Genomic DNA, 1,143,988 nt, shown 5'->3' with positions numbered 1-1,143,988 from the left:
GAGTGGCTTACTGATCTCAAGCTATCCAGCAGTGTCTTTATGCACCTCCTCTGTCTCCAGCTTTTGTGTCTCAGGAGCGGAGACTGTTCCTCACCTGATGGCATGAGCTACCAGACTGACTCTGCACTTAAGTAGTCATCTTTCTCTGTATGCAGGACATACTAGTTAACCCTAGATAGTAGCAGTTTCTAGTTGACTGTTTTCTGAAGTGGTCCAAATTGCAGGCATGGATGCAGAAGAAGTCTGATTCTCCCATAATTGCTTCCATTCCTTGTGTTCTGGAATACTTAGACAACCCCTGGATTTTTAGGTAAGTTAATTCATCTTTAAATGTCCATTTGGCAGTCCTCTCTGCCTATTATACATTAGTTGATGGTAGATTGCTGTTTGTTCATGTTTGGTTACGAAGTTTATGAAAGGTTTAAGAAAAGTGTATGTTAGATGCTCCGCCCCTTCTTGGAACCTCGATTTGGTTTTGACCACATTGGTAAAATTTCCGAGCCAGGGGTTGAGTGTTCATTTAATCATCTCATCTATCTATCAGTCAAAACAGCCCTCATTATTGTTATTACATCAGCCAAGAGAATAAATAAATTGAATGCTCTAATGGCTGATCCACCTTTTACTTTGTTTCATAAGGACAAGGTCCTTAGACTGATCCTTGGTTCGTACTGAAGGTGGGGTCTGATTTTCTCATTAGTCTATTAATTTACCACTTTTCCCACCTAAACCACATTCTAATAAAGGAGAATCTGTTCTCTGTACATTGGATGCTAGGAGGGCTCTTGCCTATTATTTGAACAGAACTAAGAGTTTTCTTAAAACATCTAACCTGTTTGTTTTGTATGCTAAGACCAACATGGGGCATACAGTTTCTTCCCAGACTATTTCCTGGGGGATTAAGCAATGTATTGGTGAGTGTTACAGGCTAGCAAAAGTTCATGTACCTGCTTCAATTTGACCACATTCCTGTAGAGCTGTGCTTACTTCCTTCACTAGTTCTGTTGTCCTTCCCTTACCAACCTCTGCTTCCACATGGAATTAGATGTTAAGGTCACTGAGAGACTACAAGTCATATCCAAAGTATCTAGAGATGAGAGTATACCTGCCATCCCCTGCATTCTCAAGAGATTAGCTGCACAGCTGTTCTGCTCTGCAGACTCAGCTACCCAGTCTTCCCTCTGAACCTGAGACACAGACTGGTCACTTACAGAATCAGCATGGAGACATTCCTTTCTCAACAACGTTGTCTCCCCAACAAGCTGGCCAAACACAGCCACTTGGTTATAGGACTGTTCAACTTTCTTAACAGCTTTCACTCCATTTGAGACCTTCTCAAAGCTATCCACACTGGATCTTTCACTAGTGTGAGGCAGATACCACTTGCTGAGATCTGCAGAGTTGTAACCTGGACTTTGGTACACACCTTCAGCACTATGCTCTGGATTTGGCTTTTAGAGCGGGCATAAGGAGGTGCTTTAGTCTTTATTCAACTAGGACTGTGTCCCTAGCCTCTGTTTGCCAGAAGCTGGGAATGAGCGACAGGGGATGGATCACTTGATGATTACCTGTTCTGTTCATTCCCTCTGGGCTAGATGGACCTTTGGTCTGACCCAGTAGGGCCATTTTTATGTTCTAGGACTCTTCCTTCCTCTACGTTAATTTCAACACTGCTTATCAATCTTTCCCACAAGTCCTGTAACTGAACTTCAAGCTGTCTCTGCATCATCACACTTCCCAACTCTCCTCCTCTAGTCCATGTTCTTGAGTCTGGCATGGTGGTGGAAGAAACGGAGGTGGGAGGGCATTATCACTCCATATTTAGCCTTGCCCTCAGTACAACGGGATGCTGAAGGGAGGGGAAGGGGTACTAGCTGACATTGCTAGAATACGGTTCTACCACAAGGTCGCGCCGTATCCCGTAAGTGTGAATATGCAGAATCATCTTGAAGAACTCCAGTTACAAATAAGTAACCTTCACTTTTCCTTTCTGGATCTTCAATCTGCAAATCACCATCTCCAAAATACAGCTATGATTCCTTCATCTTGCCTCACCTGAACCTTTTTTATGGGGTCTTTTCATTAATTTAGTCTGCCTAAAGCCCTACTATCTAAATCTGTATCGAGAATCCACAGGCATAATCCTATTCCAGATAGTGGGACCATATCACCTCAGTTTTACCAGCATTTTAAACCTAAAGTTATCCTCATTTCCTGAATTATCCCTGTCCCATTTTTAATCTTTACCCATGCTTGTTTACTCATTCCTTCGCTTGACTTCTTGCTACCATACATATGCTGGTGTGAAACAAGTCTTCTGGGAACTGGATTGAAATTAATTCTTTTAATGTAAACCATCCAACTACTATCAACTAGTAAAAGCTTTTGGGCAGGACTAAATTTAGGCTGGAGTCAAACTGATAAGCTACTGTGAAAAGCACCCATTTGCAATTTGACACCTCCTCATCAATTATTAGGAGTGGACCATATCCACCCTGACTGAATTGGCCTTGTCAACACTGGTTCTCCACTTGCAAGGTAACTCGCTTCTCTTCATGTGCCAGTGTACATATTTATGCCTGTATCTGTAATTTTCACTCCATGCGTGTGAAAAAGTGGATTTTTTACCCACAAAAGCTCATGCCCAAATAAATCTGTTAGTCTTTAAGGTGCCACCGGACACCTCGTAGTTTTTGTGGACACAAACTAACACAGCTACCCCTCTAAAGCCGTTTTTCTTAACCTGGGTGTGGGCTTCTCTGGGAGGGTACCAGACTAGTCCAAGGGACAGGGAAAACTGCATGACATTAGATCCACCCTTCCGCCTTACTAAGAATGTACTCCCATGGTTCCAGATAAACCACTGGCCTCCCTGCCTTCCGGGCAGTTTTTCTATCCTATCCCCTTTGCACCAGTACAGAAGTCGCCCACTCACAATGAATATGCAGCAGTTGAGGATTTTGCTTTTGGGACAATTCAGCTACAGTTACCTAAGACCTTTGATAGGGGAAAGGTTTGAATGATCACAGGAGCATTCACAGAGATGAATTACTCAACTGGAGGGCTACACTGACAGCCTATAAAATTTTCCAGAACAGCTCTGGTGCAGGGATCTTGCTTTCTATATGGCTGAAGAAACTAGCCTAGACTTGTTCCTATATTAATAATAAACTTAACTAGACACCATTTGATTCCAGTAAGGGACAAACTATTAACTTTAGAAGTTAAATTTAGTATGTGTTTTTATTGTAAACTGAATGGTCTCATTCTTTTAGCAACACCTGTTTTTTCCCATTCCTAAATTCAATTCTTATCCATCTTGGGAATAATCCATTAGCCTACCAGCCTCTCATGCATTTTAAGTCTGTATACTTTAATGTTTCAGCTAAATTGCTAATTCTCCACCTGGTGGACTTAACCACCTTTCTGAAATACGTAAACAAGCAAGAAGGACACACAGCGTCAAACAACAGCTAGTTTGGTCACCTCTTCCTAACTGTTAAATAGTTCCAGTGATTTGTCCTATGATTATACTGTATTACATTAGGAAAACATTAAAGTTGCAAAGTCAAGCATTTAAAAATTAGGAAATGCCAGAATTAAGGTTACCTGTGCAATCTTAATGCAGCCCGTTTGCGTGAACGTATGCATTATATAGTGGTCTATTACATGACCGTGTGCTATTTTTTCCCTCACAGTGCACAGGATGCACAATACTAACTGGGTAGCTATTACATTTTTTTTTAATTATCATTCTTTGTATGGCCCTATGCATTATTTACATATCATCCAAGCTGCACTGAACACAGATTTTCCACATAGACTTTGTTATGGTACTCACATAATAGTATCCACTTTCTTTACAGACCATTCATGAATTTATGTTCTCAAAACCCCTGTGAGGTGAAGAGTATTATCTCCATTTTACACAGAGGTTGAGGGCACAGAGATGAAAGCAAGGCATGTGAAATAAAAGTGGCTGAAACCCAATTTGAGAAACCTTGGGCCTGATTTTTCACAGAACCTAGCATTTTATAGCACATTGTACGTACAGAACTCCCCTTGACCTCAGTTGCAGTTGTGAGTATTCAGCACTTCTTCAAACCAAATGCCTCAAGTTTGGTCACCAGAAAATTAGGATCAGCCAAAATTTTGGTTTAGAATCATAAAATCATAGGCTTTTCAGGTCAGAAGGGACCATTATGATAGTCTAGTCTGACCTCCTGCACAATGTAGGCCACAGAATCTCACCCATCCACTCCTGTAACAAACCCCTGACCTATGTCTGAGCTATTGAAGTCCTCAAATTGTGGTTTAAAGACTTCTAGGTGCAGAGAATCCTCCAGCAAGTGACCCGTGCCCCATGCTGACTTGCCTGAACTCTGGGGCAGAGGAAGGGATAGAATCTAGTTCTGTAGGGCAGCATTCAACTCCTTCAGCCATGAGACCATCCTGCCTCTTCTTTGCCTCCTTTACTACACGCCTTCCAGTTTCTGCAACAAACGAGGGAGGGTCCTAGAGACAACAGTCTTATTCTTACACAACCCTGATTCATCCCCCAAGCATCATCCATCTTTTGCACTGAATGAGGCAGGTGTCCTGTGGAAAAATAGCAAATTACATATAACTAAAGGTTTATAAATAGATATGCAGAAGGCAGCCAAAGAAAGGTTGCATGAACTTAAAATATGTCATTTACTACCTTTTGAGTACTTGATTTTGCAGCTGTAATGTTTAATGTATTTTTAACGTAATTTTTTGTTTGTTAAAAAACAAAAATTGAAGAAAAAATATTATATGGAACCATATTAAACTCTTACATGGGTTATCAGCAAGATTGGGATTTTTAACTGCATAAACACATCCTCTGCCACTTGAGCTAAGGGAGTAAATGACAGTAAAGGAAAGCTCTTATCTTCTGTATAGCTCTTCCACTTGAAAGGAGGGGACACACCTTGCCAGATAATTTCACAGCTAGCTGCTAGACAGCACAGGAATGGTGAAATTCCAGGCCCTGAAAGGAAGTGTCTAGCGGTTACAGATCATTCCTGCCTCTGCTGTCCCCATCAGCTCTTGTTCCTTTCCTACCTGCCCTTCCTTTTCCTGCTCCCATCCTCTTCTCCTGTCCTTATCTTCCCCCACTTCTCCCTTCCCCAACTCCTGCTCCCCTCCTGTCAATCTTCTCCCCCAGCACCTCTGTGCTCCTATTCCCCCCTCTCCCATCTTCTGTCCCACCTCTGCTCCTGACCGTTCACTGCCCTGTATCTTTCCCCTCCCCCTATGCATTGTAAGCTAGGCTGTTGCTCCTGCCCCTCTACGTTGCATGGGGACCAGCAGGGATAGCACTGAGAGCCCAGAAAATACAGCCTCCCTTTCCTCAATTTCTATACCCAGCACCACAGGAGCCCCCAAGCTTCATTACTAAAGAATGGCAGATTGTGATGTGAGAAGTACAAACTAAACTAGACACTCGATTATAAAAAATTTAAAATATGAGATTTCCACACAATCAGCAAGGATGCTGAGATCTCTTCTGAAGAAAACATACACATAACAGAAGAAAAACCTGCTAAATATAAGGATTTTTTGACCTACAGTGCAACCTACACAAACACCATCTATATATAAGCAACCACTCTAAAATTATTCCAGAAATCTCCAGAATATTGTTTAGGAAGCAATTAATTTTTGCTGGTCTCTGGAGTGAGAGATGATTTTTTTTTTTTTTTTTTTTTGTATTTCACACTTTTCTTCTGTAAAAATTAAGACTGTGCACACAACCCCAGTGCATAACCTTTACAGGTTGAAAGTTTCCATCTTGCAAGTTCTCCTACAAGAGCTAATTAAGAAGGTGAAGTGACACCACCAAATTTTAAAAAGTCACTTCCCCCCCACCCTGTTATTATAAGAAACTGAAAATTGCTTATAAAAGATGAGAGAAAATAAAATTTGTTTCTTCAGTTTACTTTAGGCTTTTGATAGTTCTCTTCCAGAGATGTTCAATGTTTCCTCTGTTGTTTATGTGGATCTTTCAAAGAGCAACTGGATCGGAAAAAAATTGATTGTAAAATTATAGAAACTGGCAAATATAATACCTGAAACTACTTTGTTTTTAAATACTAACTAGATTTCAAGTGGATGTTGACCAGTTAAGCGCTCAAACTGATTTTGTAAATACACAGTATCCCATTAATTTTAAATGTATGATACAATTTGGGGGAAAACTATGGAATACTGTAAATACTTATCAGTGCTATTCAGTTAAGCAGGTGTGATTTTGTACTTTTTCCACTGAAGAGTTCAATAATTGCATAAGCTTTTAACTATGCAAGTATGGAAGCACTCAGTAAAAGCAGTAGTATTTTTTTTTAAATATATTAATTTGTGCCCTCTCTTACAAGAAGTATACAATCATTCACACTGATATATAATAGAGTAGCTCTCTGAAAAATGTCATACTCTAGTCAGGAGAGCAGAGTCATATTCTGAGCTTGAGTACAGTTAAAGTTTGGCTCAAGTATGAAGCTAAACTGGGAAGGAGGCTGAGTCTGGAGATAGAGACCTGCATTCCAATTTTCCAGTTTTACACTTGACACAGGATATAGGAGAGATGATTTAAGCTACTTCTGTACTTGGTGTATTCTCAGACTCAGGTACACTCTGGCTGCAACAGCCACATGGGCTGTTCACCCAACTGAGGCTAGTGCATTCCAATAACACTCTCAAGGGAAGGAGGAAAGATGCAACACCTTTTCAATATTATCTGGAAATACATGAGCTATAATCTGCACAGAACTACTACTCATCACCTAGGAGAAGTACTAAATCCATCTGCTTCTAACTGACTAGGGGCTTTCGTTGAAAGAGATACAACTGTCCTGTTTAAGTAGAAAAGAAATATTGTGAAGAGCAGGAAGGCAAGTAGTTATTCAGGGCACGGACTCTACTCTAGCTTTAAAGGGGCCAAACATCTCTTAAAGGCACCCCGGGAAACAATCATTAGTATTAGTAAGCCTGAACTGGATTAAAGTCAATAGGGCCATCTGATTCTAGACACCCCACAGCAGACTCAAGACTGGCACTGAGAGCTGTGCTGTAGTCTCTTAGTTTAGGGTTAGTACTAATTATTACGTTTACCAAAAATAAAAAAATCACTTGAGGGGTTTGGGTGTCTAGTCCAGGCTTCTCCCACTGCTAAATTGAATTCTTACTTGCATGCATTGACAATGGGATTAACATGCATCTTCATCATCCTCGCAGCACCCGTACCATCATTGGTGTCCACTGATCTAAATCATAGTACGCGGTACTTGTGAGTAATATATTTTTTATCTGGGTGCAGGATACTTGGCAGGACAGAATAAGGTCTACTGTTATGATAGGATTGGAGCCTGTAGCCCATAGTCACATGAATAGTCATTCCTGTTCTCAAGTCCTGTACTCAAATAAGTAAGGCTTGCAGGATCAGTCCAGTATTTTAGTCAGTTTGATTGTGCCTGTCAAAAGTCATACAAGGAAAGTAAAACCATTTCATTCATCTAGTATTCAGTGACAAAGGGGAAGAAATCTGCTTTTACAAATACGATGTGGCTCAGATTCAAATGGGAATCTTTTCTTTGACTGATGAGCTTTGATCAGACCAAGGGTCCTTTTACATCAAGATATCAGATTACCATTGATTTAGAAAATGTTATGAAGTTTACAGGTCTATAAACTGTTGATGTAAATCTAACTATTAAATACAAGTATTTACATTTTCCTCCAACTTTAGAGCCTGATTCTCCTTCTCTTATTCTGATGTGAATGAATAACTCCACGGAAGACACTGGAGTTACACCAGAATAAAGCGGTTTAAATAGGACACTCAAAGCCCTAGCCTTCAATTATCAAATAGAAAGCTTGCCAGAAATGTATTTGTTTTCCTCTTCTGAGTAGCCCATTCAGAGAATTATCTATAATTATTTCACTTTAAAATTATGGTTTTGCTGTTCTCAGTGAGAGCAGCATCTCTCAGTATTTTGTGTAAACTCCCTATCTTAAAACATTTGGCTTACCAGCTATGTTAATTTATATTTCAAGTAGTCAAATCAAGTATGAACCACTGTCAAAAGGAGCACAGACCATTCTGGCAAGTAGATCAGAAATGTTCCCATTTACTAATTAAATATGTGCTGTAGAAACTTCTTTAAATCACACATTCACTCATGGAATTGAACAAGTCAAAGCTGTTGCACACACATACATATAGGAATATGATACAGTTTATTCACAATACCAGAACATTAGTACACATTATAGACTACCAACTTTGAGTTTGGTGAGCACAAAACCAACTGAAATAAGTAAAAAAAAAAAAAAAAAAAATTATCAACTGTAAAGTCTTTTTTAAGATTTTGTTTGATAATTCAGATTTTAAAAGTATTTAAATTTTTATGGGCTAGATTCTCCCTATGAACCCAAACTGAGAGCACCCCTGCATACATGCAGAGACCCACTGACTTTAATGGGACTTCCTGCAAATGAATCTGTCAAGATGTGTGTCTAAGCTTGTAGGATCAAGCCCTCCATCAATTTAGTGCTCGTAAAATGTGATGACAGACAGCCCTGAAAACTGCAGTTGCCCACTGTGTCTCAATCATGACTGGCTCTACAGGTGAAAAGTTTGTTTATTCTCTGTTATTTGTGCACCACATGTTCTTTTTTTATGCAGACTGCAAAAAAAGTAGTTAGTGATGTGAACACCTGTCCCCTAAGAACTGGGCTGAGACAAGTAAGTTCACCCACCATGCTATTTAACAGCCATCAGAAAATTCTCTTTACTCCATAACATGGATCAAATTCAAACAGTTGACATGGTGTTATATCCTGCTCCTGTCAAATGGAAAAACTTCCTCTGATTTTGATAATATCAGGACAAGCCCCCTAGAGGGTAAAGTTTTATAGCTAGTGCTGGTCAAAGATTTTTCCACCAAATTGTTTTGATGGAAAATTAGGTTTTTCGACTAATTGAAATTTTTGGTGAAAAGTGTTTGCTTTCTGCCTTAAAACTTTTGATTTTTCAGTCAAAAAACCTGAAATTTTCAGCAGAAAATCTATTTACTGACCAACTCTATTTGTAACATACATACATACACACACAAGTGTTAAAAGTTCAGGTCTGGACTTTGAGACTATAGAAGCGCAGCAAAGAAAAATACATGTAGACCGCTGAGAAGGTGGGATACTTCCATTTCTCAGATGACTTCCCGTTGCCCTCTCCAAAGGCGAAAGCCCACCCTCAATTCACATTAATGTCTATGGCCAATTGCAAAGTATTGAAATTTGTAAATAGGTAAACAATTCAAACACCAAGGATCACATCAAACATCAATGTATTTTGTTCAAATTTATTTATGCTACTTTGGAATACACAAGTGTTCTGCACAATATATCAAATCTTTGTAAGATGAGGTCTCACTCCAGTACTGCCCCTCCCTTTCCTTCCACTACAAGAAATGGGCATAGTCACAAGTGTGAAAGCTGCAGAGCAAACTTTTATGAAAGATTTTCTAAACTTTTAAAACTAGAAATATTTTAAAACTACAGGCAAAGAGTATGAAGAACTAAGACATTTCAACTGCATTTATACTTGAGCAATGTTTTAACTTAATATTTTAGACTGCAGAGTTTAGGTATTATATATTTGACAGTCCTGCAAAATGTAAAACCTGTCTTACCTAAATTAACCTCTTAGGGTAGGTCTACATAGCAGTTAAACACCCAAGGCTGGCCTGTGCCAGCTGACTTGGGCTTTCAGGGCTCAGGCTATAGAGCTATAAAACTGCAGTGTAGACATTTGGGCTCAGGCTGGAATCCCGGCTTTTGGACCCTTCCCCTAGCAGGGTCCCAGAGCTTGGACTCCAGCCCCAAGCCAAAAATCAGCTGACACAGGCCAGCCACAGGTATTTAACCGTTGTGTAGATGTACCGTTAAAACACAGTACTAAAGTAAAGCCTACTATACTCTGCAGTTTCTGCTTTGCCAGGTCTTTACCATCCCCTTTACAACAGATGTTATTTCAACTTCCACATTAACTAGTGCGACCTGAGCAAGGGCACAACCATTTGCAATAGATAAAACCACCTAGACACATCTTAAAGCCTTGTTTTATCACAAAAGGTGCCTGTTGCTGATGACCAGAACCAGACCAAGACTTTACCATGGATTCAGAAATGGTGCTGACCAGACAGTACTTGGCTACCCTTACCGTTAAACCACATCCAGCACTGGATCAGTTCTGCCCAGTGCTGACAATGGGTATTTTTAATAATGTAGACAAGGTTTAAGCGGATGTTTTAAACTGCATTTTAAACTTAGTTTAGTATCCACACCCAGTTTCAAGTATAATTTTGAAGATGCCACCCTGGCAGAGGGGCACTCCTGAGCAGTGCAAGGTGCTCTCACTGGCTGAGCACTGCAGAAAGAAAGAGCAAAACCCAAAGTAGGCAGGTCCAGGGAGTTCTGGAGTATGCAGTGGGTGTGTGGGCACCGCAGGGAGGCGGCTATGCACTCCTCCACCCCAAGTCCAACCAGGCCACTCTGGTCTGCTGTGTCTGAAACAGGCCCCGACATGAGCCAGGCCTCGGATCCCCCTCCCCAGGAGCAGGCTGCGCCCTCGGCAGCAGGATGTGGTTAGGGCTGGGGGAAGCTACACTCGGGCTTCACCTCCCGCGCCCCCCTCCCCCACGGTTTTTAAAGGGGCAGCTCCCCAACAATAACGGGCGGGAGGGCTGGCTCCGGGGCTCCATTCGGCCGGGGGAGGGAGAGCTGTGGCTGGCGGCTCGGAGCAGGGGCTGAACGGGGAGCCCCGGCCCGGTGCGGCCTGTGCGCGGCACCGCGAGAGAGAGAGCGAGAGAGAGGGGAGGGGCGGGGTGGCTCCTGCTGCTGCCGCCACCAGCGCTCGCCGCCTCCCCTCCCCCCCCGGCGGGGGCTCCTCGCTGCAGCCTCTGTGCTCCGCTCTCGGTCATGTGACCCTAACGTAACCGGACAGGAAAAGCCGCCGCCGCCGCCGCCGCGCTGACTCCGTTGTTGCTGCTGCTGCTGGGCGCGGAGACGGCGGCGGCCCGAGCGGGACCAGGCGCCACAGCGGCCCGAGCCCCTCAGGTGAGCGCCCTGCCCCCGGGACCGCAGGGGGGCCGGGGCCGCTCCCACGTGCCCGATCCCCGCCGCACCGAGCCAGCCGGGAGAACGCGGGCTCCGGCGGAGCGGCTGGGCCCGGCCCCCGCTATTGTGTGTGAGGGGAGCGGGCCCGGGCCGGCCGCGGGAGCCTCGGGCGCTGGAGCGGGCGGCGGCGGCCGGGCTGGCGGGGGACAGGGGGCGGCAGCAGCGCCTGGCGGCGCCGGAGCTCCCTCGCCTCCCAACTGGGCGGCTCCATCCGGGCCGCGCGGGGCCAGGGGAATGGGGGCCGCGCAGGGGGGGAGAATCAGATCCTTTTCTCGCACGCCCTCCCCTCCTCCGGCCCGCGCGGGGCTCGGTTCGGTCGGTTGGGGCCCACTTGCCCTCGCGCTCTCTCCCCGCCCCTCGCGCCCGAAGCGGAGCGGCCCCCTGCGGCGGCATCCGGCGTGGGGGAGGGGCGAAGGCTGAGGGAGCCGCGCGAAGCGGGAGGGGGCGGCTCCGTCTGGTTCTCCTCAGCAGGCTGGGCGGCCCTGGCGGCAGCGGTGGATCCCGTCTCGCGCGCCCTGGCGGCTCCGCTCGCGCTGCGTCTTGCTTGCGCCGGCTCCGTCCCGTCCGTGCGCGCGTGGAGGGCGCGTCGCATGCGCTAGGGGGTGGAGCCCAGCCAGTAAGAGCGGCGCGCGGCCACTCAACCTTCCGCCTCGGCGACCAATCAGAGCGCGTCCTTAGTCCCTGCTGCCACAGGCCGAGCGTGACTCCTGAGGGGGTGGAGGAGCAGCCGCGAGACTCCACCCCCCCGCGCGCCAGAGCCCGCTGCCCGCGGGGCTGGGGGAGGGGAGTGCTGTGGCGTGCCACTGAGATCACGGCAACTGGGCCTAGCCCTGCAGGCCCAGGCCGCGCCCAGCCCGGCCCGCTCTGCCCGAGGGGGTCCGGCGGCGCCAGCCCCATGGCTGAAATAATCCGCTGTCCCAAGCCCAGACTGCAGTGTCCGGGGGGCGGCAGCGACAGGGACCTGGCTGGGTCGGGCGCGGAGAATTGGCCGGGGCGGGCGCAGCCGCCAGCCAGAGCCCCGCTGCCTTCGCTCTGGGAGCGGCTGGTGTCCTACCCGCCCAGCACCAACCTGGCGCTGGAGGCCGCGCCCCGCTAGCGTGAGCCCGGGGGCTCGCTCGCTTGCCGCTCGGCAGGCATGGGGCCCGGCTCGGCACACGGCCTGCGCTGGGGCTCAGGTAGCGGCCAGGTTTTAATAAGGTGTTTACTGTAGTCTGGCTGATATAGCAAACCAGCCCTACCCCATGGCACCTTTTGAAAGTCTCCAATCTCCCAACCCTTCCAATGGTGAGACATTTCCCACGTCCTAACTTGCTACCAGAACTACCCAGTCCCGATGAAGTGAGCTGTAGCTCACGAAAGCTTATGCTCAAATAAATTTGTTAGTCTCTAAGGTGCCACAAGTCCTCCTTTTCTTTTCACTTCTTTAAGGTTATTTGTCATGATTTTCTCTTCATAATTAAATTGACCTAATTTTTCACTTTTATATTTTGGTTCTCCATAACAGACTTCTTCTAAATGTTTGCAAAGGGACAATTCAGTGAATTATGGTTTTTATCTGTTACTCAGTTTACGTGACTTCAAAAACTGATCTTTAGAAATGATCACCAGCAGAACAAAGTAGCCCATCCAAGCTATGCTGCCAGCAACTTAGCAATAGGATCTTCTCCATAATACTAAGCACAGAGATATTTCCATGTGGTAAAGTTGTTTTAAATACAAAATTGTATTATTAGACTGATTTATTATATTAACCTTATTTAGCTAATACTTCAACCTAATGATCATATAATAAAGTCATGAATTTTCTTAGGCTGAAAACTATTTAGATATTCTAAAACAAAATAAGGTAGGTGGTTCCCTCACTCTTTTCCCCTTCACCAGGGTGTGTGTGAAGATGGAATTAGTTTTTAGTGCCTTTGATTCCAAAGACTTTATCATTTTTGAGTACCAATAAATGGGGTAGGTGTACACACATACTGAGATCATGTCATCCTGGATAGTAATTAAGCCAGCTCTGGGATGGAATATAATTGCCGTTCAGTAGCCACATTGACTCTGCAGTTTAGAAAAGGAAACAATACTGTATCCAAGACAAGCTTAGGTAGTAGAAGGTAAATAAAGAATGCCTCTTAACACGTGCTACCACCCCCTGGATCATTACTACCTCCTATTTCACCTAAAGGTCTTCTATCCAAGTACGAACTGGACCCAGCCCTGATTAGTTTGTAAATCCTGAGTTGTTCTCAAAAATATTGCATAAAAATGAAGGCTTGATCTTGCAAAATTTTCCATGTTGTCAGAGTCTACTTGAGTGGAGCATCAAGCTAACAGGATTGGAACCTGAACTGTGAATGTGCTTTTTTGTTGCTGATAGATCAAATATTTACTTTTGAGAATTTATCATAATATTTGTAGAGCCACAAATATCAAATGCCAACTTGTGTGCGCTTTATGGCCTTTATGATGTTGGAAAGTAATTTTTTCCTATTAAGCAGTAGTTTTTGTAACAAAATACTGCTTTTGTACACTGCATTCTTTCTTCCCCGCTCCTGACTCACTTTACACATAGAATTGTAGGACTGGAAGGGACCTTGAGAGGTCTTCTAGTCCAATCTCCTGCGCTCAGTGGGGTGCAGGTGGCGCTGGGGGTGGGACAGGACAGGAAGGGGGCGTGCTTGGGGGAGGGGGTGGAAAGAGGAAGGGAAGGGGTTGAGTGGGTGTGGGAAGAGGTGGGGTGGGGCCTTATGGGGAAGGGGTGGAGTGGGGACTGGGGCTGGGGAAGGTTTGGGGGTCCGTGAACATTTTAAAATCAAAATGGGGGTCCTTGGGTTGCTAAAGTTTGAGAACCACTGCTCTATGCCATTACCTAAATCTTTGATGAAGATATTAAACCAGACCTAGAACTGATCCCTGTGGGACCCCACTTGATATGCCCTTCCATCTTGACTATGAACCACTGATAACTACTCTCAGGGAACAGTTTTCCAACTAGTTATGCACCCACCTTATAGTAGCTCCATCTAGGTTATATTTCCCTAGTTTGTTTATGGAGTGATCATATTTCATAATTTCATATGAATGTCTGTGTCAATGCAATGTATTGAAGCAGCCTGGTGACTAATGGCAGTCACAAAGTGTAATAATACCTTGGTCCTTCAGCAGGTTTGAAAAACATCTAATACCTACAACTACAATGACTAAACCTGTTAGCTAAGGTGAAATACCTACACCACCATCCCTCTCCTGTAATTGAAAGGGAAAATACAGTTTTGCATTATTGTAATATTGTTTAAAATGTTCTATTAAACTTTGGAAACCAACTTTCTGTATGTCCTGGGGTCTTGTTACACTTCCCCCTTTCTGGCTTCACTGTATCTTTCTTTTCTATTATAGATCATGTATGTTTTTCTTAATTGTTGTGGATGTTTGTTTTCCTTCCTACACCTTCCACTGCTTTATACCCATTCCTCCTTTTCCTACTGTCTTTTGTACTCTATTTTCCATCTCTCCCTTCTTTCCAAAGTCTCTCTTCTGTACTTTATCCCTCCTCATTTTCTTCTTCCCATTATCATCCCTGCCCTACCCATGCACTCACTTACACTCACACATGCACTCATCCACTCAAAGGTTTTCTTGGCCCCCTGTCCTAAAAGTTAAAAATATCAGGTCGTAGAGGATGCTGCACTCCCTACTCTGCCTCCAACTCTTGAGAAAATAGTAGCAACTCCTGAGCTGCTTCTCTACTGCACTGTTTTGTGCATTCACCTCCTTAATCCTGAACAAAATCAGTAATGGCACCCTTGGACTGCTTTGTTGCTGTTCGGCCTCTCCCTTAATACAGCATCAACCTCTGAGCTGCTTCTGCTCACAAGTTTGCCCTCAGGGGAAAGAGTCAGCAAGTATAGCACCCCTGGCTACTGTTGCCGGCGCCAAATTATTACTCTGGGAAAGTGAGGTTTTCCAAGCCCTGTTTGAATTTTCAGTTGCCCTGCAGGTAGGTGTTTACTTTTACACGTGTTTGTCAGTGATCTCTACCCACACTGAATTGTATTGATGGAGGTGATTGAAATCCTGAGGAGGTAAAGGTCTACCAAGTGACCAGACTATAATTATATAAAAAATTAGTAGCAAAAACCTTCAATACAATTTCCCCTTAAAAATAAATTCATTCGTCTCTTACTCATCTTCTTTCGTTTCTCTTTCCCTTCTCTTGGATTGTGTATATTTATCTCTTAGGTATCTCCTATTCTAATACCCTATTTCTACCACTGTATTGTTATGTGATCCTGAGCAAATCAGTCTATAAAATGAGGATATTTACCTACTTATAAGACACTGTTTATAAAGCACCTTGATACTCTTGCATGAAAGGTGCAGTAGAAGCACAACGTATATTGAAAAAGAATCTTCATGTACATCTACTGTTAAGTAAATACTTTTACGTAAATGTCATTTGCTTTTCAGAGTGTAAAAAATGGATCTGGCCAACCACGGACTTATACTGCTACAGCAGCTAAATGCTCAGAGGGAGTTTGGTTTCCTGTGTGACTGCACGGTTGCTATTGGTGATGTCTACTTCAAGGCACACAAATCTGTCCTTGCTTCTTTCTCCAACTACTTTAAGATGTTGTTTGTCCATCAGACCAGGTAACTACAGAAAGGTTGACTGTTAAAATGTTATTCATTTAACTTGGCTAAAAAAATCTAGCTGAATTCTGAAGCATTAAAAAAGCGATCATTTTATTTTTTTGTTAATATTCATAGAGAACCCGGAATCTATTCTTGTTTGCAAACAAGGAAAGTCCTCAAGAAGTGGTAAGGTTGAAATTGTGTTTCATTGGCGTCCAGCTAACTTCCAAAACTAATATTATACTTCAGCAAAAATTCTTCACCTTCAAAAAACAAACACTCATTAGAATATCTCGAAGTGAATAGTTAAGGTAGCCAGCCTTGTCTCCACTTCTCTGTAGTTCTTGGTCACTGTCATCCACCCAAATTTAACTTTATTTCCTCAAATCTGCAAAAGAATACCCAAGAGCCAGTAATTAATTACTAGGAGAGTAAAATCTGTTAGAAGTTTGTTTTTTATCTTTGCTCCATAAAAATTGCAAAAATATTACAAAGTTAAGATTTGGTGGTGTGATTGTGAACAATGAAGGATTACATGGCAGTGGAGCACAAGCTGCATCCCTTAGCTGTTTATTTCCAGACATTGTAAAAAAAAATTGGGGCAGAGGGGCTTTTTTTTTAAGGGTAGAATTCGTGGAAAGCAGGTATTGTTATTGGGTGTTAGCTGGACTCTAGTGAACAAGTTCAGCCTTAACTCTTGAACATTTTTTGAACTAGGACTAAAATTTTGAATGTGATATATAAGGTCCACAGGTAGAGAGCCAACTCAGATAGCTCTAACACCCGTCAAGGTGGTGCTCCCTCCCTGCATATTTTAACAAGAGCTGGAGAGGAGAAAGTTATACCTGAGGAAAAAATGGGAGTGGAGGACTGTGGAGAGAGGGAAGCCTCTTATTCAGATTGAAGGTAGTGGGGCAGGAGCCTGTGGGAACAGTGTTCCCATATTCCGTAGCACTGTTGACCTCACTCACTGTATGGATGAGGTCATGCCACATCTTATACAGAAGCTTCCTGATGGCAGTGGCAGAGTACCTGCACTTAAAACCCCCCCAAAAAACAGGACTATACCCCTGATTAAATTGTTAATGTCTGCTATCTAGAAAATTAAACATTTAAAGTTTACCATGAATAAGAGTCTCTGCCTGTCGCTGTCCCTCCAGTCCCTTCATCCCCCCTACTCCTAACCTCTTGCTTCCCTTCTCCAAAGCCCTTCATTCCAAGACCAGATAGCATAGCTCTATGCCAACGTCCTTTGCCCTCAGGCCCTACCCCTTCTCATCCATTGCCCCTTTATCATGCCCCCTACTGTCTCCTCCCCAACCTCTGCCTTGATTCAGCAGTAGGTAGTCCTATAAACAATTGTAATATTGCGCTGTATACATGTGAAAACAGCTTCTTAAGATTATAGCCTAAATTTAGCCATTAGCAAGATTTTAATATAAGACTGGCGGGGCGGGCGATGGAGGGAATCCTTGTAAATTGCAGCATATATTGTGTGGGACAGCAAATTCATAACAGCAGAAAAGAATTATTATCTTAGGGTCTGTCAGAACATATTTATGTTTCAAAGCAATTGGTTTACTGAGAATAAGATTGCCATTTTTCAACTGGCCAAATAAATTAATGCCTTTTGCCCCATCTACAAACCATATCTCTTATGACAAGCTCCCCCCTCTCTTTCCAAGCAAAACTAATCATTGCTGGAATTGCAGGTTGGTGTGAGCTATGGGGATTATAGATTATTGTTTTACACTTGGACTTTTAGCATTCATACATTTATAATTTAACAACAAAAAATGTGATTCTCCCTGTGTTTCAAAAATCTCCCTATATTTCTGCATGGCACTTGTAGAAGTGTTATGTTTAGCTATGATGCTGCATAAATGCAAGGATTGGTTCCTGCACATATGACCTTACAGTCTATCGATTGGAGCTTTCTTTCTTTAATGTGTTAGGATGACAGATGACTGCTAGTATTTCCTAAAATTCAGGAGGAGGTCATTTTTAAAAGCAAATACATTTTGTAATAAATTTTATGTTTATATTTCAAACATATAACACTAATTATTTTTTATTCAGATAAATGAATGACCTAGATTAGATTCTAGAGACTTTTCCTTATCTCATTGTTTACTAAACAATTATTTTTCTTTTAGTGAATGTGTCCGTTTGAAAGCAACTGACATACAACCAGATATCTTCAGCTATCTCTTGCATTTGATGTATACTGGGAAGATGGCACCTCAGCTCATTGACCCAGTTCGATTAGAACAGGGAATAAAGTTTCTGCATGCATATCCACTGATTCAAGAGGCCAGCCTTGCCAGTCAGGGTACCTTTTCTCATCCAGATCAAGTTTTTCCATTAGCCTCTTCTTTATATGGCATTCAAATTGCAGATCACCAGACAAGACATCCCACTAAGGTTACCTCAGCAACTGACAAACTTGGGCGAGAACCAAGGCCACAGCCTTCCAGGATGAGCCAAGAACCCGTGTCTGAGGGCTCACAGCTCTCACGGTTGGCTTCAAGTCTGCCACAAGTGACCCGGACAAATATGACCACTTCTGACCCTTTGCAGTCTTCACTGTCTCCAGAATTGATTTCCACTGCTGGTAATAGTTCTCCTCCAGAGGAGGAAGCCAACATGGAAGCATCTTCTTCAGATGAACAGCCTGCTTCACTCACAATAGCACATGTCAAGCCAAGTATTATGAAAAGGAATGGAAGCTTCCCAAAATACTATGCCTGCCACCTCTGTGGTCGTCGGTTCAATCTGCGAAGCAGTTTGCGTGAGCACCTCCAGATCCACACAGGAGTACCCTTCACATCAAGCCAGCAGGGAGAAAGTAGCATTTCCCTGTCTCTTTGTAATAATGCAGCTGAAAAAGATGCCATGGAAGTGCCTGAAGCGGGAATGATTAGTGACAGTGAGCTACAACAGATATCAGATTCCCCAATAATTGATGGACAGCAGCAGGCAGAAACACCACCACCATCAGACATTGCGGACATAGACAACTTGGAGCAGGCAGATCAAGAAAGAGAAGTTAAAAGACGGAAATATGAATGTTCCATCTGTGGACGCAAATTTATTCAAAAAAGCCACTGGAGGGAGCATATGTACATACATACTGGCAAACCTTTCAAGTGCAGCACTTGCGACAAAAGCTTCTGCAGGGCCAACCAAGCAGCCAGACATGTGTGCCTAAATCAGAGCATGGACACATATACTATGGTGGACAAACAGACTCTGGAACTCTGTACTTTTGAGGAAGGCAGTCAAATGGACAACATGTTAGTACAGACCAACAAGCCCTACAAATGTAACTTGTGTGACAAAACATTTTCAACTCCCAATGAAGTGGTCAAACATTCGTGCCAAAATCAAAACTCTGTCTTTTCTCTAGAAGAAGATAGATCCATTCTGCTTGGTAGTGAGGACACAGAAGCTGCAGAGACTGATAACTCAGTGTTAACCTCCATCAAAAAGGAGCAGGAAGCAGTGTTGTTAGACTGAAGGTGAAACCTATCAATTTTTTAAAGTTATTCATTTGTATCAAACTAATACTCCCCCTGCAACCAGAACTACGCTGGCATGGTAAAAAATTGGATCTTGCCCCTCCCACAAATAAATAAAAGTCCTTTGCCTCAAGCCACAACATAATTGATTTTAATACAAAGGAAAGTGTGTAAAGGTAATTAAGCTAACTTTGTCAATAGTCCTAGTAAACTCAAATTTAAATAGATTTTAAACAGATTTTAGATTATTTAAATGCATACTTAGATGCAATGAAGTGTGTAATGAGAAATAAAATACCATTTTGGTAAACAAAGAATATATATATATTTAATTATAATTATTTTCTCTGGTAACAAGTCTTCCTTTTGAGAAGAAATAGCAGATGATGCAGCGTGCTTTTTAGAGCTACATGTACAAACTCTGTAAGATAACTAAAAAAGGCTTAAAACTTTTCACCATGAACCCAGGAAACTTTGTTTTTAGTCTTTAGTTTTTCCTCAAGTATTCCCTGGGATATGTATTTCAGGTATCATCATTGACATTATGTCCATTCAAGAAAATTTAGTTACTTAGTCAACTTTGACTAAAGTAGCAGTAATAATAATGTGATGGCAATCTTTTTATATGTATATATAGAAAGTGTGTAAGTGTGTGTGTGTGTGTGTTTGGTATATACAGGTAAATTAATGCACACACCCTATCTAAAGAATTGGGCATCTGCTTTCAAGTTCAACCAAAAAGGTCCATACATTTTAGTTATTTGACAGACTAGCCATTTTACACAACACTTATTTTTAAATTAAATTTAAACTGCCCCAGGATGTGTGCATTTTTATTATCGTGTTTGAATGGAAGCTAATATAATTAGTGCTGTCACCCAAGACATGGAGCAAACTAGAAAATAGAGAAATTGCATACTAGTGAGCACTGTGCAGTTATCAGTGCTGCATTCACATGTGCTGTAACAATAGATCCGAGTCATTCCTGATATGAGAGGAGAGGGGAGACTTGATCACCTTATTCACACAAGTAGTCTCAGACTTCAGTGGGTCTAATTGCATGAGTTAAGGTGGAAAAGATTTGGCCCTTTGTTTAATATAGTCACCTTCTAGCAGCAGACAGAGGGAAAGGTGGCTATGGATCATGGTTGTTTTAAAAGTGAAGCTGCAGTGCTGGCCAGGGAATTCTGTTGTTTAAGGGATTCCCATCACTTTAGACTCCAAGGCAAGTATGCAAACGCTGGGAGGGCAAATACCATAGCATTAGCTATTGCTCAGGATAGCACTGCATCTTTGTATTTAAAATCAAGTTGCTGATTTTTATATTTAATTTTTTATAGATGCCTGGATTTTTTGCCAGTAGCCTAAAAACTGACAGCAGTAAGGAAGCCCACTGATCAGTCATTGGGCCAATAGGAAGGCTTATGTAGGCAGAGTAAGTGCCCTACCATAAATGGAGGCGTGGGGGGGCAGGGGGGCGGGGCACAAACCATAGCTCTGCTCTGTGTATTTGTTTAAATTGAGTATCATCCTATTTTGTGTATAGTTAAGTTCTCAGATTTGTAAGTTTTTATACATCATTTCATTGAATAAAAATTGAATTAAATGGAATGTGATTTATTTTGAGTCTGATCAAAGATTATTGGCTTGTGATCTGTTCAATAGGACTCTTTTTGAAGCAGTATAAAAGCTATGGGAAGCATGCAGCATGAGATGTTAATAAAATTCTTTCATATAAGTGAACAAATGGCTTATTTAAGAAAATTACACCTGCCTAAAAATAGTGGATTCAGAGCAAAAGTACCATCTGAACCTTAAGTTTAGTACTGGTGTGATAGACTGACAGAACTAAAATAAACTAAGAATTTACTGCACAGTATAACCTTCAAGGATGAGTGCCCCTATGAATTGCTTTACTATATCAAAATAATGTCACGCTATGTCTTACTGTTTATTCTCTACTTTCAGTGCTGTAAGTTTTAAGTCTCATTTTGGGGCTTCAACTGATATTATGACTTTTATGTAATTTGATCTTCACTGGTTCTGGTGGTCACTATCTGAAGTGCACCCAAAGGAGGAAAATTAGATCTCCTTACACACCAGTAAGTGGTGTATATAGATGTCTTTGGGTGTTCAAACCCATTCTGATGAGCTGTCTTCTTTAAGGAGGGAGGAAAACTTGGCCATTAAAAGGAGACAGAGAGAGGAAGAACGTTTTGTGTGAGTGTACCCATTATAACAGTTATTTTTAAATCCCATGTTATTTTCTGAAATGGGATAGTGACATTGTTGAATTTTTTGTCTCAGTGCACTAGAGCTACTGCTTGGTCTGTTCTTTTCCTCACCTCAGATCAGGAACATTCCAGTCTACAGTGTCACTAAAACATGGGGTCATTGCTGAAAAATAGTTTGTAAGCTATTATAAATGCACTATGAAACTCTGTTGACGTACTACTGGTTTGCAGTGTAAATACATTTTTCTTCATCATTTTGTATATTAAATCCAATCCGAGTTAACCCTTTTAGACAAAGATAAAACTTAAGGTTTTATATAAGTCTCTTACATAAAAGGAAGGCTATGACTGAATTCTTCATTAAATCTACCTAAGTGGTAAAATTGAAGAGAAAACAATGCTGCAGGAAATCTTAAGTGTGCTGGGTGGAATCCAGGCTCCATTGAAGTCAATAGGAGTTTTCTCCAATGCATTTCCAAAGGCCTGGTCTACAGTACAGGAACTATAGCAGCATAGCCATGGCACCATACTTATGCCAGCATAACCCTGTAACATAGACAGAGCCTACTGCAATGGAAGGGGGTTTTCAGCAGTTGTAGAACACCACCTCCCCAAGCAACAATAGCTAGGTTGATGGAAGCATTCTTCCCGTCAACTTAACTACAGCTACACAGGGGGTTAGGCTGGCATAGCTACAGCACTTGGATGTGGATTTTTCAGTCCTATGAGCACTGTAGTTACGTTGACCTACATTTTAAGTGCAGACCAAGCCAAAATGATAACTTGCCAGTGGGGCTGGTGTGTGAGTTTAAAAAATAAAACACACCTATGGCCTGACTTCAGAAGTGCTGAGCACCCACAACTCCAGTTGCAAATGGAAGCAGTGGATGATTAGCACTTCTGAAAGTTAAGACCATTGTGTACAGTACAGGTAAAGAGCTTATTTTTATCACCTTTCTGTTAAGTCTCTTTTTGGCCATAGTCTTTTAGCCTCCCAATAACCTTTCTAATTGTGCAAGGGAAGATATTTCATTGGAAAAATCTAGTTTTACTAACACTTTATGTACTAATAGTTCAAGCATTGCTGCTGGTGGTGCTTGCTGCATATAAACACAACAAATCACTGCCCTGATTTTTAGAAAGTCTTCTGCTTTTCAGTTCAATTTTAATAGGTATATAATAGTGTCTAAAAGAAACTAATTGTTCTGTGAAATGTTATTTTAAAATAATTTTTCAATATCATAAAAGTCCTCAAGTTTATTTCAGTAACACACAACCCTACAAAGCAGGTGGTCTCTCAGGAACAAGCATCAGATTCACTGTCACTTAGAAAATATTTTGCTATTCTCCAAAATATGTAGAGCTAGTTATATAGATACTTTTTTCATTGCTTTCTGGACAGTTAAATATCTTTTCTTTGTTGTTCATCCTCAGCACAAGACTAACTAGGAGCAAGATGCCCCATCATTAGGCATCTGTTCTAATATAATACATGAGGTTGTAGCTAAAAAGGAGTTAACCTTGGTAAAGATACTGGAATTATGTAATTTAATTATTGGTCTGTGAACATCAAAAGATATTCCTAGATCACAATATACTTTTGTCCATAGCCAGAAGATATCGGGAGATGTTGGGTATGAAGAGTTGGGTCTCAGGAATGTACCCCAGACAACAAAATTACTTACGATTTCACAATTTTAATGATGGGCTATATCTGTTACAGACTGCTATTGATAAAAGCAGTCAGTTTGTATAAAAAATGAGCCCAAATATTAGTAGGGCTATTGTCCTACTAAGGCAATGGGTGTCTGTCCATGTTTATGTGGGTTTTTTTTAATCTAGCTAAGCTTGTAAGAAGTGCCTGACTGTCAACCCTGGATAACGAAATCCCAGTCATACACAGGAAAAGCACGGGCAAAGGGCAGTGAATCTTTGGCATCCTTCCCTACTAACGTGTTTAGCCTGGTCAGCAGTGAGCACCTCTAGCTGAGTCATTCACTATCCATGCTAAATTTTGGTGTTTGCTGAGACCTCCAGCAAGGGAGGCTGGTTGTGTGAACAGCTTTCTAGGGAACTAGACGGAAGCCACCCAACTCACATGTCACTTAATTCTTTGAAGTGCAGCTCTGTTGCAAGACAAAGTAAAGCACTACAGTTCCAAAATGTGGCCCTGCTGCAGCTAGCAAGAATTCCAAACAGGCACAAGGGCATTATGTTAATCCCTCTTTCCCCTTTCATGTCACTACTCAGATTGCTCTTGTCTAGACTCTAGACCACCACCCTGAGTACCTTTCCCCTATGCTTTACTAGAAATTAAATATGAACATCCCAATGTCATCTACTTAATTTCTCCACTCATATTCCTTCCGCCTTATAAGCTTGATGCACACCATTCAGTGATGCCAGGGCCAGTCCCTAGACGCATTTAGCTATAAGGTGCAATCCGAAGTGGCATAGCCCCTTGTGTGGTGCTTGCCAAGCTTGAAAGGCAGGAGCATCAGAAGAAAACAGCAGATACTGGTATTTTCATTCTTTAGAAAAAGAGAGACGAAGGATCCTTGTAGGAGCATCTAGGGAAGCATAGGGGGAGCCAGGGGAAGGAGTATGAAAAAGGTTTGAAGGGCTGAATGTAACCGCTAGACACATTGTACTAGTCAGTCTCTTTGGTTTCTTTCTTTTGAGACAGGATGTTTTCCTTAGACATTCTTCTGTATTTGAACTGGTAGCTTCTATTTTGCATACATTATTATTTTCCATTCACCACAAACAATCCATTTGTTTCCTTATCTGTTCCTTTATCAACCATAGGCATGAGCGGACGAGCAAGCGGGAATAAACTGATCATGATCAGGACAGAAGGATTCAGAGAACAATTGAGTTAATTTAATATTGCAGAGGCTGTGAAAAGTTTAGGAGGTTTACGGGAGACAAGATTACAGCATTGTGATCTAGCATTGTATCAGTTTGCTGGATATTTGGTTAACAGTAAAAACATATGCTGTGGTAAAATTTATTCTCAATGAATCAATTCATTACATTTCCATTCTCTCTTTCTCATTCAGAGTCTGTGTCCTGTTAGTGGACTTTGGTAGAAGACAAAGGCAAAGCCTATGTGCGCCCCAGCCCCTGTAGACCTGTTGCCAAGATTTACTCAATTTAGTTTGTTTTGCATTCTTGAGAAAGGCAGCCTGGATCTCCTCCAAGACCCAGTCACAGACATTAAAGATGGAAGAGACCTATTAGATCATCTATCCCGTGTCACACTAGAGCTCTGCATTTAAAGCCATTTTCAAACATGATCACAGCCTTGCACATTTTTTAGATGATTTGTGTTCACATCTAACATCTCACCTCTGCTGAAAAATCATAAGAATCAGAGGGGCTTTTGCAACATAGAAGTTCCCCAGATGCAGCTAATATACTATTCAAATTTCCAATTTAGACAGAACCAAAACATATCTTAACAGTGCTCTGTAATTCTATGCTACGTCCACGGCTGTAACGTTTGGAGACATGGCAGTACCATGCTGCAGTCCCAACTACCTTAAGCGCTGGGAAACTCCATGTTGTAACAGAGACCTTTGACACTGTTGATTTTACAGCATAAACAGGACCTAATAATCACAAAGTGTTCACAAACTGTGCTCCATGGGGAGAGGGAAGAGAAGCACAAGATGGATTAGCATGGGTCTAAGTACATAGTAAGTGACCCTCTACTTACTGGACAGGGAATCCATAGTGTGACAGGATCCCAGTCCATCCCCTTAGCACTAGGAGATCTTGGGTATCCTGTGATTAAAATTTTATTATCCTTGAAGAGTTATCTTGTTCAGGAATTTTTTTCTTTTTTAATCCACACTTTTTCTCAATAAAAGCAGACCTTCGAAGCAAGAATCAATTCACGCCCTAAAATACATTAAACGCTGCCCTGGTAGCTGATGATGAGGCAGGGTGCTACTTGGTGGGGGTTTCCTTCAGCATGGAACCGGGAAGGTCTGTGGAAACAGTTTGTTTTAAAGCCATACCATTCCACCTCTATGGTTAGACATAGGGGATAAATCTGACACAAATCTAAGGTCTTGTCTACCTGGGGGAATTGTCTGACATAGCTATTCCAAAATAGCTCATAGTGTGAACATTCTAGAATAAAAATGTCCATACAAAGAATTATTCCAAAATATCTATAGTGCTTTAAATTCACACCCTACCTTATTGCAGAATAACTTCCTGGTGTAGCCAACCCGCAGGCAATTTACACCATCTGGCTCCATCCGTGTGTAATTTACACTTAAGATCCGTTAGATTCACACAGGCTTATTGATGTATATTTGATATCCCCCTATACATCACTTCTGAATCTGATCTACTATGGGGATTTTAAATGATTGAATTATTTGCCAATGGATGGAAGACAAAGGACTGTACTTGAACCTCCAAATCCATACCCCGTCCTATGTTAGGATCTATACCCTTTCCTTCTGGCCCGTCCATGCATAAGGTACATGAGCTTAGCCTCCCCTAGTTTTGCTTACTCACAAGTGGATTTGACCTCTATTCTCTCCTCCTATTGACAATCCTATGACCTATGCTGTCCTTAAGATCCCTTTAGGCTACACAAGGAAGTTAGCTTTCCCCAGAGGATAAAGGTTTGGAGGGGTTTTTTTTGTACCAATATTTGCCCTGTATAGCCGTTGTCTCAGTCAGTCAATCACAGGTGCACCAAATGATCCAATCTGGGATGGTGAAATCAAATTCTACTACCAAACCAGCAAAAGAAAAGGGGGGCTAAGCTACAAAAATGGAAGAATGCCAAGAAGAGAAAATCTTTCTGAATCAGTGCAATCCCCTGGAAATGTGAGCAAAATTACTGCCTAAGGAAGCAGAAAACTCCAACTGGGTTCCCACCTTGTGGACCCGCTTTGTGAAAAAAATTGTTTATGCTGCTGCATATTTTGGAAATATTTTGAGGACCCTATTGTAGCCGAACATGAAATCCTGACAATGAAGAAAGATTCCATAGAGACTTGGTGAATTATTTCCCCCCACCCACCCCAACTACCATTATTCCACCAATCACTGTGAAGCATGAACTAACTATAGGCCTGATCATGCAAGTCTTCATGAGGGGAGTAGTCTCCCTGGAGTCAGTGGGGCTACTGGCATGAGCTAGTATTACTCAGACAACTAAAGCCTGCACAGTAAGGCCTTGTATGTAAAAGACAAAAACCACATTCTGTAACTTATTTGTCAAAATGAAAGAATAAAAGAGCACAGGAAACTATGTAAATCCTGCCCAGGTAAGTGCAAAGGAAAATTTTACTCACACACTTTGGTTTGCACCTGGTATTAGTTCCTTTTGGGTGTTAAAAGTCTCTGCTTGTTGAATTTCTTCCAGCTGTCCACTTTCTGGTTGGTACAGGATTCCTAAATTCAACTATAAACACATTCAAGCAATAACATCTGCAGATCCAGAAGTTGGTCTCTATTTCCTTCATCTTTGTTCACTTTCCCTTGGAATTTTTTATATGGTTAAATAATTCTATGCTTTACCCTAGCCACCACGAGTAGTACACGTGGTTCCTTCTTTCTGGCTCTGAGTTAAGGCTCTACTTATTCTCAATCACTTAAATTCTTTTTCTAGCTGTAGTGGGTTTCTTCTGATCTTTTACTGAGGGCAGAGTAAAAGACAGCAAGGTTTGCCTACATAAAGCTTTATGGAGTTCCAATCTACCCCCATTGGGTTGTCAGATTGTCACTCCAATTTCTCATCCAATTCTTTTACCCTTTTTGAAATTAAGGGCTGAATTATAATTAACCATTTCACTTCTGTCTGCATGACAAGCAACTGGTTCTCATAAAGGAAGATGTGAGATTCTGGCTATTTCTTCTACTGGTCCTATTAAACCTGTGCCCTTGCACTGGCGGATGGAAGGCCGATATGGCTGCCAGGTGCAACTTGACTGACGAGGGCGCCAGGTCCTGGGCCCTCAGGTGGAGGAGGTAATCAAGGATAAGCTGGATCGGGCCAGCCACAGGGAAGACACCCTGGACCACCGCCCACCTAGAAAACCAGGACCACTTCGCCAAATAAGCGGAGCGAGTGGAGGGCCATCTACTTTCGAGGAGGACACGCTGAACCTGTTCTGAGCACGTCCTTTCCTCTCCACCTAACCACTGAGCAGCCACGCCATGAGGCGAAGAGCCACTAGGTTGGGGTGGAGGAGGCAGCCCTGGTCCTGAGAGAGCAGGTCTGGGCGGAGCGGCAATGGCCACAGCGGAGCTACTGCCAGGCCCGTGAGGGTCTCATACCAATGCTGCCTGGGCCATGCTAGGGCAATCAGGAGGATGTGGACCTTGTCTGTCTGTATCTTTTCCAGGACCCTGCTGAATAGAGGGAATGGGGGAAAAGTGTAGAGAAGCTGGCCTGACCAGGACAGGATAAAGGCATCGGGGATAGCACCCCCTCCCCAGGCTCCGCCTGGAGCAGAGCTGGGGGCATTGCCAGTTCTGCTGAGTCGCAAATAGGTCCACCTGGGGAGTTCCCCAGAGCCAGTGGGCCACTTCCGGGTGGAGGGACCACTTGTGTTGTGAGGAAAAGTCCCTGCTCAAGCGATCTGCCCCCTTGTTCCGGGCGCCCGGTAGCTGGAAAGCCTTCAGGTGGATGTCATGGGCTATACAGAAGTCCCACAGCCTGAGGGCTTCGTGGCAGAGGGCAGAGGATCGGGCCCCGTCTTGCCTGTTGATATAGAACATCGAGGCCGTGTTGTCCGTGAGGATCCTGACTACCTTGCCCTCCAGGTGTGAGCGGAAGGCCATACACGCCAGCCGCACCGCCCTGAGCTCCTTGATGTTTATATGTAGGGTCAGGTCTTGAGCTGACCACAGGCCTTGGGTCTGAAAGTTCCCCACATGGGCCCCCAACCCAGGTCCGCTGCATCGGACACCAGCTCCAACGATGGGGCCCTGTCCCTGAACGGGACCCCTTGGGGTATACTGTTTGGGGTGGACCACCACCATAGGGAGATGATCACAGAGTCTGGCATGGTGAGGACCTTGTCCATCCTGTCCGTGGCCTGGGAGAACTTTGAGGCCAACCAGAGCTGGAGGGGCCTTATCCTGAGTCTGGCATGACGGACCACGTATGTGCAAGCCAACATGTGACCCAAGAGCTGCAGGCAAACCCTGGCTTTCAGGGTCTCGAATCTGTCCAGCAGGAGAGAGGCCCTGGCCGACACTGCATCCAGGAGCGCCCCGATAAACTCTATGCATTGGGCTGGGACTAACGTGGACTTGGTGTTGTTTACCAACAGGCCCAAGGTGGTGCACATGGACAGGAGGAGCATCACATGATCCCTCACCTGCGACCGGGAGGTGCCCTTGACAAGCCAATCATCCAGATAGGGAAATATCTGGACCCCCCTGCCATCTGAGGTAGGCTGCTACCACTGACATGCATTTTGTAAACACCCCAGGGGCAGTGGACAGACCAAATGGGAGGACCGTGAATTGGTAGTGATTTTGTCCCACCATGAAACGGCGGAAGTGCCTGTGCCCCTCGAATATGTGGATGTGGAAGTACGCGTCCTGTAGATCGAGGGCAGCGTACTTCCGCCAGTCCCTGGGATCCAGGGAGGGGATGATGGAGGCCAGGGAAACCATGCGGAACTTGAGTTTCACCATGTAGTGGTTCAGGCCTCGTAGGTCCAGGATGGGCCTGAGCCCTCCTTTGGCCTTCGGGATGAGGAAATAACGGGAGTAATACCCCTTGCCCATGAACTCCTCGGGCACCACCTCTATCGCTCCTAGTCCTAGGAGCCGCCCCACTTACTGCTCGAGCAGAGCTTCATGCAAGGGGTCCCCCAAGAGGGACGGGGGTGGCGGGAGGTTGGGCAGAGAGGAAGTAAACTGGAGGGTGTAACCGCAGGAGATGGTGTTGAGGACCCATCGGTCCAAGGTTAGCCATGACCATTCCAGGAGGAAAGCACACAACTGGTTGGAGAAGGGGAGCTTTATTGGGGGTGGATCCCTGATGAGGACTGGTGGGGTGCCCCCGAGCATCCCGTCAAAAGCGCCTTTTCCCTGCCTGCTTGCCCTTGGAGGACCCAGGCTGAGAGCAGGCCGAGATTGCCTCTAAGGGCATCTCTTATAGTCCCGCTGCTTATTATGGATGGCCTCATACTTCGGGAGGGCGGCCTGGGCAGGAGTCTTCAACTTAGCTTTTGTCGGAGCTGGGACTTGGAGGCCCAGAGTCTGGAGCCTCGTGCAGCAGTCTTTCATGCCATGCAGCCTTGTATCTGTTTCTGCCACAAACAGAGCTTTCCCGTCAAACGGGAGATCCTGCATGGAAGACTGCGCCTCGCTGGACAGCCCAGAGAGCAGGAGCCATGACACCCGTCTCATGGACATTGCAGAGGCTATGGATCGTGTGGCCTTGTCTGCAGCATCGAAGGCTGCCTGCAGGGACGCCCTAGCGGCCGCTGCCCCTTCCTCCACTAGTGCCTTGAACTTCATCCTATCACGCTCCTGGAGGGAGTCCTCAAACTTGGGCAGGGAGCCCCACAGATTGAATTCGTACCAGCCCAGGAGAGCCTGATGGTTTGCCACTCATAACTGGAAGCTCGAAGACGAATAAATTTTCCTTCCGAAAGAGTCCAGTCTCTGAGAGTCTTTGTTCTTTGGGGTCGGGGCTGCCGTTCCCTGTGCTTGACTAACTCAACCACCAGGGAGTTGGGCACTGGGTGGGTATACAAGTGCTCATGCCTCTTAGTAGGTACAAAGTACTTGCGTTCCGCTTTCTTAGAGATGGGGGCCAACGAGGCCGGTGCTTGCCACAGGGCATTTGAAATCTTAGCCACCCCTTCATGGAGGGGCAAGGCCACCCTACCCGGTGCCGAGGGGGACAGCACGTTAAACAGGGAGTCTGAGGGCTCCTCCATCTCCTCTGCCTGGAGGTGGAAGCTTGCTGCCACCCTTTTTAAGAGTTCTTGATGGGCCCTGATGTCCTCTTGCGGGGCGGAGGGGGAGCGGGGCAGCAATCGCCTCCTCCGGGCAGGGTGAGGAGGCCGGTGCAGTACTCTGGGTATCGGCTGGCACCAGAGGGTCCACCACCTGGTTGGACTCTGGGCACGGTGCCAAGGACGTATGTCCCAGAGACTACTTTCTTAGGGGTCTGGAGAGGGAGACCGACGGTGCCTCCGAAGCTCCAGCCACTGAGCAAGCTCCCACCGGGGGCTGCGCCAGAGGCCACGGTGCCCACTGGTACCATTGGGCCAACCATAACGTTCGGTTCAACTGCAGCTGCTGTGGCAGCGGCGGGGCCTGCTGTTTGGGTTGGGTGGCCTGGTCCATCGAAGGATGGCTATGAATGGAGGCCGGGCTGGCTTAAGATTTGCGGCTGTCTCTGGACCGGGAGGAGCAGCAGTGCTGGGATCTACGTTGGCCACAGGACTGCAATCTTGACTGGGAGGACCAGCACCGACGGTAACAGCAGGTCCGTGAATGCCCTTGATGGGCGGACCTGTGACGGCGAGACACCAGCGATCGATGCCCGGGACTGCGATGTCTTGGCGGTGACTTGGAGCGGGAGTCCAAGCAGGAATGGCGTCGACGACCGTACCGTGACTGACTGTGGTACCCCCTGTGAGATGAGGACTGTTGGCGATACCTGCCGTGGTCCCGTTGATATTCGCTCCTTGAGGATGAATGGTGCCGAGAGTCCCAGTCAGACGGAACCCAGCCAGACAGTCTGGTTGGCGTCGAGGGCGATCCACATGGACTCTGCCCTAAACGGTCTCTGGGCGGTGACTGGCATCAGGAATGTTCCCTTGACCGAGAGGTGACTACGGAGATTCCAGCGGTGCCTTGCCTCTGGAGCGTGGGGCTGACATCAGCAGCGCTCTGGGCACCAGCATGGACATAACATCCCAGGCCACCTAGAGGGCTTCAGGCGTGGACAGCATCTGGACATCTGGAGAGGCCTGTTCCAAAGGGGCCGGGCTACTCCACTCAACATGAGTCGGAGGCCTGGGGCTCGGTGGGGATTGAGGACTGCCCAACATGGACCTAGCCTCTGTCCCAGACTTCCCTTGGTGCTGCTGCGAAGAGGGAGTCTTTCTGGCCCTCTTGGCGTGCCCCATGGATGGAGAGCAGTTACGACTCGTCGATGGCACCGGAGGGTCGCTGCGTACCGATGCCGCGGTGCTGGGTACTGGTTCGGAGCAGCATGGTGGAGTCGGGGTCAGCGCCAACTCCATCAGGATGGCCCGGAGCCTAATGTCCCTTTCTCTTTTGGGCCAAGGCTTAAATGACTTGCAAGTCGTGCACCTTTCGCTGATATGGGTCTCTTCTTGGCATACAGCACCTACAAGAGCCGCACGACTTAAACCCTGTGGCGCGGGGCATGCCCTGGCCTGGGCTCACTGAGTAACTAAACTAACTAAACAGCTAACTAACTACAGGTACTAACGCTGAACGAATGAACAGTTCTGGGGACAAGCTACAGCAAAGCTGAAGCAGAGCAGTTCTGACGCACCTTCACTGGCGGCAAGAAGGAACTGAAGGTGGGGGGAGCGCGCAGCTCCTCTTATACCGCGCCAGGCAGGCACCGCTCCAGGGGTTGCGGGGGGTGCTCCCCCCCTTACAGGTACTGCTGGGGAAAAACTTCTGGCACCGGTGCACGTGGCGAGTACGCACACCTAGTGTGGAATACTTGAAGAAGAACAGCTAATCATCAAGTGATCTATCCCGTCACCCAAATCCCAGCTTCTGACAAACAGAGGCTAGGGACACCATCCCTGCCCAGCCTGGCTAATAGCCATCGATGGACCTATCCTCCATGAACTTATCCAGTTCTTTTTTGAACCCTCTTATAGTCTTGGCCTTCACAACATCGGCTGGCAGAGTTCCACAGGTGACTGTGCATTGTGTGAAGAAATACTTCCTTCTGTTTGTTTTAAACCTGCTGCCCATTAATTTCATTTGGTGACCCCTAGTTCACGTGTTATGAGAAGGAGTAAATAACACTTCCTTATTTACTTTCTCCACACCCGTCATAATTTTATAGTTCTCTGAGTCGTCTCTTTTCCAAGATGAAAAGCCTTAGTCTTATTAATGTCTCCTCATATGGAAGCCGTTCTATACCCCTAATCATTTTTGTTGCCCTTTTCTGAACCTTTTCCAATTCCAATATGTCTTTTTTGAGATGGGGTGACCACATCTGAACGCAGTATTCAGGGTGTGGGAGTACCATGGATTTATTTAGAGGCAATATATTTTCTGTCTTATTATTTATCCCTTTCTTAATGCTTCCCAACATTTTGTTCGCTCTTTTAACTCCCGCTGCACATTGAGTGGATGTTTTCAGAGAACTATCCACAATGACTCCAAGATCTCTTTCTTGAGTGGTAACAGCTAATTTAGACCCATCATTTTATACCTATAGTTAGGATTATGTTTTCCAATGTGCATTATTTTGCATTTATCAACATTGAATTTCATCTGCCATTTTGTTGCCCAGTCACCCAGTTTTGAGAGATCCTTTTGCAGCTCTTTGCAGCCTGGGACTTAACTATTTCTAGTAGTTTTGTATCATCTGCAAGTTTTGCCACCTCATTGTTTACTCCTTTTTCCAGATCATTTATGAATACGTTGAATAGGACTGGGCCCAGTACAGACCTTTGGGGGACACCACTATTTACCTCTCTCCATTCTGAAAACTGAAAATTTATTACTATGCTTTGTTTCCTATCTTTTAACCAATTACCAATCCATGAAAGTACCTTCCCTCTTATTCCATGACAGCTTACTTTGCTTAAGAGCCTTTGGTGAGGGACCTTGTCAAAGGCTTTCTGAAAATCTAAGTATACTATATCCCTCCCACCACGAAATAATTCTAATGGATTGGTGAGGCATGATTTCCTTTTACAAAAACCATGTTAACTCTTCCCCAGCAAATTATGTTAATCGATGTGTCTGACAATTTTGTTCTTTACTATAGTTTCAACCAGTTTGCCTGGCACTGAAGTCTGGCTTCCTGGCCTGTAATTGCTGGGATCAGCTCTGGAGCCCTTTTTAAAAACTGATGTCACATTAGCTATCCTTCAGTCATTTGGTACAGAAGCTGAGCCACTTAAAGACTAAATACTATGCTGGTGGAGAGAGAGATTCAAACAACAAATAAATATTATCCTCTGTACTCTGTGTCTTTCTGCATAATGGCATCACCTCTAATAAACTGGTTCAGAGCTGTTATTTTGCTAATTTCTACCGTGCCTGTAACCATGGACAGTAAGAACTTTAATTCCAGGGATTAAAATACAAACAAAAAAATTAATGAAACGCTAAACGTACGTTTATTTTGTCCTGCAGATCACTAGATTCTTGCTCTCCTGGACTGAAAAGTAGTGAAGTCTAAAGCCCAACTCAGCTAAAAGCGACCTTTCAGACTTTGGGAGGAGGTGGGGAGTGGGCTATACTCCACTGCCTTGACTTGGGGAACAGGGGTAAGAAATACTATCATACAGATCTGCTCATGTTTTGTATTCACTTTGCACAGATGGGACTGACTCTTCAAGGTGCAGGTGCAAGTGTGGGGTGGAGAATCAGGTTCAGCACACTCCAACAATACCAACAGCAGAAGCCTCCTTGCCAGTATCAGCTGGGGCTTTGCGAGCTTCAGCTGAAAGCTGCTATAGATGTATAAATGTTATAGGTCATAAAGGTAGTGAGGCCTATAGTTAAGTTGCTCACCACTTACTATCATAGACTTGGGCCTGTCAATCTGACCTGGAGGGAAATTCCTTCCCACTCCCACATTAGAGAATCAGTTAGACCCTGAGCATGTGAACAAGAACCAGAGAGCTACACACCTCAGAGAGAATGTTTGGTGCCACCTCAAATCCCTGGTCTACTCCAGTATCCCATCTACAGCCATAGCCATCTCTGATGCTTCAGAGGAAGGAGACAAAAAATAATTCCAGAATACATGGTTTGGGGGGGGGAGGGGGAAGAAAAATTCCTTCCTGACCCCTACAAGCCTGGTTGAAGCCCTGAAGCATGAGCTTTTAGGAATATAAAGCATAAACTGGAAGTGAGCCCCAGTACAGGTGAGCCCTGCACTCTCTCCATTCAAAGCTACCCATCATACACTTTCACTTATAAATTTGTCCTGTTCTGAAAATGAGGTTGTTCATCCCCACAACGCCCATGTAGAGGCTACTGTAGACCCTCACTCTGATGGTTAGAGACCTTCTTTTCAGGCTTGGCCAGTTTATATCCATTTGTTCGTGTGTCAACATTGGCCTTTAGATTAATACCTCTTCCCTCCCCCCCCCCCCCCCCGCCATTTACTATTCTGATGTATTTATAGCGAGAAATCATATCTCCTCAGCCTTTTTTGCTACCCAAACAAGACAAGCTATTCCATTTTCTTAAGACAGGCCCTCCATTCCCTTGATCATCCCAGCAGCTCTTCTCTGTACCTATTCCTACTGCAATTCATCTTTCCTTAACACAAGTGACCAGAATTGTATATAGTATTCCAAATCAGAATTTGGCACCACCAGTGCCTTGTACAATGGCATTATACTTCTCTAGCTCTGCAGGAAATGCCTCACCTGATAAAGCCTAGGAGCACATTTGCCTTTTTGCAGCTGCATCACACTGGTGGCTTGGCATCCTGTGATTGACCAACAGACCAAGGTCTTTCTCTCCTCCTCCACTGCTTCCAACTGACCCACCCCCGCAGCTCAAAGAAACTATTATTGGACTCTAAGTGCATGACCGTGTGCTTTGTACTATTGAATCCATCCCATTTCTGTCACTCCAAAGTCCTGCTCCCACCCTATGAGGTGTCACCATGGGGGTTCTGTTCCCAAAGAAGTCTTCAGAGCCACAGGAGCAGGATTTTCCTTATGTTCAGGTTATATTTAAATCCAGCTTTGCCTATACATTTTGCTTAGTACATCTTTAATCTATATAGTCTATTTTATACATTAGTTCATATGGGCAGTAGGAATTGATGTTTTATAGTATATATATCAGCTAAGGTACAATGTGTTTACTGTAAAGACAGCATTAGATCAAATTCTCAGCTGGTGTGAAGTGATGTAGCTCCACTCACCATCACCAAACAGCACCATCCTATTAAGGTAACATGGTGTCTGTTCACGGCCTATTATGCTAGAAACTGGCAACATTGGCCTTTGAGAAAAATTGATGCAAGGAGCCAGTCTAATAGCATCCCGTTTACTGAGCACTTCCGTTTAATAATTAGGATGCTTGCTATTGACAAGGTAATAACTGTTTCCTGGCCAGGGACTCAGACACTGTGGTGATGAGGGCCACAAAAGGACATGTACAACCAGCAGAAATAGCGGGGCCAAAGGCAGAGTTTATTAACCAAATAACCACCACATCCTGGCCAACACTGATTTTTTTAAAATTAAATGATCTCAGTTTAAAAGAAAAACACACAAACCAATCTGTAAAACTCCACAATAGCAATGTTGTTTTACTCTGGGTTTCAAAACTGAATTGAGAGGGAGAGGCTACAAACTAATGTCAACGTAAGACTTACTGGGAGGACGCAAACCTTGCTGTGCTATAAAAAGGGAGGCCCTTGCAATGTAGGGCCCGATTCTGCCTTCCCTACAGATGCAATTATAATTTCCTTTTGAAATCAGTGCTGCTAGGATAGGCTGAAGGAGAGACAGGAGTCAAAGTATTTTTCCCCCAACAAGTTTTCTTCTATAATTTGATAGCCCCAATTTTTAATGTTTGGGTTTAAATCTTTTATGTAATTTTTATTTATTTGTATCCTCTGAAGGAAGAAGCTGAGTTACCCCTTTGCTATTGGAAAGGGTTTGAAAATTCTGAGCAGAGGGCCAGTGCAGAGAGCTTTGCATATTTGCTGTGGCAATTCAATGTCAGTATTATGCTGGAATTTTAGTCACATTGATGCCTTACTTTTGCCTGACTTCAGTAGCTACACAAGGAACGTGTACAATTTATTCCATAGCCTTTCCTGATCACTGAATACAATCACCGATCCCGAATTCAATCTGGAAATTGTTCTTGAAAATCCTCTCAAATAACTTAATAAAATACAATCACACAATTGAAGCTTCAGTGTAATCATGTAATTACTTTTTTTTAATTCAGATCTAAAGCTGAATGAGAAGATGTCAATCAACACTGGCAGTTGTCAAGAAGCAAAACTCATTCTCTTGTCTGGAGATTTATCAATAAACAGGGAAACCATTTGCAAGAAGTAAGTTGAAACTACAAAACATGTACACACATTAGAATGAACTTGTGGTTGTACTTTATTTAGTCAGTGAAAATCTACCTTAAAAACAGAAAATAGAAAATCAACATTTTTTTTAACCCAGTACATTGGATTAGAGGAAGCTGCAAGCTTGGAGTTTAAGCACAAGCTACAGGTTGCAGCCTGGAGTATTTCAGGGGCCAAAGCAATACGCTGGAAGAAAGTAGTATCTGGATGTAGAGATATGTTCCTTGCATCATTAGGAAGGTCTTAATGGTGCCATATTTTATAGATGTCTGTTACAAGAAGAAACATTGGTTATACAGTTAACATTTGTTGCATTGCTTAGCTAGACCCAGGATTAATATAAAAAACAAGCAAGATTTAAGCACTTGCTTCTCAGCTTCTACCAACAGACAATTTACATTTTGATAAAAGCTAGCTTTCTTTAAATGATGTTTAGACAAGAAATAACTTTACATATTATTAACAGCTTTGGAACTACAAATGTTAGACTCAGGATTACACAGGTCATGCTATTGTTATTGTTTTACCTGTTGCAGTTATTGCAATATGGCTTAACATACATGGGTATATAATTTTGTACAAACTTAACTGATTTCACATTTGCATGGTGTTACAAAAAGCACAAATAACGCAACCTCTGGGAACTGACAGCTATTGTCAGAATTACTTTTGTAATTCATGCCCAAAGATAAGGGGGAAAGCTGCCACTGAGGAAAGAGACTGGATTGTTTGATATCACATTTCTCAACTTTAAACTTTTATATATTTTTCTGTGAGTTAAGAAAAATCTTTGTATTCTGCACTCATGGGAGTACTCTGGCAAGTTGCACTGGTGACAATGCAGATTGGCGTCATTTATAATTGGGCCAAAAATAAGGCCCTTCCTGCCATGTTCTTTGTAGGAGAATATTGACTTTTTTTAGACAGCTAAAAGACACTGCTTTTTTCTGTGCATCCCCAGAGTCATATCTGTTAATTATTCCAGCCTCTCCTTTCACTGTTATACACACACAGTGTGTGTGCATGCATGTGCATTATGTCAGGTAAAGAGTGAAGATCCTAATTCATTTTAAGTTCAGTATCAAAGTGTCTTGGAGAAACATTTATATGAAGCCTCGAGTCTCACATGCATGACTAACGTCTGTTAAAATATGAGTGAGCTGAAAGAAGGGATTCAAAGGTTCTGAGCACTAGGTTGTTCTTTAGGGTTAAGGTGTCCTAGGTTAAATTTTTTACTGCAGCATCATCTGCCTGTAGTACAAGTTACTAAAGACCTGCTCTTAACTCAGAACAGTTTCCCAATTTTAGGATTGAAGTGATATTCAACTACAGTTAAAACCTTCAAGGGGAAAAAGAAAAAAAAAATAAAAAAAGACAGACTTTCAGAGAAATTTTAGCAGATAATTAAATGTGTGTTGGTTTTTTTTTGTTTTAAACAGAGTTCCTGGGCTAAGCACTTTGAGTGCTGTTACAGAGAGTAGCAAGGGGGTGAGGGGAAAGATGGTAAAAATGAAGAAAAGTAAAACTAATCTTTTAAACAAAAATCCATTCAACCCTCCATTTTCTCATGTACCCTAATGTCCAGAAGATAGCTATAAACACTTCACATAACTAGATATTTCTGCAGAAATTACTTTCTGTGTTACTAACTCCTGATGACCAATAGCTCCCTGCTCCAATACGTTGTCATGAGATCCTTTGAGCATAGTCCCACTGTACTTGGCATAAACCAACCACCTGATATTTGGAATTCTCATTTAGCAATTACAGCACAAGGATCCGGTTACAGCACAAGGATTCGGCTCAAGACTAAGGCCATGTCTACCCTGGCACTTACGTCGGCAAAACTTTTGACGCTCAGGGGTGTGAAAAAAACCCAGACCCCTGAGCAACAGAAGTTTTGCCAGCATAAACGCTTGGGTACACAGCACTATGTCCCGCCGACATAGCTACTGCCACTCGTTGAGCTGGTTTTCGGTCAACGGGAGAGCTCTCCCCCATAGGCCCAATGCGGCTACACGAGCAATCTTATAGCAGCATAGCTGTATTGGTACAGCTGTGCCATTGTAAGCTTGCAAGTGTAGACATGGCCATATTTTGTTAGCAGATGCTGTGCAAGATGTGTTGTTTTATACACATTTCAGGAGAAACCCATATCTGCTTGCCAGAGGTGAATTTGTCGACTAACATACTTTTTCTGAGTAACAAGCTGCAAGTTGCAGAAAACCACCACCAGATGGTGCAATCACAACAGTGTAATCCATCACATTTCTTTGCTTGCACACTGTGCAGCCCCAGAGAGTGGGAGGCACCTGCCGTAACAAGAACATTTGGTACACTAATAGAAACAGTTCATTTTAAAATAAATTACTATACAGATAGGATAATGAAGTTATTGGTCAACATCTTGCTCAACCAGAATGGTGTGAAGTTCACAAAGTGCAACGTATAACATTTATTTTAGAAACCAGATCTAAAACTACTGACGACCCACCATGCTTGTTCTGTGCCTAGAAGGTCGATTACAGAATACTTTAGACATTTAATAATTGTTCAGTTACCAGTTATTTAATATTTCAAGCCTGCCCAGTTTTACGAATGCACTGATCTATACTTGTAACTTTATACCTGACAAAATTGGGAAATATTTTGTTCCAGGTTTGCCAAGTCTTAATTAAAACCAACAGAGCTAAGTATAAGCAAAGATTTTATTTAAATCATTTTCAGAAATCACAATCTGCCAAATGTACATGAGCATAATGAAACACACTGTTCTGAAAGAAGTGGGCATAAATATGGAGCGGACATAATCCAGTATCTATCAAAATATTTTTTTAAAAAGAACATGTCTCATTTCATGGCACTTGTGTGGTCCAGGAGACAAGGGGGGTAACATTAGAATGCAAAAATAAGAACAGTTAATCCTTTTCTTCATAAAGCTGAAATATTTTGTCTCAGAGATTTAAGCACAATAATTTCTTGAAATCGCCATTTCAAGGTTGCTCAACAATTTGAAATGGATAAATGTGTAACTCTTAAGGACGTCCAGCTTCCACCAGGTGCTGTCAGAAAAATCAAATTGCAATAAAGTGAGCTTTAAATGTTTTCAATAAAATTATAGTGCACTTCCTATAGAGGAAGTGATGCAAAATTAACTTCTGCCTAATAATTTCCATCAGTAGGTTTCCAAATAGTAATTGTACCTTTCGATCATGAATGTTCTTTTATGGAAGCAGTAACAACAACTAGAATAATGCCTTAAATATCAGTTCTTACACCCTTCCACTGCGTGGAAAACCTGCCTAAATTTCATGAAGATCATTTGTGGCCAGCTGTAGCTCACACACAGTGCTTCACCATGGTCACATGCACTTAGTCTCATATAGTGATGCAAATGTATATCATTTTGTATTTTTAACATAAGATAGAGAAAATATACATTAAAATCAGAACTGGGTTTATGATATACATATAAATACACCAAGAATTACACTCCAGTTTTGGAAGCATGTTAGAAGGGGGAAATCTGGAACAATAGAAACTGGGCATTGCCAATAGGCTATGGAAATCATTTAAATCAAAGACATCACTTTTTTTCAATCATTTCATCAAACAAAAATACAGAAGTCTTGAAAAGAGGAAGTGTTAACATCCAAGAGTAGAGGGTGATGACTAAAGCTCCTGATATTGCCTCAGGATTGTCAGCTGCTCTCAAGGAATGACATCAGCTATTGATGGTCTAATCTCACAATTCAGAAACATTGGTCTACAGACCAATCAGCAGGTTCCACTTTCTGCTCTTTCCTTCTTCACATTCTGGTATCTCCAAATGTAACACACACATTTAACAGAATGGCTGAAATAAAAGAACAAAAATATTAACAAAGCCTTATCAATCACAAATTTCTCTTTCAAGTAATTTCTACTCTCCCTCAGAATTTCCTTAAGTGGTGAACCTGTTTTTCAGGAGTGGTGTTGAAGAGGGACCTCATCAACCCAGTTAACATCCTCCAGTTTAAAAAGAAAATGCTGAGCTAAACACAACTGACGGTAAGGGTGAGGATGACCTGTGACCATTACCTCCCCTTAAAGAGAATTCACTTGAAAATCTGAACACCTAGAAAAATGTCACATCCTAATTACATGAGGGGTTGTGAGCTGTCAGCCTCCACCCCCAAATCCCGCTTCGCCTCCAGCATTTATAATAGAGTTAAGTATTTTTAAAAAGTGTTTTAAATGTATGGGAGGAGAGGGGGGAATCGCACTTAGAGGCTTGGTGTATGAAAGGGGTCACCTGTCCAAAAGTTTGAGAACGACTGCCCCTAAATCATTATCTTGGAAGTTGTTATACCAGGCAATTGTTTAAGTGGGATTCCACTGAATCAAAAGTCAGACCTTTCTGCTGGAACAAGGCTGTACTGAGCAACATCTTAGGATGTGCTGGAAGGGGGAGCCAGATGGAGAAAGCAAAAGGATTATAGGGCAACACAGCATGGGAGTTTTCCCTTCTCCACCCTTCCTGTGCATCTCCCAAAGCCCAAAATGAAGGGTGCCCGGACTCCTGGGGGGCCTTAGGAGGTGCACACAGGAGTTGGGCTCCCTTAACCATTTTAAAGAGACAAGGTGGGTGAGGTAATATCTTTTATTGGACCAACTTCTGTTGATGAGAGAGAGACAAGCTTTCGAATTTACAAAGAGCTCATCTTCAGGTCTGTGAAAGGTACTGAGCAACAGAGCCAAATGCAAGGTGGAACAGATTGTTTAGCATAAGTAGTTAGCACATAGTGTAAGAGACCATTCAAGGTAGAGTGGCCCATTAACCTCTGCAGTCATAGGACAAAAAGAGGAGGTTAGTGGGTTACAGATAGGTAAAAAGCCATAAATCCAGTGTCTCTCTTCAGTACATGATTTTTACCCACTAACAGAGTTAGGCATGTAAGCTCCCAGGCTCATCTTTTAAAAGCCCTGAGAGCCTTTAGATTGAGGGGGAGATATAGGAATACAGTGACAAGCCTCGTAGACCCCCATTCTACCCTTGTTGCATGTCCTCCCATTCTGCTGCCTCCACAAAACCTTCTTCACTATTCTCTCAGTTGCCCCATTTTCTCCAGTGAACACTCCCCACACCCCACTGACCACATTTGTACCATCTTCTTCACAGCCCGCCTTGAGCTCCACACCCTGGTCAGCCCACTCACAACACAACACCCTCATTACATGCACACTCACACACCCCTTCTGCAGAACTCCTAAGATTCATAGAAATGGTGCACCTAAGGAAATCCAGGGGGAGGGTAGCAGGAGACATGAGGGAGCAGCAGAACATGGAGGCACACCCTAAACAGATGTTCTAAATCTAGAATCTGGCCAAAAAAAAAAGTGTTAGAAGAATTTTCAAGGGTGATGATCACTACATTTTCATTGTTTTCAACAGCGTGTGTCTGATTAACCTCAGTATTGGTAAACATTCTCTTTTCTACATTCAAGTTACCCTAGTGATTGGATTATAAATTACCTTAGACTCCTGCGGTCATTTCACAGCCTATTGTAACCTCTTCTGGATTGAGGTATCATTCTGACATTACTAATTTAAACCTGAAGACTTAAAATTGGAATGTAACCACCAAAACTTTGTCTTGTACTCTACATCAGAAATAGGAGACCTGAAAAATCAGTTAAACTCTCTCTCTCTCTCTCTTCTGTTTCATGGTTTTTTATGAAAATGGCAAAAAGTGATGAACACAATTTAGGATACCATAATTCAGTAACTCTTTGTCCAACTAACTTCATATTTGGGGAAGACAGATAAATGGGCCCCCTTCCAAATTACCCTGGAAACTCAAATGCTTAACCATGAGCTAACCCATTCTAGAATCCATGCAAATTTTCTGGGCATAAACAGCTCAACTTGAACTTTCACCTTCTCCAGTTTGTTTCAGTTCTTAGAATCATAGAATATCAGGGTTGGAAGGGACCTCAGGAGGTCATCTAGTCCAACCCCCTGCTCAAAGCAGGACCAATCCCCAGTTTTTGCCCCAGATCCCTAAATGGCCCCCTCAAGGATTGAACTCACAACCCTCGGTTTAGCAGGCCAATGCTCAAACCACTGAGCTGTCAAAGGCAAGTCAACACACAGGTATATTAAGCTGGATTATTCTAGTTAAAGATACTGATTAAATTCTGAAAGCTATTTTGACATGTTAATTATATTTAACTCTCACATCACAGAAACTTAAATGACATGGCTGCACTGATTTGTTATTATCAGGTGGCTCATAATTATCCAGCACTGACTGGAGTTTTATATAAGAGGTGGCTGTATTTCCCTACTGTGTTTGTAGAGCTTTTAGAGTTTTTCCTACACTGAAGGAATTCTTTTTCAGTACTTCATCCCTTGTTTTCATTTCCCAGAAGAATCCCCACCTCACTCGGAGTTCTTGCTCCGAAGAGAATACTTTTCTCACTTCCACAGAACTCTAATACAACAGGAAGGTGGTGGCATCACAGCCTCATTATCCCAGTTTGCTTCACAGTTTGTACTGGTTTTTGCGCCGCTGCTTTCCAGCCAAACTGGACGGCTGGGTACCAGTAGCAAGGTAAGCAGGGTCACATTAGGAACACAAGCTGAGAAGGAGGAAACTCCCAGCAAAGGATGAGTAGGTGTGAGTTTTTCCTTTCAAGAGTCCTGAAAGCAGACCCATCTTCCAGTGGCTAGAAACCTACCCTCCTCCCAGGTGTCCAACACTCAAGTGGCTACCTCTTAAGCATGGAAATTAGCCAGTTCCCTGGTTACATTCTTCTGGAAATCTAAGTTCAGATCCTAACATAAATTAGGACAGCTTAACACTGATTTACACCAGTTGATGATTTGGCCTCTAATTTTCAGAGGCAAAATGACAATGGCAATAGAAATGGTTAGAACTTCTGTTTTCTGTCTCATTCAACATCAACAGTTTAGTCCTGAGTCAGAGGAAAGACGGCCACTACTGAATTATCAGCATTTTCTGCAGCAACTGGGTTTTCCTTGGAGGTCTCCCACCCAAGTACTGACTAGATACGGATCAACTTGCTTAGCTTGTAAGGTGACAGTAATATAGCTGCATGTCCCATATTACCCCCAGGATTATTACTGGAATTCCCCCCTATTCACTGATGAGCAAAGACTGAAACAAGAAGTGGAGCAAACTCTCACTGTACTACCCAAGTAGGAGAGCACGGCTCCCCCAAGGCAGAAAGAGGAGGAATAGCTCTCTCACTGCGTTTAGAAGAGAAACAGTGCTGTCCTGCACCTGAATAAAAGCGTTCTGATTTTCCAAGGTGTTGAGTGTGCACAGCTTCAGTTGGCACTGATGGGGGACAGCAGGTGAAGGATAATACAGTAGGCAAGTGGAGAATAATTACCCAGGAAGTTGACTAGTACAGCTGTTCAAGACCTCTGCTTTATATCTCATCCAAAAAAATTTGTTGCTTCTACTGAATAAAAGTGGCCTCATTTTCAGAGGTGCAGGTTCTCTTGTTGACAGTGGAACCCATGATTACTCAACAACCTTGAAAAATAAGGCTCCTTATTTACATTTCTAGATAGGAACATAATGGCCATACTGCGTCAGACCAGTGCTCCAGCTGGCCCAGTTGCCTGTCTTCTGACAATGGCTAATGCCAGGTTCCCCAGAGGGAATGAATAGAACAGGCAAGCAATGAGTAATCCATCCCCTCTTGTTCACGCCCAGCTTCTGGCAATCCGAGACAAGGGACACCCAGACCATGTGGTTGCCCCGACCATCTTGGCTAATAGCCATTGATGGACCTATCCTCCATGAACTAATCTACTTCTTTTTGGAACCCCGTTATAGTTTTGCCCTTCACAACATCACCTGGAAATGAGTTCCACAGGTTGACTGTCCATTGTGTGAAGAAGTACTTCCTTTTGTTTTAAACCTGCTGCCTATTAATTTCATTGGGTGACCCCGGTTGGTTTTTTAAATTATTATTAAGGAGTAAATACCGTTTCCTTATTCACGTCCACATCATTCACGATTTTATAGACCTCTATCATATCCCCCTTAGTCATCTCTTTTCCAAGCTGAAAAGACCCAGTCTTTTTAATCTCTCTGTATACAGAAGCTGTTCCATACCTTTCATCATTTTTGTTGCCCTTCTGTATACCTTTTAAAATTCTAATAAACTTTTTTGAGATGTGGTGACCAGAACTACCCACAGTATTCAAGGTGTGGGCGTACCATGGAAATATATAATGGCACAATGATATTGTGTGTCTTTATTAGCTATCCCTTTCCTAATGGTTCCTAACATTCGGTTAGCTTTTTTCACTGCCACTGCCCATTGAGTGGATGTTTTCAGAGAACTATCCACAATGACTCCAAGATCTCTTTCTTGAGTGCTAACAGCTGATTTAGATCCCATCATTTTGTAGGTATAGTTGGGATTGTTTTCCAATATGCGTTACTTTGCATTTATCAACATTAAATTTCATCTGCCAATTGGCTGTCCAGTTTTGTGAGATCCCTTTGTAACTCTTTACAGTCTGCTTTGGATTTAACTATCTTGAGTAATTTTGTACCTTCTGCAAATTTTGCCACCTCATTGTTTACCCCTTTTCCCAGATCATTTATATGTTGAATAGCACTGGATCCAGTATAGATCCCTCCATTCTGAAAACTGACCATTTATTTCTACCCTTTGTTTTCTTTTAACCGGTTACTGATCCATGAGAGGACCTTCCCTCTTATCCCATGATTGCTTACTCTGCTTAAGAGCCATTGGTGAGAGACCGTGTGTTGCAGGGCAGTGGTATAAAACCTTTGGATGCCCTGCTAAAGAGCCAGCTTCCCCCTGCTTCCCTGTAGGGTGGCCGGGTACATGGGCCAAGTCCCTTAGCCGGGAGCCCAGCTGCAGGCCCTAATGAGGGCGGGCTCAGTGTAATCTGCTGAGACAAGTGGAACCCGCTGGGCTGCTGACTGGGAAGAAATATAAACCCAGGGAAGAGCTCAAGGGGGTAGGCTAGCCAGGCAGGATAGGAGGGTTGAGGCTCTGTCTCTGCTGGCTGACACAAGCCTCAAAGGCCAGGGGACCCAGTGAGGGGTCGGAGCGGGGACCAGTGTTGGGGGAAATTGGGACTGTACAGCCCCTGTAAATAAAAACACGGGTGAAGCACCTGCAAGAGGCGTCCGATACCCTTTCTTTTGCCAGCCCAAGCACAGGGCGCAGGGACAAGGGGAAGGAAACTTGTGCCGCCCTGTGACACCGTGTCAAAGGCTTTCTGAAGGTCCAAGTACACTGTATTCACTGGATCACCCTTGTCCAAAGAATTCTAATAAAGATTGGTGAGACATGATTTCCCTTTACAAAAGCAGTGTTGACTCTTCCCCAACAGATTGTGTTCATCTGTGTGTCTGGTAATTCTGTTCTTTACTATAGTTTCAACCAATATGGGTCTAGGTGTCTCAAGTTAGGCAAAATAATTTGAAAATCTGGTCCCTGGTTTGCAATCCTGAGGAGGTCGTCGAAGTGTGCAAAAGGTACTACACAAGGCACTACACAGTATCAAATCAGTAACTATGAAAAAATGAAAAGATTCTGAATAATTCTACCAAAAAATAAGTAATGAAAATGCTACTTACATTGGGCCTCAAGATTTGGTGAGCTCTGACTTTGACTGTGGACTCCCACAAGATGCATATTCTTGATTATTTACATCTTCCGCTGTGTGTCTCTTCATGTCTTCCACTGGTTGGCTATGTTTGTCTTCCTTCCTTTCTATATGTGTTTGCTGAACCATATATTTCTCTTGGGTGGCCACAGTCTGCCCGGCTTCTTTTTCCTTTAGCTTTGGTTGGTCTGTTCTTGTCTCTTTGGATAAGTCTTCTGAAACACTCATATCTATCGCTGATTTTTGAGCCCCTAAACTTTCACTTGAAACACCTTCAGGGACAGCTACAATCTTTCCTGAATCCTGAATTTCACCCTCTTTTGACAAATCAGAAATTAATGGCACATCTTCTGTTTGTTCTAGAGTAGCTTGTTTCTCTGCAGACTGTGTTAAAATAGTATGTTTGACTGTACTTGGTTGCTGGAACTCTTGTTCTTTACCCTCTATTGTCTTTTCACCTTTTACAAGAAGCTGCTGATGAGCCTGTACACTTTCCTGAACTTCAGATATATTTATATCTTTTTGACTTCCGTCTGCTGATTCAATCTGCTGCTGTGATTCAGATGCCATGCACACAGCAGCTGGCTCTTCTGTTCTCTCAAGTTTGTCAACAGCAGTCTGAATGATCTTTAATACAATTTTTGTACTCTGAGATTCTATAGTGACAGACTGAACAATATCTTTTTCGAATTCTATGTGGGTTAGAGATGGGCTTTTTTTATCTTGAGAAACTGTTTTTTTCTCAGCTTCTTCCCTACACTCTGGCTTCTGTTGCTCCTTTCCCTGTGCTGCGTCATCCACGTAATCTTTTTTGACCAAATCAGGTTGTGTACAGCTTGTTGCTGCCTCAGTCATTCCATTCACGGTTGCAGCGGTCATCTCTGATACTGAGATTGTTGCAGTTTCTTCACTCCTACCGGCCGCAGCCCCAAATCCTGAATGAGCAATGGTAATATCTTGGACTAGATCAGAAAAGAGTTTTTCAGGCACTGCTGCTAAAGGCTTCAAAATTTCAGCTGAGCTTTCCATAGATGTTACAGTTTCTGCAATGATTTGTTCTTCAATTGCTGCAGCTGTTACAGGCACAGATGCTTTCTGAGCCTCCGAGCTTTCAACACTAGGAATGGGTGAGCCAGTATCTTCCAGCTGCACAGCTAAAATCTCTTGCTGCACTGGAGTCAAATAAAGTTTATCACCACTTGCAAGTTCCAATTTTCCAGATTCAAACAAATCTTTTTCAACTTCCATCATTAGCTCAAACTTGGTTTCCTCTCGCTGATTGTCATTTGAACTTGTAGCAGGCAGCAGAAGTATTTGTTTTGCTTCCATGGGCTCCTCTTTATCTCCCTTTCCATACACAGGCAGTTCTTTAGGACTCTGTAGAGGGGTCCCATTTACAACTGCCCCCGGGTATTCTGATTCTAATTTAGACGGGGCATCTTCTACATCATTCTGCATGGGAGCTTCAGCTGCAACTGCTTCAGTGCGTTCTGATAATAAGGTAAGCGCAGCATCTTCTACCTCTCTCTTCACAGGTGCCTCAGTTACCCCACTCTGCACGGCATCCCCAGTTACAATTGCGTCTGTGCATTTTGATTCTAAGGAAAGCAGGGCATCTTCCATCTCACTCTGCATAGGAATCTCAGTTCCCTCGCTCTTCATGGTGGTCTCTAGAGCAGTGATTTCTGTGCATTTTGATTCTAAGGTAAGCATGGAATCGTCCACCTCGTTCTGCACTTTGGCTGTAGGGGCAATTTCTTCCACCTCATTCTGCACTGTGGCCTCCTCAGTTACCTCACTCTGCACAGTGGCCTCAGCAGCAATTGTTTCTGTGCATTCTGATTCCAAGAGAAGTACGGCATCTTGCACCTCACTTGCCAGTGCTTCTGTGCATTCTTTTTCTACAATATGCGCGGCATCTTCCACCCCACTCTGCACAGCGGCCTCAGACACATCCCTCTGCATTGGAGCCTCAGATGAAACTGTTTCAGTGCATTCTGATTCTAAGATAAGCACAGCATCTTCCATCTCTTTCTTCACAGGAGCCTCAGTTACCTCACTCTGCATCACCCCCTCAGTAGCAATTCCTTCCACCTCACTCTGCATGGTGGCCTCAGTCACCTCCCTCTGTACAGTGGCCTCAGTGCCCTTTGATTCCAAGCTAAGCATAGCATCTTGCCCCTCACTTTGCACAGAAGCCTCAGTCACATCACTCTGCACTGGAGCTTCAGCTGCAACTGCTTCAGTGCATTCTGATTCTACGATAAGCACAGCATCTTCTACCTCTCTCTTCACAGGAGCCTCAGTTACCCCACTCTGCACAGGGGACTCATCTACAAGTGCTTCTGTGCTTCTTGGTTCTAAGGCCTCCCTGGCATGTTCCCTTTCACTCTGCATTGGGATGTCAGTCCCCTCACTCGGTATGGGGGACTGAGCTGCAGTTGCTTCTGAATGTTTTGATTCCAAAGTGAGCATGGCATCTTCTGCCTCACTCTGCAAAGGGGCTTCTGTTACAGTTACTTTCATGCATTTTGATTCTAAGTTAGGCACCATGTCCACCACTTGCTTAAATTCCTGGGACAACTCAAGCTTTGCTTCATGTGTTTCACTTTCAGATCCATCCACTTCTGGAGCACCTTCATCTGTGATTTCACCTGGAATTATTTCTATTAAATTCACTTTGGCCTCTTCAGTTGAAATTTCTTGTTGTTTTACTACTGTAACATACTCAGCTTTCACTTCATGCTCTGCCTTGGTAGTTTTTGTGACACCACTGTAAAATTCCTCCTCTTTCAATTTACATTTCTCTAGAATCCCTTCTACTTCAGATGTTTCTTCATGTCTTTCTATAAATGATTGTTCAGTTTCTTGCCACTGACTTTCATCTGCCAATCTATCCAGACTTTTAGCTTCTTCTGTGTGTTCCTTCATCACTGCACACTTTTCACTCATCTCTGACACTTCCTGTAGAACACTTTCGTCAGCTTCATTTCTACCTTGAACACTTCCTGCACTTTCCATATGTTGAATGTCAGCCTCTTTAGGTTCTTCTTTCTTTAAGGACTGTTCAACCAACACAGTTTCTTTGCATATGACTGTAACTTCATTAGCTTCATCTTTCATTTCAGATCCAATTTTCTGCACTGACTGAATGACTGTCACAGTTCTTTCACTAATCATCTGTACTTCATCTGATAGCTTCACTCTTTCTACAACTTCCTCTAGAATATCCTGTGTTTGTTTATTTAATTCTTCTAAATTTTGCTCAGTCCCTTCTAGCTCTTGCACAGGTGTAACTTCTTCTGTAGTATCTGGGGATTCAGTTAACTGTGACACAGCAGAAACCATCTCAGTCGTCTCCTCTGCAAGGGACACTTCTGTGGCTTCTTCACCACAGGAAACTTCTGTTGCCTCTTCCAGTGCTGTCAATGCTTCTGAGGTTAACTCCAGCTCACTTACTATAGTATCATCACTAATATCCTTTCTCAACTCTGGCAAAGTTTTAGTAACCACCACTGTCTTTTCTACAACAACTTCAGTTTCAAATATCTGCTCAGTTTGTTCTTCATCATCTTTTTCCTGTTCAATGGACTCTGTCACAGTAGCAGATATCCAAGATGGTGACCTTTCTTCAATACTGGTAACTGCTCTCTCTCCCTCTACAACAGTCACAGTAACTGCATGAACCAGTCCTTCATTAGATTGCTCAATAATTAAGGTATCTTCTAATTTTTCAGCTCTCTTTTCATCTAAAGTTTCTTCCCTTATTGCCTCAGCTTGTGTTGCTTGTTGGGCCTCAATTTTCTCTTGTTCAGCTGCTTCGTACTCAGATAAAGGAACAACAGCTGGAACATCAGAGTCTTCTTCATTGGTTTCTGTCATCTCTTCTCCAGCTTCCTCAACACAAGCTTGTTCTGGCTTCCCATCTGACTTTTTCTTCCGACGACCAGGTATTAATTTTTTTAATGAAACCCATGTTTCTTCTTTTCCAGGTTCGCCATCTGAAGTAGAATGTTCTATGCTGGAAACTAACACAGATTCTTCAGTTCTCTCTTCCATTTTGGTTTTGGATTTTCTTCTTGGAGTGACTAGCCTTTTAAATGATTCCCAGGTTGAAACACCCTCTCCTTCAGATGGACTCCCAGCTTGTTCTGGTGAGGAACTTCCTTGTCCTTGATCACTTTCTTGGGAACTAGTTAGGATCATGTCTGGTGCAGTTTCTTTGCTTTGGCCAACTTCATCTATTTTTTGGCCTTCTTGAGCAAGCCTCTGTCCTACTTCCTCATCAGAAGAGGACGATTTCCTAGCTCTTTTCTTAGAGGAGCCTACACAAATTAAGGCTTCCCATGATACAGAAGTATCAACCTTTCGTTTCGGCTCTTCTATGCTTTTTTCTAGCTTTTGCTCCTCACCATTTACTTTAGTTTCTTCCTGATTTTCAGAGACTGCACTTTCAGTAGAAGACAAGGTAGCACTCTTTGCCTTATCAATTTCTTCTTCTTTGTCACTTTCAGAAGGCCTTCTGACACGTTTCTTGGGAGTCACCATCTTTTTAAATGATGCCCAAGGAGTTACACACTCTCTTTTCCTCTCTACATCTGAAATTACTCCTTCGGTTTCAGTGACCCGCGTTGCATCTATGGCTTTCTCCACAGAAGGAGGCTCTGTTGATTCTTCAGGTGAAGAGGCAGAGCTCTCTGCCTTTTGTTCTTCTGGACTTTCTGGGGAATCAGCTAAATGTTGAATTTGTTCTGCTTGTTCCCCTGGCTTAGTTTCTTCTCTCTTTCCTTTATGCTTCTTTCCAGAAAGCTTCTTTAAGCCAGTCCCTGTAAAAAGTTTCTTTAAGGGGCTGCCTTGCACTTTGGCTCTTTCTTGTGATGACAACAGTTCAACCTCAGTTGTGATGCCGTCTGGAGGCTTACATGCAGCTGCATCTTCAGCGCTTGGTTCTGTTTGCTTGATGTGGTCGTCTACTACTATGCATACTGTTTCTTTGGCTTGTATTTGTTCCTCAGTGGGTTGAATTCTTTGTAGCTCACCATCTCCTTCAACTGATTGTTCAGAAGCTGAGGAGGGCATCTGTTCTATCTTTACCTCTTTCTCTTCTGAAGTGCTAACATGAACTTCTTCCTCTGTCTCTAACTTTTCATCAAAGATTTCAGTTGCCAGTGGAGCTTTTGGTTCAGATTTCTCAATTTTTTCACCAAATACTTCTGCTGTCTTTGGAGATACAGGTTCATATTCTTCTTTAGATCTGCCTTTAGATTTTTCTAATTTTTCACCAAATATTTCCATGGTCATGGGACCTGGTAGTTCAGATTTCTCTTCAAAGTGTATTTCAACTTTTTCTTCTAAGGATATTTTACATTCTTTCACTGGTTTTGATTTTTCTTCAGGGGATAGGTCTACTTTTTCTTCAAGGGACAGTTCAGATTCCTTGTTTACACTTTCAGCTGTCTCTTGTGGAAGTGACTGTTCAGAAGGAATAACAACTTCCTCCTTCAAACTTGCTTCTACTGGGATCTCTGCCACTTCCCTTTCTTGATCTTCCTTTTCTTTCTCAGTTTTCTCCTTCTCACTTGCTTCTACTGGGATCTCTGCCACTTCCCTTTCTTGCTCTTCCTTTTCTTTCTCAGTTTTCTCCTTCTCACTTGCTTCTACTGGGATCTCTGCCACTTCCCTTTCTTGCTCTTCCTTTTCTTTCTCAGGAGCCTGCTGCTCATCCTCTTTAGGTTTCCTAAAACTTGTCTTTTTCCTAAACCCAGCCCAACCCTGAGTAAAGAATTTTCTTAGTGGTGATGCGGTTTCATTAACTAATCCATTTGTTGGAGACTCTGGTGACTTGCTAGGTTCTTTTTTTCCTTCTGCCTCTTTGTTTCCTTCAGCTTCCTCACTTGGGCTTTCTGCTACCTTTTCAGGAAGAGATTCATCTTTCCTTTCCTCACTTTTCGGTTCTTCTTCAATTTTTTCTGCAGGGTGGGTCACTTCACTTTCTGTTGCTTCCTCCACTGTTTCTATCTTGACTTCTTTATGATCTCCAGCTCCATTTGCTGCCACTTCTTCTTCCTCTTTTTTTACAGTCAGTAGCTGAACAGGTTCAGACTTTTCAGTCTTATCTTTTTTAACAGTAAACTTGAAACCAACAAATTTAAAAACTTTTTTAAATCCGACATCATTAGACTGAGATTCACTGGGCTGTTCTAGCTCTTCTACTTTTTCTTCCTCTGGTGGCAACTGTTCATTAGCTTCTTGAACATCTTTCTGTCCATCTTCCACACCATCCTTATCAGTTGATTCTGGTGGCATGGCTTCCATGTTTTCAGCTAGCTCTTCTTTTACAATCACATTCGCAGGTTCTCTTTGTCCAACTGTATATATATATATAAAAAAAAGGAAAAATCAGATAGAAACAAATTAGATTTACGATAATCTTAATTCACTAAATTATGTATTAAAATCGCTCAAAAGATAATACATACTCCAACTTTTAATACAGAGATGAATTTACATTTTAATGTGATCTTGTAAAATATATATTCCAGTATTCTGGTGGCACCTCTTAGGTCTGCTAATTAAGGATTTATCAGTAGTTCTTATTATAAACCTAGTTTCCCCCCTCATTGGTAAGTGAAGAAAATCATGTCTGGATTGGTCTTGTTGCTTGACAGAAGGCTCATACAAAACATTCTAGGCTCACTCTCATTCTTTCTGAGCAAGTGAAGTTCAGGAGTATAAAACAAGTTCAGTACTCAGGTTTTGTGTGGATAACAGCTGTTCACTTCAGAAATGCCTCTACTCAGAAGATACACAGGACATTAGTAATTTTTTCTGAAGCAGATGCTCAACCTCTTTCCCAGTACGGAGAAGAACACAGCATCAAGAATGAAAGCACCAATCCTGCAAAGAATGAAAGCACTAATCCTGCAAACTCACTCTGAGATCTTAAAATCAAATTGGGTTCTTTCCTTTTCCACACATCGCCAGTATTGAAATGTTCTGACGGCTAGATCTTATCTACTCACCAGTGCAACAGCTTATAAAATCAGTGAGGTTGCAGAGGTGTAAAAAGAGTATAGTTTGGCTTGCAGAATCAAAGCTGGTGATGATGCATGAGAAGGCAAAAACCCAGTTTTAATCTCAGATCCTAGCAGCTTTATCTCTGCTTAGCTGCTCCCTGGGCGCTGCTCTGGTGGCTTTTGCCCGCATTAGACAGAGCAGTGCCCCAGAGAAGGCAGAGGACATCTGATTTAAAAAAATACAGTAGTCTGGGGAGGGAAGGAAAAAGAGAACAAGTACACTCCATCTGGTCTATATTATGCACTTGATGTAATGCATGTGTTCTGGTGCAGCAGTGCTGGTTACAGTATTGGGTGGAGGATAGCCCAGGATCTTCCTGTTCTCTACCACTCTCAGGTCCATGTGCAGAGGGGTGGGCAGAAGAGTACAAGCCCCAAGGAAGCTACTCACTCCATCTCCGTCCTTGTGCAGGTACAGTAGAGTGCACACTGAATGCGGTGCCTTCCACCCTCTTACTCCCCTGCACTGCCACACAAACAAATCACAATTTAGCCCTAAATAAAAATACAGAATAAAGATATTTATTTTTTCCCCTTCACAAGAGATTTTCTAGAGCCTTACTTTTTTTATATAAATTATAAGATTTTTATCTATCATTTTAGGTTAGTTTCTACTTACAATGCACCCTTCTGCACCACATGCTGACACCTGCTTCTGTGCATGTCAGTCTCTGACCCCCTTCCTGCTTTCCTATGGATTGTCAAAAGGGGCAAATCTCATTACAGCTTTCCTGCTAAGAGCATTTGGCCTCTAGGTGGAGACAGTTTAGTTTATGCTGTACATAGTGTACAAACAGAATTCTAATAGCCGCTGGAGTCTTTCTGAGTGGAGTGCCAGGGTTCTTGATTTATATAGTACATTATAGTTGTTTAGGCAAAATGTGCCATCGACTGTGTCCTTATTAGTATATTGCCAGTAGGTTAGCAACAACCCAAGAGAGACTGCAAATGTGGACTTAAATACAGTGTATGCACTCTAATGTTTAGACCATAAGATTATAATGCTACCTAATGGCCAAATGCACTTAGCAGGAAAACTAAAATGAAACTTTTGGGGGGTAGGGGGGAGGAGAGAAGAGAGAATGTAAGTAACAGGAAAAGCGCAGTGTCTCCAAAACGCACACAGAAGAAATGAATGCAGGAATGCATTGTGTTCCACTCACAATTACTGATTTATGACAGTTACAGTTATTAAATTCCATATAATCCCATAAGACCTTGTGCTGACCTGGCTGTTGTCTAATGCAGACAATACCAACTTGCAGCTATTTTGCTTTGAAGAAAAGCAATCACACAGGACAATCCTGGAGGGTTGGCAACCCTAGACTACAGAGGGAAAAAACATCCCAAACCTGGTATATTATCTCTGCAGTTTAGTGTATTACAGTAATTATAGCACTAGGCTAAAGAGAAAAATAAAAACTACCATATGAACCCATAATCCTAGAAGAACATACTAATTAAGTCAAATATGTAAGTGTTAAATCATGGCTAATCTGGAGGCTCAAATATAATGCTCTACTATTAGGGAGACCCAAACTGAAGCCAGCTTGTCATGGGATTAGGGAAAGTGTCAGGACATGAAGAAAGTTTTTTACCTTTAGAGAAGATTTACAGGTAAATTATAATAATAAATCCTCACTCCTAGGTCATTGCTTCTAGCATTTGACTACTGGGAATTTTTCCAGCTGGAATTCTAAAACTGTTAACTGCCTAGAAGTGGTCGTTATACAGATGACATTCTTTTTCTTTATAGTATGTTGAGAGGGAGGTTTTATCTGCTTGTAGTCTTCCATTGTTTCCACACCCATATTCATTAATTTCTTAAAATAATGTGAAAGAAATAAAATGAAAAAGATATATAAATGCTAAATGACAAAATATGACCCTGGAGAAGGTGAGCTGAGTTATCACATCACAACTAACCACTGCAACTGAGAAAATTACTTATCTATCATTCTTGTTCTCTGAAGATAAGTTTATGTGAATAGATTCCTGACTCCTTGAAACTCAAAACTTCCAGAAGTTATTTTGTGGAGATTAACTAGAAAAAATGGGCCTTGTGTAGTCATTTACACTAGTGTAAAGTGGGTATAAAACAGAATCATGGTGTTTGAGTAAGTATTTTGCCCGGGGGTAAATGATTACTCAAGGTGTTGGACACTAGTGTACAGCATACACAAAATGATGCTGGCTTCAAAATTTTGGCATAAATTGCAAAAATTCCACCCCGACCCGCAAAATCCATCAAAGCCACCAGACAGAATAAATTAGAGCACTCCCAGCTTTACTTAGAAGGGTCAAACTTGGTTTCTTGCTAGGAGAATAAGTTCAAGCAATAATGCTTCAGAAAAGAATGCAGAGAAATCAGCCTTGTGGGATAAGACAGATATCCTATATAGGAAGCAGGCATTTCTCTTACTCAGAGTGACTTAATATGACCTTGAAGCTGTAAGCATGCCAAGGAGCAAAATGAGAGATGCAATTAGACCAGTGCTTCAACTGGAGACAGGGAAGGTAGTAGTGACTCCGCTTTCCTTCCCACCCACTGGGGCTGTAAGTAACTCAAAAGTTTCTCTTTTCCTACCCTCAATCTCCCCTTCAGAGCTGTAATCACCCTCCCCCTCATTTTGCTTTTATTTTCCAACTTTTAAAACATTATCTTTTCCAATCACCTCCTCAACTTTAAAAACTAAATTAAACTCACATTTGGAAGATAGCTTAATTTCTCCACCTTTACAGCAAATTTCAGTTTGTTGGACTTGGTAGGAAGGGTAGTTCTGGCTCTTGTCACTACTGTCAGAGTCAAGAGGAAAACTGGTAAGTCTCATGGTTGTCCCAGATATCACTCAAGCTTGGAGATATAGCAGAAGAGCTGGGACTTCCTTGAAACCCTGGATCCATGGTCAGTACCATGTACCTCTTCCAGCTCCTCCCAGATATCATCCCAATGCCTACTCCCTCTCCCCACTTCTATAGCATCAGCTCCAAAATCCTGCTGCAGCAGGGGAAAAAAAAAAAAAAAAAAGCTGTTGCTAGGCAAGTTATTAGAAGTTTGCCATTGCTGACCAAAAAAAAAAGAAAAGAAAATCAATCCCCAAGTCAAAGTAATTTTTGAGGTTAGCATGATGCTGCACTGGTGTCAAATGGAACAAAAATTGGTTAGATCACTCCTGATCCAGAGGCTGCACGCTGAAGAGCTGTTAGGGTTTGAAAAATTTACCAGACACCTACTACTCTGAGAACTCTCTCCATTAATGAGACGTAGATGCTAAATTCAACTACAATGGAAGGGAGAAGTTTCACCGCAAGATCCAGGGGCTTCAGATGCGAGGCAGTCAGCACACTGCTATTGGGAAGTGAAAGGGGCTGGTATTTCTATTAGACTATGGTCCCTGATCCCTGCTAGACCGTTATCATATTTCAGATCTGCATTTGGCTAAAAAAGATCTTGTAAAATTTGAAAATCCACTTTTGCCTAGCTCCTGGGAAAATTTTTCTGTCCCTTCCCCTCTCTACTATCCTGGCTTGTATGAAAGTGACCAGAAGGTGCAGGAGGAGGAAGCGCGTCATTACTCTATCGCTCCCTTCCCTGGTATGATGATGTGGCTAAGTGAGGGGCATACAGGAGTCACAGTGGAGTTGCCATGCTCATTTCACAACTAAACTTTCATTTAAAAAAACAAAAACACCCCCCTCCCCCCACCATTAAGGCCTCCTTACTCACACCCTCAGCTTCCAAGAGGTTAATGGCTTTTTCAAGCCTTTTGTCTAAATGGGAAGGGGAGGAAGTTGTTTGGACCGTTTTATGGTGTTGTTTCTTCTAGTCTAAGTAGTAGTATTCTAAGGGCAGGTCTACACTGACAACGTTGCAGCTGCGCCACTGTAGTGCTTCAGTGAAGATACAACTATTTTCCCATCTGCAGAGTTAATCCACCTCTGAAAGAGGCGGCAGCTGTCTACAGTGGGGGTTAGGTCAGTATAACTGCATTGCTCAAGGGTATGGATTTTTCACACCCCTGAGCAACGTAGTTATGATGCACATTTATAGCGTAGAACTGGCCTAAGTAGATGAAGATTTTATCTGATGGAAGTTGGACCACAACAGTAATGGATTTTCACTAGACCATTACCACACCTGCTCCTTCTTACTATCTTAAAGAACAGATCTAGTGTCCTCCAACCAGAAACCAGTTTATCCTTAAATTATCAATTTTAAATCTCTACTGTACTAAATTCACAGATAAATGTTGTGGTTGTAACATTCAACCAATCAGATATCAATTTACTGTATGCAATCTCATTAATTTCTACAGATCCACCATACCTATATATATATGGTGGATCTGTAGAAATTATATAGATATATATAGATATAGAGGTCCTAAATATTACTAAAATATTGCCCCTATCTCTGCCACTATTAAATATATTGTCCTAGTCGGGGAACACTATTGCTAATCTCAAACTAACAAATTTAAATGTCAGCTAGGCTGGAAGTAGAATATCTGCAAATATATTGGTTTTATTGGGGAAGAAAGAAAGTATGCTCTAACTTGTTTTTATTTTGAAAAAAATTAAAGCCACAATATAAAAAACCCTCTCTTCATAATCTAGAATCTAACAACTGTATCATCCACAACTGTGTCAGCAGTTTTGTTTTGCATTACATTAAACTCATTTCCTGAGCAGAAAAACCTGTAGTAAAGTGATAATCAATGGCTACCAGTCCCTCAATGCACATGTCTTTAATCTCCAGCCAGCCCCAGAATAAACTATTTGATATATACACAGACTTCAGAAACTACTTAATTTACACTCTCATCTGAAATGCAGCACCCTACCTTGCCAACTAGCTTGGTGATTTCAAAGTTGTACAGCTGCCAATATATTAACTTTGGGAGTAAAGTGACTTGCAATAGAAATGACTTAATATCCTTTATTAAGATCATGTAATTCTACCAGATTTGTCAGAATGTTGTTCTGTTAATATTAGGTATCTTATGTATTTAGATGAATACTTTTGGATTATATAACAAATCTGACATTGAAAGCAGAGGAGACACTTTCTCCCCAACATCTTGTTTTGGGAATTCAGTGCTGATGTCAGGTGATGACTGGACATCCCTGAAAGTCCTTTATTTATTCACAGGTCAGGCACAATAAGCATGACCAATAATAATGCAAACTAGCCTTGTTACTTATTGTGCTATAACCCACACATACAAGAACCACTTCTCACAGTGAGAGGTTTGTTTAGCATTTCCATCCATTAAATCCTTTGTCTTTGATGTTGCCAACCAAGGAGCCAAATAGCTCCAAATGTTACAGTGATTGTGATCATACAGAAGTCAGTTCTCTAGAAGTAAGATTGAGACTGCCACACCCATTTCACATAGGCTATCAAACAGCCATCAAATGGCAGCAGCTTTTGGACACCACCAAACTGGGCTAGATATGAAAGCCAAGAAATTTTATTCTGAGATGATGCTTTCTGTGATCAATGGAAGTAATTTTCTTAAAGGTTTATTATGCCATCAGTGGAGGAGGGGATTACACTTGTGTTCTCATTAGCACTTACAAGAATTGCATACCTGCATGAACTCTCATGCATTGACAAAGGAAGAGAGAATCCTATACTTATATGCAAGTTTTGCAATACTCACTAAAATGAAAGGGTCACCCAGTGCTTAATTTGTAATGAAAGAGGTGCCAGGCTTAAGCAATTACGTACTGGGGCTATGAACTGCCAAGCCTAGAGGTGCCAAGGCTCAGCCCTGGCAATTCCCAGCACAAAAGTAAGCATTGGGGTCACCCAATGAAATTAATAGGCATCAGCTTTAAAACTAACATAAAAAAGTACTTCTTCACACAACATACAGTCAACCTGTGGAACTCATTGCCAGAGGATGCTGTAAAGGCCAAAAGTATAACAGGGTTTAAATAAGAATCAGGTAAGTTCATGGAAGATAGATCCATCAATGGCTATTAGCCAAGATGGTCAGGGATGCAACACCATGCTCTGGGTGTCCCTAAACCTCTGACAGCTAGAAGCTGGGACTGGATGACAAGGGATGGATCACTCAATAAATTGCCCTGTTCTGTTGACTCCCGCTGAAGCATCTGGCACTGGCCATTGTCGGAAGACAGACTACTGGGACAGATGGACCATTGGTCTGACCCAGTATTGCCATTCTTAGTTCTTACGTTAAATCAATGCAAATTCTAGTTTTCTTAAAAAACTAGACAAAAAAAACAACACCCCCCCCAAACACATACTTAAAAGAGTTTAGACAGTCTGCTTTCTTATGATCACTGCACTACCTATTTGCATCTGTCTCCTTCCCCATGCTCCCCAACACATAAATTTGAGCTAACAGGGATAGACAGGACCATAGGCCAAGAACCTACACTGCAAGCAGAGGCCACAACAGATATGCCTCCCTAGAGCTGAGCCTAACCCTCTGTTAGACCAAAACGACCTAAACCCACTTTCCCTCCCAGTAAAGGCAGACTCCCATCTCCATTCCTCCATTTCCCTCCCTCCACCTTGAATGATGACAACCAGGAGGTGCTAGTCCTGGTTTGGACGCAGCTAGAGAATTGCTATGATGTTGTTTTGAGGATGGGGCCAGTTTCCTTTGCTGTTGCCTCTTGAGGGCACAAAAGAGCTGAGTGCCACCTACACAGACTGGTCGATTATTTGCACTTCTTGCCTAGCTTGGCCTAGCAACAAATTAAACTGAGTCATCAAAAATACAGGTGTTTACCAGACATGATAGATGTTTACCGGACAGGTAATACATTCAGCATCCCAAGAACCCTGGACTAAACTCCTCACTGAAAACAATCCCCTCCAGTGGAAGCTGTGGACCAAATCTCTATGACATTCAATCCATAGTGAAGACATTCACTGGGACTCTGAAAACAGTGTCGTGGAAAGAAAGAGCTGATCGCTGCGCATCTTGGGATTCTCTCCGAGTTCTCCCACAGCCCCCTGAGCTGCAGCGAGCAGCATCCTGAGTAGCTCTGTGAGCTCTCTGTGCGGAGGAATGTCAAAGCGGCACAGCAGTCTGTCCCCCTCCCCCTGCAGCAGCTGCTGTGTTCCTCGTTTAGGGCAGAACAGGAGCATTCCAATGATTTGCTCTTTGTTCCCCAAACACATGCCTGCAGGGCAGCAGAGATCAAAACACTGAGCAGAGCAATCAGGGCAGGCATTGTGGGATACTGTCAGCAGTGTCCACACTTGCTCTTTATCAACAATAAAGGGAGAGGGAAAAGACAAAAGTCTCTTGTAGTGGTGGGGTGGAAGTTTTTTGTCGCCAAAACTGGGTGTTTTTCATGACAAAAGTCCCAGTGTAGTGCGTACGCTCTTGCTGTTTTGTCGCCAAAAGGCAGTTTCTGGTGACAAAACTTGCCAGTGTAGACAAGCCCTCAGTATCCGAGTACTGATTGTAGCTCTCAGAGCCTGAGGAGGCCTGCATTGATTAATCTAGGATGAATTTTCATATATGCTTCCCTCTCTCTATGTAGAGAAAGAAAGTCAGATGGAACACTGCCCCAGGATATCTCCAAGACAAAGCAAGCACCAGGTATGCCCATCATTAATGGGCATCAAAGCATCACATGAAGGACAGGTATTAAATCCCAGTGAAACCCTGTAAGCGAGGGGTGGGGGAGCAGGGTCTAGAACAACAGAAATTACATATAAAAACAGATACAAAGAGAAAGCTACACTCAATATTATATACTAGGCTAAGAAAATTTTAAAGTGTGCAAAGTAAGTGGACATTGCAGGAATTCTGTCTTGTCACTACAGTGGTAAGGAACTGAGAGACAGTTGGGTCAACTCTGCCATTTATGCATGTGTGTAATGGGGTACAGGAGGATACCTAGGGCATAGGTGTGTCCAATGGACACTGTTGGCCGAAAGAAATTGACCTCCCAAATCTGTGTGTACAATTACTCCTTCCTCATTATTCTGAGACTTTGTCCAATATTTATAGTCTGGATTGGACTTGGATATTTCTCCTTCATGATTTTTATTTCTTTCTGAAATTGATACATCACTGAGCCCTGGTCTAAATCTTATGGTGGTAGAACTAAAATCCACAGTCCTCAGTGATGTAGCTATTTATACCCACCTAACCCCGGTTAGACAGTGCCATGTGTCGATGGGCGTCGACATAGTGACTGCATCTCTGGGAGGTGGAGTACCTACGCGGATGGGAGAACCCCATGGGTGTGGTAGCTGTGCCACTGTAGCGCTGCAAGTGTAGACAAGCCCTGAGTATGTGAAGCACAAGGTCTTGAAGGAATGGTCAGTGTGACACTGCAGACCAGGCGCCAGCTCATGCCAGAACCCCAAGCCAATTCACTTGTGTATTAGTATACAGTAGAAACTCAAGAGTTACGAACACCAGAGTTATGAACTGATTAGTCAACCACACACCTCATTAGGAACCTGAAGTGCACAATCAGGCAGCAGCAGGGACAAAATAAAATAAATACATAAATACATACATACAAATGTAGTACAGTACTGTTAAACATAAACTAATAAAAAAATAAAGGGAAAGCAGCATTTTTCTTCGTTATAGTAAAGTGTCAAAGCTCTATTAAGTCAATGTTCAGTTGTAAACTTTGGAAAGAACCACCAACGTTTTGTTCAGAGTTACGAACAACCTCCATTCCCGAGGTGTTCATAACTCTGAGGTTCTACTGTAGATCAAAATGATTGTTAAATGTAATTGTTTTCACTTATCTGTATCCTGTTATAATGTAGTAAACATTTATATTGTGGATACCCCTGTAACTAAATAACCCATCAAATAAGAAAAGCCTTGTGGAATGCAAATGAGGAATTTTAAGAGAAAAGAGCTAATTTCAAAGCAAGTGGTCACTGTGCATGTGATGATCAGAGGTCAAAGACTCAAAATGCATTCCTCGCTCTCCGTCATCAAAAGAAAAGCCCACAGAAAAGCCCACAGGTGGTGACACTGTCAGCTTGTTTTCTGTAAGAAGCAGAAGTTAGAGTACCACCTGATCTGGGGTAAGGGACTGGTCTCTCGGGACTGTAAGCAACCCAGAATGATCCAGCAGTTTACATTTGTTACTGGCTTGGTGAAGTCTAATTATAGAACATTAGACCAGCTTAGGGTGTCTGCCCTGTTTTCTGACAGTCAGCCCTGAGGTAGACACTCACAGTTGTCAGCCAACTCCAGACAGCGTTACAGTTAGTATCCATCAAACCTGAGATTACATTTGCCCAGTTTGATTATTCATGACATTTTAAAGGAAAATGGCTGGAATTCTCTGCAGCTATGGAAAAGATGCCAAATATTTGGAAGTATCTGCTCTTCCATCTGTGAGTGGAAGGCAACTCTGCAGGAAATCAAGAACATTTATTTATTTATTTATTTATTTATTTATTTATTGAAAAAAAAATGTCTTCAACAGGAATGACACTGACTGCTGGTAATTTTTCAGCAGCTACTTCCTACCTTAACATTTGAGCTCTTCCCTGCCAAAGCAGGTGCAAAGTAATCATGTGTGCATACAAAAAATGCCACACTGTTTATAGTAGCTAAGTATCAAAATACATATTTCCACATTAAAAACTTTGCCAGCATGCTTCATGACTGGTAGGTCATTTCCCTCAGACTGCAAAACTGAAACAACAGACAATTACCACATTACTGAAAAGAACAGCAGATGGCAGTACAGCAACATTTTTACAGATATCACTATAGTTTAGCAGGCACACAGGTCTGCCTCTCTTGAAGTTCATAGTATACAAAAAATTTTAAGTGTCATTAATGGTTTGTCAAATTACATTAGCCTTAAGTTAATATACTTAGGCTTGTTTGTTGCTAATATACTGGTTTGTTTCTTTGAGGTGGGGGGGGGGGATCCTTGACCAATGAATCTGAAATGACAGATAATGATATTGTATACAAGCAGACATTAAGGGTGAAATCCTGGCCCCATTTAAATCAATGAGACTTGAAATCAATTATTCTACCAGACCCCTGATATTGTGCAAGAGGTAAAACTAAGAAAGGATGAGAATGTACATTCCTTTGCTCTGTAGATCTGACTGGAATGCTAAGAGTACACAAAGAAAAATAGATCAAAGTCAAATGGCAACAACTTCGAGACAAGTATTGCTCTTCACCAGACATTTGGATAAATGCAGTAATTCTCTCACAGGGCACAAAGGGTAAAATTTTCAAAACTGCCTCCTAAGTCACACCTTCAAAAGTGACTTAAGCTTTTAAGTCCCTCTGGAAGAGGCTGCATATCTTTGTGCCTAGACAGTGCATTGTGGATATGATTGGAATACAAACAAACCAACCTAAAAATACATCTACGAGATCCCTAGTATTCACATCCACATTTAATAGCCCAATGACAACTGCTTATTCAACAACTGGCATCTCTAATGGTAATTGTATTTATCTGACAAGTAAAAATCTTCCTTTTAATTGTTCACACAGGACTGAACAACCTCATCTAACTCAAAGTCTAACATCCAGTAACACCCTTGCCCCCATGGCATTTTAAGTCATTAAAAGTTCAAACTGTGTAATTTGCAAGGGCAGGAATTGGGATAAAACACTTCTAAAAGAATCTGGGATTACTCTCCCTTTGAGAATGTATGCCTTTTGTAGACTTCAGTGCATTCCACAAGCAAAAATATTTATCTGACAATCCCAGGTAGGAAGGGCTTAGCAATGCCTGAGTGCAACTAACTTTACCAGACACAGGTGTACCTCTCTCTAACCCCCAATGGAAAATGAATATCATGAATAAGTGATTTATTGATTTTTCTTCTGGCTTTTTAAATCTTAAAAATTAAAGCCATACGATTCACATGTGGAGAGGAAACAAGAAAGAAACCCAATCTATGAAACTCCTTTCATTCATTCTTTGCCCTAGAAAGCATACTATAATTAAGTCATTTCCACAAAACTATACAGTTTAATAGGAAGCTTGTCACAAAGTATGAGTGGAATTTCCCAAAGGGAAAAGGGTTGGGTTCTTCAAATACGAGGCATGTACCAGATATTTGAAAAATGATTAGTAAATGAGGGGAAACCAACCTGTGACAACAGAAGTCATTATAAGTTCTAACAGTGTTTCCATTATAAAACCTCACTTTCAGGTAGCAAGCAGCAAAATTGTGGGGGGCCGAGTCAGAGAGAGCCAGTCTTTCCCCTCCTTACCACAGGAGCCCCTCCTGCTCTTCCTCCTTCTTCCTAATAAGACCTTTCAGCCTCCATAGCTTAGCTGTCTCCTCCAATCACCTACAAAAGTGCCTCCTTACCCTCCAAGGCCGTGTCTACACTACAAAATGTTACCAGGATAGAACATGGTTGTGAAGACTTAAGTTAGCTGACCACTACGTTATATGCAGCATTGCGTTAGCTAACTTAAGTCTTCACAACCATGTTCTATCCTGGTAACATTTTGTAGTGTAGACAGGGCCCAAAGTGTGTGTCTACACAGGGATAAAAAGCCCACAGCTGGCCCTAGGGGTTGCCAACTTTATAATTGCACAAAACCGAACACCCTGCCCTGACCCTTCTCTAAGGCCCCCCTCCTTCCGTCGCTTGCTCTCCCCCACCTTACTCACTTTAACTGGGCTGGGGCAGGGGGTTAGGGTGCGGGAGGGGGGTGAGGGTTCTGGCTGGGGGTTCTGGGCTCGGGCCGGGGACAAAGAGTTTGGAGTGTAAGAGGGGACTCCGGGCTGGGACCGAGGGGTTCAGGGTACAGGAGAGGGGGCTCGGGGTGGGGCCAAGGTGTTTGGAGTGTGGGAGGGGGTGAGGGCTCTGGCTGGGGGTGCAGGGTTTGGGGTGCAGGAAGGGGCTCCAGGCTGGGGCTAAGGGGTCTGGAGTGGGCTCAGGGCTGGGTCAGGGGGTTGGGGTGCGGGAGGCGGTGCAGGCTCTGGGTGGGAGATAGGGTGCGGCAGGGCGGTTCAGACCTAGGGCAGAGGGTTGGGGTGCGGGTTCTGGATGAACGGCGCTTACCTCAGGTGGCTCCCGGTCACTGGTGAAGTGGGGGTAAGGCAGGCTCCCCGACTGCCCTGGTTCCACCCTGCTCCCGGAGGCGGCCAGCATGTCCAGCACCAAGGCGGAGGCACAGCCAGGCGGCTCTGTGTGGTGTGTGCTGCCCACACCTGCAGGCACCGCTCCTGCAGCTCCCATTGGCCGCTGTTTCCAGCCAATGGGAGCTGCAGAGCTGGCGCTTGGGGTGGGGACAGCACAGGGAGCTTCCCTAATTGCCACTGTGCCTAGGGGCCGCAGGGACATGCCCACCACTTCCAGGAAGCTGCGCAGAGTCAGGGCAGGCAGGGAACCTGTCTCAGCCCCGCTGCGCCGCCAACCAGACTTTTAACGGCCCAGCCAGCAGTGCTGACTGGAGCTGCCAGGGTCCCTTTTCGACCAGGTGTTCTGGTCAAAAACCAGACCTCTGGCAAACCTAGCTGGCCCTTAGTCAACTGACTAATAAATTCATGGAGCTCAGGTTGTGGGGAGAAGGCGGGGAAATTTGCTCGGTAGATGTATACTGCCTTGGGACCCTCCAAGGCTGGAGCCTGAGCTAGCCTGAGACCAAACACCTATACAGCAGCTTTTAGCCTAGAAGCCTGATTCCTGTACGCCTAACTCAGCTGACCTGGGCCAGCCACGGCTGTGCTATGGGTCTTTTATTCCTGTGTAGATGTACCCAAAGAGGTCAGACAGCCTCATGCTCTCTTCATTAACCTTCTCGATCTGCAATGCTTGAAGCAACATGCTTGTTCTTTCTCAGACTGAAACCCTGCCTCTCCTTCATGATTTGCAGATCGAAGGATGAATCAGTAAAGGACTGAGGGCAGGTTGGGAATGCACATTGGTACTGGAGGTGCTAGAGGCAGGAAGGGCAGCAGGAACAGAGATAATAAGTACAGTGATGACTCATTCTAGGCAAAAATCTTGACCTAGACCAACCTCCTAAGCAGCTAGAAATTGTCCCTCAGGGCACAAGGCCTCCTAATGGCTCTCCTTAACCCTTGCTAACTGTTGAATCCCTAAGAATTAACCATTGTCTCAAAGGGTTAAATTGGTTCTTTAGTTTTGAAAAACTAGAGGTGTAGAAAATATATACAAGTTTACCAGTTTGGGTTCCTTTTTAGTATTCTTAAAACCCAAATAGACCCCCGGGAAGGTGGTGGTGGGGGCGAATTTGCTCGTGCCCCGCCCCCCCAGCCCTGCCCCAACTCTACCCCTTCCCCGCCCCCATTCCAACCCCCTTCCCTAAAGTACCTGCCTCAACTCCACCCCCTCCCTGCCCCATTGACCCCTTCCCCAAATCCCCGCCCTGGCCCCGCCTCCTCCCCCGAGCGCACGCGTTCCTCCTCCTCCCCCCTCCCTCCCTGCCATGTGAAACAGCTGTTTTGCGGCGTAAGTGCTGGGAGCCAGGGAGAAAAAGCGGGCACTCTCTTTCTTGAATGATCAACTCTTCTTTGGGGAAAAATAATAATGGCAAAATCCTGGATGCTTTTAGATATTTAAAAATTCCTCCCGGACTCTGATTTAAGAACCAAAAAGCCGGACATGTCCGGGAAAATACGGAAGTATGGTGGAGCCAGGGAGAAAAAGCGGGCACTCTCTTTCTTGAATGATCAACTCTTCTTTGGGGAAAAATAATAATGGCAAAATCCTGGACGCTTTTAGATATTTAAAAATTCCTCCCGGACTCTGATTTAAGAACCAAAAAGCCGGACATGTCCGGGAAAATACGGACATATGGTAACCCCAGTTTAATTTCAATCAGTTTAACAAGAAACTGGACCAGAATGTGAACTAATCAGTTGCTTTTTCTGTTTTAAAGATCAAGAGCTGAGTCTGACAGATGCAGGACTGCTGTTCCGAAAGGCATTGCTTTATATCGGGGGTGGCCAACCTGTGGCTCCGGAGCCACATGTGGCTCTTCAGAAGTTAATATGCGGCTGCTTGTATAGGCACCGACTCCAGGGCTGGAGCTACAGGTGCCAATTTTCCAATGTGCTGGGGGCTGCTCACTGCTCAACCTCTGGCTCTGCCACAGGCCCTGCCCCCACTCCACCCCTTCCCACCCCCTCCCCTGAGTCTGCCATGCCCTCGCTCCTCCCCTCCCTCCCCAGCCTCCTACATGCCTTTGATCCAGCTGATCCTTTGATCCAGAAGTGTGGGGAGGGAGAGGGAGGTGCTGATAGGCGGGGCTGCTGGTGGGCAGGAGCTGGGGGGGGGGGCGCTGCTGCGGGGTTGCTGACATATTACTGTGGCTCTTTGGCAATGTACATTGGTAAATTCTGGCGCCTTCTCAGGCTCAGGTTGGCCACCCCTGCTTTATATGCATGGCAATCACTTACAAAGTGTTTTTACGTCTCATCTTTTAGTATTATCGTTCATACCATGCTAAGACAAAGAATCCATTAATTAGTTAACGTCTGTAAAATGCTTTGAAGATAAAAACAGAGCTGAATACTTATTATGAAAGCTACAGACATTCAGAAATATTAATTCTTACTATATATAGTTTGTGGGCTGTGTAGTAAGCTTTTTAAAAGTGCTAAAGTAATTTTATAATAGAGCTTTCAAGGCCATTTGGATTACATACCTACCCCTCATTTCAATACTTCATTAAATAAAAGTTAGAAGGAAATGATGAGTACAAAAAGTGTATGTTCAAATAACTTGATTTTTTTTTTAAAAAAAAAATCTTTAGGATGAGGGCTGAAACTGTCTTTACCTCAAACACCCCACAGGCCACACATGTACAATGTGCTGCTGGAGTGACAAGAACATGGGTAATCTCACACAATGGATCAACTCAGTACTTTCCCAGAATGGTTCCGCTCGCAAGTGTTTTTAATTGAATGGTATAGTCTGTAGTCTAATAAAACTGCAAGGGCACTGTAGTATTTTATGTGGGCTTTAAGGACAAGAATGCTTGATTTTACAAACATTTATGGTAGCTAGGAGTCCGGAGGATAAGAATTTATTTTCAGTTATATTTTGCTGCTAAAGTATTGATACAATATTAAGATTTTCATATATATTTCAGTCATTTCCTATCTCATTAAAATCCAATGAACAACATAGAGAATTAATAACCTTTTTTGCATTTATCTTCTATTAAGTTGGCAGATACTGTTGGCAGCTTTTCTTAACTCCTCCTACCATCTCCCTTCCCTTTAGGAGTGAGAATGTATTCCATTTATAGTATTTGGAAGAGAGATAAAAAAATCTCAGCTGCAACAGTTAAATCTGCTGCATTTCATGTTCTCGCAGTCAACCATGTCAACATCTGGAGCTGGTTGAGTTTTCTCCCTCTAGATTTGTAGCACAGCCCTGGATTTTTTCCATAAATTCCCTACATTCTAAATCCATCAGATATATGTCATACACACCCAACACCCCTGTTCCAAACTTCACTAGTCATTGAAAGACTCCAAACAGGGGGTTTTGGTCTTAAGTTTATTAAATGTTTAAATATTAAGGGCCAAATTCTGCTCTTGGACATATATTGTGATTACTGGGGTTACTTGAGTATAAATGAAAGTCTCTGGCTTAAACCCAAGGCATAAAAGATATTAACAGTATTTTGCCTCCATTGTGTCTAGAGTTGCAACACATTTGACATGTAAAAAGCACCCACTGTTCTGATACTCACACAACAGCCAGACACAACAGGGCAATTTTAAGAATGAATCTGGATGGACAGATTTCCTTGCTTCTGATAGTTTAATTCACGCCTTTTATTATTTACGTGTATTTGTTGGACTTGTTTGGCTTTTATTATTAATAGAAGCATGAAAAGAAAATTATGAAAGGAGTCCAAAGTTTATAAGAGTTGGTAAAAGCAATAACTCTTGATGGTCTATCGTGTCAAAAATATTCTTTAAAAAGAGGTTTACCTTGCAAATATTTATTTATGATAGATAGCTATTTGGAGATATTAGTCAATTTGACTTCTTCTAGCAAGCAAAAGATAAGCTGTGGATTTCAATTTTCATTATGGAAAATTAGAATTAGACATTATTTTATAACACCAGGTGTGAGAGTTGTTGGTTTTTTTGGACCTCAGATTTGAGGGCATAGCGCTTTTAATAATAAATCAGATGGTCAGTTAGCCTCACTGATAAAATAACTTAAAGGAAACATTTTAGACATGACTTTTTCAAGAGTTATATTAAATTTTAAACTGAAGAGCTTAATGTACTGCAGTCTGGAGCACTGCCAGATTCTTGACAAAAAGAAAAAGAGTACTTGTGGCACCTTAGATACTAACCATTTTATTTGAGCATAAGCTTTCATTGCATCCCATGAAGTGAGCTAGATGAAGTGAGCTGTAGCTCACGAAAGCTTATGCTCAAATAAATTGGTTAGTCTCTAAGGTGCCACAAGTACTCCTTTTCTTTTTGCTAACAGGGCTGTTACTCTGATTCTTGACAAGGTATTTTGCAAGTCTTTTCTCTCCTTCATGACTTTCTAATGGCTATATTTACATCTACACCTCAAATTACAAATACCTCCTTTTAAAGTCTATACTACATCCTTCACCATTTTACCATTCTATACACTCACCTATTTTTGAGCACAGATTTACTGTGCCTAATTGTGGGGAGGGGTTTCTTTGTAGATAGCAGTAATTAGCATTTAAAGGAGATTTACACACTGGATTTCACAATGAATACTTGTAATCCATGACCTTTCCAGTGATTTATTTCAGAGATTTAAATATAAATTCACAGTTGACTCCACCTTGGATGCTCCTAGTAGTGTTTAGCAAATTGGTAGTCAAGCAGTTGAAGTTGTAATCCCACACTTTTTTATTTATATAAAGGAAATAAAGGTGGGGAGGGTCATAAGTCAATTACCATTTTTCATGCATTTTGTTTTTTTGTGGAAATAGCACAAGCATGCTCCTGATGAAGGTAATTAAATTTATATTAACTTATATGTAACTAACTTAAAAGAGAGCACAAGCATTACTAACGTTATGGTATTGCCTTCCATCATAAACACCTTATTTTCAGACATTTATGATATAGCTGTAAAAGTTTTCTCCAGATTGAGGTCTGACTTATGAAATTCCTGCCATGGGGTACTGTACTTTTGATTTAAAAATGTTAAATTGGTAAACATATTTGTATTTTTATCTAAATATTTCTAAAACGTATTTAAGTTGTTCTGATGCTCTTTAAGTACAGTAAGTAACTGAAAAATTGTTAGTGAACTTAGAGAGTCTTTGCTAAATGAATTTCTTACAACCATTCTGCTTTCAAGTCAGCCCAGCTACTATGCATGTTAACCAAACCAACATGCTACAAATAATTATGACATCTGGGTTTTAAGCTTGGCTACTCTCGTCATGTTCAGAGGTTTTTTTGTTTTGTTTTTAAAACATTCTTAGTTTCCCCAGTATGACATATAGTTGTAACACTACTACTCGGATATTTGAAAAAACAAACAAACCTGATGCATTGGGGACAAACAAGAGTTAAAGTTATATATCATAGTATTTACTTAGAGTGTTGTTATAAATGTAAATCAGGATGTTTCTGAAATGTAACCATGAATAATGCCAATTCACAATGAGAACCAGATTGAAAGTTCTCCTACTCAGGACATCTTAATGAAGGATAAATTTTAGCATTACTTGCAAACTGCACAAGAGATTCACATGGGTCTACATTAATTTACACAAATGTTAGCTCATATTCCTGCTTATAAAAAAAAAAAAGTGTAGACCTCTACATTCAGATGGTAACTGGGCCTATGAGCAAGTTCAAATGCTTGCAAAATGTAGTTCAAATGCAATCATTCTACAATTTACCCAAGTCAGTTTGGTAGTTCATTATCTTTTTCTTTCTTTCATCATTCTTGTGACCCTATAAAAAGGTTTCCTCAAAAATAAATACATAAATTAGCCTTTAATTACTAGCAATAAAAGAAAAGAGCCCTTGAGGATAGACTCAGCATGCAATAAGCTCATTAAGCATCTAGTTTAACGAAAACCCCATTGTAAACAACAACGTCAAGTAAAGGTTGGGCCACAGAACCCCCCTTCTTTCCTCCAACCCCCCCCCCCCCCCCCAGCTGTTACAGACCACATACCATCCTCCCCCAGGCTCAAATTCTCCCACAGCTAGACTTTTGGAGGTTTTATCCTCAGTAGAAATGCTGTACCATTGATAAAAATTCAAACATGAAAAGCCAGGACTCAGGTATTTGTCAGGTCCATTTACTAGCTCAAGTAAATGCCATGAAGGTGAATGAATAATTGTTCCAACAGTTAAAATAGGAAAAATGAAACTGAACAGATTACTAAAGAAATGTTTATCATCAACTGAAGGTAAAATCCATAGAGACAGCAAACAAGTAAGTCTACAGGAAGTAATAAGATTTTGTTTTGATCATACTCTGGCTAAACTTCTCATCACTTTAATTTTCACAGGAAGATGGGACTATCTGCACAAACAACTCTGTGAAGAGGTGTTTTCAAAATCCCCAGAGTTTTTAAACTGTTGTACCTTTCATTAAAGCCAAAACAATTTGTAGTATTTTCCTGACACACCCACAAAAATGTTGATCTCATAGTTTAAAATATAAATTGTTTAAGGGATAGGGAGTAACAGTTCCATTCTTCACACTATTTTTAGTCAAACACTTCATTTTCAATAGCTATTACTGTCACAAAGACAAACAACTGAACAAGGAATGTACTTTTTTAATTAACAAAGTGAAATGCATGGTGATCATTCCATCTCCAGAAGTTAAAAAAGAAAAGAAATTATGGAGTTTTTAAAAGAGTTTATTTTTTAAAAGTCTTTATACTGCACTTAACTGTATGAATGTGGAACAAATACTAGACTCCATAAAACATATAAAATCTAAACATCCAAGTTTTCTGGAAAACAAATGCCTGAGGGAACACATCAAACGCAACAGACTTTTTCAAAACTGTGTAATCTACATGATGTATGGGAAAACAGCTGATATAACAAAACTGGTCATTCATAATAAAATTCAATGTAAAACAAAGTTTTAACAAGTTCATTAAATCCTCAAGAGTTCAAGGTTGCAAGAAGTACATTAGAATGCCTTCTAAGAAATCCTTAATGTTATTATGAAGTACTAATCTACATACACACGGAAAACCTCTAGTGATTGAACTCAAATTTATAGTTTTCACAGTAGCAGCCGTGTTAGTCCGTATTCGCAAAAAGAAAAGGAGTACTTGTGGCACCTTAGAGACTAACAAATTTATTTGAGCATAAGCTTTCGTGAGCTACAGCATCCGATGAAGTACTCATACAGACTAACACGATGAAGTACTCATACAGACTAACACGGCTGCTACTCTGAAACCTGTCATTATGCAAGGCACTGAATTTAGCCGTATGGAGTGGAAATCTATCAACTTCATGAAAAAACTTGCACAGGAATGCATTTGATGAAGTGAGCGGTAGCTCACGAAAGCTTATGCTCAAATAAATTTGTTAGTCTTTAAGGTGCCACACGTACTTCTTTTCTTTTTGTAAATTTATAGTGAAATTAATGTATGTTTCTTTTTTGTAAGCTACTCTCAAACACCAATTTTTATTTTACTTTTTTAAATTAAACACTATCAAGCAACAAAAATGCATTAATGTTTTTGTAGGGTCTAAATTATATCCCCTTCCATACGTCTGTTTCAATTCCATTTAACTAATTTGAGTCTGAAGGATAATAATTTTGTATTACATTATCTCTTGATTCATATTTATCAAGAGAATTAAGGTAGTCATGGCTAGTTTTTCTTTCGCACTTACTTATCCCTTAATTCAGCAGCTAGTTTATTCTCTGCTACTCCAGCATAATAAAAAGTCATTATTTCTCTGAAACCCAGGAGCTTATTAATTGTTCTTGTATTACAAATTCTATATCACATGTCCTATTAAAAGTGACAAGAAATTCCAACATACATACTCTAAATTTGGCAATGCTTCTTATTCGGATCAAATGTTTAAGCCAACTTCTTTCAAGTGAGTCCCCCTTCTGCACCCCTCCCCCCCCCCGGAAAGTTTGAAGAAATAAAACAATGTTTGTGAAAGTTAAAGGAGCACTCCTGTGTTCACAGGACACTCTCTGCCACATCCTAGTCTCTGAGTCATCCCTGTAGGCAGTAAAACAAATCTGCAGCATAAAATGACCTGGATGCCACAAACATAAAGAAAGCCAATCACCAATATAGTCAACACGTACAGTTTAGCAACACCACTTCTTCCTACCTGTAATCGTTATGGTCCCCAGCATTTTTAAAACAACCCTGATGACAATAAGTTTTCTCCTCAGAGTATGATGCTCCCTTATTTCTGTCCTGTGAAGCGTCAGTATAATAATCAAGAGTGACCCAGCAAAACAGCCTCTTGTGCTAACAAGAGCGCACTGAATCCTTCCTCCCCTGCCTGTGAGGAAAGCAAACTGAAGAGGCGTTGTTGCAGCAGTCCCTCTTACTTGACAGACAGCCCTTTGTGGTCCTTTCGGTTCTCAGCTGCTCGCTTTAGGACTAGAAGCAACTGACTCGGGTGGGCAGACCATGTGGTTCATTTTAAGGAAAACCCCTCCCCTTGCCCACTCCAGTTCTTGTTGTTGGCAAGCAGCCCGGCCCCTCATGTGGAGACCTGGGAATTGTTTAAATAAAGGCTGCTGAGATACACCTTAACTATTTTGTTTCCATATTTTACTACTTTTAAATCTTTATGTCTTTTTAAATCTTTTAAAAAAAAAGTGTGAGGGAATTCCAGAAGTCTGCTACACATTGTGTTTCCTCTAGTCCTCTCTCTCCAGCCCAAATATCAAGGCAGCAGTTAAAATGTGGACACTATTTTGAATTGGGTTATTTAAGAATGACTTCTCAATTTAAAGAAAAATGGTGCAAAGGGAAAAAATAACCCCAAAACACTTCCTTCACTTTCAGGCTGGTTTCCTCACTACAACCTGCCTGCCTAGGTATCTGGGAAAAAGACTGCTAGACAGGACATATCTACTACAGATTTGCTATAAAGTCTGTTACCCATTTTCTTAGCAGAAGAAATATATTTTAAAAAACCTTTCTCAAGTATCTTGAACACAAAAACAGTCAGACCCCTGATCTCTCCCCCTGTCCACCCAAGTCCTCTTTAAAAGCCAAGTGTATCTTACTGTTAAGTATATTAGAAAAATAGTTTTGTATAGCTAGTATCTATGAAGCTGTTTTCTCCCCTCCTGTGTGGTTAAAAGGCACAGAGGAGACTTTTTACTTGGAAATCTCTACCCCAAATTGTCCTGTCAAGCAGGGTAGACGGGCGTTGCCCTTACTCCCCTTCCCACCTGCAGAAATCTTTGCACCCCCAAACCTGATGATTTTCCTGGGATCTATATGGCTCCTGGTGATCCATGAGAAGCCAGGGTCATCCATGCAGAGGCCTTCTGTCGCCACGGTAGCTCTAACCTCCAGCACCAAACACCCTCTACCCTTAACTGCACCCTACCCTCTATGTCCTCCCTTCCAGAAACTCTCAGCTGGCCATGGAAAACCCTGAAGATACATGGGGCAATAAGAAAAATTAATACAGCCTGGAGCCCAAACCTCTCAAGATGCCATGACCTAAATGTAAACTCCATGTGCAAAAAAGGTCCAAAAATAAAGGACAGGAAAAAATAATCCAGCAGGAACCTTGTAACACCCGTGGGATTCATTCATTTACTCGAAAGAACTTTCCTGCCTATAACCTCAGTTTCATGGTTCTTTATTTCTCATTTTAAATAATTTGCAACAATAAAAGCAAGGGGACATCAAATTTGTGTGGAATGTAGGGAACTTTAAAGAAAATGAGTGATGTTCCTCACATTGAGGGACATTTGAAAGTATTGTTAGGGCCCTGCCTCCACCCCTTCTGTTTACATATGCCTCAGGTCACATAGAGAACCCTCCTCCACCCCTTCTGTTTACATATGCCTCAGGTCACACAGAGAACACTCTACATAGTCGAGAGAGGGCAGGCATGCTATGCTGATGATCAACATTTCAGAAATGTAGTTTTTTACTTGCAAAACTGGCTTCCCAATAGCTGGCTATGCAGCTGTTTTTAAGATGGTGCCATTAGTAGCAATAGTTTTCACTTTGTGTAGGGTTTTTTTATTTCCTCTCAGTACCTTTCATAACCCCACTCCTCTTCCTCCCTTCCAAAGAGCAATTCTCTGGACATTTTTGGATTATGTTTGTTTCCCCTGTAATACAAATTTTATTACCAAGTAGGCCCAATCCTATTTCTGTTGACTTCAGTAAGAGCCTAATTAGGTCCAAATAATGGAACACCACTAGCACAAGCAGAAGAGTAGAAATTATAAGGGAATTTGTAGGATTTATAAGTCAAACTGCTCAAATACAATTTTCATGCTGCCAGTTTCCAGCAAGGAAAAGGCTGACCAATTTGGTCTCCTATAGCTATTTTGGTTCTGAGAGGAAGTTCCAGTCTGTTGTTCATCATGCATTCTAGTGTCATAAATTTCATATCTTTTAAATGCCTGGTTTTCAGAGTTTCTGTGCATCCACAACTCCAAATGAAATAAATGCAAGTTGCTAGTGCTTAGTATCTACAAAAAAACCCAGGCCTTTAGAAATGTTTTGCTTCTAGAACCATGAGCTCCAGTGCCTAAACAGTTATATGATCTCTGATTTCATTACATCTTACTTCAGTTTTAATTTTTATGACATACCTTAAACTTTAAGGTAATTTTTCCCTCCATCATGTGAGGTGTAGAGATTACCCAACCTCAGGATGAACCTATCCATTTAAAGTAAACTCTAACAAAAAATACACAGTTCTTACCATCTATGGAAGATAGTTATAAAATGAAAGAGCCAAATACAATATAGATCCATGTGAAATGGACAGTTGCTGTATGTGGGAGCAAAATATTAATCTCCCCAAATACTTAGTGCTTCATCATGGAGCTAGGCAAACTCACACAACTTTGCATTCTTTACAATCCATTTAATAATTAAAGGAATGCAAGGCAGTTGATGGGATTTGCTGATAATTATTCTTTTATAAAGGAGGAAGAGGTAGAGTAAAGAGGATAGAACATGTACTAGTAGTCAGACAATGGAAAAAAACATAGTTGTAAAGTAGCCCTTATGAAAATGGTTAAAAGCTTGTTTAATTTGTTTTTATGTTTGTAAAGCCATGGGAAACAGAACATGGCTGACTGTCAAAGAACTCAATTTAGAGATAGTCTACTTTGATCTATTCTCTCAAAAGTAATCAGGGACAAGCTGTGGAGTTCATCTGATTAGTTACTGTGTCTGGGTTTACAATGAAGAGACTCTATCAATCAAGATAAAAAAACCCCAAAAGATCCAGAATAAAAACAAAGCATCAGCATACAATACAGATGACCCCCTATTACATTAATTGAACAAGATTTGTGGTAAATCATTGCCTTTAGAGGATTTTAAAACCATAAACACAAACAGCATTGAGGCCTTCCTTAGTACAATTTTAAAAATATTTTTAAATCAGGGAATGTTTAAGTAGAACAGTCGTTCTCAACCTGAATAGATGTACCCCTGGGGGTATGCAGAGGTCTTCCAGGAGATACATCAAGTCATCTAGATATTTGCTTAGTTTTACAACAGGCTACATAAAAAGCACTAGTGAAGTCAATACAAACTAAAATTTCATACAGACAATGACTTGTTTATAGTACTATTTTTCTAGAGTAAATAGTAAGTACAATATAGTGAAATGTAAGTACAATATTTATATTCCAATTGATTTATTTTATAATCATATGGTAAAAATGAAAACATAAGCAATTTTTCAGTAATAGTGTACTGTGACACTTTTGTATTTTTATATTTGATTTTATAAGCAAGTAGTTTTTAAGTCAGGTGAAATTTGGGGGCAAATCAGGCTCCTAAAAGGGGTAGAGTAGTCTGGAAAGGTTGAGAGCCACTGAAATACAATGTGTGAAAAATGTTTCCCAAGGACTTGTCTCTACACGCAAACTGTCACCAAAATTACTAAATCAGTTTTATTTTACAATTTTGTTGTTTTGGTGAAAATCTATTACATTTATTTTGGATTAAGGCCTGATCTACACACAGTTTTTGTATTGGTATAATTATATTGGTTAGGTCATGTGATTTCTTTTCCCTGATAGTTATATCTAGACAATCTCTCGTTTGGGAATAAAGGATCCTGTGGCCTGGCCTACACTAGGAATTACAACTACATCTCTCACGGGTGAGAAAAATCCATACCCCTGGAAATGTAGCTATACCAACCTAACCCCCCAGTGTAGATAGCAGCAGGTCAACAGCAGAATTCTTCCATCAACCTACCACTGCCTCTCAGGGATGTGGATTACTTACATTGACAGGAGAATCCATCTTATCAGTGTAGGTAATGGCTTCACTGAATCACCAAGTTTTTGCCATCTACGGACCATGACAGTTATAAAATGAGGGAGCCAAATACAACACAGATCCACGTGAAACAGACAATCGCAGTAAACACATGTGGAAACATAGATATGCCTTTAGGAAAACTTCAGACACTTTAGGACAACTTCAGAAAATTAGTTATGGACATTCAGCCAAGAGTCTTGTGTAGACACAAAATTGTACTGATTTAACTAAAAATGCGATTTTTAAACCATTTAGTTAAATCTTTTCAGTTGTGTTGCTTGATACTTATATCAGTTTAAACTTGATTTACATTGGTTTAACTTGTACAGGTAAATTTGCAGGAATGATCTAAATGAAATAATTAGTTTTAAACCAATTTAAGAATTAAATAAAATTGTTTTTTAAAGTCCTTAATTACTTCAGTAGCAGTTTATTGTAAACAAGTCTTAATGGGTGTATTTTATTTCTCTTTCCTTGGTGAATTTATGGACATTCCTTCTGGCTTTCACGTTTAGTCTCTTTTCCTCAACGTAACATGTTCATACAACTTGTATTGTTGAGGAGACCCCATTGCTGGAAATACAAGAAAGTGAACACTATATTTTAAGATTAATTTATAGTTTATGTAAATGTATGGTAAGTGTTTTGATCATAAAAGGCTTAATGTACATAGTGCCTTGTTTCCTCTAAAAATATTGTGTTAGGAGTTTACTTTAACAAGCTTTGTTGTTTAAAATCTGATGGATAATTTTACTGATAGATGAAAATTATTGCATGGTATTGGAAAAATATGAGCTGAACCGATACGTCACCTTCCAGAACCATTCAGATACAGGGAACCCATGGAAATATTCCATTCATTGTACAGATTCTTCACACATACTAAAAATATCCGTATGTAGCCAAGTTTCCCAATACAAAGTCCACTGACTCGAACTATGAAGAATGAGATAAATATACACACAAGAGAAGTTTAGCCAACCGAGAGGCTGAAAAATGGAAGAGATGCTTCATTTTTCCCCCTTCATAATCCAGAATAGACAACCACATGGCACACAGATTTGCCTTTAGAACAACTTCAGAAAATAAGTTATGGACAGTTAGCCAGTAGTGAATAAAGTTAAAAAAATTAAAAATACATTTTCCCTAAATATAATTTTGATAGAATAGCAAGCAAATATGGTGCTCTCTCTCTATATATATTCCAACAGAACAACAAGGAAAGACAAGCACCAGACCACACAGAAGCAGAAAATTTGACCTTAAAAGTAAAGGCACTTAAAATTTAGGGATAATTATTTTACAGGGCTATCAATGATACCGTTTATGATAGAAATGTGTGCACATGTTATGTTGGCGACAGCTGACAAAATGAAAACCAGACTGAAATTTTCATACATTCACTACAAGAAAGGACAGAAACACAGCACTTAAATCTCTCATAATTAGTTTAGGGAAGATACGGTAATTTTAAACCCTACCTTTAAGAATTCTAAATATCTTTTTTTTTGTAAAAAGATCTCAAAAAGATATTGTTTTTTTTAATGTACTAGCATTAATCTATAAAGAGAACACTGTCCTATTAAAACCCCTTTTTTATCGAATATTATCTTTTTATTAAAATATAAAGAGCAATTTGCTCCATGGGTATACGGGATTATAAACATTCTGTCCAACTAAAATTAATGCTTATCTATATATGTAAAAAGTTAAATTTAAATTAGTCAGGTATGTAGGCATCATATACAGCAAATAAAATGCACTGGGCGAAATCTCGGACCCAACGGGAGTTTTGCCATTGACTTCAGTGAGGTCAGGATTTCACTCTGTATATCTTTCTTCAGAGCTCTGCTATACAGGATAAATTCAAAACATATGAAATACGGACAAGTCCCACTTTACATTTGACACTACAATTTTGTCTGAGTTTGTTATTACACTGTTTAATTTGAGAAAAGCAAATGGTGTCAAGCAAAACACTGTGCTTTATAAAATCATTACAATGTATTACATGTGAGCAGTTTAACTGGAGACCATTTTTCCCTCCAGGTATTATTTTTGCATCTCTTCATTATAATTTTCTTATTTAGATGCCTTAAGATTTGTTTGTCCTTCCCTTATTGTTCTACAATTATCTGCTATCCAAGGCCCTGATTTTGCAAGCTGCCCTGCAGCAGAGTCTCTGTGTTAGCGGAGAAATCTGCCTGCATGGACTTGCAGGGTTAGAGACCAAATTAGTATTCACGGACCTAGACAGAAGAGTGATAGGCCTGGGGATAGATACCAGCACAGTTTGGCCAAGCAATGTGAGTAGGAGCCAGTTGTGTTAGAACAACTGTGGTGGCCTAGTCTAGGATCCTGGCTAAAGTATGCTTGTGATAACCCAGTCTGACCTCCCACCAACACTGGCTACACAAATCAGGCTTGGAGTGCTGTTTGCCTACAAATATGCTTAGACCATTTTTAAGCACAGTTCTTAAATTCTGTTGAAAGGGCCATATAGAGCGAGCCATAATCTATCTATATTTTACCATTAAACTTGTGGTTCTACCACACCTCAGCTTTTGACAACTCCCATAAAGTGCTTTTCATAAAGCTTTTAGTGCTTTTTATAAAGCCCCAGCTCTTTGAGTCATGTTGATTATCTGAGAATCTCAGCTTTCATTTAAAAATAAAAAGTATGTTTTTAGTCCTTGTGGCTGCAGAGATAAGCTTGAAAATATGGCTCAAATGTAATCTAAAGGCTCCAAACCCAGAAGGCAAATAAAAAGAACACCCAAACTGATTATTAAAAATCTTGCTATTTTTAAACTAATGTCAAGACTTTTTGGGCCTAGATCCGGGCTCTGGAGCCACCTGGGCTCTTCAGAAGTTAATATGCAGCTCCTTGTATAGGCACCGACTCCGAGGCTGGCAGGTGCTCACTGCTCAACCCCTGGCTCTGCCACAGGACCTGCCCCAACTCCACCCCTTCCCGCCCCCTCCCCGAGCCTGCTATGCCCTCACTCCTCCCCCTCCGAGCCTCCTGCATGCCACAAAACAGCGGGAGGTGCGGGGAGGCCAGCGGGGCTGCAGGTGGGCAGGAGGCACTGGGATCGGGGAGTGGGGGTGGGGGTGTGAGCTGATGGGGGGCTGCCGACGTATTACTGTGGCTCTTTGGCAATGTACCTCGGTAAATTTTGGCTCCTTCTCAGGCTCAGGTTGGCCACCCCGGGCCTAGATCATTAATTTTGAATGCTTGGAGTTGGCAATACTGCAACCTCCTTTCAATGGCCTGTAAAGAGACATAGATCCAGAAAGTTTGCTTGCTATAGACACAGACTGCAGTTACTGTTAGTGGAACATCAATGGGGGTGGGGGTGGGGAGATGGATAAAGAAGTAAACGAGGCTGAACACCCCCACACAAATATCCCTCCTTGGAGGCAGAGCCTGAACACACAGAGACTGACTCCAGTTGTTGCTAAAGATGCCAGTCACTGGGGAACAGGATAGGCTCCACTCCCACCTCTGCTAGTTCTGCATACCAGAGGGAGATATTGCACAGATACTAGGACTGTACTAAGGGAGCTACAAAGGTTTTTCATTTTCATTCCTTTGTTTTCCTCTGCATTCCTTTGCACAGGAAGGGAGCAGAAAGGCCTTAGCTTTCAAACGAAAACACAGCATGTTTGCTAGCCTTCCTCACCCATCAACTTTGTAAATTATTCTTTGGTTACAAGCTCTTTTAAAAGAACATTAAAAACAAGTCCTGGCTCTGTGCCAAGTTATGCTTAAAGGTGGGTATAGTTTTAGCTTCATAGAATAAATTGTGCAGATTATCCTTGTCCAAAATACCATAACCTCTCCCTATACATTCCACTCCGAAATACATTAAAGTGTTTTGGCTTGGGGAAGGAAAACTACTTAAAAAACAAAAGTTTTACAGGTCCAGAGTATTAAATATGTTGCACTTTTTAAAAAAGAAAAAATAATCTCCCTATTTCTGGGAAAGTAAAATATACAGCCAAATGAAGCCATCTCTGAAGGGCTCCTGGAGTCCACGGATGTGCCTGCTATAAGGTTGTGTACATTGGATTTCTTGCAGTTTGTGGTTACTACTGTCTTGTACCAAACTCTGAAGTTTAACTTATTCCTATTAAATATTTGGAATAAGCCTTTTTCCACAACATGATACATATTCCAAAGAAAATCAATTACTGATATTAAATACATGCCATTGCGCTGCATGTTTTTTTTGTTTTTTAAAAAACATGGGGTTTACTATGAATTTGTCATGACTGAGCATCCATGAACAAAATCTTGTCAGGTCAATTAAAAGGTTTATCTTAAAATTAAAACTTTTTTTTTTTTTTTTTTTGCAGTGGTGATACAGTTTTTCCCAGACTAAACACCGCTTGGAGACTTCTGCATTCAGAGTCAGAACACTATGCAAGTGTTGCCAAAATATAAGACGAAAAAAGGACAGAACCTCAGGCAGCTGTCACAGGCCTCGTCTTTGCTGCTAAAAAATATGTATTTTTTATCTTGGGGCAACTAATGCATGAGAGCTATCCTGAGGTAAAAACATAGCGAAGACAAGGCTGTGAGGTAAACTAGGCAAGTTCAGCACTTTGCCCTCACACTTGGGGTTGACCTCAATCCTTGGAGAAACTAAAGTGTCTGGTCTTCATTGGGATAACTCACATGGGTTAATTACCCCAAGGTTAAAAAATACACTCTTTTTTAACAGTGAAGAGGCCACAGATGCAGACCCACAGTTGAAATTCATCCCTGCCCTATAACCCTTTCATAGAGTCATAGAATCATAGAATATCAGGGTTGGAAGGGACCTCAGGAGGTCATCTAGTCCAACCCCCTGCTCAAAGCAGGACCAATCCCCAATTAAATCATCCCAGCCAGAGCTTTGTCAAGCCTGACCTTAAAAACTTCCAAGGAAGGAGATTCTACCATCTCCCTTGATAACGCATTCCAGTGTTTCACCACCCTCCTAGTGAAAAAGTTTTTCCTAATATCCAACCTAAACCTCCCGCACTGCAACTTGAGACCATTACTCCTTGTCCTGTCCTCTTCTACCACTGAGAATAGTCTAGAACCATCCTCTCTGGAACCACCTCTCAGGTAGTTGAAAGCAGCTATCAAATCCCCCCTCATTCTTCTCTTCTGCAGTCCCAGTTAAACAATCCCAGATCATTTATGAAGATATTGAACAGATTGAACATATTGTGTTTGTGCCAACTTTTCCCTTTCTTTGCTGTACGAAGCCTTGTTTGTTTGTATGTTGGCAGATCTTTTTTCTTGTTTTTCACTTTAAAAATATAAAGAAATTCCAGTTTTGTCTTCCATGGTTTTGCTGCGGGGCTACCTAATGGATTTAGAGAACTTTAATTCAAGGGTCAGGGTACAGAATCTTTAACAAAAAAATCTTTTCTTCCAGTTGTGTGGTGTGTGTTAGCAAAAAACAAAAAGAGACACAGTAGTGGAAATTGCAATGCCAGATAATTGCAATGCCAAATATTTATTGTACTGAGCAACATCTTTAAAAAAGGGAAGAAGGAGGATCCTGGGAACTACAGGCCAGTCAGCCTCACCTCAGTCCCTGGAAAAATCATGGAGCAGGTCCTCAAAGAATCAATCCTGAAGCACTTACATGAGAGGAAAGTGATCAGGAACTGTCAGCATGGATTCACCAAGGGAAGGTCATGCCTGACTAATCTAATCGCCTTTTATGATGAGATTACTGGTTCTGTGGATGAAGGGAAAGCAGTGGATGTATTGTTTCTTGACTTTAGCAAAGCTTTTGACACGGTCTCCCACAGTATTCTTGTCAGCAAGTTAAGGAAGTATGGGCTGGATGAATGCACTATAAGGTGGGTAGAAAGCTGGCTAGATTGTCGGGCTCAACGGGTAGTGATCAATGGCTCCATGTCTAGTTGTCAGCCGGTGTCAAGTGGAGTGCCCCAGGGGTCGGTCCTGGGGCCGGTTTTGTTCGATATCTTCATAAATGATCTGGAGGATGGTGTGGATTGCACTCTCAGCAAATTTGCGGATGATACTAAACTGGGAGGAGTGGTAGATACGCTGGAGGGGAGGGATAGGATACAGAAGGACCTAGACAAATTGGAGGATTGGGCCAAAAGAAATCTGATGAGGTTCAATAAGGATAAGTGCAGGGTCCTACACTTAGGATGGAAGAATCCAATGCACCGCTACAGACTAGGGACCGAATGGCTAGGCAGCAGTTCTGCGGAAAAGGACCTAGGGGTGACAGTGGACGAGAAGCTGGATATGAGTCAGCAGTGTGCCCTTGTTGCCAAGAAGGCCAATGGCATTTTGGGATGTATAAGTAGGGGCATAGCGAGCAGATCGAGGGACGTGATCGTTCCCCTCTATTCGACACTGGTGAGGCCTCATCTGGAGTACTGTGTCCAGTTTTGGGCCCCACACTACAAGAAGGATGTGGATAAATTGGAGAGAGTCCAGCGAAGGGCAACAAAAATGATTAGGGGTCTAGAGCACATGACTTATGAGGAGAGGCTGAGGGAGCTGGGATTGTTTAGTCTGCAGAAGAGAAGAATGAGGGGGGATTTGATAGCTGCTTTCAACTACCTGAAAGGGGGTTCCAAAGAGGATGGCTCTAGACTGTTCTCAATGGTAGCAGATGACAGAACGAGGAGTAATGGTCTCAAGTTGCAATGGGGGAGGTTTAGATTGGATATTAGGAAAAACTTTTTCACTAAGAGGGTGGTGAAACACTGGAATGCGTTACCTAGGGAGGTGGTAGAATCTCCTTCCTTAGAGGTTTTTAAGGTCAGGCTTGACAAAGCCCTGGCTGGGATGATTTAACTGGGAATTGGTCCTGCTTCGAGCAGGGGGTTGGACTAGATGACCTTCTGGGGTCCCTTCCAACCCTGATATTCTATGATTCTATGATTCTATGATCAGCATCAGGCTGCAGCTTGTAAATTATGGGGGGAGAAGCGGGAGGAAGAAAGACAGAAATGGCAATTAGATGCCTAACTCCTATCAAGCTTTCCATAGGAGTTAGGCATCAAACTGCTATTTCTGTCTTTTAATTTGTCCACCCACTACTGCTGGACACTCAGACTAAAGCACTTATTTAGCAGTCATAAAAACTGTCATACTGCATTCTATTGCACATTTGAAAGTGAGTAATATTTATTGTGATGGCCCACTTGACAGTTAGAGGGGGGAAAGCTTGGATCTGTCCATAGCACCTGCTGCAAGTCAACACATTCAGGGCTGGAAATCTGCCATTGATAATAATCTGAGCCCTAATATTCCCCCAGATTTCAAAAGTCAACTCCCACTATCTCTTTATCAGCCAGCCTTAATTTTACAATTAAATTAAAGGTGTAATACTGCTTTTCCCTCACCTCCATTGAAGCTCCCTGCACCTTTCCAAACAAGGTTCTCCTGGGTCATCATCCAGGAGAAATCAGCATGTACCACCATTTAAATTGTTAGACCCTTCCCTTCCCTCACTGAAACCCTTGGTATACGTCTACACTGCACGCTCCTTTCAGTGGTATGTAGCATACATACATGGCTAGGCTCCCTTAGCACAGGTATAAATAGCAGTTTAGACAGTGAGGCACTGCTTAGGGGAGTAAAGACACTCTTGAACCCTGAGGGTATGCACTCTCTACATGCCCAAGCAGTGCCTCCCTGCCCTACATTGGTATTTTTATCAGTTTAGTGGTCCACTGCCTCCCAGGTGCTGGAGAATTTCCCTGCCACTTGGAGCTTTCAGAGTCTTTCTCCACTGCAGGGAAAGACTCTTGCAACAGAGACCTGCCAGAACCAGCAACTTCCGACTGCAGGAGTCCTTCCCTGTGGCAGGGAAAGGCTCCAGAAGCTCCCTGTTGCAGGAGTCTTTACCTTCTTCCTCCCACCTACCAGAGCCTTTCACTGATGCGTACAGAGGCAGATTTACAATGACACGCACATTGCCCTGGCACAGAGCCCCCCAACTACAGGGGGTCCCAAGGCTGGGCAGCCCAGCACCCCGGGCTCCTGCTGGCTGCCGGGACCCCTGTTGGCCAGACCCTGCACCCCAACCCCCAGCCCACTCCTGCACCCTAACGCCCTGCCAGACCCCAACCCTGAGTCTCCTCCCACATCCTAACTCCTGGCCAGACCCCACACCGCAATGTTTTTTTAACGTTTTTTTTATAAAGCGCTCTTATCCAAAGCACTTTACAATTCTTAGCTAATGGTGCAAACAATATTTGGAAAGATCATTAAGAGACCCTTAGCAATATTCAAGTGGTCTGTGAAAAAAAAGTTAGACTACAGAAACAATCAAGGTACTTCACTTTATTTTCATTTACTTCCTATTACTTATAATATAGGAGGAGCATGAAGAGAAAAAAGAATGAAAAGCAGGGATGTGGAGAGAAGAATGTTCTTTTTCTTGGCCCTGGGGGGGGGCCCCAAAAATGAAGCTGAGCACAGGGCCCCACTAACTCTAAATCCACCACTGGATGCGTAGCTACACACAACAGTGAGGATGCAGCCTACTTTTCAATAAGGCATGTAGCTACACATACCCTACACAACGCCACAAGAGGTGTGCAGCATAGACACAGCTTTAGAAGAAACATTTTTCAGATGCCTCTGTTGGGTGTTTATGTGGGTCTTGATACCTTCAAGAAGTAACCTTATCATAGACTATTTGCACTGACCCACAGCCCATTCTAAACTTCTAAAATAAAACAGGAGGACTTGTGGGACCTTAGAGACTAACAAATTTGTTTGAGCATAAGCTTTTGTGGGCTACAGTCCACTTCATCGGATGCACAGAATGGAACATATAGTGAGAAGATATATATATACATACAGAGAACATGAAAAAGTGGAGTAAGAGGCTAATTAATTAAGATGAGAAAAAAAAACTTTTTCTCCTGCTGATAATAGCTCATCTTAATTAATTAGCCTCTTACTCCACTTTTTCGTGTTCTCTGTATGTATATATCTATCTTCTTACTATATGTTCCATTCTATGCATCCTATGAAGTGGGCTAATGCTCAAATAAATGTGTTAGTCTCCAAGGTGCCACAAGTCCTCCTGTTCTTTTTGCAGATACAGACTAACACGGCTGCTACTCTGCAACCTAAAATAAAACAAAAAACACTGGTTAAGAGACAGCATTTTGATATTGCTGCTTCATTTTTCAAAAAAAGGCTGTATACAGTATCCTCAGAGACTGAGAATTGCAACCATTAAGACTCCTTTGGAAGGAAAAAGAAGTATGCTGCTGAAAAAGCAATGCAACACGCATTAATATTTCTTTCAATCTTTTGCTTTGTTTTTCCTTTTCAGACCCCACCAGTACTAGGAGAAGGAACCCAGAAATGTTGGTCCATCACAGGCCAGATAAGTGAGCAGCAGTCCAGTATCTAAAGGGGAAGAGCACTTGGCAAAATAAGGGGGAACCAGCACAGAAACTTGGATGACATCTCAGTGGAATTGCAAAAGGAAATGAGAACACTGATCAGCATATTAAATGGAGCTGAAGAAACAAATTCAAAGAGGATAACGCTGCTTATAAGCCTTCAGGGCTGATACAGAGATAAGATCTCTGAGCCATAAGGGGAATAGATCTCTGAGCCATAAGGGGAATCATGACAGAGAGATGAGGCAATAGATATTTGTAGGGAGACCATGAGATTACAGGAACTCTGTGAGATAGCTCATGCAGACGATGTACCATCCTCAAGTACCTCAGTATGGCGCTCCTCATACACACAGGCAGATTCATTTACAGTGGCACATCACAGAACAGCCTCAACATGTATTGTCTCATTTTCTCCTCCCCATTCTACAGTTAGACTATAGCTAGGACTAGGAGAACAGAAACCAAAATACAGCGCATTTCCTCTCTTCACAGTGCCTGACAGTGGATTGACTGTTTTTTGTTTACATTTGTTTTGGTCCAGTGCTGCCAGACATAGTTATTGCAGCCAGGCTGCCTGTTTGTTGTTAAATAAAGTTGCTTTTCTATCTCTTTGTCATGATGTTATGTGACAAACTGATGTTACATGACATTAAGAACAGTGATAGTCATAGTCATACTGGCAATGATATGGAAACAAAATGAATTTATTAACCTTCAAATCAAATTCATTAAGCAGAAGATGAAAGCCTAGCATTCCCTGGCCTACAGGATACTATATCCTAATTATTGTCACCTTCAGAATCTATTGTATTTACACATAAGCATTTGAGAAACATTGCTCATAAATTAATGTATATTATCCGTCAAAATACATCGAGACATACAGTAACTAGCAACTCATGAAACCATCCACAAACACCATGCAAAAGCAAATTTGCAGTGCAAACAGTATGTTAAGCATGGTTCAAACCTCACCATTCTCCTGGACAACAACTACTACATGACATATTCCCTTCATTTCCAAAATAAGTATGTAGATTACCTTTAATAAGGGTAACATGCCCGGTACTGAGAATGGCACAACAGACCTTTGGTGCATGTCTGGTTACATATAATCAGCACCAAGGTTTGAGACCTCTTCAGTCTACAATCTGTTAAACAATTCATCCTTGCTTTCATAAATTTTATGTAGAACGGAGGAAATGGTTACTTATGAACAGTGACTACTTGTCTCCAAATGTATTGCCTTGATACACATCCTTCTTTCTATATGCAGATAGAAGGAGAAAGACAGTATCTCCTATGAACCCAGAACTGAATAAGCCTCCAGGGTTGTGCCTAGACACACAAACTTTCCAATTTTAGCCTCTAACGTAAAGACACCCTGAGAAAAACAGCTAAAGGCTAAGTGGTGAGAGAGTTTAGAACTTTTGTCCCAGAACATGTAACAGAACACATATATATGGGCCCAGACTCATGCTCAGAGACTGAAAGCAAGTATTAGCTCTTTGTAAAAGTACAAGGCAGAGACAATGAAGCTACTTATGATTCGAGATTACTAACTTTACTAATCCCACTTCAGAATGAGAGCCATGATAAGACCTTCAGTTGTGGTCCCACTGATTATTACTAGGGCTGTCAAGCATTTAAAAAAATTAATCACAATTAAAAAAATCAATTATGATTAATCACACTGTTAAACAGTAATAGAATACCATTTATTTAAATATTTTGGGTGTTTTCTACAATTTCAAATATATTGATTTCAATTACAACACAGAACACAAAGTGTACAGTACTCACTTTATATTTATTTTTTATTACAAATATTTGTGCTGTAAAAAACAAAAGCAATAGTATTTTTGAATTCACCTCATACAAGTACTGCAGTGCAATCTCTGTATCATGAAAGTTGAATTTACAAATGTAGAATTATGTACAAAAAATAACTGCATTCAAAGATAAACAATGTAAAACTTTAGAACCTACAAGTCCACTCAGTCCTACTTCTTGTTCAGCAGTCACTAGGACAAACAATTTTATTTACATTTGCAGGAGATAACGCTGCCCTCTTCTTGTTTACAATGTCACCTGAAAGTAAGAACAGATGTTCTCATGGCACTCTTGTAACCGGTGTTGTAAGATATTTATGTGTCAGATGCGCTAAAGATTCATATGTGGCTTCATCTTCAACCACCATTCTGGAGGACATGCATCCATGCTGATGACAGGTCCTGCTCGATGACTATCCAAAGCAGTGCAGACCGACACATGTTCACTTTCATCATCTGAGTCAGATGCCACCAGCAGAAGGTTGATTTTCTTTTTCGATAGTTCGGGTTCTGTAGTTTCTGCATCGGAGTGTTGCTCTTTTAAGACTTCTGAAAACATGCTCCATGCCTCGTCTCGCTCAGATTTTGGAAGGCACTTCAGATTCTTAAATCTTGGGTCGACTGCTGTAGCTATCTTTAGAAATCTCAAATTGGTACCTTCTTTGCATTTTGTCAAATCTGCAGTGAAAGTGTTCTTAAAACGAACAACACGTGCTGGGTCATCATCCGAGATTGCTATAATATGAAATACATGGCAGAATGCTGGTAAAACAGAGCAGGAGACATACTATTCTCCCCCAAGGAGTTCAGTCAAAATTTAATAATGCATTATTTTTTTAACTAGCATCATCCGCATGGAAGCATGTCCTCTGGAATGGCAGCCGAAGCATGAAGGGGTGTACGACTCTTTAGCATATCTGACACGTAAATACCTTGCAATGCCTGCTACAAAAGTGCCATGTGAATGCCTGTTCTTACTTTCAGGTGACATTGTAAATAAGAAGCTGGCACCATTATCTCCCCTAAATGTAAACAAACTTGTTTGTCTTAGTGATTGGCTGAATAAGAAGTAGGACTGAGTGCACTTGTAGGCTCTAAAGTTTACATCAGTGGTGGGCAAATTGTGGCCTGCGGCTGCATGTGGATTGGCCGGGAATGGCGAACCGCAGCCACTGGGAGTTGTGGGTGGCCGTGCCTGCAGACGGTTAATGTAAACGAACTGTCTCGTGGCCCGCCAGCGGATTACCCTGATGGGCCGCGTGCTGGCCGCAGGTTGCCTACCACTGTTTTACATTCTTTTGTTTTTGAGTGCAGTTATGTAATAAAAAAAAATCTACATTTGTAAGTTGCACTTTCACGACAAAAAGATATTGCATCATCGTATTTGTATGAGGTGAATTGAAAAATACTGTTTCTTTTGTTTATCATTTTTACAGTGCAAATATTTGTAATTAAAATTATAATATAAATTGAGCACTGTACACTTTGTATTGTGTTATAATTTAAATTAATATATTTGAAAATGTAGAAAAACTTCCAAAAATAATTAATAAATTTCAGGTAGTATTCTATTTTTTAACAGTGTAATTAAAACTGCGATTAATCACCATTAATTTTTTTAATCACAATTAATTCTTTAGAGTTAATCACATGAGTTAATTGCGATTAATCAATAGCCTTAATTATAACAGTAAAGAAAGTCATTTGTTATCTCCTTATGATGTTGGTGTATCAGAGGCACGAGTGCCCTGAAAGTTGGTGTCCAGGGACAGCAACAAGGTAGAGTTCCTAAAAGTTTAGTATACTTCAGAGTGTAATCTTCGGGAGCTTCTGTGATTGACATGACAACCTGCTGAAGAGACAGAAATTTAAAAACGGCTAGCCAGATCAAGTGGATGACCTCTTTGGAGAGAATTCAACTGAATATCAACTCGCTCACTTTGGGTGTCAAAGTCACTACCAGCAGGGTTAGTCTTCATGTGTGGACATGAAGTCACTGAAAATGTTAAGCAAACAAAGGCCTTTTTTTGTTTGGTTGTTTGTTTTAAAGATTACATTGAGACTGGCCCAGGTAAATGTTAGGGTATGCCTTCACTAGGAACATTAAAGCGCTGCTGTGTAGTCGGCACCAGTGCTGGGAGAGAGTTCTCCCACCCCCACGAGGGGAATAGCTACCAGCTACATGGGAGCACGGCTCCCAGCGCTGGTGAACTGTCTACATTGGCACTTTACAGCGCTGAAACTTGCAGCGCTCAGGGCTGTGTTTTTTCACATGCCTGAGCCAGAAAGTTGCAGAGCTGTATGTAAAGTGCCAGGGGTAGACAAGCCCCTTGTCAAGCAAAAGTGGGAGGAGACAGTGGCGGATTAATGATTTTGCTGCCCCTAGGCCCTGAAATAATTGCGGCCCCCAGATGAACTTGTTTTTAGTTTTTTTACAAATTTGCGCTGTCATTGGTGGTTTCAATACACGCTATGATTGGTAGAATCATGGTGTCCATAGACACCGACTCCATGGGTGCTCCGGAGCTGGAGCATCCACGGAGAAAAATTGGTGGGTGCAGAGCATCCACCGGCAGCTCCCCGCCCCAGCTCACCTCTGCTCCAACTCCGCTTCCTCCCCTGAGCATGCTGCCAGGTCCTGCTTCTCCCTGCTCCCTGCCAGCGCTTGTGCGCAAAACAGCTTCACGTGGCTGGGAGGGAGGGGGGAAGAGGGGGGACGCCGCGTGCTCAGGGGAGGAGGTGGGGCTGGGGTGGGGATTTAGGGAAGGGGACCAATTGGGGCAGGGAGGGGGTGGAGTTGGGGCGGGGGCGGGGTGGCGGGGGGGCGCGAGCACCCACCGGTGCCTGGGGAAGTTGGCGCCTCTGGCTGCTATTATAAATTTGTTGGCCTAGGTGATAATACACCGCTGGGAGGAGGGTATTGGGGATGAGAAGAATATTGTAAAAAGTACTCTTCCTCCTCTTTGCAATCCTGGCAAGTGGTCTCTGCTCTGCTGGTCCAGGACCGCAGCCTTCCCCACACCTCGGTGTCTCAGGCCCCTTGGCTGTGCAAGAAGCTGTCTCCAGCCCTCTTCTCAGTGCTGCCCTAGCCCTAATCCCAACCTTATCCCGCCTTAATTTCCAGCAACTGTAAAAATAAAGTTTAAAAAATGAAACAAACATTAAAAATAAAAATTGTTAAACAATGTGAAAAATCTTAACAATGAAAGTTGATATTTATCATCAAAATTAGAAAAAATAAAAATAAAATTCTGCCAAGCCTAGATATGGTTAAAGGAATATAGATGGCCTTGAGTATACCATACCATAAAGCCTTTCCCCTTATGGCTGAAATACCCAAAGCAGACTTCCTCCAAGATGCAAGCAGACACAAGTCAGATACTGTATACTGAAATCTTGCCTCTAGAGCTTACACTCCTCAGTAACCAGGTGTTCAGAAGGAAGTGCCACAGGACAGATTGCGATGAGGTGCCCTAACTGAGAGAGAGCTCCTTTGTGGCTACATCATTAATCTGATGAGTGTCCACTATTACCTGCAGCCTGAAGAATATTCCTAGAGTCAAAAGGGGTCTAAGAGACTGTCACACTCTTGCCTCTCCTCACTTTGGAAAAGCCTCTTGCTATTAATGGAACTGATGGGTAAGCATGCAGGAGTTTCCCTCCCATGAAAGAAGCATGTATACCCAGGCAGCACAAACTTCTAGCTTCAAGAGAAGCAAACTGACAGTGCTTCTTACAGCTGAGTGGAAAAAATCTGATCTACTATGCCCTGATTTGAGGACTTCTTTAGAGCTACTAAGGGCTTGTTTACATGATGCCTGTGTTAACACAAACTGGATACCATTTAGTTTGCCCCAGCGCATCCACACGGGGCAGTTAGCGCCCAGCACTTTGGTGCGCCCTGGAATTCACACCTCTGTAGTCCACACTGCAATGCAGTGTAGACATAGCCCAAGATTTTTTGGCACTGCATCCTTCTTTCTAACCAGGTGGCAACTGACAGAAATCCTGTGAGAAAAAGCCCAGTCCTACATGTACAGGCTTTCAGACACAGTTGTATCAGGCCTCAATGTAATGCAGTTATGTGCAAATCAACATTGCAACTTTAATAAAATGCAGTAAATGCAGTAACTCAGGGCACTTGGAAACACAGCCATGTCCTATGAGCCCCTCTGGGTTATTAAATAATACCATGTTGGAAATTAGAACCTGCACTCTCTCAGGCCTGTCTTGACAGGCAAAAAGTGTGTTTTTTCAATTGTGCTGGCTGAACAAGACTGAAAAGCCCCATTAAGAATCATAGTAACACATATGATATATATGTTGTAGCTCCCCCCTCGACTACAACTTAGCCAGCTAACGAACATAATAAGCAAACATGCTTTCAGATGTGCTAGCTTGCATTTTACCAGATTGTCCGATCTGTGCGAGTAGGTTGTAGAAATGGCTGTGATTCTTACCAGGTTATGAAAGTTGAACCCCTTAATCTCCCAGAATATTTTGCCCCATTTACCTCAATCCACTGAGTCAAGAACTGTTCCGGGTACTGTGGGACAGGCAGTCAGAGGCAGTGCAACTGCAAGGATTGATTAGAGTGCTCTTTGTGGAAGTGGAGAAAAAACACTCTTGAAACATGATGCTTGGAAAATTTGCACGGATTCCATTTGTAATGGGATTTGTTATCAGGTGAAGGCAAAGCTCTCATGACAGTGTGCCCTAAAAATACTGGTGATACAAAACCAGAACGCAGTGCTCCATAGGAAATGGCCAGTAGATTCTTATTTCAACTTCCCAGTCCGTCAAGCTATCCTCAATGCTCTGTAACCTAGTCCATTCACTGTAAACTTTTACTTACCATCTGTTACAACTGCTTCTCTCTGCTGTCCCTTTAGCTCCCCTGGCTGGAGGTTCAGCTCCACTTGCTCTTCTGCTATACCATTAATGTTGGATATCTGTCCATTCTTCTGTAAAAGCTGTATTGGCAAGGGGTGGGGTAGAGGGGAAAAAAGAGAGGGATAAGGATGAAATGTATTATAATTTTCAAGCTCATAGTATCATTCCTTCTCTTCTTTCACATAATAAAAAAATATTCACCTCTTCTAGAAATAGTTTCACATTCAAATTCCTTTTTATATACATATGGATTTGGGGAAATATAAGTACTAGACACTTACATAGCGCTGTTCTTTTTTAAAAGATATTAATATTAACTTTAATAAATCATTCCATCACCAAAGCACCTTTGTGAGAGAAGCAGGTATCTGGGATCATATATTTTGTTAGTCTGCTGCATAGGATTTACTGAAGAACCGACAGTCTTGCCACAAAATTGTGCAGGAGAATCTAACTTTGCATTTAAGAAATAATTTAAGATTCTAGCACTTATGATTGAGAAGAAAAACTTCTGAATGTGAACTGAATCTGACTGATGCAGTGGTATCTTCCCGGGTCTACAGACAGCCTGAAACAGGAGCTCAGAGATTGATTTTCAGCATTCAGTTCAGGGAAGGTAGGGAGACCTGAAGATCAATGATAATTGACCTGAAGATCAATGATAATTTAAAATGTCAACAACGTTATTGCCATGTCAGCTGTTGGGGAAGGGACTTTTGGGAGGTGATCTAGGAGTTCAAGCCCTTCCCTCAAGATTTTGTCACATATGACCCTCATTAGCAGAAGGGAAGGTGGTGCATTCCTCGCCAGTGCAAAAAGCCCCCTCAAAAAACCCTACGCCCCAACCAATCCCTACGTACCCAAAATGAAAACCACTCTCACACCTTCCACGATCAAAAGAGTACCAACTGATCCTTGCCAACATGCCCAAACTAGCTGTTCTCCATGTCCAAGACAACATCAAAAAGGCTGTGAGTCTGTCACGGATTCCATGACTTTCTGGGACTTCTGCAGCGGCTGGTATGGCTGGCCGGGGGGCTGCCTGAGCAGCTCGGGTGGTCCCCCCAGCCAGCCGCACTGACCACCTCTCTCGTCCCACTGCCCCCTAGCATCCACAGGAGTTTGGATGTGGGAGGGGGCTCAGGGCGTGGGCTCTGGGAAGCGCTTACCTCAGGGGGACTCCCCAGAAGCAGTGACATGGCCCTCCCTCAGCTCCTAGCTCTGTGCGCTGCCTCCACCCACAGGCACCGCCCCCTCAGCTCCTGGCCAATGGGATCTGCGGAGCTGGCACTTGGGGTACGGCCAGAATGCGTAGCCCCTTGGCCGCACTTCCACCAAGGAGCCGAGGGATGTGTCGCCGCTTCCGTGGAGGTGCAGAGCTGGGTAGGGAACCTGCCAGCCCCACCAACCCCCACCCAGCAGCAATGGGGATCCTGGGCTGTGCGCTGCTGCCCGCCCCTCTTCCCCAGCACCAGTCCTGTCTCCTTGCATGGGTGCCATGGGTCCTCCCCGCAAAGTGCCCATAGCACCCCCGGCCTCCTGCCCCAGAGTACCCGCAGTGCCCCTGGCCCAGAACACCCATGCCCCCTCCCTGCCCCAGAACACCCATGTTTTAATTAGGGGTACATAGTACAAGTCATGGACAGGTCACGGGCCATGAATTTTTGTTTACTGCCCATGACTTGTCCATGGCTTTTACTAAAAATGCCCATGACTAAAATGTAGCCTTAAACATCAACAATGGAGATTTGACTAGTCAATTCAAATACATGAGGTATATGGACCATTGAAATTTTGGGGCAGAGTAAAATAAAATAAAATAACATACAATATACTTGTATTATTCAGTTTCATATTTAAATCAGTCAGCTAAACCTTCCATCTTTTAAATTTCCTGAAGCTGTTGCAGAAATTTCAACTAGTAGTAGAATTTAGCACTGAAGTACCAGAAAAACAAAAGTGCTTTACCACAGAATTTAGACCCAGCTTGCTGCACAATGCATGGGTACTTGATTATCATCCCCATTTTGCAGTTGAGTAAACGAGGAAAACTAACCCAAGGCAAGATGTCAATGGAGTCTACAATGCATTTTTTGGGAAATCTCAACCACTACACTGCAACTAGGGCAGGCAGCTCCACTGGTGGCAGAGTATTCATTGCACATATGTTCATTCCACCAGCTCATCTCACCACACTCAGAGAAAGTCTAGATGATGCAGTGGTAGTAAGAATACCTATGCCTACATAACAACTTTCACTGTTGCTACACGTTTAAGGTACTTAACTTTACTATTGTAACCAGTCCACTGAAATCAGTGAGACTACTCATAGTCAAATTAGGCATGTGCTTAAGTATTTGCAAGATTGGGGCACAATTTCCTACTGTAGGGAAGTCCCACGAGGGACTTTGTGTCAAATCCAGGATTAGAACAGAAGAGCTTGGTTCCCAGTCATGTATATAGACTGTACTGCTCTGAAAAAAATATTTATATTGCTTCAAGGAATTTATTGATTTAGAGCGTGCATAGTCGTCTAGCTAAGCGATGGCATCTTTGGTGGCATGATGCAGTTCTTCTAGGCCACCGCTGAGCCTAGTCAGCCGGCATTCATCAACAGTGTACGTCATCGTCTGTGTTGCGCCGCAGCTGCACAAAGGGCTGTCACGAAGGCCCCAGTGATACTGGTTGGCTGCACAGAGACCTTGTCTGGTCCAGAACCTCTTCAACAGGGACCATGAACGACAGGGCAGGTCAAAACCAGGCGAGCAAATTGTGGGGTCGGCGACGAGGGACTGGTTGGGGATTATAACAGATATCCTATTCCTCTCGCCAGAGTGTTTCCGCCCTAACATCCTGGCGTGGCGGCTGAGACCATAACGGGCGATGTGACGGCAAACGTGCAGCTAGTAGTTTAAAAAGGTCATTGTGCAGCGGCAGGCTTAAGTTGGCGCACACTTTCTCCAGTAACTTGCCAGTAACATATCTCGTCTGATATGAGGAGGAGCAACGTTGGTCAGAACTGGGAGTCATGGGAGTGGAGTTGGACGCAGGGTGCCACAGATGATATGCATAATAGCGGCATGTAACTGCATATCCACCAGTTCAAGGAATAGAGTACTGTATGACCAAAGCTGTATATTCTTTCTAACTACATTTACAGCTTGATTTTTAATTAAGTATAAGACAATTAACATATGTTACCTTTGGTGAGGAACAAATTACAAGTGAATGAATATAAAAGTAAAAGGGTCACTCAGTCATATTTCTACATGAAATGTTTTCCCCAATATTGTTTGTTATAAATAGCACCTAAAATTACTATAATGGCACCAAGAAAAAAAATCTCCATATTTCAGCTTCTTTAATTTTTACAGTATTTTGTATATAGGCATTTTAACCTGTTTTTGTGGGTCTTCCACAGTAAGAGAGGTTTTTTTACAAAATATGAAATGAATGTATTAAAAGCACAAAAATTGGCAGAGGGATTTAGGACAGTACCTGAAACTTTGAACACATTTTTTGAAATTGACTAGATATCCAGCTGATTGTGTCTCTTGAAGAGCTCTGTGTAAGCTCAAAGAGAGCCCCTCTGCCTAGCAAGGAGTGTGTTTTGGTAGCTCCCACAATCGGGGAGGGCACAAAGAACAGGATGGGCCAGGTCCTGTGGGATTTCTAGCCTCCACAGGACTTCTGGGGTAGGCTTGATATCTTGCAGGATTCAGCACAGGATTTGGAACCATAAGATCTCAAGGGATTTGGCACAAGATTTGGAGCCATGATCAGAGCCATGTACTCAGAAACACTTCCTGTTTGCTTGTTTCCCTACCCTCCCTCCTGTGCCCATCCAGATGGGGATTCAGTGTGGCAACCTCCCTGGACCCTCTGCCTTCTGCTACTGCAGGCGGGCCAGCAGGTATGCAGGTATCACTTTACCTCAGAGTGATTCACTTTTGTGGTGCCGCATGCGAAGCTGCTATGGGGCCAGGTCTGGGGGCAAGGTAAAGGATGCCTCCCCTCCCCTGTGGGCTCCCAGGTCTCGGGGAGGCTGGGGGGTTAGGAATTTCTAGGGACAGCAGGGCTAAGTCCCATGACCTGGGCAGATCCCAGATGGAGATTCCTGGCTCCCTTGGGCTATAGGCCATGCCCATGAGGGGCTGCGGGACTTGAGTTGGTGGCAGCAGCTGTTGGATGTGTGAGTAAGCCCAGTCTGCCCCCTACCTGTGAGGTCGATTTTACCTGGTAACTCTGTCTTACTGTGCTAATCTAGTTGGTTCTTACCATGGGCTCATAACTGCTGCAGCAGGGCAGTGTGGTGGCTGGTGATCATCCTGATCAGGGACTGGGACTGATCTGGGATTGTCCTGATCTGGGACTGATGCTCCCTGGCTTGGTTTTTGCTCCTGGTACAGATCCCCTTTCTATTTGTGCATTTGTCTGTGCTTGTGATCTCTCCCTAATCTCCTGTGAGACACTAGTCATGCTTGTAGCCTATACATAAGTACAACACAGAAACTTTGGATGTGAAAATGGAAACCTTCCATCATGGGCCATAAGTAGTATGTCTGGTGTTGATGCTGCTGGTGATGAGATGTGGGCAACAAGACTTTTAATCAGACACTTATTCAGAAGTGTCCATTTTCACTCCAATTATAGACTCAAGGTCCTTTCCTACAGCAGTTTAATGGATTAAAGCCCTGCTTCAGACTTGCACATTTACATAATTACTGTAGGGCAAACTTCCTTATTGTAGTTAGGACCTTAGACTGTGAAGACTGTATCATGTGTCTCACTCCAAAGATGGGACATTTCCACTCCTAAACATACTCATTATCTCTGCTCCTTCCCGTGAACTGCAAGAACCTTTGTTCAGGAGAATGCAGTCTTTTAAATTCTAATGTACAAGCTGGAGGAGGACAATCATTTGCAATTGGAAGGCAAATGACTACTCCCTCACCTTTCTGAGCCCCACCCTGTCCAATGGGAACCAAGACAATAGAGGTATGAATAGATTATCTAGTGAAAAATGTTTTAAAAGCCCTGTGATAATCATCCATTGAGCAAACAGTGGCCGGAAGGAGCTTATATGTGAGACTCTGAGGAACTGATCTGATTGTTAGCTTAGCTGGGTAGTGTCTCAGCAGAGACATCCCCCTCCAATGAACCCTTGCTTATAGAGCCAAAGTGACTCTGCTTGTCAAGTTAGGAGCTGCCTCTACATTAGAATCTCTGCCATTCTGTGAATATGGATAAATATGGTAGCCCCTGATGTACCTCTGTCCCTCAGTGCTCATGAGACTGAGCGTGTCACCAAAGCATGATGCAGCCTTCAGCTTTGCTGGGCTGCAGTCTGGTCTGTTAAATGGGAGAATTTGAGCCCCATGTTCTAACTGAAGCCTCAAGGAAAGGCATTAGTGTAGGTGGAAGCTTAACCCCTCTTCTGTAGCCAATGTCTGGATTATTAGACTATGCCTTAACTGGCTTTCAGTATATCTATCTGTCCTTGCATACGATTCCTGCTCAAGCACATCAGTCAGTGCCAGTGAAGAATTCTTCCAGCCAGATGGGTGTTTCATGGACCTGGCTACAGTGTGAGTGCACCAGTCACTTGCTAGATGAACTGAACACTCATTACCAGATACCTAAATGGCAGAAATGGCTCAACTTTGGAATTTTTTCCTACTCTCTCCTTGTGTGCCCTCAAATGAGCATGGGGAGTGCAGACCAGGTGCTGAATGAGCAGAACCACCCGAGGATGGAGTCCTACTTCCTCCAAATGGTCAATGCTTGTCAAATGTGCACATTGTGGTCTCAACAGAGGCTTGTCTCAGCCTGTCTCCTCTGTACTCCCTGACAGCAGCTGGAATGCATATAACACCACTCTTGCTAGATTTAAGGACAGGACTCCAGGGCTTATTTTCTCCCATGTCTTCCCCACCACCTGTGAAAGTGCGAGATTTGCCTTCCTAGCATGGGGCACAGCAGCCCTTCATAGGGAGGGGTAGTAGTGACTCCACCTGCATGGAATCCTTAATGTGACTAAGGCTCTCAAAGCACTCTCTCTTTTGTCAGGTTTCAGAGTAGCAGCCTTGTCAGTCTGTATTCCCAAAAAGAAAAGGAGTACTTTAGCTCACGAAAGCTTATGCTCAAATAAATTTGTTAGTCTCTAAGGTGCCACAAGTACTCCTTTCCTTTTCTCTCTTCTGTGTAGAGATGTTTAGCAATTAACACCACCAAACAGAAACATTCATACAATATTCATTTCACTGCCAAGCATGTGCCTGGGCTTAACAACGGCATAGCCTGGGCTTGTCTACATTGGCAAGTTTCTGTGCAGTAAAGCAGCTTTTTGCGCTCAAACTGCAGACGTGTACACACTGCCAAGCCACTTTGTGCGCAGAAACTCCTCAGTTGCAGCACTGCAAAAAAACACCTCAACGAGAGTCATGAGGCTATTTGCACAGAGGCTCCAGCGCTGTAATTGGCCTCTGGAGCCGTCCCATAATGCCTCAAGTGACCGCTCTGCTCACTGTTTTGAACTTGGCTGTCTTGGAGACATGCGCCCCTCCCCTTTCAAAGCAACATTTCTGACAGCCTTTGCATGGTGTTCTGATCTGCTCTGGGACACAAAGCAAACCATTAATGTGGAATGCCCCTGCTGTTGAACACAGAGGGTGTGTGTGTGTGTGTGTGCACACGTGTGTGTGTGTGTGCACACGTGTGTGAGTGTAAGAGAGAGAGAGAGAGAGAGATTGCTGTACACATTGTCTCTTCCCCCCCTCCATACACACACACACTCCCTATCACACACTCTCTCCCCCTCCGCCCCCCACTTCAATTGAAAAGCAGCTGGCAATGTAGTAGGATGCCCATGGAACAATGGGATTGGGAAACCTACATCAAGTGATGCTGTGCCTGCCCCATGAGGCATTGCAAACCCTTCCCAAAGCACCCTGCGGCCAGTTGCACAGTGGGATAGCTACCATGATGCACTGCTGTCTTTGCCATTTCAAGAGCTGCTACTGTGGATGCACTGCAGCATCACAAGGAGCACAGTGTGGACATGCAACAGCGGTTTAATTCCAACGTTTTAATAAAAGTGGTATAACTTGTGGCACAGAAACTTGCCAGTGCAGACATACCCTTAGTTGCAGGTCAACAGATGCAGAGCACTAGCACAGGAAGCCAAGGCAGTGCTAGAACAGATGCCTATGGAATCTTGGTTACTGGAATCAATATTCACTGCCAAGAGCCCACTTGCACCGCACACCTTTTTACTGTACACAACGACATGAGGAGTTTCGGGGGGCTGAGGGTCTACCCATGGCCTGGCCTACATTAGAACCCAAAATTTGGCCATTCATAGTCTTGCTATAGCTAACTGGTTGTCCAGGGTGCTCTTTTACTGCAGGTTTGCCGGTTGTCTGGATCCCTATTGTGGATTGATGGTCCCGAGGATATGGAAGGGTTGGGCTGGGCTCCTGGGGTGCGGAGCAATGTCAGGAAGCCAGTGTCCTTGCAGGTCCCTAGGCAATTAGTTGAGGTTCTTCCTTAGGTCTATCGTTTGGAGGGTGAGGCTATTCTCTTCAAGGCAGCCTTCTGTTGGTTTTTTTCAGGGCCTTCCTTGTCTGTGAGTTGTTCTCTTCAGCCAAGGGAGATTCTTTGGGGTGAGGGGAAGGGAAGAGCTTCTTCTTAAAAATCTTGTAGCTGTGAAGGGCAGTTTTGAGGAGCCTGGGAATACCACCAGGTGGAATCAATTTATGTTGCTCAGGGGTGTGAAAAAACACAACATATGTTTTGCTGGCATAAGCAGTAGTGTGCACAGTGCTATGTTGCTCTCCGTCCTGTCAGCACAGAGTGGCTTCAAGAGTGATCTTACAGTGGCGCAGCTGCATTGGTACAGCTTTGCCACTGTAAGGTCTCTAGAGTAGACATAATCTAAGTGTCCTTGCCATCTTCTGTATGGTGAGCACACCAAAGAGGTCTCTCTCACCAACAGGAGTTGGCCCAAAATAAATAAAATAAAGCCACCTCAACAAGAGGCATAAACCTTTCTGCTGCAAAATTAAAGTGACAAAGGGTCAGTGTAGACCAGGGATCGGCAACCTTTGGCACGCAGCCGGTCAGGGAAAGCCCCTGGAGGGCTGGGCCGGTTTGTTTACTTGCAGCGTCTGCAGGTTCGGCAGATCGCAGCTCCCATTGTCCATGGCTCGCTGTCCCAGGCAAATGGGGGCTGCGGGAAGATGTGGTCTGACCCGCAGCACTTCCTGCAGCCCAGCCCCAATTGGCCTGGGTTGGCAAACTGCGGCAAGAGGGAGCTGCGATCGGCCGAACCTGCAGACCCTGCAGGTAAAGAAACTGGCCCGGCCAGGCCCGCCAGGGGCTTTCCCTGACGGGTTGCTTGCCAAAGGTTGCCGATCCCTGGTGTAGACACTGTGCTTGTTTTCTTGACATAACTGGCCTCTCCCAGTATCCCACAGCTCCTGCCCTGATTGCTCTGCTCATTGTTTTGATCTCTGCTGCCCTGCAGGCATCTGTCCCTCCCCTTTCAAAGATTAAATCATTAACACGGAATGCTCCTGTCGTCCTGCACTAGGAATACAGGGGCAGGCAGACTGGTGCTGCAGGGAGGTGGGTGTGTGTGGGGGCAGAGGGGTACTGCTGTGCTGCTTTGACGTTCCTCAGCACGGAGAGCTCACAGAGCTGCTCAGGATGTGGCTCCCGGCAGCTGAGGAGGCTGTGGGAGAACTCAGAGGGAATCACAGAACTATAAGCAGGCAGGCAGAGCAGGCTGCTTTGGGAGCATAACTTTTGCCAGCAAAACTTTGTAGTGTAGACAAGGTCTTAGAAATGGAGCTTTGAGATGTGGTTAGAGACTGGAAACTGCTCCTGTTTTAAAAGTTGTTTGCAGTGTTGTTGTAGCCACGTAGATCCCAGGATATTAGAGAGACAAAATGGGTGAGGTAACAGCAGAGTTTTGCTGCCAAAAGTAGCTTTGTAGTGTGTACACCTCCCCTGTTTTGTCAGTTTGTAGTACAGACAAGACCCAAAGAAGAAGTTTAAAATTCCCCTAGTCACATATTCTCAGGTTTCAGAGTAGCAGCCATGTTAGTCTGTATTCGCAAAAAGAAAAGGAGGACTTGTGGCACCTTAGAGACTAACCAATTTATCTGAACATAAGCTGTAGCTCACGAAAGCTTATGTTCAAATAAATTGGTTAGTCTCCAAGGTGCCACTAGTACTCCTAGTCACATATATTTCCTTCAATACCTAGTCACACTCATGAGACATCTACATTGAAGACCTGCTAATTAAATGAAGGGTCCTTTGCTAAATGCCAACTTTCAAACAAAATAAAGAACAAAATAATCTCTGGATGTGTGAAGCACCAAACTGGGTGGAGAAAGGAACAGCACTTTGGATTATAAAAATCCTTCCCAAACCAGTTAAAACAAGCTTTTGAATTGAGAGGTTTATTTCTTTGGATTAACAAATATCCTGTTGCAATGGAATCTCAAATCAGCATACAAAGCACTTGGCAAAGGTGTTAAGTCTGCCTCTTATTGCAATGACCCACTTATTTGCCAAACCTCTGTCTGAGAAAGTTCCACTGTTGTTTGCAGTGTTGTTGTAGCTGTGTTGGTCTGAGGATATGAGACAGACCAGGTGGGTGAAATTATATCTTTTATTGGATCAACTTCTGCTGGTGAAAGAGACAAGATTTTGAGCTAAGAGCTCTGTGTAGCTCAAAAGCTTGTTTCTTTCACCAACAGAAGTTGGTCCAATAAAAGATATTACTTCACCCACCTTGTCTCTGACAAAACTCCACACTCTCCAGGCTTCCTCACTAAAAAAAAGTGTATTAGGGTTCATGGTAGTCTGTTGAAAAGCCCTTAATTAAATCGAATTGATTCCACCTGGTGGTGTTCCTAGGGTCCTCAAAACTGCCCTTCACAGCTACAAGATTTATGAAATCTGATACCAGTGTAGCATAATGGTAATACCACAGATGGAATAATTTGGCTTCACAGTTTTCATTACCTGCTGAGACCAGATATTAAATAGAAGAGGGGAAATGGGCAAGGGTTCAACACTCAGATTACATTCCTACTTCTCACATTTTCTTGTTTGCAAATGTAAAACACAGGACCCCTTAGAATTAGTAAAAAGAAAAGGAGGACTTGTGGCACCTTAGAGACTAACAAATTTATTTGAGCATAAGCTTTCGAAGTGAGCTGTAGCTCACGAAAGCTTATGCTCAAATAAATTTGTTAGTCTCTAAGGTGCCACAAGTCCTCCTTTTCTTTCTGTGGATACAGACTAACACGGCTGCTACTCTGAAACCTTAGAATTAGTAGTACTCCTGAGTAAGAGGAACTGCAGACTTTGATATGTTCATTTTGCAAATCTACACAGAATTAATTTAAGCTTTTAAGTTCCATTGTAACATGCTAAAGGCAGTAATAAAGATAGAGTATTGACTTAATGTTTGTAAAGTACTTTGAGATTCGCTAATGAAAATCTACCAAAGGACATTACACACTTTTAAAAGGTGAGTTTTCATAAATTTATCTTTGTACCAAGCTTGCTTGAATAAATTTAAATTTGTTCTGCTAAATATCATTTGTACAGACCATTCATTCAGAATTGAAATTAAATAACAAATAAATAAAATTGGTAACCAAGGACCTAATTATCAAACAAATATACATGTTTAACTTTACATAAATGAGTTGACTCATTGGCTACAATAGGACTACTCATGCATAAAGTTACACTCATGCGCACATGCATTTATTTGCAGGCCCTCAGAGTTAAGGTTGCTTAAAGTCAAAATCAATCACCACCCTCTCTACATTTCAAGGAAACCACAAGGCAATAATAATTCATATATTATAACACTCAAATATTGCAGACTCCTCACCTCCACCACAAACTCTGTTTCCTTTTCCACTTATTTTCTCACTCAAACACACAACCTTAACTCCAACCACAGCTAAATTAAGATATATTCTCTATAGACACAGATGCACTCAAAATCTACCATTTGTTTATTTGTAGATAAAAATGTATGAGGTTGGAGACATGGCTGTGCATTTGAATGTGTTTTAGATGACTTAAAATTATGCATTGTGGTTATACATTGGAAGTGCAAGGGAAAGTATGTTTTTTGTGCTGAAATTAGAAATAACAGGTCCTCACTGACCTCTTTTTCCTGCAGCATTTTGTCTGGAAATGAGATATCGCAGCTAGAGGTTGAAATTTGAGCTGTAGCTGTGTCCTCACATTCCAAGTCCTCCAAAGGCTGGCCAAGGAATGCAAAATTTCAGTCCAAGCACTGTTTATGGCAGAATGAACTATAAGCCAGGGTATACGCTGATCAAAAAAATTACAAGAGTTGGCCTTAGTAAATGTTTATTTTAAACTATTAAATTAAAGAAGAATTTTTTTCAGAAGAGGAGATTTCTTGACACCTACATGAAGGACACCCGTAAAAGTATTATGGAATATTTATTTATTTGCATTCCTACAAATATATACAAAAGCACCTATCATATGTCATAGGTACCTTTGCCACAAATTACAGGTAGAACAAAACCAGCAGCTAACCCTTCACCAAAAAACTTGGGCCTCAATACAACTCCTTTCCCTCACAAACTTAAGCCTCATCAAGCACATCTCCACTCAAAAGCTTCCGAGTGTGTGCAGTGTTCTCTGAAGCAAACCTGAGTTACTTCAGACAGAATTCAACCCCATCCACTTCTGCCCTCATTTAAACCAGAAAGTCTGACAGAGTAAGATTTTTAGTTAACTAAATTGAGTTGATCCAGTTCCTGCAGTGGATGTCATTTTACTGTAGCAAATAGCTTACTAATATAAAGACAAAACTCACTGCAAAAGAATTTTCAAAAATCCTGGAAGAGGATAGCGTTATACACTGTTCTACATTCTTCTCAGACAATCACTCATGGCATACTAAAAAAGAAAACATGGCAAAAAAACAAAAGTACAATTTAATTTGCAGTGAAAGTTTAAGGTTCATTTGAATAGTACGCTGATTCATCCATTTTTTTAAAAAATAGTGCACTTTCTTAGACTGCTCTTCTGCTGTCCCTACGAAGCTTACATCATAGCAGGACCAATTCCCAACTAAATCATCCCAGTCAGGGCCTTGTCAACCCTGACCTTATAAGCCTCTAAGGAAGGAGATTCCACCACCTCCCTAGGTAACCCATTCCAGTGCTTCACCACGCTCCTAGTGAAAAGGTTTTTCCTAATATCCAACCTAAACCTCCCCCACTGCAACTTGAGACCATTACTCCTTGTTCTGTCATCTGCTACTATTGAGAACAGTCTAGATCCATCCTCTTTGGAACCCACTTTCAGGTAGTTGAAAGCAGCTATCAAATCCCCCCTCACTCTTCTCTTCTGCAGACTAAATAATCCCAGTTCCCTCAGCCTCTCCTCATAAATCATGTGCTCCAGCCCCCTAATCATTTTTGTTGCCCTCCGCTGGACTCTTTCCAATTTTTCCACATCCTTCTTGTAGTGTGAGGCCCAAAATTGGACACAGTACTCCAGATGAGGCCTCACCAATGCCGAATAAAGGAGAATGATCATGTCCCTCGATCTGCTGGCAATGCCCCTACTTATAGAGCCCAAAATGCTGTTAGTCTTCTTGGCAACAAGGGCACACTGTTGACTCATATCCAGCTTCTCATCCACTGCAACCCCTAGGTCCTTTTCTGCAGAACTGCTGTCTAGCCACTTGGTCCCTTGTCTGTAGCGGTGCATGGGATTCTTCCGTTCTAAGTGCAAGACTCTGCACTTGTCCTTGTTGAACCTCATCAGATTTCTTTTGGCTCAATCCTCTAATTTGTCTAGGTCCCTTTGTATCCTATCCCTACCCTCAGCGTATCTCCCTCTCCTGCCAGTTTAGTGTCATCTGCAAACTACTGTCATCACAAGTAAAGATCTGAGCTGCCAACTTCTAACCCATAGTTTCTCAACCCATGCATTGAGACCCAAAATTGGGTTGCCTCAAAGTGTCAAACTGTTGTGTGGTAGGCCCAGGGAGGGAGGAGGAGATCAGGTCCTACCTGCAGTGGAGTGGGGGGCCTAGTGGTGGAGGGGAGAAAGGGCTGGTGTTGCAGAGCCCACTCTGCAGCAGCCGCTCCTGCGACTCCTGCAGGGCTGGCTGGGCTTGGCTCCCTGGGTGTTGCAATCTGATTCCTGGGGTTGCAGCACTGCTCATTGTTTGGCCTAGCTGGTCTCCCTGTCATCATGACAGGGGCAGAGTGAAGTGGTGTTGAGACCCATGCACCAGGTCGCAATGTCACTTACGCAGATCAGGTTAGGCTGGCCCCCCCGTTAGGAAAGCCAGGCCACACCGGAGTGATGCTGCAACCCTGTAAGTTACAATGGCTGGATAGGAGCCTCTGCTATAGTATACCCTGTGATAAATGAAGACAGATGGGGAGTAGCTCCCTTTTATGGACACCCAGCCAGCCAGTTAGCTTTCAAATCCCTCTTGGTGGCTGTTCTCTGCTTGCTTTACCTGTAAAGGCTTAACCAAGTCTCCCAGGTAAAGGAAAAGGAGTGGCCATCTGACCAAAAGAGCCAATGGGAGGGCTAGAACTTTTTAAAATTGGGAAAAAACTTCCCTTTGTCTCAGTGTTGTGGTTCTCTGGGAAAGAGCAGAGACACAGAGCAGCAATGTTGTAAGCAGCTTTAAGCCAGATATGATCATAGATCATCAATTCATACCTCGAACCTACTTGTCTGAAGCCTCAGATATGTAAGTAAATTAGGGAATGTCTAGAAAGATGCAATTAGGGTTATTTCTTTTGTTTCTTATGGCTTGTGGACGCCTCTGTGCTAACCCGAGATGCTTTTGTTTCACCTGAAACCTTTAAACTGAACCTCAAGAGAGCTATCTTGATGCTTAATTTTTGTTAATTGTTTCTTTTAAGATCTAGCAAAAAGCCTAAGTTCCAAATGTATTTCCTTTAATTTTTGGGTTTAATAAAATTTACCTTTTTTAAGAATGGGATTGGATTTTTGTGTCCCTAAGAGGTTTGAAGAGGTTTGTGCATATGGTATTTAATTAGCTGGTGGCAACAGCTGATTTCCTTTGTTTTTTTTCCTCAGCTATTCCCGGGAAGGGGGGTGAAAGGGCTTGAGGGTACCCTACAGAAAGGAATTCCCAAGTGTTTCTTCCTGGGTTCTCAAAAAGCGGTTGTTGTTTTTTTGCACCTAGGTGGTGGCAGCATCTACCCATCCAAGGTGAGAGAGAAGCTGTGACCTTGAGAGTTTAATACCAGCCTGGAGTGGCCAGTATTAATTTTTTTAGAATCCTTGCGGGCCCCCATCTTCTGCACTCAAAGTGCCAGAGTAGGGAATCAGCCTTGACATGCCCCGTGTATTTATTATGTTAAAGTCTGTATTATATATTATAGTTAAGAATATTTAGTACGGTAGATGTTTTTTGCACGGAAGCTATTTGCTGGGTTGCAACAGATCATCAAAGTTAACAAATAGGTCCTGAGCCCAAGAACCACTGCTCTAACCTATGATTACCAATCAGCTGAATGGATCTACTAGCCTGCTCTCTGCGTACAGGCTATCCTCCCATGATTCAGCAAAATAAAATAAAATAAAATAAAATAAAACATAGCCACGACCACCACAAACCACGCACACACCTTTTACAAAGATGTTAATCTAAATCTTGGCATGTCTGTTTTTGTGGAACTAAAGTAAATTTTTTAAAGGTTTTAATTAACACACCAAACAAGGGAAAGCATTTTTCTCTTTACCTGACTCACACAACTAGACTACTATCACTTAAAGATACACTACATACAACACTCACATTCTGGTTTGTGACTGTTTGGAGAGGGGGCTGGGAAAACAAATTAACACTACTGTCATTTACTAAAGCCAAAATGCTGAAAACTAAGTTATTGGCAGGCACACATTGTTAATACTCCTATAATGTGAAAGAATTACATTACATTCGAATGAGCTATCAACTATGTTCAACTGCCATATATTTAGAAACAGTTCTATTATGAAGAAGATATTTTTTCCTTCCATCAACTGAAGTCACACTCAGATATGCTTTTGATAAATATGCTTTTAATTCAACTATCTTGTTTTCCCACTTTAGGAAATACCGAAGAATTTCCCCTTCCCACTTCTCTGATATGTCTGATTACTAGAAGTAATGCAATTATTTCCACAATTCCAAAACCAAAGAGCTTTACTTGAAAACCAAGGTAAGATTGCTAAATGAAAACATTGTTGCCACCTATAGTAATTTACAACACCCAACCCACTTAAGAAAATTATTAGTTAACAGCATAATAAATTTTACACTGCCTATGTAATAAACGAACATACTGTCAGTATGAAGAAATGCATATTTAATTACAGAGCCTTTGTACCTGAGTTACTCCAGATGAAAAATGTGGATAGCAATAATGCTCTGTACTTACCTAATGACAGGTTTCAGAGTAACGGCCGTGTTAGTCTGTATTCTCAAAAAGAAAAGGAGGACTTGTGGCACCTTAGAGACTAACAAATTTATGTGAGCATAAGCTTTCGTGAGCTACAGCTCACTTCATCAGATGCAACCGATGAAGTGAGCTGTAGCTCACGAAAGCTTATGCTCAAATAAATTTGTTAGTCTCTAAGGTGCCACAAGTACTCCTTTTCTTTTTGTACTTACCTAGTAATTTTTCATCTGTAGTTCTCAAAACACTTTACAAAGATAGCTAAACATTACTCTCTTCTTTACAGTTGGTCTGGTTCATATCTCTTGCTTAGAGGCAACTTGCCAATGCAATGGATGTACCATTTCAGAGATCTAGGTTCTGCTCCCAGCTCTACCACAAACTTCTTATGTAAATTTTGACAAGTCACTTCTCTGTTACTCATTCTGAAATTTCAGAGGGACACGAAGAAACATTACATCCTTTGTAAACATTTCCAAGAGGAGACACGAAACTTTTAACCTTATTAACAGGTTTCAGAGTAACAGCCGTGTTAGTCTGTATTCGTAAAAAGAAAAGGAGTACTTGTGGCACCTTAGAGACTAACCAGTTTATTTGAGCATGAGCTTTCGTGAGCTACAGCTCACTTCATCGGATGCATAGCATATCGTGGAAACTGCAGAAGACATTATATACACACAGAGGCCTGTCTCCCCTTGTTTTTTTTCCTGCAAACCCCCCCCCAAGACGCTCTGGTTAAACTTGGATTATTGCTGTGCACATTGTAAGATGAGCTGTTGCCAGCAGGAGAATGAGTTTGTGTGTGTGGTTTTTGGAAAAGGGGGGGGTGTGAAAACCTGGATTAGTGCTGGAGGTGACCCACCTTGATTATCATGCGCATTATAAAGAGGGGTTTCAAAGGGGGATGGGCTGTTGCCAGCAGGAGAGTGAATTTGTATGTGTGTGGGGGGGGGGGAGGAAAGGGTGAGAAAACCTGGATTTGTGCTGGAAATGGCTACTTGAGGATCACTTTAGATAAGCTGTTGCCAGCGGGGGAGTGAGGTGGGAGGAAGTTTTGTTTCATGGTCTCTGTGTGTATATAATGTCTTCTGCAGTTTCCACGATATGCTATGCATCCGATGAAGTGAGCTGTAGCTCACGAAAGCTCATGCTCAAATAAACTGGTTAGTCTCTAAGGTGCCACAAGTACTCCTTTTCTTTTTAACCTTATTAAGTACTGAAATTATTCAAAGTTGTAAGAAACGTGTTCCAGCTGTAAAATTCTGTCATATTTAGGCTTTTTTATCATACCTATCACCAGGTTATCTGAATGCCTAGAAAGACTTCATCCTAAAAATTTCAAAGCAGAGACTGGTCATGAAACCACATCAATCCTAATGAAAAACTCATACACGATGCTGCAGCTGGTCTCCTCAGCAACACAAACTACCACGAGCACATCAAACCTGTCATCCGCTCCCCACACTGGCTTACCACAGAAACACCATACCAAATTCAAGGTACCAAGTGCTCATCTTCAAGGCACTCAATGGTTTGGGCCCAGGATATCTAAAAGATCACCTCAAACTCCATGACAAGGTCCACAGTCAGCAGCTCTGGCACAATGGAACTCTCCACAGCAAGAGTAAAGCTTGCCTGTGTAGAAAACAGAGTGCTCTTGGGACTCAGTCCAACACCACAGAACAAACTCCCGCAAAAATTAAGAACCACCACAAATCATTTGTAGCAAGTGCAAGGCACACTCCTTTATCTTGCTTTTGCTAATATAAACACATAGCACAGTGTAGATATATTTTCAAAAACAGAAATAAAACCCACATACAATTTCTCCTTGGGAAGAGGAAGAGAGCTGGGCAGGAAATGATTTTCCCATCTCATGAAAATTTTCAAGATTTTAAAAAATACTAATTCTGCCTCAGATGGTGATAAAAAGTCAAAAATGGCAAAAACATTCCAGGGGCTACAGTGTACTTAGATTTTCAGAAAGCCTTTGACAAGGTCCCTCACCAAAGGCTCCTAAGCAAAATAATCTGTCAGGGGATAAGAGGGAAGGTCTTCTCATGTATTGTTAACTGGTTAAAAGATAGGAAACAAGGGGTAGGAATAAATGGTCAAGTTTTCAGAATGGAGAGACGTAAATGGTGGTGTCCCTCAGGGGTCTGTATTGGGACCACTGTTCCCTCTAAGCTGTGTGCGTATGAGCGCGCACATAGACCCTAAACCCCACACACACGGCAAAACCCCGCGCACACAAAAATTTGCACAGAAGCACAACTTCCACAGAAGAAATTTTTTGTGCACACGGCCTGTCAAAAATTAGAGGGAACATTGATTGGGACCAGTTCTATTCAACATATTCATACATGATCTGGGGAAAGGGGTAAACAGTGAGGTGGAAAAAATTGCAGATGATCCAAAACTACTCAAGATAGTTAAGTCCCAAGGAGACTGGGAAAAACTACAAAAGGATCTCCCAAAACTGGGTCACTGGGCAACAAATTGGCAGATGAAATTCAATGTTGATAAATGCAAAGTAATGCACATTGGAAAACATAATCCCAACTATACATATAAAATTATGAGGTCTAAATTAGCTGTTACCACTCAAGAGAGAGATCTTGGTGTCACTGTGGATAGTTCTCTGAAAACATCCACTCAATGTGCAGTGGCAGTCAAAAAAGCAAACAGAATGTTGGGAATCATTAAGAAAGGGATAGATAATAAGGCAGAAAATATCATATTGCCTCTATATAAATTCATGGTATGCTCACATCTTGAATACTGCGTGCAGATGTGATCGTCCCATCTCAAAAAAGAAAGATTAGAATTGGAAAAGGTTCAGAAAAGGGCAACAAAAATTATTAGAGGTATGGAACAGCTGCCATATTAGGAGAGATTAATAAGACTGGGACTTTTCAGCTTGGAAAAGAGATGACTAAGTGGGGGATATGATAGAGATCTATCAAATCAAGACTGGTCCTCGGGAACCCTGGACTGATCAGGGGCAACGGATGTCACAGAAGGAGGGGCACAGTCAACAGAGACCACCAATGCTGCCCTGGAACCATGCCCTTACCTCTGGTGGTAGGCTGAAGGTGTCCAAAAGGGCGATTGTACCGGTTGGGTGGTCCTCCACCTTATGGTGCCGGTACAGGCTGTGTCAGGACATGTACGACTCCGCCTCTGACTCTGATGAATAATCCGAGCCCGACCAGAGAGGTGCAGATCGCGACGGTGCCGGGGAGTGGTACCGCAGCAATGGGGAATGGCGCCGCACCGTGGTGGGCTTGCCCCGGTGCTGGATAGGTGGTGCCGCTATCGGTGCCGCAGACGGTGCCAGAAGTGGTGCGGCAGCCAGTTCTTGTGCCGCCTGCACCTGAGCCAGCGCACGGGAATAGGAGGCCAGGGACTGTGCTGACATCACAAGTAAGTCCCGCGCAGCCTCAAAAGTGTCTGGTGTGGAGGGGAGGTCCAAGTTCTCCTCCAACACTTCCCGGATGGAGAGTCCACCGACACTGGACTTGACGGATGCCCCCTTCGAGACCGGAGTCAACGGTGCTGGGACTGACAGACCACGGTGTCCCCACATGGGATGCACCAGCTGGAGTCCTGTTTGCTCTTCTTGGCAGGGGAGCGGCCCCATTCCGCCTTCTTCTTCTTATGCGGCACTGGGGATTGTGATCGGTGCTGCACTGACAAGCCGGCCTTCTGCGCAGGGGAACGGCACCGATCCTCCTCATGCGGGCCCTTCCTCGGTGCCAAGATGTCCCGCACCAAGGCCAGTGCGCTGTGCACTGAGGCTGCCACGTGCCGGCTCTTGAGCCAGTTGGAGCTGGAGAGCGGACTCCATCAAGAGGAACTTGAGGCGATAGTCTCTCTCCCTCTTAGTTCTGGGCTTGAAGCCTCTGCAGATGGTGCACCGGTCTTACAAATGACCCTCTCCCAGACACTTCAGACAAGCAGGATGCGGACCCCTTCTGGGCATAGGCTTACCACACTATTGCATGGCTTGAACCCCTGGGGCTGCGGCATGCCCCAGGGACAGGGAAAAATATTGGGGGGGACCCCCAACTTAAACGTACTAATGAACTAACTAACTGACTAACTAAGATGAAGGGTAACAGCTATATACAAGAAAAACCACTAGGAAGCACTTGCTAAAGCAAGAGACCAGTTGCTCCAACAACCATCACTGGCGGTAAGAAGGAACTGAGCAGGCAGCAGGTCAGCAGGGACCTATTTTCACTGCCACAAAGGCGCAATTCCAGGGGGCTCCACAGCCGACCCGACAGGTACCACTAGGGTAAAAATTTCCGACGATCATGCACACGGTGCGCGCAGATACCTATTGGAATGGACATGTACAATCACTCGAAGAAGAACCAATATTACTGTGTGATAACAGGGAAAACTGATGCTGAAAGTGCTGTCTTTTGGATAAAATAAAAAACTGAGGTGACCTCATGTGGTTGTTCATGATCCACGGCAAACTCTGCAAGAGTAATGGTGTTAATTCAGTGTTTCAACCAAAATCATATTCTAGTAATTACATTTTACTTCCTGAATTTAAAGTCTGAAGTTTCAAATGGAAATATTTTTCCATTTCCATCCTAAACTGCTGGGTAGTGTAACCATACACTAATAAAGAGCTGCAATGGTTCACCCCAAAGATGCTTTTGAATTTTGGCCATTTAATGATCTCGGCATATATCAGTTTAAATCTGTAAAGTGCTTTGAGATCCTCCAGTATGAGAAGAACTGAATAAATGAAAGATTATTAGTAACTTTTGCTTGAGGAGAAATTCTCATTCTTAACATCTCAGCTATTCAAAGCCTTTAGAATCAGAGCATCATTCTAGCAACTAGAAATTGACAAGAAATCTCAGTATAGGACGGACTTGGTATTTTTAAAGTTGATTGGATTTTAAATGTACCCCTAATTTTCCTCTCATCTTCAAGTGCAATATTTATCCTCTTACTCTCTCTTTCTCAGATCTCTCTCTCCCCAACCCCTCCTTTTTGACTCAGAGTGTTGTCACATGTATCATTCTTAACTAATTTTCTTGTCTATCAGGAGTGCTGAATTTTAAGATTTTCAAATAAAATGCTTTGCTTAACAAAAGAAAAAAGAAAGAAAAAATTCCTTCTGTAAAAAATAATTAAAACAAAACAAAAGCACACACACAAAGGGGGGGAAAAGAGTCTTGTGAGAATATAGATATTTTTCTAATAACTATAGCAAAGACAAAAAGAAGGACATAAAATGACACATGCACTTTTTAAAGCAGATCCTCTTTTCAGGGAAAGTTGCCCAGGGTCTTTTATGAATGTATTCTCTCACAGTCCTTACTTTGTGGGTCAGTGCCATCTGTCCCACTGCATTAGTACTTCAGAGAAACTAATTTCAATTTCCAGTCACATTAACTGCCTCATTTCTCTGAGGGGATCTGAGCTGCAATTTAGTCCAGTTATGTCTAATTTAGTCAGCAGTGTTTCTAATTCCACTGGGAATTGTTATCTAGTTTAGACATAAATGAAGGCAAAGTTTTGGGAGATGAGTGAGAACCTCCCAAACAAAAGTAAGGGTAAGAACAAGGGGACTGGAGGGAACCTCATTAGTTCAGTTCTGCATATATCTGCAGGTACAGAGACAAACACATGCAGTTGTTATTACATCTGTCAGGTTTCTGAGGCACCCATTCATGGCTCTTCTGGGATTACGAAACAGTTCATGAATGTGGTGTCTCACATATATAAGAAACTAAAGAGAACCGGTTATTCAGTTCATTGGTCCTTCAATTTATTCATTCTCAAAACAAAGGATTTTCACTGATGTAATGTTTCTGCTTCTACCATGTCACCATAATACACCATGTGCAACAAGGTTTTTTTAATCCTTTCCTTACACCCCACTACAGAAAGTGAAGCGAAGCACAGATGTCAAGTTAAGAATCTTAAAATGCACACGGGATATCACACAAACCCTTGAAGTTCCTGATGCGGCCAACTACAATCAGCACGCTATTTTCTAATATGTGTAATGCAAATCGTTAGACTTTACTACATTTTTCCACAAACCGCACACAGAAATAAAAAATGTATATATGTCACAGTACAGGATTGAATAAAAGGTTCTTTGCCTAGAATTGGGTGACAGAGCAAGCTTAATTATTCTCAGTGGGGAAGCAGGATGCAACCACATCCTTCTCCATTACTAATCACCATCATTCCCAACATTCCTCAGTCCAGACCTAGACCCATTCCAAGGATTCCTCATACCAGACCCAAAAGCACCAGAGTTAATTTTGCTTCATTCTTTTAATCCTTCTACACTGATTCTACATTAGATTGCTAAAATAGCCAGATCCAGCTGTCTGAACAACTGACCAAAGTAACAGGAATGTACTGCAATTTTCACCCCACAATTTGATTTTTAAAGCTCACATGTTGATGAGCTATTCAATTTTCAGTTCTATCATACAATGTCACATTAAAAAAAACCCCTCCTTAAATAGCAACATTTAAAAAAATTAAGTTAGATCATTTCCAAACTTTATGTGCTCTTAGCAGTCTGCCTGGCTTGGCATAAAATAATTCACAAAAGGTGCTCAAGGCAGTAGAGATTCTTGGTGGAGCTAAAATAAGGCAATGATCCTTCAAATAGATATGCAGGTACTTAACTCTATTACCATGAGTAGTCTTATTAATTTCAATGAGCAGTCCTAAGGTGTGTAAGAATTTGCAGTATCAGTGCCTAAAAGAGTAAAAATCCAATCCAGCATCTTGATAGTACTTTTGATGAAGCTTCTGACTCTTTTTAAGTGCACACATAAGGCAGGAGTCTACGTTTCTTCTCCTATCTCCCTCTTCTCCACAATTGATTGCTAGTATTAATATTTCTGCCCACAGAACTCTTGTCTTCCTTTAAAAAAAATGGTTAAGATTTAGAGTTGGTTGCGTGGGGGAGAAATAAAAAAATTGATAATACTTTTATGTAATTGAAAAAACAAAACTTGAAAATGTGTTTTTATTTCATAAAATAAAAATATGCTCTGAAAATACTGAAAACTGATTTTTTTCTTGAAATTTTTGAGAAAATGTCATTTTTTACTAACTTTTTAATAGAAAAAATTCAGCCAGATCTCAAACATTTTTCTGTAATGGTGCAAGCTCTAGTGTTGGCTGGGTGCAGTTACCTTTATAGTATTGCCAACCCCAAATGCTGAAAAATCATGAGTCAGAGGCCCCCAAAATCATGATTGGCTTTAAAATCATGAGATTGTATAAAAATAATAGATTTGCTGTTCTTTTTATTTCCCTTCTGCTTTTCTGAGCCTTGAGGGGTCACTGGGGTCACATTATGAAGCTTTGTCCAGAGAGCTAGAAACTTACTTTTTCTTTAAGGATGAAGGCTGAAATCATCACATATCCACTTGACTCCAGGAGCTGAGGCTTTAAGGAAAACAATTATCATAAGACTCAGGACCAAATCATGAGAGTTGGCAACACTGCCTTTACCACTATGATTTAGATGTTATGGTGGTAAAAATGCCTCTGTCTGATCTACATTAGATCTTACACTTTAAATGGAAAAAAATATAAATTTCATGATTTCAGCTTTTTAAACCTGAAATTTCACAGTGTTGTAACTGTAGGGGTCCTGACCGAAAAAGGAGTTGGAGAAGGGGTCACAAGGTTATTGAAGGAGGGGGTTGTGGTACTGCTACCCTTTACTTCTGTGCAGCTGCTGGTGGCGGTGCTGCCTTCACAGCTGGGCAGCTAGAGAGCGGCGGCTGCGGGCTGGGAGCCCAGCTCTGAAGGCAGAGCTGCAAGGATGGCATGGTATGCTATTGCTGCCCTTACTTCTGTGCTGCTGCCTGGACTCCCAATTTGAGAAATGCTGGTCTCCTCCGTGAATTCTGTATAGTATAGGTAAAAGCACACACTGGGGGAGACCAGATTTCACGGTCCGTGATGCGTTTTTCATGGCTGTGAATTTGGAAGGACCCTACTAATTAGCCCTCATTTGCCTTTTAAGGGACCACTCATCACTATCTATTCCCAATATCAAGATTTGTAATTTTAAAATAAAGCATAAGAATTATAAGACCAAACAAACCCTGGGAGAGATCTTTGTGGCAATAGGAATTTTATCATCTTGAAGCACCCAAAGTAGCAGAGTCCCCAAAACATTTTGCCTTGGCAGAGGTGCAGGCCTGTATCTGCTGTTAGAATGTGGATTACTTAAGAAAAATCACTACACAAGAAGATTCTTAAATTTATCACTTGGCTAAACAGAAGACTCAGTCCTGTAAATGAAAGTCAGACAGTCTTGCACTTCTCCCCTTTTAAAGCCTGCTCACACCATTCACACCAAATAGCCTCAAACTTGAGTTGTGTTTAATCTTTTAAGTATTTGGGCCCTTAGAGAGACAGTCTAGGGATTTTCCTCTGGTGCTTGAGTAAGCTTGGTTTTACCATTCAGTAATGGGAGGCATGCTCATTTTTTCAGACTGATTCAGCTTTGTCACCAGAACACAGCTGTTTAAACAGCAGATATAAGTCTGTCACAGCTGTTATTTGTCAAGGCATTCAAATGGTAAGACATTCTGACATCTCAGCTGTAACCTCTTTGGAAAAGACATAGCTCCCAAATATTTACTGTCTAGCAGAGCTGGTCTTAAAGCACAGGTAGGATAATCAAGTTACTACTCAGAAACTGTAATTTTTCAAAGATACAGTTGAAATAGTTCCCCATTCTTTGGTCTGGGCCCCTGAATATGACCAAGCCAGGATAGTACAAAGCTCAATGTTTTAAAGCCATTGTTTCCAGTAGTGGGGTATCTTGTGCCTCACCTATATTTCACTACTGCCATTTCCTTCTGGCGGCCACATATAAAAGAGTTTCCCTTTATGTGGCTGTTCCAGCACAGCTCATGGACACCACTCCAGCACAGCTGCTTGGAATTTTTTTTTTTCCAAAGGAAATTTCTGGCCTGCCCAGGGGCGGGACCTCAGGGGGAAGAGGAGTAGGGGACGGGGCCTCGTGGTGAGGAGGGCTAAGGCCCACCTCAGCCCCATTCACCAGGAAGAGGCTAGCGCTGCCCCAGAGCCTTGGGCAGGTGCAGAGTGGTGCTGCAGGGAATCCAGGACAAATTATGTCCCAGAGTCATTCAGCCTGGGACTAGGACTTGAAATGTACATTTCGGGGCTGTCGCGCCCAATTAGGGACAGGTGGTCACCCTACAATAGACCATTCCTGTGATCTCTGAAGACAGCAGGAAGTATTGGTAGGCCTCACATCTTTCCTCAGATAAGATCATTCCAATGGTTCTACTGTTTTTCTGCTAACATCAGGCACTAGAATTACTCTGAGCCTGGAGCACTGAGTGCAATTGAGTAAACTCCTCTGACACTCAGTATAGGCATTGTCACAGTGCGTGAGTGCAACTTATTCCATACCCATTGATTGTGTGGCATTCATCAAAGTGATTTTTGATAATGCAACCAAGTCACAGTCACTCATTCTGAAACTATACTGTATATATTACCACTTAAACAATTTCAATAGTAGCTTAGCAGGCCCAATTGCAAAATAAAGCTCCAAAACCAGTTCAGTTTTCTAATGTACACCAGGCTTGTTTGCCAGTTTTATGTTGTTCTTAGTAGTTGGTTTGATGCTCTAAGTAAGTCTGAGGCAAGGAAGAAACACCCTGAAGTGTGTTTCTATTATGAAAAATGATCTGGTAAAGTAGCATTGTGGAGTTCCACATTTACTGTGTCTCAGTGACCTGCAGGTCAAATTTACTCAGTTTATAAGGGGAAAATGTGTTTTGTTTTTTTAAACTGTCAACCTTGACAAACTCAGCCTTGGATCTGAAAGTCAAGCTGTGATTTTTCCGGTCACAGTTCATGGTTCTCTGCACCTTTGACCCCTCTGAGTGCAACCCCTCCTCTTGGTGACAAGCCCTCTCTGGGGTGGAATCCTGCCATTCTCCCACTCTTTAGACTGGGTCTCCAGGGTGACAGATCACCTGTGTACCAACTGTGATTCCCCAGCAAACTTGACTGGGTTTGGCTTCCCTGCATGATTTCCCATTTGGGATCTGTGACCAGTGTGAACACAATGACATAGGAAGAAAGAGAAAGGAAGGTCCAGCGGTTAGGGTACTAGCCTAGGGCTTGGGTGTCCTGGTTTCAGGTCCCTACTTACCACAGACTTCCTGTGTGGCAAGTCACTTAGCCTCTCTGTTACTCAATTCCCTGTAAATGTAAAAGGGGGATTCTACTTCACAGGGGATTTGTGAGGATAAATACATTAAAGATGATGAGGCACTCAGATACTATAGCAATGGGGGCCCTGCCCTATAAGCACTTAATAGGAACTCCCCACCATGAAATAGCCTTTTCAAAACAAGATATTCAATTGTTTATTCTCAACAGTAGGAATCAAAGCATAACTAAACAAACAGTCTACATGCACCTATCTTACCTGTGTAGGGTCAGGAAGGAATTTTTCCCCAGGTCAGACAGGCAGTGACCCTGGGGATTTTTCGCCTTCCTCTGCAGTGTGTGGGTGCAGGTAACTTGCCAGGATTATCTGCTCACTTAATCATTTCCCTGCTATTATGGGATCACTGGATATTGGTACACCTCGGTCCCTCTTATTCTCTGCCTGTAGCATATAATAGACTAGTCTCCCGTGGGCTGTAATACTTTTGTCTAATTTTGGTTGTTGGGTTTAGTGTGCAGGTGCTGGTGGAGGCTTGTGATGTACAGGAGATCAGACTAGCTGATCTGATGGTCCCTTCTGGCCTTAAATTCTATGACTCTAAGAAATCCTCCTCCCATACTGCCAGTTGGCCAGAAGCTGACATCAGCCTTCTGGTAAAGCTGTGGAGTGGTATCAGTAAGACCCATCATTTGGGGAAATGTACCAAAATGTTATTTTTATGTGTAGTGGACAAGAAAGAAACAGAGAGATAAGGAAGTCGGTCTGATCACCCCCCTGAGCGCTTTAAAGCGCTAGTGTGGACAGGCTCTGAGTGCTGGGAGCCGCACTTCCAGTGCTCGGAACTAATCCTCTCATGGAGATGGATTATAAGAGTGTTGGAAAGCTCTCTCCCAGCACTCGCGTGCGATCACACTCACACTTCAAAGCACTGCCGTGAGAGTGCTCCCACAGCAGCGCTTTGAAGTTTCTAGTGTAGCCATGTCCTTAGACATCCTGATCTGCCAGCTCACCTGTTCCACTGGTTCCTGCTACTGAATTTCTCAATGATCAGTCCGGAGACTGGTGCCAGTCCCTGAGATATCCCTGACACAGTTTAGGAAGGCAGCAAGCCGGTCCCTGCTATCAAAGAAGTTGAGAAACATGGTGGTAGGAGACTCTCCAATAAAGGGGGTGATGTGGTATATGAAATATACTTCATAGTGAATCCTTCCTTACAGCAAGGCTTTCTAATGTGGTATGCGGATCTCCACACTATCAATCTCATCACTGTAGTACAGGAGCACCTAAAAGGATCATCACCTCCATGGACCATCCATCTCCCATCTGAACAATTCCAACTTCCCAGTGTTCTTCTTTCCTGGGTACCCTCCTGCCAGAGCTCAAGGACTGTTAATTAGCAATCCTGAGGATAGCTGCAACATCACAGGCATCTGGCTATTCCACTGCCTTTTGGCAGCCCCACTTAGAAGAAAGGGTAATAGAAACTTCTCAGCTGTCAGACCAAAGCAAGTGACCAAATTCCCAAACTTTTTCTAAAGGACAGTGACATTTGTATTAAGGGAAAATTTCATTAGATAATCCTTTGTTTTAAAACACCTTTTAGCATCCTCAGTGATTTCCAATACAGTTTTGTTTGATCTTTCAACTGGGCAAATTATTTCTGCTAGCTGTTTTTGGGGTTACTGAAAACAGATTTCATTTTATGTAGATGAAAACTGACAGTACTCTAAATCAGGTAGGTAGGTCATGACACAAGTTGAATTGAGGCAAAAGGACAACATCAATCTAACAGAGCAGAGAACAAATAGCTGCAAGTGAACCTTACATCCTGAAGATTATTTTAGCACAAACATAATGTTTATAGAAAGCCATCTACAACTTCTCTCTTACCATTAGTATTTTAACTCTTTTTAAGCACCACGTTTTCAAGTGTCTCATCAAAATAATCTCACTGAACACATTTAAAGCAAACCACAAACATCTTCAGTTCCTCCGTGATAAGTGTCAATGCTTGCACAACTTCTTAGTGTTACTAAGGGCTTGTCTACACAGGGACAAAGCCCGGAACAGGTGGCATAGAATAGTTACTGCTGAATAGCTAGATGACAGAGAGAGATATTAACTGGACCAAGAATCAGTCAGTGGTCATTCTTCAGCTAAGTCTTCTTCCAGACCTTTGGCAGCATTTAGCACTGTTGTCTGATTTTCATGGCAACAGCAGTATACCTTCATTTTCAAAACCTAAAAGTAAGGGAGGAAGGGATGGAAGGAACTTTACCTATTATTGCCTCTTGTCCAATAATAATCACTATGTTTTGTAGAGTATGTGCAGCAAATTGCTTTTCTGATTGATTAAATGCCTCACCCTGGCTTGCACGTTTAACTTCAACTGCTTTGTGGCATATGAAGCAACAGCGAGGATGCCAAGATGATCAGTGAAATAATACTGTGCTATTCCAGCCTTGGCACTAAAAAAACAGTCAGCATCAAGAGAAGATGATGTCAGCAAGAGAGATATATAAAGAGATACCAAGCGACTTCAGTGTCTCCAACTTATATGAAGAACAAAAATAAAACAGCAGTGTATAATGCCCAAAATGGTGGGATTATTTAAAAAAAATAATTAAAAATTCAACTCCAATAATAGAACCTTGTTAAACTGTTCTTTTATACACCCTATTTACATTCTGTATGCTTGATAGCAGCAATTAATTGATAAAATGATGACTTATATCATAATGCCAAATATCTTATCATTGCTACATGATTGGTAACTCCTCTAATTTTAAAATAGGATGCCCTCATCTGAAAAAAAGATTCACACTTTTGTTTAGACATTTGTTTCCTACTGTTGGTACAATGGGAACTTAAGATTACTATAAATTAAAGTGATTATAACTTATTTCTCTTTTTTCACTGTTTACTTTTTGCATTTGAAAGTATTTTGTGTGCAGTCAGTTTTATTGTTTTATCTTTGCAGTCAGTACCATCTGTTTGTGTAGGTCTTTAAACAAGCTACAGACACTATTCAATATAAGGCTCATGCATAAAGCTCAAATGTTAATTTTGTCAGTTGTCTCCGGTATTAACAACATCCAAAAGAATGCACAGCAAGGCTATGGTATTTCTAGAATTCAGCAATATTTTATAGCATATTTGGAAACAGATGCAGATTTTTTTTTTATTGATGGATTTGTACAAATATTTGTCTTCCAAAAATACAGCCCAATTTGAAGATTTATGAAAATACTTATGTGTAAGTAATGCCTAATGGAATTTGACTGAACATGACACCTAAAGAATAATCCCAGCCTTGGGATGTACATTTGGCAGAAAGACCTCCGTCTTTATTGACATAGCTCTCATTGTCAAGGAGTGCTTGATAACTGCAGCTATTGTCAAATAAAGTAACTTTCAGAATGGCAATATGAGCTCCGTTATACAAGTGAACAATAATAAAAGCTAATGGTTCCTTCTAGTGATCAGTGGTAAGTTTTTAACTTTAATGAAAGAGATGAACAAAATGCTTGAATATGAACACTTATTAGAATCCAGTTAAAGACCAAACACATGTAAGACAAACACCTACAAAATTTGAAATCCTATTTTGATTCCTAAACCCTCTCCTCTTTCCTGTTCTCAGTCATCATTGGCAACTCCCTGTCACACAGCTTAGCAACTCTGGCATTATCATTGACTTCTCTTTTCTTTTCTTTATTAACAAATCCAGGCTTTACCATCACACTCTGACATGTCTTCCTTTGTATTTCTAAGCCCTGGTCTACACTAGGAGTTGAGGTCTAATTTAGCAGCGTTAAATCGATTTAACCCTGCACCCGTCCACACGATGAAGCCCTTTTTTTTCGACTTAAAGGGCACTTAAAATCGATTTCCTTACTCCACCCCCGACAAGGGGATTAGCGTTGAAATCGGCCTTGCTGGGTCAAATTTGGGGTACTGTGGACACAATTAGATGGTATTGGCCTCCGTGAGCTATCCCAGAGTGCTCCATTGTGACCGCTCTGGACAGCACTCTCAACTCAGATGCACTGGCCAGGTAGACAGGAAAAGGCCCACGAACTTTTGAATTTCAATTTCCTGTTTGGCCAGCGTGGCAAGCTGCAGGTGACCATGCAGAGCCCATCAGCAGAGGTGACCATGCAGAGCTCATCAGCAGAGGTGACCATGATGGAGTGCCAGAATCGCAAAAGAGCTCTAGCATGGACCGAACGGGAGGTACGGGATCTGATCGCTGTATGGGGAGAGGAATCCGTGCTATCAGAATTACGTTCCAGTTTTCGAAATGCCAAACCATTTGTCAAAATCTCCCAGGCATGAAGGACAGAGGCCATAACGGGGAGCCGAAGCAGTGCCGCTTGAAACTTAAGGAGCTGAGGCAAGCCTACCAGAAAACCAGAGAGGCGAACGGCTGCTCCGGATCAGAGCCCAAAACATGCCGCTTCCATGATGAGCTGCATGCCATTTTAGGGGGTTTAGGCACCACTACCCCAGCCGTGTTGTTTGAATCCTTCAGTGGAGATGGAGGCAACACGGAAGCAGGTTTAGGGGACGAGGAAGATGATGATGATGAGGTTGTAGATAGCTCACAGCAAGCAAGCGGAGAAACCAGTTTTCCCGACAGCCAGGAACTGTTTCTCACCCTGGACCTGGAGCCAGTATCCCCCGAACCCACCCAAGGCTGCCTCCCGAACCAGCCAGGTGGAGAAGGGACCTCTGGTGAGTGTACCTTTTAAAGTACTATACATGGTTTAAAAGCAAGCATGTTTAATGATTAATTTGCCCTGGCATTTGCAACTATCCTGGATGTACTCCCAAAGCCTTTGCAAAAGGTTTCTGGGGAGGCAGCCTTATTCCATCCACCATGGTAGGCCACTTTACCACTCCAGGCCAGTAGCACGTACTCGGGAATCATTGTAGAACAAAGCATTGCAGTGTATGTTTGCTGGTGTTCAAACAACATCTGTTCTTTATCTCTCTGTGTTATCCTCAGGAGAGTGAGATATCATTCCTGGTCACCTGGTTGAAACAGGGTGCTTTTCTTAAGGGGACATTCAGAGGTGCCCATTCCTGCTGGGCTGTTTGCCTGTAGCTGAACAGAAATGTTCCCCGCTGTTAGCCACCACGGGGAGGTTGGAGGGGCTAGCCACGCGCTGGGGAGAGGCAAAATGCGACCATGGAACGAAAGCACATGTGCTATGTATGTAATGTTAACATCAAGGTTTACCGTGAAAGAGCGTACCATTGTTCTATAAAATGTGTTTTTTTAAATATCACTGTCCCTTTTTTTTCTCCACCAGCTGCATGTGTTTCAAGGATCACAGGATCTTCTCCTTCCCAGAGGCTAGCGAAGATTAGAAGGCGAAAAAAACGCACTCATGATGAAATTTTCTCTGAGCTCATGCTGTCCTCCCACACTGACAGAGCACAGACGAATGCGTGGAGGCAGACAATGTCAGAGTGCAGGAAAGCACAAAATGACCGGGAGGAGAGGTGGCGGGCTGAAGAGAGTAAGTGGCGGGCTGAAGAGAGAGCTGAAGCTGAAAGGTGGCGGCAGCATGATGAGAGGAGGCAGGATTCAATGCTGAGGCTGCTGGAGGATCAAACTAATATGCTCCAGCATATGGTTGAGCTACAGGAAAGGCAGCAGGAGCACAGACCACGGCTACAGCCCCTGTGCAACCAACCGCCCTCCTCCCCAAGTTCCATAGCCTCCTCACGCAGATGCCCAAGAATGCGGTGGGGGGGCCTCCGGAAACCCAGCCACTCCACCCCAGAGGCTTGCCCAAGCAACAGAACATTGGCATTCATAGAATCATAGAATCATAGAACATCAGAGTTGGAAGGGACCTCTGGAGGTCATCTAGTCCAAGCCCCTGCCCAGAGCAGGACCAATCCCAACTAAATCATCCCAGCCAGGGCTTTGTCAAGCCTGACCTTAAAAACTTCTAAGGAAGGGGATTCCACCACCTCCCTAGGTAACCCATTCCAGTGTTTCACCACCCTCCAAGTGAAAAAGTTTTTCCTAATATCCAACCTAAACCTCCCCCACTGCAACTTGAGACCATTACTCCTCGTTCTGTCATCTGCTACCATTGAGAACAGTCTAGAGCCATCCTCTTTGGATCTAACTTTCAGGTAGTTAAAAGCAGCTATCAAATCCCCCGTCATTTTTCTCTTCCGTAGACTAAACAATCCCAGCTCCCTCAGCCTCTCCTCATAAGTCATGTGCTCTAGACCCCTAATCATTTTTGTTGCCCTTCGCTGGACTCTCTCCAATTTATCCACATCCTTCTTGTAGTGTGGGGCCCAAAACTGGACTCAGTACTCCAGATGAGGCCTCACCAATGTCGAATAGAGGGGAACGATCACATCCCTCGATCTGCTCGCTATGCCCCTACTTATACATCCCAAAATGCCATTGGCCTTCTTGGCAACAAGGGCACACTGCTGACTCATATCCAGCTTCTCGTCCACTGTCACCCCTAGGTCCTTTTCCGCAGAACTGCTGCCTAGCCATTCGGTCCCTAGTCTGTAGCGGTGCATTGGATTCTTCCGTCCTAAGTGCAGGACTCTGCACTTATCCTTATTGAACCTCATCAGATTTCTTTTGGCCCAATCCTCCAATTTGTCTAGGTCCTTCTGTATCCTATCCCTCCCCTCCAGCGTATCTACCACTCCTCCCAGTTTAGTATCATCCGCAAATTTGCTGAGAGTGCAATCCACACCGTCCTCCAGATCATTTATGAAGATACTGAACAAAACCGGCCCCAGGACCGACCCCTGGGGCACTCCGCTTGACACCGGCTGACAACTAGACATGGAGCCATTGATCACTACCCGTTGAGCCCGACAATCTAGCCAGCTTTCTACCCACCTTATAGTGCATTCATCCAGCCCATACTTCCTTAACTTGCTGACAAGAATACTGTGGGAGACCGTGTCAAAAGCTTTGCTAAAGTCAAGAAACAATACATCCACTGCTTTCCCTTCATCCACAGAACCAGTAATCTCATCATAAAAGGCGATTAGATTAGTCAGGCATGACCTTCCCTTGGTGAATCCATGCTGACTGTTCCTGATCACTTTCCTCTCATGTAAGTGCTTCAGGATTGATTCTTTGAGGACCTGCTCCATGATTTTTCCAGGGACTGAGGTGAGGCTGACTGGCCTGTAGTTCCCAGGATCCTCCTTCTTCCCTTTTTTAAAGATTGGCACTACAGATTGGCCCTGTCCCAGCCGTCTTGACTTTTTTGGCAAAAGTGGGCATTTGTTCTGTTTGCTCTTGCTGACTTGATCAGTTGGCAAGAGCAAACGGGACAAATGCCCACTTTTGTCCAAAAAGTGGGGTACGGTGTGGAGAAATGTGGGGGAGGGGCTGTGGAGATGCCAGCCCCGCACAGGGGGGAGGCAGGGCTGGGGGTGGAGGGAGGGTTCCAGCGAACTACAACAGCCTTCCACAGCAGTGCAGGCAGGATTACTCTGACCATCAACAGCCACTCCAGAGGGGCCTGAGCGATTCCTTGCACCAGGACCAGCCCTGGCTGCACTGGCAGCTCAACCTGGCAGACACAGTCGCCTCTGGGGGTGGGGAGAGGGGTCCTAAGCTGTGAGGGGGCAGGATAGATCTCTGTATGTTGGGGGACTTAGGAGTGGGGTTCTGTGGGGGGTGCTGGGCAGTTGTGGTGGGGCTGTGGACAGGGGGGTGTTGAACAGCGGTGGTGGTGTGCAGGGCGCTGTGCATTTGTGGCAGGGTGTGGGGGGGACACTGGGCTTAGCGGGTCGGGGGGGCAGTATTCCAGTGTTGGACGGGGGAGAGGGGGATGCGGCATGGCATGGCCTGCCCCCCCGAAGGGGAAGGGGCATGCTGGAAGCACAGGGCCAGGTGGGCATCTGTGTGTCTGGCAACTGCCAGTTGGTAAATAGTGCCCTCTCACTGGGTGGGTGGAGCGGGGCCACCCCTGCCATGCCATGCCCTTGGCCAGCCCCTTGCTCTGGGAACCGACCCTCTCACCCTCCTCCCCCCGCACCATGCTCCATTGCCCCCATGAGGGCCCACAAATATGTTTGGCGCCAGGCCCACAAAAGGTTAATCCGGCCCTGGTCACAGTGGGCATCGTGGGATACTGGGGGAGGCCAATGATGTCAACATAATGACCAGCAGTGTCTACACTGATGCTTTGTCGCTTTAACTTTTCCACAAACTTTATGCCTCTCAGAGAGGTAGTTTTATTTTGTCAGCAAAACAGCAGAGTTTTGCTGCCAAAAGTAACTTTGTAGAGTGTACACCTTCACTGTTTTGTTGGCAAAAGCTGTCTTTTGCCAACAAAACTGTATGGTGTAGACAAGGCCTTAAACCTGTTGCCTATTAATTTCATTGGGTGCCCTCTGGTTTTTGTATTGTGAGAAAGGGTATATAACACTTCTCTATTCACTTTTTCCATACCAATCATGATTTTATAGATCTCTATCATACCCCGCCCTTAGTAGTTTCTCTTCCAAGCTGAACAGCCATTCCATACCCTCGCCAGCTTTTTGAGACGGGACAACCAGGACTGAACACAGTACTAAAGGTGTGAGCGTACCAGGGACTTAAATAGTGGCACTATGCTATTTTCTGTCTTATTAGCTATCCCTTACCTAATAGTTCCTAATATTCTATCCTGTTAGCTTTTTCGATTGAGCTGAAGTTTTCAGAGAACAATTCACAATGACTCCAAGATCTCGTTCTTGAGTAGTAATGGCTAAAGCTAAGATTTAGTCATGGGTATTTTTAATAAAAGTCATGGACAGGTCAGGGACAATAAATAAAAGTTCACAGCCTGTGACCTGTCCATGATTTTTACTACTACTTCTGGGCCCCTGCTGCTCCAGGGGACCCCTGCTGGGGGGTGTGATGTTCTGTACCTCGGGGGAACACCCAGCACCCCCATGTTTATCCTTATAATATGGTTGTGTGGTATCTAATGCAAAGTCATGTTGCGTGTCTTTGAAAAGCTCACGATGCACTGAGCATTGTTGTTATAGTGATGTTATAGGTTGTTATTTCATGTATATAGTTATGAGGCTGAAAATGTGTCCTCATGGCTTAAAACAAAACCAGGCAAAAACTCCCCAAGAGTAGAAGGGCAGTTCACGCCTCATCAGGGAATGTATGGGACAAACCCAGCCCAGCCTGACAGAAACAAAGGACACTGGCCTAGGCAGCAACAAAAGAATCTGTTGGACTCTCCAGTGAGTCACCCCTCTTCCCTTGGTCAGTTAAGTGACTACTATGAGATGGGGGGGCGCAAAGCAAAGAGGGAAGAAAGAACATGATAAATGTAGTTAATAAATCTGTTTATTCTACCTGAAGCAGTGCATTTGGTTTGAAGCGTGTCAGGGGTTCCCCTTGGGACAAGAAGTCTGGTATATATCAATTTCTTTATTAAATTGACACACTCATATAAGCTTGCAGCGTCTAGCAGGCATAACTGGACACTGCAAGACAGAAGTTCCTAGAGTTGTGTCTGGGACCAGAGATATTGGCTAGTGTCATTTGGTTGCACAATCCAAGGAGCAGCTTACATGCCAGAGGCTGTGCGTGAACAGCCCAGCAGTGGGGGGTTCTCAGAGCAGAGCAGGGTAAGGCTGGCTCCCAGAGTCAAGGATTGGAGTGACCTAGCAGATCACCAGTCCGGATAACACCATGGGAACATCACGGGGGGCTTCCTCCAGTGTTGGAGGTTGACTGTCCCTCGGCTACTGCGCCTGGGGACCGCTCTCCAGCTACCCCGGGACCGCTGCTGCTCGGGCGATCCCCAGGACACCCCAGGACCACTGCTTGGGCACTCCCCGGAGCCAGCCACACTGGCTGCTATTCCCGTGGTCCCCGGAGCCAGCTATATGGGGCCTCCTGAGCAGCATCCAGTGCGTCTGGCCCCGGGGCAGGCACTGGGACCACTGCTCAGACACTCCCTGGGGCTGCTCCCAGGACCATTGCTTGGGTGGTCCCCAAGACCAGCTGCACCGGTTGCTGCTCACGCGGTGCCTGGAGCCAGCTGCGGAAGTCATGGAAAGTCACAGAATCTGTAACTTCTGCAACCTCCTTGAAAGAACTGCAGTCTTAGTAATAGCTAATTTAGAACCCATCATTACATATGTGTAACTGGGATTATTTTTTCAAATTTGCACATATCAGTGTTTCATCTGCTATTTTGTGGTCCAATCACCCACTTGTGTGAGATCCCCTATAACTCTTAGCAGTCAGCTTTGGACTTAACTATCTTGAATAATTTTGTATAATCTGCAAATTTTGTCACTTCACTGTTCACTTTCTTTTCCAGATCATTAATGAATACATTAATAATTCAGCCCTTTTGTGCATATGCATTATGATACAGACTTTAACTATATGATTAGGTACTATTTTTTCCATAAAACTCCTTCCTCAATCAGTGTATGGGATGGACAGTGCTCACTTAATAAGCAGCTATTCAATATTTTGTTTTATTCTCATTGTTCATGGTGTGGCCCCAAGCCTTATTTACTGCACTCTATTCAAACCCTCCTTTGATGACAGACGTATTAATTTCCCCATGGGCTTTCCTTTGCTATAGTATCTTATTAAGGTATAATTATAAGCAACTGACAACAGAGTCTTATATGGTAAGTATTGGAAAACCTTAATAGCAGGTGGTGCTACCAGCCCTACCCATAATATATAAAAAACACACATACACATTCTAAAATACACTGCCTACTTATAAAGACGCATTTGAAACAGAAAAAGTTAAATCTATTTCCTTTCCAGAAATGTTTTTCCTCTTGTGCATGTACATTGCTCTGTAACTATAGTTGTCTCATGAAATATGACTGCCAATGGGAGAGAACCCCAGAAGGAGTGGAATAAATTGTGAGCTGGCCAGAGGGCCAAGTTATAGGAAGAGAGACTACAGTGACACAGTGACTCTTGCCAGGGGGGTGCCATATGGTGAGAGAGCCACTATGCCGCACATGGCCATGAGGAGGCATACCCGTGATGGGTGAACTCCTTCACACTCACCCATACTAACTCTGTGGTGGGGAAACACCTACTGAGTTCCTAAATTGTGAAGTGCACCCAGGTGAGTAGCTGGGCTAATCCAGGATACCATTCGACCATGGACATGGAGTATATACTCATATTGCTTCACTATTTTGCTTCCCTGTATGTCAGCAGGGGCGAGAGTACTGGAATTTATTAAAATTTACAAGTCTTATGATCACCAGCTAGGATGTACAGACTGTTGTGCCCCTTGTTTTACAATGTGGATAGTTTCCAGGATTTGTTTGTTTTTAGATGGGAATGTGGAGAGAAGAAGTGTAATAAAAAGTTTTGTTGTTGGAGTGGAGGGAAAGAAGGGTGTCAAGTTTTGGTCTCAGTCAGGACCCAAATGTCCATTTGACAGTAAGTACCTGCACTTACTATGTGATAAGAATTCAATTTTTACTGCTTCAATTTGTTTTTTCTTATATAGATTTCCATCTAAATGTGAGATTCTGACTTAAATAACACTGTTTGACAGGTCTCCAATTTTGTGGTCCTCTCACACACTTCCTTTCTTTCCCACCACAGATCCATTAACCTGGAAATAGCAAGGGGTATGAAAACGAAGTCTATACATCTCCAAAGTAATGTCTATACCATAAAACACAATTTTTTAGTATTACAAATAAATATCTACTATGTGGGTTTTCAATTTATAACTTTGAGTCACAGATATGAAGATGTGCTTTTACTAAGAGTTGGAGTTTTATATATTTTGGGAATAAGTTTGTTCTTTGAAAATAAAATTGCCATTGCCACTTTAACAATTGTTTACCTGTTATTTAATGGGCCTAAAATCTCAGCCTGCTCCCAAACCGCTTTATTTTGTTCAACCTCTGAATTTCTATAAATGTATTAAACTCATAATACTTTAGGGTAATGTCCATTTTAAACCTATTCTTCCTTCCCCATTTTCATGCTGACAATAAATTCAATCTCCGTAGCATACCTCTTTTCATGGCAAGCAAAGCCACATGCAGCCCATTGTAATCAGATCTACAGCAGGGGTGGGCTAACTTTTTGGCCTGAGGGCCACATCGGGTTTCCAAAATTGTGTCTCCAAACAGCCAGGCGTGGCCCGGCCGCCGCCCCCTATCCGACCCCCACTGCTTCTTGCCTCCTGATGGCCCCCCTGGGACTCCTGCCCCATCCAACCCCCCTTGATCCAAAAGGGAGTTGCAGGGGGGGTCATGAGGTTATTTTAGGGGGGTTGCACTATTGCTACCCTTACCTCTGAGCTGCCTTCAGAGCTGGGCGGCTGGAGAGTGGTGGCTGCTGACTGAGGGCTCAGCTCTGCCGGCAGCAGCACAGAAGTAAGAGGGGCAATACCATACCATGCCATCCTTACTTCTGTGCTGCTGCTGGAAGTGGCTCTGCCTTCAGAGCTGGGCTCCCAGCCAGCAGCTGCGGCTCTACAGCTACCCAGCTCTGCAGGAAGTGTCGTGGCCAGCTGCAGCGCAGAAATAAGGGCAGCATTACCACAATGCCCCCTACAATAACCATGCAACCCCCCTCACCCCCCCCCCCACACAATTCCCTTTTGGGTCAGGACCCCTACAACTACACCATGAAATTTCAGGTTTAAATAGCTAAAAATCATGAAATTTATTATTTTAAAAATCCTATGACTGAGAAATTGATCAAAATGGACTGTGAATTTGGTAGAGCCCTAATCATTGGCTATTTTAGAAGTGGGGGAAACAGACGCACAGAGGGGTGAACTGACTCAATCAAGGTCACGTATGCAAACCAGGAAGACTTGAATTCTAATCCTGCCTCTACCAATGGCTGTCAGTTTGGTCTCCTACCCACTGAGTTAAACTTCAGACTTAACTTAAATGGCTTCCCCCACCCACACCTAGAACAATTCTGAAATAAATACCAAGAAAGATATAATTAATACAGAAAACAGAACAAAAACAAACAGGCACCCAAAAGAGGTTTCTGCTCCTTTTCCCCACTGCACCCTTTCTCCCATGTGTGTGCTTGTCTGAAAATAAATTTTATTTTACAAGTGCAAGAGGACATTCCATTCTGACTTTTGTATATAAACGTACATGGGAGTTTGATGAATAAGCACTCTCGCCTCTGCATATTGTAATACAGCATGGCAGGAAGGCAGCAGGAGAGTGATATAGGAGAGAGATGTAAGTCCCAGGATGAGGAGAAGCCTTATTCCCTGTAGAGGGAAGAAAGGTTTCTATAGATTAATTAAAAGCACCTGAAGCCAATTAGAGCACCTGAAGCTAGTCACCTGATAAAAAACCCCTGCTTCAATCAGCCAAGAAAAGGAGTTGGAGCAGACAGCAGTTTGAAGGAGTTGAAGTAGAGGAGAGTTCGGAGAAGTGCTGTGGCTGGCTAGAAGACCAAGACCCTAGGTAAAGAGACACTCGGCTTGTGCAGAGAGAGAGGGTAGGAAGCCCCACAAGCTGAAGAGCAGGAGAGGGAAGTAGCCCAGGGGAAGGAAGCACTAGTTCAAATGGTTTACCACTATCCCTACGGCCCCTGGGCTGGGACCCGGAGTAGAGGGTGGGCCCGGGTTTCTCCCTCTGCACTACCCTTCTCTGGATTACTAGTGGGACAGTAGATACCCTAGTTCAGGGGCAGGAAACTGCACCCTGAAACCCCCCCCCCCCCCCAAGAAGTGGAAGCGTGGGACCCATCATAATTGTACTGGCAATTTGCCACAATATGCATATTACTGGATACTGACAAATTCCCTGAAGTCACAGATTAATAACCATATTTTACAGCTTAATCTGTGAACAACAGTCCTCTCTGAGTCTCAAATGTTTGGAACCAACTCCCCTTTAAACAGCTGCAGAAGTAGTTGCCACTACAAAAAGGAGGATCCATTTTCTTCTTTATTTTCAGGGTTTTAGTTACTTTATAGTCTGTGTACAATCAAGGCAAGTTTTTAAAAAAATCTAAGTGTGTGTCACTGAAACTCCCACAGATCCACCCAGTGTCCAGCCCTGTCCTTCCCTCTTTCTAACTTTTCCAAAGGAACAGGCATTAAAAATGACACTATGAATAAAATTTTGTGTTTGGGGGAGGCTGGGAGGAGCAAAGAAAGGATGTCTTCTGCTTTTTAAAAATTCTTAAAATGTTGTTTAAAATAAAAAAAGAAAAATAGTTATGTAATATTTTTACATAAAAACGAGCCTCTGGCACATATATAAAATTTAGGGGAAAAGTCTTTATTAGAAAAATTTCTGAGACCCTAACCAAAAAGATAGATAGATAGATTTTTTTTAAAAAAAGTGGAAAACAAACAAATATTCAATTGAAGACTCCTGGACAGTTCATCATACCTTGTAATTGAAAATCAGCCACTCCCAATTTTGTTAAGCTATCCTTTTTCTTTGTGTAATGCTGGACAAACTATACACAATAGGGAGTTACACTGAAACTGCAAGGGTGTGCTGAAGACCTAGACACAGTGGAACTGCATTGCCTCAGCCTCATCTTACTAAGACCGCTGTAATCATGCACCTTTACTCAGATCAGCTAAAAAATACTACATGATCATCCAAACTATAAAGAGAGAGGCTAGCTAAAGAAATATGCAGCACTGTCACTGCAGGAAAGCTAGGAATGTTTATGTAGAAGTAAATACCATTGCAATTTAAGTTTGATGTAACAATTCAAATGGTATGTATTTTTAAAAAGTGGCTGACCCAAGCCCTTAGCCAATGGATTTTAACTTGATTTAGCAAGACAAATATATTCAGGAGTCTCTCCAAACTCCTTGAAGACTCAACTTTGCTAATGCTATCACAATTCTCATCCTGACAAGGGCAACATTACTCATAATGATATTGACAAAATGAAACCTAGACATTTTTACAAAGAAAAACCTTACAGACAAGAGGGTATTATATTTAGTTAGTTTCCATGTGGCCATTCAACAAAAGAGAGAAATTTCAGCTGCTCTTCAAGCCATCGTGGATAAAAATCAGTAATTAAAATACAAAATAAAATAAATAAATCAGATTTTTTTTATTTAAATTAAATACATTTTCCTTTTTAAAAATAACCCTGTTTAAAATTAAATATGAAATCATGACAACCTATGTTAAAACCTGAGATTATGCATAATCTGTTAAAATAATCTAAATAAATTAAAAATGCTTCTTCCTCAAATTAATGAATTGAAGGGGTGTTGCTTTTTTAATTATATGCAAAATAGGAGGAAGACATTTAACTTCTGAGATCAACTCAAGGTTTATAAATATGTCACAATGTCATTTACTGTATTAAGTGACTAATTTTCAGTTTCAAATGTAAGTACTTTCAGTTTCCGTTGTACAGAAAAGCTTTTGCCTTAATTACTTCAGGTTCAGTTTAGCTAGTAGGTGCAGGAAGAATGTTTTCTTTATTTGGACTTGTTCAAAGCTGAGAAATGAACTGGGAGTTGGAAAAAGCAGGGAAGCATGTTTTCCTCTTCCTATCTATGACTAAAAAAAGATGGGAGAGGATGAGATCCATGAATTCTAAAAATCTGAGGGACATGGGGGGGGGGGGGGGGAGAGATGTCAGATTTTCAAAGGTATTTAGGCATCTAAAAATGCAAATAGGCACCTAGTGGGATTTTCAAAAATGGTTAGGCATCTAAATTTGTTTGAAAATCTGGCCCTCATAGTGACCAGAAACCAGGAACCTATTTTTGCTAAGAATCAGTAATCTGAGAGATTTCCTAATTGGACACTATGCATGATTATAGTTTAAAGTCCTGATCTTGCAAACATATATGCAAGCTCTTAACTTTATGCACAGGAGTAGCCCCATAGAGTTCAATGATACTATTTACCTGTGTAAAGTTAAGCACGTGTGTATTTTCAGGATTGGGGCCTAAATCATCGACTTTATTGCTTAAGAACTCAGGGTGGTGGTTGTTTACCATCCTACACAGAGCAACAACTGCACACAAAAATACCAAGAAAAAAGTGACAAATCATACCTCTCTTAAAAACTAATGTATAATATAATATATGTAGTTGACACGATCATATTTAACATCCCATAAGATCAATTTTAATTTAATAAATTTAAATTATTTTTCCAGTCTTGACAAGGAAATCCTTCCAACAGTAGCCTTTTCTAGATAAAGGTTAAATCATCTGGAAACATTTATTCAGTCCTCCTATCTTAAATAGCGGTTTCTTCAGGATTGCGTAAATAGTTTTTAATGACAGAAAAATGGGTTAGAAAAGAGAAGAGTAAAACAAAAATATTTTGAAAACTGCCCAATTTGTGTGTGTGTGTGTGTGTGTGTGTGTATGGAGACATCAGTGGAAACTCAGTAGTTAAGATTGTACTGAGCTGTTCACTTAGGGCCTGATCTAACTTACACTGAAGTCAACAAATCTTCCACTGAATTCAGTGGAAATTGGATCAGGCTCTTCAAACAGGATCAAAATCCCCTCTGCCACTACATTTAATGATTAAACCAAGGCTTCCTATTTCTCACAATAGGGGCAATTGAGTTTTCTCGGATATTTTCTTGATAAAACATTTCTAGAGCATATGAAACAAACAAATCATCCAGTTTTGAAACTTAGCCTCATTATTGCTATATAAGCAGAGTCCCTACGAGTGCCAAGTACACATGCTATTACAATAGCACCACATTTCAAAAGTAAGCCATTTTTGGAATTTAAAAATTATATAGATCAAAAGTTATTCCCCCATTATATCATAACGCCATGTCTTATTGCCATACCAAATTTTACATATGCCAAGAGAAGCTAATGGATGAGACAGAATTTGACGTATTTCCATTCTCTGATGCTGTCCCCCTGGCCCTACGGCACAGCGCATACTAACTCTCTTCTTCTAACTCCTCTCTTCACGTTCCCAGCCAACCCCTGACATTAAGTCAGGCTAGGGCAGCAGGGCTATTCAGGAAGCATGGGAGAAACAGAATTACATGGTGGAGACCTGTTTATTACATATTCCCTGCTCTGTAACTGTTGGGCTGGCTAGATAGTCTACAATCAGGAAGCTCACATAGATCCCAGCCAGCCTGTCCAATGTTCTCCAAACCTTTCTCCTCACACTTCCTCCTCTCAATGCAATGCAAAGCTCCCCCACCCAGGCTCCCAGCAGACCCGATCAGTTTTGCACACAGAGAGAACAAGTTCCATGAGTGTGAAATACTCATCCTAACTGAATATCTAATTTGGATGTATGTACTGGTACGGGGAATCACCATCTCAAAGCCAGAAATGAAAGAGGGAGAAATCAGGTGGCTTTGTAATAAAGGCACTTGGATTTCAGGGCTATGACAGTGGTGTGTCAGAGACCTACTGGCTCCCTCTTCATACTCCGTGTCTTGGCCTCTGCGGCCAATATTCCAGAGCTCAGTACCACCAGCTTCGAGTGTCAGGGCTCCAAGAGTGTTGACAGAGCCATCTGTTCCAAAGATGGCACAGTATGGGGAAAAAAGATGGGTTTACGTAGGCAACAGCAGTGTTGCCACAGTCAACTTGCAGTATTGGCTGACTCCAGCTTCAAGAGTTTACTCTTTGGGCCAGCCTTGCACCAGACTTACAGGAGTCTCATTGGAGTATTCTGAGTGGGGAAACAGCTGCAAACTTATCTGGGATCTCACAATATTGTGATTTACTCTGAAGCAAATGAGACAACAAACACTGGGCTGTTGATAAACAGGGTTTGAAGTTGGTGAGTGATCTTCCCTGCTTCTGAGGAAGGAATGACAAGGGGAACAGAAAAAACTTAAAAAAAAAAAACCCAGAAGAAAAAACAAAAATAAACAAAACTCCAGACTGTGAGGTGGTGCACTGAACTGAAGTGCTAGAGCACAAAAGACACAGCACCTGAGGCACTTAAAACATAGCACTACCCATGGAGTGCAACATAATATCTAGTATAGTCCTATAACCACAACAAATGCCAAAGCGCTGACATGGATACAAAGCAATAGAACCAAAGCACCAACTCAGTTGCTATTAAACTGTTGCTGAAGTGCCAAAGTTACTGGCTCTGCAGCAAAGAACAAAATAAGGCACCACAGTACAATGGCAAAACACAAAAGACACAGAATTCACAGTTCTGTAATTCTGTAGGGAAAACTACAGCAGCAGCTGGTAAAGACAGGGCTCCAGTGGCCAACAAGGGACATACTAACAAGTTCCCAGAGCAGCAGTTAAGATGAGCAGGTGGCACATGACCACCAGCAGACCAGACTGCCTGGCTCACAGCTCCACCTTGCTACCATTGCCCTTTGGGGCCAAAATAACTTTAAGGTCCTGATTTAAAGCGCACCCAAATAAATGGAAAATCTCCCATTTACTTCAGTGGGCTTTTGGATCAAGTTCTAAGTGCTTAATGAGTTCTGTCACTCTCATGCTTGGTAGCAGAGACCCAGAAGTGGTATCTTTACATAATGAATTTTTCAAAACAGTTTTATAGGGCAAATGAAAGTAACTGTTTAATTAAAATAGAACTCACTCACCAATGGTTTCAAAGCTATTTTGTTTTGGGTTTTTTTTTTTTTAAACTGTCAAATTACTTCCCCTTTAGTGAGAAATGAATGTGCTGGGCTTTTTCTATCATCTTACTGATTTGAATACATTTCTGTTTGCTAAGGAAAAATAAAATTTCCAAAAAGAAAAAGAATTGTATGAGGCTATAGCATAATCTGTAACCAATCTTCAAACTTTCCAAAAAGCTGAATACTTGAACACTTCATAACGTATGACTAAGCAAACTTTTCCCAAGCTTGCAGCGTGTGTACTGTTTCATACAGAATATTACATATTCTATATTTACATGCATTCTTTCAGTTTGTTTTTTACTGCCTGCCTCAACTAAATAGATCACAATACTGGCTCATATTATTTTCTGAGGTCATTAGTAGAAAAGGTAAGAGGACAGTTGCATCACAGTTTCAATTTCCATACAGATTGACCAAAAACATTAGGTTACTTCTCCAATCAGCATTAATAGTTTTCCCATTGGTTATTCAGTACACTATGCATGGTGTTGCATGCATGCCTTTTCAGGAGACAACATTTCCCCATGTGTATCAGTTTCTTATTAAGAAAAACCTGAAAGAAAGGGAAGTATTACCATGAACATGATTCAACAACCAAGTGTGTTAGGACAATATGAAATCAAGTGGTGTGATTCCTGAAAGAACTACAATATATTCTTTAACTCTACATTATTTCCACCAGACAATCTAGCAATCATGGAGGATTGGCATTAACTCCATTTTTCACTGACTTCTAAGGGCCATTTAAAATAAAGCAAAAAAAAAAAAAAAGAGGGTGAGAGCTCAAAGTGCTCTTTAAAAAGAAAAAAAATCTGTATTATAAGGCCCTGTATAAATCACAATTTCATGGACTGTATTGAAATTGTGAAAATAGCCCCATACGATGATTTTTCCAACAGTGGCATTCCCACTTCTGCCTCCCCACTAAAGACACAGCTGCTGGTTGGGGGTTAGCAGGCCAGTCTCATCCTAGAGTGGGTCAGGGAGGTGGTTGCCAGTTCTATTCCAGGGAGTACCGGGGGAAGTGGGTGGCAGTGGCAGTATCTCACCACATGGTGCTGGCCAGCCTAGGGCAGGGATCAGGTCACAGCTCACTCTGTGTTCAGCTCCAGCCCAGGCCATTGCTACTCCTTCCTGTCCAGCCAGCAGGGAGAGGGCAGTGCTGACAACATGGTAAATAGAAGCCTTGGCCCAGCTGGCTCAACAGTGGTCCCCTCCCAGCCCAGGGGAGATACCACAGGGGCTGAGACTGGGATCTGTCCCTGCACCGCAGCCAGCACAGTAACCGGTGCTGCTGCGTCTTGGATCAGGAGGAGGTGTGTGAGGAGTCGGGAGAGGGGCGGGGGGTGGATCCCATTCTCAGCTCCTCATCAGCTCCCATTCTGGTGTCTCCCCCTGACCTCCCAGTGATTGCTGTGGAGCAGGGCAGGCTGGAACAGGGCTCCTAATGGCTGCATTGTCAGTGCTGCCCTTTTCAGGCTGGCAGGAAAAGAAGCTGCAGCAGAGACATGGGCTGGAGCTGAGAGCAGAACAAGCCCCTGTTTTCCTTCCTGGGCTGCACTAGATCAGTGGTCACCATGTGGTCAGACACACCCCTTCAGAAGTGTTGCCCCTCCCCTCTCCGCAAAATAGGACAAGCCACCACCTCCTTGTCCCTTGCCTCTCCAGGATGGGAATGGCCCTCTACCCACCTCCCCAAGAGCAATTGTGCCTTCAGCAGGGAGATGGAAGCAGGGATGCCTGCTTCTAAAATCTGTGATTTTCTCAGGGCCTTAATTATGAGTCATCTGTCGGTTTAGGAGAAGGATGGGAAGGGAAGGAGAAGATCATTGCAAGACTACAATTCAAGAGTTTTGCCTTTTAATGTAAAAATTCACTGCAGTCTACAGAAAAATTCAAAAACAGTTGATTGTTAGCAGCAGCCTCTGATCAGTAGACTTGATTTTCAGCAGTAGTAATAAATTAATTTCCAAAACCACAGGGTCAGAATAATGTTGCAACTTAATCATCTTTTTCAACAGAAATCTGGTAAGCGGCAAATATAGTAGTTTGAGCAAGAGATTGGTAGATAGAAACTTGTAAATTCTACTTCCAGATCTGGCAAGGACTTGTTATGGAATTTGCCTACTAACAATACTTACTATCTATGCAGCCCTTTTCCTCCATAAATCTCAAAGCACTTTACCAAGATCGGTCAACATTATTATCCTATTTTAGAGATGGGGAAACTGAGGCAGAGTGATTCATCCACTTGCCTAAGATTACACAGCAAATCAGTGGCAGAACCTAGAACAGAATACTGGTCTTTGATTTCCAATCCAGTGTACTGGACAACGCTCTTTTCTGAGTGTCGATTTACCCCACATGTGTAAAATAAGAATAATTTTTATTCACCCATGTTACACGGGTACAGTTAGGATTTAAAGTTATATAATACTCTGATGACCTATAAAAGCACTACATTACACATGTTAAAAGAAGGTTAAGGTTGCAAAGCTATGTAGGGCTAACCACCCATCCCACTGGCGGTAGAGGCCAGCAGCTTGGCCGGGGCGGCAGAGGCTTGGCTCAGCACTGGGGCCAGCCCGGCACTCGGGGGGTTGGCGGCTCGGCTGGGGGGACCATCAGTGGTGGGGGCAGGGGGCAGAGGCTTGGCCTGACGCTAGGGCCAGCCCTGTGCTCGGGGGGGGAGAGGGGGAGGGGTTGGTGGCTCGGCCTGGGGCCAGCCTGGCACTTGGGGGGGCCACTGGTGGGGGGGGGGGGAAGGCAACTCACCTGGAGCGGGGGTGGTCAGCAGCTTGGCCTGACGCTAGGGCCAGCCCAGTGCTCGGGGGGCCTGGTGGCTCAGCCTGGTGCTCGGGGGCTGGCGGTTGGTGGGGGGCGGTGCCTTGGCCCATGTGGCTGGAGTGGGCAGGTGGGAGGGCCAGGGCTCCTCTGGTCATGGAGGGAGAGGGGGGCTTCTCCTTTTGGGGGTGGGGTTTCGGGGCTCTGGCATGCAGGGAGCGGGGCCTTGGGTGGAATGGGTGGGGCCAGCGGGCTAGTCTCCACAATGCTGGGGTTCACCCACCACTGATAGACTGGGGAAGAGATAAGAAGCTCAACTTGCCCTTGAGCAGTAATACCCTATAAGGGGAAAAATCCCAAGCGTGCTTTAGAAACTACTGCAGACTCAGGTTAATTGGAAAAACTAAAAGTTGAGAGGTCATTGCCAATCCCATGAGCCAGAGGCTTTCCTTCTCCCACTCCTCACCATACCTCTTTTAGTTTAATGCCTGTGTAGATGGAACAATAATTTATCAACTATCCTTTACATTTCCCCTACAAAATAGCTATATTTGTTCATATTGAGAATAAATTAGGACAGTATGTGAAATAGTAGAAGAAAAAGCAATTCACTCAGCTCTAAAAATTATCTTTCTATTTCATATACAAAAGCAATTAAATACACAGTTGATCATGGGCCTTTATTAAGTGATGATTCACAGAGTTACTATACAGATTAGCTAGAGCACACAAAGTACAACATCAAACTAAAGCATCCGAAAGTACACTTATGTTCTTGGTACCTAGAACCTATTTGCCTGTAACAGATAAAGGATCTCATGACAACAGCTTTATTTCAAAGCGGTTCAGAGAAGTGAAGAGAACATGTTGACCAACTTATGTAGCATTTAGTCCTTAAAAGCAACAAATGTTATTGAGTGCTATATTCAAATAAACTCTTAGTGAACTAGTGTGCGATATCAGTTCCTTGAACTGTAATTAGTCTCAGGAACTATTAACTTGCAAATAGAGATGTGCCTAGTATGGCTTTAATAACCAGATTTGCACAACAGTGTAAAATTCTTTGTCAAATATATAATCAGTGGTGGGACAATTTCACTGTTCATGCATATAACAAATTGTATACCAATTAATGTCTTTATTTAGGCAACAAAAAATTAATTAACAGTAGTTGCCAGTAAATTTTTTAAAATGCTTATAAAAGTAAGTCTCGGCTATCAGAACTGTTTTGAAACTAATCCCAACATTAGAACAAATGGGACAGGTGACCTTCATTGGCACTAATCAACAGCACACTTTAGTCTGTATTCATTTCCAGCTCTTATGAAAATAGTTCCATCATTTAATCGAAACCTTTATCTGACCGCAGCCATTTAACTGCATACTAATCATAACACCATCTGTGGGAGTCAGACAGTCAGTCTTCAGAAGAGGTGCTGTTAGAAGGATGGTTATTATAAAAGGAATCATAATGGGGAGTAAGAAATACACTAGCCTTGCATCATACTTTTTTAATAGTATGACTGATAATCTGTCAGTGCTAATGTAAGGACAAGGTCACTCAAATTTTTTGTTATGTTTGGCTGGAAAAATCTAAGTCTACTGGCATGATAAATATACCAATTCTTCAGTTTAAATGCAATTAGACAGCTTTTCATAAGTTCTCAAAGTCCAGGCTCTCTTTGGTTTCTAATAACTATGTTTCTAGCTCTTACAATTAAAATATTAGTGATCTAAATATCACCGATTCAATCAGCTTAACAGCCATTGACTTTAAAACTTAGCTGTGAACATTTAAAATGCCAATATACAGTTTACCCAGAACTCCCAACTCACAGCTCAGATAATTTAAATTAAATTAGTGGCATCTGTTGCTTGTATTAGACTTTGAAACTTTAACATTCTTTTAACATTTTTTTTTGCCATAATATGTACATAAATTAGACTAGAATAACATAGACTGTGTATATCTATTAATTTCCTTGAGACACAAAATAACTCATTCCTGGATTCCAAAATATGTTGATTGATCAAGAAACTGACAAGATAAAATATGCATCTGCTAACTAAATTACTTTTTTTTATAAGTGCACAAGTTTAACCAATAAGAAATTGTCAGCCTGTAAACATGGATGTAATTAATTTATTCTACAAAAATTAACCACTGTTATAGAAGTGCTCTATAAAAGAGCTGCCTGAGAGGTTTTCCTGGGACTAGTTGCAAACATTGGGGTGAGTGGATTGATTTGCTGCAGACGTGTGTATGAGCCCAAAAGACAATGAGAGAGGCAGCAGAGCATCCCAAAGAGAGAGCAGAGGGACAGAGCTCTTTTGGGGCACATTTGGATTTCTGAGCAAGGAAACTGCCTGCTGTTTGTTTCTACTGTAGTTCTGTGATACATGATTTTGTGTACATTCTTTGTAAATAAACAAGATTGCATCTAAGAAATACCTTATTCGTTTCATCCATTTCTCTTCCTAATGGAAACAAACCTACAAGGCCCAGAATATTGGTTAACCACTGTGGCCAGCAATATATTACATATACACTAAAACCCCCACTCATATGTAAAAGCAAAATGATGTAGGTAACGAAGTCATATACACTAGAAAATTAGGAAATACCAAAATTACAGTTGCTCATGCAGCTTTAATTCTACCGCCTCCTGTGTGGGCATGTTACAGAATGTACAGTTAGCAGCCACCTGCAACATTGTGGGTGTTAACAACACAGAATCTTATAAGCACTTTGTGGCAGAGACAGGAACAGAACCAAGTTCTCCCAGGTGACAGCCACAGGCCCACCCTTTTAAAATTATATTACATGTAACCATTCACCCACTCCTGCATCTTGAACCACCTCCCTCATGTCAACACTCCATCCCAGTTCTACCCTTTGCACTACAAGTTTAACAATATTAGTTGGCACCAGAAGAAGTTTTTTATTTCATGAGAACCAGCCAGAGAAGGAAGATGCATAACAGTGGGTTACTGCATATGAGTAGATTCATTTTACAGACAGCATAGCCAAGGACAAAGAAATGGCAGGTTCTTGTTGCAAGACATGTGACTAAATGGCTGGGGTTTGGGCCTGCAATCTGAGAGAGCTGAGTCTAGTCCAAACTTATGTAACATCTTGGTGGGATACAAGGCCTTGTTTAGTAATAAGGGTTGTAAGCAGTACAGAATTAACACCTGTCAATGGAAGTAGTAAGTGTAGAATTAATGGTCACCTAGTTCCTACCACAACACATGTTTCCATAGGCCAAAAGTTATTTTGATGAGCAGTAAAAGCATCCATTTTGTCTGTCCTGTCTGGAGTTTGAGCTCTGTGTAAAATGCCGAAACAAGAGACTGGGATGGTATATGCCACTCACTGCAAAGCATATCCACATTTTAGAGTTCTTGTTAGATATTGAATACTCAGGTGGCAGCAGTACCCAAGAATGATTACATCCTTCCTCAGCCCCCCTCCCCCCACACACACAAAAAAGAGAGGAACTCTGGCTCAGCTAAGGGTTTGGCCAGCTGTTGTTATTATTTAGTGGCTCAACTGTTGTTACTCCTTGAGCCAACTCCTGAATAGTACTTAAGTAATGAATAACCTCCCTTCTTGTTTGCTCTAGCACTAACTCTTCCAAGAAACAATTGTTTAAGGTATTGGGAAATTGCTTCTCTAAACTTTGCACCATTATGATATTTGACCAGTTTACATTCAGGTAGTTCAAATCACCTATTATTCTCTAATACCTGATTATATCTCCTAATTTTCAATATATGTGCATTAAATGCAGAAGTATTGAGAGCAACATTTAATCTCATCTTTTTGCCACCATGGCTTTGGTCATAATGAAATTTGTGTTTAGTCAGAGGCTGACTGGCAAAAAGCAAGGGAACAACTCCTGTAGCTTTACAGGCTGACTCTTCATCAGGGATTGAAAGGAACTGAAACAGACTTTAACAAAGAAAGCAATTGCATTGTAGTTAATCTCTCTATTGGTAATAAAGCTGCTTAAGCCATTCGCCACTGACAAGATGGGAACCTGAATCTCAAGGTGGTTTGATCATTCTGTAGTACCTGTCAAAATTCTAAAACCTTCAAGACCTGATGATCTCTTCCAGCCCTCTTAAAAATGGAAAGAATTTACATACTACAAGCATTAGAAATCCTACAAATGCTTCTGAAAAAGAAAAGCCAATTTCTGGCATTCAAGGGAAGAACTGTCTCATTACATAGAACATTTACCTTATACCACCAGTTAAATACAGTGCAGAGCAGGTTAATTTAGGCTTAAGATATAGGTTTTCTAAGGGCACGGCTACACTGGAAACTTCAAAGCGCTCCCATGGCAGCACTCTAAAGTGCGAGTGTGGTGAGGGCTGGGAGAGAGCTCTCCCAGCACTCCTGGTAATCCACCTCCACGAGGGGATTAGCACCCAGAGCTGGGAGTATGGCTCCTAGTGCTCAGAGCCTGTTTACACTAGCGCTTTAAAGCGCTCAGACTTGCTGCGCTCAGGAGGGTGATTTTTCACCCCCCTGAGCCAGCAAGTTAGAGTGCTATAAAATGTAAGCGTAGACAAGCCCTAAGAGTCAAGTTTTATAAAGTTTAACAGTTTACTTTAAAAGAAAATGGGATATCTTCCAAAGTACTTCATCCTTTCCCCTCCCCAAAGCAACACACACTTTTATTGCCAGATTTTGTTGCACTTTAGTACAGCATCTATGGAATGTTAATTTAAAACCCTACCCCAATGAGCCTGATTACCAGAAAAGATAGTGATTAGAGATTCAGAGACATGGTCGCTTGCATTGATTTAAGGGAGGGAATGTGTCCTCATCACATCCAACCACGAAGCTGCTATGCTTCATGAGCATTACAAAACAAAAACAAAAAGTCCCCAAACAATCCAAACTAATGGATGACATTAATATTTGGTTGAAGAAGAATTTTCAACTCTGATCATGCAAATGCCATTTGACCTGACCCAGCTCTTTATTAGAGTTCAGATACAGTTACAATACAACTAGTATTCACAGCAGAATCTGGAAAGAGTTTGGGGAGTAAAATCAATTTCAGCATTTAACTCCACAGTAGTCCTATTGTCTTTGGCTGCAGTAAATATGGTAAAGATTATAAATAGTGAAAGTCTGAAGGATATAGTAGTTTTTGCTCAGCAGCTTAGCTCTAAAAATTAAGACTGCAAACGTGGTGACAAACTGCTCTTATAGATCATTAGATCTTGTTCTTGCATTTCTGATTTCCTGACTTCCTCCATGCCTCCCTTTATCCCCCAGAATAGATAAAAACCACACTGGTTAACTTCCACTGACAAGACATCACTAACTGAAAACATTAAAAGTGAAATATTTTTGGAGTAGCTTTGCTACGCTGTTACAAGCATTACAAACATTCGAGAATGCTTCTGTTGAGTATCTTCTTAAAACTCCTGAAGAGATCAGACAAAAATAATAAAAAAGTGTTGAAATTAAAAGGTAAATTCGATACTAGTAATTTGTAACTGGGGCCTAATTATTGCTTCTTTCTTCTGGGAAATATAAGATTGTATAGGAATTCCAATGGAGATGACAAACTGATCTTGCATATCCAATGTACTCAGTTTTTTTCAGTCCTGTATTTTCACACACACACACACACACACTGTGTGTCTTTTTTCCCTAGTTGAGTACCATTCTATAGAACATTGTAGATTTATTTTTTTGCATAGTAGTAACTTTATGTTTAAAAAGACACCAAAACAAATTAATCATTTCTATACTGGCTAAGAGTTCTCAATCCTTTTATTTTGTAAATAATAGAAAGAAGAGAATTACCGTTCCTCTTAATTTATTATTTAGCGAAAGCAGAATAAAACCAGAGTAACCTATTACAGATTTTCCTATTTCATGGTAAAAATCCCTAGAGATTGATAAAGTTTATTCAATCCCCAATTAGATTTATAATTTAGTCTCATAGATTAGGGATAATAGCAGGCTTCAAGGATCACAAGAACTTTTTGAGGAACTTTTATTCACTAAAGCAAAGCTTTATTAAACCATGACCTACATCCAAGAGCACTTAAGCATTCCTTGCATTCCTCCCCATCATGGAAAGTCTGTTTATCAGGCGCAGCTACACAAATGGCTGGGAATCTCTAGCCACACTTTCAGCGCAGATTCAAGAAAATTATCCTGGTCTTTTGTCTAATAACAGTGATTCTCCACATAGAACAGAAGGCTCTTTCGTTCTGATTCAAGAAGTGCATATGTACTAAAGTTTACAATGAGCACCCATCTTCATTTCAGCAAAACACAGCTTACAAGTAACTACACTGTGTCCATTTACTATATGTAAAGACACCACGTGGTCCCATATCCTGGCTCCGACGAGAGTTTTTAGATGTAAATTCAGGTGTCATCTTCTCAAAGAAAGATATTCAAAACAAACAAAAATCCCTGTCCAAGAAAAATATAGTTTAAACAAGGATCTATTAGGTAAGCCTTGAAAAAACTTCCACTATTGCTAGCATTAGTTCAACCCACCAGTGTTAAGAACACTGGGAGCCCTAGAATAAATCACCAGCATTTTAAGTATCATGTCCATTTGACTTGCTCCAAGTAGTTTTAGATGACACATTGCTGAAAATAATTTTAGCAGCTGCTGGTCCATCTATACTAGGGCTTCCAATGTTGCTAATAGTAGTGAAGTTGAACCAGTGTTAGGATGGGAAGGAATTTTTTTGCAAAGCTTCCTTAATGTAGATATCGCTTTAAAGGGGGACACGACACTCTTAGATCCACTGATGGGTGCTGGGCAAGAATTGTAGGTTTGAAGGCCTCAAGAGAGGTAGTGAGAATGAAGGGTAGAAAAAAGATTACTGTATATACTTGTTCATAAGCCGAATATTTTTGGTAAAAAAGTGAAGCATCAAAGAGCGGGGATCAGCTTATAAACGGGTCTACACCAAAATTTGATTATTTTAAACTCAATGGAATTATTGAACAGCAAACCACAGCCACTGGGAGCTGAGGGGCTCCATGCCTGTGAACGCCCCAGCTAAACAAAATGTCCAGACCGCTAGCAGCTTACCCTAATGGGCCAGGAGCCAAAGTTTGCCAACCCCTGAAATATAGGGTTGGCTTATGAAAGGGTCATACAGATTTTGCTATTTTAACCTATCCATCTGGGTGGGTCGGCTTACAAACAAGCGGGCTAATGAATGAGTATATATGGTAATTCTCGGTGTATAGGCTTGGTAAAGACAGAAGCCTCTTAACACAGTCTCTGGATTCTTTCACTGGGTGAAGGGGAGTCCTCTGTCAAACACCTTCAGAGGGAGAAGAGCTCTTGTTCAAATTGCTCTGGTTTCACTCATCTCTATAAAATACCAGCAGAAACAGTTATTACCTAGCACAGAAGACATAGTGGGGGAAAAAATAGCAATGACACAGTATCATAACTCCACTCACAATTCCAGGTTAGCCAACATAGCCAAGGGGTTGTAAACTAGATTCTGTTTCTTCCTGCACATAAGGAGGACCTATTATTTACATCAATGCAAAGCCAATGAAGGAACTTGGAACTATGAAGGTTATATCTCCCTTTTATGATTAGACAGAGAAAGAAAGATTATTAGGGACAGGGCAATTTGTATTTAGAATTTAGAAGGGATTTAGAAAGTGATCTTCAAGCTGAGAACTATCACTCAGAGCAAAGGCTGCTTAGATTATACTTGAGGGTCTCTAAAAGAGGAATTCCTAGAGCAGACACGCTCTTTTCTCTTCCGTGTCTTTCCTTGGAGGTGGCTACGGGTGCCCAAATGGGAGGGGGTTTGTGCATGTTATTTTTATAGTTGTAACAGGAATGGCAAATTATTTACTATGTACAAGTCAGTATTCTTTTTGTTCTTTTCTCTATTGGCTGTCACTTTTTCTTGCCTTCATTTTATTTATTTATTTTTTTTTGGTAGGGTGGATGAGGAAGTCAACTACTATAATATACCCAGAAAACAAGGGCTCAAAATGAGAAAGCAATATTGTGAAATTAAAAAACACAGCCTTAGGGAGTGACTGCTGGAGATATAAGCCTCCTTACCTATCAAGTGGGTAAGGGCATCTGATGAGGGTACATTACCAATGTGTGCAGATGGAAAGCCCAGCACAAATGTAATGATGTCAAAGGAATGGTGTTGATAGGTAGAGTTTACAAGGCTGGAGGTTACAAAAACAAATCTCTTTCCTTGTTAACTGACTGCTCCTGTTCCAGAATCAGTGATGACTATAAATATGGAACCTATAATACCATTTTTCCTTAATCACTTTTCAGATCAGAACCTTAAAAGACAAACTGAAAAAGAATTTTTTAAAGTTAGATTTGTGCTCCTGCTTGTTTTTGTTTGTTTTGGGAGGTTTTTTTATGATGTAGAGCAAAGACCTAGGAGAGGAGAGGACCTGGCCTTATTTTTGTTACTTAATAATTATTTTCCTTGTTTTTCACCACTAAGAATTTTGCTGGAGGACCTCTCTGGGGCTCAGGAATGTTTACGGGATTTCTTACAACTTAGCTGAAGGGGCAGAGGTCCAGAACCTTGAAGGGTCAGGATGCTGAGCCTTTGACAAGCACATCTTTTCTCCAAAATAGAAAAAATATCACTCCAAAAACCACTCTGTCCACTATGTATAAATATTAAAGAGTCAGTAGCTCAGGCAGTGAGAATGACTCTATAGCCCAGTGATTAAGGCAATGACCTGGGAGATGGGAGACCCAGAATCCAGTTCCCCTGCTCCAATCACTCTTTAATTATTTATCCAAACAGGAAGAGCTTCAACAGGAGAGACTGAAAGAGAACTGCATCAGAATATCACAAAACTCAGTGATTAGAACTCCTGAGAGGTGGGAGACCCCCTTCAAATTCTTTCTCCCCCCTTCAGCAGAGGGGGGGAATTGAACGTGGTTCCCAGGTGAGTGCTCTAATCACTGAGCTGAAAGTTATAAGGTGGGCACTACCACCAACCCCTGCACCTGCTGTTTTCTGTGGCTAGCATGCTGGCTTTTGCAAATTGCATTTTAGGTGCTCCGCTCTCTCCCCTGCATTGGATAGGGAGCCTAAGCGCCTAACTCAGGCTTTGTAGATCCCATTGTTGTTCCAGTGATTTTCTAGAAGACTAAGAGTTATGTGTTGCAATGCTCGGGGAAGAGGCCGAGAAGAAATGTTCACTGTGGAGGAAAATAACTTTCACATTTCTGACATAAAAATACATCCATTCATAAGTCATAACTCTGTTAGTGACATCACAATAATTTAAATGTCAAACACAGAATTATTATTTCACTGCAAAATCAAGAACAACAAGTTTTGATTAAGGACTTTACCTCACATACAAAACAATTTCACTTCATTTACACCAGTGGCATACAGAGTAATAGTAGACGAGTATATTTTTAAAAAATAAACAGACTTTTTTTCTAAGGTCACTGTAGTGTTAAAATTCCTTTTTTAAAATAATTTAATCTCCGAATCAATGGGGAGTTTTGTGTATCTTCTGGGTAACAGACCCGTATAAGCTATCTCCTCAGATGGTATAAATCAGTGTAGTTCCATTGACTTCAGTGAAACCATACTGATTTACATCTGTTGAGGATCTGGTCCTTTAGGGCTTGCCCTTAGTAGAAAAGTGCACCTGTTTAACTAAATCAATTTTAAAAAAACTAATCTAACACAGACACACTTAAGCTAAATTGATATAAGCAAAGGTTAAAACCATTTAAGTGAGTCTACGTTAGGAGCTTGCATCAGTTTAACTAGATCAGTTTTTAAATCTATTTATAGTTAAACTTGCATACTTTTCCAGTACATACAGCATCTTAAGTCTCCAGTCTTTTCAGTAACTTTATTTTCATACTTTTCAGAAGTGAAGGGAATATAACACCCCATGACGTTCACTTAAGTTTTGTCCTTCTTTCTTCTTGAAAGAATCAAAATATACTGTTCATAAAAATAAGATACACTCTGTAGATAGAAAATATACATAGGTATGATTATCTTATCTTCAGATAATATATTCTTAGTTTAAAATTTCCAAAAAGTTCCATTACTACTCAACAGGCTGAAAAATTGTTTACATAATTCTATTCTTACTCTTTTTGGCCTCTCCCACTTGAGTGCCTCACATAAATCAATAGTTTTATAGTCTATACCACAAAGAATCCTACTTCATCAAAAAAAATTCTGTAGATGTTTGATAACTAAGAAAATGAAGAGAAACAAAAATACACTTTTCTTTCAAACACAGTTTAATTGCCTTGCGGAGAAATTACTGTGCACTCACATGGAAGATATAAAGAGAGTGTAGCTTGAATTTCAAGAGCAACACAGTGACCCTTTTAGGCCCAAGGAAACTGTTGCAATCCCCATTCTTTACACTCCATATCACCAAGATTAGCTGAGATTACTAGACTAAATTTTAAACAAGACCTATATTTTCACATGCATTCTCTCTCTTTACTACATAAATTGTCAGAAAACACAGTTCAAATATAGAAGCCAATATATGTAATAGATTTATAACAGGCTTCACTCAAACCTTCTGATATTATACTGATCTGTTTAACAGGATTCCTAATAACCAAAGATAATCCTATTGGTTTTACTTCATTGGTATTTATACAGCAGTTTGCATGAATGCTACTGTCTGGTTAGCTGATGAAGGTCCTGAAAACCATGTAATTCTCCTAGCCAATGTACATCTGGACTATACAGTCACAGTCAGCCAAATCACTATGACACATTCATACAGTTGGGTATTTTTAATTAAGCATTTATTTAACAATAGTTACATTTTAAATGGTAAGTTCTAAATTTTAATTTTGAAGTGGTATCAAAACAAATACTATAATGTGTGAAATTTAAAATCTCTTTGAGTGTCTCCCCCTCCCACATCTAACAGATAATTGGATTAAGTAATGCACTCTGCAAGGTACTACATATAAAGACCACTGGTGAAAAGTGAAATGGCTCATTTTGTTAGTGGGATTGACCATACAGAGCACATTACATAAGTACTCTAACAAACATTGCTCTGTACCTCTGCCACAACTGAGGTTTGGTCTAGACTTAAGAGTTAGGTCAACACAGCTACATTGGTCAGGGGTGTAAATAAATCACAGCCCTGAGTGACGCAACTATGCTGACCTAACCTCCAGTATAGATGTAGTATGTCAGTGGAAGAATGCTTCACTGTTTACAGTGTTGGTACCAGAATATGAGAAAGACAAGGTGGGTGAGGTACTATCTTTTATTGGACTAACTTCTCTTGGTGCAAGAGACAAGTTTTCACCAACAGAAGGTGGTCCAATAAAAGATATTGTCTCTCCAGCAGCTAACTTCATTTGTGGAGGTGGTGTTCTTACACCAACAACAAAAAAAACTTTTGTCAGTGCAGGCTGCATCTACACTAAGCAATTAGGCTGGCATAGCTACACCAGTATAGTCTCCATAGTGTAGATGTACCATGAAACCAGCAAAGGTATTCTTGCCAATAGCACCTAGATATGAGTGTTCCAGAAGCTGAGCTTTCATGGTGGAAAGTCTTTGACTTTAGAATTCACCTCCCAACTTGGTCCAACAGAGCAAGAGTTTTGTTAAATGTGAGGTGCAAGGTTCACTTTGACCTTGTCTACACTAGGGGTACATCAATACTTCAACGACAGGTGTGTTCTTAACTCAGTTTAGCTAATCATTTAAAATAGCAGTGAAGACGTGGCAACTCAGCTTTCAACTCAGATGAGCAGTTTGAGTTCAACCTCAGGTTTCCTCTATAGGCTTTTACTTGCACTGCTAACATGAGTTAAAAACTGAGTTAACAGGTCTTCCCCACTATTTTAATGCAAGATGGCTAATGTGAGTTAAGGATACACCTTTAAATAATATATTTTTTTTTTTAAAGGTGTATCCTTTAAATATACATATTTTAGTGTAGACATATTCTAGGCAATATATGGGTGGGGGAACCAAGGCAATCACCAGATTGTCAGTACCAGTGTGTCATAGGGTAAAAATCTGAACCTATTGAAGTCAATGGCAAAACTAACACAAGACGTTAACTTTGCCTAATTGTGATTTAGTGATCTAAACGAGGCATAAGTCATGGGCACATGGTTCTGTAAGTGAAATTATAAAACAGAACAATGGATAATAGTTGGACTTCAAAAGAGAACTCACTGTTGATGATCACATTATGCCACTTGGCAGTAGTAGTGGGATTCAAAGAATAAACAGCAAGAAAACATACTACTGCCAAAAAACTAAGATGAGCAATACCACTGGCAGCAGATTCTTTTTAAAAACCCGCTACTACTAAGCAGGTGGGAGGGGAAGGAAAGGAGGAGGGAAAAAGGGAAGGAAGACTTTAGGAATTTAAAAAACTCTTTCCTCATACACATAGTGTAGCATGTTTATTTGATACATCTACAGGCTAGTATGTAGTCATAGTTGCAAAATTTTGGATGCTACAGACAATAAAAGGTTTTGTTTTTTATTGTCTATGCTGTCAAACATTTTGCAACTATAACTCTATACTATCCTGCAGATGTACTGTATCAAATAAACACAGTAACAATGGAACTATTGACTTTGGCAGATTAATATTTTATAGTTACATTTAAAATACTTCAAAATTGTCCCCATAGATTCCTACATTCATCAACAAATATATGCAAACCATGGATGTGATAAGACACAAAATAAATATCTATTGGCTGATGAATGCATCCACTATCATGTTACTACTTACTTGATGGGACAAGAATCTTACTGAAGACCTGAGTGATTATATTTGCATTAATTATTAATTCTTCAATTATAATTCTAACATTTGAAAACAATATAATGGTTTTGTACTCATGTTCTGGCTGAATTGCACTGCTGAAGATTATTATATTAGCATATTGTGAAAACTGATATCCTGTGGTGCCTGCAACAATACACCCAACCCAGAATATGAATGTGGCACTCTCTAGAAATGAGCAAGATAAATGTTGATCTAGTACAGGACCAGACTAAATTCTGACAAAGTATGACTTAATGTTCTGGGTCATTTTAAGTGTTGGAAGAACTAAAATAAAACTTCTGTCAGATTTTGAAATAATATTGGGCCCTAACCAGGATCTCAGAGTTGACTGTCCAAGTGCTTTGCCCTGTAATTGACCTGCCAAGTCTCACTCAATTTGGATTCGTTTTAAAAGCAGTTTGCAAAATTTCAGTTGATCTGTTTCAATAAAAACACTCAAAAAGATCGTTCCTTTAAAGTTGTCACATTAGCAGCTCTTCAGTAAACAAATTAGCTCTCTAGTAGTTATGAATTTTTAAACAGTAAAAGAGGTTGTAACCAAAAGGAAATACAAGCATAATAGTCTGGTAGTTTCCCAGTTTGAAAGGGTTGAATGGAATGAATATGAAAAAAATGCTCTATGCACTTATATACTACTTTGCTGTAGTATTCTGTATAATGTACAAAAGTGTACACTATTATATTGTAATAAGCACAGAACAAGATGTTGTAGGTGAGATTTTTAGTGGAGTGAGGTTACAAAAGGGAACAAAGCTAAACCTCATGAAAAAATATCTTCCATCAGGCTATGGAAAACAAAGCAAGACAAAGCTGTTAAATTAAACCCAAATTAAATTTTGAAAAAATAGTATTTTACAGAGATGAAACTATTATCAATAAAACAAAACTATTATTAATAAAAACAGTTAAAAGTATAAAGGAAGATTCCTTTTTCACAGCTTTTTCTAGATGACAACAAGATTAATTCTATTAATTAGAAAGAATTTTTTCTTAAGGAGAAAAATGGATAAAAACAATTTTTAAAAATATATGTAAAGTTACTTTTCGGTAGCCCTGGGCCCTCCACAAAAAGGGCATTACCTAGATTACCTAAAATTATTTTATCCTGTCTTTATTCTGATAATTGGATTTATCTGATTATGAATTTTATGTCCCTTCTTAGATATTAACATTATCTTGACTGTGAAACATATTTTTCACATAATTTGAAAAGATACTGTCTTGACCTTCTCAGGATTTTTTTCTTCTCCAGAGTAAAGTAATGTTGTCTTCAATCACCTTTGTCAGATATTTCAGAAATATTTAATGATTTCTGCCATTAATGTCAACCAAAAAGATTCAAAACAATCATCTTGCCTGCTGTAAACTTTTGGCTTCTGAATACCAAACTAGTGTTGCTAAATACCACAATATCTTACAAACTAACATTGATTTTAAAGCTATTAAAGTTTAATGTGCACTACTGAATCTGTCAAAACATGCAAACAAGATCTCCTGGAGGCCAGGAACTATGGAAAATTGTAGCTGAAAGTTAAAATCAGAATCGCAAGGTCAAGGAAACCAAACCACAACCAGTTCTCAAGCTTTCACACCCACACGTTAGATTAAAAGAATTTTTGAATGCTCATACTTTAAAGACCCCAGTTCTGAAGAACGGGAAAACTTGGATAACTTCTGCATAAATATGTACTGTTTCCACTCTGTTATATGGAACAATCTAAAAACGAAGCTAATGTTATGAAAACATCCTTGATGCACATAATTTCCCTCTTGCCCCCAACATCCTTTCAACCAAGAGAGTGTTCCAGCACAGGGAAAATGTAGTCGTTCAAAATTTATTGTAAACAGCAAACACATTAAAATAATTTCTTGCAGTTCTCCAACACATCTATAAAGACACTTAAATTCTCATCTGTGCTGGTTCGCCCTTAGCTAATTACTACATTTTGCCTGTGGGAATACATTAAGGATTATGGAAACTACCCTTAGGGACTAACTACTATGGCCAACTTTGTTTTTCGTTTAAAAATTGTACATGTTGCACACATGTATGACACCACACGAGAACCCCCAACGGGGTGTTTACTCAGCACCGATGCTGTCATAACATAGGGGAAGCAGGGAGGGGCTGCTGTCGAGTTTGAGCAACTTGTCAACGCAGGAGAGCCTGGAAAAGCCATAGATGTACTGGTTTTCTTTCGCACAGACCAGAGGCGCCTCCCACCTGCATCCTCTGTGGGGAGGAGAGGAGACTGCAGAGAGCAGCAGCACGAGCACGGGGTACCACGTCGAGCTGACTGCAGGAGCGCACCGCCGTCAGGCGGCTCTAGCCCCGGGTACTGGGTGGGGTCTCCCCCGCCCCCAAGCACACACATACGCAGGGGCTGAAGAAGGGTGGCTGTGTGGTAACCCCTCCCCGCGAGAGGCTGCCCCGCGGGCTGAGCGCAGCCAGCTGCACGGCAGGCAGCAGATGCAATGGGATGTAGCTAGCGTCCGAAGGTGAGCGAGGCGCTTGCCAGGGGCAGTGCAGGAGAGGACCCCGCCCGAGTTTACCAGCCGACTCGGGGAGGAGGGGGACTCCCGCCCCTGGCCCCCTTGGCGGCCCGCAGCAGGCGCGGGGCTGTCCGCCGGGGGGCGGGGGAAGTTTAAGGACGGCGGCCGAGGCCGCCGCTTGCGCAGTTCCCCGCCCCAGAGCGCTGCGGGCAAAGCGCCGCGCCGCGCACTACACTGGGCCGCCCCGAGACGCGGGAGGGGCAGGTGCTGGAGGCAGGTGTTCAGCCGCGGGCGGGAAGTTTGCCCCGGCGGGTGGGTCTAAGGGGGGAATGCCCCCTTCTCCTCCCCCCTTCCCCCCACACACAGAGGGCTCAGCCCTGCGCCGCCTTGCAGGGGGCGAGGCTGGTACCTTGGCGGGGTCCTCGGGCTCCTCAAGCGGCGCCGCCGCCGCCTCCGGACTGGCGGGCTCGGACTCCGCTGCTGCAGTGGGCGCGTCCTGCGGACTCGGCTGCTCCGCCGAGCTGCCCGCGCCCATGTCGGTGCGTGCGGCTGCGGCTCTCCCGGCGCCCCGCTTCTGTCCGCTCGCCCCCGCGGGAGTGCGCCCAGCACCGGTAACAATGGGGATGTCCGCCCGGCCAGTCCCCGGCGGGCTCCGGCCGCTCCTACTCAGGGTGAGCCCAGCCTGCGAATGAAGGAGCCAGCCCAGCTTCCTGCCAACTCCTTTAAAAAAAATCACCTCCTCCCTTGTCCCCCCGCCCGTCTCTCCCGCTGGCTCCATCACATGAGCAGAGCCCCGGACACGCCTTGCAGCATCCACTCTGGCTGATAAGGAGGACAAGACCCAGCCGTGGCCGAGCCCCTGCTCCCCAGCGCCGAGGTTAGCCAGGGCTCCTAGGCCATCGCTTCAGTGAGAGGCGAAGGTGGGGGATGCAAGATCCCCCCCCCCCATGGCACTGGGGTACTGGGCCTTAATTCCATCCCCCAGAGCAGAAGGAAAGGGGCTGGGGAGTGTGCCTGACCTTCGGCTCTCAGCTAAACAAGCATAGAGCTCCCCCTTCCCGCCCCTGGTCTCTGACTAAGCCTTTCTTATCTTCCCTCCAGCAAGGACAAGGCAAAGAAAAGGTGGCTGCTCTCTTGGAGGCACCAGCCAGCGGGGCACTGAATTTATGGCGCAAGAAGATCACGACCAGCTTGATGCAGTCAAGCCCAATGAGACATTAATAAATTGTGATCCTAGCAGATGATTTGTTATTTTACGTTTGTGTTGCAATGTACCCATCCAGGAGCAGGGCCCCAGCTGAGCTAGGATGTGTGCAGTCACATATGAAGACATGTTTCCTGCCCCAAAGGGCTTACAATCTAAGAGCCCCTTGAACTATGCTGCATCAGGTCTGCTCATTAAATAGCTGAGAGACTACCAAAGAAAATGTAGGTGCTGGAAGATTAATTGCACAGTGGTAGCACTGTTAGCTCAGCAGACACTACTGATATGATGCTGGTAAGGCTGTCTTTCAGATGGGACTTCAAAGGGAGACCTTGTTCACTTGCAGATGTAAAAGATCCCCTGGTACTTTTCATAATGTAGGAACTGACACTTGAGATGTGTTGACTGAATTCCAGTTAGAGTAATTATATATATATATACACACATACACATTTTTCTGAATTTCTGCTGCATTTTCAATTTAAAAAGTACTTCTCCACGTACAATGATGGAGTATTGTGCTGTTAGCGCAGAATGGTTGCTGTGTTCCACCTCATTTCAGCAGTGGGTAAAGTGAAGTGATCTCACTACAATGTTCAGTGACCCATTTTGGTAGCTCTTTGGGGGAAAAAACACCATGTAAGTAAGTGTCAGTTGGAATTTGTAGAGATGACCCTAGCACAATAGGGTCCTGGTCCATGCCTGGGGCTTCTAGGAGTTATAGTAATATAAATACCAGGTGATTGGAGAGTAAAGTTCAAAGGAAACAAACTTTTCATCAAGGTAGTTTTGGAAAACTTTATTCTCATGGTTTGAAATAAGCTGCAGACATTGAAGGAAGGAAGGAATCCCACATTCATAATGTTTTTCAGTAAGACACGTAGTCATGATATTTGCATCTAATTGGCAGTGGATCCCTCTACCATGGGAAAGCTGCTTTTAGTTTGAACCAAGCCCTTCACATTAGAAAAATGAAGGGGTGGGGGAACTGTGGTAGAATAACAGCAATAGAAACCAGTGGCTGCAATGGGGATTATTCAGTTTCTTATTATCTAAGGAGACAGCGCTATAGCAGTTATTTTTAAAAAGCTAGATGCTTGGTCAGGAGTTCCAAACTTCTGCTGATTTTAAAGTGTCAAAGTGTGTTAACAGTTATTGGATAGTAATTAACCTACTCTATACATCCTCATTTGAGAGTTTCAATACATAAACTTAAACATAGGCTATCAAATGAGGGAGTATACAGTAGGTTAACCTCTGACCCTGCATGCTGATCTGCACAGGCCCTTTATAGCCATGTGGAGCCCAACTGAAGCCAGAGGGACTCCCTGTGTTTGCAGAGATCTACCCATGTGGGTCAGCTTGCCAGATCATGCTTTGTGCAGAATAAAGCAGTTTAAATGAAAAGGGACTCCATTTAAAGATAGCCATGATTTGCTTATCTTTTTGAGACCACGGTTTTAAGATTTTTCAGTGAAATAAGACAGTGGTTGTCAAAATGGGGGTCAGGATCCCTCAGGGGGTCTCAAGGTTATTACATGGAGGGTCGCAAGCTGTCAGCCTCCACCCCAAACCCTGCTTTGCATCCAGCATTTATAATGGTGTTAAATTTATTAAAAAGTGTTTTTAATTTATAAGAGGGGTCGCACTCAGAGGCTTGCTATGTGAAAGGGGTTGCCAGTACAAAAGTTTGAGAACTACTGAAATAAGACAATTTTTTTCTGCTTGCCTCTGCTAAGCTTCTGAAAGGTAAAGCACAGCTTTTTAAAAAAACAGTAAAATTTCTCCTGATATCATGTTGACAAACTGCTGCTTCTTTGAAAGCTAGTAACAAATCCAACAAAGCAAGGTCCCAAACCTTTAGATACAACTTCAGAACAAATATAAACAGATTTTTTTTTCAATGCAGAACAGGTTCTCTTGTATTAATTCATGCCAGGTTAAATTGCAGCAGTGAACAAAACAAGGAGCATGGGATTTTCCGTCCTGATACTAAACAAACACAACTTTCTTTCCCATGCAACAGCAGCTAGACCAGCATATTAAATACTTAAGCATGCCTTCTTTCAGTACTTTCAAAAAGTATCAATATCAAAGGAGAAACAATACTTATATTAAAATATACGAGATGGAATCTGCCAAATAGCCTGTTGGATAAACTCACTATTAATGTTATTTATAGAACACAGTAAGTATATGCCCTGTTTTAACATATGAGACTAGGTCCCTCCCCTAAAGAGTTTACAGCCCAACTCAGACAAATGATAAACTGAATAAAGTATAAAGTTATTCAGTGTAAAAAGTTAAAAACAATCTTCTTTCAGCTAAATCCTAGCTTAGTCATAAAAACAAGGCATACATTTTTAAAACTATTCTTATGAGTAAGCTGGTCTCTGAATTAATATGCCCATTAGTCAGTCCTTTTTTTTTAACCACTATGTACAGGATCTCTAATGGCAATTGGAGCAACTGTCACTTCACTGCATCAACACCCATTAGTTAATGATTAAAATCTACATCAGTCTTTTCATTTGAGTTTAATGGAATAAAATAATTGTCTTACATCATCACAAAGGGATCAGCATCTCCTGTTTTCAAACTAAAATCTCTCCACTTCATACCAACATTTATTTCCACATTTGTATATGGTAGCAGGAGTCCATTGTGCTGCTGAGCCGTCAACTGATTCCATTAAGTATTTTTTTTTAATTCTCCTTTTTTTTCTGGCCAACAGGGGATTAGTATTGGATCGTTTATCATATATAATAGCAACTGTCAAGGGGAAATAACATTGGTGGTGAAATGTGCCATGTAAGAGGACATAAAAATCTGCCACACCTCCTAAAATTTACTTCTAATTTTTTTAACAGCACTTTGTTCCTAATTATTAACACGACAGTGACTGTGTCACTGTAACAGTGGATTGTCATTTTCCCAAGAATATGAGAGGCTTTTGGGGGAGAGGAGGACAGGGCACCTATATATTTTTCCTTTTGTTTTAAGTACTTTTCTCAGATTAAATAGCCCATCAGAATGATATGCCCTAGTTTTACAATGCAGGGGGAAGGGGACATTTTATTAAACTAATCTCAACTGTGTTCACGAGTTCTGAAGGGAAAGTAAAAAAATCTCTTCATCCGATCTGGATTCAACAGAACAGAATTTGGTTTTACAGAGTTGCCTTTCATATTCAAGGTACGTCAAAGTGCTTTACTGCATAATTAATTAAACACTAGCACTGCAGTGACTGTGTAAGGAAACACAGTAGCCACTACATGCCCTTCAATATAACCTTAGACATTAGTACCTGTTTCATCTGAGAGCAATGATTTATTTTACTGTTTTCAGGAAGGGTCATGCAAGGAGTCTTTAACTTGTACACAGCAATAAGAAATGGGCAACATGAACCTTGATATTAAGAGAAACTCAAGTGTAATATATTCTAATTGTTAAATTATTACTTTAAAAACGTCTTAAATATAATGCTAAAGAATAATTAACAAAAAGGAATCTGCTATCTTGACAAGTGGATGAGACAAAATGGCTAAAAAGACAGCTTTTTCATTAGAAGTCAGACATACTCAAAATAACTATTAAATATGTAACATTTGATTACTATAATACTGCTCTTAATACTAAATACCATTTTTAAAACATGAGTAACTGGTCTGTTAATTTTCGTTTATCTATTTACCGTTGATTAAGAATAAAATATGCATGATTAGTAAATAAAAATACTAATTTTTGTTTGCATAAGGATTCAGATGTAATAGCAATAATAATAATACCGTGAAAACTTACAGTGCTTTTACTCTGAAGAGTTCAAAGTACTTTACAAAAAGAAAAGGAGGACTTGTGGCACCTTAGAGACCAACCAATTTATTTGAGCATGAGCTTTCGTGAGCTACAGCTCACTTCATCGGATGCATACTGTGGAAATTGCAGAAGACATTATATACACAGACACCATGAAACAATACCTCCTCCCACCCCACTCTCCTGCTGGTAATAGCTTATCTAAAGTGATCATCAAGTTGGGCCATTTCCAGCACAAATCCAGGTTTTCTCACCCTCCGCCCCCCCACAGACAAACTCACTCTCTTGCTGGTAATAGCCCATCCAAAGTGACCACTGTCTTCACAATGTGTATGATAATCAAGGTGGGCCATTTCCTGCAGAAATCCAGGTTCTCTCACCCCCTCACCCCCCTCCAAAAACCACACACACAAACTCACTCTCCTGCTGGTAATAGCCTATCCAAAGTGACCACTCTCCTTACAACCTGCATGAAAATCAAAGTGGGCCATTTCCAGCACAAATCCAGGTTTTCTCACTCCCCCACCCCCATACACACACAAACTCACTCTCCCGCTGGTAATAGCTCACCCGAAGTGACCACTCTCCCTACAATGTGCATGATAATCAAGGTGGGCCATTTCCAGCACAAATCCAGGTTTTCTCACCCCCCCCCCCCCACCACACACACACAAACTCACTCTCCTGCTGGCAATAGCTCATCCAAACTGACCACTCTCCCCACACTGTGCATGACAATCAAGGTGGGCCACTTCCAGCATAAATCCAAGTTTAACCAGAACGTCGGGGGGGGTGGGGGGAGGAAAACAAGGGGAAATAGGCTACCTTGCATAATGACTTAGCCACTCCCAGTCTCTATTTAAGCCTAAATTAATAGTATCCAATTTGCAAATGAATTCCAATTCAGCAGTTTCTCGCTGGACTCTGGATTTGAAGTTTTTTTGTTGTAAGATAGCGACCTTCATGTCTCTGATTAAGATTGAAGTGAGCTGTAGCTCACAAAAGCTCATGCTCAAATAAATTGGTTGGTATCTAAGGTGCCACAAGTCCTCCTTTTCTTTTTGCAAATACAGACTAACACGGCTGTTACTCTGAAGTACTTTACAAACAGCCTTAAATACTCTGTGAGCCAGACAGGTGCTATTTCCATTTCTACTGGTGGTGAAACTGAACTATAAGGAGGCTGATCCCCCTCAAAGTTACACAAGGAGTGAGTGGCAGAGCAGGGACCAGAACTTAGCAATGATCAAGGTCACAACTTTATATTATATAAACACTAATAATTTAGAGAAGAGTGAACAGGATTTGTCTAGCAATAATATCTACATTTTCACTTCACCTGTCTTCCCTGCCTTCCTTTCTCCGTCCGTCTCTTGGTCACTTTTTCTATCGTCTCCTTGGTCTTTCCTCCTCTGAGGATTCTCTTTAACACTTTGCCTTTGTTCTGGTTTCTTTCACTGTAAATTTGCTCCAAGCCTTGCCCCTCCTGCCTGGTTTCCCCTCGGGGAAGGTGGGATCAGGGATCCACAGCCCGCCCCCCGACACAGCCTGATCCACCTGTCTCAACTGTACTGGAACCCTCAGCTCTTCAAGAGACGACATTCTGTTGGCCAGTTTTAAAGGGGCCAACACCTGAAAAAGTTTGTCTCCATACAAAACCCTCCAGCCCCAGTCAGAGTGAAAAAGATTGAGAGAGCTACGGTCTGTGATGTGACCATCTTCTAGAGAAGAAACAAGACCTTATTGTACTATACTATAACTGTGACGGGTCCACCCTTCTCCCACTAACCCTCCTGAAGTGTCAGCACTGGGGATGATGAGTCCAAATCTTGGTGTGGGATTTGGATTTAAACTCATATCCCAAAGCATTTCAGAATTAAAATTAATGGGTTTAATGCTCCTATGTGCAAGAAACAAGCCACCTAGCACTCTCAGAGTTTCCTTCAAGGTTTTCTCCCAAGGTAGTTACTGGGAGTCCAGTCCCCAAAACTCACTGAAGTTCCCAAGATGCTGTACTTCCACCTGAACTTTGTGGCAGTCCTTGACAGGATGGCTCCTGTAATCCTGCTCCCAGCACTTCCTTCAGTGTGTGGATGGAGGTGGGGTTCCCCCAGGGTAGAGCGGGAACCTGTGCATGTTAACAGATGGAACAAATGGGAGATGTAACATATACATTCTCAAGCTCTTTATCCTATCCTGTCATCTTTCTGTATTTGAAATACTATACAGAATGGCAGGAGACCAACATTTAGTACAACAAGAATTATTATATATTAAAAAAAACTAGGAGTCCTTGTGGCACCTATTTATTTGGGCATAAGCTTTCATGGGATATAAGCCACTTCATCAGATGCATGGAGTGGAAAATACAGTAAGCAGGTATAAATATACAGCACATGAAAACATGGGAGTTACCTTACCAAGTGGGGGGTCAGTGCTAACGAGGCCAATTCCATGTACATGGCAGAGGGGCATTGCTGGCACATGATGGCATATGTCACATTGGTAGATGTGCAGGTGAACGAGCCCTTGATGGTGTGGCTGATGTGGTTGGGTCCTATGAATAGATATGTGGACAGAGTTGGCTACGGGGTTTGTTGCAGTCCTTGCTTACAGACAGCTCCCCAACCTGAAGCAAATATTCACCAGCAACTACACACCACACAACAGATACACTAACCCAGCAACCAACCTCTGAAACAAACCCCATTGCCAAATCTGTCTGCATATCTATTCAAGGGACACCATTGTGATGGGTTGGATCACAGAAACCTCCTTGGGCTGCCACCTGATGTGTCAAGACTACTTCTGCCCCTGCTTTCCTGCCCTGCCAGCCTGGAACTCCAGCACCTTGTCTTGCTGAGCCAGACACACCAGTCTGCTCCAACACAGACCCAGGGTCTGAACCACTTGCCCCAAAGCTGCAGACTTGACTGAAAGCAGCTTACAGAAGTGTTCCTATCTTTGACACTCAGATGCCCAACTCCCAATGGGGTCCAAACCCTAAATAAATCAGTTTTATCCTGTATAAAGCATAAACTCATAAATTGTTCACCCTCTATAACACTGATAGAGAGACATGCACAGCTGTTTGCCCCCCTCCCAAGTATTAATACATATTTTAGGTTAATTAATAAGTAAAAAAGTGATTTTATTAAATACAGAAAGTATGATTTAAGTTGTTCCAAGTAGTAACAGACAGAACAAAGTGAATTACCAAGCAAAATAAAATAAAACCCGCAAGTCTAAGTCTAGTACAGTAATAAAACTGAATACAGATAAAATCCTCACCCAGTAAGCTTCCTTTTACAGACTAGTCTCCTTCTAGTCTGGGTCCAGTAATCACTCAGACCCCCTGTAGTTACTGTCCTTTGTTCCGGTTTCTTTCAGGTATCCTTGGGGGTGGAGAGGCTCTCTCTTTAGCCAGCTGAAGACAAAATGGAGGGATCTCCCAGGGGTTTAAATAGACTTTCTCTTGTGGGTGGAGACCCCCTCCTCTCTCCTATGCAAAGTCCAGCTACAAAATGGAGTTTTGGAGTCACCTGGGCAAGTCACATGTCCATGCATGACTGAGTTCCTTACCAGACAAGCCACATTCCTGGGAAAGCTCAGATGTGGATTGGTGTCTCCAAGTTCTTTGTTGGCTTAAGGGCTTCTTGACTGGGCACTTATTGAGAATAGTCTTTTCTCAGGAAGCTGACCAACCGCTTCACTAAAACCAACTTAGAATCAGACAAGTATACAGCCAATATTCATAACTTCGAATACAAAAAATGATACATGCATACAAATAGGATTAATAGATTCAGTAGATCCTAACCTCTACAGAGATATGTTACATGGCCTATGTAGCATAAAACATATTCCAGTTAATTCATATATATACATTCATAAGCATATTTCCATAAAGCCTTATGGGGGGCACCATCACAATCATCATAGGACCCAACCACATCAGTCACACTGTCATGTGCCAGCAATGCCCCTCTCCCATGTACATTGGCCAAACCAGACAGTCTCTACGCAAAAGAATAAATGGACAAAAATCAGACACTAAGAATTGTAACATTCAAAAACCAGTAGGAGAGCACTTCAATCTCCCTGAAAAAATTAAAGGAGTACTTGTGGCACCTTAGAGACTAACAAATTTATTTGAGCATAAGATGAAGTGAGCTGTAGCTCACGAAAGCTTATGCTCAAATAAATTTGTTAGTCTCTAAGGTGCCACAAGTACTCCTTTTCTTTTTGCGGATACAGACTAACACGGCTGCTACTCTGAAATCAGTCTCCCTGGACACTCTATAACAGACTTAAAAATCACCATTCTTCAACAAAAAGACTTCAAAAACAGACTTCAACGAGAAACTGCAGAACTGGAATTAATTTGCAAACTTGACACCATCAAATTAGGCCTGAATAAAGAATGGGAGTGGCTGGGTCACTACAAAAAATAATTTTCCCTCTGTTGATACTCACACCTTCTTGTCAACTGCTGGGAATGGGCCACATCGATCTTGATTGAATTGGCCTCATTAGCACTACAAAAAGTAATTTTCCCTCTGTTGATATTCACCCCTTCTTGTCAACTGTTGAGAATGGGCCTCATCCACCCTAATTGAATTGGCCTCATTAGCACTGACCCCCACTTGGTAAGGCAACTTCCATCTTTTTATGTGCTGTATATTTATACCTGCTTACTGTATTTTCCACTCCATGCATCTGATGAAGTGGCTTATATCCCATGAAAGCTTATGCACAAATAAATGTGTTAGTTTCTAAGGTGCCACAAGGACTCCTCATTGTTTTTACTGATACAGACTAACGTGGCTACCTCTCTGAAACCTATTATAATATTGTTATATCTAAGAGAGCCATTTTGTTCTAACTTCCTCTACTCTATCACATATAAACCTTAAAAAAATTACGTTTTCAGCTGTAATTTCTCAGGCGTGCTCTTACTCCAAAGACGAATTTAGAAAATGTGGAGAAAATCCATTCATTTTTTTAAATTATCTGAGCATGAGCAAATGATGTTTTGCATGGTTTAAGAAAATAGCTGTCATATTTTTATGCTTCAATAACTGAAAAAAAGGGCTGCATTTTAAAATTTCAGATTTGACCCCTATGGTTCTGAATGAGAAATGCACACTTTGATGAACGTTTGTTGTGAAATAAAGTGAGCACTGCAGTATCTGCTTTATGAATAAAGGCCCTGATCATGCAACTGGAAGCCCTGCACCCACGGAGAACCTCACTGAAGTTGATAAAGCCCTGCCCGGGTGTCACTGATGGTCTGCCTTTACAGTTCTGATTGCAGAATCCGGGACTTAAAAGTGTTTTTGATCCAACATCTCTTTTTCTTCTTCCTCGCCACTTCCCTATTCACAGTCAGCCTTCTTTTATAGCCTTCTTCCAAAATTCATGATTGTATGCCTTGCTGACATACAAATTGCTCTCTCTTTTGATCCTATAACTATTGCCTCAAAAATCATTTGGAGTGAAACCACGGTCTTTTCCCCCCACAACAACAATTATTTATTTCCATGTTTTAATTTACTGTAATCATTTTTCCCCTTCAAACTAACCTCTTCTTCCTGATTTTAGGTGGGTATGCCCTTCAGTCATCCTAATAGTGATGTCAGGGGCCAGAATCACTTCCCGTGGTAGATATAGGTGTTGTAGTTTAGATGTAGCAGCTTTTGTTGCTGAAACAGTTTGGGCTCATACAATCTTTTACCATCACCCTCTCTTCTTCCAAGACTGCAGATCAAGGAACCTGTTGTGGGAGTTAGAGAGGAGAAGAGTGTCAATTCTCTGTCTGATGGGGCAGGATGATGGCATCAGGTGCATGGCCAATGATAAAGGGAAGTGTGCTGCTGAACTTTAAAGGCCACTTTCCAGTGAAACATGCTGACAGGACAGGAGATGGCTTCCAATGACAAATCAGCAAGGAGAAACAGGAGGGCAGCCCCTTCTAGATGTTTGTTAGCACACATCCAACCCTGGGACTCACAACTCACTCCCCAAATGCACACACAACATGCATCAAAATAAACCACACAGGAACATTAGGCAGGGAGAGCGGTTGGAGAAGGGTATCTGAACCATTGAATGCTTGAATCCCTGTGACATCATAGGTGCTGACTCCATGGGTGCTCCAGCCCTGGAGCACCCACAGGGAAAAATTGGTGGGCAGCCAAGCTCCCTGCCCCGCCCCAGCTCACCTCACCTCACCTCCGCCTCCTCCCCTGAGTGTGCCACATCCCTGCTTCTCCCAGCGCTTGCTGCTGCAAATCAGTTGTTTCATGACATAACAAGCTGTGGGAGGGAGGGGGGAGAAACGGGAACGGGTGCGCTCAGGGGAGGAGGCAGGGAAGAGGTGAGACCGGGGCAGAGATTTGGGAAAGGAGTCCAATGGGGCAGGGATGGGGCAGGAGGGGAGGGGGCAGGGTGGAGTCGGGGCGGGGTTGGGGGTGAAGGGGGTCGAGCACCGGCGCCAGGCGTTGTTGGTGCCTTAGTGACATAACTTAGTTCTAATAAACTGCAAAGAACCCAGAGCCTTTGATAAGAGAGATGCTGAACCCTTGTTTTAACTGTCAGGCACTAAGATATTCTAAGTAGATACTGCACAACATGATGGATATTAATAGTGTAGACTGGGCCTAATCTGAGTTCTTTAGTGCACAAGTCTGAAACAAAATTCTGAAATATATAAGTGGCACTGTTCTTGTAGGAAGGTACTAATTAATGTGAGTACGTGGGTGAGGGCAGAATTGGGCCCTTAATTATTATTAACAAAACGCACAGACTACCTTCTTCTGTGATTTAATCACTGTTTTCCAAGGTACTTTTTGCTTCCCCCTCTTACCAGGGAACCTCATTCTCTGGGTTCTCCCTTGCACTATGCCTTGTGCAGCTGTTTACACAAGGTGTAAAGGTGCAAGGTGGGCGTAAAACACCACCATTCTAATCTGGCACTGCCATACATCCAAATTGTGCAGGTGATGACTCCTGTAGGTGCAAAGTAATGGAAAATCAGACCTTCCTGTTCAAATTTAGGATCATAGAAACTAGAGGGGGAAGAGAGACCTGTTAGTTCATTAAGTCTAAGAACATATCAATATCCAATTAATACAACACTTACCTACTCCCAAACAACTGTGACACCAGTGACGGTGGAGCTGGCAGACCTTGTTTCCCTGCCTGCTTCTGTTGGTCACACTCTGTCCTCAAACTCCACTGGGGGTGGAGGAGCTGGAAGACGCTATTCCCCCACCTGCCGCTGCTTTCTCTCCATTCTCTGCTGCTCTTTACAGCTGTCAGAGAGCTCTCCAGCCTGATCGCGATGTCAGCAAGGTCTCCCTCAGTCCATTGGGAGTTCCTGCACCACTGAAGTCAATAACAAAGCTCCCATTCATTTCAGTGATGCGGGATCAGGCCCCAAAGGTCAGCAGCATATTTTAAAGGGAGATGTTTTATATGCATTAACCTGCTACATTCTAATTGGTGGGACATTACACAAGACCTTGTCAGGGAAATTGGAAGTGAAAGAGTTGCTTTCACATTGCATGGACTATTGTAAATATGGCATTTTCTAACTTTTTAATTCCTGATTTTGCAATCTAAACAACAATTTTTAACATAGATTATTTGTATGCAATTTATTTTGCATTGAAATTAACAACAGTACATTTTCCGGATTGTTTCTCTTAATAATGACCTTTTTCCATGCACGATGTTGCGGACGGCTCACATAACAAGCCATGACATAACAGATCCTTCAGTCATCATTCAAGGAAGTAATTCTTACTCATACATGTAAGAGTTTCAGGACGGGGCCATTGTATGGAAGAGGAGTCTCCTTAATGTGGTTCAGATTGTGTTCCTTTTCCATAAAACCAGATAACACCACATGATGCTCAAATCCTTATATGTCTCTATCTCTACCTTTGACCTGCCTTCTCTAAACACTACTGTCTGTCCCCACATTTCAGATGGGACAATTTATCCTAAAAGTAATGGACTCTATGTTCTGTCTTCCTTGCCCTAACAAAACAGAAAGTACTATCCCCTTGGCAAGCTCTTCCATGACTCTCTTTACTAAAGGACACTCTGTGAGACAACACTCCAAAGCTTCCATCACCCTGGACAAAAACAATTTTGTGAATAAAAATAAGGCTAAAACCCCAGTCTTTCTGCCTTTCTTATTTCAGCTATAATCCCTTAGCGAGATCGTTTAAACCAAATAAAATAATTCAAGGTTTACTTATAAATTAGCTAATTTATTCTCACCCCTTGCTACTTGAATATTTAAATTATCTTAAATGGAGCTGAGGGTCTTGCCATAAGTAGACATATATGTTTTCCACATTATTTGATTTTCTTAAAGGCCTTGGATCTTTGCATTTTTGTTCCAACATATGGCTTCTCTGTCTTGAATAACGCTAATCTCCTCATATCTGTGTTGATATATATGGCAAAGCAGATTTTAAGTGGAGCAGTCTCACTTTAGGTGCCAACAGAGAGAAATAAACTATACACAACATAATTACTTAATAAAAGTCTTTTAGGTGAGGAAGCAGATGTTCAGTTTTGTGAATAATGAAATTTTTGAGAGATATACAGGAACTGGAGTAGAGGTGTATAATAAAATGGTCAAAAAGATAAATAAAGGCAGGGGTATCAAATACTGTAATACAGAAGATCAGAGAAATAATAATTAAAGTACAATCCACATTGTAAGCTCTATTATGTTCAAATTACCCATGTGTCAGAATTCAGAGTAGCAGCCATGTTAGTCTGTATTCGCAAAAAGAAAAGGAGTACTTGTGGCACCTTAGAGACTAACCAATTTATTTGAGCATAAGCTTTTGTGAGCTCACTTCATCGGATGCATCAGAAGACTCCCATGGAAGGATTCACGTAGCTCTGCCACACAACTGAAAACAAATTTTTAGAGCTTATAGTGTAGATATAAACTCTTCTATAGCATGATATTTTTCTTAACCTGGTTTAAAAGTTAGGGTATTGCAGACAGGGACGTATCCACACAAGCTTTTTTTTCCTAAGAGTTTCACCTGTGCAACTCCACCAGTGGTAGCAATGGTGGTAGCACTATTGTAAACAAGACAAACCACTGACTGCATTTGAAGCACTAGGTCATCTAGGCTGTTTATGAGCAAGGTTAGGTGACACTGGCCCAGATCCTTAAAGGTATTTAGGCTCTCAACGCCCATTGAAATCAGTGGAAGTCAGAAGCCTAAATACGTTTGAGAATCAGGGTCACTGTGCTTAAGGCTCCTGCAGCTGCCTGAAGCCCTATCTACACTGATGGTATACACAGTGAACCTGCACTGGTGGTATTGACACTGGAATATTTTTGGCACAAAAGTCTGATGTAGATATAACATATAAGTGCCCCCTCGAAAGGTGAAGTTGCAATGGAGCAGACCATGGATGTGGATTCAGACTATAGAGATCATCTGCTGTCATAACCAACTATCCGTTAGCTTTGGGTGCATGCAGACATTGCCAGTTGTGGTAAGAAATCACACAGTGCTGTGAGAAACAAACATGCACCTAGGAAGTTGATAAGGTGTCTGTCAATCGAAGAAAAAATGCTGAGAAGCAGAATTTAAATGCATAAATGGAAGAAAGTGAAGAAAAATAAAAGATCTGATTGTAGCCAACACTCTCCAAGACCATGTGAAGGATATGATTGGAAAGGAATAAAATTGGAGAACAAGATGTGAGAAAATCATCCATTAGTTCATTGGATCTAACTACCGCAGACAAATTTCAGAGGTTTAAAAAAAAAAAATCTAATTCATTTCAGCTTCTGAAGTGTTCAAGAGAAGAGACATATTACTGAATAAATTATTCTGACCATAAGTGTGCAATTTAAAGAGAAGTATTAGCTGAATTTCAGGCCTGAATGGACGTTTCCTTTGGTAGAGGCTGTACATTTGAATAACTGATGTGCCATCTTGTAAACATCTCTATGCTATGCAAGTTTTCAGATGACATCATTTGGCATCTTGGATCTACACTTAGAAAGGCTGGATGGTCCTGGACCTAATCTATAAGATAATTTCTTATTGTTCCTGAGGGAAAGAAAGATGAACCACTAGTACATTGTTCCAGGGAAACAGTGAATCTAGTTGGGAGGAGTTCTCTATTGCGTTGTTTCCCCCATATAAGCCCTTCAGTAGGTGCTCTGTGGGATTCAGGTTCAGCGGTAAAGGAGGGCATGCAGCAGGGAAATGCTCTCAACAATGTCATCACCCCACCAAGCCCACAGGACTTTAGCAGGTAAATTAATACTGTCCCTGCCTGAAAATGTGGAATCCCATTGAGGTGGGGTTCTGAGGACTGTGGCCATGGAGAGAGCCTTTGGCAATGCAGACTGTTTGGAACCGTGCTGTCCTGGGGGCTGAGAGCATTGGGGAGCTCTGCAGTCCATGCAGAAGCAATTGGTATCTTCGGGTTTAAGGGTCCAAACTTCCTTTCTGTTCTTGATGTGGTGGAAACTGAGAATCAGACTTGCTGAATTTCCAGTACCTTAAATGGAATAATCTGGGAAGTGGATACAGCGAGCTGTATGTGGGTTAGTGGAGAACAGCAAAACATTTTCTGGAGTGGGGAAAAGACAGAGGGAGTGAGGAAAAAAAAACGAAGAGGAAGTAGTCCACATTACAGTTTTTGCCAGACTAGCAAAAAGCACAGTCCCACCATTACTGACTGGTAAAGCATTAACAGGCACCCAGTCTTCCCCTGTGCTCTTACAGCCTTTGATCACTTGTCAAAATGTTTATCTGCAGAAGTGAAAAGGGCTGCCTTATTATCATTTTTAAAGAGAAGACGCAACCTCCAGACATTTAAAATTATTATTACTGAAGCAAGTCTGTAATTCAGTGTGTCAAGGTGACAATTAAGTAAATTAAAAATTGATTTCTAGAGCCAATGTAATGTATGTATTAATATGCATGTGCATATGTGTAGATGATACAGGAATTAAGCAGAAGAGGGGGCATATGTGGATTACTTCTACAGCCCCAAATTATTTGTCCAAGACCGTCCAAGAAGAAGGCACCATTTTATTTATTATTATAAAACTACTGGAATGATGAGAATGATCTCCTACTTTCTCATTGTTTCCTAAACTGGTCTTTAACTAGAGAAACAAAAAACCTAGTTCTGTTAACAGAACACAAAGTTGATGGCAAGACTCTAGCACTGGCTCAAACTCCCATGTCCACTTAATAAAAGAAAATGGAACAAATACTGCATACAAGACTGGAGGAAGTACTAACTGAATACTGTATAAACCTCACTCCCCCTCCCTTGCCTGATGCCATTTCTCTGTCATGTTATGCTTCATCCAGCTAAAGGCTTCAAGCATTACAAACACTAGACATAGTGCTTACTATCGTAAGTAGCCTGATTGACTTCACCATGACAGGCAGTAAATCCCACTGAACTATTCACATTATTAACCACTACAACCAGTCATAAATGTTTGCAGCATCAGGCACTTTGATTATAGACTCCTTAGGGCAGGGGCAATGTCCATTCACTGTTAAAGCATCCTGCACAGCTATGGCTCAGTGTAAATGCTAACTCATCGTACAATAATAATGTGCAATTCAAGTTCTCAATTTTTAACATGTAAAAAGGTAATTTTTTTACATGTTTGTAAAAATGTACATGGCTTTTAAGAGCAGGAGTACATTCTGGATTAATCCAATAAATGCCCTCCATATTATTTATTCTTGCTTTAAAAAAAAAATTAACATAGCTGGTGTTATTTCGACTGCCAGCTGAGCCACCATTGCATTTCAAGCAATCCCTGATAAGAGTTCAAGCAGGAGTGGGTGGGTGGGGGGAGAAAAAAGAAAGATGGGGTAAGATCCTCCTCCCCCTGAAAATTCTTTTGGTTGACCTGTCAGCTTCTATGTTACTACATTTGGACTTGAATTTCTGGGCAAGGTCAAAGCAGATTAGAAGCTGCTTTCATATCTGGAGAAATATTACTCCCTTGTAAACTGGGGGTGTTCCCTGAACTCCAAGTGGAAAAAAAGTTTCTGTCTCTCTCAACCAGCTATGGAATGGGACACATCAAGGCCTCTCTGTATTAACTAAGATTTGCCCCGGCAGGTCATCTTCTTTCTATAATCTTTTTTTTTTCTCCTCACCACCCTTTCTTGCTTTGATTCAAACTGCAGAGTCTAAAAGCACAACTGAAAACACTATCAATTAAAGGCAGGATTTGGAAAACCATATGATTTTCTCACGATCATCAGAATTCACTGGTTTTTATGTTAATTAGAAAAAAATGTATTTTTTTTCTTTCTAAATCAACCTTGAAACTCAGCAGCAACAGCATTACATGAAGCCAGGTGGGTACTTGGCTTTGAGAGTGATCTCAGGATTCTTACCTCTTAATCTAATCCATGTTTGTAGAGAGCTTGCTCACTGGGAAGCATGTTTTCTTTAAATGTCCAATAGCTGCAAAGAAGCAGTGCAGGGAATAGAACAGAGAAGCAGGGAAAGAATAAAAATAACAACAATTTGCTCTTCTACAGCATCTTAAATCAAGAGGCTCTTGAGGTGGTTTATAAACAAAGCCTGGGAACACTGACATGATGAAACTGAGACACTGCGGTTAAGAGGCATGCCAAAGGTCACAAAGGAAATCTGTGGTAGAGCCTGGGAATAGAGCCAAATATCCTGACTCTGGCTTTATTTGCATTTGAAAATATTTATAAAAATTTCCCATTTTTGCCAAGACCAATTCCAGCTCCACCAGCGTTGGGAGCCCTAGTGTTGGGAGCCCTATGTTTTAAGCACCGATCTTACCAACACAGTGCTTAAAACATTGTTGGGCAGCAAGCAGTCCATATATTTTGGGGCTCCCGACGCCACTAACAGCAGTGGAACTGAAGTGCTGGTAGTAGTGGTGGGATATTTTGAACAAAAAACCTCTAATGTAGACAAGGCCGAGAGAGACGAGCATCAGAGGTGGTTGGGGAAAGATGTGCAATAGCACAGAAGGGAAGACAACAATTTTATTTACCAACTGGTGCGAACATCACATGCTACAGCAGATTAACATTAAACAGAGATTCCTATTTGGTTATTGGACTTCTTATGAGTGCAGCTGACCTTTGTTATGAAGGTAAAGAAGACACAACCCGGCATCCTTGTAGCAGGTAAACCAACAGGAAGCTTTCCCTGCTTTAACTGGCAGCAGTTGTGTGAAGCCTCACTCAGCTGGAAGTCAATATTTTATATGTCTCCAGTGGAGACGGAGAATTATTGAGGAGAGAGGGAAGAGAAGAGGGGGTGAGGTACAAAGAAAGGCAGAGAAGTATGAGGAAGGGAAGAAATTGGAAGAGAGGGAAATATGAGGAAGGATGGGGGGGTAGGAGGAGAGACATATGGCAGCAGTGGGGGAGGCAGGAAATGGAAGGAGAGAGAAACAGAAAGCTGAGAGAGAGGAAAAGGAGGATAAAGAGGAAGAGGGGGGGTCATTTTCATAGGGTTTTGCAAATACACCATAATTTGCTTTGTAAAATTAATGCAAAGTAAACTGAAGAGGTTTAACCAGTCTTGCTGATTATCTCTTTTGCTGCTGTGCCAGTGTTCACTTTCAGGTTGAAATGCTAATCATTGGTCTGCCTCTGTCCCTGCAATTTGTAATATGATTAGTAGACCGAATTCTCATTGTGTGTGAGTGTGTGTCAAGGCAGGGAGAGGAGAGGAAGCACTGCTGACAGAAATCAATTCTGTTTTATCTGGCTGGCTACAAGCCTAGGTGTACCAATTTTATTAATATTAAAGATGCTAGGGCCACTAAAGGTGCAATTAGCAATTCAAAGCTGCCATTGCAATGATTGGTGAGGCAAATCCAAATACACAGGTTTATCCTGGGCACTGTCACGGTCATTCAAAACATGCACACTTAGATTCAAATGTATGTATATTTCTGGAAGGCTACTTTAGGGGCAATGACTCTAGTTTTCCAGTCTGACCAAAGGACTGCTTGGCAAAAGTCCAGGGTGAGAGGGGTAAAAGTGGCTTTAAGCCATCATCATGATCATGATCCATCCTCCTCCCATGATCCTGTGGCTGTCCATATCAGTGCGCATATCCATATCAGTGCGCAGCATACAGTAGAGCCCCCATACAGGCTGTTACGTAACCAGAAATCAGCTACGTACAGACAGATCTCAGCCATGGGGTGGTGGGTAATAGCAGCCTATATAAGAAAAAGCCCCAAATATCGGGACTATCCCTATAAAATCGGGACAACTGGTCACCCTACTGTACTCCCACCTTTGGGAAGTGTGTCCTTATAGCTAACATTCACATTATGCAAAGCTACACTACTAGCAGGATTAGAGGTTATGACAAAGCAATAAACTTCCGCAGAGAAATGTGTGTTCAAAGTACACAAGTAGCCATCTAAGGAAAGATAAACAATTTCTCTCTGGGGTGTGGATGTCACTCTATAATTTTGCAACAGAAAAGCTTCAAAAACAGACTCTAAGGAGAAACTGCTGAGCTTGAATTAATATGCAAATTAGATACCATTAACTTGGGTTTGAATAGAGACTGGGAGTGGCTGGGTCATTACACATATTGAATCTATTTCCTTATGTTAAGTATCCTTACACCTTCTTGTCAACTGTCTAAATGGGCCATCTTGATTATCACTACAAAAGTTTTTTTCTCCTGCTGATAATAGCTATCTTAACTAATTAGCCTCTCACAGTTTGTATGGTAACTTCCAACTTATCTGTATGTATGTATATATATATATATATCTTACTATATGTTCCATTCTATGCATCTGATGAAGTGGGCTGTAGCCCACGAAAGCTTATGCTCTAAGAAATTTGTTAGTCTCTAAGGTGCCACAAGTACTCCTGTTCTTTTTACTCTATAATTTACCTCCAGAGAAACAGTGGCTTTCCTTGTCTACAAGTCACTGTTGCATTTGTCAGTGCTTGGAAGAAATTAGAGAGCCATCCTGTGATTGTGAAGTTAAAAAAAAAAAGTCTGTCCAGCACAATGTCACAGCAGTGATAAAGCTATTATCAGTCATTATCCGGAACTGTTCTGCTGAGCATCAGCCAACTCTTCATAAATCAAATACATAATTCAGAAGCACAATAAATCACTTTGGCCAGTTTGATAATTTACAAATGGTTGAGTTGGGAGTAATGGCAATACAAAGTCCACAAGGTAGCAAGAAAAATAAAAACTGGGCTTTTGTAAGTGTTTGATTTTCAAACATTTTCACTGGCCTAACTCTATTCACATTGAAGTCAATGGTAAACCTCCCATTGATTTCAGTGTGGATAGAGGTAGGCCAATGCTGAGTGATTTTGAAAATCACATCCTAAGAGTTTACTTGAGTTGTACAGTAGGGAAGTGCCTATGTAAGGCTTTCTAATGCAGGATTTAAAGTGGAAGCCAATGACACATTATTAGAGTCATTACATCAGATGACCAGACTCATTTGCAGCTCACACTCTGAGAGCATGACATGCATTTACCAGCTTCTCAAATTAACCTTTTCATGGGGGTCACTCTCCACCCCACAAATTATTTTGAGGCAGTCCCTGTGCCTGTTTTGTTGGAATCCCTGTTCTCCTTATAATATTCACTTGGGTGGAAGCCATGTTGAAGAGCGGCAAGGATTATGTAAAGAGCCTCAAGTTCTCTCTAAAAGAAAAGGAGTACTTGTGGCACCTTAGAGACTAACCAATTTATTTGAGCATAAGCTTTCATGAGCTACAGCTCACTTCATCGGATGCATACTGTGGAAAGTGTAGAAGATCTTTTGATATACACACAAAGCATGAAAAAATACCTCCTCCCACCCCACTCTCCTGCTGGTAATAGCTTATCTAAAGTGATCACTCTCCTTACAATGTGTATGATAATCAAGTTGGGCCATTTCCAGCACAAATCCAGGTTTTCTCACACACCCCCTACCACCCCCCAACTTGATTATCATACACATTGTAAGGAGAGTGATCACTTTAGATAAGCTATTACCAGCAGGAGAGTGGGGTGGGAGGAGGTATTTTTTCATGCTTTGTGTGTATATCAAAAGATCTACATTTTCCACTGAATGCATCCGATGAAGTGAGCTGTAGCTCACGAAAGCTTATGCTCAAATAAATTGGTTAGTCTCTACAGTGCCACAAGTACTCCTTTTCTTTTTGCGAATACAGACTAACACGGCTGTTACTCTGAAAAAAGTTCTCTCTAGTCATTGTTCTTTTCTTCTGAGGCCTTTCTTAGCAGCTTGCTCTGTCTATGACAGACAGCTAGCTGATAGGTGTCTTAAGAATATCTTAGCTAGCTAGCTAAGCTCTAATATATATCTTCCATGCACTTTCCCTGTTGTTTAATCACCTAATTTTCATTCATAAGAGCTGTCTGTGTCTGCAACCTGCAGTGATTGCCTAATGCCTAGCATGCAGTTCTTAATATGTTAATATTAGTAGATAAGGTCTCATATGATATTGGACAGTCTACCTGAGGTACCATCTATTGCCTTATCTCCTATTTCTACTGAAATTGGGAGGGTTAAAATTGCTGACTCTCTCTCTTGATATACTCTTGGAAGGACAGGCATCTAACTCTGGAATGCTCTCTCCTTCAGCATGCTCAAGTGTAAATCTTGAGATATCCTTCCAATGGGAGTTCATGACTTTGTGGTTTCCTTTTTAGTTTGCGGTTTCTTGTGAGTGGTAATTTTAGCCTGTGTATGTTGGAGGTTATTTATTTTCGGAGGAAGGCCTTTTTAAAAATCAAGTTATATTTTTCAGTTCTAGCTTGTTAGGCACACCACAAAGAAAAAAATACTATGAATTTGTCTGTTTTGTTGAGATCTTAAAAATACCAATAAAACTAAAAAAGAAAAGGAGTACTTGTGGCACCTTAGAGACTGTGCCACAAGTACTCCTTTTCTTTTTACGAATACAGACTAACACGGCTGTTACTCTGAAACCTGTCAATAAAACTAAGGCCCTGAACCCCCAAGTGACTGTGTGGGCTAACGCCTAAACTCACACACAGCCCAACTGACTTACATAGGTCACTGTGTGGTACAAAGGTCAGTCTGTGTGGAGGAAATTATAGTTTGGGGCCTAAATTGATAAACTCTCTATCAATTGATGAATCATAGGTCAGAAATTATGGGAATGGAGGATCTGTCATACTGGATCAGACCCAAAGTCCATTTAGTCTTGTCTCTGACAGCATTCAGTACCCGACATTTCAGAAGAATAAATCAATAGTGGAAGATTAAGGAATAACTTTCCCATAGAATAAATTTCTTCCTAAACCTTGTCAGTTAGTGGTTGGTTTATGCCTTGAAGAATAAGGGTTTATATTAGGGCTGAAGATTAATCACAGTTAACTCACGCGATTAACTCAAAAAAATTAATCTCACTGTTGAACAATAAAATACCAATTGAAATTTATTAAATATTTTTGGATGTTTTTCTACATTTTCAAATATATTGATATCAATTACAACAATGAATACAAGGTGTACAGTGCTCACTTTATATTTATTTTTTATTGCAAATATTTGCAGTGTCAAAATGATAAAAGAAATAGTATTTTCAATTAACCTCATACAAGTACTGTAGTGCAATCTCTTTGTCGTGAAAGTGCAACTGACAAATGTAGTTTTTTTTGTTACATAACTGCTCTCAAAAACAAAACAATGTCAAACTTTAGAGCCTACAAGTCCACTCAGTCCTACTTCTTGTTCAGCCAATCGTCAAGAGAAACAAGTTGGTTTACATTTACGGGAGATAATGCTGCCCACTTCTTAATTACAATGCCATCTGAAAGTGAGAACAGGCTTTCGCATGGCACTGTTGTAGCTGGCATCGCAAGATATTTATGTGCCAGATGCGCTAAAGATTCATATGTCCCTTCATGCTTCAACCACCATTCCAGAGGACATGCAAATAATAAAAAAATAATGCATTCATTAAATTTGTGACTGAACTCCTTGGGGGAGAATTGTGTGTCCGCTGCTCTGTTTTACCCACATTCTGCCATATATTTCATGTTATAGCAGTCTCGGATGAAGACGCACCACATGTTGTTCATTTTAAGAACACTTTCACTGCAAATTTGACAAAATGCAAAGAAGGTATACTAATGTGAGATTTGTAAAGATAGATACAGCACTCAACCCAAGATTTAAGAATCTCAAGTGCCTTCCAAATTCTGAGAAGAACAAGGTGTGGAGCATGCTTTCAGAAGTCTTAAAAGAGCAACACTCTGATGCGGAAACTACAGAACCCAAACCACCAAAAAAGAAAATCAACTTTCTGCTGGTGGCATCTGATTCAGATGATGAAAATGAACATGTGTTGGTCCGCACTGCTTTGGAATGTTATTGAGCAGAACCTGTCATCAGCATGGATGCATGTCCTCCGGAATTGTGGCTGAAGTATCAAGGGACATATGAATCTTTAGCTGATCTGTAACATAAATATCTTGCGACACTGGCTACAACAGTGTCATGCAAATGCCTGTTCTCACTTTCAGGTGACATTGTAAACAAGAAGCAGGCAGCATTATCTTCTGCAAATGTAAACAAATTTGTTTGTCTGAGCAATTGGCTGAACAAGGAGTAGGACTGATTGGACTTGTAGATACTAAAGTTTTATATTGTTTTTTTTTGAGTGCAGGTTGTTGTTTTTTTTAAACATAATTCGACATTTGTAAGTTCAACTTTCATGATAAAGAGATTGCACTACAGTACTTGTATTAGGTGTATTGAAAAATACTAATTCTTTTGTTTTTTACAGTGCAAATATTTGTAATAAAAATAAATATAAAGTGAGCACTGTACACTGTATTCTGTGTTGTAATTGAAATCAATATATTTGAAAATGTAGAAAACATCCAAAAATATTTAAATAAATGGTATTCTTTTATTATTTAACAGTGCGATAAATCTCGTGATTAATTTTTTAAATAGCGCAATCAATCACAATTAATTTTTTTAATCGCTTGACAGCCCTAGTTTATATTGCTCATTTATTTATTTTTTATCCTATATAATGTTTATTTTAAACCTCATTTTAGGCCAGTACAAATATATGTGAAGAATGGCCTAACTTTATTTTTGCAATGCCAGAAATAAGTCTGATGGAGAAAAGGTGGTTAAATCTTCCAGGTTTTATTCACCCTGTATTAAAGTTGATGGTTTTATCATTTTAATTTTTATTTCCTTGGCTGCTAAATTGTATTAAGCTTCTTTGCAAATAACTTTTAAGTCCCAGTCTGCCTGCCATTTGCTGTGGACCCTGCAGTATTGTGACTACCTGCCGTGCAATAATAATAATAACATGAGCCATGTTGTAACCATATTCCTAAATTGTACAATAGCTCTGCAAAAATGCCAAGGCTGGAAGATAGCGAAATAAGTGATTCCTGTCTAGACATCTACACTATAAAAGCAAGCAGACACCCAGCATGCTCCCCTGTATGAAATGGTGCCCCATAGGGCTACAGGGGGGCTACAGGGGTTCAGATTTTCCACATGGCTAACCCTGGCCTCCTGTGGATCCCAGAGGATCAGTCAGGTTTGCAAGTAGCTTTTCCATGGGTGGGTGCAGAAATTCTGCCACCCTATCAGGATAACGCAGGGGAATCAATTACCACCCCCCAAAAGTCCCCTCCTATGGCCTGAGTTTTAACCACCTCAGGGGTCTACTGAGTTATAATCAGATCCCCCAACACATCATTAATTACAGTGTAGATGGGATCTTAAATAAGGCACCTTCTTATGTTGGCAATTCCTTATGAGGCTTTGAAACTTCTACCCAGCTAGAGGCTTCAGCTGTGTTATTTGTTTGTAGATTTTCTTTGGGAATCTTTATAGGGGCCTATGACCCTTACAAGAACAATTGGTATTTTTAGGAGATAAGAGAATTTCAATTATCTGGTATCTTCCCTAGATATAGGCTAATGCTGCATGAAAGAGTTAACATGAGATACTGAATGTAGGATGCATGAGGATGAGTGAGTATGAATGTAGTTTACTCATTTGCTGTTTAGAAGATTTTCTTTGTTTCTGTTTGCATCCTTGAGTTGCACTGGCACACAAACCTGAATGCTATACGAGCAGGCATATTGGGAAAAAATATCATAAAAAGCTCACATTTGTTTAAGAGGAGTATTGGAGCCTGTATGTACCCTGTGAGGTTTGATAATTAAAATGTATAAGATGTTTGTGCTGTTTAAGAAGGTAATTTTATTTTCTGTCTTTTTTGTTTGCTTATGTAACAATATGGGCAACGACTGCTTGAAAGCCTGTTACTTTGGGGGGGGGGGGTCCTCTTTGCACTTGGAGAGCCCTGCATAGCAGGAAGGTGAAACAGGACCTGTTGCTTTTAATGTGTGAACTTTAACCCTAACTCAAAACTTTCTGGGTAGTGTAGTCCTGTAAGAATCTTTTTTGTATTCTGCTTTTTGCTAGTGAATGGTATTCATATGATGCAGGGTGTTGCCATTAATGAGATAATATTGCAATTACCCTGTCTTCACACTTCTAAAGCGTATGTTGCATTTACTTTGTTATAAACAGGGGATGCTTATCCTTCAGTATTATTAGCCCTAATTAAAAAACTATGGGTCAAACTCTAAAAAATCGTGGCGTTGGCCTTAAAAATCATGAGATTTTCAAAAATAGTAAGATTGGGGTTCTTTGTATTTGCCTTCTGGGTTTACTCTTTCAAGCTTTTCTCTGCAACATTGAGGACCAGAAATGTACTTCTTTTAAAATGCAAGCTCAGCTTCTCACCTCAAAACACGATTCCAGGATCTGAGGCTTTAAAAAAAGACACTAACATTGTTGGAGTTGGCAAGGTGGGGGACACTGGGCAAGCTGTAAGTAGAAAGAGGTATAGTTGTGAATAGGAGTCACTGGCTAAGAGGGAACACTGGAGGTGGATAATTTGATTCTAGGAGGGAGCAAAAGAACAATGATCTCTTTGTGTTACAGACAACAAAACAGCTTTCTCAAACTGTTTTTGTTGCTTTTTTATTTTGTATTTTTTCCTGTTAAGAATGAAAGAAACAAAGAAATCAATTATTGCACCAGTTCCTGGCTATGATGCTGATAGAGATCAGCCCCAAACAATCTTCATCTGAGCATAAACAATATGGAGACATTACATTCACAAAACATTAAAAGTGAGAGAAGACAGCCTATACAAAGAGCTTGTCTTGTCACTTGCAAAAGTTGCCTTTTAGTACTGGATACAGCTACTGCATTTGTCAGCACAGTGCATCTCATGTAAAAATTATGGCTCTGTTTCATGAGAGCTGAGAAGTGACAGGAATATAACATTTGCATTTCCATCCCAAAAAAGGAAAGTAACTAGACATTCAGCCTTACCACTATATATTATACAAGCCCATTTGTCAGGTAGTCAAAGATCCCAATCACTGTTTCAATCTGGCTAGTCAGTCTTAGACATTATAAAATACTGTCTAATTTAGTTTATGCAGACAAGCCCTTACCTTAAGAAAATAGGTAATTGTACTAAAAATAAGAGAACAGTTTAAATTTGGTGGTGATTTAATGAACCAGTACTTCAGTGTTTCTTTTAGGATTGAATGAAAAGTGATTTTAAAAGACAAGGATATGTATTATGGGGCAAATGTCATAATTGATTTTCCTCCTTACTCCAACAAACAAACGTAGGAAACAAATTATGCTGAGCCTCCACTAGTAAAAAAGAATCCCAGTGAATGTGGTCCCAAAATTTAGAGTTAATGGACATCTGGAGCAGCTAGATGGTAAACTCTGAACAAAACATACAAGTGTCATCCATACGTTGTACAGATTATTACTGGTGGAGCTGGTAGCAGTGCCCATCTGGATACACTGATTCTGGAATAAGAGCCCTTTTTTCCATTTCCCCTTGGAGACAAGTCCTTAATGTGATTGTAAAACTATTTGTAACTATATAAATTGTGCATGATGCCAAAGTGAAAATGCTATCAAACGTAATTAAAAGCAGTGCTTAAATTAAGGGGAAAAGGTAGGAGGGCCCTTAACATCAGAGGACTCACTTATTTCTCACAACTGAGAAGGCAGAAGTGATATAGCCCCTAAAAGTAGTAATTGGGCCCTCTCCCCACCCCAAAACCCGCTGTAATTAAAGCACTGGTTAAAAATCTTCATTACAGAGACCTGTTAAGTACAAGTAGGCTCCATGGTTATAACATAGTAGGCTTTTTCTTAGCACAGCTACATGTCAGGGCTACATGGGCTAGGCTGAATGCTATCCTACACAACTGTGTTTGTATCAGCTACCATACTGATGGTAAGGGAGAAAAAAGGGCATTTTCTCCATGGACAACAGACTTCAGGATAACCTCACACAGAGAGATCTTTGAGCTCAGAAAGTAGCTATCCTGGATACACAGAGTTGGGCTGTCCTTTCCACACAGAAGAAGTATCATACTATAACTCAGCTACAGTCTGATAATTATAATAAAGCTCTTGTCACAAGCTGGGTTGAAACATTGGCCATCTACAAATGTAGGGACCAAGTGGTAATCATTAGGGCTGTCAAGCAATTAAAAAAATTGTGATTAATTGCAATATTAAAAAAATTTATCACGATTAATCTCACTGTTAAACAATAATAGACTACCATTTATTTAAATATTTTTGGATGTTTCTACATTTTCAAATATATTGATGTCAATTACAACACAGAATACAAAGTATACAGTGCTCACTTTATATTATTTTTATTACAAATATTTGTACTGTAAAAAACAAAAGAAATAGTATTTTTCAATTCACCTAATATAAGTGTTGTAGTGCAATCTCTATCATAGAATTATGTACAAAAAATAACTGCATTCAAAAATAAAACAATGTAAAACTTTAGAACCCACAAGTACACTCAGTCCTACTTCAGCCAATCGCTCAGATAAACAAGTCTGGTTACAATTTGCAGGAGATAATGCTGCCCAGTCTTGTTTACAATGTCACCTGAAAGTGAGAACAGGCATTTGCATGGCACTGTTGAAGCTAGCATTACAAGATACAGGGCCGTCCTTACCCATACGCAAAGCACGCAGCTGCGTAGGGCACCAGCATGCTGTTCCAGACTATGCTCCGGCTCTTCCCCCAGCCCCGCCCCTTCCCCGCCTCCACCCCCCTGAAGATTGCAGCCAGGCCTGACCCTGCACTTACCGCATGGTAAGTGGAGTGACCTGGCCCCAGCCTGCTCCGCTCCCCTGGCTCCCAGCGGAGCAGGCTGGAGCTGGGTCCCCCTGTCCTGCATGGAGGCCTGGGGCCAACCCCCACCCCTGCAGAGGCCCACACAGCCTCCCCGCGGAGGCCTGAGGCCAACCCCTCCCCCCCACTCCTCTCTGTGGAGACCTGGGGACCCACACAGCCCCTCTGCGGGGGGGCTGCATAGGGCACCAAAATAGCTAGGAACGGCCCTGGCAAGATATTTATGTGCCAGACGTGTTAAAGATTCATGTGTCCCTTCATGCTTCAACCACCATTCTAGAATACATGCATCCATGCTGATGACGGGTTCTACTCGACAACAGTCCAAAGCAGAGTGGATCGATGCATGTCCATTTTCATCACCTGAATCAGATGCCACCAGCAGAAGGTTGATTTTCTTTTTTAGTGGTTTGGGTTCTGAAGATTCTGCATCGGCGTGTTGCTCTTTTAAAGACATCTGAAAGTATTCTCCACACCTCGTCCCGCTCAGATTTTGGAAGGCACTTCAGATTCTTAAACCTTGAGTCGAATGCTGTATCTATCCTTAGAAATCTCACATTGGTACCTCCTTTGCGTTTTGCCAAATATGCAGTGAAAGTGTTCTTAAAATGAACAACATGTGCTGGGTCATCATCTGAAACTGCTCTAACATGAAATATATGGCAGAATGTGGGTAAAACAGAACAGGAGACATACTATTCTCCCCCAAAGAGTTCAGTCATAAATTTACTTAACACGTTATATTTTTAACGAGCATCATCAGCATGGAAGCATGTCCTCTGGAATGGTGGCCGAAGCATGAAGGGGCATATGAACGTTTAGCATATCTGACACATAAATACCTTGCAACGCCGACTACAAAAGTGCCATGCAAATGCCTGTTCACACTGTCAGGTGACATTGTAAACAAACAGTCAACAGTGTCTCCTGTTAATGTAAACAAACTTGTTTGTGTTAGCAGTTGGCTGAACAAGAAGTAGGACTGAGTAGACTTGTAGGCTCTAAAGTTTTACATTTTGTTTTGTTTTTGAATGCAGTTATGTAACAAAACAATCTATATTTTTAAGTTCAACTTTCATGAGAAAGATTGCACGACAGTACTTGTATGAGGTGAATTGAAAAAGACTATTTCTTTATTTTTACAGTGCAAATATTTGTAATAAAAATAATATAAAGTGAGCACTGTACACTTTCTATTCTGTGTTGTAATAGAAATCAACATATTTGAAAATGTAGAAAAACATCCAAAGATATTTAATAAATTTCAGTTGGTATTCTATTGTTTAACAGTGCGATTAATCATGATTAATTTTTTATTTGCAGTTAATTTTTTGAGTTAATCACGAGTTAACTGTGATTAATCGACAGCCCTAGTAATCATATAAATAGTAATAATTATTCCTACATACTTAATAATTGAAATAATACAATGTTTGATGCCTAATAATTAAAAAATCCTAGTCATTCCCTCCAATAGATTTTCTACTGCATCTAGGCCACTCTATTTCTGTCCTGTTTGGACTGAAAGCTTATTGGAGCAGGCCCTGTGTGTATCTTGTGTCTGGTACAGCATGGAGTACATTGTCAGCACTTAGGAAGGTGCTAACAATAATACTCAAACTTTGTGCAGAATCAACAATGCTCTGAGCCAGTTAACATTGTGGTAAAAATCTGTAGTGTAAAAGATTCCTTAGAAATCTAGAGATCGTATTTCAGCACTTCAGATTCCTGCGTGAATGGAGGCTTATCCAAACCTTTATTGCAAACAAAACTTGTATAAGCACCTCTACTCATATTGTGAACAGCTAAATATGGAAACAAGAAAGCTCAGGAGGGTGATTTGCAGCTTAAGAGGAGGGGTAAAATTGCCCAAGCAATTCGGGAGACAGTAGAGCAGATTTTCTGCTAGGCCCAGCTTCCATTCCCCTCTAGCATTGACCTCAACTCCTGAACATGTTTTAACGGTGTTAAACCCTGTCTACCCTAGTGCTTAAAAACATGTTAGTTAAAATACATTAGCTGACATATTTTTAAACAAAACCTGTTTTCCTAATTTGGACATGACCCTGATCCTGCACTCAGATCTGCTTGAGTGGACCCCTGTGGGAGTGCAGATCTCCATTGACTTCAGTGGGACTCAGCATGGTTATAAACAGTCTGCCCACCTAGATCTCACTGCAGGATCAAGGTCGATAAAACTGGCAGAGAATGAAGAATGAACAAGTAAGGTGGCCGAGAGAGAGAAAGAGAGAGAGAGTGTATATAAAAAAGTAAAGTTATTGTCCCTGATTCTTATGTGGGGGATATACAGAGAGGAAAGGCCCCTTATGCCCTCTTCTCCCAAGCACCTGTGCAAAGGAAAGACAATCTAGGACTTACTCTTAACAAAACGGTTACGTCTTAAAATTAAAAAAGGGGAGGGGCCCATGAGTCTACTTCCTGGAGCAGCAGCCTGTATTATTTGCATAACCTAAATCCATATTGAACTAACTTTGATTTATAAAAATTCTAAGTGTCCAAAACTGCAACTTATTTATTTATTTTAAACACTCTCAGAACTTTAAAAATGGCCAGGCTGATTTAAACCATGTTTGGGGGGCAAGGAGAGGGAAAAATTCAAAGTAAAATAAAAGATGTCCCCAAACCCTATGATTTTGAATGTGATATTGCATTCCACTCTGCAGCCTGTTTTCAGGGCTGAGCTTTAAATTCTTGGAATTAGTGTTTATACTGGAAATGTTGACAGGCCCATAAATACAGAGTCTCTAGTGAGTGCAACTATGTTCAACGTTTCTTTTTGAATCACACACTAATTTCTTATCCAAACTGAGAGAACATTCTGTTGCTAATGCAGTACATAGGGATATTTTACGTTGCAAATATATTTTATTTTCATTTTTGATCATTTTCGTTTCAATGCCACCATGTTCTGGGTCCAGAATTGTTCTACAATGTCTCCATTTCTAGTGTTCAGTGTATTCTGAACCAGAGTTATTTGATCATTCACATCCAGAAATAAATAGGTGTAGGGGAGACTTTCAAAGGCATGCAGGTCACTTTGATATCCAGTTCTCACTGAAAGCTAATGGGAATTGGGCACCTAACTTCCATTTTGTGACTTTGAAAATCTCCCTCTTCATCTTTACATACCGCATAACTTGTGTGACCAAAATTAACAGAGAATCTTAACACTAAATATAATCCTATTAAGTTGGTTAATTTTTGTACTGCAAAGAAATTTACTCAGGTGACAGAAGCTAAAGGGTAGGTGTCTGGGAATGCTTGTCTTTTAATATCCTGTCATTGTTACAAGAATAATTCTCAGGCAGGGTGGATTTGGTAAATATTTACTCAGTTTGTGCCAGCTCTCCTGGTTATGTCTAGACTGAATATGAGAATCGAAGCACTGCACTTGAAAAAATGAAACCAATAAATAATTCAACAGTGGTTATTGAAATCTGATATAGGTCAGAATCAGACTGAAGAAAGCCTGAATGACCATACATACTGTTTTTTAAGGAGCATCACTGAGTTGTTGCCTAATGTTCCATACAGTGTATCCAAAAATGAATTCACTGAGATAAAAATATGCCTTCAAGCAAAATTCCAGCATATGATCATAGTCTGTGATACAAATGTATAATTTTACACTATGAATAAACTATGATAGCACCTAAAAACTATCTTTCCCCTTAAATTTTCATATACTCATACTTTAATTTCCTGAATTGTAAGTGGTCACATTAATCCACAACATTATTCTCCAAGTCTTTTGGGAGGGGGCGGAGTGGGGGGAGGAGATCTCTCTGTAGATGGCTATGAAACTGATCAAACGTGAGATAATGTTATTAAAGGTGCAGTTAGTCTTCAACGTGAGCACAGACTTGGTGTTTAGAAGAGCTTTCATTGATTTTATAATAGCACCTGTTCTTCAGGGAAACCCTTTCCTAGGGTCTGATCCTATTGTTGCTGATGTCAGGATTAAAACTCCTGTTAATTCAGTGGTGCAGGATGAAGCTTCTAATGCACAAAACACACACTGACTACATAATTTTCCTTCTGTGAAGGCCAGTTTCCGAGGGTGTTTCATAGTAACAAAGTAATAACCTTCAGCAATCAAGTATGCTTAAAAGGAAGCTGTCCAGTTGATTTAGGGTCATATGTAGGTTTTGTAAAATCCATGGCTAGTGGAAGTGTCTCCATGATTTATTTATTTATTTATTTTTAGTCCAGTGAAAACAGACATTTTGGTTGGATTTAAACATTTCCTTGCTGTGCTTGCTAAGGCAAAACATTGCAACACTGTGTAAGTGCCTGCCCGCCAGAAGCGTAAGAGACTAGAAACAAACTAAACTACAAACAAAAATAAAACTGGTGTCTATTTATACAGCCCAAGCTAAGTGAAATGCAAAAAATAAACACTAAGCATTAATAAAGAAATAAATTGGACTTTCAAGAGTCATTCACTATTAATAATCTAACAACACAGGTTGTTGTTTTTTTAAAAAAGACAAGCTGTTTAACCTGACACCATTCCTCTTTCAAAGGAGCCTTCCCTAGCAATTCAGGGGAGCAGAGAAGCATTACATTCTGTCAACTACTTAATCAAAACATGGGAAGTGTTTGAAGATAGCTGAAATATGAATTATGTGTGTTAAGTTTGACCTCCTAGGCAAAGCAAGACCACCTTGTGGAGTTGGGAATGTTAGCTTTTGCATGCTTGACCTGGGAAATTTACTTTTCTGTATGAACTTCAATGTAATCTTATTTAATTGGCTTAAAAAAAGAAATCCCTGCACAAGAGATTAACAGAGAATACTTGAAACAGAAATAGAGGCCTGGGAAAGATATTCTTTTCGATTCCCTGCATCATGCCAAGCAGTGTAATGGGGAAGGGATGGAAGTCCCATCTAGAGGAAACTGGCGAGTGGTTCTGTACTAGCTAGGAGTCTGGCGGCACCTTAAAGACTAACAGATTTATTTGGGCATAAGCTTTTGTGGGTAAAAAACCACTTCTTCAGTTTATGCCCAAATAAATCTGTTAGTCTTTAAGGTGTCACCGGATTCCTTGTTGTTTTTGTGGATACAGACTAACACGGCTACCTCCTTATACTTGTACTAGCTAGAACATATATAATTCAAACCATCAGAAGCAAATGACAGTTTTCCAAGGATAGTGTTATTCAAATGTAAAATAGATTCCCAAGGCAATTAAAATGTATATAAATTAAATCCCGATGGATGGTCTTCTTGTGAAGAAATCCTGCAGGGTTCCCTCTCCCAGTACAGCCTCTTTAAGGTGATCAGGCATGGGGTTGCTACCTTAAAAGGAAATTCTGGTACTGTAGGGAGGTAACAGGCCATTGTGCCATACTCTTACAGAAGAAAGATTGCTTGTAGTGGGAGGGGGCGTATACTAGGTGAGGAGACTTTTGTAGCAAGTTTCACAGGGCCTGTTGAGAGGAACAAGGAGAATATTTTGTATGTTGTATGTTTTTCCAGATCACAGATATCAAGAAATCCATTAAACTTTACTTACTGGATCAAAGGAATATTAATCACTATAAATGTATGGATGCTGAATAACTTTTAAAAATAAAGTGTCGTTAGAAGTTAGATGCTTTCGTGCCCTTGTCACTTGATGGCTGTAATTGTTTTAGTTTTTTTCTGTCTAATATTAGGCCTTGTCTACATGAGGATGTTGCACTGATTTAACTAAACGTGTGATTTTAAACCATTTTATTTAAGATGGTGCAAAATCGGTGCAGGCACTTATTTCAATTTAAACTAGGTTTATTTTGACTTAGCTTCAGTCAGTTAGCAACTGGCTTAAGCTACACTGAAATAAGCCAATCTTAGGCCTAGTCTACACACACTTTTTGTGCTAGTATAATTATTTTTTAGAGGTTTTTTTACCAAAATAATTATACCAGGATAATCCTAGTGCATGGACGCAATTATACTAGTATCAAAGTGGCTTATACTGATATTGCTTATTCCCCTTCTTGTAAGGAAGTGTAGTTAAGAGTGTACAAACTTGTGTGTGGAGACAAGCCCCTAAACTGAAATAAGGGTATCCACACAGGGGTTTGTAGCTGTTTAACTAACTTGATTTAAAAACTGATTTTAGTTAAACTAGTGCAACTCTCTCGTATAGACAAAGCCTTATAATCAGACCTGTCTGACAGATCCTCATCTCAAGAATATTGTCAGGAAACTTATCTTTCTCATCAGAGTTAACTGGGTGGTTTTAATTCATGATTTTAGACCACTTGATCACTGTAATTTTGTTTGTTGGATTCTGCCACACTGATGCGCAGATTTGAGTTTATTCAGAATTCAGCCACTAGATTTTAAACTAGGACTGGGTGAACTCAGCATATCGCCCCATTAGAGTAATTACATTGGCTTCTAGCAAGATGTTATGTGGACTTAAACATCTTACTTATGACTTCTAAGAAGTGTCCTGGTCTGGTCCTTCATTTATTTCCGATTTGCCCGCTCCCTATTCTCTTCCGAGCTCTCAACCAGTGCTCACAGCAGTCCTCTAAATAAGTGCTCTGAACTGTTCCATCTTTGAATTTGACTCTTTGCAGACTGACTATAGGTATGTTCTTGTAATCTTTTGTCCTTGGCTAACATACTGGAACACCCCACTTCCCAGCTGTTCATTTTGAAGAAGGTATGACTAAAATTAACACACAAACGGAGTCATTCCAGCTGAGAACAATGTAAACAAGCTAACACAATTAATGCAAAACAATAGTGCATGTTGTTACAATCCCTCTAAGCAAGTTTGTCTGAAATATGGAAAAAGACAGCATTCTAAGGGTTAAATTCTTATGGTGCCAAGAGTTTGGCCTTTGTGAGCCTTATTTATGGCAGTTATCTTCTGATGTCAGGAATTTAGAAACTCACTGGTGTGACAAACTCTGTCCTTGTCTCAGTGGGTCCCACGCTTCCTGGCAGATTTCGCTAGCCTCAGAGGCTCACTGTGACCCTCCATGTAGCCCTTCTCTCTCTAGAGGCAAGGGTCACAGCTTACTAAACCATTTTCATCATAAGCCAGCAAGGGAGGTGAGGAGAAGCAACCTTCCCTCGCACAGTCTCTGTTGTCTCCCAGTCTCAGTGATTAATCGGGGAGAGGAGGGGGGAGCCTGGGCCCACCCTCTACTCTGGGCTCTAGCCCAGGGACCCTGATAGTAACAGCTTTGGTAGCTGACTTTTTGGAAATAGGACGTGTACAATTCCCTGTGCCACTTCCCCACAGCAGCCCTCACTCAATATCTCCCTCACCGTTACCTCAAGGCCTCCTTCCTTGCACCGGATAAGGATCGGTACTGCTTAGTTCTTCCAACAGCATGGCTTCTTCCTACAGCTCGTGACACGCACGCCTCACTGACTAACTGGGAGGCTTTTAACCAGTTCCAGCCAGCCCTTGATTGGCTTCAGGTGTCCCAATCAACCTAGCTATCGCTACTGCTTTCTAGAAGGATCTTAATTGGCCCCAGGTGTCTTGATTAACCTGGAGCAACTGCCATTTGGTTACCATGGTACCAGGGATTTGTTTAGCCTGGGGCTAACATACCTATTTCTCACTACTTTCCTATAGCCATCTGGCCTTGCCCAGTCACATATCCCGCCCCCCTGCTCAACACCGTAGAGTTGGGCAACTTGGGACGCCAGGCAGTGTGCTCGTGACAGACCATCAGCGTTGCTGTGGTGGCATCCAGCCCTGTGCCGTATGCAGAACTGGAACGGTTGGAGGGATAAGAACCACCTGGTGACCTTTGCATTCTTTTCCTTATTCCACTGCATCCGCTGAAGGGGTGCATGGTCCGTCACAAGAGTAAATCACCGGCCTAAGAGGTAATAACGCAGTGTCTCCTTGGCCCATTTGACAGCAAGGTATTCTCTCTGGACTACTGCGTACTTCTGTTCTCTTGGGAGCAAGTTTCTGCTTAGGTAGAGGATTGGGTGTTCTTCTTCTCCAACCATTTGCAACAGAACCGCCCGCAACCCCACCTCGTAAGCATCTGTTTGTAAAATAAATTCCTTGTTTAAATCTGGAGCTAAAAGTATGGAGTCATTACAGAGGGCTGTCCGAAGGTCTGTGAACACCCCCTCTGCTGCGTCGGTCCACTTCACCATGTCTGGACCTCGGGCCTTCACCAGGTCCATCAGGGGACTTGCCCTAGTGGCGAAGTGGGGAATAAAACATCGGTAATAGCCTACCACGCCTAGGAACGCATGGACCTGCTTCTTTTGGGTCAGCTGGGGCCAATTTTGAATTGCCTCTAGCTTATTCGTTTGGGGCTTCACTATGCCCCTTCCTACAATATATCCCAGGTACATAGCCTCTGCTAGCCCAATGGCACATTTAGCTGGATTAGCGGTGAGGCCAGCCCGCTTTAAGGTGCGTAGTACTGCCTCAACTTTCTACAAGTGGGTTCCCCAGTCTGGCGTATGGATGATGACATCATCTAGGTACACAGCTGCATAACTAGTATTGGGGCGCAGCGATTTATCCATGAGGCGCTGGAATGTGGCTGGGGCCCCATGTAGCCCAAAAGGGAGGATGGTGTATTGGAATAACCTGTCCAGGGTGGAAAACGCAGTCTTTTCTTTAGCTTCTTTGGTCAGGGGAATCTGCCAATACCCTTTTGTCAGATCCAGTATAGTCAAGAATCAGGCACTACCCAGTCGGTCAACCAGTTCGTCGATGCGTGGTATGGGTATGCATCAAATTGGGATACTTCATTAAGTCGGTGAAAGTCATTACAGAATCTCGTGGTACCGTCAGGTTTAGGCACTAGAACGATTGGACTGGACCACTGACTGTAAGATTCTTCAATAACCCCTAATTCTAACATTTTCTTTACCTCAGCCTTGATTTCTTCTCTTTTGGCTACTGGAACTCGATAGGGTCTCAATGTTACCTTGGCTCCAGGGATTGTGCGGATATGGTGATAGGTCTCAGTTGTCTGCCTCAGTTTTGTAGAGAACACATCTTGGTTGCAATTAATCATGTTGGCTCTCTCGATCTTTTGGATCGGCATCAATCAAGGGTGATATCCCTACTTGCTTATGTAAGTTATCCTCCTGGGGAAGGGTCTCCTGGGTGACTAAGCATGCCTCTCGATTGTGCCAAGGTTTTAGAAGATTAATGTGGTAAATCTGCTCTGGTTTCCTGCAGCCTGGCTGCTGCGCCTTATAGTTCACCTCTCCCATGGCTTTGATCATGTCCCTGCCACTGGGCCAACAGTTTACTTTCTGCTGTGGGCACCAGGACCATCACTCGATCCCCTGGTTGGAATCATCGAAGCTTTGCTTGGTGGTTATAATGGGTTTGTTGGGTCTTCTGTGTTTTCTCCAAGTGTTCCCGTACAATGGGCATAACTTGGGCTATCCGATCCCTCATCTGCAGTACATGCTCGACTATGTTCTTTCCGAGATTTGGCTCCTCTTCCCAGGCTTCTCTGGATATTTCCAATATGCCCCAGAGGTGGCACCCATATAGTAGTTCGAATGGAGAGAAACCCGTGGAGGCTTGTGGAACATCCTGGATGGCGAACATGAGGTAAGGCAATAGGGTATCCCAATCTTTCCCATCCCGGTTCACCACTTTCCTGATCATGGCCTTGAGGGTCCTATTGAATCTTTCCACAAGGTCATCTGTTTGTGGGTGGTATACAGAAGTCCGTAGGGCTTGTACATGGAGCAATGAACAAAGATCTTTCATCCACTTGGACACAAAAGGTGTCCCTTGATCAGTCAATATCTCTTTGGGTAGCCTAACCCGGGCACAGATCTGTATTAGCTCCTTAGCTATTGTCTTGGAAGCCGTGTTGCGTAAGGGAACGGCTTCCGGGTACCAGGTTGCATAGTCCAGTACAACATGCACATGTTGGTGGCCCTGAGCTGTCTTCTCTAGTGGCCCTACCAGACCCATGGCTATGCGTTCAAAAGGAACCTCTGGTATTGGAAGAGGTATCAAAGGAGCCCTCAAGTGTGGGCGAGGGCTATGTAACTAACACTCCGGACAAGAGGTGCAGTATTGTTGGACATCTTTGTGTACTCCTGGCCAGAAGAACCTCCGCAGGATCCGTGCCTGAGTTTTCTCTACCCCAGGTGTCCTCCAAACTGGTGACTGTGGGCAAGACTCACTATGGCTTTTTGATATTTTCGTGGCACCAGAAGTTGTATCTCTTGCTCCTGCATTTGCACCATGTGGTACAGGAGATCATTCTTCGCTATAAAGTAAGGTCCGGGACCCCGGACCTTCCCATCCACAGGTATCCCATCGGTCTCAGCCACCTCTTTCCTGGCCTTATCATATCTGGGGTCCTCCACCTGTTCCCGCCTGAAAGTCTCTCTCCCAGGACTAACCTGCCCGAACTCTCAGGGGCCGGTTTCTGCTTCTTCCAACAGCTCGCTGCCGTCACGGCTGGAGGTGGCCTCTGGCTCACCTTCTGGGGTGGAAGTTTCTCTGTTGGCTGCTCGTGTCCATCTGCCTACTAGGGCAGTCTTGTGATCCTGGGTCAGGATGCGGGTTCCCAAGACCTTCGCGGCCTTCCTCTCTTTTTTTGTCTTCCGGGTCTTTTGGGGATCTAAGAACAGATCCTGAGAAATCTCAGCAAACATTAGGGGTTGACATTCCCCCGGTGACGAGTCCCTGTCCTCAGGGTCCCCACCTCCCTCCAGCCTCTCCGGGAGGAGTAAGTTATCAAACCCTGGATAGTCCCTCCCAATGACTACAGGATATGGGAGTTTAGGAACAACGCCCACAGTCACTTCAATGAGGTTCCCCTGAACTTCTATCTCCACCTGGATGGTGGGATAATGGCTCACAGCCCCATGCATGCACATCACTGCTACGCATTTGGCTTGCACCAGCTGACTACTTTTTACCAGCTTACCCGATATAAGGGTGATAGCACTCCCTGAGTCCACAAGTGCTGTAGTCTCTGCTCCATTTATCCTCACTGGCCTGGTGTAATTATGCGACGCTAATGCGACCCCCGTGAGGTGGATAAGGGAGCACGGGATCTCCCAATTCCCCAAGTTACATTGCATAGGCTCCTCAGTGCTGGGACACTGTGCTGCTATGTTTCCCCTCTCCCCACATGCATAACATCTATAATTGCTTCTAATCACTCCCCTATCTCAGAGGTTAGGGGGTTTAGTCCCAGAATTCCCTGCACTCAGGCCAATCCCTTCCTTCTGGGGTCCCTGCTGGTTTTCACCCCCCCCCTTCTTCCACCTAGGACTCCCTGGGGGTTTGGCTGCCCAGCGTTCCAGGGTTGGGGTCGGATGCTTGCTTCATAAGGGTCCTTCCTTGGGTAGCTGGATCAATTCCCTGGCTGTCATCCGTCTTTCTACCAGTGAGATCATCTCGTTGTAGGTGGGTGGATCGTTCTGGCCTACCCATTTATGGAGATCTGGTGGCAGTCCCCTCATGTAATGGTCCACGACCAGGGTCTCCTCCGAGGTGCACACTTCGGGCTGTAACCCCTTTCGTGCGAGGTGTATGAGGTGGAATAGTTGGGACCTAGGGGGGTTGTTCTCCAGATATTTCCACTCATGGAACCTCTGGGCCCGTACCACTGCCATCACCCCTAATCGTGCTAGGATCTCTGCCTTCAGCTGGGTATAGTCAATGGTGTCAGTGGCAGGCAAGTCAAAGTAGGTGTCATAAATATAAAGGGAAGGGTAAACCCCTTTAAAATCCCTCCTGGCCAGAGGAAAAATCCTCTTACCTGTAAAGGGTTAAGAAGCTAAAGGTAACCTCAGTGGCACCTGACCAAAATGACCAATGAGGAGACAAGATACTTTCAAAAGCTGGGAGGAGGGAGAAAAACAAAGGGTCTGTGTCTGTCTGTATGATGCTTTGGCCGGGGACAGAACAGGAATGGAGTCTTAGAACTTAGTAAGTAATCTAGCTAGGTATGTGTTAGATTATGATTTCTTTAAATGGCTCAGAAAATAGCTGTGCTGAATACAATGAATATTCCTGTCTGTGTGTCTTTTTTGTAACTTAAGGTTTTGCCTAGAGGGATTCTCTATGTTTTGAATCTAATTACCCTGTAAAGTATCTACCATCCTGATTTTGCAGAGGTGATTCCTTTACTTCTATTAAAAGTCTTCTTGTAAGAAAACTGAATGCTTTTTCATTGTTCTAAGATCCAAGGGTTTGGGTCTGTGGTCACCTATGCAAATTGGTGAGGATTTTTATCAAACCTTCCCCAGGAAGTGGGGTGCAAGGGTTGGGAGGATTTTGGGGGGAAAGACGTGTCCAAACTACATTTCCCAATAAACCCAGATAAAGTTTGGTGGTGGCAGTGGAAATCCAAGGGTAAAATAATTTCGTACCTTGGGGAAATTTTAACCTAAGCTGGTAAAAATAAGCTTAGGAGGTTTTCATGCAGGTCCCCACATCTGTACCCTAGAGTTCAGAGTGGGGAAGGAACTTTGACAGTAGGCCTTTTGGGCCCCTCTGCACAAAAAAGGGGTGAGAATGCTGGCCCACTGCTCCTGGGGCCATGCCTCATGCTGAGCAGTCCTTTCGAATGAGAGGAGATATGCCTCTACATCATCTCCTGATGTCATCTTTGGCAGACAACCAGTGGCCCTCAGGGTTCGTGTCCCATCAGACCCCCAGGCCTGCGTGAGGATCTTCAGCTGATCCACCACCTCTCTCAAGAGGGCACGATCTTGGGTCGCCTGGCCCATTAATAATGGCTTGGTTTCCTACTGTAGCCGCATAGACTCCTGTTGTGCCATTGCCTGAACTCGGGTGGCCTCCTGCTGGACTGCGGTGGCTTGTACTAGAGCTCTTACCACCTCCTCCATTGTGGTGTCTTGATTAACCTGGAGCAACTGCCATTTGGTTACCATGGTACCAGGGATTTGTTTAGCCTGGGGCTAACATACCTGTTCCTCACTACTTTACTATAGCCATCTGGCCTTGCCCCGTCACACCGGTTTCTAAATCTCATTTTAATATTTTTCTTTTTAATCTAGTTTTACCCCTAATTTCATTGTAAAACATTGAGACATCTTGGCCGATTGTCCTCCCCAGATCAGTACATGGAAGGATACTCTGCTTACAGATCTCCCCATCCCTCTGTGGAAGAGAGGATCAGCTGACTCTGCAATACCCCTACCAGACCCTATATCTGTGGGTCTAAGGTCAATGCTGGCGGAGTGAGTTGAGAGTCATTGGGAAGAAGTAAGCAGGCTGAGTCAAGGACAGGTGGTGGGGAGGGGGAAATGGCCCACTGGAAATTGGGCTGTATGGTCTTTCCATGAAGCCCCTCTTTGGGGGTTTTCCAGGGGGAGTCTCTCTTAGCATGGCTCCAATAGAGTAGTGCTGCCAAGGAGACAGAGACCCACAGGGACCAAAGCAGGTAGAGAGGCCTTTGGTATGGACAGCTCTGGCCTCCTGTAGATCCCTGCTTAGCATAAATACAGTTCAAACTGCAGCAAACAGCAACAAGTGACAGATAGGGTTACCTAAAATAGATTCCCAAGGCAATGAAAATGCATATGGCTTTTGAGGACAATCCCTTCACAAATTAAACCCTGGCGGAGGGTCTGCTGGTGAGGAAATCCTGCAAATTACCCTCTCCAGTGCATCCTCATCAGGGTGATCAGGCAACAGTAGTGAATATTACTGGCTGTTTTCACAGGCAGTGGTGATTTTAGCTAATATCTCACTCTTGAGGGTGACGAAGGAACAGAGAATCCAGTTGCTGGCATCCCGAAGCTGCCCAGGCCTGTACGCCACTAGCAATGGTGCCAGCCGAACTCATGGCAGAGTGGTGTTGGAAAAAGTGTCCTATCATGGTGAAAGAATTACAAGGCTCCCATCCCTATAAATCTTTGGAGAGGATTGCAAAGAATCTCCTTGAATTCATTAAGATCTCTCAGGAAGATAAAAGGGGCAGCCCTATTCAGGGTATGTCTTCACTACCCGCCGGATCGGCATGCAGCGATCGATCCAGTGGGGATCGATTTATTGTGTCTAGTCTAGACGCAATAAATCTATCCCCGAGAGCTCTCCCATCGACTCCTGAACTCCACCGCGGCGAGACACGCAGGCGGAGTTGACGGGGGAGCGGCAGCAGTCGACTCACCACAGTGAAGACACCACGGTAAGTTGATCTAAGTACGTCGACTTCAGCTATGTTATTCACGTAGCTGAAGTTGCGTAACTTAGATCGATCTCCCCCCAGTGTCAACCAGGGCCCAGATAAGCAGAGTACTCTACCTGCGTCCCCAACCCCAGCTTCCCCCAACAAGCCAGAGAGTGGATGCTGACTCCACCTCTGTTTGCTCCACAGGACACTGATCTGATGTGGACTGTGTAACTGGCCTGCCCTATAATCCTTTTTAGAATTTGTTCCCTAACTTGTTATTTTCTAACATTATACCAGCAAAGGAATGAAAAGTCAATACTTTTGTCTTAACTTGTGGATGGGCCAGATGCCATTTTTACATGGGTAACCAAGACAGGTGGGAGGGGAAGGTGTGGGGAGGAAGATGAGGTTTGAGGGAAAGGAAAAGCAGAAAAAGGCAAGGAATAACATATGTACACACTTACCGAGTCCCCTTCTCTTTCATTGGTGGGCTGATCTGCACTTGCCTGGTGTAACTGGCTAAACTTCTGCAGCATTCCTGGCTCACAGCATGGTTTGAGTCCCCTCTTCCATGTTAGCTCCATCCTGAGCTCCTCCAAGATATCCACAGTCATCTGCGGGATCCTGGTGGGGTCACTGCCCAGTATGGCATACAGTTAGTTATAAAAGCAGCCGGTCCACAGGGCAGTGCAAGATTTCTTCTTGTCCTCCCTTGCTTTGTGGTTTGCCTGGCGTAGTTCCTTCACTTTGATGAGGCACTACTGCTGATCCCTGCTGTGCCCTTTTATCTGCATCCCCCATGCAATCTGCTCATAGATGTTGATGTTACTATGGCTCGTCCATAGCTATGCTTGCACAGCCTCTTCTCCCCACAGACTGAGGAGATCCAATATTTCTTCCCTGCTCCAGGCAGGAACACATCTATTACCTTTGTGTGCATGGAGCAGGCATGGTTGGTTGGGCAGTTGGATGCAAACAAAGGTGAGAAGCTAGGTGTGCTCACCAGGGTAAGCAATCAAGAAAAGGCATTTCAAAAACATGCAGGAGTTTTAAAGGGAGAGAGGGCGGCTTCTGGTCTCTGTGACCCCTGGGTAATGACCAGAGTAGTCACTGTCGCAGGGACAGGGGAATGGTGGGACAGCTGCTGGCAGACTGTTAGGGCCAGCACAACTAATGTGGTGTCTACACTCAGATTCCATTGCCCTAAGTTAAGCAGGTTGAGAGTGGATCTGTGTCATTCGGGGAGGTGGTGTTAGGGCATCACTCTACTTTGGCACACTTATGTCCCCAAGAGACAAATTTTTGTGTAGACACATGCTAGGTTGACAAAAGTTGACATGTCAAACCTTTTTTAGTATAGACCAACTCTAACAGTATGTGCCAAATGCAGCCCAGTCACCCTACCATTCCGTTGGTTTGGATGGAATCTGGATAGAATGACAGTTACCAGGCCCATCATCGCAAGGTGGGAAAGCTGATGTCCTGACCAGGGCTGAAATCAGGGGCACAAACAAAGGGAAAGAGTGTGCAGAGAAAAGGGGAAAAAGAGGAGAAGACCAAAAACTGGAGAGAGGCAATGAGATTGCAACAAAAACAAGGAGAGAGAAGAAAAGCAGAGGAAGAGAAACAAATGGTGAAAACGATTGGATGAAATAACACCAGGGAGGCCAGGTCAGAAACAAAGTGAGGAGGTAAGTACTGTAAGCAGTTCTTAATTTGTGCCAGCAGGACTTGCGAGGGCTGAGCCCCGGCACCTCTGGGCTTGCTGGATCAGTTATGAAAGTAAAAAAATTGCTTGAGCCTCAGCACCACTTTCATTACAAATTAAGCACTACCTGTCAGGGAGGCAGTGGGCCTGGGAGATGCTGTGGGGCTGCAAAAATCCTGTCTGCAGCCCTTGCAGCTGCTGCAGAGAACCATGAGTGAATGGATTAGTATCTATCTCCCTTCCTTTTGTTGTGGAGGTGTATGTGTATGTGTTTATGATGAGGCAGGCACTGGAGTTTCAAGTTCTTCCTTATTTTACAGATTTAATCTTCATACTCAAATGTTTGACATACGGGTCTGAATTTATTTCCTTCAATGCTGAGTTCCTAGAAAAGTAGCTGACAGGATTGGTAATAATCCTCTGAGGTTGGCAGCTGTTTTACCAGAGCACAGCAGTTGGCTTGTATACAGCGCAATGCCTGAGAGAGATGCAAACAGCAGTGTACAACAACCCTGGCTAAACATTAATATACCTGTATGTTAAATACATTTGGAATGAGGCACACACAGCTAGAGCCCTGCGCGGATACAAATTTGTATCTGTGGATGCGGATGTAAATTGGTGTCTGTAGAAGCGCAGGGCTCTCCCGGGAACCGCAGCAGTGAAAGGAGCAGAACGTGGGGCTGCCGCTCCCAGGAGCCAGCGCCCCGCACCGGCAGCTCCTCTGGCACAGCTGTACCGCCTGCAGCCCTGCCCCCATCCCTTCCACGCAGCTGTCTGTGTCTCCTGTCTGGGGGTGTGCGCGCTGCATGAACACAAGAGCGTGACCAAGGACAGCTGCCGGTGAGCCTGGTGCCCGCCCCAGTGGGCAGGACTGGAGGTGGGACAGCTGCGCTGGAGGAGCTGCCAGCATGGGGCGCTGGCTCCTGGGAGCAGCGGCCCCCATGTTCTGCTCCTTTCCCAGGAGAGCAATGCGGTTCCACGGATATCTGCATCCGCGGATATAAATATGTATCTGCGCAGGGCTCTACACACAGCCATGGGACACAACTTCTGTTTTAATTCAAAAGCGTGTGGAGGGGATGGTAACTTTACACACACATAGCACTGATGCTATTATACAGTATATTTTTAGGTTTCAGAGTAACAGCCGTGTTAGTCTGTATTCGCAAAAAGAAAAGGAGGACTTGTGGCACCTTAGAGACTAACAAATTTATGTGAGCATAAGCTTTCGTGAGTTACAGCTCACTTCATCGGATGCATAAAAGTGGAAAATGCAGTGAGGATATTTTTATACACACAGACCATGAAAAAATGGGTGTTTATCACTTCAAAAGGTTTTCTCTCCCCCCACCCCACTCTCCTGCTTGTAATAGCTTATCTAAAGTGATCACTCTCCTTACAATGTAAGTGATAAACACCCATTTTTTCATGGTCTGTGTGTATAAAAATATCCTCACTGCATTTTCCACTTTTATGCATCCGATGAAGTGAGCTGTAACTCACGAAAGCTTATGCTCACATAAATTGGTTAGTCTCTAAGGTGCCACAAGTCCTCCTTTTCTTTTTGAGTATATTTTTAAGGGCCCTTTATTTTATCTAATCTCTGAAACAGCTACAAACAGCTCTAAATCCACATGCCATACATTCTGAACCCATAACATCACCACTATACTTGGAGTACCCTGTTAGTGCCACCTTGATACAAGCCACCCGCAAAAGGGGCAGGGAGCGGAAGGCGCTCTTCCTCCCATACCACAGCAGGTAGGCAGGCACGCATGCTGTATGCTTCTAAGGGGTGGCATAAACAGCACACTCTCTTCATGTGCTCAGGGAGGTATTGTGCATCTCTGTCCTTGGTGCATGAGGAACTTCATTCTGCCTCTAGCACAGGGCTGTGACTTAATGGCTCAATCTGGCTCTGTATTTACATATTGGTGTATAGTGAGTAGTTGGAGGAGGGAGCTGTATTTCCCCCTTCATCTTATCCCTCGAAGCATAACATTTTGGCTGCTGGCCTTCTTGGAGAGGAATAGGAGGCATGATTTGTATACTCCCCTTATCTGGTGAGGTTATTCCAGATCAGAAGATGAGACAACTCCCTCTCTCAGGGGAGGAGCAGGCCATGTTCACAGGGTCCTGGCCTAGGGGAGGGCAGATTTTTAACAACAAATCTAAGAGGCAGGAGGCTAGGCATGTTTAGGGAGATATCCTCCCAGATCGAGCTGGAATTCTTCAAATGAAGGCCTCGCCCTTTCCCCAGATCTCAGTCATTTGCATCAGTTTCTAATCAGCTACCAGTGAAAGAATGTGTCTGTTTGGCAGCAGAGCATCAGGGTTACTGAAACAGCATTTGAATGACAATATTATCAAAGATCACCATCTGAACAATACCAGACATGAGTCAGAAGGCATTTAAATAGATAAATTATTATATCCTTGGGGAATAGCATTAATAAATCTAATTAGCACTTTGTAAAGAGATTTGCATCTTCAAACAGCTTTACGAATACCAACTAAGCTGGAACTGCTGAAACATATGTAGCTGCTCTAATTTTTCTCAGTTTCTGTTTATTCTGGAGAGGAGATGATTATAAATATGCTGAAGATAAACATTCCTTTTCTCTTCCCCACTTCCTAAGTAATTGTGCTTCTAACAGACTAGATCAGACACGCCTTCTAAAAGCTCTTTTTTTCTGCCTTTAATAAGGAATCTAAATGCACATGAAACGATTGGGATTGAGCATTTTCAGTGGGCACTGACTCATGCTTTCAGATTTGACATTAGTTTGTACTTGCTTTTACATGTATTCAAGAAGACTATAAAATGTGTAGAAAGGCATATTTCGTGGAGGTCTGGCTCAGAAGGAATACAGTTTAAATTCAAGGTGTAACCATTCATAGCAATGCTCCAAGTCCTTCTTTGTCTTTGGCAGCAGTTTCTGAGCAATTAAGGTCATTGACACATACCAGCATACTAACTGCTCACTAATGGTTGGTGTAGCCCCATGAGCTGAGCATCTGGCCCTTGGGTGTGTCTAGGAACTAACACCTTTTTTTCCTAGTGAAGAGAGATCTGTTGTGTAAATCTGTGCAATAGATGTTGGCTTCTGCATTTCTATTGCATTTAAGGATAGCCTGCAGACAGGATTCTGGAGTCAGGGTTAGTCATAGCTTAATGTGAAAGCTACTTAACAACTAAAAGGTTTACTTTTGTGTCTGTATGTATGACTATGACTATGTCCTCTGTACGGGAGTCAGCCCTTCAGTTCACCTGTATACAACATTTTTGAATCATGCCTGAACCTTTCTAAGGAAAACAATCATTAGAGAGTGTAAAGATAGGGGTGCACTTAAGCATAATGGTGAAATCTTACAAGAAGTGGAAGGTTGGACATATGACCAGGGAAGAGTATAAAAATATTGCTCGGGCATGTAGGAATGAAATCAGGAGGGCCAAATCGCACCTGGAGCTGCAGCTAGCAAGAGATGTCAAGAGTAACAAGAAGGGTTTCTTCAGGTATGTTGGCAACAAGAAGAAAGCCAAGGAAAGTGTGGGCCCCTTACTGAATGAGGGAGGCAACCTAGTGACAGAGGATGTGGAAAAAGCTAATGTGCTCAGTGCTTTTTTTGCCTCTGTCTTCACTAACAAGGACAGCTCCCAGACTGCTGCCCTGGGCATCACAACATGGGGAGTAGATGGCCAGCCCTCTGTGAAGAAAGAGGTGGTTAGGGACTATTTAGAAAAGCTGGACGTGCACAAGTCCATGGGGCCGGACGAGTTGTATCCGAGAGTGCTAAAGGAATTGGCTGCTGTGATTGCAGAACCATTGGCCATTATCTTTGAAAACTTGTGGCGAACGGGGGAAGTCCCAGATGACTGGAAAAAGGCTAATGTAGTGCCAATCTTTAAAAAAGGGAAGGAGGAGGATCCTGGGAACTACAGGCCAGTCAGCCTCACCTCAGTCCCCGGAAAAATCATGGAGCAGGTCCTCAAAGAATCAATCCTGAAGCACTTACATGAGAGGACAGTGATCAGGAACAGTCAGCATGGATTCACCAAGGGTAGGTCATGCCTGACTAATCTAATCGCCTTCTATGATGAGATTACTGGTTCTGTGGATGAAGGGAAAGAAGTGGATGTATTGTTTCTTGACTTTAGCAAAGCTTTTGACACGGTGTCCCACAGTATTCTTGTCAGCAAGTTAAAGAAGTATGGGCTGGATGAATGCACTATAAGGTGGGTAGAAAGTTGGCTAGGTTGTCGGGCTCAACGGGTAGTGATCAATGGCTCCATGTCTAGTTGGCAGCCGGTGTCAAGTGGAGTGCCCCAGGGGTCGGTCCTGGGGCCGGTTTTGTTCAATATCTTCATAAATGATCTGGAGGATGGTGTGGATTGCACTCTCAGCAAATTTGCGGATGATACTAAACTGGGAGGAGTGGTAGATACGCTGGAGGGCAGGGATAGGATACAGAGGGACCTAGACAAATTGGAGGACTGGGCCAAAAGAAATCTGATGAGGTTCAATAAGGATAAGTGCAGGGTCCTGCACTTAGGATGGAAGAACCCAATGCACAGCTACAGACTAGGGACCGAATGGCTAGGCAGCAGTTCTGCGGAAAAGGACCTAGGGGTGACAGTGGACGAGAAGCTGGATATGAGTCAGCAGTGTGCCCTTGTTGCCAAGAAGGCCAATAGCATTTTGGGATGTATAAGTAGGGGCATAGCAAGCAGATCGAGGGACGTGATCATTCCCCTCTATTCGACATTGGTGAGGCCTCATCTGGAGTATTGTGTCCAGTTTTGGGCCCCACACTACAAGAAGGATGTGGATAAATTGGAGAGAGTCCAGCGAAGGGCAACAAAAATGATTAGGGGTCTGGAACACATGACTTATGAGGAGAAGCTGAGGGAACTGGGATTGTTTAGTCTGCAGAAGAGAAGAATGAGGGGGGATTTGATAGCTGCTTTCAACTACCTGAAAGGTGGTTCCAGAGTGGATGGTTCTAGACTATTCTCAGTGGTAGAAGAGGACAGGACAAGGAGTAATGGTCTCAAATTGCAGTGGGGGAGGTTTAGGTTGGATATTAGGAAAAACTTTTTCACTAGGAGGGTGGTGAAACACTGGAATGCGTTACCTAGGGAGGTGGTAGAATCTCCTTCCTTAGAAGTTTTTAAGGTCAGGCTTGACAAAGCCCTGGCTGGGATGATTTAATTGGGGATTGGTCCTGCTTTGAGCAAGAGGTTGGACTAGATGACCTCCTGAGGTCCCTTCCAACCCTGATATTCTATGATTCTATGATTCTATGAAATCTGAGGCTGAGGAGAGATGGGGTTAAAGTTTGTTTGCACTCATAGCTTTTAAACCATCTGGATTTGGTTTTTAAAATACATTCCTCAGCATCTGCATTGCAGACCAGAGGATTCCCCGTTTTCCTTTCTTTGATTCCCCCATTGTTGAGATCCTGTATCACAGCCAACTCTCTAGATGCAGAGAGGACTGGGTAAGACTGGCCAAGGGGAGCTGCAAGTGCTCAGCAATTTTCAGGGGAAGGCCAGTGAGTAACAAGAAACATATGGGCTGATTGTGATCTTATACCAGTGTTACATAATGTAATAAGACTTCAGGGAAGTTATTCCTGGTTTATATGGGTGGAAGATCAGGCCAGAGCCCTATTCTATGGTAACAGGGAATTTCTAGCATATTGGAATTGGTCTCCTCCCTGCCCATCATTTCATACTGAAATAATATCAATGTTTCCATGCAAAAGAAAATGGAAAAATAAATAGTAAGATGAAAGCAGAGCTGTGCAATCATCTCAAGCTTTTCAAGTGACATTTTGACTTCAGTAGGCCCTGGATCTGGCCCAAAGTGGCTCCTTGTCAATAGGAAACCTAAAGTATGTTTACTTTCAAAGGGCCTGATCCTGTGAGATGTTCTGTACAGGTCTTTTGTGTCGAACAGAGAGCCCCCAATGCCTGCATTAAGAGCATTCCTCATCTTGGAGAATCAGGTCCAAAGTTTGCAGTGTGTGGTTTTTAAGATAATAATAATACATAAACCACCGGTTAACAGTCAGCATGTGTGATCCAGATACTGGTCCCCTGTTGTGACCCTGTGGTAATGTTAAAAGATGGATTTTTATCAAAGTCAGACTCTGTGGTCTGTACTGTTTCTAACACACAGTTGAGGTTTGAGATTTCCAAGTTAAATAAAATACAATCCTGAGTCAAGAAAACACTAAACAGCTTTTGTAATCTGTTATATTGCTAGGGCAACATGGAAAATTATCAAAATCTGACAAAGGTATAATAAAATTCTCAGTTATTTGATTTTTTTTTTAAAGGAATATTTCATTTTAAACAATCTACAGATGGAATAACCACATAAAGGGCCATATCTTCAGCTGTAGTCAAGGAACACTCAGCAAAGCAGATGAGTGGAGGGGTCAAAAGTGACCGCTGCATTCTCCCAACCTTGGGGAGACTCTGTTGTCTTAACCCGTAGATGACTCCCGTGCCTTCCCATGTTGGGGAGGGGCACACAATCTAAAGGGGAGGACATGTGACCGCCCCATGTCTCCCCTGCCCAATGACACCACCCCTCCACCCAGCCCAAAGCTGCCACATTCTCCTTCTCCGCCCACATTACCTGCAGGGGCAGGGCACACTCTGTCCTTCTCTCCCTGAGCCTCCCCCCACAGGTTCAGCTGCTCTTCCTGGCAGCCAGGCGGGGAGCAGGATGGAACCACTTCTGCCTGAGAGCGCCTGGCTGGGAGGCAGTGGCAGCCTGCCCCTAGCCCCGGCTCAGCTGCTGGGGACAGGGGCCGAGCGTGCCAGGTGGGAGAGGGGCTCCGGCTCGCTCAGCCCCTGTTCCCAGCAGCTGAGGCCGGACAGGGAGTGGGCCACCACTACCTCCCAGCAAAGCTCTCTCAGGCAGAAGCAGCTCTGACATGCTCCCCGCCTGACTGCCAGGGAAACCAGTGAACATGCCAGGGGGAGGCACAGGGAGAGAAGGAGACAACCCTTCTCCCTCACCTGTCAGGCCAATCGGCCAATTGAGGACCCTCCATACCTCTCCACATGCATTGCCTCTGCCTTAACCTGCACTAGGTCAACAGCCCCATAGAGCTATTACAGCACCTAGAGATTACTGGGTAGCAAAGGAGCTCCAGCCACATTCTTTTGTCCCCTGCCATACACCCAATACCAGAGGTTCAATAACCTTCTACTAAGGCAACCGTCACGAGGTGCACTCACCCATCATGGGCGCCTCCTCCTGGCCACTCTGGGAATTAGCAACACTCAAGTCCCATGACCTCTTCTGGCAGACTCTTCACACATTGTTTTCTCTTACTCTGAGGCCCCTCTCACTTCAGGAGCTGCGGCTTCATCTTCATGACTTGGCTCCCCTGCCAGGTCACTCCTTCTGGGGTATCAAAGTCTTTCCTCACTAGCAGTCTTCCCCTTCACTGCCCCATTGTGGCACTTCCCCAGTTGCTAGTTGGGGACCCCAGACCTGACCTCTGCTCTGGGGTCAGCTCAGAAACCCTCTAGTCAGCAGCCAAGGTCTGTTCCCTGCTGTTCCCCCTGCCTTTCCCTGAGCTTCTTCTATTTCTTATGGCTCTCCCCACTTCTCTGTGTTTGTCAGCCTCACAACTCCCTTCTCCTAGGGAGTAGCTACAGACAGGACTGGCTCTACAGTTTTTGCCGCCCCAAGCAGTGAAAAAAACTGCCGCCGTGGACGGCAAAAGGTAGGGGAGAAGCTGCCGGCCATTTGCCACAGCAGCGGGCGGAACAGAGAAGCTGCCACCGGATTGCCACCGCGGCCAGAATAACTGCTGCCCCTTTCTAACTGCCACCCCAAGCACCTGCTTGGAACGCTGGTGCCTGGAGCTGGAGCTGGAGCTGGCCCTGGCTGCAGACTACTTCCCTATAGCCCCCTGGCTGGTCTCAGCTACTGGGCTTTATACAGGCCTCTCCTGTTCCTGGCCAGTTGAGCCTCATCTAATTAATCCCTGCTCCCTGTCTTCTCCTCCAAGTGCAGGCTGGGCAGTTAATTAGCCTACCTAGCCACCTTAACTCTTTCAAGTCTTGTGTGGGGTGGACACAGTGGTGAGCTGAAGCCGGTTCGCACTGGTTCGCTAGAATCGGTTGTTAAATTTAGAAGCCCTTTTAGAACCGGTTGTTCCGCGAGGGTCAACTGGTTCTAAAAGGGCTTCTAAATTTAACGAGCCCAAAGTGGCACCTTAGGCGCCGACTCCACAGGTGCTCCAGCCCTGGAGCACCCAAGGGGAAAATTTGGTGGGTGCAGAGCACCCACCAGCAGCTCCCCGCCCCACCCCTGGCCCCAGCTCACCTCCGCTCCGCCTCCGCCTCCTCCCCTGAATGCACCGCCCCGCTCTGCTTCTCTGCCCCCGCAGGTTTCCCGCGAATCAGCTGTTCTGCCGGGAAGCTGGGGCGGGCTGAGAAGCAGGCCGCGGTTTCCCGCTTAGGCCCAGTGAGGCAGAGGTGAGCTGGGGCAGGAGGGTGCGAGGAGGGCTGCCCGCGCCGCAGCAAGTAACCCAGAGGGGGGGGCACAGGGGAACCGCTCCTCACCTCAGCTCACCTCCACCGCTCTCGGCCTGAGTGTGAAGCCACAGTCTGCTTCTCCGCCCCCCAGGCTTCCCGCGAATCAACTGTTCGTGCGGGAAGCTGGGGCAGGCTGAGAAGCGGGCCGCAGCTTCCTGCTCAGGCCTAGGGAGGCAGAGGCGAGCTGGGGGGGGGGGCAAGGAGGGCTGCCCTTGCTGCAGCAGGTAACCGGGGGGGAGGGGGGGAGCTGCAGGGGAACCGCTCCCCACCCCAGCTCACCTCCGCCACCCTCAGCCTGAGTGCGAAGCCACCGCCTGCTTCTCAGCCCTCCCAGGCTTCCTGACGAACAGCTGATTCGCAGGCAGCCTGGGGGGCTGGAGAAGAAGAGCGGGGTGGCGCGTTCAGGGGAGGAGGCGGAGTGGAGGTGAGCTGGGGCTGGGGGTGGGGCAGGGAGCTGCCAGTGGGTGCTCTGCACCCACCAAATTTTCCCCGTGGGTGCTCCAGCCCCGGAGCACCCAGAGAATTGGCGCCTAAGGCGCTACTTTTGATGTCATCAGTGGGGGAGCAGCTGCTCCCCCTGCTCCCCACCTAGCTATGCTCCCCCGCCCCTAGGAGCCAGAGGGACCTGCCGGATGCTTCCTGGGAGCAGCCCCAGGTAAGCACTTCCGGGACTCCCCACCTCGCCCCCCCACAGGTGCCTCTGGATCTTAGGGGACAGGGGAGGGGGTGGATGGGGCAGAGGTCCGGGGGGGGGCGTCAAGGAATGCGGGGGGGATGGATGGAGCAGGAGTCCTGGGGGGCGGGGGTGGGCAACAACCCCCTCGTGGGGTGAGGAGGGAACCCGTTGTTAAGATTTTGGCAGCTCATCACTGGGTGGACACCCCATCGCAGCAACCCACCAACTGCATTTTGTCTTTTTTGGTAACCCATTGTTACATATATGCACCCTCTGCCCCAGCACCACAACCCTAATCCTGACCTTGTGTAGAGGGGAGGCTGCAGTTAGAGAGGGAGCCCGCCCTGCACTCACCCTGCAATGATGGCTCCTGTCCCATGGGGCTGGGCCTGGGCTTGGGCGTGGGCTTGGGTCTCTGCTCTGGGTACTGCAACCTGGTGCATAGGGTCACAGCACCACTCAGATTTTCCTAGCTGCCCCTCCTTCATGATGTAGGGATGGTCAGGACTAACCTGAGTGGTGCTGTGAGCCTGTGTGCCAGTTTGCAATGCCATTCACTCAGATTTAAGTGTATATTTGCTCTGGGCCCTGCGACCCATCTAGAACCTTCCTGGGACCCTTGTAAAAGGCTTCTCTTTCCTCTAACTACTCAGACTGATGCACACAGACATACACTATGATCAGTGTTGGTCAAACCTCTTTAGAAATAAATAAGGTACAGCTTTTTACATGATCAAGAATTCTCTCTTTATCTGTTCCTTGATAGATAAAGATCAAGGAGAAAAGGAGTACTTGTGGCACCTTAGAGACTAACCAATTTATTTGAGCAAATAAATTGGTTAGTCTCTAAGGTGCCACAAGTACTCCTTTTCTTTTTGCGAATACAGACTAACACGGCTGTTACTCTGAAAAAAGATCAAGGAGAACATGTGATGATAGCAAATACCCTCTGTCACACCCTATAGTTCAACAAGCATCAAGTACTTAACAGCCCACCAGAAGCCTAAATTGATCACTAGATAACACAGGGTATATACAAAAAGAAAAGGAGTACTTGTGGCACCTTAGAGACTAACAAATTTATTTGAGCATAAGCTTTCGTGAGCTACAGCTCACTTCATCGGATGCATTCAGGTATATAGTGGCAAAGAGTCATGTGGCACCTTATAGACTATAGTGTCTTAGTTATAGCTGAGTGTCATTAGGTGGCATTTTATTTAGAGAGTCCATAATCACCTAAAATGTACAGATAGAGAGCCCAGGAATAAGATTTGACTCAAGTAGGATGGGAGTCTGTTCAGTGTGCAGTTGCACAAGTTGGTGAAAAAGTTGGTCACCATCCTGGTCACACTGGACAACCCTTGAAACAAAAGCTTTGATCTGAACAAGAACTGTCGTAATTCTGACATGATAAGACATACCCTGAACCTAGTTAGTCCCATGTTTAAAAAAGGCCTTTTTCTGAAGGTTCCATAATTAGAACCTTTCCAATTGTTTTGCAAAAGGCGTGGATGACACTAAGACTGGTCTCTATTAAATGACATCACATCAAGCCATGAGCATGACAACAGACAATTACTATTAAGAGGTTGCAAGATTGAAAAGTGACATTGTGTCCCACCAAAAGCATATTTAGTCATCTTTTTTCTTGTTTAGTCAATTGTTGGGCTGGGGTGGGGGGGGGAGTCAGTCCCCCATAGCATTAGGTATTGAATTTCACTTGAGGATGGAACTTGGGATGCAGAATTTCAAAGCCCAGAAGCATTTCCCCCGCCCCCCATACAATCCCAAACTGGCCCCTAAAATATACTGTGGAAACCCCATGCAGTGGTCACTAGAATTCAGATTAGTACAGAAGGTTTCAGATGTCTGTCTGGGTTTATGTAGTCTAATAGGTTTTGACATTTTGGTGGAGGCGGGGGGAAGAAAACAATAAGTACACAACACATTTTTAGCCAATTTTGGAACCGGTTCCAAAATGGAGCCCAGCACCCTCTCCCATTACACTCAGGTGTCCTGCCAACAATAATCTGTACAAATGAGGAACAGTTTCTAATGCTGAGGTTATGGGCCTATGTACACAACCATGCAGACCAGGAGGGACATTTTCAAAGGCACAAAGAAAAGATAGTTGATGGGTCCCATTGACTTTCAATGGAAATTGGTCACCTAACTCCCTTTTGTGTCTTCTAAATCTCCCCCTGCATGTCCTGAGCTTTAGGTGCTGCCTTGTAACAGTCCACTGTATCACTGGTCACAAGGAGCCTGTGGATCGGCATCCCCATTGATGTCTTGTTTGTTTTGATGCGGGAATTAGTGGCGAGCTAGAATTAGGACAGACTGTGTCTTTTCTGCATACAGCTTTTCTGGCATTCTTATAGTTATAATCATCAGCTACAATCTGACCCCAAAATATTTTACTTTATAAAACAGAATCGTTGCCTATGTGCTGTAATTATTTTCCATATGGACTTTTATTAAGTATTGTTTCTAAAAAATGGTATTTATTTGATTGGGGTTAATGATGCCTGAAGTTAGAATGTATTTTAAATATTTGTGTTTAACATTATATATACGCTAATGGGTATCATTGAACCATTGTGGGTATGTCTACACTGCAGTGTAAGCTGAGGGTTCGAACGCAGGCTCAAGCCTAACCCCCACTTCCATGTACTCACAGACTGTGCTAATTCAGGCCTTGGGCCCAGGGTCCCAAGACCCTGTAGGGGTAGAGGGTCTGAGCCTGAGTCAAGCTGGGACACAGGGTTCATGCTCTATTGCTCTGCAATATAGATGTAGCCCCACTGGGCTTGTGCTCTGGGAATCGGCCAAACGTATCCCACAATTTTACAGGCCAACTTTCTTTGTCCTCTGGACAGTCAAGTTTGGTAGACAGTTGAGTTTTCCCATGCTGCACCACGAAAAAAGGGCCCCATATTTCAGGAAGGCATTAGGAAGCCTGGGATATGGGTGGTTGGACTCAGGCCCACATAATGCAGTGGAGATGCTGGAGCTCAGGTTGGAACCTAGGAGTCAACAATTCCTAAAATGGGGTTACCAGTGAGAATAGCTGCAAGCCCTAAGTTAACAAACCCATGGTCTGCTAACTCAAGTTCTACTAACCCTGAGCTTTGCAGTGGAGACAAACCCTGTGAGTCTATTGGGTAGGGTGACCAGATGTCCCGATTTTATAGGGACAGTCCCGATCTTTGGGGCTTTTTCTTACATAGACTCCTATTTCCCCCCAGCCCTTGTCCCGGTTTTTCACAGTTGCTATCTGGTCACCCTACTATTGGGTAAATAAAATTGGGGGATTTCTTTCCAGTTTAAATAATACTTTAGTACAATACACCAACATATTTGGAGGTCAAGCAGTACAGAAGTATGGTGAAAATCTCTCTTCAACAAATCATTTCTCCTTTCATGGTGCAGCTGAGGTAGAATCTGTGGGGAACTTTCTGCTGAGTTAGTGAGTTATTTCAGTTTTATAAAACTGTAATCTTAGAGATTCATTCAAGTATCACATCAGTAACAGTGACAAATAAGGAGTTGGGGGGGTTATGATACAAATTCCTTTCTGTTGCAGGGAATAGACTAACACCCCTTCATTTTGCTTTGCACTTGTCTTGTCCCATCCCTTCAGTACTATGAGCAGTGTTTTGTGAGTGGATTTCAAGCAGAAATAAATCAATTCCACTATAATTAGAAACCCCAAGCTTTTACCTAATACTCAAACAATTTTTTGTTTTTTGAGACTCAAAACAATTTTTTGTTTTTTGAGACACAAAACAATACTGGTTCTCTCTCTTACATGTTTGTGTGTCTTTGCCCTTCCAATTTTTGACCTAGACAAGAAGTAGAATTAACAAAATACAATGAGAAAGAGTGTTCATATGATTTTTTCATGTAACCAGAAGCAAAAAGTACTGGAAATCTCATAGGAAGCCCTTCTCTCAGGACAGGTTTGCATAAGTGTCCAAACTTTTGCACGCTTATCTGACTTTTCAAACCATTAGACATTTGTCTACCTCTAGATTTTGGGTCATTATTCTTCCAAAGGGAATTAAATTATGACTCAAAATATCAGTTATTTTCAAAATAAAAATAGTAGATGAGCCTCTCTCACTTTGGGAATATAATTCTGGGAAGCAGTGACATTAGTAATTTATTTAGTTAGGAATTCATGCATGTCCTCACTCTGTAACACTGCTGTGCTCTGGTGTTAAATCGTTTTAGGATACATCTGACTCAATGATAGATGTATTGTATTCAAGGTCATTTATTGGAGATGAGGGAAAGGCTAACACTATTTAGTGGAGAGACAGCTCGGCCAATGTAGCCAGTGATTCACAGGAGAGTACTACCTGTACCCACATCTATTATTTGTTCACTTCCCAGAGTTTGGGAGATCCTGTGCAAACACATGATATCATGTCATTACCCGTACTAATAGTAAGTATCCAAAACACTTTTTCTCTATCTATAGCATGAGTTCTGTTCCAATATATTATATAACAAACAGCACAGCACATTCCTTTTTGCCAAACAGTTTTGCATGTAATTTGTCAGATTCTCTTATATCTCTGGCACAGCCTCAGAAGCCTCTAGGTAGTTACAGCTTGCCTGGTTGTCTGTTAAATGAAGTATAATGAAAGATTATCTTTAAATCAAAGCTATTCCTATATGAACCATAATTTTAGGTCCTTGGTAGATTTAATCATATCCTGACTAAACTCTATGCTACACTCTTTCTACACAAAGGGACTCCAGCCTAATAATGTCTGTACTGTATTATAAAACACCGACAGTTGAGTGAAGTGAGGCACTACCAGCAATGGGGCTGCCATGTGATCAGGACGGAACAGAAAATTTGAACACAGAGTGGAAGGTCATACGATGAATGAACGAAGAAAATTGACTTCAACTTCTTCTTTATCATCACTAGTGGTTCAACCCAATCTTTGTGCTATGTTTCCTGGGATGAAAGAAGTGGGAATTCATCTCTTGCTACCCCTAGTCACAACAGCTACAGTTGAGCATTTTTTCCCCTTATTGAAAAGAATTTTGATTCTGAAAGAAGTCGCCTTCTATCTGATCATCAGCATATCATGAAGAACTGGAAGTAAAGGACACACAAGAAACCACCAAATACGAATGCACTGCATTCGAGAAGTTCATTAACAGAGTTGTTCAAAATTACAACAAGAAACCAAGAAGGATGTAGATATAGTGCTTCATAGTAGGCTTGAGTAGCCAACTTTAATTTGTGTGATGATTTTAAAATGTGAGTTAAATCTAGTAAAATGGTTGTGAAACATTTTTCAGTTTTTACTATGGTGCCATACAGCCCAACTTCACCCTAACAGTCTCACCTCTCATCAGTCCTCACCCCCCTGTAAATTCGAACACACACCCCTCTTGCCCCCAATTTCAATTCCTGGGGAAACACTGGTCTCAGGAGCAACTCTGATGGAGCACTGAAAACACCTCCCATTTCCCCTGCTTTATCCCCTTTTTACCTTTGAAACGGCAGCTGGAAAGGAGCCTGTCTGCCAGAGCTGCTTTCAGGGGTGTTTCTGATGAACCTGGAGATAGGAAGGTGATTTTTTGGAACAGAAATTCTTTTAAAATTATGTAATAGTAATCCATCTATTTTAGGGTTTTATACTGCTGCCCATCACTGTAGTATCTAACAGCCATCCGTGTTACATCAATAATGATAATACCTAGCTCTTATATAGCACTTTTTAATCATTGATCTCAAAGCACTTTACAGAGGACATCAATAACCTTATCCCCATTTTACAGATGTGGAAACTAAGGCATGGGAAGGTGAACTGACATGTTCAAGATTTCCTAGCAAGACATTGGTAGAGCTGAGAACAGAAAACAGGTCTTCAGAGCCCCAATATGGTGTCCTGCCCACTGGATCACACAGTCTAACTCCATAGTCCGGTTAGTAGGGCATTTACTTTCCATTTCCAAAATACTCATAATTTGTAGGTTTTATATCAAGTCACCCACCTCCATACATCTCACTCCTTGCTACTTATTGCTCAGGAGCTTTTTGTATAGCTCCTGTTATCATCATGGGCCCTGGGTTATATGGGCCTGTGGGGCCTGTGCCCAAGCAATATTCAGAAACTGGATTGGAATTGGTGCCCCCTAGAGGGGAAATGCCCAACACCAGTGCTTGTGTTGTGCTGGAATGCTCCCAAATGGTGTTCCAGCACTTTTATTGGGAGCTGGAACAGTTTTCTGATACTTCTGAGCTGGCTCCCCACTCCAGAAGGAGTTATGGCAGCTTGGTAACCTGCCCAGGTTCCTGAGCCACCATCTCTACTTCTGGAGAAGGGAGCCAGCTCCCTTGGAGTTCACTCAGGTTATCATGTCACCATCTCTGCTTCCAGAGCTAGGTTTGGAGGGCCCCTGAGGTCTGCCAGGTTACCAAAATGCTATCTCTCCTTCGGTCTGGAAATTATTTTCAAATATTTCTCCTACTTAGGGGGCTTCACACACAACCCCAGCCCCAAATACAGTGGATTCTGTCCCTTACATCCTTCTGGGGGATTTGCCCCCTGATCCCCATTAGAAATTTTACAAACCTGGCACCTATGATTACCATAGTACTTAGAGCAGGTTGAAGGAAAATAGATTTTCTTATTCCTCCATGTTAGTTCTCTTCCTCAAGCCCCTTTTCTTCCCCATTCATTTCCAGGTGTCCCCCACCCCCAACATAACCTTTCTAGCCCTCCCTCATTCTCCTGTCCTTCCCTCCACCCTATCCTTTCCCCCACTATTTCACCTCCCTGTTTCCAGTTTGTTTGCTCCATTCTTGCTCAGGCCTCATCAGTCTCTCTGCTACCCACACCCTTCTCTCTACTCCTGCCACATCTCAGGAACCAGATCTCTGAACTCCTCTCACAGGAACTCCTTCCAGTCTCTGCCACATACCCCATGAACCACCCTTCTGCCTCCACCTTTCTCAATCTCTCCTCCCTCCTGGCCCTCTTCCCGTTGTCCCCCATCTCTGCCTTCCTCTTGCAATCTCCTAAACACTCTCTCCATTTTTAGCTGAATCCCTGTATCACTTCACCTACCTCCCTAACTCTCTCACCCCCAAATCACTTCCCTTCTCCACCCCCTCCACCTCTGGAAACCACCCCAATTATTTCTGTCCTGCCTCCTTTAGTGTCCTGCTTTTGCCTCCCATTTTCTGTGGGAATGGGGGTGGGAAGACTCAAGGGCAGGCTGAGTGAATCCCAGCACATGTTGCCTCTGCTGGACCCAGGTGTGAATTGTTTGCTGTGCTCCTACTCTGCCTAGCTACCTGGCTCCCTGCTGTCTAGAGGCAGCAATAGACTCGCAGCTGGAGCAGCCAGATGGTTGAGCTGCAGCCAGCCAGGGAGTAGTTATGGATGTAGACGCCACCAGAGTTTGTTCCCCTCATTCCCCCCCTCCGCCTTTCAGAGACTACGCATGCTGTCCTGGGGGTCACTTCTCCCTCTATTAGCCTGGGAAGTGAGACCCAAGGACGGCAAGTCATATTCAGGTCTCCCACATGACAGTACAGAACTTTATGTATGACAACAAGCTTGGCCTACAGACACCTTTTATCATTTTCTTTCTCATTTAAAAGCAGGCTTTCAGACTTAAAAAAAATACTTTCAGCTCAGCAGTTAAAGGCAACCAGTTAAAAAAACCCATCTCCCAGAACTGGTAGAAAAACAAAATGATGATAGCAATCTTCTCCCTCCTTGTTATTAAAAAAGTAATGTTACAAAGTCTGACATTTAAGCTCCATAGATAGTCAAGTATGCATCTGTCAAGAAAAGCTGTCATGTCAAGCTTCCTGAGGTGGATGCAAGCAATACTCAAACATGGCTCTTCAGTCCATTTAAACAATCCTGCAAGTAAAGGCCCTGGATTATAGCTATCTGCTTCTTTAGATTGGTCTGAACAGCTTTTTTGTGGTATGTAACTGAATAAAAGCATAAATCCAACTCTTTGTCATGAGGATTAATTTATGATACTTACTGCAAACAAGAATAATCACTAGAATTATTTTCCTTTCTTACTCAATGAATGGAATGCAAACCAGTAGCTTCACTGTACAAACACACTCCCCATTCTGTCCTTTTGTTTAGAAATCTTTCAAGCTTTTTTCCAAGTTTTTGGACAACTTCATAAGGAAGCTTTAAAAATGTTGGGCCATAAAGGAGCTATGCCAATTTAAATTAGCTGAGAATTTGTCCTGTTGACTTCATATGAAAATTTGTGAGGTTTTAAAATCTCCTGTTAAAATAGTGTCCTTTAAATAGTTTTATTCATAACCTTATCTCACATTGTAGTTACAGTTAATGTAACATCAATGTGAGTCTTTTTAATGCTGTATATAATACAGTGAATGTAGTTTCCTATTTCATTAAACTGTAGATGTAATTATTTACCATAGAAAGAAAATGCCGTATTCAGCACATTAGTTTCCATACCAAGGTTTTCCCTAAGAAATGAACTGTAGCAAATAAAAATGAGAATTCTGCAGACTCAAAGTGCAGAACTTCCACTGATACAAAGTATAATGGCTACAGCTAGAAATTATTAACAGAAGCCAGTGGAAATCCTTACTCTGTCTTCTGCAGGTTTTATTTTAGATTATGAATGAAAATTGGATTGAGTTCATCAAAATTTTTCAGTGGAAATGTTTTCAAATTTCTCAGGCTTATCTGCAAATTGAAATTGTTTTAGTGTTACTAAAAATGTTCATCAGTTACAATTCTAATTTCATTTCTGGGAATTAATTTTTTGCTATTAGAAAACAGGGTGGAATCCTGGCTCCACCAAAATCAATGGGAGTTTTACTATTGATTTCAATGGGGACAAGATTTCACCCAATTTTTAGTCTTAAAAAAGGGAGAATGGTTCAGGAGACCCTCTCCATAAAATTTAGCACAAAATATTTCATTTACATCCAAGCAGACTATAAAGTGAGCACTGATAAGAAAAGAGAACAGTGTGAGTTCCTACATTGGAGGCTCTGTGGGTTCCTGGAGGCTGTGATACAGACAGATGTCGGATAAGAGCTAAAAGGCATCTAAAGAAAGTGCCAGGTCTGTATCACTGGTTGATGACAGAATCTCATTAGTTCACAGCAAAATGTTAGCAAATAGAACAGTGTGGCTACCAAGGTAAAATTAATTTAATTTGCCAGCAAGGAAGTGCTATATTATTGTATTGACCCTCATAGGCCCCAATCCTACAACCGCTTGTGCACTTGGCTGACACTGAAATCCATGGGATTATTCACGCAAATAAAGGTGTAGGTGTGGGTGTAGATGTGGGTGTGCTTGTGTTCCCAGGAAATGGGCGTTGAACGTAGCCAGGGTTGGTTCCAGAGCTGAAGTGCAGCTGAGTCTGAGATGACTTTGGGCATCATTCCTCGCTCTCCTCAAAATACGGTTGTGACCTGTCTTCTCTTGTCTGAGAAGTTCCCAATCCTTCCATATGTCCTGATCCTCTTTCCAACCAAGGAACATCCATTCCCTTATGCAGCGTCTACTCTAGAGCCACTCACATTTCTTCCTCCTTATTTTTTTCCCAACAAAATTCAAAAGAAAATGAATCAGATTTCAAACCATTTAAATGTTTTAACTTTTGACCCCATCTTTGATGGAAAAAAAACAACCAATTTTTTTAACCAAATCCAACATTTACTTTTCATTTGAAAACTTTCATTTTGAGTTCTTGTCCCACCACTCTCTCTTTTACACTTATTTTCTCTCCCTTAAAAAAAAAAAATTGATTCCCAGGAAGGAGTTTGAAAAAAAAGAGTTTGAAAAGTGTGAGCAAGTAACGTTTTCTAAACAAGCTTTTTGAGTGAAAAAGTGAGATGAGGAGGTTTTCCCTTAACTTTTTCTCACTTTTGATTTATTTTTTTTTTGAGAAGGGTGGGGAGAGGAGAGTTAAGAAACAGAGAAAGTGGGATTTCCCTCACTATTCTGAAACCCAAAAATATTTTAAAAGTGATTATTTTTTCAAAATGTTTCATTTGAAATATTGTATTTTCAAAAAACAAAAAATTAATTGAAAATGACAATTTTCCACAAAAAACATTGGTTTTTGACCAGCCCCCTTTTCTGACACAAAAATTTCAAGTACTCTGCTTGCCTTTGTAAGAGTGAATGAGTCACCCATTCTCCAAGTAGTCAAGACTTTAGTACTAATAATGGCAGAGATAGGTGGAATGAAAGAATAGCCTCTCCCACATCTGTCAACAAACATACCTTGTGTTTTATCTTATCCTAAACCCTTAGCTAAATAGGATAACATCCACACATAGCTTTGGTCAGTCTATACATTTTTTCAAACCTTAATCACTAACCAAGAAAACAAAAGGGTTTAGAAAGATGAGAGGGGAAGTGTTCCTCACATTATTGCAGCCCTCTCTGACAAAAGTTTACAAAAGGTCTCATTACTACAAAGCTTTCCTTGGAATTTGTTTTAGAACCTCTCCTTTGCAGCCCCACCCTCCCTTTTCTCCTGGTTCCAATCCTTAATTTGTGCCAGGGCTCATAGACCAGTAGTTCTCAACCTTTCCAGACTACTGTACCCCTTTGAGGAGGCTGATTTGTCTTGCCGATCCCATGTTTCACCTCACTTGAAAAAACTACTTGGTTACAAAATGAGACATAAAAATACAAGTGTCACACCACACTATCACTGAAGCCTGCGCTCCAGGCAGCAGGGCTGAAGTATGTAACTTATCTTTGTGTGGAATCCCCGTGGCATGGAGTCCTGGGCAATTGCTTTGCTTGCACCCCCTCATACCGGCCCTGCATTTGTGGTCCCCCTAAACCTGTCCCATGAACCTTCCTGGGGGCTGCAACCCCTAGGTTAGGAAACACTGATTTAGATGATTTGAGTACCTCCTGGAAGACCTCTGTGTAACCCCAGGGGTACACATAGGGTTGCCAATTTTCCATGTTTTCAAAACTGACCACTACAGGTCCCTGTTGTTTACTTCCCCCTCTCCTGGGACTCAACTGCCGCTTGCAGAGCTGGGATGGGAGGAGCTGATGCTCCCAATCGGGAGCACAATTGTGCTCCCAATCGGGGCACAGGAGGGCAGAGGGAATGTCTGCCCCTGGAAGGAGGTGGAGCTGGAGAGAGCTGGCACCCTGGGAGGCTGAAAAGGCAGGATGGGCTGTCATGGGCGGCAAGCCCGGCTGCCGCCCTGCTCCTCAAGCACCGTGCACTGTCAGGATCCCTCCTCCTCCAGTAGCAGCTGCTCTTCATGTCCTCCTGGTGGCAGAGGCTGATGGCAGTTACTGTGGTAACTGGACTTTTGATGTCCAGTCAGCTGTGCTGACCGGACACTGCACAGGTCCCCATTTGATTGGACTTTCCGGTCGAAAACCGGACACTTGGCAACCCTAGGTACACATACCCCTGGTTGAGAACCACTGTCATAGACATCTGGTGCCTCCCCATACAAGGGCCGAAAGGGGAGGACATGTGACTGCCCCACATGTCTCCCCTGCCCAGTGACCCTTCCTGCCCTGTGCCCAGTCCAGGGCTGCAGTGCTCTCCTGGTCCAATGTTACCTGCGGGAGAGGGAGAGGCTCTCTTTCCTGCTCTCCCTGCGCCTCTCTTCCCCCGGATATTCTCTCAGGCAGAAATGGGGTGCCAACTTTCCATATTTTCAAAACCAAACAATACAGGACCCTGTTGTTTACTTCTCCTTCCCCCCGCGAGAGCAGCCTGAACATGCTAGGGAAGAGGCGGAGGGAGAGAAGGACAGAGCCGCTCTCCCTGCCTGCCCCAGCAGGCCAATCTAGGGGGACACTTGACCCCCCCATGCCTCACCTACATGTTGCCTCTGTCAGGGCTTGCCAGGGCTGAGCCCCAGCACTTCTAGCTTGGCAGTTCATAAGCACAACACCTCTGGGCTTGTTGCATCAGTTATGAAAGTAAAAAAATTGCTTGAGCCCCGGGACCTAATGGCTTGAGCCCCAGCACCACTTTCATTACAAATTAAGCACTGCCTGGATCCTATAGGACTTGTCGACCCAAAGTCCATCGGCATCAGTTAAAAGAATCCCATTGATTTCAATGGGCTTTGTACCAGGGCCAATGGCAAAATTCTCATCAACTTCAGTGGGACCATGATTTCATCCTCTGTGATTTGTAACATCACTAGAGCCCTGGATGGATACAAAATTTATATCCAGATGCAGATATCCACGGATACGAAGTGGACATCCACGGAGCTGCAGGGCTCTACCAGGAACCGCAGTGGCAAAAGCAGCAGCATGTTGGGCTGCTGCTCGCAGGACCCAACGCCCAGCCCAGGCAGCTCCTCCTACATGGCAACAGCTGAACCTGCTTGTGCTGGTGTATGCAAACAGTTTGCATGTTCCCAGACAGGAGTCCCTTCCACCCAGCGGGGTGCATCTCCTGTATGGGGCGGGCCCAGAAAGTCCCATGGATAGAGAGCACTCAGAAGACCAGAGTTCTAGTGATGTGATTCTGTCACTGACCTTCTGTGTGCTCTTGAAGAAGTCATTTTGCCACTGTTTCCCCTCCCACCCTTTGTTTGATCTTGTTGATTTAGGGCAGTGATACTCAGACCTCAGTGGTTCAGGAGCCAAATTAGAGATCAGCAATACCCAAAAGAGCCACAGTAGTGTGAATTCATTGTTTCATTTGTCTGTGGCAGAGGGAGGATGATTCTTTTCCCCAGCCATCTGGGACGAGAGTGAGCACTGGTCTGCCACTGTGGGCCACCAACAAACCAGCCATCTAAATGGACCTCTGGACCCTCTGGACCCCTTGGAGGGTGACTCTCTGGTAGGGGCAAAGGGCAGTCATAGAGATGGACCAGGGAAGGAGCCACAGGATTTAGAAAGACTATTTGCAGAAAAAGGAGAGACTCTTCTTTTCTCTCATGAAATGTGGCAGTATTAGATGCACAGTTTGAAAGTAATTCTTCAATTGATTCCGTTAATATTGTTTATTGCATTGAAACCCTTATTAATTAACTTCTATTTTCAGTTGCCTTGATCCTATGAAATGCTGAGTGCCTCAGCATCCCCTGAATTCAATCAGCTCTTCACAGACTTGGGGCTAACTTCTTCCTATTGATTGTACCGTGAGCTGGATTGGACTGTACACGAGGGCAAAACTACACTGAATACTTTTTGTAGGCTAAGTGATGCTTTCCCGTTTTTCTGTTCTCTTCTTAAATTATAACCCATTAAATACATATCGAACCATGAGAAGTAATCCTTGACTTCCTCTAAGTGCCCCTATCTTAAACATGTGAACTGAAACATTTGTGGAGGTTTTTTACCATTTCTGGACCAAGCACAGCTTCCCCAACCCCCAGCATCTCCTACCATTGGAGACCACTGCAAAATGAAAACCCCTATAGGGATAGAATTGTTCTAGTCTTCAGAGAAATTTTAAAATAGCATTACATTGGGCTTGTCTTCACGACGAAGACAGTTCAAGATATGTCTCAAGTGTTGCCCCTAACTTGAGTTTTGTTCACACACAAAACCCCTTCACTCAAGTGTGGTGGTGGTGTTTTTAATTCAGTTTAGCTGGGCCTGTCAAGGGGTACAGGATACAGTTTGAGTTAGCACAATTAATCAGCTGCAACACAATCACTCTGTAGTGTGGACACGGGCTAGCTCCACCCAGGTGCCACTGGTCCTATAATGCCTTTCCACAATTTCCTGCCATGTGCCCAGAAAGAACAGGCAAGTTCTTCCCCAATTCACTGGGAAAGAATTGATAGAGCAACTCAACTTACTGCCAGAATGGCCATTCTCATGTTCTGATTGGTCTCAAAATGTAAATGTAAATGGGGAATTGTCATTGAGTGAGTGCAGTTCCAGTGGAGTCCTGCATGGAACAGTTCTTGGCCTGATGCTATTTAACATTTTTTTTATCAATGACCTGGAAGGAAATATAAAATTATCGTTGATAAAGTTTGCAGATGACACAAAAATTGTGGGAGTGGGCAATAATGAAGAGCTCAGGTCACCGATACAGAACAATCTGGATTGCTTGGTAAACTGGGTGCAAGCAAACAATATGTGTTTTAATATGGCTAAATGTAAATGTATGCATCTAGGAACAAAGAATATAGGCCATACTTGCAGACTGGAGGACTCTAATCTGGGAAGCAGTGACTCTGAAAAAAGATCTGGGGGGCTGTGTTGAACATGAACTTCTAATGTGATGTTGTGGCCAAAAGAGCTAATGTGATCATTGGATGAATAAACAGGGGCATCTTGAGTAGGAATAGAGAGGCTATTTTTCCTCTGTATTTGGCACTCCTACAAATGCTTGTGGAACACTGTGTCCAGTTCTGGTGCCCACAATTCAAGAAGGATGTTGATAAATTGGAGAGGGTTCAGAGAAGAGCCATGAGACTAATTAAAGGATTAGAAAACATGTTTTACCGTGATAAACTCTAAGAACTCAATCGATATAGCTTAACAAAGAGAAGGCTAAGAAGTCATTTGATGAGTTTATAAGTACCTTATATGAGGAACAAATATTTAATAATGGGCTATTCAATCTGGCAGAGAAAAGTATAACATGATCCAGGAGCTGGAAGTTGAAGCTAAACAAATTCAGACTGGAAATAAGGCATAAAGTTTTGACAGTTTGGGCAATTGACCATTGGAACAATTTACTAATGGTTTTGGTGGATTCTCCATCACTGATAATTTTTAAATCAAGATTGGATGTTTTTCTAAAGATCTGCTTTAGAAATTATTTTGGGGAAGTTCTATGGCCTGTGTTTTACAGGAGGTCAAACTAGATGATCACAATGGTCCCATCTGGCCTTGGAATCTATGACTCCATCCCCTGAATTTATGGCAGCCTATGCTATTTGTCACACTTTTTTCTTCTGGGGTGCAGTGTTACTAGGGTGACCAGATCTCCTGATTTTATAGGGACAGTCCCTATTTTTGGGTCTTTTTCTTATATAGGCTCCTATTACCCCTTATCCCCTTTCCCAATTTTTCACACTTGCTCTCTGGTCACCCTAAGTATTACCAATCCCAAATGTTTAAAGATCTTGTGCCAGGACTCCAAAAAATTGTGAGATTTTAAAGAAAATATTAAATTATGGATTCTTATTTGCCTTCTGAACCCTGAGCCTTTAGGATGTACTCAGGTCATATTTCTAAGCTTTTCCCTGCAAACATTAGGTCTAGAAGCTTCCTTTTTTTAAGAAATGAAAGCCGAGAGACTCCCCAGATCACTTGAATATTTTGCATACAGACATTTAGCCTCCCATTCCAAAATGTCCCTTGGCACTAATTCTGATGTGTTGGCCAAATTCCAGCTGGAATAATTCCCGATTCAACTTGACATGGCATGTCTCTTCATTTCCTCTCCTGAACTGTTGTATAGTATTTATCTGTGATGTTGTTGCATTGTACCCTAGAAATGGTTACACAGTGGTGGTGGTCAAAGTGACTCCTAGTACTATAAGTTTCAGTGGCTTGGGATCCATCCGGATGAAAGGTACTATAAACAACTCTCTCACATATTGGCAGCCCTTTCCTGTAGTGCCCGTCCTATTACTTTCCTCACCCACGCATAAGTATTTGCAAGGAGAAGCTGTCCATGTTTCTGACAAAGAATGGTACCTCTCTAAAGAACATTTGGTTACTTGGGGGCGGTATGTATTTGAAACTCGCTGAAGCAACAGAGGTCAGGGAATAAAAATACCTCAGTTACTTTCCCAGACCTCACCTCATCTTGAATAAACAGGGACAAATCCTCTCCCACATAGATTTCATGCCTACTCCAAAGAAAACTCTGGGCAATTATTAATCTTGTTCCCATGGAGAGGACAAAATTTAGTTAGCATTTTTGCTCAGATAACATGTTGAGCATATGGTTTACAACCTTGATTTCTCCCCTCCGTATTGTAGCTGTATCGCACTGCTGGGCTGCCTCTAAACCTGTCTTTATCTTCCAAGACAAAAGGTAGTGAATAGCTAGGGTGAAGACTCAGCATGCCTCTTCATTTTGAAGTAATTAATAACAAAGCTGTGAATAGCCACATGCTTCTGATAGCTTGAGTCAAGACTGTAACAGCTCAAAGTGTTATTCTGAGTTGGTGGCTTCCTGTGGATGCCCTGAGCTGTAGCCTTAGCATGAAGGACATGTTTGCAGTCACAGGAGATGGGCCTTTAATTAGCAGTGAAGCTCTGACAAAATGGAGGCTGAGGCTTCAGTCCCTGAACTTGGAGCAGAGATAAATAATTCTTCTGCTCTACTCTGTGCTGATTAGGCCTCAACTGAAGAATTGTGTCCAGTTCTGGGTGCCACATTTCAGGAAAGATGTGGACAAACTGGAGAAAGTCTGGAGAAGAGCAACACAAACGAATAAAGGTCTAGAAAACATGACCTATGAGGGGAGATTGAAAAAATTGGGTTTGTTTAGTCTGGAGAAGAGAAGGCTGAGAGGGGACGTGATAACAGTTTTCAAATACATAAAAGATTGTTGCAAGAAGGAGGGAGAAAAATTGTTCTCGTTATCCTCTGAGGATAGGACAAGAAGCAATGGGCTTAAATTGCAGCAAGGGCGGTTTAGGTTGGACATTAGGAAAAACTCCCTAACTGTCAGGGTGACTACGAACTGGAATAAATTGCCTAGGGAGGTTGTGGAATCTCCGCTCTGTCATTGGAGATTTTTAAGAGCAAGTTAGACACCTGTCAGGGATGGTCTAGAAAATACTTAGTCCTGCCATGAGTGCAGGGACTGGACTAGAAGACCTCTTGAGGTCCCTTCCCGTCCTACGATTCTATGAAATAGCAAAATTCCCAGCTTCTGGCTGAGAGACACAAAACTGGCTTCTAACCAATGTATGACACCTGTGCAGTAATGTTCATGGTACTAACATATCAACCCTGGTTTACAAGCAGAAAGCCATAAAAATATTCCAAATAATTTGAAAGCAAAACAAAATCAACCAACCAAAACCCCCTCTCTGAAACATTCTACAATATATTATAGTGTAGGATGGTATAAAAGCTTAATTAGTACTTGTTTAGAGATGAGCTGCATAACTTACTGGTGGCTATACCGCTCATGTGTAATGTGGCCATCCCCCAACTCATGTTGTTACACACACACACACAATTTCTTGATATAAATTGTCTATTGAAAATCATCAAATTATAATTACCCAAAAGTCAAAGGTCAAATCAAATTCAAGGTTTATTTTAAATCTAGGAAAAATTACATTTTGAATAACCTATGCCATGACCTTTGACACCTAATTGTCTAGTCAGTAGTAATTATCCATAGCCGATTAAAGTAACAGACTGCTAGGGAGTAATGTTTTGCATCTCTGAAGAAGTATAGGGATTAAACAGATTTTCCAAATACCAAGAGACCAGCCAGCACTGTAATGACTCCAGATGCAAAGCATACAATCCCAAGTAAACTGAGCATTCCTTCCATCCCCTTTCCTCCCTTCATGTACTCTCTAGAATTATGAATGCATGTCACATGCCTGTGATTCCTCACAGCTGATTTATCTAATTGGATGCAAATGATGTCTGAATACCAGTACTTGGTCTGTTTGCACACAACACAGTTTTTCAGATATTCTTTATTGTAAACAACCCCGCATTTAGGTCCTGTTATGTGAACATTTTCATACGCTAACCCCACACACCTCCTTACCCCAGTGGCAAAAGAGACATTTCATATCAATATGCTATTCCATTTTATTTTAAATCTTAATGTTGGAAAACTTTGTCTCCTCAAAAATCATGCAGACTTCTTGTTCTAGGAGAAATGCATCTGGTCTAATTCAGAGAGTCTATCATGGACAAAGGCGTGAGATGCCACACACATCACCCAGTTCTACAGATCGCCTTCCTCTTCTACATCAATAAGCTAAAGTCATACTGCTCAACTCCTACTTATAATAAGTCATGAAGACATGGCTGAATGTTAAAAATGGAGATGGGCCAGAGTTATGGGGCCAATATGAGTGAGGCAAGTGGGATACTGAATTGGTGTAACTGACATTTTTTTCAGAGTAACAGCCGTGTTAGTCTGTATTCGCAAAAAGAAAAGGAGGACTTGTGGCACCTTAGAGACTAACCAATTTATTTGAGCATGAGCTTTCGTGAGCTACAGCTCACTTCATCGGATGCATACTGTGGAAATCGCAGAAGACATTATATACACAGACACCATGAAACAATACCTCCTCCCACCCCACTCTCCTGCTGGTAATAGCTTATCTAAAGTGATCATCAAGTTGGGCCATTTCCAGCACAAATCCAGGTTTTCTCACCCTCCGCCCTCCCACAAACAAACTCACTCTCTTGCTGGTAATAGCCCATCCAAAGTGACCACTGTCTTCACAATGCGTATGATAATCAAAGTGGGCCATTTCCTGCAGAAATCCAGGTTCTCTCACCCCCTCACCCCCCTCCAAAAACCACACACACAAACTCACTCTCCTGCTGGTAATAGCCTATCCAAAGTGACCACTCTCCTTACAACCTGCATGAAAATCAAAGTGGGCCATTTCCAGCACAAATCCAGGTTTTCTCACTCCCCCACCCCCATACTCACACAAACTCACTCTCCTGCTGGTAATAGCTCATCCGAAGTGACCACTCCCCCTACAATGTGCATGATAATCAAGGTGGGCCATTTCCAGCACAAATCCAGGTTTTCTCACTCCCCCACCCCCATACTCACACAAACTCACTCTCCTGCTGGCAATAGCTCATCCAAACTGACCACTCTCCCCACACTGTGCATGACAATCAAGGTGGGCCACTTCCAGCATAAATCCAAGTTTAACCAGAACGTCGGGGGAGGGTGGGGGGAGGAAAACAAGGGGAAATAGGCTACCTTGCATAATGACTTAGCCACTCCCAGTCTCTATTTAAGCCTAAATTAATAGTATCCAATTTGCAAATGAATTCCAATTCAGCAGTTTCTCGCTGGACTCTGGATTTGAAGTTTTTTTGTTGTAAGATAGCGACCTTCGTGTCTCTGATTGCGTGACCAGAGAGATTGAAGTGTTCTCCGACTGGTTTATGAATGTTATAATTCTTGACATCTGATTTGTGTCCATTTATTCTTTTACGTAGAGACTGTCCAGTTTGACCAATGTACATGGCAGAGGGGCATTGCTGGCACATGATGGCATATATCACATTGGTGGATGTGCAGGTGAACGAGCCTCTGATAGTGTGGCTGATGTTATTAGGCCCTGTCACAGCCACACTATCAAAGGCTCGTTCACCTGCACATCCACCAATGTGATATATGCCATCATGTGCCAGCAATGCCCCTCTGCCATGTACATTGGTCAAACTGGACAGTCTCTACGTAAAAGAATAAATGGACACAAATCAGATGTCAAGAATTATAACATTCATAAACCAGTCGGAGAACACTTCAATCTCTCTGGTCACGCAATCAGAGACACGAAGGTCGCTATCTTACAACAAAAAAACTTCAAATCCAGAGTCCAGCGAGAAACTGCTGAATTGGAATTCATTTGCAAATTGGATACTATTAATTTAGGCTTAAATAAAGACTGGGAGTGGCTAAGTCATTATGCAAGGTAGCCTATTTCCCCTTGTTTTTTCCTCCCCCGCCCCAGACGTTCTGGTTAAACTTGGATTTATGCTGGAAGTGGCCCACCTTGATTATCATGCACATTGTAGGGGGAGTGGTCACTTCGGATGAGCTATTACCAGCAGGAGAGTGAGTTTGTGTGAGTATGGGGGTGGGGGAGTGAGAAAACCTGGATTTGTGCTGGAAATGGCCCACTTTGATTTTCATGCAGGTTGTAAGGAGAGTGGTCACTTTGGATAGGCTATTACCAGCAGGAGAGTGAGTTTGTGTGTGTGGTTTTTGGAGGGGGATGAGGAGGTGAGAGAACCTGGATTTCTGCAGGAAATGGCCCACCTTGATTATCATACACATTGTGAAGACAGTGGTCACTTTGGATGGGCTATTACCAGCAAGAGAGTGAGTTTGTTTGTGGGAGGGCGGAGGGTGAGAAAACCTGGATTTGTGCTGGAAATGGCCCAACTTGATGATCACTTTAGATAAGCTATTACCAGCAGGAGAGTGGGGTGGGAGGAGGTATTGTTTCATGGTGTCTGTGTATATAATGTCTTCTGCGATTTCCACAGTATGCATCCGATGAAGTGAGCTGTAGCTCACGAAAGCTCATGCTCAAATAAATTGGTTAGTCTCTAAGGTGCCACAAGTCCTCCTTTTCTTTTTGACATTTTTTTCTGTGCCCTAAATATATATGTCACAACAACTTAACAATGCTTCCATCAGTTGTCCTAGCTACTGCCACCTGTGAGGGGTTACCTACAGTGACAGAAAAACCCATTCTGTAGGACGCATCTACACTCTGGCCGTACAGCGAGCGCTTTGCTATAGCGCTATAGTTGTGCTGCTTTAGCACCCATAGTGTAGACGTGGCCCTAGACTTATTTACCCTTGCTTATATTCACACACCCCTTTCCAATGTGTAATGTTCTCTCCCCTTTACACTTTGTCTATGCTGAGGCTTACTCTAAAAACAATAACATCTGTAAAAAACACATCTAGACAAGGGCTATTATAGGCATATGTATGGTTATTGCCAGTAAAATACTCATGTTGCCAGTATAGCTTATTTCATTCAGGGAACTGGCTTAAGTTCTACCAGCTAAAGAACTCTTGGACCAGTATAAGCTACATCTTCACTAAGGGCATGGCTACACTTGCAGATGTAGAGCGCTGGGAGTTAACCCAGCCCTTGGAGAGCACAGTCGGAAAGTGCTGCAGTGTGTTCACACTGTCAGATTCAAGCTCACTGGTGTGGCCACATTAGCAGCTCTTGCAACACCACAGAGAGTAGTGCATTGTGGTAGCTATCGCAGCATGCAAGTGGCTGCAACATGCTTTTCAAATGGGGGTGGGGTGGAGTGTGACAGGGAGTGTGTTGTGTGTATGTGGGGGGAGAGAGAGTGGGTAGGGGGCTGAGAGCATGTCAGCATGCTCTCTTGTAAGTTCAGATAGCAGCAGACCCCCTCCCCCCCGCCCCCCCCCCGCCTCTCTCTCACACACTCATAGCAGCAACATTCCACACTAACGGTTGCTTTGTCCCGGAGCAGATAAGCAGCCGGCTGTCAGAAATGGAGCTTTCAAAGGGCATATCCGCATTCCTACAGCCAAGTTCAAAACAATGACAAGAGTGGCCACTTAACTTAAGGGGATTATGGGATGTTTCTGGAGGCTGATCGCAGTGCAGTAAATGCAGCACCTCATTCACACTGACGCTGGGGTGTTTCAGCCGAGGTGCACCAAGCGTTATGCTTCTCGTGGAGGTGGATTACCAGGAGCGCTCCAGCTGCAGAGTCCAGGCGCTCTACATGCCTTGCCAGTGTGGATGGGTCGTGAGTTAGGGTGCCTGGGGCTGCTTTAATGCGCTCTAACTTGCAAGTTTAGCCAAGCCCTAAGAGGGTATGTCAGCATAATTGTATCGGCATATGCTTTCTAGTGTAGATGAGGCCTGAATGTAAAGTGCCAAAAGAGAGGAGGATAGCAAGAAAAATAAGGTATAAGAATGCACTAGTTAAAGCAGTGTGCCACCCGGCACCTAGATTTATAATTTTAGACTCTATTATTGAACCCTAAATGGTTGTAAGTGTGATTAAAAGGCACTGATTCTCCTTTCACATGAACTGTTTTTACATTTCATTGATTTCCATAGAGCTACTCCTTATTTATAGGGGTGTAAGAGATGGACTCTTTGGATACAATTGTCCGAAATGAATGTAATTGTAAGGGAGCCTGAGTTAGTTTTAGGGAGCCTGAGTTACACAATCTTACATATCACTTCTAAATTTGGCCCATGGAGTTTAGATGTAGAAGCTGGGAAGTCTTAGGATCTGGTCTGGGCCATCATTTGTTAAACAAACAAATCTAGGTAAAGAAAAGTTTTCACTAGCGATGTGATACAGCATCATTTGGTATTCGATTCAGCTATAAATCCAGGCAAGCTTAGTTGAATTAATTGACGAGTGACATACGTATAAGAGTGAATTTTGAATAATTTCATACACATTATATGATGATCATGTCACTTAGAGCCATGGCATGCTAATATTAAAATGGTCTGTCTTGTAGAGTGTTTGATCATCATGACAGTGTCTGTATTCAAATAAGCCAATCCTTTGTGACTTATTGAGACCCCCTGCATTTATATATTATTATTTGCATTGTGGAAGCACATAGAGGCCACAGTTAGGGATGAAGGCTTGAGTGTGCTTGGCACTCTGCACCCATAAGCTAGATCCTCAGAAGTCAGTGAAGCTATACTGCTTTACACCAGCTGAGGATCCTAGAAGATAGAGACTGTAGTCCCTTGGTTAAGCGATGATAAGATATGCAGACTTAATCTGTGGTGGTGGTGAAGATTGTCTGACTGCTAACGAGTCTAGACCTCAGTGATCAAATCTCTTCCCACGTTTTTCTTGCAAACAGTGATTCTTCATATTTATGAATAAGTGCTAAAATATTAATGATGTTACAAACTGCACAACTTAGTTGCTTTACACTGGTAACTGGACCCAGAACAATATAACATACCTTTTTATTTGGGAGTGGGGGGTAGCTGACTGTTCATTGGATCAATGACTAGCTCACTAGACAAACTTTTTGTTTGCCAGTAATTAAATACAATTAGTAATAGCAGTGTCTGTACTAGATGCCTAGTGAAAAATGTGTGCTATTTTTTTATTCTTTTATTTTTAAGTAAATATTGTATTAATTCATTAGCATAGCAAATACAAACTCTCTCAACTGCTAACTTTTTTGTTTTAAAATTATTACATATATAGAACTTTTTTTAAAAAATGGAACATTTTAAAACAAACTGCATACTCAAAGTATTAGAAAATAGATTTTAAACAGGGCATAAAGTCTCTGAAAGAGAGGACTGAATGCATAGCTAAGAGTTGCAATAGGCAGCTGTGGTTTTCTTTATCACAAATCCAATGTACTTGAATAGGACTCCTATTTGGCACAAACAGACCAGAAAAATGCTACACTCAATTTTACATAGATTTCAAAGTAGTCTTGGTCTCCTCTGATAGCTTGAATTGGTGTCCAATTTTTTATTAACTGTTATATAATACGTTACATAACTGTGAGAGGACAATGTGTTTTATTGTTGAACAAACACACTTGCTACTTTCCTTTGTTTAACCCAAAGATATATGGGGAGAGCAACTCCTGTGTGTGTGTGTTTTAAAGGAGTTGCATTTGGCTAGCTAATGATGGTTTTTCATTGTCACCTTTTTAATACACAAGTCTACAGCATATACACAGAACTTGACTTTGTTCGTAATAGCTACCAACCAAGAAGACACTCAACTGCTCCCTGGTGTCTATTTGTGAACAAACAATTTATCATTGTTGTTTATTTCTGATTAATGACAGCTGCAGGTTTCTGGCACCACTTCAAGGTTTGTACATAGACATGTAGAAAAGCCCAAGTGTAAATCTGACAAAATCTAGCGTCTGGTTCAAGAAGAAAAAGAAACGTTTATTTGATACATATCAGCAACCATACTTTTGTAAATCATGACTCATATACATTTACATAACTGGACTGGAGTTTAAACAAAGTAATGAGGAATTAAATGAGTGTGTTTGAATGTTGGAATTTAGAGTGTAGCTTTATAAACCTCAGAGTCGTTATGAAATCAGATGTACATAAATGCATACATGGCAACAAATCCATTCATGTTACCATGCCTATGCCTTGATCCTGCAAGTGACTGGAAAGACCAGAGATTCTTTTGGGGCAGGGACTGTCTTTTTGTTCTGTGTTTGTACAGCACCTAGCACAATGGGGCCCTGGGTCCCCTACATTCTACCACAGTACAAATAAAAATAAATAAATAAATAAATAGTGAGATAAATTTAGCTGACTCATCTGTAGTACATTTGAGAACACAGCAGAGATAGGCCTATTTTTCCCCCCTTTGACTTATTTTGGTTCATTAACACAGACCGTGTTTTTATGAAATCTTTGTCTCTTTTTCAGATGACTGTTCAACATTGAAAAACTTACCAAATTACTTATGGCTCATACAGGAGCAATATAGTATATGCTGTACTTTGATACTTTTTGGTCACATTTCTTAGGGCTTGACTACATTTGAAATGCTACAGCTGCACTGCAGTAGCGCTTCAGTGTAGACACTACCTATGCCAATGGAAGGGGTTCTCCTGTCGGCATAAGTAATCCACCTCCCTGAGAGGCAGTAGCTAGTTCAGTGGCAAAATTCTTCCGTCAACCTACCAGTGTCTATATGGGGACTCAGATTGGCTTATCTCTGTTGCTCAGAGGTGTGCATTTTTCAGAGGAGTAACATAGGGAAGCCGACCAAATTTTCTAGTGTAGACCAGGCCTTAGCAGTAAAAGCAGCTTTTCTTTGAAGCCTTTGAAAAACTGTTGGGAGTTGTTCAGTGATTTGCACCATGGCCTCACTCTTTTTGAACTCAGGCTAAAGAGTTAGACATTGGACTAGAAGGGGAGTTTAATTGTTATTAATAGTCATTACTGACGTCAGTAGGAGTACATTTAGGTCAGTGCTGAGCACTTTTGAAAACTACCCACTATGGGTATGTCTACATTGGAATTCAAAACCTGAGGCCAGCCCGTGCCAACTGACTCAGGCTTGCAGGGCTTTGGCTAAGGGGCTATTTAACTGAAGTGTAGACTTCTGTGCTCTGGCTGCAGCCCGAGCTCTGGGACTCTCCCACCTTGAAGGGTGCTAGTGCTTGGCCTCCAGCCTGAACCCAGAAGTCCACACTTCAATTAAACAGACCCACAGCATGAGCCCCGTGAGCCTGAGTCAGCTGGCAAGGGCTGCCTGCAGGTCCTTAATTAGAGCGCAGACATGCCCCAAGAATTTGAATCACGGTTGTTAGATTGTAAACATTGTTATATGTATTGTATGTGTGGCCATCTATGATGCAAATGTCACTATCTTGCATACCAGAGGCACTACAAAATTTATAGGAACTGAACTCCATTTCCTCCAAAAGTACAAGCACTAAGACATAGGAGCAGGTATAACAGGCCAGGGGAGGCTAAGCCTCCCCAAACAGAATGCAGCGCACCTCCCTTTGGCCGTGCACTGCTGGCCTGCCATCTTTGGAGCGCCGCTGCTGAAAGGGCTCCAGGGCTGTGGCCCCACCCATGCTCCGCCCCGAGGCACCACTCCTGCATCCCGCTCTTCCCCCATGGCTCTGCCCACGCTGCTCTTCTTCCCATCCCCACTCCACCCTTTTCCCCCACTGCCGCTCACACTTCTCCACCACTTCCCCTGCCACTTGTGCCTCTTCGCCCCCTCAGAGGCAGAGAGGTGCAGGCGGCGGATGGGGGGCCTCTCAGGAGAGGGGGCAGAGAGAGGCACGGATGGTGGGGCCGCTTGGGGGAGGGGGCAGAGAGAGGTGTGAGCAGAGGGGGGAGGCCCTCAGGGGAGGGAGGTGGGAGCGACCCCTCGGGGGAGAGGGCAGAGATGGGGGACCCACAGGGGAGGGGGCAGAGAGGCACAGGTGGCAGGAGGGGCCCTCGGGGGAGGAGGCAGAGAGGCATGGGTCTTCATTCTGCGCTTACTGAGGCTGCTAAACTTCTCCCATGCTAATAGTGCAAGTGTTTTCATAGTGAAGTGTGAGTTAAGAGGAAGACTAAACAAAAAAAGGAAAAAAAATTAACAAAATAAGACAAGCATCATAAACAAAATGTGCGATAGCGTGGAGTAGTGCTTTCTTTGATGCTTGCTTAGGAAAGGTTTCATCACATGGTATTAACATGGACATCCCATCCTCATTCCAATCCTGACTAGCGCTTGGTGGAAAGCAGTTTTCCTACCTCAAATATTTTCAAGTGCTAGAGATTTTTTTCCCCCCATCTTGACTTGGGACAAAAATGTGAAATTTCAAAATTTTTCTGAAACCGAAACACCAACATTTTGTTGGTTCAGGTTAATCAAAATGTTTCGTTTCAAAAAAATTTGAACTGTTTTGATTTTGACCTTATTAGCTTTTAATGTTTTTGTGTAATTAGCTTAAATTTCTAAATGAAAGAAGTTGTTTTTAATCAGAACTTTATGTCAAAACAAAGTGTTTGACTATTTCACAAACTTTTTTTTTCCAACTGTTTTGAGTCTGGAGATCCTGCAAACAGTTTCAGTTTTGACAAATTACCATTTTTTCCAGTGGAAAAAAAAATCAGTTCTCTTCACTCTCAGTCTGATGCGCTATTCACTGGACCATACTGCCTCATGCTGGAAGCCATCAGAAGACTATTTAGGCAGTTGAGTGGGTGACAGAAGCCTCCAGATGGTTGCTGAATTCTGTGGCACATCCCATCCCGCAGTTTATGATCACTAATATTGATGTTATTGATATCGATCACTAATATTGATGCTACAATAGCTAATATTTAGGTGAACAAAAAATGACAAAACATGTACCAGTGTTTTGAGTAAGTTACCATAGCTTCAAGATATGAGCAAACTTCATTCAATTTTGCTACAGGGAATGGCTGTAAACATTTCTGTAACTGTTCAAGCTCAAGTCAAGCTGGTTGTAGTAATGTGAAATGCAAGGTCAAAAGGCGAACACACTGCAAAACTTGAGCTTACTGTTTATGTATATGAACAAATGCTATTTGGAATGTTTCCATTTTAAGCACACTAAATAAGATATGGCTGTTACAATGGCAAGTTTTTCTTTCCGTCTGGTACTGTGGTAATTTTCACAGAAATTAAGAGTTGAGAAAGCCCTCATGGGCCATATTTTCAAAGTTGGGCATGTGTAATCACACACATACCTTTTTATGCCCCTAATGTAAATGCTCAGATCTGATCCTACAGGTTCATTTGTCCACCCCCCAGCGCAGGAATATTCTCTTACTGTATTTACTTGCCTCTTATTTAAAAAGACAAGTAATTGGCTTCCTACTGCTTGTCTTCTGATATTGGTAAAAACTCAAGGATCAGATGGATAATGCAAGAAACATACATGAAATATGCAAGTGCCCTTAATTAGGTATGATCCTGGCATGTTCTTTGCATTAATCCCGGCATTCTTGGAAGGAACCCGTGAGTCTTTTATCTGATTTAAGAAAATCCTTTCTTGGATAAAGAAAGCAAGGAAAAAAGCAGAAGTGCTACAGGAAACGGTGATGACAATTCAGTAGGAGTGCCAGATCAGTACTGCACTATTACTCCAGACTGGTGATAGGCTGCATGCTGCTGCTGGGAGTACCGTCTTTTGAATGAAATGTAAAACCCAGGTTACCTGTTGTTTTAAAAAGCCCATGGCACTTTCCAAGAGATTAGGGGATGGTGCGCTGGGTATTCTCACCTAATTCCAGTTCAGGTAATTACAGTCTACCTACTGAAATTTCCACTGCAGTTTAAAATCACACACAAGATTCTTTTTCATTTCCTCTTCCATACTGGTCTGTAGTATTGCTAAGTATGGTTAAACAGTTGCTGTATTTCAGTATGCAGGTGGCTGAATTTCAGTAGAGAATAATGCATTTTGGGAACTGTGGTGATGAGAGAGAATTGCCTGAATATAAGATGTGTCACTCTCTCCTGCCCACTAATAATTTGTTGTACTTTTGTTAATTCCTTTCAGTTTGTCAGTAACTTTCCGGCACTGACCCATTCCAAACTGTCTGCTGTATCCAGGTGTAATCTTGCTAGGACAACACAGAGAAATCTGAGACACTTCTCTATAAATTGTCAAAAATTGTACTGTGGTGAAATCCCATTGCAAGCTCATATCTAATTTCTTGTTCACTGTCAGGTAGAACTTTCCAAAGATATTTATCCTGTTGAATTGTGGGATTTAAATCTCATTTTATCAATCCCTGTCCATATTTCTAACCTCTTAATGTATTTTTATACTTCTTTCCTTCTGACAGTCTTCATCACCTCCCAATTTAGCATCATCTGTGAATTTTATTAGCATGATGCTTACTCCTTCTACCCCACCCATTAATAAAAGCAAGCCTAACACCAATCTCTGAAGCTCCCTTCAAGATTTATACTTCCTCAATTCAACATAGGGTCATCGATCAATGCACTTTAATTAAAAGTCATTGATTCAGTATGTGCTCATATCCACTTGAAGTTTTTCTAATAAGACTTGGTGAGGCACTAAGTCAAATGCTTTTCTGAAATAAAGATGTATCTACTGCATTTTTTTCATCCACTGGAGTTATAATTATAGTCCCCAAAGGGCTCAGATTTGTCTAGAAAAACTTGTTCTTATAAAGCCATCCTATATTTTTTATTCAGTTTTATTTTTCTCTAAGAACTTTAAATTATGTTAACAAATTTGTTTAGAGTATCTTCCATTGTTTTACAGGGATTGAATAGTTTCCTGTTTTCAATTTGTTTAGTTTTCATTAACAAGAAACGTAGGTGACAAGCTGCTATTAGACTTAGGAACTGTGACTGTTTGAACCAAAGTTTCAAGTGGATCAATGTAGGAAGGAGAGTTCACCACTTCTGGTGGCTGCATGTTGTCATGGTTTTTATAAAATTTTAATTACTGTTCCATAAATAATGAATATTAACTAACTGCATGCCATATACCCGTGGTCCCCAAACTGTGGGGCACGCCCCGTAGGGGGTCTCGGAGGAACATTTGGGGGTGTGTGGTGGGGCCTGGGCCTGCCCCCGCCCCCACAGAAGGCGGTGAGGGAGTGCCACCCAGCCCCGCTCTGCTCCGGCCCCAGTCCCGCTCCCAGCTACAGCCCCAGCCTTGGACCCTAGCTCCTGGCTTGGCCATGGTGCCACTCCCAGCCCCAGCTGCCGGCCCCGACCACAGCCCCACTCTAGCCCCCCTCCCAAGCCTTGGCCCCCAACCACAGCTCCATCCTTGGCCTGGGCTCCAGAGCCTCCTTCAGCTGCAGCCCTGGCCTCAGCCCATGGCTCCTGGCCCAGCCCCAGCTCTTGTCCCAACCTTGGCCCCCTTACCCTGTCTGCACCCCTCTACCGGTGGGAGCCCCGGCCCAGTGCCCGGCCCCAGCTCCTGATAGCACCTCCAGGGGAGAGGAGCGGGAGAGACTGGAGTAAGGGGGGAGGTGTGGCATGAAAAATTTGGGAACTATTGCCATATACACATGCCACTGCATACAGTAAAACCTCAGTTACGAACACCGTGGGAATGGACGTTGTTCGTAATTCTGAAATGTTTGTAACTCTGAACAAAACATTATGGTTGTTCTTTCAAAAGTTAACTGAAAATTGACTTAATACAGCTTAGATACTTTACTAGGCATCAGAAAAATGCTGCTTTTAACCATCTTAATTTAAACAAAACAAGCACAGAAAGAGTTTCTTTACCATGTCAAATCTTGTACTGTCAGCGTGGGGCATTGTGGAATGGCTCCTGAGAGCCAGTAACAGTCAATATATAAGCAACACCGTCTACACTGACACTGTGTCGACCTAACTACATCGACCATGACTCTATGGTGCTCCCACAGGTGGTGTTATTAGAGCAGCATAAAGAGGCACTTAGTCAATGGGAGCCAAATTTAAGTGAAGACACTTCCACAGCTAGGTTGACACAAGGCAGCTTACGTTGATGTAACCGCATAGTGTCAACCAGGTTTAAGTCCCTGCTTGGAAATGGGCTGTTTTGGCATCATACCTTGAGAAATTCCAACATTTTGGTTTAAAGTACATTAAAAAAAATCTATGATATAACTGAACTGTTTCAATAAATCCTATTGGTCTGGAGAAAAACTGTGTATTATGGTAATTTCCAGAGGTCCCACTTTGGAGCCGGGCTCCTTTGTACTAAGTGTCAAGTATCAGGGGGTAGCCGTATTAGTCTGTATCCAAAAAACAACAAGGAGTCCGGTGGCACCTTAAAAAAGACTATTAGTCTTTAAGATGCCACCAGACTCCTTGTTGTTTTTATACTAGGTGTTGTACAAACACGCAATGAACAAATAGTCCCTTCCCTAAAGAGCTTACATTCTGTTGTTGCACTGGCAATCTACCTCCCATGGCAATTACTAATAAATTATCATTTACTGTTAACAATGTGGTCGGTGCTGCGCTATGGAAAACCAGATGGTGACAATTTGGCATCTTAAATTAATATTTCGTTATTATAGACTCATAGGCATGCAGGGATGGAAGGGACCTCAAGAGGCCATTTTGTACTTAGACCTGTGCCGAGGCAGGAACAAGTATACTTAGCCCATCCTTCCCCTCCTATAATTATACACTCACTTCTTGTGAGTGGCGCATAAGGAATGGGTTTTACATGGGCTTTGGATGATTTTTCAAATGTTCTTTCTTCATGAACACTTCGTTTTAGGAACAAAAATATACAATTTCTACATTTCTTTTAAAGTCCATGAGGTTTGCCCCATAAGGTTTTGCACTCTCGTGTTGTTAATTCCTTTCATTGTTCTGGCAGGTCCCGACTGTATTGCTGCTGACCAAAGTGGAACTTTGTCCAAACAGTTCTCAAAGCTTGAGAATTAAAAAGTTTACTGGGTGAATAAATATTTGAGTTTTTACATGAAAACCACACACACGCACAAATATGTATCTACTCACACACGGCTGTGTGTGTATAATACATTACACTCAAGTGTATTGGGCAGAGGAGCACTATTATGACCACACTTGTAGAAATATTTTAGTTTGACTGATTTGTTACATAAACACTGAGGCCTCAAGCATTGTGTAATCACACTGCTCCATTATAGCAGTCCCAGTCTCAGCGCTAAAGCCAAAGGCGTTTTCAGTGTTTCTAAGATCCCCCCAATTGGGGATTCTAGTTCAGCCCCTAAAATTTAAACCCAGTTGAAATTTCTTTGGTTTAAGGACTGTCTCCCTTTGTGAAAAACTAAAAAGAGAGTCAAATTGCCTCCAGACCTAAGAAGTTAAAGGGCCTCACAAGGTTGGACTTAAAATCCTTAGAGTTCAGTGAAGTGTTGGTGCTGGGGTAGTGAGGAAAAGAAAGAAATCCAGCCTCCAATTTCAAATCCACTTGCTCTCCTTGATTTTAGGGGTCAATCTTTGAGCCCTCTGCAGAGCTGTGCTTGATGCAGGACCTGAGCTGTCCATTACCTGTGCTCTCTGGCAAGTAAGAGGAATCTCTGGGCATCTCTAACTTATGTAACCTGGTAATAGCCCCCAAGGGGACATTATGCCCTCCAAGGAGTGCTGAAGTGCAGCAGTGTTCCAGCTTCACCTCCTCCTCAGCTATGCTCCTGGCATACTCTTGGTGCTGGACAGAATATCGTAGAGCTTTATGCCACTGGGGGAGCTCTCAGCTGCTCTGCATCGGGCGCTGACTATGGAAGGCTGTGGGGCATTGGAAGGAGCAGTGGGGTGTGTGTCAAGAGGGTGGTGGTGTTTTGGCAGCTGATGGGTCAGGATCAAATGTGAGGTGGGGTAAGAACTAGAGGATTTGGCAGGTGCGAGAAAGTTTGGATGCAGCTGCTCATTGAAGTTTTTGGGAGAGGCAGCAAGAACTGTGGGAAAATTTCGCTGTGAGGATGGGGTTGGGGAACTTCGATGTAGGGGAAGGGAGGTAAGTTCAGGCGCTTTGCAGAGACAGTTACAAAACAGAATCCTACAGGTGACCCCAACAATCCTGATCAGCTACAAGAGACATAAACCAGCCACACCCAAAGAATTAACCCAGCCGCCTGCAAGTAGACAAAGACTTGACGGTTTTCCCTCCTCCTTCTCCCTTCCAAACTGAAAATGCTGCAGAGGGTGAAGAAACATTTACTGTTTGAACAGGCTATTGGAGATCACCCATTACAAAAGACTGTAAAATTCACCTGGCCAGAGATTCCAAAGAGAGAGAGAGAGCGCGGGAGCAGGAAGCATGAAATAACATGGACAGTCACACATGTGATGCACTCTCACCATGTACAGCAAAATCTATGTCTGAGAAGGGAATTTTGATTCTAATTCTTTTTTTTTCTATGGGATTTTCCCCAGTGAGGTGTTGCAAAAATCAGGACAGACTTGTTCCCTCTAAGAGCAGTGCTCAGTTACACATTTAAAACATTTAAAATATTTTTTCCATAAAGTGTCAGATATTGCCCCTGCCAGAGCCATGATATGGATCTGACGTGGAAAACCCCTCTTATATAACATTTCATATGCAAGTGGACTTAGGTGGGGAAGTATTTACATACGAATATTCAGAGGCACCAACTCTGTGATTTCAGAGGGGGTGCTTGACCCTTGCTCTGCCCCAGGCCCCGCCCCCATCCCTTGATCCAAACCCCCACTCCACCCCCGCTCCTTCCCAGCCCCTTCTGCCCCACCCTCTGAGCATGCCCCACCCCTGCTCCTCCCTTCCCTTCCTCCCCCCCCCCCCCCCCCCCCCCCCGAGCACCTCCTGCATGTCACTGAACAGCTGATCACTGGTTGGTGGGCAGCGCTGGGAAAGAGCTGTCTGAAGGGCTCTGTCAGCAGGCGGCAGGCACTTGGGGGGAGGCGGAGGCAGGGCAGCTGAGCACCCAATTTTCCCCCCCAACATAATGTGGAAAGCAGCCTGTGTTTCTGTGTTTCTGCCAACTCTGTATCCAGTTACCATCATTATTTCATTAGGATTTAAATTTAAATCTGAGGTGCCCTGAATCAAAGTAAATACTTGTGTGCACCACTCTCTCCAATACAACTTTTCTATTAGAGTGCAGATTGAGAGGGGATTAGTTACTGCTCTGAATACGCAGTATCGAAGGGAGTGTTGTGACAATGGAATGCTTACTGGATTTATGGCCTACGGACTATTATCCCTGAATGTCGAGCAAAGCCTAACAATTCACTTAAATTAAGTTATGCTAAGGAAAACCCAGTGCATGCTGGGAACTTTGCTATGAGAACTTTGTATAGATGTTCTGAGATTGTGTTCAAGGCACTTTGTTTATGAATTAATATTGTTTGGATTAAAAAGACTATTAAACTCTGGTAAGGATTGCTCTGGACAGACTGGGTACTTTTCCGGGGACAGAAATGCAGGAAGGAGACTTCATTTTCTCTATTTGTTTTGTCTCTTCCCATTTCTTGGCTTCTCTTTGTTTTCTGCTCCAGTTAAGGGAGTGCAATGCCTACAGTGCCTGGCATTTCTTAGGCTTAAACACCATACCGTAAATAATCCTGGATTTGAATTTTGTTTACACAACTGATGCTGCCTCATATGGTTGCAGCTACCAGAAGGGAGGACGAAACTTATTCCAGGAACTGACTTTTCACCTGTGATATAGCCTTCCAACTTGACTGATGTACTAGTCATAGACACCGACTCCGTGGGTGCTCCAGGGCTGGAGCACCCATGGGGAAAAATTAGTGGATGCTCTGCACCCACTGGCAGCCAAGCTCCTTTCACCCCCAGGTCCACCTCCTCCTCCTCCATCTCCTCCTCCCCCTCCCCTGAATGTGCCGCGTTCCCGCTCCTCCGCCTACCTCCCAGCGCTTCCCCCCCAGCCTGGCAGCGTTAGCACACTCCGGGGGGGTGGGGAGGGGAGGAGCGGGAACGTGGCGAGCTCAAGAGAGGAGGTGGGGAAGAGATGGGGCTGGGGTGGGGATTTGGGGAAGGAGTTGGAATATTGGCAGGGAGGGGGTGGAGACTTTGGGGAAGGGGTTGGAATGGGGGCAGGGCAGGGTTGGGGCCTCATGGAAGGGGTGAGGTGGAGGCAGGAGAGGGGTCGAGCACCCAGGGGGAAAGAAGGGAAGTCGGCACCTATAATACTAGTAGGGTGACCAGACAGCAAGTGTGAAAAATCAGGGCAGAGGGTGGGGGGGGGGGGAGGGGGTAATAGCCGATATAAGAAAAAGCCCCAAATATCGGGACTCGTCATATAAAATCAGGACATCTGGTCACCCTAGGTACTAGTGACTCTGCCTGCCCAAGGAAAGAATCACAAAACTGGCACCAGTCACTCCATCACTGTACCATAAGAAGGAGCACCTATTTCCCTTCCTGCTTTCCTTTGCCTGTCTCCTACTGGTCTCTCTTCTTTTATAATCTATGATTTGTTGGAGAAAACCACTTGACAAAGCTAGCAGGTTAATGAGTGAGCTGTTTATCATTCCTGTCAGAAATGGTCCAGTTATTACAGAGTCCTTGAATGCAGGGGCCTGGACTAGTTGACCTACTGAGGTCCCTTCCATTCCTATATTTCACTAATTGCTCCAGTTAACATTGCCATTGTAACCCTTCTGCCAGTCAGAGTTAGCAGCAACAAGGGCTGAGTTCAGTATCTAGGGGTTTCTTTTCAACAATACAACACAAAACTGGCTCGAGTCCCCACCCAGTGACCTGGGACAATTACACACCACCCCCTGGGCGCCTTTAAGAGACAATATTTCCTCTCTCACAAGTACAGAGTGTGAATGTAGCAAAAAATTGTAATAAAAGGAGGAAAGTAACTTGGCATTAATTTGGGGAAACATGCAAACAGGGTTCACAAACATAAACCATGAGCAAATGACCTGCCCTCAAGTAAGTTGGGCAGAGTCCTTTTCCCCTCAGGTCCAGCAACCCAAAAGCCCCTTTCATGGGCCTGTCCCTTCTCTGCAACCCACTCAGAGTTGCTGTCCTTGGTCAGTGCAGACCCAGAGTTCATAGGTGCATTTGCAGAGTTCACCTTCCACCTTGGGTGGAGGGGGTGGTGGTAAGGAGGCACCTTATTTACTCTGCTGCTTGGGCGGGCACTCACTCACTGCCCTGCTGGGCGCTCGCCACACCTCTCCGCCAGCCCTCCTTCTGCCGCTCACCACACCTCTCCGCCAACCACCCTGCTGGCCTCTCACCAAAATGTCTTCAGGGCCCACCATTTAACTCAGCTCTCAGTGATTTCAGCTCTTAGTGATGTCAGCTGTTAGTGGGGGAGCCTCACTGCTGGTGCACACTGGGCAGTCTCTTGCTTCAGAGACACTATCCCAAAGCAGGTCATACTTAGACCCAGTGGTGAGCTGGAGCTGGTTCGCACCAGTTCGCGCGAACCGGTTGTTAAATTTTGAAGCAGTTTTAGAACTGGTTGTTAACCCGCTTCCCTGCAGGGGGCGCTGAGGCTTTGATGGGCTCCGGCCGGGAAGTGATGTAATTCCTCCTCCGGCCGCCGGGGGCGCTGCGCTGCGGGAGCCATGTGGGCTGCCGCATGGCCCTGCGCAGGAGCCCTGGTGCTGCTGCTGCGCCCCCGACCCCTGGCCCTGGGGCTCCCGCTGCTGCCTGGTGGGTCCCCGGCTGCTCTGCTGAGCCTGGGCTGCGTCCTGCTACTCGGGCTGCTCTGAGCTGCTCTCCCCGTGAGCACCCACCACCCTGCCCGCAGCCAGCCCCTGCCTCCAGCCCCCCCTCGCCCCCTGCCCGCAGCCAGCCCCTGTCTCCAGCCACCCCAGCGCCCCCTGCCTGCAGCCAGCCCCCCTGCGCCCCCTGCCCGCAGCCCAGTCCCTGCCCTGTCTCCAGCCACCTCCTGCCCTGCCTCCAGCCACCCCCGCACCCCCTGCCCTGCCCGCACCAGCCCGTCTCCAGCCCCCCCCCGCGCCCCCTGCCGCAGCCAGCCCCTGTCTCCAGCCACCCCTGCCCTGCCTCCAGCCACCCCTGCACCCCCTGCCTGCAGCCAGCCCCTGCCCTGCCTCCAGCCCCCCCTCGCCCCCTGCCCTGCCTCCAGCCCGTCTCCAGCCACCTCCTGCCCTGCCTCCAGCCACCCCCGCACCCCCTGCCCTGCCCGCACCAGCCCGTCTCCAGCCCCCCCCCGTGCCCCCTGCCGCAGCCAGCCCCTGTCTCCAGCCCCCCCTGCCCTGCCTCCAGCCACCCCCGCACCCCCTGCCTGCAGCCAGCCCCTGCCCTGCCTCCAGCCCCCCCTCGCCCCCTGCCCCCCCCCTCGCCCCCTGCCCGCAGCCAGCCCGTCTCCAGCCACCTCCTGCGCTGCCTCCAGCCACCCCCGCACCCCCTGCCCTGCCCGCACCAGCCCGTCTCCAGCCCCCCCCCTGCCCCCTGCCGCAGCCAGCCCGTCTCCAGCCCCCCCTGCCCTGCCTCCAGCCACTCCCGCACCCCCTGCCCGCAGCCAGCCCCTGCCCTGCCTCCAGCCCCCCCCTCGCCCCCCTGCCCGCAGCCAGCCCCTGCCCTGCCTCCAGCCCCCCCCTCGCCCCCTGCCCGCAGCCAGCCCCTGCCCTGCCTCCAGCCCCCCCCCTCGCCCCCTGCCCGCAGCCAGCCCCTGCCCTGCCTCCAGCCCCCCCCTCGCCCCCTGCCGCAGCCAGCCCCTGTCTCCAGCCCCCCCTGCCCTGCCTCCAGCCACCCCTGCACCCCCTGCCTGCAGCCAGCCCCTGCCCTGCCTCCAGCCCCCCCTCGCCCCCTGCCCTGCCTCCAGCCCCCCCCTCGCCCCCTGCCCGCAGCCAGCCCGTCTCCAGCCACCTCCTGCCCTGCCTCCAGCCACCCCCGCACCCCCTGCCCTGCCCGCACCAGCCCGTCTCCAGCCCCCCCCCCGTGCCCCCTGCCGCAGCCAGCCCCTGTCTCCAGCCCCCCCTGCCCTGCCTCCAGCCACCCCCGCACCCCCTGCCTGCAGCCAGCCCCTGCCCTGCCTCCAGCCCCCCCTCGCCCCCTGCCCCCCCCTCGCCCCCTGCCCGCAGCCAGCCCGTCTCCAGCCACCTCCTGCGCTGCCTCCAGCCACCCCCGCACCCCCTGCCCTGCCCGCACCAGCCCGTCTCCAGCCCCCCCCATGCCCCCTGCCGCAGCCAGCCCGTCTCCAGCCCCCCCTGCCCTGCCTCCAGCCACTCCCGCACCCCCTGCCCGCAGCCAGCCCCTGCCCTGCCTCCAGCCCCCCCCTCGCCCCCCTGCCCGCAGCCAGCCCCTGCCCTGCCTCCAGCCCCCCCCTCGCCCCCTGCCCGCAGCCAGCCCCTGCCCTGCCTCCAGCCCCCCCCTCGCCCCCTGCCCGCAGCCAGCCCCTGCCCTGCCTCCAGCCCCCCCCTCGCCCCCTGCCGCAGCCAGCCCCTGCCCTGCCTCCAGCCCCCCCCGCGCCCCCTGCCGCAGCCAGCCCCTGCCTCCAGCCCCCCCCGCGCCCCCTGCCGCAGCCAGCCCCTGCCTCCAGCCCCCCCCGCGCCCCCTGCCGCAGCCAGCCCGTCTCCAGCCCCCCCTGCCCTGCCTCCAGACATCCCCGCACCTCCTGCCTGCAGCCAGCCCCTGCCCGCAGCCAGCCCCTGCCCTGCCTCCAGGCCCCCCTTGCCCCCTGCCCGCAGCCAGCCCGTCTCCAGCCACCTCCTGCCCTGCCTCCAGCCACCCCTGCACCCCCTGCCCTGCCCGCACCAGCCCGTCTCCACCCACCCCCGCGCCCTCTGCCCGCAGCCAGCCCCTGCCTCCAGCCCCCCCCGTACCCCCTGCCCGCAGCCAGCCCCTGCCTCCAGCCCCCCCGCGCCCCCTGCCGCAGCCAGCCCCTGCCTCCAGCCCCCCCGCGCCCCCTGCCGCAGCCAGCCCCTGCCTCCAGCCCCCCCGCGCCCCCTGCCGCAGCCAGCCCGTCTCCAGCCCCCCCTGCCCTGCCTCCAGACATCCCCGCACCCCCTGCCTGCAACCAGCCCCTGCCCTGCCTCCAGCCCCCTGCCAGCCCGTCTCCAGCCACCTGCCCTGCCTCAGCAACCCCCGCACCCTCTGCCTGCCCGCACCAGCCCCTGTCTCCACCCACCCCCGCGCCCCCTGCCCGCAGCCAGCCCGTCTCCAGCCACCCCTGCCCTGCCTCCAGCCCCTGCTGCACCCCCTGCCCTGCCCGCACCAGCCCCTGTCTCCACCCACCCCCGCACCCCATGCTCGCAACCAGCCCCTGCCAGGCGCACCCCCTCCCCGCAGTCAGCCCCTGTCTCCACCCACCCCCACGCCCCCTGCCTGCCGCCAGCCCCTGCCGCACCCCCGGCACGCACCAGCCCCTGCCACACACACCCCGTGCCCTGCCTGCAACCAGCCCCTGTCTCCAGCCACCCCCACACCCCTCTGCCCGCAGCCAGCCACCCCCGCACCCCTCCCCCCGCAGCCAGCCCCCCCGCACCCTCTGTCCTGCCCGCAGCTAGCCCGTCTCCAGCCCCTGCCACACCCACTCCTGCCCGCAGCCAGCCCCTCTCTCCAGCCACTCCCGCACCGCCTGCCCGCAGCCAGCCCCTGCCACACCCCTGCCCGCACCAGCCTGTCTCCAGCCACCCCGGCACCCCCTGCCCGCAGCCTCCCCCGCGCCCCGTGCCTGCAGCCAGCCCCCGCCTCCAGCCCCCCCCCCCGCGCCCGCAGCCAGCCCCCGCCACCAGCCCCCCCGCGCCCGCAGCCAGCCCCCGCCACCAGCCCCCCCGTGCCCGCAGCCAGCCCCCGCCTCCAGCCCCCCCGTGCCCGCAGCCAGCCCCCGCCTCCAGCCCCCCCCGCGCCCCATGCCCGCAGCCAGCCCCCATCTCTAGCCACCCCCGCCCTGCCTCCAGCCACCCCTGCCCGCAGCCAGGCCCTGCTGCACCCCCTGCCCTGCCCGCACCAGCCCGTCTCCAGCCACCCCCGCACCCGCTGCCCGCAGCCAGCCCGTCTCCAGCCAGCCCCAGCCTCCAGCCCCTGCCCGCAGCCAGCCCCAGCCTCCAGCCCCCCCCGCACCCCCTGCCCGCAGCCAGCCCCCGTCTCCAGCCACCCCCTGCCCTGCTTCCAGCCACCCCCGCACCCCCTGCCCGCAGCCAGCCCATCTCCAGCCACCCCTGCCGCACCCCCTGCCCTGCCTCCAGCCACTCCTGCACCCCCTGCCCGCAGCCAGCTCCTTCCACACCCCCTGCCCTGCCCACAGCCAGTCCCTGCCTCCATCCCCCGCCCCCTGGCGCCCCCTGCCCGCAGCCAGCCCCTGCCTCCAGCCCCCCCCCCCCGGCGCCCCCTGCCGGCAGCCAGCCCTTGCCTCCAGCCCCCCCCGCCCCCGGCGCCCCCTGCCGGCAGCCAGCCCTTGCCTCCAGCCCCCCCCGCCCCCTGGCGCCCCCTGCCCGCAGCCAGCCCCTGCCTCCAGCCCCCCCCCCCCCCGGCGCCCCCTGCCGGCAGCCAGCCCCTGCCTCCAGCCCCCCCCCCCCCCCCCCCGGCGCCCCCTGCCGGCAGCCAGCCCCTGTCTCCAGCCACCCCCGGCACTCCCTGCACACAGCCAGCCCCTACCGCACCCCCTGCCCTGCCCGCAGCCAGGCCCTGTCTCCCGCCACCCCCGCTGCCCACAGCCAGCCCCTACAGCACCCCCTGCCCTGCCCGCAGCCAGCCCGTCTCCCACCACCCCCGCACCCCCTGCCCACAGCCAGCCCCTGCTGCACCCCCTGCCTGCACCAGCCCGTCTCCAGTCACCCCCGCACCCCCTGCCCGCAGCCAGCCCCTGCCACACCCCCTGCCCTGCCCGCAGCCAGCCCCTGTCTCCAGCCAGCCCCACACCCCCTTGCCTCCAGCCAGCTCCGCACCCCCTGCCCTGCCCGCAGCCAGCCCTGCTCCCCCTTGCCTCCAGCCAGCCCTGCATCCTCCTGTCTCCAGCCAGCTCCGCACCCCCTGTCCTGCCTGCAGCCAGCCCCACACCCCCTTTCCTCCAGCTAGCCCTGCCCCACGCCCCTGTCTGCAGCTGGCCCCACGTCCACTGGTGCCCTGCAGTTCCCAGGGCAATAACCCTGCACACCTGCTTCAATGAGGGGGGCAGCAAGCAGCTGGGACCCACACATGTGCACACCCTAGGGTGACCAGACAGTAAGTGTGAAAAATCAGGATGGGGTGGGGGGTAATAGGAGCCTATATAAGAAAAAGACCCCAAAATCGGGACTGTCCCTATAAAATCGGGACATCTGGTCACCCTAGCACACCCCTAGGGAGTGGCGGGGACCCACAATTGTGAAACGGAGCTCATTTCTAGATCAGGCCCATCTTTTTAAAAAAGAACTTTAGGCAGGGTTAACATACATCTGTATTTTCCCGGACAGGTCAGGTTTTTTGGTTCTTAAATTGCCGTCCAGGAAAATACGGACGTATAGTAACCCTGTTGGTACAAAAAATACATACTGGGGCACATCCCTTAGATCAGAACTTTTTATAGGGAACTGGTTAAGATTTTGGCAGCTCATCACTGCTTAGACCTAGGTGTCAGTGATTTCAACTCTGCAGCATGTAACAAGACTTGCAATTGAGTCTAAATTAGCTCTGTTATTACACAGTGGAGAGAGAGAGAGAAAGGGTCAAACGGTGTTTGGGACCCTTAGACAGGGCCCACACCACCAGTACAAGAACCTGTCCCCACCCTTTCTCCACTCACTGGGCTTTGGAACCCATGTCACCTGCCTAGTGAGTGCCATTTAGTTGAGGGTGAGTCCCTCAATCGGGAAACGTCAAGTACAGTTCTCCTGTCCTTGATTTATGCTGTCCTTGATTCCCTTTATTACTCCTGCCCCCAAATCAAGGAGACTGGGGATCCCACACCAGCCAAAAGTGACCGTTTGGGCAAGCAATCCCATCATGCTGAGCACTAGGCAGGGTGGGTGTGCCCATGCAAACGAGATCAGCTAATGAAGTCCTCTTCCACAGCTCATCACTAGACGTCAGGGGAGAGCTCATTCAGTCTCTGCTTACACCATCATCAAAAAAAGGGTAAGGAAAGGAAAAGCTGGTTTTGCAACTTGATCACATCCCTGACCTCTTGGCTAATAGCCATTGAGGGACTTACCCTCCAGGAGCTTATCTAATTCTTTTTGGAACCCAATTATACTTTTGGTGTTCCCAGCATCCCCTCTGGCAATGAGTTCCACAGGCTGTCAGGGGATAAAAAACACTTCTGCAAATTGTTCATCGGTATCCATAAGAAGGTATATACTTTATTTTTTTTTTTTTTAATGTACACACCACTGAGTTTTGGATTTTGAAATACAAAAAAAGGACAACAAAACTTTTAAGTAGCTTGAACATATTTCTGTGCAGTCAGGTTTTTACTCCAGTGGTAGCAACTAAGTATTAACTGAGTACAAAAAAAGCAGATCTATGGATATAAATGATAATACAGAAGTTGCCATCTGGCTCCTAACATAAAAAATAAGAAGCAAAGAAAAATAGTTCACGTCCTTTCCCATAATTGTGATTACGGAACATGTCCTAAAACTGGTCTGGCATTACAGCCCAGAGCAGGGAGTCAGGTCACCCGGATTCTACTCCTAGCTCTGCAACTGACTCACTGTGACCAAGCACATAACGTTGCTTCTCTGTGCCGCATATTGCAAACCAGTAACCTAGGAATACTAGGTTTCAGAGTAGCAGCCGTGTTAGTCTGTATTCGCAAAAAGAAAAGGAGGACTTGTGGCACCTTAGAGACTAACCAATTTATTTGAGCATAAGCTTTCGTGAGCTACAGCTCACTGCATCTGATGAAGTGAGCTTTAGCTCACGAAAGCTTATGCTCAAATAAATTGGTCAGTCTCTAAGGTGCCACTAGTACTCCTTTTCTTTCTAGGAATACTACTGGCTACCCACTTTTGCAAACTCCTTCGAAATCTTCCAAAAAAGGCTCTATAAAAGTATATCATTGCTTGATTTCCTCTCTTCACCCAGGATATTTTTCAGGATTTATCTCTTGAGACTGCTGCAGTTTTTATAAAGAGCTGCAGCCTTCACAAATATTGCTATATACTACGCAATGTGAAAGGATTCCAAACCTTTTATAGCAATATGTTCATGACCACTCAGACCTCAGCATGAAGTGGGTTTTAAAAGCTTCTGACATTCCACAATACTTTGCAATTTGCAGGCATAGTATACAGGTCACTTGTAATATTTCGTAACAATTAGATTCTCTAAAATGAGCAATATTCACTGCCTTCTCTTCTGTAACTTCAATCCTTTCTCTTACATTTCCTCCCCAACCACGATGTGTTAGCGTCTGTGCTATCCTCATGTGGTATGAAAAGTCCTCAGGCAAGGGACCTTATCTTCCTATAAGTCCACAAAGCACCAGTAACACCTACAGCACTATATAAATAATGATACTCATAATACTTTTTTCCACTTTAAAGAATAAATAACCTAGAAGGCATTCTAAATAAAGCAAATGAAAGGAAAAAATAACACACTGAGGGCAGGATTTTCAGAAGAGCTCAGTGATGGCTTAAATCTGCTCCCACTCAATGGTAAAACTGCCATTGATGTCAATGGGACCAGAACGATGGCAGTGCTGAGTGCTTTAGAACATCTCACCCTAAAACTTGAAAGGATAAATAGGTGAAGAAGCTGAAATTGGTTAGTTCAAAAGATTTCTGCAGATATTTGAGTAGGGAAAAGCAAACCTGGGAAATAATGAAAGATGATTGAAATGGCTCAAAGATTTCTTGGTGATGAATACATCAGAACATTGTAGCATTAAAAAAAAAATCCTCTACCCAGATGACTGTCAAGAAATCACACGCACCTCATTAACTCCTGACTATCTTCACTGACTCTTGTGCTGCAGTAAGATAAATAAGTACCAGAAATATTGTTCAGAGAGGAAAGACAGTATAGTCTAAATTAAAAATATTTACCTGGAACATATGCTATGGGGACCCATGTGTATATAAAATGGGAGTTTGGAGTGGTTTGTTAAATCCTATCACTCTGAGAGCCTCATATTCCTCATGCAGCGTTCACTGGTCAACAGCAGTGGATGCTTCAAAACCAGGAGTGCTTAGAATCCGCACTGCACTGAGGTCAGAACTGAGTTAGCTGTGGTAGAAGCCCTGTGGTAGAACATGGCTGTTGCTAGAAGTTTCTTTAGGCAGTGTGGAACAGACACTTTTTCTGACAACCACTCGAGGAAACCCCCCAAGTGTAGATTTATATTTTTCTCCCAGGTGGTGTTCGAGCCTATCTACATGACAAATACAAATGACTTGTGGGATTAGACTACAATATAGGTATAAACATAGCGTAGATTGAGCCTAGGGCACAGTTTAACAAAATCTCTTAGACCAAAAATCTCTGCCCACAATTGTCTGGAAAACTGGGCTCAAATCTCGCTAGTAACAGGCTTGTTTATACATCATTGTAGTTGGTATGGTATAATCACAGACGGCCCAGAGTCTAGCCTGGCATAAGCTAAATTTGTGAAGTGAACCTTGTTAACAGAACATGTCAAATGCTTTGGAACCATTAGAGTCCCATCTTTACTGTAACTCCATGCTAGATGTCCGAGTTACAACACAGTAGTCCTCATAGTTAAAATATGTTTCTGGAAGGAGCATTATTTCAACTGTGCCCCCAGTCCGTGCTGCTGTCTCACTAGAGTCCAAGGCTCTGGCACAGTTAGGGTACACAGTTAAAACAAGGTTCAATCCTTGCAAGACTAAACTCTTTAAAAAAAAATGGTTAGAGAACCATGTGATGTAATGGAGTCCCCAAACATGGTGGGAGTGGCGATGTAAACAGGACCAAAGAGACATTGTTCAAGCCTATAACATATATAGACATGAGTAAGCTGGGTGGAGCAGCACTGGAGGATGTCACTTGGGAAATAAACTATTTCAGGTCATTATTTCACTGTTTTCACTTAAAAGGACAATGATATATTGTCTCTCCAGACCCCATTGTTTTGCTGCTCTTTTATTGAAGGAACCAGTCCATGAGCATTTCCTGAGAAGGAGCACTTCAAAAGCTTGAAAATACAATATTCTGTGTATTTTCAGAATCCTCTATTTTATTCTGGATTGCTGTCAGAAAAAAGTCCAAAGAAGAGTCAGTTACTGTGGTGGTCTAAAAGCATACTGCGTGAGATTCTACTCAGCAATCTGCTGAATACTTGTTTAAATGAATATCCAATTCAGCTACGAGGCACACTCAGTTGTATAAGTTAAGTATGATGGTTAAAAATGGAAAACATGATCTTGAGAGGCCCAAAATTCTGTGTCATATGAAAGCGCCATGGTTTCAAAAATGCTCTGTTTTTGTGACTACACATATGTATCCTGTTCACCACATACAGGATACACACTATATAGAAAAAACAGCCTAGTAGGAGAAAGCCATAACCAACCGTATGCCTGAAATTACTCAAGGACCCCAAAAAGTGCAACACCCTAGTTTAGCAACCAACCCCATCATTGTAACCACCTTATCACACAGACAGCTTGTTTTTTTCATTGTTTGCCTTTCTTTTTGAAAACCAAGCCGTACCAGCTTGTAGTTCTTGAAAACGAGCTTAGAAAACTGGCGTCATCTCTTTTTTAAATTATAAATTGCATATAATAATCAAAATAGAGAAGTGCTGAGAAAATGAACCAAATCATTAAAAAAAAATTGGTTTATTAGGGTTCCTATCAGCCAGATCCTCCATGGCAGAAATGGAGTCCTAGTGCAATGCATTCTTGGGTGACAGAGAGCAGCTGGAGCTTACTAATGTGACTTTTGGAGGTTCAGGACTTTTGTTTGTGCCCAGAAATAACTGGATGGAGTCAACATTTTGCTACTGGAAACCTAAATGAGGCCATATTAAAGTATTAAATATGAGCATTATTTCTGCATAAGATACCAGACATTTTTAGCAGCTGGCCCTTACATCTAGGTTGATAATTATGTGGACTTGGTTGATGGTGTACAATGTATTATCTGAGTAGCATGACATTTTGGGCTGTTCTCCACTTTACTAGGTGGTGTTGTAATAATGTGTTTTCAATGTCCAAAATATTGTGCAAAGGAGTTCACTGAATGAATCAGGTCAAAGGAGCATGTGCATTAGGAGGAAGACCTTTCTTTCAGGCACATATTTGGAAAATAAACAGCAAAAACGAGAAAAGAAATACTCAAAAGTAACCTGTTAAATATGTACTATGTGAAAGTTTGCCCTACTGTAGCAGTGATTCATTCAATGGGCACTCAAAGAAAGTCAAAAGAACTGCTCAATTTGGATTTTTGACATGCTACAGCACCCAACTGTCCCTACAGAGGGTGGCTGGAGCATGGGAACAGCATACCACAACCCCCAAATAAAGAATGGTTAGTTTTCACTGGCAGTACCACCTGCTGACTGTAAAGCAACACCAGACCCTCAATTTTGCACTGTAAGAAAAACCCTCCAGAATAATGACAATAACCCACTCCACTGGGAAACAAGGTTAGAGGTTGATATTTTTCAAAAAACTGACAAGACAGACATTCCTTCTGTCTCCTTAGACAGCTGATTTTAAAAAGAAACAAAGCTTGTTGACATTTGGGATTTATGGTCAAGATACTGAACAAAATAGACTAAAAACACTGTAAAACTGGTAACAAGCGCCTTTGACAGATGAAAGTACCTATGACTATTGGACATACTATGTTTTAAGTTTTTCCGAGCCGATTGCCCTCAGAGGAAACACAAATTCTGTATTAAAAAACTCTTGCTTGTTATTCTTCAACAGTCCCCTCATTTGAAATTTGGCTCTTCCCCAGCAATGCCCATAGCAACACTTGCTGATAACTCAGAAATGTACAGCTAATTTGTGTGTGGTTTCAGCTCCTGAATGCCAGCAGCTGAACTGTACTTTTCAAGAGCAACAGGCTTTATCAGGCAGTGTAATCCTGTTTATGTTAATTTTTTAGATGGCCATTGATGAGGGAAATACTTTTGTTAGCAGCTCAAATAAAGAATACAAAATCCTGGAGTGGAAAATTTCACCTTTCTGTTCACACCATATTATCGATAAAACAAACATTCAGAAATGCAAGCAATAGTAAGCACGGCAAAAGATTTCTCTGCACTAAACCAAGAATAAATTAGTTTGTAACAAACTTTTTTTGTGTGTGTCATAAAAATGGGTAGAAGGAAGTGTAGATTTTCTCTCTTTGGTCTATCTTGATATCCCTCCAGAGACACATAACAGGCATATTTCAAATTCACTCGTCTCCTATTGCAGGAAATAGTGAAGTAGCAGTTTGTATTTTCAGAATTCTGGAAAAGAAGAAAAGTATTGCAGAAATAATTTTCATTGGCTGAAGAAACAGGAATAAAGAAACAAAAGCTAAGGTATGACAAGAGGCTCTGTAATGTTTCAACGGTAGAAGTTTTTGCCCTAAGCATAATTAGATCAAACATTTAACTATACCATGTGCTACAAATAACATATTTCCAGTTAATACAAACCCTTTCTGTATATCCAGTGGAAGGAAAACACAAAACACACACAAACACACACACGCTAGCACTATTATGGGCTTTTGAAGAGTTGACATTTTGCAATAGAGAGTTCCATTGACTTAAAACTTGGTGCATAGAATTTAGGAAAGTTATTGTTAAAGTGATTTAAAAAAAACTCCAGCAAGATGCATTTTAAACAAGAACTGATCAAGAAACTAAAACAATATAAACATTAATCACCTTTCCAGGAGGAAAACACAAATGATTCACTGGTAGTGAAGGCTAATTAAGAATAATCTCAACCCATTTATATGGAGAGAAAGTTGTCAGCAGACAGATCTGCATAGAAAATTACAATCCCAACCCCACTATCTAACAACAATTAAGAAAGCAAACAGAAATCTGGAGTGTATCAACAGCAGAATAAAGCACAACTCACAGGAGATAGTTATGGCAATGTAACAAAGGGGCTGGCAGGATCACAAGTGAAGTATTGTGTTATAATTTTTGATGAGGTAGTGTCTACCACCCCCAATTTGTAACTGGATCCCATTGTGATAGGTACTGTATATGGGGATAAAGATGATGGGGAATTTGTTAAATCTAACAGGTTGAAGAGGTGAGCACTGCTGTTGACTTGCTTTGTGTCACCTGTTTCTCTATTTAATATATGTGAGCCCATGGTGAAAGGATAAGTAGGCTTTTTAGAAATTCAAATAAATATATTTGTGGAGTCGTATTACAGGGATTCTAGTGAAGAATTAGGAAAGATTCAGAAGGGGCATAATCAAGAGTCACCGTGGTTATCATTATGTGGAAAGGTTATTAAAATGGGCTTAGAGGATGAAGCTCTGGCCCATTGAAGTCAATGGTAGGTCTGCCATGCAGTGGGGATACGATTTCTTCCAGAGTCATTAAAAATCTGAATAGGACATGACTGAACTTCTGAGGAGTAAAATTTCTAGAGGGTAACAGATACAAAAGAAGGGAACTGGGAATGGAAGTGAGACAATGTGTTGGGAAATTTTGCTACACTGGCTGTAATTAATGCATACAATGCACTAACAAAGGCAGCAGATGACTCTACAATGTATTCTCAAGGAGTTATGTAGGCAATTAAAAGACACAAACATGACAAGTACATGCAGAAGCTGGAAAGGTAGAAAGACCATAATAGACTAAGTACAGTTTAGTTAGTCTCTCTTTCTCTCTCTCTCTCACACATATCCTGCTTTAACAATCTTTCTTCCTCACATGTTCTTGTCCCTAATTCTCCATCTCTCCCCAGGGTAGCAATATAAGAAGAGTGTACAATCAACAAAGGTTAGCAGTACAGTAATATTTGGATGTAAAATCAAGGGACAATTCTAAAAATGTGGATTTGTATACATGGAGATTTTAGATTCTTCTTTCAGAGTAACAGCCGTGTTAGTCTGTATTCGCAAAAAGAAAAGGAGGACTTGTGGCACCTTAGAGACTAACCAATTTATTTGAGCATGAGCTTTCGTGAGCTACAGCTCACTTCATCGGATGCAACTGTTTTCTTAAGGGGGCTTAAAGTATAGGAAAATGCTCTGTCCCCACCCATATTCAAAGGCCCATCGTGGGCAAAGGTAAACTGGATAAGTTCCCGCAAGATCCAGGCCTCGTCTACACTGCGGGTGTGGGGGTGGGTGGGCAGGGGATCGATCTAAGTTACGCAACTTCAGCTACGTGAATAACATAGCTGAAGTCGACGTACTTAGATCTACTTACCATGGTGTCTTCACTGCGGTAAGTAGACGGCTGACACTCTTCTGTCGACTCGGCCTGCGCTTCTTGCCCTGGTGGAGTACCGGAGTCGACAGGAGAGCACTTGGCGGTCGATTTATCACGTCTAGACTAGACGCGATAAATCGACCCCCACTGGATCGAACGCTGCCCGTCGATCCAGCGGGTAATGTAGACAAGCCACCAGACACATTGTGTGTGTATGATGTTGCTAGGTAGTGACATGATGTACTTGCCTCTTCTCTCCCTGTGGCAAAAAGATAGTTTCTTCTACAGACCTCCAAACTCCTGCTGCCTAAAATGCAGGATAGGTATAGACTGCAAGGGGAATAAAGGTAAAGTTGGAAAGAAAGGGGAGGGGGAAGAATGACAAAAGGAGAAAAAAAGATTTCAAGAACCTCTTTTCCAGGTGACTATGTCTGAATGAATACAGGCTAAAACTCCTCTCAAATGGTTTTATATTCTCTGTCATCAGGCAGTTGTAGTCTCCTGTTTTGTGCTTCCTTCTGGGTTTGATGCACCTCATAATGCCTTGCATAAGATGACCTAGGTTAACAGCTCTTTAGAAAAGCTGCAGGAGTGTCACAGTATCAGTTCTTTATGCTGCAAAGCATCCTGCTTCACCTCAGGCCTGGAACAAAGGGTAAAATGCAAGAACATGACTGACAGCTGGGGCTTTGCCTGTCACAAGAACTCAAGGACAATGAAAGAATGGAAGTCTGGTAACTGGTAAGAGGAGGGTAGATACAGGAGACACCTACATTATCTAGGTTCAGAAGCTGGACCAGAAGACAAAGTGAAAAGGGCTTCTTGCCACCCATAGCATGGGATCCCTCTAGCCTTCTCTTTCCCAGGATGGGTCTGATTCTCAGATCCTTCCAGATCCAGAGCACAAATAACTCAACAGCTTGCTCTTCTTCTAGTTCCTCCAGCTGGCACAATTGCCTTTATCTAGCCCAATGCCTTTGGCTGGTCTCCCTAAGAATCTCTGTAGTGACGGTAGACACCCGTTGCAGAATTTCTGCTTAGGGAGAGAGTGTTAGCTTCATTAAGCAGTGGATGTTGGGTGGGGCAATGATGAGTGATGAAGAATTATATGGTAGTGGGGAATTAGCTGACTCCCTTGAATGCTTGTTGCCAGATTTTTAAAGGCTTGGGTGTTTTTTAATGGTTCACGGTACTTTTTGCAAAGAAAGTGTGAAGTTGTCCTTTGCGCATTGGCTGCATTTGAATGAAAAATATTTTCAACCTTGACTTTTTTTCAATTAATTTTTTGGTTAGCATATACTCTAAAAATTCATACAAACCCCAAGCTACACTACAGTACACACCATGACTTGTACTATTCTGCAGAATCTGGTGACAACTATCACCAGCTTTATTAACAGTATTGACAAGTCAGGCAGACTGATGGAGTCCAAAGCTTAGCTCAGTATTAGCAAGGCATACCAGAGAATTGTTCTAGTAGCACAAACTTTGCCTGTTTGAATATCCTTATAAAGCCTCATGAGGTTAAGCAATGTGCAGAGTGGGATACAGAAGGCACATTAGCACAACTGTTCTCAGCTAGGCATGTGTGTTTATAATGAAACAGCTGTAGTTCTTGGACTAATCTCTGAATACTTTACAATTGCCACATCTTAGCTGGCAAAATACAATATTCCTGTAATTTACATTATACACTATGACCACAACAAAAGAGTTTCAATCAAGCAGACAGAAAATTACTGTAGCTGTCATCATACGAACACACCCACGCATACCTCCGTGCAGTCCATCTGCCCTTGGGGCAGGCTGCTTCAGTGCCGAGACCTTTCTCATGGGTGAAAAATGAACTCAGAGAATGATTCTTGACTAGGCTAATATATAAGTCAGTTTACGATAGCACATATAATTTGTGGTGGGAAAAAAATGAGAAATCAAAATTGGGGGAAGGTTTTTGTTTTTTTTAATTCTGCCATTTCTCTTATTTCCCTGTCTTTAGCTCTACTACTTTTTTTTCCAGGTCCCTAGAAAGCCTAATGAACTTCTTATTCAGACCTCAGCATTTTGGGAGTGAAGGGAAGATGCACAAAAACCCCATAGGATCTGACCCCAGAGGTGCTGAATGCCCATTACTGTCATTGGAGTTAATGGGCCCTGCGTATCCACAGCACTTCGGAAAATCAGAACACTTATTAGGTGCCTAACTGTAGGTACCTACGCTGGAAAAGCTAGGCCCATATTTTTCAACATATTATCGTCAAAATGTCTTCAGAACTCAAACTCACAGGGTTCTCTCCTCATGTGGTTGATATTACCAGCACATCCCCAATAGATTCATAGCCTTCCTGTTATAGGCTGGGATGCACATTACTCTCAAGAACCTGATTAGAGTTTAATTTACTGGCATTTCCTCTTCAACCCCAAAAGATACCCAAGCTGATTAAAAAAAACCAAGTTCAACATTTTCACTTTGTATATTACTCCAAAGCAAAGTCCCTTATAGTGGGAGGAGAGTTTCTTATTTGTTTTCCAACTACTGTTCTTGAAGATGTATTTAGCAAAAAGGAAAACTCTTTCTTGCCCTTTGGGTATGATGGCCTTTAACAAGACTAAAAGTAGCAAACATAGTGCTTGAACCACTTCACTGAAGAAAGCACACGTGTCTGCGTATAGGTCTTACCTTAGGATTCTGCTGTCATTTTAGATTGTTCAAAGAGGATCACATACCACTTTCTAAGCAAATATCCATCTCGTTTATAGTGTTGTTAATTCCTCCCAAAATAACAGGGTATGTACCAAGAACTGCTATGCATAGAGCTACACAGCAGTAAATAGCCAACGGCACTTAGTACATAAGATAATTGTCTAAACCTATCATTTAACTTTCAGTCTAACCAGTTTTTGCTGTAATAGAAAGAATACAGGAAAATGTAAGAGTCTGCTCTGACCAGATTGAAGGATACTATCTTATAGCATAGGCATATGAACAGTTAATTTTGCTTTTTTGGGGTACTTGGGGCATACTAAAATGAAGTAAACCTATTTATCCTAAATATAGGGCAGACAAAGAATAGCTAGAACGTAGTGTCACTGAGAAGAATCTGAGAGTTACCATCTATGATATACTGAATCAGTAACAGTAACAAAAAAGCCACATTAGTTGATTTTATACAGGGTTATTATGTGTAAAGAGAGGCAATATTCTACACCACTTGGGCATGTTCTAAGCCTCAACTGGAGTTCTGAATTCAGTTTTGGTAACCACTTTGATTTAAAAAGATGGACAAGCTAGAGGAAATTTAGAGTAAAAAGGATGAGGGGCTTGGAAAATGCACCTTCTCAGGAAAGATGAAGAGCCCTGGATTTGAAAAGTGTGCAGAAAAACAAATGGAAGAAAAAAAGTCTTCAAATACATACAATAAATATATTGTTTGCTGTGTTGTAGCCATGCTGGTCCCAGGCTATGAGACAGACAAGGTGGGTGAGGTAATCTCTTTTATTGGTCCAACATCTGTTGGTGAGAGACAAGCTTTGGAGCTCCTCAGAGCTCTTCTTCAGGTCTGTGAAATGCAATCAGATAGCTGTGACATGCTAATGACCTTTCCCATACCCGAGGAAGAGCTCTGTGAAGCCTGAAAACTTGTCCCCTCTTTCACCAACAGAAGTTGGTCCAATAAAAGAGACTATGTCACCCACCTTGTCTCTCTCAAACATATTGTCATATGATAGAGAGGACAGGGATCAGTTAGTCTCTGTTTAAGAGGACAGAACAAAGAGTAATAATGGGTTTATGATGTGGCAGAATTTTTTCTGGAAAAACTATTGGGAAAATCTATATAACAACAAAAACAGGCGGTGAAAGGGAATCACCATCAGAGGCAATATGCAAGGTTAGACTAGACACGTCTATTAGGGATAATTTCAGAAAATAAAAGCTCTGTTGACTGGCCCTGTGGAAGGCCAGATGCTCACCTGGTATAGTTTGACATAGCTCCATTAAAGCCAATGGCCAAACCAATTTATACCAGTTGAGGACTTAGTACCAGCTATTACCATATATCCATACAATATGATGCAATAATGAAACAAATATTTCCCAAACCTCAATACTGATTCCTTGGTGCATCAATGACAAAACCTCTACCAATTTCTTACTCTTGGAAATAATTAGTAGTTTTGTAAAGTGAGAAAGAAAACAGCCCATTAAACACCGTTATACATTACCCACCTGAACTTGGACACCTCTCTCAAAACAACCCTTTTACTTGCTCTGTGTCTGGATCAAGGTCAATGTCATAGAAGCAAGGCCTTGTAGGAAGTCCTGGCATGGTGCTCATCTGTGGGGACAATAAAATAAAGTTACACTCCTGCAACTGTAAGCGGATAATCACACTGTGCATATATACCTTTGACGGAGTGAAAGACTAGATTGTTCTTCATGCACTCAACTACAGCTGCAATTTTTTTTTTAAATGTCAAACCATCTGCTACTTCAATTTATTTTTTAAATCTGAGCCTACGAGAGACAGGAAAGGGGGAAAATAAAAATTGTCACACAGTTTAAGGTTGTAAACTGGGAAGATGCAAGAGTAAGCTTCTTCACAAAATGCAGACACACTGGATTTCTTTGTGCCTCTGAGTATTTATCCATTTAAAGTTATGATACCAGGAATTTTGTAGATCAAAGTAAAGGGCAATACTACGTGAATTCTGCTGGTACTACACACGTTAAACTGTGGGTCTTTGTGAATGAAAGCGGCACATGGCAAAGGAATTAACCTTAACACCTTCATGACTATGAATACTTAATTAACACCAAGCGTGAACTGAGATGATTAAAATAATTATGGGTGATTCCTAATTCATCATTTAGGAGTTCCCAGCTCTTGGGCTCCGTGCATTTTTCCTGAGAGTTCCCAGCACCATGAAGTTATAGAGCTTGTAGTGAGCACTACAATGCACTAAAGCAGTAACAGTTACAGAGAAGAGCCAATCCCTATATGTTGGCTGAAATATAAAGCCACAAAAGCCTGCTTATTTCTAATTACTGGTAATTAAGGCCCTGCTCCAGGATAGCACTTCAGAATGCACGTAACTTTAAACAATGTGAGTAGTCTCAAATACTGCTTACTTCTAGTTTCAACTGGATTAATTATGCTACTATTATTTATTATCTGTATTGCAGTAGCACCTTTCAAAAATCACTAAGTGACTTAGGAGCCCCACATGAGATGCAGGGTTCCTAACTGCCTACGTCTCATTATGCTCCTCAATCGCTTTTGAAAATAGGACTTAAGCTCCTAAATCACTTAAACACTTTTGAGAATTTTAATCCCTGTCATGGACCAAGGCTCTGTACAAACATGCAACAAAGGAATGGCCCTTGCCCCAAGGAGCTTACAATCTAACTAAGGCTACATCTACACTACAAGCTTGGGGTGTGATTCCCAGCTTGTGGAGACATACTCACTCTAAGCTAGCGCACTAAAAACTGCAGTGTAGCCAAGGTAGCCCAGGCTATCTGCCCTGAGTACAAACCCGCTCACACCCTGAGGGTACATGCTCAGTGTGGCTAGAACATGCTGCTGGCTGTGCTACCCTGTTATTTTTAGTGTGTTAGCTCAGACCAGAGCTAGCACGAGTATATCTGTGGTAGCTGGGAATCACACACTTGGCTTATAGTGGAGACAGAGCCTATATGTGCCTAAAGTTAAGCATGTGCTCAAGTGTTGAGCCTATTTGCATCAAAATTTTATTAAAAACAAAAAAAGAAGATCTATAGACTTTTGAGGACCAGGATCTCAGCTAGGATAAATCAGCATAGTTCCACTAAAGCCAATGTTCAATCTGGCCCTGAGGGTCTCTCCTTAAAATAAATTTATGTATCTGCTAAGGAAATGACATTTTCTCTGGCCACAGTGAGAGCAGCACCGGGCTGATGGGTCTCAGAAAAGGAAAACATACGCCTGCTATTTTAGCCCCAGAGAGCCAAATTTAATGGCCCCTCTCTGACTAGAGTTGTTTCTATTTCTCTATAAAAGTCAACTGGTTTTAATGCATATACAATGATCTAGTTAGTATTACTCAGTGCTTTCACTGCACCTTTGCTCTGAAATTGAGTTTAGTATTACTATTACAATAGCGGAAACGAAATAACAATATCACTTAAGACGTCCTCACAGAAACTTAAATACCCATGTATATTATATGAAGTAACTCCACTTTCCCTCCTTGCGTTCATCTCCTGGAGAATGGAGTTCAGTTAACATGGATTAGTGATATATTCTGTCTTTTTCTAGACCAACTGCTGACGGGAAAAGAAAATTCAGACTCATAACATTTCCTAATTAAAAAAAAAAAGTAGTTCCAATGTAGTCATTTGTGGTCTTTTATTACATTACAGGGATCTGAAACCCCGCTAGTTTGCATTAAACAGAGGCTCTTACTCGAAACACAGCATTGTGTAATTACATATGTATTGTGTTGGCTTGGCTTCTTGGGGAATGTCGACACTGCAATCTCAGGTCTGACTGCCGCGCTGGCAGATGTACCGATACTAGCTTTACCTGTGCTAGTACAGCTAAAAAGAACAGTGTAGACATAGCAGGACAGGCTTCTGTGCGGGCTAGCAATGCAAGTATGTATCTAGAATCTGTGGGGTGCTGGTACAGCCCTAGCTACCACATTAACACTGCTATGTTAAGCCATGCTAGAAGGGGTATGTCTACCCAGGCTGCAATCACACCTCAGATTGCAGTGCAGACATACCCCGAGCTAAAATCTGGGATTAGTTTAATATTGTCTTTTCTCTGGGGATCATATCCTGCAGGGATGCAATTGCAGGGGGTGCACTAATTGGGATAGCAGGTTTTTTCCATTTGTGACTTCTCAAATTTAAGGACTTACCTTGATATGAAACTGCCTTAATAAAATTTACAACATTACATGCATAACACCTCCTCTGAGACTTTGGTTTCTGGCTGTATTGGAGATGGCCTTGCTATAACCCAGAGAAAGTGAGCTCCCAAGTTCCCTATAATTTGTAAAGTAAATCTACAGATATGTACACCCAAACACATGGACAGTCTTCATTCACTCTATATAAACACCACATCCTAACAGAAATAACATTCTTAAAATCACCGATTCTAAATTAAAGTCAAACATTTCTTTAATTAGTTAATACCGTGGGCCAGATTCTCTGCTCGTATAAATCACTCAGAGGCCACTAAAGTCAATGGAGTGATGCTGATTTATACCAGTTGAGGATCAGTGTGTTCTTCTAATTCCTTGCAGAGTGACACCCAACATAACTTTCATTAATGGATGACAAACATTTGAGTTTTCTGAAGTGTGAATTCCAAACACTTTAATATTAATGGAGGAGCTGTAACTCTTCTGACACTGAGGAATGAAGTCAACATAAGGAAGTGATATCAACTGTATTAAAATCCCTGCTGCATAAAAAAGTATATTTTATCTAAATCACAGTACAGAAAACATCTTTTGCCTCAGTGGATCACAGAGTAAAACTGATATGCCTTGTCAGTTTCACCATTGCCCACAGTTCTGAAGAGCAATGGTGAAACAGTAGATTCTCTGCTGTTGCCAGTTGGATGCACAAATACTTTCTGCATGGCTGCATATTCAGAAGCAAAGCTCCCTCCCCTCCCCTGCCTTCTACTTTAATCCCGCGCTGTACTCTTTTGGGAAAATGTTTGAGAGTTTATAGGCTGATCCCAAACCCAGCAGGTAACTCAGGAGCCTGAAACCTCATGTACAGAGGGTCTTGTTAATCTACCACTGGTTGCTACACATGCTGTACCTAATAAGTGGATAAATAAAAGACTTAAGTCTCCAAGGCATTTTCATCTTAAATAAACACTAAATTGACACTAGTATTTTAAAAGTAAAAAATAGAAGCAGATAATGGGCTTTGAAAGAGCAAATTCTCCTATGAAAACAAATCACTTTGGTAATTAGCCAGTCTTCAGCAGGAAAAATGCACTGAAACAGCAAATAAGAATTTCACACTCCTACAGTGCCTTTCATGCACACCAGATCCCAATGTGCCTCATAGTTTACACATCACATATACTAGACAGGGATCACTTCACCCACCCCTGATATTCAGTCACCTCTAAAATGTAATGTGTCTGCTAAGTAACACTACACAGCAAGGGTACAAAAACAGGTTGGGGTAAGTAGCCATGAATAAGAATGTTATCCAAATGAAATTACAGGTGGAATTTAGGTAGGCAGAATAAAACTACCAAAACTGGAATCTGAGCAAGACTACGCTTATCACATCTACTCTTGCCAAAATTGCAGTGGAACTTCAGTAACCACGGGTGGTGTGGACTTCAAGTTTAAACTCTTCATTCAATATATCTGAATGTTTTCTCCATCCAAGAAATCTCATCTACCAAGAATTCACACAGCTTTTAAACATCTGCTAAGAAATGCAACAAGGAAATTGGGGCAAATTTGTAGGAACTCACTTGGACCACTACATTTCCAGTAAGATATTTGCAATTCTCTACAAACCCCTGAAACCTTTCTTGTAACTCTGCACTACAGCAAATAATCCTTTTGAAACATTTTGTGATAGGTGCAACACTTGTGTTGATGGCTACACTATTATGTGCATGTAGTTACAGTACTACATAAACAATAAGATTCGGAGGAAAAAACAATATGCTTTAAATATAAGTTATTGTGGGGATTATGTTAATAATTATACTTGTTAGAAACCAACACTGGCAAAAGGAAAGCATGATTTTAGCTGAAAAAGGTCTAATACCACCACTATCTGTCTTACATATTTATGATGTTGGAGTTTCATACACATACCTAGACAAAAAGGTAGAAGGATATTTATGATTCCTTACAAGAGCAGGGTGTCAATTATTCTGAAGGAAGCTTCATTAAGGGGGGTTCTCAGAAATGTTGCTAATATTGAGCTACATGTAATTTTCCTTTTTGGGGAAGGGTGGTAAAAGTTCATTTAGAAAGTTGGGGTGGTAGTACTCTGGTAGTTTCTGCAAATCTCCAATCTCCTCAATCCCAGTCAACCATATTTTAGGCCTTGGTATTGGACAAAAAATGCTCTGGTTGAGTTTAATGATTAATTCTTAGTGATCACAGAAGATAAAAGGTTGGATTTTCAAAGCCCTCAGCATTAGCCTAACTCTGCTATCACTGAAATCAAGGGGAGTTTTACCATTGAGTCCCAGAGTGTCTTCTGCTGATCGTTATGGATGTGACAGCAGCCTTTGATATCATTAACTGCGAGGTATTGCTGAGATGTCTATAATCCCTAGAAGAGTTGGATTAACTCATGCTCCATGGCCTCTGTTCCTTTCTTCATGAGAGGTCCCAGAGAGAAACTTTGGACAATTAATTGTGGCACTTCTAGAACTGAATCCCACTGACCGCTAGCAAAAATAACATTTTAAGCTATTTACTTTTTCAGACTAGTTAAGTATGTGTGTTTGTTGGATACGTCCACTACAGATAATTTGTTATTTGTGTAACAGATTTTATTCTTGCAATAATGTCTCAGAAAATTTAATCAACACATTAAATTATTGTTTACATACAGATCTCTATAGAGGATACACTAGTTCCTTGCCAAGAACTGGTTGGAGGTTTTTTGTCAGTTTTTAAAAAGGACTTATTCCATAAAGAGGAGCTTATTTACCAACTTCCTTCGGTACATATTATTCAATCAATAGAATTGATCTAAATATCTATTGTATATACAGGACTTGGCTGTGAAGCTCAAAGACAGTCAATGACAATACAGAAAAAAGGATGAGCCATTTCTGATTCTGTTTTCCTCCATATTACTGGTACTTCACTTTTGCCCAGCATTGCTGTCACATGTGCTATACTATGTGCTAAGTAATACAAATTAAAATCTCAATCTACCTGCATTTTAGGCATTTCTAAAGTGCTTATTGCTACAAGAGTTAGGCACTCTTTGAATAAATAAATAAACAAATAAAAGACACAGGTACTCACCTACAGGCAAACTAATCTTCTGAAATCACAGAGAAATGTATTGGAGTTAATGTGACTATGTAGGTGAGTAAATGTTCACCACTTACCCCCTTACCAGCTTGACCCCAGTGCAAAGGGCCAGACAGAAGGCCTGCGTACCATTTAAGTCTCACCTAAAAGCTAATCTGAAGCTTTAGGTGATGCATAAGGCCTAGGCACAGCATTGAATTTCACCCCAACGTGAGTAACTGTTGCACAATCAGGCTCTGAGGTTCTGTTAACCAGATTTGTCAAGGTTTCCCAACAGGAACTATTTTGCTTAGCTTCCTTTTTTTATTACACAGCTGCCTATCAGTGCTGGACATAATCTGTCTCTTATTTCCAATATATAAACAAATAATATTAAAAATCCTTAGAGGACCTGACAATGCCATACCATATTAGCACAATGGTATGATTTTAAAAACAGATGGTTTGACAACAAGCAATTCATGTTTAGTGTCTTTCAGATACAGTTCAACATCTGTCTGCTTTACAAACCTGCTAAGATCTGTAAATTAGAGGAAAAAACCAGAAGATTATGAATCTCAGACAAAGAGTAGAAACTAAAAGAATACAGGATATGAAAAATCTTTGAAGAACTCAGTCATGAAATTTCTCCTTGTTGCGGTTTATGGAGTTATGTTGCTCCCACTGTGGAATCTGAGTTATTCACATTATCTAATTGTGTCCTTTTGCTAATTAAACAATCTAAGACAATTCTGAACCCTTCGAAACTTTGAAATTGTACAGAGAGCAGATGATGTTTCTCAAGGGAACACAGTAGACTTATAACTTGGGATAGTTTATCAATAAAATCCTAAAAGGGAGGATTGTATATTCTCTACCCTCTCAACTAAAATCAATACAAGAGAAAAACTCAATTTATGAAGATCACTGCGTGCATGTGTTATGTTTAACGTGGTTATATTATTACACATAAAGACACGGGCAGCTCCTAAACCAGGGGTACTCAAACTTTTCCTGTCATGCCCCCCCCCCCCCCCACCATGGAATCTGTCCATGCCCCCTACCCTCCTCCATTACTGCATAGTTGGCTCATCAGAGGAGCTTGGGCTGCAAGCAGAGCTGGAGGCTAAACTTGGGATGGGGGAGGAGCTGGGGCTAGAGGCTAGAGGCAGAGCTGGCCTGGGGGTGGAGAGGAAATGAGGGCAGAGCTGGGCTGCAGGTGGCGCAGAGGGTGGAGCAGAGCTGCGGCTGGGGCCGGAACTGAGCTGGGGTCAGAGTGCGGCTGGGTGGTGCTGCCTCCCTGCCTCCCATGGGGGCTAGCCCAAGCCCTGCTGCATGCCCCTGAACGTTCCTCCGTGTCTCCTAGACCACTGGAGACCACTGTCCTAAACTGATGTAAAGGATCTATGGTTATTTACACCAGCTGAGGATCTGGCCAACAATTTTCTTAGCCTGAATTACTCACAATCTTAATGTCTGTGAAAATAAAGAGACCTCATTGACCAGAAGCAATCGTGTAGATCCTTGATACTGCAAACACTTACACACATTTTTAACCTTAAGCATGGGAGTAATCTCATTGACATCCATCAGACTTGTACATCAACGCAGGTCAATTTACAGAATTGAGGCCCTAGAAAACTTCAAAAATAGCTCACTTTTCCAATAAGAAAGTAAAATAGCATAAAAGTGAAAGCAGAATGCGAGTAATTAAAAGAAGAAAAGCAATATTTAATTAAAAGAAATACAGCTGATATGGCTGGCTTGAAGCAATAGAGGAAATATATACCTGCTAAGGGAAAGGTGTAGAGTTATCCCCAAGACAGAATTAGTTCTCTTAAGTGACCTTCAACCTGCCTCTTAAAAAAAAAAAAAAAAAAAAAAACACACCCTCAGATTGGAAAAACACATGCATAATGCAGGCAAGTTGGATCTTTCTTGGAACAGAACCAATGGTTTTAAAAAACCCTAATAAATGTAGACTTAGAAATGACATTATTTCTCAAAAAAGCTATTGTACTAACTAAATATTTTAAAAATATAATTTCAGCATATGTTTCAGTGCCTCAAAACAAATATGTAGTTTATGAAAGTTGCTCAGCAACAATTTTTAGTCAGTGCTTAAAATAAAAGTTTATTTATAAGGTTTTATGAAGATTTGTCCAAACCTGGTAATATTCAAACAATAAAATGAAGTTCACATTTCTTTTTTGGGGAAAGCTTAATGTAAAAGAGGCTTGTTGCACTCATAAGTCTCAGAACAAGACACTTAAAATGTTAATTCCTCCCCAAAGAACAAAATAATGCTTAGAAAGAAGACCCGCAACTTTAATCTCACACTATTGTCTGCAAAGAAGAGCTCTGCTTCACTGGCATGTTGCCTGATTTTAGGTGCTCACTACCGCCTGATATCAGTTTTTCCATTGATTTTTTTCTCTGACAGCTTCTTAAGCAAGGGGGCTGGGCCCCCACATTTGAGGTGTGCTGAAGTTGCTGTGCCTCAAGGAAGGATTGATAATCTCTGGCAATAAAAGAGAGACACATTCTTCATCTGCTTTCGCCATCCATCTGGAGTTTAAGATATTGGTTACATTTCAGAAAGCCCTAAATGGCCTGGGACCAGCCTACTTGAGTGATCACCCCTTTCTCTCAATGTCATATTGTCACAGTTCCAGTCAGTAGGTTGCTTGAGCTGGATTGCTCTTATAAAAAAGAGGGGATGACTGGCAGGGCTTTAGGACTCTGGAATTTGCTTCCCCTTTGGTCCAAATTAGTCCAGATTTTGGTGACCTTTTGGGAACACCGCAAAAGACATCTTCGCCAGGCTTTTGGAGAAGGCTCAGGCTAGAAGATGATGGAAGGGCAGAAAGAAGTTTTTGTAGGTATATGGCTGGCTGAGTTCCTGTTGAATTTTAACACAGTTGAGATTTAAATGTTATTGTCAGTGAGCATATTAGGGAACCTGGAGGCTTGGATGGGCATCTCTTTAGTTATTTCAAGAAAAATAAATAAATAAATAAGTGAAGTGTATGGATAGAACTCAGAGGTGAGTTGGGCGAATCTCCCTCAATAAGTAAAATATATTTGTGCATCACATACATGGCAGCAATTTCTCTAAGTTGAATAACTCTTGCATTTTCATCTTTGAAGATACAAAAGTACATCTGAAGCTGGGGAAAATTCTCCCCCTAATCACAATACAATACTAACCTTTTAGGCTTTACTGGAAAAATAATCACCTACTCTGAGATTGTGTGGGTCAAGTGTTCAGATGCAGCTTCCAAATTTGCATGTCTACTTTGGGGACACACAATTCTCAAAGTCACTTGTCCTAATATTATTATTTATCCACAGCAGCCACAATATTCTTGGATGCTTTACAGACAATACAGAAATGTCGCCTGTCCTGAAGAGCTAACAGTCAAGGACAAACATAATGCAACAAGTGAGACCTACAAACAGTAGGCAGAGAAATACGGGGATGAGAAAACTAGGGTTACACATATGAGGTGACTTGCTCCGAAGTGTTTCACAAAATTTCTCCATCACAACCCACTAAAATCCCCTTTCAGAACAACGTACTCCATTACCCAACCCCCACATCCTCCCTTACCATTCAACTACCCTGACTCCACATAGCAACTCTGGGTAGAAAGCATCTATACCTCCCATGAATGATCATCCTCTTCCCTCAACTTCACTTCTAAGAGCAGAGCCTCCACGGGCTGTTTCCATTCCTGACAAGTTGATCAGAAAATGCAGATAAATTCTCTCAGGAAGAACTAGTCCATCGGAGGTGGCAGGAAAGAGGGTCCTATCCCACACGGCTTCAGGGAGCATGGGTATCACTGATGCTTGGTGGCCTTGGGGTATTGTCCCTCAATTATCTGAATCATCTGGTGACCAGGACCAAATGTCAAGTTACAGGTTCATTGACATCACAGGAATCCAGAGGCTGACAAGAGAGAATTGGATAACAGTTTTCAAGTACATAAAAGGTTGTTACAAGGAGGAAGGAGAAAAATATGTTCTTAACCTCTGAGGATAGGACAAAAAGCAATGGGCTTAAATTGCAGCAAGGGCGATTTAGGTTGGACATTGGGAAAAACTTCCTGTTAGGGTGGTTAAGAACTGGAATAAATTGCCTAGGGAGGTTGTGGAATCTCCATCATTGGGTATTTTTAAGAACAGGCTGGACAAACACCTGTCAGGGATGGTCAGATAATACTTAGTCCTGCTATGAGTGTAGGGGACTGGACTAGATGACCCCTCGAGGTCCCTTCCAGTTCAGTGTAACTCCCCTCTTCCCTGCTGGTATCCAGGTTCCATAGAAAGAAGTGTTCTGGGGCGGGACTATACCCTGAGCCCTGCTAGTGTAGCATCTCCAAACTAATTTTCTCTGCATTTATCGAAACCTGTATATTTGACACCCACTATTTTCCCACAAAGGCCACCCATCTATAAATCAGGTATCATGGAGGAAAGTCCAAGTCGGCACTCTGCTGCCCTACTATGGCATTTTGGTTAAAAGCCTCTTATTTTCACATGGAATCTCAGCTGATTGCTTCTGACAGATTGACACCTCTGCTGAAAATATGAAGCCTCTATAAATCTTAGTAGATGAAGGAAAATGGTAGCAGGTAATTGCATAAAGCAGACGCAATGTGTGCTCAGTACTCAGTAAATTTCACTCCTTCCAGTTACTGATGTCTTGGGAAAATGGCCAGGTTCACCTGCCCCTAACGGACATCAAATTTCAGCACTGAAAAACCCAAGAATAATGCAAAATTTTACTGAGCAGAAAAATATGTAACTGTTGATAAAGTGACTCCCTCAGGTATAGTTAACTAGATCCACCAATCTCTGAACTGATGCACAGGTTTCAGAATTCTGAGGGTATACTATAAAAAAAATGAACTAGTTCTGTACAATGTCAACTTCTAGGTTACCGAGAGAGGGGCAGAGGACCAGCTTGCTATTTTTTTTTTTTTTTTAAAACACAGTCGTGTTTCATTTTTAATCCTGACAACGGGTTGATTACATGGTCTCATACTTTAACTTCTAAAAGTACTTAAAAAGAGCTAGTGGCCATCTATTAATTACCAAAAGGGTTGCAGTCTTTTGGAAAATATCTGAAGTGAGAGGTCTTCATGAGAGGGGGAGATAGAGTTGTGTTCATCATGTTAATCTCATTTCAGCAGACATTACCTAGCTTTCAGGACAATGGAATAATAAAATTCAGGATGCAGATTTCACAGAACAGCTCGATTTCTCTGTCTTTGTCATTATTTAGTTCTTATGAATGGTGCCTAATTGAAAGCTCCAGAGACTGAAATGTTTTTTTAAGAACAGGTGCACTGCAGACAGTAACAGCATAAACTTCTCCACCACTGCAACATCAGTGTGCCTCAGCCTTGACCAGGGGATCAGCTCTAGACATCAGAGACTAGTTAAGTCTCCACATCCATGTGGTTTAGTGATGTGAACACCTATCCATTAGGAACCGCATTGACACCACCAATTTATTTTACATAAGCCATGAACAGCCACCAGATGGTAACAATTTAAGTCACTAGTTGCCTGGACTAACAGTTTAGAGGTGTTTTTCCTCTTCCTTTCCTCTTAAAATAGTAAAGGAACTGAAATAAGACCCTTGTGACTCTATAAGTGAAATTAACGGAAAATACACACTCATACAAACAGCCACTGATTTTAAATGTGGACAGGGAGATCGCTTATTGAAAAACAACAGTTTTGTTTGCCTCATCTTTGTCGCCCATCCAAACTGTGGGTTATTGCATCACTGATCAGAAACACAGGACTGAAGGGAACTGCTTGGTCTTAGAGTCCGGTTCTCTGCTAGTGCAGACAACCCTGACATATACTACCATTCAGATGTATTTATAGAAGGGAATAATTTTCTCCCTCAGCCTTCATTCTGCTAGACTAAACAAGTCAAACTCTTCCAGTCTCTTCTCATTAGACAGGCCTGTCATTCCCCTGATCATCCTAATAGCTCTTCTTTGCATCTGTTCCAGTCCGAATTCACTTTTCTTGAACATTGGTGACCAGAATTGTACACAGTATTCCACATGAAGTCTCTTAACAGTGTCTTGTAAAATGGCATTCATACTTCTTTCTCTCAACTGGAAATGTGTCACCTGATACATCCTAGAATTGCATTTGCCCTTTTTGGTGCCGATGTACCATAACACGCTGCTGGCTCATACTCATCCTGTGATCAACAAATAAATACACCCAGGTCTTTCTTCTCTTCTGTCATCTCCAACTGATGAGCCTTCTACTTTATAGTAGAATTTTTTTTGTTATTAGTCCCTAAGTGCATGACTGTGTGCTTTCTACTATTAAATTTCATCCCACTTCTATTATTCCAGTCCTCATGGTCATCCCATTCTTCCTGGGTAATATTCCTATGATCCTCTGTATTGATGATGCCTTCCAACTTGCGTCACCAGCAAATTTCATTACCACACTCCTACTTTTCATGCCAAGGCTATTGATGAAAATATTAAATAAGATCAGTACCAAGACTGATCACCGAGGAACTCCAACAGTAATCTCCTTCCAGCATGAAGTTCTCCTTTCATCGTAATCCGTTGTCAGCTCTCTCTTAGCCACTTCCTTACCCACTTTACAATTCTCGTCCTAATCCGCATCTTCTGCAGCTTAATTTCCTATGTGGTACCATGCCAAATGCTTTATTGAAGTCCCGGACAGATTAAATCTACCACATTTCCTTCGTTGGAAAAAAATCAGTTTTCTTATCAAATAAACAATGGATCCCATATCTAAAGAAGTGGAAATACTGTCTTCTCACCCCCACTAAAAAACTGAAACTTTTCCATAGCTACAACATATTTCAACTTTATTTTATTTTTAGTCCTGGATCAGTAATAAAGGTATAATACTCTTCGCCATCCAGTGTGGTAACACATGGCGTTCTGTGTCTGTGCTACATATCATGCCCCAAGCTAAGTGCCTTTTCTAAAGACTAATTTCCTCCATTTTTTCCATGACTTGTAAGCTTTAGATGAACTCATTTTTAACTGAGACAATCCAGAAAGGAACCAATTTGTCTGGACATATGAACAGTAAACTGTTGACTTCTCAGACTCAGTGAACTGGATTCCCTAATGGGTATTCTCCTAAGTATATCACAGAACTGATAACTCTGTTGAATGTCAAGTTCTGCCATATCCCTTATACCAGTCCAGATCGTACAGCAATTCCCATTGACAAGTAGGTAGAAATACAGAAACAAACTATAGCTCTGCTGAATGTCAACTTTGCATGGTAACTTTTTCAATGTTTTGTTTCCATGGGATATCATCCCTGATACAATATGCTCTCGTTGTTTTCTTTCTGCTCTCCCTAAAAATAAAATGAGCGTTTTAAAATCTATATTATTTTTTTCAAAGTAGTCAGACACATTATTTATATTGTAATAGCACTGAAAGGCCCTACTCGGGATGGCGTTCTATTATGCTGAGTGCTGCATGAAGGCATGGTCCCTGTCATGAAGCACTTAGAATCTAATTAAAAACAAGGCACAAGGGACTGTGACAAAATAGGGGAGAAAGAGGATGACAGTAACAGTTTATGGGGTTGCACAGACTTGCACTGGGCAAGACTTAATGGTTCCAAATCAGGTACAATATTTTATTATCATTTTAACAAAAAGATAAGATATTAGTTGGCTGACTTCCTGTAGAACCCATGGCAAAAGTGGGACCAGAAGGAGAGGAGGGGGTAGTTCCATGAGTAAAGGACAACTGGTTGTGGGACAACGAAGGAAGCGATGCTAGAGACTGGCAACTGGTGGAAAGGAGAAAGCAACAAGGACAAATATGTTGAGAGTGTGTGTGGGCAAAGTCATGAAGGGTCCTGAAGTTGAGGACAAGAAGTTTGAAATTGCAGTGGAAAATGGGGGGCCAGTGAAGATATTTGGGGGCTTGCATGTGATATAGTCAGCATGACAAGAAAAGAGGAAGATCTTAGCAGCTGGAGAGGGATGACCGGGAGTTAAATCAAGGAGACCGGTGAGGGTGTTACAGAAATAAAGACACAAGATGAGGAGGCCCTAGACAAGAGGTTTAGTTGAGTGAATAGAGAAAAGGTCACTGTTTAGAAAAGTTATAATGGATAAAAGCAGAAGGAATTGGACATGGCCTAGATGAAGGGGGCAAGGGGGGTGGGGGTGGGAGAGAGAAGTCAAAACTGGGCCTGGTGACAAGGAGAATGGTGGTGTTAACAACAGAGAATATGGAAAGCTTTGGAGAAAGTTGTCATAGGAGGAGGGGGCCAAGGACAGATCTCTATAGTGTATTAAAAAAATGGATCCCCTTCTTTTGGAGAATCTTATGCTTACACCACTGTGGGTACTAAGTGGAGAGACCTGTAACGGAGATGTTGAAGGAATAGAAGAGAAAGAGAGCGTGTGAGCGCTCCACATATAAGATTCAGAATTAAAGCTTTTTTCTTTTTAAACTCTGGATAAACTCTGACTCATGTTTTTGGCTTTGTTCCTGCATTCTAATTAAGAGTGAGATATCAAGATGTTTAATGACTGCAGTCTGTTGAGTAGGCATATCTATGTGCCTGCTACATTGAATGATGAGTCTTGTCTGTTTTCTGATACATGAGCCTGGAGGTGAAAATGAAGCTATGAAAATGAGCAGTGTTTAAGGTAGAAAATTATTCATACTACTATTTTAAAGGTTTTCAAACAAAAAGACCTTTGCAATTTCTATTAGTGGATGACCAGCTTATTTTACAGCCATTTTTAAAACAGCTGCGATGAATCTACATCCTGACACTGGCAAAGTATTAATAATGTCCCCACTGCACCTGATAAATGTGGTAAGATTGCAGAAAAACTGCAGGCTGTCTTGTAGCTGGTGCCTATTTATCTACTTAGTACAAAACAAATCTGCCCCTTCCTTACCCAATTAAGGAACGACAATCTTCTTTTCAACATATGGCTGAAATCTAGAGTTTCTACATAGCCTTACTGGGAGTTTGAACTGCCAGATAGGAATCAAGTTAATGGCCCAAAGGGCAGACAGCTAACGCATTAACGGAATCACACTCTCTGGATATTTCCTGAATAGAAAAAATGGATTCAAGAAGAAAAGAAAAAACATTTTAGAAATTCTAAGTGTGATTGAATTCCCTCATCACTACAATATTCATATCAAAACTTACTTTAAAAAGAGAGAGAGACTAAAATAAATACTCTTATTTTCTGAACACATGCTGTGGGAAAAACAAAATGCCATTAGATATATTTAATTTTTGGAAAACAGTTTTTTTTTTTTACAGTATTCTTAATACTACAACCAGGCATTTATATATAAGCTTGGCAGAATTCGATTAAAAGAAGTTTAAGCTTTATAACCATTAAAAGAAATTGTCAACAGCAGATTTCAAAATATACAAAAGTAAATATCCTTAAATCAAACTGTAATAAGTTCTCAAGTGGATTTTTCTTACTTTGTGTATCTGTCAATTCTGATTATTATTGATGGAAATTTTTTGTGTTGGTTTGTGTGTGTACAGTGATATCAATGTTCATCAACATTTACTGATAAAAATCAAACCCCTCCAAGCCTACAGTTGTTTATTTTTAAAGTACTTTACAAACATGAAATAATTAATCCTCAATACACCTGAAGCACAAGTAAATAGAATCCCCATTTTACCAAGGGGGAAAATGAGACAGAAGGATTAATTGACTTGTCAAAGGCGACAAGAGGAGTCAGTTTCATGGCCGAGATTAGAATTTAGAAGGCTTCCTGTCCTGGGTTCATACCATTAAAATTTGCTATTTATTATGTCAGAAAAGTCCCCTTCCCCATGCCTTCTATTATATGATGAAAACAAACAGGGTTCATCCTATGAAGTCTTCACATCACAATTCATCAATAAAGAAACCCTCTCTGAATCCTTGCACCATGAAATGAAGTACAATGCTTGAACCTCTACTATAAATTACTTTTTAAACCATTGTTCATATTATATAAAATAAGGGGACTATATTTTCCTGTAAATAACCAAGGAATGTTGTTTAAACAGTATTGTAAAATCAACATTTGGAAACCCTCATTTTTGTATTTGTCATGGTGTCAAAAATGAACAGATGCTCTGTGAGGGGTGTCAAGTGTTTTAATCCAAACTACAGAAGAATGATAAGACAACACAGTTACATTCAACACTGGTATGTAAGGGTTTAATGTTAAAAGGAGGAAAACTAGTGTTTTCTTGTATTTATGACCACTTCTGCAAGCTCCAAGTCTCCATTTTGTGAGGACAGGCATTCTTATGTTACATTCATATGTAACAGAACAATAATACAGTAGGAACTTCTCCATCCTCTCTTTGATGATGACATATTTTGCATACTCTCTTAATGTTTTAAGCCTTGAAATGGCTTAAAGTACATCCAGCATAAATCATAAAATGTTATTAGCTTGCAATTAATCTGATAATATGGGAATTAAAATAGGGTTAAAATAAAATATCTACAATGCTAAGCTAAACAAACTAGTAAATAAAACCATAAGCTGTTATTTATTCTTATGTCACAGCCTCTGGCTCCACTTAATCAAAACAAGCAAGTTTCTAATAAACTTTCAGTTTTGGCAAACAAATCGTTTACAACTTCACTGCTTAGACACAGGCATAACAGAAACACAACAAGCCAAAAACCATCTAAAGTTCAACTTGCCTCTCCTTACTCCCCTTTTTGTGACCTTGGTGAATGAAAGCTTCCCATAATGGCACATTCTCAAATAATACATTACTCAAGGGTTTAAGTAATTTTGCAGCATGTTTAAGCAGAGTGATGCCATCAACTTACTATGTATTTTCCCACAGAAGCCAGCCAAGAAAGTCTATGGCATTTCCAAATACATACTCTCTGTATGTATTAGCGAGTATCCATGTTCATAGCTAGACATCATTCCGAACAATCAGGATTCTTGTGTATTACTCGCCTCATATATGTATTTTTAACTGGGGGGGGTGGGGGTGGGGGTTTTTTTTTACACTTTATTCTCACTCTATCTACTTCTCTTTCACTGCACATTATTTAAATGTAAAACAAGCACAATTTTTACAAAAGTTACTGAACTAAGAGTCCTGGAGACTGAGATTTTATATTTACAGAAAAAGTGAATAAAAATATCAGTTCACAAATATAGAGAGGTTCTCTACGCTGTTCTACAAATGCATCTCAATCCTTTATCTGAAGAGAATAGCTGTCCAGTGGTAGGGTAGCTAATCTCCACACCTACTCAGGCCTCTGCTTCTTTGTTAAGACTGCTAATAAGGGTGACAATTTTGGTGGTGTTTTTGGTAACAAAGATGGCTATTGACTGGAAACTAGACTGAGATATAATCAACTGAGTTCACACAGGGTCACTAGGCAGACTATGAATTATAACATTCAGTCAATCACTGGCAGCGATCCAATCAATGATATAATTGTAAATGCTTTTTGCTCCCCTTCCTTGCTTTCTAGATGTATGTAACATAAGGGCATTGCATATGGGTAGAAAACTAGAACAATACGGGTTAGCTAAAAAGAACTGTCAATTTTAGATCAGCTAAAACACAAGATAATAGGATTATTGCCAGAATGGATCAGGCCAAGATCCATCTAGACCAGTATCCAGAGGCTGTAGAGGGACGGAGATGTAAGAACCCCAGCAGGAGGGTAGATGTGTGATAATCAGCCCCACATATAGGTCTCATTCTGGTCTTCAATACTTAGCAAATTGGCTGAAGCCCTACAGCATGAGGTTTAATATTCTTTCCACAATTTGTGGTTATTAATTATAACTCTGGATATTCTTGATATCCATATAAATGTCCAATCTCTCTTAAAATCTTAAATTCTTGGCCTGAATGACTTCCTGTGCTAACAAGTTCCATAGTTTAATCACATGTTGTGAGAAGTAGTATTTCCTTTATTTAGGGGGGAAGGCAGTGTTTGGTGGAGGAACATGGGCACCTGCTAACCTCCCTTCACAGACCAAAGAAATATTTTAACAAAACAAAACACTAGTTTCTTCAAAGTAAGAAGAAGGAGGCCTAAGGTGGCTCCCAAATGCAATTTCACATATAATAAAGGCCGTGAAGTCCACAGGACAGAAGCTTATCTCCACACAAATTCAGTGATGTTTACAAATCCTTGGTCCGCTCAATATTTTCAAATATTACATAAAGACTAATACATCAGGAGTCCTAAGATTGCTGCTGCATTATGGATTGCAATGTGCCAGCTTGTTCTGAGTTATTAGTTCAACTACTTGGCCAATTGATAACTGTGCAGTAGCAGCAGTGATCATGACATTTTTCAGCTAGCAACAGGAGATGCCTCCAGTGTACGTATGGTCCCAGAGAGGGAGATGACTGTGTCTGGAGGAAAGAAGACAAGAAAGGGACATCGGGCTGCTGGGGTAACCTGATAACTCAGCAACAAATATTAATAAATGAACGATTAAAGACAAAATGGTTGAATCACTCAACAATATGAACACATTGCCAAACTGATTTGAGGGTCACAACAGAGTAGAATCTAGCTACCACAAATTAACTCAAAGCGCAGAATTTATCTAACCAGTGAAGCTATGTATAGAAGTATGTACAATACTGTATTTACATTGGTGTTAATAAATAACTGGTACTAAAGTTGATCATAATAGTAAAGAGGGAACCCAAAAGTTAATAAATTATTCCCAACCATTGTCACAGAAACACTTTTACTTTTTAAAAACATAGTATCTGGTCACCTAACTATTGATTCAATTTTCCCAGGAGAGAGCATTTTCTAAAAAAACTCAGTTCATTGAGTTATCATTTTATAAACTCCAAGATATAATATGGCTGTATATGTCTAAAGGGCACATTGTATAAGTCTAAAGAATACTGTACCTTTAACATTTTTTTCTTTTGGATAATAGTGCTTTGCTGCTTTAGTTATTAAATAGCTTTTGGATTCCAATAATGCAGCTGAAGTGACTCTGATATTATGTATTTAAAGATCTTTTGGTTTTGTGTGTGTATCTTCTGGGATTAGTGGAGAAGGGAGATTAGGAGCCTGCCACAGTTTTGAAAAACAGGACAGGGTCAGGAAGTCAGTTTGGAAAGCAGATGGTTTTATAATTGAATCTGCAGATGGACACAGAGCAAAGGGAAGGTGGCGTGCGGAAGCTAGCATGTACTTAGATCCATTCATTGTCATTAAAGCTGCTATTTTAAAAAGGACTTTTAGACTAGAGAACTCTCACAAATATGGCGCTGGGAATCAAGCGATATGGGCTCTGCTGTGTGACATCTCTGTACCTCACTCTTCCTCTCTATAAAAAAAGACTTGTTAATACTTACCCACCTCATACAGATATTGTGAGGCTTAAAGATGCTGCTAAGTAGGATTCCCCAGCGAGGGAGAATCCTGCGCTGGCGTGAAGTGGGTGCAGCTATAGCCAACCACCTTTGGAGATCTTCCTACAGAGAAGGGAGTGCATCAGGACTAGTGGATGATGTGTGGGGTACATTTTTCAAAAACTCCCAAGTGCCATGGGACTTAAGACTTTTGGATTCTATTTCCACCTCTACCACTAACTCACTGTACAACCGTGACCAAGTCACTCAGGGTATGTCTACACTGCAATTAAACACCTGAGGCTGGCCTATGTCAGCTGACTTGGGCTTGTGGGGCTCAGGCTACAGGGCTATTTAATTGCAGTGTAGACATTCAGGCTCAGGCTGGAGCACAGATTCTGGGACCACACTAAGTCCAAGGGCTCAGGCTCCAGTCCGAGCCTGAATGTCTTCACTGCAATTAAACAGCCCCATAGCCTGAGTCCCATGAGCCTGAAGCAGCTGAGACGGGCCAGACACAGCTGTCTACTTGCAGTGTAGACATACCCTGTGGGTATATTTTCAAAAGCACTTAAAGTCCCACTGGCTGGAAACCGAAACCAGGAGTCCTGACTTCTTGTCCCTTGTCCTAACTTTTAACCTACAGTTCCTTCAAAGAGTACATTTCTATTTATATTTAATTCTTGCATGTTAAGGTAAAAACAAGCATTAAGTCTCACACTAAACTCTCATCATGTACGATACTGGAAGTGTACCCAGCTGACAGCTCTTTATTCTTCCTAACCTCCCTTAAAGTTTGGGAATTTAAGAATTCCACTCACTTGAATGTCAAAAAATAGTGGCATAAGATTGCAATTTCTCAAGAGGAAAGACACAAGAAACTATCAACATTATTTCTGCCTACTGTGATGAGTAGGAAGAATATTTAGCCGTAAGACAATCCTATAAAAACTTTCACAGTAAATCTCTTTTCCATCTGGAAGCAGTAATGTTACTGGTCACAACTTATTCAAGGGATAAAATATGAAGCTGAATTTTCTTCTACAGTATTTAGGTCTGGCTCAAGGCCAAGAGAAGACCCATGTTGGCATCAAATCAGGGGCCATTAAATCCTTCAAAAGATCAAAGATTTTATCCACTTTAAGCCTTGAGTCTGTCAATGAATCCCTGGAAACTGGTGTCCTACAGGTAATTGGGCGTGTGGGTACCTAGTATCAGTCTTGTACATACCTTATAAAATACTTTCTGCTTTGTGCCTCTTTTCTACTGTATATGGGACTAATGTTGAAAGCCCTATAGAATAAACACATTTTAGATAGCCATGGCAGTCATATCTGTAGAGAGAATTTGGAATAAGGATGTAATTAAATGGTCTATTTGACACTAACAGTCTGAGGAAAATAGAATCACCACCATTTTCAAAAATGAGGTTTTGAAGCATATCGAATGTTCTTCAGGGATCCCTAAAGCTGCATGGTACTTAAATTAAAAGGCACTTAAATTTGAAACTGTTATTTCCTTTTAAAATGGCTGGCATACCCACCTGCAGGTCAGTACCCAAGAATTTCCTTCAATTTCACAGTTATTTCATTTATAATACTGGCATCTGAGGGCTGGGAATCAAGCTACTGTAACTTTCTGAGCATGAGGAGGTATACAATTATGGACAAAATTATGAGACCAAGTATCTCATACAGCTTAGCAGTAGTAATAGACTAGTTGGGTTTTATAAGATGTGTCCATTTTGCGTCCCTATCAAAACAAAACAGTTTGTGAGCCTGTGTGTACTCTTAGACTTCATTTCTCAATGTTGTGGCATACAGAAAAGGGAAATAAATACTGTACCACAAATGAGTTACCTATTTACTGCTTTTAATAAGAGTTTCTCCTTTTACTCTTGAATGACTTAAGTTCAACTAATAAAACATAGAATTGTGTCCCCTGTGCTTGCCCTTGTTCAGTCTCACCACTGGAATGCTAACCTGTAATTGCCCCATGAGAAACCAGATGGTATGTTGGAATGGTAAGTTATGTTATGTTGAATCTTTCTCCTGAAATGATGACCAAACAAAGGCATTAGAATGACTTTTTATTTCCTTTTTTGATCACATTTCTGGGTGAATGGAGCTAACCAGCACCCTTTGGATGCACTCATGTAATCTGATGTCTCTATAGCATATCAGAAAGCTTTTTTCCCCCTGGCTTCAGACCACTTGGGTAAACTTTAATATTGCCCTAAGTATCTTTATCTCTCTTTGACTTATAGACAGATTACATGTCCCATACACTAGCAGGGGAAACTAATAAATCTATTTGGATAGCTGTGCCATGCATTCCTCTTATTCTCTTCCTGTGCTGCATTTGTAATTGTATCTGTCTTGCAAAAATTCAATTAAGGGAAAGTTAATGAAAATTAAGTTAGCTCTTTGACAGCACAGTGCAGTGTCACATGGAAGACATACCATAGGTCTACAACAGGGTAATGAGACAGTAGAAGCAAAATGCTGAGTGAGTCTTCTGGATTTCTCCCCCAGTTCATCAAGACCATTAGAGAAAGCTGCACACAAAGTGCTTCAGAGAAATCTCCCCATTGTTACCACTCAGGCAGCAGAAGGCAAGATGTAACACAAATACTGGTTTAAAGAGACCAGAGTGAAACTAACACACAAAAAAAGAGAGAGAATAGGTAGGTGCTGATTATGAAGATCCCAGAAACTTTTTTCAACCATCTCAAATGTAAAATAGCATCCCAGCACCTAGCCAGGGAACAGAGGGCCAAAGCGAGGAATGGAGGAATGAAATTCTCTCTTTGCAATCTCTCCAGGAATGAGTGACACAGGCTCAAAAGAGGTTGAGTTTGTCAGGACAAAGACTTATAAGTGGGTTAAAAATATCTGAGTTCACTACATAACAAGGATATTATTTTGAAACTATCCAAACCGGTGATTTTTTTGTTTTTGTCAAGAAAGTGGCAAAAATCCTTAAATACTTTACCCTGAATTAGTGAAACTTTATAAATATGTAACCCTTTTCCACCACGTTAAATACATCAAGGACTAAAAATACCACTAGTATCTGTTATGCCCACAAAATATGAAGATGTATTTGTACATACAAACTGGATTTGTAACTGCATTTGCAAATGGCTACTTGTGCATGAAATTATCCCTCTGTGAACACAGTTACTTGCTGACACAACATGCGTATCTTCCAGCCACAATTTAGGGGCCAATGTGTGAAAATTTGACCCACAGGACTAGATTAAGCCAGCACAAGCCAGAAAATACATTGTCTTGGCGGGAAGTTTCTTTAACTCATCCTGTTGTGAGTAGGTATAATATTCCCTCACTGATCTAGCACCTGTGGATAGAACACAGCATTCCTCTCTGCTCTGCTTTGACAAAATGCACTGATTTACAAATGCTATGACCATTTTATTTTGAATTGCCTGTCTATTTCCTGCTGTAAATTTAAAAACTCAGGTTACAATTTAGGTTTATATTGTGCTTTTTCTTATTCCAACTATTCCAAAACACTCCACATAATAATGAGTTAGAGACTGAGAAGGTAGGGTATTGACTGCGTAAGCAAACAGCAGCCACTGGGCTGTTAAAAACACTTCAGGTCCCCTTCCACCTGTGCTCGCAGTTCATCACACACAGTATCTGTCACACTGATCCAGGCATTCATGACCTCCAGGCTCATTTATTTCAATTTGTATCTCGGAATGCAGCCAAACAGCCCAAGAAAGCTTCATCTGACACCAAACGCAGCATCCTACCTGGTCAGAAATACAGATTGGTATGAACAAATCATTCAGGTGCTCTGTTCTCTGCACTGGCTCTCCTCTGAATTCAAAATCCAGTCCAAGGTTTCTGTGCTCATACCGAAAGTTCTGCATGGGATTGGCCCTAACTAGCTGACCAATCATTTTCCCCTCAGTGATCATGGCCTCCCACAAAAATTACATTCTGTTGGAACAATGAAACTGCTGCCAACAGAGAGAAGATACGCAGAAGGCAGGACTTTAATGGGAGCTGGGTCTATGTTCTGGAACGCACTCCTGCAAGAAATAAGAATGACCTCACCACTTTTAGAACTAAATGCAAAACTAATTTCTTTAACTTAGTTTTCCTTCAAGCGAGCTCATCACATAGTCTACATACATGGAGGAAAAAGAAATATGGTAGATAAATAGATATGGAATGTTGGTCAACCCAATTAGATTATCCTCATTTCTTTTCAAAACAAATGCCATTTGATCTTTGTCAGCCACTTGAATAATCAACAGAGATTGGCATGAGGCACATTTGTTTCAGTTTCATCCAAAGGATAGAACCTCTAACAGTGCAGTATCCCCTTAGTACTGTTCTACACAGAATATAAACTCAGGTTGCGGCGTTGAACTTTGACCTATGACCTACTGTTCTTGAGAGCTATTAACAACAGGAATTACGTGTGCTCACTGATGAAAGAATAGATCTGTTATAATGGAAATGATTAATTATTTAGGGTGCCACCAGCTTTGGATTCATGTCTCCATATCTTTGGCACCGTAATGGAAATAGTAGAATTTTAGCTTTCTTGCAAACCAATGGAAAAAGCATGCTTGTGCAGGATACCGTGACACATTTCAAGGCAATGAGAATCAGCTGACAAATCTGAATGGGATACATTACAGATATGTTGTAAACATCCAGATAATTCTCTTTCAAGAACCTTATGATCCAAGTACATGTGAAAACAATTTATATTACGAAATATAGCACTTGATATAATAAAAACACTGTCAGCAGTGTGTTCTGTTTTCTCAGAATAGTTCTCCCCTCTCCTATCACTTCTCAACAGGTAAGAGAATGCTGGTTATGGATATTTGGCTATTTTAAACTTAAGAAGATGACAGAAAAAGGATAATTTCTTTTTAGCAGTAATTTACTTCTTTCTCTTTGCATTTGTTTCTCTGACAAGATATGTAGATATGACTAAAAGTTGGAAGAGGAGACTTATGTATTTTCACTTTTTTGTTCACTGTGACTAACCATCAATGGATGCTCCACAAGACTTGACCCACCAAGGGGCTGATGAGAACAGCAAGTTAATGATATAGAGCAACATTGCTGATACATTTTTCTGCAGTAATCCTCTATATTTCACTCCATAGTCATATGAAACTAATAACCCACAACACTGCTGCTTGTTAAGAAAGACCATCGTAAGAGCACTGACATGTCTGGCACACAAGCTGCCTACAGAATGTCAACTCAGGGCACTGTATAGAAAGCTACTGTAACGCATTGCCATACACAAAAGGAAAAAAAATGTTAACTACACATCATGGTGTGGAAACAGAAGTATCAAGCAGCCATGGAGCCTGAGCCACATTCTCACTGTCAGAGCTAGTTTCCCCAAGTTCAAAGCTAAGGCACTTTGGAGGGCAGGATGTGAAATCTTGTGCTGCTGCTACCTATGCTGGATGTGTTCTGTGGAGAGTCTTCAAGACTGCAAGGGGTCAATCTGGCATTCTTGTAAAGCGCTGAAAAAAATCACTTATGAAAGGGGTTAATTTACCAACTAGAAACCTTTAGCTGCATAAGAGTACACGTTTTGGAAGTTGGATATTACTTGTCTCCTCTGAACACTATCACCCTCTACAACGCATCCCACTTCGAACTGCGCTTAACATAGATTGCCTTCATAGTTTCTGAAAGCTGTGACACTGCCTTTCTTCAAGTCAAGCATTCATTAGTAACAGCCAAACAGTAGTTGTGATTAAACTTTTTATTCCCTAATGGATTGGGACAAATATTATTTCAACTTCAAATCATGAAATCAGTAGTAAATGCGTTACTGAAACTAGTACCATAATGAGGACATAAAAAAAGATTTAACTGTCCAGCAATGTGGATGGCTAATCCAAAATTTAATTCTAACTTCTGAAGTGACAGAAAGCACATCTCTCCTCATCCAGGCCTCCGTGACTATTCCTTTTCCTCATTCTTCCCGATAAAGGTCCATTTGACAACCCACCCTCATTTGCAATGGTTTGGCCTCCTTCCAAGACCAGTATGATATCCCCTTCACCTCTTTAAAGATGTGACACAGAGCCCAGCTCATGAGCGTTGGCTTGCAAATACCAGCTGGAGCATATCAATACCTAGAACTTGCATTTTAATGTGTGATTATTGCTGAAGAAATAAAAGATTAAATGTGGAAGTGCTGTCGCCCAGCAAAATCAACCCACTTCCCTCTGATCACCAAAAGCTCCAAACAGATCCTGCAATGCAATTTTTAAAAAGGGTTGCTTGGATTTAATTTTTTTTTTTGGAGGACAGGGAAAGGAGAGCAGCTGAGGTTGGACATGACAAACATGATCACCATGAAATAAAGTGGCTTAGAAATTTTTCCTTTCATCAAACTGATCCCCAATTTTTAAAAAAAGTAAATAAAAGGTCTGTTTCAGAGAGAGAGAGAGAGAAATTCAGTAAGGATTCAAAGCTGCTTATGGGATCTGGATGCCCAGTTACCATTAAAACTAATATGAATTTTGTGCCCAAATCCTCCATGTGGCTTTGAAAAGCTCAGTCTATGTTTCTTATAATATTAGGACCATTTCACCTATGTCTAACTGAAACAAAACTCAGAAAAACCTGCTTCAAACCATGATAAAATAAGAGATTCTAAAGGATATTTGGTTAACTATTTAAAACGTAAAGGAAATTGCATTAGTGTTAAACCCATTATGGAACTCACAAAATCGGTATGTCCCCAGAGATATGCTATAACTGTTCCAGAACTGTTTCTTAACTGTGCCATGTAATTTCTTTGATAATTTCCCCCCCCCAAAGTGTCCCCTAAAACAACCCTCCCATATCCATCCTGAATAGACTATCTCGTGGCACTTACTAGAGAAAGATCGGTAGAAGTATGCACACAGCTGTATAACATCTGCAATACAGGTGTATGAGATTGCATTTGCTTGCCGTCTGGCCAGTCTCTACACTTTTTTTTTGAAGGATAACAAACAGTCCTTCCCCGGAAAGATAGATAGCAGCACTTTGTCCACTGTTCAAAATTATATTCATCTTCAATGCATTAATCTCAGGAGGGTAATGTAGAGAGGTATATGTATATTCATTTTTTAAGAAAGAGTGCTACTATGGAAGTGTGTCTGAACTAAGCCTGGTTCTTTGGTTTGAAACAAATGGGGTGGCATAGTATTTCATTAAATACACATCACATTAAATAAATACTCCAATGCAGTATAAAATGGAACAGGAGCAAATATTTTCATTAACCAACAAACTTGTAAGTTAGTACCAGCAATATTACTGGCCCTAACCCTAAATATAGCACGGAAGACAGACTAAACAAACCATTTCACAAGATGTAGGACATGCACAAATTTGAAGATCTCATTTAAAGGCAGACAGAACATTTACACAAGGCACTGAATGCAGAGTATTCCTTTCAACCAGAGAAAAATCAACAGTACATTGAATCCAGGCCTAAGACCTCGTTCAGCAAATCTCTTAAACATGTGCTTATCTTTAAGCCTGTATTTACATCCATTCCTATTCAGCAAAGCACTTCAGCACTTGTAAGCTTTTGCTTAAATGTTTTGCTGCTCAGGAATGGATTTAAACTGATGTGGTTAAAATGGTTGGCTGAACTGAGGCCTAAGACAGGGAATGCAGTGCTGTCGGAGGCTACAGGCTTTCCCCAGAAACTCACCATCAGTGCTATCATACTCACTACATAAAAGCATGCTCTTAAACAAAAAAAACTCCAAAAGAATGTATTTTCTGATTTACAATGTGTTAACTGTTATCTGTCCAGCTTGCAAAGCAGCACTGCAATGAAACTCAATGTGCCTAACAACATAAAAGTACATGTGTTTTTTTCTTTCTTCTCTTCTTGCTGCTAAGGAAGAAAGCTGCCTTTACAGAATTATAGCACCAAGTTGTGAGTGGGGTATGATATAAAGTTGAAATAAAACTGCCCAATACAGTCTAACTACCTCAGCAATACTGAGTGCCCCTCCCCCTTTCACTCACTGAAGAAAAGCATAACTGGAAATCTTAATGTTTTCTTTTTACATTTTTTCTTCCATCAACTGTTTCTCTCCAGACAGCAAGGGAAGTGATTCCTTCTTGTCATGCAACTCCTGGCCCCTCCCCGAAGACTGAGATGAACTGAACATGAGCAAGCATACATGGATAAGCATGAAGAGTCCAAGTAACTAGATGGGTGATTTTTCAAAGGAAGGGGAGTCCTTTGCATAAACACAGAAGCTTGCCAAACTTTCCCAGTGCTGGATTGGATTAGGAGCATGAATTGGCAGGGTGCTTGGCAGTGAGAAAATTGATAATGAGTAATAAAATATGGACAGGATAATAAAACTCTAAGGTTTGATGGCACATGAACTTGTTCAGCCTATTTCTAACCTAAATGGCATGCTCCACCTATTACCAGGAGCTTTAAGGCTGGTCTAACTAGCCCTGAAAACAAAAGAGCACATTTTCCACTACTGATGTGTGAAACGCTTTTTAGTGTACCTAGGTTTCTGCAAATCCGGTTGTTTTGAGTTGGGTTTGGTTTTGCCATTATGTACCCCTCTAGTTTCACTTTAAAAGCAGCGATACACTGATCTGGCTCAGATATTTTAAAATAATTCAGCTGTTCCTAGTAGTCTTTGCAGTACTCTTCTGTGAGTTGCCTGCTGTGTCATTACCATATGACCAAGATAACCTGCAGACAAGGCACTGGCTGCAGTTTCCTAAAGCAGAAGCAATCCCAGGAAGATTTACATGGACTGTGGGAAGAGAACCTCTACTCCCCAAAACATTTGGTACCTTGTGTAGTAGGGATAAACTAGCCCTCCACCTGATCTCCCTAACTAGAGGAAAATTGACCTGCAAAGAGAATATTCATATGGGTAGGAGGAATATCCCAAAGGAAAACTCAGTTGGGGCCAACCGCAGGCAGTGAAACTAGCCTTGAGCAGCAGCTGTTGGTAGCTTACCCACGTACACTTAAAGAGTGTGGCCAGTGAGAGGAAGGTCTGGCAAAGACCATCTCATATATTTTTTATTTATTTGCAACACTAGGGCAAAGATGAAGTTCAGAAAGAAACTGGTAAGATTCATGAAGCCATTATGCATTTTGTAAGCATTTGCAGGATTTCATAAGGTTAGGGCTGTGTGCATTTTACTCAACCCAGAAGACCAGGATTCATAAGGAAACTAAAGCAAACCACAGAAACTCCATTCCAGAGGCAGCAGAAAGGTTTTCAACAAAACTCAAAACAGAATCTGGCAGCTCTCACCGAAACGTTGCCTGAAACTCGGCTTGTTTCATTTCTAGGTTGCCTGAAACTCGGCTTGTTTCATTTCTAGGTTTGAACCAGTGTCATGTCATTTAAATTTCTTTGTGAAAGAACTGCTTGGTTCTATCACCAATTAGTCTCTCTCATCTCATAAAAACAATTCTGAAAAACACAACATTTATATATTTCCAATTTTGAAATTAGGAAAAAATACTACAGGTACAGTACATACAGGGCCAGAACCTCAATGCAGAAATTAACATGACTGTCATTCCCAATAGGAGGATCAGCCTCTCTCCTGGTCAGTATAGTGTGTGTTGAGGCCAACAAGACAGTGGTAAAGACCAGTAGAACACAACTTTTGAAGTAACAAAAAGATTGCACTGGCAGCTAACCGGCAACCCAAGAGCTGCAATTTATTTGCATGTTCATATGAATTGGGTGCCTGAATGCGTAGCACATTTCCACATGCTTGAAACAGATTCCCACCAACACTGTATTTAGAATAAACGAAGTGTATAAATGAAAGATATTCTAACCTTAAAGCACCGAGTCTTCTCTTGATTATGTTTTACCCTTTTCCCTGTTCTCCACTTCCACCTGCCACTTGTTTCTTTTTTCTTTCCCTTTCAAAATGTTTCCCTCTCTTTCTATTCTATCCTCACCATTTTATTCTTTGCTCTCTCTCCCCATCTTTCGTTCCATTCTTCAACATTTCTCAGCATTCTCTCACCTCCTCCTAGGGTGACCAGACAGCAAATGTAAAAATCGGGACGGGGTGGGGTGTAATAGGAGCCTATATAAGAAAAAGACCCAAAAATCGGGACTGTCCCGATAAAACACTACCTCCTCCATCTCTCTCTCTCTCTCTCTCATTTCTCTACTCCTGAACCATGCTTGGTTTAAGAATAGTTGCCTCCTCTCAAAGGCCAAGTTGATCATAGCCTGAAAAGAGAGGCAACAAGGAAGCCCAATTACACTTGATCCTCTGCTTTGCTTAATCCAGGTTTGAGCTGCACATTGGGGAGATTACCTGGTTTTCACTTTCCACTGCTCACTGGCTGGCATGGTTGCGAGGGAAGGGGCACTGCTGCTTGCAAGGGACAGGAGCAGCTGAGGGGAGCCAACCAGGGGTAGGAGAAATTCTCTTAGAATCTACAAGCTTCAAGTTAAACAACTCTCAAATTGCATGCGTCTTCAAATCAGTAATTTCCATTACCTAAGCATTCAAAATAGCTGCTTTTTAAAGTGCAGATTTGAATGAGACTGTGGCGTACACGGGGTGGTGTTCTGACTAATATTGCACTGTTTTAGGGTATGTCTTTGAATAGTTACACTTTTTCAAATTTGAGTGGAAACCATACTGCACTTAAAGTCTTAGAACATACTGCTGCTCAAGCCAGGCCAACAGAAGCCTGACTGCTGTTCACAATGGCAGCAATGGGCAGTGCTACCTAGTGGATACAGCACTACACTAGAACTCAGGAGGCTCGATTGCTATTCCCAGCTTTACCACTGGCTTGCTCGGTGACTTTAGGCAATTTATTTCACCTCCGCTTTACTTTCCCATCTGTAAAAAAGGAATAACACCGTACTTACCTCCTTTGTGAAGCTGTGAGATGTATGATGAAAAACACTACATAGAGCTAGGAATTATACTACACTGGCACCTTGGGAAGTAGCAAAACAGACCTCAATGGACAGGTTGTATATCTGTGGCATAATCTGATTTTGAAAAAGGAGACTACAAAAATTGAAATTAATCATCAGATAACTCTGGATAATGCTAAAGACATATGAAAAACATCTAATGCTCAACATTTTGTCATTTTCTGTCCACCTGAGGCAGAAAATTAATGTATTCTTATGGTCCATAAATTAGAAGTATTGGTATTGGAAGTAACTCTTCATATCAGCTATAAAAATAGACTATTTAAAATATAGGGAGTCACAATCCACTCCATTGCTATAAGTTGTTTATGAGATGCCTTATATATATTTCAAGAATACCTTGAGGCACTAGATAGGCATGCTGAGAATCAACAAGGACTCCGGTAATTAAGTAATCAAATATGTTTGAAAGAACAATTGTAAATTCTCCATAAACAGCCACAGTTTTTAACAATAAGCTAAAGTATTATCCAGAAAAGAATCATATCTAATAAGTGAATGCATGAGGAAGATTGGAATGTGTTTATATATTTATTCATCATTCAACTAAAAATGGAAAAAAATTTCTGAGCAAAGCATGTGTGTGTGTATATGTGTATGTATGTTACTATTTGAAGTGCCACAAAATTATCAGTATTTGATTATTGGACACTGAGAAAAGAGTATTTAATAATAGAGTAAGCAAATATAAGAAACAAAAAGGTGATATAATAATTAAATCGAGTAATTAAAAGTACACAGAGGTGTCAGGAAGAAGGGTGTTTCAAAAGGCAGAACAGGAAAGATTCTGATTTGTAGCAAATGCAATCCTAGAGCGAATTAAGCAACAAGAGCTTCTGAGAAACAAGGACTATTCAATTAAAATCCACAGCAACAAAATTAACAAAATAAGAACCAGGTGAGCTTCAGCTCCAAACATACATTTGAAGGTTCAGAGTGTTTGGATACATTACTCTCCTTACCCAGAAGTAAAATAACGTTTGCTTTCTCTCCCTCAAAACCTAGGCAAATTAGCATCTTCAAATCTCAAACACAGTACTGCTTTCGCAGGGTAGCAGTTGCACGGTGCATCTGGGACACCTCCGATATAGGAAAACCCCAGTGCATACAAAACCTGTGGAAGCAGCCAGCTAAGACCATACAAATCTGCTAAAGTTCCACCATGGGACTGTATCACTAAATGTAAATTGATTGGCCTATCTGAGGCAGGACTGACACTGGAAAGGAAGGGGTGACAGGAGAAACAGAAAAATGGAGGGAGTAGCAAACAGCACATGTGAGAGTGTGAAGCAAGTTAGGAAGATTGACTTGAGAGAACTGCACTCTGTGGAAAGACAGTGACTGGTTCACAGAGAATTAGGAAGAAAGGAAAGGAGGGGACCAGGGGAAGGACTGACTAGGTTGGGAGGTGAGAGGTAGAATGCTACAGTGCAGAACAAAAGGATTAGGGAGGGACAAGACCTCAAAAGGAGAGTCATCCAAAAGAAGAGCAAAGCATGGAAATAATATGGTGGTAACAATATTACAAGATACTTATCACATCCTAGCTTCCGAAAGCTGAGAAAGTAAATAATTTTAAGTATTGTATGTATTTGTAATATGCAAAGGCCTTCAGACCGGGCACCATTGTGCTGGATTCTCTATGGACAGTCTCTCTCTATCCTGAAGTACTTAAGGAACCATCTCTTACCAACATGCGCGTAGTTAATTCTTAACCAAATTTGAATGGAGTTGGGAATCAAGATATTACCACACCCAAGAACAGACAGTTCCATGGAATGTAAATTCCACTTGCCTGTTTTGGCATAGGATTGCATTAAATTAGTCTTTTAATGCATGGAGATAGCATGTAGTAATGGAAATTGTGGAATGAAAATATCACCTTTCAAGATGGTGTGGAGGCAGAAACATTTAACATTCTATTTTTCTTTTTAAAGGATAATTTTCTTGTACCATTTTTCCAGATTGTTAAAAGACATTTCAACAACTAGTTCCTCTCTCACTGCCAATCTTCCTATTAACTGTTATGGGTTTATCTGGAAGTCTAATTAACAAGCAATATAATTACATGAAGAATATTAGCAATGTCTTAATGCTGCTGAACACAACCGAACTCAAATGGAAACAGATTGCATAAAAAAGGGACATTTGCAAAGAGCTAGCTCATAGCTGCTGAGAAATCTTTAGTAAAATTAGTTTCAGATTTAAAAAGACCTAATGTCTGGTTAAAACATAACACAATACATTAATGTAATAAAGACTAGTAGGCCTCATTTTTCAGAAGTGCTAGCCACCCGCAGCTCCCATTTGACTTCAGCTGGAATTGTGGGTGCTCAACATTTCTTAATGGTTAGGCAGCTAGTGTGCTGAGACTACAACCTATCATGCTGATTAATATTATTTCATTGTTCCTTTGTGCTTTCCCATCTGTATCCATCTGCTATTTCCTGTTCTATGTTTGTACAGTGCTTAGCACACTGGGCTCCGGGTCCATGAGTGGGGCTGTTAAGGGCTACCACAAACCAAATAAATGAAATAATTTCTGAAAATTAGGCCCAGTGTTTTTTCATTTAAAATTAGGGTTTTGTAATTTTATCACAGAGAGCACCAATTTAGATCTCGGATCCTTTTCTATAAAATTACAACAGCCCCCCTGCATTTCTGTGATTTCTTCTGTATAACTACAATAGCTCCTGTCACAGTGTATCTGTGAGTTCTCATATAACAACGTAACCTCTGGGTGCAGCTGCTTTTATTTGCTTAGTGCAAAATTTATGTTCTGACATTTTTGTCTTGCTGAGCCGCATTAGGACTTTACAGGCAAGCAACAAAGCTAAAATGAACTATGTGGCAGGGCTTCCTTTGTAGCTTTTGTTGTTGTTGGTTAACACATAACCCCATCTGTTTAGAATGGAAGATCTCCGCACAAAAGTGAAATGAAAACAGTTTTAATTATTTTTCCATAAATGTTTGATGGTTCATTTTATAATGATGTTATTTTGTGAAGCATTTCAACTTTACTCGGTGGTAATTGTTTCTCCCCCACCTCTGGATCTTTTGTTCTGTGTTTGTACAGTGCCTAGCACAATGGGTTCCTGGTCCATAACTGGGGCTTCTAGATGCTACTGCAACACAAAAACAGCAGCAGCTGTCATCACCACCACCCTCCTTTTAGATCACTCAGAGAATGGATGAAACATATTTTACATACTTGTCAGTTTATTTTATCCTTCACAGACTCCTAAGTATTATTACCTAGAGCGACAACAGATGTAAGTGACAAGGTAGCAATACCAAAGCAGGCCTCCTGCAGTCCAGCTCTAAAATGTACACTACCCAAGTTCTTTGAATGACTATTAGCAATCAGTAAGAACCCACCCAGGTTTATGCATGCTCAGAACTCTGTGAAAGCAGTGAGGTCAGTGGACAGAGCACCGGATTCAGTAAACTGGGGTTCTATTCCAGGTTCTACCACTGACCTGCTGCGTGATCTTGGGAAAGGCGTTCACCTCTCTTGGCCTCTGTTTTCCCTCCCACATTTTCTTGGTCTTGTCTATTTTGGTTGTAAGCTCTTTGGGGGCAGGGAGTCTGTACATTATCTAGAACAATGGGACCCAGATTGCTCTAATACGAATAATAATCATATCATCATGCATGATGCATGCAGTCTCAAGAGGGACAGAGCCAAAATGGAGTTACCAGAAGTACTTCTTTAGGTATAGTGTGTAAGAAGCCTTTCTGAGTGGGTGTCCATTCTCTAGAAAACTCCTAAATTGGGAAGTCACATAATTGTTATAACCCTATGGTGCTTCTGACGGGTATGGAAATTAGCTTGAGGGAGACCCCCTGTTCTTCACCGTGTTTGTCCAGAATATCTTCCATCTACTGCATACAGCACCTTTCATCCTGCTTATCAATCATGTTTAAAAAAACCCTCATAACCACCAACTAAACCCCTATAGCCACCTAATAAACTGTACATAATATTGTAAACAAAATCCTTAATTTCTGGACTCATCTCACTGTAGCATGGAATGTCTATAATGTCCTAATTTCCTTCTGGATGTTTTAACACCCAACTATTGCCCCAATCCTGTTCACCCACTATGAAACCATCATGGTTGTGTGTGTGTGTTTTTTTTTTTTTAAACAAATGCAGCCACTTACGTTAGCCTGTCCTCATGCTCATGAAAGAACAGATTCCTCACTCCTTAGAACAAAACAGGCTTATTGGGAAGGAAAATATTTAGAAACTGAACCATGGGTGTCTGACTCATTATATGGGTGAGGGTCAAATAATATTTGCAAATAGTATCCTTAGGCCCAGCCTGTTAGAGCCTAATGCTATAAACTATAAGCTACATATGTACTTCTCTTTGAAGTCAATGGGAGTTGCATACAGAGTAGACAGCAGGATCAGACTCTTCGGTAGTAACTCAAAAATTTTCAGTAAGAGGATAGAAGAATTGGGGTTGGAAACTGGGGGAGGAGACGGAGGGAAAAGGAGTTCAGTGACTTCAGGGAATGGAATCCTGATGCCGCAGGTGATTACTGCTCAGGAAAGCAGAGCCAGGAGTAATCTTCTGATCAGTACTCCAATAGCTCGGTCCTTCACAGGCATAGTCGGCAGCACTCCAGTCAGCATACTTCTCTTTTGCTCTGTTTGGCAAGTCTTACAATGCTTGGCAGAGCACAGAAACAATCCTCTTTGAGGCCCTAATGCAAGAGGATATAACATTTAACAGTCATGGACTAAAACATGGTTACAAGGGCTAGAGTGATAAATAAATCTAGAAAGGGGTCACTGGCCCAATCAGAGAAAGAGAGAGAGACACACTTTTCTTGTGTATATGCTCCACCACCTCTGCATGCAAAAACTGTTAAGTGCATGTATGTGCACTGGCACACTGTTAATAGTGGGGGTGCGGAAAGTCAGCCCCCTTATCTCTGTCCACTCCTCCTACCAGGGCTGGGGCCGGGAACAGGGCCGTGTCTCCAGAAGGGGGGGACCCGGACAGGGATAAGGGGGCCAAGGCTGGGACCACAGCTGGAGGCGGGCATAGGGCCAGGAGCGGAATCCCGGGTGCAGGGCTGGCAGCCAGGACCCTGCATACGGGGTCAGGAGCTGAGCCCCAGGTGAAACCTGGGGGTGCTACAGCACCCCCCGCACCACTAGTTCCATCCTATGTGTATGTGTCCATTAAAATGAGCAAGTACTGTAACTGAACTCTGTGCAATCCATCAGCATACACATTTTGAATTTTTGACCACAGAGAAGAAACACTTGATCAGGTTTTGTATGCTCATGTCTATAAATCTAAAAGGGTTCCCCATAAGAGCTTGTGTGTGCTTTTTTACACATTTAACTTTCTCCTGGCTAGAAACCTGCAGTTCTAACTTCTACACAACACATTCAGCATACCCCATGACCTCTACTTTTGTTTCCATCTTGTTTCCACCAAATTAATTGCAAAGAAATTTTTGCAATGCCAACAGTATCAGCCAATTCTTTTTTTCTTCACATGAAGCATCTAACACCAAAAAGGTTATTTATATCCTTAAATGAAAATTAAAACTGTTTTGAGGCAACTGAAAGGAGAGCATATTCCCATTTTCATATGAAGGTGATGCATCCCTTTTCCTGCCCTCCTCTATATTTTTCTGTTTCCAAAACTGAACACATTCCATTCCTTATGTCAAACTTATTAAAATTATAATAACTATTTCCAGCTGCCATAACAGCTTCAAGAAAAAAAATCATTGTTAAAAACTATTGTTTTCATTACACAAAAAAGACCTAAGGTCACTGTGGAATTATTCTCATTCACTGAAACAAAGCACAATAAAATGAAACAAATGGTGCACTATTTAGTATAGTATACAGTGATTAAATAATAAATATATGCTGTCATCACATTCTATAATCAGAACCAACTGAGGATAGACAACGGAATGACAAAATGGAACTGGGAATACTGCTGACCTGTCACAACAGCAAAACTGACCAGTTATAATTCAATTACTTTGAAATATGGCATGTACACCAGCATGTCACCCAAACTATACACATTCTTTTAGCAACAGATTCATGCTCATGATTTACATCCCTCTGTATTTAAGGTTATTACAAGGGAATTCTTCACACACCAAATGATGACTGATATATTCATTATATCTAATCTCCAATTACAACCATTTTATGTTCATGGTTTGTACTGCTCTGTTGACAAGTGCAGAGGTTAACCCTTTGCCTCTGAGGGTCAGAAGTTTTCAGCAGTAAGTGCTAATACAAAAATAAATCATTGTTGAGTGGCAAGAACTTGGGGCCACTCGTGCCAAGGGGAAAACAATACTTTAGTGATATAAACTGTCAAGGTAGTTATTTTTAACCTTTGGTTAAACCTTTTTGCTTTGTAATTTTGTAGGTTAATTTGCTAAATCAAGGGATGAATACCATTGGCTTAAACCAGGCATAATGCAAACAGCATAATGTAAGCTTCCTCACAAAGTTTTGCCAATGCATCTCAATCCTGACCTACGAACTCTTTTGCTATTTCAGGCCTGTACTTCTATTGAACACTTTTAAGGGTATAACTTGACTACAATGGGGTTGCACAAATGACACCGAGTGCACAATTCATTCCGCAGAATCTTTATGACTGGTAATGATGTGCATGAAGTAAAGAGTCAAGGGTGATCTTCAAACCATGTTTAATTTGGTGTTGACTATGTGGTGTAGACAAATGACAAGTAAGATAGATGTGATCACCACCCAGAAGTGAAGATTTAAAAACCCAGGTTTTTAAAGGTGACAGGCTAGTCTACTCCATTGACCTGTCTCACCTAGACCTTTTTTTAATCTCTTTTTTAAAATTAAACAAATATCAGCTCAAAATAGAATTACATGGAAATTGTTTGTGACTAATTACATCTTGCAGCAAGTAAAATGACGTTACCTGCATTCTACTGCTATTCCCCAGTATTTTGTCTTTTTTTATTATGTTCAACACTGAAAGCAAAAGAATCTCAAAGCACATTTAAAATTAACTTTCTTCAGGACCTTTAATTAGTGAATCTATAATTGTGCACTACATAATAATAATAATAATAGGTCTCATTCGTTGCCCTGCTCAACAGACCTGTTCCAAGTGTATTCATACTTGCTGATTTTAAAGAACAAAAATGGGGTCTGAATAGTTTGGTATCTTCACAAAAACATTGTATTGTTTTTATTCCAGTTAGCAATATAGAGCTGATGCAGCTCTGATAGGTAGATTCAGTTTCTTCTTGTGTATCACTAGAACTTTCCAATAGTCACGGCTCCACAATGTCATTTTTTCAGAATTACTTTTCAGAGCAGAACCAAACTTTAAAGGTGATCAGAAAAGCATTTTGTGAAGAATATGCGAGACACCCATAATTTTTTAATTACTATTACATGATCCCCTGCATGTTTGATAGTTACTGTGTTGCTTGCTAAAGGATTACTAAGAGTATGTCTGCACTGCAAGTGAAGGTGTGATTGTAGCTATCTATCATACCCAGGCTAATTTTAATCTAGCTAGCGTGCGTAACATTAATAGTGTAGAGGTGCTGGCATGGGCTTCAGTACCGGCTAGCCACCAGAATACAAGCACACCAGGGACCTTGCATATGTAAACATTGCTAGCCCATGCCAATATGACAAGACTACTATTGTTACTGATGCTAGCTAGATGAAAGTTAGCACAGGTATACTTACCCAGGCTACAATCACACCTTCACGTAGTGTAGACATATTCCAAGGGTTAAGTCACTCTTAGGTGGCTTTGCACATCTGTAGGTACCAAAGTCAATGGCTTTAGATAGCTGAATCACCAGTGCTAAATTGACAATATAGATTCAAGGTCTCTGAGATTTTGTCTCTGTCCAAGCTGGGCACCATATCTCTTATTCTGTGAGAAGCCTTTCAGGTACTAAATTTAAAACTAAAAACTTTAGAATCGCTAAAGGAGTATCCCTTATAAATAGAGTAGGAAAGACGGGATCTGCAGAGCAGCAGGTTGAAACTCAGTCCCCAGAAGAAGTTGGGTACCTGGGATAAGATGGGCCTTCCTAAATCCTGAGGGAAACGCTAAACTTTTGGTAAGGCAATATGCATGTAAGTCATTTGTTGTTTTAACCCTTTTCTCTCCAACTGTTATGTTCCTATGCATAAATAATCATATTTTATGTTTTGAAGAAGCACTCTGGTGTCGCTGCATTTTCCTACTGTTTACAGCTCCCAATGGGAAGTCTTTTGCAGGTACCAAACTTAGTTGGGCCTGCTAAAGAAACACAGCTGGTGAACAAGGATGCTGTGGCCTGGAGACCCAGTCTAAAAGTGGGGTGAATTGCAGAACTCTATTTTGAGAGAAGTGCAAGCTCTCGGTCTGTCACTTGCAGGGGTGCCCACTGAGAGACAGAGAGAGGTAAAAGGTACAGCTAATTCTGAACTGTAACACATTTAAAAAAACTTAGTAAAGAATGCTAAATTCTTTTAGTGATCTGAAAGGTTTAAGATGACACTTAAGTGTTTAAGTAATTTCAAGAGAACTGAATTGCTTCTTAAACAGCTCCCAGAGTCCTGACTCTTTGCTGATTGCTAGCAGTTAGTCAATAAAATATCACAGCATGGTTCTTTTATATTGGAATTGGAAAAGGTTCAGAAAAGGGCAACAAAAATGATTAGGGGTATAGAATGGCTTCCGTCTGAGAAGAGATTAATAAGACTGGGACTTTTCAGCTTGGAAAAGAGGCGACTAATGGGGGAATATGATAGAAGTCTATAAAATCATGAGTGGTATAGAGAAAAAAAATAAGGAAGTCGTCATATAAGAACAAGGGACCACCAAATGAAATTAATAGGTAGCAGGTTTAAAACAAACACAAGGAAGTATTTTTTTCATGCAATGCACTGTCAACCTCTGGAACTCCTTGCCAGAGGGTATTGTGAAGGCCAATACTATAACGGGGTTCAAAAGGATAGATTCATGAAAGATTCATCAATGTCTATTAGCCAGGATGGGCAGGAATAATGTCCCTCGTCTCTGTTTGCCAGAAGCTGGGATTGGATGACAAGGCATGGATCACTTGACGATAACCTGTCTGTTCATTCCCTTTGGGGCACCTGCCACTGGCCACTGTCACAGGACAGGATACTTGGCTTGATGGACCTTTGGTCTGACCCAGTATGGCCATTCTTATGATATACCCTACATGGCACTGGAGCACACTGGATGCATACAGAGACAATAGTTATTAGGTATTGTAAGGTGCCCATCACATTTGTTAAAGTTACCAAATATTCTTATAGGCTGGGAAGCACATATTCTGCATTAACTAGATCTGTTTCCTTTAAGTGACCTAAGATGGTATCACAGTGCAGTGGATTAAATTTCAATCAAGCAACTGCCATTACTAGAATGCCTAAATAAAGAGATGGACCTTACCACCCGTAGCCATGGCAAGGCTAGGGTTCAAACATATTTTTGCTGGGTACTGAATTCCAGAGGTAAGGGGTCAGTACTATTAATACCTTATTTCTCCATCCCCTCAAGATTTTGCCCTAGGGTTTCTAACAAACATTCCCTCTGAGCATAGCTGGCACAGTGAAGCACAGAAAGGAAGAAGGTATCCAACACAACTTGGACAGAAAGCTTTCATGGCAATGCAAATCCTTTATTCGGTGTGTATTTTAATTTTACATCCCAATTCATAAAATATAAAAAACTGTGCAACTAGTTTAAATTGAATTCAATTTTTAAAAATATCAAGTCTGGGCCCAGAGCTTGTGTGTCAAGTTTTATCTGGAAGCAAAATTTAATGATGAAATAATAAAGAAAATAAAACCTAATGTTCCTGAAGGAAAATAATGCATATAGTTCTTTAACTATATGGGTAATAACGAGATGCTATAATACATGCTTCTCCACCACAAATATCACTGTACAAGTTTATTTTCTTTGGCGATACTACTAGCCATGCACCATATGTCAGTGCTGGAGGGCAAAGGTAAGGAGAGACAAAGACAATTTTTTGCCTTATCTACCAATTCCACTTCTCAGGAACATTCACTGATTTTTACAGCTGGGTTGGATTCCTCTCTCATGGGACCACAGAGGCAGCTAGTGCTATTAATTACAGAGAGGGCCCTGCTTCTTAGGAGCCCAGCACTAGCTTTTAACAGAAAGATTTTTTTTGCAGACTTCTAAGGCTAACCATAACAATATTAAAGAAGCATTTAACCACACTTTAATGTAGTAATGCAGAACAGGCATTTAAACTGGACGAAAGGGTTAATGTTGGCATGCAGATGAACATATCTCTGTTCCAAGAAAAGAAGAGGGTCGGGAGAGGGAATGTGTCAGATTGGCAGATAGGTTTGTCTTGGAGAAGAGTATTTGGGAGCACAAGAATTGCCAATTTGGGCCAGACGACTGGTCCATATAATCCATTATTCTGCCTCCGTTGGTGGTCCATACCAGAGGCTTCAGTGCAAGATATAAGAAACCCTGTGGTGATAATTTATGGAACAGTCCTCCCATTGGGAAAATTTCTCTCTCATCATGGGCAGTAAGCAGTTGGCTTATGCCTCAAGAATGAGAATATAATGTTTTATAATTTCTTGAAACTATTTTTAAAGAGGTTTTGCCACTAAGGTTTTTCCTGTTTTGGGGAAGGGATCATCAGCAAGAGTAGACAGGAAAGACAAATTGGAGATAAGACAGAAAAGGACATTCTATACTCCATGACATGTTAAGGAAGTGAGTACCTCAAATGTGTCTGCAGATGCCTTTGGATCAATTTTAGAGTGCTTTGTGAAGTTAATCTGGTGCCATATACTGTTGTTCTTCTGGATTTATATGCCTCTGATGCAGTTTCTGATCTATCTTTATGGAACTTCTCTCCCCTGAAGTAGGTTTGAAATTTAGGTATGAGGCTGATATCCTTAAATGTTTGGTCATTTCAAAGCAATTCTTTTGTACATATCAGATAACTAGGATATAGCAGGTCAGAATTTGTCCTATGATTTTGAGTAAAGATTAAATGAATGGGGGAGGGAGGATTACAATTTTTATGATCTGGGGAAGACTTTTCTGGGAGGGCAAATTTTTCTAGTGTTCTAAATTCCATCTTATCCTCATGAAATGAAAGACAGGGCACTTCAATGGAGAGGATTCACAAGTTTGGTATTTCAATTTCTTACAACTAAAAGTCTCATACAGGTAGTCTATCAAGTGATTAAAGAATGATTTTGTAGGTCAAGAGACTGGAGTTTTGTTCCTGGCTCTGTCACTGACTTGTAAAAGGCCTTCCTTAAGCTCTGTCTCACTTTCCTCATTTGTAAAATGGGGACAACACTTTGCCTCATTTGTGAAATACTAAGATCCTAAACTGAAGTGCACAGGATGTAACTATAAAGGTATTATAGTTATAAAACCAGAGTAGCATGAAAATTACAGGAGATCAGTTTCTGGTGTCTCTATATGCTTTGCACACTTAATAAGACAACATGCTTCATTTTTCAATTAAAGATTAAAATAATTTGCCAAATGCACATTCCTTTCCCATAAAACCTCTAATAGAGGCATATGTTTACTATGTACAGCGTAACCTGTTTTTAACCTCACATCTTCTTTCAAAGATTAAGCACAAAATAGTTTTACAACAGGAAATGAGAGTTCATTTCCTGTTTTAACAAGGATAATCCCTTGACCAATAGGCACAAATATTCAGTCCTCTTTATTGTCAATTAGTGCATTATTCATCATATATTACAGAATTTAATGAAGGAAAGCAAGTTGCTGGGAACATTATTAAGTTCAAAATGCCTTTCACCTTATTTATCCGGACTCAATAAAACAGTTCAGTTACAGACTAGCAGCCTCCACCTAGATTCCTGCCAGAGGCCCTTAAATCACTCTTAAACTTGAAATAACATTATATTTCCAAACTCATACATATATACACTACATATTTTCCATATTCATATATAGATAGGATGAATTTGAATAATTTGACACGAACTCCACTCTTAATTTCTGGCTGCACACAAGGGACATATCAGATATTTCGCTCTCCAAATCATATGACTAACAGCCATCTGATAAATGGTTTATAGAAAACAAAGAATGATCAGCAAAATAAAAATCCCAAGAGATGCTCTTCCAATAAACTTGACACACTATTTGTACATTCAGTTCTATCTGCCTTCTACAAAGGTAGCACATTCAACATACATAATCACACAGCTTTTAATATTACAATTTCAAGAGAATTTGTAAATTAATTGTTTGAAAATATAGGGCCTAATCTGAAGTGCATTGGAGTCAATGAGAGTCTTTCTAGAGATCTGAATGGGTATCAAATCAGGCCTTTGTTTTCCCCCAAACCATATATGAACTCAAACACACAGAAAGGGTAGGCAGTGCCACAGTGGCAGTCTTCTTATAATGTTGAGCAGTATTGGGATCAGTCAACAGATTGCCAGCTATAAAAATGCAGTGGCAGAGCAGCCTCTTCCTGCTCTGCCTTCAGCACCAGTGAACAAATGCCATACATATACTGTGGGTAAACTGCTCAAAACCCTAACTTCCCATTGCTGGGTTGCAATTCAGTACATGCAGAGTTTCCCCCTTCATGTTATGTTAGTTGCAAATAAAGCTGAAGCCAAAATCTACTGTTTGTTTCTGTCCCAAATGGCATCCCCCATGTGCAGCTGTGTTATTTTCTTGTAAGTCTTTTAAGATATCTGAAAACAAGCTACTAAGCATTATCTAAAGAGTTCCTACGTCCACAGAAGATCCTCATCTCTTTTCTCCTTTTATAACTGCTGAAAAGACAACCTTCTCTCCTGCACTGAGGTTATCATCAATACTTCATCAGACAGGTGAATTAAATGTTCAGAAAAAGCAGCCAAGTTGGTGGGCCTCATTACAACATGATTGTCACACATTATGGTTAAAGTATAACTGATTTTGTAGCCAAGATTTTGAAGCATGGACCTTAACTGTCCCCATACTGTACCAAAACCATGGCTGTAATGATGGTATAATGAGTTCCTCTACTACAGCTTTATTTGTAGTACAGTAACTCCTCACTTAAAGTTGTCCCGGTTAACATTGTTTCATTATTAGGTTGCTGATCTATTAGAGAACATACTCCTTTAAAGTCGTGCAATGTTCCGTTATAAGGTTTCTTGGCTCGCCCTGCTCTGCCCTTCCACCCAGCGATCTGCTGGGGAGCGGTGTTGGGGGCTTGTCCCACTCCACCTACTCAGCATTCCCGCTGGGGAGTGGGAAAGCCCCCATCCCCGCTCCCTGGCAGGAGCACCGGGCAGGTGGAATGGGGCAAGCCCCCACGCCTCGACCCCACTCCTTGGCTGGAACTTTGTGCACGATGGGGCAAGCCCCCACATCCTGATCCCGCTCCCTGGCTGGAATGTCCGGCAGGTGGAGTGGGGCAAGCCTCCGTGCCCCAACCCTGCTCAGCCCCTGCCTCAACCAAGCTTCACAATCATCATTGGTGAATACAGTATTAAATTGTTTGTTTAAAATTATTTAAAACTTGTACTGTATACGCATATAATGACTGTTGTCTGGAAAAAAAATTTCCTTGGAACCTAATCCCACTATTTACATTAATTCTTATGGGGAAATTGGATTCGCTTAACAGCGTTTTGCTTAAAGTAGCATTTTTCATGAACATAACTACATTACTGTTTAGTATAACAGCACTTGACCCGGCCACATTGCCCAGACAAACCATACTAGAACTCAGGTTGTCCGCAATACAATTTTAACCATATTTCAGCACAGTTCACCTCAGCTGAGAACTCTGGATACACAGGAACAAAGTGAAAATGACTATTAATAAAATCAGACTAACTTCATTGTACCACTTGAGCAAAGTGCTAGAAATCCAAAAAAGCCTCCTGCATACATAGTGAAAAATAAACTAGATAGTTAAAATTCTTTCAGTATAAATAATGGTGACTTAGATTAACAACACGGTTGCCTATAACTATGTAATTTACATATAATACATGTTTAATCTGGGGTGGAGAAAGGGAGATTTTAAAATTCAGTGTCAGAGGTGGATTAAGTTAAGCGTCCTAGTTATTGACGAAGGTGAAATATAAGACCCTTTCCTATAAACATGTACCTAATTTAAAAAAAATCCATTTAAATGATTTTTTTTAAAGTGACAATTGTAGGCACGTTTTATTTATTAAAAAGAAAAGGAGTACTAGTGGCACCTTAGAGACTAACCAATTTATTTGAACATAAGCTTTCGTGAGCTACAGCTCACTTCATTGGATGCAATAAATTGTTTTATTTATTAAAATATTATATAGAGTTAAGAACCTGCATATCGTCTTTTAACTTCATGTTAGAGCTGCATATTGAAAATCCTTGAAAAAAAAAAAAGACTTATGAAACCTCACAGAGTACACTCGTGATTTTTCAACGCAAGGTATCCTTTGAAGTGTTTAGAGATATGTATAAATACTGTCATATTACAATAATTCTCTTTAATGGGGGTTGTGCCCACGGAGTATATATGGCTAAGGATAGTTCTGCATATACAAAGCAAGAGTAATTCCTTAGTAGAAGCACTTTGAGTGTGACAGCTCTTGGGCACACTGAACTGGGCAAATCCAGGCTCTTTGCTCCAAAGGATTAAATAATCCATCAAGACAAAGGCTTTTTGTTTTTTGCTATGCTAGGATCTATTGTCTAACTTTACAAATTGAACTATTTCCACCTCCTGCCCAGAAACAGTTCTGCAAAGCAGTGACCCAGCTGACTAATCAATCTGCCAGAAGTGATGCCCTGGTCTATGCAAATGTTATTTCTCAACAAGAAATTTCTTAGCCGTTTCAGGTTATAATGCACTCTGCTAAACTCACAGATGTTGGACCTTGATCAATCTAAAAGCAATTCAGAATGGTGCAGAGGAAATTCAGTATGTTGTAATTTGTTTTATTGGTGCCCTGCAGCTGGGTTTAGGCTTGATTTAGAATAAAGTTCCCAGTTTGTCAGCATAAGGTGGTGGGTTAACAGTACGTCTAGCATTAATATCTTCTAAACACGACTGTCAACAGAAAACTAAATATGTACTATTTATGGAGAATGAAAATACCTTGAGTACGTGTCAAGAAATGGTATGTGCCAGGTGATTTTTCCTCTCCCTGTTTTCCAGGAAGATGTATTTTCTATGGTACTAGCTCACTGATTTAAATAAGCATTTGCACAACGACATAACCAGATATAAATGTGTGTGACAGAGAGACACGATTATCTTGTGCCTTTGTTCTACTCAATGCTTCAGGCAAACAGCAGTTAATGTTAGACTTCATGAAGAAGTCTGAGTTGGCTGTCCTATTAAATACATGGCCCTCTCTCTTTTATACAATTGTTAAATGTCTTAGATTCTTGTGACGTTTCCGAGCAGCTTTCTCTCAAACCAACTCTACCTTTTGTTTTTTCCCATCTATTTCATATGCTCATTCAAAGAATTCCCTAATAATCAGCAGTGCCATCTCCACTTCACTGAAAGTACTCTAATCAACTGGTCTCATGACCTCTTCATGGCCAAGTCTCAGGGCCTGTACTCCATTCTCATTATTCTTTCTCTCTCTGTTGCCTATGACACTGTTGAACTCGTGTTGGTCCCAGGATATTAGAGAGACAAGGTGGGCGAGGTAATATCTTTTACAAGAGCAACTTCTGTTTTACCTCACCCACATTGTTTCTATGGCTTTGTTGGTTATAATTCTTGTCAAACTTAATATGATTTACACTGAGCTTATCTTTCCTTCCAAACCATCCCCTCTCCCCCATTCTCTGTCGTTGTTGACAATACCCCATCCTCTCTCCAGACTCATAACCTGGTGTTCATCCTTGACTCTTACCTCTCCCTTGCCCCACGCATTTAGGCTGAGTCCAAGTGCTGCCATTTCTCTCTCTATAATATATCTAGAGTCTGACCTTTTCTTTCTTTCCAGTCAGCTAAAACTTTCATTCAGATCCTATCATCTCCTGCCTTCTCCTCTCTGTCCTACCCTAAATACACACATCACCCCTTCAATTGATTCAAAATGCAGCTGCTGAGATAGTTATGACCACATAAAAGCCCCTCTTTCAATCCTTATTTTCCATTGCATCAAACTTTCATTTCAAAGTTCCATTTCAAACTTCTTGTCCTCACCTTTAAGACTCTTTCACCATTCGATCTACACTAATCTGCTCATCTTTTATCACATTAACTGCCATCATTTGATCAGCATTTTCAACCTTCTCCTGTACACATCTATACTGTCCCTTATACATGGAATATCCTCCCTGAATTAATCCATATGGCCAGTTCCCTCTCCACCCAAATTCCTCCCCTATTTCTACTGTGATGTCTACCGGGAAACAGCCAAACCAATGAGGCTGGCTGGTGTGGTGGTTGGAGACAGCTCATTTTATTAAAACTTTTCAGTGTGAAACCACCATGTTATGCAATAGCTAACGTGTGTAACCAGGTGATCTTGTCCTCTTCCCCAACCCTCACTTCTATTTATTTATCACATCTCATTTCAAACTAGATTGAAAGCTCTATAAGCAGGGATCATTTCTGCATCTGTGTTTGCGCAGCACAGTGAGGCTTTTTAGTGCTACCACAATACAGACAGCAGCATAATACTTACAGGACAAGATGCACAACTGGCAGATCAAGTGGTGCACTCTTCAGCCCGTTATACTTTAGCCTACAGTCTTTCTGGGCACTGTTTCTTTGTGAGCATGCTAAAGATTGTACTTAAAAGCTCTTAACTTAGATAGTTTGCAAGCTAGTTATAAATCTCACCACCATACACATTTTAAAATGATAACTCCTCCACACCACAGGATGGCTGGCCCTTTAAGAGGAATTGGGCCCAGACCCACTTGTGACTAATCAGCTGCCTCCCAGCTGGGGTGGGTGATCTTCAAACTATCACCTGATCCCTGGCCTCACAGCTTCAGCTGGTAGGCAGCTGATTAGTCATAGGTGGGGCTGGGCCCAACTCCCCTTAAAGGGTCAGCCACACTAAACGTATTTATGTTATTTGCCACAATAATAAGATGCCAATAAATTGTAAATGCACTAGTGGTGTGAAAAATTCCTCTCCTCACAGAGCACTCAAACAGTTTAGACCATTAAGAGGTCTACTCTTAATACCATCCAAGGAATTATTTTAGCATGGCAGACATTGTGGGCCACACCTGGAAATTAACGAGGGCTTTGTAATTCTTATAGCTAGTGTCAAATCAGACAAGGAGATGGGCTGTCCCAATAATCACTGCTAGCAGAGTGAGAGTGTATCATTTCACAATTCATCACACAGGATCTGGAGGTGTTTTTTGTGTGAGGGGGAGGAATAAGATTCTGTGACAGGCTGACCTTTCCTCCAGATAGGTCAGTATGCAGCATCTGTGACACTGTAGGGCTTGTCTGGTACAGAAGGCTGTGCATATTTTTAGTTGCCTTATAAATAACATTAACCTGTATTTAAAAATCTTTATTTAAAATGTGACTTGGGGTGTAAATGTTTCAAGTTCACAGTGATGTTATCAGAGATGAATCACGGCAAAAGTTGGAGTTGTACTATGCCATTAATTGTGAGGTAATTCAAAGTCAAATAAGTTTTCTCTCTCATCCCTTAAAGGAGACACTTTTTTGCATGATTGAAAATACTGTTTCTTAACTGAACCAGACTGCAATAAAAGAAGCTTGCATACTTGTGCAGTATATGGAACACAGCAACAAAACTGCAGTGGCTTTCTGAGGGTGGGTAGAATCACATTACAAAATCGAGTAATTCTCCACCCAAGCATTACTAGTGAAGGACTTCACTGGTTTCCTAAACATACTCCAACAGCCTTCCTGCCTCCACTTTGTAAAGCCAAGCAATGATGTCAACAGTCCACCTGTGAGAGTGATGCAGCCCCTGGGTCAGGGTCACAGGGAACTGTGATAAAAGCCATGCAATGTTAATTACATACACCTCTTGTTTTACTGCTGATTTCCTCTGATAAGGCTCAGTTCATTTTTCCTGGAAAGACTTCCATGCTGAAAGGGAAACCGAGCCAACCATAACACAAAGCTAACACTGCTTACAGAATGTGAAGACAACATACCATGTTTGTGTTACACAAGAAGCTATATGTCCCATTTCAATGCTAGGTTAAATATGAATTGCATTAATTTACACATTCTAGTAATACAAGGTTAAATCACATGTTTGTTATTGCAAATAATTATTGCTGAAAGAGAATTTATTACCTATTTTCTTGAAAATACTCTTTCAGGTTAAGTTTGTTCTTATAGTAGAGAGCTTTGAGCCATGCCAATTAAAGCAGAGTTACAATAAGCTGTTTTCTGTACTAAAGCAATTAACAAAAACAACTGAACAGCTCTTCCACGCTGAAGTGAAGGGAATACCTACAGGTGAAAACCATACTTTAAAACTAGTGTGATGCCCGACACTTAATTAGTATTAGAATTATCACTGCAGTGTCAATGAATGTGCTGTGCTATATCATGTACTGTGGAATTAAGAGACTTCTGAACACCTTAAGGGTCTCTGCAAATTAAATATTAGGATTCTTGTCCTTTCCCTAACTGAACCAACAACCAACAAAATAATTTTTAAAACACTGCGTTTCTTCTTCATAATCTAATCCAACCTGATTTTAAAATGGGATGTTTACCCACGTGCTATCTATTTTAAGGATAGTACCATAGTATCTGATCACTGGTTACTTTGATGATCAAGGTAAAAACCTCCAGCATTCATTCCCTTCTAATTTTTTTTTGGCTAACCAAATATTTTCAGGTGGCTTCCTTACATATTTAGACTAAGTGGCTATGGAATATTGAGCTGTGCAAGAAAGAATAATGCCTGCAAATCCTAGGGCTCAATGAAACATGCAAATTTGCTGACAGCATAGCACTTCCAGAGCATGGAACATCTGGATAGGGGTGAAAAAGCAAAATGCACAGAACTATCACTACAGTTTGTTTAATGATAATCATAACCTTTAATTCTGTAATGTGAGTGATAACTCTATATGAGTGATCCTTCTAGAAATCTGATTACAGAGCTCCAAAATGCTACTAAAACCAGGAACTTCATAACAGGATCTATATTTTGAAATATACATTTATTTTCATTTAATTACATTTAGTTTGCATATGACTACAAAAGTTTTAAGGAGCTTATTTTATAGGTTTACTTTACTTTTTATATAAAGTAGAAATGAATAAATTAAGAGCCACAGAAGAAATCTTATTTGGACTCCTTAGTGGTCAGTGGATTATAATGTCTTGCTTAACAAGTTCACAAGTGTCAACAAATCTTTAAAGAGGGGCTGTTATGATTACCTTATGTAAGCAATATTAGAAAAACTAGTTAAAAGTATAGTCTATCTGAAAACAATCAAACAACAACAAGAAAAGAGGAAATTGAAGAATTAATATGACTTTTGCATATAATCATGTGATCATTCTGCTTATATGTTACACCCAGCGTCTGTCTATTTAGATTGTAACTCTTTGGACACTTACTCTATGTGTGTACAATAGGGGTCTTTAGGCTCTGTTAGAATACAAATACATAATAATAAAAACTGACTAAAAGTACATACAGACACACTGTAGGTTACACATTAAATTGTCCATTCAGTTCTTGATATGAAAAAGATCTGCATGAGAGCACTACATCTCTCATTAAAGACAGAGTGCCTGGCTCACATGTGCCTTTCAAAGTCTGTCCAGTCGGAAATTACATATGCAAAACCTGCTCCATGACCACCCAAATTTTTTTTCCAGCCTTGAAACTGGCATAACTGCCCCAGATGGGCAAACACTATAAAAGGCACACTTGAGCTCTTATTCTGGCCACCACTGACCCATGGACAACCCTCCCCATGCATATTACTCCAATTAGGCCTAGCAGTAATCTGCACAAAACATAGATTTATGCCAAGTCATGGCTAGTATGCACTAAAATGTGCATACCAGGCCTCACTACTAAGCCCAACCCCAGCACATCCTTCTCTGGCAACCTAAAGAGTAGCATTTCCATGAATTTGAAGGAGCACTAGACAGTAACTGAGTTTCATTTCCCTGCCTGGCCCTATGTATGTGTGCAATCCAAGCTGAAATTTGGCAGTAAGAAAATAACTTTTAATTATTTCATTCTACTGTCAGTAATTAGAGTTTACTCTTCTTCATCAAAGTATCAGATGTTATGAGTGTCATTTACTAACTGTACATGGAAGGGTCCAACCATATGATTGACAGCACTTCTAGAAAATCCTAGTAGCCACTGTGCCGCACTTGTGGTGAATGCACTTACCCTGGTCATGTACATAGAAAGCATATCCCCAAGGCCAGTGAGTCCTAATGACACAGTTCCCTGAACTCCAGGACCTCTCCTTCTCAGGAACGACTTCCTTCCTTGCTTCCAACATTTGAATGTTTCAGAGGGAATTTAAGTTAGATAAGTTAGATGCTCTCAGCCATTCCCCAGCGTGCTGCCATGTAAGGAAATCATGCTGCGTTCTGGGAAGATGAGATAACACCAGGCGAGTGTTCTCCGGAAATGCAGTAGTGCCTGTGTCCCTTCTCTAGCACCATTCCATGATTCAGCTACATGACTAGTAATAGCTCATGCCATGTGATGTCAGAAGCTGTTCACAACAGAATTTATGGGGCTGGCGGTAAGGGCAGCAGCTTCTACGAATCACAACAGTACACCAAATGAAGAAGTGGAACATTACACATTATAAGCCTTGTACTCTAAGCTGCTACTTTTAAGGGATGGGTAGGAAGAAAATGTTTCTATAATGAACAGAGTTACAAAGTTATTCCTAAAAATGCAATGATAGGTTCTTATTAGTATCTTATACTTTATGCAAACATAGTAGAATAGCTGATACTGGCAGATATATTTAAAAATACACATGCAAAGCCTTCAGTACATCCATCCAAATCCAGCAGGCTGTGGATACAGGCTGAAATTTTCAAGAAACTAAGGAAGTCAGGCTTGTAAATCTCATTTTCTGTGTAATTTGGGTGCCTAATTCCCTTAAACTCACTTGAAAATGTCCAAAACACCAACACAAGAGCTACTTTTTCAAATGAAATGTGAAACTCCAGTTGAGGAATTACATTAGCCCATCTTGTCCTACTGGCCTGGAGCCAAAAGACACAGGAGAATAAAATGATTTTTAAAACATGAACTCTCTGGGATCACTTATATAACAAATGAAAACTCACCTAACTACATATAGTCTGTTGCTCTGAATAGCAAAAGAGAATGTGCTTTCATGACAAATTGTGTTATGAAGAGAGAGAAAAGATACATTTCAAGTCTAATTTGTCACTCACCGTTCCTACTAATGGGTAGATGAACCCAGCTCCGATGCTGGCCCGCACATCACTAATAGGCAGAATGAAGCCAGTTGGAACACCTTTCCTCTCAGGCTGGTGGGAAAGGGACAGGTGAGTTTTTGCCATACAAATTGGAAGATTTCCAAAACCCTGACAGAAGACAAAGAAGGAAGAAATATTATTTGTAAGGTTATTTACAGATTAATAGAGTCACAGATTCCAAGGCAAGAAGGGACCACTGTGATCATCTAGTCTGCCCTCCTGTCTAACTCAGGCCACAGAACTTCCCCAAAATAATTCCTGTTTGAACCAGAGCCTATCTTTTAGGAAAACATCTAATTCTGATTTTTAAAGTTGCAAATGAAGTCCCTAACCTGCAACATCTTACCTGTTACACATCATCTTAATCATCTGTTTTAAGATTAAATAAAGGCACACAGTTTTCAAACATGTAGACACACTCACGATATTTAAAAGAGATGCTTGATAGAGAAAAGGCTTCCTTTCACCAGAATGACTAAAAAACCGTGGTACAAATAGCACCTATGATATGCAATCTAGGAGTAATTGATGCCTTAGCAGGAAAGCGATTGCGATTAACCACATGGAAGAAAGTTTGTACAAATGAAATTTATCTTGAAAAAAACATTATTGATCCATGTGCTGTGGCTTATACACCAGCTTGAAAAATCAACAAACAAATGTTGAGTATATCAGATAAGAAAAAAGTTGAATTTATTATATTCTGTCAAATATAAAATCAAACCTGTCCAATTTTTGACCCAATTCTCCGGTACCTTGCACTTTGTGTAGATATTTACACTTGTGCAAAGTGAGTCGTAAGGAAATGTCTACACGGTGACGGCAAAGCATAACAGAGGGCTGTGATTTGTAAAGTATTCTGACATATAGTACCTATCTTTAAAATGGGAAACAAGGAAGACCTGGGGAATTATAGACCAGTACTCTAATTTCAATACATGAAAAGATACTGGAGCAAATTATTAAACAATCAATTTGTAAGCATCTGGAGAATAATACGGTTATAAGGAAAAGTTAGCATGGATTTGTCAAGAACAAATCATCCCAAACCAACTTCATCTCCTTCTTTGAAAGGATTACCGACCTAGCAAATAAGGGGAAAGACTAGACCTTGATTTTAGTAAGGATTTTCACACAGTTCCACAAAACATTCTCATAAGTAAACTAGGGAAATGTGCTCTAGATGAAATTACTATAAGATGGGTGTACAACTGGTTTAAAGACTGTACTAAAAGAGTAGTTAATCAAAGGTTTTCTATCAAACTGGGAGGACACATCTAGTTGGGTCTATGGGGGTCAGTCCTAGATCCAGTACTATGAAACTATTCAGTACTATTTTCATTAATGACTTGGACAATAGAATAGAGAATATGCTTATAAAATTTTCAGATGACACCAAATTGGGAGGGATTGCAAGCACTTTGGAAGACAGGTTTAAAATTCAAAATGACTGTGACAAATTGCAGAATTGGTATGAATTCAACAAGATAAACTTCAATAAAGACAAATGCAAAGTACTTCATTTAGGGAAGGGAAAATCTAATGTACAACTACAAAATGGGGAATAACTGTTTAGGCGGTAATACTGTTGAAAAGGATCTGGGGGTGATAGTGGACCACAAACTGAATGAGAGTCATCAATATGATACAGCTGCAAAAAAGGCTAGTATGATTCCAAGATGTATTAACAGGAATGTTGTATGTAAGATGCAGGAGGTAACTGTCCCGCTCTACTCGGCACTGGTGAGGCCCCAGCTGGAGTGCTGTGTCCATTCTGGGCATCACGATTTAGGAAGGATGTGGACAAATTGTAAAGAGTCCAGGAGGGCAGCAACAAAAATGGTAAAAGGTTTAGAAAACCTGACCTATTAGGAAAAACAGGAAAATACTTCGTCTTGAGAAAAGAAGACCGAGGGGAAACCTGATAACATTGTTCCAATAATGTAAGGGCTGTTCTAAAGAGGATGGTGATCAATTGTTCTCCATGTCCACTACAGATAGGACAAGAAGTAATGCGCTTAATCTGCAGTATGGGAGATATAGGTTAGATATTAGGAAAAAAAATTCTAACTTTCAGGGTAGTTAAGATCTGGAACATGCTTCCAAGGGAGGTCATGGAGTTCCCATCATAGGAAGCATTTAAAAACGAGTTGACAAACAACTCTTGAGGATGGTCTAGGTTTACTTGATCCTGCCACAGAGCAGGTCTGGACTTGATGACTTTTGGAGGTCCCTTCCAGCCCTACATTTCTATGATTCTATGATGTGCTCTGTCTTCCCCTTGTAGACCCTGATGGTTCGCAGGTACTTAGTTCATGTTAACACAGTCCTCTTTGAAACAATTAACGTCAATTGCATTAGTGTACTTTACAAATCACAACCCTTTAATGCACTTTGCCATGTAGACAAGCCCTAAAATGGTCCATATTGATGTGATAATATTTTACAATCATTTTGTACTCCATTTGCACAAGTATAAGCTGCAAGGCTGTGGAGAATCAAGTCCAGTGTATTCCTGATTGTATGCTTTGATGTCACTTTTACCTGTTTGCTGTAACGACTGATTTGAGATTGAGCTTCAGGAGACAATTCTATATCCTCAGCTCCATAAACCTTCTGAGCAATGATTCTTATTTTTTCAATAATAGGAAGCTGTAGAAACAAAGAAGAGCACAAAAATATTAATAGTGGTCATTGAGGGACTAAGATACTCTGTACTGAGGGTTTGTCCAAGCCTCTCAGTCAGATTCAGTCCAGAGGTAGGCAGCTTTCCTCTGGGCCTTTGTTATAGAAAAAGCATTATACTGGAAGAGTACATGGGGTGGAAAATGGTTTTATGGGGATGGAAGCTATAGATGGTTTGTGCAGCCCCCAAACCAGGCAGTAATAGCCAGGCATAGGGCACAGCCAGAATGGCTGGGGGGATGCACTGATTCCCCTTCCCTCTGGCAGAAATCCAAAAACAGTGGGGACTGCAACATCATCTGCCCTTCCTCAGAAGGCATCTTGGGGTGCAAGGGATTTTCATAAACAAAAAAGTATAAATTTACTTTTCATTTGCAGGCCTACAAAAAAGGAGGAAATTCTTGGCTTAGTTTTAAGCAGCAGCAATTGACATAGGACATGAGCCAAAAAGCTGCAGTGGGTAACAGTGATCACTACCAGGGTTGACTCTGTGTGTGTGGGGGGGAAGGAGTTGGAGAGGAAACAATTGCACCAGGGCCCCAAGCTCAGGGGGCCTCCAAAATGTCTGTGTAAAAGTTAAATTGGAGAGGGCAGGGCCCCAGAAAACAATGTACTGAGGCCCTCAAATTTCTCTCAACAGACCTGATCACTACACAGTTGTGTTTGCTGTGATGATTAACAAAAACTGCAGTTGATGTGACAGGGTATCGAGTGGTAGTGAATGCTTGCTCCTCAGGAGTAAAAGAAACTTTATAGCAGGGTACCATATAGGGGTCAATATTGCATTGACCAAAATTCTTCCTCATTCTCTCCTTCCCTGCTCTCCCCCCCGACTTGTGAGCACCTATGTTGTAAAGCACTTTGAGATCTTTGGAGGAAAGATGTTATAGAAGTACAAAGCATTCTAGAGTTATATTTTAAAATCATGTATAACTTGATAAGTGTCCAATTTTAAAAGTTTTACCATTAGGATTCCAGACCTCTTTTAAAGTAAGTACATTAGGAGATGAAAACAGTACTTCAAAAAACTGTAAAGAAAGACCTGATAATCTCTCATTTCCCCTGAGCTTTTAAAGCAGAAATATTTATTTTGACACTCAGAGTCAAGAAACTGGTTCGTGAATATTAGCACACAGAGCATGTGTGCACCAACTTTTGTTTATAAGAGTTCCACAGTATCCCTTTAAAGATAACCTTATTACACAGAGCTATATCAACTGAACACAAGGGTTTGTGTCAGCCAGACTCTTTTTGTTGCTCCTATTACTTCTGATTTTATGATTTATTTTTGAAAGAGAAAATTCCAAAGCAGACCGACTTCACATTAATGAGATCTCCAGTACTAGAGGCATAGCAAGAACAAAAAGCTGGCTTGCCACCCATTAGAATAAAATAAATCACAATACAAATAAGGCTTCTAAGTCTTGTCCCAAACCCTTCCTACACAAAAGTCTGGTAAAATGGGGTCTAATGAAAACTATGCCCCTGGCTATCTTTTGAACATGAGGACTGCATGGCTACTGCCATTTAACTGCATGGGATTATGTCACATTCTTGACTCCAGGCTTTCTAACAGATTCCAACCCATGCAATAAAATCTAATGAAGGTTGGAGATAATGCATCATAAATATCCTGGATGCAATTCCTGGCAACACTAAACTGAGTGGAATACTTCAGCTGGCATAGATAGCCATCATGAGACTAAACCTCTCCCATGACCATTATGATGATACTTTCATGTCAGCTGCAGTTGTAAATACAGAGGAAAAAATGCAAAACATCTCTGTTAACTTGTCTTTTGGGTGCTGCCTGAATGCAGCCAAGTACTCAAAGCCACAGCACAAGAAAACATTCCACTGTCTACTGTCAATAAGCTGACTGGCAGAGAACAGAAAGCCTCCTGTTGCCTCTTTGTCTGGTTTTTAACTTTTTTTTTTTTTTTTTTTTTTAAGAAGCAGAATGTGTTAAAGTTGCAATAAAGTGTTCAAAAGGCAGAGCTGTTCATTTAGAGTCAAACTGTATTTGCTTCACAATACTGCAGACTATTTTTCCAGAAACAGGCCACTCCAAGACAATTCTTGTACTTATTCCTCCGGCGGCCGTATTTATAATTTCCAAACCAAGGGCCCATTCCTGCCAGGTGCTCGCTACCACCAGCTCTGATTACTTGAATCAGGATAGAAGGTGTCCTGCTGCTCCCAGAAGTTGCTCAAAAACTTGCAGGATTGAGTTCAAGCCTATCAATGGAGTTGTATGAGAGTACCAGTATATGGTACTGCTTTACAAGAATTTAGAATACTCCTCAAGCTCCTATTTAAACTACATTTGGGTAATGATAATGCCCCAAAATTTTTGAATGTTTGGCCAGGCAGAAACATGACTTTGTAAGAGTATGTGCGAATGCAGTTTTCAAAGGTGGAGGAGGCAGTCACAAGAGTAAGACGCGTACACACCAATGAGGAGGCTAGCGGCTAAAGCCTTGCATATATGCCTGAGCCTATTTTCAGAATTGCATGGAACTTAGGTCAAACTGGATGTGCACCAGCTAAGTATTGTCTTGGCAGGAGCACGCCAGGAGCTCTCTAATCCAGGGGTTCTCAACTTCTCTCTTTCTGAGGCCCCCACAACATGCTATAAAAACTCCACAGCCCACCTGTGCCACAATAACTGGCTTTCTGCATATAAACGCTAGGGCCAGTGTTAAGGGGTAGCAAGCAGGGCAATTGCCTGGGGTCTCAGGCCACCGGGGCTCCCATGAAGCTACATTGCTCAGGGTTTGGCTTCAGTTGCAGGTGGCAGGGCTCTGGGCCTGGGCTTCAACTCTATGCAGCTGGGCTTCGGCTTTCTGCGCTGGGCCCCAGTGAATCTAATGGTGGCCCTGCTTGGTGGCCCTCCGGACACCTGCTCACGACCCCTCAGGGGGCCTTGGACCCCTGGTTGAGAATCACTGCTCTAATCAGCCCTGAGCTTGCTCTCACACACACTTCGCTTGAGTTTGAGGGGCACTGTACTGTGTGCAGGATTCCCCTGTTTATCTGAAACTAACCTTTTCAAAAGGTATTATATTTTTTTTTAGAGTCCATGGCTATCCCTATTTAATATCAGTTCAGAGTTTGGAACTAAAAGTTTTTCTCCATGACTCAGACTAAGTAAAACATCTAAACAATTTAATGTAATTTCATGAACTATCTTCTAAATAGAAACCACAAGGTACAGTATGTGATACATACACTCAATTCAATTAAAACAACAAAAAAAGGATTTATCAAGATCGAGGCTCTACTAATTGAAGTCAGTTTTTACTTATTTACCACAGCAGTGAGTAGGATGTCTACATAACATTTATGAACAATTCATGATTCTTCTTATGTTTGCCTTTTAAGAAAGCTTATTGTCCCTACTTTCTCAACAAAGTTATCAAACGCTTTGCTACCAAAATCCTAAAACCCTAATACGGTCATTGAGTAACATCTCCAACTACCAGGTCACTCAAAGAAACAAGAACAGCCTAAACATCTTTTTCATAACAAAGGTTTTATGTTATGAATTTTACCAGTTAGAATTAACTAAAACTCCTCAAACAAAAACGTTAAAGTGTCTTGTTTCTGTTCCATACTGAAATGATTCCACAAATCCAATGAGATAGAAATTTCTAAGTGGAGAGGACTAGTCAGAAGAATCTGTATTCATAAAAATCCCAAGTTGCAAGAACACAAATATTCTAGTAATGTTGAAAAAGTGGCCACCAAATCAGAGAAAGGATATTGAGCGTGCATTGTTAAGAGAATTCTAAGAGACAAACAGCATCTTAAACAGCAATAATGTGCAATAATAGTCAGAGATGCCATGGCAATTCAATAGAAGTTGAGAGCATTCAGCATATTGCAGTATAGGAACCAATAATTTCAATGATGTTAACAACAACAACATTCGTAGGGCTAGATCCTGTAACTGATTGGCACAGGGATCCACATTTGCAGATCCAGTTGCAGGATCTGGCCCATACTTTGCACTTCTATGGTTCCCAATTTAGCAAAGCACGCTTAACTTTAAGTCAATGAGACTTAAGCATTTGCTGACTCAGGGCCACAGGGTAAAATTTTGAGAAGTGCTTAAATAACGTAGGCTTCTGAGCCCCATTTGCAAAAGGGATTTAGACCAGATTTTTAAACATATTTAGGTGCTTAAGATAGGTGCCTATTGGGATTCCAAAAGCACCGAGGTGCTTTACCCCATTGAATCTCACTAGGTGCCTATCTGCATCTTTAGACCTTTAGAAATTTGACAATTAGGAGCCTAAAAGACTTAATCACAATGAGAATTAGACTGCTAAGTCACTTACTCTTTTTTTTTTTTTTAAAAATAATGTTATCCATAGTATCTTACATCGGATGCTGGCAACACATCTCACAAACAGCTTCACAATGCTCCTGCTATCTAGGTAAGTACTGTATTAACTCCATTTTACAAACAATTAAAAATGAAAATTAAAAAACAAAAACATCCCTCCTCCCTCCCCCCGCTTTATATAAGGTTGCGGATGTTTTTACATAAACTGAATAAATTTAAACAGCTGATAAAAAAGACATTTCCAGCAACCACCTCATTAATTTTGGTAGTTTTGGTGTGTCTTTAAATGCAGTATAAATTAAAGATATTGGAGAACTAATTTCAGATGAGCTCCTTCTGCAAAATATAGCATGAAACAGTCAATGTATATTTATACTGAACATGACATGAAATGCAGTAGGGTCACATTACATGCATACCTGCTGGTGCCATTCTGGGGAAACAACAGACCCTCACAGCTTTGTTAGAAAGCATATATATTGCCGGAAAGTGACACATCTAGAGACACCTGCGGTACATGCTTCAACCATAAGAATGCAGAATGTGGAAACAAATTCATTCAAACAGGAAGTCACAAACACCATGAATATGATTAACTCCTTAGCTCCAAGAGCTGGATATAACCCCCATCCTGCAGCATTTAATACAGTACAGCAAAATGCAACAAGTGCGATAGTGACAGTCATAAAAATATTAACTTCATTATTTTAATACAAAATAATTACACCGAGGAATCCACCTGAATAAAACTACATATGCCAGATATACAGTAGAACTGCAGAGTTACGAACACCAGAATTAAAAACTGACCAGTCAACCATTTGGAATCTAAGTATGCAATCAAGCAGCAGCAGAGACAAAAAAAGCAAATACAGCATAGTACAGTGTTAAATGTAAACTACTAAAAAAAATACATGGAAAGTTTAAATAAAGATTTGACAAGGTAAGGAAACTGTTTCTGTACTTGTTTAATTTAAATTAAGATGGTTAAATGCAACATTTTTCTTCTGCACAGTAAAGTTGCAAAGCTGTATTAAATCAATGTTCAGTTGTAAACTTCTGAAAGAACCACCATAACGTTTTGTTCAGAGTTATGAACAACTTCCATTCCCAAGGTGTTCATAACTCTGAGGTTCTACTGTAGATAATATATAATAATATAGAACATAATGTGTTACATAACATCTGAAGAAGAGCTCTTTATAAGCTCAAAAGCTTGTCTCTGTCACCAACAGAAGCTGGTCCAATAAAATATATTACCTCACCCACCAGGTATATCTAATATCCTGGGACTAACAGGACTATACAATACTGCAAACTATACATGCAAAGACAGTGGCAATAATAACAACAATAATCTATTAATAAAGATTAGCTCTAAACTAGATTTCTGACTATACTGACTCCTCAATACTTAGTCCAACTTTAATTATGACTTTGAATCTATCCCAGACATGGAGAGAGTCATGAAAGCTATTTGAGATGTACAGTAATGGTAATAAAATATCTAGGGGCAAAATTCACCTATTTCCTGATAAAATCTTTAAGGGAGAGATTTTCAGAAGCTCTCAGAATAGGCCTAACTCTGTTCCCATTGAACTCCGTGGTAAAATTCCTGTGGACTTCAATGTGATCAGAGATAGATCAATGCTGAGCGCTGCTGAAAATCTCATCCATAAAGATTTGACTTCACACACTGTTCCAATGCTTCCTCCATAGAGTTCACTACTGAACTGTGGGTGATTATTAGTAAGATAAAGTACATTTTGTTTAGGTATGATGATGCTGTTGTCTAAAACCACCTGGAGCTCTGACCTGAAAGATTCACATAAGAACGTGTTGTCAGATTCTGAAGTTTTGGAATTTAAATTTTTTGACTTTAATGGATTTGCTTAAACTGTTTTATAAATTTGTCATAAGTATGCATATTGGCATATAAATGTCCATTAATTCCTGCACTGGTAGATATTTCTAAGACAGATTTCACAGGGAGACAAGTGTTTCTCAAATTGGAGAGCCTGACTTGAAAGGGAGTTGCAGGGGAGTCACAAGGTTATTTTAGGGGGGTAGCAGTACTTCTGCACTGATTTCAGAGCTGGGCAGCTGGAGAGCAGTGGCTGTTGGCCGGGCATCCAGCTCCGAAGACGGTACCCCACCAGCAGCAGCAGCGCAGAATAAGGGTGGTAATACCATACCATGCCACCCTTATTTCTGTGCTGCTGCCTTCGGAGCTGGGTGGGCAGACAGTGGCGGCTGCTGACTGAGGACCCAGCTCTGCAGGCAGCAGTGCAGAAGGGTGGCAATACCATACCATGCCACCCTTACTTCTCCTCTGCCGCTGGCGGTGGGTCTGCCTTCAGCGCTGGGTTCAGGCCTGTAGCCACCACTCTCCAGCTGCCCAGCTCTGAAGGCAGACCCACTGCCAGCAGCAGCACAGAAGGGTAGCAGTACCCCAACACCCCCCCACAATAACCTTGTGGCCCCCATCCCCCACAACTCTTTTTGGGTCAGGCTCCCTACAATTACAATACCATGAAATTTCAGATTTAAATATCTGAAATAATGAAATTTATGATTTTCAAAATCCTATGACCATAAAGATGACCAAAACTGACCATGAATTTGGTAGGGCCCTACTTATTACGTAATGTACTTAATTCCAACATTGTCAACACACTTTCTATTTAAAAATGTAATTTACTAAGACTCTCATTTATAATAGACTCTCATATCCCAGCCTTACTGACTTCCCCCTTCGCTTTCTTACAATAGTAGATCACAGACTATATTTTCCTGAGTTGTCTTCAGTGTGTTTCCTCTTTTCTTTCTCTCTCCATCTACCCCCCCTTCTGTCGTTCTCTCTTTACATACATTTTTTCTGATTTTTCCTCTTCTTTCTTCTTCTCACCAAAATCCCCCTCTCTCACACCTCTCAATAAAGTACTTGTATAATTTATCACATCAGTCTCCCACTAACCCACGTGCTCACCCAATCACTCCCATCCTCTCACATGTAATGCCTTGTCATTTTACCAGACACCAATAAGCCAGAGATTAAACCTACTATCCAAAGACCAATGTGAAGGAGGTGGGAGCGGGGAATGCGTTCTGGAACAACTCCAAGGTGAGACTCCAATTCCCTACCTTACCAGATAGGAAAGGTAAAGATGGTAAGCTAGGGTGTTGACCCTGCTCAGAATTCCCACTTTTGTATCAGATACTGGCTAATAGATTTGAGGCCCCTTCAACCTTCTCTGGCTGCTAGCAGAAGGAGCATTCTCTCACTTTCCCCATCCAACCCCAGAGAATGCAGCATGAGTGGATGTGGTCTGTTACTTTAGTTTTTAAATCCTCCTTCCCCGTGCCTTTCCCAAATGGCAGCAGAGTCAAATCCAACATTGTTCCGAATGGCTGGAGTGAAAAATTACAAGACTCTATTCAGTCTTCACTTTGGTGGAGCCTGGCAAAGCTATGAGCAGCAGCAGAAGCACAGGAGTCACTGGAATGAGATTTAAGAAAACAGCACTGCATGGATTCCTGCTTGCATTATGTTTGAAAGGCTCTCTTCACAATTATAAGGGATAGAGATTTCAGGTTATTTTATCTTTAAGAAAGTTTATATTTTGCAGAAACTGATGGCATTCACCCATGGAAGCTTTCTAAACACCTGTGTTATGTATGTCCATGCTGCTGTGTCATCATTTCTTCTTTAAAAGTTTTACAGTTTACATACTTTAAACATTTGTCTTAGTCCAATTGTCCATTAGCAATATGTTGGCTGGTTTATTGTTCTTTGATGAGAAGAAACCCCTGGGTTTGTTATTTTATTATACGGCTTGCATTTTAAAAAAATTCTTAAAATAGCATAGAGCTTGGGATTGATGTTTTTTAACTTGTATATACACACTGAAAAGATAATAAATAATAATCTCTCGACTAAATGAAACCGTCTTTATACATCTCTCTCATTTTGCATCAGGAACACTGCCAAGCAAAAACACATGACAACAGTATAGCTGAAGGTGCTGTGGGGTGATAGAGTGCCATGCTAAAATAATAGCTCACTGCATAGCTAAGCTTTTATTTCTTTGAGTTTTCCTCTACACTTTAATAAATATGTTTTTTATTTCATCTGTATTTTCTGGTTCCAGAAGTTCTGTGGTTGACCAGATGATTCCCAAGCCCACAGCACACCCTGTCTCTGCAGGCATAGGATAGATTTTTGTTTTTTAATTTGTGGAAAAGCTCATATCTAGTTGAGTTAAACAGTTCATGAAACAACACCTAAGCCTGTGGCCTTACAGATTTATTTTCATCTGCCCAACATTCAAACCCCAGCTGTGTCTAAAAATTGCTTGACGAAAAGAATGGGAAAAATATTTAATAAAAACAAACATAAAACTGCCATGCTGTCAAGAGCCTACCCCAAAAAAGCGAGAGAGTGATGGGAACAAAGAATTTCCAACCTCAGAACTTTTGATTCAGTGCAAAACATATCCAGATTCTGCTTGAAGCAAGCTCTCTTGGGGGAGAAAGGGGTTTATACAGCAGTGTGGAAATTGGCTTTTTTTTATATATATATATTATATATATATATATACACACACACACACACACACACACACAATGTGGCTATGCTGATAGATGGTTCTTTGATCAAATGGGTGGAAAAGAAAGCAGGGTGGCCTGAGTTTCAAAGTGAGTGAAAAATGGTCACAAGTCATGGGTTGGGAGGTGTTCCAGCAAAGGGACAAATTGAGTATTATTATTTATTTCTATTGTAGTAGCATCTGAAGACCCCACGCAGGATTTGGTGCCTCATTTGATGGTATAAAACACCCCCCTAAGGATATTCCCTGCTCCACAGAGCTCATAGTCTAGGATTTAGACAAAAGGCAACAAGAGAACAGACAGACAAATGGGACGACACGGTGACCTTAGAATGTGACGGTTTTGGTAGCGGGGCTGTCACTGAAGATAAGTGCTCATTCCTCCCCCAACTCCCCTCAGCCATCCTCTTCCCTCATCTTTTCGGAATAAAAAAACAGAACTATCTTACACTAAAGGAAAGCATAAGGAGTATTTAATTCTGTGCCCCCTTTACTGTTTATCCCTAGTTCCAGCTCCTTTAATATACTTTCAAACCAGGAGCCCATAAACCTAGCTCCTTTTAATAACAATTGTGTTTTCTCCCCTGCTGAAATCTTACTGCTTTTCCTGCCTTCCTCTTTATGCTGTTCTTATTTTTCCAGGTCAGTGGTTTTCAACTTTTTTTCATTTGTGGACCTTTAAAAAATTTCAAATGGCAGTGCAGATTCCTTTGTAAATCTTAGACATACTGTGCAGACCCTCAGGAGTTTGTGGACCCCAGGGGGAAAATCACTGTTCCCTGGTAATGATAACCTTTTGCGGAACCCCTTAGACAGTCTGCAGACCCCCAGGGAACCATGGACCACAGTCTGAAAACCACTGTTCTAGGCTTTTGCCCTCCCTCCCATTCCCTCTCCTACCCACTTTCAATTTACAGGCTCTTTTCTCCCCCCTCCTCTGTTGCTCCAACTCATTCCTATTTTCTACCCCTTTTCTGAGACTATGAGATGTAGACAGAAGCTGAGCCAAACAATGCAGAGCTGCTCCTGCCTGCAGTTTTTGCACTGTCTGATGCTTTACTGAGCTCCTGCTTCGTGGCAGCACCAGATCTCTTCCACTTGAAACTGAGATCAGCAGAACTGGTGCCAACGTGTGCGCTGAAAGACCACAGGAGCATAAAAGAGCTAGGACATTTTCTATATGGCACGGTCACCCTTAGAGAGAAGGAAGAAGAACACCATTGCTGAAGTTGCTAATGGCTTTGAATACTCACTAAAAATGGTTGCCCCTCTAGCTTGATTTTCCACAAAATGGCCCTGATTGTGATGATGCTGTCCTGTGCCCTGAAAACTGGCTATGCAGGACACTGGAAATGTTCCAAAATATCTTCGTGACTGACTCTACACCATAATGTGGCAACATTGGTGACATCATGATGTCATGCCAACACAGGAAGTTGACAAATATATTAGAAAAATAGAAGTAATCTGGAAACGCTGAAATGCCAAAGAAACCCTTCCCTTTCCTTCTCCTGTGATTTCTCCCCTCTCCCAATTTAGTTTTCCTTTTTAGCAGAAGTTAAGTGATTTTTGGCTTCCCTATCACAGCTGTCAGTTCACCATGTCCGAATCTATTTAAGAGACACTGGTAAGTCTCTGTGACTGGCAGAATGTGCTGATTCTCTGCACCAGTTACCTCTCCCCTAGTCTCATCTCTCTCTTCTCTCTAATTCCAGCTGTGTCAGTCTTGTTTTCCTGCTGATGCACTGGCTCACTGTGCTCAAGCTGCTTTGCTGGACAGAACACCACTTCCAGCAGAGGAGTTAGCGAAGTGCCTTGATTCAAACAGTGCTTCCTTATCTCTTTGTCTCAGGTATGTTGATGCTAACAGAGAGAGTTCAGTGCACCCACAGGGAGACTAAACCCTGAATCTTTTCATTTGCCAAAACAATGGGATATAAGAACCCAGATACTTTACTGGGCATGCACTACTGCAGCAAGTTACCTCTACTTCTGTTTTTTTTTTGTTTAAGAAAGAGTACTTTAACCATTGAAGCCAGGAAATTTTTCAAATGGGATGCACATGCTTCTATCCCCTGCTCTTCTCCCCCCTTAACCCTGGTTATCTAAGCTTATGTTAATAGATCAGTCAGTTTATTCTGAGTAATAGCTTTCTGCTGTAATTTAAAGACTCGTACTTCAAGAAAAGTGAACCCAGAAAGGAAGTCTACACTGATAAGAATTGAAATTCTGATATTTTCCATATGTGCCAAATATATTTTCTCCAAAAAAAACAAAATGAAGTACAGATTACTTTGTAAAGAGTTCAGAAGGTCTTTGTAGCCAACTTCATTCTCCAACCACCAAAAAAGAAGTACTCGACAAGAAAAAACATTCAAATGACAAAATAAGATGGGTTAGTGTATGCACCGGGACCAAACTTTGTCTTTTTTTAAACCACATGCTAATAAAATATTTCTTACCACTGCTAATAATATTTTAAACAAAGTTATGGCTCTTCAAAGCCTATCATAAAATCTCCGCCTTACTTCTAACTATTTTTTCCTTTTTTTAAAGTTTCCCATGTGTAATTTCTGATATTATAAGCCCTTTATGTATGCTCCTCCCTACACTTTTAATATGACAGGCCCTTTGGGAAACTTGTTGTAGGCTGTTCCTTGTCCCGGACACCAGACATTCTGATTTTCACATCTCTTTCTTGCATGTTCAGAATCAATATACAGTTATTCTTCACACCACCCTCCAAATATGCTTGAAATTTATTTTGCTCTCATAGTACTTATTTACTTGTTCATACTAGCTCTTGAAAAGTATTTGTTAATATGGTGCTAAATACCAGCTAAACCTAATGCTTAAAAAAATAACCGTTGAGGGGAAAAATCAAATTTAATGTAGCTTGTTTTATAAGCAAGAATAACTTGGTGGAGTCTGAAAAGAAAGTTATTTTACATGTGCACATGACTACATTTAGACTGAAATACAACAGAGTAACTATGATTCTCAATTCCTACCACTATTTGACTGTATGTGACACTATATCACACCAGTTCATCTTGAAAATATTTCTTTGTTTTTCATATACTATGCAGATTTCAAAACATGTGAAAACAGAATTTTCTTAGAAGATGAAGTTGGAAACATGATGTGAAGCAATACAAAGTTAGACATGCTGTTTGGAAAAAATCCAGAGAAATAAAGTTCAGCTGATTTGAAGTATTCTCCTAATTTGAAACACAAAAACAATATACTACAATCTTTTGTTTTACTACGTAAGCGAGAAAAATAAAAAGGATCCAAGAATCAGATTTAAAGTTTTTTTCACCCGAATCTGGGAAACATTTGGAACACAATGTTAAGATACTGAATGAATTTACCCTGGGGCTTTTAAGTTCTCCCAAAGTAACTTGACTTGTTGGAAGTGGTTAGGACTTCATGCATATCTGAAATTAATCCACACCAGTGGAAATCAATGAACATCAATGGACTAAATGGATTTAGTTTCTCTGTTGGATCTCGAAATACTGGGATCCTTGCCACCAGGTCCTTTTCCATTTCGGTCTGTTGAGAGCTTGGGTTTCCCATGAGTTTGTCAATATTGCACTCCTTCATGTTGGCTATAAGGATGTCTGAAGCATTTCCCCCCACCACCACCCCTTGTCTGTTGACCCTCAGGAAAAAATCCCCATAAAAACCAAACCAAACCAAAGAAGACTCATTGAATTTGGCAGTCTCTGGATAGGACTGGAACAGGAATGAAGACTCAACTATCCTCTCATCCGTGTCCCTTTAGGACAAGGTTGAGGCAGAAAGACACTGAAAATACCCCTATATCATCCTGCATACCTACTTCCTGTATATCTAATTCTCTTGATTTTTATACCACATTCATCTCCTTGGGACTGTCACCATGAGGTACCTGGTCTTTTGTTGAGCAGAAGAATTCAGTGCCCACTATTGTCAGGCTAAAATTACCCACTATGCCCTATGTTCAAATACCCTTTTTTCATTCCACTAAGGTAATTATAAAGCTGCTGATTGGCCCATTTACAGGTGCTTGCCCTCTCTGAGATCTCTGTGGACAAGTGGCGGTGGAGAGAAAAGTAGCAAGATGAGGGTGCCAAAGGAAAAGAGGAGACAGAGGGGGAGTGATAAGGGCCTGGGGGTGAGGAAAACAAACTGAAACAGTAGAGGCACAGATTCAAGAGAAAGGAGTCAGGAAAAAGTCCTCCCCCATCTTCCCCATCAGAAATAGTGCCCACTTGTCAGAAATAGATGAGAAATGAAGCACTAAGGCTTCTTCAAGCAAGATAAATAGAAACGGGGACCTTTTTTTTGACATATAGTAAATTTGCTGAAAAATACATCTTTGAGGGCACTGAAACTTGCAAATTTGGATCAATTCACCAAATACTTTCATCTGGATTTTTTTTTTTTTTAAATGTCAAAACAAAATATTTTGACACTTTGGAAATGAACCATTTCAAACATGTCGTTTCAAATCAACCTTTTATTTAGAAAATTTCATTCCAGACAGACATTGAAACATTCCCCTAGAGCAGAAGTGGGCAAACTATGGCCCGCAGGACACATCTGGCCTATAGGACCATCCTGCCTGGCCCTTGAACCCCGGGACCATCCCGTGCTGTCCCCCCTCCTCCACAGTCGCACAGTCGCGCAGTGGGGCTGCGAGCTCCTCGGGCTCTGAGCAGCCTGGTAAGGGGGCGGGGAGCGGGGGGTTGGATAAGGAGCAAGGGGTCCCGGGGGGGGGGCAGTTAGGGGACAGGAAGCAAGGGGTGGTTGGATGGGGGTGCAGTCAGAGGACGGGGGGCGGTTGGATAAGCAAGGGAGTCCCGGGGGCCTGTCAGGGGCGGGGATGTGGATGGGGTGGCGGGGGGGCAGTCAGGGGACGGGGAGCAGGGGGCATTGGATAGGGGATGGGGTCCCAGGGGGGTGATGTGGAGTTCGGGGGGGGGGTGGTCAGGGGACAAGGAGCAGGGGGTTTGGATGGGTCAGGAGTTCTGAGGGGGGCAGTCAGGGGGCGGGAAGTGGGAGGGGTCGGATAGAAGGCTGGGGCCAGGCTGTTTGGGGAGGCACAGCCTTCCCTACCCTCCATACAATTTCGTACCCCGATGTGGTCCTCGGCCAAAATCTTTGTACACCCCTGCCCTAGAGCCAAACAATTTTTTATTTTTTATTTTTTTATTTCAGTGAGGAAAACTGAAAAAAATCAGTTCTGGTTTGAAACAAACCTACTTTTTTCTTTTTCAGATCTGCCACTGAACCAAAGAAATCAATTATTCACTCAGCTCTAAGTATGAACAGGCCAAGTCATTACAGACAAGACAAGACTGATAGCAACACTTAGAGTTAAGACTGCTTGACACTTTCCATTATGAGACCTTGTTTTTAGTTGCTTATAACTACCAAACTTCAACAATTCCAGATGAAATTTTCCATCCTGGGTGTCTGCCACAGGCTGAAATTTTAAGAAAGTTTCAGCAGAAACAATTCTGTTATTTGCAAGAATTAAATTAGGGAAAATAAACTGGTTTTGCTTATGTTAAAAAAAAAAGTCTTACAAATATTTTTCTTGATAAGCTCTAGCACCTTCATCTATTGAAACAGAGATTGAAACTTGGCAGTGTTGTGGGGGAGGGTGCCACCAAGGAGTTAGACAGTTGCATTTTGCTGTTCCTGTGAAAATCCACCCAGACTTGGCCAAGTTGTAAGCTTCTGAAAACCATTATTTGCACAAGCTCAGTAGAGGCTTGTTAGCAAAATTCTTGGCAATATAATTCTCCAAACATTCTGTCTGCACTGAGTGCGTTCCACCCTGGGGCTGTAGGGGCCAAGCAGGACTTTGTCTGCAATTGCTCCTCCTGGCAACCTGGGGATGCTGTAACACTGGGCACTTTGCAGACAAGTAAACTGAAGAACAGTGAGTGTAAGTGACTTTTTCAATGTCAGAGAGCACATCAATGGTAGAGATGTGCATACAACCTAAGTCTTGAGAAACTATCCTTTGCCTAAAGAAGGAAAGGAACACTTTAGGGAGTCACAGGTGTATGCATTTCAAACAGGATGACATTAAGAAAATGAAATTTCAGCTGAATGCCATGAAAAGCCTTCTAGGACCAGCAGAGGCCTCATCACTGGAGATATTTAAAGCTAAACAAGACAAAGCGCTAGTAAGTATGCTATCGTGCAGCAAGCAATCCTGTACTGCCAGAAGTACTCACTATTTCATCTTCAGTAATAGTTTTATTTTTTAATCTGCAACGCCTGGGATATTATTAAGCCAAGCAAGCACCTTCTTATAGCTGACATCTAAAAGGAACGCTAAATAGATTTGTTGCAACATCCTCTTTGTTCTCCATCTGAAACTATTGCAACATTCTTTTTAATCATCTTACCTCCAAGTTGTACAGATATTTGAAGCTGTTTTCCTGACTGGCGGCTTTTCTCACAGCCTGAGCCAATTCCACAGCTCCTCTACCACCAGCTGACCAGTGATTGCAGGGCACTGCATCAAATGCTCCAGACTGTTTTGCAATCTCACAGACTAAATCAACTTCAGCATGGGAGTCAGTTCTGCCAACGAAACAGTTCTGTCATTATTTTGTTTATTTACTCTTGTACAGCCTTATTTGTTAAGCAATGCTCTGTAGTTACAGTTGTGAAACAAGTTAGTTATGGAAATCATACAATTATTAAATGTTTATAAAAACCCCGACTGTCTTAGGTACATTGAAGTAGGAATGTTTCATTTAAATAAGATTACAAATCACATACAATACCATTTTATATTTATGTGATTTGAAAACCTCTAAAAGAGGCAGCTAGAGGGTTTTTTAAAATCTTTATATGCTTCAGGATGTATAAAAAATTTAATATACTATATGAGGTGAGGAAGTAAGTGATTACACCTCATGCAACAACAATGAGCTTGAGCTTTGGGTCCACTAGCAGGAGTAAAGGATGGATTGACTTACTTGAAGACATTTAGAGCAACTACAACAGGAACTCCAAAGAGTTGAGCAATCTGAATTTGCTTCTGTAGATTACAACAGCCATCAGCTACCAGCTGGAGATTCTACATTAAACAAACAAAAAAACAAATGGAAAGAAATGGCAAGGTGTCACATCTTTTCTAGCCAAAGAAATTTCCTGAAATTACAACAAACATGGTTAGCTGTAATTATTTTTATATTTATGGGTAACCTTCATAATAAGCTTCAGACAAAATATTTTTATGTATCCTATTAATTCTGACTTCAGTAGCAGCAGCCGCATTTACATAACTGAGCAGGGTCTAGATCTTTTACATTTGAGCATGTTGCCAGATTGCTCCCTTCTGGGACACAAGCAAGACAGAGTTGCTGCCAATTGGCTGCCAATCAATAAACAAGATGCCAGAAAACATCTGTGGGCCGGTTGACATTGGCAGTGGTATGGACTGCTGCCAGTTCCCCCCACTCTAATTCATGGCTCCATCTAAAGGAGTTACACAGTAATACAATTCATTAAGACATTTGCTGCTGAAGCTTTCCATCACAGGACTGACGCTATCTCATCTGGTTCCTCCTAGGATCCTTTTTCACCACATATCCAGGCCCAGGGAAGACAAATGGAAGGAGGAGATGGACTAGCTTTCTCATTCTTCTTCCAAGCTCAAATGCAGGGAGAGTTCACTCAAATCAAAATCCTTTGTGTGATGCCACTTAATTTGTGAGATAACACTAATGCGGGCATTCTATTAAAGGCCCAAATACCAAAAGCTTCCCAGAGAGGATGGTTGACAGGGATGCTAGCTGACATAAGGCCCCATCCAACTCCCACTGAAGTGAATGGAAAATACCACTGACTTCAGTGGGAGGCAGTTCAGATCATAAGCCTCTCAAACTTGGGACATTTAAAATACAAGACAAGACAAGGCCACTCAGACAGCTCTTTCTTTCCCACACATGTGAACATACAAGCATACAGTCCAGGTGATTTACTACTGTTGATTTTCTTAGGTTGTTCCATCCTGTTCCCGACTTAGCCCTGGTCTACACTACGAGTTTAAGTCGAATTTAGCAGCGTTAGATCGATTTAACCCTAAACCCATCCACAGAATGAAGCCATTTGTTTCGACTTAAAGGGCTCTTAAAATCGATTTCTGTACTCCTCCCCGATGAGGGGATTAGCGCTAAAATCTACATCGCCGGCTCAAATTTGGGGTCGCCTCCGGGAGCGGTCCCAGAGTGCACCATTGTGACCACTCTGGACAGCACTTTGAACTCTGATGGACTAGCTAGGTACACAGGAAAAGCCCCGGGAACTTTTGAATTTAATTTCCTGTTTGGTCAGGGTGGCGAACTCAGCAACACAGGTGACCATGCAGTCCCTCCAGAATCGTAGAGCGTAGAATGTTTCTACGCTCCCCCTATCATCTCCGTCCCTGAGGTTATTGCAGATTAGAAGGCGGAAAAAAACACACTCGCGATGACATGTTTTCCGAGCTCATGCAGTCCTCCCGCACTCACAGGGCACAGCTTAATGCATGGAGGCATTCAGTGGCAGAGGCCAGGAAAGAATTGCTGTGTTTGCTTAACAGCAAAAGTATCATGCCTCACTAGCGATCCTGCCCAAGCCAGGTTGCTGTTTCACGTTCACTCCACGCTGTGTCAGCCTTGGGAGGGGGCATTACCGCTTTGTGAGCAGGAAGGCCATAGGTATAGACATTGCATTAGGTAGCTTCTGTAGCTAGAGAAAACATTCCTGTGCATTCAACAAAGTCTGTGGCAAAAAAAGAGAAACCCCATTCAAGATGGGTTTCTGTAGTGTAGTGGTTATCACGAAAGGTCCCCGGTTTGAAACCGGGTGGAAACAGGTCACTGTTTCTTTCTCGGACTCCCCTCCTGCATTTTTAGTCTTAGAACAGACCGTGCTGTGAAATTTTACTTTGAATTATATCAATTATGAGTTAAATAATATGGCAGCTCTCTCTAAGTTATAGTCCCGGGTTCCTTACCCTTTCAACTGCTCTGATAAATTAACATTTTTATAAGTGGCGGGGGAAAATTTTCATGAAGCCTTTTATAGGGAAGAAATGCTATCTAGGACTCTGAAATAATCTTAACGTGGCCCATGGAGTGCAATCCTTCGTTCTGGATTTGTCATTCCACAAATTGAACTGCTCCTTACTATTGTCCAGGCTTCATGAGCCATGGAAGCAAGGGGCAGGCTGGGGTACGTGTGACCATGCCGTGCTGCCGGCTGGGAGAGCAGCCTGAGGCAGAAGCCTCCAGCTCGCATGATATTCCAAGCAGGACTGAATTTCCATGAGACGAAACTTAAAAACGAGAATGACCTGGAGTCACTCCCATTCGGTGCTTTAAAAGGAGGATAGCCATGTCCGTCCAGGCACCCCTGATCAACCTCACCGAGGTCTGCCAGGAGCACCCAGGAGACGTACAATGGCTATCTGTCCTACTGCACCATCTGCCGCGAAGGCAAGGAGCTGCTGCTGTGTAGCAATGCAGGACTGCCAGCAGCACCCAGGAGACGTACGGTGACGGTGAGCTGAGCGGGCTCCATGCTTGCCGTGGTACGGCAAGCATGGCAGTGAGCTGAGCGGGGCTGGCGGCTGGGACCCTGGCTGGCAGGAGCCAGTGGACGGAGCCCAAGAATGGCAGCGGGCTGAGCTGCTCAACCTGCTGCCGGTGTGGGGCTCCGTCTGCCAGCCCCGCTCAGCCTGCTGCCTGCCTGGGGTTCCGATCATCCAGGCAGGCAGCGGGCTGAGCGGGGCTGGCAGACGGGACCCCGGAAAAAAGGCGCAAAACGATGGTCTGCCGGTGCTTTCAAGGAGGGAGGGGGGCCCAACGATAGGTACCCAAAACCACTTGTGACAAAGTTTTTGTCCCATCAGGCATTGGGAGCTTAACTCAGAATTCCAATGGGCAGCGGAGACTGCGGGAACTGTGGGATAGCTACCCACAGTGCACCGCTCTGTAAGTCGATGCTAGCCATGACAGTAAGGACACACTCTGCCGACTTAATGCGCTTAGTGTGGACATACGCAATCGACTGTACAAAATCGAATTCTAAAAATCGACTTCTATAAAATCGACCTAATTTCGTAGTGTAGACATACCCTTAGAGGTTTTAGGCTTTGCCCAGACTGTATACTGATTTTCCATGGAAAAGTACATTGGAATAGGAATTTGCCCATCATGTAATGTAAGGACTGATATAAAAAATATTTTATCTTCATTAATCCCTCTATTCCTGAATCCACTGTTTAGAACTACTATAGGAGAACTAGGTATTATTTTTATAAGCCAAACATACCATGGTAATGGTTTACAGAAGTAAAGTGGTTGGAAGATTTCTATATCAGAAACACACACTAAACCTAGTAATAACCAGGTTGCAAAACTGTAATTAAAAAAAAGTAGACAGCAGCTAAAGCACAAGTAATAGGCTATACAAAGGCTTTATCCACAAAGATGAAACATAGACCACATATTTATTCTTTAAACATATATAGCCTATGTTTGAGCTGTGCCATCTTGCTGTCTAACACCAGGCATGAAGAGCAGGATTAATATTAAGCCTTAGAGTCAGCACTTTATCCTAACAGCTGAGACTGGACATGACTCTTTATTTTGAATGTGTTAGAGAATCTCTTCCTGTTTCATTTCCTAGGGCCATTTGTTTATGGGTTTTTTTTGTATAAGGTGAGGCTTGGAAATAGTGGCTCCCTGTCGTTAGCACAAACAGAGATTATATATAACTATTACTTCCTATAGATTTTTATATATACTTTAATTTTACTTACAAATGTCAAGGGAAGGAGGGACAGAAAAAGGGAAAGAAATGCCAACATTTCAGCCCCTAAGTTGTAAAGGGCCTTAGGCATGGATATTGATCTCTCTGTAGGTAAATAAAAGACTTGTGAAAAAAAGATAACTGAACACACACAATGAATAATCAGGTTCCTTCATATGGTAATGACACAAGTAGATTCCTTAATGGGCATTTGGTTAGTCCATGAATTCAGATAATATACCAAGAACAATTTTCATCTCCCGAAACTTGGAAAGTTAAAGAAGTTTCCACAACATTTTTACTATAGTTACCATATTTGTCTGATAATCTGAATTCAAGTGTAATTGTTTTGAGGTAAATAGAAAAACTCAATTTTTAACATGAAACAACATCTTTTGATCAGGGAAAAAAGGAGGCTACACTTTACAGTGGATCTCTCTCATCAGAGTACTGAAGTGAAATAGAGTTCCTTTATAGGTGGCTCAGCTCTCCAATACTACAGTGGTGGGTGCTCTAGAAATATCTGAGAGTTACTCAGTTGAAGTAACTTCCAAGGTCAAAGATATCTAACACTAGCAAATGGCTTCTTAAGTCTGAACACTACCATTGCTATCTTACTATGATATTGCACTCAATCCACACAATGCAGCAAATAGATTTTCTTCCCTTTGTAGGTATTTTTCATCTTTTATTTTTAAATTGTATCATAAAACCTCAATCAAGAAGCGCTTGTTGCATCTACTGCTGGCATTTAAACTCGCCACTCTCCTCTTGTTTTATTGTTTGCAAAGTAACTGGCAACTGTGTTGTTTTAGATCTTTTCAAATCAAAACTTTTTAAAAAGGACAGGATTAAGTTTTACAGTAATTGCTCTTACCTCTTCTGTATATTCTTTCTTAAGAGGGGCACCAGCAGTTACCTGTAATCGTAAGCAAGTAAAATTAACAATCATCTAACAATGTTAGTCAACTACCTGTCTGGTCAGGAGTACAACTTTTTAAAAACGTTTGTACTCCAAAACATCACGCCCATTGCCAATAAAAAACAATAAGACCTTCCTTTCCAGTAACAAAAGTTCAGTACAGCCACAGACCATGGCCCTAGAGAAAGTTACAGCTGTACAAAGCAAATGGCAAAATGAATCACTTTCCCCCGACCCAAAGATAAGAATTTATGTCTTCTCAGTTTATTACAGCAGTGACTCAGTTTCAGGGTTTTCTTTCCCCCTCCCCAAAAAGCAGTAATGGTCAGAAAATTACTATGAAAAAATGGCAACTGGTTACTCAAGAAATCAGTTCTCGGTGTGCATTTTAAATCCTATCTGCTGATTTTGGTGACAATGCATTTTTACAACTTTATACAATGTTTGTACTCTAAGGCAAATATAGCTATTGAGACAGATATGGCAATTTCCTTGGTATACCTTCTTGAATTAAGTATCTTTGGGATCCATTATATTGAATGGTTTACGTATATTTGTGGGCTGGGATTGTATATAATCTTTCAACAGGGTAGATGTGACAGATGTGAGACTGGGGATTCAAAGGACTATGCTGAACAATGTGCCAGACAAGAATGGACTTTTGGATCAAAATTTGTGAAGTTGTTTTCCTGGGGAATATCTAGGAGGAGGTGAATGCAAATTCCTCACCTCCCATTACGCAAAAATCCAGCCTTTTGAAGCTCTGCCCTGAGAAGTGAGCCACTGTCTACTGATCACTATTATATGCAGTCAAGATCAAAGGCCCAAGCTGTATAAAGGAAAGACTGATCTGTTCCTGGGGGTTCTAGTTCTGAATCTGAGACAGTTATGAACTTGTAACCATGGGAAAACCCAGTTGTGGGTTTTGAAGGACTGACAGAGCCTGAGGCTGGAGTTGGGAGGACCTCTGGTAAACGTTTTAGCATGTGTGTAGATTCTTTTATTGTTTTGAATAAATTCTCTGGAATGCTTTCACCTTAAGAATAAATGAGCTTGCTTATGTTGTGTGGTAACATATAACTCGGTCAATTATGTTGTTCACAGCCTTTAAAGAGAAAGCAAACCACAGATGTTGGCTTGTTTAGGTAGTCTGGCTTGTTGGGAATATCACATTGTAGGCAGGGAACTGTGAAGCCTGGAAAAACCCTGGTCAGGAGGGAGAGAGACATGGGTCTCTGCCTAAGAGATGTGACACCTGAGAAGCCAGGTGCTTAGAGTGGGTGCCCCTGAGGGACCATGGAGGGGGAATACAGGTGCAACTGCACTGAACTGTGACGACTTTAGGAGAGTGAGCTGGCTTTGCTCCTGGCTTGGGCATCTATAGAACTTTAACTAGGTTCTGACTGTAGAATCCTATTTTTATCGGTGATGATATGAGAGACGGCAAGAATCCTGCTTGGCTTTCAAATTCCAGGCCGAGTTCGTGGGACATGTAAAAGGAGCAAAATGGATATGGAGTCAGTGAGATGCAAACATGGAAGACCGTGGTGCCATTTTAGAATCACTTTTCAGTGTATAATCACAGTTTAAAAGCTGGTTCCTCACCAAATTTGAGGTGGCTCTACTGCTTAAAAAAATCACTATTAACATGTATAGAACTCCTACAACTTCATTTAGGATTTCTTCAGAATGGAAATATGAGCACGTAAAAAATGGCAATTGAAATCCACATATTAAAATACCCACTTCTTAGAAACTCAGTACATCAGATAATGAGTAGGTATTCTAAGTGATTATTTTTGGTCATAACTCACTTGAGAAGGTAAAACACACCTTTGCAGTGTCCTACAGTATAATACATCTACAACAAAGATGGTAAATATATCAGGATACAATTAAAATCCTATTTATAGTGAAAGTCTTGCCGTGCGTTTTCAAGTAACAAACCAATGTTAAGAATATACCTATTTCTTGAAATAGAAAACTGGCTTCTGTATACATTTTAGTAAAAGGTTTAGGAAAAGTCACGCGATTGGCTCCAAGTACACCCCCACATTGGGGAAGAGAGTGAAAATTTTTTAAAAAGATCAAAGAATGAGATGCTCACCCAGACTGCAGTCACTTTACACTGGGCAAAAGTGCTAGAATAGCGTAAAGAAGCTCCCCTGCATTGCTGAAGGAGGATTCTCCCATTGCTGGAATTGTGGAAGACTGCCATAATGCTGCCTGCCAAGGACCCCTGGAAAGTTCTGGTGTAAGGAGCACACTGAGAGCAGGGCTGCAGTACACAGGCAGCCCAGGGACGCTGCTATTACTTATACAGCTCTCAGGGGATGTCTAAATTAGATCAGGGACTGTTATCCAACCATAAAAGAAAGAAAATATATACTGTTTACAGGAATTGGAAACACTGCCTTTCCTCCAGCCACATGATTAGTGTACAGATTTAGGTATAAAGTTACTAAATAGTTGATGACAGGTGACACAGATATGGTCATCTTTCATATATCTACATATTGCACTCCCCAGCAGCATAAAGAAGGTGGAACTCTGTATTAACTAAGTGACTGAGGGGATAGCAATCCAGCACAGAGGGCATAAGCAGTTGACAGCAGGAATGGACACAGCACTCTTGTGGCTGATGGAACCATGCCTTGTGGGCAGCTGCAAATTAGAGCAACGCTAAGGCTGCTCTACATGACTCCTTGGGATCAGACTGGCAGCACAAATATCAAGGAGTCACAAAGGTTTGGTTTATAGAGTCACTTTTATAGCTAACCTTCCAGACCTACGATTTGGCCCATATCGTCCTTGTACAGTATATTGTGTGGGGCAACCTACAACATCCATTTGTGAAAGACCAGGGTTAGATAAAATCAATACATAGTTAGAAAGAGCAGGTTTAAATTCCCCTTTTGCTAGACGGAATGAAAATTTTCACCACAACGTACCATCGTGAAATGTATGGAGGAACAACGTGCCAAAAGACAAAAGAGCTGTATGTGTTGAGTGAGAATGATACACAGGTACCACTATGACAACAATATTTTGGGTTTTTAATCTTAGAAAATTTGGCACCAAAAGGTATGAATAAGGGAAAATCTCAGCACTGATTCTCTCTCAGATGATTAGATATAAGGAAGGCTCTGTGCACTCCACAATTCTGTGGTTGTAGAAACAGCTCTGGAATTTTCCCCCAATATGAGGCTCCACAGAAAGCTGTTTCCCTGGAAGTATCAGATCCTTTCAGAATGCTGGGCAGAGGAGCTGAAGCATGTTGCTAGGCTTTCAGTCTCTTTGCCTGGTTAGTAGAGTGCCAGTCACTCACAGGAGTACTCCTGATTCTGCCTGATTGAGTGAAGAGTGCCTCTGTGATTAGCAATCTACAAGACCCTGCTTGGCCCTAGCAGAGGGAGTGATATAATGGGGATGGGGGAACACCACACATTTGTTGGTATCACATGGCTTGGAGAAGAAAAGGAGTCACCCCTACAGCGGGGAGAGGGAGGAAGTTCCCTCCACCTCAGTGGCAAAAGCCTTAGGCCTTCCAGTCACAAGACAAGAGACTCAAAACTCCCTGATTCCACTAAGCACACTGCAATCTGAATTCCTCTCTCCCCCTCAGCTGCCAAGCTCTCTGGCTCATAACAACCATGAACTCATAGCTACCATGCACTTAGGTATTAACACCACTGAGATTTACAAATCACTATTTTAAGAGGCAAGGGAGAGAATGTATATAAAGGATTTTAAAAAAATATAAAGAAACTTCACTCCCTTTTCTAATAATTAGTAATTCTTCATAGCTGTCTAATCCTTACTCATTTGGTTTGAGTCCAATAATCTCCTAGGGAAATTCAGGAATGGACATGAGTGTGATGAGGGAGTTTAGGAATGAGAATTTCTAAACAATGGTTTACATTAAGAGCTTTTCCAGCCACTTTTAAAATTCAGAATTTTATACATATTTCAAATGTTAATGACAATTTTTAAGGTTTATCATTTGTGTTTCAAGAAAGGTGCAGATACTTACATTTGGCCCTCCTCCATGCATTTTCAAAGCCCTCACTGTAGCAACAAGCACAACCACGCTGGGAACTAAGCCAGATGCTCTGCATTTGATGTTGAAGAATTTCTCCATCCCAATGTCAGCACCAAAACCAGCTTCAGTTACTGTTAAGGATAAAGAACTCAGTTAAAGGCAAGGGATGCTTCACTTTATTCTAATATGCCACATACTTTTAAAAATCCAACTGCATTCGTTTTGCCAGACCTCCAGAGTTCTATTTACATGATTTTGATTATCTTCAACCATTTACTGCTCACAAGTTTTCTTTTCCCTGATAACTACAATATGTCACCCAAGCGGACTGCATAAAAAAGTTAACTGAGATCTTTTAGGAGCGTCCAGTCCTGTGTTACAACTATTTTAGTGTAGTTATGTACATTAAAATACTTTAAAAAACCCAAACAAACCTTCCCTCTATTATTCCCTCTCACATACTTTTACTAGATAGGGGTGGACCTGGATCTGAAACCCCTTGAATTTTGGGAATGTTTAATCCAAATCTGAAATGTGTGGCTCATCTCTAGCTTTTACAGAACAGACATGCAGTTTCAAAATTGAAAGACAGGGTTATTCACAATCATCTGCTCTCAGACAATATTTAAACAAATACAATACTAAATACCTATAAAATCATATTGACACTGTTCAATTGAACAATGAGAGTAATTAATCATTGGAACAATTTACCAAGGTTCCTGGTGGATTCTCTATCACTGACAATTCTTAAATCAAGATTGGATGTTTCTTCTAAAAGATATGGCCTAAGAATTATTTTGGGGAAGTTCTATGGCCTGTGCTATACAGAAGGTCACATTAGATGATGACAATGGTCCCTTCTGGCCTTGGAATCTATGAAACCATTAATCCACGAGTTAAAAATATCAAAGGGAAAATGTCCATATTAGATGAAATACAGTAACTCCTCACTTAAAGTCGTCTGGGTTAACTTTTGTTGTTACGTTGCTGATCAATTAGGGAACATGCTTGTTTAAAGTTGCGCAATGCTCCCTTATAAGTTGTTTGGCAGCCGCCTGCTTTGTCCACTGCTTGCAGGAAGAGCAGCCTGTTGTAACTAGCTGGTGGGGGCTTGGAACCAGGGTAGACCGGCAGCCCTGATATCAGCTCCCTGCTCCCCTAAGTTCCCTGTGCGGCAGCTGCCCAGCAGGCTACCAATGGCCCAGCAGTTCAGCTGTCCCTCCCCCCACTGCCATGTGCTGCTCCTGCCCTGTGCCTTGGAGCTGCTCCCGGGAGCCTCCTGCTTGCTGTGCGGTGGGAAGAAGGGTGCTAATGTGAGGGTGCCCCCCTTTCCCCTGTTCCTGCCCCTCCATTACCCCACCTCCATAGAGCATGGGGTGGGGGGGACACACGACAGGGATCAGAACGGAGGGAGCTTGCTGGCAGCAGCTGCTGTCTCAACTTGCTGATCTACTTAAAAGGGCAGTGTACTTAGAGTGGAGTCAGCGTACTTAAAGGGGCACTGCGTGTCTCTCTCTCTCTCTCTCTCTCTCTCACTCACTCACTCGGTGTATGTCTGTCTCTCTCTGCCATGCTGTCTCCCCTCCCTCCATTCCTGCTGCCTTGTAGAGTATGAGGCTACATTAACAACAATGTATTAACCCTTGAGGGCTCAGCCAAGTGCTAGTTCATCATTTAGAAGTAAGGCATTCCCTGGGAAAATCCCACCCTCTTCCACCCTCTGACTTCACCACCTCAACCAAGCTTCACAATCATCATTGCTGTGTGGAGTATTAAACTGTTTGTTTAAAACTTATACAGTGTATATGTGTGTGTGTATTTTATACACACACACACACACACACACACACACACACACACAGCATACGTTTTAAACATATATATATATAATGTGTGTATACATATATATATACACACACACACACACACAGTCTTTTGTCTGTCCAAAAAAATTTCCCTGGAACATAACTCCACTCTATTTACATTAATTCTTATGGGGAAATTGAATTAGCTTAACATAGTTTTGCTTAAAGGAGCATTTTTCAGGAACAGAACTACAACGTTAAGTGAGGAGTTACTATAACAATATTGTTGTGTCTCTTGAGCCATTTGTACTAGTTTCTTCCCCACTTGCCATATATTCAATTGCTTCAAACCTGGTGGGGTGCTAGGCTCCCTGGGATACCCATATCCCCAGCAGTCCATAGAGACAGCCAAGCTGCCTGGGAGCAAGTTAAGAAGTTCTGTTCCATTCCCTCCTGTTTCACTACAAATCAGTAATGATTCTGCTCCCTGACTGCCCTCCCCCTGAACTTCATCATCCAACAGACTCCATTCTTTGGGATCGTCTCTTATCCTTAACTCTTAATAGGAACACAACAGATCTCCCAGCGAGACATCAAAGCAACATGCATGACTTTCCATGGCTTCCCAGTTAGTTGTGTTCTGTTGCATTAAAAACTGGATGGGAATCCCCAGAATTCAGTAGAGGGGGACACCCTTATTTGTTCAGCTATGCATCTACAACTCTTCATTCTCCTAAGTCCTCTTTCCCTTCAAATGCTGAAATACCTAAACTCAGCATTTTACAAGTGAATTGAACCCTGTACAATGCAAGAGAAGTTAGGTGTGAACAATATAACTGCAGACAGAATGGATTTTCTTATTATAAAGGCCAAAGAGGGAGAAACACAAAGTCAGGTATGTCAGAGCTTGACTTCTGTGTGAGGAAGGAAACAGGATGCAGTAGAAAAGCTGCTGGGATGAAGGCTACCAACTGCAAAGGAAATAAAATGAGGAATAATGAGAAGATTAAGTAATGTGCCAAACTCTTGTACTCTGAATCCTGTTTGTGCTCAAATAATCAGTGCAATCACTTTTATATTATTTCCTGCTTTCAAATCAGTGTGCCAATTAAAACATAAACAAATAAAGGCCATAGGGACTTAGGAGGGTTCAAACTGGTTTTAGTTTAATGATTACAAGTTTAAGGAAACCATTTAACCAGCTATTATGAAAAACTATTAACTTAAAAGAACGCAGTTATTGATTTCAGGGTTATAATTTATATTGTGTGTTTTGTCTCCAAAACAAAAGTGCAATCAGCTGTTACACATGAAACGTTAAGGGTTTTCAGCAAGAAATAAATATATAATAAATAACACCTTGCTAAGCCATGGTCATGAGAAGTAATGGACAAAACTATGATTAACGAACAGAAAAATACCAGAAAGGCAATTATACAGTACGAAGTACAATGTCAAATGGTCAGTCCAAATTTGTTTCTGGAAAGGTGACTTACTTACTGCCTGACTTTTTTACAAGCAGAAATTAAAAAAATCATAAAGAGCTTATTTTTAAAAACTCAGTGACTCTTGCATTAGGATATCCAGTAAAAAAACAGGAAATGGTACTCTTTATGAATGTACTTCTTTTTGAACTAGTTCCAGTCCTCCAAAGGAGGTGAGATGCAGCACAGTAGCATGGTTGTCACTTTTCATTCTCTCAGAGGAAACAGTCTAGGTGGCCGGTTTCACAAGTTTTATTTTTCAAATAAAAATACTCAGGAGGGTGGTTTTAAACTAAAAAAAAGCATAGACAGTCTCTAAAAATCACCACAATAGATTACTGGGGCCACTAGTACAAAATGGTGCCATGCAGCTCCTCAACAACACAGGCTACTATGCACACATTACACCTGTTTGTTCTCTACACTTGGCTTCCCACAGAATACTGAATCAATTCAAAGTCTCGATCCCTATCTTCAAAACTCTCCATGGCCTGGGCCCAGGATACCTAAATGACCATCTAAAGCTCCAGGATGAAGAATGTGGTCGACAACTTAGCTCCTCTGGCACAGAGTAAAGCTTGTCTATGTGGAAGACAGAACTTTCTCTGGGGATGGTTCGATGCTGTGGAATGAACTCCGGGAACTAAGGACCATCAGAATCCTCACCACTTTCCACTCCAAGTGCAAGACACATTTCTTTGACCTTGCTTTGTCTAATATAAACAAGTAGCAACAGGCATATTTATTTAATAAACCAACCTATCAAAATAAGACATTCCTCTCCCCTGCTTCTCCTTCTGGGAAGATGATGAGAGAAAAACAACATATGACTGATTGGTAGTCATGTTGCTTAATGCACTACTGGAAGGTGTTCAGCTACTATGGTGATGAGTGCACTATAAGAACCTATATAGAACAGAACAGAATTATGATTTGAGTAAAGGAAGCTAAATTAGAATAATCCCAGATTTTTCACTTTTCATTTCTTTCATTTAAAAAAGCCCCTGTTCTTTGCTGTTATTGATTTATTGTAAAGCTCCTACAGTGGAATTTATAACAAATATTTGAAAACAGCTTTTAGGACAGTGCACATTACAAGTGTGTGTAACAGAACTGTCTGAAGCAGCCCTGACCTTTGATTAAAAAAAGCTGGTTCGATTAAAAAACATTTAGAATGTCTATTACTCTATTTTTTAATATCTATACCTTTGACCCCATAAACAATGAAGCATCTACATACATTTTTCCTCACACTACTGACAGCTCATGTGTAAAGATTACTTTTATTTAATAAATAATTAAAAACAAAAACAAACCAACCAAGACACTCCACCGCACATACTTCTTCCTCTGGGGAGAGGATGAGAGAACCACCACCACATGACAGAAGTTAGTCATGTGGCTTAATGCACTACTGGAAGGCAACCAGACATTACAGTGTATACAGAATACAATAGTATATAGAATTTTGGATTCCTTTTTCAAGAGGACAGAACTCAACAGATGTTCTAAAAGCTACACTTTTCATTTAGACTTGCTATAATAAGGTTAACTTTAGAAGAACATTAGTTGAGATGGTCTGTAACCATCTTAACTGCAGCTCAACTTCTTTGAGAAGATATAAGGCTGGATTCTTGTTTGCATTAAGATATCTTTAAATTGCTTTGTCAGTGTAAATGGACCTCAACCATAACTTGGGTATAAAAGCAATTTACTCCCATATTAAGGCCTCTTTACACCTGCAGAAACGTGTAAAGGAGCCCTCTTGTAAATGAGAATCAATCTATTACTGGAATGCAAACTTTTTCTGTGAATATATTGTTGCTTAATTCTACTCTAAATTTTGTATTGCACCACCAGTAGTATTTGAGGCCTGTTATTAGAAAAAAAAATATATATATACAATTTAGTAATATAAAGGGCACTCAGATCCTACAGGGATAATATATATATATTCATTCTAAATCAAATAGCAATGCTTTTTCTATTTTGCTTAAGATTCATGTAATAATAATCTAAAAAGCAAGTACATTTTAATATAGTGCAAGTAACTTGGAAGAGGATTCCACTCTAAATTGGGCCAAGCCCAAAATAGTGAATTAGTATGGGACCTTAGACAAGTCACTTAATTTCCTTATATCTTGGTCAAATCAGCTACCAGAACAATTAAAAAGTAAAACATACTTACCTAGGAAAGAGATGCAGTATGTAAACCAAACACCCCAGACGGTTTGGCCAAGGGGAGGGAGAAAATCAGAGAAAGCTCAGAAACATGTGGAGACAGGAAAAAGGATAACAACAAGAAAGATATTTGTGGGAGAGGTATAAAAGAAAAACCAAGGGAAAAGATTCTTTTCCAACTTTCTACAAAGTAGGTACTTGTCACTGAAGTCTATAATTCCACTTTAGGGTGAGGATGGGTATGAGCAAACCTCTCTAATGGTTCCCTATCACAGTTATGTCATCATCAGAATCTCTTAATGGAATTATTCCCTGGCTGTGCACAGTTGGGGATATTTTATTTCTTGTACAGTATGAAGGATGTCAGAAAAACCAGAACAAACAGAGTTGTGGTTCCTGCACCTGATCAGATTTCATAGTCATGACCACTTTAGAAAAACAGTAAAGTTTCTTCACCTAAAAATATATTTATCATGCTGTATCTAAATATGTAAAACAGTTCCATGTTAAGTGTTTCACACTAGTTTAGATTTATGGACTGCAGGAGACCTTACAAAAAGACCAACATTTTAAATCAGCCAGGCTACAGTGAAATTGTGACATGAAAGCTCATTTATTCCACAATAGAATTTCTTGTAAACTGAGGCTGATTTTAGATGAAACTAATTTCTCTCCCATCAGCACTTTCTATCAACAAATCAAAACAAAACATTTGTATTGCAAGTACCAAGTCAGAGACATACACATGAGGCTAAGTTTCAGGACACAGAACTGTGAGCCTGAATTCCTGAACAATGCAAAAGGAAATGGAAACTATGAACTGCGAGCTGCCTTTTATTCCTCTGATGTAAACAGATCTGTTCTAGTGCAGCTGTCTGCTGGTAAACTCAGGAACAGAAGAGTTCAAAGTCACAGGAGCACACGAACTTTGAACCTGGAGCTCAAGGCATGTTAGCTGTAATATACTGACAGATTCTTGTTTAAGTCAAAAGTACCAAGGTGCAGAGACGCCAAAATAAACGAGGTTGGATCAGTGATTTATCTAACAGGATACCACATTTTTGTTAGTGCAGCGAGGGATGAATAAACCAGATGTTTGTCCATTTTGACTCTTGCAATTTATCTGACCTGACCCTCTACCCTCATGACTGATTTTGGAATTTAGTAAGCTCAAACTTATTCAAAGTTTTAAAAGAATGAGGCTTCTCTGTTCCCTTTACTTCTGATTTGCCCTCAGATTCCAGTCAACTCAGCCAGTACACCCATTCTCTAAAATGCTCTGACACACATACTCCTATTTTCATTGTCCATACGTGTCAAATGCACGACGCTGCAACAAAAGTTTGTGGAGCTAGAAGAGCACATATGGCAGATGTTGCAGCTACCAGCAAGTTGAGGGACATACATTGGGGGATACTCTAATGGACATGAGAAACATTTTTCATTCTGTAAAGTAGGTAGTTGAATTTGCTTTAAAAGATTTAAGCTCCAGTTTCACTGCATGGCTGAGAGAGTCAGAGGTGCACACCAGACTGAGTATATAGTATTTTCCCCACTCAGTTTGACCGAACACATGGTCATTCAGCTCAGCCTCCAAACCATGAGGATGGCTCATCCTTAACTGCAATGATATCAACTGAAAGATGCCCTGTGCTATGGCAGGATGGTCCCTACAGAGCTGAAAGCAGGGATTTCCTCAGCATTGACTGCTAATCCAGACTGCTGGTATTAGTGAACTAGCAGCAGTATCTGTTATTCATTGTTTCGTCTCGCAAAATGTTTTTGACCGAAGTTAAATTTCATTCTGGGAAACTAGATTATATGAAAATGAAATTATTTTACAATATTCTATCAGCAGGGACTGGTTTTTTGTTCTGTGTTTGTACAGTACCTAGCACAATGGGGTGCTAGTCCACGACAGACTCCTACATGCTACGGTAATACAGAACAACATGCTACCAAAAACTGAATTTCTTATTCCAAATAGTTCACCTCCAAAGGTAAATCTATAGCATGACATTATAGCATCACATCGATATAGGAACACCTGCTGAAGTGAAGAAACAGATTGACAGAGCCAGAAGAATACCCAGAACTCACCTACTACAGGACAGGCCGAACAAAGAAAGTAACAGAACTCCACTAGCCATCATCTTCAGCCCCCAACTAAAACCTCTCCAGCGCGTCATCGAGGATCTACAACCTATCCTGAAGGACAACCCATCACTCTCACAGATCCTGGGAGACAGGCCAGTCCTCGCTTACCAACAGGCCCCCCAACCTGAAGCAAATACTCACCAGCAACCACATACCACATAACAAAAACACTTACCCAGGTGTTTTTGCAACAAAGCCCGTTGCCAACTCTGTCCACTTATCTATTCAAGGGACACCATCATTGGACCTAATCACATCAGCCACACCATCAGAGGCTCATTCACCTGCACATCTACCAATGTGATATATGCCATCATGTGCCAGCAATGCCCCTCTGCCATGTACACTGGCCAAACCGGACAGTCTCTACGCAAAAGAATAAATGGACACAAATCAGACGTCAAGAATTATAGCATTCAAAAACCAGCCGGAGAACACTTTAACCTCCCTGGTCACTCAATTACAGACCTAAAAGTCACAATTCTTCAACAAAAAAAACTTCAAAAACAGTCCCCAACGAGAAACTGCAGAACTGGAATTAATTTGCAAACTGGACACCATCAAATTAGGCTTGAATAAAAACTGGGAGTGGATGGGTCATTACACAAAGTAAAAACTATTTCCCCATGCTAATTTTTCCCCTACTGTTACTCACACCTTCTTGTCAACTGTTTGGAATAAGCCATCCTGATTATCACTACAAAAGTTTTTTTTCTCCTGCTGATAATAGCCCACCTTACTTGATTAGTCTCGTTAGAGTCGGTATGGCAACACCCATTTTTTCATGTTCTCTGTATATATAGATCTTCCTACTGTATTTTCCACTGCATGCATCTGATAAAGTGGGCTTTAGCCCACGAAAGCTTATGCCCAAATAAATTTGTTAGTCTCTAAGGTGCCACAAGTACTGCTCATTCTTTTTGTCTTTAAAAAGTTGTCCTTTAATAGGGAAATGACATAAAAGTCTGAAGAAAATATGAAATCTAGAAAGATGCCTTTAAACCAAACAGCAGATATGCTACTTATAGGGATGGTCAAAAATTTTCTATCAATGCAATTTTTTGATGGAAATGTGGGTTTTTGAACAATTTTTTTTTGGCACAAAATGTCTGCTTTTTAAGGAACATTTTGATTTTTTTTTTATTTTTTTTTTACATAAACCAAAATATTTAAGCTGAAAACCAAAATATTGTGATTCAGATATCGTGGCGGTATCTCAGGCAGCTGCAGTTTACTCATGTCCCCATTGTCGTCTGTGGGCTGGGTTCCCCAGCCAGACTACATCTGATAGAATCATAGAATATCAGGGTTGGAAGGGACCTCAGGAGGTCATCTAGTCCAACCCCCTGCTCAAAGAAGGACCAATCCCCAACTAAATCATCCCAGCCAGGGCTTTGTCAAGCCTGACCTTAAAAATATCTAAGGAAGGAGATTCCACCACCTCCCTAGGTAACGCATTCCAGTGTTTCACCACCCTCCTAGTGAAAAAGTTTTTCCTAATATCCAACCTAAACCTCCCACACTGCAACTTGAGACCATTACTCCTTGTTCTGTCATCAGCTACCACTGAGAACAGTCTAGAGCCATCCTCTTTGGAACCCCCTTTCAGGTAGTTGAAAGCAGCTATCAAATCCTCCCTCATTCTTCTCTTCCGCAGACTAAACAATCCCAGTTCCCTCAGCCTCTCCTCATAAGTCAAGTGTTCCAGTCTCCTAATCATTTTTGTTGCCCTCCGCTGGACTCTTTCCAATTTTTCCACATCCTTCTTGTAGTGTGGGGCCCAAAACTGGACACAGTACTCCAGATGAGGCCTCACCAATGTCGAATAGAGGGGAACGATCACGTCCCTCGATCTGCTGGCAATGCCCCTGCGTATACAGCCCAAAATGCCATTGGCCTTCTTGGCAACAAGGGCACACTGTTGACTCATATCCAGCTTCTCGTCCACTGTCACCCCCAGGTCCTTTTCCGCAGAACTGCTGCCTAGCCATTCGGTGTCTAGTCTGTAGCGGTACATGGGATTCTTGCGTCCTAAGTGCAGGACTCTGCACTTGTCCTTGTTGAACCTCATCAGATTTCTTTTGGCCCAATCCTCCAATTTGTCTAGGGCCCTCTGTATCCTATCCCTACCCTCCGGCGTATCTACCTCTCCTCCCAGTTTAGTGTCATCTGCAAACTTGCTGAGGGTGCAATCCACACCATCCTCCAGATCATTTATGAAGATATTGAACAAAACCAGCCTGAGGACCAACCCTTGGGGCACCCCACTTGATACCGGCTGCCAACAAGATATGGAGCCATTGATCACTACCCGTTGAGCCCGACAATCTAGCCAACTTTCTATCCACCTTATAGTGCATTCATCCAGCCCATACTTCTTTAACTTGCTGGCAAGAATACTGTGGGAGACCGTGTCAAAAGCTTTGCTAAAGTCAAGGAACAACACGTCCACCGCTTTCCCCTCATCCACAGAGCCAGTTATCTCGTCATAGAAGGCAATTAGATTAGTCAGGCATGACTTGCCCTTGGTGAATCCATGCTGACTGTTCCTGATCACTGTCCTCTCCTCTAAGTGCTTCAGAATTGATTCCTTGAGGACCTGCGCCATGATTTTTCCAGGGACTGAGGTGAGGCTGACTGGCCTGTAGTTCCCAGGATCCTCCTTCTTCCCTTTTTTAAAGATGGGTACTACATTAGTCTTTTTCCAGTCGTCCGGGACTTCCCCGGATCGCCATGAGTTTTCAAAGATAATGGCCAATGGCTCTGCAATCACATCCACCAACAACTTTAGCACTCTCGGATGCAGCGCATCCGGCCCCATGGACTTGTGCTCGTCCAGCTTTTCTAAATAGTCCCGAACCACTTCTTTCTCCACAGAGGGCTGGTCACCTCCTCCCCATGCTGCGCTGCCCAGTGCAGTAGTCTGGGAGCTGACCTTGTTCGTGACGACAGAGGCAAAAAAAGCATTGAGTACATTAGCTTTTTTCCACATCCTCTGTCACTAGGTTGCCTCCCTCATTCAGTAAGGGGCCCACACTTTCCTTGACTTTCTTCTTGTTGCTAACATACCTGAAGAAACCCTTCCTGTTACTCTTAACATCTCTTGCTAGCTGCAACTCCAGGTGTGATTTGGCCTTCCTGATTTCACTCCTGCATGCCCGAGAAATATTTTTATACTCTTCCCTGGTCATTTGTTCAATCTTCCACTTCTTGTAAGCTTCTTTTTTGTGTTCAAGATCAGCAAGGATTTCACTATTAAGCCAAGCTGGTCTCCCATAATGCCCCATGGCATAGGCACTAATTTTTTCTTTTTCCTGGGGGTGCTCCCCCCTGTTCTGCCCCAAGTCCCCACCCTCGCTCCGCTTCCACTCTGCACCCTCCTCGAGGCCCCTGCCCACTCGCTAGTCTCCGCCCTCCCCCAGCCACCAAACAGCTGTTTGGCAGTGCCTCCAGAGGAGCACCCACTATCTCTTTCCATGGGTGCTCCAGCCCATGCCCCATGGCCAGAAATCCCAATGGTTCAACTGCTTTTCCTCACTGCGAGATGAGACTGTGGTGCATCACGGGAGATGTAGTCTCAACAGGGAGGCAGGACATCCAGAATAGAATGGGAACGTAATGCACCTACACTACAATTAACACAAGGCACCACAGCAGCATTTCTGAATCAAAGTATTTACATTTTCAGCTGAAATATTTTGTTTTCTGATTTTTACCAGAAAGCAGAACTTTTTCCATTGAAAATTTCACCAGCAACAACGTTTAGAAAAGTTTTTGTTGAAATTTTCAGAGGGTGGGGGGAAGAGCGTCAGTTCGTTTTCCAACCACCTCTGGCTAGTTGGTTTAAGTGTTTCTCTCTCTTTCCATCCAGCGCTTTCATATGCTATACGTACAATTAATAAATTAATTGTCACAATGACTCTGGTGTAAGTAGGTCAGTATTATTATCCCCATTTTACAGATGGAGAAACTGAGATAAAGAAAACTTGACTTATTTATTCAGGCAGATAGCAGGATATAGAACTCTGATCTCCTGATTTCCATACCACTGAGACTATGCTTCCTCTTCATTTGATTTATGAGCCACTTTCCAGAAAGACACATATAATCAAAATATCAGTTTAATCTAATTCCTTTGTTTTGTAAAGTGTGAGGATGTACAAGCAGAAATATTCATGTGTAATATGAATTCTGTATTAGGTACTCCTCATTTGAGAGCATTTCATATTGCTGTATAGATACTGGATTTGAAATTAGTAAAATAAAAAGCAGGACATTATAGATGCTTTGGCCACATTTGTGCAAAAAGCTTCCTTTCTACACCTTGACGGTTCTGATATTTTTTCCCTCTTGAAAATATGTGGAGTCACTGTTGCTGCTCCCACTTCCAGAGGTTGTGCACAGTACCAGCCTACTACGTGCTTAAGTTCCCGTTGGACCAGGCACGAGATCTCAGATATAGGTCTCTGATGCTTGTGCTGTCCACTACCAATGAGATGGTCCCCTATTTATATCACTATAAAATTACTAAAGCTTACACAACAGAAATATTAAAGATCCATGATCACCACCTTGAAATCTAGTCAAATACAAAAAGAACTAATTTCATGTACCACACATGCCCCTGAACCTCTTTTCCAAGTTTTGCGGTTTTACAATCACATTTTCTTATTTTCTCTTCCCTGGTTAGGTGTAACAGACCCACAAAAACAACAAGGGGAATCTTGCTAATAAGGGCAAACAGTAAAAGTGACTATTTACGAAGTGTTGTTGAATTAATGCATTATTGAAAAATAGAAAAAAGTTCTCTCTCTTAGAATTTCAGTTGTAATCATCTTAGGTGTTATTTGTAGCAATAGTAGATAGAAGAATTCAGACAGAAGTGTAATTTTTTTCAAGTCAACTGCCCTTTTAATACCTTTGCTAACAGAAAAAACACACACTTACATTTTCCTCTAATCTTCCTTTTGCTATGACAGATGACCCGGTCTTCAAAAAGAGTGTACTTAATGATGTTACCAAGATAACTACATATTTTCTCATGCATAATAGATCATAACGGTCTTTAGCAAAGAATTATTGTAGTGTTTAAAAAACTAAAACCTCTACTTTTTATGCGTAGTTGCATGGAACAACAATTAACACAATAGCAGCATCAGTAGATCTGACTGAGCAATTTTTGCGGCAAGATCATTGGCCAGTGCTGTTCATAGCCTTTAAAAGAACTCTGCTGGGATACAGTCTGTAATTTTAGAACGGTATCTTTTTCCCTTTTAACTATTGTGGTAATGTATTGGATGCTTTAAGCTGAAAAGGGTTTTCTTACAACTAAATTGTGTTTAATTCTGGACACCTCAATACCAGAAATATGTAGATATTTACTTCCATTTGTAAACCCACACCTCTCTAAAGCTCTGGGCACAAGTACAAATTCATGTGACTAAACTCCTTCTTCCTTCAACCTTCACATCTGGCCCCTGTAAATACCTAAGAAAGAAACCTAGGAAAAGAGAGAGGCTTTGCAACATGCTTTGAAAAGTCAATCAATATTGGTTCTGAAAAATCAAGGAAAAAGGAGGAAGAGAGTTAGGACTGCTGCACTGAAACCCTGTCCTCTCCCAATTCAGCCTGTGGGCTGTTAGCCTGAGAACCTCTTCTAGCCATGGCTTTTGCAGTTTTGTCCATCTCATGAAAATGTTGGGGTGGCTGAGTGGGGTGGCATTCTGGGTGAAAGCAGAATAAAACTTGAACATGCATCTTTGAATAGAATGTATTTTTAGTAGCAGTGGAAATACAAGGAAATGGTAGTGAAGGGAAATGTAGAGTGTGCTGAGTAAGCATGTTTTCTGCACTATCAAGTGGTAACCTTGGAGACTGCCACAAATCACAGAGCAAGAACACTTAATACTTAAGAAAGTATTAAATCAACATACATCAAGAGTTAGGCGGGGTGTGTGTGGGGGGTTCTTCAAATGGGCACAATTATCAGAAGTGGGAGGCAGACAGAATATCTTGTCACTTCCCCTTAACCTGCTTTGGTCCTAAAACAAAAAGTGTTTGCACACAGACAGCGAAGGTTGGTGCCCACAGAGAATATAACAGATGTCACTGCAGAGAGCAGTGTTGAATCAGAATGATCAATGTTTCTATCTTTTGGTCTAATCACTCAGGGCATGCCAAGTACCGAGTCATCAATCACTCCTATGTAAGGCTACATCATAATGTATGTACCATTCTGGATCTGGTTGCTGTTCAGCTAGAATCGCCCTCCCTGTGATGCGGTTTACAGACCCCTAACAAAGGCTAAGGGAGTGAAGGAGCAGTAATAGCCCAAGAGGGTCCCCACACCTCAGCAGCTGCAGAGCATGCTCCAAATGGAGGATCTGCTTGGAAGGGGACTCTGACAGTCAAGCAGGGGAGAGTGGAGGAGAGAGTGTCTGAAGGGAGGAAGCCAGAAGAAGGGTCTGGACAGTGGATAAGACCCAACTTGGGAAGCCAAGGACCTGACCCTTTTCTGTCCCCTGCTCCCTGACAAGGGAGAATAACCAGAAACTGAGAAATGGACTGGGGAATACCCATCCGACTGCTGAGAGTGATTGGGAACCCTCTGCTGGGAGTGGGGAGAGTGCAGCAACCAAACTGAAGAGAGAGCCGGGAGGTAGAAAGTGGTCTAGGGGAGGCTGGTCTGATGTATCAGGAAGAGGCAACTCTGAGACACTGCTCACTTCTCCCTTGATCCCTGAGCAGTGATGCAGTGGAGAGGAAGGGCTGGGGTCCCCGTACCTTCCCCCTCACCCTCGCCCCCACCCCCTGCCATCTGGGAGCACCAGGGAACGACAGACTCCAGCGTGGCTACGGGCCCACAGACTGGCGATCCTAGGACTTTGGGGCCTGTTGAGCCACAGCCTGCCCACTGTGAAGCCTGCTTCAATCCCCCACATTCTTCACTAAGACAAAAACGTTGAAAGGGATAGTTCCCTCAACCCCACTCTGCCCCATAATGCAGGTTAGTGCCAATTCATTATGGGCAGGGACAGTGCTCTTCACCATGATTTAAACAACATTTTTACTGTACCTGTCTGGTGAAACTACTAAATGGAAAGTAGCTTCTAGTTATTTTCATTCATATTTCATTTTAGCTGGAGGGTATCTTCTCTTTGTGAACTGATTACAGGGAAGTTACCAGGAATGGTATTTTTGACAAAGTTGCTGAGCCGTGTTTTATGAATTTGTGAAAAGGGACATCTCCTAGTTATTACCTAGCAGGAGGAACTGTATTTCACTGTGTTAGCGACTTGTATCAGTGGGAAAAAAAATGTTGACATGCATGACACCAAGTCTATAAATTACTTTTCAAGATTATGCAGGGAGCCTAGAAAGAGTTTGTTTTGCTGGTGAGAGTCTACAAAGAGGATAATAAATGTTTCAAATTCATGGAGAAGATAATATCAACAAATAGCATGTCTTTCCATAAACTGTTCAAGAAGAAAAAGTACCAGTTCATGGCAATAGTAGTTAAAGAAAAAAGGAATCTTCTCATGAGGCAGGACTATGCAACATAAGTCAAAGAACAATAATTGGTAACTTACACCCATGACACTGCAAAAATCAGAGGGTGGGTGGGGTACCTAGAGGCATGAAAAATGCAGAGGAGCCTTGATCTGCCTGGCTGATTCTAGAAGCTTCCAAGACTGCCCATGAACTTTACTAATGGGAATCCCACCTACGTCTTTTATGTCTATGTCTGGCTAGTGGGGTTAGTCCTCTGATTAGAAGTTGTTTGGTAAATTTTTCAAAACCTAGCATTCAGGATTCTGACACAAAACTACTAGGTCTACAGCCTGCATCATAAAATTACTGAAATGACACTAACATACTTTTATTTTTTTGCTTTGTATTCTCGGGAAAGGAAGAAGGATTCAGCTGCTGAAAATCACTGTGAGAAAGTAACTCCACTTGCAGAATTGCACTGATCATCGAATAGAATCACAACTGATGGGTGAAATGAAACCACTTGGGTCATGCAGTCCCCAATTCCTACAGAGAGCAGGACTGTAACATTTCCCACTAAGATTTTTAGCTAACTCAGCTAGATTACAAGCCAATTTATCTCACTCTCCTCCTGGTTAAGCCATTTGTCTAATAACTAATGTGAATTTCTCCATTTTCCATTTAAGACCATCACACTTCATTTAGCCAGCTCAGCAAGAGAAGTCCCTTTGCAACCTTCTATTAATAATCACTCAAATACCTGTACAGTATTCACATCCTCCCTTATTCACCTTTGCCTAAGGTTCCAGTTATATCATATACATTTCTTTCACACACTCTTCATAATTTTATATCCTTTATCATTTTCGGAGCCCTTCTCTGAACTTCAAATTTTTGTGTCCTTTCACTCATACTGTAACGAAGGGTCCCAAATTGCATGCTGGATTCCAAATTGGCTGCAGTAAAAACTGAACCTGCAACCCCTGATTTATGAGACTACTTACTCAACCCTCGGGAGCTCTTCTTGTGAATGGGGTTTGATGCAGGGTCCTCATGCATAAAAAGCATCTGCACTGTTCCTGAGCTACATTCCCACTCTGAATTTATAATCAGAGCTTAAATTGAAGGTACTTTAGAAGCATTAGCTCATCATGCATTTGCAGGGGAACAAAGGGCATGTCTACACTGCCCCACAGTTTGGACTATGGGAGTGTGAATAGCAGTACACACCAACATGCTGCACTGTAACTCTCCCATGCGGATGCAGCAGTCATGAAGTAAAAGGCTCCTATTTTGCATTAATGTAGACCTGGTGAAGAGGACTGCATTAATTTAAAGTAGGAACCTTTAAGTTCACACCTGTAGCATCCAAAACAGGCAAGTTACAGCACAGCACTTTGGTTTGCACTGCTATTCACACCCTTGGAGTCTGAAAGCGAGGCAGTGTAGATATTCTAAAAGTTGCGTTTGTCAACGTCAATCAAGTTACCAACATAGCAAATCATGTATTAAACAGAGCCAAAAAGTAAGACATACAATCCAATGAAAGAAGACAGATAAGTTCGCCCAACGTTTAAAAGTTGTAGCACACATGTACTCTTAATGTGTTTGAATCTAATCCATCTTTTTGATCACCACCAAGTTAAATAAATGCAAAAGTTATAAAAAAGTATAAAATGAAAAAAAAATATACCAACAATGAAAAATAAGGCCATTAGAGTAGCAATCTCACCACAATTCACTATTTTAACCATCCTGTAGGATGGACAACTCAGGGCATGTCTACACCTACCTCCGGAGCGATCGATCCAGCGGGGGGGGGGGGAGGGGAGGGGAAGGTTGATTTATCGCGTCTAATGAAGAGGCGATAAATTGACTGCCGAGTGCTCTCCCATCGACTCCAGTACTCCACCGGAGCAAGAAGTGTAGGTGGAGTCGACGGGGGAGCGTCAGCAGTCAACCTACCACAGTGAAGACACTACGGTAAGTAGGTCTAAGTACGTCGACTTCAGCTACGTTATTCATGTAGCTGAAGTTGCGTAACTTAGCTCGATCCCTCCCAGTGTAGACCGGGCCTCAGTTCAATATAAGTTTATACACCGGACCCTTGCTAGAACGTGAGGTTTGGGATCCATGTGCAGTACCGCGGGGACAGCGTTATAGCAGGGGCCGCGTTACCATGGATCCCAATTTAAATATTTAAATTTGGGATCCATCACCGCGACCGCACTCTATGCAAATCCACGCTATAGCGATGCATGCTCTAGCGAGGGTCCGCTGTATAATGAAAGAACAGTCCTTTGCTAGTCACTTTCAAATGTAAACACCCAGTCTTCAAAACCATATACCAATTTGCTCAATTCTGCTATTCTCCAGGAGTGGTTCAGCCATACTAGCATAGGTTCCATGGTCTCTTCCATTTTAGTTCTACAAGAGCCACATTCTATCTAGAATTTATCAAGTGTTGATTTGGAATATGCTAGAAATGTTACCCAGCATGGCTTCAGTGAGCTCCCAATGTTTCTACAGAAAAGTACTTTCTACCAGTCTACCTGGACTGAGCAGCAGCATTGCTAGGACGGATGTACTACTGAGCCTAGCTCACTAAATCAACAGAACAGCAACTATGTTTTGTTAGTAGAGTCCAGTTTCGTAGGCATGAGATACATTCTACAGTTATATTCATGTACAGTGTGTGTTTTTCATTATAACACAGTGCCAATGACCAATTGTTGGCAACTTTCAGCACATGCAACCAAATCTCCAGTTTGAAGTCCGTATATTTATTGGCTGGTCAGTGTTTTGTCTTTTCTCTCAATCACATCCAATCTCAGACCACTGCGATGTGTAGAGCAAAACAGAGTAGCTGAAGATACCAATACACAGGGAATTCTTCTAATTCTTGTTTGCTTTTGAGACTCATAAAAGTATCCCCAGAGAATTGCTGTCAAGTCTTGATGCTGTTTCACCAAGACACGTATAGTTGGGTGTAGCACAGGACTGATGGGCCTGGAATATTTGAGTTTTAATCCCACAGCAAACACCAATTCCATCTATGAATTTAGACAATTCCCAATCAGTGTGCCTCAGATTGTGCACATCTAATGGAATCCTGAAGTGACATCTATTCAATTGAAATTCCCATTCTGTTTATGTATGTATGCGTATTCAGTGCCAAGAGAAAACTGGGAGATAGTTAGCCTTGTTTGACATAATACAGTGCCCAGGCATAAAGTATGTTTTCCAAATGTCTATAGCTCTGCCAATCAATTCCAATTTCTACCAAAACCAGTGAAAGGCACACCTCTGTTCTTTCCAAATTTCAAGTTTCCACTGACATTTGCTGAGTCGCTGGAACATTTGTTTTTAAAAAGTCAGCATTTTTTTCCTTTGCAAACTGCATTTTTTCACTTCTTCCATGCTTGAAAACCACTCAGTCATTTTTGATGAAACTTTATGGGTGGGGAAGGGGGGAAATCACTCCCTACCTGAGCATATACCTATCACCCATGAATTTCAACTGAAAAGGCAAATGACTGAGAAAGTGCAAAGCAACTAAAAACAGTCCTTTACAATGGAAATATTTAGGCAACCTTAACTGACAAGCAAGTAGCCCATAATTAAGGGCATTCCAGTTCTAACTGTAAAAAATTTGCTATTAAATCAAACAAGTCTACTGAAGGTGTTTAATTCTTGAATGATATTAAAAATAAACTAGCCACTAAAATAAAAAGTCAGCATTAGGGATGGGACTCAACGTAACACGTACAATACTCTGTAAATCTGGTGGGTGGACATAGATCAATGTAAAATACTCAGAAGCAGACAGAATGAAGGATTTCCTGCCAAATAATCCTAAACACAAGAAATGCTTTTAGCTAGGGAGCTTGCTCTTATTTCTATGCCAAGTATTGAATTAAGTGCAGTATTTCCTAGCACACATGATGTTTTATTAGTTGTGTTTGAGTAATACTTTTATTCTGGAATCAACTGTTTTTCTAAAAACAAAAACAATGGAGCTAGAAGGTAATGAAAGGCCTTTATTGGCTTTTCATGGAGGGTTGGGGTTTTTCAACTAGGTTGGATTACTAAAATGGGAAGGGAACAGAGAGGACATTGCAATGTCTCAAATTCAACTTACTAGAGTGGCATTTTATTCAGTAAGATTCAGACAGCAAGTCTGCCTTCTGAATGAGTGACAGGCTTTATTTATTTGGTTTAACTCAGGAGAATGGACCTGTGATCCAGAATAAAGGATACTACATGAGCTGTGCTCTTACTTTACATCACTGATAAAAGAAATGGTTATGTCCTGAGTGATGAGTTCCAGCACTTAAAGGGAGATGTCAAGAGCAAATATACAAAACTATATTAAAATACCACGTCAGCTTGTCAGTGAATTCTTGATGCATTTTCAAATGACAAGAGATGGCTGGCATTAAAAGTAATATGGCCCTATTACTATTACTTATATTACAGTAATGCTTAGAATGTCCCATGAAATCAGGACCTCATTGTGTTAGATGCTACACACACACACACACAGAGTTTATAACCTAAAGAGACAAGACAGACAGAGTGGGAGGGGAGACAGGCACAGAGAGAACGTAAGAACATAAGAATGGCCATACTGGGTCAGACCAAAGGTCCATCCAGCCCAGTACCCTGTTTGCCGACAGTGGCCAATGCCAGGTGCCCCAGAGGGAGTGAACCTAACAGGTAATGATCACGTGATCTTTTTCCTGCCATCCATCTCCACTCTCTGACAAACAGAGGTTAGGGACACCATTCTTTACCCATCCTGGCTAATAGCCGTTAATGGACTTAACTTCCATGAATTTACCCAGTTTTCTTTTAAACCCTGTTATAGTCCTAGCCTTCACAACCTCCTCGGGTAAGTAGTTCCACAGGTTGACTGTGTGCTGAGTGAAGAAGAACTTCCTTTTATTTGTTTTAAACCCGTTTCCCATTAATTTCATTTGGTGGCCCCAGTTCTTATATTATGGGTACAAGTAAAATAACTTTTCCTTATTCACTTTCTCCACACCACTTATGATTTTATATACCTCTATCATATTCCCCCTTAGTCTCCTCTTTTCCAAGCTGAAAAGTCCTAGCCTCTTCAATCTCTCCTCATATGGGACCCGTTCCAAACGCCTAATCATTTTAGTTGCCCTTCTCTGAACCTTCTCTAATGCCAGTATATCTTTTCTGAGATGAGGAGACCACATCTGTACGCAGCATTCAAGATGTGGGCGTACCATGGATTTATATAAGGGCAATAAGATATTCTCCATCGTATTCTCTATCCCTTTTTCAATGATTCCTAACATCCTGTTCACTTTTTTGACTGCTGCTGTGCACTGCGTGGACATCTTCAGAGAACTATCCACGATGACTCCAAGTTCTCTTTCCTGATTAGTTGTAGCTAAATTAGCCCCCATCATATTGTATGTATAGTTGGGGTTATTTTTTCCAGTGTGCATTACTTTACATTCATCCACATTAAATTTCATTTGCCATTTTGTTGCCCAATCACTTAGTTTTGTGAGATCTTTTTGAAGTTCTTCACAGTCTGCTTTGGTCTTAACTATCTTGAGCAGTTCAGTATCATCTGCAAACTTTGCCACCTCCCTGTTTACCCCTTTCTCCAGATCATTTATGAATAAGTTGAACAGGATTGGTTCTACGACTGACCCTTGGGGAACACCACTAGTTACCTCTCTCCATTCTGAAAATTTACCATTTATTCCTACCCTTTGTGCCCTGTCTTTTAACCAGTTCTCAATCAATGAAAGGATCTTCTCGCTTATCCCATGACAATTTAATTTACATAAGAGCCTTTGGTGAGGGACCTTGTCAAAGGCTTTCTGGAAAGCTAAACATACTATGTCCACTGTATCCCCCTTGTCCACATTTTGTTGACCCCTTCAAAGAACTCTAATAGATTAGTAAGACATGATTTCCCTTTACAGAAACCATGTTGACTTTTTCCCCAACAATTTATGTTCTTCTATGTGTCTGACAATTTTATTCTTTACTATTGTTTCAACTAATTTGCCCGGTACTGACGTTAGACTTACTGGTCTGTAATTGCCGGGATCACCTCTAGAGCCCTCTTAAAATATCGGCGTTACATTAGCTATCTTCCAGTCATTGGGTACAGAAGCTGATTTAAAGGGCAGGTTACAAACCATAGTTAATAGTTCCGCAATTTCACATTTGAGTTCTTTCAGAACTCTTGGGTGAATGCTATCTAGTCCCAGTGACTTGTTACTGTTAAGTTTCTCAATTAATTCCAAAACCTCCTCTAACAACACTTCAATCTGTGACCATTCCTCAGATATGTCACCTACAAAGGACGGCTCAGGTTTGGGAATCTCCCTAACATCCTCAGCCGTGAAGACTGAAGCGAATAATTCATTTAGTTTCTCCGCAATGACTTTATCATCTTTAAGTGCTCCTTTGGTATCTCCATCGTCTAGGGACCCCACTGGTGTTTTTAGCAGGCTTTCTGCTTCTGATGTACTTAAACATTTTATTACCTTTTGAGTTTTTGGCTAGCTGTTCTTCAAACTCTTTTTTGGCTTTTCTTATTACATTTTTACACTTAATTTGGCAGTGTTTATGTTCCTTTCTATATACCTGACTAGGATTTGACTTCCACTTTTTAAAAGATGCCTTTTTATCTCTCACTGCTTCTTTTACATGGTTAAGCCAAGCCACAGCAGCTCTTTTTTAGAGATTGATGTAACTGGCTGTGCTAGGAAGGGAACGCAGCTCATCCAATTCCCAGTCCAGTGCCTTAGCCAGTAGGCTATGCTACCGCCTCACCAATTTGCTACATCTTACCCTTAATTTTCAAAAACGCTCCCTCGTCATACCGAAAACTTCCAGATTGCATGAAATATTAGCAGCAGATGAATTCATGCTCCTCCAGATGTGCTGCCTAACTTAAAATATCAGATGAGGTGATTTTCACTACTACAGTCATGCACTACATCATACTGGCCTAAGAACTGCACATAATGATACCTTCAGATCACGGAGAGGAAAAGTAATTTGAACAGCTATGTTCTAATACCCAGAAGGATGGCAACTTTGGGCATGTAATATTTCACCGTCAGTACTAAGTTCACTAAAAATACAGAATTATTTTAAAGAAGGTTTCCTACCATCTAAATAAACTATAAACTGCAGTTTTGCAACTGGTAATTTTCTGGTTTGAATAATGCAACCTAATGGGACTCCAGGCCTTTCTACCCCACGGATTTAAAAATTTTATTAAAGTGAATGTTAAAAAATGTTATAATATATAGGTTGAGAAAAGAGTGTCTGTACATCTGGGTATAGTGCTTAGATTATCCACAAATACAAAGTTTGTTTTATAAGTCATAAGATACATACAGTGCATAATCAGCAATAACCCAAATTAAGGTGAATAAATTTAACAATACAGTTTAGATATTTTTCCAGAGTAGCACCTGTGTTAGTCTGTATCTGCAAAAAGAAAAGGAGTACTTGTGGCACCTTAGAGATTAAGGTGCCACAAGTACTCCTTTTCTTTTTAGTTTAGACATTAGCATCCAAGTATTTGGGTACATCACTCTTGAAAAGTTATACAGGGAGTTAATTGTGAAAATCAAATATATCAATGAGTGAAGAAGAATTTAGGGTAAGCCCATTTATTACATTGGGATGCTGTCCATTAGCTTCAGTGAGAGTACTCTGATGACAACTGTCATATGACTGGCTTCACAATGGAAGCTACCAAAACCATATGAATATATATTTTTAGATTTAACAAAAAACCCTCCAATTCTGTAGTGGCTGCATTTTTTCTCCTTTGCTTCTATGCATCATCACAGCATTAATCCTCGTTACTTACATCCCATCAATCAACAATCCAACTTTGCTGATTATCTGGCTAGAAAACAGATACAGCTGGATAAGAATTCTATTCTAAATACGGTAGGTTTTTATACCAAGTTTGTCACCACAGTATCTGAGCGCAAGAAACAAGTCCACTAGGCAAGTCTTCATTTACAGTATCATGTTATTCCAAACGCTATTCCTTTATATTTGCAATATTTCTCCCACATGGGACAATTATTCCCAGAGATAAATTTCAATATCTTTTTATTAATTTTTTGGGGGGGAGGTGAGGAGGTGGAAGAAAAGGAATTAAACCAACACTTGTGTGGATAAATCCTGTGTTATTTTACTCTCTTATTTACTGGTTGTGGTTCTTTTGACATAATTTATTATTATATTATTTATTCTATAGTCCCTATAGGACCCAACCATAATTGAGACCTGCATGTGTGAGGCACTGTACGAGCAAATAGTAAGAGACAATCTTTGCCCCAAAGAACTTAAAGGCTAAACAGACATGGCAGAAAAAAGGTAGGAGGGGAAAGAGAGGCACAATGAAATCAAGTGCCTGGTCAGTGAAGTCACAGCAGGTCAGGAACAGAGCTGGGATAGCACATCTATGAGAACCCATTCAAGAGTATTACTAAAAAGCCATTTGGAGTTCTAACACCTATGTGGATTTACCTCCTCTCCACAGGTCAGAATTCAGAATCCCAACAACAAAATCACTGAGGACTTTCAGATAGGAGCAGCTTTGCTTTAAAAAAAAAAAAAAAAAAAAAAAAAAAAAAGGCCAAATTCCTTCTTTGTGCTGAGCATTTCTTTCATGAATTCTAAATACAGGATATCACTAACCTTGCTCTATTAGCCAGCTGACATAATTCAACTATCCAAAACTAAGTGTCTGAACTCCTCCAACTTTGAAACGCATGACAAAATAATGCGTGCTGACTCCATGTCAATACTAAAACACTTCCCAACCCACAAAATTAGTCAAGCCACCACCTCAGAAAAAATCTGGTCAGACATAGAAGTTTTGCAAAGTTTTCTGAAGATCAATAAATTTCAGGGGGGACGGGAGGGGGAAAGAATGTTCAGAGATAAGGACCTTTGCCAGGACATTAAAAACACTAGTCTTCAACCAAACATACATAATAATTATTAGCTCAAGTGTGCTTACCAGCAGAATATTCCAGCTGGTCTTCGATTATAGTACCAAGTAGAGTGGATTGTAGTAATCTAATCTGAAGAGGAAAGTTGCAGCCTTCTTGCCAAGAGCAGATGAAAAAACAACATTTTTTGATTACTGCTGTTGCAGGTACAGGCTCAGTCAGAAATAGATGAAGAGCCCAAAATCTCCCAAATTGCAAACTTGAGTAACAAAAGGCAGACACATTCCCTCAGTGGAAGAGACAGATAGTACTCTCTGCCATCTCCTGCATTTGCTTCTACAATTCTCCATGCTGAGCTTCAGACAGCACTCACTCAAATCCAAGCCACCATCTTGGGAAGACAGTGGGAATGCTAATAGCTTGCACCATTTGGGTCTGATGAAACAGAGATAGAGCTGAGTACCATCAGCAGACCAACACTGCAATCCAAACTGCCTCTCCTCCCTGCCCTCCTTTAATTATGCTTTAGATAGTAGGGCTAACAGACTAGGACCCTGAGAAGACTAGATATTGCTAAAAGTGTCTCACTAAGCCTTCCCCCGACAAAACAACAAGTGCTCAGACACCAACTGATAACTGAGGATGATGACAGTGTCACAGCACCAGCTTGACCACTCTTAGCTCTAAAAGGCTTATACCATGAACTCTTTCTTCTGGGCTCCAGATGCCTTGAGCTGTTTGGGCCCCTGTCAAGGCTGATTTCCCATTTGGCACTTTGAATGCAGAAGGTGGGGGCCCACAAAGATTTTAAAAATTAATACTGGCCACTCCAGGCTTGTATTAAACTCCCAAGGTTACAGCCTTTTTTTTTTTAAAAACCTTGGATTGGTAAACGCTGCCACCACCCAAGTGCAAAACCCCTCTGAGAATCCAGGAAGGCACGCTTGGGAATTCCTTCCTGTGGGGTACCCTTTCACCCCACTCTCTGAGGAAGAGCTGAGAAAGAAAAACAAGGGAAATCAGCTGTTGCCGTCAGCTAATTAAACAACATGCGCACAAACCTTTTAGGACACAAATCTAATCCTGTTCTTAAAAAAGGTAAATTTTATTAAAAACAAAAAAAGAAAATACATCTGGAAACTCAGGCTATTGCTAGCTTTAAGGAAAAAAACCCACTTATAAGGATTAAGCATCAAGATTAACATTTCTGAGGTTCAGCTTAAAGGTTACAAACGAAACAAAAACATTTGGGGTTAGGACAGAGGAGTCCACAAACCATAAAGAAATAAAAGGGATAAACCTAATCGCATCTTTCCTGATCTACTTACATATCTGGGGTTTTAAATGAGTAGCTTCTAGGTATGATCCTGATGATTTTTTCATACCTGGTCCCAAGCTTCTTACAGCATAGTTCTGCCCTGTCGCCTCACTCCAGGAGAACAACCACAAATAGCCACAGGGGAAGTCTTGTTTCAATTTTAAAAAGTTCTAACCTTCCCATTGGTTCTCCTGGCCAGGTGCCCACTCACTTCTTTTAATCCTTTACAGGTAAGGCAAGTAAAAAAAAAAAAACAGCTACTAAAAGAAATTTTATAGCTAACTGGCTGGCTGGGTCCTTAAAAGGAAGCTACTTCCCCCTTCATTTATCACAGTCCCCAAGTGTGCTCCTCAGCCCTCTAGCTTGGTGTCAGTTGTGAGAACCAGAGGATCTGGAAAACATACAGGCATACCTGTGCAGATATTGCCTTAGGCTGACCACCATTTTAATGAGCTGAGCACCTGCATCGGGACCTTTACCTGATCCTTCACGTGTTCCAGGAAGTGGGCCCACACCTTTAAGATGAAGTCTTGAAGGCGACTGGGGCATTATTGCACCCGTGAAGAGATCCCTATGCATGATACTAGATGGACTAGCAGCTGAAGGTCCAATGCTGTAGCAGGCCTCTTGCAGCTACAGAACAACATGAGATGGTCCTGAATCTTCCAGACCTTTTTAGAGATGGGTAGCTCTTTGCTATTGAGGTGTCTATGTCCATTCCTAGGTAAATTATTAAGGTGGACTGAGTCAGGGAACTTTTCTTGACATTGATAACAAAGCTGTGCATTGAGATTCAGCATCAAGGACATGACTGTGTGTGCTGTTGTTGGGGATGGACCTCTGATGAAGATATTTTCCAAGAAAGCATACTACAGGCGGATACACTGCAATGTGAGTCTGGCTATGGTGACCACCATCATCTTTGTAAAGACCATGGGGGCTGAGAAGAGGCCCAAACGAAGCATCCAGTACCAATAATAATTCCTGCTGTAAGCAAACCTTAGAAATCTGCAGTGGCATATTCAGACAGGAATATGGAGATATGCATCCACTAAAGTCAGAAAAATCCATCTGGGACAGGGACAACACCATAGATGCCTAGGTCTCCATCCAAAACCTCATTTTCTTCACCCACTCGTTGAGCCTTTTGAGATATATGATGCCTTGGAATACCCCTGTGTGCTTCTGAACAATGAAGAAGATGGAGTAGAACCCTGAGAATATTTCTTCTGAGGGAATGCTATTACTCCCACATCTAAAAGATGAGCTATCTTGGTCTGGATCAGATTGTGCCTTATAGGGTTTTTGGAGATAGGGGACTTGATAAAGAATAGATTGGGGTGAAGCCCATAACTGGAGGGACTATCCCTAATTATCTTCCTGAACCACTTGTCCATGGACAATGCAAACCATTCCTCCAGGAAGTGGAAAATTCGGCCCCCTAGCTTCACCTCTGAGTGAGGCCCATGCGGTCTTTGTCATAAAGAGTCTTTGGGAGGGGTGGGGTTCCCTCTAGTTCCCCTTCCTCCCCTCGAACCTCAGTTCCATTGCTTTTCTTTGGAGAATCTGCTGTATCTCTGTGAGGATGAGGCTGAAAAGAGCACCTCTGTCTGAAGTCTGGTCTGTCCTCCCTCCTAAAGGCACTCAGTGGCATCAAGAGAGACTGACTGGATATTGCCTCACTGTCCGCCACTTCTTTGTCTAGCTTCTCCCCGAAAAGGAGAGCACAGAACCTGCTTTGAGTGGGTATCCACCTTGCAGGGTTGGAACCATAGGTGGCTCCTGGTTACTGAGCTGGAAGCCCTCACTCTAGTTTTGAGAATGTTATTGCATCCATATTGTTATTGAGCTACAAATGCTGTGGCTAGGAAAACTTTATTTAAAATAGAGTCGAAGTCAGGGTGATCTCTACCCTTAGGGCCCTGAGATCTTCTAGCCAGTAGAGAGATGCCCTTGCAAAGCAGGTAGCTGCTAGAGATGGCCTGAGGGTGGCTGAGTAGGCCTCAAAGTCTTTTTTGAGAGTGGTCACCATCTTTCTATCCATGAGGTCCTTCGGGTAGAACTTCCCTTCTGAATGGATAATCATATCTCTTGCTAGGGGCACTACAGTGGCATCAACCTTCAGTACCTCCTGCAGTAGGGTCCCATGCTCCTGAATCTTACAGAACTTAAGGTCTTTTTGTTTTGTTTTGTTAATGTGCTTGCCCTTATGGAGCTTGTCCCACTCATCCCCAATCAATTCCTTTTGTGCTTTTTCTTTCTCTTTCCTTTCTTTGATTTCTTAACTTTTTTGCATGCTTTGTAAGCGTATGAGTTGTGTTGTTGCTTTCTTGAGGCCTTTTGCAGCTAATCTTCTTTAAGGCTTGAAGCCTTTTCGAGGGATCTCTCTGAGTCCTCTTCTGCTGGGTCCCATTCCCCCAGGGAGTGGAGAGGGGATATGATGTCACCGCCCTCCTGGTTGAATTGTGAAGGAGGGGACAGTTTATGAGCCCTGCTTCTTTTTCCCTGCTTCATCTTTAGAGGCCCCCTCTGCTCCCCTCAGAGACTCCTGTTGCATTTTCCCCATGTTGGGAGTCACAGTCACTCTGGTGGGTAGCAGACCGTAAATGTCTGTCCAATTCATAGCCCTGGGACCTAATGGAGTTAGGGACAGAAGGCTTGGCATAACTCACTATCTGCCAAGCCCAGGAAGTCTGTCTCACAGATGGAACACCATTTAAATTTTGTTCTGTGCTTTTAAAATTGTTCTGCCATGCCTGAGGCCTGGTCTACACTGGGGGAGGGGCGAGCTAAGTCAGTCTAAGTTACTCAACTTAAGCTACGAAAATAGCGTAGCTGAAGTCGATGCACTTACAGCTACTTACCGCGGTGTCTTCATTGTGGTAGGTCGGCTGCTGCCGCTCCCCCGTCAACTTTACCTATGCTTCTCGCTCCGGTGCAGTATCGGAGTCGATGGGAGAGCGCGTGGCGGTTGATTTAGCCTGTCTTCACTAGATGCGATAAATAGACCCCCGGTGGATCCATCGCTCTGCCGTAAGTGTAGACATGCCCTGAGAGGTGCAGAGGAGCCAGCATGGAGACAATGGAATGGAGGCTCGAGGTGGGTTAAGTAAACCGACCCAGGGAGGAGGAAAGGATTAGAGAGGGAGAACGATCCTCACCACGGTCCCCAAAATAGCCAAGAACTCATGGAAATGGAGAAATTAGGCAACAGCAACAGAACTACTATACACACACTGCCCTGTAGGCAGAGAATTTGTCAGCAAGCAGGAGCAGAGGGGGCATGGTTAGAGTATGTAGCACTGAGACTTTGATCTGCCTCTGTGAACTGCAGAGAGCGGGGAGCAGCTCAGATGTCCACAACTGTTGGAGACACTGGGCTGCAGAATTAAGGAAAGATGTGCACAGGTGATGTAAACCATGTTTTTAATCACATCTGAAGGACAGTCAAGGACCTGTAAAGGGTGTTCTAACTACAGTGATAACTTACTGCACATACTGTATCACTGTGCCACATTATTAGATTAAGAAATCTACCGCACTCCCCCACAAAGAAGAAATTTTGTTAGCACAGTAGAATGCTGTCAAATACTACATTTTCTCCACTGTGAAAACAGGTAGGATTGAAGAAGTTAGAGATGGAATGCTATAAATCAAGGTAACCAGAAGCTGGGAAAAACCTTAAAAATTAAAATTCTCCGGAGGGCCACTGTATGGAACCTTTTCAGGGACATCAAGCAACAAAAACAAATAAAAATAAGATCCGTTAACTCAACATGCAAAGTTAATACATCACATGTCCTACCGGAGTCAAAAGAAGTTTAGCCAAAGCATTTAGGCTTTATTTCCTTTTTTAGAAAAATATTACTACTAAAACCATACTTCAAAGTATTTTACAATGTAAAAAAATCAACTGGAGATTATTCATTTAGTACATTAATCACATACACACTATTTTTATAAGGTGGTTTGTAAACTTTTGTTACACAGTGTCTGCTTTGAGTGTATATAAAAAGGATGCACTTTTGAAATACAACTGCATATGTACTGAATAGATCACTAAGAAGCTAGCATCACTAGTTTGTTTATTCTAACAAGAATTCGAGTGCAATATAAAGAAAATCAATTATTTAGACAGCTTATAAAACTTTACTGCTGCTACTTCGATTTACACCAGTAAAAATGTCTGCCAAAGTCTTTCCAATTATGCTAAGTGTGTCAGCTAAGAGCAATAACAAAAAACAAAAAAAAACAAAAAAAACCACCTTTTCTGAAGGGGAAAAAACCATAATGGATCACAATAAAGCCTCTCTTCCCCTGCCCAAAGCACCTCTCAAATTACACTGGGAATGACAAAATTGTATTCTATTCATTCTAATGCTGGGGTCATTCAGTACAGAATGAAGGAACCAGTTCAGGACAAACTGCTTGGACGAGCAAGCAATTATCGAAACCGTAGCCCAAAGAGTTCAGGATCAATTTATTTTACCTTTTAAAAAACAAACATTCACTTGACTCTCAACTCCCTGATTTACAACAGACCTCATCCTTAGCTGAAACTCATCCAAGAGTTTCAAGAGATGTGGCAATCTGTTAGGCCACTTACTCTGTCTTTCTATTCCCCCAGTGGACCACAGGTAATACAACTGATACAGAAAAGCAGTGGAAAGTCAGGAAAAGAGAAGGATTTGACTGGTTTAGGACAACAGAGGGTAGTAAGGGGACAGAACTAGTAGAGGAAGGGAATGGTAGACCAACAAAAAAGAAAAGGGAGACCATGAGAACTTTATCAGTGCAGAATGCAGCTGACTGCTTGCTTATGGTTAGATCGTGTAACATTTGCTCACATTAGTGAGCACTTACATAACTAATCTCATAAGGGACTTGCCAACGTGAGCACCAATCTAGCTGTGAGTGAGTGGCCAGCTGCATTCTACATTGCTGAGGTTCTCAAGGTCTTTTCTTTTTGATGTCTCTTTTCTTTTCCTCAATGGGATTACTGCTATAAACATTCATAAGTGTATGCAAGGGTTGCAAAATCTAGTCCTTCAGTAGCATTTCTTAGGCGGAATCTTCCAATTCATTTCTTGAAATAATTCAATTCAAGAAAAATCTTAACTTGTCTTGTATTCTATTGAGACATTTGAGATCCGTTCATATACTCAAGCTAGCCAAAATGAGATTTCAACTTATGTGGGTTGAAGGGAGAGTTTTCTCAGTGAGTCTCTGTTGACTTTGAAACCTACTCTCTCCATTGATCTGAGAAGTCCTGAAATTTGAGAATTCAGACTATGATGTATAGACTATGTGTACACACACATTTACATGAGGTGACGGTTTATGGGGCTTCAAGGATTTTTTCAGGGAGGAAATACTTTGAGCCCTATAGTTAACACTGAGGCAATTTAGGATGTTAACTTATTATTTTATTTTTTATTTATTTATATACATTATTTATTTATTTATATCTATACACATGAAACTACAGATTCTAAAAATATTTTATAAAGCAAGCCATAAAGCTTTAATAACAAACATTTGAGTTCTGCTCAATACCAACCTACTATCATCTGAAGAGAAAAGCTTTGGTATTCAACTTGAGCAAAGAAATATTAAACAAATAATATAACTATGTAGTTTCTAGATTCACTTATCTAAACAATTTTTTAAATTTAAAAACATATAGTTGAACCATCAAGAATTCATTGAATGGGCTTTCTACAATTGCAGTTTGAAGTTCCTCTTCTCCAATTTGGCTTGCCCCACCCCCCAATTAAAATGACTCTTTAGTGACTTATTCCTGGCCAAAGTTCAGAACCAGTGCGCGCTCTCCATCTTTCTTGACTACTGGCCGCCTTTGACGCTGTTAGTTCTCTTCCTGATATCTTGTCCTGATCTTGTTCTCTCAGGATTCTCCTAGTTCTCTAATTGCTCCTTCAGTGTGTCATTCAGATGATCCTCCCACAGAGCTCTGTCCTCGGTCCCCTTATTTTCTCCCTCTATACCTTTATCTCCGTGTATGCTCATCTGCAAACACTAATTTAACTAAACTATCATACTATACGGATGACTCTCAGACCCACCTCTTTGCTCCAGACCTGTCTGACCATCCAAACTAAAATCTTGGCCTCGGTCTCTGGCATCAAATTGTGGATGTCCACTATCAGCTTAATGTCAGTGTGGCTAAAACAGAGCTCAATTTCTCCGCTCCCTTCCTTTCTCAGTCACCAAGACGAAACCAACATCCTCTTCTTCACTCAGTTCCATAACCTGGGGGACACCTTCAACTCAGCCCTCTTTCTAAATCCTCTTATCCAGGCTGTATCTAAATCTTGCAGACTCTTACTGAATAACATCTCTAAGGTATGGCTTTTCAATTCCATCCACACAGTGAAAACTCCAGGCTAGGCGTTCATCTTATGTCTTGGATTACTATAACATCCTATTCTCTGGCCTTCACAAATGCAATCCTGTCCCTCTTCTAGCCAATCAAAACACTGCTGCAAAAGACAGTTTTCTTAGCTTGTCACTTTGACCATGTCAAAGTCAGATATAGCATCTAAGATTTTATATAAATAATAGTGTTTCTTTACTGTAATGGTTAATGTAACTTTAATGGTTACTGTAGGTAGCAAATGATATAGACAGAAGTCTGTTAAAATACTTATGTTTGCAAATATTCTCCTTTACATATTTGAAAAAAAATACTAAAAGAATCTTCGAAGTGCCAGTGAGAAATCATGAGGAAGAGAAAGGTATTTTGTACTCTCCGCACAAATGTTTGACAGCAGATTCAAGATACAGTTTTATTAATTGCCAGTTTTCTAAACTTGAGCGGAAGCACAATTATGAAGAAAAATTACAAATATGGATACAATAAATAAGTACAAAAGGTTCTCTAGAACAAGGAAGCTTATCCTCAAGGAGGTCAGAGCCTCAGTTGGTCTATGGATCTATGCCAGTTTACCCCAGCTGAGGACTGGCCCCCATTATAGACTAGCTTTTGTGGATCAGGCCCAAGTATGGAACTACTCCTAGAACACATGCCTGAGAGAACTGGGGAAAAGGGAAATCTGAAAAACACTGTAACCGAATATAAATAAAGACATTATATTTCCTGAACCACAGCATGTGACATACAAACTAGGCTCACAATTTCTTTCCCTGCCACACCAGCTGTCAGCTTTGTTTAACTATAAATTTAAACTACAAGGAAATGATTTAGAATTGAGTTAAGAAACCAATTCAAGCAAACTTTCATATAAAAGCAAAATGAAGACCAAGGAAGGGACTGTACATTGCTGGCACACAGGATAAAGAGGCATGTGAGAGGCTGCAAAGGTCTAAAACATAATGTGTAAAGATCAGTATTGCAGACCTGCCAGGAAGCATGAAGTTATGGGAATCATTAGTTTGGTTAGGTTTCCTTCTACAGTTAAGCTTATTTTGTCTATAAAGTGCAAGATACACACCAGTGCAGTACAGAAATTGGAAACAAACTGACAAGTGGTTGGGTGTGTCTCTCCAGAGTTGTCTTCATTAGAACAACACTAAATTATAAACTCCTGTTGACAGCAACGACAAGAGGAATGTGTAGATAAATGGTGCACAGAGCCAGGGATGAAGCAGTGAGAAGCTTTGACAATGCAAACAAATGAAGAACTAGATGTGATTGGGGTATCAGAGATATAGATGCAAAAGAAAAGCTCTAAAAAAGAGACATTTTAGAAATAGACATTTAGAAAGCACATAAGGTTACACTATACAGAACAATCCTGCCCTGGGGAAGTGACTTAAAACGCCTACTCTATATGTCTCTATGATTGCCCATATAAGACTTCAGTTCACTTGAATGACTCACATATTAAACTCCCAAGCAGAGATAGTTCGACAAATACAAGACTTCACAATAAAGAGACCTGACTTCAGCTCTGGTTGTACTTTGATCAAAAAGTCAAAGTTAAAATGATACATATGGACTTAACTTTAAATCAACATTTAAAAAAATTCCAGAAGCATAGCACCATGCATTTCCAACTCATCTGTAGAATAAATAACTGGTTATAGAAATGGAAGACAGAATTTACCCTGAACTTCTGAAAAAGCTTCATTTGCAAAACCTTATCTTTGATTTAAAAAATGGAAGTTCCATCAAAATATATTAATCGATTTTAGAGGTAAAATACAGTAAATATCAACTCCTGCGGATGAAGAGTAATAATAAATGGGGTGCTGAGGACACTTTTGTTTATCTTTTTACAACAACAGAAATGACAGAATTTTGTGATATTTGGCAAAGGGGGTAATAAAACAAAATGGATCCAGACTTCTCTAGACTCAAGTTACAGGACAGCACACACCACCTTTAACACTAAGTACACTGTATTATAATATGTGCCTGTTTTATATAAACTATTACAAACTCAAGATAGAGCCTTTTTCATGCAGATTTTTGCAGTTTTTCAACATGACAACTCTTCATATAACTTGATCTGACAAAGAAAAGACAACACGAGCTCATGCACAGAAACGAACACTAAGATAAGGTGGTTTATTGTGCTTGCAGACACAAATACTCTTGGTCGATACAAAAGGATAAAATACTTTCCCCATGAATTGAACAACATTCAGCTCCAAGTAAGGGGAATAAACAGTCTGACTGAGTCTCTAGAACAAGTAGCTATTCACGATAGCGCTCTCTCTACTTTCATTATTTATTTATTTATATGATCGTAGCACCTAGAGGATCCAGCTGAGAGCAAGGCTCCATTGTGCCACTAGGTACTGCAGAAACACACAGCAGGAGACAGCTCCTGCCTTGAAAAGCCAAATTTAATTAGACAAGATAGACAAAGTATTTTTATCCCCGTTTTACAGATACTGAGTGGAAGCACCGAGAGAGTAGGTGATTTACCCAAGGTCACACCAAAAGTATGTGGCAGAACCCGAACCTGAATTCAGTTTTCCTCAGTCATAGTCCTATGCACTAACTACAAGACCATCCTCCTCCTCTCTCTGAGGAGAGAAGTATTGATGCCATGAGTCTGCAACTGAACAATCTCCATGTCACAGATCTGAAGACTCAATGACACAAAGCAGGGGTTTTTAGTGAACATTTCACAATGCAGCTTAGTGTAGCTCCTGGTGGTAGCGCTAATAGACAGGGCCCCAGTGGGGGCTGGGGCAGTTTTTACACCATTTGTTTTAGATCTATTCTGCACAGAGTCAGATAACATGATACTTTAAAAGCTCTCGCTGTTGCTACTGCTATTTACTAGCAACAGTGAGAAATTTCCCCCCAAAATCTCTCCATTATATAAAGCCCCACCTTAGCAAATCACTTAAATACATTTTTAATTTAATTTAAAGTATATGCCTAAGTGCTTTGCTGAACAGAGATGGGTATAAATGTGCATAAAGTTAAGCATGTGCTGAAGTGCTTGCTAAATCGAGGCATAAGAGTCTATTAATTCAGAGTTTACAGGAAAGCCTTCTCTTAGTGGACCAAAGACTGCATTAACTTAAAGCTAAAAAGAGCCCACTTTTATAGAGATTTATTTTCTACATTTCAGGTGCACTCCTGTGGAGTAGCTAAAGAAGAAAATCGAGAATTGACGAAACTATCCTAACTACACTGCCTAACACTCTGGCAGAGGAAGTGGATCCAACAAACAAAAACAAACAAAAGAGAAAAGAATTTTAAACAGACAACTGTATAGCAAATGATATGAAGTGCAAATACAGGCTGTGAATGCCTGAGAGCAACACTAAGCTGAACTGAACGCAGAAATAATAGTCAGCAACAAAGGTAGTTCTTTCACCTTCTACATCTTGCATACAGATTCAAATATGTTTGCCACATCCTCCTTCCATTGTGATAATATGAATCAGACCTGCCATGTGGAAAGGTTACTGGATATAGCAATAGAAGTCACTAAAATGAACACATTAAAAATGTTAAACCCTTAAAAAGCTTTTGATTTATTTGAAGAAAGCACGTAACAGTGAACAGGGCTTATATCTGCTATACAGCTTAATGCAATATAGATTCCATTATCAGAGAATAACTAATGTATCAAGAGTACAAAGTGTTCCCACCTAGTATGGGCTTTCAAACTATCACGTGGGAACGAACAGATCCTGTCCAGATGTACATCAGCAAAACTAGTGATAAAGAAAAATCCATCTCTTACAATATCAGTGCACTTTAAATGGATTACCACCATTGCATTGAACATTTTTAAATGCATACAGTCTACTTGGAAAATCTCATTTTCCATAATGACTACAACTCTACATTTTCATTAATAATTCACCATTTTCTTAATTATTGCTATTCATTTGACAGCCACAAGACATCAGGTCAGAGGTCCTACTCAAACATTGAGTAGAACGTTGTTCTTGCAAACAAAAATTAAATTCAAATACCCACAAATCACTGCCCAATGATACAAAGGCCTGAAATGACTCCAGATATTACAACCATTCTTAAAACTTTGATTTTCAATGTTTTGAAAATTAAAAAAAATTAAAAAGAACTTTATCCAAAATGATTTTATGCAACTAATTTTGCTGCTGTTCAGGAAAAAAACAAACAAACAAAAATACATCCTCGTTTCATGAGTCTTTGTTTCCAAGGACAGTAGTATTAGGAGAGATTAAAAAATGACCTGTGCAAGATGAATATCCTGTGATAAGTGAATGGTAAATCCATAGTATATATAAAAAAAAAAGATATAAAATTCAAGTTAATGAAATACAGACAAATCAAGCAATTTCTACCTGTTGTAAGGATCCATGGACTAGAACCTGGGTCTGCAAACATTCCCACAGTAACACTGGGAGGCCATGCAGACCCACAACCAGGGAGCACTTTGAAAAGTAGGCACTACAAGAAGTACAACCCAAAGGACTCAGAGTGACATTATCCTGCAGCCCTCTGATTGGCCAAGCACCTTATTTAACCCAGGAGGGTGTCCTAGGAAATTATCTGGGCAACCACACAGACTTTGGGTCTTCTGATCTCCAGTCTCAGATCCCAGCCTGAATCTGACTAACTCTAGCCTGACTCTTGCTTACCAAACCTGGGTCTAGTGCAGAGGTTCTCAAATTGTGGGTCAGGACCCCAAAATGGGTCAGGGTCTCCAAGGCTGGTGTTGACCCTGGGCCCCAGCAAGTCTGAAATCCAAGCCCCACTGCACAGGGCTAAGGTTACATGCCCCCCAACGAGGGCAGAAGCCCTTGGGCTTCAGCTTTGACCCCCTCCCTCGCCCGAGGTGTCGGGGCTTGGTCTTAGGTCCCCCCCCTTCTTGGGTCATGTAGTCATTTTTGTTGTCAGAAGGGGATCATGATGCAATGAAGTTTGAGAACTGTTGCTCTAGTGGATTTCTCTGGAAAAAGGCTAATGTAGTGCCCATCTTTAAAAAAGGGAAGAAGGAGGATCCTGGGAACTACAGGCCAGTCAGCCTCACCTCAGTCCCTGGAAAAATCATGGAGCAGGTCCTCAAGGAATCAATTCTGAAGCACTTAGAGGAGAGGAAAGTGATCAGGAACAGGCAGCATGGATTCACCAAGGGCAAGTCATGTCTGACTAATCTAATTGCCTTCTATGACGAGATAACTGGTTCTGTGGATGAAGGGAAAGCGGTGGACGTGTTGTTCCTTGACTTTAGCAAAGCTTTTGACATGGTCTCCCACAGTATTCTTGCCAGCAAGTTAAAGAAGTATGGGCTGGATGAATGCACTATAAGGTGGATAGAAAGCTGGCTAGATTGTCGGGCTCAACGGGTAGTGATCAATGGCTCCATGTCTAGTTGGCAGCTGGTATCAAGTGGAGTGCCCCAAGGGTCGGTCCTGGGGCCAGTTTTGTTCAATATCTTCATAAATGATCTGGAGGATGGTGTGGATTGCACCCTCAGCAAGTTTGCAGATGACACTAAACTGGGAGGAGAGGTAGATACGCCGGAGGGTAGGGATAGGATACAGAGGCACCTAGACAAATTGGAGGATTGGGCCAAAAGAAATCTGATGAGGTTCAACAAGGACAAGTGCAGAGTCCTGCACTTAGGACGCAAGAATCCCATGCACCGCTGCAGACTAGGGACCGAATGGCTAGGAAGCAGTTCTGCAGAAAAGGACCTAGGGGTTACAGGGGACGAGAAGCTGGATATGAGTCAACAGAGTGCCCTTGTTGCCAAGAAGGCCAATGGCATTTTGGGCTGTATAAGTAGGGGCATTGCCAGCAGATCGAGGGACGTGATTGTTCCCCTCTATTCGACACTGGTGAGGCCTCATCTGGAGTACTGTGTCCAGTTTTGGGCCCCACACTACACGAAGGATGTGGAAAAATCGGAAAGAGTCCAGCGGAGGGCAACAAAAATGATTAGGGGACTGGAACACATGACTTATGAGGAGCGGCTGAGGGAACTGGGGATGTTTAGTCTACGGAAGAGAAGAATGAGGGGGGATTTGATAGCTGCTTTCAACTACCTGAAAGGGGGTTCCAAAGAGGATGGCTCTAGACTGTTCTCAGTGGTAGCAGATGACAGAACAAGGAGTAATGGTCTCAAGTTGCAGTGGGGAGATTTAGGTTGGATATTAGGAAAAACTTTTTCACTAGGAGGGTGGTGAAACACTGGAATGCGCTACCTAGGGAGGTGGTGGAATCTCCTTCCTCAGAAGTTTTTAAGGTCAGGCTTGACAAAGCCCTGGCTGGGATGATTTAATTGGGGATTGGTCCTGCTTTGAGCAGGGGGTTGGACTAGATGACCTCCTGAGGTACCTTCCAACCCTGATATTCTATGATTCTCCGATTCTCTAACTCCTGCTCACCGTCTACAGTACCTCATGTGCAGATTCCAGCCGAGCTGTGACTGCTGGGCCAGACCACCTGTGCCCTGGTCCCTTACATTTGTTTGGTTTTAAATCTCCTCTGGTACTTAAATTGTAGAGAAAAGGTATAATGAACAGATACTTTACACAGTTAATGTATCTTCTGTTATATCCAATGTTGATTTTCATGGGGTTTAATTCATCACAGTTATTATGACTATTCAAGTTCAATATGTTTTTAAAAGTTTTCCTCTATACATATGTTTGCATTATTTTTATAAGGCTCATTATCATCATCTTATGCAAGACTACCTTCTTTTTCTCTACCTGGGTGAATTTTGTTTGGTTTACAGCACAGTGAATGACAAACCATCTGTAACTGTCTCAGATCCCCACATACCCGACCAATTATTTTGATTTGGTAGGGTAAGTTGATAAATTCAATATTCAACTTCTTTTGAGAGAGGAATTTGTCCTCTGTGTGCAGTTTATACCAATGTCTGGGTATAAAACATGCATATATATGACTCTCTCCAGCATTAAGATCAGAAATGGAAGAAACTTTTCCTAAAGATAATACCCCCAAAGAGTTCACTGCCAGTTTTGTACTCTATCCTGTATAAAGTCTCCCTAATAGCAAGCTACTACTTATGGAGGATTTTAATGTTAACATGTTAGATGAATAACTTGATTCAATTCTGGCAAAGTCCACATCCACACAGTTATAAAAAGTCATAATGTCAAAGCCAATCCATCAGTGGATAAAAGGACTCTCTTCCACTGCTACCTGTGAATCCAAGGGCAGACAAGGTTTCAGAGAATCCCTAGATGGGAACTTCCTTGACAGAGGATGAGCACAACTCCTCAAAGGGTACAGACACATACCACTGACATTTATCCGTACACTTGAGATCTGTTAGCCATGGTGTTACGTGGTGACAAAATAGGTTAGATAGTAAGTCATTCAGTTTCCCAACGTAGTCATAGTAAAAATAAACTGCATCTAAGATTGCTAGGGATTCCAAGATGTGAAAAGTTAGAAAAGCAGGGCAGTTTGTTTTCAGTCATCACAAGCATATTTGTAAAAATAACTAAATTGTAAGAAATTCAGTGTTACCTTTGATATCTACAGTGAGGATTAAAAAAAAAAAATCTTCCCTTAAAATACAAGATGTTTATATTTTAGAACTCAGCAGGACCAGAGAAATAGGCAGCAGTAACTGAAATGTTTTCACAAAATAAAAGCCTCACCTCTCTGTATGTGCATGCTAAAAGGACAAGGCATGTGAACTTGTTTTAGGAATGTTTAATCTACTGCTGACCTTGACATCCAGAAATACAAACTCTTACTTACCAAGCTTGCACTGCATAGCCCACCCTTCTTTTGTAGGGTTATACATTGTTCATGAAAACAGACCAAATGAACATGTTTATCGTAATGCCATCTTATGAAAACGCTGAATGGAAAAGGACAAAGTGGTTCTAAAAAGAAAATGTCTAATATTGATTAGAATATGTTTGGAATGAAGTAAAAATATAGCTGTGTCTGTTTAACAACTTACCATTACATAGCACCTTATTTTACAAAAACATCTTTACGTTTGCTTAACCAGAATCATCAATCTATATCTGCATAACTCTGGGAATGTAAAAAGAATCTTTACTTTTAATTTTGAGATTATTAATAAACAAGACTATTGAAAAACTAATTTACGTTTCATTATGTAAGGTCTGCATTTATTTTGCCCTTTACTCAGTTTAAATAGTTAGAAAGAGACTTTCTGGTTCTCCTGCTCTCCAACTGTGCTGTTTTTGTTTGGATTCACAACACAGTGGAGGAGTATTTAAATAGCAATTATACTATTAAAAAGTTACTTGAAATCGTTCCATCAGATTCCATGTTTGACTTTCATATAAAATTTAGTCCGTTTACATGTAAACAATTTTCTATTTCTAAATGTCAGCAGTACAATCTCAACCTGGAATCTAAAACTCAAGCTGAATTCTTTCTGATTCTGATATCTCCACTACTAAAATTTTTTGTAATTTAACTAATCATTCTGCTGAGAGATTTGAGCTATAATAGGATCCAGTCCTCTCCCACATCTATATTGGTCCTGAACTGCTAATAAGTAGTAAAAATGTATTTTAGGCCCTGGTCCTGCAATAAGAACTGTGCAGGTGGAAATCCACAGAACCTCTTTGGTGTTAATAGGGCTCTGTCCATTCATGTGACTCTCAGTGCAGGCTAGGGATGTAGTTAGTAATGTGAACAGATCAGAGACAGAGTAAGAAGCTGCCATTTTTACACTATGACTTTTGAAGACATATTAAACAATATTCTCAACTTCAGTCTGGAACACACTAGCAACATAGTTCGTCAGTACAATTTTATCCTTCAATATTAACTTATGGATTGCGGCAGCTATGCAGCTATTGTTTGGCGCCTTGTTGTACAGTCAGAGTTTAAGGCCAGAAGGAACCATCCGATCATCTAGTCTATCACAAGCCACCACCACCACCCAGCACCCTCACACTAAACCCAACAACTGACAGGAACTGGTCATGAGAGAGTAATAATAATAATAAAATGGAAAAAAACAAACAAAAAAAAACCCGAAAAAACCTTACCCACAAATCCTCCTTCTCCAACCAGCTTCAGGGCAATCTTGTCTGCCAAAACTGAAGAGTTCCCATGTGCAATATTAGCAAAGGGTCCAGCATGCACAAATACTGGAGTTCCCTGAAAGATACAAAGAGAGAATTTATATTCCAGGTAATACAACAGTCAGAGAACGGAACTGGCTCCACAGATGTATACTTTTTTGATGTACACAGTTTTGAAAAATTGCCTGGGGGCACAGGGACTGGAAGCCATATGATAGCAAGAGATAACACTCACATTGTTAACAGATAATTTTTGGGGGGTTTAGTGAAATCTCAGGGGCATATAGTGCCATTCATGTGAAAGTCTAGATGCTAAGAAGCAACAAACGATCGCCTTTTTTTTTAGGATCTTCATTCATAACAGAACACTAACTGACAGCAGTTAAAACAGCAGAACTACACACACAACATATTATATTATTACTGTAGTGCTTAGGAGCCCACAGTACTGTACAAAACACAGAATAAAAGATGGTCCCAGACCCAATCTAAGGCCTGGTCTACGCTAAAAAGTTAGGTCGAAGGAAGCTGCCTTAAGTCGACCTGTTAAAGTAGGTGTCTACACTACTGGGTCTGTTATGCCGACCTAAGTCGCCTCTAATGTCGTCTTCTGTACTCCATCTCTGCAAGAGGCGTAGTGCTTAATTCGATTTTCATGGGTCGACTGTGAGGTAGTGCAGATGCAGCATTGTCTAATTTGACTTAATTGGCCTCCAGGTGGTGTCTGTGACCACTCTGGAGATCATTCTCAACTCTGCTGCACTGCAGCCAGGTACACAGGAAACAGCCCCTCCCCTGCTAAAGCCCCAGGAATGTTTGATTTCCCATTTCCTATTTGATCAGCATTGGGAGCATGCCAGCTTGAGCACAGTTGGTCACAGAGACTACATGCTCCAAACACGCTCCAGCCTGTTCTGCACAGGAGGTGGTGGATCTCATCGCTGTGTGGGGAGAAGAGTCTGTGCAGGCAGAGCTCCGATCCAGAAGAAGAAACGCTGACATCTATGCAAAGATCGCTCGTGGAATGGGGGAGAAGGGCGACAAGCGGGATGCACAACAGTGCTGTGTGAAAATAAAAACTTCGCCAAGCATAACAGAAGACAAGAGATGCAAACAGTCGTTCTCGTGCTGAACCCCACACATGCCGGTTCTACAACGAGCTGCATGCTATTCTCAGGGGTGACCCTACCAGCACCCCCAGAAGCAACGTGGACACCTCACAGGTGTGTGAATCTAGGGACAACAAGGAAGATTATATGGTGGATGAGGAAGAGGAGGATAATGGGAGACAGGCGAGCGGTGGATCCATTCTCCCCATGAGCCAGGAAATATTTTTAACCCTGGAGCCCTGTGGGTTGCAGGACATCACTGTGGCCGACTGTGATGCCAGGAAAGGCACCTCTGGAGAGTATACAGTTACAATCAAAGTTCAGTTAAACTTTAGTGGGCACACACATTCGGTGGTATTGCATGTTTACTGTTAAGAAGCAGCAAGGTGCTCTGGTTCTCTGCTTAAAAGAGGCCGTTCCAGCTACGCAGACGGTGGCCCCTGGAAAAGACTGTTTATGTGGACTGCGATAGCCTGGGAATCCTCCATGGATATCTCTAGGAAACTTTCATGGAGGTACTCTGCAATCCTTTGCAGAAGGTTTCTGGGCAGGGCAATCTTATTTCTTCCACCATGATAGGACAATTTCCCACGCAACTCCTGAATTAATTCTGCTGGCATCATTGCGGTACACAGCACAGCAGCATAAGGACCAGGTCTACACCCAGACGCTTGCAGCATCTCCTTCCTTTCCGCCTCTGTTACCCTCAGGAGTCTGATATAACATAGGGTCGCCGAGGGGAAATGGGGGAAGTTCTCATTAAAAGTGCTCTTACAAGAGAAAAAAAGGGCACGTAGACCCCCCACATTCCAAATGGCCAAACCATGGGGTCACTAATGTGCTTTACTGTGCTCAACATGGGTTGGCAAATAGTATAAAGTGGCTGAGAGGGGACTGGGGCCCCACATGAGAGATTCTGCAATTTGGGAGTGAAAACATTCCCCTCCCTCCCTTCCCCTCCCCGTTTGTAAACAGCTTCCCACGGTGCTATGGGGAAGGGCCATTGTTCGACTAGCTACCTCCGCTCCCAACATGAGCCTGCCATAAACTTCATGGAAAGTGCGGTCCTACCCCCAGGGGGTCCTACTTACCATGGCTGGAGCAGCAAAATGGCACAGTGAATGGTTACGGATTCTGATTATGTTATGGCTTGCATCTAGTGTAATAAGAGTTTTGGTTTCTCAAATGAAAATGGCCTTGCTATGGCAACATTTTGTTCATGTACAATGGTTCCTTTATTTTTTTCCCCATGACTGACAGCTGGAAATGTATCCTTCGATGTGTCATCAACACCTGAAAACAGACTTTTGCTGATTAGAAGGAGAAAGAGAATGTGGGAGGACATGTTCACTGAGACAATGAACGCCTTCGGGGCAGCTGACACAGAGCTGAGAGCGTGGAGGACTTCACTGTCCGAGAAGTTAGACATGGAGAGCAGGAAAGCTTCCAGTGAGTGAGAGAGTGCGACGCAGGATGAGATGCTTCAGATTATGAGGGACTAAGCAGATATGTTGAGGTGTCTGGTTGAACTGCAGGAACAGAAGCAGGAAGGTAGAGTCCCATTGCAGACCCTGGTGGACAGCCAGCCAGCATCACCTGGTGCAGAATCACCCTCCCCCAAGCGTTTCATGAGGCATGAGCAAAAAGTCCGTTATCCCTTTCAGTTAACTCGAGGGGGAGGGTACAAGGAACAGAAGGTGCCCATTCACAGACCTTTGATGGTCTGGAATGCGGTGTTATGTTACACAGCTGAAAATGTTTCTCCTGTTCCAACTTTACAAGCCCTTTTCCCCAAGGTTACCTTTTCTTTCTGCTCTCCTTCTTTACTTATATTTGTTAAATAAAGTAAATGGATTCAAGAAATAAATGTTCTTTATTGAGTAGAAGCAGTGGGTTTGGGCGGGGGGTTGGCTTTACAGGGACATGACACAAGCCAGGTGAAGGTTTGGGAAAGCACAATGCAGACAAGCAGCTCACATTACTGCAACTCATTATGGAAACAGCTTTTCAAAGCCTCGCGGATATGCAGCGCCCCTTGCTGTGCTCTTCTTATTGCCCTGGTGTCTGGCTGCTCAAAAACAGCTGCCACGCAATCTGTCTCAACTGCCCACCCCTGCAGAAAATTTTTCCCCCTTTTTTCCCCACAGATATTATGGAGCACGCAACAGGCAGCTATAATCATGGGGATGTTCTCCTCACTAAGGTCCAACCTTGTTAGTAAACTTCTCCAGTGCCCTTTTAAATGACCAAAGGCACATTCAACCACCATTCTGCACTTGCTGAGCCTATAGTTGAACTGTTCCTTACTGCTGTCCGGACACCCGGTGCATGGCTTCATGAGCCCTGGGAGCAAGGGGTAGTCTGGGTCCCGCAGGATAACTATAGGTATCTCAATGTCGTCATTGTTCATTTTGTGGTCTGGAACGAAAGTCCCAGATGGCAGCTTTTTGAACAGACCTGAGTTCCTAAAAATGCGCACGTCATGAATCTTTCCTGACTAGCCTACACTGATGACAGTGAAACACCCTCTGTGATCCATCAGCACTTGCAACACCATTGGAAAGTATCCCTTTTGGTTTATATACTCTTTGGCAAGATGGTCTGGTGCCAAGATGGGGATATGCATGCCATCTACTGCCCCACCGCAATTAGGGAACCCCATTGCAGCAAAACCATCCACTATCTCCTGCATATTTCTCAGACTCACTACCCTTCGTAGCAGAAGTCTGTTAATGGCCCTGCACATATGGAGCATAGCAGCTCCCACGGTTGATTTACCTACTCCGAATTGATTCCCCACTGACTGGTAACTGTCTGGCATTGCAAGTTTCCAAACAGCAATCGCCACTCGCTTCTTCACTGTAGGAGCAGCTCTCATTTTTGTGTTGCTGAACTGCAGGGCAGGGGAAAGCTCTGCACAAAGTTCCTGGAAGGTGGCCTTCCGCATTCAAAAGTTCTGCCGCCCCTGCTCGTCATCCCATACCTGCAAAACGATGCGGTCCCCCAGTCACTGCTTGTTTCATGGGACCAGAAACGGTACTCAACAGAGTGCAGCTGCTCTGTGACTGCCAGCAGCAACTGTGAATTGTTTTTTTTTTCAATAGCTTACAGCAGGGCTGCTTGCAGGACATCGTTATGTTCTGTGTGGCGGGCCCCACTTCGGGTCTGGAAATACTGAAGGAGAAGGTGCGAGGTGTTTGAGACGCTCACAGCGAGAGTGCACAACTGAGCAGGCGCCATGCTTCTGGGGTTATGGTGTACGCATGGCGATTTTAAGGCGCGAAAATCACTGGGTTGTTTGCTGTTGATATGAGGGAGGGAGCACAGTGCATCATGGTATGCCGACGCAATGTTCCCATTCTCCCCTACGACAGTGTTTTGGTCCCATGAGGCATTGCACAAACTTCCCAAGACATACTACGGCAAGTTGCACTTTGGGACAGCTACCCAAGATGCACTGCTTTGTGTGACGATGCAGGACTGCTAGTGAGGACGCACTCCACGAGACAACGAGCATGGCGTGGCCACGCACAATCGACTTAATTTGGAGGCTCAAGGTCGAATTAGATAAAGTTGACTTAATTTTGCAGTGTAGACAAGCCCTCAGTATAAGATAAGAGAACAGATGTATACAGATCCTGAGGGAGTACAGGGAACCAATGAGAGAATATTGGTCAGTATAATAGGATGTGGTCTCCACACACCAGCAGTCTAACCATTGTCAAGATTTTTGTAAGCATCACAGAAAAGGAGCATCCACAAAATAGGATTAGAATTAAACAAAGCATATTATCTAACTGATACCGACAAAAATCTTTTGCATGAATCAGAATATGTGAGACAACTCATTGCCTGGGAATATTTTTAATTTTATGTGTATTGAACTCTTTGAATAGACATGGACTTTAGCACCAATGCTGTAAAGTGAAATACTGTTTTGTATTATGACAGATTTCAGAGTAACAGCCATGTTAGTCTGTATCCGCAAAAAACAGGAGTATTTGTGGCACCTGATAATAGCTCATCTTAATTAATTAGCCTCTTACTCCACCTTTTCATGTTCTCTGTATCTATGTATGTATGTGTGTATATATATATCGTCTTACTATACGTTCCATTCTATGCATCCGATGAAGTGGGCTGTAGCCCACGAAAGCTTATGCTCTAATAAATTTGTTAGTCTCTAAGGTGCCACAAGTACTCCTGTTTTGTATTAAATACTTTAATGCTTTACTGGAGACAGGAGATTATCTAGATAATAAAGCTAGTTGCTTCTTTTTTAAATTTTCACTAAAATGTATTTAAAATAATTTATTTGGTATAGGTGAGAATTAACCTCAAATGTCTATATTCTGCAAAGAATATCATCGTAATTGAGTTCAGGTAGTGAAGTAATGAAGTTATTAAAATCTCCTGTACATTATTTAAAATGCTTCAGACCTGATAAGAGAAAATAGTTCAGAGAATTAACAAAACCAGATTACTCTTAACGAGGGCGGTCAATTAATCGCAGTTAACTCACACAATTAACTCAAAAAAATGAATGGCGATTAATCAGTTTAACTGCACTGTTAAACAATACTGTAGCGCAATCTCTTTATCATGAAAGTTGAACTTACAAATGTAAAATTACGTATAAAAAATAATTGCATTCAAAAATAAAACAATGTAAAATTTTAGAATTGACAAGTCCACTGAGTCCTACTTCTTGTTCAGCCAATCACTCAAACAAACAAGTTTGTTTACATTTGCAGGAGATAATGCTGACCAGTTCTTGTTTACAGTGTCACTTGAAAGTGAGAACAGGCATTCACATAGTACCGCTGTAGCTGGCCTCCTTCCTATCATCTTAACCAGGGGTCTCAAACTCAAATGACCACGAGGGCCACATGAGGACAAATACATTGGCCCGAGGGCCGCATCACTGACCGCCCCTCAGCTGCCTTGGCCCCACCCCCACTCCACCCCTTCCATGAGGTCCCTCCCCTGCCCCACCTCTTCCCACCCCTTCCCCGCCCCCATTCCAACCCCTTCCCCAAAATCCCCACCCCAACTCTGCCCTCTCCCTGCCCCGAGGGGGTGCAGGAGGGGTGTGGGGTGAGGCAGGGGGCTCAGGGCAGGGGGTCAGGGTGCAGCAGGGGACTCAGGGCAGGGGGTCGGGGTACAGGAGGGGTGCGGGATGAGGCAGGGGGCTCAAGGCAGGGGGTCAGGGTGCAGGGTGAAGCAGGGGGCTCAGGGCAGGGGGTCGGAGTGCAGGAGGGGTGCAGGGTGCGGCAGGGGGTTCGGCTGCAGGAGGGGTTTGGGGGCCGGGCTCTGGCCCGGAGCGCACCGGGGGCAGGAAGCTCCAGGAAGCGGCCGGAACCTTTGGGGGTGGGGGGGTGGGGGCACATGGGGGTCTTTGTGTTGCCCTGGCTGTGCCTCCAGAAACCGCCTCCCCGCAACTCCCATTGGCTGGGAACGGGGAACCGTGGCCAATGGGAGCTTCGGGTGAGGTACCTGGAGGCGCGGCCAGGGCAACACATAGACCCCTGTGCACCCCCTCCCCCAGGTCCTGGCCGCTTCCTGGAGTGGCACGGGGGCAGGGCAGACAGGCAGGGAGCCTGCCCTGCCCCCGGTGTGCACCGGGCCAGAGCCGCTCTAGGTAAACGCTGGGAGGGAGGGTGTTGCAGAAAATAACCCGCGTGTTTGAGACTGCTGTGCTAAAGATTCGTATGTCCCTTCATGCTTCAACAACCATTCCAGAGGACATGTGTCCATGCTGATGATGGGTTCTGCTCGATAACGATCCAAAGCAGTACTGATCAAGGCATGGTCATTTTCATCATCTGAGTCAGATGCCACCAACAGAAGGTTGATTTTCTTTTTTGGTGGTTTGGATTCTATAGTTTCTGCATTGGAGTGTTGCTCTTTTAAGACTTCTGAAAACATGCTCCACAACTCGTCCCTCTCAGATTTTGGAAGGCACTTCAGATTCTTAAACCTTGGGTCGAGTGCTGTAGCTATCTTTAGAAATCTCACATTGGTACCTTCTTTGCATTTTGTCAACTCTGCAGTGAAAGTGTTCTTAAAACAACAACATCCGAGACTGTTATAACATGAAATATATAGCAGAATACAGGTAAAACAGAGCAGGAGACATACAACTCTCCCCCAAGGAGTTCAGCCACAAATTTAATTAACACATTTTTTTTTTAAAATGAGCATCATCAGCATGGTAGTATGTCCTCTGGAATGGTGGCTGAAGCATAAAGGTAGACATGAATCTTTAGCGCATCTGGCATGTAAAATCTTGTGATGCCGCTTACAATGGTGTCATGTGAACGCCTGTTCTCACTTTCAGGCGACACTGAAAACAAGAAGCAGGCAGCATTATCTTCTGCAAATGTAAACAAAATTTGTCTGAGCAATTGGCTGAACAAAAAGTAGGACTCAGTGGACTTGAAGGCTCTAAAGTTTTACATTGTTTTATTTTTGAATGCAGTTATTTTTTATACATAATTCTATATTTGTAAGTTCAACTTTCATGATAAAGAGGTTGCACTACAGTACTCGTATTAGGTAAACTGAAAAATACTAAATCTTGTTTTGTACAGTGCAAATGTTTGTAATGAAAAATAAATATAAAGTGAGCACTGTACACTTTGCATTCTGTGTTGTAATTGAAATCAATGTATTTGAAAATGTAGAAAAAATCCAAAAATATTTAATTTCAATTGATATTCTATTAACAGGGCGATTAAAATGGCAATTAATCATGATTAATTTTTTTAATCGCTTGACAGACCTACTCTTAACCCTTAAAATGATTTTTCTGTTTTAATGACACTATTTTTAGTCCTCACCATTACAGAATGCCAAATACAATCATCTAATCTAATCTTTATATTTTATATTTTATGTGTGATTTGCACATATACAAGCACTTTCCTTCAAGCAGACAAAAGAGTACTTTAGACTCCTACGTATAAAATTTCAGGATCCTTCTGTGAGAACACAATTTGTCTTTGTGGGAGAATGCGTGTACACATCTGTGTGAGTGCACATGTGTGTGATGGGGATGTTATTAAAAAGATAGACAATTCCCATGAACCATCTGATGGCTACTCTGTTGTACATGTTTTAAAGATGAAACAGTGGAACAAAACCAGAAAGAAAGAGCAACAAACATCATGTCTTAGAACAAAAAGAATGATATAGCTTATCAACATCACTATACTCCCACTCTTTTGAGTCAGTGTTCCTTTATGTCCTCTAGGGACTATAGCAGTGAAATGCCAGTAGAGTTTTATGCAAAAACTCAACTTGAACTAGGGAAACCTTCAAATTGCAAGTGAGCTTCTAAACATATGATCCTCCCCTCTATTCAAAGCTTATTATTGTTAGCAGCAGATCCTAGGGGTCCTAATCATGCACTAGGCAAGTTACAAAACACATAGCAAAAAGATGGCCCCCGCTCCAAACAGCTTAAAATCTAAGTAAAACAAACAACAAACCATTTCCTCCTATGCTGTTTTTAATAAGGCTTTTAATAGTTTCTACAAATCTAGCCTGTTTGTTTCTATAATCCACAATTTATCTCACATTAAATGAATTACCTGTATAACTATCACAGCTGTAAAATTAACATATCAAAATCTACTGTGGATTCTAGTCCACTGAATTTATTTTTACCTTGGACTTTATCGTTCAGTAGGTTTTCATACAGCACTGCGAGCGATCTGTTTTAAAAAATGACAACTAAAGCTAGCTGAAAAAGAGTTCCACAGTGTCTGCTCCTAAAGCATGTTTTTTAAAGTTATGTGTCCTGAATTGTCTGGTTCAAGTGACCTTCAGCAACAAAAGCCCCAAAGGTATGTTTAATCACAGACAACAGGAGAGTGGGGTGGGAAGAGGTATTTTTTCATGCTTTGTGTGTGTATATAATAAGATCTTCTATACTTTCCACAGTATGCATCCGATGAAGTGAGCTGTAGCTCACGAAAGCTTATGCTCAAATAAATTGGTTAGTCTTTAAGGTGCCACAAGTACTCCTTTTCTAACTGCATCTGAGGCACCTTAATCTGACAGACTTTTAGATACATATAGGGCCCGAGCCTTTAATCAGAGAAGGTGTCTAGTGAAACAAAGACTCCAAAAATAGCTCAATGGAGTTCGAAAATCCAGAAAATAGAAGGGAGTTAGTTAAAGTTTCATTCTCTCATGAACCAGAACAGACTAGTGCCACATAAAAGGCAGAAATCAGTACTGTTTAGAAGGGTGAATAAAGAAATACACAATGAAAAATAAGTGAAAAATAAAAGTGTGGCTCTCATGACTAAATGCCCATGAATCAAATAAAACTATTCTAACATTTATCATTTTCTTTTAAAATAACACAGCAAAACAACAGCGCTTTACACGATACCATTTCCGAACAGATACACACAGTGCTAATAGAGTGATACAAACCAGACAGCAGAATCAAAGCTACTTCATGACTGATGTACCCCAAAGGTAGTCTGGATACCAATTTAGTACCCAAATTCATGGAAGCATTTTTCTTGGTTCTGGGTGATCTCTGGTTTCTGTTATTGAATGTCACCAAAACACACATACATTTCTTTCAGAGTAGCAGCCGTGTTAGTCTGTATCTGCAAAAAGAAAAGGAGTACCTGTGGCACCTCAGAGACTAACAAATTTATTAGAGCATAAGCTTTCGTGAGCTACAGCTCACTTCATCGGATGCATACAGTGGAAAATATAGTGGGGAGATCTTATGTACACAGAGAACATGAAACAGTGGGTGTTACCATACAGACTGTAACAAGAGTGATCAGGAAAGGTGAGCTATTGCCAGCAGGAGGAGGGGGACGACCTTTTGTAGTGATAATCAAGGTGGGCCATTTCCAGCAGTTGACAAGAACAATGGGGGGAGGAGGGGAAATAAACAAGGGGAAATAGTGTTACTTGGTAATAGCTCACCTTTCCTGATCACTCTTGTTACAGTCTGTATGGTAACACCCATTGTTTCATGTTCTCTGTGTATATAAGATCTCCCCACTATATCTTCCACTGTAGGCATCTGATGAAGCGAGCTGTAGCTCACGAAAGCTTTAACAAATTTATTAGAGCATAAGCTTTCGTGAGCTACAGCTCACTTCATCAGATGCCTACAGTGGAAGATATAGTGGGGAGATCTTATATACACAGAGAACATGAAACAATGGGTGTTACCATACAGACTGTAATAAGAGTGATCAGGAAAGGTGAGCTATTGCCAGCAGGAGGAGGGGGACGACCTTTTGTAGTGATAATCAAGGTGGGCCATTTCCAGCAGTTGACAAGAACAATATGGGGGGGGGGGGGGGAAATAAACAAGGGGAAATAGTGTTACTTGGTAATAGCTCACCTTTCCTGATCACTCTTGTTACAGTCTGTATGGTAACACCCATTGTTTCATGTTCTCTGTGTATATAAGATCTCCCCACTATATCTTCCACTGTAGGCATCTGATGAAGTGAGCTGTAGCCCACAAAAGCTTATGCTCTAATAAATTTGTTAGTCTCTGAGGTACCTCAAGTACTCCTTTTCTTTTTGCGGATACATTTCTTTATACAGCTGCATGAAAGAAAAACCTTTGCAAGAGAAACCTATTCTGCTCAAAAAAGGAAAACTACAGTGAAATGCACAGCACGACAAACTATTTTAATATAACAACATTCCTTGGATGAAATCATAAACATGTTGTATCAAATTCCTTCCGTAACCAATAAAAAAAACTCAAAACAAAAAAATTGATGATGTTTTGAATTCTTGTGTGCTGAAATTCTTATAAACTGGGGAATTGATTTCAATATGTTGAGTGGATAGGGAGTTGTGTGTATCACGGCATGGACTAAATATTATTACAGTTGAATTTTTCAATAATAAAAATCTATGTACAAAAAGCCAGAGAGCTACTTGCATTTGGCACAAAGTTTTCTAGGATGACACAAACTAAGCTTCTAACACTCCATTATTTATTTTTCTCAATATAAATTCCTGTAATAGAACCAAACGAACAATCCACAACTAATAATTTATTTCAAAGAATTTTGTCGCTATTCCAATTTCCCTAAAATATATGAACTATTCAAAATTTTTTTTTAAGAATATTGTTCACTTGTTGTGATTGGTCAGAAGTCACCCTGTATTGTTTCTGGCTGGAGAAGCATAATCCTTGTCAGATTTCTGGTAAAAATACTGACCAGAAGAAAATTTTAAATTCTCTTTCCAAAAGCAACAAAGCTCAATTTCTTCTCTACAAACATTACGTCAATAAAGGGTCAGACTGCAGGTGCAAGCCTGGTCATGCAAGGCAATAAGTGGGTGTAAGGCACCCATGTTTCAGGTCTCCCATGTTCCACAATTCAGAATCAGACAGCAGCGTAGGGGAGAGCGACCTCTGTGAGGCTGTTATTTCCTCTTCACTATTCCCCGCCCAAGGAGGAAGGATTTAGTGAGAACCTTGGTTCCACCCACTCAACGAGCCAACAGCATAACTACCTGATGTATGCATCAGGTAGAAACCTAACCTAGTGCAGGGTACTTCCTTCCGATCACATTAAGGTGGAAATGGAAGGCAGACTGTGATTGGGACAATTCACTACTCCTTGTCTGGAACTCATGTCAAAGCCATAAGTGAGGCCAAAAGGTTCATGGAAAGCAAATACAAGGGAGGAACTAACACAGCTCAAGTTAATTAGTTAAAGCATATAAATTTGCTTTGAGCCCTAAAAACTTAAGTGAAGGAAGAATGGCTGGAGTAATATGGAATCTTAAAACAAGGACTAACGAGACCTCTAAAAAAGGTTCACAAGTTGAACTCACCTCTAAAGTCTGCATTAGTGTTGGCTTAATTGCATCCTTCATCAAAACTGCCAAAGCACCTGTTACTCCCTAAAAAACAAGAGTGCACATTATAAGAATCCCTATTTTACACCCAAACAGTTTAAGTTTAATGAGTTTGAAATATGAAACTTTAGTTCTAAAGAGAAAACTGGTTCACAAAAAAAGGGAAATGTTTTTCACTGTACACATTGTAATACTGTGCAATCACCATTATAAGAGAAATCTATTTAGATTTAGTTATTTTATGGCCTTTATTACAATAGTATCAGAATGCCTCTCAAACATCAATGGATTTACCCTCAAAACATCCGCGAGAAATATGGTAGAGAAATATTTTTTCCATTTCACAGAGAGAGAACTGAGACAGAGAGAGAAACAGTGATTAGCCCAAGGTCACTCACAGGAGAGAAAGAACAAAAATGGAGAGGAAAGAGAACCAAAGCGTAGGCCCATCAAGAACACTAAGAAAGGAAAGGGCAACAAGCTTGCCAATACTACACAAAGAAATGAAAGACGTACTTCACTCATGAGAGAATGGACATCAGTAGCATGGGTTTCTAGGTACAAAGATGGAGAAATGAACTGGTAGTCTCTGCAAGATCTATATAATCATATGGTTGAGAAAAGAATGCAAATAGATACCATGAGATTGCCTCTCATTTTTATTCCCCTGTACTAACTGTACAGAACTCCTCAAACAGCTCTGCCAATTAATCTACATTTGAACCAACAGGCCCAGCAATGTAAACCCTGAAAATAATATATTATGAGGCAATTTTGCAATAATTCCTATTACTACTAATTTGCATCAAAATTAATTTTTCACTTGTAACATCAGATTTGAACCCAGGTCTTCAGAAGAGAAAGGAATAATGTATGATACTTTTCCTCTGGTAATAATGAATTAAGGAAACTGAGGCCACAGTTTATGATTTCTTTGTTAAATATTGCCATGTTGTAAGTCTCTCTGTTACAAGAGTTTAAATATCCAGAGTCATCACAAAATGAACTACACTGAAATGGGATGAGACAATGGTAATGAGATAATATATTTGTCCTTTGTCTATGGATTAATACTGAATAGATTTTCAATTGCACATTACTTTCTTAAAAAAAAAAATCTTGTTTACATTTTGGGGATCAGAAACAAAGAAGCGCAAAATTCCGATGGTTACCAAAATGGATATGGGTCTATCATTTCTCGCATAGAGAGAGAAGGTGCTATTCCATCTCTGACTAACAGTCTAATGATAAACACAGAGACACATGAAATAGAAATAGACATATTAAAAAAAAAAATCAGATTGCCACCACGTCTCACTGTTCCTTTTCATACAGCCACAAACCCACCAAAATAACATATTGTAGCTAAGAACAGGTCATTTATTTTAGACAAAGAGAAAAAAATTGAGATGAAATGCCATCGAAAAGTCAGCAACAAGTTAAGTACTCAATCAACTAGTGTACCATATGCTATATTCTGAAAGTTTATAAACCTTCATTTTAACTTCTATACTTTATTTATACATTTTTCCTCTTTATTGCCCCCAAGCTATTCAGTAAAAATGACTGATGATGCCGTTGCTTTTGATTCCCTATATTCTGGACATTTAAAAAAAAAATTGTAAAGCGTAGATTTTAAAGGATATTAGATTTTTCATCTGTTCAACATGACTTTACTTGCTGTACAAGGAAACAACTTGACTCATTTCCAAAACCTGAAGCATTTTCCAAACAAAACTTGAAGCACTGAATTCCCCACCCCAATGCCTAACAATTTAAAATTAAACTAAACATTTCTCATTTTTAGCAATTTCTCCATTAAATCTCAGGTTACTGAATTGTGAGATTAGAAATCAAATACAGAACATGTCAAACATTGTTCTTCCTAGTTAAACAAGCGGACGTTTTAAAGTCATGAACATAAAAGCCCGTTGTTTTGCCAACGCTGCACACTATGGCCACTCAGAACACTACAGTGACAAGTTGGGGTAGAATTCTGATTCTCTCGTTCCAAAAGCGCAGTCCCCTACCATTGAACTAACATTAGTTGTTAGCCGCATAGGGACTATGACACACAGCTGAGCATTTCAGATTCCACCTCGTGAAAAGCAGTGCAATACATACATGCTAGACAGTACATTCCAATAGTAAAAACACTGCCAAAAAATGAAGGTAAGGACTTTAATTAACACAAAGACAAAATTTTGTTCCTATGATGCAATTCTTTATGCCATCACACATTGTTTGCCACTTTCATAGGTAATGGAACCACATTTATTTAACCTGAATCATTACCCCACACCAAAAGAAACACACACTGATATTTTCAGAGAATGAATGGAAAAATATTCGTATTGAAATGCTTTGTAGAACTAACCAAGAAGCACCCCTCCCCACATTCCCACTGGCAATATGTTTCAAGGTGGTTCAAAGCCTAGAGTTTGTTTGACTCTTGACTGAGTTTAGATGACTTAACAGTGCTACTGAATTTAAAAAAAAAAAACTAGTTTACACCTCCCAATTTGCTTGTAAATTTCTTCTCTTCCTCCCAGACAAGAACATGGCCACAGTGATCCATGCATTTGTCAACTCTGGACTCGATTTCTGTGTCTGAAGCTCAATGTGATGATAATGTAAAGCCTCTAGCTGGTACATAATGTGTCTGCCCACATTCTCCATGGATTAGACCACGATGAGTACCTCAGATCTGAACTGTTACTTCTCCACCAGTTTCCAGTCCACTTCCAAAGCCAATTCAAAGTCTTGGGCCTAATCTTCAATACCATTCATGGATCAGGTTCCAGCTACATTAGAGGCCATGGAGAAAATTTTACTAAAGCACTTCAGTGACTTAGAATCTTAAGTCCTAGTTTCAAAAATGACTTAGACATCTAGGCGCTTAAGTTTTCAAGTGCCTATGTCTCTTTTGAAAATAGGAATTAGGTGCTTTTGAAAAATTTACCCCACATTTCCATTTGTGAGACACTGAGGCAGTTGTGCTCCTCTGAGACAATGCCTACTGCAAAGTGCATGAGAGCTTTATCCAAAGCACGCTCAGTTGAGAAGATCTGGCTTTAGAGAGGAGGTTGGACTGCATGAAGCGCACTAGGAAATGAGAAAGCTGATTTACAGATTTTAAAGACATTTCAAGAACACTGACCATAGGGCAGAGGAGAACAACAGAGGGTTCCCTAGGAGGAAATTGGGTAACTGTGACTTTTCTTTGTTCCAGTCATAACAATACCAAGTGTGGGATATATTTTTCTGAAGTTTTAGTATAGTAAACTGTTTATTAAACACAAAAACGTTGACTGTGAATAGCTGTATCCGAGTAGTCCCACTGACTTCAACAAGACCTGTTTGTGCTTAAAGTTAAGCATATGTGTTTTTGACGGACTGGGGCCTAAGTCTGCAGAAAAAAATATTTGGGTTATAAAGTACTTATAAAATAAAAATGATACTGTAAATCTAATATATTTTAATAATTGTTAAAAAAAACTTGCATAATAACCTGAGAAGCTTCTTTTACTAAACAAATAGCTACATATTTATTTATTATTATTCACGGCTGCTGAAATACTAAACTAGGGCATACCCATTTAATTTGACATGGAGATATGACACCTGTCCATCAAGCTTCTACTATACTATAGCAGCCAAAAAAGAAATTCAGCCTTCTGAATATTGTACAATGAACCTCACATTTTGGCAAATAATTCTTTACATTCCATTAGATGCTAGATATTTAATTCATTACACTTGTGGAAGCCGTCTTCTCAATTCATGAAACATTTAATTTCTCTCTACTTCTCCTCCTGCTCCCCAACCCGCTCTGTATCTGGTTTCCATCTGCCAATGTATATGTTAGGTTTTATTATTGTATTATCATAAATATGTGGCACAGAAGGATGAAATTAAGAACAACTGCATTTTTGTACAGAGTATTAAACATTATTCACATCCAGAAACAAATGAAAGAGACAGAGGATTAATGGTTTAGATTAACGTAAATTAAATAATGAACTAGAAACTATCTGTCAAAATATCATTTCAATGTATAAAAATAAATTTTGGGCAACAGAAATTCATGGAATTTGGTTTATCTATACAAATTCTACGCGTGGCTGGTAGTGTTGCCTATTATTAAGGTTGCCCATTATAAAAACCCTGCTTTCAGTTGCTTATAGCTTTGGAAAACTTTACCTGTTCAGGCAAAAATTTTCCATGCTGGGTATCTGCCTCAGGCTGAAATTTATTTTATTTTATTTAGCCAAATTTAAGCCAGAACAGTTCAGCCATTTTTGAAAATGAGATTATTGAAAAATATGATGCTTTTTGATGTTAAAAAATTCTGGTGACCATCTCTTTGAAAAGCTCTAATGTTCCAAGGCTTTGGGGCAGGCACTTGAAATTTGGCAAGGGGATAGACCTGTGTGTCAGGGATGTGCCTTTTGCGGTCTCTGTGAAAAACTGTCCACATCTGGCCAAGTTACAAGCTTTGAAAAAATCAGTTTAAACACGCTCTGCAGAGACTTAGGATTTTAGCAGCTAAATGCTAAACTGAGCAATGGAGAGAAGGGGTGGAGAGGAGCAAGGGGGGAACGGGGCCCTGGGGGGGAAGGAGCGGTGCGGGGCAGTGCCTTGGGGGGGAAGGGCCACGGCTCGGGCGCTGATTGCCCTCCCCACCCCCCTTTTTAGGAAACTTCCACTGCTCCTGAGGCCAGGATGTACTGTCTACTCATGAAAAACCTGCTAACTGCTATTATCCACTTAGGATCCCACAGGCCAAAGAAGAGAAAAGAAGGAGGATTTGTATAGATGAAGGGATACTAGGCAGACATCATAAATGTACGTACAGTGTAGAATGCTGGCTGCTGACAACAACATTCTGGCTATTTATGGGTAGGATCTGGTGCCACGAAAAATGTTTATATGCTTCTTTCACAGCTGGAAGTGGGAAGGGGCAATTTAGCAGACAACCTGGATTGCTGGATGGATACTTGAATAAGAATAACCAATGTGTGTCCTTAAAAAACAGATCTTGCAGATGTGTAAAGTTAATTCTTCACAAACATTATCACTAACCTCAATGAAGAACATTTTTTTTAAAAAAGATTACTGCTGCAAGAATTCATCAGGCAGCCACCACTAATATTTGAGAATACTATAGAAGTACAATAGCAAACATTACCACCTGAAAAGGAGCTCCTTGAGTCTCTGTAGCATCTAATTAGCTTGCCTTAGAGATGTGGAAATCTACCCAAGTAGCTTATGTGACAAGTGGTTTCAGAAGCAGAGTTACCAGAACGCTTGGACAAAGGTAAGTTTACATCCTGTTCCAACTGTGGCCAGATTTTGGATCAAATGGACATAACCCTTAAAGCCCTGCAAGCATCGTTAAAAACAAAACTAAAAGACAGTGTACATCTACCATTTTACTGATTCAGCAGCCAAAGCAAAAGAGTCAGGAGTTATTCACAGGGCTTTTCTACCATACATACCAAATCCTCAGCTGTCACTGGTTGTCCATTTTTGTCATTAGCCACCACCATTTTTCCCAGTCTCTCTTTCATATCTGCCAGGCTGGTGGTCAGTGCTAAGATTGCCATGATTTCACTTGCAACAGCAATGTCAAACTGAGCCTACAAAGATAAAAGTAAGAGTAGTAAACCACACCAGAAGCAGGCAAGAGAATACTTTCAGAGCAAAACTAAAAGAAATACAATATGATTATTACCTTGAGAGTGAAATTTAAGAAGTTCTTAACTGTTATTAACAACACCTAAGATTATTCAAACTGAAATAACTAACAGTGAATAGGAAATTAGATGTTTAAAATTATAAGATTTTGGAGAGTTTTTTGTTTTGGTTTTGGCATTTCACTCATTTGGGGACTCAGCACCTTGCTAGACTGAACCCCTCAACTGCTATTTCCTTTAATGGGAGTTCAAGTTGCTGAACCAGCAGGCCCTTGTGTGGTCAGTGAAACAACACTGGTCAGTTTCACTTTCCACATCACATACACTAGCACAAGTGCCTTTATATTTGGGTTTAGAATATTGGTCAGGGATTTGTATATTTAAAAAATCCTCTATTTCATGAAGATATATTCATATTACATTTTGTAATTTTTAATTTACAAAATTCTGAATTTGGGGGGTTAAACTACTGGACAATGTTCCTTTAAAATAGTATTTTCTTGGATTTAGCATATAAAACTTGTGCTTTTTTCTTCTCCTGGATTAACATGTAAGTAATTTTAAAAACACAGGAACTTTGTGCAACACCAGTCCTGTTGCTCTTGTAGCAATAGATCTATAAACGGCAATACTTCTTTAGAAGGATTCAGACTAATCCCCTGACAAGTGAAGTATCTCATTGACGATACTTAGACCAGGGATTCTCACAACAATTTGTCTGGTGGCCTCAGAGTGCGGCCACCAACTCTTGCTGGTGGCCACTCTGACAGTTTTCCTAAAATATTTGATTAACTTTAGGAAAAACAAATACATATGCAAGCCCAAATCGTTGTAATTTATTTATGTAGGATTTTTTTTTCAGACAATAATAAAAATAATGTACAGTTGTCTCTATTCTTTACTGGACCTACACAGAAAGAACGTGCAAAGCACCTTATTTGTGTTCCTGGTCTTTTTTTCTTGTTGTTTCTTTGGTTGCTTTTTTAAAGACTTGCTAGCTACTAAGAAAAGTGATATTAAGAAACATACAAATATCACTTTTCATAGAAGACTAACTCAGCCCCGGCAAGCCTGGGGACAAATTAAGCCTTGGATGGGGAGGTGGGTACAGAGACAGCGGGGGCCAGTGGCAATGGGGCACTGGGAGAGGCAGCAAGGGCCGGGGTGATGGGGGGCGGGGAGGGAGAGAAGAGATGAGCTCAGGGCCAGAGCCTGCTGCCGGGGAGCCAAGGAATGGATCCTGAAGCCCCATGGCTGGAGCCTGCCACCCACCACCCCAGGGCTGAAGCTCGACCTCCCCTCTCCCCCCCAGCAAGGTGAGGAACTCACCTATTCCTCCAGCTTTTGTCTCTCCAGAGGGTGGCAGGGCTCAATCACTACTGGCAGCCGCAAAGAAGGGGCTGTTGCTTTGTGCCCCCCCACCTCCCCCATCACTGCCAAGGAGGCTGTGGCCGCAAGAAAAGCCCAGCCGCATTGAGAAAACGCTGACTTAGACACCAAAATGACAGGCACTTTGTAAATACATTAGGCCCAAGTTCTGCAAAGACTGCAGGATCAGGACCCACAACAGGCCCTTATTTCATGTACCTCATGCTGGGTACTAACATGAGAGGATTCTAGATTTATTAAACTAAATTGGCTCTTTATTAAAGCATCTGTACACAGAGCTGCTCCAGCCGCAACTTAATATTTTATGCATCTGCATAATCCACAAGGAATGACTGCCTGGTGTTCCTTCCAACTCTTTTCTCTTGTAATCCATGCGCCTCCCTTCAGCTTTCATGCAAGTTGCTACAGTTTTGCTAGAGAAATCTCTTAGCACTGATTAAATGTAAGCATGTGAATAATTGTACTGAGGTCAACATGGCAACTTGTTCATGTAAAGTTAAACAAATGCTTGAATGTTCTTCTGGATCAGGCATATAAATAGGTATACATACATACACACGTGAATAAAGACTATTTGTACGTGAGTAAAGACTTACAGGATTTGGATCCAAAATGACAACAGTAAAGTATAAAACAGATATTTTTCAAACTTTAATTTGGCTAGCTCTTTATTAATAGAGAAAAAAGCTGTGCATCCAACAAAACAGCTGGGGGTACATAGTTAGACCTCCCCAGCTATGTTAAAACAGTGTTATGGCCAAGCCTCCCTTGAACTAATGAAAATAAGAAAATCCAGGGTTAAGGATGATACTCCTCTAACTTATCCTTGCAGCACTGAGAGACAGTGAATGAATCTGAGATCAAGAGAGATTTCACACACCACATAAATTGCAACACCATCTAATTTTATTCAGGATGGTTTTAAGAACAGAGTTTATGCTTTTATTGTGAATTCCAGAGTTTTCATCACCATCATTAAAATTAAAATGCCTGTTCCTCCTTGTGTATATTAGGGTTTTTCCTTTTTTTATATAAATTAAAAGAAAGGGGAAAAGAACCCACCACTGGGAAATGTTTGAGGAATGATATAACATTTTATTAAAAAACCAGCCACAACCCTAACTATTACGATAATAATTACTATTTTATACTATCAGTCAATGTTACTTTCTGTGACACAGTCAGGGTCCAGACACCCTAGGGAATCGGAACCCCAAAGAATAAAGCAATTGAATCAACTGACTGTGAGACCAAAAACAATGGAAGCTCTATTTACATATGAATCAGCAGAAGGATGAGAAGTCCATAGGAAGAGAACAACAGAAAGCCTTCCTAGCTCTTGAAACAAAGACAATGAACTTTGGGGATAATATAAGGAGGGGCAAAAAGACATTTGAGCTATCCATCACTTGAGTGACTTAAGAGGCCAGAGCTCTCGAAATCACAGAACAGTGGGTCCTTCAGCCAAGGAGGTTGAAGTCTATGGAAAATGAATATAGGTGAGAAACCTGCTTAAACCATGAATATAACTTGCTGAAGTTAAATTTAATCAATAGAAAGTGTGTTTTGTTTGTTTTGTCTATAACCCTTCATACCTTTCACTATTACTAGAAATCACTTCACCCTATGTTCTTTGTTAATAAACTTTGTGACACTGCATCCCATATTCTTCATAGAGCTATCATTTTATATATATATATATATATATATATATATATATATGATATGATATGATATGATAATGGCATAACTATGATATATTTTATGCAAGATGGGTCATGTGAGATATTGAAAAGGTTATGATTTACTGAATCTAATTATCCTATTTGTATGGATGGATTATTTTTGCATTTGAAGTTAGGAATATTGACTGTGAATCTGTATTACAAATATGTTTACACCTGGGGAATGCCCACTAGGCAGAATACAATCAGTCTAGACGGCAGTCTGGAAAGAGCCATTAGGGAGAACAATAGGTCTTAGACGATGCTAAGGGAGCCTTCCTGAGGATGCTACAAACAGCCTCCAAGTTATGGCTGCTGTGACCCTACCAAGTCACCTGGTACTGGACTCCATCTTGGAATACCAGTGTTTTTCCACTGACTGGGCATGGGAACCAAGCTTAGAGACAAAGGGTTCCCACCCTATGCAAAAGCTATTTAAGGCAGGAGAGTGACATCATCGTGGTTCTTCACTGACTCCCCGTCCAAGAAGACTGCTGGAAACATCTGAAGAACAAGGACTGGACTGGGGGAGAAGGACTGAACCCAGGCTAGAGGAATTTCTAGCCTTTGAAAGGAATACCTGGGGTTTTAAGCTGCAAGCAAGTGCAGCCTGCCCTCAAGAATCTCTGCAAACTGCCTAAATCAACAATTAGGGTGAGAATTTGCTACTCATATCCTATCTCTTTTGTATATTAAGCTTAGATTTCATTTTCGTTTGTTAGGTAATCTGCTTTGATCTGTTTGCTACCCCTTATAATCACTTAAAAACTATCTTTCGTAGTTAAACTTATTTTTGCTTTGTCTAAAACCAGTGTGTGTGTGGGAGTCATAACTCGGGGCAGAAAGCTGTGTATATTCCTCTCCACATTGAGGGAGGGGGGCGAATTTCATGAGCTTACAGTGTACAGTTCCCTGTGTAGTGCAAGATGGTATAATTTTGGATTTACCCTACAAAGGGAGGTGTGCACTTGAGTAACTGGGCAATTCCTTAGCTGAGACTTCCCATGGAGAGCTGATCTCAGCATCTGTGTGCAGCTGCAGCTGGGTATGTCCCTACCTGCATGTGTGCTGGAGGGGGCTTGACGGCCTGTCAAAGCAATACAGTGTGAAGCAAGGATGGGCAAACTTTTTGGCCTGAGGGCCATATTGGGATGCGAAACTGTATGGAGGGCCGGGTAGGGAAGGCTGTGCCCCCTAAACAGCCTGGCCCCCGCCCCCTATTACTCCCTCCCACTTCCCACCACGACTGTCCCCATCAGAACCCCTGCCCCATCCAACCCCCCCTGCTCCTTGTCCCCTGACTGCCCCCTCTCCTCCAAAGGGATCCCACCCTCTATCCAACACCTCCTGCTCCCTGTCCTGATTGCCCTGACCCCTAGCCACACCTCCACCCCCTGACAAACCCCCCCTGCACTCACACAACCTATCCAACCTCCCCTGTTCCCCGCCCCGCCCCAGAACTTCTGCCCCATCCAACCGCCCCTTGCTCCCTGTCCCGACTGCCCCCCCGGACCTCCTGCACCTTGCTCCCTGTCCCCTGACTGCCCCCCGGCACCCCCTACCAAACCTAGTCACCGCCACGCGCACGCCGCTGCCACCCCCTTACCATGCCGTTCAAAGTGGCAGCAAAACTGTGAGGGAGGGGAAACAGCGGAGGAGGGGCTGAGGACTAGCCTCCTGGGCCAGGAGCTCAGGGGCAGGGAAGGATGGTCCCGTGGGCCAGATAGTTTGCTCACCTCTGGTGTAAAGGGAGTCAAGGCTGGTAGGTCAGGCGGGCTCAGTGGTACCCCAGTTTCAGGTGGCATCTCTGGGGGAACCCATCACAAACTTATTTTTAGTTTGACTATAAACCACCTCAGTGCTACATACTAACAAGATGCCTAAGTCCTCAGCTAAAGTAGCAGGTTGGTGCTGTGTCTGTCTCTCTAAAGAAGCAGTGAACTTAATAAGGTTCTGTGAGCACTGCATCAAAAAGACTGGACTATTTTTCTTGCCTGTTGCTTTGACCAGATCACCCCTCTCTCTTTTAATCCCTCCACTAGCTTCCCCTTCTCTATCCTATCAGACATAAGCTGTTTATATTCACTTTCAAAGCCCTTCAGAGTCAGTCTCTACCCTACCTATCATCTTTCATTCACTATCAACCTGTCAATGCTTGGCTCTAATAGCCTCATAGGCTTGAACTCCAGCTGCTAACCAAGTTAAAAGCTGAGTCAACAAGTCATCACTGCTATTTTAACCTGAGTTAGCTAACCCAACTTAAAACATACTCCCCTCCCTCCCCTGCACTATAGACTCTGGCTCTGAGCTAATAATTAAAATGAATGACTGAACCAAATCTAAGTACAGAAAAATGTTCCCTTCCAAGAGCTGAAAGGATCTGTTTCAGTCAGAGCCAATCATCACAGATGAGTATCAGTTAATTTTTAATTTTCTATTTTTGTCATAGAAGGTAGGTGTTGAAAAGAAATTCTCTTCCACATATGTATTAATCCAAAGTGAACATTTATCTGTATCCCTAATCATCTGAATAATTCAATAGGTGAAAAAAAAATCAGTCTGAATATGGGTGCTGAAGTCTTCTTTATAGCACTGCACCTTTTGCATCCTCCTGTCTCATAAACCAGAGCAGCTGTGGAATGGGAAAGAAACTTAAGGATGGGATTTTCAAAAGCACAAAGTGTTGGCAAAACTCAGATCCTACTGAAGTCTTACACTTACACACACTTTTAAATTTTACAAATTCTATGTTTGTACAGAACCTGGCACAACTGTGCCCTGATTCTAGCTGAGACCTTAATATAAATAATCACAATGAAATGGGCATTTATTTCACACTGCGTATTAGTACTCAGTGATGGATACTTCAGATGCAATGAAGGCACAACTCTCTGCTGCGTAAAGCGTGCTAAGCATTTCACAGAACAGAAAGTTAGCCAGGTTTCCAGCCCTGAACAGTTTACAATACTAACAGAGAAAACAAATGAAAGATGTTTTGTCGGAAGGAATGCAAATGTGCTAAAAGTAATTAAGATGATGTCATGGTTCAATCAATTTGTAGGTATTCATTTGACTATTCCTGCTTTCCCCTTCCTCCTGTTTTCGTTTGTGCTGGTGCCCTAACCTATAAACATCAAATATAATCTGATGGATTCATTTGGATAAGCCCTCCTGATTGATACTTCCTGGCCCCCAAAAGCCTTGTTCTGAGGTGTATGGATTTTAGTTATTTTTAAAAATTATTTTAATCCTCGATTTGATCCTGTGTTCTCCTCCCACTATTTGCTGATTTATTCACTTCCTTGTTCTAATCCTCATGCCACTCTGTTCAACCGAGGTGTGCATTAAACTGCACTAAGCACAGTATGTCATATCTGACTTGCTTTGCTAATGTTAACAATGTCATGCTGTTAATAAATTGTTGGGATCGTACCGAAAAAAATACTTAACACTAACTTTCTTGGAGTAATAGTGGGACAAGCCCTACATATGAAGGATGCTTGAAACTAAAGAATTAACTGCTGCCTATGGAATATTTGCAAGGGACATTTTCATCAATTTCCAATTTGATTCATTATTGTGTATACTCTTAGTACTCTCAAATGAAGCTAATTTTTAAGTCATTAACTTCCTATTGTGGGTGGGAAGATTATTACCACCACTAAACCCTCTAGAAATGTTTAGTGACTTATGGCACACTGGATCAACAAAAATACATTTATATAAATCTGAGCTCAAGAAAACTGGTGCATTTAAAGCCAATGGATGTTAGTTCTAAGTTCATCAGAAAGTCTGCATTAACTGTTTCCAACGGATTTCGAGAAATGGTATAGTTATCACTGCAGGTGCTGAAATTTCAAAGACTCTCACTGTGCTTACATTTTTACACATGAGCAGTTCCATTTACTTCCATTAAAATTAAGCTCATGCTTAAGTCTTAAACTGTTTCAGGGCCCAAGTCTGTAATGTATGAGAAAGTAAAGAAAATGATGTTGTGCTGTAAGTTACAACAAGAGCATCTAAAGCACATGAAAATCACCCTTTTTTCACATTTAAATTAAATCAAAGACATAAATAAATATTAATTAAACAAAACTAAACTGAGGACCTACGCAGAAGATAATAAAATTTAAGTAGGGCAGAAAATTTTGTAAATTTACAAAATACAAAAAGAAAAGATGTTACATAAATTAGTTAATTACATTAAATATATAAAGTTAAGACTCTAAGAGTTACAGATTACAGATAACAATTACAAATTTCTTAAACTACTTGTGAAACACCATGCCGTACACATTGGTTTCAGTTTCTATGACATGACACTGAATTACTCATTAGTGCATCCAATTTCATGGCTAGGATACTACAAATATATGTAACAATTAGATGTTGGCAACTTAGTCCTAAACAATTTATTGAAAGGATTGTAGAACAGCAACTATTTCTCATGCTTGAAAACAAATTCTGCCCAGAAAAACAACAACATCTAGTATATAATAGTACATACCTGTCGGAAAAATCCCTTCTCTGTATTTGCCTGCCCAACTGTTATTTTTCGTAGGAATCGGTCATTTGTATCCAATACTGGAAAGAGGGTGGGGGGAAAGAGAGGAAAGAAGAAAAATGAAACATTTACATTGACAGAGAATCAGCCACCTAGTTACTCTCCACATACACCTGATATAAGAATACATTATTTTTTGCAGTACTGTATATGCTTTTGTACTCAGTTGAGCATACTTCTACATCTAGATTCACTTTGCAGTAGTGCACATAGGCTCCTCTTTCCTAGCTGAGATATACTAGCTTTTATACTTTTAAATGTCCAGTCTGAAATGTCTCAACTGTAACTTCTTTGATAGAGTAATCTTCTGTTGGGAGCAATAAGATCTTACTGGAATCCCTCGGTTTAGCTACTACAGCAAAATCTTAATCTCCATCCACAGGTGTAACAAAAGCCTGTTTTAGTGGATCAGCACCATTCCAGACCCACCCACTGCACACCTCTTCATGACAAGGTTTTGAAAATACATTTTTAGACTACCAGATGGCCAAATAAGTATTCCCATGTTGTAAATGTACCTTTAGCTTAAGCCCTTCCCCTTCAAAAACAGCATTACATTAGCAAATTAGGTTCCAAGAAATTCCACACCATGTCATTTTTCTGCATCTCGATATGCAGTTACCATCTCCTATTTTACTTCCATGTCTATCTAACGCCATTTGGCAGGAAGTCTTTTCCAATTGTCAAGCCCAAGCAACATCTATCTAACATACTTAACCCTTATTTGAATATCCACTGAGCTCTTAACTGAGAAATATCTTCACAATACTCAAAGTGCAGCCAAATCCATTTCATGGATCCCCTCCCCCATCTTTATTTACATTTATGCTGAAGCAAACTTAGTTCTTCCAACTACAGAAAAGGGTGCATTTTTGGCAGCATTTAACTTAAAGCGTGCGTTTTTGAGCACCAAAAAGAAGGGCCCACTAATCTGAAAGAGCTCCTGCTGTGAAGAGACCAGCAAGTTAGTGTGAAGGTAGGTGTACACTGTGGTGGAGTAATGCCTTTGGTATTTAGCCAGGTATGAATGCAGAGTTCCACTAAAAGTGCCTCTGAATTTACTGTTACCATTTGGGTATCCCTGGGAATTAAACTGGGACCTCTACTCAGCATCCTCTTTTTGAGGCATACCACTTTTCTTTTAAATTTATAATATCCTCTGTGCTAGTCTACACTGATTCCAACTTAGCTGCTTCTTTTTAAGCACAAGGAATACAACAGATAGGCAGAAACCAAACTGAATAAAAATCAACCCTATCAGAATCCTTACATTCTGAGAACAAAATAATTACATTACATACAACTAAGGTAGCAGTATCTGAACTGGCAAATGGCATAAAATACAGCTGGCTCTTGAGTATATCATTATATTTATACTATCCTTTCTGGCTGTCTCGTTAACAAGAAAGAGACATAAAATTAATCTTTCTTGTTTCTGATTTGAAGTCAAAATGAAGAACCACCCAACTATTTTTCTAATTCCTTACCCACTAAAAAGCCAACCAGGCACAAAACAGATATTACAACTATATGAACCTTGTATCCTTTTTACCTGTTAAGAGATTCAGACTCAGCATCAGATACATATTCTATAACAAACCACACTCATGATGGCTAATTACCATATACACTGCATCAGGTCTCATAGACTGAATATTCACAAGAACTTTGATATAAATCTCATATCACTCAAAATCTCAGTTTTATTTTTAGCCTTAGCTAGAAATTCCCAGAAGTCCATCAGTACACTTACGTTAAAGATTTGTTGGGGAAAATATTCTTTGCGTACGATTTGTTATTTATACTCAACTACTGCCTGTGAGCCCTGCTCATAAGCAAAGCCCCCACTGTGCTAGGTGCTGTACAAACAGAACAAAAAGGCAGTGCTTTCCCCAAAGAGCTCACGTACTACATATAAGACAAGTGGCAGAGGCAGAGACAGATGGGGGAGCACATGGAAACAATGAGGTAATACTGGTCAGCAAGACAGGCAATGGTCTCAGCTCACCAACAGCCTAATCACGGTCATGTTTTTTATAGGCCTTCTGGCAAAAAAGTTTTAAGGAGAGTTCTGCAGATGCTTTATGGGGAGCTTTCTCCCAAGCGTGAAGGGCAACATGGAGAAAGTATGAAAGTGCTTGCTTGAAAATTCAACAAGTGGGGGACGGAAGCTGACATCATGGACTGATTGGAGGTGAAAGATGACCTTTTGGGATTGGCTTGATCATTTTCTAGGAATCAATCCCGCCACAGCATGCATGCTCTGTCCATGTTCAACTTTCCTCTTTACCTCAGGCTTTATGCTCCTCATTTCTCTTGTCCATTATCTTTTTTGTTGTAGTAAATGGTTCCCTGGGTTTTTTCCCTCTCATCTTAGCTAGCTCAGACATTGTCTTTTACCTTACTGACCCATTTACTATCTTAGTAAATAAAACATTCCATTTTCAGTCTGCTGATCTAGTTACCACCCAAATCTTGTCTTCCAAGAAATGAAGCCTTTCCCATTTTAAATTCCTTATGTCAAGCCAGGTAGGGTGGGGATAGGTCATAAAGGGTCTTGAAAGTGAAATAGCTTATGTCTGATACAGAAAAGAGGGAGCCAGCGAAAGGGATGCAAAGAGAGGATTGCAATGGTCAAAGCAATGGTAACTCATTTTCGTGAGCTTAAAGCAAAGCCTTTGCTCTTAGTATCCTGAGAATCAGCACATGGCCAAAATGCTAGAATGCAATGACTTCTCAAGGTCCCTTCCACCCCCACACTTCCATGATTCCACAATGCCTTATTAATATTAAAAGCAATTTTCACATAGATTAAGACAATTCTAATGAAACTAAAGCGATTAGTGGATAAAGCTTGCATGTTAAAAGATTCTGGATAAAGAGAAAGTCTAGCACAGGGGTCTCAAAGTCCTGGCCCGCGGGCCATCTGCAGCCCAACAACCTCCCCACTGCAGCTCACAGAGGAGAGACGCATGCAGCCACGCTGCCACCAATGTCTGCTGCAGGCGCTGAGCCCACAGCTCCCATTGGCTGGGGGAGAGGGACAGAGATACCATCACTAGTTGCAGGGCAGAGTCAGCCATATAGGCAGCATCATTAGTTGCTGGGCAGCGTCAGCCATGGAGGCATCACTTTTTTCCTCAATGAATATAAACAAGTCAAAATACCAAACACAACTATCTGATGCCCACCTTGCTGCAATCCTGAAAGTTTCAACTGCTCAGTCTCTGAGGCAAAACATCAACAAACTGACAGAACTGAAGCGTTGCCAGGTGTCTGGCAAACACTGAAAACTCTCTGGCAGGGGAAGAATTGTATAAAGTTGTATGACAGTTTTATTATTTCTAAGAAATCCAAATAAAAATACAATATAAACATTTTCTTTTCTAAACACCCTCTTTCAGTGACATTATTGGCCTGCTGTGAGGATCTGAGGACTGGCAGTGGCCCGCTGGTAAACTGAGTTTGAGACCCCTGGTCTAGCATTTTCTTTGGAAAAAATGGTAAACCACATAAACCAAACCAAGGTTTCTGGTTTGATTACAGTAGCACTACATTTAAGGGTTCATCTGCATTTCTACTGGAGATCCATGTCTACACAGGTGAATGGGCCCACCCACTCACAGCTCACTGCATGAATGGAGCCTTAGTGTTCAAATACGGCACATTTGGTCTCAACCAGGGCCATCTTTTACTAAATCTGTAAACAAAGGTTAATCCTGCTGGTTTGGTGCTAAATAAAAGTAAAAACCCAAATGGGAACCCAGCAGCTCACTGGTGACCCTAAAGAACCAAAAGCCGCTGAAGAGCACAAGCATTACCAACATGATTCAGAGTGATAGCGAGGGAGATCTCTCTGTGGGGTGAACAGCACCTTTTAAGTATTTTTTTAAATGGATGAGGACAAGGAGAGGAGAGGATATAGAGACAGAATGATTACTACCAGCACCAGAGAACAAGAGGGAGGAAAGCAAGGATTGGCTGGTGGCAGTGGGAACTTCCTCTAAAAAGAAAGACTGCATATTTAAAAAAAATATCTAATGTATAGCTACTGTCATGACTAAAAGAATTAGGATAGTTGGTTGCCAAACCACCCTCAACTCCTTGCACATATTTATTATAGGATGAATCCTGCAAGGTGTCAAAAGCCCCCAACTCCCACTGATCACCTTTTAGCATTAAGTCCAACAAAAATAACCAGTTTATAAATCCTGATAGCTCACTACAATAAATGAACAAATTTACTTTTCTATCTCTCCATAGTAAATCCATCTTTGTTTTATAAGTTATATTTGATATAAAACATACACTATACATACTTAGGTGCCATGGTGACTGGCATAGTATAAAAATCTAAAAACAGAACATAATAAGTGGAGATAATATCCATGTGCTAAATTGTGACCACGTGATAAGTTACAGGGTCATATGCTAAACTTATGTCTTTTGACCAGTTCATCTGCTCTCTGCCCACTAATCCAGCTCCTCCAGCTTTATTTCAATATTTCAATTCCATCAGTTGCCATTTCAAACAGTTGCCATTTCTAAAAAATCAATCTGCCAAACAAATGTTTCTTCCTTCTTACCCTAAATTTATACTTGCCAGGATGACCAGGTTTAATCCTGAGTCAGTGATGGATTTAAGATCTATTATCTCCTGATCCTCCAAGAGTAAAACTGGGAGCTTTATACCACTGTACTACTGGAAAAAAGGAGATTTCCCACTTTCCAATGATGTGCAGCACGTGCTTAGTCTAGCACAGCAATGTAATTGACTTTAAATTTAAACATAAATGTTGTTTTTAGGTCATTTTTAGATAGTTCCCGGTCTCCCTCTTCAGCTCCATCCACAAGAATCTTTGATAACCTAGGCACTTGGCTTACAGGTAGAAGGATTCCAGAAATAATCCCAATAAAACATTTCAAATCTCAAACACTGCCAAAACAGTTTTGCTGTAACATATGTGGCATATGCATTCTATGCAGAGTGGTATAAAGGCTGCACTGGCATTTGTTTTGGACAAACTGAATAACTGACTTCTGAGTAATGCAACTCTGCCAAACAATGCTGATGAAAATGTTCTGCCACATCACAGTGCCATATTCTTTCTCTCTCTCTCTCTCTCTCTCACACACACACACACACTTGCAGGCATAATAATAAACATAGCATATTGCATAGCCCAATACTATATTAATGAAATAACCTGTATCTTATAAAGTATGCACACAAGGAGACAGAGTAAAAGGGTGGTAAGGAAACTTAATTGCTCAATTTCCTGTCTTTTATAGGTGGTAGTTAGAACCCCATGTTCCATTAATAGGCATTTTTCATTGAATAATATTTGTTTGAAAAACTTTAAAATTAATGACAGGTTTCAGAGTTGCAGCTGTGTTAGTCTGTATTCGGAAAAAGAAAAGGAGTACTCTAAGGTGCCACAAGTACTCCTCTTTTTTTTTAAAATTAATGCATACCTGTCATATTCTCTACAACTGATGCAAGGATACATAGTCCTTTAACCCACCAATTAAATATGAAGATTGTCATTTGGCACAAAGCCTTCCACAACCTTTTCTTATATTGACAAGATCCAGAACCTGTGCTCATTGCTGTATTTCTGAATCCTAGCACTAAAATAAGAGCATTGTGACTGAACGTAGAGAGCTGCCAGACTAGAAGGATGACTACTTATACCTGTTTGTTGGTTAACATGCTTGGTTTAAACAGTACCGTAACTTTCCCCTCACTTTCATTATGATCAGAGGAAACTACTGTCAAAAGTACAATCGTTCAAACACTCTCTTAAAATCATCATCTCTTATTGCTTCTTTAGTCAGACAAAAGCAATGGAATAGTTCATAGTCTAAACTTCCACGGCAGGCACATGGAATATGAAATAGAGTGTAACAAATAATCTAAACAGCTGTAAGGAACAATAAGGAACAAGGACAGGAGGAAAATTTAGAAAAATTTAAGGGGCTCTTAGTTTTACATGAATTTCTAAGAAATATTTCATCTGGGTGACAAGGTATGGTATGGCAACTTACACAGAAAAATCTGTTCTTTAAAAATACACACTAACTTTTAATGAAAATGGAGACTGATAAGAGAACATTTCCACAGCTTTAAAAGAACACCACATGATTCTGTTGGTAATTTAAACCTAGTTAATTGTTCAGCATGCTACTTCAAATTTCTGTTATGTACTCATATAGTGGTTTGCAAATGGGTTGTTCATATAAATCAGTAGACTCAACTCTTTAGGCTAGTTAATTTAGGTCTTAATTCACACAGAATCATAGAAATGTAAGGCTGGAAAGGACTTTGCTTAGAAAGACCATGCTTAGCAGGGACCCATGTATATCTAGACCATCAGGAGCTTTGGCCCCTGACCTGATCTTAGGAGGGTCCATACCTGAGAATAAACAGTAATCTATATTTTAGAATAAATTAAGCTTCTTAAGGAAGTGTTGTTAAATAATTAATGCTGTAACACAAGTAGAAGAAAACAAAATGTAAAGGTATTTGAAATAGGCTTTGTAATAAGTTTAAGGATTAATAGGCCTGGATAGTTAGCAAGATTTAGCAATAGTTTTTTGTGATAAATACCGAAACCACAAAGCAGCAAAAGTGATCTTAAAATAATAGATTTCTAGGGATTTTTCGATACATATAACCAGGAAGTGAAAGCACATTGAATTGAAATCAGGGGCAGGTACATTGATGCATACAACTTGAATAAGTAGTCAAAACCCTAATTATGGTCCCTGGAATGACCAACACAGGCAAAGGGTGAGACCCAAATCAAGATGGTCCTGGATGTGTGGGCGGATGGAAGGAAGAAAAGTATAAGACGATGGGTCAGATCAATCCTTAATTGGGACATCAGAGATGAAAGAATGGCAGAAGCCTTAGTACCATCAAGCCTTCCTATGGTGCTCTCCAATTAGTTTCCATAAGGTTGTGAGTATGCACAATGTAGGGGATCATTTTGTTGTATTTATTTTGATTTTATTTTTCTATAATTTTAATTATACTTGTCTATATAAAATAAAACTCAAAAAGTCTGTGTGCCCACCAATTTTATTTTTAATACAACTTCTTACATAGCCACCTCAGTAAAGAACCTGTTACTAGTGACAAGTGCATTTTGCCCCCCCAAGTTAATCAAAAGTTTACAGGTGTTTGTCTAGTCTTTTCTTTAAAACCTCCAATGATGGGGATTTCACAACCTCCCTTGGTAACCTATGCCAGGACTTATCTATCCTTACAGTTAGAGACTTTTTCCTAATATGTAAGCCAAATGTCTCTTGCGGACGATGAAGCTGATTACTTCTTGTCCTACCGTCAATGGATATGATGAATAACTGATTACTGTTCTTCTTTATAACAGCCCTGAACATATTTGAAAACCATCATCAGGTCTCCCACAGTCTTCCTTTTTCAAGACTAAACATACCCAGTTTTTTTTTTTTTTTTATATTTTTCCACATAGGTCAGGTTTTTATCATTTTTATTATTCTCCTCTTGACTCTCTCCACATCTTTCTTACAATATGGCAGCCAGAACTGGATACAATACTCCAGCTGATGCCTCACGAGTGCCGAGTAGAGTGAGAAAATTGCCTCTGTCTCACATTTGACACAGTAAGACACCCCAGAATTATATTTTCCTTTTTTTGCAACTGCATCATATTGTTGACTCAGATTCAATTTGTGATCCACTATAACGCCTCCACATACTTTTCAGCATTATTACTGCCTAGTCAGTTATTCCTCATTTTCCGTTCAGTTTCAGTTATTCCTGTGCATTTGATTTGTCCTTTCTAAATGTAGTACTTTGCACTTGCCTTTACTGAATTTTATCTAGTTGATTTCATACTAGGTCTCCAATTTATCAAGGTCATTTTGAATTCCAATCCTGTCCTCCAAAGTGCTAACAACCTCCCGCTTTCTTTCCCCCGCAGCTTGGTGCCATCCACAATTTGATAAGCATACTCTCCACCCCATTTCCCAAATGGTTAACGAATAAAACAGCACTGGACCCAGAACGGACCCATGCAGATACCCACCCTCCCAGTTCGACAGTGAACCACTGATATCTACTCTGAGTACAGTCTTTCAACCAGTTGTGCACACATTTTATAGTAATTTCATCTAGACTACATATCCCTTTCTTGTTTATTAGAATGTCATAGGAGACAGTGGCCAAAACCTTACTAAAATCAAGATATAGCACATCTACTTCTTCCCCTCATCCACTAGGCCAGCAACCCTGTCAAAGAATGAAATTAGGTTGGTTTAGCATGATTTGCTCTTGACCAATCTATGTTGGTTATTATTTATCACCCTATTATCCTTTAGGTACTTACAAATTGATTGTTTAATAACTTATTCCAGTATCTTTCCAGGTACAAAGTCAGGCTGCTTGGTCTGTAATTCCCTGGGTCCTCTTTGTAAAAAGATATGTATTATGTTTGCCATTCTCCAGTCCTCTGGGACTTCACCCATCCTCCATGACTTCTTGGATATAATTGCAAATGTTTCCAACATTGTTTCAGTTAGTTCCTTAAGTACCCCTGTATAAATTTTGTCAGGCCCCGTTGATTTGAATACATCTATCTAAATAGTCTAATATATTTAAATATGTTAAGCATCTGGCCACAAGTAGCTTTTTTCAGAGAAGACAGAAGAAAAACAGGCATTAAACACCTCAAACTTAAAGGTAGGCTTGTGATTAAGTACTGTGCTGAAGTGAGGCCTTATTGACCGTTAATACTTACCTCTTTGCCATGTTATGGTAGATGGGTCAATATCAAGGCGTACAAATTTACTAATCTCATCTGCTGTTAAAGTGCCTGGATCTGTCTTGTTTATCCCCAACCTCTAGACAAAAATGAGAAGAAAAGCAATAAAGCAGACTTCCTGCTTAGAAAGCTATACAAACACATGTACCCACCCTGTTTTTCCCCCCTCTTATATTTTTACAAACTTTTACATTTTTTTAAAAAGCAGCAGGCTGAAACACTTCAATAAATCACAACGCTCAGGCTCAAATGATAAACTATACAGAAAAGCTCCTATAACAATGGAGAAAAACGTGGAGAGGAAAAAAGAGAAATACTCAAAGGCAGTTACCCAAAAGGTCTCTATATAAACACACCACCACCCCTTTAAGATAAACCAAAGAGAAGCGGCAACAAAGGAGACAGTATGAAAAAGATAATTAACAAATAATTTATGCCTGATAACTCTTTGTCTTGCCAGAGGACACGTCCTTGCAAATATCCATGTGTGGCTTTACATGACTACTCTGTGCAGTGAGTTATAAACTTCTGTCTGCCTAATTGATGTGGTATTTCAACAGCTCCTACACAACATAAAAACCACCCCAAACCCTGTCATTTAGAAAGAGCAGCACAATATATTATTTGCTCCTAATTCAGCAATGTCAAACAAAATTTTAAAAATGAATCTGCACAGAGATGAACCAAGAGAAAATTGTACAATAAAATCCCAATTTTATACAAAATGACTGTGTCCCCCTGGCCCTAGAAAGCATTCTTCGGTAAATTACCAAGCACACTCAGTTTTTAATGTTAACATTTATAAATTTTAGATGTAATGTTTGTTTCAGTCACACAAATACACTCACATATTTGAATGTCAGTTTCACGAAACATTTAAAATTAACATGAAGTACTATACCAAACAAAAACGCCTTTGCTCATATGTCCCCAGTTTTACCAGCCCCTATTTCATAAAGGTTGTGGATGTCCCTTTGAGACTGTCATTAAAAATAGAGCCCCACTGTATTTCTTTTTAAATAGCACTCTCTCCCAGCATTTGTGTAGCATTCTTCCAAACAGTAGGTATAGAACTATTGTGAAAAAGGGGGACTATTGTGAAAAAAGCGTTCACAAACATTTGAATAAAACCACAAATTTGTTCTGACGATATTCACCACTCCTTTATTCACTTTCTGCAAACATATTACCCAATAATATTTGCAGAGAGCAAAAGTGTCATGAATACTCACATGGATGTTTTTGCACTATCAGTAACTTATTCAAACCCTCTGCCTTCTTATAAAATCTTTGTTCATTGAATCAGGAAGCAGAAACACATATTTATATATTACTAAAGTGACCAATCACAAATACTGAATACTCAGATCAATACTGTTCAGCGGCATGCAGGAGGAACTGGAAGGGAGGGGGAGGAGTTAATCAGTGAGGCTGTAGGCAGGCAGGAAGCACTGGGGGAAGCTTGGCTGCCAGTGGGTGTTAAGCACCTGCTATGTGATCATGTAGTTAAAGATTGTATCATAATGCATATGCAGAAGAGGGCCTAATAAAGGTTGCACAGGTACCCTCACTTCTGGCATTTCCTAACTTGTGAGTGCTTGACTCTGTGGCCTTGATAATATTCTTTTAACATAGTTTTTAGTAACTTTAAAAACAATTTACACCAAAAATAATTGAGTTGCAATAGAGATTCTGCTGCACATATTCAGAAGCTTTTAAGTTAATAAGCAGAAATCATTTGCAGCTCTAGTAGCACAGAGAAACCCACCCCACACTGCAGAGCTATTTGATATTTCATGAATAACTGCAATGTCAGCACCTCTTTTTTTCTCCAGGCACCCTAATGTAAACGAAGACAAACCGAAAATATTCTCCAATAGAGTCTCTCAGACGAACTTCTGTGAGAGCCACTTTGCAACAGAGGTAAACAGACACCACACATATCCTGTTTTACTTTCAACAAGGCAATTGAGTAGCACAAAAACTAAAAATACATAATTAAAAGAACCATTTTTAACAATGTGATATTAACCTAAAAAAAAGTGTAACATGGCTCCATAAGCACTTTGCAAACATTCACTGCCGCCCCGTAGCTGTCAAATACACCAATTAGGACTATGAACTGCTTCCTCAAAAGACTAGAACAGTGATATGGAACTTTCATATGCCAAAGCTGGACATAGCAAAATAGCACATATCCTGGGTGTCTGTAGCCAAAATTTCCCCTCTTCCAACATTGGCAGATTGTGCTATAAGCCAGTTGTTTATCTGTCTACCAGTTGCCACCTCACACTGTATATATAATAGACAGAGAAGCTCAGGGAACCTTTGGGATGAAAGTTTATATGCAAACAAAATATGTGGAGAAATGCATTTTTATCACTCCATGCAAAAAAATGTGAGGACAGCCAGTAGTTCTCAACAAATCTCCAGTAACTTCCTCTTAAAAATGAGAAAATAAAATAAAAATGGAAAAATACTAGAGTAATTCAGCTTTCCCATTTAACTGTGCCGTAATGGAAAGTATCAAAAAAACTAATCTTGACATTTATTCACGGAAGAGTCAGTTTATAAAACATTATGGTCTCACTTTGTGGGAAAAGAGATACTAGTTTATAAAAAAATATTGGAACTTGACTCTGTAACTGCAAAACAGGAAGCTTCTAAAAAGCCTGCTAAATACTTAAGGAAAGCCAAATCCTTGAGGAAAGACTATACCACATTAAGGCACTTTCAGCTACAAATCTCCTTTTAACTTGTTAAAAATAATTTTAAATAGCATATTTTATAAGATATATTATACTTGCGGGGAAAAAACAGGGAAAATACATTAGCAACTTACTTTCAAGCGGGCAAGCTGAATAGAAGAAAATTCTCTCACACTATTAACTACTGGAACCAGCCTATTATACAAAGCCTAAAAAAACACACACGAGAGAAAAATGTTACAACTAAAACAGGCAAATACAATAAAAGTCTAACTTGATTCAAATCATGTAGATTATAATCTCATAAAATTTTTTGAAACAATGTAAACTGTTAGTGTATACTTACATTTAACCAATTAAAAAGAAATCCTGACTAGTGAGCAAATTTTCAAAAGAACTTAAGTGCCTAAGTTACATTTTCAAAGGTGATATAGGTCCTTCAGCACCCAAGTCACATTAACTTTCAAAGAGACTTAGGTTCCTAAATGCCAGCATAACTTTTGGAAATAGAACTTAGGTGCTTTTGAAAATTTTAATCAAGGTCTGAAATAATCCATTTTGTAACCAGTATCTGTAAAGAGATTTAAGTGCACTTTTCTGGATTCAGAAGTCTGTCATGTCAATAAAGCAATAACTATCAGCATATTAAGGGGATAAGGCTGTGCTCCCCGGTTACAACAGAAGATCCACAAACGAAGAAGGCTCTCTTTCCCATAACATGGGTTTTCAGAGCACAGGGTAACAATTAAGCTAAGTTCACAATAAGTTCAGTAGGGGCTAGAGAAAAGGTCTATGGTAGCTTATTTCCCAGTAAAAGCCCTCCAGTGCACACCTTAGGATCAATACCTAACAGTGTCATTTATCTACAATTTCTTGTCTCAAAAACATGATGGGGGGATTCCAAAGAGAATTATAAAATGATATAATCAACAAAAAATATTTATGTAGATGTTTACAGGAAACTTCAAAAGAAAGCCACGGATGGAAATCGTACAGGTAAACCTCACCTTATCAGACTGAGTGCTTTCATGCAAGATCCTCGCATCAATAGCAGCAGCCAGCAAATTATTAGCAGCAGTAATAGCATGGATATCTCCAGTCAAATGAAGGTTGAACTACGGATTGAAGATGAAATACAAGAATTTATTTTACACACTTCACTAATTTAGTACAGATTAATGAAAACAATCACTGCTTGTTCCATTTTGGGACTACAGATCAGATCAGCCATTTAGCAGTGTTGCTAAAATATTATGATTAGACAGACTGAAAATGTAACAAGCCAAATGAATTTACTTGGTCTCAGCTCAGTGTCTGAGAGGCTACAGTCAACAAGACAAAAACAAAACACAGATATAATTTGTCTTCACCCAAATGACCCGAGAATGGAATCTAATGTGCTGACCACAACTCTGACACATGCACTTTTTTAAGTTCAAAATCAAATGTAATGGAGTATCAAAACTTGGAATCAGATCATCATCAGCCTTTGACTAGCTGAAATTTTTAAAGTTTCCTTCCACACTTTGTTTCTCTCAAAATCATCATTCGCTCCAATTATATAGGAAAGTTGAAAACATGTGGTGGGGGAAAGGGAAGGTATGCTGATTTTGTTTATTTACCATGGAGAAAGAAAGATGTTCAAAGGAAATTATAAAAATTATGATTTACTGATATGAAATGAGCTAATGGAATCTTTTCTTTGAATTGTCAGTCTTACACTTCAAAGATGTATCCAAAATCATAGAGTAAAATCTCTGGCGTTTTACAGAATGATTAAGTCATCACCCATCTTCACCCTAAAGGATTCAGAATTTTTAGTACAATGATGTGCTGCAAATATTTTAACAAGACGCTCCTATAAAACTGTTCTCTCTTAATTAATGATAAACTCACATAAAAGAGGTTGCACACATTCAGTAAGAATGGAAGTGACCAAAGAATCTGTTTCACTGCTTTTGTCATTTGAACAATACCTTGTTCATAATAATGACAAAAGCAGGAACAAGGAAGATGGAAAAATACTTTGTGAACAAGTGCACTTGTTGGATAAAAGGGAGAGAGATGGACTTTGCTGGAAACATAAATTTAATATTTATATTAAAGTAGTGCCCAGAGGTCCCAATCAAAATCTGGCGTGTACTGTGCTAGATGCGGTACAAACCCATATAAAGACAGATCTTTAGTGCAGAGACCTTAACAGTTTAATAGTGACATGGGATGGGTAGTAATAGAGGGACATGTGTATGTATGAGACGATCCTCATCCACCCCCTCAATCTAGCCACTCTGCTTATAAACATTTATATTTTGCTCCTTAAAAAATACACTAAGTGTATTAATAATACACCACACTGCCCAAGGTGCATTATTTGAGGAAAAGTAAATACCTTAGTGAGACTGGTTGTATCTTCCCCAGTGAAAATATTTTGAAAGTACTCCACACATGGAGCAATCTGGTCTATTTCAAAGGCTAGCATATGTTCTTCAGAAGTATCTGAGGCCCAGGGATAAAGTCATCTTTGGCAAAGATTAATTTGCAGTTGCTAGCTAGATGAATTCAACCAGAGGCAGAAAAAAAATCCTTTCATTTTGTGAGGGGGACACTTTAATATGAGACACTCACTCACGCACGATTATTTTGGAATCAAATTAATTTCCCTTTTATTTTCCTGATGTTCATCAAAAGCTCCTAACTTTTGGGATGTTTTCTCAAAACAGTTACAGTAAGGTATCATTAGAGACTGGCCATCCTAGTTGAACATAATGTAATTTGGCTACCGTTAGTGCAAGGACTTTTGCTCCAAATAAATAAGAAATCTGTATTTACAATTAAATCATTTCTTGAAACTACTGTGCCTCTCTGTTCCTGCCCTCATCCGCAGAAAAGAAATAAATATTCACACCTTTTGTAACAGAGATATATAGACAAGAAACACTTAGCAACAGCAGGTCAGATACGATTGTTTCTCCTTGTACCTTATTCACAGCTAGCAGACTTTCTTCAGTACACCGGAAATCGGGTAGTGTTTGAATAATAGCTGGGACTTCATGCAACATACTTTAACACCCACAGTCTATTGGCATTTTTTCTAGGCTTCATATTTATTGTTCACGTAATTCAGAGTTTATTTTTGACTGGGTCTATAACCACAGCTCTAGAATTGAAGCAGCTGCCAATTGTTACAATTGGAAAATTCTGTTCACACCCTAGTAGAAGACCATGAAAGCCAGCCTTCCCCATAACAGTGATGGAGAGCCTGAACTCTCAGTGATTGGACGAGGAAGGCAATCCCTCTATCCCACTTTACCCTCTGACATGAACATATGCTTTAAGTGCTTTTCTGGATCATGTCCATAGTTGGCTGCCTGCACACATGCCTTACCCTGAGAGCACAGGGGAGCAGCTGGTAATGGTCTTTTTTCCATCTTTTGTCTTACCTCTTCCATTGGAATGACTTGAGCATATCCACCTCCAGCAGCCCCACCTGAGCAATTAAGCACATGGTCATGTCAGATTCATACCAATTCCGAAATAACCCTTAAACACACAAAAAATAAAGTACACAGCTTTGATACTTAAATATAATCAATATTTTAATTTCTATTACAGAAATCACTCAACCACTGGAACAAAAAAAGTGTATTAATAATAAAAGCCATCAGCAGTTAGACAGTGATCTCAGTGATGAATGCTACCAACCTTGTAAAGCAAAATCTGGCAATGAATTCGGGTACGTTTAAGATTCTCCCTCAAGGTTAATTAATTTAATTACTAAACCTGAAGACGACACAGGATGCACCAAAGAAGGAATTAAATCCTGACCCTGAATGCCTATTTTCATCACTTTACTTGACGAACATCTCAGACTACCATCTACGTTTTGCAGAATTGTTGCACTTGTTTACACAGTAATTTAAACAAACTTAGAGCCCTGTAAGTTAGAGATGATAAAAACTCATTAGAACATTCAATCGATCTCCTTGCTAGTTCAATATTGTCTCCTGCATTATGTTTTCTAGAGTTTTGTATATATCGCTTCTTCCCATTCAAGGCTCTTACAAGAGGCCTGCAAGTATCAGTCATGCTTGTCAGGAAAACCGACACCTTCCAGCCAAACTACACTTCAATAAAACAACTAAGAAGTTGAAAACAAACAAACTAAACCCAAATGCAGTATTTCCTTCTGATATGAAAACGGAAGTAAGTTTTGCAAACACTAAGTACCTTTAACTCCAAAAGTCGGTCCCTGGGAAGGTTGTCTCAGACATGCAAAGGAATTCACATTAAGATGTGCAGTTAGAGCTTGAACAAGACCAATCGTGACAGTGCTTTTCCCCTCTCCAAGAGGTGTAGGTGTTATCCTAACAAAACAAAACAAAGAGAAAAGATTTATCAGTATCTCTACTGATGTCAACTGAAACAAGCATATCAAAACTTAAATCTTTTTATTTGAAGTAAGAGTATTTGTACAATGACTTTCAACAAGATTGCATTATTGCCACAATACCTGTTATCCCTAGCTAAAGTTGGAATGGTGACGTACATGTGTCTTCCATGTGAGCTATTTACTAGGACAGCAGAAAAATAGGGTATTTTGGCAGAAGTTCTGAAGATTATTGAATTTTCTATACATTTCATTTAGACACAAAAGTCTCACCAGTCTCATGAACAAGTCATGCATCAAACAACTAAGCACGCAATTGAACCTATTGTGTTGTAAATCATGGAATTTTTTTTATTTCCTATTGCTCAATACATAAATAAAATACTATTTAATTTTTCATTAAAACAGCACAGATTTTGTTTGAAAGTCTTGACTACTTGTTCTTTAACTTCCATGTCCTCTCTCAGCAACAATGTAAGACAGGGAGAATTATTTAAAACAACAACAAAAAACTGGAACCAACTATAGTCACTATGTTCAGTTAAACATGATGATGTTCTCTCAGTTTCTGCAGATTGCAGAAGGGACCATTATGATCATGTAGTCTGACCTCCTACATAACATAGGTCAAAGATTTCATGCTTAGATTCTTGCATCTAGCCCAAAAACTTGTCCGTGCACTACTACAGCATTTATATTTTAGAAAGAAAAGGAGGACTTGTGGCACCTTAGAGACTAACAAATTTATTTGAGCATAAGCTTTTGTGAGCTACAGCTCACTTCATCGGATGCATTCAGTGGAAAATACAGTGGAAAATTATATACACAGAGAACATGAAACAATGGGTGTTATCATATACACTGTAACGAAAGTGATCAGGTAAGGTGAGCTATTACCAGCAGGAGAGCAAGGTGCGGGGGGAGGGAATAAACATCGGGAAATAGTTTTACTTTGTGTAATGACGCATCCACTCCCAGTCTTTATTCAAGCCTAAGTTAATTGTAACCAGTTTGCAAATTAATTCCAATTCAGCAGTCTCTCATTGGAGTTTATTTTTGAAGTTTTTTTGTTGAAGAATTGCCACTTTTAGGTCTGTAATCGAGTGACCAAAGAGATTGAAGTGTTCTCCGACTGGTTTTTGAATGTTATAATTCTTGACATCTGATTTGTGTCCATTTATTCTTTTACATAGAGACTTTACAAAAACTAGACAAGCCATTTACAACACACACTTTGCTTCTCTACAAAAGGAAAAGGACACTAAACTATCTAAACTACTACATGCCACAAGGGGCCACAACAGTGGTTCCCTTAACCCACCCAGCAATATTGTTAATCTATCCAACTATACTCTTAGCCCAGCAGAAGAATCTGTCCTATCTCGGGGCCTCTCCTTCTGCCCCTCCACCCCCCACGAACACACCTCTAAACAACATACTAACCCACAGAGACCTTCCTACCAAAACTACAAAAAGAAGGATTCTGGGTGGACTCCTCCTGAAGGTCAAAACAACAGACTGGACTTCTACATAGAGTGCTTCCGCCGACGTGCACGGGCTGAAATTGTGGAAAAGCAGCATCACTTACCCCATAACCTCAGCCATGCAGAACACAATGACATCCACAGCCTCAGAAACAACTCTGACATCATAATCAAAAAGGCTGACAAAGGAGGTGCTGTCATCATCATGAATAGGTCATCATGAACAAGAGGCTGCTAGGCAGCTCTCCAACACCACTTTCTACAAGCCATTACCCTCTGATCCCACTGAGGTGTTTCTTTTGGTAACCCATTTGCTCAAGAAACTCCCTGAAAAAGCACAACAACAAATCCGCACAGACACACCCCTGGAACCCTGACCAGGGGTATTTTATCTGCTACCCAAGATCCATAAACCTGGAAATCCTGGACGCCCCATCATCTCAGGCATTGGCACCCTGACAGCAGGATTGTCTGGCTATGTAGACTCCCCCCTCAGGCCCTATGCTACCAGCACTTCCAGCTATCTACGAGACACCACTGACTTCCTGAGGAAACTACAATCCATCGGTGATCTTCCTGAAAGCACCATCCTGACCACTATGGATGCAGAAGCCCTCTACACCAACATTCCACACAAAGATGGACTACAAGCCGTCAGGAACACTATCCCCGATAATGTCACGGCAAACCTGGTGGCTGAACTTTGTGACTTTGTCCTCACCCATAACTATTTCACATCTGGGGACAACGTATACCTTCAAATCAGCAGCACTGCCATAGGTACCCTCATGGCCCCACAGTATGCCAACATTTTTATGGCTGACTTAGAACAACGCTTCCTCAGCTCTCGTCCCCTAATGCCCCTACTCGCGCTACACTGATGACATCTTCATCATCTGGACCCATGGATCTATCTGGCTTTAAGATTAAACTCGATAAGTTTATGGAGGAGATGGTATGATGGGATAATATGGTTTTGGTAATTAAATATTCATGGTAAATAGGCCAAATGGCCTGTGATGGGATGTTAGATGGGGTGGGATCTAAGTTACCCAGGAAAGAATTTTCTGTAGTATCTGGCTGGTAAATCTTGCTCATATATGCTCAGGGTTTAGCTGATCGCCATATTTGGGGTCAGGAAGCAATTTTCCTCTAGGGCAGATTGGAAGAGGCCCTGGAGGTTTTTCGCCTTCCTCTGTAGCAGGGGGCACAGGTCACTTGCTGGAGGATTCTCTGCTCCTTGAAGTCTTTAAACCACGCTTTGAGGACTTCAATAGCTCAGACATAGGTGAGAGGTTTTTTGCAGGAGTGGGTGGGTGAAATTCTGTGGCCTGCGTTGTGCAGGAGGTCAGACTAGATGATGATAATGGTCCCTTCTGACCTTAGTATCTATGAATCTATGGAAAAGAAGCCCTTGAGGAATTCCACCATGATTTCAACAATTTCCATCCCACCATCAACCTCAGCCAGTCCACACAAGAGATCCACTTCCTGGACGCTACGGTGCTAATAAGCGATGGTCAAATAAACACCACTCTATAACGGAAACCTACTGACTGCTATGCCTACCTACATGCCTCCAGCTTTCATCCAGATCACACGATAGATTGTCTACAGACAAGCTCTACGATACAACCGCATTTGCTCCAACCCCTCAGACAGAGACAAACACCTACAAGATCTCTATCAAGCGTTCTTACAACTACCGTGCCCACCTGCTGAAGTGAAGAAACAGACTGACAGAGCCAGAAGAGTACCCAGAAGTTACCTACTACAGGACAGGCCCAACAAAGAAAATAGCAGAACTCCACTAGCCATCACCTTCAGCCCCCAACTAAACTTCTCCAATGCATCATCAAGGATCTACAACCTATCTTGAAGGACGACCCATCACTCTCACAGATCTTGGGAGACAGGCCAGACCTTGTTTACAGACAGCCCCCCAACCTGAAGCAAATACTCACCAGCAACCACACACCACACAACAGAACCACTAACCCAGGAACCTATCCTTGCAACAAAGCCTGTTGCCAACTGTGTCCACATATCTATTCAGGAGACACCATCATAGGGCCTAATCGCATCAGCCACACTATCAGAGGCTTGTTCACTTGCACATCTACCAATGCGCTATATGCCATCATGTGCCAGCAATGCTCCTCTGCCATGTACATTGGCCAAACTGGACAGTCTCTACATAAAAGAATAAATGGACACAAATCAGATGTCAAGAATTATAACATTCAAAAACTAGTCGGAGAACACTTCAAACTCTTTGGTCACTCAATTAGAGACTTAAAAGTGGCAATTCTTCAACAAAAAAACTTCAAAATCAAACTCCAATGAGAGACTGCTGAATTGGAATTAATTTGCAAACTGGATACAGTTAACTTAGGCTTGAATAAAGACTGGGAGTGGACGGGTCATTACACAAAATAAAACTATTTCCTGAGTTTATCCCCCCCCACGTTCCTCAGATGTTTTTGTCAACTACTGGAAATGGCCCACCTTGATTATCACTACAAAAGGTTTCCCCTCCCCCCCGCTCTCCTGCTGGTAATAGCTCACCTCACCTGATCACTCTCGTTACAAAAGGAAGGGATCAAAAGGAATACTACAACACTGTGCCTCACATAGTGAAAATCTTTCTTAACCAATCCGTATAGTGTTGTCCCTAAATTTCTGCACAAATCCAAAGACACTCAAAACTAATTGTTTCAGATAAATGTGGCTTTGGAGTGTACTCTTCTCTTGATGCAAGCACATGGCTTCCATTAGCAACAGTGGAAGTTCTGTGAACATTTTCTGAGAACACTACACTTTTTAGTGATAAAAGATTAAGTGAAATGAAAGATGCTCAGTTTATAGATGTCCCTCCTACCGTCAGTTCAAAACACTTGGCTATTTCCATCTTACTTTAAAAAAGAAAAGAAAAGGTTACTCACCTTGTGCGGTAACTGTGGTTCTTCGAGATGTCCCCCACTATGGGTCCTCCACTTCAGGTGTGCATGCGCCTCTCGAGTCCTTGACTGGAGATTTTCCACAAGCAGTGCCTGGTCAGGCTGCGCATGTCCTCTATATAACCTCATGCCATGCCCCGAGGGTATTTAGGGGTGCTCTGATGAATCACCCCTCTCAGTTCCTTCTCTATCTGAACGTCCATCAAGATCAGTCTGAAGCAGAAGGGAAGGAGGCTGGGTAGTGGAGTCCCTTTGTGACACCTCTCAAAGAACCCCAGTTACTGCACAGGATGAATAACCTTTTCTTTGAGTAATGTCCCTATGGGTGCTCCACTTCAGGAGACTCCCCAGCATCCTCCTCACAGGGAGAGGGAGCTTTGGAATCAATTCCAAGACTGAAGATAGTACAACAAGTGCTGCATCAGATCTGACGGTATGGAGCAAGGCATAGTGTTTAGAAGTGATATGCACTGAATGGCCACGTAGCAGCTCTGCATATCTCAAAAACCAGAATATTTTTGAGCAATGCTGTAGAAGTTGCTTGTGATCTGGTAGAGTGTGCTACAATGCTTTGCAGCAAAGCACCAGCTGCATCATAGCAAACGGTAATACACCCAGCGATCCATCTTGACAGTCTCTGTGAAGAGATCTGTGGACCCCTTTGATTTTTCTGTGATGGAGACAAAGAGTCTAGGTGACTTCTGAAATTGCTCAGTCCTATCCAGATAAAAGGCTAACGCTCGTCCTGCATCTAATGTATCAAGGGAAGTCTCCCACTGAGATGTATGTGGTTCAGGACTGGCCAAGGAACAGACTGGTTAAATTGGAAATCTGACTGTATCTTAGATAAGAACTTGAGGTGTGGTTGTAGCGAGACCTTGCCCTGGAAAAATACTGTAAATAGTGGGTCTGCGGGCTCACATGATAGCTACCAGAAAGCTCGTCTACATAAATAAGTGAAGCAGCAAGCCGATTGCCATAGGTTCAAAAGGAAGTCCCATAAGGTATCTAAGTACCAGGTTGAGATCCCAAGTGGGATTAGCATTCTTAACCTGGGGGATAAAATTCCCCAGGTCCTTAATAAATCTTCAAGATATAGGGTGCTCAAAAATTAGAAAAAGCTGATATCGTGGCAAGATGAAAAACTTAACAGAGCTAATTGATGAACCCCATTTTTTAAAGTCTAATAGATAATTCAAGATGGCTGAGAATGGAGAAGATTCAGAAACAAGGTGATGATAGTGGCACCAGTGGTGGAACCTCTTCCATTTCTGAAGGTAAGTAATTCAAGTTGACTCCCTCCTACTGTTTAGTAAAACTTGTACTCCTGTCGAGCAGATGGATTCTAATCCTGCGAATCATCCGAGAGCAATGCTTGGAGATGGAGGACCCCCTATCTTGGAGTAATGCACAGGACCCGCATCTTGGGAGTAGAGATGGAAAATGGTAGGAAGCTTGAGCATCGGGTGGAAAAAGGTGAAGCAGGTAAGGATACCAAGCTTGCCATGGCCAGGTCGGTACTACAAGGATAATCCTGGCCTTGTCCTGCCCCATCTTGTTCATCATTCTCAGAATTAGTGGTGGTGAAGGGACTGTATAGAACAGACCCTTTGTTCAAGGAAGGAGAGAGGAGTCTGTGAAGGAGGGATAACCTAGGCCTCCTCTTGAGCAGAAGTAGTGGTATTTCCTGTTACTGGATGTTGCAAATAGGTCCACCTGTGGAAGTCCCACCTCTGTAATATACCATGAAGGATTTGCGAGTCCAACTCCCATTCATAGTCCCAGGAGAAGCAACTGCTGAGCATATCAGCTGTGACATTGTAGACTCCAGGAAGGTAAAAGGCTGAGATCTCAATCTGATGGGCTATACAACAGTTCCATAACTTTATAGCTTCGGTGCACAGAGAGGGGAGATCGTGTTCCTCCCTGTTTGTTGACATAGATCACGCGAGCTACTTTATATATCATGATTCTGATTGAGTTGCACATAATGAGGGTTTGGAGCTGAAGGCAGGCATTCCTGACTGCCTTGAGTTCCAACAAGTTGATGTGGAGACTTGTTTCCTGAGGAGACCATCTGCTCTGAGTTGTGTGTGCATTGAGGCATGCTCCCCACCCTAACAGTGATGCGTCTATTGTCACAGTTATTGTTGGAGTTGGGCAGATGAAAGGGAAGCCCATGCACACATTCCATTGATCTTTCCACCAATCCAGGGACATCTTTACCAGGAGAGCAACCATAACCTGTTGTCCATACTGTCTCTGGTTGACGAAGAGGTCATCCTGAACCAGACCTGAAAGCAGCGGAGGCATAATCTTGCATGCTCAGTCATGAAGGTGCACATTACCCTATGACCCAGAAGATGCAAACAGCTTCTTACTGTAATATGGGGGCTTCTGTGAATTGTCCCCACCAGACTAGATAAAGTTATGAGTCTGTCTGTCTGAAGGAAGGAGCTGGCTGCTAGCAAATCAAAATATGCCCCTATGAATTGTATTCTCTGTACAGGGGGCTAACTTGGACTTTATGCTTAGCTGGAGACCCAACTCCTGGAAAACTAAGAGTGCTGTCTGATTAGTACTGCTTCATAAGATCGGCCCTTCAGTAGTCAGTCATCAGTATACTGGAAGACTAAAATTGCTTCTTGCCAAAGGTAAGCACCTGCTACCACTAAAACCTTCTAGAACACCCCTGGGGCCACTGAAAATGATCCTGACCCATGGTGAAGTGCAGGTATCTCCTGTGTGTGGGATGTATTGCTACATGGTGTCCTGTAGGTTTAAGACAGAAAGCCAGTCTTCTGTCTCCAAAGACGGCATTATGGCCACCACAGTCACCATACAAAACTTTTTAGACTTTATTCAATCGTCTTAGATTTTTTTGGCAAGAGAAAATACTTTGAGTAAAACCCTTTCCCCCTGTCAGGAGATGGGACAGGTTCTAGTGCTCTTAAACAAAGGAAGGAGTGTAGTTCTTGATTCTATATAGTCTCATGAGATGGATCCCTGAAGAGGGAGGGAATGGGGAGGTTGGGAGAGACAGGAAGTGGATGGTGTAGCCCAATGTTATAACCTCCATGACCCACTTGTTGTAATATGCTGCCAGGCCTATTGGAAATGGGAAAGATGGTCTCCAAAAGTGGGGTGGTAGGCAAAGGTTTGCAGCTCACAAGAGGTGGGAGAGGAGTTGAGCCCTCAACCTATCTGTCAAAATTGCTGTTTCGATTATGACTGAGCACTAGCTGAAGGAGGGTGGGAAGCTCTTTTCCTCTGGAATCTCTGTCTTTTTCTAGTGGGTTCAGTGGTTCTGTGAAAACCAAAGAACTGAGCCAGGTACAATCTCTGTGCAGTTTGAGACCTGCTAAATCTTCTCGTTTGTAGGGAGACAGGAAAACAAAAATTCTGAGTCCCTGGGGGTAATGTAATATTTCTTATCTGCCCACTTACAAATTGGTGGTATGGTGGCAGGAGTTTGCCACAGTATTTGCTGGATCCAAGAGCACATCATTAATAGGTAGCAGAACCTAGACAGGTATTGCCAAGTGCAAAATATCCTGGAGCTTGTGATGTGAATCTCCTCCTCAAGAGGTATCTAGAGGATCCACCACCTTCTTTGCAAGGTCCTGGAATTGACAATAACTATCAGCCATTGATAGTGGCGAACGCATGACTGCCTCATTCAGAGATAAAGACAAAAAACAGAGGTGAGGGCGGTTGCCCCTTTGTCTGTCCTAGTCTCCTGTTCCTCAAAGGTCTCCTCATGTTGGGGGTTTGGTGGAGGAGATGGTGAGATCCTAGTTTCCTGGTGCAGTGGAGCAGGAAGTCTCGCAATTTGCTGCCAAGACACCACCCAAAGACCCAGTGTGGCCATTGGGGAGGCTCACATGGGAGTGGGAGTGGTACCCAGGACTGATCCTCCCATCATCCCTTACATGGACGAGGGTCTTTATCAACATAAGGGTTCCCATAATGTTGTGGAGGGGTACCCTGCACTGATGAGGAGGAAACAACGTTGCCTTCATTCTCCTCAATATCTTCCAATGGGAGGGCTGGGGGGTGAGGGGAGAGAAGAAATGGATGGAGAATCCTGTGGTGCCTGGAAGCACTGGTAAGCTGGAGACCGGGGTCTTGGTAGCGAGACTCACTCAGGCCACAAGCAGAGGGGACTCCAGCTTGTCTGACACCGACAAGTCCCTGAAGTAACTGAATTCTTGCAGTTCCGAGTGGGTCACTATCAACGCAGGAGTTGACTTAGGCAGTACCGTTGGTTTGGAGCACGCAGGTACTGGGCCCAAAGGGGTGAGCTTTTGTCGGTACAGACAGAGCCAAGTGGGAGGACGCCACAGGTAAATCTGAAATAGACGTTGCCAATCTGGAGGTGGATGGTATCAGGGCCCTGCTGGTGCCATATTTCTCTGAAGTGCTCTGGGATCTCCCTTCTCCACCAATACAGTCTTTCATCGGCATGATACTGAGTTGAGAGGTCAAGGCCTCCAACACCACAGACCTAGCAGGAGATCAGGATTTCTTGGGAGCTGGTTCCTTGTGATGGGAGACCAAGCTCCTCCTCCTCTTCTTCAGAGCCTTTCCTGAGTCCTCCAAGATCTTCCCCTTCTTCTGCGAGACCTTAGCTGAAGTCGAAGGCGCACTGGATCTGTCCGGACACAGATGTACAGGTGCGGGAGGTCTGGTCTGATTCGGCAGGGAGCATCTCAGCAGCAGCTTTAGTTTGGTCTCCCGATTCTTCCAAGCTCTAGATTTCAGAACCAGGCAAAAGTTACACTTTGGGGACATATAGGACTCTCCCAAGCAAGAGGTACATTTAAAATGGCTGTCGCTGATTGGTATAATCTCCTGACAAAAGAGGCGGCATTTGAAACTTGACGAGTCAGGCATGCTGAGCCAGGCCAAATAAGCTCTCCAGAATAAAATGGGGTAGGAAAAACAGGGAGAGGAAAAACTGAAACCTCTCACAGCACTAACTAAACACTGAACTCACTAAACAACTACAAAATAGGCAGATATACTAGAGCTCTATCTCAGGCCCAGGCAGTAGAGAAGGAACTGAGGGTGGTTTGTCTGAGCAGCCCTATGTACCCTTGGAGCATGGCATGAGGTTGTACAGAATGCATGTGCAAGCCAAATGGACACTGCTAATGGAAAAATCTCCGATCAAGGGCTCAAGAGGCATATGCACACCTGAAATGGAACACCCACAAGGACACGACTGGAAGAAGAATACTCCCTTATCTAAAATTTAGTATGAACAACATATGGCTCAGAAAATTTTCAAACACACTCAAAATGATTCACTTGGGGTGTTTCTTTCTTTCAGCTGCAAGAGAAAAACGAATAAAAACCAAGGGTCCATTTTTGTTCCTGCTGAACTCTCAAGGAAAAGCTTTGCAAAAAAAGTAACACTTCACTGTTTAAATTTGTGGTATCTTTACTGCTTGCAGTGAAACGAATAGTTTATTTAAGGTATGTGACATTAAGGATTTCATTTTCATTCCCACAGAAATACAAGCATTCATGCATATGCTAGCCAAAAGGGGCAACCTCCTATATTATGACCTCTTCAAGACTCAATCTAAATATACAATTCTAATTAGAAACATCTCGTTTTCCTCCTCTAGAAACTTTGCAAGGTATTGTTGTCCGGTATAAGCTCAATTCATAACCATGAGGCATAAAACAAACTGAAATCCTTTTTTTGCAGACAGTTATGAAATTGTCTGGCTTAGAGAGAAATTCTTAAGCTATTTCTTGACCATAACAAAGATGATGACTCTTAACCCAATAGTTTATAGCTTAATAAAGAAACACAAAACCCACTCAGTTTGTCACATATTTACTTTTTAATCTCTAAATGGAAATAAAAATATCAGGATAATGTGGATTTACATCTCATGACGTATGCAAGGTAAATCAATAGGAACATCTCTTTGGCCCCAACTCAGAAAAACATTTAAAACACATTCAATTCTCCTGTTCAGAGAAATTTAACTTTAAACTTTATTGACTTCATTGGGGCTTAAGATTTAATAAAGTGCTCCCCTGAATTGAAGCTCAAAAGAAGAACTATCCCATCTATTATTAGTTAACCCTTTGAACTCAGAAGTGACCACTTAAAACTTTCATGATTTAATTTAGGTAGAGATGGTAGACTCATTTTTGACCTTTATTTATCCCCCCTATAAAAGTGTCATGTTTTCCAAGACTGAAAATTCTGAATGACAGACAAGAACTTTCTCCTCCAGACCACAGGATACAACAATTTCTGAAGTAAATGTTCTCTCCTCACTCCACTCCTTATCTCCTAGGGTTCTACTTCCCTGTCTTAAAAATGTAATTTCTTTCTAACTTATTATCATAAAAAATCCATCCTGTCACATACCAATAGCAAAATACTCAGGTTATAACCTCCAGCAAGAACTTCATGTATGCCCACAGGGAGTTCTGCATAAGTAAAGATTGCAGGTTCAGCCCCTGGGTATGTAAATATTAACAGAAACACACATCCAAAGACAGAAACAATATTTATTATTGAGAAAAGTAGAAAAATCAATTTATCTGCTGCTTTTTAGATTGTTACTTTAAAAAACACTATCTTGTTGTATTTTAATATGACGTGCACCAGCCCTTTTCAAGGATGAAATCCTGTGTCACTGAAACCAAAGGGAGTTTTGCCATTGATTTCAGTGGGGCCAAGATATCAGCCCACATCTTTAAATTTACTTGAGTTTAAATATTTTCTTGGGGTGTATGAACATGACCCTAAAATCAGTTCAGGATATACTAAAATGATATCATAATTGTGATTGATAAGAAATTGATAGTTTAAGAAAAATTCCTAGAATTCTTACAAAAAAAGGGTAAAGACAAAATATCCTATAGGTGTCATGTATTTAACTCGGGTTACTGAACATCTTTGATAGGCAAACAAAATTTCAAGTCTGTTTTAAACTCATCCTAAAAGGGAAGATAAAGTGTAGAACTATATGAATATCAAGCCAAATCCAAATTGCTGAATTTAAAAACGTTGTGCAGGTGGGAGTGGCAGAAAGTTTCATTAATTTAGACAGTATGCATCTCCAATTTCATTATCTCCACGTTTCTACTGCAAGTGCTGACACTGCATACATTAAAGATCCCTGCAAGATGTGAATGGCTTTTGGTGTTTAATAAGGATTACACACTTCTGCAAAGATTTAACAAGATGACAACATCAAACTGTTTGTTATAAAAACTAAGAAAACTACTTTCTAACTGTTCAATGAGGATTATAGCAAAGAATCTTCAACAAAAGCATCTCAGCTGCACAAAGGTTATGTTACTAAAACAACAAGATATGGATGTAAATGTATGCATCTAGGAACAAAGAATGTTAGGCAGCTGTCAGGGGCTGCCCATGAAGAACACAGAGGCAGGCCCAGTGGAGGGGTCTGAAGCAGTTGGGTCTTCCAAAGATACCAGGGGATGGTAAATCTTAGGGAGATAGACATGCATATAGACTGTTCTATTGCTTTAAAATCCTTTTCTTGTATGCTTTCTGGTCACTGTATTAACCACTCGTCACCAGGTCTGAAATGGAAGATTTATAGGTGCCGTGCCCATCTGTCTTGCAGAGAAGTCTCAGTTGACACTCAGTGTACTGTAATCCAGGGCCGACCCTAAGTGTGGGAGAACTGCATGGTTACACCCCAGCACAGATGAAGGCAAGAGGCCTAACTCTTGAGGGGTGCACTCAGAGACGAGAGGGGAGTCAATGGTATAGCTAGCCCTGTTTCCATAACACCCCCGCATTATGCACCTAGATTATTTGGTTAGTTTTATGTTTAAAATAATCTAAGTTGGTTGCCAATAACTAGCTATAGCTCTGTTGCACATTTTTAGAAAGGTCACATTTGGAATGTAAGCCTGTGCTTTGATCTTAAGCAATACTGGAAGGAATTAATTTTAACCACTCTCATTTTTACTCAGATAGAGCCGACTCATGCTCATGTTTACATTCTTCTTTGAATTTTCCTTTAATAGATTTTGAATAAAAACATAAAAAGCCCATAATCATTATTCTCCTTATAATACTCATTTCCCCTTGTGCCATCGGGTCACCAATTTCCTGGCAAGATATGAAATTTTCCATAACTTTGGAAAGTTTGTTTTTTCAAAATATGATCATAAAGAAGTAGTTTGCACATATTTATCTTTTGTCTTTATGCACTACATTCAACTTATAGTGGAAATATTTCTGTGGGAAAGCCACATGAGGTCTGACTGAAAAAAACAACAACATACAAACAGTGAGATGATATGCTGCACCAGCAGTAACCTCCATACAGTTAAGGGTATTGTTAAGAACCCAGCAAGAAACATACTACACACATTTTAAGATGATACTACAATGGGGGCTTTTTGCTTAGCTTTCTTGGTATTAACTCCTCAGTACTGGTGGTTCTGGTGATACTGATGTACAGTTGCTGTTCTACAGTGCTCTTGTTCACACAACCCTGAGCTACATGGTCTTGCACTGTTTCCATTCTGAATGGATGGGATGTGGGACTCTCTTAAATGAACGACTCAGCCTCACTTAAATGGTTACAGTGATACTTCTGGCCACCCTTTTAATGTCACTTCAATAGCTGTAGGAGACTTCTTTTTAAGCCCAAACACTGGTTTTATTGCTTTACTGGTTTTATAAAATGGCATCACCCTGTCACAATGTCCTGCAGGGGTCATCAGCAAGGACTGAACCGGATGCCAACAGATCTAAAAGCATGAGCCTCTACTGCTTGAGCTTAGAGGACTGTCCACACTATAGAGACTATATCAGCATACCTATGGCTACGCAGCTAAGCTGGCATAACCTCATACTGTAGCCTAAATTGACAGAAAGGATTTTTCCGTCAGTGTAGGAACACCACCTTCCTGAGTGACAGTAGCTATATTGAAAGCAGCACTCTTCTGTCAACAATGCTGCATCTACACTGGGGGTTAAGTTGGTCGACTACATTAGTGAAAACCATACCTCTGACTGAAGTTGCTATGTGGAGCTAACTTTTAAGTATAGGCCAAGCCTTCAACTCAATGGCAGATTCATAAATCTCTTATTCCAATCCCTAACGGTTGAAGTGCCTCATCATAAGACTGCATTTTTGCTAGTTATTTCTACTTAATCTTTACTTTCTTCTCTCTTTTTTTTTCTTTTCTTTTTTTTAAAGTATTCCCTGGGCCCTTCAGCCTGGTTAACACAATCACTTGTCACATATCTGTCCCCACTGTAAGTAAAAATGAATTCTCAATCTGAACTCAGCATCTGTAAACCCTGACCCTCCTGAAGCTAAGACATTAACCAGCAACACATCTTTTACATGGCTGTAGAAGTACTTTATATGTGATGCTTATTGAAACATACTTTTGGCAAATTACATAACATACATCTTAGTTCATCTCAAATAACATCTATGTTAGAAAACTATTAAACTTCTCATGCTAGTAAACCTAGAAAGCAGTATTTTCAGTGGCACAATATTTTATCACAGCTTTCCATATTCCCACACTTTACTCCTTATATTATTCTGCTTTCTTGTCAGTGAAATCAATTAAATAGTGGACAAATCTAGTGAAAGTGGCGGAAGCCACATAATTTGGGACACATAAAAACAGACTTATGGTAGCACAAGCAAGCGTAACAAAATTTATACAGGTTTCATACCATGTCCATTACTGTGGTATCTGTCTTGACAGGAGCTTTCTATACTGGACGGCAAACAAAGTAATAGAAGTTTAAGATGTCTGAATATGCAATCAACTGCAAGAGTAGTAAGGAAAGGGGAGTAGAAAGGCAGGGGAGCCCCCTAGAGTGGCGCCCTTATGGCGCTGTATATAGTACCCTGTCGGCCTGACCCCCCTTCGGTTCCTTCTTGCCATTGACTCCGACAGAGGGGAAGGAGGGCGGGTATTACAATGGACGCGAACAACACATCTTGAAGAACAAGTTACGAGAGGTAAATAATCGTCTTTTCTTCTTTGAATGCTTGTTCACGTCCATTCCAATTAAGTGACTTCCAATCTGACCATCAGAGGTGGGTAGGAGTCAAGGAATGATTGATTAGAGGACAGCTCTGCCAACCGCCACATCATCTCTGGCCTGTTGGTTGATGGTATAGTGGGCTGTAAATGTATGCACTGAGGACCAGGTAGCTGCTTTGCAGATTTTGTGGATGGGAATCTGCGCCAGAAAGGTAGTCGAAGACGCTTGCGCTCTCATCGAATGGACTGTGATTGCTGGGGCTGGGACCTTGGCCAACTCATAGACTGCATTCGCACGTGCTGTGATCCAGGACAAGATGCGCTGAGAAGATCCTGGAAGGCCCTTCATTCTATCGACTATGGCCATGAACAGTTGGGTTGATTTGCGAAAAGGCCTCATGCACTTTATGTAGAACACTAGGGCTCTTCGAACATCTAGCATGTGCAAGCTTTGGTGCTGCGGGCTCGTGTGAGACTTTGGAAAAAACACAGGCAGGCAAATATCCCGTCCGATGCGGAACTGGGAGACCACCTTAGGGAGGAATCTAGGGTGCAGTCTACGTTGCACCTTGTCCTTATGAAACACCGTGTAAGGGGGTTCAGAGGTGAGAGCCTTTAACTCAGACACTCTCCTTGCCGATGTAATGGCCACCAAGAATGTTACCTTCCATGTTCAGATTCCAGGTTGGTACTGGTGGTCGAGAGTAAGGATATACCCTCTCCAATCCCTTGAGGAAATGCACCACCATAGGATTTGTGAACACTGAGCATCCCGAATCCCCTGGATGGAAAGCTGAGATAGCCGCCAGGTGTACTCTGATGGATGAAAGTGATAGGCCTTGTTGCTTGACATCAAGCAGGTAGTCCAGTATGACCAGGATAGATACCTGGAGCGGTAACAAGTGTCTGGGGTTCACACCAGCAAGAGCACCTTTTCCACTTGGTCAAGTGAGTTGAAGTGGAAGGCTTCCTGCTGCCAACAGTATCTGTCTCACTGGCTAAGAGCACTGGCGTTCTATCAAATTTAGCCATGGAACGTCCAAGCCATGAGATGCAGGGACTGTAGTTTCGGGTGGAGAAGGCGGCTGTGGAACTGAGTGATCAAGTCCGGATACCGGGGTAGGGCTACTGGAGTGTCTACTGATAGTTTGAGGAGCATTGTATACCAGTGCTGACGTGGCCAGGATGGGGCAAGCAGGATCACGATTGCTCTGTCTCTGCGTATCTTGAGCAAGACCTGGTGGATCAGCGGGATTGGAGGGAAGGCATACTTCAGGCCTTCTCCCCACTGTATTAAGAACACGTTGGAGATGGAGCCCAGGCTGTGATTTTGAAATGAACAGAACTGATGGCGTTGCTTGTTGTCCTTGGCAAATAGGTCTACTTGGGTATAACCCCACTTTTGGAAAACTGACTGCAGGACATCTGGTCAGACTGACCATTCGTGAGCTTGGTAGGACCTGCTGAGGGGATCTGCTAACTCGTTTCTCAGCCCAGGGAGGTAGGATGCTTCCAGCTGTATGGACTGGGCTATATAGAAGTCCCAGAGGAGAATAGCCTCACAGAAGAGGGGTGAGGAGCGAGCTCTGCCCTGTTTGTTTATGTAGAACATGGTAGTGTTGTTGTCTGTCAGGACTGTCATGCTGTGACCTTGCAAAGTGGCATGAAAGGTTTGACAGGCCAGACGAACCACTCTGAGCTCCTTCAGGTTGATATGGAGTGGTATCTCGTCCTGCGTCCACAGACCTTGAGTTCTCAGATCCTCTAGGTGTGCACCCCAACCCAAATCTGACGCATCTGTTACTAACGTCAGTGAAGGTTGGGTTATGACGAAGGGGACATCCGCACAGACTACCGGCTGGTCCAGCCACCAGCACAGGGACCCTCGGACTTGCCCAGATACAGTTATTATCATGTCCAGGCTGTCTTGTGCTAGGCGGTAACATGATGTGAGCCACACTTGTAGGGGTCTGAGCCCCAGTCTGGCATGCTTGACTATGTAAGTGAAGGCTGCCATATGCCCTATTAACTTCAGGCAACCCCTCACGGTCGTGGTTGGGTACTGTAATATCATTTTGACAATTCGTTCTATGGCCTGAAACCTGGGAGGCTCGCTTTTGCCCGTACTGAGTCTAGGACTGCCCCTATGAATTCTATCCTTTGGGTTGGTATGAGTGACGACTTGCTTATGTTGAGAAGACCCAGTCTGTGAAAGGTGTCCCTGACTAGTGTAACATGGGACTGTACCTGCTCTCTGGAGTGCCCAGTCAGCAGCCAATCATTGAGGTACAGGTATACTCGAACCTGTCTTTTGCGCAAAAAAGCTGCTATCACCGCCATGCACTTGGTGAACATGCGGGGGGGAGGGCTGTGGAAAGGCTGAACGGGAGCACCATGAACTGGTAATGCCCTCAGTTTATCACAAAGCATAGGAAACGTCTGTGTGCCAGATGGATGGCAATGTGGAAATAGGTGTCCTTCATGTCGAGGGCAGCGTACGAATCTCCCAGATCCAGTGATGGGATGATAGTGCTTAGGGAGACCATGCGGAACCTGAGCTTGTACATAAATTTGTTGAGTCCACGAAAGTCTAGAATGGGTCTTAGACCCCACCTTTTGCCTTGGGGATTAGGAAATAACAGGATTAGAATCCCTTCCTCCTTAGCTCCTGAGGAACCTCCTCCACTGCCCCTATATCGATGATCGATTGCACCTCCTACATAAGGAGCTGCTCGCGAGAGGGGTACCTGAAGAGGGAAGGGGAAGGGGGGTGGGAGGAAGGAAAGGAGGAGAACTGGAGAGAGTATCCCACCTGTACCGTGCGTAGGATCCAGCATTCCAATGTTATACAGGACCACACACGGTAGAAGTGGGATAGACTATTTAAAAACTGTAGGGAGGGATCCTGGGGTTGGATTGGCAGGCTGACTTCACACATGCCTTCAAAACTCTTGCTTGGTTCCGGGCTGGGGCTTGTTTGGGCCTTGGTTAGACACGTTGTTCGACGGTCTGCGTCTATTATTCCTGTCTCGCCTGCGGTAGGGGTCTTGTCTGGGGTGAGGATGGTATTGCTCCTGCTGTGGAGGCTGAGGCCTGAAGGGCTTCCTCTGGGTTGCTGGTGTATGCATTCACAGGGATTTCATTGTAGCCCTGGAATCCTTGAGGTTATGCAGCCTCGAGTCCGTTTGCTCTGAAAAGAGGCCAGTACCTTCGAAAGGGAGGTCTTGCAATGTGTTTTGGACCTTGGGAGGGAGGTCTGATGCCTGTAGCTATGCTGAATGCCTCAAAACCACTCCTGATGAGATGGTTCTGGCCGCAGAGTCAGTTGAATTGAAAGAGGCTTGCTGGGATGTCCTGGTTACTGCTTTTCCTTCCTCAATCAGCACAGAAAACTCTGCATGTGAATCCTTGAACTTGGACATAGCATTCCAAGAGTTAAAGTTGTGCCTGTTAAGGATGGCCTGTTGGTTGACTATCCTAAGCTGCAGACCTCCCGACAAGTAGACCTTCCTGCCAAACAGGTCCAATTGTTTGGCCTCTTTGGACTTTGGTGCCGAGGCCTGCTGATTCTAGCGTTCTTTTTCTGTTAACAGCTGATACGACCAGGAACTAGGGGGGAGGGTGGGAGAACAAGAATTCATAGTCCTTAGAGGGGACCAAGTATTTTCTCTCTTCTCCCCTGGCGGTCAGGATATTAGAAGCTGGGGTTTGCCAGACTATCCAGAGTAATTATAAGACAGCCTTGATCAGTGTCAATGTTACCAGGCATATGCGCCGACTCCATGGGTGCTCCAGGGCTGGAGCACCCACGGGGAAAAATTGGTGGGTGCTCTGCACCCACCAGCAGCTCCCTGCCCTGCCCCAGTTCACCTCCACTGCTGCTCCGCCTCCTCCCTTGAGATTGCTGCCACATCCAGCTTCTCCCCCTGGCTCCCAGCACTTGCGCCGCGAAACAGCTGTTTCATGGCGGCAAGTGCTGGGAAGGAGGGGGAAACGCGGTGCGCTCAGGGGAGGAAGCGGGGCCGTGGCGGGGATTTGGGGAGGGGTCCAATAGGGCATGGAGGGGGCAGAGTTGGGATGGGGACTTTGGGGAAGAGGTTGGGATGGGGGCAGGGATGGGGGCAGGGCAGGGGTGGAGTCGGGGTGGGGCCCGGGCACCCACCAGCACTGAGATAAGTTGGCGCCTGTGCTTCCAGGGCCAGGATATCAACCATCAGATCCCCTGGCTCGACGGCCTCTTTTGCCTGAAGGTCCATATTAAGGGCAATCTGGTGGAGAAGTTCTTGATGTGCCCTGTGGTCAATAGACAAGGATTCCAATATTGATGTTCCTGCCGCCACGTCATCTGGCGAGGATGAGGATGTGTGCTGAGACTGAGCATCATCGTCCTGATCCTCCCGTAATCCTCCCGTACCAGGGCCCATCATGGCTGTCACTGCTCGAGAAGCAGACTGTGCCTCCTGAGGTCTTGGGGATGTACCTCTCGGTAGTGGTGCGGGCAATGGATCTGCCTCTGTCGACTGCTCTGGGGGATCTGAGATCGGTCTTGAAAGTGTGGCCTCTCTTGCCCTCAAGGTGTGTTTATATGGTGACTTGAGTGGCGTCCTGTTGAGCGCACTGACCTGGAAGCTCTAGAAAAAGCACTCTGTTGTTGGTGATAGGCCCAGGGGGTCCAAAAGGGCCACTGCCCTGGAGCCAGCCACTGCGGCTGCCAGGCTTTGTGGAATTCTCTACTGCTCTTGGTCCAGTGCCTGCTATAACTCGAGAGGCCTGAGTCGGCTTCAGAGCCTGAAGGGGAGGACCATGGCGGTACCGATGAACGTTGCACCACCGTGGGGCGCCGAGAGGTGCAGGCCAGGGACTGGTGCCAAGAAGATCTTGATGGTGAGCGGTACTGGCTATTCCGAGACCTGGACTATCCTAGCGAATACGGTGCTGGGGAAGTGGCTGGAACCTTGCTTTGGTGCCAAGTAACTGAGGATGTCATGGAGCAGTGCCAGGTCCTCGGAGGGGGTGTGAGGGCGCTTCATCATCTGGTGTCGTAAGCTTATGTAGGGTTGTCGGTGCTGGGGAGTGACGCTGTGGAGAGCTCGAATGAGAATGGTGCTGTGAGCGGTGCCAGATCTGTGACTGAGCGGCGCACCACTGCCCGTTTCCCTCTGGACAGCACCCGTCTAGGCGGTGCAAGAGGTTTCTCCTTGCATGGAAAGGGATTGGGCGCCGACAATTCAATGAGGTCCTTTGCAGCCTCAAATGTGTCAGGCTTGGAGGGGGGTTCCAAGACCTCCTCTAAACACTGGTCCGTGCTGAAGTCGCTGGGTGCCAGACTCAATGGTGTCGGGTCCTGATGAGAAACAGAGTCCTGCCTCTGAGCTGCAGGAGCCTCTCTGGGTGTCTTGGTCGCTCTTGGAGGGGATCATCCTCTTTCCCCTTTCTTATGTCACTTGGCCAGTGCCAGGGAGCTTGAGCGGTGCTGGGGCTGGTCGGCTCGTCTCGGTGCTGTGGATTTACAGTGCCGGGGATCTCTAGAGCCCGGTGCCAAATTGAGTACCAACACCGGGGCACTTCTCACTGAGGAGCTTGGGCCCGGTACCGGGTGATCTGGGGCCGCTGGTTGTAAAGCAGCCTCCATGAGCAGCTGCTTAAGATGAAAGTCCTTCTCTTTCTTAGTATGGGGCTTAAAGGCCTTGCAAATTTTGCAGCGCTCAGCCTGGTGTGCCTCCCCCAGACACCTAAGGCAGGATTCGTGGGGGTCGCTGGTGGGCATAGATTTGCTGAAGCTTTAAACCCCTAGGCTTGTGGCATGCCCTGCAGCCCAAGGTTGGTGGCTGGAACGAAATCCCAGTCACCTCTAACTAAACTGTACTTAACTAACTTACTAACTATTTAACAACAAACTGTCTAACAGGTAAAAACTAGATTGCTAAGAGATCACTCGCAAGTGAGGGAGCATGTTCCAATGCTGCCATGGACGCTAAGAAGGAACTGAAGGCGGGTTGGGCCAGCAGCATACTATATACAGCGCCATAAGGGTGCCACTCTAGGGGACTCCCCTGCCGTCCCGATGGGAGCAGCTAAGGGAAAAAGTTTCCAACGTCCGTGCACGCGGCGCACACACACCTGATTGGAATGGATGTGAACAAGCACTTGAAGAACAGATTATACAGAAAATCTACTTTGCTTATCAAATGCTGAACATTATGCATAATTAACTCCTCCCCATAAACTGGAATAACCCGTAAATGCAGAAACACAAAAATCTCAGCAGTTCCCTGTGAAGCCACATGCCTTACTAAGCCATTTTAGCACACTTGCTCCAGTGGCCAAAACTACAGCCTTTTAAAGCTGTTTGTATTTTTCTTTGGTTTCGAAGTAAACATAAAAATCCAATATAAAAATTTTACTGTTAATCTTGTCCTGGCAGGGGGACGAACCAGATGGCTGACAAGATCATTTCCATCTCCATTTTCTCCAATTCTGTACTGTTCTTTCACCATCCTGAAAGGCCTTTTCCCCCAACAGGCATTGTTGCCCATTTTCCTCACATTATCATCAGCCACAGTCAACTGAACAAATAAGAACTGTGGGGAACTTGAACTCTATTCCCACTCTCATTATTGATAAGACCACACACAAGGAAGTAGTACATTTTAAATATGGAAATAAAATAAATCACATCTCAGAACCTTACTGGCACTGGACAGAAAAAGGAGTCAATATTGTACAGCAGCAGTTCTCAAACTGTGGGCTGGGACCCCATTTCAATGGAGTCACCAGGGCTGGAGTTAAACTTGCTGGGGTCTGGGACTGAAGCCCGACCCCACTGCTGAGCCTGGGGCTGAAGTCCTTGGGCTTTGCCCCCCACCCGCCCCACCCTGGGGCAGTGGGTGTGGGCAGGCTCAGGTTTTGATTCCCCCCGTCCTGGGGTCCTGTAGTAATTTTTGTTATCAGCAGTGGGTTGCGGTGCAGTGAAGTTTGAGAACTCCTGTTCTACAGTCATCCTATCCCTCAGTAAGGAAGCATTCTATGCTAACCCTTATGTAATACTCCTGGGGGAATTCTGTGCCACTGCGCATGCACAGAATTTATATTCCACACAGATGTCTTTGCTTCCCCACAGAAAAATGACTTGAAGCAAAGGGAAGTCACAAGAGCGGTCATGCAACCCGCCCCAGCAGTATGTTCTGGTGCACGGACATCTGGCAAAGAGGTAAATCACTGTGGGGCAGCAGGCGGGACTGAGGAAGACCCAGCTGGTCTTTGGCATTTTGGGATGTATAAGTAGGGGCACAGCGAGCAGATCGAGGGACGTGATCGTTCCCCTCTATTCGACACTGGTGAGGCCTCATCTGGAGTACTGTGTCCAGTTTTGGGCCCCACACTACAAGAAGGACGTGGAGAAATTGGAGAGAGTCCAGCGAAGGGCAAAAAAAATGATTAGGGGTCTAGAGCACATGACTTATGAGGAGAGGCTGAGGGAGCTGGGATTGTTTAGTCTGCAGAAGAGAAGAATGAGGGGGGATTTGATAGCTGCTTTCAACTACCTGAAAGGGGGTTCCAAAGAGGATGGCTCTAGACTGTTCTCAATGGTAGCAGATGACAGAACGAGGAGTAATGGTCTCAAGTTGCAATGGGGGAGGTTTAGATTGGATATTAGGAAAAACTTTTTCACTAAGAGGGTGGTGAAACACTGGAATGCGTTACCTAGGGAGGTGGTAGAATCTCCTTCCTTAGAGGTTTTTAAGGTCAGGCTTGACAAAGCCCTGGCTGGGATGATTTAACTGGGACTTGGTCCTGCTTCGAGCAGGGGGTTGGACTAGATGACCTTCTGGGGTCCCTTCCAACCCTGATATTCTATGATTCTATGGTGGTTCCTACCCTGCGCCAGGCTCAGCTGCTAGTTCCGGCTGAGCTGGGAGGACGGGATTTCCTCTTCCCCTGCACGGCATATGGGGCCCAGTCAAACCCACCCCCGGATTTCCTACCTAGCCCCCCCAGCTGCAGGAAGCTCTGCAAACTCCACATTCCTGCTTCCTGTACCCATCGCTCCTCAGCTGTAGGAGAGCCTGTACTCCCCAATGCCATGATGGAGCCACCACATTTGACAAATAACATTTTCAGAATTTTGCAGAATTTTAAAATATGGTGCACAGAATTTTTTTGGGGGGGTGGCACAGAATACCTTCAGGAGTAACATAACAATGGTTGTTACTATAACGTATAGCTATTGGCCGAGTTACAATAGCCTCATACAAATTACTCTAAGTAGGGATCCACTGCATAATTCAATTATGCAGCTATACATAGGGACAATTTATTTATTGCTAAAATATTATATACACCTCTTTGCACCATTTTCCTGAAAGCTCTCAGTTTCATACCTGGTCTGCTCACTATTTTGCCATCCTTCCTTCACGTCTGGATAGATTAAACTAGCTAGAGATAGAAAAGGTAACAAGAAATCATTCTACAAATACGGGGGGGTGGGGAGAGACCCACCTACTACTCCAGGTCCCATTCCAGGGACCCTGTAAATAGCAGCATCCTGCTGCACCTCTTTAATCTCTGTCAATGCTGCTATTTTTCCCTGGACACTTCCCCATGGCCCCAGCACTTCTTTGCCCTCACTTCAGGGCACTCAGCTGCTCAGTCTCAGCAACCAGCCACTGCTTTGTCCAAAGTACTTAGTTCTCTCAGCCCTCCAGGAATGCAGTTCTTACTCCCTGGGCTCCCAGTAGCAACTGACCCTGCCCTGCCGTTCCTCTTATCTGAGCCTACTGGGCCCAGATAGGCTGCATGGGGCACAGCCACTCTAGGCTGCTCAGAGGACTCACCTCCACCGCTCCCTGCTGAGGTTACCTGTTTTTACCCTAGTGTGGGGCCAATGCCTCATCACTGGGGGGGGAGGAGAGGGAGGAGAAGGGGGAGAGAGAGAGAGAGAGAGAAAAACAGAAAATGTGGAAATACCAAAAGTGCTAAATATCTTTTTTGATTCAGTTTTCACCAAAAACTTTAGTAGCAATTGGACAACAAAAAATATAAGTGAAAATGAGGTAAGATCAGAGGTTAAAATAGGGAAGAACAGGTTAAAAATTACTTAGACAAGTTAGATGTCTTCAAGTCACCAGGGCCTGATGAAATACATCCTAGAGTACTCAAGGAGCTAACTGAGGAGATACCTGAGCCATTAGAGATTATCTTTGAAAAGACATGGAAGATGGGTGAGATTCCAGAGGACTGGAAAAGGGCAAATATAGTACCAATCTATAAAAAGGGGAATAAGGGCAACCCAGAGAATTATAGACCAGTCAGCTTAATTTCAGTACCTGGAAAGATAATGGAGCAAGTAATTAAGCAATTAATTTCCAATTACCTAGAAGATAATAAGGCGGTTAGAAACAGCATGGATTTATCAAGAACAAATCTTGCCAAAGCAACCTAATAGCTTTCTTCAACAGGGTAACAAGCCTTGTGGATAGAGGGGAAGTGGCAGATGTGGTATATCTTAATTTTAATAAGGCTTTTGATATTGTCTCGCATGACTGTCTCAAACAGACTAGGAAAATAAAACCTAGATGGAGCTACTATAAGGCGGTTGCATAACTGATTGGAAAACTGTTCTCAGAGGGTAGTTATCAGTGATGCACAATCAAGCTGGAAGGGCATACTGAGAGGGGTTCCACAGGGATCATTTCTGAGTCTGGTTCTGTTCAATATCTTCATCAGTGATATAGATAATGGCGTAGAGAGTACACTTATAAAGTTTGCGGACAATACCAAGCTGGGAGGAGTTGTAAGTGCTTTAGAGAGGGGGATTTAGATTTAGTTGGGGATTGGTCTTGCTTTGAGCAGGGGGTTGGACTAGATGACTCCTGAGATCCCTTCCAACCCTGATAGTCTATGATTCTAGAGGATAGGATTAAAATTCAAAATGATCTAGAGAAACTGGAGAAATGGTCTGAAGTAACTAGGATGAAATTCAATAAGAACAAAGCAAAGTTCTCCACTTAGGAAGGAACAGTCAGCTGCACATATACAGAACGGGAAATGACTGCCTAGGAAGGAGTACTGCAGAAAGGGATCTGGGGTTCATAGTGGATCACAAACTCAATATAACTCAAAAATGTAACACTGTTGCAAAAAAAGCAAACATCATTCTGGTAAGTATTAGGAGTGCTGTAAGCAAGTCACGAGAAGTAATTCTTCCAACCCACTCAGGCTTCAGCTGGAGTATTGTGTCCAGTTCTGGGTGCCATATTTCAGGAAAGATGTGGACAATTTGGAGAAAGTCCGGAGAAGAGCAACAAAAATGATTACAGGTCTAGAAAACATGATCTATGACGGAAGATTAAAAAATTGGGTTTGTTTAGGCTGGAGAACAGAACTCTGAGGATGGACGTGATAACAGTTTTCAAGTACATAAAAGGGTGTTACAAGGACATGGGAGAAAAACTGTTAGGATAGGACAAGAAGAAATGGATTTAAATTGCAGCAAGGGCAGTTTAGGTTGGACATTAGAAAAAATTCTGTCAGGGTAGTTAAGCACTGGAATAAATTGTCTAGGGAAGTTGTGGAATCTGTCATTGGAGATTTTTAAGAGCAGATTAGACAAACACTTGTCAGGGGTGATCTAGATAATACTTAGTCCTGCCTTTAGTGCATGGGGCTGGATTAGAAGACCTCTCAAGGTCCCTTCCAGTCCTACGATTCTATAATTTCTCTCTCACACCCACAAAGCAGCATTCAGAGTATGTATTGCACTTTCTCCTAGGTTGCTGCCCTTAAAAGGGCAGATTGGGATGTAAAAAGAGGAAGCGTACAGGAGGCAGTTCCTCACATCTTAAACTCTATCTGAATAGAGTTCGGCATCACATTCATGTTCCCTCCTAAGCTACTTCTAAATCTGTGCTTGTGTGCAGCTCCACTTCTCCGGGGCTTTAGGAACAGCCTTCCCCTGCTGCACTGTGCCTAAATCATGCAGCAGCTTAGAACCTGAAAAAGCAGAACAATTTTGCTCATCATCAACCTCATGGCCGAACCGGCTTCTATTTTATTTTTTTCAGTTAAAATTAAAAATGTAACTCAATAGACATACACGATTGCTTTTGTGTTTCAAAGAAAGGCTCTTGTATTCTTCTCTCAGTGAACCTTCAAAATAAGGAATATTTCTGTAAATTGTAATTCCACAAGATGGCCTTGATGACAACTTCGCAAGTTTCTAGGTGACAGACTGATGTGACAGAAATTCACTGAACTGATGCCAGGCATCCAGATTTCCCACTAAGCATGTGCAAAAGCTAACTGTGTTTGTGCTAGCATGGAAGATACTAGTTGATCAAGGGATTGGCAGGACAAAGGCAACTAAGAATGGCTCTCTACTCTGGACCATCTGGAAATCTTAACTTCCCAATTTTGTTGCACTACTGCCAAAAACAACAAAAAAAGAATGTCACTAGAACTGGATTACATCTGGCAATGAAAAAAATTTGCTGTATCTTCCATTCTTCCCCCCACCCTTTATATATACTACGCTTAGTTGCCAGAAAAAAAAAGGTGCTAAATAGCCTTTAGAGAATTTTATGAAAACAACCTAAAACTTATCAATTCACAAAATAAAAACACCAGTGCATTACTACAGGCTTTTGTTGTAAAAAGAAAGCAAAGGACAAACTGCAATCTAATGTTTCATGAAAATGGTTGCACATAAGTGCAAGTGTGAAGAACTTTCCTTTTCCCAAAGCAGGTGAGAGAGAAAATATTTACTTTCTAAGTGGGTGAGAAAAGGAGGCAAAGGAAAGTGGGTGAGAAAAGGAGACAGGCATTTCTAGACGAAGCATAACATTTTAAAATAATCATGGGAACAGAGAGTAGGATAAGCCTGCCTGGAGACGTGTCTACATTTTAGGGGAAAAACATGGATTTTATTTAACTATGCAGTTTGCTATTCAATAAAAAAAGTATTTACATTAATACCAATAGATTACCATGTCGTTTCCATTAAAAATTGTTTATGAACAGCCACAGTGCAGACAAAGTGACTGCACTTCTGAGTCAAATACTTTAAGAGCTGATGAGTCAAGAAAAATCAAATAGTTATAGAAGACATTTTAAGAAGCTTAACTCGATCTACCTTCCAAAAAAACATACTTAATTTCTGTAATCACAGCTTGAAGAAAAAAAAAAAAAGTTTTGTTTTTTTTTTTTAAAAAGGGGGGAAAATAAATACTTGCTTTCATAATGCACCAAGTGCTGCAAGTTTATAATGGGTAATTTATTCAGTAAATTAAAAGATATGAGTCACATGTTTGTGTTAGCAGAGAGAGAGCAGGGAAGGGGGAAGCTTAGTGTATATTCTTACCCAGCAACTAGAACGTATTTTCCATCTGGTTGATCCTTTAACCTTTCCAGCAGGGACAAACGTACTTTGGCTTTGGTTTGGCCATAGATTTCAATTTCATCTGCAAGCAATCCTATCTCCTTGGCAAGTACATCAACAGCTTTTGGACTCTGTCCTCGGGAAATCTCAATATCACTGGAAAAGAAAACAAATAGGAGCCAAGAGACTTCTCTCAGCTTAGGTGGTCGATGACAACACAAAATAACAGCAAACGCTGCAACAATGAAGTTATTGTAACCGCTTTATGATCTCTTCTCCCAGATTTTGTTATCTGAACCTAAATACTAGCCAATGCCTAATGTAATATTGGAAAACATGTTTGTGTTATCTCCCCTCCCCTGACCCCCGCCCCCGGAATGTTTACTAACATTTATTTCATTGTATTATTTTCTTTAATTGGGGTCCAAATATTACACAATGACTCCATATCAGACTAGTCAGTGTCTGCTGGATATTCAAGAATGTCACTTTGGAATGAAATTTTCTGTCAGTTTCTTTTCTTCCTCTATAGCAGTACATTTCAGCATTTACATGTACACATTACTGCAACGAACATACATTCCTTATAGTTAGCACTCATATCAACACAGACAAACATACTTACACATCAAAGAATGTGAAAACAAACTTTAAGCCTCACTGCTCCCCCATGAGGTAATGTACGGAGGCAGATAACATACAGGGATCAGTTCACCTACCACTGAAATACAATATATGTGGGATAGCACACAGTGGCTGTTTAACTACACATAACACTACACAACAGGTAAAGATAAGATGGAAAGAAGAACAAGGCAACACACTAAAACTGCAGGGAATTTACCGTGGGTTAGGTGAACATCATAAACCAAATTGGGATTTAACAGCCATAGCCTTGAAAAAGAAATGCCAGGGGATCTTTAATATCTGCACATGAATAAGGACTAGTGTTAAAACAACTGCAGATGTCACCTCTTAGCACTCATTAACACTAAATTGGGTCATTTATTATTCAATTCTCATTCAGAGACAAATATACCACTTAATCAATCAACAAAATTTCCTGTAGTAGGGAGGTGTCTTTCCAGAGGTCTCTGATCCACATACTGACCCTACCTAAAAAGAAAAGGAGTACTTGTGGCACCTTAGAGACTAACCATTTTATTTGAGCATAGGCTTTCGTGAGCTACAGCTCACTTCATCGGATGAAGCGAGCTGTAGCTCACGAAAGCCTATGCTCAAATAAAATGATTAGTCTCTAAGGTGCCACAAATACTCCTTTTCTTTTTGCGAATACAGACTAACACGGCTGCTACTCTGAAACCTGACCCTACCTAGTGAGATATTACAGGATCACAATACATGACGATTTGGCTGCAGACAATTTCTACTCATTCCCCCTGCATTAAATGCATTCTCCTCCCTTGCATCAATTCTTCTCTCTAAACAAAAGTGCATACCAAAGAGACCTCTTGCATAAAGGATAGTTTCAGTATTTCTATGCTTTTCTGCATCAAACTCTATAAATATGTACTTAAAAAAAGGTAAGGAGTACTTGTGGCACCTTAGAGACTAAGAAATTTATTTGAGCATAAGCTTTGAATCTGGTTTATTTAAGGGAGTGAGACATGCAAATTTCAGCAGCTGGGACACCATATGGATGTGCAAGACGACACCGTTGAGCAGCAAAGAGAAACAGAAGTGTGGCTGGCAAAATTTTTTCTTTTAACTCTACTTCATTTTGAAGATATTGAAATTCCTATACAGAATTGTGTATTAAATCATCTTTAGTGTCTTTTTGTAACTTGAGAGATAACAACCTAAAAATGGACTTCCTGAATTGCTTGTAGCGCTCTAAGCTCTCTCTACTTCCTTCACCTCTCCTTACAGAGGTGACTCCCACACAAAATTCTGTAGAATCTCCTTCCTCCATCAGATGATCTACCTAAGCAAAATAACTGCTGTTGTCATTCCTTCGCTGAAGACCTCTTAAGAACCTTTGGGGGAAACAGCTTTTTAATACAAACAGAAAGCCTTTTACCAAGGAGGTTACATATAAATGGAGACATCCAACAGAATGCAGTTATTTTTGAATACAACAGGATCACTCCTCTATTAACAAGTGTGACAAAGCTCTGACCTTGTCTCAGTGGGTCCCGCGCTTCCTGGCGAACTACACTAGCCTCAGAGGCTCACTGTGACCCTCCATGTAGCCCTTCTCTCTCTAGAGGCAAGGGTCACAGCCTACTGAGCCATTTTCATCATAACCCAGCAAGGGAGGTGAGGAGAAGCTATCCTCCCTCGCACAGACTCTGTTGTCCCCCAATCTCAGTGATTAGTCGGGGAGGGCAGGGGAGAGCCCGGGCCTGCCCTCCACTCTGGGATCCAGCCCAGGGACCCTGATAGTAGCAGCTCTTGGTAGCTGACTTTTTGGAAACAGGACAAGTACGATTCCCTGGGCCACTTCTCCACAGCAGCTCACACTTCCTCAATATCTACATCACCCTTACCTCAGGGCCTCCATTCTTGTGCCTGATAGGGTTTGTACTGCTCTGTTTCTCCAGCAGCATGGCTTCCTCCTACAGCTCCTGACACCTCCCTGACTAACTGGGAGGCTTTTCACTAGTTTCAGCCAGCCCCTGATTGGCTTCAGGTGTCCCAATCAAACTAGCTGTCTCCACTGCTTTCTGGAAGGATCTTAATTGGCCCCAGGTGTCTTGATTAACCTGGAGCAACTGCAATTTGGTTACCATGGTAACAGGGATTTGTTTAGGCTGGGGCTAACATACCTGTTTCTCACTACTTTCCTATAGCCATCTGGCCTTGTCCCGTCACACAAGATGGTGCAAGAAAAGACTTTACAATGATTTGGCATTTATATCTTAACTATAACTGGTGAAAATAAGGCTTTTTAAGTGTTTATGTCTCACCACTTAATTATTTCTGTCAACAAATATTCTCCAGAATGTTTCTGATAGCAAATATTACTAAACATCCGCTGCACCATAGACACAGATGAACACAAGTACTACTACATTTTTTTAATGGCTGAGGGAGACTGGTCCTACAGTTTATAATATTTCTAGCACACAGATGATTATAATCAGCATCCAGAAACTATCACATGCTTTCCTAATGGACCTAGGTATATTACGCAATTATAGAAAAAAGTTGCTGCTGAGATCAAAATCAAAGTCTCCTACACCCTCTGAGCTCTGTTGTTCAGTTCTGGAAGCAACTACCTGAGTAGAAATGCATCACCCTTATACCTAAACAGGAAAATGTTTTATTTCTTCATAAGAATGGCCCTACTGGGTCAGACCAAATGTCCATCTAGCCCAGCATCCTGTCTTCCAACAGCAGCCAGTGCCAGAGGGAATGAACAGAACAGGTAATCATCAAGCGATCCACCCCGTCGCTCATCCCCAGGTTCTGGCAAACAGAGGCTATGGACACCATCCCTGCCCATCCTGGCTAATAGCCATTGATGGACCTATCCTCTATGAACTTATTTAGTTCTTTTTTGAACCCGGTTATGGTCTTGGCCTTCACAACATTCTCTGGCAAAGTTCCACTAGTTGACTGTGCGTTCTGTGAAGAAATACTTCCCTTTGTTTTAAACCTGCTGCCTATTAATTTCATTTGGTAACCCCTAGTAACCAACACTTCCTTATCTACTTTCTCTACACCAGTCATGATTTTATAGACCTCAATCATATCTCCCTTTAGCCATCACTTTTCCAAGCTGAAAAGTCCCAGTCTTCTTAGCCTCTCCTCATATGGAAGCCATATGATTTAACTGTAGTTTATGAAACAGACAACTTCCTTTTTTATTAATAGAGAGAATCTTTGACTTTTGCGTTCAGGGCTACTTGCAGGTTTTTCCAGACAGCTTAAGCCTCATACTTCAGTTTTCAGTACTAACTGTTCTTGGTTTTTCACATACTTGAAATTCAGCATTAGAAACAGCAATAAGGGACAGGCTGAGTGCCTGAGGCAGGATTCCTCAGTTAAAGGGAATATAAACCAAAGGGGCAGAACAACTTCAATCCAATTAGAAACAGTCACACAGAGAGCTGCAGCATTCAGCACAGAGGAAGGGCGAGGAATCAAGACACTGATCCAAAGCACAATGAAGTCATTGGGAACTCCTCCATAGACTTTGATGGGCTTTGGATCTGGCCCTTACAGCCCCACTGAACTCATTGTCTCTTCTGATTCCCTTACAATGTGTCTACCTGGCAAAAGGTTACCCTAATGGCTCCAACGTGTACAATTCCCAATTAAATAGCTCCATCAGCAGTTTGATCTGACCAGCTACTGTTCTTCTTGGAATTTGTGTATGTGTTTTGTGGTGAAGGAGATAAAAGCAAAAACATAATTTCCCCTTCCATGTTTCAATAACTTCCAAGTATATATCATACAACACCATATAAAACATAGCTCTTTAAAGATTTTACTTTATTTTAAAACATTAGAAAGGTCTCCAATTGTACTTTCCTACACACATTAAAAATTAGTTGCATTCGTGTATGTCTGCACGTTCCTTTGCTAAGTATTACATTTATTAATAAGTTATATATTTTTATTTTCCATTGCACTTATTACATTCAGAATAGTTTAACATATTTATCCTATCTACAGATGTTAGCTTTATTTTAAACAGATTTATTTTATTGTTACCTAAAAAATGTTTGAGGGTCAATTTTTGTTGTTGTTGCTGAATGTATTGTTTTGATTTCTGGATGAAAGAAACATGGGAAATAAAGGATAACTTTTAATCAACATGTTAAGCTTGAAGAAATTTTTGGTAATGTTAGTTGGACTAAAATATATTCATATGTACCAACTTTTTCCAACATCTGACATGGATGGCCAGTTTTTAAATAGTTAATTTAAATATTTTCAATATATATAAATGTTACTTATTTGATACTAAACAAAAAGATTAGAAAATTAGGTTTTCTGTCAGAACAAGACAAGTTAAATATCTGCTGGCAACAGTGTTATACTGTAAATTACACTGGGAATTTACAAAATACAAGATTAAAAAAATCTCTACATCTAGTCAGTATGCACACTGAGAATTTATTACAATGTCTTTGGAAATGAATCTAATTAACGCCCCAGAGCTCCTTGAGAGCAAAAAGCAGATGTTCCCTGTTTTAGTTCCTATGCTTCTTTCTTACTTGTTTTCAATGAAAAATCCATCTGTTCCCATATAAAATTGTGTATTGTTGTAAAAGAATATTTTATACCTTCGCCCTAGCAAGCAACTGTATATTTAAAAGGAAAAAAAATACAACCACAAAGTTCCAGTAATTAAACAAATGGAAAACCTATCACTGGTAACATATTTTATATATGGTGGGGGGGGAGGTGGAGGGAAGCTGAGTTTTTTTGTTGAGTAGAAGTTTTATCATCATCAACCCCATGGCATGAAGTATAATTTGATCTATTGTTTCTTTAGCTATATTTTTTAATGGGCAGTTTTCAAGGATGAAAAGGTTGAAATTGTATATATTTGCCCATTAAAAGCCTCAGGATATCAACTTTTTTCTTTCTATCTGCACTCTATAAAATGCTTGTTCTTTTGGCATCTGTTTTAAGTTACAGACTGAATCTGTTTCAATTAAATTGTTAAAACAAGAGACATTTAAAGGTGAAGTGAAATGCATTCTTTAAAAGCATGTACTAATTTTAATCTTAAACGTTAAAAATGCACTACATTCAGCAGCAGACTTATATAAATTATAAATGAATATATTTTCAAAGACTCTACTGGCCATAACTTGGGTTCAAGCCCTCGAGTTTCTCTCACACGCGAGTGCACACCCACCCACACCACACACACACACAACTTTATACTAATAGCAAAGCGGAGAGCTACATTCCTCCTATCAGCAGTTGTTGCAATGTAAACATGGATCCCTGAAGGCCTGAACATAGGCAAGTAAATGAAAGAAGAACTGACCGAAAATAATTTGTTTATACAAAAGAATGTATTTGTAACTCTTCAAGTCTGCAAACCTATTGTTGGACCCCGATTCAGGAAAACATGGCTAAACAGAAAAGCACTTATGCATGAGCTCAGGTGCCTTTGAAGTCACTGGGAATTACATGCATGCTTAAAGTTAAGCATGTCCTCATGTACTTTCCGGAATTGGGATCCCACTGATTTGGGAACTATTTCAGTTCACCTTTCAGTTTTAGGATTCATAAACTGGTTTCCACTTATAAAAAATAACTAATACTAAATACCAGGATATTTAGTGACTCAACAACTGAAGAAGCAAATAAGCAGAATAGCTGCTTTTGTATACTAGACAAACATATTTAAAAAGACATAATTAGCTTCAGTTTAATGTTTAAACCACTTGCCCAAAGCTCATTATGCTTATTACCTGGGCACTGGGGAGAGGGGCTGAAGTTTCAAGCAATGGAGGTTCCATTCCCTGTATTGCTGAGACCGGATCCATCTCTCGCTGGTTTTTACCATGTTCTTTCACAGAGAAAAGAAAAACACTGTATGACAGTTGCATTATAAATGTTCAACAGTTTTATTTCAATTAGATAGAGCCTAAACATATGATTTCATAACTGCTAAAATAATCTCTATGCAAAGGATTGTAATAGGCATACCTACAACATAAGGATCTTCCAATTCTGTGTCTTTAGGAATAAAGAAAAACTATTACTGCATTGTTTAACCAAGATTTCAGGGACGGGCAGGGCCATTCAGCACAAATGGCATTAAAATCTCTGGCTATGCACTTGGAGGAATTCTTCCTCCAGGCCAGCATTTTACTATTCTCTCTCTCCAAAATAAAGGAATTCTCCCACTCTCTTTACATTACAAAAGAAGTGTCAACTGTTTAAAGAAAAGGAGGACTTGTGGCACCTTAGAGACTAACAAATTTATTTGAGCATAAGCTTTCGTGAGCTACAGCTCACTTCATCGATGCACGCAGTGGAAAATAAGGTAGGGAGATTTATATACTTTAGTTTTACTTTGTGTAATGACCCATCCACTCCCAGTCTTTATTCAAGCCTAAGTTAATTGTATCCAGTTCGCAAATTAATTCCAATTCAGCAGTCTCTAGTTGGAGTCTGTTTTTGAAGATTTTTTTGCTGAAGAATTGCCACTTTTAGGTCTGTAATCGAGTGACCAAAGAGATTGAAGTGTTCTCCGACTGGTTTTTGAATGTTATAATTCTTGACGTCTGATTTGTGTCCATTTATTCTTTTACGTAGAGACTGTCCAGTTTGGCCAATGTACATGGCAGAGGGGCATTGTTGGCACATGATGGCATATATCACATTGGTAGATGTGAGTGGATGTGTCATTACACAAAGTAAAATTACTTCCCCATGTTTATTCCCCCCTCCCCCCACTGTTCCTCACACGTTCTTGTCAACTGCTGGAAATGGCCCACCTTGATCATCACTACAAAAGGTCCACCCCTCCACCCCCCGCCCGCTGGTAATAGCTCACCTTACCTGATCACTCTCCTTACAGTGTGTATGGTTAACACCCATTGTTTCATGTTCTCTGTGTATATAAATCTCCCCACTGTATTTTCCACTGCATGCATCTGATGAAGTGAGCTGTAGCTCACGAAAGCTTATGCTCAAATAAATTTGTTAGTCTCTAAGGTGCCACAAGTCCTCCTTTTCTTTTTGCGGATACAGACGAACACAGCTGCTACTCTGAAACCTGTCAACAGTTTAGTGACTCTTCCTCTTGCTTAGATCCTCAGTGCTGGTTTGTTCCCTCTCAAAAGAGTAAGCAAATGGATTAACCCTTGAGGTTTCCTTTTAAGCCCCATCAGTTAATAGACACATACTATAAAACTAAAAACTAGTTGCTTCCCTCCAATGTGACACCAGACATTATTATTGACCTTCAACATACAGTACTCTCCTACAAACTGGTCAACGTAACAGAAGCCCTAACCAGCTAATTAAAGGAACTGGCATTGTTAGCAAGAGGTAACTGGCACTGAAGGAGAAAGCTGGGGCTTGCGCATCAAAGCAGATGGCATCATAAGAAAAGAAGTCACCAGGACTGTCCCTCTAGCATTACTTACCCCTTTGGGCCTTGCAGCCTGCCTTCTTTAAATGTTAGTCCTCAAAGGCTAATGTGGCAAAGGTGAGACAACCCAAGCCTGACCCAGCTGAGCTGATGAGAATTATGAGCGATGGGGGAGATGATGCAGGATTTGTGCATTTTTAAATTAACAAATTTAATTTGGGGTACTATACTTTTAAAAAATCCCAAATGAACAAAACTAATTTTAATTAGGCATGGGGGCAAAAGAAGTAAAACGTATTGCCTCTTGAGGAAAATCATTCCCTTGGTTGCTGCTTGTTTCCCAAGGCTTTGGCCAACATATAGCAATCATCTGAAGTGATATTTCCCTTCAGAGCAATATTTTACAGTTACTGCCGTTGCAGCTTGTCAACACTTGCATTTCATTGTATAGCAATCCAGAGTGTTACCAAGAGAAATACCTGGAGCTCCAACAGAACATATCAGCCCAGGATCCCCAAGTGCTTTACAAATTCTCACACCACCTTTGTGAGTTCAATTTTACACATGGGTAAACTGAGACACAGAGCACTTAAGTGACTAGCCAAAAACTCAGTTCTACCATGGCTCCACAATAAAAAAAATGAGTAATTGTGACTTCAACTCACCTTCTCTAGTGAAGAGGATCCCTCTTCCTCCCACATCTACACATCAAATGCCCAGGCAATTCTCAGTGAAAACATTGCAATATGTGAGATACATGCTATGACCACTACTGTTTCCCTCTGTGTGTTTTACTATTTTACTCTTGTCTTTTTCTTCTCTCCTTTTGTTTCCCCTTTTCACCTCTGCATTTTTCTTTCTTTCTCCTAATTTGACTCACTCTTTTCTGCTTTAAGAAAAGGAGGACTTCTGGCACCTTAGAGGCTAACAAATTTATTAGAGCATAAGCTTTCATGAGTTACAGCTCAATTCATCGGATGCATGCAGTGGAAAATACAGTGGGGTGATTTATATACGCAGAGAACATGAAACAATGGGTTTTACCATACACACTGTAATGAGAGTGATCAGGTAAGGGGAGCTATTACCAGCAGGAGAGTAGGGGCGGGGGGAGAGAACAACCTTTTGAACCCCTCTGCCATGTACATTGGCAAAACTGGACAGTCTCTACGTAAAAGAATAAATGGACACAAATCAGACGTCAAGAATTATAACATTCAAAAACCAGTCGGAGAACACTTCAATCTCTTTGGTCACTTGATTACAGACCTAAAGTGGCAATTCTTCAACAAAAAAACTTCAAAAACAGACTCCAACGAGAGACTGCTGAATTGGAATTAATTTGCCAACTGAATACAATTAACTTAGGCTTGAATAAAGACTGGGAGTGGATGCGTCATTACACAAAGTAAAACTATTTCCCCATGTTTATTCCCCCCCTTCCGCCCCCGCCCCGCTGTTCCTCAGACGTTCTTGTCAACTGCTGGAAATGGCCCACCTTGATTATCACTACAAAAGGTCCGCCGCCCCCCCTATCCCCCGCTGGTAATAGCTCACCTTACCTGATCACTCTCCTTACAATGTGTATGGTAACACCCATTGTTTCATGTTCTCTGTGTATATAAATCTCCCCACTGTATTTTCCACTGCATGCATCCGATGAAGTGAGCTGTAGCTCACGAAAACTTATGCTCAAATAAACTGGTTAGTCTCTAAAGTGCCACAAGTCCTCCTTTTCTTTTTGCGGATACAGACTAACAAGGCTGCTACTCTGAAACCTGTCTTTTCTGCTTTATTTATTCAACTCTTAGCAGCAGCAAAGAAAGGCACTGCATTCAAGCACAGAGAGGCTTTAAATAGCACAACTACATGAAAGGGACTTGGGGCTTGTCTACACTAGCACTTTACAGTGCTGGAAGTTTCTCGCTCAGGGGTGTCAACGAACACTCCCCTGAGCACTGCAAGTTTCGGCGCTGTAAAGTGCCAGTGTAGACAGTGTACACCTGCACTCCCAGCACCGGAAGCTATTCCCCTCGTGGAGGTGGTTTTTTTACAGCGCTGGAAGAGCTCTCTCCCAGGGCTGGTGCCGCGACTACATAGCCACAGTAAAGTGCTGCCGCGGCAGGGCTTCAACATTGCTAGTGAAGACATGCCCTTGGATTGCATACTCAAAACTGCTTTTATATTGCAGCCTTATGTGAGAACAAAGCATCTGTGCATTTGAATGTAGTAATGCTCCCTACTCTGTTTTCACCACCACCAACGTGATTGTGGTGGTAATAAAGCAGGGAAAGAACTTTTCCGGACCTCCGCTCTACTTATCATGTTAGGGCATGGCTACACTTGCAGATGTAGGGTGATGGGAGTAAAACCATCACCCTACATTAAACCAGCCCTCAGAGACAGCACCAGGGAAAGCACTACCATGCGTTCACCCAGTCAGCTGCAAGCACAGTGGCGTGGCCACATTAGTAGCGCTTGCAACGCCACAGAGAGCAGGGCATTGTGATAGCTATCCCAGTACGCAAGTGGCTGCAGTGTGCTTTTCAAATCGGGGGGAAGGGGTGTGTGTATGTGGAATGTGACAGGGAGTGTGTTGTGTGTATTTGGGGGGAGAGACTGCGTTATGGGGGGCAGAGATTGTGTCAGCATGCTGTCTTGTAAGTTCAGACAGTAGCAGAGCGAAGGGGGAAACCCTGACATCAGCCCCCACCCCTGCCTCTCTCTCTCTCTTTCTCTCACACACACGCACAAATGCCTGCCACTGCAGCAGGAGCATTCCACAGTAATGGTTTGCTTTGTCCAGGAGCAGATAAGCATGCGGGCTGTCAGAAATGGAGCTTTGAAAGGGCATATCCGCATGCCTGCAGCCGAGTTCAAAACAATGACAAGAGTTGCCGCTTGACTTCAAGGGATTATGGGACGTTTCTGGAGGCCAATCACTGCACAGTAATGCAACACATCGTCCACACTGACACCCAGGCGTTTCAGCCGGGGCGCAGCAAGATTTATGCTTCTCGTGGAGGTGGATTACCAGGAGCGCTCCAGCTGCAGAGTCCAGGCGCTCTACATGCCTTGCCACTGTGGAGGGAGTTAGGGTGCCTGGGGCTGATTTAATGCGCTCTAACTTGCAAATGTAGCCAAGGCCAAAGTTGTGAGCATGGCAGGGAACCTATATGCAGCAGGCTGGTTAGTAAGCATAGTAGGACCATAAGTACATAAGCATAACTCTGTATTATAACTGCAGGTAACTAGGGTACTCCGATTATTCTGCTACACATAATAAACATTCATTTAATTTCTGAAACAGCTGTGTGCTAACATTATGTAGTGCCAATGTAACCCAACAGCCCTTCTTTCAAGTAAATACAAAACACATACATATTACTACTTCAAGATAAGAAGAAATCCAAAGAAAAGCATTTAAATCATCAACACAGTTTAGAGACATTGACAAATTAATCAAAGCAAGCTTTAACCAACACCAAATTATTTTAACATGACTGTGATGACACAAACAAAATCCCAAAATGTCTAAGCTAAAGTGTGTGCTCAGTCTTTAAACTCGCTTGACTGTGAAATAAAACGAGGCAAAAATATTTGATATTCAGACAGATTCGTTTTCCTGGCTTTATATTTACATAGCACTTCACAAACATTAGTAACTCTTCATAAAACTATTGGGTTGCAGGCAGCCATAAGTATAATTCCCTCACTATCACTTTGTGCCTAACTTATTTTTAGAGATCAAGCTACAAATCTTTTTATCAAGCTTTGTTACAGTTATCATTGTTATTGTATTTTGATTTTAATTCCTCATTTACCTTAATTTTGATAAATAAAACAGGAATGAATCACCCAATGAATTTCCTTGATTATATTATTAAGGGAGTTGCAGGTCATAATTTTCCCTCTTTTAAATTTGCCAGACTTGTCTAATTGCAGCTGTAAGTGCATAGACTGTGAACTCTAGAGCCCAGTAAACACAGTGAGTTTTACACACTTTTGGGTCATACTAACCTGCATCCGCACTGCTATTGCCAGAGGACCTACAGCCTCTACAGCAGACTGGTTACTGTACTTTAAATCTTGACCATAACCATGTTCCCCTGTAAAAGAAAACATTGCACCAATGAGTCATGAGACCTTTGACAGCAGGAATGGGCAGAAACATGTTGGAGAGACATCTTCATCCAAAACAAAAAGATAAAAAAAAATTGTCTGAATGTTTATTCCAAATTTAACAACCTCACTGCTGAACTACCACTGTCTCCTTAACTTTAAGCAGACAGCAGCTGGAAGAGTGGTGTGTGAGTGTATACATATTAGATATCCAAAGGAAACCAGTTCCAGTTCACAAAAATGTGCCATTTGTGCAAAAAGCTACAGAATGCGTTAGGATTTGGAAAATTACATATATTTGAAACAATCCATTGGACAAATAGGGAAAAGATTTTTAGTCTGCCTTTCCCTGTGCATATCACTTTGAGAGGGCAATGAAATTAAGAAATATATGCATAAGATCATAAAAAAAATACTACCATTAGCCAATCAGATTTATAATCTAGACTCATAATAGACAAAGTTTTCTGGCATTAATGAGTAGCAAGTTTCCTTCACCAATATTACTTTTAATGCAGACTTTCTGCACAGTCAACCCAATGGTTACAACTGGCTTTCAGTAGGACAAGGTCTTTCAGTGGTCATGAATTAGATTAGATGTTAATGTATTGTTTTGTCACTGTTCCCATCATCCTTGTTTGTTTGTTTTTTCAACCCACTTGTTGCTTCTTGCCTTATATCTAGCCAGTGATTTCTTCAGGCAAAGATCCATCTTTCAATCTAAATTTTAGCTAGCACAATGGGACCCTGATCTTGAATGCAGACTCTAGGCATTACAATAATAAAAGTGCATTTGCTGCATTAGTCTTATACCTCAGGGAACCAGAGCTCAAATCCTGACCCAGTCAGGTTGTCTCTTTCTAATTCCCATCTGTGCACATCATAAAAACAACTACACAATTTGGCACAATTCTCACTCTTAAAGAGTCTCAGAACTAGAACATCAGGGACATTGTGGGTCAGAATTAAAGGCATGCTGACATAAGTGTGTGGAGAAATTTGAACACCAACTGCCCACACAATGCTTGACTCTAGCCAGTGCTGTTAGTCATCATGTCCTGCCTACTTAGGACACTGAAGTCACTGAGAGACCAAAAGACCTTGTTTACATACACATTTAGCCTAATTCAATTAATCTTCTAACACTTTCTCAAATGCTACTTCATCAAGCACCTTTACCTTAGTGACAAAGCTAACTAAATAATAGAGATTCTATTCCTAACACTAAACACACAATAAAAAATGTTTAAAAGATCTTCCGCTTGTGTTAACACTTCTTGTTTTAAACCAGATCTTATGGTATTCTACAATTTTAGACTAGAATCCTGTGCAATTTACTGGAAGTTATAACAGTCTGTCAGTCATAAACTGACTACAGTTGCACTGAGACCATTCTGGGATTTTTGCCAGAACAACAAATGAAGTAGGAGGGATGAAGTTAAATTCCCCTCTCTTTCAGACATCTGTGCTTTACAGAAACATTTCAAGTTTTTATTTGAATTGGCTTAATATGCCTTCTTTATCAATGCAGAGATTAGCATGTGTATAAATACACATTAGACTCAGAGATTTCCCTTCAACAGCGTTCTCTCAGCCTGCATGTACTTACAACACAAAGTCAGACTAATCTGGCTTTTGCAGGGAACTAGATGAAGTTAGAGAGGTAGAATGCATGCACACACTCTAACCAAGGGGGAAACCTGTGGTGTTGCAACGTCTCATTTATGGCAGATATTCCAACTGATGGGCTGGAATAGCTGCCCTAGTCTCTCCACGCCCCCTATGATCAGTATAAGTGTACATCCTGCAGCCCCTCTTCCATCCTGCCCCAAGGTCTCCTCCAGGCCTACCTATTTTTACCCCAGGGTGCAGAGGTGATAGAGCTGCTGCCTCATTCAGAGACTCTGCCTGTATCCCCAGTCAGTCCCACTGCAGGGTTTAAGTGGTGCAGAGGGATTTGCTAGTTCCTTTCCACATGGGTGAGTTTCACAACTACATACTTATGTATAGGCTGGGATTTTCAAAGATTAGCAAGATCCCATAGAAGAGGCTATTATTATTATTATTATTGAAGTAATACCCTAGTTATTAGTACAGATAAGCAGGATGCCATATTAATGGAAACTGCTTTTTAAAAACATTCTAAATGAAGAACATGCCAAACATCAGATTATATAAAATAAAAGCTGCATCCAAGAAAATTCCATCACCGAAAGTGAATGCTTCAGATCCATCTAGTTTATGTCAACAGAACTACACAAGAAAATCATGTCCTCACAATTTCTTGGTACTTATCTTTTATTCTGGGAAATAAAACATGCACGTGTGTGAGGGTGGGTACTCTATTTACATACGTGAGATAAAAATGTAGCCACCACCAGGCAGAAATAATAGTCAATTCATGGCTGTTGTTGCCTTCAGGCGGCATTTCACTGCTGTGACCTCTCAAATGTTAAAAATATCCTATTTTTAAAGTGTGAAAAAAACCAAAACTACTTTTTGAGCACATCTATTAATAAAATTCCAATATGCGTTTAAAGTAAAAAATCAAATATAAGATTGTGACTTCACTGATGTCACAATCATCTAACAATAGGCTTTAAATAACTTGCAGTTCAGCTAAGTGAATTCTTCCTGTCCAACACAAACAAATGTATTTTTTGTATACCTTCTCTATAAATTTCAACAAGCATGGAATAAAAAAATTGGTTAAATGTGTTTCTGCTATTCTTCCAGTGTTTCTCCTGCAAAACATATGCAGGAAGACAGATGGATATTTGTAGATGATTTAAATAAAACACATTTTCTTTTTAAAATCCTGTGTTGTCTCTCAAAAAATGTCATAGGTATGCATGTATCTAGGGTCCCAATATTGGAGCTGGATACATGCAGAGAGACATATATGCTCATGCAGAGTCTGACTGAAATCAATGCGCTCTACATATCTATTTTAGGTACCTATAAGGACTACATTGCCATATCTGAGCACCTCACAATCTTTTAATGTATTTATCCTCACAATATTCCTGTGGGATAGGAAAGAACTATTATCCTATTAGGTACCACTGTGGAATTGAAGCATAAAACTAAGGGTAGGGTTGCCAGGCATCCAGTTTTTGCCCGGAACGCCCGGTCAAAAAAGGTCATTGGTGGCTGTAGTCATGGGGGCTCTGCACTCTGCCTCCACCCCAAGCACCGGCTCCGCAGCTCCCATTGGCTGTGCAGAGGCAGTGCCTGCAGGCACAGACAGCGCACAGAGCCCCCTGAGCCCTCCATCTACAAGCCAGACATTCCGATGCTTCTGGGAGCCACCTGAGGTAAGCACTGCCCGGGCGAAGCACGCACTTCACATTCCCTCCCGCACCCCAACCCCCTGCCCCAGCCCTGAGCCCCCTCCAACACCCCCTCCTGGAGCCTGCACCCCAAACTCCCTCCCGAACCCTGAACCCCAAACCCCTGCCCCAGCCTGAGACTCCTCCCGCACCCATACTCCCTGCCGTAGCCCACACCGCAACCCCCTGCCCCAGCCCAGAGCCCCCTACTGCACCCCAAACCTCCAGCTGGAGTCTGCACCCCCTCCCGTACCTCCAAACCCCTCGGCCCCAGCCCAGAGCCTCCTCCTGCACCACAAGCCCCTCATCCCCAGTTCCATCCCACCAGACGGAGCCCTCACCCCCTACCCCAATCCGGAGCCTCCTCCCACACTCTGAACCCATTTCTGGCCCCATCCTGGAGCCCGTACCCCAACCCCCTGCCCGGTGAAAGCGAGGGTAAGGGAGAGCGAGCAGGCAGGCAGGGCCTCAGGGAAGGGGTAGGAAAGGGGTGTTCAGTTTTGTGTGATTAGAAAGTTGGGAACCCTAACTAAGGGCAAGTCTATATAGCAAGTTAGTGCATGGCAAGTTAAGGTGTAAATCTATAGTGCTCTGGCATGCCGTACACTAACTGTCCATGTGGACCCTGCAGCTGCACACTAAAAGTTCCCTAGTACGCTTTGAACAGGATCTGTTTATTTAAAATTCTGTTTTTTAAAATAGTATTGGGTTATTATAATATTTTAAAACAGGATTTGCTTACCAAAAATAGCTTGCTAGCTTTGCTATGGCTTTCAATAGGATTTAGGGAGGTCTCCCAGCTTTCACTTTCTGTTTAAAAAGCTGAATCAAATATAGATTTCATGCCTATAATTTAGCTTTTTTAAATTAAAAAACAAACCAAAGAGTGACCTGGGAGCAATGGTTGGTTTTGTACACATTGTGATGGTGACCACAAATCGTTAGAATTATATGAAATAACACAGAAGGTACGTGGATAAAACTAAAAAGCCAAGTAATTTGTTCTTGGGGAGAGTGTGAGACGACATATTTTATAATAGAAATTATTACATTGCTCTACTGTGAACTACAGAGATTACTTTAAAAAGTCAATTGCTTTGACATCAGAAAGTGAGATCCATTTATCCCGACATACAAGTTCTAAGTATTATTATGTGACAATTAGAACTTTCTGGGGATGTTATTCAAATAGGTTCAGCTACAATCCTGACTCAATGTCTAAAAATCATGCACTTTTATTCCTATAGCAGCTAGCTGTCCCAGTAAAATTTCAAATATTTTTGTAGCATACCTTTGCACTAAATTTTTTTATTTTAATGTCTTGAAACTTAGGCTTGTTCAATCCAAGCTCCTATACTAAAAATAAGATGAGCTGCATGGCATAAACAAATTTATTTTCATCGTAATGCTTTGAACTCTGATCTTGGAAACATTTATGCATGTGAGTGATTTTACGCATCTGAGTAGTCCCATTGAATTTAATAGGACTACTCACATTTGCACTGTTATTCACATAAGTGTTCGCAGGATAGAGTCTTAGATGACTAATTATACAAACTCTTCAATATGTATCATCAAACAAATAATCTCTATGGCTTTCATAAATCATTGAAGAAGAATGGCCAACACTCGCTGGCATCTTTAAAAAAAAAAAGCACATCTAGATCATAATCAAATTCTACCACGTCATAGACGATTACATGGTGAAGTTACTACTAAGAAATATGACCTTTTAGAAGAATTAACTAAGTAATTAGATAATTTAGTTTACAGCTGGGTTCAATGAGTTCGATCAGTTTAATGAGCCACTGATTTCAATGGAATTACATTGGCAGTAGGTGTAACAGAGTGGCAATACAGGCCAAGTACCTACTCTCATGTAAACTATCCTAAATAAAAAAAAATTACTTGGCATCTACTTTCTCCTTTGTAAATGAAAGTACAATGTGGAACAAATTTCCGTCTGTTCTTGTAGACTTTTTTATGTAGGTGTACTCTTCTGGCTCACACACTAGCTGAGTTTAGAAGTCCCTTCCCACTGAAAAGGTTTTTTCTTCCTTGTACTTCTGTACAAAACTAAACTGGATAAAGCATTAGAAAATAAGTAGGGAACAATCCTGCAGTGGGAGCAGATCTACAGGATGACCGAATTGTTTTTTACCATTCTAATTTGTAGGAATATATTCTACTCCTGAGGGCATTCTGTGCCAAAAGATTAAAAATTCTGCACACAATATTGTAAAATTCTGCAAATTTTATTTGTCAAATAAATGTGGAAGCTCCAGCATGGCATTGGGGAGTACAGGGCACCAGCTTCACAGAGGTGGGAGATCACTGTGCAGCTCCCCCCGGGACATGGACTCAGCGATGAGGCTGCATCCAACTCTGACACAGTGCAAGGACCGGGCCTGCCCCAGAAACACCTCAGAGCCCTGCTTCTCCATGCCAGGTGTACAAGGTATGGGCAGGCAGGCTCAATAAGACAGGATCCAAGTGTGGAGGGGCTTAGTGTGGGGAGATCCAGGTGTGGGTTAGGAGGGTTTGGTGTCGGGGAATCTGGGTGCAGGTGGCTCAGTGGGGGATCCAGGTAGGGGTGGGGGGTTCTGGGTGCAACAGTAATAGGATTCTGCGGGGGGGGTCCAGGTGAAGGTGGTTGGGACTCAGCGGGGAGAGGGTTTGGTTTGGTAGGAATAAAGTTGGCAGGGGGTCTTGGTGTGGGGAGCTCAGTGTGTGGGGGAGTCCAGATGCTGGGGGAGTGGGGCAGGGATCCAGGTGCAGCTGGTTGGGGCTTGGTAGGGTGGGGATCCAGGTGCGGGTGGCTTGTCAGGGCAGTCCAGGTGCAGGGGGCTCATCGGGGGGGTTCTGGGTGCAGGGGGAGGGTGAGGCTTGGCAGGAAGGTCTGGGTATGAGGGGGTCTGGATGCATGGGGGTTGGGTGGATGGAGGAGCAGCTCCCTGTACAGTGATCCCTCCATGTGAAGCTGAAGAGCGATGGGTGCAGGAAGCGTGAGGGAGTTGGGGGAGAGTTTGCAGAATTTCCTACAGCCAGGGGAGAAATCTGACACGGCCCCAAATCCCATGCCAGGGAATAGAAACTCCCGTCCTCCCCAGCCCAGCCAGGACTAGCCGCTGAGCCCGGCACAGGGTAGGAGCCACCAGCCAGGTCTTCCCCAGTCCCGCCCTCTGCCCCAGAGTGATTTACTTCTCTGCCAACTGCCCTGGGTACCCAAAACATACTGCTGGGAGGGTCTCATGACCACTCTTGTGGCTTCCCTTTGCTTCCCAATCAGAAAGATTTTTCTGCGGGGAAGCAAAGAAATCTGCAGGGGATAAATTCTGCACATGCTCAGTGGCACAGAATTCCCCCAGGAATAATGTACATTCTATAATACTGATAATTAAGCTAGTAAGATCATCAACTGTTGCCTGCATAACCCCAAGCTCATAAATATCAGGTACAGGAAGGGATGAACTCATATACATGCATACATACACACAATACATATACATTTATTTTTAAATGAGCTATTCTAAACATCGCAGGTCTTTGCTACCATATCTTGTACTTATCCTTGTATCCCTTACACTTCTTTCAAGTGGTATACAATTTTAAACTGATCTTACCTGATAAAAAGTCAGGATAACAACTGACAATGGTTGTTCCAGGCCTTATCCAACTGACTGGAATCTCCTTAGGTTTGGTACTGCCTACCACCACCACATCTGCCTGATGAAGCTAAAAACCAGACAAACAAAAATATTCTAAAATTAGGAATATATCATGCAGTGTAGACTTAACATTCAAGCCCAACTTATACTTAACTTCTCACAGTATCCACAAGTGAAGGCAAAAGATCCAGACTACAGGCCTGATTCTTACATTACTGAGGATCAGGAATAACTCCATTGAAATCAATATGTACATTCTAGTGTAAAGTCAAGAAAGTGAGATCACAATCAGGGCCCATAATATTACATGCAAATCATATCTTGAAAAACCCATTGTGCTTGAAAGTGCTGTGCGACTGGACATTTTGGAGGGACTTCTGTTTTGTGGAAGATGTGGGTTGAAAGAATGTGATAACATTTGATTAGAAATGAAGTCAAGAAACTAAACATTCAAAATTACTACAATTTGTTGAACAACTATCTGAACATCTCAATCGTGGGCAAAACAAGGCACTGCTCAAAGCTGGATTTGTGAAAGTGGTGAAAATAAAAAAACCCCACACCCTCAAGTCACATTAGTCGGAAGGCAACATAAGAGCTGATCAGCTGTCCTACATTCATCAGCGCCTTCAAAAAATTCCAATTAAAACCTTTTTCCCTGTTAACTCATGTTTACCAAAAGAAGCCCCTGATTTTATCAGGCTCTGTGGAGTCAAGGACAATACAGAGCATGACATTGCCCTTCTAGTAACAAACAAAGACATAAGCTGTTGTTTCCTCCCTACCTCCAATAGAGCACTGTAAACGTTACAAGAATCTACACAAGATAAGGAATAATATGTATCCTAAATTATAAGCAGACACACAGACATATACAAAGGTACACAAAATGGAAAGACAGGCCTTGCATTGCATCAAGACTGAATGCAGAAATAGTTTCTAGCCAGTAGAGATTTTGGAAATAACTAAAGATGTGTCAATAGATGGTAAGCGTCACAAACTCTGCAAGCCTCACTACAAACTGACTTAAGACTGCCTAGTATCCTTGCCAAATCAGGTGTGATGCAATCTTAAAGAAATTCCTGCCAAGAAATAACAATTAAAAATTCCATCAGAACAGCAGTTTTGGCACTGTCCAATGGCAAGGAAGGGGGAAGGTGCATCTGGTGGAAATGGGAGAAATCTAACAGCTCTATCATCTGCACAAAGAACGGGGGCGGGGGGGGGGAAAAAGGACTGAACTTTTTTTTCCTCAGGAACTGGAATAAGGCTGCAAGGCAAGGGAGATGTGAGAGAGTTACTAACAGGACAACTGGAGGATATACCAAGTTGATTCAGACTGAAATCAGATACAGTAACTCCTTGCTTAACATTGTAGTTATGGTCATGAAAAACACTACTTTAAGCGAAACGATGTTAAGCGAATCCAATTTCCCTGTAAGAATAAATTCGGGGGTGTGTGGTGTTAGGTTCCAGGGAATTTTTTTTCGCCAGACAAAAGGCATTATATACAGTATGAGTTTTAAATAGTTATAAACAAACAATTTAATATTGTACTCACCAATGATGATTGTGAAGCTTGATTGAGGCAGGGGCGTAGCAAGGTCGGAGGCTTGCCCCACTCCACCTGCCCGGCACTCCTACCGGAGAGAAGGTTTGGGGTGCAGGGGCTTGCCCACTCCTCAGCTGGAATGCCAGGCAGGCAGAACGGGGCAAGCCCCCACACCCCGCTCCCCGGCAGGAGTGCCAGGCAGGCAGGCAGAGCGAGGCAAGCCAAACAACCTTATGACGGAACATTACTCGTTCAATAGGCAGCCTCCTTTCTAGAGTAATCAGTGTCCCCAAGGCTTCCAGCTCAGTTTTGTTCTATCATAGTTAAAAATCACATGTACCGGTGTCACTGTAAATTGTATTCCAGCCATAATTTTTTTTTGGTATTACTAATATTACAATTATTTTAAATGGCATTAGGAAATCTCTTACATTTATATATTGTCTCTCACCCTGTAAAATCCTAAAACTCTCAGCAACTTAAATTCATGTGAATCACTTCACCTACCACTAACTACACCCACCTTTTCTAAACACAAAACATCGCTAAACAAACAGTAAAGGCAGTAAGTGAAGAATAATACATTTCTCTAATTAAAAGAACACGGAATTTAAGTATGCAAAATACATTTATTCAAAACAGAATGTGGCCAGGTCAACAGAACCGGTTAACATCCACGCTGTTGAGAAATATCTTCTTTGATAAGTACAGGTAGTTTTTATGTCTCATCCTGCATCATGCCTTGGTTAACACACAGCTACTAAATTTAAGACTGGTATACAGAGTTAAGGGTTCCATCAAATGGATAAACACTATTTCCTACACCTCCCTGCATTTTCCCATGGAGGTCTCCCATCTACCTACTGACCTAGCATATTTTCTTTTTGATTGAGACCTGATGAACATTGAGACAGCCATAGGGCATCAGACGTGTGGTTCTTCTAGTCCAGTATCCTGTCTCCGACAGTGGCCAGAAACAGAAGCTCCACAGGAAGATATGAAAAACCTCACAGTAGATGAGGAATAATCTGCCCCAATGATGGTCTCACCCTAGCCCTTGAGAGATAGCTATTGCCTTAAACCCAGAAGTACAATGTTTTACATCCCTTCTAAAATCTTTTAACATTAACTACTGTAACACTGGATAGTCTTGTTATTCATACAAATGCCCAAATCCTTTGAATCCTCCTAAATTAATTGGCTTAGACGACATCCTGTGGCAATTAGTTCCACAGTCTGATCACTGACTGTATGAAAAGTTATTTTGTTTCATTAGGTTTGAATTTGCTGCCTTTCAGTCTCATTGGCTGTCCCCTTGTTCTTGTACTGTGAAACAGGGAGAACAGAAACACTCAACCTGCTTTCCCTGTATCATTCACTATTTTATATATTTTTATCTTGTCTCCTCTTACTCACCTATTTTCTAGGGTGAACAACTGCTATCTATTCATGTGAGAGTTTTTCCGTCCCTTTAATCATTCTCGTTGCTCTCCTCGAAACCCCCACTAATTCTGCAATATCCTTTTGGAAATGGGTTGATCAGTATTGTAGTCAGTATTCCAGATGATGATGAACCACTGTATTATACAAAGCCATTATGATATTTTCTGTATTATCTTCTATTCTATTCATTCTAACATTTGGTTTGCTTTTTTGACTGCTGCTAAAATCATAGTCCAAAGAGTTATACATGCAGAAAATACCTTATTCTTAACTTTGAACTCTGTATTTAGATTTGGCTTTTACAGTTACCTTAGCTGAATTTAGAATGCACTTCTATTTTTTTTAAAAAAAATAGTTTTGATGTATTTTCTTAAGCATGTTAAAAAAAACTTAACTAATATTTGTTTTGCAGAACTTTTTAGTATAATCCTATTTATTCAAGACATAAAAGAAAACCAGAAATTAAAAATTATTAAGGGCACCAACACAACGCTATTAGGCTCTATTGCGTTTTGGTTTTAATTATTCATTCTTGCATGGAACTCTCTTGTGAAGGAAAGGAAATTAATATCTGGTCCCCAATCTTTGTGCGATATTGTTCAACACTGGAAGTCAATCTCGCGAGTTAAATTTCATGCACGCTTTAGAACATGACTGCTTGCTTTGGACGAGAGAGCAAGTTGCTTTCATGAATTTGAATCTTGTGCTCGTCTCAAACACTAATCAACAGCATACCTGACCTTCATTCTAGGATATCAAGATTCATCTAATTAGAGACCCTTGGCTCATACCTGGCCACTGCTAGAATAGATATTGGTCAAATTCAATGCTGATTTAATCTGATCTTATTTCTTGTGCAATGGAGCTGGGTTTTCGCTTTGTTTATATTATTTGGTTTCATTTTCTTAGTATTTCAACTGCTTCTCAATAATATATGCAGTAAAATTCTGAGAAAGACACCTTCTTCTTCTTCTTCTTCTTCTTCTTCTAAGACTCCTCGTGATCCCTCCCTTATTGGAACAGACAACAGACATGTGTGCTCTACGTTGCAAGTGAAAGACAATAAGTATATACTTTTGGGCTATTTAATGTCTTCCTGCGGCTAAAATGTGAGTGTTAGCAATAAGTTAAATATCTACTTCCCTTGGTTTCATAATCTTAGCAACTGTTGAGGTTATTTAGATACATTTTGGTTGATAAGAATTTCAATGAGAAGTTTCAGTTTGCATTGTGTAATATTGTATTCCCATATTAAATCTTGGATCATGCACCTGTAACCATGGATCAGTTAAGGAATCGTACAGGTTTACCAAATTAGGGACTCAATGGTTCAAGAAAACTGAGGTACCACACAGGCCCTTGTATTACTATCTGCTCTTTCCTGGATACTGGTACTTTTTTAATCCCTACAAACTGATCTATACATATCACTATATGCAGATCGACTCTTTGGACACATACCCACCAAGAGGCTTGTAAAGACTTATAGCTTCACTTACAAAGACTTTTCATTTCACAAGCAGTTTACTAAGTAGAAATATTAGAAGTACTTTAGACTATGATAGTGAGTGCTTACACCCTAAGAAATAATTTATGTTTTGGTGTAGAAAATAGTGGGTCCTGTGAGTTATAGGAACCCAATCTTTCCCACATCAAAACAAAGATTAATACTGTAGCTGTTATAATTCAAGTATAATTCAAATACAGGTATCATTCAGATATGTAGTGTCAACTAGTATACGCCATATAGCAGAGACAAAGACTGTACATTTGTATAGTGCTTAGCACTGTGGCCTGAATTGGTTGAGACCTCTACATGGGATCTCAACAAATGATAATTCCAAAGAGCCTTTATCCAATACATTTGATCAATTCTGATATATGCAATTATAAGGTTGAAAAACAATTGACCTAACCAACTGTTCTCATCTCCGTGACTACAGATCATAACACCACATAACTATCTTAACAAGAGTAACATAATATTTCTATAGCCAATGCAAACAGCAGGTTGGATGGCCAAAACTGTATATATCTGTAAATATATCACAAAAAAAGCTGGCCTTTTTTTTTTTTTTTTTTTTTTTTTTTTTTAAAAGGTTACCTCATATGTAACCAACAACTTTCAAGCAGGTGATTTATAACCTCTGCATAAACCTCCCCTGCTAATTTCCTTTCCCCCACTTTTAAAAGAAAATGAAAGGAAAACCACATATTATAAGTTCAATTACACTAAGAGAAAGGACAACAAATACTTTTTTTCCTTGCAAGGGTTTTAAAACAAATTCATAAAAGAAAACCAACAGCTGAAGCGTAAAAAATATTCTATAGCCATAGTCTTTGTCAGCGCTACAACAACAGGGTTTTTTTGTTTGTTCTTTTTAAAAACCCGTTTCCTATAAACTTGGCTGATGGATTGACCAAGGAGAGTTACAGAGGTTTGCACAAACCCCATCAGGCCATTTCAGTTTCACTTCACACAGGATGATTTTTTTTTTTTTTTTGCCTTCACCTATTTTTTTCCACTGCTTATAAATCACTCAAAAAAAGCTCAGAGAGGCATACAGAGGGCTAATCTCCTAAATCAGAAATAAATCAGACTTTTGAGATGGAAAAGATCTATTAAATCATCAAGTCTATCCCCCTGCAAGTGCATTATATAGTCCCCAGACAGAGGATGCATCAGATGCAAAACAGATGCTACACTTCATTTTAGCCAAAAGAACGAGAAGATATGGACAAACGGTAATATGCAGTCATTGAATAACCAAGTATATATTGTAAAATGGGTAAAACAACATTGTTATCAAATCACATTGGAAAGAATGACAAATGTCACATGAAATAATCCATACCACAATAAGCAATATTTTAAGGACGGGCAAAGATTCTCAAGTAGAATCTTGCATTCTCACTGGCAAATCTTTTCAACTGGGAAGACATGTTCAAATAAATAATTTGAAACCCTACCTCATAACAAAACATGACTCTCTCCAATGAGATTTAAGTAGAAGCAGATTAAAGTACCACCACCCATTCCCAAGACAAAAGACTAAAATAACAGTAACAATACAGATAGGGCAAGCCAAACATTTAATGGTAATGATATGGAGTAACTGTATATTCCAGATAATTGAAAACCTATTTTGCCGCAAGGGTTGCATAAATATTTCATTTCCTTGATTTCTACAAAAGCCATTTTTAAACCAGATGATCAAAGACAAAAAATAATTTTTTTTTTTTTAAACTGAAATGTAAGTGGGCATAATGAAGACATGGGTTTTCTAGGTCTGATGTAGGACTATTTCAGTTTTAATAAGTGCAGAGGGGAAGGAGAAGCAGATATGGAATTCCTTGCAGCCACATTCAGTGGAAATAAATATACAAAAACTGATTTAAACAGAAAAAAAGAGTAATCATTTAAAACCCTGTGGCCATTGCAGGTCTAATGTTTAAATTTTATCTGGACTTCGCTGAGGTAGTAAATTTTCATTTTTTTCACCCAGGCATACTCTCCTTACCTTCTTCCAGTTGCACCTACACAATGAATACAAGTTATTTTTGACAAATGGCATTGTTCTGATGGGGGGGGGGGGGGGGACGGGACAAAAGATATACAAACACATGCTTGCTGGAGGGAGGAAAGGAGTTTTCACTGATTTCAGAGAACATTAAAAACCAGTGGTCCCCACTTTAACACCACTAGGATTTGTAGCATATGTGTAACAGCTGAACTGACTAATTAAGTGTTCAAACACAACAACAACAAAATCATTATTTTTCACCAAAAGAAAGGGATAAAAACAAGCCATGATAGGGGACAATGCTGTTATCACGAAGCGTTTAGCTCTTCAAAATACACTTACTGCAAATACAGTGCTTCAGCTCAGTATGTTCTAAGCATTAGTTAGCAGCAGCGATGGCCCCCTCCCCAGCTTTTAAGATATTTTTTGTCAGTGACCCTAGGAAAGTCATAATATTCTTCATCACATCTGAAACAAGCATCAGTTTCTATTATTCTGGTTCCATCCATAATGGCAACATACAGCCTCTAACTGGGGGGGGAACAGGATAGTAGCACTGGAAAAGAAAGCAGGCAGAGACCATTTTTCCAGTAAGATTCCCTCCATTTATTTCCAACCTCAACTCCCACCACTGACAAGCCCTAGCTCATATGTCCTGATCTCAGCTCGTTCTGGAGCACGTCAGTGTTGCTCAATGGGTGGGGGGAGAGGGAGAAAAAAAGGACAGGGGGAAGACTAATGGGAGGTGCTCCCTATCCCACAGATGCTTACATGTTGTATTTCCAGGTCCTACCAGCGTGCGGAGCAAGGGACTAGAACTCAGATCACTACATTTACCCCTTCTAGCTTCTGCTATCCTTACTCTTTTAGGATGCCTGATTAAATTTAAGATGCAAGAAACAGCAATGACCATGTAAGAATTGCAATGTCTTGAAAACACAAACACAGTAGAACAGTAATCTAACAAAGTATTATCAGTAGAAATTTTCCCATATAATCTTTTTTTTTCTGCTGTACTCTAGACAGCTGTTCCATTTATGTCTATGCTCTTTTATGCTTGCTTGGGTCAGACACCATAGAGTCCCACCCAGCCCACAAACCCTGGTTCTTGTGAGATTTGAAAGGACAGTCCACAGCTGGCTCAACAAAGACAGCTAAATAGGCTGAAACTCCAGGAAGAGTTTCAGCAAAGATAACAGGCCTGCTTTGAGCCAAAGAGAGGGAAGGAGGCACCCAAATCAAAACTTAAATAAAACCTACATTTGGTTGAAAATGTGAACTAGAGTTCAGATGGGTTTTATCCATCTTTTATTATGTTGACACATAAGAGTGTGTGTGTGTGTGTCTAGACTTCTTTACAATAAATATGAACACAAGGCAAGGTCTTTTAAAATAGACACAACATGGGTCATATTCAAAAAATAATTGAAGAAATGGTCTTAGTAAATTTTCTCATGAGTTCGAAGTATTATTCATGTTTTGGCAAAATAATTATCTGTATTTTTCATTAGAAGGTACAATAGTTTTCCACCATCTGGATTACCTAATCTTGGTAGAAAATTAATATATCATACAGCAATTAAGTACATTACATTTTCCCTTTTATCATTTGTGAACAGTGGAACAGATTATTGGCTTTTAAAGTAACAAAATTAGTTGTTTCTTAAAATTATGTCATTAAAACTTCCCCGTATGCCAAATCCACTCTGAAGGGTCAGTGTCTGCAAGAGCTTTCTATGTAAGTATTAACAGAAGGATAACAGATTATCTTAATTTATCTAAAGGCTTGAATATTTCTTCGTTCATAATAATCCCATTTTACATACAATGTAAATGGAAATAGAATAGTATCTCTTCACAGCGGTTGCACATGATTGTACTAGAGTTTTCTGAAACATTGGAATTGTCCATTTATAACTCTTTGAAAATCCAGGGGTATTTAAGAGTCAGGTCATAATGCAGCTGTGACAAGACAATTATTTTTACAATGGCTAAAATCAAGCTAACAAATTCTGAGGCAGAAATGTAGTTGCCTGTTCACTGCACCAAAATCAAAGGAAATAAAGAGGAGGAAAATAAAAGGCTGAATGGTTTACACAACCTTTAAATTAAAATATAAAAATCAGGAATGTTAAAGCTGTCCTTTTACTTCTGGTATGCTGAGAGGGGCAGGAAAAGATTTAATTTACAAAAAAATTAAAATAAATAAATCTCAAATGCAGCTGGTAAGCCAAGCTTAGGGCCATGCCAGCCTCTAATGTATTCTATTTTAAGAAGCCTATTTAAAAGGCACTGATCATCATGGTATCTAGAACATGAGTTTTCATGTGACACACAATTGTTGGCATGTTTCAAGCACTTTTTGTATCCTGGTTAATTCTTGTAACCAAGCACTTTATTGCCATTTATGAGCATTCTGCTTTCACTGTACAATTAGAAAGTAAACTTTACCAGAGTGCTTATTTTGCAGGGATGCAGGAAACAAATCTAAGGATCAGAAGGACAATATGAAAGTTAGTATGTAGAGGCAGACAATGCAACTGGGAATTAATCAGCTAACTTCCATTTGTTCCTTTAGAAATCTCCTGGGTAATGTTTAAGGTAATGAAGGCAACATTTAGGTATTTCTGACCTCTGTAATGTCCCAGTGAATGACAAATGTTCACTGAAATTAATTAACCAGCTTAAAGTACACACCAACTCCCCAATTTCCTTCAAAATGTTCCTGCAAAAGAAACTGTCTGAAATAAAGAGGCAGTACAAAAGCAATGGAGGTACAGGGCCTGATCCAAAGCCCACTAAAATCCAAAGGAATTTTTCAATCCACAATATTGAGCTTTGGATCAGGCCCGAATGACTAAAATATCTATTAGCAAATTAACATGAATGAGGAAAACAGTTATTAGAACGCCTTCCTTTTTAAATGATAAACTAGCAGAGCTCCATCTTGAGTTACATGTCTGACTAATTCCTAGCTAATGCTAAAACTAATGTCAAAAATGGTAAACCTGAGATTCATGCTTCAGTGAAAATGGACATATTAACTTGGTCTGAAAAACTGATGTATAAAATAAACACTTATCACAGTTGTCACTAAAACAGTTTAAATTAATTTGCCTTGCCATGATACATACCACAAAGCAAACCTGTTTGGTCTACCACTGCAAACCTCTGTTAAATGCCCACAATAATATATTCAAATATACATATATATGTACAGAAGTCAGGAAATTCCAAATATGATTGCATTATTTAATGTTTTGCTTTTCTCTCTGTTAACTTTAATGAATATTAACTGGAGGGGCAGGGGTAGAACCCTCATCAATAAGCAAAATGCATTTTACCAAATTTTCACAAAACATATGTCAGGCCTTTCAACATGCAAGGGAAAACAGGAACTAACAAGTCCACGTCCTCAAATATAACCATAGTTCTTGTAATGTGACACTATAAATATGGGACCATCAATGCTCGATGATGGCAAGCAAGAAACCTTCTGTTTAGTTCCTCATCCCTGGGCTCTCTTGGGACATGACAAAGGTGAAGACCTCTGGATACGCAATAGGGTAGAGTAACAATCTATAAGCCACAAGCTTACACAACAACATGACTAAGTTTATTAGAACTGGGAGGGTTACCGCTCAGGTACTATGGTAGTCCAGGCTTGCAGCTGAGGTAGGCAAAGGCAAGTTTACTCAGAGCCCCACTGATTAGACCTCCAGACAAACTGGAAACTCCTTTGGAGACAAAAGTTAAAATGTACAGGAGAAGACTGGCATGTAAAACCTCAAACCTCATCCTGCCTGGGCCTTGAATTCTGCTTCCTAACAGTGATCTGCTAGGACAGGTAAGTCACAGGAAATGCCAGAAAGCTGAGCATGGTTATGGGCTGACAGCCAGAGCTGGAGACCAAATATTAAATAATAGCAGCTGTGAAATTGACAAGAATGTCAATTTTACCACTAATAGGCTCCCTGTTGTGAAACTGAGTCCCAACCCACTCCCACTGGCAAACCCAGGAGGAGCTTCAGCTGTGAGCCCCAAGTGGCTGTCAGTGCCCCATACTCCAGTGCCTCACAATGTCAGCTGTCAGTGCCTCACAATGCCCCACTTCAGCTGGTGCAAGCACTCATTGTGAGGACACACACAACTGGCAGAAGGAAGTATTATGGACACCAACAGCCAACAGATGTAATTATTCCGATGGCTGTAAGTCGAGCTAATTTTGTAGTGTAGACAAGCCCTTACTATAATTAGTAAGGACCCCTCCACATGAGTAAAACACATCCTTCTCTTCTAGTTACCCTTGCAGTACATGGTCATAAAACACAGAGACAGAGACATGATTAAAGAATGAAATTAAAAAACTAGATTTAAATTAAAACTATGGAAACGTCTTTTCACAGATGAAAGAAACGTATACTTTTTAAAATGTTGTCCGTCATTTAAACCATAAAGGTAAGATGGCCCGAATAATGATATAATCAGCTGCAAAAACACTGATTTGGCAAAGAAAAAATTTTTTAAACACCACACCTGTTCAACTTCAATTCACAGTATATTTCCCTTCTTTCATTCTAGCCTTGAATCCAAAACAAATATTCTACATTAAAATTTTGAATTGGCTGCCACCTTGTGGTATTCTCTTATGGAACATCAGATTAGATTTATTCACTGCAAATTGCCCAATACATGTAAGAACTAGGTACAAGGGAGTGGAATAACATACACTTTTCTCTTCTGCAGTTTCCACGATATGCTATGCATCCGATGAAGTGAGCTGTAGCTCACGAAAGCTCATGCTCAAATAAACTGGTTAGTCTCTAAGGTGCCACAAGTACTCCTTTTCTTTATACACTTTTCTCTAGCGCTTATTATTATTTGTAATACAGTAGAACCTAGAGACCCTAGGTTTGACCCTTTGCTAACCATTGTGTAAAAAAATTAAAAACACGTACAAACTTCAAAGGAACGTTTCATAACAAATCCTGCATGCTCAGACTTCAATCAACCTTTTTCCATTGCCCCTCAGTTCTGGAAAGAGTTCTGCTCCTCTCTGTCCTAACAAGGGAAGCACTTGTGAATTTCTTTAGGTCATAAATTATGTAATAGTACCCTCATGCAAGAGGTCCTATTGCTATGGCAGCGAGAAGCAGGTGTCTCTTTCTAGCACTGAGGAAAAGGGTTGATTGAAGTACACAAGTGTATAAAACTTGCTTTAAATTGTGTGAGAGAGCATACACTTGTGTGAACACCAGTGTACAGCTTGCAATCTAAAAAAGTTCACAAGTGGTTCTATACATAATATTCTGAAGCAGGGATCTTAACGTCTCACTGAGCTACAGCTTTTGAGTGAGCAGGGGAAGGAAAATTATCTGAGTGCTGAAATGGTCCGGGCAATGGAACAGCGAGCCTTCTCATGAGTTATATAGCTTGAGATTTGTACTGCCACCCAATATTGTGGTACTGAAGCACCTTCCACAAAAAACAGATTGACAGAGAGGTCCCTACTGAACTTCATGGAACATCTGGCTCTTCTCTCTTTTTGGGTTATAAATAGCTCTGCTTGGGACAGTTTTAAGGTATCTCCTCTAGAAGTTTATTATACAGCCAGCTTCCTTCAGCTACTATCTCCTCTGCTTCCACCCCCAAACATCATCATCAGGCTCCTCCTCCAACCCTTCCTTCAATCAGGAAGTAAAGTCAAATTCTGAGAGAAATCTGAGGTCAAAGGATATGCAAACTGATTTTTTCCTCATTATTAACTATCAAAAGGAACTGGAGACTTAAAAATTTGTGGGAGGATGAGAATGACATGTAAGAGCAACCCTTTAGATACAACACATTTTTCTTCATCTCATCCAATTACGAGATTGCTTTTTAAAAGAGCTTCACCACTTTCAGTTAAAAAGGGGCAAAAGTCAGTCACACAATTCTGAAGTTATTCTTGAGTTGTTAGTTCACTAAAGTGTTTTCTGATAGGTTGCTATTACTGTATCAGTGAAATTATGCCATTAAATATCTTCCCTCCCCAAACCTATGCTGAAGCATAAAAATCTCATGAATTGTAACAATTTGCACTAGTTAAAATATTCCCTGCCACTACTAGTGGCAGAGGGTCTCTCAAAGTTTTGAATGAACTCAAACCTTCTTAAATTATTTACTTCCTTTTGTAAATTGTCAGAATCATCCTACAATGTTAGAAAATGTTAAAAAGACTGTAAAGTTGCTGAGTGGCTTCTTATGATTTGACATAAGAAAATATTTACCTTGCTCTGAAGTTGCTGTGTTTTCCACTGGCAGCTCATAGTCATGGCACCTTTTCTCTGAAGCAGGCACTGCAAAGAGGCTTCCAGAGGACCACAAGTTCCCACTAGTAACACCTTCTTTCCATCTATGGTTTCAACTGCTTGACAAGAAAAGCCATAAGTCAGTTAAGCTGTCTATTGTAGTAAAAGACATTCACTACTAAACTTCATTGGAGCACAGATGTCCATGTAAGTGGACTTTCTGCCATTTGCCTTACTAAGAGACAAGGTTTTTAATTACAAGAAGCGCTATAAAAGGGCTCCATATGCTAGTAAATTTCTGATCATTGCGATGTTGAAAATGCCATATGCTTGTCTCTGGAAGAACTAACACAAAGGCAGATTCCAATTATATGCAAACAAACCCAGATTCCATTTAATTCAGCAATATGTACTGAACATTCACACTAATCAGGGTAAGACTGTCACTTGTCTGGGTTTGTCTGCATATAATCCTTTAATTTATCCAGTTGTAACCAGGTACTTCACCATTTTATTTAAAGGACAGTTGCTTCCAAAATTCAGAAGCGCAATGGGATAAGAGTCTGCTTTTGAATGATTGATTTAAGCCTTGATAAAAGATGTGGAAAAAAAACAACAACAACAAAATTTTGGGGTTTACAGGTAAAGTCATCTGCAATTTCAATGTTACCAAATATACAATGTCATCCAAAACAAAAGAGCCATTCATTAATAATCTACAGGAAATTTTTGATTTATCCAAATGTTTGTGTTATCCAAAATTCATCTCTGATCTCCTAGGTAAAATCTGTGTCAATTCTGTTTTTATAAAAGTTTCAGGTATTTCTGGAGACCTTATAAAATGGGTTTGCCTACAGCAGCATCCAAGCCAATAAAACGTGAGTCTATAGACAAAGGCCATGGTACTACTCCTAGAACCAGATCTGCAGTTCTGAATTCAGATCTTGCTGAGATTCTCCATCAAAAGAAGGAAGCAAGGAGCTGTTATTTCAAATGTAAAATTAAGCAAGAAAAACTGAGGCTGTGTCTGTATATAGTAAAATAGTAAAAAAGCAATAAGAAGCAAAACAAAACAAATAAAGTTTTGCTTTACAGTTTATCTCTATGTCTATAAAATGTATGTGTTCCCATAGAGCTGTGAGGGTCACTGGGACCACAGTCTTCATTTTACTTTCATATATTTTATAAAAGAAAACAAAAACCAAATCAAATGGGTGTTTGTAGGGTTTATTTATTTTAACTTGTTACCATGGTTTTTCAGGTGGCAAAACCACTACAGCGGATTTACATTGAGTTTACATGTTTATTTTGTGCATATCAGAAAAAAGGATGAAGAAATACAGAACAAGACTAATGTATGACAAAAACTGAAAGAAAAAAAAAAAAAAATTAGGGAAAGATTTCACTGCCAAGGATCTTATACAGGAATCTCACAAATCAACCAGAAAACAAAATCTTGTAGTTGGCAATATTAGAAATAGAATTGCGCAAGATTGTCTTACCTATTTTTCCAAGAAGCTCCATCACAGCGCTCGCAGTGGGAGAAACTGAACAGTTGTAAGTATCTCCACGCACCAACCGTCCCAGGTTTACATCTGATACTCTATCAAGGAAAAACATGGAAACATATAGAACAGAATGTGTGTGAGAGATGTATTTTAATTAGAGCTTGCCCTATGGGTTACATCTTATGTGTTAAAATTTAGACTGCAAGGCTCATAGAACTAGCAATAGTATATGGTTACTAGATTATTTTAATCTCTAAACTGCTATATCTAGCACTACTCCCAAGAGTTTAGATTTCAAACAAACACAGAACCATCAAGATAGATAAAAGAAGGGGAAAAAGGGCTATCAGAAATAAAATGAGTGCAAGACAATTTGTCACACGTACAAGTAGAATAAGAGGGAAACAAAGAGGGGAGGAAAAACGGATACAGGAGCATCTGTCAGGGGTGGATGGAAAGTTACATAAAAGCAGTGGAGGGTTTAAAGAGGTTTGGAAGTACTCATGATATCTGATGCATAGGAAGGAATGTTATTCCAGAAGACTGGAGCGTGTGAGAAAAGGTAAGAGTGAGAGGAGAAGACAAAAGGAACAAAATGGTAGGGCCGTCCAGGGTAGTTGCTGTAATTTAGACAGGACCCTAGAACTGTTTAAGTTACACCAGGGCCTTTCCAGCCCTTGGAGCGGTTCAGGATAGACTGACAGGGTGAAAACCTGTCTTAAAACTACCTTAGACCCATGCCCCCTTTAGAGGTTCAGCAAAAACCTTCACCTTGGAGCTTTCTTTAAAAATGCTGTCAATTAAATTAATCAGAATGATAACCACGCAGGACTGGACTACCTTAACACTGAATGAAGAGAATAAAACTGAGACATGGTTTTTGTTGCCTTTAAGTACACTACTTCTCAGGCTTACAGTTAGCAAAGATTAAAGCACAATGCTATCAAAATGACTTAAGCAGACACCGTGTGCTTGATTTTATAATCTTTTGTTCACATTTAATGACACAGTTAAACGCAGTGACTGAGGAGTCCATTAGTGAAAAGCAATGGGGAAAATAGATTTTAGAGCCATAAAACTTGTATCTGCTCTGGCTACCTCTTACTACTTAGCTTACCCATCCACATCCTTCTCTGGTTTTACTGCATTTAATATTTTGTTGCTGTATGCATTTTCAGAGAGGTGAAGGGCAACGCCGTGAACCGTAGGATCTTCATTGAGTCTCAAGATTTCACCAACAATCTAGGAAGTTAATAAAATGCTTTAGAAGACAGGATAAAGTCAAAAGTAGAACATTATGAAATAAAAATGGGTTGTAGCTTTAAATAATGCTTATAACACATGGCATTTGTCATCTGGCTATTTCTCTCATGCTTTAGCAGAAAGAGAAGCATGCAGCGATTCTGTGGAGTATACACACAAAGCTTAGTGAGTAGTAAGTACATTAACAGTTATCCCCACATATGGAGTTGCAGGGGTATAACTGAGGGAATTTGTCCCCAACATTGCTGAAATGATGGCCAACAGATAAGTGTATGTAAAGAGACCTGTTCCTTATGAAGGAAAAGGGAAGAGAGCTTAATTATGATATTTAAAGGGCAAGGACACAGAATAAGACCCTGCAAAAACAATTTCCATTAGCCATATTAAAACCAAAACCAAAACTAACTACAATTCAGAACCATCAAGATGTTTACATGGCTAAAACTGTTTAACTGTGCGATTTTGTTGTGACCCTTGTCCTACCTTCCATTTCCCCCTAACTCTACCTCCCCATTTGTTTATCACTCTCATTTCCTATAACACATCCAAAATAGAGATTGTAAACTCTGTGACGGGGAACACTCTTATTTGTTCTAAATAGCACCTACTAAACTTTTGGAGGTAGTAAAAATAAAAAATAGCAGTTGTGAAACCATGACCTGATACAACAAAAATTCACAGGATCATGATCACTTGTCAGGAATTCTAAGAACCTCAAAGGAGACACTCAGCTCAAATCAAGGTACCACTAGCCTCATAAGTCTGAAAAGCCACAACCCCATGTCCTCTAACTCATTGCTCTCATCCTCTTGCATCCACACAACCATCAAATCCTGTCAGTTCTTGCTCTCTGACACCTCTAAAATCCATTCATTACTCTCTATCACCAAAATCTTTATCCTGCAATCTTCCTAGCTGTCACAACCCACCTGCAATCTCCCATCTTGCTCCCTTCTACACTTAGGTCAAAATGGAGCAGGGAAAAGATATTCTGTGTACCATTTCATGTTAACTAACTCTTCCCCTACATCAGTCTTCTTCATAGGCCCATTGATTGTTTTGGGCTTTGCTGCAGATGTCCTAGAATTTATCATTGTGGGATGTCACATTTTTATTCAGATAGCCCCAGTAAATCATGATATTCTTGTCTATGGCATGTTTAAAAAAAAATTGTAAGTTTTGAAAACTATGTCACAGACAAAAGACCAAGATACACACACCCCTAGGCCCTGTCAATGAAACAAGAGTTTTCATAATAATAACCTAGGCTTTTGCATTCTGGAATGACTATATCAAACTGGTCAGAGAAGTTTGTAGGACCTAGAAATAACAGAGAGTAAGAAATTAGTTTTTATATTGATATCTATCTGCATGATGCATGCCCATACAATCATAATTAACGGGGAATCCAATACACTTCTATGATTAGTTGGTGGCCATCTTTAACCTCCTTCCCCACCCCCCCATGCAATTTATTTTCTATTTTAAATTATAAAAAGGGGAAAACTTGTTTGCTCTTGCTTAAATCTTCTGTTTTTCCTTTTAGCCTAATATATTATGAATTAAACCACTAGGTTTCCTTTGTAAGCATTTTATGTCAGCATTTTATTTACATTTCACATAACACTCATTGTGGTGCGATGTTCTTCCATGTATTGAAATCCTGAATATTGAGAGGATTTGGTCTCTTACTATGTAAAATCTTAGCAAAAGCTAGACACTATAACAGTTCCAAAGAACCATTCAGTAGTCAAAGTTTAAACAAACATGGTTTTGGACAGAAACCATCTAAAGAAGAATATGAAATTTGTTACAATAAAAGAGCACTTAAATGATCACAAGAGGGTTTTGTTTTTAAACTCATGTTTTTCAAAATATCAAGATCCTAATATACTTTAATGAAGTACAGCCTTCAAAACTATTTTTAAAAAACAAATTAGTTTTTGGTAAGACCACCAAAATAAATTTAAACACTTGTTTTTGGAACTCTGTGTGTTTGGTTTTTAAATATGGGTAGGGTGAAGACATGATAAACTAGAAACAAAAGAAAAAATAGGTATTTTAAAAGGGAAACAAATTCCCAGAAGAATTAAAATGACTGAATGTAAAGTTTGATTTAACAACCAATTGAACGTTTTTGTGCTCAGCTGGTGCAAATGTTGTTCTTCACCAAACAAAAGATAACCTCTGTATATAGGAATACGTACAATGATATCTAGTGCAGGAGGTGATTTTGATGTAACAAAATGACACTCAGAAAAAAGGCTTTATCTTCCCTTATTATGAAGTGTTTAACTTGATAATCTAAACTGGCCAAATAACAGACAAGTGATACAGCCACATATCTTTAAACAGCACAAGAAGCACAAAGTTGGGCCTCAAACCAAAACTAGAGGCCCAACTACTTCCAGACCTTTTACGTGTTTATAAAACTTCGATACTGACCTAAACCTGGCTGAAACAATATTTTAGACAAAAACACTCCCAATCCAGATTTGAATTTTGTGTCTGAATCCATCTCTAATAAAAACATCTATATCAAACCTGATCCATTGTGATACATTCCATTTTCCTGTGGCTTCAAAAATTAAAACTTATACTGTAAACAAATTACAGTATTTCAAAATTTCCTTTTCAAAAAAGTTAACTAGCACACATTTCTTCATTACCTGGCTAAGCTGTATCTTTGTGCATCACAGAATCAAAGAAAATTTACTACAAAGTCGTGTAATTCTACATTTATTTTAGCTCATATTTATAATGGAAAGTTAGGCTAGCACTAAGTAAGAGCTTGTGAAGACTACCTTGAAAATAAATTTTAAATAGCTTTAAAAAAAAACTGGCTTTTAAAAAATTATGTAAATTGTATGTACATGTAAAAGAAACTCTTGAGTGCACAGAGTCCTCACAGACCTCACCCTCACTCAATCAGGAGATCCACATTTGATTCCAGACTCTGCAATGAACCTGCTGTGTGATACTAGGCAAGTCATTTAACTTCTCAGAGTCAGTTTCTCCATCTGTGAAATGGAGATAATGATACTGGCTGGTCTTTCTAAAGCAGTTGCAAGTTCTAATGAAGAAAACCATTATACAAGTGCTAACTTTTATTAATAATTATTAACACTTGATCATTTTGACATGCTTAATACCATTCCATATGGCTATCCTATACTTCTAATCTTTTTACTTGTACTTTGCACTTTTTAAGTATATTTCAAACTCTCAAAGTCTATAATCCGATAAGCCTCTCAGCATTTGTGTGTGTCAAGGCTATATTATCCCCATTTCACAGATGGGAAAATGAGGCAGAGAGACGAAGTGACTTTCTCAAGGTTACCCAGGACATCTACAGCTGACCCAGGAAGAGAAACACACATTTTCCTATTTCTAGTTTGATGGTTCAGTCAGAAGACAATATGAAGTGGAGCATGAAAGTGCTGTGGTACTAGATAAACTTGTGTGAAGGATGTGGGGCTGATCTGTAATAATTTACAAATCCTGTATGTGATGGGGCTAGTGAGACAGTTAGTGGGATAGTATGGCTACACTGGGTTACTGGAATGTTTACTGTTTGCACATGCTGGATTAGTAGAGCTGTTAAGAAACTAGCCAGAAGACAACACAATGGCTCCCAATCAGCAACCTCCCAGTAAATGTGACAGGAATCATTGGGAGACAATGCCTGAGCTTTTAGCTGGGAAGATGCTATTTCCAGACTCCAGCCATAGTTACAACACCCATGACAGACTGACGCAGAGTCTGCTGGAGGATCTGAAAAAGCAAAACCTGCCTGACCTTCTACCCCAGAGGTAGAGCCCTAGGGTAAGAGAGACACGTTGTAGGCCTTCTGTTGTGTAAAATCCTTTTTCCTCTTATGTTATGCTCTGCTCCTGATACGATTAAACAGTATTTTGGTGTGAGGTAGCTGTTTGGTCACAGTTCTCAAAAGGAAGATTTGCAGGTGCTACACTTAGTTGGGCCTGCTGAGTAATCATGGTTAGTTCATGGGGGGCTGCAGCTTAGGACTCAGTCCTAGAGTGGGAGAAATGTAGGATTCCACCCCTGGGCAGGTGACGGCAGGAGGCCTATTACCTGAGGGGGCACGCAGAGAGATCAGAAAAGGGGACGGAGGTACAGTTAGCCCTGTAATCATGACAGCCTGTATTATGGTTATGGGGTCCCTATAGTTTTTTAAAAAAACCTTTTCACAACGTATAACAAAATTCTCTTCAGTGAGTTGTAATAACAAGCCCACTTGAAAACAGAATACACACCCTATTTTCTATTAAAATACATAATTCAGAAGATAAATGAAGTTAAGCTTTTTTTTTTACATTTGGGGATACTGCTAAAATATCAGGCCATATACAAGCAAAACAAAACTATAATAGAGAAGCAAACAGAAAATACACAAGCTCTAAAGTACCATCTTTAAAAATACACCTGCCCTGAATAAGACAAATCCACATCTGGAGTTTTAAAATAACCTGATTCTGTGCAAATTAACAGCTGAAAGAGAGACAGCTGCTACTGCTGTTTACCTCCATGGTTCACAGAATTCCTACTCAAAGCATGAGTTCACAATGGCAGAGGCTATGATTTCATATCCACAAATTTCTACCTGCTTCTGGGTTGTGTTACTCAACAGATGAGGTTCCCATTCATTATGAACACAGCAAACCGTATCTTGATTGTTGTTTGAAAGGTCTGGTTTTCTTAAATGGGTAACAGATTCAATGCATTATTTGTAAAAGCGGCTTACCAAAAATATTAAAGTAAGGATCCATAACAACCACAAGGTCGAGACAGAAAAATCTGTATCAGGAAGGATCCGCGTATGTAAGAGCTAGTTGTTACAGAAAGCACATTTGGAAATTATTTTTGTGACTTTAGTAAAGTAAAATATAGTAAAATTCTACGAATAAAATCCTAGAAACACAGTATATGAAATCTACATTTCTGTTGTGCTTTGCAACCCGGTCATTATTTAGGAAGTATGAAGGGTCTGGATGAATGTATTATTGACTATATACCCTAAACTTCCCAAGCATGATGAGATGAGGAGAGGAAAGGGTGATAGCCTTAACTCTGAAATCCCTTTTTATTTTTAAATTCATTTGGCCCTTTTACAATGTTAATAGGGGTTTCTGTATTTAATACATACAGGCCCAAATCCTGACCTCAGTTACATTAGTTCAGTGCCTCTGACATAACTGTGCAACCAAAGTGAGAATTTGGTCACCTCTATGTTACTATTACCAAATGAAGGAATTTATTACTACTATTTTTAACATTAACTCTGGCAGTGATGTAAACAGCCAGTTACAAACATATTTAAAATAATTCTAGAAATAATATATTCAGTTTAGAAGTTTCTCTGGCTAAAACCTGAGCTAATACAGTGAAGGAGTATGTGTATTCTGGAGAGCATGGAGGGAAAAGAAACTGCATTAGACAAGATATCAAGTTAGGGTCCCAACTGTGAAAACTCTCTTTATGTAGAATTTCCACTGACTTCAACAGAAGTTCCACACGTGGAGATATTTGCAAGATTATACTCATGATGCACTCTGTTCTTATGGTTAAGACACTAAACTGAGAACAAGGGGATCCAAGTTCTGTTTTCTGCTCTGACCCTTCCTATATATAGGTAAAAATGGGTATAATATTTGCTTACCTACACAGGCGTGCTAAGAGTATATGTTTATGTAATGTCTGGAAAGTGCTCAGAGGATTCAGTGGTGATGAATGCCATAAATATAAATTTTAAACATTTCCATTTGGTGTTATGATTCAAGTGTAAAGAAAAAGATTCCAACGAAGTGCTACAGTTACCTCATCTTCACTGCTACCCTGAGGGAGGCAAATGTGAATAACGTGCAGACCAATCTGCCAAGAGAAAACAAATATTTTAAGTTACTACAACAGTCAGAGGGCTCACAATTAAAATCAACCACATCTCCTAATCCTCACCTCTTTGGCAAAGTTCTGGTTTATTTCTTGCACCAAATCTTCATCACTTGCCTTAAGGGGACCAAAAAAAAAAAAAAAAGGCAGAATGTAAGTAATCTAAGGACAGAATTTGGATCCAAAGAGAATTTTATGGTTATATAGGATTATATTTTAAGAAAAATTGTGTGCACTCTGATCCACAGATCTACAGAAAGAAGGTGCAGCGCAAACATTTCTCTCTTTCCAAGATGTTGGAACTAGGTATATTGCTGCACCCCCTGGCTTGAAGCAGTTTCCATCATATACAGGGTTCACAGTTTGGTTCAATGGCTCTCAGCAACCCCACTATAAAAACCCCAGTAGTGAAAGGAGGTTAAAGCTGCCCAGTCTATAGGAATCTGACAGAAGGCCAGCTTGGAATATTTATCTTGGCTTGGTATGTTGAAATACATATCTTAAAGATAAGAGCTGGATGTTTTCCCTACTTTAAGCAAATTTGTTTAGTTTTTAGAAAAGGCACCAGTCCAACAATACTTGAAAGTGAAGTCACTTTTGAATCCCTATAACAGGTAAAGTACAGTCAATGGCAATAAAAGCATTCTCTACACTGCCCCCCAAATATGCCCCAACTCAAGTCTTTTCCACCTCTATTGAATGTGATGTGAGCCACTATCTACTGGGAACTGGACTAAAGTCACCACCTCTTTTCACAGACCCCAACAGAAATTTATCTTATGGCAATTGTTTTTAGCAACTATTGATCTGGGACAGTTTTGAACCAATGACTTAGAAGTAAAAGGACCTGCATCCCATCACTATCCTTCTAGCTGTCTAGTAATTTTTGCATTTTAACAACTCAGTAGAATGGATTATTACACATCTTCCCAGTCTGGACGCCTTAGACACCAATTCTGACAATGGAAATTGGTTTCATATGGAACCTAAAGAGAGTTATCCCATGACTTTCTGTGGAAACCAACTATACAGCACTAAGAATGTATATTTCTAAGACAGCAGTTCTTTAAGACTTGGCAATAAAGCCAGCTGTTGATCACTCATAAAGTGCTCAAATAGCAGAACTTGTTGCTTCTTTTAAAAGTTGTCAATAATACTTTGTACGTATATAGCATTTATTTGTAGAATCATAGAATATCAGGGTTGAATATCAGGGTTGGAAGGGACCTCAAGTAGTCATCTAGTCCAACCCCCTGCTCAAAGCAGGACCAATCCCCAATCCAATCTATTATTAGATTTCATTCCACAGCTTATAAGAAGCTAACTAGGAAACACCAATCAGTAAAAGTGCCCTTCTATTAAAGTTTTTTCTGCTACTCTACTGATAGTACATAAATAATTTTTTTAAATGTTTCAAAATGAAAATAATAAGAAACAATCCTTTAGTTAAATAAACAAACACTTTACCTGTACAATGGCAAGCGTCGGCATAAATGTAGGGTGTCCTTTCTGCAAGGATGCCAGGACTTTCTTTGAACTCTGAATGATTTCTCTGCAACACAACAGTAACATAGTATCAACGTTTGTTACACATTTCCCTGTTACACCATGACCAGAAAGCTGTTGACATTAATTTTCCATACTATTTTAGTGACAGAATTCAGAACTACTGAAGAAATTTTAAACATGTTCAATGGTTTTCATTTTCAAAGCAATATGTATATATTAATAAATACAGTAACATTTGGCAGCTAAGTATAGCAAAATTGAAGTAACAAATCCAGCCACAATAACTTCATTATTTAACTTGCATTTACCATTGCTCCGACATGCCCAGTCCTTTAGATTCTGCACCTCTAATTATTCCACAAGGTTTGGAAAATCCACTCACCAGTGAACAGGATACTGTATTAGCTAGAGGGGAGGGGTAACACTGACATATGCACTTTCTGCAGAGTTTGTTTCATTTCTAGTATCCCTAAAATCTGGGGGTGAGAATAATTTTCAAATGTGATCCAAACAAGTAATCTCTTCCTGAGACTGCAGCTAGCTCTAGCTCTAGGGCTATCTAGCTTCCTCAAGAGGCAACAAAGTGAACTTGCTAAGATTAGACTAAGTTTCAGTGCTGCTACTCGCTGCCTGTGAGCAGCACTGAAACAAATGGAACCTTGTCCAGTTCACTGCTGTATTACTGGGGAAACAATCACTCACTCACTCAAAAATTAAGGAAATAAAATATATAAGCTTGTAATGAAGAAAATAAAATACATAAACATTACAAACTTTGAAGTCCAGGGGTACAAAAATTACAGTCTTTACAGGTACATTTAAGGAATACAACTTAAAATTGAGCTGGGAAAAACAAGCTCTAAAACCCCCAGAGAGCAGCAGAGATTTCCCACCTCTTTGCAGGGTTTGAAACACAAGCAATGCAACACCAAGAATCTGAAAGTGAAACTGACTACAAACAAAAGCTTCAAAGATTCTTATTCTCCAAGCTGAAGGAAATATGAGTAGTAAACAGTATTAAAGGGCAGAAGTAGAGAAGTACATTTTAAATTCTTTCACGTTTACTAACCTACAGCATTACTAAAACATAGTAAAGGAATCAATTCACAGCCTCTGGTGTATAATGTTAATGCACAGTGGATTTTTAATACATAATTTTATACATACTGTAATTTAATACACAACTGACTTCATGGAGAGCAACACTTGGTTTTACTCTTTATGTTATTACACAGAACCCATGGAGTACGTGCAACGTGGCAGAACTTAGCTGTACTCGCGGAGCCCTCACTTAGTTTTCCCTTTCCTGATATCAGGGCACGTTGGTTTGTCAGAAGGAAGTTACGCGCCCACGAGTGTTGTGCTTGAGGCGAGGGGAGCAACGGGAGCCCGCGGAGCGTGTCACGCCCAGGGGATGCTGCCAAGTGACTCCCCCAGAAGAGGTGGCGCAGGCCAGTATCCCGCTGAGGCGCGGGCAGGGAGAGGAAAGCTGAACCTCCCGGAGCCGGGGGATGGCAGCACCCGCCTTGGCCTGGGGGTCCAGAGGGAGCCTCTGCCCCAACTCCGCCAAGCTCTTGCATCAGACGTAGCGGGGCGCAGGCAGCGCCGGAGCCCCCACGTGAAGCCGTGGCCCGGCGCCAAGCGGGCAGAGCTGCGCCGCCGCCGCGAGGCTGTCAGCGGGGGGCAGAAAAGACCCCGCGGCACCACCCCGCCCAGCCGCGGCCCCCGGGGCACGTGGCTGCGCTGGCTCCGCTTACCCGGCCGCCGAGCCCCGCGCGCTGCAGCTCCCGCCATCGCCAGCCTGTTGCTTCTCCCAGCGGCCCCAGGTGCTGGCCGTGCCCCGGCGGGGCGCGGGCGAGCCGGCTTGCAGCGGCGCGGTCGCCTTCCTGCCCGCTAGCGGGGCGGCGGCTCCCCGGCTTAGTCGGCAGAGCGCGGAGAACCTCATGCTGCGGCGGCGGCGGCTGGAGCGGGGCGGCGTGAGGGGGCCGAGCCGGCTGAGGGCCAAGGGGAGGGGCGCGGCGCAGCAGCAGCTCCGGGCTCGGGTGAAGCAGGAGCCGCTAGGGGCGCTCCGGCTCGGCAGCTAGTCCCGCCGCAAAGGCAGCGCGGGTTCCCGTCCCCCTCGGCCAGGCTCCGCCTGCAGCCTTGGCCCCTTGGTGCTGTCGAGCCTGCCTTGCGACGCTGGGCTCGGCCTCAGGGAGAGGCCAGGGCCCCCTTCCAGCCTCACAGGAGTCAGCAGTGAGCCGCCGGCAGCCAGGGCCTCGGACCCAGAGGGCTGCTAAGCCTTGGCTCCAAGCCCGGTGTTGTGCAGCACGGCACAGCTCAAGCCCCAGCCGTGAGTCAGAGAGGGGCTGTGGAGTGCAGTATGGACAGCAGAGCAATACCCTGGGGCTCAGCAACCCTCAACTCAGGTTTACTATGCAGTGCAGATGTTCCAGGACAGGCTTAGAAACCTGGACTCGCATCAGCCCGGCTTCTACCGCTATAGGTTTACCCCATAGCTTTAAGTGCCATATGCCTCAAGTTTTCCCATCTTTACAATGGGCGGCACACTGCAAGCCCTCCCCCCCTCCCAATACACATGACTACAGTTTAAGTTGACATTGTTCCTTTAAGATTAAAAGTTTCATAAAGCAGTTTAGGGCCTGTCTCAATGGAACAACCACCTTACTCAGACTAGTCAAAGTCACATTTACCTCTGTGTAATAGAATATTAATAGGCTACGTTCACCAAAGGTCATATTTGTAATTTGTGATGAAAACTAAATGTTGCTACTAGCTATAAATAAATGTATAATGTAAGCAAACAACCTCCAAGCTCAGGTGCATTCAGACAAAACTAGAAATATTTTATGTTTGTCCACCCACCCACCCCTGCATCATGATGTCTGGCTGTCATGGTATTACCCCACCACTATCTAGTCAATAGGCCACAGTTTGATAAAGATCAGGCTGACACTTTGTCCTATGGTCTCATTCTTCAGAACAGCCAAGAGGCCAAGAGCAGATCCTGGAGTCTGCTGATCCACTTTAGTTTAAATGGTACACAACCTAGGACTTGTCCGTCAGAGATGTCTTGCAGTATAGTGAATGACACTGATATGAAAGCTATGGGGCGCAAGAGACCTGAATGCAGAATCAACTTTAGGCTGAGCAGAGATGTGCCAGGCCTTTCATATTGTAATGGGTTGTTCTATTTTCCCATAACTAAGCAGGATAATTAAGAGGAACTAACACGGCTGTTACTCTGTATTTGCAAAAAGAAAAGGAGTACTTGTGGCACCTTAGAGACTAACCAATTTATTTGAGCATAAGCTTTCGTGAGCTACAGCTCACTTCATCGGATGCATACTGTGGAAACTGCAGAAGACATTATATACACAGAGACCATGAAACAATACCTCCTCCCACCCCACTCTCCTGCTGGTAATAGCTTATCTAAAGTGATCACTCTCCTTACAATGTGTATAATAATCAAGTTGGGCCATTTCCAGCACAAATCCAGGTTTTCTCACCCTCCGCCCCCCCCCCCCCCCACACACACACACAAACTCACTCTTCTGCTGGTAATAGCCCATCCAAAGTGACCACTCTCTTTACAATGTGTATGATAATCAAGTTGGGCCATTTCCAGCACAAATCCAGGTTTTCTCACCCACCCCCCTTTTTTTCAAAAAACCACACACACAAACTCACTCTCCTGCTGGTAATAGCTTATCCAAAGTGTTTCCACAGTATTCATCCGATGAAGTGAGCTGTAGCTCACGAAAGCTCATGCTCAAATAAATTGGTTAGTCTCTAAGGTGCTACAAGTACTCCTTTTCTTTCTGAAACTTATCCAAAGTGACTACTCTCCTTACAATGTGTATGAAAATCAAGGTGGGCCATTTCCAGCACAAATCCAGTGAGAAAACCTGGATTTGTGCTGGAAATGGCCCACCTTGATTTTCATACACATTGTAAGGAGATTGGTCACTTTGGATAAGCTATTACCAGCAGGAGAGTGAGTTTGTGTGGAGGGGGAGGAGGAGAGGTTTGAGAGCGGATAGAGTAGAATGCAACCAGATATGTTTGGAAATTCTCTGGGTGGAGATGGGGTATCCTTTTACTCTCTCCGCTATAGAGCAAACAGCCTCGGGAACTTTCTGAATGGTTTTGTTCTCTGCAGGTAAAAGGCCAAGGCTCATCAAACATCTAGGGAGCGAAACCTATGTTCTTCAGTAGATGCGTGCGGTTTCAGGAAGAATACAGGTAAGAATGGATTGATACAGGTGAAATTCTGAAACCACATTAGGCATAAATTTGGGGTGTAGGTCTAAAGAAACTATATATTTGTGAAATAGCATATGGAAGGTCTGCCATCACTGCACCAAGTTCACCAACTCTCCTCGACAATGGGATGGCTGCAAGAAAGGCGACCTTCATGGAGAAGAGGCACATGGAGCAAGTCCCCTAAGGGTCCAAAGAGGGGTGGGCGTGTCAGAACCGAAAGAATGAGAATGAAGTCTTACTGGAGTGTTATCTTTCAAGGAGGTGGGAAAGTTCTTATCAGGCCTTTTCATAATTGCGTGGTTAGTGCAAAAATAGAGTAGCTCTCCATAGAGGGATGGAATGCACTGATAGCCATCAAATGGACTGACAGGGAACTGAGGGATAGACCCAGTGTTTTCAAAGGGGTGGAGGGAGGGAAGAGATGCTGAAGCCACTGTTTCATCTGGTGATGATGATGATGATAGTGTGGTAGTACTCCTACATCCTCTTCTATCGGATTCAAAGGTAAATTGATCGTTCCCTTGAAAGGACCGCAGGTAGTAACTCCCTAGCATATCAGATAGATTCCAAAGGGGGATATTTGTGCCTATGGCCACTATGTGGGGTCTAAAGGTGGTGGCAGTGGTCCCCATGGCATGGGGTACCAATCACTCCAAGCCAGGTGAGGTAGTGGTTGGTCCCAGGGTCGTGTGGGTCTCCTGGGGAATGGTGGTACAGGAGGAGTGGTTCCTCTGATGGTTCCAAATCTCCTGAGGAAAGAGTTAACTCTGGTTCCAATGGCAGTACTGGCAGTACCAATGGAGAGATGTAGATTGTGTATTGGGGGGTATGGGGGAGAGGTGATAAACTCCATCCCACCAGCAGATCTCTCAGAGGCAATATAAACTCTGGAAATGGAGGGTTCTGATGGGGGTGGAGGGGATTCTGAATTCGGGAGAGCAGAAATGCCCTATGGTGCAGCCATGGTTCTGGACCTCCCTAGTATAAGAGGGTCTGTTTTTGCCCAGGCCATCAGTGCCAGCGATGATGATGCTATCCTGTGGTGGTCAGTCTGGAGAGTCTCAGGTTTTCTAAGGAGCTGTGGATGACGGTATCAAAGGTCCCTGGTGTGGAGCTGATGGAACCCTAGGTTTCTGTACCATCTTGTTTTGCTTATGGGATTTAGGACATAGAACGTCCTCATGGGCCAAGCCAGTGGGTTTGCTCATAGGTATGTTCGATATCTTCAGAACGGATTTAGAGAAAGACTTCATTCCATGCTTATGTGAGTGCTTCCTAATCTCCTGACTAGGGCTCAGCACTGGTGTTGGACTTTCCAGCAGGAGGCCCACACCTTGCTGATTTATGCCAATATATGGGGAGGAACTGGCCAATGGGAGCTGGGGGGTGGTGCCCGCAGGTGAGAGGCCCACAGAGCCGCTTGCACGCCTCCATCTAGGAGCTGGACCTGCTGCTGGCTGCTTCAGGGGCGTAGCACAGTCTGCGGTGCCAGGAGAGGCAGGAAGCCTGCCTTAGCACCCTCGCTGCACCACTGACCGGGAGCTGCCCAAGGTTAAGCATGCCCCAAACCCCTGCCCCAGCCCTGAACTCCCTCCCCCCCCACCCAGAGCCCCTCCCACACCCCAAACTCCTCATCCCCAGCTCCGGTCATGGGCATCAACAATTTTCTTCAATTGTGTCGCCAGAAAAAAGTTTGAAAACCACTGCTCTACACAACATTTACCTGAGTTCTCCAATTGCTGGGATGAGCAAACCTTAACAAATCAGATGGGCCACGGAGAAGATGTTCAGAACACAATTAGGTTTAAAACAGGGTTTGGGTTCTAGTCTAAAGCCAGACCAGTGTAATAAAAGGTTGTCAGCAGTAGAGATAGAGCCCTGGACCTCTGGATCTAAAAGCATGAGACACTACTGCCTGAGGCCTGGCCTACACTGGCGGTGGCATGCATAGCTGCAGTGCCACACTGCAGTGAAAAGCAGGCTGTGTCTATCTTTCCGTGGAAGGCTCCAGAACAGGTGAAGCAGTGGGGAAAGGCTCTGGTAGGGGGGAGCTGCTGGAGTCTTTCCCTGTGGCAGGGAAAGACTCCAACAGCTTCCTGTGTCAAGGAAAAGCTCCAGCAGTGAGGAGCTACTGGAGCCTCTCCTTGCTGCTTTCCCCTGCCAGAACCTCTCTCTGCAGTGGGAAACTACACTGTTAAAAATAGCAGTGTCCACATGAGAGGCACTGCTTGGGCATGTAGAGAAATATCTACACTATATACCCTAATATTCTGGCATGTCATTACTCTACTTGCCTACGCAGTGCCTCAGCATCTACAATGCTGTTTATACCCATGGTAGGGGTCTGGGCTGTGTATGTACTCTACACGGTGTTCTAAGTATAGATTACCATGAGGTAAAGGACCCATCTCTCTTTGCCAAAGCTGTAGCAAGTTCATCAACCTCTGTGTGACAGAACACTACATGCAGTACATTTTGTTTTTTTATTCAATTGGTAAAGTCTGATGAACTGTACTTGCAAGTATTTGGCTGGATTTAAAGTAGAAAAATAGGCCCTTTCTGGTTTTGCATCCAAACTGGAATTAGAACTGAAAGGGAGATTTTAGATCCAGGGATTAAAATTCACCCATACTCCCAACAGCTGAAGGTGTTATATTTAAGGTTCTAGTTCTGGCCAATCTCCACAGACTTAATGATGGAGGTTATATACAGGCAGAGGAGTCAGTGGCTGTACATATACTAAAAGATGGAGTCCTGTTACAAGATAGTATTGTCCTATAAACATTTCATTTAAACACGGCTGTTTTGCAGACAGCTTGATTTTTACAAACAAATTTTGCATTTATTGCTTTTTTCTTTCTAAGCAGTACATACTTCCATGTTTTTCTTAGTTTTGGCATGCTTTAAACTCAGCTTTTAAGGAAAAAAAATGGTGAAAAGCTTGTTTTAAGAAGTTTCCTAGATGTACATATATTTTTACATATTCTTTACAAAACAAGTCATTAAAAAGTGCGATATAAGTTCCATCTCTTATCCACAGAACAAGATATTACATATATATGCAGAAATTAAGAAATATACAGTTAAACTTGGAACAAGTAACTTCATTTTTCAACCCTGTCTGGTAGCATAGTGCAGGAACTACAAACAAATACAGGCTTAAACAATATAGTAACATACGAGAGTTTTACCAGCAATATTACAGGATTAAAATAAATTCTCTTTCAAACAAATTTGCTTTAAAAAAAGATGGGTTTATTGCCAAAGGGAGGAGGAAACCATCTATGGGACAGCAACAACAGAAAGAGACAAATGCTACAAAAACATCAGTTTTTACCACCTGTATTACAGAATTGTTGCAATGTTTATTCTATTCACATTTTTGTTGCCCTGAGGCTGCAGATAATTCACATTCTGACAATCTCACATCAACTTTGTTCTGTTTAGAAAATTAACTTTTTAACCTTTGCTGTGGGACAACTTGTTCTTCTTAATTCCTCGCCCCTTTTTCTCCCCCCATCAAAGTAAGCTCGCACCAAGCTAATTGAGTCTGGTGGAGTGAGGTCTAATACAGTCTGAGAAAATATGCAGAAAAATGTTTTTCTGCAGAGATATGTACAGTATCTCCAACTCCATGCAAACAAGTATTATCAAACAAGTACTGAGTTAAATCAATATGGATTTTTACTGGCATTATTTCCATGTCTTCGTAACATGTATTTTGGGTGGGAATCACCATAACAACAATTATACTGCACTTAATCCTAATGGATCAACATTTTTCAGTTGGTATTGATTTTCCTTATTCCTGTTACTGGTCATTTTATTTATTTGTAAACTGTAACAGGAGCTGCCAACACAACTCAAACTTCCTACCAGTAGAGCCTAGGAAATATTTTTGTATCTTTTCAGATCTCATTTACTCATGGAAGAGCTGAAAGCTGTTAATCTTGTTTTACTGACAAAAATGTTTCCAGTGCTTAGCAACTTTTGTCAATTTCAGCTGCCTATCTGCCAAGAGCAAACTAAAATAATTTAAAGTACCCAGAATTAAAAATCATATGAAATTGATCCCTGGAAACAGTTACACATTGTTATAACTCCCTTCCATTTTGTTCCATTGACTACATGAGATTTCATTAACTTCTAAAGTTTAAACAGAATTCCTAGTAGTTTACACAAATCTAGATATGCTAAAGTTAACACACAAATGTTAATTTCTATTCATATTTACATTACTTTACAAGCTATATTAAATAAATATCGGCATTACTAAATTTCAGTATCTTAAATATGTACAACTTTATTCCTCAACTGTGTTTCAATAGGTGCAGGTTCCAAAACTGTTTGAACATCCACTATAACAAAAATGACTTTGTGTATAACAAAACTGGAACTTGTGGTACAATGATCAAATAAACCCCCAAAGTACACATTCCTTAGCAATGCAAAGACTTGTGTAGTAGACAGTTCAACGTAATCAACAAGCACAACTCCTGAAATCTGCATCTCCACAAAACAGAAGCCATTGAATATATACCCTGGCAAATTCAGATGTATTTCAGAATAACCTATACAGTAATTGTTGACAGTTCTAAAATAATTAGGTGGGCTACTGTGCTTTGTAATTGAGGGAAGTAATGCATTATTAGTGGAAACAGAACATTAATAAGACCATGCTTACTACAATACATTTAACTTTGTATCAGTTTGTTTACTTCTTCTGAAAAATTTAAAGCACCACAAAAACAGATTTAGAAGATATATCCATGGCTGTACAGTACACACATTTAGGCTTTCTTTTAAGTACAATGTTTTCAAGTAGTAGAATCCAAAGCTGTGCAACAAAGAAAATAAAGGGAACTAAACAGAAGCCAGTATAATATGTATCGTTTGCAAAAGAATGGAATGTTTTCTGAATCTAAAAGAAAGCTGTGTTGTTTTTGAACCATTGTTTCTAAACATAATGATTGAGATTCACCTCTTGCTGGTTCAGGAAGTGCGCCAGCAAGGATCACACTTCTTATATAGGAGATTCACCCCATCAGGAAGGGCAGCTTGTCAGTCAGTCAGAGGCATTAAAGGAGCACCCTACTAGCCAGACCTGCGGTAAGGATGTGTTAGTTAACACATCCCCCAGTCGCTCTAGTCAAACCCTTTTACGCTGCCAGCATCACCTATTTTTGGGCTGAGCAAATTTCCTGCAGGCCCCAGCACATGGAGGGTTGTTAGGGTTGCCACCTGGCCAGTTTTTAACAAGCCTTGCCAGTGAAATGATTTAATGGGCTGCTCCCCCACCCTGAGGATAAAGGAGGAGAAAATACTCAACAAAGACTTCCCATGGACCTCTCCCTTTAAGAGCTGGGTCTGCCTTGGAGGACTCAGCTCCCTTCCCCTTCTTCCTGGCATGCTCTGGGTCAACCAGACTCTCTAGCCTCCATCTAGATAGGAGAAAGGGACAAGTGGGTTTGTTGTTGTGGGGCCACCTTCCCCACCAGCTGCATATGGATTTGACCAGGACCCAGAGCCACCTTCCTTCCCAGCCAGACAGGACGGGGGCAGGCCGCTGGTGCAGTGCAGGGAAGGCACCTGAAAGGTGAAGGGGTGAGGGATCAGGCTGGTGGGGGCAGTGGCCAGTTTTTCTGCATATTGAAGGAGGCAACCCTAGAAGTTGTAGATGTTTTGCACACTACCACACCTCCATGGAAGCCTTGTCACTGCTGGGAGCTCTGAGCTAATGGCTACACTAACTTTTCCCTGCATAGGCCCTGGAGAGAATCTGATGAAGTAACTTAAAAGTAGTTTGTGCTTTCCCATCAGGAGGACCTCAAAATTGTGCGCAGATTTTTAAATGTTTGTACTTCCACTGGTATTTTTTTCCCCTCTGGGAAGCTCAATTTGATTCCTAATGGCTAAAGCCAGGCTGGTCTCCTTTTCCAGCTAGTGAGGACTAATACTTTTAAAAGTCCCATCTCCAGGGTTTTCAGGTACGCCAACTGAAAAGGAATGGTTCATTAGCATTTTTAGCCTCTTTAAAAATAAAGGCATTGCATGATTTATGTGATCAGAAAGAGAGGGAAATGGGATAAATCTTGCCAGGAACAGAAGAGAGGAGATTAAGAGAGGGAAAAACCTGTTTTGTGTGAAGGGAGGAGTGATTGTTCTCTGAAATTGTACAAGATGACATTCATTATCTGTCCTGCTGGCATGGAAGAACAGATAGGAATAGATAATGAGATTTGGGAAAATCACACACACACACACACACAGCCATTTTGGAATTAGATCAAACATTGAGAATGATGTTTATAAGAGGTAAAGATGCCATCCTCATCCCCTATTTAATCCCAGATATTCCATTTTGGTCTGTATAACAAATGAACATTTTCATCCCCATCACTGTATAGGTCATTTTATTTCTCAAGGTAGTGGAAAACCTGGACCATCAAAAAGTTATCGGAGAATATTTTTAAGTCAGGTCTCTCTTACTGATTTAAAAGAGAGAGAGAGAGAGAGAGAGCTTTCCACATATTCTTCCGTGACAGAGAAACTGATACGTTAGTGAAAAGTTTGAAAAACTCTCTCTTTAGGAAAAAAATTGACAATGCATCATGCTCTCTCAGTTTCTCTGCCAACTCCTTTTATTTATATGTATGTAACAGGAACTTTGGTCTTACATGACTTATTCTCCTGTTTGTTCACAAATGGCTGCTAACCAAACAGTAACATTGTCTAAAATAGAGGATTATGACTTTAATGAGAGTTGAATTAGCCCTCAAAGTCAACGTCAACCCAACCTTAAGGTATTTCTTGCCTTAAAATGATATGAGCCAACAACTTTTGACAAAACACATCTGCTATCATATTTTGCTTCCTTTTACTTTTCTGATATTCAAGACAGAAATGTTACTACTCTTACAAAGAAAAATACTCTACTTCAGAGGGTTTTTAAAAAAAGTCTTCTGAACGGCCAGACACTATTGGTAATAATGAAAGTGTATGAAGATACCACTTCATTTCTAATACAGATAGCACGACCCTTTTTTTAAATCTTTTACATTAAATTAGGTTGACAATGGACATTTTGAGAACTACCGTATGTTCAGAACTAAGAGAGGATCAGATTGCAAGAAGCCCAATCATGAGCATTTGTTATTGAATAACAAGACTGTATTACCTATAAATGTAGCCAAAGGAACCATCTTACAAATACTAGAAAAACCAAGAGCTTTCACCTACAACTTACATTTATCTGCTACTGATGGTCTTATTCTTAAAAGAAAGGTGTCCATGTTACAAACACCACAATCACAATAGGCATTAGCCTATTGGGCATTAGCTCCACAAGCCCAAACATTGAATTGGCCTAGAAACAGAATTACCCTCTCATTTCCTAAAGCTAATAACCTCCAGAACAGGACAGAGGCACTCTGCCATTGCCTGTGCTTTAGCTGTTATCAAGCTATAGTAAAGGTAATGTCTTCAGACATCAGGGTTATCAATGTGGCACCATTCACAAGCTAATTTATTTAAAATGTAATAATTCTATTTTCTATAGTAGTAGTATATATTGTGTTTTATGCATCAGTCCCACAGACCTGGAGTCTGATTTTCAAAAGATCATGTGCAAAAAATGTATGTGCAACTGCACACCGAGTTTGTTGGTGCATTCCCTCAAGTGTGCTCAGAAATCTGGTATTTGCATACTCAGATGGCTAGATGCTCAACTGAGCACTCATGTGCAATTACAGTAATTGTACATGCATTTTTGGACTCAGCATTGGCTATCTTCCAACAGTCTGAATACTAAGATTTCCACATGGAGAGACAGGAGAAAGAAGGGAGATGTAAAGTATATGCAAAGTTAAATGAGACAGATTAGGAGAAATCAGTCTGCATTATAAAGATACAAGTAGATCTTAATCCCAGACAGTGCACACCTGGCCACTTTAACTTTCTGTACTGTAAAAAAGGTACATTGCACATCTAAGTTTCCTATTATTACTGTGATACAGTGCTCGATGTCTACACATTATTAAAGTACAGGTTGCCAGTATTGGTTGTACTAATCTATACTCTGACATGTTAAGGCAGTACAATTAGAAATTATTGAAAGTGTCAAGCAAAGCTACTTGAGCTAAGACACTGAAACTTTTCCCTTAAAGACTGGACAATATTCTGCTGATTAGGAGATGGAACTCTCCACAGGTAGTCATTCAGTTTATCTGAATCATTGTATGCAGTCAGGTACGGGGTAAGGGCAAGTTTGCTATTCACTGGTTTTGCAGGAGTACAAGACATGCTTTTGCTACAGAGAGTCTCAGAAGAAGCAGAGTCTACATTGTTTATCTTTGGGTCTGATTTCTTTGTTTGGTTCTGAGAAGTCTCTAAGTCAGACCCCTCATCTTCAGACTTTATTTCAACATAGTCATCATCATCATCCTCTTCTCCTCCTTCAGTATCTTTGAAATTAGAAAAATAGTTCTGCGTAGCTATTTGTGCATTTAGTGGCGAGTTCTTGTTCACTCTTAGAACTTTTTGAGAGTCTTGAAGAATCATCTGTGAACAGTTTTCAGGGAACTCCTTCTTCACATCACATACTGTGAATCCTGAAGCAGCACTTGGCACAGACTCCTGGCTGTCAGATATAAAGTTTCTATTTGAGTACAGCTGTTTCTTGTCCATTTCATTTAGGTAAGTTATTGGTTCTTCAGACCTGTTGACCACAATTGAGGAAGAAGACTGTGACCTGCTATATGCTTGTGATTTTGTATGATTTGCTTTCCTTCCTAGTGAGTTATAAATGTGATCTTGGTGTAAATTCTCTTTGTTAGGCTGACTAATAATAGCACTCCACCTCTGTGCTGGGACATGCAGACGTGTAGAAATCTGAAGGGAAGGAACTGAGCAAGCTGATGGCAATGGTCTTGGATTGCTTTTTGTACCGCTCTCTACAGGGGAGCTCTTTGACTTCAGATCTTGGACTTCGGGCCAGGGAGAGAAATCAGCTAGTTCTCCATTGCTATACGTAGAATGCAAAAGCCAGTCCTCTGCCCTTAAGCGTTCACTAGCTAACTGAGAATGAGAAGGAGATATTGACACTGGGGATGAATACCTTAAGGCTGATGGTTTCTGAGGAGTGGCCCATGTATCCTTTTGCATTTTGGGTGAAGTCTCTCTAAAAACTATCTGGTCATAAAGCTGGGAATATTCAGCAATTCTGGCACCTGGAGAAGAGAAATATATAAACTAGTCAAAATTAACAACGGTGTAAAACACAAGTTATATGAAAATTAAAGTTTCAGACAAACTAACCCTTTTAAATCTTTGTCCTTGACCATTATAATCATCAACATTTTTCATCCTTACAGTTGACAAAACAATGCAATTCTAGACTCCAACATTTCAGATCAGTGACATGTACACAGTCATTCATTATACTAAAACATGGAACTGACAAGCACGAAATGTTTTGTGACAAAACCATGAACAACTATGTACCAGACATTCTGGGAATAAGATGCCAGCATCAATTTGATCTGTAGTTATGAAGAGATAAATTATGTAACTGTTAAAGACATTGCTACTGCTAAATATCAAGTAGTTCGGTTCTCTTTTTTAGTTCACCATTTCAAAGTTGCTGGAGTATTTATTTCTTCTTAAAAGAAAACTATTTCACATATATATTTTCTTCTATCTACTGATTTTGATAGTTCAGACATTCTCAGTCTTAAAAAACACACAGTGTGGCAGGGATACCTCTCCTTTCATTTGCAGTCATACAGATCACCTTTCATCCCAGACCTCTGGCAGCAAGTCCATACATGGAAAAGTAACATTAGGAAAGTGATATATTTTTAGCTGTATTTCAACGTGACTGAGCAGCTGGGGAAAGGAGAGGAAGAGCCAGTACCACGTGCCTAGTCAGCCCTCCGCAGATCACCAGCAAGTGCTCCATGGACCACAGTTTAGAACCTCTAATAAATAGATTAAATGACTATAACACTAAGGCATACTGGTAACATCCCCATTTGGGGGTGGAACACTCCCAGTTTTTTGCCCTGTCTTAAGTGGCTGATTGGGAAGAATATTTCACTACAGTGCTTTCACCTTTGGTCACTAAAGTCTCCTCCTCCTATTGTTTCTGGGCAACAAGAGGCTGAGTCTTCTCCTACAATTGTTCACTGCTCCTGTGCTGGCTGTCATAGGAATGGAGGCAGCCTGCAACCCCTCCAACAAAGAGAGAACAGGTGCCAGGTGTGGAGGGGGATGAGGGGGGAAGACTCCTGCATTTGTGGAAGAGGGAAGAAGAGGAGGAAATGGAATCCATCAAAGGTGGCAGAGAGAGAAAGAGATGGGAGATGCCACCATGGAAGAGCTGGAAATAGAGGAGAGAGGAACATACTTCAGAAAGATGCCAGAGGGCGCAGGCCTATAGGTTGCCTTCAGTTCACACCAGCCAGGGTAGCAGGCCACTGGGGCTCCTCCCAGAAGTTACCGAGGGAAGGGATAGCTATGGGGGAATAGGGTCATGCAGTGTGCTGGGAACCTCGGAGATTTGATTAAACATCTGCATCTTGGGATGTTTATCCCAACTCTGAGGCTCTCCCACTGCGAGATTCATATTGCTATAGTGGCTGCAAGGTCTGCTGTTCTCACATGTTTTTCAACATCGTATCGTTCTGATGAATCACAACCACTGACTGATGCCATGTCACACAATGCACCATAATGGAGCACAGAACGTACTATATTGTATTTGGTGGATATTTTTTGCTGGTAAAAATCTGATCTTTAAGAGCATCCTGAAAACTGCATCAGATGTGATAAATAAGATATGTGTATTTTTAAAAATTCTGTAGATACAATGAGAACGCACACACGCTGGTGACTGGGAGTTTGCTGAATCCAAGTCCCCAACTTATTTTAAAATCGTCCATGGAAAAATTTCTCACAGGAAGCTTCTGTTATTCCGTCCACAGTGCAGGTGCTCTAGAAAGGGGTAAAGACTGAGACTTTTTCTTCCTTGACCCCAACCCCATGCTTGCAAGCAACAAACAGGAAGTTTCTATAAAGGAGCTGAACCTGGCTTCTGTGATGGATGGTATTCTACTGCTCAAGGGAGCACGGAGAAGGAGTGACTAGGCCCCCTTCTCAGCTGAAATCTGCAGACCCCCCTAAGCAAGAAAATTTTTACTTAAAAGAAATTGAGTGCCCAGGATCACACTTCTACTCCCAGGCTATCCTGAACCAACCTGTCCTGTGAAAGCAAGATGGCGGACATTGGTCCATTCTTTCCTCTTCTCTTCTACGAACGAATGGCAAAATTTTGTTCTTAATATAGAATTGCATTTATATCCTTTTTGCACTAAAGTTACATAAAGAACTCAATTTAATCTCAGTGGTAACACATTAAAGGTAATACGGTCATCATCATCCAACTGGTGGATCAAGAGGTGATCAGGGTTATAGCATGTTAAATCAATACGTAAATTTCACCAGAACATTATTAAAGAAATCTATTGGGGGAAGAGGGGGTGGGGAGAGAGATTAAGGAGGACAATATTTTTAACATACCAATGGCAGGACCACCTTGTTTCTTCTCCTCCAAAATGGCTGCAAGATCTTTGTGCCTCAGTTTCTGTTGCTGGCTGGATGGCTGTTCCTGCTCTGGACTTTTTACCTTCAAAAGCTGATTGGCCTTCTTAATTTTTTGACTGTATTGCCTTGCCATCATAAAGACTCTGTTTTTTGTTTTATCCACAATATCCATTTCATTGTCAGTGCTCTCTGTATGTGCATTGGATAAAATACTATTGGCAGATTCATAAGGGCTGTCTATAAAAGGCAACTCACTGGAGAAGGAAGATCTGTTAAGACTCAGAAATGAATTATCTTTCGATGATGTTGCTTCATCAAATCTGAGACTGGCCTCACTTAATCTGGCTACCCTGTGTTTCAAAGTTTTACGGAAAACAGGCGTTTCTGGCAGTGAGAGTGTGGAAAGTGAATATTCCACATCTTTACTCAGTTCAGGAGCACTTCCAACATGGAGTCTTTCCTGCATGTCATCTTTACAAACAGGAAAGGCTGCCAGGACATGATCTCTTGTCTTTTCTTCATTCTTCTTGATGTAATTCTCCAGGTCATTCCAGATCTCATCTACTTCTTCAGATAATTTATCAGCTGCAGACTTGTGGGAGAGGGAATCAGAGTTGGAGGAGCTATCTACTAAGCTCAAATAGTCATTATCTAAAGGAACATGATGATATGGACTTTCATCTTCACTGAACTGGAGACTCTCTTCAGAAACAAACTGCCTTAGATTATCACAACATGCAAAGTCCGTTTCCAGGCCCAAAAAACTCCTCCTTTTAGAGCATTTAAGGCGGTTACATTTGAAATTCAACAGTGGTGGTTCTGGAAGCACTATGGTGTCATAGATGTTCTCCTCAACAATCCTGAGCTCATGTGAACTTAAAGTTGGTGCCTCTCTTCTGAGTAGGATTTCATCTTTACTAGCAAGAATGGAGGTCCTATTTTGATTTGCCTGCCTTTTTTCAGAGGCTGCTTCCACCAAGCTGCTTTTGTTTTGGCTTTTGTAGAGAGTGTCTCTAGTAGATCTTTGGGGACTGTGACCAGACTCTTCCCTTCTAGTCAGACCCATCAGTTTTAAATCTTCATAACTTATATTATCATAGACATGCTCTATATCATCAATGGTCAGCTCTTCTGAAGATTCTGGGTAAGGATTGATATTGCCCACATCAGTTCCAGAACTACTTTTCACTTCCCTTTGGGAACCGTGCTGGACAAAGTCATTGACTCTACGTCTTGCATTATTTGGGCAAGAGTTACTTTCACCAGCACTGCTTGCCCGTCTAACAATTCTATGACGACTGGAGCCAGAGATCTCATTTTGATTAATTAATCCCACATGCCAACTGCATGGACGACCTGAAGCGCCCCTCTCTTCACACACAATTGAATTTGAATTGGATGTAGATACCGATGGTACAAACATCTGATAATCATCATCATCATCTTCATTCTCCTGAGGCGGCCGTCTACTAGGAAACAAGGCTTGTCTGATCTGATGGTCAGTCCAGATGTTTCTCTCAGTGGTAGTTCCCCCCAGGATATCCATGATTAGTGAGTTGTTCTGCGGTGTGCTAAACTGTCGAGATGGCTGCCTAGCAGAACAGGAAAAGGAAAGGTCTGTATTCAGCTGGGTAGATTCTTCATCTGAAGGATCTTTGGAGCTCTGTGGAGATTTGAAATACGCAGTTTTGTTAGTCTCTCTCTATGCAGTAATATCCTTGGTACTGAGGACTATAACCTTGACCCTAATGCTGTGCAGTGTGGCGCCTGGCAGAGGAATATAGAACAATCTGGCTCCATTGTTTCAGCCCTATTGTCACCCCTTGCAAACTGAGGTGGATGTGTAAAACTTTGCCACCCCCCAGAATCCTTTCCGCTATCTAGCAGTTGAATATATAAGTATGATTCTCCCCCCTACATATAGGAGGACTTTAATGGGGTGGCAATAAGCAGGGAAGACTGATCCCCTTAGTCATCTCTTCCCCTAAGCAATATGTATCGGGGTCCCCTAAGTTCACATCACAGGGCATGGCCTTGGAATTAAAATATAATATAATTAATATAAATTAATCACAGCTCACTACAGAAGGTAAACTTTTTTTCCACGATAGTTTCATCATTTTATGACTCTTCACTGGATTCTTTCCAAAATATCAATGACTTCATTTTTAAGAGGTGGCCAAAACTTTGCAAAGTATGTCAAGGACGTTCTAAAGCTGCATGGGCTTGATCCCCTGAGAGATGCTGCACACCCTAAGCTCCCACTGACTTTATGCTTGAAGAATTAAGAATATACTTTAGTGCTTTGCTGAATCAGGCCTTTCATGGGAGTTTGATACTCATTACCTTGCAGGACTGAGTCCTTTAAAAGAAAGTACAGTATTATCTACCAGGAGTTCAGCCTCCCAATATTACATCAAGCTGTTTTGTAATAGCATCAGATTAGTGGGTGTATCTAGTAATCATCATCTTCAGACAGAAGATTCTGCACTAAAATGTTTAGTATTTATTTTTAGACAATAGGATTAAAATTTAAATTAAATAACGTAAAACTGTAGTGCATACAAAATAGCACTTTGGAGTGACAATTTTATTAGTGTTCCTTTACATTAAAACTAAGTAAATATTCATTTTCTTTTAAGATCACATATTGTGAAATACCTGCAGTTTGTTGGAGTCATTATTTTTACAGATTTTACTTCTTACTCTTTTAAAGTGTATTTAAGCTTTAGGGAAAGCATTTCTGAGCAGAAGACATTACTTAGATATGACAATTTTACTTTTATCTACATCTGTCCATTTAGAAAGATACATATAGATGCCTATGACATAGCTATGATACACAGAGATGTAACAAAATGAGAGAGAATCAGGCCTGACACATTTAGTTTTAAATACCTGCATTTCACATTTGTTGAGATTAACACTTCTTCGCTTTTCAACATTTTCAGCAGCTTGGCTATTAAGTCTTTTTCTACCTCCTTTTGGTTTTTGCTGTGAATTTTGTTGTGTGCCCTGTGATTAAAAAAAAATAAAGGGTATATTATGATCTATGGTTCTTTGAAAAGCAGTGTATTTAGTCACAGCCAAATGTGGGAAATGCCGGAGTTCAACATGAAGCAACTAAATCAGAATTTGCAGTGGAAGAGACATTTTCTTGTGCTATCCCTTTTGTGTTGCTAGATATCAGAGACCGCATTCATTACAGAATGTTACTTGCCTCCAGAATTCACAATAAAATTCTCAGAGCAATGCAGTTTACCATGGCCTGGCAGGCAGCAGGCTCAGGGAGGAGTTTTCAGAGTGGACTCTGTTATAGCACGTTCTTACCAGAGCACCCTCTGTAGCACAACCACCTCTCGGCCTTAGTTTCCCAGCTGCTCTTCCACTGCTCCACCCAGCCTCCAACACCTTTCTGGGTTGTAGAACTTAGCCCTCCAGCTAGGTCGCTTATAGATCTATACCTGCTGGGCACTCAAAGTCCAAAACAAGTACAAAATAAACGCTTCCCTTTCTTCCGGAAGATCCACAAGTCCTCCCTAGCCCCTGGCCCTAGCCAGCCTTCTCTCTGACAGCTCTCTCTCTCTGCCTGCTCCTTCCAAGCCTCTCCCTGGAAACCTGCCTCCAGCTCCAGGTGGTTCAGTTTAGGCTAACTGGGCCTTCAGCAGCCCATTAACCCCTTCCTTCCATGCTTGGAGGCTTGTGTGCCCCATTGCAAACTTCTTTATGTAATGATGAGTAGCTCAATTTAAAACCATGAGTGCCTAGACATATCTCCAAATAACATATCTGGCCACTCAAATTGGTATTTAAGACTACTGGATGGGTATTTATGTTCCCTAGCATAGATTAGAGCAACGAAGTGTGGGATTTGGACACCTTATTAATATGTCCACATTTAAAAACTGGGGCCTACAGTCATTCAGAACAGCTGCACATGCATGAAGATATCCCGTAGAGTGGAAAGGATACCATCTGTATAATGAACGTAATGGTAGCCGATCACCTTCTTTAACAGTATAAATTACGCACATACAGTGACAAGCACCAGAGCAATAAGAAGATAGTCCTGTACAGTGAGTAAAAATAGCAGCATTTACATCAAAGGCAATCTGGAGGAGTAGAAAAGACTGAGTAAAAACAAACTTTGTCGGCATAAGCGCCCAGGTCCTCTGCATAGGGGTGAATTTCACCCCCAGAATGTAGTCCAGAAAGAACTCAGTTCCTTCCTCTCTTGGATTGCAACAAAGCATTGATGATGTCTAAATGCAAATGCTTATTTTGGATGTTGCTGTCATTATGGCTACCGTGTTCCACATTTGAAACTCCTAAAACTCTACCACCAAAGCTCAATGAATATTTGGGATACATCCCATGGCTTAAGCAACAATACTTAGAAGCAGCAGCAGTAGTAAGCAATATATCTACACCTTTAAATGGGCATTAGTACAACATTTACTCTGCCACATGATAGTTCTGTGAATAAATTTATGCCCCCCCCCACCCCACACACACAAAGCAAAGAGATTACCTGTTCACACTCTTCCTCATCATCAGCATCTATCTGTTCTGTAGCACATGGGTGGAGATTTTCATCTTGATCACTGCTGTAGGCTGGTTCAATGGACCCTTGAAATTCATTCACAAGCCCACTGAGATTCAATGAACCTTTTTTCCTAGAACTGAGCAGAGCTTCACTTGATCCCAGTTTGGCAGCCTGAGAAAGTAGGGCTCCTTCAATACTGCTCCGCTAAAAAAAAAAAAAATTTAAGTATCCCCTTTATGTATATTTTAACATGCCATGATCAACATTTATTTATGCTTCACAATAAAAATCACAAACAAAGCCCCAAAATACAACATAAGTTTTTGCTGCATTGATCTGTACTTAAGGGAAACATAAAAGAAAAGAACTTGAATTGATCACTAAGCTTTCCACCTGTGATATATAGGGATCATATGATATACTCTGTAAAAGGACTGTGAAAAATGGCATAATGGTGTTTGATGCTACTGTGTCTCAATGATGCCAGATAGAATGTGCTCCATTTGCATATAAAAACATTTTTCCCCTAAGTGTCAGACCTGCTATCTTAGCCTAAGATCTGAAACTCAAGACAAGTCTTTCCTGCTTCAATTAGAATGTCATTAACAATTCTTATTGCAAATGGACAATGGCTTATTGCGCATACTCCTCCATATTGACTCGGAATGGCTAACAGGAGTAATGTGTATTACAAGCTTATTTTTGGCAGAAATGTAACGTGTGACTTGAAATGTATACAAGTAGCAGAACTGCCAAAAAAAGATGCCATCTTTGCATAGCACTTTAGTTATCCTACCTGCATTTTTAAAAGTATATTTACATTATAGATTTATTGCACTGTATCATAAAATCTAGGCATGCAGACATGTATCAATCAAGTTCTATTCATTAGGTATCGCTGAAATAAAATTTGTACTTCTTTATAATGTTATTGGAGAGTCTCTGAAATGTATTTTTCTTGTATCCTATTTAAAACCAATAAAGCACAATACATTCTGAAAGTTTTATAGTTATTAAGTATTCTGGATTCAAACAACCCCATGTACTATTTCAATCTACTGAGATATGGAATACAAAAAGGACTTACCTTGTGCATCTCTGGACTTATTTCTGAAAATATATACAAAAATATGTACAGCATGATAAATAATCACAGAGGTGTCAGTTTGTGCCACTTTATTAATGTTACATTAATATTTCAACTCTGAATCCTGTTTTCTAAGATTTAGAATTAATTTTTTTTAGTGCTAAAGCCTTACTTTCCCCACAAATAGAATTGAATAAATAATAATTACAGTTTAAAATATTAATTTTATTGTTGCCCCTTTTTGACCTGAATGGCAGTCCAAGCCTGGGGATCTTCCAGCTGGAAACAGAAACTGATGGAGTCTGGTATGTTCTTTGATGCTATCTTTATTTGCAAGGAATGTACAAAGTCCTAATTCTCCAAATGCAGGAGGAACCAACAGCAGCTAGACCCCCAAGTATCTTCAGCCAACAGCAAACCCAAAGCTCTCTAGCTTTCCCCCCCACCCCCCAATCATACACCATGCTCAGAGGCTATTGCTTGGCCTTCTTGCTTTTTGCTGTGGCCTCTCCCTCTGTTCTGTGTATTCTCATTATCTGTGTTCTGCCTCCAACCCCCCACCTCTAACACAAATCAACACTCAACAAAATTCCTCTGCCCATTCAGTCCAGAAACTCCTGGGCAGGTTCACAAACCATTTTGTCTTAGGTTGGGGGTGGGGGGGGGTGGGAGGAGAGTGGGCAGCGCTTGTGATTAATTTATCCTGACAATGATGTTTATTGAAAGGTGTGTTCACACCCTGTCTCCAAGAAGTTTGTGTTACCAGTCTCTCTCGGCATAACATTATGATGAATTCCAATTAAGTTCCTGATCCTGTAAACACATGAATAACTGTATGTATGTGGGACTATTTACTTGCTTCAGTGTTTGCAGGATCAGGAACTTGGAAACATGGAAATTCAAAGATAAGGATAATACACTAACTCATTTTGCTTTCTCTGCATTGCAGTTTTCTCAAGGCTGAGGTTGCATACTATGGACAAGATAGGCAGCTGATGTAAATCAGTGCAACTCCATTACCTTTAACTACATCAGTTTACAAAAGCTGAAGGTCCAGCTCTACAAGTGCTGTAAACTAAGCACTACGGGAAGAGTCATGAAGAAGATGATAGCACATCTTTGAATTCCATTATGTTAGTTTACCTAATTTATGGTATGTACTGCTTAGCGTGTTGATTTTTTACTGTTAATAGCATATATTATTAGATACAATATAACTTACCACTTGGCTTCATAACTTTATGGACTCTGGATGAAGGTTCTGAAAAGGATACACATAGTTAACGCTAGTGTTCCAAAGAAAGTTACTGGTATCTTGGCCAACATTTTAAAATATGCATGCCAAAATTTAAGCTCCTGAGTCCATACATAGGGACCTTGGGTTGGATAATGGAACTTGTGCTCCTAAATCACGCAGGTGATTTTGAAAATCCTGTCCCTTAGGAACTAGCATGGTTTGCATAAGTACTGAGCACACAACTGAAGTCAATGTATGAGTTTGAAATCAGTGGGAGTTGCTTAGCATTTCTGAAAATCAAGCCACTTGTTTAGGTGTCTAAATTTGTACTTAGGAGCCTAATTTGAGGCCTCCACTTTTGAAAATCTTTGTCTAAATTGCTGGAGATTTATTGCTCTATTAGAAACATTTGGTGAGATTTGTAGTTTAGTGTAGGTTGAAAGTATAAGTATTGAGTGTTCCAAACAGGACCATTCAGTTACTATTTCACATTGTCAATGTAATCTTACCTTGGAAGCATTATATAGAAGATTCTGCTTGAAAAACAACTGAAACACTTTATTGACTTGATTGTTTCTCAGTGGTAATTGTTGCTTTATGTTAAGTCACGATATCAATATTCCTGCAAACTATACTTAAATGACTTGGTATAAACTGAGTATTACATTTCTCTGATCTACTTGATCACTGTCTCTTAATATTTAATTAAGTAGTTGAAGACAGACATAATAAAAAGTTAGGATGCAAAACTGGTCAAACTATGTAAACATTTTAACTGCAGCAAGAAAAACAATAAATAACCAGGAAAGGTTATTAAAGATGAAAAAAGACCAACAGTACCATTTATCAAATCTCTAGCCTTCAGAAGGCTGATAGGATTCTGATTTTAAGACAACAGGCTAAATGTAATTAAGGTATTAATTATTCACCTTTTTAAAAAATAAGCATGTCAGTGTTACATAAAGTACTTGGCTTTCTGATATATGCATAAATAAATAAATACACACCCACAAACATCCATTGTTTTTTAAAGTGTGCAGTTTGGATTTTATGGTAACGTAATAAAATCAAATGGCACATATACCATAAGACTATCAAAACAACCTGTTAAAAGATACCTGTATTTTTTCTCTATCCAATCCATGAGTGTTTTACTATGGCTTTAAAATCTCACTTTGCCATGACACTTGGCAATATACATCCTAGATGTGGAAATATGCAGCTTCATTTGAAACCCACTGTCACCTCACGAAAAAATTTAGCTGTAAGTAATGTATGTGTCTGTGTGTGTCTCTCTCTCTCTCTCTCTCTCTCTCACGCACACACACACACACACACACACACACACCCCCCTACCTCAAGAGAGGCATCTATCACTTTCAAATATACTCGGCACTGAAAAGACTCAAGTTCAGTTGTTTTTTTGAAATTTTAGTTTAGTTTAATTTTCGGCACATTCCTACTTTTCTTCTATGTTCAGTAGATAGAAATAATATTTTGTCTTTCTATAGTACCTTCTAAGAATCTCAAGTTACCCCTCAAACATTAACTAACTTTTACAATACCTGTGTGAAGTGAGCAGTATTAAATCCCACTGTATAAACTGTATGAGATTAAGTGACAAGCTTAAGGTTACTATGGTACAGTCAGGAATGGAACCCAGGTCTTCTGGTTCCCAGTCTTGTGTCTTATAAACCACAGAGCTTTCTCCTCGTCATTCTCCAAAAACCTCTTAAACTAGGCTAATAGCTTGTGAGGAAAGAAAAAAAAAAAAAACAAACCAAAAACCCACACACACTTTATTATGTGTTTGAGTGTATGTGTTTTGAGTTTGAAGGAGCAAAACTGATAACTAGAACAAACTGGAAATTTTCCAGTGGACCATTTTTCTGCCAGAAAATCCCATTTGTACCATTCAGTGGGAATGTCCAATTACTACAGAAACAAGGCAGGTTTTCCCATGGAAACCTGCCTGCCAACCAGGTTTTGAAACCTGCCAGCTTGCCTGCCCAGCTCCACAGGAACCTGGGTTCCCAGCTCCTCAGCAGCCAGCCAGCCAGCCTCCTGGTTCCTCCTCAGTAGCCTGTCCCCTGCTGTTGTTAGCCCAGGAACAGCGCTGCTGGACAGGGACCTGGAACAGTATTTTTCCATCACGGAATATTCCCTTTTGCCAGAAATTCTGAGATTTGAGGTTTTGTTCTGATTCAGAATGAAACAAAATCTCCAACACTCAGAATTTCTGATGGGATGGATGGTGCTTTCTGGCCGGCTCTACTGATAATTTTATTTCAATAGGGATAATTTTAGATTAGGAGTTACCTACTGATTGCAAACAAACATGACAATACATTTCAGTTTTAAAACAGCAATCAGTGGAGGGCATTTTCTTTTCACATAATGCCTCTTACAGTAACTCAATCTTTGCCCCCTTCCATGCTATGTATAATTTGAAAACATTTAAATACATTTTCCTTTAGCTTTCTTTGACAGTACACATTTTAATCACCTGACTTCCTTCTCACCCTCCGTGGGGTAAGACCTTCTTTAGAATTATATGATGCTTTCATTTCTCCCTCTGGAGTATAGTGGAATCCTGGATGATCTATAAAATAATCAGAGGCATCAATAAACATTAAATATTATTTGATGTGTCACATCAGCACTTCTGGGAAGGGTTTACCTTCATTTTGTGTCTTACATTGTGGAACGTACTTTGTCAGAGCTGCACAAATAACTGATAATGTTGTAGTGTTACCAATTAGCTACTGAAAAAAACATTACATATTTAATACTACTTTACCAATGGATTGCTAACACAACAATATTGTTGCACAATTACTATGTCTAACTTAATCTGGATGTGTGTACTGCAGTCACAGTCAGTGCCCTCCTGTCCCATTTCCCACAAAAAAATATGAGTCTGCTCTGCTCCAAGGTTTCCTGGGCATTTAGCTACATTGTGTTTAAATCTATAATTGGAGTGAATTTTACTAACTTACCAGAGATTTCTAATAACATAGGGGACAGGGAGAGCTGGTCAGACCATATCATTAGTAAAAGCAGAAAGCAAGAGAGATAAAAAAAAGACAGGGTACAGAGGGGATTGGGCTCATCTTCGAATGTTAGCAATATCTTAGGCTAACATTACCTAACTCTGGCGTGGGATGGACACACACATGCACACACACCCCTCAAAAATATTCATGGGAGAGAACTCTGGAGGAAAGGGAAACTCTGTCAGGGTCCCATTATGGGGTTTTCTTGAAGTGGTTCTTTGGGTGCAATTGCCTCCTGTGGAATACCCTATAATTCTACCTTCAGATCCTCCTAGTCTGCAAGAGGGCAAGGCCATCCATGAGGAAGCCTCATACCTCCCTGGTGGCTCTGTCTGGACTCCAGACTGCTATATTACCAGAGAATCCCTAGTAGCAGCTCCCCCATGATGCCTGCTTTCATAGGTTTGCCAGCGTGCAGAAGAGACAGAAGTATGAAAGCCTCAAATGGCATTTAACTTATTCTCAGCTTTTCAGTGGGTCCTGGCCAGGAGGAGATAACATCCCTGAAGCAGCTGACCAACCACACCCTGTCTCTGTTCAGAATAAGAAAGAGCCAGATGGAGTGGTCCATTGGAGGGCTGATCTAACCTTCCCGTTTACTATCAGCCACATCCTGTTGGTTGCTGAGTGGCCTCAACTCCCACTAATCTGCACAGGATCAAGCCTTATTTTAAAGAACATACACACAGGTTTCTAGAGAATATGTAGCTAAAGATGAATGGTTGAAAAAATTATAGTGAAAGAGAAAAACTTACGTATGGCATCCATTTCTAGAATTGCCTGCTTGGCCTAAAAGATATAAATTGTGCAAAACCAGGTCACACAATACAAATATGCTAAATAATGTCACATGACACATACAGGAGCTCAATAATTAAAATGTATTTCTACCCAATAAACATTATAAGCAATTTTTCTTTGGTCACTTTATATACAGTTTAGATCAGGGATTCTCAAACTAGGGGTCATGACCCCTCAGGGAGTTGCAAGTATTATGTGGGGGGGTTGCAAACTGTCAGCCTTCACCCCCAAACCCCACTTTGCCTCCAGAATTTATAATAGTGTTACATATAAACAAATGTGTTTTTAATTTATAAGGGTGGTGAGGGGGTGTCACACTCAGAGGCTTGCTGTGTGAAAGGGGTCACCAATAGAAAAGTTTGAGAACCTCTGATGTGGATGGTTCCACACACTACGCATTATACTGGACTCGCATTTTACTCTTCCAAGTTTAGTAAAATCAATTTTCCAGGTAGCAAGTAACAACTGCTGCTGTTCACTGTACAGGTTCCACCACAATTTCCCTTACCACCCACCATTCCAGCAGTGCCAAGGGAGCAGTGAATGGCTACACTGTATTAGCTGGGTATCTTTCTAGTGTGAGGAAATACCAGCAGGTGTGAAGCTGGCATACCTGATTATATTAGCCCCTCTAGTGAGTATTTTGAGAACACGTAGCCCTCTGGCTAGATTTGGCTTGGCAGACAGACCGTTATGGGATTGTTATCAGCTGGTGGAATTTAGAGCAGCCCAAAGGCTGCTCCAACCTCTGCTGGGACCAGCACACAACTGACATCAGAATCAGGGAGTTGTACTAATTCTCTAACAGCTCCTCCCACTACCTACCGCATCTGCTGTGTTCAGAATCCTAAACATAATTTGGGGATTCTAAATATATGTCCATTTGAATGTGAATGCTTTCTGGAATCTTGAGAGTTATAACAAAAAAAAAAAATCCAAAAAAATTAAATTGGAAAACTACTCATTTGTTAAGAGGAGAAAATTTATTGTGTGCCATGAAAAACAAGTATCAACATTGCTCCCGCTAAGCAATTTCTAACCAGATTTATTTTTTAAATTTCCTACCAGATTTATTTTTTAAATTATTTTTTGGATGTCATCTGCCCTAGAGACAAGAAGTACCACCAAAAATTAATATTTTATTACTGTTTAAATAGCAAAGTCAATATCCCAAGACTTTTCCTGTGTTAATATACTTCTAAAGAAAAAAATATCATTGGACATATAAGCCAAAAAAATAAAAATACATAAATAAATAGCTTAGAGTGTTTGCATTGATAAGGATGCAGTTCAGTTATTTTCCACTAGGTGTCATAAATTGACTACCACTAATATGTGAAAAGATGCGGGGGAGGGAAGGTGGAGGGGAATCAGCAGGTGTGAGTAGACACTAGATATTTATTTTATTTGAAAAAAGAAAAGGAGTACTTGTGGCACCTTAGAGACTAACCAATTTATTTGAGCATAAGCTTTTGTGAGCTACAGCTCACTTCATCGGATGCATTCAGTGGAAAATACAGTGGGGAGATTTATATACACAGAGAACATGAAACAATGGGTGTTACCATACACACTGTAGGGAGAGTGATCAGGTAAGGTGAGCTATTACCAGCAGGAGAGCCGGGGGCGGAGGAACCTTTTGTAGTGATAATCAAGGTGGGCCATTTCCAGCAGTTGACAAGAACATCTGAGGAACAGTGTGGGGGGGGGGGAGGAGCGGGAAGGGGGGGGAATAAACGTGGGGAAATAGGCTTGAATAGAGACTGGGAGTGGATGGGTCCTTAAACAAAGTAAAACTAAGTTAATTGTATCCAGTTTGCAAATTAATTCCAATTCAGCAGTCTCTCGTTGGAGTCTGTTTTTGAAGTTTTTTTGTTGAAGAATTGCCACTTTTAGGTCTGTAATCGAGTGACCAAAGAGATTGAAGTGTTCTCCGACTGGTTTTTGAATGTTATAATTCTTGACGTCTGATTTGTGTCCATTTATTCTTTTACATAGAGAGTGTCCAGTTTGGCCAATGTACATGGCAGAGGGTCATTGCTGGCACATGATGGCATATAGCACATTGGTAGATGTGCAGGTGAACGAGCCTCTGATAGTGTGGCTGATGCGATTAGGCCCTATGATGGTGTCCCCTGAATAGATACGTGAACACAGTTGGCAACGGGCTTTGTTGCAAGGATAGGTTCCTGGGTTAGTGGTTCTGTTGTGTGGTGTGTGGTTGCTGGTGAGTATTTGCTTCAGGTTGGGGGGCTGTCTGTAAGCAAGGACGGGCCTGTCTCCCAAGATCTGTGAGAGTGATGGGTCGTCCTTCAGGATAGGTTGTAGATCCTTGATGATGCATTGGAGAGGTTTTAGTTGGGGGCTGAAGGTGATGGCTAGTGGAGTTCTGCTATTTTCTTTGTTGGGCCTGTCCTGTAGTAGGTGACTTCTGGGTACTCTTCTGGCTCTGTCAGTCTGTTTCTTCACTTCAGCAGGTGGGTACTGTAGTTGTAAGAATGCTTGATAGAGATCTTGTAGGTGTTTGTCTCTGTCTGAGGGGTTGGAGCAAATGCGGTTGTATCGTAGAGCTTGGCTGTAGACAATGGATCGTGTGATCTGGATGAAAGTTGGAGGCATGTAGGTAGGCATAGCAGTCAGTAGGTTTCCGGTATAGGGTGGTGTTTATGTGACCATCGCTTATTAGCACCGTAGTGTCCAGGAAGTGGATCTCTTGTGTGGACTGGTCCAGGCTGAGGTTGATGGTGGGATGGAAATTGTTGAAATCATGGTGGAATTCCTCAAGGGCTTCTTTTCCATGGGTCCAGATGATGAAGATGTCATCAATATAGCGCAAGTAGAGTAGGGGCATTAGGGGACGAGAGCTGAGGAAGCGTTGTTCTAACTCAGCCATAAAAATGTTGGCATACTGTGGGGCCATGCGGGTACCCATAGCAGTGCCGCTGATTTGAAGGTATACATTGTCCCCAGTTATGGGTGAGGACAAAGTCACAAAGTTCAGCCACCAGGTTTGCCGTGACATTATCGGGGATACTGTTCCTGATGGCTTGTAGTCTATCTTTGTGTGGAATGTTGGTGTAGAGGGCTTCTACATCCATAGTGGCTAGGATGGTGTTTTCAGGAAGATCACCAATGGATTGTAGTTTCCTCAGGAAGTCAGTGGTGTCCCGAAGATAGCTAGGAGTGCTGGTAGCGTAGGGCCTGAGGAGGGAGTCTACATAGCCAGACAATCCATAAGTGCAAATTATTTCTCAGGGCTTCAAAGGGATAAGTTTAAGATTACTCTTTGTGATACAAGCAAGATGTTGTATTTGGGTAGGAGACTTGGGTAGAAAATGTTTTTAAAAATTCTATTAAGGACTAAATAGAGTTTAAGATTAATAAGTAGCTTGGTATAAATGTATCTTATAGTGTGTGTTCAGTTTTCTATTATAATGTTCATTATATTACAAATATGGGACGATATCCTTCCATCAGTTTTTATGCAAAACTGACATTGACTCCAGTGGGTGTTCTACATACAATGACAAGATCAAGCCCATAGCTTTTTTCTAAGGCCTTGTCATCAGCTGGGTGTAGGCAATTCCAGAAATACATTGCTTGAGCTATACCAAGGTCACTGCACCAGTGCAAACCCCCAGAGCAGAAGTACTACACTAGCATAAAAAGTGACTTACATCAGTCCAGTTTACCCCAGTTTTAAACCAAGCTAAATTACACTGATGCAAGTCACTTTTTACACCGGTGCTGTGTATCTACACTACAGGTTTACTCTGGTGCAGCTACCCTGGTATAACTACAGGTGCAAAAGGACAAATCCCAGGGTAGACAAAGAGTATGACAAACCGATGAGATTCTAGGTTTCGTGTGCCAACTCCAGTAGATGTTTTTGCTGGAACTTTTCCCTTTCAGCTTTATGAATCGTCTGAAGATGTAAAAAAAATAAAATAAAAAAAACCAAAAAACATATTACCTGAATTCCATTTCATTCACATAGAGAGGACTTTCGATATCAAAAGCTGCTTCCAAATTGTCTTGTGACTGTCTGCTAATACAAGTGCCTTAAATAATACAAATATTATTATTAATACAAAGATTAGAGAGTTAGTTTATTTACCTTAGCAGGAATTTTAGCAGGGTGATTTTCTAGAATTAATCTCTTCAAGTGAAGAATCCAAAGGCGTTTATCTTGTTGTGATTTAGCCTGTTGTAAAATCATGAGATAGTCAAATTACTCATTACTGTAGCCACTCAGGGATGGGAGACTATAAATACAGGGGTGTACATGAGTACCTAAGGGCAAAATCTGGCCCCCTGTTACCACAAATATTAGGGGAGATGGGCTTTAAATACAGAAAATTGGGTGAATGTTTTATTTGACATCATATGTAACAACATGTAAGGTTATGTTCAGAGCAGGGAGGTTTCTGTCATACCTGCACTGTGTGCTGCATCTTGGGGTTTTTGTAGTGGAAGACACTAAAGCTAAGTGGTTCCTTTGGTATTACTTCAACAAGCATGAGATTGCCACACTGTACAGAGAGAAGAGATAGTGAATCACAAAGGAGAGTATAAAGAAAGCTGGAAATTGGTTCAATCAGCACATTACAATGTGTTCCATGACATACCAATATATGAGCTTTGTATGTAAACATTTCTTCTCTCTTCTTTGTAATAAGCAGCAGTTTGTCAAAGAGGAACAAAGTGCGCTCATTTTTGGCTCGTTGAATGCGGAATGTTCCTTCTAAAACCAGCTCCCCATAGCTAGTGAGATCTGGCCCTTTCCAGTTAGTGAGTAAACTTTGTATCTCCTGAAACAGAGAAAACAATGCACCTTCTGAACAGTATTTTATTAAATGAGTTTTACATTCAAAGTATGATCTACTGAGGACATTAGGACATGTTCTATTTCAACTAGAGCTGAGTGAAATTTTTTGACAAAACACTTTTCTGTGAAAAATGAAAATGTACTGACACCAAAACATTTAGCAAATTCATGTTGACTTTGCTTAATTATTTTGGTAAAAAACCTAAGAAAATTCTGAAATTTTTATTTTCAAAATGAAATATTTTGAATTTTCAGTTCAAAGCAATTTTTAATTTCAAAATTATCTTTAATTTTAATTAAAAAAAAACAAAACATTTTTAAATGGTCAAAATTGAAATGAAATGGTTCAATTTTAACATAACAATGCATTTTGTTCAATCCAAAACTTACTTTATTTTATTTTTCTGTTCAATGAAAATTCATTTTCAGTTCAATCCAAAACAATTTTTGCCCCAATTTTTCAGAATTACCAGCAAACTGAAAAATCTGTTATTAGCTCAGTTCTATTGACAACCTATGTTTAACAATGTAAAATTCCCACGTGACGGCTGTTTAAGGGCCTATGTGAAAAGAGTTAGGGGTCTTCATGGTGGATGATAGGTGTCCGCATTACAAAAACTACCATCACAATTAGTTGAATGGGCACCCTTGTTGCCATTCACAGCAGAGATGACAAGGACTGAAGTGCACGGAGATTGAATTTTGGCAATGTTGCTACCTTGCAGTATCATTACCTGTCCTGTGAAGAACTATAAAACTTCAGTTGCTAGGACTGTTAATCTAGCACTTCTCACCAGCACTAAAAATCACTAACTCTTTTTAGTTGCCCAATTTTGGTCCAATTTTTCTTAATATTCTTTCTCCATGTGATTCTTGTTATTGGTGATTGGCCTAGCAGGAGTTAGATGTAGGCAACCTGGAGAATAAAAAAATAATTTACAAATATGGACTCCAGCTTGCACTGCTCCCCAACCCAGTCTGAAATGGTCCAGATTTGGTGACCTTCTGAGAAGGCTGCAAAAGACATCTGTTTGACTGGGTTTGGGGAGAAAGCTGAGGGCATGCTTTCTAGATGATGGAAGGGGAGATGACTGGCTGAGTTTCTATTGAATTGATCATTCAATGTGGCTGAGATATATTTGTGTTGCTAATGGTATGTTTGGGTGACAACATAGTTATTATTTAAATAAAAATAATTAATACATACAAATAAACATAGGATAGCACAGTGATAGCCTTAAGAAAATGAAGCTCTACACTATTGCGCTCTCCTTTCCTTGTTTCTTCTAGTTCCTTGTTCTCCAACTCCATTGACATAACTTCTATAAGCATGACATCTTACATATCAGGTGCTAGTAACCCAGGATTAGACCCCACCAACACTGAGGACATTTTCAAAAAATTTCCAACCAAAGCTAGCACTGCTTTAACTCTGGTGGTGATAGCAATGTGGGGGAAAATGTCCCTATTACAGATATGACCCTATAGAATTATATTTCTGAGATAGCACGATTCTGTGGCCTGCGTTGTGTAGGAGGTCAGACTAGATGATCATAATGGTCCCTTCTGACCTTAATATCTATGAATCTATGAGCTATGAGCTTCTTTCAAATAGCACAGTGATTGCTGTACATCTAACAATACATTGAAGCAACATTTCTGGAATATACACAAGACTGTGATTAAAAAACACAATGAATGGAAAAGTTCCAATTTTATCACTTCTCTCTTGCACATCAGTTAAAGTAACTTGCACATCAGTTAAAGTGTACCCCAGAGATCAATTTATCCACTTTGGAAGAGAATTCATGCAGAAATGCAGCCATAGTAGCTGCAGAATTACAGATACTTCCTTATATGATAGTACATAGAAGAGACATCAGTACCCATGTAGAACACAGAAATTACGGTTAGAATGACAAACTGAGACGAAAGGTTTTCTCCACTCCACATTTACCAGCTCAGACTGTAAATTATTAAACTAAGTTTTCCACAGCATCTAACCAACTTTATTGCCAAGTATTTCAGATATCAATATCCATATTTATGTCAGTGACTTAGGAAAGGTTACATGGACTCAGGGAAGACATTTTAAAATGAATGATCTTTTCTTCATTTATTTATATTCCCCAATTAACATACAAATATGGGATTTAGTGAGCGCCATCTCTGCTCAGAAATACAAGAAACAAAGAATAACTTATAGATCACTTGAATGGGAGATGTCTCCTTCCCCATACCCCTGCTGGTTTCCTTAATACAATAGAAAGTGTATGCGACCCTTTGTGAGAAGGTCTGGAATCAGTGTAACTTTGAGAGGGAATGATGGTTCTTCAAAGAAAGTCTGCACAAGAAAATCTACTATAAATTACGGTGACTACCTAGGGTCACTCCCTTTTCAATAAATGCTTCATTACAGAGTAGCTGGATTTTTTTTTTTATAAGGCATATTGCTGGCTCTGACCACTTCTCTGTATATTTTACACAGCAACTCATAGGCAGATACAGCCACACTTCAATAGCTAAGAGGAAGAGACAAAATAAGCAGTAAGATGAGAACTGTCTCAAACCAAACAAAATTAAGAAGGACAAAAGTCTGAAATAGGGAACCACAGGAGTTCTCAACAAAAATATGCCCTGTGGTTAAATAGTAGTGGTGTACAATGGAAATGTCAGGACGACAGAAAAGTTATCTGTAATTCTGCAAACAAATATTTCACAGGATGCTGCATGTAAGAGAGAGTTCATTCTGAGGTTCTTCTGTAGCACCTATGACCAACATTTCTGAGTTCCAACAGACACACTCACAATATTCAACTGGAGTCTAGATATAGCAAATACAGGAACAAATTAAAACAGAGTAATAGAAAATGCTGATGGCGTATGTATTAACAGCAAAAGCAAGTCACATAGACAAGAGAAAAAGTTGCCAATAGCCCATGAAATCTCTTTGTGAACTCACCTGTAGCCTGATAGCATGTTCATGTTTCCTCTTCATGTCATTAATATGCCATGCCACTCTCTGCATTGTATCTATGGCATCTAGCACCACATCATAACCCTCAGTGTCCTTATCCAGGTGGTTTTCTATTTCCTAATGAAGAAACCAGTAAGGAGCCAGTTATTTTCAGCCTGACTTTTCAAATCAGATGTAAGGTTGACAAGGCCTTTATTGTCTTGGCATCAAAATCCCTGAATCCAGTATTGCTTCCTCTGATATTAGTGTGTTATTGTCACCAATTCGGGCTAGGCACAATTGGCAAGGCAAAGCCTTACAGCCTGTAGTACCACTGCTGATGCAAATGCACACACTAGCAGAATGAGATTTGAGCCACCAACACAGTATGTGTTAATATACACATACGTACACACACACACACACAAGTGACCATTCACCCCTAATTGGGCAGGACAGTCCCAAAATGTACATTTCAAGTCCCAGTCCTGGGCTGAATGACTCCGGAACAGCATTTGTCCCAGATTCCCTGAGCACTGCTCTGTGCCTGCCCAAGACTCAGGGTGGGAAAGTGTGTGCGGGGGCGGGGGGGGGGGAGGGGGCCCACCAGTAGCGTTACCACCTTTGAAATGCAAAAAAAATGCTCCCCACCCACCCACCTGGTAAGCTCACCGCAACTCCAATCCCCAACCATAAGGCAACTCCGCAGCCGTCCCCACCCCCCACTTCAACATCCACTTATAGTATCTAGAGAGAGAACACATATAGATAAGATTGATAACATTGTGATGTGCTTCCATAGGGTCGGGCAGACAGCTGCTGTTATTTTCAGCAGTTCTGATCTGCTATCACTTAAACTGTGGAAGTGGGAACTCTGCAGCGTCTTTAGCTGGAATTTAACATTAGATATTCCAGTGTAGTGTGCTAATAACGCAAATCTTTAGACTCACATAAAAAAAACCTGGCAGATTAAATTATTTTTCTGGCAACTGGCAAATTCATAAAAAAAAAAAACAACCAGCCAGGGTGGTCAAATACTGGGCCAGATGGTAACCCTTGGTGCCAGCCTCTTCCCGGTGGGGGGGGGGAGGGGGGCGGGGGAACAAGGGAGCCTCCCCTGTCACCATGGGGCCCTGCCCCCTACTCCTCCTCTTCCTCCCAAGGCCCTGCCCCTAGCTAGGCCAGAAGTCAGAACCAGGCAGTAGTAAGATCTGCCCAGGGAGCCCCAGACCCTCCACCTGCCCCGGGGGAAAGGGGGAGGAAGGAGGACACGGGCTGCTCTTGGACACCCCAGTCCCCCACCCAGGGCAGGTGGAGGGTCTGGGGCTCCCCTACGCGGTTCTTACCACAGCCTGGCTCCATCTCCATCTCCTGGCCTATGCAGGGGCAGGGCCTCAGGGTGAAGAGGAAGAGCAGGAGGCGAAGCCACAAGGAGGGGCAGGACTCCTGCACGTGTCCCATTTTTGCATTTTGAAAAGGTGGTCACCTTACCACCGACCCCCACACTGCCTCTTTCTAGGCCAATGCTCATTTGATTTCTGAAAACAAATGGGTGTATGTACCCTGCCTACAGAAACTTGATTACATACAGCATTAGTCTGGGGTGGGGCAGAAGGGATTCACCAGATACTTTAAAATCTCTCTGTCTTTACTTTTAATTAATTAATATGATCTTGTAACAGAAACATATGTGGAAAATGTTAACAAAGCAGGAATTTCTGAGAATGTTCTGAATTCAGTCCAGTCGCTATAGCAATGATTCCTGCTTCCCCAATCATTATTCCTCACAAAAATACAAATAAATCATGTTTATAAGTATTTATCTTCCCTTCTAACCGCCCCCAGCATTTGGACATGGAGAAAAAGAACTTTTTCATCTGAAAGAAATTTTTGCACAAAATTGCTTACTCCTGACAGCATGACACTCCCAAGCAAGATTGGAATTACAGACCGGAAAAAATCTAATTATTTGGATGCATTAACCTATTCAGTGTGTCTAAAACAATTACCATATGCTCCTCACTCAAAATGTATTTATATATTGTCAAGAGATTAGAGACAGAAAATGCTTCCACATGTAAAAAGTTGAACAACAAAAGAATACATATCTTTAAAAAATCTAGAACCTCCCGGTGTAGTAATACTGCAGGGAGGTGGAGGCACAGCAGTGCTAGATAGATATGTTTTTGTGTGGGCACTTACATGCAAAAGCAGGTGGTACTTTAAGATTCGTTGGACAGGTTTTAAAAGATATGATCCCAAAGGCAGAGAGTGTTGTAAAGCTTCTTGCCGTTCTCTGAAGAACTTGGCCAGTGTCTTGTTCCTCATGCATTCTGTTAGCACAGCCACCGATCTGAAAACATATAATAAATCTCCTTAAAGATATGCTGTTTCTGTATCTATGTACCCTTCCTTCCCCCTACTGGGAATATAAAACTCCTGCCAATCATGAAATTCCTGTATTAGTTTTGAGCCCAATCCTACTTTCCTTTCATATGCAGAACTCTTTTTGGAATTTACATTGCAGAATAAGGTCCTGATTTTATTAGTAGTAGAGGCTGATGGGGATTTATAAAATAAGAATAATAATAATCCCTTAGGATAAGTACTTTTCACTTTTTGTATCATCATGAGTTGAAAGAAAAAAAAGTCAATAACCACCTTTGTGTATATGAAAAAAATATTTTTGCTTGTATTTTAAGTGTATTCTTTACTTATACACCTTCCAAAAAGGGACAACGCAGGAAGAAAAGGCAAAAAAAGGAACAAAATATTCCTACCTTGGATAATTGGTGCAGTACTGTGTATATATGTGAAAATCTTCACTCTATGTGTAGGGAGGAAAGATTATTGAATAATCAGATTTTATCAAAACTATCTACAAACAGTAGGATCAATGCACATTTTTCATTTGACAATGTAAATTCAACCATATTGTTGCCACTTATTACACTAATATTATCCCCACCTTACAAAGTGTTTAAGGTTGTTCCTTGGCTGCTCCTTTTTGCCCAAATCCTAACTGGATGCCTGTTTTCACATCACTGCACATCCTTGGAACAACCTCCCCTGAAACATCTGCCAATCTTCCTTTCCCAGTCTTCCAAAAACTCTAAATTCAGCTATTGTACAAGCCTTGGAGTGAAAAGAAACAAACCACACTCTTTTTCTCTGTTTACTGTTCTTTATTTACTGACTTGCATGTTAAGGGTCCTATCCCATGAAGTGCTAAATTCCTTCTGTAGGCATGTGGACTGTCCTCAACTCCCACTCAAGGCATCTAGCACCTTGCAGGATCAGATTCAAACTCTTTGGGTATAGGGAACCTTATTGGTTTGGCATGTAAATATGCCACACACATAACAGTGCTATATAAATAACAGAAGTACTTGTGGCACCTTAGAGATTAACAAATTTATTTGAGCATAAGCTTTTGTGGGCTACAGCCTACTTCATCAGGTGCATAGAATGGAACATATAAGAAGAAAATATATATACATACAGAGAACATGATACTGGACTAGATGGACCATTGGTCTGACCCAGAACGGTCATTCTTATGTTCTTAAGCAATTAACTTCTGAATTTCCTGACTAATGAATCTTTTATTTTGACCTTGACATGTTTGTCACTACCTTAAAATTATTTTGCTGGCTTTATATTTTTTAAATTTAATTTTTTTTCTTTACATAAAGAAAAGACAGAAAGGAATAACTTGCATGCATGTGTGCACCTGTAGAGTTAAGGACATGTTGAGTATGCAGTTTTCAGACTGTCATAAGTAATTTCACATTTGAGCAGAGACTAAGCATGGAAAATATTAGCCACAAAGGTGGGTGTTTCAGAAAATTGTGTGTGTATGAAAACAGGAAGTTACCATTGAAGCTGTTTTCTAACTAACTTTAGTGGGGTTACCTGGCACCCATTGAAAAATGCAATTTCATAATAGCTTTTTGTATCAATTGGGTTCTAGGCGCCAGAGCCTGGTTTCCCTTGCATTCCTGCTTGCTCCAACTTCCCCCCTACTTATCATCACTTTATTTTGCATGGGACCTTAAAAACAACATTCTTTTTTTACATTTTGATGTGATGTATGACTGTCACCCTCTATCCCATGTTATTGGTGTGCAATTTATGCAGTGTTTTGGCATCCTGAGGATGAAAAAAAAAAAAAGTGTTGGGTAACTATAAAATATTTTTGAAGCAATCACTCTCCCCATCCTTGTGATTACAGGACTTAACCCTTGAATCGTAAACAAGACACCCAGATTCCACTACAGATATCTTCATAAGCTGTTCTGACACAATGCAACACAATCACCATGCCCCGGGAGTGGTTCTTTTTGAGCAGTTATAGCTCATTAATGCAAAAACCAAATATCTGTGCTGAAAGAAAGTCACAATTGTAATATTTAGAGTCCTAAGAACAGCGTCACTTCAGCAGAGGGCTCTCAGGGGATAAATGGGTTTTAGAATGGTCATTGGACAGAACGAGCACACTCAGTTGCCTGTCTTCCCAGCCACACTTCCTTCAGTTACTTCTCTCTTCCCCTCTCACCTTTTCCAGTCTCTTCACTATAAACTAGCGTGTGCCACCTTCACCATACCACTGAGTAGTATGTTACTTCACAAGTAGCCCCAATGAATCCATTGGAGCTATTTGCAAATTTAGGGACTACCCACCATGATAGAAGGGTGGTGCATTTTGGCTCTATATGTGGAGTCAATTTTGGGGACAGCTCAGTAATTATTTCAGCTTTTATCAGTTGATTTTAATGTCTTTTTTTAAAAAATCCTAATTCCAGGCCAAATTTCTCCAGGGGAATATATTTCTCACAGGACTCATTTGTTCACTAATGTGCTATGATCTGGTATTTCCTTCTAAATACCCCACATCTCTGTTACTGATCTTTGGTTTGGTCTTGACATAGATATAGTTCAATAATTTATTTTAGTCTTTCATGCTTGGACTAATTTTGCTGTTACTGCTAGTTTTCATGGTGGTTTACATATGCCCTGTATCCACACCCAGAGACAATGAGCTTGTGTCATAACCTATTAACGTACATGCTTGGAATTAACAGCTAAGGGTAAAAACCATCTCAGCTAAAAACTAGGAATCAACCCAACCTCAGCCTGTAGCAGACATTACACTGAATAGTTGCTTAAGAAAATTATAATCAATCTAGCTATCACTCTCATTAAGTCAGGAGTGCTATAAAGACAATAAATATGATGAAATTCAGTATCAATTAAAGACAGACCACTACAATACAAAAAATATCAAATGCAAGTAGGAAAAGGCAAAATATAACAAGAAATCCTACAATATTATAAGTATAGTATATTCCCATGGCCACTTAATCATAACATACAATTTATAAACATCACCACATGATTTACGTACAGCACATAACATTTTCTGGGACCAGTAATTCATAATGCTTCTCTTCTGTTCAACTGAGAAGAAGGGCTTTAAACTAGGACATGAGGGGAAGACGTTTGAGAGAGATTTGTGGAAGCTTCATGCCTCCCTTCAATAAATAGGAGCAGGAAAATCAGCTAAATTAAAATATAGTAAGGGATAATGGAACACCACAAGGTAGAAAACTGGGTGAAATCTGAGGAAAATGACTGCAATACTTGTATATGAATGCAAGGAGTCTGGGCAATAAAATGGAGGAACTGGAACTATTGGTGCAGGAGGTCAAACCAGCTATCATAGGGATTACAGAAACATGGTGGAATAGCACAGTCATGCCTCGAACACAGATAGTGAAGAGTATGTGCTGGAATAAAGGTAAAGATGGTGGGATAGTTTTATACATCAATGAAGCAATACATTGTAAAGAAATATGAAGTGATAGAATGGACAAAACAGAATCTGTTTGGGTCAAAAACACTCTGGGGAAAGATTGTAAAAGATGTCCTTTGGGGTAGTGTTGAGGGGTCTGCTATAGACTCCCAGTGTCAGACTGATATGGATAGTGATCTCTCTAATATAATTAGAGAGATAAATACTTTTGGGATGTGTGTAATAATGAGAGACTAACTTCCCAGATATAGATTAGAGAATAAATACCACTAACGTTGGTATGGCCCAGTTGTTCCTGGATGTGATAGATGACAGTTTTCTTTATCAAATCATCACTGAATCAACAAGAGGTGGAGGCAATTTTAAACTAATAAGTAGTGAGAACTTTATGGAAGAGCTTGTTATAAGAAATCTCCTTGGATTGAGTGATCATGAGTTGATTCAGTTTAAATTAAATGGAAGGATAATCAAAACCAGTGTTATGCAGCTGTGAAAAAGGCAAATGCAATCCTAGAATGTATTAGGTGAGGCATTTCCAACAGAGACAGAGGAAGTGTTAATGCTATTATACAAATAATTGGTAGGACCTCATGTGGAAAACTGTGTACAGTTCTGGTTACCCATGTTCAAGAAAGATGAATTTAAACTGGAACAGGTGCAGAGAAGGGATACTAGGATGATCAGGGGAATGGAGGGCCTGTCTTATGAGAGGAGGCTGGAAGAGCTTGGCTTGTTTAGTTTAGCAGAAAAAAAAAAGCTGAGAGGGGATATGATTGCTTTCTATAAATACATTAGGAGGGTAACAGGGAGATTGAAGAGCTATTTAAGATAAAGGATACTGTTGGCACAAGAACAAATGGATACAAACTGGCCATGAACAAATTCAGGCTGGAAATTAGAAGGTTTCTTACCACCAGCAGGGTGAGGTTCTGGAACAGCCTCCCATTAGGAATTGCAGGGGCAAACAACTTAATTACTTTTAAGAGAGCTGGACAGCTTTATGAATGTGATTGTATGATGGTGTTGCCTGTGATGGGGGGGGGAGGGGACAGAGCTCAACAGCCCTCAGGCTTGCTTCTGGTTTATAAACTTCCTAAAGCTCATGCTGCAGGGTTTCAGCCAGCCACCAGCAGGGCTCAGGAAGGGATTCCGTCCTCTCTCCCCAGCCAGTGTATTCTGGGAGGGTGGGTTTTTTAATCTCCTTCCTTTGAAGCATCAGATATGGCCATGACTGGAAATGGGACACTGGGCGGGGTGGGTCAGGGTTCTGAGGTGGAATTCTCTCTCTCAGAAGTTTAGCTGGCTGGTGCTTGCTCACATGCTCACTGTCTAACTGATCGCCCTGTGTGGGGTTGAGAAGGAATTTTCCCCCAGGTCAGATTGGCAGTGACCTTGGAGTTTTTTCACCTTTCTCTGCAGTGTGTGGGTCCGGGTCACTTGCCAGGATTATATGGGTAAATCCGATTTAACCATTTCCCTTCCATTGCCATAGCCTGGAGCAACGGTGCATCTCAACCTCTCCTATTCTCTGCCTGTGGCACATACTAGCTTAGTCTCTTGGGGGGTCTTATTTAGTTTGATCTCATTTCAGTTGTTGGGTTTATTGTGCAGGTGCCGGGTGGCCTGTGAAATACAGGTGGTCAGACTCTTCTGACCTTAAACTATGTATGACTTCATTTGACTGCCCTGCTTTTCAAACTTCATGAAAAAGGATATGTTGTAAACTTTTAATAGAAAACATTCATTGTTAAATAAAAAAAATTCGATCTAGCTTAGAGTTTTACACTGCTGCCCATCAATGTAATATCTGAGGATCTTCCTTGTAAAATCAGTAGCAACAGAGAAGTCTTCTTCATAGAATCTCTGGCACATCTCCCTTTTCAGGGTAAAATTCTGCTTTGGGCAGATAGGGTTGTCTGTTTTTTAAATAATAATAAATTTTAGTCTCACTATAAGGAAGGACAAACCTATATATTTAAAATAAAAATAAATTTTAAATAAATTAATGACAAAATAAAAATTATCTGCTTATCTAGCGAGATACCACAGAAAATTCTTACACATTCAACATTTTAAAGTCTTTTTAAAAATAGTGGCATGTACACTGTTGCCCTCGGAATTGGGCCAGACTGTACACTTTATACTCAAGGTACCTTTGGATTCACAAATGCATTTCATCACAACTAGGGCAGTATCATAACTGCATTAGATTTTAATAAGCTAGGTAAGCAGAAAGGCCAGTAGATAGTGAACCGTGAACATTTTATCTCCAGTATGGTATAATTTAGACTCATTCAAAGCTATAAATCTATCAGTCAACATCATATACTTTCCTAAATCAGTTGCAGAATTCCTTTTGATGTTTGCAAGAGCTAAACATATGGATGGAGGTCAGACTATGGGCATAAATCTGCAATTTATAGTATGCAACAATCCCGAATTCTTAGAAACATTAACATCTTATAGTGTTAAAAGCAAAGCAACCATACTATATAAACTTTCCTAGATTTTACTTATCTATTTTTAGACATGAATGTGCCTTTCAACAAGGCTCATAGCACACGTACAAAATTTAGTGAAAAATAAAATCTACCTCACTTCAGAGCTAAAGAAAGAGAACATGACCTACGAATAATCAAATCAAATTCCCTTATATTATGACCTGGTACTCATCCTCCCTCCCGCCCCCCATTTCCCCTTGCAAGAAGTCCCTGAGAGATCAGACGGCTTTGCACTGCACTTCTGAAGCCAAAATAATCAAACTCCCTGGACCTGCTTGGGATGAAAATCGCAGAGTTGAATGTTCCTCCACTGAGACTGCTTGGGTACCTGTCTCTCTACATTTACAGTAAAGACCTGTTAGCTCAAATGCCTCAGCTGATATCATCTGCTTTATAACAGATTCTAGGGAGAGGGTTGTACTACCAGGGTATGTCTTCATGACAGAGTTAGTCTGAGTTAGCCTAGCTCAGGTGGAACATTCCCACTGCAAACTGCTACTCGTACCAGACCCATCTAACTGGGATGTATTTCTAGTGCAATATCCCATGGTTCTTAGCAGTGCATTAAACTGGGCTGCTCTAGTCATTTGCCAGGTGCTCAGTCTCTCTAACCTAGCAGGGAGCTGCTGTCCATGCCAGTGACACGAGAACAATACTTTATGTAAATAACTTCCAAGGAAAGTTACTCATTACTAAAACAGACTGTTCTGAAGGTGAAAGCAAACAGAATTGGGCAGCAAGAACTTTTAATGAGAATCTCCCTAAGGAATTCAGTCTGCAAACCACAGTGATTCATAGAGCACCTGAGTGACTTTCCTGCCTCTGTTTCTTTTCTGCCCACTAAACAAAAATGTCATTTGGGATACATTTCCCCAATGTATTTCTTACTGATAGACAAGGTGAGTGAGGTGATATCTTTTATTATATTAACTTCTGTTGGTGAGAAAGACAAGCTTTTCAACTACCACGGAGCTCTTCTTCAGATCTTACTGGTGTCACGCCACAGCTTTACCAGAAGGGGATGCCAGGTTTTGGCCAGGTTTTGACAGCATGGCAGAGGGATTTCTTGGACAGTATCTATGTGCAAATGTTGTGAAAGTGAAGCAAAACTGGAGCAGACAAACGTGGGGTTAAAATGCAGTACAAATGAAGGGAGCAGTTAGACAAGAAAATACAGCCCATATAGAACTGTGGGATAGGACTGGAGGAATAACTGCACCCAGGTTTGATTAGCCTGTGTTCTTGCTGCAAAACAAGTAGGTTGCCAGCCCGGGCTGAAGTGAAACCCAAGTTAAATCATGTACCCTGAGCCATGCCTGTTAGCTTGGGCTTAAAGCACCCTCAAGATCGGGTTAGATGTTTTTCTGTGTGGATGGAAGGGAGGCACCTGGGCTACAGCCCAGGCTAACTTTGCAGTGAAGACATAACCATCCCACACACCCCCTCCCCCCCACAACCCAGAGCCCAAACCACAAAGACTAAACTTAACACTTTGCATTGCACACAGAAATAGTTAGGAAGCCAGCAAAGTAATGAAATAATGTGTTTCTGTGAATATTTTAAACCAGAGGAATCCCACTACTGGGGAACCTACACAGCAGCTAACTAACTGGACTATATCCCTTACAGAGTTCTGAAACCCAATTGTATCCTTGTGTGGAAGCTAAGATGAACACTGGCCTATGCAACAGCAGGAAAAGGTCTGACCAAGCCAAAGTTGTTATATTTATCTCTGCAATCACCAAACTGGATTTAAAGTGTGGCATGACAGGGTCAGGCCAGATGGCTACAGAAGAGTGATTTTTTTTCAAGTCAGGTTTGAGGCTTTATTGCCAAACTAAGGAAAGTGACTTTCCAAGACATAAGAACTCATATGCAAGCTTACATAATCTAAGTTTAAAGATACTGTTTAAAGCTACAGCCCATAGAATGTCTTAATTTTAAATACACATTTCCTGCTAAGTATTGTATAGAACACCCGATACATGCGGTATGGGGGGGTGGGGGGGGGGAAGCATACAGAAACTTAAACATTGGTTTTTTTCTTTTAAAAACAGAAACCAATTTGCTTATCGAAACATTCCTCTGGATACACAAATATTACATATATATGTGCCTCAAAAACAGTCAAAATAATATTTTACTGAAAAGATCTCAATTCCAACAAAACTACATTTTTTTCATTGGCTGCACTCAGGATTGTTAGTAAAGACGCAAGTATGAAATAAAAGTCAGTAGTACCTTGCCACGGTGTCCAGTTCAAATAACAGTTGGCTAACAGACATCTCTTGAGCACCTCCACTGGAGAAGGCAGATACATCAGTCCCAGATTAAGGAGATCCCTTTTCCCTGGGTAAGGTGACAGGGACTGTTCCAGAACAAGCAGGAACTTGCTGGAACCAGTTAAGGCAGGCAGGCTAATTAGGACACCTGGAGCCAATTAAGAAGGAGCTGCTAGAATCAATTAGGGCAGGCTGCCTAATCAGGGCACCTGTGTTTAAAAAGGACCTCACTTCAGTTAGGGAGAGGCGTTTGCGGAGCTGGGAGTGAGAGGATGTGCTACTGGAGGACTAAGGAGTACAAGTGTTATCAGACACTGGGAGAAAGGTGGTGTTGGGAGGAGGCCATGGGGAAGTAGTCCAGGGAGCTGTAGCGGTTACAGGAGGCACTCTAGACAGCTGCAATCCACAGGGCCCTGGGCTGGAACCTGGAGTAGAGGATGGGCCCGGGTTCCCCCCAAACCTCCCAACTCCTGATCAGACACAGGAGGAGTTGACCTGGACTGTGGGTTCCACCAGAGGGGAGGTCTCTGGGCTGTTCCCCGACCTACATGGTGGATCAGCAGAGACTGCGGGGGTTGTTCTTCTCTTTTTCCCATGCCGCCAGTGATGAGGTTATCTATGGCTGTGAATCTCTGAGGCAAGCAAATCTGCCAATAAGCGCAGGACCCACCAAGGTAGAGGAGGAACTTTGTCACAACTGGTGTGAGGGGTGGGATTTGGTGTGCACAGCGCAGTGGACGAAGGAGGGTGTTGTTTTAAAAAAAAAAAAAAAAAGAGGAGAGAGTTTATTTTTTTTTAACCACAATGGAAGACGTAGTGCAGGCACTGATACAAGCCACAGCTGCCCAGGAGGAGGCTGCCCATGTCCAGGCAGCTGCCCAACAGGAGGCAGTACGGCTGTAGCACGAGACCAATCGCTTGTTGATGGACCAGGCCGCTCAAGACCGTACTATGTTGCGGGAACCGGTAAACCAAGTGAAGGCCCTTACAGAGATGAACCGTGGCCATGATGGGACGCGGATCAGACGGGCCAGCAATTGCCTGTAGGAAGTGACATGGGAGGATGACATAGAGGCATACCTCCTAGCCTTTGAGAGGACAGCCCTACGGGAGGTTTGGCCTCGAGATCAGTGGTCTGGCATCCTCACCCCATTCCTGTGTGGGGAGGCCCAGAAGGCCTACTATGATCTGTTTGAAGAGGCTGCGGCAGACTACCCCCAGCTGAAAGCAGAGATCCTGGCCAGATCTGGGGTAACGACTGCAGTGCAGGCCCACCGGTATCACGAGTGGAGGTATCAGGAAAACAAAACCCCATGGTCCCAATTATATGACCTCATCCATCTTGCACGAAAGTGGTTGTGAACTGAGTCCCGGAGTCTGGAAGAAATGCTAGAGGTTCTGGTCACCAACCGATACATGAGGGAACTACCGCCAGACCTTCGCGCCTGGGTAAGCCAGAACGAACCCTCCACTTACAACAAGGTTGTCGCACTGGTAGAGAGGCGAAGGACGGCGAGGGAGCTGATCCGACCAGTTAAGGAAGAGGCACCCCGGATTAAACTAGCAGCACCAAGCCCTAGAGTTTGGAAGACTGGGCCACCAGGAGGGCCCAGGTAGAAAAAGAGACGGGCTGAAGGCCCACCAGAGGCCACAAAGAGTCAGAGCATGGAGGAGGAAGAGGATCATGATGTTAGACTGCCCAAACCAAGAGACTGGGAAATGCCTAGGGCCCCATACAGATATTACGCCTGTGGGGAGTGGGGACACATAGCTGCACAGTGTCCCAATGCCGAGGAGCCTATGCAGTGCAACCTGGGGAACTGGGCAGACCCATGCTCCCTAATCCACCTTGTGGGGTCTCACTAACCCCACATATGTACCCCAGACCAGTGAAACTAAATGGGGTAGAGACCACGGCACTGATTGATTCGGGAAGTGCTATCACACTTATCTCTGGGAAGCTCGTGAAGTGTAGTCAGCTGCTGCAGGCTAAACGTACGGGGATAACGTGTCCATGGGACAGTTAGTTACTACCCCATCATCCCAGTAAAAATCGAGATCCAAGGGAACACTACTGAGGTAGCAGCAGGTGTCGTCCCTAAACTCCCATACCCAGTGCTCATAGGGAGGGACTTCCCAGGATTTGGAAACTTACTCCCAGTAGGGGGATTGGAGAAAGAGGGGAACCCTGAAATTAGTGAGGCATCCACAGTAGATTGTCAACCCCCAGCCTTCTCTGAAATATCCCCAGATTTGTTCTCCACTCCCAGACAGGGTAGAAAGATGAAAAGGGAAAGAAGGGTAGCTAAGGCCTTGAGAATCCGAATACTGACCCAAAGCCAGAGGGTCGCTCTCGTAGGTAGGCAGACCCAAGCAGCTGAAAAGGAGGCCGCCCAGGAGGAAGAAGCACCCGAGTCTGACTCCCACCCTAACACCTCTGAACCAGCAGAGGCAACAGAGACCGGCCCCTTAGATGTTGGGCAGATTAGCCCCAGGAGAGGAAATTTTGGACGGGACCAGGCTGAAGACCCAAGGTACGACAACATTAGGAAGGAAGTGACCGAAATAGATGGGGTCCCCGTGGAAGGGAAAACCCAGGGACCAGGACCCTACTTCATAATGAAGAATCTCTTGTACCGGGTTGCACAAGTACAGGGGCAGAAGGTACAGAGTCTAGTACCTCAAAAACACCAGAACACTGTATTAAATCTTGCCCATAGTCATCTTTTTGGGGTGCATTTGGGGGTAGAGAAGACCCTGGCACGAGTCCTACGATGATTCTTCTGGCCCGGAGTACATGAAGAAGTGCAGAGGTACTGTGCGTCCTGCCCAGAGTGTCAGCTGCACAGTCTCCGTCCCCACTTGAGGACACCCTTAGTACCCCTTCCCATCATAGAGCGAATAGCCATGGACCTAGTGGGCCTTTGGTAGCCCCACTTGGGTAAAGATCCCCACCAGCTCTTTGGCTATCATTTTAGAAGCCGCGTTCCACAGGGGGACGGCTTCTGGGTAGCGAGTAGCATAGTCCAAAACAACCACTATATATTGGTGGCCCTGAGTCGTCTTCTCCAAGACGACTTCTGAGAAGACGACTCAGGGCCACCAATATATAGTGGTTGTTTTGGACTATGCTACTTGCTACCCAGAAGCCGTCCCCCTGTGGAACGCGGCCTCTAAAATGATAGCCAAAGAGCTGGTGGGGATCTTTACCCAAGTGGGGCTACCAAAGGAGATATTAACAGACCAAGGAACCCCACTTATGTCAAAGCTAATGAAGGACCCCTGAGAACTTCAGTCTGTCATCCACAGACCGATGGGCTGGTAGAAAGGTTTAACCGAAACTTCAAGCCTATGATAAGGAAGGTGGTAAGTTGGGATGGGAAGGATTGGGACACCCTACTACCTTACCTTATGTTCGCCATCTGGGAGGTACCTCAGGCCTCAACTGGGTTTTCTCCCTTTGAGTTATTATATGGGCATCATCCCTGTGGCATACTAGATATCGCCAAAGAGATCTGGGAAGAAGAACCCAATGACGGGAGAAATATAATTGAACATATATTGCAGATGCGAGACTGGATAGCCCAGGTCACCCCTATTGTACGGGAACATTTAGAAAAGACGCAGGAGGCTCAGCAAACTCATTACAATCGCCAGGCAAAAGTCCGACAGTTCCAACCAGGGGATCGGGTGATGGTGTTGGTACCCATGGCAGAAAGCAAGCTTCTAGCCCAATGGCAGGGGCCCATGAGGTGGTTGAACCCGTGGGGGAAGTAACCTACAAGGTGCGGCAGCCAGGATGCTGGAAACAAGAACAGATTTATCACATTAATCTCTTGAAACCTTGGCACCAGCGAGAGGTCAGTGTGGTGGCCCAAGAGGCCCCAATCCAGGGAAATAACCTACATGAGCAGATCAGGATATCCCCTGATCTGACACCGAACAGGAAGAAGAAGGAACTGAGATGATCAGCCGGTACCAGGATGTGTTTTCAACCAAACCAGGCCGGACCACCGAAGCATATCACCACATTATCACAGACCCTGGGACAAAGGTAACTTTAAGGCCCTACCGGGTCCCAGTGGCAAAAAGGGAGGCGATCAAGGCAGAGGTAAAAAGGGTGTTGGAACTAGGAGTCACTGAAGAATCCCACAGTCAATGGTCGAGCCCGATTGTGTTGGTGCCCAAACCTGATGGCACCACTAGGTTTTGTAATGACTTTCGCCTGCTGAACAAGATATTCAAATTTGATGCATACCCCATATCCTGCATTGATGAGTTAGTTGACCGCCGGGGCAATGCCCGATTTTTGACCACCCTTGATTTAACAAAGGGATACTGGCAGATTCCCCTTGCCCGAGATGCAAAAGAAAAGATGGCAGTCTCTACACCAGAGGGTCTGTTTCAATATACTGTTCTTCCTTTTGGACTGCATGGGGCACCTGCCACCTTCCAGCGTCTTATGGACAAGCTCCTGCGGCCCTATACCAGTTTGCAGCTGCATACATGGATGACATAATTATCCATACCACCGACTGGGAGACCCACTTGGAAAAGGTGGAAGGAATCCTGGACATCCTAAGACAGGCTGGCCTTACAGCTAATCCAGCCAAGTGCGCTATAGGGCTAGCCAAGGCTAAATACCTTGGCTACATTGTAGGAAGGGGCATGGTCAAGCCCCAACTAAACAAACTGGAGGCTATCCAAAATTGGCCCCGTCCAAATTGGAAAAAGGAAGTCCGGGCATTCCTGGGTGTGGTGGGGTACTACCGATGATTTATTCCCCATTTCGCCACCAGAGCAAGTCCCCTGACAGACCTGATAAAAGCCTGTGGTCCAGACATGGTGAAGTGGACAGATGCCGCAGAGAAAGCATGCGTGGATCTACACACAGCCCTCTGCAGTAACCCTGTGCTTATAGCCCCAGATTTCAACAAAATTCATTTTACAGACAGATGCATCTGAAGTAGGATTGGGAGCTGTCCTATCGCAGATGGTCGGAGACGAAGAACACCCGATCCTCTGCCTCAGCAGGAGACTCCTCCCGAGAGAGCAGAAGTATGCTGTGGTTGAGAGAGAGAGTGCCTAGCTGTGAAATGGCCATGGAAACACTATGTTATTATCATCTGTGACGACGATTTATCCTTGTGACTGACCATGCACCTCCAGTGGATGCAGCGAAATAAAGAGAAGAACGCAAGGGTGACCAGATGGTTCTTGTCCCTACAACCTTTTCAATTCACCATACAACACCGGGCTGGAAGCCACCATGGCAATGCAGATGGTTTGCCACGGGTACACTGCCTGACGTCCCAAGTTGCCCAACCTCGTGTTGTTGAGCAGAGTGCAGGGATATGTGACAGGATCTGGCCAGATGGCTACAGAAGAGTGATAAAAGGCAGATATATTAGTCCCAGATTAAGGAGATCCCTTTTCCCTGGGTAAGGTGACAGGGGCTGTTCCAGAACAAGCAGGAACTTGCTGGAACCAGTTAAGGGCAGGCAGGCTAATTAGGACACCTGGAGCCAATTAAGAAAAAGCTGCTAGAATCAATTAGGGCAGGCAGGCTAATCAGGGCACCTGGGTTTAAAAAGGACCTCACTTCAGTTTGGGAAAGGTGCATGAGGAGCTGGGAGTGAGAGGACGTGCTGCTGGAGGACTGAGGAATACAAGCGTTATCAGACACCAGGAGGAAGGTCCTGTGGTGAGGATAAAGGTGGTGTTGGGAAGAGGCCATGGGGAAGTAGCCCAGGGAGTTGTAGCAGTTACAGGAGGCACTAGACAGCTGCAATCCACAGGGCCCTGGGCTGAAACCTGGAGTAGAAGGCGGGCCCGGGTTCCCCCAAACATCCCAACTCCTGGTCGGACACAGGAGGAGTTGACCTGGACTGTGGGTTCCACCAGAGGGGAGGTCTCTGGGCTGTTCCCCGACCTACATGGTGGATCGGCAGAGACTGCGGGGGTGGTTCTTCTCTTTTCCCCCATGCTGGCCAGTGATGAGGTTATCTGAGTGAACGGCAGATTTGAGCCATGGAAGTGGCCATACTGAGGGCTGCCATGAATCTCTGAGGCAAGCTTATCTGCCAATAAGTGCAGGACCCACCAAGGTAGAGGAGGAACTTTGTCACAGTAGTCATCTCTGCTTGGAGTCTGAAATCACCTTGTATGAGCCCACAGTTGCCAGGAAGTGTGTGTGTTCCCTCACCAACCCAAAAAAGCTCCTTACATGGACTATGAAGCCTCCTTAATCAACAAGCCTTGGCTACCTCAGTGCCACCTGTAAGAAAAACCTCAGTCAATTCAGCAAGGATTTCAGATGCAATAGAACAACCTGTACACCTCAACTATACTTTGCTTATGCTTAGCTCCACCCAAGAGTAACACACAAGGCGAATACTGTCAAATTTTATTTGGAATAGGATGTCTCCTACACCTAACATCAGGCAAAAACAACCTCTCCAATCCTCTCTCAACTCTTGCTGCTGTGTGGTTTTATATATATATATACATAAAAAGCACTTTAAAAGAAAAAGAAAAAAAGGTAAAAGATAGTGTCAGAGTGTAAGCATTTGTGGTGCTGATATGCTAAAGTCAACTGCCTGCTTCTCCTCTTTTGTTAATGATCTTGCAAATTAAAAGCAAGTCTCCCCATCCCCATTAAGTTGCTGGTGGTGTTTCAGAAGTGTATGTTCTAAATTTCCGGGTGCTGAGTGAGAAGTGCAGAGTGCCAGAATTAAACACTCCCTGACAACTCCTCACTTAAATGTGTGGAATACTGAAGTCAGTCTTCTAATTACATTGGCATCCTTACAATGAAAATGAGAGAGTGGGAGCTGGCAAGAAAATATATAAACGCACTCCGATGACATGAGCTGTAGCTCACGAAAGCTTATGCTCAAATAAATTGGTTAGTCTCTAAGGTGCCACAAGTACTCCTTTTCTTTTTGCAAATACAGACTAACACGGCTGTTACTCTGAAACCTGTAATTAAGCCATAGTTAAGCTTGCAATGGAAGCCTTTTATCAGCCTCTGATTACAGTTATTAGCAAAAGCCAAAATGTTTCAGAAAACTAATGTACTGAAGTTAACATACTTCTCCTTCTAGATATACAAGCAGGAACCACAGTTGGTGTAAGCTGGCATTGTGCCACTAGCTTCAATGGAACTACACCACTTCATACCAGGTGAGGATCTGGCCCACAGTGTATTAAAATATTGTTAGTCTCAATCCTTCAGGATTTTTTAAATTCTATTTATGACCTGTGAACAAATGACCCATTGGCAAACTGTGAGATAGCTAAAAATATATAGAAAATGATCTTTTGTCCCTTGCCAAACCATTGACAGCTTCTAGCAATAAAATACAAGGTGGTATGAACAGGTTTTTATTTAAATATTGTAAGTTATTATTAAATATTTATGTAGTGTCATAGCTTTGCATGTTTCTTTTGTCAGTTAGTGATTTTTACATTATCAGCTAGTTTACTATCCAAGGTGTGTTGAGGCCAACAAACCTAAGCTGCTGTTTTAGTCTATATTTATTTACTATGGGCAGCCTGTATTTTGTTTACTAAGATAAAGATTCAAATCCACAATTACTAGTCTTTGCTGAAAATGTGCTAACAAGTTCACAGTTCTCAAAGCAGTTGTATCAAATCATGCATTTGCACTTTTTTTTTTAAAGGCTGAATGTTTTCTAGGTGAAATTCAAATGATCAAGTACTGTGTGACTGTGAGCCTATTTTCCTTTGTATATATGATTATGCAATGAAAGCAAAATTGTTTTGTGGCAAATTTTATTTAGCACAGTCATATGGTGAGTTCAAGTTCAAAGGGACTGAGTATGGTCAAATTTGGACCAAAATTATATTTTGCAAAATGAAGCTTATTAAACGCAGACACACGTCAGCCCTAACACCACATACATATTTTCATGAATATAATATTATCAGTCCAATAAACACAGGATTTTTACAACAAATAATCTCCTGCATCCTGTGCCCTCAAATGCTGTAGCATCACATTGCGTTTGAGAGCCTGAAAGTGAAACTGACTTCCTAAAACCAAAACTCAGCTAAACTGAATAGTCTACTTTCATTTCCAAAGCTTAATGAAATACAAAAAGTAAACAAAATATGAAAACAGTGGGAAGTAATTTTTTTTAAAATGTATGGAGCCAGATCCAGAGCTTGTGTAAATCAGCATAGCTCTACTGAAGGCAATGACACTTTGCCAATTTATACCACCTAAGGATCCAACCCATGATGTTTAATGCGATAAATGTCCCTTTCCATGTTTATTTCAGATCAAAGTTCTTGCTTTGTAGCACATTTTGGATCAACAGATCACCAGAGTCCCAAATGAACCTATCCAGCACATGCAATTCTTTAATGAGGCAGTTTTATCTCCATGATATAGGCTTGTAAGATTCTAGAGACCTAGAACTGACTACTGGAATCTACTAAGACATAACCAGAGATTACCGTACTGAATTCTAACCCTACAAAAACCGAATGGTGGGGTAATTTGGTTTAGAACCATAGAATTGTAGGACTGGAAGGGACCTTGATAGGTCTTCTAGTCCAGTCCTCTGCACTCAAGGCAGGACCAAGCATTATCTGGGCCATCCCTGACAGGTGTCTGTCCAACCTACCCTCACAAATCTCAAATGATGGCGATTCCACAACCTTCCTATGCAATTTATTCCAGTGCTTAGCTATCCTGACAGTTAGAAGTTTCTCCTAATGTCCAACCTAAACTGCCCTTGCTGCAATTTAAATCCATTGCCTCTTATCCTATCCCCAGAGGTTAACGAGAAAAATTTTTCCTCCTTGTAAAAACTTATGTCCCCCCTCATTCTTTTTTCTCCAAACTGAAAAAATTGGGTTTGTTTAATCTTCCCTCATAGGTCATGTTTTCTAGGCCTTTAATAATTTTTGTTGCTCTTCTCTGGAGTTCCCCCAATTTGTCCACATCTTTCCTGAAATGTGGTGCCCAGAACTTGACACAATATCCCAGCTGAGGCCTAATGAGCATGAAGTAGAGCAAAAGAATTACTTCTTGTGTCATGTCTTACAATGCTCTTGCTAATCCATCCCAGAACGATGTTTGCTTTTTTTTTGGGAACAGTGTTACACTTTTGACTCTCATTTAGGTCTATGACCCCCAGATCCCTTCCTAGGCAGTCATTTCCCATTTTGTACGTGTGCAACTGATTGTTCCTTCCTAAGTGGAGTACTTTGCATTTGTCCTTTACTTGTGTTTTTGTTTAGTTCCGTTTTTGCTTGTAATTGTCTGCAATTATCTGGATGAAGTTAGGACTTCCTGGGATTTTGCTTGCTAAGACTTCACATTCCAAAAAGCTTCCAAGGCTGCTTACCCATCTGACCATTACCCAGTTGCTGGCCAATTATACAATCACCCAGCATTTAAAAAAGGGAAAAAAGTATGAACTTTGATCCAAAAATGGTGCCCATGGAACCCAATGGACAGAAAAGTGATTCTTCCCCTCTATTTTGTTCTGCAAGGATTATCTTGTTAAAATCACCACCAAAAATCAAGTTTAGGTATTCAGAAGTTAATAGGTTCATCTTAATTTTGCATACAGTGGCAAGGTGTTCTGATGAAGATTCTTTTCAGAAGTAAGATTTTTATCACTTACCTTGGAAACAAAACATTCTGCAATAGCCACAGGGTCATTTTCACAGTTTTTCAAATCTTGCAAAAGTTCACTAACAAAACAAATAAAAAGGAAGAAAAATTTAACATATTTACAGTATTTTTATACATATACATATATACACACACACACACACACACACATATATATGCTGCTTCTTTGTCTCCTCTCACATCATAACAGCCATCGCTTTTTAAGCATTAATTATAACCACATCAACATTCATACCTACACATTTCTTGTTTCCTTCTGCAAAAACACAACTGTAATTTGAGTTTCTTCTGTGCTATTCATGTTATTCCCCTTCATTAGGCAAACTTAGTCATACACAATCATATGAAAATACTGATTTGCGTGCACACAAATGGGTATCTGCTCACATGTCTGCCAATTAGCCATCTGACTGGAGAATTGCTTGTGTTCAATTTCAACACATGCATAAAATAGTCACACACAAAGGTATGTCTAGAATTACATGCACCTGATTCAGGGAGTTTCATTTTTGACACTATATTAAATAGTCAAAGAGCAGCACTTATACTGCTACCCAAATGAATTCAGATTTCTCTCCCTCAGGATTTTCTACTAGACCCCATCTCCATTGCACTGGAGGGCCTTTCACTTTAAATAGATGGGCAAGAAAGTTGTTAGTGGACTTCATGGGATTCTCTGGTCTTGTCCCTTACCTAATTATGGGAACTCTGGTTACGGTAAGTTTGTTTTGGAAATAGGCTCTTGGAAATGACATTCCAGCATATATTATTTATAAACCACAAGTCACAACATGATCATGGGATAGTGGTCTTCTAAGAAGAGATGAACAAATTCTGTGACTAGAGTCCCTTCCCACAAACTTGAAATATGCTGGCTGTAGTGCTTCTATTCTACTCACACAAAGGAACTGGTCATCAGTTACATTTGAATACCAATAGTGATGTTCATGTACAGTGAAATGTAAAATGCAGTGAAGCAAATGTCCTATTGTGTAACAATCGTTGCCTGACTTCATATGTTCTAGGAAGCAAGAAATAACTTCTCCTAATCTATCAGGAGAGGTATCTCAGCTACTCTGAGAATCACAGATGAGAAGCAGGAATGGATTGCATATACAGAAAGAACTGTAATAACTTCAGAGTAAAAAAAAACCCTTATCTACCTTTAATAACTGGAGGAAAGAAGCTTCTTCCTTGAAAGAAAGATATAAAGATAAAAATTGGACCACTGGATGTCTGGAAGAAAATGCAGCAGAAAATAAAACCCCGAGAAGTAATACTTCTGACACTCCAAGCATGAATTCTTTTATATTGTGAGCAAGGCACTGAGAGAGTATGGTCACTGTTGCCCAAGATTCCATTCTTGAGGGCCGAGTCAAGACATGGTTTGATCATTCTGATTTTGTAGTGTAAAACACACAGAAAATGAAGGCAAGAAAATTCAAGCAGAGGAAGAAAACCTCTGAGCTTTCTACAGTCTTCAACTTTGTTGAGCTGCAATGATAGTCACACTTAGACAAAATTAGGAACAATAAGCCTAATTTCCTGTCAAACAAATTACTTATAGGACCCAACTGCCCCTAAGGAAATCCTTCCTTAGGTGCCATTTTTGTCCCAGGTGAGAGTTGGCTTCTTCCACTGCAGTTTTGCGTGCTGAGAATTCTAAGCTTGCACCTGGAAGATTTCTTCTTCTAGTGGACATCAATTCCCACTTGATAACAAGAAAAGTAGTAACAGAACTAGGAGTTCAGACTTGTATTTTGCCCCTCTGATCTTTTTGAAAGTTTGTGTGTCCAGTAGTCGGACTATGAGTCAAAAGAGTTGGGTTTTCTTCCCAGCTTCATCACCAACTCACTATGTAATTTTGGGCAAGTAATTTAACCTCTGTGCCTCAGTTTCCCCATATTGCATATGGGGATAATGCTACAACTTGCTCATACTATATGTCTGTAAAGCACTGTGAAATCACAAATGAAAGGTGCTGTAGTAATGCCAAGTTATTATTTTAAAGACTGATTCCTTTTTTGCGATTGAGTTTTGGAAATCATGCCAACTGTCCTGAACAGCCCCAGGAAATTCCTGTTGTCCAATAGCAGAACCTCTCTTGAGTTATTAGAATATGTAAACACTCATGAGTTGTTACATATTATTAGCTGATCTGAGGAAGAGCTCTGTGCAGCTCAAAAGCTTTTCCCTTCCACCAACAGAAGCTGATCCAGTAAAAGATATTATCTCACCCACCTTGTTTCTAACACTCATGTTATCAGTTCTACCGATATCGGCATTCTCTAATGCTATATTATTTCTCTCAGAGGTGCCAGTGTCACTACCTATAAGATTCTACACTGCTTCAGTCGGTTCTAGGAAATTAACATCTAGAACATCAGTATTGGTAAGAAGGGCCTGCGTGTGGGGGAGTAACATAAAATAGAGGAGTACTGCCCAGGGTTCTAATCTGAATAACTGAATCCCCTGTAATAATCCTCTTGCCTCCCTTGTTGCCAATCAGCAACTCAAGTTTCCATGTGGCAGCAGAGAGATGCCATCTTGCAAACTGCACCCGAAAGGGAACTAGAGGGTTCACAAACTATGAAAAGGGATACTTCCCAAGTCCTACCTATCACAGTTACAGCTGGGCACTTGACTTGCTGAAGTGACCTGTGGGAGTCCAATGGCATGAGAAGGCAGCAGCTCTTTTAGCCTTGTTTGCCATGTACGTTACGGTTTTCACAGACAACAGAAAAACAACAGTCCTCAGTATTTGTGCCACTCTTATGCTCACTGGCCACAGACTTCATGAGTGTACAGAATGAGTACTTTGAAGCAGCTAATATTGTTCTAGCTAAATTACTGAAAGGAATCAAAATGGTGTGCGCTATTATAGTCCAGTTTGGTTGACAAACGGGGAAATACAGCAAGCGTTGCTATGGGCTGGATGGGCAATCATAACAATAACAAGTACTAAAATCCAGTGATCGAGAGGGAGGGAGGAACAGAATTCACAGATAGGTTTTCAATACAATATTTTCCTTTTAGCTGGTCAGTTTTTTCACCATAACCCCTTGAGGAGTCTTTGATTAATTGGACTGACTGTTGGTTTCAAGGCAAAATACTGTGAGCGGCCTAGCTTAGGGGAAGATTTTCAAAGACAAAGTGTAGTAAGACACTCAACTCCTACTGGAAAGTCAATGGGATTAAACTTCCATTTGTGTCTTTGAAAATACCTTGCATGCTGCATATCTTCTGATTGTACATGAAGTTAAGCATGCTTTCGTTTTGTTCATCATCTGTAATCAACGTACTACAGAAAGAAAGAAGCAAGATGAGGACAAGGCTTTCCCCCCCTTCCTGATCTGAGATGGAGTGGAACAGGGAGGGGAATGATGAGTATATGTGGGGGAGCCCTTTTAGTCTCCAGCCCAGGACAGTTAAATGGCCATGGAGTACTGCGCATATCTAAAAGAGAGGGGTAATCCAGTTGCAGTGGCATTACTGAAAAATTCTTCGTCTTCTCAACAGACAAAGTGCACCATTTGGTGAACAAAAAAGAAAAAACAGCAAGTGCAGGCAAGTAATTAGTACTTTAAAACTGATTTTTCATTTTTCAAGTGTTTTTACAGGTTTATAATGAAAACTTCAGGCTACCGGTAAAAAAGAAAAATCAAGGGAGAAATACAACGCCAGCATAACTACATATAGCCCAATAAAGTTCCTGTGGCCAAAATTACTTAGCGGACACATACTTTTCTTATGTTTCTTCTGTTTTAATATAAAGTTACTTTTCTCCTTAAATGTAGCACCCGGAGTTATTTCTAAAAAATGCTTCTCTTGAAAACAACCCAAATGATGTCAGCATGAAGATAACAGAGCAGGAATCATCTAACATGATATATTTAGAGATACTGCTCCTGCCGCAGTATCTGTATAATTGAATAGGAGGGTAATGGCAGGTCCAGGCCAGCAGCGTGGTAGATACACGATAATGCAGGATCCAGGTCAGCAGTTTTCCCTTATTCCAGCACAGATTCAGCACATGCTGACCCCCTTCCACTACGCTTAGGAAAGGTTAGCTGCAGTACTCAACAGCACTTCAATGCAGAACTTCATTTCAGGTTTTAAGTACAAGTACCTGATTGGGGTGGGGAGTTTGTCTTAGATTATCTTTTACACTGAAAAGCATTTGTAAGGACTTCTCTGGGAAGGAGGGGCAGAGAAGCAAGACAGCAGAAGCTGGTTAGGAGAGGATTTTTCTTCCCTATGTAAGGAGTGAAACAACATAAGCCACATTGGAAAAAGAGAGTGGGGGTCTTCCTCCATGATATGAAACAAGACAGAAGGAATATATTCAGGTGCTCTCTTCTGAGAAATGGCAATGGGAGCTTTCGAAGTAGAGGGGGCCATGACGCAAGCACTGGAACTAGCATCACAATAGCAACCTTGACAATTGGTGCAGTCTAAAACTCAACAGTGGTTCAGCTACAAGAAGCAGCTTGAACTAGATCACAGTCTACCATGTCTTAGTAAAGACCACAAAATCCCAGTATTACAAACCCTTATGAAATCACCATAGATAAATCCTACCATGCGTGTAGAATAACCACGTTTTAAAATTAAGTGACCGATCTTTATTTCTCTGAATACCCATAGGCATCAAAATCCACATTCCAGATGAATGGCCAAAGACAAGTTTGGAAAAACAAACTCACTTTGAAGCTATAAAACCACATGCACGCACTTGAAACTGCTAACTCATAACTGCCAAATGCAACTTTTTTCAAATGTAAAAATAAATAAAGTTAGCAAGCAGACTCTAGAGCGCATTTAAGTCCCAGCTGCTACGTGCCAAGTTTCAGACACGAGTACATTTTTATAGAGGAGAATTAAATCCCTGAATCTATATTGGGATCTATAATGAAAATGGTCAATCTTCAAAGCTACAATTTCCACATAGAACTTTAAATTGGGGGCCTTGGAAGACATTAAAGATAAACTTCTTCCAAAGTTCTAGTAAAACTAAGTATAAAGCACATGATGGTTCTCTAAAATTGTAGCACAACTATTTCTCCTCAAAAGTGATTTGAAAAGTTTTTTGTTTTTTTTTTTTTTAACTTCTTAAGATCTTTGTTTGCAATTTTGCTATTCCCCTGCTACAGTCGACATACTACTAAGCAGCACATATACTAAACAGTATTTACAGTTTTGCCAGAAAAACTGCATCTACAATAGGGGCTATTGCGAGTACAGTTCTGTTGGTCACAAATCACACCTCATCCTACCCCTGTCCTACGTAGCTATGTCAGCAGAAGTTTGTAGTGTAAACCTTGCCCCACACAGAGTATGGGGTGATGACTGAATTCTCAACCTGGTGAGGAAGTCAAGCACTAACTGTCTGGAGGTCATGCCAAATAAGTCAAATGTGATGTTGGTAGATTGCAGAACGGAACCTGAACATAGTGTGAGGATTATATTGGTCCTTTAAATTGACAGTATTTGTCTGCTGTTTCTTACTCATATTGGGAAGTTGGGGTTCTTGCTGTTGGAGGATTAGGTGACAGCAGTGGTCAAGATTATTTTTCCCTATGTCTAACCCAGAAGTTATAATCTCAATACCATGAGATTTTATGACTCCATCATCTTATGTTTAGGCTACTTCCATATGCTTTCCATAAAGTTACACCTTAAATCCTTTCAGAAACTGAAGATGGTGCAAGATGCAGCAGCCCACTTAATGTGCAGGGTACCTCACTGTGAGCACACTGCACCAGTTTTCCATGATCTGCATTATCTGCTTTGGGTTTCTGGGAGGAGTTCTAGGCATAGGTTTTTTCCAATAAAGCCCTAATGGACCTTCCTGAGAATCCACCTCTCTCTCCATCTGATACTGCTCCAGTTATAATCAGCAGAACCATTTTAGTCTGGCAATCCATAGGGATGGGGTCTGTTGACACGGATATTCTTTGTGATGAACTCTCAACTTTAGAATTCATTCCCGCATTTTGGTTTGAGAGAGTCTGAATCTGATGACCTGCAGGGCATGAGGAAAAACAACTATTTTGGGCTTTCTGGAGAAATAAGCAATAGGCAAGGGAGTTGAGGGAGTGTAGGACACCAATATGATCAATAAAGTTTGTTTGTTTGTTTTGTTTGGGGCAGTTGACCTTGAGTACGTAGGCAAAATTATACTGCTAGATTCAATAGTGTTTTCAAATGTTCGTGAATAATACCCGGAGCATGAGATAGAGGTTTTTAAAACTTTTTTGTTATATAAACCATAATTAGCTTGGGGTGGGGGACTTTGCAGATAGTTCTAAGCAATAAAGAAAGAACTAATTCTTAAACATTGGTATTTTAAAAATATAAATTTATTTTTATGTATTGTTTTGCCATTTGAAATAAACTTTAGTACTTTGCAAAATGTTATCTTTATAGGGCCAAATTTCTTTCCTTTGTGGGAAGAAACTGCATATGGGACAGGAAATTCAGAAGCAAGTTTCAGTTTGCAGCATTTCCTTCTAAATGTTCTGTCAGAACTGGCAAGATTGTGGTTCTATGCCTGCAGATGTTGCAAGACCTACACAACCTGACAACACCTGTCGAGACTAGAGAAGATTTCCTCCCCTCCAAAGGCAGAAAGGAAAATACACCAAAAAATGAAGGGAAATTTTTACTTATACAATCAGCAGCTAAAATTATCAGGATGGGCATAGATGACCTAATCAGAAACATGAAACAAATCTTGTTGAGATCAAAGAAATATCAATTTCTTATTTTACATTCATTGGCTGTACCAACCCAAGAAAAAGTATTTATTTGTTTTTTTTCCCCCGTTAATACAGTATCCTCCCTTGTTTTCACTTTGTCAAATATTAACTTACCTGTTGAAATGGTAGATATCTTGTATGTTTCCAAACAGAGCTGATCGTTCTTCTGTCCCCAGAGAGAGCTTGGATTGGTCAGTGATACAATCAAGGTAGTCCTGTGAAATAAATTAGAAGGAGGCCTTAAACACTCCTGTTCTTTTCTAGATCAGTAAATGGAGCTATCTTTAATTGTGCAAGAGATTAGTTCCTTCCTATCAGTTTCACATTATTATTACAGTAATCCCCTCAGTAGCTCTTCTGTGAGCAGTCATTCTATTACCAAAGATAACAATACTTATCTGTTCACTCAAACCAAGAAAATTACTGAAGACTGAATGCTACATTATATTGCTTACATTGGACAGAGTACATTTTTTATAGCTACAGACATACACATTTGACCCATGATAGATGAATTGTCTCAGTTAATTACTCAATAAAGTCAATGATGTTCTTCCATATTCATTTTCTTTTTAAATCAGTGGTTTTTCGGATTTTTTTTTAAGTGAGTTATATTGGTAAGACACCTGGATTTAATAGTGATTCCATGACTAGAGGCTTGGAAAATGCAATAGTTTCAAAGCTGTAAAGAGGATTTGTTTTTAATCCTAAAAGGAACAAAATGCACTCACCACCAGTTTGTACAGGATAGAACTCCTATATTTTTATCCATAAGCACACAACTCATCCATGTGGACTGCTAAACTGAATGTTACATTGACATATACTCTAGCAAAGATTTATTTTCATGTCTAGAAATATGGTTTATTTAATGGCATATAAACTAGATTACTTAAAACAGTCAGGACAGTATAATTCTTGCAGGGTAATAGCTGCCAAACTCTTCCTCTGGTTCTGATAAGGGCTCTACTCCCCAACGTGTCACCTTTCATTATTGTGCAGTTACAGTATTAGGGCTCCTCAGATAAGGGCAACCAAATCCACAGAGCTGTTTAGCAGAGCATAAGTCATAAAGCAAGGAACCCAGCACATCACTACAACATTTATAAAGAAACTCTGCAGGAGGAAGGAAAACAATAAAGGAAAAGTGAAAACAGCTGAAAATGTGAAATGAAAATAAATAAAGGTCCCTTACCCTGGGGTTAGACAATGTGGTGTGGCACCGTACCAAAAGCCACATAACATTCCACAGCACTAAAAGGAAGGAACCCTGTGAGATGTCAGCTAGATCATGAAAATCTTTACAGTATAATGGCATTCCAAAGACAAAAGGGGGGAAAAAAAGGGAAAAAAAAGACAACACCATACATACGGGACCAGATTCAGCCTTAGTGTAAATCCCGCCAAGACAAATGATTTACATCAGGCATGAATTTGACCCTTGGCATTTAGATGCCCTCTCAAGGAGGGTTTTGAATTACAGAACCTGAGTCTCCATTCACTGATCCCTGTTTCCCACTAGTGGAGTTGCACTGGCTTCAGCACAATCATAGGTGTAAGAAAAATCAGGGTCAATCATTCCTGCTCCTTTGTGTTCTACCACTGGGTCACCTGCATTCCCTCCTTCACTTACCTCACACGAATTCTAACCCCAACAGTTTCCTCAATTAAAAGGATCATTCACCAGCACCATCTAAAAACAGCATCTTATTTCTAACTGGTACCGTTCGAAAATTGTACTACTCGAAGACAGCTTCACAAGTGGTAGGCAGCAAGCAAGCAGCATAGCCTTTATTCTTCAAAAAGGCTCTGCAAGGCACAGCCCTACCCCACCACCACCTCTACCAGCCTGTGACCTCATAGTCCAAGTCTGTTCTTGAAGTATGTTTGCATAATAAGTCCTCGGAACAAAGTCCCTGGGGCTTTCTAAACCCTATAACTGACCTTTTGTTTTTACTCAGGAGCTGCCTAAGAGTAGACAATTTTAGAAGTTTGGTGGGGCAGCTTAGATACAGCACTCTAGGTCAAAGAGCCAGAAGCAAATGCAAAATAGAGCTGGGAGGGACTCTTCCAGCTATAGTTTTAACTCGTGGTTCTTTTCAACAAAATGTAAAGAATGAATGAATGAATGTAGTAAATTAACCTTCCCTGCCCTACCAGTAAAACCAACCATGTAAAAATGAATAATATGGAAATCTCAGGCATAATTCCCATCCTTTAAAAATGTTTAATGTTATTTTTAGCACCGAGGACTGCAACAGAATTCTGGTGTTACATGACAGAACATGTTTAAAAAAACACCTACACACACTTTTTACTGAATAAAGGAAAAGTTTCTTCTGCCCATTAGTGCTATCTTACCTGGTGTTCCATTTTCCCAAAAGAGGAATATTCCACAAATACTTTCACTTTTTAAATTTTCTTGTAGCCAGTGTACAGAGAATGACCTCAGTTTTGTGACTTTTTTCATATCTCATCTAGTTATACTCCACATATATCTCACATACCCACACACTCTTGTGTCCATCACTAATTCTTAATAAGGAATAAAAAGGCTTTGTACACAAAAAAGAAAAAGAAAAGAAAAAACAGCTCCACATGAGTTGGTGCTTTAGCTGCTGACACTGTTTGACTAGCCTATGTTTTGATACAGTGAAACTACAGATTCAAAATTGCTATTCTCTTTTGAGAAATTTCCCTCATAGCTACATTTCATCCTCTCCCTTCCCCCAAATTACTTTAGAGAGAAGTTAGGAACTCATTGTTCTATTTTTGCTTTTTGCAGATTAATGTGAACACAGTGCACCTGTTAAAGCAGATGATGGAGTTAATGAAGGGTATACTACCTCACTTTCAGGGAACTGCTGAGACTTGGGACTGCTTTCAAAATCCTAATGTCTTTTGATTGTAGGCACAAGTCTTTTGACTCACAGGCACAAGTTCTGCAACTATTAAAGTGACGTTCAACAAAGCAGAAGAGGAAAGGGGAGAGAGAAATCCTGTCCAAAAAGTGTCTTTATTAGATCATTCAGATTTTTTTTTTAACTAGGGGGATGACATTTATTTTTCAACAAACAAAAAACAAAAACAAAACACACTTATTTTCTTTTTTTTCATTTGTCTGAAAGAAACTTGAGAGAAGAAAGGAAAGAAAATTCTCAAACTTTTTTTTTTTTTTTAAGCCAGACACGCACGTGTTATAGGTCAGAACAGGACATCTGGGGAAAGCTTGTGGGCTATATTAACAGCAGCATTTATATTTCAGTAGTACCCCGGGGCCAACCAAGTCAGTGCTATACAAACATATAGCAGTAGGTAGTCCCTGCTCGAAAGAGCTGTCAGTCTAAACAGGACAAGTTATAACAGGTGGATGAAGCAAATAGGCAGGCTGGGGTCAGGGTGGGGGATAAAGGTGAAAGGGCAACAAAAATAGGATGTATGCAGTTCTGAGCCAATCAGGAGCAGTTGTCACAACTCATCACCTACCTAGCTCTTTTTCTGGCAGCTTTCTTTATGCCTAATGGAAGAGATTAATTTTGAGCAATCTTCACAAAGCGGCTTTGACAAAGGCCGGGCACAAAGTATAGGACAGCACTTGCATTAGTAGACAGAGTGCACCTTAAGGAAATATTATCCCCTTAATTTATATCAGCTTTATAACATCATATGTGCTATCTTTAAGGCTTCATAAACTCATTCAGAAAGTAGACGTGGTATTAGGATGCAAACCTTCAGTGGGTCAATGATGAAAGCAGATCAAAGGTTTACAGTCATGATTTTCCCCCTAATTTTAATGACCTCTTTAGAGTACGATACTTTAACCCCAAGTCAGTTACTGAAATCTACTGCCGCATACTGCGTATTAACAACTGTAATCATCTGAAGCCAGAATGAAAGGTTTGAAGCTCTCCGATGACAGGCCAGGTTGCCAACATAATGATACGGTGCAGAAACCAACAAACTTTATTAGGACTGAGCACCAGGCTTAATAATTGTATTTGTTTCTTGTCAGCACTCATGGCCCCCACTGCCTGGAGGGATTTGTTTATAACCTTTGCCTTTATTGCTGTTTTATTGCCTGCCAGAAGGCCCAGCAAAACACATAACCTCACTTTATGAAAAAAAGAACCTTCCTCAAATTGATGTACGGAGCAAGGATTGCTTTAATGACATCACACAATTTTCTAGTCCTATTTCTTCAAACCTTCCCACACCTGGAAGAGTCATGTCAGATTCCCTCTAAGGATTGCTGGGCCTCCCTTGCTGGGTTTGACATTTTCTCCGTTTATCTTTCATCACCCTTCAAATCTGTGGAGAAAAAAATCTCCTACAAGCTCTTATCTCACCCTTCCATTGGTCTCCTCCATAATCATGTGAGAATGACCCTACAGGGCTATGAAAAGGAGATGGAAACTAACTTCAGGTTATCCAGTAAATGATCCGCAATTAGGAAATGGAATAAACTGTCAATTTGTAAGAAGAGAGTTTTGTGCAGATTCACATGTTGAGTAAACCAAGTTTTTGAAGTCCAAGCCTCAGGGAACTAAGCGCAAATTCACTGGTAGCACTTTTACCAAACTAATCACCTATGCATTTTTTGCACGTGGAGGTATTCCACTTAAAAAGTTAGCCTTAGAATAGATTGCTCAGATTGCAGACTAAAATATGGGAATACCTATGGCAAGGAGTAGTCGTTTTCAATCTGTGGTCTGTGGACACCTTGGTCTGTGGACACTATGTCTAAGATTTCCATAGGGGTCCACACCACCATTTGAAATTATTTAGTGTTCCGCAAATGAAGAAAGGTTGAAAACCACTAGCATAGAGGGTAGGAACTACATTACCAAAACACACTGCATAGAAAAGACAAGGTCTTATGCCTTTGTCTTGTAAGACATATTCAGCTTTTATTCAGCTCTGCAAGACATTATATGAATGTTAGAGAAGCTCCCAGTTATCCATTTACAGGATGGGACTGAACATCTTTAAAGAAGAGGATACAAAAGACACAGGTCAATGGGTAAAACTGCTTAAAACAAACTAACAATGTAGACATTCTCCTTTGCGAAAAGGCAAGCACATAAAATATGACACGTGTTGATCAATGTCAACATTAAAACGATTCTTACCCACAAAATAAAACCAGATATCAAATTCACAGTCATCCTCTTCAGACAAAGGCCTGAGGTGGGAAAAAGCAGACTGACCCTACATTTTGCCTTCAGTGTCTTAGTGTCTTATTCAACAATTGAGGGCCCTTCACTGCAAACACTCTCCTCCAGCCCCCAACATGCTCATATCTAGAGATTTAGCAAGAATGCCTCAGCTGACTTCAAGTGTTGTAGCAGCATGTAGGAAGATAGCCAAGACTTAAATCATATGTCAATATCTTGAATTTAGCTGAAAACAAGTGGAAAGCCAGTGCAGCCTTTGGAGAATTGTTATAACATGCTTCCTGTGACTAATACTGCCAAGCAAGTGGGCAACTGCCATCTGCACCAGCTGCTTCTTTTATGTGTATATTTTATCTACATATTTATCTGGCATCCAATGCCACAGCTTCCGGATACCATACAAAGATTAAAAACAATATTGACAAATATGTTGGTCACATCAAGCAGGCAGAATAAGACAGCTAAATGCTGGATTCATGTGAGAGCAGCTCATTACAATTAATATAAAGTACAGTGAAAATGCAGTTGTAAGTAATTCACAGGTTTGCTCCTTGTTAATATATCCTATTTGCTTGACTAGAGGAATCAGTCTAAGGGTTAATTTTATAAATTGTTTAAATCAATCCACTCCTTTCAAAAACCAAAACTATTTAGCTAGGACTTCTCAAACAAAGGAATTTTCTCTGTAATATACTCACTTACACTGGTAGAAGACATGTCACTATTTTAAAACAGCTCTCGCTTATTCTGTAGTTGTTAATGAATACACCTGCTATATAAGAACAGTCATACTGGGTCAGACCAATGGTCCATCTAGCCCAGGGTTCCTGTCTTCCAACAGTGCAGGTTCTGTTCATTCCCTCTGAAGCAGTAAAGGAGTAAATAAAACTTCCTTATTTACTTGCTCCACACTAGTCATGATTTTATAGACCCCTGTCATATCCCCCCTTAGAAGTCTGTTTTCCAAGCTGAAAAGTCCCAGTCTTATTAGTCTCTCCTCATACGGAAGCTGTTCCATATCCCTAATAATTTTTGTTGCCCTTGTCTATACCTTTTCCAATTCCAGTATATCTTTTTAGATATATCCAGATCTGCATGCAGTATTTGAGATGTGGACGTACCATCGATTTATATAGAGGCAATATGATATTTTCTGTCCTATTATCTATCCCTTTCCTAATGATTCCCAACACTGATCGCTTTTTTGACTGCTGCTGCATATTGAGTGGATGTTTTCAGAGAACTATCCACAATGATTCCAAGATCTCTTTCTTGAGTGGTAACAGCTAATTTAGACCCCACCATTTTGTATGTATAATTGGGATTATGTTTTCCAATGTGCATTACTTTGCATTTATCAACATGGAACTTCATCTGCCATTTTGTTGCCCCATCACTCAGTTTTGTGAGATCCCCTTTGTAACTCTTCGCAGTCTGCTTTGGGCTTAACGATCTTGAATAGTTTGGCATCATCTGCACATTTTGCCACCTCACTATTCACCGATTTTTCCAGATCATTTATGAATATGTTGAATAGGACTGGGCCCAGTACAGATCCCTGGGGGACACCACTATTTACTTTTCTCCATTCTGAAAACTGACCATTTATTCCTACCCTTTGTTTCCTATCTTTTAACCAGTTACCAATCCATGAGAGGACCTTCCCTGTTATCCCATGACAGATTACTTTGACAAGGTCCCTCACCAAAGGCTCTTAAGCAAAGGCTTTCTGAAAATCTAAGTACACTTTATCCATTAGATCAACATGCTTGTTGAACCCCCTCAAAGAATTCTAGGAGATTGGTGAGGCATGATTTCCCTTTACAAAAACCATGTTGACTTTTCCCCAACAAATCATGTTCATCTAGGTGTCTGATAATTCTGTTCTTTACTATAGTTTCAACCAGTTTGCCTGGTACTGAAGTCAGGCTTATTGGCCTGTAATTGCTGAGATCGCCTCTGGAGTCTTTTTTTAAAATTGGCGTCACATTAGCTGTCCTTTAGTCATTTGGTACAGAAGCAGATTTAAATGATAGGTTACAGACTATAGTTAGTAGTTCTACAATTTTACATTTGTGTTCATTCAGAACTCTTGGGTGAATATCATCTGGTCCTGGTGGTTTATTACTGTTTAATTTATCAATTTGTTCCAAAAGCTCCTGTACCAACACCTCAATCTGGGACAGTTCCTCAGATCTGTCACCTAAAAAAGAATGGCTCAGGTTTGGGAAACTCCTGCACAGCCTCAGCTGCGAAGACTGATGCAAAGAATTCATTTAGTTTCTCCACAATGGCCTTATCTTCCTTGAGTGCTCCTTTAGCATCTTGATCGTCCACTGGTTGTTTAGCAGGCTTTCTGCTTCTGATGTACTTAAATTTTTTTGCTGTTAGTTTTTGAGTCCTTTGCTAGCTGTTCTTCAAATTCTTTTTTGGCCTACCTAATTATATTTTTACACTTCACTTGCCAGAGTTTATGCTCCTTTCTATTTTCCTCAATAAGGTTTAAACTTCCACTTTTTAAATAATGCCTTTTTGCCTCTAACTGTTGTTTAGCCACAGTGGCACTTTTCTGGTCCTCTTACTATGTTTTTTATTTGGGATATCCATTTAAATTGCTGGAAAATGTCCTATGACCACACTTAGCAGATTATTCTGATTGCTTCCACCCCTTCCCCAGTGCAAGCATTCACTAGTGACAGCAAAACTATGAATACCATTAAAGCCTCACTTTGACTTAGATGATCATTCCTATCACTCCTCCAATGGCACACACTTGCTCAAATTATTTCAAATCTCTCAGCTTTCTGCCACTGCAATTTTAAATCTGCACCAGAAACGCTGACCTGGCCTCACAGGGAAGGCTGCGATCCATAAGTGTCAAGATAATTAGCTACCTTAAACAGCCACATCTAAAAGTCATCTGTGTTAGCAGCCACAGCTGTACTTCAACATATTATTTGAATTGGCTCTTCAGTATCATATTCACAGGGAAATTTTTTAAATGCTCTGCAGAGAGAGGACATCTTTCATTCCACGTGAAAATGTTGCTATTAGACAGATGGTGAAGGAGTGCTATCTAATAGAAAATATTTCTAGCTCCACACAATATATATGCTGTAAGTGCAGGTACAATACCCATGACTAAGGCAGCAAGTCAATTTGAAATTAATCAGAAAGTGACTTGAAATGCTGGTTTATTGTATGGTTTTAAGTAGATTAAAAATTAATTGCAATGAATCACAAGATTAAAAAAATTAATTGTGATTAATCAAACAGATAAAGTTGAAGCATGAAGGGGCATATGAATGCAATGCCAGCTACAACAATGCCATATGAATGCCTGTTCTCACTTTCAAGTGACATCGTAAATAAGAAGCAGGCAGCATTATCTCCCATATAATATAAACAAACTCATTTGTCTGAGTGATTGGCTGAACAAAAAGTAGGACTAAGTGGACATGTACACTCTAAAGCAGGGGTGGGCAAACTTTTTGGCCTGAGGGCCACATCAGGATATGGAAATTGTATGGCAAGCCATGAATGCTCATGAAATTGGGGGCAGGGGTGCGGGAGCGGGTGAGGGCTCTGGCTGGGGATGCGGGCTCTGGGGTGGGGCCAGAAACGAGGAGTTCAGGGTGTGGGAGGGGGATCCAGGTTGGGGCGCGGGGGTGTGTGTGTCAGGGCTATGGGGTGGGGCCAGGGATGAGGGGTTTGGGGTGCAGGAGGGTGCTCCAGGCTGGGACCAATGGGTTCAGAGGGTGGCAGGGGTATCGGGGATGGGCCACGCTGTTGGGGCATGGGGATGGGAGGGGGCTCTGGGCTTGGATTGAGGGGTTCAGAGGGCAGGAGGGGGGATCAGGGCTGTGGCAGGAGATTGGGGTGTGGGGGGTTCTGGGGTGCAAGCTCCGGGCAGCGCTTACCAGAAGCAGCTCCGGAAGCACATCCCCCCCCTCTGGCTCCAAGGTGCGGCAGGCCAATGGGAGCTGAGGGGACGGCGCCTGTGGATGGGGCAGCGCGCGGAGCCACCTGGCCACGCCTCTGCGTACTACGTAGGAGCCGGAGGGGGGTCATACCGGCTGCTTCCTGGGAGCCGCACGGAGTGGGACAAGCCCCCGACCCCGCTCCCTGGCTGGAGCACCGGAGCGGGGCAAATCCTCGACCCTGCTCCCTGGCAGGAGCTGAGGACCAGATAAATGGTGTGATGGGCTGGATGTGGCCCATGAGCCGTAGTTTGCCCACCCCTGCTCTGAAGGTTTACATTGTTTTGTTTTTGAGTGCAGTTATATACAAAAAGTAATTCTACATTGTAACCTGCACTTTCATGATAAAGAGATTGCACTACTTGTATGAAGTGAACTGAAAAATACTATTTATTTTCTTTCTTTTTTATGGCACAAATATTTGCTTTCAAAAATAATAATATGAAGTGAGCACTGTACACTTTGTATTCTGTGTTGTAACTGAAATCAATATATTTGAAAAGATAGAAAAACATCCAAAAATATTTATAATAAATTTAAATTGGTATTCTATTATTGTTTAACAGTGTGATTAAAACTGTGATTGATCGCAATTAATTTTTTTATTCAAGTTAATTTGTTTTTAGTTAATCCCGTGAGTTAACTGCGATTAATTGACAGTCCTACTTTTAAGACCAGCAATTCAATAGACAAGAACATCCAAGTTCATTTCATATATTCTTTATGGACCAAATTTTTCACATCAATAATTATCCCAAAGGAGATATTTCATCCTAATCCTTTACTGCTTCTTTACTGAGACAAAAAGGACTAATGTAATGTAAGTTTCTTCACATAAAATATATGAAATTAAGCTGGAAATTTTTGTTCTACTGAAGGGCTGGAGTCAAAACATACATTTTGTTAAACTCTAAATACATCTTTGTGTTATCTGAATCAAACAATGCACAACTTATAGGCACACACAAAGCACACATGCACAGTGTCACATACGCAAGCTATTGAGTTCTTCCAACTCAGTCTCTCATTGTAATGATGACTCCAAGCATTCAGTAAAGATGACAAGGATAAAACCGGCACTACTACACCATCTCAGTTATACACCACCTCTCCACACACGCAATTTATGGCTGTTTTCTACTAAATTCAGTTACCCAAATAAATACTTGTTAGGATAGCTTCTCTGTTATATTAGCATTTTATATTGCTAATGATGCAGTTGCTGAACTATTGTGATATTGTGATTAATTTTTTTCCTTCAATTTTATAAGAGCTTTACTTCAGATACCCCTCCTCCCACCACCAAAATTTTTAAAAAAAAAAATCAGAGCCTTCCATAAAATTTGTTGGCAGTTTTGTTTGCTACGATTTATTTTGATTAAGCAATTTAATCATCTCATATGTTTTTATGAATATTTCACTACCCTACCCAAATGAACTGTGAACTATATATTCTGACAGTATATAGTAAAGTACCAAATATTTAAATGTTTTACCAATATGTAAACGTATGTATATTTACATATGAACAGTCTGATTGCCATAGATGTCTGATCCATAGTTTTCTTCTATTACATACAATGTATGTTAATTTATCATAAGATACTAATAAACCAAATGTCTGAACATTCTTAGCACTTTTTGCCATCAAAAAAAGAAAGATGGTATCTTTATCCACAGGACTGAGGAGGAAAAAAGGAATTCAAAGCAAATGATTTTCAGTGACGCATGATTTCTCTACAATTAAACAGTGAGTCTAGAAGCATATTTTCCAGGCAATACTAAACAGACTCAGTATAAACCTGTCACTCATGTGCCAGATAATTAAATCCTTAGGTTGCTCGTTTCACATAAAACCACAAAAAAAAGATTTTATATGACCCCACCCTTTTCTGATGCATTTTTAAAGCAGGAACTCAAAAATCATGTCATTAAATCATTATACTAAAAGAATGGTTAAATGATTTTGATGTGCCCCTGAAACACACAATTTTACAAAAAGGGAAAAGTTCTTGGTCTACAGAACATGCACTTTTTATAAGCCACTTAACTGAAGTGAAATCTTTTCCTCATCCTGTATTTATCCCTGTTCATAAACTCATGTCTTGTTTATCCTGTTTTTCTTCAAGACTATGGACAACTGCAGAACATGTAGGATACCCCAAACAAATAAAACCTGATTGAGAGGGGATGGTGCAACTTTCCCAGTCTTTGCACACAAAGTGACTGTGTAAGGAACCCACTGGGAACCTTCCCTCCAATTCCAGCTGATTTGGAAGGATGGGATCTAGCCAGGGCATTGTGCTGCTTAGTATGACATGAAGCCAGAAGAGGGTTCCATAATCCCATAGTACATTGGAATAGGAAGCAATATCCTGAGGTCAGAGGGCAATAGGCTTGAGAGTGCTCCAGAACCAGCATTCTGGCAGGAGCCCCAGCCAGAGGCAACGACATGAGAGCTGGCTGCTGAAAGAAGTCTGGGCAATTTGGGCGCTGGGACAGGAAGGCTGAGAGCCAGGCAGAGTCACATCCTGTTGTTGGCAGGGGATCAGCAGTAGCTGCAGCAGGAGGCTAGAGGAGAGCAGCCTGAATGCACATAGGATGGTGAAGAGAAGTTACAATTATGCTGTTAACCGTATACTCCTGTACCGGACTGCCCTTGGGGTCTGCGTTAGGAACTGATCGTCACTGGTACTATAACAAAGCAATTGTGCCCAGAATTTTAGTTTCCAGTAGCCCTCGTACAGGAACAATCCGTTACTCAAAACATGAGAGTGTGTAAGGGAACCTACTGAAGGTGACAGCCAATAGAGCCTCTGTGCTTGGGAACGCCTACAGGCCTTGCCTCCAAGCTCATGGTACACAGAGCACACTATCAGACAGCTAGAAGGACTGCAGTACCACCACACTTTCAGCAATACCCTTCGGTGGGGTCGGCAACAATCTTCCAAATACCTCATATAAAACTTTTCTTTTCACTTCATTTGTAATCAGCAAGTTTTACCTGTGATTTAGGTGCAGAATACTGCAGTTTTCTGATTCCAAAGGATGTAGCAAAGGACGTGTTCCATAGGTTCCTTTTTTCTTTACTTACTACTGCATCAGTTGGGTTTGTGGCGAGAATAAATACCAGTTAACAGGCATTCTCACTTGGTCTATGGCTAATTTCCACAGTTTGTGCTGGACTGATTAGCTTATATATTAAGGATAGATAATTCTTCATAGATAGCTGAGCAATACAAGTGGGCATCATGATACAGTAAAAGGATCCTCTATTTACTTGCTCTATGTAGAAAGGGCAAAGATTGATGGTGAAGGCATTTGATGAGAATATGATAGGAAGAAAGGCTATATATAGAGAAGGGTATTTTTTAAGTTCAGCATGTCAGAGTAAGGAGGTCATGACAGATCTCCCCATACGCTGTCCATAATTGCAGAACAAGCTGAATTTTTATCCTTACCTTTCACTTACAACGAAACTGAGAAAGATATCCCCATATCGAACAATGAAAAATTCCTCCATACCCACGGTGACTTCCTCACAACACTCATTTGAGAGAGAACTAATACTGCCCTCATTTTAGAGAGGGAAATAGACAGTTGTTAAGGACCAGAAGTGCGGAGATCTGGAAATGGCCATTGACTTCATCTGCACTTATATAAGGCCATAGAGGAATTTGGTATCCTAGCCAAGATTAGCAGTCAGGAATTCCTACCCCCGAGCCCTGTGCTTAGACCACTCAGGGTATGTCTTCACTACACGCCGGATCGGCAGGCAACGATCGATCCAGGGGGGATCGATTTATTGTGTCTAGTCTAGACGAGATAAATCCACCCCTGAGCGCTCTCCCATCGACTCCTGTACTCCAGCGCCACAAGAGGTGCAGGCAGAGTAGACGGGGGAGCGGCAGCAGTCAACTCACCACAGTGGAGACACCACGGTAAGTCGATCTAAGTACGTCGACTTCAGCTACGTTATTCATGTAGCTGAAGTTGTGTAACGTAGATCAATCCCCCAGTGTAGACCGGGCTAATACATGCCTTTCTTCACATCTTAGATATATGGACAAAATAGTGCCAGTCTTTGAAAACTGACTTATATGCAGTAAGCAGCTTGTGGTTACTTATTGTTTAGAAATCTTCCATGGTGTACAACGGCAACAGCATGGCTTAATCAGGAGACTTGGTTGTACGTTATCAAGTTTTCAGAGTCAAGTCTGTCGCAAGAGTTTAAATTTGATCATTTTTTTGGTAAAACCTGTCTATATAGCTCTATGGAAAAAATAGTGAGGAACAAAGACTGGACTTTTCAAATATGTTTAAAAGGTGCCAGAAATTAATCAGGATTAGCCCTCTCCTTTATTCATGCCTTTTACTCCAAAATATCTGACTAAAGATATAAGTTCATAGCAACCTTTGAACCTACACATTAAATATATCAATCACTGCAGCCCACTATATTCAAAGGTGGTGCTACTTTTGCCTTTAATGGAACTGCACAACTAAAAGAACTATTATTTTCAAAAATAAGAAAATCTCTTTTTAAAAGATTTTGAGAACATGCTAAAAAACAAATATAGACTTGTCATTGGTCATAAATTGAAGTTTACACTGCCCAGAAAGATAGCTTTAAAATTTGAAGGCCAGACTATTCAGCATAAAGAAGCTGTAGATCACTTCATACAGACAGGTGAATCTGTACTACAATCTTCTATATCGACATTTTTTTCAAATGGCATGAATACCAATGTACTAGTGTCAAACAGGGTCACCAGATAGCAAGTGTGAAAAATCAGGACATTTTTTTTCCAGGGGAAGGGGTATAGTTACCAGGTATAGAACGGGTATATAAAACAAAGCCCCTAGTTATTATCGGGACATCTGGTCACCCTAATGTCAAATATCCTTATACTAAATGTGAAAAGTTGCAGTAGTCTCCATTTAAAATTAACTCTTTCAGTGCCTTAAGAAAGTCCTTGTGATATTTAGAGATGCTCATACATGGCTCTATAGATGCAAGCTGTAGTCTCTACTGCAATGTTATCAGGTCATCAAAATTCTAAAGTATTGCATTAGTAAGTGAAAGGTATCTCAGGACTGACAGAATATCATGCAACAGAAACATTTACAAAACTCTGACAATATTGTCCACCCTAGCACAAAATTAAACTACTGAAGTGCTGAACTAGTCATACCATTTGTTCATCAAAGCTGTGCCAAGCCAATGACGGGCCATCTTAGCAATGACAGGACTAGCCAAATGGACCCTAGACAAAAACTAGTCTAATTCTTGGGACACCTAGTTCATCACTATGATCTTCTCTCTGCCTGTTCCAGGATATTACATGGATCAACGTTCACGTTGCACTCCTCATCAGTACCGGCCCAAGCTGGGGAAGCTAACGATCTAGCCAGCAGACCAAACTCGGTGATTAATTCTGGTCACATGCCACCTGAGGCATGTTGTACATATGCTAAGAAGATTATCAAGTCATGGCTGCAGCCACAGACTAGTGTTTGGTATCTTTACTCACAGGAGAGTGGGTAGCAGGTAAATTTGGACATTAGGAATGGAAATGGAATGGAAAAACCCAGACCTTTAAGCCTTTTACTGACATTCTATGACGGGCTTTGTGAGGTCACCATCCATCAAACTTTCCAGGGACTCTTAAGAGAAAAGTACACAAGACAAAAGAAGCCATTTGTTCAGTAATTAGGACACTAAATGGAAACATTAAACAGTAAGGCCCAGCAATTAGTGTGTCAAATAGTGTCTGGTCACTGAACAGATATACTAATCTCTCCCAAAGTTCCTAAAGCTAAAGCTGCAACCTACACTGAGTAGTATCAATAAAAACTATCATTATCATCCTATAGTGGGGTGGGCAAACTTTTTGGCCTGAGGGCGACATCGGGTTTCCGAAATTGTACGGAGGGCCAGTTCGGGGAGGCTGTGCCTCCCCAAACAGCCAGGCATGGCCTGGCCCCGCCCTGTATCCGACCACTCCCCCCCCCCGCGTCTCGTGGCCCCCACCCAGTACCCTTGTCCCATCCAACCACCCCTTCTCCCTGACCACCCTCGGAACCCCCGACTGCCCCCCACTGCCCCATCCAAGCCCCCCCCTCCTTCCTGACTGCCCCCCCCAGGACCCGTGCCCCCATTCAACCCCCCGTTCCCCGCCCTCTGACTGCCCCAACCCCTATCCACATCCCCGCCCTCTGACCACCACCCTGAACTCCCCTGCCCTCTATCCAACCCCCTCTGCTCCCTGCCCCTTACTGCGCTGCCGGGTGCACCGGTGGCTGGCGGCGCTACAGCCGTGCCGCTCAGAGCACCAGAGCAGGCAGCTGTGCCGCCCGCCTGGAGCCAGCCATGCCACCGCGCAGCACAGACCACTGGGTCAGGCCGTGGCTCTGCAGCTGCGCTGCCCGGCAAGAGCTCGCAGCCCCGCCGCCCAGAGCATTGCACCAGCAGCACAGTGAGCTGAGGCTACGGGGGAGTAGGAACAGCAGGGGAGGGCCAGGGGCTAGCCTCCCAGGCCAGGAGCTAAGGGGCCAGGCAGGAGGGTCCCGCAGGCCGGATGTGGCCCGCGGACCGTAGCTTGCCCACCTCTATCCCATAGCCTAGAATTTTTTTAAAAAAAACCTATCAGATGCATTTAGAAGTAGAATAACTGGCTTACACATTGCATGATTCTTCAGACAGAACATTGTTTTTAATGCTATATTCCATTACACTTTTCTGCATGCAAATAAAGCTATTGCACAGATACTTTGTTTTTATAAAGCACCTTTCATCTAAAAGTCTCAAAGTTGTTGACACATCTTATAGATTAATCATCACAATGGGAATTGGTAGGTACTGATTATAACCTTTTTATAGACGGATAAAGCAAGGCACAGAGAACTTAAGGTACTTGATATAGTCACACAATGAAAAAGTGTTATGGCCAGTCAGAGAACCCCAAAGTCCCAAATCCTAGACCCCTACTCTGTTCAAAGAGCCTTCCTTTTATGACTAATTTATGGCATGACTGAGCATTAAAAATCTTTAAAGGCATTCTAAAACACCTTCTGAATCACTTTACATTAGACATTCTAGAAGAAAAATTACATTTATTTTAAAATACAGATAGGAAGTCTGGTGAGTCTATTTTCCAAGGAAAAACAAAAACAAAGAACTTAAAACCAAGTATAATGAAGACAAACACATATGCTTTCTTCACTAGCCACATGGCCAAAAATTTAGCAGGGGATTTAATTACTACCATTTCAGGGTGAGTGGTAAGTTACAATGCTGAAGCAGGACATACCAGTGGATGGTTTGTTACTGAAGGAAAAAAAGTTTCTTTTGTTTGCAAAGGGTTTTCTTGTGAAACCACAAATATGGCAACTCTTCCCACCTCCCCCAAACAAACCCAAAAAATAAACTGCAAGACAGCACTCTCTCGACTCAAAGACATACTTTGCTTTATCATCTATTCAGGTGTAAAGGTCAGAGGTATTCTCTGGCTAACAAAGGTAACACAGTTACTGACAGAATTTATATATAATAATAATGCAAGTTTAAAGATCAATAGTCAATTATTTATATATTCCAGAGAACACAGTCATGATAGCTTCCGCATTATAAAAAACAAAAAATTCTGAGAAGCTATGACCTGATTGGGAACTCACTTTGCTTTGCTTTTTAACTGGTTACATAACCAAAATTACCTTTTGGGTGATTTTGTTGGTTTAGGGTTTTTTGTTGTTGGGGTGGAGGAGGGAAAGAAAGGAAATTACAATCATTTTACTCGGATCTGTTGTCATGTTCAAAGGCTATTGCAAACCTTAAAATTATCACTGAAAACTTACCTTCCCAGCATTGCTGGGCTTCATAGAAATGTACATAACACCAAGAGTTACCCATCTGCTACCAGGGAGTAAATCAGAGCCAGAGGGCAGGGGTTAGCAGATGTATTATCTATGGCTTTCTAAATGACAAAGAAGTTCTATGCATCTCACTAAATGGTAACACAACCCCATGGTCCAACCTCACTTTAGTTAGAGAGACAACATTTCACCCTCAGAATCTCTTGAGGATGACAAGCACTCCTAAATGGTGCATTCCACATATAACTACACTTTCCCCCCATCCCCTCAAAAGAAAAGAATCAAAGCTTTCCAGAACAGAGATAGATTAACTCTCACCCTTTTATCTACTTTGATTTGCATTTAGAACAGCATTTACTAGGCTGTAAACAGACAGCATGGTTGAGTGATTTATCCATTGCTGCAAATAAAGTGAGCACAATAGCAGTAAGTCTTTTCAGCAATTCGATAGTTCATTGGAGCAGCAGTAGCAGCTATCTTGGCCACTTATCTTCCACTGAAAGCTTTACAAAGATTAACAGTGGATTTGTAAAAGGCTTACTTATTACTGTAGCATAATTTACTATTTCATACTGACCAAAAAACAGTGGGTTTTTAAAGTCAGCTTTAAGTTGTTAATTATTATTATTTATTTGTGTTGTGGTAGTGCATAGGGTCCAAGTCACATTTTGGGTAGACAAAGAGATGGTCCCTGCCCCAACAAGTTTACATTCTAAGATGACAGACAACAGGTGGATAAAACAAACAGATAGGGAAAAGCCCAAGGGGATTATTATTTTTTACATCAGAGTTTTCCAGCTACTAGGGACATACCGAGCAAAAGATAGGAACAGCCTTTACTGTGAGAAATGAGATAAGGCAATTATAATATCTATTAGAAATGAAAGTATGAGCCAATCACATTTAGTCAAGGCTTTATCTATTTCATATGAGGTTAGCCTAGAACCAATCCTAATACATGCCTTAATTTGCACATAGTATCTCCATTTTAAGCTCCGCTCTGTTGGTTTAGAAAGATATCCTTTGTTTACAATATGCTTTATTCATACTGTAATAAGCCCCTTCGCCGCGCAGAATGACCATATCAAGAAAGGTTTCAGAGTAGCAGCCGTGTTAGTCTGTATCCGCAAAAAGAAAAGGAGTACTCGTGGCACCTTAGTCTCTAAGGTGCCACGAGTACTCCTTTTCTTATATCAAGAAAGAACCTTTTGACCATGGTGCAGGCTGTAGGAGTCATAAAAGTATACATACTTGTCATAAGATTTAATTGTATAGGGTAAATTGGAGTATAGTAATATCTTAATCTGAAACAATATAAGACAAACATATAGTAAAGAACAGAATATGCACACCAGCTCACTCACTCTGGCTTTAGGATATTTAATATGGCCTATGTCCAAAAAGCAAAAATACCATGTGCAAAACTGAAAGGGCCCATTAAAGCAATAAGATTTTGCCTCAGGAGGCAAAGGTTTGAGTTAGATTAGCTGATTCTTACAGGAAGCAAGAACAACTGTTTACACATGTAACAAGACCAGGTATGTTTCTGAACTAGACATCTCACCCTTCAATAATCTTAAATATGGATTACAATAGCATACTTTTAAAACACCAAAAATAGAAATAAACAGAAAACATTGATTATATAAACATTTAAAAGAAACAGCAAGCTCCTTATTGGTTATTTTACAGAAACCATTTCCCATAGCAAGGAACACAAATTAGGTTAATATATCAGAATTCTGTTCTAATTTATATTGGTATAAATCCAAAGAAACTCCATTGACTTCAGGAAGTTACTCTGAATTTACATTGGAGTAACAGAGACAAATTTAACTTCAGCTTTCACATATGAATATAATTAGTCAAAATTCTCTCTGCCTTTGCAGCCATTTATCCTCAGGGAAGTCAGTGAGACTGCACAGGTATAAATGAAAACAAAATCTGACAATTTTTCCTTCATGTCTGAGTGTGCCAGAAGTGAGAAAGTTCACCAGAATAAAAGACCTGTGTATCTAATACCATCCACAGTTAGAAAAATCTCATCAGTATAAATATTTTTAATAGCCATGAACAAATTGTATTTGAAGGTAATTTAAATTGCTCATCCAAACCTTTTAAAGACCTACACAGTTATTTCTGGTTAGCAAGAAAGGCGAATGAGCTAATGGAAAACTAATCTGCTTATAACTACTTTTTAAAAAGTCTTACCTTTACTTGGAATTTTATCTTACTAAAATGGGAAAGTGTCACTAAGAAGCAAGATATCTCAGTATGAATTTTATTATTCTGCTTTAAATCTAAACTGAATGGCTTTTCTCTCAGTCAGGGGCAGGCAATGTAAAAGTCTTTAGCTGGCCTCCCGAAGAGGGAAAAGCCTGTTTCTAAAGTGTCACACTGTTCCAGGAGAAAATTAAAGTGAACTGCTTGAACGCCACACACCTATCACCTGCATTCTCTCTTTTGTGCAGGAGATTTAAAATAAATAAACAAACTCTGTCAGCAATCTTTCTGAGGCTTATATTCCCTTGCCAAACAGTAATGCCTATCCCTGAAGCGGTGGTATCGCCCTGGAGCTTTACAGGCATCATTGTGCTAGTACATACCTAGTCTTCTGGGTTTAATGTGTTCAAGAAAATACAGGTTGTGAGATTGGATGTCAGGTTCACAATAGCAGCCCCTCCCATACCAGGTGATCTCAAAACACTAAGAAGAATGTTATCGGTATAATTATTACTATTTGCTGATTACAGCACTGTCACAAAGTGCAATGGATTTATGCCTGTCTTTGGGGGGCCCAGTAAAGACGTTTAGCATCTCAGCTATCTTCTCAACTATGTTCAAATAACTTTCCACTGAGCAGCCTCTGGAATGTTCTTAGCATTCTTTAGAGAAGGGCATTAAGGGCTATAAGACAACCCATTTCTTTTTTGATGGGTACCAGAGTTTGTATTCTTAAATGGAAAAAACTACCAGTTATTCCCATTTTCAACACAATTTCCACATATAATTAATATAGGAAACATCAAGCACCATACTTAGGAGTGAAAATGGTAGTTGGAGAGTGAAAGACAATGGGAACAGAAGAAGCCTATGTCTTTAAATTTGCATAAATGTGGCAACACATATTCTATTAATGTAGTTTTCATACTCTAGACATGCAGAGATTCCATTTATTATAGCCCAGGCTAGTAGCGCTGGTATTGTTAAGGGTACCTGAAACTTCCCATTATGAAACCCCATTTTCAATTGCTCACAAAATTTTGCCAAAGGTTAATAATTTGGGCTGAAATGTTAAATCCTAGGTATCTATCTCTGGCTGAATTGTTCTGGAAGTTTTCAGCCAAAGCAGTTTAGCCACCTATGAGTAATGTATTTTTCACTAGAACTTTTAATTCTGGCAAACTTTTCTTTCAAAAGCTCTAGTTCTCCCGTGCTTTGGAGCAGGGACTTGAAATCTGGCAGGTCCCTTTGCGTTGGGGATGCGCATTTTCCCATCCCTGTGAAAATCTGCCCAGATCTGGCCAAGTTAAAAGCCTTTGAAAAATTGCAGTTGCACGTACTCAGTAGAAATGTCTTAGATTTTACCAGCAAAAGGGGAACTGAGTCAGAGAGTCTAGAAGGGTGAGACTAGGACTTGGTGGTACTTGGATGAGAATCCTGAGGAGTGGAGACTGGCTAGGTAAGAAATGTAGGACTGGAAGGGTCCTCAATAGGTCATTTAGTCCAGTCCCCTGCACTGAGGCAGGAATAGGTATTATCTAGACAATCCCTGACAGGTGTTTGTCTAACCTGTTCTTAAAAACCTCCAGTGATGGAGATTCCACAACTTCCCTAGGCAATTTGTTCCAGTGCTTATCTTACACTTAGGAAGTTTTTCCTAATGTCTAGCCTAAACTTTCCTTGCTGCAATTTAAAGGCCATTCCTTCTTGTCCTGTCCTCATTGGTTAAGGAGAACAATTTATCATCCTCCTCTTTTGTAATAACCTTTTATATACTTGAAGACTATCATCATGTCCCTCCTCAGTCTTCTCCAGACTAAACAAACCCAGTTTTTTCAATCCTCCATCATAGGTCATGTGTTTTAAACCTTTAATCATTTTTGTTGCTCTCCTCTGGACTTTCTCCAGTTAGTCCACATCTTTCCCTGAAATGCGGTACCCAGAACTGAACACAATACTCCAGATGAGGATTTATCAGTGCTGAGTAGAATGGAAGAATTACTTCTTGTGTCTTACAACTCCTGCTAATACATCCCAGAAATACATTTGCTTTTCTTGCAACAATATTACATTATTGACTGATATTTAATTTGTGATCCATAATAACTCAGATACTTTTCTGCAGTACTTCTTCGTAGGTAGTCATTGCACATTTTGTATTTGTGCAATTGATTGTTCCTTCCTAAGTGTAATACTTTGCATTTGTCATTATTCAATTTTATCCTAGTTATTTCAGGCCATTTCTCTGTTTTGTCAAGATCATTTTGAATTCTAATCCTGTCCTCCAAAGCGTTTGCAACCCCACCCAGCATGGTATCATCCACAAACTTCACAAGTATACTCTCTATGCCATTATCTAAGTCACTGATGAAGACACTGAACAGACCCAGACCCAGAACAAATCCTTACGGGACCCCACTCGATATATCCTGACAGCTTTATCGTGAAACATTGATAACTACTCTGAGTACACTTTTGTAACCAGTTGTGCCCCCACCTCATAGTAGGTTCATGTAGGCTATATTTCTCTAGTTTATTTATAAGAAGGTCATGTGACAGTATCAAAAGCCTTACTGAAGTCAAGATGTATCACATCTACCATTTCCTCCCTCTCCACAAGGCTTGTTACTAGGGCTGTCAATTAATTGCAGTTAATTCACGCAATTAACTCACAAAAATTTATCAAGATTAAAAGAGTTAATCTGTGAAATTATCACTACCTGTGAAACCCACTGGAAAAGTGTCATGTCCCCCTTTAGAGCTGGTCCATACAGAGGATGGTAACCTACTATTGCTACCAATTACTCTGTTAGCTCATGGATCTAAAGCTCCAACCCTACTGATGATTCATGCTGATGGCAACATGATGCCACATGATAGAACTTCTGTTTTTTCAGTTTACTAGAAAATTGGCCACAAAAAATGATGTTAAAAGGTTATTAATATTGCAAAATCAGACAGTCAAATGCTAGGAAATGCCAGAATTAAGGTGGTCTGTGCAACCTTAATTTGACCCTCTTGTGCCTATGCATTACGATACAGTATTTAATTACATACAGTATATAATACTATTTTTCCCTCCGGACCCTTGTCTTATTCAGGGCACAGAATGGATCTGCTTTGGATTAATTAGGATTGTGTAGTGAAGGAGACAGCTGCATGTAGAATCCTTGCTTCAGTTGTTGCAGAAGCTGGAGGAGGTGTAGCAATTACTGTATCATAATGCATATGCATAAGAGTGTCAAATTTAGGCTGCTCAGGCCACTTCAATTCTGCCATTTGCTAACTCTTTAGTGCTTGAGTTTGCAACCTTAATAATGGTTCTTTTAGCATAGTTTTGTGTGCATGTGTGTATAATAATAAAGTCATACTGCACCTAGCACAATGGGGTTCTGTCTTCTAGCTATCATCACAATATAAATGTTTATGAATAAGTCATTAGTAGCAACTTGTAGAACAACAAAACCATCAAATTTTTCAGTTTTCCAAATATTTTCATAGAACTAGTTAATCATTATGAGTGAATTTCTATTTGTCTTATGTATTTTTTTTTTAACTGAACCAAGTTTTGAGAAATTACATTTAAAAGGAGAAAACATTTTTGCCTTTCTGCTTCCCTGCGTTGTAAGGACTCACTGCAGACCTATGTTGCAGACCAGTGTGCCAGCTCTAAAAGTGAGGCAAATAGAAAGCCCAGCTAATCTGGTTCGGTATCACTAGTTTCCCAAAGAAGGCTTCAAGCTGTACTAACTCAAAATTATAATTACCCCATAAGTGTCACTTGATTAAACATACCCAACAGCAGAAAAAAAGCTTGTTCTAACCCTATTGCTATGTCTGTCCTCTGTATATCCCATGCCTAAGAATCACAAAGTCATTCCTCAAAACAATAATAATTAAACTGCATTTCTAGACAACATACAGAACAGTTTCCTTGAGTAGTCTTTGTTTTTAAAAGTGTGCCCTACAGAAAGAGGATCACGTAGTGAAAACCCTGTGCTAACTCCGGTCATTCATAAACTGTCTAAATACTTCTGCATACAAATTTGCAAGAAAGCTGGGGAACCTCAGCAAGCCTCTAATATCAGTTAAAAATCACAACAGCCATTTGCTATGAAAGAACTTTTTGCCTCTGTCCAACAGTTTGGTGCTGTTAGCATCGAGACCACCCTGCTTTTTGAAGACTAAAGTAATGCTACCAAAATTCCATATTTAAATAATTGACACCCCCGCCCCAAAGTGAAATTTTACTTTCTCACCCACCTTATCTCGCCAACTTGAGAATGCTAACTGCAACTTTCTTAAATGCTCTAAAAAACAACAGGGGCAGAGAGGGATACTGCCAGAGATATTACACTGGTCAGTCTTATCCCATGTCTAGCCATCCCCGTGTTCTTACGTGGAACTTCAGCCAGCCAGTGTTAACCATTTTTATAGCTCTAAGCTGGTCTTATTTTTCATTTTAGTTTGCAGCCCAGAGTCAATCTTTTGAGATGTAACCCACCAATATTTTTATGTATTTCTTTGCAGGAACAGAATCACAGCTACATTAGGGATGGTTACCTATTAGAAAGATCCTCAGAAACATATTTCACTGGCAAAGCATACATAGTTTCACATGACAGATTCATACAGTGCAGTCACATGCAAGAGAGTCAAACTTTCACAGCTCTGTGTCTGGCACACATATTTCAAAAAGTTTTGGAAACAAAGTTTGGGAAAGAGTTTCCTTTAAGCATATTTCCATCTCATATTAGAGAATGCAGAGTTTCAGAATTTGATGAAATCCCCACTATTTCATATATAGACATGAAAGAACAGACTGAATTTGTACTCACACCACTATCTTTGAGCCATCAGTCTCCTATTTTCAAACAGATAAACTGGAAAATGTTTCTGTTTTCTCCCCTCCTCCTCCCACAATTGTATAGCCCTTTAGTTTTAATCTGTCCATATTCTGGTATCTTTTTTTCCTAGGCCACCCAATTCAGTGTACTTTCTATCTGTCCAAATAGGGTCCCCCTCCCCCCCCCCCCCCCCCCCGCTCCTTTTTACTCCCCTTGCTTCCCCATTAACCTGTGCTCCAGTTTCTCCTTTATTTCTTACTCTGCTCCTTCTGTATTTTCTTTCATTTCCTTCTCTGTTTTTTTTGTTCTGTGATTTACTCTTATTTCCCTCCAACTTTGCACTGGTTAGTTTGTCCACCTTTCCTAACACCTTCCTCCCTCCAGTTATATCTTCATAACCCACACTTCACACACACTGGTTGTCGTCCTTTGCCTCTTCCTTAGCTTTTCTTTCCTCCTTCTCTCCCTGTTTCCTGACAAAGGACCGAATCCCGACCCATATTTATGTGGTAGTATGCATTAGCTGTTTCTCCTCAAGTCAACTGGCTCGAAACTTGTATGGGCCACTTATGGAAGGCCACGGCTAAGAGGCTCATTGCTTCACTGTGTGGCTAGGAGCCAATGAACTCACAGTTTGGAATGCTCATACAAATAAGCAGATCTTCATGGATTCTGCCCTTTTTTCTCTTTGTGATGCTTGGGCTATTAGGTAAATTCGTATGGCATCACTGAGGTCCTGTGGATGGGGGAAAAATGGGGATCAGGGACAGGGTCATGTACAGTGGGTTAAAAAACCCAAACACTACATACACAGTGAGGGATATGGGGTCCCACTCTTGTCCAATGATCCTTATTACTTGGAAAGAGATTTCTTTGCTACGATGGGACCCTATCCTTTAAAGCTAAACCAAAAATTCCCTTGCCTAGTATTTTGACTTTCAATTAATCTGCCACAAAGCTGTGAAGACTTTTTTTAAATCAGATGTTCTAAATGCTTTAACAGTTTCACAAATGTTCTCCTGAAGAGCAAGTTACAGCACTTCCATAATTTCAAGATGATTTGTCTCATTTACTCAGCATTTGGTGATACTTAAAGCTGTTTCTAGCAGGGATTTATTGGCCATTCTAAATTTAATTGGATAATTTATTTCAAGATTATCTTTATTTTAGATTCCAGTACTTAGTGTTGTATAATTTATTGTATGTGTCTGTATAAACATGTGCAGAGAGGAATGGGGGGTAAAAGGGAAGAGCAGGCCAGGTTTACTGGATCAATCCTGTATATACTGAATAATGACTGTACACAGAATGACTTGTTTTAACATTGTATTACAATCTTGCTTTAAACCCTTCCAAAAATGAAATCTGAATAACTGATATTAGTTTAATCCCATGAGTCATAGAAAATACTGTAATTCTGCCGGAAAAGACTTGTGTGTGGTTTTTTGTTTTTTGTTTTGGTTTTTTTTTAAAGACATGCACTGGTATTATCAAAGCCACAGTAATCATTTTCCCCCTTCACTCTTCTAAATCCTTTTGCTTTTTGTCAGTAACAGACCACCTTTTCTTTTCCAGATTAGTAATGTATTTAACACATATAGCTGCCTAAAGCTACATACTATAAAGTTACCAGACTAGACATTCACCTCCTATGAAATCATCCTGTTGTTGTAGTAAACCTATACACACAGGGCAGGAGGTCAAAGAAACGTAGGAGTCATTTTAATAAGTAGGTAATGTGTGCAGGTACAATGGTGATGGACATGGTATAAGAACCTAGACAGAATTACATACAGAGCCCTAAAAGGCAGGCCACTGTGATCCTTTCCCTATAGCTGGAAAGTGACAGCGGAGCATTTTTTTTTTTTGGCTGGGGACCTGGCGAAATCTCTTTGAAGTTGTTGGGTGTAACATTCACCCTTAAGCTCCCTTATAGAATAGATAGTTGAAACAATAAGGGTTTCTGCCCAAAATACGGGCCACAGGCTGGAGGAGAAGCTGAGCCATACGGGCCAAAGGGTCTGATACAAAAATGCGGGGATGGGAGATTGATTGAACAGCAGCTGCACATTTGTGTGTGCATGCACAAAATAGAAAAGCCACAGAAATAGACAGGAAAGGCAGCAAAAAGGCAAGGACAGCCAGAGAAAGATTTGTAATGTGATCCTGAGAAAAAGCTGAGAGCTCTTGTGTAAAGTGTTGTCTGGAAAGAGGCTTGGAACTGTGAACAAAAATACTGCCTCCTGTTGTCTATGATTCTTACTGTGCTCAGGGAAACAGGACTTCATGTACATTCTTTGTAAATCAACAGGATAGCATCAAAGAACTACAGGACTCCACCACCAGTTTTTCTTCCTAACGGAAACAACCCATAAGACCCTGAATATATTGGCTAACCACTTGGGTTACAAGGGGTAAAAATATTAAATACTAAGGGTTTTTTGTTGTTTTTATTACTAATTAATTAAAATGAGCATCAATTTATGTTAACCTACCAAAGAAGCTACAAATGCTAGCAGGAATTATGGCGTTGTATGTGTTCATTTATAAAGAAGAGGAGCTCTGTACAAGCTCAAAAACTTGTCTCTCTCACCAACAGAAGCTGGTCCAATAAAAGATACTACCTTGTCCCCACCCCTCATTCATTGTTGTCTCTTGAATACCTTGGGACCAACACAGGTACAACAACATTGCATACATTTATAAAAACATTGTAGTAAGTTTATATGCAGCTCCTGGCAAGTTGCCAGTGCTGCCTACAGTACTGCAAAGTTTAAGTGCCCCGGTTAGAAGATTACATATTTTGTGGGTCCTTTTCTTTGTGCATCTCCCCTGTAGAACTCTCATGTGATACAATTTATCAAATTAGGCAGTTCTAACCAAGCCTCCTACCTTTACAATGCTCTTTAAATCCTGCACGTACGTCCTCTCGGTCTCCAGAATTTCTTGGACAACTCTGTCAACATACAGGAGCTTTGGACTTGTGGGCTCTGTGACCAGGGACATGGCACAGTTTTTGTTTGTTCCCTTAGATTCAGCTTTCCTTGGCATATTTGGCCTTTTTTCAGGGCTTTCCTTGGTGTTCTGTTGCTCTGTGGGGTTATATCTTTGTAACTCGTTGCTGGAAAATCGCGGGGCTGGAATCAGCTCTAGTTTTATGGCCCCTGCTTCCTTATCCTGGTTAAACAAACCCAAATGGCTGTTTGAAACTAAGGTCATTCTGCTGCCAAAGGAACAGTGGCTATCCCTGGAGGAGACAGAGGAGGATGTGGAACTAAAGCTAACAGGGCGGTCGCTGTCTGACAGTTCCATGGTATTTATTCCACAGTAGCGGGAAGGTCTGTTCCCCCTGCACACGTCTTCCTTTGTTGATCTGGGGCCAGGACCCTCGGTCACAGCCGGTAAGACATCAAGAGGCAAATGGTAATCATCTGAAAAATAAGTAAGTGTTTCACAGTTACAGTATCTCATAATACAAATTAGCCAACAGTCATCTAAAACCACGTACACACAAAACAAATGCAAATCTGTTTTTCCACAGACGGCTGAAACAGAAGGCTTTGGAAGGCTCAGTGGTGGTCACTGTAATACAATCTAATGCCTTTCACCACTAGGTCAATGTGGCTAATCATTATAGTCATCCAACAGTAGTTTGGTGGCCTGCGAGAAAACAATTTGGTGGTCCAATTAGGCAAGAAAATGCAGTTTCCACAAAATCAAAATTTCCTACAGGAAGAATCTTGATTTTGGTGAAAACTGAATTTTCCGTTACGAAAATTTAAATGAAATATTTCAATTTGGGTCAGTTCAACTCAAATAGAATATTTAGTTTTGTTGATCTGACCCCAAACTTTTAATTTGTAATCAGTTCAATAAAACATTAAGCTGTTTTTGCCTATCAGTGCATTGGGCCTCCATTCTTTCCTATGGGCTGAGTTCTCTGGAGGACATCATCACTGATAATGCAATACAAATTTCCCTCTGGCCTAGCTCTGTGCGGTGCATGATGTGAGAGAGTCAGACTGGCCAGGGAGCCTCGCCCATTGGAGGGAGCCTCGCCCATTGGGTCTCAAACTACGAATTCCCATGAGGAAATGCACTGAGAAGAAAATGCAATATAACACAGAAGTGGCTCAAAATTAAGTGTTTCATGTCATTTCAACAAATCAAAACAAATTTTTGCAATGTTTAATTTTGGGGGGGGAATGTTTAATTGTTTTGATCAAAAATATTGAAACAATTAATTTCTGAATCAATTTTTTTTTAAAATTTCCATTTCAGTAAAGTTTTTGAAACTTCACATTTTCATTCCAATTTCGGATGAAAACAAATGCTGAAATGTCCAAATTTCCCATGGGATGGACATGCTGAATTTCACTCTGCCCTAGATTTAATTCAATGGGTAGCTGTCCACAGTTGAGAAACCAAGCTGTCTGTCTCAGTAGAGAAGCCAAGAAATGAATGAGCTTGTGAACTGAAACTTCCTACTCTTGTAACTGGCCCCTCCAGGTCAGAACTGAGGCATATTGGTGGTATGGGAAACTCGCACTGCCATGACTTATGCTACACTTGGTCTGTGGATAGCCAGAACCTCATTCTCCAGAGAATGCCAGACTGACAACTTTTGCAAACAAGCAGCAAACTCTTTTAAAAATACATAAATAAAAGTGGGTTTCTCTGTCTTGTCTATAATATATTCTGCCCTCTGATGCATATGTGTACATCAACACTGATGGGTACTGTCAAGTATGTATCAGAGGACACAATTTGGCCATTAGAGGCTTAAATTGATTGTCCTCTCATTTACACTGGCTTAACACCATGCCCTGTTTTATGCTTGTAAGGAAGAGAAGGACCAGATCTTAAGACTATGCTTCCTTCTACCTTTCCCTGTCTTCTTCTTGCATGTAACATTTTCTTGAATAAGCTCGGATAGCACGTGCAAACTCCAAAAGGAACAATATAACGGAAATATATTTTTTGCACCAAAATATTGAAACTGAAGTTTATTTTTCCTCAAGTTGGCAGCAAAAATGTTCACATCCTTATTGATTTTGATAAGAAAAAAAGTATGCATTTTTGTTATCAGTGTGAAATCACCTTACAAGTTAAGTTAGAAATTAGAGGCTAGCAGTCCAGAGTTAGAAGCTCTTGAAAACTGCACAGGATAACTAAGGTAATGGGGATACCCTTATACTAACTTATCATAAAATAGATTACTAAAATACATGACAAAGATCACATAATTAGTTGCATTTGGTTGGAACATAAAAGGTTCCTGTTTCATTCAATTACTTCATACTCCATCTTCCTGTTTCAGTCATATGTTGTCTGGTTTTAGATAACATGAAGGTATTACTAAGTAATGTTTGCTCCACAAATATTTGTGTGATCATTAATATAAAAAAAACAATAATTTGGGTCAGTAAAATTGAAGTTGTAAGAAATGTTAATAGAAGTTTTTCAAATAAATATATTTACAGACACAAGGTATAAGTAAAATTTAGCATGGCCTTTTAAACCTACCATAATGTTCTCCTTGCTTGCTTTACAACAATTTAATGGCCTATAAAACAACAAGGATTAGTTGCAGCAGTTAAAATGCACTTCCTCTTAAAAGCCTACAGAAGCATGACCTTGGCAAACACAACAGAGTTCAGGGCACCTGTATATAGGACACATTTGACGAAGGATCATCTGTTTTCACAAAAGTCATTAAAGGTAAACATGCAGCACCATGTAAAAGTATGCTACTGAATGGTACACGAAGTACACCAGGCAAACCATTTACCCCCTTAAAGATCTTGTTCTGTTTTATCCTTCTTCCTGCTCCCCTGAAACTAGTATTTTCCTTAATTAAAATTCTTAGTACTTTTACAGTCATGTGTAACTCTGCAGTTTGGCTTCACAGCAGCTTATGAGAAACTTTTTTTTTTTTTTTTTTTAAAGTCAATAGGTAAGTGATCCTACAGATTCACTTCTCAAAACTTCAAGCTGAACCCATAAAAAACTCAACGGTTCTGCATGATCTCAATGCAAGAACTACAAGTCACCCCAGGTTGTTTAAAATGGGTTCAGATTCTACAAAAATTTTGTGAATCTCAGCAAAATTGTATGACATGCTTGATTGGAGTTCTGAGCTTAAAACAAAACCAGAAAGCAGATTTGTTTCCAGTGTTTTTGTTTTATATTACAAACATTTTGCACAGCTACAATTGTTTTTAAGTTTTGCTTAATATAAGCCTAGAGACTAGCCCGAATAAAAACTGGATCTGAATGCCACTGAACTTCTGTTCTACCTATAAGTTCTTCTAACAGCCTCCATCACCATCATATCTGACTTTTCCCCAAGTTATCCCCACAAAACCATTGTGAGGTGGGAAAGTATTATCCCCATTTTACAGATGGGGAAATAAGGAACAGAGAGATTAACATATTTGTCCAAGGGCACATGAACAATCTGTTGGAAAAGCCCAAGAACTGAATGCCCTCCAGAAGCATAACTACAAGCCCATTCTTCCTCCCTTGGTGAAGTTCAGATTTCTGCTTTCGTTTTTTGAGCCCATCTCCACTGTAAATCTCTCTTCAATAGATTGCCCAAATTGTCTACCGCCTGACTGGCAAAATAATCTCAAAAGTGTTAACAATGGAAAAAATCACCATTCCCAATAAAGATTTGTCTAATATTATGATCCCAATGATTTAACTTCTTTTACTGTGAACGCCTCAAAGAACACTGAAACCTCCCTCAAAATCCTGTTTCCCTCATAAACTTCTCTTCATAATGAGCAAATTCATTTTTCATACACACTGAGGGGCTGTCTGACAAAGTTCCTGAGCACCCACAGTTGCCAATGACATAATCTGGCCATTGTGTGGGTGTGCCGTACTTCTGGAGCAAAAAAGACTCTAATCTTTTGCTTACATAATGAGAAGTATATACTTACATAAGTGCTGTATTCTTTGACCTACATTTGACCCACTGCATTACCTGTTACGTGTTTTGTTGTTTACTGAAACTTTTGCAACAACAAGTAAAAAACAACAGATCTTTTGGAAGGGTTAAATAATGGTATTTAACTTGTGTTCTGAAAAGCTATCAACCTGAAATTTGCATACTTTAATTAATGAATAACAATAATTACTTGTTAGTTCAGCACAGAGATGAGGATAATTACATGTTTGTCCACACTCATGAGGAAATGTGCTTCCGGACCAAAATCTTTCTTGTTCATGGCTTTCCATTAATCTAGGCCATGTCTACACTGCCACTTTACAGCGCTGCAACTTTCTCGCTCAGGGGTGTGAACCTCTCCCACCCCGAGCGCTGCAAGTTTCAGCGCTGTAAAGGGGCAGTGTAGACAGTGCACCAGCGCTAGTAGCCGCGCTCCCAGCAATGGTAGCTACTCCCCTCGTGGGGGTGGTTTTTTCACAGTGCTGGAAGGGCTCTCTCCCAGCGCTGGTGCCACAACTACACAGCCACGTTAAAGCGCTGCCCCAGCAGCACTTTAATGTTGCTAGTGAAGACATACCCTTAGTTAGGCTTCCCAATCAGTCAGTCTGACTCCCAGTGAAACAACATGCAACCCACTTGCACCTCCCCAACAGGAGAATTTTAACTAATAAAAGCAATGACGTGCATATTCTATAGCAGTGCAAGGTGAAAAATACATTCATTCCACACTAACAGGCAACTGGGATGCTCATTATAATGCTTAGTAAGACTACAGATAAAGCAAACATCTTACCATGACTAGTGCTTTCAACGTGCATTTATCAAAAATTTCTTGCTCAGATATATCAACTATCACCTGCTGCATTTCTTTAATACATAATCCTCTACATGTTTTAATAGATGTATTCACAATAACCATGATTTTTGTCTATTATTTCAAATACCATAAGCCACATTTTCGTCTGTTCTGAAAACCTCCCACTATATAATATATACAATAGTATGACGCAATTTGAGATAGAAACAAGAAGTAAGCCTTTGAGTATTAGTTTTTATTCCTCCATGTTTAGTGCATGTAATTTTACAGATATATTACATACACATGACCAGCAACTTGAATTTTACTATTCAGAATTTGCATTACCTTTCTTCACATATGAAAATTAAGTTTAAGTCATAATCTACACGATCACTGTTTGCAGAAATCAGTCTTTACTTCAGATGCTCTGAAAGTTTAGCTGAATAAAAATAATGACTATAGTATGTCTTTCAATCCTTAGTTATAATTTTGTTTAAAGCTTTTAATAATAAAAAGGCATTGGTCCATGCTGTATATGCATTTAGTAGAAGTTTTACTAAACCAACCTGCTAAATATATTATATTTGAAATTAAAGGATAGCCTTATCTGAAATTAAATGAGAGAGAGAGAAGTTTCCTGTTTGAAAAAAGAAAAAGAATAAAAGTTACATTAAAATGCATGCAATGATGCCACTACGTTACTATTTACATAAATACATTCCTCTGATGAAGGCATTCTCTACTATGAATATTAGTGAAGAACAGTCATTTGTGAAAAATAAAATAAAAAGCCACACAACAACAACTGGCCTTCCTATAAAGTATTCAAGTTTGGAAAACTCAACTTTTAGCTTTTACTTCATTACTGAACCCTTAATATAAATGTACATGAACATAGTATCATCTGCAACTGAACACTCTCTGTGTACAAAATCGCATTGGAAAGACAGTACTTGCAGCATTAGAGCACATAATTTTGTGGATTCACTCGTAACCCTCATGTACAACAGCTATCCAAGTACTTTAACTGAACTTTGAGCAACAAAAATCCCATTTATTAGAGATCACAAGAAAAGGGGAGGAACAAAATCCATCAACTAGCTTGCCTCCATAAATTAATCTCCCCACTGTTCTATATTTAAAGTAGAATAGCCTTCTGTCATATCAGACCACACTAATGTCCCAGAACATTGTTGTGAGGGAAAATCCTCTGCGACAGTATCTCACCACTGTGGAATGTATCTTGCTCCTTACACAGTGAATGAACAAGTTCCTCTCTGTATCTCAAATGCTCTGTGAACAACTCACAACCTACCTGTGTAACAGAGAATAAATGCATCTTCTGCCTTCAGCAGCTCCAGAATTACCTCACTGAGCACTTAGGTAAAATGAGAAGCTCTTACTAGTCTGTACAACTCCTTCGGTAGAAATATTGCATGAGTCAGCTTTTTTATATAAAAACCCTATACACAAAGGCTTCACAGAAACCTGATTCACAACTTTCCCACTGCCTTTTTCCCAGTGTACCCACCACAGTCTTCAGCATCGCTAAGAGCCTTAAATGAAACATGACATCATTCAATTCAGGGACTGGACAATAGACACCACTGTGGGTAACTTTAAAATGCACACTTCACTGAGCAACACCCTGGAACTTCTATTCTTTCAGGCACAAGACTGTAAAAACATCAAATACAACCCACACTTCCACGGCATATTTTACACTTCACCCCTTGATTCACTAGAAGATATTGATGAGCATGCAAAGTAAATAAATCAGCTTAATGGTACTGTGAAATCCCTCAATGCTAGAAATTCCATGTGAATTTGTGCTGCTAATTAAATGGGATCATTTTGGACCTTATGCTGACTCTACAGCAGGTCCAGAAAAACTTTTCAAGTGAGTTTGTAAAATCTTTATATTTTTAGAGTTAAAAAATAAGAGATTTTTAGAAAACAATATTAAACCCACACATTGATCAGTCACCACTGGATTGTGATGATGCAGGGCAGGACAGAAAGGAGCCTGGTTAGGGGACAGGGAAACAGACAGGAAAAAAGCATGGGGGTGGGGGGAGGAAAGAGAGAGAAAGAATGAAGAAAGTAAGGACCTTTAAGAAAAGGTAAAAGAATAGAAAATATAAAAACAAAACAAGAACAAAAACACACTTAGGAGGAGGAGAAGCAGAGTTACAAGTGGAGAAGAACAAGGAATAAGATGCGACTCAGAACAAGATATAAGATGGGAATATTTTTTGGCCATACAAATTAACAGAGGGTACAAAACACAGTGAGCTGGCAGAAGTAGAAAGCATTAGAGGGAGCACTGCTGGATACATCCTATTATCCTTGCTGTTGCCCTTTACTGTGTCATGTCTAGATTTTAATCAGAAATGGGAGTGGGAAGAAGGCGTTGGTGTTGCCTGGCTGAGAAGGAGAAGAGGAAGAATGTGGGCACTACTTTTCTCTTCCTCCAGTGCATACTTTCCTGTGGCTAGAATGGTCTCCTGCCTTAGTTCCACCCTGACATGGGTCCTAGATTTTCCATACTGCAAGTCTGGGTACCCTATTCCTGGCTCTTCACCTTTGCGGGATTTAGTGTTCTCGCTGCAGGGTCAATGGAGGCTTTCACCTGTTCTCAAATTGCCTGTGAGTTCTTCAGTGCCACTCTCTCTCTAGTTCTGCCTGCACTGGATAACTAGCACTAGAAAGAGCATTTAAACGCTGTAATAATAGATTAGTTTGGTCTTGGCCTAGCAGGGAGAATGAAGAAAAGCTGCAAAACTGAACAGCCAGGAAGGGGACTTTTTCTCCCATCTCCTATGAGAAGAGATGTTATTTGATGCCACACTCTTGAGGCCCAGCAGAAATCAGCTGGGTTTTCAGCTGGTGGCACCTAATTCTCAGAACAGGCAATGGAGAATGCATCTATGGTAGCAGGCCCAACTCTGGTCTGCATAGGATGTAGCTTTTACACCATCTTTGAAGCCATTCCTTATGCTCAGAATTCCCTCCCATTCCTTGTGCATCAAATGACCTCGGTCTCCATTTAAATTTGTACTCTAAGGCCATTGATAATTTTCATCTTCACCTACTGCTCTGCCAGGGTGAGGGTCCTTTTTGTCTAATGGGGTAGATCAGCTGCTTATGAGCCATGAGGATACCAGCCAGGCTCTATCAGTACAAAGATGCGTGAACCCAAATGCTCAAAAATCAGAAGACGTATAAAGAGAACCCCACTTTTTTAAAATCTCATTATTTATGTGACAATCTCATGATTTTTTTGGATGCTTGGAGCCCACCCCTTTTCCCCATCTTATCTATTTGGGTTGTAAACACTTTGGGGCACGGATTATCTCTTGCTGTGCTTGTATGCTGCTTAGCACAATGAGGCCAGCAGTTGGTGCCATTAGGAGCGATGGTAATACAAATTAACGAAATAATATACTCACGAAGTGAAAAGGCTGCTAAGTTCTTTAACTTTTACCTACAAAAATCTTATGGCTTGATTTGTGCACAGTGGGGGTTGACAGCGTGCCAATAGAAGCTCCTTGATTCCCAGTCATTTGGCTCAGGCATAAATTAAATCTGCCTCCTTACAGCTTTAATTTATGCTGCTGGCATAAGGTCCATCAGGTACTCAACACCAGCAAAGAACTGGGTGCAGCAGATCCCAGCTGTGTCATCCCTCTTGTACCTCCTGCACACATCCATTTACCTTGGCGCTCCTGAAACACCCACTGCCTGGAATAAGGGAAAGTAGGGGAGATTCAGCTACATAGGGGATTCTCCAATAGGAATCTTTGGACACTTTAAATTCACTTTGCACTGCATAAATAAACTTGATGACCTCCAGAATCTGGCCCAGAGTTCACACCATGTTATTAAAATATTTATGACACTAATAAAGTTCATAAAAGTGGTAGAGAAGAAGGGTAGCTGTGATAATGGGGTAGGAAGTAATTTTTATACTAGTCCATGTTCCATTTCATTTGGTTTTTGGCTGTTGTTTTTCTGAGGGTTACAGGGTTTTTTTCTATGAAGTATTCAGAGGTCTTTGGGTTTGACTGCCATAAAAACTGTTAATAAATCATCAAGTGTAGTAAAAATATTAAATTTTTTCATTTAAAAACAAAGCCTTATCTTTCTAAACTTAATCAGCAAACTGAGTTTATAGAGGCTGGGGTGATGTCATTTTATCATTCATCATGATTAGTTAAGAACTTACTGAAAAAAATAGGTTCCCTTCAGCAACATTAAAAAAAACAACCCATAATTCAACAGTAAGAGTGTGCACACAGGCTCCAGTTCTTCTGTAGGACACTCTGACACCCTCACTGAAAGTGCAGTGTAATGTATTAATAGCTCTCTGCAATGCAGTAGCTATTTAATCTGTATACAGCACTGCAGAGATTTCTAACAAAAGACACGTATCATGTGCTGCTGATGCATTGCAACACAAGTAAAATGCACGCAGTTAACCGTCCATTTACAGGACTTTCAAAAATATGGCTCATTCTCATTGTGAATTTATTCTGGAAAAATAAAACTGTCTCATTATTGTTAGTACCTCTGCAGCCTAGTTTAAACTAAACCATTGTCATACAGGTACATACATAGGAGTAAATACACTATTCTCTCTAAATGAGATTACAGTACAGTTAGCAAGCTTTTATATTCCTTTCTTCCCCAAGTGGCATTCAATGCAGAAGGTTAATGGTAAAATGTTTGACAGGATGCTGCTTGAATTCTTAACAAGTATGTACATTTCAAAACTTTTATCCAATTACATTAATGGTAATTCTTCTCTATTCACAGTCTCTTTCCTGTGCCCAGTACTACAGAGGAAAATGCACAGTTGCTATGTTAGAAGACACACCTTCCTAGTCTACATTACATCTTTGTAACCATGACTGGACATAACTTATTTCTTTCATTTGCCCGTCCCTTGTTCAGCCTACTGCTTTAAGCAAATCCCCTACCATGCTGATAAAGCATTGGTTATCTGCATATTCAGCCTCATTTCAACCAGACTAAAATGTTGCTGAAGTTCACAGCCTTTCAAGTTCAACCATAGTAGCATTAAGGCACAGGAATTCTTGCTTGTCTCTCCACGCATGAACACAACACACTTGGTTCCTTTATTCTGCCTATGGTTTTCTGAGATTAAATTAATTTTTGGCTATAAACAGGCATTTCAGAATTTTAGATGTCAAATAACAAATGCACTCTAAAAAGGCATCACCTTTTCAATAACTGCACTGTGCAGCTTCAACAAATAATTCTTAAGCAGAATAGTTATATTTAGTAAGATAATCTCAATTATGCCACCAAGAAAATGGCCTCTCTCTAGAGCTCATCTCTTACGTCGTAACTTCGGGGAATTCACAACTCAAAACATTTAACATAACAGATATTACTACCATTAAAAAGCATTTTAAAAATGTCAACTTTAAGCTCTTCCGCTAAAAAGACACAACAATCCCTAAACAAATGCATTTTGCAAAAGCCCGTTCTTTGGAATAGCTGCCTTTCTTGAAAGTTAGATTTGGGCAGGGGTGAATTTCAGTGGAATTAAAGTTGGTCTCACCTTCCACTTCCAGCTAAATTATTTAACTAATTTGTTTTGAATTGGAAGCACTTTCTAGAATGGGGTGGGCAAACTTTTTGGCCTGAGGGCCACATCTGGGTATGGAAATTTTATGGCGGGCCATGAATGCTCACGAAATTGGGGGTTGGGGTGTGGGAGGGGGTGAGGGCTCCCGCTGGGGGTGCAGGTTCTGGTGTGGGGCTAGAAATGAGGAGTTCAGGGTTTGGGAGGGGGCTCTGGCTCGGGAAGGGGGTTCGGACATGGGGGGAGGGGCGAGGACTCCGGCTGGGGATGTGAGCTCTGGGGTGGGGGTGGGGCTGGGAATGAGGGGTTGTGGGAGGGGGATCTGGGCTCCCAGTGTTCTGGGCTGGGACTGAGGAGTTTGCAGGGGGATCAGGGCTGGGGCACGGGAGGGAGTCAGGGATGCAAACTCCAGGCAGTGCTTACCTTAAACAGCTTCCAGAAGCAGTGGCATGTCCTCCCTCTGGCTCCTATGCGGTTCCCGGCAAATGGGAGCTGCAGGGGCCGTGCAGCAGTGTGCGGAGCGGGCCCCCTGGCTGCCCCTACACATAAGAGCCAGAGAGCGGACATGCTGCTGCTTTCAGGAGCCATGTGGAGCCACAGCACACACGGAGTGGGGCAAACCCCCGACCCCGCTCCCCAGCCGGAGCAGGAGCTCAAGGGCTGGATTAAATTGTCTGAAGGGGCGGATGTGGCCCCCAGGCTGTAGTTTGCCCACCCCTGTTCTAGAAGCCTTTGCATCTCAGAACGCTTGGAGATTGAAATAATACTGAAGTAATAAAACTGAGTCACTAGTAACAGTAAAAATTCTTGCCTTTGAACTTCCTATCTAAGCGTTATGACTATGCTACCTGCTGGATCAGCGGGCAGCGATCGATTCAGCAGGGGTTGATTTATCGTGTCTAATCTAGACGCGATAAATCGACCCCCGAGTGCTCTCTCATCGACTCCTGTACTCCAGCTCCACAAGAGGCACAGGCGGAGTCGACGGTGGAGCGACAGCAGTCGACTCACCACAGTGAAGACACTTCAGCGAGTAGATATAAGTACATCAACTTCAGCTACGTTATTGACGTAGCTGAAGTTGCGCAACTTAGATCGATTCCCCCCCCCCACCCCCCCGCCACTCCCCCAATGTAGACCAGGCCTTAGTGTAACTCGGACAAGAAAACAAAAACAGCTTGCACTTTTATTTGTTTGGGAGGAAGGATGGCCCTGTTCTTAAGTCACAGGAGTGGGAGTGAGGAAATATGGGCTCTGATTCCTTCCCTCTCAATCACAGACTCACTGTTACCTTAGGTAAATCACTTATCTTCTCTAGGCCTAATCTACTGAAAGGGGATAATGTATTCTTAGCTTGCAGGGCTTAATTAGGGCCTGTTCCAAAGCCCACTGAAGTCAGATGGAGTTTTTCCAATGACTGATAAATAAGCCAGGCCTTTAGTAAATGTTTCCAAATGAGCATGAGATTTTTAGAATGGAAGGTGATTTAAAATTTCAAAGTATTATTATGAATTGTTATAGCAAAGAATAAAAAATTGTCAGGTTTTGGGCCAATAAGAAATACTGCAAGTAAGATAAAAGTACTGTTTCCCCCAATTAATTGTTATGTGTAATTTTAACTGGAAGAAATGTCTGGGCAAGTATTCTACAAACCATTTTTTAAAAAGAAAACTTTGCAGGAACAGTTTCTAAGCAACACAGTGGCCCTGTATTCCTCCTCTTCCACAATGTGCATGTGGGTACTTTTACAAACTTTGTCCAAAAGTCTAACAACTGAATTGCAGCAAAGTAGTCGGCCATACCAGAAGGTCAATCTGCTCTCAGTACCAGCACACAAGAGAGCTGCAGCTTGTTAATCATCTGTATTTTTCAGTCAGAAGCCAATCCTCACTTCCACTTTGTTGTTGATCCTAGAAAGTCCATCTAATACCCTGACCTTCCCCTTAAAACCTTTGGTAGTCTTCCACTGTGTTGTTACTGAGCTTAACACGTCCCCGTTAAATCTGTTTCATGCAGAAAAAAAATAATAGATCAGCATCACAGAGGTGTGTTCAAAGAGGTAAGAAAGTTTGAGGGAGTTGCTTTGAAAACTTCTATAATGTTTAATACAGCAGGCTTGGTATTATTTTTACCACTATTATTATTTCTTGCAGGCAAATAATTGAAAACAACAATGCTCAGGGCATAAACAATAATTTCCTCACAACTTTGCACTCATCTGTTCTAACTAATAAACAAGAGAAAGAAAGATGATCTTAGAAGATCAGTGCCACAGCATTTATGTGCAGATTACACAAATACTTACAGAAACCCATGCTCCTTTCAATATCTAAGATTAACTACTCCAGGATTCACACTACAAGGTAAAATATTACAGGGCAGCAAGTAAACAGATTCGAATCCTAGATTTCATTAAATTGAGCATTTGATGTAAAACTCAGGAACTACTTAGTTGATTCCTTCTGCCAAGAGTGTTCCTCTGAACTTTCTTCTTACAAAAACAATGAGCTTTCTGGCTAAGATCAAGCAACTCAACTCAATATCAAAAACACCTTCTGTGCAGGAACTGCATTCCTCCTTTGCTGACAGCTACATGCAATTATTTTATGGGTCTTAAAAGATTTCATTCTCTAACTTCCATGATCCTATGAAAAAGGGCACACATTTTAATAGAACCTTATATTAAATGCATACCACACGCTTTTCCCTCACTGTGCTATATGGAAACTTAGCAAAGGGGTATCTTAAAGTTCTAGTGGCAATCTGATTTTTTTTAATAATGTTTTTCAATCAGGAAAACCAACTGAACAAAAAATCAGAAATTAGAAAGGAACAAGAAAACCCTGAAATTATCTTGTTCATAAAAATGTACTGCCCCAAGTTACGGGACAGTATCAGGTAAGGGAAAAGCCAGTTAAAATGTTGAGGAAATGTGTCACGTGACAAGTGCATGAAACTGTCTTCTCTCTGCTTCATTTACTCCAATGCTAATTACAGTCTACATCATGCTACTTTTCAGTCACGTTTCCCAAACATAATACAAACATGTATTCTAAATTAGAAGGTATACACTGGTCCAGATAGCCCAAGCATTCAAGTGTATGTGAACAATATTCAAGTTTGCCCATACAGTGTGAATAACTGAATTTATAGCGAAGAGTATTCAGTAAGCAAGCGGTCAAAAAGCATACAAGCATTCAATTTGTTAGCGTGCTGAGCAACTTCAGTTTAAGTTCCTACTGAAATCCCTCTTGTTAACAAGTACCTTAATGTGGATTTATTTTCTGGGATCTCCTCTTTCACATGGGGCATTTTTCTTTGCCTGTTCAAAAAGCGAGGTTTAACTCTGGTGCAGGAGGGGGTGGTATGCCGAGGGAGTAAGGGAGGGGTTGTTTGTTTTTCTGTGGTAAGGGGGTTTGTAAATCTCCTAATCTTTAAATATTAGAGATGGGAACCAAACTAAAAGCCCAGATCCAGCAACCCACTCCCCTCCGCCAAGCTCTGGGGAAGTTCAGCTCTGGATGCAAACCTTATGGTACAGGCTAATCTTTGTTAAATATGGACAGAGATTTTAAACCTTTACTGTAGTAATTTTAGGAATTGCTAAACTAACTGAAAGTTGCAGGACATCTTTTGTTTCAGGTAAGTTTTTAAATAATTAATTAAAAGTCACCCAACTCTCCATCCTACATAAGTATGAATTCTTAGTAAATTCAATGTCTGGCATGCCATTTAAGAAGCACTCTTGCCACTTACTTGTAGGCATTGTTCCTTAAAAGGAAGGCCAATAAAGCAACATTTTTTTTTCTAGATCCTGTGATCAAAATAAGAACTTTAAGCTGCAAATCCTCAATGAAGCTTCTCCTGTCTTTTTCATGCCTTTCCTTCATTTCAAATGGAGTTTCCTAACTTGTCCTGAGACAAGCTTCCACTTAATATCCCACCACGGAGCTCATGAACTGGAAAGAAAATAAAGAAATCCTTCCACATTCTCTTTCCTTCTGCAATAGGTTAAGGGCTGAGCTGAAAAACTTCCCCAGGGGATACGACCACTGAGAGACTGGTAAGGCAACTTGTCTCAGATGGTATAGCATGAACAGAAAAATCCTCCTCTCTCCCTCCTACTTTCTACCCCACACTTCCTCAAAGCCCAGTTATAATGAGGCTACAAGTTTAAAATCAGTTTCTCTTGCTCTGTCCAGACATACTTATAGCTATCAGACTTTTCATTGCTGAACAATGCTGCACATTCACTATTGAGCTCTGAAGCACAGTGAATCTCTAGGAGGCCACTATATTGGTATTATTTCACAGAGTACAGCCTGTTACCACAGCTATTAGCTGGCATGCTCACTTTTCAAATCCCAATCTCTCTGGAAACCCTGCCTACCATTATTTTATTACAAAGAGCCACATGTTAAAAGTAGTGGCTAAGGTTTCCCCTATTCCTCTTCTTTTGCTTTAAAAATATATTCAGATTCTCCTTAAAAAGGTCTCTTTTTTACAGTAAATGTACAGAATATGCATCCATTTTAAGAAATATATATACTTTAAAAGTCTTAGCAAAAGCTCTAACATTTATATCAGTAACAAAGGAGAGAGATTATCAACTATGACTATTTTTACCAGACATTTAAATACATTCACTGATTTGGAATTAACAGTTCTAAATAACCTCTTAATTAAACTCATTACAATTTTTAAAAGTGTTATCCTATTTGATAGAACCTGCTTTTTTAAAATAAAAAAAGTCTAATGGTTTTTTCCCCTAGTTGCCTTTTTTTCTTTCCATTACATTTTACATGAATCCATAGATGTGCCCAATATTTAATAATGGTATTTTTGCAATCAGACTCCATTAATCAGCTAATAAAATAAATTATAGCAATATGGCCATATTTTCTCTTAAATACAAATATTCCAAAGAAAGAATAATTGCTTCATTTTACTTGTGCTTTTGGCCAATATAATCTGATCTTGCATTCATAGTTCCTCTAGTTTCAACTGCGAAGCTCTTTCAGCTGTCTAACACACCTCTCCTCCCCCCACCCCAAATTTACTAATCCAAAGTACAGGACTCAAGACATTTTAAGTATGAATTGAACATGCCAATTATAAATTAATTGCAGGATATTTTCAAGACTAAAAAAATGTTTTTTGGGTAGCTTTCATTTCCTGTAACTACAGCAGAATTATTTTAAAACATCATCAACAGCAAAGGCTTCCAAGCACAAATAGCTTGAACATACAACAACAAGGAAAGCCAAGTTGACCATGGTCACATTGTTGCTATTACTATGGAAATTGTTGCTCTGCTCTGAAAAAGCATAAGTGCTGAATGGACAAATTGTAACATTTGTGTTTTACATTAAAGAACAAAATCTGCTACCAGACACAGTAGAGTTATTACTGTAAGACTAAAGGCATTATTATAGTGACTTTACAAATATTACCAGAGGGGCAAATCCCACCCATAACTCCACAATTGTGGAGGGCTTCTATGGAGCGGAACTGGTGCAACAGGGCAATGGAAAGCTTCGGAAGCTGTACAAGATGTCCCTATGCCCTTCACCACCTGGCTCTGATGGAGCTGCCTTACAACAATACACAGGAGCTGTCTCCGAGCAGGACAAGCCACTGATCTATGGATTCTTCTATGAGAGGGCTGCACTAGGGCCAGGGAGGTCATTTCAACCTCTGCTGAAGGGTTCTGCTGCATTAGTGGGAGGATCCCCATCCCCAAATTTCCCCAACTGAGAAACTGAGATTGGCTGCTGGGACTGGATTTGTCCCTACACGTATAAAGAATATGTTCTACATTATTGCTCATATTTACCTGAATAACTGCATCAGCCCCACCAGATTAGCGAGATCAGTGGTTCCCAAACTTGTTCTGCCGCTTGTGCAGGGAAAGCCCCTGGCGGGCCAGGCCGGTTTGTTTACCTGCCGCATCCGCAGGTTCGGCCGATTGCCCTACTCTAAATTTAATCACTACCATAAATGCATATTGACTTTTTTACTTATCTTGTTTTATTTTAAAACCAGTACTGGTGTCTAGTCAGAACAAAGTATTCAACATTAACAAAACATTAAAGAGAAATTCTTGATGTAAGGGATATTCTGTTGCTAGTGTTTTTCCATTTGCCAACAGTTCAGTTTTGGAAGAACACTGCATGGGTAGAAGTGTGTCAAGTTAAAAGGACTTGAAAGAATTATGGAGGTTAGCAAGTAAACTGGCCTATCAAATCACTACTATGATGTTAGTCTTCAGGATTTTGAGTTCTGATTTTTCTATATGTAGGATTCTTTTAGTAGTCACTTACTAGCATAATAGCCATCCAGGAATTGAAGCAAAATCAGAAACTGATTTGTTAGAACTCTTAATGGAGTGACTATTGGTTATTTGTTATCATGTCTCTGCCTTGAGTAGGGCACTGTGGGACTTTGGATATTCCAGTGCGAACCTTATTTTCCCATGGCAGGATGTATTTTAAAAATAAAGAAGTTCAATATGAAACTTAAACAATCATGATGTATGCCCCAATCCTATTACATTAGAGGCCAGCATTTCCCCCTTCCCCCCAGCCCACTTTAACCATATATATATATATATATATATATATATATAGATAGATATAGATATAGATATAGATATTGATATTTTAAAGAGGTATGAGACTCAGCAACAGTGCATCATGCATCACTGGACCTCATGTCTGAGAGCACTGATAGCCTGATTTGAAACTAATATTCCTCTAAACTACCCATTTAGTGGTGTAACTAGCCATCCCTTCAGACCCCAGAAGGTGACAGCAAAATCTTCTATTCTCATAATTTTCACTCACTGACAGTATGATGATGATGCTCCACAGAAATGTTGTAAATAAAATAAATAGAACAAACATATGACAGTTTAAGAATATCCTGAAAGCCAAATCTCCCACAGAATGACAGGGCACACTTGAAATCATCCCACCCCCCACCCCACCCCCCGAAGACTCTCTCCCCCTATCCTCCCGCCTTCCTTTATTATAAAGACAACAATGGGTGAAATAAGGCGTTAGCTTTATTCAAAACTAGCAAGTAATAAAAACAATTTACTAGAAAATTTCACACTCCCATATGAGTAGGTTTCGCTTAAAAATGCTTTCAGATTTGCCAAAAATATCCACAGAAACTAGATTGGAAAAATGTCCATAGAACATGACAATGTCTCTAGTATATTTCTACTATGTCTAGTCATCAGACTTTTCCCTGACTAAGCCTAATGAAGTATTTCTAACATATTTAACCATGAACTGGAAATAATTAAAAAAAAGTTTCTCATGGTTACAAATTCAAAAGTATCTTTTGTATTCACTTAGTGGCAAACTCTGCTTTGCTGCTGGGATTTTACAGTATTACTAATGATGTGACCGGGCCTTGGATAGGCATCTTTTTAATTATTTAAAACTAGATAAATAAAAATAAAATAAAAAACAAATCCTCTAAGGGAGACTATATTCTACCCTGCCATAAAAATGAACTTGATTTGATTATTTTTTTCCATGTATAACTAGTAAAACTTTGTTCCTTACTATTTCTTTCTTCTCCACTGTAAAACATTTAATTTGATTAAAAATGAGATTTGAGTGACGATTACAACTAATATTTTGGAGTTTATCCCATAAGCAGGATTAGTTGGGAGATTGTAAAAGAAAGACTGAAAGAAAAAATAAACATGATTTTTTTTCCTCCATAAGTTGGCACACAAGATCACAGATGATTCAGGATCAAAATGTAGTTGTGTGTACTGTAGACATGGAAACATATTGACTAGTAGCAGCCACATGGATTTTCTGGTTAAATACCACTTTAAAAGGGAAGCCATTTAATATAAACAATGTTAGGAATAAAACAGGACACTGAAGGCGAAAGTTTAGCTTCAAGATTTCAGTTCAGTCTCCTGATTTCTTTTCCCTGCGATAACATGGACTTCCCGTATGACCTTGGTCAAAATATTAGATGCACATTTTCACATTTTGATTTTGGGTGCCAGACTTGGGACACCTGCTAGTCAACAGTGTTGGGCACTCATAACTACAGTTGCAGTCCAGAGGAGCTGAGTTTTCTCAGCACCTCTGAAAAATTAGGCCCTGGGGGCAGATCTTCAGCTAGTACAAATTTTCATAACCTCATAACTATGACAATTTACTCTAAGTATCTCAAGTTGGGTACCTAGAAAGAATCTTTAACCTCTGTGGTGCTACAGCTTCTCTTCCTGTGGCAGTAGGAGTTTATAAATTCTATGGGGGTGTAAGGCTAAAATAATATTGGTAAATACTTTGAAAGAAGTTTCTATATGAGGAGACAGTTGTGTTTTCATGAATATAAGCATAGAGGAAGTAGTAAACTGTTACTATCTTCCAAGATCTTTTTACATGTTTACCTCTGCTGATCCTAAATACTAACACTACAGGTTGTTACAACCTGATGGTATCTTGCTTTGTAGTTAAAGGCTGCTGGATGAAAAATTAATCTGTCATCGTGCCCAGCTGTTACAAAACTGCCATTTATAATGGGAGGTGTTGAAAAGGTTAAGTAGTGTTGCTATAATGTTGTACTTTCAAGGTTAAAGGGCTCCAGGTGTGATAAGAGTAGGATGGGTGTTAAATTGCAGACGCCTACAAAAAGATCTAATTGCTTTGATGAATAGAAAACCCTAGGACAGAGAGGACTGATGAAGCTATTTTTTTTATTTTAGCAACAAAGAGAAGTACATGCACCAGTGATTTGGGAATCCGTTTAACAGCTTGGCTTTAAAGGTATAGAGTTTGGGGCAAAAGATACCGTGCCATTAAAATACAAGGGAGTATACAGTTTCAGTAACTGATTCCTTTGTCTGAACTTTTGAATTAAACTGCTTATTCCAACGTTCAAGGTGTTTCAGTGTCTCCCTATGGAAGTCAGTTGCTTTGATTTTTCTTGGTGACTATCCCCCTCAAAGCTTCCCACGAAACCAGAAAATAATCTTTATACAGCTTAGAGTCTTCATTGTAAAATATGGGGGGAAAGTCAATGGTTTAATTGTGATTGATTAATTTATAAGGCATCTCAAGAAATCTGTGTAGGATGCCCTTTGTTATTGTGGCAAATCACTGTTCAACTGGATGAGGGAGGGAAAGGTTGTCTCATAAGCAGATTTTTGTAAGTGTACCATATCGTGTTATGCTATGCTAGATTTACACTCCCATCATTCACAGAAGACGTTCCTTTCTGTAGTCCTTACCGTGTACTTACATCCGCCATCAGGAACACCAAGGTCAAGAAGAGAAGAGAGAGGTTCCCTCCAGTTGTGCAAGAGCAGAAGACATCATCTCAGCTCCCCAGTCCAAAGGGGATAAACACATTGAAACCAAATGGTTTGTGTTGCTTTAAATGAGGGGAGGGGAGTATTAAAATCAGCCTAAAAATAAACATGGCAATAGTTAAACAAATGGTCTGGGTTTGAGAAAACTGGATGATATCCCTTCAATTTGAAAAGTAAAAGCATCTAAAAATATATACCCACTTGAAGTGTCTCTCTCCTATTATGTATAAAAGAACATTTTAAATAGTAGTTATTTGACACCAAAATAATAAATACAGTACATTAAAAATAAATCATGGGGCAGAGTTAAGGTTGTTCTGTTATAAAAGTTTTTGTAACATTTATTATGTGGGCCCCCAGATTTATGAGGCCCTTAACTGTTCAGTTATTTGTTTCAAGCACTTGTATTTTGGAATGATGTGACAGTTACATTTGTCAGTTAGCACCTTAACTTTTTCTTCTTTTTAGAGATGAGATGGAGGGTCACCAGGTCATAAAATTAAAAGAACGAGCAGATCTTGCCAAGACAATGACTGGAGAATCAACATCTGTATTCCTTAAAATTTTTGTTCAAATGCCCTGTCTACAGTGAAATGCATTATCAAAAGCTAATGCATCACCCAAGTATGTTTGTAAGGGTCTTGGACAGCACTTGACTGAATGAGCACACTGTGTACAAGTAACAGATCATCCCTGTATCTTTGCTTTTGTAATTCACAGAATTAATCAACAACAAGGGCTGTCATAGTATACATTCTCCATCGGCTTCTGTTCTTTGTCAGCTTCAAAGGATCCAGCATCACATCTTTTTTAAAAAAAAAATAGCAAATCCTTAAACATTTTACTATGCCTATCTTTGAAAACTTCCTTTTACATGAGCCAATGGCAACAACTATCTATCTAGCATTATAAAGCGTTCCCCATAGTAGTTGTATCTGGATTAAAAAACAGGTATAAGCCTTGTGCTGGATAGTGAGCAAAATATACCTATATTTCTTAATTTTGTGGTATAACATAATTTCACTGGCAGGTAGAGGAAATAAAGGTATGACATTTTAGGGAAAAAATTAAAAAGGAGACATTTTAAAGTTGTTTAATCTCAAAACAAGTTTACTCATTTTATTTAAAAAACAAATGACTTTTTACTTAGACTTGCATATAAAAACTTAAAAGAATTAGGGGTTTTTTAAATCTGGAGTTATAAGAAGGATCAATCAACTACACTAAAAAACCAAACTTGAGACTACAGCCCTGGCCTCATAGCTCCAAAATCACTGGTATCTAACATTACAACTACAGGAACAGCTACTCACCACCAATGGATGCTTATGTTCTTTGTAAACTATTACCAGCTATTAGAAAGACACATGCTCACATATACACATACACACAATCCAGTAAAGCATTTAATTACATGCATAACTAACCAGGAGTACTCCAATTGATTTCACTGGAATAACTGACTTACTTAAAGATATGGATGAGTTTAGTGGTTGCTGACTTAGGGCCAAAGCACATCCGTACATAAGTCAATTGCAAGGAAACTTATACTGACTTCAGTGGATGTAACTCCCACTGAAATTAATAATAATAGGACTGTGTCTAGAAGTACTCGCAACAAAAAATCACGAATAACTGTTTAATTACAAGCTATTTTCTCTTAATATATCAAATGCAAAAAAATTTTAGGAGCTATATGGAAGGTTTAAAGTATACAAACAAGCTATTTTTAAGTTAGAGGGAGACAAAGAAATGATAGACAAAAGACATTTTCAGGACACTTGTTTAATGACTTGTAATTCAGAAATGGTTGACTCATTTTCTTAAATCTTTGCAGAAACATTCTCCCTTTACATTGCCAGAAACTTCACCTGCAAAGTAAATTTGGCAACATTCAGGCCAAATGTATTTTCCAAAAGTTATAGGTGGACTAAAATAATACTTTATAACAGATGCTGATTCTGACTAACTATGAAGGGCCTACTACAGTGGTTCTCAAACTTTTGTACTGGTGATCTCTATCACATAGCAAGCCTCTGTGTGCGACACCCCCTCTCCCCCCTTATAAATTAAAAAACACTTTTTTACATATTTAATACCATTATAAATGCTGGAGGCAAAGCAGGGCTTGGGGTGGAGACTGGCAGCTCACGACCCCCCATGTAATAACTTTGTGACCCCCTGAGGGGTCCTGACACCCAGTTTGAGAACCCCTGGTCTACTACCTATCTGTATCTATCCACTCATGTGCACACACAAAGAACAAAACATTTGTTACACTAATGCAGAAAGATAAAAAATGTACTTCACTTCCAGGGCTTCATATGCCATCTGTTTTATTCTGTCGAAATTATAAACACACTTATCTTTTGAGAAAACCTTCAGGTGCAAGTCACTGAACTATTCAGGCTAAAGCAGTACTTGAAGTATTTGAAAATAGTGGTATAACTCTCCCTCTCAACCATCCCCCTCTCCCTTAATCCCCCTAATTTCTAGAGTAATACCCACCAGTATGCTCATCCATTCAGTGCAAGCACTGAGATGCAAAACTGTTTTGTGTAAAGTATGTACACAACTTAGTTAATATAATAATCAACATAACATCACATTTAATATTCTCAACTCAAGTTGTAAATTGAAGAAATCACGACAAACGATTGAGATCTTAGCAGTGTACAGCATAGTCATATAATTGGTATCTAAATAAGCATGGTGCAATGAGCTCATTGGAGCATGATAATTCCATATTTTAGAATGCTACAATGCTGATTTTTGGGTAGTAAATACTCCTCTTCAAACTTCTGGCAGCAAAATACGGAATACTGCTTTGGCTATTTTCTCTTAATATTCAGTTCTGCAATATTTAGAAATTAAAATAAAAGGTATAGTACATTTCCTATTTATTTTTAATGGCTCTGAAGTTTTTTAAATTATTTTTTATATTTATATATTTATGTTTATTAAATGTCATTTCAATTAACGGTGTAAGATACACAAACCAAAACCACTTAAAATGTAATAAGATTAAGGCTATGTTAATAATAAACTGACATATCAATACATTATACATTTTTAACAAAGCGTTTCAAGATGCTCCATTACAGGATTTTATAAAGCTGAAACTTAGTAGCATGGTTTATTCTAAGTGTAAGTGGGTAGGGGAGGCAGTCGAAAATAAGACAAGAGAAAGAAAATAAATGCTTACCCTAAAAAGGCTCCTTTCTACTGCAAAAAACACATTCATTTTTCAATCTGTACTCATAAACCTATAAATTACAATTACTCCAATAAATCAATTATTCATTTTCCAAATGGCAATTGGCTTAAGGCTGCTTTCAAGCATTTTACATATAGAAATGCATCACGCTGTTGCCAGAAATACATCTGCAAAGTGAGCTAAATGTGCACAGATCAGAGAGTGCACTCCTGTGATTATTAATTCGTTCTCCAAGAAGCAGTATAACTGGTTAGTGTCTCAGAGGTGTTTAACACAATATTAACAAGTGACTAAGAGCCATCCTCTGATTCCCATTTTAAAACTGCAGTTTTGATACCATACCTGGCAACCTGCCACCACTGCAGGCTTCAAAGTGGTAAAGAGCTTAAAAAGGGAAGAATTTTCCCAAAAGAATGTCTTTCAAGTCTGCTGCTCCACAGCATCTTCAATATTCTCAAGGTATGCATGTTTATTCTAATGCCTGTTTCACATTCCCCCATGCCAGAAAACTTTAGAAATCTAAAAACACATATTCAATTTTTTTTATTTATTTTTTTTTTAAATTTAAGAATCCTCATGCCTTTCTTTTCATGAGCTTTCTGTCAAGGAACTGTCAATTGTCAAATTATTTGCCAGAGGTATTAACTTGAATTCCCTGTATACACTACAGAAACGACAGAGGAAGACGACTGCTTAAAATACTGACACAGGCATGAACTACAATCTAATTTCTTCAGATATTTTGCATACTGCCATCACTAGTTTATCTTGAAATTAGAAGTGAAGTAAGGCAAAAATGGGGGGAGGGAGGGGAGAGAAAAGCTGAAGCAAAATCTTATTTTCTCCCCTCAGGAAATGAAAGAACTAATTAAATATTCTATGACCATATATGTCATATGAGGATTTAAAAACAATAAAGCCAAACTTTCTGAGTGTATTCATGTATCCCCTTTATGTATCCCTTTCCTTTTTCCTTTTCTTTTAAGATTAGAAAAATTAAAAATTAAGCAGAATAATGTCAGACTTTGACATTGATTCATATAACATAAGCCACCAAATGCTTATTTTTAGGTCTCTCTCAGGTGCCCGTCATCGCATTCTCTAGGCCACAGAGGGAAAGGATGGCCCCATGGTTAGGAGATAGCCTGGGACCTGAGACATCAAGATTCAACTCCCTGCTCTACCACAGGCTTCCTGTGGGATCTTGAGCATATAACTTGGGGCTTGTCTACACGGTCAGTTAGTGCACTGCAAGCCGAGGTGTAAACATAAGCGCATGGCAGGCTACAGCACTGATCTGAGTGTGCAAACCCTGCTATCATGGACTAAAAGTTCCACAGTGCACTTTTACATGCTGCTGTTCAAGCACTCTACAGAACTTTTAATGGGCAGTAGCAGGGTTTACCAGTGTTGCTAACTCTCATGATTTTTTCCACAAGTGATGGGATTGGAGACAGTGCTGGAGAAGCTCCAGACCCCTCGGAAAGTTTAGTCCTGCTGGAAGCCAGCAGAATCTCTCCCCTGCTGAGAGGAGGAGGGAGCAAAGAGCCCAGCAGTTTAGTGCAATCCTGCTCTGTCATCCCCCTCCTGTCAGAAAGAGAGACAGGATAGTATATCTGCTCCTCTCCCTCCCTCCCGTAGCATCTATGGCCTGGGAAGCAGGAGCAGAGGGGAGTTAAGATCCTCTGGAGCTCCCTTCCCAAGCCTAGGAAGAGGGAGAGGGATAGTTTCCCCCTCCCTCATCTCCCGCCTGGGAGAGAAGAACCCCCAGAGGAGCAGAGGTGAGCCTGAGAGACAGGATTAATGAAGGTCAGGGGACAGGCAGATGCGGGGGGTGAGAGCTTCCACAACAGGGGCCAAAATCACCTTCTCCAATATATTTGGGAGAGTGGACAACACAAGATGGGTAGGGGAAGTTCAAAAATCACCAATATAATCTTTTTTTAAATGTTATGATTATTTGAGCCAATCTCATGATTTGGAGGGCAGAGTCAGACTCATTAGGATGGCAATACTGTACACAGTGACTTGGTGAGCAGCAGGCTAGAACACTGAAGATTTACACGCTGGCTTGCTGCCAAGTCTCCATCTGGACAAGCCGTTAGCCTCTCCATGACTCAGTTCCACAGTAGTGCCCACCAAAATAATAGCACTGCCCTACTTCACAAGAGTGTTGTGAGGATAAATCCATTAAGATTATCAGATGCTTGGATATCCCAGTAATGGGGGCCATATAAAATCACCTAAAATAAAAAAATACCTACAAATAGACAGACTGATAAGTTTTCCCCACCCTAACTAGTTATTACAGCACTTATGGAAATTCCACCAGGGTCATATCCTTACTTTTGCTGAGTAGCACCTTACTACATAAGTGCCCCCACTGATTCTTTAGTAGCTCACATCGAAATATACTGAAGAATACCTTGCTATCAGAATCTGTCTAGTTTAGAGTCACTAGGAGTTTAGGGTGCTAGGAACCTCACGCAGGATCAAGCCCTTAATATACACAAAATACACAAGTTTTATAACCAATACACACACATACACACATATATATATATGTGCAGACATTGCAAATGAATTATATATATTTTAATATAACATTTTTGTAAGTGATCCATTTTCAGAATTGAAGAGAAGAAATCCAAAATTTGTAAACATAAAAAAGAAAACACACTGCTGTAGTACAGCTACACAGACCCAAAGCAATGAGACAGATTGGCTTTTTGTTTTTTAATGAAGAAAGTTTGTACAAAGGTGCTCTTCTGAACTGAAGCTGCCTATGCTGCTGAGCCTCAGTCAGGAACTAAGAGTTATAAACCCCTGAAAAGAAAATGAGGTTTTAAATGGAAATGACCACACTATCTCATCTAAATTATAGCACAGCCAGCAGATGTTGCTAAAACCTAACTGTTGCTATAACAACATATACTGGTGCCTGGGGGCTAATGTACACATTACAACTAAAGGAAGTGTGAAGATATGGTTAGGGGTTAGCAGCCTAGAAGTGATAGATGTGTATGCAAACATGATTCAGGATTTCGACAAGAAAGATGAGAGGTGAGTGTCTCCATGTGTGGGCACCAAGAGAAGAGCTGGTTTAATGTTTGAGGCAGTCATTTATCTAGCTACAACGTGAGACAACTGTTCATTATACTTTTGGGGGAAGCTGGTAGGGAGGGTGGGGCAGAAAGAAGCTAGACATTCATCAGATTGTTCCATTTAAGAGAGTTTATATTTTCACAGACTTCCAGGGAGCACTGCGTCTTGTCCCCGGGAATGACGCACGGTTTAGGATGGAAGACCGGGAGATGGATGGGCTGGTTGAGATGAAACTCGGAGACAACCTTTGGGAAGAACTTAGGGTGAAGGCTCAAGGAGACCTTGTCTTACGGAAAACTGTATATGGCAGGGGTTCTCAACCTTTTTCTTTCTGAAGCTGCCCACTTGCTATAAAAACCATTCCCCCCTCCCCCACATGCTATAAAAACTCCACAGCCCACCTGTGCCACAACTGTTTTTCTGCATACAAAAGCCAGGGCCGGCATTAGGTGGCAGCAAGCAGAGGAATTGCTCGGGGCCCTACACCACACAGGGCCCAGTGAAGCTAAGTTGCTCAGATTTTGGCTTCAGCCTCGAGTGGTGTGGCCCCGGGCTTCAGTCTGCATGGCAGAGCTTTGGCTTTCTGCCCTGGGCCCCAGTGAGTCTAATGTTGGCCCTGCTTGGCAGCCCCCCTAAAAACTGCTCGCAGCCCCCCCCAGGAGGCCGCGGACCCCTGGTTGAGAACTACTGGCATATGGAGAGGTCAGCCATCATGGCCGCCAATTCTCCGACCTGCTGGGCAGTAGCGATGGCCACCAGAAAGAGGACCTTCATGGATAGGTGGGCAAGGAAGCATGTGGCCAGTGATTTGAATGGAGATCAGGTAAGGGCAGACAGCATGAGGCTGAGGTCCCAGCAGGGGGGGTAGCGTGGAGCGGGAGGAATACCGGTAAGGACCAGTGGAGTTAATCAGGAGTTAATCAGGCCCCTCAGGAGGTTGTAGGGTAGGTAAACACCAACCATCCATGTGACAGAGGAAGGTGCTGAGTGCCACGAGGTGGACACAGATCAACCTGAGCGTGACGCCCAAGTTCTTGAGCTCCAGGAGGTAGTCTAGGACAAAGGGCATGGGGACAGCATGGAGGGTTGTGTCCAGGAGGTGAAGGGCTTTCATTTCGTGGTGTAGCATGCCCACTGTGTGTAAGAATACAGCAGACAGGTGATGAACGGGTGTTGTCTACGCATGAGCCCCACCCAAAAACCAGGCCATCACTAGGAGTTAGCCTGTGTTGGGGTACCAAACCCTGCCATTGTTCTCGGTGAGAAGGTCTGGCGGGGTGAGGAGGCTGATCAGTGGGTGGGCTGACAATCTGAACAGATCAGGAAACGAGAACTGTCAGGGCTAGCATGATGACCCTGGCTCAGTTTCAGCGTAACTTGCAGAGGACGTGGGGATGGAAAGAAACAGCACACTGAAGGTTGTCACACCATGGAAGAAGGAGGGTGTTATTCTTGGAGTCCTGATTCCTTGCTCCCCGCAGTCATAGAGAGGGAACTTGCAGTTTGCATGGGTGGCAAAAGAGGTCCCAAAGGGAGGTGCCCCAGGCCCAGCAGATAAAATGGAGCATGGGGTTGTGGAGTTGCCACTCGTGGTTGAGATACCGGGTCCTGCTGAGTGTGTCGATCAGGGAGTTCCGTGCCCCCAGGAGGTATGTCACATGGGGCACGATGTTGTGGCAGAGACACCAGTTCTAGAGGCAGATGGTTTTTGTGCAGTGACCATAATCTGATACCACCCTGTCTGTGTATGTACATCATGGTAGTGATATTGTCCAAGAGGATCAGGATATGCTGGTCACAGAGCAGAGGCAGGAACACGTAGCAGGCCCAGCGGACCGCGTGTAACTCCAGTGTGTCGATGTGCATGCACGCCTCCCCGTGACTCCACTTCCCCTGAACAGCACGGCTGACCAAGTGTGCGTCCCACCCCGCCAGGGAGGAGTCTATGGTGAGGGTGGCTGTGGGGATGGGGAGGGGTGGCGGGGGTGGCGAATGAGGTGTCTCAAAGCACTTTGGTAGGATTCGTCCACCAGGTAAGGAAGGAGTGGACCCAGCTGGGGACAGTCAAGGACGAGTCCAGGTGGGCAATGTGGGGCCTGCAGATCAAGAAGAACCACAGTGCATATGAAGGTGCGTATGCAACATCATATCTGTGCAGGACACCATGGAGTCAGAGATAAAGACAACAGTGCACTATCGCCACCTCAGCGAGGGACGGAGCCATCAGCAGTCAATCATCCAGGTAGGAGAATACAAAGTGCCCCGACAGTGGAGGTGGAATCAAGGAAAGAGTGGAGGACCCCCGTCCTCCTTCAGGATGAGAAAATACAGGGAGTAGAAGTTCCTGCTGATGAAGGGGGTGGGCACGGGTCTGTAGCACCCTTCCTGAGGAGGGTGTCCACCTTGTGTTTTAGGAGGGTGTTGAGGGCAGGGCTCTCCAGATAGAACCGGGGGGTGCCTGGTGAGATGGGAAGGTGAGGAATTCTACTGAGTAGCCGTGTCGTACGATCACCAATACCCAGTGATCCATGGTGATCTCACCCCAGTGGTGTGCGAATAGGGCAAGATGTCCCCCGAAGGTGGCACTGGGGGCCGCAGTCAATGATGTGGGGGGGGGGGGGGCTTCACACCTCCCAGACATCATATCAAAATTGGGCATTCTGCAGGTGGCGAGGTGTGGTGGTGGAGGTGTCTGTGGCCGATGGCCATGAGCGCTGGGATCGGGGATGCCAGAGGGCGGCTCTCAGTACATGGTGTAGGTGGGTTGGTACAGAAGGTAGGGGCCCAGCCAGAACTTTGGCTTAGGTGGCCAGTGGTGAGGGGCGAGGGTGTAGAACCCAAGGGTTCGGAGGATTGCTCACGAGTCCTTCAGTGAATGCAGGGCTTCATCCATTTTTGTGTAAAACAGCTTGTTCTCATTGAAGAGAAGGTCCTGGATGGTATATTGACTTCCCACTGAAAACCGGACTGGAGCCACATTTCTCATTGCCACCCTCGTGGTCAGGAAGTGGGAGGACGTGCCACCACATCTATCGCAGCCTAGAGGCTGACCTCGGCTGTCAGGCAGCCCACATCCAGCAGGGCCTGGAACTGCTGGCATTTGTCCTATGGGACATCCTCCAAGAAGTGTGACAACTTGGCATAATTATTAAAATCATACTTCGCCAGCAGAGCTTGATAATTGGAGATGCAAAATTGGAGGGCCAGTGAGGAACAGACTTTGCAGCCCATGAGGTCCAGGCGCTTCACTGCCTTATCAGGGAGGTGAGGGGGGTTGGAGGGTGGAGGTGGAGAGTGCTGGTGTGCCCATCCTCTGACCGCATGCACGACCAGTGCGACTGGGGTGGGGTGGGGTGGGAGAACAGAAAGTCAGCCCCCCAGCCAGCATGAAGTACCTGCGTTCCGCCCTCTTGAGCGTAGGGGCGCAGGACGCCAGTGTGTGCCACACCACGTGTGCGAGTTGCAGAATGGAGTCGTGAGCAAGAGAGTTATACACATCAGTCCCCGAGGCTGGAGAACGTTCAGCAACTGGACCTCCTCCAGGAGAATGCCCAAGTTGAGGACCACCCTCTGTAGCAGCTCCTGGAATTTGTGATGGCTGTCAGGAGGTGAGAGGGTCAGTGGGATGAGGGCCTCATCTGGAGAGGAGGCGGCTGCTGTGGGAACCAGCAGTGCAAGTTCAAACTCCAGAACCTCCTCTGGGTCCAAGTCGATCGGTGCCGGCAGAGGGGTTTGGGTGGGCTGGTATGAGGCCACCAACAGTGGGTGCCACAAGGCTGGGTCCTAATGGTACTGTGAGCCCCAAGGATGGGGACCCACCCAGGCAGGCCCGGAGTGTAGTGCATTGGAAAAAGGTGGGCATGCCCGGGAGTCCCCACTATGCTGGGAGACCAGGGAGAAGCCAAACTCTTCCGCTGAGAAGCCCGCTGAGTCTGAAGAAGCCTCTGGAAGTGGCAGAGCCATCGGTGTGGGTGGTACAGCGACTGTTGGAGGCAGGTCGTGGCTGAGGAGGAGCGGCTCATCAGCTGGTGTAGGTAAACATGGGGCTGAGAGAAGTCATGAGGATGGGTACAGCAGTTCAAGGTGGGATGTGGGGATCAGTCCGGCACAGTGTCCAGGGCACATCACCATTGTCTGCCAGACCGAGGAGGGGTATGCAGAGCAGAGTCCGAAGAATCCTGCCATGGCTGAGGAGCATGCACCAATGGGCTATTGTGACCCTCGGTCATCATGGGAGCCAGTGGTGCCGGTGGGTCTCGCTTTTGCTTCACCTTGCCCCTGCCTTAGGGGGTGGCCCTGTGGGTCATTGCACAATGTTTCACCTGACCGAACCTGGCTCAAGCAGGGAATGCAATGCATTGCAGTGGTCCATGATGGAGACCTGCTGCGATGTTTGTGAGAGCGCTTGTGGCTCTCCTTGTGTGCCTTCTCACATCTCAATGGTGCCAGTGGATCTGGGCATGAAGCCAAGGGCGGAGTGCTCACCGCCGGTGAGGGGCGGTGCACCATCAGCACCAATGGTCTGGGATCAGACTCCACACAAGGCCAGAGTGCCTCCACTACGGGCAACTTGCAGAGGTGCAGAACTCAAGCGTCACTGGTCCTTGATGGGAAGGACTTGCAGATATCGCAACGCGCAACAAGGTACATCTCGCCCAAGCAGTAGAGACAATGCATATGCTTGTCGCTCACGGAGAATGAGCCAGGGCACGAGGCACAATTCATGAACCCCGGGATGCAGGGCAAATCTCCTGAAGGGGTCGGCCCCATACGGGGCTGCTATATACACCAACTAACTTATTTACAGAGGTAAGAAGAAAGAAGCAGATCTACCTACCTACAACAGACTGTTGTTTTCATAGAGGCTATGAGTGTAAAAAGAAAATTCCAACTCTGACCATGTGGTAAGAGAGAACTGAGGGTGCACCGTCCTGCATGGCTGCTTATAACCTTGCATGGAGCATGTGGCGACAAAAGACGACCATGCAGGTCAACAGACACTGTTACTGAAAAACTTACAGTTCCGGCACAAGACACCCATGCGCACCTATGGTTGGAATGCATCTAGAGACCCTCACTTGAAGAAGGTACGTTGTAGGAATTATTTTGGGGAAGTTCCCTGGCCTGTGTTATACAGCAGGTCAGACTAGATGATCACAATGGTCCCTTCTGGGCTTGGAATCTTTGAATCTATCATTATAACGAGGCATGATGGTATAGTGGTTAAAACAGGGAACAATATGTCTAGCTTGGGGAATTTTATTCCTGAGCTCTATTCCTGGCTTGTCTATGACTTGCTGTATGACAGTATGAAGGTTACTTAATCTGTATCTCTGTTTCCTTCTGTGTAACATGGATTCAGTAATATTTTCCTACCTCACCAGGATGTTGCGAGGCTTATTTAACAAATATTTGTACAACACTTTTTGATCCTTGTCTCAAAGATGCTATAGAAGTGCCAAGTTCTAACGATAGAGAGGTCTTGGTTCCTGCTCTCAGTTAATAGAAGAATGGCCATTGTTTCAATGTGAGCAGGAACAGGCTAGCATTCAGAAGTGAAGTCATCATAGCCTTGCAAATGATCAAGCTACAAACACAAATTTTAAATTTCACAGCAATGCAACAATTTTTTTCAGCATAATTTTATTCTGATGAATTTGCTTGATATTTGTCTGAATTTCATTATATGTTAAATGTTGCTATATGACAACAGCAATGGCAACATTTACTTAATCCTTCATTCAATTTTGCTCAAATCACTTAAAGCACTATTAAACCTGAAAAAAAAAATCCATGTATTTTTTTTAAAAAGTGTAAATACTCGAACATTTCAAAAACTACAGCATTAGTCTTCAGTTGAATACAAATGGACTCATTTTGGAACTAAATTAATTGCTTCTTTGTCACATACACAGCTTATATTTTTTCAGCATTATTTAATATCTACTTTTGCACTGCTTCCCTGCTAACAGATTTCATGCTGAACTTTCTTAAATGGAATCTGTTCCTGCAATTAACCAAGGCTGCTGCATCTTCCTTCCATTTTCTTAAACAAATATGAAACCACTCTCAGATTCCAAAAAACACCATAGGCTGTAAGGGACACAGATGAAGTCATTTTACTGGCAGCTGCTCTAATAAATTGTAGAGTGTTTTGTTTTGAAATGACATTTTGAAATTAAATGGTTTGTTTCAAAATGAAATGTCAAAACATCTTCAAAATGTCAAAATGAACTATTTCACCTTTTTTTAAAAAATTCCCCTAATTTTTAATACATCTGAAAGTATTTACCAAAATTTTACGAAAATTCATGATAGTTTCAGTCACCCCAAAACTGCATTCCTCGTGAATTTCCTATTCAACTGAAAAATGTTTCCCAGTTCTATCCAAGACAAGAGAGCCTACCTTAGTCAAAACTAAAAATGACCTAACAAAGCTAGGTGAATGGGAGCATGATGGCAGATGATAATCACAGCTGACAAAGAATGATGCATATTGGAATAATTTATCTGAACCACACACACACACACGTTACTGGAGTTCTACATTAACTATACCAAGGAAAGAGATAATGGTGTTATTAGGAACAGCTCAGTGCATAGTGGCAATAAAAAGGAAAAGTTGGGATGTTTAAAGAATGGGATACAAATGATGTCTGAAATGCAATACAAATGTATAAATTGATGACACTCCTTCACACTATCTCAAAAAAGCTGTAACAAATAGAGGGGGTTCAGGGACAATTAACAAAACTGGTTCGAGGCAGGGGAAATATTCTACATGAACAGAGATTGAAAAGATTGCTATTGTTTAATTTAGAGACGAGATGAAAAAAAACCAAAGGAATATAACAGAGAATCACACAAAAATGAATGGTGTAAAAAGGAAAATTGGGCACTCCTATTTATCTTCTCAAATATAAGAGCATTAGGACCTTCAATTAAGCTGAATAATAAATTTATAAACGGATAAAGAGAAATTACATTTTTAGACAACACAATTATCTTTCAGCATGGAGTTCCCCCATTTATCACTGAGACTAAAAGATAGACATTTACTTTCTCCACAGCAGTCATGATTTTATAGACCTCTATCATATCCCCCCTTAATCGTCTCTTTTTCCAAGACGAAAAGTTCCAGTCTTATTAATCTCTCCTCATATAGAAGCCATCCCATACTCCTTATACATTTTGTTGCTCTTTTCTGAACCTTTTCCAATTCCAATACATCTTTTTTGAGATGGGGCGACCACATCTGCACACAGTATTCAAGGTGTGGGTGTACCATGGATTTATATAAAGGCAATGAGATATTTTCTGTCTTCTTATCTATCCCTTTCTTAATGATTCCCAACATTCTGTTCACTTTTTTGACAGCCGCTGCACATTGAGTGGATTTCAGAGAACTATCCACAATGATTCCAAGATCTCTTTCTTGAGTGGTAATAGCTAATTTAGACCTCATCATTTTATATGTATAACTGGGATTATGTTTTCCAATGTGCATTACTTTGCATTTATCAACATTGAATTTCATCTGCCATTTTGTTGCCCAGTCACCCAGTTTTGAGAGATCCTTTTGTAGCTCTTCTCAGTCTGCCTGGGACATAACTATCTTGAGTAGTTTTGTATCATCTGCACATTTTGCCACCTCACTGTTTAACCATTTTTCCAGATCCCTTATGATATGTTGAATAGGACTGGGCCCAGTACAGACCCCTGGGGGACATCACTATTTACCTCTCTCCATTCTGAAAACTGACCATTTATTCCTACCCATTGTTTCCTATCTTTTAACCAGTTACCAATCCATGAGAGGACCTTCCCTCTTATCTTGTGACAGCTTACCTTGCTTAAGAGCCTTTGGTGAGGGACCTTGTCAAAGGCTTTCTGAAAATCTAAGTACACTATATCCACTGGATCCCTCTTGTCCATGTGCTTGTTGACCCCCTCAAAGAATTCTAGTAGATTGGTGAGGCATGATTTCCCTTTACAAAAGCCATGTTGACTCTTCCCCAACAAATTATGTTCATCTGTGTGTCTATGTGGCACTCTATTGAAAGGAGAGAGAAAGCGCTCAAAGATCCACAAGCTGTTAAAGTTGGGAAAAGAACTGAAAAGGAGCATTGAAAACTAGGAAACAGAACAAGGTTGTAACTTTCTGATCATGGGTCAGAAGTTCCTGGACCACATGGCAAATCAGAGGGAACAGCACAAACTTAACAAGGAAAAAGAGATTAATGAAGAAAGATTCTGCATTTCTAAAGACACCCATAAAAAGGCGCTCTGACTCAAGCAGTCAAACTCCCCTTAAGACAAAGAGGTTAAATGGAGTCACAAATGTATATAGCAAAAAGCTGGTTGACGACAAAATCGGAGGAAGAAAAACTCGCTGTCACCCAGAGAGCAACGGAAAGGCGAATGTGCAAGATATCGCTCTGTGACTATATACCGAATGAGGAGATCAGAAGGTGTACAGAGGTGACCAATGTAGTGCAGGCAGCATATGATGCAAAGCGAAGATGGGCAGGTTATGTAGTCCGCAGACAAGACAATGGGTGGACAACCCACATCAGTGACTGGATCCCCAGAGATCACAAGCGACCACTGGGCAGATCCCATGACAAAATTCTTTGGCCAGAAATGGAAGGAATGTGCTCACAACAAAATAGAATGATGTGGTGTCAACTTGCATTCATGGAGGGACGGACAAGGACAAGCCGGACAAAGATGACAAAAGTGACAAATGTAACTGTGCTGCGGACAATCAGCTGCATCAGTCTTACCAGCACTGGTATATGTCCTGCAGCTGTTGCCAAAACACACATTCCAGTTTGTAGGACACCATCCAAAAGCACACTGCCAGATTCCCTACAGCGAACTCCATTACAAGAGTGCAAAGAAAACAAGCAAACCAGCAAATCAGCACATCAGACCATCAATTCAGCTATTTAGACTTCACGGTCCCAAATCTGCTCTCTGCCAGATCATCTGATATTCCTGTGACACAGAAAAAGGAATCTACATTCAACAACTGGATCCTGCTTCTGATTCAGATTTCCAGTTCAGTTCTTTTGGTGGACCGGAGTTCCTGTCTGGCTAGATGTGAACTGTGGCCTCATGTAACAGAGCCTTTGTTTGTACCTTTTCTCTAAAATAGCTGGTGTTAGCTACTACCAGAGATCACTAGTCTAGGTCTTTAGATTACCAGTCTGACGAAGTGGGTTCTAGCCCACGAAAGCTTATGCCCAAATAAATTTGTTAGTCTCTAAGGTGCCACAAGGACCCCTTGTTGTTTTTGGTCTGTTTCAGTATGGCAATTCCTATTTTCCTATCATATGTTCATGTTTCTTTAATGCTAAGTTCAAGAGAAAGCTACTAGAAAATGCAATGAACTGGCGAGCAATGTCACTTTTAAAATCCAAAATCAACATGTACCACCAAAAATCTCCAAAGGCAGAGAAAGTGCATCATCATGCCCCCCCAAACAAAGGAAGTCATCATCAAGCAAAATGAAACATTAAATCTCATGCCTCCATGTACTATCCTAATCATCCTTTAAAAAACAACAAACCAACCAACCAACCCTGCAGAAATCCAAAAGAACTCACTTTCTGGTGAAAAAACTCAAATTTATCTTTATACATATAATTGATTCTTATTGATTCCTCCTTTAAAAATTACGATCACAGATTGTTTCAAGAAAAATTGGCAATGGCAAAAGACTAATTCGTGTAGCTATTTCGTTTACTGTTCCAAAAATTTAGGAGCTGTAAATTACGAAAGATATAATGAATTTACTCCCCAGAAATACTATTAAAAACATTAAATAAGCCAGTGCCCCGAGAGAGATAATGGAAGTCACGGCTGTAGATAATCTTTACAAAGCTCCATTTTAAGTTAATAAAAGAGATGACAAATCCTGATGTTTAATTAACATTGGCAGCTTTGGACTGCTGGCAATATTTCCATAAATTCACATACAAAGAAATTATTGAAGGATGTTTTTTAAATTTTAATTATTAATTATTATTATAGGGAAGGGGTGGGGGAAGAAGGAATAAAGCATGAGGTGAAGAAAAGAAGGCCAGGCTTACTTCCCACTACAAACATGGTAACCATTACCTTCTCATCAATCCTGTATACTACTTGGAACAAAAATGACAAGAAGGCCGACAGTGATACACTTCCAAGCCATAATACAAACAAACAGAAAAATAATTTAACTATTCTTCTGATGCTGAAAGCAGCTGTACTGCACGTAGTACTAAGCAGATGAGCTAATATTTCCCTGAACCTGAATTAGGAAGCAAATACATGGTTTGAATTTTAATATGCCTTTTTGCTATGTAACGATTAGCAGATTCGTTCTCATTGCTTTTATTTACATTTAAGGGTTGGGGGGTTGTGTTTCAAAGAAAAATGTGAGCACAATTATTTTAGATATGCCACATATTGAAAAGATTTTCTAGTGTTTTTGAAAACCTGCATATGAATGTGATGTGTACGACATATCTATTTAGGTTACCGTGTATTAAAAAGGAAGAGGCAACACTTAATGAATTCTGCCATGGCACAATTCCACTATGTCAATGGAGTTGTACCCATTTATTGCAGCCCTGAATTGGGCCTAATGCGTTAAAATATCGATGACAACGACCAAGGTCCCAATTCTGCAAATGTGCGCGCCTGTGCTTAACTTTATTTGCGTGGGGAAAGCATGAGAATGTTTGCAGATCAGGGACTCATGATTTTTTTTTCTTTTTTTTAAAACTCAGTTCCTGTGATTTACTGCGACACATACATTTGCTTAGAAGCTATCTTCCTATTCGTTTAGTACTCTTGGTTAGTTTGTGACACTTTTATTATGCTATTTCTAACAGAAACCACTAGAGCTCAGCAAACTGATATTTTGATTCAGGGGCCAAATTGAAAATCCTCCCAAATATCTGGTTTGGTTTAAACCAAAATGTTTTCAGGTTTTCTTGCCAAAAATGGGGGGCGGGGGAAGAGGAGGAGGGATGGAAAACAGGAAAAATATTTGGTGATGAACAAAAAGTTTTGTTGGACTCAAATTATTATTTTATTTTTGTTTGAGGTTGAACACAATATTTCATTCAACCTGAAACATTTCTCCTCCCCTCCCCCCAAGGTAATTTTTGGGTGTGTGTGTGTGGTTTCGCAAAAAGAAAAGGAGTACTTGTGGCACCTTAGAGACTAACCAATTTATTTGAGCATAAGCTTTCGTGAGCTACAGCTCACTTCATCGGATGCATACTGATGAAGTGAGCTGTAGCTCACGAAAGCTTATGCTCAAATAAATTGGTTAGTCTCTAAGGTGCCACAAGTACTCCTTTTCTTTTTGCGAATACAGACTAACACGGCTGTTACTCTGAAACCTGTGTGTGGTTTGTTTGGTTTTTGTTTGTTTTTTTTAATTATCACAATGAAACTAAATAAAATGAACCATTTCAACTTTTTCCAAAAATAAATCTCCTGTTTTCCAGATGAAAGTATTTTACTCTGAATACGCTAATAAGTTCGGTGACCTCCAAAATGCATTTTTCAGGGATGTCCATTCGCCAGAAATGTCACCCAATTCTAGAAGCTGCCACCATGTTTCTGTAGCTCAAAGACTAGTTATATTTATTTATTTATTGTGGTTGTGTCTAGGGACCCCAGTGAGTGATCAGGGCTCCAATGTGCTTGGTATCATATAAACACAGAATAAAAATATGGTCCCTTTTTACTTTAAATTTAAAATAAGCATGGGATTTTTAGAGATTGAAATTGGAAAGAGAAGCAAAAAAAAGGATCCTCAGAATAAGCTCTGAAAAGAGAGAATGAGTGTTTTCAACACACATACTCAAATGACGTTCATCTATCATTAAGGTTGCACCAGCATGCACCCAAAAGTAGGAAATACCAAAAATTAAGGTCACGTGGCACTCCCTACCATAATTCTACTGCCTTGTGAAATTGCATGATGATACAATTTCATTATATAGTATTTGAGAAACAGTAAGCTATTCAAATACCACACATTTTTTCTTACATCTTTATATACACATGATCGTGTCATGATATTTTTCTTACTTAATTTTATTCTTGTAATAGTCAAGTATATATTTATCAGTTTCAAACTCCATGTATTCATAAATGTTTCCATCTATATTCTTTTTGTGGAACCAATAGCTTTATTTATGTATAATTGTTTTTACCTGAAGTTACATTGAAAGAGTTCTGGGGGGTCTTCATAAAATGGAGGAGGAACTGAGTCCTATTGACATTGAACCAACTGATGATATTGTTTATTATTTCTAAGTATTCTCATGCTCTAACACAATGCTCTTATATGTGTGCTTTATATACCAAAATAAATATATAAGGCAAATAAATTCTTTCAAATGTGAACATCTCATGTATGGAACATATCCAAATATCAATATTTAGATTGGAAGATTTTTTCAAATGCTACAGTGATTTTTATAGCCGCTGCAATCAAAAGCTCTGAGGGCTTTTTTATGTTTTTATTTTACTTATTATACTTAATGGAAACTGCCTCCAACTTACTGTCAAATTATAGGATAAATTGCCTCTAAAAGCACAAATTTCACACAAAGTTGCATGGTACATAGATTTCCTGTCCAGAGTAAGATTATAAATGTAATTTAGAAATACATATTAAAATATGTATATCAGATAAACTGTACCGTGTGAGGTTATCTAAGTATTTTGTAATTAAGTGATAATAGACAATGATAGAGTGGAAGCCCCAACCCTGCAGATTTAACCATGCGCTTACCTTTAAGCAGAGGACTAGACCCAATGGGACTAAAATTAAAATTAAGCATGCACATAAGTCTTTCGAGGTAGACCCCAAGGAGATGTCTTCAGGCTTGATTCTATGTTCCCAAATTTTTAAATTAAGAAATACTTCTGATTACTGATGTGCAGTGAAATAAAATAATAAAAGGAGCTTATCAATTCTTTCTTCCTCCCCACAGGTTTCCTGTGCCAGAAATGAGGAAAAAAATTCTGGGAGGAGGTTATGACCTGCTTTGTGTTTAAAGCCAAAGACTACTGGCTCCACTCTAAAGGGAATTGGAATACCACACTTCCAGCATTTTCCCCGAATACAGTTTCTCTTCCCCCTCCCCCTCACCGCAATTTTTGAGGCCTTAAACAAGAATTGGACCCAAATTCAACACTCTGGCTTCTGCCACCCTAAAAAAGAAAACATTGTGATGTTCAAAATTTGAATGAGTCTTGGATTACACTACAAAGTTACATTAGAGTAATCCACCTTGTATCAACCTATTCGTGTATGTGATCTGTGGCTCAGGCCCCTCTCTGTTCTAGAGAAATCTTAACATAAATCCTCAGTTATACCAGTCACACCACTTCTACTATTAAGATTAATCACACAATAGAATAATGGTTTCATGAGCTTTTGTTTTAAACAGGCTTAAAAGGGCATTTCTGTTTCACTTAGATACACTATCTGCCAGCTGGGAACTCACATGATCACTTCCAGCCAAACTGATACAATTGCAATATCCAATAAAGGCCATATATTTTCCACAGATCTGTGAAAATCCTTGAAGACAGTGGGTATTGCACTGGGCTCTAACTTAAGGCCTTTAGAGTGGACTAATATACACATAAGTCCCTCAATTCCAATATACTGTAGAACAGGGGTAGGCAACCTGTGGCACGCGAGCTGATTTTCACTGGCACTCACACTGCCCGGGTCCTGGCCATGGGTCCGGGGGGCTCTGCATTTTAATTTAATTTTAAATGAAGCTTCTTAAACATTTTAAAAACCTTATTTACTTTACATACAACAATAGTTTAGTTATATATAAAAGACTTATAGAAAGAGACCTTCTAAAAATGTTAAAATGTATTACTGGCACGCGAAACCTTAAATTAGAGTGAATAAATGAAGACTCCGCACACCACTTCTGAAAGGTTGCCGACCCCTGCAGTAGAACCTCAGAGTTATGAGCACCTGGGGAATGGAGGTTGAACAAAATGTTATGGTTGTTCTTTCAAAAGTTTACAACTGAACATTGACTTAATACAGCTTTGACACTTCACCATGCAGAGGAAAAATGCTGCTTCCCCCTTTTTTTAGTAGTTTTTGTTTAACACAGTACTGTACTGTACTTTTTTTTTTTTTTTTTTTTTGGTCTTTGCTGCTGCCTGACTATGTACTTCCAGTTCCAAATGCAGTGTGATTGACTGGTCAGCTCAAAACTCTGGTGTTCATAACTCTGAGGTTCTACTGTGTTCTAGAGTACAATGTGGTAATTGCAAGTAAATAAAACATTATTTCATTTGTTAAACAAAGTAACATACTTAAAATATGTTGCAATATAGCTATATTTCTAAGAGTACATTGACATCTGAGAAACAGCTAACATATCTCAATCGACTGATGAAGGCTTGACACATAGTTTCCAACAAAACTAAAAAAGGAAAGGCTTTCTTGGGGGGGGTGGGGGGGGAGGGAGGAGAAGAATTTTAGTGACACTGCTGCCTTGTCTACACTGAAGAAGTTTACCAACAGCATCCCACACGTACCTCTTTCAAGTATTCCATATAGTGCAGGACATCTCACATCTGGCCCCAATTTATAATGTTAACCCATGGTTCCACATTGCCATTGGAAAGTCATGCTCTGGCCTCTGGACAAATGTGCTAAACACAGACTTTATGCAGAAAGCCACTATTTACAATAAAATAAAAAGTCCATTTGCTCTAATGCTCACAGCTATTGTATATTCAAGTCACAGATCTCCAGCCCACGCTCCCCACACAGACCCCACTCCTGCCCAAGCTACCTACCTTCACAGCCTGGATTGGTCCCCAAAGCAGTTTCTCAGCTGTATGCTGCTTTGGAAGGGAGCTGGGTGGAGGTGGCGCCATACACAGCAGGGGAGGAGGAGTTATACGCAACTGTGTGGGGAGGGTGGGCTGGAGGTCTCTGACTTGAAAACACAATAGCTGTGAGCATTAGAGCAAATGGACTTTTTATTTTATTGTAAATAGTGGCTTTCTATATAAAGTCTGTGTTTAGCACATGGAATTATTGTTTAGTGCCATAATAAGAAGTTCCAGGCTATTTGCATGCTTGTGTGTATTCTTTTAGAAAAATAAAATAGTGTGGGTGAACCTGCCTAGGAACTCTTGGCTGAGTATTGGGCGGGGAGGCACGGCGTGCACACAGAAAGAGAGGGGCAGAGAGGCAAGAGGCACAAAAGGCCTTTGGGTCTGTTGGCTAAAGAGGCGGGGGGAGGGGGAAGTTTAAGCTACAAAATTACTTTTTGTTCTTGGTTCTACCTGCATTTGAAGAAGCAGGTCTTTGTATACTCCTTGTAAATAACCAAGATTGGTATTTTCTTCAATGGAGGCTCCATCAATTTCTACTTCCAAGAGGAAGATTCCCTGGGCCCCAACTTTGACTAGCTGCTCAGGTGGAAAAGGAGCAACTGAAACATGGTGGCAGCATCACAGCTGTGAGTTCTCTGCAGTGCAGCAGCTGGAAGTGTGAGGCAGGAAACTGTGCCTGAAGCCCCCCAGAGCTCTAGATTTTACAGACACAAATCTGGATGGACTTGATGAAAGGAGTTTGAGCAGTACACAGACTTGGCCATGCAGGACAACAGGGAAGTAAAACTTATTTTACCTTACTGGGGAGCAAGACACTACTGACTTGAGCCTCACAGCAGTCCTAGGAGCCATGCAGGGCCAATCAGGGGCGGGGCCAGGAAGGCCATTTGGCCTGTGCCTCAAGCTCAAAGGGGGCCTCAAATTTAGACACTTGTTAATTTTTTGGCATTTGATAAGTTTTGCAACTTGTTTTTATGCGCATCCCTATCGGACCAAAATGTGACACACTCTCTCAGCTTAGAGCTGCAAACTTAAGCAAATAAGAGACGTGATTTGGTAAAAGTTTTTTTAAATTTTTTTGTTAACTGATATAGATTTTTGTCATATTAAAATGTTCATAATTATTGTGTATTTTTGTCAGTTTTCCTGCATCAGTTACTTCAGGTGAACGCACCTTTACCTGCTTCAAAACACTGAAGAACTATCACCTTTCAAATATGGGACAAGACCATTTGAATGGGCTCGCCATGCTTAATATCAGCTGTGACATTGCACATAAGCTAGATTTTTCCTCAATAATTAGTACATTTGCATAGAAAAAGGCTAGAAAACATTTGTTAAATTAAAAAACATTCAAATTATGTCTCACTTTTTTTGGTGCCTTATTTTGTTTTCATGTGTCATCATTTATTTTTATTATGGCTAGGGGCCTCAAAAGCTGGAAGTGACCTCTCTGGTCCTCTGAGAGGGCCTGAAGCCATGGTGACCTATTACTCCCCAAAGTAGAATGAAAATGTGGAACGACATGTTTTTCAGAGACCAGTATAAAGGGAGGGGACAGACCTCTGTGTTACCATGTTACGCACACTGACTGCTACATGCAATTTTGGGGACTTGACAGACTCCCTGGAACACCACTTCTGCAGACTGTCTGGTCCTGAATCAGGAAGGTGATCTCACGTTAGATAGATGCTTAGACATGGGGTGTGCAGTAGAAGCCTCAAGAGAAAGGATGAAAGCCCTAGGAGGCACCACAACCCCAGAAGTACGTAGAGTGAGACAACAGCAAAAGAGAACAGCTAGTCAGGGTTCTGTATCCACAATGAGATGCATTTTCTGTGGGAGACGGTATAAGTGGGTAAAGAAAAAGTTCTCCTCATTAAAGCAGCGTTGCAAGGAAAGTGGCAAGTTGAACCATTTTAGCAGCATGTGCAAGAGCAGAGGAAGCTCTCAAACATTAAGTCAGACTTGTACAAGAAGGGGGATGCTCTATCAGACAGCAGTGATGACATCATGACTCTTTCCTCCAATCCAAGAGCATATCAGGTTTAGGCTGTCGGGACAGGAAAACAACAGATGACAATACCAATAGAGAAAAGCCCTATGCAATTTAAGCTGAACAACAGGACCTCCTGCAGTGTGATTCCTTGGAGTGAACTGGACTCAAAACATCCACTAAAAACATCAGGCACAATATAAAAATATACAATGAGAGCACAATGCAGCCCACAGGGAAATGTGACCCCTTAAGTAACTAACCCCCAAAATAACAGATTTTACTAACTGAAGTTTTTGGTAGTGGATGGTAAACATCAGACACTGCTTGGGGTACACAGCGGTACAAGCCATGAATCTGATCAGGGTGCAGTGTCAAAATTTTATATCTGAAGTGCAAGAAGCAAAAAAGGGAGTCCTATGGACAATGGGGACAGTTTTAAAAGCATATGGGCATGTTTTCCAAGGCAACAGGTGTCTCAAAGGAAAGCCGCCACTGGAATTTGACCCCACAGTGGATCTATGTGCTTAGGAAGGAAAACTCCAGTGGCACTACATAATCCAGTACGCAAGGAGCTCGAAAGTCCGCAGAGCAGGGATATCATAGCACCCGCAGAGGCCAGTACAGCCTCCATAGGCACCATGGTGGTGTCAAAGAAGCCATCAGAACAATTATGTATCTGCATAGACCCAAAGCCACTGAAAAGATGCCCACCACTGCTCAGAATTAATAACATCTTGCCAGAACTTTCCAGAGACAGAACCTTTATGGCCTGTGATGTGAGAAATGCGTTTTGACACACAAGCTTGGATAAACAGTCTAGCAACACCATTTTGTCACTACAGATGGCTGTGAATGTGGATGGGCATAGGCCCAGCACCACAGGTGTTCCATAGAAGATGCATCCAAGCACTGGAAGTGAAAATGCCTGGGGTGAAAATAACTGCAGATGAGATCCCCATTGTCGACGAAGGAAGCAATGATACAGAAGCTGAATGAGATCATAAACAGACAAAGTACAAGCTTTTCTACAGTGATGCAGGGACAATAATGTAACACTCAACTCAGAAAAAAAAGCAACTCAAACAACATGGAGTAACAGATTGGACATCAGCTCACAGAAAAGGGACTGAAAGCAATCCCAACAAGATCAACGCATTCAGAAACATGCCAGCTTCCATGGATGTGAAAGGGGTACAGCGCTTCATAGGCATGATAAATCCTGTTCAAGTTCTGCCCACACCTGGCTGTAGTAGTGGAAGAACCCATAAGTAGCAGAAGAACCCATACATCAGCTCACACGACAGCATGTTGAGGAGGACTGGGCAGGTCCCCAACAGCAACCTTTGGACACACTGAAATAAATAAGAACAGATGCCCCTGTCCTGAAACTCTACCAGGAGACTCCACGGTGACTCTAGCCACTGAGACTCCAGTTTGATACATCAGAGAATGGACTGGGTGTAGCTCTTTTGCAGAAGAAAACTGTCATCTCAGCACAGGCCTGTCAGAGACTGAAGAGGGGTATCTCAAACACAAAAAGCTTCTGGTGGTGGAGAGATTTCGTCAGTACACCAATGACCCCCCAGTTATAGTGCAATCAGATCACAAACCCTTAGAGACAATCGCAGAAAAACCCCTTCTTAGTCCTCCACAGAGATTATAGTGCATGTTTAGGTCTCTCCAGTACCACAGGTGGAGATCCGATATCATCAAAGATAATTACTGCTTTTAGCTGACATCCTGAGCAGGGTATATAAACCCAGCATCAGTAAATAGCGTCTACATGGGGACTTCGGTTGGTTTAGCTATGCCACTCAAGGGGGTGGATTTTTCACACCCTTGAACAACATAGTTATGCCGACCTAATTTTCTAGTATAAACCAGGCCTAACTCTACTTTGTGTATAGCCCTAGCAGTGCCATGAAGATAAGACACATCTGAGAGCTGTTTACATTTCTGCATTGGAAGCAATGCTACAGTTGCAGATATCATTGCTGACAAACATACAGTTATTTTCTTAGTGTAGACGAGACTCTACGTCATGAGCTAAACTGAGGTGATAAACTATCAGGTGAGAACAAACAGTCATGAACTGAAAACAAAACAGTTATTAGCATATATGATTTGTAGGTCCCAACCTCTATCCCTCGTAACTAAGTTTTCTAACCCACACTAGCACAAGTTTTCATAGGATGTATCTACACAGGTTGGTTTGTTTTTTAACCTCAAGGTAACTGATAGTTAATGCCTTTCTAAAGGTTAGTCTGGACATTTCCCCAAATGTTTGTTCCAGGCTAATCATTTGTAGTTTAACAGGAGGGATCAGTCTAACTAACCAATACTCTGACATCAGGGTAAGGAAAGAGTTGAGGCACATCAGCTGCTGTAATTGCACTCCTCACCTCTAGTCCCAGAAAGTCAGGAGACCTCCTCAACAGCCCCCTTGTATCATCGCTCAACATGACCATCCAGTAGAAGGAAGCTTGACAGGGAGGTTTTCTGCAATTGTAGGGCTTACTTCTGTTCCTTTTCCCTCTTACACATCCTGGCAGAATTCATTCACTGACTCCTGGTATTCCTTTGCAGAGCAACGTGCATTGTTTTGGGAACTCTGTTCAGTGTCCCCTGCAGTTCCCTTATTTTACACCTTTGACCAGAGGTGAAAGTAAGCAGGTACGCCCGAGTATGGCGTACCGGCAAGAGCAGGTGCACCATACTGGGGAGGAGGGGGCACTTACCTTACAGGGTGGGCTGGGGCTGGCTCCCCGACCCCCTCAGCCCCACCCCTTCCGCCCTAGGCCCCGCCCCTTCCGGGCTGGACCCAGCGTACTGGTACGTCACTCAACTTACTTTCACCCCTGCCTTTGACTCACACTCTTGTTTCTGGTTTTTTCTCTTTCTTTGCCTCAAGTAAATCACTTGATTTCTGGTCTTGTGGCCCCTCCTTCACCTGAGGGGGACCTTATTTTTGATAGGCCAACCCATTTCACATGCTTTAAGATTCAAAACATTGAAGAAAAGAAATAGTAATATATTTACATCTCTTGACACACACAATATTTAATGAGCTTGGCCAGTTTTGTGATTCTTTTATGTGAGGCAACACTCTTGTCGACAATGATATAGCAACAGAAAATGGAAATCTAAGAAATCACAACGAGCACAACAGAATGTGCTATAGTCATGTACTTAGCCACTTAGGAGGGGTGAGTATAAAACAACTTATCTGTTCTGAACCATCTGGATTGAGATGGTTTGCATGACTGTTCAAAATTAGCCTGTTTTCATTGCAAAAAGAAAGATGTTCTCACATTGAGATAGCTTACTGGAGTTCACTATCTCAGTGTAAAATCCTCGTGGAGACAAGCTACTGTAGTTTTCACCTCAATATAACACTAAAGGTAAACCCCAGTTGGAGAGTATAGTGTTGACCTCTACTAGTTGCAAAGATAAAAAACTACTTGTGCCTTATCTCCACTAGGATTTTACATTCAGATGGCTATCTCAGTTTTAAATCCTCTTCTTGCATTGAAGACATAGCCTAGAAATTCTGTTAACTATGGTAATTCAGTCCCCATGTGCGTTAACACTAACACCTCAAAAAGATTTTTTTTAAATGAAGCAATAAGAGAAGTAATGCCCTAGGAATAAAATACTGTACTACTGATCTCCTTCAGGAGAATCAAAACCTCTACCAGTCTACTACTCATTTACACATACTTATATTTATGTATTTTATTAATTTGTTTATCTGCAAGTCTCCCCACCTATTTGACATTCAGTTTATTTCTCATTTATCTTTCAAAAGGTTACAAACAGGCATTGCAAGGGAAATTCCAAAGTTCAATAAAAATAAAGGATTAGTCAGTAGATACTGCTTTCAAGATAAGGACATATACCGACAGTAATTAAGCCCTGCTAACCACAGAATGTTTATTCTGTATAAAAATTGGTTTCACATGCTTTCAGTGTGATTGTTAGCTACAGAATAGCTGTCAAAAGTGCTACCTGTTTGCACAGAGTGAAATGGCAACAGAATGACAAAGAAAATAAAATTAGCCTAGGTTGGAACTCAGAACCTTGTTGGATTTCAGTAAGATTAAGTAAATTCCTCTGTTATGAAAGTGTGATAAGGCACTGTCAACAAGACAGAACATGCTCAAGAAAGCAAAAACTTTTTAATGGAACTATGGTGACTACTGAGCAAACACAATTAAAATTGCCTCAGTAAAACACGGAATACATCTTAAATTAGAGTTTCTGTTTGCTATGTTTTAAGTGATTTTTCAGAGAATTAGGATTTGGGAAGTACAGGTATAACTACAGGTTTTATTTAACTTTTGTTGTAAACAGAATGAGAACTATTCTAGAGAGTGTTTGTTAAACATGATCAAGAGGTTATACAAGAAGATAGATGGTCCTCTGGTTTAAGTACTAGCCTGGGACTTCGGAGAGATGAAATTTATTCTTGGCTATGACATGGATTTGCTGTGTAATTTTAGGCAAGCCATAGAACCATAGAAATGGAGAACTGGAATGGACGTCAGCACATCATCTAGTCCAGTCCCCTTCACCGAGGCAGGACTAAGTATTTATTAGCAATCTCTCATTACCTAAGTTCTCAGTCTATAAAATGGAGATACTACTTACTTTCCATAGGTATATTCAAAATGTGCGTGTTATCTGTGGTAGTACTGACTTCTCCTCTTTTGAACAAGTTTGAAGTCAAGGTAGGACTTAAAGGGGATATTAACAAACCTTTTCTCTCTTTCAATTTTCTTTTATTTTCCTTTCAGTCTTGTTATAGCTCATAGGTCTTCCTGTGCTTTGTTCCTGCATCTTATATATATCCTTTGTATTTCTACAGCACCTTTTGCCTGAGATCTCAAACCACTGTGAAAACACTAAATAGTCCTCACAAGACTCCTCTTAGGTAGATAATGGTTATCCATGAACAATGTTTTCTGCATAAAAACACAGACACAGAGCTATTAAGTGACTTGCCACGGTCACAAGAAGTCTGTGGTAGAGCCAGGAATAAAACATTAATCTCCTGAGTCCCAGTCCTGCGCTTTAGAAATAAATTCAGTATTTCTCTTAAATTTGGTGTTGGCAATTAGAATTTGGCCCAGTGTCACTGAAGCCCATTACCACATATAGATGAAAGGCTAATGGGGATAAACTGAAGAAAAGAGAAAGGCAAACGTAAGAACCACATATGATTTTAAAAATACTAAATGACTAGTTATGGCCCTAATCTTGAACCTGATACACGTGAGCAGGCCTGTTCATCTATATAGAGGCCCATTAAAGTCAATTGTCTTCCATGAGTTTAAGGGGCAATCCACGCAAATTGCAGGATCAGGGCCTACATAAATACATGCACAGAGTGTATTAAGAAGATCAAACTGCAAGCTTTTTGTTGTAATGCATGTTTTCTTACAAATGTTGGACTCTTGGCGAAGACAGAGGTGTGTGTGTTAGCCACCACTACTTAGACTAAATATACTTGACATATTACTTGGAGACCAAAGTAGTTTGCTAAATATTTAAATACCACAGATACATGAACTGAGTCAATTCTATAGTGAAAGAATCAAAAAGGTTACAAGAGAACTTTTAGTATAATAACAGATCTATTTTTTTTTTTATTTGTTACTTGATATATGAAACATTTTGGATTACGTTATAATAATTAGAGCTGGTCACATAATAGTAATCAAATAATTTATCTGAGGTATAATGCAGTTCTCTGAAGAACATTTTGATATATTTTTGTTGAGAAAAGCCTGATAGAGTCAAGTATACAAGTGCTTTGCTGATGAACAGGGAGAGGATTACTCATATGCTTAAAATTATGCAGCTATTCAGCCGTATGGAATTTTTTAAGTTTCCTTTATGGGAATTCTTTCACTTGATGCTTCAGAAACCCCATCCTCCTTAACTGAGATCTTTGGAACCTAATTCTCCAAAAAAACCTGGAATGACTTAAGATTTTTGGTTGCTTTAAAACTAGAGTGGGCCACTGTCTGAATATTCTCCAACAAGAAAAAATTATGACATTCCTGCATGGGTCATATGCAGGGACTGAACCTAAAATCTAAGGATCTAAAAGCATGACCCTCTACTGCTTGAGCGGAAGGGTCAGATACATTAACTTAAGGAAGCTGCAGTCTCAGCCCTCCAACCTCAACAAAGGTACAAAAAGCCACATTCTGTTAGTGTTACAATAGCAAACTACTACTCTGTATGTATAAAATACCCTGATTTAAACACTCCTGACTTTCAAGCTTCTACGTTGTTTTTCAAGATTCATTTACTAACCAGATCGCAATGAGATGTATAAAAGAAACTAAGATTGATAACTTGATGGAAGATGGAAACATCAGTGTACAAAATTTCTGACTGGGAATCTTAATGAAACCAACAAAAGCAAAGAAATCCAGATATAATTAGCATAAAGAGACCATTATTTGCTCCTCCCATTGTGCTAAGGTATTGCAGAGATCTCAGAAAAGAAGTTTAACATTTATACTCTCCAACAGGTACAACTGGGTGAGTTCAGGAACAAAATAATATTGTAAGATTGGCATTTTAAAGGTTTTTTTAATTCATTAATTTGGTGGGTTGTTTCTCAGACATTCATAGATTCCAAAGCCAGAAGGGACCATTTTGAATATCCAGTCTGATCTCCTGTATAATAAATAAATAATAATAATAAATAATAATAATATTTGGATGACTTCATGTTCTGACATTCATAGCTGCAGGTGGCAGTTTGGCTAAAATATCCATTTGCAGATTACTGCGCTACTGCAGCAATGTTTAAAGTTCAAGATAACTGTCTGAGCCCAAGGCTTGGACAACGTATTTTATTAATTTTCCATATTTTTTCCCTTTTAAAATCCCTAGGGATGTTATAGGTCTATTTATAATGTAATAAATCAGTTTGCCTAGGAACTGCTACAACAACTTTTCTAACAAAAAAACACTCAGTGTTCAAGAGTTGAATACCACCATATGCTGCTGTAAAGCCTATGTTGTTAGTAATTTTAACCTGTAATCTGAACTCTATTCTGAACTTTTAAAATGGCTATTAGACTGGTTCGGAGCTTTAAACCACGGATTGCTCCCAAACTTTTTTTTAAGTATGTGGATACATATATTCTATATGTATCCACATACTTTATATATATAAATAAAATAAATTACTGATTCACCCAGATTAGCCTTTATCCTACATCTACACAAAACATTTCCCATCATTTACATCAATCAGGTAAGGAGACAGAATAGGTCATTCCAACTGAATCTGATGTAAAAACTTATATTACTTGGGAATCTCTATCTGACACTGTGTAATCTGCTAAAGGGACAGTGCCTTTTGTTTAGAAACCTCTCAGGATTATTTTATGAACACAGTAATATTTAACCTCATGGAATTTATTGCCTGCACTGCATAATTCTGATGGTTAAGTGGCTTTTTTCCCCCTTGATCAAAAGCAAAATCTAAATGTTATATATATTGGCTCATATTTACTTTAATCTTTGTCTGGCTTCAAACAAACTATCATCAACACAGTATGGGGTCTTATTGTGTTGTTTAAATTATGTACTCTCTGCCAAGGAAGAATTTAGACAGTAAAAATTATAAGGACTAATCAGATATAATGTTTTGAAATATAAGACATAACAGCTGGGGTCCAAAAGACATTTTTCACGTGGTTAATATTACAAAATTAGGAGTAAAATCCTGGCTCCATTGAAGTCAATGGGAGTTTTGCCATTAATTTCAGTGAGACCAGGATTTCACCCAAATTATACCATAGTGGGCATTTTTTTAAAGCATCCAACATGGAGAACAATGAACAGAATACTGGATTTACACACACGGTCCATTAGTCTATGCTGGTATGATATTGTCACCACCCACTGGGATATTTTCTAAATCCAGGGTCCCTCAATTGCTAGGCTGGCAGAAAATGCTTTACATTCTTCTGTAATGTAATAAAGAATTTAGGGATAATGATAGATGAAGCTAAAAGAGCTAACACAATCCTTGAAGGTAAAAGCAGGGAAATACCAAGCAGGAGTTGAGAAGTGATGTAACATCTGTATACAGCACTAGAGAGACCATTACTGGAATTCTGTGGCTGCTTCTGGTGTCCACACTTGAAAAAGGATGTTGAAAAATTGGAAGGCATTCAGAAAGGAGCAACAAGAATGATTCAAGGTCTGGAAAAGTACCTTAGAGCAAGACACTTATAAGGCTCAATCCATTTATCTTAGCCAAGAGATGGCAAAGTGGGGACTTGATCACAGTCCACAAGTACCTGATTGAGGAAGAAATTTCTGATAGTAAAAGTCTTTTTAATCTAGCAGAAAAAAAATGAGATCCAATGGTTGGAAGCTGAAGTTAGACAAGTTCAGGCTAGAATTAGGATACAAATATTTTAGAAAGTGAGAGCAATTAACCATTAGAATAAGTTACCTAAGGATCTGGTAGATTACCTATCACATGAAGTCTGGATATCTTTCTAAAAGATACGCTGTAGCTCACACAGAAGTTAGGGGATTGATGCAGAAACTACTGGGTGTAATTCTGTGGCCTGTGTTATGCAAGAGGTCAAACTGGTTGATCATAATAATCTGTTCTGGCACTATTATTTATGAGTGACCCCTTTGGCTGACTGAAGGATTGGCATTTATTGTCTCTGACAAGAAGTGCATCCAGCCTTCCATAGCTAAAGCTAGATCACACAAAACCTGAAGGAGGTTCTAAAAAAAGCAGGTGGAAAGGTGTGAATCATCTTTAGACTATCCTTTGGAAGAGGAGGAAGGAGAAAGAAAGAGGAGCTCTTCTTGACTTTCTGGGAGATACAAGATGCTAGGATGAAAGTTTGAAAGCAAAAAAACAAGAATTGACTAAGTACATTATTACTAGAGCCCTACCAAATTCACGGACATGAAAAACACGTAATGAACCATGAAATCTGGTCCCCCACCATGAAATCTAGTCTTTTGTGTGCTTTTACCTTATGCTATACTGATTTCACAGGGGATATCAGTGTTTCTCAAATTGGGGGTCCTGACCCAAAAGGGAGTTGCAAGGGGGTAGCAAGATTATTTTAGGGGGGCCGCAGTATTTAGGGCCGCTGGAGAGTGGGGGCTGCTGACTGAGGGCCCAGCTCTGCAGGCAGCAGCACAGAAGTAAGGGTGGCAATACTATATCATGCCACCCTTGTGGTTCTGCCTTCAGAGCTAGGTTCCCAGCTAGCAGCCACTGTTCTCCAGCCACCCAGCTCTGAAAACAGTACCTCTGCCAGCAGCAGTGCGGAAGTAAGGGTAGCAGAACCGCAAACCCACCCCCCTGCCCCCCGCAAATAATCTTGCAACCTCCCCAAAACTCCTTTTTTGAGTCAGGACCCCTACAGTTACAACACTATGAAATTTCAGATTTAAATTAAAAAGATAGTTAAGATGAACAGTCCAAGTGTTAAACTTTAGAACACTTTAATCTAAGACTCAGAAAAATTGGTTGCTTTTGAATAAGGATAGAAGAGGTTCAGAATGAATTACCTTGTCTCATATTTTGCAGAAGTCAAATCTGTTACAATATGGTCCAACCGAAACCAACATGTCAGTTTTTGGACACCATTACATTTTTGGAATGAGGCTCCCAATTTTATCTCTACATGCATAATATATGGTCAGAAATAGGTTATTCAGCTTATACATTGTGACATCAATTAGCTGTGCTTCTTTGCAGACTGCAAGAAAAACCCATTGGGGTTGAATCTTTGAACTGGGATCCTAAATTATCCAATGTAACAAACAAATTCTGTCAAATACAATAGTTAAATACATTCAGAAATGATGAAACTTGGCAGAATTTGCAAATTCAGTAGCAAAATAAGCACCTTCTAGTATAGTCAATATATAGCAGAGAATGTTGAACTCTTCACTCATGTCATATACAAGCAGATGCTAATGTTTTTGTTTATACTCATCTCTACAAGAATTAAAAGCATCAGAGATGGAAGGCTTAGGAGAGGCACTGTCTGGAAAGTTTACTTACATTTGCCCTTATGGGAGCCATGTGAAAAGCAATCTACATAATATTGTTTCACTCCCAACTCATAAAAAAAAGACAAAACATTGAAATCAGACACTTAAAGAGAAGCAACCTAGGATCTATCCCTTTACCTACAAGATGATTGTATTGCAGAACTTTCCTTTTTCTTAGTCCACATTAAAAATGCCCTGGTATGACATAATCAGTGTGCCCTTCCCAGTTCTTTCCTCCACATAAAGGAGAGGGTGTGGTAGCTTTAAAAGTAACTGTAAAACAAGCAACCCTATATAAACTTAGATTACATAAAGGGTGGTTATTTGTCTGTTAGAACAAACAACAATACAGTGACATTTTCCCACTGTGGTTAAATGCAAACTACTTCATGCAAGCTTGTTATGGAGATAATACACTTCAGTCACAGCAATAATTCCATGTTTTTCAAATTCTCCAACCTTAAAGTTTGCACACTCATTTTTTATTCTCCAGCACTGCCCCTGAGTTCCCCATCTCACTAGGAATATGTACGCAATGCGATCTCTCAGAAATGCAGAGGTTCAAATATGGGCTTGTAACAAGGCAGCTGGCCTCTTCAATGAAATTGAGCCCAGCTCTCCTGTTTCAGTCCAAGTGTGACCTAGTTTGGTAGGATGAGGAGGGTGGGGAGGTTGCTGGGAGCTCTAAATGGGAGACAGCCCAAGGCAAAAAGAGTTCAGAACTCCGAGTCCTGAGAACACAGAAAGCTCAGAAGAGGAGCAGAGCTGGGTTGAGTGCTTCAGGGAGGGGATGCCCCTGCAGGAGAGAAGCAGCAAGAATTCTCTGATTGAGCAGTAGAACCAGATCAGGCACCTGGTGAAAGCAGCAGGTAGGAAGGCAATCAGGAGCTCACCTGCAAACTTCCCCAGGCCAGAGAGCCATGGCCAGAGAAGGCTAACAAGGGCTGGAGGCTGAAAGCAGCAGAGGGAGATGCCTGCTGCCTCTCTGAGCCAAAACGCTTAAGTCAGAAAGTGGTGAAGGCTGGGGAATGATGGAGTCATGAACCTACTGATACCTCAAAGCAAGAGCTAGAGTCAAACCAGCGCACAAAACAGAGCACAGCTAGAAGGGCTGGGGTGAGAAGTGGTGAGAGATGCCATGGCTGAGAGGTGAGCGTGGTGTGACCACCAGATGCCTACCTGAGAGTTTAAGCAGAGTCAGAGATGCTGGAGCAGTACTTGGAGTGTTGATGGACTATTGGGACTTGAAGGATTGAATGTACTATATGGACTGCGCTGGGCAATTCTGGTTCATGATTGTGGGACTTGTGTAATAAATTAACACTGCAACAGCTATTTATATTCAGAAACCTTGCGCAGAGTTATTGGGGACCCCAGAAGAGGGAAACTGAATCAGGAGCCACTTGCCAGGAGGGCAGGACTGCCACTTCCTGACAGAGTTAAAATATCATGAGTCAGAACTCAAAGAGATTTTAAAAAGTTGAAATTATACATTTTTGGTCTGTCTTTGGATTTTTTTTGAGTTCCCACTGTGCACCTCCAATCTGTATGTGACAATTACAGTGTTTCCAACTCTTGCAAATTTATAGTGAATAAGGTGATTTTGGCTCAAACTGTAGGAGTTCCTGTTACAAGACACAACGAAGATAACAGTCCAGTTGTACTAAATGGGGGGGGGGCGGGGGGAGGGATAGCTTAGTGGTTTGAGCATTGGCCTGCTAAACCCAGGGTTGTGAGTTCAATCCTTGAGGGGGCCATTTAGGGATCTAGGGCAAAAACTGGGGCTTGGTCCTGCTTTGAGCAGGGGGGTTGGACTAGATGATCTCCTGAGGTCCCTTCCAACCCTGATATTCTATGATTCTATGATTCTGTACAACTGCATAATAAGAGAGTCCCTGACCAGAAGAACTTCAAATCTAATGCAAAGCATAGTGAGGACTTTGTGATGTAGGTGGAACTGGAATGCATACTCACCCCATGTTCAGCACTGTGAACCCCAAGTGTTCAAACGTCACAAGTCAGGCTCCTCTCCCCCAAATAATGAGAATTTAAAAAATAAATGTTGGCTCCTTTCTTCTATATTGTGGTTTTTGAGCCTTTAGGGTATGCCCAGGTAATAGCTTTCCTCCACAAGCAAAAAGACGAGACGCTTTCATTTTAAAAAAAGAGGCAAGCAGAAATTCTCACAATCATATGACACCAGAAGTTGGGGGTCTTTAAACGAAAAGCTCCACAAATATAATGAGATTTGTGATAACAATCACAAGGGGGATACCTAACAACCAGTAGATGGGAACAACTTAACTCTTTGCTGAGCTGGACAGGATTCAAGCCGGTGACCTATAGGCCCTGATATATGTAGTGCATCATAAGTGTTCATGTTACACATTTGAGAAGGAAGCTTGCTTTCTGAAAAGGTAAATTTTTATTAAATAAAGTGCTGACCTTAGGGAGCTTTCACCCTCTGGCACATCATACCCTGGTCTCAAAAAGGGACATTTCCCATGAACCAAAATATCAACCATAAAAATAATAACAGGTTTCAGAGTAGCAGCCGTGTTAGTCTGTATTCGCAAAAAGAAAAGGAGTACTTGTGGCACCTTAGAGACTAACAAATTTATTTGAGCATAAGCTTTCGTGAGCTACAGCATCCGATGAAGTGAGCTGTAGCTCACGAAAGCTTATGCTCAAACAAATTGGTTAGTCTCTAAGGTGCCACAAGTACTCCTTTTCTTTTTTCATAAAAATAATAGTAAAACTATTATTAACACAATATGCAAATTCACTTCTCAATACAATTTTCTGCAATGTAAAATCATTCAAATTTCCAAGAATTATTCTAGGGTCCTTTTACACAATATTTATTTTTTCCATCCCCACACAGATCATCAGCACAGTTTGAACCCACAGTCTTCAGATCCACAGCACAGATCTCTTTCATTTCAGCTATAAGCATACAATAAAGACACAGTATGTTATTTAATATTTGGATCAGTCCCTACTCAGAGACACAACACACACACTGTCAGCGAGTTACACAAAGTATTTGAGAGAGAGCAGCGGAATAGGGGACATCAGGATTCTTGGTTTCTAATCCCAAATCCAGTGCTTAATTTCTGCCAGGGCTGAGCCCCCGCACCTCTAGGCTTGGCAGTTCATAACCCCTGCATCTCTGGGCTTGCTGCATCAGTTATGAATATATAAAAACTGCTTGAGCCCTGGCACCTCTTTCATTACAAATTAAGCACTGCCCAGGTTGGGAATCAGATTGTGGTCTAGTGGTTACAGACAGCATAGCCAAAAGTAACAACACCCATTTGTGGGGACTGAGCCTGGGATCTCTAGATGTAAAAGTATGATCCTATATCATATGAGCAAAAGAACCAGATCGCCTAGAATGTAAATAATAACAGAGTCCTAAACCTTTATTAATAACCTAGTTGCTAGAATGCCACAGAGTCGCACTGTGTTAGTGTGGGTTACACAAGTATCTAATTTGCCACATTCCTCTAGAGAATAGTGTGGCAAAGTGGATTAGACTTGACTTTGTTTTATTGTACAGCTGGGTTCCATTATCTCATCTGCTTGAAATGATGTACAAAGCTCTCAGTTATCTTATCAGTGAAGCAGATGGATAACATTACCACCCCCACCTCACCAACATTACACTATGAGATTCATGATAATGGTTGAGAAGGGCACAGAAATATTTAGAGTTAATAGTTATCAGAGAGGCAACTGGGGCAAGAACTCAGTCTCTGGGCTAGTAGTTTAGTGCACTTTCCCCAAGTCTACAGGGTATCTTGTGCTCAGATTCTTGCTTTTCTAAAAATCAAATTAAGGCTGAAGCTTTTCACATCATTGGGAACTCCTACAGCAAAGGCCAAAGACTCATTACTCTCAATAAACATGCAAAATTGGCAACGCTGTTGAGCACATAAACCTCACCATCAGAGAAATGAGGCAGAAACAGCATTTGAGGAACTGGTCAAAGTTATGAAATCCACATTACCACAGTTATAGCCATGAAAATTAGAAATTATAGCTCTAGATTTTTCTTCACTCACTAGCCAACTTTCACTTTTTTCCTTTAAGACAAAGTGGGTGAAGTTATGTCTTTTACTGAACCAACTTCTGCTGGTGAAGGAGACAAGCTTTCAAACACACAGCACTTCTTCAGATCTACCTGAAGAAGAGCTCATATCTTTTACCAACAGAAGTTGGTCCAATAAAATATATTACCTCACCCACCTTGTCTCTCTAATAATTTAGGACTAACACAGCCAGGACAACACTGCAAACAAAAAATGGTGAAACTATTAAGGTTCCACAGTGAAACTTACAAGAGGTTAAGAAACACAAGAGCACATATTCCAAAACAATAGACTTAGACATAGACATTTCAACATATGTACTATTTTCTTTCCATGTTTTTCTTATGAAATGTGTCATTTAAAATATTATATTATGTCAACAAACACATAACATAAAATGGATGACATGCAGCCTGGCCAAGTTATAACGGTTATATATCCTAACACCTAACACTTGCACCCAGAAGCCTCAATCCTGCAATGAAATTTCTGTGGGTGGATACCTGCACCCTACTGCAGTCCCATGTGGGTGTAACAGTCTACACAAATGGATCTGATTGTAGGACTGGGGCTGTAATGCTCTATTATTGCAGGATTGTGCAGAGTGGGGTGAGGTTGGTTGTCTTGCTTGTTTGTTGCTCTTGCATTCAACTATATGCAAAGATTTGGGGTCGGGAGTTAAACATTTGTTATCACTATCACATTAATCTCTTTAACAAAGGAGCATCTTCCTCACCTTCATTTTGCCTTCTCTGTATATATGCACTAGAGATATAATGCTTTTATATATGGATTCTTGCCACCTTGAACAATTTCTTAATCCTTCCAGCATATGAGCTCATGCAGTGGAGGAGGGTGGGAGGGAAGAGAAGAGGGACACAGCCCATTTTATTCTGCATTGTACCAAGAGGTTGTTTCAATGTTTGCATTACATCATGAGATACATTTTGTGGGATTACTGCCAAAATTAACATAATGGGATCCATGTTAAATATTTCCCCACAGAGTTCGCAACAAAGAGAACTGGAGTACTTGTGGCACTGTTACTATTAAAAAGATATGTTTATGTTTTAAATTGCTAAATCAGTTCAACAGTATGTTCTGACAAAAGGATTGTAAGTAGCTATCACGAAGTAATGCTGCTTTTAAATTAAGAAAGAGAGCCTAGTCGGAGCTAAATCCAGTGTGCAGCTTTTTGCCAATAACGTTAATGTATCTGAATATAGACTGATCCAACCAAATTGCTACCTTCTTCCCCCTGTGGTTAGAAAGTACTTTGATAGTGCTGTAACCATTCTACCCAGGATTCCGGTTTGCTGACTCCTCCAAAAGTATATTTTAGTAGTTTGACACATCTCTGTACAAAATACAAATGTTTCTATAAATATTTTATTACTCATGAAACATCAAAGATGCTTGTCTTCCTGGTCTGTCAGCAAGCAGTAATTTCCCCTTTTTAAAATTAAACTACAGGGAGCCAATTAAAAAAGTGAAGATTAATAACTAAGATTTCCTCTATATTAATCTTTCTAAGTTTAGGACTTATCGCAGTCTCATTCTAATGTAATCGGTAGAGTTTGAGGTAATGGCTAGTTGTATAGCTAGGAGATTGAAGGGAGTTAAATAGAACTATTACCTGAAAATAATATTAGAAAGGAAAAAACCTAAAACAATTGAATGTGCAACCTAATTCTGGTCTTGCTGTGAGATGTTTCAGGGGAAGGTGCTACCTACCAGAGAGCAATTCATGCTACATGGTCCCCTTCCCTTTTGTTAAAGGGCTAAAAGTACAATTTCTGGGCATCTGTAGCTATTTTTCAGTACTTTGAAATCATCAAAAATCTGCTAGTTTGAAAGGATATGTTCACCAAAAGACTAAAGATATTTTTAAAATAGTGACTTTTGGACTGTAATTTACCTTGAAAGAGATAACACACTTTAAAAAGATAGCATTCAATCAATACTTTTCTTTAATCCTTCCATGCCCTTCAAGTTGCTTTGTAAGAAATATGGCTATTTCTCAGAAGAAAAAATAAAAATCAATAAAGCAGGGAAAAAATAGTATATTATTTGACTAAGGATGCAAGATAAAATTCTGAGAAAGTTTTCAAAAAGAAATCCATCAGAGCAAGTTTTGCAGATCAAAAGTTGAACTACATGAAAGGGATCACTGTTGACTTTTTAAAAAAGTCAGTTCTATTTTTAGCTATGTTACACATTTTGGTACAAAGACAGACCTTATATTAATATAACTGAAAGATCAGAGAAAAAATATTTCTCCTACTTTTTAGTTTGTTTATATAATACAGTTGACAGCACTTTGTAAACAGTCCATTCTTTCTGTTGTTTATGTGAGATTTGCCACCAAGCAACATGAGAAATACAAACATAAAAAGGGAAACATGATTACAAAATCACAGGAATTGGCAGGGGGAAGATGTGTACCTACACTTATTTTTTGAGCTGACAAGACTTCAATATGACTGAGTCCCTTAAAATCAGTTATGTGATAGTAATTGCCTCCAACAAAATTACTGGCTTGGAGCAGAAATTTCAAAAGATGCAGCTAACATACTTGAAAATCATTCCTGACCTATAGAAAGAAGAAGCTTGCTATTTATTGTCATTTATAGTGGTTTAAAGGGACCCTGTCAAGTAGTTTAACCCCCAGATTTGACAGTTTTAAACTGCAGGTTTAGAATATGTGTGTTTTTGAATTCACTCTATCTAGGATCTTGTGTGGCACTCGTTGTACCTAAGCAACTTTGAATCAAATACTGGGAATTGATAAGAGCCTTGGCTTGTCTAGAAGCAGGAGCACACAGATCTAAGCTTATTTTCAAGCTGCTAAGGAGGGTAAACACAGAAAAATAAATGATTCTAATTTTAAAAGATACTTAGAACATAAGAACGGCCATACTGGGTCATTCCAAAGGTCCATCCAGACCAGCATCCTGTCTACCGACAGTGGCCAATGCCAGGTGCCCCAGAGGGAGTGAACCTAACTGGTAATGATAAAGTGATCTCTCTCCTGCCATCCATCTCCACTCTCTGACAAACAGAGGCTAGGGACACCATTCCTTGCCCATCCTGGCTAATAGCCATTAATGGACTTAACCTCCATGAATTTATCCAGTTCTCTTTTAAACCCTGTTATAGTCCTAGCCTTCACAACCTCCTCAGGCAAGGAGTTCCACAGGTTGACCATGCACTGAGTGAAGAAGAACTTCCTTTTATTTTTTTTAAACCTGCTACCCATTACTTTCATTGTGGGCCCCAAGTTCTTATATTATGGGAACAAGTAAATAACTTTTCCTTATTCACTTTCTCCACACCACTCATGATTTTATATACCTCTATCATATCCCCCCTTAGTCTCTTTTCCAAGATGAAAAGTCCTAGCCTCTTTAATCTCTCCTCATATGGGACCTGTTCCAAACCCCCAATCATTTTAGTTGCTCTTTTCTGAACCTTTTCTAATGCCAGTATATCTTTTTTGAGATGAGGGGATCACATCTGCATGCAGTATTTAAGATGTGGGCATACCATGGATTTATATAAGAGCAATAAGATATTCTCCATCTTATTCTCTTTCCCTTTTTTAATGATTCCTAACATCCCATTTGTCTTTTTGACTGCCGCTGCACATTGCGTGGACGTCTTCAGAGAACTATCCACAATGACTCCAAGATCTTTCTCCTGATTAGTTGTAGCTAAATTAGCCCTCATCATATTGTATGTATAGTTGGGGTTATTTTTTCCCCATGTGCATTACTTTACATTTATCAACATTACTTTGAAGCAAATATTTTTATAAGCACCTTTTACCAGTAGCTATGCCTATGCTGAAGTCATACATAAAGTATGCTGGTGCATGCAATCCTGAGTGTTCTGTACAAACAAGTGCTCTCTCTATATTTAACATTTACACTTGACATAATACTAGAGCACAAAACCAAAGAATAGTTCTAGTAGGATAGATTGTTTTTACGATTAATGACAAGGAATACTGCTATCATCAATCATTTCAGGTGTCATCTGAGAATGTGTAAAAGTCGGGTACAGCTTCACCTACCCTAACCAGAAACTAGAGTAGAAAAGTATTTACCTAATGATGCAGGTTTTTCTTTTTGGCTATCAAAGGAGGATTAAACACAATCCTTGAGATTCAAGCTCTCCGGTTGGAAGAGGTCCCAACACATAAGCAGGCAGCGCCTGCCAGCCAGTACAGCACAAAAGACGACAAGGATTCAGGATTGGTTCCTGCTTTTTTTTACCACACAGACCACATCACTTAAGCCCAATTCACTGTTGTGCAGCACCTTGTATAATAATTTATTCCAGTCCATAATAACACTTGCATTCTGATTTGAGAGCAAGTGACTGGGGACTCGATTATGGTATCCTTGCATCTTACATACAGAATTACAAGCTTCTCGTTTTGGACTCTATGTAAGTTTTAGAGGAGAGTTTGGCCCTTTTTCTTTGAAGAATAAATATGATTACAATGAATGTTGTGTGCTTCATATCATAAATCCTTCCTTTTTTCCCCAATTTTTTTTTCAGGCTAGCGAGACAAACCTGGCTTGCAGTGCAGTTTAGCAGCAGAAGGGGAGACTGTTGCTAAATGTCAGCAAATAAAAGTCACTGTTCACCATTTTTCCAGTGATGTCCAGCTTTAACCATTTGAAGTCAGGTTGAGAAGGGTGCAGTACAAGGAGAAGGGGGTCACATGAGTTGCCCAATGACAGACACAATAAGTCAGTGTGTCAGTCTTGGCTTCTGGTTCTTTGCTCTAACCAGAATTCTTCACTTCCTCTAAAATGTTTGACTTTCATTGGAAGTTTCAAGTTAGCTGGGGGGAAAAGCATTAGTTTGGAAAAAGTTAGGACTGATTTGAAATTTCCATCATTCACAAGTGCTTAAAAAAAAACACAGTAGACATTAGGTATTTTTCACTATGATTAGCTGCTTCACAATTGATTGTTTTACACAAGCTGGTCTGGGCTTCCCCATTTTATAATTTGTCTTTTCAGTTATTTAATAATTGTCTACTGTTTATTATTATGTGCATCACTTATGCATACAAAAGGAACTATTTCTTAATGAAAGTACTACACTTGGTTAAGCACACCTAGTTCTCTCTAATTGCTTGAGAGCTAGGAATACTTTAACTTATTTGAGGGGGAAGCAAGCAGCAATAAAAAAAAAAAACACACACTTTTGGTTCAATGCTAAAAGAAAAAAAAAAGTCTTCAGTTTTCCAAGCCTCAATTTTAAACAGTTCAAGCCATGTGAGTTTTCCAGGTCTGATTAAAGGAGTATTAGTTCATAGATGACTGGGATACTGAACTCTGATTAGACACAGCCCAGATAGAACTCTATGGAAACTATTGTGCTCTTGAAGAACAAAATATTCTAGCAGCTAATATTCTCCTCAGCTCTTAAAATAACTTACTTAAACTGTGATTTAGTACCATGATGTCATAGTACGTGAGATGCATCAGCTCTTGCATGTGCTGTAGTTTTGTGCAGCATTTCACGATAGACAGATCAGCCTGCTGTCTCTCTTCACTCTCCTTTGTCCTGGAAGCAGAACAGCTACCACCTCCTACTCCTCAATCTTTTGCCTTACTTCCTCTGTGAAAGTTCATAAGTCTAGCTGGCCAGCAGCCCCATGCAGCTGCAAGAGATAAAGCAGAACCCCACCGGTATGCCCCAATATAATAAAAACCACTCTTACAAAGTTTCTTTCAGCATGAGGTGACTAGGATGGTGGGCCGTCCCCTTCCTTCTCTGAGGATTACCCATGACTTCTCTGCTCTGGATGGACAAAGGAGGAAGGAGAAGGGATAATTCTTTTGGAAGCCATCATTCCACACTTTATTAATTATAATTATTGTTAATTATTAATTATTATTATTATTGGCAAGTAAGATGACATGGCCCTTGCCCAACAAGTTTAGGGCCTAAATAGACAAAATAATTTTTAAAAAAGTCTAGACAGACAACATAAAGATGGAGGACATGGGACGAGATGCAACTTACTAAAACACAGGAGTTGCTATACAGCAGTGGTCTCCAACCTTTTTATGCCCAAGATCACTTTTTGAATCTAAGGGCAACAGAGGATCTACCTCTCTGTGGCTTGCTCTCCCCCACCCTCACTCACTTTCACTGGGCTGGGGCAGGGCGGTTGAGCTGTGGGCTCTGGGCTGGAGCAGTGTGGGAGGGGGCTCTAGGCTGAGCCTGGGGCAGTGGGCTGGGGTGCAGAAGGGGGTGAGGGGTGCAAGCTCTAGAAGGGAGTTTGGGCGCAGGAGGGGGATCAGGGATGGGGGAGGGGGTTGGAATGCAGGAGGGGGCTTGGGGTGTGCTGGCTGGAGGGGGCTCAGGGTGCTGGGGGTTCAGGGTGCAGGGGGGCATGGGGTGCGGCCTCCCGCTGGGCAGCACTTACCTCCGGCGGCTCCCAGTTGGCGGTGGGCACAGCAAGGCTAAGACAGGCTCCCTGCCTACCCCAGCCCCACACTGCTCCCAGAAAGGGCCAATGCACCCCTGCAGCCCCTGGGGGGGAGGTAGGTGACATGTTGCTCTGCTTGATGCCCCTCTCTATAAGCACCACCCCCGTAGCTCTCCCAGCCAATGGGAGCTGCGGGGGCGGTGCTTGCAGGCAGGAGCAGCACGCGGAGGGAAACCCGTGCCCCCCGGTCCCTGGGGCTACGCTCACTGCTTCTGGGAGTGGAGTGGGGCCAGGATAGGCAGCCACACTGCACCTCTGGAGATCATGGGATTGACTGGGAGATCCTCTAGGATCAACTAGTCGATCGTGGTGGACCGGTTGGTGACCACTGCTATACAGGATGAGACCCATGGTCCATCTGTGACAGTGACCAGCTTCAGAGGAACATGTAAGAACTCCACAGGTAGGCAGACATGGGATAATCTTCCCCCCCATGAAGGTGTTATGCTAATCCCAAATAGTTTGAGATTGTTTAAAACCCTGAAGTATGAGGTTTAATATCCCTTCAAATCTCTTTTTACCATTAACTATTATAACTGGATTTTATTATTATCCATGTCCATTCAATATTTCTCTGAATCACGGTTTTTGTGGGAGTATAGGCTGATGCAGAATGGGATTACTAGTAGCAGCAGGGAAAAGCTATACAGAGCAGGAGCATAGCGTGGAGGCAGTCTTTGAGCGCTAATATATACTCCATGCAAAAAAGCTGCCAGTGCATTTCTTTGAAACACAGCACATGCTGCCTTTGCGGAGACCATCTTACTTCAGTTAATAAGCCGGGGACTGGAAGAAACACGTAGAAAGAAACAGAGACTGAATGCAAACTAGCATCAATATGAAGGGGTACAGAGACAAACTATGGGTGGACAATCTCATATCACTATCCATCAATATGTAGGGACCATTTCTACTTTGCTCTCTCCCTACGATGTTTAACTGTTGTTTCATATGACTATACAACCGCTATAGGCATCTGAAACTTTATACACAATTTAAAATCTGAAAAGGGGTCAGAGTGGCCCAGCTTTCCAGTGTATTTATATATCATCCTTGGGGGCTTTTTGTTTTTATTTTTAATCTATACTTCTCAGCATATATGCTATATAGCAAGAAATTGCTATGTATTCTCAAAGTCTGCATGCTGCTGTGCAAAAATCAACAGGCCAACCTACATTGGGACTACAGCTATGGAGAAATCGTCTCTGGTAGAAACTGGGGGAAACAATACACTATGTGTGTGGTGAGGAGAATGACACCATTACTGTCAGTCAGGGAAATTTTAATGTATAGCACTTAATTTTTGTGGGTGATTATGCATGTGTGATGCAAACCCTCTGTCAGAAGGTGGTAGTTTGCTACTTGTAGAATTCTAGATTTTAATTTCCGAGTCTTACTATGAATAACAAAATTTATAATGTGATTGTGGAAGTGCGGGCATGCTCTGTACATGGGAAAATAATATTGCTATTTTGGATATTTTGTAAGTCTGTAATCCCCCCTGTTCTTGCCTGTGTCCTGTAACTGCCTGTTTGCAGAGCACAGTGAAACTGCAGTTTACTTTGGTACACTAGTGTACAATGAACAACCAGTGGGGAGGGTTCCTAGTGTGGGAAACTGATGCTTCCCAAAAGGTCTCTTAATTTTGTTGCCTTTTTATGCTGGGAAGTTGAACTCCTTCCACCCATCTTTTTAGAAATTCTCCTTCCACGACACTGAGGAAAACTGCAAGGTCTGTCAGCAAATTGATTGGAAAAACATAATAAAGGCTGCAGCTATTAGATTACTGGTAAATGGTTTTTTTGCACATGGGTATTTCCAGAGGTCATGTTTGGCAGGGATCTCAAAAACAGTGAGACTCTGGGAACCTTTCAATTAGGAATCGGAGACAAATGCTATGTGATTTTTGTGACCAAACAACTAATTATGAACAAGCCATCTGAAGCAATCATGATAACTAGAACCATCAAAAACTGCAGTTTCAGTCTATCTGAAACTATTAGCAAATTTAAACACAAATTTGCCAAACAGTTCTCATAAAAAAAAATGGTGGTGGGGGGGGGGAGCTAGGGGAGGGGAACAAGACTTAGGCACAACTCATAAAACAGCAGCAGTAAGTGCCCTAACTACCACGACAGAGTTACTCTCACTTTCTCTCTCTGGTCCAGTGACTATTTCAGTATTTTATACACAATGGAACAGCTTCAACAGGAGAGACCAACAGAGATCCACACCAGAATATCCCATAGCCCAGCAGTTAGGGCACTTTCCTGAGGAATGGGAGACCTAAATTCACATTCCTTCTCCACATCGGGGGACTTGAAACCCTCAGTCTCATATGAGCGTTGGGCTTGAAGTTCTAAGGACAGCACTGGCACCTCCTCCTCCAGCCACTTGAATCTAGCCTTCATTTCCTGTGCTTATTTGTGAAAACGTGCCCACAAACTAAACAAACCAGTTAATTTCAGATTGACCAAAACATTTCATTTGATCTCAAATGAAATTTGTCAGCTTTTTTTTTTGGAATTTCAGATTCAGTTTGACCCAAACTGATTTTTTTTGTTTGTTTTGGGCAAACCAAAAAAGTCAGTTATTCACCCAACAAATCACCAACGCCACACTGTATAAAATACCGTATGGCTGCATAAGTCAATCATTCAAAAATTGGGTGCAACCATTTCTTAATCTACATCTGCTAGTGTATAATTCACCAACTGAAAAAGGGCTACAGTAACTGGAAAAAAATGTTGCAAATAATTTCCTAGCTCCAATAAAACACTGTTCATGAACCAGACCTGCTGCTCTTCATAGCTGAGAGAAAATGTACATAGTGGGTGAATTCTGCTGCCATGGTCTATACTAAAAATGAAATGTGTGCCACAGGTTTACAGAGTGACATTTCAGCAAATAAGATTTGCTTTCATAACACAGAACAAATGCTTATTGCCTTTTGCAAGCTAAAACACAGAAATCTTTCCTGTCCACTTCCTTATATTGATACAGCTCATTGTTCGAGATGCATCTGTTGTAACTGAATATAAAAGCTTTCCTGTAGAAAAATGTATATAAATGGATCATGGTAGATTCTTTTTTAATATGGAGTCTGTCTACTACTCATTGTTACACACACAGACTTCCTGAGAAATATTTCACATATACGTGGTAAACATACTCATAATATCCAGCTACAGTACCTCTAGCTTTTCTCTGGTTTAAAGCAAACAGCGGCATTTATAGGTTTATTTGTTGATTCTAAAGGGCTTGACAGAGCAGGCAATAGAGAAGCAAACATCAGAGGCCCTCAAGTCAAGGACCAAGTTCCAGTAAACTAATTACAGGAAACTCATTTCTCACTTGTCTGCTTCTGTACAGTTTAACTACTGGGGGGTCATACTAAAATGACATTCTTAGATAAGCAAAGTTCTAAAAATTCACTTAGCATCTTACTGATACACTGGTGAAACTCCTACCTTTTACCCTCACACAAAAGGCTTGGTTAAAAGATGTAAATCCTATATAAAATAAGGACTGTTCTGAGAATATTACTTGGGAAAAAATGCAACATTAAAAAGTCTGTAAGTAATCAGTAAAGAAAATTCTCAAAACACTCTTTTTCCCTTATAGTTCATACATTCAGGTAATAATATTTTAACATGAAAAAACACACATTCAAACAACCTTAATTCTGATTTATAAGCCTTACTCTTACACCAATAAGACACTGGAGGTATAAATAAGATATATCTTTAACCACATACTTTCTAAATAAATATAATTAGAGATGTAGATGATAAAAAATTATATATGGTGTGGTGAGTCAACATTAAAGCTGTTATTGACATATGTACATTTTTTCATAATTAAATATTGTAAGATGTATATATGTACTGTAAGGATAGTGGAATATTTGTGAAAATTTAAGTGATCATTTCCACAATTCTAGGGTTTTTGTTCGCTTGTTTTTTACTTGCAGTGTTACTGACATTTATATTGTGTAGGGGTTTCTTTTATTCATTGTTGCAACCTTTACTTATGCTAACAATGTTTTTGTATGGGAATTCATTTTTTAAATATACATGGAAGAAAATGAAAATTACTAAAATGAATTTTTTTAAAGTTTGAAAAATTAAAACAATTAGACATTCAGTTTAATCTATATCTTGCATAGGTGATATTAAAATATAGACTTAAAACACAGCTTGCTTAGCAAAAATTACAGTATTTTAGAGAACTGCATAGGTGTTAATCCTATGAAAATACTCGGGTATGTCGTGCAGTATTTCACAGGTTTAACTAATCACATCTTCCAGTGTTGCCACATAAAAAGTAACTAGCAACTCCATAATCAGATGCAAGCACCTTAGAATCTGCTACTCCAATCCAGATAAAACCCACATTGTTCATAATTATTCCATTTTCCAGACTTCGCAGGGTTGTTTCTAATATATGATGGCGTGCCATAACAATTGACAAAAACTGCAGTGACCGTCTGCTGCAGTGTTTTGGATGGTGATGCCAGCATTTTACCAGCAGTTTCCCAGGACTGATTGTGTGTTTTAGAGACAGTGCTGCAAGCATTTGTACACCTGATATGAGGGGGGAATTGGCCCTTTTGAAATATTATGAAGGAATGGAAGCCAGGAGGAGATAGTTATATGTGTACATTAAGGAGATAGGTACATGGAAAGCCCTATCATGAACCCTGTCCAGGAGATGGCTCAAGTGAAACAGAATCTACTGTGCTGAATCTGGAACTAGCCATGCAGAGAGAGGCATATGCACAGTGGTCATTAGAGAATCCCATGTGAAAAATCAATTTCTAAATGGTTTAGCAGGGGAACTTTTTAACCTGCTGGTGAAGGAAGATAACATAATGGATAAACCTATGGACTAGATTATATGCAAAGTTCAAAATCTGGAAGGAGAAATTGGGGTTTCCTTAAAGGTAACAGCAGTTAATTCTCAGCCTCGGGGAGCCTCCTTTATACCAGAAGCAGCACTTCATGAAATGGGTCAGGAGAGAGATACTGTTTCCCGAGTGGGTCCCAGGCCATAGGACATTTGCAGGCAATGTCACAAAGGCCATTTGAGACTGAATTGCCCAAGCAGAGGGAAGCAACACCAGGGAAGAAGAAGTTGATAATGCACGTTGGACTCAGGAGCTAAAATATGTCTGATCCATGTGAACATCGACTGCTGAAAGGGAAATAAATTTGTATGTAGGAGTTAAATTGGTGACTATTAATGATCAGCCACCACAGAAAACAAGAGAAATCCAGCTCCCTCCTAATTTGGGGTCTCTAAACACTAAATGGACTTTTGTTGTGGTGACTAATATTTCTAGTGCTGTTGTATTGGGAGTGGATTTCATCTGACAGCATCACAAGAACTCCTAGGGTTAACAGAACACACTTGTCCCTGGATAATATTCAGATATCCCTGCTGGATGTTGGATATCTGAATTCAACAAAATTACTACTCTTAACTCCCTGATTTGGAGGGGTAACATCCTTGAAAGAAAACAAAACATCCTTCTTAAAACAAAATTGTTTAGACAACAGTTTATAAGAGTACAACAGTATGAATAGCGCTTTGAATGGATCTCTCTATGAAGAGTTCTTTTAGATACTAGAGTGTTATGGGAAAATATAAATATAAAAAGAATCAGCTTCTGAAATTCATTTTTTTTTAAAGATTTAAAGTTTCAGCTCTGATGTACATGGCAGCAAACCTATTTGCATAGAACTTTAGAACAAAACAGAAAAATTAGTTTTTTGCATACTTTAGCTACCATGAGTGAGTAGCACAAAATGCCAACATTATAAGGGAGAATTTTGACTTTTGCCTGCACACTAAAATTAAGATGCATAACCTTGAGAGGAAAGGGAAATCACAGTTCCTCCTCTCTAACTTTCTCCTTTTTAAATCACAACCACTCGTGATGCCCTGTAAAACGTTTTCCTTCCCAGTGTCCGCTGGTCACTTTATGAGCCATGGGGACATTGAGAAACCATGCATTCAGAAGAATTTTTCAAATAAATTGGAAGTCCAGAGGCCACTTAAGAAATGTGTTTGCATTCTTCAAATTTCAGGTTGTTTTTCCTTCACCTCTCACCATTCTAAGAAGCAATAACCCAAAATTCACTAGAAACTGATGAGGATCCTCTTGGCAGTCCCTAGATCCTGGCTTAATTGAAGAAGTGTTTCTGGAAAATTTCTTCACGTGTGGGTAGCTATGGAGAAAGGAAACTACATCCTCTTTCACAAAATCAATTGAAACCATATACTAAATGGTATATTCTCATCATTAAAAAACCCTCTTACAAATACACATTTACCTAGTATCAGCATTGTAAGTTACAGTTAGGGCTGGTATTATTGGGTAAATGGTTTGGGGCCTCTGTCTGAAGACCCCCTCCTACCCTGCCTCTGAACACTGCCTTTTTTAGAGTGTTTATTAGAGTAGACCTTGTCTCTCTTTTCTGTCACTTCCCCCTACTGGGATATACATAGTTTGCACCTCTCCCGTGTCCTCCTATCACTTCCCTGTACTGCTGCTTCTACAGGATCCACCTCTGCTTGTTTTTCTTCCTGTGTTAGCAACCTGTGTTTAAACTTAGTATAAATTCAGTTCCAGCATTGCCAAGTGGTGCCACTGGCCTTTATGACAGTACACTGGTCTCTTCCTTCTTAGTCATCTGACCCTCTCCAGCTGAAGCTTAAAAGAGGGCATCTAGGCCTCAGAGGGGAGAAAGACCTGGTGAGTCAGAGCTTCCCTAGAGTACAGAGGAGGGAGAAGGGCAGGTGAGAACTCCTGAGCACAGGAGAGCGACAGAAGGAGCAGTACAGAATTGCTTAGAGGAACACTCTAGAGAGCACAGTCCATCCCTGTAAGGAGAAAGGAATTGTTAGGAAACCACAGAGAGCCCCAGCCAGAGAAGGCTAGAGGGGGCTGAAGGCTGAGATCAATAGAGGGAGATGCTTGTTTGTCTCTCTGAGCCATAAAGCTGAAGCTGGAGAGCCAGAAAGGAGTAAAGTCTGGGGTGATGCATGATGAGAGATGCCCGAGTCATACCTCAGAGCTGCATACAGTGAGACATGCCAGGGCTGTACACTGCTGGATAGCTGGGAACTTGGTTTGTTATAGTTTATACACACAGAGTTTTCTTCTGTAATAAGTTACCCCCTAATTATGCTCAAAGACTGTTGAGACTATTTCTGGGAACCACTTGAGTGGAAACTGGGGTAGGCACCATTTGTTGTGCTGCGGCCTGATGCAGGAGGGCATCCCAAGCAGGAGCCACCTTATGACAAGCACTAATGCAAATTTCTAGACAGACAATATTTTGGCCAATTCCCATGTTTAGCTGTGTTCTGAATAATCTAAAGCACTGTGTTTAAGGTTAACTGGAGGAAACGCTGGTGGTGGTGGGATGTTTGAGGAGTGTAAAACTTTGATAGAAACCCAAAAGAGCAATAATAGCCAACTAGTTTTGCAGCAAGAACAAAGAAAGAAAACAAGACCTGGTAGAAAGCTGGGAATAAAAAAGATAGACCTACTGTCCAGCCATGAGGTGTGGCATCAAAGAGATCTCTATTACCTTTCCAGCTTTAGAGAGGAAGTATACTGAAATCTCCTTTCTCTCTGTTCTTTCTGAGTCCCTTTAAATCCCTGTCCCTGTTTCCTTCCTGACGGAAAGTAAAAAGAAAAAAACACCTTACAAACAAGACCCATTTACTAGAATATTGGTCCACACTGAAGTGGTGAATTAAAATGTATTATAGTAACAAAAAAAAATTATCTTTCACAGAACTAGTTTTCTTCCAAACTTGCACTGAAAGTTTTCAATTGTTTCTATATCCAAGTGCTAGTTTATCCCAGTTCTTCTCTGGGAAGCAAAGAATTAGTGAATGACTTATCACCTGCATACACAAATTGTAAATGAATTCACAATTCAGAAATTGTAATCTAATATTTCATCAAGGAATTTAAGGTAATTTTACATCATAAAAACTCACTCATGCTTTACTAATGCTACTACAGAGACAACCATAAACATGTTTTTGAACTTTGCTTTAAGAAATACAACCAACGAGGTATGCAACAATCTGCTCCAAATAAAATTTCTAACAGAAGAATACAAACATCAGTTCTAAGTGTACTTTAATCACAACGCTTTTACTGCACAAGATATATCATTCATAGGCTAGGCAAATAAAAATGTGTGTAGGGTTTGTACTGAGAGCAGTCATTTGAAGGTTCGGTGTAAAGTTGCATGTGTCTCAATCTTGCATTTAGATGCCCTTAGCAATGCCTACTGAACCACATAGTAAATTAATCAACAAGAACTTAACAGGCTCTTTGTAAACAAACACATCAAGTTTTCAAAGGAAAAGGAATTAGTTGTCTGCTGTTGTTTATAAAAAGTGTTTCAAAATATCTTTCATATGTCAAAGTGACAACTAAGGTCTAGATATCACTGGCTAAGTGTCAAAAAAGATACTTTATAGATATTTTAAAAATCCCAATTCTAAGCTGTATATTTCTTTTTAAAAAATCAATATGGAGAGTAGGGTAAAGCAACCTGAATTGCAAACTACCTTCGTAACAAATTATTTTAAAAAAAGACTGAGAGAATACAGTAATTATGAAAGTGAGGATTAGTGCGCTAAAGATCACAGGGACAGGCACAAGCTCTGCAAGCTTCCCCCACAAAGCTCTGTCAAATTACCTCAGTGCTGATCTGGAAAACCCTTCTATTTCTAGTCCTGGGACTATTCTAAGAGGAGACCATTCAACATACAAGAGCATGTGATATATTTGCAATGACAAATTTCCACTAGTAACCACATTCAAAGGTTTTAAATGCATCTAAAAAAAAAAAAAAACAGTGGCTTGATTTTCAGAGAAGCTGAGCATTTGAAGTTCAATGGGAAGAAGACAAGTTCAGCTCCTGTGAAAATTTAGGCCACTTATTTAAGTGACTAAATACAGATCTGGGTGGCTAACTTAAGCGTCCCACATTTGAAAATATTAGTCTTAGGCAATAAGAGTATTCTCATTATTCTTACTGAAGAAGACTAGTCACCCTCTCCAAAAGGTGAAAAATTATTAGGTCATTGAACAGCTCTAAATCTTTTCAATTATGCTTTTAAATACCATCAAGAAATAAAGATTATAGAAAAGAGGCTATTCACAAATAAGTGAAAAATAATCAATATCGAACAAATCTGTATTGAGGAATAAATGTTTTGAATTAGGCAATACAGGAAAGCTTTCCTAGTTCTCCTATAAGTCGTATCTTTGAAAAAGCCAATTCTCTCTCTCTCTTTTTTAATTTTAAAGTTTTTCACAGGCTGAAGTCACAAAAAGTTTTAAGGTTTCTTGCCCGCAATATTTAATCAGAGAAAATGAGAAAGATTTCTCAAGAAGAAAACAATACTAACCTTCATTCCTGGGGATGGCTTCTGAACCCCCTGCTGTTTTATCTGGCATCTCAGCTGAGACCAGTTTAGTGAAACCTGAGGGAGAAAGAAAGGAAAGTATTCTAAAGCAAAGCCAGTACATTCCAGCTGAAGGACACCTTTCCTTCCCCAGGTTAGGGATACAATTTCAGCCTCGATCACTCTCACACTCCAAAAAAGAATGCCATTCATTTCAGCAAGTGTTGTTCAACACGATAATATGAATCTCAGATTAATAAATGTAGTGCTAAGGCTTTATAAACACAGTTGGATGTAGCAGTGAACCTGACAGATATGTGCAATAACTTTAGAGGATCAAGGCAAAGTAGAAATGGTTTTGTATGTTTTTGTTTTGTTTTTGTCTCAGTGTTGCAATCTTTTTTAAGGTGAATTCTCAATCAAAAACCTCTGCAGCAACCATTCAATAGAAGGGTTATTCATAGCCATATGTTAACCAATGTAGTAACAAAATTCTTACTTTGAGAGTAACATCATTGGGAAAGACTACAAAGTAGATGTCTTAAGCTTTTTAAAAAAATAATGTTTTTACTTAAGTCTGTTGGGAAAAATAGTGTTTGCTTATTTAAAATATCACTGTATTGTGGTTAGTGATGTCAGTCTTAAAACAGAATCATAGAATTTAGAGAGAGAAAAGATCTTTTAGGTCACTCCTCTCCCTGCCACTGCAGGGCCTGTTGTGACAATTTTGACATTTACCCTCAACTATGAAAAGTATATGAAAGTTCACAAGATGTCACAATAACCTAGAGCAACAAGTGAGAAATGGTACAAAAGAGAGACAAACTGAATTAGTCCAAACAAAAAAAAAGCCTACTGATATAACTTAAGGGCTGTTAAGATCATGCTCAGTAAACACGTAAAATGCAGAACCAGAAATCAGTGAATGAAAATTGGTGTGTTGGAAAGATGGTAGACAAAATGATGAGGGGATAGGCTACTCCACCCACCGTTCCTTTTGAGTCCTTAAAGAGAGAGACTTTGGAGAGGAAGATTTGCTAGTGGAGCAAGCTTCACCATCACAACTGCCACCCCCACCATTTTCCTGGACACTGGGCCTTCATCATTTTGATCCTGAGAGATATCATGACCAGATTAGGCCAGAAAGAGGGACCCAGATGACATCGCCACCTTTACCAGCACCATCTGAACCCCAAACCACCACCTGGGATGAAACAGGATCAGACTAACAGCAGCAGCAACAGCTGCAGCCAATCTCAGTTAACTTCTTCTCTCTTCCCCCAAATGACAGTTATTACTATCTAACAGACTGTTAAACAAGGCAGTTTTTCCTTCTAAAAGCTCTCTCTAGTTAAATGGAAAGGGAACAAGGGATGATGTTAAAATGAAAGCCTTATTCAATACTTTATATTTCAAATGCTTTAATGGCTTTCCTTCTTTTCCTTATCTTTAATAAAAGGTTAAAAGGATTTTTAATGATGTGTTCACCATGGTATTAAGCAGGTCCCAGCCCTTGTTTAATGCTGGGCATTTTCTGGATTATGTTAACACCCTTGGGAAACAGGCCCTTCATAACAGTACACAGTATTTATTAGTGTATTGTCCAGCCTATTTTGGGGTGTTTCCCTTCAATGGGGCTTTTAATCACTTCCCTTGGGAGAATATTCCACAGCCTAATGGAACCAACTGTCAGAAGGTATTTCCTGAAATTCATCCTGACTTTTCCCTCTCAGTGGCATCCCACTATGCCTGGCCTGTTTGCACCAGCCTTATACCTTTGACTTTCCTCTAGTTTAAACCCTTCAAACATTTGTAGATCACCACCACCGCTTCCCAGTCACACCCTATGCTTGATATCATCTCTTAGCAATACCACACACATTTAATTCTTTCAACCTTTCTTCAATAGTCATTTCATCCAGTTCAAGAGTGTCTAACATGATGGAATGATTTTGAATCAAAGTGATTTAAAATATCTATTTGAATCATGATTTAAAAATCAGCAAGCAGGAAACCTTGCTTTAAAAAGAATTGATTTTAATCTTGTTTTGCATTTGTACTTTGTTTGTTATTTTCCTAAACAAAAAGGTTGATTCTCATTGGTTAGTAACCTTTAAAACATGTTGATTTCACAATTAAGTACAGTCTTTACACTATAGTTTATACTTCTTTTGCTAATCAGGAGGCTACATTATGTCTGTCAATCTACATTTATTTAAACAATTGTATAGCTTACCATACATTTATTCAGATTCTTACATTTTTACATTTTTATTATGTTATAATATGGAAAATGATGCATTTCTTATTCACTATGTTTTTTTTTTTAAACTTTGTGGCAAGGTGAGTTTGGATGGATATTGGAATTCAATTAAAATGCACAAAAACAGCATTTTAAAAATGCTTTTTCATTTGTTAAATAAGGCTACCTAAAATATTCTGGATACATAATTTTTTCTTAAGTTTATCAAAACATGTTTGTATTTAAAACTAACTGATTTATTAAACAAAGGAAGTATTATCTATAGTTACAAGACAATCAGTTCAATTCACTATCACCATATCCTTCAAGATTTTAGAACTGGTAGGTGTCATTCTCTCATGTCTAGCTTTTATTTATAGATTGGAAAACAAAAACAAGCCTTGCTACTTTTTCAACTCCCAATCTGTTTCTCAACTTGAATGAACTTCACAACAAGATTTTGCCACTGGTTTATGCTAATGGCTCATCTTTTGTATTGGCTTATAGCTAGTATGTGTCAAACATTTTTCAAGTCCTACTTTTAAGCCTCTGCAAATTTTAACATTTTCCCATTACTGGTTAAAAATACATTCCTTATTATTGTTAAGCTCTTACAGCAAGTGTATGAAACAGAGGAAGACAGTTCTCTGCCCCAAGGAGCTTGCATTCCAACCAGAGAAACAGAGAGCACTCATTGGGGAATGGAACATGTCTGGCGATGATTTATGAAGTGCAATGCAGTTTATGGCACTAGACATTTTTGTATTAAGTAATAGTAGCCCAGTTTATGGCATTAGAAGCTTAAAAGGCATACAAAAAAAAAATCACTCAACTTTTCTGTCCTTAACAGCTTCCTCACACAAGGGAGTTGGTTTACATGTATGGATATGCCCTGGAATTCAGAGGATGGTCTATAAGGTCACCAAATACAGCATTTTGGAAGACTTCTGCATCTTAGCTTTGGTATAAAGTGACTTAGGGAATAGAGTGTCTGTTATTCAAATAAGGGGCTTCAGATTTTTTCAAACCATTATGCCCCTGTGTATCAGATATGGTTTGTTCAAATCCCTCCTGCCATCCCTAGAACAAAAAATATACATTTCAGCACTGACCTTTATCAAATAATCTGTATATATAAAATGCAACAATACAATTTATTTCTGATTTCTCAGGCATATTTATTTATATTTATACCAGACATAGCTGTCCAGTGCTATGGATGCATTCACAATTTTAAAAATCTATAAAAATCTTATAAATGATAGGCATAGTCTTACAAGTTTCAGGGTGGAATTCAACATAAGAATATAGGAGACATACTGATGCCTATTTAGAAAGCATCAGAAGCTCTGTTAACCAAGAGATTTTATAGAAGAGTTCTGTTCATCTCACATCAAAACCAAATCCTACACAGTCTTTACACGGGCAAAATTTCCACTGACTTCAGAAAGAGTTTTGCCTGCGTAAGATCTGCAAGATTTGGTACCTAGCAGGTAAATTTCACTCACAAATAATTAGACTGCTACTTATTATGAAGTAGTTGATTATAATTTCTGAATTCCCCACCACCCTGAATTCACTGGTTATAAAGTTTATACAACATTTATCCAATTGAATATTACCATCTATGTAGTTATATAGAGGGCAGTTGTACAACCTCCCACACCATTTAAACAAGTATGGCCTTGACACATGATTTAAGAAAAGTTCTCTAAAAATCCTTTAAAAAATCAAATCTATAATAAAATAGAAACACAAGTTGTAGCCACTCTCCAGCAGAGTTTAATTTTTCATCTCCATCTGCTTTTCAAACAGATTACTAGAAATTAATTACATATGCTTATCATCATGAAACAGTTGGCTGGAATAAATACACAGACACTAATTCTACAGTCTTGGCAAGCTCACTGCCATCACTTTGGATTCAATGATGCATATTGTTTGTGAATATTTAGCCAATATATAAAGTCAAATGCTGCTTATTCAGTAAGGCCTATAGGTACTAATCAATTACTTTATATGTTTGACTGAAATAACATAAGTAAATGCAGTATTTAATTCTATCATCCCTTTTAGAATTCCAGAGAACTGTTTCTATAATCTGTAGGTTTTTTAAAAAACAGTTTTCATATTACAAATGCAGACTTCTCCATGTTTTTTAAAAATAAAAAAGAAAACATGGATATCAGTGTCTCTTCATTTTGAGTAACATGGAATTAACAAACATTTAAGTGGTATTAAATCACTAAAATGCCAGTGACAATTTAATGAAATAAAATTCCTAATCTCCTTCACAAATCTAAGGGTTTTTTAAGGGGAACTTTGTACTGGGGCTAAATAAGAAGCAAGAAAACATTTACACATAAAACTATTTTCTTGGACACTCATTTTCTGTCTTCCCTCTGTTTCTATTTATTTTTTCAATTCAGACCACTTCCCCTTCACATTATAGATCATTCCCTTCTGCTTGATCTTAAAAAGAAGTCATAACCTTGCCTTTGTGACACCCCAATCTGTTACCAGAGAACATTACATTTAAAATGAGACACCTGCCAATTTTCACATCTTAAGACTCTAATGACATGCATGTGTCCAACTCTTCACTGAGCATGCCCTATTGTTTGCTGCACAAAAAACAAACAAGATTCAAGCTGGTATTTGAATGACCTTGACATTTTTCATAATGGAGTTCTAAATTGAAAGTGTTATTTTCAAATACCCCACACAAGACATGGTGTTTACTGAACCGATTCATACTTTCTACAGCTTTAATGGCTGTCTGTGAGAAGAACTCATTTGGATAATCCAAATGAATTTCAACACCATCATTCCATTGATGGATTTTCACTATTTACCGGTTTACTATATGTAAGTATAATACAGTGCTGCTAAAGTTTGTGATTTGCTACAATGTTCAAATTGTTATTCACCTAAATAAATATGCAATAAGTTTAAAAGGCCCATTTGCTCTAGAAAAAGAAATTTTCAAAACATTTCTTAGAAATACTTGTTCACAGTTTCATAAAACCAGTAAACCTAATCATACTGATTATCCTAGATTTTTCTACACTGACAATTTAAAGAAGTTTACCATCATCACTCTAGTACTAGCAGAGCTCCCCCAGCCTTAGTAACAGTGGCAGCATCAGCTTACACCTGAGCTTTCTAAGCCAGTGTTGTCTAGATCTATTCTGAGCAGCATTGACCAGGGCTAAGTGAAGGCTACAATTTTAAATTATACTTAAAATGCAGGAGTCCAGTTTGATGAAGAAGAAAGGCAGTTCTTTCTTTCCAACTCACATCACCAAGTTGTCAAGATAACAGCTTCCGCTTTGGATATTTAGGTAAACAGAATTCAGAAAAATGTTTTTTAGTTTTGTGTTTTTGATTAGAGGAACGGCAAGGCTGGGGGAAGAAGGAGAGGTGTGCAACACCAAGATTTATTTTCAACTTAGAAACTGAGGCCTTGACCCCGAATTCTGTATTGTTCAGACAGATCGATCTCGATGGGACTTTGTCTGAGTATAGTTACTCACATACATAAGCACTTGCAGGATAGGACTTTAATATAAGTACAGTAAAACCATGATCAATACACAGCCTGAACTTGGAGCACTGTGTCTACCTTCCTTGGAAAATGTTTAATTTATGTCCAACTAACACTATTTTTTGTGTGTCTTATGATATATGATGTCTTACGTAACGCTATCATCATCTCCATTTTCAAAAAAGGAGTCAAGGCCAACTGTGGCAACTATCGAGGCATTGCCCTCCTCTCTATCGCTGGGAAGATTCTTGCTAGAATCTGACTGAATCGTCTGCTCCCTCTTGCAGAGGAAGTATTTCCAGAGTCCATTTGGCTTCAGACCATCATGAGGTCTTCATAAATGATCTGGAGGATGGTGTGGATTGCGCACTCAGCAAATTTGCGGATGATACTAAACTGGGAGGAGTGGTAGATACGCTGGAGGGCAGGGATAGGATACAGAGGGACCTAGACAAATTGGAGGATTGGGCCAAAAGAAACCTGATGAGGTTCAATAAGGATAAGTGCAGGGTCCTGCACTTAGGATGGAAGAACCCAATGCACAGCTACAGACCAGGGACCGAATGGCCAGGCAGCAGTTCAGCGGAAAAGGACCTAGGGGTTACAGTGGACGAGAAGCTGGACATGAGTCAGCAGTGTGCCCTTGTTGCCAAGAAGGCCAATGGCATTTTGGGATGTATAAGTAGGGGCATAGCGAGCAGATCGAGGGACGTGATCGTTCCCCTCTATTCGACATTGGTGAGGCCTCATCTGGAGTACTGTGTCCAGTTTTGGGCCCCACACTACAAGAAGGATGTGGATAAATTGGAAAACGTCCAGCGAAGGGCAACAAAAATGATTAGGGGTCTGGAACACTTGACTTATGAGGAGAGGCTGAGGGAACTGGGATTGTTTAGTCTGCAGAAGAGAAGAATGAGGAGGGATTTGATAGCTGCTTTCAACTACCTGAGAGGTGGTTCCAGAGAGGATGGTTCTAGACTATTCTCAGTGGTAGAAGAGGACAGGACAAGGAGTAATGGTCTCAAGTTGCAGTGGGGGAGGTTTAGGTTGGATATTAGGAAAAACTTTTTCACTAGGAGGGTGGTGAAACACTGGAATGCGTTACCTAGGGAGGTGGTAGAATCTCCTTCCTTGGAAGTTTTTCAGGTCAGGCTTGACAAAGCCCTGGCTGGGATGATTTGACTGGGGATTGGTCCTGCTTTGAGCAGGGGGTTGGACTAGATGACCTCCTGAGGTCCCTTCCAACCCTGATATTCTATGATTCTATGAGGCACCACCGACATGACTTTTGCAGCCAGGTAGATTCAGGAAAAATGTCACCACCACCACCACGAGCTGTATATGGCCTTTATCGATCTGACCAAAGCCTTCAACTCTGGTCAACCATGAGGCTCTGTGGAAAATCATGTTAAAGTTTGGCTGCCCAAGCAAATATATCACCATTGTTAGACTCCTCCATGACCAGATGACTGCTTCCACCCTGTGCAGCAGCTCTACCTCTGACCCCTGTGTCATCCAAACTGGCATAAAACAAGGTTGTGTACTGGCACCCACCCTTTTCTCCATTTTCTTAGCAGCTATGAAAACACTAACTCAAGATCATCTACCACAGGGGATTGGCATCCAATATCAGATTGACGGCGACATCTTCAACCTTTCTCATCTCATGTTTGTTTGTTGTTTGAAAGGGGATGTTAACGTGAATTCTGATCATTTGGGGTATACCAATAGCAGTCGGATATAAAGCCTACTTTTCAAATTAAGGGAGGGATCCTTTCCTTTTGCAATGGCCATATTCTTGTAGATGATAGATAGATAAGAGATAAAAGAATGCAACCCCGCTTACCTTCTAATCCAAATAACTCAATGTATACAACAATCCTACTGTAAACCTCTGGGTTACAAACAGTTGTGAGTTCAATTATACAAGGGACCTCAAGAAAAATAATCTTATAGGACACTTTTGAATGTTTTTATTTGAGCTGCAATTATTGACAAAGCCATTATTATTCCTGTCCTTTGTGGCTTCAACTGTTAGGCCACATGACACTTAAAATTCCTGGGTCCATCACTATTTACAAAAGTTACAGTATTTGTGATTCTAATTACTGTATATGTTTGGGCACTATTTTTTGCAGGAACATTGAAAAGTGCTACATAAGAGCTCTGTATTATTATTACCCAGTTAGGAAGCTTGAAATGCAATATGCATTTATCTGTGATATTATGAATACATACAACTATACTGTTTATGTTTCTCAAGTAAAATAAGCAAGGCTCTAACAGTAACCAAAAGCATGCAGATCCGTGGCCATGCATTTTTACATGCCATAATCAGCCAGGGCCACCCAAATGGGCCCAGTGGGAGGTCTCAGAGCAAAAATTTCTTCAACTCTCTAATGGTAGATCAGTTTTCTTCTCAAAACCCAGAACTGCTGCAAATACTTCAGGAGTTACAGAAAAAGCAAAAAAGAAGTCAAATTTAATATTACAAAAATGAAGTGCTCCAAAAAACGGAGCAAAAATGACAGATATTTCCATTCATTGCAATGTTCAAAATAATGCATAGTGATTAGCATATCAGTAATTAAAAGGTATTTAAAAAGGAACACAACATAAATGCAATTTGTTTGTATTACATAAGGAAATAGCACAGTGAAATAGCATAGCTCTCCTAAAGTGAGCCTTAATAGAAGCAGCAATCACTAATTGTATTCCAAAAAGGATCAGCAGTTTGAAATAAACACCTCCCAGTGTTTGGATTCTTATTTGAACTAAACAAATCAGTGAAAGAAACACACACCCTGGCCCTCATAAGTTTCACCAACAAAAGCACCTGTGTGGCCAGCGCTGTCGGTGGGAGATGGTCTCCCACTGACATAGCTACCACCACTCATTAAACCATCCCCAATTATATGAGAGAGACAGAGAGAGAGAGAGACAGCGCGCGCGAGCAAGCATGTGCGCCCGAGCAGCTACAGGGGAGACCTTGCAGCTGCAGCAGTACAGCTGTGCCACTGTAAGGTCTGTAGTGTAGACACAGCCAAATTCTTGAGAGACAAGCAAAACATCTCCCTGTAGGACACCAGCAGCAACAACTGCATGGGTTGGCCTCAGTTCAGGAAAGCATCCCTATTCAAGACAACACATAAATCATTTGCTTAACCCAAATCAGACTTCAGCACTTGCCTAAAGTTAATCACATGCTTAAGTGCTTTCCTGAATCACGGACAATATAGTATATTTATTATGTATAGATTTATTATGTATAGATCAAATACTTTCTATTGAAAAGCTGAGATTTCCTTTTGCATTGCCAAGGGTAAAATCCTGTCTCCAAAAGTTTTGCCACTCACTTCCAGGAAATGAGGATTTCACCCTAGGACTTTAGATACCATGTTCCCTTCCAACCTTCTGGATCTATATTCCACACTAACATGGAGTGCTGGTCCACTGGCCCTCTACCTTTCCCCTTGGTGTCAGGGATTCTACATAAGCCACACTGTCACTGGTTGGGTGAACACCCTCAGACAAAACATCTCCATCATGCTGTCATTATGGTAATAATAAAGGTAATAGACAAGAACATTCTTTAAAATCAAGTCCACCCTTAAATACATTGAAAACCCAGAAAAATTCTAAATAAAGACAAGAGGGGATAAAAGAATAGAAATCCTGAAAATTCAGAGTTAAGCATGTCCAAAGGCCTTAATTCTTTTAATATGTTTCCAGCAGCTTAAGACCCCTTTGTTGAAAGTTAAGAGTTCTTGTCTATGATAAATATTAAGTTGGCGATATCTTCACCTTGGAAGTTCCCATATAGAGTACACAGCACAGCACCACAATGGCTCCATTCATTTCTGTCCAGCAGAAACCAGAGTGTTGATGAGTAACTGCTCTTCTTCCCAAGGGCCCCGCAGAGTCCCACAGAGGTCTGTGCTATCTTCCTTGCATATCACAATATACAAAAGATCACTTGAGAGTTAAAGCAAGATGCCATGAATTCCACTGTCAACACCACACTGACAGCACTCATTCTATCTCTTTTCCCCATAGTTGAAATCAATATCACTATTATTAAGATGTCACAACACCTACAAGAGACCAGTTCCTGAGTAAAGAGAAGCTGGCTCCAACTCAGTCCAGGTAAGATCTACATTATTTTGGTGTGAAGGGGAGCATTTTGAGGAGCTAGCAGAGATGCTGTCCTCCCTGTCAAATGAAGGCATGCACGAGCACCATCACCACACCACCCCATTTCCAAAAAAATGATGCAAAGCCTCAAGACCCTATGTGAACAATCACGGAACCGAACAGTGACAGTAGCATCAGTGATATAACACACACCTCCTGCCTTCTCCAGCTTTCTAGGAAACTTCAGCCCTTTCTCACAAATGAAGACCCGGTCACAGTGTTCCATGCGTTTGTCACCTCTGGACTGAATTACTGTCACTGATTTATCTAATCCGAAAACAATGCAAAAATTCCAGTTTGTGCAGAATGTGGCCGTCTGCTTTCTCCATGAGTTAGCCAATGTGCTCATAACAAGCTATCAATCCACTTTCAGTGCCAGCTCAAGGCCTTGGTAATGATCTCCAAACCCATTAGTGGATCAGGTCCTAGCTATATTAGTGATGGCATCTCCATCTGTGAACCAAGACAGCATGTTTTTCTGGGGCAATGCAGATCATGAAATCCAGGATAAAGTGTGCAAGAGCCAGAGATAAGGCATTCTCCACCAAGGGATGCCAAATGAACATCTTGAGGACATCAGACTAATCCAGAATTTGACCAATTTACAGTCATGTTCCAAGATCTTCCATTTTACAACTACTGCCCCCAATTCTCCAAGGGAAAAAAGAAAAACCCAGGCAGAGTTTTCCATAACCAGACAAGATGAGGAGGAGAAAGAAAAATGAAACTTCAAACATATACTAGGAACCATGTTACACCAATCTATTAATCTAGCAGATGTTCAAGTAGTCAGTGATGGGTATCAATATCATAGATGAACAAACACTGGTTTTGAACAGTGAAACAGGTATTTATATATATATATATATATATATATATATATATATATATATTTATGAAGTAGTAATGTGATGTAAACCAATGCAGGAGTCACTGCGTGATTTATAAACTCAACAGTAGTCCAGGAATAATACTTACCTCTGATCTCCATCACACATAGGTTTGCTCATCCTTTACCCATAGTTTAAGTAATTTCTGTACTTGTACAGTAATACTTTTCACGAGACTTCCAGGAAAAAAGAAAGCGTCTACAAGTAGACAACTTCCAATGGTTATTTCCTAGCGTAAGCAAGGTGGTGTCCATATCATCCCATACTTCTGTGGTTTAGTTAGTGTTGCTGTTTGGGGATTATTTAACCAAATAATTTATCCTAAACTGTGTATCATCATGATGCTATCTATACAGTAAAAAAATGGAATACAACATCCTCGGATATGATCATATTTGAATTTGTTACTTCTATCTCATATGGTTTTTAAAGTTGCTGTACACTGAACTACAGAAACAACATGTAGTAACATAGTTCCTGCAGATGGCACTGGCTACTTCCTGAGAATGCAACATTGTGTTTCTTTGTAATTTGTGGATGACACCCATGCTTTAGTAGCTTTAGTCAATTGCTACAGATCAACCCCAAACTGGCAGGATAATTCTATATGGTTTTTGGCTATCTGAGGGGGTTCTGCTTAGCTTCAGCGTCTAGGCAGTTTCTGAACCAAACCATTTACTACCCTTATTTCATTTACTTTGATTTATAACACCAATATAAAAAAGTGTGGAAGCTCCTATGCAAAGCTCTATGGACTTTAAATTTATATATATATATCCACCTTACATATACATATATGCACGACTGTACAGGTGCAAATAAAGCCAGTAGCCTCTCTTCAATCCCTCCCTCCCCCAAAGTCAGACAATAACTAGAAAAAAGGTAAAACTAACCCAAACGGTACCCCACCTCATCTACACGTACCAGTCCTGAACACACCCTTGGTCCCTCAAAGCATAAGGAATATTGAGAGACTTTGTAACTTGTCCTGAAGTTCAACAAATTTGGGCTATTTCAAAGAGCCGGGGCAAGGTGGCTGGCCTAGCCTACGCCCTTCCTGGAATACACTTTATGGCAGTATCATACTAATAAAGAAGCAATCTGGTCCCAAGCTGTTTCATGATTTATAGGTAAAAGTCAACACAAACTTCATCAGGAACGCATACAGCAGCCAGTGCAGATCACAGAACACTACTGACGTGTTCACAAAGCAATATACTGGTCAGCAAGCAGGTAATCTGTTCTGTGTTAGCTTGATTTCAGTGGATTTAAGGTAGGGGTGGGCAAACTGCGGCCTGGGGGCTGCATCCAGCGCTTCAGACATTTTAATCCAGCCCTCGAGCTCCTGCCGGGGAGTGAGGTCTGGGGCTCGAGCCGCTCCAGTGCTCCAGCCAGGGAGGGGGTCGGGGGCTTGCCGTGCTCATGGCTCCTGGAAGCAGTGGCATGTCCCCCCTCCAGCTCCTATGCACAGAGGTCGCCAAGGGCTCCGCACGCTGCCCCTGGCCCAAGAGCCACCCCCGCAGCTCCTATTGGCTGGGAACCATTGTCAATGGGAGCTGAAGGGGCAGCGCCTGCAGACAGGGCAGCGCACAAAGCTGCCTGGCCATGCCTCTGTGTAGGAGCTGGAGGGGACACATGCCGCTGCTTCTGGGAGCTCCTTAAGGTAAGTGCCACCTGGAGCCTGCACCCCGACCTACTTCCATGCCCCAACCCCCTGCCCCAGCCCTGATCCCCCTCCTGCTCTCTGAATCCCTCAGTCCTAATGCGGAGCACCCTCCTGCACCTCCAACCCCTCATCCCCAGCCCCACCCCAGAGCCCTCACCCCCAGCCAGAGCCCCTGCATGCTCCCTGCACCCCAACCCCCAATTCCATGAGCATTCATGGGTCACCATACAATTTCCATACCCAGATGTGGCCCTTGGGCCAAAACGTTTGCCCACCCTGATTTAAGGCATAGCACCAGGTATAATGCATTGCATCAGATTCACTTTTCCACAGTAACATCTAAACAATGTGGTTTTCATTATAATAATTTGCTAGGACACAGTTTTCAAGATAAACAGTAACCAGATTTCTATAGCATTATGTTCTATAGGATTTGCTTTTTACAAAAAGTAAGTTTTACTGCTGAATGCTATCTAGACCTACATAAGGAAAATCAGATTTAAAAATCTAATCTACAAACCCATTCAAAGGACAAAGCACAGGCAAGAATTAGCACACAATGGTCTGACATTTTCAAGAGTCATTAGCAGTTTTAGACTGGACTGGCTTTGTAACACACTTCAATCTATTCTCAGCCTAAATAGATTGTATTCAAAACTACTTGAATCTTTTCTGCACTGTAGTTCCTAGCTTTCTTCTCCTTGAACTAACAGTGACATTCTCTTCTTGCTGTGTAAAGAGCTTTGGACACACGGACACACACGACAATTGTCTGGAACCAAACCTGTGACTTTGAACACCAAAAGCACAAGCCTGTTTTTGTTGAGCTCTGCAATATCATAATTAGCTGTATAGCCACTGAACTCAGTCACTAGAGGGAGTCAAGATCAGATATACACACACAATGGCAGAGTAACAGTTCCTCTCTCTCACACACACACACCCTCCTCAAGTTGAAACGCATGGTTTGGGTATTTATTGATCTTCAGCATCTTATCTTCTTGATGAAACATGCACTGCCTATGCATGAAAGACAGACAGAACTACAAGGAGAACAATTAGATATATTTAATCTTGACTGCAAAGAGATTTAACACTAATAAGTGTGGTGCACATAAATCCATACTGACCGACAATATACCACTAATTATAACACAACACCACCATTTGACCAGTAACGCTAGCTTATAACAAAAGTCTTTCAGTATGTACGAAGCCATTTCCTTCAGCACTAATGAATGCCTTTCTTGTGCATTCACATAAGGAAAGAAACCTTAAGGAAATATGGGTCCCACTGGTGTCAAACACCAGAACTACTTTTCAAAAAACATAAAACTGTTCCTATAAACTCTGATGTGGCTAAAAGACAACTAAACATGCTCATTTCCCTTTCAGAATTAATTTTTTTAAATTTGGTTCTCTAATTCCCAGCACCTGCACCACAGATTCCAGATTTTAGTCAGAGGCGGCTGCTGCTGCTACTCTGATGGCACAAGCAGAGTCAGGAGTTGGGATCATCAGCAAGGGCAAATTCTGGGTTAGAGACACTGTCTGTACAAATGGCTAACAGTTGCCCAGTAATCTAAAGGAAATGGCTCTAAAGAGAGAGAAGTCCCAGACTTCTGTGAGGTAGGATGTGAGGAAGAAAACCCCTGAGATTTACTTCTAAGGCATATTAGACTTCTGCTGATTATTCTTCTATTATTGGAGCTGTGTGGGAGTGTTTAATACAGAAGCTTCTCCTTTTGTTTCAGCCTGTGCTTAGGATATCACAACTCATTGTTTTGAAAGGGACTGTAGTGTCACAAACTCAGCTAGATGACTTCACCACAGGATTAAGTAGTAGGAAAAAGATAGGATGCAAGGAAACAAAGGCTTTGTTTAAAAACAAAGAACTCTGGAAAGTAGCAACAAACACAGGTAACAGAAATATATATGAATGTTAAATGCATTTGAGTCCAATATATAGGCTCTCAAATGCTACAGTGATATATGGCAGTATAAAACACTGAGATAGAATATATAGGAAGGATTTCCCCATATTGGGGAAAAATGTTTACACATGAATGTAATCACTTGCTAACACTGCATCGGCCACTTGTACTTCAGACTTCTACTCTGTCACTGAAGGTTCCTAGCCTGCAAACTACAGAGTGTTAAGACTGCTACATACTTATTTGATGTAGTGAAGCAGATAGAAGTGTTACCAACTTTTGTGATTTTATTGTGAGTCTTGCAGTGTTTCTCTTCTAGAAAATCATGGGATTACATGAGAAACATTTTGTTTTTTATTCTTTATTAAGGCAAAGTTACAATAAAATGATAAAATACTACATTGTACATTACCTATTCAGGTTAATATTCAAAATCCTAGCTGAAGATTCTGGTTTTCTGCCTGGGCAGCCCTCCTCCTCTGAGTAGATTAAAAAGGCTAACTAAATTTCTAAACACCTATCCACTTTTTTGCACTTCTCTTGTGTAGGTGTTTGTAATGAAAAGTTTGCACAACAAGGACAGTCCATATTTTACTATATTACAGTTCCAAAGGTAGAGTCACATTTTTCTAGTAAAGTGCTATATAAAATCTAGCTGCTAACAATAAGGAATACATTTGTCATTCTGTTAAAAATGTAGATGCTTTACCGCAACATTAAGTAAGCAGATCTCGAGGATGCTGGCACCCCATAAAATTAATCTCTTTAATAATTTCTTCCCCAAACCATCTATTCCCAGACATAACTGTCACATGTTTCCCTTACCCCTCCAACAGAGCACTTCCCTAGTAGCAAAAATATGATGATCTTAACTGGAGACAAATGCTGTCTATACAGACATTTATTTAAAAAATTCCTTTATGAGCTCCACAAATTGAAGATGTATATCCCTTTTCCCATGTAAAGGCCCACTTATCCAGATAAATTTCTTTGTCCAAATACCTCTCCCATCTTTTCATCTGGATTGTTTAAAATAAAAGTTTCTAGCCCTCATGGTTTCAGCGAAACAACTGTGTTAAGCTTGGAAACATACCATAAGGGCCCTAAAAAAATCTAGAAGACAAATAAAATCTCAATTTTGAGGGAGCGGGAGAAGGGAGGGAACTAAAGCTCATGATTTTAAAACCAATCTCTTGATTTTGGGTACCTGACTCAAGGTTTTTGAATGCCTCAAGCCAGAAATACTGAGATAGGGGAGAAAGCCTTTTACAACCCTATAAGTCTTCCTAATTCACATACCTGATTCAATAAATCAATATCTTGTATTAAAGCCATTACCACTTCGCGACAGAAATAGTCAGGACTCCTTTACAGAGCCTCACTTATGCTGAATCAGCCCAAGGGCTTTTAATAGAACAACAATCCCTCAGGATTGAGTATGCTACTTTTACAAGATAAAGCATTATGAATTAAATTCCAGCCATTTAAAGAAAAATCTATAAAATGAATTAACTGCGGAATAAACTCTTCTTGGCACCAAATGCAAATTGTGAATACACAGAGACTTTAAAGGAATGTACCTATGCACTATGTTTAGAATTTTAAAGTAGTTTGGCTAGTAACAAAAATAATGCTGTCCATCAAACCAATATAAAATATACTATTTATCAAATACCCAAATACAATCTATTTTACATTCAGCATTCTAAAGCTATGCACTCAACAGGTTTTGATTATCTCTTCTGTCTAAAATGTTTGAGAGCTGTTTGAGGGTTTTTTCTTTTTCTTCTCCTTCTTTAAACTTTACAGCTATTGCATTAGAAAAATTATGGAACCTCCAGCAGACGTTGACTCCTGCCAATAAATGCCAAAAAGTTAGTGTTGTCTAGAAGGCCCATTTACTCCATTAAAAAATTTCCTAAACAGATTAGTTGCAGAGTGAGTAACAGACAGGACAGATTTTCTTTCTACAACTGTAAATTGTTTTGGAAAGCAAGAGAAAAAGGATGCAAAGGAATGTTTGGTTTGGCACTGCTGACGGTTATTCATGACCCAAAAAAACCCTGTTTAAAACCATAATAATGGATAACTATCACTTTACTCTCACGTACTCCACTGACTCACTCTTCCCAACATAATGATCAAGGTAGGAAATGCACAGAGTTTTGACTTAATAAATAAACTGCAGGGAAACTGCTGATATACCAGCCTGACTGGTGTGTTTTATATAATTGCAATGGATTTGTATTAAGGACAGTTACAAACTACTGCAGTAAAAGGCTTATATAAGAGCTCCTCACTTATACAAACTCATGTAGTACTCAAAACAGGCTTTTTCAGAAATAATGGTTTGAGTTATTCCCCAAAGAACAACAGTGGAGACCAACTAAGTTAAAGGAAAAAAAGAGTCAGATATTGATATTTGGGCAGATGCACAAAGACAAATTAGTTTCTATAAAAGATTGAAGGAAAAAATAAAACTATCCATCCTTTTGATCATGTTCAATGATTTATGGGCTTTTGTTGTATCACTGATGATCACAGACCGTATGCTATCAGAAACTGTACACAGCAGAGAACATAAAACAGTCATGGGTTAAAACTTCAGACAAGCTCCATATGTCCAAACGCTGATTCTGTTTGCCTCCCAGATTCGATCTGGGCAGTTCACTGGTGCACAAGTTCATGCCTTCTCCCCCACCAAGATATTTTGGATATACATTAAAAGAGGAGGAAACAAAAAACAGACTAATAACACACTGCATACTAACTTCTAATCTGCCTGAATCAATGGCCTCAATTTAAATCGAGACATTTCCTGTAAAAGCAACATGTTATTTATCAAACTACTCCAACAAAAGTGCAACTGTTGAAGTGTGGTTTGCAAATAATATATTTCCTGAAGCTGAAGTTTGCAATTATCTACAGACCTCACTGACTGATTTTCTTGGGGAAGCCAAATCTCCCTCCACACATTAGTTTCACATACAGTGGACACCTACACTGCAATTAAAAACCCAGGTCTTGAGTCCCCAATTTAGCAAAGTACTTCAGCACATACTAAAGTATTTTGCTAAATGGGGAGGAATATAAGCACATATTTAAGTGCTTTGCTAAATCAGAGCTTTTCTCAGCTGCCATTACAATGAATGTGATCCTGGAAGTGTTTCATATTGATCAGAAAGATGAGAGACATGGTTCCATCGTTCTAGATTCTATGTTAAGCAGTTTTAAAGACCACTGTATGTAAAACTGAAACCACATACCTTGTGGGAGTTGAATAAAAATAATCTCAACAGAAACTGGATGTCAGAGAATAAGTTTGACTAATGAAAAAGCAATTGAGTAAAAACTGAATTAAGTTTAAAATAGTGTTGTTCTCCAGCCAAAGGGGGGGGGAGGGGGAGGAGCACAATCTCTGTCATTCCATAAATGAAGTTTCTTATCTCAATATGCTTACCTAGAAAATCTAGAGTTATTGCTCAACATTGTATGGCTAAAACCCAACTTATTACTTGCCCTGTATGAGAACACTAGTTCTATTAAAAAAAAATATGGGGGGGGGGGGGGGAGAAGAGGGATTACATCATTTTAAAATGTTATATTTGGGAAGGTAATTTCCTTTAGCTGAATGCCCTTTTCTCTTCTCGACATCAGTTTAAAAAAAACAAAAAACAAAAACACAACCATGATTGAATATATTAGTTGTTTAAAATTAACTATCAAACACACCATGGAGTTAGATGCACTGTGCATATTGACAAGGTTTCATTTAACTTTTTAGGAGCTTAAAATAAATGAGATCATGAAGGCTGTGCCTTAAACTACAAAAACACGGAAATTCACAGTTCAAACTAAAAGTGTCTTTTATTTATTCCAATTGATATGGACAGTATACAAGACCAACCACAGTTTGGAAATATTTTAGGAGATCTTTTGGGTTTCATCATTTCCTTCAAGTTCTTGAAACTAATAGTTAATAATTTAACTTTTGTAACAACTGTATTAAAAAGCTAAATAAAATGCTAGGTGGCTTTTAACAGGGTAGGGAACATCAAAAATCTAGTAATCATGATATTTAAGTCCATATTCAGCCAATCCAAAGAAATCTTTCTGCACAATGATTTGATAATTCACTACAGAATTATCTAGGTTTTGTGGATGTATTGCTGGGTGACAGTAACGAAGCATCTTTACTTGTCTCACCTTATAATTTTGGAATGCTTTTAGTTTCTCCAGTCTGTTCTGACTTCTACTTGCTAACAGATATTCTTCACTTCATACACAGATAACAAGGCCAATTTTCCCTGTTCTATCTTTAACCCCAAAACAATTTTTTTCTTGTCTGCACCAATCTGTATGCATGTCAGTTTTATTCAAATTCCCTTTTCACCTTCTTGAGAGTTGCACCCAGTCTCCTTTTACCTGATCAGTCCAGAGACAACCCTTGTACTAACTTTTGCTGCTTTGATTGGAATGCCAGGATTACGGCCATTGAATAAGGATGCCTTGCCTTTTTCTTTGCCTACCATTTTCAAAATATGTCACATCTTAAGTTTTCCATATGGCTCATTACAGTCACTTATTCCAGAGCGTATGCAGTTGGGAACTAATCTGAAGAAGTGCCAAGCATGCACAAATCATTGTCATCAACTAAGCTGTGTGTATTCAATTACTTTAAAAACAGGCCATTAATTTAGGTCTTGAAAAATACAGGAGAAAGGCTAACGGCAAGCAAAGCATCATGAAAAATAATCTGTTTCCCAATTAGGCAACAACCCAAAAAAGGAAAGTATCAATATTTACACTCCCTTGAAAGTTTGCATGTACTGTATTAAAAAGTGTACTTACAAAACTCACAGAAAAGGCCAAAGAAATGAATTTCATCAAGTCTCTGTATATAAAACTCTAGAGCAGGGGTCGGCAACCTGCAGCAAGCAACTGATTTTTACTGGCACACTACTGCCAGCCGGGGTCCCAGCTGCTCAGCCCACCGCCGGTCTGGGGTTCTGTCCGCCGAACCTGCTAAGCCTGCTGCCGGTCTGGGGTTCCGTCCACCGGCCCCTTGCCAGCCAGGGTCCCAGCCCCACTCAGCCCGCTGCCAGCCTGGGTGAAGAGAACCCCTAGCCGGCAGCAGGCTGAGCGGGGCCGGAGGCCAGGACCCCGGCTGGCAGGAGCTGGCGGAACCCCAGACCAGCAGCGGGTGAGCCACTGCCAGTCTGGGGTTCTGTCTGCCACCCCACTCAGCTCGCTGACAGTCTGGGGTTCTGGCTTCCGGCCCCTTGCCATCCGGGGTCCCAGCCATCAGCCCCGCTCAGCCTGCTGCCGGCCTGGGATACCAGCCACCGGCCCCACTCACCTCGCTGCTGGTCTGGGTTTCCAGCCATCCGGCCCCATGCCAGCCAGGGTCCTGGCTGCCGGCTCCGCTCAGTCTGCTGCCAGTCTGGGGTTCCGTTGGGAACCCCTGTAAATGTAAAATTTATTACTGGCACGCGAAACCTTAAATTAACGAAGACTTGGCACGCCACTTCTCAAAGGTTGTTGACCCCTGCTCTAGAGCCAGACATGTACAAGCAACCATCTGGCATGCGTCTTTCAAAGGCCAAAAAGGTCATTTTTCATAACATATACATTTCCATAGGCCCAGTGCTAAAGACAACTAGAGCAGGGGTTCTCAGGACAAATTATTTGCGGCCACCAACTCTTGCTGGTGGCTGCTCTCACACTTTTTCCTAAAATACTTAATTAGCTCTAGGAAAAACAAAAATATGCACAAATAAATATGCACGTATACATGTCCAAATCAGAGTATTTTATTTATTGCTAGCTAATAAATCTGTTGTGAAAAGAGATATTAACAAAACATACAAGTATCACTTTTCACAGTAGACTTACTCAGCCCTGGCAAGTTTGGGGACAAATTAAGCCCTGGATGGGGTATCGGGGGAGGCAGAAGGGGGCTGGAGCCCAAGGCCCTGTGGCCAGAGGACAGAGCCCAAAGACACACAGCTGGAGCCTGGGGCCAGAGCCTGCCGCCCTACCACCCCAGGGCTGAAGCCCAAAGCCTGAGTCCCACCATCCCTGGGAAGATGGGGAGCCTAGCTGCCTGCTCCTCCAGTGTTGTGCCCCAGGTGTCTCCACAGGGGGCAGGGCCCAACCCTTATTGGCAGTCCCAGCAACCAACACCCAAGGCAGTGTATGCAGGAGCACCAGAGAAGGCTGTGGCTAGAAGAAAAGCCCCTGGTGACCACATCTGAAAAAAGCTGAACTAGAGTCAGTAAATTAACTCTACATTTTCTACTTGGCAGCACAATGCCATACCACAGGGCTGGATGTAAAACGCATTCTATCCAGTTTTTTTTAAATGTATGTAGATACAGAATTAGACTGCAAGGTTCAGATTGAACAACACTTGAAGCACCTTCCCCAAGGAGAACATGCTTTAGATCTTAATCAGTGATATGATCTAGTGCCGGAAATACAGTAGAAGTAGAAAAAACAGAACTGTGAGTCGAGAAAAGTAAATATTTAAGACAATGTTTCCCAACTCAATATGAAGGGATTGATCTTAGTTAGCCCCAGAAGCATTAGTGTCCCACAGTTAAACCCAGTGAATTCAGATTAAAGTACCTCTTCTTCCATTTTTCAGGGTACAAGCAACTTAAGTGAAACCTTTCCAGAGTAGCCACCCAAAATTAGTAATGAAGAAATGAATAAAAAAACCCAAACAAACCACAGCCTAACTATGGTAGTAATTAAATATTAATTTTTACATAACTGTATTTATATATTTGTCTGGTTTATTCAGACATTAAAGTTTAATCAAAGTACTGATTTATTAAGTAAAACCATAATGGAATTCCAGTAATGCTTCCAGTTATGTAATCCCATTGTTGGTATATAAGAAAGCCTAATAATTTCTAATTTTTCTGATCTATTCCACAGTTTATACTATAAAAGAATTTTGGCACATACGGTACATAATACTGACACTAACTTTCAATTAAATTAATCAGTGGAAGGCATAGCTGAATTCAGGGCCGTCCTTAGGCATACGCGGCTGCATCAGCCACCTGAAAATTTGGGGCACCACTGGATCTTAGTGTCTACCCTCCTGGCTCTTCCTAGCCCAGTTCTGACCCTTCCTGCAGGCTCCCACAGCTGGCTGCTGCAGCCTGGAGACTCTTACTCCAGAGGGAATCTAGTAACTTAAAAGTGAAAAAGCCAGCCAGACCTATTAGCACAACACTGAAACTGTTAAAGAGCCATTCAGTGGTAATGAAGCCATTTAACAGGCATTTGCCAATCCCCAGTATATACTGGTTTCAGAGTAACAGCCGTGTTAGTCTGTATTCGCAAAAAGAAAAGGAGTACTTGTGGCACCTTAGAGACTAACCAATTTATTTGAGCATAAGCTTTCGTGAGCTACAGCTCTACCGGCTGTTACTCTGAAACCTTTCATTAGTGAGTTGGTGAAGATTATAAAAAAAAAAAAAAAGAATCACATCTCTAAAAAATCCTTGCATAGATTTTTAGATGCATAATCATCTTTCGCCTTAAATGCTTGGATCTTCAGACATATAGTGTTGTAAATATATCCTTCAAAAGACCACCCTTACCTAAAATACACATTTTAATTTTAATTACTATAGTACAAAAAAACATGCTTCCAAAGTCTTCCTGTCCTTTCTCCCTTCACCCTCTTCCCCCCCACCAACACCTGCTGAAGAGAGCCCATAAAGGGACAACACCCCTTTCCTTCCAGATAGCTGGACAAAGAGTTTCCTTTTCTTTACCTCTAGCTGACGAACTAGTTTTAAGAGAACCCTCCAGCAAAATCAGTACCTAGTAAGATATAAAATCCTTTGTTATGCCTAAAATCTTTGGAAACATTTTTGAAAGTTGGTGAAATTTCACACACATCTATTGTTATGGAGATCACACAAAGTAAATTAGCCCTGGTCTACACTAGGAGTTAAGGTCAAATTTAGCAGCGTTAAATCGATTTAACCCTGCACCCATCCACATGACTTTTTTTCGACTTAAAGGGCTCTTAAAATCCATTTCCTTACTCCACCCCCGACAAGGGGATTAGCGTTGAAATCGGCCTTGCCGGGTCGAATTTGGGTTACTGTGGATGCAATTAGATACTATTGGCCTCCAGGAGCTATCCCAAAGTGCTCCATTGTGTCCGCTCTGGACAGCACTCTCAACTCAGATGCACGGCCAGGTAGACAGAAAAAGGGCCGCGAACTTTTGAATTTCATTTCCTGGTTGGCCAGCGTGGCAAGCTGTAGGTGAGTGCAGAGCTCATCAGCAGAGGTGACCATAATGGAGTCCCAGAATCGCAAAAGAGCTCCAGCATGGACCAAACGGGAGGTACGGGATCTGATCTCTGTATGGGGAGAGGAATCTGTGCTATCCATTCCAGTTTTCAAACTGCCAAAACATTTGTCAATCTCCCAGGGCATGAAGGACAGAGGCCATAACAGGGACCCGAAGCAGTGCCGCGTGAAACTTAAGGAGTTGAGGCAAGCCTACCAGAAAACCAGAGAGGCAAACGGCCGCTCCAGGTCAGAGCCCAAAACATGCTGCTTCTATGATGAGCTGCATGCCATTTTAGGGGGTTCAGCCACCACTACCCCAACCGTGTTGTTTGACTCCTTCAGTGGAGATGGAGGCAACATGGAAGCAGGTTTTGGGGACAAGGAAAATGATGATGATGGGGTTGTAGATAGCTCACAGCAAGCAAGCGGAGAAACCGGTTTTCCCGACAGCCAGGAACTGTTTCTCAGCCTGGACCTGGAGCCAGTACCCCCCAACCCACCCAAGGCTGCCTCCTGGACCTGCCAGGTGGAAAAGGGATCTCTGGTGAGTGTACCTTTTTAAATAGTATACATGGTTTAAAAGCAAGCGTGTTTAATGATTAATTTGCCCTGGCATTTGCGGCCAGTACAGTTACTGGAAAAGTCTGTTAATGTGTCTGGGGATGGAGCGGAAATCCTCCAGGGACATCTTCATAAAGCTCTCCTGGATGTACTCCCAAAGCCTTTGCAAAAGGTTTATGGGGAGGGCAGCCTTATTCCATCCACCATGGTAGAACACTTTACCACGCCAGGCCAGTAGCACGTAGTCGGGAATCATTGCAGAACAAAGCATTGCAGTATATGTTTGCTGGCATTCAAACAACATCCGTTCTTTATCTCTGTGTTATCCTCAGGAGAATGGTATCATTCATGGTCACCTGGTTGAAATAGGGTGCTTTTCTTAAGGGGACATTTAGAGGTGGTCGCTCCTGCTCGGCTATTTGCCTGTGGCTGAACAGAAATGTTCCCCGCTGTTAGCCATGAGGAGAGGGGTGGGGTTAGCCACGTGGTCGGGGGAGGCAAAATGTGACCTTGGAACGAAAGCACATGTGCTATGTATGTAATGTTAACAGCAAGGTTTACCGTGAAAGAGTGTACCCATTGTTCTACAAAACGTGTCTTTTTAAATACCACTGTCCCTTTTTTTTTTTCCTCCACCAGCTGCATGTGTTTCAAGGATCACAGGATCTTCTCCTTCCCAGAGGCTAGCGAAGATTAGAAGGCGAAAAAAAATGCACTCATGATAAAACGTTCTCTGAGCTCATGCTGTCCTCCCACACTGACAGAGCACAGACGAATGCGTGGAGGCAGAAAATGTCAGAGTGCAGGAAAGCACAAAATGACAGGGAGGAGAGGTGGCGGGCTGAAGAGAGGGCTGAAGCTGAAAGGTGGCAGCAGCGTGATGAGAGGGGGCAGGATTCAATGCTGAGGCTGCTGGAGGATCAAACTAATATGCTCCAGCATATGGTTGAGCTGCAGGAAAGGCAGCAGGAGCACAGATTGCCGCTACAGCCCCTGTGTAACCAACCGCCCTCCTCCCCAAGTTCCATAGCCTCCTCACCCAGATGCCCAAAGACACGGTAGCCTCCAGCCACCCAGCCACTCCACCCCAGAGGATTGCCCAAGCAACAGAAGGCTGGCATTCAATAAGTTTTAAAGTTTTAAACTTTTAAAGTGCTGTGTGGCCTTGTCCTTCCCTCCTCCACCACCCCTCCCTGGCTACCTTGGCAGTTATCCCCCTATTTGTGTGATGAATTAATAAAGAATGCATGAATGTGAAGCAACAATGACTTTATTGCCTCTGCAAGCGGTGATTGAAGGGAGGAGGAGAGGGTGGTTAGCTTACAGGGAAGTTGAGTGAACCAGGGGGGTGGGGGCAGGGGTTTCATCAAGGAGAAACAAACAGAACTTTCACACTGCAGCCTGGCCAGTCATGAAACTGGTTTTCAAAGCTTCTCTGATGCACACCGTGCCCTCCTGTGCTCTTCTAACCGCCCTGGTGTCTGGCTGCGCGTAACCAGCGGCCAGGCGATTTGCCTCAACCTCCCACCCACCATAAACGTCTCCCCCTTACTCTCACAGATATTGTGGAACGCATAGCAAGCAGTAATAACAGTGGGAATATTGGTTTCGCTGAGGTCTAACCGAGTCAGTAAACTGCGCCAGCGCGCTTTTAAACGTCCAAATGCACATTCTACCACCATTCTGCACTTGCTCAGCCTGTAGTTGAACAGCTCCTGACTACTGTCCAGGCTGCCTGTGTATGGCTTCATGAGCCATGGCATTAAGGGGTAGGCTGGGTCCCCAAGGATAACTATAAGCATTTCAACATCCCCAACGGCTATTTTCTGGTCTGGGAGTCCCTTCCTGCAGCTTTTGAAACAGACCAGAGTTCCTGAAGATGCAAGCGTCATGTACCTTTCCCGGCCATCCCACGTTGATGTTGGTGGAATGTCCCTTGTGATCCACCAGTGCTTGCAGCACTATTGAAAAATACCCCTTGCGTTTTTATGTACTCGCTAGCTTGGTGCTCCAGTGCCAAGATAGGCATACAGGTTCCATCTATGGCCCCACCACAGTTAGGGAATCCCATTGCAGCAAAGCCATCCACTATGACCTGCACATTTCCCAGGGTCACTGCCCTTGATATCAGCAGATCTTTGATTGCATTGGCTACTTGCCTCACAGCAGCCCCCACAGTAGATTTGCCCACTTCAAATTGATTCCCGACTGACCGGTAGCTGTCTGGGGTTGCAAGCTTCCACAGGGCTATTGCCACTTGCTTCTCAACTGTGAGGGCTGCTCTCATCTTGGTATTCTTGCACCTCAGGGCAGGGGAAAGCTAGTCACAAAGTTCCATGAAAGTGCCCTTACGCATGCAAAAGTTTCGCAGCCACTGGGAATCGTCCCAGACCTGCAACACTATGCGGTCCCACCAGTCTGTGCTTGTTTCCCGGGCCCAGAATCGGCGTTCCACCACATGAACCTGCCCCATTAGCACCATGATGCCCACATTGCCAGGGCCCATGCTTTGAGAGAAGTCTGTGTCCACGTCCTCATCACTCTTGTCACCGCGCTGACGTCGCCTACTCGCCCAGTTTCGCTTTGCCAGGTTCTGGTGCTGCATATACTGCTGGATAATGTGTGTGGTGTTTAATGTGCTCCTAATTGTCAAAGTGATCTGAGCGGGCTCCATGCTTGCCGTGGTATGGCGTCTGCACAGAAAAAAGGGGCAGAATGATTGTCTGCCGTTGTTCTGACGGAGGGAGGGGCGACGGACAACATGGCTTACAGGGTTGGCTTACAGGGAATTAAAATCAACAAAGGGGGTGACTTCACATCAAGGAGAAACAAAAACAACTGTCACACAGAATGGCCCCCTCAAGGATTGAACTCAAAACCCTGGGTTTAGCAGGCCAATGCTCAACCCAATGCTCAACCCACTGAGCTATCCCTCCCCCTGGTATTTCAGGCACAACTGAATCTCCATTAAACTTTTCAAGGTGCCCCTGACAGCCCTCACAGAAACTATTGTCAGCCGTTGATTTCACGGAGGGAGGGAGGGGGGAGCAAATGAATACAAAACAAATCTGGTGTATTTCTTGTTTTGATCCACTCCATCTATCTTTTACATCTTTGGCTGGCAGCAGACAGTGCAGTAGGACTGCTAGCCATCCTCATCTCCTGCCTGCTTGCCATAAGACAGTACAATAGGACTGCCGGCAGGACTAAAGAGAATGACCTGGTCGAGTCACCCCTATTTTAGTCACTGCACCCATATCTGCTCAGGCGCTCCTGACCGACCTTACTGAGGCGGCAAGGAGCACCTCGGACATGATGACAATGGCTATCAGGCCTATTGCACCGTCTGCTGCCACAAGGCAATGGATTGCTGCTGGGTAGCAATGCAGTACTGCGTCTGCCAGCACCTAGGAGAAGTACAGTGACAGTGAGCTGAGCGGGCTCCATGCTTGCCATGGTACGGTGTCTGCACAGGTAACTCAGGAAAAAAGGTGCGAAACGATTGTCTGCCGTTGCTTTCACGGAGGGAGCGAGGGAAGGCCTGACGACATGTACCCAGAACCACCCATGACAATGTTTTTGCCCCATTAGGCATTGGGATCTCAACCCAGAATTCCAATGGGCGGCGGAGACTGCAGGAACTGTGGGATAGCTACCCACAGTGCAACGCTCCAGAAGCTGATGCTAGCCTCAGTACTGTAGAAGCACTCCGCCGAGTTAATGCACTTAATGCACTTAGAGCATTTTGTGTGGGGACACACAGAATCGACTATATAAAAACTGACTTCTATAAATTCGACCTAATTTGTAGTGTTGATATACCCTGTGTTCCCTTTTTCTAACGGCAATGAACATTGTTATGAACACACTAAACCTGTGACTGATTAATTTAAAATAATGTCTGTTTCATGTGTTAAATATGTAGCAATCTTATAAAATCAGTTCTGAAATACTGATTAAGAAAATGTAAACAGAGAAGAGCTGCATCATGTATTCCATAATATTTAATGCTGTATTCAGCAAGACAGCTAGCTGACTCACCCTTACTGCAAAGTTTTTGCAAATAAATCTGACAAACTTCAGGGCATATCAAAAAAACCTGTGACTGGCATTTTTTATTCCCAAATTTAGTGCTTTTAATTAGGTATCTTCTGCATGTCCAGTCGTCACCATCTGGCCTGCAGCGGGAAACATGCTCCATTTTCTTTAGAAAGAAATTGCAGAAGAGTGTTTTTTTCAAATGTCATTTGCTTCATTTGGGTTCAGGGATTTGGCTGGAAGGGGACGAGTGGGGGGGGGGAGGGAACAGAGGAGGGAGACAGTGGGGAGACAGTGGGGCATGGGCGGAGTGGGGTGGGGCCTGGGGCAGAGCAGGAGTGGAGTATGCGCGGGGCCACAGGCAGAAGAGATGGGCTAGGGAGCTAGCCTCCCCAAGCAGCAGCTTCACCCACCGCCCATGACAGCGGGTAAGAGGGGGTTGGCTCCCGCACACCCAGCACGCACTGCAGTCTCCTTAGGCAGGGGCTGTATTCACAGAGCCAAAGGCGCCACACATTCTGCATGAGGGAGAGGATAAAGGGGGTCGCTGTGGGGAACGGAGACTCTCCTCTGCCATGAGGTGGGCCAGGCATCTCTGTATTCTTTGCTGCCTTGTCCCTCCCCCCTCCCGCGGCCTGTGAGCCCGGGCTGCCATCAGGCATAGGGGCACCAATTTAATAATACTGCATAGGGCCCCATAAATCCGAAGGACAGCCCTGGCTGAACTACACAGGGAGACCACAGAGTCATCTATCCACCAGTTGTGAGATCACATCAGTATATTCATCTAAACAAAAACAAAAAACAAAGAACCACCACACCCTTAAAATTTCGAACACACAGAGAGCCAGTTATTTAACTGCAGTTTCATGTGTCTTGTCTCATCAGGCAAAGTCTGAATATGAGGTGTTACAGCTTTCTTAAAATGTGGGAGCTTTCTGGGTCCTCAGGAAAGGAAAGGAAAGGAAAAAGAAAGAAGCATTTGCTTTCATTAGATTCAACTTCATGGCTGTTTCTGCAGGATTAGTGCATGTTTCCTTTCACTTTTTCTATATTCCCATCTCAGCCTTCTCTCCATTACTATCTCAACATCCATTGTAGTACTTCCCATGGTATCAGTGGGCTGATGTATCATATGTTGCCTTATTGAAGTTCTCTTTGCCTCTTCAGTGCTGACCCAATAAGGCATGCTAATTTAACAAGTGTCACATCAGTCACAAGCTCCTCATTTTCCTTACCCTGGCCCTTCCCCCCTCTCTCACTGGGGAGGCAAACTGCAGAAAAATGAACTCTTTTACCCTTGGCCTAATCAATTTCACAAAATTAAACCAGCTCAGGAACCTTCTTTAAAAACAAAAACAGGAAGATATTCATGGTCTCTCAAATGCAGAAGGCTATGTGCACTAGCCTACCTGTATTCCACTAAACTGCTCTCTCCCTGTGTGTGCAGTTACTGGACGCAAGGTATTTCAAGAACAGCCTTTGAAATGAGTCACGTCTCATGTTAACAGAAACATTTTCTAACTCTCCATTTGGAAAAGTTTCTGACCAAGATTTGAACTCTTATGTAAAGCTTCGTTGGTGTTTCCTTTTCTTGTGTTAGATTGTAAAGTGCCACGAGGCACAGTATAAATAATACTGCCCAGCTCCTTTTTAGTGCAACGATGGCAAGACATTTCTCAAACGGTACCTCAACAAGACATACAATTTTGAAGTTCAACCCCCACCAAAGCCTTTACAAATTCTCTAGAGAACCCTAACATATCAAATTTAAACAGGGGCCCTTTAGCCTCCCAAAGGCAATGGAATTTATAAAAGAGAATTTTAACTCAAACCAATACTTTCCAATATAGTTTTAAATTTTTTTAAAAAAGCTATTAAACTCATCAAGAAGCACTATGAAAAATGTTACAGTATCTATGCTTAAGAATTAAGTATAGGTGAAAGTGAAGGAGGGAGACAAATTAATGGACTCTGAGCCAATTTCAGCAAAGCTACCTCCGAGGAAAGCATAAAGTCTATTCCATGATGCACTGTGCTCCTGCAAAGCCTATCATGGCTGAGAAGGGACTCAGCCCTGTCCAAGGCAGGCAGTATTTCAATCTAGAAGCAGAGGTTTTGCTGGGGAGCATCTATCTGCATGCAGGCAATCACATTTAACTTCTGCCGGGACGCCACAGGGAGGATCCTGCTGGCAGGAGGCTCTGAAGAGAGCCACTGAAGAGGCACATGCTCCAGCTGTCCAAGTCACACCCCTCTTTTCAGTGCATACCACCCATTTTTCACTACACAGTAATGCACTGAACTCTTTATAGGGTTTTGCCGCTATTTTTGCGGACAAAAGCAAAGGCTGCCAACTTGGGACTGCTGAGACAGCATAAACCCTTCCATTGATATTTACATCCGTGGTAATCCTGGCCCACATTGCTAAAAGTTATGTTTACTTCATGATATTTCTATCTGAAAGAATAAATTAAACATCAGGTTTGGGAGGGGGAGTCAGCCAGCCTTATGGTTATGTAGTCCAAACTACAACACCACAGAGTCTTGTCTGCACTAGAGAGTTTTGGTATTGCAAACAGACTCCTCAAATATACCAGATTTTGGCTGAATCAGTTTGCCTGTTCTACTACACTGCAAAAACACCCCATGGCCTCAGAGACCCAAGTTCAAATCTAACCGCTGACTCTTTCCATGCATTTCACAGCCCTCATTAATGAGCAAGACCCTATGCACCAACCCTAGAAGGCAGTCAAATACTGATTTATTTGTAAAATTTGGGAAAGGAGGCTGAGAGAGGTTGCACAAGATCATTTCAGGCAGGACTGGGAATAGAACCCACAGACAAATCCAGTCTAATTAACCACACTTCTGGAAGGTGTGTGTCAACGAGACAGGCATTGGTTATCCTGTTTCTAATCCCTGAACCTCACTCATCTCCCAGAGCCAGGGATCGGAGGCCAGGTTTCCTAATCCCCAGCATTCTACTGCTGTTTGGTAAATAGTTGTGTAACCCTCAGCTAAATACCTGTCTAATTTAACTTCAGTAGCTGGTGCACATGAACGATAACAATTATTCCAGCAGAGGTCTGGGTTGGGGATAATCCTTCTGATGATCTATGAAAGGGGTCTTTATGTTTACATGTGAATGAATTTGTGCAGTTTTTTTTAAAATGTTTTATTTAATTCACACAGTGACAAAACACTGTTTAAAATTAAAAACCATTCTAATCATTCAATCATGGTATGACATGCAGCAAAATACATGAGTTCCATATTTGAGCCATCTGTCACAAATTTAGAATGCTGGTGTCACACATTGCCAAGTTTAAGATTGAGCATTAAGATTGCAAGCTTTGTTGCGAGCACCTGCCATGCTCTTAACACAACTTGTGTTCTTGCACAAAAGGAGCCTGAAATGATGCACAACTGTTGCCAGAACTGTTGTAATTACACTTGCACCAGATTGGGTCACTCTGCACCAATGCAGTGGCTCCTGCAGGGAAAAAGCAATTTGCAGTTGGTCCTCCCTATAGAGGTCATATTTGGGGAAAAAAACCCAAAAGAACCTTGTTACAGCATCTCTTCAACTCTAGATTGTCACAGCCACAAGTCCCTGCTTTGAGGACCCAGGTTGGGAACTGTAGGTATCCACAATCCATTGGGAGTGCAAGAATCGGAGAAAATGCTGTTTGTGGATATGTCAGGCAGATTTAATGCTAGCCAAAATGGCTGCTGTAGCCACATGATACCATTAAAGGTTCAATTAAAGATTATAGTGCTTTCAGGCAGAGACAGTCTTTTTGTTCTGCATTTGTACACCACCTAGCACACAGAGGTCCTCGTCCATAACTAGAGCCCTGAGCCTCTGCAGTAACACAATTTAAAAAGCGGGTTTATTTATTCTTGACAGTGCAATTCTCAAGTGTAGGCGAGGCTCTTGAAAGTAGCAGAGGTCAGCACCATAAATAATTCCTTTAAGATGTAGTTCAGAACCCTGTGACACAGCTTTTTAACAATGAAGTTGTTCTGATTGATAAATTCCTAGAGGAAGGTATGAATTAGTTTGCAGTCTCTTCAATGGCCACCCACACTGCCAATGTCACAAAAGTTTTCTTTTCAGCTCAACACCAGCAGTGAATAGGTTCAGAAATGTCAATTTCAGAAATGTCAATTACATCCTATTTTCAAACAGTTGGCAGTTTATATATGGTGAGCGGGGGAGAGAAATCTTCTCAACATGTGAATATTCAGAACACTGCACTGGGCTGCATAAATGGTGTTCATCCTTAGAGATGCTCAGCGTTTCTCAATTCCCACTGACAGAACCATTAAGGATCAGACCCTCCCTCAAGGGTGCATATGTACATACTAAAATGCATCACAATTCTAACAACGAACCAAGGCCAAGATTTTTGAAAAAGTTACTAGCAATTTTGAATGCCCGATTTGAGATACCTTGCTGAGGGTGGACGTTCAGCACTTTCTTAAAATCGCCCCTTTCAGATGTCTCACGTTGGACACCCAAAATTACTAGTCATTTTTTAAAGTTTTGTAAAAAAAAGTTTAAAAATTGAAGTAATGTATAAATCAATACAATACATTGCTTCTGTTAAATTGTTCTTATGACTTAGCTTTATTAGAGAAGAATGCATGGTGTGAAAAAAATTAAGACACAGATTTGATTTACAGATTATATTAATCATATGATAATTAAGTTTTATGTTTGCTTAGCTATAAGATGTGTTTAAGCTATTGTATTTTTAAAAGTAAACTGTGGACAAGCTGGACAGACAGACGTTGTTCTGGATTAATCTAGCTAATAACTGAAACCATTTGTCCAAGTCAGTTGTTTTTAAATTAATAGCACCACTCAGAACATTTTCCCGTAACAATCATCGCTTCCCCAGAAACCAAACCAAATTCTCTATAAATCTGTATCCTAGTTTAATGATTCAGTAGACTTTTCTGGAAATACAATACTGTGACTCCACATTTCAGAGACCTGGCTACACAATCATATGAACAAGAAGCTGTTCGCTGATTTATATTACTTTAAACCACCTGTTTTGTTACATCTCAACAATATTTAAATGTCATCAGAACAAAGTGTTGTTTCCACTTCAGTCTCCTCCCCCCAAAAGCGATTCTCTCACACATCTAGAGCAGGGGTGAGCAAACTTTCTGGCCCGAGGGCCACATCTGGGTATGGAAATTGTATGGTGGGCCATGAATGCTCATGAAATTGGGGGTTGGGGTGGGGGCGGGGTGAGGGCTCTGGGGTGGGGCCAGAAATGAGGCATTCAGGGTGTGGGAGGGGGCTCCGGTCTGGGGTAGGGGTGCACGCTCTGGGTTGCAGGAGGATGGGACCAAGGGGTTTGGAGGGCAGGAGAGGTAACAGGGCTGGGGCGCGGGGTTGGGGCGGAGGAGGGGATCAGGGGTGCAGGCTCCGGGTGGCGCTTACTTCAAGCAGCTCCCGGAAGCAGCAGCATGTCCCCACTCTGCCTCCTACGCAGAGGCACAGCCTGGCTCTGCACACTGCCCCATCCGCAGGCGCCATCCCCGCAGCTCCCATTGGCCCCATTTGCTGGCCAATGGGAGCTGTGGGGGCGGCACTTGGTGGGGGGGGGCAGCGTGCAGAGCCCCCTGGCTACTCCTACATGTAGGAGCTGGAGGCGGGAAAGTGCCACTGCTTCCGGGAGCCGCGTGGAGCAAGCCCCCAACTCTGTTCCCTGGCAGGAGCTTGAGGGCCAGTTTAAAAACGTCTGAAGGGCCAGATGCAGCCCCCGGGCCATAGTTTGCCCACCCCTGATTTAGAGTAACTGATCCAATAGTGCACCCACAAAACTCATTTACATCATATGCTGCTAGGTTACTGGAAACATACCAACTGAAATATTGTTTTTATCGTTTCAACTGAAAAAAGAATGTATGAATTAAAAAATATGGAGGACATGAAAGAGCACTACAAATTTAAACCTGGAATGTTCAAATGGACAATTCATTTAGGGTGACAATTCATTTAGGTTAGGAGGTTTGAAATAACTATACAACCTACAACCAGAAGCTTAAAACCCAGCAGGGATAACTTATCACTTTATCCTTCCAGGCATTATAAGGAACATGAGTTCATGCATATACAGTTCAGATCTGGATCCAAAGTTTTCCAGAAGTGCAGGTTATGCCTGAGATCTACAAAATTTATTGTACCTTGCCACAAAGTTTTGTTTCTTTTATTAGAACTTGAGAAGATGTCCTGTCTGTTCTTCATGGACATTAATGAATCCATAGCAATTTTCTTAACAGAGATTTGTGTTATCTTCCATCCCCACTATTGTTCAACATACTATGCAGCAATTATCCACCTGGTTGCTCCCCTTCACACAGGGGTTAAACATTTTACAGAAGCCGTACATATGTACTGCACTTTGTAAAGCACTTTTCATCTAGTAAAGTCTCAAAAGTGCCATATAAAAGCAGAATGTGCATTCTAAAAGTTCTGTGAACGTGCTTTTTCTAACCACACCTTATCTATAGTCCAGGACAAATGTGACAATGTCACCTGTAATGCACTACTCTATTCAGAAACCAAGAAGCTCTGTTTGGTTGCCATTCTCATTTCTCTACTTCCTAGGAAAGATTTTGGGACCAATTTCATGATTTTTCAACTTTTGGGATTGGCAATTCTGTTCACAGTATAAACATATTATATATGGTCATACACAGCAGCATACAAGTCCAAAAGAATGAAACTGTGGAAAACCTGACAAAAATATTGGAAAAACTCCACTAAGTTGGGATTTCTCATCAAAAAAACAAAAAAGCAGAGACGGGGGGGTGGGGGGGGGAAGTTGGACAATTCTGGTTTCAGCTAAACATCCACAACAATTTAAAGAGCAGAGAAATATAAAACATGTGATGTCCCAGTTAGACAATTCTGCTTCTCCCTGCCCCACCAAAGTTCACCACAAAATGTCAGCAGGTTTAAGTAATCATAACACAAGACATTACTACTCTACAATTCTTTGAAGTTCAGGCAAAGCTGAACAAATAAATCAAAGCCAATTAAAATACTTCTGTATTTTCCTTTCTCCATCCTCAAGATGCAACATTTCTGAAAAGTATCTTCAGTTATCAAAATATCCTAGCTGCATGACTGAGCCTACCATTGTAGAATGTCGTTTGTAAGAAAAACAAATACTTCACCAACAGAAATTAAACACACTGAGTAATATCAACTTGTTTTGCAGAGTACAGAATACACTCCTTTGGGAATTTTCTTGTCTATTCTTATTCCTACTATGGAGTCCAGATAAGATGGCCATTGACACCTTAAAAATATCTGCTTAAATAGCATTTTAGCAATCCATTTATTGCAACAATGGGGTTGTGCAGGAGAACTTGCAAGTGAAATTGGCTCTCTTATTTTAATCATTCAAGCTGAAGGAAGTGCAAAAAGTTAAACAGTACAAATTGTAGAAAGTAAAATCAGATTTTTAAAATTATTTCACTTTTAATGATTGAAGATGTCATTATAGGTAAGCATTCTATTTTTCATATAGAAAGACTAAAACATGTACTTCAGTCTGGAGTGGTTATTTCAGTAAGGAAACAACCCACAAAGTCTCAATGCAAGCACATATACAATGTGTTTATTGCTCTGTAGAGGATATCTTCTACAGCCCCCATCCCAGCACATGGATAAGGAAACTCCATACACTTAAAGCTAGAGTACAAAAAATATACAGTAGAAAGTCAGAGTTATGGACTGACCAGTCAACCACACACCTCATTTGGAACCGGAAATATACAATCAGGCAGCAGCAGAGACAAAAAAAGGGCAAATACAGCACAGTACTGTGTTAAATGTAAAGTGCTAAAAAAATAAAGGGAACTTTTAAAAAAGATTTCACAAGGTAAAGAAACCATTTCTGTGCTTGTTTCATTCAAATTAAGATGGTTAAAAGCAGTATTTTTGTTCTGAGTAGTAAAGTTTCAAAGCTGTATTAAGTCAATGTTCAGTTGTAAACTTTTGAAAGAACAGCCACAACATTTTGTTCAGAGTTACGAACTACCTCCATATACAAGGTGTTTGTAACTCTGAGGTTCTACTGTAATCATACTATCTTTCCTACCATTATATAACTATGTACATCACAGTAATAATTTTTATATACAATCTCCTGACATGAGATCACTGAGAGACAAAATATGATTTGACAATATATAGTAATGAACTCCATTTTGCATAATTGAATGATATAGACAAAATGACTTTACAGCTATAACTTACATAGGCCCATGGGGTTGCATCACAGCCAGATGCTGTGAGGAAGGAGGTGGAGTGATGGAAAGAATGGGCAGGAGAGCCTGATTCTGGACTCCTCTTACAGGGTGCTGAGTGCCCTCAACTTCCATTTACTCCAGCGGGAGCAGAGGGAATTACCCCTTTGCATAAGACAAGGTGGGTGAGGTAATATCTTTTATTTGATCAACTTCTGTTGGTGAAAGTGAAAAGCTTTTGAGCTTGCCTGATTTCGAGCTTACACTGAGCTCGAAATCAGGCAAGCTCAAAAGCTTGGCACTTTCACCAACAGAAGTTGATCCAATAAAAGATATTACCTCACCCACCTTGTCTCTCTCTAATATCCTAGGGCCAACACGACTACAACAACACTGCAAACAGCAATGGACAATATCTAATGTTGCCCTTTACAGGAGGCACTCCACACCTCACTAATGTACACTGATATATATGAACAGCTAAATGATTATTGATCCAGAAAAATGTGGAAGGGATGAGGAAGATAATGCTTTCATAAAACAATTATTTACATCTTACATTTATCTATTCATCCATCTTTTATTTCCTTGCCCTATGATGATGACAGTGTGTATATTATGTTCAGTACAGACTTGTGATTGAAGTCATCTCCGCTTCTCGAAGTCTGCTGGACATTTCTGGGCACAACAGATGGTCACTACTATAATAAATCCACCCTTATTCATAATTAATTCAGTAGCAAACTAAATTAAATGGACTAATCCTCATTTTATAAAGAAGTCATTGTCTTATCCAAATTGAGGCACATCTGTTAGGCTATTAGAAGACACAATAGAATCAAACATTATATTGCATTGTTTAAAAGCAGGTATAATGTAACTGCTGATAAATATTGTTATACAAGCCAAACATTAAACTGTGAACCTGTTTCTAATGGAAACACGCAGAAAAATTTGACTAAGTTTTTGATTCCACATTTTAAATAGAATTGTATCATATTTCAACAATGATCCTGTACACAAAATGATCAAAAAGTTCTCTGTTCCACAATCATAAATAGTGCAGAGATCCTTTTGAAAGGCATCAGCTTATTTCTCTCCATTATTTGTTGCTGGCAATAGAGAACGATGTACAATACAGTTTAGACACAACATAACTTTTTTAAACAAATCCCCCTTTAAAAGTCCAGTCTAACTTTAATGGAATTTGAACCAGATCCTTAATTTCTTTGATGGATCATCACTGAAAAAAATGTATGGACATCAAAGTGCATTTTAAACAAAAAAGTTTAATAAAGGAGTATTTGCTTAGTGCCAAAAAAAAAAAAAAAAAAAAAAGGGGGAGACTCTTCTAAACTCAAAAAGGAATAGGAAGAATTCACAGTAAAGAAAAACAAAAATTTTTCCGACTAATTATGCATTGATATTTGTTTAAAGAAGCTGTTCAATTCATTATTTAAAAGTTAACATTTCAAAGACCAACACATTTCCTTAGTTTAAATAAACACATACCAAAGTTATAAACCAATCATAATGTTAAAATCTACTCTCCATATGTACAGAAGAGACTTTTCACTGCAGCCCTATACTTCAACATGTTTGATACCTGAAAATGCTTTTGGAGGGTTTCAGAGTAGCAGCCGTGTTAATCTGTATCTGCAGAAAGAACAGGAGTACTTGTGGCACCTTAGAGACTAACAAATTTGTTGAGCATAAGCTTTCGTGGGCAGCTTGGGGAAAGCACCTAAGGCTAAATTCATCATTATAATGTTTAAGGGGATGGAGGGAGAAATTATCCTCTCCTGAGGGACACAGTAGTTATTGCTCCTGTCACGTTCCATGCTGGCACAATTCTGAATTACAACAGAGGAACAGGAACAAAACCAAAACCGTAACAAACCTCTGATGTACTGCAGCTATGCAGTTACATAGATATGTACAGAGAGGCCTTATTTTTCCACGTATAAAATACTTTCTGAAAAGTCCTCCAAAACAGAATAAAAAAATATTTATTTTTAGTAAAGGTCAAGAGAAGAAAATAAGTTTCCCAGAAGGAAAATGTTTAATTTCTTCTCCAAACTGAACTGCTGTTGATATAGAAAGAGATTAACCTCTGTTTTTAAGATGTGCTCCTTACAGCTCCTTTACCCTAGAGATACATACCACAAGATTTTGTTAAAAGTGTTCTGTTGAGGTTACTTCAAAAAACAAACGTGTTTTATTATATACATGTAGTAAATACATACATCCAAGGTCAGTTTAAAATGCTTTATTTTAATCACGCTTGGTATAAGGATACAAATTACTGCTACAAGATGCATTTTTATTTATTTATTTATTTTAAAATATATTAGGAAAGTTTACATTTGCTTCCAAAGTCAGGATACCATAACAGTAAGGGCATTTTAGCTAGTGTCTGTACTGGAGTTTGAACATGTAAAATATTATTAGTAGGGCTGTCGATTAATTGCAGTTAACTCACATGATTAACTCAAAAAATTAATTGATATTAAAAAATTAATCATGATTAATCGCACTGTTAAACAATAGAATACTAACAAATTAAATATTTTTGGACTTTTTCTACATTTTCAAATATATTGATTTCTATTACAACAGAGAATACAAAGTGTACAGTGCTCGCTTTTTATTATAAATATTTGCACTGTAAAATGATAAAAGAAATAGTATTTTTCAATTAATCTCATACAAGTACCATAATGCAATCTCTTTATCATGCAAGTGTAATTTACAAATGTAGATTTTTTTGTTACATAACGGCACTCAAAAACAAAACAATGTAAAACCTGAGAGCCTACAAGTCCACTCAGTCCCTACTTCAGCCAATTGCTCAGACAAACAAGTTTGGTTACAATTTACAGGAGATACTGCTGCCTGCTTTTTGTTTACAACGTGACCTGAAAATGAGAACAGGTGTTCGCCTGGCACCTTTGTAGCTGGCATTGCAAGGTATTCACGTGTCAGATATGCTAAACATTTGTATGCCCCTTCATGCTTCGGCCACCATTCCGGAGGACATGCTTCTATGCTGATGATGCTCATTAATAATGTGTTCATTAGATTTGTGACTGAACTCCTTGGGGGAGAATAGTATGTCTCCTGTTCTGTTTTACCCACGTTCTGCCATATATTTCATGTTATAGCAGTCTCGGATGATGACTCAGCACAAGTTTATTTTAAGAACACTTTCACAGCAGATTTGACAAAACACAAAGAAGGTACCAATGTGAGATTTTTAAAAATAGCTACAGCACTGGACCCAAGCTTTAAGAAACTGAAGTGCCATCCAAAATCTGAGGGGGACGAGGTGTGGAGCATGCTTTCAGAACTCTTAAAAGAGCAACACTCCAATGCGGAAACTACATCACCCAAAGCACCAAAAAAGAAAATCAACCTTCCGCTGATGGCATCTGACTCAGATGATGAAAATGAACATGTGTCAGTCCGCTCTGCTTTGAATCATTATCAAGCAGAATTCATCATCAGCATGGACACATGTTCTCTGGAGTGATGGTTGAAGCATGAAGGGACATATGAATCTTTAGTACATCAGGAACATAAATATCTTGTGATGTCGGCTACAACAGTGCCCATGTGAACACCTGTTCTCACTTTCAGGTGACATTGTAAACAAAAAACAGGCAGCAGTATCTCCTGTAAATTGTAACCAAACTTGTTTGTCTGAGCAATTGGCTGAAGTAGGACTGCGTGAACTTGTAGGCTCTCAAGTTTTACATTGTTTTATTTTTTAAACGCAGTTATTTTTTGTACATAATTCTACATTTGTAAGTTCAACTTCCATGATAAAGAGACTGCACTACAGTACTTGTATTAGATTAATTGAAAAATACTATTTCTTTTGTTTTTTACAGTGCAAATATTTGTAATAAAAATATAAAGTGAGCACTGTACACTTTATATGCTGTGTTGTAATTGAAATCACTATATATGAAAATGTAGAAAAAATCCAAAAATACGTTGTTCTATTATCAACAGTGTCATTAAACATGCAATTAATCAAGATTTTTTTTTGTAATTATTAGGGCTATTGCTCTATACATATACGTAAAAGTTATACTAATATAATATTTGAGACACAAATGTCTCTCTCAAGTTTTAAAAACTAACTCCAATATGTTTTAAGATGTGATATAGATATAAAAATGTACGGTGTAACAGTGTCTCTAAGGGACTGTTGAAATGGAATTTACAAACACTTGTAAGTTGTACAAATAGATATCAATTAATTCTATGGGTTTATCCTGTATTACTTGGCTGGTGCCATGACTAATATTTAGCTACAATGTAAGGCTTGCCAACAGATGCAAGATAAGTCTGAAATCCTGTGGGGATAAGCTAAATGTTTAAAAGGCATGACAGTTGTGAGGCATGAATAGAAAGTCTACAACTCGCATTCAGAAAGCAAGGGGACTACTTAATTGTTTAAACTACTCTTGGACAATTTAGTTTACAGAAAATTGGGCCAGCTTTACTACTAGTAAAATAGAAACGTCCACATTTTTTGCTGCTTCTTTTTTTCCTGGGATATGAGAACTACCCTTTATGAAGCTTGATCTTAATATTTCATCCACACTTCATCCAGTTATTTGTATGCATTTGACTGTAAATGACACAGTAATGTTTCTGAAATAATAATAATTCACATATGTAGGAGCAAGAGGTCAAGATAACAGACTTCATTTATGCTAGTAATTATTTTGTATTGGCTGTAATTTTATATTGTGGAGGGAAAGAGTCAGGCCACTGTTTAGAAGTGAATAGCAAGAGAGAGATGGGTAAACTTCTGGTGTGATGCCACATTTGTTTATTTGTTTTGTTTTCTTCCACCACAAAATCAGGAAATTGGAAGTTCAAGATCTACACAAAAGCAAGTGAAGTGTTCAGAAGGGAATAAACTTCATACAAAGATGGACAGAATCACATTTGTTTGCTCAGTGACATTTCATTCTTTTGAGCCCTGCCTTTGAAGTAATAGTGGGCAATAACATGAATTCACAGGTGGCCGAAGATTTGTGCATATGTATACACAATTTCTATGCCTTCCCCAAGATACGAGTATGAATTTTTAACAGGAGAAGCCACTATAAAAAGTCAATATTTGCAAACTGATAACACACAGTACCATTAATATCGAATATAAACTTACCGAGGGGGCGGGGGGAGGGAGACGGTGTAGGGGAATGCAGTAAAGCCAGATGACACTATTTCATAACTCTTGGCAAATGTTGAAATTTTTTACACAGTGATCCGTGTGTTTCATAGGTGGGTGGGTGGGTGTGTGTGTGTAAAAAAATAAAATCCAAGCATTATCCTGCACTGTACTAAACTTTCCAGAGCACTGTCTGCACAAGTCTCTCCTGCTCTGCTCTTCCTACCTGCAGCTACATTTGATCCCTGTTTTGATGGAACAGCAAGGACATACAAAACAATTCTGTGTTAACTGTAGCACAAGTTGTTTATAACGTCTTTAAAAAGCTATTTTTCCATGTATGTGGAAAGTACAATATAGTTATTCTTGTTCTGTAACAGTTCTCCCACTTTTCACATTGCCTCCACCACTGCAACTGATTCCACACTATTATTTGCACAGTTTTCAAAAGACAGTGTCATGGGGCTTACTCTAATGATTTTTGCCTAAGCTCTTTTCAGAGAGTTTTGAAATTTGCCAGTGGCACTACATATGCACAAGCCACAGGAGTTATCGGCCACTAACTTTTAAAGAGAGACTTTAAAACATTTTATAACTGTCAAACAAAAAACAAGTTTCACAGTAAAATGTAGGGATCAAGGGTCTGGCAAGTTTAAAAATAACTTTCTTGAAATCTTATGTAATAAAAGTAATGTAACACTTCGGTATTAACATACAACATAATATAATTATTTGTCTCTCCTTTCCAAAGTGGAAGCCATGGTCAGTTTGTGATTTGAAGCATTGTACATACAATGTGAAAAACCGGGACAGGGGGTGGGGGGTAATAGGAGCCTATGTAAGAAAAGATCCAAAAATCAGGACTGTCCCTATAAAAATCGGGACATCTGGTCACCCTAATCACACTGCAAGGACATGACTCACCCCACAATGACACACAAACAACTCAGTATACCCTTGAAGTCTTTGCAAGATTTTTTTTTTTTTAATGTATTTGTTTGGAAAAGTATAAGCAAAGTCACCCTCCAGCTTACATTTTGTTTTCCTGTGTTCTGGCTACACCTGTGTCTATGAAACAATGTAATCAGATGTAACTAATATCCCTCCTGTTAACTAGTAATAAAAAGAAAAAAAAATCTTCAGGACAGTTTCATTGCTGTACAGGATGCTTTACACAAAACAACAGATGTGCAATCATCAACTGTAGCCTATTCATTTCCTTTTGAGAAAAAAAAGTAATGTCACCAATTAAGAATTCCTATCTACTGGACACAAAAGGAAGTGTATACTTTTCCCTGATCATTTGACTGTAACAATAGAAAATGTCAGAGGGAAAGTGCTGTCTACTTGCTTGTATATATGCCGGGAAGTAGAGCATGTGTCTTGGCATTTTTGTTTTAATTCATTTTGTTTGACATTTTAATGTGCAAGAATTTCTTGGCAAAATATCTTTTTCACCATATAACATACAAGGCTTAATCCAACAATGGAGGTGGCATTAGGTCCACGCTCTTTTGCTGAATTTACTTGGGGGGGGGGGGAGGGCAGAAAATGTTTTCACTAAAATTGACAATATAAATAAATATGGATGCCTCAGAACTACAACAGATTTTGTAATGTAGACAAACAAAAATGGTCTTTAAAATGCTACTGTATATATGCCAAACCTTAAACTAAGAAGATGTTGCTAAGACAAGTGTGCATAAATATTTATCTGACCATTACATTTCTCACTATATTAGTCTCTTTCGAACTCCAGCCATGTAAATGGACATTTTGGTTAAAGGGTCATGTTGATTGGTCACCTTTTTAAAATGAAAGAGTGCCATTCTGGTGTAGGTGGATCTAGTACAGGAGTGGGCAAGCTACAGCCCAGACAACCTCTTAATCCGGTCCTTGAGCTCCCGCTGGGGAGCAGGCTCAGGGGATTTCCAGGTCCAGCTCTCTAGCCCTGGGGCGTGGTCAGGGCTCCTTGCAGCTCCCGGTAGCAGCAGCACCCCCCCACACACACACCCGGCTCCTATGCGTGGCAGCCAGGGTGCTCTGAATACCGCCCCCGCCCCAAGAGCCACCCCTGCAGCTCCCATTGGCCGGGAACTGAGGCCAATGGGAGCTGCAGGGGCAGCGCCTGCGGACAGGGCAGTGCACAGACCCACCTGGCCGTTCCTCTGTGTAGGAGCCAGAGTGGGGACATGCCGCTTCTTCCAGGAACTGCTTGAGGTAAGCACCACCCGAAGCCTGCACCCTGACCCCGTCCTGTGCCCCAACCCTCTGCCCAGCCCTGATCCTCCTCCCACCCTCTGAAACCCTCGGTTCTAGCCTGGAGCACCCTCCTGTACCCCAAACCTCTCATCCTGAGCCCCACCCCAGAGCCCGCACTCCCAGCCGGAGCTCTTCCCCCCACCTCAACCTGTGCCCCAACCCCCTACCCCAGCCCTGATCCCTCTCCCACCCTTCTGCACCCCTTGATCCCAGCCCAGAGCACCCTCCTGCATCCCAAACCCCACCCCAGAGCCTGCACCTCCAGCCAGAGCCCTCACTGGAACCCCCTACCCCAGTCTGGAGCCCCCTCCCACACCCTGAACTCCTCATTTCTGGCCCCACCCCAAAGCCTGCACGCCCAGCCCTCACCCTCTCCTGCAGCCAAACCCCAATTTCATGAGCATTTATGGCCCACCATACAATTTCAATTACAATTACAAAAAAGTTTGCCCACCCCTGGTCTAGTACATTGAGTCTAACTATCACACGGGAACATTAGGTTTTATTTGTGCATGATCTCTCTTGCCCTCCTGCTGGAGAACGTCAGACAGAATCCACTGGAGTGGGTTATAAATTTAGCAGGGTCGTTGTATTAACAACTCACTATTTACAAGGCAAGCTGAGAAGTAGGTTTCTTGTCCTTCTCAAGTGACTTTCTTCAAGATGATTTTTTTTTAAATGTCTAAGTCTGAACACTGCAAAACAGTGAAAGTCCCTAATTCTCTGCTCTTCCCTCCTCTGCCCCCAAAAAAGACGGTTCATTTTACTCTTATCTACAATTTTGAAAATATCAGCTTTAAATGCAGATCACACTAACAGAATTTCAGTACAGCTGAAACCCAATTTTTAAAAAATAAAGTATGTACAGTGTACTCTAATCAGTGGAATGCTACAGGCTCAATAAAAGTATCGAGATGACAAAATGGGCTAGGCAGTTCATAATGGCATTATTTCAATCTGACCAGAAGTCATTTACAAACGATGGATTTTTGGGGCTATTTACAATTAGTTGGCCTTAGCAAAGTTCCTAGGCCCCAATCTAGCAAAATACTTGAGCACATGCTTAAACTTAGGCACATAAATATTCTCATGGATATCAGTGGAACTACTTGCGTGTTTAAGAAATTGAGTATGTGCGTTGCCAGATTAGGGCCCCAGTTTAAAAAAAAAAAGTCTCAACATCACAAAATGACATCACCACAGCTGGAACCCTTTTTGCTCATTCTATATGCCTTCTTCACACACTAATGACAGAACAGATCTTTAAGGAACCAATTTCCATATAGCTGTACAGTGCCCTTCCCTCCCCATGCATCTTTCTAGCTCTTAGGCATTTGATTTTGGGGCATGAGAAACAAAGCTTAGATCTGGCCTAAACAAAGAATACAATGATGCTCAGATGAGCAGTGAACATTTTTTAAAAAGTGCATTGGCCTTTTAAGAAAACACACTTTGCATATCAAATACAGCCTCTGAATTCCTGGAGCAATCACATAGATCTGATATTTCCTTCTCCATTACACAAAGGGCATGATTTTCAGAGGTGCTGAGCACCAGCAGCTCCCATTAATTCTGCTCAAAAAAAAATCAGGCCGGCTGTGACTTAATGTTATTTTTAAAGGAATCAAGCTTAGAAACCAATCAGAAAAAAAAAGAAAAGGGGGGGGGGGAGAGAAACCACAGTGCTGATGTAATTGTTGAATTAGGATGTATCAGAACAAATATAAACTTCAGACAGCCAATCTTTTTTTTTTTCCCTCTTCAAAATCTTTTACAGAGGAAATGTCATCGGAAACATCAGAATTATGGGTGTGGCACATTCCCTAGCCATTATTTGGTAGCTCTTTATATAATTAAAAGTAAAGCCACAAAGGGCCAATATCAGACCCAACCACTGAACTGAGCTTTTACAGAAAAGCAAGATCAATGCATCATATTTCAGCTCTTTCCTCCCACATACACTAGACATTAGTTCTTTTTTAGATCTTTAAACTTCATGTTTTCCCCCAGTCTCTCTGCTTTACAGCCTGTTGTAAGGCATATTCCTACACTCCAGGTTTTTCAATACAATGCTTGCCGATGTGCTTCATTGACAACCTGCATAATGTTCCTGTCATATTTCCCAAAGAACTCTAGAAATCCTTTTGCTTCTTTGAGCACTGCTACTTCAGTGGGCAGTGAAGATGGGAATACCTGAGAGCCTTTGTTAGTATTTTAGTCAGTTTTATTCCTTGTTCATCATCAGAACACATTAAACTCATCAAAATTTGAAAAGGTTAGATTTAAGTAGATTTAAGTTAGATCAAATTGGAATGGGTACTTTGAGTTGACGAACAATTTATGAAAATCAATAACTTTCCAGCTCCAGAGCAAAAGCTCAATGTGCATTTTTGCATGTGTGTATATCATACTGAACACTAATAAAATGCTTTATTTTGTACAGTTTATAAATGTACATACACAACATTTGTGGTCAAATAAATCTCTTTGTAATTAACTTTTAGCAAATAACATAGCAACAAATGTATTCAATTTAGACCATAACATTTTTTAATTGTGTATTAAAATATGCATACTAAACATCGCTATTTTAGTAAAATATTGACAAAGAATTTCTGCTAGTTCTTCTTGGGCCTCCATGAAATATTTTGTTAATTAAAGTGATAGTTATTCTTCTGATCCAACAGAGCGTAAGGCCTCTCATTCTCATCAGATGCAAGTTATGGAAAGAATTTCCTTTTAATTAAATACTATACAATCAAAAACACAGCAGACCCTCGTTTCCTCTTCAATATACTAGCTCTGCCAGGAAATGCTGCTTACCAAGAATTGGTTACGCTCTCAAATGCATTTGGATTGCTAAGGTAAAGCACAGAAATATGTTCTAAACTCTGGCATCAGCTGGTAATGAAAGATATTATTAAAATTAATGTTCTAACACCACCATCTTAGTTAACTTTTTTTTTCTTTTTAATTTGCAACTCTGATTTTCAGAACTCTGCATTACAAACAGGGTGTGCTGCTAAAGTTATACATACATACATACACACCACATTGGTTTCAGCTTTAGAAACTCCATCTGGAAGAAATAAAATCAGGTTATTTGCAAGTAACTGGGTTTCTCCAAGTATTTTGCCTCTACAGTGCCCTTGGAGTTACCCACAAGGCTGATCACTGAATACACACTTTCTTCCAAGACAATCTTCCAAAGGCTCCTTTTTTGTTGGAAGTCAGTCAGATAGATTTGTGAGTTGGAGTGAAATCATTTCTATGCCCAGTTGCCATGTATAATAAACCTACTGTAGAATCTCCATCCTTATTAATCTAAAGGCCTCAGGAACACCAGAACCTTTTGAATAGTTGGGGGGAACAAGTTGTCTGTTCTGGCCATACAGATTCAGACATTGTTGAGTCAGCTTTTTCTATTATCCAAAGGAGCTGAGGTCTCCCAAGATCTTCAGATAATCAGGATTCTACCATAGGATATAGAACCTCTAGGTCTATGACAACATAAGCCTGGAGGGAAACTACCAGTTTGTTCTTGAAATGGTATGACATTCACACGGGAAATCTCAGGCAGACCTAGGAACACAAGACCATTCTTCCTTGGTAAGAAAATGCACTTCCTTTTCATTCTGTTTTTATCCATTATATTTCTAAGACAGAGGAATATGCAGATAATTGCATAATAATATCAGTAAACACACATCTTTGCATTAGGCACACATTCATCATTTCCTCCTGAGCAGATTCAATCACACTATATATGCTTGAAATCTTTCTTGGTGTATCTCCCTGAGCTCAACTCTCATCACTCAGAATACATATGATCACCCTGGTCCTATCTGCACAGGAAGACAGCTTAGTTTAACAATGGTGGCTAAACTCTGTTGTGACTCAACCAGGTTACATCACATTTTGGTCACGCCAATACTCATTGATACATCATCAAATGGTTTTTAACCCGGTTAAAATGTAGTTTGGTCCCATTCACACTGTCCAACCAAGTTTAACACAAAAAAGGTTGCAGTGTTGCCAACTCCTGTGATACTGGTATTTCTTAAAACTTCTGGTGCCATGTCAAAACTTAAGCAAAAAAAGAGCTAAGATCTCATCTAAAGATTCTAGCTCTTTTCTTACACTAAGCTACTAGCTACACTCATGGATCTGGAGAAAAAAACTTAAAAGACATTACTTGAATGCTCCCTAAAGGCTGAAGACCCAGAAGACATATAAAACAAAACCCCATTTGAGTTTTTTGTTTTAGATTTTTAAACCTGCCTCATGATTTGGGGTGGGGTGGTAGGAGGATGGGAGGTCCTACTTGGATATTTGAACATTTGGGGTTGGCAACAGTGTGTATTGTTGCAATTAATTATTGTCCTAGAGTGGACAGGGCCTAACAAATACTGTCCTAACACATTAGCCCTTCAGATGTTACATTAGCTATGTCTACACTACCATTAATATACCATTTATATAATGTATGTCATGCAGGGGTGTGAATAAGCCATTCACGAATGACATAAGTTACACCAACCCAGAGTGCCGGTGTGGAAAGTGCCGTGTTAGCAGGAGAGCTTCTCCTGCTGACATAGCTGCTACCACTCATTGGGGGTGAATTAATTAAGTCGATGGGAGAGCCCTCTCCCTGTCGGTTCAGAGTGGCCACACTAGAGAGCTTCCAGTGGCACAGCTGCATAAGTGCAGCTGTGTCACTATACGCTCTCTAGTGTATCCATAGCAATTATCTTTAGGTAGCTACATGCCTGCCATTGCTGTAGTTCCCTATCTCCTCACCATCTTTAAAGTATTTACCCCATGAGGCTGGAAAGTACCTCTATTTCTAGATAGTATCTCTGCCCCTGTCAAGAGTCAGTTTGAAAAAAAAAAAAAAAAAAAAAAAAAAAGATATTTAGGCACCTAAAAATGCAGTTGGCACCTAGTGGGATTTTCAAAAATGCTTAGGTGCCTAACTCCCATTGTAAACAGGAACTAGGCACATAGACACTTCTGGAAATCCCAGTAGGCACCTAGCTGCATCTTTCAGTACCTAAATACCTTTAAAAAAAACTGGCCCTAAATAACTTACCCTAGGTCACATACTATGCCTGTGGTGAAGCAAGAAATTGAAGCTGATCTCCTGAGTTCCAGGCTACCACCTTAGCTTAATCCTTCCTCTCTATGACTCAAGATATTTTTGTCACCTATGGAGACAAGTCTAAAGGGAATCAGGATCTATCCAAAATGGATAGTCCACACATCTGTTCTTGATATAAGCAGCTATGTGTTAAAAAAGGCCTCAAAGCCACTAGAGCCACACTAGGATTCAAAAACTTGTTTTAACTGGTAACCACATCTAAGCTGGATATTTTAAGGGAGCCACTCAAAGTAAGATGCACATCAATACCAACACACTCTGGTTTGTTGTCAGAAGCCAGATCAGGTGTCTATTTTGATAGAATGGTGCTGCAGCCTATTCTAACAAATTTTGCTTAACTGATCTCTAACCCCGAAGAATGTAGAATTGTGGACTTCATGGAGAAAATAGATTCTCCAATAGCAGTTCTTCAAGTATATCCATATTCAGCAACTCCTCCATCTTTGCTCATTTCCAGATTCCATGCAGTTATACTGTATTTCAAGGAATCCCTGTTGAGGTTACAGGGACAAACCATCCCGATGAGTCAAAAGAATAGTAAATATGGCAGGCAACCAGCTTGGCTTAATGGTGAAATCCTAGCGGATCTTAAACATAAAAAAGAAGCTTACAAGAAGTGGAAGGTTGGACATATGACCAGGGAAGAGTATAAAAATATTGCTCGGGCATGTAGGAAAGATATCAGGAGGGCCAAATCGCACCTGGAGCTGCAGCTAGCAAGAGATGTCAAGAGTAACAAGAAGGGTTTCTTCAGGTATGTTGGCAACAAGAAGAAAGTCAAGGAAAGTGTGGGCCCCTTACTGAATGAGGGAGGCAACCTAGTGACAGAGGATGTGGAAAAAGCTAATGTACTCAATGCTTTTTTTGCCTCTGTCTTCACTAACAAGGTCAGCTCCCAGACTGCTGCGCTGGGCATCACAAAATGGGGAAGAGATGGCCAGCCCTCTGTGGAGATAGAGGTGGTTAGGGACTATTTAGAAAAGCTGGACGTGCACAAGTCCATGGGGCCGGACGAGTTGCATCCGAGAGTGCTGAAGGAATTGGCGGCTGTGATTGCAGAGCCCTTGGCCATTATCTTTGAAAACTCGTGGCGAACGGGGGAAGTCCCGGATGACTGGAAAAAGGCTAATGTAGTGCCAATCTTTAAAAAAGGGAAGAAGGAGGATCCTGGGAACTACAGGCCAGTCAGCCTCACCTCAGTCCCTGGAAAAATCATGGAGCAGGTCCTCAAAGAATCAATCCTGAAGCACTTACATGAGAGGAAAGTGATCAGGAACAGTCAGCATGGATTCACCAAGGGAAGGTCATGCCTGACTAATCTAATTGCCTTTTATGATGAGATTACTGGTTCTGTGGATGAAGGGAAAGCAGTGGATGTATTGTTTCTTGACTTTAGCAAAGCTTTTGACACGGTCTCCCACAGTATTCTTGTCAGCAAGTTAAGGAAGTATGGGCTGGATGAATGCACTATAAGGTGGGTAGAAAGTTGGCTAGATTGTCGGGCTCAACGGGTAGTGATCAATGGCTCCATGTCTAGTTGGCAGCCGGTGTCAAGTGGCGTGCCCCAGGGGTCGGTCCTGGGGCCGGTTTTGTTCAATATCTTCATAAATGATCTGGAGGATGGTGTGGATTGCACTCTCAGCAAATTTGCGGATGATACTAAACTGGGAGGAGTGGTAGATACGCTGGAGGGGAGGGATAGGATACAGAAGGACCTAGACAGGTTGGAGGATTGGGCCAAAAGAAATCTGATGAGGTTCAATAAGGATAAGTGCAGGGTCCTACACTTAGGATGGAAGAATCCAATGCACCGCTACAGACTAGGGACCGAATGGCTAGGCAGCAGTTCTGCGGAAAAGGACCTAGGGGTGACAGTGGACGAGAAGCTGGATATGAGTCAGCAGTGTGCCCTTGTTGCCAAGAAGGCCAATGGCATTTTGGGATGTATAAGGAGGTGCATAGCGAGCAGATCGAGGGACGTGATCGTTCCCCTCTATTCGACACTGGTGAGGCCTCATCTGGAGTACTGTGTCCAGTTTTGGGCCCCACACTACAAGAAGGATGTGGAGAAATTGGAGAGAGTCCAGCGAAGGGCAACAAAAATGATTAGGGGTCTAGAGCACAAGACTTATGAGGAGAGGCTGAGGGAGCTGGGATTGTTTAGTCTGCAGAAGAGAAGAATGAGGGGGGATTTGATAGCTGCTTTCAACTACCTGAAAGGGGGTTCCAAAGAGGATGGCTCTAGACTGTTCTCAATGGTAGCAGATGACAGAACGAGGAGTAATGGTCTCAAGTTGCAATGGGGGAGGTTTAGCTTGGATATTAGGAAAAACTTTTTCACTAAGAGGGTGGTGAAACACTGGAATGCGTTACCTAGGGAGGTGGTAGAATCTCCTTCCTTAGAGGTTTTTAAGGTCAGGCTTGACAAAGCCCTGGCTGGGATGATTTAACTGGGAATTGGTCCTGCTTCGAGCAGGGGGTTGGACTAGATGACCTTCTGGGGTCCCTTCCAACCCTGATATTCTATGATTCTATACAATCAGGAACAGAACCAGTATAAAGAAAAGGAGTACTTGTGGCACCTTAGAGACTAACAAATGTGTTAGTCTATAGGGTGCCACAAGCACTCCTTTTCTTTTTGCAAATACAGACTAACATGGCTGCTACTCTAGAACCAGTATAGTAAACGTACCTCCTTTTATTAATGAGGTCTCAGTAAGCCACTGGTTGAAGTTTACCTGCTTTTCAGGATTTCATGATCCAGTGATATCATCCCTCCTTAATAAGTATTTGTGTTTTTTGTTTCATACTTCTATCCCACCATGATCTAATGCCAAGATAACAGAGAGTGGGTAGATGCCTTGGAAACAAAATATCAAGTGTTCTGACTCTGAACTTTCAAGTAACTATTAAAGTTAAGACTCTAGATAAAAAACAGATTTAAAAAAAATCACTGGAAGGTATGTTTATAAACTTGGAGTGGAAACTGTGCACATTCAGCTGCAATTGATTTCCTGTATGGCAAAATACTGCAGGCATTTAGCTGGCTGGCAATATTACAGAGGCCTCCTACCATTACCAGTTCTTGAGACCAGAAAGCTCGGCCTGATGCTTATTCCTATGCCAGAATAAATAGAATCCCTGCTGAGTTTCCAAACTACTTTGGTTTAGGGGGAACCAAACCATAAACAGGCAAAGTTCTACATCTTAAAAAAAAAAAATTACCCTACCTGAATGAATTGTATTATTCAGTATTGCTTTATATGCACTCTTACCAAAGAGATATGATGCCCATCAAAACAGATTCTCTGTTTAAGCAAAAAAACAAAACAAAAATAGCCACCAAACTACACCAACTTAGCTACATTAGTTAGGAGGAGCTAATAAAAAAAATATTCACCACGTAATTACTAAACTTACAGGGTAACACAATGCTGAAAACTGTAATAGACCTTCAGAACAGAGATAACTGTTCATGTCACTCAAAAAAGCAGTCTTGTTTCCATATTTTTCTCAGTAAAAAATTACCTGAAGAGAAAAAAAATATATTCTTTTAATGTACTCCTGAAGACTTTGAGTCAGCTTTCTACTCTACTTAAATATGTCAAATAACTGCCAGTAAGGTTTCTCAGAATTTGGAAACAATTATATAAAAGTAACTTCACAAGGTTTACTCTTTGATTATATTCTAATTGCAGTCTTTCACGTGTCCAGGTACCTGGTTGCATTATGGCTGTAATTGAAGTAAAATCAAGATGAGAAATGGCCTGTATTTCTCTTTCTCTCCTATTTTTCCATTTAGTTCATATGTTTCTCTTGTTCTAAAGACTTCCAGTAAACAAGGGACTCTCTTTAAATTCTAGAAGAATGAGATTATTCAGGCATCCTAGCAGTAGCTAGGTTGTCAACAGGTATAAAGTTCTTCTCATACACTAACATAAAAGCCATTCTTTCTTCACTATTGTGCAGAAAATTTAGGAGGCAGGTTGTCTCCTTAAACCAGTTAGCTATCTAGTACATAAGGATTTGATACTGTGATTTATAAAATAGTTATTCTGGAAATTCACTACAACTAATAAAAACACTGCAAACTAAACTTACTCTTAGAAAACATACCACATTTAGAAGACATTAACAACAGATATCTCTAGAATGTGTGAGTATCCCATAGATTTGAAATCTAACTAGGAGTATTTCAGACCTAAAGAGAAGCCTTATACAGGACCAAGTTAAACAAAACCCACTAAAGAAAGCAAAATGTAGACACTTTATATATAAAGTTAACTAAACCTTAGCCAGTAATGACAACGTTCTTCTATGTAAAAGATTTTGGCAGCTTGGAGCACTTCACAGAAAACAACCACACACAAATTTGAAAACTGCATCATCCTCAAAAACACGTCAGGACAAAGTTTTCTTTCTAGAACATATTCTGGATGGAAGTCAGCCAAAATGATTTCCAGTATTAAGACGACAGGTGCTATATACTAGTCTCACACTAGTCTTTGAAATCATCCTCATTTCCAAATTTGCCTATGGCAGCATTCTGAAGTTGCACTTAACTCATGATTGGAGCACACAAATGGGCCAGAATTATGGCGCTGAGTGAAATATTGGATGTTCTCAAAAGATTTTCCCAAAGCACAGAAGTTGTCTCAACACAATAAATGTATTTTAAAAGTAGAGCTTTCTCTCTACTCTGCTGTGGTGAACAAAAGAGGAACCCAAACCGAGACCACCTGTCTCGCTTTTGACCCAATACAAATGGTATTCCACAGTCTTACAAATAATTTATTCAGATTTCAAAACACTCCTACAAATGGAATGCCAGTCCATCAAATCAGCCTGTTAACCCATACTCCCATATGATCCCCAACTAAGTCTCATATCCAGACAACACAGAGCACATTTGGTTCATTTGCGCACTCCACAAAAAACCTTGAGGTAAGAATCTAATGCAGTGGGGTTTTTTTAAATAATTTAATAAAATACTAATAGTTTTCCTAAGACAATATGTGCACCTTGATATTTTAAATACCCCAATGTTACTTACATAAGTGTGAACTGACATTAGCCAGAGAGCAACAATGCAGGCTCATTAATTTGCATTGAGCTCTAAAGTAAAAATTCACATGTAGTGACTGTTAATAGCACATTATAAAAATGCATTAGAGTTTAGGCTACCTTATACAAATCAATAAGGTAATAAAGAGACGCTGACAAGCCTGACAGAGTCAAATACTGGAGTACCATTAAAAACAGAAGTCATCTTTTTTCTGGACTATCAATCCCAAACACAGTCACCTCACGCTCTTGAGCGACACAAATAAGTGCCAAAAGGGGTTGTGCACTGGTTACTTAGCCCTGAAGGCCAACACCAAGAAGTCTTCAGCAGCTGCCAGTTGTGATGGGGTCAAGCTGCTGGCAATCTGCATCAGACCTTATAACTGATTAATGAAATTAGCCACCTATGCCAGCCGACTCAGGCTCACAGGGCTTGGGCTGTGGGGCTGTTTCATTGCTGTGTAGACTTTCAGGTTTAGGCTGGAGCCTGGACTCTAGGACCCTGTGAGGTGGGATGGCACAGCCCAGAAGTCTACATTGCAATGAAGCCACCCCAGAGCCTGAGCCTGGGAAGCTCAAGTCAGCAGAAGAAACACTGTTTCAATATCTTTGTTACTTGTTCAAGTGATATATTTAATTAACTTTTTCAATGGTGTTGTTCCCAGGATATGAGAGCGACAAAGTGAGATAATCTCTCTCATTGAACCAACTTCTGTTGGTGAAAGAGACAAGCTTTCGAGCTACACAGCTCTGTGTAACTCAAAACCCAAGTCCTGGCGTCATGTTATTAATATATGGGAATCTAAGCTTTCTTTTTTAAAAAAAATCCTATTAATTATAATTGCAGAAAAAAGCTGGAAAATATACCACCCCCAGGTATATTTTTTTACTCTCTCCCCCACCTCAAAAAACAAAAAAATGGGGTGGGGGAGAGAGTAAAAAAATCTCACAATTTTTAAGCTATGCGCCTGACCTGTGATTTTGTTTGTTTGTTTTTTTTTAATGTTTTCAGTCGGCAATACTGTTACAGCTACACAAAGGAGCTCGGCTAGTTTCTCTGCCCCCCCGCCCAGAACAAAAGAATCTGTTAAAAAAAAAAGTTTGTTTTAAGTCTCGTTCTTCTCTAAAGAACATCTTTGTAAGAAAATAAGTTAAATGGTATTGTAGGGATCCATGTTGGTCCTCTCTCAGTGATTTCTATGTCAGACTTTCTCACTCTGCAAGTAAAACAGTATCTTTTCCAATTGGCCTGAAAATTCAGTCCACGTTCATCACCACCATAGGTTCTCCATGCCAAACTAAGAATTCAGTGACACTCCTACGGTCCTATTTTCTTCAAATTTGGTACAGGGCTGGAGTGACTCCCACTCACCGTCTCTTAAAATTGCAGAACATATGGTGGGAATAAAAAGTTGTAAAATGTTATTTTTGTTACTAACATGAGCAGGTATGAAGACTCTGAAGAGTCAGGGAGTAGATCTCTTGCATAGCAGAGTGCCATATTCTACCATTACTTTTTAGAGTAATACCACACTTCAGATGTGTCTCATGTTTACAGTACACTAATGGTTGCTGCTATTTTTCATATTTGTAATGTATTTTTATTAATGCATTTCCAAGTAGCCTAGGGCAATTTAATTTCTACTGTATTCAGATAAGATGTATTTCTCTAATACTCACCTAGAAAATTATTCTTTTGTAGGTTCCTGTTTATATTTTGCTTTGTATGCAGAGGACAGATTCCTTTAAACTAACTTAGAATTTTAAAGATTGATTTATAGATTGTTTCTCAGATTTACTTTCCTAGGAGGAATTCTGCAAATGTTTACTTTATCTTATCAAATGCTTTGATTTGAGTCTTTAAAAAAAGAAAACATGAATTCCATATTTCAGGCTATTTTTTAAAAGTTGTGTTCATGAGTTGGGGTTTATTACACATTTTATAACACCCATTCTGAATGTTTTGTTTTTTAAAAACACAAAATCCAGTGTTGCACACTTAAGTCTTAGAGATCAGACGTCTATCAATATACAAACTAATTTCAATTTGACGTTTTTGGAGTGCTGTGTTTAATCTATGACAGTATTCTTTTAAAACACTAATAAGAGTTTATATTTGTGTCCCCCTCCCCCCACTTATGATATCTTTAGTTACACTTCAACAGTTTTCCTAACCATAGGCTGCAGATGAAGCCACTATATACATAGAGGCTGTGTCTACACTGATGCAGACCCACCAGTAATGCTGATGATGGGTGAGTTACTATAGGCAGGGTACCAGCATTTTTACCACTGTCTCATCTAAGTCCATTCAGAACATTAGTCATAGATTATGATAGTATATGAAGACCTCAATCAGGATCAGAGCCCTGTTGTGCTGAGAACTGTACAAATACAGAAAAGACAATATCCTTGCACTGGACTGTTTATAGTCTAAAGCCCAAAAATCAGGAAAACATGCTTATATGATATCCAGTTTATTTCAATAGGGCTTAAACACCCTTCCTGAATAGGTATCTTCCACCCAGCAGTGCCCTAACACTGGGATACAGAGTCTCTCTCTCTCTCTCTCTCTCCCCCGCCAATGACTAAGCAAGTATTTATCCACCGTGGAACAGCCAGAAAGAGAGAGAGAGAGAATGGTGGGAGACCCCATGTCCACTCCCCCCTGCTCCAACTACTCTTTGATTATTTATCCACCAAGGAACAGCTTCAATAGGATAGACTAAGGGATCCTGACATCAGAACATCCCACAGCCTAGTAGTTAGAGCATTCTCTTGAGAGGTGGGAGATCCACATTCACATCCTTTCTCCCCCTATGACAAGCAAGTACTCTAACCACTGGGCTAAAAGTTATAAGGTGGGCGCTGACACCACCTCCCCCTCCTCTTCGGATTTGTGTGGAGCAAAGGAGATGCCTAACTCATTCCTGCAAGAAACATCTTAGATGCCTGACTCCAGGTGATGGGTTCTTGTTCATGGACTGCTAAACGGAGATAGGCGCCTAAATCAGGGGTTCTCACAACAAAATTTTTGGTGGCTGCACTTGCTGGTGGCCACTCTGACAATTTTTCCTAAAATATTTAATTAACTTTAGGAAAACCAAATAAATATGCACATATATGTGTCCAAGTCATTGTAATTTATTCATTGCAGACTCAATAATAAAAATAATGTACAATTGTCTCCATTATTTACTGGACCTTAACAGAATAGAAATACAAATAAGGTGCTTTTCATGTTTTGCTTTTTTGGTTGATTTTTTTTTTTTAGACTTGCTAGTTAGTAAGTTTGCTACTGTGAAAGTGATATTTGTTAATATCAGTTTTCACAGCATACTTACTCAGCCCCAGCAAGCTGGGCGACAAATTGGATGGGGAGGCAGGTAAGGAGATGGGGGGACCAGGGGTGATGTGGGGGCTGGAGGGGTCAGTGGTGACATGTGGGGGGGTGAGCCTGGGACTGGACATCCAGGGCCAGAGCCCAAAGCCCTGTGGCTGGGGGCCGAAGCCTGCCCCCACACAGCCAGAGCCTGCCACCCACCACCCCAGGGCTGACACCCAAGCACCACCGCCCCTGGGAAGGTGGGGAATTTACACCAGTCACCTGCTCTTACAGTGTTTGTGGCTCCAGGAGGAGGCATGGACCAGCATTTGCTGGCAGTTCTGAGGGAGGGGCTGCCGCTTTGCCCCGCCCCCAATCGCCACCCAGGTTGGCTGTGGCCACAAGAAAAGCCCCTGGTGGCCGCATTTGAGAAACGCTGGCCTAAGTCTAGGCTCCTGCAAGGCATCTACCTCTGTGAGAGGGGCGGGGCTTAAGACACATGCCTCTCATCAGCATCTCCCATTGGCTAGCTTAGCTAGCTCTCTGCCTAGCATGCTGGCTTTTGTGCATCACATTTCTAGGTACTTATCTTTCCCCATATAGGGATCCTAGGTGCCTAATTCAGCTTTGTGAATTGCAGCATTGTTCCTGTGATTTTCTAGGTGCTATGATGCGCAGCACTGCAACACATAAGGCCTTGTCTACACTCGAAACACTACGCTGCAGCTGCGCCACTATACCGCTTCAATGTAAAACACTACTTATGCCAACGGGAGGGGTTCTCCCATCAATGTAGGTAATCCACCTCCCCAAGAGGCGGTAGCTAGGCTGATGGAAGAATTCTTTCCCCGCCCCCATGGATTTTTCGCATCCCCAAGCAATGTAGATGGGTCCACCTAACTTTTTAGTGTAGACCAGGCCTAAATCCTTTCATGGATCCCACCCTTACATCCTGTTCAAGGAAAGTAAAAAGCTGAAGATGACTCACAGCAAGTAAGGTTACTTCTTTGTGATTTCCATAAATAAAGTTTAATGGAAGCAGAGGTCCTCCACTGAAAAGATCTCAAAAGCCATGTATTAAATCATCTTCCACCTGGGCTTCACTTCAAAGGTGCACGTAAATATGCAAGTTAAATAAATCCTCTCCCTCTGTTCCACAAAGCACTAACAATCTGGACAGAGATTAACCCTTTAGAAGCTACATTTCTAAACTTCCCTCTCTAGATGTGATTCTAACAATTAAAAGGCATTCTAGTTAAGAAATCTTGTTGCACCATCTATTAAAATAAGGACAATTTGTGGAAAGCTTTCAAAGAGTTGCACAGGATTTTCAAAAGGAGAAATATTTGACCCCAAACTTAAGCCAGTTTGAAAGGTATACTCTGTGCCTTAATTTTAACAGAGCTTTCCCTCTTTAAAAAGACCAAAGAATTATGGTAAATTAAATACCAGTAAGAACAAACACTAGTATATTAATGACAGAGAAGTTATAACAACAAGGAGTACTTGTGGCACCTTAGAGACTAACAAATTTAGTTATAGAAGTTCTAAACATTATAACATATAAATCCACCAACATCCCACTCTACACTGTTTAAACATTTAGAAATATCCAATAATATGCTAACACCATGGTAATATGACAAACATTTAATATTGAAACTACTGAAACATTCTCAGAGCATTGTGCATAGTTTCCAGGTTGTCAACTTTGTCAGGGAGAGGGGAGCTAAAGTTAAAGAACTGAATATTTGGATGTATAAGGGAACCATTTAATGCCCTCTAGGGGCAAGAACTTCTGCTTCCCCCCCTCTACTATTCTAAAAGAAGCATCTGTGAAGTTAATGAGATTTAACTTTATTCATATTTTGTGTATATTGTCAGCCAAAGCATCTATGTGCATCTTTAGAAGTTCTCAGAATTAAAACAACTGCATGCCAAAAAAATCAGAAGCTTAAGACAGTTACATATGTACCTTTCTAACCACAATAAGTTATACATCCAGTGGTTACTACAGCCAAATTTAGCTTTGTACAAGCTAACAGGATTCCTTTATAAATTTAGCTAGAGACCTGAGCAACAAACACTTGTGGAAATCTAAACCACAAGTGTTAGGCAGTTCCTTCCAAGAAGGAAACAAAGAGGCAAAGAAGACTACTACTAATATAGAGTTAGTATTAATTATTATTTTTAGATCACCCATTCATTGTGATTTATGTAGGCAGTTTCATGTCATTATTTGCTCACACTTTTGATACAAACAACATTAGGATTGGAAGGGCAAGAAATAAGTTAAATCACAACTGTATCAGTACCCCAATTACCAGTTAAGGGGAAAAAAGATACCAAGAGCCAGCCCAATGTTTAAATTGTGTTTTGTTCCAGGCCCGTTGTGCCTCATGCTGGGAGTGCTGTGGGCTTGCAAAGAAAAGGGGAAATGAAGTGAATCTTATTCAACAATGACCCTTTGGCTGATTTAAGGATTGGAGTTGATGGGTTCTGGAGGGCTCCCATTCTATCCTTCCAGAAGGACAACAGCTGTGACATAAGGCCTTCACAGTCAGGAAAAGAAACCAAGGACAGGGAACAGGGAAATTGTCAGGGCTCCAAAAGGGAAACAGGAAGACTACCACCTCACCCAAAAGAGAAAATATATATGAATATGATTGGTCACATTTTTAAATGCTTTAGGGAACAGACATCAGAACCAAATTTACACTAACTACATTTATTTTAAAAGAGTCAAGTTTAATAAAAATACATTAGAATTTGTAGAGTTTAATTCCAAATAATTAACACCATCCATTTTGGCTTTAACAACATGTGGTCCAAAACAGAGGCATTATATGCAACCGGTATTAAATTTTCAGAGATTTGATAATGTAGTATGTTAAACGTTAATGAAAACTACTTCTGGTGCTGAGTGTACAAAATATCTCCCTTGCTCAGATTTTAAGATCACACTGAATTGTAGCCAAACACAAAAGTACTTTTGTGGACAAAAACAGCTGAATATTGCTTGTACCCTTCATAAATATATTACACACAGGATGCTTTACTACCTGATGTGATATGCCTGCACTGCATTATTTACACGACCGATTTTTGCAGTGCTGGAGTAGAAAGAGAGGGGCCACATAAAGAAGGAGGGTAGTCCAAACAACTTCTAAATTGATGGATTTTCCTCATTCAAAGCAAACATAACTGAAGGAATGGGCTGGAGTCTAACCCCCCCCCCCAGTTTCAGAAAGATTATAGGTACAATGGCTCTTCCACTGGCTTACACTTCTCAATGATTACCCAGGCAGGAGAGATCTTCTTAGGAAGGCGAGTACTACTAAAGCAAAGCTTGTCCCGTGCCTCAGACGCCAGAGCTTAACGAAGTTGAAACACGCCAGGTGTTTCCCTCCAGCCCCAGCCACGCTTGCTGCCTTCCCCTGTGTTATAACCTAAAGGCTCGTGTTCACTAGCAAAACAGGCAGCCGTGCAAAGGAACCGAGTCCCCCTTTCCACAGGAGCGACACAGGACTGCGGGCCACACCGGCCCCGCACTAGAGGCGTGCCGGGACACAAGAGGATTTGAGACTACCCGTGACGCGAGCCCGCCCCGGCCAGCCACCGCGCGGCTGCCCCGCCTCTCTCTTCAGGTAACAAACGCGCGGCGAATCCCCCGGGAACCTGAACCCCGTTTTTCCGCCCGGCTCGCGCAGGGGAGGGGAGCGGCGCGGCCTCACCTTTCTCTCCGCCCCAGCGCTGCGCTTCTGAAGCGGCGCCCGTTTCTATCCCTCCCCGCAGCGGCCGGCAGGGCAAATGGCCCCGCGGGCGGGCGGCGACTTAGCCCTGCAGTACCCCGGCGGGTGCGGAGCGGCTCCCACACACGCACCTTCCCGCTCCAGCGGACTCAGGCCGCCCTTCTTCCCGGCCGCCTCTCCCTACAGCCTAGCCCCGCCGCTGCCTGCTCCGACAATGGTTCTTCCCCGCAGCAGCCGCCGCCTCTGGGTCGGGGTGGGGGGACCCAGCCGGCTCCCGGCAGCCCTCTTCTCCCCTGCGCCCCCTGGGGGAGGAGACCCATTCGCACCGCCTCGGAGGGGAGAGCGCGGGCGCTCGGGGCTCCCCGGGGAGAGCGGGAGAAGCGGCAGCCCCGGGAACGGGCAGGAGAAGGCGCTACCTGAGGGTTTGCATCAGTGGAGGAGGAAACCTGCTCCGCAGGACAAAGCGCTCGCTCTCCCCGGGATGCCGGCGGCGGCTCCTGACAGGCGTCCCCCAGCCAGCCCCGCACACCCCCTGAGTGTTTAAATCCGGGGGGGGGGGGGGCGGTGAGCACTGGTCTCCCGCAGTCGCGTCGAGGCTCGCCGGCGCTAGGTGCCCATTCCGCAGCGCCAAGTCCTCTGGCGGCTCCTGCCGCTCCGCTCAGGCTCTAGGGCAGCAGCTTAAAGTCTCCAAACTTCCTGCTCCTCCCGTGCGGCCGGGGCGGCTTGGAAAACGCCCCCTTCCCCTCCTCCAGCCGTAGCTCTGCCTGCAGGCTCAGCCCCTCCCGAGGGAGGCCCGGCTCGGCTCGGCCTCGGGCTGCAGCTGACTTCCCCCCACGGGTGGGAGAAGGGGGGGATGGATAGATTAACCACTTGGACTTGGCTCTGGAGTGAAGCCAAAGAGAACAGTCAAATTACAGCCCGCTGGAAAAAACCTCAGCTACTGTTTTCACACACGCAAGAGCAAGCACTCCACTACTTTCCGGGGGCTTCCTTCCTAGCCTGGGCTAAACTTACAGCCTTTCCCTTGTTTTTTGGGGTTTTTTTGGCTTTTTTTTTTTTATTAAACGCCCCCTATGGGGGGAGTGACTACCTTCTTACACTTTAAATCACGCTACTAGTGTCTACATCCCAAGAGGAAACTCACATACTGGAGAGTGGAGACACACCCCTTGACGTTGCAAGATGATAGACCAGACCGTGTCCCTTTAAAACATTATAAGACGGTGATTAATGAAGTAATTGCGTCTCTTGTGATTTAGTTTGGGCCATTAACAAGGGAAAGGGACAATGTCAACTTGAAATCTAGTCAATTAAAAAAAAAAGTTCAAAGTGGCTTTGCATACTACACCTGCCCCCTGAGTTTCCTTGGCAGTTTTGTGGCTTTACAATCACATCTTCCTGATTTTAAACATGTTTTTTTGTTTTGTGTTGCTTTATGAAAGATCCACTTAAACAGAGGAAACTGCCAACAAAAGTGTAACATAAAGCCCCAATCCTGCATCAGGATGAGACTCTGTGGCCAAGCAGCCTCACTGAAGGCAAGGGATCAAGCTCTCAGGCCCTGATCCTGCATCGGGATATTCTAACTGAACATACAGAGAAAAATTAAAACTGACTATGCACCATTGCAGTCAAATGCACAAAGTTGTTAAACTGAAATAAATAGAGATATTTCTTTTCTTCTAATCATTTTCCATTTATACCATCTTTGCTATTATAAACATAGCAGGTAAATAATTTTCAGGCTGAAGGGTGATATACTTTCCACCTGTGCTATTTGTTTACTCTTTGTATCTCTCTCAGCTTGGATAATTAGTCAGTTTCACTTCTTATGTGGCCTACTTGAATATTAGCCTGGTTCACTTTCTGTAACCCTTAGCTAGTCAATTTTGCTATCCGATTTCTCAGCCTTGACACCATCAAGGGGTCAAAAACCCAAGTGACTTAAAATTCATGAGATTTTTAAAAATAATAATACACTTTGTCTTATTTCTATTTGCTTCTGGTTTTTCAGCTTTTAAGATTCATATTTTCAAACACTGAAGTAAGTTACAGTGACCTAAGTGCTAGTGTGGACAGCGCTATGTTGGTGGGAGAGCTTCTCCCGCCAACATAGCTATTACCACTAATGGGGGGCTAGAGTAACTAAATCAACAGGAGTCTCAGCTACTTAGAGTGTCTGCACTAGCCGCGCTACAGCGGTGCAGCTGAAAGCTCCGTAGTGTAGCCATAGCCTTAGGGCATGGCTATACTTGCAGATGTAGAGTGCTTTGAGTTAAACCCGCCTTCGGAGAGCGCAATAGGGAAAGCGCTGCAGTCTGTCCACACTGACAGGAACAAGTGCACTGGCGCGGCCACATTTACGGCACTTGCAGCAGCATTGGGAGCAGTGCATTATGGGCAGCTATCCCACAGAGCACCTCTTCCCATTCTGGCGCTGTGGCTTGTAGGAAGGGGCAGGGGGTGCGGGGCATTCTGGGTCCTGTCCCAATGCCCCGTGATGCATTGGTTTGCATCCCAGCAATTCCTGTGCTTCCGTCCACATTTGGCGCCATCTTTCAATGTTTTTTGTACTGCGCACTCTGTCTTCCCTTTCGGTCTGCGGGAATGGAGCCCAAAATGCTGAGGAGTATGCTGATGAGTCTCGCCAGCACATCACGTTTGGCAGTCAAGTTATTCTTTATGATCCAAAGTGACAGTGAGGGCTCCGATGATGATATTGACTAGAGTAACGCATATCACACGAGTTTGCTTGTGGCATTCATAGACATGCTTACCACCGTGGAACACCGCTTTTGGGCTTGGGAAACAAGCACTGAGTGGTGGGATCACACCGTCATGCAAGTCTGGGATGACGAGCAGTGGCTGCAGAACTTTCAGATGAGAAAAGCCACTTTCATGGGACTGTGTGAGGAGCTCGCCCAAGCCCTGCAGCACAAGGACATGAGAATGAGAGCTGCCCTGATGGTGGAGAAGTGGGTGGCTGTTGCAATCTGGAAGCTGGGAACTCCAGACAGCTACCGATCGGTTGCTAACCAGTTTGGAGTGGGGAAGTCGACCTTTGGAATCGTGTTGATGCAAGTTTGCAGGGCCATTAATCGCATCCTGCTCAGAAGAACCAAGACTCTGGGTAGTGCATGACGTTGTGGCTGGCTTCGCACAAATGGGTTTCCCTAACTGCGGAGGGGCAATAGATGGCACACATATTCCAATTCTGGCACCAGCCCACCTAGCTTCCGACTACATTAATCAGAAGGGGTATTTCTCTATGGTTCTCCAGGCGCTTGTGGATCACCGTGGGCGTTTCATTGACATTAACGCAGGCTGGCTCAGAAAGGTGCATGATTCACGCATCTTTCGGAACACTGGCCTGTTCAGGAAGCTGCAAGCCAGAACTTTTTTCCCAGACCAGAAGATCACCGTAGGGGAAGTCAAAATGCCCATTGTGATCCTTGGAGACCCCGCTTACCCTTTAATGCCGTGGCTCATGAAACCCTATACAGGGAGCCTTGACAGCAGCAAGGAGCAGTTCAACAACAGGCTGAGCCGGTGCAGAATGACTGTGGAATGTGCTTTTGGCCGTTTAAAGGGCTGCTGGCGCTCTCTGTATGGGAAGCTGGACCAGGCCGATGATAGCATCCCCGCGGTTATATCCATGTGCTGTACCCTCCATAACATTTGTGAAGGGAAGGGTGAACGATTCACTCAGGCATGGAACTCGGAGGCTCAACAGCTGGAGGCTGAATTTGAACAGCCAGAGAGCAGGGCTATTAGAGGGGTCCAGCATGGGGCTACAAGGATTAGGGATGCCTTGAGGGAGCAATTTGAGGCTGAAAGCCACCGGGAATGTCTGGTGCCCTGCATGGGAATGAAGTGCCGTGGTTCCAATGTTAGTAGGAATCTGTGTTTGCTACACTGACTAGCAGTGCCTGTTTCTTTCCTGTCCTATGGTATCTTTTACTTTATGCAATAATAAAGAATGTTTTCAAAGCCAAAAAAATCCATTTATTGAAAAGAAAATTAATTTACTGAAAAGAAACACAACTGCTTGGTAAGCAGAAAGGACAAGGAGGTGGGGTGGGGAATGGTACAATCACAGATTTGCGTATGTCCTGTTATCATACTCAGCCTTCCTGTCTGGAGTGCTGTGCAATGAGTGCTGCACTTCAGGATGGCTATACTGCATGGTGATGGGGGTTGAGTGCAGAGGGTAAGGGACATAGTTTTCAGGGCTGGGTGGTGAAGCTACAGGTGTTGGAGGCAGCTGGTGGCGGTAAGAACCCGGATGTTGGGGAAAGTGGGTTGGAGGTGACATGGGGGCACAAAGGAAAGAGTTTTGGGACAAGGGCTGCAGGGGGTCGCGCACGGTAGTGTTCTGCCTGCATGGCTACAAGCACCTGGATCAAGTCTGCTTGGCGCTCCATTATGGTTATCAGCCGATCCATGCTTTGCTGCCGGAGCACCGCGTTTTTGTGCTGGCACTCCTCATTCTGCTGTTGGATCCTCCTTTCACTGTCCCACCACTCCTGCACTTTTCGATTTTCATTACTTGAATGCTGCATTACTTCATGCAACGTCTTCCTTGCTTCTACGTGGCCTCTTTCTGATTCTTTGGAGTCTTTCGGCCAGTGATAACATGGACGGCTGAGATCTCAAGGTTGCATCTGTAAAGGCAAAATGCAACAACAGAGGCAGCATTGTTCACTGCAGACAGAGCAATGATTCCCCTGTACTCAAGGGCAAGCACAGTTTACACAGTAGCATAATTTGTCTGTCCCAAAGCGAGCGCACGTAACCCACCGTGAGTAAGCACAGGGTCAAGCATGACGGATTGTTTCATGGCTGTACTGTCCTCTGGGTTTCTGTGCCCTGGGGACAGCCAACAGCAGCAGGGGGCCCCTATACTGAACACTGTCCCCACATTTTCCACAGGAGTTCTTCCTGGAAGATATCTTGCTGCTGCGGGTGACCTGAGAAGCAAGGGAGTGTCTTCTACCGCAATGTGGATTCCGCCCTGGTCCATATGCAGCTTGCCTGTGTGCAGCAATGGTCCCCCCGCCCTTCACGGCACAGTGATGTGGACAAGTTAGCCTTACTGGAACAAGGAACACAGTGGCTCTCCTGAGAAACCTGCGTAAGAGCATTGCCCAAGTTCTGGATGAGACCTCTGAAGACCTTTGAAGAGATCGCTGAGGCCGATTACCACGATGTGAGAGAGCACATCAACGCCCTATTCCGCATCTAGGCATGCATGCAGCCCTAACCCGCCTTACCCCAAGAGCCCGCACCGAATAACTTCCTTCCCAAAATAAATGCCACTCACTGGGAACCTCATCTGGTGTCTGTCCTTCCCCAAGCACCAGCCACCGTGACTGGCTACCTTCCTCCTGGCTTGAGAACAGCTCCTGGCCGCATGCATCTAGGGATTCCGGGGTGTCTTCCTCTGCCTCAGCACCCTCGCTTCTGCTTTGTTCCTCCTCTTCCTCCTCCTCCTACCTTGTTGAACTGGCCTCTGAAGTGCCCATGGTGGTACTTGGAGTGGAAGTAGGGTCAGCCCCAAGTATCGCATCCAGCTCTTTGTAGAAACGGTAGGTCGCAGGGGCAGCACCAGAGTGGCTGTTTGTCTTGCGGGCTTTGTGGTAGGCATTCTGCAGCTCCTTCAGTTTAATCTGCACTGCAGTGCATCCCGGTCATGGCCCTTTTCCATCATGTCCCTTGATATCTGCCCGAAGGTATTGTAATTCCTGTGGCTGGAGTGCAGCTGGGACTGGACAGCTTCCTCCCCGCAAACACTGATGAGGTCCAGCACCTCACCATTGCTCCATACTGGGGATCGCCTGGTGCCTGGAGGAATGGTCACCTGGAAAGATTCGCTGAGAGCATTCCATGCCTGGCTGAGCAAACAGGAAGGGGATTTTCAAAATTCCCAGAGAATTTAAAGGGCGGGTCTGATGGTTGGCTACCTGAGGGCAGGGCAGTAGAGTTCAAAGTGATGACTAGCACAGGCATTGTGGGACACTTCTGGAAGCCGATCAGAGCACACTATAGGACCAGAGCGTCCACACTGGCACCACGGCGCTCCAGTGGGGGCGCAGCAAATGTTATTCCACTCGCCGAAGTGGAGTACCAGCAGTGTAGCCATGGAGTCAGAGCGCTGTATGTGCCTTGCCCTTGTGGACGGGTAGTGAGCTAGTGCGCCTGGGGCTCCTTTATTGCGCTGTAACTCACAAGTGCAGCCAAGCCCTCAGTGTCTTCTGCAATTTCCATCTCTGTGGTATATAAAACCCAAATTCAAGAGAGCATGTAAGCAAATGCTTAACCTTAAGCATGTGCTTAAGCACCCTTCCTGAATAAGGTGGGGCTTCCCTAATTAAGGCCTAAGGCTCCAATCCTGCAAGTTGATCCCCCATACCATGTCCATGCAAAACAATTTGCTTTCAGTGTGTTTCAAGTAAGAAAAGTGAGAAAGCAGAGAACATAAATGCAATAGAAAACACAAATAAAATGTGAATGCATATTATAATTATTCTTTCTTCTAATTAATTTAAAAAACCCTTTTAGTTTAATATATATATATTCAGTAGCATTTCCTCGCTTTCCACCAACATTTCACATTCTCCCCCTAACAAAACCCCTTAATTCTCATAAAAGAAGAGGTCTTTCATTTTTGTGGAATGCTACAGATTCTCCCTGTGCTTATGCTAAATATATGGCATATGGTATGTGAGTGATTTTAGACATTTAGGATGTTCAAATATAGAGACAGAACAGTAATGTGACTAGTTAGTGAGTTTCAATGTTCACCCTAATCTTAACTGTTCTTGCTAGAATCCTGAAAATAACTAATGGTTTGTCCAGGTCTCTTAATGCACCATTTTTAAAGTGTTAAAAACTCATCCAAAACTTACATGTAGCATATATTGTCTCAAACGAGGATTGAATTTGATATGTCGAAAGGCCAATATTTTCTTATAAATCAACATTGGCTCTGTTTGAAGACAAAGTTTTGCATTTAGCCCATAATGGAGATACATCATCTTTTCAACCCAGAAAAAAAAAAAAAGTAAATCTCCCCAGGCAATTTCCTTAATGATAGCCACTGCTATAAACAACATTTCTTTATATAACAGTGTTACACTTGTAGTCCCTGCTCCACCCATACACACACCTCTTCCTATTGAACTGTCACTATTCGTGCACATGAGAAGGACAGATCATAGAGAGGCTGCGCTCTGCAGTTAGTGCTATGGAACGGTGCTCTGGTCTACAGACGTTCTCACTGCAGCAGCATGGGATTGGTACAGAGAGAGGCCGCCAGGATGTGATGAGGGAGTCTGCACACAATACTGATCCCCGTAGCCAAGACATCCCTGCATTGTATGGCTGCTCCATGTCCTGAATTCAGGCTTGGAGAAAAGGATTCAATTTCCAGTCCCAAATAATTTGGCCCTTCACATTGCTAAATGAGGAAAAATATGTCTAATGGATGTTCTGGTCTCTTTTTGGAAGGTAGAATTAGGGAATTTTCTCTGCCATAGGGGAAAGAAAAGTCATCCTTTAAAAAATTATATTCCTTGTACCAAAGTACTGTTGGTGCATTTTAATTTGCATACAATTTTTGGTATATTCAGTCCAAATGAAAATGAATGATAATGCTACATACATCTCAGTGCTAGATATATGCAGGCAAAAGAGGCACATTATCCCATGTCTTTTGGAGCAGTAAGAAATTGTACAGTTTCTGGAAATTTATATTGAAGGCATTACTGGGTCTATTCCATGTGGAGTTCTCTTCAGACTCAGAACTTCGTCTATTAGGGGAAAACTCCAAGAAGAGATGTTTCCCTCCTAAGTGCTGGATATGAATTACTCCAGTGTCTGTTAGCTTGTACCAAAAATATCTAACCTTCTGTTGAAGTAACCAACTCTCTCCAGATGATAAGTGGCTGACAGAATCTGATCATTGCTGCAGACAGAATTACAGAGGTGTAAGAATCAAGCAATACAACATTTTCCAAAAGTGGAATGTATGGGATAAATTGTGAATCCCTCAGCTAATCACACTGTAATAATATACTCATAGATTTTAAGGCCAGAAGAGACCATTGTGACCATCTTATCTGACCTCCTGTATATTGCAGGCCACAGAACCTTACCCACCATTTTCTGTAATAAGCCAATCCATGGTACTATTATCAAAACTTTCAGAGCATTGAGTATTGGTAGTGAAGAATTTCTGGGCAGGAGGCCCTTTGATTCCTCTTCCCCTGATGTGGCATCTCTGTATAACATTTCTTTTGTCAATACTGATCTAGTATTCCTGTACTGGTAAAGTGGTTCTAAAGTAGACTTAGTCATAGGTATGCACTTATCTTTAAACCAATTACATAAATTCACCCTGCTTCAGCTTTGCTGTGCCAAAAGATAAACATATGTTTCAGTGTTTTGCTGAATCAGGGTCCGTGGAACAAACGCTCTTAGGAGATCCAAATGAATATAAATGTACACACACAAGTTAGAAATGTGCCATCTTTTGATAGCAGAAAACCACTATACATCAAAAATGCAGAAGAAAAAAGGCACCACAATTCTGCTGCGGGGGTGGGGTGGGGAATATGTCTGCAGAAACAAAGAACTGCATTTGTTCCATGAGTAAGGGTGCGGCTTAGGAAAACGGATGTTGTGTACACGTGGTCACTCACCAACCACGGTACATTGACAAACCCTGTGATGTATTTTCTTCATAGCATCCAAGTAAACTACTCCACCTCTGAGACAGATTCATTGTCAGGCATGAGGACACTTATCTGCTTTGCAGGACTAATTGTTAAGCAGGTTTTTGGAGCCACACCTACACTTAATATTGCAAAAGTTAATGTAGAGTGAGGTTTGAGCATAGGGAACAAATAAATTAGTTTATTTGTGATAAAGGCAGGTGTCAGTATTTTGACAGTTTGTGGAAAAGTATTCCATAGCCCTGGGAAAATATATTAAGATTGTTGCCGTATGAAGAACTCTCAAAATAATTTGATAACGGTACGGGAGCAGTCTTAAAACATGGCCGTGGTTGAAACAAGTTCCATTGTGTTTTGGCTATCTGGCCTTCATGCTTGAGTTCATTAATTTAGTTACAACAAAAATAGATGCTATCCACACTCAGTGAAAACAAACTAAAGCCATTTTCAGCCACAGTTGAATTTTAAACTATATTTATAAAAACACATTTGTTAAACTGAGTTAAAGACTTGGGAAGACATGGCCAAAGTTGATTTTTGATTGATTAGTTATGTTTTAAACTATTGACTCTTCATATAGAAAGATTACACTATAATGTTTGCAGGTCACACTTTAGATAATTAAGGTCCCAGTCCTGTAACACTTGTGCACATTATTAATTGTTTTGGAGTTAAATGGAACTGTTCAGGTGCATAAAGTTAAGCACTTGCATAGGTGGTTGCAGGATAAAAACCTGGATTTGTATTTCAAGAATTGTATTTCAGACATTAAGTTTGAATGGCAAAGCTTAAAAACCAACAAGTCTTCTATAGCTGTAGGCACAGTTATGTATCCATAATTATATCTGCAATTAATTGTGTGTACAAATACTACCATTAATATATGTTGGCATAGACATTTAGATGCCAAAATGTTAGTGTTTGCATTTGCAATTAGTTGTGGGCTCAGTTTTATACAAAAAGAGGGAGATTTTCAAAATCAATCCTTAAAGGTTTCAGATTTCCAAAATTAAATTAATAGTTGTTTAGATTAATATTGCCCTTATGTTAATTCACCAGTACAAAAGTACTTCATGTTCTCCTGAGTTGAGGCTGTTGTCTTTGCTTTAGGATGGTTGTAGTGTCATATGCTGGTCAAGAGCAATTCGACATCAAAAGGGGCTTTATTTCATTTAAATTTAAGAATTTTGTTTATATTTAGTGGCTATGCCTAGCTCTAGGATACACAAACTTTAAATGTCAGCAGGGAACTATGACTGCACCTTTGGTCCTTTTAGGTTAATTAAACATTAAACCATTACCTTTTTCCCAAATTGGCAAAGTGAATAACAATATTTTCATAAAATAATTGTTGATAGGTAGACTGGAGTTGCCGAACTTTTGCATATACAGTCATCAAACTACATTCCAAAACTATATTTATCCCTCATCTAGCACTATAAGTTTTTGGAGTCTCATTGCACTGCTTGAATGATTTGTCTGACAATTCTGGTCTGTTGTATCAGTCACTGAGATCTGCAATAAGGCAAGAGATGCAAGTAGCATCAACAGTCATTTCAAAGAAAATCCTGGCCTCTAAGAAGCAGACTATCAACTCTTCATTTGTTCCAGTTGTGATCACTTGATGTAATTGGATTGATTTTATTAATAATTTGAGCATGAAATGTAAAATGTGATCACCGCCGGCTTATGTCAAAATCCTGAAAATGTTTAAACATGCTGAAATTACTACAAGACTCATGTGAGTAAGATTACAAACATGCTTAAGACTTTGCTGAATCAAGGCCTAAGACTATTAGCCACGGACCATTTCTCTATACGTGTAAGCTTTCATTAATATTTCATGTCTTCTCAATATACAGAATTGCTTGAAACTGTCACAAAAACATACATGTTCCACAATGAAACACAGTCAGTCCTGTTATACATTTCATAAAATGAACTTCAGGTTCAAATAATCCATGGTAAGATCAAGGTCAGACACTCTACTTTGTTGTCAGCCCAAGTCTATAATTCTACAGGAGCCTTGATTCTTCACTTCCTTGTTGTTTTATGTTCCACTTCTCAGTAGATAATAGACTCCTGTATTTTTCACAGGATACTTCTGTTCTACAGAGAGGAAAAAAAGTTTTTCATCTGGCATTTCAGAAAACATGTCCATCCACATGCTTAAAAAAATCAAACCAAGCATGTTAAAGTTATACAAAACTTACACAAGAGTATACATTTTCCAATGGCATAATCAATTTGAATGGGTATGGGGTCTCATAACAAATTTTGGTGGCCTCAGAGTGCAGCCACCAACTCTTGCTGGTGCTCACTCTGACAAATTTTCCTAAAATACTTAACTAACTTTAGGAAAACCAAACAAATATGCACATATACACATCCAAATCATTGTAATTGATTTACGTAGGGTGTCTCTTACAGACTCAATAATAAAAATCATGTACAGTTTATTTTGGTGCATCTGGCCCCTGCTGCCTCCCCCTATCCTCCCCCCATCACTCTAGTCCCTGCTAACATCCCCAGGCTCCCTATTGCTCCCAGGCCCCACTGCTCCCCCCAACATTGCCCTAAGCTCCCTTCTGCAGCCTGGCAACCCACACTCATCCTGCTCCTTGCCTCTGGACCACAGAACCCAGTAAGGCCAGCCCTCCTGAAGCCCCGCCACCCTGGAGTCCCACAGCTGAAGCTGGGGGCAGAGGGCTGCAGGGAAGGGATGCTGCTTTGCCCCCTCCCCCATCTCTTCCTAGGTGGCTGTCATGGCCGCAGGAAAACTCCTTGGTGGCCACATGTGGCCTTGGTGGCCACATTTGAGAAACGCTGGTCTAGAAGAGACTCAATCCCGCAGATGGGGAAAGCACATACCTGTGTTGCCTGACAAAGAGTTCCAGGAAAAAATTGTTACTCAGGAAATCACAATTCCTCTTGTGCTACTCTCCATTGCAGGGTATCTGGGGGGTAAATGGTAAATTAGTTCATTCCCTTTCTCTTTCCAGGATGTAGCTTGCTTCCCCCTTCATGGGAACAGGTTACTTAAGGCCGTTGTAGAATCCCTGTCCTTGGAGGTATTTAAGAACAGATTAGGCAAACACCTTTCAGGGATAGTCTCGACTCTAGATATATGTAATCCTGCCTCAGCACATGGGGCTGGACTCTTGAGGTCCGTTCCAGCCCTACATTTCTATGGTTCATGCTTGACCAGCTGTGCTACCCAGCACATATGGAGAGGCAGAACCATGGCTCCACACATTCCCTCCCCTCCCTACTTCCCTTCTCCACCCACTTGCTCGCAGTGGGCAGGTATTGGACATACCACCTGTGTTCTCTCCCTCCGCCCCCTCCCCGTACCTGAGCCATGATTCAAGAATCCCTAACTCAGTTATGAATCGGGTGGGGCAGGTGTCATGATCCCTGGATAGGTTGCCTCTTCTGAGACCCTTTTCCAGTCCCCTGAGTGCACCCCTTTCAAGTGACAGGCCCACGCTTCTACTTCTCTCTGGGCTGGGATCCCACAATCTAATCATTCCCCGACTGGATCTCTGGGTTACCTCTCCCTGGCTGCCAACCATGTTACCAAGCAGGTTCAACTGGGCTTAGACCCTGCCAGAGTTCTCCTTCAAGGTCCTGTGGTCAGTAATAGTATGCAGTTACACAGAAGAAATTTCTGCAAAACCAAATATGATTTGGTACAGAGAGCTGGGAGAAGAGAACTTAAAAATAACAAAATGACCTATACCTATATTGTCTTACCTCTGCTTGGCATTCTCCTCAAGCCCCTAGGTAGATATGACTTAGCCTTGGTGTCCTCTGTTCTCTCTAGCCAGCTGCAGACCCTGTCTCTCAAGTCTGCGTGTCATTCTTACTGCATGCTGCGTCTATATCCAGGTCAGCTTCCTGCTGAGCTGATCGCTTTCCCCCTCCTTTTCTTCTGGGGGCATCTTTTTAACCCCTCAGGGGTCTTTTAATCTTAGCCCTAGCCTTGGGAAGAGAAAAACATTCTAATCTGAATGGTGCCAGCCGGATAGGTTCTTTCCCCAATGATGGCCCAGCCCAGCCACTGTTATCTTAACTCCTTTGAAGCAGATACCTGAGTGGCTATCTTATCTGTGTCCTTGTTTTACCCTTCCTGGGTTCCTTAACAACCTCGTTTGATTGGACTATGCATTCAGGTAGGTAAGAATATGAAATTGAACAGAAGCATATATATAATAATAATACAGACACTTTCCCAAGTTCACAGGCAGTACTTACTCTTGAATGCACCCCTCTCCAGCCACATTAGACCATCTAGGCCAGGGGTGGGCAAACTATGGCCCAGCTGTTTTAAGCCAGCCTGCGAGCTCCCACTGGGGAGTGGGGTCTGGGGCTTGCCCCACTTTGGTGCTCCAGCCGGGGTGCTGGCTCGGGGGCCACACCACGCGGCATGGTCCCGCTCCGGCGCTCCAGCCGTGGTGCTGGGTCTGGGGCTGCACCATGTGGCATGGTCCTGCTCCAGCACTCTAGCTGGGGGCTGCTCCACACGGCTCCCAGAAGCCGCAGCATGGCCCCGCTCCAGCTCCTATCTGCTTCAATGGCTCCCTCCGGCAGTCTAATGGGAGGTGCAAGGGTGGTGCCTGCGGATGGGGCAGCGTGCAGAGCCACCTGGTCACACCTCTGTGTAGGAGCTGGAAAAGGGACATATCTCAAGTGGCTCCCAGAAGCAGTGGCAAGCACTGTTCGGAGCCTGCACCCCTGAGCCTCTCCCCAAGCCCCAACCCCCTGCCCCAGCCCTGATCCCCCTCCCACTCTCCAAACCCCTCGATCCCAGCCCAGAGCACCCTCCTACACCCCAAACTCCTCATCCCCAGCCCCACCCCAGAGCCTGTACCCCCAACCAGAGCCCTCACCCCCTCCCACACCCCAACCCCAATTTTGTGAGCATTCATGGCCCGCCATACAATTTCTATTCTCTGATATGGCCCTCAGGCCAAAAAGTTTGCCCACTCCTGATCTAGCCCATAACGAATCATCCAACATATGCCTCGATATACACAAAGGAGCTGAGTTACATGCACTCATGGGCCGTATCCTGTAGTCATTATTGAGAGGGGAAAAACCAAAACCTTTAATTGACTTAATTTGGAATTTTGCCTTATTAAGGGCTTCAGAACTGTGCCCTATGATACGGTTCACCCCTATCACCGCATCATTCAGCTACCCACTGAATATTCCCATAGACTTTGTTGAGAGTCCCACACATAAAGAAGACTAGCAGGAGATCAAGCCTGAAATTTTAAGAAAATGCAGTGTTTTTTTAAATGCAATTATGAGTTACCTTTCATCGCTGTTAATACAGATTACTCACATGGTAGTTTAGAACAATTAGCCTGATGATAGGGGTCCATTGTAATGTAAAAGGAACATGTTAAAATATATAACCACAGGTCTGTCTTTGCTCATCTAAGCTATTCAAAGAAATTTTACCATTTAAATGAAAAGTTTGTGGATTTGTACTTTCAAGCTGTGCCTCATAAACTGTAATCTTCCATTATAATTAGACTAATTGCTTTAAACTACTATGTGAATAAGGAGTAAGAACCATGGTAAAAAGGTAATAGACTAAATTAAATCCTGGCCAAACTCCACTGACTTCACTGAGTCAGAGTCATCGCTGGTGTAATTCCAGTGTATTTACCAAAGTGCTAGCTTCTGTGGACACCAAGAGCATGTCTACACTGCAACTAAACACCCGTGGCTGGCCCATGTCAGCTGACTTGAGCTCACTGGGCTTGGGCTATGGGGCTGTTTAACTGCTGTGTAGATGTTCAGCTTCAGGCACCGGGACTGAGCCCACACCTGACCATCTACACCATAGTTAAACAGCCCCATAGCCTGAGCCCCATGAGCCCATATCAGCTGAAATCGGCCAGCTGTGGATGTTTAATTGCAGTGTAGACATACCCCAATAGACCTAAATTCTCCCCCTGCATTCAGGCTTCTTTGTGCTGTGCTGCCAGCACAAGATGACCCTCAAGTTGAATAGGTATTCGTGGGAGATTAGCCTGCATAGGGTGACTCTCTAGTCCTGGATAGGAGCCAGTAGAGTGGCTCCTATGCTGCTCCACCCTCCTGCTAGTATAGGGGGCATGGAGTGGCGAAGACTAATTGCAGGCATTATAGTGATCACTCAGGCCCATTTTTTCATGTTCTGTGTGTATATAAATCTCCTCACTGTATTTTCCACTGAATGCATCCGATGAAGTGAGCTGTAGCTCACGAAAGCTTATGCTCAAATAAATTGGTTAGTCTCTAAGGTGCCACAAGTACTCCTTTTCTTTTTGCGAATACAGACTAACACGGCTGCTACTCTGATACTTGCCAAATGATAACTTCCAGTGATCTCATGGTTTAGCAGCTGGATACCCAGGAAGAAGATGTGAGCCCTGCTACTGCTACTGCTAATGAAGTTTTTTCTCTTGCTAAAGTGACATAGGAGCTCTTTTCATTCTTAGGGTCCTAGTTTTACATTCCAGCAAAGACAAATACTTTTGATAATTTAAGAATTGTATATAGCATAATAGGTGTGCATAGCATTTTAAATGGAAAAAATATAGGATGCAAAAACTTAGTCTAGGAAGTTGAGTACAAGACAGAACATGGGGGGATAATGACATTAGACTGGGGGAGAGAAAGGAAAATACACCCAAAGATTTAATGGTTGCAGGTTTGGCATAGTATTTCTTGTTAGTTCCTTTTGTGTAGTTTAGAGCCGTATCATGGGAGTGTGGGTCATTGTTGGAATGATTCTAAAAAAAAAAGTTTTGGATTTATTTTTTTTTTAGAAGGATCATGATACCAACACCATGTAAACCTCTCTTTATGCTTGGTGGTCTGAGTAGAACATTTCCTGTTTGTTCATAAACAACTTCAGTATTTTTAAGTGAGTGTGAAGTCTGGAAGAAAGTAGAACAATGATGATATTTTCTGCTATTTCTTAGGGATCGTTTTGTATAATTTTTAATCGTTTTTTTCCAAGCAGAATTCCACTGGTTTGGTGAGTGGCTGACAGTGTACTGTACATGCAAGAGGCTCAGAATCAAGTCACTTCCAAGAATGTAGCCTTCTGGAGTCTTTAATCTGCTATTTCCAAAGAGGTATTACATTTTGGCAGCAAGGGTGCCCAATTTATACTGGATACGATTACCAGTTTACTGTGAGAACTGACTATCCCATGAAATTGCAGGTTAAATTCTCCTACACCCTTCTTGCCCTAAACCTACAAGATATGATTGATGCAAGAAAGAGAGTGGGTCTGCACCACTTCCTCAGGCTTGAGGTCCAAATCCTCCTTCCCTGCCTTCTGATATCTTACTAATTCTTTTGATATTGTGATACATCAGGCTCAGCAAAGTGTCCCACTTCACCAGTTTGACTTGACAAAGACGCCAACAACCCCTTAAATCCATTAGCTGCATTTAAATCTGAGCAGCTGCACTATGAGTCATTTCAGGACCAACTAATTGAATAAATGATTGTAATTGTGCTCAGCTGAACTAGCACATCCTCTGTGAAATCCTTGATCTCTTCACAGATAAAGCCATACAAGTTAAGTCAGCTATGGCAAAGGCATAATGTTTAGCCAGTACCTCTACTTCAAGATCATTTTTGAAATACGTAGTACAAAGTCTCTGGACTACCACAACTGATGTCCACAATTTCCACATATTTTGTTTTCTAGAGTTCAGACAATGACCTACAGGGTAATATTTTTGAAGGCTCTTAAGTCACTTCTGTACTTTTGCAAATTTTATGCCATCTATATACAGAGTGAGAATTTTATACTCCGAGAGCGGCTGCATAAGCCTCCCTCAATGCCAAGCTAACATTAGGAAATCTATAGAAGCTGTTCTTTAGGGTTTTGGCAAGACTTGGAATGATTTCTATAATGTTCTGCGGTAACAACCATTCATTTGAACCTTTGTGAGGCAAAAAGGGCCTCAAAATGGCACATGATTGGCACTTTGGAGTGCTCCATTTCAAATTGCAATGCCCCAATTATCCCTGGCACTGAAATGTTAGTCAAATGGCACAGCGTGCCTCATGGTGTGTCTGTTTTTGGGGGGCGGGGTTTAAGAGTTGCAGTGAGATTAGTGGTGAAAGGTGATAAATTGAATGCCAGCTCTAGTGACCTCTATGTATGCACAGAATAAGAACAATTGGCCGGAGGACATCTGCTGCCAACCATATTATTTATACTGCAGTAGTGCTTAAAAGTCTCCGTAGGGCATCAGGACACCAAATCAGTGCTTACATGGAGTGCAGGTGGGGGAGGGGTTTCAAAAGTGATCACAGATCCAACAAAAAAACCAAATAAACCCCAACAATATTATTAAGTGGCGCACTTTAAGCCCTGTTTTACCAAAGCTGCTGCTCCCAGATTATGATGGATCTTCTCCACCTTTTTCAGACCACTTTAAGTACTGTACCCAATGTGCTAGACATTGTACACATATACATAATGAAGAGATGGCCCCTGCTCCAAAGAATTAATAGTCTAAATAAATATGACTCAACTTGACCTAAACCCTTAAGGAAAAACCTACATAATTTAACAATAACAATTCTCTGCATTTTTTAAACCATCCTAAAATAATTATATCCCTGCTATATAATCCAGTTGGGTGGTAAAAAAAATACTTAAAATTAATCTCTATTAAATTCTACAGCTCTTTAGAGCAATTCCTATTAAAAGTCATTAATTTTCTAAAGAATCTTATTGGTTTCATCCCTATTACATTCTACAGGACTTTTCCAGTCCACCTCAGGGAGGTGAGGATGTAGCTGAATCTCTAGAGCTGATGATTCAGCCTGGTCTGTCTGTTGAGGCTGTCAACAAGGGCACCATCTGTGATGTGGACACAAATACCTATTGTGAGTGAACTATTTCACTATAGGTCACTGTAATGGGTTGCCCCAAACCCTTTCCTATCCTATCCAGGTGTGATGGTAAGAGATAAGCCTTGTAACCCATCAACTGCCAGCTTGCCTTTCCTGGAAGGAAGACTGCCCAGCTGTACCTAACAAACAATAGGAAATGAAAGGAGGAAGCAGTGTTAGTCCAGGCTCCCTCTGGACAGAGCTTCTTTTTATGCAAGGCTGGAGGAAGCCCTGGATGGCTGGGTCCCAGAGTGTAGGGATAGCCAGGGAAGGTTCTTGGTTCTTGGTCCAATATAACTAGGTAAAAGATCCAAGCGAGCCTGATAAGCCCCTAAAACAAGTTTTACCTATAGAATAAAGACCTACTTTACAGTTAATCAGTTTGTTTCATGTTCTCCTGACACATAGGAACGACCAAAATTGTCTCCCTGAAGCAAGGGGAAGTCACTTTATAGACTAGTCAGACAAGAAATTGATCTGTTGGACTAGGTAGCATCTGTGAGTGAGGATGCTGTTTGTTATTTCTTTGTGTAAGGACAATGAAGTAGTAGTAAAGTTCCTTGTTCATCCTTTTTGTCCCACTCTTCAAGAGCTGTGGTTGGTCAAATTAAACACCTTCCAACCTGCTTTACTCAGAGTTACCAAACATAAAATTTTTTTTATTTAAATCCATGTTGCTAACAGGACATTCACCTATCATAATCCTGATCACCTTGCTTGTATATTGTATCCCTTCCCCGCAACCATGGTCTCTCTTTTATATATAGATAGATAGATAGATAGATAGATCCCTCTCTTCACAGCGGGGACCAGGTCTTCCCATATTTCTACAGGAATGGCACTTTAGACCTATGACCCAAGGACTTCTTGATGTCAACTGGCTGAAGGCACAGGGGTACATAAGTGTTATAGGAATCTCCTAGGTTTGATATCTACTTGCTAGTCCACCAAAGAGTGTCATGTAAGGTCTCTAATGGAAGCCTGTGTCACACTGGTCACCATAATCATTGCAAGATGAATGTATGGAAAATATATAAAGAGTTATGTATGTGTCCTAAAAAATTATGTTCTCTAGGTCTGCAAGTTGAGACAGGTCACCAAAAGGTGATCCACATACTCCTGGCAGGCAGGGGGGAATAGACACTTATCTCACTCTAGCCGGTTAGATGCAAATTGAATATTACATGGTTCACAATGGATGCCTATTTACAGTCTGAGCAGATTGCAGAGGTTACAGGGGAAAAAACAAACAGCAGGAGTTATCCTGTTTAGGGATAATACAATGAATTTTGAAACTATATCTGTGAGAACAAGCCACCAATGGGCTTGATCTCGTGAGAAAGGATCTTAGCCAACCTGACTGAAAACACTGGGAAAAAGACTTGGGGTAAGTTCTCTTGTAGGAGATAGGGGAATGCCTCGTTAATTAAGTTTAAGATCTAGAAAGCATGTTATGATTTTGTTTTATATATAACCATTTGTTTCCAATATTCTCACACTGTCACTTGAATCTGTGTTCTTTGATAAGTTTATTCTTGTTTTTACTGTGTGCTGTGTATTAAGTAGAGTGGTGATCCTGAGTTGAATCTTGCAAGCTAGGGTGTACTGTTCCTTTGGGGGTTAGACAAACACCTGTCAGGGATGGTCTAAATCAGTGATTCTCAAACTGTGGGTGTAGACCCCAAAGTGGGTCACGACCCCTTTTTAATGGGGTTGCCAGGGCTGGCATTAGACTTGCTGGGGCCTGGGGCTGAAGCTGAAGCCAAAGCCCAAGGGCTTCATCCCTGGTTGGCGTGGCTCAGGTTACAAGCCCCCAGCTGGGGCTGAAGCTCCTGGGCTTGGGCTTCAGCTTTGGCACCCCTGCCGGGGCTCAGGCTTAGGCTGTGGCCCTCCCGCCTGGGGCTGCAGGACTCGAACGGGCTCAGGCTTTGGTCCCCCCTCATGGGGTCGTGTAATAATTTTTTGTTGTCAGAAGGGGATCACAGTGCAATGAACTTTGAGAACCCCTGGTCTAGATAATACTTAGTCTTGCCATGAGTGCAGGGGACTGTACTAGATGACCTCTTAACGTCATTCATATTCTATGAAATATGAGAATTCTGTGAGTGTTCAGTGGAACAGGGGCTGAGCACTCAAGAGGGACACTTAGAGGCTTGGGAGGCTGATGTGTGCCTTTCTCCAACCTGTACACAGAGAGTAAGGCCCATGGAGGCCTAGAAGGCAGCACTTGTGTTGAAAAAGGCCCATGTCCTCAGGGAGCTGATACACAGCAGGCACAGACAAGATTTCTTCATGCTAGGGGCAAATGGTGGTAAAGTACCTCACAATCCTGGGTACCCCTGGGAAGTGTTACAAGGCCCATAAATACTTCCACAAAACAAATTAATAGTTACAAGGCCCATAGATACTTCCACAAAACAAATAAATAAAATAAAAAAGTGATTTTATTAAATACAGAAAGTAGGATTTAAGTGGTTATTCAAGTAATAGCAGACAGAACAAAGTGAATTACCAAGTAAAATAAAATAAAACCCGCAAGTCTATGCCTAATACAGTAAGAAAACTGGATAGAGATAAAACCTCACCCTCAGAGGAGTTCCAGTAAGCTTCCTTTTACAGACTAGTCTCCCTCTAGTCTGGGTCCAGCAATCACTCACACCCCCTGTATTTACTGTCCTTTGTTCCAGTTTCTTTCAGGTATCCTTGCGGGTGGAGAGGCTATCTCTTGAGCCAGCTGAAGACAAAATGGAGGGGTCTCCCACAGGCTTAAATAGACTTTCTCTTGTGAGTGGAGACCCCGTCCTCTCCCCCTGTGTAGAATTCCAGCTACAAGATGGAGTTTTGGAGTCACATGGGCAAGTCACATGTCCATGCATGACTCAGAACTTACAGGAAGCAGCCATGGTTCACATGCTACCTTGAACGTCCTCATGTAGACTTCTCATGTGGATTGAAGCCTGCCAAGATCCATTGTCCGTTTAGTGCTTCTTGATTGGGCACTTAATTTGCACATTCCTTTCTCAAGAAGCTGACCAAATGCTTTACTAAGGCTACTTAAAAATCTAGCAAGTACACAGCCAATATTCATACCTTTGAATACACAAATGACACATGCATACAAATAGGATGAATAGATTCAGTAGATCATAACCTTTACAGAGATATGTTACATGGCATATGTAGCATAAAACATATTCCAGTTATGTCATATTGTAGGGAGCCAGGGTGGCTCCCCTCCAAACCAGAGGGTAAAGAGCCACCCTCTCAGCCTGAGTGGGCGGGGCCAGACCAAGCTTCCGCCAATCCCCGGAAGGGGAACGGTGGGACAGGAAGTACAAAGGGCAGGGCCCTCTGCCCAGTGAAGAGAGCACCAGCGAGGGAAACAGACACAGGCGGCTGGCTGCTCCCTCGCGATCCTGCTGCTGACCCAGGTGAAGCCCTGGGCAAGGAGGAGCCTGACCGGGAGGAAGGCCTGTGGCAACCAGGACTGCCAGCCGCTGAATACCCAGAGGACCTGGAGGGGCCTGACTGCAGCCCGGGCCAGCGTGAGTCCGATACAGAGATGGAGGGACAGGAGTGGCCCGCAGCGGAATACTCGGACGAGATGGAGGGACCGGAGCTGCCTGCAGCGGAATACCCGGAGGAGATGGAGGGACCAGAGCGACCCGCCTGAGAGACCGGGTAGGAAGTAGCCCAGGGGCCGAAATACAACATGGGGTGGGTGTGTTTGGTCAGTGGGTGCGGGCTGACCCAGCGGTGGGACTTTCGCCCCCCGCCACTGTGAGGGCCCTGGGCTGGAACACAGTGGAGTTGGGTGGGCCTGCGTTCCCCTACCCTGGCGCTCCCCTGCCTGAGGGGCGCGCTACCGACTTCGGCCGGCACACCTTCCCCGCTAATTCCCCAACGCCCGGAAGGTGTGGCTGAGGCCTGCCAGTTAGACCATAGCTCTCCATCGCCCCTAGGGGCTCAGAGGACCGACCGACACCTGTCACACATATATACATTCATAAGCATATTTCCATGAAGCCTTATTGGTGCACTGTCATAATAGGTGCCAACAGATAGTACATACCTTAGACATTACGCACCTGAGGAAAGGAACTGTGATGGGCATTTGGGGATAGGTGCAATACTGCAAGATGGTGAAATGCTTGGTGTTGTGTATGGACATGGTGCACAATGATGCAGTGAAAACTGGATGCCAAATCTGGACAGTCTGCACCCCTGAAGTTTGTGCTGATGCAATCAAACTGGTGACAGCTGTAACAATACCATTCTTTAGGTTAGATAGACTAGAGCCTAAGAAGACATCTACACTGGCAAATTTAGGTCCCATAGTTCACCATAGTTGCAGGCCAACTAGTGGAGGCTGTAGTGTAGACAGGATTCGGATGTTGTTACCACCTGTAATGCTGGCAAACCAGCTCAGGTTCAGCTCAGGAGGCCAAGTAACCTGTGTATGAACCTTAAAGGCTTGACAAGAGGCATTGCAATTGTAATCACTACAATTCACTCGTGTGTGGGTACTAAAGATATGTTAAAAGGGGTTAATAGACTAGGCCCATTCATTTGAGTTCATAAAAAAAATCAAGGAAGATGCTGTGTGTATGTTTATGTCTGTCTATATCTTGTAACTGTAATTACCTTTACATTAAATATGCAGCTATATTCAATTGTCATTAGATCAAAAGCCTGTATTTAGCCTTTGGTTGTGTTGCCTATATTGCCTTCATCTTATCTATCCCTGTTATAATGAATGACTGGCAATTGCTTTATGTAAATCAGTATAGCTGGGTTACCTGTTATGCATAGGAAGTAGAATGTTAATTTCAAAGGATGGGTCGTTGTGGGCTCAACAAAAAGGAATCTCCAAACAAATGCTGTGCTCAAAGCACTGGGCAGCCTGTTTCAACTATAAAAGAAAAACCTGTGATCCTGCCAACTCTGATTTGCTAAACAAGAAAAGTTTGAGCAATTGGATTGAGATCCCCAAGTAATTACTTGAGATGCCCTGAAAGATTCACGGAAAGTCTCTAACAGACTATGTCTAAGCTACCATTTGTACTCAAATCTTTTCGATGTCCCAGAGAGACTTATTGCAAATTAGCAGAGCTAATATCACTGCTTTCATCCTAAACTACAGACTCTGAAATCAACTGTAATGTATATGATTCACTTTAACAATATAATTTTTTTTTAATTAATAAAGATTTAGTTAGTTTGGTGAGATCCTGAAGTATATTTTGATCTGAGGTATGTGGCTGGTTCCTTGGAGTTGGAAGAACCTAATATGTGATTTCTGGTTTTAATAATCATTTATCACAGAAGTCCAGTTTGTTTGGGTCGTAAACCAGAGGCTGGATTGTCTAAGAAGAGACTGTGACTCCATGTTAAGCTGGTGTAGCAATACAGGAGTACTCATTTGTTGCTGGTTTGGTTAAATCTAATTGTAGAATATACCACCAGTGTGGGTGTATCTGCCCTATTTTCTGTCAGTCTGTCCTGAGTTTGGCATTTTTAGCTGTGACCCACTTTAGCCATCGTGACACCATCATGTTTTCTAACTTTACTCCTAGAAGCAGTAGATGACTGTGGTAAGAATGTTTGAGCCCTATCTACAATTCAGTTCCTGCCCCTATGGAAATACAATGATAGTTAATTATGAGTCCTAAACTTCATATTATAAACAAGTCCATTAATGGTAGTAAAGATGGGACTAGAACAGTGACTCTCAACCTTTCCAGGCTGCTATACCCCTTTCAAGAGTCTCTGATTTGTTTTGCATACCCCCAAGTTACACCTCACTTAAAAACGACTTGCTTACAAAATCAGACATAAAAATAAAAAAGTATCACAACACACTATTACTGAAAAATTGCTTACTTTCTCATTTTACCATATAATTATAAAATAAATCAATTGGAATATAAATATTGTATTTACATTTCAGTGTATAGTATATAGAGCAGTATAAACAAGTCACTGTCTGTACAAAATTTTAGTTTGTACCAACTTTGCTAGTGCTTTTTATGTAGCCTGTTGTAAAACTAGGCAAATATCTAGATGAGTTATGTACCCCCTGGAAGACTTCTGCGTACCGCCAGGGGTACACGTACCCCTAGTTGAGAACCACTGGACTAGAACACAGGCCTCCTAACTGCCAGCCCTCTCTTTTAATCACAAGACTATCCTTCCTCCCCAGGAACTAACTTGCATGACATATATTGTTGATGTCAGGATCTGGGATGAAGGTGGTGAAGAAAGCAATGTACTGAAGGTTACAGTGTGGACTACAGACACCAGATTAACATATACCACCTGTAGAGAGACCTTGGAGCTACTGCTTGGCTGATCTCTTGTTGCAGAGCAGGGACTGGAATAGCTGAAAGAGTTAGTCATAAATGATTTGCTAGGACCCATGATTTGTGTCCTTTCCCTAGGCTGTTTTTATTTAGCAGTCAGTCCATCTTATATAGACCACAAAGCAGTTTTGCTGTCCTTGTGATGGACTAAACTCAAACAATGCTGGTCCCTGATCTGCTAGAGTCATGGAGTGACATGACTGACTCCTAGAAAGTAAGCTGACTTGTTGCACAGGTCAGGCTGCCTAGTAATGCTGAAGGATTCAACCTCATAACCCACACATCATAGGGTCAATGAACTGGGGTTGCACAGGTTTGAGTGGACACGATCAGTCATTGAAATCAATGAAAGCTGCTGACAATTATGTTCATACACAAAAGACTTTTTAAATATATAGTGAGGTTTGACTCCCATCTTATCTGTTATCTCTGCTTCACCCTACCACAACCCTCAGCTTCCCATTATCTTTGAAAGGAGAGTCTGAAATTAGGAAACAGAAATCAAATGGAAGCTGTCTTTATTAGTATTCCACTAAAATAAGGAGGTAGCCGTCCTCAATTGATAGTTTTTGATAAATACAGCCAAATCTTAGTTATTAATATAACAATAACTATTATTGTGGTAGTGCTTAGGAGCTCCAGTCATGGACCAGGACCAGGATCATGCTAGGGTAGTGGGCCCCAAACTTTTCAGGGTCACACCCCCTTCATGTGCTCCTCCCTTCCCCCTCCCTCCCCCCACACCCCTGAGCTGGGGCCAGGAGCAGGGCTGTGACTCCCAGGGGAGGAGGGGCATGGACAAGGGTAAGGGGGCCAAGGCTGGGGCCACAGCTGGGCATGGGGCTGGGAGCAAGGCTGGGCTGAGAACAGAGCTGCAGCCAGGGCCTGAGGCTGGGGCCAGGCTAGGGACCGAGGCTGGCGGGCGGGGCTGACACTGGGTGCAGGGCCAAGAGTAGGTCTGGGGGCAGGGCTGGAGCAGAGTGGGGCTGGGTCGTGCTCCTTCCCTGTCCCCCCCATCCGGGCTGACCCTGGCCCTGCCATGCCCCCCCAATGTTTCTTTTAGCCCCCCGATGGTGGCATACCCCGCAGTTTGGGGACCTCTGTGCTAAGGGCTGTACAAACACAGAACAAAAGACAGTCCTTGCCCCAAAAGAGGTTACAATCAAAATATAAGACAAGAGACAACAAGTGGATACAGACAGATGGGAGAACACAAGGCAACAATGAAATCTGTGAATAACAGACGCTCAGTTAATTAGGGGAACTGGCCTGTATGCTCACTTGTGCTCAGCTCTGCTGTCCTTTTGTCCAGGCCATGCAAGTCTTCAACTGTTTGGAATCAATGAAATCATTTAATAAAATTCTTACAGCGCCTTTCAGCCTTCTTCTAGAGGCTTCAACCCCACATCCAGTCAGTGTTCTCCCTCTTATGAGAGTCTCAAACATTTAATGGAGGCCTGGATTAACATCACAGTAGTGCAAACTCCCTGGTATATTTGACCCTTGACAACAAGGTAAATTTTTAGGCTCTGGGGCTACATTTCAAACATTTACCTGTTTATCCTGGCTAACCAGGATTAACAAATCATCCTGGTATGCAAGTGCTTTTGTAACAGGACTTCAAATGTGCACCCAGAGTGAAATATCTTAAACAGTGCAAAAGACCTACACATATAAGGCAGTAGCTGCCGTCAGTTACACCCATGACAGAGCACTGACTGTTACAGCTGTCAAATGTAATGGAGATGGCAGCTTTGACTCTCAAAGATATGGTACAGATGGCCACGGGAGTGATTTTGCCCCTATTTTCAACTGCTGAGAGGCCTCAGGCCACCATGCTCCTGGGACCTCCCAGAAGTTTTCCTTGTACCCCCGCAGGCCATGCTGAACTGGGTGCATGATGTATGTAACAGCTTCTAAGAAGAGCCTGTACTGTAAATAAGGCTCAGAAAAATTACTTTGTTTAAGAACCAAAACTGCATATGATTTGAAACAATGGTAAGCAGCCCCTGCCAACTGTACACTGAGTAGATGGGAACCTCCATTTCCTCCTTCTCCCATTCAGTGTGTCACTGTTCCATGGTGCTTAATAGCAAGCTGGCCCTCATTTTTAAACCTGATGTCATCTACAAAACAGACAGGACTCATATGCTTCTCACTAATCTATGGTTTCAGAGTAGCAGCCGTGTTAGTTTGTATCTGCAAAAAGAACAGGAGTACTTGTGGGACCTAAGAGACTAACAAATTTATTAGAGCATAAGTGTTCGTGGGCTACAGCCCACTTCATCGGATGCAGCCGATGAAGTGGGCTGTAGCCCACGAAAGCTTATTAATTTGTTAGTCTCTAAGGTGCCACAAGTACTCCTGTTCTTTTCACTAATCTATGTCTTTCTCCACCAGAAGACGTAACAGAGAGGGTCTCATCCTGTAGAGTGGAAGCCACTAGTGTTCCTTTGAAGATTTGTAAGGATATAAATACTCCAGACTCTCGGTTTGCTAGATTGTTGAAGGATGGATTTTTTCTTATGTAAAAGCAAGCAGACAAAAAACATCATACTTAAAGAGCAGAAGAGTACTTCAATGCACTGTCTTTTCACAAAGATTAATATTTCATCATAGGAGCAGGAAATACTAGCTTATTTACAGCAGTACAAACTATTTAGCGCTCAGTGTAGTTGCGTCATGTAAGGGCTTGTCTACAGGGACAGTGGCACCGATTTAATGAAAGCTGTATGTGTCCACTGACGCAGATAAGTGGCCAGAGCATTCACGTTCCGACAGCGAGCCTTTGCTATCACGTAGATCGTTATTCACATCAGCGAGAAAGATGTCATCTGTACATACTTATCAACCTTAGTTGTTGGTAGGTCATAAGGATGTACATTGAAAAGGAGAAAAGCTAGAATGAATCCTCGGGGGAGTCAGATACTGAGATACCTAAGCTGGTTGCCTTTGTCTTCAGCTTGCAAGATAAAGCTGTGATCCATTATCATTTCAATGTTGAACCACAACATGGGCTTACAGGGAATAGTCTGCAACAGCTTGGCAGGCAGCGCCACAATGAGTCTAAGATGGCAGCCACAACCATCCATCTGAACAATCACCTGGCCAATCAATCACTTCCAGTCTGTGCTGCGAATCGTCCCCTCCCTTTGCAGTCAGTATTCACTTATTTAGGTGTCAAACTGGATTGCAGTCTAACATACTGATCCCACCTAGCACATTTTAAAAAAAGATCACCTCCTGCACTGCCTTGATCCAGAAGCTCAGAGGAATCTATTAGACAGCAGAGGCAAATGTTTTAAAAAACTTCAATCCTGGTACTAGTAGCCACTCCAGTGAATATCGTGCAGCAGTTTGGGGCAGAAATCAGCATACACATCTCCTGATGCAGAGCAGAACACAGCCAACCATATCATTAGTGGTTGCTTTAGCCACACATAAACATCTAATTTATGTGTTGGCTCATATAACTACCCCAAAACTTTGATGAGATGCCATTACCCTTAAAATTGCATGGAGAGCTCTGATGGATAAAAACAATCTCCTTTACACAAGGCTGACAATGAGTCCAATAGATGTAAATAAGTAGTGTGCACTTCCTACATGAAGATCTGCCTGCCTCCAGACAGAAACACTCACACCTGCAGTTCCTACTGACTTGTCACGAATGACTTTGCAACATCCATTTGCAGTGCACGTTCGTGCAATTACATCCAGTGCTACAGGCCCAGCAGGTGAATAATGACACATCAGGGCTGAGGGCTACATCCTCACATTGCGGCAGTGACTCTGGGTTAGAGAGACTGGCATGTTGATAAACCAGAATTTACATCCACCTGTTTGCAACCTGGGACACAGATCCTGGACTAGGCTTAACAGGCTGATGACTGGAATGGCCAGAGTGGTTGCCACAATGCAGAGATTTGGCGTAGCCCAGTTATTACGGTTTGACTGCAGAGCAGCGATGCAGATGGTCAACCATGAGGTGGAGGACTGCACAATGAGAAGACTGGAGGGTGGACTGCAACCCCTTACTACCCTCGATGATGCAGCAGTTAGATGGCTGAACAATCTAGCTATAGATTTATGACACATATGAAAGAAGATCTAAAAATGTGAATTTAAACTGATTTAATTGAACCACTATATATGCTGGTGTGGCACCCTTATTTCAGTTTGAGCAGTTTATTTTGAGTTAGCTTTAATCACTCATGACCAGGTTTAAGTTGCTTAAACCAAACTAAGTGTCCAAACAGAAGTTTGCACCAGTTGAATTAAACTGGTACAAGTTTGTGTACAGACAAGTCCTTTATTAATTGCTGATAATGAGAAATAAAGTTATTTTAAAAGAAACCACCGTGCAAATCCTTCATAATATTTAACTTCATTTTTATTAAATAGGCTCTGGTGAAATTCTCATACATCAAGGACTTAGGTGGAGTCTTCCTGGATAAGGCCCTGAAATGGTTTCCTCTTAACATATCCTTGCAATTCAATTACCAACACTCACAATTTCCTATGCTATTTGCTGTATTTTGTAAGCCAAAATGTGCACTATGATCCAACAAGACTCAATCCTCCAGAAAAAGAACACAGACCGGTATAGTGTCCGTGGTGCATGCAGATTCTTGTAACCTGTACTTTCTAGAACTCGTTGGATTATGGAGCAATAACTGCACTTAAAGGCAGCTTGTGAAACACTAACCATTTTCAGGGGATGGATGGTAATATGATAATTTGCGACTTTTCCTCTCTTAGCTGCAGGGTTGCAATCCTCAAATAATAAAGTTAAATCAAATATTAGTTCAATTTTTTTCATAATTAAATCACTCATAACAAGAACAGCTGTTAAATACATATTTTGGTTGGTAAAGTTAAAATTACTTCCCATAGGGAGATGCTGTGTGTATTACTGAAACACAGAGAGCATGAGGAAAGAACAGGCTGATACTTCAGCTGCATAAATCAGTTTCCTGCAATAATTTATTACAATAATTTACATTTTGCAGTTAGTCTATTATTCACATCAAGATGAAGCCATCCTGAAGTATTGAGCTTTGTAGGTGAATAATGAAATGCTCATGCAGATTTTACTCTGGGATGATGAGAATTTTGCCTCATTAACAACTTATATGAGATCTGAAGAACTGGGCCTTACGTAGAGAGCTAAACTGTGGCCTGGCTAGCACAAGAGGCCCTTGTGTTCCTGATGTTGTTAATTGTTTGTATGTGCAGGAGGGCACAGCAGCTACATTTTCCCTCACGCAGATGCACCATAGGGGGTGGGGATGGGGCAGAGCCCTGTTCGTCAGCAGTGTGCATGAAATGTATGCTGAACACGGTATGGCGTGCGTCACAGATTGCTCCCTCTGTCTGAGTCACAGTCCCCCTCTCAGGCACTGCCTACAGGTGGCGCTAGGGGTGTGATTCCCAGCCTGCACAGACAGGCTTGCGCTAGCTCTCCTCGAGCTAACATGCTAAGAATAGTACCGTAGCTGAGGCAGCAGAGCCAGCGGCGAACGGTGGCACGGGCTTGCCGCCCCATGTACGTACCCAGGGGGTTCAGGCACGTTTGTAACCAGCATGGCGAGCCTGTGTCGCCGCTGGCCGCTGCCTGTGCTACCGTGGCTACCCTACTATGTTAGCGCGCTAGCTCAGGAGAGCGAGGGTGAGTATGTCTACGTAAGTCGGGTATCACCCCCCAGCTCCTGGTGTCAATGTAGTCCCAGGCAGCCCCTTACTCCGGGGTCACAACATAGCCACAATTGAGCCGATAGTGACGACTTTCTGCCAGCTGAAACACACCCACCCCAGGAGTGAAACACATCTAGTTATCTTCGCCAGCCATGTTACACAGATTCTGGGGGGCGGGGAGGAGGGGAAGAGGAGGAGGCAGCAAGTAAAAAATACTGTCTCCATTTAAGCTTTAGGTGGGCAAAATGCAATACTTCGAGTTGGAATTTAGCCACGATTTGGGGGTTTTAAAAACCTCCATGTAACAGTGTGGCACATTCAAGAAATCATGCTGTCTCGGAGTCATTTTAACCAGCACTGGTCAAAACATTTTTTCCAGTGCCCTAACCACTAGGCTCAGAGTCAGACTGTCTTTCTGGCACAGTTAATATTTAATTATGTACTTAGAGTGGAACAACTCCAGCAGAAGAGAGCATGAAAGAGATACCGACTTTATAGCCCAGTGCTTAGCAAACTGACTTGGGATGTGGGTGACCTAGGTTCAAGTTCCTGCTTTGAATCAGGCAGACTGAGGACTTGAACCTCTGTCTCCCAATGTCAGGTGAGTGCCCTAATCACCAGGCTTTTAACTATTTTAGCATGGAGTTAGTGGTAGGAAGTCTCTCATTCTCATGGTATTTCGCAAAAAAATTCAAAAGGTTTTGGTTTCATTCTGCATTGGAAGAGAAACAAATTTCAAAATTTCTCACAAAATGGAATTCTTATTTTCTAGCAGCCTTAACTCTAACCTTAGGTGCTGACTCATGCTGCTAGTTGGATCTTGTTAGCTCTAACCAGGATGGAAGGAGGTTTGACATATTTCTTTGGAACAGAGAAAACTAGAAGGTAGGCAGGTTATTGGTGTTTAAATTTAAAAAAGGCAAACCTCCAGTAATGGGGACAATTGTCATTTGTATTGCAGTAGGTGGAAACTCCAGCCAAGGTGGTGGTCCCATTATTTCAGGCATTGTACAAACACATCATGAGAGACAGCTCCTTCCCCAAATAGCATACAGTCTAAATAGACAGGACAGATCAAAGGATGGGAGATAAAACAAAGGCACAAAGAGATGAAGTGACTTGTCCAAGGTTACATTTCAAGTCGGTGGAAGATCTGGAAATAGAATCCAAGCACCTGAGTCCCCTTGGTCTAGCCATTAGACCACACCATTTCTCCTATAGTTTGGACTATATTATGTGGATGGATGAGATCTCTCTTCTGAGCAGAATAAGAACTCCACCTGTGTGCACTCTCTGTTTGCAGAAGGTGTCATGAAATCTTTTATGTGAATCACTAGTAAAAGAGATATAAACTGAGGCCTGTTGGAAAGTCTGTTACATTCAAACCCACGCATGCCAGATATAAAGCTCTGTAAATTACATTAAGACTGTGCAACTATGATAGGAACTATAAACTTCTCAGAAGATTACAGATAAGGCTCTCACTCTTTATTTTTTTCCCTTAATGGTGTAATTTAGACAGATAGCCCAGCCCCACTAGACATATCTGCAGACCCAAAACAACAAAAATTGTTCCAGAACTGCAAGATGTGGAGCCAATGAAGAGTGGGAGAGTTTGTGAAAAAGAACTCTTCCCTTACTGTGTTCTGTCCTCTTCCATTCTGGATCCTTACTCCATATTTTCCTCCCACAGCCACGTAGCAAACAGAAGTTACTCTAGGTCGGGGTGGGCAAACTACAGCCCGGGGGCCACATCTGGCCCTTCAGATGTTTTAATCCGGCCCTCAAGCTCCTGCCAGGGAGCAGGGTCAGGGGCTTCCTCTGTGTGGCTCCTGGAAGCAGCGGCATGTCCCCACTCTGGCTCCTATGTGTAGGGGCAGCCAGGGGGCTCCGCACACTGCCCCTGCCCCAAGCACTGCCCCTGCAGTTCCCACTGGCAGCAAATGGGGCCAATGGGAGCTGCAGGGGCGGTGCCTGCAGATGGGGCAGCGCACAGAGCCAGGCCATGCCTCTGCGTAGGAGCCAGAGGGGGGACATGCCGCTGCTTCTGGGAGCTGCTTGAGGTAAGCACTACCTGGAGCCTGTACCCGTGATCCCCTCCTGTGCCCCAACCCCTCGCCCCAGCCCTGATAACCCTCCTGCCCTCCAAATCCCTCAGTCCCATCCTCCTGCACCCCAGAGCCCGCACCCCCACCCAGAACCCTCATCCACCCCCCAACCTCTTGCCCCAGACCGGAGCTCCCTCCCACACCCTGGACTCCTCATTTCTGGCACTACCCCAGAGCCCGCACTCCAAGCCGGAGCCCTCACCCACCCCCTGTATCCCAACCCCCAATTTTGTGAGCATTCATTGCCCACCATACAATTTCCATACTCAGATGTGGCCCTTGGGCCAAAAAGTTTGCCCACCCCTGCTCTAGGTTACAGATAGGGGATGGAATTTGGCAGTTCTTCAAGGAAGAACAGAAGAGACAAGTGCTTCCTACTTCTCTACCAGTCCCAAGGCTTTTTGTAAGGGGCAGGAAGATTTCACTCTGGTTTATTTGTGCCCTTTCTTGCTTGTGATTCTTGTGGGGCAGGCCATGTTGCATCACCCCTAACTTATGGCTATGTCTCATAGGCAGTATGGTCTTTTGTAAATAATGCTCTCCCAAGAGTGCCTCTTGTTTTGTTATTTCCTTCCTTCCCTGCCTCTCCTTCCCAGCTCCCATGGTCTATTGTCATTTCTCTTTATGCTTGTTACAACCCTGGATGAGCTCCACTTTCAGATCACTCACCAGGCTGCAAGGCAATAGCCTCAAACCTTGAATTCCACTTGCTCTTAGGCTGGCTGGGTTTGGACAGCTGCAGCACTGTCTCAAGCTCTAGGTTTCTAGGAACATTCTCAGAGTGAAGATCATCTAGCTATCTCTCCTTACTGAGATATGGGACTCCATAATCCACTGTCTAGGCACTAAAACTTATGCTAGTTCTCCTAACCCTCCCCCATAGTTATTGCACGCTCCCTTAAGTCCCACTGAAGCTGTGGGCCCTCTGAGTTAATGTTTCATCCTTTGGAGACTATGTGACAGTTAAAAGAAGGGGATGCACAGACTTTGCAGAGGAATTTCTTAACTGATCACACTTTACTCTTAGACAAAGCACAAGAGATATAGGGAGCTATAGGAAAAAAAAGAATCTGCATGTTCACCCATGTCCTCACCATTCAGAGCCTTTTGATTATTGGTCAGTGTTCTTTCACGGTCTCAAGACCCTCCTTTCCTCCTTCAAAGTCTTGCCTCCTTGTTCTGGTTGGTAAAAGAAAGCCTAAGAGCAGACCTTTTCCTTTTATAAAGTTCTAGTCCCTGCTGTCAGCTCCTATTCAGTGGCTTCAAATCCCTTCTCAGGTGATTTGTTGCTTGGTTACAGCCCACCTGAAGTCCAGATTGGGAAAACCGTTCCTCTGGGCCGCAGACAGCTTACTGTTCCAGTGTGCTTCCAGATGAATGGAGGACCATCCAAGTAAGTGTCTCTTAGGCCAAATCTAATTTACAGACTACTGCCAGCATAGCTATGTTGGTCAGAAGCCTCTAGCATAGCTGCAATAAAACTGAGCTTTTACTGATCTAGCTTGTTTCAATCATGTAGGGTGGTTTTGCTACACCAGCACAAAGTACAGCTTTGTCAATATAGCTGCCTCCATACTAGTATAGTACACGGGCATTCCTAAACCAGTAAAGCGCTCCTAGTGTAGATGGCCTTCTTTATAGATTACAATCTAAATGGCATTCACAAAATGAAGTGGAGTTTGCGATTGATACATTAATCTGTCACTAAGTTATTTTCTAATTCAGGTTGCAAGTTCCTTGGGGTTGGGGTCTTGTTATCTTGTTTGTAAAGCACCACGCACATCATACTAGATAAACTGGAGACTGGCCTGAACTAAACAGATGGCATAGCTTCAGTTGAACTCCCTCTGAGGAGATCCCTGTGAGAGAATCCAGCTGCTGAATTCCTATTTTAGGCTACTACAGTCTGAATAGAGCCCATGCACTGTCCCTATCTTAAGGTCTAGAAGCACACCTTGGGTTACAACCCCTCTATCTAGAAGCCCTCCTGTGAGCTGCAACCACCTGATCCTACTGCCCCGCTCCTGGAATCAGTGCTGACTCTAGGGTGGCCACTGATGCATGCCCAGACTACTGGACATTCTGGTATTTCTGGGAACAGCATGGGCCCGCCTTTGCCTACATGACCCCACCGCCACTAGTGTGACCTCACACACTAGCAGTCATGCTGGCAGGGGCAGAGTGGCACACTCTTCAAAATGACACTCTCTGTGCATGATACCAAACAAAATCATGCCCAATTTTGTATCAGTGCTGGATAGGAGACAAAACCACTGAGAAACAGGATCGTCCAGCTTAAAACCGTACAAATAGCCTGCCTAGATGACCCTTCAGATTCACCCCTTAGCTTAAACATACTCACTAGCAGAACTCTAGTCATATGGGTGTCCTGTGTCTACAGTTTACTTCCGGGGCATATATAACACAAACAACACAGACTGCACAATTTCCTCACCACTTCAAAGCATTTTTAGGGCTGGGGTCAGAGTCCTTTTGCTGCAGTGCTTGGCTGGTGTTATGAAACATGAACCTTCTGTGTCCAGCTCACCTTCCCTGACCTTTCCCTGCCCTTCCCCTCTTCTGCCCAAAACTTTCTGTGTGGCTCTGAGTCTTCCCTCATGAGTTCTTTTAAAACTCCTGCTCCTCTCTTCACCAGAACCCTGCAGAGAATTTTGGTCAAACCTTGCTTAGGCAACCTCCTTAGCATACCTCTTGTCCGGTCACAGCACAGTCATTAAAGTTAAATACTTTTCATTGTCTCTAGCCTGCTCGGTACATGCTAGGTTCTGTCAGCCCATGCACACAGTCAGAGAAGCATTCCATGATACAACAATTTCCTAACAACTTCATAATATCAACCAAAATTCATAAGTTATACAGACTGATTCCCCAAATTGTCACATATACCCAGAACTTGGAGAAACTTTGGACTGGATCTAATCTGTGCTACGCAGTCCCATCTAAGAATCACAGAATCATGAAGTAACTAGAGTTGGGTAGCACTCAAAGGATTCAGATGTTCTGTTCAGATAAACACCTAAAAATCTAAATGCCAACATAAACATTAAAAGGATCTTTTAAACCTGGAACAATTTGGCCAGAGATCTGATAAGAACAGGTTATTCCCTGTTAATATTCATGTTAGCATTCAGATTTTTAGGCTTTTATCTGAACTGAATGTATGAATCCTTTAAGGGCTATTTATTTCAAGTTGCTATTATCCATTAGTGATTCCTACTGCTGCTCAAACTACAAATAATGTAAGAACAAACTCTCAAGGCATTTTAACACTTCTGCTTCTGATCTTGGATGGAACCCAGAACTTCAGAGATGCACTAATTAATTATCAGAAATTAAAAATGTGGAACTCTTTCAAATTTTAAAAGAGATTCACTCTGAGTTTAGGACACTGATCTGGATCAGTAAATACTTTATTCCAAACTAGAAGCGACAGCCATTATATGACTTTCATGCAATATATTTTCAAATTGGTTTGTGTAGATTTCAGTGGAGAGACAAACAACAATAGGTATCTGCTTTCATTATGCTTTACTGAAAAGAAACTATCAGAGGAGAGTGCATTCTACTGAGGCCTCAGGAACTCCTGTTTCTGTGGTTGGTTTTGAAGACCACCCAAATTGCCCAGAATTCAGAGGACCTCCATTATATTACAATTGTAACGAGCATCTGCAGCCCATATGAGTATCGCAGAGGAAAAATTACTGTATATACAATATGAGAATAAGGACCACTCAGTGTTGATAATAACCTTGAACACTGCATGCAATTCTGGTCACCTCATCTCTAAAAATATATTTAGAAACGGCAAAAGGTATAGAGAAGGCCAACAAAAATGATTATAGATATGGAACAGCTTCCTTATGAGAAGAGATTAAAAAGACAGGGACTGTTCCGCATGGAAAAGAGATGACTAAGAGGGGCAATGATAGAGATCTAAAAAGTCATGAATGGTGTTGAGAAAAAGTGTCATTTACCTTGTCACGTAACACAAGAACCAGGGGTCAGCCAATGAAATTAATAGGAAGCAGGTTTAAAACAAACAAAAGGAAGTACTTCTTCACACAACATACAGTCAGCTTGGGACTTGTTGCCAGGGAATGTTGTGAAGGCCAAAAGTGTAACAGGGTTCAAAAAAGAATTAGATGAGTTCATGGAGGATAGGTCCATCAATGGCTATTAGCCAAGATAGTCAGGGATGCAACCCCATGCTCTGGGTAGGAAACCTTGAACTGCCAGATGTTGGGACTGGATAACAGGGGCTAGATCACTTGATAATTGCCCTGTTCTGTTCATTCCTTTAAAGCATCTGGCCTTGGCCACTGTCAGAAGACTGACTACTGGGCTAGACGGATGATTGGTCTAACCCAGTATGGCCAATCTTATATTCTAATTAGCACTTAGTACTGTTGAATTTCAAAGCACTGCCCACGCTGATTAATCCACATAATGCTCTTGTGAAATAGAGATGTAGAAACTGATGCAGAAAGGTTAAGTCCTAAATTTTCTAAAGCGTTCAGAAATTTTGGTTCTCTCAGTTCTTGGGTGCTCAGTACCTCTGAACTTTGGGAGCTGTGAGTGCTCAGCATTTCTGAAGCTCAGGTTTTGAGTGTCTGAGCACCTAATATTACTGGACACTTTTGAAAATTCAGTCTGAAATGACTCTCTCTCAAGGCCATAGTGAGTGTCAGTGTCATTAGTACCTGAATTAGCCCTTAGGAGTTCCTGGCAGCCAGTCCTGTGTTCATACCACACTCCTTAAGTAGAATTCAACATTACTTACTTTTTCAAATGTAAATTATAAAGGCAGTGCAGAGCAATGGACAGAGTGAAGAATCTTCCAGGCTCCAGGGGCCAGCAGCAGATACCATGACATTGACATGTATGCATTTTCAAGGTGAAGACATCTGTGGTTTTTCTCCAGTGAAGCAGCAGTACAGCTGTCAGGACAGTTACTAGTTTCAGTCCGAAATGGAAGGTGACTACAAATAACTTCTTTCCCCCTCACCCTCCATTTATTGAAGCATCAAAACCACTGAACAAGATACAATAATCCAAATGAGCGAATGATTTTTTTTAAGAGTATCTTGACATTTTGATCGCATCCGATTCATTTAATAATATGATCATTTTGTTTCAAAGCCCAGGCATTGAGAATTGCTTTGTAACTACTTGGCTGTAACTACTTGGCTCTGAAACTAGCTATAAATGAAAGGGAAGTCTTTATGCCTGAGCTTACACACTGCCAACTGAACAGTAATGAAAATGACATGACAGATACTCCTCTTGCCTGAAAGTGTTATTTGTTTCCATATGTTTCACTGTGCTTTTTAGACTTAATGTATTTCACAGACTAAAACCTTCTCCGATCTATTTTAGTCCTGATGCTATTAATGTGGATATTAACAAATGCACTTTCAGTCGGGTTGGGCAAATTCATTTAGTCTAATTTTGAACCATCAAAGATCATGGGTTCAAAAATTCAGCTTGAACTTTAATGGTATTGGGTTTATGTTCTGCTAAGGAAAAAGAGGAAAAAAATAAAAAAAAATAACTTACAGTGCAAAAAACTGAAAAGAAACAGGAGGAGAGGGAAAACTTCTATGGTGGTGGGGGGAAGGGAAGTGTACATACTATAAAATTCATTCTTGCACCAGGCTAGGTTGGAGGTGGACAGGGAGTTCTTCTATCCCTATTGTAGGATGCAGGCTTCCATTTAGAAAATTTGACTCTCCCCCAGGAGTTTAAATCACAGAAACACGTAGTTCATGAATTCACACTAATTTTGCAAATAAAAAAATAAACCAGGTTGCAAACCCTGAAACTCCACAAGGTTTGTCCTTTCCTATCTCTGCACATTACAAAAGTGGACCATTACTTGCTGCCAAACCTCACAAGATTGTTTTTAGCTTAGATTTATATAAAGAGAATGGACAGTTGACTTCTTATATCTATTATATATGTTTAAAAGATTCACTATTTTAAAAAAGAGCAAGAAGTTGTGAGTGGGTTAGAACGCTGTGTATTCAGGATCCATTCAACTCAAGGCAATTTGCAGATAGTAAAGAAAAAAATACTCAGTAATAAATTACATGCTTGAGGCCTCATTCTACAAAACCCATCTGCATACAGATCTCCCACTGAAATCAAAAGGAGTTCCACATATGGAAGGCGTAACATGAATGGGTCCCTACTGTACTTTGTAAACTTATTGTGGATCCTTCAGAAATACACCCTGCACTGAACGGGGGTCAACTCTGGGGTGAAACCTGGCTGCTGTTGGTTTAGTGTTTAATATTTGTTTATTCAGCAGTTACACGTAACTAAGAAAACTAGGATTAGCCTTCTACCATAACCATATAATAGATGTGTTTGTAAACTGTGGTATTTACACATCTTATATGTGTGTTTTAAGCCCATCAGAAAAGGAAATACAAATAATGACTCAGGGAGCCAATTATAGGGTTGAAATGATGAGAGAGCTGAACTTCTTGTAACATTTCAGCTCCTGAATGGTGGAAATACCGTTACTAGAAGGGCTCATAAATGGCTCCATCAGGCAAAAATGGCCTCTGAAAAACAAATACAGGGATATTTTCTCCTATTTTGTTTACCTGGACACCATGATATTTAGGTTTAAATGTGTAGCACTAGCACACAGTAGAGGGGTAACTTCATAGATCAGTAATGTTTACAGTGTCTAGAAATCCCAAGAATTGTTTTACAGTGCTTCATCAGTAAAGAAATACACTAAAGACAGAAAGAAATAGATGCAACAAATTAGTTTATCCCTCTGAATAACTGGGATTTCTGGAAATACTACAAGGGCCCACTGCTGTATGAGGTACCATGTAGAGTTGGGCAAATAATTGATTTTTTTGGTTCACCAGCAATTAAGAAAATTATTGTTTGGAGCTGAATTGAAAGTGAATTTTTTGCAAATCAAAAAGTCAGGAAAAAAGTTGGGGATTGAAAGAAACATTTCATTTGGTCTGAAATGAAACTTTTTATTTTGATTATGAGCATTTTTCAATATTTTAAAAAATTGGAGGAAATTTGAAAAAAAATGGTTTCGTTTTGACTAAAAAATCAGACATTTCATTACAATATTTTTTTAAACAAAAATTTTTTTTTAAAGTCACCTAATTTGTGACATATTTTGGCTTAGCCAAATCTTCATTTTCATGGAAAAATGTTTTGGTGAAAAAAAACTCACCTCTCTAGGACTGTGCCTACTAATACAACGCAGTGAAGCCTCTTGTTTCACTCAGTCAGTAAGCCAATTAATCTCTACATGGAAATGGAAACTAATTAATTACACCATAAAGACAACTTTCTGTATCTGACAGGCATTGCAAACCTGAATCTGCACAGATTAGTTTGAGGAGAATATTGCAAACATCATCTGCATTGTATTACAATAGTTAATAGCATTTCCCGGAACTTTTGTGTACTGTTTGATAAACAGGTTGCTGTAACATTTATCTTAACCACCCCCCCCCACCCCAAAAACCAAGCAAACAAACCCCACAACCACCTATCCATGAAACCATTTGAGCACAAACCTGAATAAGATGCTATAAAGAAAAAATATATCTGTCCGTATGGTTTTCCAGCTGCTCGTCAGCTTCTTGGCTCCACTGTTCAATAGCAAACTAAAGCCCATGTTCTGTTCTTAGCGGGACTATTTTTGTAATGGCACAGTTTTTAACGTACTGCTTAGGTAGTCTTCCGGAGGCAGATTAGTTTTGCGGGGCCCGGGCCAGAGCAAGTGGGGGTCCCACCCCACTCTTCCACCTGCAGTCCCCCCAGCTCCCTTCCCCAGTGCTCCTGCTGGGGAAATGGGGTTGAGGCTTGGGGGCTTCCCTAGCCTAGCATTCCTGCTGGGGAGCAGGGTTAGGCCATGGGGGCTTCCCCTGCTCCCAAGCAGGAGCTTCGGGCAGACAGAGTCAGTGAATTTGATCAGAAGAAAGGAATAAGCCAATACAGCTACAGTAAAGACAGGTGGACAACATGGCTGGGGGAAAAAAAAGTCCCACTTTCTTTCTACGACCCTCTATGCAAAGCAAAAAGACCATGCTGGGACTTGGTGTGGTGTCTTGGAACACAGCTTACTTCCAGGCTGGATTTCATTACAAACACATTTGACCTTTGTACAGAATATGGAAAATTTTATCAATACAATATGCAGAAATGATGTCAGCCCTTTGATATGGGAGGGTGAGGGACAGCTCTTTTGGAGTATTTGTTTTAATGATATTACAACTGTGTGTTATGTGGTTTGAATTAAATAGAATCCTTTGAGCCTAAATGACCCCATTGATCTTTCATAATATTCCCTTGTTTTGTCTGGTGCTATTTAACACTAAATCTACTGTACTTCCTGGTACAATTGCCATTTAAATTAATTCCTTTCAACTGATACACTTAAAAGAAAGAAGTGAAGAGATAGCAGCTCAATCTAACTTAGCTGAGACAAGAGATGATTAAAAAAACCAAGAAGAACAAACAGATTAATTCACTGTAACTGGGGTGGAAAGTCAGCAGGATTATTATGAATCAAACTCTAGTGGAATTAGATCTGTCAATAAGAGCTCCACACTAATTGCAGAATTTTAAAAAGCCCTAATTTTAACTCAAACTGACTTTTGAAAAATTGTTTCAAATCAGTATTTTGAAACAAAATATAAATTTTCATTTCCGACTTAAAATGTAATTTTCTTACAGTTCTCTGGTTAAATACCCTGTCCCCACAAACTAAACCAAACCCCATTTTAAGTTGGTATGTCAATTCAAACCAAACATTTTGGTTCGAAAATTTCCCATGGTAAAAACAAACAAACAAAACAAAAAAACCCCACTTTTTTTGTCATCAGAATCAACATTTTTACAGAAAAAAAAAATCCGATTGATTAAACTGTATTTTTTGGCAGTAAAACTTTCCACATGGAAAACATCCACCAACTCTACTGTAAACTATTACTCAAATATGCAATGCCCTGTTGGGACAAGCCTGCTTTGGAAGAAGCAATATGATGGACTAGACTAGATGAACTTCTTATAAAATTATACCTTTGAATTAAAAAAAAAAAAAGCAGCGGGCACAGTGGGGGTGGTTCCACAACTGTGGGGGAGATTTGGTTCTTCCAAGAACTGGCAAAGTGCCCCATAACTAGAGCAAAAAAGTTTAACTTTAAAAGCCATTTAGCAGCCATTAAAAATGTAAGATTCATTCTTAAATTAAAAAACAAACAAACACAAAAGTGCATATTTTAGCTTTTAGAGGGGGATTTTTGGAAATCTAAAGGATTTACATGTTCAAATCCCATTGAATTTCTTAGCCCCCCCCCTCCCCCGCACCTCCTTTGAAAATTCCAGATTCAGCTTCCCCCCGCCCTTTTCTTTCAGCTGTGATTATTTAATAGCACAGGGTCCTGGAGATGCACGCAACCCAACTGGTCAGAACCCCTCAGGGCTGCAGAGCACTGGATGTAGACTCGTATTTTAAAAACACTGTTAATTCAATTAATTAGCTGAGATTCTCCCTTAGGTTATAGTTTGAAAATCACAGACCTGACTAACAATTCTTGCATTTAAACCCCACTGCTTTCTGTGCAGTGGATTTAAACATTACAATGGTACCAAAACATCTGGGGTGAAAGCTTGGCCCATTGAATTTAATCGGAATATTCAACTGACTTCAGTGGGGCCAAGATTTCACCCCAGCAATATAGGTCTGTAGAGTCGGACTTTAATTACATAATTAGGCCCATTTCTATTCCCTTGCAGACTTTTCTTTCATGAATTTGCCACCAGATACATAAGGACATAGCCTGATTCTTACAAAAATAAGAGAAGAGAGAAGGCTATATCTCCACACCACATTTCCTTTAAAGGAACAGAATGTGTTCCTTAACCTGCTGAGAATCCATCACTTTAGCCTGTATTCCATGCACTGTAGTATTTGCAAGTTCAATAGATTAGGTTAAAAACTCAGTGTAGTCAAAATATTTTCTTCATTTCACAGAGGGGATTTAACATGTGCTTTATATCAATGTCTTTTCCTACAACCCGAAATAAGGACAAATGAATGTATATCCTTTGGCATCAAAATACACCAGCTCTTTTTTGAAAAACAGTTCAGGCAATTTTCTGAATGGGTTCCATACAAATGAGAATGTGTACTTTTGATGCAAAATCCAGATGCATGAGTCATTCCTCTGTTGAGAGTGCAGTGCTATCCAAAGCCAAAATCTCAGAAACACATTAGCAGGAACAAAACTGTGTAAAATCTGGGCTAATATGACAGGATTACAGTGACAATCTTAACAATAGAATCCATCACAACCAGGGATTTAGATCTGGACCCCAGATGGACACAGAGGAATGTGCCCATGTTTGGGAGGTTCCAGTGCGGAAACTCACAGGCTGTAAATCTAAAACTCAGTTGATTACTAAGACAGAGATAATACTTCTCTTTTGAGACAAGTCATTTCTAATTATGAAACATTAAAGAGCTGGCCTACTCAGTGGAGTGATTCGGTAGAACTGGCACCTTCTTGGTCAACAGTCCTGCTTCCTGTGTGCATTCAGAGCGCGCACACAGATTTTAACGACAAAAAACCCCCACAAGCTTTTACAAATTTTCACTCCTATTAGCTCTGCAGAGTCAACACGAGTGAGTGAGCTCTAGATTCTATTCCTTGCACATTAAAGACTCAGTCCTACTCCCACTGGTGTTCATGGCAAAGCTCCCATTGACTCAGTGCAGGATCAGCCCCTAAGGGCACGGTTTACTAAAATTCAGTCAGCCACCAGTGTGCAAACCCATCAAAGGCAATCAGGTTGTACAGATGTCACTGAGGGGATAATTTGAAGGCCATGGGTGTTAGGCAGCTGTAACAGGGTGTGTAATCTGAAGGCAACTGGTTGCACAGGCATCACTCAGTGCCTAAACTGACCTGCAGAACCTGTCTCATTAGTAATGATATATAAAAAGATGAGAACTCTGGCTTGACTCTCAGCTCTCAGGTTATTTGAAGGCCGGCAATTAAAAAAAAATTTTTTTTTTATTTGTAAAATGAACACATTTGATGAGGAAATCACTGAGACAATTAACATGGAACCCCACAAGGCCATTTTATCCAGGCACTTTTCAGAGTAAAACCACATTTTGCATTTAGCAAATAAGTGAAAATACTTCGCACTTCTCTGGTGGCTTCCATCTTATAACATTTTACAGACAAATAAGTTCGGATTCAACAATCCCATGAAATATTGCCATTCCCATCATAGATAGGTGAACTGGGATACAGGCCAAAACCTTCCATAGTAACCTCTGATTTTGGTGTCTGGCTTGATGACCTCTGAAAAACCAGGCCCCAGGTGTGTCATGTGAGGCACCCAAAATTAGAGGGTACTTTGGTCAAAGTGACTTGTCTGTGAAATCTGTGGCAGAGCCAAGACCCCAGATCTAGTGGCTCACAGTCCTGTGCCTTAACTGAAATATGCATTATTAACTCAGATGTTAAGAAATGATAGTTAACATTTGATTTGCAAGTTTGGTAAAATTTGTTGGCCATACATTCAATGCATCAAAGATATAGTATTAAAATATATTTTCTACCATAATGTTCTTGTGTCTGGAAATATTCTTGCAGGTGGGAGGTTTACGCTCTGGGAGGTCATTTTTCATCTCTACCATGATGCCCTGCCAAAGGAAGCTGTGGGGAAGAAACAACACCCGGGTGTCCTGACCATGACATCTTCCACTACATATTTTTTAGTGGCTGTGCTAATTAGCTCTCTCATTTTTGTTGCAACCACCTTTCTAGGTAGATTTTCCAACAGAGGGGGTCCCTAACTTGCCAGTACAGACCCTGAGTGAATTTGTCCTATAGATTCAATAATATTAATTTCCCTTTGCTAGACTAGAGTTTAGGTGAACATTCCACAGTTTGAAAAATATTGATCACAGAACACACAAAATATCCAGCTAAGTCTGAGATGCAGCCAAGAAATAAATTCTAACAGTGCAAATAATACAATTTGTTTGCTTAATTCGTAGGGGACAGGAAAAGAGTGCTCCCAAGATGGCAATAATGGAGGAGATATTATCACCTTATTACTCAATGAAGACAATGACAATTGTTAGTGAAGAATATCCTGTCAGGAACTCAGGAACTTGCTTTCCTATTGATGATCAGGTCAATGCAGGGGTCCAAACTTGAGGACCTCTCAAGGTCCTTTCCAGCCTTACATTTCTGTGATTGTCAGAGCTACAGATGTTATCATAGAGCAAATGAGCTATAACAAGTTCAAGTCACTTGCTGCTGCTCCGGAAAAAAACCCAAAGCTTATGCCACAATGCAGTCTTTATTTGCCATGAGGGAGTCTGAAGTATTTCTTCCTGGAATGCAGAATTCTATTTTTTTATATTAATGAGATTTTAAAAATTTATGTAATTCCTACAGAGCCACGACCTGCCATGTCATAACTATCCAGCCTCTTGAAAGCTCCTGACAGCCTCAGGTTATGACATAATCACATTTTGTGAGGAAAATTTTAGTGTGACATGAGAGCACTGTTCAAAGAGGCCAAAGATTAACTGGGCATGGAGACTGAAGAGGTGACTATTTATCACCAAAAAATACACGGCCTCTAGTCTCCAGGGAACTGGACTCAGACAACTATCTCACCTCATATTGTTATGTGCTAAAAATTTGAAATGGAGGTTTGGGGAACCACCTTTGATCTGTCTGTTCCTCTTGTATGTGCCTGTGGGAAATCAGACAAAGGAGAGCATAGTCATCTCCTGCCTCAGACAATGGAAGGACTATAATAAGTGTACATTAAGGCCTCAGTTTGGTTTGGAGAACTTTTTTAAGCCTGATCCAATGCCCATTGAAGTAAATGGAAGGACTCCCATTGACATCAGTGGCCATTGGATTGGATTTTATGTACATGAGGCATTGGTGTATAAAAGTACTAGGAGAAACTATACTGAGAAGATAAAGTATTTTGATTTATTACTATATGGTAATGAAGTTTTTCTTTTAACTGGTTTTTAGGTGCAGGAGCAGCAGAATTAACCATCACAGCAGAAATGAAAATCCTATGATTTTTTTTAGACACTATTCAAATTTAGATCTATCATTTACAAGAGTTAACTATTGTTTTGTGTTAGTTTAAACTTAGGTGTCTGGGTCATCCACAAACATATGTTCTGTCATACGCAGATAAGGTCAATGAGATGTTTTTGGTGTCAAGAGGGAAACGTCTCAGATTTCTGGAATGACGGTGGGAAGATTTATAAAGTTTTCACTGGCCTGGAAAAGAAAAGAAGAAAAGAAAGCAGAAACATCTGCTGGAGTCATGAGTGGATTGTTGGCTAAGTTCAATCAGCAGGGGAGTCTGAAATAGATCATTCTGCCTTCAGCAGTGGGCGTTAGTGGAGTCATCAAGACTAAGTACTACAGTGGAGGCCAGGACACACCTATAGGGAATGAAACCATTTGAAAAAGTAAAATAATCCCCAGAAATCTGAGCAAAGGAGCCAGCAGCTGATCTTACATTCCTGTGCTCACACAAATAAATGTGTCTCTTATTAAAGAAGAAGAGAAAAACTTTTCATTTTGAGTCTGGTATGATTGTTCAAACACCAGAAGAGACGAAGTCAAATGTGAAAGAGGTGGCTACGATATTCTTACCAGTCTTACTGCCCAAAGGTTCTGTGATCCTATATCGTCCACCAAACCTAAAGACAGGAGGACAGACTACCAGCTCTGACGCTGGTTGTTACAAAACACAGCATTAGGAATGTATCAGAAAATGTTCCTGCAATAATAGATCACTAGCAGAAGTAAACCATACCATGAGCAATACAGTAATAGAAATAGAGCCACAAATCAGAACTACTCCTTTCTTTAGGTTTTAAGCTAAGATCAAAAGAGGGCTTGGTAATCACCAGGGGAGTTTGTCACTAATGTGTTTGTGCATCTCACTGGCAGTAAAATATAAACAGCATAAAGAGCAACATAGGAACAATGGTGTGTCCATTTCCCACAACAGTTATTTTTTTTGCTCTTCATAAATAAACCAACAATTGCGCAGGTTCTCTAAAGTCATGGCCTCCTATCAGGAGGTCACATGAAAGCACTGACTGTGTTTTCCATTAGCTAACTTCTAAAGAGAAACCTCCAGATTCCCAAAGCACATACTGTAAAACAGTTCTGGCAGCAGATTGACTAGGGTCTTACACAGCCCATAACTAGTGACCTAATTAGAAATTATTTGAAGCATCACACAATAGAACTGGGTCTCAAGAACATTCTTTATCCTGCATGTGGTTGGGAAGAGCTCTTTCTGACCCACACTGTCTTTACGCAACATGCTTGCCTAGAAAGCGCTGGTGCTGTAGGACAGTGAGGGGCTTATCATTTTGTCTCAAGTGAATACTGAATGACACTTAATTCAAGCAAACTGAGCAGCTGTGGTCAGCTATTTACCTTGATGGCCTGAAAGCTTAACTGGGTAAATGTGTTAAAATTCTGATCCTGTGACTGCACTAGCATGTTTCCACAGTTAAATTGATCAGGCTCCAGACATGAATAACTCTTCACAGTTGCTGCAAATTGATTTCTTCCCTTTAAATGATGGCCAGGCTCCCAAATGAAATATCACTGGTCTTTTATTACATCTTCATTGCTGCTAGAAAGCTAGTACCTTAGGCCCAGATTTTAAAAGATATTTAGGCTTTGCCACAGTCAGTTTGTAATGCCTAGTCAGTTAAGCATTGCAATGCTGAGTGGAACAACACCTAAACAGCTTTTAAAAGCTTACTCTGAAGATGTCAGATGTCTGGCTTAAAATAATTTGGGGCTCTAAGCATGTTCAAAGTAACCCTTCTCAGTGCCTGCTTCACCATCTCAAACCAGTGTTTTAGAGCCAGAGATTATTTATTTTACATATTGATAATGAATAGCAGCCCTGTTTTGCCATAGCAATTTTTGCAAAAAAATTCAGTCATGGCAATTTGATAAGTTCCAGATTTGTGATTGATCCAGTATTAATTATTATTATTAATTTTTTGGGGGCAAAATTCTCTCTCCTGACTTCAGGATCTGTGGGATTCTTCTGGGGCAGCAGGAAGAAATCATGACTACAACTGAGTGAACAAATGTTTTTCAGTTTAGTGTCTGAACTGAAAGATCCCCTCATCAACATGAACCCTGCCCCCCCCCCAAATTTGTTTGGGCTGAATGAAATTTCACACGTCAATTTGAAATTACATTTCTTTTAGAAAATGGCATTTTGAAATGAAATGTTGAGATGGCTCATTTTGAAAGTGTCAAAACTAACCATTTTGAGGTTTTCAAAATTTTTCTATTTTCTTTTTCTCCCCCATGAACACTATTTGTGCCCTAAACATAAATAAATAAATAAAATTTAAAAAAAGGCATTTTTGGTGAATTTACTATTTGCCAACAAAAAAAATAAAACAAATCATAATGCTGTCCTCCACCCCCCACCCCCCACCCCAAAAAAAAAAACCCAGGTGGTGGGCTGACATTCCAACTGTTGTGAATAGTCTCATTGGCTCTTTAATCACCACATATAGTCAGAACTTTAGTTTTGCATCACCTTCAGCAGCACAGTGAGCACCCATAAATATTTCAAAGTTAACATAAATGTCTCAGGTAAATCAGAAATATGAACACAACAGAGTGGAATACTTCCAGGAAGAAGGACATTGCCCTTCGGTCAGAGCCTTTTGGGACAAAGTAGATACACAGCTAAGCAAAAATCTTAAACATAATACAGCTCGTCATATTGGGTCTGTGAACACATTTACACGGGCTGACTAGGGTGTTACCTTGTACAGGTTTGGAGTTCTCTGGTGAAAGACTGAGACTGAGCGAGGAATAACCGGTTAGCTGCTGCCACACAGATTTTTCTTCAAGAAATTACCTAGCCTGGGAAGTTCCACTATTATTATCCTGGAGAAAGCTGGGAAGAAAATGGTTAACACCCGCTGTATCTCCCAATCAGATTACATCTAGACTTGTAACTGTGTCCCTTTACTCACATAGGGCCCTATCCCATTGGAAAAGTCCCATCCATTTTAATAAGAACAGGATTTGAAGCTCAAAATTTAAGATGGGGTAACAAAATGGTATATGTTTTTAGTACTTTCTATTTCATTTCCAGTATGGCCAATGATGGAATTTGGAGGTGGGCTGGGGCAGGAGGGGAAAGAAATTAAAAAGAGCTCCTGTAACTGATCCCTTCACAGAAATGCAGTGCTTAAAACTATGTCTGGCTAATCAAATTTTCTACAAGCTTTCATTGCCCTACAGTGAAGGAAGCTAGGGTTAACAGGAAGCCAGACCTGGCAGGAAAAGTCTTTTGTGGGACAGAAGCAGATCAGGGCCACAGAAATGCCTACTATATAAGGGGCCCAATCCTACTGCCACAATTTACCTGAGTAGTTCCATACAAATCAAGGGGACTACTCATCTGAGTAAGGCAAAATGGATTTGGCTCAAAGGGGAGGGAAAAGGAGTGGGCTCGCCAGCTCCAGCAGAGAGGAGGAGTGGGTTCTGAGTAGATGAACCAGCAGGATACCCCAGAGAGGAGTCCTCACTACTAGACAGCAGAGTGAAGAGGGCTCAGGCAGGCCAACCACAGAGCAGATTAGATAAAAATCAGCCTTGTTTCAGACAGACATGCGTTGTTGGAAAGGAGCTGTCACAGTGGAGGCTTAGTTTACCTGGAGCAACTGGTTGTTTTAACCTCTGTCAGTCACAGCTGCGGAGGGATAGGTTTTCTATGCCTCATTGTCAGTCTGCATCCCTATCTTCTGGCTATCATTCAGACTGCAGACTAGATCCAAACAGAAAGTCATTATCAAATAATTTGTCAAACTAGAGGGGAAGCAAATCTGCCATAGTGTTAATGAAGTAATTGGCAAAGGGGAATGAGAAGTGCTCAGGCTTTTCTAAATGTACATGCCTATATGCCTAGTCTAGGGAGGTAAATGCAACCACCTCTAATTCCTTATTATATAAAATCCTAGAATCAGATGCCACATGTATGACCCGGGTTTCCCGTTAAAGAGACTTCTACAAGCTAAATATAGAAACTCTATACAACAGCTCATTTGAGAGATCAGTTCAGTGTGGAATGATGCACTGTACTTCAAGCGCTGGAGATTTATAACTGCAGGAGCCACCATCCCTCACTCAAGTCTGGTCTACATTACAGAGTTAGGTCAACATAAGGAAGCTAGCTCCCACCAATAAAAAAAACGAGGAGTACTTATGGCACCTTAGAGACTGACAAATTTATTTGAGCATCAGCTTTTGTGGGCTAAAACCCACTTCATCGGATACATGCAGTGGAAAATACAGTAGGAAGGTATATATACAAAGAGAACATTAAAAATGGGCGTTTCCATACCAACTGTAAGAACACCAATCAATTAAGGTGAGCTATTATCAGCAGGAGAAAAAAAAACCTTTTGTAGTGATAATCAGGATGGCCCATTTCAAACAGTTGACAAGAAGGTGTGAGTAACAGTGGGGAGGGGGGGAAATTAGCATGGGGAAATAGTTTTTACTTTGTGTAATGACCCATCTACTCCCAGTCTTTATTCAAGCCTAATTTCAAGCACTGCTGTAGTGTCTTAAATATGGACATGCCTCAGGTTACAACATTGTTCCCTTAAACACCCTGGGGAAAAAATTCCAGTTAAATAAATGCAATACATTTGTCTTTTCTTCATTATAAAACCTAACGTCACAGAGTAAAGTACTGTCTATAAGATACTTTGCATTTGTTTTGAATTTACCAAAACAAGACTGAGTCTTCTTAGTGCCCAATTTCACTGGATAGTTTGAGATCAGAACAGGAACAATTAATTACATTCTTTGCACTCACAGAAAAACTTGCATCTGAAGATCTCTAAGCCTGGTATAAATATTAATTTAATAAGATGTATCTCTGCCAGGGCTTGTCTTCATATACAGTGCTGCAGCTGCACTGGTGCAGCGGTAGCGTTTCAGTGAAAATGCTGCTACACTGATGGGAGAGCTTCTCCTCTCAGTTTAGTTACTCCTCCTCTGTGAGAGGTGTTAGCTAAGGCAATGGGAAAAGTCCTCCTGTTGACATAGCACAGACTACACTGGTTGGTATAACTATGTTGCTCAGGGGTGTGGATTTTTCACATCTCTGAGCGACATAGTTAGACCAATATAGGTCCATAGTGTAGACCTGGCCCAAGACAGAGGCACAGTTTAAGTAACTTGCCACAGACCATCAGTGATACCCAACATATTGGAGGAGTGCTTTGCTTGTGCACTATTAGAAATGAATGTGTTCCGATAAATGAGATCCTTAGAGCTCTATCTGGGTGGGGGAGGATACACACCTTCATATTACCACAAGTAAAGTGCGCTACCCTGCTCCCCAAAAATTTAACCACTTTTAAAAAAATTTGGCATGATGATGTGTTTTCTTTTACCCTAACAATATGACAGGACCAAGTTACAGGAAAAACAATGTTGTTTAAGAATGTCGTGAAGACTTTCTTTTTCCTGATTTTTGTTGACAACCAATTTTTTTCTGTTTCACTTTTTACATGAAAACAGGATGAGCAGCACATTAAGTCTGCCAGTTGCACATGTTTTAAAGCTCACAGAAATATAGAGCTTTATGTGAATACCTACTATTCTGCCTTAACGCTTCCACTCCACAGAAGAGGTATCTCGAGGTGTCTTTCCTACTAAGGCAATATCTTTGACAGCTAAAGAAATGTTTACTAAATAAAAATAGTGCTACCCCTTTGCTAAGTGGTAACATTTTTGAGGCTTTGTGGGTGATTTGCTATTTAGAGCAGAGATCAGCGGAGTCCAGTATTTCCTTAGGGAAATTTGTTCATTTACAAAATGTATAAGCCCTGTTTCCTCAAACAGTGGTCACAAACGGCACACAGACAACTCCCTTCTTGCAGAACCTTCAGGCCTGCACCTGTCTTGTCCACAGAAGCAGCTGTCATATAACTCTCTCTCTCCCTCTCCCTCTCCCCAGTGCCTCACTGCAGTCTCACGGTTTCATAGTCTCCCAGTCCCTCAGTGCAGTGGTTCTCAACCAGGCATATGTGTACCCCTGGGAGTATGCCGAAGTTTTCCAGGGGGTACATCAACTCATCTAGATATTTGCCTAGTTTTACAACAGGCTACATAAAAAGCACTAGCAAAGTCAGTACAAACTAAAATTTCATACAATGACTTGTTTATACTGCTCTATATACTATAAACTGAAATGTTAAGTACAATATTTATATTCCAATTGATTTATTTTATAAGTATATGGGAAAAATGAGAAGTAAGCACTTTTTCAGTACTAGTGTGCTGTGATACTTTTGTATTTTTATGTCTGATTCTGTAAGCAAGTAGTTTTTAAGTGAGGTGTAACTTGGGTGTACGCAAGACAAATCAGACCCCTGAAAGGTTTACTGTAGTCTGGAAAGGTTGAGAACCACTGTCCTAGTGTCACACAGGGGAAACCCCTAATCCAAGCCTATTTATTGAAACCATGTGGCCCAGAAAGGTAAGCCTGGATGTCTACTCTCCTTTTGTACAGTTACTCTGAAACATAAAGGAACCTCACACCTTCAACTGCCAAACAAAGGCAAGCGATTTATCCCTTAATGATTCTTGAGTGCTGTTACAGCATGGCTCCTTTAGTATTGTGAGGTGCTTCCTCTTGGGTGCTTCTACCTCAACAGCCCCAGTGTGCAAGCCATTAGCACCTTCCACCATGAAAAGGAATTTTCCAGTCACTTTTTAGACAGATCTGTCACTTTCACTGTCACTAACTGAGACTGGCCCTGAAGGAAACTGCGTTACTAATGCTATTCACTAGTAGGAAGTTCATTCTGATGGATAAATTAATACACAGGAAATTCATTTCAGCTTTTCCTTAAATGCTATTAAATGAACACAATATAAATCTATAGAATAACAAAACTTGCGTTATAACAGCTTTGAAAGTCTGTCTTCAAATGCAAAACAATATTTTGTGGGTCTCAAAATCAGTCATTACATTTTCAAAATGGCGGCTTTCTGTTTGAATGTTAATTATCTTTCATTATATGGACTTTTAAAATGAAACTTTGTGATTAGAAAGTCTTTCCTATTATTACATTTCAGTTTTCCTTTAAGATTATAGGATTATAGGACTACAATCACTACAGATCTAGACTGTTGCTATATTTACACTCAGTCTATTTGCTACAAAGGGAGAAGTTTCCCAAAGTTCTGAACATATCCTTTTAGGTCTTCTCTACATACAAATATTGTACCCCTTTAATATACTAGTATAGTTAAGCAGTACACACCCCTCTCCCCTCTGTAGATGCAGTTATGAGTAAAAATGTGCCTTATACTGGTTTTTATAATTATTTCTGAAGGGAAGGGGAATAAATTAGGCCAGTATAAAGAACCTTTATATGAATAGAACTGTGTCCACATGAGGGCTTATGCAGATTTAACTATTTTGGTAGGAAAAAAGACAAAAACAAATCATACCTCTAACCAAGATATAAACTGTGTTTAGATTAGGTCTTAATCATAGGCTCCAACACATAGGGTATGTCTACATTGCAGCTGGGAGCAAGACTCCTAGACCAGGTAGACAGACTCACACTAGATCAGCTTGAGCTAGCATTCTAAAAATAGCAGTGGATGTTGCTGCTCTGGCAGAGACTTGGGCTAGTCACTCTAGCTCAGACCCAAGGAGTTGGGCACTGGATTGGACTCTCAAACCCACCCGAGCTGCAACATTCACAGTACCAATTTTTAGCATGCTAGCTCAAGCCGAGCTAGTGTGAGTCTATCTACCATGGCTGGGAAGCACAATCCCAGCTGCAGCTGTAGACATACCCTTAGGGATTGTCTAGATACAGTTTTTATATTGCTCTAAGTATTTTATTTTGAAACCGGTATAATTTAAGCAATACATCTTTCTAATGCGGAGGCAGTTATATACTGACATAAAGTTTCTCATACCATTAACATTAATTCCTGTCAATTTTGGGGAATCAGCCACACCTTTTTGCCAGAATATCTGTGTCCACATTTGGGGTTGGACCAATTTAACTATTTCAGTAAAATATATCATACCCCTAATAGAAACACTTAAATCAGTACAAAAACTGGGTCTGGCTCTGGCCCAAGTAACACTGATGCAGAAAAGGACAATATTCATGCTCCCAGAAGCAAAGTCTTCTCACTCCATAAAGACAGAAAAAACTAAAGGTTCCATTTGAAGTTTGGAGTGCAAGTTAATGACCTGAGAATACTTTTCCCCCCCCCTCCTTCCCCTTTCTGCTTTTATAAATAAAGACCATCTGCCTTGGGAAACAAAGCCAGGGTTCTCTAGAATAAACAAACATTTTCCAGATATCATCCAGACCTTTGGTTTGCTGAAACCTAAAGCTATGGCCCTTATCTTAATTAACATGTGTACAAAACATCGACTAGAGTCAGATAAATATTTCCTCCTGCTCACTTTGCTATTGTCTAAAGGAATAAACAGTCAGAAGATACCAGCAGGGCAAAAAAATAAAATAAAATGAAACCCACCAGATATTTTTCTGAAGGTTGCATTTGTTTCTGTTCAACATGTAAGTCTTTATATAAGTGGCTGAAGGGAAAATGAAATAAAGGAAAAGATCTAGCGGTCTGTCTGTCCATTGATTTAAAAGGGTTAGTTTGTTTAGTTATCAAGAATGACTAATATTTTGCCTCCTCTATATTGCATCCCTATTGATTACTGTGTGCATAACTAAGTACCGGCCTGTCTATTTTCCACTTGCTACTGTCCCTTTTCAATACATTTCTTCCATTACCACCTTCCACAACATTACCTCTCAGCCTCTGTTCCACCAAAGTCTAGAATAAACCAGTATAGCACAACATTACAGAAAGGGAGTATTACAAAGAAAAAAATAGATGGAGAAAGGAAAGGCCAAGGTCAATTAATGCCCAGGAAATTGATTGTCTGGGATATATCCATCTAATTCTGAGCAATTATCTCTGCTCATTGCTTCAAATGAAGATTAAACCTCCTCATTCCTTTTTCAGCCCCTGATCTCCCATCATACTGCTGCTGTCCAAGAGAGTTAACCTTTCCCCCCAACAAGTACCTATAAGGTGGATTTTGCAAATATTTCCAGGACAAAGAATGTTGATCACTCTGAATGTTACTCAGACATGTAGACCCAGTTTCCAAACCCATGTTATGACAAAGGTCAACCAGAGCTAAAGCTGTTTGACTAGTTCAATCACCTTTTCTGATTTTATAAAAAGAAAAGGAGTACTTGTGGCACCTTAGAGACTAACCAGTTTATTTGAGCATGAACTTTCGTGAGCTCGTGCTCAAATAAACTGGTTAGTCTCTAAGGTGCCACAAGTACTCCTTTTCTTTTTACGAATACAGACTAACACGGCTGTTACTCTGAAATCTGATTTTATAATATCCTCAAGCAGATAGTTGTTTCCCTGTATGTCATTCAATTTTTTTTTTTAAATTTACTCTATGGACTGGTTGCAAATATTTTTTTTTTTAATTGAGCTGTTGCCTAGTCTAGGTTGAGCTGTTGCCTAGGTCAGAAAAGTCATATGGAATTGTTTCTGTTCCTTGATTGGGTAAGCACTTCCAGCAGGAATTCTCATCTGTGCAAGTTTTAAAATGGGTGTCCATAAATACCAGTGCCATAAACACTTTCGCTAGCAAGACTTGTTCTCGGAAACATTTATAGAAACCAGTCACAAACGGGACATGAACATATTCATGAACATTAGGAATTCTAGGTCCTGGAAGTATTTGCAAAATCTACCCTATACATACTTGTTGTGGGGAGAGGGTAAGTTCCTTGGACAACAGCAGCAGTATGATGAGGGATCAGGGACTGAAAAAGGAATGAGGTTTAATCATACATCAATGTGGTTAGGGCAACTGACTACCGTGGCATTGCCTATCAGTTCTGACAGCTACTAAATGTTAGTACTGCAGCCCTCATCCCCATGTGTAGCTTTCACTGGTATATGTGTTTTGTGAGGCTGGTTCCTAACCCAAAGGTTGGTCCATTCCTCCCCACTTCTCTCCTATCTTATTCTTACCAAACTGCATTTCAATACAGTGCCTTACTTACATAGATTTCTAGTCCCTTTTATGAACAATTAAGCCTTAAGACTATTTCAGTCCTTTCATGACAAAATCAGGGACAGGCTATCCGAGGAGATGAAATATTTTATTTATGCAATTGCCTGGGTGCTTGAGAAAAGCTGAAGTCTTACATCAGTCCTACTTAATTGTTTAAGGATATTCGACTGAGGAGAAGCATTGGAGGAACTGGAAGAGGAATATCCTGCAATTGCCTTTGAGGCCACAAAAACAGCAGCAGGACAGGAAGTGTGTCACAGGACAGCACGTTTCCTCCAGACAAAATCTACACAGATGACCCAAGACACTTAAAATAAGTGTTTATGTCACAGGAAACAACAAGAAAACAGGAACAGTCATTCATAATGTTAGGGAAGCAAATGCACACTTCAGAAGAAGGCTCTGATTCTAGCTTCTTAGTTGTTTGAAGTCTCTTTTTAGATTAGTGGGAGAGGGAGCTTTGGCCATCTGCATTTCTTCTTTGCTATTTGCCAGCAGTTACCCTGAACATCTACAAAGAGTGATATCTTCTGATACCCCGACTCTGACCATGGCTTTGAATAATCCAGTGTCACCCTAGCTAAAGGTCTTGAATCACAGGCTCACCCTAAGCAGTTTCTATTCCCTTAAAGTTATCATTCAAGGTGATAACACATTCATAACCACTATCCTGCTGTATTAGGAATTCTGCAAGCTTGTTATTGAAACCTGTATGTATTTCCACATTTGCTCTTTAATCATTTGTACTTTAATCATTTAAAAAAAAAATCTAGTTGTTTATACCAGAGTTTCTCAACCTGTGTGTTGGGACCCAAAATTGGGTTGCCAGAAAGTTTGAAAAGGGTCGCGTGGCAGCTCCTGTCTCCTGGGGCTGGCTGGGCTTGCCTCCCTGCTCCAGGCACCGCAACCTCTGGAGTCCCAGCACCACCCAGGTTTGGCCCAGACGTCATGATGATGAGAGTCTGGGTAGGACAAATTTGAATGAGTGGCCCTGCAACCCCACGAGCCAGGTCACAATGCCACTCACACAAATTTGGTCCAGTCACGAGGGTGGGGGCCAAACCGTTTCTTCCAAAGCCTTGAGACTGACACTATTCTGAAGGGAGCTAGTGAGAGGACTGGAATAAAAGGTCCACATGGACTGTGTTGCTAAAAAGGTAGGCTGCTGTATTTTGGACCAGTTGAGTCTTTTCGAGGACAGAGATTTCACTCCTAGGCAAACTACGCTGCAATAATCAAGTCCAGAGGTCATGGAGGCATGGTCCACCTTGGATAGGGCCAAATCCATTAACCAGGCCTAGATGAAAGACAGTATTTTTCCCCAGTCACAGCTATTTGTGTATCCACTGCCTCTAAGGACCTCAAGGCAGCATACCATTTTCACCATCTGAGGCGTGAACACCCAAAGAGAGGATTGCAATCCCTTTGAAAAAACAAGGAGTCCTTGTGGCTCTTTAGAGACTAACAAATTATTTGGGCATAAACAAATACATTTGTTAGTCTCTAAGGTGCCACAAGGACTCCTCATTGTTTTTGCGGATACAGACTAACACGGCTACCCCTCTGAAATCTCTTTGAAATACTTCCTTCTCCCAGTCTGTCAGTTTCAACCAGCTGCTCTTCATTTACTCACTGAGGTTCCTCAGAGATGTGGGCAAACGGGAGATGGCACTCTTTACCATTAATGCAAAGTTGAGACAAAAGTTGGCTGTCATGCTCAGACTGCTGGCATCTGAGTCCATGGCACCTTATGATTTCCCCCAGTAGCTTGCAGAGATTTTAAATAGCAAACAAGAGTCTTGCTCTGCAGTCAACGGTATCATGGCTCTTTTCCACTTGGGCTACGTGTTCCTGTAAAAGTCAGAGTGCATCTGTCCACATGTTCAAAGTCAGAATGGTCAGTGTTATGCACCAAGACAGGAAGTTCTGTCTCAGTAGATCAGCCAATATTTCCTGACATATTCAGTTTTGAGGACTTGCACGTTTTCTAGTTTCAGAGTCTACTGATAATTCACTCCTTTGAAAGAAAAGAAAAAATAATTGCATTGCCAGACTTTTAATAGATTATTGTTGTTGTTTTTTAGAAGTCCAGAATTCCTCACCCTCCCCACACAACTTGGCAGATAGAACAGCAAAGACTAAACTAGAATTCTAAAATGGGAAACATCTGAGTGTAGGAATGGAGCAATTAGTTGGCATGAAACAACAGTATTTTATATTACTAACAAAAGCATGTCTGCTTCCTAGAATCCTTAAATAGAAACTTGCTACAAAGCACAAACCCTTGATCCACGGTGATGACTTGTTCCAGTTAATGAAACAGTTAAAACCAACTGATAATAGTTTGGGTGAGTTAGAAAGTGGTTTAACATGCTCATTTTCTCCCCACCATTAGCAACCTTATATTCGGTTATGTATTATGATTATGGCACAAGTGAAAATAAGCATTGGTATTAAACATCTGTCACATCACAAAGGGTTGAAAGTGCTAGAAGTGAGCAGTTAAGATATTTTACTTAAATATTCTATTAGCTTTATAGCTCATGCATTCATTTAATGCTAATGTTGACTAGTAAAAAATACTCGCTTCAAGAGCTTGTAAAGTGAGAAATGAAGAAAGATAGAATTGCTAAAGAGATTCTATTGCTATGAGACTTTTGAAAACAACCTTAACTCTGACCCACAAGACATAGTTAAAAATTATTCCAGTATGTGCACCCCTAATTGTGTATTTTGCATAGCTGAAGTTATGTTTTAATGATTTAGATGCTGAAAGATTTTTTTGTAAGCTATGCAGGTCAAAATTAAAGTTGTTTTCAAGAGTCTCATTGCAATATAATCTCTTTAGCAATCTCTTTCTTCATTTCTTCTCTCTTCACAAGACCTTGAACTCAAATTTCCTTGCTAATAGTGTAATAAATTTCAGTCTTGTCCATGCTGATTCTCATAAATCCCTGGGTAACAAGTCTTGTGTGATCTTTGACCTAGAAATGATGAAGCTACAAAACTGACACAAAAGGCAAGAATCAAAATCGTGTTTCATTTGGAAATGTTTTTCAACTCTTTGGAATTTGAAAGGGTTAGCACACAATAGGAATAAAATGGTGACAGTTTTTCAGCAAAGTTGCTTTCCTAAGCAAATCAGAGTTTGGTGTTTGAATAAAAATGCTGAGAACAATGCACATGGAAGGATTCCTGAGTGCCAGCTGTAATTAGGGTCAGGAATATCTGTTTGCTTGACCTACATTATGTGGTATTTCTACTTGACAGGCAACAGTGCGTCCATCTGCTTGGCTTAGTTCATTACAGGAAATTAGCGGCAACTGGTTTGAAGTCAACTCTTAAAGAATGCTGGAAAGTGGAAGGGGGGAAAGAGCACTTTCTTCTTTGCCTTGGTGACAGCTCCAATGTGAAGAAACAGATCTGTACATTGGATTGTTCTGCCATGTGCCTAGGTTTTAAGTACCTTTTACATCACCATTTATTTTCAATCAATCCTCTCTTCTTAATGGAAAAAAAACACCTAAGTGATTCCTCAAACAATCCTCTGTAGGTGCCTGTGGGATTCCTCTTTCCTCGCTCCCGCCCTCCCACTCCAGATCTCATGAAAATAGAGCTTTTAATTCTGACCCATCATCACATTTTTACTCCAAGGAAGTCCCCTGAGTGAGGCTATTCTCAGAAGCACCTTTGACATCATCTTCCCTCCCCCCATTCCTAACAATTCACTATTCTTATCTGAATTCATGCTTGGTTTGCTTTTCTGAATCTGGACCAGATTGGATGGCCCAGGTGCTTTCTCTCTCTCCCGCCTCTGACCAGCTTTTGTCCCAGGCTCAAGCGCCTTCTGATTTATATCATGCTGAAATAGCTTGAGAGGCAGCAGACAAAGCCAGGGCCTGCGCCAGTTTCTCTCTCCTTTACAGCTATTGTGTCTCCAGGGTATGCAGCAAAGGCACCAGCCATACAAAAGGAGAGGCAGAAGAAAAGACGGGAGGAAAGGAAGAAGACAGACGCTGTTGTGTAATGGATCACAGTGAATGAGCATGCTGGCAGTTGAATCACCACTAAGAAAAGACTCCAAGGCAGAGGGACTAATAGGATTCATGGGGAAAAATTCTGGCCTCAGAGTGTCATCTCTGTACAGAAAGCCTCTGTATAAAGACAACAACCTGCCCTTGCCTCTTTCCCCCCAACCCAGCTGTTTCCACTTCCTTAACATATGGTGAACCAAATAAAGTGTTTCCTAATTTCACATCCAGCTTTTTTAAAAAAAGAAATAAATAAAGTATGCACTGCCAGCACAGGAAGAAGGTTAAAAAATGAGCAGACAAGAAGAATAGTGGAAAATACGCTAAGGCATTGAAACAGTACATTTCCTTCAGAGTGCTTCTGGCTTAGCCAATTTATTGCCAAACTAGACATTAAGAACAACCTCGGGCTTTACCAGACTCACTGGCTCATATGGAACGTCCAGCACAAAAGGTGTTAAAGAAAGATCTGTTCTCCTCACAGCTCCTGATGGCATCTGTGGAGTGAGCAGCATGGCTTTGACTGAAAGCTATAACTAGAACATATTGGTTACAGAGGAACTGGAACAGGGGGGCAGGCCGCTATCACTTTTAAAAGTGACAGTCCTCCCACTTTTTACCTGCCTTGAGGGAAAGCATCGGGGAAGGGGGTGGAGAGGAGTGAGCGGGGGTGGGGCAGGGCCTCAGGGGAAGAGGCAGAGTGAGGGGGGGCCTCGGGGGAAGGGGCAGAGCGGGGGGGGGGCACGGTTCAGGTGCCAATGGGCCCCTTCCCCTCCATTTCTAGGGCTTCCGGCACTCCTGATCTGTTGTTCAGTCTCTAAAAGTAGTGCATACAACAGAAACACTGTTAAGGTTCAATGGGGTCTGAGTGTGTGGATGGAAGTGATTTTTGTTAACAAAATAATAACTAATATCTAGCTCTTTTATATATAAACACATTTCATCAGCAGAGCTCAAGGACAATTAACAGCTACCTTCCTTGGCAAACGACATTTCTGTAGGAATTTCTGATAAATCAAAGTTAATGACCTAAAACAAAACTCAGATTCAGACTAGTTTGACCTGCAGTTCACTAGTAGTTTGATCTCTAGCTGTTGGAAAAAAAGCAAAAAAAAAAAAAACCAACCCTAAAATCACCTGGAAACTTTTAAAAAAAAATAGAATTGCTACTTTTTCCCCCACGGCTTATATCTCCAGAACCCCAAGCTAAAAAAACTCCAAATTTGGGTCACTAACCCTGTCCTGTGCCCTCCTGGGGCACACCAAATTTCAAAGAAATCCAACTAAGCCTGTCGATTTTAGAGGACTCAGAAAAGTCAACCTTTAAACAGATGTCATGATGCAACTTTAACTGTAGTGGCACAGCACAAACACTGTGTGTACGTCACCAGACTTCACACTCTACCTGCTCAAGGCAATGGACCATCACTAGGCGCTCTTGCTGGTATTTTTTCCCCTGGAGAGCACTGCCTCGATACAGCAACAGCTAGCAGAACACTTCAACTATGCGCTTGTAAAGAACTGCGATTAAAAAAAAAAATCTCAGAATTAATCTAGTTAGAGAGAGATGCAAACACCCTCAAACTGCATGGAAATTAGGCCTGGTCTACACTTCGCAGTTGGGTTGAGGTAAGCTGCCTTGTGTCGACCTAGCTGTGGAAGTGCTGTCACATACATTTGGCTTCTGCAGACAAAGTGCCTGTCTATGCTGATTTAGTAACACCACGTCCCCAAGCAGTCAAAGTAAGTAAGTCAACACACTGTCAAGGTTGACACTGTGTTGCTTACATCGACTGTTACTGGCTTTCAGGAACCATCCCACAATGCCCGTTACAACTGAAGCGTTCCTGGTGAGGATGCGTACTGCCAACACAAGGAGCCAAGTGTGCATGCACACAACGATTTCATAACTGCGGTGGCTGTACGCCTACATAAATTAGGTCAACATAATTCTGTAGCGTAGACATGGCTTTAGGATCTGAGTTTTGCAGCTCAGGCTCATCTCTAGAGACAGCGCTAAGCAAAATTCTTTCAAGCACCAGAAGAAGTTGGGTTTGCTTTGAGTTTTCAGATTGGTCCTTGTTTTATTTGAACTGCTTTACGTTTCTTGCCCCCAAATAATGTGACTCAGTGAATGAGGAGGAAAGGGAGTCTTTTATTGCATCATACCAAGCTGACAACACCTTCCTTATTAAGAGAATCTAGAAGCAGAATCATGGGGAACAATTGCTTTATTTTTTAGCTTTATCTTTAACACTTTACTGGCGATCTTGTTGCTGTGATACCTGCTGAGTAAGGAGGGCCTGGCCTTAATCTAGCTGCTTCAGGATTCGTGCCAGATAGTTCTTCCTCCTGAGTCAGCAGTGCTTGTGCTACCTCCACCCATTGGGATACAATGACACATTGTTTCCTTCATTCATTGCTAAGAGTCCTACCTCCCCATCCCAGGGCAAACTGCGTAGGGTCAGATTCCCTAGCCTCCAATGAAAACATATAACAACTGAGATAATGAATATGCAGCCACCGGGGAACATTTTATACTTTGCCTATGAGATATAATCTGAGGAGACGATACCAGTCCTATAAGATTAAAGAGAACACTTTCACTGCCAATAGATAAGGCTAGTGGCCTCACTAGGTGGCTGGACAACTCAGATAGTCACAAGCTGCATCTTCCTTCCTCATAGAATGAATGTCCCCATTCTCAGTTATCACACTGTTGTGTGTAGTGCACGAATGGAGGGGATGCAGGCAAAGGTCACTTTAAGCACATTCGCACTCCCCATATCTTGGGGCCATTCAGAGCAGGATGATCTCTAGTGTCATTTAGAGCAGCCTCATGGCTGCTCTAATTAACATTATGCTTCCCATGGTCCCCTGGTCCATGGGAAACGTAGAACAGCCATAATACAGTGCACTCCAGGCACAACACTTTCCCACACCTGCCAGGGGCCATAAGGTTGCCATAAGGCTGTTCTTGCAGTTCTATGCTGGTAGTGGAGATTTCTTATGCAAAGGTGTAAGCATGCAACTCTTGATGGCTGGGCCTGGTACAGCAGGTTTGTTTTCTTTACACGCACACACACACACACACACCCTCTACCTCCCGCTGACAGCCCCTCCGGCTCTGCAGTGGTCTGATTCTTTTTACCACTTAGCCCTCTGCCTGGGTCATAGAGTCCCATCCCTTCCAGGTAAACCAACAGTCCAACAAATAATAGTCCATAACTTCGGTCAGAGTCTGGACTCACAAGTCCTTACCCCTGGTATCAAAGGGCTTCAATAGTCCTTACTTGTAGTCTGAGGGATTCTGTTCCACCTTCCTCTGTGGACTGGTGGGGGAACCCAAGTGCTTCTGGTTCACAGGGATCCCAGTCCAGGGGGAGAGACCCTTGAATAGGCAATCAAGGCCTGATTACAGAAACACTTGCTGCCTCCCTGGACCACTTCCTACCTTGCCCTGTCCTGGGCCTTTGCCTCAGCCTCTTCCCAGGCTCCCACTAGCTCTGTTCTCTGTAAGCCTCCTCCCCTTGCTCACTGCAGAGCTTCTTAGCACCTTCTCCTATCCAGCTGGTTCTACCGGAAGAGAGTTTTCTCCACTCCCTTCCCATGGCAGTCCCTGACTCAGCAGGAGTCTTCCTGCTCCCTACAGGCCTCTCCACCAGCAGGCAGAACCCTGAGTAGATTCACTCCACCCACTTTCCTTCCCAAGTGCCTTGTGCTCTCTATTGAAGGTCTATCTTCTTTCAGAGAGGCTCTGTCTGCCAGCAGCCAAGCTCAGCTCCCTGACTCCAGCCTGGCTTCTCTCACTTACTTAGAGTTGCTCTCCTTCCTGGTCAAGACCGAACTGACCCAGGTTCAGCCCTTTTAACTCCTCCCTCCAGGCTTGACCCCTATTAGAGGTGTAGCAGGGTAAGGTTGATTGTGCCCACAGGCTCTCATGAACCCCTTCAGGCCCAGTGTGTGATTGGCACACCACATCCCATGAAGATATTCCCAATCCCTGGGGCCTAATTCTGCCTCCTTTACACCTCCAGAATGTGTTAAAAGTCCTTTGTGAAACAGATAATCCACCCCATAGAATCTGGTCACAATAATTTGTTACCAAAGACATAAGAACATATAAGAACGGCCATACTGGGTCAGACCAAAGATCCATCTAGCCCAGTATCCTGTCTTCTGACAGTGGCCAATGCCAGGTGCCCCAGAGGGAATGAACAGAACAGGCCCATTCCCACACACAGATTTGTTTACAAGGACTTAAAAATGTAGCCAACACCTACTAGCTCAAGAACTAAGCCTACTGTGCAGGTCAAAACACACAGATGCCCCAGTTCACAGCCCCTGCCCAGCTACAGCCCTCTCTGCAATTTAAAGGAACAGTAATAATGTAAATATAAAATAGTATATTTTCTGATAGTGAAGATATTTCCTGAGAGTGAGGGAAAGGGAGAAGTAAGGGAAATAATGAAAAAAATTACATGCTATAAAACAATCTGCACATTCCTGTCCCTAGACATCTCCCACTGGTCCAGTCACCAGCAAGACTGCCTATTCCCAGTTGGCCCACTATGTCAGGATGTTCATCCCCACAACAGGTCTGGTCTTCAGTCTCCCCCTGCTGGCAAAGGACCTAGCCTCCTACCATTCTGTTTCCCACTGCTCACCAGGTTACTACCTGCCCAATCTCCCCTCCATTGTTTGGTCCGAAGACCTCGGTTTTCCAGTGGTTGGGTCCCTTGTGCAACCTTTCTCTGATTAGGCCCCACTAGCTGTCCAATCTCCAATAGTTGGGTCTTCTGTGGCTTGGGTCTAAAGGCCCTAGCCTCCTGCTGGCCAGTTCCCCTTCTATCATCTGGTTCAGAAGATGATTAGGTGACCACCTGAGGAGTCGAGGTTTGCTGTGTGTCTCCCGGTGTCTGTACAGAGAGATCAAGGCCTGTGCTTGTGCTGCCAGAGGCCATAGTTTCAGGGAGCTGATCCACAGCAGGTGCAGACATGATTGCTTCACACTAAGGAAGGTGGTGGCATAGGTGCCAACTCCCTGGGTGCTCTGGGACTTAAACACCCACAGAAAAAAACAGGAGGTGCCCAGCACCCACCAGCCACAGTGGTCGTGCAGCCTGAGGGCTGGCCACTGATGAGCTGTTCGGGGGGCGCCAGGGCTGGCAGGAGGCGCTGGGGGTAGAGAGGGCAAAGAGGCGTGAACAGCGGGTGGGGGGGCCTCAGGGACGGGGCAGAACAGGGATGTGAAGAGGTGGAGTGAGGGCGGGGCCTTGGCACGGAGCAGTGGTGGAGCACCCACTGGGCAAAAGAAAAGTCAGTGCCTGTGGGTGGTGGTGAGGCGTTTCCCAACCCTGGTTACTTCTGGGGAGCATCACAGCATGACCTTAGTGTCTATGGGCTACATATTTCATAATAATTCAACTGCCTTTACCAGGAGCCTGAATATAGCGGGACAATGGAAAGTAAACCAAAACCACAAGTGGATGCCTAAAGTTAGGCACATAAATCTATACTTATGCTATTAAGTAGAAGAGGTCTGATGTTCAGAGGTGGTCCCAGAGTTGCCAGGGTGTCTTCTTTGCTTCCCAAACGTAGTAGAGCAAATCTTTGAAGTGCACCTCCAAATAAAGTTATTTCCCGCCCCCACCACCATTGTTTCTCTCTTATTAGGTTTTTTCCTGAAGTTCTAACAGTCCTTCATTTGCATTCAGTTCAGACTGGTGATGGGAGACCCACTGTGAAGGGGACAATGCTCAATTTACGTGTGAACAGATGGATAAACATCTCTTGTCTGACAGAAAACCTGTTTTTCACCATTGCTGGTGACTAGTCCCTAGCCAGAGACTCTAAGAACATATTTTCAGTGTATATACACATCACTCCTCACACAACATCTGTTTCACAATGATTTTGATGATCAGTGTGACATCAGCTTTTATTTGAGACCTCACGACATTCTTTGGTGAACTAGAATATACATACCAGATGCAGGAGCTCCCTGTAACCTCTCTGCCTCTTTTTGTGCCCCATGCCAACTGGCAATAAGGGGTCCTGGGTCACAAATGCTGAAGATAGATGGGTATAGCTGTCCTGATGAAACTAAGACATTACAGCAATAGCATAGTGGTGCAGTTTGGGGGGTGGTTATCACGGTAGTGAGAGCTCCCCTCAGCATAATGCTTCAATTTTAAATTCAAAGGGATAGGAATATTAGTGAAGAACTCTGAACCGGGACAGCAGTTCATACATGCAGAGGTAGCAGGCCAGGTTGTGCAGTCAGCCAGTGGAGTTACTCCAGATTTACACCAGTCTAATGAAGCAGAGTTTGGTCTGCTGTCCTACAGTAGGACCATGGGGTTTGTGAAACAAATTTGTTTTTGTTTTTTGAGCAGATGGGTTACATTTCAGCCAGGAAGTGCACATGATGTCAGTGGCCTGATGGACTCCCTCAAGCTTTTATCTCTTTGACAACAGCTGGCATCATCTCTGCGTTCTGAGGTCTGCTCCCCTAGAAAAGCAGTAAGGATGTGTGCTCTACAAAGGATAGACAGAGAACATTGCCGAGAGAGTGGGGGAGAAAAACGCTTTAGTGAAGAAGAATATATGGAGTCCAGGGAAGAAAAATATATACGTTTCCTTTGTAATTTATTCTGACTTTTACATTACCTATAGATTATCAACAGTTTGAGATTTTACCTTTCACAGTTTTCAGAGGATATGTCCTATCTGGTTATGTCACATTAACATCCTGAGTTATTATACACTGTGGATAAGTGATTAGTGACCATCTCAGTATACAAAATTAGTCCTACCAAAGGCCATCTTTGTAAAAAGGGATTCCTTCTATCAACCAACTCAGTCCTCCTTCTTTCTCCATCAACTCTTTGCCTTCCCATTCCCTCTACATCACCCCTCTTTTCCTAGTAGCACTCCCCTTTCTTTCCTTGCACTCAGCCACTTGTATTATAACCTCAACCAACCTTACTTCCCTTCCTCTTCCCATCACCCTCTTCAATTTCCTTTCCTACATCTATGCACCGGTGCCATCATCTACAGTCCGTCATTCTCCCCAAAATCCTTACATAACCCTCCCCTCATTAAACATGCTCTTTTCGCTATAACTTCCCTGGTCCAACATTATTTTTCCTCTTCAACCTTCATCAACATCTCTCTGATCTTCACTCAATTTTCCCTTCATCACTCACTTTCTTCACTCTCTTGTACACTGACAATGTCTTGCTGTAAGGGACCGGGGCGTAGGCCAGGGGTTCTCACAACTAATTTTTTGGTGGCCTCAGAGTGCAGCCACCAACTCTTGCTGGTGGCCGCTCTGACAATTTTTCCTAAAATATTTAATTAACTTTAGGGAAAACAAATAAATATGCCCATATACATGTCCAAATCATTGTAATTTCGCTGATGCAAAAAGTATCATTTGTATGTTTGTTAATATCGCTTTTCACAGCAGACTTATTAGACATAAGGCAGTGAAAAGTGATATTAACAAACATACAAATATCAATTTTCACAGAAGACTTACTCAACCCTGGCAAGCCAGGGGACAAACTAAGCTTTGGATGGGTAGGTGGGTGAGGAGACAGTGGGGGTGTGAGCCAAGGGCTGGCACCTACCACCACGTGGCTTGGGTCCAAGGCCGGAGCCTGAAGCCCCATGACTGGAGCCTGCCACCTGCTGCCTGCTGCCCCAGGGCTAAAGCCCAAACCCCAAGCCTCACTACCCCCAAGAATCTGGGGAACTCACTGGTTGCCTGCTTTTCTGGTGTGTGTGGCTCCAGGGGTGGGTAGGGCCTCCCTGCTGGTGGCCCTGAGGGAGGGTCCACTGGTTTGCTCCTCTCCCCCCCCTGCACATATCACTGCCCAGGAGGCTGTGGCTGCATTTGAGAAACACTGGCAGTCTGGCCTAGCGGTCACAGCTGCGTTGGGCTCTGCACATCAGGAATGGTAGTCGCTGAGCAGGAAAAATTGCAAGAGCCAGGTTAGGTAAGCAAGAATCAGAGTCAGAGACTGAAGATTAGAGATGGAGACAGTGCCAGGCAAGAGTCAGGATCAGAGTCTGTCTTCTGGTGTCTAATCTCAGCCAAGATGGAGTCTGGAGTCTCAGCAGGCCAAAGTCTGTGTGGTTGCCCAGCCCAGAGAACTTCCTGGGCCAACCCCTTGAGTTAAATAGGATGCTTGGCCAATCAGAGGGCCACAGGGCACTGTGACTCTGCCTCCCTTGTGTGGTACTTTGTGTGGGACTTACTTTCCACAGTGGCTGCAACACTGCGTGGTACTGTGGGAAAAGTCAGTAGTCCCAGGCTTGGCTTCTATTCCAGGGACCCTTAGGCTTGCTGCTTTATCTTTTCACTCTCTAACTTCATTTTCTATCCATCATCCACCTCTTTTATTCATTTCTTCCCCACCTTCATTTATCACCTATTTCCTTTTCCCAAGCATTCCCGATTCACTCATCTTCTTATTTATTTCCCTACAACACTACCCATTTCCCACTCCCCAGCACGCCCACTTCGCACTCATCAATCTCCTCCTACCCACCCCCAACACCCTGCCTCCAACATGTGCCTGTTTTCCTTCCATCCAGCTGCTGTCATCAAAGCCCACTTTTCCCTTTCCCTCTGCATTCCACCACTTCCTAACACCTTATTCAATGATTAAATTACAACAATACATAATAAATAATAACTTGCACTTCTACAGCATCTTTCATCCCCAAGCACCACAAAATGCTTTACATATATTAAATGAAGCCTTACAGCATCTTTGTAAGGTATATAGCTACTGTTTATATTTTATAGATAGGAGAAACTGAGGCACAGAAAGGCAAATTTACTTGTCCCAAGGTCATACAGACAATTCTGTAGCAGAGCAAGGAATGGAACCTAGATCTCTGGACACCTCTTCCTGTGCTTTATCCACAAGAACAAGCTCCTCTGCACCTTTATCAACAACCTTCCCCCCTTTCTTCATAGCTTCATTTTTACATAGTTTCTTTATAGAATTTCTTATATGTTAGGTGCATTCACAATTATTTGCCCATAATTTAGAGATGCAGGTTATCTACCCAGTCTGAGAACCCAGTAAAATCACAAGATTTGTCTATAATGTACGGGTTTATTTGAAGAATTATCACAAAATACCAACTGTAACAGATCACTGTAACACTGTGTTTCTTCTTTCCTAAACTCAGTTTGTTTATTTAAGCAAACCAGCTATCATAATAATGAGGTACAGCAAAAAAAAATAAATAAAAAAAATCACTTTTACTGCATATATAGAAGAGTGAGCCCATGCATATATAGAAGAGTGAGCTGGACTGTCATTATCTGTGCATTATCAATAAGATATTGTCAGCCAATTTCTGACTGCAAAATTATTATGAATGGTAATTACTAATAATTTTAAGAGTCAGAAAGAATATAATTGGATTTTCAAATCCCACTGGCAACTAGAAAAATTATCTTTTCACGTGTAAAATGAGCACACTTGTTTGTTCTCTTTCAGTGAGTTTCTAATATTACACACCATATTATATTTTTACACTTCAGAGATTTATTACCTCTGACTGCAGCATCTGAAAATATATGCACCTAGTAGGTCACTCACCAAGTCCACACTTGTATGTAATGTAGGGTAACTTAACTACATCACTGTGCCTCTGAGTGCATCATATGGTGAGCATTCCATGTGAAAATTTTGCAAAGATACTAGATTACTGATTTTCAATAGGCCAAGATGGCTTGATGAAGCCAACAAGTGGTACAACAGTTTACAAGTGTCCAATAAAACTGATATATAAAAGATCTACAGTACTAAAAAGAAAAATATATGAAAGAACGCAGGCTTCTCTAAAGATACTGTGCCCCCTTACTCACACAGGAATCAGTCAACATCTCAAGAAGAGAGTCTATACTGAACTATCACTTCCACTTCCTACAGCACCTGGGTTTTCTCTGGGGATTTCCTGTCCAGGTAATGATCTAACCTGACCCTGTTTAACTTCAGAATTTGCCAAGTGCACAACATGAGGTGGTCAGTGACAGCAGTGAAGGACTACAGCAGGTTAATAGAAGGCATCATCCACACACACACACTATATATATAAATAAAACACAAAAATAGCTTTAAAAAAGTTTCTTTTCACGTGGTATGTAAAAACCTTCCTTTAATTGCTCTTGTAAGTATCTGTATGAGACCCCACCCCATAGTATCGGAGGACGATATTATCCTCTTCCTGGACATATTAACAAACCTGGATGAATAATGCAAAAATGAATTTTAATAGAAAACTTTTTATTTTATTTTTTTATAATCAACTTGCTGGTGCTATAAACATTCCCCTTTTGTGTCTGCCAACCATGAACTGTGAAATGATCAAGTTATACTGACACAAATGTTTGTGGAAACAAATTTCAGAGAGTCACGTGTGAATATTCAAAGAATCAAAATGTTAATGTTGCACACCCAAGTATTCATGTTGGAAGTGCCTGTATACTCATCCAGTCATGGAACAGACCCCCTCACCCCCAAAATATGTAACTTCTCTGAGCAATCACAGCTAACCACAAGGTCTTGATTTTCAAGTGTTTGCAAACAATTCATAAGTTAAAATATTTTAAAAGACGGACAAACAATACACCAAAAGAAATCATGATCTGCTCATATAATCAAGCAGCAAATAAAGCTGAGTTCATTCACATGTATTCACTCAACTCTGCATAAACCAAGTAGAAAATATGTAAATTTATTTCATTTTCAGACGCAAATATGAAATTGATAGATACAAATAATTTGATACCCAAGGAAGTATAGCGCAGTCACCAGATGGGCCCAATGAACTTATGCTATTGTACAAACAACTCCCTTGGTGACAATGACAGAAACAGCTGGATGCAACATTTTCCAAAGTGCACCATGGAGTTATCAGTGTACAAGCACTAAATTGTGGCATCTGGAGAGTGCAAAGCAAGAGTGGCTGTCATTTACAAACAAAGCTTTCTGCATCTATTAAACCTTAGGTTGCTGGCACTTCGTCCACTTGCTACCCAAATATATATTTCATGGTGGAGGAGTGTTGGGGGAAGGAAAGAGGGGCCGGAGAAGCCATAGGTATTCATAACCGTGTCTGGACAAAATACCTTTAGTGTCAGTTTTCAAAATTTCATTAACTAAAAATAAATAAAAACATTCAGCATTCTAGGAGGAAATATTTCAAACTCCTTAAGGAAAAATGAAAACTACATTGTGGTATAACAGACCTTGTTTTATTCGGAGCAGCAGCACGGGGACCTTGCAGTTATAGCTCATTATCTCCATGCTGACAGATATATCTGTAGCTTTGTGACAACCACTAGGAAAGCAAGTTTCTGGCATGACACTCTTCATTAACAATTGTCGTTGTCTTCATAAAGTAATAAGGTGATGAAATCTCCCCAGTCGCTCCCATGTCACTAGCAATCTCTCTTTCTTCCCCACCCAAAAAAAATGCGGCAGACTTGCTTGTAGACTGAGTGGGTTTTTGTCAGTTTTTAGTTAGAAATTGTGAAAACAGAACATTCAGGGGAAAATAAAGTCTCACAACAAGCTTCTTTATTCTATAAACTTAGTTTAAAGACATTTGATTCCTTTATGTTGGCTTTCCAAAGCATGTTTGCAAAAAGAAAAGGAGTACTTGTGGCACCTTAGAGACTAACCAATTTATTTGAGCATAAGCTTTCGTGAGCTACAGCTCACTTCATCAGATGCATACTGTGGAAAATACAGAAGATGTTTTTATACACACAGACCATGAAAAAATGGGTGTTTATCACTACAAAAGGTTTTCTCTCCCCCCACCCCACACTCCTGCTGGTAATAGCTTATCTAAAGCGATCACTCTCCTTACAATGTGTATGATAATCAAGGTGGGCCATTTCCACCACAAATCCATGTTTGGATCTGAAAACAAGCATGTTTGTTTTCACAACTGAAGAGCTAAGAGTTATGGCAAAAAAAAATTAAAATTAATTTTGTTCTAAAAGTTAGGCTGTCTGTTCAAAAGACCCTGGAAAGACAGTGCACCTTTGAAGAGTAAGTCATAGACCAGGGCCCTAAAAGTTGTAACCTTTACCCTCCTGCCCCTCTAATGGGTCTCAAACATGACATGAAGGGAAAGACTATTATCATAAGGAATTGGGGCATCGGGGCAGAGGAAAGAAGGTCAAAGAGTGACCCACTTTTAAAGCCCATTCAATCTTTTTGCTCTGCAGAGACTGCCAATTGTTGCCAGTTGTGATCGAAAAGTGTTCACATCAGAACACATCATTAGCAACTTCATGGAGAGAAACACTTCAGTTCACTGAGCCAATGGCAAGATGTAAAACAGAAACAACTGACTTCAGTGGGGCTCAGTGCAGGCACAGGACTTTGTCTACATGGAGATCATTGCAGAACTGAGGTCATTGATTTCAGTGTCATTATTAAGGAGGCAGCTACACTTGATCTACTGTAACTACATAATGTAACCAGACATTTAACAATGCCACTGAGGTCAGACTCAGGAAAAAAGACTAAACAGCATTAGATGAACTGGAGGTTTAAATGACCCATGTGTGAGGATGCAGCTAGCTGCTTTTCCTTTCCTCCACCCCCTCCTGTTACGAAGCCAATGCAATCTGTTTAGCTGTCTTGCTCACATTTTGGAGGACAGGACCTAGAGTATTATTCTAGGATCACTCTCTGATCCATAAGGAGAGATGGAAATACACACTTTCTTTATGTCCAGTGGCTGACAACAGATAGAACAGAAAGAGAGGATTTTAAATGAGAATAAGAAAGCCAATTATTATGGATGGCTGTGGTAAGCAGTTCCATGGTAAAGGAACTGCTGAGACAATACCTTCTAGTACAATTCATGCATATTCTGTGTGGAACTGTGCAGTTAGATCAGAAATCATAGCTGAAAGTGAACTTCTGCCTTAAAAATGGCTATAGTGAATTTTAAACTGCACTTTTCCTATTGATCAATGTACATCTGTCTGGTTAGCAGTTCATGATTGAAATCCACCCACACATACCCTCCCATAACAAACGTCTCCACCTACCATCACTTCCAGGTTAGTCATAGGTCAGATGAAAGGACCTTCCTTCCCACTGGGCCATGCAACAGATCATGACTCATTGAACACTTAATAGATCACTTGTCTTCATCTCAGAAAGTGACCTGTAGCAATACAAACACATAATTAGGTTTTGTATCAGTGGAACTTCATCAGCAGTAAGTACATAGCTTAGCTCAATATCTTCGGTGCTTCTCTTGCTGTTCCCCCTTGGAACAGCCATTAACAGCTTGTGGGAATTTTTGTTTGGTACTACAAATTCATGTTCCACTAACTGTTTTTAACAAGAGGTTATTTTTAAAAGCTACATTTATATGTTTGTTAGGAATCTATCAGACAAATTAAATATTGGGTGAAATTTTTCATAAAACCTAAGAGTAAGACCAGCAAATGAACTGATTTCACACATTTCTTTAAAAAAAGATTCTAACAAAACAAATGGTTTTCAAATTAATAGACATTTCTCTGCAATGTCTGAAAGCCAAACATGGCAGCAGTAACACACTGGAAGTGAAATTGACTACAAATGAAAGAGAAATTGACTTCATTGATTTTAAATTGCCTAAGTTGAGGGAAATGCAAAAAACAAAACTGATCATTAATATTGGCAAGTAAATGAAACTTTAAATTTCTAACTTTTATTAATCCAAAATTTTTGGTAGTATTGGCAAAAACTTATGTATCAACTTTATTTAAAGGAACAATTCACTTAAAAGTTATTAACTAAAGCATAGAACTACATGTTGTAGTATGATTTTAAGTCTTTGGCCTTATGCCTGTCATCACAGACTTCTCTCCACACACAAGTTTGCTTTGTACAACATTTAGATCTGGATCCAGCTTCCATAAAGTTAAGTCTAGACCATATTGTTTACATTGTCCCCATTTCCTACTTTAAGCTTTTTAGAGGTGAGACACTTAGTTGTCCCTTCTTAAGTTAATTTATTTTATGAATAATATTCTTCAAAGGTGGATCTACTGGTCATATAGAACTTCAGTCTTCACAAGCAGCTTCTCAGACTCTCTAGTTTATAAGCGGTTTATTTATAGCAATATACACAATGTGATCTGGTGCTTCGTAAGAAAACTGTGTGGTATCAGTGCAATTTTATGCCCTGTGTCTTTCCGGGTGACAACTCCTACCAGAATTTCAAAAGTAGATACTTTAACAACAATAATATACAGTATATCACAGTGACTCATTTTAATCAGCTGAAAAAACACTTCCCTTATCCCTTGATGATTCATTTGATTATGTTTCAGTAACAAAGTATGAAAGTCAGAACCTTAGATCTTTCAGCCATTCAGACACACAGGTTTGTGCTGCAGCTGTACTGCCTGCCAAATAATTAGTTTCTCTCCATTATTCCCATTCTGCAATCTAACAGAACAATACAGACACACCCAACTCACTACATTTACCCTGGACTTATCATTATAACTTCTACCTTGCCAGATGCCACACTCAAAATCTCTGGAATCCTGAGCTTTATGGCTCAGCTCCTTCATCACCTAACGCCTGGGTAATAGAAGCTTGAGAAGCATCAGGTACAGTGGCTGCAATAAGAGCAAACCTCCATGGGATCTGGCACCTGAGAACTTATCAAAAGATTAAATGTCAGTAATTGTGTGTGTGCACAAGTTTGTTTATATGCTTTGATGTGGGAGAGGAAAAAAAGGTTGATGTCATTAGTCATTTGTATAAAACCACCATGCTGGCCATGCTAGAGAGACAAAAATGAAACATGGAACTGGAGCTGTGCACTAGTTCCTTAAAAAAGGTGTCCACGCAGAGCCTGTTCCAACACTGATAGGAAGCTCCCATTGCCGTCAATAGGTATTAGATCAGGCTCATGGTGAGAAGTTGTATTCATTCTTCCATCAGTCTGTTACAACTGAGTTTAGAACAGCACTGGGCAAAGCACTTGGGAAAAAAAAAATTATGTAGGAAACAACCATTCACTAGCCAAGGGATAGACTAGGTCAGCAGTTCTCAAACTGTGGGTCGGGACCCCAAAGTGGGTTGCAACTCTGTTTTAATGGGGTTGCCAGGGCTGCTGTTAGACTTGATGGGACCTGGGGCCGAAGCCCAAGCCCCACCACCTGGGGTCAAAGCCAAAGCCTGAGGGCTTCATCCCTGGGTGGCAAGGTTCAGGTTACAGCCCCCCGCCACCTGTGGCTGAAGCCCTTGGGCTTTGACTTTGAGGGGCCCCCCAGCTCGAGGCAGAGAGACTCAGGGTTTGGCCTGCTTAGGACGGCAGGGCTCAGGTGGTCTTGGGCTTCGGTCCCCCCTCCTGGGCTCATGTAGTAATTTTTGTTGCCAGAAGGGGGTCACAGTGCAATGAAGTTTGAGAACCCCTGGACTAGGTCACCAAATGGGTCTATTCTCTACCTCATGCTTCTATTATTCACTATGGAAACTGTACGCACGAGTCAGCTGTTCCAAAGCATGTTGCACTAAGGAAGACTGAAGTGTTTAAAAAAATTCAAAAGGGAAGGGGGGAACTGGAGGTTAGAGGGAAATTACAGCTTTAAAAAACATACAGGAAAAGTGGGAAAAAAACCCACAGAAAGAGTTCCTTTTGCTGAACAGGACTATTCACTGTTTTATACTCAAGCAATCTGCCTTCCCCCAAAGGACATATTTGCAGTCTAAAACTATACAAGGAGACATAGTCCTATTCATACTGTAGGGCCATTCATGAAGGATATTATAAAATATTGGCAAATGCCTCTCTTACATCCTAAGAAGGTCAAAGACATTTATTAAAATTGGTCCATTTGAAAGTGAAGACCTCCAGACATGTTTGGAGAGGAAATAAGAACTATTTTCTTTTATTGCAGTGTGGCCTCCTCTTGCCCATATACCTTTTAGAAAAAAAAAACACAGCTTTCAGTTCCTGTGCCACTCTGGGGATATTAAACACTTTGTGCATTGTTTCATGCCTTGCCAAGCAGCTATCATCTCAAAACCTCTTCTCCCCAGCCCTCACATGGTGCCAAAGAGTATCCAGCACTCAACCACCAACCTGTAGCAGTGTGGAAAACATTGAACCAGTTGAAAACCCTGGTACTGAAAGAGAGGGGAGATTTTAGAGACCTCTTGGCTGAGTGACTGAAAATGCCTGCTGAAGAAACTAAAACACCCATTCTTTTGGGATGGATCCTCAACTTAGTAAAAGATGCTTTTATAAATATTTAAACTTGTTGCATTTCTTCATCAAAGCCCCAGTGCAGCAAAGCACTTAAGCCCAGGCTTAAGTCCCATTGAAATTCAAGAAAGACGAGATGGGTGAGGCAATAGCTTTTATTAGACCAACTTCTGTTGGTGAAAAAGACAAGCTTTTGAGCTCCACAGGACTCTTGTTCAGGTAAGAAGAGCGCTTTGGAGCTCAAAAGCTTGTCCCTTTCACCAACAGAAGTTGGTCCAGTAAAAGCTATTACCTCACTCACCTTGTCTCTTTCATATCCTGGGACCAACATGGCTACAACAACATTGAAATTCAAGGCACTTGCATGTATGCTTAAGTGTCTTGATGACAACGATCCTCAAACACAAACACAACTCCTTCATTACCCAGCTAGCACAAACAACACGTTACAGCCAACAAGTAGTCATCTAAGCAGAATACAAGCAGGGTAGGCTATATTCACGTTACAAAGCCTGGCCCAATTTTGAAAAGTTGAGGTTCCAGCTATCCAGAGCACAGGAAGGGGGATAGGAGAGAGAAAAAGAAAATCAGACTAAGATGAAATGGGGCCTGACTCACAGAGAGAACAGTACTATTTCTACCTGGATTGGATGGGGATGGGTGGGGGAGGTTCTTCTAGGTTCCAAAGCTTTACTCTTCTCTTCTCCTCCCACCCAACTGGCTTGACAATAACTTCCCGCAATCTGCTCTTCATGAATCTGCAGCCAGGGTGGATTAGGAGATGACAGGCTTTCCTACCCACTTTCAGATGTCACCAGCTTCCAATTAACAGATAAGAGTCTGTCCCTATGTTATCTCTTCTCATCCCCTGCCACCCTCTCTGGCAGATCTTGTTCCTTTGCTCCCCACCTTAAGATGGGTTTGTGAGATATGAAAGCAGAATAATTTTTTACACAAATTGAAGGAGGAACTGGGGAGCATGGCCTTGTGCCTAAGACTGGGAGAGTAGAGATCTGGGTTCTCTCCCAACTTTGCAACTGGTTAACTTATGACCCGCTGCAAGTCACTCAGCTGATCTAGACTTCTGTTTGTCTTTCTGGAAGACAAGGATATCACCTCCTTCCCTCCCAGCGGTTCATTTACTAATGGTATCTTAGCATTGTGAGATCCACAGATGGGAAACTATATAGAACTGAAAAGTCCCATTACTATTGTTAGAGTGTTCCTACATTCACCATAATGCCCTGAATCACCTTCTCTCATGAGAGGGTGCTCTACTGGGGTGGGGGGTGGAAGGGCAGGAAGACAATGCCTTAGGGTTTTCTTAGGAACTTTCCCAAACCACAAGGATCCTGAGAATGCTAATACCTTCTGCATCTGATCCAGGGGACTCCATGCACCTGCAACTCCCTGACAACATGGCTCCCAGGCTACCAAGTTTCTCCCCACCTGCATCACGGTGAGTTTCCCAAGGTTGGAGGGAGCCATGGAAAAGTTAAGCCAGCCCAAGGCTGCATTAATTCCCTAATAGCTTTTCCACAATTTCAAAGTAGAGGTAACAGTGCATTGGGGTTGACCAATCCCACCCCACTCCACACAGGAACTGGGAACGGGGATCCTCTGCAGACCTGATATTGACCAGAAGATCTGGCCTAGAATCTATGTGAAATAATTATAGGGGTACACCAGGCACCTGAATGCAGACACACTTCTCTCCCCTTTGCAGTGACATCAACAGTTCCCAGACAGGAGTAGAAAGCATGGACGTTTGCCAGTTTCATGTTGCCCGATACTCACTGCTGACTCAGAAACAAGCATTAATGTGACATGGTTGCTGTATCAGCAGGTTTTCTTATAACAGTTCTAACTAGAGACTTTTCCTGCAGGATTTACCCGCAAGGTCATCTCTGCACAGATTGCTGCTACTTCTGCAAAAGCTTTACACGTTTTAAATGACAGAGCGTCTCCATTGGGTCAATGGCTAGGGAAGGATGGGGATCAGATACATTGGGAGTTGGAATCTAACCTGGACCCTTTGTGTTCGCCTTCCACCAAATGTAATTAGTAGAAACCAGGGGCAGATCTCTGTCAGGATCAACCACTCAGCACCGTGAAAGGTTAAGGGCTACATTTTCAAAAATGATAAAGTGCAGGTGCCTAAGAGAGAGGAAGCAGGGGCTGATCATCCATTTTGAGAGGGAAGAACGTGGGGACAAACACTCTGATCAAGTGCACCAAAATCTGTATAAGTGATATGTGATGTACCAATGCAACCAGTTGCACCAGCAGAAGTGATGGTTTCTGGCTTAACACGAATAATGCACCCACAACAGGAGGTGTAATACCGGCAGAATTCCCAAGCTCCTGGTCACAGTTTGACCAAGAAATATTTCCTCCCACTGCCATCAGAAAGGACATGCATTTCAGACCCCATCCCCAGCATCAAACACCAGCTATAGGAGAAGCCAAAAAGGAAAGATAAAGGAAAGACAGCTGTCTAGTACCTCTTAGCTGAGCTGATAACTGATGGATCCTGAAAATGAAGAATCATGTGACCAAATATGATGGGGTGTGTCTCACCGGCTGGCTGTCTTGGGGATTAGCTCTGCCTGCCAGTGCGCCCTCTTCTGGTGGTATCTCACTGCCATCACTTCTGCTCCAGGACCCACATCACACCCAGGACAGTGGTGTCCTCTACAATGACACAGCCCTCCGGCCGTGTCACACTCTGTTCTCCCTCCTTCCAGGGGACCTGCAGTCCGCTGTCCAGCCACTTCCCTCAGTGGCAACTGAAGCCAATTGTCTGGCCACTTCTCAGTGGCAAGTGGGGGAAGGGGGTGGGAAGAGACCCAGGCCTGCCCGCTACGCCGGGTCCCAGGCTAGGGCCCCTCTCAATGGCTGCCACTGACTGCGTCCCCTCCAACTTTCCAGTTCATTTCCTTGGGCCACTTCCCTGCAGCCCCCAGCACCTTCTTTGCCTTTACCTCAGGGCTTAAGTCTGCTGGTCTTGGCAACTAGCCAGGAGTTCTCTCTAGCTTCCTCAGTCCCTGCTGGTGGCACTGCTCTGCCCAGGGTGTTGACACGCCTTCCTCGGGCTAGGAGCCTGATCTTCCCTCCTCAAGCTCCAGGCAACTATTGAAGCTGCTCTGCCCTGCAGCTCTTCTTATATAGGCCTGCCAGGCCCTGACTGTCTGCTCCTCTCAGCCCTTCCTGATTGGCTGCACTTCACGCAGTCACCCTAAGATGCTATTAACCCCTTAGAGCGCAGTGTGGGGTAGGCACCCCATCACACCAAAGCATATTCCTGGAATCATTTGGCAAGTCAAATAACCAGTAAGAGCCCATTTATTCTGCAAATATAACTATATTTTAGCACAACTGGCTGCACTGTTAATGTTGGACAACATTATATTTGCTAATGTGGATGGGAAAGGAGGGTTCTCTAGTTATGTTATAGAATGTGTTATATCCTAGGTGTTGATCAGAGTACCACCAGCACCTACACTGGCATTTGCTTTGGAGAGATGTACCAAACCCCCATGATTCAGATGCAAAAATGAACATTCAGCAATGGCTAGGGTGAGTCAGTGCCATCTGTCTTTCAAATGGCACCAACATTCCCTTTCTCTAAACTCATGATTTGAGCTGTCAGAGGCCAGGTATATTGGCCCCGACTATTGGTGAAACAATCCATGAGCTGTCACAGTTAATGGATTCAGTATCAGAGCAAGACAAATACTGCAAAAATGTTTCTGCAAATACAGAAAGCAAGTTAATTTAATAAAGTTGAGTGGCCACTTGTGACCCTTCCATATTCACATTCCATGAACATTCACTCTGTCAAACTTAATGGCATGAATGTTCACAAAAACGAATTTCAGTGCTGAATGCATGTTTGACGAAATTAATTTTTAAATTTGTGTTAAACATGGTAGTGTGCTCACCAACCATGGAATCGTCGAAAAAAAATCAGGCGGTTTACCTGCCTAATTATAGCTACGCAAAATACCTTGAATTTTGAAGATTACGTATTGAATGTTTGCAGTATTCTGTTTGCCTTCAATATACAGAGTGAAAACATTCAAACACAAAAATTGAATAAATTCAAATAATGATTAAATTCAAGGAAATTAGAATTTGTTTGCACAAGCAGCTACCTTCATTAAATAATTCATTTCAAATTGTTTGTTCAGCTCGCATCAGAAGCTGAGAGAATTAAAAACCCAAAGGGAGAAAATGTCAGGGAGATGATACAACCTGTCAATCTCAGAGCTATTGGCAAAAGCCACTCAGGGTATGTCTACACATACAGTGCTGCAGTGGCTCAGCCAGAGCTAATGTGCTCAATGCTTTTTTTGCCTCTGTCTTCACTTACAAGGACAGCTCCCAGACTGCTGCGCTGGGCATCGCAACATGGGGAGTAGATGGCCAGCCCTCTGTGGAGAAAGAGGTGGTTAGGGACTATTTAGAAAAGCTGGACGTGCACAAGTCCATGGGGCCGGACGAGTTGCATCCGAGAGTGCTAAAGGAATTGGTGGATGTGATTGCAGAGCCATTGGCCATTATCTTTGAAAACTCCTGGCGAACGGGGGAAGTCCCAGATGACTGGAAAAAGGCTAATGTAGTGCCCATCTTTAAAAAAGGGAAGAAGGAGGATCCTGGGAACTACAGGCCAGTCAGCCTCACCTCAGTCCCCGGAAAAATCATGGAGCAGGTCCTCAAGGAATCAATCCTGAAGCACTTACATGAGAGGAAAGTGATCAGGAACAGTCAGCATGGATTCACCAAGGGAAGGTCATGCCTGACTAATCTAATCGCCTTCTATGATGAGATTACTGATTCTGTGGATGAAGGGAAAGCAGTGGATGTATTGTTTCTTGACTTTAGCAAAGCTTTTGACACAGTCTCCCACAGTATTCTTGTCAGCAAGTTAAAGAAGTATGGGCTGGATGAATGTACTATAAGGTGGGTAGAAAGTTGGCTAGATTGTTGGGCTCAACGGGTAGTGATCAATGGCTCCATGTCTAGTTGGCAGCCGGTGTCAAGTGGAGTGCCCCAGGGGTCGGTCCTGGGGCCGGTTTTGTTCAATATCTTCATAAATGATCTGGAGGATGGTGTGGATTGCACTCTCAGCAAATTTGCGGATGATACTAAACTGGGAGGAGTGGTAGATACGCTGGAGGGCAGAGATAGGATACAGAGGGACCTAGACAAATTGGAGGATTGGGCCAAAAGAAACCTGATGAGGTTCAATAAGGATAAGTGCAGGGTCCTGCACTTAGGACGGAAGAACCCAATCCACAGCTACAGACTAGGGACCGAATGGCTAGGCAGCAGTTCTGCGGAAAAGGACGTAGGGGTTACAGTGGACAAGAAGCTGGATATGAGTCAGCAGTGTGCCCTTGTTGCCAAGAAGGCCAATGGCATTTTGGGATGTATAAGTAGGGGCATAGCGAGCAGATCGAGGGACGTGATCGTTCCCCTCTATTCGACACTGGTGAGGCCTCATCTGGAGTACTGTGTCCAGTTTTGGGCCCCACACTACAAGAAGGATGTGGATAAATTGGAGAGAGTCCAGCGAAGGGCAACAAAAATGATTAGGGGTCTGGAACACATGACTTATGAGGAGAGGCTGAGGGAGCTGGGATTGTTTAGTCTGCAGAAGAGAAGAATGAGGGGGGATTTGATAGCTGCTTTCAACTACCTGAGAGGTGGTTCCAGAGAGGATGGTTCTAGACTATTCTCAGGGGTAGAAGAGGACAGGACAAGGAGTAATGGTCTCAAGTTGCAGTGGGGGAGATTTAGGTTGGATATTAGGAAAAACTTTTTCACTAGGAGGGTGGTGAAACACTGGAATGCGTTACCTAGGGAGGTAGAATCTCCTTCCTTGGAAGTTTTTAAGGTCAGGCTTGACAAAGCCTTGGCTGGGATGATTTGATTGGGGATTGGTCCTGCTTTGAGCAGGGGGTTGGACTAGATGACCTCCTGAGGTCCCTTCCAACCCTGATATTCTATGATTCTATGATTCTATGACCAATGCAGCTGTGCTGCTGTAGCACATCTGGTGAAGACACTCTATGCCGACAGCAGAGAGCTCTCCCACTGGCATAATAAAACCACCTCCCCGAATAGTAGAAGCTATGTCGGTGGGAGAAGCTCGCCCGCCGACATAGCACCGTGCAAACAAGCGCTTATGTTGGTGTAGTTTATGTTGCTCATGGGGGTGGTTTATTCACATCCCTGAGTGACATAAATTATGTTGACATAAGCTGTAGTGTAGACATAACCATAGTCTATATGGCAAAGTGACACTAAGGATCCATTGCTACGAGTACATGTATCTTCACAATATTTAGCTCTTCAATAAACATAGTCATGAGCTGTAAGAAAGTGCCAGAATGCAGATTGCATTGAAGTTGTGGATTTTAAATATCATCCAACAGGACTACATACAACTCAGACTCATTATGCTCAAAGCAGGCTGCTGGTTGGAATAATGCCCAGTGACCTTGTAAAATTACGTAATACTGGAGGCCTTCTCAGGACTTTGTCAGGGACCACAATGTTTCCCCCCCACGACCGTCAAGAATTTGAACATAATCCCAGGAAATCCTGTACTATTGACAAAAGATGTTGTCATTGTAACCTGCACTTTACAGCTCCCCCTCAGATACGATTGGACATTTCCAAATGAAGTCATTGGAAGTGCACGCAGCATGTATCAGTGCTGAATGGTGATCTCTAAATATCTTCTTATTCCTCTAACGTGAAATGCCAAGAGGTAGGAACAACACAGGATATTTATTCTACACATCCCGACACCAGTATGACAGACCATGCAGCCAATCCCAAATAGTCAGCTACTGTGTAAAAATACAATTAATCAGTTGACAATGTGTTCATTAAAACGGCTGCAGACTCGACCCTGACTGAGAGTGAGAAATGCTAGGCTGTGCCAGTGCTTGTCTGACCAATCCCAAAATAATGGCCAGGATCACCACCCCTTTTATGGTAAAAACCTATAGGAAAGGATTTAGGGGGATGCAATGTCCATAAAGAGCAGCTGTGGAGTTGCTCCCCGGCCATCGCTGGGCCAGAAAGTGAGTGAGAAAATGATTCTGAAGCTCAGTGGTCAGGGCACCCACCTGGAGAGTGGGAGCCTGTGGGTCCAGTCACTCGAATTATTTATCCAAGTGGAACAACTTCAGCATGAGAGATGGAGGAAGCCCCACATCAAAATATCTCATAGCCCAGTGGTTAGACCATGCTATGGTAGGAGATCCTTGTTCAAATCCTCTTTCCTTTCAGGCAGAAAGGGGGGAACTGAACCTGGGTCTCCCACATTCCAGGGAAGTGCTCTAGCCTCTGGGCTAAAAATTATATTTTGGGCACCCCCACCTCTTCAGCGGAGGCCAGATTTTGAACAGGGCCCAATCCAGTTGGCAGCCTCTGAGTATGCCTACCAATTGGGCCTCATATGCGACTTAGGGAGGCAAACACCTATCTTTCCTTGTTTCTTGGATTGCTCTGGGCCTTAGGCAGGCAATGGGGAGGCCCAATGCCTAGAGGGTGGCAGCATTGGGCATGCCCAGAAGCAGAGTCATAGGTGCCTAAGAAACTTTTACCTTGACAACTTATACTCCTGGGGGAATTCTGCGCCACAGTGCAATGCAGAATTTCACAGATTTCCGTTCCTCCTGCAGAATTTTCGCCTGCCACTAGGGGCCGCTGGACTCTACAGGCCTGGCTTTGCATGAGTAATTGGACATGGGTGAGACTTCAGTTCTTGGGAGACCGGATAAGAGAGGTAAATGGATCAGCAGTCTGGAAGCAGAATGTCTGTACAGAATGCTAAGATAAGGGGGAACACCCAGGGAACCATATACAATGGACAAGATAAGTTGGAAATGCAAAAAAGAAGTAAAGAGTAAGTTGTGCCTGGACAGCATGTGGGCAGAGCGTGCTGTACAGAGATTGGTTCCTACAAAGTGACCAAGCCAATTCCAAAATGCGTGATGCAATGTAATGTGTACAAGTAAGTAAAGGAAGACGTTTGCGGTGTAATTTTGGATGTCTGGTATGCCCTATACCCACACCCTACAATTAAGCATGATCAACTGAAGTGTAGTTTGATTGTATGCCAATAAAGAAACTTCTTTGACGAGTTTGGAGTCAAGCTCCATTCTTAGAAATAACTGAGTGGATAAGGTCTCAGAAGCCATCCCAAAACTCTCTACAGCTTACAACAATGGCACTACAGTGCCTAGGAAGATTACCGCAGTATTATTGGCATAGGATCTTTCAGGTCTGTTAATTAGCTTGGGGAATCAAATCTATCGCCTCCCTCCTACTTCTCCTCCCTTCCACCCAAAGCCATGAATTTGTTCTTTTCTTTATCAAACTTACAGTGCTCAGACTTCCCAGACAGACTTTCCTCTTTAGCAACTATTTCACTGGTAGAATGAAAAATGAGTTCTACTTTCCTTGCAAGCCTGCAAACATTTTTCCCTTGTTTGTCTGCACGGCCCATAGTGGCAACCAAGCAAAGCATGCAAGAATCAGTTAATCAAAGTACAATACAAGTAACTTACAAAGATCATACCTACCTAAGCATCATTCATGCAGTATTCTAAGTGTCTTTTTGCCCTATTCATGGATGATGCCTTTTACTGTACTGTTCCAGCCAATGGCTGTCTCATACTAATAAGTTACTTTCCTCTTCATGAAAGACAGGACAACAACAGACCATAGATGAGGATTATTTACCATTTTGTATTAAGTAGAAATCTGAAATCACCCTTGGAAAGAACCAAAATGCAGAGCAAATAGCAGTCAACAAGGATTTTATGTTCCCACCTACATGTTTTGTTCCCCTCAGTGCACAGAGTTCATTGCTGACAGAGTGTGCATGACGTTAAAATATTTCTGAAGTGTTTATCCACTCCTTGTTGGCCTCCTACATTTCCAGTATTCTTTCAGTATCTATGACTTTTACGGGAAGAACATGTGCGTGATTAATGAGCACACAAAGACAAGGCTTAGGCACATACAACACAGATATGAAATCTGGAAAAACGATGTGTGCAGCAAAAGTGAGATCAGGAGATCATTTGTGTTTCAAGGACTACTTTGTTATTTTTTTCTCCTGAGTTTCCTATGTGGACTACTCTTTGCACTCAAACATGCTTTCCAGTAACCATATACAGAAGGATAAAGAGAGGCACAAAGATGTTAAATGATTTGCTCAAGGTCACAGAGGGGTCAGGAATAAATCTCTTGGCTCCAAGTCCTGGGCCTTAACCACCAGGCTATCTTCCAACCTCAAATACTACTGTACTTTGTGTATTACATCTACTGTCTACCATTAAAATGTACAGAATGTGCAATGGGAATTCATGTAGAATTCCTTAGCTCTTAAGGAGGGGCAGAATCTTTTCAAAGGCACAGAAGGCAGGTAGGCAACCAGCTCACATTGACTTTCAGTGAGAGCTGGGTACTAGCTCCCTTAAGCCTCTTTCAAAATTCCAGCCAACATACACTGAGTACTTAATTTCTCAACTTTAACATTATGTTAAAGATAGTTTACGTGTGTCATAAATATAAAGGGAAGGGTAAACACCTTTAAAATCCCTCCTGGCCAGAGGAAATATCCTTTCACCTGTAAAGGGTTAAGAAGCTAGGATAACCTCGCTGGCATCTGACCACAATGACCAATGAGGAGACAAGATACTTTCAAAAGCTGGGGGGAGGGAGAAACAAAGTCTCTCTGTCTGTCTGTGTGATGCTTTTGCCGGGGACAGAACAGGAATGGAGTCTGAGAACTTAGTAAGTAATCTAGCTAGATATGCGTTAGATTATGATTTCTTTAAATGGCTGAGAAAATAAGCTGTGCTGAATAGAATGAATATTCCTGTTTTTGTGTCTTTTTGTAACTTAAGGTTTTGCCTAGAGGGATTCTCTATGTTTTGAATCTAATTACCTTGTAAGGTATTTACCATCCTGATTTTACAGAGGTGATTCTTTTTACCTTTTCTTCTATTAAAATTCTTCTTGTAAGAAACTGAATGCTTTTTTCATTGTTCTTAAGATCCAAGGGTTTGGGTCTGTGGTCACCTATGCAAATTGGTGAGGATTTTTATCAAGCCTTCCCCAGGAAGGGGGGTGCAAGATTTTGGTGAGGATTTTTGGGGGAAAGACGTTCCCAGACAACTCTTTCCCAGTAACCAGTTAAACATTTGGTGGAGGGAGCGAAAGTCCAAGGGCAACGGGTAAAATAGTTTGTACCTTGGGGAAGTTTTAACCTAAGCTGGTAAAAGTAAGCTTAGGAGGTTTTCATGCAGGTCCCCACATCTGTACCCTAGCGTTCAGAGTGGGAAAGGACCCTTGACACCGTGTCTCATTGTATCCATATACCCAAACTGTATTTCACCCCCGGCCTCCTCCCATTTTAGGCCATCTTCAGAAAGAAGGCTGCTCTGTTCTAGCTCTTAAGACTACAGAAGTTTGTAATATAAAGGAAGTTACCTCTTAAACTATTTACTTAAAGCCATAGGCCTGATTCTCATTTACAGCAAGGTTGATTTACACTCTTTCTGGCAGTGGAAAGGAGCCTGAAATGAGTGTAAATGTACCATTTTGCCCACTCTAAAGCCCGTTTACATAGCCAGAGTGGCGTAACATTGTTCTTTAGTGTAAATGAGTTTGCATTGATTAATAGTAGTAGAACAGTGGAGAAAATGTTTAACTGCAGATAATGTTTTCCATAATTAATTGACGATAGCAGCATCCAAAGAGAGGTGAATGCCATCACAAGTAGGGAAATCACTCCGAAAGATCTTTCAGTCACGTGGCAGAACTGTAACATGGGTCATCACCAGCCATGGCACATCCAGGCTGAAATGGTTTATGATGTACATTTACAAGTGAAGTCTTTTGAATTAGCTAGCATTGGAAAAGTTTGTGTGAAGAAATTGGCCAGCTGCTATGCTCTAACTCCAAATAGGATAGATCTGGGGAGATCTGAGTAGGAGTATAGAGGTATAAGTGGGCACTAGGGAGACGAGTGAAAATAAATGGGAAATATATTATACAAAAGAATAACCGGGCCCTTTCTTGGTCAGGATGTACCACAGAGGGGAAATAGACATTTATTAAAGGATCATCATCTATGTGATAGTCTGTTTGGGTGACTAACTCAAAGCCCATCTATATTTAGTTTATCTACCAAGCATAAAGTTGAAATGAAATTATAAGGATTTATAGTCACAGGAAAATGAAATCTCAAGTGATTTAACAATATGCCAATTTTTTAATTACTGTGCAAACCCTTTTTGACCTGGCACCCAAGAGCCCATGTTTCAAGTAGTGTAATTATGCCATCTAGTGGTCTCAAGGTAACAACAATTAATTCAATTCTTGCTAGTGCATTACTTGCACATTTCCTTGTTGACAATTAGAAGCAGATAGAGGTGGAAAATCATTAATGCTACACAAAGGACAATTGAACAGTTAACTGACAAGTGCCAAGGCTTTATTTAGGAAAATAAATTAGAAAATAACTACTTAAAATCTAGCAACTTCTTCCGACGTTTAAATAGTGCTCCTGTTCTTAAAAAGCACGACAAACATTCTTAAACAGCTTTGATGTTCAGAATCTAAGATGCATGGAGAAAAGATCCATTTATATATTTTCATTGCCATTGCTTATGGAAAGGTAGTTTCGGTTAAAAAAAATTACAGTCATGCAGAGTACAATCCCATTATTATAAAGGCTGCTTCACACAAAATAACCCACTGCATAGATATTTTTCCCCCCAACCCAACTACTTGATGCCATGGGATCTTTGCAACTTGAAACCCATAGGTTGGTACAGTTTCACTATTGTGGAGTGGATAGGAAGCGTGATGACCCTTCAGTCAGGAGGTGATCTTGAGTTCTGCAGGGAAAATCCCATAGACTTTGGGCCTTTGTGCAGTAGGGTGTTCCTCCATGCTGCTCCTGGGTCCCTGATCATAGCTGGTCCACTCCACCTCCCACATCCAATAGGGTTTGAAAGCATGAATAGTAGCAGATCAGCACTAATGTGTCTGAATTCTGAAGTGAATTTTGATTCAATCACATTTGCAACTCTTTCACATTTGTTTTCCACAAACATTCAAGCATTCAACCTTTACTAGTACAAATACACATGAAAAACAGTGTTTAGCTATTTGATCATAAAATCTGCAAATTCACTCTGGATTAGTTACAGAGGTCATGTAAAAAGAAAAGGAGTACTTGTGGCACCTTAGTTGCGAATACAGACTAACACGGCTGCTACTCTGAAAAAAGGTCATGTAGTATTGCTTTTCTACACTGATTGGATGACTTGTATCTAACCAACACAGCACAAGGTTAGAATATTGCAATCAAATTTACTGAGGACACTGTGTTATCTAATTACAGCATGAATTGCAAATTGTATGTTCAGTTGCAATTCAAATGATCCACAGAACATCAATTACGTGCTAAAGAAATTCATTAATAATTCTGAGTAATGACTAAATTCATGAATTTCACTGTTCATTCCCGGACAATTTACCAACACAAATCGGAAGGTAATACTCACCAAATAAGTTACTCAGTTCTATTCAGAGGAGAGGAGGATGGTTTCATGCTGAAAATTCACTGCAGGCACTTAAAGTTGACAATTGATGGGTAGATGGTTTGCTGTTTCCTTATTACACGGCTCATAACTGTCTTGCTGCTACTTTGTGCTTTTCCTGATTGTTTATTGTATCAAGGTGCTGTATCTTGTCTTAAGCTTCAATTGTAAGCTATTATGGGCAGGGACCATCTAATACCATCTCATACTATGTTAGTAAGAGACAGTCCCTACGTAGTTTGAAGATCTCACTATTGTGCAATCAGCTATACTTTACATGCACAGGATTTCTTGTGAGTTTTGATTAACAGAATATTTACAATTGTTTTATTCAAAGCGTCTTCGCTATCAGACATGTGATCTTTAAATGGAAATAGTTTGCACAGGGAAACTCTTGTCTTACAGAGTTTTGTAGGCTGAGCTCCTAACCATAAGTAGGAAACAGTCACCACCATCTACTGTAAACATGAGAGTAATTTAGCTCTTTGGGATATGTCTACAGGCTATTTCCTCCCATTGTTTAAAAAACAATTGTGTACTTCCAAATTGCTTCTACAGGACAGTCTAATTTGGATGATCAATTATAGGTACACTGCTCCTAAACCTAAGCATGGCATTTAAAGATAAGCATCTTTTTATTTATAAGAAATGCAGAGATTTTCATATGTTGGTATGATTTAGCATGTTGAGAGTGACCCATTTATCTGTGACATCAGCCTAAAGCTCCTACAACTTGATAGCCCCACTTGATCTTATTAAGATGGCTCATGGCTTGTTACTCCAGCTGTAAATCCAGAGGAAAACAAATATCAATTCTCCTTAGACCAGCATCTCTACATTCATTTCATGTTCACTAAGCCTGTTATTTAAGAGGATTATTCAATTTTTTTTTTACTGTGGAAATGTGGCACCAGAGGGGTTTGACTTTTCAAATCTTCTTTCAAAGATCCTTCCAAAATAGCCTTCTTTGGTCCTAAGTTTACGTAGAACTTGTTCCATTATAAAGATCAAAAAAAGAATTGTAGTTGTATTGCCAGCAATCAATTTAGCCCAATAGGATTTTACCTTCTAACCCTTGTGAAGTCAGGTTCTTCTCCTAACCCAGTGCTACCTAGCATAGGCATCTTGACGTTTAAAAGAGCGGAGAAGCATCCTGCGAAATTTACACTTACCAAGATGTTCATAGTTGTGGCTCTATCTGATGGAACAGGTAAATAGAAATAGATAAGGCATTGGTGGGAAAGCTCAGCTTTGTACAGAAAGTTATCAATGACAATAAACAAACTTTGGAATGGAAAGGAAGCAGCCAACGGCAGGGGTAGAGAACAAGTTCAATAGTGAGAATAGAATTTAAAAAGGGGGGCGGGGGCGAGAATCTCTCTCATCTTTTAATACAAGATTTTCTTAGTCTTGGTGATTTATTGTTTATCATTCTACCCTTGGCATTGTGCCAACACAGGTTTAAAATGGGACAGCTCAGCCTGTCCATTAACAGAAGGTGGTGGGATCCAAAGTGACAAGCAGCGTTACATAACAAGGAGCAGCTGGGAGCTATGTCTGCTGTCTGAGCCACAGCAACGGGTCACTCACGTCTCCTCTCGAAGTCTCCACCATGGAGGTGGAAGGGTCCCAGAGCTCAGGCTGCAGCCCTAGCCCAAATGGCTAACACTAGTTAAACAGCCCCTTCGCCCGAGCCAGCTAAAACAGGCCAGCTGTGGGTTTTTAACTGCAGTGTAGACATACCCTAAGAGAACAGTTCAACATGGTTAACAGGCATATAATGGCACCTATATTCTTGAAAGCAATGTTTTGTCTTTTTGTAGAAGGGGGACAAGCAGGGGGGACAACACACTACTTTCTGTTCATACATTTAGCAAGACCCAATCCCTGCCCTGAGAAGCTTACAACCTAAAAAGACAAGTGAGAAATGCAGAGTGGAAGAGGGACAAAATATTCACAGTTAAATATATATATAATTACCTGTCCTTCTCACTTAGCCATTAGTAATTGGCGAATTACTTGTAGGCATCACAGCAGAGGTAGGTCTGAGGGAGAAATCTGAAGAAGGAGGTGATTTTATTAAGCAGTTCAGGGAGGGTCTTCCATGCAATTCACTGCTAATGGAACAATGCATTGGATGGTAGGTAGAGTTTATGAATGGCGCTGAGAAGATATTCATATGATTAGTTGCTGATACCCTGATAGGGCTATTGGGTTCCTTGTGGTGTCTGACTGTTATCTAAGCTATAGTATCCATTTCACCTAATTACTGTTCCACTTTTATAATAACTCCTACTCTATCAAGTTAGTCAACCACCCTCCCTTCAAAGCTCAGTAGTCTCTCTACCTTACTAGCAGTTAATCCAAAAAGTTGGCTGGGGAGGAGGGAGAGGAGTCTTCAAAAGATTTCTTCTTCCCTTGGGGCTTTTTTTCCCTAGAGTGATTCTGTGTCTTCCAAGAATAGTGTCTCCCTAAGAAAATGGGAGCTCTTCCTTTCTAGGAGAGTGCTTGAAACCTCTTGTAGGTGACTGACCATTCAGATACGACTCAGATATAATTCTTCTATGCCTTATGCCGTTGCATACTACAACTGGAGTTAGTAGTGGTGATCAAGTAACCATCCTTTATATTCTAGTCTTCTGATGATCTGTTATTTTCAGTGGAACTCCAGCAAAAGGGGAGCTAGTGTTAAAGACACAAAATTTGGTCCAGATTTAAGCCAGTCCTAAGGTTAGAGGTGTTTGGATCCCAGGTTTTGTTTCTCTGGCCTTAATGAGTTTTAAAGGTTATATAGTAGGTTTAGTAAAGCTTTTGATACTGTCTCGCATGACCTTCTCATAAACAAACTAGGGAAATGCAACCTAGATGGAGCCACTATAAGGTGTGTGCAAAACTGGTTAGAAAACCATTCCCAGAGAGTAGTTATCAGTGGCTCACAGTCATGCTGGAAAGACATAATGAGTCGGGTCCTGCAGGGATCAGTTCTGGGTCCAGTTGTATTCAATATCTTCCTCAATGATTTAGATAATGCCATAGAAAGTACACTTATAAAGTTTGTGGATGGTACCAAGCTGGGAGGGGTTGCAAGTGCTTTGGAGGATAGAATTAAAATTCAAAATGATCTGGACAAACTGGAGAACTGGTCTGAAGTAAATAGGATGAAATTCAATAAGGACAAATGCAAAGTACTCCACTTAGGAAGGAACAATCAGTTGCACACATACAAAATGGGAAATGACTGCCTAGGAAGAAGTACCGCAGAAAGGGATCTGGGGGTCATAGTGGATCACAAGCTAAATGTGGGTCAACAGTGTAACGCTGTTGCAAAAAAAGCGAACATCATTCTAGGATGTATTAGCAGGAGTGTTGTAAGCAAGACACAAGAAGTAATTCTTCTGCTCTACTCTGTGCCGATTAGGCCTCAGTTGGAGTATTGTGTCCAGTTCTGGGTACCACATTTCAGGAAGGATGGGGACAAATTGGAGAGAATCCAGAGAAGAGCAACAAAAATGATTAAAGGTCTAGAAAACATGACCTATGAGGGAAGATTGAAAAAATTGGGTTTGTTCAGTCTGGAAAAGAGAACACTGAGGGGGGACATGATGACAGTTTTCAAGTACATAAAGGGTTGTTACAAGGAGGAGGGAGAAAATTTGTTTTTCTTAACCTCTGAGGATAGGACAAGAAGCAACAGGCTTATATTGCGGCAAGGGAGGTTTAGGCTGGACATAGGAAAAACTTCCTGTCAGGGTGGTTAAGCACTGGAATAAATTGCCTAGGGAGGTTGTGGAATCTCCATCACTGGAGATTTTTAAGAGCAGGTTAGACAAACACCTGTCAGGAATAGTCTACATAATACTTAGTCCTGCCATGACCTCTGAATGTCTCTTCCAATCCTATAATTCTATAGCAGGCCTGTCTACTCACAATGGGCCCTTAAGGTTATAAATTAGAACAGCATTAGAACTGCATTGTGATGCTCAAATCCTGGGCTGACACCCTGGCATAGCAGTACATTTTGGAAATACTACTTCTTGTTTCAGGGAAAGATTGAAATATGCTTTTATTTAAACACATTCTTGGTATAAAATGAATCCTACATAGCTTTACAATTATTCCACTTGCACATTCTTGCTGGGTTATTCAAAAGAGCACAGTCTGTCACCCAACTCCTCAGTTCCTCTGACAATTCCAGCTGGTAGTTAGTACTTCTAGTGACTTTGTTTTCTAAATACATCTTACAATAATAAGTATTTAAATTCTTTGTTTTGAAGTCAGCCAGCCACTACCCAAGTTAACTGACACTTCACCCTGGGTTAAAACATAGTGACTACGGCTATACTTTATACTCTTATGAAACTCTACAAGCTATAGCTATGTATTTCTGACACCTTTCAACGCATAAGGAAGTCTTGTATTGTTTTCTAATAATCTATTTATATTATGCATTTGATCAACATTTATATTTGTCTGCATTGCAATTATGGGTGAAGTAGGTTTTCTATATACATCACCTGTACAGTAACATGACACAAAAAACAAAAAAATTGAAATAAAACACATATCCCTGAATCTGCTACTGAATTAACTCTGCAAAGCATTTGAGGATATAGCTTGTATGAAAGATTCTATACCAGCGGTTCTCAAACTTTAGCTACCCAAGGACCACCATTTTGATTTAAAATTTTTCAGGGACCCCCAAGTTCCCCCATTCAGCACTTGCCCCACCCCCTTCCCAGAGGCCATGCCCCTGCTCTGCTCCTTCTCCGAGGCCCCGCCTCACTCACTCCATCCCCCCCACTCTCCCTCACTTGCTCTCCCTCACCCTCACTCACTTTCACCAAGCTGGGGCAAAGTGCAGGAGGGGGTGTGGGGTGCAGGCTCCGGGAGGGAGTTCGGATGTAGGCTCTGGGCTGGGGCAGGGGTGCTGGAGAGGGTGTGGGCTCTGGGAGGGAGATTAGGGGCAGGAAGGGGTTCGGGCTCTAGAAGGGAGTTTGGGGGCGGGATCTGGGCTGGGGCAGAGGGTTGTGGTGCGGGAGAGGGTGAGAGGTGACGGCTCCGGCCAGGATGTGCTTACCTCAGGCAGCGCTTACCTCGGACGGCTTCTGAAAGCAACCAGCACAACCCTCTGGCAGCAGCTCCTAGGCAGGGAGGTTAGGGGGTCTGCCCCTGCTCACAGGCATTGCCCCTGCAGCTCCCATTGGCTGCAGTTTCTAGCCAATGGGAGCTGTGGAGTCAGCGCTCAGGGTGGGGGCAGTGCGCTGACACCCTCTGCCCTGATCCAGGGGCCGCAGGGACATGCCGGCCACTTCTGGGAGCGGCACGGAGTCAGGGCAGGTAGAGAGCCTGCCTTAGCCCCACTGGACTTTTAGCACCTAAAATCTCCTGATTTGGCTTCAATAGCCTCTGGGAGATTGCACCTGATTCCAGGAGATGCTGGGAGGGAGGGGGAGAAGTTGATCAGCAGCACTCTGGGACCCCCAGAGTACCCTCGGGGACCCCCAGGGGTCCACGAAACCCAGTTTGAGAGATGATGCTCTATACAAAATAAGAGTTGCATCATAATAGTTCAGATTGGTAGTAACTAAATAAGGCATAAGATAAGAATGGCCATACTGGGTCAGACCAATGGTCCATCTAGCCCAGTATCCTGTTTTCAGACCGTGGTCAGAGCCAGGTGCTTCAGAGGGAATGAACAGAACAGACAAACATTGAGTGATCCATCCCCTATCATCCACTCCCAATCACTGTTTGTCAGTATGGCTCTACTACTTAATCATTTTGAATTGCATACATTTTCAATAGTTTCATAGTACCCTCCTGCTGAAATGTTAGAGTCAATTCTCATATTTTAGGGTGTCCAGGCATATAACTGGATAGAGGGAGGAAGAAAGATGGGTCAGATGGGGCCTATTTATCTGAGAAAGTCATATGAAGTAGCAAAGTGGACTCTTTAGAACCCACCCCATTTCCCCGTGTTTATAAAATGCACCTCCTTCCACTCTGGTGAAGGTGCAGGAAAGCTCCTTTCATCTTCAACCCGTTCCTCCCCTTGCAAGGCTGCTCACGGACTAGCTACTCCCTGACTCTTCATCTCTCTGTGCCTCAGTTTACTCATTGATAAAGCATGGATAACCATTTGCTTAACTCACCAGGACACTGAGGTTCCATTCTTATGTAAAGCATATTGAGATCCTCTGGGGGAGAGAGTACATATACATACAAAATACTGTTAATTTATCTTATGGGCCAGAAAACTGACCTATTAAAACCTTGCAACACCACTGAATTCACCTCTCTTCAGAGCACATTTTCACACTTAAGCTACCAGACCCTCATTAACCTGAGTCAGCAGGTGCTGTATATTATTAACCTTGTTTAGTCCTTGAGATCCTAGTAGGACATGTGAGCTTGTGGTAGAGAGCAGCTGTAGCTTTACATACTGGAAGAGATTGTTTTTAGCGTTTCTTTTCCCTGCTGCTAGTTTACAGTATTCTTGACTTCATGTACATGCTCAAGGCTAGACAAGAGGAGGCTCAGGCTGCAACCAATAAAGCCAGTAAAGATTTCTACAGAGAGAAAGAATTGGGCTGTGCTTGGAACCAGAGCCTGGTAAATAGTGCAGGTAGGAAAGGGGTAAGCCCTGGAAGCAGTCTCTAGGACTCACCTTGCATCACTGGGAGAAGTAGCTACTAGCCCAAGATATCTTTGTACCTTTTTTTTCTTTACACCATTCCAACTGGCAATGCTGCTGTTCACCTGCAGGGTGTCCTTAGGAGTGAGCTGGTGGGGAATATGCCTCTTTTATAAAACAAAGTAGAGGGGGCAGGGTGAGTGAGCTAGCCCTAGTCCCAACTACAACTGATTATACAAATGTCTATTGCAAGCTGCAAATTGTTATATTTATGGCTTTGAGCTAGTTGGATAGTTTGAAACATACTAAGCCTGGAGAGGTTTGGGCAATTCACAGCACAGGGCATGAGACTGTCACAAAAGTAGCACTGGAATTCGACAAGTAGCTGGGGATCACCGCTATGGAGTTGCACCTGGACCATGTGTAATCAATCAGCTGATTAATGCAGACCCTACATTTAATGTGTACTTTTATGACTATCAATTTCTTTTAGCATCTGCATTCACTCTTTTATAAATAAAAGCACTGTGTAGCAAGTGTTTTTAAATTGGGTTGCTGCTTGGGACAACTCTAGTGGCAACAGTCACTTTGGACGATAAAATGAACGAACATACAAACAACCCAGCCTGTGAACTCTTGTCTCTGCCTTCCAACCACAGCAACAGCCTTACTCATTCACTCGCAATCCTTTTCTGAGGTGGCTGGTGTGGGAGGAGCTTTGCAAACCAGTCCTTGTTTTTAAAGACTTTTAAAAGGGTGCTATAATGAGTTTCTTCCATAAACTCTACCCAGGTCACAATACTTGCCTTAACTCTGGTCATCCTTGCTACATTCCCTATGTGCATCTGGAGTTCCCCCTTACATCAGAAAATGAAGCCAAGACTTGTACCAATGTCCCTTTGACTATAGTAGAATGGTTGGATGGATTCGCTCTGCTCAACTGGTATCGTGATTACCTGAAATGCAAACTGACCCCCCACTATTAATCCCACTCTCTATTCTGTATGCAGTTCAGACAGTTACATACAGTGCCACTTAATAAATATGTAAGCAAAAGTTCAGCTGGAGCAGGCTTTTACTCAGTTCACAAATAAAAAGGCTGCTAGATGGACCTAGGGGTTACAGTGGACGAGAAGCTGAATATGAGTCAACAGTGTGCCCTTGTTGCCAAGAAGGCCAATGGCATTTTGGGATGTATAAGGAGGGGCATTGCCAGCAGATCGAGGGACGTGATCGTTCCCCTCTATTCGACATTGGTGAGGCCTCATCTGGAGTACTGTGTCCAGTTTTGGGCCCCACACTACAAGAAGGATGTGGAAAAATTGGAAAGAGTCCAGCGGAGGGCAACAAAAGTGATTAGGGGTCTGGAACACATGACTTATGAGGAGAGGCTGAGGGAACTGGGATTGTTTAGTCTGCGGAAGAGAAGAATGAGGGGGGATTTGATAGCTGCTTTCAACTACCTGAAAGAGGGGTTCCAAAGAGGATGGATCTAGACTGTTCTCAGTGGTAGCAGATGACAAAACAAGGAGTAATGGTCTCAAGTTGCAGTGGGGGAGATTTAGGTTGGATATCAGGAAAAACTTTTTCCACTAGGAGGGTGGTGAAACACTGGAATGCGTTACCTAGGGAGGTGGTGGAATCTCCTTCCTGAGAAGTTTTTAAGGTCAGGCTTGACAAAGCCCTGGGTGGGATGATTTAGTTGGGGATTGGTCCTGCTTTGAGCAGGGGGTTGGACTGATGACCTCCTGAGGTCTCTTCCAACCCTGATATTCTATGATTCTATGGAGGAGGAGGAAGGGTACTGCTCTGAGAGTGAGGGGCCTGTCTCTGATCCCTCAAAGTCATGCCTCTGAGCAGAGTTCCTCTGGGTATGGCCACTGACTCCTTAGGTGCCTTTAAGGAGCAGACTGGGCGCTGTCAGAAACTCTCTGCTGGGGTGTCCCCTTCTGCTTCCCTGATTTTTAACCTTTGGTCTTCACTCCTGTTCCTGTATTTTTATTTGTTGTCCCCAGTATTTACTTGTGGCCTGGGTTCAACAGCTCCTCCCGCTATGTTGAGGGACTAGACCTTTAGGTTTGGATGGGCCAGGCCCATCATCTTCCAGTAACCACAACAGGACAATAAGGCTGCTGCCCCGGCCCTTAAGACCCTTCCTGGTTTGTGTTTTACTTGTGAACACAGCAAATCTAGCCAAAGGGAGAGGTCCTCTATCTGTCTTTTCGCTCAGAAGATGTGATCTTCGGCTAGCAGACAGCACGTGCTGCATTGCAAATTCAAGATTCAAGCGTGCCCCTCCTTCCCAACCTTGGAAGCACCAAGTGATCATCATGCTTCACACCTTTAAGGCTTCTCCTTATTCTTTCAGCAAGCGCGTGTGCGCCCTATCCATCCCAGTCACATTTTCGACCGAGAAGCAAGGATGTTACAGATCTCTCCAGTATGTGGAACATGGTAATATGTAAGAGAGGCAGAGGGACAATGAAAAGACCTTGTGAAGTATGAGTCATGACTGAGTATAGGATAATCCTCACCATAGTGAGGTGGCGAAGTCCTACAAGGTGGGTGGGATTTTTGAAAGTACAGTGATGGCCTACCTCTTCCCTCACTGAAATTTTCCATGGACTTCAGTGAAAGCAGCACTCAGCTTTGGCCTACCTCTTTCTTTATATGCTGTTCTGCTTCTTTATTTAATTTTTACTCCTTCATTTTTGAGCTGAAGTGGCTTATGCAGAGTAGCTGCCCAATCAGGCATTAAGGATTCAATCCCCTCTTACGCGGCCCAGCCCTTCCATGCAGGGTCTCCTCTGTCTGGACAGCAGCCCCACCAGAGGACAGGGTTGGGGGCAGTACGGCCAAGCCGGAGGAGCTGCCAGTGTGGGGCCACCTGGTAGCCCCACGTTCTGCTCCTTTTCCTGCTGCAGTTCCCGGGAGAGCCCTGCGGTCAGGTTTCTCCGGGGAACCGCAGTGGGGAAAGGAGCAGAACACTGGCAGCGCCTCTGGCATGGGTGTATCGCCCCCAGCCCTGTTCTCTGGCAGGGCTGCTGTACAGATGGAGGAGACCCTGCGTAGAAGGGCTGGGGGCAGTACAGCTGTGCTGGAGGAGCTGCTGGTGTGGGGCCACTGGGCGGCCCCATGTTCTGCTCCTCCTGTGTCTTTCTGGTACGCCACACCAACTATAAATGTCTTGCTGGTACGGTGTACCAGACTGGACCGCCCTACTTGCATTGCTGACTGGCACAGTTATTCCCACACAAGTCATGCCTGACCCACCTGATTGCCTTCTATGATGAGATAACTGGCTCTGGGATATCAGGAAAGCAGTGGATGTGATATATCTTGACTTTAGCAAAGCTTTTGATATGATCTCCCACAGTATTCTTGCCAGCAAGTTAAAGTATAGATTGGATGAATGGACTATAAGGTGGCTAGAAAGCTGGCTAGATTGTCGTGATCAATGGCTTGATGGCTAGTTGGCAGCCGGTATCAAGCAGAGTGCCCCAGGGGTCGGTCCTGGGGCCAGTTTTGTTCAACATCTGTATTAATGATCTGGATGGTGGGTGAATTGCACCCTCAGCAAGTTCGCAGATGACACTAAGCTCCAGGGAGAGGTATAAATGCTGAAGGGTAGGGATAGGGTCCAGAGTGACCTAGACAAATTGGAGGATTGGGCCAAAAGAAATCTGATGAGGTTCAACAAGGACAAGTGCAGAGTCCTGCACTTAGGACGGAAGAATCCCATGCACCACTACAGGCTGGGGACCGACTAGCTAAGCAGCAGTTCTGCAGAAAAGGACCTGGGGATTACAGTGGACGAGAAGTGGATATGAGTCAGCAGTGAGCCCTTGTTGCCAAGAAGGCCAACGGCATATTGGGCTGTATTAGCAGGAGCATTGCCAGCAGATCGAGGGAAGTGATTATTCCCCTCTATTCGGCACTGGTGAGGCTACACCTGGAGTATTGTGTCCAGTTTTGGTCCCCCCACTACAGAAGGGATGTGGACAAATTGGAAAGAGTCCAGCAGAGGGCAACAAAAATGATTAGGGGGCTGGGGTACATGACTTACGAGGAGAGGCTGAGGAAACTGGGGTTATTAAGTCTGCAGAAGAGAAGAGTGAGGGGGGATTTGATAGCAGCCTTCAACTATCTGAAAGGGGGTTCCAAAGAGGATGGAGCTAGGCTATTCTCAGTGGTGGCAGATGACAGAATAAGAAGCAATGCTCTCAAGTTGCAGTGTGGGAGGTCTAGGTTGGATATTAGGAAACACTATTTCACTAGGAGGGTGGTGAAGCACTGGAATGGGTTACCTAGGGAGGTGGTGGAATCTCCATCCCTAGAGGTTTTTAAGGCCCGGCTTGTCAAAGCCCTGGCTGGGATGATTTAGTTGGTGTTGGTCCTGCTTTGAGCAGGCGATTGGACTAGATGACCTCCTGAGGTCTCTTCCAACCCTAATATTCTATTATTCTATGAAAAGGAATAAGCTATCATGGTATAAGGCACGTTTATACTAGTATAACTATTTCAGTGGGAAAAAAATCATACCCAATTGAAATAGTTATACCAGTGCAAGCACAGGCCGGGTGTTAAGAGATATCCCAGAAAGCTCTATCAGAAAGTTGAGTTTACCATCCTTACTCCATGCTAACAGCTTCTCAAAGGCCAAGCTTTCTGCTGGGTGAGATTCAGAAGGGGGTTAAGAATCAAAAAGTTCTGAGCTTCAACCAAGCACAGTAAGAAACTGAAAAATGAAAACATTCGAAAGTGTCTTGTAGGGAACAACCCTGAATTGGCAGGGAGCTGGACTGGATGATTAAACAGCTTTGTGTTTTCCAGCTACACTTTGGATTTCCCAGACTTTCATGTATTGCTCACTCAGTACGAGATTGTCACAAGCTCCGTAGTCTGGGTTCTGAGCTGTTTTGAAAACCTGGCCATAAGTGTCACAAGGTGAGCTGCTGGGTGCTGAGCTCTTCAGAAAATACAGACCCGCTTTTTTACCTTGGTTCAAATTTTTAATGGGTGACTGAATATAAAATGAACCTCCCCCCCCAAAAGCCTGGGAGACCTTTCCACCAAGCTAATCTCTGCCCATATTAGTTATTAGAACCAAACAAGTTGAAAGCCTTTAATTAATAAGAGTAAAACCACTGTAGATGGAATGTTTCATTTTATTTAAGAAAGTCCTGCAGGAAAACACAAGAGCAAAATTTCTTATCTTCCAATTTCACTTCTGTCTTAAAAATGATAGCATAGTTGTAGAATATTGGCAGATCTAAGCAGGCTTGACATAACAGCAGCATTAAACACGATTGAAAAGGTTCTGTCATACAGTGTCATCAACAGTTGTAATACTATCAAGATGTTTGTATTTGGATTGATATTTTTCTGTTTTTTCACATGTGCTTTGCAGTGTCAGAGGCTCTTTGTTGGATGGAATTTTCAACAGAGTCATTTCCATACAATCGATGAACAATTTACAGGCTCATTTTCTTTTTGATGTGTTAATATATTAATTTCCAGAGTCAAAGAATGGAAAAAAGAGAACAGTTTTTGTTTTTTGACAGTTCATTTTGTGTTCTCTCTTTTAACCACCACCATATAATATAAGATCTTGCTCACACACTGGTTTAATTAAACTGGTTCGGTTAAACAAGTCGAAACCTGTCCGTGGTTCCACTTATTTCAGTTTAAAAGGAACTTTGGTTTAGCTTAAGTCAACTGGGAATAGGTTTAAGCTAAGCCGAAATGTGTGTCCATACATAGCTTTGTGCCAACGTAACTATACTCCTTTAAAAACTAATTGAAGTCACACCAGTACAACTTTTCCCTGTAGACAAGGCCTTAGTTTTGTGTAGATTAAACCTCTTCCTAATAAATTTAAACTAAACCAAAGTAAATCTGGTTTAGACCAAAATAAGAGAATAGCTCAAATAAATTGTTTATGAATGACCACATATATGGCATTTGACACCAGTTAAAAGCCATCATATTTTTACTGCTAGGGAGGTGCTCTGTTGCAGTGGTTGTGGGGAAAGGGGAACATGCTTGCATATGTGTGCAGGAATTAGATGGCTTTGTAAGGAAATTATTAAAGAGCTTTATCTTAAGACAACATGCTGGCTTCCTAAAGGTCCCCTGACTGCTTACTTAACTCTCCAGTAAAGCATCTGCATTGTAAACAGAATGACAAGTAAACTGTTAGCTGCTAGACTTTGTATTGCATTTTATTGGAAAAATGTGACTCCTCCTCCTATGGAATTGTGATATAGTAAAATATGGACTGTCCTTGTAATGAAAAGCTTTCAGATCAATACATGAACAAGAGAAATGCCCAAAAGAGGTTGGATGTTTAGAAATATGCTCACCCTTTTTAGTGTAAGAGGAGGTGGGCTCCCCAGCCAGGAAGCCAGAATTTTTAGCCAGGTCCTTTGAATATTAAACAGATCCTGAAGAAGTGCTGTATGATGTAGTATGTTAACATTTCATTGTAACTTTGCCTTAGTAAATGATTTCAAAATGAGACTGTCCACACACATAGTCTTGCATGCGTTTAACAAAATCAGTTTAAAACGACAACTTCAGTTAAGCTGGAGCACCTGTCTGTGAAGACAAACCCAAAGTCAGTATTGTGGTTTACTCTATGGGACCCTCCCACCTTGCAGGGTCCTGGAGCCTGGGCTTCAGCCCAAGCCTGAATATCAAAACTGCAATTAAACAGCCCCTTGGCCCGAATCCAGGTGAGCTGGCATGGGTCAGCCATGGGTTATTAATTGTAGTGTAGACATACCCTCTATTTGCTTCACTAGGGGCAGCAATGATGGGAGCACTAGCATAGACAGGGAACCTGCATTTTCATTGTCATGCCACCTAACTGTCCAGAGCACATGTAGATGACACCAGTTAGACCATTGTGGGTGCCGTGTCTGCCCTAGATTTCCCCTAATGGGGGCTTGCACCAGTTGCAGCAAAGGAACAAAGTTTAGAGACAATGTCTAGGTTAGACAAGGCCTCCGAGTATCTTGGTCAAGCAGAAGTAGTACTAACATATGTGAAGATATCCTCTTCCACTGCAAAAGATAATGCAGCTCTTGGGCAGGGGATCTTTGACTGGTGTACATCAAGCAATGTACAAACTGCTTAGTCTTCCACCCACTCTCTGCTAACCTCTCTGCTGCCTAGCTCTGCTGAAACCCCCAAAGGGAAGATAACTGTGCAAGTGACAATCAAAAGATATCAGGATGAGGAGGTTCTTTCCAATTCAGGGAAAGAGTCGCTCCCTAATGGGGAGAGGAAACTGAAGCGATAAAAGCAACTGAAGGGCTATTGTGCATATCCCCTGGAACAATCAACCAGGCTCATCAATAATAGCAGTTGTCAGATTCACAGAGCTTGATTGCTTGCTGCTATTACTGGATGCAGCCGCTGCAATTACGAGTGCTAAGAAGGCATATGGGTATAAACAGCCAGATCCACAGGTACGCTTAAGAGGACAAAGATAAGCTGTGTATAATAGACAGAGAGAAGCAGCATATTGTGGGCTTTACAGTGTTGCTTTACAGTCAGCATTTTAGTAATTTCTTTCCTTAGTTGTCCCATGCTCACATGACCACCATAATGTCGTCCAGTGGCTTTCGTGTCAAATCAGGCACGGTGGCGTCTTTGCTGGGGTACCCAACAGGGAGCAGCAAGAGTAACTTCTCGTTTGTTGGGCGTTGGAGCAACACCCTGAGGCGAGGGCCACAGTTCAGAGGTGTAGAGGTCACTGTGACCAGACCGACATTCTAGAACGAGACAGACAAACAGAGGCAAGGTGCAGTTTAAACTGAACGAAATAAAATTCAGTCCTCCGAGTTTGTAGCTGACCTTCCATGCCCATCTTCCTACTGTACAGTCCAAACATGCTCACATGCTTCAAACCTTTAAAGCTCATCTCTAACATATTTGTAGCCTTACCAGGAGCAAAAGAGATTTCCTACCCTACTTAAAATAAAACACACTAGGCTGCTGGGCAAATGGCACATTCCGCTCCCCCGCACCTCGCCACCACTGATATTCAGAGGCCAATTCTCACTCCAGCCCCTGCACATGGTTCCAGCAGCCTAGAGGGCAGTGAAGGAGTCAAAAGGAACTCCTCCACTGTGGGAGTAGCATAGGCTAGCATAAGCAGTCCTATGCAGCCTATTGCCTCGCAGGCCTCAAGGTAGATGAGTCTGGGAAGGGACCTAACCTTAGTACTCAGTGTTGCGGGGATTCTGAGCTAAGGCAGCTATGAGGAGGTTGCTGGAAGTTAGATCAATCCTGTGGGCTGCTCAAACTTACATCCGGGGCTTTTTCAGTTCCTGCAGCAGCCCAGAATCCAGAGGGCACAAAGGTGACTTAAAGCTTTTCCCCTTTCCCCAGGGGTTGCACCTTTAGTGCCGTGCCTCTCAGGAGGTGCCAAACAGGATTAGCCTGTCATCTTCTATGAAAATGTTGGGGGGTGTGGGTGGAATAGGAGGTGGTTGTTTTTAAAAACCCAGAGCCATTCATTAAACCCATTCACTTATTCCCCAGTCCTCCCATATAAAATCCCACAAGGAAATGAAGCATTACGCCAAACACTCAGATCAGATACTAGACATGACATGAGCATACAGCTCTCATTGATTCAATGGTAGTTCTGCATGTGGATTTAAGCAGAACGTGGCCCAGTGCTTAATTGGTTAAGCATTCTGGGAGTGCTTTAGAATGAAAGGGCATATACTAAGTTTAAAGGAGAGCCAGTTTTATGACATTTTCACAGGTTGCAGCTCCTGTTGAAATAGTTTGTCTAGTGCTCTGAAGAGGCAGAGTGCTAGCTGAAGTAGTGCTAAGTATTGTGGAGTCATAGGGCTGGCTCTCTTCTGAAAGAGTATAAAATAATTTCTAGAAGCTGGGCCAGTGTCAGACTTGCCACTGGGCCAACGGGGTTCATGCCAGGGGTGCCATCCAACTGGGAGGCCCTGGAGAAAATCCACTGCTGGGTGGTGGAAGTCCAGAGCCCCAGTCGCTGGGCGGAGGGGCAGGGGAAACCCCCGCAACCTGACCCTGCTCCATGGCCACAGTGTCAGGCAGGGGGATCTTGTGCCCCAACCCCGCTCCCCGCCAGCAGCACCAGGCGGGGTGGGGGAAGCCCCTCCCAGTGGCCCCTGACCCCGTCCCCAGCAGAAGCCCCCAGGCAAGGGAAGCCCCAGCACCCCCCACCTGAAAGAAGCCATGGGGCAGCAAGGGAAGCCCCGCACTCAGCCCCCCTGCTGTGGCCCTGGGACTGGAGGAGCTCTCACTCCCCGCTGAGCCCTGGGCTGTGGTGCCAGAATGGAGAGTCTCCAGTCTTGGGGCTGCAGTGGGGCGGGGGTGGGGGGGAGGCAAAAAGGAGCAAAATGGGTTTCGGGGCTGCAGTAAGGGAGGGGAATGGAGGGGATCCTGGGTGGAATAGGAGTGGGCCCCGGGGAAGAGGCAGAAAGGGTTGGGGCTGTGGCCAGGGCTACAGGCAAAAGGGGTGCAAAGGGGCCCCTACTTGCTCTGGCCCAGGGCCCCAGGAAACTTTAATCTGCCTCTGAGCTTGACAAGGGACCCTGAGGAGCAGGGCCACTCTCGAGCTGGCAGGGAGCATCGAGAGTCAGGCTGGATGAGGCATTGGCTAAGGTGGTACTGGAGATAATCTGGAGCCTGATTACACCCACTTATTCTGACTGGGAAAGGGAGCAAGGTGTGCAATACAAGTCTCTGTGGCTGGGGACGATGGCTGACAGACTAACTCTAGAGACACCTAGAGTAACTTAAGAGCAGGATGTCTGTGAGTAGAGGAGAGCACCATGCCATTTGGGGACATAAAATGCAGGTTCTGCCCTTTTTCCTTTAGCACATCCTCATTGCACCCCCTTTGTACGCAGTTACATGGAGGGGGAGTGGAGAATCACATAGGGTATGTCTACACTGCAATGTAAGACCAGGGTTAGCAAGATTCAGATCAGTTGACCTGTGTTCAAGAAGCCAGGGCCTGAGCATCTACACTGATTCTTAATCCTACGTTAAGAATTTTCTAACCTGGGGCTCCGGCTTCCACAGTGCAGCATGCAGCCCCGAGTCAAACCGACCAGATCCCAGACTCCTAGCACTCTCCCGAAAAGTGATAGCTCTGGCCCTTTGACTGGTGCACTGTGGGAAAACTGTACTGCCCACCCTGCATGTTACAGGAAGTTATAGGTAGCCAACACAGCCTGCCAACCAACATGGAGGAGACTTCAGAAGTTTTCTTGATTGTACTTTCACTCCTGTGTCAGGAAACAGGCAGAACTTCCATGAGGCACTAGTGGACATTTTGGCAATGTTTTCTGATCCACCAAAGGTGTGTGACAGAGCTTTGGATGGAGCAGGAAGAGGAGGAGGAAGAGCAACCTGGCATGGCAGGCTCACACTAGCTGGTGCTGCTTGTTACACTCCGTATAGGCACTGATGCCCCCTACAAAGATTGGTGTATCTGGTGCTGGGCCACAAGCACAGGCTGGTGGGATCACATTGTCATAGGGACCTGGGATGACAGCAGTGGGTTTCTTTGCATGAAGAAGCTACATTTCTGGAGCTTTGTGAGCAGCTTGCCCCAACTCTTCGACCTAAAAGCATGAGAGCACCTTTGCCAGTTCAGAAGCAGGTTGCTGTCAGCAGTCTGGGGTAGCCAGCTTCCAACCAGAACGTGGTCAAGCAGTTTGGTGTTGGAAAGTTGACAGTGGGTACAGTAGTGGCAGAGGTTTCTGAGGCAGTCAGGCATTGGGTTAACTCCAAGATGGCGGGCATACAAAGCTATTCCTGGGGTAATTGCTGGCTTTGAGAGAATGGGGTTTCCAAACTGTGCCAGGGCCATTGATGGGAGTCGTGTGTCCATAGTTTACCCTCCTCAAGGACCTCATGAGTACATAAAGTGCAAAGGGGACTACTCCATTGTTATGCAGGCCCTCGTGGACCACAGAGATCACTTTATGAATGTCAATGTAGGCTGCATTGGGAAAGTTCACAATGTCAGGGTTTCTTACCAATCAGGAGTCTACATTCATGGACAGGCTGGGACACTATTCCCACCAAATGACATGGTCATAAATGTAGTTACTGTCCCTACCATTATTTTGGGGAACCCTATGTGCCCACTTTTGCCTTGGCATATGAAACATGCTCTGATTTCAGAGGTCCTGACAAAAGATGGTTTAATTATACGATGAGCAGATGTAGAATGGTTGTTTGAATGTGCTTTTGGCAGATTGAGATCCCACTGGAGATGTCTACAGACATGTTTAGATGCCAGTGTCATCGGTGCTGTCTGCATTACTGTACCATACTGTGCTCTTCACAATCTTTGTGGAGCCAGAGGTGAGCCATTTCCCCCTGAATGGACCTATGACCGTGAGGGGCTGCTGAATCAGTGCCCTCAGCCAGAAAATGCACCTACCACAGTTGGCGCGGGTGAATCCAGGCATTATAAGTCAGGGATGCTTTGTGCTCCCACTTTATGGACTTGCCTGGCCCCATGGAAGAGGGGGAATAGTACTCTATGAATGTGCTTTTGCAGTGGGAGGTATGGGGCTAATTGCTTTGGGGTGGGTTCAGTGCTTGGGGGCTTGATTGCCATGCAAGGTACTTATTAATGACATGACCACTTATGAAATGGGGGTGGAGGATGAGTCGCAATATGTATTCATATAAGAAAGTGATTGAAGAGTGGATTGCTGTACCTAACTGTATAGAGGAATAGTGTTTGTTTATTAATTCCTAATTGTTCCCAGTCATGTGTTTAGCTTTATTATTTCAATTCATGATTGTATGATGAGGTGCAGTGATAGCAATAAACTTTGATGAGATAAAAGGCTTTATTTATAAATGTGTCAGAACAGTACAACAGTCACCCATTGCCATGCAGGCGACTTCCCATACAACATCCAAACCGTTACAAAAGAACATTTCCAAAAAACCAGGAACTGTGTAGCAAGTGCCTGGTCCCGCGCTGAAACACTGTCCTCTAGCTGTGCAGAAAGCCTCAGCCTTCCTCCTGCCTCTTGGCGTCCTTTTTCTCCAGTCTTAAGTCCCTCTGTTTCTGGTACTGGCCTTGCTTGTTGAACCATAAATTCATCATGGAAATGCTTTCTCTTGGAACAAAGTCCAGAAGGCACACTGGGGCCAGGCCTGAACTACACCGTCAGGGGTCAAACTCTGGAGGTACAGCAGCCGGTAGAGGGCAAGGGGCCTGAAACAGGGGGCCTGAAACTGGACAAGACAGTGTCACTGTCTCAAATAGCTCAGGGGAGGAGCACAGAATTAATTCTTGTAACATTTTAGGTCCTTGAAATTCCACATTTCAAAACTGAACTGCAATATATTGTGAAGGGGATGTTTCATTTCCCTGGACACGGCCTGGTGAAAGTAATGCAGAGACAATGGTAAGTTAAAAATTCTAACCTGTTTTTGTTTTACAAAAATTGCAGAACTACTTATGGTGGGGTAAGGAGGCAGTCTGTGACCTTACTACAAAAACCTGTTTCTGTCATTTCAAGCCTTTCACATTTTGGAGGCCGTAACTGTTCTTGCGGCGGCATATTGGCAAAGCTGATGGTAGGAAACCTGCAGCGTATGCAGCTGGAGTATTCCAATATAACTGAGCAGCACATCTATGAGTGGACACGGCTGGATTTCCAATTAAGCACAGTAGACACATGCCTGGGGAGCCAGCATTCATGGGGGCCTAAAAGTTAAGTGCATTAAAAGTTTCATTTTTTATGGAAAACACGAAGGTCAGCTGTAGGCAGGGGTGGGGGTGCTGAAGATGCTGTGCCTAGGGGCACGTAAGGTGTAAATCGCCCTGTGAGTAGAGTGGTCTAATTATCTACCAAAGTGGCCTTGGAAAATACGCCCTTCCCCACAACCGGACTACCTATCTGGGGTTCCGGCTCACAGCTATCAGCACCTGGGATTGGGTCAGAATTCATGAGGAAATCAACAGGCTGCATTAGCTTCCACAGGGCTTACCCTGTTATGGCTGCATAAGAACACACAGAACTCCATAGCCTTCCTCCTCCCCACGCTCACATTTCTTGGCAAAAATTCAAACCCCAGTCAGACTTGGGATAGATGATTGTCACTTATGGACTTCCTCTAACTGAAATGGACTAGTTTTGAAAATGGATCACGTTTTCCCAAACACACACATACACAGTTTCCAGGACGGTCTATAGGCCATTGATTGATTACAGAGCAGTAAACAAAGGCATGGCAATATAATGTTATTTTTAAGAAACAGGAGTGGCCATAGCAAAAATCGGTGTCTTTCCAATAAAAATACTTTTTAGAGCTGTTCTTTACTGTTTGCATTTCCTGGTTGCCATTTGGAACTCCACATGAGGGGGAGGGGTGCGCCAAGGCACTGTGATACAATCTGCCATTAGCAGCTACAATGAGCTTCTCAGAACTTTTGCATTGATCTATATAGTGGAAACCCCTCCCATTACCGTAGCAATAAATATTAAATTGGAGCCAGAAACTTACCAGGCTCAGGGGCGGCTTCTGTCCCTTCCATGTCTGCTGCTGTTCCTTGAGGGGGCATCAAACAGCTCCTCAGAGTATGGACCCAGAAGTTGCCACTGATCCTGTTCCAAAGTGTGCTCTGGGACCCGCCTCAGCAACAGAGTGACTTCATGGTCCTCACTCAGTGTCTGCTGGCTCCCATCACTCCCCATGCTAGATTCTGCAGCTGGCAGGGCACATCTGAGCTGACCAGGCCATTATGCACCACAGTTTACTCTGCCAGGCCAACACCTCATAAAACAGGCAGGGTGCCAGTGAGTTGCCTGAGGTGTGGATCTGATCCCTGGTCTTCTGTCATTTGCTCTTGAGCTGCTTAATCCGCTCCCTGCACTGGTCACCAGTTCAGTAAATTGGCAAAGCTGCCCGTTTCTTTGCAGTTTGCTGGTATGCATGGTCACTCTTGGTACTTTTACTAAAGTTTTACCACAGTTTTGCTGGCCTCGCACCAGAGATTCACCAAAGCTGGCTGTGCTTCCATCACCATGAAGCAGCGCACTTTGAAAGAGGCTTGTTCTGTTCAGTCTCCATTGCAAACACAGAAGGCTCCCAGATGGTGTTTGCAGCTCAGTGAAGACAATGGAAGGGTTAACACTGACTCACTGAGCTGCTGCTGTGCACCAAGAGGAATGGCTTCCGTTTTCAATTGAGTTAATTGGAGATTCTGAGGATAGAGGATAAAGGCAGTTGTCCCATGAGATTGTTGGATACTTTTGGCAGTCTCCTCAAGACCTGAGTTAAGTGGGGCTGCATCTACCCTGCAAAACAATAGGGCTTGAACCATGGGTCACGGCCTGTCATAGGCTCAGACCCTCCACCCTTGCTGGGCCCTAGGTCCGACCCAGAGACTGAGAGATTTGTGTGTAGACAGAAGGGGTTTTTGGCTCAAGCCTGAGTCTGAGCCTGGCTTACATTGCAGTATAGACATACAGTACCCATACACAGTTGCAGAGGAGCAACAAACCAGGGTTACAATTAAATCTCGTGCACTGCTCCCTCCTCAGATTTCCTGCTGTGACGATTTTCCTTCAGAACGAAGGGTTCGGAAAAATTTAGACTAAAAGAGAAGAGTCTGGTAATGCATTGGCTTGCTGTTATTGTGCTCCATTAATGATTTAACAGTTTAAAAAATTCACTATTTAAACATTTTTGTATACATTAGACATAAGGACTAGAATTAAATGTTGAGAGACTAGTCAAACAATCTGATTGTCCAGTGTATACAGTTCAGAGCTTTAAACTCGTTAGAAATAAATTCATCTTTAGAAATGCCTTGAACAAAACAACAAACTGCACTGGCTGTTAAACAAAACATATGCCTGCTTTCCCCCGCCCCACAAATAATGGGCATAGCAACACTGAAACTGATCTCAAAGCAAGACTGTCCTGGGGATTCATGAAAGGACGTTGTGTTATGGTAATGTCATTTTAAGACTGACATACTGGTAACCTGAGAACCCTAGCATCATTATTAGTGTAGTACAAGAGTTATGAGGGCTTAAGTTGGTATCTACTGCAGCTCTATTAATAAGACAGTATTAAACCTGTATGCACCTGAATTTATTGTCTAAAAGGTGGTGCAAATAACACGAAGCACATTGCTTAAATTAAGTTCTTCTTACTGTTCGCCAGTATGGATGGAGAAAGATTTACCTTCTCAAAGTTGGGCCTATATCTAGCTAGTCCACCATGTCATTTTTTCCATGACAACGCACGCTATCAATAGATGAACATTTCAGCTTCAAACTTTCACTTGAGTGATTTTTTTATTTTTATTTTTTTTAAAATAGCAAGTTAAGCTTTTTCAAACCTCAAAAATAAGATTTGGGTTTAATCCAAGTTTGGGGCAAAGGTTCAGTTCTATTCTTACCCATCCCAACCCTAGTTTATACCAACTCTGACTGTACGGCATGCTGTCAGCGTACCTGCAGTGCAGCAAGGAGAAGACCACAGGCAATAGAAACACTGATCTCATTGTAGTAATGGGTCTTCTTTTGGCCATTTGGAAGCATCCCGTACACCTGCTTAAAAATGAGGATCAGGTAGGGAGCTGTATCCAGGTATACTTTTATCCAGTTTGTTCTGCAAAAAGGTGATTTTTGAAGACATTTATTCTGCTGTCTCATTGTTTTCACTATCATATATATGTGTTGGCTATAAAAGGTTGGTACAGATGTACAACAGCTATAACAGGTGTTTTTTAAGCTACTTCTTAGTTATTGATCTTAAACAACATTTAAATGAAGTTTGTTGGATGTTTTCCTAGAAACAGGCCTGAATTAGAACCCTGGGTCCCAGCACTCTCCGTCTATGGATGGATGAGAGAAAGATTTTACTTGCCTGCTCTCTAGTGTGCAGTTGCATGAGAATATGGTGCAGATATATCCCCTCCTACCTGAGGACTAACCTCATGAGCACTCACCCACAGGCACTGGGAACTAAGACAGTGGCATGATTTTCAGAATTTCTGGGTTCCTATAACTCCCACTGTAGTCAGTGGTGCTTACGGGTGGGCCACTGACTTGGGAACTGTGGATAAGTTTTAAAGCTATTTTGTGTAGTACACGTCCATCTGACCTAGATCATTGACCTGTCCTTGTGTAGGTCATCTCTTTTGTGCTTCAGTCACTTTGGTTCCATACATGTTGTTATAGGAATTTATGAGATGGCCTAAAAGGATGTATAAAAGAGCTATTTCCTCCTGTTTTCATGTATATCTCATCTCATTATGCAAAGAGAGAGATATTTTAATTACATACATAGTACACATGTAGTTTGATCTTGCACCAGCATAATAATTACCACTGTAATAAATAAATAAGTGTACATGAAGAACAATTGATCCCCACCCACTTTATAACAGCCCCTAACATATCTGAAGACTTATCAGGTGCCCCCTCAGTCTTCTTTTCTTCAAAACTAAACATGCTTTTTAAAAAGCCTTTCCTCATTTTATCATTTTTGTTGCTGTCTTCTGGACTCTCTCCAAAGTGTCCACATCTTTCTTAAAGTATGGTGCCCACAACTGGACACAGTACTCCAGCTGAGGCCTCCCCAGTGCCAAGAAGAGTGGGACAATTATCTCCTGTGTATGACATACAACACTCCAATTAGCACATCCCAGAATTATATTAGCCTTTTTTGCAACTGTATCACGTTGTTAGCTCATATTCAATTTGTGATCCATTATAACCCCCAGAATGCTCAAAAAGGCTAAAAAAAATAGGATTTTAAACTGAGCTGAATAATTCTGTTTTTCCTTGAAGTAAGAGGAAAAACAATCAGTGCTAGTGTGGATAAAATTCCCTAACAGGCCTTTTCTTTTGTCTTTCTTGCTTGCAGTTAGATTTATTTATTTACCTTGCCCAAGATTTGTAAAACTGACTAACAATTTTGGGTGGCTCAGTATTCAGGTGTTCAGCTTGAGACACTTAATGGGCCAGTTTTGACAAGGTGGGTGCTCATCCTTTTATAAAAATCAGGTTCTTTCAAGATGTCTCAAGTCAGGCACTCAAAACTCTCAAGTCACTTTTGAAAAATCTTGGCCCGTTATTTGCCTTGATTTTTGTACCTCAGTCTCTTCAGGTCATTAACCCATCGGTCTCCCATTCTTTTCTTGTAGTTTATTTCCTCCTCCTCTTCGATGATCTCCCGAATCCTATGTTTTACTTCAGGATCCTGCACTACCACAAAGGTCCAAGGCTCAGTGTGTGCTCCACTTGGAGAAGTTCCTTTATGCAAATAAATGCAAACGTTAAAAATCAACCAACAAAATGCTAAGGGAAAAAAAATGAAGAGTCAGATCATCTTTCTGGGGGACACAGGACTGAATTACAGAGCAATAAGAAAGCAAGCTGACCAAATGGGAAAGAAGGTATTCATATCCATTGATGTTGATGGTCTCAGTTCATTCTCTTCATGGAGGAAAGTCTAAAGTTCCTGTTGCAGGGCATGCCTGTGCTGTAGTGCCTCCTGCAGCATCAATGTGGTACTGTTCACTTACTCTCTGCCTCACTCTCCTTCTATAACACTGATAGAGAGATATGCACAGCTGTTTGCTCCCGCCAAGTATTAATACATACTCTGGGTTAATTAATAAGTAAAAAGTGATTTTATTAAATACAGAAAATAGGATTTAAGTGGTTCCACGTAGTAACAGACAAAACAAACTGAATTACCAAGCAAAATAAAATAAAACATGCAAGTCTATGTCTAGTACGGTAATAAAACTGAATACAGATAAAAACCTCACCAGTTCCAGTAAGCTTTCTTTTACAGACTAATCTCCTTCTAGTCTGGGTCCAGCAATCACTCACACCCCCTGTAGTTACTGTCCGTCCACTTCAGGCACTCCTGATGCTTGTCTTAATTATATCTGCCTTGGGCTTGTTTATTACAAAACCTCCTACAAAATGATCCATAACAAAAAGTTCCAAATAGTCTCAAAAGGTGCTTCTGGCTTTCAAGGTTCCTCTGAAGCCTGCCCCTGAAACCCTGTTCCCAGTGCCCTCAGGGTTACTCTCAATCTTTATTTTTCTCCTTAGGAGCTGGGTAATTCAAGCAGTTGTTATACCTCAGCTGACCCCACTTAATCCTCAGACTCAGAGGGTTTGGCAGTCTTCTGCTGCTGCTGTCTGTTCCCTACTAATTGAGGAGCCTTCTTATTCCCTTCAGTATCTGCAGGCACCTGTACTGCTATGAGGAAGGAGGCAGCATTTATACTGGTCACCTTTTCCCAGCTAATCCTCCATTGGCTGGGAGAGAGGGAAGCCTTGCCCCACCCTCTCTGCAAGGCTCCTGGCCCCAGGCCCCTAAAGAACAAGGTTTCGTCCTAAACCATTCTTACTCCCAGGACCACTTCTCTCTCAGTATCTCCGAGTTCCTTGTATCTATAATTGGACCTTTTAACTCTTGAAGAGCCACACCAGGTGGTGGGATAGACTGTCACTAGACAATACTGCCTTTAAGAGGAGACTACGCCATCACAGTTCTGATCAATGTCAGACGTGTTAAATCCACTGGTTAGTTCCTATCTAATGTCTGTTCCAATTACTGACTTTAAATGAGAAGAAAGAAGTTAGTTATTTTTTTTAATTTCATACATGTAAGGTACCTGTCAGCAGGCATCTAAGTGCCAAATAGTAATACTAATGCAATGTATTAAAATCAAAGTAAAGCATCAACCAGCCTGAATATATAGCCAATTAAAACCAAAGGCTTTGTTTGGCTTCAGGGGAAAAAAGCTGATGGCCTTTGAGCAAACCATCCTAGCAGTCAAAAAGAATGAGTTTCCAATTTACACAAAGAATAGGAATATTAGGATGCAAACATCTGCCAAAGAGCATACAGGTTTGATTTGACAGACCCAAAGGCAGCTGGCACATGTAAGTGTTTATGAAATCTGAACTTGTTCACTCAGTCCTAATTGCCATGCACAAATACAGTGGAAAGAGTATTTAACTGGCTGAAAACGAATAAAATCAAAGCTATAGAATATACACATTTTGCAGGACTTAAATGCCTTAAAGAAGTAAAGTGGGTATAAAAGAGCCTGATCAGATCTTCATATTGACTGAATGGACTGTGCTCCCCAGCCCCTCTTTTAAACAGTTTTAACTGTTTGTAGGTCTTAGAAACAAATGACCATTTGCTAACCAAAGCCCTGCTTAAGTTTGAGATGCACCATGAACAAACTATTTAAAGATACCACTCTCACTCCCAAATTAAATGTGGTTTATCAATTACTTTGTTTCTCCTGAGAGTCAGACAAGAACTGATGATGTTTGTTTTTTCCCCTTTCTCCACTCCTCAAAGCTTTCAGAGCACTTCATCTATGCTGCAGGCTTGTTCATTTTGTTGCATGTGCCAGAACATGTTCAGTTTTTTAATGATTGCCAGCTAATTGAAATACATCGCCATCTTCTTACATGCAGGTACAGTAACAAAACAGCTCACAGATTTTTAAACATGGAAACAATCCACTGCAAATAGTGGCTGGGATCTCTGTATTAGTAATCCTGCTTGAGGCTGCTGAAACCTACTCTAATCCTTCTCACAATTTTAGGCTTTACTAAAAGCAGCCAAATTCTAGGACAAGATAAATAATGGGGGTCAAATTCATCCCTGACTGAAGTCAATGGGATTACAGCGGAGCTGAGTCTGGCCCTGCAGTAAGAGACTGACACACAGGAGTTCTGGCAAAGAACTAAAATGTATTTCCCAATCCCAGCCACGTGACCTTGGTCAGGATTCCAAAGGTTACCCTGGTAGTCACATTGGTGCTGTTCAAGTGTTTCTGAATACTTATTCAGTGCCGATTCAATAGGCCTGCATTTAAAACTAGGAGCATGGTTGGCATCTTCTAAGATTTAATTCCCTATGTCTTTCCATATCACTCTTATCTTATGCATTTGAGGAGCAGGAGACCAGTGCTTCTGTCACTCTCAAGAGATTCATTCATTCAGTACCATACCTGCTGCTTTGATGACATTATTAATGACCTCTCTGGGGACTGGCTCATTGCTTATAAATCTGACAGACCGTCTCTTATTGAGAAGCTCATAAAATTCCTTTGACCTTTTAATCATTTCATCCTCGGAGTAACGCTCAGCAGAGAAGGAGACATGTGCAATGTTTTCATCTAATCCCTGCCAGTCGCCATCAGCATCTGTAAAGAAGGAGCAGAATGCATGCACTATGGTAAGGATTTTCTTATTGCTGGATGAAGCCATAAATATATTTGACATTAATCACCGTAATATGTTTTAACCTAAATTTGTACCTGTACCTCACTGGAGAACCAGAATTCCTAGCTGCCAGATGACAGAGAGCATTAATCTCCAGCTCTAGTTGTAAAATGCACTGAATAAAGAGGCTGTTTAAAACAAATGACCAGGAGCATTCCAGGTTCTAATCATGCTACAGCCACTGACTCCTTGTGTGACCCATCATCAAGTCATGACCTGTTGTGCTTCAATCAATGCATCCAGAAAACTGGGTTAAAGAATAAGACCTTGCTGTGAAAGAGAGAATACATTATAGCGAAGATTCAGCTAAATTAACAAAAATAAAATGTGAGTGCTACACTTTTTTTCCCCAAAGCATACCCCTGAAAGGTCATTCAAATGAACAAAGTCGAGAAAGGGCTAATTACAAATATGTGAAATTTCCTTTTGGGGTTGATTGCCAGCCTCTGTCCATGGTCATGTCTCATACTAAAGGTGCTATAATGCAGAGCTCAGTTCAAATGTGACTTTGTGGTTAAGGTCTGTGGTTTCACAGTGCATTTTCTGTGTGACAGCATTGGGAGAGGGAAAGAGGGGCATCTACACTTGTGACAAACCCATATTAAACTGGAGATAAAACATTGATTTAAAATGCTTCCTGCTAACATACATTAACACACAGCTGGTCTGATTCTCTACTCACATCTGTTTACACAGACATAACTTTATTGACTTCTTCAGTGAATTTATTCCTAATTTGCACTTGTGTAGGTGAGAGGAGGCTCAGGGCCAGTTTGTTTGGCCGATGGGAACTAGTCATAACAATTTTAGCCTGGGCCTGGCCCAAATCAGCCAAGCAAACTGTGCTTAAAGAGTGTTAATAACAATTCCACCAACTTAGTCTCATCCCTAATGGACCCAGAAAGTAGAAAGTGTGGCTTAAAAAAAAAAAAAGGATTTTTAACTAACAAACAATGGTTTTTATAATTGAACAAAACACAGAAAAGAAGACAAAGTGTTAATTTTCTTATAATGTTTTTGTGTCTGCATGACTGACTGCATCAGCTCATGTACTGCCGGTCTCTACCTCTTTCCTTTTCATAAATTCATAGATATTACGGTCAGAAGGGACCACTATGATCATCTAGTCCGACCTCCTGCACAATGCAGGGCACAGAATCTCACCCACCCACTCCTACGAAAAACCTCTCACCTATGTCTGAGCTATTGAAGTCCTCAAATCGTGGTTTAAAGACTTCAAGGAGCAGAGATCCTCCAGCAAGTGACCCAGGCCCCATGCTACAGAGGAAGGCGAAAAACCTCCAGGGCCTCTTCCAATCTCCCCTGGAGGAAAATTCCTTCCCGACCCCAAATATGGCCATCGGCTAAACCCTGAGCATATGGGCAAGATTCACCAGCCAGATACCCAGGAAAGAATTTTCTGTAGTAACTCAGATCCCACCCCATCTAACATCCCACCACAGGCCATTGGGCCTATTTACCATGAATAGTTAAAGATCAATTAATTACCAAAATCATGTTATCCCATCATACCATCTCCTCCATAAACTTATCGAGTTTAATCTTAAAGCCAGACAGGTCTTTTGCTCCCACTGCTTCCCTTGGAAGACTATTCCAAAAGTTCACTCCTCTGATGGTTAGAAACCTTCGTCTAATTTCAAGTCTAAACTTCCCAATGACCAGTTTATATCCCTTTGTTCTTGTGTCCACATTGGTACTGAGCTTAAATAATTCCTCTCCCTCTCCGGTATTTACCCCTCTGATATATTTATAGAGAGCAATCATATCTCCCCTCAACCTTCTTTTAGTTAGGCTAAACAAGCCAAGCTCCTTGAGTCTCCTTTCATAAGACAAGTTTTCCATTCTTCAGATCATCCTAGTAGCCCTTCTCTGTACCTGTCCCAGTTTGAATTCATCCTTCTTAAACGTGGGAGACCAGAACTGCACACAGTATTCCAGGTGAGGTCTCACCAGTGCCTTGTATAACGGTACTAAAACCTCCTTATCTCTACTGGAAATACCTCACCTGATGCATCCCAAGACCACGTTAGCTTTTTTTCATGGCCATATCACATTGGTGGCTCATACTCATCCTATGATCAACCAATACTCCAAGGTCCTTCTCCTCCTCCGTTACTTCTAATTGATGCGTCCCCGGCTTATAACTAAAATTCTTGTTATTAATCCCTAAATGCATAACCTTACACTTCTCTCTATTAAATTTCATCCTATTACTATTACTCCAGTTTACAAGGTCATCCAAATCTTCCTGTATGATATCCTAGTCTCTCTCTAAATTGGCAATACCTCCCAGCTTTGTATCATCCGCAAACTTTATTAGCACACTCCCACTTTTTGTGTCGAGGTCAGTAATAAAAAGGTTAAATAAGGTTGGTCCCAAAACTGATTCCTGAGGAACTCCACTGGTAACCTCCCTCCAGCCTGACAGTTCACCTTTCAGTAGGACCCCCTTTAACCAATTCCTTATCCACCTTTCAATTTTCATATTGATCCCCATCTTTTCCAATTTAACTAATAATTCCCCATGTGGCACGGTATCAGACGCCTTACTGAAATCTAGGTAAATTAGATCTGCTGCGTTTCCTTTGTCTAAAAAATCTGTTACTTTCTCAAAGAAGGAGATCAGGTTGGTTTGGCATGATCTACCTTTCGTAAAACCATGTTGTATTTTGTCCCATTTACCATTGACCTCAATGTCCTTAACTACTTTCTCCTTCAAAATTTTTTCCAAGACCTTGCATACTACAGATGTCAAACTACCAGGCCTGTAGTTACCCGGATCACTTTTTTTCCTTTCTTAAAAATAGGAACTATGTTAGCAATTCTCCAATCATATGGTACAACCCCTGAGTTTACAGATTCATTCAAAATTCTTGCTAATGGGCTTGCAATTTCATGTGCCAATTCCTTTAATATTCTTGGATGAAGATTATCTGGGCCCCCCGATTTAGTCCCATTAAGCTGTTCGAGTTTTGCTTCTACCTCAGATATGGTAATATCTACCTCCATATCCTCATTCCCATTTGTCATGCTACCATTACCCCTAAGATCCTCATTAGCCTTATTAAAGACTGAGGCAAAGTATTTGTTTAGATATTGGGCCAGGCCTAGATTATCCTTGACCTCCACTCCATCCTCAGTGTTTAGCGGTCCCACTTCTTCTTTCTTTGTTTTTTTCTTATTTATATGGCTATAGAACCTTTTACTATTGGTTTTAATTCCCTTTGCAAGGTCCAACTCTACTTGACTTTTAGCCTGTCTTACTTTATCCCTACATGTTCTGACCTCAATAAGGTAGCTTTCCACGCTGATCCCTCCCATCTTCCACTCCCTGTATGCTTTCTGCTTTTTTTTAATCACCTCTTTGAGATGCTTGCTCATCCAGCTTGGTCTACAACTCCTGCCTATAAATTTTTTCCCCTTTCTTGGGATGCAGGCTTCAGATAGCTTCTGCAGCTTTGACTTGAAGTAATCCCAGGCCTCCTCTGCCTTTAGATCCATAAATTCTTCAGTCCAATCCACTTCCGTAACTAATTTCCTTAATTTTTGAAAGTCAGCCCTTTTGAAATCAAAAATCCTAGTTGCAGATTTATTTTTATTAATCCTTCTGTTCAGTTTGAACTGAATTAGCTCATGATCACTTGAACCAAGATTGTCCCCTACAACCATTTCTTCTATGAAGTCCTCACGACTCACCAAAACCAAATCTAAAATGGCATCCCCTCTAGTCGGTTCAGCAACTACTTGATGAAGGAATCCATCAGCTATCACATCTAGGAAAACCTGAGCCCTATTATTATTACTAGCACTCGTCCTCCAGTCTATATCTGGGAAGTTAAAGTCTCCCATGATCACGCAGTTTCCATTAGTATTTACTTCATTAAAAACATTAAAGAGGACTCTATCCATATCCAAATTAGATTCCAGTGGTCTATAGCACACCCCAAGCACTATTCCAGGGGAGACTCTAGTAGTTTTCTTCCCCAATAAGAAAAGGAGTACTTGTGGCACCTTAGAGACTAACAAATTTATTTGAGCATAAGCTTTCGTGAGCTACAGCTCACTTCATCGGATGCATTCAGTGGAAAATCCCCAATGTAATTTTTGCCCAGACAGACTCTGTCTTATCCATTCCATTGCTTCTTATTTCTTTACATTCAACCTCATCATTGATCTACAATGCTACTCCACCACCTTTACCTTTATTTCGGTCTTTCCTAAACAGCACATACTCTTCAATACCTGTAGTCCAGTCATGACTACTATTCCACCATGTTTCTGTTATCCCTATAATATCTGGTTTCACTTCCTGCACCAGTAGCTCTAGTTCCTCCATTTTGTTACCTAGGCTTCTCGCATTGGTGTACAAATTACATCTTAATTTTTGCTGTTTGGCCTCACTCACATTCTGTATCCTATTAGGCACGGTCATTCTACAGCCAGTATAACCTATTAGGCTGGCATCCACACTGTCCTTCCTCCTTGTATACATTCTCCTACCCAAGGCTATATTCTTTCTTACTTCATTTTCTTCCCTCTCAATGCTAAAATCCGGCGTGGAGATTACCCGGACATCTCCCAACCATCTCCCCCAAATTCCTAGTTTAAAGCTCTCTTAATCAGTTGTGCCAGCCTCCATCCTAGAAGTCTATTTCCTTCCCTACTCAGATGAAGTCCATCCCAAGAGAACTGTCCTCTGTCCATGAATGCCTCCCAGTGGCCAGACATCCCAAAGCCCTCCTTATAGCACCACTGCCTAAGCCATCTATTGATAGTCATAATCTTGTCACACCTTTGTTGCCCTTCTCTAGGAACAGGCAGAATCCCACAAAAGATCACCTGAGCCTCGATTTCCTTAAGCATCTTCCCCAGCCTAGCATAGTCTCCCTTAATACTTTCCAGCGAGAATCTAGCCATATCATTTATTCCCTTTCTTAAAACCTAAAAACTATTCTTACATTTCACTGAAATCTTGCTTTTTATTTTTTTGATAAGATGAGATTTCTGTTGGCTTGGAGATCCATTCCTCCCCTTATACATTCCGCAAGCATATAAGACTTCTTAGGATAAAACTTGTTTTATTTTTTTTGCAATTATTAAATTTAGTGAAACCCATTTAGCCTTTATATAATGGACATTCAATAATACTAAGTCATCTGCCAAGACAGAGAGTTGAAAAAATTGGAATAGTTTCTTTTATGATCTTATTAATTGTCATTTGGCTATTATTCCAAAATAAAGGGGATACTACACAGTCCCAAGAGGGTCGCTATATGATCTTGAACAGGTTCAAACAGAAATTATCTCTCAATTTTAGTCTATGAAGTTTTTTGGGGGACCCATACAATGTATTTGCTCATTCTATAAACAGGTTTAAAAATGTTTCCAAGGATAGCTTAGCAAATGGGAGGCATTGCAGCCTATCCAATTTCATACTTAGAATCTAAAGAGATTCTGGACTTTGGATCATATGCATTTCATTGTACATAAAAAGAAATCACTGCAATATTTGTAACATTTCATTTTCATTTACCATGTGCATACATTATTTGTAAGGAGCTGGCACAAGGACAAGGGTAAAAAGTAAGAGACTAACATTTTTGCCCGAACATTATTGATCTCCAACATGAAAAAGAAAACCTCTATGTCAAGGAGAATGCATATCCTTCCAAGGTAGCTATTATGCATCTTATGCAAACTGTGTTATAGGGGGAGCTGAGAGCAGCCCCGATATTTAGGTGGCCTAACACTTTCCATTTTAAAGGATCCTGATGACTTTTGCTTCAAAAGCTCTCACATCTCCATTGTTTGTAGCATGTCTTTAATATTCAGAAAGGGAAAAATCCTCAAGCTACAGAGGTGACTCGTTTGTCCCATGAAATTCCCTTCAGTTCTTGCTGAGTTACAAACTGTTAAAAAATGGTGATTTTCTTTCTCTCACTTTTCATTCCTCAGGAATATGGTGGCAGCATGCCAAAATACTAACTAGGACAAACATTGTAAAGTTGCTGCGGTCACCACCAAAGTAGCAGCAGGAGCACCACACACTGGGCTGTGAACACCTGGGAGATAGCAGGTTGGAGGTGGGGGGAGGGGAGAGACAAGAGAGATGGGCAGGGCTGACGGCTCCCTTCCTCCTTGAACCTGGCACACAAGAAATTAGGCTTTACATGGTGGAACCATCTTCTGGTAACCTCGACCCAAATCACTCAATAAAAACTTCACAAAGACAATATGTAAGCAGTCCACAGAGACATAAAATGACACCAGTTAAGGATGCCACTGTGAATCAGATTTCAGCACACCGCTGCTTCTAACTGACCAGTGTCCTTTGCTGGCTCCATATCTGATCAACTGCACATTCACACATCTTTATCATACCCTTGGTACTTCTGTAAAAGAAATCAGTTACCCTGATCACACACATTCCCAAAACTAAAAGGGCCAAATTCTGTCCTCATTTACATGTGCTGCACACAACTCCTAGTGAAGTCAATGGGAGTTGTGCACGTATCTGAAGATGGAATTTGGCCCACAATTGGTATTTGGTTTCAAACCCAGTTCTAGATGTGTGTCAGACTGGTGTATTTGTGGAAGTAACAAGACAGACTGTATTGATTCCTAATACTACATCTAAAGCAACAGAGACGCTGACATGCTATAGAGATCATTCCTATCAATGTGTCTGTAGTGAGTTTTTGTAAACTGAAATGTGTTTGGAGAAAATACCCTAACATATCCATATGAAGAGGACTCTAGAAAATGGTAGCCCTCATTCTCTCTCATTAGTTGCCTCTTTACAATGAGGATTAGTCTGGCATTCAGAATTAAAGAAACACCACCCATGAAATGTACAGCACTTTCTAGTAGGCCAATTGTTGGAGGAGACCTACTGGTCTGACCTTGGCTCTTAAGCAGGTCGATGAACAGAATGCCCTGCTTTGTCAGCACTCTTTGTAAGCCTATTGCAAAACCAGTAAAAAAATTATTAGAGGGATAACTACACTAATATGTAAGCTATTACAAGGCATAAATACAGCCATTAATAAAAGAGGTGTGTCAAATGGTACAGAATTAAGATGAACAGTTTGTATTCTTCATATGCTGAAGTTTATTATTGTATAATTCACAACAGCTAATATCATAATATTAAGAGGTGATGTACTGACATGAAAAGAAGACCTCTGAACATTGCCAACCTCATGGGAGCAGAAGCAGTAGTTGAGAGGTGGAGAGATTCCTCTTTAGGTCTTATAAATTACACTGTATACATGCATTACACTTTTAGAAGAAATGGTGAGTGCATTTAATGAGAGTATATTGCCAGGCTCAGGCTTTACTAAAATAGGACCTCTTCTATATAACTGTAGCACACCCTTGCCAGTGCTAATGATCTCAGTGGATGATTCTTAGGGCAACAAGGGTAAGAACAGCTCACTTTGTTTTGAATGATCCTTGTCTGTTACTGTAAATTGGCTTTATATGCATCTTTACAAAGCAATTTCACTTGCTTACTTTCCATTATCACAAATCTCCACTGATCTTAACATCTGCTCCAGAAAGAGACTTGCATTTCTTCCCGACTTGTGTCTTAGTGGAATATGGCAATAGTTAACGGGGAAAGATTATGAAGAGACAAGGTAGGCAAGGTAATATCTTTTATTAGACCAACTTTTGTTGGTCAGAGAGACAAACTTTTGAGTTTACACAGAGCTCTTCTTCAGGCCTGAAGAAGATATTACCTCCATCCACCTTGTCTCTCTAATATCCTGGGACCAACACAGCTACAACAACACCGCGTACAAAGATTACGAAGACATTTCAGAGGTGATCTGTATATTAAGATCCTGAACTTTTAATAGTTAATGGTGGACTCACTAGTCTGAACTTGTCTCAGCAACAGTCTAGATCTAGGTGGAATAACTGTAAAAATCTCAATGAGTTGGAGGAGTAACCCTTCTGCTCGTCAGAGCTGGCAGCAACAAGGGTCGGGTTCAGTATCTAGGGGTTCCATTCCAAGAACACGATGCAAAACCGGCTCGAGCCCCCACTCAGTGACCTGGGACAAATATATACCACCCCCGCTGGGCGCCTCCAAGAGGCAATACTTCCCCTCTCGCAAGCACAGACTCTGAGTGTAGCAAAAAGCCTTTTAATAACAGAGAGAAACAATGTGGCATTATGTTGGGGAAACACCACCAACAGGATTCATAACGCAACCTATGAGCAAAAAACCCACCCCAAGCAAATTGGGGTGTGTCCTTTCCCTTTGGCTCTTGAGTCCAGCAACCCAAAATCACCCAAAGTCCCAAAAGTCCAATGACACAAAAGTCTCTGTCTCTGGTCAGGGCAGCCCCAAAGTTTGAAAGTTTATCTGCAGAGTTTTACTTCCCAACCTGGGTGGAGATGGGGGGCGTTAAGGGGCACCTTACATGGTCCAAGGCTGATTGCCCCACCTCTCCATAGGACTCCGCTCTGCCAGCCGCCCCCATGAGCTGCTCCTGGCATCTGACAAACTGCTTTGCTCTGCCCGCCGTCCCGCAAACTGCTCTGCTCTGCCATATATCTTCAGGCTCCCCCAATACTTAACACAACACTCAGTGATTTCAGCTCTTAGTAAGTTTAGCTCTTTTGTGATTTCAGCTTGTAGTAGGGGAGCCTCAGTGCTGGTGCACCATTAGCCCAAAGTTAATTCAGCTCAGCAGCCTGTAACTAGACTCCTAACAGAATCAAAATTAGCTCTTAAAAAGAAAAGGAGTACTTGTGGCACCTTAGAGACTAACCAGTTTATTTGAGCATGAGCTTTCGTGAGCTACAGCTCACTTCATTGGATGCATAGCATATCGTGGAAACTGCAGAAGATATGCTATGCATCCGATGAAGTGAGCTGTAGCTCATGAAAGCTCATGCTCAAATAAACTGGTTAGTCTCTAAGGTGCCACAAGTACTCCTTTTCTTTTTACGAATACAGACTAACACGGCTGTTACTCTGAAACCTAAAATTAGCTCTGATATTCCACAGTGGAGAGAGGAGGAAGTGCAATTAGCATGTAAGGCTCTCAGCAGGGGGCCCATACCACCAAGTATTAATACCTGTCCCCAGCCTCTCTCCATTCACTGTGTTTTTGGAACGCAGGACCCTTGCCTAGCGAGTGCTGCTTAGTTGATGGTGAGTCACTCCATCATAACAAAAGGCCAAGTACAGTTCCACTGTCCTTGATTCACATAATCAGGATAATAACAGTTTATTCCTGCACCAATAACAGAGAAACTGGGGCTCCTACAACGGCCAAAGTGACCATCTAGGCAGGGTGGGTGTGCCTATGCAAATGAGATCAGCCGCTGAGGTTCCTTTCTACAACCCACCATGACTCGCCACGAGATGTCAGGGTAGAGCTCATCCTGACTCTGCTTACAGAGGCAAAGCATTTTGGCCCAGATTTTTAAAGGCATTTAGGTGTTGTAATGCCTAACTGATTTAGGAGGCTAAATCTCATTTTCAAAAAGGATTTAGACACTTAGGAGCCTAAATCTCATTGATTGGCAATTGGATTTAGGCTCATAAGTGTCTAAATCCCTTTTGAAAATGAGATTTAGTCTCCGAAATCAGTTAGGAGTTGAAACACTGTGCAGCAATGTCTAAATACCTTCAAAAATCTGGGCTTCTGTTACTATGTACTGCAGCTATGAAATTCACAGTTTGTTGCTATAAGAGGTGCTCAGTCTCTTTCATTGTTCAAGGCAAGGTTAGAGAAATATGTTTACCATAGCTTTCAACAATACTGAGGTGCTCATAGTGCTATTTTGGTAACAGAACAGTGCCTTGGAACATGGCTGTGACGGATGCAAATAGCTATTGTAGATGTAGAGAAGAAGAAATCTCACATGCCTACAAAATCTACACAAATGAGGAAATTTCTAGGGGGATAGAAATAGAAGAGCAAACAGATCTGCTGTGTTGACACTCGTGACACTAAATGAATGTACTGTGTGCCTTCCACTTAGCAAATGATTGGTATTCGGATGGCTCCAAGCAATATTCTTCTCTTAAACTGGAGAAAGAACAACAACAAAAAGCTCCGTAGCATCTAACCTTTTCACGCTCTGTGATTTAATTCCATTAAGCAGCTCTAGTGAGTCCAGCCAAGCAGTAAAACTAACTGTACCTAGTCTGTTACTGCTCAAAAGGTATGTCATTTTCAGAGCACTGCACCATTTTTAGGCTTGCTGGATGGATGGATTGATGGATGGATGGATAAGCAAGTGCTAGTGCTAATGGATACAAAGAATATCACTTGAGTCTTATGGGTGCTGATTCAGTAAAAGCACTACCTATGTGTGGTTTGCTTTATGTCCAGGCAACTTACCCCCAGTTTGTTAAAAAATTGAGAGACATGGTCCAGTATAGACCAAGTTTGTACTGTATTGAACTGTACGGCCCCACATCTCTTTTACTTCTTGGTTCACAGAAGATGACCCTGTCTCCTTCTTCTGCCTTGCTGTGTGCTAGATAGCAGCTGTCACTTGTCCATCAAACTAGCATCATATTATTTTCCCTTCTTTCTTTCGCAACATGTGTGTTCTCTTGCTCATGACACAGTAAAGCAGCTTCAGTGGGGTTGAGTGGCTTCTTCCAAGAACCAGGAAGAAAAATGAAACTTAGGGCTTGTCTACACAAGGATGCTCAGGAAAGTTTATCGGAATTAACTAACGTATGGTTTTAAAGTGGATTAGTTAAACTGCATTAAACCTCTGTGCACATTCTCTTGTTCAGAATTAAAATGGCCTCAATTTGGTTTAGTTTAATCTCTTAGACAATAAACAAGCAATAATTTTAACTAGGAAAACAGAGTTATCATAACCATGTTTTTTCACACAAAGTGGGGACAGCGATTCCAGATGCCCTCTGACTGCAAAATTGTAACATCTTATTGATATTTTCAACACCTATGTTGGTATTTGCACCAAAATTCATTCCCATCTGATGGCTTTTGGTTGGTGGGTGTGAACTGGATAGGAGGTCTCAAGCCAGTTGCTAATGAACAGGGGTCCACATCACAGAAAACAGCAGAAATAGCTCTTGCAGAGTTGAGGGTTTGTAGCAAATAAATTTAAAATATTCCATCTGGGTTAAAAAAAATAATAAAATAAAAGACACTGTGTTCTACCTCTCCTTGGCCTTGTCTTCACTAGGAAAATTAAGACCCGTAATTTACAACCAGTACAATGACAGACAGGGCCCACCCTGGGCAGTGGGGAAGGTAACACTTGAGCCCTGTTTGTACTACAGCCTCCTTCATTGCTACCACTGGTGGAGAATTGCTGGTCAGTTTTTCCGGTGCAGTTTTACACCAAGCTGCTTCTCAAATATGGTTGAACAAGAAGCATAATAAATTTTTTTTCCCAAAACTGTAAGACTTTATTTTCCAAGTCCCTTATCTTAGACCTGGTCTCTGCTTGGAAGTTTTACCAGCATAACTATTTTGGTTAGAGGTGTGATTTATTTATTTTTACAAAAATAGCTGTAGGCCAGGTCTACATTATGATTTTGTTGGCATAGCTATGTCGGTCAGAAGTTTGAAACAACCCACACCCTATAGCCAACACAGCTAACCAGCACAACCCCCACTGTAGTTGCAGCTATGTGGATGAAAGAGAGCTTCTGTCAGCGTAGCTAGTGTCATTTGGGGAAATGGTGTTATTATGCTGACAGAACTCCTCTCAGCATAAGCTGCATCTACATGAGGGGACTCTGCCAGTATTGCTATATCAGCATAGCTATGCCAGCAAAGCATTTGCAGTGTAGGCAAGGCACTAGTGTGAAAGCAGCTATACAGCTATAAAGCACTTTTATACTGATACAACTGCATCCACACTAGGGAGGTTGTACTGCTTTAACTATACCAGTATAGTTATAGCAGAACAATTTCTAGTGTTGACAACATCTTAACACTATCTGGTTCCATTCAACTGAAACTTTCCACAGAACAACTTTTCCTCTAACTACAGGTCAAACAGGAGACATTTCAGGTAGAAATGAGCCTAAGAAAGTGAGTGAAGCTATTTAAATAAAATATAGTTTATAATGGAAACTCTGTTAATAACCAGGAACTCTGTTCCTGCACCTACTGAAGTCAATGGAAGTTTTACTACAGATTTCAAAGGGAGTACGATCTGACCTTTAATTAAGGCATTACTAGCTCAATAAATCACTACAGGGAGGGGCATATTCTGATCTCAGTTCTACGTAAATCTCTGGGATATCCCTGAAGCAGAGCAGAATTTGCTCAGAGCACGTTGTGGCTTTGCTCTTTTAACTTCTCTAGAGATAAAAAGAGGTGCTTGCCTGGCAGAGATGTTGGACTTTAAGCCTCTGTCAAGGTTCCTTCCCCACTCTGAACGCTAGGGTACAGATGTGGGGACCTGCATGAAAACCTCCTAAGCTTACTTTTACCAGCTTAGGTTAAAACTTCCCCAAGGTACAAACTATTTTACGCTTTGCCCTTGGATTTTCGCTGCCACCACCAAACGTCTAACACCGGTATTATTATTATTATTAGGAAAGAGCCCATTTGGAAACATCTTTCCCCCCAAAATCTTCCCTTACCTTTACACCCCCTTTCCTGGGGAAGGCTTGATAAAAATCCTCACCAATTTGCATAGGTGACCACAGACCCAAACCCTTGGATCTTAAGAACAATGAAAAAAGCATTCAGTTTCTTAAAAGAAGAATTTTAATAGAAGAAAAAGTAGAAAAGAATCACCTCTGTAAAACCAGGATGGTAAATACCGTACAGGGTAATTAGATTCAAAACATAGAGAATCCCTCTAGGCAAAACCTTAAGTTACAAAGAGACACAAAAACAGGAATATCCATTCCATTCAGCACAGCTTATTTTCTCAGCCATTTAAGGAAATCATAATCTAATGCATATCTAGCTAGATTACTTACTAAATTCTAAGACTCCATTCCTGTTCTGTCCCCGACAAAAGCATCACACAGACAAACCCAGACCCTTTGTTTCTCCCCCCCCTCCAGCTTTGAAAGTATCTTGTCTCTTCACTGGTCATTGTGGTCAGGTGCCAGCGAGGTTATCCTAGCTTCTTAACCCTCTACAAGTGAAAGGGTTTTTCCTCTGGCCAGGAGGGATTTTAAAGGTGTTTACCCTTCCCTTTATATTTATGACAGCCTCACAGCACATGGAGGAGGGATTATTGCTTATTGTTCAAAAGTGAAAAAATCCTACTGTACTAGGGGGATGTTTGTTGTGTTATAGTTACAGTAAATGGAGGAAGGTTGTCTAAAAATCTCCCTTTTTCTAACAGGACAAAAATATCTGTTTGCATATGAAAGTTACATTTAATTTGACTGTGAATATTTTGAACAAAATTTTAAGTTGGCCCATTTTAAATTACTGGCATTTAAAAAAAAGAAGAAGCATGTAAAAGAAAAAATGTAAAACATTTTAAATATGACCCATTGGCCCTAAGGTCCCTCTTGAAGGACTTATATCTTTTTTGCTTATTTAGAAAATGTACGTTTTAAATTGATGGAGACATTCATAGTCAGAGTGCCACACTGAGAATTCACAGATCATCACTTTAATTGGCCACAGGGATTTTAATTTGCCACAGTTTAACTAGAATATTCAAGCATAAAGTGATAAAAGGAAAGGACTTTGTTAATTTTGTAGGGGATTAGTTTTTACATTGTGTAAGGAGGTTATGGTAGATGAAGTGATTATTGTAAAAAGTTATAGATAATTTAGGAAACAGTGACTACAACTTAATGAGGTTCCATTAGTGAGATTTTGGATATACGTACTAGTAAATAACAATTTATTTGGGCATAAGCTTTTGTGGGTTATAACCCACTTCATCAGATGCATGGAGTGAAAATACAAGGAGCAGGTATAAATACATGAAAGGATGGGGGTTGCTTTACCAAGTGTGAGGTCAGTTTAATGAGATACATCAATTAACAGCAGGATAAGGAACCCCCATCCTTTCATGTATTTATACCTGCTCCTGTATTTTGACTCCATGCATCTGATGAAGTGGGTTCTAACCCATGAAAGCTTATGCCCAAATAAATTTGTTAGTCTCTAAGGTGCCACAAGGACTCCTCGTTATTTTTGCTAATATAGACTAACACGGCTACCACTCTGAAACCTGATACTAGTAAATGAAACTTGAAAAGGCTTGTGAAATAGATAGGTAATATTTATTAGCAACAGACAGAGGAGCAGAAAACTGGTTGAAGTTTGAAGAATTGGGGACATGGGTTCTGGGAGAGCATGTATCATTATGAGATAAAAACCTAAATATAAAACTTTAAAACCATAATGGCTGAAACAGTAGTTTACATCAAATGAGAGTTTTTAAAAGAGCTCTAAAAATTACAGGGGGCAAAAATCTGCAGCGTTAGTTTAAGAAGAAACAGAGAGAACTTAGAAAGTATATTCAAAGAGCAAAAAGGAGGAACTGTATATTTTGTGCACATACACACCTACATACCAATACTGCATCAGGATCTGCTAGCATAGGCCAGAGACGCCACATAAGTACAGAGGCCTTGGCTAGCGGTTCCCAGTGCAAAAATCAATGCCACATTTTGTAAGTTCAAATTCTCTGCCTACCTATTTCTCGAAAAATCTGACCCCCAGCATACTTCCAAGCAGATCCCAGTCCTACATTCCTAACATAATGAGAGGCAATTTCCTCTTCTTTAGCCCCCTCTCACAATTATATCTCAGAGAAAATCTGACCCACAATTAATTACTTTATTTAAGCTAATCGTGTTGCCCAGTACTTGCTACTTTGGGATGGTCTGACTTATTCTGCCAGAGGTAGAATTTGTGATCTCTGTACTACTGAAAGTACTACAGTGCATTGTAGCAGCAAAGCTATGTTGCAGACTAACTCTGTCTAATTAGTCCAGAGGATCGTGTCTCCCCTATTCATACCAACAGATGAAAATTAAACACAAAAATGCAAAGTAGAGTTCTGTTTTCCTTACCTTCTTCCTCTACATGAAGGTCAGTGCTGTCTCTGAGGTCGTCATCCACCCATGGGCGAGATTCAGATTTATTTTTAGTCTCACTCTTCCCTTTCTTGCTGCTTTTCCTGTTGCTTTTCAGTATTATCCCAATCAAAACACATATAATTGCTATAAAGACTGGGGTCAGGGAAGAAAAGCGTTCCATGACCTGGAGTTTAATTTAGAAGGATGCACCTTCCCTTACACTGACAGTTTCTTTCCCAAAAAGAAAGAAAATGGGGACTGGTTGGAGGGTGATAAGCAAAAAGGGGTGGAACAAAACGTGCAGTGAGAAAGGGGAAAGTTCAATACTCTGGTTCTGTTGTTTTCCAGACTCAGGCAAACATTCCTTTTGGCTGCAACTCTGTAGCATACCTCATTTGCTGGCATCCTCTTTAAAATCTGACACAACTGAGCAGTTTTCAAAATGCTGGCTCTCTCTCCCCGTGATCTTAGCAATGTCTTTTCAGTGTCTGCATCATAGTTAGGGAATGGTGTCCTGGGGCTCCCACAATCACACTTTCTTATTTTGTTTTCTATTGCCTTTCTTCTGTTTTTGTGCAGGAGCAAAGCCAACTTTATTATTTATTTACCCATTTATTTAATATGGGAGGGGTAAAGTTAAATTGGAGTTAAACTGCTGAATATCATTTTAACGAGTACTTGTATACCATGACTAAATTTGTCGACTTCTAATGAAGTGAGGTAAACGAGCTTCTGTTCCAAATACTGTTTTTCCTTTATTTATAAATGCAATCTCTACATTGCTGGGGAGGCAGCTATATCCCTCCATCTCCGTCCCCTGCCCCTCTGCCAGTCCTAGTTGTCTACACCCACGTTATGGTCTTGTCTTCCATTTGTTTTGTTTCTTTATTTCAGCATTGCCAACCCGAAGCATTCAAAAATTATGATTGAGCCTCCCCTCCCCAAAAATCATGAGATTTAAAAAAAAAACTGTAGGTTTTTTATTCATTTTCTGAGGGTTTAGTTTTCAGCGTTTCAAGCTTTTTTTCTGCAGCCCTGAGGGCTAGAACCTAATTAAAAAATAGATTTTTAAGGTGTTTATTTTTAATTCCTTTAAAAAAAAATGCTAAGTGTTGTTCTTCTCCCTTTGAGATATAAAAGGATCTTTTGAGCGGGCCAGAGAACACCACTCAAACACGCTTCAGTGTCTCTACCCCTCAAGCTCCTATGCCACCGTCTCTTTCTGCCTAATGCTTCCAAGTCCTGGGAAAAGCCGGGTACCATTAACAAAACAGCGACGCTGACTACACACAATGTGCTGTTGACTGCAAAAAACCACAAACCAACTGGAAAAAAGAGACACATATTCTCTATCGCTTTTGTTAATTTCTTTCAGGTACATTAATCTTAGGGCTACTTGTTACAAGATTAGCTCCAAAGCTGTCGGATGGAATGTGATTTTGAAAGTTGATGATGTCTATTTAAGATGGCTAATGATTAAAAATTAATAATTAAAAAGATTAAGTATGGTAGTCTATATCCGGGAAAGCAGTGACTCTGAAAACGACTTGGGGTCATGGGGGATAATCAATTGAACATGAGATCCCAGTGTGATTATTGTATGAGAGGGGTAGCATTACCTCTGCATGTGCAGTGCTGGGTTTACAATGGCTCCAGTGGCTCCGTGGAGCCAGGCCCATGCTCAGAAGGGGCCCCGGCCTGCTCCACTTGCACTGCGCCCCGAGACCCCGCTGGCTCCCCCACCCACCACTTGATCCTCTTGGCCTCCTGCCAGCTGGCGAGGGCTCCTCTCCGCTTTCTGGCCCCACCCCCTGCTCCTCTCAGCCCCCTGGCCGGACCCCAGTCTCTGCTTCTCACCACCTGTGGGGCCCCACCTCTCTCCCTGGAGCTGAGCCAACTGGGACTGGTGCAGAAGCATGGCCAGTCTCAGCCAGGTGTGTGTTGGGGAGAACAGTGTTGAGGGCTTGGCTGGGCCCCTCCGGGCAAGTGCGTCTTGAGGGACCCCAGCTGGGGCAGGTCCTGGCCTGGCTGATTGCGACACTCCTGAGGGGTTGGAGCGATTCACAGCCCTGGGACCATACCTGGCTGCACTTCCAGCTCAGCCCAGCAGACACAGTCACCTCCCAGCAAGGCTGGTGAATGTGGCTGGGAGGCAGGGCTTGGAGAGTGGGTCTGTGGGGAATCTGAGGGGGTGCTGGGCTGTGAAGGGGCGGGGATGCTCTGTGTGTGTTGGAACACTAGAGAGTGGGGGTTTTTGGGGGGTGCTGGGCAGTTGTGGTGGGTCTGTGGGCAGGGGAGCGCTGAACAGTGGTGTTGTTGTGCAGGGCACTGTGCATTTGTGGGTGGGTCTTGGGGGGCGCTGGACATAGTGGATCTGGAGGCCCTCTGGCCATAGGGAGTCAGGGGGTGTTGGGTGGGGGGAGGCTGTGTGGTGTGGCATAGGCCCACCCCTGAGGGGAAGGGGCATGCTGGCAGCACAGGGCCAGGCAGGCCACTGTGCATCTGGCAACTGCTGGTTTGTAAATAGTCCCCTCCCACTGGGCGGAGCAGAGCTGGGCCGCCCCTGCCATGCCATGCCCCATTGCCTCTGGCTAGTCCCTTGCTGTGGGGACTGACCTCCCTGTGCTATGCACCGTTGCCTCCATGGGAGCCCACAAATATGTCTGGTGCCAGGCCCACAAAAGGTTAATCCAGCCCTGTGCATATGGCATTAATGAGACCATCATTGGCATACTGTGTCCGCTCCTGGTGTCTACACTTCAAATAAGGATATTGGAAAACTGGAAAGAGTTCAGAAAAGTACAAGAATGACTTGAGGTCTGGAAAAATCTACCTTACAATGAAAAACTTTTCAAACTCAATTTCTTTCACTTACAAAGGAGAAAGTTAAGAGAAGTTTGACCATAGTCTGCAAGTACCTATATGAGGAGATTTCTGATAGAATGTTTTTTAATCAGGTACAAAAAGGCATAACAAGATCCAATGGCTGGAATTTGAAAGTAGACAAATTCAGACTGAAAAAAGGTGCACATTTTTAACAGGGAGGGTAACTAACCATTGAAGCAATTTACCAAAGGATGTGTTGGATCCTCTGTCACTTGAAGTCTTTAAACTAAGACTGGCTATCTTTCTAAGAGTATGGCTGCACTGTGGGTAGAAAAACAAACACTAGCTCTGCTTAAGCTAGCATGCTAAATATAGCAGTGTAACTAGGGGTAGCACTGGTTGTGGCTTGAATGAATCATCTCACCACAAACCTGCCCAAACCACCATGGGTACATTCTTGGGCAGGTAGCCTGAACTGCTTCCAGTGCTACCCACCAACTACGTTGCTATTTTTAGCTCACTTATTTGACCAGAGCTAGTGCAAGTCTGTCTATCCAAGTTGGGAAGCATGCTTCCATTGCAGTGTAGACGTACCTTAAAAGATAAGCTCTAATTCAACCAGCAATGATGGGCTTGACACAGGAATTACTGGGTGAAATTCTATGGTTCCATAATAGTTCCCTCTGACTGTAATATCTGCAAATCTGTGAAAATTTCTTGTGGAGGTTGCAGCTACCTGGCTACTTCAGAAGTACTTGCTGAAGTAGGGAAATGGCTCATTGTTCATCACTATTTTCAAAATGTGGTGTTTTTGTCTTTGTGAGGGTTATAAAATGATCTTGAGGCCAGAACATGGGTCTGGGACCCAGGACTCTCAAGTTAACTTCCTACTTCTGCCTTGCCCTCACTGTGTGGACCACTGGTGGTCTGCCTATAGCTCAGTTTCCCCATCTTTAAAAAGGAAGATGGTATTTGCCTAGCTCACAGGGATGCTGTGAATCTAAATTAATCAGTTTTTGTGACGTATATTGAGATCCTTAAATGGAAGATGCTAGAGAAGTGCAAACTATTGTCCTGAGAGCAAACAGTCCTTTTCCCTGCCCACTGGGTGGCCTTGTGAAATATGAAGGAAACTGAAGCACACACAACCTTCAAGAAAATATTACAGAAATTCCCACTTTGTCCCATTCTTATAACAGAGGGCAGCAGGAACTAAAGTAGGGACTGCAATACCTTCCAGAAAGCCTAGGGACCAGGGGCCACGCTCCCAATGGACTCCTATTGGAGCTACCACAGAGAGAAATTGCCCCAGAAACCAAATAGACAGAAGGGAGACTATGAGAAGTCCTTTACTGCTGAAGCTCTGAGTTAAGAGCCAGGAAGTTTTGGGTTACTAAAGTTACTGGTATGAAGAACAGACTCGGGGAAGGGACTACTCAGCCTGCATAGACTTTGAGGGAAGCATCTGGAAGGTTTTGATTTGTTTTATTAAGAAGGCTTAAAATAAAAGAGCTAACCCTGCTGGAAACTGCTTCACTGGATTCCTTAAGAGAGCTCAGACAGAATTACCCCAGGGAATGAGCTGCCTAAGCAGAGGCAAAACCTGGTCCAGCAGGAGGTCCAGTGCTATGAGATTGGTCCCCAATCTTGTACAGTGCATAACTTTCCTCATCTGAGTAATCCCTGGAATAGTCATGTAAGCAAAGATGCAAACAGTCATACATGTGTGTAAGATTAGCATCAGGACAAGTATTTCAGTGTTGTTCATAGGCGAGGCAGTTTGGCCTAGTGCAGTGGTTCTCAAAGCTGGTCCGCTGCTTGTTCAGGGAAAGCCCCTGGTGCGCCGGACTGGATTGTTTACCTGCCGCGTCCGCAGGTTCAGCCGATCACGTCTCCCACTGGCCGCGGTTTGCCGCTCCAGGCCAATGGGGCCACTTCCCGCAGCCCCCATTGGCCTGGAGCAGTGAACCATGGCCAATGGGAGACGCGATCGGCCGAACCTGCGGACGCGGCAGGTAAACAAACCAGTCCAGCACGCCAGGGGCTTTCCCTGAACAAGCGGCAGACCGGCTTTGAGAACCACTGGCCTAGTGGACAGACCACTGGATGGGGACTCAGGAGATATGAGCTTTACTCCCAGCTCTAGCACTGGGCTGCTGGGAGACGTTAGGTAAGTCACTTCACTTCTTGGTGCCTCAGTTTCCCCATCTGAAAAAATGGAGATAGTGATACTGGACCTCCGCGGTCAATAAAACATTTTGAGATCTACCGATGAAAAGAGCATTACATTATTATTGGTGGTGTAAGGAGAAAGGATTTATGAGAGATTTCTCCCCAACGGAACCTATTCTTGATAGCTTTGAATATTCACACGCATGCAGACACACAAGTAGAACAATTTTTTGTGTGTTCTGCAGCTGAGAAAGCATTCTAAGGAAAGGTTTAATGGTAAAGAAAAGAGGCAGTATAACCTGTTGAATGGTAGTGTTTTTATGAATTACTTTTTTGATACTGAGAAATCTTGTCATCATCTCTCTCTTTTGGAACAATTTTGACATTCTCACAGGTGATGGATTATTTATTATTCCTTTGTAAACCAGAGAAATACAGCACATATTGCATTAAAACCCCTTCAGTGTTAATTTAGGCAGAATCCATAGTCACAGTCTCACAGAATTCCCACAGTCCCCTGGTTTATTAAAATCTGATTTAGTTTCATTAACTCCACACACAAACATTCAAACTATAAATGCAGAAGTGCACTCAGGGACTGGGTGGGGGATGACAACAGTCAATTTAAAACATAATTTGGATTTTCATAGCATCTTTCATAGCACGCTGTAGGGGTTTTCTTCAATCTAAACTTTATCTAAAACTTAACAGTTACGATCATGACAGGCAGTACCAACATTGTCCTGGTTTATGGTTACCATTTATGTTCTAAACCCTGAATTTCTACTGCTGATTTTTTTTTTAAACCAGTCATAAACTAAAAAAAAAAAAAGAATCACTCTGGAGAAACAACGTTCCACACACACACACACACAAATAAAAACTAATCAGGCTGTTTTTCCCACACGCTGGTAAGGATGAAAAACTTATTATAATTTTCTATTTTGAAACACCCAAGAAGTGCTGAGATACTTGTCTTATGGAGACCATGTAAGAACCTGGTTGGATACCTACTGACCTTCATATTGCAAGCACTTGCCAGGAGTGATTTCTTTTCCATTTCTTATTGAATTCTTTGCTCATTTTTCTGTTATGAAAAGAAAACAAAAGTTTAGTTAACCAGATATGGCTTTGATTTCAAAGCAGATGGATTTCAAAAATGTTTTAAATATGCGTAATGAGCAATGGTCATTTACAGGCTTCTAGTGAAAGCAGAGCAGTCTTGCAGCACCCATCTAAGGGTTCTAAAATTATGCAGATCTCTCCCAGCCTGTTACTCTTCAGCATGCCCTCCCACCTCTACCTTCTTCATGAGCTTAGCATGCCCCTCTCATCTTTCTCCTCACTCACCCATTAATTATTTCACTTCCTTCAAGAAAGCTTCATAATAAAATCAAAGTCTCCATCTCACAGCTAAGCCCAATCAAATCTGTTGAACATAAGAATGACCATACTAAGTCAGACCAACAGTCCATCTTGCCCAGTAGCCTGTCTTCCAACAGTGGCCAGTGTCACATGCTTCAGAGGGAATGAACAGACAGGGCAATTATTGACTGATCCATCCCCTGTCATCCAGTCCCAGCTTCTGGCAGTCACAGGTTTAGGAACACCCAGAGTATGCATCCCTGACTATCTTGGCTAATAGCCATTGATGGACCTATCCTCCATAAATTTACCTAATTCTTTTTTGAACCCAGTTATACTTTTGGCCTTCACAATATCCCATGGCAAGGAGTTCCACAGGTTGATTGTGCATTGTATGAAGAAGTACTTACTTATGTTTGTTTTAAACCTGCTGCCTATTAATTTCATTGGGTAACTCCTGATTCTTGTGTTATATGAAGGGGTAAATAACACTTCCTTATTCACTTTCTCCACACCATTCATGATTATATAGACCTCTATCATATCTCTCCTCAGTCATCTCTTTTCCAAGCTGAACAGCCCCAGTCATTTTAATCTCATACGGTAGCTGTTCCATACCCCTCATAATTTTTGTTGCTTTTCTCTGTACTTTTTCCAAATCTAATACATCTTTTTTTTAGATGGGCTGACCAGAACTGCATGCAGCATTCAAGGTGTGGGCGTACGATGGATTTATATAGAGGCATTATGAAATTTTCTGTTTTATTATCTATCCCTTTTCTAATGGTTCTAAACATTTTATTAGCTTTTGGACTGCTGCTGTACATTGAGCAGATGTTTTCAGAGAAATAGTCATGATGACTTCAAGATCTGTTTCTTAAGCGGTAACAGCTCATTTAAACCCCATCATTTTGTATGCATAGTTGGGATTATGTTTCCAATGTGCATACTTTGCATTTATCAACATTGAATTTCATCTACAATTTTCTTGCCCAGTCACCCACTTTCGTGAGATCCTTTGTAATTCTTCACAATGTGCATTGGATTTAACACTCTTGAGTAATTTTGTATCATCTGCAAACTGCCACCTCACTGTTTACCCTTTTTTCCAGATCATTTATGAATATGTTGAACAGCACTGGTTCCAGTATAGATCCTTGGGGGCATTGCTGGTAACCTCTCACCACTGTGAAAACTGTCTGTTTATTTCTACCCTTTGTTTCCTATATTTCGACCTGTTAATGAACCATGAGATGACCTTCCCTCTTATCCCATGACAGCTTAGTTCGTTTAAGAGCCTTTGGTGAGGGACTTTGTCAAAGGCCTTCTGAAAGTCCAAGTACATTATAACAATGGTATCACCCTTGTCCACATGTTTGTTGATCCCCTCTAAGAATTCTAATAGATTGGTGAGGCATGATTTCCCTTTACTAAAACCTTGTTGACTCTTCCCCAACATATCGTATTCATCTATGTGTCTGATAATTCTGTTCTTTCCTATAGTTTCAACCAATTTGTCTGGTTCTGAAGTTAGGCGTACCTGCTTGTAATTGCCAGGATCGCCTCTGAAGCCTTTTTAAAACATCAACATCACATTAACTATCCTACAGTCATCTAATACAGAGGCTGATTTAAGTGATAGATTACATACCACAGTTAGTAGTTCTGCAACTTCTTATCTGAGTTCCTCCAGAACTGGTCCCGGTGACTTATTGTGTTTAATGTATCAATTTGTTATGAAACCTCTTCTACTGACACCTCAATCTGGGACAGTTCCTCAGATTTGTCACCTCAAAAAGAATGGGTCAGGTATGGGAATCTCCCTCAGATCCTCTGCAGACAGCTGCAAAGACTTAACCTCTCCACAATGGCATGGTCTACCTTGATTGCTCCTTGAGCACCTCAGTCATCTAATGGCCCCACTGATTGTTTGGTAGGCTTCCTGCCTCTGCTGTACATAAAAAAAATTGCTGTTAGTTTGTGTCTTTTGCTAGTTGCTCTTCAAATTCTTTTTTGGCCAGCCTAATTATACTTTTACACTTGACTTGCCAGAGTTTATGCTTCTTCCTATTTGCCTCAGTAGGACTCAACTTCCAATTTTCAAAAATCATACATACCTCTGGGGCTCTCTCACCTGACATACAATGCACACTGGGACATGTCTGACAGGAAAGCCCCCAAAGTGTGGAAGATGTCAGTGAACTGGTTATCCAGGTAGAGAAAGATTGGCTGTGTGAAGAAGAGTTAACAAACAGGAGTAGAAGGCTAGGAGATTGTGAGTGTCCAGGAAGAACCTAAACCCATCTGTGTCATGCATATTCCTAGCCAAAAGCTTTAGCTGAAAAAGAAGAGCTGGTAAACAACAGTAGGAGAATTTAGAGATGACGAGGTACAGGGGACAGGGGTGTGGAAGAGAGGACAGCTTACAGTGAAAGGGACAGCTTGATTATAAGTACATGCTATTAAAGGTAATTGAAGTATGTGAGGAAAAACATTAAGGGCCAACTTCCATTTACTCATGTAGTTGTGTCCACATTTTTTGAGCATTAGCTAAGCACAAAATGGAATTTGTACACATTACTTCAGTCACCTGCCCGTACAAGTGCTAGCGTTGCCATAACAAGCAGGTGATATGCTCAAAAATATGCATGTAAATGCTTGCAGGCACAGTTTCGTTACCTACACAATTTGAAACTGAGCTAAGATCCTTTGACAGTTTGACCCTGTCAATGGGTTAAATATATATAAATATTTTATTTTAGAAAGAGAGAGCGGGAGTGTAAGGGTTAATGCACAGTGAAAAGTAAAGAAAGGGCATTCAAAAGGTGTAGAAGGCAAAATCCATCTATGTACATCATCAACTAAGCACTTATCCACTGAGGAGCAGATAGGGATTCATGTGATCTGTTAATAATCTAGTTCCCAGGCCAGTCAATGTAGAAAGACAACTGATTGAGAAGAATTGAAACCTGCCCTTCATCAGGTATTAGGATTACTAAAAATATTATTTTAATAAGCTTGCCCAGTCCATTCTCCTGCCTCCAGCAGGATGCCAAAGCATGCTGTTTCTGAGCAAAGGTAACCCTACCCTCCTGCCATACCCATCCACCCACACACATGCCAACCAACTATCCAATCCCACACATGGGAGAAATCTCCCCATGACCCCTGGAGATATCTGCTTATGCCATAAAGCATGAGATTTGATTATCTTTTTCATTATCTGAGTTCACACAGCCACAAATGTTATTAGTGGTTATAAACTAACTCTTTTAAAATGCAACAATGCAGCATGTAACCCAATTACGTCCTATGGAACTGAATTCCACAAGACAGCTATATACCACGTATGATAACATTTCCTTTCATTTGTTCTAAATATGTAACCCTTCAATTTCATGTTGCTCTTTATGTCCATATTACAGGACAGAAGAGCTGACTCTGTAGTAAACAAAATTATCAACAAACATCATTGCAAATAAAAACATCATTTAGGTTTTGTGGGGACATACTATTTATTATGAATACTAGGACAACAGGGAGGTATTTGTCCATAATGTTTGAGATTCCAGAAATTTACACAAGTTTTCGTACAAGAGGTAATTTGCCCAATAATTCATACCAGGAATGTGTCATTTGCTAATTAGGAACCAGCGTTGCCAACATACATGCATGTGAATAACTTTTTGCATGTGAAAAGTCCTATTGAAGAGTGCGGGATTGCTTGGGTAAGAGAAGTTGCTTACATGAGTAAATGTGTTCAGGATCAGGCCTTTAAAAGATTTCAGTTAGCCAATCAAGAAGCAGAAAAATATCACATGACATTGATGAACAGTCACACAACACAAATTGCAAGTGGTCAAAGTAAACAGGTCACAAATAGTCCATAATAGCCTGAAAGTTATTTGGCCAAACTACTTGGTGAATATGAATAAAATAAACATGGAGTGACGTGATGCTGTTTTTACATAGTAACTTTTAGGGACTGAAGAACCACACTAAGCTATTAAAGTAAATCCATTTTCTTGTCTGAATACTGTTCGGTTACTCTTGTTAAGGGCCAGATTGCAATCTGCTTGACATGCCCACACAGGGACAGAAAGGGGATAAGGCACCTCCTTACAACCATGTGCAGAGCAACTTTATTGCAGGTGACTGTATGAGGGAGACAGCAGCCTGTTTGGGGTTCTACGACCTCTCCAATGCAGACGAGTGGATGCTTGGTCCTACCCCTCACCCCCAACATGCTGAGCCGGTATGGATGGGGAGTATAATCTGTGCCAGCTATAAAGCCATTACTGATTATCCTTTCCCCCAGAAATAGAGGGGAATAAAGGACCAGCCTGTGACTCCCTTGTCCCTAGTCTGCTCCTGGGGCAGGACACATACATGCTGCCCCTTACTCAAAGCTGGTGGCAAAGCCACAATCAAGCACTAAATGAGTGGACTTTGAAAACAGTTTTCAGATGTCACATTAGTAGGGATAAATAAAGTGGTAACCGAATATCCTCTGTAGTGTGTACTACCACTGGCTTTTTTTATTTCATTTTTTAAGCAAAAGACTGTTATATAATGCTTCAGAGAGGGGTTTCTATTTCTGTAGTCCTTAGATATTTTTTTCTGTGCTTAAACCCAGGGAAACAGCATTTCGTCCAATACTGTTGTGACAAGGCTGTGGAACAACATATTATACAATATTTTAATCAGCATTTCAAAGTCAGAATTATTCTTGGGTACTTCACAGCCTGCAATAAATCAGGCACCCCCTTTTCTTTGATCATCTCAGAGTCACAGAAATGTAGGACTGGAAGGAACATTTTTGAGAGGTCATCTAGTCCAGTCCCCTGCACTGAGGCAGGACCATGTAAACCTAGACCATCCCTGACAGGGGTTTGTCCAACCTGTTCTTAAAAACCTCCAGTGATGAGAATTCCACAACCTCCCTTGGAAGCCTGTTCCAGAGCTTAACTATCCTGATTGTTAGAAAGTTTTTCCTAGTATCTAACCTCAATCTCCTTTGCTGCAGATTAAGTCCATTACTTCTTGTCCTTCCTTCAGTGGACATTGAGAACACTTGGTGACCGTCCTCTTCATAACAGCCCTTCACATAGCTGAAGAGTGTTATCAGGTTTCCCCCCCCACCTTGCCTCCTCCATAGTCATCTTGTCTCAAGACTAAACATGTCCAGTTTTTTTAACTTTTCCTCATAGGCAGGTTTTCCAGACTTTTTATCATTTGTGTTGCTTTCCTCTGGACGCTCTCCAATTTGCTCACATTTTCTTTAAAGTGTAGAGTCCAGAATTGGACAAAATACTTCAGCTGAGGCTTCACCAATGAGTAGAGCAGGACGATTACCTTACATTCAACACTCCTGTGACTTGTTAATACATTGCAGAATGATATTAGCCTTTTTTGCAACTGCATCACATTGTTGACTCATACTTAATTTGTGATCCACTATATCCCCCAGATCCTTTTCAACAGTACTACTGCTTAGCCAGTTATTCCCCATTTTGCAGTTGTGCATTTGATTTTCCATTCATAAATGCAGTACTTTTTACTTGCCTTTACTGAATTTCATCTTACTAATTTCAGACGAATTCTCCAATTTGTCAAGGTCATTTTGAACTCTAATCCTGTCCTCCAAAGTGCTTGCAACCTCTCCCAGGTTGGAGTCATCCACACATTCTATAGGCACACTCTCCACTCCATTATCCAAGTTATTAATGAAAATGTCGAACAGTACTGGACTCAGGACAGACCCCTCCAGGACCCCATTAATACGCCCTCTAAATCTGACAGCAAACAATTCTTAAATACTCTTTGAAGTAAGGTCTTCAACCAGTTGTGCACCAACCTTATAGTAATTTCATCTGCACCACATTTCTCTAGTTTGCTTATGAGAATGTCATGTGAGACTGTATCAAAGTCCTACTAAAATCAAGATATGTCTACAGCTTCTCCCCAACCATTAACCTATTAACCCTGTCAAAGAAGGAAATTAGGTTGGTCTGGCATGATTTGTTCTTGACAAATCCATTGGTTATTACTTCTCACGCTATTATCAGTTGGTACTTGGAAATTAGGCTGACTGGTTTATAATTCCCCACATCCTCTTTGTTCACCTTTCTAAAAATAAGTAATGTCTTTGCCCAGCTCCAGTCCTCTGTGACGTCATGTATACTCAAACGTAATTGTTAATGGCTTTGAGTTTGCTTCAGCCAGTTCTTAAAATACCCTAGAGTGAATTTCATCAGATCCTGCTAACTTGAATATATCTAACTTATCTAAATATTCTTTAACCTGTTCTTTCTCTATTTTGGCTCGCATTCCTTCCTTCTTATTTTTAATAATAATTGTACTATTAATTTAGTCACAATTAACCTTTTTAATGCTGGTGGAAGCCCGACCCGCTAGCCCGACCAAACCCCCCCACCCAGGCCTCAGCCGTGGCCTGGCCTGAGTGCCCGCCTCAAGCTGCCCCTGGTGGGCCCAAACTCCAGCCTGCTGGCAGGAACCGCGCACCCCTGCCAGCTTAAGGGTAGGGTGGGAGGAAGAACAGGGCCTTGGGATGGAGAGTGAGCAGGGCCGTGGCCTAGGTCAGGGGACGCTTAGTCTGCCCTGGCCTTCGATACCCACCGCCCATGTTCTCCGCTAAGTAGAGTTCCTTAGGTGCATCATCCTGGATCTGGTAAAACCTCATCTGGGAAGATTAGTTCCTAGACACTTAGGCTAAGCTAATGAATGCCTTATTACATATGAATTTCTAAACAGCAGTTCAGTTCAGTTTTTTTGTAATGCTTAGTATGATAGTTTCTCCTCTCTCTAGACTCCTTTTAGTTTCAGGGACAGGCCCAGGACTCCCTTTTTGGCCTATCTAAGTTGAGATACCGCTTCCATCACTACGGTATCCAAGCACCTTCTAAAATGATGAACTGAACAGAGTTAACACTCTTGCCTTCCTCTAACCCACAAGGTGGGTCTGCCTTTCCTTGTGTCACTTCCCTCTGAGATTCCTCTCTGTTCGGATCTGAATCTGCCTCTGTACAGTTTCACGCACCAGTACTGATCACCCAAAGCTAGTGATGAGCAGTTGCCCTTCCTTGTTTGTCCTAAAGGGTCCCTCTGTAGCATCTCAGTAAGGCCTTCCCCGAACAGAATCCTTCCAGACTGTCAGGTAAATGATGTCTAAAACATTAATAGCCAAAATTACTTGAGTACAGTCACACCAGGGACTAATTTGTCCCAACTATTTCTTACTTGGGAGATGAAAACTGAAGTAGACTGACTACTACTTCATACACCCCTGCCCCCAATAACCAACAGAGCAAATAGCCTGCACACCAAGTTTGCCTCAAAGTCAGGCACACAAGGGAGATGGTCAGCCACCACAGCCAAGATTTTCAAAAGCAACCAGTAATGTTAAGCGTCTCAGTACTGGGGAGCCAGGTGCTCAGCACATTCTGACCTACAGGCCCCTTTAGAGGCTTGAGAGTTGTGCAGCAAAAAACAGCGGCAGCCAAAATCACCAGTCACTCTTGAAATCTTGGCCTATTCTTTTCAACCATGATTCCCAACACACTGGCAATCTAGAGCAGCAGCATGACAGAATCCGAGTGAAGATTTTTCCCTTTTCTCATCAGCCCAACAAGGGAAGCTTTCTTTCTCTGAATTAATGACCCGGTCCAGAGGCTTTCAACCACCTCTTTAGATTGGGCTACTTCCCCCCCACCCCCGCCCCGGATAATCTCCTCTTTCACAACCCTCAGCAGCAGCCACCCTGCATTCATTAGAGTAGTGCCAGCAACCGTAGTGCCACTTCATGACTAGTCACTAGGGGGCATTAGAACATTTTGCAGGCTGCACCTTCCCTCCAGGACAGAGAGATTGTAACCTCCACTATGTTTGTCTGAAGGAGAGTTGTATGGCTGGAGTTCTCCCAGGGGTAGTACATAGCACTAACCTCAAAAGCAAAATGCTGGCTCCCCATCCCAGGCTGTTGGAACACCTTTGCCACAGATAACTGCTCTCTGTAATTGGACTGTAGCAGCCTGATTGAAAAAAAATACATAATTATGAAGTGCCAAGTGGATTGTTCAGAACTTGCTACTCTACCAGATATTGATTTAGGCCCAAGTCTGCAGATGGGCTCAGTTCCAATTTGGCTATCTCAATAAGTGACCAGCCAGATTATAGAAAGAGCTCAGTATAGTGGGTGCAGAGCTCTTTTGAAAACCCGGCCCTAAGTATCACAACTAGTGTGGCTGGGTGCTGAGCACTTTGGGAAATCTGCTTTTTATTTAGATGCTTATCTGGGAGTTGAGCTCTTTTGAAAACTGTGAGCTGAGCACCTGAAACCTTGGCTCTGAGCTCTCTTGAAAATCGGACCCTAACTCGATAAGAATATAAATGCCCTGACCAGGAGAACCTGAAACAAAATGTTCTCAGGCATTTTAGTTCTGGAATGAGAAAAATATTCTTCCTTTTCTGCAGTAATAAAAATGGAACAAGGATCTTGGAGGGTGGAGAGAGAAAGGATGGTTCAATCATTAGGCTGCTAGCCTAAGAGGCTTGTGTTCAATTCCCTGCTCCACCACAGGCTTCTGGTGAGACCTTGGACAAGTCACTTTGCTCTCTGTTCTCATCTGTAAAATAGCGATAATAATACTTCCCTATTTCTTGGGGGTGTTGTGAGAATAGATATGCTTAGGCTTACCATATTTCTCTATGATGAATACCAGGACACCTGGTAAAATTATTCAAGCAAGTTCAACAGCAATCAATCAGAACTATGCAGTACAAACGTTCAAATTAATATCAAGTTGACTGAGCCCCTGTTATAAAGGAATATTGCGTAGTTGGATTATTTTTATTTATTTTCTTATCTTTAAGGCTTTAGGGTTCACACAGGGAGGGGGAAACACAAACACACTCTTGTACAGCTCTCTCACACAGGGAGGGTGACTGACCAAACTGACCCTCCCTGCCCATTGCTCTCTGCCCTCCAGGCCTGGCTGGGGCCCCGGGACAGATCCATACCTGGAGCTACATCTTCCTGAAGCAACAGGTGGCGGGGGAGGGGGGGCGCACAGGGTCACATGCCACCCCTCCCCAGATTTTTGCCAGGGTTCACACCAGAATGTGGCCAGTGGCAGCCTTGCAGCGGGAGGGAAGGGACGGGAGCTGCTTCCAGACGCTGGGGAGCAGGAGGGGGAGAGGATGACCTGGCCCATGTCTTTGCAGAACTCATCTCTTCCCCCACCCCCTCCATGGCTGGAAGCAGCTTGTCCCTTCCTGCTGGCACGGTGTCGAAAGGCAGCTAACACCTCCAGGCTGCTGCTGGCCACCAACATAACCCAGCTGCCAGACCACCGGGGGTGGGGGGGGGACAGAATATGGAGGAGCAGTGGGGTTGGGTGGGGAGGGGTGAAGGGGCAAAGCAGGGAGAGGACAGCAAGAAGGGGACCAGGTAAAGGGCCAATGGGTGGGCAGCAGAAGCAACATGTATCTGGCCACCCCTCGCACCTGCCCACACTCACCGGCCATTGCAGTTTGCAGTGCGCAGCCAGTACCAGCTGGAAATGTGGGGGCAGAGTCCTGCTGGCTGAGAGACAGCACACAGCAGGGACTGTGCCAACAGACCAGCAGGAGGAGCGGCCAGCCCTGCACCCTGCATCTTTTCCCTGCTATTAGCCTTGCACACCCATTGTAGGCCACTGAACGCTGGTTGGCAGGCAGCTGGCAAGGAGGGATCTGGCCAGCAGCAGGACCTGCCAGTACAGATGAGAGGGAGACAGAAAATATGCAACAATTTGCCCATTTTTAAGAAAAAGTCGGGACACCTGTCGGAGGGCTGAAATACGGAACTGTCCCTTTAAAAACCAGGATGTCTGGTCACCCTAGATATGCTAAAAGATTTTCAAAAAGAACAGGAGTACTTGTGGCACCTTAGAGACTAACAAATTTATTAGAGCATAAGCTTTCTTGGGCTACAGCCCACTTCATCAGATGCATAGAATGGAACATATAGTAAGAAGATATATATATACATACAGATAAGTTGGAAGTTGCCATACAAACTGTGAGAGGCTAATTAGTTAAGATGAGCTATTATCAGCAGGAGAAAAAAACTTTTGTAGTGATAATCCAGATGGTCCATTTAGACAGTTGACAAGAAGGTGTGAGGATACTTAACTTAGGGAAATAGATTCAATATGTGTAATGACCCAGCCACTCCCAGTCTCTATTCAAACCCAGGTTAATGGTATCTAGTTTGCATATTAATTCAAGCTCAGCAGTTACTCTTTGGAATCTGTTTTTGAAGCTTTTCTGTTGCAAAATTGCCACCCTTAAATCTTTTACTGAGTGGCCAGAGAGGTTGAAGTGTTCTCCTACCGGTCTTTCAGTGTTATGATTCCTGATGTCAGATTTGTGTCCATTTATTCTTTTGCATAGAGACTGTCCGGTTTGGCCAATGTACATGGCAGAGGGGCATTGCTGGCACATGATGGCATATATCACATTGGTAGATGTGCAGGTGAACGAGTCCCTGATGGTGTGGCTAATGTGATTAGGTCCTATGATGGTGTCACTTGAATAAATATGTGGACAGAGTTGGCATCGGGCTTTGTTGCAAGGATAGGTTCCTGGGTTAGCGTTTTTGTTGTGTGGCGTGTGGTTGCTGGAGAGTATTTGCTTCAGATTGGGGGTCCGTCTGTAAGCGAGGACTGGTCTGTCTCCCAAGATCTGTGAGTGAGGGATCATTTTTCAGGATAGGTTGTAAATCTTTGATAATGCGTTGGAGAGGTTTTAGTTGGGGGCTGAAAGTGACAGCTAGTGGCGTTCTGTTATTTTCTTTGTTGGGCCTGTCCTGTAGTAGGTGACTTCTGGGTACTCTTCTGGCTCTGTCAATCTGTTTTTTCACTTCAGCAGGTGGGTATTGTAGTTTTAAGAATACTTGATAGAGATCTTGTAGGTCTTTGTCTCTGTCTGAGGGACTGGAGCAAATGCGATTGTATCTTAGAGCTTCGGTGTAGACAATGGATCGTGTGGTGTGTCCTGGATGGAAGCTGGAGGTATGTAGGTAAGTATAGCGGTCAGTAGGTTTCCGGTATAGGGTGGTGTTTATGTGACCATCACTTATTAGCACAGTAGTGTCCAGGAAATGGACCGCTTATGTGGATTGGTCTAGGCTGAGGTTGATGATGGGAATCATAACATTCAAAAACCAGTAGGAGAACTCTTCAACCTCTCTGGCCACTCAGTAAAAGATTTAAGGGTGGCAATTTTGCAACAGAAAAGCTTCAAAAACAGACTCCAACAAGAAACTGCTGAGCTTGAATTAATATGCAAACTAGATACCATTAACTTGGGTTTGAATAGAGACTGGGAGTGGCTAGGTCATTACACATATTGAATCTATTTCCCTAAGTTAAGTATCCTCACACCTTCTTGTCAACTGTCTAAATGGACCATCTGGATTATCACTACAAAAGTTTTTTTCTCCTGCTTATAATAGCTCATCTTAACTAATTAGCCTCTTATAGTTTGTATGGCAACTTCCAACTTCTCTGTATATATCCTCTTACTATATGTTCCATTCTATGCATCTGATGAAGTGGGCTGTAGCCCCCGAAAGCTTATGTTCTAATAAATTTGTTAGTCTTTAAGGTGCCACACGTATTCCTGTTCTTTTTGCGAATACAGACTAACACGGCTGCTACTCTGAAACCTAAAAGATTTTCAGGTGCTCGGATACCGGGTAATGGGGAGCATAGGTTTGTGTGATTAACATATTCTTTTACAGAGCTCGCATCACACTCATTCCAAACAATTTTGAAATAGAAAGGATGAGTCTTTGGGGGCTGTGCTTTCTTCCCACTGTTTTTTATTTAAAAAAAAAAATCCCACTGCAAAGAGAAGTTGTATGAAGTACTTAGGAGTGAATGCATCAGTGAACAGCAAAGAAATCATTTTGCCATTTGCCACACTGTTCTGTTGGAAAGTGATTTCGAGAAGGCAGCATACCTAGCATCACTGCGCAGTGGAGCTGCACAATCTGCCAGGGAATCAGAAAATATTTACAGTCTTCACAGCACCATTGCTTAGCATCTGCCTTTTTTCTATTTATAGCACCCATCCTTTAATCCGTGTATAGACCAGACAAATATGAAATACAACTGCATTCCTACACTTTAGGGACCTGATTCTCTTCTCCTTATACCCAATGTAAACCGGCTGGTAACTCCTCTCAAGTCAGCAGAGTTCCACTGGTATAATAGCAGGAAGAGATTCAGGCCCCGTAGATTTTGACATTTTAAAATGTGTGAAGAAGTAGTGACAGCACTGGCTAAACTCAGAGACTGTGTGGGCAGATGCTGTGCAACCCCTCCCGCGCAGTTCTGCCAGTGCATATTAATCCTGACTTTACCATTCCAGTCTTGGGCCTCTCTCACGCTGACTGATTTGTGCCACGCTGTGGTGTAGTTTTGTGATGTTCTGACAATTTTGCAGTAGCAATAGGATTTTTATTTGTATTGTGTTAAGTTACATTTGGGACAACTCTCTGCTGCTGCTGCTGCTTCTACAGATTACCAAAGCACTACTTCGAGACCCATGTCTTCCCTTCAGCGATCAATCTTACCTTGCCTTGCAAGCAGACCACTGAAGTGATTTATTGGTAATCAGTGCTGGAGTGTCTTCTGCATCTGAAAAATATACTTTAGTTCATTTTTCAGTATTGACCAGTTCTATGTGTTGCTCAGCATGAATTACAATCCAAAATTAATAAGATGGATTAATTATGCACTGGATCTTCTCTCTGATGGACTCCTCTCCCTACTTACCTGAAGAAAATCAGTTATTGTGTAGCATGTTCTGCAGATTGACCAGAAATTCTGACACATGCACACTGAAATGATTCCCCTTTGGTATTTTTCCTGTGGACCACTGACGATTAAGGGCCTGATTCTCCATTCTAGTCAAGCTCTGCTCAGTGCAGGAAAGAGGTGTTGAGGGGAGGGAAAGGCAGCTTTAATGCTGAGGACCCTGTCCAATCCCTGGTTTAAATTAGAGTAGCCTCTGGGCTGCTCTAACTAACAGCCAACTGCCAATTGCTCTTGGGGCCTGTCTGGCAGCCAAGAATAGGCAGCACATAAGCAGTATGCTCACCACTTCCCTTTCCCCTGGCTGTGCCCTTCTTTATGTAGGGGCTACAATGGATGTGGGCATATAGTTAATCATCTGGGGGAAGCCACTAGCTAATGGTATTCTTCAGTGGCTCCACCAGAGCAGCATGAAGGGGTCAAACTGTAATAGAATCAGGCCTTATTATTATTAAATATTAACAAGATGCCCAATAAGGGATCCATCACCAAACAGTTTATATTATAAGCTTTTACTTAGATTGTAAGTAGATCTTCCAAAGCTGCCCTTGTTGATTCCTCTCCTGTGTCCCTGGAGGTAGGGAAGACTCAGGCAGGAGCAAAGCAAGTTGCATACAGGTTGTATCAACATCAGGATTATTGCATATAAAGTGAAAATCTATGCACTCAGGTCTTGGATCAACAAAAGAACAGACATTGCAATGCCTAATTTTTAGTTGCCTAGAATAGACAATGAAATTCAGAGTGAGGCTAGAGAGACTAAGGGCCAAATTCTCCTTTATCAGTGTTACTTTGGAGCCACTCCATTGATTTCAATGGGATTATTCTGCTGTCATGCCAGTCTAACTGAGAACAGAATTTGTCCCTCTGTTCTTAATTCAACTCCTTGTGTCAATGTTCTACAGGGGTCTCAAAACAGTGCTGCTTCATACCTAAATGTGTTGTAATCTCTTCAGTCACAGTAGGGTATACCTTATTTTTCATTGCTTTTGTCAGTTTAAATTAGCTACACAGTGTTACTACATTTTTATAATACAGAAAAACAAGCTGTAGTTTTGTTAAACTAGAATCCACTTGCCTTCTGGACATCAGACAGTAAAACTAAATACTCATTCTCATAATACTTTATGATCTTAAGCATCAAATATTCCCCGGTCAGTGAATCAATCAAGATTCATTGACTCCTATTAATGTCTTACTGGGCACTGTGCTCTTAGAGCAACTGTTCACGTAAAGGTTTTGACTATGTGAAATCATGCTGGAGAGCCGGAAAATAATTTACACCGTATGCTCTGGTTTGCGAGAACAAGGTAACATGAAATCATTTATTGTAATGCATAGGTCAGAATTCCACAGACAATAGAACACCAGTCCCAACCCCATATATGCAGTCTGAAAATGTGATGCCCTCACTCCATCTCTCATTTATATATTACTTTTATTATTTCATTTTGCTTATATCAAATAAATTTTCTGATGATATCCTACAATAAAAGCTAAACACACCCTTGGCATATTATAAATAATACAAAATATGGTGCTACATAATGTAGATATAGTACTTCAAAGAGGTAATTATTTCTTTGGGTGCAGATGGCTGATATAGTAAAAGCAGATATCTAAATAGGGGACGGAACAATTTGTAGAATTTTGTTTTTACCACTCTAGGGAATTGCTCTGAGAGTTAGCAGGTCAGAGTTCTAGTTTCACCTCTGCCAATGACCTGCTGGACAAAGTCATTTCACTTTTCTGTGTCTCCGTTTCACCTTCACTAAAATGGGGATAAAGTGATTTACAGGGATGTCTGGAAAACAACAATTCTATTTCATGAAACAATGAGGTTTTGAAATTTGTTTTGTTCCAAAGCAGAATGAATATGAAACCTTTTAAAATATTTTTTGCAAAATAATAAGAGACCAACCCACTCCAGAAGAGCCAATGGCTGTCAGCTGGCCGGAAGAAGGGTGGTCTAGCCTAGTGGCCAAAGTGGGCGTCAGGCCTAGTAGTCAGGATCAGAGCCATAGTCAGTAGTCAGGAGCCAAAGCCAAGGGTCAAACCACAGATCAGGAACTGGAGTGAGCAGGATATCAGGCAAGGAGGGGTGCTCCTGCCTTGCACCCAGGCAGGACAGAGGCAAGGCTGGATGCAAGGCAGGAGCAGCAGGAACAAGGTAACACAGGAGCAGGCACAGTGGTGGATTTGAGCATTGAGAAGCCAGTGAGCTGGTGCTGCTTCAGGCCCTGATTCTTGACAGTATCCCCCCCTTTGAGGGAACCATCTAGGGGCTTTGGGACCTGGTTTCTTTGGGTATGACCACACAGCAAAGAAAAACCCATGGTTGGCTCATTCCAGCCAACATGGGCTTGCGGCGCTCAGGTTGTAGGGCTGTTTCATTGCTATGTAGACTTCTGGGCTCAGGCTGGAGCTTTAGGTCTGGGAACTTCCCACCCAGCATGGTCCTAGAATCCAAGCTCCAGCCTGAGCCTAGAAGTCTACGCAGCAATGAAACAGCCCCACAACCCCAGCCCCATGAGCCCAAGTTGGGTGGCACGGGCCAGCCACATGTTTTGCTTTGCTTTTGTACCCTCAGGGTACACGTAGTGGGATGTGCAGGAGATATGGGGCATGGATGTGTTCTGCAGGTCCCCATGAACATTCATCTGGGCCATACCCATCCCAGTCAATTAAATATTGTAGTTCTCATTGGACTCAAAGAGAGTCTAGAATCTGCCAAACCACATATTCTTCTTGGCCCTGAATGGTTATAGATGGAGGAGAGAGAGTAGTACGGAGTGGGAAAGGGTTCTTGACTAATAATTTTAGAAGGGAGACATGGAAGGAGGTGAATCTTGAGGGAAACTGATAACTATAACTTGAAAGTTATTGGGTTAATCTGTTTCGTGATCTGGAAAGGCCCCAGGTTCTTATGGTCCAGCTTCAAAGAGGAGTGAGTCACTCGCAGATTCTGGGCAGACAACCATACCTTGTTCCCTACCCCAAAGCCAGGTGTTGGCTGGTGGGATCGGTCAGCATACCATTTGTAGGTAGTCTTGGCAACTTCTAACTGCCTCTGGGATTCTTGGTGTGCATACTCGATGTGGATTGTGAGTGTGACAGCAGTGGGCATCGATGATTTGGAGGGGGATCCATGGGTGAGCATGAAGATGGAAAACAGTGAGCAAAGAAGGGAGTCTGCTTGATGGAGGTGTGTTCGACATTGTTGTACAAAAACTCAGCATGAGGGATCAGGGACAGCTAATTATCTTGATGATAGTTTAAGAAGTAACATAAGTACTGTTCAAGAACCTGACTGACCCACTCCACCTGCCTGTCAGTACTGGGGTTGTTGAGGTTAGGGTCTCGATACTTGGGAAGTTTAGAAATTCTCTCCAGAAGCAGGAAATAAACTAGGATCCTTGGTCAGACACCATGCCCATAGGCAAGCTGTGGAGATGAGAGATGTTGCTCTCAAAGAGATGGGCTGTCTCCTGAACAGAGGGAAGCATTCAATATGGAATAAAAATATGTGCCATCTTGGTCAAATGGTCAACCACCACTGGAATGGTAGTATGGCCTTGGGGAGGTGGTAATTCCACAATAAAGTCCATGGAAACAATGGCCCAAGGCTGTGATAGAGTGGATAAGGGCTGAAGGAGACCCAGTTGTTTTGAACAGAGGGTCTTGGTCCAGGCAGAAAAGGTCACAGGGCTCTACATAGGATGCAACAGAGGTGCATATGGCAGGTCTTGGAATGGCTGAAGTTCCAACAGTTCCAGGTTTTGGAATGGCTGAAGTGGCCTGCTAGGGGAGAGTCATGGCAGAACTGTAGGACTCAAAACCAAGTGTCCCCTTTGAGCACAGAAATGCATCCTTCAGAATATATTATTCTGTCCTGGAACATGAAGCCTGTGGAGGTCTGATCCTGGTGGTGGTCTAATGCTTGATGGGTTGGGTGGCAAAGGGATTATCAAGTAACTGAGAGCAGATGAAGGGATAAAAAGTCAGAGGCTAGTTTAAGAGCTTGAGAATCATCTCCAGGTTTGCAGTACTCATCTTTTCATGACAACACATCTGCCTTCTTTGTTCCTGGCTGATAGGTGACCACAAACTCAAAATCACATGAAGAAGAGGGAGCAACATGCCTGCTGCTGGTTCAGGTGCCTGGCCATTTTTAGGTTTTGCAAAGTTTTACAATTTGTCAGGACTAGGACAAGGAACCTAGCACTCTCCAGAAGATGGTGCCATTCTTCAAAGGCCGTGCTGATGGCCAGAAGTTCCTTGTTCAGGATGTCATAGTTTATCTCAGCAGAAGTGAGTTTTCATGAGTAAAAAGCACATGGGTGAAGCCAATCATTGGGAGAGCAAGTTGGGAAAGGACGGTGTGACACTGCACCCCATATTCTTCTTAGAGATATTATTATGATATGATTATGGCATAATTATGGTGTATTTTATGCAAGATAAGTCATGTCAGAGGTCATTGAAAGGGTTATGATTTGCTGAATATAATTATCCTATTTGTAAACGCATATCATTTTTGTATCTGAAGTTACAAATATTGTCTATGTATCTGTATCTCACATGTACTTACGCCTGGGTAACGCCTACTAGGTAAAGAGCCCTCAGTCTAGATGGCTGGCTGGGAAGGGCCCATGCAAGTTAATGAACCATTAGGGAAAACAATAAGCCTTAGAAGAAGCTCATTTCTCACCTGGGGAACCTTCCTGAGGACACTGCAGACAACCTCCAAATAATGGCTGCTATGACACTACAGGAACATGTGACCAGGTCACCTGGTGCTGGACTGCATCTTGGGATATCCGTATTTTTCCACTAGCTGGCGTGGGAACCAAGCTTTGAAACAAAGGTTTCCCACCATATGCAAAAGCTATGCAAGGCAGGGGAGTGACATCCTCGTGGTTTTTCCACTGACTCCCCACCCAAACAGACTCCTAGAACAAAGACTGAACTGGGGGAAGTGCTGAACCTAGGCTAAAGGGATTTTTAGCCTATGAATGGAACACCTGGGGTTTCCAAGCTGTAAGCCAGTGCAGTTTGCCCCTTAAGAATCTGCAGCCTGCTTGTATCATCACTTAGGGTGAGGATTTGCTAGTCATATCCAATCTATGTTATTATATTAAGCTTAGTTTGCATCTTTGTTTATTTGCTAGGTAATCTGCTTTGATCTGTTTGCTATCCCTTATAATCACTTAAAATCTATCTTTTGTAGTTAATAAACTTGTTTTTGCTTTGTTTAAAACAAGTGTGTGGGAGTCATAAAGCGGGGCAGAAAGCTGTTGTATATTCCTCTCCACATTGAGGGAGGGGGAGAATTTCATGAGTTTACGCTGTACAGTTCCCTGTGCAGTGCAAGACAATATAATTTTGGGTTTACACTCCAGAGGTGGATGCATGCCTGCGTAGCTGGAAGTTCCCTAGCTGGAGCCTTCCCATGCAGAGCTGATCACAGCTTCTGCATGTAACTGTAGCTGGGTGTGTCCCTACCTGTATGTGTATTGGTGAAAGAGCAGGCTGGTCACAGCAGTGTAAAGGGAGCCCAGTTTGGTGGGTCTGGGGGCTCATTGGTACCCCAGTTCCAGGTGGCACCTGGGGGGGAATCCATCACAGATGGTCCCTAGTGCAAAGTTTGAACCATCTATCTCTATCATAAACAATCTGTCAGGGTCTGGCTGGATCAAGATCGAAGCTGCTATGAATTTCTGTTTCAGATTATCAAGGGCAGCCTGTGCTTCTGGGGACCACGAAAACTGGGCTCCCTTTCACAGCAAGGTAGTAAGAGGGCTGGCAAAAGCAGAGAATCCTGGGATAAAAACTGTCTATAAAAACTAGCAAAACCCAAGAAGTGTTGGTTTTGTAGACATGCTTCGGTGTCACTCAGTCTGTGACAGCTGCCAACTTGCAAGGGTCCATTTCTAGACCTGGGGTGAGATGATATATCCAAGAAATTCAAGGGTGTCTCAGTCAAACTTGCATTTCTTCAGCTTGGCATATAAATTATTCTGGTGTAGTCTTTCAAAAACGCTATATACATGCTAGTCATGAAGAGCTGGGTCTTTGGAGAAAATCAGAATGTCATCAAGATTAATAATAAAAGTGGTCCAGCATATGTCAGAATATATCACTCATAAAGTGTTGAAAGGTTGCTGGGGTGTTGCAAAGGCCAAATGGCATGACTAGATAGCGAATGTATTGAGTACGAAAGACAGTCTTCCACTCGTCTCCCTCTCACCCACGCATCAGATTATAGGCCCCATACAGATCTAACTTTGTGAAAATACAGGCTGTGCATAGCCGGTCTAAGAGCTCATTGATAAGGGGAGCGGTTTCATATGGTCACCTTGTTTAGGGCCCGGTAAGCAATACACAGTCTCAAAGAGCCACCTTTCTTCTTGACAAAAAAGATTGGAGTGCCTGCCAGTGGAGTCGATGGGTGGAATAGGGGGAACCAGCAGAGCAACCTGTGCCTGCAGGAACACATTCTGTGATTGGAGGGCAGATTACTTGCACCTGCTGGTTCTGGACATTGTCCACCAGTTCCGCGGGGCCTTTGTAGAGTCCATGCTATCACCAAGAGCTCCTGGCACCAATTTTAAGGGCTTCTGAATCTGTCAGCCAACTAGGAAGAGGGTGGGCTAGCCTTGTGCTCAGAGCTGCTCGTCAGGCCTAGTGGCCAGGGTCAGGGTCAGAGCTATAGTCAGTAGTCAGGAGCCAAAGGTCAAACTGGAAGGCAGGAACTGGACACCTGAGCCAAGGGTAGAACCAGAGTCTGTAGTCAGGAGCCAGAGCCAAGGGGCAAACAGGGGTCAGAAACTGAAGTGAGCAGGGCAACATGCAAGGAGGGGTTCAAGGCAAGTGCAGAACAGAGGCAAGGCTGGGTGCAAGGCAGAAGAGTTGGGAACAAGATAATGTAGGAGCAGGCACAGTGATGGGTATGAGAACTGAGAAGCCAGCAAGCTGCTCCTGCTGTGGGCTTAAGAGCCAGCTTGCTGGCCTTTGTAGTCAATCAGATTGTGTAGCTAATCAGGCAACTGCTGCAGGCCCTGCTCTGCTGCAAACCCTGATTCCTGATAATAGCCCAGTGTTTAGGGTACTCTCTCAGGATGTGGTTTTGAGAAAGGACTTGAACCTGGAACACCCACATCCCAGACAAGTGTCCTAGTCCCCCTCTCTCTCAAACCTTCCTGACAAATTTTTCATCAAAACCAGTATGTTTGAGAAATATTTCAGTTTCCACAAAACCACATTTTTCAGTGGAAAAGGTTTCAACCAGCTCTCGCTATTTCCAGTCTTTTGTAAAACACTTTGAGATGCAAGGTGAGATTGTCAGCTCTTTGGGGCAGGGACTGTCTTTCCATGATGTCGGTGTATAACACGTTTTCTTATTCAATAGTTCTGCTTCCCATGAGTGTTCAGAATCTTATCCATTGATCTTACAAACTAAATAGATTAAAGAACATAGCATTTTGTCTGTGTAGTGTCTGATTAAGTTCTGAGTTGGTTGTTCTGGTAGCTAGAATCTGAGCAAACCTGACTTGGAATTAATAAGACACAAAAAATCATGACTCCATGATGCAATTTTATTTTTTTATAAAGGTCATGTCTGAGACTTTGAAACTAAAGGAAGAAAAGTCTCAATAAATGAATTTATTAATTAATTTATTTATTAATTAATTAGCTTGAGCAAATAATTGTCACTGTTTTTTGTGGGGAAGTTTTTCACCCAATATTTGTACATAAATATTGGCCTTGACAAAGATACCAGAACATAGTAATGGAGTCCCAAGCAAATGAACACTTGGACAGGTTTTAAGTCATACAAGAACTAGTATTTCAAGTTCTGTTAACTGTTTATGGCAATCTCAGCAGATATCTCACATTCTTATTTTGGGTGTGGTAATTTGGAAAGAGTCCGAAGACCGCTGGCAACCTATAGCATATTCATCTAAGTCACTGACACATGTAGCAGGAAGGTAGACAGACACAAAGAGGAAAAGAGCGGTTATTATTTCAGAGGATCTAAAACTGTGGTGTTGCAGAGTCTTCAAAAAAATGTTACAGAAGATGTAAAAAATGAACTTGTGACATTATGTACAGGTCAAGAATAAACTAGGACAGTTATGTGGTAGCAAGCTGTTCACCCTGCTTGAAATGCAACTATGACAACAGTCAGAGATGTAGATTCTCCAGTCAGTGCCAGAGAGACCATATAAAAGTTATTATTAATTATTATTATGCATATGGCGCTGTCAGTGTACACAGTGCTGTCCAGTTGGATAAGTTTGTCAACTAAATAGCAGATCCTTCCTCCAAATAGCTTTCAGCGTAAAGGCAGAGCAGCTACTCCATTCTGCATTGGTTCTATAGCATGTGGTCATTCTAGGTAGAATGTTACTCAGGAGAGGTGGGTTTTCAGGGGTTCTTTGAAAGAGAAGAAGGATGACACAAGGAATATATTAACTGGAAACAAGTATGTGGATCAGCATGAAGGAAGATATAAATCCTTGAGTGAGCAGCTGGAGTTAGAGAAGGGAAAAGTATATGAGGTGTAGGAGGAAATAAGGATAAAAATATAGGTGGGAGTAGATTTATGGAGAGCATAGAAAATGAAGAAAGCAGTCTCAGGAACTATTTTAACATGGGCTCTATTTTACTGCTATTGCCCTTGGAGCCTGTCAATATTTTCATAGATCTTCCACTGAACAGAATTTTTAAATGATCACTTGAGTTTCACTTTTCTGCCACACTTGCTCTGTTATATAAATTGTCACAGCAGCATGCTGAAGATATGCCGATATACCTTATTCCATGAAAAATCGGTTTATATATGTGGGATTCTTCTTTTTGTTGTATTGCCCCTTGCTTGGAAAAGAAAAGAACTGTCATCTTCTCAAAGCAGGCCAATTAGAGGTGTTTGATTGAAACCAAACTTTGCTTGCGGGCCATTACGTGGCTGTATAGACAGCAATGCAGAATGAATAAGGACTCTACTCTTCAGCTTTTGTACAAGGCCTATTGCAGAATTACATTTGGTCCATCAAAAGAGATGTCTGAAAAACGGATTACAAACAGCTTCTGGACACTTAATCAGAATATCATGGGGACATTTGTTTAGTTAGAATAAGCAAGCTAACTGTTTGCTAAGAAACCGGACACACACAAGGATCATCGTGAGCTGTAGCTCATGAAAGCTTATGCTCAAATAAATTTGTTAGTCTCTAAGGTGCCACAAGTACTCCTTTTCTTTTTGCGGATACAGACTAACACGGCTGCTACTCTGAAACCTGAACAAACACAGGCTGTAGAAGAATTACACTATTGGAATAGGAGTTTGGGGCAAAGAGTGAAGATTCTTGTTTTATATGAACTGATTCTCATTGCAGGATAGAAGCTTTTGTGAAATATCATGACTATATTTGCATGCTTAACTTAGATTGGACTATTGTAAAATATGCTGGGTTTATTTTTGGCCCTACTCTGGATTCAGAGCTGGATTTTGCATATGTATGAAAATAGGAATTGTAACTAGCATAGGCAAACAATAATAATGTAAGAGCTAAGCATTATTGTATTTGTATCATGGTAGTGCCTAGAGGCCTCGACAGAGATCAGGAGCCAGTGACATTTTTGAAATGGTCAGTTTTCCAGACATAACTGCACCTAAATGCCACTAGCTGAAGTAATATCACTGCAAAACTCAGTCCAGTCACCTGCTGTTTTGCCTGAGTAGGATTGCAGGATTTGGCCAATAGGCAAAACTGAGGCCCCTTCTGATGTGGTTTTGCATTCACATAAAATTCTTCAAATACCCTTTCCTCAAAAGGATACATCTTCGTTCCCTGGCTAAATGTGTGACCTATTTTGCAAGACAGTTATTTCCCCACCCACCTTTATTGCAATTAGCTGGAGGGAGGAATATTGCCATTCTAGGTTTTCTTCACCTCCTAGACTTTTATCTGCTATTTTGTACTTCAGTCTAAGACCAAATTTTGCCTTCAGCAGTGACTAGTGCACTCTGTCCCTTTTCTGCTTCTTTATTATTTCTTTTGGGTCAGGTTTTGATGCATGGTCATGTCACATTTAAGAGTGTAGTAGCTCCATTTTGCCACACGAATGAGCACCACACTGAACCGCCCAGTCCTGATGATGGTCAGACCTGGAACGTAAGGTGGGTAGAGTGAATCTACAGCCACTTTGCCATCTGTTGGCACGCAGCATCTGTTGGAAAGGCAGAGAAAAGGAGAGCCCTTGCTAATGAATCCCCCAATCTGCACCAACACGCTGATCCTCAACCTCTCTTTCACCATCAAGCCCGACTGAAACCAGAGAAGTTACTGCAGCTCTAAAGGATTCCTCTTCCCTTCTCTGGTCTTACTTTTCTGGCTACAGGGAGGAGGCCAACCAGAATGATGAAATTGATTAATATGGAGATATGGAGCCTAACTGTCAAAAAGATTATTTTTATATGCCAAAGATGTCAGATTTACACCTCAGCCAGCACTGGTATCACCGCAATGTGTTTAGTGACAAGATTCCCATTAATTTCAGTGGGAGCAGGAGCAGGCCTTAGTAATATTTTGTATGAAGGATAACAAAGATTTTGGTGTTGAATGTCAGTTATTTGTGCAAATTTTTTTCCTTCCTTTACAAGACTGTAAAAAACAGAAGCTGTTTTTCTAAAAATATTGTATCACACATTAGCCTTCTTTGCAAAAGCTATTTTGACAATTAAAATAAATTCCACAGCCTAAGAGAATATGCAGCATTGTACATTGCTGTGTGATCTCCTAGATCATTCTAGGTGTGGCTATCTATCCTTTTAGGCAAAAGAGCCCTTCGTTTGCAGCTCTGATTGTCTGAAGTTATGTCATATGATTAGAGTTTGGCTGTCAAGCCTCTAAATGGCACTACAACTTAATTGAATACTCAACACTTGGTGTTAGCTGAGCACTGATGCCAAAGTGAAATACTTTTTTTTAGAACAGTGACTTCTGTTACATAGATCAATTTACCAGCCCCCATTTTTTATTGTTATAATTGAACGATCACAATATCTAGATCCACAACCACTTTCTAAAACAGACACATCTAAAGACATAAAATTGTCATCATGCCAGGATAACCACAGAGTTCTGCCAGGCTTTTACACTAGCAAAATGTTCAACCATAATTCAACAGCGCTGCTCAAAACTGAATCAGACAACATGGTGGTAAAAAAACCCAAGTCCCTATTACACTTCCATCTCCATCAGTGCCACCACCAAAGGAGCTACACAATCGTGAATTACAAATAATCTTCCTGGTGCAGACAAGGCCATTGTGCTATGGCAGGAAGCCAGATTATATATGTATCAGGCACTCTTGAAAATGTCAAGATTGTTAACTTACAGCCCAGTAACACTCAGAAGTCTGAAATTCTTACTTACCTTTGACAACACAGAAATTCAAAAAAATAACTTCTAATTTAAGGGGCAAACACGTGGGCACAATCCGAAATAGCATCTGGAAAGTAAAATTTGATCCATATGGCTAAATGATGTCATTAAAAGTAAATTTCACCACAATTCTAAGAGTAAGACACCTGAATTTCAGAGACGTGGAGCCCTCACAAATCCAAGGGAAGCCAGTGGGAGTGGCAGTGGCTCTGCACCTGTGAAAACCATGCCCTAAATTTTCAGAGAATACTCTTAAGTGCACCCCAAATCTATGACTGAAGACATAAATAAATGGAAACAGGTTCCTATGGGCAATTTAAATGAGTCCTGCAATTGGAAATATGAAATTTTTGCAGGCACAATGATGTGCCTAACTGCACACCTGATGATGCAATGTCTTTAAGAAAAGGTTAAAACAACTTGACTGCACATGTAAAAATAGAAAAACAGCAGCACAAAATCATTTTTACTGTTGCTGAAATATTAATGACCTTAAATAAGGACCCTTATGTTCCCTCCCACTCTTTGCAAATATAAAGCTAGAGTCAAATCCAGCTTGCTTTACTCATGCGAGAGCGGTTGCGTCGGTTCACAGGGCGCTGCTCGTAAGGGGAAAGGCAAGTAGGATTTGGACCTCTGCAGAGTATGTTTTTCAGACTTAGTATTTCAGAAACATTCTCTGGAGAGAGTTAACCAGAGTTAACCACCATTTTGCCTATATACCCATTCGCCAGGGGGAGGGGGAGAAATACCTTCTCATGTCTCTCCCTCTCTAATAGATATGTTTCAGTCATTTTTAAACAATTTCAAAATCTAATCTAAACCAGGGCAATTTGATTTGTAGGAAATCATCGTTCGTTATTTGAGCAAATGCACTAATTAGGCTTGGCTGCCCATAGAACGGTGATGAAAGCATGTTGTTAGATGCTCCTGTAAACAGATCAGTCCTCAGCAGGCCTGCCAAGATTTGCCCCTGGTCATTAGCCCTGCAATTGTTGTTTTGCTATCAAGCGCCCACCTGCTGAAAAATATTTGCATGAGCAAGTGTAATTAGGTGTCTATTTAGTTATTAATAATTCTTTATAATCCAGCAGCCCCCAATTATATTTTATATATTTGAAAAATATGTGTCAGTAACTGTTTAGCCCTGTCTGTCTGGTTTGTACTAGGCCTTGAAGAACATAAGAACAGCCATACTGGGACAGACAAATGGTCCACCTAGTTCAGTATCCTGTCTTCCAGCAGTGGCTAGTCCCAGATGCTTCAGAGGGAATGAACAGAACAGAGCAGTTATTGAGTGAGAAATCCTATCCCAGTAATATTCCACCTCAGTCATGTGACACTACACACACACACACACACACACACACACACACACACACACACACACACAGAGTCGCTAACTCACCACCACATCCAGAAGGTTGGTATTTTCTATTTCAATCGTTTCCAAAGGTTCCCCCCTACCCACCCACTAAAGGTTAATAGAATATCAGGGTTGGAAGGGACCTCAGGAGGTCATCTAGTCCAACCCCCTGCTCAAAGCAGGACCAATCCCCAACTAAATCATCCCAGCCAGGGCTTTGTCAAGCCTGACCTTAAAAATATCTAAGGAAGGAGATTCCACCACCTCCCTAGGTAACCCATTCCAGTGCTTCACCACCCTCCTAGTGAAAAAGTTTTTCCTAATATCCAACCTAAACCTCCCCCACTGCAACTTGAGACCATTACTCCTCATTCTGTCATCCGCTACCACTGAGAACAGTCTAGATCCATTCTCACTGGAACCCCCTTTCAGGTAGTTGAAAGCAGCTATCAAATCCCCCCTCATTCTTCTCTTCCGCAGACTAAACAATCCCAGTTCCCTCAGCCTCTCCTCATCAGTCATGCATTCCAGTCCCCTAATCATTTTTGTTGCCCTCTGCTGGACTCTTTCCAATTTTTCCACATCCTTCTTGTAGTGTGGGGCCCAAAACTGGACACAGTACTCCAGATGAGGCCTCACCAATGTCGAATAGAGGGGAACGATCACGTCCCTCGATCTGCTGGCAATGCCCCTACGTATACATCCCAAAATGCCATTGGCCTTCTTGGCAACAAGGGCACACTGTTGACTCATATCCAGCTTCTCGTCCACTGTAACCCCTAGGTCCTTTTCTGCAGAACTGCTGCCAAGCCATTCAGTCCCTAGTCTGTAGCAGTGCATGGGATTCTTCCGTCCTAAGTGCAGGACTCTGCACTTGTCTTTGTTGAACCTCAGATTTCTTTTGGCCCAATCCTCTAATTTGTCTAGGTCCCTCTTTATCCTATCCCTACCCTCCAGCGTATCTACCTCTCCATCCAGTTTAGTGACATCTGCAAACTTGCTGAGGATGCAATCCACACCATCCTCCAGATCATTTATGAAGATATTGAACAAAACCGGCCCCAGGACCGACCCTTGGGGCACTCCACTTGATACCGGCTGCTAACTAGACATGGAGCCATTGATCACTACCCGTTGAGCCCGACAATCTAGCCAACTTTCTATCCACCTTATAGTCCATTCATCCAGCCCATACTTCTTTAACTTGCTGGCAAGAATACTGTGGGAGACCATGTCAAAAGCTTTGCTAAAGTCAAGGAACAACATGTCCACCGCTTTCCCCTCATCCACAGAGCCAGTTATCTCATCATAGAAGGCAATTAGATTCGTCAGGCATGACTTGCCCTTGGTGAATCCATGCTGACTGTTCCTGATCACTTTCCTCTCCTCTAAGTGCTTCAGAATTGATTCCTTGAGGACCTGCTCCATGATTTTTCAAGGGACTGAGGTGAGGCTGACTGGCCTGTAGTTCCCAGGATCCTCCTTCTTCCCTTTTTTAAAGATGGGCACTACATTAGCCTTTTTCCAGTCATCTGGGACTTCCCCGGATTTCAAAGATAATGGCCAATGGCTCTGCAATCACATCCGCCAACTCCTTTAGCACTCTCGGATGCAGGGCATCCGGCCCCATGGACTTGTGCTCGTCCAGCTTTTCTAAATAGTCCCGAACCACTTCTTTCTCCACAGAGGGCTGTTCACCTCCTCCCCATGCTGTGCTGCCCAGTGCAGTAGTCTAGGAGCTGACCTTGTTCGTGAAGACAGAGGCAAAAAAAGCATTGAGTGCATTAGCTTTTTCCACATCCTCTGTCACTAGGTTGCCTCCCTCATTCAGTAAGGGGCCCACACTTTCCTTGACTTTCTTCTTGTTGCTAACATACCTGAAGAAACCCTTCTTGTTACTCTTAACATCCCTTGCTAGCTGCAACTCCAGGTGTGATTTGGCCTTCCTGATTTCACTCCTGCATCCCGTTGAAGTGTTGGGGAGCAAGGAAGGAGGGTTTCTCCACTGAAATGCAAAGCTATTTTTCACGAATTATTTTGACATTTGGAAAGAAAGGGGGCAAAAAGTCCAGCCATGATATAGTGCTGAGCTAGGGTTGCTTCCACTTAATGATTTTCCACTGAATAGCTCGTCTGAGCTCTCTGCTCAATCAGCATGCTAGTCAGAGAATAAATTGCACTGTGGGGGAGAGGCGGAGAAGGAGGTTACAGTTTTCTATCTCTGTGCACATTTCTGATGAAAAGAGATATCATTCAGAATAAGGTTATTGCTTCAAATAGAGCTTGTGTGAAACACCTGGCTCCTTTTATAACCTTCAAAGAAAAGATAATAAACAAAACACTAGACAGAGCTCCCACAAGAACTGCTGTAATTGGAGGACACCCTGTTTGTGCTGAGCAGCAGCACTCCTCAAAAAATGCTGAGGCAAAGTTATGGGAGATGAACATTAGACTGGAAGCCCGCTGTAATCAGATCATATTCTGTCCTCAGCCATGATGGGGGAAAAGGGGCAGGGGGGTGGGGAGAAGATAGGAAGACGACCAGAATGGAGGCTGCAATAAGCATCCTGCATGGATGCTGCAGAATGTAGGAAAACACTGACCTGCCTTGAAAATACTTTTGAAAACATAGTCAGTGTCTCTCTCTCCTCCAAACTGTCAAGCCTGTCTCATTATTTTTACAAACGTGTCTCCCTGTCTTGTGTGCATTTATTAGCTTTATATTAATGATGGCAGAACCTTGAAAGGTTCAGTTCAGATAATTATCCAATATTTATTAACGTTGCCTGAATTTAAGCCCATTTCTCTATAACCTTGAGAACTTTCTCTTTCCCCACACTTCTCTGATGCTTTCATGTATTTTGGCCTCGAAAAGCAAATACGATTAGGCTTTGTTTTTAAATGCAAGAGAAAAAGCAAAAATTACAGACAAAAAAAGAATCTCTCAGGGCAATTTATAGAAAGTTATGGGGTTTCTCCCAGGTGAATTTACGGTGCCTTAACAAAACTAGAGAGGGCTTCTAATGTAAGTGGATGGAACAAAGCAAACCATCAAATGTAGACCTTAAGGGTGTTATTACAATGTACTCCATAAAGTGGAGATGTCTAATGTATTCTAATGACTACTGATTAACTGGAATAGTTTTAGTAAAAGTTCCACCTAACAGTCCTTTTTTGGTCAGAGCCAATGGACTGCATAACATTGAACCAAGTATAAAACAGGTGGGGAAGTTTAATCTCTTTTTGATTAATAGATATGGAAATCATCAAATACAGCTCCAAGAAGAAATAAAGATGAAATGCAATAGAATGTAATGTTTACTCTTGTATTTTTTATTCAGTAGGGTTTTATTTTATTTCAAGCCTTTTCAGGATTGTGGGGACTTATTACTTTCTTCAAATTCTAAATTACTTCAGTGTGACTTTATGGCCTATGTTATGTAGGAGGACACAGTAGATGATCACAGTGGTCCCTTCTGGCCTTAAAAACCTATGAGTCACATAATCTGGAAGATAGAAACATTGGGACAGGCAGAAGAAGCAGGAAAGGTTTCAAGAATGTTCGGACCTAGAACTTTCAGGATGAAAGCATAAGCCTCTACCCCTTGAAGACATGGGGGAAACTGTCAAAGTTATAAAGGGCAGATTGGCACCTAAATCCCACTGAAACTCAATGAGAAGTAAACATTTCACTGCCATTTGTGCCTTTGAAAATCTCTCCCTAAGTGTCTTATGTTGGAGGAGTAACAGATTCATTTGTGCTGCTGAAGAGGGACAATATCCTACACATTCCTAATGGGGGGTACACCTGGCTAGAATTTAAATACATTGGTGGGTTGGTTTAGTATAAAATCGAAAAGTGAAAGTATCCTACCCCTATAATAGCCAAAAAACCACAACAAGGCTTACTTGAGTTCCAGCTAAAATCAGTGGTAAAGGGCAAAGTACAGCTCCCTTTAGCCAGGTTCTTAACAGGAAAACTCACTGCATTCCCCTGTCAGCTCCAGCCTCCTTGTAGAAATCCTGCCTGCCTGACTTAGCCCCAATTACACACACAGCACCTCAGCCTCCTACAAGGCCTAATTTCCTTTTTTAAATTTCACTTGCTTCTGCAAATGTCTCCAGTCTACCAACCTGTCAACTGTCCTTCTGCAGGAGCGGCCATTCCCATCCTCAGTGTGGGAGTGGTTGTGGTGGGGAGGCGTTCTTCTTTTTCTTCTTCTCATTTTTCTCTCCTGCCTTCAGCTTTCCATTTGTCTCTCATCATTGCTCTGTCCTTCCTTCCCGGCCTCAATGTGTTTTCCCCATTGCATCACACATGAGGCATCACAGGAACACCTTTTATCTTCAACAGGCTTACCTAGCATACCAAACTGCTTGGTTTGGCTCTACTTCATTTTCAAGCGATCTCACAGGACTGGCAGGCCAAGAGGAGCATCTTGTTTTTTAAAATTAGACTATTCACCCTCTCATCCATCTCTAAACCTCAGTTTTGCCATCTATCAAAGCAATTAGCCCTTCATAAAACAAGCCCTAAGGGGAGCCCATTGGTGTGACATCTATTCTGCCTGGACAGCTGCCAGAGTTACTGACAGCACTGCAAAAAAGCCAGTGGAGAAAGAGAGCTCTGCTCCAATATGAACTAATATTACAGGGGAGTGGAGGGGGGAAGCACATACAAGTTTCAGGAAGAGAGAATGTTTCTGATAGCAATATAAGCCAGAGCCATCCAAGTCACATTATGCAGAGAGGGGTTTCGAAACTAGAGATTTTCTCAGCAGCTCCCAATCAATAGGTAATGCTTCCTCCCCTCCCCATATAGGTACAACCATTGCCATTCAAATCTTTAGAATGTTGCCCTTGAAAGAACATAACATGACCAAGCTATCCCCTATTCTTAGTGGGGGAAAAGATCATGGGAACGTTCATTACTTGCAAAGGCATCTGTGAAAACTTTAGTGGTGACTGTTTTGAGATTTACAGTGTACACTGTCTTCCTTCAAATCCTCCCTCGAAACATATTTCTACTGTGAGAAAACTGCCCAATGTGAATAGCTAGGTAAATAGCTAGTAGGGACTTGGATATTTCTCTTATATGTTTATTTTTTTAAATATATATAAACTGACAAAATTATTTAGCTGCACCACACATCTGGCCTATGTAAACATCTGGCCTTATAACTATTGCCCCTCATCCATCCCCCCTGTTCGTTACACCCACTTGTTACATCTTGTCTTCCTTTGATTGTAAGCTCTTTGGCAGAGATCATCCTGTGTTTAGCTCGCTGTGTCCCCAATCCTGACTGAAGCCTGTGGGCCTTACTACAATACATATATAATCTGTGCAAAATAAAGATGTACTGCAGGGTGATGAGTGGATCCCAATGTGGAACATGAAGGCAGAGCAATATTCTTCCTAGGCCACCAAAAGCCCTCTCCTGCTTTCTCTAACCATTCAAGTGCAGGCCTGTTCATTGATGTCATGCAATACAGGATCAGGGGTATATATGGCCACGTTATGAGCCTGACTTTTCACTGCCTTGCATTTAGTGTACTCATTCACACCTGCAATAAATGTGTGTAAAACAGTACCACATCAGAATTCGCTACTTGCTCTCCCCAGCAGTAGCATTTGGCACTCCCTTTGCACAGGTGGAAGGGCCTACACAAGGTGAAGGCAGGGAAGAGCCAGGCCCAAAGCCTTATTTTAAAGAAACATTTATTTTTGTTAGTTTTGGACATTTGGGGGCCCCTGACTGAACGTCGCCCACCTTTTCCCCTGCTCAGGTAGGTTCATACACAACTAGAACAGGGGCTAGAGACAGCCACATCGAAGGCTGACCAAAGAGACAAGGCTGCTGTTGCTTCAAGCAGCAACAACCCAAAGAGGGATGTGGGAGAAAGGAGAAGGATCACCTGACCGAACCTCCTCTAAATATAATCTGTAGAAGCCTGATGAGTCCGACACACCTGGAAGAGAGGCAATTGCCTTTTGCCTCCTCCCAGCAGTCTGCAGTAGCCCATGATGCCCTAGTCATTCAGTTAGTATTACTACCATGTTTCTATCTCTGTAGAATACTGCAATGTTGTTTAAGACGGGAACCTGGCCAAGATGCCTTAGAATGGGATCCTTGTGGACAGGCTGATGACTAACTAGTGAACAGTAAGTTCTTTGTACATCTAAAACCAAAAGATCTTCCGTCAGTAAAGCTGCATGTATGTAGGTGTCATATTCATTTGGCTCTAACTGCTTTTCCTGCCAGTAGGAAGCAGAGTGTATACACCAAAATGCAATATGTTGCCTCTTTCAGCACTTCCTGTGGGTTACTGTGTCTGCCAGCCAAAGGCACTAGAAGCAGAAGAGCATCAGGAGTTTATTAGTAGTGGTTAGATATGTGCAGGCATTGAAAAGCCCAGACATGTATCCCACACACAGCTGGTCACAGTTATCAGTATGATTAATTTTGGTTGGGAAGGTAGCATTTCTTTAGCTTCCTGAATCTTTCCCAAACCAATCCTGATTTTGAGCAAATGTATCCATGATATGCATTTGCCAAGTAGTTTGTTCAAAACAATTGTCATGGTAGGGGCTGGACACAAACTGTCACTTTGACCACTCTTAATGGCCCCTTAAGTCACATGTATTGTTTCTGCCCTCTGATTGGACGGCTGAAACTTTAAAGCTACCTCCCTAGCACACGTTTGGACAAAATGATTCATGCTAAACCTGATGGTTTTGCGTAGACTTTATGTCAGTGACCCATATGCCCATTTCACCTGTTTTCCTTGGTATCCTTTATCCCTGTAAGATTTGTATTTGACTATTTGTGACCACAATAAAGCTATTTTGGTGAGGGAGGAAACTGAAACTTTTGAATTCACACACATGTCAAACCAAGAACTTATCACTCCTGCAGCTACTCATGAATAGATAATACAGTATAACCGCATTTTTAGTAGAGGAGTAAAGCTGGCACATGAATTTGCAAATCTGTTTTTGCATTATTCATCCAGTTCTATTTCCAGGAGTTCTTCAAGAGGGACATTTTTGATTGTTAGAAATGGTTCTTAATTAGAAACAAATATCTTTCCCTTTGGAATAAGTGAAAAGCTGAAAGCTAGTTAGTGTCCAGTCCAGTATATATGGGGTCAGTGCGGAGCACAGCTTGTATTTTTTAACCCACACAGCTGCATTATGGGACATAGTGCAGCACACACTCTGGTGTATAGCAGCAATCTGAAATATGTACACACATGGACCAAACAGTGGTTCCTAGCTACACTATATCCATAATCTCTTGCAGCAGATGGTTGCACACATAGCTGGCATTGATAGAGCTACCCTGATGAACAATAAGGTGGCCTAAAGAATCTAGCCTGACAAACATTCAAAGAAGTTCCCCCAAGAAAATCAGATTTGTCCCTTGTCAGGCATGCTTACCCCCATGCATCTATAAAGATGTTACTGAGGAGCAGCAATGCCTTAAAATTAAGTGTACATGTCTAGCAAAAGATATGTGGGCCATCATACTATTCTGGTGCAGAGCCTTTCTGTCTGAGGTTCTAACTGTATCTGATGAGATTACTCTGGGCACAAGTCTGACTACTCATCTATTTCATTCTTCCATTGAAGGACACGTGGTTGTGTGACAAAGACTAGAGTAATCTCACAAGATATGGCAAATACAGCACTGCTCCTGAATGACTTTTGTTACAGCACTTGATGAGCTCACCAAGTTCCTGTATTTAGATCCACCCATTGGATCCCATGTGCTCTTAGCTGACTGGGTCTGAGGCAAATCTAAGCTAGGTCTCAGACTCTGGTTCTCTAGGCACACTCTTGGAGTACAGATCTTTTATCTAGGACCGCTCCCTGAGAGAGGAGACTTTGCAGTCCAACTGTCTTTACTAGCATGTTGTATACTTTTTGTAAGGTCCCATCCCCCCCAACCCCATCAGAGCACTTTGCTTAGTGGACTCAAGTCCCTCATTAAGGATGTTGCTTGGTTATGGCAGTCCAGACTTGTAAAACTAGTTTTCCTAGGCTTCAGCCAACTCATTGTCCAAGGGTGCTTCCATTTGAATGGACAACAATCCAGGTTAACAGCTCCTGATTGCTTTCCAGTGTTGGCCTTGTGCCAACACTTCCCCGAATCTCAGTTCAATATGGAGATTAAAAGACAACAGTGAAGCTAAAATGCAGTTTTACAATCAAAATGGCATTCACAAAACAAAATGGAGCTTGATATAGAATAGATACATACACTAATCCATCACAACTTTGCCTCAACATTATACTGTGGGAGAATTCCCTTGCCTTGCCTTCCCTTCCCCCCTCCCCAATAAACAATTCACTAAAATTGAAACCAGAAAACTTAAAAGCAGACTTCTGTAGAATTCTCAGTGTCCTTTTATGGCATTTATGAAGCCATATTGACTGTCTTCTCCAGTTGCTGTTAGGATATTTAACACCACCTTTGAGGTGGTGTGTAATATATGAAAATTTAAAAGGGCTGTGGCTTTATAGAATTTAGCAGCCAGCCGGAGTTCCCATGCTGGCCCAGTACAGGTGTGGCAATTAATTACACACACACACACACACTACTCCTGTTCAAATATTTTAAACAAGGATTTCTTTTTCCCACATGTCAACTTGAGGAATCAGTTGAAGGATTTGATTTAAAATTAATTGTTGTTCCCAAAAGATATTGGATTGGACAGGCCCAGAGTCTAAAGCACTCAGGTGATCGACACACTTGGACTGAAATCCTGGCTCGGTTAAAGTCAATGGCAAAGCTCCCATGGACTTCAGTGGGGTTAGGATTTCACCTCAGGCCCATTATGGTCAGTATCAGTATAGGTTTTCCCACAGTGACCCACTGATGACATTTTGATTAAAAAACTAGTACAATATAAAATTAAGATGGCACACTTAAATGCTGGCTAACAGATAGCTCTCAAAATATAATTGTAAATGGAATCATCATCATCATGCGGGTGTGGGGTCCCACAGGGATTGGTTTTTGACCCTACGCTATTTAACATTTTTATCAATGACCTGGAAGAAAACAAAATCACAGAAAGTTGGCAGATAACACAAAAATTGTGGGAGTGGTAAATAATGAAGAGGACAGGTCTCTGCTATAGAGTGTTCTGGATCACTTGATAAGCTGGGCACAAGCAAACAATATGCATTTTAATATGGCTAAGTGTAAAATGTATACTTTTAGGAACAAAGGCTATATTTACATGATGGTGGTCTATCCTGGGAAGCAGTGACTTTGAAACAGATTTGAGGATCACAGTGGATAATCAGCTGAACATGAGCTCCCAATATAATGCTGTGGCCAAAAGGGCTAATGCGATCCTTGGATGCATGAACAGGGGAATCTCAAGTAGGAGCCAAGAGGTTATCTTACCTGTGTTTCAGCACTGGTGCGACTGCTGCTGGCATGCTGTGTCCAGTTCTGGTGTCCACAATTCAAGAAGGAAGTTGCTTATTTGGTGAGGGTTCAGAGCCGAGCCACGAGAATGATTAAAGGATTAGAAAACTTGTTTTATAGTGAAACTCAAGGAGCTCAATCTATTTAGCTTAACAAAGAGAAGGTTAAGTGGTGACAGTCACAGTTTATAAGTACCTACATGGGGAACGAATATTTGATAATGGGCTCTTCAATCTAGCGGAGAAAGATATAACAAAATCCAATGGCCAGAAGTTGCAGTTAAATTCAGACTGGAAATAAGGCATGCATTTTTAACAGTGAAGCTAATTAATCATTGGGACAAGTTGCTCAGGGGTGGGTGGATTCTCCATCACTGGCCATTTTTAAACCAACATTGGATGTTTTTCTAAAAGATCTGCTGTAGGAATTACTTTGGGGAAGTTCTGTGGCCTGTGTTATACAGGAGGTCAGATGTCACTAGATGACCATAATGGTCCCTTCTGGCCTTGGAATCCATGAAACAATGTGCCTGAAGCCCTGAGTCTTTGTGACTCAATTCTGGAGCATGAAGCCAGTCTTCTGCTAGGAGCTAAATATGTTATTCCCATACAATTTGCACATCTAGCAAGGCAAGCCTCTCATCCCTTTAGAAACTAATGTTTTACTATTCCTTTTTCCTAGATCCATGAAGAATTTAAGTTCAAAATACAATCGAGTCCCCCAGAGTAGAAGTGATGCATGTGTGTCAGGAGCTGGTAAGAGGAAATGATGTAATAGATGAGAATCTGACCCTGCCTGTCTCATATTTCAGGGAGATTAGACTAAGACAGCTCCAGGAGTCAGCAGGAGCAGTCGGTGGAGTTGTGTCATCTTATGCCAAGGCTAAATTTGGCCTATTGTCTCTAACCTGAAACCAATACAGGCTGAGATGCCCACAGGGCCTGCTTTGCAAGGAGAGTTGCTGCTCTCAGTGTTCTGCTCTCCTATTTCTAGTACTCTCAGCTGTGTTATTTTGTTTCTCCCCTGATACTCTGTGGGAGCTCTGGGTGTGGAAGGACAACATTCTCACCTAGATTTCAACATTTTCAAATAATTGTGGCAAGGGAGCCACCTGCCTTTGGAACTGGGCTTTTCCTGCTTTGGTCCTCCCCGTAGTTTATATGCAGCAAGCCAGGCCTGACCTGCATAGTCAAGCATCTGCTACGTGTGAAATTAGCAGACAATTAACCTACTGCAGTGTCCAAGGCTTTTGTCCCTGCATTGCCTGGGGAGTCCGCTTCTCTTCAGAAAGGTCACAACACTGTTCAAAGATGGTGAAACCTTTCTTCGTGGAATATTAAGTGGGCAGTTTTCTATGCTCACTAATTATATTGTGCTGCTCTGGATCCGTTCTATAGCAGTGCTCAGCATAATGGACCATTCCTCTTTGTAATGTTTCTGGCACACACACACACACACACAAGTTGGACAGAAACAAAGTACTCTTGCCAAAAGTTTGCAACATAACACTATTTCTTAGAATTCAGAATGATAACATACAAGACCCCAAAAAACAGAGAAAAGGCAGGCTGCTCCCTGAAACAGAGAGGCACAACTCACCAAACCTTATTCTCGGCTGGCTTTCTGCAGATAAGGGACACAGATCGCATGCTTCCCTACGGAGCCCCCTAGCCAGCAAGCACAACCAGGGAAATGCTTAGGATTTAAAGGGACAGCTTGTAATTTTTACAGTTTTCAATACACCACACACTTCAAAACACAGACACACCTATTTGTGGGGTGCTTCTCTAGACCTAACCTAAACATATTGCTATGTCTCCTAGAGGCAGGAGGAGACTGGGACTATGTAATGGAATGGTGAGAGGATTGCTATTTATGGAGAAGTCGTAAGAGAGTTCAGACAGGATATTGTGTCAATGGTGTAATTTAGCTTACTTCATTTACTTATGCATTTATGCGCCGTGCTCATTTCTGGGGCATCTGAGCACTGTTTCAAAAGTTAAAACAAATGTGAAAATAAGCTTGGTCAGAAACAACCAGCTTTTAAATGAAAACATAGTTGCCGATGTGCCATGATGTTTAAAGGTCTGAATATGTAAATATGCCTGGATTAGCTTAGTATGACTCAGAGCTAGATTGTCTCTTGTCCTGTGCAGCTATACAGGGATGTAAGCCCCTTTTACATCCCTGCACAGGCTACCCAGAATTGGAGTCTGTGCACATGGGGGTAAACAGGTATTGAGCTCTTGCCACTTGTAGCTTGGTGGCAGGGGGCTGCATGACCGGGGAGGCAGCAGAGACAGATGAGTGATTTTCTGCCAGTGAGCCACACCTTTCTTGGTATGCTCTTGAAACAGAGTAGCAATGCACTGCCCCTTATTATATGCCCATTACATTACAGCATCCCCTAAAATGTACAGTCTCATGTGCTGTAATGGCACGTTCAAAGTAATATTGAAACACTGTGTTGTTATAATCAATAAAGCAGTAGTTCAATCCCACCCAAGCTCCCCCTGCCTGCGAAGCACACAAATGCATCCCTGGAGGAATGCCCCTTTACTGCAGCTAGCTCTACACCAGATAAATATATCTCTAGTTTTTCTTCAAGCAAGTATTCTAGTTCATTTTGTAGATAACCATCTGGCGGTAATGAAATGCAGTGCCAGCATTTGGCTTTTTGGGGGGGCACCCACAAGTTATTCGGAGATGGTTACCCCTCAACCTCTTCTCTCCTTTCCTCAAAGGAACCCTGGTACCTCTACTTGCTGTCTTTCTGAAGCAGGCCAGGGGAGGCCCAGCAATCAGTGCTCCATTAGGTCTGCCTCAGACCTAGGAGAGATCCAGTTGAAGCACTTTAGACCCCACACTAAATCTGAATCTGTCCCTCAAACTGGGGGGGGGAGGGACCCCTGCGGAGGTGTGATAGCTCTCAAAAGAGATTTCTGATGCTGTTCCAAGAGTGGAACAAACAAAATTGGGGATATATTCTTCCTGTCACTAACATCTTCATCTCCATTGCCACTGACGGCAATGCAGTATCAGCAGCACAGATAAATACATCTGTAACAAAATAAAATCCAAATGCTTTCCTGAGGCATGAGCATTCTTCAGTCTCCCACCTGTACCTCAGGGGGTAAGCACTTACTTTGTGCTCATGAGATACCATATGTCTGGCAAGCCCTGAAATCACTCTATGCTTAAAGAATGCTGCTTTCAAAAACTGACTTGGAGGATATCCAGGGCATACCATGTATGTGCACAAGAGAAAAACTGGGTCACCACTAGTCATCTTCTCCTCCTCCTCCTCCTGATGCAGGTGCTCTGCAATGTGAGGTAACTAGAACAGCGGGGCCTAACAGCATTACAAAACCCATTAATAGATCAAATGCCCAGGGACACAGAGGTTTAAAAACACATTGTGTGAGCCATTCCTTAGCCAATAATTCCCCATTCATCTTATTTGCAGCTCACTGAAGCAAAGTATTCAATCAGAATTAATTCTCACTTTATAAGAATGAGAGATGGCAAGTTAGAAAATCTTATTAGAGCTTTATATCAATTACCAAAGCAAGCAGCCAAATGTTTCACCACAGTAGGTATAACTAAAAAACACAAGAGAAAGTTCTTCCCTTGAAGCCATTCCTTTAGATGGTTGTATTTTGGCAAGGCAGACATCATAGAATAAACAGTGGCCCAAAACCACATTATGGTTGTCATTGCATTGGGAAAGTTCCAATACGTAAAATCCCTTCTTCCCACATGTAAGCACTAGGTAAAATGTTTCATCAAAATTTTAGTGCTTTTAAATGGACTGCCTCTGGAAGAGAAGGGAGAAATTGCTGTGTTAAACTAGGACTGAAAATATTCCAAGGTAGAATACAATGCAAGTTTCATGCGTAACATAAGAAGAATTTACGTTGGTCACCTGATCTATAACAAAACCCAGGAATTTTTGAATTGGTAGAAGCCTTAATACAGAGTTTGGTCTAGATTCACCCCATGTTGAATTGGCTTCCATGCCCAAAGGGACCATCTAAAGCCCACTGGAGTCAATAGAAAGACTTTAATTGGGTTTGAACCAAGCCTAAAGTGAGTGAGGCTGGCTGGGGAGGGTGCTTGACTCTGCTCTCGGGAAAAGGAGACAATTGAGTTATTATGCATCCCCCTTAGCAGCCTCTTCCATCATGGAACCTATGGAAGAAAGACAGTCTTTTGTTTAACTGCACTGGACCAGGGACACGGTAGAGCTGGGAACAGAAACCACATCTTTTATGACATCCTGTGTAACCTTGGGCAAGCCACTTAGCCTCTCAGTGTGTAAATTCTCCATCTGAAACTAGAGATAATATAATTGTACTACCTCACAAAGATGCAGTGAGGTCAAATACTTTAATGATGTCTGAGGGGCATCCATGTACTACTGTGTGGAGCCTATAAATAATATTAAATAAGTAAATAAATTTGAAGCCTCAGCTGCAGTTTAAATTTACTCACCCGGGTACAAGTCCTGGGACAAAAGGTTCTGAAAACACTGCATCCTCTTCAACCTAAATGGCCCCTACTAGTCCCTGAGGATGCAGTTTACACACACACACACACACACACACAGTGTGCTAATGGGGATGAATCTTATTTTGTTCTCTTATTTTGAGAAAGTTAGCCACGCTATCAGAGGCTCATTCACCTGCACATCCACCAATGTGATATATGCCATCATGTGCCAGCAATGCCCCTCTGCCATGTACATTGGTCAAACTGGACAGTCTCTACGTAAAAGAATAAATGGACACAAATCAGATGTCAAGAATTATAACATTCATAAACCAGTCGGAGAACACTTCAATCTCTCTGGTCATGTGATTACAGACATGAAAGTTGCGATATTACAACAGAAAAACTTCAAATCCAGACTCCAGCGAGAGACTGCTGAATTGGAATTCATTTGCAAATTGGATACAATTAACTTAGGCTTGAATAGAGACTGGGAGTGGCTAAGTCATTATGCAAGGTAACCTATTTCCCCTTGTTTTTTCCTACCCCCCCCCCCGCCCCTCAGACGTTCTTGTTAAACCCTGGATTTGTGCTGGAAATGGCCCACCTTGATTATCATACACATTGTAAGGAGAGTGATCACTTTAGATAAGCTATTACCAGGAGGAGAGTGGGGTGGGAGGAGGTATTTTTTCATGCTTTGTGTGTATATAAAAAGATCTTCTACACTTTCCACAGTATGCATCCGATGAAGTGAGCTGTAGCTCACGAAAGCTTATGCTCAAATATATTGGTTAGTCGCTAAGGTGCCACAAGTACTCCTTTTCTTTTTGCGAATACAGACTAACACGGCTGTTACTCTGAAATCTGTCCCTACTGTATCACTTTGATTGAACTGAATAGCTGATCATGTTATCCATAGGATCACCAGATACATACTGCAGCCTGCAAGGCCCACAAAACTTATAACACCCATAACAATGTCTAAACAGAGCAGCATTCTCATTCTCTTTTGTTACCATAGGTCCTCGCTGTACTCTAGTTCTGTCTCACTTTGGAGTTTGGCCTTTGTTATTGAGGGGGACAACTTTCAGTAACATTGATAAACATGAGCTAACAACATCAGCTGAAAGCAATCGAAATTATCAAAAGAAAGGGGGGGAGCTTAATAAAAATGTTTAATTTCATTCAGGCTTCTGGAACCCAATCAGTGACAGGATTATGTTGAAGGTGTTGAATTCAATACATAACTATGGAGCAGAAAAAGATGCAATAGGTCTAGGCTTAATATTTTGTGACTGACACCACTGCAGGGTGGGGATGTGCTACGCCAGATTCTTCCAGGTGTCTAGTAGCGTGCTCTGTTCATCATGGGCTGAAGGGCGAGCTAGGTGTGCTCCAAGCACTAAGCTTTTCTGGGTCCCCATTAGCACTCTCAGATTCCAAAGAAGTAACACAGGGCTATTTTACCAGAAATAATGAGTGCTAACACCCTAGGCACAATGACTTAATGGTTACAATAATGAGCAACCCAACAGTTCCTAATGCAAGGGCAGTGCAGTAGAAGGGCTTAAAGGCAACAACCCTCAGTGTGACTCCCAGACCTAGCGGCCCTTCAATCCACCCCTCTCCCAGAGGTAATCAAGTGTTGTTCTTGAGCCCTATGGTGGGGCAATAACCCACCCCCAGGCAAGATTGGGTTACAGCAGGCCAGAGCAGCTGCACACCGCGGCAGCCAATCAGGGAGGGCCTGTTAGAGAGCCAATCAGAGGCAAGCAAGAGGCAGCCAATCAGGGCCAGGCCCAGGCCCTATATAAAGGCTGCCTAGGCAAGAGGCAGGCAGTCTCTCCCAGGGCTTCAGAGGGTGAAAGTCTGTCTCTTGCATGAGGAGACTAGCACCAGGGACAGCACAGCACAGTACTGGGCAGGCCTGGGGAGCAGAAGGGAACTCCAGCCTGGTACCTGCCAGGCTGCAGGCCCTGAGGAAAGGGCCTAGCCGGTGCAAAGGGGAAATGGCCCAGAGAGAGAGACAAAGGAAGAGAAGGAGGGCAGGCAGGAAGGCTGCTGCCAAAGGGTCCCTGGGTCCCCCCCCTTGCACTAACACCTGGCCATTAGGAGTGGCCATCATGGACTGTACCAGGCCCCTGCCAAAAGGGGTCAGACTTTGGGGTGTGGTTGGCCATTGTGGCTGGGGTGAAGAGAAGAACTGCTGATAACACCCCCTCACCTAGAAGGGGGTGAGCATGGACCAGGGGGCACTGCTGGAGGGCAGTGGCCTGAAGAGGATGCCACTGAGCAAGGAGCAACATGGGTCCAGACACCAACAGAGGGCGAGAGATGGACGAGACACCATCAGTGGAGGGTGCTCCACATGGACTGAGCTCATTCCCAGACTGAACAATGGGAGGTGCTGCAGCGGTGAATCCCCACCCCCTCACAAGTCCCCACTGGCCAGAGCTCAGTTCCTTAGTCTGTGGTCTCACTGAGGCCTATTTACACTGTGCTTCTGCTGATGCTTGTGCAGCTGTAACACATGTCCTGCTAGCAAGAGATGTGGCTACTGCCACTACTGTAGACCCCCTACCAGCAACAGGGCGCTTCCTAGCTTTAGTCCCTGATCTCAGGCTGCCTGTTATCCAGCCTTCCCCTCTGCAGCTGGATCCCAGAACACTGGTAGTAGACAACAGACGTGGAGGCAAACAGGCTCTAGCTCTCAGTTGAGCTTCATGTCTCCCTCCAACCTTTGGAAATTAGTTCCCTTTTCAGTACTCTCAGGATTAGGGAAGCCCTCTTCTAGCTAGATGCTTAACTGGGTAACACAGTATTCAATTACCTAGATATATTCCCTCTAGCTTAGGTTGGGGAGGGGAAGGTGCCCAGTAATGAGCCGGCATGTTCGTTACAATATAGTATAGACAATAGAGCCAGCAAAAATTAGGGTGCAAGAGACAAGCAGTGATAAAACCCCCATCCATTTCCATATTGTGAAAGTCCTCATTTACCTTATACACTCTGTTCAAAGGTAGCAAAGAGAAAGCTGAGACAGAATTTAAACTATGTTGTGATGTGATTAACTCTGTACATTTTGCCTGTCCAGGAGACAATGAACAAAACTCCAAACAAAACATTTGTTTTTAATGAGAGCACTATGGGGAATCCCCTTTCTTCTACTAGGTCTCCTTAACCCCACACAACTGCTTTCTCTGCAGGTTTGCCCCTCTGCCCTACTACTCCCAAGGGCCTATTGCACTTAAACTTTGAATCAGCATCCGGGACCTACATAAGAGGGATCCGAAATCTGAACCAAGCTGCTTCGAGACATGCCCACGTTTCCCACACTTTAGTTCCCATGCACAAATTCGAAAACCACCTCTCTGTAAATAGCTCCTGCTTCCCAGACCAGACTGCCCTTTAGCAAGCCTATCTCCAGCCCTTCCTGGGGTAAGCCTGAATCACAGCAGGCTCCTTCAGCTGAGGATAACAGGCCCTTTTCCAATTGCTGCCCTCCCTCCTAATCTACCAGGAGGGATTGCATTGATTAGGGCACAAAACATTAGCCATTTCTCTCTACCAGAGCCAAAATAGTCACCAAACCCTGCTGGCCTGGGGAAGTGCGGGATTAAGGCTGGAATGTGGATTGAGCCCTGCCTCACCGCAGTGAAATGCAATGCTGCAGCAGGCAGGTTCTGGCCTGTAAAATGTCTTTATTCTTTTTCAGGATGTGAATGTCACTTGTGGTGACCCAGTGGAGGCTGCCTGCAAACCATGACAGTTCATGTCCCTTTTATAACAGCCATCTCAGACTACATTCTAGCACCCTGTACGGAGCTGTTTTGGCTCCTACCCGCCTTTTCCTGTCTCTCTCTACAGACTCTGCCTGCGCTACATGCTTGCAGTGAAAGATATCAGAGTTGGGTTTTTAAAAACTTCTTTAAAAATGTCATGCTGAAAACAATTGAAGGAAGTCATTGCCTTGCCAGTTGGCCCAGTGTTATCATAGCTCTGCTCCTTCTATGGAGGTTGATAACATAGGCGGTCTTTGAGTTGCTGGAGGGTGGTCAACCTCTGCTCTGCCCCAGGCTCTGTTCCCACTGCACCCCTTCCCCCAAGCCCACACCCCACCTCTTCCCATTCCACCCCCTCCCCCAAGCACATCCCACCCTCGCAACTCTTCCTCCACCCCCAGTGCTTCCTGAATGCTGCTGAACAGCTGATCGCAGCAGGCAGGAGGTGCTGGGAGGGAGGGGGAAGAGCTGATGGAGCAGGGGCTGCTGATAACCAACTAGTTTTTTTTCCAATGGGAGTCGGTGCCTGTAGCATCGCTTACTCTGCCCCAAAGTGCAGCTGTCTCTCGCTTCTGCCAAGGTCCTTGCTGCCAGACTAATGGGTCCAAGATCGGAATGTTTATTAGATGAATCACTTGAGCTTTGAGCCAGCAGGGACCAGGTTCACCAGCAAAGTGCTGGGGGCTGGACAAAGGCTGCTCACTGAGTTGCGCTTTTCTCTAAGGCAGCTGCTAATTCTTCCTCTTTGGCTCCCCTTCCTTTGCTCCTCCCCTTTTCTGTCTATCTCTTCTGTTTCTCATCCCTCTCCCTTGCCATAAGGGTGCAGTCACCATTAAAGTGCCCCTCCCTTAGATCCTGGCATAATGCAGCTTTTTAGTTCCTGCAGGATGTCTGCCTCTGTCTGGGTCTTCCATGGCCTGGCTCTTTGGCCAAGTCACATAAGTTTGGCACCCCTTCCAGGATAACAAGAAGGGCCAAGTCAAATAATTATTCTGCCCCTCTTGGGCTATACTGCAGTTCTTAGCTTCTTGACCCTTCCTCCTAGGCCCTGCAGAATTCCTCCTATGCTACTTTCCTATCAGGATTCCCCTACTGCTTCTCCATTTCTTCCCCTCTGTGGAGACTTTGGCAGCTTCACTTAGTGATCTCCTTGCTGCTTGGAAGCCCTAACTCAGGGCTTCCTCCACTGTAGCCAACCCTGCTCTCTGGACCTTCCCAGGCCTTTTCCTCACTCACCTCTCCTCGGTCTTCCTTCTTTGTCTTTGTTTGGGTTTTTGGCACAGTAACCTCATCCAATGAGGCTCTGATTGCCACTTTCATTTTTTGGGTTTTTTCATCAAATTCTTAAGGAAACACAGCAGGGCTCCTCCCCCCGCCCCTGCCCCCCATTCTGTTTCCCTTTTACATTCTCACTAATCCCTTTACAGAATCAATGCTATTGTTACACAGCTATCTGATTGCGTTATTTCTGTAGTTAAGAACATTTTCACTTGTCACTTTCACTTCTGCTTTCTGAAATCCCTGTTCTGAGTGTCATAATACCTGACAAATTATCAGATAAAATTACAGCTGCAGCTGGTCACACATCTCTTACCCAGGTTAGTGCCAACGTTATCCCCATTAGTTCAGCCATCAAAGTCAATAGCCTTTTAGATTTCTGGATTCAAGACTAGGAACACAGAAGGCTGTTCCCATTCTACCCAGTGTTAACTTTTGATCCGTCTGTATAGACTTTGCAAAGCTGGCTCCATTTTCCATAAATTCTGAAATTTTATTGGTCAGAATGTGTTTAAACATAACTGTAATGGGGTCAAGACTCACCACCGCTGGCACCTCCTTCTGGTTGCTCCAGGAATTAGCTCTTGTCAGCTGTGGAGCACCCGCTGTGTGTGGTGTCTCGCCCATTGTCTGCTCTGCTGGTTTGGGACCCACATTGCTCTCCGCTTGGTGGCATCCTCTTCAGGACACTGCCCTCCAGCTGTGCCCACAACTCCATTCTCACCCCCTTCTGGGGTGAGGGGGCATGACAGTCCTTCAGCTAGCACCTGCCTCAGTGGCCAACGACAACCCCGAAGTCTTGCCCCTGAAGTGAGGGGCTAGTTGCAGTCTGTCTCTGCCACGTTACACTGCACCTGGTCACAGAGGAAGTAGGGGGGGAACCCAGGCCCACCTGCTACTCTGGGTCCCAACCCAGGGACCATCTAACAGCAACCTCTCTCTGCCCTCCTTTGTTCCCCTCTTGTCCACCTATCTTCCCTGGGCCACTTCCCCTTTGGCCCCATACACCTTCTCGACCCTTTTCAGCAGGGGCTGCAGCCTTGCAGGTAACAGGGCTAGAGCTCTCCTCTGCTCGCCGGAGCCTGCCCAGCACTGCTCTGTCCAAGGTGCTATCTCCTTACCTCAGGAGCCAGTCCTTGCTTTTCAGGGAGAGACTACCCTCTCCTCTGCTAGGCAGCCTTAATATAGGACCCAGCCTGGCCCTGATTGGCTCTCCACAGGCCCCTGCTGATTGGCTGCTGGTCTGCACAACCTCTCTGGCCTGTTCTAGCCCTGTTTCTCATGGAGTGGGGCAGCCACCCCACTACAATAACAATGTCTTAAGGGTTTCCCTTACAGTTCCAAATCTACCAGTGCAGGAATGACAGTCTAGCTGCAGTCTGATTGCCCAAGACTAAAAATTTTTAGTTTTTTTCTTATATCCCCTTTACCCATTTTTGACCTAATAGTATGAAGATGTCTGAAATATAATATGTCTACTAAGCTCTCAACAGCCCTCAGACATCTGATTTGTACGTCTGTTTTCAGGATTCCCTTTTACCTTTGCCCAAATAGTTAGATCTAATAGTTTCATCCTTAGATTTACAGGTGCTTCTCCAGTGGCTATTTGCCGCACACACACTGATGCTGTTATCATTGTGCCACATGCCAATTACAGAGGTTGGGCCTGGAGAAGTTCCAAATCTGTTTTTTGAGGCTGAACCAAAAGCTTGGTATCTGTAGTCTAACACTGGTCTTATAAATGCACTATTCATCATCATCAGTACCTCCTTATCTGCACTCCATTTGTTTCCAGCTATGCTTTTAAGTAAGTTCTTCCTACTTTTACGCTTGTGTTCTATGTGACCTTTTCAAATTTAATATCAAACACTACACCTAGGAACAAACTTTTGAACAATCTGAATTTTTTCACCTTAAAGAAATAAGCCCCAGTCTTCCCTAGTTATCTTCTGGGTTAAAAGCATTCCCTTAGTTCCTGAAAGCGAAAATTTAAATCCCCAATCACTTCCCCACTTGGAAATTCTCTGGAGTGCCTCATCTGTCTTTTCCACAGCTACTTTTCATCTTTATACTTAGTCCATATGGCACAGTCATCTGGGAAAAAGAAAATACCTGTTCCCATCTGCACAATTTCTGGGAGGCCATTTATCATAATGGAAAACAAAGTAGGGCTGATAATACTCCCTTGTGGAGTTCCATCTGTAAGAGTGTAGGGTTTTGAGAAAGCTGTTCCTACTTTGACTTGTATAGTTCTGTCACTTGAAAGCCACCAAAAAATTCTCCCTTTTATTCCAATTTTGGCTAGTTTAAATAAAAGGCTTTCCCCCCATAGCATGTTATATGCCTTTTCAGACTGATAAAGTTCTTCATGCTTTTTTTTAAAAAACCCTCCATTTCTAGTCACACAGTTGACCATACAGTGAATCTTCCTTTTCTGAAACCACTTTGTGTCTCAGTTATGTTTCTTCAAGTATTCCACTAGTATTACATTCATCATTTTTTCACATGATTTTCCCTACATATGCTGTGAGGGCAATAGGCCTAGAAGCATCAGGTCTTGTATGTACTTTGCCTGGCTTTCTAATTAGTATCACCTAAGCTTTGTTTCCATTCTATTGGCTGCAGTCCTTTTTATATAACCACAAGAATCTTTAGACTCTTTTGACAGGAGTTGAATCATTTCATTATTTATATTTACCTGGAGCTGTATTTTTCCTTTTTCTAATGGCAGCAATAAGTTCTTGTATACTAAATTTTTTATTTAATGCATCATCAATATATGCTCTCCCAGCAATTTAATAGTTGACAGCTTTCCACAATAAACTGTTTTTCTCATGAAACTCACTGCTTTGATTCATACTACTGACCTTCTGGCATTCTTTTGCTAAAACGTCTGGCTTTCCTGAACTGGCAACCTCAGTTTTGTTCTTTACAATAAGACCTTTACTTTTACTTCAGATTCCATTCACTCTTGGAATTTGCTTATATATTTCTGAATCTTTGTTCACTTCCCACACAAATTTCTCCAACTTCTTTTGTTTTCTTTTTGATAATCCTTTGTGCACTACCTTACATCTCTTATAATTCGCTAAGTCTTTACTATTCATTGTGTGTTGCTTGCTTGTATGCCTTATTGCTTTCCTTGATTGCTAATTTGCAATCCTCCTTCCACCAGGGAACCAGATTTCTAATGTGATTTGTAGATGGCCAGATCAGGTGCTGCTATAATTCCTTCTATTACATTTTTATAGAAGTCTCCTAGATAAATATTAATCACATTTAACCCTGAAAAGGACCCATCAACTTTTCAAAAATTCCAGCTAGGAACTTCATTTGTTTGCCATTTCCTCTGCCTTCATACTCAATAAGTATAGGGAAGTGATCACTTCTGATTCAGTCATCTTTATGACTTTCCCAGCTGTATTTACTAGCCATATTTGTTGCAATTCCCATATCCAAAACAGAAAAGGAGCCATCCACTGAATTAAATCTAGTAGGTGCTCCTGAATTCCATATTACCAGGTAAAGCATATCAATAAATAGTACTAAGCATTTACCATTTAGGTCAGTTTTCTTAGCTCACTATAGCTTATTACGACTATTAAAGTTTCTGCAGATTTTGAATGGGTTTTTGACACTAACTAGTTTTTCTAATTCTAAAATAAGTAGTTTTTTACATGGTGTGGTGTGTATGCCATACAAGATCTGAATAGATAGAAAGGGCTAATGATCCCCATGACAGGTGGCACCTGGAGAAGAGTCACAGCTGGTAAGATCTGATGATGCCAGGCCAGCTGGCCAGGGGCTGGCTCAGCTGGTATACAACCAGAAAGTGGAGAGCAAGAAGGTACAGGAGGAAGGAATACTGCAGTCACCTCCTAGAGAAGAGGGCAGTGAGTAAAAGATAAGGAGGCGGCCTGATGGGGAGTAAACCTGGGAATGCAGATTATAGCAAGAGCCTGAATCAGGGTAAAGTAACCACAGGGAACAGGAATTTCCAGTGATAACGCAGGGAGTGGGCCAGAAGACAGGGAAAAGAAGGTAGGAAAGAGCCTAGGGAAACAACAGGGTCTAGAATTGCTTAGAAAATATTTGTTAGTCACATGTCCCTGGGCTGGAATCAGTGTAGGGGTTGGGTTCCTGTACTAGGGAAGTGGCACAGTAGGGGCAGTGAAATGGAAGACTGCCTGTGAGTGTTCATCCAGTGGGACTCTGATATCATGGAAGGGAAAAACTATAGTGGCTTGGCCTTCTGGCCAAGCCATGAAGAGGGAGCATTCAAGTCCAGAGAGAGAGGAACTGAAGGAGAAGGCTTCTGACTGGTTGAGAGAGAATGCCCAGACACACCTAAAAGGAAACACCACAGCAGTGATCAGTGACCCTCATGACACATGGATTATAAACATAGGTTTGTTCTGCACTGGAATCAGAATAGCATTATATTCAGAACTTAGTTTCTGCACATCCATTTTGACGTAACAAAGTCCCTCTTTCATATATAGACCTCCCTTCACCTGGTAGCCTTTTGATTCCCGCTTGAATATATCACAAATTTACTACTTATCAATGTTTCTTGCACACATTACAGCATGCTTTTTCCCCATTTCAAAGATGGCTTTCTTAAATTCCTGTTCAGGCATTATTAAACTATATGTATTCCAGCTAAGGATCATTAAGACCATGTTATTTAAGCTGTATTATTGTATTCATGCAATTTTAAATAAAGGCAATCTATCCAGTGGCTGTCTGTCTTTAGATATTTTTCTGCTGTTTTGGCTATGATTTTAATCCTTTCAATTTTCCCCTCATGTGCAAGGTACATTTTAATTACTTCTATAAACTTCTTTACCTACAAGCAATACAGTACATCCTCTCCTATTCCTCTTTCTCCTCTCTGACCAGAGATGTGTTCTACAGCCCCTCTACACTTCTTTTCTTAAGTACTTTTCTGTTTTTCTGCAGTAAGAACCTTTTGGTAGCCTCTGCATATGATACTTTTGGAATAATTTAAAATTATTCCAATTCTACACACTCTTTATATGCTGCACTGTGGTTTCTCCTACCCCCACATGCTCCATTTAGGGTCTGCTCCTTCCACACAGTTCCCATGTGAGTGATTTACTGCACCTCATTGTTCCCTTACAAATGGCAGCAGTATGTCCAAACTTTGACAATTATAGCACCTCATGGGGCAGGGAAGGGGGGAATATATGGTTTAACCCAGAAATTAGGGCTGTCAAAGAATTAAAAAATCATGATTGATCTCAGTTTTAATCACTCTTCTAAATAATAATAGAACAAATTTTATTATAAATATTTTGGATGGCTTTTCTACATTTTCAAATATATTGATTTCAATTACACCACAGATTACAAAGTGGTCAGTTCTAAATTTATATTAAATATTTGCACTGTAAAAGTATTTTTTAATTAACCTCATACAAGTACTGTAGTGTAATCTCTTTATCGTAAAAGTGCAACTTACAAAAGTAGATTTTTGTTTGAGTTATGTAAAACTCTAGAGCCTACAAGTCCATTTAGTCCTACTTCCAGGCAGCTGAGGCAGAATAGTCAGTTGCTGCCTGGAGCTTGAAGAGGGAGAACTAGGTGCCTAGCTGGCTGAAAGAGCAGCAGGACTATGGACAGCTCACTGCAAGGGAAGGCTGCTGAGGACCCAGTGCCTGGCTGGCTGGAAGAGCGGCAGGACCATGGACGGGTCAGTGTGGGCAGGCTATACTTGGGGGACTGAGCCCAGAACCTAGCCAGACATAGACTTAGGCTATGTCTACATTGGCAACTGAAGGACAAATTTTGTCTTTCAAAGGTGTTAAACACCCCTCCAAAAGACAAAAGTTTTGCCAAAGACAAGTGCTGGTCTGAAGGGCTGAACTGCTGAAGGACCCCCCCCCCCCCAACAACCAGTGACTGGGGGGGGGGCTACTTGTGAGAGGTGGGTGCAACCCCATTGTAAGAACAGAAAGAAAAAGCAGGCTCACACCTGACCAGAAAGGGGGGACCCATGAGAGGTGTGTACTACCCTGTTCAAAACTGACTGATTGCAGGCACATATCAGCCAGAAGGGGGCTCTTATAAGAAGTCAGTGCTGAAACCATAACAAGCTACAAGAATGATTAAAGGTTAGTAGGTAGCTAAATCCCTGAGGTGCTAGGCAGCTGTCCCCTTGAATCACTTCCTACCAGTCCTGTCCTACCTGTCTTCCACAGGGTAAAGTAAATAACTAAAACACAAATTCAGTCTACACCTCCAGAGAGTCACAGGTTCCTTCATTGTAGGTGTGGTCACTACTGCCAGGCCTCAAGAAGCAAGAGCTCCCATGTGCTCTTTCCCAGGAGCCTATAGTGCAGTTCAGCTCACCTCTACCTTCTACTTGCCACTGAGCTACTCTGCTCCCTTTTTTAAGCTTCTCCTCCAGCCTGTGCAGGCGTTGTACCCATTTCACAGTAGGGTTGAATTTGTCCCATTTGTTTCATATTTATACCTCTGAAGGGGGAGTTCTAAAGTCCTAATGATGTTGTTCAACAATTCAATACACTGAAGGCCAGAAAATCACTATGTATATCTGCAACTATTTTATATCAAATGTGTTCTCCGACTTAGCATGTTAACTATGGTCCCCACATCAAAGTATTAGTTTCAAACCATTTTTTTTAAAGTGACTTTATATTGCACTTGCGGAGGTCACCAAACTCTTTCCCATTTACTTGATACTGTTCCCATAGTTACTAATGTAGTTCAAAGTGGGGGAAGCAAGATGGAGACTAATAAAGTAACAGTCACATAAAATAAATGGCATAAACAAAAGGGATGACGGATAGGAGATGCTATACAGTTTTTATAACCACTTATTTGGGAAGCCCTGCATAACTCACTCAGCACCACTCATGATGAGTAATGTCATTTATAATCAGAAAAATTAGAGATGGAAAAGCTTCATTGCTTTATCCATCCCCCAGTCAGCTCAAGGTTACTTCATACAGTATTTTCTAGAGATTTGCTGAGAATACTTTCTAATACCTTTCCCCCCGCAATGTATGGTATCCTATTCTATTCAGGGTCTTATGCCTACCCATCTCCCTGTTTTCTGAGTGCCTTACTGGCTTATTTGATCCCACACTGTAAGTTTAAAAAAAAAAAAAAAAACAGCTGCAGGGACAATACAGTCTACATTCTCCAAATGTAACCTCTAATCTCACAAAACATCATGGCACCCCACCCCACCACATATTCTAAGCTTACATTTTTCTATCCTAGAACTTCAAAGGGTTGTGTTGTGTTGCTGCATAGAAAAGGACTGGCATACTAGAAAACATAATGCCAAAAATATTCTCTAGACAGCAGGCACATATTCCAGACTCCATCTTTCTCTCTTAGGATAATATTTGCTAGACAAAGCTTGATCTAGTTGAAGCTTCCCTGGAAGCAACTACTCTAAATGCTGCTTTGTATGTATACATTTCAGAGGTGATTCCATATATTTTTCTTTTTCTAATGGTCATTAACTCTATAAGCCTGGAGATGTACACAAACATGTCCATGGGCATCAGATAAACCTTGTAAAATAACTTCTTTATGCTCTTATCTGTTATATTTTCCACTTGCCCTTATGAGAAATTGTGGTGTTGATGAGCTTCCTTGGGCTTCCTGACCAACTCTCCTCTACCAGAAAGATGTCTGTAACAGGGCTATGAGAGTAGTAGTGAAGAGGAAGTATAGAGGGAATCAAAGGACCTGACAGAGATACAGCAGCACATTGGCAACTATTAAGTGCAAAGGTGTGGCAATGTACCTACACAAAACAGTCTGTCTATCACACGTTTATGAATGGATGTATTCATTGAAATAATCATAGTCGGGTACATGTCATTTTTCAGGCACTCATCAAGTCTTATATACTTTGTTTGAAATTCAGACTTAAAAACATCATATGATGTGAAAATGTATAGGGTAACAAAACAGTCAACAAAACTGAAACTGACTAATTTAGAGCACCTCGGATCAATTAATCAGGCAGCTTTGCATAATGCTCTACAGTAACCGCAGAGATCATCTGTGGCTTTAATCAATGGTTGCTCCACCTGCCAGAGTGAAAAATGGGAGTCTGACCATATAAATATTCCATCTGAGCAGGGCTCTGTTACAGACTGAATCAAGTCTTGTAGCTCATATTTAAAGATCATTTGAAATGCAAGACTCAGAAAGGGTTATCACAGTTAAACATTTCAGTCCAAAATAGCCAGCAATCTTAATTAGCCTGCCTATTCTACTAATCTATTGCTGCCATTTAAACTCTTTAATAATACAGTAGGCTGTCAGGCAACTACTGTACAGCCATCAGCCTGATGAACGGAATGATTTTGCTCTTAGCAGGATCCATTCCATTTCTGATATAGATGGAAAATGGAATAACTCCCCTTTATTTGAAGGGCACCAAAGTGTCCATTACTCCCTATGTGCAGTTCACGTTTCTTTGATCCCAAATATCTCAGTACAAATCAATCTTTACAGGAGCCTAGAAAAAATGGCACTTCACCAGCAGATGCCTCCATTGCAATGTACAGCACAGTGTGTAGCTTAATACAGTGATGAGCGAGATACAAGAACTTAAATAGGATCATTCACAATTCCTCCCGTACTCTCATGTAAAGGGCATAAATAGGGAGAAGCTCCTTTGCAGCCATTCTCAAAGTATTAATAGGTCTAGAGCTGGTCCGAGGGAACCAAGACAGCTTCACAGAGGACAGGAGGCATGCACACTGTCTACAGCACAACTTCAGTGCATGGGACAGAAGAGCCATGCAATAGGCTCAGCGGATGATTCCTAATAAGTAACCTTAAGTTTTTGTCAGGAGTATTTTTAGTAAAAGTCATGGACAGGTCATGGGCAATAAACAAAAACTCACGGAAGCTGCTGGGCTCCGTCAGCCCCCTGCCACAGCTGGGCAGCTGCAGGGTCCCCCCACCAGGGTGGGGGCTCGGAGCCGCAGGGGCGGGGCTGGCTGGGAACTTCAGCCCTGAGGCAGAAAATGTCACAGAGGCCAATAAAGTCATGGATTCCATGACCTCCATGACATAATGGTAGCCTTACTAATAAGGTATGTGGGGTGAGGGACAGAATCAAGCATTTGTAGCATAATTTCTATATCTTTCCCCCTCCCCCACAGGTGTGAGCCTGCTGCAAAGCTTTGCGTGCACAAAAGGCACTCACCTTCTGAATGCACAGATACACCCGACAATTCAAAGAAAAACATCCCCATTCTTTCATGGCACCTTCTCCACAGTAAAAACCTCAGGACTCTCTCCTCACCACAGTTAGAAGAGCTCTGAAATATGCACTACTCCTCCTCCTGTGCCATAAATATTTGCTTTTATCTTTTAACACCCCCATCCCCAAACTATAAACTAACCTAACTCAAAATTCTCCACCTTGGATCCAAACTTCACAGCCGGTTCCCATCTCTATAAAGGGACGAAACAAAAAGCCAGCATCTGCCCAGCACCTGACCCTGTAAGATTCAGATTTGAACTTTGCAATTTGGGCTGTAATATAAATAAAAACAAGCCCTGCAGCTGACTAGATTTAGTTAAAGCAGAGCTCCTGTAATCAGGACAATCTGCAGCGTGAGAGATTCTGCCTGGAATTCCAATGGGTTGTTCACAAGGAAATGTCACAAAGTGCCAGCCCTGTGGTTTTATGAATGCAATCCACACAGTCCTTTGACTTGTTGCTTCCTCTAATGTATGCTGTAAATCACTGCCTTCTAGTTCAATGCACACACTGAAAGAAAAGGTCTATTTCTCTGCTACAGCACCACCTGAATAACATTATAATCTTGGGGACTGGGGGAGAATATAGTGAATTCATGCACAGAAATATTGTAATGGGCGATCAAAGAACAGGAACATTTGCTTGCTAGAAATCAGTGAATGAGCACTTTCTAATTGTTATGCATGAATGACCCAGGTTTTTTTCTTCTCTTCTTAAAAAACTAGAACAGGAGGTTTCAAATGCCAAAGATGTTCACAGAAAGGTTTCTGAAGTCAATTTAAGTTGCATTAAATAATGAATGTTAGAGGGAAAAATCCTGGATTTGCCTCTTGTATGGGTAATTTAAAATGCCATAATTAAAAGAAAAGTTCATTGAGAAATAGAGCTGTGTGGAAGGAGATTGCCATACATTTAGATGATGCTGTTTAGAGAGCAATTTCTATTTTGAAGTAAGGAAGTAAACCACCAATCACAAAGAAGCTGAGTAGCATAGGAAAATTGTTTTTGTTTTCCTGAGCACTGGCTTTTCAACCCCAGCTGTGACCTATTCAGGAGGAGGGATAGCTCAATGGTTTGAGCATTGGCCTGCTAAACCCAGGATTGTGAGGTCAATCCTTGAGGGGGCCATTTAGGGATCTGGGGTAAATAAAATAAAATTTTTTTAAAAAGGGGGGATAGGTCCTGCTTTGAGCAGGGGGTTGGACTAGATGACCTCCTGAGGTCCCTTCCAACCCTGATATTCTATGAATTTCAGCCTCAGGATGATCAGGAATAGCTACCCTTTAAGCTCTCTCGAAGAGCTTGTCTACACTGGCAAGTTTCTGTGCAGTAAAGCAGCTTTTTGCGCTCAAACTGCAGACGTGTACACACTGCCAAGCCACTTTGTGCACAGAAACTCCTCAGCTGCAGCGCTGCAAAAAGAAAAAAAACCACACCCACCTCAACGACAGTCCTAAAGCTATTTGCTCAAAGGCTCCTCCAGTGTTCTGTTGCCAGTGTAGACACTAGATTGCTTTCTGCCCTGTAATTGGCCTCTGGAGCTGTCCCATAATGCCTCAAGTTTTGAACTCGGCTGCCCTGGAGACATGCACCCCTCCCCTGTAGGCAGGTTTTGTGACTGAGAGTGTGAGATTGCTGTGCAGAGAGCCCAGGGAAGGAGGCAGGGGCTGATGTCAGGGTTTCCCCCTCCGCCAGGATTGATTGCTTCCTGCCGCTGTCTGAACTTACAAGCCAGCATGCTGGCACACTGTCCCCCAAAACTCACTCACTCTCTCTCTCTCCCCCAGCCCCCATACACACACACACACACACACACACACACACACTTAAGTTGAAAAGCAGCTGGCAATGTAGTAAGATGCCCATGGAACAATGGGACTGGGAAACCTGCATCATGTGATGCTGTGTCTGCCCCATGAGGCATCCCCAAAGCACCCTGTGGCCAGCTGCACAGTGGGATAGCTACCACAATGCACTGCTGTCTTTGCCGTTGCAAGAGCTGCTAATGTGGATGCACTCCAGCATCACAAGAAGCACAGTGTGGACACGCAACAGCAGCTTAATTTCAGTGTTTTAATAAAAGTAGTATAACTGGTGGCAGAGAAACTTGCCAGTGTAGACATACCCTAAGAAAGCATGTCAAATGCTTACACTCAAAAGCTTGTCTCTCTCACCAACAGAAACTGGTCCAGTAAAAGATATTACCTCACCCACCTTGTCTCTAATATTGGATCACCACGGCTACAATACTGTGTACAACTCTGGCTGTTGACAGCATCTCTAGAACTGCACATTGTAGAGTCAGACACTAGAGATGAGAGAACTTCATTTGGTCAGCTTCTTCATGACTGGCTTTTTCATTTTCCTTTATAATACAAATCTAATGTATTTCTAAGGAAGGCTACAGACCATCCTCCCCCACCCTCCATTCCACGTTCCCACCAAGCATAGTCATCTTTGTCTTTTATATTTCTAGAGTATAACCATAGTTTAAGTAGGGAGTCCTTCCTTGTTCTTGAAAACATTCCTCAGAGTTGGCCAGAAGGATGGCATCAATGCTATCTTCTCTGCCTTAGAGTACAGCATCGGGCAGTGCCAGTTTGAACTCTCTGATGCAGAGCAGCACACAGTACATACTATCACCGCAGCATGAAGACTGAACAGATGCAACAATACATCCTCATCAAAGTCCTTTCTTGATGCAAAGCCCCTTCTTGATTCTGTTGAGCCTTTTGGTCTTCTGACTGCTGCTACATTGTGGTGCCGTGAACTGATCAAATAGAGAGTAAAACCCTTTTCTAGCATACATTTGCCCAAATGTACCTTTTATTAAAAGCACTCCTGGCAGGGAAGATCGTGGACAAAGACAAAGGTTTGATTAAACATTCCATATAAAATATAAACTAAGGAAGCCAAATCATGAACCTAGTCTACAATGTCCATACCAATAAGGGTTTACTGGGTGACCGAATGATTCATGGGATTACTCCTTAGATATGGAGCCTTTCACCTCTAAATCACAGATTCAAACCTAATCCAGGTTGGGATGGCTGGAAAATTACCAGGTTATGGCTGTCAGGAGCCAAGGTAAAAGTTAGTTGGTGATCTCAAAGCAGTTCCTTGTGAATGGATGTCTGTATCACAACTGGTATCCTCTTTGGCAGTCACAGTAGATCAAATGGGGTTGGAGATCAAACTTCCCTTGCACTCCAAGAGGTGCCCCTTCCACTTCAGACTGACAGCGCACATTACAGATGCTCTGTCCCATTATCTGATGATGGGAAAATCCTCCTGGGAAGCAACACCACAATATTTGCAGAAGGGTGAGGAGTATTGCATTGGCTGTTCTGTTTGCCGCTGATGGAAAGGCCAGGGACAGAGTGACTGATCGGAAAGGGAGGAGAACAATAACTGGGGCACTCCAGAGATCAGACAGTGGTCTTTCTCTCACCCCACTCTGCCTCATACAAGAAGGGATTCCCTATGACAAAGGCTCAATCCTAAACATGACGAATTGTCAGTAGTTTGGTGTATACTTTAACTTACAGTAAGATCTCTTCAGATAATTGCTTAGCTCTTTTCAGCTTAGTTACAAAATACCAATGAAAACAGTATTCTTTCTGCTTTTTGGAGAGGGAGAGACAATGTGAGTGCAGGAAGTGGAGGTGTTTTTTGGATAATGGAGTGTCAGCAAGAAAATTCTAAAAATCCCCAGGGCTGCCCAGAAAACAAACTGAACTGGAATTGTCAGAAGCCCAGCTCAGAGTTCACATTTTGAACTCTTCAATGTCGGGGAGTTCCTTTTCCTCAGTGTTTGTTTCATCCCGTATTACAGTGAGTCCCTGATCCTGACTGGGTTCTGTTGTGCTACTGTAATGCAAATAAAATGATTCCTCACATTTTTTTAATCAGGAAAAGTAAAAAAAATATCAATGATACTATTCAAAGAAAAGATCAAGCAGAATAGAGAACATAACTAACAGAGGCAAAGAGGCAGTTTCAGATACCAGGAGACAATTCAGAAAGCATTGTCATTTGAAATTTTCAATGTGATTAACTTGTGTTGTAACATTTGTTCCTGCTTTTTAATATCAAGCACTAGTATTTGCCCTGATACAGTGAAGGGCTCAGAAATTAGATGCAGTCTCTCAAGGGAAAGAGTGGCAGGGTGACTGCTTATTGCACAGTGGCTATTAAACATGAGAATAAATATTAGTCTGTATTAATGAGAAAATGGAGACTAGAGGAAATGTTATGGTATTGTGTATTACCAATCCATAGCACATCCTCACCTTGCATACCGCATTCAACATTTTAATAATATGGTAAGAATCTGACTATTACACTAAGAAGGGCTTTCAGGCCCTGAATCAGAAAAGAACTTAAGAACATATTCCAATCTTTAAACATATGAATAGTCCTATTGATCTTAACAAGACTAATCATGTGCTTCAAGTTAAGCACAGGCTTAAATGCTTGCCTGATGGGGCCTCAGTCTTTCAATGGCCAAATATGAGCACTGGCTAGGTACATGATATTTCACATATGGACACAGCACAATTACACACACATGGATGCATTATGCATGTGTAGTCTTCCTCTGGAATAAGCCACGGTTAGAGAAAAGACTTGAGATTAGATTTACTATTGACCTGTTTTAGTAGGGCAGTTCCTACATTCTTAGTTATGCTTAGCAATAGCATCCGATAGCTCTTATTTTCCACAGAAAATATTAAATCTAATGACACAAAGTGATCGGAGACTCACTCATCAGCATGTTTATATTTGACTTAATGATCTACATTGGAAGAAAACTTGAATTAAAAACAATGTATTACTACTAATAATGAAAACAGGAAAGAAAAAACAGCCTCAGACTCGGGATTTGAGGGTCTCCTCTTGTTCAGTGGCTGGTTACTCAAGCTAACTAACAGCTCTAGGGACAGGCTCCAGATGAAGCAGTGACCAGCCCTTCGGAGCAGGGCAGTAACACTGAAAAACTGAGAGCCGGTGCATCCTGTGGGCTCTGCAAGCGAGGTTATCCGCCTAACCTTATAATGAAGTGTCTTGCAAAGTCTTAATTCACAATGTACACTGACCGAGGGCATTCCAGAATAACGTTTGGGCTTCAGAGATGTGATGTTTCCCAGAGACACCCAGGGTTGTGAGGCACCTTTTTAACACCTGCCCTTAGCATGAAGGAAGCTTGTCCCTGCCTGCCAGGCAGAGGTCAGTTCCCTGGCTCTCCCAGCCTCAGGCAACACAAGCACTCCCTCTTAGCCCACTCGGGCTGTGCTATCCCTCATTCGAGCTAGTAATAAGCACTCAAGTCTTCCCAGCATCCCCTATGGCATCCAGCCTCTTTTCCATTGGGCCCTCACAGAATGATCAGACCCGCTGTTCCCAAAGGAACAGTCCACCACAGCTTACCCGTTACACCTTAGAACACAGCACCACTTAACACACAGCACTTAGATTTGGTTAGAGAGAAAGCAAGTGGATTGAACAAAGACCAGAGATTCATATGACAGTAAATAGAAATATTGGAAACAAAGCGTTACATAGAAAACACAGTCATAGCAGCACCTGCTAGAGCCTGAACTCAAGGAACAAGATGCCCTCTTGTCTAATAAGGTCTTGGTTACCCCAAAGTCCTTCACACAATGTCTTCAACCAGGATGGCTCAGACGTTCCTTTCAGGAGATCAAGCCCACTGGTAACTTGTCTACCCTTGATCCCTGAGGAAGGATGGCAGGGCATCTTTCTACTCTGACAGATATACCAAACCAGTCCTTTGTCCATCACCTCTAAAACAGGGTTATCCCCCCCCACCCCGACCCTAACCCCTGCTGTTTACCTCTTCCTGTTAATTTTCCTTCTGAAGCCCCTGCAGTCTCATTAGAATTTGACTAAGTATGCAAATAGACATCCATTGTAAGACATAATACATAGTGGTCAGCTGTGGAGATAAGTCTCTCACTTCCTGTCTGGAGGGGTCTGTCTCAAGGCACACTACTTCTGGATGAGCTGTCTTTTACTACAAGGCCTTAAGAACATAATGTCCAATATATACACACATTTCCTTACATATTATCTGCACATACATTTTGCAAAGATTATGACCACCAGTGTGACACAGGCTTTCAGTAGAAACCTTACATAACACTCTTTGATGAACTAAAATGTACACACCAGACCCAAGGGATCCCTGCAACCCTAATGCACCGCTCTGCTCTCTGCCAGTTGGCATTAAGCGGTCCCTGGTCAAAAGAGGCATTTAGCTTTTTTTCAGATACTAAGAGGTTTGTTAAATCTTGCTGCAGAATATGTAATCTAATCCTCCTTGCTTTGTCATGCACCTGCAATGTCTGCCTGTTCCTTCCAATTGCAATTGGAATTTGAAAACACCTTATTGTTTTTCTATACAAAACCTCTCTCCTGAATTACCAAGGACATCATATGTTGCCACAGCACATTGTGGCAGAATCTCATATAATGTGTAAATGATTTCCCTTTCAACTATTGTATGCACTTTTCTTTGGCCTTACTGCCTGACTGTAGGAAAAGCAGAGAGCTGTTGAAAAGACATTCTGCTGAGATTTTTCACCTTTTTTTTTTTTTTTTTTTTTTTTAAGAATTTCATAGAATATTCCTTTTACATGACAATATTTTATGATATGGGCCACTTGTTGATCTCCTCTGTGTGAGTCTTTGCAAAGGAGGACATACTCTATTTGAAACAGCAGCATTACTGGATATATAGCTTGACACATTATAAAGCAGTGGGCACCCAATATGAAAGCTTTCATTCAAATGATGGATCATCATGTAGTACATTTAGATCTGCAGTTCAGCAATTCTAACTTGCAGGTAACTGAGTGCTACAAAGGTTCAGATTTCATGACTCCATAACAGCCTCCAGCAAGGTGATCTGGGCACCAGTCAGTCTGTGGGGCGAAGGTTAGCCAGACATTTTACCAATACAAAAGTCATATATTCTTATTGCCTACAAGTCATATTCTAATAATGAGTTGGGTAGTCTATATTCCTATTCAGAGGGCCTGAATCTAATCTCAGGCCATTTTTACACCAGTGTAATTCTACTCACTTCAGTGCAATTAAATCAGAATCTGGCATAATGTGGGTCCTGGATTGCACAGAAACAATTTGTTGAGTTGAGCATTAACAAATAGTCCATTGTCTTGATTGGAGGCAATAGCATGAATCAGTCAATTAATTTATACATTGTATAGTCAAAGCCACTTGAGAAAGCAGAACAGGGCTGTATTAAGTAAGACCCAGAGGATATAACTTAAGGTGTGCTTTAAAGCACAGGAAGTCATTCAAAGCATACAGAAGTCAGTGGAAGCCTTTCCTTTGCAAAAGTGCTTCACAATAGCAGGGACAAAGAAAGCCTAGATACTGCAGAAAATGGCAGTGGCTGGTGATTCAGAATGTGCCTCTCTTCTCTCTGCATCAGTACTGAAGTGATGCCCCAAAGAAATATTTGGGTGAGAGGCAGAAGATCCTACCTCTCCTAGTTTTCCTAAGTGCAGAAGGCAGTTAACCTTAATGTCTTGGGAAAATTCCAGTTTGAGCCATTAACATTCCACCCATATAAATCGAGCCTGTCATTTCACTTGGGCATTGCATTGTTCATTACTTCCTGCCATAAACTGTTGTGTAGCGTTATTGCATGCCGTTAAACAGTTGTCGCGTTTCTCCCGAGAAGCAGTTGTACTTCAACTTCAGGTGAAGCAATTACTGCATGTAAAAGTTTGTTGAAAGAACAAAAAAAAATCGCTTTGTGATCCTTTCAGCAGGTGAATGATGCAGGTATAAAGAAATGCAAGGCAGACTGGCTGAAATTCAAGAGTCTTCCATTACACATTTGAAAATGGGCCCATTTTAAGCACACAATATCATGATGGTACATTAAATTTTTCTATGCAGGAAGGGGCCTTTTTTAAGCAGGAGGGGGGAAAACAGCCTCATTTCCAATTAAAAATATAAAGGAACCCTATTTTCAAGCCAAACGGGATTTTCTGTACAAAATGCAAAAATGTTTTTTGCAAGGGTTTTTATTATGCAAATTTATCTATCTTGTGGAAACTATGAAAACGGTAAGAATAAGGTAAAATCCTGCAGAATGGTGAAAGTTTGTATACAGAAATCTGTGAAATAGAACTTCAGACAGCTGTAATAAGGATGAAAGTGCTGTGTAAATGGAAGATGATAATAGAATTTGTAATGATCTCACCATGGAAATAGCTGTCACATCAGCCACCAAGATTATGGTTGTGTGGACAAATAAGAGGAGCAGACAATGTATGAAAGCAGTTTATATGGAAGCATTTTCAGAATTAGACTTCAATAGCAAGAGAAATGAAAATGACATGTGAGGTCTAATTGGAATTCCTTTAGTCATTTGCAATGGGTATTTAAAAGCCTTTTTCAAAAGCACTCTTATCAACATTTTCTTCAGGAATTAGAGTACTGTATAATTTAGCCCAAGTGTAGCATATTAATTTTTCAGTCTGATAGCAAATGCCAGAGAGCTGGCAAATATTGATGTCAGCGAGTAAATTTTTGTTTGAGTCATATCAAAGAATGAAGACAGGCTTTAGACATCATCCCTTGACTGAGCAAGTAGTGGAATGTATTTCCCCATATGCTGCTTCGTTGGAGGAATTCTCTACATGGGCCTGATGGACATGGGGGTTACAGTGTGATTATGCCACAGAAGGAGGCAAAATTGCTAGCTCTCTCTACCTCAGCTATGCATCCGATGAAGTGAGCTGTAGCTCACGAAAGCTTATGCTCAAATAAATTGGTTAGTCTCTAAGGTGTCACAAGTACTCCTTTTCTTTTTGCTAACTCTTTAAGCGTCTACACTAAAACCTAGCCCCCACCACTGTAACTCACCCACTACACCGACTCAATAACTCCACCTCCATGAGAGGCATAGGGCTCAGGTTGATGTAGCTAAGTCAACACAGTGTCAGTGTAGACACTGCATTACTTATATTGACTGTTGATGCCTTTCAGAAGCAGTCCCATAATACCCCATACTGACAGTTAAATCAGTGCAAGTGGTCCTGGTGAGGATGTGCACCATCAACACAAGGAGCATAGTGCAGACATGCAAAAGCAATTAAATTACTGTGGTGGTTGTATGTCACCATAACTTACGTTGACTTAATTTTATAGTGTAGACTTGCCCTCGGGAGGGTCACAGCTAAATACAATACAGAACAGATTATTTAGCATAAGTAGTTAACACCTATTTCAAGGGACCATTCAAAGTGAAGTGGCCCATTAACACCCCTCCAGTCATATAGAGGAAAGGAATGGAGAGGAGGGTGAAGCAGATGGGGGGGGGGCGGTTATTAGTGTGTTACAGATTGTTGTAATAAGCCATAAATCCAGGGTCCCTGTGCATGATTTTTAGTGCCTGGCAAAATTATGAATTGAAGCTCCCAGGCTCATTGTTTGAAAGTGCTGTGCAGGTTTCCTTTGAGGATGAGGTCAGATGTAGAGTGATCGCTTTCTGAAAAGTGTTCACCCACAGGTGATAGGAAAATGATAAAGAAAACACCTTATGTGAATTTATTTGAGAGCACAGTGATTTTCTGGTTTGGGGCATTTAGTGGACTGGATGAGGTAACTCACATGTTGTGATAGGTATATGTAGAAACCATGGATCTTGAAAGGTGTGTTGGGCGGGGCGGGGGGAGGGGGGAAGGGTAGATCATTGTAGCAAATGGAGATGTGGCTGCTGATTTTGCATCTGTTCTGGCAGTGTCTAATGCTCCTTTAAGTTGATGTGCTGACTGCAGGAAGCTTGCTTCTGATGATGATCTTAGAGAGGTTGGGGAGTTGTTCGCAGACCAGAAGAGGGGAGTTAAGGAAAGATTTCTTTCAGGATTGGGTACCCATTGAGTATGGGTTGTTGTAGTTTGACGATATCCCATGTGGGGTGATAGATGACCACTTGGGGTGTGCAATCAGAGGTTTTTTATTATTTATTATTATTATTATAAAAATAGGTTCTCTTCCAGCAACATTCTTTGTCCAAGGGAGGTACAGGCAAAACGTTTTATTCGCACTTTGGATTAGTCCTGCACTCCCTGTTACTCCGGTCTCTTCAATGTATGATATGGACAAGGCCTTCTTCACTGTACACCATTCAAACCATGCTCTGAATACAGAATTATTAATTTCCTCATTTTTTATAGCGCTCATTAATAGCATTTGAGTACTTCACATACATTCATGACATTATTTTCAAAGCATCCCTGTGAGACGAGGGGTGATTAATTTCTCCGTGCCTCAGTTCCCTGTTTGTAAAATGGGGTTAGTAAAGTCAAAAGTATCTACTAATTTTGGGCGCCCAATTTGAAACACTTAGGAACAGAAATTTTAGCATACTTACCATTTTATAGCCCTTTATAAGTTCAAAGCAGAGTTCCACCTGCAGCTGCACTTCTGCAAATCAGACTCAGGTCTCAAATCAGGCACCCAGAAAATGAGAAACACACAAGTAGTGACCACCAGTGAAAAGGAAGGTTTAAGTGAATTGACTAGCATCACATAGGGACTGTGTAACATTGAATGAGGAAAGAGACCCGTGGGAAAAATAGTATGAAGTCATGTAATTCAAGACTGCATCAGAACGCAAATACAGACGGAGGCCAATATTAGGTTGCACAATCAACCTTAATTTCGGAATTTTCTAGCTTTTGAGTGCTTGACTTTGCAACCTTAATAATGGTTTTGATGTAATTGTGTGTGTATAATGTCCTAGGTTTAAAAAAAAAAATTTTTTTTAAAAATCCATCCCCTCCAAGCTTGTCCTCTTCCTTCCCCATTCCCTCCAACCTCTCTGTGTCTCTTTCCAACCCCTGGCTTTTCAACTCCGTTCCATTCCCCTTACCGACATAGTCCTCATGTTTAGGCTTCTATCCCAGTCTCCTTGCCCAGAAAATCTTAGTCTCACTCCTTCAGGCTCCGTACCAGAGTCACAGGCTCCCCCAGCTCCTAGTCCCAATCTCCTTGCCCAGCCATCCCCAGTTTACCCACTACCACACTTCCTCAGCCAGCCAATCCCAGTCTCTGTCTATTCTCCAACGCCATACTCCATTCCCAGACTCCCGATCCTAGTGTATTCCCCAAGCCCCCACCTCCAAGGTCTGACTCTTGTACCCGCTGCATCTGAATCAGGTATATTCCTCATCCACCCATCCTTGGCCAGCAAGGGAGTCACTGAGAGAACAGGAGAGACAGACCCCCTGCTCTCATTTCCAGTGCCTGGCCTTACCCACTGCGATCCAGAGCTGCAATTGCAAGGAAAGACCTGATCATCCCTGGGCTGGAGCATGCTCAGGGCATGTCTTCACTACCCGCTGGATCGGCGGGCAGTGATCAAACCAGCGGCGATCAATTTATCGTGTCTAGTCTAGACGCAGTCGATTCACCATGGTGGAGACACCATGCTAAGTCGATCTAAGTACGTCAACTTCAGCTACGTTATTCACGTAGCTGAAGTTGCATAACTTAGATCAATGCCCCCCCAGTGTAGACCAGGGCTCAGTGTGGATAGAATCTTCAGGGAATTTAGCTGAAAAGCTCTAGTAAGTCTCTATTGAACTTATCCTGTGATTTTTCAAAGGCTTATAACTTGGCCATATTTGGCTGAATTTGCATGGCGGTAGCAAAAGGCACATCCCCTCCAAAAAGGTCAGACACACCCCTACTAAATTTCAAGACCCTGCATAGGGGTGCAAGAGCTTCTCAAAGAAAAGGCCGTCCAAATTTTGTAAGAGGGACAAAAAAAATTTTTTTCCTAACCTTGTTCTTGAAATTGGATAAAAAAATTTTGCTGAAAATTTCCGCAACACTTCAGGCTGAGGTAGACATGCAGCATGGAAAATTTCAGCCCAATTAAAGTTTGACAAAAAGGTATAAGCAACTGAAAACAGGGTCTAATAATAGGAAGCATCAGGGAATCTTAAGTGGTGCTACCAGCCTCGCCTGTAATTATTCATTGTCATACATGATGGCCAGTGCCCAGAATGCTCTGGTCAGGGCCACACTGGGCAATACTTTTGAGTTTCCCTCAAGAGAAAATGGTGTATTTTGTATTTGCATTACTTATAAACTGCACAAATTATACATACACATGCTTACAAATAAATCTACATACACCTGCATGTGTGTGTGCGCACTGATCCTTGTCTCTTTTCTGTGTTACTCTCCCCTGTTTCTGCAGGCCTAGAGGCTTTCAATTAATTTTCATTTATTGTTTAATCTCCCCAGCTGGCAGCCATTCCTTATTAGCTGTTCTCTAGCTCCTACCTTCCCCTGGATTTTTTTTAAAGTGTACTTGTGCATTCTCCCTTTGATCTCTAACTGTTCCTTGTTTCTCCCTCCAGTCTATCCCTCATTCACAACTCCTGCCCACTTTGCTTCCCTATGTCTCACTCATTCATCCGTTCTCTCCCTCACACAACATTCAAGGCCTGACTCTGTGCTCACTTACGTGCATTTTACATCAGCTCAACGCAGTTTGAATTCTATGGACTTACACCTTATTTCCCTCTGGTGTAAGAGCAGAAATCACATCCAGCATTTCTCTTTTTCCCCATTCCACTCATTAATTCTGTTGATACATTTTTATAACGAACCGAAGTGTAGTCAAGCAATTGACTATATAAATATATTTAAGAGACCAAATAACCAATGTCAGTCAGTCAGTATTATTAAGCCAATAAGAATACAGAACAGGGAAAAGGTTCAATATGGTACCAGTCCCTAGGAAGCCATCTTGTGCAACATTGTTACATTCATCTTACACAGAAGGTGTGCTCCCCGCAGTAAACTCCAAAGCCATCTTTTTACCAGTAAAAGGTACCGTGTACAGCATCTGAAACTAGATTTAAACCATTCAGTTTTCTACCTTGTTTGTAATGGTACCATGGTGTACCCCTTATTTCTTTGTTCTGAACACATGGGTTCCAGGTACCAAAAAGTGCATGAAGGCACCTCCTGGGTATGTATTACGGTAGGACAATCATAGGTCTTTTCTTCTTCCTATGGGACATTCCTGTGCAGGCCTGTGACAATAATGCCTTTTCTGTTACTATGGTCAAATACTCATATGTCCTGATCCTCACAGCTTTCCCATTTAGTTAAGCAAAAGCTTACCTCAACTAATGCAAGGTATTATGGGATACTTACTATAAGTGAACAGGATTATAGTAAAGGTATAGGCCAATTTAAGCTACATAACGGCTATAATAGTTGTGAATGCAGTGTCGTTGTAGCCATGTTGGTCCCAGGATATTACAGAGACAAGCTAATATTTTTCACTGGAGCAACTTCTGTTTGTGAGGGAGAAGCTTTTGAGCTACACAGAGTCTTCCTGATACATGCTAATATTTATATGGTATGGATAATTATAAATATATATGCTAGCCAGCATATATTGGTCAACAATTCACTTATCTCTCAGCCAAAGCCATCAGCCTGTCTTAGGCAGGCATTTAGCTGCCCCTTCCCATACATATTATCAATCACGTGCATCCACCGCAAGCACAGACAGCAAGCCACTCCCACCTTCTCCGAGGGTCCTCCACAAGGATTCACTGCTGCTTCTGTTTCAGTGGCAGGACAGGAGACACTCTAAACAGATTTCAGAGTAGCAGCCGTGTTAGTCTGTATTCGCAAAAAGAAAAGGAGTACTTGTGGCACCTTAGAGACTAACCAATTTATTTGAGCATAAGCTTTCATGAGCTACAGCTCACTTCATCGGATGCATACGATATAGCTCACGAAAGCTTATGCTCAAATAAATTGGTTAGTCTCTAAGGTGCCACAAGTACTCTAAACAGAGCTGCTCCTACAGCCAGGCTTGAGATGTCACTTGATTTCCATCTGGGTCTGGGGATCCAAATATTAGTGTGTTGCCTGCTGCAAAACTCAGGTGGCTTTGTTGCAGAATTTAGGGTCAACATGTCATTTCATTTTCTCCTGGCTGCTGAAAAGCAGAGTGGAAACTCTGCCTCTCTCATTCTGGCTGCTGTGAGCAGATAGTGGGTATAGGGAGAGGAGTAAGGGGAAAGGGATGAGACATTCAGGATGAGTTTATGGGAAGAGGTCTGGCAGGCAAGGATGGTGTGATGGTTAGAGCAGTAGCCACGGCTATGGAAGACTCAGGTTCAATTCCCTGATCTACTACAAAAGACCTTAATGACCTTAGGCAAATCACAATTGCTCTGTGCCTTGGTTGCTCATCTATAAAATGTGGACAGTACTTCCCTACCTCACAGTCATGTTGTGAGGATAAATGTATGAAGGGATCTGAGTTGCTCAGATACAATGGTAGCAGAGACTTGTGAGTACCTAAGATAGACAGGTGTATTTTGGGGTAAGGGTCCAGAAAGGCTGCCAGGGGTATGTTCTAGTTTTGAGCCTTGAGGGTCACGTAGGTGCCACCAGCCTGCAGCCTCCCACTCAGACAACTCCCGGCCTACTCAACAGAAGGCAGAGGCAAACAGACAGAAAGGGAGAGTTCTATTCAGGTGCGCAAGCAGGGACCAACACAGAAGACAAGATGAGAACCACATTTCCAGAGAGAATAAAAAGGCAGATTTCTGTGGCAGCTAACTAAAAACATCCATTCTAAACCCCTAGAACAGCCGCATGCACAGAACCTTCATTATAATAGCACCTTTTATTAAACGGATTAGTCAAACCAGTCCTACCATCCAGATCAACCACATGATCTGCTATTAATCTATGCACACTGGTCTATCCCAATGTGAATTTGCTTTTGTACTTTAGTCTTTTGAAGTATTATCTAATTTATTTTAAACTACTAAAGATTAGGGATAACATTTAGTTTTTCACTTCATTGTGTTATTAAATGGTCAATATTTAGAATTGCTTTATGAGACATGGTCTAACAGTATGATCAGTCCTTCATTATGAAGCACTTTAATTATTTACAGTACCATGGAATAAAAGCAAAATTTGCAGTAGCATATTGGGATATACTTTATATTGTATATTTGTAACAAAAACAGCTATATGTACTTATTAGTGTAACAGTACTATTATTGCTGAGACTAATGAAAAAACAATACGGGACTAAGGTCCACCCACTTTACATAACACACATACCTTCCCGACTCATTCTGCCCTTGGATATGTGCATGCTGATTCTACTGAGGTCAATTAGGAGCTGCACATGTGGAACTGAAGGCCAAGTACATACACACCTTCCTTTTACCATTTTTGTTTTTAACTTGGAAGTTTGCAGGTCTGCTTATCACCCCCAGTGACGTGACAATGAACTGGTAGTGTTGCTACCCCACAATAAATGATTTCTCACACTCCTGTTGCCTGAATGATATCTTAAATACTGCATGCCTCCTGGAAGATGCACTGTATACTGGATTAGTGGGAGGTGGTGAGGAGCCAAGTCACCATTCACTAGAGTTAGACCTGGTCTACGTAGCTGAAGTCGATGTACTTAGATCTACTTACCACAGTGTCTTCACTGTGGTAAGTTGACGGCTGACGCTCCCCCATCGACTCCGCCTGCGCCTCTCACTCCGGTGGAGTACCAGCGTCAACAGGAGAGAGCTCGGTTGTCGATTTATCACGTCTAGACTAGATATGATAAATCGACCCCAGCTGGATCGATCGCTACCCATCGATCCAGCGGGTAATGTAGACAAGCCCCTAGTCAACATTTTTCATTGACCTGTTTCCCCACCACGACCCAAAAATGAACAACGCTTTCTGAATTAAATGGAAGTTTCCGTGAAAAAGTTTGTTTTCACTGAAAATTGTCAGAGGTTTTTTTCTCCACCTCAGGAAACTTTGAAGACGAAACATTTCCTATTTTTGTTGAAAATTTTCACAGAAGGAGGGTGGAGGAGTAATCATTTCCCAAACAGCTTTACTTTTATTTAGTGATGCAGCAGCTTTATTATACATCAAAAGAGTAACAAAGTATCTTTTCAGTGCAAGCATCTAAAGAAAACTAGAGCCAAAACTTGCAAAAAAAACACCTCAGCCTTTGCATCTACAACTAATTGACCCATCATTTCCATGTATAAATTGGCTAGGAAGATATCTAACTATCAGGCTGAAACTCAGTTTTTTGGTATACTCAATATTGTGTCTATGAATGGAGAGGCAGGGTTGTCGATCCTGTGAAAATACAACCCTAAATATTTGTGAGACCAGGACACAGCTAAAAAGATCTAAAAGAAAATAGAGTTTTCCTACTAATGGATAAGATTTTTAGAAAAACAGCATGAGACATTCTAGGAGTAGAAATATGTAACTCCCACTGAAAGAAAAGCAAGCAATACAGGAAAGCCAGAAACGTTTCACTCAGAGTAAGCCAACCCATCAAACTATGAAAAACCAGAGAGTCAACACCAATGCAGGAGATACTTCATGTTTTTACTGACCACATTATAACTCACCTGGAGAGAGAAAAAAAAGATTGCTGAACGGAAACATTAACATTGCCTGAAATATGTTGCCATTGGCAGTCACTACTGGAACACCACCACCACACCAAATCCATGCCATCCCTTGCAATAGTAACATGGGGATTAGCACTGTGACTTGTCATTCCGGTTCAGCTCAGTAACCTGATAGGGTTCTGTTGCTGGGGAGTAAAATGTAAAGTGTCTACTGTAGTTAGCACTATCCTTACAAGTACAGCACTTCCTACACTGCTAAAAAATAACCTGCATTGGTAGTTTATACATGCTGGAGATTTGGTTTCTGTTCTGCACTTAATATCATTAAGACAGTCTTTCTATAAATACTTCTGAGGAAATACCTTCCACTGAATGAAACTATTAAATGGAATATTGTAGATTTTTTAAAAAACTGGTACAAAGCTTGCAGCTATGTATTCAGTTCTATCTCAGGTACTTATATGGCCCCCTTCCCCACAACATTTAAATCGCTCACAATCTCTAATGAACTTATCCTAACACCCAGCGAGGTAGGAAACTACTATTAACAGATGGGGAACGGAGGCCCAGAAAGACTCTTAAAGGTACTTGGTGCCTATTTGCCTCCAGGATCTAAGTCTACCAGTCAGGTGCCACTAACAAAGTCATCACTCAGTTGCCACCTAAGTCCCCATAATATTTAAATCCCCTGCATGCCTAAGTTCTCTGCCAGCTGGCATTTGCCAAGCCAGCTAAGTACGGACACCACCCCACAGCTAACAAGTTGTTCCAAAGCCCTAGCTCAAGCTGAAGCCCTTAAGGCCCCAAAGCAGGAGTCTCAAACTAGGCATGGGAGAAAATCCTCTCACCTGAGAGGCCCAATCCCAGAGGCTTGCTCAGAGCATGCCTAACTCCTGTTACCTTCCAGCCCCCAGCAACAGATGGAGAGGCAACAGAGCACCCACACAAAAGACAGCAGGAGTGGGGGGCACAGGCAAACAGAGGGCAAGCATAAGAGAGATGGCAAGCATAAGCAAGAGACAAAGACAGTTTCAGCTGTAGGACATGGGCTACCTAAGCAGCTGACCTGGTTAGGTGTCTCTCTCTAGAGAAGGTTCACAGCTGAGAATCCCAAACCGAAAGAGGGGCTTGTCTCTGGCCCGTCAGCCAAGCACACCAGGTCAGCCACTGAGGGGATGTCTATAATGCAATTAAAAACCCGCAGCTGGCTCAGAGCCAGGCTAAGAGGCTGTCTAACTGCAGTGTAGACATTCAGGCTCAGGCTGGAACCTGGGCTCTAGGACCTGCAAGGTGGGAGGGTCCCAGAGTCCAGGCTGCAGCCCAAGCCCAAATGTCTACACTGAAGTTAAACAGCCCCACAGCCTGAGCCCTATGAGCGCGAGGCAGCTGGCACAGGCCAGCCACGGGCGCCTAGTTGCAATGTAGACATACACTTAGGTGCCTAAATCCTTCGCCTCTGCCCACCCCTCAGCATTTCACTTCTGGCTAGTTTAGACACATCCCTGCTCCACCGGTCTGCTTCTGCAAATCCCTTGGTCTCCTAACACATTGAACTGGAAGCCTGGGCACTTAACTCAGTGCTCAAAATTCCCCTGGGCAGCAAGGCACTTTGGGGTTAGGCATTGCAATGCTAAGTGGACACCTAAGTACCTTGAAGGATCTGGGCCAGGGAGTCTAAGATTATGGCTACACTAGAGATTTTACCGCTGCAGCTGCACCGCTGTAAGCTCTCTGGCGTAGCTGATCTAAGCAGATGAGAGGCAGTTCTCCCATCAACTTAATTAATCCACCTCCGATGAGCTGCAGCAGCTATGTCAGTGGGAGAAGCTCTCCTGCTGACATAGCACTGTCCATACCGGCGCTTAGGTCGGTGTCACTTATTCACACCCCTGAGCGACATAAGTGGTAGCATAGCTTAAGTGACTGGCCCAAGGTCACATAGGAAGTCTGTAGCAAAGCTGGGAACTGATCCTGCGTCTCTCAAGTCACTGGATAGCACCCTAACCACTGGAGCGTCCTTCTTCTCTGTATTATTAATTCATTCAGTTAACTTGGCCTTTAATGTGATAGGCTTTCTCCAGTTTTAGAATTAAACCTAAGAATAAAATGGGAACGAATAGCAACAATACTTAGAATGATTACTCTTTACAATGGGATGGCAGGTCAGATTTATAATCACCACCCCACTGCCCCCAGTTCCCTCACCACCACCTTTTTTTTTTTCTTTTAAACTGAGTATTGTACTTGGTTTCAGGCTGCCAAATATCATCTAAAACTAAAGGTGATACAAATAAGAAATTGAGAAGCCAGTGCAGTGGATGAAAAATATATGGAAGACTCAAAACAAACTAGGCAAAGCCACCCACACCTCCAAGTAAACTCCACTGTTGGTATTCCAAGCTTATTCAAATCATCTGAAGCTTTTAGGGCTGCAAACCAGGCTGTCTACCTCCCAAAATCAGGTGCTCAAGAGATCTCACCTCCCTCCATAGCTGTACCAGTAACAACCTCTCTTACACTATTTTGTCACTTCAATTCCAGGCTAGCTGCAAATAGGGTAGAAAAGTGAAAACTAATGGGCAAATAAATTAAATGAACTTTTGCCAACCCTAAAATAAGTTCATTTTGAAACTCTGGATGAAAGGTCAGGGTGTGAGATTTTTATTGCATCCAAGCCATCTCTTCAAATAACTACTTCTCCCAGCAGAGGTAATACACAATACCTAATCCATTCCATTTGTCAGTGAATATTGTTTCAAACTGACCTTCCTTCAGCCAACATAACTGCAAGACTGGATCAGGATTGTGGGAAAGTCAGTATCTTTTTGAAAGTGTATGTGGCATTTGGCTTGAGGAATTTAAAGCCACCTTCACTGGCAGAGAGAGCATTCTATACCCAAACCCTTTTCTTTTATTCTCAGATAGTTACCAGTAGATGTCTTTGCTCATTTCATTGATTAATTCCCTTCCCCAGTCTGCACCATGTGATCTTGTTCTTTCCACAGGCTATTTACTAAGACCACGCTCTGTAGCAGAGGATGAGTCCTTGAACTGAGGGAGAATTCACTGAAATGTCTCTTCTCATGTTAAAATAGCAGAATTAGTAGTTTCTGCATAAAAAGACAGAGGAAAGGAGTAGTCTTAATTAAATAAGCCCTAATAGGAACACTTCATACTTAGCTTCTGTATTGTATACAGACTTATTTAACATGGAGGTGTTTGTTTAGGGGTTTCTTTTTATTCCATTTATTATTTAAATAAGGGAGGAAAGGATTGTCCTCTATACAATTCAGCAAAGGGCACCATTGTGCTTTCAGAAAATGGCAGTTTATCTAGCCATATGTAAGTGAGTTGCATATTTACCTATGTATTCTGCTATGTCTATGGTATTAAGCAGCCATATTAGTGCCTAATGGGAGAACAGCCTTCAGTTCTACAAATAAGATTTTTTGAAAAAGGGACCAGCAAGTTTGGGGGAACGTCAGTTTCTTAGGACCCAACTTGAGACACCTTAAAGGGACCTGTTTTTCAGAAAGTGCTGAGCAGTCACCCTTTGAAAATCAGGCCCCTTTAGCGGTGTGCTAGAAATTGAGGCACCCAAAATCTTGGCCATGGGCCTTAACAAGTTTACAGCACAATTTGAGAGTATGCTTTGTGGGCTGGGGAAAGAGGGATATGCTGTCAGTGGGAATCATAACTTTGGCTCAAAGATCTCTAAACCACACCAGCTAAACTACAGAAACGAATATTTGCCGACAGAAAAATTCTTCTTAACATATTTTTTAAAAGAATGTAACCCCCTTATTTTTGTGTTAAACCACCTTAGAAAACGGTGCCTTTTACTGTGGAGAGGGTTGGGTTTTTTTATTAATGATAAATACCTTACAGCCTATTTAAGCAACTAATATTGGAAACATAATAAAGCAACATCAATTGCTCACCAGCAGGATTTCCGGTTGTTACATCTGGCATACATCTTCACAGATGACCTGTAAAGTTTGCATCAATTACTTTTTGGCACACACCGATAAATATATTTTAATGGATGTTTCCAATAGTTAATTATTGAGGTCTTCTGCTAGTGACCAATTCAGGTGTGGGGGAAGGGTGTAGCTACTGGGATTCCTTTACTTCTGTTTAGGGACATGCCTTTAAAACAGCAAAAAGGATTAATCCCCAGCATTTAAGCACATATATAATCATGCTGCTGCTACTACTGAGTTTACCTTGGAAAAAGTGCTTTGTTCCCAGGAGGAATGTTCCAGCTCAGCAGCTGAAGACAATTTGGTAGGGGAAGATGTTAGAAAGCAGCTAATCAGCCAAGAGACTCCCTGAGGTTTTGCTTCATTTTTCCAAGTCACTGCCAACTTTTGCCTGTCTCTTCCTGGTCGCTTTTGATATGTCAGCTGCTAAAATGAACTATTCCATTCCTTTTGCTAAACTAGAAATATAGGGGGGGAGGACAAGGAATGAAAGGTGCTGATGTACCATGTAGATACCGGAAGTACTGCATTTAGGAAATTGATGGGACTGACTTTTTTTTGGTCCAGAGGGAGAATACTGGGAATCAAGATGGAGATTGTCTGTCTCTGTCAGTCAGACACTGCACACAAGAAGTTACCTTCTACTGTAGCTGCCATACCTAGTATTAGACACAGGATAGTTTGTTCATTTGTTTTCCTAAAGGCAGGAGACTACAAATAAAATAGGCCACTTGTCTGTGTTGTAGTCACATATATAATAGGAAACGGGGTTTCTTCTTAGTTTTGCAATTCCAGTGTTGACTGTCACCTGGGCATGCTGGTGGGAGAAGCCTAAGAACAAAAAGCATTACATGTTTTAAATTTAGAAGAATTTTGGATTTGGTTACAACTCTTGTATTAATCAAAAGTGTTTGCCAATCTCTAGTATTTAACAAATGTATTGTGTGCTTTAAGAGATTATTCCTATTTAAATCCTATGGGACTTTAGACGGGAACAATTTAATTATTGTCTGGATCAGTTTCATTTTCTTTTTTTCCCACTAGAGTCTATGTAGGACATAAAATAAAAACACAATATGGGTCAAAAGTTGGATTCTAATACAATATATAATCAATTATGCATTCAGCATGTATTACGTTGCAATACAATCTATTTCAGCAGGTTTGACAATTTAACAGTAACGAACAGGGTGCAAAATTCTGCTTCCTACTACACAAGTGTAAATCTGGTTTCAGTTAAGTTACTCTAGATTTACATTAGTGTAACAGAACTGAGCTTGACTTTACATGATGCAATGCCATGTAGATATAAAGAAAGGTCTTTGAGAAATGCCATTCAAATGCATTTTCTATCTGAAGTAATAGGTGGTGGCATTTACTAGAAGGAGACTCTCCTGGGTATGGTTGAAGCAGAAATACTGTCCTTTTCCGGAACGATGGCAACAGCAGAGTCTAAGGTAGCAGCTCTCTCCTGGGCAGCCTCTGTTTTCCTTCTAGGGAGGATAAGGGGAAAGCACACATTGATTGCTTGTACACCATGAATCCTATAATGATCACTGGGGGACAGAGTGTAAGGACTGTGACCTTTAACACACGGCCATATGCAGGTCCTCTGATCCTTCTGCATGGGAATAATCACTGAATCCTTTCGGGTTAGAAAAATATTACTCCACGGCTACATATCTGCTGACCATACAAATTGTAGCATGCAGACTGTTGGCACCAATGGGTTGCCCTGTCACCAGTATGCCAATGACACACCGTTCTATCACGTTCTCCAAAAATATTTCTGTGATTTCTCAGTGCCTAAATGAGCTTTGGACCTGAATGGGAGATGTCTGGCCACGACTGAATTGGGACAAGAAGCAGGAGCAGGCTACAACTGGTATTCCTGTGTTCTTCCAAGTTTTTCTCCTCTGAAGCTCTAGCCCCCCAAAGGAGCTGGGAAGAAGTCTACAAACAGAGCTGCTCAGCTGCCCATATGCTCAGCACTCCTTTAAGGGGCATAGTCATGTACATCTGCCTCCTAGCAACCTGCAAGCTTTAAGAGAAGGCGAAATGCTTCTATACACTGCTATTGAAGAGGCGCCGTTCAATACAGCCTCCGATACAGGGCCATGGCAAAAAGTTACAGACTCCAATCTTATTGTAGGTTACTGATTGACTCTAGCAAGGAAAGTTTGTAGCTTCCCATTTTGGCTTCCCTTTCCTGCTTTTGAAATAGACTTTAGACTTTCAAAAGGCCCTGGAGAAAGTCCCTCACAAGAGGCGACTGAAGCTAAGTAGTTATGGATGAGAGGCAAAGTATTGTCAATGGATCAAAAACTGGCAAAGACAGAGAGCGACGAGTAGTATTAAATGGTCAAATTTCATCATGGCAAAAGTTATACAGCAAGGCCCGACAAGGTTCCATAGTAGGTTTTGTGTTGTTTCATATATACTTTAATGATCTGGAAAAAAAGAGGGGTGGGACAGGGAGTGAGTACTGAGGTAGCAAAATTTGCAGATGACACAAAAGTATCTAGGTTAGTCAGAACTAGTGAGGTACTTCAGAGAGATTTAAACAAGTGAGGTGAATGGGCAACACAATGGCAAATAAAATTGTATTGATAAATGCAAAGAGCAATACTTTAGAGACAAATGGTGCCATTTAATTTGGATATTAGATTCCTCAGATTTGTTAATTTGCCCGTCTCAGTGTGACTGGCTTCTTTTAGGTAACTCAGTAAAATATTCTCTCTGGTTTCATAGGACTTAGTTAAGATCACTTACCTCTGTCCATTTATAAACTGTATGTTATCTACAATAAACCAAACACAATTCCTTTGTCCATCTATACAGTGTTCTGATAATATATGATACACTAAGACAGGACTCACTGTGGATTTGGGGATGATACACTTTGGTTTTAGTTTACCTGGGAAAGAATCTCTCCAACAGAGGCAGAACCGCTCTTAAGGTATACTGTCTCCTGAAAGCTCTCCACTAAAGAGATGTACAAAACAGATTCTAGCTGAAGTAACATTGTTTATTGTTTGTGTTCTGTTTTATTTAGTTTTCTCTCTCTCTCTTTAATAAGTCTCAGTTAATAGTTGTGTTTATTTTGTCTTTAATCATTGTGTCTTCTTAGGGAAGGTGAGAAGAACCCTAAGTGACTGAAATAGTGGAGGTCACATCTCCAAATTGGCATTGAATGACAATCATTAAGATTTGGCCCCTACCATTTCTTGTTTTTCTAGACAAGAAGTTTTTAGCAATTTTGGGGAAAAATTAAATGGTGCTTATCACCTTAAATCACCCGTTACTCCCTGCATAATGGGTAACCTCATCACCCTTGGAGTACAAGGAGAAGCCCCTTATCCTGAGTTGAATTTAAGCCTAGCCCAGGAAAGAAGAGAAGGCCAAATTCTTAGTAGTCTCAGTTTGAGAGAATGAGGTCTTTGTATCTCGGCTTAAGAACTCCTGTGAATGGCACGCACAAGACTGGGCAGGAGCTCCTCCCTTCTTTCTACTGCCTGGGAAGAATTTAGAGCATTGTCCAGTGGTTAGAGTGCTAACCTGGGACTCAGGAGACGTGGGGTCAAGACACTGTTCTGCACAGACTTCCTGCATGAACATAGTTAAGTCACTTGGGGAACGGAGACATGGAGAGTATCTGTACAATAGGGATAATAGTACTTTCCCTACTTCAAAGGGGTTCTGAGGATAAATAGGTTAATGATTGTGAAGACCTCAGATGCTATGGTAATTGGTGCTACATAAGGACCTTAAATTAAAAACGTAAGTAATTTGACATAACTCCATTGCCAAAACAGAGATAGGTGTGTGGGAAGGAGAACATTCCAGAATGCTGGCTGCAGTTGGATATAAAATCATGTGAGGTGGTCACTTCCCTACTCCAGTGTCTGAGTTCTGGACTCCTCTCCTGAACGCCATGGCATGTTTGTGGAACCCTGTGTGTCTTTAACTTCAAATTCCATACAGGCTAAGGCCATGCCTACACTCCAGCAGCTTAGCTACACAATGCAGTAGCTATGCCACTGTAATCCTGTAATGTAGACTTATAGACTCAGACTTTTAGGCCAGAAGGGACCATCCTGATCATCTAGTCTGACCTCCTGCACATCACAGGCCACAAAGCCTCACACACTCCTGTAATCTGCCCATAACATCTGGCTGAGTTACTGAAGTCCTCAAATCTTGATTTAAAAGACTAAGTTATAAAGACTCCACCATTTACCCTAGTTTGTATGAGCAAGTTACTCATATCCCAAGGTGCAGAGGAAAGCAACCCTACTCCCCCCTCAAGTATCTCTGCCCATGTGACCTTCCCAACCCCAAATATGACAATCAATCAGATAGACCCTGAGCATGCCAGAGACACCCATCAGCCAAACACCCAGGAAAGAATTCTCTGTAGTAATTCAGAGCCCTCCCCTTCTAGTGTTCCATCTCTGGCCATCGGAGATACGTGCTAATAGCAGTAGTGAATGGGCCACGTGTCATTTTAGGCACTCATCATACCATCCCCTCCATAAACTTATCAAGTTCAGTATGGAGACAAGTTAGGATCGTTCCCTTCCGCCCCCCCGGCCCCATTTCTCTTAGAAGCCTGTTCCAGAACTTCACTCCTCTGATGGTTAGAGCCTTCATCTAATTTTAAGCCTAAATTTATTGATTACTAGTTTATATCCATTTGTTCTTGTGCCAGCATTGGCCCTTAACATAAATAACTCCTCTCCCCCTGATGTTTATCTGTCTGTTGCCAGGTTTAGGGGCAGGCGACCACCTGGGGTGGCAGCCTGGGGGGCTCTGGGCTTGGGGTGCAGTTTTTGTTGTTTGTGACAAAAGGGAAAATGGAATGTTTGAAGTAAAATGTTGCAGGTATTCCGTATGTGGATTCATTTTTCACTAACCTCCAAGGCTACAACGGCACGAACATGAAGGGAAGGAACAGTGGCACCCAGGCAAGGGCCTTGCACTGAATCCAAGAGCTTTCTTCATGCCTTGTGGCTGCCATTCCCTCAACCTGGTTGTGCCAGATGCAGCATCATCTTCTTTAGATTCAGTATCTCTCTTCGGAGTACTGCAAAGGATATACATCCTGTTTTCAGCATCAACTATCAGGTGGAAGATCCTCACAGACAATGTTACAAATCTGACCGTGAAGCCACTAAGTGATGCTCGCTGGGAGAGCTGCATTGACAGCGTAGGGCCAGTGAGGTTCCAAGTGACTAAGGTTTATGATGCCTTGATGGAACTAGTGCAGTCAAGTACAGCCAAGGCTGGAATCCAACACAAGGTACAAAGCCTGGCAAACCAGATCACTGACTTCAAATTTCTGGTCTCAATTGTGGTTTGGCATGATATCCTGTTCCAAGTAAACCTTGTAAGCAAGGCATTACAAACTCAGTCGATGGACATCATGACCACTACTACTTTGATGAGAAGCTGCCTTGATTTTGTTGTGGCCTAAAGAGAAAACGGATTTGAAGATGCTATCGCTGCTGCCAAAGAAATGGTGGAAAGTTGAGTTGAGCCTGTCTTCAAGGAAACGTTTATTCATCGGAAGAGACAGTTTGGTTACATGGGCAGAGATGAGGTGATGGGTAGCCCAAAAGAAAAATTCAAGAAGGAGTTTTTTTGCTCGCTTGTTGACACTGCCCGAGTGTCCACTGAAGAAAGACTTGGGAAAATGAAGCACCACAAAAAGCCTGAAGGGTTTTGTATGACCTTAGTAAGCTGCCACAGACAGGAAAACACTCTTGAACAATTGTACATATGGACCTTCACCAGATGCTGACACCTGGGGAATGTTCGGATGTCAATAATAAAGACCTCTACGTCGATTTGGACATCAGTCACATTTTGCCACTTGGGAAGCACTCTTCACTTGCCAGTCTTTGGATCTCTCTGACGCTGTGCTTCACTTCATGAGGGCAAAGGTGAGAAAAGCTAAAGGACTGATGTTAAGCTTTTGAACTAAAAGACTAGGGTTAACATTCTAAGGCTGTCACCTACAGTAACACTATTTAATACTGGTCCACCTAATGTTGGTGCACAGTTCAATTTCTTGATGTTCGTACATTTCAGTTATTCTTAAAATTAAAAAAAGTTTCTATAAGCTTAGAGTAAATTAATTTTTTATTTGCTTATATTGGCATGAATAAATACAGATCCTAACTTGCAAATTTATCTTATATAACAGGAATAAATCATGCATGCAAATTGTGCAAAGTCATGAAATGGGCTACAAATGCAATAAAAAATAAGGTATTCAAAAGTTTAACAAATGGAAGTCGGGGGGGGGGGCACTGAAGACGCTCCTCGCTTGGGGTGCCATTTGGTCTATGGCCGGTCCTGCTTCCAGAGAGCAATCATATCTGCCCTCAGCCTTTGTTGTGTTAAACAAGCCAAGTTCCTTAATTCTCCTCTCACAATATATGTTCTCCATGATGTTCCTCTGTTCATTCAAGTAGCCCTTCTCTGCATCTGTTCCAATTTGAATTTATCTTTCTTAAATAGGGGAGACCAGAACTGTACACAGTATTCCAGATGAGATGTCAGCGGTGCCTTGTACAATAGTAATAACACTTCCCTATCTCTACTGGAAACATCTCACCTGGTGCACCCTAGGACTGCATTAGCCTTTTTTCATAGCTGCATCACATTATTGACTCATTACTAATCACATCAGGCACACTATCAGAGGCTCGTTCACCTGCACATCTACCAATGTGATATATGCCATCATGTGCCAGCAATGCCCCTCTGCCATGTGCATTGGCCAAACCGGACAGTCTCAATGTAAAAGAATAAATGGACGCAAATCAGACGTCAAGAATTGTAACACTCAAAAACCAGTTGGAGAACACTTCAATCTCTCTGGTCACTTGAGTACAGACCTAAAAGAGGGAATATTACAACAAAAAAACTTCAAAAAACAGACTCCGAGACACTGCTGAATTGGAATTAATTTGCAAACTGGACACCATTACATTAGGCTTGAATAAAGACTGGGAGTGGATGTGTCATTACACAAAGTAAAACTATTTCCCCATGTTTATTTTTCCCCCCTACTGTTCCTCACACGTTCTTGTCAACTGCTGGAAATGGCCCACCTTGATTATCACTACAAAAAGGTTTTTTTTCCCCTCTCCTGCTGGTAATAGCTCACCTTACCTGATCACTCTCGTTACAGTGCGTATGGTAACACCCATTGTTTCATGCTCTCTGTGTATAGAAAATCCCCCTACTGTATTTTCCACTGCATGCATCCGATGAAGTGAGCTGTAGCTCACGAAAGCTTATGCTCAAATAAAATTTGTTAGTCTCTAAGGTGCCACAAGTACTCCTTTTATTATTGACTCAGTCATCCTGTGATCAACCAATACACCCAGCTCTTTCTCCTCTTCTGTCACTTCAACCTCAAATCCCCAGCTTATGGCAAAAGCTCCTGTTAGATCCTAAGTGCATGACCTTGCACTTTGAACTATTTCATACCATTTCTATTACTCCAGTTTCCAAGGTCGTCCAAATCTTCTTATATGTTATTCCAAACCTCCTCCATATTGGCAGTACCTCCCAACTTTGTCTCTTCTACAAATTTGATTAGCAAAAAGAAAAGGAGGACTTGTGGCACCTTAGAGACTATCAAATTTATTAGAGCATAAGCTTTCATGCTTATGCTCCGAAACCTGTCAAATTTTATTAGCACATTCCCACTTTTTGTGCCAAGATTATTAATGAAGAAGTTAAATAAGATTGGTCCCAAGGCTGAGGACACAGATTGCAATGACAAAAAGAGCTGTTCACTGCCACAGGAACTCCACCTCCAAAAGTGACAGTAGCTAGGTCGATGGAAGCATTCTTCTGTCAACCTACCTGTATCTACTCTGGGGGTTAGGTTGACACAGCTACGGCATTGAGGGGTGTGGATTTTTCACACCCTGAGCACCATAGCTATGTCAGCCTATGCTTTAAGGGCAGACCAAGCCTAACGTTTATTGTGTTTCCCACAAAGGCACAATTTGGGAAGTGAAGTTTAATTGGTTTTGGGTGTTAGCTAGACTCCACTGAAACACATTTTCAGCCTGAAGTCATTTTCTAACCAGCCTGTTTCTTCTTGAAGAGGATAATTAGTAAATGTATTGAGAGCAACTGCCTACACCATGCAACCAAGTACAACATTATTCCAGTGAGCAGAAGCCATTATCCCCATAAAATCAAGCAAAACACAAAAGTTATCAGTTAGAATTTTATTCTCTAGTCCCAATTTAGTGAAAGTACATCTATCATTTAACAAAATGGCCAGTCTCTGGATTATTTTATTTTATTTTTTAAAGTGGATGAATATAAACATAGAAACGGACTTAAATTGAAAAATTCAGATTAACATCCTGAGTTTTGGCACATCTAAAAACAAAGTGGGATGTCCCTTCCTGGCAGCTACATACAGACAGGTACCTCCACAGAGAATCGTTAGGCTCACTGGGCTACATGCCAACCCAAGAGTCTGCTTGTGCAGATCCAGTTGCATGAGCAGGGCTTTAGTTTGGACTTTAAAAAAAAAAAAAAAAAAAAGGCCAGTTGCACTGTGGCTGACTCATGATTTTATCATAGATCATTTGGGGTTTTTCTTAAAACCCCAGTAACTGAAGGCACATGATTACATGAGACTCTCAGCTTTCATTTAAAAGTACATTTCAAGCCCTTATCTTTGCAGAGAAAAACTGAAAAATGTAACCCACTCACAACCCAGATTAAAAAACCCAAGCTGTATTTTAAGTCTCATTTTTTCGGGAGGGTCAGTGGGAATGGTGGGGAGGGAAGTGTAGCACTTATCTCATGGTTTTATGAGCATCTAGGGTGGCAATGCTTGGAACACCCTGAGCGTACGGTTGTTCCAATCCTGGCTTTTGGTTTGGGCCCATCTCTAGTCCTACTGTACATCACTGACAACAGCTGCTAGATTTCCAGTTAATGACACTTCAGATAAGTATAGGTAAAGTATCCAAAAACTCAGGTTCTTATCCAAGTTGATCGAGAAATTAATATGTTCTAGAAATTGGGCTAGTAATCTCATGAAATCAAGCTCACTTGTAGTCAGTTCATGTTTTGGACTGGGTCCTATTCATCTCACCTCCTGTGGCCTTCCCTAGGTCTTATGCTATTACCGCAAAGGACTTGTGATTTAACGTGCAATACATTTCTTTCTCCTGTTTGAATTCCTGTTACACGAAGGTGGTAAAAGCAATAAACTTTTTTTTAAAGCCAAGAAGGATCTCCAAATCTGCATTTAAAAAACAGGTTTATTGCCTTCCACACCTTTAGAAATGGAATTCCAATAGGAGAACGAAGCACTCTTTTGGGTTAGGTCATGTGCCAATTACAGCCACAACAAACTAGAGACCAGCTCACAAGGTCAGCTAAAAACCCATCTTAAAACTTGCAATCCCTTGGAGTTGGAAGAGCAACAAGGAGGTGGAAAGTTAAGCAGTTATTTGTCAGTCTTTTCACTTAACCCAGCATATTTCCTGCAGAAGCAAAATGGTTGGGGTCCCCAAGGGATTGTTTTTGAAGAGGCTAGCCAGATATTTTTTTAAAATCAGTTTGTCCTTGTGTCAAGGGTAGAGCACCCAGCCCTGGAGCGATTAAGTACTAAGCCCAGCGCCCAAATTAATACGAGAAGACATAATACAATACAATAACTGGCAGTTCATGTGCAAGGTACATCTAAGAACAAAAGGGAAAAAAAAGATGACTCTTGAGATAGATAAAACCCTAGAGCGTCCATTCTATCATTGCAAAAAGTTTACAGCGCCTGTTGGAATGGAAACAGAAAGGCAGCACTTTTGTAAGTGTAAAGACATGAATCTTATAAACTAGCTACACTTTAAACTGCATTCCTGCCCCTCTCCTCCCCCCCTCCACCCTCGGTCTAGTATCATGTACAATCAGCAAATATTAACCAGCACTGGACTCCTTCCCCCAGGGGGATGTTTGAGAAGGCCAGGAAGACCAGGAAAATTAAGGAAAATCTGGATAAAGGAGGTGCCAAGTTCAATGGGACCAGGTCAAGGAACTTTCCAACAATTGTTTTTTCTCCCAGAAAAGGAATAATTCAGGAAGTTTTTAATTTATGATATTGCATATAGTTATACGTATTAAGAAAGAGACTGAAGTTTAAGGGATATGCACAGGGGAGAGAGAATTACACATTTTTCAAGTTTGAGTTGGCAAGAAAACTCACAGCATTATAAGCAGGTTCTTAAAAAAAAAAATAATCAGGATAGGCCTCTGGGAGTGGGGAAAACATATTATTAATTCAAGCTATGGAAGAATGCAGCATGACAAAGCTTGAGGCAATAGATTCTAAAACTGATTTGGTTACCTAATGCGTTGATAGGCTTGAAATTAAAACTAGAACAGAAGGATGCAACTCATTGAAGATCATTTATTACTTGCACAAGGTGTGAAAGTCCTTGAGGGACAACTTTAATTAAGGGTTAAGGGCCAAATTAATCTCTGGTGTAACTACTGTAGTCAACCAAGACATTAAATCCTTCAGACTAATGCAGAGAACTTAAATCTCCATTACAATGTACAGGCTGTACCTCCGGAGGCCGCATTTTCAAGTCAAATCCAGAAGTGGCAACCAGATGTTATTAATAATTGTGTTTATTAGGACAATACCCTTGTGGTACCTATCACACACTCGTCATCCAAAGTTTGCCACCACTAAACTTTCCAAGTAAGGTAGGCCCCCATTCTTCAACTGGCTGTATGCAGGCATAGGGACCTACCCACTGAGCTAGTTGCAAGATCAGAGCCATAGTTGGCAATAGGGTTGTCAGTATTTGCCAGTGTTTTGAGTTGTTACTCACCTGTGGAAGGAGCATGTGCCTCTCCCACCCGCTTATTACTTCGTGCCACCCTCTACCTTCAAGGTCTCAACATTAAGTGCATAAGCAGACTCTTAGCTAGATCTTCCTCCCACCCTGGCTGTCATTTTTAATCCCCTTGGAAGGGGACTTTCCACCCCCACCCCGCAAATGCCCTCTTTTCAGGATTGCCAACTTTACAATTTACTTCTGCGGGCAAAAGGAAGCTTACCCCATGACTAGAAGAGTTTTTAATAGATGAGTATTTGGGACAACCAAGTTATCTGCTTTTCTTCTCTAGCACACGTATTTACTGACCTGCTCTTGTTGCCTCCGGAGTCACATAGCTGGTGTGATTAAAAGTCAGGTGGGCTGGAAACAAAATCCTTGTATGCGCCAGCTAAGTTTAGGCCATTGGGAAAAGTGGATAGTGAAGATTCTACACTGCTTTGGTGCCAGCTACTTCTGTAAAATATGCCCACACTAATGTGGAATTATGCAAAAAGTGTACCCTGAAAACCTATGTTCTTGTTGGCAACTCTGCTTGTACACTAAAGAGGCAAAACAAAACTCTGCTTCAAAGTGCATTCATTCTGGAGCCAATTCAGTATAATTCACGAGCAGTTTTTAAAGCCAAAGGAAATTTGTATTGCAGCCAAACTTGGCCCTTTTTATTCTTCAAGTTGCCCAGTTAGGCACTGAAGATGGCTTGCAAGATCTTTTTAATTTCACTAACAGTGTGTGCTATTGAAACCACACACAAATTCTGAAGCGTGCTAGGAACACCCACATAGTATAAAGAAATAAGCACCATGAGATCTTAAATCAACAAGTTGATTTCTCCTCTCACACCAGTGAGCCAAGCGTAGCTCCATTAAAAGTCAAAGAGGAGAATCAGACCTTGCAGGTCCCCAGCCACATTATACCAGCTGGAAAGAAAGGCTATTTAGAGTTCATTTCTGCTTACCAAAACACTTTTTAAGAATGAAGCATTTACTGCATTACAGCTGGGGGAGTGGAAGCCCTTCCCAGCACTGGCCCTTCAATAGTTACACACTGGGCAAAAACAAAATCGCAGACGTTATCCTTGATTTTAGAAATCAGCTCTAAGGGCATGATCTATCTGTTCCAAACAGTTCCTGAAAGGATGGTACCATTATTTCCAGCAATATCTGCTGTGTGCAAATCAGAAGATCACAAAGGAAGCAATTAATGACAAAGACAGCATATTATACCTTTCTGGCTAATTAACATTTAGCAACTTTATGCATAATTTTTAGGCAAAATTTAATATAGTGACAATTGTTTGTGAAGAAGCAGTGTAATTATCAATATAGTTGTGATTTGGTGTTGTTTTAGTTGTACTATACTTCATTACCCCAGGACTAGAAAGTTTGCCATACTTAAAAAAAAAACCTTTATGGGCCCAAGTCACAAAATTCAGACACAGATTCCAAATACCACAACTCTCAGAGTGTTCAGATCTAGGATGTTGCTACCCATAAGCCAGCTGCATTATTCAGAGAAAGCAAAGTTCTGTGGTGTTTAGAACTAGGGAGATTTTCTAGGCCCATCTCCACTATACGCATGAGGAGAAACAGGTATCCAAAGTTGGGAGATAGTAGGGGAATAATATTCATGTAAGCAGATATTGTTCCAGTTACAAAATAAATATAACCACGAGTCTCCATGCCAGTGATAAGTCTCTCAAACTGGAATGTCTCTCATTGTCAATACTTCACTGAATTATTACTTTGGAGATTATGAAAAGGTCTAAGTGTGTACATGGCAGTATGTTTTCTAGAGGAAGGCATGTGAAAGCCCCATAATCATCTCACATAATGCATTCTCTAATGACTAGAAAGGACAACTTTAACTTTGTACCAAACCCAGAATGTGATTTCAGTCTGCAGAGACTATTGAAATCTAATACTCAAACATTTGAGGTTAGGTGGTATTACCCCCAAGCCCAGGGTATTAGGCCAGCCTAAGGTGGACTGACATGTATTGACCAACTCACTCCTTCTGTGTATACATCCCTATAACTATCATTGAATATATGCGCTAGTAGCTTTGGGAAGTGTAGATGTAACAAGAGTCACAAGTTCCATTTATTTGAGTAAATATCCGGTAAATAAAATCATTGATAAACATTACAAAATTAAATACATTTAAAAAAGCTTGCCAGCATACATAAAATTCACAAACATGTATTTCTTATTTTTAAAAATAAAATATGTTAAGAGCACCTTTAATATAAAATGCCTGACTAAATTCATCTACTGGCATATGGTAGCTTATGGAACATCTGGAAAATGTCCTTAATTAAGAAGTGTCAGGGATCCGCTGAAAGTATTCCATTCTTGCTTTCACAAGAAAGGAGGACCCATAACTAACAAGCGCCCCCCTAGTTCTGGGGACAGAGCTCTAAACAAATGCTACACTATTCTTTATTGAAAGGGGGATCTGCATTAAAACCTGCAATGCAAAACACTGCTTTTGGTTTGTTTTGGTAGCACTTCTTTCCCCCACACTGTGAAACATTTTTTAGATGGCGATTGACATTTCTCTAGGTATCACATCAGGCTCTTATACAGTAGGTTAATACAACTCTAACACACCATGAGGTGAAGAGAAAATGATCTGGCAAAGCATCAAAGTCAATAAAACAATTAGAAGTCTACAAATTAAGCCCTTAAGAAACTCCCCCAGTTCTCATATGTTGCTTTCTGTATGAGAAGATATACTGAAATTCTTCACCTCGGTGTTTTAAAATGGATTTAGAAAATGGCAGTACTCATTTTGGTAACCTAAATTGTTGCCCTCTAGTAACATGTTTGCTTCAGCAACCATTTAAATAGTTTACTGTAACAACTTCCCTTCCAGCCACGTGAAACAGTATTCACAACCCCACTTTACAACTTATGTACATACAAGCACAAGAAACTCGACATCCATGAGTTAAATGTACAGCCAACTTAAAACGTTATCTAACTAGTTGCTAGGGGAAAATAAAAAGGCAATTCTTCTAGCTCTGCAAGTTTACATACTCTTCTGATTCACCATGTGGGATTGCTGCCCTTCATTGTTATGACATGGTCACTAATGCCTGGGTTCTTCACCGGTTCTAAAATCCTTTAGTAGGATAGTCGAGCAGCTCCAAAAATGTTGATATCCTTGATAAAAAAAACTGACACTTAAAAAAAAAAAAACCCTTGAAAGCACATGAAATAGGACTCCCTTGAGTAAATGTCAAAACTGAACCAAATAAAAAAAAAAGTTGCTCAGAAAGACAACTCTATTTTAATAAACGTCTTGTAGTCAAAGTCCCATTTCCCTTGCTAGGTTTCTTATAAGAGTGCTACTATTTGAGTAGTTATATACTCTTCTTGTGAGGGGGGCTTAGCTTTCTCATCCCTCTTATCCGAGTTAGCAGTTCTCTGATAAATTCCTAGGGAAAAAAAAAAAAAGATTAGAAAAACAATAATTTGTATCATCAAGACATCATAGTTTTGGTTTGTATTTTTTTTTTAAAGGAGGAACACTAAAGCAAACTATACAAGCTTATCCTGAAGATAAGATTTTACTGATAAGGTGGAATTTATATGAGCTCTTGGAACCTTAAAGTAAAGGCTACATGCACACTTCCATCATGAAGTGGAAAGGAAAGAAACTCATTATTCCCTCCATGTGCAATATAACTCAGTTGCTATCCATCTTCCACCCTTTTATCACACAAGTCTATCTGACAGTTGTCCACTGGGCAGCTTGCTTCAAAAGCTAGAAGAAGCAGCTCACGTCAAATGTTATGTTTCAAACTTACGGCTGGTCTGTTTCAAACTTACGGTGGTAAATCAATTTAACTTACGCGACTTCAGTTACATGAATAACGTAACTGAAGTCGGCGTAGTTAGATCCACTTACCACGGTGGCTACACCTTATGCTTCTTGGGGAGGTGGAGTACACAAATCGATGAGAGAGTGCTCTCCCATTGATTTAGCATGTCTTCACCAGACCTGCTAAAATCAACACTCGCTGCCAATCTACTGGTAAGCGTAGACATGCCCTTAGTCTTTCTTTTTTTTTTTTAAAGTGTAGCTCTCTATGAGATCAGAGTTAAAATCTAAGTGCAACGAGGTGTTTTCACCTGCACTTTCCTCAAACACAACAGGCAGTTTTGGTAACCTGCCCTCAAAACATGTCACCTTCAGGCAGAGATCAAGCTCAGGAAATTTCAGCCCCAGAAGGAGAGTTTCAGAAAGCTACAATCTTGAAAAATATGAAGTTATTATGAAAACTCTGACTACAGTGGTTACTACTGAGAAATTACTGACATTTACGCCACATCTACAATGGAAAAGCTTGCCAAAAATGTTCCCTTTCCCCATCACTGTTAGCCCCACTTTTGCCAAACAAGTAGTCACACTAGGGTTCCCCCTAGTGCTACATGGGTCCCAGAGCCAAACTCCATTTTACCACCTTTTTAAATTAAAGGAAATGTAATTAATTGACACAATAATAGTGGGTCTGGCTGAGAGATTCTTGCCCACATGAGGTCTCCCAATGGTGCTTTCAGAATTTCTGCAGAAGCTGGGTCACCACACGTGATAATATATGTAAGTTTACCTAGTGTAGGCAAGGCTTACATCAGGCAAAACCAGCCACTAACATCTAGATACAATATGAGTGGTTAAGGATGGTTTTTAAACTTTAAAAGGGCCAGCGCTGTTTAAAATAACAAACTTATGCACATAGTTGGTCCTTAATCAAGCTAGTAGTCTGATGGACTTCGAAGGGGTTTTCTTTCACGTTTAAAGACTAGTTATGAGTCAGGGTTTGCAGAAATAGACCCCAATTTAAAATTGTTTTGTTATTATTTATCCACTATTATTTGTATATGATCATAGCTTTTAGTTTACATTTAATGAATTCTGGTACAATATTACCTCTTAATACAGGTAGGATAAGGATTGTCCAAACAATTTATACAAAATTAGTTTATCCCCCGAATCAAAATTTTGATTAGATCCCAAAATTTGTTTAGTTGGAATTCCAACTAATCTGAAGATTTTTGATGTCATTTGAGACTTTTGGATAATTGAGTTTACCAGTAGTGCCATATGTAGTACTGTAAAAACATATGGGGATTTGTTGACGTAAGTACTAGCACACGTGAGTGTCAGCTTGGCATTAAGTTCTTAAGTACCAAAATATAATATAGTTATGGGTAGCAAGCCAGGAAATAGCTGACAAGACAATTCCAAAATGGAAATGAAAGTAATCAATAGACCTAGATTTAAAAGATATCTTCATTAATGTTGCTATAGTGATATTAAATAAAAATGAAGCCCTTTGCTTAGCCCGTAACAAAAGTTGCACTTCCAAGTTTCATTCCCTGGGGGGAGGGTTAGAAATGCCAGTGAACAAAGTCAGCACCTACATGCCACACTGATAGGCTCAAATAAACATGCTGAAACCCTGATAAAACAAATGCTTAAGTTTGTTTGCTGCCAGGGCTACAGTATTTATGGGAGATGTCACTATGAGTAACATTTATGGTTAGATATATATTTAACTCAAGAGAGGGGTCGGTGTGTTTCTGGATGGACTGCGTGAGTCTCAACACACACTATTGCAATACGGTAGAAGGAAAGCAAGCGTCTTCCCTGCCCATTTAGAAGAGATTTGATTGGGGAAACAGATTTTTTAAAACCTAAAATAGATTTCTCCCTCAGCTGTCCCAAATGAAAAAAAGTATGCATCAATATCTCAAACACTCAATTAAGATATTTCTTCTCCTCCTAAAACTTTTTTCCTTCCTTTCTTCCCTATTTGATCAGCCTCCCATTCCCTTTCTAAATGCCTGGAACTTCCCTATCTGCTCCCAGAAAAGGCTGCAGTACTTCACCTCCTTTCCCCCCTGAATAGGCAGCTGCAAAACATCCAGTTCAGAACTTGGCTGACTCTTTAATGTCAACAGGACACAAAAGAGTTGATCAGCAACCTGTGTACCTAAAATGTGAATATAGGGACCCGTATAGCTGCACTTCTGATATTGGATTGCTCAAGTTTTCCTATTTGAAATGTGGCCATGGAATTCCACTGAGCTCCTCTCTCACCCCTCCTTCTAGAGGAGCTGTTCAATAGTTTTCCCCCTGTGATATCAAATTTAACTATGACCAGCTTACTTTCAGATGAAATCTCTGTGTAAAATGAAAGCAAACAGACCCATGGGAGATTATGAGCAATCAGTAGAAGAAACACTGTTTTAGAAATTCAAAGAGGGTTTCCCCCTCCTCCTTTGAAGTAGAACCACAACCCTTCTACACCTTATACAGAGTAAGAGGCTTTCATTTTACATTGGAAATTTCAGCTGGTTGCTGCTTAATACTCCCAATAGAACATCATAAGCTGATCTGACTGGCTGGTAGGTGGAGAAGAGAAATCCCCAGCCAGATGAAAGCTAAGTGAAGGGTGTTGATCAGGAAAGGAGACAAACCACACAAATTACCATTCATTTAAGGAAATAAATGAAGTTATTAGAAAGGATTTCCCCCTCAGGAGCAATTTTACTTGTGATAAGGAATTCTAAACTATAAACTATCAACGCTTTTGTAAGTTGCAGATACTTCACACCATGCGGTAGTTAATATATGCCACAGGTATGCAGTGAAGCAAGCTCGTAATCAGAGTGTTTCCAGAAGATTTTTGCTTTGCACTGGGCATCATTCTGCCCCTGATACCTGCATAAAACTCAGATGCTAATACACAACTGTGCCTTTCTGCTCACATTCAAAGCAAAGAACAGCTGAGTAAGCATGCAAAGAGAAAGCAAGAAGGATCTCACAAGGCTGCAGATTTGTTTTCCTTGGCTGGTTGGGAGATGGGAAGATGCTTCATAATGGTTTATTGTGCATTCATTTTATAATCACCAAATTAGCTAACTCAATACTTCTGGCACAGCAACGGCCCTTTGCTTTCTTTAAATGCTACACAGAAAGGACTGAAATTGGTTGTCTGCACCTTTTATTCTTTACGGGTGTATTAGGAGGTAGCTTAATAGGTGGGGGGGGATATTTGTTCCCCCACACCCACACACACACACACCCCCTCAGAAACAGTTTACTTTTACATTAGAAATTCTGGTTCTCTCTACCTTGTTTTTCTTGGAATGCTTGATTGATGATGATTGAGAATTGATAGGATTGACAGTCACCATGCAAATGAAAGCTGATTATGTTAAAAAAACCTGAATTTTTTTAAAAACCAAAAACACTTCCCTTTCCAGGTTTTGTTAACATCTATTTAACTCATATGCTTGAGAAACACTTAGGAACAACAGTTCTGTTAAAGATTCAAAGGGCTAAGATAGTTTGCTCCTTGCTATCTCCAAGGAGTCCCTGCAGCAAAACTTGGCACCCCTCTTATTTTTAAAGAAAAAACAAAGAACCACACTAAGTAAGGCCTTTAATTTCAAAGCAGGGGGAAAAAAGGCACAAACCCAGTTTAATTTCTTTTACAGGTCACCTCTAAACACAATTTGTTACAAATGGGGAGATCCCTGTTAATGAACCATGGAAAGCCATTGTTTCTGGAAGACATGCCTTTCTAATTCAAAAGAGCAAATTTTCATGAGCGAGAGAGAGAGAGAGAGACACACTAAATCTATATTTCATTTGAATTCATTTATATTCAGACCTTCAGGCATTTTCCCCGTCTCCCCCCTCTAACATTTTTCCTAATCAAAGGCATGCAGTTCAGATAAAGCCAGGGGGGCGGGGAGGGGGGGAGAGATGAAATGCTAATTCAGCAAGAGGGGAAATCATTTCACCTCTCCTCTTTGGAGGTGTGATTCACTGTTTTAATGACCAACAATGAATTCCAGGTTTCCTGTTTAAGTTATTCCAATTAGTTCCAGAGTCTAATTGGACACCATCCCAACAGATGTTTCTCCACATGTACAGGATACTTGTGATAAGAGCTCCTCTTAGCCTAGAAATACTTGGAATCCTATACAGAAGCATTTCAAGTCTGGTTTACAAGGCAAGCCAAAGAAGGGACAGTATTCATTCGCACAAAGTAACCTTTCCCTCCACAGTCTTCGCTCTCCACAGCCAAATAAAACTCCTGATAGGGTTATTGAGCAACACTGGCCATAGGCGGAGGACATCTCTTCAGAGGGACACTGATCAGCTGGAGCAATACAGGAACAGTGAGCTATCACTGTGTTGGTCCCAGGACATTCAAGAAATCAGTCCAACAAAAGATATTACCTCACCCACCTGGTCTCAGTAAAAGAACAGACGGACAGGTCTTTACACAGGTGTGTGGGGGGGAGAAAAATATACAAAGCCTCAGTTGCCAGCAGTGTGCTAAAGAGAACGCAGGGTTTGTTCCCTCTATGGGCCAATGGTGGGGCAGGGTGGTGACAGGTGCCTCAAAAGGGGAAGGAAGGAGGTGGAGTCATGGGTCTACTTTCTCTCTCCAATCTATATTGGTGTGAGCAGATAGCAGTCCTCTTGCACACTAAGCTGCTCACTGAAACATAATCCCTTCCCCCAAGTTGTCCTGGGGATAGTGCCACTTCACTGGGACTGACCTTTCCCATCTCTATTGTGGCATTTAGCCAGTGGCTTGTGGAAGGTATACGGTGAAGAGATCATATATCCTGAGTATTCCCACACCTGCGGAACTATTCACAGGCACTGCTGTTTTTGCTGTTTCTTCTCCCCCACACAGTGCACCAGCATCACTACAATGGAAACACAGTTCTGGTCCTTTGCTTATATTTGTGGTATTAAAAGAAATAGAGCTTGCCAGCCACATCTGTAGAGTAAACTGCACAATATGTGCATTGTGTGAGGCATGCCCAAACATTTGGCCCAAACCATAGTCCAAAAGCTTTGTCACGAAGCTATCATTTCCTCTAGTTAGGAATTAAACTTGGAAAAATAGATCTGTAGGGAAATGCCAGCTCAAACGCATTCTTCCCAATGCAGGACTGAAAACCTCTCCAACGCTCCAACTGTTCAAGTAGCGAGGGGGCACTGATTAAGTCACTTAACTAAGAGAGTCCCATACTTTCTTTTGCTGATTCCATTCATGGATACATGACGTTGTTAAGCACATAATTTCCTGCCCAAGAGCTGCAGTGAAGGGCCAATTGCACCTTTGCCATGAGACACTGTTTGACTGGTTGAAAAATGCCAATAATTCTCAAAATTTCCAGTGAAAAGCTTTTTTTTTCCTGACATTTCCACTCAGTGCTTTTGGTTTCCCCTGCTTCTCTTCCTTTCCTCAGTGGAAAATAACGGGTAAAAGGAAGAGTAAAAAAAACAAAACACAAGTTTTCTAGCATTTTGTCAAAAACAACTTTCAAGAGAAATTGAAGTTTTCTATCTCTGGTATGTGTACATATACACACACCCCCAGTCAGAGACAGCCTAGACATGAATTATCAGAATTACCAACCTCATTGGCCTTGTTTACAACAGGAAATCTCCTATCATTGTGCTAGTCACTGTGGCAGCCCCACCAGCACGAGCACTAATGTAGACTAGCCAGAGGTTTCTTAGACTTGCTCTGAACCTATCTTACACTAGCATTCTCACTATTGCTATCAATGGTGGAGCTGCACCAGCAAGAGATTCTCAAAAGTTAATACAGATAGAGTCCTCAACTTCTTCAAAATAGACGCCTTGATAAAAACTCATTCTTTTCAGGACCACAACAGTTCTTTAATATTAAATTTTCAATAGATCAGCAAAAGAGTAAGCTCTAGTGTCCTCCCTGACAGATGACAATACCCAGAGGCTTTTCTGTGGTGCTCATCACTGCAACATGAGTGCTACAAACATAAATTTATCACCACAAACACCGCCTGTGATTCAGGGTAAGCATCCTCGCATTTGACAGACAGGGAATTGAGGAACAGAAATATTGACTTGCCCCAGGTCTGTCTTGATCTTCTCACTCCCAGGACAGTGCAGAAAGGCCATGCTTCTTCCACAGGCTAGAGTATAGGGATGGTATTCTATTCTGAGAATGGCTAGCTGTTTTGAGTAGAGAAGCTCAAGATCTTGCAGAATACATAAATATTAAAATCAACTGGAACATGAAAATTTATTAAGTGACCCTCATGGATAAAGAAAAATATGGACCCAACATACATTCCTCACCGCTTCGTGAAAGTTATTTTGCAGATGAGACTTAAAATGCTCTAAGTTTCTCCACCCATCTAAAAAAGGAGCTACAGTAGTCTTCCAAAATATTCATTCATCCCAAGACTGGGTCTTCTGTCACAGAAGGAACTCCCACTTTTGAATAGTGTATAATGGAAAGGAAAAAATGGAAGAGGAATATCCACTCTTAGGTGGTATAAAGAATTCAGCAATACAATTCAAAAAGTCTTGCAGACTGAATTTTTCATACTTGGGCATGCCAGACTTGGAGGCTTTTCTTTAAACTTATATTCTCTTCCCTAGACTGGGTTTTCTAGAGGTATCTCAGTTTCTCTTCAGCAGGTGTGACCTAATCACATTAAGGAAGCAGGCCTTTATTATTTATACTTTAAGATCTAACAGTATCTTGCAAAGTGTGCCTCTTAGCCATTGATTTTAGAAATACAGTGAAGTTGGCATCATGTGCCCAGAAGACATTTTTAGTTCCTGGCACACATGACCAAACTTGCTTCTGAGATTAGGAGACATATCAGTCACATTACACGTTGTTCTTGATTAAGATGTTACACTGAATATATTTAAATGGCTTTTAGTCAGTGGGTCTTACTTTATACGCAAGCCAAACTATAATCCATAAATACCTTCATCAAAATAATTTGAGGATATTGAATGACTGATATTTCTTTATTTGAAATATTAAGTTTATAAAGTTATGAAAATGATAATTTACTGCAATATGCCGGCTTTAAACATGTTTAGTTCAGGTGAAAGTAGCAGCAATTGCTGTCTTACACAACCTAAGCTTTTAGAATAACTGATCATGCTCAGGTTTCAGAGTAGCAGCTGTGTTAGTCTGTATTTGCAAAAAGAAAAGGAGTACTTGTGGCACCTTAGAGACTAACCAATTTATTTGAGCATAAGCTTTCGTGAGCTACAGCATCCAATGAAGTGAGCTGTAGCTCACGAAAGCTTATGCTCAAATAAATTTGTTAGTCTCTAAGGTGCCACAAGTCCTCCTTTTCTTTTTGATCATGCTCAAGAGTCTAGTTGTATTTTACTTTGAAGGAAGATAAACACTTATAAATTAGTGCCTATTATCACTTTAGATAATCTAAGAGAGAGAAAACCTTAAAACCTGCCACATGCTGAGTGACCTAAATAATTCTGTTTCTTCGGATCGGAAAAGCCATTGAGTATTAATGCACAGAAATAACTCCTGAAATTTTCCTTAACCTTCCACCTCCGAAGAGAGTTGGGGAAACTAAGCAGAACTGACCTGAGATGAGCTGTAGCTCACGAAAGCTTATGCTCAAATAAATTGGTTAGTCTCTACGGTGCCACAAGTACTCCTTTTCTTTTTGCGAATACAGACTAACATGGCTGTTACTCTGAAACCTGTCAACCTGCAAAAGTGACACCTTGTCAAACATATAATGTAGGGGGGAGGGATAGCTCAGTGGTTTGAGCATTGGCCTGCTAAACCCAGGGTTGTGAGTTCAATCCCTGAGGGGGCCATTTAGGGATCTGGGGCAAAAATTGCGGATTGGTCCTGCTTTGAGCAGGGGGTTGGACTAGATCTCCTGAGATCCCTTCCAACCCTGATATTCTATGATTGCGTGAACTTCAAATTAGTGAACTTTGACTTTATTAGCTTTCCTTTCATGTGCTGTAAAATTGCAGATTTCATACTACATTAATTTTTTTTGGTTAGAACTCAGGATCACAAGCATTTTTCAGGTGGTAGATGTTTAAATGTTAAGTCCTTGCCAGAAATAGAACTTACCATATCTGAATTACAGCTCCTTAGAAGGAGAAATGCCAGACACTACACTTCTCTCTACACACACACTCTTGCTCTTATAGAAATAGTTCACATACTAGTGTGATAAACAGCCAGATTTTTTTTAATTATATATATATATATATAGTGTGTGTGTTGTGTATTTGTTTATACTATGTAAATAGTTTTTTTTTCTTCCATGTCCCAGGATTTTCTCTTTTCCCCTTCTCAACCCCAACCTGGGCAGATTACCCCACTGGCAGAGGAAGAAGAGACCCTGCTCACTGCAGTCTGTCAATTCTGCTCCCATGCCAGCTCAAAGGGTCACCAAGGGAGTGAGGGGACAGCATTGCCTCCATTTCACTGCCACAGGAGTCAAGGACCAAGAAATTAAAATACTAAAACCTAATCCCCTATGGTGGTGCCTTCAAACTTTGGCTCTTTACTTTCAGTTTAACATTAGCGCACACACAGATCTACTACTATTCCATTTAAGCTGCCATACCAATTAACCTTGTCTTTATTACTGTAAGTACATTCCCTCACGCATACAGATATTTTCTAAAATTATGTTAAACACTGAACACCGCCTCATTCTCAAGTGTCAGGTGTATATTCAGAATACAGAAATAACATTTTTCTTGAGACAAATACAAACTAGACAGAATTTTGGTATAAACAGATTTTTAAGCAAAATAATTTTAGCTTAAACTAATTTTGTAATTATTAGTTTGCCCTCTTGCCCTACCCTTCCCTCCCAAAAAAGCCATCCTCACACATTTATCTAGTTGGGAGAATGGGGTAATCTTGCAAGATTAAAACAAGAGAGATATTCAGAGCCACTCTCGATAAGCCCATGTGAGCTATTAGCATCCTGTTCTGCATCTCTTCACCTCTCAAAGTCCGAGAGACATCAGCAATGTCAGGTTCCTGACCAATAGCATGAAAAACAATTGAAGTTCAATGGCCTTTGCTGGAATATGTTGACTGGGTCATCTCAAACATAGCACAACTACTGTAAGACATCAGAAAGACTTGGCCTTTTAGCCTGGTATCTCTGTAGGAATCCCAGCAGCGTACCACGTCTACCATTTCCATCGCACTGAAGAATAAGCTATACAAGCATTAGTATCCAAGTCTTTCTGAGCTACATTTCCATCATCCCAAACAAGAGACTTCATTGGCCATGGCTGCAGCAATTGGTCATAAACAGACTTCTCCAGTATACGGTTCAGTAAGAATTTAAGGCAGAAATAGACAAAGAATTGTCCTTTGTCCTATTTGGCATTTGTTCAGAAAGTATTGATTTTATAATGGGGACCACTTTATTTTAAATAAACTGTTCAGGAACTTAAAAGCTTCGATCATGCATTTTAGTAGTTCAACTATTCAAAATATCTGTTAGATCACCAGGCTCACTCTTCCTAGTAAACATGTGCAATTGTAATATATTAAAAGTGGTGTAGGTGCTTACAAGTATTTTCTATAGAAATACTAAACTTCCATCCAAATATCCATTTAATAGAAGTCTGTTGGCTTAATCATTCCACTGTATTGTATTTGTATCCATTTATAAAGGTGGCTGGACACATGCCGCTCACACAAATGTCTATAAAATAAGATGTAAGTCTCTCCCCAAAGATAAGCTAAAAAAGACAAGAGTATAATGGTCTTGCTTAGGAGACCATACAATACATTTAATAGGTTGAAACAATGTTATGCAAATATAGTCATTTGGTCAGTTAGATTTTTATCGTTTCAGATGAAGTAATTCCATTTGTTCACGTCTTCACATCTGAGCTTCACATCTTGATTTAGGTGTTATTGAAAGCAACCAAAACATTAGAGAAGGACAAGTAACACTATGTTTATAGTTTGCACATTTTACCTGCATCACAAATCAAAACCCTAACACTTATCTAGGAATAATCAACTTTCTTCCAAAGAGCCCAATCCTGCTCCAGTCAAATAACAGAACTCCAGCATTCCAGGGGAGACTGTCAGGCCTGAAATGTTCATACCCCCTCAACTCCTAATCAGCATTCCCATATTTTTACCTAAAGATATAGATATAGTACGACTACACTGTTTTTAACAGGGAAAAATGGTATTCAAGAAAAGGGGTAGTTTACCTCTGTTGGTTTGTAGCAATCTACAAGAACTTCCTAGAAGTAAAACATGAAAGAAGTCTGTATTAAGTCATGTATTAAGTTTTGAAAAGTAAAAACAAATCTATAATCTGAGACTATCGTACTTTCATAGTGTTTTTCCCATATATAATCAAGCTAGATCAATGAGCTTTCATGTAGCTTACAGAGGAGAGATGTGCAATCTTTACATTCAATAACCCCTCCCAGAGCGTAGCAGCATAGGTGCAGCAAAGTATCTATAGCAGAAAGGGACTACACCACTGGGCTCAGAGGGGAAGTAGTAGCAGCTTCCTTAAAAAGGAATTCTACATTAAAAATCCCAATTTGTAAATCTCCAAGGAGATAGAGAGGAGGAGAAGCTAAGATTTCATACATACAAACACTACCCCCAACACACCCCAAGATTCAAGTAACTTTTTACTGGGAGCTTTTCACTAGGGCATCACTAATTGGGTTCTTTACAGACCTTCATCCCAGTTCACATGTTTACTAGATCTTGTTTCATTTCCCCTCATATATCTTAACTATTACCCATTTTATGGCAAGTCCCGCACTGGCTTCAATGTCTTTTCCAGACTCACAATTATTCTTCCTTTCTCCCCACTCTTCCCTCCCCCACTCCATTTCATTAACATTTACCTCAAACAAGATTATGTAATTAGACCAAGAAGTCTACTGTAATTGCCTAATTCAGATGACATACTTTGGATTTCCCTGTTTTGTTAATTCTTGTTGTTGACTATCTTGATTTGCACCCCACATTTTAGATAGAGCCCTGAATGGCTACCAATGGGTTATGCTTTTACACTCAAAAAATTGCATGTGTTTCAACAGAAGCTGTAGTTATTTTTTCCATTGCTAGGAAAAGATTAGTAATGAAGACCACAGGGATCAGTACACATGCATTAATAGGGAATAATGCCAACACTCATGACCAGAAGACCCACTGGTTTCTGAGGTTCTTAAAGTTAACGTGGGTTTTTCCTCTTCATATTTTACAATACTAATGACACTTGGAGAAAAGTTAAGGTGATCTACTACTTCTCAGAATAATTATCCCTCTCACTAGTGTACTGGACATTGTATTTTTACGATTGTCATCCTCATTCAAGGAGTTTCCTCATAATGCTAGGGAATCTGTTTACATTCAGACAGTAGTCCTAGACAGGTTACATTAAATTCCCTTTTCTCAAATTTAGGAAATACTCATTCTAAGGCTACCACCAGAAGCAGAGTCATTCAGAATTAACATATCAGGGTGACTATATCTTAAGTCAGCTATATGCTCAAGTTTACCTAAGGAAAAATATTTTACCTGTAATTTGATAGCTCTCTCCTCTTCATTAGTTGCATCAAGAAGGTCATCAATGTCAATTTCTACATCTGGCATCTCTTCTTCCTGCAAAAGGAAAAAAAAATATCAGGTTGAGTGCATTAAGTTGACCGACTCAAAAGCTGAGCTGGCAGTCTAGCAATAGCACGTACATTACCATCTGCTGGGGGTCAGAGGAGAAAGAAACCAATTAGAGACACCAGGTTGGTTCTTCATTCCTAGGCCAAGACAGGTCACAAACAGCATGCTTAGGCCTTGGTAGTACAGGAAGGGAGATTTCTCTTAACTCTTCTGACAATTTCAGGAACAGTGTTAACTAATTCAAGAATAGCTGCATACAGCCCTCCTTGGATTGGAGGAGATGAAGTGTTTGGTGCGGGGGAAAGGATAGAGAAGCAAAAGAATTGCTTTGAAAATTATACTCTGGATTGGCCTTTCGGCTGTTCCTACCTTGTTTCAGTTATGGAAAGGCATGCTCATTCACTGTTAGCACAAAGTGACACCCTAGTTCCCAGCAGAAAAGTTCAGATTTCCAGTGCCCACAATGAAGAAATGAGAAATTTCATGCACGAAGTCTTTCCCCATAAGATTTTTATATTCAATTGATATCCCAGAGCTTTTGCATCACCACTGAAATCAGACAGATGTTACATGTGAGACAAAGCCATTCAGAAATTGGATCTTTCTGCCCACTAGTTTTAGGAAACATGATCAGCAATATATAGATTTTGGAGTACTACATGCTTCCTCAGTCTCTCCAATAGAAAGCATTTTTGCTAAAATTTAGATACCCCTGCTTACTGCATTTAAATTATGTAAAAATAAATAAATAAATAAATAAATAAAAAATCTGTTGAGCGTTTTAACTGTCTGACCAAATACAATGTCAGAGTTTTTCCTCTGTACTTACAAGTATCTCAATGTTAGCAGTGAAGATTCATTTTATTCACACCATCAAAATAACTAGCCAGATCACAGATTCCACCTGCAAACAAAACACCAACTAGGACAGAGACTTAAGCTTCTCCTTTAAGCTAAGTCTGCATTTTGTTATTTCTTGAGGGATGTGGATGGATTGTTTTTTCTTTTGAAAAAAGTAGAAATGGCACAGAAACATGTTAGGATATGGAATGCAAGTCACTTGCATGGTTAGCAAATGCAGCAGTAGACACGTCAAGCAATAGTTAGGCGTGGACATTCATTGAGTAAAATCAAAAATATTTTCAACTGGAAGTTACTTTTTTCCCCTAAAATACTGCATGCACGCACACACACACACACACACAAAACCACCAACCTCTTCCCCAAAACTGGGTACAAATTAAGTGTAAGAAGGGTGAAAAAAAATAATACTTTAAAAGAATTGTGTGGACTAAAAAACCACCATTCAATATGAAGTCAAAATTCTAAAGTTAGACATAAGAAATAAAAGCGGCCATACTTGGTCAGACCAAAGGTCCATTTAGCCCAATATCCTTTCTTCCAACAGTGGCCAGTGCCAGATGCCCCAGAGGGAATGAACAGAACAGGTAATCATCAAGTGATCCATTCCCTGTCGCTCATTCCCAGCTTCTGGCCAACAGAGGCTAAGGACACCATCCGTGTCTATCATGGCTAATAGCCATTGATGGACCTATCTTCCATTAATTTACCTAGGTTTTTTTTTTTTGTTTTTTTTTTAAATTCTATTATAGTCTTGGCCTTCACAACATCCTCTGACAAAGATTTCCACAGGTGACTGTGCATTGTGTGAAGAAATATTTCTTTTTGTTTAAAACCTGCTGGCTATTAATTTCATTTGGTGACCTCTAGTTTTTGTGTTATGAGAAAGAGTAAATAACACTTCCTTATTTACTTTCATCACACCAATCATGATTTTATAGACCTCAATCATATTCCTTCTTAGTCGTCTCTTTTCCAAGCTGGAGAGTCCCAGTCTTATTAATCTCTCCTCATACGGAAGCTGTTCCATACCCCTAATCATTTTTGTTGCCCTTTTCTGAATTCCAATATATCTATTTTAAGATGGGGCAACCACATCTGCACGCAGTATTCAAGATGTGGGTGTACCATGGATTTATACAGAGGCAATATGATATTTTCTGTCTTATTATCTATCCATTTCTTGATGATTCCCAACATTCTGTTCGCTTTTTTGACTGCCGCTGCACATTGAGTGGATGTTTTCAGAGAACTATCCACTATGACACCATGACACCAAGATCTCTTTCTCGAGTGGTAACAGCTAATTTATGTTGAGATTATGTTTTGCAATGTGCATTACTTTGCATTTATCAACATTGAATTTTATCTGCCATTTTGTTGCCCAGTCACCCGGTTTTGAGAGATCCTTTTGTAGCTCTTTGCAGTTTGCCTGGGACTTAATTATGCTGAGCAGTTTTGTATCAACTGCAAATGTTGCCACCTCACTGTTTACCCCTTTTTCCAGATCATTTATGAATATGTTGAATAGGACTGGTCTCAGTACATACCCCTCAGGGACACCACTATTTTCCTCTCTCCATTCTGAAAACTGACCATTTATTCCTACCTTTTGTTTCCTATTTCTTAACCAGTTACCAATCCATGAGAGGACTTTCCCTCTTATCCTATGACAGTTTATCCACTGGATCCCCTTGTCCATGTGCTTGTTGACTCCTCAAATAATTCTAGTAGATTAGTGAGGCATGATTTCCCTTTACAAAACCATGTTGACTCTTCCCCAACAAATTATGTTCATCTGTGCGTCTGCCAATTTTGTTCTTTACTATAGTTTCAACCAGTTTGCCTGGTATTGAAGTCAGGCTTACCAACCTGTAATTGCTGGGATCACCTCGGGGGCCCTTTTTAAAAATTGGCATCACGTTAGCTATTCTCCAGTCATTTGATACAGAAGCTGATTTAAATGATAGGTTACAGACTACAGTTAGTAGTTCTGCAATTTCACATTTGAGTTCCTTCAGAATTCTTGGGTGAATACCATCTGGTCCTGGTGACTTATTACTGTTTAGTTTGTCAACTTGTTCCAAAACCTCCTCTAAAGACACCTCAATCTGGGACAGTTCCTCAGATTTGTCACTTAAAAAGAATGGCTCAGGTTTAGTAATCTCCCTCATCTTCAGCCGTGAACACCGATGCAAAGAATTAATTTAGTTTCTCTGCAATGACCCTATCGTCCTTGAGTGCTCCTTTAGCATCTCGACTGCCCAGTAGCCCCACTGGTTGTTTAGCAGACTTCCTGCTTCTGATTTACTTTAAAAAAATCATTTTGCTATTACTTTGAGTCTTTGGCTAGCTGTTCTTCAAATTCTTTTTTGGTCTTTCTAATTATATTTTTACACGTCATTTGCCAGAGTTTATGCTCCTTTCTATTTTCTTCACTAGGATTTAACTTCCACTTTTTAAAAGGATGCCTTTTTGCCTCTCACTGCTTATTTTACTTTGTTGTTTAGCGATGGTGGCTCTTTTTTGGTTCTCTTACTATGTTTTTTAATTTGGGGTATACATTTAAGTTGACTCTCTATTATGGTGTCTTTGAAAACTTTTCATGCAGCTTGCAGGGATTTCACTTTTGGTGCTGTACCTTTTTAAGTTCTGTTTAACTCACCTCCTCATTTTTGTGTAGTTCCCCTTTCTGAAATAAAATGCTACAGCGTTGAGCTGCTGTGGTGTTTTCCCTGCCACAGAGATGTTAAATTAAATTATATTGTGGTCACTGCTACCAAGGGATCCAGCTATATTCACCTCTTGGAGCAGATCCTGTGCTCCACTTAGAACTAAATCAAGAACTGCTTCTCCTCTTGTGGATTCCAGGACTAGCTGCTCCAAGAAGCAGTCATTTAAGGTGTCAAAAAACTATCCCTGCATCCAGTCCTGAAGTGACGTGTACTCAGTCAACATGGGGATAGTTGAAATTCCCCGTTATTATGGAGTTTATTTTAATAGCCTCTCTAGTCTCCTTGAGCATTTCACAGTCGCTATCACCATCCTGGTCAGGTGGTCGGTAATATATCCCTACTGCTATATTCTTATTATTAAAGCATGAAATTACTATCCACAGAGTCTCTATGGTACAGTTTGGTTCTTAAAAATTTAAGATTTTTATTTCATTTGATTCTACACTCTCTTTTACATATAATGCCACTCCCCTACCAGCAGGACCTGTTCTGTCCTTCCGATATATTTTGTACCCTGGTATTACTGTATCCCATTGGTTATCCTCATTCCACCACGTTTCTGTGATGCCTATTATATCAATATCCTCATTTAATACAAGGCACTCTAGTTCACCCATCTTATTATTTAGACTTCTAGCATTGGTATATAAGCACTTCAAAAACTTGTCACTTTTTAGCTGTCTGCCATTACATGATATAATTGAATGGGATTTTTTTTTTTCATTTGACTGTTTCTCATCAGATCCTACCTGTATTTTATATTCTTCCATCCTCTCCTCCTTACTAGGACAGAGAATCACCATTAATAGATCCTCCCCTAAGGGTTGTCTCTATCCGAACAATGTACTCTTCTGCACCTGTCAGCTTTTCCCCAGCCCTTAGTTTAAAAACTGCTCTACGACCTTTTTAATTTTAAGTGCCAGCAATTTGGTTCCATTTTGGTTAAGGTGGAGCCCATCCTTCCTGTATAGGCTCCCCCTTTCCCAGAAGTTTCCCCATTTCCTAATATATCTAAACCCCTCCTCCCTACACCATCGTCTCATCCACGCATTGAGACCCTGCAGTTCTGCCTGTCTAACTGGCCCTGGCGTGGAACTGGAAGCATTTCAGAGAATGCTAACATGGTGGTCCTGGACTTCAATCTCTTACCTAGCAGCCTAAATTTGGCCTCCAGGACCTCTCGTCTATCCTCTCTCTCCTATCTTTATCTATGTCATTGATACCTACATGTACCACGACCACCGGCTCCTCCCCAGCACTACATATAAGTCTATCTAGCTGTCTCGAGAGAGCCGCAAGCTTTGCACCATGCAGGCAAGTCACCATGTGGTTCTCCAGTCATCACAAACCCAGCTATCTAGGTTTCTAATGATCGAATCTACCATAATTACCTGTCTCTTACTAATAACTGGAGTTCTCTCCCCTGGAGGGGCATCCTCAGTACAAGAGGATATCACATCATCATCTGGAAGGAGGGTCCCAACTATGGGATCATTTCCCTCTGCTCCAGTTGGATGTTCTCCTTCCCTGAGACTTTCATCCTCCTCAACAGCACAGAGGCTGTCAGACCGGGGGTGGGGCCTTTCTACAGTATCCTGGAAAGTCTCATCTATGTACCTCTCTGTCTCCCTTAGCTCCTCCAGCTCAGCCACTCTGGTCTCCAAAGCCTGTACACCATCTCTGAGGGCCAGGAGCTCCTTGCACCGAATGCACACAGATGCCACCCGCCCATATGGCAGGTAATCATACATGCTGCATTGGGTGCAATAAATTGGATAGCCCCCACTCTGTTGCTGGAATTCTGCCTGCATTATATTTTTATTCCTGAAGCTCGTTCCTTTGTTGCTGTTTTGTTTTATCAGGGGGTGTTTTTGGTTTAAGTTTAAAGAACATTAAGTGTATCTAGCCTCCCCCCCGCACACACACCCCCTCTAAACTCCCTCGCCAAACTCCCGTTAGCCACTCCTCTGGTAGCTTAGGAGTGAGCTTTTTAAAGCCCTGGTCTTCCTGAGTATGACCCATTGTAGTCTCCCCTGGTTAAGGGTTGATAGGTGCTAGAGGGCGTAGGGATCAAAGCCTCGTTAAGAAGCTCTCAGCCTTGCCTACCAAGCCGTTAGGCTCAGCACACACACGGTCAGTATACGGGCCCCCAAACAAATACACCACACAGTATATTTCAGTCAAGCAGCAAGGACACCACACACACACACACACACACACACACCCCCCAAGAGTCATGTAATCACTCCTCCTTCACTTGGAGAAGTCCCTCGCAAAACTCCCGTTAGCCGCTCCTGTTCCCTAGCTCCCTAGACCATTCATTAGTAGTTACTTAAGGTGCCTAATTAGTCTGGCCTACATTAATTTCCAAATCACTCATGTTAAAATCCAGAAATCTGATCAATGGGTCCTGCACCTTTACAATATTTTACGTATGCAGTGTATTTTGACTACTGTTAATACCCAAAGAATCCTTGGTTTGGAATTAAGATGAAATTCAGAATTTGTTCAATATTCTTAATACTTGTGTATACTGTGGTAAGCCCCAGGACAAACACCTACAAAAGGGGGGTAGTAATTAGTCCCAGGGGATTAAAAGGCCCCTCCCTATCCACTGAGGAGAGAGAATACAGGGCAATAAGGTTCAGCTGGAAAAGGGGTTGCTAGGGAACCAATTAGGTTCAGCTGACTCCAACTACTTGGGACCTTTTTAAACCCTCCTCTGGGTGGTAGGAGAGGGAGGGTGAGAGAGTGAGAGGAGCAGGGAATCTGCCAGTAGGCTGTTTGCAGCAAGACACCAGACCTTCCCAGTAGGGAGGCTGCGCTCACTCCCCAGAAGGGAAGGAAAACAAGCACAAGGGAGTGACTGAGAAGAGGAGTAGCAGGACCCTGTGCCACCTTTCAGGATTCGCCTTGCCCCAAACCTGAGTCTCCAAGGCTAAAAAGGACTGAGCCTACTGAGGCGAACAAGGTATTTTGCCACAATACGGACTGCAAACTGTTATTTCATTAACATGTAGACATTCATCTAAATTGCCACTACAGACCTGTGTATAAACACTGATTTATATAGCTACACAGGCCACAAAACTATTTTGAGTGCACATGCAAAGCAGGGTCAAAGTTAGTTTTGTCTTTAAACCACACACACTTTGTACCTGCCATTATAGATTAGCAGCGGTGGTCAGCACATCACACATTGTCAGGTACAATTTTTCAAGTAATCCAGGATCTGGGAGATCTACCAAAAAGCCATATATGCATTCTGATAAGTTTTAAGTTAGCTTCTTCGATTTAAAAGCAACAACGGATTTTAAAATTGAAAACAAGATTTCCCTGAAGAAATCTGCCCTATCCTCAATGTTCTCTTCTCCCATACTGATCAATCTGTTTCCTGCTTCTGCCTCAGATTTAATGCAAGTTCCAAGCCTGGGCTAAGCATAGGCTTGTACAAGTTTGTAGGCCAGGTTACCATAGAATCATGGAGTTTAAGTCTAGATGGGACCACCAGATCATTTAGTTTGGCCTTCTGTATGTCACAGACCACCACCCAGCACCTGCATACTAAACCCAACAACAGAAAAGAAACCAAAGTTTTACAGCCCACAGAAGACTAAACTATAGTGTGCTCCTGACAGAGCGTAGGAGGGACTGAGGTAATGGGTTAGGATCCAACCTTCTCATATAGGAGCCATATATCCACTAGAGGAGGGGGAAAAAAAATCAGTCCTTACTAGGCTGAGCTAGAGTCAGATTGATGACCAACAAGTAAAAGGTTTAGTAGCCCACTGGCAGCGTTCTGAGAAATCCTATCTTCCAATAAATGCTAACTTAGATTGTAAGCTCTTTGGGGCAAGGACTGACTTTTTTGTTCTGTTTGTACAGCACCTAGTACAGTGGCAGAGAATAAGTATGATAACACCACACAACTTGAGAGGGTCTCTCTCACACTCACTATGTTAAGGTTTTGAGTGTATGGCTTTGTAAGTTAAGAAATGTAAGAAATAAGGTAGCCATGCAAACTTTATTCAGTCTGTATGGGCATATGCATATGATGCAATCTTTACTAAAACTTATTTTCTTGCTACATGGTTTGTTAGCGGGGTTTAAACCCAGGACCTCATTATCAGACCTCTCTTGATCAAGCTAAAGGAGTAACAGGTAGCAAAAGAAGGCTATCATCCTTCATGTAAGCCAGTGACTGGGGGTAGCAGGGAGGGTTGTGTGTGACACTTTTCCAGTGGTTACACAACTGTTTGCTAGAAAGCAGTGCAGTGGCCCATACTGCAGAGGAAGGCAAAACACAAACACACACCACCAACAAAAAAACAGGGTCTCTGCCAATCTGACCTGGGGCATAATTCTTTCCCAACCCCAAATATGACAAATCAGTTAGAGCCTGAGCACGTGGGCACACACCCAGGGAAAAATTATCTGTAGTAACTCAAAGCCCTCCCCTTCTAGTGTTCCATCTGCAGCTGCTGGAGATATTTGCTAACAGCAGTCATGAAGGGGTTATATACCATTGTAGGCAATTTCATCATATCTCCTCTGTAAACGTATCAAGCTCAGTTTTAAAACAAGGTTGGTTTTTTGCTCCCACTATTCCCTGTGGAAGGCTGTTCCAGAACTTTACTCCCTTGATGGCTAGAAATTTTCATCTAATTTCAAGACTAAACTTATTGAGGGCCAGTTTATATCCATTTGTTCTTGTGCCAACATCGACCCTTAACTTAAATAACTCCTCTTCCTCCCTGGTGTTTATCCCACTGACGTATTTAGAGAGAGCAATTGTATCTCCCCTCAGCTTTCATTTTGTTAGGCTAAAATCTTGCCTCATAAGGTAGGATCTCTATTCCTCTGATCATTTTAGTAGCCCTTCTCTGCACCTGATCTAGTTTGAATTTATCATTTTTAAACATGGGAGATCAGAAATGCATACAGTATTCCAGATGAGGTCTCACCAGTAGCTTATATAATGGTGGTAACACTTCCTTATCTGTACAATACCTTGCCTGATGCATCTTAGGATAGCTTTAGCCTTTTTTCAGAGACACATCCCATTGGCAGCTCAGTCATCCTTTGATCAAACAATATACCCAGGTCTTTCTCCTCTGTTGCTTCCAACGGATGTGTCCTCAGCTGATAGTAAAAAGTCTTGTTGTTACTCCCTACATGCTTGGCTTGCACTTTGCTCTATTAAATTTCATCCCATTTCTTCTACTCCAGGTTTCAAGGTTGTCTACCTCTTCTTTAGGATATTCTGGTCCTCTTCTGTCTCACTTTTGTATCATCTGCACATTTTATTAATGCACTCCCACTTTTTGTGCCATGTCATTAGTGAAAATGTTAATAAAGATTGGTCAAGACTGATTCTTTAGGAAAACCTCTCGCACCCTTCCTCAAGCCTGACAGTTCATCTTTGAGTATGACCCATTGTAGTCTCCCCCTTTAACCAGCTCCTTGTGCTTTCAATTCTCATATTAATCCCCATCTTCTCCCATTTAGCGAATAATTTCCCATATGGAATTGTATCAAATGCTTTACTGAAATCCAGGTAGATTAGATCTACTGCATTTTCTTTGTCTAGAAAATCAGTTATCTTCTCCAAGAAAGAAATCAGGATGGTCTGGCACAATTTACCTTTTATAAAACCATGTTGTATATTATTCCAATTGCGGTTTACCTCTCTGTCCTTAACTATTCTCTCTTTCAGAATTTGTTCTAAAATCTTGCACACAACTGAGGTCAAACTAACAGGCTGTAGTTTCCCACATCACTTATTTCCCCCCCTTTCTTAAATATAGATACTATATTTGCAATTCTCTGGTCATGCAGTACAACCCCCCAAATTTACGGAGTCATTAAAAATTCTTGCTATTGGGCTGCCAATTTCATGTGCCAGTTCCTTTAATATTGTTGGATTGAGATTAACCAGGCCCCCTAATTTGCTCCCATTAAACTGCTTGAGTTTGGCTTCCACCTCAGATGCGGTAATTTCTACTTCCATATCCTTGTTCCCATTAGTCACCATGCCACCGTCCCCAAGCTCCTCCTTACCCTTATTAAAAATTTAGGCAAAGTATTTGTTCAGGAATTAGATAATTTAAGTATAGCCTTCAATCTCTACTCCATCCTCTTCTTTCCTTGTTTTCTTTTTATTTATATGGCTAAAGAACCTTTCGTTATTGGTTTTAATTTCCTTTGTGAGGTCCAACTCTGCTTGGCTTTTAGCTGTTCTCCATTTTTCCCTCAACATTCTAACCTCCAAGAGGTAGCTTTCCTTGCTGATCCATCCCATTCTTCTATTCCCTGTATGTTTTGTGCTTTCCCTTAATAACCTGTTTGAGATGCTTGTTCATCCAGTTCAGTCTGCAACCCCTTCCTACACATTTTTTTTCTTCTTACTTTGGATGCAGGTTTCAGATAGTTTCTGCAATTTATACTTAAAGTAATTCCAAACCCCATCCACATTCAGATCTTTGAGTTCTTCAGTCCAGTCCCCTTCCCTAACGAATTCCCTTAATTTTTAAAAAAGTTTTCCCTTTTGAAATCAAGGACCCTAGTTGAAGACCTTCCTCACCATCCCTCCCCCCAAACATCAAGATTTGGCAGAGACTTTGAACTGCCATATTACACATCTAGATTCTATTCCCATGTCAGGTGTTACATGTTAAGTCACATGAATTCTTTGTAGACAACAGCCAAGGAAATTTAGTTTAACATACTTCAGAAGTCTGATTACAAACAGTGGTAGTTATTCCATGGTTAAGGCAATTTCCCATTATAACCCCAATTCTTAAACACTCTCACTCCCCCAAATTTACCATAATTATATATGGCCCATCCTATGGTCAAGTTAGGAGAAGTCTGGGTTGGGAGGAGGAGACATTTCAGTTGCCTTCTTGGAGAAAAAGTATCTTTACTATATTTATTTTAATGGGGATGGGGGTGTATGGGAGCAAAGAGCTTGGCAAGGAAGATTCAATCAAGTTGTTGCAAAGATACATTATCTGTATTGCAGAAGTGCCAGTGGGCCCTCAACTCCTTCATGGCTCAGAGCCCCCTAACAGAAAGCCTATTTAGGAAGGATAAAGATGAGAGGGTGGCAGTGTATATTAAAAACACCATTCCTTATTTTAGAGTTATTGACAACTCAGAACCTACAAGATCTTGAATGCATATGGATCAATGTGTTAACTAACAAAGCCTAGGAGGGGGTGATGGTGAGGCTCTGTTACAGACCCCCAAATCAATCTAGAGAACAGGATAAGTCACTCCTTAAAGCACCTGTCTGTAATGCATCCAAGAAAAAAATGGTGGTGTTACGGGGACTTCACTTTGGGAGACATGTTGGAGGGTCTCATGCAGCCAGTAGTAAGACTTAAGAGTTTCTAAATATAAGAATTTTCTAACAAGAGATATTTCACCCAATATGAGAACTACTATAGACCTCATTAAGGCAGATAAAAAGATGAACTGATCACAGATTTGGAAGTTGGTGGTTGCCTAGGGACCAGTGATCATGACTTGATTACATTCAATGTGGGCAAACAGAAAACTGTTCCTACCAGTAATATATATAATTAGTGTTTTCAAGAGGGCTCATTTCCCAAAGATAAGGAAAATAATGAGCAAAATTGACTGGAAGGAAAAGTTTAAAACAGAAAAAATGAATGAGACCTGGGAGTTCTTTCAGAAGACTTGATTAGATGGTCAAAAAGCCATAACTCCACAGTAAAGAAAGAGGATGATTTTGGCTAAAAGCCATCCTAGTTTAGCAGCAAATTGAAGATACTAATCAGAAGTAGGAAAAAAAAGTAATATTAAACAAAAAAAATGAGGAAATAGATAGCAATTGATATAAATTAGAAGTTATGAAGTGTAGAAAATTGATAAGGGAAGCTAAAGAAATCATGTAATAACCCATGGCTGGTAGGTCTAAGGACAATAAGGCGGCTTTTTAATTACTTTAGAAACAAAATATCCTAACAATGGTATAAGCACATTATTAGATGGAGTTAGCAAAACTGTTAATGATGCAGAAAAAGCAGAAGTGTTCACTGAACACTTCTATTCTGTATTTGGAAAGACACAGGATGATGTGTTTCTTTCATACAAGGATAAATTACTTTCCAGTCCATTAGTAACTGGGGAGAATATTAAACAAATAGTACTAGGCATAAACATTTTAAAATCAGCAGAACCAGATAACTTGCATCCAAAAGTTCTTAACAAGCTGGCTAGGGAGATCCTAATGTGCCAATATTCAGAAAGGGCAAATGGTCTTACCCAGGTAACTATATGCCCCATTAGAATGACATCAATGCCAGGAATGAATAAAAACTGGGACTTTAAAAACAAAAGGAAGTATTTCTTCAAACAACACACAGTCAACCTGTGGAACTCTTTGCCAGAGGATGTTGTGAAGACCAAGCCTATAACAGGGTTCAAAAAAGAACAGAAGTTCATGGAGGATAGGTCCATCAATGGCTATTAGCCAGGTTGGGCAGGGATGGTGGCCCTTAGCCTCTGTTTGCCAGAAGCTGGGAATGGACAACGGGGAATGGATCACTTGATGGTTACTTGTTCTGTTCATTCCTTCTGGGGCACCTGGCATTAGCCACTATGGGAAGACAGGATACTGAGCTAGATGGACCTTTAGTCTGACCCAGTATGGCCATTCGTACGTTGGAAAGGTAATGGAAAAGCTAATACAAAAGTCAACTGAATTAAGGGTAGCAATATAACGGTTGGTTTCAGAGTAGCAGCCGTGTTAGTCTGTATTCGCAAAAAGAAAAAGGAGTACTTGTGACACCTTAGAGACTAACAAATTTATTTGAGCATAAGCTTTCATGAGCTACAGCTCACTTCATTGGATGCATTCAGTTGCCTATCAGCATGATTTTATGGAAAATAGGTCTTGTCAAACAAGCCGAATTTCATTCTTTGAAGAAATTTGGTTGATACAGATAACTCTGTAGATATAACTTGGACTTTTGTAAGCTGTTTGACTTAATGCATTTAACATGTGCCCTACTGATTTAAGAGATGACAGCACAAGTCTGGTGGGACAATATTGAGTGATGAAAGATTACATGAAAAAGAAGTGGTTAGATCCCTTAACTCTACACCTACAAAAATCTTTTCTTGTAAAGAAATTAAGTTTTAAAATTGCTATCACAGGACCTGGATTCCATTGACACAATTTCAACTGAAGTTGTTAAACAGATGTGATTGGGAATAGGCAATTTCACTCTTCCAGTTCTGAAAAAGATCTTTTTCAGAACTTTGTAAGTACTATCACAAAGCATTATAAGCAAATTAAGACATGTAATTTTTTAAAAAAAAAAAGAAGAGGAATTTCAGTTATAGAAATTTCTTGTAACACTAGGCAGGACCTGCATAACACATATAAGCCCAGAAAAATTAGGCCAACAAGGAAGATCTGGAAGAGTGCCTCAATTTAGGCATTCAGTGTGTCCTAAATGCCTTTTTGTGCATTTAGCACATGTCTACTTAGTTGCATCCTGAGAATTCTTTACCTGGAAAGGCACTGCAAGATGGCAATAACCAGTAGTTTGCAAAGATCCCAAGAACAATCTTAAAAACCTGATCATTTCAATATCCCTAAATCTATATTCCATACACACATCAACAGGAGCATGACATGTTTATAGAGCCAAAATTCACAAAATCTGGTTTTAGAATTAGAATGGAAAATATACCAACAGGGCCTTGATTACACAATGCACAGAATTCATTACAAATGCATGTTTATTTCAGCTGAGAACTCATTAAGTAATTAATAACCTGTGGTAATCCTTTCAGTAAGTGTGGGTAGAGTATGGAAATGTCATTAATTTCCCTTAAATCTAATTCCTCCACTTCATATAATCTGAGCTACGGTTGCCAACCCTCCAGGATTTTCCTGGAGACTCCAGGAACTAGAGACCAGGAGGAATAAAAATCAATGATTTTTTTAAAAAATTTTTAAAAATTTTAATTTTGAATCGGATTTTTTTGATAACATGCTTTTTGAGGAAAACACACCTATCTAAAGATAAAGATACATTATAGTTCAAAGATATCTCATCATGGAATGGGGATTATAAATTTTATAGTATGAGACAATATATTCATGTAATGTTTAAGAAAAGTTTTGTAAATGAGTTCCAATAGTTCATGGATTAGGGACCCAATTTTATGGGGTTCCAGGGGTTTCTGTATAGATTATTTAGGTTAATCTTTCCATCTACCCAATGGGATGGAGTGTTCAGTCTAGAAGATACCATCAGAGATGCTTAGTTTTGCAGTTCTCAAACTGTGGATTTGTCTCTCCAGAGGTAACATGCTTGTCAACAGCAAAAATGTTTTAATAAATATATAGAGGTAAGAAATAAGAGACCTCAACCCTATTGTCCCTCTGCAAATTTGTGTACACAGAGTCAATCCCTTACCTCTCTCAAAGTGCAAAGTTTCAAAAAGTTCAATGAATAGAAGATTGTTGGGGGCGGAATAGATCTGGACAAGGAGAAGAAGTCTGGAGATAAATGTGAGAAGGGAGGGACAGGCAGTAGAAACAAAAGTGAAACTGTTTGAGCAGCATATTCCAGAAGTCTTGAGGCCTTTCTGAGTGTAGCCTTCATTGATTTGAGATCTACCATACCATTCTCTCACTAGAAGGGAAACCCTATAATGGCAGCAGGCCATAAAAGAGATCTAGTTTGGGAATAAGAACCATCAAGAAATATATATTTGCTGATGATGATTTAAAGAAAGCCACACCAGTGAACTGGTGGAAGTCACTTAAGTACTTGGATTCAGAGACTGTTGAAGTGATGATCTCACTTTTAACATCAGTAGCTTCTTCTGCCAGTACAGAAAGCATATTTTCTTCCTTTGGACTAATTCATTCCAAATTGAGAAATCATTTGGGACCTGAAAAAGCAGGAAAGCTTGTTTTTCTTTTCCAGATTATGAACAAATAGGAAAATGAAGGTGAAGACAACTAAGTTAGCTGCAGAAGCCAATATTTTAGGTTTCTCATGTTGACCTGGCTGACAGTTGATTTACTATTTGCTTGTTTTTAAATTTCATTTAACTATTTTAAACAATTTTAACAAAAAAAACCTGATTTTAAAAAACTTGAATGTTTAAATTCAAAAGTTCATATGCTTGTTTTGTTAAAATATTATGTTTGCTGTTGAAGAAAAAAATCCAGAATACATAACGTTGTTTTAGTTAAATAAAACAATTTAAATGTCTGTCTAGTGATGTTCTCCTCCTAATACAGCATGGCAAGAAAATCCTCCAAAAATTAACGATTAACCTATTGAACTGGAGATAGTTCACCTCCCAATGACTTCATAAATATGCTTCAATTACCTTTGGTTAATGAAATAACCAACCAAACAAGCATTCATTTTCTGATATAGCTATAAAACTAATCTGAAAAGTTTTCAAAATAAATCAATTTCAAAAGGTATAGTGTGTACCATCTAAAAATGAAACCGACATCTGAGTTAAGAATATGTACTAAGCTTAACCACCAACAAAAAAGCACTTTTATGTAAAGAAATCCATGATTAAATCAAGTCCCTGACTAAATCAAATCCACCCTGTTAGAGAGTAATCTTTAATTAAAAATTATGTAATGTGATGAAACCTCCAGGAATACATCCAACCAAAACTGGCAACCCTAATGAGCAAACCCACGTTCTTATTCAGATATTTGTACACCATTTTTCCTTGTTATGAATTAGCACTGACACCATGTCATATCCTTGTAGGATTTCTGTGATAAAGGAGGTAAGTTAGGAGTAGCAATAATGCTGTTACAAGTTCAGTTTTGAAAGTTAGATTCCATTTGGCAATGAACACTGTGTACACGACGGCTTTACAGAAAAATGCTGTAAGTACCCTCTAATAGCCCTCCTCAAAGATCTGGTGCTCCACTGATGTGTCAGAAAGCAATACTTTTCTTTTGAAGGGCTTTGCTCTTTCAGTTGAGTGGGGGAGGTGTACGGGTAGTGATGGGAATAATATGCCTTAAGGCAATTATTTTGAAAGCTCCTTTGTGGCAATTCTTTATGAAGGAGAATGAGGAACAGATCTCAATATGTAAGGGCTACGGAACAAAGATTTCCATCCCCCTCCTCCTCTTCCCCCCCCCCCCCCCCCCCGCTTCACTGAACACATCGCCACAGGGAAAATAAGGTTAATCTACATAGACACGGCACAGAGGAACAGCTGCTGTCTTTTTAGATGCCATTGCATCTTTGCCTTTTTTATTCAGTTACAAGACTATAGACCAGAAACCTTATAGAAAGTACACTCCCAATTTCCCCTGGACAAACTCATTATCTAGGTTACAGGTTATCCAAATGCTAAATATAAGTCAGATACTTAATTCTTACACCAGTCAGTTGTATTCTTACAAGTACAGCACTTTGCAATGGGAGCTGAGTGGTGGGGGGAGGGCAACAGAAGTGAGTGCAGTTGTCTTAAACTGTCAAAAGCCAGTTGGAAGGGAGAGGGGAAATGCAAGTTAGAACTATACGAATGCTTGTGTAAGTATAAAGAAATTGACAAGGTGAAGAGAAGTTATTTATGGAAAGAAAGGTGGGGCAGATTTCAGAGGATGCCTTCTAATAGATGCAGAAGCAAATCTTCAGTGCAACTAACGTTTCTCAATTTGGGCAATACAAAATATGGACTGTTCCCTCTTCTTGGTCTGACATTCAGTTCATACATAGTAAAATATACTATGTGTATGGAATATGGAACTATACTAATAAGGCACACAGATTGCTGCGTTTTCATTTGAAGCACCGTGCCACTTCATGTTCCACAAAATAAAAACAAAACACACCCTAAGTGGTCACAGTCCATAGAAGAGCCTAAACATCAGGTTCCTGATCTGGCCAATTTTCATAACGCAGCTCAAGCTGCTTCATGAGGATGTTGTAATACTGTTAGCCTTAGGTGCTCAAAAGTCTTGATTCAGATCCCACTAATATCATAAGGTAGAGCTGGGGTGGTGGTGGTTTTTTCTTTTAAAAAGCCTAACTCAAGATTGTAAAAGCTGGAAAACATCAACCCTGAAAATTAACTAGATTCTAAGACTATTTAAATATAAAATTTGATTTTCTATTTAAAAAAAACTTAGATTCTCCAAAGGGAGATTTTTGTTAGATATCAGGAAAAGTTTTTTTGACTGTCAGGTAGCTAAGCACTGGAACAAAATTACCTAGGGAGGTTGTGGAATCTCCATCATTGCAGGTTTTAAGAACAGGTTAGGCAAACACCTGTCAACAACAGTCTGGATTATTACTTAGTCCTGCCTCGGTGCAGGGGACTGGACTAGATCAGTGGCTCTCAGCCTTTCCCGACTCCTGTACCCTTTTCAGGAGTCTGATTTGCCTTGTGTACCCCAAGTTTCACCTCACGGATTAAAAACTACTTCCTTACAAAATCAGAAAAAAAAATACAAATAAGTGTCATAGCACACTATTACTGAAAAATTGCTTACTTTCTCATGGTTACCATAGAATTATAAAGTAAATCAACTGGAATATAAATATTGTACTTACATTTCAGTGTATAGTATATAGAGCAGTATAAACAAGTCATTGTATGACATTTTAGTTTGGACTTCACTAGTGCTTTTTCTGGAGCCATTTGTAAAACTAAGCAAAATATCTAGATGAGTTGATGTACCTCCTGAAAAACCTCTGTGTACCCCTAGGGGTACGTGTGCCCCTGGTTGAGAACCACCAGACTAGAGGACCTATCAAGGTCCCTTTTCAGCCCTTTCAGCCCTACATTTCTATGATTCTATGACCCCAGGAGCTGGGACTTTAAAACACTAAAATATGAGATTTAGAATAAGATTAATTATTGCCCACTCTCTCAAAATTGGTGGAAAACTGTGCCCTCTACAGTTAATCAGCCACAAGAACTAACTTTACACAGTCCTGCATGATAAGCTGACCACCAGAGGCACATCATAAGAATACCGAAGAGCCAATTCAGACCCTAGCAAGGGATCCGTGTTCACTCCAGCATTCTGAAATCCTGCCGGCAAAGTGGAAATCACGACTGTGTGCTTTCAACCATCGCTGTTCTCATTGGCAGGACCAAGAAGCTCCTTCCACATAGTTTTTGATATTAGCATCCCTGCAGCTGTGGCCTTGGCTACAGCACAATAAAGCCACCAAGAGCGCTCTACCTTACTACCCGACCACACTGGCAAGGCACATAGAGAGCTCTGACTCCGTGGCTGGAGTGCTCCTGGTACTCCACCTCCCCGAGAGGAATAACGTTTGTTGCGCTCTCGCTGGAGCGCAGCGGCGCCAGTGTGGACACCTAATGTGCTCTGATCGGTCTCCAGAAGTGTCCCACAATGCCTGTTCTAGCCACTCTGGTCATCACTTTTGAACTCTGCTGCCCTGTTCTCAGGTGACCAACCATCAGACCCGCCCTTTAAATTCCCTGGGAATTTTTAAAATCCCCTTCCTGTTTGTTCAGCCAGGCATGGAATGCTCTCAGCGAATCTTTCCAGGTGACCATGCCTCCATGTGCCAGGCGAGCCCCAGTATGGAGCAATGGTGAGGTGCTGGGCCTCATCAGTGTTCGGGGGGAGGAAGCTGTGCAGTCCCAGATGCACTCCAGCCACAGGAATTACGATACCTTCGGGCAGATATCAAGGGACATGATGGACAGGGGCCAAGACCGGGATGGCATGCAGTGCAGGGTTAAAGTGAAGGAGCTGCAGAATGCCTACTGCAAAGCCTGCGAGGCAAACGGCCACTCCGGTGCTGCCCCTCTGACCTGCCGTTGCTACAAAGAGCTGGACGCAATACTTGGGGGCAACCCCACCTTCACTCCAACGACCACCATGGACACTTCTCCCGCCTTGCTGTGCTGGGCTCGGTGGAGGAGGAAAACGCATGAGAGGGTGTCTTGCTCCGCTGGAGCACCCCAGAAGCCCTAGATCATGCAGCCAGGAGCTCTTCTCAAGCCAGGAGGAAGGCAGCCAGTCACAGCATCCGGTGCTTGGGGTTCCCGGTAAGCGGCTTTTTTTTCGGGAAGAAAGTTCTTTGTTGCGGGCTCTTTGGGCGAGGAGGGTTTGGGATGCATGCATGCCTAGATGCGGAATAGCGCACTGATGTGGTCTATCATGGTAATCGGCATCGGTGATCTCTTCAAAAGTCTGACAGAAGATGGGCAATGCGCCTGCACAGGTTCATTGGGAGAGCCAGCGTGGTTCTTGTCCCAGTCAGGCTAATGTGTCCGCACCACTGTGCCACGAGGGGACCATTGCTGCACACAGGCAAGCTGCGTATGGGCCAGGGCAGAAGCCGCATTGTAGTAGAAGACCCTCCCTTGATTCCCCAGTCACCCTCAGCATATCTTCCAGGACGATCTCCTGTGGAGAATGTTGTGACAGTGTTCAGTGTAGGTTTCCCCTGCAGCTGTGGCTCTCCCCAAGGCACAGAAACCCTGAGGACAGTACATCCATGAAACAATCAGTCCTCCTGGACCTTGTGCTTACTCACCATTTCTAGGGCTCCCATGGGTTGTGCGCGCTTGCTTTGGGACAAGCAAAGTATGGTTTTTGTATGGACTGTGATTGCCCTCCGTAAGTCCAGGGGAAGCATTGCTTTGTCTGGTGTGTACAATGCTTCCTCTGTTAAGTGATGCATTTTGCCTGTACAGGTGCAACCTTGAGATCTCAGCCGCCAGTGTTATCACCAGCCAACAGACAGAGCACTCAGGAAGAGGCCCCATAAAAGCAAAGAAGACATACTGCAGGAAGTGATGCGTCAGTCTGTGGAAGAGAATCGCAAGGCACAGAAGTGGAGGGAGCGTGAAAGGAGGATCCGCCAGAAAAAGGAGGTTTGCCAGCAGCAAAATGTGGTGCTCTGGCAGCAAAGCACGGATCGGCTGATTAGCATAATGAAGTGCCAAGTGGACTCTATCCAGGTGCTCATTGCCATGCAGGCAGAGCACTACCGCACTCGCGCGCTTGTCCCAAAACTTTCCCTTGTACCCCCATGTCCCCTCCAACCCACTTTCCCCAACATCTGGCTTCTTACTGCCCCCAGCTGCCTCCTACACCTCTAGCTTCACCATCCACCCACGAAAACTATGACTCTTATCCACTGCACTCAACCCCCCTCAACATGCCTTATAGCCATCCTGAAGTGCAGCATTCATTGCACAGCACTCCAGACAGGATTCCAGAGTATGAAATCAGGACATACTCAAGTCTGAGTGAACCGGTCCTCACCCCCTTGCCATTGTGGTATTGCGTTTTTATTTCAATAAATGACTTTTCAATAAACAGAGTTTTTCCACTTTGAAAACATACTTTATTCATGCATAAAGCAAAATATACCTTAGCCCAGGAAAGCAACAAGCACTACAATTCAGTGTACCAAAAACAGCCACTGCACTTAATTCCCGTACAGAGCAACAGACATTACTGGTGGCTTTCAGCCTCAAATTGCTCCCTCAAGGCATCCCGAATCCTTGTAGCCCTGCTCTCTGGCTGTGCAATTTCAGCCTCCAGGTGTTGAACCTCCAAGGCCCATGTCCGAGTGAAGCTTTCACCCTTCCCTTCACAAATATTATGGAAGGTACAGTACACAGATATAACCGCAGGGATGCTGGCTTCGGCCAAGTCCAGCTTCCCATAAAGAGAGCACCAGCGGCCCTTCAAATGGCCAAAAGCACACTCCACAGCCATTTGGCACTGGCTCAGCCTGTAGTTGAACCATTCCTGGCTGCTGTCCAGGCTCCCTGTGCAGGGTTTCATGAGCCACAGCATTAAAGGGTAAGCGGGGTCTCCAAGGATCACAATGGGCATTTCGACTTCCCCTATGGTGATCCTCTGGTCTGGGAAAAAAGTCCCGGCTTGCAGCTTCCTGAACAGGCCAGAGTTCTGAAAGATGCATGCGTCATGCACCTTTCCGGGCCAGCCTGCGTTAATGTCAATGAAACACCCACAGTGATCCACAAGCGCCTGGAAAACCACAGAGAAATACCCCTTTCGGTTAACATACTCAGAGGCTAGGTGGTCTGGTGCCAGAATAGGAATATGCGTCCCTTCTATCGCCCCTCCGCAGTTAGGGAAACTTGTGCAAAACCAGCCACAATGTCATGCACATTACCGGGAGTCACGGTACTTCTGAGCAGGATGAGATTAATGGTCCTGCAAACTTGCATCAACACAATTCCAGCGGTCGACTTCCCCACTCCAAACTGGTTAGCGACCGATCAGTAGCTGTCTGGAGTTGCCAGCTTCCAGACTGCAACAGCCACTCACTTCTCCACCGGCAGGACAGCTCTCAATCTTGTGTCCTTGCACTACAGGGTGGGGGCAAGTTCAGCACACAGTCCCATGAAAGGTTTCAGAGTAGCAGCCGTGTTAGTCTGTATTTGCAAAAAGAAAAAGGAGTACTAGTGGCACCTTAGAGACTAACCAATTTATTTGAGCATAAGCTTTTGTGAGCTACAGCTCACTTCATCGGATGCATTCAGTGGAAAATACAGTGAGGAGATTTATATACACACAGAACATGAAAAAATGGATGTTATCATACACACTGTAAGGAGAGTGATCACTTAAGATGAGCTATTACCAGCAGGAGAGTGGGGAGGGCGGGGAGGGGAAAACCTTTTGTAGTGATAATCAAGGTGGGCCATTTCCAGCAGTTAACAGGAACGTCTGAGGAGCATTGGGTGTGGGGGGGAGAGAGACTAAACATGGGGAAATAGTTTTACTTTGTGTAATGACACATCCACTCCCAGTCTCTATTCAAGCCTAAGTTAATTGTATCCAGTTTGCAAATTAATTCCAATTCAGCAGTCTCTCGTTGGAGTCTGTTTTTGAAGTCTTTTTGTTGTAATATTGCGACCTTTAGGTCTGTAATCGAGTGACCAGAGAGATTGAAGTGTTCTCCGACTGGTTTATGAATGTTATAATTCTTGACATCTGATTTGTGTCCATTTATTCTTTTACGTAGAGACTGTCCAGTTTGACCAATGTACATGGCAGAGTGGCATTGCTGGCACACGATGGCATATATCACATTGTGTCCACATATCTATTCAGGGGACATCATCATAGGGCCTAATCACATCAGCCACACTATCAGAGGCTCATTCACCTGCACATCTACCAGTGTGATATATGCCATGTGCCAGGAATGCCCCTCTGCCATGTACATTGTTCAAACTGGACAGTCTCTACGTAAAAGAATAAATGGACACAAATCAGATCCAACCCAACCTGACTCTTGTAATCAGGCCCAGGCCAGGTTGCAAGTCTAATTCTGTGGCTGAGGAACTTGCTCATTGCCACAGAATTATGCTTCAGATTCTCAGCTTTCCTTCTCTAAAAGGATCAGAATGATGTTTCTAGCCTGATGGTTCGGAAGATAACCTTGAAAACGTGAGCCAAACAAACAGATGCAATGTCACCTGCCCGAATCTGCAGAGAGCCTGGAACAGTTAATTTTAAGATATGATTAGCCCTGCTCATCTCAATCAAGTCCTTGTGGACTCCACAGCTTCAAAACTGGGCATTTTCCCTTCCCCACCCAGATAGTCATGGACTTCAGTGTTCTATGGCTGAATTTATCGTTTTGCTGCAGTCATGTGCCTGATTATTATTTTCCTTCTCCTGCAGTTGCCTCTGGCTCTCCAGCTTTCCCCACAAGGGGCAAGGGAAGAGAAACCACCACCCCCATAAGGAATAAGATGTGAGGACTGATTAAATACTCAGCTCCCAACTTGCTCAAGACAGAACCTTAGGAGAGAAAGCAAAGACAATCCAACTTTGTTTCCAGCCAACCCACAGGAGAGAGAGGTATATTAATCAAGGGAACTTGGGGCAAAACGTCAAATATTGCTCAGATGTGCAGTCCCTTCTTTTACATCTGTTTTCATAAGTTCCTTCACATGACCAAACATGTCTGGAACCTCCTTCCTGAGTCCACACACCATAACTCAATCAACCCTCCTCTCAAAATACTTCAGGGGCTTACGAACCCAAGTCAAATTTTATATCCCTTAAGAATGAAGCAGCCACATGAATCTTATTGCTGTCACCTTTTTCCTCCCAACCCCCTTCGGGCTGACCATGACAAGCTACCAGGTCTTTAAACATCCTGAAAACGGTCTATAAGAAGTGCTAACATTTTTAAAAGGGCACTGAATTAAAAATATGTAAAAGACCACCACATGTTTTTCCCCTAGTTTTGACTTGTCAAGGGAAGAGTCAAGGGTTGCAACTAAAAATCCTTAGTTATCCTGCTGGAAACTTATTGGCCAAAGGAAAGTGTACGTTGACATTTCCAGTGACAATTCTGGACAGTTCAGGGGGAATTAACAGTTATGGATGATATAGGGCCTTTTTTCTTTTCTTTTTTTAAATAAAAATATGGGGGGGGGTACGGGGGGAAAAGAGAGAGACAGACAGACAGACACTGACTTACGGTTCCACAATCAGAGACTGAAAGAAAATTCATTTAGAACACATGGAAATAAAGAATGTTTGAGAAGGGCAGAGCCAGCTATTTGGTGCTTTGGCCCAGTATGAGTGTACAAAATAAAGAGGGACTGAAGTGTCTAATCTGCATACAGCATTGCATTTCAAACTCTTGCAGTAGCAGCAGGGGATGTCAAGAGAGGCAACTGTAATTGGCTCTGCTGCCCATCTGTTGAGAAAACAACTAACAGAAGTACAAGGAAAAAGAACAGGGACTCCAGTTAGGATTCAGACTACCCTTTTCTATCCACCTATACTGCACTCACCACCGTAGTTTGAGCACCTGAGTTGGGGGACTGGATGGAACTCAGACCAGCTAAACGTTTTATGAATATCAACAAACTTAATACACTACAATGTACAAGAGCAAGTTGTTTTGCTAATGCACTGTTCAGTCAGTATTCTGGCCTAATTATACTCTGCCATGTGGCAAACTAGACAGAGCAGATGGACAATAAGCTCTATTAAATTTTCAAATAACTCCACAAGTTCTGATATTTGTTAGCTTAGAAATCTTACCAAGCTCAATACCAACTACCATTCCAGAAATGATAGCACAAAAAATATTAAAGGGGCTGCTTTTTTGAAGCGCTAATCCTGAATTTCACTGAGCAACTTCAGTATCTATCTCAGCATGGGCTCAAACTCATTTGAAGTCACAAGCATGTGAGAATGGAGCACAGTAATCTGCAGCAAGCCAAGAAATAGCTGACTTCTGAAGTCAACCATTTTGTATCAGAAACACAATGAACCATAGTATTTGGATGAAAGTCATTTGGAACTAGGATTAAAGTCAGACAGTTTTGTTATTACAAAGAGGAGGGCTGGACAGGGCAAAAATCTTAGCTACAAAAAAAAGTTTAAGAACAAGTTTGAAAATATTTTGGTCTCCATCAGACACAAAAAAAAGTGTAACGGTTAAACCCAGAAACCCTACACTGTACCTCACTCCATATAGTACTTTGATCCTCACATCACAATGTGAGTTAAGGCAGGAACCGACTGTTTTAAAACAGTCAAATTTGAGCCTGGTTGAAAGTGCACAAGTCTCTTCATGTGAATGCAAAATTCCAACTCAAAACACTGCTACACCTAGTTTTGTTGTGCCAAGATCCATCTGCTCCAGCCAATGCATCCTCTTCTAAGCAACCCACTAACTTAGAAGCATTCTACATAAGGTTAGGTAGAAATCACCATTTTGAGATGTTTTCTGAGCTGTGGTACATCTTCTGCACTCCTCACTCCCCTGATCTGTTTCAGCATTTTGACGAACACCTTCCTCTCCCTTGCCAATCTCAATGACAGCAAGTTTCTCTTTACAGGCCTACAGGTGATGCAAGTTTCTACTTTAGTGTTTTCACGGAGAAAAAAGTATGCTACCATTATACTCAACTTCCCTTCCCTATGCCATTTTGGAACACAGCACTGTTATGACAACCCTAGTACCAATTGTGATTGTAAAAAACATGACCTATGTGCAACCTTACAGCTCCACAGAGCCATTTTAAAACCACACATCAAGAGACAGAGGAGACTGGTATTTTTACAATGCTAGGACAAGAGACTTGGCAATTTCTATAAGGATAGCTAGGCCGTTCCCCTCCCCCAGCAAATAAAAGCATCTGTATCCGTGGAAAATGCTTCATACCTCCCTCAGGGGAAGTTAGTATTATTCACCATTTTGTAGGAAAAACAACTGAGAGCTTACAAAAGGTCATGTGAAGAAGAGTTAGGACTCAGGTCTCTAATATATCAAAGTCTCAGCCATTTTGCCACCCTGCCTTTCAGATGGAGCAAGCCTAATGATGTGCTAAAGCAGCTATATTATGCAGTGTTTGCCCTGGGGGTCTGTGTCACTTTCAGTGGTGAGACCACATATTGAGGTTTCTGAGTCTGCAGCTACCCCAGAATTAGAGGCTCAATTTTATATCCACAAGCCCCAGACTCAGTGCCAACAAGTGACCTAAACAGGGTGTCCTTACATTTGGCTATGCTGCCTCTAGGCACTACATCATATAAATGTGCTCACAGAGCCAGGAAGAGAATCCAGGAATTCTGATAGAAGTGGAAGAGGTCTGTGCTGGGAATCTCAAATTTGTGGGTTCAATCCCTGCTGATGATCCATAGTGGAGAGGGAATAGTAAAGAAAACATGCGTCAGTGCGCGCATACACACACACACAGTTGGAGAGGGACAAGAGCTAAGCTGGGACCCCTGAGAGATAAAGGAGAGAAGAAAGCTGAGTCTTTCCTGTCTTATTCCTGTTGCTTAGATTTTAATACATTTTAACAGCAATATAATTAAAGCAATTTAACACATTTAATCACATTAATGTCTCTAACAACCTGGAACCATGACCAACAGGGGGCATCAAACACTCACTCTATATAAAACAAAACCTTAGAACCAGAGAATTACAAATCTAGTCTGAAAAGCAATTTCACATTGAGGTTTCTGATTTATTACTAACATTTGGGTTTTGTTGGGTTTTTTGTTGTTGTTGAAGTATTTTAAAAGTGGACATTGTACTGCTAAGCCAAGAAGGAAATACTAGTAAGATTTCAGTTCAGTTCAGTGACATTTTATTGACATGGCAAGCTATGCAAGAGTAGCCAAAATGTAAAAAAGGCAGCCCCATCTGAGATCTCTAACAGAAATGGGGGTATGATCCACCCAGGAAAGTGTTACATACTGTGCTTGGGTTTGGATCCCTTGTGTCCATTTACAGGACAAAGTTGCAATTTATGCCCTTATATTACAATAGAAAGAAAACTAGTTCCTCTCTTTGTAGGTCTGAGTTCAAGATATCCAACATGAGTTCTGCATTTGGGAGGTGTAGAGAGAGGCTTATGAAACTGAAATCTGATGCAAAGTAGAAGTTTTAAAAAGTTTCCTACTTTTAGGAAAATGTAGCCGTTAATTCTGATAAAGTTCCCTGACATTCATACTAAGATATTCTTTCCTCCTGTGTTTTAGCTCTTTATCCCGGATTAAGGCAACCAAGGTTATTTAGTTCCCCAAAACATGTCTGTCCTGTTTTGATGGCAATCCAAACTGGCACCAGATAAAGCAAAAGCCTCCAGGCCTTCCATTTGAAATGGTTTGGCAAACTCATCTGCTGGCCTGAGTCTGGAAAAGGTTTCCTGCCTACAAACATTAAATCCTTTCTTGCTCAGGCTTTAAGCACTGCCTAATACCAGTCTAGGAGGTCTTCACAATTATGGAGCTTCCTTTTATCATCATTGTGACCCAGTGCTAGAGAAGATCCAACAACTGCTTTTCCCCCCTAAAAATAATTCAGTTGTGACACCATGAAAATGTTACACTAAATTGTGTACAGTTGCTCCTTTCCCACTAGTCCCTCCCAGATTTCTTTAATGCCCTTACCATACTTCATTTTCTAGTCATTTTAATTATGCTGGAGTGCCATTACTTAATATCTGTGAGGGATCACATTTTTAGAATACCTTCTTTTTATCAATGGAAAACTTCTATGGGAAGAAGAGAGTCAGCATAATCAAAGTGGCAGATGGGTTTTAAAATCCCTTCAGACCCAGAGTAATATTAATAGAATACCCAGTTTCAAATTAAAAGTTACAGTGAATAGTTTTGACATGTTCAAACACTAAAGAAACATTAGTATTTTATCAACAATAGATCAGAGAGAGATGCCAAACTATAAGAGCAAAGTGAGGAGTGGCAGTTTAAGAATGGGCTAAACAAACACCTGTCAGACATAGTCAGTGGTGGGGGCTGAGGCCCCCAGAAAAATGTCACCCTGCCATGGCCCTGGTGCTGAAGGAGCTCCCACAGCGGGGTCACAGAGATTCTCCAGTCTTGGGGCCGCAGTGGGAATGAGGGGGTGGAAAGGAGCAAGTGGGGCCATGGATGGAATGGGGGTGAGTGGGGCGGGACTGTGGGCAGACGGGGTCAGGACTGCTGGCGGAAGGACTGAGGTGGGGCCATGATTACAGCGCTGCCCCCTCCTCCCTTGTTCCAGCCCAGGGCCCCAGGAGACTTTAATCAACCTCTGGACATGGTCTAGGTAAGCTTGGTCCAGCCCAGCCTCAGCACACGGGGATGGAGTAGACCTCTCAAGCCCTCTTCCAGCCCTATTTTTCTATGATCCTAAGTTTCTCTTTCACTGTTCATCCTGTATCCACCATGCTAGACAAACTCCTTCCATGCCCTTAACATACAGGGGAGGGCTCTGCAGGTATGCAGCCTCCAAAAGTGAACCAGATTCCACAGTACAAAAGCATTCTTTCTAGCTCACTCAGTAGAGCTTCTATGCTTTGTTTGCCGACAGCACTTGAAGTGTCATGCATGTCATCACAAGGTGGCATAATCTGTTCCTTTCGCTGGTTTACTACTCATTTATTTGTCATCAGTTTCATTTGATGATAACCATCTTAGTCACTGAACTCACTAGAGAAAATGAAGTTTAAACTTCACCAGACAAGTGACATGAAGTCTCCAGGATTATATGAAACTGCATTCGTTACAGGTGCTGCATGACCGTACCATTGGATAAACTATTGACATGAAACGCTGAGGAATTATTCTAGCAGTTTAATGACAACGCACTTACAAAATATACAGTCTCAACCTCCCGCTCCACGTTCAAATCCCACACTATCTTCTACCTGGATTTAAAATATATATTCAACATACACGAGCCTGGGGACTAGGCTTCCAATACCCGTACCGACAATCTCAGAGCCTCACCTTCTGCAGTTTAAAAGTACAAATGTTTATTGCATACAATCACCGTTCTATATGCTTTTTTAAAAATGTAACCTAGTTCATCTCTCTTGGTCTTAAGTCTTCTTACACCTCCTCCAATTTTTATTCTTCTTTCCTATAAGGCCACAGGGCTTCTTTTCTGCAGTTATCAGTTTCTTCCTTTTCTCTGTCCATAAATCTATTCTTTTAGTCCTCTGCTTCATCCTCTACATTGTGTCTCTCCTCTCAGTTCCCTCCATAATCACTATATATTTATACTGCACTACACTTTCAATAGGATAAGAAAAAAGCCTCCTCCCTCCCATTCCTCCATCCACATCTATACTGCCCTTGGGCTTGAACATTTTACCAGATACAGTACAAGAGAGTTCGAGAACGAAACTTACTAGCCCAAGGACAATAATACAGAAGGCGGTGCTACTGTCCAGGGGCAATACCCTAATGAGAAGGCAAACCTCTCAGCCTTTCCTCACATCTGCTAGGAAAATGGAAGGTGCTGAGGTTGCTGTCAAGCTGCTACTTCTGGATACTGCTTGGGAGCTCCACATTTCACATCAGCCTCTGGCTAGCAGGTATCTAAACTTGAAACCTCCCCCAGAGCCTTTCCCCAAGTGTACTAGTGAGACAGGTAGAGGAAACTCTATTAATCTGCACCTCCTGGCTGCACCAAGGGAGCATACACATGGATTTCAGCTGCACTACCCTTCCTTCAGCCTTCTGTCTGACCTGCAGAGGCATCTCCATTACATCATCCAACCCCGGCCTCCATTTTGGGGTCCTTCTCTCCAGAGCCAAATCCTGCAACTCAGTTGCCCCTATGCAGCACCAGGATGAGAAGTGACCAGATGATCAGCCTTCATTCTTCTGAAGCTTGCAAGAGTTCTGGGCAGCACCACCCAGGCCCTGGAGCCATTTGCAGACTTGGAGACAGCACGGTATTGGTTTAGAATGTTTATTGTTTAAATTGTCATTTTTGTCAGACACCTCACTTTTCTTCTATTAGAAAGAGAAAGCTATTCTGGGGAGGTTGGTGGCACGCACCAGGAAAAGCAGCCTGCTCACCATAGGCAAATAGATTTTTCAAGTCTCACCAGCAGTAACCTGTGCCAACATGTTCCATTAAAAGATGAACATGACCCTGTGTGACAAGCCACCCATTAGCTTTATCTGTGTAAACCTCTTGTCTGGCGGCATCTCCATGTGAACTATGTAAAACTGCACTTAGACCCTCATTGCTTGACAAGTGTGTGCAGATGGTGTTTACTTACCTTAATTAGCCCTACTGGATTCAGTGAGACCACTCACCCAAGGAAACACTGCACTCAGTAATAAGTGTTTTGCAGGCTTGAACCCTTAGACTGTAAGCAGTTTTTGATAGTAACCCTATTTTTGGTCATCTCTGTGCAGCACAACGTACACCTGTGGAGATTTATCTCAACTGGAAATAAACAATAATTTGAATCTATATCTTGGTGAATGGTCTAATGCAAAGAGGCTCTGTAACTGATCTGTGGAGTAATGTGTGGCAAGATGATACTATCTCCTCACTCCCACCAGCTAAAGTCACATTAAAGGAGAGCTAAAAATGCATTATAACGCCCACCTCTAAAGGAATATTAGGTAGCTGCCGGAAGGATCTGACGCAATTGCAAATGGGAAGTGAGATGGTCCACAAGACACGCTCTGTTAGAGGGTGCTCTGCCCTTCAAAGGAGTTTGAGGATCCTGGCCGAATGCCTTTGGTGCCATTGTTTGATAAAAAGATAAGTTAGGACATGAAAGACTTTCTAGATGAGTGATATTGAAGACAAAAATACTCATTCTACCCAAACTTGTGAAGTTAGCTTCAAAACACTAAGATTAATGATCATTGATTTCATTAGAAAAACCCAGGCATTAGATTCACTTGAGATTTCAATAAAGATAAATAAGTCATTTTGTTCTGGAAGTTACAGAAATTGATTTTGATAGCCTTATATTCAAGAACCACCATGGAGGCAATTAAACTGCCTCACCATGTCCTTATATGCTGTTCCTCATACATTTATCATGTCAACCACTTCTTCAGTTTTGGAAAGGTCACAGGCTACATTTAATAGCAAATACAGATTTGGAGGTGTGCATCCTGAAATGCTTTTTAGCTATAGTCAGAAGAGTGCCCAGATCATGGAGGTACGGTGATACAACCAAATACTTCGGAGGGTTGAATTACACAAGAAAATGCTTAAGGAAGGCAAATTAAAGCTAGAGTTACAAGATATTGCACAGAAAAAGAGCTGCATATCTACAGCTTGATAGCTGGTAAGTGTTAGACGTGTAGTCAGTCTGGGAACCTGACTCAGGTGCGATGAGTATGTACAGTCTCACTTATTGAGCCGAAGTTTCACATCAGATCAATCTCATGAAATTTTGCTCTGCTTTACAAGCCATAATTAGTTTTCTTGCATGACTGTTCTTTAATAATGGGCACCAAAGGAAAATTTGAAGAGGAAATGCCAACACCTTGAGGCTTCTTTTCACTAAAGGAGTAACCCTGGCTCTTTCTCCGGTGTTGCCCCAACCCAGCTCTCATCCACTCACAAAATGCTCTCAGCTAAGGGTGGTGATGCTTTATACCTGGGCTAGCTGGCCCATCCTGGGGTACAGGCTAAAGCCGGAGTGCTCTTTACAGCCCAGCTGGTAACACACCTACATTGCAGTGAGGACACAGGTTAAACTATTCAAGCGGTTATAGCTCTCCAGTGCCTTCCCACAAATTGCCACATGTGCCCAGAAAGAAGAACAAGTTCTCCCACAAGAATCAGAGCAGCTCAGCTTACTGCAGCATGAAGCACCATGAGCTATGCCCCCAGAAGTCCAGAACTTCACACAGGTGACAGCAGCACCATTGTGCGGTCACAATAATTCAGGGATGGCTTTGCAGTGTGGCTGCTCACACATGATCAAGTCAAACAGGGAGTGCTTACATCTAAATCACATCACTGGAGTTCACTCTGCAGCGAAGACATACCCCCTAGCTTGTACAGAGAGCAATATGCACCTCGAACATTCTTACAAAGCAAGATTGATACAGGAGGCTTGCTGGAGCACTTCCTCTGAACAGCTAATTATAGAGTTTAAATGATTTTCCAGAATACACTCGTCTGGGGAAGCTTCTTCGAGCCTAACATGCTGATATCGATCTCAGATATTAGAATATCGTTCCCAACAACTAAATTACTATGTATTTAAATTCAAACATCCATTAGAATATTAAAATCAGGATTTGCTAGATTTAAGATTCCAACAACAGGAACTCTTCTCTACAAAAATACAAGATGTGTACTGCCGAAGTTCAAACACTGTGGGCTGTAGACTGCTAGTGACCTATGAAGAGCTAGCTGGTTACATAATGCTGACAGTCTTCCTTGTTTCTCGCTACAAAGTTGCATTAAGAGAAGGTAAAAGACACTCTATACCCAAGGTTTCTTTTTCATATACGTACTTGCTGTAGTTCCCGTAGGATTATTATATAGTTTTAAAAGGGAGGGGAAGGATAGCCACAGGACACTCTTGATATGTAATCCACCCTATAAAAGAGTGGAGACGCAAGACACCTTGTTTCAGGAAGTATGCTTTATGTATAATAGCGAGGAAGGGTGGAGTGGCAATTAAATCAGAACAATGGGAGTAGGAATCTGGTAACCAGGACCTACCATCAAATACCTGAATGATTTTGGGCAAGTCACTTAACCTCATCATGACTAAGACCAGCTCTACACTACAAACTTACATGGGTATAACTACATCGCTCAGGGGTGTGAAAAATCCACCCCCCTGAGCGACGCAGCTATACTGACCTAGCCCCTGGTGCAGACAGTGCTATGTTGACAGCAGAGCTTCCCCTGACAACTTAACTTCCACCTGATTAACTAGACTGAACGGAGAAGCTCACCAGTTGGTATGGTCATGTCTTCATTAAGGGCTAATCTACACTGGCAATGCTAAAGCGCTGCTGAGCAGCGCATTAACATGGCACGTGTGGTTGTGGCAGAGCGCTGGGAGCTATCTCAGGAAAAAAAAGCGAAAAACCACACCACATCACCTCCACGAGGGGCGCGGCTTCCAGCACTGGTGCACTGTCTACACTGGCGCTTTACAGCTCCAAAGCTTGCTGTGCTCAGGGGGGTGTTTTTTCACACTCCTGAGCGAGAAAGTTGCAGCGCTGTAAATTGCCAGTGTAGACAAGCCCCAAAGGGCTACACCAATGCAGCTTTTTAGGTATAGACCTGCCCTTAGTCTCTCCATCTCTAAAATTGAGGTAATACATTGGTAGCTCACAAGAACGTTCAGGTTTAGTTAATTAACATTCGCAACCATTTTGAAAACTTTGCATTGACAGTGCTTTAGAACAAAACAAAACAAAACACACATTTAGCCAGGAAACAGGAACAGAAACTACTGTGTACAAAAGAGCAGAGTTAACACTGTTTTTAGAACCTTGTCTTTACACGGTTTGATTGTTCTTAACTGTATAAGATTAATGTTGCACTAAGACTATTTTTTAATGTATTTTTGTTTAATCACACAGGGGACTTTTGGTTTTTAAAAGACAGAAAAGATGTGTGTTTAATATTGGCATTTAAATGGACCAGTAGAATTGGAAATTCTCACCTCATTGAGATGACTGAGATGGAGAGGGTAAATTTCTACTTTTACTGTTGCTATTTGATTGCACAAAGTTTTCTCCAAGGCAATGTTAACACAATAGCAGCAGGTTGCAACAGAGTGCAAACCCAAGACAAAAGCTTGTCTATCAGGCAAAAGCTTATCTTTTCTGCCAAATGAAACCTTAGTATTTCTATAATATTCAGCACGGAGCCAAATTTAGGACACCCCAAAGTTACAGAATGGAATTGTTTTTGTACCCACAATTCTTCTCCCTCTGATGTTAAGTTATCACTGCTGGATGCAGTGATAAATACTGGCATGTGAGGGCAATGGTGTGGCTTACTGCAAGGGGAGGGAGGGAAGAGATGAACAAAAAACAGAACTAGTACTTTCCGCTCCTCATTTGCCCTCCAGGTAACTTCTGATCCCACTCATGAGGAAGAGATGCTGCATTCCCTCTCTGCCACCAACAGCCTCAACCACTTCCTGTATGCCAGAAGACCAAGTCATCTCTCAGACTTTCCCAGGTACCAAGCACGCCTCATCACACCCACAGCAGGCAAGCCTCCAACTCTTCTCCCAGAAACATCTATAATTCGGTTATTCATCAATGCAATGAATCTGCAACATGCTGAAAGCGGAGAACTTGGGTGCACCATAAATTAGGTTAATTATTTCTTGGATTTGTTCATAATTAAAAACCTCATTTTTGTTTTTGAAGCTTGTGGCAGGATTTCCTTGTATGTCTTTTGTGCGTTTATTAAATATGAAGTCAATAAAGAAATAAGATTTCACAGAGTTCCACTCAAAAGCCCTTGTGGTTCAAGATTTTTTAGCATAACTGTTGAAGTATAACAAGGGAAAGGAAGAAATGAGATTCAGAATGCTGATCAGGGCTCACATGAGCCAGAACATGGTTTGGCTCCAGAAACCCTCAGAATAAATTAGGTTCTGAAAATCAGAATGTGCAGTTAGATGCCAGCTGTTTACTAAGTATTCTGCCTGGGAAGTAACTGGCAGATGCTTCTGTAGCTAACCTCAAGACGCAAGCATATTCCACATTTAACATGAGAATACTAACCACAAGACCATTATCACATACATTTTCCTTAGTAGCCCTAAGATGTTCAGCCAGCATGGGAAATCACAGCAGCCATTAGGTACTACTGCTATAATGCAGCCAGCACAGCAGAGCTAGGAGCCTTAAGCCCCAGACACTGAACTTCAGAGGAATTACTCCTCACTATTGAGTGCTTCCAGGAACTGGTCCTAAATATTGTTTCTCTTTTGAAGGAAGACACTACAACCCCCTATTAATCCCCTCTCCACTCTATGCCTCCACCCATATACCTGCAATATTACTAATATCTAGCGTCAGTGAGCATGCCTTTTCAAATCCTGATCCCACTGGTTGATGGTTGGGTCAGATTTTTAAGAGGTATTTAGGTGCTTAACTCCCACTGATTTCCAAATCTGACCTTCAGTAATCTGGCCCTTGATCCTTTAGTCCCTCAGATTCTTTAATGAGCAGGCAAGAGGGGGAAAAAAATTGAATTCCAGCACATCTAGAGACCTGATATTAAAACAATTATAAAGCAAAGTGCTCTTCCAGAGGGAAGCAAGCAGGCAAACAAGCATCTATTGGTGTATCAGGTTGCTTTTATTTCTTATGTATATTTCCTATTATAAAATATTCCAAAACTAGGATTTAGCTTGACAAGGGGGAAAAAGGAAGTCAGAAAGGATTTGATTGAGGTAGTTGAAAATAAGGGCATAGTAAAAACTGATCCATCCTCCCTTTATACCCTGTCCCTTCGCAGGTGAAACTAAGACAACATTAAGTTTAGAACCAATAAAATGAAGCTCTCAATTGCACAGTATGTAGTTAACCTGAAGGCAGTTGTGGATTCAAATACTGTGGTTGGATTAATTTATGTCTAACAACATTGTAGCTCTGCAAAACAAGTGATAAATTGACCAAGTCTCAAGCTTCAGGATGTAAGCCAATTTCCTACAGTGTTTCAGGAACACATTCTTCCTACTCTCATGCAATACTGTATACTTAAGGTAAGTCCGTTTTTGCCTTCCTCAAAACATGAAATATTAGCTAAACAGTGACAAAATGGTGGCCTAGCCCAAACAGCAGACTAATCTGAGTTAACAGCATTTGCAATATTACGTGGATATCTGAATACACCAATTTCCTGTCTTTAAATTAACTGTCTAATGGAGAAAGATCACATCTGTCGAACATAGAATCATAGAATCATAGAATATCAGGGTTGGAAGGGACCCCAGAAGGTCATCTAGTCCAACCCCCTGCTCAAAGCAGGACCAAGTCCCAGTTAAATCATCCCAGCCAGGGCTTTGTCAAGCCTGACCTTAAAAACCTCTAAGGAAGGAGATTCTACCACCTCCCTAGGTAACGCATTCCAGTGTTTCACCACCCTCTTAGTGAAAAAGTTTTTCCTAATATCCAATCTAAACCTCCCCCATTGCAACTTGAGACCATTACTCCTCGTTCTGTCATCTGCTACCATTGAGAACAGTCTAGAGCCATCCTCTTTGGAACCCCCTTTCAGGTAGTTGAAAGCAGCTATCAAATCCCCCCTCATTCTTCTCTTCTGCAGACTAAACAATCCCAGCTCCCTCAGCCTCTCCTCATAAGTCATGTGCTCTAGACCCCTAATCATTTTTGTTGCCCTTCGCTGGACTCTTTCCAATTTATCCACATCCTTCTTGTAGTGTGGGGCCCAAAACTGGACACAGTACTCCAGATGAGGCCTCACCAGTGTCGAATAGAGGGGAACGATCACGTCCCTCGATCTGCTCGCTATGCCCCTACTTATACATCCCAAAATGCCATTGGCCTTCTTGGCAACAAGGGCACACTGCTGACTCATATCCAGCTTCTCGTCTACTGTCACCCCTAGGTCCTTTTCCGCAGAACTGCTGCCTAGCCATTCGGTCCCTAGTCTGTAGCGGTGCATTGGATTCTTCCATCCTAAGTGCAGGACCCTGCACTTATCCTTATTGAACCTCATCAGATTTCTTTTGGCCCAATCCTCCAATTTGTCTAGGTCCTTCTGTATCCTATCCCTCCCCTCCAGCGTATCTACCACTCCTCCCAGTTTAGTATCATCCGCAAATTTGCTGAGAGTGCAATCCACACCATCCTCCAGATCATTTATGAAGATATTGAACAAAACCGGCCCCAGGACCGACCCCTGGGGCACGCCACTTGACACCGGCTGCCAACTAGACATGGAGCCATTGATCACTACCCGTTGAGCCCGACAATCTATCCAGCTTTCTACCCACCTTATAGTGCATTCATCCAGCCCATACTTCCTTAACTTGCTGACAAGAATGCTGTGGGAGACCGTGTCAAAAGCTTTGCTAAAGTCAAGAAACAATACATCCACTGCTTTCCCTTCATCCACAGAACCAGTAATCTCATCATAAAAGGCGATTAGATTAGTCAGGCATGACCTTCCCTTGGTGAATCCATGCTGACTGTTCCTGATCACTTTCCTCTCCTCTAAGTGCTTCAGGATTGATTCTTTGAGGACCTGCTCCATGATTTTTCCAGGGACTGAGGTGAGGCTGACTGGCCTGTAGTTCCCAGGATCCTCCTTCTTCCCTTTTTTAAAGATGGGCACTACATTAGCCTTTTTCCAGTCATCCGGGACTTCCCCCGTTCGCCACGAGTTTTCAAAGATAATGGCTAAGGGCTCTGCAATCACAGCCGCCAATTCCTTCAGCACTCTCGGATGCAATTCGTCCGGCCCCATGGACTTGTGCACGTCCAGCTTTTCTAAATAGTCCCTAACCACCTCTATCTCTACAGAGGGCTGGCCATCTCTTCCCCATTTTGTGATGCCCAGCACAGCAGTCTTAACAAATATTAAGAGTATTTGCACTACAACATTACAGAGCAAGTCAACCTTCTCAAAATAAGCAAACTTTAACTTGGGCGTGGTGACTGAAATATTAGTCCTGCAAGAGTCTTTCCTGCAAAAGAGCAATGGTAGAACCGTTATAAGCCTCTGCTATCTCCTCAAGAAGCTCACAGTTCAAACACCCAAATCAATAGTTCCAGGGCCAGCTCCAGGCACCAGCTTTCGAAGCAGGAGCCTGGGGCGGCATTCCGTGTCCCACAGTGGCAATTCAGCGGCAGCTCCGCCACTCTTCTGGGGGCAGCGGCAATTCGGTGGTGCCTGCTTGGGGCGGCAAAATTGGTAGAGCCGCCCCTGAATAGTTCCTACTGTGAGGTGCTGAGCACATTCAGCTCTGCAGGATTGAGCAAAGAGGGTTCTCCACAACTTGAATGATCAGGCCCAGAATTTGCCATCTGATTATGAGCAAGCATCACAGTTACCAGAGAAATAAATCCAGCATGTCTCATACTGTCATCTCTGGCATATATTAAAAAGATTAGCAAAAATTCCACAATCATCTTATCAAAGAGTCTTTAAAAATAATCTGTTTCAGATAAAAAAAGATAAATGCAGGGTTTGGTGCACCTAACAATTTGCTTAACTTTCAAAACCTATTAACTATTTAGAGAAAATCTGTAGTATTTTCACAGTAATAGAACTCTAGATCATTGGGTAAGTATGAGGAGCGAGCTGCCATCCAGTTACAGCAAGGTTTCAGCTTCAGTCTACTGTATTAAAACATTAGCAGTGCTTGATATTCTATAGTTTTAATTACTCAAATGTCCAAACAACTTCAATGTTTTTAAAGAGGTCAGTAACAAACACAAGTGAAGGAATTGTAGTCTACTTGGTGTATTTCTATTGTTGCCTGAAATTGCTAAATGAGTAGTAGAGGCATTGAGCTACAGCAGATCGAGGAAAATAAGGAGGAAAAATTCAGAATTTCTTAACCAGCCCCACAACACTGGTAGTCTCAGCAACCATTTGTCAAATTCAAGTAGTATCTTCTAAGCCAGCGGTGGCCAACCTGTGGCTCCGCAACCACATGCGGCTCTTTAGAGGTTAATATGCAGCTCCTTGTATAGGCACCAACTCCGGGGCTGGAGCTACTGGCACCAACTTTCCAATGTGCTGGGGGGTGCTCACTGCTCAACCCCTGGCTCTGCCCCCACTCCACCCCTTCCCATCCTGAGTCTGCAATACCCTCGCTCCTCCCCTCCACCCCCCCGAGCCTCCTGCACACCATGAAACAGCTGATTGGGAGGCATGGGGAAGGAGGGGGAGGCACGAGGCGCTGGGAGCAGGGGAGCTGATGTATTACTGTGGCTCTTTGGCAATGTACATTGGTAAATTCTGGCTCCTTCTCAGGCTCAGGTTGGCCACCCCTGATCTAAGCAAATATCTCATCTTCTGGTAAAATAATACAACATGCTAACCCTATTCTCAATTGTTACTTCTGTTAGATAAAGCCACTTCAGTGCAGATACAGGGGACATGGTTTTCCCGTTCTCATCCTTCACACAAAGCAGAAACATTTCAATATTAATGTTTATGCATGTTGTACTCTTTAATTCACACTTACACACTAATACTTGGAAAGCATAATAAAGTTCTGAACCATCACAAGCCTTCTATGACAGGATGAAGTAATCCGCATCATTATACTAGTAGAATGATCCCAAGAATTGTTACAAGGGCATCCTACAACCCATACCATGCTCTCCTGGCAGTATCTGGGGAAACCAGGATCATCCATGCTATGTAAAACAATTCCCGATTCTGGTCACATGCTGTAAAATCTGTAGAGACTGCATCTCCAGAGGAACACAGAGATTTAAATGAAATAATGATTTTAGATAACAGGATTAAATGACCATTTGTGCTGTGGAAGTGAGACCAAGCAGACATCCAGAGCCTGGAACACTGGATTTCAGAACAATCAACCAGATGTAGTGTTGGGGCTGAGAACTTCAGCCTACAGTCAGTAGGCTCTAATTCACAGAGATGCTGGAAAGAATGTGAAGGAGCACAGTGCTAAAATCTGAGTCTTTAAATGGTCTGCTTTACCCTGTTAATTTCTCAGCCAAGTCTTTAAATATTAAGTTAGGACCTTGATTTGCCATCATTCTTTCTATTTTCAAGTGTTGCGAAGTGGTTCACAGCTATATTGGTGGGTAAGTTTCCCATGGAGTCCCAAACAAGACCAGAGTCTATAGTTACTTAAGAGAACTCAACCCAGTTCTATGAAAAGAGAGTAATCTACAACCGTACCTCACTTATCACTAAGTTTTTTTAAGATTCTTGGGCATCATTTTCAAGATCATCATGTAATCCCAGCCACAGAACAAACCTATGACGTTTATAGTGAGGCCATCAAGGCCCCAACCACAGAAAGAGGTGCGCGTGCAAGGTAGACCTTTATGGTGGAACGAATTCTTTTTTACTGCAGTGGGACTCCACTCCCATATAAAGGTGCAGACAGCTACATCCCTTGATGACCTCAGGTCTCATGTTTGTGCCACTATAAACTGTGTGAGGAAAGTGCATTAGGGAAGACCCACCAATACCAAAAAACAGTTTAGTCGGGCATTTAGAGTCTACATAGAAACTTATAGTGCAACAGGAAAGGAACATGAGGCTGAACCGATTTGCATATTATATGCTATTACAATTACCCTATTAACATTTAAATCAAATGCAAAAAGCTTACAGTTACTAGAACGTAATACTGTTGAGACAGTCAGATAAGAGGATTTTCACGATGCAGCACTGACTGTGCTGTAATTCTGTATTTATGGAGTCCGGCACATACAAAACTTAAATTTACAATCCTCACATTAGCAATGTAGTCAGAAATGCAAGATGCCTTTTATTTTCAGAACAAAAACTGCACTATAATAGACTAATAAAATCACCTATAAATTAGAGCCTTCTGAATAAGAGTAAGAGATAAGAAAACATTAGAGAGACATAATAGCAAACGTTTAGTGTGCTAGTTTTGTACTGGAGCCAGAAGGTGTTTCACTGGATTAACAAAGCTATCAATTATGTAATAACTGAAGTCCACACACAAAACACTGACTTCCATCAAGGTTTAAGTACGCTATCTCCACTACTGGTAACTACCATACAGACAAGACAGACACAGGTCATAGACACAGAAGACATTTTGTCTATTCCCTGGAAATAGTTTGGATACTGTATTGAACAGGTTCCTAGAATAGCATGATGGATTTTTAAACAAAGGATTTTATCAGTTACCAGAATTTAAGTCAATTTATGATCTACAATCACCTTAATGAAGATTTGTACCCCAATATGTACTCAGACTCATGCTCCTTTGTTCCAAGAACACTATTATCTTTAATAGTTAAGTTTATTTAACCTTTGAAATAATTGCTTATAAAGTGACAGCCAGTACATGCAGCAGATATAGGATTTTAAATTTCACTCCCTTTCTCTAGTGCTGATAACCTCTAGAAAAATCACTTGTGTAATTCCACTCTGTGTCACACTGGGGTTGTGAGACTGCCAACATTTTAGGACATGCAACTAGCAGTTGAACTGACAGATGGACAGTAATGGTTTAACCTACTCAATTTGTGTTGTCAAGATGAAGTTTCTCGAGCTCAGTGGGTGGGTGGCAAGGGAGATAGAAGAAGGGGAAGATGAGAGAGAAGTACTCTCATGGTAGGTAAGCAAGATGGAAGTCTGCAAGAAGAATAGATTGATACTTCTGCTGCTTTGTCATCTTTGGAGACTCAAGAGGAGTCTGCTATTCAGTTTGATTCAGGTTACAGGTCGAGTAAATTTTTAAACCTGTATGCAAAGCAATTCTTTGAGAGCGTAGGAAATGAAGAGATTATCCCTAGTGTACAGTGAGATTGTTTGGAGATTTGTTTGCTGGTCAGGGTCCAGGGACAGCATCTTTTCAAGAAGCACCAAATACACAGTGAGCACTACTAGACTACAAACAGGAAATTCAGCCTGTATCTGCAAACAACAAATGAGTACAGAATCAGATTATTCACAGGGCAAACCTGAAACAATTCACTATTTGGAAAGTGAGATTTTACTTCTATTAGAATGTCTTCTTACCCAGATACCGAGTCTATTTAAAGATACTTCACTGTGCCTCATAACTGGAGTCTGTCATGCAATAAACATTTTCTGCATTTAAAGAGGGTTATTTTTGTTTCAAATATTTGTTTCAGTTGCAGAATTTACATCTGCTTATATGGCAAGATGAGAGGACTGGAGCAGATTCTGCCCTGACTTGCACCCTGTTAAATGCGATGCAAGTCAGCACAAAATTTGGTTGACTGTCTTATAACAGAAATAGCTTTACATTTCAAGCTACCTACCTAAAGGCAGACCAAAAAAAAAAAAAAAAAAAGCTTATAACTATGACTGCTTACAGATGTTGTTTTATAACAAGTACAATTATATACTTAAATAAGTGACTCATCTTTTCCTCATTTTGTCAAAAGGCAGCCACACCCCACCACAAAGAGCAAGACCTGTATGCTCTAGAGTGAGAGAGAAAAAAGGGGAAAAAAAGATGAAGTAAATTAGCTCTCTAGTTTAACTACTTCTTTTCTGGACCATCAGTAAATAGGGATTTCATCTGCATGGGAAGATGATTAAATAAAGAAAATGAAAGTCCACTTTAAAGTCTCAGAAGCAGAAGTCAAGGGCACTTCTTACATTTTAAAGTCATGGTAATGATCAGGATGCTGAAAGGGCAGCAAAATTATACAATATTTACATGATTTAAAATACAACCTTTTCCTGTGTTCCTTGAGGGGGCAACATCTCTAAAGTTACACACACAAAGAAGAGAGGAGATAGCTGAATGTTGTGTTCAAAGCCAGAATTAAAAAACCTTGTTTCCAGATTTTCAGAAGTTTAGTTAGCACATTTACATAAACAAAAAGAGACTGAGAAACCATTCCTGTAAGTTTCTAAGACCTCCCAAAGGTAGGTGAGTGAGCTCAGCATCTCTCTAAGGAAAGTGTATGTTCCTTTTAGATACTTAGGCCCTTTTAGGCCAAGCATGGTACGTGCCTTTAACTTCATGGGAGCTTAGTAATTACTTCACATATCTTAGAGTGTTGTTAACCTGAGTATTTAACCTTTGTAAAGAGCGCTGATCACAGCACTCAATTCACTAGCATAGATCTGTTCAGTAGTAAGTGGGGGCAGTATACTATGAAATCTAGGCCATTCTTGATCGGTTTTCTAAAAGAGGTCATCTTAGATGAATTCATTTCTAGTGCTGAGTTAAGTTTTTCTGAGAGATGTTAAAAAAAAATGTTGAATGGATAGTTGTTCAAGCACTGGGTTACTATACTAAATTCCTTGAGGAAAAAAAATTCAGAGCACCTAGCTACTTACTCATATCTGAGTAAATAATTTATTCTCCCTCACTCCACAAATTATTGCTAATGCGTCTCATTTTCTGGCCACACCCATTCTATTCAAGAATGAATACAGACACCAATTACCCTGGGGAGAGTGGGGTGCCACCCAAATTAAAGGGAATCTCTTCAAAAAGACACAAAACTGGCACTAAAGTTTTTATACCCTAGCAATATTTTACCCAACAGGGGTCCAATCCTCTTTGAAATAAGAAACTCTGCAAGAAAAATAAAGAATATTTCAACCATTGCTCCAAAAACAGGATAAAGAGTACACCATACCACATCAGCCCATCAAATCCATATAGCTAAATTTGCAATGTCAACAAAACCAGCACAGGTGACTTCAACAAGGATGGGATGTGCCAAATAAAATAAACAAACAAACGTTTTACCTAGATGTTGCAAACACTTCCATTTACTGTTCCTGCAGATGCAGAACAAGCAGATTGCTGGTAACCATAGCAACCACCTCAGATGGTTAAGGTCTGCATAGCACAGACATAGTGGCAGGTGATGGTAGGGGCTGAAGCAGACAGAAGACCAGAGGTGGACAGGAATGCAGCCTCAAAATCCCAGGCAGGCACCTGGTAATAGCGGAGGTAATCAGAGATGTACAAGAAGCTTTGGCTCACTAGCCGGTGAAAGCATATAGAAATTGATGCAATGTGCCATGTTCAATGGTGCAGCACATACCGTATTATCTCTGGAGTATCTGTTAATACACATTAGCCTTGACTAGTGTTTTGTTAATGAGACAGGGACTAGAAATGCCGTGAATGACGACATTAAAGAAATATTTAGCAGTACAATAAGATCAATAGGGCTCATCTCTAAGACCTGTCCTATTCAGAGGAGATTGTAAATTAGTAATTGTATCTTTAGTAGTAGTATTGTAGTAGTTTTAACTTGCTCCATTTCGGTACTGTTCTTGGAAAGTGTTGATGATGATTAGAATGGTTAAGACCAAATCCTTTACTCTGCTTAGATTTCCTTACCGCCCTATCACCAAAGTATGAGCACCTTCCAGAAACCCATTAGGCAACTCAATTAGCATCTGTCACATGTGGTTCCCCCACCCTCCCTCATTATGTCTAGAGGGAGTGTTACAAGAGGTTTTGTTGGAGGTTCCCATAACTGTTTTATGTCTGCTGTGCTTTGTGTTTACTATAGAAGGCAATATGGAAAAGGGCACATTACACTTGGAATGGAAAGTGGTAAGATTTAAAGCAGTTCTTTGACCATTTGGTAGTCTGTTCCCCACCTCTGCATGGGCCTCCCAAGAAATCTACATCTACACTGACAAGCTTCACCCTTGTGGCAGACAGCACAGCTCCTTTATCCCCAGGAAGCCAAGCTGGACACATGGAAACTCCTTCATCCTGGAGTTTTAGATTATTTTAGGTATCCTAGGCCCAAGCCATTAAGCACTTTGAAGATAAAGACTAAGATCTTCACTTTGGCTATGTTCTGTAGGGACAGACATAGTGTATTTATGTTAGTGCATAGTGCTGAAGAGACATGTTACTGCATTTTGTGCTAGCGAGAGTTTCCTCAAGGGCTGATTGCTGTAGTCCAGCCAGGAACAGACACTTATTACTGAGATTGGTCATAGTCTGCTAGGATAGGACACAGTCTCCTGGACAACCAAACCACCCTTTCTTCCAGTTCCCACAATATGAGCAAGTCACCTGCATCATATTATACCAACTCTTGCTCCTCTGAGATCATAAGGTTGTTTTAAAAAAAAGATAAATAAAAAACAATGTAACTTAGATATGATCATCTGAATAATACAACTTCCATTTTTTGGTCAAATGCATGCCAGGCAAGACAAGGTATCTTATCTATAGCCTATCTTACTACCTGTTGAACCTTGCCCCCCGAATCAAGGTTTAGAACAAAACATGAACAGGCATAAAATAAATTCTGTGTTGTTCTAAACTCTACCAAAATTCACAGTCCATTTCATGGTCGTAAGATTTCAAAAATTGTAAGTGTCATGATTTCAGCTATTTAAATCTGAAATGTCACGGTGGTGTAATTGAAGGGATCCTGACCCAAAAAGGAGGAGTTGTGGCATGGTCACAAGGTTATTGTAAGGGGGGTTACGGTACTGCTACCCTTACTTCTCTGCTGCTGTTGGCGGCAGCCCTGCCTTCAGAGCTGGGCAGCTGAAGAGCAGCAGCTGCTGACTGGGGGCCCAGATCTGCAGGCAGAGCCGTCACCAGGAGCAGCACAGAAGGATGGCATGGTATAGTATTGCCACCCTTATTTCTGCCCTGCTGCCTGTCACTCTCCAGCCACCAAGCACTGAAGGCAGCAGCACAAAAGTAAGGGTGGCATGGTATAGTATTGCACCCTTATGTCTATGCTGATGCCGGCAGAGCGCTGCCTGCGGAGCTGGGCACCTGGCCAACAGCCTCCATTGTCTGGCCGCCTAGCTCTGAAGGCAGTGCAGAAGGAAGGATGGCAATAGTGCAACCCCCCCTAAAATAACCTTGTGACCACCCTGCAACTCCCTTTTGGATCAGGATCCCCAGTGTGAGAAAGCCTGGTCTCCCCTGTGAAATCTGTATAGCATAGGGTAAAAGCACACAAAAGACCTGATTTAACAGTCTGTGATTTCATGGCCGTGAATTTGGTAAGGCCCTACTTATTACAGATATACCTGGTGGGAGAAAGTACCACAGCACAGAAAGTTACTTATAGAACTGACCTGATCATCTCTGAAATTGTCCCAGAGACAATGTGTAAAATTTTAAATCTGGTGGTGAACATAAGGCAAAGGCAAACTATGCATATGGAAATCCTCACTGGTATAACTTACATGGCCACCAGCCAAACGGTATAAGTTACACCAATTTTGATTCTTTTATTCATTTGCAGGTTATTCTAAGGCAGCATCAGTTACAAAACCTTATTCATCACCTACAAATTTGGTCAGGGGTTTTAAAGGTGCCAGACTTGTGGAGAAAGATACTCCTACAAAAAGATTTAAAGCTTTTTTAAAAAAAATGAAAGACATTGCAGAGGTTGAAGAAACTGACCAGAACGAATTTATACAGTATTAGTCCGGTGAGGGCCACTAAATCTTGTGCTACTAAAGGCTAATATGACTTAAGCACTACATTTTCACTTTACTGATTCATTAGTAAATATGCATGTAGTTTTGGATAATTTAGAGCAGAGGCATTCAAACAATGGGGTGCCCTTCTCCCTAAGGAGGAGGGAGTGTGCACCAGGATGGGGCACTAGTTTCCTGTCTTTTGGCCAGGGATTTAGCGCTGCTGGAGTATCACTCCAACCCCAAAGTAAGTTCTGTAAAGGCTCTTGGTGTCACTTTCCTCCCTGTTTCTGGAGCTTGGCCACTCATGCCGGGGAAGAGTCACTGCAGATGTGGGGTCTCTGTAGCTGGTGGGGTTGGGTCCCAGGGGGAGGCAGGGCCCCATGCAGTCCCTGCCCACGGTGACATTCTGCCTCCTACATAGTGCCCATACAGCCAAGTAGTAACCAGCTGGTCTCAGCCAGTGACAGCTTTACTTCACCCCCAGCTCCACCAGCCCCAGGGACAACGATGGCACTCATGGCAGAGGCCACTCCAGCTACTAGCTCAGCACCCCCACAGACTTCTTGCTATGCCAGACCTATGTGGAGCGCAAAGTGATGGCAACCTTGAGTGCTAAACTCTTAACTCCCTGCCCACAGATTCTGTCACCCCCACGTAGCTGCAGGTTAGCAACAGGAATACTCCAACACCTGAGCCCTCCATGCATCCCCCTGTTGTGTCCAGCCCCCCGATTCACTGGACACTCGCAGCATTCACTGCTTCCAAAGAGGCAGTACAGCCAACTTGCCAGTTCCACCTCAGAGCACCATTCCATTTAACATACAGCACTTGGGTATGTTTACAGTAAAATCAAGTAAAAGTTTGTTTAAAACACTATAACGATTCAGGCAATAGTAAATAGAAATATTGGAAACAAATTGTTACATATGGTTTAATTTTATAACATGCATTCCAGAGTCTAGATTTAATAAGATATCATATCTAATGTAAATATTGTTCACCAGCATTTTCTAGCCTGGAAGGCTGCGATCCCTTTTTCATGAGACAAGCCATACTGTCAGCTTGTCTCCGCAGTGTAGAATGCTCTCACTCTCTTTGCAACCCCAGATGTATCAAAACAGTCTTTTGATTTTTATTCATAAACTGGACACTCTCCTGCTGTGTGTTCTTTCCTGTAAATTTTGTGATAACTTGTCGATTTGACAATCTTGATGAGCTGGCGGCCCCCAATGCAGGTAGACTTACATTGGGAGACACACAATACACAAAACAATCAGAGACATAAGCGTCTACTACCTCCTGCCTGGCCAGAACCTGTCCGAGGCATGTCACCTCCAGGTGACCTGCTTTAACTTCAAGGAACCTAATTGCCAGTACAGATTTTTACCTTCTTAAATATATTCCATAGATACATTTTGCAATGATTATGACCACCAGTGGGCTATTGGCTCTCAGTAGAGACCCTACATGCCCCTTTTTAGTGCATTATGCTACATATGCTCGACCCAGGAGATACCTGTAAAACTGTGTGTCCTCAGCCCAGTTGGCACAAAGAGGTTTGACACTATGCTTTCCTAAAATGTTTGTGCAGTTTTATTTTAGCTGCTGTGATTTGTACTCTTTTTGAACAGATCTGTGAGAGAACATGAAAGGTGCTTTATGAACTAAAATTAGTACCTTTGACACTTATACGCTTATTATAACTACACTGATCAAAGCCCTTCTACTCTTGCAAAGCATAGAATTATATTTTAGGAATACTCTTATTCTTGCAAAGCATAGGACTACAACAGGGTTCAAAAAAGAACTAGATAAATTCATGGAGGATAGGTTCATCAATGGCTATTAGCCAGGATGCACAGGGATGGTGTCCCTAGCCCGTTTGCCAGAAGCTGGGAATGGGTGATGGGATGGATCACTTGATTACCTGTTCTGTTCATTCCCTCTGGGGAACCTGGCATTGGCCACTGTCGGAAGACAGGATACTAGGCTAGATGGACCTTTGGTCTGACCCAGTATGGCCGTTCTTATGTTTTCATTCTTTGCGTTGTCTTAGTAAACTATGATGAGGTGCAATTGTTTTGAGAGGTTTTTTAAGCTTAGGGAGGCTCATTATGACAAATAATAAGAACCCCGATCTAGAGTAATTCACGTAAGTGCCAGAGGTCACGTGAACAGGAGTTTGAGCTGGGTTCATATTTGAGTGTTTAAGGCCAGTCATCCTGAGAACCCGGCACAACTAAATTGGTGAGTGGGTTGGATCACCTTGGATTCCACTGGACCTTGTTTCAGAGCACCTTTACTTGAAATGCTTCAACCTCAATCCTACTCTAAATTCTTTGGCCCTGCAAAGTTTGCTTTCAAAATAGCCAGCCCTTTACAAGCCATCCCTCATCCCCAACATAAACAACTCTAAATGACTGTTTACATATGATTCGTCTTCCTAAAGGCAACTCAAGTTTTGTATGTTGTAATCGTGGCAAGACGTCTCTGAAGAAAAATTGATGTTCTGAAGAAAGCTTTTCATTATCCAGTTTAACAAAAAAATTTAGAGGTTTTCAAAGTCACAAACTTCTTTTGAAAATCCTTTTCTCAACTCCTCCTATACCCTGTGTTCTCTCAAGCACTGAAAGCGAGACACAGGACCACATTTCAGGCTTCAGACAAAGGGACACTTCTGGTTTTTGAAGTATTTGTTTACCAATGAGTCTTACTGTAATTCATTAGAAAGAAGCTATTTAAATGGAGATCAGTGGGCAGACAGCAAATTTACCCAGTCACAATATTAGAGTCCAAGATTTATTTTGCACACATTCTCTGCACTAAGCGACAAAGTACCCCTCACCTCCCTACTTCTGCTTTTCCCAAGAATGGATGGTAATTACTCATTTCCACCATCAGTGAAAAATGGAAATGCTAAGTCCCTCAACAGACTAGAGAGGAAACATAACCATGGACTTGCTATTCAGAATTATCCATTACACAGCTAGTGAGACATTCTGGAGGATTAAAATTATTTCAGAATCCGAGCATCACCATATTATGAAATTGTGCTAGATCTTTCATAGAAGCTAAGCTGACCAATTCCTCTCAACCAGCTTTCACTCACAGTTAGTAATAGTGTGATTAAGTTTCAATATGGGAGCTACAGCCAAACCTAAAAATAATTTAAGCAAAAAATCTTACATTATTCATCACACTTGCCACCAGACTATAGATATTGAATACTATTTTGAATGCTGACAGCCTAGTAATTGTTTAGCCCTTTGACTACTGCCATCAACTCTGAAGGTATGTCTACACAGCAACTACACACCTGCAGCTGGCCCGTGCCAGCCAGCTCAAGCTTGCAGGGCTGTTTCATTGCTGGAGCCCAGGCTCTAGAACCCTGCAAGGTGGGAGGGTCTTAGAGCACGGGCTCCAGCCAGAGCCCAGAACTCTACACAGCAATGAAACAGCCCTGCAGCCCAACCCCTGCAAGCCTGAGTCAGCTGGCATGGGCCAGCCATCAGTGTCTACTTGCTGTGTAGACATACCATGACACTACCATAAGTAGAGCCCTACCAAATTCACAGCTATGAAAAACAAGTCACAGACCGTGAAATCTGGTCGTCCCCCCCATGAAATCTGGTCTTGTGTGTGCTTTTACCCTATAGACAAATTTCACGGGGGGGAGACCAACGTTTCTCAAATTGGGGGTCCTGACCCAAAAGGGAGTTGCGGGGGGAGGAGTCGCAAGTTTATTTTGGGGGGAGGTTGCGATATTGCCACCCTTACTTCTGTGCTGCCTTCAGAGCTGGGTGGCTGGAGAGCAGCAGCTGTTCGCCAGGTGTCCAGCTCTGAAGGCAATGCCCTGCCAGCAGCAGTGCAGAAGTAAGGATGGCAATACCATACCATGCCACCCTTATTTCTGTGCTGTTGCCGCCTTCAGAGCTGGGAGGCTGGAGAGTGGCACCTGCTGACTGAGGGCCCAGCTCTGCAGGCAGCAGCGCAAAAGTAAGGGGGGCAGTATCATACAATGCCGTCCTTACTTCTCTCCTGCTGCTGGCAGCGGCTCTGCCTTCAGAGCTGGGCTCCTGGCCAGCAGCCACCACTCTCCAGCTACCCAGCTCTGAATACAGCACTGCCACCAGCAGCCACACTGAAGTAAGGGTAGCAGTACCACAACCTCCCGCTACAATAACCTTGCGACTCCCGCTCCCAAACTCCTTTTTGGGTCAGGATCCCTACAAGTACAGCACCATGCAATTTCATATTTAAATAGCTGAAATTATGAAATTTACATTTTTAAAGATCCTATGATCGTGAAATTGACCAAAATGGACCTTGAATTTGGTAGGGCCCTAACCATAAGGTAACATGTCTAGCAAGAGCTGGGGGAAACAAGACATTAACCTGAATTAGTATTTCTAATCTAAGTTTAACACCATTTTCTTCGAAAACTTAAGTAAATTCAACAAATCTGAAATGAGCCAGTCATGAGAGTTTGCTAAAGAACAAGAAACTTCAACAGCAAAGTAGTTATACATTTATATCTTTCCATTTAACTGTTAAAGTTTTCTATAAGAGATCCCCTGCTCCTCTCAGACCAAAGGTGAATGCTTTTTTCCACCATCTGGGGCTGGGAAGATAATCTGTCTGAGGAAAAAGAGAAGGAGGACTTGTGGCATCTCAGAGACTAACAAATTTATTTGAGCATAAGCTTTCGTGAGCTACAGCTCACTTCATTGGATGCATGCAGTGGAACATACAGTGGGGAGATTTATATGCACAGAGAACATGAAACAGTGGGTGTTACCATATACACTGTAACAAAAGTGATCAGGTAAGGTGAGCTATTACCAGCAGGAGAGAAAAAAAAAAAAAAAAGCCTTTTGTAGTGATAATCAAGGTGGGCCATTTCCAGCACTTGACAAGAACTTGTGAGGAACAGTGGCGGGGGGGAGGGGAATAAACATGGGGAAATAGTTTTACTTTGTGTGATGACCCATCTACTCTCAGTCTCTATTCAAGCTTAACGTAATGGTGTCCAGTTTGCAAATTAATTCCAATTCAGCAGTCTCTCGTTGGAGTCTGGTTTTTGAAGTTTTTTTGTTGAAGAATTGCCACTTTTAGGTCTGTAATCGAGTGACCAGAGAGATTGAAGTGTTCTCCGACTGGTTTTTGAATGTTATAATTCTTGACGTCTGATTTGTGTCCATTTATTCTTTTACGTCGAGACTGTCCGGTTTCGCCAATGTACATGGCAGAGGGGCATTGCTGGCACATGATGGCATATATCACATTGGTAGATGTGCAGGTGAACGAGCCTCTGATAGTGTGGCTGATGTGATTAGGCCCTATGATGGTGTCCCCTGAACAAGTATGTGGACACAGTTGGCAATGAGCTTTGTTGCAAGGATAGGTTCCTGGATTAGTGGTTCTGTTGTGTGGTGAGTGGTTGCTGGTGTGTATTTGCTTCAGGTTGGGCGGGGGCTGTCTGTAAGCAATGACTGGCCTGTCTCCCAAGATCTGTGAGAGAGTGATGGGTCATCCTTCAGGATAGGTTGTAGATCCTTGATGATGCTTTGGAGAGGTTTTAGTTGGGGGCTGAAGGTGATGGCTAGTGGCGTTCTGTTATTTTCTTTGTTGGGCCTGTCCTGTAGTAGGTGACTTCTGAGTACTCTTCTGGCTCTGTCAATCTGTTTCTTCACTTCAGCAGGTGGGTACTGTAGTTGTAAGAACACTTGAAAGAGAGCTTGTAGGTGTTTGTCTCTGTCTGAGGGATTGGAGCAAATGCAGTTGTATCGTAGAGCTTGGCTGTAGAGAATGGATCATGTGGTGTGGTCTGGATGAAAGCTGGAGGCATGTAGGTAAGTATAGCAGTCAGCAGGTTTCCGGTATAGGGTGGTGTTTATGTGACCGTTGCTTATTAGCACCATAGTGTCCAGGAAGTGGATCTCTTGTGTGGACTGCGCCAGGCTGAGGTTGATGGTGGGATGGAAATTGTTGAAATCATGGGAGAATTCCTCAAGGGCTTCTTTTCCATGGGTCCAGATGATGAAGATGTCATCAATATAGCGCAAGAAGAGTAGGGGCATTAGGGGACGAGAGCTGAGGAAGACAGCCATAAAAATGTTGGCATACTGTGGGGCCATGCGGGTACCCATAGCAGTGCCGCTGATTTGAAGGTATACATTGTCCCCAAATGTGAAATAGTTATGGGTCAGGACAAAGTCAAAGTTCAGCCACCAGGTTTGCCATGACGTTATCGGGGACACTGTTCCCGATGGCTTGTAGTCCATCTTTGTGTGGAATGTTGGTGTAGAGGGCTTCTACATCCATAGTGGCTAGGATGGTGTTTTCAGGAAGATCACAGATGGATTGTAGTTTCCTCAGGAAGTCAGTGGTGTCTCGAAGATAGCTGGGAGTGCTGGTAGCTTAGGGTCTGAGGGGGTAGTCTACGTAGCCAGACAATCCTGCTGTCAGGAAGTCAATGCCTAAGAGGACGGGGCGTCCAGGATTTCCAGGTGTATGGATCTTGGGTAGCAGATAGAATACCCCTGCTCAGGATTCTAGGGGTGTATCTGTGCGGATTTGTTCTTGTGCTTTTTCAGGGAGTTTGTTGAGCAGATGGTGTCGTTTCTTTTGGTAACCCTCAGTGGGATCAGAGGGTAATGGCTTGTAGAATGTAGTGTTGGAGAGCTGCCTAGCAGCCTCTTGTTCATATTCCGACTTATTCATGATGACAACAGCACCTCCTTTGTCAGCCTTTTTGACTATGTCAGAGTTGTTTCTGAGGCTGTGGATGTCATTGTGTTCTGCACGGCTGAGGTTATGGGGCAAGTGATGCTGCTTTTCCACAATTAATTTGCAAACTGGACACCATTACATTAGGCTTGAATAAAGACTGGGAGTGGATGTGTCATTACACAAAGTAAATCTATTTCCCCATGTTTATTCCCCTCCCCCCACCACTGTTCCTCACACGTTCTTGTCAACTGCTGGAAATGGCCCACCTTGATCATCACTACAAAAGGTGTGTGTCATCCCATCTCTCCCCCTCCCCCCGCTCTCCTGCTGGTAATAGCTCACCTTACCTGATCACTCTCATTACGGTCTGTATGGTAACACCCACTGATTCATGTTCTCTGTGTATATAAAATCTCCCCACTGTATTTTCCACTGCATGCATCCGATGAAGGGAGCTGTAGCTCACAAAAGCTTATGCTCAAATAAATTTGTTAGTTGCAAAAAAAAAAAAACAGGAGTACTTGTGTCACCTTAGAGGAGACAGACTAACACAGCTGCTACTCTGAAAATCTGTCTGAGGAGTTAAAGTTACAATGGTTTGTTTGGTTTTCACTAAATTCCCACCTATCCCCTTCCCTCAGTTGATGATGCAAGTCCATGTGTCAGATTAGTTAACAGCTTAGAACTTGTTACACACATTTGTTGATGAGGGGAGCAATCTTAGACAGCTATAGTAAGAAACTAGTTTTAAAATATAGCCGTGCTGATTTTGAAGATGCATGTGTGTTAGATGCCCACATCCTGGTTATTCAAACCTCACATCTAATTTAGACATCAGCACTTCAGGCTTTTCCTTCTTTGTTGACAGGCACTCCTGACCCTGGGGTGAAATCCTGGCTCCACTGAAGCCATTGGCAAAATTAATATTGGCTTCAGTCGACCCAGGATTTCACCTCTTCTTCAGCTTTTGTTCTGACGTGATCCCTAGGCAGAAGTTGACATGGCATACAGGAAAGGAAGGGCAACGATGAAACTTCAGCTGAGAAGTGTCTAACTTTGAGACCTTGTAAATGCTGAACTATAACCCTGAGGATGTGGGGGGTTGCTTTTTGTGGCGGGGTTTGGTTTTGGTTTTTTGGAGGATTTTTATTTTATTTTACCTATGCTTTACCAAAAGACATTTTAACTAAGGAATCACTCACAGTATATGTTGTCCTGCATAGTCTTCAATAGAAACCCTCCCATTGCAAAAGGAAGTGTTTTGTTCCTAACACAGGACCTATTACCTGTTTTGCTGTGCCACAAGCTTTTGTTATCAACTGCTTCAAGGTAATAATGCAAGATCAGTATGCTGAACTCTCTCATCCTAGTGCCTTTATAATCACACATGGAAAGAGAAATGCTGTAATATTTACTAGTTTTATTTAGTGGCAAGTTCTCTGGGGCAAGGGCTTATTTTTAAAATATTGTCCAGAACTGAGCATAACATCAGCACATAAATGCAATCTTCAGAATTGCTGCTATAATGTTCTGACAAGACTGTTGTATCCTACAGTATATGTACGCTATATATTTTACCATATTAGCACAGCCTCTATAGATTCCCCAGTTTAATACATTCACTTCATTTCTGTGAATACAGAAAAGTGGGGAAACATGTAAGGTAAAGAATGTTATTAAATAAGCACTTAATCTATGTTTAATGTAGTAGGAATCAAGCACTTGTTTCTCCATTTATTCTGAAGAATGTGTGTAATATGTTATTCCCCTACATGATGAGCCTCTGGAATGCTTCCCTTTTGTTCCCAAGCTACAACCAATTAGTCTCCAGTAAAGTGACCAATGCTCAAGGCAGCAGTCAATATCCAAACATTGCTATTCTTTCTACTAAAAGACTGCCGAATACAAAACAGACTAGACCAGAGTCTCATTTAATAGGCCCATACATACAAGAGACCTAACATATTCACACTGTAGCCTAAAGAGAAAATATCCTCTTTAAAGAACACTGCCCCCACAAAAAGTCACTCAAGTTATGCTTGTCAGAGAGAAGCTTTCTTATGTTTCTGCTAGCTTTCCCTCATGCAATTACTTGGTTAAAAGAAGGAATGGGTTTGGATACCATCCTAAAATTTAAAAACATGTTTTAACATACAGCTAAGCATCAGTTACAGTCATTCAGTAGCATACTATGTAAACTGTAAACATAACAAACTTGCTGCTCTATATAATGTTACTTCATAGGATGACAGTATTCCATTCAGACACACATGTAAGACAAGACAAGGTGGGTGAGGTAATATCTTTTATTGAATCAACTTTTATTGAATCCACCAAGACAAAAATTTTTCTTCAAGAGCTCTAAAGCAGGGGTGGGCAAACTTTTTGGCCCAATAGCCACATCTGGGTATGGAAACTGTATGGCAGGCCATGAATGCTCACAAAATTGGGGTGAGGGCTCTGGCTGGGAGTACAGGATCTGGGGTAGGCCCAGAAGAGAGGAGTTCAGGGTGTAGGAGGGGGCTCCGGGCTGGGGAGCAGGGGAGGTGCTCTGGGCTAGGACCAAAGAGTTCAGAGGGTGGGAGGGGGATCAAGGCTGGGGCAGGGGGTTGGAGAATGGAAGGGAGGCAGGGGTGCAGTCTCCAGGCGGTGCTTACCTTAAGCGGCTCCTGGAAGCAGTGGCATGTTCCCTCTCCAGCTCCTATGCAGAGGCACAGCCAGATGGCTCTGTGCGCTGCCCCGTCCACAGGTGCTGCCCTTGCAGCTCGAGCAGTGCACAGAGCCCTCTGGCTGCCTCTAAACATAGGAGGGGGAGGGGAGGAGGACATGCCGCTGCTTCTGGGAGCTGCAGAATGCATGCTTGGAGTGGTCTTCAAGCCTGCTCCCCACCTGGAGCGAGGCAAGCCCCAGACCCCGCTCCCCAGTGGGAGCCCAGGGCCCGATAATGTGGCCTGTGGGCCACGGTTTGCCCGTCCCTGGTCTAAAGCTTGCCTCTCTCACCAACCTCACCCACCTTGTCTCTCTAATACCCTAGGAACCAACATGTCTTCAGCAACACTGCACACACGTAAGACAGGAGGTAGCCTAAGTAACTGAAGCCAGCCCACAATTACGTTGTTTTTAAACCGCTTAAGTCAATTTGTACTTATAACCCCTTTATGCAGCAAGAGACAGGTTTAGCAGCAGGAGGATCAAGGCCAGCTTACTGCATGCCATGTATATGATTATCAATAGCATTTGAACAGAAGGCTTGTTTTTCCCCATCCCTCTCTGAGGGATGGCCGGGAAAAGGGAACAAAAAAAAGAAATGATTACCTTCACAGAAATCAGGGCTGCTTAAAATCAATACAAACCAGACTTCAGCCCCTTTGCTCTACACATGTCCACTAAACATGTGTTTTAAACACTCACACAGGCATCCTACAACCCCTGCAGTTGCAAAAAAGCCCTGGGCGCCTCTGCAGGGACTATTCCCGCGGAAAGATAGCCTTGCGACGAAATTAATTAAACGGCTTAACAGAGAGACATGCATCTTGCTTCAGCTTTACGAACATAAAAAATGAGAGGGAGGAAAGGGGGGCGGGGACACCAGAGTTGGGAATGTCATTTAGAGGTGGGTTTAAAAAAAACAAAAAACAAACAAACAAACAACGTTTCCAATTAATCAAACCATAGACAGGCGCAAAAGGAAAAAGTTTAACCAGCCTCCCACCCCCCATGTGTCTCCAGGTAGAGTTCTGGGGGGAGGAGGCACGGGCAGATCTCACACACACAGAGCCCAGAGAGGGGGAGCCCCTCTCCGTTCACACACCTCGGCGAGTGCATGCCTCCCGCGGCCAGGGGGGTGCGGCGGGCGACGGCCCACACGCCGGGGGCTCTCCCCGGCCACTGCACGCGGGCAGCCTCGCGCCTTTCCCAGCCGCGCCCCCGTGGACCCCGGGCAGGTGCGGTACCTCGCAGCCGTACAGCTGCCCCAGCTGCTCCACGATCCACTCCTCCAGCACCAGCCGTTTCCGAAGCTCCTTCCGATCGTACTTCACCGTCACTTTGCCTTGCTGGTGGCGCCGCTGCTGCTGAACCTGCACCGCCGCGGCGGAGACCGAGTCCTCCCGGGAGGAGCCGCCGCCGCCGCCGCCGCGGGGGCTCTGGAAGAAAACCCGGCTCCCGCCGCCTCCCCCAGCGGCGGCACCCGGCTCGCTGCCCCCTGTCGCCACAGACATGCTCCGCGCTGCCGCCCCTAGGGAGATCGCTGCCCGGTGGCCCGGCTCGGGCTCTGGCCGCGGCAAGGGGCTGCCTCGCTCCGGCGCCCGCGGCTCCTTCCTGGCCGGTGCCGGTGCAGCAACAGCCGCCGCGTCTGCTCCTGCAGCTCCGCTCCGCACCTGCGGCGTGACGGCGGCCCGGGCGCGCACACCCCGGCGGGGGGAGGGGCGGAGGGCTGTGCTTAGGGCCCCCGACCCGGGGGGAGAAGGCGGGGACAGCGCCTTAAAGGTACAGCCAAGGAGCGCGGCGCCGTGCCCGCCCCACGCCTCGGGAGCTCCCCCGCCCTGCTCGCCTGGCGGCGGGCCAGGCCGCTCTCCCAAACCTCGCCGCGCCCCTCCTGCTCTGCCCAGCAACGGCTCCCTGCGGGCCCCTGGCTTTGCCCTGCTCCCCAGGGGCCGGTCACTGCTCCCGGAGCAGCCCCGCGGGAAAGAAGGGGAAGGCTCCCGGGGAGTGCGTGGGACTCGCCAGCCGGCCCCAGGGCAGTTCTCTCCTCCAGGATGTTGCCAGTTCTTGCCCCTCGTGCGCTCTGTGGGTCCTACTTGGCTAAACCAAGGAGAGTGTAGCCTCAGGGGGGCTGCCGGGCTTGGGCTTGTGGCTATTTTTTCTTTAATGGGGGTGATTTTCTTCTTCAAACTATGCCCCTGGGCGAGCTGACAGCCCTAGCTCAGAGAAAGCCAGGTTGGGCGGTTTCCCGCCCGAGGAGGTGGCCAGTATGGTTACTGCTGGGGTGTATGGTTACCAGTGTCCATCTGTGCTGGCGGTTATAACGGCACACTCAGCATGCAGCTCGGAAGGTTTCTGCATCCTCTGTAAAATAAAATTACCTGCGATAATAAAACAGGCATGGCAAGTGCTCTCTCCCTTGTTCTCTCTCACACAGAGGCACCTTTTCAGAGACAAAAGCATAAATATCACACATATACAGGCCTTTTCCAGCAGTTGCCTGGTATCTCTCACACAAACACGCAGTCCTTTTCAAGTAATTATGCTGTATAGCAAAAGCATAGATATTTCTCTCTCTCTCCCTCCTTCCCTCTCCCTCACACACACACACGTTTTCAAGACAATTATCTTGGGTGGTCAGTATACCTGGATCGCTCACAAATGTTTGCAGACTTGGCAGTAAAACAAATATTTCTTAGTCTGGTTCACGCATACATGCATCATATCACAAATCTGCAACATAAATTTACAAGTGACTGCATGCAGCACTTTTACAATCTAGATAATCATACCATTGAAATCCAAATCTTTTCCAGACAGATTGTGCTCCTCTGAATTTTGCATTTAGCTTTTCATTTTCATCTAGTAAAGTATGAAGTCAGCAATCAACCATCTTTACACAAGACAGTATTTTTCCCTTTATACTTTTTTTAAAGGTATTTCTGCCGTGAAACACAAACTGCATTTATTAACGTGACATGTCCAGATACTGGAGCATGAAAATGTTATTCATAATCATCTTCTTTGTAGGGAGGCTGAATATTTCCATTGTAGTGAAATCAAATACACAGCAAATATTTCAAACTAACACCAATGTTTCTGATAATTAGCAAATTAAAACATTTTATCTGAAAGATGCTGTTTAGGACAACAACACTGCAAACCTCTTGGGATACATCCGATGAAGTATAGCTTATGCTCACGAAAGCTTATGCTCAAATAAATTTGTTAGTCTCTAGGGTGCCACAAGTACTCCTTTTTGCGAATACAGACTAACACAGCTGCTACTCTGAAACCTCTTGGGATTAGTGTTTTATTATATTAGTTTATAACTAGGAAGGTCCCCTTGCAACATCCACTGCAGGAGGTTCTTTTGCTGTATTATAAAAACCAGGTTTGACAGCCACAGATTTCATTTCCCATACACAGAAACCTGGTTATGACCACCAGTAACCAGCTAGCATAATTCAAAAACTTCAATGGGGACCTCCAAGTCACAGTTAGCAAAGATGCTAGTAAAAAAAGAGTTTGTTTATCCATAGCCTAGCACCTAGATAAAGCCAGTAATGTACATGGTGGTACACTGTACTAGCAATGGTCTGGTGGCTCCATCAGTTTTTTATCAACCCTAGATTTTCAGCCACAAGTGTAACCGTACCAGGCTTGTTGCTCTAGTGTAGACATGATTTATATCGGTCATATGCATAATCCCAGTGTAGACAAGGCTTAAACTATCATTTTAAAAAAGAAATCAAAATTTCCAAATCTGGTTGCATAAAAGCAAAGCAACTAAATCCATATTTTAGGCACCTTAAGATTTTTAGAGGTGCTGAGCATCTGCAAATCATATTGACATTAATGAAATCACAGTTGGAGCTTGGCTTGTGGGCAGAGTAGGAAGGGGTATCACCATCAGTAGGACTGTCAAGTTTCCTTCCCCACTCTGAACTCTAGGGTACAGATGTGGGGACCTGCATGAAAGACCCCCTAAGCGTATTCTTACCAGCTTTGGTTAAAAACTTCCTCAAGGTACAAACTTTGCCTTGTCCTTGAACCCTATGCTGCCACCACCAAGCATGTTAAAGAAGAGGGAAAGAGCCCACTTGGAGACGTCTTCCCCCCCAAACCCTATACCCCCTTTCCTGGGGAAGGCTTGATAAAAATCCTCACCAATTTGTACAGGTGAACACAGACCCAACCCTTGGATCTTAAGAACAATGAAAAAACAATCAGGTTCTTAAAAGAAGAGTTTTAATTAAAGAAAAGGTAAAAGAATCACCTCTGTAAAATCAGGATGGTAAATACCTTACAGGGTAATCAGATTCAAAACATAGAGAATCCCTCTAGGCAAAACCTTGAGTTACAAAAAGACACAAAAACAGGAATATACATTGCATTCAGCACAGCTATTTTACCATCCATTAAACAAAAGACATCTAACGCATTTCTAGCTAGATTACGTACTAACTTTTTACAGGAGTTCTAAGCTGCATTCCTGATCTGTTCCCAGCAAAAGCATCATACAGACAGACAGACAGACCGACCCTTTGTTTCCGCCCCAGCTTTGAAAGTATCTTGTCTCCTCATTGGTCATTTTGGTCAGGTGCCAGTGAGGTTATCTTAGCTTCTTAACCCTTTACAGGTGAAAGGGTTTTGCCTCTGGCCAGGAGGGATTTAAAAGTGGTTACCCTTCCCTTTATATTTATGACAATGACACATTTTCAATATTAACCTGATTAACTATTTTTCTACTGATCATTTTAGCAGAAACATCCAGGTACTGTGTTTATGAGAGGAGTTTGAAAGACTGCCACCATTCCCTCCCTCCCATTTGGTACGCTTCACTACTTCTATCCCGACAAATGTAGACACCAGTCTATCAGGCTCCAGCTCTAGAATGATTTTTAGCTTTTGGAAATATAGGCCTGGAGAGTAAGAAAGGGTCACTGTCAGCAACTGCTTCTTACAGTTATGGAAACCAGAAAAGAAAACGATGAGGGTTTAAGGAGGGGAGTGGCTGCCTTTTGAATGTTTGTGTTTTGAGATGCTTGTAATTTGGGTTTTAAGCTTTGTATGTCATCTGAAAAGTCTGGTCCAGAGTTTCTCAACCGTATGCTTTCAGATTTCTCTCCTGAGAGCAGAGAGATTTTCAAGTCTTTATCAAATCCTTCTAGACAGATTCTGACCTCAATTACTAGAATTTGATACAGTTCAGTAGTTTTCTGAGAAAAATCTAGGCTACTCAGGGAGAGGGGAAAGTATTCTGGGCCAGAGCCTCTACTGTGAGCTACGCTGAGGATCTGACCCTCTGTCTTTTAGTCCCCCTCTCCCTTAAGGGGCATTGAGCACAAAGACCCATGTCAAATTCCATAGTAGGAGACTTTCCAAAGCCAATAGAGCACTAAGACATTCCACATATGTCCCCACACATGGGGCCTAAGGCTCAAAACAATCAGCCTTAGATTTTTGTTCCCCACTGTAGCAAATATCAGGTGTGCAAGAGGCTTGTGTTCTTATCTAGTCTAAGTGTGATACTCCAAAAAAATGTAACTTAAATACCTTTTAGAAATTGTACTAACAGACATCATAATCAGTACAGGCACCAAAGAGGAGACACCTGCTGTTCAAAATAAACACTTCAAAAACACTCTAAAAGTGGAAGATGAGAACTCATTTCCTCAGGGCCATCCTTCAAAGACAATAAAAAATATTTCATTTTTAAGATAATGTACAGTGATTGGTGGAAGGGGAACTGGTAGAGCTGACAGCAGCATGCTCAGAAGGCAGTTTCCATGCACAGTTGGTTTTTCATTCTGTATTTAAAGAAAATGCATTCTCAGGAAGCCAAAACAAAAACTACTGCCAAGAATTTTGATTACAATTTTGCTTCAGTTGAGAAAAAGATCAAGTTGCTTGAAAGTCAAACTTGAGGAAAAACTTTTAGAACAACTGTTAATATCCTGGAAATGATCAATGCTGACTGCATAGACAGAGTTTATGGAGTTTACGCCTGAAGTCAGATATGAATAACAACCACTTTTTAGAGAAAGAAGCTACAGAGATTTCCTTAAAGAGGCTTTCCAAAACCACTGATGATGGAACCTTTAATTGATAAAGACAGGAACCTGTATGTGGGAAGGAAGAAATCTTCCACATCTCCCCACTACCAGTCCAGATTTCAAACCTGGCTAGAAGAATAAATTCAGGCACTATAAAGCAAGGCTTCATAGACAATATATTCCAGCGGTTATGTTACACCCACAAAAATATGGTTAATCTAAAAATGGTTATTGATCCAATAGCACCAAAGGGTAGCCAGAATGTGATACCCTCAGAATACTATGCTCTTTCTGGCAGCAGGTGGTCAGGCTCAGAACCCTGTCTAGAATCAATGATGCACGTAAATTGACCTTCTAGGAGGAAACTTCAATAAAAAAAAGGCAGACTGAAGAGTTAGAGCCAATTTCCCCCCCAATAAGATCTGCCAGTTTCATACCAGGTGATTCAGATTAAGCTGAAAAATGAGAAATTGAATGGAGATATACTGATGGAAATGGCTGAATTTTCTGCAGGTTGTGAATCCCAAAAGTAAGTGGGCGTGAGTGGAGATGAAATAAAGTTTGCTGGAGCTTGCCCCAGAAATATGTTGAAAAAAAGAAGCAGCCTTCTAGTTGCTTTAAGTTGGGCCAGAGGCCAATTCAGCCCCATGGATCAAAGGAGGAAACCAGTGCTTCTGCAATGCTTCTCCTCAAGTGTGCTGAGCAAAGTCCTTAACCATGCACCTGAGGATCCAGAGCAGTGTCTCTACCTTTACTATGGTCTTCCCTCTAGTTCATGTTGTCTGGTTCCTCTATTTACCTCCTACTTTTCATGCCTCAATACTCCTATCATTTTCCCTTTTTTATCCTGTCTCCTCTGTTCAGTCCTCTGCCCTTTTTCTCTCTTCCCCAGCTCTCTCTACAATATCCCATTCTGCATCACTGCTGCACCCTCATGGAGTACTACAGTAATTCAGCTAGACAGGAACCTTTGTACAGATTTAACACAGGGCTTTCTCCACCTTCCCTTCAAGCAATGTTGCATACCACTGTCTGGACCACGCCAAAGTCAGGAGAGAGAGCCGATGTGAGATCAGCAGGATGTGGCACCCTGAATTTTCAGTATCTTTTATCTCTAATGTCAGCTTAATGGAGTTTTATGGTAGTAGTAGTACTACTACTAATAAACTAACAGTGCTATATTAATAGCCTATCAGTTTTATGTATTTATTTTAAGAGACTCCTTATTGAAATGTGAGAGGGTATTGCACCTCAGTAGAAGATAGCTAGACATTTACAAACAATACAAGCCAGGCTGTGCCCAGATGCTTTATCAGTGTGAAAGGGGAAGGGGGTGCAAATAAATACACACACAGAGACTTCTACAGAGCAACTGGGTATGCGTACGCTAGCAATTCCAGCGCTCCCCAAAGTACAGGAACTGATGCTTATTTGGACACTAAGGGGTGCAAGACACCCCAAACATGGCAAGGAACAGGTGGGGTCATGGTTCTGTTTCTCAGTGTGCACCAGCCAAAGAGCTGACCCCACATGATGGAGGGGAGAGAGTTTGCTGCCAGCTGAAAAGTTGTAGCAGCAGGAATTCTGAGGCCAAAATTCCTCCCAGATCTCCTCTGGCACAGGGCAGGGCCATATTGCCTCTGCAGTGGGCACAAGTGAGCCTTATAGCTGAGGGTTCTGGGTATGTATATGATTATTTGTACACATGTTACCATGCAGTCTGTTGCTTTTCACTAATAAAGATGTGGATGTGCCTCCTTTTTATGAAGGGGCTTGGTGGAAAGCTAGGGGATCAATAATGTAAAAGGTTTGAAAAAAGAAAACCTGCAGTGATAGACTGAAAAAAGAAAACCTGCAGTGGTAGACTGAAAAAATCACATTGCGTCTAGTAATATTGATTTCTGTTGTGACCCTGAGCCCAGTTATGTTTAAATAGAAGTGTTAACCTTTTGATGCAGTGTGCAAGGTGAAGCATTAATTTTGACTTATGGAAAATGTTTTTATTATTCCATACCAAAGAACAAACTAACAAAAAAAAGTTAAAATATGCCAAAATCAAAGTTGTCCTAATGAGTCATCAGTAGGGTTTGACCCTAGAACCTACAGCTCTAACTTGTACCACTTGAGTTAAAGCAATAATTGGTAACACTAGTAAGCTGTTATCCAGCCTGCAGGGAGGGATGCAACACACTTACACTTGGTCAGTGGGTTAAACAAGTGGTTGCTAAAGAGCAGTGGCATTCTGAGACTCAAGAGACCTGGAGTCTGTTCTTTTCTCTAAGTAAGAAGTGTTGTCAAGTGGGGGCAGATAGCTGAGAATTAGGATTCTTGGGTGTTCTATTTGTTAATTATCCTTTGCATTTACCGAATGGTCATTCCTCTGAATGCATCAAAGTACTTTGTGAAGATAGGCATGCAGAATTATCCCCAGTTTACAGAGCATAGTCAAGCATGTAACTTGGTGAAATCATTTTGAAAGGTAGTATGGCTGAGTAGATGGGACCCGGGTTCTATTCCTAGCTATGAAAAGTAATCTTATTCTACCTCACAGATCCTCATTTACCTTACCTTTAAAATGTGGGAGTGATACTTGTCTACCTACTATGGGGGTCTTGCCTAGATAACTAGGGTTGTGAAGAGCACAGAATGATTAATGTCAAAGCAGTGAAAGCTATTACACTAGAACTCATGATCGCCTGGTTCCCAACATAGTGCCGGGTCCTTCCTGCTGAAAGTTATTTTGATGGGGAGAACTGCAAGCAAGCAAGCAAACTAGATGAATGGCTGGTACAAACAATTCAACAAAGATTGGGAGCATTTGCAGTGCAGATGGAGCATTCAGAAAATTAAGGAGCAAGAGTAGAACAAGTTCTACAGCTCATATGCAAAGGGTGATTGTTCAGAGGATCATAATTTAGGCAAATCTGGGTGGATTTTTACAGGGATTCTGAAAGGCACTGTTCTAATCTTAGACATATCCCTCTGCCACATTTCAAGTTGCTGCTCCAAACCAGTTCCAGTCAATGGAGAACATACAGTATTCAAGAATTAAAGAAAGGAATTCAACAAAATGAGACAAGCAAACAATCTACTTTTATCAATTGTACTATTTAGCAGCATATCCTTAAATAAGGAGATTACATAAACCCTATTTATGTATATATGACAACTGAATAATCTATTTATATGCATAACAATCAGTGAGCTCTGGTGTGACCTCATAAGGTTGCATGTGTGGCCAAACTACTTCTCCTCACAGTATACTTGCTCCATATAAATGAAAACTCATAAAAATAGATGTATCTTCAGGTATAAAATGATATTATGTGTTTATTTGTACTGCCATAGCATAAAGATGCCAGGAATGGGGCTTACTATTCTCTCTCTACAAACCTATAATAAGAGACACTTCCTGTCCCAAAAAGTGTATAGTATGCGTTAAGACGACAAGTAGAATACATAGTTGTATAGAGCATGTTGTTACATAAAAGATCATCCTGGAATGCATAAAAATTCAATTGTCTTGTAATAATCTTCAGTGAAAAGTCTGGCTTAGAGTTTTATCCCTTGCCATTGAAATATTAAGTCAGTTTTCCAAAATAATTCAGCGTACAGAATGATATGTTCACATTTAAACTGAGTTTTCTTAAATAAATGAATTAGTTATTCTGTGAGATCACTGTACATGGGAATTTGCTTCCATTTATCAAGCTTTATATTACATAATTTGAGCATGATGTGGGACCCTTTACCTACAAATGTTATCTTATATTTACATTTTAAAATGTAAGGAGAGGAGAAAGAAATGTCATCCAGTTCAAAAACTGCATAGAAGCTAGTCCAGTTTTTTTATAACTCTTGGAGACTTTAAAGGTATTCTCTCTTTTTGGGGCCTAGATGGTTCTAAGCACCCTTGGGAGTTTGGGTGCTCAGCACTTCATAGAATTGTGTCCTCAAGTGGGATTCAGAAAATCATAGTAATAGAAGCCCTTATATGTTGCCTGTAGTGGTAAAAACAACATCATGGTTATTATCTCTCTTTCAAGCAACTATTGGAGCCCTATCACAGGAATCAGAGCAGTTTCCTATTCACGAGGCCTAATCAATATATTAGTTTTAGATAGAGCAACATCAGCAATCTATGCACGAATTTTGTAATGTAGCTCAGTTTCCTTCTGTCCTGTAGATTGCACCTGTATATTCATTCATGCACCACTACATAATAAGGTGAGTTATGGGGGAAAAAATTAATTCCTTCAATATGCAGGTGCTATGCAATATGAAATGGCATGGCCTCAGGGCATGTTTACAACATTTTAGAATTAAATGTGAATACACTAGTTTGTAAATTCAGGAACTGTCTAATATTAATCTAATCATCTGTCTGTCCATCTAGGCATTTCTAGTGACAGCTATTCCACCAGCCCAGACTCCTCCAGAATGATGCTCAGAAATTCATTAGATTGGACATAAATGCCAAAGGTACAGTCTAAATAGAAAAAAAAACAGATTTAGATGTCTAATAAATTGTGGTATAGTACATTATCAATGCACCTTTAAAATATTGCATGTAAAATATTCCTGGTATGCTGTAAATGGAGAAAAATTGCAATCTGCCATAGGTTATGTTTAGAACAGGAGGAAGAAATCAATGAATCTAAGAAAAATGAGAGGAAATTGCATTTGAGGAGGCACACCTGTTAAATGACTTGCTTTTTGATGAGTAGGCTAGTTCTAATGCAGTTTTCTAAAAAACTTAAGGTGACGATGAAATAAAATACAGAGATAGAATCTGTGGAAAAGAATGAACCAGATTCTGGGACTATGTGAAATGGCTTTTCCAATCAGGCACATGTTACATTTCTGCTACAAAAGTAGCAGAATTGTGTACTCTTACACTGTCACCAGCATCACATAAAAACCTCCATACTGTCTCCGACCAAAGGTCCATCTAGCCTAGTATCCTGTCTTCCAACAGTGGCCAATGCCAGATGCCCCAGAGGGAATGAACAGAACAGGTAATCATCAAATGATTCATCCCCTGTTGCCCATTCCCAGCTTCTGGCAAACAGAGGCTAGGGACACCATTCCTGCAAATAGCCATTGATGGACCTATCCTCCATGAAGTGATCTAATTCTTTTTTGAACCCTGTTATAGGGTATATGCTTTCACAACATCCTCTGAGTTCCACAGGTTGATTGCGTGTTGTGTGAAGAAGTACTTCCTTTTGTTTCTTTTAAACCTGCTGCCTATTCATTTCATTAGGTGACTCCTTTTTTGTGTGTTATTAGGAGGAGTAAATAACACTTCCTTATTTACTTTCTCCTCACCAGTCATGATTTTAAAGACCTCAATCATATTCCCCCTTAGTCATCTCTTTTCCAAGCTGAAAAGTCCCAATTTTATTAATATTTTCTCATATGGAAGCTGTTTCATACCCCTAATCATTTGTGTTGCCCTTTTCTGAACCTTTAACAATTCCAATATATCTTTTTTGTGTAGGGTGACCACATCTGCATGCAGTACTCAAGATGTGGGCATATCATGGATTTATATAGAGGCAATATGATATTTTCTGCCTTATTATCTATCCCTTTCTTAATGATTCCCAACATTCTGTCCGCTTTTTTGACTGCCACTGCACATTGAGTGAATGTTTTCAGAGAACTATCCACAATGACTCCAAGATCTCTCTCTTGAGTGGTAACAGCTAATTTAGACCCCATCATTTTATATGTATAGTTGGGATTATGTTTTCCAATGTGCATTACTTTGTATTTATCAACATTGAATTTTATCTGCCATTTTGTTGCCCAGTCACCCAGTTTTGTGAAATCCCTTTGTAGCTCTTTGCAGATTGCTTTGGATTTGACTATCAGTAGGCTATGTATAGTTTCACTCATGTAGATTATACCTGGAATAATCTGCCTTGCAAAGCTATGCACTGAAGCATACACACATAAATACAAAGACTATGTCCCCTCAACAGCTAGTCCATCTTGTCACACTCTAGGAAAAATTCTGTGTAGCTTCATTCTTGGAAAAATTACAATGCAGCCTCTCTCCAGATTTTAAGAGCAGCCAGAATAGGTGCATTCAACTCCTCTTCCCGACTCTCACGGCTGGGTGCAATTTTTCTAAGGGGCGGGAGGAGGGGGTATCCATTAGGCTTGCTGGAATTGGGCCCACAGTGTGTTTTAGAAGTGAAAATAATGCTTTAAAAATCAATAAGACGTGCCTGGCTGATGGCTTCACCTCTAGCCTGACATGTCTGCTAAGAGAAGCACATTCCTGGATCACTGCAGAGGAAATCAGCAAAAACATCTAGGTGGGTTACATTTGGAAGCTTCGTTTTAAAACAAAATAAGCAAAGCATCCTCAGCAGTGACTCATCAGAAATGGAGATATTAGTTCTGAATTAGTATTGTGCCACATTTTGCTCCATCTGTTTCAGTGCATCAGACTGTTTGTAAAATACCTATTATATCGGACAGGATATTAATGGCATCATCAATTACACCACTAAATAGTCATTCAGCAGTAATCAGCTGATTATTTAGCAGTGTATTTATTCAACAGATCCCTTTCTACCCCTTGTAAATCTGTCATGGACTTTGAGTTTTCTAGGTTCATAGATTAACATGACATGACTTCACTTTTTTTTATAAAAAGAAAAGGAGTACTTGTGGCACCTTAGAGACTAACCAATTTATTTGAGCATAAGCTTTCGTGAGCTACAGCTCACTTCCAACCGATGAAGTGAGCTGTAGCTCACGCAAGCTTATGCTCAAATAAATTGATTAGTCTCTAAGGTGCCACAAGGACTCCTTTTCTTTTTGCGAATACAGACTAACACGGCTGTTACTCTGAAACTTTTTTTTATGTTGAAGAAAATAAAAAATAACAGGAGGTCTTAAATAAGCCTGTCTCCTAATACTCCCTCTAAGCTGTTTGTTTCCAGTTTTCTTACCAGTACCTTCATTATTAAACATCATTCCTGATAGCAGAGTCCTCTGCATTATCTGCAATGTCAGTCTAAATGTTTTTCCATTAGTGTCTCTATTAACAATGACACATCTCTTTCTCCCTGCTGTCGCATGCTCTGAATGCCTAGCAATTTCACCACCACAGCGTGATTGACTAGAAGTAGGGGCTCTGTCTTTGCTGTGTTTTTTCTCCCTCCACCTCTCTATGGGAATTTCCATTGCCTTTGACAGTGATGCATCTGCTCTGGAATCTTAACACCTCCCAGTTTAGGTCTATGATGCACTGCTGTGATGATGACCTGCTCTGAGGTGATCCATCTTGTCTTGACTTAATTTAGAAACAAAAAAATACATCACACTGAAGTGGGGGGGGAAGAGGTGTTTTATTATTGGATTAATGTGCTTTTAAAAATACACGAATGTTTATTAAATGATTGCTCAGTCACACTTGTAACTAAGCTTGGAAGGATTAGAATTTTATTGGTAAACATCTTTCACTGTATACACAAAGTGATGAAAAAATATTTCCATTGACAACTGAAATGTACAGGTAGGAAAACTAAAAAATGCTGCTTAAGACTTGAGTTTGATTTAAGGCTATTTACTCTGTATATTTTGGCATCTGCTGTTGGCAATTTGTGTTTTGATGGTTATAAAGCTTTAACTTTTTGAATCTCAATGTCTATTGTCATTAAATAATCGTCTGACCCCCTGTAACACCATCAGCACCCACCTCTCACAAGTACCCCGTCTCTGGCTGATACATGCCTGCAATCACTCAGTTTTGAACAGGGAGGCACCCACCTCTTACAAGCACCCCCTTTCTGGTTGGGAATTAGTTAAGTGGCATGTTATGCAACTTACACCCCAAATTTAGAGCAATTTAAGAAGAATCCTGAAGGATTGCTAACAAAAGAAGGTACAAATTAAAGATATACATTTTGAAATAATTTTGAACTAAATTTTGAAATAAATTGTTAAAGGTACTGGGCTAGATTCTGTGCTGCATTTCCCAGAAGACACAGTCTCGGGGGAAGCCAAGATGGACATATGCTGTCTCTATGTCACACCGATTCTGCCCATGCCAGGAGATTTAGCCTGCCTTCCCACAGCTTCTCTGAATCTCTTGAGCTCCTCAGTGCTCAAGGCCCACATCTTTCTGTGTGTTTGTACAGGGTTTAGCAAACTGGGGTGTGAGCTCTGCATGAAAACTTTGGTGCTACTGCAATAAATAAATAAATAAACAGCATTGTTCCTCTTTCATTTTATCTTCTGAATGGGAAAAGCAATGATTCCATAGTTTTTCCCCATGATTCCTAGGAGATTTTCTTGTAGTGGCGAGCTGCAGGGCCGGATTAAGGCAGGGGCTTTAGGCCCTGCAACCCAGGGCTCCAGCTCAAGGGGACCACAGCAAAAATAAATCACAGGCAGTGAGCGATCTCCGGGCCGCTAAGAGGTGCACTCAGGCAGGCTGCCTGCATGCTGTGACCCAATGCCGCTCCCGGAAGCAGCTGGCTGCTGGCATGTCTCTGCGGCCCCTGGAGGGGGGGAAGATGGCTCCGTGTGCTGCCCCCACCCCCAGCACCATTCTCACAGCTCCCATTGGCTGGAAATTGGCCAATGGGAGCTATGGGGGCGGCACTTGCAGGCACAGGCAGCACACGGAGACACGCTGTTCCCCTTTCCCCCAGGGACACAGAGATGTGCCAGCAGCCAGCCGCTTCCGGGAGCAGCATGGGACTATGGCAGGCAGGCAGGCAGCCTGCCTGAGCCCTATGGGGCCACCGGTCTGCAGCCGCCTGTGGTAAGCACCTCCCGACCACAACCTGCACCTCGCACACCCTACTCCACCCCAACCCCCTACCACAGGTCAGAATCCCCCTCCTGCACCAAACTCCCTCCCAGGAAAAAGACTTGTATACAGGGGCCCCACAAAATCTAATAGCCTCAGGCCCACAGGAGAGTTAATCCGGCCCTGGTGAGCTGCTCTGGAGAAGAATACATGTCATTGTTTTATTCAGCAGCAGGGTTTTAATTAGGTAACTATACTGGGCTGTATGACTTTTACGCTGAATGTTTTCTATGACTATAGGTCTGGCAATTTCGGTGTTGACAATTTCTGTTGCTAAAATGATAGATTGTTGATTCAAGTGCGAGTTTGTCACCCCTCCTTTGCTTCAAGCCCTGGGAAGTTATTTTCTGGTCATAAAGTAAGGGAATGTGTCACAACAAAAGAAGATGCTGCTGCAAGCATTGTCCTTGGGGTTGCTAACACGTTCTGATCTTGTGTGATAGAATGTTAAAATCTCATGAAGGAATTTATGCTGGTAGTGAGTATAACCAGAGGTGGGGAGGAATGTGGGAAGCTGAGCTAACCAGGGTGAAAAAATCCATGAATACTTATCCAAATTTGAAAAATAATTCAAAAGTGGCTGTGTTCACACCCCGTCGTGATTTCTTTCTGTAGATATTTGAGTGGTCAGGCTTTACGAGCACAAACACTCTCAAAACACACATTTCAGCCCCTCGTCTCTGCTGTGCCATGTTTCTGTTCAGCACAGTAGAATGGGGAACACATCAGGGAGCCATTCCTCAGCTCGTATCTACACCATTGCATAGGTTGGAGCAGATCTATGCCAGCTGTCAGTGGTCTTCAAGGAGCCATGTGCCATCTGGGATAAACACAGCACAGCTCCTTCTGACTGTTCGCCCACCATGCCCCACTTCCACCTGCCTGCCTGCTCCACCAACCCTGCATAGGAGATGGTGCAGGGGGCCAGCACACAAAAGAGGCTGTCCCTTTAAGCTTAGATGCTCAAATATTCACTGACAGTGAATTTCACATTGTATATTTGATTGCAATAATCTATTCTAGATGCATGCTGTGTTGGTTTGTTATATAAGTCAACCCATCAGGGAAATTAAACAAAACCATGCATCTTATATAACAAACCAACACAATGTGAATTTCAAAGCTTGACTATCAAATATTCACAATAAATTCTTCCAAAGCTATTCATCTAAACAAAAAAAAAATAGTTTGAAGAAACTACAAAATAATTTTAAAGAACTAATACATTTGAAAATGGTGTGATCTGTTTGCAAACAGAAAAAAAGTAGCAAACTCTAAAACTTGTTACAAATGATTCCCCGTGTTCTAGTGGTGAGATATTTGGAAGTAGTCATGTGCACAGAGGTGCTCAAGCATCCAGCAGGTGGAGCAATCAGCAAGCCATGCGGAGAGTACCCAATAATTACAAGGATTGAGCAGCAGACTTCAAGCCCCAATTCAGAAAAGCACTTAAGCAAGTGGTTAAGTGTTTTGCTGAAATGGGGCTTTTCCTTTTTTATAATGAATTATGTGTAATATCTTCTCTTATAGTTGCTGGGTGCTGAAATCAGCTGGATTTCAGGAAGCTGAAATCTTGAACGTGCATCAATATTTCAACTCCACCGACTATGAATCCAATCATACTTAAGGGGGGGGCAGGGAGCAGAAGGAAATCAGTGAATATTCAGAAATACAGTTTTGAGTTGACTATCTAGTGAAGCCTTGAATAGCCATTACATTTTTCTCCACTATCCCAAATACTCTGTTAGCTCCCACCATGTAGCTGCCACACAGCCTTTATCCACTAATGTGATTGAATATGTGGCAAAAAAGGGTCATAGCCTGACTACCGAGGAAAGCCCCTGGCTTTGCACAGGCTATTCTCATCTCCAGCACCTTATGCTGCAAGCAGAGTATGTTACTAAAGCTCCAGGTAGCTCAAGCTGAAATTCAGCTTTTACACACTGCATAGGGGCACAAGCACCCAGCTGGTGGGCAGCCAGCCAATGGCAACTCAGTAGGGACAGTAACTATGCTGCTGCTGCTGCATGTGCCTGGAAGGAGTACGGATGGCCCAAGAGCAAAAAGAAAAATGGACTAAGATCTGCCTGCCCGTCGCAAGGACTGCCTGCCAGGCCTCCTGCTTCCAGTATGGCACGATTTGGTGGGACATCAAGAGAGCAGAAGTGACAGCTCTTTATAGCTCCTTTCTTCACCTTTTTGATCGAGAAAGAAGAGAGAAGCATTGTCAGCAATCTAGACTTCCTGCTGGGAAATCTAGGACAATGGCAGGTGTGAATGAAGCACACCAGAACCTCTGACAATTAGCAAGATATTAAAACAATGGCAGGTATTTCTTTTTAAAGGGTACTACACTGTTTTCTGTATATTTATTTAATAGTAGTCATCTGTATAGCACACACGCCACAGTATCTATGGTCCCAATCCAGTATTATGCTCCACAAGGGCAGGTCTTTGCATCCAGTGCAGTATCAAGGCCTATCCTTGTCTATTCTTATTTAGTTAGGTTTAACCATCTAAAATATTAGAGTTAAGCACAGTGGTGTCTCTTCAGTGTTTTTTGTGTGGCTGCTTCATTTTTAATTAATCAATTCTCTATCAGTTTGAAATGCAGTGAGTTGACTGACATATAGACATCAAGACTCAGGAATAATATTTTAGCTTGTACATTCTTGTTTGGCTCACAATGTTGGTGTCAGTGGGAGGGTTACTGTGCTCAGATAAATACATTATATACCAGTTAAGTATATAGTTTGGTCATTACACATAGTTTTATTAAAGGAACACAGGGCTTTTTTGTATTATTTTAAAAGGCTTTTTTTATACTTTGGCAGCGTGTTTGTTTGTTTTTTAAAAGTGTTTGCTTGTTTCTTTTGCAAGATTTGTAGAAGCTTGGAAAGAAATGGCTTTCCCTACTGATTTTGCTCTTTCTCATTTAACAATCATGCTTTTTGCCTCTGTATTTCTAAATTTCTTTCAAAATGTGACTAGTGTTTAGCATTTAAAAACACATCATGCAGTTACTCGAAACGTAATCCAGAACTACAAACTCAGTGAGATCAAAAGACAGAAACCACAATGAAAACAAAGTTACTTTACTTACAGGCCTATTTAAGGGCACCATGTACAATGAAATGTAACATATTTAGGAGTAAACTGCAGCTTAGAGCACAGCCTTCAGAAGGAGACAGTGTGGATGTGTACTGCCCTAGCAAGAACTCCTGGAGGAATAGTTCCTAAGGTAGCTACAATGCCTTCAGGAGAGAGCAGGAAATATGGAAAGAACACCATTTGAAAGAAAGCAGCATGTGCTCTCCTCTGAGTAGCTAAGGTGACTGTAGCTTTTTCAGAGGGGTAGGCCTCACCCATACACCTTCCATGTCTACTTTGTGAAGGCTACTGCTCCTGAAGGGTCTAGCTTAAAGCAGTGCTTCCATATCCTAAGTGCAAAGATTTAGATTGTGGTTGGCCCTGCATGGTCACAACAGAGGTGGTTTGTGCCCTTTCCCCTGCAAACCCTCACAGGCATAATTGGCCCTTAACTCTTAAGAAACTTGGTATTCAAAGTGTTTTCTCCTTTAAGGATTGGATGGTTTCCTTAATTGCAGCTGGGCTGTCTGAAGGTGCTATGTGTTGGAAGTGGAGAGCGAGTGAGGGTCTGAGAAGAGAATTGAAGTTGGGGCCTTACTATTTGATATACTGGTCTAAGCAGTTCTAGGCCCACCTCTAAATAAAGGCCCACCTCCCTCATTTAAGGGGCAGGAACCTCAAAGCCCAGGCTACAATTGATTTCTGGGGACAACAAATGAAAAAACAGGAGTGGGAGTGAGGTCAAAGACAAAAAATTAGGGATCCAGAGGGGGACACCAAGCAGAGAACCCAGTAGTACCCACTGCTCCTCAAAGGTGTCCAGAAAGTCATTGGACACTACCCAGTGGAACTCTGCCCAGAGACATGACTGAACAAGGGACTGGAAATAGGCCCTACATTACAGTCACAGAGCACAAACCATCCAGCTTCCTCCACAGGAGTGATGGATGGCTATCTTGACCAGCACCAGGAGGAAGTTGACAAGGAGGTCCTGCAAACTTCATGGGGCCACCGATGGTGTGTGCCTAAGTGAGGAGGTGGGGGAAGAAGTGCAGCCAGAACCTCAGTAAAAGGTCCTGAAGGAACTGGAAGAGGAGCTGCCACCTGACACGCCCTACATAGATGTGCGCCAGGATTGGAGATGGGTCGGTCTAGCCAGTTTTCAACATCCCTTCTCAAGTTACTCTTCTCCCCCAGGAGGTCTGAATGCTAGAAAGTTCCTCCTCCCTGCTTCCAAGACTCCTCTCCCTGTCATGAATCATCAAGGAATAGGTAGCACACAAGTGCTGCTAAAGTCAGGAATCAGGAAGGAACAAGCATACAGCCAGCAACATCACTGATGTCGGAGCCACAGAGAGGCCACTGAAGTAGGGCCTAAAGCTCTCCATCTGTTCTGGGGAGCAGGCAGAGGAGGAGGAAAGGGTGTTCTAGCACTTCTCAGGAACCAGGGAAAGGCTAGGGAAGTGGGGGTGACAAATTGGAAAAGGGATGAATAGGGCTGAGCAGCAGAGGAGCAAGACAGACAGGAAAGAGGGGAGCTGCATTTTCACAGCACATGAGGCATTCTGCAAGGAATTTCACAGAACGAGGCACAATTCTCCTAGGGGTTCCAGGGTTCCTTTCCGAGCTACAAGTGAGCCCAAACCAGAACTGTGCCTCTGAAAACACCACACTTTTCTTTTAAACTGACTGCAGTGAAGCCTGCTCATGTGAGAGGGTTGCAAGATGAGTCCTTCAGCTTGTAATTAACAATTCACAGCACAATTTAGTGTTCATAAATACAGGCCAAACAGAACATTGTGGGCATTATGTGAAGGACACTTTCCTTCTAACATGCAAAACAGGGCAAACCCTATTCCCCTGACCTCATAGTGGGTATGGTCACTAGATTCATCCTATGTAAATAAGAGAACTGTTGTGTCAGATCATTCCCTCCATCTCCCTGGGCAGAGGGGACAAAATCTGGCAGATCATGGATTTGGGAAATCAGACCCCTTTCTATCTCCCCAAAGCACCAGTGTCTCCCAAAATCCAGTATGCCAAGTTGCCTTTCTAATGAACTAAATCTGATGTAACGTTACCAGGATAACAAGAAAATTAAATCATAGGAAAAATAATTGAGTTAGTATAGCGAGTATGTCCTTGCCGATGAGTGACATCCAGCCCCACATCATTCTAGGGTACAATCTCCAGCTATGTCCAGCTGCTACTGGAAAATCATTTTGAATTCAGCCAGCCCAATATGTTCCAGACCTTAAAAGTGCAATGACCACCTTAACCACTGTTCCTAAAGCTTCATGTGCAATGCCCTTATCCCCTCCACTTGAAGGGAACGATTTGGGAAGCTGTGCACAGGGTGAAACTCAGATGAGTTTCCATTGCCACACTCATGCAGAGCTATAGTTGTCAGTGGTCTCCTAGGAAGTTATCCCACCATGGTAAAGAGGTTTTCTTAATCATTTTATCCTCAGCCCCCTGCAAGGCCAATCTTGCTCAGCTCCACTACTTTACAAATTTGTTGGAGCCAATCCAATGGAGTAGGTGGAAGGAAGTTTTTCGATTGTTGAGAGATAGTCAATCTACTCACAGACAATAGAGTTCCAGTTGGTTTAACATATTTCCGGCAAGCATATAAGAGCATATATCTGCAAGCATATAAGAGGGGAAACCTGTTGCCACTTTGGCAACATCAACAGGCATCTGAACATCACGTACATCATTCACCATATTGGAAAATGGTATATGTGTATATAGTATACATTATATTACATATTCACCAACCCAATTTCCCAATATTTAGCAAGAACAGAGTATCTGAAACATAGTTTCATCATAATTATAATTAGTTTCTATGACTGAGTTATGGGGCCAGATCCTCAGCTTTGATAAATCATTATAACTCCACTGACTTCAGTGAAATTATGCTAATTTTCTCCAGCTGAAGATTTGGCCCATGGTTTGTAGCTTGACTAGTGCTGGATTATTTTGGGTGCTCTTCCATTGAGGCTAAAATTGCTTGACAGAGTGAGCTTCTCCAAACAGCTTCCAAGGTGTCCGACCATTCATTTAAGCAAAGCTCTTCTCCAGTGTCTTCTTTCAGTTTGATCATAAAAAAGGAGTTCCTATGCTACCTCTTGCTGAATCAGAGCTCATTATGTACTATCAGTCACTTATTTTTATCCCAGGAGACTAAAACAGCACTCTTCTAGCTCAGTGGGAAGCTCAGTCATCAATCAGTGTTTCTATTATTAAGGGGCCAATGATAGAAAAAGCATTTATAGTAATGATACAACTCCATTTTTTAAATCAAATATCAGAGCTAGGTAAATACTGGAAAAGTTTCACAATTATGTACTGATATTTTGCAGTGAATTTGCTTCAGCACGTTCACACCATTTTGCATTAGCTTTCAACGAACTTTTGTGCAATAATTTTTTTTTACTGGCAATATTGTTCACAAAAAATAAGATGCAAAGCTGCATGTGGAAGTATTCGTGGTAACTGAATTTAAGATTTGCATTTGCCAGAAATGCTTGTGCATTTACCTAGGCCCTGCTTCAGGAAAGCCATTAAGCGTTTGCTTAAATCCCAGTGACTTCCTGAAATTATGCAAATACTTAAGTGCTGTCTTGAACAAGGATGGTTTCAAGAACTGGGACCTTCATCAGGGAAGAGAAGTAGTACCACATGACTTACCTGCACAATCACAGCTATCCAACATAGCTCAGACTGCTGACAAATGGCTTGCTATCAATCCACACAGACTTTTAAAAAGTCATAAAAATGTGTTGAGTACTTTCAAAAGAATACATGTGAGAAAAACTGCTAACTGCTTGTAAATACCCCATAAGCGGATGAGAGACGACTGAATTTTTTAAAATATCTCATTTAAATTAGTCAAGTCTAGAAATATGGCATCTGTTGTGTGATGAGGCCCCTTTAAATTAGATTCTAGGTGCTCCAAGAAAGGCCTGAAGTCACAGCAAAAAAATAAAGACATTTTTACATGTAACTACAAAAGTCAAGTAGGCAAAATTTGTAAGCTTATGTAACATAACATTTCTGCAGTTCCTAGGTGTGACACTCTCTCTGGGCATCCAGAATCATGGGTAACTCTGTTCTCCCTGCCTTGACGCCTCAGTGGCAGAGACTTGCTACTGCTAACTGAGTGACAACTCCCTGCCTCCAATCTGTTAGCCATGCCAGACAACTTCTCAGGACTCTGCCAGCCCTGACTTTGTCTTACTGGTTAATACTTGGTGTACCCCAGTTCCTGAACCTCCCAGAAGCATCCTCCTATAGTGTCCAGCCCTGTCACTGATCACTCACAGTAATTACCAAGTCTGCTGCCTCCAAAGAGACAGTGTACAGACCAGCTTGCTTGATTCAGCTGAGGAGGCACACTCTACTTGATATCACAGCACTGAGATGACTTTATCATAAAAGGAGAATAAGTTTATTAACAAAGAACACAGATTCACAGGTTCAGGTATTAAGAAGAATGGAAACAGTGATGGCTACAAATAAAACAAAAGTATAACATGCTTCGAAGAGACTAATCATAACTTTTAACAGGCTTCAACCTTTATCTAAGGTAAGTTTCTCGCATAAAGCAACTCAAGGGTGCCAGAGCCTTCCCAAAAGTAGGGGGAACAGGGACCGAGCCTCTGAGGCCACGCCCCTTCCCTGAGGCCCCACCCTTCCCCTGAGGCCCCTCCCCTATGTCACCCCTTTCCCCAAGGCCCCTCCACTTCCCCCCAAGGCCCCGCCTCCACCCCTCCTCTTCCCCCCAGGGACTCCACCCCCAGCCAAGCCGAAGCAACCCCCACCTGTGTCCCCACTCCCCAGAGTCCTGCCCAGGGCAGTGGAGGGACCCAGGCTTCCCACAGCTGCTTGCACAGCACGGCTCTTACCCCGACCTGACTCCAGCTGAGGGGCGGGGCCTTGGAGCCGCAACCCAACCATGGTCAGAGCCCCACTGGTAGCTGTGGGGAGCAGCAGCGCAGACCCTCCACCTGCCCTGGGCGGGGAAGTCCAGGGTGTGGGGACATGGGCCGGGGGTTGCTCAGGCCCCCCACACCGTGGGCAGGTGGGGAGGGTCCACTGCAGCTCCCCACAGTTGCCTGCGCGGTTCTCACTATGGCTGGGCTGCAACTCCGAGGTCCTGTCCTCCAGCTGGAGCTGGGTTGGGGTAAGAACCATGCGGGTAGCTGTGGGGAGCTGGCATGGACCCTCCACCTCCTTCTGCCCTGGGCCAGGGGCCCGGGGAGCAGGGACAAGGGGGGAAGAGGAGGGGAAGGAGGTGGGTCACTGTGGTGAAAAGTGGACTTTCAAAAAGTGGGAGGGCCATGGCCCCCTCACCCCACCTGTTCTGGAACCACTGAACCAACCTATCAGTGTCACCAGCCCCCAAGGCCAGGAACCAACTTTCATGGATGCAAAAAGCACTGTCCTTTTTACTCCCACAGTGAGGGATAACAAAACGGTTCTTTTCCCTTCTTCTTGTAGTCCAGCAAACCTCAGAAATGTATCCTTTTGAAGTGTACTCCCAGATAAGAGCCTTCTTCCCTGCTGCTTTGTGCTCAGGTGTGCTGACAGTGTGTTGTTTTCTCAGCCTCCTGTTAACTTGTTCTTCCTGTTTACCTCAGATGCAAATGAACTCCATTGAACTTGTATTTGGCTTATCCTACTTAATTTACATCAAAGATCTAGGCAGACAGGTCAATTAACATTCCTTTATCTGGGAAAAACTTGTTTATCAACCCTGGCTGGCTACATATTTAAACATATTTTTAGTACATACATACAATTTTTTGAATGATGCCCGTACGTATAGCTCACAATACTTATCATGAACAGTATAATATAAGCTTTCATTTGATATCTCACACAACTTTCTTTATAAATAAATTCTATGACAGCAGTGTGTTAGGCGTAGTGAGTTTGTCAGGCCTGATAACAGTTGCTGTTACATGACAATGAACTGTTTTCCAGTTTGCCCCAATTCAGCAGAGTATTTAAGTACATGCTCAAGTCCATCCCAATGCAACAAATCACTTAAAATGTGCTTAACCACTTTGCTGAAAAGAGATAAGTAGCTGGAAACCATCAGGTGTGTGAGGAAATTAAAATGGTCTAGGCACGCAGCCAGTTTCAGTTTGGAACTGAATTTGAAATGGAATTACATCCTAGATCCTTCTAGTAACTAGTAATGTAAGTGACCCTCTTGAAGACCAACTATGTATGTTTTGGATCATTGTTGAAAGTGCCATTTATGAAATACAACTTTGCAGCTCCACACACGTCCATATAGTGCAGTAGATGTTAACGTACTTTGTTCCTACACTTGCAGTAGCATGTACACACAAATGTAGCTACTCACTGCAGTGCAAAGCAGTCTGCATCCACAGTGTGGTGTATAGCTACATGAAGCAGTGAAAGCCTCTTGCAGGAGGGAGGCAGCAGGGAAAGGACGGAGCTGCCAGAGCTTTTCCCTGCGGCCTCCCCCATCAGAGCCTTTCTCCATTGCTAGGACCTTTCTGAGGAAGGCAGTAGGAAGGCAGCAGGGCGCTACAGTGCTAAAAATAGCAGTGTAGACATGGGAGACTCTGCCTGGGCATGCAGAAAGCCCTGTAGGGTGCATACCGTAAGGTGGTGCTACTCTGTTCGCCAAAAAATCCAGCTGGGAACATCCTTCCACACAGACTCTTTGTCTCCTGGTTCTCAGCTGGAAATGATTTTTCAAGAAGGGAACTGAAACTATAAAAAGGAGGGGCAAAAACCCCAAGGGACACCCCTCTCTCTCTCTCCCTGTCCATCGCATTCACTGCACTTGAAGTGACAAAAGAAGCAGGTGTTGGACTCAGGGAGAGGGGTCCTGACCTGAGATTTTGGTCAATAATCTGCTGGAGCATGTGGTGAGAAACTTTGCTTGAATATAATATAGTTTGTTATAATAGGCATTCATAAATGCCTTATCTTTATTTGTCTTGTAACCATGTCTGATTTTTATGCCTCATTACCTGTTTTTCCTTAAAATCTTGCTCTTTGTAGGTAGTAAACTTGTTTTACTGTTTTTTCTAATCCAGTGTGTTTAAATTGAAGTTTCTGAATAACTATTTGAGATAATCAGCTGGCATATTATTCCCTTAAAGGAATAAAGGATTTTAAATATCTGTACTGTCCAGGAGAGGGCTGGGCAGTACTGGACATACTTTGCTGGGGGGAAATCCGGGACTGGGGGGTGCGCTGGGGTCACCCTGAAGTATAACTTAGGCTGGTAGGAGCCAGGGTATAGCTGGCAGGCTGCAGTTACCCACAGACACTCAGGGTATGGCTTGCATGCTGGAAGGCTGTTTGTGAGTAGCCTAGGTGTGAGCAACTTCATCATGGCATTGTAAGGCACCCAAGGTTGCAGGTCAAGGGTGACACAGCTCCCACTGGTCTGGGCTGGACCCTGATATGTTACAGCAATTAAAGAGGAAAAGGGCTAAGAACTGGGTTGGTGATAAGGCAGTCCTTTTGTGTTGTGTTGTGTGTTTTGCCTTATGAGCTAGGCACCCAGGACATAGGATCTATATTTTATAGATCTGATGAAGTATAACATATATAAATTACTCAAAAAATTCAACAACAATGAGGAACCATAAGTCTGCAGTCTCAAGAAAACTAGCCGTCTGGCTTAATTCATAACCAAGTATTTCCTTTAGCCTTGCGCTTGTTCAAAGGAAATGGAATTTATAGTCCCTAGATACTGCTTTGAAACATTAGCATCAATAAAGGAGTAAGACCTCGAGATGGCAAGAATTCAGAAAAAATTACAGCCTGAAGATTATTGCTAAAATCTGAAAGTAGTTATTACTAATAATGCAACAGAACACATTAACTAGTGCTGCTGACTTGTGCTGGTTCTTGCTTTATCTGCAACCTTATTATTATTTTGCCTGAAGCATCATGGTGGTGCTCTGTTGTGCTAATAATCATACAACCTACAGTCTGTCGGTTTTTATATCTGGGGGAAACAAAATGGCATTTGTACTCACACCATTAGCCATACTGTAGACACTTTTAGCAATTATATTATTGCATATTACATTTCATGACCACTGTACAGTATGACAGGTTTCAGAATAGCAGCCACGTTAGTCTGTATTCGCAAAAAGAAAAGGAGTACTTGTGGCACCTTAGAGACTAACAAATTTATTTGTTATGTGTGCATTATTTTACACAATAAGTACAGATTTCACAGAGCAGTAGGATAATTCCTGTGCACACTCTTTTAGAGTAATCTTGAGCCACAAAGTACCTCAGATCATTGTTTAGCTATTGGGGCAATTGAAAGGGTTGTTCTGAGGACAGGCTGAAAATTCAGATAGTCTGACAGCCAATAACCAAACCAATTTATCATATAACTTACTCTTGCCTGAAGTCATCCAGCTAGTAACCAGAACAAGATGTAGCATGAAGGCAGTCAAAATCTCTACACTGGGGAGGAAAAAAAATCTAACCATTTGAACGTAGATGAAAGGATACATCCAGCCAGGATGAAAGAAGGGAGGATTCTTGATCTTCGAGAGAATGAAATACAGAGAGGGTGTAATCTGCTTTAGCAAGATCCATGATAAACTCCCTTGTCACCAAAGAGTTAGATATCTAGCTGTGTCAGATGAAAAATTGGCTGTAGTTTGGCAACAGCAGTGAATTCAAAAGAACGCTTACAAGTCCAAGGGTTGAGATCACTCTGCTTTCATGCATATACTGCAGTGCTCCTGCGGTGACTCAGTCTTTCTGTCATTGAACTCCCCTGTGAAATGGCAGTGAAGTGAACTAAGGGAACTGAAAAAAAAGTATTGGAGTCCTCTCAGAATTAAACCCTTCAAGCTTTGAGTTAGATCCCTCCAGAGAAGAATTCCCTGCATCAAGTAGTTTTACATTGGTCAAGTAAGGGAAAATGGAATTGGCAGGTCATTTTTCCTACCGCATATTTTAACCCTCTAAGCCCAGATTTGCAGTAAGAATACTAAATTTTAAAATGTTGCCAACATCTAATAGGCAGAATCTTCTTCCACTCCTTTTGGCCAGTGTGAAGCCCAGGTTTCAAACTCAAGATGTAATTGCATCTTCCCATGGTATTGAGCACCAAAGATAAGATGCAGCCTTCCAGCTAGGGCTATGTAACCCTTTTGCCGGGTGGAGCTGGCAGCAACAAAGGCCAAGTTCAATATCTAGGGCAGGGGTCTCAAACTCAATTTACCTTAGGGCCAGTACCAATCCTCAAATCCTCCCAGTGGGCCAATAATGTCACTGAAGATGGTGTTCAGAAAAGAAAACGTTTATATTGTATTTTTTATTTCTGATTTCTTAGAAATAATATGACTGTCATACAACTTTATACAATTCTTCGCCTGCCAGAGAGCTTTTAGTGTTTGCCAGACACCTGGCAGTGCTTCAGTTCTGTCAGTTTGTTGATGTTTGGCCTCAGTGACTGAGCAGTTGAAACCTTCAGGATTGCAGCAAGGTGGGCATCAGATAGTTGTGTTCGGTATTTTGACTTGTTTATATTCATTGTGGAAAAAAGTGACACTGCCTCCATGGCTGACTCTGCCCGGAAACTAATGATGCTGCCTATATGGCTGACTCTGCCCAGCGACTAGTGATGGTATCTCTGTCCCTCTACCCCAGCTGTGGGGGCAGTGCCTGCAGCAGACTTTGCTGGCAGCATGTCTACATGCATCTCTTCTCTGCAGGCCGCAGTGGGGAGGTTCTTGGGCTGCAGATAGCCTGCAGGCCAGGACTTTGAGCCCATAGGTTTATCCTCCTTGTATTCAAGAGTTCACAGCCCTCCTTCTGGGGCTGTGCTAATAAATCAGGCCCACAAAGGTATTTAAGTATCTAAATCCTAGTTTTAGGAACCACTGCAATCCGCAAAACTCCCACTCAGCTGCCACCTAACTCTGTGGGCACCTACATTTTCACTGTGAAAGTTCCATAGGTGTCTATGCTTCTGAGCATGCACACTGCTGCCTCCCTCTCCGTGTCCAGATGCCTATATCCCAGTGTGATCCATGAAGTGAGGGAAGATAGGTGGAGAACATACATCACTAGGGTTGTCAGGTGTACAGTTTTTGACCGGAACACTTACTCAAAAAGGGATTTGAAAAGCATTGCTGACTGGGCCATTAAAAGTCTGGTTGGCGCGGGGCTGGCAGGCTCCCTACTCTGCTCTGCATGGCTCTGGGGAAGTGGTCGGTATGTCCCTCCAGCACCTAGGTGCAGGGACAGCCATGAGGGCTCCCTGAGTGCTGGCTCCACTTCTCCCATTGGCTGAGAACTGAGGCTGAGATCTGTGGCCAATGGGAACTGTGGGGTCGGTGCCTGTGGGCAGGGACAGTGCACAGAGCCCCCGGGCCATGCCTCTGCCTGGGAGCTGGACATGCTTGCCACTTCTTGGGAGCCACCTGAGGAAAACGCCGCCCGGCTGGAGCCTGCACCCCTAGCCCCCTCCTGGACCCCAACCCTCTGCACCACCCCTGAACCCCTCCCACACTCCAAACCCCTTGGCCCCACCCCCAGCCCAGAGCCCCCTCCTGCACCCCAAACCCCTCATCCCTGGCCCCACCCCAGAGCCCTCACCAACAGCTGGAGCCCTCACCGCCCCCCTGCATCCAACCCCCCTGCCCCAGCCTGGAGCCCCCTCACACACCCTGAACCCCTCATTTCTGGCTCCACCCCAGAGTCTGCACCCCCAGCCAGAGCGCTCGCCTCCTCCTGCACCCCAACCTGGTGAAAATGAGTAACTGAGTGAGGGTGGGGAAGAGCAAGCGATGGAGGAAGAGGGTATGGATTGAGCAGGACCTCGCGGAATGGGCAGGGGTGTTTGTGTTATACTTATAAGAAGCACACAGGATCTTTATAGGGAAGAAGGCAGCACACTGCATTTATTGAGAATACAACAGTTAGCATATGCTTTTCATTCTCTCTCTCTCGCTCTCTCTCGCTCTCTCTCTCTATGTGTGTGTGTGTGTGTGTGTGTGTGAAAGAGAGAGAGAGAGAGAGAGAGAGAGAGAGAGAGAGTCCTGCCAGTTGATGTTTATAGTTACCAGTCCAAAGTTTGGACCAATCTAGTGGCCAGGCAGATTGGTCGCAGAGGGGAGCAGGGCTCTGTCAGTCACGATCCGATGCTCCTGGAGTGTGACAAGATGAACCCAAAGTCCCATGGCCAAGCACTCTGTTCCTATAGTCTTTTTTCTCCTTTGAAGTCTGTGGATTTTACTGGGTCAGTTTGTGACTGGTTACTTCTTCATTGGTGTATCTTTTGATGTAAACATTCCAATACACCTCTGAGAGGGTCATCCTGTCCTGGTTCTGATTTAATCAATTGTCCTGTCTTTAGGGGTGCCAGCCTTCACTTCAGGGTCATCAATTTGCCCTTCCTTCATTATGGTTGCACTTTGATGATTCTCTGGTGTCGTTAAGTCTCTTTACTCCTTCTTCCTTGACCATCCGGCTAGAACAATGGCCTTCACACCTTATCTTTTCCTGATGCATACATTCCTCATTCACACAAATAGTATTTTTACAGAGACCTTTGAGAATACAAACAATGTCAGTTTATTTTGAATCTCCTTAACATAGATGCAATACAAGATCCTGTCTTTTACTTACTAAACCTTAAAACAAAGAAATGTATATTTAACTAGAGTGCCTAATTTGTAATACATATAGGAAACCATAGTAGACATTATAGCTTATTCTAAAACAAAAGGGTGACCATAATCAGTCATAAGGATTGTTCTGGTCTGTCCCTGCCTTAACATCAGTACAGACGCTGGCAGTCTGTCAGATGCATTTCTACCAGTGTCCCAGAGGGTCATTCCTTTCTGCTATTCAAATGGGGTGGCTGGTAAAATGAAATCAAGACATACATTAGTACCTCTATTCTTATAGTACAATTATAAAATCCTGCTCCTACATTTGGTTTTGTGTGATTAGAAAGCTGGCAGTCTGATCCCCACCTGTGGGGCCCAATCCAGTAGGCATGTTCAGAGGCTGTCTACCAGATCCAGTCCCATTCACAATCTAGCTGGAGGAGGCATTGAGGGGTGGTGCCCACCTTATAACTTTTAGCCCACTGGCTAGAGCACTCAGCCAGGATGTTGGCCACTCAGTTCAATTACCCTCTCTGCCAGAAGAGGGATTTGAACAGGAGTCTCTCACCTCTCAGGAGAAAGCGCTCTGACACTAAGCTATGGGACATTCTGATCTGGGGCTCCTTCACTTTCTCCTGTTGAAACTGTTCCGGTTTTGTATAAAGAGAGTCACTGGATCCAGTGGAGGTTTAAACACTGGGCTATAGAGTCATTCTCACCCTCTCTCTCTTCCTCTGCCACAGTGAGAAGGCAGCTTGGCTGGAGCACACTGCCTGCTTGTGATTACCCAGACAGAATAATGACACCGAGACCAAGCACTCTGAGGGCATGTCTACAGAGGGATTAAAAAAACCCTGTGGCTGGCCCAGATCCGCTGACTCAGGCTGGTGGAGCTCAGGCTCCAGGACTGAAAAATCACTGTGAAGACATTTGGGCTTAGGCTAGAGTCTGAGATCCAGGACCCTGTGAGGTTGGAGGATCCCACAGCTTGGGTCCAGCCTGAGCCTGAATGTTTACACAGTGATTTTTAGCCCCACAGTCCGAACCCCCCGAGCGTGAGTCAGCTGAGCCAGGCCAGCTGCAGCCATTCCATGGCTCTTTTATCCCTGTGTAGATGTAGCTTGAGGCTTCTCCTACTTCTGCTGGGAACAAACTAGCTCCCAGCAACTACAAGGATTTGGGAGTGAAAAAGTAACATAGAGTCACCCTGGCCCTCATGCACTAAGGCCAGTTTGGCCAGATTCAGGAACCGGGACCTAATTTAAGACCCTTGGCCAGGAATGTTATCACCTTTCAGACAGCCAAGAAAATGTTTCCAAATTTCATATTTGTTTGCATCTACATGCTCTGTTTGAAGGATGGAAGTCATTTACTGTTGGTGAAGACTATCAGATATTTGATCCATGATAACTGCATAGGGAAAAGGAAACACAAGGTGTTGAGCCTCTGAAATTTTTGACCTTTCCACAGAAAATAGCCTGATGCTAGTACAGGACTTCATAGATCAGATTCTGATCTCACTTATACCATTATGAATCCAGAGTAATTCAGCTAACTTCAGTGAAGGTGCATCATAGTCACTCCAGTGTAAATGAGATCAGAATACAGCCCCATGTGTTCCTGTGGGGCATTTCTGCGTGGGAGAAGATTCTGATGTGACGGAAGGGGGACCCATGCAGGTGGTGCTGAATTCATCTTTCCTTCATCATATTTTTATAATTCCTCTCAAACTGAAACTCACCTATTCTTCTGGAGCCTACTTCTTTAATACCTTGTATCTGGGGGTCATTATATATCAATGGCTCAGCTGTTTCCTGCTCTCCTCATTCCTCCACCTCTCAAAAAACACAATTTCACATTTTTTCACACTCCTTTCCAAATGCAGGTGTTTTCAGAACTCATGCACCGGTAATAAGAAAGTTGTTGAAGGAATCACTGGATCCTGTGTTGGACATAAAACCTGCATTTTTCCAGCATGTGTCCCAGATGGCTGATTCCTGGATCTAGTCTAGTATTTGGGTGGCAGATTGTACCATTAAATCAGCAGTTATGTGGATTCAGTTATTGTGTTTTCCCCCACCCCAATTCTGTTCCATGCTAGTCTCCATTTTGTGGGGTCAACCTCTTTGCTCTGTCCACAAATGCCCATGCCACAGGCAGAAGAACTCCAGTAGTTTGGGAGGAAGGGGGGCTTATGGGACCACTACTGTCATGTGGGAATTTCACCCTAAATCAGCTAATAAATAAGAAAAAATAAATGAACCTCTGAAAGAAAAAATGTTTCCTCTTCCTCCACTGTCCCTTTTTTGTTTGTTTTTGTTTCTTAAAAGGAGATTTGAAAAGATTTCTCTACACCAAAGTTTCAGTGTCTTTCTCAATGTCTGCTATTCTACCACATGGTGTCTGCCTAATGCTGTTCAGTCAGTTATGCAGTATCTGGGCAGAGAAACAATCATAGCACATATAAATGTATGTTAAAATAATCACATGATATGATTTTCTTTGCCTGGTCCTTACCACTGCTGCTGCTGAGGGAGATCTTTAAAAAACAAAACCTCAAACCTCGCTCTCTTCCTCACTTCAGACTTGTCCCTGGTTTAGTAGCATATATAACATATAAAAAAGGACATACTAATGTTGTGTGTGAGGACATAATTTGTACAGACAAAGGCAGAGAAAGAATATTTTCTATCAATAACCCACAGTGATCATTAGTAACGCTCACATTTTTATTTAAATTGATATTTACCAATAAAAAAAGCCCAATGGAATTTAAAAATACACTTGTCTAGGGTTGCTTTCTTTTTCAGGATGTGGGAAGATGTTTACAAAACCCGAAGGGCTACAGCTTGCTCTAATTTCATTCCTTTATGTGGATTTGTACCAGGGATGAATTTAGTCCAAATGATACAATTATTTTAAATTTTCAGATGTTTTAAAACAAAACAAAACAAAAAAACCCCCAAACTAAACATCCCCCTGCTGTTTCTAAAGCACAAACATTACAGCATTATGCTAGTGAGAATCAGAAAGTAAAAATTTAGTAGAAAATGACAAAACACAGAAACAAAGGTATCTAACTCTCACTCCTCTATTAACACCGCTCTAACTCCTAAATTCCAGTCTAAACTCACTAATTGTTGCTGCATATCTTGAGTCTGGATCTCATTACCATCAGACTAAGGCCATGTCCACATTACAAAGTTTTGCCACCTCAAGTTACATCAGATACAGCTGCTGCCGTTAGCATATCTCTTGTGCACATGCACACTTGGCTGTTTGCATTGGCACAGTGTGTACTCACCAAGAGTGCTTGTGTCAATGCACAGAGTGGTGCACCATGGGTAGGCATCCCAGTGTGCAACCTTCCACCATTCAGGACATTGTCTTTTCGGCCATTTTGGCAACGCATGTTAGGTCAGAAACAACTCATGCAGGGGTGACGGGGAGCAAGGGGTCAACTTCCCATAATGCAATGTCTTCCATCCTATAATATCATCTCTGTCTCATAATTTTTGAGCCTATTTCTGATTGCTCATGAATCCACACAGGACTTGTCACTTCCTGCCATCTCCGACAGAAGCATGGTGTCTGCACAGCTCTACACTGTTGTCGTGAGAGTTTCAAGTATAGGACGCACGATCCTCCAGTATTTGCAGACCCACAAGAAGAACATGATGATTTCCTGGTGGTCAGTTTACTGTGGGACATAGCAAGAACCAGTTCAAGATTGTTGTTGGCGTTCACAGAGCACTGCTTCTGGATCTGAGAAATGAGCACTGACTGGATACAGGATTGGGATGAAGAGCAGTGGCTGCAGAACTTTCGGATGGACAAGGCCACAGTCCTGGATCTGTGTGCCAACCTCAGCCCAGCCATCCAATGCAGAGACACCAAACTGAGAGCTACCCTGACAGTGAAGAAGCAAGTGGCAATCACACTGTGGATTGCAACACCAGGTTGCTACCAGTCAGTGGGAAATCGTTTTGGAGTCAGGAAAATCCGCTGTGGGAGCCATTGTCATGGAAGTGTCCAGGGCCGTTAATTGTCTCCTGCTATGTAGGACTGTGACTCTTGGCAATGTGCAGGATGTACATTGGATGGCTTTGCAGCTATGGGGTTTCGAAACTGCAGTGGACCAATAGATGGCACACACATGCCTGTTTTGGCCCCAGAGCACCTTGCCACAGAATACATCAACAGAAAGGGCTAGTTTTCTATGGTATTGCAAGCACTGGTGGATCACTGGGGATGCTTCACTGACATCCGTGTTGGCAGGTCAGGGAAGGTGCATGATGCTCACATCTTTAAGAACACAGGCCTGTTCAAAAAGCTACAAACAGGGACCTCCTTTCCAGATCCATGGATCACCACTGGCAATGTTGAAATGACAGTTATGATCCTGAGGGATCCAGCCTGCCCCTTATTCTCCTGGCTCATGAAGCCATACACCAGCCACCTTGACAGCACCAAGGAAAAATATTTGCCCTCTGTTCAAAGTCTGCTGTAGCACTGGGTTACAGAATCTCACAGAACAGGTCCTCCCGCATCCTCTTTTTTCTCCTCTGTATCTGGGACAATCGTTCCACTGGTGTGGACGGGGTACCCCTGAAGGCCGCAGCGGCCACAGCTACAGATAAAGCTAACAAAGGTACTGCTGTATAATATAGTAGGAATGGAAAACGAAACTTAACACTCAGACACCCTCCATTCCCTTGCTCCCCTAAAGGGTTAAACAAAATGAGCTAATTGACCCTCCTGCTTTGGAGGTCCTGCTTTCCAGTGCCACGCTCAGCTCAACCCATGGTGGGTATGATCCACCGGGTTAGAGAAACAAGGAGGGAAATGCTTAGTTGCAGGAAACTATGAGTATAGGGCAACGGCACTGGATACTGGCACAGTTTTCCACAGGCTGTGGTTTTAGGTGATATCTCACTCCTGAAGGTAACAAGGGCACAGAAAGCAGAGATGCTGGCATCCTGAAGCTGCCCAGGCCTGTACACTACTAGCCTGTTTACTGCAATGGTGCCTGACAAAGTTATTGCTGACTTGCGTGGGAAAGTGTTCTACCGCAGAGGAGGAAATAAGGCTGCCATCCCGAGAAACCTTCAGCAGAGGATTGTAGAGTACCTCCATGGAAGTTTCGTTGGGATATCTCGGGAGGATTCAAGGGACATTCCTGGGCACATAAATAAACTGCTCCACATGCCCCACCCCTGTCTAACTCTAGAGGGGAATAAAAAGCAGATAGTATCTCTACGTCTCTTTGTTGTACCATTACCTCTTCTACTATGAGTAAATTAATGAAACGTCAATAGCTGTGGCCTGTTAATTTGGAGGCACCAACACTGTAATGGAAAATTTATTCCACATTTACCTCAGGTTCCTTTCCCTGCATCAGGCTCACCCATGTTCAGCTGCAGCGACTGACTGGACTGCAGTAGAGTCAAAAACAGGTCCGGGCTCGTGGCACAGCCAGATACCCCCAGTCACCTGTCCCCCATCCTCCTCCTCCTCTTCTCATCCACCTCCTCCTCGCTGTTCACAGCAGGGGCCTGTGACTCAGGATCCTCAGAAGTATCCATGGTGGTGTGCGGGGTTGAGGGTGGGTGGAGTCTGCACCAACTATTTCAAGCAGCTCATTATAAAAGTGGCAAGTCTGCAGCTCAGCACCAGATTGACTGTTGGTCCCCCTGGCCTTCTGGCATGCCTGCTGCAGCTCCTGGGCTTTCACATGGCACTGCTGCTGATCCGGTTGTACCCCTCTCCTGCATCCCCCAAGCAATCTGCTCATAAATGTCAATGTTTCTATGGCTGGTTCAGAGCTGTGCAGGCACAGCCTCTTCTCTCCATAGGCCCAGGAAATCCACTATCTCCTGTCTACTCCAGGCTGGAGCGCAACTGGAGCCTGGAGCCAGCATGGTCAGCTGGGCAGTTGCACACAAAAATGGAGAGCAGATAGAGGTGTGCTTGCCAAGTGGGGCAACCAGGAAAAGGCATTTCAAAAATTTTCAGGAGTTTTAAAGGAGTGAGGGCTTCTGGTCTATGTGGCCCCCTGGGCAATGCAGTTTGCAATTCTGAACAGAGTGGTCAGTGTGGGACATTATGGGATAGCTGCTGGAAGACTGCTAGGGGTGATATAGGTAAAGCAGCGTCTACACTCACACTGTGTCAACCTACATACGTCGACCATGGCTCAATGCCGCTCAGGAGGTGGTGTTCATATGTTGGCGTAACGGGGCACTTACATCAGTGGGAGACAAATTTTAGTGCAGACACATGCACAACTAGGATGATGCAAGGTGGTTTATGTCAACCTAACTTTGTAGTGTAGAGCAGGAGTGAAGCTCCACATTACAAAGAGAATGTTATCACTGCAATTTATACTTGGGTAAATTGTTCAAACCCAGCCATCAACCACCAATCCTCTTCCAGCAAGTAGGAAGATTCACATTTTTCATGTGGGCGGTTAGCTGACAGATACTCACAAACAAGTTAGAGAAGAGAAAAATTGTTTTAAGCACAGAATCATGCAGATGACAGATTTTATGTACATAAGATTTATGCAGTATATTTACTGTTCACAGAGCATTTTGAAGACACAGCATGAAAAGGAAAGCGTATTTATTTTTAGAATACATTTTCAAACAAAAATAGAAGCGCTAGTCTTAAAGAGAGGTGTTCATATCCTACTCAGGGCTCCTATATTTATGTTGTCCTGTGAAGTTTGAACATGACCAGAGGGGAATAAATTGACAAATTTCCTAAAATATGAACATTCATGAGTTCCCAAATAGACTATTAAGCAGTCACGCCAGTGGCGGATTTAGAGTTAGTGGGGCCCTGTGTGCAGCTTCATTTTCGGGGGGGCCGCCCTGGGGACCCAGCCAAGAAAACATTCTCTCTTATCTCCCCCCCATTTTTCATTACTTTTTTCTTCATCCTCCTCCTATATTATAAGTAATAGGAAGTAAATGAAAATAAAGTGAGGTACCTTGATTGGGGCAGAGGGTTGGGGTGCAGCAGGGGGTCCAGGGGTTAGGCTCTGAGATGGAGTTTGGGTGTGGGAGCGGGGAGGGGTGCAGGTTCTGGGAGAAAGTTTGGGTGTGGGGTGCAGGCTCTGGGCTGGGACAGGGGATTGGGGTGCAGGAGGAGTCAGGAGGCGGTGTTTACCTTGGGCAGTGTGGCTCCCAAAGCAATCGGCACACCCCTCTGGCAGCGGCTCCTAGGCAGGGGACACCAGGGGGGGTCTCTGCATGCCACTGCCCACAGGCACCACCACCACAGCTCCCATTGGCCTCAGTTCCCATTGGCCGCAGCTCGGAGTCAGTATGGGGCCAACGCGCGGAGACATACACCCCCAGGGGCCGCAGGGACGTGCCGGCCCCTTCCGGGAGTGGCGCAGAGGGACAGAGGCAGCATGGGCAGGGAGCTGCTTTAGCCCTGCTGTGCTGCTGCTGGCACGTCTGTGCGCACCCCTTGGGGAGAGGGGGCAGCGGGTCTCCGGGCACTGCCTGGGGCAGGGGCAGTGCGTGGAGCCACTTCCCTGCCCCGCCAGGGGCACGCAGAGACGTGCCAGCAGCCAGCCACTTTGGGAGCAGTGTGGGGCCACCGGCCACGGAATGCAGGCAGCCTGCCTGCCTGAGCCCTGCTGCGCCACCGGCTGGGACTCGGGGGCCGGTTGTCAGATAAGATTTGCCCTGCATTGTGGGGGCCACCCGTCACTGAGGGCCCTGTGCCACCACACTGTTTGTTTCCTGGTAAATCCGCCTCTGAGTCACACAGTTGTTTATATTTAATGATCAAATGAATGGTCTAACCATCCATCATCTTTTGAAAGAGAAAACTAGCATTCTTTCAAACTATTCCCATTTCTCACGAAGCACCTGCACTAACAATAAACTGGAGTACATGAAAGTAGCATTAAAAAAAGAACAAGAAATCCATACAAATACATTTATCAATCTCCGACATCATTCTTGACATACACACACAGTTTTATAATCATGTCAATGTCAGACATGAAGAGGATATCTTCAATTAAATTGACCAAATTTAAAAAATATGCACCTTTATGACCTAGAAAAAATAACCTGTAATATTCACAATAATGAAGCAGTAAAAAGGACAGAAATTGAAACATACAAAATATTCATCCACACTCAAACAGGCATTAATTTAAAAAATGATATTAATAAACTGCTGCCACCTTCTGGAATAAAACTCAGATTTACCATAAATGGAACCATCAGTGGGATCAGGTTTTCATCCCAAGCGGATAATTCTCCCTTCATTTTTTACTCCCTTATATTCTTGGCGTGTCTAAGGCCAAATAGGGCCCCAAACAGGAATCCGAGTAGCCTCAGAGCATAGAGGCAGAGCTGCTCTAGCTAACACTCTGCTGCAGTGGGCCCTTAGGGGCTAGCCACAAAATTCAGATGCAGATCTGGGTTTGGATTCCAAATGCTCCTATTCCCTCCCCTAAATAATGTGGGGCTGTTAGTTTGGTGACTCTTTATAAAGAAAATGTGCTTGGTTTATTATTGATGAAAGCCCTGGAGACTGAAATAATCTATTCACAGAACAAATACAGCATGGGCAGAGGCAATTAGAAGCTTCCCTACATTGCCTTGCTGACAAGCCATCAACCCTGACCTGGAGGGACCCACTTACGGGGATTAGTGGCCTATTCACTCCATGCCTTCTTTTCTGAGTCTGACATTACCCATAAGGAAACTCATGATTGTTAATTATGGAGGCTCTACCAACACAATACGATTATGCTTACTATTTATTTATATTACTGTAGTACCTACAAGCACTAGTCATGGACCAGGACCCATTGTGCTAGGTGCTGTACAAACATGGAATAAAAAGATGGTCCCTGCCCCAAGGAGCTTACAATCTAAGTTTAAGACTGGAGACAACAGAGGGTTACAGATAGGCCCACAGGTGTGTATGAGGAAACAACGAGACAATTTTGCTGAGCAAGAGAAGCTGTAATCTGAGCACATCACAATCTAATCATTGTAAAGTTTTTTTGTAGGCAGCACAGCAAAGACGTGTTTTCAGGAATGGAGTCAGCTTTGCAGATGTTTACTGGGAGCATCTCCCAAGGAAGAGGGGCAGCCAGGAGAAAAACATGAAGGTTTGTTTGAAAATTTAACAACTAGGTGATGGGCATCATAGGTTGATTGGAAATGGGAGTCGACATCTCAGCAATGAATGAGAGATGACAAGTAGGGTGGGGATAGGCTGTGAAGGGCCTTGAAAGTGAAGACAAGCAGCTTACATTTGCTGTGATGTAGAAGGAGGAGCCAGCGGACGGATGCAAAGAGTGGGTGACATGGTCAAAAGATGGGCTAGGAAAATGATGTTAGCAGCAGCATTTTGTTGCTGGGACAAAACCGCATTTTTCTAGGCCAGAATCATAGAATCATAGAATATCAGGGTTGGAAGGGACCTCAGGAGGTCATCTAGTCCAACCCCCTGCTCAAAGCAGGACCAATCCCCAATTAAATCATCCCAGCCAGGGCTTTGTCAAGCCTGACCTTAAAAACTTCTAAGGAAGGAGATTCTACCACCTCCCTAGGTAACGCATTCCAGTGTTTCACCACCCTCCTGGTGAAAACGTTTTTCCTAATATCCAACCTAAACCTCCCCCACTGCAACTTGAGACCATTACTCCTTGTTCTGTCCTCTTCTACCACTGAGAATAGTCTAGAACCATCCTCTCTGGAACCACCTCTCAGGTAGTTGAAAGCAGCTATCAAATCCCCCCTCATTCTTCTCTTCTGCAGACTAAACAATCCCAGTTCCCTCAGCCTCTCCTCATAAGTCATGTGTTCCAGACCCCTAATCATTTTTGTTGCCCTTCGCTGGACTCTCTCCAATTTATCCACATCCTTCTTGTAGTGTGGGGCCCAAAACAGAGAGAAGGATGTTGCAGTAATCAAGATGTGAGACGGTGATGAGAGCTTGGATGAGAGTCCTATCTGTGTGGGCGGATAGGAAGGGCCATATCTTAGAAATATTATGCAAAAAGAATCTGCCAGATTTAGACGTAGCCTGGATATGAGGACCTAAAGAGAGGTCTGAGTTGAAAAAAACTTCCAAGTTACAGGTCTGAGTGACAGGCAGGATGGTGGGGCTGTTCACAGTGATTGAGAAAGGATGTGGAAGGAAGTCTTAAGGGGAAATATTAAGAGCTCTGTTTTAGCCATGTTGAGCTGGAGCCATGTTCATATCCATGAAGACTTATAAGAGATACAGGCTGAGATTTTAATTTGGACAGAAGGAAACAGGTCTGGAATAACAAGATAGATGTGTGAGTCATCAGCACAGAAATGAGAGTTGAATTTGTGCTCATGGATTAAATTACCCAGTGAGAGGATGTAGAAGAAGAAGAGAAGAGGACCAAGGACAGAGCCCCATAGAAGCCAGTGGAATCACAGAAACCACGGGAGGACAAGATTTCAAGAAGAAGAGTATGATCAACTTTGTTGAAGGCAGCTGACAAGTCAAAGAGGCGTACTGGTTCTTTACTTTGGCTAGGAAGAAGTCTTTAGAGACTTTGTTGATAGCAATTTCAGTGGAGTGCAATAGATGGCTTGGAGACAGTCTAAAATGAAACTGGAGGGGAGGAACTCCAGACAGCCATTGTAGACAGTGAATTCAGTGAGCTTAGAGATGAAAGTGAGAAAGGAGATGGGGCAGTAAGCGGAGAGGCAAGTAGGGTCAAGGGCAGTGATGTAATCAAGCTGGAATGCTGTTGCAGTACTATGTTGTAGTTGAGCCAAAATGTGCATAATAAGCAAGCTAAAATCACAGAGATGGAGTGGGGTGGGAGGAAGCTGAGGGGGTTCTTGGGGAGAGAGGAGTCAGAGGGAGGAGATGGTGATGTGTCTATTTCTGGGATGGGGCAGGGAGTTGGGAGCTCCCAGTGATGCTGAGGGATGGGCGGTTACAAGGAGAGACTGGCCGAATTCACCCAGTCACAGCCCGGCTCAGCAAGCAAGAGGGACCAAGACATTCTACAGGCAAGAGTCCTGTTCCTGGCTCTCAGCCTAAATGGAAAGTGATGAACCCAGTCTTGTTCTCACACATCAATCACCATGCACAAAGTGGCCCCAAAGTGGGGTAACAGTGTGGACACTGATCACATGACTTAAGCATGACTTAAGCATGACTTAAGGAGCCAGTCACCACCTCCCAATATTAGATAAGGTTACATAGCCAACAATCACTCTTCAAATAGAACAGCCAATAAATCCCCAGAGCAAAATCCAACAGCCAATTAGTGTTAGCTATCCCCAACTCTGCAGCCAATCACGGTATTCACATCTGACAGCCAATCATTGCCCATACCCTAAAAGTGAATCACATCCTGACTAGTCTGACCGAGCAGACCAATCACAGCAGCAGAGTACCATACTGGGATAAACGCCTCCCCCTAGATGGTCAGGGAGCCCTGTGATGGGCCTAGGGCAGCGGTTCTCAAACTATAGGGCGGGCCTCCCAAGGGAGGCGCAAGAATGTGTCAAGGGAGGAGCAAGCTGTGTGCCTTTTTTTATTTAAAAAAAAAAGAGCTCCATCAGCCCTGGGAGTCTGGGGCTCATGCAGAAGGGCTGTGACACCTGGGAGACAGTGATAAAGGGGACCGCCGGAAACCCCGCTGCTTGGGCTCTCCCTCCCCGCCATCCCTCACTGGGAGGCAGCCCAGGCTTGGGCTCTCCTCCCACACTCCCCCAATCCCACACCCGGAAGCAGCCTGGGCTCAGACTTTCTTTTCCCCACCCCATCTTCACCTGGTGGGTGGTGGGGCTCCAGCTGTCTGCCCCAGGGTGGCAGCAGCAGCAGTATAGAAGTAAGGGTGGCAATGGGGTGCTAAGTCTGCTGTGAAAAGTGATATGGAAAAATATCACTTTTCATATTGCCTCCCTTATTTCTGTGTTGCTGTTGGCATGGCACTGCCTTCAGAGCCGGGCACCCAGCCAGCAGCCACTGCTCTCCACTCTGCCTTCAGAGCTGGGTGGCAGTAAATGTATTTGTGGGGGGTGGGGGAGGGACATAAACAACGACAGACACAAAGAAGGGGGCCAGATCAAATAAAAGTTTGAGAACCAGGAGCCTAGGCACTTAGCAGCAACACCCCACCTCCTGGTGAGGCATGTTAGCGGGGGCAGGGAGCAGGCATTCCTGTACCTTCAGATTTAAGACTACACTTCTGGTCAAGGTTGGATATTTTTAGGATGGGAGAAACTGAAGCATGCTTGTATTGTAAGGGGAAAGAGCCAAAGGGAAATGAGAGGTTAAAGAGAAGTCTAAGGGACGGGGATGAGAGTGGGCATGAGGGAGCTCAAGAGATGGACTGGAATGGGATCACTGGGACAAATAGAGTTAGAGGAGGAGAGCAGATGAGAAACTTGTGTGTCTGTGATGGGAGAACGATGAGAGAGTTGGGAGGGGGGAAGAAAAGGGAAGGCATGATGGGATGGGGAAAGTCATATCCTATTTTGTCAATTTTCTCATGGAAGAAACCAAAAAGATCTTATGCAGAGAGCAAAGTGGGGGCAGGAGTAGGGGAGGGTTTGAGATGTGAGTCAAAGGTGGCAAAATAGTGGCTGGAATTATGCATGTGGGTTTCAATTAAACTGGAGAGGTAGAACTGTTTAGTAAGGAACATGGCAGAACTGGAGGAGAAGAGTATGAATTTGTAGTGGAGGAAGCCAGCTTGGTGACAGAATTTTTGTCAAAGACACTCCATAGCATGAGATGGAGGTGAGTAAGGGTTTGGTTTCTCCAGGCAGATCTTGCAATGGGAGATTGAGGCAAAAGAATCAAAAGAGTCAGTGGTGCTTTATCTACCATGGGAGTGCACCCACCTGAGATTAAATGTGACAAATTTAAGTGCACATGACATTAGAGGGAAGTTTAGAACAGGAAGTGAAGTAGAATCCCACATCCAATAAAAAGGACTCCACATTTTTTTAGTCACTTAGATGAGGAAGGTACAGTTGGGGCTACATTTCCCCCATTTCTATAGCACCTTTCAGCAAAGGCTCTCAAAGCTCTTTTCTGATCTTCGGGCTCATATTACACAGAGAAAATATCATATTGCCTCTATATAAATCCCTGGTGCACCCACATCTTGAATACTGCGTGCAATGTGGTCGCCCCATCTCAAAAAAGATATATTGGAATTGGAAAAGATTCAGAAAAAGGCAACAAAAAAGTATTAGGGGTATGGAAAGGCTGTCATATGAGGAAAGATTAATAAGTCTGGGACTTTTCAGCTTGGAAAAGAGATGAATAAGGGGGGATATGATAGAAGTCTATAAAATCATGACTGGTGTGGAGAAAGTAAATAAGGAATTGTTATTTACTCCTTTTCATATCACAAGAACTAGGGGTCAACAAATGATATTAATAGGCAGCAGGTTTAAAACAAAAAAAGGAAGTATTTTTTCACAAAACACACAGTCAACCTGTGGAACTCCTTGCCAGAGGATGTTGTGAAGGCCAAGACTATAACAGGATTCCAAAAAGAACTAGATAAGTTCATGGAGGATAGGTCCATCAATGGCTATTAGGCAGGATGGGCAGGGATGGTGTCCCTAGCCTCTGGTTGCCAGAAGCTGTGAATGGGCAACAAGGAATGGATCACTTGATGATTACCTGTTCTGTTCATTCCCTCTGGGGCACCCGGCATTGGCCACTGTCAGAACACAGGATACTGGGCTAGATGGACCTTTGGTCTGACCCAGTATGGCCGTTCTTATGTATTGTGCTTTTCCTGCATAGCTCTCTAAGTGCATCACAAAGGAAGGCAAGTATCTTTATCCCTGTTTGACAGATGGAGAAAACAAGGCACAGAGGGATGAAGTGACTGGTCTGTGGTCACAGAGGACCAGAGCCCAGGCGGCTGGGACCCCAGGGTGTTGCTCTGCCTGCCCATACCACGCCTTGCTGTGACACAGAGGGAAAGGATCACACACAGCTGCCCCTGTGCCACTGGGAAGTCCCCTGAGACTCTCATAGGGGCCGGCTAAGGGCAATGCTAGAAACAGCGGGGCAGGAAGACTAGAGGCGGGGCAGAGGAGCCGTAGTAGGCAGGACGAGGAAAGGGGCGGGAGGGGCCCAGCTGGTGGGCGGAGCCTGATCTGGCTCCGCCCCGGGAGCGGCGGGTGGGCGGGGCTCCCGGAGCTGTCCAGGGACTCTGGTGCTGAGCCGGTTCCGGCGCTGCCCGCCGCTTGATTCTGCTGCGTCCGGCTCCTCCCCGCGCGGGCCCGGCCGGGCCATGCCGCCGCCTCCTGCCGCCGGGGAGCGCGCCCCAGCCCGCTAGGCCGCCGGCTCCCGCTCGGGCCCGGCCCCGCGCCTGCCCGCCGGACTGCAGCGGCGGGTGACTGCGGCAGGCGGGCCCGCTTCGCTTCGCCCCGCCATGGCCTGCTTGCTGCTGCGGCTGCCGCTGCTGCTGGCGGCGCTGTGCGGCCGGGCCCCGGGCGGGGAGGTGGCGGCGCCGCTGGCCGAGCTGCGCTCGCAGATCTCGGGCGTGGAGTCGCTGCTGGAGGAGTTCCGCCGCCAGCTGCAGCCGGACGAGGCCGGCGGGGGCCGCTGCCGCGGCGCCGCCTTCTCCGCCCGGCCCGACGCCATCATCCGCACCAAGGACTCGCTGGCGGCGGGCGCCACCTTCCTGCGGGCGCCGGCCGCCGTTGCGGGCTGGAGGCAGTGCCTGCAGGCCTGCTGCGCCGAGCCGCGCTGCTCGCTGGCCGTGGTGCAGCGGGCCCGGCCCCAGGGCGAGCCGGGGGCGCTGAGCTGCTACCTCTTCAACTGCACCCACCGCGGCCGCGCCGTCTGCCGCTTCGCTCCGCACCGCGGCTACAGCAGCTACAGCCTGGAGCCCGCCAACCGCACCCACCTGCCCGCCCTCGGCCCGCGCGGGAGCCCGCTCCCCGCCCTCACCCGGGCAGCAGGTAAGGGAGGAGGCTGCGCTGGCGCCAGAGCCGCGGGGGTATCGCTGCTTTACATTGGGCCCGCCCCCCAGCAAGGGGGCCTGGTGTGTGTGTGTGAGACACTGTGCTGGGGCCCCTCAGCGAGCGGGAGGGCTTGGGGAATAGGCTGGACAAGCACCTGGCAGGGTTGGCTCGGTCCTGGGGACGAGATGGGCTCTTGAGCTCCCTGCATTTCCTCCATTACAGCAGCCCTCAGCCCGCCCCCGCTTCCCCCCAGTCAGGGTCCTGGTGTGCTAGACCTGCAACGAGACAATGGCTCTGTCCCCAAGAGTTTACATTGGCAGCTCACCTGAGCTGGCTGTTCTCAGGGACAACAAGGCCAGAGCCTTTCCGGAGAATTGCTGATGTCTGGTAAGCAGAGGGTTGGGCAATCTGTTAAGGGGATGAGTGCAGTATAAAAGCTCCCAGAGCAGCTTTTTAAATAGCACAATTTTGTCACTGTTTAAAAGAGTTTTAAGTAAACAGGGGGCTTGTTTTATATATAATGTGGTTAATACACCAACAAACAGATTGCAAGGAGCTGTAGGATAGTTGCTGGTTGTGGTCCTAATTGCACCCCTCTTTTTCTGAGAATTTTACAGGAGATGTTGGCTGTGCATCTACAGATAAGGCAGCTAATCATAACAGTTTTATCCCATATGTAGAACAATCTGATTGAGGGGTCAGTCCTTCAAGGTTCGAGGTGCTAAGCATCTCACCTCTTATTTAAATCACTCAGTAAGCTTGGGCACAGGGGCCCCAATTCAGCAAGGTACTTGAGCATGGCTTCCTTCAAGTCTTGATTAGTTCTACTGACCCAGCCTTGTTAGTGAGATCACACTTAGTTCCATGGCTCTTGTTACTTCTCTGATATCATAAATAGATACCAAGGTAGGGGAAGAGAGTTTATGGGAGAAAAAGATCCTTATTATATATAAACTCTGGGTAAAATCCTGCACTGACTTATTCACATGACTAAAATTACTCAGATGAATAGTTCTACTGAAGTCAGCGGGACAACTCCTGAGTAGCTTTACTCATGTGTGTAGGTGTTTGCATGATGTGGCTCATTCTGCAGTAATTATGAGTATGAGGAAAATAAACTTTGTAGCTTTGCTTCAATATGAAACTTAGTACCCAATATTCAAGATGGCAGTTCAGTGAAGAGCTAACAAATTGAGTTAAAACATTCATGAGCTCAGTATTCCTTGCAAGGATAAAAGAGATTATCATATTTATAAAGGGTCTCATGTGGAATTGAGAGTTCTTAGCACATTTGAAAATTCAGCCCCAGAATGGTAGAATCTAGCAAAGCAGAGTTTAAGGATTTGTACAGTGGCTGAGCAAGATAGACTTCAAGCAAAAACAAAACTGTTAGAAAAGACTTCTGCAAAGCAAACCCAGGGAGGAAGATGACAGGGAACCAAACGCTATTTTCTTCTGTTAGAGTTTTGCCTGCTTAAGAATTTCAGTATCAGATCTTATAAGAGGAAAAAAAGAGAAAGAGGCTCCACAGACAGCCTAGAGATAAATAAGCAGAATTGAATGTACTGTTAATCTTGAATCAACCAGATAAAGAGAAGCAGCTTCCAGAGCAACTCAGTGCAAGTAATCCAAAGAAATGAGATCTAGAAGAAAACATGTCTGAGGATCCAGCATTCAAGACTGTTCTCGTCAGGAATCTTGACATCTGAAGCAAAGCTCTTGGACTCACTGCTTCACCTCCTACAAATGTGACCTGTTATTAGAAAATAATATCTTAAAGGACAATCTATTAAGCTTAGTTATGGTTTCAGTACCTTTTCATGGAGTACAAATATTTCCTATACATCCTCTCAAGGAATTCAGTATGTCTACCCAAGTAAACACTTAGTGTATGTGCATTATTGAGTAGCATGACATTTCAATAACATGAAAACACCTAGTAATAGGTGTGAATGAAGAACACTCAGAAACACTCATCTGCAGCTATGTCTACAGTATGGACTTTACAATGGCACAGCTGTATCGCTGCAGCTGCGCCACTGTAAGGTCTCCTGTGTAGCCTCTCTATGCCGGTGGGAGAGAGCTCTCATGCTGGTATAATTAAGCCACCCCCAAAGAGTGGAGGTAGCTATGTCAGCGGGAGACGCTCTCCCACCAACATAGCTTTGTCCACACCGGCTCTTTTGTTGGTGAAACTTGTGTTGGTCAGGGGTGTGTTTTTTTTCCACACCCCTGACCAACAAAAGTTTTGCCGACAAACATGCTAGTGTAGACAAAGCCTAATACTATTTGCCCAATAGGACAGCCACTTGGGTTGGAGACTTTGGACCTGATTTTCCCCTCTGTTGCACCAGTGTTATGCCACTACAACTTGATTGAAGCCAATGAATATTGAATAGTGAATATTAGTTCAAAACTATAATGTAGTTTCATCATGTAACTAATTTGTTTAAAATTGTTTTTCTATTAAAAATCTGTCTAAAATCTTTCTTAAAAGGTAACTTTCATGCTTAATGCAATTTTAATAGCAATATGAAAACTTAGGTAAGTTGACCTCCAATTTATGCTCTTCACCAGTTATGTTTTTATATGTTCTTCACCTCAGGATGTCTAATTAAGAAGGGCATGATCTTTAACTCATTGAAGTAAAAATTTGTACCAGTAATGTCAGGCCTGCCCTTGCTCCCATAGACATAATTTGCAAAACTTCTGTTGGAATCAGTGGGAACAAAATTAGGCCTATAATACCTGAACTAGACTATACTTCCTCACAACCTATTTTTTTGCTCATTATTTTAGAATTAGGATAGAAATTTGCCTTCTGGCCCAAACTTGTAAGGTGCTCAGTGTCTTGGTATTACCTATCCTCCATCTGATTCTGTGTGGGTTGGCTGTGATATCACAAATGGGATTATAACTGCTTAATACAATTAGGTAGGAGTTGAAGCAGAGCTGTGAGGCAGAAAGGCCATTTATTTAGATTTCTGTCAGCCATGACAGGAAAGAAAAACTGAAGATTGTTAAATTGAGGTCTAACGTGGTGCTGTCCTTTCATTTTTGAATTAAACTGAAAAGTTCATCTAAAAGTTAATATGAAAATGAAGACATGTCTCCTTACATGTCGTGCTGTCACTGGCTTTACAATAAGCTTTACATTTCAAGATTTTTCCTCATACTAGAATCACACTTTACCTATTCCTGTTCTTTGATGAATCCTGGGTTCAGAGCACATTGAATCTTCTTTTACCTACCTTTTCATTTTCTTGAGATATATTTAAAAGATGTCTTTTAAAAAACAGCATCTTTATAATCCTAAAATATGGTGTCTCTAATGTTTCACTGTTAAATTCTTTGAGTAATTTTCAGTAATCTCAACCTAAATTGTATTTGTAATTCTGAAAGCACCTATTGGCAGATTTAAACTTTTCAGTCCAGTTGCATCCCTTGTGTAATTTCACTGAAGTCACAGGTGTTACAGTAGGCCCTCTGTTTTTGCCTGGTACAATATCCCAGTATCCCAGGGTTCTTGTTACTGATAAAAAGTAGGGGAATTAATATTCAGGTAAACTGATGTCAGCAGGAATGTAAGAGCTTTTAATAAAGCGATCTTTTTACAACAAAGCCTCCATTCAGATGCCATACCAGTACCACCTAACATTTATTGGTGACACTCCAAGTCTGTGAAATAAATAGGGGAAAGGAGATCTGATTAAATCTGCTGTTGACTGCAGAAAAAGGGGGGAAGGGTTCCAAAGCTATAGCTCCTTTTCCTGCAGACAGACAGCTATACAATCTGAGAATGTTAAGTTATAAACTCAGCATATTAGTATCCATATTAAAGCTTAATAAAGCTAAAAAATAGAAGTTGAAATGCACACTATGAACTTGATCTCCCTTCCTTGTGCTTTATCATCATTTACACTTGTGCCGTGTGAGTGTAAACTGCTACCGAATGAGAATCATGGCATTTTGTATTCACTTTCTATAGGTCTAAGTTATTAAGGTTGCCTGACCCTTCCCTGTTTTCAGTTGCTTATTAAATTGTCAAGCTTGAGGCCCTTGGGCTGAAGTTTTTCATGTTGCCTGTCTGACTTAGGCTGAGTTTATTTTGAAAGATTCAGCAAAAGTTCAACTGTTGTTGAGAATGAGATTAAGGAAAAATATGGTTCAACTATTTTGTTAATGTTAAATTCCTACAACTGTTTCTTTTGCATTTGTTCTTTAGAGCATGGATTTGAAATTTGGCAAGAGGTTGCTCTGGTGTCAGGGATGTGCTTTTCCTTGGACTAATTTGGGTGGATTTTCAAAAGTTATAAGCCTGTGAAAATTGTTTTCTCATGCTCAATACAGGTTGGTTAGAGGTTGGTGGCAAAATTCTCCAAATATTCTATGTCCACAGAGCATGTTCCATCCTGGGTGAACAGGACTTCTGCAACTGCTATGGTGCTGAGCACTGGAACTGAGGGCAGAGAGATTGTTTCTCCTCTTTTTTCAATGCTACCCCCTGTGCTCCTCCCAGGCATTGTGGAGAAGGAGGAAGCAGTATGATTCAAATGCGGGTGAGGAGCACGAGAGGAGGCAGGGACAGGCACAGTGGGAGACAGGGACAGAAGCAGAAGGAGAATGGAACTTTGTCTCAGTCGAGCACAGAGTGGACTGCGCTGAGGGAATGAATCAGGAAAGGAATGCAGAGTGAATGAAGCTGGTTTCTGTAAGACCTGCATCAGTTGTTGCGGAAGTTGGAAGATTTGTAGTGGAGCTGGTTGGGAATTTCCCGTTGGAATGACTCCCCCCCCCCCCCCCCCCGCAAAAAAAAAAAACACCTCAAATTTTCTTTTGGAAAATTGAGTTTTGCTGGAAAGTTTTGATTTTTCCATCAGAAAATCATTCCCACCTCCACAGCTCCCTTGCTTCTAAATAGCCCACCAGGTGGGCTGCTGGGAAGCCTGACTCTGCAACAACCAGCCTGGTAGGCTGCCTCAGACCTGGGGATTCAGGCTCCTCAACTCCAAGGCAGCCCTCCAGGCAAAATGTTCCAGAGCTGTGGCTCCCAGGGCTTCTCGACTCCTTGGCAGACCACCAGGTGGACTGCTCTGGAGCCAGGGCTTCCAGGGTCTCGGCTTCCAGGGTCTCAGGAACCCAGACGACCCCCAAATTGCCTGGCTCCATACTGGGTGGGCTGAGAGGGTTCCACACCACTCAGGGAGCCTTGGAAACATTTTGAAAATGTCAAGACAAAATGTCATTTCATCTCTGTAAAAATGAAATTTGGGCATTCTCGTTCTGTGGGAAATCTTGATTTTTTAAAAAAATTAATTCTATTTTGGAACAGAATAAATGTATTTGGGCTTTCCCACAGAATGGGAATTCCCCAGTTTCTGGCCAGCTAGAGTAGGCAGTGATTGAGGCAGGGAACTGCAAGAAGTGAAAGTACAGTCCCATGGTTGGGGCACTTGAATGTTGCCCTGGGGATTAGAATCAGTCCATGCCTCTGCCACAGAATTCCTGTGTGTTTCTGGGCAAGTTGCCAAAACCAGTGTTTTCCAAGATGCCCGCTGTTTACCTGATTTTCTGGATGCCTGTCTTGAGAGACTGGTGGCCTGATTTGTAGAAGTGCTGTGTTCTCACAACTGAAGTCAGGGGGAACTGTGCTTTGAACACAGAGTGCTATAAAATTCTAAATATTTCTAGATATCTCAAGTTAGTCCTTCAAAATTAGTGTTATTTTTCTGGCCTTAATTCCTCTGTGCTTTAGTTCCCCCATCTGTAAATTAGTGATAATACCACTTCACTATATTGTTTGAAAATAAGTCAATTAATGTTTGTAGAGTCCTCAGTTCCTAGAGTGATGAGTACCATAAAGAGGCCACAAGGAAATTAATAATCCTGTGTTCATTGTTGGATCTGGAAGATGTAAAGCCCTGGGACCACACATCGAATGTTGTGCTTGTGTATTTTATATACGATTTATGTTGGCTTTGGTCCTCCTAAATTAAATAAAAACCACTTCCAGCCATCCTACTTGCTGTATAATTGTTGTAACTGAAGCATCCCTGTTTGTAGATGAGGTTTCATAGCATGAAGATATACCAGTTTTCTCCCTGGATGAAGCTGGGACATCATGCAGCAGTTTACCAGTATTGCCAGTTAGACATAATTAAACTTTGCATTTAAAAGTTAAGGACATGCTTCTGTCTCTCAAGACTCAAAAGGGCATGGGATTAGTTTACATTGTAAATACTGTTTTAAAAGCCTCTGTGTGTGTTTTAATTAATTAAATCTTAGCTTTTGGAGAACTTCCATGGATATTTTTTTCCTTCAGCCTGTGTTGTGAATTTAGGTTGCTTATAATCATAAACTTCTGACAGAGCATGTTCAACTAACAGACACAAACACACTGAACTTATTTAATGCTGAACAGGCAAAAACATAGGAACTCAGATTTTGAGGGACAGGAAACTAACTGAGCACTGAAAGCTGTTTTCTCTACCTTTCAAATCAGAGAAAGGCAGAGTAATAAATCAGTGTCTTACGTAGAATGTTTATTCTTTAGTTAAATATGAACAATTCTGTTTCCTCTGATGAATAACTATTCTATTTTTTTTAAAGAAAACGACAAACCTCCACACAGCAAGGCAGGACAAGATATTGTGCTGCAGTCGCCAGTGGACTGGGTGATTTTGGATGGCCGAGAGAGCTTAGATGACCATGGAATCATACAGTATGAGTGGACTTTGCTGCAAGGTGACTCATCAATTGATATAAAGGTACATATAGTATTGCATGCAAAAATCAGTTATTTGGCTGATAATTGTATTCAGTTCAGTTGTAAATGTAGATGTTTAATGTTAGTCTATTCACAGAGATGTGGTTCGTGATCAAGTTAGGATAAAAAGATTAGAGCCTCATTTTTCTGACTTGCCAGTAGTGATGAAATTGTATAATTAATGGTATGAGAAATTATGGTCAAATAAGTAGATTCAAAAATTCTCTTAATATATTTACTCTCTCTTCTCCATACAGCTTCTTTTTCATGGCAGTTGTTCAGCTTCTAGGATCCAGGGTAGGGGTACCTCAGTAACTTAGTTATTAAAACAAGGTATTTTCACCAACAACTCGTTGGAAGAGCTCATAGAGAAGCTCGAAGGAAAAGTCACACTAAGGACTATCTCCAGTAGGCCACACCAATCCTAAGAGACTGTATTAATTTATTACTAAGGTTTCCAGTACAATTTTGTTTTGACTTGAAATTTAACACCAAGGTAGGGATACCACATCCTGGCCCAGCTCCTGAATGCTGCCATGGCAGCACAAAGGGACCAGAAGAGACCCTTAGCTGGCTGGGGAGACTTCCTATGGGACAGACATTGCATAAGGTTGTGATAGTGGCTTACCCAGGACTCTTCACAAGTATGAGCATTGAGGGCATGTCTGGGACTCAGCCAAGGGGAAGACGGGGATGTCAGGGATAGGAGGGAAATGGGCCACAGCACATAATGCTACAGAGATTCTGGGTAATGCTGCTGCCCATATACAGGCCACAGTGGTCCCTGGAACAGCCCAGAATCAGAGCACAAATGCCATTTAAAACCCCCTCAGCCAACCCTTTCCTGGGTTGCACCTGTGTGTGCTGTGCCGCACACAGTCAAATTCTCCTCATTTACACTTGAGCAAATCTGATCTAGCTCTGTTGACTTCAGTGAAGTCACTCTGTATTTGAAATGGTGTAACAGACAGCAGTATTTAGCCCAACAGCTGTCAGATAATGAGGCCGTGTCTACACTACAAAGTTTCATCAGCAAAAGCTGCCTTTTTGGCAACAAAACAGTGGAGGTGTACACACTACAAAGCTACTTTTGGCGGCAAAACTCTGCGGTTTTGCCAACAAAATAAAACCACCTCAGTGAGAGGCATAAAGTCTTTTGCTGCACAGTTAAAGCGACAAAGCATCACTGTAAATACTGCTGTTTCTTTTGTTGACAGAATTGGCTTCCGCCAGTATCCCACAATCCCTGCCGTGACATTCTGCTTACTTTTTTGATCTCTACAGGCATGCACCCCTCCCCTTGCAAAGCTCTGGGCAGGGGTTCTGGAACACTTTTTATAGAGGGGGTGCTGAGAGCCATTGAACCAAATTGTAAAGCCTGTATATAATGGAAACTACTTCAAGCCATTCCTCAGCACGGAGAGCTCACAGAGCTGCTCAGGATGCCTCTCCTGGCCGCTGAGGAGGCTGTGGGAGAACTTGGAAGGAATCACAGATAGAACCATAGGCAGGCAGATCAGGCTGCTTCGGGAGAGACGGCTGTGCGGAACAGAGCCGGGCCTGAAGTGTGTGAGGTGGGGGTTGTCCCCCTCCCCCTGCCTCAGGATAGATCAGTCAGCCTACTGTCTCCCCTGCCCCGACACACCACTCTCCTCTCCCTGCCCCAACATGCTTCAGTTGAAAAAGTAGCTGACAATCTACTAGTGTGCCCCTGGAACAATGGGATTGAGAAACCTGCATCATGTGACCCTGTACCTGCCCCATGAGGCATTGCAAACACTCCCCACAGCACCCTGCCCCAGTTGCACAGTGGGATAGCTACCACACTGCACTGCTCTCTGTGTCGATGCAAGAGCTGTTAGTGTGGATGCACTCTGCCGACACAAGGAGCTAGTGTGGACATGCAACAGCAGTTTTAATTAAAGCGCTTTAATTAAAGTGGCATAACTTTTGCTGACAAAACTTTGTAGTGTAGACAAGGCCTCAGATTTTTAGTCCCTTGGGTGATAATTTAAGGTTTTACTGTATTTGCATATGGATTCTTATTAAAGGTCCCCATATCACAGCTAAAAAAAGTGCTTTATAAACTGATAAGAAAGCATGTGGACTTCTCTGACGGTTAGTCACTGAATTTATGTATTGGAATATATCTATTGCCACACTACTTGCAGAACATACAGAATGGCATTTTCAAAAACGCTCAGCGTTAGTTAAACCAGTCCTGAGCAGTTCTGAAAATCTCACCTGCTATCACCGGACCCACCTCACAAAAACTGCAAACACAACTGAGCCAATTTCCCAGTCATCCCAGTGCTAAATGACTAGAGGTGATTTCAAAACTTGAGTCTGTCACATGTCAGTGTATCATTGCTAGTCTGTTTATCTTAATTTAATGTTTTGTTGATGTGGAATTTAGAAGGTCTGGAAGGCATTAATTAGGTATGCATTCTCCATAGGGGAGTTGAATGAAATTCAAAGAATACCTTTTACCTATTTTGTGGATAAACTGAATCGCTCATTATTCAGGCCCCTTTCAGGATCACTACATTTAAATAATTTTTATAGAATGAAAAGAATTAGTTGTTATACAAAAACCAAAAATGTGTTTTTAAAAAAGTTCCTTTTAATTAATATGCACTATGGAAGTATGCTTCCAGAACACCAAAAAAATCTAAATCTAAAGTTTGCATGTTAAAACAATATGCATTAATATTTTTATCTTTGATTCAAACCAAAGTATAGTCAATAAAATGGAGAGGTCAATCTTGGAATTATATAAGCTTGCAAAAGTCACATAAAAGTCAATGGTAGTTTTATGCGTGAAAGGACCACAGTACTGGCGCCAAAGATAATACCTGTGAAAGAATAGATCTGCTCAACAAAAATAAACACTTTTCACAAATTTATGCTTAATAGGTGAAATCCTGGCTGCATTGAAGTCAGTGGGAGTTTTTCCATTGTCGTTGATGAAGTCAGGATTAATGGATAATTAGCAGAGACCACATTAATTTATTAGAGTTTAGGTAATATTCATAATTATTCATACAAATATTCCCTGGTTTTTTACCTTGACTTTTATTATTTTGATATTTGACTTTTTTTTATTGTCCATTTTTAAAATGGTACATAAATCCAAAAGCACCAAGGAGACTGGGGCTGTGTGTTTAAACAAGATAAAAGACAGCTGTTACATTGCACTTACGTACAAAAGAGCAAGTAGATGGCACAGAGGGAGATGGGGTGATTATAAACAGATCCTGTCATATTGCAGCAGGCAATCAGTAGAAAGAAACTTCTCTTTCATGATAATTTAGCTAAAGAATAATTTGCTTGTCAAATTGCTGCCTACAGAATGTAGCCACTGAAGTAAGTGACAGGTGGCTTTTTATTATAATTTTCTGGGAATTTGCTGCTTAGTTTCAGTCAAGGATTAGAACAAGATAGATCCAGGACCCTATCCCAGTGGAAGGTGGAAAAAAAAGGTCATAAGGCTTGTAACAGGGCTGGCCACCTTCCATGCACCTCCTTATCGCCACGAGTGCTTCTGCAGCATCCTGCTAATAATGTCTCCCTCAAAGGCCTCCTGATACAGACTCCACATGCTTTTTTCTGAGGTCAAGAAACTTCTCCTTGGTATCTTGGTTTATTCACAGAAAATAACTCAAAATAAGATTCTAAGTGCTAAATTAAAGTCCCACAAACAAACATTTCTCTTCCGACTCCCAGGCTTCCCTGCCGGGGGAGCTTTTGCAATTTCCATTACCTGCTCAGAGTCCATCTTGTATTAGCAGGATACTCCCACTCCTTCTGCTAGAATCTTAACTCCCAGGACTCTTTTTGGCTAGAGTCTCAACTCCCAGGACTCTTGCCCACTCCTAGCGGTCTCTGATCTCTTCCCCCCTGTAGCCACCTGCTGCCCTTTGTAGGGAATTACTTGATCCTGCTCGGGTGAGGCTCATCCTGTAATCAGGATTTGGTTAGCCCTGGGCTATCCAGCCCATGGAGCAAACTACCCTGCTCCAAAATAAGAATAAGTAACATCAGGGAGATTAATTGCATGAGAAGAGAAAAGTGAATTTATCAATAACCCATGTTATAAAGCAAGCATTAATTCTAGAGTGCTATTGTCGTATGTGCTGAAAAACTCCTGAGGTCTTTCAGGTTTTAAAAAATAATTGTAAATGGATAAAATGAAAGAATTCCACAGAATTTCTCTTCATTTTTATTAGTGTTCAGCATTCCTTACATTGGGCTCAGTACTGTAAAGTGCTCAGTGCCCCCCATTATATACCATGTATACCCTCAACTCCCATGTTGAGCATGTCACACTTTGCAGAAGGTGCTCAGCACCACAAGTCTGTTGAGAAAAAAAGTTCTAGAACGTTCATGGCTGTAACAGTTAAGCATCATCATACAGTAGCAAATACTAAGTAACACTTTGAAATAGGCACATGCATGAAAGGTTAAGTCATGACCCATATATGGTTTTGGAAGATTTATATGTAAAAGTTCTACTTTGACAATGAACAGATCTGTGTAGTGTCCCACTGATTTCAGTGTAGACTGTAGAAGATCCACATGGGTGAAAGGGTCTACCCAGGCAGAGCTACTTGCTCACTGAGGCCTAAATTTTCAACTAGTCCAATTATGGAAGAACCTTTTCATGTCCCGAAATTACTTAACCTTACTATTTTTTCGATTACACCATTTTTAAAATGGAATATCACACTCTAGGAGGATAGGGAATATGGTTACAATACGATAACTGCATTTCTCTGGTATGATAGATGCTTGTCTTCAGTTTGTGCTTCAGGATGCACGTGGGACTTGTGGTTATCTTTAAATAGCCATGCGTTCTTCATTTGTATAAATTCACCATAGGTTTTTAGATTACTGTTTTCTAAATACTGGAGAACATGTTACTGTGTCCTTGGCTGGTATGTGGAATTGGTGACTAGATAATTGGTGTCAAATTAAAAAAGCCACTCAACATTTTATGGAAACTGTCATTTTATACTGTTTTTTTAAATTATTGTTACATTAGTTTATAGGGTAACATGAGAAGAAAGCATGAGAAGAAAGTGATGCAATGAACCATACTGCAACTTATGCACCATACCTGCTGTCATTTTGAGGTGTTTGATTTTTTTGAGCTTTTTGATTTTATAAACTCTTCAATCCCAAATTAGTTTGTAAAGTAGGGTGGAAAGGGCTATAATTTAATCTCTTCCTCGCCACAAAAATGAATTCTCTTTGTTAATGTCCTCTTGAGAAAAAAGAGAGCACTTCCAAAATGACAGTTTCAATATTTTAAAAATCTCAACCCAGCAGGAGACGCACCAACAAACAATGCAGGGTACTAGTTTGTCCTTATTGCATCATTTTGCTGTTCTCTTCTTGTGAGTGAAACAAGCAGGCTCCTGAAATTTAAAAGATTCTTTAGGGAGTTGCTGGCTCAAAGAATTTGTAATAGCAGCCTAGAGCCTTTCACCTGTTGGTCACCAGTGTGAATTTAGCCCAGGACAGTAATGAACAAAAGTCACTCATCTGATGAGTCTCTTTGTGAATGTAAGCTTTCATGAGGTACAGCTCACTTCATCGGTTGCGTACTGTGGAAAGTATAGAAGATCTTTTTATACACACAAAGCATGAAAAAATGGGTGTTTACCACTACAAAAGGTTTTTTCTCCCCCCACCCCACTCTCCTGCTGGTAATAGCTTATCTAAAGTGATCACTCTCCTTACAATGTGTATGATAATCAAGTTGGGCCATTTCCAGCACAAATCCAGGTTCCCCCCACACACACACACACAAACCCACTCTCCTGTTGGTAATAGCTTATCTAAAGTGACCACTCTCCTTACAATGTGTATGATAATCAAGGTGGGCCATTTCCAGCACAAATCCACGGTTTAACACGAACGTCGGGGGGGGGGGTAGGAAAAAACAAGGGGAAATAGGTTACCTTGCATAATGACTTAGCCACTCCCAGTCTCTATTCAAGCCTAAGTTAATTGTATCCAATTTGCAAATGAATTCCAATTCAACAGTCTCTCGCTGGAGTCTGGATTTGAAGTTTTTTTGTTGTAATATCGCAACTTTCATGTCTGTAATCGCGTGACCAGAGAGATTGAAGTGTTCTCCGACTGGTTTATGAATGTTATAATTCTTGACATCTGATTTGTGTCCATTTATTCTTTTACGTAGAGACTGTCCAGTTTGACCAATGTACATGGCAGAGGGGCATTGCTGGCACATGATGGCATATATCACATTGGTGGATGTGCAGGTGAACGAGCCTCTGATAGTGTGGCTGATGTTATTAGGCCCTGTGATGGTGTCCCCTGAATAGATATGTGGGCACAGTTGGCAATGGGCTTTGTTGCAAGGATAGGTTCCTGGGTTACTGGTTCTGTTGTGTGGTATGTGGTTGCTGGTGAGTATTTGCTTCAGGTTGGGGGGCTGTCTGTAGGCAAGGACTGGCCTGTCTCCCAAGATTTGTGAGAGTGTTGGGTCATCCTTCAGGATAGGTTGTAGATCCTTAATAATGCTTCTGATCTAGCTGAACATGTTCAGAAAGAAATAAAAAGATCTCCAAGGTTATAAGTGAGACTGGTCATGCATGTAAGTCCGGCAGAATTGGACCTGTGCTTTTAGTACTACTTTTGCCTTCCTTCTTCAAAACAAGCCCACTAGTTCATTACTTAGCATTGTTAGAAAAAATGCACCTAAAGAGAAAATCTAGTAGAATTCTAGAATCATACAAATATAGGCTAATTTTACAAAGGCAGAAAACTGAGTTCGAATGGGATAAAACATTTATGAGTAGCACGGATGCATTACCTGAAGGAAATTGCAAGGGAGTTATGAAAGTAATTTCATAGCCTAGTGAAAACCGCTGTTCATTCTTTAATCTGCTGCCTCTTGCCAAATTGCAGTTTACTAACAGCTACTCTTTGAAGCCAAAATGAGCACTTTAAATTGCTGTGTTCCTGCACATATTGTTCCTCAGAGAATAGTCAGATTATCACACTCACACTGCATTTGTACACAAGAAGAAATAATAGATTTTTTACTTTGGTGAATGGTGCTAAATACATTTGAAGAAAATGTAGTGGTTCTGAATTTTTTTTTAAATTGTCTGTAAAACAAAATGTAAGAATATTTAGAAACCCAGGAAAGTCTCTTATAAATTTTTAAATAATATGTTCTCTCAATACAACACAAATTTGTGAATCAAATGGTATTTCATTCCAACATAATTCAATGTTTCAGTTATTAGAAAAGTAGTTTCACAGTGTGAGGAGGAAAGCTATTTGAATATTTTGTCTTTTTACCATCAAAATGATTGGGCTTGTAGAAATATATAGAGAGAGATTACTTTAATATTTAATATATTGACTTACTATAGGTGGGGTAGGTAGCACTCCCTACTATTCAAGTTGCCCCACACTTTCCATTATTAAATGCTGTTTTCAGTTGCTCATACCTTCACCAAACTTTAACAGTTTGGGCTGACAGTTTTCATACCAGATGCTGCCTCAGACTGAATCTTTATGGAATAAAGATGTAAAGAATAAAGCAAATTTTGATTCATAAAATCAGTCTTCAGGCTTACCAGGTGTTCACCTGCCTATTTCACCTGCTGGATATACAGTCCAGCATCACCTGCCATCATGTGTAACACCTGCTCGATATACATTGAGATAGGAGCTTACTTCCCTTGGAAGTTTGGATAGCCTCTCTAGACTCAGAAAAACTTTCTTTTAGGTGTAGTTGGCCTGATGTGACTGCATATTGTGAGACAAACCTAGGCTACAGATGAAATGTGGAGAACCTCTTTCTAAAGCACACACTAGCAGCGTTGTGGAATATTACCAAGCTCTTTAAATACTTTGTCCATCACTTACATGAAAACCCAGTTTTCTAGCCAAATTGTTGCTACATATTTTTTTGCAGTTGAAGAATGAGGTAAAATAAGCTTCCAAATTGTATTTCACCCATCATCCCAGTAGATACTGTAGACGTTCACAGATCCTGTTTGTTCTCTTAATAACTACAGCTGCAACACCGGATAACTGAGAACAGAGAATTATTACTAAGACCAGTGCATGAAAGCTAAACATTTGGTATTTGCAAGTAGAAGGCATCAAAAGATCTAAATGTTATGAAATTATATCTACGTTTGATTGATCTGGTCTGACTTGAAAGAGAAATATTTTATCTCCTTGAGAAGCAGCGTACAGAAGTGTTTCAACTATTTGTAGAAATGTATGACTGGTCCAATTTTGTTAATGTGTCTATGTCAGTTAATGTACAGTAGCCAGGACTAGAATTTCAAAAATGAACTTTCTGGCTCTTCTCTTTTGATCAGGTACCGCAGCCAGGAACATTGAAGCTCTCTCACTTGCAAGAAGGTGTATACATTTTCCAGCTGACTGTGACAGACACTGCTGGTCAAAAGAGCTCAGATAATATCTCTGTGACCGTTCTTCCAATGGTTCACTCTGCATTAGGTGAGAAAATGGTTGAAATCACAGTTTGTGTGACTGCTGCAGTGTGGCATACCTAAAAAGTCTCTTGGGGTAGATGGGAATGCAGATCCCTATCATAATGTCATTTTTTATTTAATAATAGCTTCCTTCCTTCTGTATTCCTATTTCAAATGGGGAAGGGGTTAAAAACACTTTTGGACGAGGGAAGGAAAACTGTCTTTTTATGTGTTTGCATGATTAATCCCTTCATTGCAGATGAACATGCAGGGTAGGGCAAGCAAAACATAGCTTTGGTATTGCCATAGGTATCAGGCATGTTATGATGGTATATTGTACATTCAATGCAGGATCAATAGAACATGGCAGGGCATATGCTGTTGTGAAAGACCACGGAAGAAGCAATTAATAAGTGTAAGATCCACAGACTAATGATGATTAAAATTTCTTTGTGAATTTGTATTTAAACTAAAGCAGTTTTGGATTGTTTCTTTTTTTTTATGCTTTTAAACTTTCTTCTGAAATGTTTACAACCCAGGTATTGCAACATTGTGCTAGTGCATGAATGGAAACTGAAATTGGCTAGAAAGTGACTATGTATTTTCAAGTTCTGAAACCGAGACTGCAAGGGTCGGGGGGGGGGGGGGAGGCAAACAGCATGAATGATGAGAGGAACTTCGATTCTTGAAGTTCTCAGTTTTAGTAATAGGGTCTTTCTACATTAAGGAAATTCGCATCTGTGTAACTATGATTAACTTACATTGGTAGAGCATACTTTGGAATATTACCAGATTAAACTGCACCAGTGCAGCATTTCTCCTTTAGGCATTTGCACTAGTGTAACTAAATGGATGAGCAGAAGAGTGGAAAAGAACCAATTAATAACTTGTACCCTCCACAAATTAATAATATAAATGTATAGTATTCAGGAATTTTCTTTAGACGGTGTTTTTTCAGAAGGGATGAGGTTTCCTTTTATATGTTCCCCAGAAATGTTTGCAACCCAAGTGATATTGATGTGGTTACACTAGTACAGATTTCCTTAATGCAGACAGGGCCTGTGGTGTTTTTAGCACTAAAGGTTATAAAATGTGTTTTTCCAAGTATGGTTTTTAGCTGACAGTGTACATTCATACCATGCTTTAACTGTAATTGTTGTTATGGAGTACAGCAGTGCAATAATTGATCATTTGAGTTGTTCCTGCAGACTGGTTTGCTGTTACAGTGTCCAAATGCTGGAGTTGATAGCATTTTACAAACCAAAGAAACATGCTGGCATTGGGAGGACTGCTGCAAAAGTGATTTGTAAACATCTGATAATTACAAGGTCAAAATGTGTTGCAGGAAAGCCTTTAATATTTAACAGCAATGCTGAAGTGTCCAGAGATAGACATTCTCATTACCAGAGAAACCTAAATATTAGGGAACGCAGCAATCCATTTCTTTCCAGTTTAAGGTCATTTGCAAGAATGTTGGCTCAATGCTACTCATGTACATGCTACATTTGAAATTACTGGGGCTACTCATATGAATAAAGGATGCAGGATCATGTTCTTCATTTGTCCTTTGATGAGTTTTGACAAAATACAACACAAAGAAGGAATGCACACAGCTCTAAAAACAAAATTAATATGCATGTGTGTGCATATGTAAAATAACATACACTCACAGACAGGAAATAAATATCCAACTGTGAAATGGTGTGTGCAGCAAATGGAATTAAAGCCCCATCATTCAAAATATTCCTGTTTATTTGACTTAGGAACTGTCCTGGGTTTTTTAACCCAAGCCAGGCTCCCTACTGATAGTCTGGGCAAGAGCTCCAGGAAGTGTGGTATTTGCTGCTCTGGATTTTTGTAGAAAACAAACTGCTTCCCACCATTAAGAGCTGCTGTGCAGAGCCCACAGGAAGGAAGCCAACTGCTGGCTTCTCCCTGCTGTTCGAGTGCAGGGTAAAACTTCCCTTTTCCTTGAATAGCAGCAGCACTATCTAGCCCCCAAACTGGCTCTCTATTTCTTAATTAGAGAGCTTCCCAAACTCACTCTCTGAAAGGAGCAGAAGTGCAGAGCTGGGTAAAGAAAGTCGGGAAAGGGGGGCTATTTTGATCTCCCTCAGTACAGGGGCTATGTTTACACAGAGTTTGAGGTGTTGCAGACCTCTTGGCAGCTAAAACCCCCAGCTCACGAACTCCTGCTGCAGAAAAGCTACCAAAATAGTGAAGAGGGTGCAGGGTCCAGCTCTTCTTTATAGTTCCTGTGTCAACATACATAGTGTGAAACAGCAACTTCGTTCTAGTCTTTCTGCAGCATTTTATTTTACATGTTGTCTTTCTTAGGTTTTGCTATAACATTGAAATATTAATACCTCTTTAGATTTAGTATCCTGTATTTGGGCTTCCCTTCTTGTAATCTGAGAATTATTCTACAACAGGCTGTGCTGGAGTTTGTTCTCGCTACCAGTTTATCTGTGATGATGGCTGCTGCATTGACATCACCTTTGCTTGCGATGGAGTGGAGCAATGCCCGGATGGATCTGATGAAGCTTTCTGTCAGAACTGTGAGTGCATAGTACACTGTTTTTTGTCTTGGAAGCAATGGCTGGTGGTTCTGATAAGAAACGTGGTAATGTGCTCCCTCAGTGCACAGTTAGCTCTCTCTAATCAAAATAGTTATTTTGAGCCTTTCATTGAAAACAGCAGGTGTATAGGGTAGCTGTCTTCTTATTAGATGTTCAAAAATGAATTGAATTGTTTTTTTAAATCACTTTAGAACTGTTGGAGATCCCAGAGTAACAGATATTAAATAGTTCTCAACAAAACATTTGAAAGATCAGTTCTTTTTTCACTTTCATTCTAAGGCCAGGGTTCTTATTTTCATCTGAAGGAATAGCTGAGAGGTTGAAACATCTAATGCAGAGTATACATCACAAAAAAGTTGTACACCTTTCAAAAATTCAAAATGTTGGGATGTTTAAAAAGGATCTGTTATGGGATCCAGCCAATCCCACTGCCTTGTTATCTTGCATTCCCCCAACCCAGTTTACACCACTCATACAATTTTGACTTTATGCCCTTCTTTTCTTCTGCAGTGGGAATATGCTGTAAGATGCTCTCCCTTCTTGATCTGGTACATTGTTTATTAGGAGCTTAATTAAGATTTAGAAAGGAATATAGTCCCAGGGTACATTAAATTGTCAGTTTTATCCACTCTCAGTTTTATGTAGTGGTGCTGGAGAGTGTTTTTATGAATTGAATTGGAATGATTGCACCTCCCCAACATATGGTATCTGAAGGAAGGATGGTCCAGTAGTTAGATGCTAGCCTGGGATTCTGGAGACATGATTCAAGTCACTGCTCTGCCACAGGCCAAGTCACTTAATTTCCCAGTGCCTCAGTTCCCCATCTGTAAAATGGGGATAGTACTAGTGTGGTGCTCAGATACTGTGGTAATTGGGATCATATAAGTACCTAGGATTGATTGATTGATTGTGGTTTTTGTGGCTGAAATGCTTAGACACTTCTTCAGAGATGTGCTAACCATTTTGTGAAATAATTAGAGGTTGACTATGGGATGCTGGTAGCTTTAAACTGCTGTAGTCTTAATCTACACTTTACAATAAAGTGAAAAGCATGATCATTACATAGCTCATTGTATTTTAGTTTTATATACTAGCTCTGCAAAAACAGAGATTAAAAGTTAATTTTGTAATTATATCACATCACAGGGCAACCTGTGGGATGTTTTTTCAGTTTAAGGAGAGTTTAGCAAAAAACATAGGAGAGCAGAGAATCCTAAATCCAAAGAATTGGTTATTGTTGGTAGCAGATTTGCTGCAGTAATGACAATGCTGAGATTAAGGAAAGCCTCATTTGATTCATTGCTGTAGCCATACATTGTTCACTCTGAGTTGTCACTTTTAAGAACATAACCCTTTTCAAGGGATTACCTAGTGGGAGCTATGCATCTAAATCCTCTGTAACTCTCTGAAAATTTAGAGTCAGCATCTCAGAAGGCAAAGAAAAACTGTCATATAATAGGGGTCTGAATGCTGAGTGGTATCAGAGTCTGATAAACATGTTAAAACTCCCTCGTGCCAAATTCTGTCATCTTTACTATCACAAAACTCCCATTCACTTCCATTCGAAAATAATAATTGTTTTTATTTCCATTAATTCAGTCAGTCCTGGCCGAAAGACAGCAACTCATGCAGCTGTCAGCACTGCCCAACAAAGGATCATAGGCCTGACTAAAGATGCAGACAACTCTGTGGAAAACACCCAGAAAAACACTATGAGAAATCAGCCACTACTTTCACTTGATGCAGACAAGTCTAACCAATCGCTCTCTCAGGGACCAAAGAAACAAATCAGTGGGTTTATTCCAGGTAAGAATAAAAAAAGAAATAGTTTCAGTTAGTTAGTCTTTATTAACCAAAAAAAGTACCTTTTATTATAGATGGCACCTAGTCAAAAGCAAAATCTCGCAAATATAGGTAATGTGGGGGAAATTGTAGGAGGTTAATAATTATACCTAAAAATTTACCTTCAAAGTTTGCCAGGCATCATTTCTAGCAGTTGGTAAAAAGAAAAGAAAAATTCCAAAATGCTAGAAATACAGTCTAACCAGTTTAGAGGCAAACAGTACAAAACACTCAAAGAGAGCAAATATGGAAAACTTCTGCTCTGCGCTCTGCTGTTATTAATTATTTACCTAGCAGCATGCTAGGCAGTTACAGATATGTAGGAAAATAGCTTCAATGGGACTTCATACATAGAAAGGTACTACTTAGTGTGAGTAAGGGTGACAGTATCTGACCCAATGTGAACTGAGAGAAGGAAATTCTTTATGTTATGGTCTCTTCCCTTTTTAGAACTGCACTTTTCCGAGTACAACTAGCTGATGTAAATGTAGAGAAGTCCACGATTTGAGGACTTCAATAGCTCAGACATAGGTGAGAGGTTTTTCGCATGAGTGGGTGGGTGAGATTCTGTGGCCTGCGTTGTGCAGGAGGTCAGACTAGATGAACATAATGGTCCCTTCTGACCTTAATATCTATGAATCTATGTGTCTGATGTAGCACAGTCTTTTGTGATACCTTTGTATTTCTACCAGTGGAGACCAAAAAAAAAATAAATAAATAACCCCAAAACCCCACATACTGTTGCATTAGTAGGCAAAGAGGCTTTTGTGAAGAACAGTATCACTGTTGGAAGTTATAAAACACTATCTTAGCAAAAGCTACAGAAGCTGCAGTGAAATCAGACCTTTTAGTGCAGTCAAAGCATAGGTAGTTCCCTTGCCAGGAAGCTGAAACAATCCAATATGTTTAACAAATGAAATTAACTAGAGCCTTTTATTAAAGAATAAGTTACAAGTACACAGAGAGTACAAGCCTCTTACATTTTAATGGATTTTTAATGTTGAGATGTGAGCTTAGCTTCTAGAGATACAGCTGATTAGAAATATGGTTTTCTTTTCTTGTTGCAACAGAGCAGTGCTTAGTGCTCCCTGCTGTTGGCCCTTGTAAAGGGCACTTCCCTCGCTGGCACTTTGATGTTTCTTCAGGCACTTGCCTACATTTCATCTTTGGTGGCTGCAAAGGGAATGAAAACAACTTCCTTCAAGAATCTGACTGCCTCAGTGAATGTGTAGAAATTCATGGTAAAAATTCCCTCTGTTGGGAAGAAGGGAATATATCTTTATAAAGCATTTTATGTATTTATATTTGCTCCAGCAGTGTAAAATGAACTCTGCAACAGAGGCTCTTTAAAATTCTCTATTCTGCCTGAAGTCCTTTTACCTCTTACATTTATTACTAACACCAAAGATTATAACTGAAAGTTAGAGGAAAATGGAATGGTAGCTTTTATTCAGTTTGTTTCCTTTGTGCTATTGTCCACACTTCTGTATTGACAGTGTCTGTTTACCTCTGCCCAGTCAGTTTCTTGGTCAGCTTCCCGTGTTAGCATGTGCCTTTCACACGCACAAAGAGGAAACGGAAAAACATTTCTAAAAACAGGAAACTGATTATAAAACCACAGAAATTGGTATGGGGAGTCAGGGGCAGGAATAGCACCCGAAACTACTTTTAACTCACTTTTTTTAAGTGGGCAAGATTTCCAGCTGACTATGTCTTTCTCTAATTCTTGTGCTTTTACTGTTACTTTTTTATAAGTTTCAGTTAGAATTTAAACTCATTTCAGTTAAAATTAAAAATTTCCTTGTAGAATAGAATCTCACTGATCCACTAACCCAGTACTTTTAACTAAAACGTATGGTAATCTCTGCCCATATCTCAGCAATGTTATAATAGTTTACCTTTCTAAGACTTCATCACTCTTACAGTATATGATACAGCACATTAGTAGTATGCTAATATAAGAGTAACATAACTAAACAATACTTTTCAAAATAATTGAAAACAAGTGTGTTTTGTGATAAAGTAGTCTTGAATGATCAGGGGTTAAGCAAATAAACGTACTATGGAAGGATTAGTAATAACAATGGGTCTGCAGGGCATTCATATACAGTTAGCAAGGTTCTGCGGTATCTCTTCATGTCCCATGTTGGGAAGTCTGTGCTGATAAAAATCTAAATCTCAGCACATTGGGGTTTTGGGCTTAAAAACGTCAATTATAAAAACGATCAATTACTGCACCTGTAAGAAATACAGACTTGGCAGACAAGTACACATTTTTGGGATGAAAAGTTTCTTTAAGACACGGTGTTGCTTTTTTCTGAAGAATTCTGAATAAATCCAGTAATACTCTGACACAAAATATTTACATGAAGCTGTGTGGTGTGAGCACCTCAGCCTCAAATAATTTGGGCCTAAAGTCCTAGGTAGCAAACTCAAAGCACTGAAGCTTATAGTCTGATGTACCTTGTGTTTGCTAGTACCGATGTGTTTCTACTGGTTTAGGGAGAAGAATCAACTACATGATAGTCTCCCAATAGTGACCAGCCTGGTGGTGATATCATATAGGGGAATGGTGGTAAATTTTGTTTCTGGGCTTGCTGTCCTTTCAGACTGAAGAGAGGGCCTTGATTGCACAATAGGGTCCCTCCAGCTAGTTGATGAGTGGCACTGTTAAGCTTTCAAGAAAACGTCTTCAGTCCTCCGCTTGAAAGATTGTAGCTTCAGTGTTGACATAGGCAGGGTCAAAGGAATAAATCCCATCAAGGATTTCAGTCAGGATAAAAAAGTGGTAATAGCTAAGGATAGCATGAGTAGAAGCCATTCAGGCTTCCTCACACAGTTCTACAAATGCACTGCTGTGTAATAAACAACACTCCCATTTTAGTATAGGTCCTCTCCTGAGTTGGCATGCCAAATTCTCTAGTGGTTCTCTGAGCCGGACCACATGTACGTCATGTTTACACCTGTGAATAACTAGATGAGGCCCACCAAGCTAATTTTACTTGTGAGCTCAATCAAATTGGCAGTATGTCTCCCAGGTGTTGCAAAGGTAGTGTTGTAAACCACTGTGCCTCAAAAATATATTAAAATGAAGTCTTAATCTCAACCAATGGACCTTTCTTTGCAAAATATGATTTTTTTAAATGTATTAATTAACAGGTGCAATTTCACAACAGACTGCAACGGATCCGTCATCTCCGTCCAATTCAGAGCCAGGTTTGACTTGTTTTTAAATAATTATTTTGTATATTGTCACAAAATTATAGGTGAGGGAAGGTAAATGAAGTGGTTTAATAGATGCAATGGTTGGAAGTTGACACTAGGCAAAAATCAAACTAGAAATAAGTGCAAATTTTAATAGCAAGGGTAATTAACTGTTGGAACAGCTTATGTGTGGATGTGGTACATGCTCCATCACTTTCAATCTTTACATCAAGACTAGCAGTCCTTCAGTGGTATGCTCTAGTTCAACCATAAGTTATGGACTTCATGCAGAAATTATTGGGGTAAATTCTGTGGAGTGTGTTATGCAGAAGGTCAGCAGTGGAAATCATAATGGCCCCTGGTGATCTTAATCTGTGAAGAGAAGAGATTTTCTTTGTGATGAGAGGTTGTAGGAAGCAGTTCCTTACTCTTCCTTTAAGTTACAATGATCGTTAATAACACTAGTGGGGACATGTCAAACTTCCCTTCTCCCCTCCACTAGTGAGCTCCCCATCAGTGAACTTGCCTCTGGGTACTAAGATATTCATTGAATAAATGAATGTCTTTGCTACAGGTGCTCAGATACTATAGTGATGGACAGCAATATAAAACTCTATCATTAAACTGATCATTAATGTGTCTGACTGGACTAACCATGGTGTGGATTCTTTAGGACCCTGTCTACACTAGACGAATTACCTGTTGATAACCATGGGCTAACTCATTGTCCCTACATTCCCTCCCCAATTGGTGTTGGAAAAAGTTAGACCACAAAGTAGACAAAGCTTGTGATAGAAAAGATTTTAGACACCTTGTACAAAGAGCACACTTTCTGTAAGAGGGTCATGGCTTGGCTCTGTCTACACGAGTGCCCAAAACATTTTCAACTGTCATTGAGATCAGATTCTGAGGGACTGGTCAAAAGGAGATAACTTTCCCTCTGTAGACACACCCTCTACGTTGTGTAATTCACACACCTCCTCTCCAAGAGCCCAAACACATCACTTCTGCATTGCAGCTAAGTTGCTGTCCTAAAGCTGCTTTCCAGTGTGGTGCTCACAATTGGCTGCCTATTGTGGTGCTATTACATTTGTGAGGTAGTGTCATAAAAGTTTGCTTGCAGCTAAGCAAACTGGAATGGCAGGCTGGCTGTGAGCACCAGCAATAGCAGCTCCAGCAATCACAGACTATGTAGGAGGCCTGAATGCCCCCAAGACTTTCACTTTCCAGGATTCTGGATGTACACGTCACTGTAACAACTTTGCATTCCTCGGGTTTAATGTCTCTCACTGTGTCCTGACTGGCCTATGCCAACTGCCTTGCGGCGCTGTTTGGTTAGGGAATTACAACCCTTGATTGAATCCCCAAGCCATTACTTTACTTATGCTTCTGAGGCACACAACAGCAGGAACCACAACTTAAATCTATAACCAAGTTGTTATCTTATATAAAAGCACACTGTATTGGGCACAAGCTGAATTATACATTATGTCACATCAGGAAAAAAAATCATTGCTCTGAGTCAGTGCTCCTAAGTTATCTCAGCAAAACTGTCACTCAGGTTGTTAGCTCAGGGTCGTATGTCCATGCAGGACTCGGGAATGGATTTCAAGACCCAGGAAGAGACTGTGTTCAGGTGAACGATTTGTTTCAAAGGAAAACCAGATTCCTTTGTTCTTCAAAAATCTATACGCACACTTTGTATGAAAGCACTACAGTTGCCCATTGTATCTTGTTCAAAAACCTGTTTGGACTTGCCTCATCTTTTTTTCCAGCCCACAACAGATATGGACACTAGCGGTGTTAGCTTTGATTGGCCTTGCCCGTCCTATATTAATAGCCATTTTCTTAATGATCCTACAGCATGTCTTGTGATGGGTCTGTGTTGTTCCCCCAAATTCTCCCACTAAATTTTTGTCCATACACATTCAGCCATGTTTGCTAGATGGACCTCGATAAGCTGCTGGCCCTAAAAGTTGTATTGTCTTGGCATGGTAGAGATTTGAAAATATTCATCCTTTAGGTAGAAAGTTGCAAACCAATGTAGGGTGGGTATGATGAATGCTAGAGTCAACGTGCAGCAGCAGAATTTTCTGAGAAAGGCATTGAATCTCCTTAGATTTAGAATGGAACAAAGCTGTCAGTCTTTCTTTGGTATCAGGAAATATCTGGAGTAGAAGCCCTGTGCCTTGCCACAACCTGACTTTCAGTTCTTAAGGTGTTAGCCAACTTACACTGATCTTCAGGAAGCACTTTTGCAAACGTGGAAATCTTCTTTCCATAAGTGATAGTGATACCATGACATCACTCCCTAGTAATTCACCACTCTTATTCCAAGCAAAGCAAAAGAAAACATTTTTCTGCCACCTGTGTTCATCTTTTTATCCTCCCTATCAGAGGGTGTGGAATGATATTGTTCTCCTCTAGATCTATGGCCTATTGCCACCACTACCAGAGAGTTAGGTGTAGGATGCACGTGAAAGAACAAAACCCCTTTGTATGGCAAATGATACAATTTATCAGTCTTTTTTGATATAGCTTGAGGAGATGAAAGGGTACACCGAATTGCTTTTGCTGGTTGCATTAGTCCATCTAAAATTGGGAGAATGAGTTTATTTTTGGATAAGGCACCCAGATGTCAAAAAGATTGCAGTTTCTTCCAGTGTGACTGATGGAAGCTAATCAAAGTTGTCATCGGCCTGTTCACAAGCTCAGGTAACTGTAAACCATTCTCAGAAGGAGAAGAAGCTGAAGCAATCTCAACATTCTCACCAGGGGAAGATTCAGCTTCCATTTCTAGCTCTAACTGGCATTCCATCTGAGCCACAGGCTCCTCTTCTTCCTCCAGTAGCATCAGTTACTATGGTAGGAAAATGCTCTCTGAAAGCAGGAGTGGCCAGATCCAGGAATGCCAGATCTGATGTGAAAGCCTTTTCTTGATCTTTTAAGGGGAGATACGTTCCTACTACAGTGAGGCTGTTGGACATCTCTGTCGTACTTCCAGCGCATGGTGGAACATGCTAGTTGTAACAATAAGCAAACTCCAGTACTTGAAGGATAAGATGATCTGTAGGCACTGTATCTAGAGTTATTTTCTTTCCTCTGAGAATGAAGCCTCAGAGGAATATCTGGCAGCTGTTCACAATCAGATTCCTCCTTGGACTGTGTATCTGACCTCAAATCCGACCCAGACACTATCAGAGCTAGCATGTGTAAAATGGCAAAGGGCAAAATAACTTTATGTTGGGAGCCCAAAGCTGTTTTTTAGGATGGTAGAGAAGTGTCTGGGGAAAACTGACAACTCATCCACCCTCATTTCCTAGGTGGGGAGGTCTGAGACGGGTAACTCACAAGAGCTTTTCTTTTCTCACTCTCAGACAATGTCTCTTGCAGATCTGGTAAATGATCTGACTGCAGATCTGTGCAGTATACTTGCAATACCATAGTAACAGTTGGAGCTTTGTGAATTGGCAACAAAGAAACTACCACTGGCTCTGGAACTCTTTTTGGATCTGATGTGATCTTTAGATGAGCTTTAGGCAGTGTTTTACCCTGATCTGAACTTCGTCTTTGGTTTAGGATGCAGTGTTCTCAGCCCAGGATCTGACAGATCTGTGGACTCTCCTGACTGTAACATGATTCTGCTAATAGGAGCCTTGTTGTCTCACACCATCTTTTCTGGAACTGAAGAAGACTGATCTGATGTTTTTACTTGTGGTTTGGCTCTTATCTCAGAGGCCAGCACCGATGGTGTCTACTAATGCTTCAAGATCAGATTAGATTACTTACTAACCAGCTATACAGCAATGTTGGAACCTGATCCTGGAGCTGAGACCAGAGCCTTCTGCACAGCACCCTTTTTCTTAGACCTAGAAGTGTCTGGACCCAACACTGGTCTTTTAATCCTGTGTCCAGATCCCTTTGAGATATCAGATCACAGTAGCTTTGCAACCAGAGAGCTTGGAACAAGAGGGCTTGAGTCTGTTTTGGTGCTTCTTGTATGCTCTCAAAGTAAATGTGCTGCAGATAGATTCCTCAAAGGAGAGTGACCCTCGCCAAAGCATGCTAAGCATCTGGCATGGGTGTCCTATGCCAGGGAGATCTCTGGACAAGAGGCACACCTTTTAGTCAGGTCTTTTCACCTTCAAATCCACCGTGAAACCAGAAGTTGGAACTGAGACTTAATAACTATTAACTGTACAAAGAACAGAACTTTCCTTAAACTAAGCTTATCCTAACTAACACTAAACTACTAACAATAAATAACACTGTCAATGGCATTACTAGTTTCTTGAGAGAAGGATTTGGATCTGGGGGGTCCAGAGAGGTTCACATCTATCTGCTGCTGCAGTTGGAAGGAACTGAAGGTAGCACTGATTCTGTGCCCCCTTTAATAGTCTCATCCTCAGAAGGATCAGAAATGTGGAAAGGTACGAGGGGCACGTAAGCACTGTAACAGGCACTGTTATGAGAAGGTTCCACCATTTCAACTTCACTTACAGCACATCCCATGAGTGGGAATATAGAGTACATTCAAAGAAGAATCTAGCCAGGACAATCGTTAACACTGACATCATGCTAATTCTGATACAACAAGTCTGACCTCAGCTGCTGGGACTCATATACTTGCCATTTCCATTACACAACTGACTTTTTATGGTGCTTTGAAAGCTGTTACTGTGTCAGTGGGATAGCTGCATATAATGTAGTTTCCAAATTAATTATATGATTTACACACTTCATTTTGTCACCCCTCATTATTATTTCAATGACAGTGTTTTGACATTGACATTGTAATAAAAATTCCCAGAGTTGTTACGGAGTATGTCATTTTGCAGCCAAAGTGCTCCATACAATTTATATGACCATAAAAAACTAACATCGAAAAAAAACCTACTTAGAAACTTCAGTCGTTGAACGCAGTTTTGATTTTTGTGAGGATGCTGATGGATCTAGGCTACGTCTACACTATGGAGCCTATATCAGCCTAGCTATGGCAACATAGCCCTCTAGTGTAGACACAGCCTACACTGGCAAAAGGAGTTTTTCTGCTGCTGTAGGAACACTACCTCCCCAAATGACATTCTCTATGCCAACTGAAGCACTTTGTTGTTGACATAGCTGCATCTACACTGACGGTTTCGTCAGCATAGCTTGTGGGTTTTTTCATATCCCTGACTGACATAGTTATGCCAGCATAAGTTGTAAGTGTAGGCCAAACCGCAGCCTGTCACTTTCATTAAGTCACCGTTATTGCATCACGGATGACGTAAGATTCTAAGAATACCTTTCCCACATACTTATAATCTCCTGAAAGTATTTAGATACAGTACTATAAGATTTGGATGTTGGATAGGGAGATGGGTCAGAGTTAAGGGTGTTTGTGGGACCTAACTGAATTTCCTGACTTACAAAACTTTAACCAGAATTAGAAATGTCCTGGTTTTCAAGTATTTATAGCTCTCATCTAGTAGTGTTTTAACTGATACTTGGTTACATCCCTAACCACATCTTAGTGAAATTTTTTGTTTGGCACTTATAATCTATCTCCTAGCCAGTACATTGTGAAATCACCTGTTCATGACTGAAGTGTGTTGTGGTTGGTGCATGATGTAGGGGGATTTTTTTTTGTAACTTAAAGTTTAAAAAAAAGTATTTCAAAATGTATACGGATCAGCAGCTCTTAACCTGGAGTATGGTAAATTTATCCACCTGCACCTTGAGTAGACTGTCACCTGACTCAGAGGCAAATCCATTTCCTCAATCCCTGAATTGTAATATTGCTCTCTCTTTTGCCTGATTTTATGCAGCCAATAGTTCGTCAGGGAAAAGGACAGATAGGAACGAAAATGGCATTGTTGTGTCAAAAAGTGATCAGGCTGCAGGGGGGCATCCAGTCCCAGAAACAGGTAAGACCAATATATATTTTAATCTACAGATTTTCTCTTTTTATTTCTATGATCTTTAAAATCAGATCATCATCAGCTCAGCTAGTATTTTTCAGATAGGTGTGACAGACCCAGATAAAAATAATAAGGAAAGGAGTAATATGCTACCCTAGCAACATTACTGCTAATATATGTGATTTGTGTGTCATAGTTTCCCAATGTACGGTGCACAAGATAGTTCAGCATTACTTCAACCAGGCTGGGTGCTATTGCTTAAAAAATGCAAGAGAACTATAATTTTTCCCTGCCCCATTTTTGGTATGTTAAAGTGTAAACTTTCTTAACCTCTCTTTAGGTGCTGTGCTACCCCTGGCTTTAGGCTTGGCCATCACTGCTTTGCTGCTGCTTATGGTTGCTTGTCGGCTGCGTTTGGTGAGACAGAAACTGAAAAAAGCTCGCCCCATTACATCTGAGGAGTCTGACTACCTCATAAATGGGATGTATCTATAAAGATGGGATTTAGGTTGCCTGTTTTCTCCACTTTGCAGTTTTCCATAAGCCTCTGCCTCCAGCAAATGAGTATCTCTTTGGTAAGACTTCAAGCTTTAAAAAAAACCCTAGAAATCTCACTTTAAAGTCTGCAAGATGAGAAACATGTTTGCCCCTTTAGTTATATAGTAGGATTTTTCTATTAATTACCAAATCCAATTAGTAATTTGGATAAATCCTGATGTGGTTAAAAAAAATAAAAATCAATGTAGGCTATGCCTGAAAATAACCATGTTTTTAGCATATGCAGAAAATGCTGCGGGTTTGAAGGCCCACCACTGGATGGCAGAGTATCTTAGTCTTTTACTCCCATCCAGGAACACAGCTGGATATAGTTGTGTTTCATATCTGATAGTAGCCCAGGATTAGAGTAACTGGGATACAGCGAATCAGAACCGTGTAGGAAAGCAGGTACAAGGTCAGTCAACTCCTTGCCTTGCTCCTCTCAGCGGTGTCAGAAGAGTTGCCTTCTAAAATATACACACTGTTGTTCAGCATGTTCATTTACCATCTGAGGAGGATTTGCGCATCTGTTACAAATGCAGCTTATGCACTGGAAATATTCTTGTCAGGGGTTTTTGTCTTTGTTAATTAATAGCAATCTGTATCTAAGCAAAGTGCCACCATTTGAATTGCAGTTTTGATTTTTAAAAAGTATTCCCCATCCTGCATAGCTTAAATCCCTTTACAGCTAGGACTCAAAATTGCAAACACATAACATTCCAATGAAAAATATCAGCACATGTTTGGACCTACTCAGTGCTAACAGCACATGTGAGATCATGGGACTGTCCCTTCCCACAAAGCTCCTAGCTTGTTCGGCCTTTTCCATCCCTAGCCCAACACTCAGAATTTTTAAAGAGATACATGCAGTGACTGTGGTTTGTGCTTGAGCCTGGCCATGCCTTTGTTAGAGAGGACAGGATTTGTTCTAGTCAGTGTTGTCAGTAGTTAGTTCCAGCCAGACTTAAGCCATCAGTGCTATTGCTGCTTCTACTTCAGTGGGCTTGATACTCAGGACTAAACTTCCCATATAACTACAGCTTCTGGAGAAATTTAAGAATCTTGTCAATTGAACCCTTAGCTCCCAGCAAAGCTTTAAAGCTTCAGTGGCTATCCCAATACAAATCTCCTAGAATTAGAGCAAGTAATTGATGTGTGAATGAATTTAAAATGTGCTAACTGTAAAATGTGTTAAATATATACTGTGCTGCTTATACCGTTTGTCTGAATGTGTAAGGATGTCACATCCATCAAGAGTCCCAGTAAAAAAATCAAGACAGAAGAATATGCATCTTTTTGTATGTCGGTCCTTTGTACTTCAAGGAATTAGTCAATTTGAATATTGCTGTGGTATACAAATCACTAATCAAAAAGCCCATGATGTTCAAGTCTTGATTACCTTTATGAAAAATAGCGATAATAAACCTATTTTATTCTTAAAATTTTTGTATTGTGTTTATTAGCATTAAAGTTTAAATTCTCGTGTTAGCATTGTCCTCACCAGACACCTTGCATTCTCTGGAGGGAAGGAGAGATCAAAGCATCATGTCAGTAGTCTATTTCCCCCTTCCCAAACACCATTAACAGGGGCTGAAGTCTATATTTCCCAGAGTGGATTAATTTCCATCAAAGCAATTTAAATCACTGATTTTAATCATATTTTGCATTTATACTTTAGTTATTTTCCTGAAGAAAGGTTGATTTATCAGTAAGCAAGCATTAATCCATGTTGATTTCCAACCTAATATAGTATTTCCATTAAATTTGGTGCTTCTTTTTCCTAACCAGAAGGATGCACTATATCAATACACATTTAAACAAATGTTATAGCTTTATTTATTCTAATTAATTTTTACATTTGTATTATGTTAGGAAAGGGAGAATCGTGCATTTCTTATTTACTAGATGATTGATTTTTTGTGTGTGATTTGTGTCAAACTCTATTTGGATAGAACAGAAACCTTTTGAAGTTTTCCAACACACACACAAATACAGAGCATTAGCCACCACAGAACAAATAATTAGGGAACTTATGGGGGAGACGCAACTTCAAATCACTACTCTGAATTAGGCAGAGCAGAAGGCTTGAACCTGGGCCTTTTACATTCCAGCTGAGTGACTGCACCAGCAGGCTACAGTCACACTCTGCTGTCTTAATCGCTCCTATTGAAGCTTCCACTTTGTATAACTAATTTGTCATTGGAAAAGAGACTTTCTATAGACCAATTGTTGGGGCACGCACCTGAGATGTGGTAGCCTCAAGTTAAAGTTCCTACTCGTTAAAAATATTTAATTTATAAGAAGTGGAACAGCTCCAACAGTAAAGACCCCAGAATAATAATAATGCTTCCTATCTCACAAGGGTGTTGTGAGCCACACTACATTAAAGATTGTGAAGTGCTTTGAGATCTACCAATGAAAAGCACTTTATAAGAAATAGGTATTACACCTTTTTTGGAACTTAACCACAAAAGTCAAGGTTTTTGTTTTGTATTTTTATATATAGTTTTCCGACAATGAAGATAGGTGGTGTAGAGCTGGGGAGTGGGGGAGGAAAAATGCTCTGTTAACCTGCATAGTGTTTTTAAAAACTTATGTCAAGGGCACATGGTACTTTGGATGGGTCCCTTGTGGGCTGGATATTTTTCAGATCAAAATAAATTGAAAGGAACTATAAAAGGTGCATACATATGAAAAGCTAAGCAAGAGATCGTAGTACCATAACTTTGGTCCCCTCTCTCACCCCAGGCTCCCCCACTCTGCAGTTTTTTTCTCTCACTCCTGTTGTCCTGTCTGAATTAAGTTGGGATTGTCACCTTTATTTGTTCTGTAAAGGTCACATTTTTCAACACTGTAAGAAACAATATGGAAGACAGGTTTCAGAGTAGCAGCCGTGTTAGTCTGTATTCGCAAAAAGAAAAGGAGGACTTGTGGCACCTTAGAGACTAACCAATTTATTTGAGCATAAGCTTTCGTGAGCTACAGCTCACTTCATTGGATGCATCCACTAAAGTGAGCTGTAGCTCACAAAAGCTTATGCTCAAATAAATTGGTTAGTCTTTAAGGTGCCACAAGTACTCCTTTTCAATATGGAAGACCACTCCAGAACACACTAAATATATAAAAGGGAGCCAAAATATCCTTGCAACCACAGATCCAAACAGTGTTTTAAGAAGTAAGTGTACATCCTATTTCTTTAATTATTCTCTCCTACCTATTGTGTAAGCAACACCGGCCTTTTGAGCATGCCAGCAAGTATAACCAGAGCACTTCAGTTGAGAAGTGATGGTAGGTACTCTGTTTTAATACCAAGGTTTTTTCTCCTCTTGGCAGAAATGATATTGCTAGCTGTTTTTTCCTGTTTAATCTTCAAAATAACTCTCCTAATGGCACTGATGTTCAACTGAATCCCACAACAAAATTGGGCCCAGTCTACAAGCCCCAATTCTGACATGTGTGAATCACAAACACCATCAATCAGTACAAGGAATTAACACAATAAAATGATCAGACTTAATATCTCAAGTATCTGGGTACAACCAAATCAGGTCAGGAATTAACTGAAGCCAGAGGCAAATTCACACATTTCTGGTCATGTCCTAAATGAAGACTTATACAATATGTACGTGATCTTTACATTTCTTTTGGAAACAAGAATGATCAGAAAGTGACAGTGAGACTTGATGCAAAATTCTTTGAAGAGAAAATTTAAAAAAATACTCATGGGTTCCTCTCACTTTTAATTTTATTTGGCAAAGTAGCAATTCAGATAGTTTATACCGCATTTATTCAAGCTCTTTAAATCCTCTGCATTTCAACTTCTCTTCTCCAAGAAGCCTTTAAACCAGAACCATTGCTTCCTTCACCATGGAGGAATCTCAACTTCCAGACTCTCTCAATGCTCCCCCTAGATTCAGATGAAAATAATGTGGCAAGCATCACTCCTTCCAGTGGAGCAGGCATATTAACCCCCAACAGCCTTAGTCCCAGAAGTCTTATAGCTCCTGCAATGTGGGTCTTTTACAAAGAAAATTTTGGATCATGTCTACCACCTCACCCAACGTAGGCTAGCTTGTTACACTTTGTCTAAAGAGAAGAATTTGGATACATTTGACTTCTTATTCTGAATTTAACATTAAATTAGTGAGAAGAGGGAAAGTTGAGAACTCAGTAAATTAGAATGACAGTGACCAAAAGGCTAAAAATTAGGATTAAGATGGTGTTATCTGTTGAGAGATTTTATCCTGCTGCATGCATCATTTCAGATATTTCACTTCAATACTAAAAATATATTCACAGTTGATTGTCAATTAGCACAAATTTGACATCAGATGCAAACCCATTTTTCTTCACTGTATTTTCTAGAACAAGCACTAAGTAATCAAGTAACTTCCTTAATTTGAAATTAGTCTCCCCTGTAGGATTAATATTGTGTATGTGCTCCCAAGCTTCAATTAAAAGATATGGGGGAGGTCGTATGTTAGCCTCCTAAATATCAATATTAAATTATATGACATATTTTACACAGGAATAGGAGGGACTGACATTCACATGAAGGTAATTTACTTATTCTTTCACATTTCAGAGCCCTTTCAATAATACCCTTCATACTTTCAATGATTAACTCTTATCACAGAAAATATGTCTGTTCGAACAAAAGCAGGCTGAATATTTTTCAAAAAGAAACAGTGGCCTCTTTGAACCAAATTATTCAGGTTCTTATTAATTTAGCTCTGCTTCTTTGTAATAAAAAACACAAAGAGCTTAAAATGTATTTTACCACTCAAACGCTAATGACCAGGAGTTGCGGGAAGAACATAGGTTTCAGAGTAACAGCCGTGTTAGTCTGTATTCGCAAAAAGAAAAGGAGTACTTGTGGCACCTTAGAGACTAACCAGTTTATTTGAGCATAAGCTTTCGTGAGCTACAGCTCACTTCATCGGATGCTTATGCTCACGAAAGCTTACGCTCAAATAAACTGGTTAGTCTCTAAGGTGCCACAAGTACTCCTTTTCTTTTTAGGAAGAACATATACACCCCTAAAGCAATCCAAGAGCTATATAGTTTTTAATGTGCTTTGGGTTTTCCTGACGTCATTAACTGCAGCAAACACAGAACATAAAACCTGGGTCTTGAGAACATTAAAAAAAGCCTTTCAATTACTCTTCAAAATGGATATTTGTAGAGTTTGTAGTGTAGTATATATTTATTTGGTCAGGGTTTGGCGATCCATCAGTTCTTCACTATTTATCAGCTTTTTTTCTCTTCTATAAAAATGTAAGTTCCCCTAAAACATTAATCCAATTTTTTTCCATCACTATCTGTAGCTGGAAGAAGAATGTAGATTATACTGCAGAAATCTGGTGTCAAAAGCAACTAATTTTTAAATATGGATGTTAATTTTATTGGAGTAGTGTTCTGCATTTCAAGCAGTTACATTTAACATACTGATCCTGATCTCCATACAAGAAGCACACAAAATCCTTTTTTGCTTTTAACTTTATTTGGCAAAGCAGCACTGCATAAACTGTTCAGTGATTAGGACATAGCTTACACAGCATTTGTTATGCTAAATTCATATACATATCAGCAGTGAGCTACAAAACAATACTGAGCTACAAGTTTCCTCTAATTTCTTGACAAGGAAGGAAAAAACTATGTCAGTTATGTCCAACCTGAACCATAGAGTTTATAACAAGAGCTGTCACCTCTGATGTCTTGAAGTTTAATATATACAAATGCCCACTTTTAAGATAATAACGCAGCTGATTGTATCTACTACATGCTAGTCTATGACACCATGTCACAAGCTTTGAAAAGGAAGTTCATCTCATTTTCTTAGTAACATTTAGCAGACATCTGAACATAGAGAACCTGCCATTGTGTATGTAGTGTTATAAGGTGCACAGAAGCAATTTTACCAAGGAACAATGGAGCTGAAATAAAGTGTTCAAAAAGTATCAGCCATCAAAATTAAAGAGTTCACAAACTGTAGGTCTTCGCATTTTTGCAGAAATTCATTTCTTTAACAAGATGAAATTTAAAAAGGCATGTTAAAAGAAACAGCCCAAATTTAAACTTTCCACCAATTCTTTGCCAGATTTGCCTTAAGCCTCTAAAAAAATGAAATAAAAACACCACGCTTTTCCATGCTGATAACAGTATAACAAAATCCAAAACAAGCTGCAATGCTGTTGGTTTTCAAAAAGCTTTTAGAACTGGAGATGGGAAGTCCACTGTAACACTATGTTTGGGTCAAGATGATGTAGCTTTTACAATTCATCCCTGCAGAAAGAAAATAAATGCAGTTATATTCTTTTCCCCAAGGAGTTCACTCTTGCAGTTTTGATATTAAATCAATGAATGTGCCGCAGTACTCAAATACAGCAGCAAAACTTCAGAAATCTCTTCAAGCATTTAAGCCACAAGGAAAATCAACAGCAATCCAATAGCACCTTATACTACTCAGTAAAATACAGCTCTACTGTGCAACATGGGTCCCTGTTCCTTCTCTGTAAAATATATCATTTGCTTTCACAAACAAGTCAATTACAATATCAACAGCTTAAAAAAAATACATGACTACCTGTTGTCTGAAGAAGTGACTGTCTTACACATTGGGCCATTTACTGGAGAGAGACTTGTTTGAAATTATGGTCCAATTATTCTCGGTACCTGCACAAAAGGCTGCAAAACGTGAAACCTGAGTTCAAAGTTAAACTTTAGTTGCAATGTCTGGTCAGTACTGGGCACATCTCACTCTGAAGAAGAAGTGGAGAGAATTTGGCACTATGTCTGTTTATGTCACAGAGCAACTTTATCAGCTCCTGAAGAAACTACTCAGGCCAGGGCTACATAATGAATGCCTTCAGCTAATGAACAATTCCATTATCATGAGGAAGTTTGATTACTGTAACAGAGCAGTAAGTTTGCCTTTGCCTTCGCCTTCAGAGAATAAATGCTTCATATAATGGCAAAACATTTGCTCCAGTTATGAGTAGTCTACCTCATCAATACTAGAAAAGGCACACATTGTTTTTATTAAGAGCAACTTCACTAATGTGATTCTTGGAAGAATACAATAGTATTTCAATCAATCAATCTACTAATGCAAGCCAGCCCACAAAATATATAGCTACATGCATACAAGCAAGAGTGTTCAGATCCCAAAGAGGACGCATTTGGAGTCATAGCATGGAATGACAGCATACACAACTTCTTAAAGTCAACTGAAAGGCTTTTACCTAGCAAGACTAGAGTTTAAAGTCCGAGTTTTCTCCTGAAGTTGGTACTAATTCCTAAAGCAGTCAGGCAGCTTCAATCCTTACAGTAATTGGCTGGTTAGTTTTGGGTCTCAGAGAAACATTTTAAGTGCAATGCAGATGGATTTAGTGGTACAATTACAGACAATGTTGATCAAATGGCTAAACTCTGCTACTTCGTTTAATATTTACAACAGAAAAAAAGTAGATAATTCTACTATTCTGGCAATGCCTCATGTGCCTAGTTGTTGATGGGATTTCAACACTGAAAGATCTGCAATATCAAAGCACAAAGGCAGTATTACAACATATTAAGATCTTGACATTAACTGTGGCAAGATGATGATTTTTTTTTAATTTAAAAAAAAAAAAAAGTTCTGTCTTGAAACACTGACAGTGGCAGACAATTTCCCCCGGCCCACATCAATGTAATTTGGCACGATTGTGTGTACTATTATTAATGCATTGAGCATATTTAATTTTAAGTTATTTTGCTTCACAATACTAATGTGTTCTTAGTACTCAAATTCATGACAAATGGAATACTGCAGTATAAATAATTTGCCATTTTATTTTTGTTTTGTGCTATGTTAAGCAAATCCTGAAAAAAGGTAAATGTAACTACCTGTAAATACAAGTAAATTTTAGCATGAAAACACCCTTTAAAATTAGTACTATTATTCATATCTCTGCATATTAAAATCTACATTAATTGAATAAAGTGAAGCAGCTGGTGTCTACAGAGTTTTACTTGATCTTCAGTGTCCAAATCAAAGAATGTCCATACTAGGTCATAGTAAGACATGATATATTTTATGCATTTGACTTGTGTTAGTTATTTTCCAATATTACAAGAAGGTAATGAGTAGGCTATATAATGTGCTGTTGAATTAAGTATTTCAAAAATTATAAAACTAAGGTCCGTTTAACCAGGTAACAATTCACTAGTTTTTAACTTTCCATTTAAAGTAAACTTAAAGCTGTGCACTTAACTGCACATAATCAAAACAGCATTAGTTGGTCTAAACTTCAAGTGTAAAAGGACTTTGCAGAGTATCAGATTTCAACTGAAGTTCTGAAACTGAAGAACTAATTCTTTAATACACCCCCCTGAACAGTGCCAGATTGGTCCTGTAACAGAGCTTTTTTGAATCTTTTTATGTCTAGTTTTTATCCCTGCAAGAAAGGAGACTTTTCCCAACTGTCCTTGATAAACTATTCTAGAGTCTTCTAGATCTGTTAGAAAGGGAAATTTAAGTGAATTAGAGAAACCTTTCTCTTCCTTACACATTACTACTGACTATGAAAGCCTTGTACAGTGCTGATAAATCCTCTCCATCTTTGGCATTTACACTTCTCCCAATCTCCCCCACTAGTTACTGCTTAGCAAAGCTATACATATTTAGTTTTTAGTCTTTAAAACAGTCTCCTCCTTCAACCCCTGAGTACTGGCAGTGTTGGCTTAAGTGTTGGAATTTTTGAGGAGACTGGAGAATCAGCACATACTGAAACCAGTACTGCCAATCCCCAAGCATTCAAAAGACCTGATCAGGGCCTCAAAAAGTAGCAATGATATTGGCTAAAAATCCTGAGATTTTAAAATAAATAAATGTTGGTTTCTTCTTGCTTGCCAACACTAAAAAGGCGTATTTATGGTTCATGTTTTCAAGTTTTTGTCTGCATCCATAAGGGCCAAAAACATTTTTTTTTAAATGAAAACTGAGATCATCAGGAAATAACCCAATTCTCCCAGCTAGGGATTTAAGGAAAGCACAAAGTATCATGACAGTTGGCAACAATGACCTGAAACAACTGAAATCTGAGATGCAGCTAGCCTTGATGTCTACGGGAAGAGAAATCAGAGGATTTAATGATCTGTCTAAATGTGCTGGGAGGAATTTTAACTAAATTAAGCTTCAAAGGTATACATTTTCTCTTTCAAATCTGTAGTTCAGACCTTTTGATGATTTAATACTAGTGCTTTCCCATTCTTCCTACCACCGAACGTTTAACTATTTCCCCCTATATATCTTGCATTTTTCTTAGTTGAATATTACTCTTTTCTGCCCTATTTCTAACCTTTCAGACCCCTTTGCATTTGTGTCCTCATTGATGTTTACAACACCTTCCAATTTAGTATCTTGAGCAAATTTCATTAAATTGTCATTACTTCCCCCTTCTTGATTATTTATGATAAATAATACTGGACCCACACATACTTGCAGCATCCTAGAAGCATCGCACAGGCCGAAACATTACCTTTTATCACTGCCCTTTGTCTGTAGCTCTTCAGCCAGTGTTCAATCCATGTGACAGTGCTCATATCCAAGCCAATTTGAATTGGCCCCAAAATACAGTATTTTATAAAATCAGTTTTCATCTACTAGACCTGTCAAGATATAGTATGTGTATGCTTGCTTAAGACACTGTTTTTTATTAAACTGAAAAAATCTGTATTTTGTCCGTGGAGATTCCCCTTCCTCTTGATTGAAAATCCTAATCTCACCCACGAGTGTAAGGAGCCTACGGGAATCAAACACACACATCCCACTGAATTTCAATGGAAATTGGGCACCTAATTCCCTTAGGCTCACTGAGGCATTGACAATCATCAACATCTTTCTCTAACCAGAGACGGATGTAAAATTATTAACCTTTTCAGAAAAGGTAATTAAACACGTTGCACAATTGGGGTGAAATCCTGACTCCACTGAAGTCACTTTTGCTGTCACTCAGTTAGCAGGAAATTAAACTGTCTCATGGTTTTATTTCTCATTTATGAGTTATTCAGTTTTGAATGTGAATTCTTTAAAAGTCTAGAATGCTTATTTCCATCAAAATACATTAACTACAAAACAAAGCCAAGGCTGCTATACAGACTCGAACCATTTAGTGCTTATGGCCTTATTATCCCCTAAATCCTTCTAAATTATCTCTTCATATAAACATATTACTAGTAACTGAAGTCCTCTGAAGATAAAACAAAAGGGAGATCCTAATTTAAGTAGAAAGAAAACGAGTACTTGTGGCACCTTAGAGACTAACAAATTTGTTAGTCTCTAAGGTGCCACAAGTACTCCTTTTCTTTTTATGGATACAGACTAACACTGCTGCTACTCTGAAACCTGTAATTTAAGTAGGTGCTACTTTAAAATCACAGCCAGCCAAATTTTACATTCCAACAGTGGGAGGTGGCAAAAAAGGAAACTTCCAAAACATGGGACAAAAGCAGGAAACCCATCAGTACAGTACTAACAGAGCACTGGGTACCTGCTGGGACAAGGAATTAGTGTTAAATTAGTTTTACAAGCTATTAGCTAGACACTAACTCATTAAACTCACTCTTCAGTGCTTTACTATAAGTGTCAAATATGGAGTAATCTGTCAAAAATTGAAGTGAGGCTTCAATAAGCTGCAGTCAAATGAAACTGCTTTATTTTTATAGACATTTCTAAAACTTAAATGCTAGATGTCAAAGCACTTACAGTACATGCTATAGATACTTGAGAGTAACGAAAAAAATTGTTTATCGAACACAATTAAAAAGTCAAACAGCTTGAAAGTTATTTGCAGAGCTCAGTGTGCATGTGTGCACTTCAGTTAATGAAGCTAACACAGTCACAAGTGTTTCTATTCAGGAGGCAAAGGGGGACTGCTGGTTTATTCATTTGCATACTAATGCCTGGTATGTTTTTCAAGATGACAGCTGTGTTGTGTCTTTGCTGGATCAGGGAGCCAACAACAAACATTCATTTGTCTTCTCCTAAAAAAGACTTATTTAGAACTGATGCGAAATTGGCAGCTTGCTGAATTAGAGAATATAATATGCCCAAGTGACATGACAAACTTTAGTCGGGTATGTTTAAAACAGGATCTTTTGAACACCATTAAAACAACCATTTGGTTATTATAGTCTCTTCCCTCTCTATTATTTTTAGGCCCAGGAAATTAGGTATTCATTTAGAAGATTAGCTATACTGATTCCTAATAAGGATCCTGAAGGACTTTCTTTACTTATGAAGTCTTGAATAAATTTGCAGTAAAAGTATAAGTTTCTCAGTTATTTCCTGACCTATTACAAGTAGATCTACTTGATAAAAACATAGTAGCTCTATGAAGCATAGTGCAAACAAACTCACAGTTCATCTCAAGTATCCTTTTATATTTTATCTTAGCTACCTCTGTAAATCTGGCAAAAAAAGTTATAACTGATGAGATGTTTAAATTTTAGGAAGTGTTGTGTTCAAAACTATGTCGATAACACTCTTCAGCACCAACAAAAAACCTCAAGAAGCCATGCGTTCAAATGAAACAAAGCACAACCCATGCAACATTTTTTTCTGCTTTTAACTTTACTCAGAAACTTAGCAGAACCTCCTCATAGTGATGTAACAATACAGAGAAGGTGACTTTCCATGGTATGGAAGAGCACAAAGCAGTGACAGCAGCAAAGGCAGCCCTTGCAGTCTATCTGCTTAAAATCCACACCCTTTCACCTTGTATGCGTGTATCTGTGGAAGAAGAAAGTGGAACAGAAAATCACTTCCACCTGGACCATTGCTTCTCTTTATCTGTTAAAGGCACATATATCACTCCCATCAAAGGCTTCATTTTGACACTGCCATCTTCTAGTTTATCATATTGTTCCAGCATCTGGTTTCCACCTGCAGGGCCGACTGGTAATATCAATCTTCCACCAGGTTTTAATTGGTCTATGAGCTAGAACACAACATACAAAGATTATTAGAGTATATATGTATAGCAATCCATCTTTGTGCAGTGAATAAAGTCTGGCTTCTCCAAGTAAACAGTTCTACAATATTTTATCATGGCTAATCAAACTGCATACATAAAAAACTATTTCAACTGTTATGCAATAGATAATGGCCTGAGTTACACAGCCAAAATCTATTTTTTAATCAAACTGTATTTGAATGGGATGATACAACTACTGATATTTTAGACCATTTATAATAATTGCCTGAAATGTAATTAACTGATTATCAGTTATCCAGGCTGCAAATAAAATAATCACTTGTAGTTAGTTGTGTTTTTGTAATTCTGGTTTCTTCATAAGAGCAGAAAATTTACCTGAACAACTAAGTTTAATGGTAATCTGTAGCAGACTCATTACTAAGGCCATGTCTACACTAGAGAGCTTACAACACCACAGATGTACCGATGCAGCTGCACCGCTGTAAGATCTCCCATGTAGCCACTCTATGCCAACAGGACAGAGCTTTCCCATCAACATAATTAAACCACTCCCAATGAGCAGCAGTAGCTATGTCGGCGGGACAGCATCTCCCACCGACACAGCGTTGGTCCACACTGGTGCTTCTGTCACTTTTTTTTCCACATCCCTGAGTGACTTAAGTTATGCCGACAAAAGTGCCAGTGTAGACATAGCCTAATTTTCTAAACTTAACAGCTCATTATTTGCTATTGAGTCAGAACAAGGTACAGCCTAAGACTATGTACATACTATAGCGTAGGTCAGTATAAGTTATGTCACTCAGGGTCGTGAGTAAGCCTCCCCCTTGAGATACGCAAGTTACACTGACCTAATCGCCAGTGTGGACAGCACTATGTCGGCAGGAGAGATTTTCCCGCCAACACAGTCGCTGCCACTCGCAGGGGCTGCATCAATGTAGCTGCACCGCTGTAAGCTCTGTAATGTAGCAATAGCCTAACTCTGTAGGGCTGCTGACCTCGTTGAGCCATCATGACCATTTGATCTTGACTTACAAAGTTATCCCAGAAAGCAAAATATTTAAATAAAACGGTAAATTACAGGAGGATAGTCTCACTATTTAACTACTTGGCAATTCTTGCACAACAGCCTTTCTTCCATAAAATATCACCTCTTTCAATGTTGAGGGAATGTGCTATTTTTCTGAGCACAACAGGTTTCTAGCAGAAATGGCAATAGGGATGAAGTGTCTAATTTTCACTGTAAAATGATGGAACGAAGAAGTTTCTTACAAAGTTTGAATGGAAGCATTTTACTAAAATAGTAAACTATGCATTTTTGCACAATTCCATTGTTGCATAAAGGTAAAAAATTTAAGATTCCCAACTGCCAACACATAGCATTCCATTGCAAAAGTATCAATCAACATCTTGTGGTGGCTAACTTCCCCACAACACCCTAAAACTCAAAGTTCCACAGCATCATTCACTGCAGTTTACAGGGATTTTCAATAATTTAAAACTGAAAGTCTTAACTAGCACTTAATATACCACTACCTTTACGAAGCTCATATTAGATCAGTGTTTAACTCCGCCACTTCTCACCACTCTCTTGGAGAAAAGTTTCCCTTTTAGAACCCTAATTCCCACCATTTATACTCACTCAAGTCTGGGTATTGTCTCATTCAGTTCTTGCCAGAAATGATGGTGGACTTCTTTTTAAGGCCATAAACGTCACTCCTTAGTCACTCCCCTTTCCCAACAAGGGCAGGGCACGTTACCCTCCACAACACTCTCAATCCTTTCCAACCCAGGAAGCAAGGAACCAGACAAGTATTTAAACTTTACACTCTAATAGCTGATAAAAACCAAGCGGCTCTATTAGTTTATTGAACGAAAAAATTTCAAAACAAAAACAACAAAAATCCAATACATGGAAAACCCATTTTTAAAATATTCTTGTTTAGGGAAAAAGTATTACAACATGCAACACCTTAATGTTGACTGGAAGATTAATGAAAGGGATTTTTTTTTTTTTTTAAAGAGTCACTATGCCTGTGGATATCCCAACTATATAAATCTGCCAGCATTTTAATTAAGAAGCTAATATAGAGAGATTAATGAATCACACACAAAACATAAAAGGCTTACTGCTTGGGGCACAACCGGGGCTGCAGCTCCGACATGAATAGCATCATAGGGAGCTTCTTCTGGATATCCCATTCTTCCATCCCCCACTGCAAGAAAGCAAAACCTTTTAACCCTTTCATAAGGATGCGCAACAGCTGAGCTGAAAATTTTCAAGTTATATTCAGCTGCAAATAAGGGGCCAACCTCCATTTTAAACTGAAGTTCTGGACAAAACTGAATTGTCATATGAATGTGTGACAAGTCACTTTTTAATGTCGTATTTAACTGCATTATGTACGTAGTATCTTCAATCAATGAAGAATACACACACACACACACACACACCACAGTATCTGAAGAACTGTTGGAGCACTAGAAACCACAGGATGTTTAATATAAATTAAGAAAGTAATCCATTTGCTAAAAGAAGTTAACTGGTTGTGATATAATACAAAAATGGAAATAAGGCGCATCCAGACTACAGAGAATATGGATGCCACCACATCAGATAGAGGTTTTATATTTTCTACTATTTAAGAGTGGAGTACCATCATTTTATGAATCATTTTTTCACCTTCTAATCAAAGGTTATAACATTTTCCTTGAGAATAACTAATATTTCAAATATTGGTATTTGGATTTGCAACTGATATTTTTAATACAGTTTTTTTTTTTATTTAAGCAACACAATAGAGCATCTGTAAATTTTACTTCCAAAGAAATTTAGAAACATTTGGATTTCTGCAGTCAGCATTTCACTGTGTATTTAATATGAGTACAGAAGTTAACCAGGGCTGGCCTGACTCCCTAATTCAATGCCCAATGGGAAACAAGAGTTCACATTTGAGTTTGGGCTCAGTCTCTGGGCTGGAGCACCTGAAAGCTCTATAGAAGCAGTGTGCTCAGTTCGCTATCAGTCAATCTGGAGCTCTGGCAATGTGAAGAATATTAAAAGTAACTGAGGGATGAAACATGCCTTTCACCACACACATTTTACAAAACAAAAAAACAAAACAAAAAAAGTTAACTCACACCAACCTCTACCTTGCCCAGGCTCCTACTTGAATATCCAATTTAGGTTAGCTATTTGGGGCCCTGTCTACATTAGAGACTTGAACTGTTACAAATAACTACACCATGTCCACACTAGCCATTCTGTTTTGGGTACATGAAAGTAGTAATTCTGCCCTGTTTCCACACTAAAACTATATGCTTTTTGCACTGTAGTTGCAATGCCCTCTGGGTACCTATCCTATAATTATCAGCACAGACCTTTGAGATTTCAAAAAGGTCTTCTGGAAGCCCTGTGGAAATTGTGGTGGGTCAAAGTCAAATTCAAATAATGTGAGACAATGCTACAAGTCCACTGGCAATGCTGACACCATTTATAAGTCGTTCTGAGGCCAACGTAAACACTTAGCTCTTGTTCCTTGCTTGGCAAGAAACATTTATTTTGGCACTTTTGATAAGCAGTCATGGAGTACTTAAGGCAGCTATGATGTAGCAGTGGAGTATATTCCAGAAGACTGACTCTCCACTAGCACTAACTGTCCAGTTTTCTGAATTCATTACAATGTAACCACCACCAACCACCATCTTCTCTACTGTATCCATGGCCTTGGAGTCCTGGGTCTCTCCCAAAGAGATCCCAAAATCCCAGCATTATATCAAACATCTGCTGACTTGGTTTATTTATTTATTTATTTTTAAGTACACCCATTTCATAGAGTCTGTGTTTCCCCATGTCCCTCATAATTTGACTGCCAAGACTTGCTGTACTATCTATAACAAAAAAATGGACTAGGTAGTTGGTAGAAGCCAAAATAACGGGTCCAGATTATCATACAATGGGCACATTTTCTACCCTGAGTGATTGATTGTTTTCCTGGGGCTCATTATAAGCCAACAGTCCTTTAACTATCTCATAGCACCATCCATCACTACCAGTCATTTGACCACTAGTCATGCAGTTACGTATGACAGTTAGATGGCCTTAGATCTCCAGTAATGGACCCCAGAGCCTGCAAACTGGCTTTGGCATAGCTGGCAGCACATTAGTAGGATAGTCTTCTTAGGAGATATTTTGGTGACAGAACCAGTGAGGTGCAGAAACAAAAGATGTTGGATACCGTGAAAACATATAGCTGAGCTGCATCGAGTGGTACATCACCATATTCACATAGTTAAGTGAATTCCAAGGAACTCGACACCTGTGCAGTGGAGTGCAAAAAACAGACCAGATAGGCCACCTAAGCAGCAACTGATGCACTGTATGACAATAATGGGAAAACTATTAGCACTCTTAAGGCTATTACAAAAGTGATATCTGTGCACTCTGGCACTGTATCAATGGAGATTACCATGGTGAAAGTTAATACCACAACTAACCTTGGTTGAAGAACATCTAAATGAATTGGTGATGCACCACGGGGAGCATTTGTATATGGAAGCAAGGTGAATCTATAGGCATGCTGTCATAGGGCAACCACATGGTGGTTAGCACATAATTTCTCTAGTTTGGAAAAAATCTGGAATGTCTCCACTTTTTGGAGAAGAGAAACAAAAGTCAGAATTTTTGGAGAGTACTTCAGCTACAGGGGCTGAGTAGAAATAGTAAGTGTAAGGTGAATAGTTTACTAGCAATTTTCTTACAGAAGCACCTAGTGACCCAGCACCAAACCATTTAACACACATATAATATATTTTTTATAATTGAGACCGTGCTTTTTCCTTGCTATATTTCCATCGCAATAGTTAAATTCAGATTTGTAGTTTAGTAAACATTATGATTGGGCATTCGGCCCTCATTTACACTGATTTAATTATACTGCCTTGGTATCAATTTATATTACCAATTCCTACAAAATACAGACACTGACAGTACATTTTAGAACTAGTTGAGCTGATTAAATTAATTAGTGCACTTTACTATTCTAGTACTTTTTTATTTTTGGCCAGTAAGTCTTTCAACTATTACTGCACAAGCACAGAGTGCCTGTACTATAATGCTCTAATTTTGTAAGCAAGCTCATTCACACATACAAAGAAGTGGTAAATACAGGCTTGGTTTTAAAAAGCGTTACACTTAAGTGAATTCTTGTTCAGTTTTTGTTTTACTACAGGAATACACTATTATGTCAGAAAAGTGCATTCAGTGCACTGACTGTTTTTTGTTTTTTAAATGCTAGAAAAATCAAAATCATACAAAGGGAAGGATTTTCAAAGGCCTAAAAGGTGAGTTAAACCTTCAAATTTTCAACTGGAGTCAGGCACCTAACGCCCTTTGTGTCTGAAAATCTTCCTCAAAGAAATTAAACCAATCAGGTTTCCAAATTCAGGTAATTTGCAGTCAGCTTTTAGTCAGAATATTAATTTAATTAATAAGTATACCACAGTCTTTGATGCTCACCAATCAGTTTCACTCTTCCTGAAGACAGTAATGTAGGATCATCCTTTTTGACATTATTTATTGAGTCATCTACTAACTCTTTGATATGATCAATTCCTACAACTCGTCCTTGGAGACCAACCTGGAAGAAAATCATACAGTTGAATAGTTTGCTAGTTTTGTTTTATTTTAAATGTCATGATTTCCATTTTCTGAGTTCACTTCTTTAATTAAGTCTGCTCAGTTAGTAAAGCATTACCCCAATCCTAATAAAGCTTCTGCTCAGAACCACTAAATTCTGTTTTCTAGAACCAGTGCACAATATAAGAAGTGTGCCAACAGTTTTATCAGTTAATTTCTTAGTTGTAGCTACTTTTTTTTTAAAAAAAGATTTTTTAAAGGTGGTTTTGTTTAAGTTTGGTATCTTAGAGCATTAATACAGATTTTTCCCTTCACTATTAAACAGCTAAAGTCCTACCATACACAACCATATCATCTACTATTGGCAGCAAGAATTTCAAGAACAAGGTTTAATTTCTAACCTCATTTTGCTATGTCCAGTATCTTTCCTGGAAGATTAAGACTTTCTAGAGAACAATTTTAATTCAAAACCAAAAGCTACAAGAGGTTGGTTAAATCTGATTTTGTGGTTCTACTATTATCTAAATTTACCAAACAAGACAGTAATCATGGTATCTGAGCATCCCACAAATTTATTAAGTCTAACATATACTAGTTTCTCTACTCCCCCAGTTGAAAGAATGTTTTTCTTTTTTATAGGGTTATTGCAGAAAAGCCATGTTGAAGCAATAGGTTTTGCATTTTTCTCTAAAGTCCCGAGATTCTTTATTGAGCTTGCTTCTGAAAGAGACCAGGATGACAGTCATGGGCCTAAAGCTTTGTCACCTGCACTCGTAAGTCTCACTCTTGAGATCTGGAGTTCCATTGATCCAGTGACATGTAGCTGTTGAGGATTTAGGACTTGTCAACATGGGGAAACTGAGCGGCATAGCTACAGTGGAATAATTATTCTGCTATAGCCATGGCAGTACAATTTCCTGGTGTGGACACTATTCCTGAATAAAAGTGTCTTCCTAAAGTAGAGTAATTATTCTGGAATCATTTTATTTTTATTTTATTTTATTCCAGAGTAGAGGGTGTCCACGTGGGAAGTTATACCAGCATAGCTCTATAGATATGTCAATTTCCCCATGTAGACAAGTCCTTAAAAAGGTATAATATTAGCACACGGACTTAAAATATTAACATATGTTAGTGTAAAAGGATACAGACTTTAATATGTGCTAAACTGATCAAGGCTTACACTAGACCTTTAAACATGTTTGTTTATATGTGCTAATGTAATGTCTTAAAATAATAGTCTAGGCAAGGTCACAATGAGGTTGTGATCCCATGGAGACACTGGTTCCTTGATAGGTGGAAACACTCTTACTAAGTCCTTCAGAAATTTTATGACAGTCAGGTGCCACAAGGAAGACTGACCCTCTAAAGGTTCATGATGCACTGAGATCACTGCCAAGTGTACTTTCATTGAACTTAGAGATAGGTTTAGACAGTCTAGAATTATCTGTTAAAATTGAAACAATCAGTACCAAGGCTTCAGAGATTTCCACTTCATCCAGTAAATCTGTCCTCTAGAGACCTTGCTACTATTAAACTAGGATGCCTCCAGTAGGAGAGAAGTAACAATGTTCTATGCTTAATATCCATCCAGTAGCCAGGCCGTGGGATAGAAGACTGGGTGTAGGATCTTTCCCTAGGCATGCAACAACAGCTACCAGCAGTAGCGCCTCTGAACAGCCAGGAACCAGAATTGTCTGGGCCAGGTTGGAAAATTAAAATCAGTCTCACTGAGATCTGTTTGATCTTGCAGAGCAAACTGGGAATAGAGCGACACAGGCAAAGTGTAAAATAAGCCTCCCTATCTACAGGATCAGAAAGGCACCCGGCAGGGAGCCCAGGCTCAGTTCTCCTTGTAAACAGAAGCTGTGGCACTTTGTCATCTTGTCTCACAAACAGGTCTATTTGAGAATGGCGCTCCTCTGAGAAGATGTCACGGAGAATGAGGTGTTCAACTTTTCAATTTGATAAGAAGCGTCCGCTACCGTGTTCTGCAGACCAAGCAAGTGGACAAGCAAGCTAGAAATTTGATTTCTGATTCACCAGTTCCAAAACATGACAGCTTCCTGACACAATGGGGAAGACTTGGCCCTTCCCTCACTTGTTGATCTGGCACATGGTGTAGGTATTGTCCATCAATATTTGAATGTTTTGACCTCTAATGAGAGTCAGGGAAGATTCACAAGCCTTTCAGACTACCCTAAGCTCTAGGAGGTTGATGTGCATTTGTCTCTCTTAGGATGTCCACTGACCTTGTGCAAGCAGGTCCTTCAACATGTGCTCCCCAGCCAAAGTGCAATACCTCTGTCACTACTGTTCAGGATGAAAGGGGAGGTGTGAAGGGAATTGCCCTGTAGACAGACATTAGGTCTTTCTATCATGCTAGAGATTACTGGGCCAGGAGGGGGACATGGACAGGACCATATCCAGGTGATATTTGCCTGGGAAGTATACCAACCTCAGCCATCCCTGCAAGCAGCAAGGTGTAGTTGGAGAGATGCAAACAAGTCTCCTAGATCCAGAGTGAGAATAATCAAGGCAAGGGTTACCATCCTGGACTTTAGCTTGCAAATAAATTTGTTTAGCTGTCTCACATCAAGATGGGTCACAATCAGTCTTTCTTCTTTGGATGAGGATGTATAGGCTGGAGAAACGCTTTCCCCAGTACTAAGGCAGGAAATGCTTTAGTGCTCCAGGAGAAAGGAGGGGATCTCTTATTGCAGAAGATCCTCATGAGAGTGGTCCCTGAAGAGCAATGGGGAAGAAGTGTTTAGCGGATAGGCACCAGAAGAAGTTGTGTACAGTAACCCAACATTACGGCAATGGTATCCAGCCACTGGTCCAAGGTAGCACAAAAAAAAAGAGAAAGGTGATTCCCAAAGGGGAGAGTTGGCTGTGGTTCTGGAGAAATGGGTCCATATCTCCCAAAGAACTGATCAAAATTGGTGTTTTGAGAAAGCGTGAAACAGTTGAGTCACTGAGGAAGACACTCTCCTCCTGTGGAAGAGTTGTGTCTTCCTGAGTGGCTCTGAGGACCTCTGGTAGAAGAACAGTGAGACTGTTCTTTGGGGAGCTGCTGTCTGAAATGCTTCCTACTAAGAGACAGGCCTGGTCTACATTACCACTTAAGTCAAGTCACTTTAGGAGGGTGTGAAAAAAATCACACACCCCCAAGCAACATAGCTTACACTGACCTAATGCGATGTCTATACCGTGCTATGTCGGCGAGAGACGCTTTCCCGCTGTCTTACCTTCTGCCTCTCAGGAAGATGGAGTACTGAAGTCAATGGGAGAGCGCTCCGCCATCGACTTATTGTGCCTTTACCAGACCCGCTAAATCAACACCACTGCATCAACCGCAGCAGCGCTGATTTAGCGTGCCGGTGTAGACAAGCCCACAGAGTACAGACCCCGAGGAATTGCACCCTCAAATCACCCTCAAATCCTTTAAAGCGTGAAGGGCTTTATCTGTCTTCACACTGATGCTGGCAGACCTGGTGACAGCTCAAGTCAAGGCCCCAGGCCTCACTGAACACTGACGAATGTATAGCTGGATATCAATCTGGGTCACCTGTGTGTTAGTATTATTAAAATTAGAGTTAAAATTAGATATTAGAGTTAAGAATGTGCTTAGTATTTTGACTTTATGGAATGCTTGTATGATGCTACATCTATTAATCCTACTTATGATATATATATCCCATGTTATAAATTAATGTTTAAATATTTGCTCTAACTATAAAAATGTTCACTAAAACTGTAAATCCACCAAGTCAGGGGAAAAGCATTACCAAGTATGAAATACTAGTTCACCACAAGAGGTTATCTCCTCCGCAACAAAAGGTCTACAGACATCAAACAAGCCACTGTGTACAAAAGACTTCAGTCATTGCTTCCCCGACGCCCCTGAAGAGGATACAAAACACAAGCCCTCATCCCATCCCATCACAGCTTGAATGCTGGGGAAAGGGAATAAAAATGCCTATTAAGAAGAAACTGTTATCCCTATGCTGCTTGAACTCTGAGGAGCAAAGATTTCTAAGCATAAAGAAGGGGTCCCCAGCTATCTGGCTTGGGTTAGCCCAAAGGACATATAAAGCTTGCATATTATAGCTTCCTAAAGATGATAGCTGCTAAGACTGGATCTCATTTGTGTGTAAATAACTTATTTCTTTTCATAGTTATAAACCTTTAGATAGTTTATTATAGGACAGGCTACAAGCACTGTCTTTGATAAGAGAGCTAGAGTGCACTTGACTTGAGGTAAGTAACTGGTCCTTTGGGACTGAGAGTAACGTGATATTGTTGAGATTTTTGGTGTAAGGGACCACCAATCACAAAGGCAAGCTTGCCTGTGTGGCAAGACAGACCAGAGTACTGAAGGGGACTGTCTGTGACTCCATGTTAAGGCTTATATAGTGCTTTAGAAGTTCACACTTGTTATTTGGTTGGTGAAATCTAATTACAGAACATACAACCCGTTGGGAGTTTGTGCTCTGTTCCTGGATAGTTTGCCCTGAGGTTGGCACTCACACTTGTGAGCTGCTCCAGACAGCCTGACAGAGAGAACTTCTGCTTCATCCAGAAAGGAGAATGACAAGGTGACCGGTCCTATGGGTGTTAATGGGGGAAGAACAGTTTCCTCCTGTTTTTATTGATGCAGACCTGAGCTGTTGGGGGTTCAGGTGCCACCTGAGTAGCACTCACTTTGAATGAATGAGCTTCAGGCACATGCGGCCTATTCTAGGAAGTATTGCCTCCCATGAGACAACCAAACCCAATTGGGCCATATGGGCATGGAGGGGTATGGACTGGGAACCAGGGTACCTGCGAAGGATGAGGTGCTCAGTGCCACATCGAAGAGTCCTGGTACTGCCAGGGAGAATGAATTTGAAAGGAGCAGCGACTCCAGTTCCCACAGAACCAGGAAGTCTCTCAGTGCCACTACATGTCAGGCCCCTCTCCCCCACCCCCTCGAGCCCCCCCCCCCACAGTACCAACTCTTGTCAGACTCCTGATTCTACCATCAGCGCTAGTGGCATAGTATGGGATGCAGGATGTACTAGTGCTGCGTGTGACTTCATTGGTAGTGGTCGGGAAGCAGTCAGTGCTGTATCCTGCACTGGTGAGGATTTTGATGGTGCAAGCCTCAGTGTCTCCTCAGGGTTCTGAGACAGCACCGGGTCCTCAGTGCTGCAGGCCATTCAAAGCTTATGTGGTAGCCACATGGGGCACAAAGTCTCAGAAGAATGGTGGAGGGGAGGAGATTGCTTCCCCAGAGTTAGAAAGTGATCTTCAACTACAACTCCATGCACTGTCTACGCAGTGCCTCTTCTCCATTTTCATCAACTTTGACTAGAAAACAACGTTTCATGCAGTAAGTCCGCATTTGCACTTTTTGGAGAGGAGTGTACAGGGGGATTCAGACAGCCAGGATCCAATGCCAGTTCCATAGATTTATTTAACAGAAAGACTGGCAACTTTGTTTCTCTGTCCTTGTGGGTCCAGGATGTAAATTTGAAAATCATATTTTCCAGGGGTGAGAGACTCCCTGAGACAGTAGACACATTTGATATGCCCATCATTAGCAGATACAGTTCCCTCACAAGAAGGCCATCTCAGGAAGTCTTTTTTGTTGTTGTTGCCAACATTTGAAGGAGAAGTTAGGGCCACAGCTATGCAATGGATACTATTTTCACACACTCTTCAGGATTTAACACCAACAAAAAAAACATATTAATCTGCTAACATTGTACAGAACAAAAAAATCTTAACAGCACATCAGTGTAACAGGAGAGAAAAAAGCAATGTTAGGCATAAAGATTCCACACATCTTCAAGACAAGCCATAATTTGACTTCTTTTTCATGTCATCTCTTTTGAAGATTTGGTTCACAAGTCTTGTTCCTTCCGAACACAAAAAATGACCACTTGGGCATTGTAGTTTTAAATTATTAGCTACTGAGTTGTACACACCAACAAAGTCTGGTTTTGGTTGACTGGGAGTAAACAACTTAATTAGCCATTAGTGGACGATAGGAAATAGAAATTGTTAATAGAAGCTAAGGTTTTTTTTAAATTTAACTTAAAGATAAAAACCTAATACAATTTATTACCCAATCACAGCATAACACTTGCACCCAGTTTAACTATGAAGTAGAAGAATAGCAGATTAACCAAAGATGACTTGGTGATGGGAAACAAAGACTATGTGCATTAATGCAAATTATTCCTTGTACTCTTACGGACTGCTGGATTCCAAACTAACTTACTTCTCAAAGAAAGTGTCACCACAGAGAGGTGAGTGAAGAACTTAAACACAGCAGCAATCAAAAAAGCAAACGAAAAGGTTAGGATACAGAGGGAGTGGAACTGATAATATACTATTACATGAGTCACAGACATGCCCCCATCAGGTAACAGTGTGTTTAGTTCTAGTCACCTTATCTCAAAAAAGGATATAGATGAAATAGAGGGGTTTGAAATAGGTTATTAGAAGCACAGAATGTCCATATGAAGACACTACCTCGTTTAGAGAGGAGATTAATAAGAGGGGACATAAGAGTAGTATGTACATTAATGAACAGTATAAAGAAGGTAAACTGGATGTTACATAGGTGAGCTGATGAGAAGCTCAGAAGAAAAATTCAAGAGGAAGTTTTTTTGCTCGATGGTCGACATTACTCAAGTGTCTACTGAAGAAAGATTTGGACAAATGAAGCACCACAAAAAGACCTGGGGTTTTTTGTATGACCTTAGTAAGCTAGCAACAGCAGACAGGAACATACTCGAACAATTATATAGACCTTCACTGGACACTAACATATGGGGAATGTTTGGACGTCAACGATAAAGACCTCGGTCAAACTGAACAACATCCATCACATTTTGCCACACGGGAAGCGCTCTCCACTCCAAGTTTTCCAATTCATTCACATGATGCAGAGCTGAAGGACACTTTTCCAAAGGCATAGATAGCTTTGATATTCTGCTCATGCTGCCAGTCACAGCCGTGAGTGATGAGCGCAGCTTTACAAAGCTCAGTCTCTTTAAAACAAATCTTCGATCAACAAAGCTGACGAGAGACTGACATAGCTTGCTATTTTATCGCTTGAAAATTCCACTGGCCAGTCTTTGAATCTCTCTGACGCTGTGCTTCACTTCACGAGGGCAAAGGTGAGAAAAGCGACCTTCTGAACTAAAGAACTAGGGTTAACATTCTAAGGCTGTCACCTACTGTAACACTATTTAATACTGGTACACCCAATGTTGGTGCACAGTTCAATTTCTTGATGTTAGTACATTTCAGTTATTCTGAAATTTAAAAGTTTGTATAAGCTTAGAGAAAACAAAATTTGTATTTGCTTATATATGACAAATAAATACAGAATTACATATCCTAACGCACAAATTTATCATCTTATATAACAGATAAATCATGCATGCAAATCGTGCAAAGACATGAAATGGGCTACAAATGCAATAAAAAAATAAGGTATTTTAAAGTTTAATAAATGGAGGCGGGGGCTGAAGATGCTCCTCGCCTGGGGCACCATTTGGTCTAGGGCCAGCCCTGTCCGGCACGATCCAAGTGTGGAGGGGCTTAGTGTGGAGGATCCAGGTGTGTGACGAGAGGGTTCTGTGTGGGGCAAAATAGATGCGGGCAGCTCAGTGAAGGAGTCCAGGTGCAGGGTCTATGGGACTCTGCAAGGGGGGTCCAGGTGAGTGTGGTTGAGCCTCAGCGGGAGGAAGCAGGAGGATGTGGGGGTCTGGGGCATGGCGGGGGTGGGTCTTGGTGGCTCAGCAGGGGGATCCTGATGCAGCTGATTGGGGCTCATGGGGTGACAGTCTGTATGTGGGGGGCTCGTGGGGTGGTCCAGGTGCATAGGGGTGGGACTCATCAGGGTGTCTGGGGGGGGGGGGGGTTCAGATGCAAGGGGGGGGCGGGTCTGAGCTTGGGGTCAGGCATGGGGAAAGTCCGGATACATGGGCGTTGGTCGGAAGGGGGAACAGCTCCCCTTACGGTGACCCTTCCCCCAGTGACTGAGGAGCAGTGGCACCCGGAAGCGGGGTGGGGGGGGGGGGGGAGTGCAGAGCCAGGGGAGGTTTCTGGGGGTGAGTCTGAGCTGGCCCAGGCCGCTTCATGCAGGGAAAGTGTGCTCCTCCCTCAGCCCCAGCCCAGCCAGGACTAGCAGCTGAGACTGGCACAGGGTAGGAGCCATCAGCCAGGGTGGGGCTGGGGAGGGCCCAGGTGTGGGGGTGTTAAGGACAGGGGGTCCAGGTATGGGGGGGCCTGGATGCATGGGGGTTGGGTGGACGGGCCATCCTCCGGTCCCCCCTCCTTCCTGCAGTGATTTACCTCTCCACCAGGTGCTCCAGGCACCCAAAATGACGCGCCCACGCTGCTGAGAAGGGATATGTGACCGCTCTTGTGGCTTCCCTTTGCATCCCCATCAGAAAGTCATTTTTCTGCAGGGAAGCAAAGAAATCTGTGCGGGACACAAATTCTGTGCATGCACAGTGGCACAGAATTCCCCCAGGAGTAAACCCTCATACTTCAGACTATAAGACAACTGCTAACTGACTGGGGTTAGGAAGAAACTTCCCTTCAGGTTATTCCTTGGTTGTCCACTGTGAGATTTACTGCGCCTTATTCTGAAATATTTGGTGTTAACCATCATCACAACGGGATACTAAACTACATGTTCAGTTTTCTGATATGGTAGGGAAATTTCAATCGTTCCTAAATGGTTCCAGTTTCCTAAAGAAAGATTCAGCTGCTAGAAATCAAGAGATTGTACATTTATACTGTTATTTTTTCTTTTAAATTTAACCAGAACAACATGAAATATTTATCCAGACTGAAAAATTTCTGTTGGTTCAAGTGGTTAAAACAGGTTGCTCACCATCCGCGAAAAACATGCTGTAAGAATTCCACTTCCAGATCCTACATCAAGGGCTTTGGCTCCTTCATGTAACTGTTCAGATAGCAGTTCTAGAGCATACGCATGCTGACAAAGAAAAACAAAAGGGCATGTATTTTAAAACTTCATTTTACCCACTGCATATTCACTTTTTCAGAGATTTCAGGTTATACAGGACAACCCAGTGTTGTTATAGGAAACTAATGTCAGTGGTGTTCTCCACGACAGCAAGAAAATTATTTTGATGCTTTTCCATCTAACTTTAACACATATTGTTCCCAACTGTTTCCTCTAACAACAAAATATAGACTATGCCAACTCACTATTTTTAGGTCTGTAGCATATGGTCTTTTAAATAAAATCATTGGTACAGATTCTGCACTGCATTCCAGACCCTTTGTAACACTCTGATGGTAAAGGCCAGAAAGATGTAGTCAGTTGAGAATTCTGCAACATACAAAGGAAGTGTGCTGGCACAGGTGGTGGTTAAAGTCAGCTATGCTCCAGCTATCCTAAGCTTGCAGAGTCTCTTGGAAACTATTTGACAGTTGGAATACGAGAGAAGCAGCCCATAGGTTGCTCTAGCCTATACATCACCAACACAGAGTCAGAATAAAGAAGTCATAAAGAGCTCCCTGATGGCTGCCACACACCTAACATGCCACCTTGTATCAACCAAAAACTTACAAAGCAAAGCATATGGGACAAAAAAATCATTCATTTTTGGATTATTACAGGATGAGCAATGTTATCCTATCATTTGTTTTTAAATCCATAATTAAGAGGTCCATATAATGCCATATTTTATGAGCTGAGTTCTCTGCTGCATTGGTACACAGCTCAGGTACAGCAGAGAAGGGGCTGGCAGGAAGCCAACCACTGCTCCCTGATTTTCTTCGGACCAGCCCTAATTAAAGCAAAAGGGGCAGCTTTTATTCATACTACTGGCATAATGTTCCTAATGTTAACTGCAGCAAATTAGGAAAAGTGGAGCCTTGTTCTGCCACCCCCTCTACTACCCCTTTTCCCCCCTCATACTAAGCAGCTCAGCCCTGTGGAAGAAGACAGAGCAGGCACAGAAAACAGCATAGTTTTACAGTAACCAGAGATTCCCCCTACAGAAGGGAATTCTCCAGAGGGTTTCTCCAATCAATTAGTTTCAGTTCACTTTGCACTGAACTAAGCAGATGCAAGAATCTGGGGCCACATGCAATTCGATCAAATACAAGAAAGAATTTGAAGGCTACCCATTCTTTTATTTTAAGCCCACAAGTAAAGGTGACCTGAAAAGCCTCTGAAAGTAGAAGAGATTATGGCTCTACTTCAGCAATCATTAACATGACCAACATATATACTCTTGTTATAAAAATCTGCATCTAGGTATTTATACTACAACTGGTGTGGTATAAGATTTCAATACTGTATAAATTTAATTTGAGATTACCCATCAACATTGAAAGTGAACAATCTTTTTGCTGAAGATATTGTCACAATAACAACGTCAAATATTTAGAACTTCAGATTTCTCCAGATGACTAATTTTTATATTTACACTAGCATGTTCTCCGTTTAAGTTATGGTTCTAATGCATCAGCAATCTAATTGAACAGCCCTCGTGTATAAGATTCTTTTAAGACTAATCAATCTTTTCACAAGTCAAATATCTGTTTTGTGCAGTGAGGGGCAAACTCTCCCACTTCCTCCGTGTGTGTAAAAAGCCTTCTTGAAGCAGAACTAGGGTGGTTCTTCTGCATGAGGGGCAGGATTTTCAGGAGACCACAGATTTATCCCCACCCCCACCCCATAGTAGGGATTCCATGTGCAGCACAGGAGCTTAGGAGCAGGGTGGGAGGACCCATCGCTGTCTAGTCCTTTCACTTCTCTACCCCATCACAGGAATACTGATAGTGAAGGAATACTCCTTCCCATTCCCCAACTAAATTTCTGAACAATGTAATATATAAAGACCTATATATTTTCCAGGACACAGAACCCAACTCTGAATTTAGTCTTGGCAATTGCTATGTCTCACCTAGACTGTCAGACTCCCAGGAAAATTATGAAACTAGTTTTAGAGGTCAGTCACAATAGCAGTGTTGATCTTTTCATTGAAGAAAACTAATTCATTAGTCTTAATAGTAAACTGATGAGCTAAAACAGAAGTAGCATTTATTTAGAAAGGAGAACAAAAAATGGGAAGATATGGAACATAGGAAAAAATTTTAACTACTGTTATTTTGTAGCTCTAAGTAGCTTCATGATTCTGTTGATTTGTAGCAGGTACCAAGAGCAACAGCAATGTAGCTTAGAGTATAGGCTGTTAAAAACCTACCCTGCTTTCCCATATACACATTTTCCTTTTTCCAATCACCTTTGAGAGGAGACTTCATTTTTTAGAACAAAATCTCATCAGCCTATTGAGTTAGGCAAGAACAAAAGTACACCTCTACCCCGATATAACGCGACCCGATATAATATGAATTCAGATATAACACAGTAAAGCGGCACTCCGGTGGATCAAAGCAAGTTCGATATAACGCAGTTTCACCTATAACACAGTACGATTTTCTGGCTCCCGAGGACAGTGTTATATAGGGGTACAGGTGTATTCTAACCACTACTCAATACTGCAATGCTGAAAACAGCTGAAGTTTATAATTAGAACCCAAATATGTGAGTAGCGCCGTTAGCAAGTTTGGAAAAAAGTCAGTTTAATAAACTGTAAGTTGTCAATGAACGCGTAACTTCTTAAAAATATGGGGGGGGGGGGGGGGAGGAGAGAGAGAGAGAGAGAGAGAGAGAGAGAGAGTGTGTGTGTGTGTGTGTGTATTTATTTTAATCCATCAGAGGTCTTCAGGTGTACTATCCTAGTTTTGGACACGACTGCTAAAAAAGGAACAGTTTGCACATAAACACTTTATGCATATTTTTACTTTCTACCTTGCTTATGTGACAGACTAGAGTGGCAATATGGACGCAGTGAATTTAGGCTGAACACTAAGGACAATTATTGATATTGATTTACTGTTATGCAGACTAGCTGTTGTCAAACTTTTAAAAGCTTAATGTTCCACTAAGAATTCAGAAATACTTGGTGCATTACTTACATAATTCTAATCAGCGTAGTTATAATAGATTCTTATTCTGATATTATATTTACCTTTCTGTTTAAAGAAACTTGCATATCCTCTGTTTGTGGGACATGTGCCACCAGTGGTAAGTTTAGTACAGTGTGAGAAACACGAATCTACATTAAGATTCTGGAAAAAACAGTTACTCACCTTCTCATAACTGTTGTTTTTCCAAGATGTGTTGTTCACATATATTCCAATCAGGTGTGCGCGTGCCACATGCACAGTCGTCAGAAAGTTTTCCCTTAGCAGCTCCCATCTGGTTAGCTGTGGAGCCCCCTGGACTGGCGCCTTCATGGCACTCAATATATGACCCTGCCAACCCGACCCCCCCCCTTTAGTTCCTTCTTGCCAGCTATTCCGACAGAGGGGAAGGAGGGTGGGTATTGAAATGGATGTGAATAACACATCTCGAAGAAAGTGTTATGGTGAACAACCATATTTTCTTCAAGTGCTTGTTCACGTTGATTCCAATCAGGTGACTCCCAAGCTCAACTCCGACCCCACCTCCGGGTTAAAGGAAATCGCTGATTGGAGCACCGCCCTGCCAAATGCTGCATCATCTCTGGTGTGTTGGGTGATGGCATAGCGAGAGGTAAACGTATACACCGATGACCAAGTTGCTGCCCTGCAGATCTCTTGTGTCAGGACCTGGCCCAGGAACGCAGCTGACGAGGCTTGTGACCTTGTGGAATGTGCTGTAAGAGAGTTAGGACTGGGATCTTGGCTAACTCATAACATGTGTGAATGTGGGATGTGATCCAGGAAGACATTCTTTGAGATGAGACCGGGAGTCCTTTCATCCAGTCTGCTACCGCCACGAACAGTTGGTTTGACTTCCTGAACAGTTTTGTGTGCTCAATGTAGAATGCTAGCGCTCTCCGAACATCCAGTGAGTGCAGCCTCTGCTCTTGGGTACTGATGTGACGCTTAGGATAGAAGATGGGTAGAAAAATGTTTTGACCAGCATGGAATTGTGACACTACTTTGGAGAGGAAGGTTGGGCGAGGCCTGAGCTGCACCTTGTCCTTGTGAAAGACCGTGTAGGGTGGGCCGGAGGTCAGAGCCTTTAATTCAGACACCTGCCTGGCTGATGTGATGGCTACCAGGAAGGACACCTTCCACAACAAATAGAGCAGGGAGCAAGTAGCCAGCGGTTCAAAAGGTGAGGACCAGGTTAAGGTCCCCATGCAGGAACTGGTTGCCTAATCTGTGGCTATAGACGTTCCAAGCCCTTGAGGAAACGTCCTACCATGGGGTTAGTGAACACGGAGCGTCCAGATGTTCCTGGGTGGAAGGCTGAGATAGCAGCAAGGTGCACCTTGATGGATGCCACAGCTAAGCCCTGCTGTTTGAGATGCAGAGGGTACTCCAGGACGAATGGTACAGATGCCTGGAGTTGAGGTGTGTGTTGCTGGGCACACCAGCAAGTGAATCTCTTCAACTTGGCTAGATAAGTAGCCCCAGTGGAAGGTTTCCTGCTGCCAAGTAGAACCTCCCTTACCGACTCCGAACATAGGAGCTCCATGGGGTTTAACCAGGAAGCTTCCAGACCATGGCGAGGAGGGACTGGAGGTCTGGGTAGTGGAGGCGACCATGGTCCTGAGTGATCAGATCAGGGCACGATCAGTGTCCACTGACAGCTCCAGAAGCATGGTGTACCAATGTTGACAGGGCCATGCTGGGGCCAGAAGAATCACCTCTGCTTTGTCCCTGCAGATCTTGAGCAGCACCTTGTGTATGAGTGGGACCGGGGGGGTGGGGGGGGGCGGACATACATGAGGTGGAAATCCCCACCTTTGGAAGATGGGATGAAGAACATCTGTACAGATGGACCATTCGTGGTTGCAGAACGATCTGCTGAGGTGATCTGCTAGCTCATTCTGTGCTTCTGGGAGACAGGATGCCTCCAGGTGAATGGAGTGGGATATGCAGAACTCCCATAGTTGGGAGGGCTTCTCGACATTGGGGGAAGAACGGGCTCCACCCTGTTTGTTGATGTAGAACATAGTAGTGGTGTTGTCCATCATCACGGCCATGCTTTGGCCTTGTAGCTGGGACTGGAAAGTTTGGCATGCCAGTTGCTGCTCTGTGCTCTTCGATATTGATATGAAGGAAGAGCTCATCCCGCGACCACAGGCCCTGTGTTCGGAGATCTCCCAGGTGTGCCCCCCAACCCAGATCTGACACGTCCGTTACTAGGGACAAGGAGGGCAGTGCACCTTTGAAGGGGACACCTTCACGTACCATCTGAGGGTTAAGCCACCACTGTAGGGACTCAAGTATGTGTCCTGGCACCATCACTATCGAGTCCAGCCTGTAGCTCCCCGGTCGGTATATCTGGGCGAGCCTCATTCTGGAATGCCCGACTATGTACATGCAGGCTGCCATGTGTTCCAGGAGACTCAGGCATCCCCTTGCGGTACTGGTTGGGTACCGCCTGAGGCTTCAAATAATGTCTGTCATGGCCTGGAAACGAGTCTCTGGCAGGAACGCCCTTGCCTGTACCAAGTCCAGCACCGCTCCAATGAATTCTATTCTTTGGGTCGGTGATAAGGTTGACTTGTTCACGTTGAGGAGGAGTGCCAAACTCTGGAAAATGGACCTGACCAATCATACATGAGACTCTACCTGCTCCCTGGTACGGCCCCTGAGCAGCTAGTCATCTAGGTATGGCTATACCTGCACCTGCCTCCTCCAGAGGAAGACTGCTACAACTGACATGCACTTGGTGAATACTTGGGGGGCTGTCGACAGACCAAATGGGAGGACCGTGAACTGATAGTGTTTGTGGTTGAGCGCAAACCAGAGAAAATGTCTGTGCACAGGTCGAATGGCTATGTGAAAGTACACATCTTTCATATTGAGGGCAGTGTACCAGTCTCAAAGATCCAGGGAAGGTCTGATCATGCTCAGGGAGACCATGCAGAACTTCAACTTCAGCATAAACTGGTGGAGTACTCGCAGGTCTAAAATGGGTCCAAGACCCCCACCTTTGCCTTGTGGATTAGGAAATAACGGGAGTAGAAAACCCTTGCCCTTTTGCTCCTGAGGAACCTCCTCCACTCCCCCTACGGTGAGGAGCGATTGCACCTCCTGGACAAGCAGCTGTTTGTGAGAGGGGTCCCTGAAGAGGGACAGGGAAGGAGGGGTGGGATGTAGGGGAAGAGCAGAATTGGAGAGAATATTCCACGTCTACCAGAAGAACCCAGCGGTCCGATGTTATTTGGGACCAAACACGGTAGAAGTGGGATAGATGATTCAGAAAACATGGGTAAGGATCAGGTGTTGTGGCAAATGTGCCACCCTCGGGTCCATCTTCAAAAGGCCTGTTTAGAGCCTGATGAAGGCTTAGACTAGCTATGACCATGCCCTGAAGGGGAGCAGGAAGGTTTCTGCCTGCTATTCCTGCCCCTTCGTCTATAAAAATCCTGCCTCGGCCGAGGAGGATATGAGCGTTGTTGTTGTTGGGTTGCCAGCATGTGCATTCCCAAAGACTTCATGGTCACCCTAGAGTCTTTCAAGCTGTGCAGTTTGGTGTCTGTCTGCTCTGAAAAGAGCCCCGTGCCCTCAAAAGGAAGGTCCTCCAGGGTTTGCTGCACTTCTGGGATGCTTAAAGCCATGATGTTCTCCTCATGGCTATGCCTGAGGAGAAGGTATGGCAGCAGAATCTGCCAAGACTAGGGACGCCTGCGGAGAGGTCCGAGCTACTGCCTTCCCTTCCTCTATGATGGCGGATAATTCAGCCCTAGAGTCCACAGGGATCAGCTCTTTGAATTTAAACATAGAGGACCACGAATTGAAGTTATACCTACTGAGGATAGCTTGCTGGTCAGCTATCTTCAGCTAGAGGTTCCCAGTGGCATAGACCATTCTACCAAATAGGTCCATCCTTTTTGCCTCCTTAGATTTGGGGGCTGGTCCTTGCTGTCCCTGACGCTCTTTCTCGTTAGCCACAGACACAACCAGAGAGCATGGCTGCGGGTGTGAGAATAAGTATTCATAGTTCTTAGAAGGGACAAAGTATTTGTGCTCCACACCCCTGGCGGTCGGCGGACTTGAGGCTAGGGTTGGCCATAGGTCTTTATATTGTTTTAAACGGTTTTGATCAAAGGCAGAGCTACCAGTGATGGACTTCGGGAGTGAGAATGTCCACCATGGGGTCCTCGGCCTCGACCACCTCCACCGCTTGCAACCCCATGTTGCGGGGATTCCACCTAAGGAGGTCCTGATGTGCCCTATGGTCAATCAGAGGAGGGCCCGAAGCGGACGCCTTTGCCACAGATTCATCAGGGGAAGAGGACGAGGTGGCCAGAGGGGGTACTGGGTCGTCCTGCCCCTCCGGCTCCCTGACCTCCTCTTCATCAGTGCACGCCCTTGTGGGATGCTGTAGCTTGACTCTGCAGCTGGTCCTGTGTTGGGGGTCACCTCTTCCACGACTGGAGCCTGAAGAGTGGTTAGGACAGAGTAGCCTCAGATCCCCGAGATGTAGGCCTTTCCCTAGAAGAGTGGGGTGGCCGGTGTTCTGATGCTACCAATCTCGACCCCCTTGAAAAGGTACCTTGGGCCTGATGGTAAGCCCAGGGGGTCCAAAAGGGCCACTGCGCTGGGGCTGCAGCTGCCAGGCCGGTAGCACCCTCCTTCGTTGCCTCTGGAACTACGTCTCAAGTAGTACGAATCGGCATCAGACTCCGAGGAAGCGGATCCCGATTGTGAGGACCACGGCAATGCTGAGGGCCCATGCACCGACGACCAGTGCCGTGATAAGGTGGGGAACCGGTGCCTGGGATCTGGTGATGGGGATCGATAGCAGGTATCCAGTGCCAGCAATCGAGGATGAAGGCCTGGTGCCACGGATCGGTGCCGGTCCTCTGACATCACCGCAGGTCTGTGCCGGTCCTCTGCTGGCGCTGGGGATCTGTGCCGGTCTGGCCTCAGTGCCGAAGAGGGGGAGCGTCGCGTCGCCAGAGACGCTCTCGTGGGGCTCAGTGCCGGGAAGCAGTGCCACAGTGAAGGCAACCGAGAGCGGTGCCAGGTACGCTGCCGAGCTGGGGACTGTGAGCGCTGCATCGTACCAGGCTTGCCTGTAGACAGTACCAGTCTTATCAGCACCGGAGCCTTGTCCCTCAGAGCTGGGGTCTGTGCAGCCATCATCACAATAAGGTCTCTGGTGGCTTCAAAAGTGTCCGGAGTGGAGGGTGGCTCTAACACCTCCACCTGGCACTGCCCTGCCAGAGAGTCACTAAGTGCCGGACTCAATGGTCCCTTGTGGGGCTCTGAAGTCAATGGCACTGACTCGTGCTGACTTGGTGCCAGGTCCTTTCTGGGGTGCACCATGCATCCCGACAGTCCCACAGATATCGGGACTGGCAAGCGCCCTCTTTTGGCCTTCTTGTGTCTTTCGTGCAGCACCAGGGAAGTTGAGCAGTGCCAGGCTGCTATCCCTGGGTGCGGTGCTAGGGAGCGCCAGTGCTGAGTGCCTCTTGTGGTAGAGTCCTTCCTCAGTACCATGTCGCATACGGATGCTGGAACATTCCATTAACAGTTATTTTAATCAGAAATCATGCTCCTTTTTGGTTCTTGGCTGAAAAGCCCTGCAGATTTTGCACCTTTCCGTTTGGTGCACTCCCCCCAGACACTTTAGACAAGAGTCGGGGGAGTCACTGATGGGCATAGGTTTATTACAAGCACTGCAGCGTTTAATGCCTTGGGCTCATGGGATGCCCCAGAGCCCGAGGGGAGTTAGGGACTGGGGAGAGATCCTGCTCCCAACCTACTATTAACTAACTCTAACTATAAATTGTAATGACTAACAGAAGAATGCTAAGGGAGCACTTGCTGAGCAAGTGAGCACTGTTCTAACAGCTGTCATGGACGGTAAGAAGGAACTGAAGGGGGTGCCGGGTCGGCAGGGTCCTATACTGAGTGCCATGAAGGCGCCACTCCAGGGGGATCCACAGCTGACCTGACAGGAGCTGCTAAGGGAAAACTTTCTGACGACCATGCATGCTGCGCGCGCACACCTGATTGGAATTGACATGAACAAGCACTCGAAGAACAACAACATAGCTACTATTGTTGTGATTTCTTCACTTCTTGGAATATACCTCTGAAAAAAATGTTAACTTTTTCAGATATAAAAAAGCCAACGTTTCAAAATAGATAGTTTGAATTAGTCCCTACCCTTTGAATTCTAATAGGTAACTTTAGGGAAAGACAAATGGAGCATAAGCTATGAAAATGTTTACTGTTCTTTCCCACAAACTTTATTTCTCAAATAAAATACTATAAGGGCTAAATATACCCACATTAATTCTTAATTTCAAATAATGAAATAAATTATCTGAGAATACTTTAGTATCTGTGATACAACATCACTGCACTGAAATATCTCCTAGTGTTTACTTGTTAAGACTCAGCCATGAACTGTCTGGGTCTCAAATCACTAGGCAAAAGTCTCACATCTCAGTACAATTTCTCTTGACAAAAGAAAAGATAAATTACAACAATTCTGCCTGGTTGAATTCACATATAATGATAGACAGAAGTACAGGCAATATTATAGTAGTTTACAACATTATTACCAATAGATAGTGAAAGTTGTTAGAGTAAGTATACTTTTTTTTCTGGAGAGTGACTAGATTGCTAATCATCTTCACTAACCATTCTGTGTTATAAATCTAATGCTTACCATGTGTGGGGCACTGATAGTTGCTTGGAAACCTGTAAAACAAGAAAGAGGTAAACCTACTGATGTAAGAGTTGAGCTAACAATGTTAGAACATTCCTATCCGACTTATGTATGAACCATCGCATATGCAAGCTTTCAAATGAGACACTACAGCTGCTCTAGCTGTGTAGTTGTATTGTGGTTTTGAATACAGTACTAATATATAAGAAGGTCTGACATGCCCAATTCTAAAGTGAAGAAAAAAGTTCTGCTACTTTCCTCAACTGGTCAATACATACAGCAATGAGGGGTACTGAGAAAGATGAAAGTTTCTATCTTTCCAAACTCTATTTCATTTAGCATCTTATTTTTAGTTTAGTACAAACCTTTACTTTTGTAAAGCTATATTGCATGAAAGCTGCCTATGCAACATTTACATCCGAAGAGCAGCGTTTTCCCTTTCCACTGTTACTCCCCATGTGCCAATCCTGGTTCATAATTTTTTGTATGTGTTTTTGCACCAGATTACAAACTCCCTGATGTAGGGACCGTATCTGTTTGCCTGTAAATCAGCATGCGTATATATAAGGGGAATGAATGAGGGAGAATTGTATTGCATGCATTAACACTTAGGGAACATCAAGTCAATTTTTAATTTGATTTTTAAGATGCACACAAAACGAAGTTGGTTTATGTACAAATATAAAGAAAGCTCAATATGGACTAATCAATAATAAGTATTACTAACAACTCCCACCATCAACCAATATAAAAGCTGAAAAAGAGAGGAAAAAATAGATACACTTTGATTCATTTCCCAAAAGGAAAAAAAATTAAAGGGTCCGGGTGGGAGCAAGCAAGTTCCAGAATTCACGATCCTTCACTGAAAAATGCCCTGCCAGCAGTCCCTTCTTTTTTTTTTTTTTAATTCCCTTTTAAGACAAGTTTAGGTCAGACTCACATCCGCTGATCTCAACTGCAGTATCATACAAAGAGAAAGAACATCTCTAATGTAACCAGATCCAAATTATTTAGAGTTTTATACAGTAATGTCAACACTTTAAACTGCAAACTTTCTGAGAGGCGTCACTAAGTAAATGAGCTACTGAAGTCTGCACTAGCCAAATCTTCAAACTAAAAGAGGCTGGATCAGCTAATAGTGAGGAACTAAAAATGCTCCCATATAAACTTTTCAGGCAGTTCTTTAAAATAAAATACTTTCATATTCTTATCACACATGCTGAACTCATACTCTCTGTTATAAAAGTAAGGATAGACATTTTAGATAGATGCTCTCTTACCTATTGATTGAGGAGAGTCCATATAAGGGTTGCATTTTGCATAGTGGCAACGGTCTGTAGCCAGCATTACTTCATATACTTTATCTGATTTGATTATTCCATTTTCTAAAAAAAAGGAGAGTTTTATTTACAAAAAACTGAAAGCATGATTCCTTTTTTATAATGATATGTCTATGCAAAGACACAAAATGTAAAATAAATGAATTCATAAACTGCAAGAAATCATTTGTTATGCATACTGTAACCTGTACTATGCTTCATTTTAAGCTTTGACCAGTATGTAACACATTGAATTTTGAGCTACACCACAAGTTTTTCTAATTATAATAAAATGCTTTCAATTTTGTAATAAGTTAAATATTATATATTCATTTTTCAAAGATCTGCCTCCCTCTCCTTCCTCCAACCATCCCCCTGGAACAATGGAACTCGTCGTATACTTTTAGCATTCCCAAAAGAATACTGTAAATCTCTCATTTAATACTGAACATAAAGTACATTGTTCTGCTAACAAACAATTTATGGTTCCTCTACATACACAGGAAGGAATAAGACCACTTACAAGTGGTAAACTACAATATATTTGCCTATTTGACAAACTGTAATTTATTTTCAAGTGCTGTTTCACTATTTGTCTTGAGAAAAATGTTCCCCTTAAAAGAAACTCCTACATCATTAGAATTCTGACATTTGGTCTTAGCCAGCCCACACGAGTATTCACATCAGAACAGTTACATCTTTGTTGCTCTCCCAACTGAATTGTAAATGCTTTTGCCATTTTACATTCATGTACATTACCAGTTCACTCAATAAAATTTTTGTTTAACTTGTGATCAAGTTCTTTATTGCTAAATGATTATTTAGCCTTGTTTTGTTTAGTGTTCTGAAAAAGCATTCATGTAACCATAAAAGTAACTTACAAACAACTGAAATAAACAGCATACTTCACAGTCAGTCACTTACATAACAAAAAGATATACAGTTTAAACCAAAACCAAATATTTTTTAAAATGAAATGCTCTATGAAGCTATTCACATTAAACAAGGGGTAAAAATTTAAAAAGCACCTAAGCCATTTTTGAAAATGGGACTTGGGCTCATATAATAGGCGCTTTTGAAAATTATACCCAAGATCTAGTAATCTAAACCCAAATTCTTAAGCTTATAATGGGACTGTTCTTATTAAAGTTACTTCAGTTTTTCAAATCAAGAGCAAAACGTCCTTATAAGGAAGCACCTAAACAGCAAAACAAAACTTGCCCAACAAAAAAAGTTTCTGTAGATGTGAAAGAACAAGTAAGGCAGCAAACAGAAAATATACCATCAAAGCATGGTGGCAATGTCTTATATAATCTTATTCTTTATTTAGAATACTTCTCTGTTTCAGATGGCTTCCTAGCTAAAATTCTTTCCTCCATTACACATATAATGCACTTTGACTTCATTATGAACTGTATACTTCATTGATTCTGTATTAAAGTAAGACTCAAAGTGCTACCAAACCTGCACACAACTTTTTATTCTGGGAATATTACTGCAAAATATCCATATGGACAGGGAAGTTCATATATTTGCTGAGCTGCCATTATCCTGCTATCACAACAAACTGTTACTTCCACAGATCAGTTATAACTAAACCTAAAACACAAAACACTAGTGTATGACAGACAGGTAAGGGGTGAGAAATATCCATATTCCCATTGAATTAGACAACTCCATCACTGCATGGGTATTGAGGAGCTTCTGAGATATAAGGTACATGAGTGCACAGGAAAAATCCCAAATATTGATTTCGTGTTTGAGATTGTAATTTAGAGAAAGTAGGGCTAAGGTCACCAGCTAAATAAAACTATTTTAATTAAAAAATGATGGAATGTTAGCAAGTTTGCTGCAGCCACCTACACGGATATGCACATGCACTCAAAGGGTTAACTGCTACAAACTAGAAATATATTCTACATTTCTTCAGCACCTTCCATTCAGGGGAATCTCAAAAATGCTCTATGAATGTTAGTTATGTGAAGCCTGATTATTTTATTCTCAATTTATAAATGGAAAATCTGACCTTTCGTAAGTGACATGCCCAAATTCAGACAGTATGCAGGAGAACAAGGAATAGCAATTAGATCTCCTTGACACAAACTGCTTGATTTAACTACTAGATAATGCTCCCTCTTGATAAATATTTTGATCTGAATTATAAAAAGGAACACTGATTTATATAATGGCCTGCAATTCCTCAACAGAATGCTACTCCATTTTTCAAATGGTATCCACTGTACAGTATTATAATTAGCGCAGGCTAACATGTCAAAAGATTTTATTAATCACCAGGTAATAGTAGCAGAAGGTTTGGGGAGAAATATGCCACAGTATTAATAATTAAGAAAAAACAAGTTTTGGTTTTATAACAATCTTGAGTTTTTGAAGGTATCACAGATTTCCCTTTCTTGAGGCTCCAGGCTCACAGTAAGAGAAAGGCAGAAGCTCTAACGTTTTTGGCCCTTTCAGGGTGTGCCGACGCTGCTGTATGGAGCATGCCTCCCAGCCCCAGCAGACAGACTTGTGCTGACTTTGATCAACGTAGTGAGCTAAAAACAGTGTGGACATGGCCGTTCTGGCCACAACTCGAACTAGCCATCAGACTTCAAGCCTGCCCATCCCTCTGAGTCAGAGCACAGGTGCCTAGCCTGAGCTGCAACATCCACCTGCTATTTTTAGCTCAGAGATTTGAGCAAAGAGACCTCAAGTCTGTCTACTCGGGCTGGGAGGCATGCTCTCAGTTGCAGTATCTCTGAAATACTGAAACGTCAACGCAAGCACCCATTGTTCACCCACAAGGTGACCAACTCCCGGTACCTTAGTTCCGTCTAGAACAATCCCTGCCAGTTTCTGAATCACTCAGGAAGCAAAGAACTCCCATAAAATCCATTAGTAAAAGCATATACAATAAGAACACTTTTTCCAAGACAAGTTATCCCCAAGTACAAACAAGCAAGGCCACTAAAAATATCAACTCAAAATAAAACATCCAAATCTTGAGAGCAAACTGGTAGATAGATGACAGGGAAATAAATGCTGCATGAAAATATATTCAAAGTAACTCTCCTATTTAAAGATACCGCACACAGGATTTCAGCTCCTGGAAAGTTAAGAGATGAGAATTAAAAGAGTTAAGAATACTAGCAGTGAAAACACTAGAGACAGAAAAAGATACTTGATGTAGAACAGATTTTGATCTTTGGTGAACTAGTGAGATGCCAGGGGAATCAAACAGACACAAAGCAATTCAGATTTCAGAGTAGCAGCCGTGTTAGTCTGTATTCGCAAAAAGAAAAGGAGTACTTGTGGCACCTTAGAGACTAACAAATTTATTTGAGCATAAGCTTTCGTGAGCTACAGCTCACTTCATCGGATGCATTCAGTGAAAAATACAGTGGGAAGATTTATATACACAGAGAACATGAAACAATGGGTGTTACCATACACACTGTAAGGAGAGTGATCACTTAAGATGAGCTAATACCAGCAGGAGAGCGGGGGAAGAGAAAACCTTTTGTAGTGATAATCAAGGTGGGCCATTTCCAGCACTTGACAAGAACATGTGGGGGGGGGGGGGGGAGGGAATAATCACGGGGAAAAAAAGTTTTACTTTGTGTAATGACCCATCCACTCCCAGTCTCTATTCAAGCCTAAGTTAATTGTATCCAGTTTGCAAATTAATTCCAATTCAGCAGTCTCTCGTTGGAGTCTGGTTTTTGACGTTTTTTTGTTGAAGAATTGCTACTTTTAGGTCTCTAATCGAGTGACCAGAGAGACTGAAGTGTTCTCCGACTGCTTTTTGAATGTTATAATTCTTGACATCTGATTTGTGTCCATTTATTCTTTTACGTAGAGACTGTCCAGTTTGACCAACGTACATGGCAGAGGGGCATTGCTGGCACATGATGGCGTATATCACATTGGTGGATGTGCAGGTGAACGAGCCTCTGATAGCGTGGCTGATGTGATTAGGCCCTATGATGGTGTCCCCTGAATAGATATGTGGATACAATTGGCAACGGGCTTTGTTGCAAGGATAGGTTCCTGGGTTAGTGGTTCTGTTGTGTGGTGTGTGCTTGCTGGTGAGTATTTGCTTCAGGTTGGGGGGCTGTCTGTAAGCAAGGACTGGCCTGTCTCCCAAGATCTGTGAGAGAGTGATGGTCGTCCTTCAGGATAGGTTGTAAATCCTTGATGATGTGTTGGAGAGGTCTTAGTTGGGGGCTGAAGGTGATGGCTAGTGGTGTTCTGTTATTTTCTTTGTTGGGCCTGTCCGCTAGTAGGTGACTTCTGGGTACTCTTCTGGCTCTGTCAATCTGTTTCTTCACTTCAGCAAGTGGGTATTGTAGTTGTAAGAATGCTTGATAGAGATCTTGTAGGTGTTTGTCTCTGTCTGAGGGATTGGAGCAAATGTGGTTGTATCGTAGAGTTTGGCTGTAGAGAATGGATCGTGTGGGGTGATCTGGGTGAAAGCTGGAGGCATGTAGGTAGGAATAGCGGTCAGTAGGTTTCCGGTATAGGGTGGTGTTTATGTGACCATCTCTTATTAGCACCATAGTGTCCAGGAAGTGGATCTCTTGTGTGGACTGCTCCAGGCTGAGGTTGATGGTAGGATGGAAATTGTTGAAATCATGGTGGAATTCCTCAAGGGCTTCTTTGCCATGAGTCCAGATGATGAAGATGTCATCAATGTAGCGCAAGAAGAGTAGGGGTGTTAGAGGACAAGAGCTGAGGAAGCATTGTTCTAAGTCAGCCATAAAAGTGTTGGCATACCGTGGGGCCACGCGGGTACCCATAGCAGTGCCGATGATTTGAAGGTATACATTGTCCCCAAATGTGAAATAGTTATGGGTGAGGACAAAGTCACAAAGGTCAGCCACCAGGTTTGCCGTGACATTATCGGGGATACTGTTCCCGACGGCTTGTAGTCCATCTTTGTGTGGAATGTTGGTGTAGAGGGCTTCTACATCCATAGTGGCCAGGGTGGTGTTTTCAGGAAGATTACCGATGGATTGTAGTTTCCTCAGGAAGTCAGTGGTGTCTCGAAGATAGCTGGGAGTGCTGGTAGCGTAGGGCCTGAGGGGGGAGTCTACATAGCCAGACAATCCTGCTGTCAGGTGTCAATGCCTAAGATGATGGGGCATCCAGGATTTCCAGGTTTATGGATCTTGGGTAGCAGATAGAATACCCCAGGTCGGGGTTCCAGGGGTGTGTCTGTGCGGATTTGATCTTGTGCTTTTTCAGGGAGTTTGTTGAGCAACTGCTGTAGTTTCTTTTGGTAACCATCAGTGGGATCAGAGGGTAATGGCTTGCAGAAAGTGGTGTTGGAGAGCTGCTGAGCAGCCTCTTGTTCATATTCCAACCTATTCATGATGACGACAGCACCTCCTTTTTTCAGCCTTTTTGATTATGATGTCAGAGTTGTTTCTGAGGCTGCGGATGGCATTGTGTTCTCCCCAGCTGAGGTTATGGGGCAAGTGATGCTGTTTTTCCACAATTTCAGCCCGTGCATGTCGGCGGAAGCACTCTATGCAGAAGTCCAGTCTGTTGTTTCGACCTTCAGGAGGAGTCCACCTAGAATCCTTCTTTTTGTGGTGTTGGTAGGAAGGTCTCTGTGGATTAGTATGTTGTTCAGAGGTGTGTTGGAAATATTCCTTGAGTCGGAGACGTTGAAAATAGGATTCTAGGTCACCACAGAACTGTATCATGTTCGTGGGGGTGGAGGGGCAGAAGGAGAGGCCCCGAGATAGCCCAGGAGAAGAATCTGTCCTAAGAGTATGGTTGGATAGATTAACTATATTGCTGAGTGGGTTAAGGGAACCACTGTCGTGGGCCCTTGTGGCATGTAGTAGTTTAGATAGTTTAGTGTCCTTTTTCTTTTGTAGAGATGCAAAGCGTGTGTTGTAAATGGCTTGTCTAGTTTTTGTAAAGTATAGCCACGAGGAAGTTTGTGTGGAAGGGTGTTTTTTTTATGAGAGTATCCAGTTTTGAGAGCTCATTCTTAATCTTTCCCTGTTTGCTGTAGAGGATGTTGATCAGGTGGTTCCACAGTTTCTTTGAGAGCGTGTGGCACAAGCTGTCAGCATAGTCTGTGTGGTATGTAGATTGTAGTGGATTTTTTACCTTCAGTCCCTTTGGTATGATGTCCATCTGTCTGCATTTGGAGAGGAAGATGACTGTCTGTATCTGTACGAGTTACACGGCTGCTACTCTGAAACCTGTCATTATGCAAGGCACTGAATTTAGCCGTATGGAGTGGAAATCTATCAACTTCATGAAAAAACTCGTACAGATACAGACAGACTTTTTTTTAAAAATCAATTTTCCCCAAGGAGAGCAATAAAGTTTTCCAGACAAGTCTCTTCAATTTGTACTGAATCTAAGTTTTATTTCAAAAAAGTGTCCTAGCTCTTACAGTTATGAAAAAGAGACTTCTGACCAGAAGTATTTGCTAATGCAGTGCTGTCTTCCTCTGTCTGTGCAGACAGCTCCCATGTGTCTGTTGTTTTTCATAACTTTTTCAAACTGCAAGATGCAGAAAATTGATCAGAATATTGTCATTTTTAATTATGTACAGAATCCTGTGAGCAGCCACAAAACTGACAAGAATCAAGTCAGTTTCACTCTACTCCTACTTAGGAAAGCTGGAAACAGAAGCAGAAGACACTGTAATTACTCGCTGAGGAGGAGCAACCAAAAGAAAGGCTAGCTAGAGGGGTTTAGAAAAGTAGTAAAAATATCCTCAGAGCACCCAGAAAACCAAAGGAGAGTAATGTAGATATCCCCCAAATATGACAGCCAGGAGGCTGGCAGAGGGGCAAAGTAACAAAGACACACACAGCATCCTCATAAAAGCCAGAAGACAGGAAGTGGAGAAAAATGCTGCTTTGTAGCTGTAAGTGGGGTGCTGGGGAGCTTCAGTTTCAGACACCTCCTAAGCAAAGCCTGATACAACAGGGAAGGAAAAGGTTTGGCATCTCTTCCAGATCCCTAAACAGTTTCTACCTACTACCCCCCTAGCTTTCATATAGATCTGTGATTAGTAATTTTTTCCCTCCAGCAATGGGTATCAAAACTGTTGCAACCCATGCCTCGATAAAAGCAAGTGAGATACTAATGGAATTAATTCGAAAATGTAAGTGCAATCAAGAGAAATGAGGAGGCAGAAGAAAGAAATGGGAGATGAAAATATGTAGGGGAGCAGGGGAAGAGAGTATGCCAAACTGATCCCCAGGCTTCCTCATATGGAGTATCCCAAGAATGAAGCCTGCTAGCCTGGGTGAAAAACTGCCTGTGCTGCCACGCACCCTCAAATCCACAATTCTGAAATGTATAGTATTTAGAATGTTATGTATTGCATTTATTATTTTTTCTTTGAAAAGTGCAATTACTAAGGCTGGTTGAATAGCAGAAAAATTTTGACTATATACATGAATTAATCAAATATTTTATATATTATTAATTTAACTGGTATTTAGCAAATATTCACTAAATTATATTGAACCAACAAAAGAACTGGACAAATAAAACAAGTTACTCAGATAAAAAAAAGTGAAGTGAAGCCAAGAACAGGAAAGAAGATATAACAAGAGCACAAGATGCATTAGTAGCTTATTTGATTAATGTATTTAATGAATTTCACAGGTGATAAACAAGATAGTAAACTTTTTTTTTCTTCCTATTAGGCCACTCCAAGTAGTAAGTTAACACATTTTAAAAACGTGTAAGTAAGAAGATGACGTTAAATGCAGAACACAACTTTTTCATTCCATTAAATTGGAGGAGTGCAATCTGTTTGTGGCAGCACAAACATTTTTCACTCATGTTAGCAGGCTTAGTCCCTGGGCTAAATGTCAGGTAAAGAATTGGTCTTCATTTTAAGAAAAACCAATGTGTGAAAACTGTACTAGAGAAGCAATTTAACGAGCAACCAAACCATGTGAACTGATAATCAACAGTCAGAGCTGGGAACGGAACTGAACATCTATTTAAGGTGTTTTGCCGCAATATTATCCTGTATAGACCACTTAAAAGTATTAGAATATTTAACAGACAATAATTCAAACAGGACTTTGATAAATTTAAGACCTGTATTATGGTTTACATAACATTGTTTATCTTTTCCCCCACACAAAAAGACAGTGAATTTACCCATTTGCCATCACTGGATGTATATTTTGGAGGATGTAGCTGTTTGGAGAAAAATTTTACTTTGGATTTCAATGAAAATTATGAAGAACTCCTTACTAAGAGGAAAACATGTTCATTTTAAATTGGTCTGATGTTACTTTAACTTGTCTTTCATCAATGGCCAGGGTGGATAAAAATCAAGGATTTAAAAAAAAAAAAATCGGATTTTTTTAATTTAAATAGGATTTTTTTGTTAAAATGCTTTTTGAGGAAAAAACCTAAAGACAGTTTTAATTAAGATACATTATAGCTCAAAAAATATCTCATCATGGAATAGGGATTATAAATTCTAATTCTATAGTATTAGATAATACACTCATGTAATGTTTAAGAAAAAGTTTTATAAATGAGTTCCCATAGTTCATGGATTAGGGACCCAATCTTATGGGGTTCTAGGGGCTTCTGTATAGATTATTTAGGTTAATCTGTCTATCTACCCAATGGGACTCAGTGCTCAGTCTAGAAGATACCATCAGAGATGCTTAGTTTTGCAGTTCTGGACAAGGAGAAGAAGTCTGCAGATAAATGTGAGAAGGGAGGGACAGGCAGTAGAAACAAAAGTGAAACTGTTTGAGCAGCATATTCCAGAAGTCTTGACGTCTTTCTGAGTGTAGCCTTCATTGATTTGAGATCTACCATACACTTCTCTCACTAGAAGGGAAAACCTATAATGGCAGCAGGCCATAAAAGAGACTCAGTTTGGGAATATTTTAATGAAGTTCCTCTACCTCTGGGTAAGACAGGCATACGTGCAAAATGCAAACAGTGCAACAAAAAAATTCAAGGCTTGGCTGCCTGAATGAAACATCATGAGAAGTGTTCCTTCTCAGGAGGAAACTGCACTGAAGATGATGAAAGGAACATGTCTGAACATGCAGGATCTTCAGGTTGGTAAACTTTTTTATTTCATACTTCTTTCTGCCTGTCTTCCTTCTGGACTATTCTTGAATTCTCATGTTTGAGCAAAAAATATAGTTGTTACTCTATGGTACTATCATTTTAGATGCAGTTGTGATAAAACAAATAGCTGAAATAGGCAGATCTTCCTTTTACAATTTCACCTTTAAAGTAGTACTGAGTGTCAGTGAATGCAATGAGTAATACTACATGAGCAGTATGGTAATAATAATTAAATAACTGCATTGACTTGTTTTGTTTAGGAGAATCTATCCTCAACATATAGGATTCTTAAGACTATCCACCTTCAAGATCACCATCATTTTCTATAGTTTCAGAGTTATCTGCCAATGACAGTATTTCAGTCACATCACGTATGTCACATAGCCACAGTATATCACCTGTAGCAAAAATAAATAAATAAATAAAAGATCTCCATCATCCAGAAACAACCATAGATACATTTGTGATAAGAACCAGCGGATTACAAAAAGAAGTAATTGATGAAAAAATTGCCCGGTTTGTTTATGCAACAAACTCTCCTTTGAAAACCCACACTTCATTAACATGGTTCAGTCATTAAGACCAGGATACAGTCCACCCAACAGAACAGATGTCGCAGGAAAATTGTTGGATAAAGTGTATGAAACAGAAATTGAGCAGTGTGCAAAGGGTCTAGAGGATGAAATTGTTAACCTGAGTCTTGATGGGTGGAGCAATGTCCACAATGATCCTGTTGTAAGTGCTTGTGTGACAACAAGAAGGGAATGTCTTCCTTACAGAAACAATTGATACATCAGGAAATGCACACACAGCCAAAGTTCTCAACATTGGGCTTAAGAGAAATGTTGAACACATGCTGAGTACCCTGAAGCCTATTGCTGTAACCCTGAACAAAATGCAGGGAAATAGCTGTTTTATTACTCAGGCTGTTGAAATTTGGAAGGAACTGAGTGAGATCTTAAAAAGAGAAACATGCAATGACAGAGTTAAATTACAAACATTAAAAAAACAAATAGGACAAGCACTATTTCCAGCTTATTTTCTTGCAAATATTCTCAATACTTGGTACCAAGGTCAAACCTTAACTGCTGAAGAAGAGCAGTTGGCTATGACACAGACATCTAGCAATCATCCCTCCATATGGCAACTATAATAAACTTCAGAGCTAAGGGTGAACCATTCAAGAATTATATCTTTGCTGATGATGTTTTAAAGAAAGCCACACCAGTGAACTGGTGGAAGTCACTTGAGCACTTGGATTCAGAGACTGTTGAAGTGATAATCTCACTTTTAACAGCAGCAGCTTCTTCTGCCAGTGTAGAAAGAATATTCTCCTCATTTGGACCAGTTCATTCCAAATTGAGAAATCGTTTGGGACCTGAAAAAAACAGGAAAGCTTGCTTTCCTTTTCCAGATTATGAACAAACAGGAAAATGAAGGTGAAGACTGAGTTAGCTGCAGAAGCCAGTATTTTAAGTTTCTCATGTTGACCTGGCTGACAGAGTCTATTTAATTATTTTTTTTACTTTCATTTAACTATTTTAGTTAAAAACAATTTTAACAAAAACAAACCTGATTTTAAAAAACTTGAATGTTTAACTAAATTCAAAAATTCATATGCTTCATTTGTTAAAATATTATAAATTTGCTGTTGAAGAAAAAAATCCAGAATACATAACGTTGTTGTTTTAGTTAAATAAAATAATTTAAATGTCTGTCTGGTGATGTTCTCCTTCCTTAGAAGTTTTTAAGGTCATGCTTGACAAAGCCCTGGCTGGGATGATTTGATTGGGGATTGGTCCTGCTTTGAGCAGGGGGTTGGACTAGATGACCTCCTGAGGTCCCTTCCAACCCTGATATTCTATGATTCTATGATTCTAATACAGTATGGCAAGAAAATCCTCCAAATATTAATTATTAACCTGTTGAATTGGAGATATTTATGAAGTCATTGAGAGGTGAACTATCTGCTTCAATTACCTTTAGTAAATGAAATAACCAATCATTCATTTTCTGATATAGCTGTAAAACTAATCTGAAAAGTTTTCAAAATAAATCGCTTAAAAATGTATAGTGTGTACCTTCTAAATATGAAACCTACATCTATCTCTGAGTTGTGAAGAATATGTACTAAGGTTATAACAACCAACAAGAATGCACTTTTATGTAGAAATCCAGTATTAAATCGAGTCTTCCTGACTAGTGATTTAAATCAAATCCACCCTGTCAATGGCTGATAAAACCATTAATTTGAAGTTTGGAATTTTCACAAAGTTTTAATATTAACACACCAGGTTCACATTGTTTTTATATACCCATTTTCACGGGTAAGTCACCTGCCATGGAGGCATTTGTAAAATTATTTCCATTTATCAGATTATATTATGGATTAAAGTGGATCTACAGACTAACACAAAAAATAAGCATTATTTCATTGACTTGATCTGACTACAAAGACAGACATTCATTTCATTCTAGTTTACTGATAGTTTGAGCTAATAATTTTTACGTGAGGGAACCAACAAAGGGAAAAAACTGGGTTTATTTTAATTTATGTACAAACATGGTCAAAGATTTTTCACAAAAAAGAAGGGAGAATTCTCTTTGGTTTTACACACTATCTCAGCCCATCCTGGCTAACAGTCATTGATGGAACTACCCTCCATGAACGTATCTAATTCTTTTTTGAACCCTGTTATAGTCTTGGCCTTCAAAACATCCTCTGGCAAAAGAATTCCACAGGTTGACCATGCATTGTGTGAAGAAATACTTCCTTTTGTTTGTTTTAAACCTGCTGCCTATTATTTTCATTTGGTGACTCCTTGTTCTTGTGTTATGAGAAGTAAATAATACTTATTTACTTTCTCCACACCAGTCATGATTTTATAGACCTCTACCATATTCCCCCTTAGTCATCTCTTTTCCCAGCTGAAGAGTCCCAGTCTTATTAATCTCTCCTCTTCAGCTATGGAAGCTGTTTCATACCCCTCACCATTTTTGTTGCCCTTTTCTGTACCTTTTTCAATTCTAATATATCTTTTTTGAGATGGGGCAACCAGATCTACATGCAGTATTCAAGATGTGGGCGTACCATGGATTTATATAGAGGCAATAAGCTATTTTCTGTCTTACCTATCCCAGGGGTGGGCAAACTACAGTCTGGGGCCGCATCCAGCCCTGCAGACGTTTTAATCCAGTCCTCAAGCTCCCACTGGGAACCAGGGTTGGGGGTTTGCCCCGCTCCCCATGTGCTGTGGCTCCACGTGGCTCACGGAAGCAGCAGCATGTCCCCCCTCCAGCTCCTATGCATAGGGTGTGACATTGCACCCCATAATGCTTTATATAAATATGCTTATGAGTGTAAATATGACAAAAGGCTTAAGAGATTACCATAGAAGTCAGGAAATATGTTCAGAAATCTGCCAGCAACTAAGAAGATGGAAGGTTCTTTGCTGAAGAATCCCTACAATGATGAAATTGCTGCTCTCAAAAGACACTGAAATGATTTTAAGTGAGAAACTTCTGAGAAACAAAATCTTCAGATAAGTGATCTTTAGCTTACCTGAGAGCAGAATGACAATTATTTGTGAACAGCCTGCCTATGTTACTGGTAAAAGCATGGGCTGAAAAATCCACTCATTCAGGGAAAGCAGAAATCTCTCTCAAGTGTCATCAGCTACTCCAGAATCTGAGCTTTCATTTCAATTGTATATTTATTAAATTATGTTGATATCTCATAGGGTTATGAAGAAAACCTTCCAAATGTGAACCAGGAGGGAAAGTAACAAGAAGCAAGCAAGCAAAGATATAGAGATCAGTATTGGGCAGAACCCTGAACGCAGGGATGATGCAGCTTGATGAGAGATCAGATGGGAAGCTAGTGGTCGGGATCTGAGAATGTGTGGCGTGGGTTATGGCCTGAACAGCAAGCATGGCAGTGGCATAATGTGGCAAAGAGAAGCAAACAAGGAATATTATTTTTGCGGCGACATATTGTATTGCTTGGAGAGGACAGAAGAGGAAGAAAGTTGAAAAGGAAATTGCAATAACCTAGGTGAGACATGACTAGGGCAGGGACCAATTTTCAGCTGTGGAAATGGTGAAGAGGTGGCGAATTTTGGCAGTGTTGTATATTGTGAAGCAATATGATTTGGCAAGATCCTGGGTATGAAAGACAGGAAGGAAATTAGGATGACCCCAACATTGTAAGCTTGAGCGATTGAGAGGATAGAGGACTTGTTAACAGACTGAGAAAAGTGGAAGAGAACTAGTTCAGAATCCTACAAGGAGCACTCCACCCAAGCAGCAATCAGTGAACTAATATGCAACTCCTCTCCCTTTTTCTAGGATCACTACACACTTAATACACCAGCAAATGAAACGCTAGTTAAAGTTATTTAAGATTGACTAAGTATGTCTATTTCAAAAATATTTTCCATTTACTATAACTTTTCAGTATATTACACTTACTGGGCTTAAGTTGTCCAGGACTGATCTCTGATCAAAGAGGAAATTGCTTTCTGAAAATTTGGGGAAAGCATTTTCAGCTACTTTCAAGTGAGAAAAAACAAATTATTTTAAAAAATTCTAAATGGTTAAAAAATGCATTTCTTAAGTTGGTTCTAGTATTGGAGCTGGGATTCAAACAATGGGGAAAAAACAGCCTTCAATGATAAATGCCTTTGAATGTTCCAGCAAAAATTATTCTCATTTAGTAGAGCTGAAATCAGTTTGTTCACAACCAGCATTTCTGTTGTTTGCTTTTAAAGAAAATCTGAATAACATTTTAAGCAAAAGGTACAGCAAGCTGTCCATGTATCCATGGCACCGTAATAAGTTAGCTGGGCAAAAATTTACAGAAGGTTTACAGTGCATAAGGCACTAGTCTCTGCGAAGTCTCTTGTTCAATTGGTGAGCATCTTTAGATGTACTGTTGTGCACTGAAGATGAGACAGGGTTCTGGGGCCCTCCCCATTTAGTCTGCACCTTCTAAAAGGTATGAAACCAGTGGTTATGTCTACAAACCAGCTGGGAAGCATGATTTCCAGCGTGGGTAAACACACATTCACTAGCTCTGCTCTTGTGCCCTAAAAACAGTGTGGCTGAAGTGGCTCAGGCTAGCCACTCATGTATCATCCTGCCCGATCCCTTGTCTATATACTTGGGCAACTAGCTCAAGCCACCATGGCCACACTGCGTTTTTAGCAAAAACAACAAGGAGTCCTTGTGGCACCTTAGAGACCAAAATTTATTTGGGTATAAGCTTTCGCGGGCTAGAACCCACTTCATCAGATGCATGGATTGGAAAATACAGTAGCAGGTATATTTATACACACATAGTACATGAAAAGATGGGAGTTGCCTTACCAATTGGGGGGTCAGTCTAACAAGACAATTCAATTAACAGTAGAATACCAAGGGAGGAAAAATCACTTTTGTAGTGGTAATGAGGGTGGCCCATTTCAAACAGTTAACAAGAAGGTGTGAGTAACAGCAGGGGGAAATTAGTATGGTTAAATTAGGTTTTGTAATGACTCATCCACTCCCAGTCTTTACTCAGGCCTAATTTGATGGTGTCCAGTTTGCAAATTATTTCCCGTTCTGCAGTTTCACATTGGAGTCTATTTTTGAAGTTTTTTTGTTGAAGAACTGCCACTTTTAAGTCTGTTATTGAGTGACCACAGAGGTTAAAGTGTTCTCCTACTGGTTTTTTTGAATGTTGTAATTCGTGATGTCATATTTGTGTGCACTTATTCTTTTGCGTAGAGACTGTCCGGTTTGGCCAATGTACGTGGCAGAGGGGCACTGCTGGCACATGATGGCATATATCGCATTGGTGCGCTAGCTCAAGCGGAGCTTGCACATGAACGTCTACCTTCACTAGAAATCCCACCTCCAAGCTACTGTGAAGACATACCCAGTAAGACAGGCCTCAGAAAAAATTCTAGCCAGATTCAGTGTGCAAGCACACAAAGCAAAAATCCAAGGACTGATCTCCTACTATAAATGATTAATACCATTATGGGACAATGACAGTTCTATAGTTAAGGTCGCAACTGAGCGAGCAAGCGCATAATTGAATAGTTATACTAACATGTCACGTTTTCTCATGCTAACAGCATGTTCTAACATTTAACTCTTTAAAAAATGATTTAAGAACCAGCTCAGCTACTACACGCTAGCCTGATAGAAAAATATTTTTCTTTTTATTTATCCTAGGATTATATACATGCATAAACCCACAAATTAACTCAACATCAAGTTTATTGGATCATTTGTGTTTTAAAAGGTACATCATTGTATTGATTACAAAGCTATAAAAATAGAAGAATAAAGTTTAAAAAAATACAATACACAGCTGAATTCCTTCACAAATATTAATTTTGAAGCAATGTCTAGAACCCTTTCTTGTGTAGCCTGCATGCATTTTCCTTCACTGCAAATTAGAAAATACACCGAAGTTATTTCTATTAATAAAATGTGTATAATGGAATTAAACTGTATGTGACTCTGCAGATTTTTTTTAAAGTCTGTTTTATCTATGCTAGGTCAATACAATATTAAGACTTATTTTAATTGCTGTTTCCTATTTAGAATGTCTGGCCTCAATCCTGAAGTTGGCTCCACTTAGATCTCTGCACAAGCACAGAGAACAATAAAGTCAATGGCACAGGTCTCATTGCACATAATAGCTTTGAATAAATCATCAACTCTATAATTCAGATTCTCTACAAAAATACTATTTATGTGGTGTTGAATAGATATCTTAATAAAAGCACTGAAAATAAAAGTACAACTTAAATCTCTTTACAGCATATGTACTTTTATATTACTATTATTTCAACTTCTTCAAAGTCGAAGTTTCAAAATCCAGTTTACTCTTTACACTGTTTGACATTTTTGCATTTCTCTCACCTTAGACAAAGCAAGGCAATGAAGTCCATTTCACCTTTAGGTTCTCATATGCTCCTGCAGGGTTTACTGCTTTGTTTTTGAACTGTTTTTAAGGCTTGAAAAATCCATGTCTACCTTTGAAACGCTTCCCAGACAAGCGAGGAGACTATCAACGCTTGGAGAGCCAAAACTCATTTAAAAACATTTTTAGCATTTAGAATTGCAAAGATAACCTTCCAAATGATAACCAAACCTAGTGTTAGCTTACTGCATCAGCAGAAGAGACAGCGCCAGTGCCTCTGTAACTCCTCATAGCCTTCCTAATGTAGCCAGTTTCACAGGCTTTATCCAGAGCTCAGTACTCAGTATGAAACTGAAAATAATCTCAGCACTATACTGCGCTGAATGCAGTATGGGTAAGGTATGAGTAAATTTGGAAGGATTAGATTTTTATCAGTAAATGTCAGTGTGTGTATGGTGAAACTGACGTTTACTAATGGACAAAAAAATATTTCCAGCAATAATCATTGAAGTTTGCAAAGAAGGAAAGGAAGAGAAATGCTGCTTAACAACTTATTAGAGTTTGATTTAAGGATATTTACTTTAGATATTTTGACACATGACGTTGCAAATTTGTGTTTTAATGTTATGAAGCTCTAACTATTGAATCTCAACTTCTATCATTAAATAATTATTGCCTGACAACCCCCATCATTTCCCACAACTGTGAACCTTTACATTGATGAAATTGAAACAGTGTTTAAAAATAAATATATCCATCAAAATTATAAATAAAAATCAAATTCTGCCAAGCCTAACTATGAGCAATGACAAAGGTAAATACTAGAGAAAGGAAAAGGGCTCTGAAATAAAGGAGCTAGGAGATATTACCAAAAACTACATTCTTCCCTCCCCATGAAACAGACTGATTGAAAAACAACCACCCCTGCAGAAACCAGAATTGCAGAAGTAAAACAATGGAGGCAAACTACTAATACAGTTTACAGAAAAAATGTTTTTCTTGGGGCCACCCCTCACCTCCCAATGTTTAGGGGACTCTGGGAGGGAAAAAATCCTTTCCCCTTACAGGTGCTAGGAGAGGGCCACTACAAATGTTATCAATCAAAGGCTAATATGAAAGATGATGGAACTTAAGCCTACCAGGAACTTAACTCCCTGCCTCCTCTCAATTTGGATCACAAACACAAACCAGCCCGCCCTCGGGCTGCAGGTCACTAAAACAGAACCCAGCTGTGGGCATCAGTCCCAACCTTGCCGCACCCAACACAGGAGCAGTGCGAGTCCTGGGAAAAGTGGGAGGGAAACTGCACCTCAGATGGGCACGGGGAGGTGGGGTGACATCAACAGCCACACAGCACTTTCCAGAGGAGCCTATAACCTGGACGGCCCAGTGGCACCAGCTGAGCCCCGCGCTCCCCGAGGAGAAGGGGACTGGAATCCTACCAACGCGTTGCCCTAGATTTCACTTGTGCATCGCGGCCACAACCACTCCCTGCCCCCCCCCGCCACCTCCGCTTCTCTCCAACCCGGCCCGTGCCCCCGGGATTTAAGGGCCACTAAGAGCCACGCGCCAGAGAGCGTCCAGCGACACCGATACAAAGGGACCGTGACACGGTGAAGTAACCGCCCCGCGCAATGGCCTCAGGCCGTTCAACGCTCCCAGCCAGCCTCTCCCCCGCTGTCACTCGGACCCAACGGCTCCCCGCGCTGGCAGCGCCTCCAGCCCCCCGCCGGGGCTGGGTCCGGAGCCACAGCCCACCCCGGCTGCCAGCACGGGGCAGAGCGGAGGGGACACGAGGCGGGCAGCACCGGCAGGCAAGGTGACAGCCGCCGCCGCCGCACGGCACGCCCCCACCCCTGGCGGCTACAGCCTAGGCCGAGCCTGGAGTCGGAGAGGAGCCGCCGCTGCATCCCCAGCAGCCGCCGCCGCCCTCAGGCTGGCTGCGCGGGAACCCACGCGCAGGGGCGGGGCGGTGCTGGTCCCCCACAACACCCATACCCAGAGGCGGCGATGGCCCCGCGCCCTCCGCGGACAACCCACCCCCGGAGCCGGGTTCCTCCCCGGCGCTCCCCGCCCCCGGCCCGCTCAGTGACAGCTGGTCTCTCCCCAGCCCGGGACGGAATGTGACGTGCGTCTTGCCGATGGGCCGGTAACGGCCGGGGAATGGGGTTGGGGCTGTGCGCGCCGGGGCCCCTCCCTCGCCTGGCCGGCCCCAGACTCACTGCGCAGGTTGTGGATGAGCTCGGAGTGGCTGGAGCCTCCTGACTTCCAGGCCATCGCTAGACACACTCTGCGGAGGAGGTAGAGAGCCGCCTTCAGCGCCGCGACTGCGCAGAGAAGCTTGCCAAGGAACGACACAACCTCTAGCGCCGACTCAGGCACCGCCTCCTCCGCAGCCGCGCGCCCGCCGGGGGGAGGGGCCGCGCGCCCACCGCCCCGCGCGCCCGACATTCTCAACGGCCGCCAGCTAGATCTGCGCACGCGCGTCCATAGAAAGGCAGGGAAGAGCTGGGAGGGGTCGAATATCTTTGCTTGGGTGCTGGGGGGGACCGGGGGAAGTAGAAGTCGCAACGTTCTAGCTGCGTCACTGTATCTGTTGCCCACATATAAAATATATCTATAGGAGGGGATCTGTGGGATCTGTCTGGGGAGAGGCTACATGCAGTCGGTTGGAGCTGTCAGAGGCAGTGAGAGCCACAAGCAGAATGCCGCTGCACAGCCACACCTCGGCAAAGGCTGGAGTGTTTGGGATTTGGGGGGTGTGTGGGAGGGTTGGTTCAGGCCCGTTTTAAAGAAAAGGGCAGATGTGAAGTATGAACCTAAAGCCAGGCTTTCCCAGAGTGCTGTGGTCCCAGTTCTCGCCTATCTCTCGTTATTAAACGTGGGGCACTTTAACAGCAAGGATGGAGTTTACAGGAGCTTTTTCTATGGCTTCCATCGTGGCAGTAGCTGAGTGACTAATATGGCGATTTTCTGCAATGTCCTTGAAAAACCTGGTTAAATTAAGTTTTAGTATCTTTGGAGTCCATTGTACTAAATACAAAAGTTATGTATGTTTGTAGGTCAGTATTGTATATACCATGCCTGGGGGCAGATGTGAACCCTGGGAAGTGTTATGAACTTCAAAGGACTGCTGACAATGTGCCAAACAAGAATGGATTTAAGGGACATACAATGTTAAGTGGTTTTCCTGGGAATCTTTAGCAGGAGGTGAATGCAAATTCTTCACTTCCCGCCTTTTGAAACTGCACCCTAAGGAGAGAACTATTATCTGCTGATTACCTGCTCCCTGACTGTGAGGGAAGGCCTACGCTATGGCAGGGATCCACGCTCTGAGGTCGATCCATTGGCAGTCGATTTACCGGGTCTACTAAAGACCTGCCAGATCGACAGTGGATCACTCTCCGGTCGATCACTGTACTCTACCCCCGACAAGAAGAGTAAGGTGAGTCAACGGGAGATTTTCTCCCATCGACCCACCGCGGTGTAGACCCCATGGTAACTTGACCTAAGGTACGTCGACTCCAGCTACATTATTCACGTAGCTAGAGTTGCATAGTGTAGGTCAACTTATCGCAGTAATGTAGACATAGTGTAGACATAGCCTTAATGTCAGAGAATTAAGCTGTATGAAGGTGTGACCAAAGTCCTAGTAGGGAGCCAGCTATGGTCACTCAATTAGGGTGAACTGCAAAGAAGGAGGCAGACAATCCCCATAAAGATGGTGGATATTCCAATACTTAGATATACCAAGCTAGAATAAAACAGCTTCTTTATTACCTTACTGGTTCCTCAGAAGTCCAAACAACACAGTTCCCTTAAAGTGATCCAGCCTCAGGCCTCCATCCAGGTACCCATGTCAAATACGAAGAAATTTTCTGTAAATCTTATTTCATTATATAACACAAAAGATTCTGTCCCAAAGGATTGGACACATTACCTCCCAGGTTAATGAATGTTTCAGATCTTACCCAAATACACGCTACAGCCAATTCTTATTAACTAAACTAAACTTTATTTAAAAACAAAAGAGAGAATAGTTAAAAGATCAATATACATACAGACATGAGTTGAATTCATTTAGGTGCAGATTCATAGCAGAGATGGTGAGCTTTGTAGTTGCAAAGAGTTCTTTTAGAAATAGTTCATTGGTTACAGTCCAATGTCCAAATATCATATTCAGGGCATACTAGCATAACTTGGACCTCAGTCTTGTGACTCAGACTTCCCCTGATGAAGCCTAAGCAGATCTGAGATGACAGAATCAGGACCAAGGATCTTGTGTACAATTTCATGCCCTCTTTGACAAGTTGGGACTTCCTCCGGGAACAAAAGGCAATTAGGATGACTTTGAAGGAGGTCCATCACCTGTACTTAGCTATAGAATTAACATAAGGCAATTTGCTTGTTCCTCCACCATTCACAGATTATTTGCTATACATTTCAAAGAGGGATGTATACAGAGATATCCCATGTTTACAATTAATTTCAATGTGAGGATGTTCTTTTGATCTCTGAATTATCAGAATACAGCATAGACAGGGACTGTTGATTATATTGTGGACCCTACTCATACATATGTAAATACTCAAAAACACAACCATTACCTTCCCACATATCTTTTGAGGGTTATGTATTTTGCAGGATGTTTAACCCTTTCTGGCCATGCATCACAGAAGGAGAGCCCAACCCATCCATGGGAGCACAGGCGCTGGCTTCCTCCTTGCCCCAGGGGTAGTCAACCCCCATTCTGCCCCAGGTCCTGCCCCACTCCACACCTTCCCCCAAGCCCTCACCCCCGCCTCTTCCTGCTCAGTTCTTCCCCCTCCCCCATGTGTGCCCCATCCCCACTTCTCCTCCTCTCTCCCAGCACCTCCTGCCTGCCTCCGAACAGCTGATTGTGGCAGGCAGGAGGTGCTGGGTGGGAGGAGGAAGAGTTGATCAGCATGGCGGCTGGAGCGGGAGGGGGAAGAGCTGACTGCAGGTGGGTGCTAAGCACCAACTAATTTTTTTTTTCCATGGCCTGGAGCACCCACAGAGTCAGTGCCTATGCATGGGGATGCTAGTTCTGAGCTGAGCCTGTTACGAACTTGTAACCACAGAAATATCCCTTGGTGGGGTTTGAAGGACTGACACCAGAGCCCATGTTGGAACTAGGGGTGATCTCTGGTAAGTTTATTAGCATGCATGTAGGTTATTTTATTTTTATTAATATTGTCTCTGTAATGCTTGCTTAGAAAGACCTAGGTGGGAGCTTGTAACTGCTAGCAATTACAGCTGTTTGTAGCCTTGAGAGAGAAACAAATTGCAGACACTGGCCTGTTTAGGCATTCTGGCTTGCTTAAGCTATCACAGCATAGGCAGAGAACTGGCAGCCTGGAAAAAACATCAGTCAGAAGGGAGAGAGATGCAGGTCTCTACCCAAAACAGGTTACAGCTGAGGAGCCAGAAGCCTAGAGTGGGTGCCCTTGAGGGACCATGGAGGGGGAAATACAGGTGCCACTAAACTGTGACACTGAGCACCTCCTGTTCATGTATTTCTTCACAACACCCCTAAAAAGTTGTCCCTCACAAGAACTGCGGCACAGAGATTACATGACTTGCCTAAGGTCACAGAGTGTGTCACTAGCAGAAATGACAAAAGAAACCCGGTTTCCTGAGCCTGACTTGTTTTATATACCTACTCGGTCTGATTCTTTTCCTCTGTCCAGTTTTATGCCCAAATAACTCAACTGACTTCAGTAGAGTTATTACTGACATGATTATGGAATTGCTCTTTGCAACTCCATAGTCAAGGTTGAGTTCCATTTTGCATTTCAAGCAGGATTCAACTTATTTGTGTTGTCTGAAAAATATATTATATCCTCCCTAAATGTACAGTGCTTACTCTTAAAGTATAGAAGGAATTTAACTAATTTTATTAATTAACCCATAAGTTTAAATGGTTATTTGAAAAACTTAACATCTTTGTACATCTGCTCTTTGTCCCAAATGATCTTTATAATGAAATAACAGACACTTTAAATGTTCCATATTGTTAAAATTAACTGAAATATTTTGCATATGCTATTTTTGAAGAAATTCAGTCAGTATGACATCAGAGGTAATTCAATCAATCACCATCTATCCTCTATAGCTAATGTGTTTGCCACAATTCGACTGGTTGTAATGAGTGAGTGGTATGAGGAAGGTTGAATACGTGACAGATTCTCTCATTGACAGATTACTTGGTCTGCCTGTCACTGCCCTTTAAAGATTCTGTGGTTGCATGCTAGTTTGGACATCAGTACTTAAAAGGCTCCCTATGGCATTGCCGTCGCCCCCATCACACACTGAGCAGGTGCATGGGGGATATCTTAAAGCATGTGTGCCCCCGCCCCCACACACACACAAAATGGGCTTTAGGGAATAGGCTCTCCCTGCTCCTCCTTCACATAACACAGTCCCCTAAACAAATAATTCAATTGCAAATTGTGTCAGAATAACCAGTATCCCTTATCAATGGAAAGTTTAGTGTTTATTTATGAAAATTTTAATATTTTTAAAACTAAGGAAATTCTCAGAATATAGCATTAAGGCTGCCTTGTAGCGATACTACAAGGGGAAAAATATGTAAAAGAAAACAAACTCATATGTCAACAGAAATCAGTTGCATCTAATCTGGGACCTCAAATACCTTCATAACCATATGATTATTGCATGATGTCAGTACAGGGCAAAGTTAAGGTTGGTTGGGTGCCTAACAGCAGTTTTTTACTTTAACATGTTTGGATTTCTTCTTATAAACTTAACTCTGAATTTCCAGAGTTTATAATGCTTGTTTCTTGGATTATTACAATATTCCTGTGATTTTTTTTTCACTCTTATATTACTGATACATACTCCGAGCCTTAACTACACCTTAATGTACTTTTTGTCTGAGAATTTATACCGGTATGCATTGGATTAAGGTCTACAGCCCTTGTTCCAAGGAGTTTACAATCATAGGCCCCGTCTACACTGGCAAGTTTCTGCACAGTAAAGCAGCTTTCTGCGCTGTAACTCCCGAGGTGTACACATTGCCAAGCCACTTAGTGCACAAAAACTGCACAGTTGTAGCGCTCTTTAAAAAAAAAAAAAAGCACCCCAATGAGAGGTGTAGAGCTTTCTGCACCGGGGCTACAGCGTTGCCGTGCCAGTGTAGACACCGTGGTGATTACAGCGCTGCGATTGGCCTCTGGGAGGTGTCACACAATGCCTGTTCTTCCCTCTCTGGTCATCGGTTTCAACTCTACTGCCCTGCCCTCAGGTGACCAACTGTCATCCCCACCCCGTAAATTCCTTTGCGAATTTGAAAGTCCCCTTCCTGCTTGCTAGGTGATGCACGCATCTTTCCAGGTGGCCATGCCTGCTCCATGCACCAGGCAATCCCCCGCTTGGAGCAATGCCGAGCTGCTGGACCTCATCGGCATTTGGAGAGAGGAAGCTGTGCAGTCCCAGCTGCACTCCAGCCATAGAAATTATGATACCTATGGACAGATTTCATGATGCATGATAGAAAGGGGCCATGACCAAGACACACTGCAGTGTAGGGTAAAAGTGAAGGAGCTGCGGAACGCCTACCACAAGGTGCAGGAGGCAAACTGCCGCTCCAGTGCTGCACCCATGAGCTGCTGGCTCTACAAAGAGCTGGACGCGATACTTGGTGGCGACCCCATCTCCCTGCGAATGCCCCTGTGGATACTTCGTTGGCTCACACGCAGGGCCGTCCCTAGCTATTCTGGGGCCCTATGGCAGGGCTCGGGGGAGCTGGCCCCAGGCCTTCGGGGGGGCGTGGGGAACCACCCTCCAGCACTCACCAGCAGCACGGCTGGGGCCAGGTCCCTGTACTTCCTGCTACCGGTGAATGCAGGCCCGGCCCTGCTGCAATCCTCAAGGGTGGGAAGAGGCGGGGCAGGGGTGGGGGCAGAGCAGTGCGGGGGCTTTGGGGTAGGGGTGGAGTGGGGGTGGGACTGGGGCGGAGCAGAGGCAGGAGAGGCAGGGCTGGGGTAGGGCAGGGGTGGGGGGCCTGGGGAAGAGGCGGTGCAGGGGCTGGAGCAGCACGCAGCTGCACAGGGCACTAGGAAATTTGGTGCCCCAAGTTTCCTGGTGCCCTACCCAGCTGCATACTTTGCGTATGGGTAAGGACAGCCCTGCTCACGTGCCAGTCGAGAGTGGACCGAGTCAGGAGGAGAAAATCTTGGACGAAGTGGGGCAGGGGGACCCAAAGGCAGAGGATTGCTTGGAGGCCAGAGATGCATGCAGTCAAGAGCTCTTTTCTACCCCGGAAGAGCCTAGCAAGTCGGATTTTGGCGAAGCGCAAACAGGAGAGGAGGCCCTTGGTAAGTGGATCTGATTTTGGGAATTGCTGAAGGCAGGAGGCTTGCACAAATCAGGCTTGTCTCCCACCAAATGCCTGTTTTGAACTGCGGAACAGGCTTTTGATAGACTCCCTCACTTCACTGGAATCTCCCTCAGAGATCTCCAGGAAACTCTCATGGAGATACTGGGCAATCCGCTGCTGCAGAAATTGAAGGACTGGCAGAACAGCGAGAAGAAGGACTGAAAGGAGAATGTGACACACCAGAAAGAAGCCATGGAGTGGCTCTTAAACGTTATGGAGCACCAAGCAGACACGTTCCAGGCGATACTAGCTCTTCAAAGCGAGCAGCTCCGCATCCGCCCGCCCCTGTAGCCGCTGTCATAAAACTCTTTCCCACACCCCCTACCGCCAACACACTGTTATCAACCTCCTGGCTCCGCTTTCTACCCGCAGCATTCCACTCCTCCCACCTCAGTCCAGCACTGTGGACTCCCAATACCCACTGCACTCAACACCCATCCCTCTGCAGTTTGGCCCTGCTGAAGTATACCACCCACTGCATTGTACTCCAAAGGAGAAGGTTGGGTATGATCCCTGGACATACACAAATCTGTAGCTGTCCCAGAACCCCTCCTCCTCTTGAGACCTTCCATTCCCACATCCCCCTCCCTGCTGATGAATTTTTTCGTTTGACTCTCTCCGCCGGTTGTTGTCTTTTAATAAAAGAATTGTGTTTGTTTGAAAGCAATCTTTATTCTATTACGTGAAACCAAAAAGCACTGCAAAGCAACATACAATTATGTTAAGGCCCCTTCTTGTATCATGTGCACCATCACCTCTGAGCATTACAAGCACTGCAATCCTGAGCATAGCAACAAACCTTAGTGGCTTTCAGCCTCAAATTGCTGCCTCAAGGCATCCCTGATCCTTATGGCCCCACGTTGTTCTCCTCTGATAGCCCTGGTCTCTGGCTGTTCAAACTCAGCCTCCAGGTACTGAGCCTCTGTGGTCTAGCCTTGAGTGAAGCTTTCACCTGTCCCTTCACAAATATTATGGAGTGTACAGCACAAGGCTATAAGCATAGGAATATTGTCATTGGCCATGTCCAGCTTCCCATACAGGCATCGCCAGTGAGCTTTTAAACGGCCAAATGCACACTCCACAGTCATTCTGCACTTGCTCAGCCTGTTGTTGAACGGCTCCTTGCTGCTGTCAATTTGCCCCGTGTACGGCTTCATAAGCCACGGCATTAAGGGGTAGGCGGGGTCTCCAAGGATCACAGTGGGCATTTCGACTTCCCCTACGGTGATCTTCTGGTCCGTGAAGAAAGTCTCTGCTTGTAGCTTCTTGAACAGGCCAGTGTTCTGAAAGATGTGTGTGTCATGCACCTTTCCAGACCAGCCTGTCTTAATGTCCATGAAACGTCCACAGTGATCCACAAGTGCCTGGAGAACCATTGAGAAATATCCCTTGCGATTAATGTACTCAGTGGCTAGGTGGTCTGGTGCCAGAATTGGAATGTGCGTGCCATCAATCGCCCCTCCGCAGTTAGGGAAGCCTATTTATGCAAAGCCCATCCACAGTGTCACACACATTGCCCAGAGGCATGGTCTTTCGAAGCAGGATCCGATTAATGGCCCTGCACACCTCCATCAACACAAGTTCAGTGGTTGACTTTCCCACTCTGAACTGGTTCGCGACCTATCAGTAGCAGTCT

At 41.9% G+C, this 1,143,988-nt stretch overlaps 8 protein-coding genes and 4 long non-coding RNA genes across 38 annotated transcripts; 4 read left to right on the top strand and 8 right to left on the bottom strand.

Moving 5' to 3' along the window:
• Positions 1–11,005: 11,005 nt before the first annotated feature.
• On the top strand, positions 11,006–20,963 carry ZBTB2 (zinc finger and BTB domain containing 2). Of its 3 annotated transcripts, none has more exons than XM_043543158.1 (3): positions 11,006–11,138; positions 15,664–15,849; positions 17,988–20,963. In XM_043543158.1, the coding sequence occupies exons 2-3, from the start codon at positions 15,677–15,679 to the stop codon at positions 19,348–19,350; spliced, it is 1,536 nt and encodes a 511-aa protein (XP_043399093.1). In that variant the 5' UTR covers positions 11,006–11,138; positions 15,664–15,676; the 3' UTR covers positions 19,351–20,963. The 3 variants fall into 3 exon arrangements, with proteins under 3 accessions (XP_043399093.1, XP_037750919.1, XP_043399092.1); XM_037894991.2 differs by having other exon boundaries at positions 11,006–11,142; positions 15,667–15,849; XM_043543157.1 differs by lacking the exon at positions 11,006–11,138 and adding an exon at positions 12,346–12,486 and having other exon boundaries at positions 15,667–15,849.
• A 15,928-nt stretch (positions 20,964–36,891) lies between these two features.
• AKAP12 (A-kinase anchoring protein 12) lies at positions 36,892–157,461 on the bottom strand. 3 transcript variants are annotated; one of them, XM_043543156.1, is made up of 5 exons: positions 157,128–157,449; positions 94,200–94,317; positions 48,343–52,916; positions 46,520–48,312; positions 36,892–40,734 (listed from the first exon to the last, which is right to left on the bottom strand). In XM_043543156.1, exons 1-4 carry the CDS (start codon positions 157,251–157,253, stop codon positions 46,528–46,530), a joined length of 6,603 nt encoding a protein of 2,200 aa, XP_043399091.1. In that variant the 5' UTR covers positions 157,254–157,449; the 3' UTR covers positions 36,892–40,734; positions 46,520–46,527. The 3 variants fall into 3 exon arrangements, with proteins under 3 accessions (XP_043399091.1, XP_037750916.1, XP_037750917.1); XM_037894988.2 differs by having other exon boundaries at positions 46,520–52,916; positions 157,128–157,461; XM_037894989.2 differs by lacking the exons at positions 94,200–94,317; positions 157,128–157,449 and adding an exon at positions 73,927–74,217 and having other exon boundaries at positions 46,520–52,916.
• Positions 156,328–157,959, top strand: LOC122465090. The gene is made up of 2 exons (XR_006289654.1): positions 156,328–156,724; positions 157,820–157,959. It is a non-coding gene; the product is annotated as an uncharacterized LOC122465090 (long non-coding RNA).
• Positions 157,960–162,770: 4,811 nt separating this feature from the next.
• On the bottom strand, positions 162,771–174,157 carry LOC119565798. Its single transcript, XR_005224756.2, has 3 exons — positions 168,883–174,157; positions 167,324–167,514; positions 162,771–163,866 (listed from the first exon to the last, which is right to left on the bottom strand). It is a non-coding gene; the product is annotated as an uncharacterized LOC119565798 (long non-coding RNA).
• A 76,902-nt stretch (positions 174,158–251,059) lies between these two features.
• Positions 251,060–494,704, bottom strand: MTHFD1L (methylenetetrahydrofolate dehydrogenase (NADP+ dependent) 1 like). Of its 6 annotated transcripts, XR_006289653.1 has the most exons (29): positions 494,374–494,632; positions 492,575–492,659; positions 491,174–491,224; positions 491,036–491,089; positions 485,052–485,176; positions 483,929–484,029; positions 482,406–482,545; positions 469,573–469,684; positions 462,516–462,604; positions 456,865–456,962; positions 450,443–450,616; positions 423,449–423,585; positions 422,662–422,708; positions 420,229–420,336; positions 419,356–419,430; positions 416,490–416,592; positions 407,650–407,726; positions 399,832–399,972; positions 394,307–394,375; positions 382,314–382,425; positions 341,417–341,556; positions 337,339–337,380; positions 332,639–332,739; positions 332,060–332,237; positions 316,545–316,652; positions 313,956–314,108; positions 312,922–313,301; positions 262,323–262,431; positions 251,060–256,153 (listed from the first exon to the last, which is right to left on the bottom strand). XR_006289653.1 is itself a non-coding variant. In XM_037894986.2 (28 exons), exons 1-27 carry the CDS (start codon positions 494,559–494,561, stop codon positions 262,342–262,344), a joined length of 2,895 nt encoding a protein of 964 aa, XP_037750914.1. In that variant the 5' UTR covers positions 494,562–494,704; the 3' UTR covers positions 251,060–256,153; positions 262,323–262,341. The 6 variants fall into 6 exon arrangements, 4 of the variants coding, with proteins under 4 accessions (XP_037750914.1, XP_037750913.1, XP_043399088.1 ...); XM_037894986.2 differs by lacking the exon at positions 312,922–313,301 and having other exon boundaries at positions 482,406–482,542; positions 494,374–494,704; XM_037894985.2 differs by lacking the exon at positions 312,922–313,301 and having other exon boundaries at positions 494,374–494,696.
• LOC119565797 lies at positions 494,705–517,421 on the top strand. Its single transcript, XR_005224754.2, has 4 exons — positions 494,705–494,948; positions 496,782–496,864; positions 514,377–514,424; positions 515,069–517,421. It is a non-coding gene; the product is annotated as an uncharacterized LOC119565797 (long non-coding RNA).
• Positions 500,119–715,906, bottom strand: PLEKHG1 (pleckstrin homology and RhoGEF domain containing G1). Of its 9 annotated transcripts, XM_037894978.2 has the most exons (21): positions 715,041–715,906; positions 654,191–654,265; positions 600,765–600,941; positions 583,655–583,694; positions 581,021–581,559; positions 554,144–554,244; positions 547,258–547,327; positions 529,778–529,824; positions 529,200–529,350; positions 527,004–527,135; positions 523,842–524,024; positions 523,650–523,745; positions 523,331–523,417; positions 519,168–519,201; positions 517,863–517,958; positions 515,342–515,380; positions 514,120–514,142; positions 513,018–513,236; positions 511,385–511,501; positions 508,463–510,149; positions 500,119–506,112 (listed from the first exon to the last, which is right to left on the bottom strand). In XM_037894978.2, the coding sequence occupies exons 5-21, from the start codon at positions 581,438–581,440 to the stop codon at positions 505,004–505,006; spliced, it is 4,611 nt and encodes a 1,536-aa protein (XP_037750906.1). In that variant the 5' UTR covers positions 581,441–581,559; positions 583,655–583,694; positions 600,765–600,941; positions 654,191–654,265; positions 715,041–715,906; the 3' UTR covers positions 500,119–505,003. The 9 variants fall into 9 exon arrangements, with proteins under 9 accessions (XP_037750906.1, XP_043399084.1, XP_037750907.1 ...); XM_043543149.1 differs by lacking the exons at positions 583,655–583,694; positions 600,765–600,941 and adding an exon at positions 674,020–674,124; XM_037894979.2 differs by lacking the exons at positions 583,655–583,694; positions 600,765–600,941 and adding an exon at positions 604,051–604,111.
• A 7,848-nt stretch (positions 715,907–723,754) lies between these two features.
• On the bottom strand, positions 723,755–727,320 carry LOC122465087. The gene is made up of 3 exons (XR_006289652.1): positions 727,116–727,320; positions 726,231–726,316; positions 723,755–725,468 (listed from the first exon to the last, which is right to left on the bottom strand). It is a non-coding gene; the product is annotated as an uncharacterized LOC122465087 (long non-coding RNA).
• An 87,106-nt stretch (positions 727,321–814,426) lies between these two features.
• Positions 814,427–845,005, bottom strand: IYD (iodotyrosine deiodinase). The gene is made up of 5 exons (XM_037894975.2): positions 844,644–845,005; positions 829,330–829,524; positions 826,429–826,588; positions 824,783–824,939; positions 814,427–817,057 (listed from the first exon to the last, which is right to left on the bottom strand). Exons 1-5 carry the CDS (start codon positions 844,828–844,830, stop codon positions 816,875–816,877), a joined length of 882 nt encoding a protein of 293 aa, XP_037750903.1. The 5' UTR covers positions 844,831–845,005; the 3' UTR covers positions 814,427–816,874.
• A 93,447-nt stretch (positions 845,006–938,452) lies between these two features.
• PPP1R14C (protein phosphatase 1 regulatory inhibitor subunit 14C) lies at positions 938,453–1,008,064 on the bottom strand. 2 transcript variants are annotated; one of them, XM_037894973.2, is made up of 4 exons: positions 1,007,564–1,008,064; positions 951,797–951,880; positions 950,464–950,496; positions 938,453–939,820 (listed from the first exon to the last, which is right to left on the bottom strand). In XM_037894973.2, the coding sequence occupies exons 1-4, from the start codon at positions 1,007,828–1,007,830 to the stop codon at positions 939,746–939,748; spliced, it is 459 nt and encodes a 152-aa protein (XP_037750901.1). In that variant the 5' UTR covers positions 1,007,831–1,008,064; the 3' UTR covers positions 938,453–939,745. The 2 variants fall into 2 exon arrangements, with proteins under 2 accessions (XP_037750901.1, XP_043399070.1); XM_043543135.1 differs by lacking the exon at positions 950,464–950,496 and having other exon boundaries at positions 1,007,564–1,008,011.
• A 42,098-nt stretch (positions 1,008,065–1,050,162) lies between these two features.
• Positions 1,050,163–1,105,238, top strand: LRP11 (LDL receptor related protein 11). Of its 5 annotated transcripts, none has more exons than XM_043543130.1 (9): positions 1,050,164–1,050,921; positions 1,057,534–1,057,691; positions 1,066,066–1,066,207; positions 1,068,615–1,068,740; positions 1,070,361–1,070,567; positions 1,071,674–1,071,844; positions 1,073,763–1,073,819; positions 1,079,618–1,079,716; positions 1,082,996–1,083,150. In XM_043543130.1, the coding sequence occupies exons 1-9, from the start codon at positions 1,050,390–1,050,392 to the stop codon at positions 1,083,133–1,083,135; spliced, it is 1,632 nt and encodes a 543-aa protein (XP_043399065.1). In that variant the 5' UTR covers positions 1,050,164–1,050,389; the 3' UTR covers positions 1,083,136–1,083,150. The 5 variants fall into 5 exon arrangements, with proteins under 5 accessions (XP_027675220.2, XP_043399065.1, XP_043399067.1 ...); XM_043543132.1 differs by lacking the exon at positions 1,082,996–1,083,150 and adding an exon at positions 1,104,107–1,105,238 and having other exon boundaries at positions 1,050,166–1,050,921; XM_043543131.1 differs by lacking the exon at positions 1,082,996–1,083,150 and adding an exon at positions 1,081,485–1,081,689 and having other exon boundaries at positions 1,050,166–1,050,921.
• On the bottom strand, positions 1,083,979–1,136,424 carry PCMT1 (protein-L-isoaspartate (D-aspartate) O-methyltransferase). Of its 5 annotated transcripts, XR_005224752.2 has the most exons (9): positions 1,136,153–1,136,353; positions 1,117,886–1,117,990; positions 1,116,606–1,116,637; positions 1,106,766–1,106,870; positions 1,097,741–1,097,861; positions 1,094,353–1,094,438; positions 1,092,006–1,092,228; positions 1,086,834–1,086,934; positions 1,083,979–1,086,532 (listed from the first exon to the last, which is right to left on the bottom strand). XR_005224752.2 is itself a non-coding variant. In XM_037894969.2 (8 exons), exons 1-8 carry the CDS (start codon positions 1,136,379–1,136,381, stop codon positions 1,086,520–1,086,522), a joined length of 861 nt encoding a protein of 286 aa, XP_037750897.2. In that variant the 5' UTR covers positions 1,136,382–1,136,424; the 3' UTR covers positions 1,083,979–1,086,519. The 5 variants fall into 5 exon arrangements, 4 of the variants coding, with proteins under 4 accessions (XP_037750897.2, XP_037750898.1, XP_043399069.1 ...); XM_037894969.2 differs by lacking the exon at positions 1,086,834–1,086,934 and having other exon boundaries at positions 1,092,059–1,092,228; positions 1,136,153–1,136,424; XM_037894970.2 differs by lacking the exon at positions 1,086,834–1,086,934.
• Positions 1,136,425–1,143,988: the final 7,564 nt, after the last annotated feature.

Source organism: Chelonia mydas, chromosome 3 (genome assembly GCF_015237465.2).
Source record: "Chelonia mydas isolate rCheMyd1 chromosome 3, rCheMyd1.pri.v2, whole genome shotgun sequence".
NCBI classification, from domain to species: Eukaryota; Metazoa; Chordata; order Testudines; family Cheloniidae; genus Chelonia; species Chelonia mydas.
Note: the sequence above shows the minus strand (reverse complement) of the source record. Positions and strands in the feature narration are given on the sequence as shown.

Bases quoted from the DNA above. Each gene is read 5' to 3' on its own strand.
- PLEKHG1 (XM_043543149.1), bottom strand. From the start codon at position 674,047: ATGGCTGGAAACCCAGACCAGCAGCGAG. The intron at 527,136-529,199 runs GTAAGTGCCCAC...TTTCTTCATTAG, and splicing joins AGTACCACCTGCTTTTGCAT to GAAATAGAAAACCACCTGGA. The intron at 524,025-527,003 runs GTGAGTTCACAA...TCTCTGTTTCAG, and splicing joins AACATGCTATCAGGCTACAG to GAGATACAAAGTTTACTCAC.
- LRP11 (XM_007057029.4), top strand. From the start codon at position 1,050,390: ATGGCCTGCTTGCTGCTGCGGCTGCCGCTGCTGCTGGCGGCGCTGTGC. The intron at 1,057,692-1,066,065 runs GTACATATAGTA...TCTTTTGATCAG, and splicing joins ACTCATCAATTGATATAAAG to GTACCGCAGCCAGGAACATT. The intron at 1,068,741-1,070,360 runs GTGAGTGCATAG...CCATTAATTCAG, and splicing joins TGAAGCTTTCTGTCAGAACT to TCAGTCCTGGCCGAAAGACA.
- PPP1R14C (XM_037894973.2), bottom strand. From the start codon at position 1,007,830: ATGTCTGTGGCGACAGGGGGCAGCGAGCCGGGTGCCGCCGCTGGGGGA. The intron at 951,881-1,007,563 runs GTACCGCACCTG...TTCCTTTTGCAG, and splicing joins GGCAGCTGTACGGCTGCGAG to GAAGAAGAGATGCCAGATGT. The intron at 950,497-951,796 runs GTAAAATATTTT...TTTTACTTCTAG, and splicing joins AGAGAGCTATCAAATTACAG to GAAGTTCTTGTAGATTGCTA.
- MTHFD1L (XM_037894985.2), bottom strand. From the start codon at position 494,561: ATGAGGTTCTCCGCGCTCTGCCGACTAAGCCGGGGAGCCGCCGCCCCG. The intron at 492,660-494,373 runs GTAAGCGGAGCC...GTTGTGTTGCAG, and splicing joins GCGCGGGGCTCGGCGGCCGG to AGAAATCATTCAGAGTTCAA. The intron at 485,177-491,035 runs GTAACTGTAGCA...TTAACTTCCTAG, and splicing joins AGGGTAGCAGTGAAGATGAG to ATTGTTGGTGAAATCTTGAG.
- ZBTB2 (XM_043543158.1), top strand. From the start codon at position 15,677: ATGGATCTGGCCAACCACGGACTTATACTGCTACAGCAGCTAAATGCT. The intron at 15,850-17,987 runs GTAACTACAGAA...TTTTTCTTTTAG, and splicing joins TTGTTTGTCCATCAGACCAG to TGAATGTGTCCGTTTGAAAG.
- PCMT1 (XM_037894969.2), bottom strand. From the start codon at position 1,136,381: ATGTCGGGCGCGCGGGGCGGTGGGCGCGCGGCCCCTCCCCCCGGCGGG. The intron at 1,117,991-1,136,152 runs GTGAGTCTGGGG...CCTTTTTTTTAG, and splicing joins GCTCATCCACAACCTGCGCA to AAAATGGAATAATCAAATCA. The intron at 1,094,439-1,097,740 runs GTGAGCATCAAA...GCTTTCTTGCAG, and splicing joins AGGAAGAGTGAAACTGATTG to TGGGGGATGGAAGAATGGGA.
- IYD (XM_037894975.2), bottom strand. From the start codon at position 844,830: ATGGAACGCTTTTCTTCCCTGACCCCAGTCTTTATAGCAATTATATGT. The intron at 826,589-829,329 runs GTATGGTACTGA...ATTTGCATAAAG, and splicing joins TAATGTCATCAAAGCAGCAG to GAACTTCTCCAAGTGGAGCA. The intron at 817,058-824,782 runs GTACGCTGACAG...GTCTCGTTCTAG, and splicing joins TTCTCCTTGCTGCACTGCAG to AATGTCGGTCTGGTCACAGT.
- AKAP12 (XM_037894988.2), bottom strand. From the start codon at position 157,253: ATGGGCGCGGGCAGCTCGGCGGAGCAGCCGAGTCCGCAGGACGCGCCC. The intron at 94,318-157,127 runs GTACCAGCCTCG...TTGCCAATACAG, and splicing joins AGCCCGAGGACCCCGCCAAG to CTTTTACAGAAGAATGGACA. The intron at 52,917-94,199 runs GTAAGTAAAAGT...ATATATATACAG, and splicing joins AGAAGCAGTTGTAACAGATG to TTGGACAAAGAGAACCTGCG.